The 995,270-nt window shown below is 41.1% G+C and overlaps 1 protein-coding gene, 1 long non-coding RNA gene and 294 other non-coding genes across 296 annotated transcripts in view; 6 read left to right on the top strand and 290 right to left on the bottom strand.

The window, feature by feature from the left end:
- Window positions 1-2,259: 2,259 nt before the first annotated feature.
- On the bottom strand, window positions 2,260-2,332 carry TRNAF-GAA (transfer RNA phenylalanine (anticodon GAA)). Its single transcript has one exon. It is a non-coding gene; the product is annotated as a tRNA-Phe (tRNA).
- Window positions 2,333-5,175: 2,843 nt separating this feature from the next.
- Window positions 5,176-5,248, bottom strand: TRNAF-GAA (transfer RNA phenylalanine (anticodon GAA)). The gene has a single exon. It is a non-coding gene; the product is annotated as a tRNA-Phe (tRNA).
- Window positions 5,249-8,093: 2,845 nt separating this feature from the next.
- On the bottom strand, window positions 8,094-8,166 carry TRNAF-GAA (transfer RNA phenylalanine (anticodon GAA)). Its single transcript has one exon. It is a non-coding gene; the product is annotated as a tRNA-Phe (tRNA).
- Window positions 8,167-11,009: 2,843 nt separating this feature from the next.
- On the bottom strand, window positions 11,010-11,082 carry TRNAF-GAA (transfer RNA phenylalanine (anticodon GAA)). Its single transcript has one exon. It is a non-coding gene; the product is annotated as a tRNA-Phe (tRNA).
- Window positions 11,083-13,927: 2,845 nt separating this feature from the next.
- Window positions 13,928-14,000, bottom strand: TRNAF-GAA (transfer RNA phenylalanine (anticodon GAA)). The gene has a single exon. It is a non-coding gene; the product is annotated as a tRNA-Phe (tRNA).
- A 2,843-nt stretch (window positions 14,001-16,843) lies between these two features.
- On the bottom strand, window positions 16,844-16,916 carry TRNAF-GAA (transfer RNA phenylalanine (anticodon GAA)). Its single transcript has one exon. It is a non-coding gene; the product is annotated as a tRNA-Phe (tRNA).
- A 2,256-nt stretch (window positions 16,917-19,172) lies between these two features.
- TRNAF-GAA (transfer RNA phenylalanine (anticodon GAA)) lies at window positions 19,173-19,245 on the bottom strand. The gene has a single exon. It is a non-coding gene; the product is annotated as a tRNA-Phe (tRNA).
- Window positions 19,246-20,341: 1,096 nt separating this feature from the next.
- Window positions 20,342-20,414, bottom strand: TRNAF-GAA (transfer RNA phenylalanine (anticodon GAA)). The gene has a single exon. It is a non-coding gene; the product is annotated as a tRNA-Phe (tRNA).
- Window positions 20,415-22,089: 1,675 nt separating this feature from the next.
- TRNAF-GAA (transfer RNA phenylalanine (anticodon GAA)) lies at window positions 22,090-22,162 on the bottom strand. Its single transcript has one exon. It is a non-coding gene; the product is annotated as a tRNA-Phe (tRNA).
- Window positions 22,163-23,258: 1,096 nt separating this feature from the next.
- On the bottom strand, window positions 23,259-23,331 carry TRNAF-GAA (transfer RNA phenylalanine (anticodon GAA)). The gene has a single exon. It is a non-coding gene; the product is annotated as a tRNA-Phe (tRNA).
- A 2,256-nt stretch (window positions 23,332-25,587) lies between these two features.
- Window positions 25,588-25,660, bottom strand: TRNAF-GAA (transfer RNA phenylalanine (anticodon GAA)). The gene has a single exon. It is a non-coding gene; the product is annotated as a tRNA-Phe (tRNA).
- Window positions 25,661-28,493: 2,833 nt separating this feature from the next.
- TRNAF-GAA (transfer RNA phenylalanine (anticodon GAA)) lies at window positions 28,494-28,566 on the bottom strand. The gene has a single exon. It is a non-coding gene; the product is annotated as a tRNA-Phe (tRNA).
- Window positions 28,567-33,148: 4,582 nt separating this feature from the next.
- On the bottom strand, window positions 33,149-33,221 carry TRNAF-GAA (transfer RNA phenylalanine (anticodon GAA)). Its single transcript has one exon. It is a non-coding gene; the product is annotated as a tRNA-Phe (tRNA).
- A 2,256-nt stretch (window positions 33,222-35,477) lies between these two features.
- On the bottom strand, window positions 35,478-35,550 carry TRNAF-GAA (transfer RNA phenylalanine (anticodon GAA)). Its single transcript has one exon. It is a non-coding gene; the product is annotated as a tRNA-Phe (tRNA).
- A 1,096-nt stretch (window positions 35,551-36,646) lies between these two features.
- TRNAF-GAA (transfer RNA phenylalanine (anticodon GAA)) lies at window positions 36,647-36,719 on the bottom strand. The gene has a single exon. It is a non-coding gene; the product is annotated as a tRNA-Phe (tRNA).
- Window positions 36,720-38,394: 1,675 nt separating this feature from the next.
- On the bottom strand, window positions 38,395-38,467 carry TRNAF-GAA (transfer RNA phenylalanine (anticodon GAA)). Its single transcript has one exon. It is a non-coding gene; the product is annotated as a tRNA-Phe (tRNA).
- A 1,096-nt stretch (window positions 38,468-39,563) lies between these two features.
- TRNAF-GAA (transfer RNA phenylalanine (anticodon GAA)) lies at window positions 39,564-39,636 on the bottom strand. The gene has a single exon. It is a non-coding gene; the product is annotated as a tRNA-Phe (tRNA).
- A 2,256-nt stretch (window positions 39,637-41,892) lies between these two features.
- Window positions 41,893-41,965, bottom strand: TRNAF-GAA (transfer RNA phenylalanine (anticodon GAA)). The gene has a single exon. It is a non-coding gene; the product is annotated as a tRNA-Phe (tRNA).
- A 4,583-nt stretch (window positions 41,966-46,548) lies between these two features.
- Window positions 46,549-46,621, bottom strand: TRNAF-GAA (transfer RNA phenylalanine (anticodon GAA)). The gene has a single exon. It is a non-coding gene; the product is annotated as a tRNA-Phe (tRNA).
- A 2,257-nt stretch (window positions 46,622-48,878) lies between these two features.
- Window positions 48,879-48,951, bottom strand: TRNAF-AAA (transfer RNA phenylalanine (anticodon AAA)). Its single transcript has one exon. It is a non-coding gene; the product is annotated as a tRNA-Phe (tRNA).
- Window positions 48,952-50,047: 1,096 nt separating this feature from the next.
- On the bottom strand, window positions 50,048-50,120 carry TRNAF-GAA (transfer RNA phenylalanine (anticodon GAA)). The gene has a single exon. It is a non-coding gene; the product is annotated as a tRNA-Phe (tRNA).
- A 494-nt stretch (window positions 50,121-50,614) lies between these two features.
- TRNAF-GAA (transfer RNA phenylalanine (anticodon GAA)) lies at window positions 50,615-50,687 on the bottom strand. Its single transcript has one exon. It is a non-coding gene; the product is annotated as a tRNA-Phe (tRNA).
- Window positions 50,688-53,532: 2,845 nt separating this feature from the next.
- Window positions 53,533-53,605, bottom strand: TRNAF-GAA (transfer RNA phenylalanine (anticodon GAA)). The gene has a single exon. It is a non-coding gene; the product is annotated as a tRNA-Phe (tRNA).
- Window positions 53,606-55,281: 1,676 nt separating this feature from the next.
- TRNAF-GAA (transfer RNA phenylalanine (anticodon GAA)) lies at window positions 55,282-55,354 on the bottom strand. Its single transcript has one exon. It is a non-coding gene; the product is annotated as a tRNA-Phe (tRNA).
- Window positions 55,355-58,175: 2,821 nt separating this feature from the next.
- TRNAF-AAA (transfer RNA phenylalanine (anticodon AAA)) lies at window positions 58,176-58,248 on the bottom strand. Its single transcript has one exon. It is a non-coding gene; the product is annotated as a tRNA-Phe (tRNA).
- A 1,096-nt stretch (window positions 58,249-59,344) lies between these two features.
- TRNAF-GAA (transfer RNA phenylalanine (anticodon GAA)) lies at window positions 59,345-59,417 on the bottom strand. The gene has a single exon. It is a non-coding gene; the product is annotated as a tRNA-Phe (tRNA).
- A 1,675-nt stretch (window positions 59,418-61,092) lies between these two features.
- On the bottom strand, window positions 61,093-61,165 carry TRNAF-AAA (transfer RNA phenylalanine (anticodon AAA)). The gene has a single exon. It is a non-coding gene; the product is annotated as a tRNA-Phe (tRNA).
- Window positions 61,166-62,261: 1,096 nt separating this feature from the next.
- Window positions 62,262-62,334, bottom strand: TRNAF-GAA (transfer RNA phenylalanine (anticodon GAA)). The gene has a single exon. It is a non-coding gene; the product is annotated as a tRNA-Phe (tRNA).
- A 493-nt stretch (window positions 62,335-62,827) lies between these two features.
- TRNAF-GAA (transfer RNA phenylalanine (anticodon GAA)) lies at window positions 62,828-62,900 on the bottom strand. The gene has a single exon. It is a non-coding gene; the product is annotated as a tRNA-Phe (tRNA).
- A 2,256-nt stretch (window positions 62,901-65,156) lies between these two features.
- Window positions 65,157-65,229, bottom strand: TRNAF-GAA (transfer RNA phenylalanine (anticodon GAA)). Its single transcript has one exon. It is a non-coding gene; the product is annotated as a tRNA-Phe (tRNA).
- A 1,676-nt stretch (window positions 65,230-66,905) lies between these two features.
- On the bottom strand, window positions 66,906-66,978 carry TRNAF-GAA (transfer RNA phenylalanine (anticodon GAA)). Its single transcript has one exon. It is a non-coding gene; the product is annotated as a tRNA-Phe (tRNA).
- A 1,096-nt stretch (window positions 66,979-68,074) lies between these two features.
- TRNAF-GAA (transfer RNA phenylalanine (anticodon GAA)) lies at window positions 68,075-68,147 on the bottom strand. Its single transcript has one exon. It is a non-coding gene; the product is annotated as a tRNA-Phe (tRNA).
- Window positions 68,148-69,822: 1,675 nt separating this feature from the next.
- On the bottom strand, window positions 69,823-69,895 carry TRNAF-GAA (transfer RNA phenylalanine (anticodon GAA)). The gene has a single exon. It is a non-coding gene; the product is annotated as a tRNA-Phe (tRNA).
- A 1,096-nt stretch (window positions 69,896-70,991) lies between these two features.
- On the bottom strand, window positions 70,992-71,064 carry TRNAF-GAA (transfer RNA phenylalanine (anticodon GAA)). The gene has a single exon. It is a non-coding gene; the product is annotated as a tRNA-Phe (tRNA).
- A 2,256-nt stretch (window positions 71,065-73,320) lies between these two features.
- TRNAF-GAA (transfer RNA phenylalanine (anticodon GAA)) lies at window positions 73,321-73,393 on the bottom strand. The gene has a single exon. It is a non-coding gene; the product is annotated as a tRNA-Phe (tRNA).
- Window positions 73,394-77,976: 4,583 nt separating this feature from the next.
- On the bottom strand, window positions 77,977-78,049 carry TRNAF-GAA (transfer RNA phenylalanine (anticodon GAA)). The gene has a single exon. It is a non-coding gene; the product is annotated as a tRNA-Phe (tRNA).
- A 1,094-nt stretch (window positions 78,050-79,143) lies between these two features.
- On the bottom strand, window positions 79,144-79,216 carry TRNAF-GAA (transfer RNA phenylalanine (anticodon GAA)). The gene has a single exon. It is a non-coding gene; the product is annotated as a tRNA-Phe (tRNA).
- A 1,676-nt stretch (window positions 79,217-80,892) lies between these two features.
- On the bottom strand, window positions 80,893-80,965 carry TRNAF-AAA (transfer RNA phenylalanine (anticodon AAA)). Its single transcript has one exon. It is a non-coding gene; the product is annotated as a tRNA-Phe (tRNA).
- A 1,096-nt stretch (window positions 80,966-82,061) lies between these two features.
- On the bottom strand, window positions 82,062-82,134 carry TRNAF-GAA (transfer RNA phenylalanine (anticodon GAA)). Its single transcript has one exon. It is a non-coding gene; the product is annotated as a tRNA-Phe (tRNA).
- Window positions 82,135-83,809: 1,675 nt separating this feature from the next.
- Window positions 83,810-83,882, bottom strand: TRNAF-GAA (transfer RNA phenylalanine (anticodon GAA)). Its single transcript has one exon. It is a non-coding gene; the product is annotated as a tRNA-Phe (tRNA).
- Window positions 83,883-84,978: 1,096 nt separating this feature from the next.
- Window positions 84,979-85,051, bottom strand: TRNAF-GAA (transfer RNA phenylalanine (anticodon GAA)). Its single transcript has one exon. It is a non-coding gene; the product is annotated as a tRNA-Phe (tRNA).
- Window positions 85,052-87,894: 2,843 nt separating this feature from the next.
- On the bottom strand, window positions 87,895-87,967 carry TRNAF-GAA (transfer RNA phenylalanine (anticodon GAA)). The gene has a single exon. It is a non-coding gene; the product is annotated as a tRNA-Phe (tRNA).
- A 2,846-nt stretch (window positions 87,968-90,813) lies between these two features.
- TRNAF-GAA (transfer RNA phenylalanine (anticodon GAA)) lies at window positions 90,814-90,886 on the bottom strand. The gene has a single exon. It is a non-coding gene; the product is annotated as a tRNA-Phe (tRNA).
- A 2,843-nt stretch (window positions 90,887-93,729) lies between these two features.
- Window positions 93,730-93,802, bottom strand: TRNAF-GAA (transfer RNA phenylalanine (anticodon GAA)). The gene has a single exon. It is a non-coding gene; the product is annotated as a tRNA-Phe (tRNA).
- A 2,846-nt stretch (window positions 93,803-96,648) lies between these two features.
- Window positions 96,649-96,721, bottom strand: TRNAF-GAA (transfer RNA phenylalanine (anticodon GAA)). The gene has a single exon. It is a non-coding gene; the product is annotated as a tRNA-Phe (tRNA).
- Window positions 96,722-98,397: 1,676 nt separating this feature from the next.
- Window positions 98,398-98,470, bottom strand: TRNAF-AAA (transfer RNA phenylalanine (anticodon AAA)). The gene has a single exon. It is a non-coding gene; the product is annotated as a tRNA-Phe (tRNA).
- A 1,096-nt stretch (window positions 98,471-99,566) lies between these two features.
- On the bottom strand, window positions 99,567-99,639 carry TRNAF-GAA (transfer RNA phenylalanine (anticodon GAA)). Its single transcript has one exon. It is a non-coding gene; the product is annotated as a tRNA-Phe (tRNA).
- Window positions 99,640-101,895: 2,256 nt separating this feature from the next.
- TRNAF-GAA (transfer RNA phenylalanine (anticodon GAA)) lies at window positions 101,896-101,968 on the bottom strand. The gene has a single exon. It is a non-coding gene; the product is annotated as a tRNA-Phe (tRNA).
- Window positions 101,969-103,644: 1,676 nt separating this feature from the next.
- On the bottom strand, window positions 103,645-103,717 carry TRNAF-GAA (transfer RNA phenylalanine (anticodon GAA)). Its single transcript has one exon. It is a non-coding gene; the product is annotated as a tRNA-Phe (tRNA).
- Window positions 103,718-104,813: 1,096 nt separating this feature from the next.
- Window positions 104,814-104,886, bottom strand: TRNAF-GAA (transfer RNA phenylalanine (anticodon GAA)). Its single transcript has one exon. It is a non-coding gene; the product is annotated as a tRNA-Phe (tRNA).
- A 1,676-nt stretch (window positions 104,887-106,562) lies between these two features.
- On the bottom strand, window positions 106,563-106,635 carry TRNAF-GAA (transfer RNA phenylalanine (anticodon GAA)). The gene has a single exon. It is a non-coding gene; the product is annotated as a tRNA-Phe (tRNA).
- A 4,013-nt stretch (window positions 106,636-110,648) lies between these two features.
- Window positions 110,649-110,721, bottom strand: TRNAF-GAA (transfer RNA phenylalanine (anticodon GAA)). The gene has a single exon. It is a non-coding gene; the product is annotated as a tRNA-Phe (tRNA).
- Window positions 110,722-112,397: 1,676 nt separating this feature from the next.
- Window positions 112,398-112,470, bottom strand: TRNAF-GAA (transfer RNA phenylalanine (anticodon GAA)). Its single transcript has one exon. It is a non-coding gene; the product is annotated as a tRNA-Phe (tRNA).
- Window positions 112,471-113,567: 1,097 nt separating this feature from the next.
- Window positions 113,568-113,640, bottom strand: TRNAF-GAA (transfer RNA phenylalanine (anticodon GAA)). Its single transcript has one exon. It is a non-coding gene; the product is annotated as a tRNA-Phe (tRNA).
- A 2,256-nt stretch (window positions 113,641-115,896) lies between these two features.
- On the bottom strand, window positions 115,897-115,969 carry TRNAF-GAA (transfer RNA phenylalanine (anticodon GAA)). Its single transcript has one exon. It is a non-coding gene; the product is annotated as a tRNA-Phe (tRNA).
- A 1,676-nt stretch (window positions 115,970-117,645) lies between these two features.
- TRNAF-GAA (transfer RNA phenylalanine (anticodon GAA)) lies at window positions 117,646-117,718 on the bottom strand. The gene has a single exon. It is a non-coding gene; the product is annotated as a tRNA-Phe (tRNA).
- A 1,096-nt stretch (window positions 117,719-118,814) lies between these two features.
- On the bottom strand, window positions 118,815-118,887 carry TRNAF-GAA (transfer RNA phenylalanine (anticodon GAA)). Its single transcript has one exon. It is a non-coding gene; the product is annotated as a tRNA-Phe (tRNA).
- A 1,676-nt stretch (window positions 118,888-120,563) lies between these two features.
- TRNAF-GAA (transfer RNA phenylalanine (anticodon GAA)) lies at window positions 120,564-120,636 on the bottom strand. Its single transcript has one exon. It is a non-coding gene; the product is annotated as a tRNA-Phe (tRNA).
- Window positions 120,637-124,649: 4,013 nt separating this feature from the next.
- TRNAF-GAA (transfer RNA phenylalanine (anticodon GAA)) lies at window positions 124,650-124,722 on the bottom strand. Its single transcript has one exon. It is a non-coding gene; the product is annotated as a tRNA-Phe (tRNA).
- A 2,843-nt stretch (window positions 124,723-127,565) lies between these two features.
- TRNAF-GAA (transfer RNA phenylalanine (anticodon GAA)) lies at window positions 127,566-127,638 on the bottom strand. The gene has a single exon. It is a non-coding gene; the product is annotated as a tRNA-Phe (tRNA).
- Window positions 127,639-130,484: 2,846 nt separating this feature from the next.
- Window positions 130,485-130,557, bottom strand: TRNAF-GAA (transfer RNA phenylalanine (anticodon GAA)). The gene has a single exon. It is a non-coding gene; the product is annotated as a tRNA-Phe (tRNA).
- A 2,843-nt stretch (window positions 130,558-133,400) lies between these two features.
- On the bottom strand, window positions 133,401-133,473 carry TRNAF-GAA (transfer RNA phenylalanine (anticodon GAA)). Its single transcript has one exon. It is a non-coding gene; the product is annotated as a tRNA-Phe (tRNA).
- A 2,257-nt stretch (window positions 133,474-135,730) lies between these two features.
- Window positions 135,731-135,803, bottom strand: TRNAF-GAA (transfer RNA phenylalanine (anticodon GAA)). The gene has a single exon. It is a non-coding gene; the product is annotated as a tRNA-Phe (tRNA).
- A 4,583-nt stretch (window positions 135,804-140,386) lies between these two features.
- TRNAF-GAA (transfer RNA phenylalanine (anticodon GAA)) lies at window positions 140,387-140,459 on the bottom strand. Its single transcript has one exon. It is a non-coding gene; the product is annotated as a tRNA-Phe (tRNA).
- Window positions 140,460-141,553: 1,094 nt separating this feature from the next.
- Window positions 141,554-141,626, bottom strand: TRNAF-GAA (transfer RNA phenylalanine (anticodon GAA)). The gene has a single exon. It is a non-coding gene; the product is annotated as a tRNA-Phe (tRNA).
- Window positions 141,627-143,302: 1,676 nt separating this feature from the next.
- On the bottom strand, window positions 143,303-143,375 carry TRNAF-AAA (transfer RNA phenylalanine (anticodon AAA)). Its single transcript has one exon. It is a non-coding gene; the product is annotated as a tRNA-Phe (tRNA).
- A 1,096-nt stretch (window positions 143,376-144,471) lies between these two features.
- Window positions 144,472-144,544, bottom strand: TRNAF-GAA (transfer RNA phenylalanine (anticodon GAA)). Its single transcript has one exon. It is a non-coding gene; the product is annotated as a tRNA-Phe (tRNA).
- Window positions 144,545-146,219: 1,675 nt separating this feature from the next.
- On the bottom strand, window positions 146,220-146,292 carry TRNAF-GAA (transfer RNA phenylalanine (anticodon GAA)). Its single transcript has one exon. It is a non-coding gene; the product is annotated as a tRNA-Phe (tRNA).
- A 1,096-nt stretch (window positions 146,293-147,388) lies between these two features.
- Window positions 147,389-147,461, bottom strand: TRNAF-GAA (transfer RNA phenylalanine (anticodon GAA)). Its single transcript has one exon. It is a non-coding gene; the product is annotated as a tRNA-Phe (tRNA).
- A 2,843-nt stretch (window positions 147,462-150,304) lies between these two features.
- On the bottom strand, window positions 150,305-150,377 carry TRNAF-GAA (transfer RNA phenylalanine (anticodon GAA)). The gene has a single exon. It is a non-coding gene; the product is annotated as a tRNA-Phe (tRNA).
- Window positions 150,378-153,223: 2,846 nt separating this feature from the next.
- On the bottom strand, window positions 153,224-153,296 carry TRNAF-GAA (transfer RNA phenylalanine (anticodon GAA)). The gene has a single exon. It is a non-coding gene; the product is annotated as a tRNA-Phe (tRNA).
- A 2,843-nt stretch (window positions 153,297-156,139) lies between these two features.
- Window positions 156,140-156,212, bottom strand: TRNAF-GAA (transfer RNA phenylalanine (anticodon GAA)). Its single transcript has one exon. It is a non-coding gene; the product is annotated as a tRNA-Phe (tRNA).
- A 2,846-nt stretch (window positions 156,213-159,058) lies between these two features.
- Window positions 159,059-159,131, bottom strand: TRNAF-GAA (transfer RNA phenylalanine (anticodon GAA)). Its single transcript has one exon. It is a non-coding gene; the product is annotated as a tRNA-Phe (tRNA).
- Window positions 159,132-160,807: 1,676 nt separating this feature from the next.
- On the bottom strand, window positions 160,808-160,880 carry TRNAF-AAA (transfer RNA phenylalanine (anticodon AAA)). Its single transcript has one exon. It is a non-coding gene; the product is annotated as a tRNA-Phe (tRNA).
- A 1,096-nt stretch (window positions 160,881-161,976) lies between these two features.
- Window positions 161,977-162,049, bottom strand: TRNAF-GAA (transfer RNA phenylalanine (anticodon GAA)). Its single transcript has one exon. It is a non-coding gene; the product is annotated as a tRNA-Phe (tRNA).
- Window positions 162,050-164,305: 2,256 nt separating this feature from the next.
- TRNAF-GAA (transfer RNA phenylalanine (anticodon GAA)) lies at window positions 164,306-164,378 on the bottom strand. Its single transcript has one exon. It is a non-coding gene; the product is annotated as a tRNA-Phe (tRNA).
- Window positions 164,379-166,054: 1,676 nt separating this feature from the next.
- On the bottom strand, window positions 166,055-166,127 carry TRNAF-GAA (transfer RNA phenylalanine (anticodon GAA)). The gene has a single exon. It is a non-coding gene; the product is annotated as a tRNA-Phe (tRNA).
- Window positions 166,128-167,223: 1,096 nt separating this feature from the next.
- On the bottom strand, window positions 167,224-167,296 carry TRNAF-GAA (transfer RNA phenylalanine (anticodon GAA)). The gene has a single exon. It is a non-coding gene; the product is annotated as a tRNA-Phe (tRNA).
- A 1,676-nt stretch (window positions 167,297-168,972) lies between these two features.
- On the bottom strand, window positions 168,973-169,045 carry TRNAF-GAA (transfer RNA phenylalanine (anticodon GAA)). The gene has a single exon. It is a non-coding gene; the product is annotated as a tRNA-Phe (tRNA).
- A 4,013-nt stretch (window positions 169,046-173,058) lies between these two features.
- TRNAF-GAA (transfer RNA phenylalanine (anticodon GAA)) lies at window positions 173,059-173,131 on the bottom strand. Its single transcript has one exon. It is a non-coding gene; the product is annotated as a tRNA-Phe (tRNA).
- A 1,676-nt stretch (window positions 173,132-174,807) lies between these two features.
- On the bottom strand, window positions 174,808-174,880 carry TRNAF-GAA (transfer RNA phenylalanine (anticodon GAA)). The gene has a single exon. It is a non-coding gene; the product is annotated as a tRNA-Phe (tRNA).
- A 1,097-nt stretch (window positions 174,881-175,977) lies between these two features.
- TRNAF-GAA (transfer RNA phenylalanine (anticodon GAA)) lies at window positions 175,978-176,050 on the bottom strand. The gene has a single exon. It is a non-coding gene; the product is annotated as a tRNA-Phe (tRNA).
- Window positions 176,051-178,306: 2,256 nt separating this feature from the next.
- TRNAF-GAA (transfer RNA phenylalanine (anticodon GAA)) lies at window positions 178,307-178,379 on the bottom strand. Its single transcript has one exon. It is a non-coding gene; the product is annotated as a tRNA-Phe (tRNA).
- Window positions 178,380-180,055: 1,676 nt separating this feature from the next.
- On the bottom strand, window positions 180,056-180,128 carry TRNAF-GAA (transfer RNA phenylalanine (anticodon GAA)). Its single transcript has one exon. It is a non-coding gene; the product is annotated as a tRNA-Phe (tRNA).
- Window positions 180,129-181,224: 1,096 nt separating this feature from the next.
- On the bottom strand, window positions 181,225-181,297 carry TRNAF-GAA (transfer RNA phenylalanine (anticodon GAA)). Its single transcript has one exon. It is a non-coding gene; the product is annotated as a tRNA-Phe (tRNA).
- A 1,676-nt stretch (window positions 181,298-182,973) lies between these two features.
- Window positions 182,974-183,046, bottom strand: TRNAF-GAA (transfer RNA phenylalanine (anticodon GAA)). The gene has a single exon. It is a non-coding gene; the product is annotated as a tRNA-Phe (tRNA).
- Window positions 183,047-187,059: 4,013 nt separating this feature from the next.
- On the bottom strand, window positions 187,060-187,132 carry TRNAF-GAA (transfer RNA phenylalanine (anticodon GAA)). The gene has a single exon. It is a non-coding gene; the product is annotated as a tRNA-Phe (tRNA).
- A 2,845-nt stretch (window positions 187,133-189,977) lies between these two features.
- Window positions 189,978-190,050, bottom strand: TRNAF-GAA (transfer RNA phenylalanine (anticodon GAA)). Its single transcript has one exon. It is a non-coding gene; the product is annotated as a tRNA-Phe (tRNA).
- Window positions 190,051-191,726: 1,676 nt separating this feature from the next.
- TRNAF-GAA (transfer RNA phenylalanine (anticodon GAA)) lies at window positions 191,727-191,799 on the bottom strand. The gene has a single exon. It is a non-coding gene; the product is annotated as a tRNA-Phe (tRNA).
- A 1,097-nt stretch (window positions 191,800-192,896) lies between these two features.
- Window positions 192,897-192,969, bottom strand: TRNAF-GAA (transfer RNA phenylalanine (anticodon GAA)). Its single transcript has one exon. It is a non-coding gene; the product is annotated as a tRNA-Phe (tRNA).
- A 1,664-nt stretch (window positions 192,970-194,633) lies between these two features.
- On the bottom strand, window positions 194,634-194,706 carry TRNAF-AAA (transfer RNA phenylalanine (anticodon AAA)). The gene has a single exon. It is a non-coding gene; the product is annotated as a tRNA-Phe (tRNA).
- A 1,096-nt stretch (window positions 194,707-195,802) lies between these two features.
- TRNAF-GAA (transfer RNA phenylalanine (anticodon GAA)) lies at window positions 195,803-195,875 on the bottom strand. The gene has a single exon. It is a non-coding gene; the product is annotated as a tRNA-Phe (tRNA).
- A 1,675-nt stretch (window positions 195,876-197,550) lies between these two features.
- TRNAF-AAA (transfer RNA phenylalanine (anticodon AAA)) lies at window positions 197,551-197,623 on the bottom strand. The gene has a single exon. It is a non-coding gene; the product is annotated as a tRNA-Phe (tRNA).
- Window positions 197,624-198,719: 1,096 nt separating this feature from the next.
- Window positions 198,720-198,792, bottom strand: TRNAF-GAA (transfer RNA phenylalanine (anticodon GAA)). The gene has a single exon. It is a non-coding gene; the product is annotated as a tRNA-Phe (tRNA).
- A 1,675-nt stretch (window positions 198,793-200,467) lies between these two features.
- On the bottom strand, window positions 200,468-200,540 carry TRNAF-AAA (transfer RNA phenylalanine (anticodon AAA)). Its single transcript has one exon. It is a non-coding gene; the product is annotated as a tRNA-Phe (tRNA).
- A 1,096-nt stretch (window positions 200,541-201,636) lies between these two features.
- Window positions 201,637-201,709, bottom strand: TRNAF-GAA (transfer RNA phenylalanine (anticodon GAA)). The gene has a single exon. It is a non-coding gene; the product is annotated as a tRNA-Phe (tRNA).
- Window positions 201,710-202,202: 493 nt separating this feature from the next.
- TRNAF-GAA (transfer RNA phenylalanine (anticodon GAA)) lies at window positions 202,203-202,275 on the bottom strand. The gene has a single exon. It is a non-coding gene; the product is annotated as a tRNA-Phe (tRNA).
- A 2,256-nt stretch (window positions 202,276-204,531) lies between these two features.
- TRNAF-GAA (transfer RNA phenylalanine (anticodon GAA)) lies at window positions 204,532-204,604 on the bottom strand. Its single transcript has one exon. It is a non-coding gene; the product is annotated as a tRNA-Phe (tRNA).
- Window positions 204,605-206,268: 1,664 nt separating this feature from the next.
- TRNAF-AAA (transfer RNA phenylalanine (anticodon AAA)) lies at window positions 206,269-206,341 on the bottom strand. Its single transcript has one exon. It is a non-coding gene; the product is annotated as a tRNA-Phe (tRNA).
- A 1,096-nt stretch (window positions 206,342-207,437) lies between these two features.
- TRNAF-GAA (transfer RNA phenylalanine (anticodon GAA)) lies at window positions 207,438-207,510 on the bottom strand. The gene has a single exon. It is a non-coding gene; the product is annotated as a tRNA-Phe (tRNA).
- A 1,675-nt stretch (window positions 207,511-209,185) lies between these two features.
- Window positions 209,186-209,258, bottom strand: TRNAF-AAA (transfer RNA phenylalanine (anticodon AAA)). Its single transcript has one exon. It is a non-coding gene; the product is annotated as a tRNA-Phe (tRNA).
- A 1,096-nt stretch (window positions 209,259-210,354) lies between these two features.
- On the bottom strand, window positions 210,355-210,427 carry TRNAF-GAA (transfer RNA phenylalanine (anticodon GAA)). The gene has a single exon. It is a non-coding gene; the product is annotated as a tRNA-Phe (tRNA).
- Window positions 210,428-212,668: 2,241 nt separating this feature from the next.
- TRNAF-GAA (transfer RNA phenylalanine (anticodon GAA)) lies at window positions 212,669-212,741 on the bottom strand. Its single transcript has one exon. It is a non-coding gene; the product is annotated as a tRNA-Phe (tRNA).
- Window positions 212,742-213,837: 1,096 nt separating this feature from the next.
- On the bottom strand, window positions 213,838-213,910 carry TRNAF-GAA (transfer RNA phenylalanine (anticodon GAA)). Its single transcript has one exon. It is a non-coding gene; the product is annotated as a tRNA-Phe (tRNA).
- Window positions 213,911-215,585: 1,675 nt separating this feature from the next.
- Window positions 215,586-215,658, bottom strand: TRNAF-GAA (transfer RNA phenylalanine (anticodon GAA)). The gene has a single exon. It is a non-coding gene; the product is annotated as a tRNA-Phe (tRNA).
- A 1,096-nt stretch (window positions 215,659-216,754) lies between these two features.
- TRNAF-GAA (transfer RNA phenylalanine (anticodon GAA)) lies at window positions 216,755-216,827 on the bottom strand. The gene has a single exon. It is a non-coding gene; the product is annotated as a tRNA-Phe (tRNA).
- A 2,256-nt stretch (window positions 216,828-219,083) lies between these two features.
- TRNAF-GAA (transfer RNA phenylalanine (anticodon GAA)) lies at window positions 219,084-219,156 on the bottom strand. Its single transcript has one exon. It is a non-coding gene; the product is annotated as a tRNA-Phe (tRNA).
- Window positions 219,157-221,989: 2,833 nt separating this feature from the next.
- On the bottom strand, window positions 221,990-222,062 carry TRNAF-GAA (transfer RNA phenylalanine (anticodon GAA)). The gene has a single exon. It is a non-coding gene; the product is annotated as a tRNA-Phe (tRNA).
- Window positions 222,063-227,823: 5,761 nt separating this feature from the next.
- On the bottom strand, window positions 227,824-227,896 carry TRNAF-GAA (transfer RNA phenylalanine (anticodon GAA)). The gene has a single exon. It is a non-coding gene; the product is annotated as a tRNA-Phe (tRNA).
- Window positions 227,897-230,742: 2,846 nt separating this feature from the next.
- On the bottom strand, window positions 230,743-230,815 carry TRNAF-GAA (transfer RNA phenylalanine (anticodon GAA)). Its single transcript has one exon. It is a non-coding gene; the product is annotated as a tRNA-Phe (tRNA).
- A 2,846-nt stretch (window positions 230,816-233,661) lies between these two features.
- TRNAF-GAA (transfer RNA phenylalanine (anticodon GAA)) lies at window positions 233,662-233,734 on the bottom strand. The gene has a single exon. It is a non-coding gene; the product is annotated as a tRNA-Phe (tRNA).
- Window positions 233,735-235,409: 1,675 nt separating this feature from the next.
- Window positions 235,410-235,482, bottom strand: TRNAF-AAA (transfer RNA phenylalanine (anticodon AAA)). The gene has a single exon. It is a non-coding gene; the product is annotated as a tRNA-Phe (tRNA).
- Window positions 235,483-236,569: 1,087 nt separating this feature from the next.
- On the bottom strand, window positions 236,570-236,642 carry TRNAF-GAA (transfer RNA phenylalanine (anticodon GAA)). The gene has a single exon. It is a non-coding gene; the product is annotated as a tRNA-Phe (tRNA).
- A 1,675-nt stretch (window positions 236,643-238,317) lies between these two features.
- TRNAF-AAA (transfer RNA phenylalanine (anticodon AAA)) lies at window positions 238,318-238,390 on the bottom strand. Its single transcript has one exon. It is a non-coding gene; the product is annotated as a tRNA-Phe (tRNA).
- Window positions 238,391-239,486: 1,096 nt separating this feature from the next.
- Window positions 239,487-239,559, bottom strand: TRNAF-GAA (transfer RNA phenylalanine (anticodon GAA)). Its single transcript has one exon. It is a non-coding gene; the product is annotated as a tRNA-Phe (tRNA).
- Window positions 239,560-241,234: 1,675 nt separating this feature from the next.
- TRNAF-GAA (transfer RNA phenylalanine (anticodon GAA)) lies at window positions 241,235-241,307 on the bottom strand. The gene has a single exon. It is a non-coding gene; the product is annotated as a tRNA-Phe (tRNA).
- Window positions 241,308-242,403: 1,096 nt separating this feature from the next.
- Window positions 242,404-242,476, bottom strand: TRNAF-GAA (transfer RNA phenylalanine (anticodon GAA)). The gene has a single exon. It is a non-coding gene; the product is annotated as a tRNA-Phe (tRNA).
- Window positions 242,477-244,732: 2,256 nt separating this feature from the next.
- TRNAF-GAA (transfer RNA phenylalanine (anticodon GAA)) lies at window positions 244,733-244,805 on the bottom strand. The gene has a single exon. It is a non-coding gene; the product is annotated as a tRNA-Phe (tRNA).
- Window positions 244,806-246,467: 1,662 nt separating this feature from the next.
- Window positions 246,468-246,540, bottom strand: TRNAF-GAA (transfer RNA phenylalanine (anticodon GAA)). Its single transcript has one exon. It is a non-coding gene; the product is annotated as a tRNA-Phe (tRNA).
- Window positions 246,541-249,378: 2,838 nt separating this feature from the next.
- TRNAF-GAA (transfer RNA phenylalanine (anticodon GAA)) lies at window positions 249,379-249,451 on the bottom strand. Its single transcript has one exon. It is a non-coding gene; the product is annotated as a tRNA-Phe (tRNA).
- A 1,096-nt stretch (window positions 249,452-250,547) lies between these two features.
- Window positions 250,548-250,620, bottom strand: TRNAF-GAA (transfer RNA phenylalanine (anticodon GAA)). The gene has a single exon. It is a non-coding gene; the product is annotated as a tRNA-Phe (tRNA).
- A 4,974-nt stretch (window positions 250,621-255,594) lies between these two features.
- Window positions 255,595-255,667, bottom strand: TRNAF-GAA (transfer RNA phenylalanine (anticodon GAA)). The gene has a single exon. It is a non-coding gene; the product is annotated as a tRNA-Phe (tRNA).
- A 1,096-nt stretch (window positions 255,668-256,763) lies between these two features.
- On the bottom strand, window positions 256,764-256,836 carry TRNAF-GAA (transfer RNA phenylalanine (anticodon GAA)). Its single transcript has one exon. It is a non-coding gene; the product is annotated as a tRNA-Phe (tRNA).
- Window positions 256,837-259,093: 2,257 nt separating this feature from the next.
- TRNAF-GAA (transfer RNA phenylalanine (anticodon GAA)) lies at window positions 259,094-259,166 on the bottom strand. The gene has a single exon. It is a non-coding gene; the product is annotated as a tRNA-Phe (tRNA).
- A 1,673-nt stretch (window positions 259,167-260,839) lies between these two features.
- Window positions 260,840-260,912, bottom strand: TRNAF-GAA (transfer RNA phenylalanine (anticodon GAA)). Its single transcript has one exon. It is a non-coding gene; the product is annotated as a tRNA-Phe (tRNA).
- A 4,012-nt stretch (window positions 260,913-264,924) lies between these two features.
- TRNAF-GAA (transfer RNA phenylalanine (anticodon GAA)) lies at window positions 264,925-264,997 on the bottom strand. Its single transcript has one exon. It is a non-coding gene; the product is annotated as a tRNA-Phe (tRNA).
- A 5,761-nt stretch (window positions 264,998-270,758) lies between these two features.
- Window positions 270,759-270,831, bottom strand: TRNAF-GAA (transfer RNA phenylalanine (anticodon GAA)). Its single transcript has one exon. It is a non-coding gene; the product is annotated as a tRNA-Phe (tRNA).
- A 2,846-nt stretch (window positions 270,832-273,677) lies between these two features.
- On the bottom strand, window positions 273,678-273,750 carry TRNAF-GAA (transfer RNA phenylalanine (anticodon GAA)). The gene has a single exon. It is a non-coding gene; the product is annotated as a tRNA-Phe (tRNA).
- A 2,846-nt stretch (window positions 273,751-276,596) lies between these two features.
- Window positions 276,597-276,669, bottom strand: TRNAF-GAA (transfer RNA phenylalanine (anticodon GAA)). The gene has a single exon. It is a non-coding gene; the product is annotated as a tRNA-Phe (tRNA).
- Window positions 276,670-278,344: 1,675 nt separating this feature from the next.
- TRNAF-AAA (transfer RNA phenylalanine (anticodon AAA)) lies at window positions 278,345-278,417 on the bottom strand. The gene has a single exon. It is a non-coding gene; the product is annotated as a tRNA-Phe (tRNA).
- Window positions 278,418-279,504: 1,087 nt separating this feature from the next.
- Window positions 279,505-279,577, bottom strand: TRNAF-GAA (transfer RNA phenylalanine (anticodon GAA)). The gene has a single exon. It is a non-coding gene; the product is annotated as a tRNA-Phe (tRNA).
- Window positions 279,578-281,252: 1,675 nt separating this feature from the next.
- On the bottom strand, window positions 281,253-281,325 carry TRNAF-AAA (transfer RNA phenylalanine (anticodon AAA)). The gene has a single exon. It is a non-coding gene; the product is annotated as a tRNA-Phe (tRNA).
- A 1,096-nt stretch (window positions 281,326-282,421) lies between these two features.
- TRNAF-GAA (transfer RNA phenylalanine (anticodon GAA)) lies at window positions 282,422-282,494 on the bottom strand. Its single transcript has one exon. It is a non-coding gene; the product is annotated as a tRNA-Phe (tRNA).
- Window positions 282,495-284,169: 1,675 nt separating this feature from the next.
- On the bottom strand, window positions 284,170-284,242 carry TRNAF-GAA (transfer RNA phenylalanine (anticodon GAA)). The gene has a single exon. It is a non-coding gene; the product is annotated as a tRNA-Phe (tRNA).
- Window positions 284,243-285,338: 1,096 nt separating this feature from the next.
- On the bottom strand, window positions 285,339-285,411 carry TRNAF-GAA (transfer RNA phenylalanine (anticodon GAA)). The gene has a single exon. It is a non-coding gene; the product is annotated as a tRNA-Phe (tRNA).
- A 2,256-nt stretch (window positions 285,412-287,667) lies between these two features.
- TRNAF-GAA (transfer RNA phenylalanine (anticodon GAA)) lies at window positions 287,668-287,740 on the bottom strand. The gene has a single exon. It is a non-coding gene; the product is annotated as a tRNA-Phe (tRNA).
- Window positions 287,741-289,402: 1,662 nt separating this feature from the next.
- TRNAF-GAA (transfer RNA phenylalanine (anticodon GAA)) lies at window positions 289,403-289,475 on the bottom strand. The gene has a single exon. It is a non-coding gene; the product is annotated as a tRNA-Phe (tRNA).
- Window positions 289,476-292,313: 2,838 nt separating this feature from the next.
- TRNAF-GAA (transfer RNA phenylalanine (anticodon GAA)) lies at window positions 292,314-292,386 on the bottom strand. The gene has a single exon. It is a non-coding gene; the product is annotated as a tRNA-Phe (tRNA).
- Window positions 292,387-293,482: 1,096 nt separating this feature from the next.
- On the bottom strand, window positions 293,483-293,555 carry TRNAF-GAA (transfer RNA phenylalanine (anticodon GAA)). The gene has a single exon. It is a non-coding gene; the product is annotated as a tRNA-Phe (tRNA).
- A 6,143-nt stretch (window positions 293,556-299,698) lies between these two features.
- TRNAF-GAA (transfer RNA phenylalanine (anticodon GAA)) lies at window positions 299,699-299,771 on the bottom strand. The gene has a single exon. It is a non-coding gene; the product is annotated as a tRNA-Phe (tRNA).
- A 2,257-nt stretch (window positions 299,772-302,028) lies between these two features.
- Window positions 302,029-302,101, bottom strand: TRNAF-GAA (transfer RNA phenylalanine (anticodon GAA)). Its single transcript has one exon. It is a non-coding gene; the product is annotated as a tRNA-Phe (tRNA).
- A 1,673-nt stretch (window positions 302,102-303,774) lies between these two features.
- On the bottom strand, window positions 303,775-303,847 carry TRNAF-GAA (transfer RNA phenylalanine (anticodon GAA)). Its single transcript has one exon. It is a non-coding gene; the product is annotated as a tRNA-Phe (tRNA).
- Window positions 303,848-306,690: 2,843 nt separating this feature from the next.
- Window positions 306,691-306,763, bottom strand: TRNAF-GAA (transfer RNA phenylalanine (anticodon GAA)). Its single transcript has one exon. It is a non-coding gene; the product is annotated as a tRNA-Phe (tRNA).
- A 1,096-nt stretch (window positions 306,764-307,859) lies between these two features.
- Window positions 307,860-307,932, bottom strand: TRNAF-GAA (transfer RNA phenylalanine (anticodon GAA)). The gene has a single exon. It is a non-coding gene; the product is annotated as a tRNA-Phe (tRNA).
- A 1,664-nt stretch (window positions 307,933-309,596) lies between these two features.
- On the bottom strand, window positions 309,597-309,669 carry TRNAF-AAA (transfer RNA phenylalanine (anticodon AAA)). The gene has a single exon. It is a non-coding gene; the product is annotated as a tRNA-Phe (tRNA).
- A 1,096-nt stretch (window positions 309,670-310,765) lies between these two features.
- TRNAF-GAA (transfer RNA phenylalanine (anticodon GAA)) lies at window positions 310,766-310,838 on the bottom strand. The gene has a single exon. It is a non-coding gene; the product is annotated as a tRNA-Phe (tRNA).
- Window positions 310,839-311,331: 493 nt separating this feature from the next.
- TRNAF-GAA (transfer RNA phenylalanine (anticodon GAA)) lies at window positions 311,332-311,404 on the bottom strand. The gene has a single exon. It is a non-coding gene; the product is annotated as a tRNA-Phe (tRNA).
- A 1,664-nt stretch (window positions 311,405-313,068) lies between these two features.
- Window positions 313,069-313,141, bottom strand: TRNAF-AAA (transfer RNA phenylalanine (anticodon AAA)). The gene has a single exon. It is a non-coding gene; the product is annotated as a tRNA-Phe (tRNA).
- A 1,096-nt stretch (window positions 313,142-314,237) lies between these two features.
- Window positions 314,238-314,310, bottom strand: TRNAF-GAA (transfer RNA phenylalanine (anticodon GAA)). Its single transcript has one exon. It is a non-coding gene; the product is annotated as a tRNA-Phe (tRNA).
- Window positions 314,311-314,803: 493 nt separating this feature from the next.
- TRNAF-GAA (transfer RNA phenylalanine (anticodon GAA)) lies at window positions 314,804-314,876 on the bottom strand. Its single transcript has one exon. It is a non-coding gene; the product is annotated as a tRNA-Phe (tRNA).
- A 2,256-nt stretch (window positions 314,877-317,132) lies between these two features.
- TRNAF-GAA (transfer RNA phenylalanine (anticodon GAA)) lies at window positions 317,133-317,205 on the bottom strand. Its single transcript has one exon. It is a non-coding gene; the product is annotated as a tRNA-Phe (tRNA).
- A 1,676-nt stretch (window positions 317,206-318,881) lies between these two features.
- Window positions 318,882-318,954, bottom strand: TRNAF-GAA (transfer RNA phenylalanine (anticodon GAA)). Its single transcript has one exon. It is a non-coding gene; the product is annotated as a tRNA-Phe (tRNA).
- Window positions 318,955-321,798: 2,844 nt separating this feature from the next.
- On the bottom strand, window positions 321,799-321,871 carry TRNAF-GAA (transfer RNA phenylalanine (anticodon GAA)). The gene has a single exon. It is a non-coding gene; the product is annotated as a tRNA-Phe (tRNA).
- A 2,844-nt stretch (window positions 321,872-324,715) lies between these two features.
- TRNAF-GAA (transfer RNA phenylalanine (anticodon GAA)) lies at window positions 324,716-324,788 on the bottom strand. Its single transcript has one exon. It is a non-coding gene; the product is annotated as a tRNA-Phe (tRNA).
- Window positions 324,789-325,884: 1,096 nt separating this feature from the next.
- TRNAF-GAA (transfer RNA phenylalanine (anticodon GAA)) lies at window positions 325,885-325,957 on the bottom strand. Its single transcript has one exon. It is a non-coding gene; the product is annotated as a tRNA-Phe (tRNA).
- A 1,664-nt stretch (window positions 325,958-327,621) lies between these two features.
- On the bottom strand, window positions 327,622-327,694 carry TRNAF-AAA (transfer RNA phenylalanine (anticodon AAA)). Its single transcript has one exon. It is a non-coding gene; the product is annotated as a tRNA-Phe (tRNA).
- A 1,096-nt stretch (window positions 327,695-328,790) lies between these two features.
- TRNAF-GAA (transfer RNA phenylalanine (anticodon GAA)) lies at window positions 328,791-328,863 on the bottom strand. Its single transcript has one exon. It is a non-coding gene; the product is annotated as a tRNA-Phe (tRNA).
- Window positions 328,864-329,356: 493 nt separating this feature from the next.
- Window positions 329,357-329,429, bottom strand: TRNAF-GAA (transfer RNA phenylalanine (anticodon GAA)). The gene has a single exon. It is a non-coding gene; the product is annotated as a tRNA-Phe (tRNA).
- Window positions 329,430-331,685: 2,256 nt separating this feature from the next.
- TRNAF-GAA (transfer RNA phenylalanine (anticodon GAA)) lies at window positions 331,686-331,758 on the bottom strand. Its single transcript has one exon. It is a non-coding gene; the product is annotated as a tRNA-Phe (tRNA).
- A 1,676-nt stretch (window positions 331,759-333,434) lies between these two features.
- Window positions 333,435-333,507, bottom strand: TRNAF-GAA (transfer RNA phenylalanine (anticodon GAA)). Its single transcript has one exon. It is a non-coding gene; the product is annotated as a tRNA-Phe (tRNA).
- Window positions 333,508-334,603: 1,096 nt separating this feature from the next.
- TRNAF-GAA (transfer RNA phenylalanine (anticodon GAA)) lies at window positions 334,604-334,676 on the bottom strand. The gene has a single exon. It is a non-coding gene; the product is annotated as a tRNA-Phe (tRNA).
- Window positions 334,677-336,351: 1,675 nt separating this feature from the next.
- TRNAF-GAA (transfer RNA phenylalanine (anticodon GAA)) lies at window positions 336,352-336,424 on the bottom strand. Its single transcript has one exon. It is a non-coding gene; the product is annotated as a tRNA-Phe (tRNA).
- Window positions 336,425-337,520: 1,096 nt separating this feature from the next.
- On the bottom strand, window positions 337,521-337,593 carry TRNAF-GAA (transfer RNA phenylalanine (anticodon GAA)). The gene has a single exon. It is a non-coding gene; the product is annotated as a tRNA-Phe (tRNA).
- Window positions 337,594-342,755: 5,162 nt separating this feature from the next.
- Window positions 342,756-342,828, bottom strand: TRNAF-GAA (transfer RNA phenylalanine (anticodon GAA)). The gene has a single exon. It is a non-coding gene; the product is annotated as a tRNA-Phe (tRNA).
- A 5,761-nt stretch (window positions 342,829-348,589) lies between these two features.
- TRNAF-GAA (transfer RNA phenylalanine (anticodon GAA)) lies at window positions 348,590-348,662 on the bottom strand. Its single transcript has one exon. It is a non-coding gene; the product is annotated as a tRNA-Phe (tRNA).
- A 2,843-nt stretch (window positions 348,663-351,505) lies between these two features.
- TRNAF-GAA (transfer RNA phenylalanine (anticodon GAA)) lies at window positions 351,506-351,578 on the bottom strand. Its single transcript has one exon. It is a non-coding gene; the product is annotated as a tRNA-Phe (tRNA).
- Window positions 351,579-354,424: 2,846 nt separating this feature from the next.
- On the bottom strand, window positions 354,425-354,497 carry TRNAF-GAA (transfer RNA phenylalanine (anticodon GAA)). The gene has a single exon. It is a non-coding gene; the product is annotated as a tRNA-Phe (tRNA).
- Window positions 354,498-356,173: 1,676 nt separating this feature from the next.
- On the bottom strand, window positions 356,174-356,246 carry TRNAF-GAA (transfer RNA phenylalanine (anticodon GAA)). Its single transcript has one exon. It is a non-coding gene; the product is annotated as a tRNA-Phe (tRNA).
- Window positions 356,247-357,342: 1,096 nt separating this feature from the next.
- On the bottom strand, window positions 357,343-357,415 carry TRNAF-GAA (transfer RNA phenylalanine (anticodon GAA)). The gene has a single exon. It is a non-coding gene; the product is annotated as a tRNA-Phe (tRNA).
- A 1,675-nt stretch (window positions 357,416-359,090) lies between these two features.
- TRNAF-GAA (transfer RNA phenylalanine (anticodon GAA)) lies at window positions 359,091-359,163 on the bottom strand. Its single transcript has one exon. It is a non-coding gene; the product is annotated as a tRNA-Phe (tRNA).
- Window positions 359,164-360,259: 1,096 nt separating this feature from the next.
- Window positions 360,260-360,332, bottom strand: TRNAF-GAA (transfer RNA phenylalanine (anticodon GAA)). The gene has a single exon. It is a non-coding gene; the product is annotated as a tRNA-Phe (tRNA).
- A 5,162-nt stretch (window positions 360,333-365,494) lies between these two features.
- TRNAF-GAA (transfer RNA phenylalanine (anticodon GAA)) lies at window positions 365,495-365,567 on the bottom strand. Its single transcript has one exon. It is a non-coding gene; the product is annotated as a tRNA-Phe (tRNA).
- Window positions 365,568-371,328: 5,761 nt separating this feature from the next.
- On the bottom strand, window positions 371,329-371,401 carry TRNAF-GAA (transfer RNA phenylalanine (anticodon GAA)). The gene has a single exon. It is a non-coding gene; the product is annotated as a tRNA-Phe (tRNA).
- Window positions 371,402-374,244: 2,843 nt separating this feature from the next.
- TRNAF-GAA (transfer RNA phenylalanine (anticodon GAA)) lies at window positions 374,245-374,317 on the bottom strand. Its single transcript has one exon. It is a non-coding gene; the product is annotated as a tRNA-Phe (tRNA).
- Window positions 374,318-377,163: 2,846 nt separating this feature from the next.
- Window positions 377,164-377,236, bottom strand: TRNAF-GAA (transfer RNA phenylalanine (anticodon GAA)). Its single transcript has one exon. It is a non-coding gene; the product is annotated as a tRNA-Phe (tRNA).
- Window positions 377,237-380,082: 2,846 nt separating this feature from the next.
- On the bottom strand, window positions 380,083-380,155 carry TRNAF-GAA (transfer RNA phenylalanine (anticodon GAA)). Its single transcript has one exon. It is a non-coding gene; the product is annotated as a tRNA-Phe (tRNA).
- Window positions 380,156-381,831: 1,676 nt separating this feature from the next.
- Window positions 381,832-381,904, bottom strand: TRNAF-AAA (transfer RNA phenylalanine (anticodon AAA)). Its single transcript has one exon. It is a non-coding gene; the product is annotated as a tRNA-Phe (tRNA).
- A 1,087-nt stretch (window positions 381,905-382,991) lies between these two features.
- Window positions 382,992-383,064, bottom strand: TRNAF-GAA (transfer RNA phenylalanine (anticodon GAA)). The gene has a single exon. It is a non-coding gene; the product is annotated as a tRNA-Phe (tRNA).
- Window positions 383,065-384,739: 1,675 nt separating this feature from the next.
- On the bottom strand, window positions 384,740-384,812 carry TRNAF-AAA (transfer RNA phenylalanine (anticodon AAA)). Its single transcript has one exon. It is a non-coding gene; the product is annotated as a tRNA-Phe (tRNA).
- Window positions 384,813-385,908: 1,096 nt separating this feature from the next.
- Window positions 385,909-385,981, bottom strand: TRNAF-GAA (transfer RNA phenylalanine (anticodon GAA)). Its single transcript has one exon. It is a non-coding gene; the product is annotated as a tRNA-Phe (tRNA).
- Window positions 385,982-388,809: 2,828 nt separating this feature from the next.
- On the bottom strand, window positions 388,810-388,882 carry TRNAF-GAA (transfer RNA phenylalanine (anticodon GAA)). Its single transcript has one exon. It is a non-coding gene; the product is annotated as a tRNA-Phe (tRNA).
- Window positions 388,883-389,978: 1,096 nt separating this feature from the next.
- Window positions 389,979-390,051, bottom strand: TRNAF-GAA (transfer RNA phenylalanine (anticodon GAA)). Its single transcript has one exon. It is a non-coding gene; the product is annotated as a tRNA-Phe (tRNA).
- A 2,256-nt stretch (window positions 390,052-392,307) lies between these two features.
- TRNAF-GAA (transfer RNA phenylalanine (anticodon GAA)) lies at window positions 392,308-392,380 on the bottom strand. The gene has a single exon. It is a non-coding gene; the product is annotated as a tRNA-Phe (tRNA).
- A 1,673-nt stretch (window positions 392,381-394,053) lies between these two features.
- TRNAF-GAA (transfer RNA phenylalanine (anticodon GAA)) lies at window positions 394,054-394,126 on the bottom strand. Its single transcript has one exon. It is a non-coding gene; the product is annotated as a tRNA-Phe (tRNA).
- A 2,843-nt stretch (window positions 394,127-396,969) lies between these two features.
- Window positions 396,970-397,042, bottom strand: TRNAF-GAA (transfer RNA phenylalanine (anticodon GAA)). The gene has a single exon. It is a non-coding gene; the product is annotated as a tRNA-Phe (tRNA).
- Window positions 397,043-400,467: 3,425 nt separating this feature from the next.
- Window positions 400,468-400,540, bottom strand: TRNAF-GAA (transfer RNA phenylalanine (anticodon GAA)). Its single transcript has one exon. It is a non-coding gene; the product is annotated as a tRNA-Phe (tRNA).
- Window positions 400,541-402,216: 1,676 nt separating this feature from the next.
- Window positions 402,217-402,289, bottom strand: TRNAF-GAA (transfer RNA phenylalanine (anticodon GAA)). Its single transcript has one exon. It is a non-coding gene; the product is annotated as a tRNA-Phe (tRNA).
- Window positions 402,290-403,385: 1,096 nt separating this feature from the next.
- Window positions 403,386-403,458, bottom strand: TRNAF-GAA (transfer RNA phenylalanine (anticodon GAA)). The gene has a single exon. It is a non-coding gene; the product is annotated as a tRNA-Phe (tRNA).
- Window positions 403,459-405,715: 2,257 nt separating this feature from the next.
- TRNAF-GAA (transfer RNA phenylalanine (anticodon GAA)) lies at window positions 405,716-405,788 on the bottom strand. The gene has a single exon. It is a non-coding gene; the product is annotated as a tRNA-Phe (tRNA).
- Window positions 405,789-407,450: 1,662 nt separating this feature from the next.
- Window positions 407,451-407,523, bottom strand: TRNAF-GAA (transfer RNA phenylalanine (anticodon GAA)). The gene has a single exon. It is a non-coding gene; the product is annotated as a tRNA-Phe (tRNA).
- A 2,843-nt stretch (window positions 407,524-410,366) lies between these two features.
- TRNAF-GAA (transfer RNA phenylalanine (anticodon GAA)) lies at window positions 410,367-410,439 on the bottom strand. The gene has a single exon. It is a non-coding gene; the product is annotated as a tRNA-Phe (tRNA).
- A 1,096-nt stretch (window positions 410,440-411,535) lies between these two features.
- Window positions 411,536-411,608, bottom strand: TRNAF-GAA (transfer RNA phenylalanine (anticodon GAA)). Its single transcript has one exon. It is a non-coding gene; the product is annotated as a tRNA-Phe (tRNA).
- A 4,973-nt stretch (window positions 411,609-416,581) lies between these two features.
- On the bottom strand, window positions 416,582-416,654 carry TRNAF-GAA (transfer RNA phenylalanine (anticodon GAA)). Its single transcript has one exon. It is a non-coding gene; the product is annotated as a tRNA-Phe (tRNA).
- A 2,843-nt stretch (window positions 416,655-419,497) lies between these two features.
- TRNAF-GAA (transfer RNA phenylalanine (anticodon GAA)) lies at window positions 419,498-419,570 on the bottom strand. Its single transcript has one exon. It is a non-coding gene; the product is annotated as a tRNA-Phe (tRNA).
- Window positions 419,571-422,413: 2,843 nt separating this feature from the next.
- TRNAF-GAA (transfer RNA phenylalanine (anticodon GAA)) lies at window positions 422,414-422,486 on the bottom strand. Its single transcript has one exon. It is a non-coding gene; the product is annotated as a tRNA-Phe (tRNA).
- Window positions 422,487-423,582: 1,096 nt separating this feature from the next.
- TRNAF-GAA (transfer RNA phenylalanine (anticodon GAA)) lies at window positions 423,583-423,655 on the bottom strand. The gene has a single exon. It is a non-coding gene; the product is annotated as a tRNA-Phe (tRNA).
- A 1,676-nt stretch (window positions 423,656-425,331) lies between these two features.
- TRNAF-GAA (transfer RNA phenylalanine (anticodon GAA)) lies at window positions 425,332-425,404 on the bottom strand. The gene has a single exon. It is a non-coding gene; the product is annotated as a tRNA-Phe (tRNA).
- Window positions 425,405-426,501: 1,097 nt separating this feature from the next.
- TRNAF-GAA (transfer RNA phenylalanine (anticodon GAA)) lies at window positions 426,502-426,574 on the bottom strand. The gene has a single exon. It is a non-coding gene; the product is annotated as a tRNA-Phe (tRNA).
- Window positions 426,575-428,249: 1,675 nt separating this feature from the next.
- Window positions 428,250-428,322, bottom strand: TRNAF-AAA (transfer RNA phenylalanine (anticodon AAA)). Its single transcript has one exon. It is a non-coding gene; the product is annotated as a tRNA-Phe (tRNA).
- A 1,096-nt stretch (window positions 428,323-429,418) lies between these two features.
- TRNAF-GAA (transfer RNA phenylalanine (anticodon GAA)) lies at window positions 429,419-429,491 on the bottom strand. Its single transcript has one exon. It is a non-coding gene; the product is annotated as a tRNA-Phe (tRNA).
- A 4,585-nt stretch (window positions 429,492-434,076) lies between these two features.
- Window positions 434,077-434,149, bottom strand: TRNAF-GAA (transfer RNA phenylalanine (anticodon GAA)). The gene has a single exon. It is a non-coding gene; the product is annotated as a tRNA-Phe (tRNA).
- Window positions 434,150-435,246: 1,097 nt separating this feature from the next.
- On the bottom strand, window positions 435,247-435,319 carry TRNAF-GAA (transfer RNA phenylalanine (anticodon GAA)). The gene has a single exon. It is a non-coding gene; the product is annotated as a tRNA-Phe (tRNA).
- A 1,675-nt stretch (window positions 435,320-436,994) lies between these two features.
- TRNAF-AAA (transfer RNA phenylalanine (anticodon AAA)) lies at window positions 436,995-437,067 on the bottom strand. Its single transcript has one exon. It is a non-coding gene; the product is annotated as a tRNA-Phe (tRNA).
- A 1,096-nt stretch (window positions 437,068-438,163) lies between these two features.
- Window positions 438,164-438,236, bottom strand: TRNAF-GAA (transfer RNA phenylalanine (anticodon GAA)). The gene has a single exon. It is a non-coding gene; the product is annotated as a tRNA-Phe (tRNA).
- A 4,584-nt stretch (window positions 438,237-442,820) lies between these two features.
- Window positions 442,821-442,893, bottom strand: TRNAF-GAA (transfer RNA phenylalanine (anticodon GAA)). The gene has a single exon. It is a non-coding gene; the product is annotated as a tRNA-Phe (tRNA).
- Window positions 442,894-443,989: 1,096 nt separating this feature from the next.
- TRNAF-GAA (transfer RNA phenylalanine (anticodon GAA)) lies at window positions 443,990-444,062 on the bottom strand. The gene has a single exon. It is a non-coding gene; the product is annotated as a tRNA-Phe (tRNA).
- A 2,256-nt stretch (window positions 444,063-446,318) lies between these two features.
- TRNAF-GAA (transfer RNA phenylalanine (anticodon GAA)) lies at window positions 446,319-446,391 on the bottom strand. The gene has a single exon. It is a non-coding gene; the product is annotated as a tRNA-Phe (tRNA).
- A 1,676-nt stretch (window positions 446,392-448,067) lies between these two features.
- On the bottom strand, window positions 448,068-448,140 carry TRNAF-GAA (transfer RNA phenylalanine (anticodon GAA)). Its single transcript has one exon. It is a non-coding gene; the product is annotated as a tRNA-Phe (tRNA).
- A 1,097-nt stretch (window positions 448,141-449,237) lies between these two features.
- On the bottom strand, window positions 449,238-449,310 carry TRNAF-GAA (transfer RNA phenylalanine (anticodon GAA)). Its single transcript has one exon. It is a non-coding gene; the product is annotated as a tRNA-Phe (tRNA).
- Window positions 449,311-450,986: 1,676 nt separating this feature from the next.
- On the bottom strand, window positions 450,987-451,059 carry TRNAF-GAA (transfer RNA phenylalanine (anticodon GAA)). The gene has a single exon. It is a non-coding gene; the product is annotated as a tRNA-Phe (tRNA).
- Window positions 451,060-452,155: 1,096 nt separating this feature from the next.
- Window positions 452,156-452,228, bottom strand: TRNAF-GAA (transfer RNA phenylalanine (anticodon GAA)). The gene has a single exon. It is a non-coding gene; the product is annotated as a tRNA-Phe (tRNA).
- Window positions 452,229-454,482: 2,254 nt separating this feature from the next.
- Window positions 454,483-454,555, bottom strand: TRNAF-GAA (transfer RNA phenylalanine (anticodon GAA)). Its single transcript has one exon. It is a non-coding gene; the product is annotated as a tRNA-Phe (tRNA).
- Window positions 454,556-456,231: 1,676 nt separating this feature from the next.
- On the bottom strand, window positions 456,232-456,304 carry TRNAF-GAA (transfer RNA phenylalanine (anticodon GAA)). Its single transcript has one exon. It is a non-coding gene; the product is annotated as a tRNA-Phe (tRNA).
- Window positions 456,305-457,400: 1,096 nt separating this feature from the next.
- TRNAF-GAA (transfer RNA phenylalanine (anticodon GAA)) lies at window positions 457,401-457,473 on the bottom strand. The gene has a single exon. It is a non-coding gene; the product is annotated as a tRNA-Phe (tRNA).
- A 2,254-nt stretch (window positions 457,474-459,727) lies between these two features.
- Window positions 459,728-459,800, bottom strand: TRNAF-GAA (transfer RNA phenylalanine (anticodon GAA)). The gene has a single exon. It is a non-coding gene; the product is annotated as a tRNA-Phe (tRNA).
- Window positions 459,801-461,476: 1,676 nt separating this feature from the next.
- Window positions 461,477-461,549, bottom strand: TRNAF-GAA (transfer RNA phenylalanine (anticodon GAA)). The gene has a single exon. It is a non-coding gene; the product is annotated as a tRNA-Phe (tRNA).
- A 2,845-nt stretch (window positions 461,550-464,394) lies between these two features.
- On the bottom strand, window positions 464,395-464,467 carry TRNAF-GAA (transfer RNA phenylalanine (anticodon GAA)). The gene has a single exon. It is a non-coding gene; the product is annotated as a tRNA-Phe (tRNA).
- Window positions 464,468-465,562: 1,095 nt separating this feature from the next.
- On the bottom strand, window positions 465,563-465,635 carry TRNAF-GAA (transfer RNA phenylalanine (anticodon GAA)). Its single transcript has one exon. It is a non-coding gene; the product is annotated as a tRNA-Phe (tRNA).
- A 2,256-nt stretch (window positions 465,636-467,891) lies between these two features.
- On the bottom strand, window positions 467,892-467,964 carry TRNAF-GAA (transfer RNA phenylalanine (anticodon GAA)). The gene has a single exon. It is a non-coding gene; the product is annotated as a tRNA-Phe (tRNA).
- Window positions 467,965-469,640: 1,676 nt separating this feature from the next.
- On the bottom strand, window positions 469,641-469,713 carry TRNAF-GAA (transfer RNA phenylalanine (anticodon GAA)). Its single transcript has one exon. It is a non-coding gene; the product is annotated as a tRNA-Phe (tRNA).
- A 1,096-nt stretch (window positions 469,714-470,809) lies between these two features.
- On the bottom strand, window positions 470,810-470,882 carry TRNAF-GAA (transfer RNA phenylalanine (anticodon GAA)). The gene has a single exon. It is a non-coding gene; the product is annotated as a tRNA-Phe (tRNA).
- A 2,256-nt stretch (window positions 470,883-473,138) lies between these two features.
- Window positions 473,139-473,211, bottom strand: TRNAF-GAA (transfer RNA phenylalanine (anticodon GAA)). The gene has a single exon. It is a non-coding gene; the product is annotated as a tRNA-Phe (tRNA).
- Window positions 473,212-474,887: 1,676 nt separating this feature from the next.
- TRNAF-GAA (transfer RNA phenylalanine (anticodon GAA)) lies at window positions 474,888-474,960 on the bottom strand. Its single transcript has one exon. It is a non-coding gene; the product is annotated as a tRNA-Phe (tRNA).
- A 1,096-nt stretch (window positions 474,961-476,056) lies between these two features.
- TRNAF-GAA (transfer RNA phenylalanine (anticodon GAA)) lies at window positions 476,057-476,129 on the bottom strand. The gene has a single exon. It is a non-coding gene; the product is annotated as a tRNA-Phe (tRNA).
- Window positions 476,130-478,383: 2,254 nt separating this feature from the next.
- TRNAF-GAA (transfer RNA phenylalanine (anticodon GAA)) lies at window positions 478,384-478,456 on the bottom strand. Its single transcript has one exon. It is a non-coding gene; the product is annotated as a tRNA-Phe (tRNA).
- A 1,676-nt stretch (window positions 478,457-480,132) lies between these two features.
- Window positions 480,133-480,205, bottom strand: TRNAF-GAA (transfer RNA phenylalanine (anticodon GAA)). The gene has a single exon. It is a non-coding gene; the product is annotated as a tRNA-Phe (tRNA).
- A 1,097-nt stretch (window positions 480,206-481,302) lies between these two features.
- TRNAF-GAA (transfer RNA phenylalanine (anticodon GAA)) lies at window positions 481,303-481,375 on the bottom strand. Its single transcript has one exon. It is a non-coding gene; the product is annotated as a tRNA-Phe (tRNA).
- Window positions 481,376-483,051: 1,676 nt separating this feature from the next.
- TRNAF-GAA (transfer RNA phenylalanine (anticodon GAA)) lies at window positions 483,052-483,124 on the bottom strand. The gene has a single exon. It is a non-coding gene; the product is annotated as a tRNA-Phe (tRNA).
- A 1,096-nt stretch (window positions 483,125-484,220) lies between these two features.
- TRNAF-GAA (transfer RNA phenylalanine (anticodon GAA)) lies at window positions 484,221-484,293 on the bottom strand. Its single transcript has one exon. It is a non-coding gene; the product is annotated as a tRNA-Phe (tRNA).
- Window positions 484,294-486,547: 2,254 nt separating this feature from the next.
- TRNAF-GAA (transfer RNA phenylalanine (anticodon GAA)) lies at window positions 486,548-486,620 on the bottom strand. Its single transcript has one exon. It is a non-coding gene; the product is annotated as a tRNA-Phe (tRNA).
- A 1,676-nt stretch (window positions 486,621-488,296) lies between these two features.
- Window positions 488,297-488,369, bottom strand: TRNAF-GAA (transfer RNA phenylalanine (anticodon GAA)). The gene has a single exon. It is a non-coding gene; the product is annotated as a tRNA-Phe (tRNA).
- Window positions 488,370-491,214: 2,845 nt separating this feature from the next.
- TRNAF-GAA (transfer RNA phenylalanine (anticodon GAA)) lies at window positions 491,215-491,287 on the bottom strand. Its single transcript has one exon. It is a non-coding gene; the product is annotated as a tRNA-Phe (tRNA).
- A 1,095-nt stretch (window positions 491,288-492,382) lies between these two features.
- Window positions 492,383-492,455, bottom strand: TRNAF-GAA (transfer RNA phenylalanine (anticodon GAA)). Its single transcript has one exon. It is a non-coding gene; the product is annotated as a tRNA-Phe (tRNA).
- A 1,675-nt stretch (window positions 492,456-494,130) lies between these two features.
- TRNAF-GAA (transfer RNA phenylalanine (anticodon GAA)) lies at window positions 494,131-494,203 on the bottom strand. The gene has a single exon. It is a non-coding gene; the product is annotated as a tRNA-Phe (tRNA).
- A 1,095-nt stretch (window positions 494,204-495,298) lies between these two features.
- TRNAF-GAA (transfer RNA phenylalanine (anticodon GAA)) lies at window positions 495,299-495,371 on the bottom strand. The gene has a single exon. It is a non-coding gene; the product is annotated as a tRNA-Phe (tRNA).
- A 2,256-nt stretch (window positions 495,372-497,627) lies between these two features.
- TRNAF-GAA (transfer RNA phenylalanine (anticodon GAA)) lies at window positions 497,628-497,700 on the bottom strand. Its single transcript has one exon. It is a non-coding gene; the product is annotated as a tRNA-Phe (tRNA).
- A 1,672-nt stretch (window positions 497,701-499,372) lies between these two features.
- On the bottom strand, window positions 499,373-499,445 carry TRNAF-GAA (transfer RNA phenylalanine (anticodon GAA)). Its single transcript has one exon. It is a non-coding gene; the product is annotated as a tRNA-Phe (tRNA).
- A 1,096-nt stretch (window positions 499,446-500,541) lies between these two features.
- On the bottom strand, window positions 500,542-500,614 carry TRNAF-GAA (transfer RNA phenylalanine (anticodon GAA)). Its single transcript has one exon. It is a non-coding gene; the product is annotated as a tRNA-Phe (tRNA).
- A 2,256-nt stretch (window positions 500,615-502,870) lies between these two features.
- Window positions 502,871-502,943, bottom strand: TRNAF-GAA (transfer RNA phenylalanine (anticodon GAA)). The gene has a single exon. It is a non-coding gene; the product is annotated as a tRNA-Phe (tRNA).
- A 1,676-nt stretch (window positions 502,944-504,619) lies between these two features.
- On the bottom strand, window positions 504,620-504,692 carry TRNAF-GAA (transfer RNA phenylalanine (anticodon GAA)). The gene has a single exon. It is a non-coding gene; the product is annotated as a tRNA-Phe (tRNA).
- Window positions 504,693-507,537: 2,845 nt separating this feature from the next.
- On the bottom strand, window positions 507,538-507,610 carry TRNAF-GAA (transfer RNA phenylalanine (anticodon GAA)). Its single transcript has one exon. It is a non-coding gene; the product is annotated as a tRNA-Phe (tRNA).
- A 1,096-nt stretch (window positions 507,611-508,706) lies between these two features.
- Window positions 508,707-508,779, bottom strand: TRNAF-GAA (transfer RNA phenylalanine (anticodon GAA)). The gene has a single exon. It is a non-coding gene; the product is annotated as a tRNA-Phe (tRNA).
- A 2,254-nt stretch (window positions 508,780-511,033) lies between these two features.
- Window positions 511,034-511,106, bottom strand: TRNAF-GAA (transfer RNA phenylalanine (anticodon GAA)). Its single transcript has one exon. It is a non-coding gene; the product is annotated as a tRNA-Phe (tRNA).
- Window positions 511,107-512,782: 1,676 nt separating this feature from the next.
- Window positions 512,783-512,855, bottom strand: TRNAF-GAA (transfer RNA phenylalanine (anticodon GAA)). The gene has a single exon. It is a non-coding gene; the product is annotated as a tRNA-Phe (tRNA).
- A 1,096-nt stretch (window positions 512,856-513,951) lies between these two features.
- Window positions 513,952-514,024, bottom strand: TRNAF-GAA (transfer RNA phenylalanine (anticodon GAA)). Its single transcript has one exon. It is a non-coding gene; the product is annotated as a tRNA-Phe (tRNA).
- A 1,675-nt stretch (window positions 514,025-515,699) lies between these two features.
- Window positions 515,700-515,772, bottom strand: TRNAF-GAA (transfer RNA phenylalanine (anticodon GAA)). The gene has a single exon. It is a non-coding gene; the product is annotated as a tRNA-Phe (tRNA).
- Window positions 515,773-516,868: 1,096 nt separating this feature from the next.
- TRNAF-GAA (transfer RNA phenylalanine (anticodon GAA)) lies at window positions 516,869-516,941 on the bottom strand. Its single transcript has one exon. It is a non-coding gene; the product is annotated as a tRNA-Phe (tRNA).
- A 2,256-nt stretch (window positions 516,942-519,197) lies between these two features.
- TRNAF-GAA (transfer RNA phenylalanine (anticodon GAA)) lies at window positions 519,198-519,270 on the bottom strand. Its single transcript has one exon. It is a non-coding gene; the product is annotated as a tRNA-Phe (tRNA).
- Window positions 519,271-520,946: 1,676 nt separating this feature from the next.
- Window positions 520,947-521,019, bottom strand: TRNAF-GAA (transfer RNA phenylalanine (anticodon GAA)). The gene has a single exon. It is a non-coding gene; the product is annotated as a tRNA-Phe (tRNA).
- A 2,845-nt stretch (window positions 521,020-523,864) lies between these two features.
- Window positions 523,865-523,937, bottom strand: TRNAF-GAA (transfer RNA phenylalanine (anticodon GAA)). The gene has a single exon. It is a non-coding gene; the product is annotated as a tRNA-Phe (tRNA).
- A 1,096-nt stretch (window positions 523,938-525,033) lies between these two features.
- TRNAF-GAA (transfer RNA phenylalanine (anticodon GAA)) lies at window positions 525,034-525,106 on the bottom strand. Its single transcript has one exon. It is a non-coding gene; the product is annotated as a tRNA-Phe (tRNA).
- Window positions 525,107-527,360: 2,254 nt separating this feature from the next.
- On the bottom strand, window positions 527,361-527,433 carry TRNAF-GAA (transfer RNA phenylalanine (anticodon GAA)). The gene has a single exon. It is a non-coding gene; the product is annotated as a tRNA-Phe (tRNA).
- Window positions 527,434-529,109: 1,676 nt separating this feature from the next.
- Window positions 529,110-529,182, bottom strand: TRNAF-GAA (transfer RNA phenylalanine (anticodon GAA)). Its single transcript has one exon. It is a non-coding gene; the product is annotated as a tRNA-Phe (tRNA).
- Window positions 529,183-532,606: 3,424 nt separating this feature from the next.
- Window positions 532,607-532,679, bottom strand: TRNAF-GAA (transfer RNA phenylalanine (anticodon GAA)). The gene has a single exon. It is a non-coding gene; the product is annotated as a tRNA-Phe (tRNA).
- A 1,676-nt stretch (window positions 532,680-534,355) lies between these two features.
- TRNAF-GAA (transfer RNA phenylalanine (anticodon GAA)) lies at window positions 534,356-534,428 on the bottom strand. The gene has a single exon. It is a non-coding gene; the product is annotated as a tRNA-Phe (tRNA).
- A 1,096-nt stretch (window positions 534,429-535,524) lies between these two features.
- Window positions 535,525-535,597, bottom strand: TRNAF-GAA (transfer RNA phenylalanine (anticodon GAA)). Its single transcript has one exon. It is a non-coding gene; the product is annotated as a tRNA-Phe (tRNA).
- A 1,675-nt stretch (window positions 535,598-537,272) lies between these two features.
- On the bottom strand, window positions 537,273-537,345 carry TRNAF-GAA (transfer RNA phenylalanine (anticodon GAA)). The gene has a single exon. It is a non-coding gene; the product is annotated as a tRNA-Phe (tRNA).
- A 1,096-nt stretch (window positions 537,346-538,441) lies between these two features.
- TRNAF-GAA (transfer RNA phenylalanine (anticodon GAA)) lies at window positions 538,442-538,514 on the bottom strand. The gene has a single exon. It is a non-coding gene; the product is annotated as a tRNA-Phe (tRNA).
- Window positions 538,515-540,770: 2,256 nt separating this feature from the next.
- On the bottom strand, window positions 540,771-540,843 carry TRNAF-GAA (transfer RNA phenylalanine (anticodon GAA)). Its single transcript has one exon. It is a non-coding gene; the product is annotated as a tRNA-Phe (tRNA).
- A 1,676-nt stretch (window positions 540,844-542,519) lies between these two features.
- On the bottom strand, window positions 542,520-542,592 carry TRNAF-GAA (transfer RNA phenylalanine (anticodon GAA)). Its single transcript has one exon. It is a non-coding gene; the product is annotated as a tRNA-Phe (tRNA).
- Window positions 542,593-545,437: 2,845 nt separating this feature from the next.
- On the bottom strand, window positions 545,438-545,510 carry TRNAF-GAA (transfer RNA phenylalanine (anticodon GAA)). The gene has a single exon. It is a non-coding gene; the product is annotated as a tRNA-Phe (tRNA).
- Window positions 545,511-546,606: 1,096 nt separating this feature from the next.
- Window positions 546,607-546,679, bottom strand: TRNAF-GAA (transfer RNA phenylalanine (anticodon GAA)). The gene has a single exon. It is a non-coding gene; the product is annotated as a tRNA-Phe (tRNA).
- Window positions 546,680-548,933: 2,254 nt separating this feature from the next.
- Window positions 548,934-549,006, bottom strand: TRNAF-GAA (transfer RNA phenylalanine (anticodon GAA)). Its single transcript has one exon. It is a non-coding gene; the product is annotated as a tRNA-Phe (tRNA).
- A 1,664-nt stretch (window positions 549,007-550,670) lies between these two features.
- Window positions 550,671-550,743, bottom strand: TRNAF-GAA (transfer RNA phenylalanine (anticodon GAA)). Its single transcript has one exon. It is a non-coding gene; the product is annotated as a tRNA-Phe (tRNA).
- Window positions 550,744-554,168: 3,425 nt separating this feature from the next.
- TRNAF-GAA (transfer RNA phenylalanine (anticodon GAA)) lies at window positions 554,169-554,241 on the bottom strand. The gene has a single exon. It is a non-coding gene; the product is annotated as a tRNA-Phe (tRNA).
- Window positions 554,242-555,917: 1,676 nt separating this feature from the next.
- On the bottom strand, window positions 555,918-555,990 carry TRNAF-GAA (transfer RNA phenylalanine (anticodon GAA)). The gene has a single exon. It is a non-coding gene; the product is annotated as a tRNA-Phe (tRNA).
- A 2,845-nt stretch (window positions 555,991-558,835) lies between these two features.
- On the bottom strand, window positions 558,836-558,908 carry TRNAF-GAA (transfer RNA phenylalanine (anticodon GAA)). The gene has a single exon. It is a non-coding gene; the product is annotated as a tRNA-Phe (tRNA).
- Window positions 558,909-560,004: 1,096 nt separating this feature from the next.
- Window positions 560,005-560,077, bottom strand: TRNAF-GAA (transfer RNA phenylalanine (anticodon GAA)). Its single transcript has one exon. It is a non-coding gene; the product is annotated as a tRNA-Phe (tRNA).
- Window positions 560,078-562,331: 2,254 nt separating this feature from the next.
- On the bottom strand, window positions 562,332-562,404 carry TRNAF-GAA (transfer RNA phenylalanine (anticodon GAA)). The gene has a single exon. It is a non-coding gene; the product is annotated as a tRNA-Phe (tRNA).
- A 1,664-nt stretch (window positions 562,405-564,068) lies between these two features.
- On the bottom strand, window positions 564,069-564,141 carry TRNAF-GAA (transfer RNA phenylalanine (anticodon GAA)). Its single transcript has one exon. It is a non-coding gene; the product is annotated as a tRNA-Phe (tRNA).
- Window positions 564,142-568,471: 4,330 nt separating this feature from the next.
- TRNAF-GAA (transfer RNA phenylalanine (anticodon GAA)) lies at window positions 568,472-568,544 on the top strand. Its single transcript has one exon. It is a non-coding gene; the product is annotated as a tRNA-Phe (tRNA).
- Window positions 568,545-569,640: 1,096 nt separating this feature from the next.
- On the top strand, window positions 569,641-569,713 carry TRNAF-GAA (transfer RNA phenylalanine (anticodon GAA)). Its single transcript has one exon. It is a non-coding gene; the product is annotated as a tRNA-Phe (tRNA).
- A 2,843-nt stretch (window positions 569,714-572,556) lies between these two features.
- On the top strand, window positions 572,557-572,629 carry TRNAF-GAA (transfer RNA phenylalanine (anticodon GAA)). The gene has a single exon. It is a non-coding gene; the product is annotated as a tRNA-Phe (tRNA).
- Window positions 572,630-574,291: 1,662 nt separating this feature from the next.
- On the top strand, window positions 574,292-574,364 carry TRNAF-GAA (transfer RNA phenylalanine (anticodon GAA)). Its single transcript has one exon. It is a non-coding gene; the product is annotated as a tRNA-Phe (tRNA).
- A 2,254-nt stretch (window positions 574,365-576,618) lies between these two features.
- TRNAF-GAA (transfer RNA phenylalanine (anticodon GAA)) lies at window positions 576,619-576,691 on the top strand. Its single transcript has one exon. It is a non-coding gene; the product is annotated as a tRNA-Phe (tRNA).
- Window positions 576,692-577,787: 1,096 nt separating this feature from the next.
- Window positions 577,788-577,860, top strand: TRNAF-GAA (transfer RNA phenylalanine (anticodon GAA)). Its single transcript has one exon. It is a non-coding gene; the product is annotated as a tRNA-Phe (tRNA).
- Window positions 577,861-582,496: 4,636 nt separating this feature from the next.
- Window positions 582,497-582,569, bottom strand: TRNAF-GAA (transfer RNA phenylalanine (anticodon GAA)). The gene has a single exon. It is a non-coding gene; the product is annotated as a tRNA-Phe (tRNA).
- Window positions 582,570-583,665: 1,096 nt separating this feature from the next.
- On the bottom strand, window positions 583,666-583,738 carry TRNAF-GAA (transfer RNA phenylalanine (anticodon GAA)). The gene has a single exon. It is a non-coding gene; the product is annotated as a tRNA-Phe (tRNA).
- A 4,386-nt stretch (window positions 583,739-588,124) lies between these two features.
- TRNAF-GAA (transfer RNA phenylalanine (anticodon GAA)) lies at window positions 588,125-588,197 on the bottom strand. Its single transcript has one exon. It is a non-coding gene; the product is annotated as a tRNA-Phe (tRNA).
- Window positions 588,198-589,293: 1,096 nt separating this feature from the next.
- On the bottom strand, window positions 589,294-589,366 carry TRNAF-GAA (transfer RNA phenylalanine (anticodon GAA)). Its single transcript has one exon. It is a non-coding gene; the product is annotated as a tRNA-Phe (tRNA).
- Window positions 589,367-591,041: 1,675 nt separating this feature from the next.
- Window positions 591,042-591,114, bottom strand: TRNAF-GAA (transfer RNA phenylalanine (anticodon GAA)). The gene has a single exon. It is a non-coding gene; the product is annotated as a tRNA-Phe (tRNA).
- Window positions 591,115-592,210: 1,096 nt separating this feature from the next.
- Window positions 592,211-592,283, bottom strand: TRNAF-GAA (transfer RNA phenylalanine (anticodon GAA)). Its single transcript has one exon. It is a non-coding gene; the product is annotated as a tRNA-Phe (tRNA).
- A 7,874-nt stretch (window positions 592,284-600,157) lies between these two features.
- Window positions 600,158-600,230, bottom strand: TRNAF-GAA (transfer RNA phenylalanine (anticodon GAA)). The gene has a single exon. It is a non-coding gene; the product is annotated as a tRNA-Phe (tRNA).
- Window positions 600,231-603,059: 2,829 nt separating this feature from the next.
- Window positions 603,060-603,132, bottom strand: TRNAF-GAA (transfer RNA phenylalanine (anticodon GAA)). Its single transcript has one exon. It is a non-coding gene; the product is annotated as a tRNA-Phe (tRNA).
- Window positions 603,133-605,967: 2,835 nt separating this feature from the next.
- On the bottom strand, window positions 605,968-606,040 carry TRNAF-GAA (transfer RNA phenylalanine (anticodon GAA)). Its single transcript has one exon. It is a non-coding gene; the product is annotated as a tRNA-Phe (tRNA).
- A 1,096-nt stretch (window positions 606,041-607,136) lies between these two features.
- On the bottom strand, window positions 607,137-607,209 carry TRNAF-GAA (transfer RNA phenylalanine (anticodon GAA)). The gene has a single exon. It is a non-coding gene; the product is annotated as a tRNA-Phe (tRNA).
- Window positions 607,210-610,436: 3,227 nt separating this feature from the next.
- Window positions 610,437-610,509, bottom strand: TRNAF-GAA (transfer RNA phenylalanine (anticodon GAA)). The gene has a single exon. It is a non-coding gene; the product is annotated as a tRNA-Phe (tRNA).
- Window positions 610,510-612,170: 1,661 nt separating this feature from the next.
- Window positions 612,171-612,243, bottom strand: TRNAF-GAA (transfer RNA phenylalanine (anticodon GAA)). The gene has a single exon. It is a non-coding gene; the product is annotated as a tRNA-Phe (tRNA).
- Window positions 612,244-615,072: 2,829 nt separating this feature from the next.
- Window positions 615,073-615,145, bottom strand: TRNAF-GAA (transfer RNA phenylalanine (anticodon GAA)). Its single transcript has one exon. It is a non-coding gene; the product is annotated as a tRNA-Phe (tRNA).
- Window positions 615,146-617,980: 2,835 nt separating this feature from the next.
- Window positions 617,981-618,053, bottom strand: TRNAF-GAA (transfer RNA phenylalanine (anticodon GAA)). The gene has a single exon. It is a non-coding gene; the product is annotated as a tRNA-Phe (tRNA).
- A 1,096-nt stretch (window positions 618,054-619,149) lies between these two features.
- Window positions 619,150-619,222, bottom strand: TRNAF-GAA (transfer RNA phenylalanine (anticodon GAA)). Its single transcript has one exon. It is a non-coding gene; the product is annotated as a tRNA-Phe (tRNA).
- Window positions 619,223-624,199: 4,977 nt separating this feature from the next.
- On the bottom strand, window positions 624,200-624,272 carry TRNAF-GAA (transfer RNA phenylalanine (anticodon GAA)). Its single transcript has one exon. It is a non-coding gene; the product is annotated as a tRNA-Phe (tRNA).
- A 1,096-nt stretch (window positions 624,273-625,368) lies between these two features.
- TRNAF-GAA (transfer RNA phenylalanine (anticodon GAA)) lies at window positions 625,369-625,441 on the bottom strand. Its single transcript has one exon. It is a non-coding gene; the product is annotated as a tRNA-Phe (tRNA).
- Window positions 625,442-627,117: 1,676 nt separating this feature from the next.
- On the bottom strand, window positions 627,118-627,190 carry TRNAF-GAA (transfer RNA phenylalanine (anticodon GAA)). The gene has a single exon. It is a non-coding gene; the product is annotated as a tRNA-Phe (tRNA).
- A 131,756-nt stretch (window positions 627,191-758,946) lies between these two features.
- Window positions 758,947-835,688, bottom strand: LOC146800057 (uncharacterized). The gene is made up of 3 exons (XR_014968045.1): window positions 835,545-835,688; window positions 825,508-825,655; window positions 758,947-759,844 (listed from the first exon to the last, which is right to left on the bottom strand). It is a non-coding gene; the product is annotated as an uncharacterized LOC146800057 (long non-coding RNA).
- A 153,877-nt stretch (window positions 835,689-989,565) lies between these two features.
- The window catches only part of LOC146800054 (uncharacterized), a 160,285-nt gene continuing 154,580 nt past the window's right edge, over window positions 989,566-995,270 (bottom strand). Inside the window, exon 2 of the mRNA XM_085620971.1 lies at window positions 989,566-991,468. Coding sequence (XP_085477097.1) covers window positions 990,320-991,468 — 1,149 coding nt within the window. The 3' untranslated portion in view covers window positions 989,566-990,319. The remainder of the gene's footprint in view (window positions 991,469-995,270) is intronic.

The following is a 995,270-nucleotide window of genomic DNA, read 5'->3' as shown; positions in this document are numbered from 1 at the left end:
AACAAGTCCCTGTGGCCTCCTGATGTATTATTAATAATTGTAGACGATACATACAGAACCTGGTCATTCTATTTTCGTTTATAGTTATGTGTTAAAGTGTCCAGTATCATTCAGCAGGTAACTTGGTCTGATGAGTGAATATCCTTTTTAGGGGACAAGGTAGGTAGAATTTTTTTTTCTAAACTCTGAATTGACTTATACTCTGAAACACAGACCTATATGGCCAGGGTGTACAAGCTATGTCATCTGACTACTGACAGTTTTGTATAAGGGGAACTGGAGGCTGATGCAGGCAAAGCTTTACTTTAAAATAAAGCAAGAAGTTGCAAATAAATGAGGCATAGTTGAATACAAGAGAGGTGGAAGCAAGTTTGAAAGGAAGACAGAAAGTAAATAATATGTTGAATTGATTGTGTTGTTGATCAGATTGATAAAAGGTTTTGATAAAGAAGAGCGTTGATTTAACTCCAAACAGCTTTTGTGACATGAAAAGCAGAAGTTGAAATTGTGCCGAAACCCGGGATTGAACCAGGGACCTTTAGATCTTCAGTCTAACGCTCTCCCAACTGATCTATTTCGGCCTGCTGGTAGTTTGGGGCTTCATCCTTTTTTTTTAAACTTCACAAGAAAATAGATGCTCAACCTCATGCTAGAGCTATGTTTTAAGATGTCCTGTATCATTCACCAGTTAACGGGTGCAATAGGTAAATAGCATTTTTCGGATCCAGGTTAGGTAGCTTTTGTTTTTTACTCTGAATGGACTAGCACCATATTACACAGAGGTATTTGGCCTGAGTAGGTAAGCTATGTCATCTGAATACTGAAATCTGTGTTCAAGGAGAAGTGGAAGCTGATGCAGACAAGAGTTTACTTTACAAAAAAGCATGAAATAGGAAACATTTGTAGTCGAAGCTGAATGCAAGAGAGGTGGAAGCAAATTTAGAAGGAGGACAGAAAGACAATTCTATGTTGAATTGATCATGTTGTCGATCAGTTGATCAAATATTTTGATAAATAAAGAAAGAAAAACTTGAGCTGATACCAAGAAATATTTTGTGAGAAGCAAGAAACCTCTCAGACTTTTCCGAAACCCAGCATTGAACAAGGGACTTTTAGATTTTCAATCTAACACTCTCCCAACTGAGCTATTTCATCCAGCTGGCCATTTTGGCTTTCTGTTGTATTTTTGATAATTGTTAAAGATAAATGCAGACCCTGGTCATTCTATCTGCATGTGCAGTTATGTGTTAAATTGTCCAATATTATTCAGCAGCTAAATTGGTCTGATGGGTGAATTTCCTTTTTAGGAGCCAAGTTAGTTAGAAGATGTTTGTAAACTATGAATGGACTTATACTCAGACACACAGACCTATATGGTGAGGGTAGGCAAACTAGGTCATCTGACTACTAACAGTTTTGTATAAGGGGAACTCGAGGCTGATGCAGGCAAAGCTTTACTTTCAATTAAAGGAAGAATTGGCAAATAAAGCAGGTAAAGTTGAATACAAGAGAGGTGGAAGCAAGTTTGACAGAAAGACAGAATGTAAAAAATATGTTGAAATGGTTGTCTTATCGATCAGCTTGATAAATGGTTTTGATCATTATAAACAACGTCAATATGAGTTGACTCCAAATAGCATTTGTGGCATGCAAAGCAGAAGTTCAAAATGTGCCTAAACCCGGGATTGAACCAGGGACCTTTAGATCTTCAGTCTACTGCTCTACCAACTGAGCTATTTCATCCAGCTGGCAATTTTGGCTTTCTGTTGTATTTTTTATAATTGTTAAAGAAAAATGCAGAACCTGGTCACTCTATCTGCATGTGCAGTTATGTGTTAAATTGTCCAGTATTATTCAGTAGCTAAATTGGTCTGATGGGTGAATTTCCTTTTTAGGAGCCAAGTTAGTTAGATGATGTTTGTAAACTATGAATGGACTTATACTCAGAAACACAGACCTATATGGCGAGGGTCGGCAAGCTAGGTCATCTTACTACTAACAGTTTTGTATAAGGGGAACTGGAGGCTGATGCAGGCAAAGCTTTACTTTCAATTAAAGGAAGAATTGGAAAAATAAAGGAGGCAAAGTTGAATACAAGAGAGGTGGAAGCAAGTTTGAAAGAAAGACAGAAAGTAAATAATATGTTGAATTAATTGTATTGTCGATTATCTTGATAAAAGGTTTTGATCATTATAAACAAAGTCAATATGAGTTGACTCAAAATAGTCTTTGTGGCATGCAAAGCAGAAGTTCAAAATGTGCCGAAACCCGGGATCGAACCAGGGACCTTTAGATCTTCAGTCTAACGCTCTCCCAACTGAGCTATTTCGGCCTGCCAGCAGCTATAGTATTCAGCCTCTTTTTTTGAACAATCCCAGAACAGAGATGCAGAACCTGGATTTTCAATCTGAGGTTAGAGCTGTGTTTTAATGTGTCCTGCATTGTTCAGCAGCTAACTGGTGAAAGGGTGAGTAGCGTTTTTGGGATAAATGTTAGGTCGTTTTTCTTTTAAAACTCTAAGTGGACCAGCACTGTATTACACAGACGTATGTCGCCTGAGTAGGTAAGCTATGTCATCTCAATACTGACAACTTTGTTCAAGGAGAAGTGAAAGCTGATGCAGACAAGAGTTTACTTTGAAAAAAGTATAAAATGGGATAAATTTGTCATCAAAGTTGATGGCAAGAGAGGTGGAAGCAAGTTTAGAAGGAGGACAGAAAGACAACTTTTTGTTGAAGTTATCATGTTGTTGATCAGTTGATAAAATATTTTGAGAAATAAAAAAAAAAACTAGAGCTGATTTCAAGAAATATTTTGCAAGAATGTAGGATCCCCTCGCACTGTGCTGAAAGTCAGGATTGAATCAGGTACCTTAAGCTCTTCAGTCTAACGATCTCCCAACTGAGATATTTCAGCCAACAAGTCCCTGTGGCCTCCTGATGTATTATTAATAATTGTAGACGATACATACAGAACCTGGTCATTCTATTTTCGTTTATAGTTATGTGTTAAAGTGTCCAGTATCATTCAGCAGGTAACTTGGTCTGATGAGTGAATATCCTTTTTAGGGGACAAGGTAGGTAGAATTTTTTTTTCCTAAACTCTGAATTGACTTATACTCTGAAACACAGACCTATATGGCCAGGGTGTACAAGCTATGTCATCTGACTACTGACAGTTTTGTATAAGGGGAATTGGAGGCTGATGCAGGCAAAGCTTTACTTTAAAATAAAGCAAGAAGTTGCAAATAAATGAGGCATAGTTGAATACAAGAGAGGTGGAAGCAAGTTTGAAAGGAAGACGGAAAGTAAATAATATGTTGAATTGATTGTGTTGTTGATCAGATTGATAAAAGGTTTTGATAAAGAAGAGCGTTGATTTAACTCCAAACAGCTTTTGTGACATGAAAAGCAGAAGTTGAAATTGTGCCGAAACCCGGGATTGAACCAGGGACCTTTTGATCTTCAGTCTAACGCTCTCCCAACTGAGCTATTTCGGCCTGCTGGTAGTTTGGGTCTTCATCCTTTCTTTTAAACTTCCCAAGAAAATAGATGCTCAACCTCATGCTAGAGCTATGTTTTAAGATGTCCTGTATCATTCATCACTTAACGGGTGCAATAGGTAAATAGCATTTTTCGGATCCAGGTTAGGTAGCTTTTGTTTTTTACTCTGAATGGACTAGCACCATATTACACAGAGGTATTTGGCCTGAGTAGGTAAGCTATGTCATCTGAATACTGAAATCTGTGTTCAAGGAGAAGTGGAAGCTGATGCAGACAAGAGTTTACTTTACAAAAAAGCATGAAATAGGAAACATTTGTAGTCGAAGCTGAATGCAAGAGAGGTGGAAGCAAATTTAGAAGGAGGACAGAAAGACAATTCTATGTTGAATTGATCATGTTGTCGATCAGTTGATCAAATATTTTGATAAATAAAGAAAGAAAAACTTGAGCTGATACCAAGAAATATTTTGTGAGAAGCAAGAAACCTCTCAGACTTTTCCGAAACCCAGCATTGAACAAGGGACTTTTAGATTTTCAATCTAACACTCTCCCAACTGAGCTATTTCATCCAGCTGGCCATTTTGGCTTTCTGTTGTATTTTTGATAATTGTTAAAGATAAATGCAGACCCTGGTCATTCTATCTGCATGTGCAGTTATGTGTTAAATTGTACAATATTATTCAGCAGCTAAATTGGTCTGATGGGTGAATTTCCTTTTTAGGAGCCAAGTTAGTTAGAAGATGTTTGTAAACTATGAATGGACTTATACTCAGACACACAGACCTATATGGCGAGGGTAGGCAAACTAGGTCATCTGACTACTAACAGTTTTGTATAAGGGGAACTCGAGGCTGATGCAGGCAAAGCTTTACTTTCAATTAAAGGAAGAATTGGCAAATAAAGCAGGTAAAGTTGAATACAAGAGAGGTGGAAGCAAGTTTGACAGAAAGACAGAATGTAAAAAATATGTTGAAATGGTTGTCTTATCGATCAGCTTGATAAAAGGTTTTGATCATTATAAACAACGTCAATATGAGTTGACTCCAAATAGCATTTGTGGCATGCAAAGCAGAAGTTCAAAATGTGCCTAAACCCGGGATTGAACCAGGGACCTTTAGATCTTCAGTCTACTGCTCTCCCAACTGAGCTATTTCATCCAGCTGGCAATTTTGGCTTTCTGTTGTATTTTTTATAATTGTTAAAGATAAATGCAGAACCTGGTCACTCTATCTGCATGTGCAGTTATGTGTTAAATTGTCCAGTATTATTCAGTAGCTAAATTGGTCTGATGGGTGAATTTCCTTTTTAGGAGCCAAGTTAGTTAGATGATGTTTGTAAACTATGAATGGACTTATACTCAGAAACACAGACCTATATGGCGAGGGTCGGCAAGCTAGGTCATCTGACTACTAACAGTTTTGTATAAGGGGAACTGGAGGCTGATGCAGGCAAAGCTTTACTTTCAATTAAAGGAAGAATTGGGAAATAAAGGAGGCAAAGTTGAATACAAGAGAGGTGGAAGCAAGTTTGAAAGAAAGACAGAAAGTAAATAATATGTTGAATTAATTGTATTGTCGATTATCTTGATAAAAGGTTTTGATCATTATAAACAAAGTCAATATGAGTTGATTCAAAATAGTCTTTGTGGCATGCAAAGCAGAAGTTCAAAATGTGCCGAAACCCGGGATCGAACCAGGGACCTTTAGATCTTCAGTCTAACGCTCTCCCAACTGAGCTATTTCGGCCTGCCAGCAGCTATAGTATTCAGCCTCTTTTTTTGAACAATCCCAGAACAGAGATGCAGAACCTGGATTTTCAATCTGAGGTTAGAGCTGTGTTTTAATGTGTCCTGCATTGTTCAGCAGCTAACTGGTGAAAGGGTGAGTAGCGTTTTTGGGATAAATGTTAGGTCGTTTTTCTTTTAAAACTCTAAGTGGACCAGCACTGTATTACACAGACGTATGTCGCCTGAGTAGGTAAGCTATGTCATCTCAATACTGACAACTTTGTTCAAGGAGAAGTGAAAGCTGATGCAGACAAGAGTTTACTTTGAAAAAAGTATAAAATGGGATAAATTCGTCATCAAAGTTGATGGCAAGAGAGGTGGAAGCAAGTTTAGAAGGAGGACAGAAAGACAAATTTTTGTTGAAGTTATCATGTTGTTGATCAGTTGATAAAATATTTTGAGAAATAAAGAAAAAAAACTAGAGCTGATTTCAAGAAATATTTTGCAAGAATGTAGGATCCCCTCGCACTGTGCTGAAAGTCAGGATTGAATCAGGTACCTTAAGCTCTTCAGTCTAACGATCTCCCAACTGAGATATTTCAGCCAACAAGTCCCTGTGGCCTCCTGATGTATTATTAATAATTGTAGACGATACATACAGAACCTGGTCATTCTATTTTCGTTTATAGTTATGTGTTAAAGTGTCCAGTATCATTCAGCAGGTAACTTGGTCTGATGAGTGAATATCCTTTTTAGGGGACAAGGTAGGTAGAATTTTTTTTTCTAAACTCTGAATTGACTTATACTCTGAAACACAGACCTATATGGCCAGGGTGTACAAGCTATGTCATCTGACTACTGACAGTTTTGTATAAGGGGAACTGGAGGCTGATGCAGGCAAAGCTTTACTTTAAAATAAAGCAAGAAGTTGCAAATAAATGAGGCATAGTTGAATACAAGAGAGGTGGAAGCAAGTTTGAAAGGAAGACAGAAAGTAAATAATATGTTGAATTGATTGTGTTGTTGATCAGATTGATAAAAGGTTTTGATAAAGAAGAGCGTTGATTTAACTCCAAACAGCTTTTGTGACATGAAAAGCAGAAGTTGAAATTGTGCCGAAACCCGGGATTGAACCAGGGACCTTTAGATCTTCAGTCTAACGCTCTCCCAACTGATCTATTTCGGCCTGCTGGTAGTTTGGGGCTTCATCCTTTTTTTTTAAACTTCACAAGAAAATAGATGCTCAACCTCATGCTAGAGCTATGTTTTAAGATGTCCTGTATCATTCACCAGTTAACGGGTGCAATAGGTAAATAGCATTTTTCGGATCCAGGTTAGGTAGCTTTTGTTTTTTACTCTGAATGGACTAGCACCATATTACACAGAGGTATTTGGCCTGAGTAGGTAAGCTATGTCATCTGAATACTGAAATCTGTGTTCAAGGAGAAGTGGAAGCTGATGCAGACAAGAGTTTACTTTACAAAAAAGCATGAAATAGGAAACATTTGTAGTCGAAGCTGAATGCAAGAGAGGTGGAAGCAAATTTAGAAGGAGGACAGAAAGACAATTCTATGTTGAATTGATCATGTTGTCGATCAGTTGATCAAATATTTTGATAAATAAAGAAAGAAAAACTTGAGCTGATACCAAGAAATATTTTGTGAGAAGCAAGAAACCTCTCAGACTTTTCCGAAACCCAGCATTGAACAAGGGACTTTTAGATTTTCAATCTAACACTCTCCCAACTGAGCTATTTCATCCAGCTGGCCATTTTGGCTTTCTGTTGTATTTTTGATAATTGTTAAAGATAAATGCAGACCCTGGTCATTCTATCTGCATGTGCAGTTATGTGTTAAATTGTCCAATATTATTCAGCAGCTAAATTGGTCTGATGGGTGAATTTCCTTTTTAGGAGCCAAGTTAGTTAGAAGATGTTTGTAAACTATGAATGGACTTATACTCAGACACACAGACCTATATGGCGAGGGTAGGCAAACTAGGTCATCTGACTACTAACAGTTTTGTATAAGGGGAACTCGAGGCTGATGCAGGCAAAGCTTTACTTTCAATTAAAGGAAGAATTGGCAAATAAAGCAGGTAAAGTTGAATACAAGAGAGGTGGAAGCAAGTTTGACAGAAAGACAGAATGTAAAAAATATGTTGAAATGGTTGTCTTATCGATCAGCTTGATAAATGGTTTTGATCATTATAAACAACGTCAATATGAGTTGACTCCAAATAGCATTTGTGGCATGCAAAGCAGAAGTTCAAAATGTGCCTAAACCCGGGATTGAACCAGGGACCTTTAGATCTTCAGTCTACTGCTCTACCAACTGAGCTATTTCATCCAGCTGGCAATTTTGGCTTTCTGTTGTATTTTTTATAATTGTTAAAGAAAAATGCAGAACCTGGTCACTCTATCTGCATGTGCAGTTATGTGTTAAATTGTCCAGTATTATTCAGTAGCTAAATTGGTCTGATGGGTGAATTTCCTTTTTAGGAGCCAAGTTAGTTAGATGATGTTTGTAAACTATGAATGGACTTATACTCAGAAACACAGACCTATATGGCGAGGGTCGGCAAGCTAGGTCATCTTACTACTAACAGTTTTGTATAAGGGGAACTGGAGGCTGATGCAGGCAAAGCTTTACTTTCAATTAAAGGAAGAATTGGAAAAATAAAGGAGGCAAAGTTGAATACAAGAGAGGTGGAAGCAAGTTTGAAAGAAAGACAGAAAGTAAATAATATGTTGAATTAATTGTATTGTCGATTATCTTGATAAAAGGTTTTGATCATTATAAACAAAGTCAATATGAGTTGACTCAAAATAGTCTTTGTGGCATGCAAAGCAGAAGTTCAAAATGTGCCGAAACCCGGGATCGAACCAGGGACCTTTAGATCTTCAGTCTAACGCTCTCCCAACTGAGCTATTTCGGCCTGCCAGCAGCTATAGTATTCAGCCTCTTTTTTTGAACAATCCCAGAACAGAGATGCAGAACCTGGATTTTCAATCTGAGGTTAGAGCTGTGTTTTAATGTGTCCTGCATTGTTCAGCAGCTAACTGGTGAAAGGGTGAGTAGCGTTTTTGGGATAAATGTTAGGTCGTTTTTCTTTTAAAACTCTAAGTGGACCAGCACTGTATTACACAGACGTATGTCGCCTGAGTAGGTAAGCTATGTCATCTCAATACTGACAACTTTGTTCAAGGAGAAGTGAAAGCTGATGCAGACAAGAGTTTACTTTGAAAAAAGTATAAAATGGGATAAATTTGTCATCAAAGTTGATGGCAAGAGAGGTGGAAGCAAGTTTAGAAGGAGGACAGAAAGACAACTTTTTGTTGAAGTTATCATGTTGTTGATCAGTTGATAAAATATTTTGAGAAATAAAAAAAAAAACTAGAGCTGATTTCAAGAAATATTTTGCAAGAATGTAGGATCCCCTCGCACTGTGCTGAAAGTCAGGATTGAATCAGGTACCTTAAGCTCTTCAGTCTAACGATCTCCCAACTGAGATATTTCAGCCAACAAGTCCCTGTGGCCTCCTGATGTATTATTAATAATTGTAGACGATACATACAGAACCTGGTCATTCTATTTTCGTTTATAGTTATGTGTTAAAGTGTCCAGTATCATTCAGCAGGTAACTTGGTCTGATGAGTGAATATCCTTTTTAGGGGACAAGGTAGGTAGAATTTTTTTTTCCTAAACTCTGAATTGACTTATACTCTGAAACACAGACCTATATGGCCAGGGTGTACAAGCTATGTCATCTGACTACTGACAGTTTTGTATAAGGGGAATTGGAGGCTGATGCAGGCAAAGCTTTACTTTAAAATAAAGCAAGAAGTTGCAAATAAATGAGGCATAGTTGAATACAAGAGAGGTGGAAGCAAGTTTGAAAGGAAGACGGAAAGTAAATAATATGTTGAATTGATTGTGTTGTTGATCAGATTGATAAAAGGTTTTGATAAAGAAGAGCGTTGATTTAACTCCAAACAGCTTTTGTGACATGAAAAGCAGAAGTTGAAATTGTGCCGAAACCCGGGATTGAACCAGGGACCTTTTGATCTTCAGTCTAACGCTCTCCCAACTGAGCTATTTCGGCCTGCTGGTAGTTTGGGTCTTCATCCTTTCTTTTAAACTTCCCAAGAAAATAGATGCTCAACCTCATGCTAGAGCTATGTTTTAAGATGTCCTGTATCATTCATCACTTAACGGGTGCAATAGGTAAATAGCATTTTTCGGATCCAGGTTAGGTAGCTTTTGTTTTTTACTCTGAATGGACTAGCACCATATTACACAGAGGTATTTGGCCTGAGTAGGTAAGCTATGTCATCTGAATACTGAAATCTGTGTTCAAGGAGAAGTGGAAGCTGATGCAGACAAGAGTTTACTTTACAAAAAAGCATGAAATAGGAAACATTTGTAGTCGAAGCTGAATGCAAGAGAGGTGGAAGCAAATTTAGAAGGAGGACAGAAAGACAATTCTATGTTGAATTGATCATGTTGTCGATCAGTTGATCAAATATTTTGATAAATAAAGAAAGAAAAACTTGAGCTGATACCAAGAAATATTTTGTGAGAAGCAAGAAACCTCTCAGACTTTTCCGAAACCCAGCATTGAACAAGGGACTTTTAGATTTTCAATCTAACACTCTCCCAACTGAGCTATTTCATCCAGCTGGCCATTTTGGCTTTCTGTTGTATTTTTGATAATTGTTAAAGATAAATGCAGACCCTGGTCATTCTATCTGCATGTGCAGTTATGTGTTAAATTGTACAATATTATTCAGCAGCTAAATTGGTCTGATGGGTGAATTTCCTTTTTAGGAGCCAAGTTAGTTAGAAGATGTTTGTAAACTATGAATGGACTTATACTCAGACACACAGACCTATATGGCGAGGGTAGGCAAACTAGGTCATCTGACTACTAACAGTTTTGTATAAGGGGAACTCGAGGCTGATGCAGGCAAAGCTTTACTTTCAATTAAAGGAAGAATTGGCAAATAAAGCAGGTAAAGTTGAATACAAGAGAGGTGGAAGCAAGTTTGACAGAAAGACAGAATGTAAAAAATATGTTGAAATGGTTGTCTTATCGATCAGCTTGATAAAAGGTTTTGATCATTATAAACAACGTCAATATGAGTTGACTCCAAATAGCATTTGTGGCATGCAAAGCAGAAGTTCAAAATGTGCCTAAACCCGGGATTGAACCAGGGACCTTTAGATCTTCAGTCTACTGCTCTCCCAACTGAGCTATTTCATCCAGCTGGCAATTTTGGCTTTCTGTTGTATTTTTTATAATTGTTAAAGAAAAATGCAGAACCTGGTCACTCTATCTGCATGTGCAGTTATGTGTTAAATTGTCCAGTATTATTCAGTAGCTAAATTGGTCTGATGGGTGAATTTCCTTTTTAGGAGCCAAGTTAGTTAGATGATGTTTGTAAACTATGAATGGACTTATACTCAGAAACACAGACCTATATGGCGAGGGTCGGCAAGCTAGGTCATCTGACTACTAACAGTTTTGTATAAGGGGAACTGGAGGCTGATGCAGGCAAAGCTTTACTTTCAATTAAAGGAAGAATTGGGAAATAAAGGAGGCAAAGTTGAATACAAGAGAGGTGGAAGCAAGTTTGAAAGAAAGACAGAAAGTAAATAATATGTTGAATTAATTGTATTGTCGATTATCTTGATAAAAGGTTTTGATCATTATAAACAAAGTCAATATGAGTTGATTCAAAATAGTCTTTGTGGCATGCAAAGCAGAAGTTCAAAATGTGCCGAAACCCGGGATCGAACCAGGGACCTTTAGATCTTCAGTCTAACGCTCTCCCAACTGAGCTATTTCGGCCTGCCAGCAGCTATAGTATTCAGCCTCTTTTTTTGAACAATCCCAGAACAGAGATGCAGAACCTGGATTTTCAATCTGAGGTTAGAGCTGTGTTTTAATGTGTCCTGCATTGTTCAGCAGCTAACTGGTGAAAGGGTGAGTAGCGTTTTTGGGATAAATGTTAGGTCGTTTTTCTTTTAAAACTCTAAGTGGACCAGCACTGTATTACACAGACGTATGTCGCCTGAGTAGGTAAGCTATGTCATCTCAATACTGACAACTTTGTTCAAGGAGAAGTGAAAGCTGATGCAGACAAGAGTTTACTTTGAAAAAAGTATAAAATGGGATAAATTCGTCATCAAAGTTGATGGCAAGAGAGGTGGAAGCAAGTTTAGAAGGAGGACAGAAAGACAAATTTTTGTTGAAGTTATCATGTTGTTGATCAGTTGATAAAATATTTTGAGAAATAAAAAAAAAAAACTAGAGCTGATTTCAAGAAATATTTTGCAAGAATGTAGGATCCCCTCGCACTGTGCTGAAAGTCAGGATTGAATCAGGTACCTTAAGCTCTTCAGTCTAACGATCTCCCAACTGAGATATTTCAGCCAACAAGTCCCTGTGGCCTCCTGATGTATTATTAATAATTGTAGACGATACATACAGAACCTGGTCATTCTATTTTCGTTTATAGTTATGTGTTAAAGTGTCCAGTATCATTCAGCAGGTAACTTGGTCTGATGAGTGAATATCCTTTTTAGGGGACAAGGTAGGTAGAATTTTTTTTTCTAAACTCTGAATTGACTTATACTCTGAAACACAGACCTATATGGCCAGGGTGTACAAGCTATGTCATCTGACTACTGACAGTTTTGTATAAGGGGAACTGGAGGCTGATGCAGGCAAAGCTTTACTTTAAAATAAAGCAAGAAGTTGCAAATAAATGAGGCATAGTTGAATACAAGAGAGGTGGAAGCAAGTTTGAAAGGAAGACAGAAAGTAAATAATATGTTGAATTGATTGTGTTGTTGATCAGATTGATAAAAGGTTTTGATAAAGAAGAGCGTTGATTTAACTCCAAACAGCTTTTGTGACATGAAAAGCAGAAGTTGAAATTGTGCCGAAACCCGGGATTGAACCAGGGACCTTTAGATCTTCAGTCTAACGCTCTCCCAACTGATCTATTTCGGCCTGCTGGTAGTTTGGGGCTTCATCCTTTTTTTTTAAACTTCACAAGAAAATAGATGCTCAACCTCATGCTAGAGCTATGTTTTAAGATGTCCTGTATCATTCACCAGTTAACGGGTGCAATAGGTAAATAGCATTTTTCGGATCCAGGTTAGGTAGCTTTTGTTTTTTACTCTGAATGGACTAGCACCATATTACACAGAGGTATTTGGCCTGAGTAGGTAAGCTATGTCATCTGAATACTGAAATCTGTGTTCAAGGAGAAGTGGAAGCTGATGCAGACAAGAGTTTACTTTACAAAAAAGCATGAAATAGGAAACATTTGTAGTCGAAGCTGAATGCAAGAGAGGTGGAAGCAAATTTAGAAGGAGGACAGAAAGACAATTCTATGTTGAATTGATCATGTTGTCGATCAGTTGATCAAATATTTTGATAAATAAAGAAAGAAAAACTTGAGCTGATACCAAGAAATATTTTGTGAGAAGCAAGAAACCTCTCAGACTTTTCCGAAACCCAGCATTGAACAAGGGACTTTTAGATTTTCAATCTAACACTCTCCCAACTGAGCTATTTCATCCAGCTGGCCATTTTGGCTTTCTGTTGTATTTTTGATAATTGTTAAAGATAAATGCAGACCCTGGTCATTCTATCTGCATGTGCAGTTATGTGTTAAATTGTCCAATGTTATTCAGCAGCTAAATTGGTCTGATGGGTGAATTTCCTTTTTAGGAGCCAAGTTAGTTAGAAGATGTTTGTAAACTATGAATGGACTTATACTCAGACACACAGACCTATATGGCGAGGGTAGGCAAACTAGGTCATCTGACTACTAACAGTTTTGTATAAGGGGAACTCGAGGCTGATGCAGGCAAAGCTTTACTTTCAATTAAAGGAAGAATTGGCAAATAAAGCAGGTAAAGTTGAATACAAGAGAGGTGGAAGCAAGTTTGACAGAAAGACAGAATGTAAAAAATATGTTGAAATGGTTGTCTTATCGATCAGCTTGATAAATGGTTTTGATCATTATAAACAACGTCAATATGAGTTGACTCCAAATAGCATTTGTGGCATGCAAAGCAGAAGTTCAAAATGTGCCTAAACCCGGGATTGAACCAGGGACCTTTAGATCTTCAGTCTACTGCTCTACCAACTGAGCTATTTCATCCAGCTGGCAATTTTGGCTTTCTGTTGTATTTTTTATAATTGTTAAAGAAAAATGCAGAACCTGGTCACTCTATCTGCATGTGCAGTTATGTGTTAAATTGTCCAGTATTATTCAGTAGCTAAATTGGTCTGATGGGTGAATTTCCTTTTTAGGAGCCAAGTTAGTTAGATGATGTTTGTAAACTATGAATGGACTTATACTCAGAAACACAGACCTATATGGCGAGGGTCGGCAAGCTAGGTCATCTTACTACTAACAGTTTTGTATAAGGGGAACTGGAGGCTGATGCAGGCAAAGCTTTACTTTCAATTAAAGGAAGAATTGGAAAAATAAAGGAGGCAAAGTTGAATACAAGAGAGGTGGAAGCAAGTTTGAAAGAAAGACAGAAAGTAAATAATATGTTGAATTAATTGTATTGTCGATTATCTTGATAAAAGGTTTTGATCATTATAAACAAAGTCAATATGAGTTGACTCAAAATAGTCTTTGTGGCATGCAAAGCAGAAGTTCAAAATGTGCCGAAACCCGGGATCGAACCAGGGACCTTTAGATCTTCAGTCTAACGCTCTCCCAACTGAGCTATTTCGGCCTGCCAGCAGCTATAGTATTCAGCCTCTTTTTTTGAACAATCCCAGAACAGAGATGCAGAACCTGGATTTTCAATCTGAGGTTAGAGCTGTGTTTTAATGTGTCCTGCATTGTTCAGCAGCTAACTGGTGAAAGGGTGAGTAGCGTTTTTGGGATAAATGTTAGGTCGTTTTTCTTTTAAAACTCTAAGTGGACCAGCACTGTATTACACAGACGTATGTCGCCTGAGTAGGTAAGCTATGTCATCTCAATACTGACAACTTTGTTCAAGGAGAAGTGAAAGCTGATGCAGACAAGAGTTTACTTTGAAAAAAGTATAAAATGGGATAAATTTGTCATCAAAGTTGATGGCAAGAGAGGTGGAAGCAAGTTTAGAAGGAGGACAGAAAGACAACTTTTTGTTGAAGTTATCATGTTGTTGATCAGTTGATAAAATATTTTGAGAAATAAAAAAAAAAACTAGAGCTGATTTCAAGAAATATTTTGCAAGAATGTAGGATCCCCTCGCACTGTGCTGAAAGTCAGGATTGAATCAGGTACCTTAAGCTCTTCAGTCTAACGATCTCCCAACTGAGATATTTCAGCCAACAAGTCCCTGTGGCCTCCTGATGTATTATTAATAATTGTAGACGATACATACAGAACCTGGTCATTCTATTTTCGTTTATAGTTATGTGTTAAAGTGTCCAGTATCATTCAGCAGGTAACTTGGTCTGATGAGTGAATATCCTTTTTAGGGGACAAGGTAGGTAGAATTTTTTTTTCCTAAACTCTGAATTGACTTATACTCTGAAACACAGACCTATATGGCCAGGGTGTACAAGCTATGTCATCTGACTACTGACAGTTTTGTATAAGGGGAATTGGAGGCTGATGCAGGCAAAGCTTTACTTTAAAATAAAGCAAGAAGTTGCAAATAAATGAGGCATAGTTGAATACAAGAGAGGTGGAAGCAAGTTTGAAAGGAAGACGGAAAGTAAATAATATGTTGAATTGATTGTGTTGTTGATCAGATTGATAAAAGGTTTTGATAAAGAAGAGCGTTGATTTAACTCCAAACAGCTTTTGTGACATGAAAAGCAGAAGTTGAAATTGTGCCGAAACCCGGGATTGAACCAGGGACCTTTTGATCTTCAGTCTAACGCTCTCCCAACTGAGCTATTTCGGCCTGCTGGTAGTTTGGGTCTTCATCCTTTCTTTTAAACTTCCCAAGAAAATAGATGCTCAACCTCATGCTAGAGCTATGTTTTAAGATGTCCTGTATCATTCATCACTTAACGGGTGCAATAGGTAAATAGCATTTTTCGGATCCAGGTTAGGTAGCTTTTGTTTTTTACTCTGAATGGACTAGCACCATATTACACAGAGGTATTTGGCCTGAGTAGGTAAGCTATGTCATCTGAATACTGAAATCTGTGTTCAAGGAGAAGTGGAAGCTGATGCAGACAAGAGTTTACTTTACAAAAAAGCATGAAATAGGAAACATTTGTAGTCGAAGCTGAATGCAAGAGAGGTGGAAGCAAATTTAGAAGGAGGACAGAAAGACAATTCTATGTTGAATTGATCATGTTGTCGATCAGTTGATCAAATATTTTGATAAATAAAGAAAGAAAAACTTGAGCTGATACCAAGAAATATTTTGTGAGAAGCAAGAAACCTCTCAGACTTTTCCGAAACCCAGCATTGAACAAGGGACTTTTAGATTTTCAATCTAACACTCTCCCAACTGAGCTATTTCATCCAGCTGGCCATTTTGGCTTTCTGTTGTATTTTTGATAATTGTTAAAGATAAATGCAGACCCTGGTCATTCTATCTGCATGTGCAGTTATGTGTTAAATTGTACAATATTATTCAGCAGCTAAATTGGTCTGATGGGTGAATTTCCTTTTTAGGAGCCAAGTTAGTTAGAAGATGTTTGTAAACTATGAATGGACTTATACTCAGACACACAGACCTATATGGCGAGGGTAGGCAAACTAGGTCATCTGACTACTAACAGTTTTGTATAAGGGGAACTCGAGGCTGATGCAGGCAAAGCTTTACTTTCAATTAAAGGAAGAATTGGCAAATAAAGCAGGTAAAGTTGAATACAAGAGAGGTGGAAGCAAGTTTGACAGAAAGACAGAATGTAAAAAATATGTTGAAATGGTTGTCTTATCGATCAGCTTGATAAAAGGTTTTGATCATTATAAACAACGTCAATATGAGTTGACTCCAAATAGCATTTGTGGCATGCAAAGCAGAAGTTCAAAATGTGCCTAAACCCGGGATTGAACCAGGGACCTTTAGATCTTCAGTCTACTGCTCTCCCAACTGAGCTATTTCATCCAGCTGGCAATTTTGGCTTTCTGTTGTATTTTTTATAATTGTTAAAGAAAAATGCAGAACCTGGTCACTCTATCTGCATGTGCAGTTATGTGTTAAATTGTCCAGTATTATTCAGTAGCTAAATTGGTCTGATGGGTGAATTTCCTTTTTAGGAGCCAAGTTAGTTAGATGATGTTTGTAAACTATGAATGGACTTATACTCAGAAACACAGACCTATATGGCGAGGGTCGGCAAGCTAGGTCATCTGACTACTAACAGTTTTGTATAAGGGGAACTGGAGGCTGATGCAGGCAAAGCTTTACTTTCAATTAAAGGAAGAATTGGGAAATAAAGGAGGCAAAGTTGAATACAAGAGAGGTGGAAGCAAGTTTGAAAGAAAGACAGAAAGTAAATAATATGTTGAATTAATTGTATTGTCGATTATCTTGATAAAAGGTTTTGATCATTATAAACAAAGTCAATATGAGTTGATTCAAAATAGTCTTTGTGGCATGCAAAGCAGAAGTTCAAAATGTGCCGAAACCCGGGATCGAACCAGGGACCTTTAGATCTTCAGTCTAACGCTCTCCCAACTGAGCTATTTCGGCCTGCCAGCAGCTATAGTATTCAGCCTCTTTTTTTGAACAATCCCAGAACAGAGATGCAGAACCTGGATTTTCAATCTGAGGTTAGAGCTGTGTTTTAATGTGTCCTGCATTGTTCAGCAGCTAACTGGTGAAAGGGTGAGTAGCGTTTTTGGGATAAATGTTAGGTCGTTTTTCTTTTAAAACTCTAAGTGGACCAGCACTGTATTACACAGACGTATGTCGCCTGAGTAGGTAAGCTATGTCATCTCAATACTGACAACTTTGTTCAAGGAGAAGTGAAAGCTGATGCAGACAAGAGTTTACTTTGAAAAAAGTATAAAATGGGATAAATTCGTCATCAAAGTTGATGGCAAGAGAGGTGGAAGCAAGTTTAGAAGGAGGACAGAAAGACAAATTTTTGTTGAAGTTATCATGTTGTTGATCAGTTGATAAAATATTTTGAGAAATAAAAAAAAAAAACTAGAGCTGATTTCAAGAAATATTTTGCAAGAATGTAGGATCCCCTCGCACTGTGCTGAAAGTCAGGATTGAATCAGGTACCTTAAGCTCTTCAGTCTAACGATCTCCCAACTGAGATATTTCAGCCAACAAGTCCCTGTGGCCTCCTGATGTATTATTAATAATTGTAGACGATACATACAGAACCTGGTCATTCTATTTTCGTTTATAGTTATGTGTTAAAGTGTCCAGTATCATTCAGCAGGTAACTTGGTCTGATGAGTGAATATCCTTTTTAGGGGACAAGGTAGGTAGAATTTTTTTTTCTAAACTCTGAATTGACTTATACTCTGAAACACAGACCTATATGGCCAGGGTGTACAAGCTATGTCATCTGACTACTGACAGTTTTGTATAAGGGGAACTGGAGGCTGATGCAGGCAAAGCTTTACTTTAAAATAAAGCAAGAAGTTGCAAATAAATGAGGCATAGTTGAATACAAGAGAGGTGGAAGCAAGTTTGAAAGGAAGACAGAAAGTAAATAATATGTTGAATTGATTGTGTTGTTGATCAGATTGATAAAAGGTTTTGATAAAGAAGAGCGTTGATTTAACTCCAAACAGCTTTTGTGACATGAAAAGCAGAAGTTGAAATTGTGCCGAAACCCGGGATTGAACCAGGGACCTTTAGATCTTCAGTCTAACGCTCTCCCAACTGATCTATTTCGGCCTGCTGGTAGTTTGGGGCTTCATCCTTTTTTTTTAAACTTCACAAGAAAATAGATGCTCAACCTCATGCTAGAGCTATGTTTTAAGATGTCCTGTATCATTCACCAGTTAACGGGTGCAATAGGTAAATAGCATTTTTCGGATCCAGGTTAGGTAGCTTTTGTTTTTTACTCTGAATGGACTAGCACCATATTACACAGAGGTATTTGGCCTGAGTAGGTAAGCTATGTCATCTGAATACTGAAATCTGTGTTCAAGGAGAAGTGGAAGCTGATGCAGACAAGAGTTTACTTTACAAAAAAGCATGAAATAGGAAACATTTGTAGTCGAAGCTGAATGCAAGAGAGGTGGAAGCAAATTTAGAAGGAGGACAGAAAGACAATTCTATGTTGAATTGATCATGTTGTCGATCAGTTGATCAAATATTTTGATAAATAAAGAAAGAAAAACTTGAGCTGATACCAAGAAATATTTTGTGAGAAGCAAGAAACCTCTCAGACTTTTCCGAAACCCAGCATTGAACAAGGGACTTTTAGATTTTCAATCTAACACTCTCCCAACTCAGCTATTTCATCCAGCTGGCCATTTTGGCTTTCTGTTGTATTTTTGATAATTGTTAAAGATAAATGCAGACCCTGGTCATTCTATCTGCATGTGCAGTTATGTGTTAAATTGTCCAATGTTATTCAGCAGCTAAATTGGTCTGATGGGTGAATTTCCTTTTTAGGAGCCAAGTTAGTTAGAAGATGTTTGTAAACTATGAATGGACTTATACTCAGACACACAGACCTATGTGGCGAGGGTAGGCAAACTAGGTCATCTGACTACTAACAGTTTTGTATAAGGGGAACTCGAGGCTGATGCAGGCAAAGCTTTACTTTCAATTAAAGGAAGAATTGGCAAATAAAGCAGGTAAATTTGAATACAAGAGAGGTGGAAGCAAGTTTGAAAGAAAGACAGAAAGTAAATAATATGTTGAATTAATTGTATTGTCGATTATCTTGATAAAAGGTTTTGATCATTATAAACAAAGTCAATATGAGTTGACTCAAAATAGTCTTTGTGGCATGCAAAGCAGAAGTTCAAAATGTGCCGAAACCCGGGATCGAACCAGGGACCTTTAGATCTTCAGTCTAACACTCTCCCAACTGAGCTATTTCGGCCTGCCAGCAGCTATAGTATTCAGCCTCTTTTTTTGAACAATCCCAGAACAGAGATGCAGAACCTGGATTTTCAATCTGAGGTTAGAGCTGTGTTTTAATGTGTCCTGCATTGTTCAGCAGCTAACTGGTGAAATGGGTGAGTAGCGTTTTTGGGATAAATGTTAGGTCGTTTTTCTTTTAAAACTCTGAGTGGACCAGCACTGTATTACACAGACGTATGTCGCCTGAGTAGGTAAGCTATGTCATCTCAATACTGACAACTTTGTTCAAGGAGAAGTGAAAGCTGATGCAGACAAGAGTTTACTTTGAAAAAAGTATAAAATGGGATAAATTCGTCATCAAAGTTGATGGCAAGAGAGGTGGAAGCAAGTTTAGAAGGAGGACAGAAAGACAACTTTTTGTTGAAGTTATCATGTTGTTGATCAGTTGATAAAATATTTTGAGAAATAATGAAAAAAAAACTAGAGCTGATTTCAAGAAATATTTTGCAAGAATGTAGGATCCCCTCGCACTGTGCTGAAAGTCAGGATTGAATCAGGTACCTTAAGCTCTTCAGTCTAACGATCTCCCAACTGAGATATTTCAGCCAACAAGTCCCTGTGGCCTCCTGATGTATTATTAATAATTGTAGACGATACATACAGAACCTGGTCATTCTATTTTCGTTGATAGTTATGTGTTAAAGTGTCCAGTATCATTCAGCAGGTAACTTGGTCTGATGAGTGAATATCCTTTTTAGGGGACAAGGTAGGTAGAATTTTTTTTTCTAAACTCTGAATTGACTTATACTCTGAAACACAGACCTATATGGCCAGGGTGTACAAGCTATGTCATCTGACTACTGACAGTTTTGTATAATGGGAATTGGAGGCTGATGCAGGCAAAGCTTTACTTTAAAATAAAGCAAGAAGTTGCAAATAAATGAGGAGTAGTTGAATACAAGAGAGGTGGAAGCAAGTTTGAAAGGAAGACAGAAAGTAAATAATATGTTGAATTGATTGGAGTTAAATCAACGCTCTTCTTTATCAAAACCTTTTATCAATCTGATCAACAACACAAACAGCTTTTGTGACATGAAAGGCAGAAGTTGAAATTGTGCCGAAACCCGGGATTGAACCAGGGACCTTTAGATCTTCAGTCTAACGCTCTCCCAACTGAGCTATTTCGGCCTGCTGGTAGTTTGGGTCTTCATCCTTTCTTTTAAACTTCCCAAGAAAATAGATGCTCAACCTCATGCTAGAGCTATGTTTTAAGATGTCCTGTATCATTCATCACTTAACGGGTGCAATAGGTAAATAGCATTTTTCGGATCCAGGTTAGGTAGCTTTTTTTTTTACTCTGAATGGACTAGCACTATATTACACAGAGGTATTTGGCCTGAGTAGGTAAGCTATGTCATCTGAATACTGAAATCTGTGTTCAAGGAGAAGTGGAAGCTGATGCAGACAAGAGTTTACTTTACAAAAAAGCATGAAATAGGAAACATTTGTAGTCGAAGCTGAATGCAAGAGAGGTGGAAGCAAATTTAGAAGGAGGACAGAAAGACAATTCTATGTTGAATTGATCATGTTGTCGATCAGTTGATCAAATATTTTGATAAATAAAGAAAGAAAAACTTGAGCTGATACCAAGAAATATTTTGTGAGAAGCAAGAAACCTCTCAGACTTTTCCGAAACCCAGCATTGAACAAGGGACTTTTAGATTTTCAATCTAACACTCTCCCAACTGAGCTATTTCATCCAGCTGGCCATTTTGGCTTTCTGTTGTATTTTTGATAATTGTTAAAGATAAATGCAGACCCTGGTCATTCTATCTGCATGTGCAGTTATGTGTTAAATTGTCCAATGTTATTCAGCAGCTAAATTGGTCTGATGGGTGAATTTCCTTTTTAGGAGCCAAGTTAGTTAGAAGATGTTTGTAAACTATGAATGGACTTATACTCAGACACACAGACCTATGTGGCGAGGGTAGGCAAACTAGGTCATCTGACTACTAACAGTTTTGTATAAGGGGAACTCGAGGCTGATGCAGGCAAAGCTTTACTTTCAATTAAAGGAAGAATTGGCAAATAAAGCAGGTAAAGTTGAATACAAGAGAGGTGGAAGCAAGTTTGACAGAAAGACAGAATGTAAAAAATATGTTGAAATGGTTGTCTTTTCGATCAGCTTGACAAAAGGTTTTGATCATTATAAACAACGTCAATATGAGTTGACTCCAAATAGCATTTGTGGCATGCAAAGCATAAGTTCAAAATGTGCCTAAACCCGGGATTGAACCAGGGACCTTTAGATCTTCAGTCTACTGCTCTCCCAACTGAGCTATTTCATCCAGCTGGCAATTTTGGCTTTCTGTTGTATTTTTTATAATTGTTAAAGATAAATGCAGAACCTGGTCACTCTATCTGCATGTGCAGTTATGTGTTAAATTGTCCAGTATTATTCAGTAGCTAAATTGGTCTGATGGGTGAATTTCCTTTTTAGGAGCCAAGTTAGTTAGATGATGTTTGTAAACTATGAATGGACTTATACTCAGAAACACAGACCTATATGGCGAGGGTCGGCAAGCTAGGTCATCTGACTACTAACAGTTTTGTATAAGGGGAACTGGAGGCTGTTGCAGGCAAAGCTTTACTTTCAATTAAAGGAAGAATTGGGAAATAAAGGAGGCAAAGTTGAATACAAGAGAGGTGGAAGCAAGTTTGAAAGAAAGACAGAAAGTAAATAATATGTTGAATTAATTGTATTGTCGATTATCTTGATAAAAGGTTTTGATCATTATAAACAAAGTCAATATGAGTTGACTCAAAATAGTCTTTGTGGCATGCAAAGCAGAAGTTCAAAATGTGCCGAAACCCGGGATCGAACCAGGGACCTTTAGATCTTCAGTCTAACGCTCTCCCAACTGAGCTATTTCGGCCTGCCAGCAGCTATAGTATTCAGCCTCTTTTTTTGAACAATCCCAGAACAGAGATGCAGAACCTGGATTTTCAATCTGAGGTTAGAGCTGTGTTTTAATGTGTCCTGCATTGTTCAGCAGCTAACTGGTGAAATGGGTGAGTAGCGTTTTTGGGATAAATGTTAGGTCGTTTTTCTTTTAAAACTCTAAGTGGACCAGCACTGTATTACACAGACGTATGTCGCCTGAGTAGGTAAGCTATGTCATCTCAATACTGACAACTTTGTTCAAGGAGAAGTGAAAGCTGATGCAGACAAGAGTTTGCTTTGAAAAAAGTATAAAATGGGATAAATTCGTCATCAAAGCTGATGGCAAGAGAGGTGGAAGCAAGTTTAGAAGGAGGACAGAAAGACAACTTTTTGTTGAAGTTATCATGTTGTTGATCAGTTGATAAAATATTTTGAGAAATAAAGAAAAAAAAACCTAGAGCTGATTTCAAGAAATATTTTGCAAGAATGTAGGATCCCCTCGCACTGTGCTGAAAGTCAGGATTGAATCAGGTACCTTAAGCTCTTCAGTCTAACGATCTCCCAACTGAGATATTTCAGCCAACAAGTCCCTGTGGCCTCCTGATGTATTATTAATAATTGTAGACGATACATACAGAACCTGGTCATTCTATTTTCGTTTATAGTTATGTGTTAAAGTGTCCAGTATCATTCAGCAGGTAACTTGGTCTGATGAGTGAATATCCTTTTTAGGGGACAATGTAGGTAGAATTTTTTTTCTAAACTCTGAATTGACTTATACTCTGAAACACAGACCTATATGGCCAGGGTGTACAAGCTATGTCATCTGACTACTGACAGTTTTGTATAAGGGGAATTGGAGGCTGATGCAGACAAAGCTTTACTTTAAAATAAAGCAAGAAGTTTCAAATAAATGAGGCATAGTTGAATACAAGAGAGGTGGAAGCAAGTTTGAAAGGAAGACAGAAAGTAAATAATATGTTGAATTGATTGTGTTGTTGATCAGATTGATAAAAGGTTTTGATAAAGAAGAGCGTTGATTTAACTCCAAACAGCTTTTGTGACATGAAAAGCAGAAGTTGAAATTGTGCCGAAACCCGGGATTGAACCAGGGACCTTTAGATCTTCAGTCTAACGCTCTCCCAACTGAGCTATTTCGGCCTGCTGGTAGTTTGGGTCTTCATCCTTTCTTTTAAACTTCCCAAGAAAATAGATGCTCATCCTCATGCTAGAGCTATGTTTTAAGATGTCCTGTATCATTCATCAGTTAACAGGTGCAATAGGTAAATAGCATTTTTCGGATCCAGGTTAGGTAGCTTTTTTTTTTACTCTGAATGGACTAGCACCATATTACACAGAGGTATTTGGCCTGAGTAGGTAAGCTATGTCATCTGAATACTGAAATCTGTGTTCAAGGAGAAGTGGAAGCTGATGCAGACAAGAGTTTACTTTACAAAAAAGCATGAAATAGGAAACATTTGTAGTCGAAGCTGAATGCAAGAGAGGTGGAAGCAAATTTAGAAGGAGGACAGAAAGACAATTCTATGTTGAATTGATCCTGTTGTCGATCAGTTGATCAAATATTTTGATAAATAAAGAAAGAAAAACTTGAGCTGATACCAAGAAATATTTTGTGAGAAGCAAGAAACCTCTCAGACTTTTCCGAAACCCAGCATTGAACAAGGGACTTTTAGATTTTCAATCTAACACTCTCCCAACTCAGCTATTTCATCCAGCTGGCCATTTTGGCTTTCTGTTGTATTTTTGATAATTATTAAAGATAAATGCAGACCCTGGTCATTCTATCTGCATGTGCAGTTATGTGTTAAATTGTCCAATATTATTCAGCAGCTAAATTGGTCTGATGGGTGAATTTCCTTTTTAGGAGCCAAGTTAGTTAGAAGATGTTTGTAAACTATGAATGGACTTATACTCAGACACACAGACCTATATGGCGAGGGTAGGCAAACTAGGTCATCTGACTACTAACAGTTTTGTATAAGGGGAACTCGAGGCTGATGTAGGCAAAGCTTTACTTTCAATTAAAGGAAGAATTGGCAAATAAAGCAGGTAAAGTTGAATACAAGAGAGGTGGAAGCAAGTTTGACAGAAAGACAGAATGTAAAAAATATGTTGAAATGGTTGTCTTATCGATCAGCTTGATAAAAGGTTTTGATCATTATAAACAACGTCAATATGAGTTGACTCCAAATAGCATTTGTGGCATGCAAAGCAGAAGTTCAAAATGTGCCTAAACCCGGGATTGAACCAGGGACCTTTAGATCTTCAGTCTAACACTCTCCCAACTGAGATATTTCGGCCTGCCAGCAGCTATAGTATTCAGCCTCTTTTTTTGAACAATCCCAGAACAGAGATGCAGAACCTGGATTTTCAATCTGAGGTTAGAGCTGTGTTTTAATGTGTCCTGCATTGTTCAGCAGCTAACTGGTGAAATGGGTGAGTAGCGTTTTTGGGATAAATGTTAGGTCGTTTTTCTTTTAAAACTCTGAGTGGACCAGCACTGTATTACACAGACGTATGTCGCCTGAGTAGGTAAGCTATATCATCTCAATACTGACAACTTTGTTCAAGGAGAAGTGAAAGCTGATGCAGACAAGAGTTTACTTTGAAAAAAGTATAAAATGGGATAAATTCGTCATCAAAGTTGATGGCAAGAGAGGTGGAAGCAAGTTTAGAAGGAGGACAGAAAGACAACTTTTTGTTGAAGTTATCATGTTGTTGATCAGTTGATAAAATATTTTGAGAAATAAAGAAAAAAAAACTAGAGCTGATTTCAAGAAATATTTTGCAAGAATGTAGGATCCCCTCGCACTGTGCTGAAAGTCAGGATTGAATCAGGTACCTTAAGCTCTTCAGTCTAACGATCTCCCAACTGAGATATTTCAGCCAACAAGTCCCTGTGGCCTCCTGATGTATTATTAATAATTGTAGACGATACATACAGAACCTGGTCATTCTATTTTTGTTTATAGTTATGTGTTAAAGTGTCCAGTATCATTCAGCAGGTAACTTGGTCTGATGAGTGAATATCCTTTTTAGGGGACAAGGTAGGTAGAATTTTTTTTTCTAAACTCTGAATTGACTTATACTCTGAAACACAGACCTATATGGCCAGGGTGTACAAGCTATGTCATCTGACTACTGACAGTTTTGTATAAGGGGAATTGGAGGCTGATGCAGGCAAAGCTTTACTTTAAAATAAAGCAAGAAGTTGCAAATAAATGAGGCATAGTTGAATACAAGAGAGGTGGAAGCAAGTTTGAAAGGAAGACAGAAAGTAAATAATATGTTGAATTGATTGTGTTGTTGATCAGATTGATAAAAGGTTTTGATAAAGAAGAGCGTTGATTTAACTCCAAACAGCTTTTGTGACATGAAAAGCAGAAGTTGAAATTGTGCCGAAACCCGGGATTGAACCAGGGACCTTTAGATCTTCAGTCTAACGCTCTCCCAACTGAGCTATTTCGGCCTGCTGGTAGATTGGGTCTTCATCCTTTCTTTTAAACTTCCCAAGAAAATAGATGCTCAACCTCATGCTAGAGCTATGTTTTAAGATGTCCTGTATCATTCACCAGTTAACGGGTGCAATAGGTAAATAGCATTTTTCGGATCCAGGTTAGGTAGCTTTTGTTTTTTACTCTGAATGGACTAGCACCATATTACACAGAGGTATTTGGCCTGAGTAGGTAAGCTATGTCATCTGAATACTGAAATCTGTGTTCAAGGAGAAGTGGAAGCTGATGCAGACAAGAGTTTACTTTACAAAAAAGCATGAAATAGGAAACATTTGTAGTCGAAGCTGAATGCAAGAGAGGTGGAAGCAAATTTAGAAGGAGGACAGAAAGACAATTCTATGTTGAATTGATCATGTTGTCGATCAGTTGATCAAATATTTTGATAAATAAAGAAAGAAAAACTTGAGCTGATACCAAGAAATATTTTGTGAGAAGCAAGAAACCTCTCAGACTTTTCCGAAACCCAGCATTGAACAAGGGACTTTTAGATTTTCAATCTAACACTCTCCCAACTCAGCTATTTCATCCAGCTGGCCATTTTGGCTTTCTGTTGTATTTTTGATAATTGTTAAAGATAAATGCAGACCCTGGTCATTCTATCTGCATGTGCAGTTATGTGTTAAATTGTCCAATGTTATTCAGCAGCTAAATTGGTCTGATGGGTGAATTTCCTTTTTAGGAGCCAAGTTAGTTAGAAGATGTTTGTAAACTATGAATGGACTTATACTCAGACACACAGACCTATGTGGCGAGGGTAGGCAAACTAGGTCATCTGACTACTAACAGTTTTGTATAAGGGGAACTCGAGGCTGATGCAGGCAAAGCTTTACTTTCAATTAAAGGAAGAATTGGCAAATAAAGCAGGTAAATTTGAATACAAGAGAGGTGGAAGCAAGTTTGACAGAAAGACAGAATGTAAAAAATATGTTGAAATGGTTGTCTTTTCGATCAGCTTGATAAAAGGTTTTGATCATTATAAACAACGTCAATATGAGTTGACTCCAAATAGCATTTGTGGCATGCAAAGCATAAGTTCAAAATGTGCCTAAACCCGGGATTGAACCAGGGACCTTTAGATCTTCAGTCTACTGCTCTCCCAACTGAGCTATTTCATCCAGCTGGCAATTTTGGCTTTCTGTTGTATTTTTTATAATTGTTAAAGATAAATGCAGAACCTGGTCACTCTATCTGCATGTGCAGTTATGTGTTAAATTGTCCAGTATTATTCAGTAGCTAAATTGGTCTGATGGGTGAATTTCCTTTTTAGGAGCCAAGTTAGTTAGATGATGTTTGTAAACTATGAATGGACTTATACTCAGAAACACAGACCTATATGGCGAGGGTCGGCAAGCTAGGTCATCTGACTACTAACAGTTTTGTATAAGGGGAACTGGAGGCTGATGCAGGCAAAGCTTTACTTTCAATTAAAGGAAGAATTGGGAAATAAAGGAGGCAAAGTTGAATACAAGAGAGGTGGAAGCAAGTTTGAAAGAAAGACAGAAAGTAAATAATATGTTGAATTAATTGTATTGTCGATTATCTTGATAAAAGGTTTTGATCATTATAAACAAAGTCAATATGAGTTGACTCAAAATAGTCTTTGTGGCATGCAAAGCAGAAGTTCAAAATGTGCCGAAACCCGGGACCTTTAGATCTTCAGTCTAACACTCTCCCAACTGAGCTATTTCGGCCTGCCAGCAGCTATAGTATTCAGCCTCTTTTTTTGAACAATCCCAGAACAGAGATGCAGAACCTGGATTTTCAATCTGAGGTTAGAGCTGTGTTTTAATGTGTCCTGCATTGTTCAGCAGCTAACTGGTGAAATGGGTGAGTAGCGTTTTTGGGATAAATGTTAGGTCGTTTTTCTTTTAAAACTCTGAGTGGACCAGCACTGTATTACACAGACGTATGTCGCCTGAGTAGGTAAGCTATGTCATCTCAATACTGACAACTTTGTTCAAGGAGAAGTGAAAGCTGATGCAGACAAGAGTTTACTTTGAAAAAAGTATAAAATGGGATAAATTCGTCATCAAAGTTGATGGCAAGAGAGGTGGAAGCAAGTTTAGAAGGAGGACAGAAAGACAACTTTTTGTTGAAGTTATCATGTTGTTGATCAGTTGATAAAATATTTTGAGAAATAAAGAAAAAAAAACTAGAGCTGATTTCAAGAAATATTTTGCAAGAATGTAGGATCCCCTCGCACTGTGCTGAAAGTCAGGATTGAATCAGGTACCTTAAGCTCTTCAGTCTAACGATCTCCCAACTGAGATATTTCAGCCAACAAGTCCCTGTGGCCTCCTGATGTATTATTAATAATTGTAGACGATACATACAGAACCTGGTCATTCTATTTTTGTTTATAGTTATGTGTTAAAGTGTCCAGTATCATTCAGCAGGTAACTTGGTCTGATGAGTGAATATCCTTTTTAGGGGACAAGGTAGGTAGAATTTTTTTTTCTAAACTCTGAATTGACTTATACTCTGAAACACAGACCTATATGGCCAGGGTGTACAAGCTATGTCATCTGACTACTGACAGTTTTGTATAAGGGGAATTGGAGGCTGATGCAGGCAAAGCTTTACTTTAAAATAAAGCAAGAAGTTGCAAATAAATGAGGCATAGTTGAATACAAGAGAGGTGGAAGCAAGTTTGAAAGGAAGACAGAAAGTAAATAATATGTTGAATTGATTGTGTTGTTGATCAGATTGATAAAAGGTTTTGATAAAGAAGAGCGTTGATTTAACTCCAAACAGCTTTTGTGACATGAAAAGCAGAAGTTGAAATTGTGCCGAAACCCGGGATTGAACCAGGGACCTTTAGATCTTCAGTCTAACGCTCTCCCAACTGAGCTATTTCGGCCTGCTGGTAGATTGGGTCTTCATCCTTTCTTTTAAACTTCCCAAGAAAATAGATGCTCAACCTCATGCTAGAGCTATGTTTTAAGATGTCCTGTATCATTCACCAGTTAACGGGTGCAATAGGTAAATAGCATTTTTCGGATCCAGGTTAGGTAGCTTTTGTTTTTTACTCTGAATGGACTAGCACCATATTACACAGAGGTATTTGGCCTGAGTAGGTAAGCTATGTCATCTGAATACTGAAATCTGTGTTCAAGGAGAAGTGGAAGCTGATGCAGACAAGAGTTTACTTTACAAAAAAGCATGAAATAGGAAACATTTGTAGTCGAAGCTGAATGCAAGAGAGGTGGAAGCAAATTTAGAAGGAGGACAGAAAGACAATTCTATGTTGAATTGATCATGTTGTCGATCAGTTGATCAAATATTTTGATAAATAAAGAAAGAAAAACTTGAGCTGATACCAAGAAATATTTTGTGAGAAGCAAGAAACCTCTCAGACTTTTCCGAAACCCAGCATTGAACAAGGGACTTTTAGATTTTCAATCTAACACTCTCCCAACTCAGCTATTTCATCCAGCTGGCCATTTTGGCTTTCTGTTGTATTTTTGATAATTGTTAAAGATAAATGCAGACCCTGGTCATTCTATCTGCATGTGCAGTTATGTGTTAAATTGTCCAATGTTATTCAGCAGCTAAATTGGTCTGATGGGTGAATTTCCTTTTTAGGAGCCAAGTTAGTTAGAAGATGTTTGTAAACTATGAATGGACTTATACTCAGACACACAGACCTATGTGGCGAGGGTAGGCAAACTAGGTCATCTGACTACTAACAGTTTTGTATAAGGGGAACTCGAGGCTGATGCAGGCAAAGCTTTACTTTCAATTAAAGGAAGAATTGGCAAATAAAGCAGGTAAATTTGAATACAAGAGAGGTGGAAGCAAGTTTGACAGAAAGACAGAATGTAAAAAATATGTTGAAATGGTTGTCTTTTCGATCAGCTTGATAAAAGGTTTTGATCATTATAAACAACGTCAATATGAGTTGACTCCAAATAGCATTTGTGGCATGCAAAGCATAAGTTCAAAATGTGCCTAAACCCGGGATTGAACCAGGGACCTTTAGATCTTCAGTCTACTGCTCTCCCAACTGAGCTATTTCATCCAGCTGGCAATTTTGGCTTTCTGTTGTATTTTTTATAATTGTTAAAGATAAATGCAGAACCTGGTCACTCTATCTGCATGTGCAGTTATGTGTTAAATTGTCCAGTATTATTCAGTAGCTAAATTGGTCTGATGGGTGAATTTCCTTTTTAGGAGCCAAGTTAGTTAGATGATGTTTGTAAACTATGAATGGACTTATACTCAGAAACACAGACCTATATGGCGAGGGTCGGCAAGCTAGGTCATCTGACTACTAACAGTTTTGTATAAGGGGAACTGGAGGCTGATGCAGGCAAAGCTTTACTTTCAATTAAAGGAAGAATTGGGAAATAAAGGAGGCAAAGTTGAATACAAGAGAGGTGGAAGCAAGTTTGAAAGAAAGACAGAAAGTAAATAATATGTTGAATTAATTGTATTGTCGATTATCTTGATAAAAGGTTTTGATCATTATAAACAAAGTCAATATGAGTTGACTCAAAATAGTCTTTGTGGCATGCAAAGCAGAAGTTCAAAATGTGCCGAAACCCGGGACCTTTAGATCTTCAGTCTAACACTCTCCCAACTGAGCTATTTCGGCCTGCCAGCAGCTATAGTATTCAGCCTCTTTTTTTGAACAATCCCAGAACAGAGATGCAGAACCTGGATTTTCAATCTGAGGTTAGAGCTGTGTTTTAATGTGTCCTGCATTGTTCAGCAGCTAACTGGTGAAATGGGTGAGTAGCGTTTTTGGGATAAATGTTAGGTCGTTTTTCTTTTAAAACTCTGAGTGGACCAGCACTGTATTACACAGACGTATGTCGCCTGAGTAGGTAAGCTATGTCATCTCAATACTGACAACTTTGTTCAAGGAGAAGTGAAAGCTGATGCAGACAAGAGTTTACTTTGAAAAAAGTATAAAATGGGATAAATTCGTCATCAAAGTTGATGGCAAGAGAGGTGGAAGCAAGTTTAGAAGGAGGACAGAAAGACAACTTTTTGTTGAAGTTATCATGTTGTTGATCAGTTGATAAAATATTTTGAGAAATAAAGAAAAAAAAACTAGAGCTGATTTCAAGAAATATTTTGCAAGAATGTAGGATCCCCTCGCACTGTGCTGAAAGTCAGGATTGAATCAGGTACCTTAAGCTCTTCAGTCTAACGATCTCCCAACTGAGATATTTCAGCCAACAAGTCCCTGTGGCCTCCTGATGTATTATTAATAATTGTAGACGATACATACAGAACCTGGTCATTCTATTTTCGTTTATAGTTATGTGTTAAAGTGTCCAGTATCATTCAGCAGGTAACTTGGTCTGATGAGTGAATATCCTTTTTAGGGGACAAGGTAGGTAGAATTTTTTTTTCTAAACTCTGAATTGACTTATACTCTGAAACACAGACCTATATGGCCAGGGTGTACAAGCTATGTCATCTGACTACTGACAGTTTTGTATAAGGGGAATTGGAGGCTGATGCAGGCAAAGCTTTACTTTAAAATAAAGCAAGAAGTTGCAAATAAATGAGGCATAGTTGAATACAAGAGAGGTGGAAGCAAGTTTGAAAGGAAGACAGAAAGTAAATAATATGTTGAATTGATTGTGTTGTTGATCAGATTGATAAAAGGTTTTGATAAAGAAGAGCGTTGATTTAACTCCAAACAGCTTTTGTGACATGAAAAGCAGAAGTTGAAATTGTGCCGAAAACCGGGATTGAACCAGGGACCTTTAGATCTTCAGTCTAACGCTCTCCCAACTGATCTATTTCGGCCTGCTGGTAGTTTGGGTCTTCATCCTTTCTTTTAAACTTCCCAAGAAAATAGATGCTCAACCTCATGCTAGAGCTATGTTTTAAGATGTCCTGTATCATTCATCACTTAACGGGTGCAATAGGTAAATAGCATTTTTCGGATCCAGGTTAGGTAGCTTTTGTTTTTTACTCTGAATGGACTAGCACCATATTACACAGAGGTATTTGGCCTGAGTAGGTAAGCTATGTCATCTGAATACTGAAATCTGTGTTCAAGGAGAAGTGGAAGCTGATGCAGACAAGAGTTTACTTTACAAAAAAGCATGAAATAGGAAACATTTGTAGTCGAAGCTGAATGCAAGAGAGGTGGAAGCAAATTTAGAAGGAGGACAGAAAGACAATTCTATGTTGAATTGATCATGTTGTCGATCAGTTGATCAAATATTTTGATAAATAAAGAAAGAAAAACTTGAGCTGATACCAAGAAATATTTTGTGAGAAGCAAGAAACCTCTCAGACTTTTCCGAAACCCAGCATTGAACAAGGGACTTTTAGATTTTCAATCTAACACTCTCCCAACTGAGCTATTTCATCCAGCTGGCCATTTTGGCTTTCTGTTGTATTTTTGATAATTGTTAAAGATAAATGCAGACCCTGGTCATTCTATCTGCATGTGCAGTTATGTGTTAAATTGTACAATATTATTCAGCAGCTAAATTGGTCTGATGGGTGAATTTCCTTTTTAGGAGCCAAGTTAGTTAGAAGATGTTTGTAAACTATGAATGGACTTATACTCAGACACACAGACCTATATGGCGAGGGTAGGCAAACTAGGTCATCTGACTACTAACAGTTTTGTATAAGGGGAACTCGAGGCTGATGCAGGCAAAGCTTTACTTTCAATTAAAGGAAGAATTGGCAAATAAAGCAGGTAAAGTTGAATACAAGAGAGGTGGAAGCAAGTTTGACAGAAAGACAGAATGTAAAAAATATGTTGAAATGGTTGTCTTATCGATCAGCTTGATAAAAGGTTTTGATCATTATAAACAACGTCAATATGAGTTGACTCCAAATAGCATTTGTGGCATGCAAAGCAGAAGTTCAAAATGTGCCTAAACCCGGGATTGAACCAGGGACCTTTAGATCTTCAGTCTACTGCTCTCCCAACTGAGCTATTTCATCCAGCTGGCAATTTTGGCTTTCTGTTGTATTTTTTATAATTGTTAAAGAAAAATGCAGAACCTGGTCACTCTATCTGCATGTGCAGTTATGTGTTAAATTGTCCAGTATTATTCAGTAGCTAAATTGGTCTGATGGGTGAATTTCCTTTTTAGGAGCCAAGTTAGTTAGATGATGTTTGTAAACTATGAATGGACTTATACTCAGAAACACAGACCTATATGGCGAGGGTCGGCAAGCTAGGTCATCTGACTACTAACAGTTTTGTATAAGGGGAACTGGAGGCTGATGCAGGCAAAGCTTTACTTTCAATTAAAGGAAGAATTGGGAAATAAAGGAGGCAAAGTTGAATACAAGAGAGGTGGAAGCAAGTTTGAAAGAAAGACAGAAAGTAAATAATATGTTGAATTAATTGTATTGTCGATTATCTTGATAAAAGGTTTTGATCATTATAAACAAAGTCAATATGAGTTGATTCAAAATAGTCTTTGTGGCATGCAAAGCAGAAGTTCAAAATGTGCCGAAACCCGGGATCGAACCAGGGACCTTTAGATCTTCAGTCTAACGCTCTCCCAACTGAGCTATTTCGGCCTGCCAGCAGCTATAGTATTCAGCCTCTTTTTTTGAACAATCCCAGAACAGAGATGCAGAACCTGGATTTTCAATCTGAGGTTAGAGCTGTGTTTTAATGTGTCCTGCATTGTTCAGCAGCTAACTGGTGAAAGGGTGAGTAGCGTTTTTGGGATAAATGTTAGGTCGTTTTTCTTTTAAAACTCTAAGTGGACCAGCACTGTATTACACAGACGTATGTCGCCTGAGTAGGTAAGCTATGTCATCTCAATACTGACAACTTTGTTCAAGGAGAAGTGAAAGCTGATGCAGACAAGAGTTTACTTTGAAAAAAGTATAAAATGGGATAAATTCGTCATCAAAGTTGATGGCAAGAGAGGTGGAAGCAAGTTTAGAAGGAGGACAGAAAGACAAATTTTTGTTGAAGTTATCATGTTGTTGATCAGTTGATAAAATATTTTGAGAAATAAAAAAAAAAAACTAGAGCTGATTTCAAGAAATATTTTGCAAGAATGTAGGATCCCCTCGCACTGTGCTGAAAGTCAGGATTGAATCAGGTACCTTAAGCTCTTCAGTCTAACGATCTCCCAACTGAGATATTTCAGCCAACAAGTCCCTGTGGCCTCCTGATGTATTATTAATAATTGTAGACGATACATACAGAACCTGGTCATTCTATTTTCGTTTATAGTTATGTGTTAAAGTGTCCAGTATCATTCAGCAGGTAACTTGGTCTGATGAGTGAATATCCTTTTTAGGGGACAAGGTAGGTAGAATTTTTTTTTCTAAACTCTGAATTGACTTATACTCTGAAACACAGACCTATATGGCCAGGGTGTACAAGCTATGTCATCTGACTACTGACAGTTTTGTATAAGGGGAACTGGAGGCTGATGCAGGCAAAGCTTTACTTTAAAATAAAGCAAGAAGTTGCAAATAAATGAGGCATAGTTGAATACAAGAGAGGTGGAAGCAAGTTTGAAAGGAAGACAGAAAGTAAATAATATGTTGAATTGATTGTGTTGTTGATCAGATTGATAAAAGGTTTTGATAAAGAAGAGCGTTGATTTAACTCCAAACAGCTTTTGTGACATGAAAAGCAGAAGTTGAAATTGTGCCGAAACCCGGGATTGAACCAGGGACCTTTAGATCTTCAGTCTAACGCTCTCCCAACTGATCTATTTCGGCCTGCTGGTAGTTTGGGGCTTCATCCTTTTTTTTTAAACTTCACAAGAAAATAGATGCTCAACCTCATGCTAGAGCTATGTTTTAAGATGTCCTGTATCATTCACCAGTTAACGGGTGCAATAGGTAAATAGCATTTTTCGGATCCAGGTTAGGTAGCTTTTGTTTTTTACTCTGAATGGACTAGCACCATATTACACAGAGGTATTTGGCCTGAGTAGGTAAGCTATGTCATCTGAATACTGAAATCTGTGTTCAAGGAGAAGTGGAAGCTGATGCAGACAAGAGTTTACTTTACAAAAAAGCATGAAATAGGAAACATTTGTAGTCGAAGCTGAATGCAAGAGAGGTGGAAGCAAATTTAGAAGGAGGACAGAAAGACAATTCTATGTTGAATTGATCATGTTGTCGATCAGTTGATCAAATATTTTGATAAATAAAGAAAGAAAAACTTGAGCTGATACCAAGAAATATTTTGTGAGAAGCAAGAAACCTCTCAGACTTTTCCGAAACCCAGCATTGAACAAGGGACTTTTAGATTTTCAATCTAACACTCTCCCAACTCAGCTATTTCATCCAGCTGGCCATTTTGGCTTTCTGTTGTATTTTTGATAATTGTTAAAGATAAATGCAGACCCTGGTCATTCTATCTGCATGTGCAGTTATGTGTTAAATTGTCCAATGTTATTCAGCAGCTAAATTGGTCTGATGGGTGAATTTCCTTTTTAGGAGCCAAGTTAGTTAGAAGATGTTTGTAAACTATGAATGGACTTATACTCAGACACACAGACCTATGTGGCGAGGGTAGGCAAACTAGGTCATCTGACTACTAACAGTTTTGTATAAGGGGAACTCGAGGCTGATGCAGGCAAAGCTTTACTTTCAATTAAAGGAAGAATTGGCAAATAAAGCAGGTAAATTTGAATACAAGAGAGGTGGAAGCAAGTTTGAAAGAAAGACAGAAAGTAAATAATATGTTGAATTAATTGTATTGTCGATTATCTTGATAAAAGGTTTTGATCATTATAAACAAAGTCAATATGAGTTGACTCAAAATAGTCTTTGTGGCATGCAAAGCAGAAGTTCAAAATGTGCCGAAACCCGGGATCGAACCAGGGACCTTTAGATCTTCAGTCTAACACTCTCCCAACTGAGCTATTTCGGCCTGCCAGCAGCTATAGTATTCAGCCTCTTTTTTTGAACAATCCCAGAACAGAGATGCAGAACCTGGATTTTCAATCTGAGGTTAGAGCTGTGTTTTAATGTGTCCTGCATTGTTCAGCAGCTAACTGGTGAAATGGGTGAGTAGCGTTTTTGGGATAAATGTTAGGTCGTTTTTCTTTTAAAACTCTGAGTGGACCAGCACTGTATTACACAGACGTATGTCGCCTGAGTAGGTAAGCTATGTCATCTCAATACTGACAACTTTGTTCAAGGAGAAGTGAAAGCTGATGCAGACAAGAGTTTACTTTGAAAAAAGTATAAAATGGGATAAATTCGTCATCAAAGTTGATGGCAAGAGAGGTGGAAGCAAGTTTAGAAGGAGGACAGAAAGACAACTTTTTGTTGAAGTTATCATGTTGTTGATCAGTTGATAAAATATTTTGAGAAATAATGAAAAAAAAACTAGAGCTGATTTCAAGAAATATTTTGCAAGAATGTAGGATCCCCTCGCACTGTGCTGAAAGTCAGGATTGAATCAGGTACCTTAAGCTCTTCAGTCTAACGATCTCCCAACTGAGATATTTCAGCCAACAAGTCCCTGTGGCCTCCTGATGTATTATTAATAATTGTAGACGATACATACAGAACCTGGTCATTCTATTTTCGTTGATAGTTATGTGTTAAAGTGTCCAGTATCATTCAGCAGGTAACTTGGTCTGATGAGTGAATATCCTTTTTAGGGGACAAGGTAGGTAGAATTTTTTTTTCTAAACTCTGAATTGACTTATACTCTGAAACACAGACCTATATGGCCAGGGTGTACAAGCTATGTCATCTGACTACTGACAGTTTTGTATAATGGGAATTGGAGGCTGATGCAGGCAAAGCTTTACTTTAAAATAAAGCAAGAAGTTGCAAATAAATGAGGAGTAGTTGAATACAAGAGAGGTGGAAGCAAGTTTGAAAGGAAGACAGAAAGTAAATAATATGTTGAATTGATTGGAGTTAAATCAACGCTCTTCTTTATCAAAACCTTTTATCAATCTGATCAACAACACAAACAGCTTTTGTGACATGAAAGGCAGAAGTTGAAATTGTGCCGAAACCCGGGATTGAACCAGGGACCTTTAGATCTTCAGTCTAACGCTCTCCCAACTGAGCTATTTCGGCCTGCTGGTAGTTTGGGTCTTCATCCTTTCTTTTAAACTTCCCAAGAAAATAGATGCTCAACCTCATGCTAGAGCTATGTTTTAAGATGTCCTGTATCATTCATCACTTAACGGGTGCAATAGGTAAATAGCATTTTTCGGATCCAGGTTAGGTAGCTTTTTTTTTTACTCTGAATGGACTAGCACTATATTACACAGAGGTATTTGGCCTGAGTAGGTAAGCTATGTCATCTGAATACTGAAATCTGTGTTCAAGGAGAAGTGGAAGCTGATGCAGACAAGAGTTTACTTTACAAAAAAGCATGAAATAGGAAACATTTGTAGTCGAAGCTGAATGCAAGAGAGGTGGAAGCAAATTTAGAAGGAGGACAGAAAGACAATTCTATGTTGAATTGATCATGTTGTCGATCAGTTGATCAAATATTTTGATAAATAAAGAAAGAAAAACTTGAGCTGATACCAAGAAATATTTTGTGAGAAGCAAGAAACCTCTCAGACTTTTCCGAAACCCAGCATTGAACAAGGGACTTTTAGATTTTCAATCTAACACTCTCCCAACTGAGCTATTTCATCCAGCTGGCCATTTTGGCTTTCTGTTGTATTTTTGATAATTGTTAAAGATAAATGCAGACCCTGGTCATTCTATCTGCATGTGCAGTTATGTGTTAAATTGTCCAATGTTATTCAGCAGCTAAATTGGTCTGATGGGTGAATTTCCTTTTTAGGAGCCAAGTTAGTTAGAAGATGTTTGTAAACTATGAATGGACTTATACTCAGACACACAGACCTATGTGGCGAGGGTAGGCAAACTAGGTCATCTGACTACTAACAGTTTTGTATAAGGGGAACTCGAGGCTGATGCAGGCAAAGCTTTACTTTCAATTAAAGGAAGAATTGGCAAATAAAGCAGGTAAAGTTGAATACAAGAGAGGTGGAAGCAAGTTTGACAGAAAGACAGAATGTAAAAAATATGTTGAAATGGTTGTCTTTTCGATCAGCTTGACAAAAGGTTTTGATCATTATAAACAACGTCAATATGAGTTGACTCCAAATAGCATTTGTGGCATGCAAAGCATAAGTTCAAAATGTGCCTAAACCCGGGATTGAACCAGGGACCTTTAGATCTTCAGTCTACTGCTCTCCCAACTGAGCTATTTCATCCAGCTGGCAATTTTGGCTTTCTGTTGTATTTTTTATAATTGTTAAAGATAAATGCAGAACCTGGTCACTCTATCTGCATGTGCAGTTATGTGTTAAATTGTCCAGTATTATTCAGTAGCTAAATTGGTCTGATGGGTGAATTTCCTTTTTAGGAGCCAAGTTAGTTAGATGATGTTTGTAAACTATGAATGGACTTATACTCAGAAACACAGACCTATATGGCGAGGGTCGGCAAGCTAGGTCATCTGACTACTAACAGTTTTGTATAAGGGGAACTGGAGGCTGTTGCAGGCAAAGCTTTACTTTCAATTAAAGGAAGAATTGGGAAATAAAGGAGGCAAAGTTGAATACAAGAGAGGTGGAAGCAAGTTTGAAAGAAAGACAGAAAGTAAATAATATGTTGAATTAATTGTATTGTCGATTATCTTGATAAAAGGTTTTGATCATTATAAACAAAGTCAATATGAGTTGACTCAAAATAGTCTTTGTGGCATGCAAAGCAGAAGTTCAAAATGTGCCGAAACCCGGGATCGAACCAGGGACCTTTAGATCTTCAGTCTAACGCTCTCCCAACTGAGCTATTTCGGCCTGCCAGCAGCTATAGTATTCAGCCTCTTTTTTTGAACAATCCCAGAACAGAGATGCAGAACCTGGATTTTCAATCTGAGGTTAGAGCTGTGTTTTAATGTGTCCTGCATTGTTCAGCAGCTAACTGGTGAAATGGGTGAGTAGCGTTTTTGGGATAAATGTTAGGTCGTTTTTCTTTTAAAACTCTAAGTGGACCAGCACTGTATTACACAGACGTATGTCGCCTGAGTAGGTAAGCTATGTCATCTCAATACTGACAACTTTGTTCAAGGAGAAGTGAAAGCTGATGCAGACAAGAGTTTGCTTTGAAAAAAGTATAAAATGGGATAAATTCGTCATCAAAGCTGATGGCAAGAGAGGTGGAAGCAAGTTTAGAAGGAGGACAGAAAGACAACTTTTTGTTGAAGTTATCATGTTGTTGATCAGTTGATAAAATATTTTGAGAAATAAAGAAAAAAAAACCTAGAGCTGATTTCAAGAAATATTTTGCAAGAATGTAGGATCCCCTCGCACTGTGCTGAAAGTCAGGATTGAATCAGGTACCTTAAGCTCTTCAGTCTAACGATCTCCCAACTGAGATATTTCAGCCAACAAGTCCCTGTGGCCTCCTGATGTATTATTAATAATTGTAGACGATACATACAGAACCTGGTCATTCTATTTTCGTTTATAGTTATGTGTTAAAGTGTCCAGTATCATTCAGCAGGTAACTTGGTCTGATGAGTGAATATCCTTTTTAGGGGACAATGTAGGTAGAATTTTTTTTCTAAACTCTGAATTGACTTATACTCTGAAACACAGACCTATATGGCCAGGGTGTACAAGCTATGTCATCTGACTACTGACAGTTTTGTATAAGGGGAATTGGAGGCTGATGCAGACAAAGCTTTACTTTAAAATAAAGCAAGAAGTTTCAAATAAATGAGGCATAGTTGAATACAAGAGAGGTGGAAGCAAGTTTGAAAGGAAGACAGAAAGTAAATAATATGTTGAATTGATTGTGTTGTTGATCAGATTGATAAAAGGTTTTGATAAAGAAGAGCGTTGATTTAACTCCAAACAGCTTTTGTGACATGAAAAGCAGAAGTTGAAATTGTGCCGAAACCCGGGATTGAACCAGGGACCTTTAGATCTTCAGTCTAACGCTCTCCCAACTGAGCTATTTCGGCCTGCTGGTAGTTTGGGTCTTCATCCTTTCTTTTAAACTTCCCAAGAAAATAGATGCTCATCCTCATGCTAGAGCTATGTTTTAAGATGTCCTGTATCATTCATCAGTTAACAGGTGCAATAGGTAAATAGCATTTTTCGGATCCAGGTTAGGTAGCTTTTTTTTTTACTCTGAATGGACTAGCACCATATTACACAGAGGTATTTGGCCTGAGTAGGTAAGCTATGTCATCTGAATACTGAAATCTGTGTTCAAGGAGAAGTGGAAGCTGATGCAGACAAGAGTTTACTTTACAAAAAAGCATGAAATAGGAAACATTTGTAGTCGAAGCTGAATGCAAGAGAGGTGGAAGCAAATTTAGAAGGAGGACAGAAAGACAATTCTATGTTGAATTGATCCTGTTGTCGATCAGTTGATCAAATATTTTGATAAATAAAGAAAGAAAAACTTGAGCTGATACCAAGAAATATTTTGTGAGAAGCAAGAAACCTCTCAGACTTTTCCGAAACCCAGCATTGAACAAGGGACTTTTAGATTTTCAATCTAACACTCTCCCAACTCAGCTATTTCATCCAGCTGGCCATTTTGGCTTTCTGTTGTATTTTTGATAATTATTAAAGATAAATGCAGACCCTGGTCATTCTATCTGCATGTGCAGTTATGTGTTAAATTGTCCAATATTATTCAGCAGCTAAATTGGTCTGATGGGTGAATTTCCTTTTTAGGAGCCAAGTTAGTTAGAAGATGTTTGTAAACTATGAATGGACTTATACTCAGACACACAGACCTATATGGCGAGGGTAGGCAAACTAGGTCATCTGACTACTAACAGTTTTGTATAAGGGGAACTCGAGGCTGATGTAGGCAAAGCTTTACTTTCAATTAAAGGAAGAATTGGCAAATAAAGCAGGTAAAGTTGAATACAAGAGAGGTGGAAGCAAGTTTGACAGAAAGACAGAATGTAAAAAATATGTTGAAATGGTTGTCTTATCGATCAGCTTGATAAAAGGTTTTGATCATTATAAACAACGTCAATATGAGTTGACTCCAAATAGCATTTGTGGCATGCAAAGCAGAAGTTCAAAATGTGCCTAAACCCGGGATTGAACCAGGGACCTTTAGATCTTCAGTCTAACACTCTCCCAACTGAGATATTTCGGCCTGCCAGCAGCTATAGTATTCAGCCTCTTTTTTTGAACAATCCCAGAACAGAGATGCAGAACCTGGATTTTCAATCTGAGGTTAGAGCTGTGTTTTAATGTGTCCTGCATTGTTCAGCAGCTAACTGGTGAAATGGGTGAGTAGCGTTTTTGGGATAAATGTTAGGTCGTTTTTCTTTTAAAACTCTGAGTGGACCAGCACTGTATTACACAGACGTATGTCGCCTGAGTAGGTAAGCTATATCATCTCAATACTGACAACTTTGTTCAAGGAGAAGTGAAAGCTGATGCAGACAAGAGTTTACTTTGAAAAAAGTATAAAATGGGATAAATTCGTCATCAAAGTTGATGGCAAGAGAGGTGGAAGCAAGTTTAGAAGGAGGACAGAAAGACAACTTTTTGTTGAAGTTATCATGTTGTTGATCAGTTGATAAAATATTTTGAGAAATAAAGAAAAAAAAACTAGAGCTGATTTCAAGAAATATTTTGCAAGAATGTAGGATCCCCTCGCACTGTGCTGAAAGTCAGGATTGAATCAGGTACCTTAAGCTCTTCAGTCTAACGATCTCCCAACTGAGATATTTCAGCCAACAAGTCCCTGTGGCCTCCTGATGTATTATTAATAATTGTAGACGATACATACAGAACCTGGTCATTCTATTTTTGTTTATAGTTATGTGTTAAAGTGTCCAGTATCATTCAGCAGGTAACTTGGTCTGATGAGTGAATATCCTTTTTAGGGGACAAGGTAGGTAGAATTTTTTTTTCTAAACTCTGAATTGACTTATACTCTGAAACACAGACCTATATGGCCAGGGTGTACAAGCTATGTCATCTGACTACTGACAGTTTTGTATAAGGGGAATTGGAGGCTGATGCAGGCAAAGCTTTACTTTAAAATAAAGCAAGAAGTTGCAAATAAATGAGGCATAGTTGAATACAAGAGAGGTGGAAGCAAGTTTGAAAGGAAGACAGAAAGTAAATAATATGTTGAATTGATTGTGTTGTTGATCAGATTGATAAAAGGTTTTGATAAAGAAGAGCGTTGATTTAACTCCAAACAGCTTTTGTGACATGAAAAGCAGAAGTTGAAATTGTGCCGAAACCCGGGATTGAACCAGGGACCTTTAGATCTTCAGTCTAACGCTCTCCCAACTGAGCTATTTCGGCCTGCTGGTAGATTGGGTCTTCATCCTTTCTTTTAAACTTCCCAAGAAAATAGATGCTCAACCTCATGCTAGAGCTATGTTTTAAGATGTCCTGTATCATTCACCAGTTAACGGGTGCAATAGGTAAATAGCATTTTTCGGATCCAGGTTAGGTAGCTTTTGTTTTTTACTCTGAATGGACTAGCACCATATTACACAGAGGTATTTGGCCTGAGTAGGTAAGCTATGTCATCTGAATACTGAAATCTGTGTTCAAGGAGAAGTGGAAGCTGATGCAGACAAGAGTTTACTTTACAAAAAAGCATGAAATAGGAAACATTTGTAGTCGAAGCTGAATGCAAGAGAGGTGGAAGCAAATTTAGAAGGAGGACAGAAAGACAATTCTATGTTGAATTGATCATGTTGTCGATCAGTTGATCAAATATTTTGATAAATAAAGAAAGAAAAACTTGAGCTGATACCAAGAAATATTTTGTGAGAAGCAAGAAACCTCTCAGACTTTTCCGAAACCCAGCATTGAACAAGGGACTTTTAGATTTTCAATCTAACACTCTCCCAACTCAGCTATTTCATCCAGCTGGCCATTTTGGCTTTCTGTTGTATTTTTGATAATTGTTAAAGATAAATGCAGACCCTGGTCATTCTATCTGCATGTGCAGTTATGTGTTAAATTGTCCAATGTTATTCAGCAGCTAAATTGGTCTGATGGGTGAATTTCCTTTTTAGGAGCCAAGTTAGTTAGAAGATGTTTGTAAACTATGAATGGACTTATACTCAGACACACAGACCTATGTGGCGAGGGTAGGCAAACTAGGTCATCTGACTACTAACAGTTTTGTATAAGGGGAACTCGAGGCTGATGCAGGCAAAGCTTTACTTTCAATTAAAGGAAGAATTGGCAAATAAAGCAGGTAAATTTGAATACAAGAGAGGTGGAAGCAAGTTTGACAGAAAGACAGAATGTAAAAAATATGTTGAAATGGTTGTCTTTTCGATCAGCTTGATAAAAGGTTTTGATCATTATAAACAACGTCAATATGAGTTGACTCCAAATAGCATTTGTGGCATGCAAAGCATAAGTTCAAAATGTGCCTAAACCCGGGATTGAACCAGGGACCTTTAGATCTTCAGTCTACTGCTCTCCCAACTGAGCTATTTCATCCAGCTGGCAATTTTGGCTTTCTGTTGTATTTTTTATAATTGTTAAAGATAAATGCAGAACCTGGTCACTCTATCTGCATGTGCAGTTATGTGTTAAATTGTCCAGTATTATTCAGTAGCTAAATTGGTCTGATGGGTGAATTTCCTTTTTAGGAGCCAAGTTAGTTAGATGATGTTTGTAAACTATGAATGGACTTATACTCAGAAACACAGACCTATATGGCGAGGGTCGGCAAGCTAGGTCATCTGACTACTAACAGTTTTGTATAAGGGGAACTGGAGGCTGATGCAGGCAAAGCTTTACTTTCAATTAAAGGAAGAATTGGGAAATAAAGGAGGCAAAGTTGAATACAAGAGAGGTGGAAGCAAGTTTGAAAGAAAGACAGAAAGTAAATAATATGTTGAATTAATTGTATTGTCGATTATCTTGATAAAAGGTTTTGATCATTATAAACAAAGTCAATATGAGTTGACTCAAAATAGTCTTTGTGGCATGCAAAGCAGAAGTTCAAAATGTGCCGAAACCCGGGACCTTTAGATCTTCAGTCTAACACTCTCCCAACTGAGCTATTTCGGCCTGCCAGCAGCTATAGTATTCAGCCTCTTTTTTTGAACAATCCCAGAACAGAGATGCAGAACCTGGATTTTCAATCTGAGGTTAGAGCTGTGTTTTAATGTGTCCTGCATTGTTCAGCAGCTAACTGGTGAAATGGGTGAGTAGCGTTTTTGGGATAAATGTTAGGTCGTTTTTCTTTTAAAACTCTGAGTGGACCAGCACTGTATTACACAGACGTATGTCGCCTGAGTAGGTAAGCTATGTCATCTCAATACTGACAACTTTGTTCAAGGAGAAGTGAAAGCTGATGCAGACAAGAGTTTACTTTGAAAAAAGTATAAAATGGGATAAATTCGTCATCAAAGTTGATGGCAAGAGAGGTGGAAGCAAGTTTAGAAGGAGGACAGAAAGACAACTTTTTGTTGAAGTTATCATGTTGTTGATCAGTTGATAAAATATTTTGAGAAATAAAGAAAAAAAAACTAGAGCTGATTTCAAGAAATATTTTGCAAGAATGTAGGATCCCCTCGCACTGTGCTGAAAGTCAGGATTGAATCAGGTACCTTAAGCTCTTCAGTCTAACGATCTCCCAACTGAGATATTTCAGCCAACAAGTCCCTGTGGCCTCCTGATGTATTATTAATAATTGTAGACGATACATACAGAACCTGGTCATTCTATTTTCGTTTATAGTTATGTGTTAAAGTGTCCAGTATCATTCAGCAGGTAACTTGGTCTGATGAGTGAATATCCTTTTTAGGGGACAAGGTAGGTAGAATTTTTTTTTCTAAACTCTGAATTGACTTATACTCTGAAACACAGACCTATATGGCCAGGGTGTACAAGCTATGTCATCTGACTACTGACAGTTTTGTATAAGGGGAATTGGAGGCTGATGCAGGCAAAGCTTTACTTTAAAATAAAGCAAGAAGTTGCAAATAAATGAGGCATAGTTGAATACAAGAGAGGTGGAAGCAAGTTTGAAAGGAAGACAGAAAGTAAATAATATGTTGAATTGATTGTGTTGTTGATCAGATTGATAAAAGGTTTTGATAAAGAAGAGCGTTGATTTAACTCCAAACAGCTTTTGTGACATGAAAAGCAGAAGTTGAAATTGTGCCGAAAACCGGGATTGAACCAGGGACCTTTAGATCTTCAGTCTAACGCTCTCCCAACTGATCTATTTCGGCCTGCTGGTAGTTTGGGGCTTCATCCTTTTTTTTTAAACTTCACAAGAAAATAGATGCTCAACCTCATGCTAGAGCTATGTTTTAAGATGTCCTGTATCATTCACCAGTTAACGGGTGCAATAGGTAAATAGCATTTTTCGGATCCAGGTTAGGTAGCTTTTGTTTTTTACTCTGAATGGACTAGCACCATATTACACAGAGGTATTTGGCCTGAGTAGGTAAGCTATGTCATCTGAATACTGAAATCTGTGTTCAAGGAGAAGTGGAAGCTGATGCAGACAAGAGTTTACTTTACAAAAAAGCATGAAATAGGAAACATTTGTAGTCGAAGCTGAATGCAAGAGAGGTGGAAGCAAATTTAGAAGGAGGACAGAAAGACAATTCTATGTTGAATTGATCATGTTGTCGATCAGTTGATCAAATATTTTGATAAATAAAGAAAGAAAAACTTGAGCTGATACCAAGAAATATTTTGTGAGAAGCAAGAAACCTCTCAGACTTTTCCGAAACCCAGCATTGAACAAGGGACTTTTAGATTTTCAATCTAACACTCTCCCAACTGAGCTATTTCATCCAGCTGGCCATTTTGGCTTTCTGTTGTATTTTTGATAATTGTTAAAGATAAATGCAGACCCTGGTCATTCTATCTGCATGTGCAGTTATGTGTTAAATTGTCCAATATTATTCAGCAGCTAAATTGGTCTGATGGGTGAATTTCCTTTTTAGGAGCCAAGTTAGTTAGAAGATGTTTGTAAACTATGAATGGACTTATACTCAGACACACAGACCTATATGGCGAGGGTAGGCAAACTAGGTCATCTGACTACTAACAGTTTTGTATAAGGGGAACTCGAGGCTGATGCAGGCAAAGCTTTACTTTCAATTAAAGGAAGAATTGGCAAATAAAGCAGGTAAAGTTGAATACAAGAGAGGTGGAAGCAAGTTTGACAGAAAGACAGAATGTAAAAAATATGTTGAAATGGTTGTCTTATCGATCAGCTTGATAAATGGTTTTGATCATTATAAACAACGTCAATATGAGTTGACTCCAAATAGCATTTGTGGCATGCAAAGCAGAAGTTCAAAATGTGCCTAAACCCGGGATTGAACCAGGGACCTTTAGATCTTCAGTCTACTGCTCTACCAACTGAGCTATTTCATCCAGCTGGCAATTTTGGCTTTCTGTTGTATTTTTTATAATTGTTAAAGAAAAATGCAGAACCTGGTCACTCTATCTGCATGTGCAGTTATGTGTTAAATTGTCCAGTATTATTCAGTAGCTAAATTGGTCTGATGGGTGAATTTCCTTTTTAGGAGCCAAGTTAGTTAGATGATGTTTGTAAACTATGAATGGACTTATACTCAGAAACACAGACCTATATGGCGAGGGTCGGCAAGCTAGGTCATCTTACTACTAACAGTTTTGTATAAGGGGAACTGGAGGCTGATGCAGGCAAAGCTTTACTTTCAATTAAAGGAAGAATTGGGAAATAAAGGAGGCAAAGTTGAATACAAGAGAGGTGGAAGCAAGTTTGAAAGAAAGACAGAAAGTAAATAATATGTTGAATTAATTGTATTGTCGATTATCTTGATAAAAGGTTTTGATCATTATAAACAAAGTCAATATGAGTTGACTCAAAATAGTCTTTGTGGCATGCAAAGCAGAAGTTCAAAATGTGCCGAAACCCGGGATCGAACCAGGGACCTTTAGATCTTCAGTCTAACGCTCTCCCAACTGAGCTATTTCAGCCTGCCAGCAGCTATAGTATTCAGCCTCTTTTTTTGAACAATCCCAGAACAGAGATGCAGAACCTGGATTTTCAATCTGAGGTTAGAGCTGTGTTTTAATGTGTCCTGCATTGTTCAGCAGCTAACTGGTGAAATGGGTGAGTAGCGTTTTTGGGATAAATGTTAGGTCGTTTTTCTTTTAAAACTCTAAGTGGACCAGCACTGTATTACACAGACGTATGTCGCCTGAGTAGGTAAGCTATGTCATCTCAATACTGACAACTTTGTTCAAGGAGAAGTGAAAGCTGATGCAGACAAGAGTTTGCTTTGAAAAAAGTATAAAATGGGATAAATTCGTCATCAAAGCTGATGGCAAGAGAGGTGGAAGCAAGTTTAGAAGGAGGACAGAAAGACAACTTTTTGTTGAAGTTATCATGTTGTTGATCAGTTGATAAAATATTTTGAGAAATAAAGAAAAAAAAACCTAGAGCTGATTTCAAGAAATATTTTGCAAGAATGTAGGATCCCCTCGCACTGTGCTGAAAGTCAGGATTGAATCAGGTACCTTAAGCTCTTCAGTCTAACGATCTCCCAACTGAGATATTTCAGCCAACAAGTCCCTGTGGCCTCCTGATGTATTATTAATAATTGTAGACGATACATACAGAACCTGGTCATTCTATTTTCGTTTATAGTTATGTGTTAAAGTGTCCAGTATCATTCAGCAGGTAACTTGGTCTGATGAGTGAATATCCTTTTTAGGGGACAATGTAGGTAGAATTTTTTTTTCTAAACTCTGAATTGACTTATACTCTGAAACACAGACCTATATGGCCAGGGTGTACAAGCTATGTCATCTGACTACTGACAGTTTTGTATAAGGGGAATTGGAGGCTGATGCAGGCAAAGCTTTACTTTAAAATAAAGCAAGAAGTTTCAAATAAATGAGGCATAGTTGAATACAAGAGAGGTGGAAGCAAGTTTGAAAGGAAGACAGAAAGTAAATAATATGTTGAATTGATTGTGTTGTTGATCAGATTGATAAAAGGTTTTGATAAAGAAGAGCGTTGATTTAACTCCAAACAGCTTTTGTGACATGAAAAGCAGAAGTTGAAATTGTGCCGAAACCCGGGATTGAACCAGGGACCTTTAGATCTTCAGTCTAACGCTCTCCCAACTGAGCTATTTCAGCCTGCTGGTAGTTTGGGTCTTCATCCTTTCTTTTAAACTTCCCAAGAAAATAGATGCTCATCCTCATGCTAGAGCTATGTTTTAAGATGTCCTGTATCATTCATCAGTTAACAGGTGCAATAGGTAAATAGCATTTTTCGGATCCAGGTTAGGTAGCTTTTTTTTTTACTCTGAATGGACTAGCACCATATTACACAGAGGTATTTGGCCTGAGTAGGTAAGCTATGTCATCTGAATACTGAAATCTGTGTTCAAGGAGAAGTGGAAGCTGATGCAGACAAGAGTTTACTTTACAAAAAAGCATGAAATAGGAAACATTTGTAGTCGAAGCTGAATGCAAGAGAGGTGGAAGCAAATTTAGAAGGAGGACAGAAAGACAATTCTATGTTGAATTGATCATGTTGTCGATCAGTTGATCAAATATTTTGATAAATAAAGAAAGAAAAACTTGAGCTGATACCAAGAAATATTTTGTGAGAAGCAAGAAACCTCTCAGACTTTTCCAAAACCCAGCATTGAACAAGGGACTTTTAGATTTTCAATCTAACACTCTCCCAACTGAGCTATTTCATCCAGCTGGCCATTTTGGCTTTCTGTTGTATTTTTGATAATTGTTAAAGATAAATGCAGACCCTGGTCATTCTATCTGCATGTGCAGGTATGTGTTAAATTGTCTAATATTATTCAGCAGCTAAATTGCTCTGATGGGTGAATTTCCTTTTTAGGAGCCAAGTTAGTTAGAAGATGTTTGTAAACTATGAATGGACTTATACTCAGACACACAGACCTATATGGCGAGGGTAGGCAAACTAGGTCATCTGACTACTAACAGTTTTGTATAAGGGGAACTCGAGGCTGATGTAGGCAAAGCTTTACTTTCAATTAAAGGAAGAATTGGGAAATAAAGGAGGCAAAGTTGAATACAAGAGAGGTGGAAGCAAGTTTGAAAGAAAGACAGAAAGTAAATAATATGTTGAATTAATTGTATTGTCGATTATCTTGATAAAATGTTTTGATCATTATAAACAAAGTCAATATGAGTTGACTCAAAATAGTCTTTGTGGCATGCAAAGCAGAAGTTCAAAACGTGCCGAAACCCAGGATCGAACCAGGGACCTTTAGATCTTTAGTCTAACGCTCTCCCAACTGAGCTATTTCGGCCTGCCAGCAGCTATAGCATTCAGCCTCTTTTTTTGAACAATCCCAGAACAGAGATGCAGAACCTGGATTTTCAATCTGAGGTTAGAGCTGTGTTTTAATGTGTCCTGCATTGTTCAGCAGCTAACTGGTGAAATGGGTGAGTAGCGTTTTTGGGATAAATGTTAGGTCGTTTTTCTTTTAAAACTCTAAGTGGACCAGCACTGTATTACACAGACGTATGTCGCCTGAGTAGGTAAGCTATGTCATCTCAATACTGACAACTTTGTTCAAGGAGAAGTGAAAGCTGATGCAGACAAGAGTTTACTTTGAAAAAAGTATAAAATGGGATAAATTCGTCATCAAAGCTGATGGCAAGAGAGGTGGAAGCAAGTTTAGAAGGAGGACAGAAAGACAACTTTTTGTTGAAGTTATCATGTTGTTGATCAGTTGATAAAATATTTTGAGAAATAAAGAAAAAAAAACTAGAGCTGATTTCAAGAAATATTTTGCAAGAATGTAGGATCCCCTCGCACTGTGCTGAAAGTCAGGATTGAATCAGGTACCTTAAGCTCTTCAGTCTAACGATCTCCCAACTGAGATATTTCAGCCAACAAGTCCCTGTGGCCTCCTGATGTATTATTAATAATTGTAGACGATACATACAGAACCTGGTCATTCTATTTTCGTTTATAGTTATGTGTTAAAGTGTCCAGTATCATTCAGCAGGTAACTTGGTCTGATGAGTGAATATCCTTTTTAGGGGACAATGTAGGTAGAATTTTTTTTTCTAAACTCTGAATTGACTTATACTCTGAAACACAGACCTATATGGCCAGGGTGTACAAGCTATGTCATCTGACTACTGACAGTTTTGTATAATGGGAATTGGAGGCTGATGCAGGCAAAGCTTTACTTTAAAATAAAGCAAGAAGTTGCAAATAAATGAGGCGTAGTTGAATACAAGAGAGGTGGAAGCAAGTTTGAAAGGAAGACAGAAAGTAAATAATATGTTGAATTGATTGGAGTTAAATCAACGCTCTTCTTTATCAAAACCTTTTATCAATCTGATCAACAACACAAACAGCTTTTGTGACATGAAAAGCAGAAGTTGAAATTGTGCCGAAACCCGGGATTGAACCAGGGACCTTTAGATCTTCAGTCTAACGCTCTCCCAACTGAGCTATTTCGGCCTGCTGGTAGTTTGGGTCTTCATCCTTTCTTTTAAACTTCCCAAGAAAATAGATGCTCAACCTCATGCTAGAGCTATGTTTTAAGATGTCCTGTATCATTCATCAGTTAACGGGTGCAATAGGTAAATAGCATTTTTCGGATCCAGGTTAGGTAGCTTTTTTTTTTTACTCTGAATGGACTAGCACTATATTACACAGAGGTATTTGGCCTGAGTAGGTAAGCTATGTCATCTGAATACTGAAATCTGTGTTCAAGGAGAAGTGGAAGCTGATGCAGACAAGAGTTTACTTTACAAAAAAGCATGAAATAGGAAACATTTGTAGTCGAAGCTGAATGCAAGAGAGGTGGAAGCAAATTTAGAAGGAGGACAGAAAGACAATTCTATGTTGAATTGATTGTGTTGTTGATCAGATTGATAAAAGGTTTTGATAAAGAAGAGCGTTGATTTAACTCCAAACAGCTTTTGTGACATGAAAAGCAGAAGTTGAAATTGTGCCGAAACCCGGGATTGAACCAGGGACCTTTAGATCTTCAGTCTAACGCTCTCCCAACTGAGCTATTTCGGCCTGCTGGTAGTTTGGGTCTTCATCCTTTCTTTTAAACTTCCCAAGAAACTAGATGCTCATCCTCATGCTAGAGCTATGTTTTAAGATGTCCTGTATCATTCATCAGTTAACAGGTGCAATAGGTAAATAGCATTTTTCGGATCCAGGTTAGGTAGCTTTTTTTTTTACTCTGAATGGACTAGCACCATATTACACAGAGGTATTTGGCCTGAGTAGGTAAGCTATGTCATCTGAATACTGAAATCTGTGTTCAAGGAGAAGTGGAAGCTGATGCAGACAAGAGTTTACTTTACAAAAAAGCATGAAATAGGAAACATTTGTAGTCGAAGCTGAATGCAAGAGAGGTGGAAGCAAATTTAGAAGGAGGACAGAAAGACAATTCTATGTTGAATTGATCCTGTTGTCGATCAGTTGATCAAATATTTTGATAAATAAAGAAAGAAAAACTTGAGCTGATACCAAGAAATATTTTGTGAGAAGCAAGAAACCTCTCAGACTTTTCCGAAACCCAGCATTGAACAAGGGACTTTTAGATTTTCAATCTAACACTCTCCCAACTCAGCTATTTCATCCAGCTGGCCATTTTGGCTTTCTGTTGTATTTTTGATAATTGTTAAAGATAAATGCAGACCCTGGTCATTCTATCTGCATGTGCAGTTATGTGTTAAATTGTCCAATATTATTCAGCAGCTAAATTGGTCTGATGGGTGAATTTCCTTTTTAGGAGCCAAGTTAGTTAGAAGATGTTTGTAAACTATGAATGGACTTATACTCAGACACACAGACCTATATGGCGAGGGTAGGCAAACTAGGTCATCTGACTACTAACAGTTTTGTATAAGGGGAACTCGAGGCTGATGCAGGCAAAGCTTTACTTTCAATTAAAGGAAGAATTGGCAAATAAAGCAGGTAAAGTTGAATACAAGAGAGGTGGAAGCAAGTTTGACAGAAAGACAGAATGTAAAAAATATGTTGAAATGGTTGTCTTATCGATCAGCTTGATAAAAGGTTTTGATCATTATAAACAACGTCAATATGAGTTGACTCCAAATAGCATTTGTGGCATGCAAAGCAGAAGTTCAAAATGTGCCTAAACCCGGGATTGAACCAGGGACCTTTAAATCTTCAGTCTACTGCTCTCCCAACTGAGCTATTTCATCCAGCTGGCAATTTTGGCTTTCTGTTGTATTTTTTATAATTGTTAAAGATAAATGCAGAACCTGGTCACTCTATCTGCATGTGCAGTTATGTGTTAAATTGTCCAGTATTATTCAGTAGCTAAATTGGTCTGATGGGTGAATTTCCTTTTTAGGAGCCAAGTTAGTTAGATGATGTTTGTAAACTATGAATGGATTTATACTCAGAAACACAGACCTATATGGCGAGGGTCGGCAAGCTAGGTCATCTGACTACTAACAGTTTTGTATAAGGGGAACTGGAGGCTGATGCAGGCAAAGCTTTACTTTCAATTAAAGGAAGAATTGGGAAATAAAGGAGGCAAAGTTGAATACAAGAGAGGTGGAAGCAAGTTTGAAAGAAAGACAGAAAGTAAATAATATGTTGAATTAATTGTATTGTCGATTATCTTGATAAAAGGTTTTGATCATTATAAACAAAGTCAATATGAGTTGACTCAAAATAGTCTTTGTGGCATGCAAAGCAGAAGTTCAAAATGTGCCGAAACCCGGGATCGAACCAGGGACCTTTAGATCTTCAGTCTAACGCTCTCCCAACTGAGATATTTCGGCCTGCCAGCAGCTATAGTATTCAGCCTCTTTTTTTGAACAATCCCAGAACAGAGATGCAGAACCTGGATTTTCAATCTGAGGTTAGAGCTGTGTTTTAATGTGTCCTGCATTGTTCAGCAGCTAACTGGTGAAATGGGTGAGTAGCGTTTTTGGGATAAATGTTAGGTCGTTTTTCTTTTAAAACTCTAAGTGGACCAGCACTGTATTACACAGACGTATGTCGCCTGAGTAGGTAAGCTATGTCATCTCAATACTGACAACTTTGTTCAAGGAGAAGTGAAAGCTGATGCAGACAAGAGTTTGCTTTGAAAAAAGTATAAAATGGGATAAATTCGTCATCAAAGCTGATGGCAAGAGAGGTGGAAGCAAGTTTAGAAGGAGGACAGAAAGACAACTTTTTGTTGAAGTTATCATGTTGTTGATCAGTTGATAAAATATTTTGAGAAATAAAGGAAAAAAAACCTAGAGCTGATTTCAAGAAATATTTTGCAAGAATGTAGGATCCCCTCGCACTGTGCTGAAAGTCAGGATTGAATCAGGTACCTTAAGCTCTTCAGTCTAACGATCTCCCAACTGAGATATTTCAGCCAACAAGTCCCTGTGGCCTCCTGATGTATTATTAATAATTGTAGACGATACATACAGAACCTGGTCATTCTATTTTCGTTTATAGTTATGTGTTAAAGTGTCCAGTATCATTCAGCAGGTAACTTGGTCTGATGAGTGAATATCCTTTTTAGGGGACAATGTAGGTAGAATTTTTTTTTCTAAACTCTGAATTGACTTATACTCTGAAACACAGACCTATATGGCCAGGGTGTACAAGCTATGTCATCTGACTACTGACAGTTTTGTATAAGGGGAATTGGAGGCTGATGCAGGCAAAGCTTTACTTTAAAATAAAGCAAGAAGTTTCAAATAAATGAGGCATAGTTGAATACAAGAGAGGTGGAAGCAAGTTTGAAAGGAAGACAGAAAGTAAATAATATGTTGAATTGATTGTGTTGTTGATCAGATTGATAAAAGGTTTTGATAAAGAAGAGCGTTGATTTAACTCCAAACAGCTTTTGTGACATGAAAAGCAGAAGTTGAAATTGTGCCGAAACCCGGGATTGAACCAGGGACCTTTAGATCTTCAGTCTAACGCTCTCCCAACTGAGCTATTTCGGCCTGCTGGTAGTTTGGGTCTTCATCCTTTCTTTTAAACTTCCCAAGAAAATAGATGCTCAACCTCATGCTAGAGCTATGTTTTAAGATGTCCTGTATCATTCATCAGTTAACGGGTGCAATAGGTAAATAGCATTTTTCGGATCCAGGTTAGGTAGCTTTTGTTTTTTACTCTGAATGGACTAGCACCATATTACACAGAGGTATTTGGCCTGAGTAGGTAAGCTATGTCATCTGAATACTGAAATCTGTGTTCAAGGAGAAGTGGAAGCTGATGCAGACAAGAGTTTACTTTACAAAAAAGCATGAAATAGGAAACATTTGTAGTCGAAGCTGAATGCAAGAGAGGTGGAAGCAAATTTAGAAGGAGGACAGAAAGACAATTCTATGTTGAATTGATCATGTTGTCGATCAGTTGATCAAATATTTTGATAAATAAAGAAAGAAAAACTTGAGCTGATACCAAGAAATATTTTGTGAGAAGCAAGAAACCTCTCAGACTTTTCCGAAACCCAGCATTGAACAAGGGACTTTTAGATTTTCAATCTAACACTCTCCCAACTGAGCTATTTCATCCAGCTGGCCATTTTGGCTTTCTGTTGTATTTTTGATAATTGTTAAAGATAAATGCAGACCCTGGTCATTCTATCTGCATGTGCAGTTATGTGTTAAATTGTCCAATATTATTCAGCAGCTAAATTGGTCTGATGGGTGAATTTCCTTTTTAGGAGCCAAGTTAGTTAGAAGATGTTTGTAAACTATGAATGGACTTATACTCAGACACACAGACCTATATGGCGAGGGTAGGCAAACTAGGTCATCTGACTACTAACAGTTTTGTATAAGGGGAACTCGAGGCTGATGCAGGCAAAGCTTTACTTTCAATTAAAGGAAGAATTGGCAAATAAAGCAGGTAAAGTTGAATACAAGAGAGGTGGAAGCAAGTTTGACAGAAAGACAGAATGTAAAAAATATGTTGAAATGGTTGTCTTATCGATCAGCTTGATAAAAGGTTTTGATCATTATAAACAACGTCAATATGAGTTGACTCCAAATAGCATTTGTGGCATGCAAAGCAGAAGTTCAAAATGTGCCTAAACCCGGGATTGAACCAGGGACCTTTAAATCTTCAGTCTACTGCTCTCCCAACTGAGCTATTTCATCCAGCTGGCAATTTTGGCTTTCTGTTGTATTTTTTATAATTGTTAAAGATAAATGCAGAACCTGGTCACTCTATCTGCATGTGCAGTTATGTGTTAAATTGTCCAGTATTATTCAGTAGCTAAATTGGTCTGATGGGTGAATTTCCTTTTTAGGAGCCAAGTTAGTTAGATGATGTTTGTAAACTATGAATGGACTTATACTCAGAAACACAGACCTATATGGCGAGGGTCGGCAAGCTAGGTCATCTGACTACTAACAGTTTTGTATAAGGGGAACTGGAGGCTGATGCAGGCAAAGCTTTACTTTCAATTAAAGGAAGAATTGGGAAATAAAGGAGGCAAAGTTGAATACAAGAGAGGTGGAAGCAAGTTTGAAAGAAAGACAGAAAGTAAATAATATGTTGAATTAATTGAATTGTCGATTATCTTGATAAAAGGTTTTGATCATTATAAACAAAGTCAATATGAGTTGACTCAAAATAGTCTTTGTGGCATGCAAAGCAGAAGTTCAAAATGTGCCGAAACCCGGGATCGAACCAGGGACCTTTAGATCTTCAGTCTAACGCTCTCCCAACTGAGCTATTTCAGCCTGCCAGCAGCTATAGTATTCAGCCTCTTTTTTTGAACAATCCCAGAACAGAGATGCAGAACCTGGATTTTCAATCTGAGGTTAGAGCTGTGTTTTAATGTGTCCTGCATTGTTCAGCAGCTAACTGGTGAAATGGGTGAGTAGCGTTTTTGGGATAAATGTTAGGTCGTTTTTCTTTTAAAACTCTAAGTGGACCAGCACTGTATTACACAGACGTATGTCGCCTGAGTAGGTAAGCTATGTCATCTCAATACTGACAACTTTGTTCAAGGAGAAGTGAAAGCTGATGCAGACAAGAGTTTGCTTTGAAAAAAGTATAAAATGGGATAAATTCGTCATCAAAGCTGATGGCAAGAGAGGTGGAAGCAAGTTTAGAAGGAGGACAGAAAGACAACTTTTTGTTGAAGTTATCATGTTGTTGATCAGTTGATAAAATATTTTGAGAAATAAAGAAAAAAAAACCTAGAGCTGATTTCAAGAAATATTTTGCAAGAATGTAGGATCCCCTCGCACTGTGCTGAAAGTCAGGATTGAATCAGGTACCTTAAGCTCTTCAGTCTAACGATCTCCCAACTGAGATATTTCAGCCAACAAGTCCCTGTGGCCTCCTGATGTATTATTAATAATTGTAGACGATACATACAGAACCTGGTCATTCTATTTTCGTTTATAGTTATGTGTTAAAGTGTCCAGTATCATTCAGCAGGTAACTTGGTCTGATGAGTGAATATCCTTTTTAGGGGACAATGTAGGTAGAATTTTTTTTTCTAAACTCTGAATTGACTTATACTCTGAAACACAGACCTATATGGCCAGGGTGTACAAGCTATGTCATCTGACTACTGACAGTTTTGTATAAGGGGAATTGGAGGCTGATGCAGGCAAAGCTTTACTTTAAAATAAAGCAAGAAGTTTCAAATAAATGAGGCATAGTTGAATACAAGAGAGGTGGAAGCAAGTTTGAAAGGAAGACAGAAAGTAAATAATATGTTGAATTGATTGTGTTGTTGATCAGATTGATAAAAGGTTTTGATAAAGAAGAGCGTTGATTTAACTCCAAACAGCTTTTGTGACATGAAAAGCAGAAGTTGAAATTGTGCCGAAACCCGGGATTGAACCAGGGACCTTTAGATCTTCAGTCTAACGCTCTCCCAACTGAGCTATTTCAGCCTGCTGGTAGTTTGGGTCTTCATCCTTTCTTTTAAACTTCCCAAGAAAATAGATGCTCATCCTCATGCTAGAGCTATGTTTTAAGATGTCCTGTATCATTCATCAGTTAACAGGTGCAATAGGTAAATAGCATTTTTCGGATCCAGGTTAGGTAGCTTTTTTTTTTACTCTGAATGGACTAGCACCATATTACACAGAGGTATTTGGCCTGAGTAGGTAAGCTATGTCATCTGAATACTGAAATCTGTGTTCAAGGAGAAGTGGAAGCTGATGCAGACAAGAGTTTACTTTACAAAAAAGCATGAAATAGGAAACATTTGTAGTCGAAGCTGAATGCAAGAGAGGTGGAAGCAAATTTAGAAGGAGGACAGAAAGACAATTCTATGTTGAATTGATCATGTTGTCGATCAGTTGATCAAATATTTTGATAAATAAAGAAAGAAAAACTTGAGCTGATACCAAGAAATATTTTGTGAGAAGCAAGAAACCTCTCAGACTTTTCCAAAACCCAGCATTGAACAAGGGACTTTTAGATTTTCAATCTAACACTCTCCCAACTGAGCTATTTCATCCAGCTGGCCATTTTGGCTTTCTGTTGTATTTTTGATAATTGTTAAAGATAAATGCAGACCCTGGTCATTCTATCTGCATGTGCAGGTATGTGTTAAATTGTCCAATATTATTCAGCAGCTAAATTGCTCTCTGATGGGTGAATTTCCTTTTTAGGAGCCAAGTTAGTTAGAAGATGTTTGTAAACTATGAATGGACTTATACTCAGACACACAGACCTATATGGCGAGGGTAGGCAAACTAGGTCATCTGACTACTAACAGTTTTGTATAAGGGGAACTCGAGGCTGATGTAGGCAAAGCTTTACTTTCAATTAAAGGAAGAATTGGCAAATAAAGCAGGTAAAGTTGAATACAAGAGAGGTGGAAGCAAGTTTGACAGAAAGACAGAATGTAAAAAATATGTTGAAATGGTTGTCTTATCGATCAGCTTGATAAAAGGTTTTGATCATTATAAACAACGTCAATATGAGTTGACTCCAAATAGCATTTGTGGCATGCAAAGCAGAAGTTCAAAATGTGCCTAAACCCGGGATTCTTTAGATCTTCAGTCTACTGCTCTCCCAACTGAGCTATTTCATCCAGCTGGCAATTTTGGCTTTCTGTTGTATTTTTTATAATTGTTAAAGAAAAATGCAGAACCTGGTCACTCTATCTGCATGTGCAGTTATGTGTTAAATTGTCCAGTATTATTCAGTAGCTAAATTGGTCTGATGGGTGAATTTCCTTTTTAGGAGCCAAGTTAGTTAGATGATGTTTGTAAACTATGAATGGACTTATACTCAGAAACACAGACCTATATGGCGAGGGTCGGCAAGCTAGGTCATCTGACTACTAACAGTTTTGTATAAGGGGAACTGGAGGCTGATGCAGGCAAAGCTTTACTTTCAATTAAAGGAAGAATTGGGAAATAAAGGAGGCAAAGTTGAATACAAGAGAGGTGGAAGCAAGTTTGAAAGAAAGACAGAAAGTAAATAATATGTTGAATTAATTGTATTAAAATGTTTTGATCATTATAAACAAAGTCAATATGAGTTGACTCAAAATAGTCTTTGTGGCATGCAAAGCAGAAGTTCAAAACGTGCCGAAACCCAGGATCGAACCAGGGACCTTTAGATCTTTAGTCTAACGCTCTCCCAACTGAGCTATTTCGGCCTGCCAGCAGCTATAGCATTCAGCCTCTTTTTTTGAACAATCCCAGAACAGAGATGCAGAACCTGGATTTTCAATCTGAGGTTAGAGCTGTGTTTTAATGTGTCCTGCATTGTTCAGCAGCTAACTGGTGAAATGGGTGAGTAGCGTTTTTGGGATAAATGTTAGGTCGTTTTTCTTTTAAAACTCTAAGTGGACCAGCACTGTATTACACAGACGTATGTCGCCTGAGTAGGTAAGCTATGTCATCTCAATACTGACAACTTTGTTCAAGGAGAAGTGAAAGCTGATGCAGACAAGAGTTTACTTTGAAAAAAGTATAAAATGGGATAAATTCGTCATCAAAGCTGATGGCAAGAGAGGTGGAAGCAAGTTTAGAAGGAGGACAGAAAGACAACTTTTTGTTGAAGTTATCATGTTGTTGATCAGTTGATAAAATATTTTGAGAAATAAAGAAAAAAAAACTAGAGCTGATTTCAAGAAATATTTTGCAACAATGTAGGATCCCCTCGCACTGTGCTGAAAGTCAGGATTGAATCAGGTACCTTAAGCTCTTCAGTCTAACGATCTCCCAACTGAGATATTTCAGCCAACAAGTCCCTGTGGCCTCCTGATGTATTATTAATAATTGTAGACGATACATACAGAACCTGGTCATTCTATTTTCGTTTATAGTTATGTGTTAAAGTGTCCAGTATCATTCAGCAGGTAACTTGGTCTGATGAGTGAATATCCTTTTTAGGGGACAATGTAGGTAGAATTTTTTTTTCTAAACTCTGAATTGACTTATACTCTGAAACACAGACCTATATGGCCAGGGTGTACAAGCTATGTCATCTGACTACTGACAGTTTTGTATAAGGGGAATTGGAGGCTGATGCAGGCAAAGCTTTACTTTAAAATAAAGCAAGAAGTTGCAAATAAATGAGGCATAGTTGAATACAAGAGAGGTGGAAGCAAGTTTGAAAGGAAGACAGAAAGTAAATAATATGTTGAATTGATTGGAGTTAAATCAACGCTCTTCTTTATCAAAACCTTTTATCAATCTGATCAACAACACAAACAGCTTTTGTGACATGAAAAGCAGAAGTTGAAATTGTGCCGAAACCCGGGATTGAACCAGGGACCTTTAGATCTTCAGTCTAACGCTCTCCCAACTGAGCTATTTCGGCCTGCTGGTAGTTTGGGTCTTCATCCTTTCTTTTAAACTTCCCAAGAAAATAGATGCTCAACCTCATGCTAGAGCTATGTTTTAAGATGTCCTGTATCATTCATCAGTTAACGGGTGCAATAGGTAAATAGCATTTTTCGGATCCAGGTTAGGTAGCTTTTTTTTTTACTCTGAATGGACTAGCACCATATTACACAGAGGTATTTGGCCTGAGTAGGTAAGCTATGTCATCTGAATACTGACATCTGTGTTCAAGGAGAAGTGGAAGCTGATGCAGACAAGAGTTTACTTTACAAAAAAGCATGAAATAGGAAACATTTGTAGTCGAAGCTGAATGCAAGAGAGGTGGAAGCAAATTTAGAAGGAGGACAGAAAGACAATTCTATGTTGAATTGATCATGTTGTCGATCAGTTGATCAAATATTTTGATAAATAAAGAAAGAAAAACTTGAGCTGATACCAAGAAATATTTTGTGAGAAGCAAGAAACCTCTCAGACTTTTCCGAAACCCAGCATTGAACAAGGGACTTTTAGATTTTCAATCTAACACTCTCCCAACTGAGCTATTTCATCCAGCTGGCCATTTTGGCTTTCTGTTGTATTTTTGATAATTGTTAAAGATAAATGCAGACCCTGGTCATTCTATCTGCATGTGCAGTTATGTGTTAAATTGTCCAATATTATTCAGCAGCTAAATTGGTCTGATGGGTGAATTTCCTTTTTAGGAGCCAAGTTAGTTAGAAGATGTTTGTAAACTATGAATGGACTTATACTCAGAGACACAGACCTATATGGCGAGGGTAGGCAAACTAGGTCATCTGACTACTAACAGTTTTGTATAAGGGGAACTCGAGGCTGATGCAGGCAAAGCTTTACTTTCAATTAAAGGAAGAATTGGCAAATAAAGCAGGTAAAGTTGAATACAAGAGAGGTGGAAGCAAGTTTGACAGAAAGACAGAATGTAAAAAATATGTTGAAATGGTTGTCTTTTCGATCAGCTTGATAAAAGGTTTTGATCATTATAAACAACGTCAATATGAGTTGACTCCAAATAGCATTTGTGGCATGCAAAGCAGAAGTTCAAAATGTGCCTAAACCCGGGATTGAACCAGGGACCTTTAGATCTTCAGTCTACTGCTCTCCCAACTGAGCTATTTCATCCAGCTGGCAATTTTGGCTTTCTGTTGTATTTTTTATAATTGTTAAAGAAAAATGCAGAACCTGGTCACTCTATCTGCATGTGCAGTTATGTGTTAAATTGTCCAGTATTATTCAGTAGCTAAATTGGTCTGATGGGTGAATTTCCTTTTTAGGAGCCAAGTTAGTTAGATGATGTTTGTAAACTATGAATGGACTTATACTCAGAAACACAGACCTATATGGCGAGGGTCGGCAAGCTAGGTCATCTGACTACTAACAGTTTTGTATAAGGGGAACTGGAGGCTGATGCAGGCAAAGCTTTACTTTCAATTAAAGGAAGAATTGGGAAATAAAGGAGGCAAAGTTGAATACAAGAGAGGTGGAAGCAAGTTTGAAAGAAAGACAGAAAGTAAATAATATGTTGAATTAATTGTATTGTCGATTATCTTGATAAAATGTTTTGATCATTATAAACAAAGTCAATATGAGTTGACTCAAAATAGTCTTTGTGGCATGCAAAGCAGAAGTTCAAAACGTGCCGAAACCCGGGATCGAACCAGGGACCTTTAGATCTTTAGTCTAACGCTCTCCCAACTGAGCTATTTCGGCCTGCCAGCAGCTATAGTATTCAGCCTCTTTTTTTGAACAATCCCAGAACAGAGATGCAGAACCTGGATTTTCAATCTGAGGTTAGAGCTGTGTTTTAATGTGTCCTGCATTGTTCAGCAGCTAACTGGTGAAATGGGTGAGTAGCGTTTTTGGGATAAATGTTAGGTCGTTTTTCTTTTAAAACTCTAAGTGGACCAGCACTGTATTACACAGACGTATGTCGCCTGAGTAGGTAAGCTATGTCATCTCAATACTGACAACTTTGTTCAAGGAGAAGTGAAAGCTGATGCAGACAAGAGTTTACTTTGAAAAAAGTATAAAATGGGATAAATTCGTCATCAAAGCTGATGGCAAGAGAGGTGGAAGCAAGTTTAGAAGGAGGACAGAAAGACAACTTTTTGTTGAAGTTATCATGTTGTTGATCAGTTGATAAAATATTTTGAGAAATAAAGAAAAAAAAACTAGAGCTGATTTCAAGAAATATTTTGCAAGAATGTAGGATCCCCTCGCACTGTGCTGAAAGTCAGGATTGAATCAGGTACCTTAAGCTCTTCAGTCTAACGATCTCCCAACTGAGATATTTCAGCCAACAAGTCCCTGTGGCCTCCTGATGTATTATTAATAATTGTAGACGATACATACAGAACCTGGTCATTCTATTTTCGTTTATAGTTATGTGTTAAAGTGTCCAGTATCATTCAGCAGGTAACTTGGTCTGATGAGTGAATATCCTTTTTAGGGGACAATGTAGGTAGAATTTTTTTTTCTAAACTCTGAATTGACTTATACTCTGAAACACAGACCTATATGGCCAGGGTGTACAAGCTATGTCATCTGACTACTGACAGTTTTGTATAATGGGAATTGGAGGCTGATGCAGGCAAAGCTTTACTTTAAAATAAAGCAAGAAGTTGCAAATAAATGAGGCGTAGTTGAATACAAGAGAGGTGGAAGCAAGTTTGAAAGGAAGACAGAAAGTAAATAATATGTTGAATTGATTGGAGTTAAATCAACGCTCTTCTTTATCAAAACCTTTTATCAATCTGATCAACAACACAAACAGCTTTTGTGACATGAAAAGCAGAAGTTGAAATTGTGCCGAAACCCGGGATTGAACCAGGGACCTTTAGATCTTCAGTCTAACGCTCTCCCAACTGAGCTATTTCGGCCTGCTGGTAGTTTGGGTCTTCATCCTTTCTTTTAAACTTCCCAAGAAAATAGATGCTCAACCTCATGCTAGAGCTATGTTTTAAGATGTCCTGTATCATTCATCAGTTAACGGGTGCAATAGGTAAATAGCATTTTTCGGATCCAGGTTAGGTAGCTTTTTTTTTTACTCTGAATGGACTAGCACTATATTACACAGAGGTATTTGGCCTGAGTAGGTAAGCTATGTCATCTGAATACTGAAATCTGTGTTCAAGGAGAAGTGGAAGCTGATGCAGACAAGAGTTTACTTTACAAAAAAGCATGAAATAGGAAACATTTGTAGTCGAAGCTGAATGCAAGAGAGGTGGAAGCAAATTTAGAAGGAGGACAGAAAGACAATTCTATGTTGAATTGATTGTGTTGTTGATCAGATTGATAAAAGGTTTTGATAAAGAAGAGCGTTGATTTAACTCCAAACAGCTTTTGTGACATGAAAAGCAGAAGTTGAAATTGTGCCGAAACCCGGGATTGAACCAGGGACCTTTAGATCTTCAGTCTAACGCTCTCCCAACTGAGCTATTTCGGCCTGCTGGTAGTTTGGGTCTTCATCCTTTCTTTTAAACTTCCCAAGAAACTAGATGCTCATCCTCATGCTAGAGCTATGTTTTAAGATGTCCTGTATCATTCATCAGTTAACAGGTGCAATAGGTAAATAGCATTTTTCGGATCCAGGTTAGGTAGCTTTTTTTTTTACTCTGAATGGACTAGCACCATATTACACAGAGGTATTTGGCCTGAGTAGGTAAGCTATGTCATCTGAATACTGAAATCTGTGTTCAAGGAGAAGTGGAAGCTGATGCAGACAAGAGTTTACTTTACAAAAAAGCATGAAATAGGAAACATTTGTAGTCGAAGCTGAATGCAAGAGAGGTGGAAGCAAATTTAGAAGGAGGACAGAAAGACAATTCTATGTTGAATTGATCCTGTTGTCGATCAGTTGATCAAATATTTTGATAAATAAAGAAAGAAAAACTTGAGCTGATACCAAGAAATATTTTGTGAGAAGCAAGAAACCTCTCAGACTTTTCCGAAACCCAGCATTGAACAAGGGACTTTTAGATTTTCAATCTAACACTCTCCCAACTCAGCTATTTCATCCAGCTGGCCATTTTGTCTTTCTGTTGTATTTTTGATAATTGTTAAAGATAAATGCAGACCCTGGTCATTCTATCTGCATGTGCAGTTATGTGTTAAATTGTCCAATATTATTCAGCAGCTAAATTGGTCTGATGGGTGAATTTCCTTTTTAGGAGCCAAGTTAGTTAGAAGATGTTTGTAAACTATGAATGGACTTATACTCAGACACACAGACCTATATGGCGAGGGTAGGCAAACTAGGTCATCTGACTACTAACAGTTTTGTATAAGGGGAACTCGAGGCTGATGTAGGCAAAGCTTTACTTTCAATTAAAGGAAGAATTGGCAAATAAAGCAGGTAAAGTTGAATACAAGAGAGGTGGAAGCAAGTTTGACAGAAAGACAGAATGTAAAAAATATGTTGAAATGGTTGTCTTATCGATCAGCTTGATAAAAGGTTTTGATCATTATAAACAACGTCAATATGAGTTGACTCCAAATAGCATTTGTGGCATGCAAAGCAGAAGTTCAAAATGTGCCTAAACCCGGGATTGAACCAGGGACCTTTAGATCTTCAGTCTAACACTCTCCCAACTGAGATATTTCGGCCTGCCAGCAGCTATAGTATTCAGCCTCTTTTTTTGAACAATCCCAGAACAGAGATGCAGAACCTGGATTTTCAATCTGAGGTTAGAGCTGTGTTTTAATGTGTCCTGCATTGTTCAGCAGCTAACTGGTGAAATGGGTGAGTAGCGTTTTTGGGATAAATGTTAGGTCGTTTTTCTTTTAAAACTCTGAGTGGACCAGCACTGTATTACACAGACGTATGTCGCCTGAGTAGGTAAGCTATATCATCTCAATACTGACAACTTTGTTCAAGGAGAAGTGAAAGCTGATGCAGACAAGAGTTTACTTTGAAAAAAGTATAAAATGGGATAAATTCGTCATCAAAGTTGATGGCAAGAGAGGTGGAAGCAAGTTTAGAAGGAGGACAGAAAGACAACTTTTTGTTGAAGTTATCATGTTGTTGATCAGTTGATAAAATATTTTGAGAAATAAAGAAAAAAAAACTAGAGCTGATTTCAAGAAATATTTTGCAAGAATGTAGGATCCCCTCGCACTGTGCTGAAAGTCAGGATTGAATCAGGTACCTTAAGCTCTTCAGTCTAACGATCTCCCAACTGAGATATTTCAGCCAACAAGTCCCTGTGGCCTCCTGATGTATTATTAATAATTGTAGACGATACATACAGAACCTGGTCATTCTATTTTTGTTTATAGTTATGTGTTAAAGTGTCCAGTATCATTCAGCAGGTAACTTGGTCTGATGAGTGAATATCCTTTTTAGGGGACAAGGTAGGTAGAATTTTTTTTTCTAAACTCTGAATTGACTTATACTCTGAAACACAGACCTATATGGCCAGGGTGTACAAGCTATGTCATCTGACTACTGACAGTTTTGTATAAGGGGAATTGGAGGCTGATGCAGGCAAAGCTTTACTTTAAAATAAAGCAAGAAGTTGCAAATAAATGAGGCATAGTTGAATACAAGAGAGGTGGAAGCAAGTTTGAAAGGAAGACAGAAAGTAAATAATATGTTGAATTGATTGTGTTGTTGATCAGATTGATAAAAGGTTTTGATAAAGAAGAGCGTTGATTTAACTCCAAACAGCTTTAGTGACATGAAAAGCAGAAGTTGAAATTGTGCCGAAACCCGGGATTGAACCAGGGACCTTTAGATCTTCAGTCTAACGCTCTCCCAACTGAGCTATTTCGGCCTGCTGGTAGTTTGGGTCTTCATCCTTTCTTTTAAACTTCCCAAGAAAATAGATGCTCAACCTCATGCTAGAGCTATGTTTTAAGATGTCCTGTATCATTCACCAGTTAACGGGTGCAATAGGTAAATAGCATTTTTCGGATCCAGGTTAGGTAGCTTTTGTTTTTTACTCTGAATGGACTAGCACCATATTACACAGAGGTATTTGGCCTGAGTAGGTAAGCTATGTCATCTGAATACTGAAATCTGTGTTCAAGGAGAAGTGGAAGCTGATGCAGACAAGAGTTTACTTTACAAAAAAGCATGAAATAGGAAACATTTGTAGTCGAAGCTGAATGCAAGAGAGGTGGAAGCAAATTTAGAAGGAGGACAGAAAGACAATTCTATGTTGAATTGATCATGTTGTCGATCAGTTGATCAAATATTTTGATAAATAAAGAAAGAAAAACTTGAGCTGATACCAAGAAATATTTTGTGAGAAGCAAGAAACCTCTCAGACTTTTCCGAAACCCAGCATTGAACAAGGGACTTTTAGATTTTCAATCTAACACTCTCCCAACTCAGCTATTTCATCCAGCTGGCCATTTTGACTTTCTGTTGTATTTTTGATAATTGTTAAAGATAAATGCAGACCCTGGTCATTCTATCTGCATGTGCAGTTATGTGTTAAATTGTCCAATGTTATTCAGCAGCTAAATTGGTCTGATGGGTGAATTTCCTTTTTAGGAGCCAAGTTAGTTAGAAGATGTTTGTAAACTATGAATGGACTTATACTCAGACACACAGACCTATGTGGCGAGGGTAGGCAAACTAGGTCATCTGACTACTAACAGTTTTGTATAAGGGGAACTCGAGGCTGATGCAGGCAAAGCTTTACTTTCAATTAAAGGAAGAATTGGCAAATAAAGCAGGTAAATTTGAATACAAGAGAGGTGGAAGCAAGTTTGACAGAAAGACAGAATGTAAAAAATATGTTGAAATGGTTGTCTTTTCGATCAGCTTGATAAAAGGTTTTGATCATTATAAACAACGTCAATATGAGTTGACTCCAAATAGCATTTGTGGCATGCAAAGCAGAAGTTCAAAATGTGCCTAAACCCGGGATTGAACCAGGGACCTTTAGATCTTCAGTCTACTGCTCTCCCAACTGAGCTATTTCATCCAGCTGGCAATTTTGGCTTTCTGTTGTATTTTTTATAATTGTTAAAGATAAATGCAGAACCTGGTCACTCTATCTGCATGTGCAGTTATGTGTTAAATTGTCCAGTATTATTCAGTAGCTAAATTGGTCTGATGGGTGAATTTCCTTTTTAGGAGCCAAGTTAGTTAGATGATGTTTGTAAACTATGAATGGACTTATACTCAGAAACACAGACCTATATGGCGAGGGTCGGCAAGCTAGGTCATCTGACTACTAACAGTTTTGTATAAGGGGAACTGGAGGCTGATGCAGGCAAAGCTTTACTTTCAATTAAAGGAAGAATTGGGAAATAAAGGAGGCAAAGTTGAATACAAGAGAGGTGGAAGCAAGTTTGAAAGAAAGACAGAAAGTAAATAATATGTTGAATTAATTGTATTGTCGATTATCTTGATAAAAGGTTTTGATCATTATAAACAAAGTCAATATGAGTTGACTCAAAATAGTCTTTGTGGCATGCAAAGCAGAAGTTCAAAATGTGCCGAAACCCGGGATCGAACCAGGGACCTTTAGATCTTCAGTCTAACACTCTCCCAACTGAGCTATTTCGGCCTGCCAGCAGCTATAGTATTCAGCCTCTTTTTTTGAACAATCCCAGAACAGAGATGCAGAACCTGGATTTTCAATCTGAGGTTAGAGCTGTGTTTTAATGTGTCCTGCATTGTTCAGCAGCTAACTGGTGAAATGGGTGAGTAGCGTTTTTGGGATAAATGTTAGGTCGTTTTTCTTTTAAAACTCTGAGTGGACCAGCACTGTATTACACAGACGTATGTCGCCTGAGTAGGTAAGCTATGTCATCTCAATACTGACAACTTTGTTCAAGGAGAAGTGAAAGCTGATGCAGACAAGAGTTTACTTTGAAAAAAGTATAAAATGGGATAAATTCGTCATCAAAGTTGATGGCAAGAGAGGTGGAAGCAAGTTTAGAAGGAGGACAGAAAGACAACTTTTTGTTGAAGTTATCATGTTGTTGATCAGTTGATAAAATATTTTGAGAAATAATGAAAAAAAAACTAGAGCTGATTTCAAGAAATATTTTGCAAGAATGTAGGATCCCCTCGCACTGTGCTGAAAGTCAGGATTGAATCAGGTACCTTAAGCTCTTCAGTCTAACGATCTCCCAACTGAGATATTTCAGCCAACAAGTCCCTGTGGCCTCCTGATGTATTATTAATAATTGTAGACGATACATACAGAACCTGGTCATTCTATTTTCGTTGATAGTTATGTGTTAAAGTGTCCAGTATCATTCAGCAGGTAACTTGGTCTGATGAGTGAATATCCTTTTTAGGGGACAAGGTAGGTAGAATTTTTTTTTCTAAACTCTGAATTGACTTATACTCTGAAACACAGACCTATATGGCCAGGGTGTACAAGCTATGTCATCTGACTACTGACAGTTTTGTATAATGGGAATTGGAGGCTGATGCAGGCAAAGCTTTACTTTAAAATAAAGCAAGAAGTTGCAAATAAATGAGGAGTAGTTGAATACAAGAGAGGTGGAAGCAAGTTTGAAAGGAAGACAGAAAGTAAATAATATGTTGAATTGATTGGAGTTAAATCAACGCTCTTCTTTATCAAAACCTTTTATCAATCTGATCAACAACACAAACAGCTTTTGTGACATGAAAGGCAGAAGTTGAAATTGTGCCGAAACCCGGGATTGAACCAGGGACCTTTAGATCTTCAGTCTAACGCTCTCCCAACTGAGCTATTTCGGCCTGCTGGTAGTTTGGGTCTTCATCCTTTCTTTTAAACTTCCCAAGAAAATAGATGCTCAACCTCATGCTAGAGCTATGTTTTAAGATGTCCTGTATCATTCATCAGTTAACGGGTGCAATAGGTAAATAGCATTTTTCGGATCCAGGTTAGGTAGCTTTTTTTTTTACTCTGAATGGACTAGCACTATATTACACAGAGGTATTTGGCCTGAGTAGGTAAGCTATGTCATCTGAATACTGAAATCTGTGTTCAAGGAGAAGTGGAAGCTGATGCAGACAAGAGTTTACTTTACAAAAAAGCATGAAATAGGAAACATTTGTAGTCGAAGCTGAATGCAAGAGAGGTGGAAGCAAATTTAGAAGGAGGACAGAAAGACAATTCTATGTTGAATTGATCATGTTGTCGATCAGTTGATCAAATATTTTGATAAATAAAGAAAGAAAAACTTGAGCTGATACCAAGAAATATTTTGTGAGAAGCAAGAAACCTCTCAGACTTTTCCGAAACCCAGCATTGAACAAGGGACTTTTAGATTTTCAATCTAACACTCTCCCAACTGAGCTATTTCATCCAGCTGGCCATTTTGGCTTTCTGTTGTATTTTTGATAATTGTTAAAGATAAATGCAGACCCTGGTCATTCTATCTGCATGTGCAGTTATGTGTTAAATTGTCCAATGTTATTCAGCAGCTAAATTGGTCTGATGGGTGAATTTCCTTTTTAGGAGCCAAGTTAGTTAGAAGATGTTTGTAAACTATGAATGGACTTATACTCAGACACACAGACCTATGTGGCGAGGGTAGGCAAACTAGGTCATCTGACTACTAACAGTTTTGTATAAGGGGAACTCGAGGCTGATGCAGGCAAAGCTTTACTTTCAATTAAAGGAAGAATTGGCAAATAAAGCAGGTAAAGTTGAATACAAGAGAGGTGGAAGCAAGTTTGACAGAAAGACAGAATGTAAAAAATATGTTGAAATGGTTGTCTTTTCGATCAGCTTGACAAAAGGTTTTGATCATTATAAACAACGTCAATATGAGTTGACTCCAAATAGCATTTGTGGCATGCAAAGCATAAGTTCAAAATGTGCCTAAACCCGGGATTGAACCAGGGACCTTTAGATCTTCAGTCTACTGCTCTCCCAACTGAGCTATTTCATCCAGCTGGCAATTTTGGCTTTCTGTTGTATTTTTTATAATTGTTAAAGATAAATGCAGAACCTGGTCACTCTATCTGCATGTGCAGTTATGTGTTAAATTGTCCAGTATTATTCAGTAGCTAAATTGGTCTGATGGGTGAATTTCCTTTTTAGGAGCCAAGTTAGTTAGATGATGTTTGTAAACTATGAATGGACTTATACTCAGAAACACAGACCTATATGGCGAGGGTCGGCAAGCTAGGTCATCTGACTACTAACAGTTTTGTATAAGGGGAACTGGAGGCTGTTGCAGGCAAAGCTTTACTTTCAATTAAAGGAAGAATTGGGAAATAAAGGAGGCAAAGTTGAATACAAGAGAGGTGGAAGCAAGTTTGAAAGAAAGACAGAAAGTAAATAATATGTTGAATTAATTGTATTGTCGATTATCTTGATAAAAGGTTTTGATCATTATAAACAAAGTCAATATGAGTTGACTCAAAATAGTCTTTGTGGCATGCAAAGCAGAAGTTCAAAATGTGCCGAAACCCGGGATCGAACCAGGGACCTTTAGATCTTCAGTCTAACGCTCTCCCAACTGAGCTATTTCGGCCTGCCAGCAGCTATAGTATTCAGCCTCTTTTTTTGAACAATCCCAGAACAGAGATGCAGAACCTGGATTTTCAATCTGAGGTTAGAGCTGTGTTTTAATGTGTCCTGCATTGTTCAGCAGCTAACTGGTGAAATGGGTGAGTAGCGTTTTTGGGATAAATGTTAGGTCGTTTTTCTTTTAAAACTCTAAGTGGACCAGCACTGTATTACACAGACGTATGTCGCCTGAGTAGGTAAGCTATGTCATCTCAATACTGACAACTTTGTTCAAGGAGAAGTGAAAGCTGATGCAGACAAGAGTTTGCTTTGAAAAAAGTATAAAATGGGATAAATTCGTCATCAAAGCTGATGGCAAGAGAGGTGGAAGCAAGTTTAGAAGGAGGACAGAAAGACAACTTTTTGTTGAAGTTATCATGTTGTTGATCAGTTGATAAAATATTTTGAGAAATAAAGAAAAAAAAACCTAGAGCTGATTTCAAGAAATATTTTGCAAGAATGTAGGATCCCCTCGCACTGTGCTGAAAGTCAGGATTGAATCAGGTACCTTAAGCTCTTCAGTCTAACGATCTCCCAACTGAGATATTTCAGCCAACAAGTCCCTGTGGCCTCCTGATGTATTATTAATAATTGTAGACGATACATACAGAACCTGGTCATTCTATTTTCGTTTATAGTTATGTGTTAAAGTGTCCAGTATCATTCAGCAGGTAACTTGGTCTGATGAGTGAATATCCTTTTTAGGGGACAATGTAGGTAGAATTTTTTTTCTAAACTCTGAATTGACTTATACTCTGAAACACAGACCTATATGGCCAGGGTGTACAAGCTATGTCATCTGACTACTGACAGTTTTGTATAAGGGGAATTGGAGGCTGATGCAGACAAAGCTTTACTTTAAAATAAAGCAAGAAGTTTCAAATAAATGAGGCATAGTTGAATACAAGAGAGGTGGAAGCAAGTTTGAAAGGAAGACAGAAAGTAAATAATATGTTGAATTGATTGTGTTGTTGATCAGATTGATAAAAGGTTTTGATAAAGAAGAGCGTTGATTTAACTCCAAACAGCTTTTGTGACATGAAAAGCAGAAGTTGAAATTGTGCCGAAACCCGGGATTGAACCAGGGACCTTTAGATCTTCAGTCTAACGCTCTCCCAACTGAGCTATTTCGGCCTGCTGGTAGTTTGGGTCTTCATCCTTTCTTTTAAACTTCCCAAGAAAATAGATGCTCATCCTCATGCTAGAGCTATGTTTTAAGATGTCCTGTATCATTCATCAGTTAACAGGTGCAATAGGTAAATAGCATTTTTCGGATCCAGGTTAGGTAGCTTTTTTTTTTACTCTGAATGGACTAGCACCATATTACACAGAGGTATTTGGCCTGAGTAGGTAAGCTATGTCATCTGAATACTGAAATCTGTGTTCAAGGAGAAGTGGAAGCTGATGCAGACAAGAGTTTACTTTACAAAAAAGCATGAAATAGGAAACATTTGTAGTCGAAGCTGAATGCAAGAGAGGTGGAAGCAAATTTAGAAGGAGGACAGAAAGACAATTCTATGTTGAATTGATCCTGTTGTCGATCAGTTGATCAAATATTTTGATAAATAAAGAAAGAAAAACTTGAGCTGATACCAAGAAATATTTTGTGAGAAGCAAGAAACCTCTCAGACTTTTCCGAAACCCAGCATTGAACAAGGGACTTTTAGATTTTCAATCTAACACTCTCCCAACTCAGCTATTTCATCCAGCTGGCCATTTTGGCTTTCTGTTGTATTTTTGATAATTATTAAAGATAAATGCAGACCCTGGTCATTCTATCTGCATGTGCAGTTATGTGTTAAATTGTCCAATATTATTCAGCAGCTAAATTGGTCTGATGGGTGAATTTCCTTTTTAGGAGCCAAGTTAGTTAGAAGATGTTTGTAAACTATGAATGGACTTATACTCAGACACACAGACCTATATGGCGAGGGTAGGCAAACTAGGTCATCTGACTACTAACAGTTTTGTATAAGGGGAACTCGAGGCTGATGTAGGCAAAGCTTTACTTTCAATTAAAGGAAGAATTGGCAAATAAAGCAGGTAAAGTTGAATACAAGAGAGGTGGAAGCAAGTTTGACAGAAAGACAGAATGTAAAAAATATGTTGAAATGGTTGTCTTATCGATCAGCTTGATAAAAGGTTTTGATCATTATAAACAACGTCAATATGAGTTGACTCCAAATAGCATTTGTGGCATGCAAAGCAGAAGTTCAAAATGTGCCTAAACCCGGGATTGAACCAGGGACCTTTAGATCTTCAGTCTAACACTCTCCCAACTGAGATATTTCGGCCTGCCAGCAGCTATAGTATTCAGCCTCTTTTTTTGAACAATCCCAGAACAGAGATGCAGAACCTGGATTTTCAATCTGAGGTTAGAGCTGTGTTTTAATGTGTCCTGCATTGTTCAGCAGCTAACTGGTGAAATGGGTGAGTAGCGTTTTTGGGATAAATGTTAGGTCGTTTTTCTTTTAAAACTCTGAGTGGACCAGCACTGTATTACACAGACGTATGTCGCCTGAGTAGGTAAGCTATATCATCTCAATACTGACAACTTTGTTCAAGGAGAAGTGAAAGCTGATGCAGACAAGAGTTTACTTTGAAAAAAGTATAAAATGGGATAAATTCGTCATCAAAGTTGATGGCAAGAGAGGTGGAAGCAAGTTTAGAAGGAGGACAGAAAGACAACTTTTTGTTGAAGTTATCATGTTGTTGATCAGTTGATAAAATATTTTGAGAAATAAAGAAAAAAAAACTAGAGCTGATTTCAAGAAATATTTTGCAAGAATGTAGGATCCCCTCGCACTGTGCTGAAAGTCAGGATTGAATCAGGTACCTTAAGCTCTTCAGTCTAACGATCTCCCAACTGAGATATTTCAGCCAACAAGTCCCTGTGGCCTCCTGATGTATTATTAATAATTGTAGACGATACATACAGAACCTGGTCATTCTATTTTTGTTTATAGTTATGTGTTAAAGTGTCCAGTATCATTCAGCAGGTAACTTGGTCTGATGAGTGAATATCCTTTTTAGGGGACAAGGTAGGTAGAATTTTTTTTTCTAAACTCTGAATTGACTTATACTCTGAAACACAGACCTATATGGCCAGGGTGTACAAGCTATGTCATCTGACTACTGACAGTTTTGTATAAGGGGAATTGGAGGCTGATGCAGGCAAAGCTTTACTTTAAAATAAAGCAAGAAGTTGCAAATAAATGAGGCATAGTTGAATACAAGAGAGGTGGAAGCAAGTTTGAAAGGAAGACAGAAAGTAAATAATATGTTGAATTGATTGTGTTGTTGATCAGATTGATAAAAGGTTTTGATAAAGAAGAGCGTTGATTTAACTCCAAACAGCTTTTGTGACATGAAAAGCAGAAGTTGAAATTGTGCCGAAACCCGGGATTGAACCAGGGACCTTTAGATCTTCAGTCTAACGCTCTCCCAACTGAGCTATTTCGGCCTGCTGGTAGATTGGGTCTTCATCCTTTCTTTTAAACTTCCCAAGAAAATAGATGCTCAACCTCATGCTAGAGCTATGTTTTAAGATGTCCTGTATCATTCACCAGTTAACGGGTGCAATAGGTAAATAGCATTTTTCGGATCCAGGTTAGGTAGCTTTTGTTTTTTACTCTGAATGGACTAGCACCATATTACACAGAGGTATTTGGCCTGAGTAGGTAAGCTATGTCATCTGAATACTGAAATCTGTGTTCAAGGAGAAGTGGAAGCTGATGCAGACAAGAGTTTACTTTACAAAAAAGCATGAAATAGGAAACATTTGTAGTCGAAGCTGAATGCAAGAGAGGTGGAAGCAAATTTAGAAGGAGGACAGAAAGACAATTCTATGTTGAATTGATCATGTTGTCGATCAGTTGATCAAATATTTTGATAAATAAAGAAAGAAAAACTTGAGCTGATACCAAGAAATATTTTGTGAGAAGCAAGAAACCTCTCAGACTTTTCCGAAACCCAGCATTGAACAAGGGACTTTTAGATTTTCAATCTAACACTCTCCCAACTCAGCTATTTCATCCAGCTGGCCATTTTGGCTTTCTGTTGTATTTTTGATAATTGTTAAAGATAAATGCAGACCCTGGTCATTCTATCTGCATGTGCAGTTATGTGTTAAATTGTCCAATGTTATTCAGCAGCTAAATTGGTCTGATGGGTGAATTTCCTTTTTAGGAGCCAAGTTAGTTAGAAGATGTTTGTAAACTATGAATGGACTTATACTCAGACACACAGACCTATGTGGCGAGGGTAGGCAAACTAGGTCATCTGACTACTAACAGTTTTGTATAAGGGGAACTCGAGGCTGATGCAGGCAAAGCTTTACTTTCAATTAAAGGAAGAATTGGCAAATAAAGCAGGTAAATTTGAATACAAGAGAGGTGGAAGCAAGTTTGACAGAAAGACAGAATGTAAAAAATATGTTGAAATGGTTGTCTTTTCGATCAGCTTGATAAAAGGTTTTGATCATTATAAACAACGTCAATATGAGTTGACTCCAAATAGCATTTGTGGCATGCAAAGCATAAGTTCAAAATGTGCCTAAACCCGGGATTGAACCAGGGACCTTTAGATCTTCAGTCTACTGCTCTCCCAACTGAGCTATTTCATCCAGCTGGCAATTTTGGCTTTCTGTTGTATTTTTTATAATTGTTAAAGATAAATGCAGAACCTGGTCACTCTATCTGCATGTGCAGTTATGTGTTAAATTGTCCAGTATTATTCAGTAGCTAAATTGGTCTGATGGGTGAATTTCCTTTTTAGGAGCCAAGTTAGTTAGATGATGTTTGTAAACTATGAATGGACTTATACTCAGAAACACAGACCTATATGGCGAGGGTCGGCAAGCTAGGTCATCTGACTACTAACAGTTTTGTATAAGGGGAACTGGAGGCTGATGCAGGCAAAGCTTTACTTTCAATTAAAGGAAGAATTGGGAAATAAAGGAGGCAAAGTTGAATACAAGAGAGGTGGAAGCAAGTTTGAAAGAAAGACAGAAAGTAAATAATATGTTGAATTAATTGTATTGTCGATTATCTTGATAAAAGGTTTTGATCATTATAAACAAAGTCAATATGAGTTGACTCAAAATAGTCTTTGTGGCATGCAAAGCAGAAGTTCAAAATGTGCCGAAACCCGGGACCTTTAGATCTTCAGTCTAACACTCTCCCAACTGAGCTATTTCGGCCTGCCAGCAGCTATAGTATTCAGCCTCTTTTTTTGAACAATCCCAGAACAGAGATGCAGAACCTGGATTTTCAATCTGAGGTTAGAGCTGTGTTTTAATGTGTCCTGCATTGTTCAGCAGCTAACTGGTGAAATGGGTGAGTAGCGTTTTTGGGATAAATGTTAGGTCGTTTTTCTTTTAAAACTCTGAGTGGACCAGCACTGTATTACACAGACGTATGTCGCCTGAGTAGGTAAGCTATGTCATCTCAATACTGACAACTTTGTTCAAGGAGAAGTGAAAGCTGATGCAGACAAGAGTTTACTTTGAAAAAAGTATAAAATGGGATAAATTCGTCATCAAAGTTGATGGCAAGAGAGGTGGAAGCAAGTTTAGAAGGAGGACAGAAAGACAACTTTTTGTTGAAGTTATCATGTTGTTGATCAGTTGATAAAATATTTTGAGAAATAAAGAAAAAAAAACTAGAGCTGATTTCAAGAAATATTTTGCAAGAATGTAGGATCCCCTCGCACTGTGCTGAAAGTCAGGATTGAATCAGGTACCTTAAGCTCTTCAGTCTAACGATCTCCCAACTGAGATATTTCAGCCAACAAGTCCCTGTGGCCTCCTGATGTATTATTAATAATTGTAGACGATACATACAGAACCTGGTCATTCTATTTTCGTTTATAGTTATGTGTTAAAGTGTCCAGTATCATTCAGCAGGTAACTTGGTCTGATGAGTGAATATCCTTTTTAGGGGACAAGGTAGGTAGAATTTTTTTTTCTAAACTCTGAATTGACTTATACTCTGAAACACAGACCTATATGGCCAGGGTGTACAAGCTATGTCATCTGACTACTGACAGTTTTGTATAAGGGGAATTGGAGGCTGATGCAGGCAAAGCTTTACTTTAAAATAAAGCAAGAAGTTGCAAATAAATGAGGCATAGTTGAATACAAGAGAGGTGGAAGCAAGTTTGAAAGGAAGACAGAAAGTAAATAATATGTTGAATTGATTGTGTTGTTGATCAGATTGATAAAAGGTTTTGATAAAGAAGAGCGTTGATTTAACTCCAAACAGCTTTTGTGACATGAAAAGCAGAAGTTGAAATTGTGCCGAAACCCGGGATTGAACCAGGGACCTTTAGATCTTCAGTCTAACGCTCTCCCAACTGATCTATTTCGGCCTGCTGGTAGTTTGGGGCTTCATCCTTTTTTTTTAAACTTCACAAGAAAATAGATGCTCAACCTCATGCTAGAGCTATGTTTTAAGATGTCCTGTATCATTCACCAGTTAACGGGTGCAATAGGTAAATAGCATTTTTCGGATCCAGGTTAGGTAGCTTTTGTTTTTTACTCTGAATGGACTAGCACCATATTACACAGAGGTATTTGGCCTGAGTAGGTAAGCTATGTCATCTGAATACTGAAATCTGTGTTCAAGGAGAAGTGGAAGCTGATGCAGACAAGAGTTTACTTTACAAAAAAGCATGAAATAGGAAACATTTGTAGTCGAAGCTGAATGCAAGAGAGGTGGAAGCAAATTTAGAAGGAGGACAGAAAGACAATTCTATGTTGAATTGATCATGTTGTCGATCAGTTGATCAAATATTTTGATAAATAAAGAAAGAAAAACTTGAGCTGATACCAAGAAATATTTTGTGAGAAGCAAGAAACCTCTCAGACTTTTCCGAAACCCAGCATTGAACAAGGGACTTTTAGATTTTCAATCTAACACTCTCCCAACTGAGCTATTTCATCCAGCTGGCCATTTTGGCTTTCTGTTGTATTTTTGATAATTGTTAAAGATAAATGCAGACCCTGGTCATTCTATCTGCATGTGCAGTTATGTGTTAAATTGTCCAATATTATTCAGCAGCTAAATTGGTCTGATGGGTGAATTTCCTTTTTAGGAGCCAAGTTAGTTAGAAGATGTTTGTAAACTATGAATGGACTTATACTCAGACACACAGACCTATATGGCGAGGGTAGGCAAACTAGGTCATCTGACTACTAACAGTTTTGTATAAGGGGAACTCGAGGCTGATGCAGGCAAAGCTTTACTTTCAATTAAAGGAAGAATTGGCAAATAAAGCAGGTAAAGTTGAATACAAGAGAGGTGGAAGCAAGTTTGACAGAAAGACAGAATGTAAAAAATATGTTGAAATGGTTGTCTTATCGATCAGCTTGATAAATGGTTTTGATCATTATAAACAACGTCAATATGAGTTGACTCCAAATAGCATTTGTGGCATGCAAAGCAGAAGTTCAAAATGTGCCTAAACCCGGGATTGAACCAGGGACCTTTAGATCTTCAGTCTACTGCTCTACCAACTGAGCTATTTCATCCAGCTGGCAATTTTGGCTTTCTGTTGTATTTTTTATAATTGTTAAAGAAAAATGCAGAACCTGGTCACTCTATCTGCATGTGCAGTTATGTGTTAAATTGTCCAGTATTATTCAGTAGCTAAATTGGTCTGATGGGTGAATTTCCTTTTTAGGAGCCAAGTTAGTTAGATGATGTTTGTAAACTATGAATGGACTTATACTCAGAAACACAGACCTATATGGCGAGGGTCGGCAAGCTAGGTCATCTTACTACTAACAGTTTTGTATAAGGGGAACTGGAGGCTGATGCAGGCAAAGCTTTACTTTCAATTAAAGGAAGAATTGGGAAATAAAGGAGGCAAAGTTGAATACAAGAGAGGTGGAAGCAAGTTTGAAAGAAAGACAGAAAGTAAATAATATGTTGAATTAATTGTATTGTCGATTATCTTGATAAAAGGTTTTGATCATTATAAACAAAGTCAATATGAGTTGACTCAAAATAGTCTTTGTGGCATGCAAAGCAGAAGTTCAAAATGTGCCGAAACCCGGGATCGAACCAGGGACCTTTAGATCTTCAGTCTAACGCTCTCCCAACTGAGCTATTTCGGCCTGCCAGCAGCTATAGTATTCAGCCTCTTTTTTTGAACAATCCCAGAACAGAGATGCAGAACCTGGATTTTCAATCTGAGGTTAGAGCTGTGTTTTAATGTGTCCTGCATTGTTCAGCAGCTAACTGGTGAAAGGGTGAGTAGCGTTTTTGGGATAAATGTTAGGTCGTTTTTCTTTTAAAACTCTAAGTGGACCAGCACTGTATTACACAGACGTATGTCGCCTGAGTAGGTAAGCTATGTCATCTCAATACTGACAACTTTGTTCAAGGAGAAGTGAAAGCTGATGCAGACAAGAGTTTACTTTGAAAAAAGTATAAAATGGGATAAATTTGTCATCAAAGTTGATGGCAAGAGAGGTGGAAGCAAGTTTAGAAGGAGGACAGAAAGACAACTTTTTGTTGAAGTTATCATGTTGTTGATCAGTTGATAAAATATTTTGAGAAATAAAAAAAAAAACTAGAGCTGATTTCAAGAAATATTTTGCAAGAATGTAGGATCCCCTCGCACTGTGCTGAAAGTCAGGATTGAATCAGGTACCTTAAGCTCTTCAGTCTAACGATCTCCCAACTGAGATATTTCAGCCAACAAGTCCCTGTGGCCTCCTGATGTATTATTAATAATTGTAGACGATACATACAGAACCTGGTCATTCTATTTTCGTTTATAGTTATGTGTTAAAGTGTCCAGTATCATTCAGCAGGTAACTTGGTCTGATGAGTGAATATCCTTTTTAGGGGACAAGGTAGGTAGACTTTTTTTTTCCTAAACTCTGAATTGACTTATACTCTGAAACACAGACCTATATGGCCAGGGTGTACAAGCTATGTCATCTGACTACTGACAGTTTTGTATAAGGGGAATTGGAGGCTGATGCAGGCAAAGCTTTACTTTAAAATAAAGCAAGAAGTTGCAAATAAATGAGGCATAGTTGAATACAAGAGAGGTGGAAGCAAGTTTGAAAGGAAGACAGAAAGTAAATAATATGTTGAATTGATTGTGTTGTTGATCAGATTGATAAAAGGTTTTGATAAAGAAGAGCGTTGATTTAACTCCAAACAGCTTTTGTGACATGAAAAGCAGAAGTTGAAATTGTGCCAAAACCCGGGATTGAACCAGGGACCTTTAGATCTTCAGTCTAACGCTCTCCCAACTGAGCTATTTCGGCCTGCTGGTAGTTTGGGTCTTCATCCTTTCTTTTAAACTTCCCAAGAAAATAGATGCTCAACCTCATGCTAGAGCTATGTTTTAAGATGTCCTGTATCATTCATCAGTTAACGGGTGCAATAGGTAAATAGCATTTTTCGGATCCAGGTTAGGTAGCTTTTGTTTTTTACTCTGAATGGACTAGCACCATATTACACAGAGGTATTTGGCCTGAGTAGGTAAGCTATGTCATCTGAATACTGAAATCTGTGTTCAAGGAGAAGTGGAAGCTGATGCAGACAAGAGTTTACTTTACAAAAAAGCATGAAATAGGAAACATTTGTAGTCGAAGCTGAATGCAAGAGAGGTGGAAGCAAATTTAGAAGGAGGACAGAAAGACAATTCTATGTTGAATTGATCATGTTGTCGATCAGTTGATCAAATATTTTGATAAATAAAGAAAGAAAAACTTGAGCTGATACCAAGAAATATTTTGTGAGAAGCAAGAAACCTCTCAGACTTTTCCGAAACCCAGCATTGAACAAGGGACTTTTAGATTTTCAATCTAACACTCTCCCAACTGAGCTATTTCATCCAGCTGGCCATTTTGGCTTTCTGTTGTATTTTTGATAATTGTTAAAGATAAATGCAGACCCTGGTCATTCTATCTGCATGTGCAGTTATGTGTTAAATTGTCCAATATTATTCAGCAGCTAAATTGGTCTGATGGGTGAATTTCCTTTTTAGGAGCCAAGTTAGTTAGAAGATGTTTGTAAACTATGAATGGACTTATACTCAGAGACACAGACCTATATGGCGAGGGTAGGCAAACTAGGTCATCTGACTACTAACAGTTTTGTATAAGGGGAACTCGAGGCTGATGCAGGCAAAGCTTTACTTTCAATTAAAGGAAGAATTGGCAAATAAAGCAGGTAAAGTTGAACACAAGAGAGGTGGAAGCAAGTTTGACAGAAAGAGAGAATGTAAAAAATATGTTGAAATGGTTGTCTTTTCGATCAGCTTGATAAAAGGTTTTGATCATTATAAACAACGTCAATATGAGTTGACTCCAAATAGCATTTGTGGCATGCAAAGCAGAAGTTCAAAATGTGCCTAAACCCGGGATTGAACCAGGGACCTTTAGATCTTCAGTCTACTGCTCTCCCAACTGAGCTATTTCATCCAGCTGGCAATTTTGGCTTTCTGTTGTATTTTTTATAATTGTTAAAGAAAAATGCAGAACCTGGTCACTCTATCTGCATGTGCAGTTATGTGTTAAATTGTCCAGTATTATTCAGTAGCTAAATTGGTCTGATGGGTGAATTTCCTTTTTAGGAGCCAAGTTAGTTAGATGATGTTTGTAAACTATGAATGGACTTATACTCAGAAACACAGACCTATATGGCGAGGGTCGGCAAGCTAGGTCATCTGACTACTAACAGTTTTGTATAAGGGGAACTGGAGGCTGATGCAGGCAAAGCTTTACTTTCAATTAAAGGAAGAATTGGGAAATAAAGGAGGCAAAGTTGAATACAAGAGAGGTGGAAGCAAGTTTGAAAGAAAGACAGAAAGTAAATAATATGTTGAATTAATTGTATTGTCGATTATCTTGATAAAATGTTTTGATCATTATAAACAAAGTCAATATGAGTTGACTCAAAATAGTCTTTGTGGCATGCAAAGCAGAAGTTCAAAACGTGCCGAAACCCGGGATCGAACCAGGGACCTTTAGATCTTTAGTCTAACGCTCTCCCAACTGAGCTATTTCGGCCTGCCAGCAGCTATAGTATTCAGCCTCTTTTTTTGAACAATCCCAGAACAGAGATGCAGAACCTGGATTTTCAATCTGAGGTTAGAGCTGTGTTTTAATGTGTCCTGCATTGTTCAGCAGCTAACTGGTGAAATGGGTGAGTAGCGTTTTTGGGATAAATGTTAGGTCGTTTTTCTTTTAAAACTCTAAGTGGACCAGCACTGTATTACACAGACGTATGTCGCCTGAGTAGGTAAGCTATGTCATCTCAATACTGACAACTTTGTTCAAGGAGAAGTGAAAGCTGATGCAGACAAGAGTTTACTTTGAAAAAAGTATAAAATGGGATAAATTTGTCATCAAAGCTGATGGCAAGAGAGGTGGAAGCAAGTTTAGAAGGAGGACAGAAAGACAACTTTTTGTTGAAGTTATCATGTTGTTGATCAGTTGATAAAATATTTTGAGAAATAAAGAAAAAAAAACTAGAGCTGATTTCAAGAAATATTTTGCAAGAATGTAGGATCCCCTCGCACTGTGCTGAAAGTCAGGATTGAATCAGGTACCTTAAGCTCTTCAGTCTAACGATCTCCCAACTGAGATATTTCAGCCAACAAGTCCCTGTGGCCTCCTGATGTATTATTAATAATTGTAGACGATACATACAGAACCTGGTCATTCTATTTTCGTTTATAGTTATGTGTTAAAGTGTCCAGTATCATTCAGCAGGTAACTTGGTCTGATGAGTGAATATCCTTTTTAGGGGACAATGTAGGTAGAATTTTTTTTTCTAAACTCTGAATTGACTTATACTCTGAAACACAGACCTATATGGCCAGGGTGTACAAGCTATGTCATCTGACTACTGACAGTTTTGTATAATGGGAATTGGAGGCTGATGCAGGCAAAGCTTTACTTTAAAATAAAGCAAGAAGTTGCAAATAAATGAGGCGTAGTTGAATACAAGAGAGGTGGAAGCAAGTTTGAAAGGAAGACAGAAAGTAAATAATATGTTGAATTGATTGTGTTGTTGATCAGATTGATAAAAGGTTTTGATAAAGAAGAGCGTTGATTTAACTCTAAACAGCTTTTGTGACATGAAAAGCAGAAGTTGAAATTGTGCCGAAACCCGGGATTGAACCAGGGACCTTTAGATCTTCAGTCTAACGCTCTCCCAACTGAGCTATTTCGGCCTGCTGGTAGTTTGGGTCTTCATCCTTTCTTTTAAACTTCCCAAGAAAATAGATGCTCATCCTCATGCTAGAGCTATGTTTTAAGATGTCCTGTATCATTCATCAGTTAACAGGTGCAATAGGTAAATAGCATTTTTCGGATCCAGGTTAGGTAGCTTTTTTTTTTACTCTGAATGGACTAGCACCATATTACACAGAGGTATTTGGCCTGAGTAGGTAAGCTATGTCATCTGAATACTGAAATCTGTGTTCAAGGAGAAGTGGAAGCTGATGCAGACAAGAGTTTACTTTACAAAAAAGCATGAAATAGGAAACATTTGTAGTCGAAGCTGAATGCAAGAGAGGTGGAAGCAAATTTAGAAGGAGGACAGAAAGACAATTCTATGTTGAATTGATCCTGTTGTCGATCAGTTGATCAAATATTTTGATAAATAAAGAAAGAAAAACTTGAGCTGATACCAAGAAATATTTTGTGAGAAGCAAGAAACCTCTCAGACTTTTCCGAAACCCAGCATTGAACAAGGGACTTTTAGATTTTCAATCTAACACTCTCCCAACTCAGCTATTTCATCCAGCTGGCCATTTTGGCTTTCTGTTGTATTTTTGATAATTGTTAAAGATAAATGCAGACCCTGGTCATTCTATCTGCATGTGCAGTTATGTGTTAAATTGTCCAATATTATTCAGCAGCTAAATTGGTCTGATGGGTGAATTTCCTTTTTAGGAGCCAAGTTAGTTAGAAGATGTTTGTAAACTATGAATGGACTTATACTCAGACACACAGACCTATATGGCGAGGGTAGGCAAACTAGGTCATCTGACTACTAACAGTTTTGTATAAGGGGAACTCGAGGCTGATGTAGGCAAAGCTTTACTTTCAATTAAAGGAAGAATTGGCAAATAAAGCAGGTAAAGTTGAATACAAGAGAGGTGGAAGCAAGTTTGACAGAAAGACAGAATGTAAAAAATATGTTGAAATGGTTGTCTTATCGATCAGCTTGATAAAAGGTGTTGATCATTATAAACAACGTCAATATGAGTTGACTCCAAATAGCATTTGTGGCATGCAAAGCAGAAGTTCAAAATGTGCCTAAACCCGGGATTGAACCAGGGACCTTTAGATCTTCAGTCTACTGCTCTCCCAACTGAGCTATTTCATCCAGCTGGCAATTTTGGCTTTCTGTTGTATTTTTTATAATTGTTAAAGATAAATGCAGAACTTGGTCACTCTATCTGCATGTGCAGTTATGTGTTAAATTGTCCAGTATTATTCAGTAGCTAAATTGGTCTGATGGGTGAATTTCCTTTTTAGGAGCCAAGTTAGTTAGATGATGTTTGTAAACTATGAATGGACTTATACTCAGAAACACAGACCTATATGGCGAGGGTCGGCAAGCTAGGTCATCTGACTACTAACAGTTTTGTATAAGGGGAACTGGAGGCTGATGCAGGCAAAGCTTTACTTTCAATTAAAGGAAGAATTGGGAAATAAAGGAGGCAAAGTTGAATACAAGAGAGGTGGAAGCAAGTTTGAAAGAAAGACAGAAAGTAAATAATATGTTGAATTAATTGTATTGTCGATTATCTTGATAAAAGGTTTTGATCATTATAAACAAAGTCAATATGAGATGACTCAAAATAGTCTTTGTGGCATGCAAAGCAGAAGTTCAAAATGTGCCGAAACCCGGGATCGAACCAGGGACCTTTAGATCTTCAGTCTAACACTCTCCCAACTGAGCTATTTCGGCCTGCCAGCAGCTATAGTATTCAGCCTCTTTTTTTGAACAATCCCAGAACAGAGATGCAGAACCTGGATTTTCAATCTGAGGTTAGAGCTGTGTTTTAATGTGTCCTGCATTGTTCAGCAGCTAACTGGTGAAATGGGTGAGTAGCGTTTTTGGGATAAATGTTAGGTCGTTTTTCTTTTAAAACTCTGAGTGGACCAGCACTGTATTACACAGACGTATGTCGCCTGAGTAGGTAAGCTATGTCATCTCAATACTGACAACTTTGTTCAAGGAGAAGTGAAAGCTGATGCAGACAAGAGTTTACTTTGAAAAAAGTATAAAATGGGATAAATTCGTCATCAAAGTTGATGGCAAGAGAGGTGGAAGCAAGTTTAGAAGGAGGACAGAAAGACAACTTTTTGTTGAAGTTATCATGTTGTTGATCAGTTGATAAAATATTTTGAGAAATAAAGAAAAAAAAACTAGAGCTGATTTCAAGAAATATTTTGCAAGAATGTAGGATCCCCTCGCACTGTGCTGAAAGTCAGGATTGAATCAGGTACCTTAAGCTCTTCAGTCTAACGATCTCCCAACTGAGATATTTCAGCCAACAAGTCCCTGTGGCCTCCTGATGTATTATTAATAATTGTAGACGATACATACAGAACCTGGTCATTCTATTTTCGTTTATAGTTATGTGTTAAAGTGTCCAGTATCATTCAGCAGGTAACTTGGTCTGATGAGTGAATATCCTTTTTAGGGGACAAGGTAGGTAGAATTTTTTTTTCTAAACTCTGAATTGACTTATACTCTGAAACACAGACCTATATGGCCAGGGTGTACAAGCTATGTCATCTGACTACTGACAGTTTTGTATAAGGGGAATTGGAGGCTGATGCAGGCAAAGCTTTACTTTAAAATAAAGCAAGAAGTTGCAAATAAATGAGGCATAGTTGAATACAAGAGAGGTGGAAGCAAGTTTGAAAGGAAGACGGAAAGTAAATAATATGTTGAATTGATTGTGTTGTTGATCAGATTGATAAAAGGTTTTGATAAAGAAGAGCGTTGATTTAACTCCAAACAGCTTTTGTGACATGAAAAGCAGAAGTTGAAATTGTGCCGAAACCCGGGATTGAACCAGGGACCTTTAGATCTTCAGTCTAACGCTCTCCCAACTGAGCTATTTCGGCCTGCTGGTAGTTTGGGTCTTCATCCTTTCTTTTAAACTTCCCAAGAAAATAGATGCTCAACCTCATGCTAGAGCTATGTTTTAAGATGTCCTGTATCATTCATCACTTAACGGGTGCAATAGGTAAATAGCATTTTTCGGATCCAGGTTAGGTAGCTTTTGTTTTTTACTCTGAATGGACTAGCACCATATTACACAGAGGTATTTGGCCTGAGTAGGTAAGCTATGTCATCTGAATACTGAAATCTGTGTTCAAGGAGAAGTGGAAGCTGATGCAGACAAGAGTTTACTTTACAAAAAAGCATGAAATAGGAAACATTTGTAGTCGAAGCTGAATGCAAGAGAGGTGGAAGCAAATTTAGAAGGAGGACAGAAAGACAATTCTATGTTGAATTGATCATGTTGTCGATCAGTTGATCAAATATTTTGATAAATAAAGAAAGAAAAACTTGAGCTGATACCAAGAAATATTTTGTGAGAAGCAAGAAACCTCTCAGACTTTTCCGAAACCCAGCATTGAACAAGGGACTTTTAGATTTTCAATCTAACACTCTCCCAACTGAGCTAATTCATCCAGCTGGCCATTTTGGCTTTCTGTTGTATTTTTGATAATTGTTAAAGATAAATGCAGACCCTGGTCATTCTATCTGCATGTGCAGTTATGTGTTAAATTGTCCAATATTATTCAGCAGCTAAATTGGTCTGATGGGTGAATTTCCTTTTTAGGAGCCAAGTTAGTTAGAAGATGTTTGTAAACTATGAATGGACTTATACTCAGACACACAGACCTATATGGCGAGGGTAGGCAAACTAGGTCATCTGACTACTAACAGTTTTGTATAAGGGGAACTCGAGGCTGATGCAGGCAAAGCTTTACTTTCAATTAAAGGAAGAATTGGCAAATAAAGCAGGTAAAGTTGAATACAAGAGAGGTGGAAGCAAGTTTGACAGAAAGACAGAATGTAAAAAATATGTTGAAATGGTTGTCTTATCGATCAGCTTGATAAATGGTTTTGATCATTATAAACAACGTCAATATGAGTTGACTCCAAATAGCATTTGTGGCATGCAAAGCAGAAGTTCAAAATGTGCCTAAACCCGGGATTGAACCAGGGACCTTTAGATCTTCAGTCTACTGCTCTACCAACTGAGCTATTTCATCCAGCTGGCAATTTTGGCTTTCTGTTGTATTTTTTATAATTGTTAAAGAAAAATGCAGAACCTGGTCACTCTATCTGCATGTGCAGTTATGTGTTAAATTGTCCAGTATTATTCAGTAGCTAAATTGGTCTGATGGGTGAATTTCCTTTTTAGGAGCCAAGTTAGTTAGATGATGTTTGTAAACTATGAATGGACTTATACTCAGAAACACAGACCTATATGGCGAGGGTCGGCAAGCTAGGTCATCTTACTACTAACAGTTTTGTATAAGGGGAACTGGAGGCTGATGCAGGCAAAGCTTTACTTTCAATTAAAGGAAGAATTGGGAAATAAAGGAGGCAAAGTTGAATACAAGAGAGGTGGAAGCAAGTTTGAAAGAAAGACAGAAAGTAAATAATATGTTGAATTAATTGTATTGTCGATTATCTTGATAAAAGGTTTTGATCATTATAAACAAAGTCAATATGAGTTGACTCAAAATAGTCTTTGTGGCATGCAAAGCAGAAGTTCAAAATGTGCCCAAACCCGGGATCGAACCAGGGACCTTTAGATCTTCAGTCTAACGCTCTCCCAACTGAGCTATTTCGGCCTGCCAGCAGCTATAGTATTCAGCCTCTTTTTTTGAACAATCCCAGAACAGAGATGCAGAACCTGGATTTTCAATCTGAGGTTAGAGCTGTGTTTTAATGTGTCCTGCATTGTTCAGCAGCTAACTGGTGAAAGGGTGAGTAGCGTTTTTGGGATAAATGTTAGGTCGTTTTTCTTTTAAAACTCTAAGTGGACCAGCACTGTATTACACAGACGTATGTCGCCTGAGTAGGTAAGCTATGTCATCACAATACTGACAACTTTGTTCAAGGAGAAGTGAAAGCTGATGCAGACAAGAGTTTACTTTGAAAAAAGTATAAAATGGGATAAATTTGTCATCAAAGTTGATGGCAAGAGAGGTGGAAGCAAGTTTAGAAGGAGGACAGAAAGACAACTTTTTGTTGAAGTTATCATGTTGTTGATCAGTTGATAAAATATTTTGAGAAATAAAAAAAAAAACTAGAGCTGATTTCAAGAAATATTTTGCAAGAATGTAGGATCCCCTCGCACTGTGCTGAAAGTCAGGATTGAATCAGGTACCTTAAGCTCTTCAGTCTAACGATCTCCCAACTGAGATATTTCAGCCAACAAGTCCCTGTGGCCTCCTGATGTATTATTAATAATTGTAGACGATACATACAGAACCTGGTCATTCTATTTTCGTTTATAGTTATGTGTTAAAGTGTCCAGTATCATTCAGCAGGTAACTTGGTCTGATGAGTGAATATCCTTTTTAGGGGACAAGGTAGGTAGAATTTTTTTTTCCTAAACTCTGAATTGACTTATACTCTGAAACACAGACCTATATGGCCAGGGTGTACAAGCTATGTCATCTGACTACTGACAGTTTTGTATAAGGGGAATTGGAGGCTGATGCAGGCAAAGCTTTACTTTAAAATAAAGCAAGAAGTTGCAAATAAATGAGGCATAGTTGAATACAAGAGAGGTGGAAGCAAGTTTGAAAGGAAGACAGAAAGTAAATAATATGTTGAATTGATTGTGTTGTTGATCAGATTGATAAAAGGTTTTGATAAAGAAGAGCGTTGATTTAACTCCAAACAGCTTTTGTGACATGAAAAGCAGAAGTTGAAATTGTGCCGAAACCCGGGATTGAACCAGGGACCTTTAGATCTTCAGTCTAACGCTCTCCCAACTGAGCTATTTCGGCCTGCTGGTAGTTTGGGTCTTCATCCTTTCTTTTAAACTTCCCAAGAAAATAGATGCTCAACCTCATGCTAGAGCTATGTTTTAAGATGTCCTGTATCATTCATCAGTTAACGGGTGCAATAGGTAAATAGCATTTTTCGGATCCAGGTTAGGTAGCTTTTGTTTTTTACTCTGAATGGACTAGCACCATATTACACAGAGGTATTTGGCCTGAGTAGGTAAGCTATGTCATCTGAATACTGAAATCTGTGTTCAAGGAGAAGTGGAAGCTGATGCAGACAAGAGTTTACTTTACAAAAAAGCATGAAATAGGAAACATTTGTAGTCGAAGCTGAATGCAAGAGAGGTGGAAGCAAATTTAGAAGGAGGACAGAAAGACAATTCTATGTTGAATTGATCATGTTGTCGATCAGTTGATCAAATATTTTGATAAATAAAGAAAGAAAAACTTGAGCTGATACCAAGAAATATTTTGTGAGAAGCAAGAAACCTCTCAGACTTTTCCGAAACCCAGCATTGAACAAGGGACTTTTAGATTTTCAATCTAACACTCTCCCAACTGAGCTATTTCATCCCGCTGGCCATTTTGGCTTTCTGTTGTATTTTTGATAATTGTTAAAGATAAATGCAGACCCTGGTCATTCTATCTGCATGTGCAGTTATGTGTTAAATTGTCCAATATTATTCAGCAGCTAAATTGGTCTGATGGGTGAATTTCCTTTTTAGGAGCCAAGTTAGTTAGAAGATGTTTGTAAACTATGAATGGACTTATACTCAGACACACAGACCTATATGGCGAGGGTAGGCAAACTAGGTCATCTGACTACTAACAGTTTTGTATAAGGGGAACTCGAGGCTGATGCAGGCAAAGCTTTACTTTCAATTAAAGGAAGAATTGGCAAATAAAGCAGGTAAAGTTGAATACAAGAGAGGTGGAAGCAAGTTTGACAGAAAGACAGAATGTAAAAAATATGTTGAAATGGTTGTCTTATCGATCAGCTTGATAAAAGGTTTTGATCATTATAAACAACGTCAATATGAGTTGACTCCAAATAGCATTTGTGGCATGCAAAGCAGAAGTTCAAAATGTGCCTAAACCCGGGATTGAACCAGGGACCTTTAAATCTTCAGTCTACTGCTCTCCCAACTGAGCTATTTCATCCAGCTGGCAATTTTGGCTTTCTGTTGTATTTTTTATAATTGTTAAAGATAAATGCAGAACCTGGTCACTCTATCTGCATGTGCAGTTATGTGTTAAATTGTCCAGTATTATTCAGTAGCTAAATTGGTCTGATGGGTGAATTTCCTTTTTAGGAGCCAAGTTAGTTAGATGATGTTTGTAAACTATGAATGGATTTATACTCAGAAACACAGACCTATATGGCGAGGGTCGGCAAGCTAGGTCATCTGACTACTAACAGTTTTGTATAAGGGGAACTGGAGGCTGATGCAGGCAAAGCTTTACTTTCAATTAAAGGAAGAATTGGGAAATAAAGGAGGCAAAGTTGAATACAAGAGAGGTGGAAGCAAGTTTGAAAGAAAGACAGAAAGTAAATAATATGTTGAATTAATTGTATTGTCGATTATCTTGATAAAAGGTTTTGATCATTATAAACAAAGTCAATATGAGTTGACTCAAAATAGTCTTTGTGGCATGCAAAGCAGAAGTTCAAAATGTGCCGAAACCCGGGATCGAACCAGGGACCTTTAGATCTTCAGTCTAACGCTCTCCCAACTGAGATATTTCGGCCTGCCAGCAGTTATAGTATTCAGCCTCTTTTTTTGAACAATCCCAGAACAGAGATGCAGAACCTGGATTTTCAATCTGAGGTTAGAGCTGTGTTTTAATGTGTCCTGCATTGTTCAGCAGCTAACTGGTGAAATGGGTGAGTAGCGTTTTTGGGATAAATGTTAGGTCGTTTTTCTTTTAAAACTCTAAGTGGACCAGCACTGTATTACACAGACGTATGTCGCCTGAGTAGGTAAGCTATGTCATCTCAATACTGACAACTTTGTTCAAGGAGAAGTGAAAGCTGATGCAGACAAGAGTTTGCTTTGAAAAAAGTATAAAATGGAATAAATTCGTCATCAAAGCTGATGGCAAGAGAGGTGGAAGCAAGTTTAGAAGGAGGACAGAAAGACAACTTTTTGTTGAAGTTATCATGTTGTTGATCAGTTGATAAAATATTTTGAGAAATAAAGGAAAAAAAACCTAGAGCTGATTTCAAGAAATATTTTGCAAGAATGTAGGATCCCCTCGCACTGTGCTGAAAGTCAGGATTGAATCAGGTACCTTAAGCTCTTCAGTCTAACGATCTCCCAACTGAGATATTTCAGCCAACAAGTCCCTGTGGCCTCCTGATGTATTATTAATAATTGTAGACGATACATACAGAACCTGGTCATTCTATTTTCGTTTATAGTTATGTGTTAAAGTGTCCAGTATCATTCAGCAGGTAACTTGGTCTGATGAGTGAATATCCTTTTTAGGGGACAATGTAGGTAGAATTTTTTTTTCTAAACTCTGAATTGACTTATACTCTGAAACACAGACCTATATGGCCAGGGTGTACAAGCTATGTCATCTGACTACTGACAGTTTTGTATAAGGGGAATTGGAGGCTGATGCAGGCAAAGCTTTACTTTAAAATAAAGCAAGAAGTTTCAAATAAATGAGGCATAGTTGAATACAAGAGAGGTGGAAGCAAGTTTGAAAGGAAGACAGAAAGTAAATAATATGTTGAATTGATTGTGTTGTTGATCAGATTGATAAAAGGTTTTGATAAAGAAGAGCGTTGATTTAACTCCAAACAGCTTTTGTGACATGAAAAGCAGAAGTTGAAATTGTGCCGAAACCCGGGATTGAACCAGGGACCTTTAGATCTTCAGTCTAACGCTCTCCCAACTGAGCTATTTCGGCCTGCTGGTAGTTTGGGTCTTCATCCTTTCTTTTAAACTTCCCAAGAAAATAGATGCTCAACCTCATGCTAGAGCTATGTTTTAAGATGTCCTGTATCATTCATCACTTAACGGGTGCAATAGGTAAATAGCATTTTTCGGATCCAGGTTAGGTAGCTTTTGTTTTTTACTCTGAATGGACTAGCACCATATTACACAGAGGTATTTGGCCTGAGTAGGTAAGCTATGTCATCTGAATACTGAAATCTGTGTTCAAGGAGAAGTGGAAGCTGATGCAGACAAGAGTTTACTTTACAAAAAAGCATGAAATAGGAAACATTTGTAGTCGAAGCTGAATGCAAGAGAGGTGGAAGCAAATTTAGAAGGAGGACAGAAAGACAATTCTATGTTGAATTGATCATGTTGTCGATCAGTTGATCAAATATTTTGATAAATAAAGAAAGAAAAACTTGAGCTGATACCAAGAAATATTTTGTGAGAAGCAAGAAACCTCTCAGACTTTTCCGAAACCCAGCATTGAACAAGGGACTTTTAGATTTTCAATCTAACACTCTCCCAACTGAGCTATTTCATCCAGCTGGCCATTTTGGCTTTCTGTTGTATTTTTGATAATTGTTAAAGATAAATGCAGACCCTGGTCATTCTATCTGCATGTGCAGTTATGTGTTAAATTGTCCAATATTATTCAGCAGCTAAATTGGTCTGATGGGTGAATTTCCTTTTTAGGAGCCAAGTTAGTTAGAAGATGTTTGTAAACTATGAATGGACTTATACTCAGAGACACAGACCTATATGGCGAGGGTAGGCAAACTAGGTCATCTGACTACTAACAGTTTTGTATAAGGGGAACTCGAGGCTGATGCAGGCAAAGCTTTACTTTCAATTAAAGGAAGAATTGGCAAATAAAGCAGGTAAAGTTGAATACAAGAGAGGTGGAAGCAAGTTTGACAGAAAGACAGAATGTAAAAAATATGTTGAAATGGTTGTCTTATCGATCAGCTTGATAAATGGTTTTGATCATTATAAACAACGTCAATATGAGTTGACTCCAAATAGCATTTGTGGCATGCAAAGCAGAAGTTCAAAATGTGCCTAAACCCGGGATTGAACCAGGGACCTTTAGATCTTCAGTCTACTGCTCTACCAACTGAGCTATTTCATCCAGCTGGCAATTTTGGCTTTCTGTTGTATTTTTTATAATTGTTAAAGAAAAATGCAGAACCTGGTCACTCTATCTGCATGTGCAGTTATGTGTTAAATTGTCCAGTATTATTCAGTAGCTAAATTGGTCTGATGGGTGAATTTCCTTTTTAGGAGCCAAGTTAGTTAGATGATGTTTGTAAACTATGAATGGACTTATACTCAGAAACACAGACCTATATGGCGAGGGTCGGCAAGCTAGGTCATCTTACTACTAACAGTTTTGTATAAGGGGAACTGGAGGCTGATGCAGGCAAAGCTTTACTTTCAATTAAAGGAAGAATTGGGAAATAAAGGAGGCAAAGTTGAATACAAGAGAGGTGGAAGCAAGTTTGAAAGAAAGACAGAAAGTAAATAATATGTTGAATTAATTGTATTGTCGATTATCTTGATAAAAGGTTTTGATCATTATAAACAAAGTCAATATGAGTTGACTCAAAATAGTCTTTGTGGCATGCAAAGCAGAAGTTCAAAATGTGCCCAAACCCGGGATCGAACCAGGGACCTTTAGATCTTCAGTCTAACGCTCTCCCAACTGAGCTATTTCGGCCTGCCAGCAGCTATAGTATTCAGCCTCTTTTTTTGAACAATCCCAGAACAGAGATGCAGAACCTGGATTTTCAATCTGAGGTTAGAGCTGTGTTTTAATGTGTCCTGCATTGTTCAGCAGCTAACTGGTGAAAGGGTGAGTAGCGTTTTTGGGATAAATGTTAGGTCGTTTTTCTTTTAAAACTCTAAGTGGACCAGCACTGTATTACACAGACGTATGTCGCCTGAGTAGGTAAGCTATGTCATCTCAATACTGACAACTTTGTTCAAGGAGAAGTGAAAGCTGATGCAGACAAGAGTTTACTTTGAAAAAAGTATAAAATGGGATAAATTTGTCATCAAAGTTGATGGCAAGAGAGGTGGAAGCAAGTTTAGAAGGAGGACAGAAAGACAACTTTTTGTTGAAGTTATCATGTTGTTGATCAGTTGATAAAATATTTTGAGAAATAAAAAAAAAAACTAGAGCTGATTTCAAGAAATATTTTGCAAGAATGTAGGATCCCCTCGCACTGTGCTGAAAGTCAGGATTGAATCAGGTACCTTAAGCTCTTCAGTCTAACGATCTCCCAACTGAGATATTTCAGCCAACAAGTCCCTGTGGCCTCCTGATGTATTATTAATAATTGTAGACGATACATACAGAACCTGGTCATTCTATTTTCGTTTATAGTTATGTGTTAAAGTGTCCAGTATCATTCAGCAGGTAACTTGGTCTGATGAGTGAATATCCTTTTTAGGGGACAAGGTAGGTAGAATTTTTTTTTCCTAAACTCTGAATTGACTTATACTCTGAAACACAGACCTATATGGCCAGGGTGTACAAGCTATGTCATCTGACTACTGACAGTTTTGTATAAGGGGAATTGGAGGCTGATGCAGGCAAAGCTTTACTTTAAAATAAAGCAAGAAGTTGCAAATAAATGAGGCATAGTTGAATACAAGAGAGGTGGAAGCAAGTTTGAAAGGAAGACAGAAAGTAAATAATATGTTGAATTGATTGTGTTGTTGATCAGATTGATAAAAGGTTTTGATAAAGAAGAGCGTTGATTTAACTCCAAACAGCTTTTGTGACATGAAAAGCAGAAGTTGAAATTGTGCCGAAACCCGGGATTGAACCAGGGACCTTTAGATCTTCAGTCTAACGCTCTCCCAACTGAGCTATTTCGGCCTGCTGGTAGTTTGGGTCTTCATCCTTTCTTTTAAACTTCCCAAGAAAATAGATGCTCAACCTCATGCTAGAGCTATGTTTTAAGATGTCCTGTATCATTCATCAGTTAACGGGTGCAATAGGTAAATAGCATTTTTCGGATCCAGGTTAGGTAGCTTTTGTTTTTTACTCTGAATGGACTAGCACCATATTACACAGAGGTATTTGGCCTGAGTAGGTAAGCTATGTCATCTGAATACTGAAATCTGTGTTCAAGGAGAAGTGGAAGCTGATGCAGACAAGAGTTTACTTTACAAAAAAGCATGAAATAGGAAACATTTGTAGTCGAAGCTGAATGCAAGAGAGGTGGAAGCAAATTTAGAAGGAGGACAGAAAGACAATTCTATGTTGAATTGATCATGTTGTCGATCAGTTGATCAAATATTTTGATAAATAAAGAAAGAAAAACTTGAGCTGATACCAAGAAATATTTTGTGAGAAGCAAGAAACCTCTCAGACTTTTCCGAAACCCAGCATTGAACAAGGGACTTTTAGATTTTCAATCTAACACTCTCCCAACTGAGCTATTTCATCCCGCTGGCCATTTTGGCTTTCTGTTGTATTTTTGATAATTGTTAAAGATAAATGCAGACCCTGGTCATTCTATCTGCATGTGCAGTTATGTGTTAAATTGTCCAATATTATTCAGCAGCTAAATTGGTCTGATGGGTGAATTTCCTTTTTAGGAGCCAAGTTAGTTAGAAGATGTTTGTAAACTATGAATGGACTTATACTCAGACACACAGACCTATATGGCGAGGGTAGGCAAACTAGGTCATCTGACTACTAACAGTTTTGTATAAGGGGAACTCGAGGCTGATGCAGGCAAAGCTTTACTTTCAATTAAAGGAAGAATTGGCAAATAAAGCAGGTAAAGTTGAATACAAGAGAGGTGGAAGCAAGTTTGACAGAAAGACAGAATGTAAAAAATATGTTGAAATGGTTGTCTTATCGATCAGCTTGATAAAAGGTTTTGATCATTATAAACAACGTCAATATGAGTTGACTCCAAATAGCATTTGTGGCATGCAAAGCAGAAGTTCAAAATGTGCCTAAACCCGGGATTGAACCAGGGACCTTTAAATCTTCAGTCTACTGCTCTCCCAACTGAGCTATTTCATCCAGCTGGCAATTTTGGCTTTCTGTTGTATTTTTTATAATTGTTAAAGATAAATGCAGAACCTGGTCACTCTATCTGCATGTGCAGTTATGTGTTAAATTGTCCAGTATTATTCAGTAGCTAAATTGGTCTGATGGGTGAATTTCCTTTTTAGGAGCCAAGTTAGTTAGATGATGTTTGTAAACTATGAATGGATTTATACTCAGAAACACAGACCTATATGGCGAGGGTCGGCAAGCTAGGTCATCTGACTACTAACAGTTTTGTATAAGGGGAACTGGAGGCTGATGCAGGCAAAGCTTTACTTTCAATTAAAGGAAGAATTGGGAAATAAAGGAGGCAAAGTTGAATACAAGAGAGGTGGAAGCAAGTTTGAAAGAAAGACAGAAAGTAAATAATATGTTGAATTAATTGTATTGTCGATTATCTTGATAAAAGGTTTTGATCATTATAAACAAAGTCAATATGAGTTGACTCAAAATAGTCTTTGTGGCATGCAAAGCAGAAGTTCAAAATGTGCCGAAACCCGGGATCGAACCAGGGACCTTTAGATCTTCAGTCTAACGCTCTCCCAACTGAGATATTTCGGCCTGCCAGCAGTTATAGTATTCAGCCTCTTTTTTTGAACAATCCCAGAACAGAGATGCAGAACCTGGATTTTCAATCTGAGGTTAGAGCTGTGTTTTAATGTGTCCTGCATTGTTCAGCAGCTAACTGGTGAAATGGGTGAGTAGCGTTTTTGGGATAAATGTTAGGTCGTTTTTCTTTTAAAACTCTAAGTGGACCAGCACTGTATTACACAGACGTATGTCGCCTGAGTAGGTAAGCTATGTCATCTCAATACTGACAACTTTGTTCAAGGAGAAGTGAAAGCTGATGCAGACAAGAGTTTGCTTTGAAAAAAGTATAAAATGGAATAAATTCGTCATCAAAGCTGATGGCAAGAGAGGTGGAAGCAAGTTTAGAAGGAGGACAGAAAGACAACTTTTTGTTGAAGTTATCATGTTGTTGATCAGTTGATAAAATATTTTGAGAAATAAAGGAAAAAAAACCTAGAGCTGATTTCAAGAAATATTTTGCAAGAATGTAGGATCCCCTCGCACTGTGCTGAAAGTCAGGATTGAATCAGGTACCTTAAGCTCTTCAGTCTAACGATCTCCCAACTGAGATATTTCAGCCAACAAGTCCCTGTGGCCTCCTGATGTATTATTAATAATTGTAGACGATACATACAGAACCTGGTCATTCTATTTTCGTTTATAGTTATGTGTTAAAGTGTCCAGTATCATTCAGCAGGTAACTTGGTCTGATGAGTGAATATCCTTTTTAGGGGACAATGTAGGTAGAATTTTTTTTTCTAAACTCTGAATTGACTTATACTCTGAAACACAGACCTATATGGCCAGGGTGTACAAGCTATGTCATCTGACTACTGACAGTTTTGTATAAGGGGAATTGGAGGCTGATGCAGGCAAAGCTTTACTTTAAAATAAAGCAAGAAGTTTCAAATAAATGAGGCATAGTTGAATACAAGAGAGGTGGAAGCAAGTTTGAAAGGAAGACAGAAAGTAAATAATATGTTGAATTGATTGTGTTGTTGATCAGATTGATAAAAGGTTTTGATAAAGAAGAGCGTTGATTTAACTCCAAACAGCTTTTGTGACATGAAAAGCAGAAGTTGAAATTGTGCCGAAACCCGGGATTGAACCAGGGACCTTTAGATCTTCAGTCTAACGCTCTCCCAACTGAGCTATTTCGGCCTGCTGGTAGTTTGGGTCTTCATCCTTTCTTTTAAACTTCCCAAGAAAATAGATGCTCAACCTCATGCTAGAGCTATGTTTTAAGATGTCCTGTATCATTCATCAGTTAACGGGTGCAATAGGTAAATAGCATTTTTCGGATCCAGGTTAGGTAGCTTTTGTTTTTTACTCTGAATGGACTAGCACCATATTACACAGAGGTATTTGGCCTGAGTAGGTAAGCTATGTCATCTGAATACTGAAATCTGTGTTCAAGGAGAAGTGGAAGCTGATGCAGACAAGAGTTTACTTTACAAAAAAGCATGAAATAGGAAACATTTGTAGTCGAAGCTGAATGCAAGAGAGGTGGAAGCAAATTTAGAAGGAGGACAGAAAGACAATTCTATGTTGAATTGATCATGTTGTCGATCAGTTGATCAAATATTTTGATAAATAAAGAAAGAAAAACTTGAGCTGATACCAAGAAATATTTTGTGAGAAGCAAGAAACCTCTCAGACTTTTCCGAAACCCAGCATTGAACAAGGGACTTTTAGATTTTCAATCTAACACTCTCCCAACTGAGCTATTTCATCCAGCTGGCCATTTTGGCTTTCTGTTGTATTTTTGATAATTGTTAAAGATAAATGCAGACCCTGGTCATTCTATCTGCATGTGCAGTTATGTGTTAAATTGTCCAATATTATTCAGCAGCTAAATTGGTCTGATGGGTGAATTTCCTTTTTAGGAGCCAAGTTAGTTAGAAGATGTTTGTAAACTATGAATGGACTTATACTCAGAGACACAGACCTATATGGCGAGGGTAGGCAAACTAGGTCATCTGACTACTAACAGTTTTGTATAAGGGGAACTCGAGGCTGATGCAGGCAAAGCTTTACTTTCAATTAAAGGAAGAATTGGCAAATAAAGCAGGTAAAGTTGAATACAAGAGAGGTGGAAGCAAGTTTGACAGAAAGAGAGAATGTAAAAAATATGTTGAAATGGTTGTCTTTTCGATCAGCTTGATAAAAGGTTTTGATCATTATAAACAACGTCAATATGAGTTGACTCCAAATAGCATTTGTGGCATGCAAAGCAGAAGTTCAAAATGTGCCTAAACCCGGGATTGAACCAGGGACCTTTAGATCTTCAGTCTACTGCTCTCCCAACTGAGCTATTTCATCCAGCTGGCAATTTTGGCTTTCTGTTGTATTTTTTATAATTGTTAAAGAAAAATGCAGAACCTGGTCACTCTATCTGCATGTGCAGTTATGTGTTAAATTGTCCAGTATTATTCAGTAGCTAAATTGGTCTGATGGGTGAATTTCCTTTTTAGGAGCCAAGTTAGTTAGATGATGTTTGTAAACTATGAATGGACTTATACTCAGAAACACAGACCTATATGGCGAGGGTCGGCAAGCTAGGTCATCTGACTACTAACAGTTTTGTATAAGGGGAACTGGAGGCTGATGCAGGCAAAGCTTTACTTTCAATTAAAGGAAGAATTGGGAAATAAAGGAGGCAAAGTTGAATACAAGAGAGGTGGAAGCAAGTTTGAAAGAAAGACAGAAAGTAAATAATATGTTGAATTAATTGTATTGTCGATTATCTTGATAAAATGTTTTGATCATTATAAACAAAGTCAATATGAGTTGACTCAAAATAGTCTTTGTGGCATGCAAAGCAGAAGTTCAAAACGTGCCGAAACCCGGGATCGAACCAGGGACCTTTAGATCTTTAGTCTAACGCTCTCCCAACTGAGCTATTTCGGCCTGCCAGCAGCTATAGTATTCAGCCTCTTTTTTTGAACAATCCCAGAACAGAGATGCAGAACCTGGATTTTCAATCTGAGGTTAGAGCTGTGTTTTAATGTGTCCTGCATTGTTCAGCAGCTAACTGGTGAAATGGGTGAGTAGCGTTTTTGGGATAAATGTTAGGTCGTTTTTCTTTTAAAACTCTAAGTGGACCAGCACTGTATTACACAGACGTATGTCGCCTGAGTAGGTAAGCTATGTCATCTCAATACTGACAACTTTGTTCAAGGAGAAGTGAAAGCTGATGCAGACAAGAGTTTACTTTGAAAAAAGTATAAAATGGGATAAATTTGTCATCAAAGCTGATGGCAAGAGAGGTGGAAGCAAGTTTAGAAGGAGGACAGAAAGACAACTTTTTGTTGAAGTTATCATGTTGTTGATCAGTTGATAAAATATTTTGAGAAATAAAGAAAAAAAAACTAGAGCTGATTTCAAGAAATATTTTGCAAGAATGTAGGATCCCCTCGCACTGTGCTGAAAGTCAGGATTGAATCAGGTACCTTAAGCTCTTCAGTCTAACGATCTCCCAACTGAGATATTTCAGCCAACAAGTCCCTGTGGCCTCCTGATGTATTATTAATAATTGTAGACGATACATACAGAACCTGGTCATTCTATTTTCGTTTATAGTTATGTGTTAAAGTGTCCAGTATCATTCAGCAGGTAACTTGGTCTGATGAGTGAATATCCTTTTTAGGGGACAATGTAGGTAGAATTTTTTTTTCTAAACTCTGAATTGACTTATACTCTGAAACACAGACCTATATGGCCAGGGTGTACAAGCTATGTCATCTGACTACTGACAGTTTTGTATAATGGGAATTGGAGGCTGATGCAGGCAAAGCTTTACTTTAAAATAAAGCAAGAAGTTGCAAATAAATGAGGCGTAGTTGAATACAAGAGAGGTGGAAGCAAGTTTGAAAGGAAGACAGAAAGTAAATAATATGTTGAATTGATTGTGTTGTTGATCAGATTGATAAAAGGTTTTGATAAAGAAGAGCGTTGATTTAACTCTAAACAGCTTTTGTGACATGAAAAGCAGAAGTTGAAATTGTGCCGAAACCCGGGATTGAACCGGGGACCTTTAGATCTTCAGTCTAACGCTCTCCCAACTGAGCTATTTCGGCCTGCTGGTAGTTTGGGTCTTCATCCTTTCTTTTAAACTTCCCAAGAAAATAGATGCTCATCCTCATGCTAGAGCTATGTTTTAAGATGTCCTGTATCATTCATCAGTTAACAGGTGCAATAGGTAAATAGCATTTTTCGGATCCAGGTTAGGTAGCTTTTTTTTTTACTCTGAATGGACTAGCACCATATTACACAGAGGTATTTGGCCTGAGTAGGTAAGCTATGTCATCTGAATACTGAAATCTGTGTTCAAGGAGAAGTGGAAGCTGATGCAGACAAGAGTTTACTTTACAAAAAAGCATGAAATAGGAAACATTTGTAGTCGAAGCTGAATGCAAGAGAGGTGGAAGCAAATTTAGAAGGAGGACAGAAAGACAATTCTATGTTGAATTGATCCTGTTGTCGATCAGTTGATCAAATATTTTGATAAATAAAGAAAGAAAAACTTGAGCTGATACCAAGAAATATTTTGTGAGAAGCAAGAAACCTCTCAGACTTTTCCGAAACCCAGCATTGAACAAGGGACTTTTAGATTTTCAATCTAACACTCTCCCAACTCAGCTATTTCATCCAGCTGGCCATTTTGGCTTTCTGTTGTATTTTTGATAATTGTTAAAGATAAATGCAGACCCTGGTCATTCTATCTGCATGTGCAGTTATGTGTTAAATTGTCCAATATTATTCAGCAGCTAAATTGGTCTGATGGGTGAATTTCCTTTTTAGGAGCCAAGTTAGTTAGAAGATGTTTGTAAACTATGAATGGACTTATACTCAGACACACAGACCTATATGGCGAGGGTAGGCAAACTAGGTCATCTGACTACTAACAGTTTTGTATAAGGGGAACTCGAGGCTGATGTAGGCAAAGCTTTACTTTCAATTAAAGGAAGAATTGGCAAATAAAGCAGGTAAAGTTGAATACAAGAGAGGTGGAAGCAAGTTTGACAGAAAGACAGAATGTAAAAAATATGTTGAAATGGTTGTCTTATCGATCAGCTTGATAAAAGGTTTTGATCATTATAAACAACGTCAATATGAGTTGACTCCAAATAGCATTTGTGGCATGCAAAGCAGAAGTTCAAAATGTGCCTAAACCCGGGATTGAACCAGGGACCTTTAGATCTTCAGTCTAACACTCTCCCAACTGAGATATTTCGGCCTGCCAGCAGCTATAGTATTCAGCCTCTTTTTTTGAACAATCCCAGAACAGAGATGCAGAACCTGGATTTTCAATCTGAGGTTAGAGCTGTGTTTTAATGTGTCCTGCATTGTTCAGCAGCTAACTGGTGAAATGGGTGAGTAGCGTTTTTGGGATAAATGTTAGGTCGTTTTTCTTTTAAAACTCTGAGTGGACCAGCACTGTATTACACAGACGTATGTCGCCTGAGTAGGTAAGCTATATCATCTCAATACTGACAACTTTGTTCAAGGAGAAGTGAAAGCTGATGCAGACAAGAGTTTACTTTGAAAAAAGTATAAAATGGGATAAATTCGTCATCAAAGTTGATGGCAAGAGAGGTGGAAGCAAGTTTAGAAGGAGGACAGAAAGACAACTTTTTGTTGAAGTTATCATGTTGTTGATCAGTTGATAAAATATTTTGAGAAATAAAGAAAAAAAAACTAGAGCTGATTTCAAGAAATATTTTGCAAGAATGTAGGATCCCCTCGCACTGTGCTGAAAGTCAGGATTGAATCAGGTACCTTAAGCTCTTCAGTCTAACGATCTCCCAACTGAGATATTTCAGCCAACAAGTCCCTGTGGCCTCCTGATGTATTATTAATAATTGTAGACGATACATACAGAACCTGGTCATTCTATTTTTGTTTATAGTTATGTGTTAAAGTGTCCAGTATCATTCAGCAGGTAACTTGGTCTGATGAGTGAATATCCTTTTTAGGGGACAAGGTAGGTAGAATTTTTTTTCCTAAACTCTGAATTGACTTATACTCTGAAACACAGACCTATATGGCCAGGGTGTACAAGCTATGTCATCTGACTACTGACAGTTTTGTATAAGGGGAATTGGAGGCTGATGCAGGCAAAGCTTTACTTTAAAATAAAGCAAGAAGTTGCAAATAAATGAGGCATAGTTGAATACAAGAGAGGTGGAAGCAAGTTTGAAAGGAAGACAGAAAGTAAATAATATGTTGAATTGATTGTGTTGTTGATCAGATTGATAAAAGGTTTTGATAAAGAAGAGCGTTGATTTAACTCCAAACAGCTTTTGTGACATGAAAAGCAGAAGTTGAAATTGTGCCGAAACCCGGGATTGAACCAGGGACCTTTAGATCTTCAGTCTAACGCTCTCCCAACTGAGCTATTTCGGCCTGCTGGTAGTTTGGGTCTTCATCCTTTCTTTTAAACTTCCCAAGAAAATAGATGCTCAACCTCATGCTAGAGCTATGTTTTAAGATGTCCTGTATCATTCACCAGTTAACGGGTGCAATAGGTAAATAGCATTTTTCGGATCCAGGTTAGGTAGCTTTTGTTTTTTACTCTGAATGGACTAGCACCATATTACACAGAGGTATTTGGCCTGAGTAGGTAAGCTATGTCATCTGAATACTGAAATCTGTGTTCAAGGAGAAGTGGAAGCTGATGCAGACAAGAGTTTACTTTACAAAAAAGCATGAAATAGGAAACATTTGTAGTCGAAGCTGAATGCAAGAGAGGTGGAAGCAAATTTAGAAGGAGGACAGAAAGACAATTCTATGTTGAATTGATCATGTTGTGGATCAGTTGATCAAATATTTTGATAAATAAAGAAAGAAAAACTTGAGCTGATACCAAGAAATATTTTGTGAGAAGCAAGAAACCTCTCAGACTTTTCCGAAACCCAGCATTGAACAAGGGACTTTTAGATTTTCAATCTAACACTCTCCCAACTCAGCTATTTCATCCAGCTGGCCATTTTGGCTTTCTGTTGTATTTTTGATAATTGTTAAAGATAAATGCAGACCCTGGTCATTCTATCTGCATGTGCAGTTATGTGTTAAATTGTCCAATGTTATTCAGCAGCTAAATTGGTCTGATGGGTGAATTTCCTTTTTAGGAGCCAAGTTAGTTAGAAGATGTTTGTAAACTATGAATGGACTTATACTCAGACACACAGACCTATGTGGCGAGGGTAGGCAAACTAGGTCATCTGACTACTAACAGTTTTGTATAAGGGGAACTCGAGGCTGATGCAGGCAAAGCTTTACTTTCAATTAAAGGAAGAATTGGCAAATAAAGCAGGTAAATTTGAATACAAGAGAGGTGGAAGCAAGTTTGACAGAAAGACAGAATGTAAAAAATATGTTGAAATGGTTGTCTTTTCGATCAGCTTGATAAAAGGTTTTGATCATTATAAACAACGTCAATATGAGTTGACTCCAAATAGCATTTGTGGCATGCAAAGCATAAGTTCAAAATGTGCCTAAACCCGGGATTGAACCAGGGACCTTTAGATCTTCAGTCTACTGCTCTCCCAACTGAGCTATTTCATCCAGCTGGCAATTTTGGCTTTCTGTTGTATTTTTTATAATTGTTAAAGATAAATGCAGAACTTGGTCACTCTATCTGCATGTGCAGTTATGTGTTAAATTGTCCAGTATTATTCAGTAGCTAAATTGGTCTGATGGGTGAATTTCCTTTTTAGGAGCCAAGTTAGTTAGATGATGTTTGTAAACTATGAATGGACTTATACTCAGAAACACAGACCTATATGGCGAGGGTCGGCAAGCTAGGTCATCTGACTACTAACAGTTTTGTATAAGGGGAACTGGAGGCTGATGCAGGCAAAGCTTTACTTTCAATTAAAGGAAGAATTGGGAAATAAAGGAGGCAAAGTTGAATACAAGAGAGGTGGAAGCAAGTTTGAAAGAAAGACAGAAAGTAAATAATATGTTGAATTAATTGTATTGTCGATTATCTTGATAAAAGGTTTTGATCATTATAAACAAAGTCAATATGAGTTGACTCAAAATAGTCTTTGTGGCATGCAAAGCAGAAGTTCAAAATGTGCCGAAACCCGGGATCGAACCAGGGACCTTTAGATCTTCAGTCTAACACTCTCCCAACTGAGCTATTTCGGCCTGCCAGCAGCTATAGTATTCAGCCTCTTTTTTTGAACAATCCCAGAACAGAGATGCAGAACCTGGATTTTCAATCTGAGGTTAGAGCTGTGTTTTAATGTGTCCTGCATTGTTCAGCAGCTAACTGGTGAAATGGGTGAGTAGCGTTTTTGGGATAAATGTTAGGTCGTTTTTCTTTTAAAACTCTGAGTGGACCAGCACTGTATTACACAGACGTATGTCGCCTGAGTAGGTAAGCTATGTCATCTCAATACTGACAACTTTGTTCAAGGAGAAGTGAAAGCTGATGCAGACAAGAGTTTACTTTGAAAAAAGTATAAAATGGGATAAATTCGTCATCAAAGTTGATGGCAAGAGAGGTGGAAGCAAGTTTAGAAGGAGGACAGAAAGACAACTTTTTGTTGAAGTTATCATGTTGTTGATCAGTTGATAAAATATTTTGAGAAATAAAGAAAAAAAAACTAGAGCTGATTTCAAGAAATATTTTGCAAGAATGTAGGATCCCCTCGCACTGTGCTGAAAGTCAGGATTGAATCAGGTACCTTAAGCTCTTCAGTCTAACGATCTCCCAACTGAGATATTTCAGCCAACAAGTCCCTGTGGCCTCCTGATGTATTATTAATAATTGTAGACGATACATACAGAACCTGGTCATTCTATTTTCGTTTATAGTTATGTGTTAAAGTGTCCAGTATCATTCAGCAGGTAACTTGGTCTGATGAGTGAATATCCTTTTTAGGGGACAAGGTAGGTAGAATTTTTTTTTCTAAACTCTGAATTGACTTATACTCTGAAACACAGACCTATATGGCCAGGGTGTACAAGCTATGTCATCTGACTACTGACAGTTTTGTATAAGGGGAATTGGAGGCTGATGCAGGCAAAGCTTTACTTTAAAATAAAGCAAGAAGTTGCAAATAAATGAGGCATAGTTGAATACAAGAGAGGTGGAAGCAAGTTTGAAAGGAAGACGGAAAGTAAATAATATGTTGAATTGATTGTGTTGTTGATCAGATTGATAAAAGGTTTTGATAAAGAAGAGCGTTGATTTAACTCCAAACAGCTTTTGTGACATGAAAAGCAGAAGTTGAAATTGTGCCGAAACCCGGGATTGAACCAGGGACCTTTAGATCTTCAGTCTAACGCTCTCCCAACTGAGCTATTTCGGCCTGCTGGTAGTTTGGGTCTTCATCCTTTCTTTTAAACTTCCCAAGAAAATAGATGCTCAACCTCATGCTAGAGCTATGTTTTAAGATGTCCTGTATCATTCATCACTTAACGGGTGCAATAGGTAAATAGCATTTTTCGGATCCAGGTTAGGTAGCTTTTGTTTTTTACTCTGAATGGACTAGCACCATATTACACAGAGGTATTTGGCCTGAGTAGGTAAGCTATGTCATCTGAATACTGAAATCTGTGTTCAAGGAGAAGTGGAAGCTGATGCAGACAAGAGTTTACTTTACAAAAAAGCATGAAATAGGAAACATTTGTAGTCGAAGCTGAATGCAAGAGAGGTGGAAGCAAATTTAGAAGGAGGACAGAAAGACAATTCTATGTTGAATTGATCATGTTGTCGATCAGTTGATCAAATATTTTGATAAATAAAGAAAGAAAAACTTGAGCTGATACCAAGAAATATTTTGTGAGAAGCAAGAAACCTCTCAGACTTTTCCGAAACCAAGCATTGAACAAGGGACTTTTAGATTTTCAATCTAACACTCTCCCAACTGAGCTATTTCATCCAGCTGGCCATTTTGGCTTTCTGTTGTATTTTTGATAATTGTTAAAGATAAATGCAGACCCTGGTCATTCTATCTGCATGTGCAGTTATGTGTTAAATTGTCCAATATTATTCAGCAGCTAAATTGGTCTGATGGGTGAATTTCCTTTTTAGGAGCCAAGTTAGTTAGAAGATGTTTGTAAACTATGAATGGACTTATACTCAGACACACAGACCTATATGGCGAGGGTAGGCAAACTAGGTCATCTGACTACTAACAGTTTTGTATAAGGGGAACTCGAGGCTGATGCAGGCAAAGCTTTACTTTCAATTAAAGGAAGAATTGGCAAATAAAGCAGGTAAAGTTGAATACAAGAGAGGTGGAAGCAAGTTTGACAGAAAGACAGAATGTAAAAAATATGTTGAAATGGTTGTCTTATCGATCAGCTTGATAAAAGGTTTTGATCATTATAAACAACGTCAATATGAGTTGACTCCAAATAGCATTTGTGGCATGCAAAGCAGAAGTTCAAAATGTGCCTAAACCCGGGATTGAACCAGGGACCTTTAGATCTTCAGTCTACTGCTCTCCCAACTGAGCTATTTCATCCAGCTGGCAATTTTGGCTTTCTGTTGTATTTTTTATAATTGTTAAAGAAAAATGCAGAACCTGGTCACTCTATCTGCATGTGCAGTTATGTGTTAAATTGTCCAGTATTATTCAGTAGCTAAATTGGTCTGATGGGTGAATTTCCTTTTTAGGAGCCAAGTTAGTTAGATGATGTTTGTAAACTATGAATGGACTTATACTCAGAAACACAGACCTATATGGCGAGGGTCGGCAAGCTAGGTCATCTGACTACTAACAGTTTTGTATAAGGGGAACTGGAGGCTGATGCAGGCAAAGCTTTACTTTCAATTAAAGGAAGAATTGGGAAATAAAGGAGGCAAAGTTGAATACAAGAGAGGTGGAAGCAAGTTTGAAAGAAAGACAGAAAGTAAATAATATGTTGAATTAATTGTATTGTCGATTATCTTGATAAAAGGTCTTGATCATTATAAACAAAGTCAATATGAGTTGATTCAAAATAGTCTTTGTGGCATGCAAAGCAGAAGTTCAAAATGTGCCGAAACCCGGGATCGAACCAGGGACCTTTAGATCTTCAGTCTAACGCTCTCCCAACTGAGCTATTTCGGCCTGCCAGCAGCTATAGTATTCAGCCTCTTTTTTTGAACAATCCCAGAACAGAGATGCAGAACCTGGATTTTCAATCTGAGGTTAGAGCTGTGTTTTAATGTGTCCTGCATTGTTCAGCAGCTAACTGGTGAAAGGGTGAGTAGCGTTTTTGGGATAAATGTTAGGTCGTTTTTCTTTTAAAACTCTAAGTGGACCAGCACTGTATTACACAGACGTATGTCGCCTGAGTAGGTAAGCTATGTCATCTCAATACTGACAACTTTGTTCAAGGAGAAGTGAAAGCTGATGCAGACAAGAGTTTACTTTGAAAAAAGTATAAAATGGGATAAATTCGTCATCAAAGTTGATGGCAAGAGAGGTGGAAGCAAGTTTAGAAGGAGGACAGAAAGACAACTTTTTGTTGAAGTTATCATGTTGTTGATCAGTTGATAAAATATTTTGAGAAATAAAAAAAAAAAACTAGAGCTGATTTCAAGAAATATTTTGCAAGAATGTAGGATCCCCTCGCACTGTGCTGAAAGTCAGGATTGAATCAGGTACCTTAAGCTCTTCAGTCTAACGATCTCCCAACTGAGATATTTCAGCCAACAAGTCCCTGTGGCCTCCTGATGTATTATTAATAATTGTAGACGATACATACAGAACCTGGTCATTCTATTTTCGTTTATAGTTATGTGTTAAAGTGTCCAGTATCATTCAGCAGGTAACTTGGTCTGATGAGTGAATATCCTTTTTAGGGGACAAGGTAGGTAGAATTTTTTTTTCTAAACTCTGAATTGACTTATACTCTGAAACACAGACCTATATGGCCAGGGTGTACAAGCTATGTCATCTGACTACTGACAGTTTTGTATAAGGGGAACTGGAGGCTGATGCAGGCAAAGCTTTACTTTAAAATAAAGCAAGAAGTTGCAAATAAATGAGGCATAGTTGAATACAAGAGAGGTGGAAGCAAGTTTGAAAGGAAGACAGAAAGTAAATAATATGTTGAATTGATTGTGTTGTTGATCAGATTGATAAAAGGTTTTGATAAAGAAGAGCGTTGATTTAACTCCAAACAGCTTTTGTGACATGAAAAGCAGAAGTTGAAATTGTGCCGAAACCCGGGATTGAACCAGGGACCTTTAGATCTTCAGTCTAACGCTCTCCCAACTGATCTATTTCGGCCTGCTGGTAGTTTGGGGCTTCATCCTTTTTTTTTAAACTTCACAAGAAAATAGATGCTCAACCTCATGCTAGAGCTATGTTTTAAGATGTCCTGTATCATTCACCAGTTAACGGGTGCAATAGGTAAATAGCATTTTTCGGATCCAGGTTAGGTAGCTTTTGTTTTTTACTCTGAATGGACTAGCACCATATTACACAGAGGTATTTGGCCTGAGTAGGTAAGCTATGTCATCTGAATACTGAAATCTGTGTTCAAGGAGAAGTGGAAGCTGATGCAGACAAGAGTTTACTTTACAAAAAAGCATGAAATAGGAAACATTTGTAGTCGAAGCTGAATGCAAGAGAGGTGGAAGCAAATTTAGAAGGAGGACAGAAAGACAATTCTATGTTGAATTGATCATGTTGTCGATCAGTTGATCAAATATTTTGATAAATAAAGAAAGAAAAACTTGAGCTGATACCAAGAAATATTTTGTGAGAAGCAAGAAACCTCTCAGACTTTTCCGAAACCCAGCATTGAACAAGGGACTTTTAGATTTTCAATCTAACACTCTCCCAACTGAGCTATTTCATCCAGCTGGCCATTTTGGCTTTCTGTTGTATTTTTGATAATTGTTAAAGATAAATGCAGACCCTGGTCATTCTATCTGCATGTGCAGTTATGTGTTAAATTGTCCAATATTATTCAGCAGCTAAATTGGTCTGATGGGTGAATTTCCTTTTTAGGAGCCAAGTTAGTTAGAAGATGTTTGTAAACTATGAATGGACTTATACTCAGACACACAGACCTATATGGCGAGGGTAGGCAAACTAGGTCATCTGACTACTAACAGTTTTGTATAAGGGGAACTCGAGGCTGATGCAGGCAAAGCTTTACTTTCAATTAAAGGAAGAATTGGCAAATAAAGCAGGTAAAGTTGAATACAAGAGAGGTGGAAGCAAGTTTGACAGAAAGACAGAATGTAAAAAATATGTTGAAATGGTTGTCTTATCGATCAGCTTGATAAATGGTTTTGATCATTATAAACAACGTCAATATGAGTTGACTCCAAATAGCATTTGTGGCATGCAAAGCAGAAGTTCAAAATGTGCCTAAACCCGGGATTGAACCAGGGACCTTTAGATCTTCAGTCTACTGCTCTACCAACTGAGCTATTTCATCCAGCTGGCAATTTTGGCTTTCTGTTGTATTTTTTATAATTGTTAAAGAAAAATGCAGAACCTGGTCACTCTATCTGCATGTGCAGTTATGTGTTAAATTGTCCAGTATTATTCAGTAGCTAAATTGGTCTGATGGGTGAATTTCCTTTTTAGGAGCCAAGTTAGTTAGATGATGTTTGTAAACTATGAATGGACTTATACTCAGAAACACAGACCTATATGGCGAGGGTCGGCAAGCTAGGTCATCTTACTACTAACAGTTTTGTATAAGGGGAACTGGAGGCTGATGCAGGCAAAGCTTTACTTTCAATTAAAGGAAGAATTGGGAAATAAAGGAGGCAAAGTTGAATACAAGAGAGGTGGAAGCAAGTTTGAAAGAAAGACAGAAAGTAAATAATATGTTGAATTAATTGTATTGTCGATTATCTTGATAAAAGGTTTTGATCATTATAAACAAAGTCAATATGAGTTGACTCAAAATAGTCTTTGTGGCATGCAAAGCAGAAGTTCAAAATGTGCCCAAACCCGGGATCGAACCAGGGACCTTTAGATCTTCAGTCTAACGCTCTCCCAACTGAGCTATTTCGGCCTGCCAGCAGCTATAGTATTCAGCCTCTTTTTTTGAACAATCCCAGAACAGAGATGCAGAACCTGGATTTTCAATCTGAGGTTAGAGCTGTGTTTTAATGTGTCCTGCATTGTTCAGCAGCTAACTGGTGAAAGGGTGAGTAGCGTTTTTGGGATAAATGTTAGGTCGTTTTTCTTTTAAAACTCTAAGTGGACCAGCACTGTATTACACAGACGTATGTCGCCTGAGTAGGTAAGCTATGTCATCTCAATACTGACAACTTTGTTCAAGGAGAAGTGAAAGCTGATGCAGACAAGAGTTTGCTTTGAAAAAAGTATAAAATGGGATAAATTCGTCATCAAAGCTGATGGCAAGAGAGGTGGAAGCAAGTTTAGAAGGAGGACAGAAAGACAACTTTTTGTTGAAGTTATCATGTTGTTGATCAGTTGATAAAATATTTTGAGAAATAAAGGAAAAAAAACCTAGAGCTGATTTCAAGAAATATTTTGCAAGAATGTAGGATCCCCTCGCACTGTGCTGAAAGTCAGGATTGAATCAGGTACCTTAAGCTCTTCAGTCTAACGATCTCCCAACTGAGATATTTCAGCCAACAAGTCCCTGTGGCCTCCTGATGTATTATTAATAATTGTAGACGATACATACAGAACCTGGTCATTCTATTTTCGTTTATAGTTATGTGTTAAAGTGTCCAGTATCATTCAGCAGGTAACTTGGTCTGATGAGTGAATATCCTTTTTAGGGGACAATGTAGGTAGAATTTTTTTTTCTAAACTCTGAATTGACTTATACTCTGAAACACAGACCTATATGGCCAGGGTGTACAAGCTATGTCATCTGACTACTGACAGTTTTGTATAAGGGGAATTGGAGGCTGATGCAGGCAAAGCTTTACTTTAAAATAAAGCAAGAAGTTTCAAATAAATGAGGCATAGTTGAATACAAGAGAGGTGGAAGCAAGTTTGAAAGGAAGACAGAAAGTAAATAATATGTTGAATTGATTGTGTTGTTGATCAGATTGATAAAAGGTTTTGATAAAGAAGAGCGTTGATTTAACTCCAAACAGCTTTTGTGACATGAAAAGCAGAAGTTGAAATTGTGCCGAAACCCGGGATTGAACCAGGGACCTTTAGATCTTCAGTCTAACGCTCTCCCAACTGAGCTATTTCGGCCTGCTGGTAGTTTGGGTCTTCATCCTTTCTTTTAAACTTCCCAAGAAAATAGATGCTCAACCTCATGCTAGAGCTATGTTTTAAGATGTCCTGTATCATTCATCAGTTAACGGGTGCAATAGGTAAATAGCATTTTTCGGATCCAGGTTAGGTAGCTTTTGTTTTTTACTCTGAATGGACTAGCACCATATTACACAGAGGTATTTGGCCTGAGTAGGTAAGCTATGTCATCTGAATACTGAAATCTGTGTTCAAGGAGAAGTGGAAGCTGATGCAGACAAGAGTTTACTTTACAAAAAAGCATGAAATAGGAAACATTTGTAGTCGAAGCTGAATGCAAGAGAGGTGGAAGCAAATTTAGAAGGAGGACAGAAAGACAATTCTATGTTGAATTGATCATGTTGTCGATCAGTTGATCAAATATTTTGATAAATAAAGAAAGAAAAACTTGAGCTGATACCAAGAAATATTTTGTGAGAAGCAAGAAACCTCTCAGACTTTTCCGAAACCCAGCATTGAACAAGGGACTTTTAGATTTTCAATCTAACACTCTCCCAACTGAGCTATTTCATCCAGCTGGCCATTTTGGCTTTCTGTTGTATTTTTGATAATTGTTAAAGATAAATGCAGACCCTGGTCATTCTATCTGCATGTGCAGTTATGTGTTAAATTGTCCAATATTATTCAGCAGCTAAATTGGTCTGATGGGTGAATTTCCTTTTTAGGAGCCAAGTTAGTTAGAAGATGTTTGTAAACTATGAATGGACTTATACTCAGACACACAGACCTATATGGCGAGGGTAGGCAAACTAGGTCATCTGACTACTAACAGTTTTGTATAAGGGGAACTCGAGGCTGATGCAGGCAAAGCTTTACTTTCAATTAAAGGAAGAATTGGCAAATAAAGCAGGTAAAGTTGAATACAAGAGAGGTGGAAGCAAGTTTGACAGAAAGACAGAATGTAAAAAATATGTTGAAATGGTTGTCTTATCGATCAGCTTGATAAAAGGTTTTGATCATTATAAACAACGTCAATATGAGTTGACTCCAAATAGCATTTGTGGCATGCAAAGCAGAAGTTCAAAATGTGCCTAAACCCGGGATTGAACCAGGGACCTTTAAATCTTCAGTCTACTGCTCTCCCAACTGAGCTATTTCATCCAGCTGGCAATTTTGGCTTTCTGTTGTATTTTTTATAATTGTTAAAGATAAATGCAGAACCTGGTCACTCTATCTGCATGTGCAGTTATGTGTTAAATTGTCCAGTATTATTCAGTAGCTAAATTGGTCTGATGGGTGAATTTCCTTTTTAGGAGCCAAGTTAGTTAGATGATGTTTGTAAACTATGAATGGACTTATACTCAGAAACACAGACCTATATGGCGAGGGTCGGCAAGCTAGGTCATCTGACTACTAACAGTTTTGTATAAGGGGAACTGGAGGCTGATGCAGGCAAAGCTTTACTTTCAATTAAAGGAAGAATTGGGAAATAAAGGAGGCAAAGTTGAATACAAGAGAGGTGGAAGCAAGTTTGAAAGAAAGACAGAAAGTAAATAATATGTTGAATTAATTGTATTGTCGATTATCTTGATAAAAGGTTTTGATCATTATAAACAAAGTCAATATGAGTTGACTCAAAATAGTCTTTGTGGCATGCAAAGCAGAAGTTCAAAATGTGCCGAAACCCGGGATCGAACCAGGGACCTTTAGATCTTCAGTCTAACGCTCTCCCAACTGAGCTATTTCAGCCTGCCAGCAGCTATAGTATTCAGCCTCTTTTTTTGAACAATCCCAGAACAGAGATGCAGAACCTGGATTTTCAATCTGAGGTTAGAGCTGTGTTTTAATGTGTCCTGCATTGTTCAGCAGCTAACTGGTGAAATGGGTGAGTAGCGTTTTTGGGATAAATGTTAGGTCGTTTTTCTTTTAAAACTCTAAGTGGACCAGCACTGTATTACACAGACGTATGTCGCCTGAGTAGGTAAGCTATGTCATCTCAATACTGACAACTTTGTTCAAGGAGAAGTGAAAGCTGATGCAGACAAGAGTTTGCTTTGAAAAAAGTATAAAATGGGATAAATTCGTCATCAAAGCTGATGGCAAGAGAGGTGGAAGCAAGTTTAGAAGGAGGACAGAAAGACAACTTTTTGTTGAAGTTATCATGTTGTTGATCAGTTGATAAAATATTTTGAGAAATAAAGAAAAAAAAACCTAGAGCTTATTTCAAGAAATATTTTGCAAGAATGTAGGATCCCCTCGCACTGTGCTGAAAGTCAGGATTGAATCAGGTACCTTAAGCTCTTCAGTCTAACGATCTCCCAACTGAGATATTTCAGCCAACAAGTCCCTGTGGCCTCCTGATGTATTATTAATAATTGTAGACGATACATACAGAACCTGGTCATTCTATTTTCGTTTATAGTTATGTGTTAAAGTGTCCAGTATCATTCAGCAGGTAACTTGGTCTGATGAGTGAATATCCTTTTTAGGGGACAATGTAGGTAGAATTTTTTTTTCTAAACTCTGAATTGACTTATACTCTGAAACACAGACCTATATGGCCAGGGTGTACAAGCTATGTCATCTGACTACTGACAGTTTTGTATAAGGGGAATTGGAGGCTGATGCAGGCAAAGCTTTACTTTAAAATAAAGCAAGAAGTTTCAAATAAATGAGGCATAGTTGAATACAAGAGAGGTGGAAGCAAGTTTGAAAGGAAGACAGAAAGTAAATAATATGTTGAATTGATTGTGTTGTTGATCAGATTGATAAAAGGTTTTGATAAAGAAGAGCGTTGATTTAACTCTAAACAGCTTTTGTGACATGAAAAGCAGAAGTTGAAATTGTGCCGAAACCCGGGATTGAACCGGGGACCTTTAGATCTTCAGTCTAACGCTCTCCCAACTGAGCTATTTCGGCCTGCTGGTAGTTTGGGTCTTCATCCTTTCTTTTAAACTTCCCAAGAAAATAGATGCTCATCCTCATGCTAGAGCTATGTTTTAAGATGTCCTGTATCATTCATCAGTTAACAGGTGCAATAGGTAAATAGCATTTTTCGGATCCAGGTTAGGTAGCTTTTTTTTTTACTCTGAATGGACTAGCACCATATTACACAGAGGTATTTGGCCTGAGTAGGTAAGCTATGTCATCTGAATACTGAAATCTGTGTTCAAGGAGAAGTGGAAGCTGATGCAGACAAGAGTTTACTTTACAAAAAAGCATGAAATAGGAAACATTTGTAGTCGAAGCTGAATGCAAGAGAGGTGGAAGCAAATTTAGAAGGAGGACAGAAAGACAATTCTATGTTGAATTGATCCTGTTGTCGATCAGTTGATCAAATATTTTGATAAATAAAGAAAGAAAAACTTGAGCTGATACCAAGAAATATTTTGTGAGAAGCAAGAAACCTCTCAGACTTTTCCGAAACCCAGCATTGAACAAGGGACTTTTAGATTTTCAATCTAACACTCTCCCAACTCAGCTATTTCATCCAGCTGGCCATTTTGGCTTTCTGTTGTATTTTTGATAATTGTTAAAGATAAATGCAGACCCTGGTCATTCTATCTGCATGTGCAGTTATGTGTTAAATTGTCCAATATTATTCAGCAGCTAAATTGGTCTGATGGGTGAATTTCCTTTTTAGGAGCCAAGTTAGTTAGAAGATGTTTGTAAACTATGAATGGACTTATACTCAGACACACAGACCTATATGGCGAGGGTAGGCAAACTAGGTCATCTGACTACTAACAGTTTTGTATAAGGGGAACTCGAGGCTGATGTAGGCAAAGCTTTACTTTCAATTAAAGGAAGAATTGGCAAATAAAGCAGGTAAAGTTGAATACAAGAGAGGTGGAAGCAAGTTTGACAGAAAGACAGAATGTAAAAAATATGTTGAAATGGTTGTCTTATCGATCAGCTTGATAAAAGGTTTTGATCATTATAAACAACGTCAATATGAGTTGACTCCAAATAGCATTTGTGGCATGCAAAGCAGAAGTTCAAAATGTGCCTAAACCCGGGATTGAACCAGGGACCTTTAGATCTTCAGTCTAACACTCTCCCAACTGAGATATTTCGGCCTGCCAGCAGCTATAGTATTCAGCCTCTTTTTTTGAACAATCCCAGAACAGAGATGCAGAACCTGGATTTTCAATCTGAGGTTAGAGCTGTGTTTTAATGTGTCCTGCATTGTTCAGCAGCTAACTGGTGAAATGGGTGAGTAGCGTTTTTGGGATAAATGTTAGGTCGTTTTTCTTTTAAAACTCTGAGTGGACCAGCACTGTATTACACAGACGTATGTCGCCTGAGTAGGTAAGCTATATCATCTCAATACTGACAACTTTGTTCAAGGAGAAGTGAAAGCTGATGCAGACAAGAGTTTACTTTGAAAAAAGTATAAAATGGGATAAATTCGTCATCAAAGTTGATGGCAAGAGAGGTGGAAGCAAGTTTAGAAGGAGGACAGAAAGACAACTTTTTGTTGAAGTTATCATGTTGTTGATCAGTTGATAAAATATTTTGAGAAATAAAGAAAAAAAAACTAGAGCTGATTTCAAGAAATATTTTGCAAGAATGTAGGATCCCCTCGCACTGTGCTGAAAGTCAGGATTGAATCAGGTACCTTAAGCTCTTCAGTCTAACGATCTCCCAACTGAGATATTTCAGCCAACAAGTCCCTGTGGCCTCCTGATGTATTATTAATAATTGTAGACGATACATACAGAACCTGGTCATTCTATTTTTGTTTATAGTTATGTGTTAAAGTGTCCAGTATCATTCAGCAGGTAACTTGGTCTGATGAGTGAATATCCTTTTTAGGGGACAAGGTAGGTAGAATTTTTTTTCCTAAACTCTGAATTGACTTATACTCTGAAACACAGACCTATATGGCCAGGGTGTACAAGCTATGTCATCTGACTACTGACAGTTTTGTATAAGGGGAATTGGAGGCTGATGCAGGCAAAGCTTTACTTTAAAATAAAGCAAGAAGTTGCAAATAAATGAGGCATAGTTGAATACAAGAGAGGTGGAAGCAAGTTTGAAAGGAAGACAGAAAGTAAATAATATGTTGAATTGATTGTGTTGTTGATCAGATTGATAAAAGGTTTTGATAAAGAAGAGCGTTGATTTAACTCCAAACAGCTTTTGTGACATGAAAAGCAGAAGTTGAAATTGTGCCGAAACCCGGGATTGAACCAGGGACCTTTAGATCTTCAGTCTAACGCTCTCCCAACTGAGCTATTTCGGCCTGCTGGTAGTTTGGGTCTTCATCCTTTCTTTTAAACTTCCCAAGAAAATAGATGCTCAACCTCATGCTAGAGCTATGTTTTAAGATGTCCTGTATCATTCACCAGTTAACGGGTGCAATAGGTAAATAGCATTTTTCGGATCCAGGTTAGGTAGCTTTTGTTGTTTACTCTGAATGGACTAGCACCATATTACACAGAGGTATTTGGCCTGAGTAGGTAAGCTATGTCATCTGAATACTGAAATCTGTGTTCAAGGAGAAGTGGAAGCTGATGCAGACAAGAGTTTACTTTACAAAAAAGCATGAAATAGGAAACATTTGTAGTCGAAGCTGAATGCAAGAGAGGTGGAAGCAAATTTAGAAGGAGGACAGAAAGACAATTCTATGTTGAATTGATCATGTTGTGGATCAGTTGATCAAATATTTTGATAAATAAAGAAAGAAAAACTTGAGCTGATACCAAGAAATATTTTGTGAGAAGCAAGAAACCTCTCAGACTTTTCCGAAACCCAGCATTGAACAAGGGACTTTTAGATTTTCAATCTAACACTCTCCCAACTCAGCTATTTCATCCAGCTGGCCATTTTGGCTTTCTGTTGTATTTTTGATAATTGTTAAAGATAAATGCAGACCCTGGTCATTCTATCTGCATGTGCAGTTATGTGTTAAATTGTCCAATGTTATTCAGCAGCTAAATTGGTCTGATGGGTGAATTTCCTTTTTAGGAGCCAAGTTAGTTAGAAGATGTTTGTAAACTATGAATGGACTTATACTCAGACACACAGACCTATGTGGCGAGGGTAGGCAAACTAGGTCATCTGACTACTAACAGTTTTGTATAAGGGGAACTCGAGGCTGATGCAGGCAAAGCTTTACTTTCAATTAAAGGAAGAATTGGCAAATAAAGCAGGTAAATTTGAATACAAGAGAGGTGGAAGCAAGTTTGACAGAAAGACAGAATGTAAAAAATATGTTGAAATGGTTGTCTTTTCGATCAGCTTGATAAAAGGTTTTGATCATTATAAACAACGTCAATATGAGTTGACTCCAAATAGCATTTGTGGCATGCAAAGCATAAGTTCAAAATGTGCCTAAACCCGGGATTGAACCAGGGACCTTTAGATCTTCAGTCTACTGCTCTCCCAACTGAGCTATTTCATCCAGCTGGCAATTTTGGCTTTCTGTTGTATTTTTTATAATTGTTAAAGATAAATGCAGAACTTGGTCACTCTATCTGCATGTGCAGTTATGTGTTAAATTGTCCAGTATTATTCAGTAGCTAAATTGGTCTGATGGGTGAATTTCCTTTTTAGGAGCCAAGTTAGTTAGATGATGTTTGTAAACTATGAATGGACTTATACTCAGAAACACAGACCTATATGGCGAGGGTCGGCAAGCTAGGTCATCTGACTACTAACAGTTTTGTATAAGGGGAACTGGAGGCTGATGCAGGCAAAGCTTTACTTTCAATTAAAGGAAGAATTGGGAAATAAAGGAGGCAAAGTTGAATACAAGAGAGGTGGAAGCAAGTTTGAAAGAAAGACAGAAAGTAAATAATATGTTGAATTAATTGTATTGTCGATTATCTTGATAAAAGGTTTTGATCATTATAAACAAAGTCAATATGAGTTGACTCAAAATAGTCTTTGTGGCATGCAAAGCAGAAGTTCAAAATGTGCCGAAACCCGGGATCGAACCAGGGACCTTTAGATCTTCAGTCTAACACTCTCCCAACTGAGCTATTTCGGCCTGCCAGCAGCTATAGTATTCAGCCTCTTTTTTTGAACAATCCCAGAACAGAGATGCAGAACCTGGATTTTCAATCTGAGGTTAGAGCTGTGTTTTAATGTGTCCTGCATTGTTCAGCAGCTAACTGGTGAAATGGGTGAGTAGCGTTTTTGGGATAAATGTTAGGTCGTTTTTCTTTTAAAACTCTGAGTGGACCAGCACTGTATTACACAGACGTATGTCGCCTGAGTAGGTAAGCTATGTCATCTCAATACTGACAACTTTGTTCAAGGAGAAGTGAAAGCTGATGCAGACAAGAGTTTACTTTGAAAAAAGTATAAAATGGGATAAATTCGTCATCAAAGTTGATGGCAAGAGAGGTGGAAGCAAGTTTAGAAGGAGGACAGAAAGACAACTTTTTGTTGAAGTTATCATGTTGTTGATCAGTTGATAAAATATTTTGAGAAATAAAGAAAAAAAAACTAGAGCTGATTTCAAGAAATATTTTGCAAGAATGTAGGATCCCCTCGCACTGTGCTGAAAGTCAGGATTGAATCAGGTACCTTAAGCTCTTCAGTCTAACGATCTCCCAACTGAGATATTTCAGCCAACAAGTCCCTGTGGCCTCCTGATGTATTATTAATAATTGTAGACGATACATACAGAACCTGGTCATTCTATTTTCGTTTATAGTTATGTGTTAAAGTGTCCAGTATCATTCAGCAGGTAACTTGGTCTGATGAGTGAATATCCTTTTTAGGGGACAAGGTAGGTAGAATTTTTTTTTCTAAACTCTGAATTGACTTATACTCTGAAACACAGACCTATATGGCCAGGGTGTACAAGCTATGTCATCTGACTACTGACAGTTTTGTATAAGGGGAATTGGAGGCTGATGCAGGCAAAGCTTTACTTTAAAATAAAGCAAGAAGTTGCAAATAAATGAGGCATAGTTGAATACAAGAGAGGTGGAAGCAAGTTTGAAAGGAAGACGGAAAGTAAATAATATGTTGAATTGATTGTGTTGTTGATCAGATTGATAAAAGGTTTTGATAAAGAAGAGCGTTGATTTAACTCCAAACAGCTTTTGTGACATGAAAAGCAGAAGTTGAAATTGTGCCGAAACCCGGGATTGAACCAGGGACCTTTAGATCTTCAGTCTAACGCTCTCCCAACTGAGCTATTTCGGCCTGCTGGTAGTTTGGGTCTTCATCCTTTCTTTTAAACTTCCCAAGAAAATAGATGCTCAACCTCATGCTAGAGCTATGTTTTAAGATGTCCTGTATCATTCATCACTTAACGGGTGCAATAGGTAAATAGCATTTTTCGGATCCAGGTTAGGTAGCTTTTGTTTTTTACTCTGAATGGACTAGCACCATATTACACAGAGGTATTTGGCCTGAGTAGGTAAGCTATGTCATCTGAATACTGAAATCTGTGTTCAAGGAGAAGTGGAAGCTGATGCAGACAAGAGTTTACTTTACAAAAAAGCATGAAATAGGAAACATTTGTAGTCGAAGCTGAATGCAAGAGAGGTGGAAGCAAATTTAGAAGGAGGACAGAAAGACAATTCTATGTTGAATTGATCATGTTGTCGATCAGTTGATCAAATATTTTGATAAATAAAGAAAGAAAAACTTGAGCTGATACCAAGAAATATTTTGTGAGAAGCAAGAAACCTCTCAGACTTTTCCGAAACCAAGCATTGAACAAGGGACTTTTAGATTTTCAATCTAACACTCTCCCAACTGAGCTATTTCATCCAGCTGGCCATTTTGGCTTTCTGTTGTATTTTTGATAATTGTTAAAGATAAATGCAGACCCTGGTCATTCTATCTGCATGTGCAGTTATGTGTTAAATTGTCCAATATTATTCAGCAGCTAAATTGGTCTGATGGGTGAATTTCCTTTTTAGGAGCCAAGTTAGTTAGAAGATGTTTGTAAACTATGAATGGACTTATACTCAGACACACAGACCTATATGGCGAGGGTAGGCAAACTAGGTCATCTGACTACTAACAGTTTTGTATAAGGGGAACTCGAGGCTGATGCAGGCAAAGCTTTACTTTCAATTAAAGGAAGAATTGGCAAATAAAGCAGGTAAAGTTGAATACAAGAGAGGTGGAAGCAAGTTTGACAGAAAGACAGAATGTAAAAAATATGTTGAAATGGTTGTCTTATCGATCAGCTTGATAAAAGGTTTTGATCATTATAAACAACGTCAATATGAGTTGACTCCAAATAGCATTTGTGGCATGCAAAGCAGAAGTTCAAAATGTGCCTAAACCCGGGATTGAACCAGGGACCTTTAGATCTTCAGTCTACTGCTCTCCCAACTGAGCTATTTCATCCAGCTGGCAATTTTGGCTTTCTGTTGTATTTTTTATAATTGTTAAAGAAAAATGCAGAACCTGGTCACTCTATCTGCATGTGCAGTTATGTGTTAAATTGTCCAGTATTATTCAGTAGCTAAATTGGTCTGATGGGTGAATTTCCTTTTTAGGAGCCAAGTTAGTTAGATGATGTTTGTAAACTATGAATGGACTTATACTCAGAAACACAGACCTATATGGCGAGGGTCGGCAAGCTAGGTCATCTGACTACTAACAGTTTTGTATAAGGGGAACTGGAGGCTGATGCAGGCAAAGCTTTACTTTCAATTAAAGGAAGAATTGGGAAATAAAGGAGGCAAAGTTGAATACAAGAGAGGTGGAAGCAAGTTTGAAAGAAAGACAGAAAGTAAATAATATGTTGAATTAATTGTATTGTCGATTATCTTGATAAAAGGTCTTGATCATTATAAACAAAGTCAATATGAGTTGATTCAAAATAGTCTTTGTGGCATGCAAAGCAGAAGTTCAAAATGTGCCGAAACCCGGGATCGAACCAGGGACCTTTAGATCTTCAGTCTAACGCTCTCCCAACTGAGCTATTTCGGCCTGCCAGCAGCTATAGTATTCAGCCTCTTTTTTTGAACAATCCCAGAACAGAGATGCAGAACCTGGATTTTCAATCTGAGGTTAGAGCTGTGTTTTAATGTGTCCTGCATTGTTCAGCAGCTAACTGGTGAAAGGGTGAGTAGCGTTTTTGGGATAAATGTTAGGTCGTTTTTCTTTTAAAACTCTAAGTGGACCAGCACTGTATTACACAGACGTATGTCGCCTGAGTAGGTAAGCTATGTCATCTCAATACTGACAACTTTGTTCAAGGAGAAGTGAAAGCTGATGCAGACAAGAGTTTACTTTGAAAAAAGTATAAAATGGGATAAATTCGTCATCAAAGTTGATGGCAAGAGAGGTGGAAGCAAGTTTAGAAGGAGGACAGAAAGACAACTTTTTGTTGAAGTTATCATGTTGTTGATCAGTTGATAAAATATTTTGAGAAATAAAAAAAAAAAACTAGAGCTGATTTCAAGAAATATTTTGCAAGAATGTAGGATCCCCTCGCACTGTGCTGAAAGTCAGGATTGAATCAGGTACCTTAAGCTCTTCAGTCTAACGATCTCCCAACTGAGATATTTCAGCCAACAAGTCCCTGTGGCCTCCTGATGTATTATTAATAATTGTAGACGATACATACAGAACCTGGTCATTCTATTTTCGTTTATAGTTATGTGTTAAAGTGTCCAGTATCATTCAGCAGGTAACTTGGTCTGATGAGTGAATATCCTTTTTAGGGGACAAGGTAGGTAGAATTTTTTTTTCTAAACTCTGAATTGACTTATACTCTGAAACACAGACCTATATGGCCAGGGTGTACAAGCTATGTCATCTGACTACTGACAGTTTTGTATAAGGGGAACTGGAGGCTGATGCAGGCAAAGCTTTACTTTAAAATAAAGCAAGAAGTTGCAAATAAATGAGGCATAGTTGAATACAAGAGAGGTGGAAGCAAGTTTGAAAGGAAGACAGAAAGTAAATAATATGTTGAATTGATTGTGTTGTTGATCAGATTGATAAAAGGTTTTGATAAAGAAGAGCGTTGATTTAACTCCAAACAGCTTTTGTGACATGAAAAGCAGAAGTTGAAATTGTGCCGAAACCCGGGATTGAACCAGGGACCTTTAGATCTTCAGTCTAACGCTCTCCCAACTGATCTATTTCGGCCTGCTGGTAGTTTGGGGCTTCATCCTTTTTTTTTAAACTTCACAAGAAAATAGATGCTCAACCTCATGCTAGAGCTATGTTTTAAGATGTCCTGTATCATTCACCAGTTAACGGGTGCAATAGGTAAATAGCATTTTTCGGATCCAGGTTAGGTAGCTTTTGTTTTTTACTCTGAATGGACTAGCACCATATTACACAGAGGTATTTGGCCTGAGTAGGTAAGCTATGTCATCTGAATACTGAAATCTGTGTTCAAGGAGAAGTGGAAGCTGATGCAGACAAGAGTTTACTTTACAAAAAAGCATGAAATAGGAAACATTTGTAGTCGAAGCTGAATGCAAGAGAGGTGGAAGCAAATTTAGAAGGAGGACAGAAAGACAATTCTATGTTGAATTGATCATGTTGTCGATCAGTTGATCAAATATTTTGATAAATAAAGAAAGAAAAACTTGAGCTGATACCAAGAAATATTTTGTGAGAAGCAAGAAACCTCTCAGACTTTTCCGAAACCCAGCATTGAACAAGGGACTTTTAGATTTTCAATCTAACACTCTCCCAACTGAGCTATTTCATCCAGCTGGCCATTTTGGCTTTCTGTTGTATTTTTGATAATTGTTAAAGATAAATGCAGACCCTGGTCATTCTATCTGCATGTGCAGTTATGTGTTAAATTGTCCAATATTATTCAGCAGCTAAATTGGTCTGATGGGTGAATTTCCTTTTTAGGAGCCAAGTTAGTTAGAAGATGTTTGTAAACTATGAATGGACTTATACTCAGACACACAGACCTATATGGCGAGGGTAGGCAAACTAGGTCATCTGACTACTAACAGTTTTGTATAAGGGGAACTCGAGGCTGATGCAGGCAAAGCTTTACTTTCAATTAAAGGAAGAATTGGCAAATAAAGCAGGTAAAGTTGAATACAAGAGAGGTGGAAGCAAGTTTGACAGAAAGACAGAATGTAAAAAATATGTTGAAATGGTTGTCTTATCGATCAGCTTGATAAATGGTTTTGATCATTATAAACAACGTCAATATGAGTTGACTCCAAATAGCATTTGTGGCATGCAAAGCAGAAGTTCAAAATGTGCCTAAACCCGGGATTGAACCAGGGACCTTTAGATCTTCAGTCTACTGCTCTACCAACTGAGCTATTTCATCCAGCTGGCAATTTTGGCTTTCTGTTGTATTTTTTATAATTGTTAAAGAAAAATGCAGAACCTGGTCACTCTATCTGCATGTGCAGTTATGTGTTAAATTGTCCAGTATTATTCAGTAGCTAAATTGGTCTGATGGGTGAATTTCCTTTTTAGGAGCCAAGTTAGTTAGATGATGTTTGTAAACTATGAATGGACTTATACTCAGAAACACAGACCTATATGGCGAGGGTCGGCAAGCTAGGTCATCTTACTACTAACAGTTTTGTATAAGGGGAACTGGAGGCTGATGCAGGCAAAGCTTTACTTTCAATTAAAGGAAGAATTGGGAAATAAAGGAGGCAAAGTTGAATACAAGAGAGGTGGAAGCAAGTTTGAAAGAAAGACAGAAAGTAAATAATATGTTGAATTAATTGTATTGTCGATTATCTTGATAAAAGGTTTTGATCATTATAAACAAAGTCAATATGAGTTGACTCAAAATAGTCTTTGTGGCATGCAAAGCAGAAGTTCAAAATGTGCCCAAACCCGGGATCGAACCAGGGACCTTTAGATCTTCAGTCTAACGCTCTCCCAACTGAGCTATTTCGGCCTGCCAGCAGCTATAGTATTCAGCCTCTTTTTTTGAACAATCCCAGAACAGAGATGCAGAACCTGGATTTTCAATCTGAGGTTAGAGCTGTGTTTTAATGTGTCCTGCATTGTTCAGCAGCTAACTGGTGAAAGGGTGAGTAGCGTTTTTGGGATAAATGTTAGGTCGTTTTTCTTTTAAAACTCTAAGTGGACCAGCACTGTATTACACAGACGTATGTCGCCTGAGTAGGTAAGCTATGTCATCTCAATACTGACAACTTTGTTCAAGGAGAAGTGAAAGCTGATGCAGACAAGAGTTTGCTTTGAAAAAAGTATAAAATGGGATAAATTCGTCATCAAAGCTGATGGCAAGAGAGGTGGAAGCAAGTTTAGAAGGAGGACAGAAAGACAACTTTTTGTTGAAGTTATCATGTTGTTGATCAGTTGATAAAATATTTTGAGAAATAAAGGAAAAAAAACCTAGAGCTGATTTCAAGAAATATTTTGCAAGAATGTAGGATCCCCTCGCACTGTGCTGAAAGTCAGGATTGAATCAGGTACCTTAAGCTCTTCAGTCTAACGATCTCCCAACTGAGATATTTCAGCCAACAAGTCCCTGTGGCCTCCTGATGTATTATTAATAATTGTAGACGATACATACAGAACCTGGTCATTCTATTTTCGTTTATAGTTATGTGTTAAAGTGTCCAGTATCATTCAGCAGGTAACTTGGTCTGATGAGTGAATATCCTTTTTAGGGGACAATGTAGGTAGAATTTTTTTTTCTAAACTCTGAATTGACTTATACTCTGAAACACAGACCTATATGGCCAGGGTGTACAAGCTATGTCATCTGACTACTGACAGTTTTGTATAAGGGGAATTGGAGGCTGATGCAGGCAAAGCTTTACTTTAAAATAAAGCAAGAAGTTTCAAATAAATGAGGCATAGTTGAATACAAGAGAGGTGGAAGCAAGTTTGAAAGGAAGACAGAAAGTAAATAATATGTTGAATTGATTGTGTTGTTGATCAGATTGATAAAAGGTTTTGATAAAGAAGAGCGTTGATTTAACTCCAAACAGCTTTTGTGACATGAAAAGCAGAAGTTGAAATTGTGCCGAAACCCGGGATTGAACCAGGGACCTTTAGATCTTCAGTCTAACGCTCTCCCAACTGAGCTATTTCGGCCTGCTGGTAGTTTGGGTCTTCATCCTTTCTTTTAAACTTCCCAAGAAAATAGATGCTCAACCTCATGCTAGAGCTATGTTTTAAGATGTCCTGTATCATTCATCACTTAACGGGTGCAATAGGTAAATAGCATTTTTCGGATCCAGGTTAGGTAGCTTTTGTTTTTTACTCTGAATGGACTAGCACCATATTACACAGAGGTATTTGGCCTGAGTAGGTAAGCTATGTCATCTGAATACTGAAATCTGTGTTCAAGGAGAAGTGGAAGCTGATGCAGACAAGAGTTTACTTTACAAAAAAGCATGAAATAGGAAACATTTGTAGTCGAAGCTGAATGCAAGAGAGGTGGAAGCAAATTTAGAAGGAGGACAGAAAGACAATTCTATGTTGAATTGATCATGTTGTCGATCAGTTGATCAAATATTTTGATAAATAAAGAAAGAAAAACTTGAGCTGATACCAAGAAATATTTTGTGAGAAGCAAGAAACCTCTCAGACTTTTCCGAAACCCAGCATTGAACAAGGGACTTTTAGATTTTCAATCTAACACTCTCCCAACTGAGCTAATTCATCCAGCTGGCCATTTTGGCTTTCTGTTGTATTTTTGATAATTGTTAAAGATAAATGCAGACCCTGGTCATTCTATCTGCATGTGCAGTTATGTGTTAAATTGTCCAATATTATTCAGCAGCTAAATTGGTCTGATGGGTGAATTTCCTTTTTAGGAGCCAAGTTAGTTAGAAGATGTTTGTAAACTATGAATGGACTTATACTCAGACACACAGACCTATATGGCGAGGGTAGGCAAACTAGGTCATCTGACTACTAACAGTTTTGTATAAGGGGAACTCGAGGCTGATGCAGGCAAAGCTTTACTTTCAATTAAAGGAAGAATTGGCAAATAAAGCAGGTAAAGTTGAATACAAGAGAGGTGGAAGCAAGTTTGACAGAAAGACAGAATGTAAAAAATATGTTGAAATGGTTGTCTTATCGATCAGCTTGATAAATGGTTTTGATCATTATAAACAACGTCAATATGAGTTGACTCCAAATAGCATTTGTGGCATGCAAAGCAGAAGTTCAAAATGTGCCTAAACCCGGGATTGAACCAGGGACCTTTAGATCTTCAGTCTACTGCTCTACCAACTGAGCTATTTCATCCAGCTGGCAATTTTGGCTTTCTGTTGTATTTTTTATAATTGTTAAAGAAAAATGCAGAACCTGGTCACTCTATCTGCATGTGCAGTTATGTGTTAAATTGTCCAGTATTATTCAGTAGCTAAATTGGTCTGATGGGTGAATTTCCTTTTTAGGAGCCAAGTTAGTTAGATGATGTTTGTAAACTATGAATGGACTTATACTCAGAAACACAGACCTATATGGCGAGGGTCGGCAAGCTAGGTCATCTTACTACTAACAGTTTTGTATAAGGGGAACTGGAGGCTGATGCAGGCAAAGCTTTACTTTCAATTAAAGGAAGAATTGGGAAATAAAGGAGGCAAAGTTGAATACAAGAGAGGTGGAAGCAAGTTTGAAAGAAAGACAGAAAGTAAATAATATGTTGAATTAATTGTATTGTCGATTATCTTGATAAAAGGTTTTGATCATTATAAACAAAGTCAATATGAGTTGACTCAAAATAGTCTTTGTGGCATGCAAAGCAGAAGTTCAAAATGTGCCCAAACCCGGGATCGAACCAGGGACCTTTAGATCTTCAGTCTAACGCTCTCCCAACTGAGCTATTTCGGCCTGCCAGCAGCTATAGTATTCAGCCTCTTTTTTTGAACAATCCCAGAACAGAGATGCAGAACCTGGATTTTCAATCTGAGGTTAGAGCTGTGTTTTAATGTGTCCTGCATTGTTCAGCAGCTAACTGGTGAAAGGGTGAGTAGCGTTTTTGGGATAAATGTTAGGTCGTTTTTCTTTTAAAACTCTAAGTGGACCAGCACTGTATTACACAGACGTATGTCGCCTGAGTAGGTAAGCTATGTCATCACAATACTGACAACTTTGTTCAAGGAGAAGTGAAAGCTGATGCAGACAAGAGTTTACTTTGAAAAAAGTATAAAATGGGATAAATTTGTCATCAAAGTTGATGGCAAGAGAGGTGGAAGCAAGTTTAGAAGGAGGACAGAAAGACAACTTTTTGTTGAAGTTATCATGTTGTTGATCAGTTGATAAAATATTTTGAGAAATAAAAAAAAAAACTAGAGCTGATTTCAAGAAATATTTTGCAAGAATGTAGGATCCCCTCGCACTGTGCTGAAAGTCAGGATTGAATCAGGTACCTTAAGCTCTTCAGTCTAACGATCTCCCAACTGAGATATTTCAGCCAACAAGTCCCTGTGGCCTCCTGATGTATTATTAATAATTGTAGACGATACATACAGAACCTGGTCATTCTATTTTCGTTTATAGTTATGTGTTAAAGTGTCCAGTATCATTCAGCAGGTAACTTGGTCTGATGAGTGAATATCCTTTTTAGGGGACAAGGTAGGTAGAATTTTTTTTTCCTAAACTCTGAATTGACTTATACTCTGAAACACAGACCTATATGGCCAGGGTGTACAAGCTATGTCATCTGACTACTGACAGTTTTGTATAAGGGGAATTGGAGGCTGATGCAGGCAAAGCTTTACTTTAAAATAAAGCAAGAAGTTGCAAATAAATGAGGCATAGTTGAATACAAGAGAGGTGGAAGCAAGTTTGAAAGGAAGACAGAAAGTAAATAATATGTTGAATTGATTGTGTTGTTGATCAGATTGATAAAAGGTTTTGATAAAGAAGAGCGTTGATTTAACTCCAAACAGCTTTTGTGACATGAAAAGCAGAAGTTGAAATTGTGCCGAAACCCGGGATTGAACCAGGGACCTTTAGATCTTCAGTCTAACGCTCTCCCAACTGAGCTATTTCGGCCTGCTGGTAGTTTGGGTCTTCATCCTTTCTTTTAAACTTCCCAAGAAAATAGATGCTCAACCTCATGCTAGAGCTATGTTTTAAGATGTCCTGTATCATTCATCAGTTAACGGGTGCAATAGGTAAATAGCATTTTTCGGATCCAGGTTAGGTAGCTTTTGTTTTTTACTCTGAATGGACTAGCACCATATTACACAGAGGTATTTGGCCTGAGTAGGTAAGCTATGTCATCTGAATACTGAAATCTGTGTTCAAGGAGAAGTGGAAGCTGATGCAGACAAGAGTTTACTTTACAAAAAAGCATGAAATAGGAAACATTTGTAGTCGAAGCTGAATGCAAGAGAGGTGGAAGCAAATTTAGAAGGAGGACAGAAAGACAATTCTATGTTGAATTGATCATGTTGTCGATCAGTTGATCAAATATTTTGATAAATAAAGAAAGAAAAACTTGAGCTGATACCAAGAAATATTTTGTGAGAAGCAAGAAACCTCTCAGACTTTTCCGAAACCCAGCATTGAACAAGGGACTTTTAGATTTTCAATCTAACACTCTCCCAACTGAGCTATTTCATCCCGCTGGCCATTTTGGCTTTCTGTTGTATTTTTGATAATTGTTAAAGATAAATGCAGACCCTGGTCATTCTATCTGCATGTGCAGTTATGTGTTAAATTGTCCAATATTATTCAGCAGCTAAATTGGTCTGATGGGTGAATTTCCTTTTTAGGAGCCAAGTTAGTTAGAAGATGTTTGTAAACTATGAATGGACTTATACTCAGACACACAGACCTATATGGCGAGGGTAGGCAAACTAGGTCATCTGACTACTAACAGTTTTGTATAAGGGGAACTCGAGGCTGATGCAGGCAAAGCTTTACTTTCAATTAAAGGAAGAATTGGCAAATAAAGCAGGTAAAGTTGAATACAAGAGAGGTGGAAGCAAGTTTGACAGAAAGACAGAATGTAAAAAATATGTTGAAATGGTTGTCTTATCGATCAGCTTGATAAAAGGTTTTGATCATTATAAACAACGTCAATATGAGTTGACTCCAAATAGCATTTGTGGCATGCAAAGCAGAAGTTCAAAATGTGCCTAAACCCGGGATTGAACCAGGGACCTTTAAATCTTCAGTCTACTGCTCTCCCAACTGAGCTATTTCATCCAGCTGGCAATTTTGGCTTTCTGTTGTATTTTTTATAATTGTTAAAGATAAATGCAGAACCTGGTCACTCTATCTGCATGTGCAGTTATGTGTTAAATTGTCCAGTATTATTCAGTAGCTAAATTGGTCTGATGGGTGAATTTCCTTTTTAGGAGCCAAGTTAGTTAGATGATGTTTGTAAACTATGAATGGATTTATACTCAGAAACACAGACCTATATGGCGAGGGTCGGCAAGCTAGGTCATCTGACTACTAACAGTTTTGTATAAGGGGAACTGGAGGCTGATGCAGGCAAAGCTTTACTTTCAATTAAAGGAAGAATTGGGAAATAAAGGAGGCAAAGTTGAATACAAGAGAGGTGGAAGCAAGTTTGAAAGAAAGACAGAAAGTAAATAATATGTTGAATTAATTGTATTGTCGATTATCTTGATAAAAGGTTTTGATCATTATAAACAAAGTCAATATGAGTTGACTCAAAATAGTCTTTGTGGCATGCAAAGCAGAAGTTCAAAATGTGCCGAAACCCGGGATCGAACCAGGGACCTTTAGATCTTCAGTCTAACGCTCTCCCAACTGAGATATTTCGGCCTGCCAGCAGTTATAGTATTCAGCCTCTTTTTTTGAACAATCCCAGAACAGAGATGCAGAACCTGGATTTTCAATCTGAGGTTAGAGCTGTGTTTTAATGTGTCCTGCATTGTTCAGCAGCTAACTGGTGAAATGGGTGAGTAGCGTTTTTGGGATAAATGTTAGGTCGTTTTTCTTTTAAAACTCTAAGTGGACCAGCACTGTATTACACAGACGTATGTCGCCTGAGTAGGTAAGCTATGTCATCTCAATACTGACAACTTTGTTCAAGGAGAAGTGAAAGCTGATGCAGACAAGAGTTTGCTTTGAAAAAAGTATAAAATGGAATAAATTCGTCATCAAAGCTGATGGCAAGAGAGGTGGAAGCAAGTTTAGAAGGAGGACAGAAAGACAACTTTTTGTTGAAGTTATCATGTTGTTGATCAGTTGATAAAATATTTTGAGAAATAAAGGAAAAAAAACCTAGAGCTGATTTCAAGAAATATTTTGCAAGAATGTAGGATCCCCTCGCACTGTGCTGAAAGTCAGGATTGAATCAGGTACCTTAAGCTCTTCAGTCTAACGATCTCCCAACTGAGATATTTCAGCCAACAAGTCCCTGTGGCCTCCTGATGTATTATTAATAATTGTAGACGATACATACAGAACCTGGTCATTCTATTTTCGTTTATAGTTATGTGTTAAAGTGTCCAGTATCATTCAGCAGGTAACTTGGTCTGATGAGTGAATATCCTTTTTAGGGGACAATGTAGGTAGAATTTTTTTTTCTAAACTCTGAATTGACTTATACTCTGAAACACAGACCTATATGGCCAGGGTGTACAAGCTATGTCATCTGACTACTGACAGTTTTGTATAAGGGGAATTGGAGGCTGATGCAGGCAAAGCTTTACTTTAAAATAAAGCAAGAAGTTTCAAATAAATGAGGCATAGTTGAATACAAGAGAGGTGGAAGCAAGTTTGAAAGGAAGACAGAAAGTAAATAATATGTTGAATTGATTGTGTTGTTGATCAGATTGATAAAAGGTTTTGATAAAGAAGAGCGTTGATTTAACTCCAAACAGCTTTTGTGACATGAAAAGCAGAAGTTGAAATTGTGCCGAAACCCGGGATTGAACCAGGGACCTTTAGATCTTCAGTCTAACGCTCTCCCAACTGAGCTATTTCGGCCTGCTGGTAGTTTGGGTCTTCATCCTTTCTTTTAAACTTCCCAAGAAAATAGATGCTCAACCTCATGCTAGAGCTATGTTTTAAGATGTCCTGTATCATTCATCACTTAACGGGTGCAATAGGTAAATAGCATTTTTCGGATCCAGGTTAGGTAGCTTTTGTTTTTTACTCTGAATGGACTAGCACCATATTACACAGAGGTATTTGGCCTGAGTAGGTAAGCTATGTCATCTGAATACTGAAATCTGTGTTCAAGGAGAAGTGGAAGCTGATGCAGACAAGAGTTTACTTTACAAAAAAGCATGAAATAGGAAACATTTGTAGTCGAAGCTGAATGCAAGAGAGGTGGAAGCAAATTTAGAAGGAGGACAGAAAGACAATTCTATGTTGAATTGATCATGTTGTCGATCAGTTGATCAAATATTTTGATAAATAAAGAAAGAAAAACTTGAGCTGATACCAAGAAATATTTTGTGAGAAGCAAGAAACCTCTCAGACTTTTCCGAAACCCAGCATTGAACAAGGGACTTTTAGATTTTCAATCTAACACTCTCCCAACTGAGCTATTTCATCCAGCTGGCCATTTTGGCTTTCTGTTGTATTTTTGATAATTGTTAAAGATAAATGCAGACCCTGGTCATTCTATCTGCATGTGCAGTTATGTGTTAAATTGTCCAATATTATTCAGCAGCTAAATTGGTCTGATGGGTGAATTTCCTTTTTAGGAGCCAAGTTAGTTAGAAGATGTTTGTAAACTATGAATGGACTTATACTCAGAGACACAGACCTATATGGCGAGGGTAGGCAAACTAGGTCATCTGACTACTAACAGTTTTGTATAAGGGGAACTCGAGGCTGATGCAGGCAAAGCTTTACTTTCAATTAAAGGAAGAATTGGCAAATAAAGCAGGTAAAGTTGAATACAAGAGAGGTGGAAGCAAGTTTGACAGAAAGACAGAATGTAAAAAATATGTTGAAATGGTTGTCTTATCGATCAGCTTGATAAATGGTTTTGATCATTATAAACAACGTCAATATGAGTTGACTCCAAATAGCATTTGTGGCATGCAAAGCAGAAGTTCAAAATGTGCCTAAACCCGGGATTGAACCAGGGACCTTTAGATCTTCAGTCTACTGCTCTACCAACTGAGCTATTTCATCCAGCTGGCAATTTTGGCTTTCTGTTGTATTTTTTATAATTGTTAAAGAAAAATGCAGAACCTGGTCACTCTATCTGCATGTGCAGTTATGTGTTAAATTGTCCAGTATTATTCAGTAGCTAAATTGGTCTGATGGGTGAATTTCCTTTTTAGGAGCCAAGTTAGTTAGATGATGTTTGTAAACTATGAATGGACTTATACTCAGAAACACAGACCTATATGGCGAGGGTCGGCAAGCTAGGTCATCTTACTACTAACAGTTTTGTATAAGGGGAACTGGAGGCTGATGCAGGCAAAGCTTTACTTTCAATTAAAGGAAGAATTGGGAAATAAAGGAGGCAAAGTTGAATACAAGAGAGGTGGAAGCAAGTTTGAAAGAAAGACAGAAAGTAAATAATATGTTGAATTAATTGTATTGTCGATTATCTTGATAAAAGGTTTTGATCATTATAAACAAAGTCAATATGAGTTGACTCAAAATAGTCTTTGTGGCATGCAAAGCAGAAGTTCAAAATGTGCCCAAACCCGGGATCGAACCAGGGACCTTTAGATCTTCAGTCTAACGCTCTCCCAACTGAGCTATTTCGGCCTGCCAGCAGCTATAGTATTCAGCCTCTTTTTTTGAACAATCCCAGAACAGAGATGCAGAACCTGGATTTTCAATCTGAGGTTAGAGCTGTGTTTTAATGTGTCCTGCATTGTTCAGCAGCTAACTGGTGAAAGGGTGAGTAGCGTTTTTGGGATAAATGTTAGGTCGTTTTTCTTTTAAAACTCTAAGTGGACCAGCACTGTATTACACAGACGTATGTCGCCTGAGTAGGTAAGCTATGTCATCTCAATACTGACAACTTTGTTCAAGGAGAAGTGAAAGCTGATGCAGACAAGAGTTTACTTTGAAAAAAGTATAAAATGGGATAAATTTGTCATCAAAGTTGATGGCAAGAGAGGTGGAAGCAAGTTTAGAAGGAGGACAGAAAGACAACTTTTTGTTGAAGTTATCATGTTGTTGATCAGTTGATAAAATATTTTGAGAAATAAAAAAAAAAACTAGAGCTGATTTCAAGAAATATTTTGCAAGAATGTAGGATCCCCTCGCACTGTGCTGAAAGTCAGGATTGAATCAGGTACCTTAAGCTCTTCAGTCTAACGATCTCCCAACTGAGATATTTCAGCCAACAAGTCCCTGTGGCCTCCTGATGTATTATTAATAATTGTAGACGATACATACAGAACCTGGTCATTCTATTTTCGTTTATAGTTATGTGTTAAAGTGTCCAGTATCATTCAGCAGGTAACTTGGTCTGATGAGTGAATATCCTTTTTAGGGGACAAGGTAGGTAGAATTTTTTTTTCCTAAACTCTGAATTGACTTATACTCTGAAACACAGACCTATATGGCCAGGGTGTACAAGCTATGTCATCTGACTACTGACAGTTTTGTATAAGGGGAATTGGAGGCTGATGCAGGCAAAGCTTTACTTTAAAATAAAGCAAGAAGTTGCAAATAAATGAGGCATAGTTGAATACAAGAGAGGTGGAAGCAAGTTTGAAAGGAAGACAGAAAGTAAATAATATGTTGAATTGATTGTGTTGTTGATCAGATTGATAAAAGGTTTTGATAAAGAAGAGCGTTGATTTAACTCCAAACAGCTTTTGTGACATGAAAAGCAGAAGTTGAAATTGTGCCGAAACCCGGGATTGAACCAGGGACCTTTAGATCTTCAGTCTAACGCTCTCCCAACTGAGCTATTTCGGCCTGCTGGTAGTTTGGGTCTTCATCCTTTCTTTTAAACTTCCCAAGAAAATAGATGCTCAACCTCATGCTAGAGCTATGTTTTAAGATGTCCTGTATCATTCATCAGTTAACGGGTGCAATAGGTAAATAGCATTTTTCGGATCCAGGTTAGGTAGCTTTTGTTTTTTACTCTGAATGGACTAGCACCATATTACACAGAGGTATTTGGCCTGAGTAGGTAAGCTATGTCATCTGAATACTGAAATCTGTGTTCAAGGAGAAGTGGAAGCTGATGCAGACAAGAGTTTACTTTACAAAAAAGCATGAAATAGGAAACATTTGTAGTCGAAGCTGAATGCAAGAGAGGTGGAAGCAAATTTAGAAGGAGGACAGAAAGACAATTCTATGTTGAATTGATCCTGTTGTCGATCAGTTGATCAAATATTTTGATAAATAAAGAAAGAAAAACTTGAGCTGATACCAAGAAATATTTTGTGAGAAGCAAGAAACCTCTCAGACTTTTCCGAAACCCAGCATTGAACAAGGGACTTTTAGATTTTCAATCTAACACTCTCCCAACTCAGCTATTTCATCCAGCTGGCCATTTTGGCTTTCTGTTGTATTTTTGATAATTATTAAAGATAAATGCAGACCCTGGTCATTCTATCTGCATGTGCAGTTATGTGTTAAATTGTCCAATATTATTCAGCAGCTAAATTGGTCTGATGGGTGAATTTCCTTTTTAGGAGCCAAGTTAGTTAGAAGATGTTTGTAAACTATGAATGGACTTATACTCAGACACACAGACCTATATGGCGAGGGTAGGCAAACTAGGTCATCTGACTACTAACAGTTTTGTATAAGGGGAACTCGAGGCTGATGTAGGCAAAGCTTTACTTTCAATTAAAGGAAGAATTGGCAAATAAAGCAGGTAAAGTTGAATACAAGAGAGGTGGAAGCAAGTTTGACAGAAAGACAGAATGTAAAAAATATGTTGAAATGGTTGTCTTATCGATCAGCTTGATAAAAGGTTTTGATCATTATAAACAACGTCAATATGAGTTGACTCCAAATAGCATTTGTGGCATGCAAAGCAGAAGTTCAAAATGTGCCTAAACCCGGGATTGAACCAGGGACCTTTAGATCTTCAGTCTAACACTCTCCCAACTGAGATATTTCGGCCTGCCAGCAGCTATAGTATTCAGCCTCTTTTTTTGAACAATCCCAGAACAGAGATGCAGAACCTGGATTTTCAATCTGAGGTTAGAGCTGTGTTTTAATGTGTCCTGCATTGTTCAGCAGCTAACTGGTGAAATGGGTGAGTAGCGTTTTTGGGATAAATGTTAGGTCGTTTTTCTTTTAAAACTCTGAGTGGACCAGCACTGTATTACACAGACGTATGTCGCCTGAGTAGGTAAGCTATATCATCTCAATACTGACAACTTTGTTCAAGGAGAAGTGAAAGCTGATGCAGACAAGAGTTTACTTTGAAAAAAGTATAAAATGGGATAAATTCGTCATCAAAGTTGATGGCAAGAGAGGTGGAAGCAAGTTTAGAAGGAGGACAGAAAGACAACTTTTTGTTGAAGTTATCATGTTGTTGATCAGTTGATAAAATATTTTGAGAAATAAAGAAAAAAAAACTAGAGCTGATTTCAAGAAATATTTTGCAAGAATGTAGGATCCCCTCGCACTGTGCTGAAAGTCAGGATTGAATCAGGTACCTTAAGCTCTTCAGTCTAACGATCTCCCAACTGAGATATTTCAGCCAACAAGTCCCTGTGGCCTCCTGATGTATTATTAATAATTGTAGACGATACATACAGAACCTGGTCATTCTATTTTTGTTTATAGTTATGTGTTAAAGTGTCCAGTATCATTCAGCAGGTAACTTGGTCTGATGAGTGAATATCCTTTTTAGGGGACAAGGTAGGTAGAATTTTTTTTTCTAAACTCTGAATTGACTTATACTCTGAAACACAGACCTATATGGCCAGGGTGTACAAGCTATGTCATCTGACTACTGACAGTTTTGTATAAGGGGAATTGGAGGCTGATGCAGGCAAAGCTTTACTTTAAAATAAAGCAAGAAGTTGCAAATAAATGAGGCATAGTTGAATACAAGAGAGGTGGAAGCAAGTTTGAAAGGAAGACAGAAAGTAAATAATATGTTGAATTGATTGTGTTGTTGATCAGATTGATAAAAGGTTTTGATAAAGAAGAGCGTTGATTTAACTCCAAACAGCTTTTGTGACATGAAAAGCAGAAGTTGAAATTGTGCCGAAACCCGGGATTGAACCAGGGACCTTTAGATCTTCAGTCTAACGCTCTCCCAACTGAGCTATTTCGGCCTGCTGGTAGATTGGGTCTTCATCCTTTCTTTTAAACTTCCCAAGAAAATAGATGCTCAACCTCATGCTAGAGCTATGTTTTAAGATGTCCTGTATCATTCACCAGTTAACGGGTGCAATAGGTAAATAGCATTTTTCGGATCCAGGTTAGGTAGCTTTTGTTTTTTACTCTGAATGGACTAGCACCATATTACACAGAGGTATTTGGCCTGAGTAGGTAAGCTATGTCATCTGAATACTGAAATCTGTGTTCAAGGAGAAGTGGAAGCTGATGCAGACAAGAGTTTACTTTACAAAAAAGCATGAAATAGGAAACATTTGTAGTCGAAGCTGAATGCAAGAGAGGTGGAAGCAAATTTAGAAGGAGGACAGAAAGACAATTCTATGTTGAATTGATCATGTTGTCGATCAGTTGATCAAATATTTTGATAAATAAAGAAAGAAAAACTTGAGCTGATACCAAGAAATATTTTGTGAGAAGCAAGAAACCTCTCAGACTTTTCCGAAACCCAGCATTGAACAAGGGACTTTTAGATTTTCAATCTAACACTCTCCCAACTCAGCTATTTCATCCAGCTGGCCATTTTGGCTTTCTGTTGTATTTTTGATAATTGTTAAAGATAAATGCAGACCCTGGTCATTCTATCTGCATGTGCAGTTATGTGTTAAATTGTCCAATGTTATTCAGCAGCTAAATTGGTCTGATGGGTGAATTTCCTTTTTAGGAGCCAAGTTAGTTAGAAGATGTTTGTAAACTATGAATGGACTTATACTCAGACACACAGACCTATGTGGCGAGGGTAGGCAAACTAGGTCATCTGACTACTAACAGTTTTGTATAAGGGGAACTCGAGGCTGATGCAGGCAAAGCTTTACTTTCAATTAAAGGAAGAATTGGCAAATAAAGCAGGTAAATTTGAATACAAGAGAGGTGGAAGCAAGTTTGACAGAAAGACAGAATGTAAAAAATATGTTGAAATGGTTGTCTTTTCGATCAGCTTGATAAAAGGTTTTGATCATTATAAACAACGTCAATATGAGTTGACTCCAAATAGCATTTGTGGCATGCAAAGCATAAGTTCAAAATGTGCCTAAACCCGGGATTGAACCAGGGACCTTTAGATCTTCAGTCTACTGCTCTCCCAACTGAGCTATTTCATCCAGCTGGCAATTTTGGCTTTCTGTTGTATTTTTTATAATTGTTAAAGATAAATGCAGAACCTGGTCACTCTATCTGCATGTGCAGTTATGTGTTAAATTGTCCAGTATTATTCAGTAGCTAAATTGGTCTGATGGGTGAATTTCCTTTTTAGGAGCCAAGTTAGTTAGATGATGTTTGTAAACTATGAATGGACTTATACTCAGAAACACAGACCTATATGGCGAGGGTCGGCAAGCTAGGTCATCTGACTACTAACAGTTTTGTATAAGGGGAACTGGAGGCTGATGCAGGCAAAGCTTTACTTTCAATTAAAGGAAGAATTGGGAAATAAAGGAGGCAAAGTTGAATACAAGAGAGGTGGAAGCAAGTTTGAAAGAAAGACAGAAAGTAAATAATATGTTGAATTAATTGTATTGTCGATTATCTTGATAAAAGGTTTTGATCATTATAAACAAAGTCAATATGAGTTGACTCAAAATAGTCTTTGTGGCATGCAAAGCAGAAGTTCAAAATGTGCCGAAACCCGGGACCTTTAGATCTTCAGTCTAACACTCTCCCAACTGAGCTATTTCGGCCTGCCAGCAGCTATAGTATTCAGCCTCTTTTTTTGAACAATCCCAGAACAGAGATGCAGAACCTGGATTTTCAATCTGAGGTTAGAGCTGTGTTTTAATGTGTCCTGCATTGTTCAGCAGCTAACTGGTGAAATGGGTGAGTAGCGTTTTTGGGATAAATGTTAGGTCGTTTTTCTTTTAAAACTCTGAGTGGACCAGCACTGTATTACACAGACGTATGTCGCCTGAGTAGGTAAGCTATGTCATCTCAATACTGACAACTTTGTTCAAGGAGAAGTGAAAGCTGATGCAGACAAGAGTTTACTTTGAAAAAAGTATAAAATGGGATAAATTCGTCATCAAAGTTGATGGCAAGAGAGGTGGAAGCAAGTTTAGAAGGAGGACAGAAAGACAACTTTTTGTTGAAGTTATCATGTTGTTGATCAGTTGATAAAATATTTTGAGAAATAAAGAAAAAAAAACTAGAGCTGATTTCAAGAAATATTTTGCAAGAATGTAGGATCCCCTCGCACTGTGCTGAAAGTCAGGATTGAATCAGGTACCTTAAGCTCTTCAGTCTAACGATCTCCCAACTGAGATATTTCAGCCAACAAGTCCCTGTGGCCTCCTGATGTATTATTAATAATTGTAGACGATACATACAGAACCTGGTCATTCTATTTTCGTTTATAGTTATGTGTTAAAGTGTCCAGTATCATTCAGCAGGTAACTTGGTCTGATGAGTGAATATCCTTTTTAGGGGACAAGGTAGGTAGAATTTTTTTTTCTAAACTCTGAATTGACTTATACTCTGAAACACAGACCTATATGGCCAGGGTGTACAAGCTATGTCATCTGACTACTGACAGTTTTGTATAAGGGGAATTGGAGGCTGATGCAGGCAAAGCTTTACTTTAAAATAAAGCAAGAAGTTGCAAATAAATGAGGCATAGTTGAATACAAGAGAGGTGGAAGCAAGTTTGAAAGGAAGACAGAAAGTAAATAATATGTTGAATTGATTGTGTTGTTGATCAGATTGATAAAAGGTTTTGATAAAGAAGAGCGTTGATTTAACTCCAAACAGCTTTTGTGACATGAAAAGCAGAAGTTGAAATTGTGCCGAAACCCGGGATTGAACCAGGGACCTTTAGATCTTCAGTCTAACGCTCTCCCAACTGATCTATTTCGGCCTGCTGGTAGTTTGGGGCTTCATCCTTTTTTTTTAAACTTCACAAGAAAATAGATGCTCAACCTCATGCTAGAGCTATGTTTTAAGATGTCCTGTATCATTCACCAGTTAACGGGTGCAATAGGTAAATAGCATTTTTCGGATCCAGGTTAGGTAGCTTTTGTTTTTTACTCTGAATGGACTAGCACCATATTACACAGAGGTATTTGGCCTGAGTAGGTAAGCTATGTCATCTGAATACTGAAATCTGTGTTCAAGGAGAAGTGGAAGCTGATGCAGACAAGAGTTTACTTTACAAAAAAGCATGAAATAGGAAACATTTGTAGTCGAAGCTGAATGCAAGAGAGGTGGAAGCAAATTTAGAAGGAGGACAGAAAGACAATTCTATGTTGAATTGATCATGTTGTCGATCAGTTGATCAAATATTTTGATAAATAAAGAAAGAAAAACTTGAGCTGATACCAAGAAATATTTTGTGAGAAGCAAGAAACCTCTCAGACTTTTCCGAAACCCAGCATTGAACAAGGGACTTTTAGATTTTCAATCTAACACTCTCCCAACTGAGCTATTTCATCCAGCTGGCCATTTTGGCTTTCTGTTGTATTTTTGATAATTGTTAAAGATAAATGCAGACCCTGGTCATTCTATCTGCATGTGCAGTTATGTGTTAAATTGTCCAATATTATTCAGCAGCTAAATTGGTCTGATGGGTGAATTTCCTTTTTAGGAGCCAAGTTAGTTAGAAGATGTTTGTAAACTATGAATGGACTTATACTCAGACACACAGACCTATATGGCGAGGGTAGGCAAACTAGGTCATCTGACTACTAACAGTTTTGTATAAGGGGAACTCGAGGCTGATGCAGGCAAAGCTTTACTTTCAATTAAAGGAAGAATTGGCAAATAAAGCAGGTAAAGTTGAATACAAGAGAGGTGGAAGCAAGTTTGACAGAAAGACAGAATGTAAAAAATATGTTGAAATGGTTGTCTTATCGATCAGCTTGATAAATGGTTTTGATCATTATAAACAACGTCAATATGAGTTGACTCCAAATAGCATTTGTGGCATGCAAAGCAGAAGTTCAAAATGTGCCTAAACCCGGGATTGAACCAGGGACCTTTAGATCTTCAGTCTACTGCTCTACCAACTGAGCTATTTCATCCAGCTGGCAATTTTGGCTTTCTGTTGTATTTTTTATAATTGTTAAAGAAAAATGCAGAACCTGGTCACTCTATCTGCATGTGCAGTTATGTGTTAAATTGTCCAGTATTATTCAGTAGCTAAATTGGTCTGATGGGTGAATTTCCTTTTTAGGAGCCAAGTTAGTTAGATGATGTTTGTAAACTATGAATGGACTTATACTCAGAAACACAGACCTATATGGCGAGGGTCGGCAAGCTAGGTCATCTTACTACTAACAGTTTTGTATAAGGGGAACTGGAGGCTGATGCAGGCAAAGCTTTACTTTCAATTAAAGGAAGAATTGGGAAATAAAGGAGGCAAAGTTGAATACAAGAGAGGTGGAAGCAAGTTTGAAAGAAAGACAGAAAGTAAATAATATGTTGAATTAATTGTATTGTCGATTATCTTGATAAAAGGTTTTGATCATTATAAACAAAGTCAATATGAGTTGACTCAAAATAGTCTTTGTGGCATGCAAAGCAGAAGTTCAAAATGTGCCGAAACCCGGGATCGAACCAGGGACCTTTAGATCTTCAGTCTAACGCTCTCCCAACTGAGCTATTTCGGCCTGCCAGCAGCTATAGTATTCAGCCTCTTTTTTTGAACAATCCCAGAACAGAGATGCAGAACCTGGATTTTCAATCTGAGGTTAGAGCTGTGTTTTAATGTGTCCTGCATTGTTCAGCAGCTAACTGGTGAAAGGGTGAGTAGCGTTTTTGGGATAAATGTTAGGTCGTTTTTCTTTTAAAACTCTAAGTGGACCAGCACTGTATTACACAGACGTATGTCGCCTGAGTAGGTAAGCTATGTCATCTCAATACTGACAACTTTGTTCAAGGAGAAGTGAAAGCTGATGCAGACAAGAGTTTACTTTGAAAAAAGTATAAAATGGGATAAATTTGTCATCAAAGTTGATGGCAAGAGAGGTGGAAGCAAGTTTAGAAGGAGGACAGAAAGACAACTTTTTGTTGAAGTTATCATGTTGTTGATCAGTTGATAAAATATTTTGAGAAATAAAAAAAAAAACTAGAGCTGATTTCAAGAAATATTTTGCAAGAATGTAGGATCCCCTCGCACTGTGCTGAAAGTCAGGATTGAATCAGGTACCTTAAGCTCTTCAGTCTAACGATCTCCCAACTGAGATATTTCAGCCAACAAGTCCCTGTGGCCTCCTGATGTATTATTAATAATTGTAGACGATACATACAGAACCTGGTCATTCTATTTTCGTTTATAGTTATGTGTTAAAGTGTCCAGTATCATTCAGCAGGTAACTTGGTCTGATGAGTGAATATCCTTTTTAGGGGACAAGGTAGGTAGACTTTTTTTTTCCTAAACTCTGAATTGACTTATACTCTGAAACACAGACCTATATGGCCAGGGTGTACAAGCTATGTCATCTGACTACTGACAGTTTTGTATAAGGGGAATTGGAGGCTGATGCAGGCAAAGCTTTACTTTAAAATAAAGCAAGAAGTTGCAAATAAATGAGGCATAGTTGAATACAAGAGAGGTGGAAGCAAGTTTGAAAGGAAGACAGAAAGTAAATAATATGTTGAATTGATTGTGTTGTTGATCAGATTGATAAAAGGTTTTGATAAAGAAGAGCGTTGATTTAACTCCAAACAGCTTTTGTGACATGAAAAGCAGAAGTTGAAATTGTGCCAAAACCCGGGATTGAACCAGGGACCTTTAGATCTTCAGTCTAACGCTCTCCCAACTGAGCTATTTCGGCCTGCTGGTAGTTTGGGTCTTCATCCTTTCTTTTAAACTTCCCAAGAAAATAGATGCTCAACCTCATGCTAGAGCTATGTTTTAAGATGTCCTGTATCATTCATCAGTTAACGGGTGCAATAGGTAAATAGCATTTTTCGGATCCAGGTTAGGTAGCTTTTGTTTTTTACTCTGAATGGACTAGCACCATATTACACAGAGGTATTTGGCCTGAGTAGGTAAGCTATGTCATCTGAATACTGAAATCTGTGTTCAAGGAGAAGTGGAAGCTGATGCAGACAAGAGTTTACTTTACAAAAAAGCATGAAATAGGAAACATTTGTAGTCGAAGCTGAATGCAAGAGAGGTGGAAGCAAATTTAGAAGGAGGACAGAAAGACAATTCTATGTTGAATTGATCATGTTGTCGATCAGTTGATCAAATATTTTGATAAATAAAGAAAGAAAAACTTGAGCTGATACCAAGAAATATTTTGTGAGAAGCAAGAAACCTCTCAGACTTTTCCGAAACCCAGCATTGAACAAGGGACTTTTAGATTTTCAATCTAACACTCTCCCAACTGAGCTATTTCATCCAGCTGGCCATTTTGGCTTTCTGTTGTATTTTTGATAATTGTTAAAGATAAATGCAGACCCTGGTCATTCTATCTGCATGTGCAGTTATGTGTTAAATTGTCCAATATTATTCAGCAGCTAAATTGGTCTGATGGGTGAATTTCCTTTTTAGGAGCCAAGTTAGTTAGAAGATGTTTGTAAACTATGAATGGACTTATACTCAGAGACACAGACCTATATGGCGAGGGTAGGCAAACTAGGTCATCTGACTACTAACAGTTTTGTATAAGGGGAACTCGAGGCTGATGCAGGCAAAGCTTTACTTTCAATTAAAGGAAGAATTGGCAAATAAAGCAGGTAAAGTTGAACACAAGAGAGGTGGAAGCAAGTTTGACAGAAAGAGAGAATGTAAAAAATATGTTGAAATGGTTGTCTTTTCGATCAGCTTGATAAAAGGTTTTGATCATTATAAACAACGTCAATATGAGTTGACTCCAAATAGCATTTGTGGCATGCAAAGCAGAAGTTCAAAATGTGCCTAAACCCGGGATTGAACCAGGGACCTTTAGATCTTCAGTCTACTGCTCTCCCAACTGAGCTATTTCATCCAGCTGGCAATTTTGGCTTTCTGTTGTATTTTTTATAATTGTTAAAGAAAAATGCAGAACCTGGTCACTCTATCTGCATGTGCAGTTATGTGTTAAATTGTCCAGTATTATTCAGTAGCTAAATTGGTCTGATGGGTGAATTTCCTTTTTAGGAGCCAAGTTAGTTAGATGATGTTTGTAAACTATGAATGGACTTATACTCAGAAACACAGACCTATATGGCGAGGGTCGGCAAGCTAGGTCATCTGACTACTAACAGTTTTGTATAAGGGGAACTGGAGGCTGATGCAGGCAAAGCTTTACTTTCAATTAAAGGAAGAATTGGGAAATAAAGGAGGCAAAGTTGAATACAAGAGAGGTGGAAGCAAGTTTGAAAGAAAGACAGAAAGTAAATAATATGTTGAATTAATTGTATTGTCGATTATCTTGATAAAATGTTTTGATCATTATAAACAAAGTCAATATGAGTTGACTCAAAATAGTCTTTGTGGCATGCAAAGCAGAAGTTCAAAACGTGCCGAAACCCGGGATCGAACCAGGGACCTTTAGATCTTTAGTCTAACGCTCTCCCAACTGAGCTATTTCGGCCTGCCAGCAGCTATAGTATTCAGCCTCTTTTTTTGAACAATCCCAGAACAGAGATGCAGAACCTGGATTTTCAATCTGAGGTTAGAGCTGTGTTTTAATGTGTCCTGCATTGTTCAGCAGCTAACTGGTGAAATGGGTGAGTAGCGTTTTTGGGATAAATGTTAGGTCGTTTTTCTTTTAAAACTCTAAGTGGACCAGCACTGTATTACACAGACGTATGTCGCCTGAGTAGGTAAGCTATGTCATCTCAATACTGACAACTTTGTTCAAGGAGAAGTGAAAGCTGATGCAGACAAGAGTTTACTTTGAAAAAAGTATAAAATGGGATAAATTTGTCATCAAAGCTGATGGCAAGAGAGGTGGAAGCAAGTTTAGAAGGAGGACAGAAAGACAACTTTTTGTTGAAGTTATCATGTTGTTGATCAGTTGATAAAATATTTTGAGAAATAAAGAAAAAAAAACTAGAGCTGATTTCAAGAAATATTTTGCAAGAATGTAGGATCCCCTCGCACTGTGCTGAAAGTCAGGATTGAATCAGGTACCTTAAGCTCTTCAGTCTAACGATCTCCCAACTGAGATATTTCAGCCAACAAGTCCCTGTGGCCTCCTGATGTATTATTAATAATTGTAGACGATACATACAGAACCTGGTCATTCTATTTTCGTTTATAGTTATGTGTTAAAGTGTCCAGTATCATTCAGCAGGTAACTTGGTCTGATGAGTGAATATCCTTTTTAGGGGACAATGTAGGTAGAATTTTTTTTTCTAAACTCTGAATTGACTTATACTCTGAAACACAGACCTATATGGCCAGGGTGTACAAGCTATGTCATCTGACTACTGACAGTTTTGTATAATGGGAATTGGAGGCTGATGCAGGCAAAGCTTTACTTTAAAATAAAGCAAGAAGTTGCAAATAAATGAGGCGTAGTTGAATACAAGAGAGGTGGAAGCAAGTTTGAAAGGAAGACAGAAAGTAAATAATATGTTGAATTGATTGTGTTGTTGATCAGATTGATAAAAGGTTTTGATAAAGAAGAGCGTTGATTTAACTCTAAACAGCTTTTGTGACATGAAAAGCAGAAGTTGAAATTGTGCCGAAACCCGGGATTGAACCAGGGACCTTTAGATCTTCAGTCTAACGCTCTCCCAACTGAGCTATTTCGGCCTGCTGGTAGTTTGGGTCTTCATCCTTTCTTTTAAACTTCCCAAGAAAATAGATGCTCATCCTCATGCTAGAGCTATGTTTTAAGATGTCCTGTATCATTCATCAGTTAACAGGTGCAATAGGTAAATAGCATTTTTCGGATCCAGGTTAGGTAGCTTTTTTTTTTACTCTGAATGGACTAGCACCATATTACACAGAGGTATTTGGCCTGAGTAGGTAAGCTATGTCATCTGAATACTGAAATCTGTGTTCAAGGAGAAGTGGAAGCTGATGCAGACAAGAGTTTACTTTACAAAAAAGCATGAAATAGGAAACATTTGTAGTCGAAGCTGAATGCAAGAGAGGTGGAAGCAAATTTAGAAGGAGGACAGAAAGACAATTCTATGTTGAATTGATCCTGTTGTCGATCAGTTGATCAAATATTTTGATAAATAAAGAAAGAAAAACTTGAGCTGATACCAAGAAATATTTTGTGAGAAGCAAGAAACCTCTCAGACTTTTCCGAAACCCAGCATTGAACAAGGGACTTTTAGATTTTCAATCTAACACTCTCCCAACTCAGCTATTTCATCCAGCTGGCCATTTTGGCTTTCTGTTGTATTTTTGATAATTGTTAAAGATAAATGCAGACCCTGGTCATTCTATCTGCATGTGCAGTTATGTGTTAAATTGTCCAATATTATTCAGCAGCTAAATTGGTCTGATGGGTGAATTTCCTTTTTAGGAGCCAAGTTAGTTAGAAGATGTTTGTAAACTATGAATGGACTTATACTCAGACACACAGACCTATATGGCGAGGGTAGGCAAACTAGGTCATCTGACTACTAACAGTTTTGTATAAGGGGAACTCGAGGCTGATGTAGGCAAAGCTTTACTTTCAATTAAAGGAAGAATTGGCAAATAAAGCAGGTAAAGTTGAATACAAGAGAGGTGGAAGCAAGTTTGACAGAAAGACAGAATGTAAAAAATATGTTGAAATGGTTGTCTTATCGATCAGCTTGATAAAAGGTGTTGATCATTATAAACAACGTCAATATGAGTTGACTCCAAATAGCATTTGTGGCATGCAAAGCAGAAGTTCAAAATGTGCCTAAACCCGGGATTGAACCAGGGACCTTTAGATCTTCAGTCTACTGCTCTCCCAACTGAGCTATTTCATCCAGCTGGCAATTTTGGCTTTCTGTTGTATTTTTTATAATTGTTAAAGATAAATGCAGAACTTGGTCACTCTATCTGCATGTGCAGTTATGTGTTAAATTGTCCAGTATTATTCAGTAGCTAAATTGGTCTGATGGGTGAATTTCCTTTTTAGGAGCCAAGTTAGTTAGATGATGTTTGTAAACTATGAATGGACTTATACTCAGAAACACAGACCTATATGGCGAGGGTCGGCAAGCTAGGTCATCTGACTACTAACAGTTTTGTATAAGGGGAACTGGAGGCTGATGCAGGCAAAGCTTTACTTTCAATTAAAGGAAGAATTGGGAAATAAAGGAGGCAAAGTTGAATACAAGAGAGGTGGAAGCAAGTTTGAAAGAAAGACAGAAAGTAAATAATATGTTGAATTAATTGTATTGTCGATTATCTTGATAAAAGGTTTTGATCATTATAAACAAAGTCAATATGAGATGACTCAAAATAGTCTTTGTGGCATGCAAAGCAGAAGTTCAAAATGTGCCGAAACCCGGGATCGAACCAGGGACCTTTAGATCTTCAGTCTAACACTCTCCCAACTGAGCTATTTCGGCCTGCCAGCAGCTATAGTATTCAGCCTCTTTTTTTGAACAATCCCAGAACAGAGATGCAGAACCTGGATTTTCAATCTGAGGTTAGAGCTGTGTTTTAATGTGTCCTGCATTGTTCAGCAGCTAACTGGTGAAATGGGTGAGTAGCGTTTTTGGGATAAATGTTAGGTCGTTTTTCTTTTAAAACTCTGAGTGGACCAGCACTGTATTACACAGACGTATGTCGCCTGAGTAGGTAAGCTATGTCATCTCAATACTGACAACTTTGTTCAAGGAGAAGTGAAAGCTGATGCAGACAAGAGTTTACTTTGAAAAAAGTATAAAATGGGATAAATTCGTCATCAAAGTTGATGGCAAGAGAGGTGGAAGCAAGTTTAGAAGGAGGACAGAAAGACAACTTTTTGTTGAAGTTATCATGTTGTTGATCAGTTGATAAAATATTTTGAGAAATAAAGAAAAAAAAACTAGAGCTGATTTCAAGAAATATTTTGCAAGAATGTAGGATCCCCTCGCACTGTGCTGAAAGTCAGGATTGAATCAGGTACCTTAAGCTCTTCAGTCTAACGATCTCCCAACTGAGATATTTCAGCCAACAAGTCCCTGTGGCCTCCTGATGTATTATTAATAATTGTAGACGATACATACAGAACCTGGTCATTCTATTTTCGTTTATAGTTATGTGTTAAAGTGTCCAGTATCATTCAGCAGGTAACTTGGTCTGATGAGTGAATATCCTTTTTAGGGGACAAGGTAGGTAGAATTTTTTTTTCTAAACTCTGAATTGACTTATACTCTGAAACACAGACCTATATGGCCAGGGTGTACAAGCTATGTCATCTGACTACTGACAGTTTTGTATAAGGGGAATTGGAGGCTGATGCAGGCAAAGCTTTACTTTAAAATAAAGCAAGAAGTTGCAAATAAATGAGGCATAGTTGAATACAAGAGAGGTGGAAGCAAGTTTGAAAGGAAGACGGAAAGTAAATAATATGTTGAATTGATTGTGTTGTTGATCAGATTGATAAAAGGTTTTGATAAAGAAGAGCGTTGATTTAACTCCAAACAGCTTTTGTGACATGAAAAGCAGAAGTTGAAATTGTGCCGAAACCCGGGATTGAACCAGGGACCTTTAGATCTTCAGTCTAACGCTCTCCCAACTGAGCTATTTCGGCCTGCTGGTAGTTTGGGTCTTCATCCTTTCTTTTAAACTTCCCAAGAAAATAGATGCTCAACCTCATGCTAGAGCTATGTTTTAAGATGTCCTGTATCATTCATCACTTAACGGGTGCAATAGGTAAATAGCATTTTTCGGATCCAGGTTAGGTAGCTTTTGTTTTTTACTCTGAATGGACTAGCACCATATTACACAGAGGTATTTGGCCTGAGTAGGTAAGCTATGTCATCTGAATACTGAAATCTGTGTTCAAGGAGAAGTGGAAGCTGATGCAGACAAGAGTTTACTTTACAAAAAAGCATGAAATAGGAAACATTTGTAGTCGAAGCTGAATGCAAGAGAGGTGGAAGCAAATTTAGAAGGAGGACAGAAAGACAATTCTATGTTGAATTGATCATGTTGTCGATCAGTTGATCAAATATTTTGATAAATAAAGAAAGAAAAACTTGAGCTGATACCAAGAAATATTTTGTGAGAAGCAAGAAACCTCTCAGACTTTTCCGAAACCCAGCATTGAACAAGGGACTTTTAGATTTTCAATCTAACACTCTCCCAACTGAGCTAATTCATCCAGCTGGCCATTTTGGCTTTCTGTTGTATTTTTGATAATTGTTAAAGATAAATGCAGACCCTGGTCATTCTATCTGCATGTGCAGTTATGTGTTAAATTGTCCAATATTATTCAGCAGCTAAATTGGTCTGATGGGTGAATTTCCTTTTTAGGAGCCAAGTTAGTTAGAAGATGTTTGTAAACTATGAATGGACTTATACTCAGACACACAGACCTATATGGCGAGGGTAGGCAAACTAGGTCATCTGACTACTAACAGTTTTGTATAAGGGGAACTCGAGGCTGATGCAGGCAAAGCTTTACTTTCAATTAAAGGAAGAATTGGCAAATAAAGCAGGTAAAGTTGAATACAAGAGAGGTGGAAGCAAGTTTGACAGAAAGACAGAATGTAAAAAATATGTTGAAATGGTTGTCTTATCGATCAGCTTGATAAATGGTTTTGATCATTATAAACAACGTCAATATGAGTTGACTCCAAATAGCATTTGTGGCATGCAAAGCAGAAGTTCAAAATGTGCCTAAACCCGGGATTGAACCAGGGACCTTTAGATCTTCAGTCTACTGCTCTACCAACTGAGCTATTTCATCCAGCTGGCAATTTTGGCTTTCTGTTGTATTTTTTATAATTGTTAAAGAAAAATGCAGAACCTGGTCACTCTATCTGCATGTGCAGTTATGTGTTAAATTGTCCAGTATTATTCAGTAGCTAAATTGGTCTGATGGGTGAATTTCCTTTTTAGGAGCCAAGTTAGTTAGATGATGTTTGTAAACTATGAATGGACTTATACTCAGAAACACAGACCTATATGGCGAGGGTCGGCAAGCTAGGTCATCTTACTACTAACAGTTTTGTATAAGGGGAACTGGAGGCTGATGCAGGCAAAGCTTTACTTTCAATTAAAGGAAGAATTGGGAAATAAAGGAGGCAAAGTTGAATACAAGAGAGGTGGAAGCAAGTTTGAAAGAAAGACAGAAAGTAAATAATATGTTGAATTAATTGTATTGTCGATTATCTTGATAAAAGGTTTTGATCATTATAAACAAAGTCAATATGAGTTGACTCAAAATAGTCTTTGTGGCATGCAAAGCAGAAGTTCAAAATGTGCCCAAACCCGGGATCGAACCAGGGACCTTTAGATCTTCAGTCTAACGCTCTCCCAACTGAGCTATTTCGGCCTGCCAGCAGCTATAGTATTCAGCCTCTTTTTTTGAACAATCCCAGAACAGAGATGCAGAACCTGGATTTTCAATCTGAGGTTAGAGCTGTGTTTTAATGTGTCCTGCATTGTTCAGCAGCTAACTGGTGAAAGGGTGAGTAGCGTTTTTGGGATAAATGTTAGGTCGTTTTTCTTTTAAAACTCTAAGTGGACCAGCACTGTATTACACAGACGTATGTCGCCTGAGTAGGTAAGCTATGTCATCACAATACTGACAACTTTGTTCAAGGAGAAGTGAAAGCTGATGCAGACAAGAGTTTACTTTGAAAAAAGTATAAAATGGGATAAATTTGTCATCAAAGTTGATGGCAAGAGAGGTGGAAGCAAGTTTAGAAGGAGGACAGAAAGACAACTTTTTGTTGAAGTTATCATGTTGTTGATCAGTTGATAAAATATTTTGAGAAATAAAAAAAAAAACTAGAGCTGATTTCAAGAAATATTTTGCAAGAATGTAGGATCCCCTCGCACTGTGCTGAAAGTCAGGATTGAATCAGGTACCTTAAGCTCTTCAGTCTAACGATCTCCCAACTGAGATATTTCAGCCAACAAGTCCCTGTGGCCTCCTGATGTATTATTAATAATTGTAGACGATACATACAGAACCTGGTCATTCTATTTTCGTTTATAGTTATGTGTTAAAGTGTCCAGTATCATTCAGCAGGTAACTTGGTCTGATGAGTGAATATCCTTTTTAGGGGACAAGGTAGGTAGAATTTTTTTTTCCTAAACTCTGAATTGACTTATACTCTGAAACACAGACCTATATGGCCAGGGTGTACAAGCTATGTCATCTGACTACTGACAGTTTTGTATAAGGGGAATTGGAGGCTGATGCAGGCAAAGCTTTACTTTAAAATAAAGCAAGAAGTTGCAAATAAATGAGGCATAGTTGAATACAAGAGAGGTGGAAGCAAGTTTGAAAGGAAGACAGAAAGTAAATAATATGTTGAATTGATTGTGTTGTTGATCAGATTGATAAAAGGTTTTGATAAAGAAGAGCGTTGATTTAACTCCAAACAGCTTTTGTGACATGAAAAGCAGAAGTTGAAATTGTGCCGAAACCCGGGATTGAACCAGGGACCTTTAGATCTTCAGTCTAACGCTCTCCCAACTGAGCTATTTCGGCCTGCTGGTAGTTTGGGTCTTCATCCTTTCTTTTAAACTTCCCAAGAAAATAGATGCTCAACCTCATGCTAGAGCTATGTTTTAAGATGTCCTGTATCATTCATCAGTTAACGGGTGCAATAGGTAAATAGCATTTTTCGGATCCAGGTTAGGTAGCTTTTGTTTTTTACTCTGAATGGACTAGCACCATATTACACAGAGGTATTTGGCCTGAGTAGGTAAGCTATGTCATCTGAATACTGAAATCTGTGTTCAAGGAGAAGTGGAAGCTGATGCAGACAAGAGTTTACTTTACAAAAAAGCATGAAATAGGAAACATTTGTAGTCGAAGCTGAATGCAAGAGAGGTGGAAGCAAATTTAGAAGGAGGACAGAAAGACAATTCTATGTTGAATTGATCATGTTGTCGATCAGTTGATCAAATATTTTGATAAATAAAGAAAGAAAAACTTGAGCTGATACCAAGAAATATTTTGTGAGAAGCAAGAAACCTCTCAGACTTTTCCGAAACCCAGCATTGAACAAGGGACTTTTAGATTTTCAATCTAACACTCTCCCAACTGAGCTATTTCATCCCGCTGGCCATTTTGGCTTTCTGTTGTATTTTTGATAATTGTTAAAGATAAATGCAGACCCTGGTCATTCTATCTGCATGTGCAGTTATGTGTTAAATTGTCCAATATTATTCAGCAGCTAAATTGGTCTGATGGGTGAATTTCCTTTTTAGGAGCCAAGTTAGTTAGAAGATGTTTGTAAACTATGAATGGACTTATACTCAGACACACAGACCTATATGGCGAGGGTAGGCAAACTAGGTCATCTGACTACTAACAGTTTTGTATAAGGGGAACTCGAGGCTGATGCAGGCAAAGCTTTACTTTCAATTAAAGGAAGAATTGGCAAATAAAGCAGGTAAAGTTGAATACAAGAGAGGTGGAAGCAAGTTTGACAGAAAGACAGAATGTAAAAAATATGTTGAAATGGTTGTCTTATCGATCAGCTTGATAAAAGGTTTTGATCATTATAAACAACGTCAATATGAGTTGACTCCAAATAGCATTTGTGGCATGCAAAGCAGAAGTTCAAAATGTGCCTAAACCCGGGATTGAACCAGGGACCTTTAAATCTTCAGTCTACTGCTCTCCCAACTGAGCTATTTCATCCAGCTGGCAATTTTGGCTTTCTGTTGTATTTTTTATAATTGTTAAAGATAAATGCAGAACCTGGTCACTCTATCTGCATGTGCAGTTATGTGTTAAATTGTCCAGTATTATTCAGTAGCTAAATTGGTCTGATGGGTGAATTTCCTTTTTAGGAGCCAAGTTAGTTAGATGATGTTTGTAAACTATGAATGGATTTATACTCAGAAACACAGACCTATATGGCGAGGGTCGGCAAGCTAGGTCATCTGACTACTAACAGTTTTGTATAAGGGGAACTGGAGGCTGATGCAGGCAAAGCTTTACTTTCAATTAAAGGAAGAATTGGGAAATAAAGGAGGCAAAGTTGAATACAAGAGAGGTGGAAGCAAGTTTGAAAGAAAGACAGAAAGTAAATAATATGTTGAATTAATTGTATTGTCGATTATCTTGATAAAAGGTTTTGATCATTATAAACAAAGTCAATATGAGTTGACTCAAAATAGTCTTTGTGGCATGCAAAGCAGAAGTTCAAAATGTGCCGAAACCCGGGATCGAACCAGGGACCTTTAGATCTTCAGTCTAACGCTCTCCCAACTGAGATATTTCGGCCTGCCAGCAGTTATAGTATTCAGCCTCTTTTTTTGAACAATCCCAGAACAGAGATGCAGAACCTGGATTTTCAATCTGAGGTTAGAGCTGTGTTTTAATGTGTCCTGCATTGTTCAGCAGCTAACTGGTGAAATGGGTGAGTAGCGTTTTTGGGATAAATGTTAGGTCGTTTTTCTTTTAAAACTCTAAGTGGACCAGCACTGTATTACACAGACGTATGTCGCCTGAGTAGGTAAGCTATGTCATCTCAATACTGACAACTTTGTTCAAGGAGAAGTGAAAGCTGATGCAGACAAGAGTTTGCTTTGAAAAAAGTATAAAATGGAATAAATTCGTCATCAAAGCTGATGGCAAGAGAGGTGGAAGCAAGTTTAGAAGGAGGACAGAAAGACAACTTTTTGTTGAAGTTATCATGTTGTTGATCAGTTGATAAAATATTTTGAGAAATAAAGGAAAAAAAACCTAGAGCTGATTTCAAGAAATATTTTGCAAGAATGTAGGATCCCCTCGCACTGTGCTGAAAGTCAGGATTGAATCAGGTACCTTAAGCTCTTCAGTCTAACGATCTCCCAACTGAGATATTTCAGCCAACAAGTCCCTGTGGCCTCCTGATGTATTATTAATAATTGTAGACGATACATACAGAACCTGGTCATTCTATTTTCGTTTATAGTTATGTGTTAAAGTGTCCAGTATCATTCAGCAGGTAACTTGGTCTGATGAGTGAATATCCTTTTTAGGGGACAATGTAGGTAGAATTTTTTTTTCTAAACTCTGAATTGACTTATACTCTGAAACACAGACCTATATGGCCAGGGTGTACAAGCTATGTCATCTGACTACTGACAGTTTTGTATAAGGGGAATTGGAGGCTGATGCAGGCAAAGCTTTACTTTAAAATAAAGCAAGAAGTTTCAAATAAATGAGGCATAGTTGAATACAAGAGAGGTGGAAGCAAGTTTGAAAGGAAGACAGAAAGTAAATAATATGTTGAATTGATTGTGTTGTTGATCAGATTGATAAAAGGTTTTGATAAAGAAGAGCGTTGATTTAACTCCAAACAGCTTTTGTGACATGAAAAGCAGAAGTTGAAATTGTGCCGAAACCCGGGATTGAACCAGGGACCTTTAGATCTTCAGTCTAACGCTCTCCCAACTGAGCTATTTCGGCCTGCTGGTAGTTTGGGTCTTCATCCTTTCTTTTAAACTTCCCAAGAAAATAGATGCTCAACCTCATGCTAGAGCTATGTTTTAAGATGTCCTGTATCATTCATCACTTAACGGGTGCAATAGGTAAATAGCATTTTTCGGATCCAGGTTAGGTAGCTTTTGTTTTTTACTCTGAATGGACTAGCACCATATTACACAGAGGTATTTGGCCTGAGTAGGTAAGCTATGTCATCTGAATACTGAAATCTGTGTTCAAGGAGAAGTGGAAGCTGATGCAGACAAGAGTTTACTTTACAAAAAAGCATGAAATAGGAAACATTTGTAGTCGAAGCTGAATGCAAGAGAGGTGGAAGCAAATTTAGAAGGAGGACAGAAAGACAATTCTATGTTGAATTGATCATGTTGTCGATCAGTTGATCAAATATTTTGATAAATAAAGAAAGAAAAACTTGAGCTGATACCAAGAAATATTTTGTGAGAAGCAAGAAACCTCTCAGACTTTTCCGAAACCCAGCATTGAACAAGGGACTTTTAGATTTTCAATCTAACACTCTCCCAACTGAGCTATTTCATCCAGCTGGCCATTTTGGCTTTCTGTTGTATTTTTGATAATTGTTAAAGATAAATGCAGACCCTGGTCATTCTATCTGCATGTGCAGTTATGTGTTAAATTGTCCAATATTATTCAGCAGCTAAATTGGTCTGATGGGTGAATTTCCTTTTTAGGAGCCAAGTTAGTTAGAAGATGTTTGTAAACTATGAATGGACTTATACTCAGAGACACAGACCTATATGGCGAGGGTAGGCAAACTAGGTCATCTGACTACTAACAGTTTTGTATAAGGGGAACTCGAGGCTGATGCAGGCAAAGCTTTACTTTCAATTAAAGGAAGAATTGGCAAATAAAGCAGGTAAAGTTGAATACAAGAGAGGTGGAAGCAAGTTTGACAGAAAGACAGAATGTAAAAAATATGTTGAAATGGTTGTCTTATCGATCAGCTTGATAAATGGTTTTGATCATTATAAACAACGTCAATATGAGTTGACTCCAAATAGCATTTGTGGCATGCAAAGCAGAAGTTCAAAATGTGCCTAAACCCGGGATTGAACCAGGGACCTTTAGATCTTCAGTCTACTGCTCTACCAACTGAGCTATTTCATCCAGCTGGCAATTTTGGCTTTCTGTTGTATTTTTTATAATTGTTAAAGAAAAATGCAGAACCTGGTCACTCTATCTGCATGTGCAGTTATGTGTTAAATTGTCCAGTATTATTCAGTAGCTAAATTGGTCTGATGGGTGAATTTCCTTTTTAGGAGCCAAGTTAGTTAGATGATGTTTGTAAACTATGAATGGACTTATACTCAGAAACACAGACCTATATGGCGAGGGTCGGCAAGCTAGGTCATCTTACTACTAACAGTTTTGTATAAGGGGAACTGGAGGCTGATGCAGGCAAAGCTTTACTTTCAATTAAAGGAAGAATTGGGAAATAAAGGAGGCAAAGTTGAATACAAGAGAGGTGGAAGCAAGTTTGAAAGAAAGACAGAAAGTAAATAATATGTTGAATTAATTGTATTGTCGATTATCTTGATAAAAGGTTTTGATCATTATAAACAAAGTCAATATGAGTTGACTCAAAATAGTCTTTGTGGCATGCAAAGCAGAAGTTCAAAATGTGCCCAAACCCGGGATCGAACCAGGGACCTTTAGATCTTCAGTCTAACGCTCTCCCAACTGAGCTATTTCGGCCTGCCAGCAGCTATAGTATTCAGCCTCTTTTTTTGAACAATCCCAGAACAGAGATGCAGAACCTGGATTTTCAATCTGAGGTTAGAGCTGTGTTTTAATGTGTCCTGCATTGTTCAGCAGCTAACTGGTGAAAGGGTGAGTAGCGTTTTTGGGATAAATGTTAGGTCGTTTTTCTTTTAAAACTCTAAGTGGACCAGCACTGTATTACACAGACGTATGTCGCCTGAGTAGGTAAGCTATGTCATCTCAATACTGACAACTTTGTTCAAGGAGAAGTGAAAGCTGATGCAGACAAGAGTTTACTTTGAAAAAAGTATAAAATGGGATAAATTTGTCATCAAAGTTGATGGCAAGAGAGGTGGAAGCAAGTTTAGAAGGAGGACAGAAAGACAACTTTTTGTTGAAGTTATCATGTTGTTGATCAGTTGATAAAATATTTTGAGAAATAAAAAAAAAAACTAGAGCTGATTTCAAGAAATATTTTGCAAGAATGTAGGATCCCCTCGCACTGTGCTGAAAGTCAGGATTGAATCAGGTACCTTAAGCTCTTCAGTCTAACGATCTCCCAACTGAGATATTTCAGCCAACAAGTCCCTGTGGCCTCCTGATGTATTATTAATAATTGTAGACGATACATACAGAACCTGGTCATTCTATTTTCGTTTATAGTTATGTGTTAAAGTGTCCAGTATCATTCAGCAGGTAACTTGGTCTGATGAGTGAATATCCTTTTTAGGGGACAAGGTAGGTAGAATTTTTTTTTCCTAAACTCTGAATTGACTTATACTCTGAAACACAGACCTATATGGCCAGGGTGTACAAGCTATGTCATCTGACTACTGACAGTTTTGTATAAGGGGAATTGGAGGCTGATGCAGGCAAAGCTTTACTTTAAAATAAAGCAAGAAGTTGCAAATAAATGAGGCATAGTTGAATACAAGAGAGGTGGAAGCAAGTTTGAAAGGAAGACAGAAAGTAAATAATATGTTGAATTGATTGTGTTGTTGATCAGATTGATAAAAGGTTTTGATAAAGAAGAGCGTTGATTTAACTCCAAACAGCTTTTGTGACATGAAAAGCAGAAGTTGAAATTGTGCCGAAACCCGGGATTGAACCAGGGACCTTTAGATCTTCAGTCTAACGCTCTCCCAACTGAGCTATTTCGGCCTGCTGGTAGTTTGGGTCTTCATCCTTTCTTTTAAACTTCCCAAGAAAATAGATGCTCAACCTCATGCTAGAGCTATGTTTTAAGATGTCCTGTATCATTCATCAGTTAACGGGTGCAATAGGTAAATAGCATTTTTCGGATCCAGGTTAGGTAGCTTTTGTTTTTTACTCTGAATGGACTAGCACCATATTACACAGAGGTATTTGGCCTGAGTAGGTAAGCTATGTCATCTGAATACTGAAATCTGTGTTCAAGGAGAAGTGGAAGCTGATGCAGACAAGAGTTTACTTTACAAAAAAGCATGAAATAGGAAACATTTGTAGTCGAAGCTGAATGCAAGAGAGGTGGAAGCAAATTTAGAAGGAGGACAGAAAGACAATTCTATGTTGAATTGATCATGTTGTCGATCAGTTGATCAAATATTTTGATAAATAAAGAAAGAAAAACTTGAGCTGATACCAAGAAATATTTTGTGAGAAGCAAGAAACCTCTCAGACTTTTCCGAAACCCAGCATTGAACAAGGGACTTTTAGATTTTCAATCTAACACTCTCCCAACTGAGCTATTTCATCCCGCTGGCCATTTTGGCTTTCTGTTGTATTTTTGATAATTGTTAAAGATAAATGCAGACCCTGGTCATTCTATCTGCATGTGCAGTTATGTGTTAAATTGTCCAATATTATTCAGCAGCTAAATTGGTCTGATGGGTGAATTTCCTTTTTAGGAGCCAAGTTAGTTAGAAGATGTTTGTAAACTATGAATGGACTTATACTCAGACACACAGACCTATATGGCGAGGGTAGGCAAACTAGGTCATCTGACTACTAACAGTTTTGTATAAGGGGAACTCGAGGCTGATGCAGGCAAAGCTTTACTTTCAATTAAAGGAAGAATTGGCAAATAAAGCAGGTAAAGTTGAATACAAGAGAGGTGGAAGCAAGTTTGACAGAAAGACAGAATGTAAAAAATATGTTGAAATGGTTGTCTTATCGATCAGCTTGATAAAAGGTTTTGATCATTATAAACAACGTCAATATGAGTTGACTCCAAATAGCATTTGTGGCATGCAAAGCAGAAGTTCAAAATGTGCCTAAACCCGGGATTGAACCAGGGACCTTTAAATCTTCAGTCTACTGCTCTCCCAACTGAGCTATTTCATCCAGCTGGCAATTTTGGCTTTCTGTTGTATTTTTTATAATTGTTAAAGATAAATGCAGAACCTGGTCACTCTATCTGCATGTGCAGTTATGTGTTAAATTGTCCAGTATTATTCAGTAGCTAAATTGGTCTGATGGGTGAATTTCCTTTTTAGGAGCCAAGTTAGTTAGATGATGTTTGTAAACTATGAATGGATTTATACTCAGAAACACAGACCTATATGGCGAGGGTCGGCAAGCTAGGTCATCTGACTACTAACAGTTTTGTATAAGGGGAACTGGAGGCTGATGCAGGCAAAGCTTTACTTTCAATTAAAGGAAGAATTGGGAAATAAAGGAGGCAAAGTTGAATACAAGAGAGGTGGAAGCAAGTTTGAAAGAAAGACAGAAAGTAAATAATATGTTGAATTAATTGTATTGTCGATTATCTTGATAAAAGGTTTTGATCATTATAAACAAAGTCAATATGAGTTGACTCAAAATAGTCTTTGTGGCATGCAAAGCAGAAGTTCAAAATGTGCCGAAACCCGGGATCGAACCAGGGACCTTTAGATCTTCAGTCTAACGCTCTCCCAACTGAGATATTTCGGCCTGCCAGCAGTTATAGTATTCAGCCTCTTTTTTTGAACAATCCCAGAACAGAGATGCAGAACCTGGATTTTCAATCTGAGGTTAGAGCTGTGTTTTAATGTGTCCTGCATTGTTCAGCAGCTAACTGGTGAAATGGGTGAGTAGCGTTTTTGGGATAAATGTTAGGTCGTTTTTCTTTTAAAACTCTAAGTGGACCAGCACTGTATTACACAGACGTATGTCGCCTGAGTAGGTAAGCTATGTCATCTCAATACTGACAACTTTGTTCAAGGAGAAGTGAAAGCTGATGCAGACAAGAGTTTGCTTTGAAAAAAGTATAAAATGGAATAAATTCGTCATCAAAGCTGATGGCAAGAGAGGTGGAAGCAAGTTTAGAAGGAGGACAGAAAGACAACTTTTTGTTGAAGTTATCATGTTGTTGATCAGTTGATAAAATATTTTGAGAAATAAAGGAAAAAAAACCTAGAGCTGATTTCAAGAAATATTTTGCAAGAATGTAGGATCCCCTCGCACTGTGCTGAAAGTCAGGATTGAATCAGGTACCTTAAGCTCTTCAGTCTAACGATCTCCCAACTGAGATATTTCAGCCAACAAGTCCCTGTGGCCTCCTGATGTATTATTAATAATTGTAGACGATACATACAGAACCTGGTCATTCTATTTTCGTTTATAGTTATGTGTTAAAGTGTCCAGTATCATTCAGCAGGTAACTTGGTCTGATGAGTGAATATCCTTTTTAGGGGACAATGTAGGTAGAATTTTTTTTTCTAAACTCTGAATTGACTTATACTCTGAAACACAGACCTATATGGCCAGGGTGTACAAGCTATGTCATCTGACTACTGACAGTTTTGTATAAGGGGAATTGGAGGCTGATGCAGGCAAAGCTTTACTTTAAAATAAAGCAAGAAGTTTCAAATAAATGAGGCATAGTTGAATACAAGAGAGGTGGAAGCAAGTTTGAAAGGAAGACAGAAAGTAAATAATATGTTGAATTGATTGTGTTGTTGATCAGATTGATAAAAGGTTTTGATAAAGAAGAGCGTTGATTTAACTCCAAACAGCTTTTGTGACATGAAAAGCAGAAGTTGAAATTGTGCCGAAACCCGGGATTGAACCAGGGACCTTTAGATCTTCAGTCTAACGCTCTCCCAACTGAGCTATTTCGGCCTGCTGGTAGTTTGGGTCTTCATCCTTTCTTTTAAACTTCCCAAGAAAATAGATGCTCAACCTCATGCTAGAGCTATGTTTTAAGATGTCCTGTATCATTCATCAGTTAACGGGTGCAATAGGTAAATAGCATTTTTCGGATCCAGGTTAGGTAGCTTTTGTTTTTTACTCTGAATGGACTAGCACCATATTACACAGAGGTATTTGGCCTGAGTAGGTAAGCTATGTCATCTGAATACTGAAATCTGTGTTCAAGGAGAAGTGGAAGCTGATGCAGACAAGAGTTTACTTTACAAAAAAGCATGAAATAGGAAACATTTGTAGTCGAAGCTGAATGCAAGAGAGGTGGAAGCAAATTTAGAAGGAGGACAGAAAGACAATTCTATGTTGAATTGATCATGTTGTCGATCAGTTGATCAAATATTTTGATAAATAAAGAAAGAAAAACTTGAGCTGATACCAAGAAATATTTTGTGAGAAGCAAGAAACCTCTCAGACTTTTCCGAAACCCAGCATTGAACAAGGGACTTTTAGATTTTCAATCTAACACTCTCCCAACTGAGCTATTTCATCCAGCTGGCCATTTTGGCTTTCTGTTGTATTTTTGATAATTGTTAAAGATAAATGCAGACCCTGGTCATTCTATCTGCATGTGCAGTTATGTGTTAAATTGTCCAATATTATTCAGCAGCTAAATTGGTCTGATGGGTGAATTTCCTTTTTAGGAGCCAAGTTAGTTAGAAGATGTTTGTAAACTATGAATGGACTTATACTCAGAGACACAGACCTATATGGCGAGGGTAGGCAAACTAGGTCATCTGACTACTAACAGTTTTGTATAAGGGGAACTCGAGGCTGATGCAGGCAAAGCTTTACTTTCAATTAAAGGAAGAATTGGCAAATAAAGCAGGTAAAGTTGAATACAAGAGAGGTGGAAGCAAGTTTGACAGAAAGAGAGAATGTAAAAAATATGTTGAAATGGTTGTCTTTTCGATCAGCTTGATAAAAGGTTTTGATCATTATAAACAACGTCAATATGAGTTGACTCCAAATAGCATTTGTGGCATGCAAAGCAGAAGTTCAAAATGTGCCTAAACCCGGGATTGAACCAGGGACCTTTAGATCTTCAGTCTACTGCTCTCCCAACTGAGCTATTTCATCCAGCTGGCAATTTTGGCTTTCTGTTGTATTTTTTATAATTGTTAAAGAAAAATGCAGAACCTGGTCACTCTATCTGCATGTGCAGTTATGTGTTAAATTGTCCAGTATTATTCAGTAGCTAAATTGGTCTGATGGGTGAATTTCCTTTTTAGGAGCCAAGTTAGTTAGATGATGTTTGTAAACTATGAATGGACTTATACTCAGAAACACAGACCTATATGGCGAGGGTCGGCAAGCTAGGTCATCTGACTACTAACAGTTTTGTATAAGGGGAACTGGAGGCTGATGCAGGCAAAGCTTTACTTTCAATTAAAGGAAGAATTGGGAAATAAAGGAGGCAAAGTTGAATACAAGAGAGGTGGAAGCAAGTTTGAAAGAAAGACAGAAAGTAAATAATATGTTGAATTAATTGTATTGTCGATTATCTTGATAAAATGTTTTGATCATTATAAACAAAGTCAATATGAGTTGACTCAAAATAGTCTTTGTGGCATGCAAAGCAGAAGTTCAAAACGTGCCGAAACCCGGGATCGAACCAGGGACCTTTAGATCTTTAGTCTAACGCTCTCCCAACTGAGCTATTTCGGCCTGCCAGCAGCTATAGTATTCAGCCTCTTTTTTTGAACAATCCCAGAACAGAGATGCAGAACCTGGATTTTCAATCTGAGGTTAGAGCTGTGTTTTAATGTGTCCTGCATTGTTCAGCAGCTAACTGGTGAAATGGGTGAGTAGCGTTTTTGGGATAAATGTTAGGTCGTTTTTCTTTTAAAACTCTAAGTGGACCAGCACTGTATTACACAGACGTATGTCGCCTGAGTAGGTAAGCTATGTCATCTCAATACTGACAACTTTGTTCAAGGAGAAGTGAAAGCTGATGCAGACAAGAGTTTACTTTGAAAAAAGTATAAAATGGGATAAATTTGTCATCAAAGCTGATGGCAAGAGAGGTGGAAGCAAGTTTAGAAGGAGGACAGAAAGACAACTTTTTGTTGAAGTTATCATGTTGTTGATCAGTTGATAAAATATTTTGAGAAATAAAGAAAAAAAAACTAGAGCTGATTTCAAGAAATATTTTGCAAGAATGTAGGATCCCCTCGCACTGTGCTGAAAGTCAGGATTGAATCAGGTACCTTAAGCTCTTCAGTCTAACGATCTCCCAACTGAGATATTTCAGCCAACAAGTCCCTGTGGCCTCCTGATGTATTATTAATAATTGTAGACGATACATACAGAACCTGGTCATTCTATTTTCGTTTATAGTTATGTGTTAAAGTGTCCAGTATCATTCAGCAGGTAACTTGGTCTGATGAGTGAATATCCTTTTTAGGGGACAATGTAGGTAGAATTTTTTTTTCTAAACTCTGAATTGACTTATACTCTGAAACACAGACCTATATGGCCAGGGTGTACAAGCTATGTCATCTGACTACTGACAGTTTTGTATAATGGGAATTGGAGGCTGATGCAGGCAAAGCTTTACTTTAAAATAAAGCAAGAAGTTGCAAATAAATGAGGCGTAGTTGAATACAAGAGAGGTGGAAGCAAGTTTGAAAGGAAGACAGAAAGTAAATAATATGTTGAATTGATTGTGTTGTTGATCAGATTGATAAAAGGTTTTGATAAAGAAGAGCGTTGATTTAACTCTAAACAGCTTTTGTGACATGAAAAGCAGAAGTTGAAATTGTGCCGAAACCCGGGATTGAACCGGGGACCTTTAGATCTTCAGTCTAACGCTCTCCCAACTGAGCTATTTCGGCCTGCTGGTAGTTTGGGTCTTCATCCTTTCTTTTAAACTTCCCAAGAAAATAGATGCTCATCCTCATGCTAGAGCTATGTTTTAAGATGTCCTGTATCATTCATCAGTTAACAGGTGCAATAGGTAAATAGCATTTTTCGGATCCAGGTTAGGTAGCTTTTTTTTTTACTCTGAATGGACTAGCACCATATTACACAGAGGTATTTGGCCTGAGTAGGTAAGCTATGTCATCTGAATACTGAAATCTGTGTTCAAGGAGAAGTGGAAGCTGATGCAGACAAGAGTTTACTTTACAAAAAAGCATGAAATAGGAAACATTTGTAGTCGAAGCTGAATGCAAGAGAGGTGGAAGCAAATTTAGAAGGAGGACAGAAAGACAATTCTATGTTGAATTGATCCTGTTGTCGATCAGTTGATCAAATATTTTGATAAATAAAGAAAGAAAAACTTGAGCTGATACCAAGAAATATTTTGTGAGAAGCAAGAAACCTCTCAGACTTTTCCGAAACCCAGCATTGAACAAGGGACTTTTAGATTTTCAATCTAACACTCTCCCAACTCAGCTATTTCATCCAGCTGGCCATTTTGGCTTTCTGTTGTATTTTTGATAATTGTTAAAGATAAATGCAGACCCTGGTCATTCTATCTGCATGTGCAGTTATGTGTTAAATTGTCCAATATTATTCAGCAGCTAAATTGGTCTGATGGGTGAATTTCCTTTTTAGGAGCCAAGTTAGTTAGAAGATGTTTGTAAACTATGAATGGACTTATACTCAGACACACAGACCTATATGGCGAGGGTAGGCAAACTAGGTCATCTGACTACTAACAGTTTTGTATAAGGGGAACTCGAGGCTGATGTAGGCAAAGCTTTACTTTCAATTAAAGGAAGAATTGGCAAATAAAGCAGGTAAAGTTGAATACAAGAGAGGTGGAAGCAAGTTTGACAGAAAGACAGAATGTAAAAAATATGTTGAAATGGTTGTCTTATCGATCAGCTTGATAAAAGGTTTTGATCATTATAAACAACGTCAATATGAGTTGACTCCAAATAGCATTTGTGGCATGCAAAGCAGAAGTTCAAAATGTGCCTAAACCCGGGATTGAACCAGGGACCTTTAGATCTTCAGTCTAACACTCTCCCAACTGAGATATTTCGGCCTGCCAGCAGCTATAGTATTCAGCCTCTTTTTTTGAACAATCCCAGAACAGAGATGCAGAACCTGGATTTTCAATCTGAGGTTAGAGCTGTGTTTTAATGTGTCCTGCATTGTTCAGCAGCTAACTGGTGAAATGGGTGAGTAGCGTTTTTGGGATAAATGTTAGGTCGTTTTTCTTTTAAAACTCTGAGTGGACCAGCACTGTATTACACAGACGTATGTCGCCTGAGTAGGTAAGCTATATCATCTCAATACTGACAACTTTGTTCAAGGAGAAGTGAAAGCTGATGCAGACAAGAGTTTACTTTGAAAAAAGTATAAAATGGGATAAATTCGTCATCAAAGTTGATGGCAAGAGAGGTGGAAGCAAGTTTAGAAGGAGGACAGAAAGACAACTTTTTGTTGAAGTTATCATGTTGTTGATCAGTTGATAAAATATTTTGAGAAATAAAGAAAAAAAAACTAGAGCTGATTTCAAGAAATATTTTGCAAGAATGTAGGATCCCCTCGCACTGTGCTGAAAGTCAGGATTGAATCAGGTACCTTAAGCTCTTCAGTCTAACGATCTCCCAACTGAGATATTTCAGCCAACAAGTCCCTGTGGCCTCCTGATGTATTATTAATAATTGTAGACGATACATACAGAACCTGGTCATTCTATTTTTGTTTATAGTTATGTGTTAAAGTGTCCAGTATCATTCAGCAGGTAACTTGGTCTGATGAGTGAATATCCTTTTTAGGGGACAAGGTAGGTAGAATTTTTTTTCCTAAACTCTGAATTGACTTATACTCTGAAACACAGACCTATATGGCCAGGGTGTACAAGCTATGTCATCTGACTACTGACAGTTTTGTATAAGGGGAATTGGAGGCTGATGCAGGCAAAGCTTTACTTTAAAATAAAGCAAGAAGTTGCAAATAAATGAGGCATAGTTGAATACAAGAGAGGTGGAAGCAAGTTTGAAAGGAAGACAGAAAGTAAATAATATGTTGAATTGATTGTGTTGTTGATCAGATTGATAAAAGGTTTTGATAAAGAAGAGCGTTGATTTAACTCCAAACAGCTTTTGTGACATGAAAAGCAGAAGTTGAAATTGTGCCGAAACCCGGGATTGAACCAGGGACCTTTAGATCTTCAGTCTAACGCTCTCCCAACTGAGCTATTTCGGCCTGCTGGTAGTTTGGGTCTTCATCCTTTCTTTTAAACTTCCCAAGAAAATAGATGCTCAACCTCATGCTAGAGCTATGTTTTAAGATGTCCTGTATCATTCACCAGTTAACGGGTGCAATAGGTAAATAGCATTTTTCGGATCCAGGTTAGGTAGCTTTTGTTTTTTACTCTGAATGGACTAGCACCATATTACACAGAGGTATTTGGCCTGAGTAGGTAAGCTATGTCATCTGAATACTGAAATCTGTGTTCAAGGAGAAGTGGAAGCTGATGCAGACAAGAGTTTACTTTACAAAAAAGCATGAAATAGGAAACATTTGTAGTCGAAGCTGAATGCAAGAGAGGTGGAAGCAAATTTAGAAGGAGGACAGAAAGACAATTCTATGTTGAATTGATCATGTTGTGGATCAGTTGATCAAATATTTTGATAAATAAAGAAAGAAAAACTTGAGCTGATACCAAGAAATATTTTGTGAGAAGCAAGAAACCTCTCAGACTTTTCCGAAACCCAGCATTGAACAAGGGACTTTTAGATTTTCAATCTAACACTCTCCCAACTCAGCTATTTCATCCAGCTGGCCATTTTGGCTTTCTGTTGTATTTTTGATAATTGTTAAAGATAAATGCAGACCCTGGTCATTCTATCTGCATGTGCAGTTATGTGTTAAATTGTCCAATGTTATTCAGCAGCTAAATTGGTCTGATGGGTGAATTTCCTTTTTAGGAGCCAAGTTAGTTAGAAGATGTTTGTAAACTATGAATGGACTTATACTCAGACACACAGACCTATGTGGCGAGGGTAGGCAAACTAGGTCATCTGACTACTAACAGTTTTGTATAAGGGGAACTCGAGGCTGATGCAGGCAAAGCTTTACTTTCAATTAAAGGAAGAATTGGCAAATAAAGCAGGTAAATTTGAATACAAGAGAGGTGGAAGCAAGTTTGACAGAAAGACAGAATGTAAAAAATATGTTGAAATGGTTGTCTTTTCGATCAGCTTGATAAAAGGTTTTGATCATTATAAACAACGTCAATATGAGTTGACTCCAAATAGCATTTGTGGCATGCAAAGCATAAGTTCAAAATGTGCCTAAACCCGGGATTGAACCAGGGACCTTTAGATCTTCAGTCTACTGCTCTCCCAACTGAGCTATTTCATCCAGCTGGCAATTTTGGCTTTCTGTTGTATTTTTTATAATTGTTAAAGATAAATGCAGAACTTGGTCACTCTATCTGCATGTGCAGTTATGTGTTAAATTGTCCAGTATTATTCAGTAGCTAAATTGGTCTGATGGGTGAATTTCCTTTTTAGGAGCCAAGTTAGTTAGATGATGTTTGTAAACTATGAATGGACTTATACTCAGAAACACAGACCTATATGGCGAGGGTCGGCAAGCTAGGTCATCTGACTACTAACAGTTTTGTATAAGGGGAACTGGAGGCTGATGCAGGCAAAGCTTTACTTTCAATTAAAGGAAGAATTGGGAAATAAAGGAGGCAAAGTTGAATACAAGAGAGGTGGAAGCAAGTTTGAAAGAAAGACAGAAAGTAAATAATATGTTGAATTAATTGTATTGTCGATTATCTTGATAAAAGGTTTTGATCATTATAAACAAAGTCAATATGAGTTGACTCAAAATAGTCTTTGTGGCATGCAAAGCAGAAGTTCAAAATGTGCCGAAACCCGGGATCGAACCAGGGACCTTTAGATCTTCAGTCTAACACTCTCCCAACTGAGCTATTTCGGCCTGCCAGCAGCTATAGTATTCAGCCTCTTTTTTTGAACAATCCCAGAACAGAGATGCAGAACCTGGATTTTCAATCTGAGGTTAGAGCTGTGTTTTAATGTGTCCTGCATTGTTCAGCAGCTAACTGGTGAAATGGGTGAGTAGCGTTTTTGGGATAAATGTTAGGTCGTTTTTCTTTTAAAACTCTGAGTGGACCAGCACTGTATTACACAGACGTATGTCGCCTGAGTAGGTAAGCTATGTCATCTCAATACTGACAACTTTGTTCAAGGAGAAGTGAAAGCTGATGCAGACAAGAGTTTACTTTGAAAAAAGTATAAAATGGGATAAATTCGTCATCAAAGTTGATGGCAAGAGAGGTGGAAGCAAGTTTAGAAGGAGGACAGAAAGACAACTTTTTGTTGAAGTTATCATGTTGTTGATCAGTTGATAAAATATTTTGAGAAATAAAGAAAAAAAAACTAGAGCTGATTTCAAGAAATATTTTGCAAGAATGTAGGATCCCCTCGCACTGTGCTGAAAGTCAGGATTGAATCAGGTACCTTAAGCTCTTCAGTCTAACGATCTCCCAACTGAGATATTTCAGCCAACAAGTCCCTGTGGCCTCCTGATGTATTATTAATAATTGTAGACGATACATACAGAACCTGGTCATTCTATTTTCGTTTATAGTTATGTGTTAAAGTGTCCAGTATCATTCAGCAGGTAACTTGGTCTGATGAGTGAATATCCTTTTTAGGGGACAAGGTAGGTAGAATTTTTTTTTCTAAACTCTGAATTGACTTATACTCTGAAACACAGACCTATATGGCCAGGGTGTACAAGCTATGTCATCTGACTACTGACAGTTTTGTATAAGGGGAATTGGAGGCTGATGCAGGCAAAGCTTTACTTTAAAATAAAGCAAGAAGTTGCAAATAAATGAGGCATAGTTGAATACAAGAGAGGTGGAAGCAAGTTTGAAAGGAAGACGGAAAGTAAATAATATGTTGAATTGATTGTGTTGTTGATCAGATTGATAAAAGGTTTTGATAAAGAAGAGCGTTGATTTAACTCCAAACAGCTTTTGTGACATGAAAAGCAGAAGTTGAAATTGTGCCGAAACCCGGGATTGAACCAGGGACCTTTAGATCTTCAGTCTAACGCTCTCCCAACTGAGCTATTTCGGCCTGCTGGTAGTTTGGGTCTTCATCCTTTCTTTTAAACTTCCCAAGAAAATAGATGCTCAACCTCATGCTAGAGCTATGTTTTAAGATGTCCTGTATCATTCATCACTTAACGGGTGCAATAGGTAAATAGCATTTTTCGGATCCAGGTTAGGTAGCTTTTGTTTTTTACTCTGAATGGACTAGCACCATATTACACAGAGGTATTTGGCCTGAGTAGGTAAGCTATGTCATCTGAATACTGAAATCTGTGTTCAAGGAGAAGTGGAAGCTGATGCAGACAAGAGTTTACTTTACAAAAAAGCATGAAATAGGAAACATTTGTAGTCGAAGCTGAATGCAAGAGAGGTGGAAGCAAATTTAGAAGGAGGACAGAAAGACAATTCTATGTTGAATTGATCATGTTGTCGATCAGTTGATCAAATATTTTGATAAATAAAGAAAGAAAAACTTGAGCTGATACCAAGAAATATTTTGTGAGAAGCAAGAAACCTCTCAGACTTTTCCGAAACCAAGCATTGAACAAGGGACTTTTAGATTTTCAATCTAACACTCTCCCAACTGAGCTATTTCATCCAGCTGGCCATTTTGGCTTTCTGTTGTATTTTTGATAATTGTTAAAGATAAATGCAGACCCTGGTCATTCTATCTGCATGTGCAGTTATGTGTTAAATTGTCCAATATTATTCAGCAGCTAAATTGGTCTGATGGGTGAATTTCCTTTTTAGGAGCCAAGTTAGTTAGAAGATGTTTGTAAACTATGAATGGACTTATACTCAGACACACAGACCTATATGGCGAGGGTAGGCAAACTAGGTCATCTGACTACTAACAGTTTTGTATAAGGGGAACTCGAGGCTGATGCAGGCAAAGCTTTACTTTCAATTAAAGGAAGAATTGGCAAATAAAGCAGGTAAAGTTGAATACAAGAGAGGTGGAAGCAAGTTTGACAGAAAGACAGAATGTAAAAAATATGTTGAAATGGTTGTCTTATCGATCAGCTTGATAAAAGGTTTTGATCATTATAAACAACGTCAATATGAGTTGACTCCAAATAGCATTTGTGGCATGCAAAGCAGAAGTTCAAAATGTGCCTAAACCCGGGATTGAACCAGGGACCTTTAGATCTTCAGTCTACTGCTCTCCCAACTGAGCTATTTCATCCAGCTGGCAATTTTGGCTTTCTGTTGTATTTTTTATAATTGTTAAAGAAAAATGCAGAACCTGGTCACTCTATCTGCATGTGCAGTTATGTGTTAAATTGTCCAGTATTATTCAGTAGCTAAATTGGTCTGATGGGTGAATTTCCTTTTTAGGAGCCAAGTTAGTTAGATGATGTTTGTAAACTATGAATGGACTTATACTCAGAAACACAGACCTATATGGCGAGGGTCGGCAAGCTAGGTCATCTGACTACTAACAGTTTTGTATAAGGGGAACTGGAGGCTGATGCAGGCAAAGCTTTACTTTCAATTAAAGGAAGAATTGGGAAATAAAGGAGGCAAAGTTGAATACAAGAGAGGTGGAAGCAAGTTTGAAAGAAAGACAGAAAGTAAATAATATGTTGAATTAATTGTATTGTCGATTATCTTGATAAAAGGTCTTGATCATTATAAACAAAGTCAATATGAGTTGATTCAAAATAGTCTTTGTGGCATGCAAAGCAGAAGTTCAAAATGTGCCGAAACCCGGGATCGAACCAGGGACCTTTAGATCTTCAGTCTAACGCTCTCCCAACTGAGCTATTTCGGCCTGCCAGCAGCTATAGTATTCAGCCTCTTTTTTTGAACAATCCCAGAACAGAGATGCAGAACCTGGATTTTCAATCTGAGGTTAGAGCTGTGTTTTAATGTGTCCTGCATTGTTCAGCAGCTAACTGGTGAAAGGGTGAGTAGCGTTTTTGGGATAAATGTTAGGTCGTTTTTCTTTTAAAACTCTAAGTGGACCAGCACTGTATTACACAGACGTATGTCGCCTGAGTAGGTAAGCTATGTCATCTCAATACTGACAACTTTGTTCAAGGAGAAGTGAAAGCTGATGCAGACAAGAGTTTACTTTGAAAAAAGTATAAAATGGGATAAATTCGTCATCAAAGTTGATGGCAAGAGAGGTGGAAGCAAGTTTAGAAGGAGGACAGAAAGACAACTTTTTGTTGAAGTTATCATGTTGTTGATCAGTTGATAAAATATTTTGAGAAATAAAAAAAAAAAACTAGAGCTGATTTCAAGAAATATTTTGCAAGAATGTAGGATCCCCTCGCACTGTGCTGAAAGTCAGGATTGAATCAGGTACCTTAAGCTCTTCAGTCTAACGATCTCCCAACTGAGATATTTCAGCCAACAAGTCCCTGTGGCCTCCTGATGTATTATTAATAATTGTAGACGATACATACAGAACCTGGTCATTCTATTTTCGTTTATAGTTATGTGTTAAAGTGTCCAGTATCATTCAGCAGGTAACTTGGTCTGATGAGTGAATATCCTTTTTAGGGGACAAGGTAGGTAGAATTTTTTTTTCTAAACTCTGAATTGACTTATACTCTGAAACACAGACCTATATGGCCAGGGTGTACAAGCTATGTCATCTGACTACTGACAGTTTTGTATAAGGGGAACTGGAGGCTGATGCAGGCAAAGCTTTACTTTAAAATAAAGCAAGAAGTTGCAAATAAATGAGGCATAGTTGAATACAAGAGAGGTGGAAGCAAGTTTGAAAGGAAGACAGAAAGTAAATAATATGTTGAATTGATTGTGTTGTTGATCAGATTGATAAAAGGTTTTGATAAAGAAGAGCGTTGATTTAACTCCAAACAGCTTTTGTGACATGAAAAGCAGAAGTTGAAATTGTGCCGAAACCCGGGATTGAACCAGGGACCTTTAGATCTTCAGTCTAACGCTCTCCCAACTGATCTATTTCGGCCTGCTGGTAGTTTGGGGCTTCATCCTTTTTTTTTAAACTTCACAAGAAAATAGATGCTCAACCTCATGCTAGAGCTATGTTTTAAGATGTCCTGTATCATTCACCAGTTAACGGGTGCAATAGGTAAATAGCATTTTTCGGATCCAGGTTAGGTAGCTTTTGTTTTTTACTCTGAATGGACTAGCACCATATTACACAGAGGTATTTGGCCTGAGTAGGTAAGCTATGTCATCTGAATACTGAAATCTGTGTTCAAGGAGAAGTGGAAGCTGATGCAGACAAGAGTTTACTTTACAAAAAAGCATGAAATAGGAAACATTTGTAGTCGAAGCTGAATGCAAGAGAGGTGGAAGCAAATTTAGAAGGAGGACAGAAAGACAATTCTATGTTGAATTGATCATGTTGTCGATCAGTTGATCAAATATTTTGATAAATAAAGAAAGAAAAACTTGAGCTGATACCAAGAAATATTTTGTGAGAAGCAAGAAACCTCTCAGACTTTTCCGAAACCCAGCATTGAACAAGGGACTTTTAGATTTTCAATCTAACACTCTCCCAACTGAGCTATTTCATCCAGCTGGCCATTTTGGCTTTCTGTTGTATTTTTGATAATTGTTAAAGATAAATGCAGACCCTGGTCATTCTATCTGCATGTGCAGTTATGTGTTAAATTGTCCAATATTATTCAGCAGCTAAATTGGTCTGATGGGTGAATTTCCTTTTTAGGAGCCAAGTTAGTTAGAAGATGTTTGTAAACTATGAATGGACTTATACTCAGACACACAGACCTATATGGCGAGGGTAGGCAAACTAGGTCATCTGACTACTAACAGTTTTGTATAAGGGGAACTCGAGGCTGATGCAGGCAAAGCTTTACTTTCAATTAAAGGAAGAATTGGCAAATAAAGCAGGTAAAGTTGAATACAAGAGAGGTGGAAGCAAGTTTGACAGAAAGACAGAATGTAAAAAATATGTTGAAATGGTTGTCTTATCGATCAGCTTGATAAATGGTTTTGATCATTATAAACAACGTCAATATGAGTTGACTCCAAATAGCATTTGTGGCATGCAAAGCAGAAGTTCAAAATGTGCCTAAACCCGGGATTGAACCAGGGACCTTTAGATCTTCAGTCTACTGCTCTACCAACTGAGCTATTTCATCCAGCTGGCAATTTTGGCTTTCTGTTGTATTTTTTATAATTGTTAAAGAAAAATGCAGAACCTGGTCACTCTATCTGCATGTGCAGTTATGTGTTAAATTGTCCAGTATTATTCAGTAGCTAAATTGGTCTGATGGGTGAATTTCCTTTTTAGGAGCCAAGTTAGTTAGATGATGTTTGTAAACTATGAATGGACTTATACTCAGAAACACAGACCTATATGGCGAGGGTCGGCAAGCTAGGTCATCTTACTACTAACAGTTTTGTATAAGGGGAACTGGAGGCTGATGCAGGCAAAGCTTTACTTTCAATTAAAGGAAGAATTGGGAAATAAAGGAGGCAAAGTTGAATACAAGAGAGGTGGAAGCAAGTTTGAAAGAAAGACAGAAAGTAAATAATATGTTGAATTAATTGTATTGTCGATTATCTTGATAAAAGGTTTTGATCATTATAAACAAAGTCAATATGAGTTGACTCAAAATAGTCTTTGTGGCATGCAAAGCAGAAGTTCAAAATGTGCCCAAACCCGGGATCGAACCAGGGACCTTTAGATCTTCAGTCTAACGCTCTCCCAACTGAGCTATTTCGGCCTGCCAGCAGCTATAGTATTCAGCCTCTTTTTTTGAACAATCCCAGAACAGAGATGCAGAACCTGGATTTTCAATCTGAGGTTAGAGCTGTGTTTTAATGTGTCCTGCATTGTTCAGCAGCTAACTGGTGAAAGGGTGAGTAGCGTTTTTGGGATAAATGTTAGGTCGTTTTTCTTTTAAAACTCTAAGTGGACCAGCACTGTATTACACAGACGTATGTCGCCTGAGTAGGTAAGCTATGTCATCTCAATACTGACAACTTTGTTCAAGGAGAAGTGAAAGCTGATGCAGACAAGAGTTTGCTTTGAAAAAAGTATAAAATGGGATAAATTCGTCATCAAAGCTGATGGCAAGAGAGGTGGAAGCAAGTTTAGAAGGAGGACAGAAAGACAACTTTTTGTTGAAGTTATCATGTTGTTGATCAGTTGATAAAATATTTTGAGAAATAAAGGAAAAAAAACCTAGAGCTGATTTCAAGAAATATTTTGCAAGAATGTAGGATCCCCTCGCACTGTGCTGAAAGTCAGGATTGAATCAGGTACCTTAAGCTCTTCAGTCTAACGATCTCCCAACTGAGATATTTCAGCCAACAAGTCCCTGTGGCCTCCTGATGTATTATTAATAATTGTAGACGATACATACAGAACCTGGTCATTCTATTTTCGTTTATAGTTATGTGTTAAAGTGTCCAGTATCATTCAGCAGGTAACTTGGTCTGATGAGTGAATATCCTTTTTAGGGGACAATGTAGGTAGAATTTTTTTTTCTAAACTCTGAATTGACTTATACTCTGAAACACAGACCTATATGGCCAGGGTGTACAAGCTATGTCATCTGACTACTGACAGTTTTGTATAAGGGGAATTGGAGGCTGATGCAGGCAAAGCTTTACTTTAAAATAAAGCAAGAAGTTTCAAATAAATGAGGCATAGTTGAATACAAGAGAGGTGGAAGCAAGTTTGAAAGGAAGACAGAAAGTAAATAATATGTTGAATTGATTGTGTTGTTGATCAGATTGATAAAAGGTTTTGATAAAGAAGAGCGTTGATTTAACTCCAAACAGCTTTTGTGACATGAAAAGCAGAAGTTGAAATTGTGCCGAAACCCGGGATTGAACCAGGGACCTTTAGATCTTCAGTCTAACGCTCTCCCAACTGAGCTATTTCGGCCTGCTGGTAGTTTGGGTCTTCATCCTTTCTTTTAAACTTCCCAAGAAAATAGATGCTCAACCTCATGCTAGAGCTATGTTTTAAGATGTCCTGTATCATTCATCAGTTAACGGGTGCAATAGGTAAATAGCATTTTTCGGATCCAGGTTAGGTAGCTTTTGTTTTTTACTCTGAATGGACTAGCACCATATTACACAGAGGTATTTGGCCTGAGTAGGTAAGCTATGTCATCTGAATACTGAAATCTGTGTTCAAGGAGAAGTGGAAGCTGATGCAGACAAGAGTTTACTTTACAAAAAAGCATGAAATAGGAAACATTTGTAGTCGAAGCTGAATGCAAGAGAGGTGGAAGCAAATTTAGAAGGAGGACAGAAAGACAATTCTATGTTGAATTGATCATGTTGTCGATCAGTTGATCAAATATTTTGATAAATAAAGAAAGAAAAACTTGAGCTGATACCAAGAAATATTTTGTGAGAAGCAAGAAACCTCTCAGACTTTTCCGAAACCCAGCATTGAACAAGGGACTTTTAGATTTTCAATCTAACACTCTCCCAACTGAGCTATTTCATCCAGCTGGCCATTTTGGCTTTCTGTTGTATTTTTGATAATTGTTAAAGATAAATGCAGACCCTGGTCATTCTATCTGCATGTGCAGTTATGTGTTAAATTGTCCAATATTATTCAGCAGCTAAATTGGTCTGATGGGTGAATTTCCTTTTTAGGAGCCAAGTTAGTTAGAAGATGTTTGTAAACTATGAATGGACTTATACTCAGACACACAGACCTATATGGCGAGGGTAGGCAAACTAGGTCATCTGACTACTAACAGTTTTGTATAAGGGGAACTCGAGGCTGATGCAGGCAAAGCTTTACTTTCAATTAAAGGAAGAATTGGCAAATAAAGCAGGTAAAGTTGAATACAAGAGAGGTGGAAGCAAGTTTGACAGAAAGACAGAATGTAAAAAATATGTTGAAATGGTTGTCTTATCGATCAGCTTGATAAAAGGTTTTGATCATTATAAACAACGTCAATATGAGTTGACTCCAAATAGCATTTGTGGCATGCAAAGCAGAAGTTCAAAATGTGCCTAAACCCGGGATTGAACCAGGGACCTTTAAATCTTCAGTCTACTGCTCTCCCAACTGAGCTATTTCATCCAGCTGGCAATTTTGGCTTTCTGTTGTATTTTTTATAATTGTTAAAGATAAATGCAGAACCTGGTCACTCTATCTGCATGTGCAGTTATGTGTTAAATTGTCCAGTATTATTCAGTAGCTAAATTGGTCTGATGGGTGAATTTCCTTTTTAGGAGCCAAGTTAGTTAGATGATGTTTGTAAACTATGAATGGACTTATACTCAGAAACACAGACCTATATGGCGAGGGTCGGCAAGCTAGGTCATCTGACTACTAACAGTTTTGTATAAGGGGAACTGGAGGCTGATGCAGGCAAAGCTTTACTTTCAATTAAAGGAAGAATTGGGAAATAAAGGAGGCAAAGTTGAATACAAGAGAGGTGGAAGCAAGTTTGAAAGAAAGACAGAAAGTAAATAATATGTTGAATTAATTGTATTGTCGATTATCTTGATAAAAGGTTTTGATCATTATAAACAAAGTCAATATGAGTTGACTCAAAATAGTCTTTGTGGCATGCAAAGCAGAAGTTCAAAATGTGCCGAAACCCGGGATCGAACCAGGGACCTTTAGATCTTCAGTCTAACGCTCTCCCAACTGAGCTATTTCAGCCTGCCAGCAGCTATAGTATTCAGCCTCTTTTTTTGAACAATCCCAGAACAGAGATGCAGAACCTGGATTTTCAATCTGAGGTTAGAGCTGTGTTTTAATGTGTCCTGCATTGTTCAGCAGCTAACTGGTGAAATGGGTGAGTAGCGTTTTTGGGATAAATGTTAGGTCGTTTTTCTTTTAAAACTCTAAGTGGACCAGCACTGTATTACACAGACGTATGTCGCCTGAGTAGGTAAGCTATGTCATCTCAATACTGACAACTTTGTTCAAGGAGAAGTGAAAGCTGATGCAGACAAGAGTTTGCTTTGAAAAAAGTATAAAATGGGATAAATTCGTCATCAAAGCTGATGGCAAGAGAGGTGGAAGCAAGTTTAGAAGGAGGACAGAAAGACAACTTTTTGTTGAAGTTATCATGTTGTTGATCAGTTGATAAAATATTTTGAGAAATAAAGAAAAAAAAACCTAGAGCTTATTTCAAGAAATATTTTGCAAGAATGTAGGATCCCCTCGCACTGTGCTGAAAGTCAGGATTGAATCAGGTACCTTAAGCTCTTCAGTCTAACGATCTCCCAACTGAGATATTTCAGCCAACAAGTCCCTGTGGCCTCCTGATGTATTATTAATAATTGTAGACGATACATACAGAACCTGGTCATTCTATTTTCGTTTATAGTTATGTGTTAAAGTGTCCAGTATCATTCAGCAGGTAACTTGGTCTGATGAGTGAATATCCTTTTTAGGGGACAATGTAGGTAGAATTTTTTTTTCTAAACTCTGAATTGACTTATACTCTGAAACACAGACCTATATGGCCAGGGTGTACAAGCTATGTCATCTGACTACTGACAGTTTTGTATAAGGGGAATTGGAGGCTGATGCAGGCAAAGCTTTACTTTAAAATAAAGCAAGAAGTTTCAAATAAATGAGGCATAGTTGAATACAAGAGAGGTGGAAGCAAGTTTGAAAGGAAGACAGAAAGTAAATAATATGTTGAATTGATTGTGTTGTTGATCAGATTGATAAAAGGTTTTGATAAAGAAGAGCGTTGATTTAACTCTAAACAGCTTTTGTGACATGAAAAGCAGAAGTTGAAATTGTGCCGAAACCCGGGATTGAACCGGGGACCTTTAGATCTTCAGTCTAACGCTCTCCCAACTGAGCTATTTCGGCCTGCTGGTAGTTTGGGTCTTCATCCTTTCTTTTAAACTTCCCAAGAAAATAGATGCTCATCCTCATGCTAGAGCTATGTTTTAAGATGTCCTGTATCATTCATCAGTTAACAGGTGCAATAGGTAAATAGCATTTTTCGGATCCAGGTTAGGTAGCTTTTTTTTTTACTCTGAATGGACTAGCACCATATTACACAGAGGTATTTGGCCTGAGTAGGTAAGCTATGTCATCTGAATACTGAAATCTGTGTTCAAGGAGAAGTGGAAGCTGATGCAGACAAGAGTTTACTTTACAAAAAAGCATGAAATAGGAAACATTTGTAGTCGAAGCTGAATGCAAGAGAGGTGGAAGCAAATTTAGAAGGAGGACAGAAAGACAATTCTATGTTGAATTGATCCTGTTGTCGATCAGTTGATCAAATATTTTGATAAATAAAGAAAGAAAAACTTGAGCTGATACCAAGAAATATTTTGTGAGAAGCAAGAAACCTCTCAGACTTTTCCGAAACCCAGCATTGAACAAGGGACTTTTAGATTTTCAATCTAACACTCTCCCAACTCAGCTATTTCATCCAGCTGGCCATTTTGGCTTTCTGTTGTATTTTTGATAATTGTTAAAGATAAATGCAGACCCTGGTCATTCTATCTGCATGTGCAGTTATGTGTTAAATTGTCCAATATTATTCAGCAGCTAAATTGGTCTGATGGGTGAATTTCCTTTTTAGGAGCCAAGTTAGTTAGAAGATGTTTGTAAACTATGAATGGACTTATACTCAGACACACAGACCTATATGGCGAGGGTAGGCAAACTAGGTCATCTGACTACTAACAGTTTTGTATAAGGGGAACTCGAGGCTGATGTAGGCAAAGCTTTACTTTCAATTAAAGGAAGAATTGGCAAATAAAGCAGGTAAAGTTGAATACAAGAGAGGTGGAAGCAAGTTTGACAGAAAGACAGAATGTAAAAAATATGTTGAAATGGTTGTCTTATCGATCAGCTTGATAAAAGGTTTTGATCATTATAAACAACGTCAATATGAGTTGACTCCAAATAGCATTTGTGGCATGCAAAGCAGAAGTTCAAAATGTGCCTAAACCCGGGATTGAACCAGGGACCTTTAGATCTTCAGTCTAACACTCTCCCAACTGAGATATTTCGGCCTGCCAGCAGCTATAGTATTCAGCCTCTTTTTTTGAACAATCCCAGAACAGAGATGCAGAACCTGGATTTTCAATCTGAGGTTAGAGCTGTGTTTTAATGTGTCCTGCATTGTTCAGCAGCTAACTGGTGAAATGGGTGAGTAGCGTTTTTGGGATAAATGTTAGGTCGTTTTTCTTTTAAAACTCTGAGTGGACCAGCACTGTATTACACAGACGTATGTCGCCTGAGTAGGTAAGCTATATCATCTCAATACTGACAACTTTGTTCAAGGAGAAGTGAAAGCTGATGCAGACAAGAGTTTACTTTGAAAAAAGTATAAAATGGGATAAATTCGTCATCAAAGTTGATGGCAAGAGAGGTGGAAGCAAGTTTAGAAGGAGGACAGAAAGACAACTTTTTGTTGAAGTTATCATGTTGTTGATCAGTTGATAAAATATTTTGAGAAATAAAGAAAAAAAAACTAGAGCTGATTTCAAGAAATATTTTGCAAGAATGTAGGATCCCCTCGCACTGTGCTGAAAGTCAGGATTGAATCAGGTACCTTAAGCTCTTCAGTCTAACGATCTCCCAACTGAGATATTTCAGCCAACAAGTCCCTGTGGCCTCCTGATGTATTATTAATAATTGTAGACGATACATACAGAACCTGGTCATTCTATTTTTGTTTATAGTTATGTGTTAAAGTGTCCAGTATCATTCAGCAGGTAACTTGGTCTGATGAGTGAATATCCTTTTTAGGGGACAAGGTAGGTAGAATTTTTTTTCCTAAACTCTGAATTGACTTATACTCTGAAACACAGACCTATATGGCCAGGGTGTACAAGCTATGTCATCTGACTACTGACAGTTTTGTATAAGGGGAATTGGAGGCTGATGCAGGCAAAGCTTTACTTTAAAATAAAGCAAGAAGTTGCAAATAAATGAGGCATAGTTGAATACAAGAGAGGTGGAAGCAAGTTTGAAAGGAAGACAGAAAGTAAATAATATGTTGAATTGATTGTGTTGTTGATCAGATTGATAAAAGGTTTTGATAAAGAAGAGCGTTGATTTAACTCCAAACAGCTTTTGTGACATGAAAAGCAGAAGTTGAAATTGTGCCGAAACCCGGGATTGAACCAGGGACCTTTAGATCTTCAGTCTAACGCTCTCCCAACTGAGCTATTTCGGCCTGCTGGTAGTTTGGGTCTTCATCCTTTCTTTTAAACTTCCCAAGAAAATAGATGCTCAACCTCATGCTAGAGCTATGTTTTAAGATGTCCTGTATCATTCACCAGTTAACGGGTGCAATAGGTAAATAGCATTTTTCGGATCCAGGTTAGGTAGCTTTTGTTGTTTACTCTGAATGGACTAGCACCATATTACACAGAGGTATTTGGCCTGAGTAGGTAAGCTATGTCATCTGAATACTGAAATCTGTGTTCAAGGAGAAGTGGAAGCTGATGCAGACAAGAGTTTACTTTACAAAAAAGCATGAAATAGGAAACATTTGTAGTCGAAGCTGAATGCAAGAGAGGTGGAAGCAAATTTAGAAGGAGGACAGAAAGACAATTCTATGTTGAATTGATCATGTTGTGGATCAGTTGATCAAATATTTTGATAAATAAAGAAAGAAAAACTTGAGCTGATACCAAGAAATATTTTGTGAGAAGCAAGAAACCTCTCAGACTTTTCCGAAACCCAGCATTGAACAAGGGACTTTTAGATTTTCAATCTAACACTCTCCCAACTCAGCTATTTCATCCAGCTGGCCATTTTGGCTTTCTGTTGTATTTTTGATAATTGTTAAAGATAAATGCAGACCCTGGTCATTCTATCTGCATGTGCAGTTATGTGTTAAATTGTCCAATGTTATTCAGCAGCTAAATTGGTCTGATGGGTGAATTTCCTTTTTAGGAGCCAAGTTAGTTAGAAGATGTTTGTAAACTATGAATGGACTTATACTCAGACACACAGACCTATGTGGCGAGGGTAGGCAAACTAGGTCATCTGACTACTAACAGTTTTGTATAAGGGGAACTCGAGGCTGATGCAGGCAAAGCTTTACTTTCAATTAAAGGAAGAATTGGCAAATAAAGCAGGTAAATTTGAATACAAGAGAGGTGGAAGCAAGTTTGACAGAAAGACAGAATGTAAAAAATATGTTGAAATGGTTGTCTTTTCGATCAGCTTGATAAAAGGTTTTGATCATTATAAACAACGTCAATATGAGTTGACTCCAAATAGCATTTGTGGCATGCAAAGCATAAGTTCAAAATGTGCCTAAACCCGGGATTGAACCAGGGACCTTTAGATCTTCAGTCTACTGCTCTCCCAACTGAGCTATTTCATCCAGCTGGCAATTTTGGCTTTCTGTTGTATTTTTTATAATTGTTAAAGATAAATGCAGAACTTGGTCACTCTATCTGCATGTGCAGTTATGTGTTAAATTGTCCAGTATTATTCAGTAGCTAAATTGGTCTGATGGGTGAATTTCCTTTTTAGGAGCCAAGTTAGTTAGATGATGTTTGTAAACTATGAATGGACTTATACTCAGAAACACAGACCTATATGGCGAGGGTCGGCAAGCTAGGTCATCTGACTACTAACAGTTTTGTATAAGGGGAACTGGAGGCTGATGCAGGCAAAGCTTTACTTTCAATTAAAGGAAGAATTGGGAAATAAAGGAGGCAAAGTTGAATACAAGAGAGGTGGAAGCAAGTTTGAAAGAAAGACAGAAAGTAAATAATATGTTGAATTAATTGTATTGTCGATTATCTTGATAAAAGGTTTTGATCATTATAAACAAAGTCAATATGAGTTGACTCAAAATAGTCTTTGTGGCATGCAAAGCAGAAGTTCAAAATGTGCCGAAACCCGGGATCGAACCAGGGACCTTTAGATCTTCAGTCTAACACTCTCCCAACTGAGCTATTTCGGCCTGCCAGCAGCTATAGTATTCAGCCTCTTTTTTTGAACAATCCCAGAACAGAGATGCAGAACCTGGATTTTCAATCTGAGGTTAGAGCTGTGTTTTAATGTGTCCTGCATTGTTCAGCAGCTAACTGGTGAAATGGGTGAGTAGCGTTTTTGGGATAAATGTTAGGTCGTTTTTCTTTTAAAACTCTGAGTGGACCAGCACTGTATTACACAGACGTATGTCGCCTGAGTAGGTAAGCTATGTCATCTCAATACTGACAACTTTGTTCAAGGAGAAGTGAAAGCTGATGCAGACAAGAGTTTACTTTGAAAAAAGTATAAAATGGGATAAATTCGTCATCAAAGTTGATGGCAAGAGAGGTGGAAGCAAGTTTAGAAGGAGGACAGAAAGACAACTTTTTGTTGAAGTTATCATGTTGTTGATCAGTTGATAAAATATTTTGAGAAATAAAGAAAAAAAAACTAGAGCTGATTTCAAGAAATATTTTGCAAGAATGTAGGATCCCCTCGCACTGTGCTGAAAGTCAGGATTGAATCAGGTACCTTAAGCTCTTCAGTCTAACGATCTCCCAACTGAGATATTTCAGCCAACAAGTCCCTGTGGCCTCCTGATGTATTATTAATAATTGTAGACGATACATACAGAACCTGGTCATTCTATTTTCGTTTATAGTTATGTGTTAAAGTGTCCAGTATCATTCAGCAGGTAACTTGGTCTGATGAGTGAATATCCTTTTTAGGGGACAAGGTAGGTAGAATTTTTTTTTCTAAACTCTGAATTGACTTATACTCTGAAACACAGACCTATATGGCCAGGGTGTACAAGCTATGTCATCTGACTACTGACAGTTTTGTATAAGGGGAATTGGAGGCTGATGCAGGCAAAGCTTTACTTTAAAATAAAGCAAGAAGTTGCAAATAAATGAGGCATAGTTGAATACAAGAGAGGTGGAAGCAAGTTTGAAAGGAAGACGGAAAGTAAATAATATGTTGAATTGATTGTGTTGTTGATCAGATTGATAAAAGGTTTTGATAAAGAAGAGCGTTGATTTAACTCCAAACAGCTTTTGTGACATGAAAAGCAGAAGTTGAAATTGTGCCGAAACCCGGGATTGAACCAGGGACCTTTAGATCTTCAGTCTAACGCTCTCCCAACTGAGCTATTTCGGCCTGCTGGTAGTTTGGGTCTTCATCCTTTCTTTTAAACTTCCCAAGAAAATAGATGCTCAACCTCATGCTAGAGCTATGTTTTAAGATGTCCTGTATCATTCATCACTTAACGGGTGCAATAGGTAAATAGCATTTTTCGGATCCAGGTTAGGTAGCTTTTGTTTTTTACTCTGAATGGACTAGCACCATATTACACAGAGGTATTTGGCCTGAGTAGGTAAGCTATGTCATCTGAATACTGAAATCTGTGTTCAAGGAGAAGTGGAAGCTGATGCAGACAAGAGTTTACTTTACAAAAAAGCATGAAATAGGAAACATTTGTAGTCGAAGCTGAATGCAAGAGAGGTGGAAGCAAATTTAGAAGGAGGACAGAAAGACAATTCTATGTTGAATTGATCATGTTGTCGATCAGTTGATCAAATATTTTGATAAATAAAGAAAGAAAAACTTGAGCTGATACCAAGAAATATTTTGTGAGAAGCAAGAAACCTCTCAGACTTTTCCGAAACCAAGCATTGAACAAGGGACTTTTAGATTTTCAATCTAACACTCTCCCAACTGAGCTATTTCATCCAGCTGGCCATTTTGGCTTTCTGTTGTATTTTTGATAATTGTTAAAGATAAATGCAGACCCTGGTCATTCTATCTGCATGTGCAGTTATGTGTTAAATTGTCCAATATTATTCAGCAGCTAAATTGGTCTGATGGGTGAATTTCCTTTTTAGGAGCCAAGTTAGTTAGAAGATGTTTGTAAACTATGAATGGACTTATACTCAGACACACAGACCTATATGGCGAGGGTAGGCAAACTAGGTCATCTGACTACTAACAGTTTTGTATAAGGGGAACTCGAGGCTGATGCAGGCAAAGCTTTACTTTCAATTAAAGGAAGAATTGGCAAATAAAGCAGGTAAAGTTGAATACAAGAGAGGTGGAAGCAAGTTTGACAGAAAGACAGAATGTAAAAAATATGTTGAAATGGTTGTCTTATCGATCAGCTTGATAAAAGGTTTTGATCATTATAAACAACGTCAATATGAGTTGACTCCAAATAGCATTTGTGGCATGCAAAGCAGAAGTTCAAAATGTGCCTAAACCCGGGATTGAACCAGGGACCTTTAGATCTTCAGTCTACTGCTCTCCCAACTGAGCTATTTCATCCAGCTGGCAATTTTGGCTTTCTGTTGTATTTTTTATAATTGTTAAAGAAAAATGCAGAACCTGGTCACTCTATCTGCATGTGCAGTTATGTGTTAAATTGTCCAGTATTATTCAGTAGCTAAATTGGTCTGATGGGTGAATTTCCTTTTTAGGAGCCAAGTTAGTTAGATGATGTTTGTAAACTATGAATGGACTTATACTCAGAAACACAGACCTATATGGCGAGGGTCGGCAAGCTAGGTCATCTGACTACTAACAGTTTTGTATAAGGGGAACTGGAGGCTGATGCAGGCAAAGCTTTACTTTCAATTAAAGGAAGAATTGGGAAATAAAGGAGGCAAAGTTGAATACAAGAGAGGTGGAAGCAAGTTTGAAAGAAAGACAGAAAGTAAATAATATGTTGAATTAATTGTATTGTCGATTATCTTGATAAAAGGTCTTGATCATTATAAACAAAGTCAATATGAGTTGATTCAAAATAGTCTTTGTGGCATGCAAAGCAGAAGTTCAAAATGTGCCGAAACCCGGGATCGAACCAGGGACCTTTAGATCTTCAGTCTAACGCTCTCCCAACTGAGCTATTTCGGCCTGCCAGCAGCTATAGTATTCAGCCTCTTTTTTTGAACAATCCCAGAACAGAGATGCAGAACCTGGATTTTCAATCTGAGGTTAGAGCTGTGTTTTAATGTGTCCTGCATTGTTCAGCAGCTAACTGGTGAAAGGGTGAGTAGCGTTTTTGGGATAAATGTTAGGTCGTTTTTCTTTTAAAACTCTAAGTGGACCAGCACTGTATTACACAGACGTATGTCGCCTGAGTAGGTAAGCTATGTCATCTCAATACTGACAACTTTGTTCAAGGAGAAGTGAAAGCTGATGCAGACAAGAGTTTACTTTGAAAAAAGTATAAAATGGGATAAATTCGTCATCAAAGTTGATGGCAAGAGAGGTGGAAGCAAGTTTAGAAGGAGGACAGAAAGACAACTTTTTGTTGAAGTTATCATGTTGTTGATCAGTTGATAAAATATTTTGAGAAATAAAAAAAAAAAACTAGAGCTGATTTCAAGAAATATTTTGCAAGAATGTAGGATCCCCTCGCACTGTGCTGAAAGTCAGGATTGAATCAGGTACCTTAAGCTCTTCAGTCTAACGATCTCCCAACTGAGATATTTCAGCCAACAAGTCCCTGTGGCCTCCTGATGTATTATTAATAATTGTAGACGATACATACAGAACCTGGTCATTCTATTTTCGTTTATAGTTATGTGTTAAAGTGTCCAGTATCATTCAGCAGGTAACTTGGTCTGATGAGTGAATATCCTTTTTAGGGGACAAGGTAGGTAGAATTTTTTTTTCTAAACTCTGAATTGACTTATACTCTGAAACACAGACCTATATGGCCAGGGTGTACAAGCTATGTCATCTGACTACTGACAGTTTTGTATAAGGGGAACTGGAGGCTGATGCAGGCAAAGCTTTACTTTAAAATAAAGCAAGAAGTTGCAAATAAATGAGGCATAGTTGAATACAAGAGAGGTGGAAGCAAGTTTGAAAGGAAGACAGAAAGTAAATAATATGTTGAATTGATTGTGTTGTTGATCAGATTGATAAAAGGTTTTGATAAAGAAGAGCGTTGATTTAACTCCAAACAGCTTTTGTGACATGAAAAGCAGAAGTTGAAATTGTGCCGAAACCCGGGATTGAACCAGGGACCTTTAGATCTTCAGTCTAACGCTCTCCCAACTGATCTATTTCGGCCTGCTGGTAGTTTGGGGCTTCATCCTTTTTTTTTAAACTTCACAAGAAAATAGATGCTCAACCTCATGCTAGAGCTATGTTTTAAGATGTCCTGTATCATTCACCAGTTAACGGGTGCAATAGGTAAATAGCATTTTTCGGATCCAGGTTAGGTAGCTTTTGTTTTTTACTCTGAATGGACTAGCACCATATTACACAGAGGTATTTGGCCTGAGTAGGTAAGCTATGTCATCTGAATACTGAAATCTGTGTTCAAGGAGAAGTGGAAGCTGATGCAGACAAGAGTTTACTTTACAAAAAAGCATGAAATAGGAAACATTTGTAGTCGAAGCTGAATGCAAGAGAGGTGGAAGCAAATTTAGAAGGAGGACAGAAAGACAATTCTATGTTGAATTGATCATGTTGTCGATCAGTTGATCAAATATTTTGATAAATAAAGAAAGAAAAACTTGAGCTGATACCAAGAAATATTTTGTGAGAAGCAAGAAACCTCTCAGACTTTTCCGAAACCCAGCATTGAACAAGGGACTTTTAGATTTTCAATCTAACACTCTCCCAACTGAGCTATTTCATCCAGCTGGCCATTTTGGCTTTCTGTTGTATTTTTGATAATTGTTAAAGATAAATGCAGACCCTGGTCATTCTATCTGCATGTGCAGTTATGTGTTAAATTGTCCAATATTATTCAGCAGCTAAATTGGTCTGATGGGTGAATTTCCTTTTTAGGAGCCAAGTTAGTTAGAAGATGTTTGTAAACTATGAATGGACTTATACTCAGACACACAGACCTATATGGCGAGGGTAGGCAAACTAGGTCATCTGACTACTAACAGTTTTGTATAAGGGGAACTCGAGGCTGATGCAGGCAAAGCTTTACTTTCAATTAAAGGAAGAATTGGCAAATAAAGCAGGTAAAGTTGAATACAAGAGAGGTGGAAGCAAGTTTGACAGAAAGACAGAATGTAAAAAATATGTTGAAATGGTTGTCTTATCGATCAGCTTGATAAATGGTTTTGATCATTATAAACAACGTCAATATGAGTTGACTCCAAATAGCATTTGTGGCATGCAAAGCAGAAGTTCAAAATGTGCCTAAACCCGGGATTGAACCAGGGACCTTTAGATCTTCAGTCTACTGCTCTACCAACTGAGCTATTTCATCCAGCTGGCAATTTTGGCTTTCTGTTGTATTTTTTATAATTGTTAAAGAAAAATGCAGAACCTGGTCACTCTATCTGCATGTGCAGTTATGTGTTAAATTGTCCAGTATTATTCAGTAGCTAAATTGGTCTGATGGGTGAATTTCCTTTTTAGGAGCCAAGTTAGTTAGATGATGTTTGTAAACTATGAATGGACTTATACTCAGAAACACAGACCTATATGGCGAGGGTCGGCAAGCTAGGTCATCTTACTACTAACAGTTTTGTATAAGGGGAACTGGAGGCTGATGCAGGCAAAGCTTTACTTTCAATTAAAGGAAGAATTGGGAAATAAAGGAGGCAAAGTTGAATACAAGAGAGGTGGAAGCAAGTTTGAAAGAAAGACAGAAAGTAAATAATATGTTGAATTAATTGTATTGTCGATTATCTTGATAAAAGGTTTTGATCATTATAAACAAAGTCAATATGAGTTGACTCAAAATAGTCTTTGTGGCATGCAAAGCAGAAGTTCAAAATGTGCCCAAACCCGGGATCGAACCAGGGACCTTTAGATCTTCAGTCTAACGCTCTCCCAACTGAGCTATTTCGGCCTGCCAGCAGCTATAGTATTCAGCCTCTTTTTTTGAACAATCCCAGAACAGAGATGCAGAACCTGGATTTTCAATCTGAGGTTAGAGCTGTGTTTTAATGTGTCCTGCATTGTTCAGCAGCTAACTGGTGAAAGGGTGAGTAGCGTTTTTGGGATAAATGTTAGGTCGTTTTTCTTTTAAAACTCTAAGTGGACCAGCACTGTATTACACAGACGTATGTCGCCTGAGTAGGTAAGCTATGTCATCTCAATACTGACAACTTTGTTCAAGGAGAAGTGAAAGCTGATGCAGACAAGAGTTTGCTTTGAAAAAAGTATAAAATGGGATAAATTCGTCATCAAAGCTGATGGCAAGAGAGGTGGAAGCAAGTTTAGAAGGAGGACAGAAAGACAACTTTTTGTTGAAGTTATCATGTTGTTGATCAGTTGATAAAATATTTTGAGAAATAAAGGAAAAAAAACCTAGAGCTGATTTCAAGAAATATTTTGCAAGAATGTAGGATCCCCTCGCACTGTGCTGAAAGTCAGGATTGAATCAGGTACCTTAAGCTCTTCAGTCTAACGATCTCCCAACTGAGATATTTCAGCCAACAAGTCCCTGTGGCCTCCTGATGTATTATTAATAATTGTAGACGATACATACAGAACCTGGTCATTCTATTTTCGTTTATAGTTATGTGTTAAAGTGTCCAGTATCATTCAGCAGGTAACTTGGTCTGATGAGTGAATATCCTTTTTAGGGGACAATGTAGGTAGAATTTTTTTTTCTAAACTCTGAATTGACTTATACTCTGAAACACAGACCTATATGGCCAGGGTGTACAAGCTATGTCATCTGACTACTGACAGTTTTGTATAAGGGGAATTGGAGGCTGATGCAGGCAAAGCTTTACTTTAAAATAAAGCAAGAAGTTTCAAATAAATGAGGCATAGTTGAATACAAGAGAGGTGGAAGCAAGTTTGAAAGGAAGACAGAAAGTAAATAATATGTTGAATTGATTGTGTTGTTGATCAGATTGATAAAAGGTTTTGATAAAGAAGAGCGTTGATTTAACTCCAAACAGCTTTTGTGACATGAAAAGCAGAAGTTGAAATTGTGCCGAAACCCGGGATTGAACCAGGGACCTTTAGATCTTCAGTCTAACGCTCTCCCAACTGAGCTATTTCGGCCTGCTGGTAGTTTGGGTCTTCATCCTTTCTTTTAAACTTCCCAAGAAAATAGATGCTCAACCTCATGCTAGAGCTATGTTTTAAGATGTCCTGTATCATTCATCAGTTAACGGGTGCAATAGGTAAATAGCATTTTTCGGATCCAGGTTAGGTAGCTTTTGTTTTTTACTCTGAATGGACTAGCACCATATTACACAGAGGTATTTGGCCTGAGTAGGTAAGCTATGTCATCTGAATACTGAAATCTGTGTTCAAGGAGAAGTGGAAGCTGATGCAGACAAGAGTTTACTTTACAAAAAAGCATGAAATAGGAAACATTTGTAGTCGAAGCTGAATGCAAGAGAGGTGGAAGCAAATTTAGAAGGAGGACAGAAAGACAATTCTATGTTGAATTGATCATGTTGTCGATCAGTTGATCAAATATTTTGATAAATAAAGAAAGAAAAACTTGAGCTGATACCAAGAAATATTTTGTGAGAAGCAAGAAACCTCTCAGACTTTTCCGAAACCCAGCATTGAACAAGGGACTTTTAGATTTTCAATCTAACACTCTCCCAACTGAGCTATTTCATCCAGCTGGCCATTTTGGCTTTCTGTTGTATTTTTGATAATTGTTAAAGATAAATGCAGACCCTGGTCATTCTATCTGCATGTGCAGTTATGTGTTAAATTGTCCAATATTATTCAGCAGCTAAATTGGTCTGATGGGTGAATTTCCTTTTTAGGAGCCAAGTTAGTTAGAAGATGTTTGTAAACTATGAATGGACTTATACTCAGACACACAGACCTATATGGCGAGGGTAGGCAAACTAGGTCATCTGACTACTAACAGTTTTGTATAAGGGGAACTCGAGGCTGATGCAGGCAAAGCTTTACTTTCAATTAAAGGAAGAATTGGCAAATAAAGCAGGTAAAGTTGAATACAAGAGAGGTGGAAGCAAGTTTGACAGAAAGACAGAATGTAAAAAATATGTTGAAATGGTTGTCTTATCGATCAGCTTGATAAAAGGTTTTGATCATTATAAACAACGTCAATATGAGTTGACTCCAAATAGCATTTGTGGCATGCAAAGCAGAAGTTCAAAATGTGCCTAAACCCGGGATTGAACCAGGGACCTTTAAATCTTCAGTCTACTGCTCTCCCAACTGAGCTATTTCATCCAGCTGGCAATTTTGGCTTTCTGTTGTATTTTTTATAATTGTTAAAGATAAATGCAGAACCTGGTCACTCTATCTGCATGTGCAGTTATGTGTTAAATTGTCCAGTATTATTCAGTAGCTAAATTGGTCTGATGGGTGAATTTCCTTTTTAGGAGCCAAGTTAGTTAGATGATGTTTGTAAACTATGAATGGACTTATACTCAGAAACACAGACCTATATGGCGAGGGTCGGCAAGCTAGGTCATCTTACTACTAACAGTTTTGTATAAGGGGAACTGGAGGCTGATGCAGGCAAAGCTTTACTTTCAATTAAAGGAAGAATTGGGAAATAAAGGAGGCAAAGTTGAATACAAGAGAGGTGGAAGCAAGTTTGAAAGAAAGACAGAAAGTAAATAATATGTTGAATTAATTGTATTGTCGATTATCTTGATAAAAGGTTTTGATCATTATAAACAAAGTCAATATGAGTTGACTCAAAATAGTCTTTGTGGCATGCAAAGCAGAAGTTCAAAATGTGCCCAAACCCGGGATCGAACCAGGGACCTTTAGATCTTCAGTCTAACGCTCTCCCAACTGAGCTATTTCGGCCTGCCAGCAGCTATAGTATTCAGCCTCTTTTTTTGAACAATCCCAGAACAGAGATGCAGAACCTGGATTTTCAATCTGAGGTTAGAGCTGTGTTTTAATGTGTCCTGCATTGTTCAGCAGCTAACTGGTGAAAGGGTGAGTAGCGTTTTTGGGATAAATGTTAGGTCGTTTTTCTTTTAAAACTCTAAGTGGACCAGCACTGTATTACACAGACGTATGTCGCCTGAGTAGGTAAGCTATGTCATCTCAATACTGACAACTTTGTTCAAGGAGAAGTGAAAGCTGATGCAGACAAGAGTTTGCTTTGAAAAAAGTATAAAATGGGATAAATTCGTCATCAAAGCTGATGGCAAGAGAGGTGGAAGCAAGTTTAGAAGGAGGACAGAAAGACAACTTTTTGTTGAAGTTATCATGTTGTTGATCAGTTGATAAAATATTTTGAGAAATAAAGGAAAAAAAACCTAGAGCTGATTTCAAGAAATATTTTGCAAGAATGTAGGATCCCCTCGCACTGTGCTGAAAGTCAGGATTGAATCAGGTACCTTAAGCTCTTCAGTCTAACGATCTCCCAACTGAGATATTTCAGCCAACAAGTCCCTGTGGCCTCCTGATGTATTATTAATAATTGTAGACGATACATACAGAACCTGGTCATTCTATTTTCGTTTATAGTTATGTGTTAAAGTGTCCAGTATCATTCAGCAGGTAACTTGGTCTGATGAGTGAATATCCTTTTTAGGGGACAATGTAGGTAGAATTTTTTTTTCTAAACTCTGAATTGACTTATACTCTGAAACACAGACCTATATGGCCAGGGTGTACAAGCTATGTCATCTGACTACTGACAGTTTTGTATAAGGGGAATTGGAGGCTGATGCAGGCAAAGCTTTACTTTAAAATAAAGCAAGAAGTTTCAAATAAATGAGGCATAGTTGAATACAAGAGAGGTGGAAGCAAGTTTGAAAGGAAGACAGAAAGTAAATAATATGTTGAATTGATTGTGTTGTTGATCAGATTGATAAAAGGTTTTGATAAAGAAGAGCGTTGATTTAACTCCAAACAGCTTTTGTGACATGAAAAGCAGAAGTTGAAATTGTGCCGAAACCCGGGATTGAACCAGGGACCTTTAGATCTTCAGTCTAACGCTCTCCCAACTGAGCTATTTCGGCCTGCTGGTAGTTTGGGTCTTCATCCTTTCTTTTAAACTTCCCAAGAAAATAGATGCTCAACCTCATGCTAGAGCTATGTTTTAAGATGTCCTGTATCATTCATCAGTTAACGGGTGCAATAGGTAAATAGCATTTTTCGGATCCAGGTTAGGTAGCTTTTGTTTTTTACTCTGAATGGACTAGCACCATATTACACAGAGGTATTTGGCCTGAGTAGGTAAGCTATGTCATCTGAATACTGAAATCTGTGTTCAAGGAGAAGTGGAAGCTGATGCAGACAAGAGTTTACTTTACAAAAAAGCATGAAATAGGAAACATTTGTAGTCGAAGCTGAATGCAAGAGAGGTGGAAGCAAATTTAGAAGGAGGACAGAAAGACAATTCTATGTTGAATTGATCATGTTGTCGATCAGTTGATCAAATATTTTGATAAATAAAGAAAGAAAAACTTGAGCTGATACCAAGAAATATTTTGTGAGAAGCAAGAAACCTCTCAGACTTTTCCGAAACCCAGCATTGAACAAGGGACTTTTAGATTTTCAATCTAACACTCTCCCAACTGAGCTATTTCATCCAGCTGGCCATTTTGGCTTTCTGTTGTATTTTTGATAATTGTTAAAGATAAATGCAGACCCTGGTCATTCTATCTGCATGTGCAGTTATGTGTTAAATTGTCCAATATTATTCAGCAGCTAAATTGGTCTGATGGGTGAATTTCCTTTTTAGGAGCCAAGTTAGTTAGAAGATGTTTGTAAACTATGAATGGACTTATACTCAGACACACAGACCTATATGGCGAGGGTAGGCAAACTAGGTCATCTGACTACTAACAGTTTTGTATAAGGGGAACTCGAGGCTGATGCAGGCAAAGCTTTACTTTCAATTAAAGGAAGAATTGGCAAATAAAGCAGGTAAAGTTGAATACAAGAGAGGTGGAAGCAAGTTTGACAGAAAGACAGAATGTAAAAAATATGTTGAAATGGTTGTCTTATCGATCAGCTTGATAAAAGGTTTTGATCATTATAAACAACGTCAATATGAGTTGACTCCAAATAGCATTTGTGGCATGCAAAGCAGAAGTTCAAAATGTGCCTAAACCCGGGATTGAACCAGGGACCTTTAAATCTTCAGTCTACTGCTCTCCCAACTGAGCTATTTCATCCAGCTGGCAATTTTGGCTTTCTGTTGTATTTTTTATAATTGTTAAAGATAAATGCAGAACCTGGTCACTCTATCTGCATGTGCAGTTATGTGTTAAATTGTCCAGTATTATTCAGTAGCTAAATTGGTCTGATGGGTGAATTTCCTTTTTAGGAGCCAAGTTAGTTAGATGATGTTTGTAAACTATGAATGGACTTATACTCAGAAACACAGACCTATATGGCGAGGGTCGGCAAGCTAGGTCATCTGACTACTAACAGTTTTGTATAAGGGGAACTGGAGGCTGATGCAGGCAAAGCTTTACTTTCAATTAAAGGAAGAATTGGGAAATAAAGGAGGCAAAGTTGAATACAAGAGAGGTGGAAGCAAGTTTGAAAGAAAGACAGAAAGTAAATAATATGTTGAATTAATTGTATTGTCGATTATCTTGATAAAAGGTTTTGATCATTATAAACAAAGTCAATATGAGTTGACTCAAAATAGTCTTTGTGGCATGCAAAGCAGAAGTTCAAAATGTGCCGAAACCCGGGATCGAACCAGGGACCTTTAGATCTTCAGTCTAACGCTCTCCCAACTGAGCTATTTCAGCCTGCCAGCAGCTATAGTATTCAGCCTCTTTTTTTGAACAATCCCAGAACAGAGATGCAGAACCTGGATTTTCAATCTGAGGTTAGAGCTGTGTTTTAATGTGTCCTGCATTGTTCAGCAGCTAACTGGTGAAATGGGTGAGTAGCGTTTTTGGGATAAATGTTAGGTCGTTTTTCTTTTAAAACTCTAAGTGGACCAGCACTGTATTACACAGACGTATGTCGCCTGAGTAGGTAAGCTATGTCATCTCAATACTGACAACTTTGTTCAAGGAGAAGTGAAAGCTGATGCAGACAAGAGTTTGCTTTGAAAAAAGTATAAAATGGGATAAATTCGTCATCAAAGCTGATGGCAAGAGAGGTGGAAGCAAGTTTAGAAGGAGGACAGAAAGACAACTTTTTGTTGAAGTTATCATGTTGTTGATCAGTTGATAAAATATTTTGAGAAATAAAGAAAAAAAAACCTAGAGCTGATTTCAAGAAATATTTTGCAAGAATGTAGGATCCCCTCGCACTGTGCTGAAAGTCAGGATTGAATCAGGTACCTTAAGCTCTTCAGTCTAACGATCTCCCAACTGAGATATTTCAGCCAACAAGTCCCTGTGGCCTCCTGATGTATTATTAATAATTGTAGACGATACATACAGAACCTGGTCATTCTATTTTCGTTTATAGTTATGTGTTAAAGTGTCCAGTATCATTCAGCAGGTAACTTGGTCTGATGAGTGAATATCCTTTTTAGGGGACAATGTAGGTAGAATTTTTTTTTCTAAACTCTGAATTGACTTATACTCTGAAACACAGACCTATATGGCCAGGGTGTACAAGCTATGTCATCTGACTACTGACAGTTTTGTATAAGGGGAATTGGAGGCTGATGCAGGCAAAGCTTTACTTTAAAATAAAGCAAGAAGTTTCAAATAAATGAGGCATAGTTGAATACAAGAGAGGTGGAAGCAAGTTTGAAAGGAAGACAGAAAGTAAATAATATGTTGAATTGATTGTGTTGTTGATCAGATTGATAAAAGGTTTTGATAAAGAAGAGCGTTGATTTAACTCCAAACAGCTTTTGTGACATGAAAAGCAGAAGTTGAAATTGTGCCGAAACCCGGGATTGAACCAGGGACCTTTAGATCTTCAGTCTAACGCTCTCCCAACTGAGCTATTTCGGCCTGCTGGTAGTTTGGGTCTTCATCCTTTCTTTTAAACTTCCCAAGAAAATAGATGCTCATCCTCATGCTAGAGCTATGTTTTAAGATGTCCTGTATCATTCATCAGTTAACAGGTGCAATAGGTAAATAGCATTTTTCGGATCCAGGTTAGGTAGCTTTTTTTTTTACTCTGAATGGACTAGCACCATATTACACAGAGGTATTTGGCCTGAGTAGGTAAGCTATGTCATCTGAATACTGAAATCTGTGTTCAAGGAGAAGTGGAAGCTGATGCAGACAAGAGTTTACTTTACAAAAAAGCATGAAATAGGAAACATTTGTAGTCGAAGCTGAATGCAAGAGAGGTGGAAGCAAATTTAGAAGGAGGACAGAAAGACAATTCTATGTTGAATTGATCATGTTGTCGATCAGTTGATCAAATATTTTGATAAATAAAGAAAGAAAAACTTGAGCTGATACCAAGAAATATTTTGTGAGAAGCAAGAAACCTCTCAGACTTTTCCAAAACCCAGCATTGAACAAGGGACTTTTAGATTTTCAATCTAACACTCTCCCAACTGAGCTATTTCATCCAGCTGGCCATTTTGGCTTTCTGTTGTATTTTTGATAATTGTTAAAGATAAATGCAGACCCTGGTCATTCTATCTGCATGTGCAGGTATGTGTTAAATTGTCCAATATTATTCAGCAGCTAAATTGCTCTGATGGGTGAATTTCCTTTTTAGGAGCCAAGTTAGTTAGAAGATGTTTGTAAACTATGAATGGACTTATACTCAGACACACAGACCTATATGGCGAGGGTAGGCAAACTAGGTCATCTGACTACTAACAGTTTTGTATAAGGGGAACTCGAGGCTGATGTAGGCAAAGCTTTACTTTCAATTAAAGGAAGAATTGGCAAATAAAGCAGGTAAAGTTGAATACAAGAGAGGTGGAAGCAAGTTTGACAGAAAGACAGAATGTAAAAAATATGTTGAAATGGTTGTCTTATCGATCAGCTTGATAAAAGGTTTTGATCATTATAAACAACGTCAATATGAGTTGACTCCAAATAGCATTTGTGGCATGCAAAGCAGAAGTTCAAAATGTGCCTAAACCCGGGATTCTTTAGATCTTCAGTCTACTGCTCTCCCAACTGAGCTATTTCATCCAGCTGGCAATTTTGGCTTTCTGTTGTATTTTTTATAATTGTTAAAGAAAAATGCAGAACCTGGTCACTCTATCTGCATGTGCAGTTATGTGTTAAATTGTCCAGTATTATTCAGTAGCTAAATTGGTCTGATGGGTGAATTTCCTTTTTAGGAGCCAAGTTAGTTAGATGATGTTTGTAAACTATGAATGGACTTATACTCAGAAACACAGACCTATATGGCGAGGGTCGGCAAGCTAGGTCATCTGACTACTAACAGTTTTGTATAAGGGGAACTGGAGGCTGATGCAGGCAAAGCTTTACTTTCAATTAAAGGAAGAATTGGGAAATAAAGGAGGCAAAGTTGAATACAAGAGAGGTGGAAGCAAGTTTGAAAGAAAGACAGAAAGTAAATAATATGTTGAATTAATTGTATTGTCGATTATCTTGATAAAATGTTTTGATCATTATAAACAAAGTCAATATGAGTTGACTCAAAATAGTCTTTGTGGCATGCAAAGCAGAAGTTCAAAACGTGCCGAAACCCAGGATCGAACCAGGGACCTTTAGATCTTTAGTCTAACGCTCTCCCAACTGAGCTATTTCGGCCTGCCAGCAGCTATAGCATTCAGCCTCTTTTTTTGAACAATCCCAGAACAGAGATGCAGAACCTGGATTTTCAATCTGAGGTTAGAGCTGTGTTTTAATGTGTCCTGCATTGTTCAGCAGCTAACTGGTGAAATGGGTGAGTAGCGTTTTTGGGATAAATGTTAGGTCGTTTTTCTTTTAAAACTCTAAGTGGACCAGCACTGTATTACACAGACGTATGTCGCCTGAGTAGGTAAGCTATGTCATCTCAATACTGACAACTTTGTTCAAGGAGAAGTGAAAGCTGATGCAGACAAGAGTTTACTTTGAAAAAAGTATAAAATGGGATAAATTCGTCATCAAAGCTGATGGCAAGAGAGGTGGAAGCAAGTTTAGAAGGAGGACAGAAAGACAACTTTTTGTTGAAGTTATCATGTTGTTGATCAGTTGATAAAATATTTTGAGAAATAAAGAAAAAAAAACTAGAGCTGATTTCAAGAAATATTTTGCAACAATGTAGGATCCCCTCGCACTGTGCTGAAAGTCAGGATTGAATCAGGTACCTTAAGCTCTTCAGTCTAACGATCTCCCAACTGAGATATTTCAGCCAACAAGTCCCTGTGGCCTCCTGATGTATTATTAATAATTGTAGACGATACATACAGAACCTGGTCATTCTATTTTCGTTTATAGTTATGTGTTAAAGTGTCCAGTATCATTCAGCAGGTAACTTGGTCTGATGAGTGAATATCCTTTTTAGGGGACAATGTAGGTAGAATTTTTTTTTCTAAACTCTGAATTGACTTATACTCTGAAACACAGACCTATATGGCCAGGGTGTACAAGCTATGTCATCTGACTACTGACAGTTTTGTATAAGGGGAATTGGAGGCTGATGCAGGCAAAGCTTTACTTTAAAATAAAGCAAGAAGTTGCAAATAAATGAGGCATAGTTGAATACAAGAGAGGTGGAAGCAAGTTTGAAAGGAAGACAGAAAGTAAATAATATGTTGAATTGATTGGAGTTAAATCAACGCTCTTCTTTATCAAAACCTTTTATCAATCTGATCAACAACACAAACAGCTTTTGTGACATGAAAAGCAGAAGTTGAAATTGTGCCGAAACCCGGGATTGAACCAGGGACCTTTAGATCTTCAGTCTAACGCTCTCCCAACTGAGCTATTTCGGCCTGCTGGTAGTTTGGGTCTTCATCCTTTCTTTTAAACTTCCCAAGAAAATAGATGCTCAACCTCATGCTAGAGCTATGTTTTAAGATGTCCTGTATCATTCATCAGTTAACGGGTGCAATAGGTAAATAGCATTTTTCGGATCCAGGTTAGGTAGCTTTTTTTTTTACTCTGAATGGACTAGCACCATATTACACAGAGGTATTTGGCCTGAGTAGGTAAGCTATGTCATCTGAATACTGACATCTGTGTTCAAGGAGAAGTGGAAGCTGATGCAGACAAGAGTTTACTTTACAAAAAAGCATGAAATAGGAAACATTTGTAGTCGAAGCTGAATGCAAGAGAGGTGGAAGCAAATTTAGAAGGAGGACAGAAAGACAATTCTATGTTGAATTGATCATGTTGTCGATCAGTTGATCAAATATTTTGATAAATAAAGAAAGAAAAACTTGAGCTGATACCAAGAAATATTTTGTGAGAAGCAAGAAACCTCTCAGACTTTTCCGAAACCCAGCATTGAACAAGGGACTTTTAGATTTTCAATCTAACACTCTCCCAACTGAGCTATTTCATCCAGCTGGCCATTTTGGCTTTCTGTTGTATTTTTGATAATTGTTAAAGATAAATGCAGACCCTGGTCATTCTATCTGCATGTGCAGTTATGTGTTAAATTGTCCAATATTATTCAGCAGCTAAATTGGTCTGATGGGTGAATTTCCTTTTTAGGAGCCAAGTTAGTTAGAAGATGTTTGTAAACTATGAATGGACTTATACTCAGAGACACAGACCTATATGGCGAGGGTAGGCAAACTAGGTCATCTGACTACTAACAGTTTTGTATAAGGGGAACTCGAGGCTGATGCAGGCAAAGCTTTACTTTCAATTAAAGGAAGAATTGGCAAATAAAGCAGGTAAAGTTGAATACAAGAGAGGTGGAAGCAAGTTTGACAGAAAGACAGAATGTAAAAAATATGTTGAAATGGTTGTCTTTTCGATCAGCTTGATAAAAGGTTTTGATCATTATAAACAACGTCAATATGAGTTGACTCCAAATAGCATTTGTGGCATGCAAAGCAGAAGTTCAAAATGTGCCTAAACCCGGGATTGAACCAGGGACCTTTAGATCTTCAGTCTACTGCTCTCCCAACTGAGCTATTTCATCCAGCTGGCAATTTTGGCTTTCTGTTGTATTTTTTATAATTGTTAAAGAAAAATGCAGAACCTGGTCACTCTATCTGCATGTGCAGTTATGTGTTAAATTGTCCAGTATTATTCAGTAGCTAAATTGGTCTGATGGGTGAATTTCCTTTTTAGGAGCCAAGTTAGTTAGATGATGTTTGTAAACTATGAATGGACTTATACTCAGAAACACAGACCTATATGGCGAGGGTCGGCAAGCTAGGTCATCTGACTACTAACAGTTTTGTATAAGGGGAACTGGAGGCTGATGCAGGCAAAGCTTTACTTTCAATTAAAGGAAGAATTGGGAAATAAAGGAGGCAAAGTTGAATACAAGAGAGGTGGAAGCAAGTTTCAAAGAAAGACAGAAAGTAAATAATATGTTGAATTAATTGTATTGTCGATTATCTTGATAAAATGTTTTGATCATTATAAACAAAGTCAATATGAGTTGACTCAAAATAGTCTTTGTGGCATGCAAAGCAGAAGTTCAAAACGTGCCGAAACCCAGGATCGAACCAGGGACCTTTAGATCTTTAGTCTAACGCTCTCCCAACTGAGCTATTTCGGCCTGCCAGCAGCTATAGCATTCAGCCTCTTTTTTTGAACAATCCCAGAACAGAGATGCAGAACCTGGATTTTCAATCTGAGGTTAGAGCTGTGTTTTAATGTGTCCTGCATTGTTCAGCAGCTAACTGGTGAAATGGGTGAGTAGCGTTTTTGGGATAAATGTTAGGTCGTTTTTCTTTTAAAACTCTAAGTGGACCAGCACTGTATTACACAGACGTATGTCGCCTGAGTAGGTAAGCTATGTCATCTCAATACTGACAACTTTGTTCAAGGAGAAGTGAAAGCTGATGCAGACAAGAGTTTACTTTGAAAAAAGTATAAAATGGGATAAATTCGTCATCAAAGCTGATGGCAAGAGAGGTGGAAGCAAGTTTAGAAGGAGGACAGAAAGACAACTTTTTGTTGAAGTTATCATGTTGTTGATCAGTTGATAAAATATTTTGAGAAATAAAGAAAAAAAAACTAGAGCTGATTTCAAGAAATATTTTGCAACAATGTAGGATCCCCTCGCACTGTGCTGAAAGTCAGGATTGAATCAGGTACCTTAAGCTCTTCAGTCTAACGATCTCCCAACTGAGATATTTCAGCCAACAAGTCCCTGTGGCCTCCTGATGTATTATTAATAATTGTAGACGATACATACAGAACCTGGTCATTCTATTTTCGTTTATAGTTATGTGTTAAAGTGTCCAGTATCATTCAGCAGGTAACTTGGTCTGATGAGTGAATATCCTTTTTAGGGGACAATGTAGGTAGAATTTTTTTTTCTAAACTCTGAATTGACTTATACTCTGAAACACAGACCTATATGGCCAGGGTGTACAAGCTATGTCATCTGACTACTGACAGTTTTGTATAAGGGGAATTGGAGGCTGATGCAGGCAAAGCTTTACTTTAAAATAAAGCAAGAAGTTGCAAATAAATGAGGCATAGTTGAATACAAGAGAGGTGGAAGCAAGTTTGAAAGGAAGACAGAAAGTAAATAATATGTTGAATTGATTGGAGTTAAATCAACGCTCTTCTTTATCAAAACCTTTTATCAATCTGATCAACAACACAAACAGCTTTTGTGACATGAAAAGCAGAAGTTGAAATTGTGCCGAAACCCGGGATTGAACCAGGGACCTTTAGATCTTCAGTCTAACGCTCTCCCAACTGAGCTATTTCGGCCTGCTGGTAGTTTGGGTCTTCATCCTTTCTTTTAAACTTCCCAAGAAAATAGATGCTCAACCTCATGCTAGAGCTATGTTTTAAGATGTCCTGTATCATTCATCAGTTAACGGGTGCAATAGGTAAATAGCATTTTTCGGATCCAGGTTAGGTAGCTTTTTTTTTTACTCTGAATGGACTAGCACCATATTACACAGAGGTATTTGGCCTGAGTAGGTAAGCTATGTCATCTGAATACTGACATCTGTGTTCAAGGAGAAGTGGAAGCTGATGCAGACAAGAGTTTACTTTACAAAAAAGCATGAAATAGGAAACATTTGTAGTCGAAGCTGAATGCAAGAGAGGTGGAAGCAAATTTAGAAGGAGGACAGAAAGACAATTCTATGTTGAATTGATCATGTTGTCGATCAGTTGATCAAATATTTTGATAAATAAAGAAAGAAAAACTTGAGCTGATACCAAGAAATATTTTGTGAGAAGCAAGAAACCTCTCAGACTTTTCCGAAACCCAGCATTGAACAAGGGACTTTTAGATTTTCAATCTAACACTCTCCCAACTGAGCTATTTCATCCAGCTGGCCATTTTGGCTTTCTGTTGTATTTTTGATAATTGTTAAAGATAAATGCAGACCCTGGTCATTCTATCTGCATGTGCAGTTATGTGTTAAATTGTCCAATATTATTCAGCAGCTAAATTGGTCTGATGGGTGAATTTCCTTTTTAGGAGCCAAGTTAGTTAGAAGATGTTTGTAAACTATGAATGGACTTATACTCAGAGACACAGACCTATATGGCGAGGGTAGGCAAACTAGGTCATCTGACTACTAACAGTTTTGTATAAGGGGAACTCGAGGCTGATGCAGGCAAAGCTTTACTTTCAATTAAAGGAAGAATTGGCAAATAAAGCAGGTAAAGTTGAATACAAGAGAGGTGGAAGCAAGTTTGACAGAAAGACAGAATGTAAAAAATATGTTGAAATGGTTGTCTTTTCGATCAGCTTGATAAAAGGTTTTGATCATTATAAACAACGTCAATATGAGTTGACTCCAAATAGCATTTGTGGCATGCAAAGCAGAAGTTCAAAATGTGCCTAAACCCGGGATTGAACCAGGGACCTTTAGATCTTCAGTCTACTGCTCTCCCAACTGAGCTATTTCATCCAGCTGGCAATTTTGGCTTTCTGTTGTATTTTTTATAATTGTTAAAGAAAAATGCAGAACCTGGTCACTCTATCTGCATGTGCAGTTATGTGTTAAATTGTCCAGTATTATTCAGTAGCTAAATTGGTCTGATGGGTGAATTTCCTTTTTAGGAGCCAAGTTAGTTAGATGATGTTTGTAAACTATGAATGGACTTATACTCAGAAACACAGACCTATATGGCGAGGGTCGGCAAGCTAGGTCATCTGACTACTAACAGTTTTGTATAAGGGGAACTGGAGGCTGATGCAGGCAAAGCTTTACTTTCAATTAAAGGAAGAATTGGGAAATAAAGGAGGCAAAGTTGAATACAAGAGAGGTGGAAGCAAGTTTCAAAGAAAGACAGAAAGTAAATAATATGTTGAATTAATTGTATTGTCGATTATCTTGATAAAATGTTTTGATCATTATAAACAAAGTCAATATGAGTTGACTCAAAATAGTCTTTGTGGCATGCAAAGCAGAAGTTCAAAACGTGCCGAAACCCGGGATCGAACCAGGGACCTTTAGATCTTTAGTCTAACGCTCTCCCAACTGAGCTATTTCGGCCTGCCAGCAGCTATAGTATTCAGCCTCTTTTTTTGAACAATCCCAGAACAGAGATGCAGAACCTGGATTTTCAATCTGAGGTTAGAGCTGTGTTTTAATGTGTCCTGCATTGTTCAGCAGCTAACTGGTGAAATGGGTGAGTAGCGTTTTTGGGATAAATGTTAGGTCGTTTTTCTTTTAAAACTCTAAGTGGACCAGCACTGTATTACACAGACGTATGTCGCCTGAGTAGGTAAGCTATGTCATCTCAATACTGACAACTTTGTTCAAGGAGAAGTGAAAGCTGATGCAGACAAGAGTTTACTTTGAAAAAAGTATAAAATGGGATAAATTCGTCATCAAAGCTGATGGCAAGAGAGGTGGAAGCAAGTTTAGAAGGAGGACAGAAAGACAACTTTTTGTTGAAGTTATCATGTTGTTGATCAGTTGATAAAATATTTTGAGAAATAAAGAAAAAAAAACTAGAGCTGATTTCAAGAAATATTTTGCAAGAATGTAGGATCCCCTCGCACTGTGCTGAAAGTCAGGATTGAATCAGGTACCTTAAGCTCTTCAGTCTAACGATCTCCCAACTGAGATATTTCAGCCAACAAGTCCCTGTGGCCTCCTGATGTATTATTAATAATTGTAGACGATACATACAGAACCTGGTCATTCTATTTTCGTTTATAGTTATGTGTTAAAGTGTCCAGTATCATTCAGCAGGTAACTTGGTCTGATGAGTGAATATCCTTTTTAGGGGACAATGTAGGTAGAATTTTTTTTTCTAAACTCTGAATTGACTTATACTCTGAAACACTGACCTATATGGCCAGGGTGTACAAGCTATGTCATCTGACTACTGACAGTTTTGTATAATGGGAATTGGAGGCTGATGCAGGCAAAGCTTTACTTTAAAATAAAGCAAGAAGTTGCAAATAAATGAGGCGTAGTTGAATACAAGAGAGGTGGAAGCAAGTTTGAAAGGAAGACAGAAAGTAAATAATATGTTGAATTGATTGGAGTTAAATCAACGCTCTTCTTTATCAAAACCTTTTATCAATCTGATCAACAACACAAACAGCTTTTGTGACATGAAAAGCAGAAGTTGAAATTGTGCCGAAACCCGGGATTGAACCAGGGACCTTTAGATCTTCAGTCTAACGCTCTCCCAACTGAGCTATTTCGGCCTGCTGGTAGTTTGGGTCTTCATCCTTTCTTTTAAACTTCCCAAGAAAATAGATGCTCAACCTCATGCTAGAGCTATGTTTTAAGATGTCCTGTATCATTCATCAGTTAACGGGTGCAATAGGTAAATAGCATTTTTCGGATCCAGGTTAGGTAGCTTTTTTTTTTACTCTGAATGGACTAGCACTATATTACACAGAGGTATTTGGCCTGAGTAGGTAAGCTATGTCATCTGAATACTGAAATCTGTGTTCAAGGAGAAGTGGAAGCTGATGCAGACAAGAGTTTACTTTACAAAAAAGCATGAAATAGGAAACATTTGTAGTCGAAGCTGAATGCAAGAGAGGTGGAAGCAAATTTAGAAGGAGGACAGAAAGACAATTCTATGTTGAATTGATTGTGTTGTTGATCAGATTGATAAAAGGTTTTGATAAAGAAGAGCGTTGATTTAACTCCAAACAGCTTTTGTGACATGAAAAGCAGAAGTTGAAATTGTGCCGAAACCCGGGATTGAACCAGGGACCTTTAGATCTTCAGTCTAACGCTCTCCCAACTGAGCTATTTCGGCCTGCTGGTAGTTTGGGTCTTCATCCTTTCTTTTAAACTTCCCAAGAAAATAGATGCTCATCCTCATGCTAGAGCTATGTTTTAAGATGTCCTGTATCATTCATCAGTTAACAGGTGCAATAGGTAAATAGCATTTTTCGGATCCAGGTTAGGTAGCTTTTTTTTTTACTCTGAATGGACTAGCACCATATTACACAGAGGTATTTGGCCTGAGTAGGTAAGCTATGTCATCTGAATACTGAAATCTGTGTTCAAGGAGAAGTGGAAGCTGATGCAGACAAGAGTTTACTTTACAAAAAAGCATGAAATAGGAAACATTTGTAGTCGAAGCTGAATGCAAGAGAGGTGGAAGCAAATTTAGAAGGAGGACAGAAAGACAATTCTATGTTGAATTGATCCTGTTGTCGATCAGTTGATCAAATATTTTGATAAATAAAGAAAGAAAAACTTGAGCTGATACCAAGAAATATTTTGTGAGAAGCAAGAAACCTCTCAGACTTTTCCGAAACCCAGCATTGAACAAGGGACTTTTAGATTTTCAATCTAACACTCTCCCAACTCAGCTATTTCATCCAGCTGGCCATTTTGGCTTTCTGTTGTATTTTTGATAATTGTTAAAGATAAATGCAGACCCTGGTCATTCTATCTGCATGTGCAGTTATGTGTTAAATTGTCCAATATTATTCAGCAGCTAAATTGGTCTGATGGGTGAATTTCCTTTTTAGGAGCCAAGTTAGTTAGAAGATGTTTGTAAACTATGAATGGACTTATACTCAGACACACAGACCTATATGGCGAGGGTAGGCAAACTAGGTCATCTGACTACTAACAGTTTTGTATAAGGGGAACTCGAGGCTGATGTAGGCAAAGCTTTACTTTCAATTAAAGGAAGAATTGGCAAATAAAGCAGGTAAAGTTGAATACAAGAGAGGTGGAAGCAAGTTTGACAGAAAGACAGAATGTAAAAAATATGTTGAAATGGTTGTCTTATCGATCAGCTTGATAAAAGGTTTTGATCATTATAAACAACGTCAATATGAGTTGACTCCAAATAGCATTTGTGGCATGCAAAGCAGAAGTTCAAAATGTGCCTAAACCCGGGATTGAACCAGGGACCTTTAGATCTTCAGTCTAACACTCTCCCAACTGAGATATTTCGGCCTGCCAGCAGCTATAGTATTCAGCCTCTTTTTTTGAACAATCCCAGAACAGAGATGCAGAACCTGGATTTTCAATCTGAGGTTAGAGCTGTGTTTTAATGTGTCCTGCATTGTTCAGCAGCTAACTGGTGAAATGGGTGAGTAGCGTTTTTGGGATAAATGTTAGGTCGTTTTTCTTTTAAAACTCTGAGTGGACCAGCACTGTATTACACAGACGTATGTCGCCTGAGTAGGTAAGCTATATCATCTCAATACAGACAACTTTGTTCAAGGAGAAGTGAAAGCTGATGCAGACAAGAGTTTACTTTGAAAAAAGTATAAAATGGGATAAATTCGTCATCAAAGTTGATGGCAAGAGAGGTGGAAGCAAGTTTAGAAGGAGGACAGAAAGACAACTTTTTGTTGAAGTTATCATGTTGTTGATCAGTTGATAAAATATTTTGAGAAATAAAGAAAAAAAAACTAGAGCTGATTTCAAGAAATATTTTGCAAGAATGTAGGATCCCCTCGCACTGTGCTGAAAGTCAGGATTGAATCAGGTACCTTAAGCTCTTCAGTCTAACGATCTCCCAACTGAGATATTTCAGCCAACAAGTCCCTGTGGCCTCCTGATGTATTATTAATAATTGTAGACGATACATACAGAACCTGGTCATTCTATTTTTGTTTATAGTTATGTGTTAAAGTGTCCAGTATCATTCAGCAGGTAACTTGGTCTGATGAGTGAATATCCTTTTTAGGGGACAAGGTAGGTAGAATTTTTTTTTCTAAACTCTGAATTGACTTATACTCTGAAACACAGACCTATATGGCCAGGGTGTACAAGCTATGTCATCTGACTACTGACAGTTTTGTATAAGGGGAATTGGAGGCTGATGCAGGCAAAGCTTTACTTTAAAATAAAGCAAGAAGTTGCAAATAAATGAGGCATAGTTGAATACAAGAGAGGTGGAAGCAAGTTTGAAAGGAAGACAGAAAGTAAATAATATGTTGAATTGATTGTGTTGTTGATCAGATTGATAAAAGGTTTTGATAAAGAAGAGCGTTGATTTAACTCCAAACAGCTTTTGTGACATGAAAAGCAGAAGTTGAAATTGTGCCGAAACCCGGGATTGAACCAGGGACCTTTAGATCTTCAGTCTAACGCTCTCCCAACTGAGCTATTTCGGCCTGCTGGTAGTTTGGGTCTTCATCCTTTCTTTTAAACTTCCCAAGAAAATAGATGCTCATCCTCATGCTAGAGCTATGTTTTAAGATGTCCTGTATCATTCATCAGTTAACAGGTGCAATAGGTAAATAGCATTTTTCGGATCCAGGTTAGGTAGCTTTTTTTTTTACTCTGAATGGACTAGCACCATATTACACAGAGGTATTTGGCCTGAGTAGGTAAGCTATGTCATCTGAATACTGAAATCTGTGTTCAAGGAGAAGTGGAAGCTGATGCAGACAAGAGTTTACTTTACAAAAAAGCATGAAATAGGAAACATTTGTAGTCGAAGCTGAATGCAAGAGAGGTGGAAGCAAATTTAGAAGGAGGACAGAAAGACAATTCTATGTTGAATTGATCATGTTGTCGATCAGTTGATCAAATATTTTGATAAATAAAGAAAGAAAAACTTGAGCTGATACCAAGAAATATTTTGTGAGAAGCAAGAAACCTCTCAGACTTTTCCAAAACCCAGCATTGAACAAGGGACTTTTAGATTTTCAATCTAACACTCTCCCAACTGAGCTATTTCATCCAGCTGGCCATTTTGGCTTTCTGTTGTATTTTTGATAATTGTTAAAGATAAATGCAGACCCTGGTCATTCTATCTGCATGTGCAGGTATGTGTTAAATTGTCCAATATTATTCAGCAGCTAAATTGCTCTGATGGGTGAATTTCCTTTTTAGGAGCCAAGTTAGTTAGAAGATGTTTGTAAACTATGAATGGACTTATACTCAGACACACAGACCTATATGGCGAGGGTAGGCAAACTAGGTCATCTGACTACTAACAGTTTTGTATAAGGGGAACTCGAGGCTGATGTAGGCAAAGCTTTACTTTCAATTAAAGGAAGAATTGGCAAATAAAGCAGGTAAAGTTGAATACAAGAGAGGTGGAAGCAAGTTTGACAGAAAGACAGAATGTAAAAAATATGTTGAAATGGTTGTCTTATCGATCAGCTTGATAAAAGGTTTTGATCATTATAAACAACGTCAATATGAGTTGACTCCAAATAGCATTTGTGGCATGCAAAGCAGAAGTTCAAAATGTGCCTAAACCCGGGATTCTTTAGATCTTCAGTCTACTGCTCTCCCAACTGAGCTATTTCATCCAGCTGGCAATTTTGGCTTTCTGTTGTATTTTTTATAATTGTTAAAGAAAAATGCAGAACCTGGTCACTCTATCTGCATGTGCAGTTATGTGTTAAATTGTCCAGTATTATTCAGTAGCTAAATTGGTCTGATGGGTGAATTTCCTTTTTAGGAGCCAAGTTAGTTAGATGATGTTTGTAAACTATGAATGGACTTATACTCAGAAACACAGACCTATATGGCGAGGGTCGGCAAGCTAGGTCATCTGACTACTAACAGTTTTGTATAAGGGGAACTGGAGGCTGATGCAGGCAAAGCTTTACTTTCAATTAAAGGAAGAATTGGGAAATAAAGGAGGCAAAGTTGAATACAAGAGAGGTGGAAGCAAGTTTGAAAGAAAGACAGAAAGTAAATAATATGTTGAATTAATTGTATTGTCGATTATCTTGATAAAATGTTTTGATCATTATAAACAAAGTCAATATGAGTTGACTCAAAATAGTCTTTGTGGCATGCAAAGCAGAAGTTCAAAACGTGCCGAAACCCAGGATCGAACCAGGGACCTTTAGATCTTTAGTCTAACGCTCTCCCAACTGAGCTATTTCGGCCTGCCAGCAGCTATAGCATTCAGCCTCTTTTTTTGAACAATCCCAGAACAGAGATGCAGAACCTGGATTTTCAATCTGAGGTTAGAGCTGTGTTTTAATGTGTCCTGCATTGTTCAGCAGCTAACTGGTGAAATGGGTGAGTAGCGTTTTTGGGATAAATGTTAGGTCGTTTTTCTTTTAAAACTCTAAGTGGACCAGCACTGTATTACACAGACGTATGTCGCCTGAGTAGGTAAGCTATGTCATCTCAATACTGACAACTTTGTTCAAGGAGAAGTGAAAGCTGATGCAGACAAGAGTTTACTTTGAAAAAAGTATAAAATGGGATAAATTCGTCATCAAAGCTGATGGCAAGAGAGGTGGAAGCAAGTTTAGAAGGAGGACAGAAAGACAACTTTTTGTTGAAGTTATCATGTTGTTGATCAGTTGATAAAATATTTTGAGAAATAAAGAAAAAAAAACTAGAGCTGATTTCAAGAAATATTTTGCAACAATGTAGGATCCCCTCGCACTGTGCTGAAAGTCAGGATTGAATCAGGTACCTTAAGCTCTTCAGTCTAACGATCTCCCAACTGAGATATTTCAGCCAACAAGTCCCTGTGGCCTCCTGATGTATTATTAATAATTGTAGACGATACATACAGAACCTGGTCATTCTATTTTCGTTTATAGTTATGTGTTAAAGTGTCCAGTATCATTCAGCAGGTAACTTGGTCTGATGAGTGAATATCCTTTTTAGGGGACAATGTAGGTAGAATTTTTTTTTCTAAACTCTGAATTGACTTATACTCTGAAACACAGACCTATATGGCCAGGGTGTACAAGCTATGTCATCTGACTACTGACAGTTTTGTATAAGGGGAATTGGAGGCTGATGCAGGCAAAGCTTTACTTTAAAATAAAGCAAGAAGTTGCAAATAAATGAGGCATAGTTGAATACAAGAGAGGTGGAAGCAAGTTTGAAAGGAAGACAGAAAGTAAATAATATGTTGAATTGATTGGAGTTAAATCAACGCTCTTCTTTATCAAAACCTTTTATCAATCTGATCAACAACACAAACAGCTTTTGTGACATGAAAAGCAGAAGTTGAAATTGTGCCGAAACCCGGGATTGAACCAGGGACCTTTAGATCTTCAGTCTAACGCTCTCCCAACTGAGCTATTTCGGCCTGCTGGTAGTTTGGGTCTTCATCCTTTCTTTTAAACTTCCCAAGAAAATAGATGCTCAACCTCATGCTAGAGCTATGTTTTAAGATGTCCTGTATCATTCATCAGTTAACGGGTGCAATAGGTAAATAGCATTTTTCGGATCCAGGTTAGGTAGCTTTTTTTTTTACTCTGAATGGACTAGCACCATATTACACAGAGGTATTTGGCCTGAGTAGGTAAGCTATGTCATCTGAATACTGACATCTGTGTTCAAGGAGAAGTGGAAGCTGATGCAGACAAGAGTTTACTTTACAAAAAAGCATGAAATAGGAAACATTTGTAGTCGAAGCTGAATGCAAGAGAGGTGGAAGCAAATTTAGAAGGAGGACAGAAAGACAATTCTATGTTGAATTGATCATGTTGTCGATCAGTTGATCAAATATTTTGATAAATAAAGAAAGAAAAACTTGAGCTGATACCAAGAAATATTTTGTGAGAAGCAAGAAACCTCTCAGACTTTTCCGAAACCCAGCATTGAACAAGGGACTTTTAGATTTTCAATCTAACACTCTCCCAACTCAGCTATTTCATCCAGCTGGCCATTTTGGCTTTCTGTTGTATTTTTGATAATTGTTAAAGATAAATGCAGACCCTGGTCATTCTATCTGCATGTGCAGTTATGTGTTAAATTGTCCAATATTATTCAGCAGCTAAATTGGTCTGATGGGTGAATTTCCTTTTTAGGAGCCAAGTTAGTTAGAAGATGTTTGTAAACTATGAATGGACTTATACTCAGAGACACAGACCTATATGGCGAGGGTAGGCAAACTAGGTCATCTGACTACTAACAGTTTTGTATAAGGGGAACTCGAGGCTGATGCAGGCAAAGCTTTACTTTCAATTAAAGGAAGAATTGGCAAATAAAGCAGGTAAAGTTGAATACAAGAGAGGTGGAAGCAAGTTTGACAGAAAGACAGAATGTAAAAAATATGTTGAAATGGTTGTCTTTTCGATCAGCTTGATAAAAGGTTTTGATCATTATAAACAACGTCAATATGAGTTGACTCCAAATAGCATTTGTGGCATGCAAAGCAGAAGTTCAAAATGTGCCTAAACCCGGGATTGAACCAGGGACCTTTAGATCTTCAGTCTACTGCTCTCCCAACTGAGCTATTTCATCCAGCTGGCAATTTTGGCTTTCTGTTGTATTTTTTATAATTGTTAAAGAAAAATGCAGAACCTGGTCACTCTATCTGCATGTGCAGTTATGTGTTAAATTGTCCAGTATTATTCAGTAGCTAAATTGGTCTGATGGGTGAATTTCCTTTTTAGGAGCCAAGTTAGTTAGATGATGTTTGTAAACTATGAATGGACTTATACTCAGAAACACAGACCTATATGGCGAGGGTCGGCAAGCTAGGTCATCTGACTACTAACAGTTTTGTATAAGGGGAACTGGAGGCTGATGCAGGCAAAGCTTTACTTTCAATTAAAGGAAGAATTGGGAAATAAAGGAGGCAAAGTTGAATACAAGAGAGGTGGAAGCAAGTTTGAAAGAAAGACAGAAAGTAAATAATATGTTGAATTAATTGTATTGTCGATTATCTTGATAAAATGTTTTGATCATTATAAACAAAGTCAATATGAGTTGACTCAAAATAGTCTTTGTGGCATGCAAAGCAGAAGTTCAAAACGTGCCGAAACCCGGGATCGAACCAGGGACCTTTAGATCTTTAGTCTAACGCTCTCCCAACTGAGCTATTTCGGCCTGCCAGCAGCTATAGTATTCAGCCTCTTTTTTTGAACAATCCCAGAACAGAGATGCAGAACCTGGATTTTCAATCTGAGGTTAGAGCTGTGTTTTAATGTGTCCTGCATTGTTCAGCAGCTAACTGGTGAAATGGGTGAGTAGCGTTTTTGGGATAAATGTTAGGTCGTTTTTCTTTTAAAACTCTAAGTGGACCAGCACTGTATTACACAGACGTATGTCGCCTGAGTAGGTAAGCTATGTCATCTCAATACTGACAACTTTGTTCAAGGAGAAGTGAAAGCTGATGCAGACAAGAGTTTACTTTGAAAAAAGTATAAAATGGGATAAATTCGTCATCAAAGCTGATGGCAAGAGAGGTGGAAGCAAGTTTAGAAGGAGGACAGAAAGACAACTTTTTGTTGAAGTTATCATGTTGTTGATCAGTTGATAAAATATTTTGAGAAATAAAGAAAAAAAAACTAGAGCTGATTTCAAGAAATATTTTGCAAGAATGTAGGATCCCCTCGCACTGTGCTGAAAGTCAGGATTGAATCAGGTACCTTAAGCTCTTCAGTCTAACGATCTCCCAACTGAGATATTTCAGCCAACAAGTCCCTGTGGCCTCCTGATGTATTATTAATAATTGTAGACGATACATACAGAACCTGGTCATTCTATTTTCGTTTATAGTTATGTGTTAAAGTGTCCAGTATCATTCAGCAGGTAACTTGGTCTGATGAGTGAATATCCTTTTTAGGGGACAATGTAGGTAGAATTTTTTTTTCTAAACTCTGAATTGACTTATACTCTGAAACACAGACCTATATGGCCAGGGTGTACAAGCTATGTCATCTGACTACTGACAGTTTTGTATAATGGGAATTGGAGGCTGATGCAGGCAAAGCTTTACTTTAAAATAAAGCAAGAAGTTGCAAATAAATGAGGCGTAGTTGAATACAAGAGAGGTGGAAGCAAGTTTGAAAGGAAGACAGAAAGTAAATAATATGTTGAATTGATTGGAGTTAAATCAACGCTCTTCTTTATCAAAACCTTTTATCAATCTGATCAACAACACAAACAGCTTTTGTGACATGAAAAGCAGAAGTTGAAATTGTGCCGAAACCCGGGATTGAACCAGGGACCTTTAGATCTTCAGTCTAACGCTCTCCCAACTGAGCTATTTCGGCCTGCTGGTAGTTTGGGTCTTCATCCTTTCTTTTAAACTTCCCAAGAAAATAGATGCTCAACCTCATGCTAGAGCTATGTTTTAAGATGTCCTGTATCATTCATCAGTTAACGGGTGCAATAGGTAAATAGCATTTTTCGGATCCAGGTTAGGTAGCTTTTTTTTTTACTCTGAATGGACTAGCACTATATTACACAGAGGTATTTGGCCTGAGTAGGTAAGCTATGTCATCTGAATACTGAAATCTGTGTTCAAGGAGAAGTGGAAGCTGATGCAGACAAGAGTTTACTTTACAAAAAAGCATGAAATAGGAAACATTTGTAGTCGAAGCTGAATGCAAGAGAGGTGGAAGCAAATTTAGAAGGAGGACAGAAAGACAATTCTATGTTGAATTGATTGTGTTGTTGATCAGATTGATAAAAGGTTTTGATAAAGAAGAGCGTTGATTTAACTCCAAACAGCTTTTGTGACATGAAAAGCAGAAGTTGAAATTGTGCCGAAACCCGGGATTGAACCAGGGACCTTTAGATCTTCAGTCTAACGCTCTCCCAACTGAGCTATTTCAGCCTGCTGGTAGTTTGGGTCTTCATCCTTTCTTTTAAACTTCCCAAGAAAATAGATGCTCATCCTCATGCTAGAGCTATGTTTTAAGATGTCCTGTATCATTCATCAGTTAACAGGTGCAATAGGTAAATAGCATTTTTCGGATCCAGGTTAGGTAGCTTTTTTTTTTACTCTGAATGGACTAGCACCATATTACACAGAGGTATTTGGCCTGAGTAGGTAAGCTATGTCATCTGAATACTGAAATCTGTGTTCAAGGAGAAGTGGAAGCTGATGCAGACAAGAGTTTACTTTACAAAAAAGCATGAAATAGGAAACATTTGTAGTCGAAGCTGAATGCAAGAGAGGTGGAAGCAAATTTAGAAGGAGGACAGAAAGACAATTCTATGTTGAATTGATCCTGTTGTCGATCAGTTGATCAAATATTTTGATAAATAAAGAAAGAAAAACTTGAGCTGATACCAAGAAATATTTTGTGAGAAGCAAGAAACCTCTCAGACTTTTCCGAAACCCAGCATTGAACAAGGGACTTTTAGATTTTCAATCTAACACTCTCCCAACTCAGCTATTTCATCCAGCTGGCCATTTTGGCTTTCTGTTGTATTTTTGATAATTGTTAAAGATAAATGCAGACCCTGGTCATTCTATCTGCATGTGCAGTTATGTGTTAAATTGTCCAATATTATTCAGCAGCTAAATTGGTCTGATGGGTGAATTTCCTTTTTAGGAGCCAAGTTAGTTAGAAGATGTTTGTAAACTATGAATGGACTTATACTCAGACACACAGACCTATATGGCGAGGGTAGGCAAACTAGGTCATCTGACTACTAACAGTTTTGTATAAGGGGAACTCGAGGCTGATGTAGGCAAAGCTTTACTTTCAATTAAAGGAAGAATTGGCAAATAAAGCAGGTAAAGTTGAATACAAGAGAGGTGGAAGCAAGTTTGACAGAAAGACAGAATGTAAAAAATATGTTGAAATGGTTGTCTTATCGATCAGCTTGATAAAAGGTTTTGATCATTATAAACAACGTCAATATGAGTTGACTCCAAATAGCATTTGTGGCATGCAAAGCAGAAGTTCAAAATGTGCCTAAACCCGGGATTGAACCAGGGACCTTTAGATCTTCAGTCTACTGCTCTCCCAACTGAGCTATTTCATCCAGCTGGCAATTTTGGCTTTCTGTTGTATTTTTTATAATTGTTAAAGATAAATGCAGAACCTGGTCACTCTATCTGCATGTGCAGTTATGTGTTAAATTGTCCAGTATTATTCAGTAGCTAAATTGGTCTGATGGGTGAATTTCCTTTTTAGGAGCCAAGTTAGTTAGATGATGTTTGTAAACTATGAATGGACTTATACTCAGAAACACAGACCTATATGGCGAGGGTCGGCAAGCTAGGTCATCTGACTACTAACAGTTTTGTATAAGGGGAACTGGAGGCTGATGCAGGCAAAGCTTTACTTTCAATTAAAGGAAGAATTGGGAAATAAAGGAGGCAAAGTTGAATACAAGAGAGGTGGAAGCAAGTTTGAAAGAAAGACAGAAAGTAAATAATATGTTGAATTAATTGTATTGTCGATTATCTTGATAAAAGGTTTTGATCATTATAAACAAAGTCAATATGAGTTGACTCAAAATAGTCTTTGTGGCATGCAAAGCAGAAGTTCAAAATGTGCCGAAACCCGGGATCGAACCAGGGACCTTTAGATCTTCAGTCTAACACTCTCCCAACTGAGCTATTTCGGCCTGCCAGCAGCTATAGTATTCAGCCTCTTTTTTTGAACAATCCCAGAACAGAGATGCAGAACCTGGATTTTCAATCTGAGGTTAGAGCTGTGTTTTAATGTGTCCTGCATTGTTCAGCAGCTAACTGGTGAAATGGGTGAGTAGCGTTTTTGGGATAAATGTTAGGTCGTTTTTCTTTTAAAACTCTGAGTGGACCAGCACTGTATTACACAGACGTATGTCGCCTGAGTAGGTAAGCTATGTCATCTCAATACTGACAACTTTGTTCAAGGAGAAGTGAAAGCTGATGCAGACAAGAGTTTACTTTGAAAAAAGTATAAAATGGGATAAATTCGTCATCAAAGTTGATGGCAAGAGAGGTGGAAGCAAGTTTAGAAGGAGGACAGAAAGACAACTTTTTGTTGAAGTTATCATGTTGTTGATCAGTTGATAAAATATTTTGAGAAATAAAGAAAAAAAAACTAGAGCTGATTTCAAGAAATATTTTGCAAGAATGTAGGATCCCCTCGCACTGTGCTGAAAGTCAGGATTGAATCAGGTACCTTAAGCTCTTCAGTCTAACGATCTCCCAACTGAGATATTTCAGCCAACAAGTCCCTGTGGCCTCCTGATGTATTATTAATAATTGTAGACGATACATACAGAACCTGGTCATTCTATTTTCGTTTATAGTTATGTGTTAAAGTGTCCAGTATCATTCAGCAGGTAACTTGGTCTGATGAGTGAATATCCTTTTTAGGGGACAAGGTAGGTAGAATTTTTTTTTCTAAACTCTGAATTGACTTATACTCTGAAACACAGACCTATATGGCCAGGGTGTACAAGCTATGTCATCTGACTACTGACAGTTTTGTATAATGGGAATTGGAGGCTGATGCAGGCAAAGCTTTACTTTAAAATAAAGCAAGAAGTTGCAAATAAATGAGGAGTAGTTGAATACAAGAGAGGTGGAAGCAAGTTTGAAAGGAAGACAGAAAGTAAATAATATGTTGAATTGATTGGAGTTAAATCAACGCTCTTCTTTATCAAAACCTTTTATCAATCTGATCAACAACACAAACAGCTTTTGTGACATGAAAGGCAGAAGTTGAAATTGTGCCGAAACCCGGGATTGAACCAGGGACCTTTAGATCTTCAGTCTAACGCTCTCCCAACTGAGCTATTTCGGCCTGCTGGTAGTTTGGGTCTTCATCCTTTCTTTTAAACTTCCCAAGAAAATAGATGCTCAACCTCATGCTAGAGCTATGTTTTAAGATGTCCTGTATCATTCATCAGTTAACGGGTGCAATAGGTAAATAGCATTTTTCGGATCCAGGTTAGGTAGCTTTTTTTTTTACTCTGAATGGACTAGCACTATATTACACAGAGGTATTTGGCCTGAGTAGGTAAGCTATGTCATCTGAATACTGAAATCTGTGTTCAAGGAGAAGTGGAAGCTGATGCAGACAAGAGTTTACTTTACAAAAAAGCATGAAATAGGAAACATTTGTAGTCGAAGCTGAATGCAAGAGAGGTGGAAGCAAATTTAGAAGGAGGACAGAAAGACAATTCTATGTTGAATTGATCATGTTGTCGATCAGTTGATCAAATATTTTGATAAATAAAGAAAGAAAAACTTGAGCTGATACCAAGAAATATTTTGTGAGAAGCAAGAAACCTCTCAGACTTTTCCGAAACCCAGCATTGAACAAGGGACTTTTAGATTTTCAATCTAACACTCTCCCAACTGAGCTATTTCATCCAGCTGGCCATTTTGGCTTTCTGTTGTATTTTTGATAATTGTTAAAGATAAATGCAGACCCTGGTCATTCTATCTGCATGTGCAGTTATGTGTTAAATTGTCCAATGTTATTCAGCAGCTAAATTGGTCTGATGGGTGAATTTCCTTTTTAGGAGCCAAGTTAGTTAGAAGATGTTTGTAAACTATGAATGGACTTATACTCAGACACACAGACCTATGTGGCGAGGGTAGGCAAACTAGGTCATCTGACTACTAACAGTTTTGTATAAGGGGAACTCGAGGCTGATGCAGGCAAAGCTTTACTTTCAATTAAAGGAAGAATTGGCAAATAAAGCAGGTAAAGTTGAATACAAGAGAGGTGGAAGCAAGTTTGACAGAAAGACAGAATGTAAAAAATATGTTGAAATGGTTGTCTTTTCGATCAGCTTGACAAAAGGTTTTGATCATTATAAACAACGTCAATATGAGTTGACTCCAAATAGCATTTGTGGCATGCAAAGCATAAGTTCAAAATGTGCCTAAACCCGGGATTGAACCAGGGACCTTTAGATCTTCAGTCTACTGCTCTCCCAACTGAGCTATTTCATCCAGCTGGCAATTTTGGCTTTCTGTTGTATTTTTTATAATTGTTAAAGATAAATGCAGAACCTGGTCACTCTATCTGCATGTGCAGTTATGTGTTAAATTGTCCAGTATTATTCAGTAGCTAAATTGGTCTGATGGGTGAATTTCCTTTTTAGGAGCCAAGTTAGTTAGATGATGTTTGTAAACTATGAATGGACTTATACTCAGAAACACAGACCTATATGGCGAGGGTCGGCAAGCTAGGTCATCTGACTACTAACAGTTTTGTATAAGGGGAACTGGAGGCTGTTGCAGGCAAAGCTTTACTTTCAATTAAAGGAAGAATTGGGAAATAAAGGAGGCAAAGTTGAATACAAGAGAGGTGGAAGCAAGTTTGAAAGAAAGACAGAAAGTAAATAATATGTTGAATTAATTGTATTGTCGATTATCTTGATAAAAGGTTTTGATCATTATAAACAAAGTCAATATGAGTTGACTCAAAATAGTCTTTGTGGCATGCAAAGCAGAAGTTCAAAATGTGCCGAAACCCGGGATCGAACCAGGGACCTTTAAATCTTCAGTCTAACGCTCTCCCAACTGAGCTATTTCGGCCTGCCAGCAGCTATAGTATTCAGCCTCTTTTTTTGAACAATCCCAGAACAGAGATGCAGAACCTGGATTTTCAATCTGAGGTTAGAGCTGTGTTTTAATGTGTCCTGCATTGTTCAGCAGCTAACTGGTGAAATGGGTGAGTAGCGTTTTTGGGATAAATGTTAGGTCGTTTTTCTTTTAAAACTCTAAGTGGACCAGCACTGTATTACACAGACGTATGTCGCCTGAGTAGGTAAGCTATGTCATCTCAATACTGACAACTTTGTTCAAGGAGAAGTGAAAGCTGATGCAGACAAGAGTTTGCTTTGAAAAAAGTATAAAATGGGATAAATTCGTCATCAAAGCTGATGGCAAGAGAGGTGGAAGCAAGTTTAGAAGGAGGACAGAAAGACAACTTTTTGTTGAAGTTATCATGTTGTTGATCAGTTGATAAAATATTTTGAGAAATAAAGAAAAAAAAACCTAGAGCTGATTTCAAGAAATATTTTGCAAGAATGTAGGATCCCCTCGCACTGTGCTGAAAGTCAGGATTGAATCAGGTACCTTAAGCTCTTCAGTCTAACGATCTCCCAACTGAGATATTTCAGCCAACAAGTCCCTGTGGCCTCCTGATGTATTATTAATAATTGTAGACGATACATACAGAACCTGGTCATTCTATTTTCGTTTATAGTTATGTGTTAAAGTGTCCAGTATCATTCAGCAGGTAACTTGGTCTGATGAGTGAATATCCTTTTTAGGGGACAATGTAGGTAGAATTTTTTTTCTAAACTCTGAATTGACTTATACTCTGAAACACAGACCTATATGGCCAGGGTGTACAAGCTATGTCATCTGACTACTGACAGTTTTGTATAAGGGGAATTGGAGGCTGATGCAGACAAAGCTTTACTTTAAAATAAAGCAAGAAGTTTCAAATAAATGAGGCATAGTTGAATACAAGAGAGGTGGAAGCAAGTTTGAAAGGAAGACAGAAAGTAAATAATATGTTGAATTGATTGTGTTGTTGATCAGATTGATAAAAGGTTTTGATAAAGAAGAGCGTTGATTTAACTCCAAACAGCTTTTGTGACATGAAAAGCAGAAGTTGAAATTGTGCCGAAACCCGGGATTGAACCAGGGACCTTTAGATCTTCAGTCTAACGCTCTCCCAACTGAGCTATTTCGGCCTGCTGGTAGTTTGGGTCTTCATCCTTTCTTTTAAACTTCCCAAGAAAATAGATGCTCATCCTCATGCTAGAGCTATGTTTTAAGATGTCCTGTATCATTCATCAGTTAACAGGTGCAATAGGTAAATAGCATTTTTCGGATCCAGGTTAGGTAGCTTTTTTTTTTACTCTGAATGGACTAGCACCATATTACACAGAGGTATTTGGCCTGAGTAGGTAAGCTATGTCATCTGAATACTGAAATCTGTGTTCAAGGAGAAGTGGAAGCTGATGCAGACAAGAGTTTACTTTACAAAAAAGCATGAAATAGGAAACATTTGTAGTCGAAGCTGAATGCAAGAGAGGTGGAAGCAAATTTAGAAGGAGGACAGAAAGACAATTCTATGTTGAATTGATCCTGTTGTCGATCAGTTGATCAAATATTTTGATAAATAAAGAAAGAAAAACTTGAGCTGATACCAAGAAATATTTTGTGAGAAGCAAGAAACCTCTCAGACTTTTCCGAAACCCAGCATTGAACAAGGGACTTTTAGATTTTCAATCTAACACTCTCCCAACTCAGCTATTTCATCCAGCTGGCCATTTTGGCTTTCTGTTGTATTTTTGATAATTGTTAAAGATAAATGCAGACCCTGGTCATTCTATCTGCATGTGCAGTTATGTGTTAAATTGTCCAATATTATTCAGCAGCTAAATTGGTCTGATGGGTGAATTTCCTTTTTAGGAGCCAAGTTAGTTAGAAGATGTTTGTAAACTATGAATGGACTTATACTCAGACACACAGACCTATATGGCGAGGGTAGGCAAACTAGGTCATCTGACTACTAACAGTTTTGTATAAGGGGAACTCGAGGCTGATGTAGGCAAAGCTTTACTTTCAATTAAAGGAAGAATTGGCAAATAAAGCAGGTAAAGTTGAATACAAGAGAGGTGGAAGCAAGTTTGACAGAAAGACAGAATGTAAAAAATATGTTGAAATGGTTGTCTTATCGATCAGCTTGATAAAAGGTTTTGATCATTATAAACAACGTCAATATGAGTTGACTCCAAATAGCATTTGTGGCATGCAAAGCAGAAGTTCAAAATGTGCCTAAACCCGGGATTGAACCAGGGACCTTTAGATCTTCAGTCTAACACTCTCCCAACTGAGATATTTCGGCCTGCCAGCAGCTATAGTATTCAGCCTCTTTTTTTGAACAATCCCAGAACAGAGATGCAGAACCTGGATTTTCAATCTGAGGTTAGAGCTGTGTTTTAATGTGTCCTGCATTGTTCAGCAGCTAACTGGTGAAATGGGTGAGTAGCGTTTTTGGGATAAATGTTAGGTCGTTTTTCTTTTAAAACTCTGAGTGGACCAGCACTGTATTACACAGACGTATGTCGCCTGAGTAGGTAAGCTATATCATCTCAATACTGACAACTTTGTTCAAGGAGAAGTGAAAGCTGATGCAGACAAGAGTTTACTTTGAAAAAAGTATAAAATGGGATAAATTCGTCATCAAAGTTGATGGCAAGAGAGGTGGAAGCAAGTTTAGAAGGAGGACAGAAAGACAACTTTTTGTTGAAGTTATCATGTTGTTGATCAGTTGATAAAATATTTTGAGAAATAAAGAAAAAAAAACTAGAGCTGATTTCAAGAAATATTTTGCAAGAATGTAGGATCCCCTCGCACTGTGCTGAAAGTCAGGATTGAATCAGGTACCTTAAGCTCTTCAGTCTAACGATCTCCCAACTGAGATATTTCAGCCAACAAGTCCCTGTGGCCTCCTGATGTATTATTAATAATTGTAGACGATACATACAGAACCTGGTCATTCTATTTTTGTTTATAGTTATGTGTTAAAGTGTCCAGTATCATTCAGCAGGTAACTTGGTCTGATGAGTGAATATCCTTTTTAGGGGACAAGGTAGGTAGAATTTTTTTTTCTAAACTCTGAATTGACTTATACTCTGAAACACAGACCTATATGGCCAGGGTGTACAAGCTATGTCATCTGACTACTGACAGTTTTGTATAAGGGGAATTGGAGGCTGATGCAGGCAAAGCTTTACTTTAAAATAAAGCAAGAAGTTGCAAATAAATGAGGCATAGTTGAATACAAGAGAGGTGGAAGCAAGTTTGAAAGGAAGACAGAAAGTAAATAATATGTTGAATTGATTGTGTTGTTGATCAGATTGATAAAAGGTTTTGATAAAGAAGAGCGTTGATTTAACTCCAAACAGCTTTTGTGACATGAAAAGCAGAAGTTGAAAATGTGCCGAAACCCGGGATTGAACCAGGGACCTTTAGATCTTCAGTCTAACGCTCTCCCAACTGAGCTATTTCGGCCTGCTGGTAGTTTGGGTCTTCATCCTTTCTTTTAAACTTCCCAAGAAAATAGATGCTCAACCTCATGCTAGAGCTATGTTTTAAGATGTCCTGTATCATTCACCAGTTAACGGGTGCAATAGGTAAATAGCATTTTTCGGATCCAGGTTAGGTAGCTTTTGTTTTTTACTCTGAATGGACTAGCACCATATTACACAGAGGTATTTGGCCTGAGTAGGTAAGCTATGTCATCTGAATACTGAAATCTGTGTTCAAGGAGAAGTGGAAGCTGATGCAGACAAGAGTTTACTTTACAAAAAAGCATGAAATAGGAAACATTTGTAGTCGAAGCTGAATGCAAGAGAGGTGGAAGCAAATTTAGAAGGAGGACAGAAAGACAATTCTATGTTGAATTGATCATGTTGTCGATCAGTTGATCAAATATTTTGATAAATAAAGAAAGAAAAACTTGAGCTGATACCAAGAAATATTTTGTGAGAAGCAAGAAACCTCTCAGACTTTTCCGAAACCCAGCATTGAACAAGGGACTTTTAGATTTTCAATCTAACACTCTCCCAACTCAGCTATTTCATCCAGCTGGCCATTTTGGCTTTCTGTTGTATTTTTGATAATTGTTAAAGATAAATGCAGACCCTGGTCATTCTATCTGCATGTGCAGTTATGTGTTAAATTGTCCAATGTTATTCAGCAGCTAAATTGGTCTGATGGGTGAATTTCCTTTTTAGGAGCCAAGTTAGTTAGAAGATGTTTGTAAACTATGAATGGACTTATACTCAGACACACAGACCTATGTGGCGAGGGTAGGCAAACTAGGTCATCTGACTACTAACAGTTTTGTATAAGGGGAACTCGAGGCTGATGCAGGCAAAGCTTTACTTTCAATTAAAGGAAGAATTGGCAAATAAAGCAGGTAAATTTGAATACAAGAGAGGTGGAAGCAAGTTTGACAGAAAGACAGAATGTAAAAAATATGTTGAAATGGTTGTCTTTTCGATCAGCTTGATAAAAGGTTTTGATCATTATAAACAACGTCAATATGAGTTGACTCCAAATAGCATTTGTGGCATGCAAAGCATAAGTTCAAAATGTGCCTAAACCCGGGATTGAACCAGGGACCTTTAGATCTTCAGTCTACTGCTCTCCCAACTGAGCTATTTCATCCAGCTGGCAATTTTGGCTTTCTGTTGTATTTTTTATAATTGTTAAAGATAAATGCAGAACCTGGTCACTCTATCTGCATGTGCAGTTATGTGTTAAATTGTCCAGTATTATTCAGTAGCTAAATTGGTCTGATGGGTGAATTTCCTTTTTAGGAGCCAAGTTAGTTAGATGATGTTTGTAAACTATGAATGGACTTATACTCAGAAACACAGACCTATATGGCGAGGGTCGGCAAGCTAGGTCATCTGACTACTAACAGTTTTGTATAAGGGGAACTGGAGGCTGATGCAGGCAAAGCTTTACTTTCAATTAAAGGAAGAATTGGGAAATAAAGGAGGCAAAGTTGAATACAAGAGAGGTGGAAGCAAGTTTGAAAGAAAGACAGAAAGTAAATAATATGTTGAATTAATTGTATTGTCGATTATCTTGATAAAAGGTTTTGATCATTATAAACAAAGTCAATATGAGTTGACTCAAAATAGTCTTTGTGGCATGCAAAGCAGAAGTTCAAAATGTGCCGAAACCCGGGACCTTTAGATCTTCAGTCTAACACTCTCCCAACTGAGCTATTTCGGCCTGCCAGCAGCTATAGTATTCAGCCTCTTTTTTTGAACAATCCCAGAACAGAGATGCAGAACCTGGATTTTCAATCTGAGGTTAGAGCTGTGTTTTAATGTGTCCTGCATTGTTCAGCAGCTAACTGGTGAAATGGGTGAGTAGCGTTTTTGGGATAAATGTTAGGTCGTTTTTCTTTTAAAACTCTGAGTGGACCAGCACTGTATTACACAGACGTATGTCGCCTGAGTAGGTAAGCTATGTCATCTCAATACTGACAACTTTGTTCAAGGAGAAGTGAAAGCTGATGCAGACAAGAGTTTACTTTGAAAAAAGTATAAAATGGGATAAATTCGTCATCAAAGTTGATGGCAAGAGAGGTGGAAGCAAGTTTAGAAGGAGGACAGAAAGACAACTTTTTGTTGAAGTTATCATGTTGTTGATCAGTTGATAAAATATTTTGAGAAATAAAGAAAAAAAAACTAGAGCTGATTTCAAGAAATATTTTGCAAGAATGTAGGATCCCCTCGCACTGTGCTGAAAGTCAGGATTGAATCAGGTACCTTAAGCTCTTCAGTCTAACGATCTCCCAACTGAGATATTTCAGCCAACAAGTCCCTGTGGCCTCCTGATGTATTATTAATAATTGTAGACGATACATACAGAACCTGGTCATTCTATTTTCGTTTATAGTTATGTGTTAAAGTGTCCAGTATCATTCAGCAGGTAACTTGGTCTGATGAGTGAATATCCTTTTTAGGGGACAAGGTAGGTAGAATTTTTTTTTCTAAACTCTGAATTGACTTATACTCTGAAACACAGACCTATATGGCCAGGGTGTACAAGCTATGTCATCTGACTACTGACAGTTTTGTATAAGGGGAATTGGAGGCTGATGCAGGCAAAGCTTTACTTTAAAATAAAGCAAGAAGTTGCAAATAAATGAGGCATAGTTGAATACAAGAGAGGTGGAAGCAAGTTTGAAAGGAAGACGGAAAGTAAATAATATGTTGAATTGATTGTGTTGTTGATCAGATTGATAAAAGGTTTTGATAAAGAAGAGCGTTGATTTAACTCCAAACAGCTTTTGTGACATGAAAAGCAGAAGTTGAAATTGTGCCGAAACCCGGGATTGAACCAGGGACCTTTAGATCTTCAGTCTAACGCTCTCCCAACTGAGCTATTTCGGCCTGCTGGTAGTTTGGGTCTTCATCCTTTCTTTTAAACTTCCCAAGAAAATAGATGCTCAACCTCATGCTAGAGCTATGTTTTAAGATGTCCTGTATCATTCATCACTTAACGGGTGCAATAGGTAAATAGCATTTTTCGGATCCAGGTTAGGTAGCTTTTGTTTTTTACTCTGAATGGACTAGCACCATATTACACAGAGGTATTTGGCCTGAGTAGGTAAGCTATGTCATCTGAATACTGAAATCTGTGTTCAAGGAGAAGTGGAAGCTGATGCAGACAAGAGTTTACTTTACAAAAAAGCATGAAATAGGAAACATTTGTAGTCGAAGCTGAATGCAAGAGAGGTGGAAGCAAATTTAGAAGGAGGACAGAAAGACAATTCTATGTTGAATTGATCATGTTGTCGATCAGTTGATCAAATATTTTGATAAATAAAGAAAGAAAAACTTGAGCTGATACCAAGAAATATTTTGTGAGAAGCAAGAAACCTCTCAGACTTTTCCGAAACCCAGCATTGAACAAGGGACTTTTAGATTTTCAATCTAACACTCTCCCAACTGAGCTATTTCATCCAGCTGGCCATTTTGGCTTTCTGTTGTATTTTTGATAATTGTTAAAGATAAATGCAGACCCTGGTCATTCTATCTGCATGTGCAGTTATGTGTTAAATTGTCCAATATTATTCAGCAGCTAAATTGGTCTGATGGGTGAATTTCCTTTTTAGGAGCCAAGTTAGTTAGAAGATGTTTGTAAACTATGAATGGACTTATACTCAGACACACAGACCTATATGGCGAGGGTAGGCAAACTAGGTCATCTGACTACTAACAGTTTTGTATAAGGGGAACTCGAGGCTGATGCAGGCAAAGCTTTACTTTCAATTAAAGGAAGAATTGGCAAATAAAGCAGGTAAAGTTGAATACAAGAGAGGTGGAAGCAAGTTTGACAGAAAGACAGAATGTAAAAAATATGTTGAAATGGTTGTCTTATCGATCAGCTTGATAAAAGGTTTTGATCATTATAAACAACGTCAATATGAGTTGACTCCAAATAGCATTTGTGGCATGCAAAGCAGAAGTTCAAAATGTGCCTAAACCCGGGATTGAACCAGGGACCTTTAGATCTTCAGTCTACTGCTCTCCCAACTGAGCTATTTCATCCAGCTGGCAATTTTGGCTTTCTGTTGTATTTTTTATAATTGTTAAAGAAAAATGCAGAACCTGGTCACTCTATCTGCATGTGCAGTTATGTGTTAAATTGTTCAGTATTATTCAGTAGCTAAATTGGTCTGATGGGTGAATTTCCTTTTTAGGAGCCAAGTTAGTTAGATGATGTTTGTAAACTATGAATGGACTTATACTCAGAAACACAGACCTATATGGCGAGGGTCGGCAAGCTAGGTCATCTGACTACTAACAGTTTTGTATAAGGGGAACTGGAGGCTGATGCAGGCAAAGCTTTACTTTCAATTAAAGGAAGAATTGGGAAATAAAGGAGGCAAAGTTGAATACAAGAGAGGTGGAAGCAAGTTTGAAAGAAAGACAGAAAGTAAATAATATGTTGAATTAATTGTATTGTCGATTATCTTGATAAAAGGTTTTGATCATTATAAACAAAGTCAATATGAGTTGATTCAAAATAGTCTTTGTGGCATGCAAAGCAGAAGTTCAAAATGTGCCGAAACCCGGGATCGAACCAGGGACCTTTAGATCTTCAGTCTAACGCTCTCCTAACTGAGCTATTTCGGCCTGCCAGCAGCTATAGTATTCAGCCTCTTTTTTTGAACAATCCCAGAACAGAGATGCAGAACCTGGATTTTCAATCTGAGGTTAGAGCTGTGTTTTAATGTGTCCTGCATTGTTCAGCAGCTAACTGGTGAAAGGGTGAGTAGCGTTTTTGGGATAAATGTTAGGTCGTTTTTCTTTTAAAACTCTAAGTGGACCAGCACTGTATTACACAGACGTATGTCGCCTGAGTAGGTAAGCTATGTCATCTCAATACTGACAACTTTGTTCAAGGAGAAGTGAAAGCTGATGCAGACAAGAGTTTACTTTGAAAAAAGTATAAAATGGGATAAATTCGTCATCAAAGTTGATGGCAAGAGAGGTGGAAGCAAGTTTAGAAGGAGGACAGAAAGACAACTTTTTGTTGAAGTTATCATGTTGTTGATCAGTTGATAAAATATTTTGAGAAATAAAAAAAAAAAAACTAGAGCTGATTTCAAGAAATATTTTGCAAGAATGTAGGATCCCCTCGCACTGTGCTGAAAGTCAGGATTGAATCAGGTACCTTAAGCTCTTCAGTCTAACGATCTCCCAACTGAGATATTTCAGCCAACAAGTCCCTGTGGCCTCCTGATGTATTATTAATAATTGTAGACGATACATACAGAACCTGGTCATTCTATTTTCGTTTATAGTTATGTGTTAAAGTGTCCAGTATCATTCAGCAGGTAACTTGGTCTGATGAGTGAATATCCTTTTTAGGGGACAAGGTAGGTAGAATTTTTTTTTCTAAACTCTGAATTGACTTATACTCTGAAACACAGACCTATATGGCCAGGGTGTACAAGCTATGTCATCTGACTACTGACAGTTTTGTATAAGGGGAACTGGAGGCTGATGCAGGCAAAGCTTTACTTTAAAATAAAGCAAGAAGTTGCAAATAAATGAGGCATAGTTGAATACAAGAGAGGTGGAAGCAAGTTTGAAAGGAAGACAGAAAGTAAATAATATGTTGAATTGATTGTGTTGTTGATCAGATTGATAAAAGGTTTTGATAAAGAAGAGCGTTGATTTAACTCCAAACAGCTTTTGTGACATGAAAAGCAGAAGTTGAAATTGTGCCGAAACCCGGGATTGAACCAGGGACCTTTAGATCTTCAGTCTAACGCTCTCCCAACTGATCTATTTCGGCCTGCTGGTAGTTTGGGGCTTCATCCTTTTTTTTTAAACTTCACAAGAAAATAGATGCTCAACCTCATGCTAGAGCTATGTTTTAAGATGTCCTGTATCATTCACCAGTTAACGGGTGCAATAGGTAAATAGCATTTTTCGGATCCAGGTTAGGTAGCTTTTGTTTTTTACTCTGAATGGACTAGCACCATATTACACAGAGGTATTTGGCCTGAGTAGGTAAGCTATGTCATCTGAATACTGAAATCTGTGTTCAAGGAGAAGTGGAAGCTGATGCAGACAAGAGTTTACTTTACAAAAAAGCATGAAATAGGAAACATTTGTAGTCGAAGCTGAATGCAAGAGAGGTGGAAGCAAATTTAGAAGGAGGACAGAAAGACAATTCTATGTTGAATTGATCATGTTGTCGATCAGTTGATCAAATATTTTGATAAATAAAGAAAGAAAAACTTGAGCTGATACCAAGAAAAATTTTGTGAGAAGCAAGAAACCTCTCAGACTTTTCCGAAACCCAGCATTGAACAAGGGACTTTTAGATTTTCAATCTAACACTCTCCCAACTGAGCTATTTCATCCAGCTGGCCATTTTGGCTTTCTGTTGTATTTTTGATAATTGTTAAAGATAAATGCAGACCCTGGTCATTCTATCTGCATGTGCAGTTATGTGTTAAATTGTCCAATATTATTCAGCAGCTAAATTCGTCTGATGGGTGAATTTCCTTTTTAGGAGCCAAGTTAGTTAGAAGATGTTTGTAAACTATGAATGGACTTATACTCAGACACACAGACCTATATGGCGAGGGTAGGCAAACTAGGTCATCTGACTACTAACAGTTTTGTATAAGGGGAACTCGAGGCTGATGCAGGCAAAGCTTTACTTTCAATTAAAGGAAGAATTGGCAAATAAAGCAGGTAAAGTTGAATACAAGAGAGGTGGAAGCAAGTTTGACAGAAAGACAGAATGTAAAAAATATGTTGAAATGGTTGTCTTATCGATCAGCTTGATAAATGGTTTTGATCATTATAAACAACGTCAATATGAGTTGACTCCAAATAGCATTTGTGGCATGCAAAGCAGAAGTTCAAAATGTGCCTAAACCCGGGATTGAACCAGGGACCTTTAGATCTTCAGTCTACTGCTCTACCAACTGAGCTATTTCATCCAGCTGGCAATTTTGGCTTTCTGTTGTATTTTTTATAATTGTTAAAGAAAAATGCAGAACCTGGTCACTCTATCTGCATGTGCAGTTATGTGTTAAATTGTCCAGTATTATTCAGTAGCTAAATTGGTCTGATGGGTGAATTTCCTTTTTAGGAGCCAAGTTAGTTAGATGATGTTTGTAAACTATGAATGGACTTATACTCAGAAACACAGACCTATATGGCGAGGGTCGGCAAGCTAGGTCATCTTACTACTAACAGTTTTGTATAAGGGGAACTGGAGGCTGATGCAGGCAAAGCTTTACTTTCAATTAAAGGAAGAATTGGGAAATAAAGGAGGCAAAGTTGAATACAAGAGAGGTGGAAGCAAGTTTGAAAGAAAGACAGAAAGTAAATAATATGTTGAATTAATTGTATTGTCGATTATCTTGATAAAAGGTTTTGATCATTATAAACAAAGTCAATATGAGTTGACTCAAAATAGTCTTTGTGGCATGCAAAGCAGAAGTTCAAAATGTGCCCAAACCCGGGATCGAACCAGGGACCTTTAGATCTTCAGTCTAACGCTCTCCCAACTGAGCTATTTCGGCCTGCCAGCAGCTATAGTATTCAGCCTCTTTTTTTGAACAATCCCAGAACAGAGATGCAGAACCTGGATTTTCAATCTGAGGTTAGAGCTGTGTTTTAATGTGTCCTGCATTGTTCAGCAGCTAACTGGTGAAAGGGTGAGTAGCGTTTTTGGGATAAATGTTAGGTCGTTTTTCTTTTAAAACTCTAAGTGGACCAGCACTGTATTACACAGACGTATGTCGCCTGAGTAGGTAAGCTATGTCATCTCAATACTGACAACTTTGTTCAAGGAGAAGTGAAAGCTGATGCAGACAAGAGTTTACTTTGAAAAAAGTATAAAATGGGATAAATTTGTCATCAAAGTTGATGGCAAGAGAGGTGGAAGCAAGTTTAGAAGGAGGACAGAAAGACAACTTTTTGTTGAAGTTATCATGTTGTTGATCAGTTGATAAAATATTTTGAGAAATAAAAAAAAAAACTAGAGCTGATTTCAAGAAATATTTTGCAAGAATGTAGGATCCCCTCGCACTGTGCTGAAAGTCAGGATTGAATCAGGTACCTTAAGCTCTTCAGTCTAACGATCTCCCAACTGAGATATTTCAGCCAACAAGTCCCTGTGGCCTCCTGATGTATTATTAATAATTGTAGACGATACATACAGAACCTGGTCATTCTATTTTCGTTTATAGTTATGTGTTAAAGTGTCCAGTATCATTCAGCAGGTAACTTGGTCTGATGAGTGAATATCCTTTTTAGGGGACAAGGTAGGTAGAATTTTTTTTTCCTAAACTCTGAATTGACTTATACTCTGAAACACAGACCTATATGGCCAGGGTGTACAAGCTATGTCATCTGACTACTGACAGTTTTGTATAAGGGGAATTGGAGGCTGATGCAGGCAAAGCTTTACTTTAAAATAAAGCAAGAAGTTGCAAATAAATGAGGCATAGTTGAATACAAGAGAGGTGGAAGCAAGTTTGAAAGGAAGACAGAAAGTAAATAATATGTTGAATTGATTGTGTTGTTGATCAGATTGATAAAAGGTTTTGATAAAGAAGAGCGTTGATTTAACTCCAAACAGCTTTTGTGACATGAAAAGCAGAAGTTGAAATTGTGCCGAAACCCGGGATTGAACCAGGGACCTTTAGATCTTCAGTCTAACGCTCTCCCAACTGAGCTATTTCGGCCTGCTGGTAGTTTGGGTCTTCATCCTTTCTTTTAAACTTCCCAAGAAAATAGATGCTCAACCTCATGCTAGAGCTATGTTTTAAGATGTCCTGTATCATTCATCAGTTAACGGGTGCAATAGGTAAATAGCATTTTTCGGATCCAGGTTAGGTAGCTTTTGTTTTTTACTCTGAATGGACTAGCACCATATTACACAGAGGTATTTGGCCTGAGTAGGTAAGCTATGTCATCTGAATACTGAAATCTGTGTTCAAGGAGAAGTGGAAGCTGATGCAGACAAGAGTTTACTTTACAAAAAAGCATGAAATAGGAAACATTTGTAGTCGAAGCTGAATGCAAGAGAGGTGGAAGCAAATTTAGAAGGAGGACAGAAAGACAATTCTATGTTGAATTGATCATGTTGTCGATCAGTTGATCAAATATTTTGATAAATAAAGAAAGAAAAACTTGAGCTGATACCAAGAAATATTTTGTGAGAAGCAAGAAACCTCTCAGACTTTTCCGAAACCCAGCATTGAACAAGGGACTTTTAGATTTTCAATCTAACACTCTCCCAACTGAGCTATTTCATCCAGCTGGCCATTTTGGCTTTCTGTTGTATTTTTGATAATTGTTAAAGATAAATGCAGACCCTGGTCATTCTATCTGCATGTGCAGTTATGTGTTAAATTGTCCAATATTATTCAGCAGCTAAATTGGTCTGATGGGTGAATTTCCTTTTTAGGAGCCAAGTTAGTTAGAAGATGTTTGTAAACTATGAATGGACTTATACTCAGACACACAGACCTATATGGCGAGGGTAGGCAAACTAGGTCATCTGACTACTAACAGTTTTGTATAAGGGGAACTCGAGGCTGATGCAGGCAAAGCTTTACTTTCAATTAAAGGAAGAATTGGCAAATAAAGCAGGTAAAGTTGAATACAAGAGAGGTGGAAGCAAGTTTGACAGAAAGACAGAATGTAAAAAATATGTTGAAATGGTTGTCTTATCGATCAGCTTGATAAAAGGTTTTGATCATTATAAACAACGTCAATATGAGTTGACTCCAAATAGCATTTGTGGCATGCAAAGCAGAAGTTCAAAATGTGCCTAAACCCGGGATTGAACCAGGGACCTTTAAATCTTCAGTCTACTGCTCTCCCAACTGAGCTATTTCATCCAGCTGGCAATTTTGGCTTTCTGTTGTATTTTTTATAATTGTTAAAGATAAATGCAGAACCTGGTCACTCTATCTGCATGTGCAGTTATGTGTTAAATTGTCCAGTATTATTCAGTAGCTAAATTGGTCTGATGGGTGAATTTCCTTTTTAGGAGCCAAGTTAGTTAGATGATGTTTGTAAACTATGAATGGATTTATACTCAGAAACACAGACCTATATGGCGAGGGTCGGCAAGCTAGGTCATCTGACTACTAACAGTTTTGTATAAGGGGAACTGGAGGCTGATGCAGGCAAAGCTTTACTTTCAATTAAAGGAAGAATTGGGAAATAAAGGAGGCAAAGTTGAATACAAGAGAGGTGGAAGCAAGTTTGAAAGAAAGACAGAAAGTAAATAATATGTTGAATTAATTGTATTGTCGATTATCTTGATAAAAGGTTTTGATCATTATAAACAAAGTCAATATGAGTTGACTCAAAATAGTCTTTGTGGCATGCAAAGCAGAAGTTCAAAATGTGCCGAAACCCGGGATCGAACCAGGGACCTTTAGATCTTCAGTCTAACGCTCTCCCAACTGAGATATTTCGGCCTGCCAGCAGCTATAGTATTCAGCCTCTTTTTTTGAACAATCCCAGAACAGAGATGCAGAACCTGGATTTTCAATCTGAGGTTAGAGCTGTGTTTTAATGTGTCCTGCATTGTTCAGCAGCTAACTGGTGAAATGGGTGAGTAGCGTTTTTGGGATAAATGTTAGGTCGTTTTTCTTTTAAAACTCTAAGTGGACCAGCACTGTATTACACAGACGTATGTCGCCTGAGTAGGTAAGCTATGTCATCTCAATACTGACAACTTTGTTCAAGGAGAAGTGAAAGCTGATGCAGACAAGAGTTTGCTTTGAAAAAAGTATAAAATGGGATAAATTCGTCATCAAAGCTGATGGCAAGAGAGGTGGAAGCAAGTTTAGAAGGAGGACAGAAAGACAACTTTTTGTTGAAGTTATCATGTTGTTGATCAGTTGATAAAATATTTTGAGAAATAAAGGAAAAAAAACCTAGAGCTGATTTCAAGAAATATTTTGCAAGAATGTAGGATCCCCTCGCACTGTGCTGAAAGTCAGGATTGAATCAGGTACCTTAAGCTCTTCAGTCTAACGATCTCCCAACTGAGATATTTCAGCCAACAAGTCCCTGTGGCCTCCTGATGTATTATTAATAATTGTAGACGATACATACAGAACCTGGTCATTCTATTTTCGTTTATAGTTATGTGTTAAAGTGTCCAGTATCATTCAGCAGGTAACTTGGTCTGATGAGTGAATATCCTTTTTAGGGGACAATGTAGGTAGAATTTTTTTTTCTAAACTCTGAATTGACTTATACTCTGAAACACAGACCTATATGGCCAGGGTGTACAAGCTATGTCATCTGACTACTGACAGTTTTGTATAAGGGGAATTGGAGGCTGATGCAGGCAAAGCTTTACTTTAAATTAAAGCAAGAAGTTTCAAATAAATGAGGCATAGTTGAATACAAGAGAGGTGGAAGCAAGTTTGAAAGGAAGACAGAAAGTAAATAATATGTTGAATTGATTGTGTTGTTGATCAGATTGATAAAAGGTTTTGATAAAGAAGAGCGTTGATTTAACTCCAAACAGCTTTTGTGACATGAAAAGCAGAAGTTGAAATTGTGCCGAAACCCGGGATTGAACCAGGGACCTTTAGATCTTCAGTCTAACGCTCTCCCAACTGAGCTATTTCGGCCTGCTGGTAGTTTGGGTCTTCATCCTTTCTTTTAAACTTCCCAAGAAAATAGATGCTCAACCTCATGCTAGAGCTATGTTTTAAGATGTCCTGTATCATTCATCAGTTAACGGGTGCAATAGGTAAATAGCATTTTTCGGATCCAGGTTAGGTAGCTTTTGTTTTTTACTCTGAATGGACTAGCACCATATTACACAGAGGTATTTGGCCTGAGTAGGTAAGCTATGTCATCTGAATACTGAAATCTGTGTTCAAGGAGAAGTGGAAGCTGATGCAGACAAGAGTTTACTTTACAAAAAAGCATGAAATAGGAAACATTTGTAGTCGAAGCTGAATGCAAGAGAGGTGGAAGCAAATTTAGAAGGAGGACAGAAAGACAATTCTATGTTGAATTGATCATGTTGTCGATCAGTTGATCAAATATTTTGATAAATAAAGAAAGAAAAACTTGAGCTGATACCAAGAAATATTTTGTGAGAAGCAAGAAACCTCTCAGACTTTTCCGAAACCCAGCATTGAACAAGGGACTTTTAGATTTTCAATCTAACACTCTCCCAACTGAGCTATTTCATCCAGCTGGCCATTTTGGCTTTCTGTTGTATTTTTGATAATTGTTAAAGATAAATGCAGACCCTGGTCATTCTATCTGCATGTGCAGTTATGTGTTAAATTGTCCAATATTATTCAGCAGCTAAATTGGTCTGATGGGTGAATTTCCTTTTTAGGAGCCAAGTTAGTTAGAAGATGTTTGTAAACTATGAATGGACTTATACTCAGACACACAGACCTATATGGCGAGGGTAGGCAAACTAGGTCATCTGACTACTAACAGTTTTGTATAAGGGGAACTCGAGGCTGATGCAGGCAAAGCTTTACTTTCAATTAAAGGAAGAATTGGCAAATAAAGCAGGTAAAGTTGAATACAAGAGAGGTGGAAGCAAGTTTGACAGAAAGACAGAATGTAAAAAATATGTTGAAATGGTTGTCTTATCGATCAGCTTGATAAAAGGTTTTGATCATTATAAACAACGTCAATATGAGTTGACTCCAAATAGCATTTGTGGCATGCAAAGCAGAAGTTCAAAATGTGCCTAAACCCGGGATTGAACCAGGGACCTTTAAATCTTCAGTCTACTGCTCTCCCAACTGAGCTATTTCATCCAGCTGGCAATTTTGGCTTTCTGTTGTATTTTTTATAATTGTTAAAGATAAATGCAGAACCTGGTCACTCTATCTGCATGTGCAGTTATGTGTTAAATTGTCCAGTATTATTCAGTAGCTAAATTGGTCTGATGGGTGAATTTCCTTTTTAGGAGCCAAGTTAGTTAGATGATGTTTGTAAACTATGAATGGACTTATACTCAGAAACACAGACCTATATGGCGAGGGTCGGCAAGCTAGGTCATCTGACTACTAACAGTTTTGTATAAGGGGAACTGGAGGATGATGCAGGCAAAGCTTTACTTTCAATTAAAGGAAGAATTGGGAAATAAAGGAGGCAAAGTTGAATACAAGAGAGGTGGAAGCAAGTTTGAAAGAAAGACAGAAAGTAAATAATATGTTGAATTAATTGTATTGTCGATTATCTTGATAAAAGGTTTTGATCATTATAAACAAAGTCAATATGAGTTGACTCAAAATAGTCTTTGTGGCATGCAAAGCAGAAGTTCAAAATGTGCCGAAACCCGGGATCGAACCAGGGACCTTTAGATCTTCAGTCTAACGCTCTCCCAAATGAGCTACTTCAGCCTGCCAGCAGCTATAGTATTGAGCCTCTTTTTTTGAACAATCCCAGAACAGAGATGCAGAACCTGGATTTTCAATCTGAGGTTAGAGCTGTGTTTTAATGTGTCCTGCATTGTTCAGCAGCTAACTGGTGAAATGGGTGAGTAGCGTTTTTGGGATAAATGTTAGGTCGTTTTTCTTTTAAAACTCTAAGTGGACCAGCACTGTATTACACAGACGTATGTCGCCTGAGTAGGTAAGCTATGTCATCTCAATACTGACAACTTTGTTCAAGGAGAAGTGAAAGCTGATGCAGACAAGAGTTTGCTTTGAAAAAAGTATAAAATGGGATAAATTCGTCATCAAAGCTGATGGCAAGAGAGGTGGAAGCAAGTTTAGAAGGAGGACAGAAAGACAACTTTTTGTTGAAGTTATCATGTTGTTGATCAGTTGATAAAATATTTTGAGAAATAAAGAAAAAAAAACCTAGAGCTGATTTCAAGAAATATTTTGCAAGAATGTAGGATCCCCTCGCACTGTGCTGAAAGTCAGGATTGAATCAGGTACCTTAAGCTCTTCAGTCTAACGATCTCCCAACTGAGATATTTCAGCCAACAAGTCCCTGTGGCCTCCTGATGTATTATTAATAATTGTAGACGATACATACAGAACCTGGTCATTCTATTTTCGTTTATAGTTATGTGTTAAAGTGTCCAGTATCATTCAGCAGGTAACTTGGTCTGATGAGTGAATATCCTTTTTAGGGGACAATGTAGGTAGAATTTTTTTTTCTAAACTCTGAATTGACTTATACTCTGAAACACAGACCTATATGGCCAGGGTGTACAAGCTATGTCATCTGACTACTGACAGTTTTGTATAAGGGGAATTGGAGGCTGATGCAGGCAAAGCTTTACTTTAAAATAAAGCAAGAAGTTTCAAATAAATGAGGCATAGTTGAATACAAGAGAGGTGGAAGCAAGTTTGAAAGGAAGACAGAAAGTAAATAATATGTTGAATTGATTGTGTTGTTGATCAGATTGATAAAAGGTTTTGATAAAGAAGAGCGTTGATTTAACTCCAAACAGCTTTTGTGACATGAAAAGCAGAAGTTGAAATTGTGCCGAAACCCGGGATTGAACCAGGGACCTTTAGATCTTCAGTCTAACGCTCTCCCAACTGAGCTATTTCGGCCTGCTGGTAGTTTGGGTCTTCATCCTTTCTTTTAAACTTCCCAAGAAAATAGATGCTCATCCTCATGCTAGAGCTATGTTTTAAGATGTCCTGTATCATTCATCAGTTAACAGGTGCAATAGGTAAATAGCATTTTTCGGATCCAGGTTAGGTAGCTTTTTTTTTTACTCTGAATGGACTAGCACCATATTACACAGAGGTATTTGGCCTGAGTAGGTAAGCTATGTCATCTGAATACTGAAATCTGTGTTCAAGGAGAAGTGGAAGCTGATGCAGACAAGAGTTTACTTTACAAAAAAGCATGAAATAGGAAACATTTGTAGTCGAAGCTGAATGCAAGAGAGGTGGAAGCAAATTTAGAAGGAGGACAGAAAGACAATTCTATGTTGAATTGATCATGTTGTCGATCAGTTGATCAAATATTTTGATAAATAAAGAAAGAAAAACTTGAGCTGATACCAAGAAATATTTTGTGAGAAGCAAGAAACCTCTCAGACTTTTCTAAAACCCAGCATTGAACAAGGGACTTTTAGATTTTCAATCTAACACTCTCCCAACTGAGCTATTTCATCCAGCTGGCCATTTTGGCTTTCTGTTGTATTTTTGATAATTGTTAAAGATAAATGCAGACCCTGGTCATTCTATCTGCATGTGCAGGTATGTGTTAAATTGTCCAATATTATTCAGCAGCTAAATTGCTCTGATGGGTGAATTTCCTTTTTAGGAGCCAAGTTAGTTAGAAGATGTTTGTAAACTATGAATGGACTTATACTCAGACACACAGACCTATATGGCGAGGGTAGGCAAACTAGGTCATCTGACTACTAACAGTTTTGTATAAGGGGAACTCGAGGCTGATGTAGGCAAAGCTTTACTTTCAATTAAAGGAAGAATTGGCAAATAAAGCAGGTAAAGTTGAATACAAGAGAGGTGGAAGCAAGTTTGACAGAAAGACAGAATGTAAAAAATATGTTGAAATGGTTGTCTTATCGATCAGCTTGATAAAAGGTTTTGATCATTATAAACAACGTCAATATGAGTTGACTCCAAATAGCATTTGTGGCATGCAAAGCAGAAGTTCAAAATGTGCCTAAACCCGGGATTGAACCAGGGACCTTTAGATCTTCAGTCTACTGCTCTCCCAACTGAGCTATTTCATCCAGCTGGCAATTTTGGCTTTCTGTTGTATTTTTTATAATTGTTAAAGAAAAATGCAGAACCTGGTCACTCTATCTGCATGTGCAGTTATGTGTTAAATTGTCCAGTATTATTCAGTAGCTAAATTGGTCTGATGGGTGAATTTCCTTTTTAGGAGCCAAGTTAGTTAGATGATGTTTGTAAACTATGAATGGACTTATACTCAGAAACACAGACCTATATGGCGAGGGTCGGCAAGCTAGGTCATCTGACTACTAACAGTTTTGTATAAGGGGAACTGGAGGCTGATGCAGGCAAAGCTTTACTTTCAATTAAAGGAAGAATTGGGAAATAAAGGAGGCAAAGTTGAATACAAGAGAGGTGGAAGCAAGTTTGAAAGAAAGACAGAAAGTAAATAATATGTTGAATTAATTGTATTGTCGATTATCTTGATAAAATGTTTTGATCATTATAAACAAAGTCAATATGAGTTGACTCAAAATAGTCTTTGTGGCATGCAAAGCAGAAGTTCAAAACGTGCCGAAACCCAGGATCGAACCAGGGACCTTTAGATCTTTAGTCTAACGCTCTCCCAACTGAGCTATTTCGGCCTGCCAGCAGCTATAGCATTCAGCCTCTTTTTTTGAACAATCCCAGAACAGAGATGCAGAACCTGGATTTTCAATCTGAGGTTAGAGCTGTGTTTTAATGTGTCCTGCATTGTTCAGCAGCTAACTGGTGAAATGGGTGAGTAGCGTTTTTGGGATAAATGTTAGGTCGTTTTTCTTTTAAAACTCTAAGTGGACCAGCACTGTATTACACAGACGTATGTCGCCTGAGTAGGTAAGCTATGTCATCTCAATACTGACAACTTTGTTCAAGGAGAAGTGAAAGCTGATGCAGACAAGAGTTTACTTTGAAAAAAGTATAAAATGGGATAAATTCGTCATCAAAGCTGATGGCAAGAGAGGTGGAAGCAAGTTTAGAAGGAGGACAGAAAGACAACTTTTTGTTGAAGTTATCATGTTGTTGATCAGTTGATAAAATATTTTGAGAAATAAAGAAAAAAAAACTAGAGCTGATTTCAAGAAATATTTTGCAACAATGTAGGATCCCCTCGCACTGTGCTGAAAGTCAGGATTGAATCAGGTACCTTAAGCTCTTCAGTCTAACGATCTCCCAACTGAGATATTTCAGCCAACAAGTCCCTGTGGCCTCCTGATGTATTATTAATCGATACATACAGAACCTGGTCATTCTATTTTCGTTTATAGTTATGTGTTAAAGTGTCCAGTATCATTCAGCAGGTAACTTGGTCTGATGAGTGAATATCCTTTTTAGGGGACAATGTAGGTAGAATTTTTTTTTCTAAACTCTGAATTGACTTATACTCTGAAACACAGACCTATATGGCCAGGGTGTACAAGCTATGTCATCTGACTACTGACAGTTTTGTATAAGGGGAATTGGAGGCTGATGCAGGCAAAGCTTTACTTTAAAATAAAGCAAGAAGTTGCAAATAAATGAGGCATAGTTGAATACAAGAGAGGTGGAAGCAAGTTTGAAAGGAAGACAGAAAGTAAATAATATGTTGAATTGATTGGAGTTAAATCAACGCTCTTCTTTATCAAAACCTTTTATCAATCTGATCAACAACACAAACAGCTTTTGTGACATGAAAAGCAGAAGTTGAAATTGTGCCGAAACCCGGGATTGAACCAGGGACCTTTAGATCTTCAGTCTAACGCTCTCCCAACTGAGCTATTTCGGCCTGCTGGTAGTTTGGGTCTTCATCCTTTCTTTTAAACTTCCCAAGAAAATAGATGCTCAACCTCATGCTAGAGCTATGTTTTAAGATGTCCTGTATCATTCATCAGTTAACGGGTGCAATAGGTAAATAGCATTTTTCGGATCCAGGTTAGGTAGCTTTTTTTTTTACTCTGAATGGACTAGCACCATATTACACAGAGGTATTTGGCCTGAGTAGGTAAGCTATGTCATCTGAATACTGACATCTGTGTTCAAGGAGAAGTGGAAGCTGATGCAGACAAGAGTTTACTTTACAAAAAAGCATGAAATAGGAAACATTTGTAGTCGAAGCTGAATGCAAGAGAGGTGGAAGCAAATTTAGAAGGAGGACAGAAAGACAATTCTATGTTGAATTGATCATGTTGTCGATCAGTTGATCAAATATTTTGATAAATAAAGAAAGAAAAACTTGAGCTGATACCAAGAAATATTTTGTGAGAAGCAAGAAACCTCTCAGACTTTTCCGAAACCCAGCATTGAACAAGGGACTTTTAGATTTTCAATCTAACACTCTCCCAACTGAGCTATTTCATCCAGCTGGCCATTTTGGCTTTCTGTTGTATTTTTGATAATTGTTAAAGATAAATGCAGACCCTGGTCATTCTATCTGCATGTGCAGTTATGTGTTAAATTGTCCAATATTATTCAGCAGCTAAATTGGTCTGATGGGTGAATTTCCTTTTTAGGAGCCAAGTTAGTTAGAAGATGTTTGTAAACTATGAATGGACTTATACTCAGAGACACAGACCTATATGGCGAGGGTAGGCAAACTAGGTCATCTGACTACTAACAGTTTTGTATAAGGGGAACTCGAGGCTGATGCAGGCAAAGCTTTACTTTCAATTAAAGGAAGAATTGGCAAATAAAGCAGGTAAAGTTGAATACAAGAGAGGTGGAAGCAAGTTTGACAGAAAGACAGAATGTAAAAAATATGTTGAAATGGTTGTCTTTTCGATCAGCTTGATAAAAGGTTTTGATCATTATAAACAACGTCAATATGAGTTGACTCCAAATAGCATTTGTGGCATGCAAAGCAGAAGTTCAAAATGTGCCTAAACCCGGGATTGAACCAGGGACCTTTAGATCTTCAGTCTACTGCTCTCCCAACTGAGCTATTTCATCCAGCTGGCAATTTTGGCTTTCTGTTGTATTTTTTATAATTGTTAAAGAAAAATGCAGAACCTGGTCACTCTATCTGCATGTGCAGTTATGTGTTAAATTGTCCAGTATTATTCAGTAGCTAAATTGGTCTGATGGGTGAATTTCCTTTTTAGGAGCCAAGTTAGTTAGATGATGTTTGTAAACTATGAATGGACTTATACTCAGAAACACAGACCTATATGGCGAGGGTCGGCAAGCTAGGTCATCTGACTACTAACAGTTTTGTATAAGGGGAACTGGAGGCTGATGCAGGCAAAGCTTTACTTTCAATTAAAGGAAGAATTGGGAAATAAAGGAGGCAAAGTTGAATACAAGAGAGGTGGAAGCAAGTTTGAAAGAAAGACAGAAAGTAAATAATATGTTGAATTAATTGTATTGTCGATTATCTTGATAAAATGTTTTGATCATTATAAACAAAGTCAATATGAGTTGACTCAAAATAGTCTTTGTGGCATGCAAAGCAGAAGTTCAAAACGTGCCGAAACCCGGGATCGAACCAGGGACCTTTAGATCTTTAGTCTAACGCTCTCCCAACTGAGCTATTTCGGCCTGCCAGCAGCTATAGTATTCAGCCTCTTTTTTTGAACAATTCCAGAACAGAGATGCAGAACCTGGATTTTCAATCTGAGGTTAGAGCTGTGTTTTAATGTGTCCTGCATTGTTCAGCAGCTAACTGGTGAAATGGGTGAGTAGCGTTTTTGGGATAAATGTTAGGTCGTTTTTCTTTTAAAACTCTAAGTGGACCAGCACTGTATTACACAGACGTATGTCGCCTGAGTAGGTAAGCTATGTCATCTCAATACTGACAACTTTGTTCAAGGAGAAGTGAAAGCTGATGCAGACAAGAGTTTACTTTGAAAAAAGTATAAAATGGGATAAATTCGTCATCAAAGCTGATGGCAAGAGAGGTGGAAGCAAGTTTAGAAGGAGGACAGAAAGACAACTTTTTGTTGAAGTTATCATGTTGTTGATCAGTTGATAAAATATTTTGAGAAATAAAGAAAAAAAAACTAGAGCTGATTTCAAGAAATATTTTGCAAGAATGTAGGATCCCCTCGCACTGTGCTGAAAGTCAGGATTGAATCAGGTACCTTAAGCTCTTCAGTCTAACGATCTCCCAACTGAGATATTTCAGCCAACAAGTCCCTGTGGCCTCCTGATGTATTATTAATAATTGTAGACGATACATACAGAACCTGGTCATTCTATTTTCGTTTATAGTTATGTGTTAAAGTGTCCAGTATCATTCAGCAGGTAACTTGGTCTGATGAGTGAATATCCTTTTTAGGGGACAATGTAGGTAGAATTTTTTTTTCTAAACTCTGAATTGACTTATACTCTGAAACACAGACCTATATGGCCAGGGTGTACAAGCTATGTCATCTGACTACTGACAGTTTTGTATAATGGGAATTGGAGGCTGATGCAGGCAAAGCTTTACTTTAAAATAAAGCAAGAAGTTGCAAATAAATGAGGCGTAGTTGAATACAAGAGAGGTGGAAGCAAGTTTGAAAGGAAGACAGAAAGTAAATAATATGTTGAATTGATTGGAGTTAAATCAACGCTCTTCTTTATCAAAACCTTTTATCAATCTGATCAACAACACAAACAGCTTTTGTGACATGAAAAGCAGAAGTTGAAATTGTGCCGAAACCCGGGATTGAACCAGGGACCTTTAGATCTTCAGTCTAACGCTCTCCCAACTGAGCTATTTCGGCCTGCTGGTAGTTTGGGTCTTCATCCTTTCTTTTAAACTTCCCAAGAAAATAGATGCTCAACCTCATGCTAGAGCTATGTTTTAAGATGTCCTGTATCATTCATCAGTTAACGGGTGCAATAGGTAAATAGCATTTTTCGGATCCAGGTTAGGTAGCTTTTTTTTTTACTCTGAATGGACTAGCACTATATTACACAGAGGTATTTGGCCTGAGTAGGTAAGCTATGTCATCTGAATACTGAAATCTGTGTTCAAGGAGAAGTGGAAGCTGATGCAGACAAGAGTTTTCTTTACAAAAAAGCATGAAATAGGAAACATTTGTAGTCGAAGCTGAATGCAAGAGAGGTGGAAGCAAATTTAGAAGGAGGACAGAAAGACAATTCTATGTTGAATTGATCATGTTGTCGATCAGTTGATCAAATATTTTGATAAATAAAGAAAGAAAAACTTGAGCTGATACCAAGAAATATTTTGTGAGAAGCAAGAAACCTCTCAGACTTTTCCGAAACCCAGCATTGAACAAGGGACTTTTAGATTTTCAATCTAACACTCTCCCAACTGAGCTATTTCATCCAGCTGGCCATTTTGGCTTTCTGTTGTATTTTTGATAATTGTTAAAGATAAATGCAGACCCTGGTCATTCTATCTGCATGTGCAGTTATGTGTTAAATTGTCCAATGTTATTCAGCAGCTAAATTGGTCTGATGGGTGAATTTCCTTTTTAGGAGCCAAGTTAGTTAGAAGATGTTTGTAAACTATGAATGGACTTATACTCAGACACACAGACCTATGTGGCGAGGGTAGGCAAACTAGGTCATCTGACTACTAACAGTTTTGTATAAGGGGAACTCGAGGCTGATGCAGGCAAAGCTTTACTTTCAATTAAAGGAAGAATTGGCAAATAAAGCAGGTAAAGTTGAATACAAGAGAGGTGGAAGCAAGTTTGACAGAAAGACAGAATGTAAAAAATATGTTGAAATGGTTGTCTTTTCGATCAGCTTGACAAAAGGTTTTGATCATTATAAACAACGTCAATATGAGTTGACTCCAAATAGCATTTGTGGCATGCAAAGCATAAGTTCAAAATGTGCCTAAACCCGGGATTGAACCAGGGACCTTTAGATCTTCAGTCTACTGCTCTCCCAACTGAGCTATTTCATCCAGCTGGCAATTTTGGCTTTCTGTTGTATTTTTTATAATTGTTAAAGATAAATGCAGAACCTGGTCACTCTATCTGCATGTGCAGTTATGTGTTAAATTGTCCAGTATTATTCAGTAGCTAAATTGGTCTGATGGGTGAATTTCCTTTTTAGGAGCCAAGTTAGTTAGATGATGTTTGTAAACTATGAATGGACTTATACTCAGAAACACAGACCTATATGGCGAGGGTTGGCAAGCTAGGTCATCTGACTACTAACAGTTTTGTATAAGGGGAACTGGAGGCTGTTGCAGGCAAAGCTTTACTTTCAATTAAAGGAAGAATTGGGAAATAAAGGAGGCAAAGTTGAATACAAGAGAGGTGGAAGCAAGTTTGAAAGAAAGACAGAAAGTAAATAATATGTTGAATTAATTGTATTGTCGATTATCTTGATAAAAGGTTTTGATCATTATAAACAAAGTCAATATGAGTTGACTCAAAATAGTCTTTGTGGCATGCAAAGCAGAAGTTCAAAATGTGCCGAAACCCGGGATCGAACCAGGGACCTTTAGATCTTCAGTCTAACGCTCTCCCAACTGAGCTATTTCGGCCTGCCAGCAGCTATAGTATTCAGCCTCTTTTTTTGAACAATCCCAGAACAGAGATGCAGAACCTGGATTTTCAATCTGAGGTTAGAGCTGTGTTTTAATGTGTCCTGCATTGTTCAGCAGCTAACTGGTGAAATGGGTGAGTAGCGTTTTTGGGATAAATGTTAGGTCGTTTTTCTTTTAAAACTCTAAGTGGACCAGCACTGTATTACACAGACGTATGTCGCCTGAGTAGGTAAGCTATGTCATCTCAATACTGACAACTTTGTTCAAGGAGAAGTGAAAGCTGATGCAGACAAGAGTTTGCTTTGAAAAAAGTATAAAATGGGATAAATTCGTCATCAAAGCTGATGGCAAGAGAGGTGGAAGCAAGTTTAGAAGGAGGACAGAAAGACAACTTTTTGTTGAAGTTATCATGTTGTTGATCAGTTGATAAAATATTTTGAGAAATAAAGAAAAAAAAACCTAGAGCTGATTTCAAGAAATATTTTGCAAGAATGTAGGATCCCCTTGCACTGTGCTGAAAGTCAGGATTGAATCAGGTACCTTAAGCTCTTCAGTCTAACGATCTCCCAACTGAGATATTTCAGCCAACAAGTCCCTGTGGCCTCCTGATGTATTATTAATAATTGTAGACGATACATACAGAACCTGGTCATTCTATTTTCGTTTATAGTTATGTGTTAAAGTGTCCAGTATCATTCAGCAGGTAACTTGGTCTGATGAGTGAATATCCTTTATAGGGGACAATGTAGGTAGAATTTTTTTTCTAAACTCTGAATTGACTTATACTCTGAAACACAGACCTATATGGCCAGGGTGTACAAGCTATGTCATCTGACTACTGACAGTTTTGTATAAGGGGAATTGGAGGCTGATGCAGACAAAGCTTTACTTTAAAATAAAGCAAGAAGTTTCAAATAAATGAGGCATAGTTGAATACAAGAGAGGTGGAAGCAAGTTTGAAAGGAAGACAGAAAGTAAATAATATGTTGAATTGATTGTGTTGTTGATCAGATTGATAAAAGGTTTTGATAAAGAAGAGCGTTGATTTAACTCCAAACAGCTTTTGTGACATGAAAAGCAGAAGTTGAAATTGTGCCGAAACCCGGGATTGAACCAGGGACCTTTAGATCTTCAGTCTAACGCTCTCCCAACTGAGCTATTTCGGCCTGCTGGTAGTTTGGGTCTTCATCCTTTCTTTTAAACTTCCCAAGAAAATAGATGCTCATCCTCATGCTAGAGCTATGTTTTAAGATGTCCTGTATCATTCATCAGTTAACAGGTGCAATAGGTAAATAGCATTTTTCGGATCCAGGTTAGGTAGCTTTTTTTTTTACTCTGAATGGACTAGCACCATATTACACAGAGGTATTTGGCCTGAGTAGGTAAGCTATGTCATCTGAATACTGAAATCTGTGTTCAAGGAGAAGTGGAAGCTGATGCAGACAAGAGTTTACTTTACAAAAAAGCATGAAATAGGAAACATTTGTAGTCGAAGCTGAATGCAAGAGAGGTGGAAGCAAATTTAGAAGGAGGACAGAAAGACAATTCTATGTTGAATTGATCCTGTTGTCGATCAGTTGATCAAATATTTTGATAAATAAAGAAAGAAAAACTTGAGCTGATACCAAGAAATATTTTGTGAGAAGCAAGAAACCTCTCAGACTTTTCCGAAACCCAGCATTGAACAAGGGACTTTTAGATTTTCAATCTAACACTCTCCCAACTCAGCTATTTCATCCAGCTGGCCATTTTGGCTTTCTGTTGTATTTTTGATAATTGTTAAAGATAAATGCAGACCCTGGTCATTCTATCTGCATGTGCAGTTATGTGTTAAATTGTCCAATATTATTCAGCAGCTAAATTGGTCTGATGGGTGAATTTCCTTTTTAGGAGCCAAGTTAGTTAGAAGATGTTTGTAAACTATGAATGGACTTATACTCAGACACACAGACCTATATGGCGAGGGTAGGCAAACTAGGTCATCTGACTACTAACAGTTTTGTATAAGGGGAACTCGAGGCTGATGTAGGCAAAGCTTTACTTTCAATTAAAGGAAGAATTGGCAAATAAAGCAGGTAAAGTTGAATACAAGAGAGGTGGAAGCAAGTTTGACAGAAAGACAGAATGTAAAAAATATGTTGAAATGGTTGTCTTATCGATCAGCTTGATAAAAGGTTTTGATCATTATAAACAACGTCAATATGAGTTGACTCCAAATAGCATTTGTGGCATGCAAAGCAGAAGTTCAAAATGTGCCTAAACCCGGGATTGAACCAGGGACCTTTAGATCTTCAGTCTAACACTCTCCCAACTGAGATATTTCGGCCTGCCAGCAGCTATAGTATTCAGCCTCTTTTTTTGAACAATCCCAGAACAGAGATGCAGAACCTGGATTTTCAATCTGAGGTTAGAGCTGTGTTTTAATGTGTCCTGCATTGTTCAGCAGCTAACTGGTGAAATGGGTGAGTAGCGTTTTTGGGATAAATGTTAGGTCGTTTTTCTTTTAAAACTCTGAGTGGACCAGCACTGTATTACACAGACGTATGTCGCCTGAGTAGGTAAGCTATATCATCTCAATACTGACAACTTTGTTCAAGGAGGAGTGAAAGCTGATGCAGACAAGAGTTTACTTTGAAAAAAGTATAAAATGGGATAAATTCGTCATCAAAGTTGATGGCAAGAGAGGTGGAAGCAAGTTTAGAAGGAGGACAGAAAGACAACTTTTTGTTGAAGTTATCATGTTGTTGATCAGTTGATAAAATATTTTGAGAAATAAGGAAAAAAAAACTAGAGCTGATTTCAAGAAATATTTTGCAAGAATGTAGGATCCCCTCGCACTGTGCTGAAAGTCAGGATTGAATCAGGTACCTTAAGCTCTTCAGTCTAACGATCTCCCAACTGAGATATTTCAGCCAACAAGTCCCTGTGGCCTCCTGATGTATTATTAATAATTGTAGACGATACATACAGAACCTGGTCATTCTATTTTTGTTTATAGTTATGTGTTAAAGTGTCCAGTATCATTCAGCAGGTAACTTGGTCTGATGAGTGAATATCCTTTTTAGGGGACAAGGTAGGTAGAATTTTTTTTTCTAAACTCTGAATTGACTTATACTCTGAAACACAGACCTATATGGCCAGGGTGTACAAGCTATGTCATCTGACTACTGACAGTTTTGTATAAGGGGAATTGGAGGCTGATGCAGGCAAAGCTTTACTTTAAAATAAAGCAAGAAGTTGCAAATAAATGAGGCATAGTTGAATACAAGAGAGGTGGAAGCAAGTTTGAAAGGAAGACAGAAAGTAAATAATATGTTGAATTGATTGTGTTGTTGATCAGATTGATAAAAGGTTTTGATAAAGAAGAGCGTTGATTTAACTCCAAACAGCTTTTGTGACATGAAAAGCAGAAGTTGAAATTGTGCCGAAACCCGGGATTGAACCAGGGACCTTTAGATCTTCAGTCTAACGCTCTCCCAACTGAGCTATTTCGGCCTGCTGGTAGTTTGGGTCTTCATCCTTTCTTTTAAACTTCCCAAGAAAATAGATGCTCAACCTCATGCTAGAGCTATGTTTTAAGATGTCCTGTATCATTCATCAGTTAACGGGTGCAATAGGTAAATAGCATTTTTCGGATCCAGGTTAGGTAGCTTTTGTTTTTTACTCTGAATGGACTAGCACCATATTACACAGAGGTATTTGGCCTGAGTAGGTAAGCTATGTCATCTGAATACTGAAATCTGTGTTCAAGGAGAAGTGGAAGCTGATGCAGACAAGAGTTTACTTTACAAAAAAGCATGAAATAGGAAACATTTGTAGTCGAAGCTGAATGCAAGAGAGGTGGAAGCAAATTTAGAAGGAGGACAGAAAGAGGATTCTATGTTGAATTGATCATGTTGTCGATCAGTTGATCAAATATTTTGATAAATAAAGAAAGAAAAACTTGAGCTGATACCAAGAAATATTTTGTGAGAAGCAAGAAACCTCTCAGACTTTTCCGAAACCCAGCATTGAACAAGGGACTTTTAGATTTTCAATCTAACACTCTCCCAACTCAGCTATTTCATCCAGCTGGCCATTTTGGCTTTCTGTTGTATTTTTGATAATTGTTAAAGATAAATGCAGACCCTGGTAATTCTATCTGCATGTGCAGTTATGTGTTAAATTGTCCAATATTATTCAGCAGCTAAATTGGTCTGATGGGTGAATTTCCTTTTTAGGAGCCAAGTTAGTTAGAAGATGTTTGTAAACTATGAATGGACTTATACTCAGACACACAGACCTATATGGCGAGGGTAGGCAAACTAGGTCATCTGACTACTAACAGTTTTGTATAAGGGGAACTCGAGGCTGATGCAGGCAAAGCTTTACTTTCAATTAAAGGAAGAATTGGCAAATAAAGCAGGTAAAGTTGAATACAAGAGAGGTGGAAGCAAGTTTGACAGAAAGACAGAATGTAAAAAATATGTTGAAATGGTTGTCTTATCGATCCGCTTGATAAAAGGTTTTGATCATTATAAACAACGTCAATATGAGTTGACTCCAAATAGCATTTGTGGCATGCAAAGCAGAAGTTCAAAATGTGCCTAAACCCGGGATCTTTAGATCTTCAGTCTACTGCTCTCCCAACTGAGCTATTTCATCCAGCTGGCAACTTTGGCTTTCTGTTGTATTTTTTATAATTGTTAAAGATAAATGCAGAACCTGGTCACTCTATCTGCATGTGCAGTTATGTGTTAAATTGTCCAGTATTATTCAGTAGCTAAATTGGTCTGATGGGTGAATTTCCTTTTTAGGAGCCAAGTTAGTTAGATGATGTTTGTAAACTATGAATGGACTTATACTCAGAAACACAGACCTATATGGCGAGGGTCGGCAAGCTAGGTCATCTGACTACTAACAGTTTTGTATAAGAGGAACTGGAGGCTGATGCAGGCAAAGCTTTACTTTCAATTAAAGGAAGAATTGGGAAATAAAGGAGGCAAAGTTGAATACAAGAGAGGTGGAAGCAAGTTTGAAGGAAAGACAAAGTAAATAATATGTTGAATTAATTGTATTGTCGATTATCTTGATAAAAGGTTTTGATCATTATAAACAAAGTCAATATGAGTTGACTCAAAATAGTCTTTGTGGCATGCAAAGCAGAAGTTCAAAATGTGCCGAAACCCGGGATCGAACCAGGGACCTTTAGATCTTCAGTCTAACGCTCTCCCAACTGAGCTATTTCGGCCTGCCAGCAGCTATAGTATTCAGCCTCTTTTTTTGAACAATCCCAGAACAGAGATGCAGAACCTGGATTTTCAATCTGAGGTTAGAGCTGTGTTTTAATGTGTCCTGCATTGTTCAGCAGCTAACTGGTGAAATGGGTGAGTAGCGTTTTTGGGATAAATGTTAGGTCGTTTTTCTTTTAAAACTCTGAGTGGACCAGCACTGTATTACACAGACGTATGTCGCCTGAGTAGGTAAGCTATGTCATCTCAATACTGACAACTTTGTTCAAGGAGAAGTGAAAGCTGATGCAGACAAGAGTTTACTTTGAAAAAAGTATAAAATGGGATAAATTCGTCATCAAAGCTGATGGCAAGAGAGGTGGAAGCAAGTTTAGAAGGAGGACAGAAAGACAACTTTTTGTTGAAGTTATCATGTTGTTGATCAGTTGATAAAATATTTTGAGAAATAAAGAAAAAAAAACTAGAGCTGATTTCAAGAAATATTTTGCAAGAATGTAGGATCCCCTCGCACTGTGCTGAAAGTCAGGATTGAATCAGGTACCTTAAGCTCTTCAGTCTAACGATCTCCCAACTGAGATATTTCAGCCAACAAGTGCCTGTGGCCTCCTGATGTATTATTAATAATTGTAGACGATACATACAGAACCTGGTCATTCTATTTTCGTTTATAGTTATGTGTTAAAGTGTCCAGTATCATTCAGCAGGTAACTTGGTCTGATGTGTGAATAATCTTTTTAGGGGAAAAGGTAGGTAGAATTTTTTTTCTAAACTCTGAATTGACTTATACTCTGAAACACAGACCTATATGGCCAGGGTGTACAAGCTATGTCATCTGACTACTGACAGTTTTGTATAAGGGGAATTGGAGGCTGATGCAGGCAAAGCTTTACTTTAAAATAAAGCAAGAAGTTTCAAATAAATGAGGCATAGTTGAATACAAGAGAGGTGGAAGCAAGTTTGAAAGGAAGACAGAAAGTAAATAATATGTTGAATTGATTGTGTTGTTGATCAGATTGATGAAAGGTTTTGATAAAGAAGAGCGTTGATTTAACTCCAAACAGCTTTTGTGACATGAAAAGCAGAAGTTGAAATTGTGCCGAAACCCGGGATGGAACCAGGGACCTTTAGATCTTCACTCTAACGCTCTCCCAACTGAGCTATTTCAGCCTGCTGGTAGTTTGGGTCTTCATCCTTTCTTTTAAACTTCCCAAGAAAATAGATGCTCATCCTCATGCTAGAGCTATGTTTTAAGATGTCCTGTATCATTCATCAGTTAACGGGTGCAATAGGTAAATAGCATTTTTCGGATCCAGGTTAGGTAGCTTTTTTTTTTACTCTGAATGGACTAGCACCATATTACACAGAGGTATTTGGCCTGAGTAGGTAAGCTATGTCATCTGAATACTGAAATCTGTGTTCAAGGAGAAGTGGAAGCTGATGCAGACAAGAGTTTACTTTACAAAAAAGCATGAAATAGGAAACATTTGTAGTCGAAGCTGAATGCAAGAGAGGTGGAAGCAAATTTAGAAGGAGGACAGAAAGACTATGTTGAATTGATCCTGTTGTCGATCAGTTGATCAAATATTTTGATAAATAAAGAAAGAAAAACTTGAGCTGATACCAAGAAATATTTTGTGAGAAGCAAGAAACCTCTCAGACTTTTCCGAAACCCAGCATTGAACAAGGGACTTTTAGATTTTCAATCTAACACTCTCCCAACTCAGCTATTTCATCCAGCTGGCCATTTTGGCTTTCTGTTGTATTTTTGATAATTGTTAAAGATAAATGCAGACCCTGGTCATTCTATCTGCATGTGCAGTTATGTGTTAAATTGTCCAATATTATTCAGCAGCTAAATTGGTCTGATGGGTGAATTTCCTTTTTAGGAGCCAAGTTAGTTAGAAGATGTTTGTAAACTATGAATGGACTTATACTCAGACACACAGACCTATATGGCGAGGGTAGGCAAACTAGGTCATCTGACTACTAACAGTTTTGTATAAGGGGAACTCGAGGCTGATGCAGGCAAAGCTTTACTTTCAATTAAAGGAAGAATTGGCAAATAAAGCAGGTAAAGTTGAATACAAGAGAGGTGGAAGCAAGTTTGACAGAAAGACAGAATGTAAAAAATATGTTGAAATGGTTGTCTTATCGATCAGCTTGATAAAAGGTTTTGATCATTATAAACAACGTCAATATGAGTTGACTCCAAATAGCATTTGTGGCATGCAAAGCAGAAGTTCAAAATGTGCCTAAACCCGGGATTGAACCAGGGACCTTTAGATCTTCAGTCTACTGCTCTCCCAACTGAGCTATTTCATCCAGCTGGCAATTTCGGCTTTCTGTTGTATTTTTTATAATTGTTAAAGATAAATGCAGAACCTGGTCACTCTATCTGCATGTGCAGTTATGTGTTAAATTGTCCAGTATTATTCAGTAGCTAAATTGGTCTGATGGGTGAATTTCCTTTTTAGGAGCCAAGTTAGTTAGATGATGTTTGTAAACTATGAATGGACTTATACTCAGAAACACAGACCTATATGGCGAGGGTCGGCAAGCTAGGTCATCTGACTACTAACAGTTTTGTATAAGGGGAACTGGAGGCTGATGCAGGCAAAGCTTTACTTTCAATTAAAGGAAGAATTGGGAAATAAAGGAGGCAAAGTTGAATACAAGAGAGGTGGAAGCAAGTTTGAAAGAAAGACAGAAAGTAAATAATATGTTGAATTAATTGTATTGTCGATTATCTTGATAAAAGGTTTTGATCATGATAAACAATGTCAATATGAGTTGGCTCAAAATAGTCTTTGTGGCATGCAAAGCAGAAGTTCAAAATGTGCCGAAACCCGGGATCGAACCAGGGACCTTTAGATCTTCAGTCTAACACTCTCCCAACTGAGCTATTTCGGCCTGCCAGCAGCAATAGTATTCAGCCTCTTTTTTTGAACAATCCCAGAACAGAGATGCAGAACCTGGATTTTCAATCTGAGGTTAGAGCTGTGTTTTAATGTGTCCTGCATTGTTCAGCAGCTAACTGGTGAAATGGGTGAGTAGCGTTTTTGGGATAAATGTTAGGTCGTTTTTCTTTTAAAACTCTGAGTGGACCAGCACTGTATTACACAGACGTATGTCGCCTGAGTAGGTAAGCTATGTCATCTCAATACTGACAACTTTGTTCAAGGAGAAGTGAAAGCTGATGCAGACAAGAGTTTACTTTGAAAAAAGTATAAAAAGGGATAAATTCGTCATCAAAGTTGATGGCAAGAGAGGTGGAAGCAAGTTTAGAAGGAGGACAGAAAGACAACTTTTTGTTGAAGTTATCATGTTGTTGATCAGTTGATAAAATATTTTGAGAAATAAAGAAAAAAAAACTAGAGCTCATTTCAAGAAATATTTTGCAAGAATGTAGGATCCCCTCGCACTGTGCTGAAAGTCAGGATTGAATCAGGTACCTTAAGCTCTTCAGTCTAACGATCTCCCAACTGAGATATTTCAGCCAACAAGTCCCTGTGGCCTCCTGATGTATTATTAATAATTGTAGACGATACATACAGAACCTGGTCATTCTATTTTCGTTTATAGTTATGTGTTAAAGTGTCCAGTATCATTCAGCAGGTAACTTGGTCTGATGAGTGAATATCCTTTTTAGGGGACAAGGTAGGTCGAATTTTTTTTTCTAAACTCTGAATTGACTTATACTCTGAAACACAGACCTATATGGCCAGGGTGTACAAGCTATGTCATCTGACTACTGACAGTTTTGTATAAGGGGAATTGGAGGCTGATGCAGGCAAAGCTTTACTTTAAAATAAAGCAAGAAGTTGCAAATAAATGAGGCATAGTTGAATACAAGAGAGGTGGAAGCAAGTTTGAAAGGAAGACAGAAAGTAAATAATATGTTGAATTGATTGTGTTGTTGATCAGATTGATAAAAGGTTTTGATAAAGAAGAGCGTTGATTTAACTCCAAACAGCTTTTGTGACATGAAAAGCAGAAGTTGAAATTGTGCCGAAACCCGGGATTGAACCAGGGACCTTTAGATCTTCAGTCTAACGCTCTCCCAACTGAGCTATTTTGGCCTGCTGGTTGTTTGGGTCTTCATCCTTTCTTTTAAACTTCCCAAGAAAATAGATGCTCAACCTCATGCTAGAGCTATGTTTTAAGATGTCCTGTATCATTCATCAGTTAACGGGTTGTTCTGCTCGATTTTCCCGGCCTTCTTGTGTTGAGAGGTGATTGAATGTGACTTCAGTCTCTTACCATTTAAGTCTAAGGGTTAGAGTAGTGAATGGAGCCTATTTACTAGGCACTTCGATATGATCCTGTGCTCTTCCCCATAGATCAGGGCTTGCACACATAGCCTAGGGGATAGATTCGTTAGTATTAGGGATAACCTGTCCTGCAGTGAGGGTATTTCATGGAGCCGTGCTGAATTCAGGCCTGGTAGGCCTCAAACGGGAGAGACTCCATCTTTCTTTCTGCTCCGGCAGCTTGGGATGCTTCTAGGTCAAATGTAATGTTTTAGTTATGAGGTGTTATTCGCTTGGAGAGAACCGGTTCAGGCCGGCCCTTATCGAAGGATTGTATTTTTCTTCATGCCGAAGACACTACATCAGGCCGGCCGGCTGGGAAAGTGTCCTTGGTACGGGGAGGTACAAGAATTTGGTGGGCGGCAGGTTACGGGCCGGAATTTTCCATGAGGAAACGCACCTCTATATTAGTGAAAGTCTGAGGCAGTTACATGTTCAGTCCGTAGGCGGCATCTAGCCGTTAGCAGTAAAGCTACTACTTATTCCAGGGAAGACAGACGCCATCTTGAAGGCGGAGAAAAACCGAGAGACAGATACTCTCCTAGCAGAATAGCTAGAGAGGAGAGAGTAGCCGAGAAGGAAGAGGTCCCAGTGACTCGGAGAAGGGTGGACTTCCAGGCGAGCCGAGGCACAGACGAGAAGGGAACCTAGATGGCCACTGAGTGCAGGCTACACACTACTAAGGTGATGTCGACCCTTTCTTATTAAAGTGTACAACTTAATCTTTCACTTTTCTTTGCAGGTTATGTATTATATTGTAATGTTATGTGATTGCGTATGTAATGAGTAATAAAGTACCCAGTTTGTAGTGAACCAACAGATGCTGCGTGTTCTTGTATGAGAGGGTAGCCTATTTTTCTAGTCAGCTGCGGCTACATGAACAGATGTTAACCCTGATCAGGTAAGTGGTAACTGAATAAGGGAGAGAGGAGCCCCTCGAACCGGAGAACAGACCATGCTCGAACTGGCAGTCCTTGTGTGATCTGATGAATAGTGAGACTGATTCCCTTTCTGTATGTTATGGTGATCATAGGATGAACTTGTGCTGAGACTGCCGTATGGGCAGAGAGGTCTGGATTCGTATGGGATCGCGAGGCCGCCACTTATGCTGAGACTGCCGTCTGGGTAGAGAGGTCTGGATTCGTATGGGATCGCGAGGCCGCCACTTGTGCTGAGACTGCCGTCTGGGTAGAGAGGTCTGGATCCGTATGGGATCGCGAGGCCGCCGATTGTGCTGATACTGTCGTATGGGCAGAGAGGTCTGGATCCGTATGGGATCGCGAGGCCGCCACTTGTGCTGAGACTGCCGTCTGGGTAGAGAGGTCTGGATCCGTATGGGATCGCGAGGCCGCCGATTGTGCTGATACTGTCGTATGGGCAGAGAGGTCTGGATTCGTATGGGATCGCGAGGCCGCCACTTATGCTGAGACTGCCGTCTGGGTAGAGAGGTCTGGATTCGTATGGGATCGCGAGGCCGCCACTTGTGCTGAGACTGCCGTCTGGGTAGAGAGGTCTGGATCCGTATGGGATCGCGAGGCCGCCGATTGTGCTGATACTGTCGTATGGGCAGAGAGGTCTGGATCCGTATGGGATCGCGAGGCCGCCACTTGTGCTGAGACTGCCGTCTGGGTAGAGAGGTCTGGATTCGTATGGGATCGCGAGGCCGCCGATTGTGCTGAGACTGCCGTCTGGGTAGAGAGGTCTGGATTCGTATGGGATCGCGAGGCCGCCGATTGTGCTGAGACTGCCGTCTGGGTAGAGAGGTCTGGATTCGTATGGGATCGCGAGGCCGCCACTTGTGCTGAGACTGCCGTCTGAGTAGAGAGGTCTGGATCCGTATGGGATCGCGAGGCCGCCGATTGTAAGAGGTCTTGGTATGTATGAGTAGGAATTCCCTGTCCTTAGGTGGTAGATATATGTGGTTACCTATTGTAAATAGGCTCTAGGGAGGGGGTAACGTTCTGGCTGGGTTAGTGAGGCTCTGATGAGCGGGTTCTATGTGATCCGAAAACCCAAGCAGAACACGGGTGCAATAGGTAAATAGCATTTTTCGGATCCAGGTTAGGTAGCTTTTGTTTTTTACTCTGAATGGACTAGCACCATATTACACAGAGGTATTTGGCCTGAGTAGGTAAGCTATGTCATCTGAATACTGAAATCTGTGTTCAAGGAGAAGTGGAAGCTGATGCAGACAAGAGTTTACTTTACAAAAAAGCATGAAATAGGAAACATTTGTAGTCGAAGCTGAATGCAAGAGAGGTGGAAGCAAATTTAGAAGGAGGACAGAAAGACAATTCTATGTTGAATTGATCATGTTGTCGATCAGTTGATCAAATATTTTGATAAATAAAGAAAGAAAAACTTGAGCTGATACCAAGAAATATTTTGTGAGAAGCAAGAAACCTCTCAGACTTTTCCGAAACCCAGCATTGAACAAGGGACTTTTAGATTTTCAATCTAACACTCTCCCAACTGAGCTATTTCATCCAGCTGGCCATTTTGGCTTTCTGTTGTATTTTTGATAATTGTTAAAGATAAATGCAGACCCTGGTCATTCTATCTGCATGTGCAGTTATGTGTTAAATTGTCCAATATTATTCAGCAGCTAAATTGGTCTGATGAGTGAATATCCTTTTTAGGGGACAATGTAGGTAGAATTTTTTTTTCTAAACTCTGAATTGACTTATACTCTGAAACACAGACCTATATGGCCAGGGTGTACAAGCTATGTCATCTGACTACTGACAGTTTTGTATAAGGGGAATTGGAGGCTGATGCAGGCAAAGCTTTACTTTAAAATAAAGCAAGAAGTTGCAAATAAATGAGGCATAGTTGAATACAAGAGAGGTGGAAGCAAGTTTGAAAGGAAGACAGAAAGTAAATAATATGTTGAATTGATTGTGTTGTTGATCAGATTGATAAAAGGTTTTGATAAAGAAGAGCGTTGATTTAACTCCAAACAGCTTTTGAGACATGAAAAGCAGAAGTTGAAATTGTGCCAAAACCCGGGATTGAACCAGGGACCTTTAGATCTTCACGCTAACGCTCTCCCAACTGAGCTATTTCAGCCTGCTGGTAGTTTGGGTCTTCATCCTTTCTTTTAAACTTCCCAAGAAAATAGATGCTCATCCTCATGCTAGAGCTATGTTTTAAGATGTCCTGTATCATTCATCAGTTAACGGGTGCAATAGGTAAATAGCATTTTTCGGATCCAGGTTAGGTAGCTTTTTTTTTACTCTGAATGGACTAGCACCATATTACACAGAGGTATTTGGCCTGAGTAGGTAAGCTATGTCATCTGAATACTGAAATCTGTGTTCAAGGAGAAGTGGAAGCTGATGCAGACAAGAGTTTACTTTACAAAAAAGCATGAAATAGGAAACATTTGTAGTCGAAGCTGAATGCAAGAGAGGTGGAAGCAAATTTAGAAGGAGGACAGAAAGACAATTCTATGTTGAATTGATCATGTTGTCAATCAGTTGATCAAATATTTTGATAAATAAAGAAAGAAAAACTTGAGCTGATACCAAGAAATATTTTGTGAGAAGCAAGAAACCTCTCAGACTTTTCCGAAACCCAGCATTGAACAAGGGACTTTTAGATTTTCAATCTAACACTCTCCCAACTGAGCTATTTCATCCAGCTGGCCATTTTGGCTTTCTGTTGTATTTTTGATAATTGTTAAAGATAAATGCAGACCCTGGTCATTCTATCTGCACGTGCAGTTATGTGTTAAATTGTCCAATATTATTAAGCAGCTAAATTGGTCTGATGGGTGAATTTCCTTTTTAGGAGCCAAGTTAGTTAGAAGATGTTTGTAAACTATGAATGGACTTATACTCAGACACACAGACCTATATGGCGAGGGTAGGCAAACTAGGTCATCTGACTACTAACAGTTTTGTATAAGGGGAACTCGAGGCTGATGCAGGCAAAGCTTTACTTTCAATTAAAGGAAGAATTGGCAAATAAAGCAGGTAAAGTTGAATACAAGAGAGGTGGAAGCAAGTTTGACAGAAAGACAGAATGTAAAAAATGTGTTGAAATGGTTGTCTTATCGATCAGCTTGATAAAAGGTTTTGATCATTATAAACAACGTCAATATGAGTTGACTCCAAATAGCATTTGTGGCATGCAAAGCAGAAGTTCAAAATGTGCCTAAACCCGGGATTGAACCAGGGACCTTTAGATCTTCAGTCTACTGCTCTCCCAACTGAGCTATTTCATCCAGCTGGCAATTTTGGCTTTCTGTTGTATTTTTTATAATTGTTAAAGAAAAATGCAGAACCTGGTCACTCTATCTGCATGTGCAGTTATGTGTTAAATTGTCCAGTATTATTCAGTAGCTAAATTGGTCTGATGGGTGAATTTCCTTTTTAGGAGCCAAGTTAGTTAGATGATGTTTGTAAACTATGAATGGACTTATACTCAGAAACACAGACCTATATGGCGAGGGTCGGCAAGCTAGGTCATCTGACTACTAACAGTTTTGTATAAGGGGAACTGGAGGCTGATGCAGGCAAAGCTTTACTTTCAATTAAAGGAAGAATTGGGAAATAAAGGAGGCAAAGTTGAATACAAGAGAGGTGGAAGCAAGTTTGAAAGAAAGACAGAAAGTAAATAATATGTTGAATTAATTGTATTGTCGATTATCTTGATAAAAGGTTTTGATCATTATAAACAAAGTCAATATGAGTTGACTCAAAATAGTCTTTGTGGCATGCAAAGCAGAAGTTCAAAATGTGCCGAAACCCGGGATCGAACCAGGGACCTTTAGATCTTCAGTCTAACACTCTCCCAACTGAGCTATTTCGGCCTGCCAGCAGCTATAGTATTCAGCCTCTTTTTTTGAACAATCCCAGAACAGAGATGCAGAACCTGGATTTTCAATCTGAGGTTAGAGCTGTGTTTTAATGTGTCCTGCATTGTTCAGCAGCTAACTGGTGAAATGGGTGAGTAGCGTTTTTGGGATAAATGTTAGGTCGTTTTTCTTTTAAAACTCTGAGTGGACCAGAACTGTATTACACAGACGTATGTCGCCTGAGTAGGTAAGCTATGTCATCTCAATACTGACAACTTTGTTCAAGGAGAAGTGAAAGCTGATGCAGACAAGAGTTTACTTTGAAAAAAGTATAAAATGGGATAAATTCGTCATCAAAGCTGATGGCAAGAGAGGTGGAAGCAAGTTTAGAAGGAGGACAGAAAGACAACTTTTTGTTGAAGTTATCATGTTGTTGATCAGTTGATAAAATATTTTGAGAAATAAAGAAAAAAAAACTAGAGCTGATTTCAAGAAATATTTTGCAAGAATGTAGGATCCCCTCGCACTGTGCTGAAAGTCAGGATTGAATCAGGTACCTTAAGCTCTTCAGTCTAACGATCTCCCAACTGAGATATTTCAGCCAACAAGTCCCTGTGGCCTCCTGATGTATTATTAATAATTGTAGACGATACATACAGAACCTGGTCATTCTATTTTCGTTTATAGTTATGTGTTAAAGTGTCCAGTATCATTCAGCAGGTAACTTGGTCTGATGAGTGAATATCCTTTTTAGGGGACAATGTAGGTAGAATTTTTTTTTCTAAACTCTGAATTGACTTATACTCTGAAACACAGACCTATATGGCCAGGGTGTACAAGCTATGTCATCTGACTACTGACAGTTTTGTATAAGGGGAATTGGAGGCTGATGCAGGCAAAGCTTTACTTTAAAATAAAGCAAGAAGTTGCAAATAAATGAGGCATAGTTGAATACAAGAGAGGTGGAAGCAAGTTTGAAAGGAAGACAGAAAGTAAATAATATGTTGAATTGATTGTGTTGTTGATCAGATTGATAAAAGGTTTTGATAAAGAAGAGCGTTGATTTAACTCCAAACAGCTTTTGTGACATGAAAAGCAGAAGTTGAAATTGTGCCGAAACCCGGGATTGAACCAGGGACCTTTAGATCTTCAGTCTAACGCTCTCCCAACTGAGCTATTTCGGCCTGCTGGTAGTTTGGGTCTTCATCCTTTCTTTTAAACTTCCCAAGAAAATAGATGCTCATCCTCATGCTAGAGCTATGTTTTAAGATGTCCTGTATCATTCATCAGTTAACAGGTGCAATAGGTAAATAGCATTTTTCGGATCCAGGTTAGGTAGCTTTTTTTTTTACTCTGAATGGACTAGCACCATATTACACAGAGGTATTTGGCCTGAGTAGGTAAGCTATGTCATCTGAATACTGAAATCTGTGTTCAAGGAGAAGTGGAAGCTGATGCAGACAAGAGTTTACTTTACAAAAAAGCATGAAATAGGAAACATTTGTAGTCGAAGCTGAATGCAAGAGAGGTGGAAGCAAATTTAGAAGGAGGACAGAAAGACAATTCTATGTTGAATTGATCCTGTTGTCGATCAGTTGATCAAATATTTTGATAAATAAAGAAAGAAAAACTTGAGCTGATACCAAGAAATATTTTGTGAGAAGCAAGAAACCTCTCAGACTTTTCCGAAACCCAGCATTGAACAAGGGACTTTTAGATTTTCAATCTAACACTCTCCCAACTCAGCTATTTCATCCAGCTGGCCATTTTGGCTTTCTGTTGTATTTTTGATAATTGTTAAAGATAAATGCAGACCCTGGTCATTCTATCTGCATGTGCAGTTATGTGTTAAATTGTCCAATATTATTCAGCAGCTAAATTGGTCTGATGGGTGAATTTCCTTTTTAGGAGCCAAGTTAGTTAGAAGATGTTTGTAAACTATGAATGGACTTATACTCAGACACACAGACCTATATGGCGAGGGTAGGCAAACTAGGTCATCTGACTACTAACAGTTTTGTATAAGGGGAACTCGAGGCTGATGTAGGCAAAGCTTTACTTTCAATTAAAGGAAGAATTGGCAAATAAAGCAGGTAAAGTTGAATACAAGAGAGGTGGAAGCAAGTTTGACAGAAAGACAGAATGTAAAAAATATGTTGAAATGGTTGTCTTATCGATCAGCTTGATAAAAGGTTTTGATCATTATAAACAACGTCAATATGAGTTGACTCCAAATAGCATTTGTGGCATGCAAAGCAGAAGTTCAAAATGTGCCTAAACCCGGGATTGAACCAGGGACCTTTAGATCTTCAGTCTAACACTCTCCCAACTGAGATATTTCGGCCTGCCAGAAGCTATAGTATTCAGCCTCTTTTTTTGAACAATCCCAGAACAGAGATGCAGAACCTGGATTTTCAATCTGAGGTTAGAGCTGTGTTTTAATGTGTCCTGCATTGTTCAGCAGCTAACTGGTGAAATGGGTGAGTAGCGTTTTTGGGATAAATGTTAGGTCGTTATTCTTTTAAAACTCTGAGTGGACCAGCACTGTATTACACAGACGTATGTCGCCTGAGTAGGTAAGCTATATCATCTCAATACTGACAACTTTGTTCAAGGAGAAGTGAAAGCTGATGCAGACAAGAGTTTACTTTGAAAAAAGTATAAAATGGGATAAATTCGTCATCAAAGTTGATGGCAAGAGAGGTGGAAGCAAGTTTAGAAGGAGGACAGAAAGACAACTTTTTGTTGAAGTTATCATGTTGTTGATCAGTTGATAAAATATTTTGAGAAATAAAGAAAAAAAAACTAGAGCTGATTTCAAGAAATATTTTGCAAGAATGTAGGATCCCCTCGCACTGTGCTGAAAGTCAGGATTGAATCAGGTACCTTAAGCTCTTCAGTCTAACGATCTCCCAACTGAGATATTTCAGCCAACAAGTCCCTGTGGCCTCCTGATGTATTATTAATAATTGTAGACGATACATACAGAACCTGGTCATTCTATTTTTGTTTATAGTTATGTGTTAAAGTGTCCAGTATCATTCAGCAGGTAACTTGGTCTGATGAGTGAATATCCTTTTTAGGGGACAAGGTAGGTAGAATTATTTTTTTCTAAACTCTGAATTGACTTATACTCTGAAACACAGACCTATATGGCCAGGGTGTACAAGCTATGTCATCTGACTACTGACAGTTTTGTATAAGGGGAATTGGAGGCTGATGCAGGCAAAGCTTTACTTTAAAATAAAGCAAGAAGTTGCAAATAAATGAGGCATAGTTGAATACAAGAGAGGTGGAAGCAAGTTTGAAAGGAAGACAGAAAGTAAATAATATGTTGAATTGATTGTGTTGTTGATCAGATTGATAAAAGATTTTGATAAAGAAGAGCGTTGATTTAACTCCAAACAGCTTTTGTGACATGAAAAGCAGAAGTTGAAATTGTGCCGAAACCCGGGATTGAACCAGGGACCTTTAGATCTTCAGTCTAACGCTCTCCCAACTGAGCTATTTCGGCCTGCTGGTAGTTTGGGTCTTCATCCTTTCTTTTAAACTTCCCAAGAAAATAGATGCTCATCCTCATGCTAGAGCTATGTTTTAAGATGTCCTGTATCATTCATCAGTTAACAGGTGCAATAGGTAAATAGCATTTTTCGGATCCAGGTTAGGTAGCTTTTTTTTTTACTCTGAATGGACTAGCACCATATTACACAGAGGTATTTGGCCTGAGTAGGTAAGCTATGTCATCTGAATACTGAAATCTGTGTTCAAGGAGAAGTGGAAGCTGATGCAGACAAGAGTTTACTTTACAAAAAAGCATGAAATAGGAAACATTTGTAGTCGAAGCTGAATGCAAGAGAGGTGGAAGCAAATTTAGAAGGAGGACAGAAAGACAATTCTATGTTGAATTGATCATGTTGTCAATCAGTTGATCAAATATTTTGATAAATAAAGAAAGAAAAACTTGAGCTGATACCAAGAAATATTTTGTGAGAAGCAAGAAACCTCTCAGACTTTTCCGAAACCCAGCATTGAACAAGGGACTTTTAGATTTTCAATCTAACACTCTCCCAACTGAGCTATTTCATCCAGCTGGCCATTTTGGCTTTCTGTTGTATTTTTGATAATTGTTAAAGATAAATGCAGACCCTGGTCATTCTATCTGCACGTGCAGTTATGTGTTAAATTGTCCAATATTATTAAGCAGCTAAATTGGTCTGATGGGTGAATTTCCTTTTTAGGAGCCAAGTTAGTTAGAAGATGTTTGTAAACTATGAATGGACTTATACTCAGACACACAGACCTATATGGCGAGGGTAGGCAAACTAGGTCATCTGACTACTAACAGTTTTGTATAAGGGGAACTCGAGGCTGATGCAGGCAAAGCTTTACTTTCAATTAAAGGAAGAATTGGCAAATAAAGCAGGTAAAGTTGAATACAAGAGAGGTGGAAGCAAGTTTGACAGAAAGACAGAATGTAAAAAATGTGTTGAAATGGTTGTCTTATCGATCAGCTTGATAAAAGGTTTTGATCATTATAAACAACGTCAATATGAGTTGACTCCAAATAGCATTTGTGGCATGCAAAGCAGAAGTTCAAAATGCCTAAACCCGGGATTGAACCAGGGACCTTTAGATCTTCAGTCTACTGCTCTCCCAACTGAGCTATTTCATCCAGCTGGCAATTTTGGCTTTCTGTTGTATTTTTTATAATTGTTAAAGAAAAATGCAGAACCTGGTCACTCTATCTGCATGTGCAGTTATGTGTTAAATTGTCCAGTATTATTCAGTAGCTAAATTGGTCTGATGGGTGAATTTCCTTTTTAGGAGCCAAGTTAGTTAGATGATGTTTGTAAACTATGAATGGACTTATACTCAGAAACACAGACCTATATGGCGAGGGTCGGCAAGCTAGGTCATCTGACTACTAACAGTTTTGTATAAGGGGAACTGGAGGCTGATGCAGGCAAAGCTTTACTTTCAATTAAAGGAAGAATTGGGAAATAAAGGAGGCAAAGTTGAATACAAGAGAGGTGGAAGCAAGTTTGAAAGAAAGACAGAAAGTAAATAATATGTTGAATTAATTGTATTGTCGATTATCTTGATAAAAGGTTTTGATCATTATAAACAAAGTCAATATGAGTTGACTCAAAATAGTCTTTGTGGCATGCAAAGCAGAAGTTCAAAATGTGCCGAAACCCGGGATCGAACCAGGGACCTTTAGATCTTCAGTCTAACACTCTCCCAACTGAGCTATTTCGGCCTGCCAGCAGCTATAGTATTCAGCCTCTTTTTTTGAACAATCCCAGAACAGAGATGCAGAACCTGGATTTTCAATCTGAGGTTAGAGCTGTGTTTTAATGTGTCCTGCATTGTTCAGCAGCTAACTGGTGAAATGGGTGAGTAGCGTTTTTGGGATAAATGTTAGGTCGTTTTTCTTTTAAAACTCTGAGTGGACCAGCACTGTATTACACAGACGTATGTCGCCTGAGTAGGTAAGCTATGTCATCTCAATACTGACAACTTTGTTCAAGGAGAAGTGAAAGCTGATGCAGACAAGAGTTTACTTTGAAAAAAGTATAAAATGGGATAAATTCGTCATCAAAGCTGATGGCAAGAGAGGTGGAAGCAAGTTTAGAAGGAGGACAGAAAGACAACTTTTTGTTGAAGTTATCATGTTGTTGATCAGTTGATAAAATATTTTGAGAAATAAAGAAAAAAAAACTAGAGCTGATTTCAAGAAATATTTTGCAAGAATGTAGGATCCCCTCGCACTGTGCTGAAAGTCAGGATTGAATCAGGTACCTTAAGCTCTTCAGTCTAACGATCTCCCAACTGAGATATTTCAGCCAACAAGTGCCTGTGGCCTCCTGATGTATTATTAATAATTGTAGACGATACATACAGAACCTGGTCATTCTATTTTCGTTTATAGTTATGTGTTAAAGTGTCCAGTATCATTCAGCAGGTAACTTGGTCTGATGTGTGAATAATCTTTTTAGGGGAAAAGGTAGGTAGAATTTTTTTTCTAAACTCTGAATTGACTTATACTCTGAAACACAGACCTATATGGCCAGGGTGTACAAGCTATATCATCTGACTACTGACAGTTTTGTATAAGGGGAATTGGAGGCTGATGCAGGCAAAGCTTTACTTTAAAATAAAGCAAGAAGTTTCAAATAAATGAGGCATAGTTGAATACAAGAGAGGTGGAAGCAAGTTTGAAAGGAAGACAGAAAGTAAATAATATGTTGAATTGATTGTGTTGTTGATCAGATTGATGAAAGGTTTTGATAAAGAAGAGCGTTGATTTAACTCCAAACAGCTTTTGTGACATGAAAAGCAGAAGTTGAAATTGTGCCGAAACCCGGGATGGAACCAGGGACCTTTAGATCTTCACTCTAACGCTCTCCCAACTGAGCTATTTCAGCCTGCTGGTAGTTTGGGTCTTCATCCTTTCTTTTAAACTTCCCAAGAAAATAGATGCTCATCCTCATGCTAGAGCTATGTTTTAAGATGTCCTGTATCATTCATCAGTTAACGGGTGCAATAGGTAAATAGCATTTTTCGGATCCAGGTTAGGTAGCTTTTTTATTTACTCTGAATGGACTAGCACCATATTACACAGAGGTATTTGGCCTGAGTAGGTAAGCTATGTCATCTGAATACTGAAATCTGTGTTCAAGGAGAAGTGGAAGCTGATGCAGACAAGAGTTTACTTTACAAAAAAGCATGAAATAGGAAACATTTGTAGTCGAAGCTGAATGCAAGAGAGGTGGAAGCAAATTTAGAAGGAGGACAGAAAGACAATTCTATGTTGAATTGATCATGTTGTCGATCAGTTGATCAAATATTTTGATAAATAAAGAAAGAAAAACTTGAGCTGATACCAAGAAATATTTTGTGAGAAGCAAGAAACCTCTCAGACTTTTCCGAAACCCAGCATTGAACAAGGGACTTTTAGATTTTCAATCTAACACTCTCCCAACTGAGCTATTTCATCCAGCTGGCCATTTTGGCTTTCTGTTGTATTTTTGATAATTGTTAAAGATAAATGCAGACCCTGGTCATTCTATCTGCATGTGCAGTTATGTGTTAAATTGTCCAATGTTATTCAGCAGCTAAATTGGTCTGATGGGTGAATTTCCTTTTTAGGAGCCAAGTTAGTTAGAAGATGTTTGTAAACTATGAATGGACTTATACTCAGACACACAGACCTATATGGCGAGGGTAGGCAAACTAGGTCATCTGACTACTAACAGTTTTGTATAAGGGGAACTCGAGGCTGATGCAGGCAAAGCTTTACTTTCAATTAAAGGAAGAATTGGCAAATAAAGCAGGTAAAGTTGAATACAAGAGAGGTGGAAGCAAGTTTGACAGAAAGACAGAATGTAAAAAATATGTTGAAATGGTTGTCTTATCGATCAGCTTGATAAAAGGTTTTGATCATTATAAACAACGTCAATATGAGTTGACTCCAAATAGCATTTGTGGCATGCAAAGCAGAAGTTCAAAATGTGCCTAAACCCGGGATTGAACCAGGGACCTTTAGATCTTCAGTCTACTGCTCTCCCAACTGAGCTATTTCATCCAGCTGGCAATTTCGGCTTTCTGTTGTATTTTTTATAATTGTTAAAGATAAATGCAGAACCTGGTCACTCTATCTGCATGTGCAGTTATGTGTTAAATTGTCCAGTATTATTCAGTAGCTAAATTGGTCTGATGGGTGAATTTCCTTTTTAGGAGCCAAGTTAGTTAGATGATGTTTGTAAACTATGAATGGACTTATACTCAGAAACACAGACCTATATGGCGAGGGTCGGCAAGCTAGGTCATCTGACTACTAACAGTTTTGTATAAGGGGAACTGGAGGCTGATGCAGGCAAAGCTTTACTTTCAATTAAAGGAAGAATTGGGAAATAAAGGAGGCAAAGTTGAATACAAGAGAGGTGGAAGCAAGTTTGAAAGAAAGACAGAAAGTAAATAATATGTTGAATTAATTGTATTGTCGATTATCTTGATAAAAGGTTTTGATCATTATAAACAAAGTCAATATGAGATGACTCAAAATAGTCTTTGTGGCATGCAAAGCAGAAGTTCAAAATGTGCCGAAACCCGGGATCGAACCCGGGACCTTTAGATCTTCAGTCTAACACTCTCCCAACTGAGCTATTTCGGCCTGCCAGCAGCTATAGTATTCAGCCTCTTTTTTTGAACAATCCCAGAACAGAGATGCAGAACCTGGATTTTCAATCTGAGGTTAGAGCTGTGTTTTAATGTGTCCTGCATTGTTCAGCAGCTAACTGGTGAAATGGGTGAGTAGCGTTTTTGGGATAAATGTTAGGTCGTTTTTCTTTTAAAACTCTGAGTGGACCAGCACTGTATTACACAGACGTATGTCGCCTGAGTAGGTAAGCTATGTCATCTCAATACTGACAACTTTGTTCAAGGAGAAGTGAAAGCTGATGCAGACAAGAGTTTACTTTGAAAAAAGTATAAAATGGGATAAATTCGTCATCAAAGTTGATGGCAAGAGAGGTGGAAGCAAGTTTAGAAGGAGGACAGAAAGACAACTTTTTGTTGAAGTTATCATGTTGTTGATCAGTTGATAAAATATTTTGAGAAATAAAGAAAAAAAAACTAGAGCTGATTTCAAGAAATATTTTGCAAGAATGTAGGATCCCCTCGCACTGTGCTGAAAGTCAGGATTGAATCAGGTACCTTAAGCTCTTCAGTCTAACGATCTCCCAACTGAGATATTTCAGCCAACAAGTCCCTGTGGCCTCCTGATGTATTATTAATAATTGTAGACGATACATACAGAACCTGGTCATTCTATTTTCGTTTATAGTTATGTGTTAAAGTGTCCAGTATCATTCAGCAGGTAACTTGGTCTGATGAGTGAATATCCTTTTTAGGGGACAAGGTAGGTAGAATTTTTTTTTCTAAACTCTGAATTGACTTATACTCTGAAACACAGACCTATATGGCCAGGGTGTACAAGCTATGTCATCTGACTACTGACAGTTTTGTATAAGGGGAATTGGAGGCTGATGCAGGCAAAGCTTTACTTTAAAATAAAGCAAGAAGTTGCAAATAAATGAGGCATAGTTGAATACAAGAGAGGTGGAAGCAAGTTTGAAAGGAAGACGGAAAGTAAATAATATGTTGAATTGATTGTGTTGTTGATCAGATTGATAAAAGGTTTTGATAAAGAAGAGCGTTGATTTAACTCCAAACAGCTTTTGTGACATGAAAAGCAGAAGTTGAAATTGTGCCGAAACCCGGGATTGAACCAGGGACCTTTAGATCTTCAGTCTAACGCTCTCCCAACTGAGCTATTTCGGCCTGCTGGTAGTTTGGGTCTTCATCCTTTCTTTTAAACTTCCCAAGAAAATAGATGCTCAACCTCATGCTAGAGCTATGTTTTAAGATGTCCTGTATCATTCATCACTTAACGGGTGCAATAGGTAAATAGCATTTTTCGGATCCAGGTTAGGTAGCTTTTGTTTTTTACTCTGAATGGACTAGCACCATATTACACAGAGGTATTTGGCCTGAGTAGGTAAGCTATGTCATCTGAATACTGAAATCTGTGTTCAAGGAGAAGTGGAAGCTGATGCAGACAAGAGTTTACTTTACAAAAAAGCATGAAATAGGAAACATTTGTAGTCGAAGCTGAATGCAAGAGAGGTGGAAGCAAATTTAGAAGGAGGACAGAAAGACAATTCTATGTTGAATTGATCATGTTGTCGATCAGTTGATCAAATATTTTGATAAATAAAGAAAGAAAAACTTGAGCTGATACCAAGAAATATTTTGTGAGAAGCAAGAAACCTCTCAGACTTTTCCGAAACCCAGCATTGAACAAGGGACTTTTAGATTTTCAATCTAACACTCTCCCAACTGAGCTATTTCATCCAGCTGGCCATTTTGGCTTTCTGTTGTATTTTTGATAATTGTTAAAGATAAATGCAGACCCTGGTCATTCTATCTGCATGTGCAGTTATGTGTTAAATTGTCCAATATTATTCAGCAGCTAAATTGGTCTGATGGGTGAATTTCCTTTTTAGGAGCCAAGTTAGTTAGAAGATGTTTGTAAACTATGAATGGACTTATACTCAGACACACAGACCTATATGGCGAGGGTAGGCAAACTAGGTCATCTGACTACTAACAGTTTTGTATAAGGGGAACTCGAGGCTGATGCAGGCAAAGCTTTACTTTCAATTAAAGGAAGAATTGGCAAATAAAGCAGGTAAAGTTGAATACAAGAGAGGTGGAAGCAAGTTTGACAGAAAGACAGAATGTAAAAAATATGTTGAAATGGTTGTCTTATCGATCAGCTTGATAAAAGGTTTTGATCATTATAAACAACGTCAATATGAGTTGACTCCAAATAGCATTTGTGGCATGCAAAGCAGAAGTTCAAAATGTGCCTAAACCCGGGATTGAACCAGGGACCTTTAGATCTTCAGTCTACTGCTCTCCCAACTGAGCTATTTCATCCAGCTGGCAATTTTGGCTTTCTGTTGTATTTTTTATAATTGTTAAAGAAAAATGCAGAACCTGGTCACTCTATCTGCATGTGCAGTTATGTGTTAAATTGTCCAGTATTATTCAGTAGCTAAATTGGTCTGATGGGTGAATTTCCTTTTTAGGAGCCAAGTTAGTTAGATGATGTTTGTAAACTATGAATGGACTTATACTCAGAAACACAGACCTATATGGCGAGGGTCGGCAAGCTAGGTCATCTGACTACTAACAGTTTTGTATAAGGGGAACTGGAGGCTGATGCAGGCAAAGCTTTACTTTCAATTAAAGGAAGAATTGGGAAATAAAGGAGGCAAAGTTGAATACAAGAGAGGTGGAAGCAAGTTTGAAAGAAAGACAGAAAGTAAATAATATGTTGAATTAATTGTATTGTCGATTATCTTGATAAAAGGTTTTGATCATTATAAACAAAGTCAATATGAGTTGATTCAAAATAGTCTTTGTGGCATGCAAAGCAGAAGTTCAAAATGTGCCGAAACCCGGGATCGAACCAGGGACCTTTAGATCTTCAGTCTAACGCTCTCCTAACTGAGCTATTTCGGCCTGCCAGCAGCTATAGTATTCAGCCTCTTTTTTTGAACAATCCCAGAACAGAGATGCAGAACCTGGATTTTCAATCTGAGGTTAGAGCTGTGTTTTAATGTGTCCTGCATTGTTCAGCAGCTAACTGGTGAAAGGGTGAGTAGCGTTTTTGGGATAAATGTTAGGTCGTTTTTCTTTTAAAACTCTAAGTGGACCAGCACTGTATTACACAGACGTATGTCGCCTGAGTAGGTAAGCTATGTCATCTCAATACTGACAACTTTGTTCAAGGAGAAGTGAAAGCTGATGCAGACAAGAGTTTACTTTGAAAAAAGTATAAAATGGGATAAATTCGTCATCAAAGTTGATGGCAAGAGAGGTGGAAGCAAGTTTAGAAGGAGGACAGAAAGACAACTTTTTGTTGAAGTTATCATGTTGTTGATCAGTTGATAAAATATTTTGAGAAATAAAAAAAAAAAAACTAGAGCTGATTTCAAGAAATATTTTGCAAGAATGTAGGATCCCCTCGCACTGTGCTGAAAGTCAGGATTGAATCAGGTACCTTAAGCTCTTCAGTCTAACGATCTCCCAACTGAGATATTTCAGCCAACAAGTCCCTGTGGCCTCCTGATGTATTATTAATAATTGTAGACGATACATACAGAACCTGGTCATTCTATTTTCGTTTATAGTTATGTGTTAAAGTGTCCAGTATCATTCAGCAGGTAACTTGGTCTGATGAGTGAATATCCTTTTTAGGGGACAAGGTAGGTAGAATTTTTTTTTCTAAACTCTGAATTGACTTATACTCTGAAACACAGACCTATATGGCCAGGGTGTACAAGCTATGTCATCTGACTACTGACAGTTTTGTATAAGGGGAACTGGAGGCTGATGCAGGCAAAGCTTTACTTTAAAATAAAGCAAGAAGTTGCAAATAAATGAGGCATAGTTGAATACAAGAGAGGTGGAAGCAAGTTTGAAAGGAAGACAGAAAGTAAATAATATGTTGAATTGATTGTGTTGTTGATCAGATTGATAAAAGGTTTTGATAAAGAAGAGCGTTGATTTAACTCCAAACAGCTTTTGTGACATGAAAAGCAGAAGTTGAAATTGTGCCGAAACCCGGGATTGAACCAGGGACCTTTAGATCTTCAGTCTAACGCTCTCCCAACTGATCTATTTCGGCCTGCTGGTAGTTTGGGGCTTCATCCTTTTTTTTTAAACTTCACAAGAAAATAGATGCTCAACCTCATGCTAGAGCTATGTTTTAAGATGTCCTGTATCATTCACCAGTTAACGGGTGCAATAGGTAAATAGCATTTTTCGGATCCAGGTTAGGTAGCTTTTGTTTTTTACTCTGAATGGACTAGCACCATATTACACAGAGGTATTTGGCCTGAGTAGGTAAGCTATGTCATCTGAATACTGAAATCTGTGTTCAAGGAGAAGTGGAAGCTGATGCAGACAAGAGTTTACTTTACAAAAAAGCATGAAATAGGAAACATTTGTAGTCGAAGCTGAATGCAAGAGAGGTGGAAGCAAATTTAGAAGGAGGACAGAAAGACAATTCTATGTTGAATTGATCATGTTGTCGATCAGTTGATCAAATATTTTGATAAATAAAGAAAGAAAAACTTGAGCTGATACCAAGAAAAATTTTGTGAGAAGCAAGAAACCTCTCAGACTTTTCCGAAACCCAGCATTGAACAAGGGACTTTTAGATTTTCAATCTAACACTCTCCCAACTGAGCTATTTCATCCAGCTGGCCATTTTGGCTTTCTGTTGTATTTTTGATAATTGTTAAAGATAAATGCAGACCCTGGTCATTCTATCTGCATGTGCAGTTATGTGTTAAATTGTCCAATATTATTCAGCAGCTAAATTCGTCTGATGGGTGAATTTCCTTTTTAGGAGCCAAGTTAGTTAGAAGATGTTTGTAAACTATGAATGGACTTATACTCAGACACACAGACCTATATGGCGAGGGTAGGCAAACTAGGTCATCTGACTACTAACAGTTTTGTATAAGGGGAACTCGAGGCTGATGCAGGCAAAGCTTTACTTTCAATTAAAGGAAGAATTGGCAAATAAAGCAGGTAAAGTTGAATACAAGAGAGGTGGAAGCAAGTTTGACAGAAAGACAGAATGTAAAAAATATGTTGAAATGGTTGTCTTATCGATCAGCTTGATAAATGGTTTTGATCATTATAAACAACGTCAATATGAGTTGACTCCAAATAGCATTTGTGGCATGCAAAGCAGAAGTTCAAAATGTGCCTAAACCCGGGATTGAACCAGGGACCTTTAGATCTTCAGTCTACTGCTCTACCAACTGAGCTATTTCATCCAGCTGGCAATTTTGGCTTTCTGTTGTATTTTTTATAATTGTTAAAGAAAAATGCAGAACCTGGTCACTCTATCTGCATGTGCAGTTATGTGTTAAATTGTCCAGTATTATTCAGTAGCTAAATTGGTCTGATGGGTGAATTTCCTTTTTAGGAGCCAAGTTAGTTAGATGATGTTTGTAAACTATGAATGGACTTATACTCAGAAACACAGACCTATATGGCGAGGGTCGGCAAGCTAGGTCATCTTACTACTAACAGTTTTGTATAAGGGGAACTGGAGGCTGATGCAGGCAAAGCTTTACTTTCAATTAAAGGAAGAATTGGGAAATAAAGGAGGCAAAGTTGAATACAAGAGAGGTGGAAGCAAGTTTGAAAGAAAGACAGAAAGTAAATAATATGTTGAATTAATTGTATTGTCGATTATCTTGATAAAAGGTTTTGATCATTATAAACAAAGTCAATATGAGTTGACTCAAAATAGTCTTTGTGGCATGCAAAGCAGAAGTTCAAAATGTGCCCAAACCCGGGATCGAACCAGGGACCTTTAGATCTTCAGTCTAACGCTCTCCCAACTGAGCTATTTCGGCCTGCCAGCAGCTATAGTATTCAGCCTCTTTTTTTGAACAATCCCAGAACAGAGATGCAGAACCTGGATTTTCAATCTGAGGTTAGAGCTGTGTTTTAATGTGTCCTGCATTGTTCAGCAGCTAACTGGTGAAAGGGTGAGTAGCGTTTTTGGGATAAATGTTAGGTCGTTTTTCTTTTAAAACTCTAAGTGGACCAGCACTGTATTACACAGACGTATGTCGCCTGAGTAGGTAAGCTATGTCATCTCAATACTGACAACTTTGTTCAAGGAGAAGTGAAAGCTGATGCAGACAAGAGTTTACTTTGAAAAAAGTATAAAATGGGATAAATTTGTCATCAAAGTTGATGGCAAGAGAGGTGGAAGCAAGTTTAGAAGGAGGACAGAAAGACAACTTTTTGTTGAAGTTATCATGTTGTTGATCAGTTGATAAAATATTTTGAGAAATAAAAAAAAAAACTAGAGCTGATTTCAAGAAATATTTTGCAAGAATGTAGGATCCCCTCGCACTGTGCTGAAAGTCAGGATTGAATCAGGTACCTTAAGCTCTTCAGTCTAACGATCTCCCAACTGAGATATTTCAGCCAACAAGTCCCTGTGGCCTCCTGATGTATTATTAATAATTGTAGACGATACATACAGAACCTGGTCATTCTATTTTCGTTTATAGTTATGTGTTAAAGTGTCCAGTATCATTCAGCAGGTAACTTGGTCTGATGAGTGAATATCCTTTTTAGGGGACAAGGTAGGTAGAATTTTTTTTTCCTAAACTCTGAATTGACTTATACTCTGAAACACAGACCTATATGGCCAGGGTGTACAAGCTATGTCATCTGACTACTGACAGTTTTGTATAAGGGGAATTGGAGGCTGATGCAGGCAAAGCTTTACTTTAAAATAAAGCAAGAAGTTGCAAATAAATGAGGCATAGTTGAATACAAGAGAGGTGGAAGCAAGTTTGAAAGGAAGACAGAAAGTAAATAATATGTTGAATTGATTGTGTTGTTGATCAGATTGATAAAAGGTTTTGATAAAGAAGAGCGTTGATTTAACTCCAAACAGCTTTTGTGACATGAAAAGCAGAAGTTGAAATTGTGCCGAAACCCGGGATTGAACCAGGGACCTTTAGATCTTCAGTCTAACGCTCTCCCAACTGAGCTATTTCGGCCTGCTGGTAGTTTGGGTCTTCATCCTTTCTTTTAAACTTCCCAAGAAAATAGATGCTCAACCTCATGCTAGAGCTATGTTTTAAGATGTCCTGTATCATTCATCAGTTAACGGGTGCAATAGGTAAATAGCATTTTTCGGATCCAGGTTAGGTAGCTTTTGTTTTTTACTCTGAATGGACTAGCACCATATTACACAGAGGTATTTGGCCTGAGTAGGTAAGCTATGTCATCTGAATACTGAAATCTGTGTTCAAGGAGAAGTGGAAGCTGATGCAGACAAGAGTTTACTTTACAAAAAAGCATGAAATAGGAAACATTTGTAGTCGAAGCTGAATGCAAGAGAGGTGGAAGCAAATTTAGAAGGAGGACAGAAAGACAATTCTATGTTGAATTGATCATGTTGTCGATCAGTTGATCAAATATTTTGATAAATAAAGAAAGAAAAACTTGAGCTGATACCAAGAAATATTTTGTGAGAAGCAAGAAACCTCTCAGACTTTTCCGAAACCCAGCATTGAACAAGGGACTTTTAGATTTTCAATCTAACACTCTCCCAACTGAGCTATTTCATCCAGCTGGCCATTTTGGCTTTCTGTTGTATTTTTGATAATTGTTAAAGATAAATGCAGACCCTGGTCATTCTATCTGCATGTGCAGTTATGTGTTAAATTGTCCAATATTATTCAGCAGCTAAATTGGTCTGATGGGTGAATTTCCTTTTTAGGAGCCAAGTTAGTTAGAAGATGTTTGTAAACTATGAATGGACTTATACTCAGACACACAGACCTATATGGCGAGGGTAGGCAAACTAGGTCATCTGACTACTAACAGTTTTGTATAAGGGGAACTCGAGGCTGATGCAGGCAAAGCTTTACTTTCAATTAAAGGAAGAATTGGCAAATAAAGCAGGTAAAGTTGAATACAAGAGAGGTGGAAGCAAGTTTGACAGAAAGACAGAATGTAAAAAATATGTTGAAATGGTTGTCTTATCGATCAGCTTGATAAAAGGTTTTGATCATTATAAACAACGTCAATATGAGTTGACTCCAAATAGCATTTGTGGCATGCAAAGCAGAAGTTCAAAATGTGCCTAAACCCGGGATTGAACCAGGGACCTTTAAATCTTCAGTCTACTGCTCTCCCAACTGAGCTATTTCATCCAGCTGGCAATTTTGGCTTTCTGTTGTATTTTTTATAATTGTTAAAGATAAATGCAGAACCTGGTCACTCTATCTGCATGTGCAGTTATGTGTTAAATTGTCCAGTATTATTCAGTAGCTAAATTGGTCTGATGGGTGAATTTCCTTTTTAGGAGCCAAGTTAGTTAGATGATGTTTGTAAACTATGAATGGATTTATACTCAGAAACACAGACCTATATGGCGAGGGTCGGCAAGCTAGGTCATCTGACTACTAACAGTTTTGTATAAGGGGAACTGGAGGCTGATGCAGGCAAAGCTTTACTTTCAATTAAAGGAAGAATTGGGAAATAAAGGAGGCAAAGTTGAATACAAGAGAGGTGGAAGCAAGTTTGAAAGAAAGACAGAAAGTAAATAATATGTTGAATTAATTGTATTGTCGATTATCTTGATAAAAGGTTTTGATCATTATAAACAAAGTCAATATGAGTTGACTCAAAATAGTCTTTGTGGCATGCAAAGCAGAAGTTCAAAATGTGCCGAAACCCGGGATCGAACCAGGGACCTTTAGATCTTCAGTCTAACGCTCTCCCAACTGAGATATTTCGGCCTGCCAGCAGCTATAGTATTCAGCCTCTTTTTTTGAACAATCCCAGAACAGAGATGCAGAACCTGGATTTTCAATCTGAGGTTAGAGCTGTGTTTTAATGTGTCCTGCATTGTTCAGCAGCTAACTGGTGAAATGGGTGAGTAGCGTTTTTGGGATAAATGTTAGGTCGTTTTTCTTTTAAAACTCTAAGTGGACCAGCACTGTATTACACAGACGTATGTCGCCTGAGTAGGTAAGCTATGTCATCTCAATACTGACAACTTTGTTCAAGGAGAAGTGAAAGCTGATGCAGACAAGAGTTTGCTTTGAAAAAAGTATAAAATGGGATAAATTCGTCATCAAAGCTGATGGCAAGAGAGGTGGAAGCAAGTTTAGAAGGAGGACAGAAAGACAACTTTTTGTTGAAGTTATCATGTTGTTGATCAGTTGATAAAATATTTTGAGAAATAAAGGAAAAAAAACCTAGAGCTGATTTCAAGAAATATTTTGCAAGAATGTAGGATCCCCTCGCACTGTGCTGAAAGTCAGGATTGAATCAGGTACCTTAAGCTCTTCAGTCTAACGATCTCCCAACTGAGATATTTCAGCCAACAAGTCCCTGTGGCCTCCTGATGTATTATTAATAATTGTAGACGATACATACAGAACCTGGTCATTCTATTTTCGTTTATAGTTATGTGTTAAAGTGTCCAGTATCATTCAGCAGGTAACTTGGTCTGATGAGTGAATATCCTTTTTAGGGGACAATGTAGGTAGAATTTTTTTTTCTAAACTCTGAATTGACTTATACTCTGAAACACAGACCTATATGGCCAGGGTGTACAAGCTATGTCATCTGACTACTGACAGTTTTGTATAAGGGGAATTGGAGGCTGATGCAGGCAAAGCTTTACTTTAAATTAAAGCAAGAAGTTTCAAATAAATGAGGCATAGTTGAATACAAGAGAGGTGGAAGCAAGTTTGAAAGGAAGACAGAAAGTAAATAATATGTTGAATTGATTGTGTTGTTGATCAGATTGATAAAAGGTTTTGATAAAGAAGAGCGTTGATTTAACTCCAAACAGCTTTTGTGACATGAAAAGCAGAAGTTGAAATTGTGCCGAAACCCGGGATTGAACCAGGGACCTTTAGATCTTCAGTCTAACGCTCTCCCAACTGAGCTATTTCGGCCTGCTGGTAGTTTGGGTCTTCATCCTTTCTTTTAAACTTCCCAAGAAAATAGATGCTCAACCTCATGCTAGAGCTATGTTTTAAGATGTCCTGTATCATTCATCAGTTAACGGGTGCAATAGGTAAATAGCATTTTTCGGATCCAGGTTAGGTAGCTTTTGTTTTTTACTCTGAATGGACTAGCACCATATTACACAGAGGTATTTGGCCTGAGTAGGTAAGCTATGTCATCTGAATACTGAAATCTGTGTTCAAGGAGAAGTGGAAGCTGATGCAGACAAGAGTTTACTTTACAAAAAAGCATGAAATAGGAAACATTTGTAGTCGAAGCTGAATGCAAGAGAGGTGGAAGCAAATTTAGAAGGAGGACAGAAAGACAATTCTATGTTGAATTGATCATGTTGTCGATCAGTTGATCAAATATTTTGATAAATAAAGAAAGAAAAACTTGAGCTGATACCAAGAAATATTTTGTGAGAAGCAAGAAACCTCTCAGACTTTTCCGAAACCCAGCATTGAACAAGGGACTTTTAGATTTTCAATCTAACACTCTCCCAACTGAGCTATTTCATCCAGCTGGCCATTTTGGCTTTCTGTTGTATTTTTGATAATTGTTAAAGATAAATGCAGACCCTGGTCATTCTATCTGCATGTGCAGTTATGTGTTAAATTGTCCAATATTATTCAGCAGCTAAATTGGTCTGATGGGTGAATTTCCTTTTTAGGAGCCAAGTTAGTTAGAAGATGTTTGTAAACTATGAATGGACTTATACTCAGACACACAGACCTATATGGCGAGGGTAGGCAAACTAGGTCATCTGACTACTAACAGTTTTGTATAAGGGGAACTCGAGGCTGATGCAGGCAAAGCTTTACTTTCAATTAAAGGAAGAATTGGCAAATAAAGCAGGTAAAGTTGAATACAAGAGAGGTGGAAGCAAGTTTGACAGAAAGACAGAATGTAAAAAATATGTTGAAATGGTTGTCTTATCGATCAGCTTGATAAAAGGTTTTGATCATTATAAACAACGTCAATATGAGTTGACTCCAAATAGCATTTGTGGCATGCAAAGCAGAAGTTCAAAATGTGCCTAAACCCGGGATTGAACCAGGGACCTTTAAATCTTCAGTCTACTGCTCTCCCAACTGAGCTATTTCATCCAGCTGGCAATTTTGGCTTTCTGTTGTATTTTTTATAATTGTTAAAGATAAATGCAGAACCTGGTCACTCTATCTGCATGTGCAGTTATGTGTTAAATTGTCCAGTATTATTCAGTAGCTAAATTGGTCTGATGGGTGAATTTCCTTTTTAGGAGCCAAGTTAGTTAGATGATGTTTGTAAACTATGAATGGACTTATACTCAGAAACACAGACCTATATGGCGAGGGTCGGCAAGCTAGGTCATCTGACTACTAACAGTTTTGTATAAGGGGAACTGGAGGATGATGCAGGCAAAGCTTTACTTTCAATTAAAGGAAGAATTGGGAAATAAAGGAGGCAAAGTTGAATACAAGAGAGGTGGAAGCAAGTTTGAAAGAAAGACAGAAAGTAAATAATATGTTGAATTAATTGTATTGTCGATTATCTTGATAAAAGGTTTTGATCATTATAAACAAAGTCAATATGAGTTGACTCAAAATAGTCTTTGTGGCATGCAAAGCAGAAGTTCAAAATGTGCCGAAACCCGGGATCGAACCAGGGACCTTTAGATCTTCAGTCTAACGCTCTCCCAAATGAGCTACTTCAGCCTGCCAGCAGCTATAGTATTGAGCCTCTTTTTTTGAACAATCCCAGAACAGAGATGCAGAACCTGGATTTTCAATCTGAGGTTAGAGCTGTGTTTTAATGTGTCCTGCATTGTTCAGCAGCTAACTGGTGAAATGGGTGAGTAGCGTTTTTGGGATAAATGTTAGGTCGTTTTTCTTTTAAAACTCTAAGTGGACCAGCACTGTATTACACAGACGTATGTCGCCTGAGTAGGTAAGCTATGTCATCTCAATACTGACAACTTTGTTCAAGGAGAAGTGAAAGCTGATGCAGACAAGAGTTTGCTTTGAAAAAAGTATAAAATGGGATAAATTCGTCATCAAAGCTGATGGCAAGAGAGGTGGAAGCAAGTTTAGAAGGAGGACAGAAAGACAACTTTTTGTTGAAGTTATCATGTTGTTGATCAGTTGATAAAATATTTTGAGAAATAAAGAAAAAAAAACCTAGAGCTGATTTCAAGAAATATTTTGCAAGAATGTAGGATCCCCTCGCACTGTGCTGAAAGTCAGGATTGAATCAGGTACCTTAAGCTCTTCAGTCTAACGATCTCCCAACTGAGATATTTCAGCCAACAAGTCCCTGTGGCCTCCTGATGTATTATTAATAATTGTAGACGATACATACAGAACCTGGTCATTCTATTTTCGTTTATAGTTATGTGTTAAAGTGTCCAGTATCATTCAGCAGGTAACTTGGTCTGATGAGTGAATATCCTTTTTAGGGGACAATGTAGGTAGAATTTTTTTTTCTAAACTCTGAATTGACTTATACTCTGAAACACAGACCTATATGGCCAGGGTGTACAAGCTATGTCATCTGACTACTGACAGTTTTGTATAAGGGGAATTGGAGGCTGATGCAGGCAAAGCTTTACTTTAAAATAAAGCAAGAAGTTTCAAATAAATGAGGCATAGTTGAATACAAGAGAGGTGGAAGCAAGTTTGAAAGGAAGACAGAAAGTAAATAATATGTTGAATTGATTGTGTTGTTGATCAGATTGATAAAAGGTTTTGATAAAGAAGAGCGTTGATTTAACTCCAAACAGCTTTTGTGACATGAAAAGCAGAAGTTGAAATTGTGCCGAAACCCGGGATTGAACCAGGGACCTTTAGATCTTCAGTCTAACGCTCTCCCAACTGAGCTATTTCGGCCTGCTGGTAGTTTGGGTCTTCATCCTTTCTTTTAAACTTCCCAAGAAAATAGATGCTCATCCTCATGCTAGAGCTATGTTTTAAGATGTCCTGTATCATTCATCAGTTAACAGGTGCAATAGGTAAATAGCATTTTTCGGATCCAGGTTAGGTAGCTTTTTTTTTTACTCTGAATGGACTAGCACCATATTACACAGAGGTATTTGGCCTGAGTAGGTAAGCTATGTCATCTGAATACTGAAATCTGTGTTCAAGGAGAAGTGGAAGCTGATGCAGACAAGAGTTTACTTTACAAAAAAGCATGAAATAGGAAACATTTGTAGTCGAAGCTGAATGCAAGAGAGGTGGAAGCAAATTTAGAAGGAGGACAGAAAGACAATTCTATGTTGAATTGATCATGTTGTCGATCAGTTGATCAAATATTTTGATAAATAAAGAAAGAAAAACTTGAGCTGATACCAAGAAATATTTTGTGAGAAGCAAGAAACCTCTCAGACTTTTCTAAAACCCAGCATTGAACAAGGGACTTTTAGATTTTCAATCTAACACTCTCCCAACTGAGCTATTTCATCCAGCTGGCCATTTTGGCTTTCTGTTGTATTTTTGATAATTGTTAAAGATAAATGCAGACCCTGGTCATTCTATCTGCATGTGCAGGTATGTGTTAAATTGTCCAATATTATTCAGCAGCTAAATTGCTCTGATGGGTGAATTTCCTTTTTAGGAGCCAAGTTAGTTAGAAGATGTTTGTAAACTATGAATGGACTTATACTCAGACACACAGACCTATATGGCGAGGGTAGGCAAACTAGGTCATCTGACTACTAACAGTTTTGTATAAGGGGAACTCGAGGCTGATGTAGGCAAAGCTTTACTTTCAATTAAAGGAAGAATTGGCAAATAAAGCAGGTAAAGTTGAATACAAGAGAGGTGGAAGCAAGTTTGACAGAAAGACAGAATGTAAAAAATATGTTGAAATGGTTGTCTTATCGATCAGCTTGATAAAAGGTTTTGATCATTATAAACAACGTCAATATGAGTTGACTCCAAATAGCATTTGTGGCATGCAAAGCAGAAGTTCAAAATGTGCCTAAACCCGGGATTGAACCAGGGACCTTTAGATCTTCAGTCTACTGCTCTCCCAACTGAGCTATTTCATCCAGCTGGCAATTTTGGCTTTCTGTTGTATTTTTTATAATTGTTAAAGAAAAATGCAGAACCTGGTCACTCTATCTGCATGTGCAGTTATGTGTTAAATTGTCCAGTATTATTCAGTAGCTAAATTGGTCTGATGGGTGAATTTCCTTTTTAGGAGCCAAGTTAGTTAGATGATGTTTGTAAACTATGAATGGACTTATACTCAGAAACACAGACCTATATGGCGAGGGTCGGCAAGCTAGGTCATCTGACTACTAACAGTTTTGTATAAGGGGAACTGGAGGCTGATGCAGGCAAAGCTTTACTTTCAATTAAAGGAAGAATTGGGAAATAAAGGAGGCAAAGTTGAATACAAGAGAGGTGGAAGCAAGTTTGAAAGAAAGACAGAAAGTAAATAATATGTTGAATTAATTGTATTGTCGATTATCTTGATAAAATGTTTTGATCATTATAAACAAAGTCAATATGAGTTGACTCAAAATAGTCTTTGTGGCATGCAAAGCAGAAGTTCAAAACGTGCCGAAACCCAGGATCGAACCAGGGACCTTTAGATCTTTAGTCTAACGCTCTCCCAACTGAGCTATTTCGGCCTGCCAGCAGCTATAGCATTCAGCCTCTTTTTTTGAACAATCCCAGAACAGAGATGCAGAACCTGGATTTTCAATCTGAGGTTAGAGCTGTGTTTTAATGTGTCCTGCATTGTTCAGCAGCTAACTGGTGAAATGGGTGAGTAGCGTTTTTGGGATAAATGTTAGGTCGTTTTTCTTTTAAAACTCTAAGTGGACCAGCACTGTATTACACAGACGTATGTCGCCTGAGTAGGTAAGCTATGTCATCTCAATACTGACAACTTTGTTCAAGGAGAAGTGAAAGCTGATGCAGACAAGAGTTTACTTTGAAAAAAGTATAAAATGGGATAAATTCGTCATCAAAGCTGATGGCAAGAGAGGTGGAAGCAAGTTTAGAAGGAGGACAGAAAGACAACTTTTTGTTGAAGTTATCATGTTGTTGATCAGTTGATAAAATATTTTGAGAAATAAAGAAAAAAAAACTAGAGCTGATTTCAAGAAATATTTTGCAACAATGTAGGATCCCCTCGCACTGTGCTGAAAGTCAGGATTGAATCAGGTACCTTAAGCTCTTCAGTCTAACGATCTCCCAACTGAGATATTTCAGCCAACAAGTCCCTGTGGCCTCCTGATGTATTATTAATCGATACATACAGAACCTGGTCATTCTATTTTCGTTTATAGTTATGTGTTAAAGTGTCCAGTATCATTCAGCAGGTAACTTGGTCTGATGAGTGAATATCCTTTTTAGGGGACAATGTAGGTAGAATTTTTTTTTCTAAACTCTGAATTGACTTATACTCTGAAACACAGACCTATATGGCCAGGGTGTACAAGCTATGTCATCTGACTACTGACAGTTTTGTATAAGGGGAATTGGAGGCTGATGCAGGCAAAGCTTTACTTTAAAATAAAGCAAGAAGTTGCAAATAAATGAGGCATAGTTGAATACAAGAGAGGTGGAAGCAAGTTTGAAAGGAAGACAGAAAGTAAATAATATGTTGAATTGATTGGAGTTAAATCAACGCTCTTCTTTATCAAAACCTTTTATCAATCTGATCAACAACACAAACAGCTTTTGTGACATGAAAAGCAGAAGTTGAAATTGTGCCGAAACCCGGGATTGAACCAGGGACCTTTAGATCTTCAGTCTAACGCTCTCCCAACTGAGCTATTTCGGCCTGCTGGTAGTTTGGGTCTTCATCCTTTCTTTTAAACTTCCCAAGAAAATAGATGCTCAACCTCATGCTAGAGCTATGTTTTAAGATGTCCTGTATCATTCATCAGTTAACGGGTGCAATAGGTAAATAGCATTTTTCGGATCCAGGTTAGGTAGCTTTTTTTTTTACTCTGAATGGACTAGCACCATATTACACAGAGGTATTTGGCCTGAGTAGGTAAGCTATGTCATCTGAATACTGACATCTGTGTTCAAGGAGAAGTGGAAGCTGATGCAGACAAGAGTTTACTTTACAAAAAAGCATGAAATAGGAAACATTTGTAGTCGAAGCTGAATGCAAGAGAGGTGGAAGCAAATTTAGAAGGAGGACAGAAAGACAATTCTATGTTGAATTGATCATGTTGTCGATCAGTTGATCAAATATTTTGATAAATAAAGAAAGAAAAACTTGAGCTGATACCAAGAAATATTTTGTGAGAAGCAAGAAACCTCTCAGACTTTTCCGAAACCCAGCATTGAACAAGGGACTTTTAGATTTTCAATCTAACACTCTCCCAACTGAGCTATTTCATCCAGCTGGCCATTTTGGCTTTCTGTTGTATTTTTGATAATTGTTAAAGATAAATGCAGACCCTGGTCATTCTATCTGCATGTGCAGTTATGTGTTAAATTGTCCAATATTATTCAGCAGCTAAATTGGTCTGATGGGTGAATTTCCTTTTTAGGAGCCAAGTTAGTTAGAAGATGTTTGTAAACTATGAATGGACTTATACTCAGAGACACAGACCTATATGGCGAGGGTAGGCAAACTAGGTCATCTGACTACTAACAGTTTTGTATAAGGGGAACTCGAGGCTGATGCAGGCAAAGCTTTACTTTCAATTAAAGGAAGAATTGGCAAATAAAGCAGGTAAAGTTGAATACAAGAGAGGTGGAAGCAAGTTTGACAGAAAGACAGAATGTAAAAAATATGTTGAAATGGTTGTCTTTTCGATCAGCTTGATAAAAGGTTTTGATCATTATAAACAACGTCAATATGAGTTGACTCCAAATAGCATTTGTGGCATGCAAAGCAGAAGTTCAAAATGTGCCTAAACCCGGGATTGAACCAGGGACCTTTAGATCTTCAGTCTACTGCTCTCCCAACTGAGCTATTTCATCCAGCTGGCAATTTTGGCTTTCTGTTGTATTTTTTATAATTGTTAAAGAAAAATGCAGAACCTGGTCACTCTATCTGCATGTGCAGTTATGTGTTAAATTGTCCAGTATTATTCAGTAGCTAAATTGGTCTGATGGGTGAATTTCCTTTTTAGGAGCCAAGTTAGTTAGATGATGTTTGTAAACTATGAATGGACTTATACTCAGAAACACAGACCTATATGGCGAGGGTCGGCAAGCTAGGTCATCTGACTACTAACAGTTTTGTATAAGGGGAACTGGAGGCTGATGCAGGCAAAGCTTTACTTTCAATTAAAGGAAGAATTGGGAAATAAAGGAGGCAAAGTTGAATACAAGAGAGGTGGAAGCAAGTTTGAAAGAAAGACAGAAAGTAAATAATATGTTGAATTAATTGTATTGTCGATTATCTTGATAAAATGTTTTGATCATTATAAACAAAGTCAATATGAGTTGACTCAAAATAGTCTTTGTGGCATGCAAAGCAGAAGTTCAAAACGTGCCGAAACCCGGGATCGAACCAGGGACCTTTAGATCTTTAGTCTAACGCTCTCCCAACTGAGCTATTTCGGCCTGCCAGCAGCTATAGTATTCAGCCTCTTTTTTTGAACAATTCCAGAACAGAGATGCAGAACCTGGATTTTCAATCTGAGGTTAGAGCTGTGTTTTAATGTGTCCTGCATTGTTCAGCAGCTAACTGGTGAAATGGGTGAGTAGCGTTTTTGGGATAAATGTTAGGTCGTTTTTCTTTTAAAACTCTAAGTGGACCAGCACTGTATTACACAGACGTATGTCGCCTGAGTAGGTAAGCTATGTCATCTCAATACTGACAACTTTGTTCAAGGAGAAGTGAAAGCTGATGCAGACAAGAGTTTACTTTGAAAAAAGTATAAAATGGGATAAATTCGTCATCAAAGCTGATGGCAAGAGAGGTGGAAGCAAGTTTAGAAGGAGGACAGAAAGACAACTTTTTGTTGAAGTTATCATGTTGTTGATCAGTTGATAAAATATTTTGAGAAATAAAGAAAAAAAAACTAGAGCTGATTTCAAGAAATATTTTGCAAGAATGTAGGATCCCCTCGCACTGTGCTGAAAGTCAGGATTGAATCAGGTACCTTAAGCTCTTCAGTCTAACGATCTCCCAACTGAGATATTTCAGCCAACAAGTCCCTGTGGCCTCCTGATGTATTATTAATAATTGTAGACGATACATACAGAACCTGGTCATTCTATTTTCGTTTATAGTTATGTGTTAAAGTGTCCAGTATCATTCAGCAGGTAACTTGGTCTGATGAGTGAATATCCTTTTTAGGGGACAATGTAGGTAGAATTTTTTTTTCTAAACTCTGAATTGACTTATACTCTGAAACACAGACCTATATGGCCAGGGTGTACAAGCTATGTCATCTGACTACTGACAGTTTTGTATAATGGGAATTGGAGGCTGATGCAGGCAAAGCTTTACTTTAAAATAAAGCAAGAAGTTGCAAATAAATGAGGCGTAGTTGAATACAAGAGAGGTGGAAGCAAGTTTGAAAGGAAGACAGAAAGTAAATAATATGTTGAATTGATTGGAGTTAAATCAACGCTCTTCTTTATCAAAACCTTTTATCAATCTGATCAACAACACAAACAGCTTTTGTGACATGAAAAGCAGAAGTTGAAATTGTGCCGAAACCCGGGATTGAACCAGGGACCTTTAGATCTTCAGTCTAACGCTCTCCCAACTGAGCTATTTCGGCCTGCTGGTAGTTTGGGTCTTCATCCTTTCTTTTAAACTTCCCAAGAAAATAGATGCTCAACCTCATGCTAGAGCTATGTTTTAAGATGTCCTGTATCATTCATCAGTTAACGGGTGCAATAGGTAAATAGCATTTTTCGGATCCAGGTTAGGTAGCTTTTTTTTTTACTCTGAATGGACTAGCACTATATTACACAGAGGTATTTGGCCTGAGTAGGTAAGCTATGTCATCTGAATACTGAAATCTGTGTTCAAGGAGAAGTGGAAGCTGATGCAGACAAGAGTTTTCTTTACAAAAAAGCATGAAATAGGAAACATTTGTAGTCGAAGCTGAATGCAAGAGAGGTGGAAGCAAATTTAGAAGGAGGACAGAAAGACAATTCTATGTTGAATTGATCATGTTGTCGATCAGTTGATCAAATATTTTGATAAATAAAGAAAGAAAAACTTGAGCTGATACCAAGAAATATTTTGTGAGAAGCAAGAAACCTCTCAGACTTTTCCGAAACCCAGCATTGAACAAGGGACTTTTAGATTTTCAATCTAACACTCTCCCAACTGAGCTATTTCATCCAGCTGGCCATTTTGGCTTTCTGTTGTATTTTTGATAATTGTTAAAGATAAATGCAGACCCTGGTCATTCTATCTGCATGTGCAGTTATGTGTTAAATTGTCCAATGTTATTCAGCAGCTAAATTGGTCTGATGGGTGAATTTCCTTTTTAGGAGCCAAGTTAGTTAGAAGATGTTTGTAAACTATGAATGGACTTATACTCAGACACACAGACCTATGTGGCGAGGGTAGGCAAACTAGGTCATCTGACTACTAACAGTTTTGTATAAGGGGAACTCGAGGCTGATGCAGGCAAAGCTTTACTTTCAATTAAAGGAAGAATTGGCAAATAAAGCAGGTAAAGTTGAATACAAGAGAGGTGGAAGCAAGTTTGACAGAAAGACAGAATGTAAAAAATATGTTGAAATGGTTGTCTTTTCGATCAGCTTGACAAAAGGTTTTGATCATTATAAACAACGTCAATATGAGTTGACTCCAAATAGCATTTGTGGCATGCAAAGCATAAGTTCAAAATGTGCCTAAACCCGGGATTGAACCAGGGACCTTTAGATCTTCAGTCTACTGCTCTCCCAACTGAGCTATTTCATCCAGCTGGCAATTTTGGCTTTCTGTTGTATTTTTTATAATTGTTAAAGATAAATGCAGAACCTGGTCACTCTATCTGCATGTGCAGTTATGTGTTAAATTGTCCAGTATTATTCAGTAGCTAAATTGGTCTGATGGGTGAATTTCCTTTTTAGGAGCCAAGTTAGTTAGATGATGTTTGTAAACTATGAATGGACTTATACTCAGAAACACAGACCTATATGGCGAGGGTCGGCAAGCTAGGTCATCTGACTACTAACAGTTTTGTATAAGGGGAACTGGAGGCTGTTGCAGGCAAAGCTTTACTTTCAATTAAAGGAAGAATTGGGAAATAAAGGAGGCAAAGTTGAATACAAGAGAGGTGGAAGCAAGTTTGAAAGAAAGACAGAAAGTAAATAATATGTTGAATTAATTGTATTGTCGATTATCTTGATAAAAGGTTTTGATCATTATAAACAAAGTCAATATGAGTTGACTCAAAATAGTCTTTGTGGCATGCAAAGCAGAAGTTCAAAATGTGCCGAAACCCGGGATCGAACCAGGGACCTTTAGATCTTCAGTCTAACGCTCTCCCAACTGAGCTATTTCGGCCTGCCAGCAGCTATAGTATTCAGCCTCTTTTTTTGAACAATCCCAGAACAGAGATGCAGAACCTGGATTTTCAATCTGAGGTTAGAGCTGTGTTTTAATGTGTCCTGCATTGTTCAGCAGCTAACTGGTGAAATGGGTGAGTAGCGTTTTTTGGATAAATGTTAGGTCGTTTTTCTTTTAAAACTCTAAGTGGACCAGCACTGTATTACACAGACGTATGTCGCCTGAGTAGGTAAGCTATGTCATCTCAATACTGACAACTTTGTTCAAGGAGAAGTGAAAGCTGATGCAGACAAGAGTTTGCTTTGAAAAAAGTATAAAATGGGATAAATTCGTCATCAAAGCTGATGGCAAGAGAGGTGGAAGCAAGTTTAGAAGGAGGACAGAAAGACAACTTTTTGTTGAAGTTATCATGTTGTTGATCAGTTGATAAAATATTTTGAGAAATAAAGAAAAAAAAACCTAGAGCTGATTTCAAGAAATATTTTGCAAGAATGTAGGATCCCCTTGCACTGTGCTGAAAGTCAGGATTGAATCAGGTACCTTAAGCTCTTCAGTCTAACGATCTCCCAACTGAGATATTTCAGCCAACAAGTCCCTGTGGCCTCCTGATGTATTATTAATAATTGTAGACGATACATACAGAACCTGGTCATTCTATTTTCGTTTATAGTTATGTGTTAAAGTGTCCAGTATCATTCAGCAGGTAACTTGGTCTGATGAGTGAATATCCTTTATAGGGGACAATGTAGGTAGAATTTTTTTTCTAAACTCTGAATTGACTTATACTCTGAAACACAGACCTATATGGCCAGGGTGTACAAGCTATGTCATCTGACTACTGACAGTTTTGTATAAGGGGAATTGGAGGCTGATGCAGACAAAGCTTTACTTTAAAATAAAGCAAGAAGTTTCAAATAAATGAGGCATAGTTGAATACAAGAGAGGTGGAAGCAAGTTTGAAAGGAAGACAGAAAGTAAATAATATGTTGAATTGATTGTGTTGTTGATCAGATTGATAAAAGGTTTTGATAAAGAAGAGCGTTGATTTAACTCCAAACAGCTTTTGTGACATGAAAAGCAGAAGTTGAAATTGTGCCGAAACCCGGGATTGAACCAGGGACCTTTAGATCTTCAGTCTAACGCTCTCCCAACTGAGCTATTTCGGCCTGCTGGTAGTTTGGGTCTTCATCCTTTCTTTTAAACTTCCCAAGAAAATAGATGCTCATCCTCATGCTAGAGCTATGTTTTAAGATGTCCTGTATCATTCATCAGTTAACAGGTGCAATAGGTAAATAGCATTTTTCGGATCCAGGTTAGGTAGCTTTTTTTTTTACTCTGAATGGACTAGCACCATATTACACAGAGGTATTTGGCCTGAGTAGGTAAGCTATGTCATCTGAATACTGAAATCTGTGTTCAAGGAGAAGTGGAAGCTGATGCAGACAAGAGTTTACTTTACAAAAAAGCATGAAATAGGAAACATTTGTAGTCGAAGCTGAATGCAAGAGAGGTGGAAGCAAATTTAGAAGGAGGACAGAAAGACAATTCTATGTTGAATTGATCCTGTTGTCGATCAGTTGATCAAATATTTTGATAAATAAAGAAAGAAAAACTTGAGCTGATACCAAGAAATATTTTGTGAGAAGCAAGAAACCTCTCAGACTTTTCCGAAACCCAGCATTGAACAAGGGACTTTTAGATTTTCAATCTAACACTCTCCCAACTCAGCTATTTCATCCAGCTGGCCATTTTGGCTTTCTGTTGTATTTTTGATAATTGTTAAAGATAAATGCAGACCCTGGTCATTCTATCTGCATGTGCAGTTATGTGTTAAATTGTCCAATATTATTCAGCAGCTAAATTGGTCTGATGGGTGAATTTCCTTTTTAGGAGCCAAGTTAGTTAGAAGATGTTTGTAAACTATGAATGGACTTATACTCAGACACACAGACCTATATGGCGAGGGTAGGCAAACTAGGTCATCTGACTACTAACAGTTTTGTATAAGGGGAACTCGAGGCTGATGTAGGCAAAGCTTTACTTTCAATTAAAGGAAGAATTGGCAAATAAAGCAGGTAAAGTTGAATACAAGAGAGGTGGAAGCAAGTTTGACAGAAAGACAGAATGTAAAAAATATGTTGAAATGGTTGTCTTATCGATCAGCTTGATAAAAGGTTTTGATCATTATAAACAACGTCAATATGAGTTGACTCCAAATAGCATTTGTGGCATGCAAAGCAGAAGTTCAAAATGTGCCTAAACCCGGGATTGAACCAGGGACCTTTAGATCTTCAGTCTAACACTCTCCCAACTGAGATATTTCGGCCTGCCAGCAGCTATAGTATTCAGCCTCTTTTTTTGAACAATCCCAGAACAGAGATGCAGAACCTGGATTTTCAATCTGAGGTTAGAGCTGTGTTTTAATGTGTCCTGCATTGTTCAGCAGCTAACTGGTGAAATGGGTGAGTAGCGTTTTTGGGATAAATGTTAGGTCGTTTTTCTTTTAAAACTCTGAGTGGACCAGCACTGTATTACACAGACGTATGTCGCCTGAGTAGGTAAGCTATATCATCTCAATACTGACAACTTTGTTCAAGGAGGAGTGAAAGCTGATGCAGACAAGAGTTTACTTTGAAAAAAGTATAAAATGGGATAAATTCGTCATCAAAGTTGATGGCAAGAGAGGTGGAAGCAAGTTTAGAAGGAGGACAGAAAGACAACTTTTTGTTGAAGTTATCATGTTGTTGATCAGTTGATAAAATATTTTGAGAAATAAAGAAAAAAAAACTAGAGCTGATTTCAAGAAATATTTTGCAAGAATGTAGGATCCCCTCGCACTGTGCTGAAAGTCAGGATTGAATCAGGTACCTTAAGCTCTTCAGTCTAACGATCTCCCAACTGAGATATTTCAGCCAACAAGTCCCTGTGGCCTCCTGATGTATTATTAATAATTGTAGACGATACATACAGAACCTGGTCATTCTATTTTTGTTTATAGTTATGTGTTAAAGTGTCCAGTATCATTCAGCAGGTAACTTGGTCTGATGAGTGAATATCCTTTTTAGGGGACAAGGTAGGTAGAATTTTTTTTTCTAAACTCTGAATTGACTTATACTCTGAAACACAGACCTATATGGCCAGGGTGTACAAGCTATGTCATCTGACTACTGACAGTTTTGTATAAGGGGAATTGGAGGCTGATGCAGGCAAAGCTTTACTTTAAAATAAAGCAAGAAGTTGCAAATAAATGAGGCATAGTTGAATACAAGAGAGGTGGAAGCAAGTTTGAAAGGAAGACAGAAAGTAAATAATATGTTGAATTGATTGTGTTGTTGATCAGATTGATAAAAGGTTTTGATAAAGAAGAGCGTTGATTTAACTCCAAACAGCTTTTGTGACATGAAAAGCAGAAGTTGAAATTGTGCCGAAACCCGGGATTGAACCAGGGACCTTTAGATCTTCAGTCTAACGCTCTCCCAACTGAGCTATTTCGGCCTGCTGGTAGTTTGGGTCTTCATCCTTTCTTTTAAACTTCCCAAGAAAATAGATGCTCAACCTCATGCTAGAGCTATGTTTTAAGATGTCCTGTATCATTCATCAGTTAACGGGTGCAATAGGTAAATAGCATTTTTCGGATCCAGGTTAGGTAGCTTTTGTTTTTTACTCTGAATGGACTAGCACCATATTACACAGAGGTATTTGGCCTGAGTAGGTAAGCTATGTCATCTGAATACTGAAATCTGTGTTCAAGGAGAAGTGGAAGCTGATGCAGACAAGAGTTTACTTTACAAAAAAGCATGAAATAGGAAACATTTGTAGTCGAAGCTGAATGCAAGAGAGGTGGAAGCAAATTTAGAAGGAGGACAGAAAGAGGATTCTATGTTGAATTGATCATGTTGTCGATCAGTTGATCAAATATTTTGATAAATAAAGAAAGAAAAACTTGAGCTGATACCAAGAAATATTTTGTGAGAAGCAAGAAACCTCTCAGACTTTTCCGAAACCCAGCATTGAACAAGGGACTTTTAGATTTTCAATCTAACACTCTCCCAACTCAGCTATTTCATCCAGCTGGCCATTTTGGCTTTCTGTTGTATTTTTGATAATTGTTAAAGATAAATGCAGACCCTGGTAATTCTATCTGCATGTGCAGTTATGTGTTAAATTGTCCAATATTATTCAGCAGCTAAATTGGTCTGATGGGTGAATTTCCTTTTTAGGAGCCAAGTTAGTTAGAAGATGTTTGTAAACTATGAATGGACTTATACTCAGACACACAGACCTATATGGCGAGGGTAGGCAAACTAGGTCATCTGACTACTAACAGTTTTGTATAAGGGGAACTCGAGGCTGATGCAGGCAAAGCTTTACTTTCAATTAAAGGAAGAATTGGCAAATAAAGCAGGTAAAGTTGAATACAAGAGAGGTGGAAGCAAGTTTGACAGAAAGACAGAATGTAAAAAATATGTTGAAATGGTTGTCTTATCGATCCGCTTGATAAAAGGTTTTGATCATTATAAACAACGTCAATATGAGTTGACTCCAAATAGCATTTGTGGCATGCAAAGCAGAAGTTCAAAATGTGCCTAAACCCGGGATCTTTAGATCTTCAGTCTACTGCTCTCCCAACTGAGCTATTTCATCCAGCTGGCAACTTTGGCTTTCTGTTGTATTTTTTATAATTGTTAAAGATAAATGCAGAACCTGGTCACTCTATCTGCATGTGCAGTTATGTGTTAAATTGTCCAGTATTATTCAGTAGCTAAATTGGTCTGATGGGTGAATTTCCTTTTTAGGAGCCAAGTTAGTTAGATGATGTTTGTAAACTATGAATGGACTTATACTCAGAAACACAGACCTATATGGCGAGGGTCGGCAAGCTAGGTCATCTGACTACTAACAGTTTTGTATAAGAGGAACTGGAGGCTGATGCAGGCAAAGCTTTACTTTCAATTAAAGGAAGAATTGGGAAATAAAGGAGGCAAAGTTGAATACAAGAGAGGTGGAAGCAAGTTTGAAGGAAAGACAAAGTAAATAATATGTTGAATTAATTGTATTGTCGATTATCTTGATAAAAGGTTTTGATCATTATAAACAAAGTCAATATGAGTTGACTCAAAATAGTCTTTGTGGCATGCAAAGCAGAAGTTCAAAATGTGCCGAAACCCGGGATCGAACCAGGGACCTTTAGATCTTCAGTCTAACGCTCTCCCAACTGAGCTATTTCGGCCTGCCAGCAGCTATAGTATTCAGCCTCTTTTTTTGAACAATCCCAGAACAGAGATGCAGAACCTGGATTTTCAATCTGAGGTTAGAGCTGTGTTTTAATGTGTCCTGCATTGTTCAGCAGCTAACTGGTGAAATGGGTGAGTAGCGTTTTTGGGATAAATGTTAGGTCGTTTTTCTTTTAAAACTCTGAGTGGACCAGCACTGTATTACACAGACGTATGTCGCCTGAGTAGGTAAGCTATGTCATCTCAATACTGACAACTTTGTTCAAGGAGAAGTGAAAGCTGATGCAGACAAGAGTTTACTTTGAAAAAAGTATAAAATGGGATAAATTCGTCATCAAAGCTGATGGCAAGAGAGGTGGAAGCAAGTTTAGAAGGAGGACAGAAAGACAACTTTTTGTTGAAGTTATCATGTTGTTGATCAGTTGATAAAATATTTTGAGAAATAAAGAAAAAAAAACTAGAGCTGATTTCAAGAAATATTTTGCAAGAATGTAGGATCCCCTCGCACTGTGCTGAAAGTCAGGATTGAATCAGGTACCTTAAGCTCTTCAGTCTAACGATCTCCCAACTGAGATATTTCAGCCAACAAGTGCCTGTGGCCTCCTGATGTATTATTAATAATTGTAGACGATACATACAGAACCTGGTCATTCTATTTTCGTTTATAGTTATGTGTTAAAGTGTCCAGTATCATTCAGCAGGTAACTTGGTCTGATGTGTGAATAATCTTTTTAGGGGAAAAGGTAGGTAGAATTTTTTTTCTAAACTCTGAATTGACTTATACTCTGAAACACAGACCTATATGGCCAGGGTGTACAAGCTATGTCATCTGACTACTGACAGTTTTGTATAAGGGGAATTGGAGGCTGATGCAGGCAAAGCTTTACTTTAAAATAAAGCAAGAAGTTTCAAATAAATGAGGCATAGTTGAATACAAGAGAGGTGGAAGCAAGTTTGAAAGGAAGACAGAAAGTAAATAATATGTTGAATTGATTGTGTTGTTGATCAGATTGATGAAAGGTTTTGATAAAGAAGAGCGTTGATTTAACTCCAAACAGCTTTTGTGACATGAAAAGCAGAAGTTGAAATTGTGCCGAAACCCGGGATGGAACCAGGGACCTTTAGATCTTCACTCTAACGCTCTCCCAACTGAGCTATTTCAGCCTGCTGGTAGTTTGGGTCTTCATCCTTTCTTTTAAACTTCCCAAGAAAATAGATGCTCATCCTCATGCTAGAGCTATGTTTTAAGATGTCCTGTATCATTCATCAGTTAACGGGTGCAATAGGTAAATAGCATTTTTCGGATCCAGGTTAGGTAGCTTTTTTTTTTACTCTGAATGGACTAGCACCATATTACACAGAGGTATTTGGCCTGAGTAGGTAAGCTATGTCATCTGAATACTGAAATCTGTGTTCAAGGAGAAGTGGAAGCTGATGCAGACAAGAGTTTACTTTACAAAAAAGCATGAAATAGGAAACATTTGTAGTCGAAGCTGAATGCAAGAGAGGTGGAAGCAAATTTAGAAGGAGGACAGAAAGACTATGTTGAATTGATCCTGTTGTCGATCAGTTGATCAAATATTTTGATAAATAAAGAAAGAAAAACTTGAGCTGATACCAAGAAATATTTTGTGAGAAGCAAGAAACCTCTCAGACTTTTCCGAAACCCAGCATTGAACAAGGGACTTTTAGATTTTCAATCTAACACTCTCCCAACTCAGCTATTTCATCCAGCTGGCCATTTTGGCTTTCTGTTGTATTTTTGATAATTGTTAAAGATAAATGCAGACCCTGGTCATTCTATCTGCATGTGCAGTTATGTGTTAAATTGTCCAATATTATTCAGCAGCTAAATTGGTCTGATGGGTGAATTTCCTTTTTAGGAGCCAAGTTAGTTAGAAGATGTTTGTAAACTATGAATGGACTTATACTCAGACACACAGACCTATATGGCGAGGGTAGGCAAACTAGGTCATCTGACTACTAACAGTTTTGTATAAGGGGAACTCGAGGCTGATGCAGGCAAAGCTTTACTTTCAATTAAAGGAAGAATTGGCAAATAAAGCAGGTAAAGTTGAATACAAGAGAGGTGGAAGCAAGTTTGACAGAAAGACAGAATGTAAAAAATATGTTGAAATGGTTGTCTTATCGATCAGCTTGATAAAAGGTTTTGATCATTATAAACAACGTCAATATGAGTTGACTCCAAATAGCATTTGTGGCATGCAAAGCAGAAGTTCAAAATGTGCCTAAACCCGGGATTGAACCAGGGACCTTTAGATCTTCAGTCTACTGCTCTCCCAACTGAGCTATTTCATCCAGCTGGCAATTTTGGCTTTCTGTTGTATTTTTTATAATTGTTAAAGATAAATGCAGAACCTGGTCACTCTATCTGCATGTGCAGTTATGTGTTAAATTGTCCAGTATTATTCAGTAGCTAAATTGGTCTGATGGGTGAATTTCCTTTTTAGGAGCCAAGTTAGTTAGATGATGTTTGTAAACTATGAATGGACTTATACTCAGAAACACAGACCTATATGGCGAGGGTCGGCAAGCTAGGTCATCTGACTACTAACAGTTTTGTATAAGGGGAACTGGAGGCTGATGCAGGCAAAGCTTTACTTTCAATTAAAGGAAGAATTGGGAAATAAAGGAGGCAAAGTTGAATACAAGAGAGGTGGAAGCAAGTTTGAAAGAAAGACAGAAAGTAAATAATATGTTGAATTAATTGTATTGTCGATTATCTTGATAAAAGGTTTTGATCATGATAAACAATGTCAATATGAGTTGGCTCAAAATAGTCTTTGTGGCATGCAAAGCAGAAGTTCAAAATGTGCCGAAACCCGGGATCGAACCAGGGACCTTTAGATCTTCAGTCTAACACTCTCCCAACTGAGCTATTTCGGCCTGCCAGCAGCAATAGTATTCAGCCTCTTTTTTTGAACAATCCCAGAACAGAGATGCAGAACCTGGATTTTCAATCTGAGGTTAGAGCTGTGTTTTAATGTGTCCTGCATTGTTCAGCAGCTAACTGGTGAAATGGGTGAGTAGCGTTTTTGGGATAAATGTTAGGTCGTTTTTCTTTTAAAACTCTGAGTGGACCAGCACTGTATTACACAGACGTATGTCGCCTGAGTAGGTAAGCTATGTCATCTCAATACTGACAACTTTGTTCAAGGAGAAGTGAAAGCTGATGCAGACAAGAGTTTACTTTGAAAAAAGTATAAAAAGGGATAAATTCGTCATCAAAGTTGATGGCAAGAGAGGTGGAAGCAAGTTTAGAAGGAGGACAGAAAGACAACTTTTTGTTGAAGTTATCATGTTGTTGATCAGTTGATAAAATATTTTGAGAAATAAAGAAAAAAAAACTAGAGCTCATTTCAAGAAATATTTTGCAAGAATGTAGGATCCCCTCGCACTGTGCTGAAAGTCAGGATTGAATCAGGTACCTTAAGCTCTTCAGTCTAACGATCTCCCAACTGAGATATTTCAGCCAACAAGTCCCTGTGGCCTCCTGATGTATTATTAATAATTGTAGACGATACATACAGAACCTGGTCATTCTATTTTCGTTTATAGTTATGTGTTAAAGTGTCCAGTATCATTCAGCAGGTAACTTGGTCTGATGAGTGAATATCCTTTTTAGGGGACAAGGTAGGTCGAATTTTTTTTTCTAAACTCTGAATTGACTTATACTCTGAAACACAGACCTATATGGCCAGGGTGTACAAGCTATGTCATCTGACTACTGACAGTTTTGTATAAGGGGAATTGGAGGCTGATGCAGGCAAAGCTTTACTTTAAAATAAAGCAAGAAGTTGCAAATAAATGAGGCATAGTTGAATACAAGAGAGGTGGAAGCAAGTTTGAAAGGAAGACAGAAAGTAAATAATATGTTGAATTGATTGTGTTGTTGATCAGATTGATAAAAGGTTTTGATAAAGAAGAGCGTTGATTTAACTCCAAACAGCTTTTGTGACATGAAAAGCAGAAGTTGAAATTGTGCCGAAACCCGGGATTGAACCAGGGACCTTTAGATCTTCAGTCTAACGCTCTCCCAACTGAGCTATTTTGGCCTGCTGGTTGTTTGGGTCTTCATCCTTTCTTTTAAACTTCCCAAGAAAATAGATGCTCAACCTCATGCTAGAGCTATGTTTTAAGATGTCCTGTATCATTCATCAGTTAACGGGTTGTTCTGCTCGATTTTCCCGGCCTTCTTGTGTTGAGAGGTGATTGAATGTGACTTCAGTCTCTTACCATTTAAGTCTAAGGGTTAGAGTAGTGAATGGAGCCTATTTACTAGGCACTTCGATATGATCCTGTGCTCTTCCCCATAGATCAGGGCTTGCACACATAGCCTAGGGGATAGATTCGTTAGTATTAGGGATAACCTGTCCTGCAGTGAGGGTATTTCATGGAGCCGTGCTGAATTCAGGCCTGGTAGGCCTCAAACGGGAGAGACTCCATCTTTCTTTCTGCTCCGGCAGCTTGGGATGCTTCTAGGTCAAATGTAATGTTTTAGTTATGAGGTGTTATTCGCTTGGAGAGAACCGGTTCAGGCCGGCCCTTATCGAAGGATTGTATTTTTCTTCATGCCGAAGACACTACATCAGGCCGGCCGGCTGGGAAAGTGTCCTTGGTACGGGGAGGTACAAGAATTTGGTGGGCGGCAGGTTACGGGCCGGAATTTTCCATGAGGAAACGCACCTCTATATTAGTGAAAGTCTGAGGCAGTTACATGTTCAGTCCGTAGGCGGCATCTAGCCGTTAGCAGTAAAGCTACTACTTATTCCAGGGAAGACAGACGCCATCTTGAAGGCGGAGAAAAACCGAGAGACAGATACTCTCCTAGCAGAATAGCTAGAGAGGAGAGAGTAGCCGAGAAGGAAGAGGTCCCAGTGACTCGGAGAAGGGTGGACTTCCAGGCGAGCCGAGGCACAGACGAGAAGGGAACCTAGATGGCCACTGAGTGCAGGCTACACACTACTAAGGTGATGTCGACCCTTTCTTATTAAAGTGTACAACTTAATCTTTCACTTTTCTTTGCAGGTTATGTATTATATTGTAATGTTATGTGATTGCGTATGTAATGAGTAATAAAGTACCCAGTTTGTAGTGAACCAACAGATGCTGCGTGTTCTTGTATGAGAGGGTAGCCTATTTTTCTAGTCAGCTGCGGCTACATGAACAGATGTTAACCCTGATCAGGTAAGTGGTAACTGAATAAGGGAGAGAGGAGCCCCTCGAACCGGAGAACAGACCATGCTCGAACTGGCAGTCCTTGTGTGATCTGATGAATAGTGAGACTGATTCCCTTTCTGTATGTTATGGTGATCATAGGATGAACTTGTGCTGAGACTGCCGTATGGGCAGAGAGGTCTGGATTCGTATGGGATCGCGAGGCCGCCACTTATGCTGAGACTGCCGTCTGGGTAGAGAGGTCTGGATTCGTATGGGATCGCGAGGCCGCCACTTGTGCTGAGACTGCCGTCTGGGTAGAGAGGTCTGGATCCGTATGGGATCGCGAGGCCGCCGATTGTGCTGATACTGTCGTATGGGCAGAGAGGTCTGGATCCGTATGGGATCGCGAGGCCGCCACTTGTGCTGAGACTGCCGTCTGGGTAGAGAGGTCTGGATCCGTATGGGATCGCGAGGCCGCCGATTGTGCTGATACTGTCGTATGGGCAGAGAGGTCTGGATTCGTATGGGATCGCGAGGCCGCCACTTATGCTGAGACTGCCGTCTGGGTAGAGAGGTCTGGATTCGTATGGGATCGCGAGGCCGCCACTTGTGCTGAGACTGCCGTCTGGGTAGAGAGGTCTGGATCCGTATGGGATCGCGAGGCCGCCGATTGTGCTGATACTGTCGTATGGGCAGAGAGGTCTGGATCCGTATGGGATCGCGAGGCCGCCACTTGTGCTGAGACTGCCGTCTGGGTAGAGAGGTCTGGATTCGTATGGGATCGCGAGGCCGCCGATTGTGCTGAGACTGCCGTCTGGGTAGAGAGGTCTGGATTCGTATGGGATCGCGAGGCCGCCGATTGTGCTGAGACTGCCGTCTGGGTAGAGAGGTCTGGATTCGTATGGGATCGCGAGGCCGCCACTTGTGCTGAGACTGCCGTCTGAGTAGAGAGGTCTGGATCCGTATGGGATCGCGAGGCCGCCGATTGTAAGAGGTCTTGGTATGTATGAGTAGGAATTCCCTGTCCTTAGGTGGTAGATATATGTGGTTACCTATTGTAAATAGGCTCTAGGGAGGGGGTAACGTTCTGGCTGGGTTAGTGAGGCTCTGATGAGCGGGTTCTATGTGATCCGAAAACCCAAGCAGAACACGGGTGCAATAGGTAAATAGCATTTTTCGGATCCAGGTTAGGTAGCTTTTGTTTTTTACTCTGAATGGACTAGCACCATATTACACAGAGGTATTTGGCCTGAGTAGGTAAGCTATGTCATCTGAATACTGAAATCTGTGTTCAAGGAGAAGTGGAAGCTGATGCAGACAAGAGTTTACTTTACAAAAAAGCATGAAATAGGAAACATTTGTAGTCGAAGCTGAATGCAAGAGAGGTGGAAGCAAATTTAGAAGGAGGACAGAAAGACAATTCTATGTTGAATTGATCATGTTGTCGATCAGTTGATCAAATATTTTGATAAATAAAGAAAGAAAAACTTGAGCTGATACCAAGAAATATTTTGTGAGAAGCAAGAAACCTCTCAGACTTTTCCGAAACCCAGCATTGAACAAGGGACTTTTAGATTTTCAATCTAACACTCTCCCAACTGAGCTATTTCATCCAGCTGGCCATTTTGGCTTTCTGTTGTATTTTTGATAATTGTTAAAGATAAATGCAGACCCTGGTCATTCTATCTGCATGTGCAGTTATGTGTTAAATTGTCCAATATTATTCAGCAGCTAAATTGGTCTGATGAGTGAATATCCTTTTTAGGGGACAATGTAGGTAGAATTTTTTTTTCTAAACTCTGAATTGACTTATACTCTGAAACACAGACCTATATGGCCAGGGTGTACAAGCTATGTCATCTGACTACTGACAGTTTTGTATAAGGGGAATTGGAGGCTGATGCAGGCAAAGCTTTACTTTAAAATAAAGCAAGAAGTTGCAAATAAATGAGGCATAGTTGAATACAAGAGAGGTGGAAGCAAGTTTGAAAGGAAGACAGAAAGTAAATAATATGTTGAATTGATTGTGTTGTTGATCAGATTGATAAAAGGTTTTGATAAAGAAGAGCGTTGATTTAACTCCAAACAGCTTTTGTGACATGAAAAGCAGAAGTTGAAATTGTGCCAAAACCCGGGATTGAACCAGGGACCTTTAGATCTTCACGCTAACGCTCTCCCAACTGAGCTATTTCAGCCTGCTGGTAGTTTGGGTCTTCATCCTTTCTTTTAAACTTTCCAAGAAAATAGATGCTCATCCTCATGCTAGAGCTATGTTTTAAGATGTCCTGTATCATTCATCAGTTAACGGGTGCAATAGGTAAATAGCATTTTTCGGATCCAGGTTAGGTAGCTTTTTTTTTACTCTGAATGGACTAGCACCATATTACACAGAGGTATTTGGCCTGAGTAGGTAAGCTATGTCATCTGAATACTGAAATCTGTGTTCAAGGAGAAGTGGAAGCTGATGCAGACAAGAGTTTACTTTACAAAAAAGCATGAAATAGGAAACATTTGTAGTCGAAGCTGAATGCAAGAGAGGTGGAAGCAAATTTAGAAGGAGGACAGAAAGACAATTCTATGTTGAATTGATCATGTTGTCAATCAGTTGATCAAATATTTTGATAAATAAAGAAAGAAAAACTTGAGCTGATACCAAGAAATATTTTGTGAGAAGCAAGAAACCTCTCAGACTTTTCCGAAACCCAGCATTGAACAAGGGACTTTTAGATTTTCAATCTAACACTCTCCCAACTGAGCTATTTCATCCAGCTGGCCATTTTGGCTTTCTGTTGTATTTTTGATAATTGTTAAAGATAAATGCAGACCCTGGTCATTCTATCTGCACGTGCAGTTATGTGTTAAATTGTCCAATATTATTAAGCAGCTAAATTGGTCTGATGGGTGAATTTCCTTTTTAGGAGCCAAGTTAGTTAGAAGATGTTTGTAAACTATGAATGGACTTATACTCAGACACACAGACCTATATGGCGAGGGTAGGCAAACTAGGTCATCTGACTACTAACAGTTTTGTATAAGGGGAACTCGAGGCTGATGCAGGCAAAGCTTTACTTTCAATTAAAGGAAGAATTGGCAAATAAAGCAGGTAAAGTTGAATACAAGAGAGGTGGAAGCAAGTTTGACAGAAAGACAGAATGTAAAAAATGTGTTGAAATGGTTGTCTTATCGATCAGCTTGATAAAAGGTTTTGATCATTATAAACAACGTCAATATGAGTTGACTCCAAATAGCATTTGTGGCATGCAAAGCAGAAGTTCAAAATGTGCCTAAACCCGGGATTGAACCAGGGACCTTTAGATCTTCAGTCTACTGCTCTCCCAACTGAGCTATTTCATCCAGCTGGCAATTTTGGCTTTCTGTTGTATTTTTTATAATTGTTAAAGAAAAATGCAGAACCTGGTCACTCTATCTGCATGTGCAGTTATGTGTTAAATTGTCCAGTATTATTCAGTAGCTAAATTGGTCTGATGGGTGAATTTCCTTTTTAGGAGCCAAGTTAGTTAGATGATGTTTGTAAACTATGAATGGACTTATACTCAGAAACACAGACCTATATGGCGAGGGTCGGCAAGCTAGGTCATCTGACTACTAACAGTTTTGTATAAGGGGAACTGGAGGCTGATGCAGGCAAAGCTTTACTTTCAATTAAAGGAAGAATTGGGAAATAAAGGAGGCAAAGTTGAATACAAGAGAGGTGGAAGCAAGTTTGAAAGAAAGACAGAAAGTAAATAATATGTTGAATTAATTGTATTGTCGATTATCTTGATAAAAGGTTTTGATCATTATAAACAAAGTCAATATGAGTTGACTCAAAATAGTCGTTGTGGCATGCAAAGCAGAAGTTCAAAATGTGCCGAAACCCGGGATCGAACCAGGGACCTTTAGATCTTCAGTCTAACACTCTCCCAACTGAGCTATTTCAGCCTGCCAGCAGCTATAGTATTCAGCCTCTTTTTTTGAACAATCCCAGAACAGAGATGCAGAACCTGGATTTTCAATCTGAGGTTAGAGCTGTGTTTTAATGTGTCCTGCATTGTTCAGCAGCTAACTGGTGAAATGGGTGAGTAGCGTTTTTGGGATAAATGTTAGGTCGTTTTTCTTTTAAAACTCTGAGTGGACCAGAACTGTATTACACAGACGTATGTCGCCTGAGTAGGTAAGCTATGTCATCTCAATACTGACAACTTTGTTCAAGGAGAAGTGAAAGCTGATGCAGACAAGAGTTTACTTTGAAAAAAGTATAAAATGGGATAAATTCGTCATCAAAGCTGATGGCAAGAGAGGTGGAAGCAAGTTTAGAAGGAGGACAGAAAGACAACTTTTTGTTGAAGTTATCATGTTGTTGATCAGTTGATAAAATATTTTGAGAAATAAAGAAAAAAAAACTAGAGCTGATTTCAAGAAATATTTTGCAAGAATGTAGGATCCCCTCGCACTGTGCTGAAAGTCAGGATTGAATCAGGTACCTTAAGCTCTTCAGTCTAACGATCTCCCAACTGAGATATTTCAGCCAACAAGTCCCTGTGGCCTCCTGATGTATTATTAATAATTGTAGACGATACATACAGAACCTGGTCATTCTATTTTCGTTTATAGTTATGTGTTAAAGTGTCCAGTATCATTCAGCAGGTAACTTGGTCTGATGAGTGAATATCCTTTTTAGGGGACAATGTAGGTAGAATTTTTTTTTCTAAACTCTGAATTGACTTATACTCTGAAACACAGACCTATATGGCCAGGGTGTACAAGCTATGTCATCTGACTACTGACAGTTTTGTATAAGGGGAATTGGAGGCTGATGCAGGCAAAGCTTTACTTTAAAATAAAGCAAGAAGTTGCAAATAAATGAGGCATAGTTGAATACAAGAGAGGTGGAAGCAAGTTTGAAAGGAAGACAGAAAGTAAATAATATGTTGAATTGATTGTGTTGTTGATCAGATTGATAAAAGGTTTTGATAAAGAAGAGCGTTGATTTAACTCCAAACAGCTTTTGTGACATGAAAAGCAGAAGTTGAAATTGTGCCGAAACCCGGGATTGAACCAGGGACCTTTAGATCTTCAGTCTAACGCTCTCCCAACTGAGCTATTTCGGCCTGCTGGTAGTTTGGGTCTTCATCCTTTCTTTTAAACTTCCCAAGAAAATAGATGCTCATCCTCATGCTAGAGCTATGTTTTAAGATGTCCTGTATCATTCATCAGTTAACAGGTGCAATAGGTAAATAGCATTTTTCGGATCCAGGTTAGGTAGCTTTTTTTTTTACTCTGAATGGACTAGCACCATATTACACAGAGGTATTTGGCCTGAGTAGGTAAGCTATGTCATCTGAATACTGAAATCTGTGTTCAAGGAGAAGTGGAAGCTGATGCAGACAAGAGTTTACTTTACAAAAAAGCATGAAATAGGAAACATTTGTAGTCGAAGCTGAATGCAAGAGAGGTGGAAGCAAATTTAGAAGGAGGACAGAAAGACAATTCTATGTTGAATTGATCCTGTTGTCGATCAGTTGATCAAATATTTTGATAAATAAAGAAAGAAAAACTTGAGCTGATACCAAGAAATATTTTGTGAGAAGCAAGAAACCTCTCAGACTTTTCCGAAACCCAGCATTGAACAAGGGACTTTTAGATTTTCAATCTAACACTCTCCCAACTCAGCTATTTCATCCAGCTGGCCATTTTGGCTTTCTGTTGTATTTTTGATAATTGTTAAAGATAAATGCAGACCCTGGTCATTCTATCTGCATGTGCAGTTATGTGTTAAATTGTCCAATATTATTCAGCAGCTAAATTGGTCTGATGGGTGAATTTCCTTTTTAGGAGCCAAGTTAGTTAGAAGATGTTTGTAAACTATGAATGGACTTATACTCAGACACACAGACCTATATGGCGAGGGTAGGCAAACTAGGTCATCTGACTACTAACAGTTTTGTATAAGGGGAACTCGAGGCTGATGTAGGCAAAGCTTTACTTTCAATTAAAGGAAGAATTGGCAAATAAAGCAGGTAAAGTTGAATACAAGAGAGGTGGAAGCAAGTTTGACAGAAAGACAGAATGTAAAAAATATGTTGAAATGGTTGTCTTATCGATCAGCTTGATAAAAGGTTTTGATCATTATAAACAACGTCAATATGAGTTGACTCCAAATAGCATTTGTGGCATGCAAAGCAGAAGTTCAAAATGTGCCTAAACCCGGGATTGAACCAGGGACCTTTAGATCTTCAGTCTAACACTCTCCCAACTGAGATATTTCGGCCTGCCAGAAGCTATAGTATTCAGCCTCTTTTTTTGAACAATCCCAGAACAGAGATGCAGAACCTGGATTTTCAATCTGAGGTTAGAGCTGTGTTTTAATGTGTCCTGCATTGTTCAGCAGCTAACTGGTGAAATGGGTGAGTAGCGTTTTTGGGATAAATGTTAGGTCGTTATTCTTTTAAAACTCTGAGTGGACCAGCACTGTATTACACAGACGTATGTCGCCTGAGTAGGTAAGCTATATCATCTCAATACTGACAACTTTGTTCAAGGAGAAGTGAAAGCTGATGCAGACAAGAGTTTACTTTGAAAAAAGTATAAAATGGGATAAATTCGTCATCAAAGTTGATGGCAAGAGAGGTGGAAGCAAGTTTAGAAGGAGGACAGAAAGACAACTTTTTGTTGAAGTTATCATGTTGTTGATCAGTTGATAAAATATTTTGAGAAATAAAGAAAAAAAAACTAGAGCTGATTTCAAGAAATATTTTGCAAGAATGTAGGATCCCCTCGCACTGTGCTGAAAGTCAGGATTGAATCAGGTACCTTAAGCTCTTCAGTCTAACGATCTCCCAACTGAGATATTTCAGCCAACAAGTCCCTGTGGCCTCCTGATGTATTATTAATAATTGTAGACGATACATACAGAACCTGGTCATTCTATTTTTGTTTATAGTTATGTGTTAAAGTGTCCAGTATCATTCAGCAGGTAACTTGGTCTGATGAGTGAATATCCTTTTTAGGGGACAAGGTAGGTAGAATTATTTTTTTCTAAACTCTGAATTGACTTATACTCTGAAACACAGACCTATATGGCCAGGGTGTACAAGCTATGTCATCTGACTACTGACAGTTTTGTATAAGGGGAATTGGAGGCTGATGCAGGCAAAGCTTTACTTTAAAATAAAGCAAGAAGTTGCAAATAAATGAGGCATAGTTGAATACAAGAGAGGTGGAAGCAAGTTTGAAAGGAAGACAGAAAGTAAATAATATGTTGAATTGATTGTGTTGTTGATCAGATTGATAAAAGATTTTGATAAAGAAGAGCGTTGATTTAACTCCAAACAGCTTTTGTGACATGAAAAGCAGAAGTTGAAATTGTGCCGAAACCCGGGATTGAACCAGGGACCTTTAGATCTTCAGTCTAACGCTCTCCCAACTGAGCTATTTCGGCCTGCTGGTAGTTTGGGTCTTCATCCTTTCTTTTAAACTTCCCAAGAAAATAGATGCTCATCCTCATGCTAGAGCTATGTTTTAAGATGTCCTGTATCATTCATCAGTTAACAGGTGCAATAGGTAAATAGCATTTTTCGGATCCAGGTTAGGTAGCTTTTTTTTTTACTCTGAATGGACTAGCACCATATTACACAGAGGTATTTGGCCTGAGTAGGTAAGCTATGTCATCTGAATACTGAAATCTGTGTTCAAGGAGAAGTGGAAGCTGATGCAGACAAGAGTTTACTTTACAAAAAAGCATGAAATAGGAAACATTTGTAGTCGAAGCTGAATGCAAGAGAGGTGGAAGCAAATTTAGAAGGAGGACAGAAAGACAATTCTATGTTGAATTGATCATGTTGTCAATCAGTTGATCAAATATTTTGATAAATAAAGAAAGAAAAACTTGAGCTGATACCAAGAAATATTTTGTGAGAAGCAAGAAACCTCTCAGACTTTTCCGAAACCCAGCATTGAACAAGGGACTTTTAGATTTTCAATCTAACACTCTCCCAACTGAGCTATTTCATCCAGCTGGCCATTTTGGCTTTCTGTTGTATTTTTGATAATTGTTAAAGATAAATGCAGACCCTGGTCATTCTATCTGCACGTGCAGTTATGTGTTAAATTGTCCAATATTATTAAGCAGCTAAATTGGTCTGATGGGTGAATTTCCTTTTTAGGAGCCAAGTTAGTTAGAAGATGTTTGTAAACTATGAATGGACTTATACTCAGACACACAGACCTATATGGCGAGGGTAGGCAAACTAGGTCATCTGACTACTAACAGTTTTGTATAAGGGGAACTCGAGGCTGATGCAGGCAAAGCTTTACTTTCAATTAAAGGAAGAATTGGCAAATAAAGCAGGTAAAGTTGAATACAAGAGAGGTGGAAGCAAGTTTGACAGAAAGACAGAATGTAAAAAATGTGTTGAAATGGTTGTCTTATCGATCAGCTTGATAAAAGGTTTTGATCATTATAAACAACGTCAATATGAGTTGACTCCAAATAGCATTTGTGGCATGCAAAGCAGAAGTTCAAAATGCCTAAACCCGGGATTGAACCAGGGACCTTTAGATCTTCAGTCTACTGCTCTCCCAACTGAGCTATTTCATCCAGCTGGCAATTTTGGCTTTCTGTTGTATTTTTTATAATTGTTAAAGAAAAATGCAGAACCTGGTCACTCTATCTGCATGTGCAGTTATGTGTTAAATTGTCCAGTATTATTCAGTAGCTAAATTGGTCTGATGGGTGAATTTCCTTTTTAGGAGCCAAGTTAGTTAGATGATGTTTGTAAACTATGAATGGACTTATACTCAGAAACACAGACCTATATGGCGAGGGTCGGCAAGCTAGGTCATCTGACTACTAACAGTTTTGTATAAGGGGAACTGGAGGCTGATGCAGGCAAAGCTTTACTTTCAATTAAAGGAAGAATTGGGAAATAAAGGAGGCAAAGTTGAATACAAGAGAGGTGGAAGCAAGTTTGAAAGAAAGACAGAAAGTAAATAATATGTTGAATTAATTGTATTGTCGATTATCTTGATAAAAGGTTTTGATCATTATAAACAAAGTCAATATGAGTTGACTCAAAATAGTCTTTGTGGCATGCAAAGCAGAAGTTCAAAATGTGCCGAAACCCGGGATCGAACCAGGGACCTTTAGATCTTCAGTCTAACACTCTCCCAACTGAGCTATTTCGGCCTGCCAGCAGCTATAGTATTCAGCCTCTTTTTTTGAACAATCCCAGAACAGAGATGCAGAACCTGGATTTTCAATCTGAGGTTAGAGCTGTGTTTTAATGTGTCCTGCATTGTTTAGCAGCTAACTGGTGAAATGGGTGAGTAGCGTTTTTGGGATAAATGTTAGGTCGTTTTTCTTTTAAAACTCTGAGTGGACCAGCACTGTATTACACAGACGTATGTCGCCTGAGTAGGTAAGCTATGTCATCTCAATACTGACAACTTTGTTCAAGGAGAAGTGAAAGCTGATGCAGACAAGAGTTTACTTTGAAAAAAGTATAAAATGGGATAAATTCGTCATCAAAGCTGATGGCAAGAGAGGTGGAAGCAAGTTTAGAAGGAGGACAGAAAGACAACTTTTTGTTGAAGTTATCATGTTGTTGATCAGTTGATAAAATATTTTGAGAAATAAAGAAAAAAAAACTAGAGCTGATTTCAAGAAATATTTTGCAAGAATGTAGGATCCCCTCGCACTGTGCTGAAAGTCAGGATTGAATCAGGTACCTTAAGCTCTTCAGTCTAACGATCTCCCAACTGAGATATTTCAGCCAACAAGTGCCTGTGGCCTCCTGATGTATTATTAATAATTGTAGACGATACATACAGAACCTGGTCATTCTATTTTCGTTTATAGTTATGTGTTAAAGTGTCCAGTATCATTCAGCAGGTAACTTGGTCTGATGTGTGAATAATCTTTTTAGGGGAAAAGGTAGGTAGAATTTTTTTTCTAAACTCTGAATTGACTTATACTCTGAAACACAGACCTATATGGCCAGGGTGTACAAGCTATATCATCTGACTACTGACAGTTTTGTATAAGGGGAATTGGAGGCTGATGCAGGCAAAGCTTTACTTTAAAATAAAGCAAGAAGTTTCAAATAAATGAGGCATAGTTGAATACAAGAGAGGTGGAAGCAAGTTTGAAAGGAAGACAGAAAGTAAATAATATGTTGAATTGATTGTGTTGTTGATCAGATTGATGAAAGGTTTTGATAAAGAAGAGCGTTGATTTAACTCCAAACAGCTTTTGTGACATGAAAAGCAGAAGTTGAAATTGTGCCGAAACCCGGGATGGAACCAGGGACCTTTAGATCTTCACTCTAACGCTCTCCCAACTGAGCTATTTCAGCCTGCTGGTAGTTTGGGTCTTCATCCTTTCTTTTAAACTTCCCAAGAAAATAGATGCTCATCCTCATGCTAGAGCTATGTTTTAAGATGTCCTGTATCATTCATCAGTTAACGGGTGCAATAGGTAAATAGCATTTTTCGGATCCAGGTTAGGTAGCTTTTTTATTTACTCTGAATGGACTAGCACCATATTACACAGAGGTATTTGGCCTGAGTAGGTAAGCTATGTCATCTGAATACTGAAATCTGTGTTCAAGGAGAAGTGGAAGCTGATGCAGACAAGAGTTTACTTTACAAAAAAGCATGAAATAGGAAACATTTGTAGTCGAAGCTGAATGCAAGAGAGGTGGAAGCAAATTTAGAAGGAGGACAGAAAGACAATTCTATGTTGAATTGATCATGTTGTCGATCAGTTGATCAAATATTTTGATAAATAAAGAAAGAAAAACTTGAGCTGATACCAAGAAATATTTTGTGAGAAGCAAGAAACCTCTCAGACTTTTCCGAAACCCAGCATTGAACAAGGGACTTTTAGATTTTCAATCTAACACTCTCCCAACTGAGCTATTTCATCCAGCTGGCCATTTTGGCTTTCTGTTGTATTTTTGATAATTGTTAAAGATAAATGCAGACCCTGGTCATTCTATCTGCATGTGCAGTTATGTGTTAAATTGTCCAATATTATTCAGCAGCTAAATTGGTCTGATGGGTGAATTTCCTTTTTAGGAGCCAAGTTAGTTAGAAGATGTTTGTAAACTATGAATGGACTTATACTCAGACACACAGACCTATATGGCGAGGGTAGGCAAACTAGGTCATCTGACTACTAACAGTTTTGTATAAGGGGAACTCGAGGCTGATGCAGGCAAAGCTTTACTTTCAATTAAAGGAAGAATTGGCAAATAAAGCAGGTAAAGTTGAATACAAGAGAGGTGGAAGCAAGTTTGACAGAAAGACAGAATGTAAAAAATATGTTGAAATGGTTGTCTTATCGATCAGCTTGATAAAAGGTTTTGATCATTATAAACAACGTCAATATGAGTTGACTCCAAATAGCATTTGTGGCATGCAAAGCAGAAGTTCAAAATGTGCCTAAACCCGGGATTGAACCAGGGACCTTTAGATCTTCAGTCTACTGCTCTCCCAACTGAGCTATTTCATCCAGCTGGCAATTTCGGCTTTCTGTTGTATTTTTTATAATTGTTAAAGATAAATGCAGAACCTGGTCACTCTATCTGCATGTGCAGTTATGTGTTAAATTGTCCAGTATTATTCAGTAGCTAAATTGGTCTGATGGGTGAATTTCCTTTTTAGGAGCCAAGTTAGTTAGATGATGTTTGTAAACTATGAATGGACTTATACTCAGAAACACAGACCTATATGGCGAGGGTCGGCAAGCTAGGTCATCTGACTACTAACAGTTTTGTATAAGGGGAACTGGAGGCTGATGCAGGCAAAGCTTTACTTTCAATTAAAGGAAGAATTGGGAAATAAAGGAGGCAAAGTTGAATACAAGAGAGGTGGAAGCAAGTTTGAAAGAAAGACAGAAAGTAAATAATATGTTGAATTAATTGTATTGTCCATTATCTTGATAAAAGGTTTTGATCATTATAAACAAAGTCAATATGAGATGACTCAAAATAGTCTTTGTGGCATGCAAAGCAGAAGTTCAAAATGTGCCGAAACCCGGGATCGAACCAGGGACCTTTAGATCTTCAGTCTAACACTCTCCCAACTGAGCTATTTCGGCCTGCCAGCAGCTATAGTATTCAGCCTCTTTTTTTGAACAATCCCAGAACAGAGATGCAGAACCTGGATTTTCAATCTGAGGTTAGAGCTGTGTTTTAATGTGTCCTGCATTGTTCAGCAGCTAACTGGTGAAATGGGTGAGTAGCGTTTTTGGGATAAATGTTAGGTCGTTTTTCTTTTAAAACTCTGAGTGGACCAGAACTGTATTACACAGACGTATGTCGCCTGAGTAGGTAAGCTATGTCATCTCAATACTGACAACTTTGTTCAAGGAGAAGTGAAAGCTGATGCAGACAAGAGTTTACTTTGAAAAAAGTATAAAATGGGATAAATTCGTCATCAAAGCTGATGGCAAGAGAGGTGGAAGCAAGTTTAGAAGGAGGACAGAAAGACAACTTTTTGTTGAAGTTATCATGTTGTTGATCAGTTGATAAAATATTTTGAGAAATAAAGAAAAAAAAACTAGAGCTGATTTCAAGAAATATTTTGCAAGAATGTAGGATCCCCTCGCACTGTGCTGAAAGTCAGGATTGAATCAGGTACCTTAAGCTCTTCAGTCTAACGATCTCCCAACTGAGATATTTCAGCCAACAAGTCCCTGTGGCCTCCTGATGTATTATTAATAATTGTAGACGATACATACAGAACCTGGTCATTCTATTTTTGTTTATAGTTATGTGTTAAAGTGTCCAGTATCATTCAGCAGGTAACTTGGTCTGATGAGTGAATATCCTTTTTAGGGGACAAGGTAGGTAGAATTTTTTTTTCTAAACTCTGAATTGACTTATACTCTGAAACACAGACCTATATGGCCAGGGTGTACAAGCTATGTCATCTGACTACTGACAGTTTTGTATAAGGGGAATTGGAGGCTGATGCAGGCAAAGCTTTACTTTAAAATAAAGCAAGAAGTTGCAAATAAATGAGGCATAGTTGAATACAAGAGAGGTGGAAGCAAGTTTGAAAGGAAGACAGAAAGTAAATAATATGTTGAATTGATTGTGTTGTTGATCAGATTGATAAAAGGTTTTGATAAAGAAGAGCGTTGATTTAACTCCAAACAGCTTTTGTGACATGAAAAGCAGAAGTTGAAATTGTGCCGAAACCCGGGATTGAACCAGGGACCTTTAGATCTTCAGTCTAACGCTCTCCCAACTGAGCTATTTCGGCCTGCTGGTAGTTTGGGTCTTCATCCTTTCTTTTAAACTTCCCAAGAAAATAGATGCTCATCCTCATGCTAGAGCTATGTTTTAAGATGTCCTGTATCATTCATCAGTTAACAGGTGCAATAGGTAAATAGCATTTTTCGGATCCAGGTTAGGTAGCTTTTTTTTTTACTCTGAATGGACTAGCACCATATTACACAGAGGTATTTGGCCTGAGTAGGTAAGCTATGTCATCTGAATACTGAAATCTGTGTTCAAGGAGAAGTGGAAGCTGATGCAGACAAGAGTTTACTTTACAAAAAAGCATGAAATAGGAAACATTTGTAGTCGAAGCTGAATGCAAGAGAGGTGGAAGCAAATTTAGAAGGAGGACAGAAAGACAATTCTATGTTGAATTGATCATGTTGTCGATCAGTTGATCAAATATTTTGATAAATAAAGAAAGAAAAACTTGAGCTGATACCAAGAAATATTTTGTGAGAAGCAAGAAACCTCTCAGACTTTTCCAAAACCCAGCATTGAACAAGGGACTTTTAGATTTTCAATCTAACACTCTCCCAACTGAGCTATTTCATCCAGCTGGCCATTTTGGCTTTCTGTTGTATTTTTGATAATTGTTAAAGATAAATGCAGACCCTGGTCATTCTATCTGCATGTGCAGGTATGTGTTAAATTGTCCAATATTATTCAGCAGCTAAATTGCTCTGATGGGTGAATTTCCTTTTTAGGAGCCAAGTTAGTTAGAAGATGTTTGTAAACTATGAATGGACTTATACTCAGACACACAGACCTATATGGCGAGGGTAGGCAAACTAGGTCATCTGACTACTAACAGTTTTGTATAAGGGGAACTCGAGGCTGATGTAGGCAAAGCTTTACTTTCAATTAAAGGAAGAATTGGCAAATAAAGCAGGTAAAGTTGAATACAAGAGAGGTGGAAGCAAGTTTGACAGAAAGACAGAATGTAAAAAATATGTTGAAATGGTTGTCTTATCGATCAGCTTGATAAAAGGTTTTGATCATTATAAACAACGTCAATATGAGTTGACTCCAAATAGCATTTGTGGCATGCAAAGCAGAAGTTCAAAATGTGCCTAAACCCGGGATTCTTTAGATCTTCAGTCTACTGCTCTCCCAACTGAGCTATTTCATCCAGCTGGCAATTTTGGCTTTCTGTTGTATTTTTTATAATTGTTAAAGAAAAATGCAGAACCTGGTCACTCTATCTGCATGTGCAGTTATGTGTTAAATTGTCCAGTATTATTCAGTAGCTAAATTGGTCTGATGGGTGAATTTCCTTTTTAGGAGCCAAGTTAGTTAGATGATGTTTGTAAACTATGAATGGACTTATACTCAGAAACACAGACCTATATGGCGAGGGTCGGCAAGCTAGGTCATCTGACTACTAACAGTTTTGTATAAGGGGAACTGGAGGCTGATGCAGGCAAAGCTTTACTTTCAATTAAAGGAAGAATTGGGAAATAAAGGAGGCAAAGTTGAATACAAGAGAGGTGGAAGCAAGTTTGAAAGAAAGACAGAAAGTAAATAATATGTTGAATTAATTGTATTGTCGATTATCTTGATAAAATGTTTTGATCATTATAAACAAAGTCAATATGAGTTGACTCAAAATAGTCTTTGTGGCATGCAAAGCAGAAGTTCAAAACGTGCCGAAACCCGGGATCGAACCAGGGACCTTTAGATCTTTAGTCTAACGCTCTCCCAACTGAGCTATTTCGGCCTGCCAGCAGCTATAGTATTCAGCCTCTTTTTTTGAACAATCCCAGAACAGAGATGCAGAACCTGGATTTTCAATCTGAGGTTAGAGCTGTGTTTTAATGTGTCCTGCATTGTTCAGCAGCTAACTGGTGAAATGGGTGAGTAGCGTTTTTGGGATAAATGTTAGGTCGTTTTTCTTTTAAAACTCTAAGTGGACCAGCACTGTATTACACAGACGTATGTCGCCTGAGTAGGTAAGCTATGTCATCTCAATACTGACAACTTTGTTCAAGGAGAAGTGAAAGCTGATGCAGACAAGAGTTTACTTTGAAAAAAGTATAAAATGGGATAAATTCGTCATCAAAGCTGATGGCAAGAGAGGTGGAAGCAAGTTTAGAAGGAGGACAGAAAGACAACTTTTTGTTGAAGTTATCATGTTGTTGATCAGTTGATAAAATATTTTGAGAAATAAAGAAAAAAAAACTAGAGCTGATTTCAAGAAATATTTTGCAAGAATGTAGGATCCCCTCGCACTGTGCTGAAAGTCAGGATTGAATCAGGTACCTTAAGCTCTTCAGTCTAACGATCTCCCAACTGAGATATTTCAGCCAACAAGTCCCTGTGGCCTCCTGATGTATTATTAATAATTGTAGACGATACATACAGAACCTGGTCATTCTATTTTCGTTTATAGTTATGTGTTAAAGTGTCCAGTATCATTCAGCAGGTAACTTGGTCTGATGAGTGAATATCCTTTTTAGGGGACAATGTAGGTAGAATTTTTTTTTCTAAACTCTGAATTGACTTATACTCTGAAACACAGACCTATATGGCCAGGGTGTACAAGCTATGTCATCTGACTACTGACAGTTTTGTATAATGGGAATTGGAGGCTGATGCAGGCAAAGCTTTACTTTAAAATAAAGCAAGAAGTTGCAAATAAATGAGGCGTAGTTGAATACAAGAGAGGTGGAAGCAAGTTTGAAAGGAAGACAGAAAGTAAATAATATGTTGAATTGATTGGAGTTAAATCAACGCTCTTCTTTATCAAAACCTTTTATCAATCTGATCAACAACACAAACAGCTTTTGTGACATGAAAAGCAGAAGTTGAAATTGTGCCGAAACCCGGGATTGAACCAGGGACCTTTAGATCTTCAGTCTAACGCTCTCCCAACTGAGCTATTTCGGCCTGCTGGTAGTTTGGGTCTTCATCCTTTCTTTTAAACTTCCCAAGAAAATAGATGCTCAACCTCATGCTAGAGCTATGTTTTAAGATGTCCTGTATCATTCATCAGTTAACGGGTGCAATAGGTAAATAGCATTTTTCGGATCCAGGTTAGGTAGCTTTTTTTTTTACTCTGAATGGACTAGCACTATATTACACAGAGGTATTTGGCCTGAGTAGGTAAGCTATGTCATCTGAATACTGAAATCTGTGTTCAAGGAGAAGTGGAAGCTGATGCAGACAAGAGTTTACTTTACAAAAAAGCATGAAATAGGAAACATTTGTAGTCGAAGCTGAATGCAAGAGAGGTGGAAGCAAATTTAGAAGGAGGACAGAAAGACAATTCTATGTTGAATTGATTGTGTTGTTGATCAGATTGATAAAAGGTTTTGATAAAGAAGAGCGTTGATTTAACTCCAAACAGCTTTTGTGACATGAAAAGCAGAAGTTGAAATTGTGCCGAAACCCGGGATTGAACCAGGGACCTTTAGATCTTCAGTCTAACGCTCTCCCAACTGAGCTATTTCGGCCTGCTGGTAGTTTGGGTCTTCATCCTTTCTTTTAAACTTCCCAAGAAAATAGATGCTCATCCTCATGCTAGAGCTATGTTTTAAGATGTCCTGTATCATTCATCAGTTAACAGGTGCAATAGGTAAATAGCATTTTTCGGATCCAGGTTAGGTAGCTTTTTTTTTTACTCTGAATGGACTAGCACCATATTACACAGAGGTATTTGGCCTGAGTAGGTAAGCTATGTCATCTGAATACTGAAATCTGTGTTCAAGGAGAAGTGGAAGCTGATGCAGACAAGAGTTTACTTTACAAAAAAGCATGAAATAGGAAACATTTGTAGTCGAAGCTGAATGCAAGAGAGGTGGAAGCAAATTTAGAAGGAGGACAGAAAGACAATTCTATGTTGAATTGATCATGTTGTCGATCAGTTGATCAAATATTTTGATAAATAAAGAAAGAAAAACTTGAGCTGATACCAAGAAATATTTTGTGAGAAGCAAGAAACCTCTCAGACTTTTCCAAAACCCAGCATTGAACAAGGGACTTTTAGATTTTCAATCTAACACTCTCCCAACTGAGCTATTTCATCCAGCTGGCCATTTTGGCTTTCTGTTGTATTTTTGATAATTGTTAAAGATAAATGCAGACCCTGGTCATTCTATCTGCATGTGCAGGTATGTGTTAAATTGTCCAATATTATTCAGCAGCTAAATTGCTCTGATGGGTGAATTTCCTTTTTAGGAGCCAAGTTAGTTAGAAGATGTTTGTAAACTATGAATGGACTTATACTCAGACACACAGACCTATATGGCGAGGGTAGGCAAACTAGGTCATCTGACTACTAACAGTTTTGTATAAGGGGAACTCGAGGCTGATGTAGGCAAAGCTTTACTTTCAATTAAAGGAAGAATTGGCAAATAAAGCAGGTAAAGTTGAATACAAGAGAGGTGGAAGCAAGTTTGACAGAAAGACAGAATGTAAAAAATATGTTGAAATGGTTGTCTTATCGATCAGCTTGATAAAAGGTTTTGATCATTATAAACAACGTCAATATGAGTTGACTCCAAATAGCATTTGTGGCATGCAAAGCAGAAGTTCAAAATGTGCCTAAACCCGGGATTCTTTAGATCTTCAGTCTACTGCTCTCCCAACTGAGCTATTTCATCCAGCTGGCAATTTTGGCTTTCTGTTGTATTTTTTATAATTGTTAAAGAAAAATGCAGAACCTGGTCACTCTATCTGCATGTGCAGTTATGTGTTAAATTGTCCAGTATTATTCAGTAGCTAAATTGGTCTGATGGGTGAATTTCCTTTTTAGGAGCCAAGTTAGTTAGATGATGTTTGTAAACTATGAATGGACTTATACTCAGAAACACAGACCTATATGGCGAGGGTCGGCAAGCTAGGTCATCTGACTACTAACAGTTTTGTATAAGGGGAACTGGAGGCTGATGCAGGCAAAGCTTTACTTTCAATTAAAGGAAGAATTGGGAAATAAAGGAGGCAAAGTTGAATACAAGAGAGGTGGAAGCAAGTTTGAAAGAAAGACAGAAAGTAAATAATATGTTGAATTAATTGTATTGTCGATTATCTTGATAAAATGTTTTGATCATTATAAACAAAGTCAATATGAGTTGACTCAAAATAGTCTTTGTGGCATGCAAAGCAGAAGTTCAAAACGTGCCGAAACCCGGGATCGAACCAGGGACCTTTAGATCTTTAGTCTAACGCTCTCCCAACTGAGCTATTTCGGCCTGCCAGCAGCTATAGTATTCAGCCTCTTTTTTTGAACAATCCCAGAACAGAGATGCAGAACCTGGATTTTCAATCTGAGGTTAGAGCTGTGTTTTAATGTGTCCTGCATTGTTCAGCAGCTAACTGGTGAAATGGGTGAGTAGCGTTTTTGGGATAAATGTTAGGTCGTTTTTCTTTTAAAACTCTAAGTGGACCAGCACTGTATTACACAGACGTATGTCGCCTGAGTAGGTAAGCTATGTCATCTCAATACTGACAACTTTGTTCAAGGAGAAGTGAAAGCTGATGCAGACAAGAGTTTACTTTGAAAAAAGTATAAAATGGGATAAATTCGTCATCAAAGCTGATGGCAAGAGAGGTGGAAGCAAGTTTAGAAGGAGGACAGAAAGACAACTTTTTGTTGAAGTTATCATGTTGTTGATCAGTTGATAAAATATTTTGAGAAATAAAGAAAAAAAAACTAGAGCTGATTTCAAGAAATATTTTGCAAGAATGTAGGATCCCCTCGCACTGTGCTGAAAGTCAGGATTGAATCAGGTACCTTAAGCTCTTCAGTCTAACGATCTCCCAACTGAGATATTTCAGCCAACAAGTCCCTGTGGCCTCCTGATGTATTATTAATAATTGTAGACGATACATACAGAACCTGGTCATTCTATTTTCGTTTATAGTTATGTGTTAAAGTGTCCAGTATCATTCAGCAGGTAACTTGGTCTGATGAGTGAATATCCTTTTTAGGGGACAATGTAGGTAGAATTTTTTTTTCTAAACTCTGAATTGACTTATACTCTGAAACACAGACCTATATGGCCAGGGTGTACAAGCTATGTCATCTGACTACTGACAGTTTTGTATAATGGGAATTGGAGGCTGATGCAGGCAAAGCTTTACTTTAAAATAAAGCAAGAAGTTGCAAATAAATGAGGCGTAGTTGAATACAAGAGAGGTGGAAGCAAGTTTGAAAGGAAGACAGAAAGTAAATAATATGTTGAATTGATTGGAGTTAAATCAACGCTCTTCTTTATCAAAACCTTTTATCAATCTGATCAACAACACAAACAGCTTTTGTGACATGAAAAGCAGAAGTTGAAATTGTGCCGAAACCCGGGATTGAACCAGGGACCTTTAGATCTTCAGTCTAACGCTCTCCCAACTGAGCTATTTCGGCCTGCTGGTAGTTTGGGTCTTCATCCTTTCTTTTAAACTTCCCAAGAAAATAGATGCTCAACCTCATGCTAGAGCTATGTTTTAAGATGTCCTGTATCATTCATCAGTTAACGGGTGCAATAGGTAAATAGCATTTTTCGGATCCAGGTTAGGTAGCTTTTTTTTTTACTCTGAATGGACTAGCACTATATTACACAGAGGTATTTGGCCTGAGTAGGTAAGCTATGTCATCTGAATACTGAAATCTGTGTTCAAGGAGAAGTGGAAGCTGATGCAGACAAGAGTTTACTTTACAAAAAAGCATGAAATAGGAAACATTTGTAGTCGAAGCTGAATGCAAGAGAGGTGGAAGCAAATTTAGAAGGAGGACAGAAAGACAATTCTATGTTGAATTGATTGTGTTGTTGATCAGATTGATAAAAGGTTTTGATAAAGAAGAGCGTTGATTTAACTCCAAACAGCTTTTGTGACATGAAAAGCAGAAGTTGAAATTGTGCCGAAACCCGGGATTGAACCAGGGACCTTTAGATCTTCAGTCTAACGCTCTCCCAACTGAGCTATTTCGGCCTGCTGGTAGTTTGGGTCTTCATCCTTTCTTTTAAACTTCCCAAGAAAATAGATGCTCATCCTCATGCTAGAGCTATGTTTTAAGATGTCCTGTATCATTCATCAGTTAACAGGTGCAATAGGTAAATAGCATTTTTCGGATCCAGGTTAGGTAGCTTTTTTTTTTACTCTGAATGGACTAGCACCATATTACACAGAGGTATTTGGCCTGAGTAGGTAAGCTATGTCATCTGAATACTGAAATCTGTGTTCAAGGAGAAGTGGAAGCTGATGCAGACAAGAGTTTACTTTACAAAAAAGCATGAAATAGGAAACATTTGTAGTCGAAGCTGAATGCAAGAGAGGTGGAAGCAAATTTAGAAGGAGGACAGAAAGACAATTCTATGTTGAATTGATCCTGTTGTCGATCAGTTGATCAAATATTTTGATAAATAAAGAAAGAAAAACTTGAGCTGATACCAAGAAATATTTTGTGAGAAGCAAGAAACCTCTCAGACTTTTCCGAAACCCAGCATTGAACAAGGGACTTTTAGATTTTCAATCTAACACTCTCCCAACTCAGCTATTTCATCCAGCTGGCCATTTTGGCTTTCTGTTGTATTTTTGATAATTGTTAAAGATAAATGCAGACCCTGGTCATTCTATCTGCATGTGCAGTTATGTGTTAAATTGTCCAATATTATTCAGCAGCTAAATTGGTCTGATGGGTGAATTTCCTTTTTAGGAGCCAAGTTAGTTAGAAGATGTTTGTAAACTATGAATGGACTTATACTCAGACACACAGACCTATATGGCGAGGGTAGGCAAACTAGGTCATCTGACTACTAACAGTTTTGTATAAGGGGAACTCGAGGCTGATGTAGGCAAAGCTTTACTTTCAATTAAAGGAAGAATTGGCAAATAAAGCAGGTAAAGTTGAATACAAGAGAGGTGGAAGCAAGTTTGACAGAAAGACAGAATGTAAAAAATATGTTGAAATGGTTGTCTTATCGATCAGCTTGATAAAAGGTTTTGATCATTATAAACAACGTCAATATGAGTTGACTCCAAATAGCATTTGTGGCATGCAAAGCAGAAGTTCAAAATGTGCCTAAACCCGGGATTGAACCAGGGACCTTTAGATCTTCAGTCTAACACTCTCCCAACTGAGATATTTCGGCCTGCCAGCAGCTATAGTATTCAGCCTCTTTTTTTGAACAATCCCAGAACAGAGATGCAGAACCTGGATTTTCAATCTGAGGTTAGAGCTGTGTTTTAATGTGTCCTGCATTGTTCAGCAGCTAACTGGTGAAATGGGTGAGTAGCGTTTTTGGGATAAATGTTAGGTCGTTTTTCTTTTAAAACTCTGAGTGGACCAGCACTGTATTACACAGACGTATGTCGCCTGAGTAGGTAAGCTATATCATCTCAATACTGACAACTTTGTTCAAGGAGAAGTGAAAGCTGATGCAGACAAGAGTTTACTTTGAAAAAAGTATAAAATGGGATAAATTCGTCATCAAAGTTGATGGCAAGAGAGGTGGAAGCAAGTTTAGAAGGAGGACAGAAAGACAACTTTTTGTTGAAGTTATCATGTTGTTGATCAGTTGATAAAATATTTTGAGAAATAAAGAAAAAAAAACTAGAGCTGATTTCAAGAAATATTTTGCAAGAATGTAGGATCCCCTCGCACTGTGCTGAAAGTCAGGATTGAATCAGGTACCTTAAGCTCTTCAGTCTAACGATCTCCCAACTGAGATATTTCAGCCAACAAGTCCCTGTGGCCTCCTGATGTATTATTAATAATTGTAGACGATACATACAGAACCTGGTCATTCTATTTTTGTTTATAGTTATGTGTTAAAGTGTCCAGTATCATTCAGCAGGTAACTTGGTCTGATGAGTGAATATCCTTTTTAGGGGACAAGGTAGGTAGAATTTTTTTTTCTAAACTCTGAATTGACTTATACTCTGAAACACAGACCTATATGGCCAGGGTGTACAAGCTATGTCATCTGACTACTGCCAGTTTTGTATAAGGGGAATTGGAGGCTGATGCAGGCAAAGCTTTACTTTAAAATAAAGCAAGAAGTTGCAAATAAATGAGGCATAGTTGAATACAAGAGAGGTGGAAGCAAGTTTGAAAGGAAGACAGAAAGTAAATAATATGTTGAATTGATTGTGTTGTTGATCAGATTGATAAAAGGTTTTGATAAAGAAGAGCGTTGATTTAACTCCAAACAGCTTTTGTGACATGAAAAGCAGAAGTTGAAATTGTGCCGAAACCCGGGATTGAACCAGGGACCTTTAGATCTTCAGTCTAACGCTCTCCCAACTGAGCTATTTCGGCCTGCTGGTAGTTTGGGTCTTCATCCTTTCTTTTAAACTTCCCAAGAAAATAGATGCTCAACCTCATGCTAGAGCTATGTTTTAAGATGTCCTGTATCATTCACCAGTTAACGGGTGCAATAGGTAAATAGCATTTTTCGGATCCAGGTTAGGTAGCTTTTGTTTTTTACTCTGAATGGACTAGCACCATATTACACAGAGGTATTTGGCCTGAGTAGGTAAGCTATGTCATCTGAATACTGAAATCTGTGTTCAAGGAGAAGTGGAAGCTGATGCAGACAAGAGTTTACTTTACAAAAAAGCATGAAATAGGAAACATTTGTAGTCGAAGCTGAATGCAAGAGAGGTGGAAGCAAATTTAGAAGGAGGACAGAAAGACAATTCTATGTTGAATTGATCATGTTGTCGATCAGTTGATCAAATATTTTGATAAATAAAGAAAGAAAAACTTGAGCTGATACCAAGAAATATTTTGTGAGAAGCAAGAAACCTCTCAGACTTTTCCGAAACCCAGCATTGAACAAGGGACTTTTAGATTTTCAATCTAACACTCTCCCAACTCAGCTATTTCATCCAGCTGGCCATTTTGGCTTTCTGTTGTATTTTTGATAATTGTTAAAGATAAATGCAGACCCTGGTCATTCTATCTGCATGTGCAGTTATGTGTTAAATTGTCCAATGTTATTCAGCAGCTAAATTGGTCTGATGGGTGAATTTCCTTTTTAGGAGCCAAGTTAGTTAGAAGATGTTTGTAAACTATGAATGGACTTATACTCAGACACACAGACCTATGTGGCGAGGGTAGGCAAACTAGGTCATCTGACTACTAACAGTTTTGTATAAGGGGAACTCGAGGCTGATGCAGGCAAAGCTTTACTTTCAATTAAAGGAAGAATTGGCAAATAAAGCAGGTAAATTTGAATACAAGAGAGGTGGAAGCAAGTTTGACAGAAAGACAGAATGTAAAAAATATGTTGAAATGGTTGTCTTTTCGATCAGCTTGATAAAAGGTTTTGATCATTATAAACAACGTCAATATGAGTTGACTCCAAATAGCATTTGTGGCATGCAAAGCAGAAGTTCAAAATGTGCCTAAACCCGGGATTGAACCATGGACCTTTAGATCTTCAGTCTACTGCTCTCCCAACTGAGCTATTTCATCCAGCTGGCAATTTTGGCTTTCTGTTGTATTTTTTATAATTGTTAAAGATAAATGCAGAACCTGGTCACTCTATCTGCATGTGCAGTTATGTGTTAAATTGTCCAGTATTATTCAGTAGCTAAATTGGTCTGATGGGTGAATTTCCTTTTTAGGAGCCAAGTTAGTTAGATGATGTTTGTAAACTATGAATGGACTTATACTCAGAAACACAGACCTATATGGCGAGGGTCGGCAAGCTAGGTCATCTGACTACTAACAGTTTTGTATAAGGGGAACTGGAGGCTGATGCAGGCAAAGCTTTACTTTCAATTAAAGGAAGAATTGGGAAATAAAGGAGGCAAAGTTGAATACAAGAGAGGTGGAAGCAAGTTTGAAAGAAAGACAGAAAGTAAATAATATGTTGAATTAATTGTATTGTCGATTATCTTGATAAAAGGTTTTGATCATTATAAACAAAGTCAATATGAGTTGACTCAAAATAGTCTTTGTGGCATGCAAAGCAGAAGTTCAAAATGTGCCGAAACCCGGGATCGAACCAGGGACCTTTAGATCTTCAGTCTAACACTCTCCCAACTGAGCTATTTCGGCCTGCCAGCAGCTATAGTATTCAGCCTCTTTTTTTGAACAATCCCAGAACAGAGATGCAGAACCTGGATTTTCAATCTGAGGTTAGAGCTGTGTTTTAATGTGTCCTGCATTGTTCAGCAGCTAACTGGTGAAATGGGTGAGTAGCGTTTTTGGGATAAATGTTAGGTCGTTTTTCTTTTAAAACTCTGAGTGGACCAGCACTGTATTACACAGACGTATGTCGCCTGAGTAGGTAAGCTATGTCATCTCAATACTGACAACTTTGTTCAAGGAGAAGTGAAAGCTGATGCAGACAAGAGTTTACTTTGAAAAAAGTATAAAATGGGATAAATTCGTCATCAAAGTTGATGGCAAGAGAGGTGGAAGCAAGTTTAGAAGGAGGACAGAAAGACAACTTTTTGTTGAAGTTATCATGTTGTTGATCAGTTGATAAAATATTTTGAGAAATAAAGAAAAAAAAACTAGAGCTGATTTCAAGAAATATTTTGCAAGAATGTAGGATCCCCTCGCACTGTGCTGAAAGTCAGGATTGAATCAGGTACCTTAAGCTCTTCAGTCTAACGATCTCCCAACTGAGATATTTCAGCCAACAAGTCCCTGTGGCCTCCTGATGTATTATTAATAATTGTAGACGATACATACAGAACCTGGTCATTCTATTTTCGTTTATAGTTATGTGTTAAAGTGTCCAGTATCATTCAGCAGGTAACTTGGTCTGATGAGTGAATATCCTTTTTAGGGGACAAGGTAGGTAGAATTTTTTTTTCTAAACTCTGAATTGACTTATACTCTGAAACACAGACCTATATGGCCAGGGTGTACAAGCTATGTCATCTGACTACTGACAGTTTTGTATAATGGGAATTGGAGGCTGATGCAGGCAAAGCTTTACTTTAAAATAAAGCAAGAAGTTGCAAATAAATGAGGAGTAGTTGAATACAAGAGAGGTGGAAGCAAGTTTGAAAGGAAGACAGAAAGTAAATAATATGTTGAATTGATTGGAGTTAAATCAACGCTCTTCTTTATCAAAACCTTTTATCAATCTGATCAACAACACAAACAGCTTTTGTGACATGAAAGGCAGAAGTTGAAATTGTGCCGAAAACCGGGATTGAACCAGGGACCTTTAGATCTTCAGTCTAACGCTCTCCCAACTGAGCTATTTCGGCCTGCTGGTAGTTTGGGTCTTCATCCTTTCTTTTAAACTTCCCAAGAAAATAGATGCTCAACCTCATGCTAGAGCTATGTTTTAAGATGTCCTGTATCATTCATCAGTTAACGGGTGCAATAGGTAAATAGCATTTTTCGGATCCAGGTTAGGTAGCTTTTTTTTTTACTCTGAATGGACTAGCACTATATTACACAGAGGTATTTGGCCTGAGTAGGTAAGCTATGTCATCTGAATACTGAAATCTGTGTTCAAGGAGAAGTGGAAGCTGATGCAGACAAGAGTTTACTTTACAAAAAAGCATGAAATAGGAAACATTTGTAGTCGAAGCTGAATGCAAGAGAGGTGGAAGCAAATTTAGAAGGAGGACAGAAAGACAATTCTATGTTGAATTGATCATGTTGTCGATCAGTTGATCAAATATTTTGATAAATAAAGAAAGAAAAACTTGAGCTGATACCAAGAAATATTTTGTGAGAAGCAAGAAACCTCTCAGACTTTTCCGAAACCCAGCATTGAACAAGGGACTTTTAGATTTTCAATCTAACACTCTCCCAACTGAGCTATTTCATCCAGCTGGCCATTTTGGCTTTCTGTTGTATTTTTGATAATTGTTAAAGATAAATGCAGACCCTGGTCATTCTATCTGCATGTGCAGTTATGTGTTAAATTGTCCAATGTTATTCAGCAGCTAAATTGGTCTGATGGGTGAATTTCCTTTTTAGGAGCCAAGTTAGTTAGAAGATGTTTGTAAACTATGAATGGACTTATACTCAGACACACAGACCTATGTGGCGAGGGTAGGCAAACTAGGTCATCTGACTACTAACAGTTTTGTATAAGGGGAACTCGAGGCTGATGCAGGCAAAGCTTTACTTTCAATTAAAGGAAGAATTGGCAAATAAAGCAGGTAAAGTTGAATACAAGAGAGGTGGAAGCAAGTTTGACAGAAAGACAGAATGTAAAAAATATGTTGAAATGGTTGTCTTTTCGATCAGCTTGACAAAAGGTTTTGATCATTATAAACAACGTCAATATGAGTTGACTCCAAATAGCATTTGTGGCATGCAAAGCATAAGTTCAAAATGTGCCTAAACCCGGGATTGAACCAGGGACCTTTAGATCTTCAGTCTACTGCTCTCCCAACTGAGCTATTTCATCCAGCTGGCAATTTTGGCTTTCTGTTGTATTTTTTATAATTGTTAAAGATAAATGCAGAACCTGGTCACTCTATCTGCATGTGCAGTTATGTGTTAAATTGTCCAGTATTATTCAGTAGCTAAATTGGTCTGATGGGTGAATTTCCTTTTTAGGAGCCAAGTTAGTTAGATGATGTTTGTAAACTATGAATGGACTTATACTCAGAAACACAGACCTATATGGCGAGGGTCGGCAAGCTAGGTCATCTGACTACTAACAGTTTTGTATAAGGGGAACTGGAGGCTGTTGCAGGCAAAGCTTTACTTTCAATTAAAGGAAGAATTGGGAAATAAAGGAGGCAAAGTTGAATACAAGAGAGGTGGAAGCAAGTTTGAAAGAAAGACAGAAAGTAAATAATATGTTGAATTAATTGTATTGTCGATTATCTTGATAAAAGGTTTTGATCATTATAAACAAAGTCAATATGAGTTGACTCAAAATAGTCTTTGTGGCATGCAAAGCAGAAGTTCAAAATGTGCCGAAACCCGGGATCGAACCAGGGACCTTTAGATCTTCAGTCTAACGCTCTCCCAACTGAGCTATTTCGGCCTGCCAGCAGCTATAGTATTCAGCCTCTTTTTTTGAACAATCCCAGAACAGAGATGCAGAACCTGGATTTTCAATCTGAGGTTAGAGCTGTGTTTTAATGTGTCCTGCATTGTTCAGCAGCTAACTGGTGAAATGGGTGAGTAGCGTTTTTGGGATAAATGTTAGGTCGTTTTTCTTTTAAAACTCTAAGTGGACCAGCACTGTATTACACAGACGTATGTCGCCTGAGTAGGTAAGCTATGTCATCTCAATACTGACAACTTTGTTCAAGGAGAAGTGAAAGCTGATGCAGACAAGAGTTTGCTTTGAAAAAAGTATAAAATGGGATAAATTCGTCATCAAAGCTGATGGCAAGAGAGGTGGAAGCAAGTTTAGAAGGAGGACAGAAAGACAACTTTTTGTTGAAGTTATCATGTTGTTGATCAGTTGATAAAATATTTTGAGAAATAAAGAAAAAAAAACCTAGAGCTGATTTCAAGAAATATTTTGCAAGAATGTAGGATCCCCTCGCACTGTGCTGAAAGTCAGGATTGAATCAGGTACCTTAAGCTCTTCAGTCTAACGATCTCCCAACTGAGATATTTCAGCCAACAAGTGCCTGTGGCCTCCTGATGTATTATTAATAATTGTAGACGATACATACAGAACCTGGTCATTCTATTTTCGTTTATAGTTATGTGTTAAAGTGTCCAGTATCATTCAGCAGGTAACTTGGTCTGATGTGTGAATAATCTTTTTAGGGGAAAAGGTAGGTAGAATTTTTTTTCTAAACTCTGAATTGACTTATACTCTGAAACACAGACCTATATGGCCAGGGTGTACAAGCTATATCATCTGACTACTGACAGTTTTGTATAAGGGGAATTGGAGGCTGATGCAGGCAAAGCTTTACTTTAAAATAAAGCAAGAAGTTTCAAATAAATGAGGCATAGTTGAATACAAGAGAGGTGGAAGCAAGTTTGAAAGGAAGACAGAAAGTAAATAATATGTTGAATTGATTGTGTTGTTGATCAGATTGATGAAAGGTTTTGATAAAGAAGAGCGTTGATTTAACTCCAAACAGCTTTTGTGACATGAAAAGCAGAAGTTGAAATTGTGCCGAAACCCGGGATGGAACCAGGGACCTTTAGATCTTCACTCTAACGCTCTCCCAACTGAGCTATTTCAGCCTGCTGGTAGTTTGGGTCTTCATCCTTTCTTTTAAACTTCCCAAGAAAATAGATGCTCATCCTCATGCTAGAGCTATGTTTTAAGATGTCCTGTATCATTCATCAGTTAACGGGTGCAATAGGTAAATAGCATTTTTCGGATCCAGGTTAGGTAGCTTTTTTATTTACTCTGAATGGACTAGCACCATATTACACAGAGGTATTTGGCCTGAGTAGGTAAGCTATGTCATCTGAATACTGAAATCTGTGTTCAAGGAGAAGTGGAAGCTGATGCAGACAAGAGTTTACTTTACAAAAAAGCATGAAATAGGAAACATTTGTAGTCGAAGCTGAATGCAAGAGAGGTGGAAGCAAATTTAGAAGGAGGACAGAAAGACAATTCTATGTTGAATTGATCATGTTGTCGATCAGTTGATCAAATATTTTGATAAATAAAGAAAGAAAAACTTGAGCTGATACCAAGAAATATTTTGTGAGAAGCAAGAAACCTCTCAGACTTTTCCGAAACCCAGCATTGAACAAGGGACTTTTAGATTTTCAATCTAACACTCTCCCAACTGAGCTATTTCATCCAGCTGGCCATTTTGGCTTTCTGTTGTATTTTTGATAATTGTTAAAGATAAATGCAGACCCTGGTCATTCTATCTGCATGTGCAGTTATGTGTTAAATTGTCCAATATTATTCAGCAGCTAAATTGGTCTGATGGGTGAATTTCCTTTTTAGGAGCCAAGTTAGTTAGAAGATGTTTGTAAACTATGAATGGACTTATACTCAGACACACAGACCTATATGGCGAGGGTAGGCAAACTAGGTCATCTGACTACTAACAGTTTTGTATAAGGGGAACTCGAGGCTGATGCAGGCAAAGCTTTACTTTCAATTAAAGGAAGAATTGGCAAATAAAGCAGGTAAAGTTGAATACAAGAGAGGTGGAAGCAAGTTTGACAGAAAGACAGAATGTAAAAAATATGTTGAAATGGTTGTCTTATCGATCAGCTTGATAAAAGGTTTTGATCATTATAAACAACGTCAATATGAGTTGACTCCAAATAGCATTTGTGGCATGCAAAGCAGAAGTTCAAAATGTGCCTAAACCCGGGATTGAACCAGGGACCTTTAGATCTTCAGTCTACTGCTCTCCCAACTGAGCTATTTCATCCAGCTGGCAATTTCGGCTTTCTGTTGTATTTTTTATAATTGTTAAAGATAAATGCAGAACCTGGTCACTCTATCTGCATGTGCAGTTATGTGTTAAATTGTCCAGTATTATTCAGTAGCTAAATTGGTCTGATGGGTGAATTTCCTTTTTAGGAGCCAAGTTAGTTAGATGATGTTTGTAAACTATGAATGGACTTATACTCAGAAACACAGACCTATATGGCGAGGGTCGGCAAGCTAGGTCATCTGACTACTAACAGTTTTGTATAAGGGGAACTGGAGGCTGATGCAGGCAAAGCTTTACTTTCAATTAAAGGAAGAATTGGGAAATAAAGGAGGCAAAGTTGAATACAAGAGAGGTGGAAGCAAGTTTGAAAGAAAGACAGAAAGTAAATAATATGTTGAATTAATTGTATTGTCCATTATCTTGATAAAAGGTTTTGATCATTATAAACAAAGTCAATATGAGATGACTCAAAATAGTCTTTGTGGCATGCAAAGCAGAAGTTCAAAATGTGCCGAAACCCGGGATCGAACCAGGGACCTTTAGATCTTCAGTCTAACACTCTCCCAACTGAGCTATTTCGGCCTGCCAGCAGCTATAGTATTCAGCCTCTTTTTTTGAACAATCCCAGAACAGAGATGCAGAACCTGGATTTTCAATCTGAGGTTAGAGCTGTGTTTTAATGTGTCCTGCATTGTTCAGCAGCTAACTGGTGAAATGGGTGAGTAGCGTTTTTGGGATAAATGTTAGGTCGTTTTTCTTTTAAAACTCTGAGTGGACCAGAACTGTATTACACAGACGTATGTCGCCTGAGTAGGTAAGCTATGTCATCTCAATACTGACAACTTTGTTCAAGGAGAAGTGAAAGCTGATGCAGACAAGAGTTTACTTTGAAAAAAGTATAAAATGGGATAAATTCGTCATCAAAGCTGATGGCAAGAGAGGTGGAAGCAAGTTTAGAAGGAGGACAGAAAGACAACTTTTTGTTGAAGTTATCATGTTGTTGATCAGTTGATAAAATATTTTGAGAAATAAAGAAAAAAAAACTAGAGCTGATTTCAAGAAATATTTTGCAAGAATGTAGGATCCCCTCGCACTGTGCTGAAAGTCAGGATTGAATCAGGTACCTTAAGCTCTTCAGTCTAACGATCTCCCAACTGAGATATTTCAGCCAACAAGTCCCTGTGGCCTCCTGATGTATTATTAATAATTGTAGACGATACATACAGAACCTGGTCATTCTATTTTTGTTTATAGTTATGTGTTAAAGTGTCCAGTATCATTCAGCAGGTAACTTGGTCTGATGAGTGAATATCCTTTTTAGGGGACAAGGTAGGTAGAATTTTTTTTTCTAAACTCTGAATTGACTTATACTCTGAAACACAGACCTATATGGCCAGGGTGTACAAGCTATGTCATCTGACTACTGACAGTTTTGTATAAGGGGAATTGGAGGCTGATGCAGGCAAAGCTTTACTTTAAAATAAAGCAAGAAGTTGCAAATAAATGAGGCATAGTTGAATACAAGAGAGGTGGAAGCAAGTTTGAAAGGAAGACAGAAAGTAAATAATATGTTGAATTGATTGTGTTGTTGATCAGATTGATAAAAGGTTTTGATAAAGAAGAGCGTTGATTTAACTCCAAACAGCTTTTGTGACATGAAAAGCAGAAGTTGAAATTGTGCCGAAACCCGGGATTGAACCAGGGACCTTTAGATCTTCAGTCTAACGCTCTCCCAACTGAGCTATTTCGGCCTGCTGGTAGTTTGGGTCTTCATCCTTTCTTTTAAACTTCCCAAGAAAATAGATGCTCATCCTCATGCTAGAGCTATGTTTTAAGATGTCCTGTATCATTCATCAGTTAACAGGTGCAATAGGTAAATAGCATTTTTCGGATCCAGGTTAGGTAGCTTTTTTTTTTACTCTGAATGGACTAGCACCATATTACACAGAGGTATTTGGCCTGAGTAGGTAAGCTATGTCATCTGAATACTGAAATCTGTGTTCAAGGAGAAGTGGAAGCTGATGCAGACAAGAGTTTACTTTACAAAAAAGCATGAAATAGGAAACATTTGTAGTCGAAGCTGAATGCAAGAGAGGTGGAAGCAAATTTAGAAGGAGGACAGAAAGACAATTCTATGTTGAATTGATCATGTTGTCGATCAGTTGATCAAATATTTTGATAAATAAAGAAAGAAAAACTTGAGCTGATACCAAGAAATATTTTGTGAGAAGCAAGAAACCTCTCAGACTTTTCCAAAACCCAGCATTGAACAAGGGACTTTTAGATTTTCAATCTAACACTCTCCCAACTGAGCTATTTCATCCAGCTGGCCATTTTGGCTTTCTGTTGTATTTTTGATAATTGTTAAAGATAAATGCAGACCCTGGTCATTCTATCTGCATGTGCAGGTATGTGTTAAATTGTCCAATATTATTCAGCAGCTAAATTGCTCTGATGGGTGAATTTCCTTTTTAGGAGCCAAGTTAGTTAGAAGATGTTTGTAAACTATGAATGGACTTATACTCAGACACACAGACCTATATGGCGAGGGTAGGCAAACTAGGTCATCTGACTACTAACAGTTTTGTATAAGGGGAACTCGAGGCTGATGTAGGCAAAGCTTTACTTTCAATTAAAGGAAGAATTGGCAAATAAAGCAGGTAAAGTTGAATACAAGAGAGGTGGAAGCAAGTTTGACAGAAAGACAGAATGTAAAAAATATGTTGAAATGGTTGTCTTATCGATCAGCTTGATAAAAGGTTTTGATCATTATAAACAACGTCAATATGAGTTGACTCCAAATAGCATTTGTGGCATGCAAAGCAGAAGTTCAAAATGTGCCTAAACCCGGGATTCTTTAGATCTTCAGTCTACTGCTCTCCCAACTGAGCTATTTCATCCAGCTGGCAATTTTGGCTTTCTGTTGTATTTTTTATAATTGTTAAAGAAAAATGCAGAACCTGGTCACTCTATCTGCATGTGCAGTTATGTGTTAAATTGTCCAGTATTATTCAGTAGCTAAATTGGTCTGATGGGTGAATTTCCTTTTTAGGAGCCAAGTTAGTTAGATGATGTTTGTAAACTATGAATGGACTTATACTCAGAAACACAGACCTATATGGCGAGGGTCGGCAAGCTAGGTCATCTGACTACTAACAGTTTTGTATAAGGGGAACTGGAGGCTGATGCAGGCAAAGCTTTACTTTCAATTAAAGGAAGAATTGGGAAATAAAGGAGGCAAAGTTGAATACAAGAGAGGTGGAAGCAAGTTTGAAAGAAAGACAGAAAGTAAATAATATGTTGAATTAATTGTATTGTCGATTATCTTGATAAAATGTTTTGATCATTATAAACAAAGTCAATATGAGTTGACTCAAAATAGTCTTTGTGGCATGCAAAGCAGAAGTTCAAAACGTGCCGAAACCCGGGATCGAACCAGGGACCTTTAGATCTTTAGTCTAACGCTCTCCCAACTGAGCTATTTCGGCCTGCCAGCAGCTATAGTATTCAGCCTCTTTTTTTGAACAATCCCAGAACAGAGATGCAGAACCTGGATTTTCAATCTGAGGTTAGAGCTGTGTTTTAATGTGTCCTGCATTGTTCAGCAGCTAACTGGTGAAATGGGTGAGTAGCGTTTTTGGGATAAATGTTAGGTCGTTTTTCTTTTAAAACTCTAAGTGGACCAGCACTGTATTACACAGACGTATGTCGCCTGAGTAGGTAAGCTATGTCATCTCAATACTGACAACTTTGTTCAAGGAGAAGTGAAAGCTGATGCAGACAAGAGTTTACTTTGAAAAAAGTATAAAATGGGATAAATTCGTCATCAAAGCTGATGGCAAGAGAGGTGGAAGCAAGTTTAGAAGGAGGACAGAAAGACAACTTTTTGTTGAAGTTATCATGTTGTTGATCAGTTGATAAAATATTTTGAGAAATAAAGAAAAAAAAACTAGAGCTGATTTCAAGAAATATTTTGCAAGAATGTAGGATCCCCTCGCACTGTGCTGAAAGTCAGGATTGAATCAGGTACCTTAAGCTCTTCAGTCTAACGATCTCCCAACTGAGATATTTCAGCCAACAAGTCCCTGTGGCCTCCTGATGTATTATTAATAATTGTAGACGATACATACAGAACCTGGTCATTCTATTTTCGTTTATAGTTATGTGTTAAAGTGTCCAGTATCATTCAGCAGGTAACTTGGTCTGATGAGTGAATATCCTTTTTAGGGGACAATGTAGGTAGAATTTTTTTTTCTAAACTCTGAATTGACTTATACTCTGAAACACAGACCTATATGGCCAGGGTGTACAAGCTATGTCATCTGACTACTGACAGTTTTGTATAATGGGAATTGGAGGCTGATGCAGGCAAAGCTTTACTTTAAAATAAAGCAAGAAGTTGCAAATAAATGAGGCGTAGTTGAATACAAGAGAGGTGGAAGCAAGTTTGAAAGGAAGACAGAAAGTAAATAATATGTTGAATTGATTGGAGTTAAATCAACGCTCTTCTTTATCAAAACCTTTTATCAATCTGATCAACAACACAAACAGCTTTTGTGACATGAAAAGCAGAAGTTGAAATTGTGCCGAAACCCGGGATTGAACCAGGGACCTTTAGATCTTCAGTCTAACGCTCTCCCAACTGAGCTATTTCGGCCTGCTGGTAGTTTGGGTCTTCATCCTTTCTTTTAAACTTCCCAAGAAAATAGATGCTCAACCTCATGCTAGAGCTATGTTTTAAGATGTCCTGTATCATTCATCAGTTAACGGGTGCAATAGGTAAATAGCATTTTTCGGATCCAGGTTAGGTAGCTTTTTTTTTTACTCTGAATGGACTAGCACTATATTACACAGAGGTATTTGGCCTGAGTAGGTAAGCTATGTCATCTGAATACTGAAATCTGTGTTCAAGGAGAAGTGGAAGCTGATGCAGACAAGAGTTTACTTTACAAAAAAGCATGAAATAGGAAACATTTGTAGTCGAAGCTGAATGCAAGAGAGGTGGAAGCAAATTTAGAAGGAGGACAGAAAGACAATTCTATGTTGAATTGATTGTGTTGTTGATCAGATTGATAAAAGGTTTTGATAAAGAAGAGCGTTGATTTAACTCCAAACAGCTTTTGTGACATGAAAAGCAGAAGTTGAAATTGTGCCGAAACCCGGGATTGAACCAGGGACCTTTAGATCTTCAGTCTAACGCTCTCCCAACTGAGCTATTTCGGCCTGCTGGTAGTTTGGGTCTTCATCCTTTCTTTTAAACTTCCCAAGAAAATAGATGCTCATCCTCATGCTAGAGCTATGTTTTAAGATGTCCTGTATCATTCATCAGTTAACAGGTGCAATAGGTAAATAGCATTTTTCGGATCCAGGTTAGGTAGCTTTTTTTTTTACTCTGAATGGACTAGCACCATATTACACAGAGGTATTTGGCCTGAGTAGGTAAGCTATGTCATCTGAATACTGAAATCTGTGTTCAAGGAGAAGTGGAAGCTGATGCAGACAAGAGTTTACTTTACAAAAAAGCATGAAATAGGAAACATTTGTAGTCGAAGCTGAATGCAAGAGAGGTGGAAGCAAATTTAGAAGGAGGACAGAAAGACAATTCTATGTTGAATTGATCCTGTTGTCGATCAGTTGATCAAATATTTTGATAAATAAAGAAAGAAAAACTTGAGCTGATACCAAGAAATATTTTGTGAGAAGCAAGAAACCTCTCAGACTTTTCCGAAACCCAGCATTGAACAAGGGACTTTTAGATTTTCAATCTAACACTCTCCCAACTCAGCTATTTCATCCAGCTGGCCATTTTGGCTTTCTGTTGTATTTTTGATAATTGTTAAAGATAAATGCAGACCCTGGTCATTCTATCTGCATGTGCAGTTATGTGTTAAATTGTCCAATATTATTCAGCAGCTAAATTGGTCTGATGGGTGAATTTCCTTTTTAGGAGCCAAGTTAGTTAGAAGATGTTTGTAAACTATGAATGGACTTATACTCAGACACACAGACCTATATGGCGAGGGTAGGCAAACTAGGTCATCTGACTACTAACAGTTTTGTATAAGGGGAACTCGAGGCTGATGTAGGCAAAGCTTTACTTTCAATTAAAGGAAGAATTGGCAAATAAAGCAGGTAAAGTTGAATACAAGAGAGGTGGAAGCAAGTTTGACAGAAAGACAGAATGTAAAAAATATGTTGAAATGGTTGTCTTATCGATCAGCTTGATAAAAGGTTTTGATCATTATAAACAACGTCAATATGAGTTGACTCCAAATAGCATTTGTGGCATGCAAAGCAGAAGTTCAAAATGTGCCTAAACCCGGGATTGAACCAGGGACCTTTAGATCTTCAGTCTAACACTCTCCCAACTGAGATATTTCGGCCTGCCAGCAGCTATAGTATTCAGCCTCTTTTTTTGAACAATCCCAGAACAGAGATGCAGAACCTGGATTTTCAATCTGAGGTTAGAGCTGTGTTTTAATGTGTCCTGCATTGTTCAGCAGCTAACTGGTGAAATGGGTGAGTAGCGTTTTTGGGATAAATGTTAGGTCGTTTTTCTTTTAAAACTCTGAGTGGACCAGCACTGTATTACACAGACGTATGTCGCCTGAGTAGGTAAGCTATATCATCTCAATACTGACAACTTTGTTCAAGGAGAAGTGAAAGCTGATGCAGACAAGAGTTTACTTTGAAAAAAGTATAAAATGGGATAAATTCGTCATCAAAGTTGATGGCAAGAGAGGTGGAAGCAAGTTTAGAAGGAGGACAGAAAGACAACTTTTTGTTGAAGTTATCATGTTGTTGATCAGTTGATAAAATATTTTGAGAAATAAAGAAAAAAAAACTAGAGCTGATTTCAAGAAATATTTTGCAAGAATGTAGGATCCCCTCGCACTGTGCTGAAAGTCAGGATTGAATCAGGTACCTTAAGCTCTTCAGTCTAACGATCTCCCAACTGAGATATTTCAGCCAACAAGTCCCTGTGGCCTCCTGATGTATTATTAATAATTGTAGACGATACATACAGAACCTGGTCATTCTATTTTTGTTTATAGTTATGTGTTAAAGTGTCCAGTATCATTCAGCAGGTAACTTGGTCTGATGAGTGAATATCCTTTTTAGGGGACAAGGTAGGTAGAATTTTTTTTTCTAAACTCTGAATTGACTTATACTCTGAAACACAGACCTATATGGCCAGGGTGTACAAGCTATGTCATCTGACTACTGCCAGTTTTGTATAAGGGGAATTGGAGGCTGATGCAGGCAAAGCTTTACTTTAAAATAAAGCAAGAAGTTGCAAATAAATGAGGCATAGTTGAATACAAGAGAGGTGGAAGCAAGTTTGAAAGGAAGACAGAAAGTAAATAATATGTTGAATTGATTGTGTTGTTGATCAGATTGATAAAAGGTTTTGATAAAGAAGAGCGTTGATTTAACTCCAAACAGCTTTTGTGACATGAAAAGCAGAAGTTGAAATTGTGCCGAAACCCGGGATTGAACCAGGGACCTTTAGATCTTCAGTCTAACGCTCTCCCAACTGAGCTATTTCGGCCTGCTGGTAGTTTGGGTCTTCATCCTTTCTTTTAAACTTCCCAAGAAAATAGATGCTCAACCTCATGCTAGAGCTATGTTTTAAGATGTCCTGTATCATTCACCAGTTAACGGGTGCAATAGGTAAATAGCATTTTTCGGATCCAGGTTAGGTAGCTTTTGTTTTTTACTCTGAATGGACTAGCACCATATTACACAGAGGTATTTGGCCTGAGTAGGTAAGCTATGTCATCTGAATACTGAAATCTGTGTTCAAGGAGAAGTGGAAGCTGATGCAGACAAGAGTTTACTTTACAAAAAAGCATGAAATAGGAAACATTTGTAGTCGAAGCTGAATGCAAGAGAGGTGGAAGCAAATTTAGAAGGAGGACAGAAAGACAATTCTATGTTGAATTGATCATGTTGTCGATCAGTTGATCAAATATTTTGATAAATAAAGAAAGAAAAACTTGAGCTGATACCAAGAAATATTTTGTGAGAAGCAAGAAACCTCTCAGACTTTTCCGAAACCCAGCATTGAACAAGGGACTTTTAGATTTTCAATCTAACACTCTCCCAACTCAGCTATTTCATCCAGCTGGCCATTTTGGCTTTCTGTTGTATTTTTGATAATTGTTAAAGATAAATGCAGACCCTGGTCATTCTATCTGCATGTGCAGTTATGTGTTAAATTGTCCAATGTTATTCAGCAGCTAAATTGGTCTGATGGGTGAATTTCCTTTTTAGGAGCCAAGTTAGTTAGAAGATGTTTGTAAACTATGAATGGACTTATACTCAGACACACAGACCTATGTGGCGAGGGTAGGCAAACTAGGTCATCTGACTACTAACAGTTTTGTATAAGGGGAACTCGAGGCTGATGCAGGCAAAGCTTTACTTTCAATTAAAGGAAGAATTGGCAAATAAAGCAGGTAAATTTGAATACAAGAGAGGTGGAAGCAAGTTTGACAGAAAGACAGAATGTAAAAAATATGTTGAAATGGTTGTCTTTTCGATCAGCTTGATAAAAGGTTTTGATCATTATAAACAACGTCAATATGAGTTGACTCCAAATAGCATTTGTGGCATGCAAAGCAGAAGTTCAAAATGTGCCTAAACCCGGGATTGAACCAGGGACCTTTAGATCTTCAGTCTACTGCTCTCCCAACTGAGCTATTTCATCCAGCTGGCAATTTTGGCTTTCTGTTGTATTTTTTATAATTGTTAAAGATAAATGCAGAACCTGGTCACTCTATCTGCATGTGCAGTTATGTGTTAAATTGTCCAGTATTATTCAGTAGCTAAATTGGTCTGATGGGTGAATTTCCTTTTTAGGAGCCAAGTTAGTTAGATGATGTTTGTAAACTATGAATGGACTTATACTCAGAAACACAGACCTATATGGCGAGGGTCGGCAAGCTAGGTCATCTGACTACTAACAGTTTTGTATAAGGGGAACTGGAGGCTGATGCAGGCAAAGCTTTACTTTCAATTAAAGGAAGAATTGGGAAATAAAGGAGGCAAAGTTGAATACAAGAGAGGTGGAAGCAAGTTTGAAAGAAAGACAGAAAGTAAATAATATGTTGAATTAATTGTATTGTCGATTATCTTGATAAAAGGTTTTGATCATTATAAACAAAGTCAATATGAGTTGACTCAAAATAGTCTTTGTGGCATGCAAAGCAGAAGTTCAAAATGTGCCGAAACCCGGGATCGAACCAGGGACCTTTAGATCTTCAGTCTAACACTCTCCCAACTGAGCTATTTCGGCCTGCCAGCAGCTATAGTATTCAGCCTCTTTTTTTGAACAATCCCAGAACAGAGATGCAGAACCTGGATTTTCAATCTGAGGTTAGAGCTGTGTTTTAATGTGTCCTGCATTGTTCAGCAGCTAACTGGTGAAATGGGTGAGTAGCGTTTTTGGGATAAATGTTAGGTCGTTTTTCTTTTAAAACTCTGAGTGGACCAGCACTGTATTACACAGACGTATGTCGCCTGAGTAGGTAAGCTATGTCATCTCAATACTGACAACTTTGTTCAAGGAGAAGTGAAAGCTGATGCAGACAAGAGTTTACTTTGAAAAAAGTATAAAATGGGATAAATTCGTCATCAAAGTTGATGGCAAGAGAGGTGGAAGCAAGTTTAGAAGGAGGACAGAAAGACAACTTTTTGTTGAAGTTATCATGTTGTTGATCAGTTGATAAAATATTTTGAGAAATAAAGAAAAAAAAACTAGAGCTGATTTCAAGAAATATTTTGCAAGAATGTAGGATCCCCTCGCACTGTGCTGAAAGTCAGGATTGAATCAGGTACCTTAAGCTCTTCAGTCTAACGATCTCCCAACTGAGATATTTCAGCCAACAAGTCCCTGTGGCCTCCTGATGTATTATTAATAATTGTAGACGATACATACAGAACCTGGTCATTCTATTTTCGTTTATAGTTATGTGTTAAAGTGTCCAGTATCATTCAGCAGGTAACTTGGTCTGATGAGTGAATATCCTTTTTAGGGGACAAGGTAGGTAGAATTTTTTTTTCTAAACTCTGAATTGACTTATACTCTGAAACACAGACCTATATGGCCAGGGTGTACAAGCTATGTCATCTGACTACTGACAGTTTTGTATAATGGGAATTGGAGGCTGATGCAGGCAAAGCTTTACTTTAAAATAAAGCAAGAAGTTGCAAATAAATGAGGAGTAGTTGAATACAAGAGAGGTGGAAGCAAGTTTGAAAGGAAGACAGAAAGTAAATAATATGTTGAATTGATTGGAGTTAAATCAACGCTCTTCTTTATCAAAACCTTTTATCAATCTGATCAACAACACAAACAGCTTTTGTGACATGAAAGGCAGAAGTTGAAATTGTGCCGAAACCCGGGATTGAACCAGGGACCTTTAGATCTTCAGTCTAACGCTCTCCCAACTGAGCTATTTCGGCCTGCTGGTAGTTTGGGTCTTCATCCTTTCTTTTAAACTTCCCAAGAAAATAGATGCTCAACCTCATGCTAGAGCTATGTTTTAAGATGTCCTGTATCATTCATCAGTTAACGGGTGCAATAGGTAAATAGCATTTTTCGGATCCAGGTTAGGTAGCTTTTTTTTTTACTCTGAATGGACTAGCACTATATTACACAGAGGTATTTGGCCTGAGTAGGTAAGCTATGTCATCTGAATACTGAAATCTGTGTTCAAGGAGAAGTGGAAGCTGATGCAGACAAGAGTTTACTTTACAAAAAAGCATGAAATAGGAAACATTTGTAGTCGAAGCTGAATGCAAGAGAGGTGGAAGCAAATTTAGAAGGAGGACAGAAAGACAATTCTATGTTGAATTGATCATGTTGTCGATCAGTTGATCAAATATTTTGATAAATAAAGAAAGAAAAACTTGAGCTGATACCAAGAAATATTTTGTGAGAAGCAAGAAACCTCTCAGACTTTTCCGAAACCCAGCATTGAACAAGGGACTTTTAGATTTTCAATCTAACACTCTCCCAACTGAGCTATTTCATCCAGCTGGCCATTTTGGCTTTCTGTTGTATTTTTGATAATTGTTAAAGATAAATGCAGACCCTGGTCATTCTATCTGCATGTGCAGTTATGTGTTAAATTGTCCAATGTTATTCAGCAGCTAAATTGGTCTGATGGGTGAATTTCCTTTTTAGGAGCCAAGTTAGTTAGAAGATGTTTGTAAACTATGAATGGACTTATACTCAGACACACAGACCTATGTGGCGAGGGTAGGCAAACTAGGTCATCTGACTACTAACAGTTTTGTATAAGGGGAACTCGAGGCTGATGCAGGCAAAGCTTTACTTTCAATTAAAGGAAGAATTGGCAAATAAAGCAGGTAAAGTTGAATACAAGAGAGGTGGAAGCAAGTTTGACAGAAAGACAGAATGTAAAAAATATGTTGAAATGGTTGTCTTTTCGATCAGCTTGACAAAAGGTTTTGATCATTATAAACAACGTCAATATGAGTTGACTCCAAATAGCATTTGTGGCATGCAAAGCATAAGTTCAAAATGTGCCTAAACCCGGGATTGAACCAGGGACCTTTAGATCTTCAGTCTACTGCTCTCCCAACTGAGCTATTTCATCCAGCTGGCAATTTTGGCTTTCTGTTGTATTTTTTATAATTGTTAAAGATAAATGCAGAACCTGGTCACTCTATCTGCATGTGCAGTTATGTGTTAAATTGTCCAGTATTATTCAGTAGCTAAATTGGTCTGATGGGTGAATTTCCTTTTTAGGAGCCAAGTTAGTTAGATGATGTTTGTAAACTATGAATGGACTTATACTCAGAAACACAGACCTATATGGCGAGGGTCGGCAAGCTAGGTCATCTGACTACTAACAGTTTTGTATAAGGGGAACTGGAGGCTGTTGCAGGCAAAGCTTTACTTTCAATTAAAGGAAGAATTGGGAAATAAAGGAGGCAAAGTTGAATACAAGAGAGGTGGAAGCAAGTTTGAAAGAAAGACAGAAAGTAAATAATATGTTGAATTAATTGTATTGTCGATTATCTTGATAAAAGGTTTTGATCATTATAAACAAAGTCAATATGAGTTGACTCAAAATAGTCTTTGTGGCATGCAAAGCAGAAGTTCAAAATGTGCCGAAACCCGGGATCGAACCAGGGACCTTTAGATCTTCAGTCTAACGCTCTCCCAACTGAGCTATTTCGGCCTGCCAGCAGCTATAGTATTCAGCCTCTTTTTTTGAACAATCCCAGAACAGAGATGCAGAACCTGGATTTTCAATCTGAGGTTAGAGCTGTGTTTTAATGTGTCCTGCATTGTTCAGCAGCTAACTGGTGAAATGGGTGAGTAGCGTTTTTGGGATAAATGTTAGGTCGTTTTTCTTTTAAAACTCTAAGTGGACCAGCACTGTATTACACAGACGTATGTCGCCTGAGTAGGTAAGCTATGTCATCTCAATACTGACAACTTTGTTCAAGGAGAAGTGAAAGCTGATGCAGACAAGAGTTTGCTTTGAAAAAAGTATAAAATGGGATAAATTCGTCATCAAAGCTGATGGCAAGAGAGGTGGAAGCAAGTTTAGAAGGAGGACAGAAAGACAACTTTTTGTTGAAGTTATCATGTTGTTGATCAGTTGATAAAATATTTTGAGAAATAAAGAAAAAAAAACCTAGAGCTGATTTCAAGAAATATTTTGCAAGAATGTAGGATCCCCTCGCACTGTGCTGAAAGTCAGGATTGAATCAGGTACCTTAAGCTCTTCAGTCTAACGATCTCCCAACTGAGATATTTCAGCCAACAAGTCCCTGTGGCCTCCTGATGTATTATTAATAATTGTAGACGATACATACAGAACCTGGTCATTCTATTTTCGTTTATAGTTATGTGTTAAAGTGTCCAGTATCATTCAGCAGGTAACTTGGTCTGATGAGTGAATATCCTTTTTAGGGGACAATGTAGGTAGAATTTTTTTTCTAAACTCTGAATTGACTTATACTCTGAAACACAGACCTATATGGCCAGGGTGTACAAGCTATGTCATCTGACTACTGACAGTTTTGTATAAGGGGAATTGGAGGCTGATGCAGACAAAGCTTTACTTTAAAATAAAGCAAGAAGTTTCAAATAAATGAGGCATAGTTGAATACAAGAGAGGTGGAAGCAAGTTTGAAAGGAAGACAGAAAGTAAATAATATGTTGAATTGATTGTGTTGTTGATCAGATTGATAAAAGGTTTTGATAAAGAAGAGCGTTGATTTAACTCCAAACAGCTTTTGTGACATGAAAAGCAGAAGTTGAAATTGTGCCGAAACCCGGGATTGAACCAGGGACCTTTAGATCTTCAGTCTAACGCTCTCCCAACTGAGCTATTTCGGCCTGCTGGTAGTTTGGGTCTTCATCCTTTCTTTTAAACTTCCCAAGAAAATAGATGCTCATCCTCATGCTAGAGCTATGTTTTAAGATGTCCTGTATCATTCATCAGTTAACAGGTGCAATAGGTAAATAGCATTTTTCGGATCCAGGTTAGGTAGCTTTTTTTTTTACTCTGAATGGACTAGCACCATATTACACAGAGGTATTTGGCCTGAGTAGGTAAGCTATGTCATCTGAATACTGAAATCTGTGTTCAAGGAGAAGTGGAAGCTGATGCAGACAAGAGTTTACTTTACAAAAAAGCATGAAATAGGAAACATTTGTAGTCGAAGCTGAATGCAAGAGAGGTGGAAGCAAATTTAGAAGGAGGACAGAAAGACAATTCTATGTTGAATTGATCCTGTTGTCGATCAGTTGATCAAATATTTTGATAAATAAAGAAAGAAAAACTTGAGCTGATACCAAGAAATATTTTGTGAGAAGCAAGAAACCTCTCAGACTTTTCCGAAACCCAGCATTGAACAAGGGACTTTTAGATTTTCAATCTAACACTCTCCCAACTCAGCTATTTCATCCAGCTGGCCATTTTGGCTTTCTGTTGTATTTTTGATAATTGTTAAAGATAAATGCAGACCCTGGTCATTCTATCTGCATGTGCAGTTATGTGTTAAATTGTCCAATATTATTCAGCAGCTAAATTGGTCTGATGGGTGAATTTCCTTTTTAGGAGCCAAGTTAGTTAGAAGATGTTTGTAAACTATGAATGGACTTATACTCAGACACACAGACCTATATGGCGAGGGTAGGCAAACTAGGTCATCTGACTACTAACAGTTTTGTATAAGGGGAACTCGAGGCTGATGTAGGCAAAGCTTTACTTTCAATTAAAGGAAGAATTGGCAAATAAAGCAGGTAAAGTTGAATACAAGAGAGGTGGAAGCAAGTTTGACAGAAAGACAGAATGTAAAAAATATGTTGAAATGGTTGTCTTATCGATCAGCTTGATAAAAGGTTTTGATCATTATAAACAACATCAATATGAGTTGACTCCAAATAGCATTTGTGGCATGCAAAGCAGAAGTTCAAAATGTGCCTAAACCCGGGATTGAACCAGGGACCTTTAGATCTTCAGTCTAACACTCTCCCAACTGAGATATTTCGGCCTGCCAGCAGCTATAGTATTCAGCCTCTTTTTTTGAACAATCCCAGAACAGAGATGCAGAACCTGGATTTTCAATCTGAGGTTAGAGCTGTGTTTTAATGTGTCCTGCATTGTTCAGCAGCTAACTGGTGAAATGGGTGAGTAGCGTTTTTGGGATAAATGTTAGGTCGTTTTTCTTTTAAAACTCTGAGTGGACCAGCACTGTATTACACAGACGTATGTCGCCTGAGTAGGTAAGCTATATCATCTCAATACTGACAACTTTGTTCAAGGAGAAGTGAAAGCTGATGCAGACAAGAGTTTACTTTGAAAAAAGTATAAAATGGGATAAATTCGTCATCAAAGTTGATGGCAAGAGAGGTGGAAGCAAGTTTAGAAGGAGGACAGAAAGACAACTTTTTGTTGAAGTTATCATGTTGTTGATCAGTTGATAAAATATTTTGAGAAATAAAGAAAAAAAAACTAGAGCTGATTTCAAGAAATATTTTGCAAGAATGTAGGATCCCCTCGCACTGTGCTGAAAGTCAGGATTGAATCAGGTACCTTAAGCTCTTCAGTCTAACGATCTCCCAACTGAGATATTTCAGCCAACAAGTCCCTGTGGCCTCCTGATGTATTATTAATAATTGTAGACGATACATACAGAACCTGGTCATTCTATTTTTGTTTATAGTTATGTGTTAAAGTGTCCAGTATCATTCAGCAGGTAACTTGGTCTGATGAGTGAATATCCTTTTTAGGGGACAAGGTAGGTAGAATTTTTTTTTCTAAACTCTGAATTGACTTATACTCTGAAACACAGACCTATATGGCCAGGGTGTACAAGCTATGTCATCTGACTACTGACAGTTTTGTATAAGGGGAATTGGAGGCTGATGCAGGCAAAGCTTTACTTTAAAATAAAGCAAGAAGTTGCAAATAAATGAGGCATAGTTGAATACAAGAGAGGTGGAAGCAAGTTTGAAAGGAAGACAGAAAGTAAATAATATGTTGAATTGATTGTGTTGTTGATCAGATTGATAAAAGGTTTTGATAAAGAAGAGCGTTGATTTAACTCCAAACAGCTTTTGTGACATGAAAAGCAGAAGTTGAAATTGTGCCGAAACCCGGGATTGATCCAGGGACCTTTAGATCTTCAGTCTAACGCTCTCCCAACTGAGCTATTTCGGCCTGCTGGTAGTTTGGGTCTTCATCCTTTCTTTTAAACTTCCCAAGAAAATAGATGCTCAACCTCATGCTAGAGCTATGTTTTAAGATGTCCTGTATCATTCACCAGTTAACGGGTGCAATAGGTAAATAGCATTTTTCGGATCCAGGTTAGGTAGCTTTTGTTTTTTACTCTGAATGGACTAGCACCATATTACACAGAGGTATTTGGCCTGAGTAGGTAAGCTATGTCATCTGAATACTGAAATCTGTGTTCAAGGAGAAGTGGAAGCTGATGCAGACAAGAGTTTACTTTACAAAAAAGCATGAAATAGGAAACATTTGTAGTCGAAGCTGAATGCAAGAGAGGTGGAAGCAAATTTAGAAGGAGGACAGAAAGACAATTCTATGTTGAATTGATCATGTTGTCGATCAGTTGATCAAATATTTTGATAAATAAAGAAAGAAAAACTTGAGCTGATACCAAGAAATATTTTGTGAGAAGCAAGAAACCTCTCAGACTTTTCCGAAACCCAGCATTGAACAAGGGACTTTTAGATTTTCAATCTAACACTCTCCCAACTCAGCTATTTCATCCAGCTGGCCATTTTGGCTTTCTGTTGTATTTTTGATAATTGTTAAAGATAAATGCAGACCCTGGTCATTCTATCTGCATGTGCAGTTATGTGTTAAATTGTCCAATGTTATTCAGCAGCTAAATTGGTCTGATGGGTGAATTTCCTTTTTAGGAGCCAAGTTAGTTAGAAGATGTTTGTAAACTATGAATGGACTTATACTCAGACACACAGACCTATGTGGCGAGGGTAGGCAAACTAGGTCATCTGACTACTAACAGTTTTGTATAAGGGGAACTCGAGGCTGATGCAGGCAAAGCTTTACTTTCAATTAAAGGAAGAATTGGCAAATAAAGCAGGTAAATTTGAATACAAGAGAGGTGGAAGCAAGTTTGACAGAAAGACAGAATGTAAAAAATATGTTGAAATGGTTGTCTTTTCGATCAGCTTGATAAAAGGTTTTGATCATTATAAACAACGTCAATATGAGTTGACTCCAAATAGCATTTGTGGCATGCAAAGCAGAAGTTCAAAATGTGCCTAAACCCGGGATTGAACCAGGGACCTTTAGATCTTCAGTCTACTGCTCTCCCAACTGAGCTATTTCATCCAGCTGGCAATTTTGGCTTTCTGTTGTATTTTTTATAATTGTTAAAGATAAATGCAGAACCTGGTCACTCTATCTGCATGTGCAGTTATGTGTTAAATTGTCCAGTATTATTCAGTAGCTAAATTGGTCTGATGGGTGAATTTCCTTTTTAGGAGCCAAGTTAGTTAGATGATGTTTGTAAACTATGAATGGACTTATACTCAGAAACACAGACCTATATGGCGAGGGTCGGCAAGCTAGGTCATCTGACTACTAACAGTTTTGTATAAGGGGAACTGGAGGCTGATGCAGGCAAAGCTTTACTTTCAATTAAAGGAAGAATTGGGAAATAAAGGAGGCAAAGTTGAATACAAGAGAGGTGGAAGCAAGTTTGAAAGAAAGACAGAAAGTAAATAATATGTTGAATTAATTGTATTGTCGATTATCTTGATAAAAGGTTTTGATCATTATAAACAAAGTCAATATGAGTTGACTCAAAATAGTCTTTGTGGCATGCAAAGCAGAAGTTCAAAATGTGCCGAAACCCGGGACCTTTAGATCTTCAGTCTAACACTCTCCCAACTGAGCTATTTCGGCCTGCCAGCAGCTATAGTATTCAGCCTCTTTTTTTGAACAATCCCAGAACAGAGATGCAGAAACTGGATTTTCAATCTGAGGTTAGAGCTGTGTTTTAATGTGTCCTGCATTGTTCAGCAGCTAACTGGTGAAATGGGTGAGTAGCGTTTTTGGGATAAATGTTAGGTCGTTTTTCTTTTAAAACTCTGAGTGGACCAGCACTGTATTACACAGACGTATGTCGCCTGAGTAGGTAAGCTATGTCATCTCAATACTGACAACTTTGTTCAAGGAGAAGTGAAAGCTGATGCAGACAAGAGTTTACTTTGAAAAAAGTATAAAATGGGATAAATTCGTCATCAAAGTTGATGGCAAGAGAGGTGGAAGCAAGTTTAGAAGGAGGACAGAAAGACAACTTTTTGTTGAAGTTATCATGTTGTTGATCAGTTGATAAAATATTTTGAGAAATAAAGAAAAAAAAACTAGAGCTGATTTCAAGAAATATTTTGCAAGAATGTAGGATCCCCTCGCACTGTGCTGAAAGTCAGGATTGAATCAGGTACCTTAAGCTCTTCAGTCTAACGATCTCCCAACTGAGATATTTCAGCCAACAAGTCCCTGTGGCCTCCTGATGTATTATTAATAATTGTAGACGATACATACAGAACCTGGTCATTCTATTTTCGTTTATAGTTATGTGTTAAAGTGTCCAGTATCATTCAGCAGGTAACTTGGTCTGATGAGTGAATATCCTTTTTAGGGGACAAGGTAGGTAGAATTTTTTTTTCTAAACTCTGAATTGACTTATACTCTGAAACACAGACCTATATGGCCAGGGTGTACAAGCTATGTCATCTGACTACTGACAGTTTTGTATAAGGGGAATTGGAGGCTGATGCAGGCAAAGCTTTACTTTAAAATAAAGCAAGAAGTTGCAAATAAATGAGGCATAGTTGAATACAAGAGAGGTGGAAGCAAGTTTGAAAGGAAGACGGAAAGTAAATAATATGTTGAATTGATTGTGTTGTTGATCAGATTGATAAAAGGTTTTGATAAAGAAGAGCGTTGATTTAACTCCAAACAGCTTTTGTGACATGAAAAGCAGAAGTTGAAATTGTGCCGAAACCCGGGATTGAACCAGGGACCTTTAGATCTTCAGTCTAACGCTCTCCCAACTGAGCTATTTCGGCCTGCTGGTAGTTTGGGTCTTCATCCTTTCTTTTAAACTTCCCAAGAAAATAGATGCTCAACCTCATGCTAGAGCTATGTTTTAAGATGTCCTGTATCATTCATCACTTAACGGGTGCAATAGGTAAATAGCATTTTTCGGATCCAGGTTAGGTAGCTTTTGTTTTTTACTCTGAATGGACTAGCACCATATTACACAGAGGTATTTGGCCTGAGTAGGTAAGCTATGTCATCTGAATACTGAAATCTGTGTTCAAGGAGAAGTGGAAGCTGATGCAGACAAGAGTTTACTTTACAAAAAAGCATGAAATAGGAAACATTTGTAGTCGAAGCTGAATGCAAGAGAGGTGGAAGCAAATTTAGAAGGAGGACAGAAAGACAATTCTATGTTGAATTGATCATGTTGTCGATCAGTTGATCAAATATTTTGATAAATAAAGAAAGAAAAACTTGAGCTGATACCAAGAAATATTTTGTGAGAAGCAAGAAACCTCTCAGACTTTTCCGAAACCCAGCATTGAACAAGGGACTTTTAGATTTTCAATCTAACACTCTCCCAACTGAGCTATTTCATCCAGCTGGCCATTTTGGCTTTCTGTTGTATTTTTGATAATTGTTAAAGATAAATGCAGACCCTGGTCATTCTATCTGCATGTGCAGTTATGTGTTAAATTGTCCAATATTATTCAGCAGCTAAATTGGTCTGATGGGTGAATTTCCTTTTTAGGAGCCAAGTTAGTTAGAAGATGTTTGTAAACTATGAATGGACTTATACTCAGACACACAGACCTATATGGCGAGGGTAGGCAAACTAGGTCATCTGACTACTAACAGTTTTGTATAAGGGGAACTCGAGGCTGATGCAGGCAAAGCTTTACTTTCAATTAAAGGAAGAATTGGCAAATAAAGCAGGTAAAGTTGAATACAAGAGAGGTGGAAGCAAGTTTGACAGAAAGACAGAATGTAAAAAATATGTTGAAATGGTTGTCTTATCGATCAGCTTGATAAAAGGTTTTGATCATTATAAACAACGTCAATATGAGTTGACTCCAAATAGCATTTGTGGCATGCAAAGCAGAAGTTCAAAATGTGCCTAAACCCGGGATTGAACCAGGGACCTTTAGATCTTCAGTCTACTGCTCTCCCAACTGAGCTATTTCATCCAGCTGGCAATTTTGGCTTTCTGTTGTATTTTTTATAATTGTTAAAGAAAAATGCAGAACCTGGTCACTCTATCTGCATGTGCAGTTATGTGTTAAATTGTCCAGTATTATTCAGTAGCTAAATTGGTCTGATGGGTGAATTTCCTTTTTAGGAGCCAAGTTAGTTAGATGATGTTTGTAAACTATGAATGGACTTATACTCAGAAACACAGACCTATATGGCGAGGGTCGGCAAGCTAGGTCATCTGACTACTAACAGTTTTGTATAAGGGGAACTGGAGGCTGATGCAGGCAAAGCTTTACTTTCAATTAAAGGAAGAATTGGGAAATAAAGGAGGCAAAGTTGAATACAAGAGAGGTGGAAGCAAGTTTGAAAGAAAGACAGAAAGTAAATAATATGTTGAATTAATTGTATTGTCGATTATCTTGATAAAAGGTTTTGATCATTATAAACAAAGTCAATATGAGTTGATTCAAAATAGTCTTTGTGGCATGCAAAGCAGAAGTTCAAAATGTGCCGAAACCCGGGATCGAACCAGGGACCTTTAGATCTTCAGTCTAACGCTCTCCTAACTGAGCTATTTCGGCCTGCCAGCAGCTATAGTATTCAGCCTCTTTTTTTGAACAATCCCAGAACAGAGATGCAGAACCTGGATTTTCAATCTGAGGTTAGAGCTGTGTTTTAATGTGTCCTGCATTGTTCAGCAGCTAACTGGTGAAAGGGTGAGTAGCGTTTTTGGGATAAATGTTAGGTCGTTTTTCTTTTAAAACTCTAAGTGGACCAGCACTGTATTACACAGACGTATGTCGCCTGAGTAGGTAAGCTATGTCATCTCAATACTGACAACTTTGTTCAAGGAGAAGTGAAAGCTGATGCAGACAAGAGTTTACTTTGAAAAAAGTATAAAATGGGATAAATTCGTCATCAAAGTTGATGGCAAGAGAGGTGGAAGCAAGTTTAGAAGGAGGACAGAAAGACAACTTTTTGTTGAAGTTATCATGTTGTTGATCAGTTGATAAAATATTTTGAGAAATAAAGAAAAAAAAACTAGAGCTGATTTCAAGAAATATTTTGCAAGAATGTAGGATCCCCTCGCACTGTGCTGAAAGTCAGGATTGAATCAGGTACCTTAAGCTCTTCAGTCTAACGATCTCCCAACTGAGATATTTCAGCCAACAAGTCCCTGTGGCCTCCTGATGTATTATTAATAATTGTAGACGATACATACAGAACCTGGTCATTCTATTTTCGTTTATAGTTATGTGTTAAAGTGTCCAGTATCATTCAGCAGGTAACTTGGTCTGATGAGTGAATATCCTTTTTAGGGGACAAGGTAGGTAGAATTTTTTTTTCTAAACTCTGAATTGACTTATACTCTGAAACACAGACCTATATGGCCAGGGTGTACAAGCTATGTCATCTGACTACTGACAGTTTTGTATAAGGGGAACTGGAGGCTGATGCAGGCAAAGCTTTACTTTAAAATAAAGCAAGAAGTTGCAAATAAATGAGGCATAGTTGAATACAAGAGAGGTGGAAGCAAGTTTGAAAGGAAGACAGAAAGTAAATAATATGTTGAATTGATTGTGTTGTTGATCAGATTGATAAAAGGTTTTGATAAAGAAGAGCGTTGATTTAACTCCAAACAGCTTTTGTGACATGAAAAGCAGAAGTTGAAATTGTGCCGAAACCCGGGATTGAACCAGGGACCTTTAGATCTTCAGTCTAACGCTCTCCCAACTGATCTATTTCGGCCTGCTGGTAGTTTGGGGCTTCATCCTTTTTTTTTAAACTTCACAAGAAAATAGATGCTCAACCTCATGCTAGAGCTATGTTTTAAGATGTCCTGTATCATTCACCAGTTAACGGGTGCAATAGGTAAATAGCATTTTTCGGATCCAGGTTAGGTAGCTTTTGTTTTTTACTCTGAATGGACTAGCACCATATTACACAGAGGTATTTGGCCTGAGTAGGTAAGCTATGTCATCTGAATACTGAAATCTGTGTTCAAGGAGAAGTGGAAGCTGATGCAGACAAGAGTTTACTTTACAAAAAAGCATGAAATAGGAAACATTTGTAGTCGAAGCTGAATGCAAGAGAGGTGGAAGCAAATTTAGAAGGAGGACAGAAAGACAATTCTATGTTGAATTGATCATGTTGTCGATCAGTTGATCAAATATTTTGATAAATAAAGAAAGAAAAACTTGAGCTGATACCAAGAAAAATTTTGTGAGAAGCAAGAAACCTCTCAGACTTTTCCGAAACCCAGCATTGAACAAGGGACTTTTAGATTTTCAATCTAACACTCTCCCAACTGAGCTATTTCATCCAGCTGGCCATTTTGGCTTTCTGTTGTATTTTTGATAATTGTTAAAGATAAATGCAGACCCTGGTCATTCTATCTGCATGTGCAGTTATGTGTTAAATTGTCCAATATTATTCAGCAGCTAAATTGGTCTGATGGGTGAATTTCCTTTTTAGGAGCCAAGTTAGTTAGAAGATGTTTGTAAACTATGAATGGACTTATACTCAGACACACAGACCTATATGGCGAGGGTAGGCAAACTAGGTCATCTGACTACTAACAGTTTTGTATAAGGGGAACTCGAGGCTGATGCAGGCAAAGCTTTACTTTCAATTAAAGGAAGAATTGGCAAATAAAGCAGGTAAAGTTGAATACAAGAGAGGTGGAAGCAAGTTTGACAGAAAGACAGAATGTAAAAAATATGTTGAAATGGTTGTCTTATCGATCAGCTTGATTAATGGTTTTGATCATTATAAACAACGTCAATATGAGTTGACTCCAAATAGCATTTGTGGCATGCAAAGCAGAAGTTCAAAATGTGCCTAAACCCGGGATTGAACCAGGGACCTTTAGATCTTCAGTCTACTGCTCTACCAACTGAGCTATTTCATCCAGCTGGCAATTTTGGCTTTCTGTTGTATTTTTTATAATTGTTAAAGAAAAATGCAGAACCTGGTCACTCTATCTGCATGTGCAGTTATGTGTTAAATTGTCCAGTATTATTCAGTAGCTAAATTGGTCTGATGGGTGAATTTCCTTTTTAGGAGCCAAGTTAGTTAGATGATGTTTGTAAACTATGAATGGACTTATACTCAGAAACACAGACCTATATGGCGAGGGTCGGCAAGCTAGGTCATCTTACTACTAACAGTTTTGTATAAGGGGAACTGGAGGCTGATGCAGGCAAAGCTTTACTTTCAATTAAAGGAAGAATTGGGAAATAAAGGAGGCAAAGTTGAATACAAGAGAGGTGGAAGCAAGTTTGAAAGAAAGACAGAAAGTAAATAATATGTTGAATTAATTGTATTGTCGATTATCTTGATAAAAGGTTTTGATCATTATAAACAAAGTCAATATGAGTTGACTCAAAATAGTCTTTGTGGCATGCAAAGCAGAAGTTCAAAATGTGCCCAAACCCGGGATCGAACCAGGGACCTTTAGATCTTCAGTCTAACGCTCTCCCAACTGAGCTATTTCGGCCTGCCAGCAGCTATAGTATTCAGCCTCTTTTTTTGAACAATCCCAGAACAGAGATGCAGAACCTGGATTTTCAATCTGAGGTTAGAGCTGTGTTTTAATGTGTCCTGCATTGTTCAGCAGCTAACTGGTGAAAGGGTGAGTAGCGTTTTTGGGATAAATGTTAGGTCGTTTTTCTTTTAAAACTCTAAGTGGACCAGCACTGTATTACACAGACGTATGTCGCCTGAGTAGGTAAGCTATGTCATCTCAATACTGACAACTTTGTTCAAGGAGAAGTGAAAGCTGATGCAGACAAGAGTTTACTTTGAAAAAAGTATAAAATGGGATAAATTTGTCATCAAAGTTGATGGCAAGAGAGGTGGAAGCAAGTTTAGAAGGAGGACAGAAAGACAACTTTTTGTTGAAGTTATCATGTTGTTGATCAGTTGATAAAATATTTTGAGAAATAAAAAAAAAAACTAGAGCTGATTTCAAGAAATATTTTGCAAGAATGTAGGATCCCCTCGCACTGTGCTGAAAGTCAGGATTGAATCAGGTACCTTAAGCTCTTCAGTCTAACGATCTCCCAACTGAGATATTTCAGCCAACAAGTCCCTGTGGCCTCCTGATGTATTATTAATAATTGTAGACGATACATACAGAACCTGGTCATTCTATTTTCGTTTATAGTTATGTGTTAAAGTGTCCAGTATCATTCAGCAGGTAACTTGGTCTGATGAGTGAATATCCTTTTTAGGGGACAAGGTAGGTAGAATTTTTTTTTCCTAAACTCTGAATTGACTTATACTCTGAAACACAGACCTATATGGCCAGGGTGTACAAGCTATGTCATCTGACTACTGACAGTTTTGTATAAGGGGAATTGGAGGCTGATGCAGGCAAAGCTTTACTTTAAAATAAAGCAAGAAGTTGCAAATAAATGAGGCATAGTTGAATACAAGAGAGGTGGAAGCAAGTTTGAAAGGAAGACAGAAAGTAAATAATATGTTGAATTGATTGTGTTGTTGATCAGATTGATAAAAGGTTTTGATAAAGAAGAGCGTTGATTTAACTCCAAACAGCTTTTGTGACATGAAAAGCAGAAGTTGAAATTGTGCCGAAACCCGGGATTGAACCAGGGACCTTTAGATCTTCAGTCTAACGCTCTCCCAACTGAGCTATTTCGGCCTGCTGGTAGTTTGGGTCTTCATCCTTTCTTTTAAACTTCCCAAGAAAATAGATGCTCAACCTCATGCTAGAGCTATGTTTTAAGATGTCCTGTATCATTCATCAGTTAACGGGTGCAATAGGTAAATAGCATTTTTCGGATCCAGGTTAGGTAGCTTTTGTTTTTTACTCTGAATGGACTAGCACCATATTACACAGAGGTATTTGGCCTGAGTAGGTAAGCTATGTCATCTGAATACTGAAATCTGTGTTCAAGGAGAAGTGGAAGCTGATGCAGACAAGAGTTTACTTTACAAAAAAGCATGAAATAGGAAACATTTGTAGTCGAAGCTGAATGCAAGAGAGGTGGAAGCAAATTTAGAAGGAGGACAGAAAGACAATTCTATGTTGAATTGATCATGTTGTCGATCAGTTGATCAAATATTTTGATAAATAAAGAAAGAAAAACTTGAGCTGATACCAAGAAATATTTTGTGAGAAGCAAGAAACCTCTCAGACTTTTCCGAAACCCAGCATTGAACAAGGGACTTTTAGATTTTCAATCTAACACTCTCCCAACTGAGCTATTTCATCCAGCTGGCCATTTTGGCTTTCTGTTGTATTTTTGATAATTGTTAAAGATAAATGCAGACCCTGGTCATTCTATCTGCATGTGCAGTTATGTGTTAAATTGTCCAATATTATTCAGCAGCTAAATTGGTCTGATGGGTGAATTTCCTTTTTAGGAGCCAAGTTAGTTAGAAGATGTTTGTAAACTATGAATGGACTTATACTCAGACACACAGACCTATATGGCGAGGGTAGGCAAACTAGGTCATCTGACTACTAACAGTTTTGTATAAGGGGAACTCGAGGCTGATGCAGGCAAAGCTTTACTTTCAATTAAAGGAAGAATTGGCAAATAAAGCAGGTAAAGTTGAATACAAGAGAGGTGGAAGCAAGTTTGACAGAAAGACAGAATGTAAAAAATATGTTGAAATGGTTGTCTTATCGATCAGCTTGATTAATGGTTTTGATCATTATAAACAACGTCAATATGAGTTGACTCCAAATAGCATTTGTGGCATGCAAAGCAGAAGTTCAAAATGTGCCTAAACCCGGGATTGAACCAGGGACCTTTAGATCTTCAGTCTACTGCTCTACCAACTGAGCTATTTCATCCAGCTGGCAATTTTGGCTTTCTGTTGTATTTTTTATAATTGTTAAAGAAAAATGCAGAACCTGGTCACTCTATCTGCATGTGCAGTTATGTGTTAAATTGTCCAGTATTATTCAGTAGCTAAATTGGTCTGATGGGTGAATTTCCTTTTTAGGAGCCAAGTTAGTTAGATGATGTTTGTAAACTATGAATGGACTTATACTCAGAAACACAGACCTATATGGCGAGGGTCGGCAAGCTAGGTCATCTTACTACTAACAGTTTTGTATAAGGGGAACTGGAGGCTGATGCAGGCAAAGCTTTACTTTCAATTAAAGGAAGAATTGGGAAATAAAGGAGGCAAAGTTGAATACAAGAGAGGTGGAAGCAAGTTTGAAAGAAAGACAGAAAGTAAATAATATGTTGAATTAATTGTATTGTCGATTATCTTGATAAAAGGTTTTGATCATTATAAACAAAGTCAATATGAGTTGACTCAAAATAGTCTTTGTGGCATGCAAAGCAGAAGTTCAAAATGTGCCCAAACCCGGGATCGAACCAGGGACCTTTAGATCTTCAGTCTAACGCTCTCCCAACTGAGCTATTTCGGCCTGCCAGCAGCTATAGTATTCAGCCTCTTTTTTTGAACAATCCCAGAACAGAGATGCAGAACCTGGATTTTCAATCTGAGGTTAGAGCTGTGTTTTAATGTGTCCTGCATTGTTCAGCAGCTAACTGGTGAAAGGGTGAGTAGCGTTTTTGGGATAAATGTTAGGTCGTTTTTCTTTTAAAACTCTAAGTGGACCAGCACTGTATTACACAGACGTATGTCGCCTGAGTAGGTAAGCTATGTCATCTCAATACTGACAACTTTGTTCAAGGAGAAGTGAAAGCTGATGCAGACAAGAGTTTACTTTGAAAAAAGTATAAAATGGGATAAATTTGTCATCAAAGTTGATGGCAAGAGAGGTGGAAGCAAGTTTAGAAGGAGGACAGAAAGACAACTTTTTGTTGAAGTTATCATGTTGTTGATCAGTTGATAAAATATTTTGAGAAATAAAAAAAAAAACTAGAGCTGATTTCAAGAAATATTTTGCAAGAATGTAGGATCCCCTCGCACTGTGCTGAAAGTCAGGATTGAATCAGGTACCTTAAGCTCTTCAGTCTAACGATCTCCCAACTGAGATATTTCAGCCAACAAGTCCCTGTGGCCTCCTGATGTATTATTAATAATTGTAGACGATACATACAGAACCTGGTCATTCTATTTTCGTTTATAGTTATGTGTTAAAGTGTCCAGTATCATTCAGCAGGTAACTTGGTCTGATGAGTGAATATCCTTTTTAGGGGACAAGGTAGGTAGAATTTTTTTTTCCTAAACTCTGAATTGACTTATACTCTGAAACACAGACCTATATGGCCAGGGTGTACAAGCTATGTCATCTGACTACTGACAGTTTTGTATAAGGGGAATTGGAGGCTGATGCAGGCAAAGCTTTACTTTAAAATAAAGCAAGAAGTTGCAAATAAATGAGGCATAGTTGAATACAAGAGAGGTGGAAGCAAGTTTGAAAGGAAGACAGAAAGTAAATAATATGTTGAATTGATTGTGTTGTTGATCAGATTGATAAAAGGTTTTGATAAAGAAGAGCGTTGATTTAACTCCAAACAGCTTTTGTGACATGAAAAGCAGAAGTTGAAATTGTGCCGAAACCCGGGATTGAACCAGGGACCTTTAGATCTTCAGTCTAACGCTCTCCCAACTGAGCTATTTCGGCCTGCTGGTAGTTTGGGTCTTCATCCTTTCTTTTAAACTTCCCAAGAAAATAGATGCTCAACCTCATGCTAGAGCTATGTTTTAAGATGTCCTGTATCATTCATCAGTTAACGGGTGCAATAGGTAAATAGCATTTTTCGGATCCAGGTTAGGTAGCTTTTGTTTTTTACTCTGAATGGACTAGCACCATATTACACAGAGGTATTTGGCCTGAGTAGGTAAGCTATGTCATCTGAATACTGAAATCTGTGTTCAAGGAGAAGTGGAAGCTGATGCAGACAAGAGTTTACTTTACAAAAAAGCATGAAATAGGAAACATTTGTAGTCGAAGCTGAATGCAAGAGAGGTGGAAGCAAATTTAGAAGGAGGACAGAAAGACAATTCTATGTTGAATTGATCATGTTGTCGATCAGTTGATCAAATATTTTGATAAATAAAGAAAGAAAAACTTGAGCTGATACCAAGAAATATTTTGTGAGAAGCAAGAAACCTCTCAGACTTTTCCGAAACCCAGCATTGAACAAGGGACTTTTAGATTTTCAATCTAACACTCTCCCAACTGAGCTATTTCATCCAGCTGGCCATTTTGGCTTTCTGTTGTATTTTTGATAATTGTTAAAGATAAATGCAGACCCTGGTCATTCTATCTGCATGTGCAGTTATGTGTTAAATTGTCCAATATTATTCAGCAGCTAAATTGGTCTGATGGGTGAATTTCCTTTTTAGGAGCCAAGTTAGTTAGAAGATGTTTGTAAACTATGAATGGACTTATACTCAGACACACAGACCTATATGGCGAGGGTAGGCAAACTAGGTCATCTGACTACTAACAGTTTTGTATAAGGGGAACTCGAGGCTGATGCAGGCAAAGCTTTACTTTCAATTAAAGGAAGAATTGGCAAATAAAGCAGGTAAAGTTGAATACAAGAGAGGTGGAAGCAAGTTTGACAGAAAGACAGAATGTAAAAAATATGTTGAAATGGTTGTCTTATCGATCAGCTTGATAAAAGGTTTTGATCATTATAAACAACGTCAATATGAGTTGACTCCAAATAGCATTTGTGGCATGCAAAGCAGAAGTTCAAAATGTGCCTAAACCCGGGATTGAACCAGGGACCTTTAAATCTTCAGTCTACTGCTCTCCCAACTGAGCTATTTCATCCAGCTGGCAATTTTGGCTTTCTGTTGTATTTTTTATAATTGTTAAAGATAAATGCAGAACCTGGTCACTCTATCTGCATGTGCAGTTATGTGTTAAATTGTCCAGTATTATTCAGTAGCTAAATTGGTCTGATGGGTGAATTTCCTTTTTAGGAGCCAAGTTAGTTAGATGATGTTTGTAAACTATGAATGGATTTATACTCAGAAACACAGACCTATATGGCGAGGGTCGGCAAGCTAGGTCATCTGACTACTAACAGTTTTGTATAAGGGGAACTGGAGGCTGATGCAGGCAAAGCTTTACTTTCAATTAAAGGAAGAATTGGGAAATAAAGGAGGCAAAGTTGAATACAAGAGAGGTGGAAGCAAGTTTGAAAGAAAGACAGAAAGTAAATAATATGTTGAATTAATTGTATTGTCGATTATCTTGATAAAAGGTTTTGATCATTATAAACAAAGTCAATATGAGTTGACTCAAAATAGTCTTTGTGGCATGCAAAGCAGAAGTTCAAAATGTGCCGAAACCCGGGATCGAACCAGGGACCTTTAGATCTTCAGTCTAACGCTCTCCCAACTGAGATATTTCGGCCTGCCAGCAGCTATAGTATTCAGCCTCTTTTTTTGAACAATCCCAGAACAGAGATGCAGAACCTGGATTTTCAATCTGAGGTTAGAGCTGTGTTTTAATGTGTCCTGCATTGTTCAGCAGCTAACTGGTGAAATGGGTGAGTAGCGTTTTTGGGATAAATGTTAGGTCGTTTTTCTTTTAAAACTCTAAGTGGACCAGCACTGTATTACACAGACGTATGTCGCCTGAGTAGGTAAGCTATGTCATCTCAATACTGACAACTTTGTTCAAGGAGAAGTGAAAGCTGATGCAGACAAGAGTTTGCTTTGAAAAAAGTATAAAATGGGATAAATTCGTCATCAAAGCTGATGGCAAGAGAGGTGGAAGCAAGTTTAGAAGGAGGACAGAAAGACAACTTTTTGTTGAAGTTATCATGTTGTTGATCAGTTGATAAAATATTTTGAGAAATAAAGGAAAAAAAACCTAGAGCTGATTTCAAGAAATATTTTGCAAGAATGTAGGATCCCCTCGCACTGTGCTGAAAGTCAGGATTGAATCAGGTACCTTAAGCTCTTCAGTCTAACGATCTCCCAACTGAGATATTTCAGCCAACAAGTCCCTGTGGTCTCCTGATGTATTATTAATAATTGTAGACGATACATACAGAACCTGGTCATTCTATTTTCGTTTATAGTTATGTGTTAAAGTGTCCAGTATCATTCAGCAGGTAACTTGGTCTGATGAGTGAATATCCTTTTTAGGGGACAATGTAGGTAGAATTTTTTTTTCTAAACTCTGAATTGACTTATACTCTGAAACACAGACCTATATGGCCAGGGTGTACAAGCTATGTCATCTGACTACTGACAGTTTTGTATAAGGGGAATTGGAGGCTGATGCAGGCAAAGCTTTACTTTAAATTAAAGCAAGAAGTTTCAAATAAATGAGGCATAGTTGAATACAAGAGAGGTGGAAGCAAGTTTGAAAGGAAGACAGAAAGTAAATAATATGTTGAATTGATTGTGTTGTTGATCAGATTGATAAAAGGTTTTGATAAAGAAGAGCGTTGATTTAACTCCAAACAGCTTTTGTGACATGAAAAGCAGAAGTTGAAATTGTGCCGAAACCCGGGATTGAACCAGGGACCTTTAGATCTTCAGTCTAACGCTCTCCCAACTGAGCTATTTCGGCCTGCTGGTAGTTTGGGTCTTCATCCTTTCTTTTAAACTTCCCAAGAAAATAGATGCTCAACCTCATGCTAGAGCTATGTTTTAAGATGTCCTGTATCATTCATCAGTTAACGGGTGCAATAGGTAAATAGCATTTTTCGGATCCAGGTTAGGTAGCTTTTGTTTTTTACTCTGAATGGACTAGCACCATATTACACAGAGGTATTTGGCCTGAGTAGGTAAGCTATGTCATCTGAATACTGAAATCTGTGTTCAAGGAGAAGTGGAAGCTGATGCAGACAAGAGTTTACTTTACAAAAAAGCATGAAATAGGAAACATTTGTAGTCGAAGCTGAATGCAAGAGAGGTGGAAGCAAATTTAGAAGGAGGACAGAAAGACAATTCTATGTTGAATTGATCATGTTGTCGATCAGTTGATCAAATATTTTGATAAATAAAGAAAGAAAAACTTGAGCTGATACCAAGAAATATTTTGTGAGAAGCAAGAAACCTCTCAGACTTTTCCGAAACCCAGCATTGAACAAGGGACTTTTAGATTTTCAATCTAACACTCTCCCAACTCAGCTATTTCATCCAGCTGGCCATTTTGGCTTTCTGTTGTATTTTTGATAATTGTTAAAGATAAATGCAGACCCTGGTCATTCTATCTGCATGTGCAGTTATGTGTTAAATTGTCCAATGTTATTCAGCAGCTAAATTGGTCTGATGGGTGAATTTCCTTTTTAGGAGCCAAGTTAGTTAGAAGATGTTTGTAAACTATGAATGGACTTATACTCAGACACACAGACCTATGTGGCGAGGGTAGGCAAACTAGGTCATCTGACTACTAACAGTTTTGTATAAGGGGAACTCGAGGCTGATGCAGGCAAAGCTTTACTTTCAATTAAAGGAAGAATTGGCAAATAAAGCAGGTAAATTTGAATACAAGAGAGGTGGAAGCAAGTTTGACAGAAAGACAGAATGTAAAAAATATGTTGAAATGGTTGTCTTTTCGATCAGCTTGATAAAAGGTTTTGATCATTATAAACAACGTCAATATGAGTTGACTCCAAATAGCATTTGTGGCATGCAAAGCAGAAGTTCAAAATGTGCCTAAACCCGGGATTGAACCAGGGACCTTTAGATCTTCAGTCTACTGCTCTCCCAACTGAGCTATTTCATCCAGCTGGCAATTTTGGCTTTCTGTTGTATTTTTTATAATTGTTAAAGATAAATGCAGAACCTGGTCACTCTATCTGCATGTGCAGTTATGTGTTAAATTGTCCAGTATTATTCAGTAGCTAAATTGGTCTGATGGGTGAATTTCCTTTTTAGGAGCCAAGTTAGTTAGATGATGTTTGTAAACTATGAATGGACTTATACTCAGAAACACAGACCTATATGGCGAGGGTCGGCAAGCTAGGTCATCTGACTACTAACAGTTTTGTATAAGGGGAACTGGAGGCTGATGCAGGCAAAGCTTTACTTTCAATTAAAGGAAGAATTGGGAAATAAAGGAGGCAAAGTTGAATACAAGAGAGGTGGAAGCAAGTTTGAAAGAAAGACAGAAAGTAAATAATATGTTGAATTAATTGTATTGTCGATTATCTTGATAAAAGGTTTTGATCATTATAAACAAAGTCAATATGAGTTGACTCAAAATAGTCTTTGTGGCATGCAAAGCAGAAGTTCAAAATGTGCCGAAACCCGGGATCGAACCAGGGACCTTTAGATCTTCAGTCTAACACTCTCCCAACTGAGCTATTTCGGCCTGCCAGCAGCTATAGTATTCAGCCTCTTTTTTTGAACAATCCCAGAACAGAGATGCAGAACCTGGATTTTCAATCTGAGGTTAGAGCTGTGTTTTAATGTGTCCTGCATTGTTCAGCAGCTAACTGGTGAAATGGGTGAGTAGCGTTTTTGGGATAAATGTTAGGTCGTTTTTCTTTTAAAACTCTGAGTGGACCAGCACTGTATTACACAGACGTATGTCGCCTGAGTAGGTAAGCTATGTCATCTCAATACTGACAACTTTGTTCAAGGAGAAGTGAAAGCTGATGCAGACAAGAGTTTACTTTGAAAAAAGTATAAAATGGGATAAATTCGTCATCAAAGTTGATGGCAAGAGAGGTGGAAGCAAGTTTAGAAGGAGGACAGAAAGACAACTTTTTGTTGAAGTTATCATGTTGTTGATCAGTTGATAAAATATTTTGAGAAATAAAGAAAAAAAAACTAGAGCTGATTTCAAGAAATATTTTGCAAGAATGTAGGATCCCCTCGCACTGTGCTGAAAGTCAGGATTGAATCAGGTACCTTAAGCTCTTCAGTCTAACGATCTCCCAACTGAGATATTTCAGCCAACAAGTCCCTGTGGCCTCCTGATGTATTATTAATAATTGTAGACGATACATACAGAACCTGGTCATTCTATTTTCGTTTATAGTTATGTGTTAAAGTGTCCAGTATCATTCAGCAGGTAACTTGGTCTGATGAGTGAATATCCTTTTTAGGGGACAAGGTAGGTAGAATTTTTTTTTCTAAACTCTGAATTGACTTATACTCTGAAACACAGACCTATATGGCCAGGGTGTACAAGCTATGTCATCTGACTACTGACAGTTTTGTATAATGGGAATTGGAGGCTGATGCAGGCAAAGCTTTACTTTAAAATAAAGCAAGAAGTTGCAAATAAATGAGGAGTAGTTGAATACAAGAGAGGTGGAAGCAAGTTTGAAAGGAAGACAGAAAGTAAATAATATGTTGAATTGATTGGAGTTAAATCAACGCTCTTCTTTATCAAAACCTTTTATCAATCTGATCAACAACACAAACAGCTTTTGTGACATGAAAGGCAGAAGTTGAAATTGTGCCGAAACCCGGGATTGAACCAGGGACCTTTAGATCTTCAGTCTAACGCTCTCCCAACTGAGCTATTTCGGCCTGCTGGTAGTTTGGGTCTTCATCCTTTCTTTTAAACTTCCCAAGAAAATAGATGCTCAACCTCATGCTAGAGCTATGTTTTAAGATGTCCTGTATCATTCATCAGTTAACGGGTGCAATAGGTAAATAGCATTTTTCGGATCCAGGTTAGGTAGCTTTTTTTTTTACTCTGAATGGACTAGCACTATATTACACAGAGGTATTTGGCCTGAGTAGGTAAGCTATGTCATCTGAATACTGAAATCTGTGTTCAAGGAGAAGTGGAAGCTGATGCAGACAAGAGTTTACTTTACAAAAAAGCATGAAATAGGAAACATTTGTAGTCGAAGCTGAATGCAAGAGAGGTGGAAGCAAATTTAGAAGGAGGACAGAAAGACAATTCTATGTTGAATTGATCATGTTGTCGATCAGTTGATCAAATATTTTGATAAATAAAGAAAGAAAAACTTGAGCTGATACCAAGAAATATTTTGTGAGAAGCAAGAAACCTCTCAGACTTTTCCGAAACCCAGCATTGAACAAGGGACTTTTAGATTTTCAATCTAACACTCTCCCAACTGAGCTATTTCATCCAGCTGGCCATTTTGGCTTTCTGTTGTATTTTTGATAATTGTTAAAGATAAATGCAGACCCTGGTCATTCTATCTGCATGTGCAGTTATGTGTTAAATTGTCCAATGTTATTCAGCAGCTAAATTGGTCTGATGGGTGAATTTCCTTTTTAGGAGCCAAGTTAGTTAGAAGATGTTTGTAAACTATGAATGGACTTATACTCAGACACACAGACCTATGTGGCGAGGGTAGGCAAACTAGGTCATCTGACTACTAACAGTTTTGTATAAGGGGAACTCGAGGCTGATGCAGGCAAAGCTTTACTTTCAATTAAAGGAAGAATTGGCAAATAAAGCAGGTAAAGTTGAATACAAGAGAGGTGGAAGCAAGTTTGACAGAAAGACAGAATGTAAAAAATATGTTGAAATGGTTGTCTTTTCGATCAGCTTGACAAAAGGTTTTGATCATTATAAACAACGTCAATATGAGTTGACTCCAAATAGCATTTGTGGCATGCAAAGCATAAGTTCAAAATGTGCCTAAACCCGGGATTGAACCAGGGACCTTTAGATCTTCAGTCTACTGCTCTCCCAACTGAGCTATTTCATCCAGCTGGCAATTTTGGCTTTCTGTTGTATTTTTTATAATTGTTAAAGATAAATGCAGAACCTGGTCACTCTATCTGCATGTGCAGTTATGTGTTAAATTGTCCAGTATTATTCAGTAGCTAAATTGGTCTGATGGGTGAATTTCCTTTTTAGGAGCCAAGTTAGTTAGATGATGTTTGTAAACTATGAATGGACTTATACTCAGAAACACAGACCTATATGGCGAGGGTCGGCAAGCTAGGTCATCTGACTACTAACAGTTTTGTATAAGGGGAACTGGAGGCTGTTGCAGGCAAAGCTTTACTTTCAATTAAAGGAAGAATTGGGAAATAAAGGAGGCAAAGTTGAATACAAGAGAGGTGGAAGCAAGTTTGAAAGAAAGACAGAAAGTAAATAATATGTTGAATTAATTGTATTGTCGATTATCTTGATAAAAGGTTTTGATCATTATAAACAAAGTCAATATGAGTTGACTCAAAATAGTCTTTGTGGCATGCAAAGCAGAAGTTCAAAATGTGCCGAAACCCGGGATCGAACCAGGGACCTTTAGATCTTCAGTCTAACGCTCTCCCAACTGAGCTATTTCGGCCTGCCAGCAGCTATAGTATTCAGCCTCTTTTTTTGAACAATCCCAGAACAGAGATGCAGAACCTGGATTTTCAATCTGAGGTTAGAGCTGTGTTTTAATGTGTCCTGCATTGTTCAGCAGCTAACTGGTGAAATGGGTGAGTAGCGTTTTTGGGATAAATGTTAGGTCGTTTTTCTTTTAAAACTCTAAGTGGACCAGCACTGTATTACACAGACGTATGTCGCCTGAGTAGGTAAGCTATGTCATCTCAATACTGACAACTTTGTTCAAGGAGAAGTGAAAGCTGATGCAGACAAGAGTTTGCTTTGAAAAAAGTATAAAATGGGATAAATTCGTCATCAAAGCTGATGGCAAGAGAGGTGGAAGCAAGTTTAGAAGGAGGACAGAAAGACAACTTTTTGTTGAAGTTATCATGTTGTTGATCAGTTGATAAAATATTTTGAGAAATAAAGAAAAAAAAACCTAGAGCTGATTTCAAGAAATATTTTGCAAGAATGTAGGATCCCCTCGCACTGTGCTGAAAGTCAGGATTGAATCAGGTACCTTAAGCTCTTCAGTCTAACGATCTCCCAACTGAGATATTTCAGCCAACAAGTCCCTGTGGCCTCCTGATGTATTATTAATAATTGTAGACGATACATACAGAACCTGGTCATTCTATTTTCGTTTATAGTTATGTGTTAAAGTGTCCAGTATCATTCAGCAGGTAACTTGGTCTGATGAGTGAATATCCTTTTTAGGGGACAATGTAGGTAGAATTTTTTTTCTAAACTCTGAATTGACTTATACTCTGAAACACAGACCTATATGGCCAGGGTGTACAAGCTATGTCATCTGACTACTGACAGTTTTGTATAAGGGGAATTGGAGGCTGATGCAGACAAAGCTTTACTTTAAAATAAAGCAAGAAGTTTCAAATAAATGAGGCATAGTTGAATACAAGAGAGGTGGAAGCAAGTTTGAAAGGAAGACAGAAAGTAAATAATATGTTGAATTGATTGTGTTGTTGATCAGATTGATAAAAGGTTTTGATAAAGAAGAGCGTTGATTTAACTCCAAACAGCTTTTGTGACATGAAAAGCAGAAGTTGAAATTGTGCCGAAACCCGGGATTGAACCAGGGACCTTTAGATCTTCAGTCTAACGCTCTCCCAACTGAGCTATTTCGGCCTGCTGGTAGTTTGGGTCTTCATCCTTTCTTTTAAACTTCCCAAGAAAATAGATGCTCATCCTCATGCTAGAGCTATGTTTTAAGATGTCCTGTATCATTCATCAGTTAACAGGTGCAATAGGTAAATAGCATTTTTCGGATCCAGGTTAGGTAGCTTTTTTTTTTACTCTGAATGGACTAGCACCATATTACACAGAGGTATTTGGCCTGAGTAGGTAAGCTATGTCATCTGAATACTGAAATCTGTGTTCAAGGAGAAGTGGAAGCTGATGCAGACAAGAGTTTACTTTACAAAAAAGCATGAAATAGGAAACATTTGTAGTCGAAGCTGAATGCAAGAGAGGTGGAAGCAAATTTAGAAGGAGGACAGAAAGACAATTCTATGTTGAATTGATCCTGTTGTCGATCAGTTGATCAAATATTTTGATAAATAAAGAAAGAAAAACTTGAGCTGATACCAAGAAATATTTTGTGAGAAGCAAGAAACCTCTCAGACTTTTCCGAAACCCAGCATTGAACAAGGGACTTTTAGATTTTCAATCTAACACTCTCCCAACTCAGCTATTTCATCCAGCTGGCCATTTTGGCTTTCTGTTGTATTTTTGATAATTGTTAAAGATAAATGCAGACCCTGGTCATTCTATCTGCATGTGCAGTTATGTGTTAAATTGTCCAATATTATTCAGCAGCTAAATTGGTCTGATGGGTGAATTTCCTTTTTAGGAGCCAAGTTAGTTAGAAGATGTTTGTAAACTATGAATGGACTTATACTCAGACACACAGACCTATATGGCGAGGGTAGGCAAACTAGGTCATCTGACTACTAACAGTTTTGTATAAGGGGAACTCGAGGCTGATGTAGGCAAAGCTTTACTTTCAATTAAAGGAAGAATTGGCAAATAAAGCAGGTAAAGTTGAATACAAGAGAGGTGGAAGCAAGTTTGACAGAAAGACAGAATGTAAAAAATATGTTGAAATGGTTGTCTTATCGATCAGCTTGATAAAAGGTTTTGATCATTATAAACAACATCAATATGAGTTGACTCCAAATAGCATTTGTGGCATGCAAAGCAGAAGTTCAAAATGTGCCTAAACCCGGGATTGAACCAGGGACCTTTAGATCTTCAGTCTAACACTCTCCCAACTGAGATATTTCGGCCTGCCAGCAGCTATAGTATTCAGCCTCTTTTTTTGAACAATCCCAGAACAGAGATGCAGAACCTGGATTTTCAATCTGAGGTTAGAGCTGTGTTTTAATGTGTCCTGCATTGTTCAGCAGCTAACTGGTGAAATGGGTGAGTAGCGTTTTTGGGATAAATGTTAGGTCGTTTTTCTTTTAAAACTCTGAGTGGACCAGCACTGTATTACACAGACGTATGTCGCCTGAGTAGGTAAGCTATATCATCTCAATACTGACAACTTTGTTCAAGGAGAAGTGAAAGCTGATGCAGACAAGAGTTTACTTTGAAAAAAGTATAAAATGGGATAAATTCGTCATCAAAGTTGATGGCAAGAGAGGTGGAAGCAAGTTTAGAAGGAGGACAGAAAGACAACTTTTTGTTGAAGTTATCATGTTGTTGATCAGTTGATAAAATATTTTGAGAAATAAAGAAAAAAAAACTAGAGCTGATTTCAAGAAATATTTTGCAAGAATGTAGGATCCCCTCGCACTGTGCTGAAAGTCAGGATTGAATCAGGTACCTTAAGCTCTTCAGTCTAACGATCTCCCAACTGAGATATTTCAGCCAACAAGTCCCTGTGGCCTCCTGATGTATTATTAATAATTGTAGACGATACATACAGAACCTGGTCATTCTATTTTTGTTTATAGTTATGTGTTAAAGTGTCCAGTATCATTCAGCAGGTAACTTGGTCTGATGAGTGAATATCCTTTTTAGGGGACAAGGTAGGTAGAATTTTTTTTTCTAAACTCTGAATTGACTTATACTCTGAAACACAGACCTATATGGCCAGGGTGTACAAGCTATGTCATCTGACTACTGACAGTTTTGTATAAGGGGAATTGGAGGCTGATGCAGGCAAAGCTTTACTTTAAAATAAAGCAAGAAGTTGCAAATAAATGAGGCATAGTTGAATACAAGAGAGGTGGAAGCAAGTTTGAAAGGAAGACAGAAAGTAAATAATATGTTGAATTGATTGTGTTGTTGATCAGATTGATAAAAGGTTTTGATAAAGAAGAGCGTTGATTTAACTCCAAACAGCTTTTGTGACATGAAAAGCAGAAGTTGAAATTGTGCCGAAACCCGGGATTGATCCAGGGACCTTTAGATCTTCAGTCTAACGCTCTCCCAACTGAGCTATTTCGGCCTGCTGGTAGTTTGGGTCTTCATCCTTTCTTTTAAACTTCCCAAGAAAATAGATGCTCAACCTCATGCTAGAGCTATGTTTTAAGATGTCCTGTATCATTCACCAGTTAACGGGTGCAATAGGTAAATAGCATTTTTCGGATCCAGGTTAGGTAGCTTTTGTTTTTTACTCTGAATGGACTAGCACCATATTACACAGAGGTATTTGGCCTGAGTAGGTAAGCTATGTCATCTGAATACTGAAATCTGTGTTCAAGGAGAAGTGGAAGCTGATGCAGACAAGAGTTTACTTTACAAAAAAGCATGAAATAGGAAACATTTGTAGTCGAAGCTGAATGCAAGAGAGGTGGAAGCAAATTTAGAAGGAGGACAGAAAGACAATTCTATGTTGAATTGATCATGTTGTCGATCAGTTGATCAAATATTTTGATAAATAAAGAAAGAAAAACTTGAGCTGATACCAAGAAATATTTTGTGAGAAGCAAGAAACCTCTCAGACTTTTCCGAAACCCAGCATTGAACAAGGGACTTTTAGATTTTCAATCTAACACTCTCCCAACTCAGCTATTTCATCCAGCTGGCCATTTTGGCTTTCTGTTGTATTTTTGATAATTGTTAAAGATAAATGCAGACCCTGGTCATTCTATCTGCATGTGCAGTTATGTGTTAAATTGTCCAATGTTATTCAGCAGCTAAATTGGTCTGATGGGTGAATTTCCTTTTTAGGAGCCAAGTTAGTTAGAAGATGTTTGTAAACTATGAATGGACTTATACTCAGACACACAGACCTATGTGGCGAGGGTAGGCAAACTAGGTCATCTGACTACTAACAGTTTTGTATAAGGGGAACTCGAGGCTGATGCAGGCAAAGCTTTACTTTCAATTAAAGGAAGAATTGGCAAATAAAGCAGGTAAATTTGAATACAAGAGAGGTGGAAGCAAGTTTGACAGAAAGACAGAATGTAAAAAATATGTTGAAATGGTTGTCTTTTCGATCAGCTTGATAAAAGGTTTTGATCATTATAAACAACGTCAATATGAGTTGACTCCAAATAGCATTTGTGGCATGCAAAGCAGAAGTTCAAAATGTGCCTAAACCCGGGATTGAACCAGGGACCTTTAGATCTTCAGTCTACTGCTCTCCCAACTGAGCTATTTCATCCAGCTGGCAATTTTGGCTTTCTGTTGTATTTTTTATAATTGTTAAAGATAAATGCAGAACCTGGTCACTCTATCTGCATGTGCAGTTATGTGTTAAATTGTCCAGTATTATTCAGTAGCTAAATTGGTCTGATGGGTGAATTTCCTTTTTAGGAGCCAAGTTAGTTAGATGATGTTTGTAAACTATGAATGGACTTATACTCAGAAACACAGACCTATATGGCGAGGGTCGGCAAGCTAGGTCATCTGACTACTAACAGTTTTGTATAAGGGGAACTGGAGGCTGATGCAGGCAAAGCTTTACTTTCAATTAAAGGAAGAATTGGGAAATAAAGGAGGCAAAGTTGAATACAAGAGAGGTGGAAGCAAGTTTGAAAGAAAGACAGAAAGTAAATAATATGTTGAATTAATTGTATTGTCGATTATCTTGATAAAAGGTTTTGATCATTATAAACAAAGTCAATATGAGTTGACTCAAAATAGTCTTTGTGGCATGCAAAGCAGAAGTTCAAAATGTGCCGAAACCCGGGACCTTTAGATCTTCAGTCTAACACTCTCCCAACTGAGCTATTTCGGCCTGCCAGCAGCTATAGTATTCAGCCTCTTTTTTTGAACAATCCCAGAACAGAGATGCAGAAACTGGATTTTCAATCTGAGGTTAGAGCTGTGTTTTAATGTGTCCTGCATTGTTCAGCAGCTAACTGGTGAAATGGGTGAGTAGCGTTTTTGGGATAAATGTTAGGTCGTTTTTCTTTTAAAACTCTGAGTGGACCAGCACTGTATTACACAGACGTATGTCGCCTGAGTAGGTAAGCTATGTCATCTCAATACTGACAACTTTGTTCAAGGAGAAGTGAAAGCTGATGCAGACAAGAGTTTACTTTGAAAAAAGTATAAAATGGGATAAATTCGTCATCAAAGTTGATGGCAAGAGAGGTGGAAGCAAGTTTAGAAGGAGGACAGAAAGACAACTTTTTGTTGAAGTTATCATGTTGTTGATCAGTTGATAAAATATTTTGAGAAATAAAGAAAAAAAAACTAGAGCTGATTTCAAGAAATATTTTGCAAGAATGTAGGATCCCCTCGCACTGTGCTGAAAGTCAGGATTGAATCAGGTACCTTAAGCTCTTCAGTCTAACGATCTCCCAACTGAGATATTTCAGCCAACAAGTCCCTGTGGCCTCCTGATGTATTATTAATAATTGTAGACGATACATACAGAACCTGGTCATTCTATTTTCGTTTATAGTTATGTGTTAAAGTGTCCAGTATCATTCAGCAGGTAACTTGGTCTGATGAGTGAATATCCTTTTTAGGGGACAAGGTAGGTAGAATTTTTTTTTCTAAACTCTGAATTGACTTATACTCTGAAACACAGACCTATATGGCCAGGGTGTACAAGCTATGTCATCTGACTACTGACAGTTTTGTATAAGGGGAATTGGAGGCTGATGCAGGCAAAGCTTTACTTTAAAATAAAGCAAGAAGTTGCAAATAAATGAGGCATAGTTGAATACAAGAGAGGTGGAAGCAAGTTTGAAAGGAAGACGGAAAGTAAATAATATGTTGAATTGATTGTGTTGTTGATCAGATTGATAAAAGGTTTTGATAAAGAAGAGCGTTGATTTAACTCCAAACAGCTTTTGTGACATGAAAAGCAGAAGTTGAAATTGTGCCGAAACCCGGGATTGAACCAGGGACCTTTAGATCTTCAGTCTAACGCTCTCCCAACTGAGCTATTTCGGCCTGCTGGTAGTTTGGGTCTTCATCCTTTCTTTTAAACTTCCCAAGAAAATAGATGCTCAACCTCATGCTAGAGCTATGTTTTAAGATGTCCTGTATCATTCATCACTTAACGGGTGCAATAGGTAAATAGCATTTTTCGGATCCAGGTTAGGTAGCTTTTGTTTTTTACTCTGAATGGACTAGCACCATATTACACAGAGGTATTTGGCCTGAGTAGGTAAGCTATGTCATCTGAATACTGAAATCTGTGTTCAAGGAGAAGTGGAAGCTGATGCAGACAAGAGTTTACTTTACAAAAAAGCATGAAATAGGAAACATTTGTAGTCGAAGCTGAATGCAAGAGAGGTGGAAGCAAATTTAGAAGGAGGACAGAAAGACAATTCTATGTTGAATTGATCATGTTGTCGATCAGTTGATCAAATATTTTGATAAATAAAGAAAGAAAAACTTGAGCTGATACCAAGAAATATTTTGTGAGAAGCAAGAAACCTCTCAGACTTTTCCGAAACCCAGCATTGAACAAGGGACTTTTAGATTTTCAATCTAACACTCTCCCAACTGAGCTATTTCATCCAGCTGGCCATTTTGGCTTTCTGTTGTATTTTTGATAATTGTTAAAGATAAATGCAGACCCTGGTCATTCTATCTGCATGTGCAGTTATGTGTTAAATTGTCCAATATTATTCAGCAGCTAAATTGGTCTGATGGGTGAATTTCCTTTTTAGGAGCCAAGTTAGTTAGAAGATGTTTGTAAACTATGAATGGACTTATACTCAGACACACAGACCTATATGGCGAGGGTAGGCAAACTAGGTCATCTGACTACTAACAGTTTTGTATAAGGGGAACTCGAGGCTGATGCAGGCAAAGCTTTACTTTCAATTAAAGGAAGAATTGGCAAATAAAGCAGGTAAAGTTGAATACAAGAGAGGTGGAAGCAAGTTTGACAGAAAGACAGAATGTAAAAAATATGTTGAAATGGTTGTCTTATCGATCAGCTTGATAAAAGGTTTTGATCATTATAAACAACGTCAATATGAGTTGACTCCAAATAGCATTTGTGGCATGCAAAGCAGAAGTTCAAAATGTGCCTAAACCCGGGATTGAACCAGGGACCTTTAGATCTTCAGTCTACTGCTCTCCCAACTGAGCTATTTCATCCAGCTGGCAATTTTGGCTTTCTGTTGTATTTTTTATAATTGTTAAAGAAAAATGCAGAACCTGGTCACTCTATCTGCATGTGCAGTTATGTGTTAAATTGTCCAGTATTATTCAGTAGCTAAATTGGTCTGATGGGTGAATTTCCTTTTTAGGAGCCAAGTTAGTTAGATGATGTTTGTAAACTATGAATGGACTTATACTCAGAAACACAGACCTATATGGCGAGGGTCGGCAAGCTAGGTCATCTGACTACTAACAGTTTTGTATAAGGGGAACTGGAGGCTGATGCAGGCAAAGCTTTACTTTCAATTAAAGGAAGAATTGGGAAATAAAGGAGGCAAAGTTGAATACAAGAGAGGTGGAAGCAAGTTTGAAAGAAAGACAGAAAGTAAATAATATGTTGAATTAATTGTATTGTCGATTATCTTGATAAAAGGTTTTGATCATTATAAACAAAGTCAATATGAGTTGATTCAAAATAGTCTTTGTGGCATGCAAAGCAGAAGTTCAAAATGTGCCGAAACCCGGGATCGAACCAGGGACCTTTAGATCTTCAGTCTAACGCTCTCCTAACTGAGCTATTTCGGCCTGCCAGCAGCTATAGTATTCAGCCTCTTTTTTTGAACAATCCCAGAACAGAGATGCAGAACCTGGATTTTCAATCTGAGGTTAGAGCTGTGTTTTAATGTGTCCTGCATTGTTCAGCAGCTAACTGGTGAAAGGGTGAGTAGCGTTTTTGGGATAAATGTTAGGTCGTTTTTCTTTTAAAACTCTAAGTGGACCAGCACTGTATTACACAGACGTATGTCGCCTGAGTAGGTAAGCTATGTCATCTCAATACTGACAACTTTGTTCAAGGAGAAGTGAAAGCTGATGCAGACAAGAGTTTACTTTGAAAAAAGTATAAAATGGGATAAATTCGTCATCAAAGTTGATGGCAAGAGAGGTGGAAGCAAGTTTAGAAGGAGGACAGAAAGACAACTTTTTGTTGAAGTTATCATGTTGTTGATCAGTTGATAAAATATTTTGAGAAATAAAGAAAAAAAAACTAGAGCTGATTTCAAGAAATATTTTGCAAGAATGTAGGATCCCCTCGCACTGTGCTGAAAGTCAGGATTGAATCAGGTACCTTAAGCTCTTCAGTCTAACGATCTCCCAACTGAGATATTTCAGCCAACAAGTCCCTGTGGCCTCCTGATGTATTATTAATAATTGTAGACGATACATACAGAACCTGGTCATTCTATTTTCGTTTATAGTTATGTGTTAAAGTGTCCAGTATCATTCAGCAGGTAACTTGGTCTGATGAGTGAATATCCTTTTTAGGGGACAAGGTAGGTAGAATTTTTTTTTCTAAACTCTGAATTGACTTATACTCTGAAACACAGACCTATATGGCCAGGGTGTACAAGCTATGTCATCTGACTACTGACAGTTTTGTATAAGGGGAACTGGAGGCTGATGCAGGCAAAGCTTTACTTTAAAATAAAGCAAGAAGTTGCAAATAAATGAGGCATAGTTGAATACAAGAGAGGTGGAAGCAAGTTTGAAAGGAAGACAGAAAGTAAATAATATGTTGAATTGATTGTGTTGTTGATCAGATTGATAAAAGGTTTTGATAAAGAAGAGCGTTGATTTAACTCCAAACAGCTTTTGTGACATGAAAAGCAGAAGTTGAAATTGTGCCGAAACCCGGGATTGAACCAGGGACCTTTAGATCTTCAGTCTAACGCTCTCCCAACTGATCTATTTCGGCCTGCTGGTAGTTTGGGGCTTCATCCTTTTTTTTTAAACTTCACAAGAAAATAGATGCTCAACCTCATGCTAGAGCTATGTTTTAAGATGTCCTGTATCATTCACCAGTTAACGGGTGCAATAGGTAAATAGCATTTTTCGGATCCAGGTTAGGTAGCTTTTGTTTTTTACTCTGAATGGACTAGCACCATATTACACAGAGGTATTTGGCCTGAGTAGGTAAGCTATGTCATCTGAATACTGAAATCTGTGTTCAAGGAGAAGTGGAAGCTGATGCAGACAAGAGTTTACTTTACAAAAAAGCATGAAATAGGAAACATTTGTAGTCGAAGCTGAATGCAAGAGAGGTGGAAGCAAATTTAGAAGGAGGACAGAAAGACAATTCTATGTTGAATTGATCATGTTGTCGATCAGTTGATCAAATATTTTGATAAATAAAGAAAGAAAAACTTGAGCTGATACCAAGAAAAATTTTGTGAGAAGCAAGAAACCTCTCAGACTTTTCCGAAACCCAGCATTGAACAAGGGACTTTTAGATTTTCAATCTAACACTCTCCCAACTGAGCTATTTCATCCAGCTGGCCATTTTGGCTTTCTGTTGTATTTTTGATAATTGTTAAAGATAAATGCAGACCCTGGTCATTCTATCTGCATGTGCAGTTATGTGTTAAATTGTCCAATATTATTCAGCAGCTAAATTGGTCTGATGGGTGAATTTCCTTTTTAGGAGCCAAGTTAGTTAGAAGATGTTTGTAAACTATGAATGGACTTATACTCAGACACACAGACCTATATGGCGAGGGTAGGCAAACTAGGTCATCTGACTACTAACAGTTTTGTATAAGGGGAACTCGAGGCTGATGCAGGCAAAGCTTTACTTTCAATTAAAGGAAGAATTGGCAAATAAAGCAGGTAAAGTTGAATACAAGAGAGGTGGAAGCAAGTTTGACAGAAAGACAGAATGTAAAAAATATGTTGAAATGGTTGTCTTATCGATCAGCTTGATTAATGGTTTTGATCATTATAAACAACGTCAATATGAGTTGACTCCAAATAGCATTTGTGGCATGCAAAGCAGAAGTTCAAAATGTGCCTAAACCCGGGATTGAACCAGGGACCTTTAGATCTTCAGTCTACTGCTCTACCAACTGAGCTATTTCATCCAGCTGGCAATTTTGGCTTTCTGTTGTATTTTTTATAATTGTTAAAGAAAAATGCAGAACCTGGTCACTCTATCTGCATGTGCAGTTATGTGTTAAATTGTCCAGTATTATTCAGTAGCTAAATTGGTCTGATGGGTGAATTTCCTTTTTAGGAGCCAAGTTAGTTAGATGATGTTTGTAAACTATGAATGGACTTATACTCAGAAACACAGACCTATATGGCGAGGGTCGGCAAGCTAGGTCATCTTACTACTAACAGTTTTGTATAAGGGGAACTGGAGGCTGATGCAGGCAAAGCTTTACTTTCAATTAAAGGAAGAATTGGGAAATAAAGGAGGCAAAGTTGAATACAAGAGAGGTGGAAGCAAGTTTGAAAGAAAGACAGAAAGTAAATAATATGTTGAATTAATTGTATTGTCGATTATCTTGATAAAAGGTTTTGATCATTATAAACAAAGTCAATATGAGTTGACTCAAAATAGTCTTTGTGGCATGCAAAGCAGAAGTTCAAAATGTGCCCAAACCCGGGATCGAACCAGGGACCTTTAGATCTTCAGTCTAACGCTCTCCCAACTGAGCTATTTCGGCCTGCCAGCAGCTATAGTATTCAGCCTCTTTTTTTGAACAATCCCAGAACAGAGATGCAGAACCTGGATTTTCAATCTGAGGTTAGAGCTGTGTTTTAATGTGTCCTGCATTGTTCAGCAGCTAACTGGTGAAAGGGTGAGTAGCGTTTTTGGGATAAATGTTAGGTCGTTTTTCTTTTAAAACTCTAAGTGGACCAGCACTGTATTACACAGACGTATGTCGCCTGAGTAGGTAAGCTATGTCATCTCAATACTGACAACTTTGTTCAAGGAGAAGTGAAAGCTGATGCAGACAAGAGTTTACTTTGAAAAAAGTATAAAATGGGATAAATTTGTCATCAAAGTTGATGGCAAGAGAGGTGGAAGCAAGTTTAGAAGGAGGACAGAAAGACAACTTTTTGTTGAAGTTATCATGTTGTTGATCAGTTGATAAAATATTTTGAGAAATAAAAAAAAAAACTAGAGCTGATTTCAAGAAATATTTTGCAAGAATGTAGGATCCCCTCGCACTGTGCTGAAAGTCAGGATTGAATCAGGTACCTTAAGCTCTTCAGTCTAACGATCTCCCAACTGAGATATTTCAGCCAACAAGTCCCTGTGGCCTCCTGATGTATTATTAATAATTGTAGACGATACATACAGAACCTGGTCATTCTATTTTCGTTTATAGTTATGTGTTAAAGTGTCCAGTATCATTCAGCAGGTAACTTGGTCTGATGAGTGAATATCCTTTTTAGGGGACAAGGTAGGTAGAATTTTTTTTTCCTAAACTCTGAATTGACTTATACTCTGAAACACAGACCTATATGGCCAGGGTGTACAAGCTATGTCATCTGACTACTGACAGTTTTGTATAAGGGGAATTGGAGGCTGATGCAGGCAAAGCTTTACTTTAAAATAAAGCAAGAAGTTGCAAATAAATGAGGCATAGTTGAATACAAGAGAGGTGGAAGCAAGTTTGAAAGGAAGACAGAAAGTAAATAATATGTTGAATTGATTGTGTTGTTGATCAGATTGATAAAAGGTTTTGATAAAGAAGAGCGTTGATTTAACTCCAAACAGCTTTTGTGACATGAAAAGCAGAAGTTGAAATTGTGCCGAAACCCGGGATTGAACCAGGGACCTTTAGATCTTCAGTCTAACGCTCTCCCAACTGAGCTATTTCGGCCTGCTGGTAGTTTGGGTCTTCATCCTTTCTTTTAAACTTCCCAAGAAAATAGATGCTCAACCTCATGCTAGAGCTATGTTTTAAGATGTCCTGTATCATTCATCAGTTAACGGGTGCAATAGGTAAATAGCATTTTTCGGATCCAGGTTAGGTAGCTTTTGTTTTTTACTCTGAATGGACTAGCACCATATTACACAGAGGTATTTGGCCTGAGTAGGTAAGCTATGTCATCTGAATACTGAAATCTGTGTTCAAGGAGAAGTGGAAGCTGATGCAGACAAGAGTTTACTTTACAAAAAAGCATGAAATAGGAAACATTTGTAGTCGAAGCTGAATGCAAGAGAGGTGGAAGCAAATTTAGAAGGAGGACAGAAAGACAATTCTATGTTGAATTGATCATGTTGTCGATCAGTTGATCAAATATTTTGATAAATAAAGAAAGAAAAACTTGAGCTGATACCAAGAAATATTTTGTGAGAAGCAAGAAACCTCTCAGACTTTTCCGAAACCCAGCATTGAACAAGGGACTTTTAGATTTTCAATCTAACACTCTCCCAACTGAGCTATTTCATCCAGCTGGCCATTTTGGCTTTCTGTTGTATTTTTGATAATTGTTAAAGATAAATGCAGACCCTGGTCATTCTATCTGCATGTGCAGTTATGTGTTAAATTGTCCAATATTATTCAGCAGCTAAATTGGTCTGATGGGTGAATTTCCTTTTTAGGAGCCAAGTTAGTTAGAAGATGTTTGTAAACTATGAATGGACTTATACTCAGACACACAGACCTATATGGCGAGGGTAGGCAAACTAGGTCATCTGACTACTAACAGTTTTGTATAAGGGGAACTCGAGGCTGATGCAGGCAAAGCTTTACTTTCAATTAAAGGAAGAATTGGCAAATAAAGCAGGTAAAGTTGAATACAAGAGAGGTGGAAGCAAGTTTGACAGAAAGACAGAATGTAAAAAATATGTTGAAATGGTTGTCTTATCGATCAGCTTGATTAATGGTTTTGATCATTATAAACAACGTCAATATGAGTTGACTCCAAATAGCATTTGTGGCATGCAAAGCAGAAGTTCAAAATGTGCCTAAACCCGGGATTGAACCAGGGACCTTTAGATCTTCAGTCTACTGCTCTACCAACTGAGCTATTTCATCCAGCTGGCAATTTTGGCTTTCTGTTGTATTTTTTATAATTGTTAAAGAAAAATGCAGAACCTGGTCACTCTATCTGCATGTGCAGTTATGTGTTAAATTGTCCAGTATTATTCAGTAGCTAAATTGGTCTGATGGGTGAATTTCCTTTTTAGGAGCCAAGTTAGTTAGATGATGTTTGTAAACTATGAATGGACTTATACTCAGAAACACAGACCTATATGGCGAGGGTCGGCAAGCTAGGTCATCTTACTACTAACAGTTTTGTATAAGGGGAACTGGAGGCTGATGCAGGCAAAGCTTTACTTTCAATTAAAGGAAGAATTGGGAAATAAAGGAGGCAAAGTTGAATACAAGAGAGGTGGAAGCAAGTTTGAAAGAAAGACAGAAAGTAAATAATATGTTGAATTAATTGTATTGTCGATTATCTTGATAAAAGGTTTTGATCATTATAAACAAAGTCAATATGAGTTGACTCAAAATAGTCTTTGTGGCATGCAAAGCAGAAGTTCAAAATGTGCCCAAACCCGGGATCGAACCAGGGACCTTTAGATCTTCAGTCTAACGCTCTCCCAACTGAGCTATTTCGGCCTGCCAGCAGCTATAGTATTCAGCCTCTTTTTTTGAACAATCCCAGAACAGAGATGCAGAACCTGGATTTTCAATCTGAGGTTAGAGCTGTGTTTTAATGTGTCCTGCATTGTTCAGCAGCTAACTGGTGAAAGGGTGAGTAGCGTTTTTGGGATAAATGTTAGGTCGTTTTTCTTTTAAAACTCTAAGTGGACCAGCACTGTATTACACAGACGTATGTCGCCTGAGTAGGTAAGCTATGTCATCTCAATACTGACAACTTTGTTCAAGGAGAAGTGAAAGCTGATGCAGACAAGAGTTTACTTTGAAAAAAGTATAAAATGGGATAAATTTGTCATCAAAGTTGATGGCAAGAGAGGTGGAAGCAAGTTTAGAAGGAGGACAGAAAGACAACTTTTTGTTGAAGTTATCATGTTGTTGATCAGTTGATAAAATATTTTGAGAAATAAAAAAAAAAACTAGAGCTGATTTCAAGAAATATTTTGCAAGAATGTAGGATCCCCTCGCACTGTGCTGAAAGTCAGGATTGAATCAGGTACCTTAAGCTCTTCAGTCTAACGATCTCCCAACTGAGATATTTCAGCCAACAAGTCCCTGTGGCCTCCTGATGTATTATTAATAATTGTAGACGATACATACAGAACCTGGTCATTCTATTTTCGTTTATAGTTATGTGTTAAAGTGTCCAGTATCATTCAGCAGGTAACTTGGTCTGATGAGTGAATATCCTTTTTAGGGGACAAGGTAGGTAGAATTTTTTTTTCCTAAACTCTGAATTGACTTATACTCTGAAACACAGACCTATATGGCCAGGGTGTACAAGCTATGTCATCTGACTACTGACAGTTTTGTATAAGGGGAATTGGAGGCTGATGCAGGCAAAGCTTTACTTTAAAATAAAGCAAGAAGTTGCAAATAAATGAGGCATAGTTGAATACAAGAGAGGTGGAAGCAAGTTTGAAAGGAAGACAGAAAGTAAATAATATGTTGAATTGATTGTGTTGTTGATCAGATTGATAAAAGGTTTTGATAAAGAAGAGCGTTGATTTAACTCCAAACAGCTTTTGTGACATGAAAAGCAGAAGTTGAAATTGTGCCGAAACCCGGGATTGAACCAGGGACCTTTAGATCTTCAGTCTAACGCTCTCCCAACTGAGCTATTTCGGCCTGCTGGTAGTTTGGGTCTTCATCCTTTCTTTTAAACTTCCCAAGAAAATAGATGCTCAACCTCATGCTAGAGCTATGTTTTAAGATGTCCTGTATCATTCATCAGTTAACGGGTGCAATAGGTAAATAGCATTTTTCGGATCCAGGTTAGGTAGCTTTTGTTTTTTACTCTGAATGGACTAGCACCATATTACACAGAGGTATTTGGCCTGAGTAGGTAAGCTATGTCATCTGAATACTGAAATCTGTGTTCAAGGAGAAGTGGAAGCTGATGCAGACAAGAGTTTACTTTACAAAAAAGCATGAAATAGGAAACATTTGTAGTCGAAGCTGAATGCAAGAGAGGTGGAAGCAAATTTAGAAGGAGGACAGAAAGACAATTCTATGTTGAATTGATCATGTTGTCGATCAGTTGATCAAATATTTTGATAAATAAAGAAAGAAAAACTTGAGCTGATACCAAGAAATATTTTGTGAGAAGCAAGAAACCTCTCAGACTTTTCCGAAACCCAGCATTGAACAAGGGACTTTTAGATTTTCAATCTAACACTCTCCCAACTGAGCTATTTCATCCAGCTGGCCATTTTGGCTTTCTGTTGTATTTTTGATAATTGTTAAAGATAAATGCAGACCCTGGTCATTCTATCTGCATGTGCAGTTATGTGTTAAATTGTCCAATATTATTCAGCAGCTAAATTGGTCTGATGGGTGAATTTCCTTTTTAGGAGCCAAGTTAGTTAGAAGATGTTTGTAAACTATGAATGGACTTATACTCAGACACACAGACCTATATGGCGAGGGTAGGCAAACTAGGTCATCTGACTACTAACAGTTTTGTATAAGGGGAACTCGAGGCTGATGCAGGCAAAGCTTTACTTTCAATTAAAGGAAGAATTGGCAAATAAAGCAGGTAAAGTTGAATACAAGAGAGGTGGAAGCAAGTTTGACAGAAAGACAGAATGTAAAAAATATGTTGAAATGGTTGTCTTATCGATCAGCTTGATAAAAGGTTTTGATCATTATAAACAACGTCAATATGAGTTGACTCCAAATAGCATTTGTGGCATGCAAAGCAGAAGTTCAAAATGTGCCTAAACCCGGGATTGAACCAGGGACCTTTAAATCTTCAGTCTACTGCTCTCCCAACTGAGCTATTTCATCCAGCTGGCAATTTTGGCTTTCTGTTGTATTTTTTATAATTGTTAAAGATAAATGCAGAACCTGGTCACTCTATCTGCATGTGCAGTTATGTGTTAAATTGTCCAGTATTATTCAGTAGCTAAATTGGTCTGATGGGTGAATTTCCTTTTTAGGAGCCAAGTTAGTTAGATGATGTTTGTAAACTATGAATGGATTTATACTCAGAAACACAGACCTATATGGCGAGGGTCGGCAAGCTAGGTCATCTGACTACTAACAGTTTTGTATAAGGGGAACTGGAGGCTGATGCAGGCAAAGCTTTACTTTCAATTAAAGGAAGAATTGGGAAATAAAGGAGGCAAAGTTGAATACAAGAGAGGTGGAAGCAAGTTTGAAAGAAAGACAGAAAGTAAATAATATGTTGAATTAATTGTATTGTCGATTATCTTGATAAAAGGTTTTGATCATTATAAACAAAGTCAATATGAGTTGACTCAAAATAGTCTTTGTGGCATGCAAAGCAGAAGTTCAAAATGTGCCGAAACCCGGGATCGAACCAGGGACCTTTAGATCTTCAGTCTAACGCTCTCCCAACTGAGATATTTCGGCCTGCCAGCAGCTATAGTATTCAGCCTCTTTTTTTGAACAATCCCAGAACAGAGATGCAGAACCTGGATTTTCAATCTGAGGTTAGAGCTGTGTTTTAATGTGTCCTGCATTGTTCAGCAGCTAACTGGTGAAATGGGTGAGTAGCGTTTTTGGGATAAATGTTAGGTCGTTTTTCTTTTAAAACTCTAAGTGGACCAGCACTGTATTACACAGACGTATGTCGCCTGAGTAGGTAAGCTATGTCATCTCAATACTGACAACTTTGTTCAAGGAGAAGTGAAAGCTGATGCAGACAAGAGTTTGCTTTGAAAAAAGTATAAAATGGGATAAATTCGTCATCAAAGCTGATGGCAAGAGAGGTGGAAGCAAGTTTAGAAGGAGGACAGAAAGACAACTTTTTGTTGAAGTTATCATGTTGTTGATCAGTTGATAAAATATTTTGAGAAATAAAGGAAAAAAAACCTAGAGCTGATTTCAAGAAATATTTTGCAAGAATGTAGGATCCCCTCGCACTGTGCTGAAAGTCAGGATTGAATCAGGTACCTTAAGCTCTTCAGTCTAACGATCTCCCAACTGAGATATTTCAGCCAACAAGTCCCTGTGGCCTCCTGATGTATTATTAATAATTGTAGACGATACATACAGAACCTGGTCATTCTATTTTCGTTTATAGTTATGTGTTAAAGTGTCCAGTATCATTCAGCAGGTAACTTGGTCTGATGAGTGAATATCCTTTTTAGGGGACAATGTAGGTAGAATTTTTTTTTCTAAACTCTGAATTGACTTATACTCTGAAACACAGACCTATATGGCCAGGGTGTACAAGCTATGTCATCTGACTACTGACAGTTTTGTATAAGGGGAATTGGAGGCTGATGCAGGCAAAGCTTTACTTTAAATTAAAGCAAGAAGTTTCAAATAAATGAGGCATAGTTGAATACAAGAGAGGTGGAAGCAAGTTTGAAAGGAAGACAGAAAGTAAATAATATGTTGAATTGATTGTGTTGTTGATCAGATTGATAAAAGGTTTTGATAAAGAAGAGCGTTGATTTAACTCCAAACAGCTTTTGTGACATGAAAAGCAGAAGTTGAAATTGTGCCGAAACCCGGGATTGAACCAGGGACCTTTAGATCTTCAGTCTAACGCTCTCCCAACTGAGCTATTTCGGCCTGCTGGTAGTTTGGGTCTTCATCCTTTCTTTTAAACTTCCCAAGAAAATAGATGCTCAACCTCATGCTAGAGCTATGTTTTAAGATGTCCTGTATCATTCATCAGTTAACGGGTGCAATAGGTAAATAGCATTTTTCGGATCCAGGTTAGGTAGCTTTTGTTTTTTACTCTGAATGGACTAGCACCATATTACACAGAGGTATTTGGCCTGAGTAGGTAAGCTATGTCATCTGAATACTGAAATCTGTGTTCAAGGAGAAGTGGAAGCTGATGCAGACAAGAGTTTACTTTACAAAAAAGCATGAAATAGGAAACATTTGTAGTCGAAGCTGAATGCAAGAGAGGTGGAAGCAAATTTAGAAGGAGGACAGAAAGACAATTCTATGTTGAATTGATCATGTTGTCGATCAGTTGATCAAATATTTTGATAAATAAAGAAAGAAAAACTTGAGCTGATACCAAGAAATATTTTGTGAGAAGCAAGAAACCTCTCAGACTTTTCCGAAACCCAGCATTGAACAAGGGACTTTTAGATTTTCAATCTAACACTCTCCCAACTGAGCTATTTCATCCAGCTGGCCATTTTGGCTTTCTGTTGTATTTTTGATAATTGTTAAAGATAAATGCAGACCCTGGTCATTCTATCTGCATGTGCAGTTATGTGTTAAATTGTCCAATATTATTCAGCAGCTAAATTGGTCTGATGGGTGAATTTCCTTTTTAGGAGCCAAGTTAGTTAGAAGATGTTTGTAAACTATGAATGGACTTATACTCAGACACACAGACCTATATGGCGAGGGTAGGCAAACTAGGTCATCTGACTACTAACAGTTTTGTATAAGGGGAACTCGAGGCTGATGCAGGCAAAGCTTTACTTTCAATTAAAGGAAGAATTGGCAAATAAAGCAGGTAAAGTTGAATACAAGAGAGGTGGAAGCAAGTTTGACAGAAAGACAGAATGTAAAAAATATGTTGAAATGGTTGTCTTATCGATCAGCTTGATAAAAGGTTTTGATCATTATAAACAACGTCAATATGAGTTGACTCCAAATAGCATTTGTGGCATGCAAAGCAGAAGTTCAAAATGTGCCTAAACCCGGGATTGAACCAGGGACCTTTAAATCTTCAGTCTACTGCTCTCCCAACTGAGCTATTTCATCCAGCTGGCAATTTTGGCTTTCTGTTGTATTTTTTATAATTGTTAAAGATAAATGCAGAACCTGGTCACTCTATCTGCATGTGCAGTTATGTGTTAAATTGTCCAGTATTATTCAGTAGCTAAATTGGTCTGATGGGTGAATTTCCTTTTTAGGAGCCAAGTTAGTTAGATGATGTTTGTAAACTATGAATGGACTTATACTCAGAAACACAGACCTATATGGCGAGGGTCGGCAAGCTAGGTCATCTGACTACTAACAGTTTTGTATAAGGGGAACTGGAGGATGATGCAGGCAAAGCTTTACTTTCAATTAAAGGAAGAATTGGGAAATAAAGGAGGCAAAGTTGAATACAAGAGAGGTGGAAGCAAGTTTGAAAGAAAGACAGAAAGTAAATAATATGTTGAATTAATTGTATTGTCGATTATCTTGATAAAAGGTTTTGATCATTATAAACAAAGTCAATATGAGTTGACTCAAAATAGTCTTTGTGGCATGCAAAGCAGAAGTTCAAAATGTGCCGAAACCCGGGATCGAACCAGGGACCTTTAGATCTTCAGTCTAACGCTCTCCCAACTGAGCTACTTCAGCCTGCCAGCAGCTATAGTATTCAGCCTCTTTTTTTGAACAATCCCAGAACAGAGATGCAGAACCTGGATTTTCAATCTGAGGTTAGAGCTGTGTTTTAATGTGTCCTGCATTGTTCAGCAGCTAACTGGTGAAATGGGTGAGTAGCGTTTTTGGGATAAATGTTAGGTCGTTTTTCTTTTAAAACTCTAAGTGGACCAGCACTGTATTACACAGACGTATGTCGCCTGAGTAGGTAAGCTATGTCATCTCAATACTGACAACTTTGTTCAAGGAGAAGTGAAAGCTGATGCAGACAAGAGTTTGCTTTGAAAAAAGTATAAAATGGGATAAATTCGTCATCAAAGCTGATGGCAAGAGAGGTGGAAGCAAGTTTAGAAGGAGGACAGAAAGACAACTTTTTGTTGAAGTTATCATGTTGTTGATCAGTTGATAAAATATTTTGAGAAATAAAGAAAAAAAAACCTAGAGCTGATTTCAAGAAATATTTTGCAAGAATGTAGGATCCCCTCGCACTGTGCTGAAAGTCAGGATTGAATCAGGTACCTTAAGCTCTTCAGTCTAACGATCTCCCAACTGAGATATTTCAGCCAACAAGTCCCTGTGGCCTCCTGATGTATTATTAATAATTGTAGACGATACATACAGAACCTGGTCATTCTATTTTCGTTTATAGTTATGTGTTAAAGTGTCCAGTATCATTCAGCAGGTAACTTGGTCTGATGAGTGAATATCCTTTTTAGGGGACAATGTAGGTAGAATTTTTTTTTCTAAACTCTGAATTGACTTATACTCTGAAACACAGACCTATATGGCCAGGGTGTACAAGCTATGTCATCTGACTACTGACAGTTTTGTATAAGGGGAATTGGAGGCTGATGCAGGCAAAGCTTTACTTTAAAATAAAGCAAGAAGTTTCAAATAAATGAGGCATAGTTGAATACAAGAGAGGTGGAAGCAAGTTTGAAAGGAAGACAGAAAGTAAATAATATGTTGAATTGATTGTGTTGTTGATCAGATTGATAAAAGGTTTTGATAAAGAAGAGCGTTGATTTAACTCCAAACAGCTTTTGTGACATGAAAAGCAGAAGTTGAAATTGTGCCGAAACCCGGGATTGAACCAGGGACCTTTAGATCTTCAGTCTAACGCTCTCCCAACTGAGCTATTTCGGCCTGCTGGTAGTTTGGGTCTTCATCCTTTCTTTTAAACTTCCCAAGAAAATAGATGCTCATCCTCATGCTAGAGCTATGTTTTAAGATGTCCTGTATCATTCATCAGTTAACAGGTGCAATAGGTAAATAGCATTTTTCGGATCCAGGTTAGGTAGCTTTTTTTTTTTACTCTGAATGGACTAGCACCATATTACACAGAGGTATTTGGCCTGAGTAGGTAAGCTATGTCATCTGAATACTGAAATCTGTGTTCAAGGAGAAGTGGAAGCTGATGCAGACAAGAGTTTACTTTACAAAAAAGCATGAAATAGGAAACATTTGTAGTCGAAGCTGAATGCAAGAGAGGTGGAAGCAAATTTAGAAGGAGGACAGAAAGACAATTCTATGTTGAATTGATCATGTTGTCGATCAGTTGATCAAATATTTTGATAAATAAAGAAAGAAAAACTTGAGCTGATACCAAGAAATATTTTGTGAGAAGCAAGAAACCTCTCAGACTTTTCTAAAACCCAGCATTGAACAAGGGACTTTTAGATTTTCAATCTAACACTCTCCCAACTGAGCTATTTCATCCAGCTGGCCATTTTGGCTTTCTGTTGTATTTTTGATAATTGTTAAAGATAAATGCAGACCCTGGTCATTCTATCTGCATGTGCAGGTATGTGTTAAATTGTCCAATATTATTCAGCAGCTAAATTGCTCTGATGGGTGAATTTCCTTTTTAGGAGCCAAGTTAGTTAGAAGATGTTTGTAAACTATGAATGGACTTATACTCAGACACACAGACCTATATGGCGAGGGTAGGCAAACTAGGTCATCTGACTACTAACAGTTTTGTATAAGGGGAACTCGAGGCTGATGTAGGCAAAGCTTTACTTTCAATTAAAGGAAGAATTGGCAAATAAAGCAGGTAAAGTTGAATACAAGAGAGGTGGAAGCAAGTTTGACAGAAAGACAGAATGTAAAAAATATGTTGAAATGGTTGTCTTATCGATCAGCTTGATAAAAGGTTTTGATCATTATAAACAACGTCAATATGAGTTGACTCCAAATAGCATTTGTGGCATGCAAAGCAGAAGTTCAAAATGTGCCTAAACCCGGGATTGAACCAGGGACCTTTAGATCTTCAGTCTACTGCTCTCCCAACTGAGCTATTTCATCCAGCTGGCAATTTTGGCTTTCTGTTGTATTTTTTATAATTGTTAAAGAAAAATGCAGAACCTGGTCACTCTATCTGCATGTGCAGTTATGTGTTAAATTGTCCAGTATTATTCAGTAGCTAAATTGGTCTGATGGGTGAATTTCCTTTTTAGGAGCCAAGTTAGTTAGATGATGTTTGTAAACTATGAATGGACTTATACTCAGAAACACAGACCTATATGGCGAGGGTCGGCAAGCTAGGTCATCTGACTACTAACAGTTTTGTATAAGGGGAACTGGAGGCTGATGCAGGCAAAGCTTTACTTTCAATTAAAGGAAGAATTGGGAAATAAAGGAGGCAAAGTTGAATACAAGAGAGGTGGAAGCAAGTTTGAAAGAAAGACAGAAAGTAAATAATATGTTGAATTAATTGTATTGTCGATTATCTTGATAAAATGTTTTGATCATTATAAACAAAGTCAATATGAGTTGACTCAAAATAGTCTTTGTGGCATGCAAAGCAGAAGTTCAAAACGTGCCGAAACCCAGGATCGAACCAGGGACCTTTAGATCTTTAGTCTAACGCTCTCCCAACTGAGCTATTTCGGCCTGCCAGCAGCTATAGCATTCAGCCTCTTTTTTTGAACAATCCCAGAACAGAGATGCAGAACCTGGATTTTCAATCTGAGGTTAGAGCTGTGTTTTAATGTGTCCTGCATTGTTCAGCAGCTAACTGGTGAAATGGGTGAGTAGCGTTTTTGGGATAAATGTTAGGTCGTTTTTCTTTTAAAACTCTAAGTGGACCAGCACTGTATTACACAGACGTATGTCGCCTGAGTAGGTAAGCTATGTCATCTCAATACTGACAACTTTGTTCAAGGAGAAGTGAAAGCTGATGCAGACAAGAGTTTACTTTGAAAAAAGTATAAAATGGGATAAATTCGTCATCAAAGCTGATGGCAAGAGAGGTGGAAGCAAGTTTAGAAGGAGGACAGAAAGACAACTTTTTGTTGAAGTTATCATGTTGTTGATCAGTTGATAAAATATTTTGAGAAATAAAGAAAAAAAAACTAGAGCTGATTTCAAGAAATATTTTGCAACAATGTAGGATCCCCTCGCACTGTGCTGAAAGTCAGGATTGAATCAGGTACCTTAAGCTCTTCAGTCTAACGATCTCCCAACTGAGATATTTCAGCCAACAAGTCCCTGTGGCCTCCTGATGTATTATTAATCGATACATACAGAACCTGGTCATTCTATTTTCGTTTATAGTTATGTGTTAAAGTGTCCAGTATCATTCAGCAGGTAACTTGGTCTGATGAGTGAATATCCTTTTTAGGGGACAATGTAGGTAGAATTTTTTTTTCTAAACTCTGAATTGACTTATACTCTGAAACACAGACCTATATGGCCAGGGTGTACAAGCTATGTCATCTGACTACTGACAGTTTTGTATAAGGGGAATTGGAGGCTGATGCAGGCAAAGCTTTACTTTAAAATAAAGCAAGAAGTTGCAAATAAATGAGGCATAGTTGAATACAAGAGAGGTGGAAGCAAGTTTGAAAGGAAGACAGAAAGTAAATAATATGTTGAATTGATTGGAGTTAAATCAACGCTCTTCTTTATCAAAACCTTTTATCAATCTGATCAACAACACAAACAGCTTTTGTGACATGAAAAGCAGAAGTTGAAATTGTGCCGAAACCCGGGATTGAACCAGGGACCTTTAGATCTTCAGTCTAACGCTCTCCCAACTGAGCTATTTCGGCCTGCTGGTAGTTTGGGTCTTCATCCTTTCTTTTAAACTTCCCAAGAAAATAGATGCTCAACCTCATGCTAGAGCTATGTTTTAAGATGTCCTGTATCATTCATCAGTTAACGGGTGCAATAGGTAAATAGCATTTTTCGGATCCAGGTTAGGTAGCTTTTTTTTTTACTCTGAATGGACTAGCACTATATTACACAGAGGTATTTGGCCTGAGTAGGTAAGCTATGTCATCTGAATACTGAAATCTGTGTTCAAGGAGAAGTGGAAGCTGATGCAGACAAGAGTTTTCTTTACAAAAAAGCATGAAATAGGAAACATTTGTAGTCGAAGCTGAATGCAAGAGAGGTGGAAGCAAATTTAGAAGGAGGACAGAAAGACAATTCTATGTTGAATTGATCATGTTGTCGATCAGTTGATCAAATATTTTGATAAATAAAGAAAGAAAAACTTGAGCTGATACCAAGAAATATTTTGTGAGAAGCAAGAAACCTCTCAGACTTTTCCGAAACCCAGCATTGAACAAGGGACTTTTAGATTTTCAATCTAACACTCTCCCAACTGAGCTATTTCATCCAGCTGGCCATTTTGGCTTTCTGTTGTATTTTTGATAATTGTTAAAGATAAATGCAGACCCTGGTCATTCTATCTGCATGTGCAGTTATGTGTTAAATTGTCCAATGTTATTCAGCAGCTAAATTGGTCTGATGGGTGAATTTCCTTTTTAGGAGCCAAGTTAGTTAGAAGATGTTTGTAAACTATGAATGGACTTATACTCAGACACACAGACCTATGTGGCGAGGGTAGGCAAACTAGGTCATCTGACTACTAACAGTTTTGTATAAGGGGAACTCGAGGCTGATGCAGGCAAAGCTTTACTTTCAATTAAAGGAAGAATTGGCAAATAAAGCAGGTAAAGTTGAATACAAGAGAGGTGGAAGCAAGTTTGACAGAAAGACAGAATGTAAAAAATATGTTGAAATGGTTGTCTTTTCGATCAGCTTGACAAAAGGTTTTGATCATTATAAACAACGTCAATATGAGTTGACTCCAAATAGCATTTGTGGCATGCAAAGCATAAGTTCAAAATGTGCCTAAACCCGGGATTGAACCAGGGACCTTTAGATCTTCAGTCTACTGCTCTCCCAACTGAGCTATTTCATCCAGCTGGCAATTTTGGCTTTCTGTTGTATTTTTTATAATTGTTAAAGATAAATGCAGAACCTGGTCACTCTATCTGCATGTGCAGTTATGTGTTAAATTGTCCAGTATTATTCAGTAGCTAAATTGGTCTGATGGGTGAATTTCCTTTTTAGGAGCCAAGTTAGTTAGATGATGTTTGTAAACTATGAATGGACTTATACTCAGAAACACAGACCTATATGGCGAGGGTCGGCAAGCTAGGTCATCTGACTACTAACAGTTTTGTATAAGGGGAACTGGAGGCTGTTGCAGGCAAAGCTTTACTTTCAATTAAAGGAAGAATTGGGAAATAAAGGAGGCAAAGTTGAATACAAGAGAGGTGGAAGCAAGTTTGAAAGAAAGACAGAAAGTAAATAATATGTTGAATTAATTGTATTGTCGATTATCTTGATAAAAGGTTTTGATCATTATAAACAAAGTCAATATGAGTTGACTCAAAATAGTCTTTGTGGCATGCAAAGCAGAAGTTCAAAACGTGCCGAAACCCGGGATCGAACCAGGGACCTTTAGATCTTTAGTCTAACGCTCTCCCAACTGAGCTATTTCGGCCTGCCAGCAGCTATAGTATTCAGCCTCTTTTTTTGAACAATCCCAGAACAGAGATGCAGAACCTGGATTTTCAATCTGAGGTTAGAGCTGTGTTTTAATGTGTCCTGCATTGTTCAGCAGCTAACTGGTGAAATGGGTGAGTAGCGTTTTTGGGATAAATGTTAGGTCGTTTTTCTTTTAAAACTCTAAGTGGACCAGCACTGTATTACACAGACGTATGTCGCCTGAGTAGGTAAGCTATGTCATCTCAATACTGACAACTTTGTTCAAGGAGAAGTGAAAGCTGATGCAGACAAGAGTTTGCTTTGAAAAAAGTATAAAATGGGATAAATTCGTCATCAAAGCTGATGGCAAGAGAGGTGGAAGCAAGTTTAGAAGGAGGACAGAAAGACAACTTTTTGTTGAAGTTATCATGTTGTTGATCAGTTGATAAAATATTTTGAGAAATAAAGAAAAAAAAACCTAGAGCTGATTTCAAGAAATATTTTGCAAGAATGTAGGATCCCCTCGCACTGTGCTGAAAGTCAGGATTGAATCAGGTACCTTAAGCTCTTCAGTCTAACGATCTCCCAACTGAGATATTTCAGCCAACAAGTCCCTGTGGCCTCCTGATGTATTATTAATAATTGTAGACGATACATACAGAACCTGGTCATTCTATTTTCGTTTATAGTTATGTGTTAAAGTGTCCAGTATCATTCAGCAGGTAACTTGGTCTGATGAGTGAATATCCTTTATAGGGGACAATGTAGGTAGAATTTTTTTTCTAAACTCTGAATTGACTTATACTCTGAAACACAGACCTATATGGCCAGGGTGTACAAGCTATGTCATCTGACTACTGACAGTTTTGTATAAGGGGAATTGGAGGCTGATGCAGACAAAGCTTTACTTTAAAATAAAGCAAGAAGTTTCAAATAAATGAGGCATAGTTGAATACAAGAGAGGTGGAAGCAAGTTTGAAAGGAAGACAGAAAGTAAATAATATGTTGAATTGATTGTGTTGTTGATCAGATTGATAAAAGGTTTTGATAAAGAAGAGCGTTGATTTAACTCCAAACAGCTTTTGTGACATGAAAAGCAGAAGTTAAAATTGTGCCGAAACCCGGGATTGAACCAGGGACCTTTAGATCTTCAGTCTAACGCTCTCCCAACTGAGCTATTTCGGCCTGCTGGTAGTTTGGGTCTTCATCCTTTCTTTTAAACTTCCCAAGAAAATAGATGCTCATCCTCATGCTAGAGCTATGTTTTAAGATGTCCTGTATCATTCATCAGTTAACAGGTGCAATAGGTAAATAGCATTTTTCGGATCCAGGTTAGGTAGCTTTTTTTTTTACTCTGAATGGACTAGCACCATATTACACAGAGGTATTTGGCCTGAGTAGGTAAGCTATGTCATCTGAATACTGAAATCTGTGTTCAAGGAGAAGTGGAAGCTGATGCAGACAAGAGTTTACTTTACAAAAAAGCATGAAATAGGAAACATTTGTAGTCGAAGCTGAATGCAAGAGAGGTGGAAGCAAATTTAGAAGGAGGACAGAAAGACAATTCTATGTTGAATTGATCCTGTTGTCGATCAGTTGATCAAATATTTTGATAAATAAAGAAAGAAAAACTTGAGCTGATACCAAGAAATATTTTGTGAGAAGCAAGAAACCTCTCAGACTTTTCCGAAACCCAGCATTGAACAAGGGACTTTTAGATTTTCAATCTAACACTCTCCCAACTCAGCTATTTCATCCAGCTGGCCATTTTGGCTTTCTGTTGTATTTTTGATAATTGTTAAAGATAAATGCAGACCCTGGTCATTCTATCTGCATGTGCAGTTATGTGTTAAATTGTCCAATATTATTCAGCAGCTAAATTGGTCTGATGAGTGAATATCCTTTTTAGGGGACAATGTAGGTAGAATTTTTTTTTCTAAACTCTGAATTGACTTATACTCTGAAACACAGACCTATATGGCCAGGGTGTACAAGCTATGTCATCTGACTACTGACAGTTTTGTATAAGGGGAATTGGAGGCTGATGCAGGCAAAGCTTTACTTTAAAATAAAGCAAGAAGTTGCAAATAAATGAGGCATAGTTGAATACAAGAGAGGTGGAAGCAAGTTTGAAAGGAAGACAGAAAGTAAATAATATGTTGAATTGATTGTGTTGTTGATCAGATTGATAAAAGGTTTTGATAAAGAAGAGCGTTGATTTAACTCCAAACAGCTTTTGTGACATGAAAAGCAGAAGTTGAAATTGTGCCAAAACCCGGGATTGAACCAGGGACCTTTAGATCTTCACGCTAACGCTCTCCCAACTGAGCTATTTCAGCCTGCTGGTAGTTTGGGTCTTCATCCTTTCTTTTAAACTTCCCAAGAAAATAGATGCTCATCCTCATGCTAGAGCTATGTTTTAAGATGTCCTGTATCATTCATCAGTTAACGGGTGCAATAGGTAAATAGCATTTTTCGGATCCAGGTTAGGTAGCTTTTTTTTTACTCTGAATGGACTAGCACCATATTACACAGAGGTATTTGGCCTGAGTAGGTAAGCTATGTCATCTGAATACTGAAATCTGTGTTCAAGGAGAAGTGGAAGCTGATGCAGACAAGAGTTTACTTTACAAAAAAGCATGAAATAGGAAACATTTGTAGTCGAAGCTGAATGCAAGAGAGGTGGAAGCAAATTTAGAAGGAGGACAGAAAGACAATTCTATGTTGAATTGATCATGTTGTCAATCAGTTGATCAAATATTTTGATAAATAAAGAAAGAAAAACTTGAGCTGATACCAAGAAATATTTTGTGAGAAGCAAGAAACCTCTCAGACTTTTCCGAAACCCAGCATTGAACAAGGGACTTTTAGATTTTCAATCTAACACTCTCCCAACTGAGCTATTTCATCCAGCTGGCCATTTTGGCTTTCTGTTGTATTTTTGATAATTGTTAAAGATAAATGCAGACCCTGGTCATTCTATCTGCACGTGCAGTTATGTGTTAAATTGTCCAATATTATTAAGCAGCTAAATTGGTCTGATGGGTGAATTTCCTTTTTAGGAGCCAAGTTAGTTAGAAGATGTTTGTAAACTATGAATGGACTTATACTCAGACACACAGACCTATATGGCGAGGGTAGGCAAACTAGGTCATCTGACTACTAACAGTTTTGTATAAGGGGAACTCGAGGCTGATGCAGGCAAAGCTTTACTTTCAATTAAAGGAAGAATTGGCAAATAAAGCAGGTAAAGTTGAATACAAGAGAGGTGGAAGCAAGTTTGACAGAAAGACAGAATGTAAAAAATGTGTTGAAATGGTTGTCTTATCGATCAGCTTGATAAAAGGTTTTGATCATTATAAACAACGTCAATATGAGTTGACTCCAAATAGCATTTGTGGCATGCAAAGCAGAAGTTCAAAATGTGCCTAAACCCGGGATTGAACCAGGGACCTTTAGATCTTCAGTCTACTGCTCTCCCAACTGAGCTATTTCATCCAGCTGGCAATTTTGGCTTTCTGTTGTATTTTTTATAATTGTTAAAGAAAAATGCAGAACCTGGTCACTCTATCTGCATGTGCAGTTATGTGTTAAATTGTCCAGTATTATTCAGTAGCTAAATTGGTCTGATGGGTGAATTTCCTTTTTAGGAGCCAAGTTAGTTAGATGATGTTTGTAAACTATGAATGGACTTATACTCAGAAACACAGACCTATATGGCGAGGGTCGGCAAGCTAGGTCATCTGACTACTAACAGTTTTGTATAAGGGGAACTGGAGGCTGATGCAGGCAAAGCTTTACTTTCAATTAAAGGAAGAATTGGGAAATAAAGGAGGCAAAGTTGAATACAAGAGAGGTGGAAGCAAGTTTGAAAGAAAGACAGAAAGTAAATAATATGTTGAATTAATTGTATTGTCGATTATCTTGATAAAAGGTTTTGATCATTATAAACAAAGTCAATATGAGTTGACTCAAAATAGTCTTTGTGGCATGCAAAGCAGAAGTTCAAAATGTGCCGAAACCCGGGATCGAACCAGGGACCTTTAGATCTTCAGTCTAACACTCTCCCAACTGAGCTATTTCGGCCTGCCAGCAGCTATAGTATTCAGCCTCTTTTTTTGAACAATCCCAGAACAGAGATGCAGAACCTGGATTTTCAATCTGAGGTTAGAGCTGTGTTTTAATGTGTCCTGCATTGTTCAGCAGCTAACTGGTGAAATGGGTGAGTAGCGTTTTTGGGATAAATGTTAGGTCGTTTTTCTTTTAAAACTCTGAGTGGACCAGAACTGTATTACACAGACGTATGTCGCCTGAGTAGGTAAGCTATGTCATCTCAATACTGACAACTTTGTTCAAGGAGAAGTGAAAGCTGATGCAGACAAGAGTTTACTTTGAAAAAAGTATAAAATGGGATAAATTCGTCATCAAAGCTGATGGCAAGAGAGGTGGAAGCAAGTTTAGAAGGAGGACAGAAAGACAACTTTTTGTTGAAGTTATCATGTTGTTGATCAGTTGATAAAATATTTTGAGAAATAAAGAAAAAAAAACTAGAGCTGATTTCAAGAAATATTTTGCAAGAATGTAGGATCCCCTCGCACTGTGCTGAAAGTCAGGATTGAATCAGGTACCTTAAGCTCTTCAGTCTAACGATCTCCCAACTGAGATATTTCAGCCAACAAGTCCCTGTGGCCTCCTGATGTATTATTAATAATTGTAGACGATACATACAGAACCTGGTCATTCTATTTTCGTTTATAGTTATGTGTTAAAGTGTCCAGTATCATTCAGCAGGTAACTTGGTCTGATGAGTGAATATCCTTTTTAGGGGACAATGTAGGTAGAATTTTTTTTTCTAAACTCTGAATTGACTTATACTCTGAAACACAGACCTATATGGCCAGGGTGTACAAGCTATGTCATCTGACTACTGACAGTTTTGTATAAGGGGAATTGGAGGCTGATGCAGGCAAAGCTTTACTTTAAAATAAAGCAAGAAGTTGCAAATAAATGAGGCATAGTTGAATACAAGAGAGGTGGAAGCAAGTTTGAAAGGAAGACAGAAAGTAAATAATATGTTGAATTGATTGTGTTGTTGATCAGATTGATAAAAGGTTTTGATAAAGAAGAGCGTTGATTTAACTCCAAACAGCTTTTGTGACATGAAAAGCAGAAGTTGAAATTGTGCCGAAACCCGGGATTGAACCAGGGACCTTTAGATCTTCAGTCTAACGCTCTCCCAACTGAGCTATTTCGGCCTGCTGGTAGTTTGGGTCTTCATCCTTTCTTTTAAACTTCCCAAGAAAATAGATGCTCATCCTCAGGCTAGAGCTATGTTTTAAGATGTCCTGTATCATTCATCAGTTAACAGGTGCAATAGGTAAATAGCATTTTTCGGATCCAGGTTAGGTAGCTTTTTTTTTTACTCTGAATGGACTAGCACCATATTACACAGAGGTATTTGGCCTGAGTAGGTAAGCTATGTCATCTGAATACTGAAATCTGTGTTCAAGGAGAAGTGGAAGCTGATGCAGACAAGAGTTTACTTTACAAAAAAGCATGAAATAGGAAACATTTGTAGTCGAAGCTGAATGCAAGAGAGGTGGAAGCAAATTTAGAAGGAGGACAGAAAGACAATTCTATGTTGAATTGATCCTGTTGTCGATCAGTTGATCAAATATTTTGATAAATAAAGAAAGAAAAACTTGAGCTGATACCAAGAAATATTTTGTGAGAAGCAAGAAACCTCTCAGACTTTTCCGAAACCCAGCATTGAACAAGGGACTTTTAGATTTTCAATCTAACACTCTCCCAACTCAGCTATTTCATCCAGCTGGCCATTTTGGCTTTCTGTTGTATTTTTGATAATTGTTAAAGATAAATGCAGACCCTGGTCATTCTATCTGCATGTGCAGTTATGTGTTAAATTGTCCAATATTATTCAGCAGCTAAATTGGTCTGATGGGTGAATTTCCTTTTTAGGAGCCAAGTTAGTTAGAAGATGTTTGTAAACTATGAATGGACTTATACTCAGACACACAGACCTATATGGCGAGGGTAGGCAAACTAGGTCATCTGACTATTAACAGTTTTGTATAAGGGGAACTCGAGGCTGATGTAGGCAAAGCTTTACTTTCAATTAAAGGAAGAATTGGCAAATAAAGCAGGTAAAGTTGAATACAAGAGAGGTGGAAGCAAGTTTGACAGAAAGACAGAATGTAAAAAATATGTTGAAATGGTTGTCTTATCGATCAGCTTGATAAAAGGTTTTGATCATTATAAACAACGTCAATATGAGTTGACTCCAAATAGCATTTGTGGCATGCAAAGCAGAAGTTCAAAATGTGCCTAAACCCGGGATTGAACCAGGGACCTTTAGATCTTCAGTCTAACACTCTCCCAACTGAGATATTTCGGCCTGCCAGAAGCTATAGTATTCAGCCTCTTTTTTTGAACAATCCCAGAACAGAGATGCAGAACCTGGATTTTCAATCTGAGGTTAGAGCTGTGTTTTAATGTGTCCTGCATTGTTCAGCAGCTAACTGGTGAAATGGGTGAGTAGCGTTTTTGGGATAAATGTTAGGTCGTTATTCTTTTAAAACTCTGAGTGGACCAGCACTGTATTACACAGACGTATGTCGCCTGAGTAGGTAAGCTATATCATCTCAATACTGACAACTTTGTTCAAGGAGAAGTGAAAGCTGATGCAGACAAGAGTTTACTTTGAAAAAAGTATAAAATGGGATAAATTCGTCATCAAAGTTGATGGCAAGAGAGGTGGAAGCAAGTTTAGAAGGAGGACAGAAAGACAACTTTTTGTTGAAGTTATCATGTTGTTGATCAGTTGATAAAATATTTTGAGAAATAAAGAAAAAAAAACTAGAGCTGATTTCAAGAAATATTTTGCAAGAATGTAGGATCCCCTCGCACTGTGCTGAAAGTCAGGATTGAATCAGGTACCTTAAGCTCTTCAGTCTAACGATCTCCCAACTGAGATATTTCAGCCAACAAGTCCCTGTGGCCTCCTGATGTATTATTAATAATTGTAGACGATACATACAGAACCTGGTCATTCTATTTTTGTTTATAGTTATGTGTTAAAGTGTCCAGTATCATTCAGCAGGTAACTTGGTCTGATGAGTGAATATCCTTTTTAGGGGACAAGGTAGGTAGAATTTTTTTTTCTAAACTCTGAATTGACTTATACTCTGAAACACAGACCTATATGGCCAGGGTGTACAAGCTATGTCATCTGACTACTGACAGTTTTGTATAAGGGGAATTGGAGGCTGATGCAGGCAAAGCTTTACTTTAAAATAAAGCAAGAAGTTGCAAATAAATGAGGCATAGTTGAATACAAGAGAGGTGGAAGCAAGTTTGAAAGGAAGACAGAAAGTAAATAATATGTTGAATTGATTGTGTTGTTGATCAGATTGATAAAAGATTTTGATAAAGAAGAGCGTTGATTTAACTCCAAACAGCTTTTGTGACATGAAAAGCAGAAGTTGAAATTGTGCCGAAACCCGGGATTGAACCAGGGACCTTTAGATCTTCAGTCTAACGCTCTCCCAACTGAGCTATTTCGGCCTGCTGGTAGTTTGGGTCTTCATCCTTTCTTTTAAACTTCCCAAGAAAATAGATGCTCATCCTCATGCTAGAGCTATGTTTTAAGATGTCCTGTATCATTCATCAGTTAACAGGTGCAATAGGTAAATAGCATTTTTCGGATCCAGGTTAGGTAGCTTTTTTTTTTACTCTGAATGGACTAGCACCATATTACACAGAGGTATTTGGCCTGAGTAGGTAAGCTATGTCATCTGAATACTGAAATCTGTGTTCAAGGAGAAGTGGAAGCTGATGCAGACAAGAGTTTACTTTACAAAAAAGCATGAAATAGGAAACATTTGTAGTCGAAGCTGAATGCAAGAGAGGTGGAAGCAAATTTAGAAGGAGGACAGAAAGACAATTCTATGTTGAATTGATCATGTTGTCAATCAGTTGATCAAATATTTTGATAAATAAAGAAAGAAAAACTTGAGCTGATACCAAGAAATATTTTGTGAGAAGCAAGAAACCTCTCAGACTTTTCCGAAACCCAGCATTGAACAAGGGACTTTTAGATTTTCAATCTAACACTCTCCCAACTGAGCTATTTCATCCAGCTGGCCATTTTGGCTTTCTGTTGTATTTTTGATAATTGTTAAAGATAAATGCAGACCCTGGTCATTCTATCTGCACGTGCAGTTATGTGTTAAATTGTCCAATATTATTAAGCAGCTAAATTGGTCTGATGGGTGAATTTCCTTTTTAGGAGCCAAGTTAGTTAGAAGATGTTTGTAAACTATGAATGGACTTATACTCAGACACACAGACCTATATGGCGAGGGTAGGCAAACTAGGTCATCTGACTACTAACAGTTTTGTATAAGGGGAACTCGAGGCTGATGCAGGCAAAGCTTTACTTTCAATTAAAGGAAGAATTGGCAAATAAAGCAGGTAAAGTTGAATACAAGAGAGGTGGAAGCAAGTTTGACAGAAAGACAGAATGTAAAAAATGTGTTGAAATGGTTGTCTTATCGATCAGCTTGATAAAAGGTTTTGATCATTATAAACAACGTCAATATGAGTTGACTCCAAATAGCATTTGTGGCATGCAAAGCAGAAGTTCAAAATGCCTAAACCCGGGATTGAACCAGGGACCTTTAGATCTTCAGTCTACTGCTCTCCCAACTGAGCTATTTCATCCAGCTGGCAATTTTGGCTTTCTGTTGTATTTTTTATAATTGTTAAAGAAAAATGCAGAACCTGGTCACTCTATCTGCATGTGCAGTTATGTGTTAAATTGTCCAGTATTATTCAGTAGCTAAATTGGTCTGATGGGTGAATTTCCTTTTTAGGAGCCAAGTTAGTTAGATGATGTTTGTAAACTATGAATGGACTTATACTCAGAAACACAGACCTATATGGCGAGGGTCGGCAAGCTAGGTCATCTGACTACTAACAGTTTTGTATAAGGGGAACTGGAGGCTGATGCAGGCAAAGCTTTACTTTCAATTAAAGGAAGAATTGGGAAATAAAGGAGGCAAAGTTGAATACAAGAGAGGTGGAAGCAAGTTTGAAAGAAAGACAGAAAGTAAATAATATGTTGAATTAATTGTATTGTCGATTATCTTGATAAAAGGTTTTGATCATTATAAACAAAGTCAATATGAGTTGACTCAAAATAGTCTTTGTGGCATGCAAAGCAGAAGTTCAAAATGTGCCGAAACCCGGGATCGAACCAGGGACCTTTAGATCTTCAGTCTAACACTCTCCCAACTGAGCTATTTCGGCCTGCCAGCAGCTATAGTATTCAGCCTCTTTTTTTGAACAATCCCAGAACAGAGATGCAGAACCTGGATTTTCAATCTGAGGTTAGAGCTGTGTTTTAATGTGTCCTGCATTGTTCAGCAGCTAACTGGTGAAATGGGTGAGTAGCGTTTTTGGGATAAATGTTAGGTCGTTTTTCTTTTAAAACTCTGAGTGGACCAGCACTGTATTACACAGACGTATGTCGCCTGAGTAGGTAAGCTATGTCATCTCAATACTGACAACTTTGTTCAAGGAGAAGTGAAAGCTGATGCAGACAAGAGTTTACTTTGAAAAAAGTATAAAATGGGATAAATTCGTCATCAAAGCTGATGGCAAGAGAGGTGGAAGCAAGTTTAGAAGGAGGACAGAAAGACAACTTTTTGTTGAAGTTATCATGTTGTTGATCAGTTGATAAAATATTTTGAGAAATAAAGAAAAAAAAACTAGAGCTGATTTCAAGAAATATTTTGCAAGAATGTAGGATCCCCTCGCACTGTGCTGAAAGTCAGGATTGAATCAGGTACCTTAAGCTCTTCAGTCTAACGATCTCCCAACTGAGATATTTCAGCCAACAAGTGCCTGTGGCCTCCTGATGTATTATTAATAATTGTAGACGATACATACAGAACCTGGTCATTCTATTTTCGTTTATAGTTATGTGTTAAAGTGTCCAGTATCATTCAGCAGGTAACTTGGTCTGATGTGTGAATAATCTTTTTAGGGGAAAAGGTAGGTAGAATTTTTTTTCTAAACTCTGAATTGACTTATACTCTGAAACACAGACCTATATGGCCAGGGTGTACAAGCTATATCATCTGACTACTGACAGTTTTGTATAAGGGGAATTGGAGGCTGATGCAGGCAAAGCTTTACTTTAAAATAAAGCAAGAAGTTTCAAATAAATGAGGCATAGTTGAATACAAGAGAGGTGGAAGCAAGTTTGAAAGGAAGACAGAAAGTAAATAATATGTTGAATTGATTGTGTTGTTGATCAGATTGATGAAAGGTTTTGATAAAGAAGAGCGTTGATTTAACTCCAAACAGCTTTTGTGACATGAAAAGCAGAAGTTGAAATTGTGCCGAAACCCGGGATGGAACCAGGGACCTTTAGATCTTCACTCTAACGCTCTCCCAACTGAGCTATTTCAGCCTGCTGGTAGTTTGGGTCTTCATCCTTTCTTTTAAACTTCCCAAGAAAATAGATGCTCATCCTCATGCTAGAGCTATGTTTTAAGATGTCCTGTATCATTCATCAGTTAACGGGTGCAATAGGTAAATAGCATTTTTCGGATCCAGGTTAGGTAGCTTTTTTTTTTACTCTGAATGGACTAGCACCATATTACACAGAGGTATTTGGCCTGAGTAGGTAAGCTATGTCATCTGAATACTGAAATCTGTGTTCAAGGAGAAGTGGAAGCTGATGCAGACAAGAGTTTACTTTACAAAAAAGCATGAAATAGGAAACATTTGTAGTCGAAGCTGAATGCAAGAGAGGTGGAAGCAAATTTAGAAGGAGGACAGAAAGACAATTCTATGTTGAATTGATCATGTTGTCGATCAGTTGATCAAATATTTTGATAAATAAAGAAAGAAAAACTTGAGCTGATACCAAGAAATATTTTGTGAGAAGCAAGAAACCTCTCAGACTTTTCCGAAACCCAGCATTGAACAAGGGACTTTTAGATTTTCAATCTAACACTCTCCCAACTGAGCTATTTCATCCAGCTGGCCATTTTGGCTTTCTGTTGTATTTTTGATAATTGTTAAAGATAAATGCAGACCCTGGTCATTCTATCTGCATGTGCAGTTATGTGTTAAATTGTCCAATATTATTCAGCAGCTAAATTGGTCTGATGGGTGAATTTCCTTTTTAGGAGCCAAGTTAGTTAGAAGATGTTTGTAAACTATGAATGGACTTATACTCAGACACACAGACCTATATGGCGAGGGTAGGCAAACTAGGTCATCTGACTACTAACAGTTTTGTATAAGGGGAACTCGAGGCTGATGCAGGCAAAGCTTTACTTTCAATTAAAGGAAGAATTGGCAAATAAAGCAGGTAAAGTTGAATACAAGAGAGGTGGAAGCAAGTTTGACAGAAAGACAGAATGTAAAAAATATGTTGAAATGGTTGTCTTATCGATCAGCTTGATAAAAGGTTTTGATCATTATAAACAACGTCAATATGAGTTGACTCCAAATAGCATTTGTGGCATGCAAAGCAGAAGTTCAAAATGTGCCTAAACCCGGGATTGAACCAGGGACCTTTAGATCTTCAGTCTACTGCTCTCCCAACTGAGCTATTTCATCCAGCTGGCAATTTCGGCTTTCTGTTGTATTTTTTATAATTGTTAAAGATAAATGCAGAACCTGGTCACTCTATCTGCATGTGCAGTTATGTGTTAAATTGTCCAGTATTATTCAGTAGCTAAATTGGTCTGATGGGTGAATTTCCTTTTTAGGAGCCAAGTTAGTTAGATGATGTTTGTAAACTATGAATGGACTTATACTCAGAAACACAGACCTATATGGCGAGGGTCGGCAAGCTAGGTCATCTGACTACTAACAGTTTTGTATAAGGGGAACTGGAGGCTGATGCAGGCAAAGCTTTACTTTCAATTAAAGGAAGAATTGGGAAATAAAGGAGGCAAAGTTGAATACAAGAGAGGTGGAAGCAAGTTTGAAAGAAAGACAGAAAGTAAATAATATGTTGAATTAATTGTATTGTCGATTATCTTGATAAAAGGTTTTGATCATTATAAACAAAGTCAATATGAGATGACTCAAAATAGTCTTTGTGGCATGCAAAGCAGAAGTTCAAAATGTGCCGAAACCCGGGATCGAACCAGGGACCTTTAGATCTTCAGTCTAACACTCTCCCAACTGAGCTATTTCGGCCTGCCAGCAGCTATAGTATTCAGCCTCTTTTTTTGAACAATCCCAGAACAGAGATGCAGAACCTGGATTTTCAATCTGAGGTTAGAGCTGTGTTTTAATGTGTCCTGCATTGTTCAGCAGCTAACTGGTGAAATGGGTGAGTAGCGTTTTTGGGATAAATGTTAGGTCGTTTTTCTTTTAAAACTCTGAGTGGACCAGAACTGTATTACACAGACGTATGTCGCCTGAGTAGGTAAGCTATGTCATCTCAATACTGACAACTTTGTTCAAGGAGAAGTGAAAGCTGATGCAGACAAGAGTTTACTTTGAAAAAAGTATAAAATGGGATAAATTCGTCATCAAAGCTGATGGCAAGAGAGGTGGAAGCAAGTTTAGAAGGAGGACAGAAAGACAACTTTTTGTTGAAGTTATCATGTTGTTGATCAGTTGATAAAATATTTTGAGAAATAAAGAAAAAAAAACTAGAGCTGATTTCAAGAAATATTTTGCAAGAATGTAGGATCCCCTCGCACTGTGCTGAAAGTCAGGATTGAATCAGGTACCTTAAGCTCTTCAGTCTAACGATCTCCCAACTGAGATATTTCAGCCAACAAGTCCCTGTGGCCTCCTGATGTATTATTAATAATTGTAGACGATACATACAGAACCTGGTCATTCTATTTTCGTTTATAGTTATGTGTTAAAGTGTCCAGTATCATTCAGCAGGTAACTTGGTCTGATGAGTGAATATCCTTTTTAGGGGACAATGTAGGTAGAATTTTTTTTTCTAAACTCTGAATTGACTTATACTCTGAAACACAGACCTATATGGCCAGGGTGTACAAGCTATGTCATCTGACTACTGACAGTTTTGTATAAGGGGAATTGGAGGCTGATGCAGGCAAAGCTTTACTTTAAAATAAAGCAAGAAGTTGCAAATAAATGAGGCATAGTTGAATACAAGAGAGGTGGAAGCAAGTTTGAAAGGAAGACAGAAAGTAAATAATATGTTGAATTGATTGTGTTGTTGATCAGATTGATAAAAGGTTTTGATAAAGAAGAGCGTTGATTTAACTCCAAACAGCTTTTGTGACATGAAAAGCAGAAGTTGAAATTGTGCCGAAACTCGGGATTGAACCAGGGACCTTTAGATCTTCAGTCTAACGCTCTCCCAACTGAGCTATTTCGGCCTGCTGGTAGTTTGGGTCTTCATCCTTTCTTTTAAACTTCCCAAGAAAATAGATGCTCATCCTCATGCTAGAGCTATGTTTTAAGATGTCCTGTATCATTCATCAGTTAACAGGTGCAATAGGTAAATAGCATTTTTCGGATCCAGGTTAGGTAGCTTTTTTTTTTACTCTGAATGGACTAGCACCATATTACACAGAGGTATTTGGCCTGAGTAGGTAAGCTATGTCATCTGAATACTGAAATCTGTGTTCAAGGAGAAGTGGAAGCTGATGCAGACAAGAGTTTACTTTACAAAAAAGCATGAAATAGGAAACATTTGTAGTCGAAGCTGAATGCAAGAGAGGTGGAAGCAAATTTAGAAGGAGGACAGAAAGACAATTCTATGTTGAATTGATCCTGTTGTCGATCAGTTGATCAAATATTTTGATAAATAAAGAAAGAAAAACTTGAGCTGATACCAAGAAATATTTTGTGAGAAGCAAGAAACCTCTCAGACTTTTCCGAAACCCAGCATTGAACAAGGGACTTTTAGATTTTCAATCTAACACTCTCCCAACTCAGCTATTTCATCCAGCTGGCCATTTTGGCTTTCTGTTGTATTTTTGATAATTGTTAAAGATAAATGCAGACCCTGGTCATTCTATCTGCATGTGCAGTTATGTGTTAAATTGTCCAATATTATTCAGCAGCTAAATTGGTCTGATGGGTGAATTTCCTTTTTAGGAGCCAAGTTAGTTAGAAGATGTTTGTAAACTATGAATGGACTTATACTCAGACACACAGACCTATATGGCGAGGGTAGGCAAACTAGGTCATCTGACTACTAACAGTTTTGTATAAGGGGAACTCGAGGCTGATGTAGGCAAAGCTTTACTTTCAATTAAAGGAAGAATTGGCAAATAAAGCAGGTAAAGTTGAATACAAGAGAGGTGGAAGCAAGTTTGACAGAAAGACAGAATGTAAAAAATATGTTGAAATGGTTGTCTTATCGATCAGCTTGATAAAAGGTTTTGATCATTATAAACAACGTCAATATGAGTTGACTCCAAATAGCATTTGTGGCATGCAAAGCAGAAGTTCAAAATGTGCCTAAACCCGGGATTGAACCAGGGACCTTTAGATCTTCAGTCTAACACTCTCCCAACTGAGATATTTCGGCCTGCCAGCAGCTATAGTATTCAGCCTCTTTTTTTGAACAATCCCAGAACAGAGATGCAGAACCTGGATTTTCAATCTGAGGTTAGAGCTGTGTTTTAATGTGTCCTGCATTGTTCAGCAGCTAACTGGTGAAATGGGTGAGTAGCGTTTTTGGGATAAATGTTAGGTCGTTTTTCTTTTAAAACTCTGAGTGGACCAGCACTGTATTACACAGACGTATGTCGCCTGAGTAGGTAAGCTATATCATCTCAATACTGACAACTTTGTTCAAGGAAGAGTGAAAGCTGATGCAGACAAGAGTTTACTTTGAAAAAAGTATAAAATGGGATAAATTCGTCATCAAAGTTGATGGCAAGAGAGGTGGAAGCAAGTTTAGAAGGAGGACAGAAAGACAACTTTTTGTTGAAGTTATCATGTTGTTGATCAGTTGATAAAATATTTTGAGAAATAAAGAAAAAAAAACTAGAGCTGATTTCAAGAAATATTTTGCAAGAATGTAGGATCCCCTCGCACTGTGCTGAAAGTCAGGATTGAATCAGGTACCTTAAGCTCTTCAGTCTAACGATCTCCCAACTGAGATATTTCAGCCAACAAGTCCCTGTGGCCTCCTGATGTATTATTAATAATTGTAGACGATACATACAGAACCTGGTCATTCTATTTTTGTTTATAGTTATGTGTTAAAGTGTCCAGTATCATTCAGCAGGTAACTTGGTCTGATGAGTGAATATCCTTTTTAGGGGACAAGGTAGGTAGAATTTTTTTTTCTAAACTCTGAATTGACTTATACTCTGAAACACAGACCTATATGGCCAGGGTGTACAAGCTATGTCATCTGACTACTGACAGTTTTGTATAAGGGGAATTGGAGGCTGATGCAGGCAAAGCTTTACTTTAAAATAAAGCAAGAAGTTGCAAATAAATGAGGCATAGTTGAATACAAGAGAGGTGGAAGCAAGTTTGAAAGGAAGACAGAAAGTAAATAATATGTTGAATTGATTGTGTTGTTGATCAGATTGATAAAAGGTTTTGATAAAGAAGAGCGTTGATTTAACTCCAAACAGCTTTTGTGACATGAAAAGCAGAAGTTGAAATTGTGCCGAAACCCGGGATTGAACCAGGGACCTTTAGATCTTCAGTCTAACGCTCTCCCAACTGAGCTATTTCGGCCTGCTGGTAGTTTGGGTCTTCATCCTTTCTTTTAAACTTCCCAAGAAAATAGATGCTCAACCTCATGCTAGAGCTATGTTTTAAGATGTCCTGTATCATTCATCAGTTAACGGGTGCAATAGGTAAATAGCATTTTTCGGATCCAGGTTAGGTAGCTTTTGTTTTTTACTCTGAATGGACTAGCACCATATTATACAGAGGTATTTGGCCTGAGTAGGTAAGCTATGTCATCTGAATACTGAAATCTGTGTTCAAGGAGAAGTGGAAGCTGATGCAGACAAGAGTTTACTTTACAAAAAAGCATGAAATAGGAAACATTTGTAGTCGAAGCTGAATGCAAGAGAGGTGGAAGCAAATTTAGAAGGAGGACAGAAAGAGGATTCTATGTTGAATTGATCATGTTGTCGATCAGTTGATCAAATATTTTGATAAATAAAGAAAGAAAAACTTGAGCTGATACCAAGAAATATTTTGTGAGAAGCAAGAAACCTCTCAGACTTTTCCGAAACCCAGCATTGAACAAGGGACTTTTAGATTTTCAATCTAACACTCTCCCAACTCAGCTATTTCATCCAGCTGGCCATTTTGGCTTTCTGTTGTATTTTTGATAATTGTTAAAGATAAATGCAGACCCTGGTCATTCTATCTGCATGTGCAGTTATGTGTTAAATTGTCCAATATTATTCAGCAGCTAAATTGGTCTGATGGGTGAATTTCCTTTTTAGGAGCCAAGTTAGTTAGAAGATGTTTGTAAACTATGAATGGACTTATACTCAGACATACAGACCTATATGGCGAGGGTAGGCAAACTAGGTCATCTGACTACTAACAGTTTTGTATAAGGGGAACTCGAGGCTGATGCAGGCAAAGCTTTACTTTCAATTAAAGGAAGAATTGGCAAATAAAGCAGGTAAAGTTGAATACAAGAGAGGTGGAAGCAAGTTTGACAGAAAGACAGAATGTAAAAAATATGTTGAAATGGTTGTCTTATCGATCAGCTTGATAAAAGGTTTTGATCATTATAAACAACGTCAATATGAGTTGACTCCAAATAGCATTTGTGGCATGCAAAGCAGAAGTTCAAAATGTGCCTAAACCCGGGATTGAACCAGGGACCTTTAGATCTTCAGTCTACTGCTCTCCCAACTGAGCTATTTCATCCAGCTGGCAATTTCGGCTTTCTGTTGTATTTTTTATAATTGTTAAAGATAAATGCAGAACCTGGTCACTCTATCTGCATGTGCAGTTATGTGTTAAATTGTCCAGTATTATTCAGTAGCTAAATTGGTCTGATGGGTGAATTTCCTTTTTAGGAGCCAAGTTAGTTAGATGATGTTTGTAAACTATGAATGGACTTATACTCAGAAACACAGACCTATATGGCGAGGGTCGGCAAGCTAGGTCATCTGACTACTAACAGTTTTGTATAAGGGGAACTGGAGGCTGATGCAGGCAAAGCTTTACTTTCAATTAAAGGAAGAATTGGGAAATAAAGGAGGCAAAGTTGAATACAAGAGAGGTGGAAGCAAGTTTGAAAGAAAGACAGAAAGTAAATAATATGTTGAATTAATTGTATTGTCGATTATCTTGATAAAAGGTTTTGATCATTATAAACAAAGTCAATATGAGATGACTCAAAATAGTCTTTGTGGCATGCAAAGCAGAAGTTCAAAATGTGCCGAAACCCGGGATCGAACCAGGGACCTTTAGATCTTCAGTCTAACACTCTCCCAACTGAGCTATTTCGGCCTGCCAGCAGCTATAGTATTCAGCCTCTTTTTTTGAACAATCCCAGAACAGAGATGCAGAACCTGGATTTTCAATCTGAGGTTAGAGCTGTGTTTTAATGTGTCCTGCATTGTTCAGCAGCTAACTGGTGAAATGGGTGAGTAGCGTTTTTGGGATAAATGTTAGGTCGTTTTTCTTTTAAAACTCTGAGTGGACCAGAACTGTATTACACAGACGTATGTCGCCTGAGTAGGTAAGCTATGTCATCTCAATACTGACAACTTTGTTCAAGGAGAAGTGAAAGCTGATGCAGACAAGAGTTTACTTTGAAAAAAGTATAAAATGGGATAAATTCGTCATCAAAGCTGATGGCAAGAGAGGTGGAAGCAAGTTTAGAAGGAGGACAGAAAGACAACTTTTTGTTGAAGTTATCATGTTGTTGATCAGTTGATAAAATATTTTGAGAAATAAAGAAAAAAAAACTAGAGCTGATTTCAAGAAATATTTTGCAAGAATGTAGGATCCCCTCGCACTGTGCTGAAAGTCAGGATTGAATCAGGTACCTTAAGCTCTTCAGTCTAACGATCTCCCAACTGAGATATTTCAGCCAACAAGTCCCTGTGGCCTCCTGATGTATTATTAATAATTGTAGACGATACATACAGAACCTGGTCATTCTATTTTCGTTTATAGTTATGTGTTAAAGTGTCCAGTATCATTCAGCAGGTAACTTGGTCTGATGAGTGAATATCCTTTTTAGGGGACAATGTAGGTAGAATTTTTTTTTCTAAACTCTGAATTGACTTATACTCTGAAACACAGACCTATATGGCCAGGGTGTACAAGCTATGTCATCTGACTACTGACAGTTTTGTATAAGGGGAATTGGAGGCTGATGCAGGCAAAGCTTTACTTTAAAATAAAGCAAGAAGTTGCAAATAAATGAGGCATAGTTGAATACAAGAGAGGTGGAAGCAAGTTTGAAAGGAAGACAGAAAGTAAATAATATGTTGAATTGATTGTGTTGTTGATCAGATTGATAAAAGGTTTTGATAAAGAAGAGCGTTGATTTAACTCCAAACAGCTTTTGTGACATGAAAAGCAGAAGTTGAAATTGTGCCGAAACCCGGGATTGAACCAGGGACCTTTAGATCTTCAGTCTAACGCTCTCCCAACTGAGCTATTTCGGCCTGCTGGTAGTTTGGGTCTTCATCCTTTCTTTTAAACTTCCCAAGAAAATAGATGCTCAACCTCATGCTAGAGCTATGTTTTAAGATGTCCTGTATCATTCATCAGTTAACGGGTGCAATAGGTAAATAGCATTTTTCGGATCCAGGTTAGGTAGCTTTTGTTTTTTACTCTGAATGGACTAGCACCATATTACACAGAGGTATTTGGCCTGAGTAGGTAAGCTATGTCATCTGAATACTGAAATCTGTGTTCAAGGAGAAGTGGAAGCTGATGCAGACAAGAGTTTACTTTACAAAAAAGCATGAAATAGGAAACATTTGTAGTCGAAGCTGAATGCAAGAGAGGTGGAAGCAAATTTAGAAGGAGGACAGAAAGACAATTCTATGTTGAATTGATCATGTTGTCGATCAGTTGATCAAATATTTTGATAAATAAAGAAAGAAAAACTTGAGCTGATACCAAGAAATATTTTGTGAGAAGCAAGAAACCTCTCAGACTTTTCCGAAACCCAGCATTGAACAAGGGACTTTTAGATTTTCAATCTAACACTCTCCCAACTGAGCTATTTCATCCAGCTGGCCATTTTGGCTTTCTGTTGTATTTTTGATAATTGTTAAAGATAAATGCAGACCCTGGTCATTCTATCTGCATGTGCAGGTATGTGTTAAATTGTCCAATATTATTCAGCAGCTAAATTGCTCTGATGGGTGAATTTCCTTTTTAGGAGCCAAGTTAGTTAGAAGATGTTTGTAAACTATGAATGGACTTATACTCAGACACACAGACCTATATGGCGAGGGTAGGCAAACTAGGTCATCTGACTACTAACAGTTTTGTATAAGGGGAACTCGAGGCTGATGTAGGCAAAGCTTTACTTTCAATTAAAGGAAGAATTGGCAAATAAAGCAGGTAAAGTTGAATACAAGAGAGGTGGAAGCAAGTTTGACAGAAAGACAGAATGTAAAAAATATGTTGAAATGGTTGTCTTATCGATCAGCTTGATAAAAGGTTTTGATCATTATAAACAACGTCAATATGAGTTGACTCCAAATAGCATTTGTGGCATGCAAAGCAGAAGTTCAAAATGTGCCTAAACCCGGGATTGAACCAGGGACCTTTAGATCTTCAGTCTAACACTCTCCCAACTGAGATATTTCGGCCTGCCAGCAGCTATAGTATTCAGCCTCTTTTTTTGAACAATCCCAGAACAGAGATGCAGAACCTGGATTTTCAATCTGAGGTTAGAGCTGTGTTTTAATGTGTCCTGCATTGTTCAGCAGCTAACTGGTGAAATGGGTGAGTAGCGTTTTTGGGATAAATGTTAGGTCGTTTTTCTTTTAAAACTCTGAGTGGACCAGCACTGTATTACACAGACGTATGTCGCCTGAGTAGGTAAGCTATATCATCTCAATACTGACAACTTTGTTCAAGGAGAAGTGAAAGCTGATGCAGACAAGAGTTTACTTTGAAAAAAGTATAAAATGGGATAAATTCGTCATCAAAGTTGATGGCAAGAGAGGTGGAAGCAAGTTTAGAAGGAGGACAGAAAGACAACTTTTTGTTGAAGTTATCATGTTGTTGATCAGTTGATAAAATATTTTGAGAAATAAAGAAAAAAAAACTAGAGCTGATTTCAAGAAATATTTTGCAAGAATGTAGGATCCCCTCGCACTGTGCTGAAAGTCAGGATTGAATCAGGTACCTTAAGCTCTTCAGTCTAACGATCTCCCAACTGAGATATTTCAGCCAACAAGTCCCTGTGGCCTCCTGATGTATTATTAATAATTGTAGACGATACATACAGAACCTGGTCATTCTATTTTTGTTTATAGTTATGTGTTAAAGTGTCCAGTATCATTCAGCAGGTAACTTGGTCTGATGAGTGAATATCCTTTTTAGGGGACAAGGTAGGTAGAATTTTTTTTTCTAAACTCTGAATTGACTTATACTCTGAAACACAGACCTATATGGCCAGGGTGTACAAGCTATGTCATCTGACTACTGACAGTTTTGTATAAGGGGAATTGGAGGCTGATGCAGGCAAAGCTTTACTTTAAAATAAAGCAAGAAGTTGCAAATAAATGAGGCATAGTTGAATACAAGAGAGGTGGAAGCAAGTTTGAAAGGAAGACAGAAAGTAAATAATATGTTGAATTGATTGTGTTGTTGATCAGATTGATAAAAGGTTTTGATAAAGAAGAGCGTTGATTTAACTCCAAACAGCTTTTGTGACATGAAAAGCAGAAGTTGAAATTGTGCCGAAACCCGGGATTGAACCAGGGACCTTTAGATCTTCAGTCTAACGCTCTCCCAACTGAGCTATTTCGGCCTGCTGGTAGTTTGGGTCTTCATCCTTTCTTTTAAACTTCCCAAGAAAATAGATGCTCAACCTCATGCTAGAGCTATGTTTTAAGATGTCCTGTATCATTCATCAGTTAACGGGTGCAATAGGTAAATAGCATTTTTCGGATCCAGGTTAGGTAGCTTTTGTTTTTTACTCTGAATGGACTAGCACCATATTACACAGAGGTATTTGGCCTGAGTAGGTAAGCTATGTCATCTGAATACTGAAATCTGTGTTCAAGGAGAAGTGGAAGCTGATGCAGACAAGAGTTTACTTTACAAAAAAGCATGAAATAGGAAACATTTGTAGTCGAAGCTGAATGCAAGAGAGGTGGAAGCAAATTTAGAAGGAGGACAGAAAGAGGATTCTATGTTGAATTGATCATGTTGTCGATCAGTTGATCAAATATTTTGATAAATAAAGAAAGAAAAACTTGAGCTGATACCAAGAAATATTTTGTGAGAAGCAAGAAACCTCTCAGACTTTTCCGAAACCCAGCATTGAACAAGGGACTTTTAGATTTTCAATCTAACACTCTCCCAACTCAGCTATTTCATCCAGCTGGCCATTTTGGCTTTCTGTTGTATTTTTGATAATTGTTAAAGATAAATGCAGACCCTGGTCATTCTATCTGCATGTGCAGTTATGTGTTAAATTGTCCAATATTATTCAGCAGCTAAATTGGTCTGATGGGTGAATTTCCTTTTTAGGAGCCAAGTTAGTTAGAAGATGTTTGTAAACTATGAATGGACTTATACTCAGACACACAGACCTATATGGCGAGGGTAGGCAAACTAGGTCATCTGACTACTAACAGTTTTGTATAAGGGGAACTCGAGGCTGATGCAGGCAAAGCTTTACTTTCAATTAAAGGAAGAATTGGCAAATAAAGCAGGTAAAGTTGAATACAAGAGAGGTGGAAGCAAGTTTGACAGAAAGACAGAATGTAAAAAATATGTTGAAATGGTTGTCTTATCGATCCGCTTGATAAAAGGTTTTGATCATTATAAACAACGTCAATATGAGTTGACTCCAAATAGCATTTGTGGCATGCAAAGCAGAAGTTCAAAATGTGCCTAAACCCGGGATCTTTAGATCTTCAGTCTACTGCTCTCCCAACTGAGCTATTTCATCCAGCTGGCAACTTTGGCTTTCTGTTGTATTTTTTATAATTGTTAAAGATAAATGCAGAACCTGGTCACTCTATCTGCATGTGCAGTTATGTGTTAAATTGTCCAGTATTATTCAGTAGCTAAATTGGTCTGATGGGTGAATTTCCTTTTTAGGAGCCAAGTTAGTTAGATGATGTTTGTAAACTATGAATGGACTTATACTCAGAAACACAGACCTATATGGCGAGGGTCGGCAAGCTAGGTCATCTGACTACTAACAGTTTTGTATAAGAGGAACTGGAGGCTGATGCAGGCAAAGCTTTACTTTCAATTAAAGGAAGAATTGGGAAATAAAGGAGGCAAAGTTGAATACAAGAGAGGTGGAAGCAAGTTTGAAGGAAAGACAAAGTAAATAATATGTTGAATTAATTGTATTGTCGATTATCTTGATAAAAGGTTTTGATCATTATAAACAAAGTCAATATGAGTTGACTCAAAATAGTCTTTGTGGCATGCAAAGCAGAAGTTCAAAATGTGCCGAAACCCGGGATCGAACCAGGGACCTTTAGATCTTCAGTCTAACGCTCTCCCAACTGAGCTATTTCGGCCTGCCAGCAGCTATAGTATTCAGCCTCTTTTTTTGAACAATCCCAGAACAGAGATGCAGAACCTGGATTTTCAATCTGAGGTTAGAGCTGTGTTTTAATGTGTCCTGCATTGTTCAGCAGCTAACTGGTGAAATGGGTGAGTAGCGTTTTTGGGATAAATGTTAGGTCGTTTTTCTTTTAAAACTCTGAGTGGACCAGCACTGTATTACACAGACGTATGTCGCCTGAGTAGGTAAGCTATGTCATCTCAATACTGACAACTTTGTTCAAGGAGAAGTGAAAGCTGATGCAGACAAGAGTTTACTTTGAAAAAAGTATAAAATGGGATAAATTCGTCATCAAAGCTGATGGCAAGAGAGGTGGAAGCAAGTTTAGAAGGAGGACAGAAAGACAACTTTTTGTTGAAGTTATCATGTTGTTGATCAGTTGATAAAATATTTTGAGAAATAAAGAAAAAAAAACTAGAGCTGATTTCAAGAAATATTTTGCAAGAATGTAGGATCCCCTCGCACTGTGCTGAAAGTCAGGATTGAATCAGGTACCTTAAGCTCTTCAGTCTAACGATCTCCCAACTGAGATATTTCAGCCAACAAGTGCCTGTGGCCTCCTGATGTATTATTAATAATTGTAGACGATACATACAGAACCTGGTCATTCTATTTTCGTTTATAGTTATGTGTTAAAGTGTCCAGTATCATTCAGCAGGTAACTTGGTCTGATGTGTGAATAATCTTTTTAGGGGAAAAGGTAGGTAGAATTTTTTTTCTAAACTCTGAATTGACTTATACTCTGAAACACAGACCTATATGGCCAGGGTGTACAAGCTATGTCATCTGACTACTGACAGTTTTGTATAAGGGGAATTGGAGGCTGATGCAGGCAAAGCTTTACTTTAAAATAAAGCAAGAAGTTTCAAATAAATGAGGCATAGTTGAATACAAGAGAGGTGGAAGCAAGTTTGAAAGGAAGACAGAAAGTAAATAATATGTTGAATTGATTGTGTTGTTGATCAGATTGATGAAAGGTTTTGATAAAGAAGAGCGTTGATTTAACTCCAAACAGCTTTTGTGACATGAAAAGCAGAAGTTGAAATTGTGCCGAAACCCGGGATGGAACCAGGGACCTTTAGATCTTCACTCTAACGCTCTCCCAACTGAGCTATTTCAGCCTGCTGGTAGTTTGGGTCTTCATCCTTTCTTTTAAACTTCCCAAGAAAATAGATGCTCATCCTCATGCTAGAGCTATGTTTTAAGATGTCCTGTATCATTCATCAGTTAACGGGTGCAATAGGTAAAAAGCATTTTTCGGATCCAGGTTAGGTAGCTTTTTTTTTTACTCTGAATGGACTAGCACCATATTACACAGAGGTATTTGGCCTGAGTAGGTAAGCTATGTCATCTGAATACTGAAATCTGTGTTCAAGGAGAAGTGGAAGCTGATGCAGACAAGAGTTTACTTTACAAAAAAGCATGAAATAGGAAACATTTGTAGTCGAAGCTGAATGCAAGAGAGGTGGAAGCAAATTTAGAAGGAGGACAGAAAGACAATTCTATGTTGAATTGATCATGTTGTCGATCAGTTGATCAAATATTTTGATAAATAAAGAAAGAAAAACTTGAGCTGATACCAAGAAATATTTTGTGAGAAGCAAGAAACCTCTCAGACTTTTCCGAAACCCAGCATTGAACAAGGGACTTTTAGATTTTCAATCTAACACTCTCCCAACTGAGCTATTTCATCCAGCTGGCCATTTTGGCTTTCTGTTGTATTTTTGATAATTGTTAAAGATAAATGCAGACCCTGGTCATTCTATCTGCATGTGCAGTTATGTGTTAAATTGTCCAATATTATTCAGCAGCTAAATTGGTCTGATGGGTGAATTTCCTTTTTAGGAGCCAAGTTAGTTAGAAGATGTTTGTAAACTATGAATGGACTTATACTCAGACACACAGACCTATATGGCGAGGGTAGGCAAACTAGGTCATCTGACTACTAACAGTTTTGTATAAGGGGAACTCGAGGCTGATGCAGGCAAAGCTTTACTTTCAATTAAAGGAAGAATTGGCAAATAAAGCAGGTAAAGTTGAATACAAGAGAGGTGGAAGCAAGTTTGACAGAAAGACAGAATGTAAAAAATATGTTGAAATGGTTGTCTTATCGATCAGCTTGATAAAAGGTTTTGATCATTATAAACAACGTCAATATGAGTTGACTCCAAATAGCATTTGTGGCATGCAAAGCAGAAGTTCAAAATGTGCCTAAACCCGGGATTGAACCAGGGACCTTTAAATCTTCAGTCTACTGCTCTCCCAACTGAGCTATTTCATCCAGCTGGCAATTTCGGCTTTCTGTTGTATTTTTTATAATTGTTAAAGATAAATGCAGAACCTGGTCACTCTATCTGCATGTGCAGTTATGTGTTAAATTGTCCAGTATTATTCAGTAGCTAAATTGGTCTGATGGGTGAATTTCCTTTTTAGGAGCCAAGTTAGTTAGATGATGTTTGTAAACTATGAATGGACTTATACTCAGAAACACAGACCTATATGGCGAGGGTCGGCAAGCTAGGTCATCTGACTACTAACAGTTTTGTATAAGGGGAACTGGAGGCTGATGCAGGCAAAGCTTTACTTTCAATTAAAGGAAGAATTGGGAAATAAAGGAGGCAAAGTTGAATACAAGAGAGGTGGAAGCAAGTTTGAAAGAAAGACAGAAAGTAAATAATATGTTGAATTAATTGTATTGTCGATTATCTTGATAAAAGGTTTTGATCATTATAAACAATGTCAATATGAGTTGGCTCAAAATAGTCTTTGTGGCATGCAAAGCAGAAGTTCAAAATGTGCCGAAACCCGGGATCGAACCAGGGACCTTTAGATCTTCAGTCTAACACTCTCCCAACTGAGCTATTTCGGCCTGCCAGCAGCAATAGTATTCAGCCTCTTTTTTTGAACAATCCCAGAACAGAGATGCAGAACCTGGATTTTCAATCTGAGGTTAGAGCTGTGTTTTAATGTGTCCTGCATTGTTCAGCAGCTAACTGGTGAAATGGGTGAGTAGCGTTTTTGGGATAAATGTTAGGTCGTTTTTCTTTTAAAACTCTGAGTGGACCAGCACTGTATTACACAGACGTATGTCGCCTGAGTAGGTAAGCTATGTCATCTCAATACTGACAACTTTGTTCAAGGAGAAGTGAAAGCTGATGCAGACAAGAGTTTACTTTGAAAAAAGTATAAAAAGGGATAAATTCGTCATCAAAGTTGATGGCAAGAGAGGTGGAAGCAAGTTTAGAAGGAGGACAGAAAGACAACTTTTTGTTGAAGTTATCATGTTGTTGATCAGTTGATAAAATATTTTGAGAAATAAAGAAAAAAAAACTAGAGCTCATTTCAAGAAATATTTTGCAAGAATGTAGGATCCCCTCGCACTGTGCTGAAAGTCAGGATTGAATCAGGTACCTTAAGCTCTTCAGTCTAACGATCTCCCAACTGAGATATTTCAGCCAACAAGTCCCTGTGGCCTCCTGATGTATTATTAATAATTGTAGACGATACATACAGAACCTGGTCATTCTATTTTCGTTTATAGTTATGTGTTAAAGTGTCCAGTATCATTCAGCAGGTAACTTGGTCTGATGAGTGAATATCCTTTTTAGGGGACAAGGTAGGTCGAATTTTTTTTTCTAAACTCTGAATTGACTTATACTCTGAAACACAGACCTATATGGCCAGGGTGTACAAGCTATGTCATCTGACTACTGACAGTTTTGTATAAGGGGAATTGGAGGCTGATGCAGGCAAAGCTTTACTTTAAAATAAAGCAAGAAGTTGCAAATAAATGAGGCATAGTTGAATACAAGAGAGGTGGAAGCAAGTTTGAAAGGAAGACAGAAAGTAAATAATATGTTGAATTGATTGTGTTGTTGATCAGATTGATAAAAGGTTTTGATAAAGAAGAGCGTTGATTTAACTCCAAACAGCTTTTGTGACATGAAAAGCAGAAGTTGAAATTGTGCCGAAACCCGGGATTGAACCAGGGACCTTTAGATCTTCAGTCTAACGCTCTCCCAACTGAGCTATTTCGGCCTGCTGGTTGTTTGGGTCTTCATCCTTTCTTTTAAACTTCCCAAGAAAATAGATGCTCAACCTCATGCTAGAGCTATGTTTTAAGATGTCCTGTATCATTCATCAGTTAACGGGTTGTTCTGCTCGATTTTCCCGGCCTTCTTGTGTTGAGAGGTGATTGAATGTGACTTCAGTCTCTTACCATTTAAGTCTAAGGGTTAGAGTAGTGAATGGAGCCTATTTACTAGGCACTTCGATATGATCCTGTGCTCTTCCCCATAGATCAGGGCTTGCACACATAGCCTAGGGGATAGATTCGTTAGTATTAGGGATAACCTGTCCTGCAGTGAGGGTATTTCATGGAGCCGTGCTGAATTCAGGCCTGGTAGGCCTCAAACGGGAGAGACTCCATCTTTCTTTCTGCTCCGGCAGCTTGGGATGCTTCTAGGTCAAATGTAATGTTTTAGTTATGAGGTGTTATTCGCTTGGAGAGAACCGGTTCAGGCCGGCCCTTATCGAAGGATTGTATTTTTCTTCATGCCGAAGACACTACATCAGGCCGGCCGGCTGGGAAAGTGTCCTTGGTACGGGGAGGTACAAGAATTTGGTGGGCGGCAGGTTACGGGCCGGAATTTTCCATGAGGAAACGCACCTCTATATTAGTGAAAGTCTGAGGCAGTTACATGTTCAGTCCGTAGGCGGCATCTAGCCGTTAGCAGTAAAGCTACTACTTATTCCAGGGAAGACAGACGCCATCTTGAAGGCGGAGAAAAACCGAGAGACAGATACTCTCCTAGCAGAATAGCTAGAGAGGAGAGAGTAGCCGAGAAGGAAGAGGTCCCAGTGACTCGGAGAAGGGTGGACTTCCAGGCGAGCCGAGGCACAGACGAGAAGGGAACCTAGATGGCCACTGAGTGCAGGCTACACACTACTAAGGTGATGTCGACCCTTTCTTATTAAAGTGTACAACTTAATCTTTCACTTTTCTTTGCAGGTTATGTATTATATTGTAATGTTATGTGATTGCGTATGTAATGAGTAATAAAGTACCCAGTTTGTAGTGAACCAACAGATGCTGCGTGTTCTTGTATGAGAGGGTAGCCTATTTTTCTAGTCAGCTGCGGCTACATGAACAGATGTTAACCCTGATCAGGTAAGTGGTAACTGAATAAGGGAGAGAGGAGCCCCTCGAACCGGAGAACAGACCATGCTCGAACTGGCAGTCCTTGTGTGATCTGATGAATAGTGAGACTGATTCCCTTTCTGTATGTTATGGTGATCATAGGATGAACTTGTGCTGAGACTGCCGTATGGGCAGAGAGGTCTGGATTCGTATGGGATCGCGAGGCCGCCACTTATGCTGAGACTGCCGTCTGGGTAGAGAGGTCTGGATTCGTATGGGATCGCGAGGCCGCCACTTGTGCTGAGACTGCCGTCTGGGTAGAGAGGTCTGGATCCGTATGGGATCGCGAGGCCGCCGATTGTGCTGATACTGTCGTATGGGCAGAGAGGTCTGGATCCGTATGGGATCGCGAGGCCGCCACTTGTGCTGAGACTGCCGTCTGGGTAGAGAGGTCTGGATCCGTATGGGATCGCGAGGCCGCCGATTGTGCTGATACTGTCGTATGGGCAGAGAGGTCTGGATTCGTATGGGATCGCGAGGCCGCCACTTATGCTGAGACTGCCGTCTGGGTAGAGAGGTCTGGATTCGTATGGGATCGCGAGGCCGCCACTTGTGCTGAGACTGCCGTCTGGGTAGAGAGGTCTGGATCCGTATGGGATCGCGAGGCCGCCGATTGTGCTGATACTGTCGTATGGGCAGAGAGGTCTGGATCCGTATGGGATCGCGAGGCCGCCACTTGTGCTGAGACTGCCGTCTGGGTAGAGAGGTCTGGATTCGTATGGGATCGCGAGGCCGCCGATTGTGCTGAGACTGCCGTCTGGGTAGAGAGGTCTGGATTCGTATGGGATCGCGAGGCCGCCGATTGTGCTGAGACTGCCGTCTGGGTAGAGAGGTCTGGATTCGTATGGGATCGCGAGGCCGCCACTTGTGCTGAGACTGCCGTCTGAGTAGAGAGGTCTGGATCCGTATGGGATCGCGAGGCCGCCGATTGTAAGAGGTCTTGGTATGTATGAGTAGGAATTCCCTGTCCTTAGGTGGTAGATATATGTGGTTACCTATTGTAAATAGGCTCTAGGGAGGGGGTAACGTTCTGGCTGGGTTAGTGAGGCTCTGATGAGCGGGTTCTATGTGATCCGAAAACCCAAGCAGAACACGGGTGCAATAGGTAAATAGCATTTTTCGGATCCAGGTTAGGTAGCTTTTGTTTTTTACTCTGATGGACTAGCACCATATTACACAGAGGTATTTGGCCTGAGTAGGTAAGCTATGTCATCTGAATACTGAAATCTGTGTTCAAGGAGAAGTGGAAGCTGATGCAGACAAGAGTTTACTTTACAAAAAAGCATGAAATAGGAAACATTTGTAGTCGAAGCTGAATGCAAGAGAGGTGGAAGCAAATTTAGAAGGAGGACAGAAAGACAATTCTATGTTGAATTGATCATGTTGTCGATCAGTTGATCAAATATTTTGATAAATAAAGAAAGAAAAACTTGAGCTGATACCAAGAAATATTTTGTGAGAAGCAAGAAACCTCTCAGACTTTTCCGAAACCCAGCATTGAACAAGGGACTTTTAGATTTTCAATCTAACACTCTCCCAACTGAGCTATTTCATCCAGCTGGCCATTTTGGCTTTCTGTTGTATTTTTGATAATTGTTAAAGATAAATGCAGACCCTGGTCATTCTATCTGCATGTGCAGTTATGTGTTAAATTGTCCAATATTATTCAGCAGCTAAATTGGTCTGATGAGTGAATATCCTTTTTAGGGGACAATGTAGGTAGAATTTTTTTTTCTAAACTCTGAATTGACTTATACTCCGAAACACAGACCTATATGGCCAGGGTGTACAAGCTATGTCATCTGACTACTGACAGTTTTGTATAAGGGGAATTGGAGGCTGATGCAGGCAAAGCTTTACTTTAAAATAAAGCAAGAAGTTGCAAATAAATGAGGCATAGTTGAATACAAGAGAGGTGGAAGCAAGTTTGAAAGGAAGACAGAAAGTAAATAATATGTTGAATTGATTGTGTTGTTGATCAGATTGATAAAAGGTTTTGATAAAGAAGAGCGTTGATTTAACTCCAAACAGCTTTTGTGACATGAAAAGCAGAAGTTGAAATTGTGCCAAAACCCGGGATTGAACCAGGGACCTTTAGATCTTCACGCTAACGCTCTCCCAACTGAGCTATTTCAGCCTGCTGGTAGTTTGGGTCTTCATCCTTTCTTTTAAACTTCCCAAGAAAATAGATGCTCATCCTCATGCTAGAGCTATGTTTTAAGATGTCCTGTATCATTCATCAGTTAACGGGTGCAATAGGTAAATAGCATTTTTCGGATCCAGGTTAGGTAGCTTTTTTTTTACTCTGAATGGACTAGCACCATATTACACAGAGGTATTTGGCCTGAGTAGGTAAGCTATGTCATCTGAATACTGAAATCTGTGTTCAAGGAGAAGTGGAAGCTGATGCAGACAAGAGTTTACTTTACAAAAAAGCATGAAATAGGAAACATTTGTAGTCGAAGCTGAATGCAAGAGAGGTGGAAGCAAATTTAGAAGGAGGACAGAAAGACAATTCTATGTTGAATTGATCATGTTGTCAATCAGTTGATCAAATATTTTGATAAATAAAGAAAGAAAAACTTGAGCTGATACCAAGAAATATTTTGTGAGAAGCAAGAAACCTCTCAGACTTTTCCGAAACCCAGCATTGAACAAGGGACTTTTAGATTTTCAATCTAACACTCTCCCAACTGAGCTATTTCATCCAGCTGGCCATTTTGGCTTTCTGTTGTATTTTTGATAATTGTTAAAGATAAATGCAGACCCTGGTCATTCTATCTGCATGTGCAGTTATGTGTTAAATTGTCCAATATTATTCAGCAGCTAAATTGGTCTGATGGGTGAATTTCCTTTTTAGGAGCCAAGTTAGTTAGAAGATGTTTGTAAACTATGAATGGACTTATACTCAGACACACAGACCTATATGGCGAGGGTAGGCAAACTAGGTCATCTGACTACTAACAGTTTTGTATAAGGGGAACTCGAGGCTGATGCAGGCAAAGCTTTACTTTCAATTAAAGGAAGAATTGGCAAATAAAGCAGGTAAAGTTGAATACAAGAGAGGTGGAAGCAAGTTTGACAGAAAGACAGAATGTAAAAAATGTGTTGAAATGGTTGTCTTATCGATCAGCTTGATAAAAGGTTTTGATCATTATAAACAACGTCAATATGAGTTGACTCCAAATAGCATTTGTGGCATGCAAAGCAGAAGTTCAAAATGTGCCTAAACCCGGGATTGAACCAGGGACCTTTAGATCTTCAGTCTACTGCTCTCCCAACTGAGCTATTTCATCCAGCTGGCAATTTTGGCTTTCTGTTGTATTTTTTATAATTGTTAAAGAAAAATGCAGAACCTGGTCACTCTATCTGCATGTGCAGTTATGTGTTAAATTGTCCAGTATTATTCAGTAGCTAAATTGGTCTGATGGGTGAATTTCCTTTTTAGGAGCCAAGTTAGTTAGATGATGTTTGTAAACTATGAATGGACTTATACTCAGAAACACAGACCTATATGGCGAGGGTCGGCAAGCTAGGTCATCTGACTACTAACAGTTTTGTATAAGGGGAACTGGAGGCTGATGCAGGCAAAGCTTTACTTTCAATTAAAGGAAGAATTGGGAAATAAAGGAGGCAAAGTTGAATACAAGAGAGGTGGAAGCAAGTTTGAAAGAAAGACAGAAAGTAAATAATATGTTGAATTAATTGTATTGTCGATTATCTTGATAAAAGGTTTTGATCATTATAAACAAAGTCAATATGAGTTGACTCAAAATAGTCTTTGTGGCATGCAAAGCAGAAGTTCAAAATGTGCCGAAACCCGGGATCGAACCAGGGACCTTTAGATCTTCAGTCTAACACTCTCCCAACTGAGCTATTTCGGCCTGCCAGCAGCTATAGTATTCAGCCTCTTTTTTTGAACAATCCCAGAACAGAGATGCAGAACCTGGATTTTCAATCTGAGGTTAGAGCTGTGTTTTAATGTGTCCTGCATTGTTCAGCAGCTAACTGGTGAAATGGGTGAGTAGCGTTTTTGGGATAAATGTTAGGTCGTTTTTCTTTTAAAACTCTGAGTGGACCAGCACTGTATTACACAGACGTATGTCGCCTGAGTAGGTAAGCTATGTCATCTCAATACTGACAACTTTGTTCAAGGAGAAGTGAAAGCTGATGCAGACAAGAGTTTACTTTGAAAAAAGTATAAAATGGGATAAATTCGTCATCAAAGCTGATGGCAAGAGAGGTGGAAGCAAGTTTAGAAGGAGGACAGAAAGACAACTTTTTGTTGAAGTTATCATGTTGTTGATCAGTTGATAAAATATTTTGAGAAATAAAGAAAAAAAAACTAGAGCTGATTTCAAGAAATATTTTGCAAGAATGTAGGATCCCCTCGCACTGTGCTGAAAGTCAGGATTGAATCAGGTACCTTAAGCTCTTCAGTCTAACGATCTCCCAACTGAGATATTTCAGCCAACAAGTGCCTGTGGCCTCCTGATGTATTATTAATAATTGTAGACGATACATACAGAACCTGGTCATTCTATTTTCGTTTATAGTTATGTGTTAAAGTGTCCAGTATCATTCAGCAGGTAACTTGGTCTGATGTGTGAATAATCTTTTTAGGGGAAAAGGTAGGTAGAATTTTTTTTCTAAACTCTGAATTGACTTATACTCTGAAACACAGACCTATATGGCCAGGGTGTACAAGCTATATCATCTGACTACTGACAGTTTTGTATAAGGGGAATTGGAGGCTGATGCAGGCAAAGCTTTACTTTAAAATAAAGCAAGAAGTTTCAAATAAATGAGGCATAGTTGAATACAAGAGAGGTGGAAGCAAGTTTGAAAGGAAGACAGAAAGTAAATAATATGTTGAATTGATTGTGTTGTTGATCAGATTGATGAAAGGTTTTGATAAAGAAGAGCGTTGATTTAACTCCAAACAGCTTTTGTGACATGAAAAGCAGAAGTTGAAATTGTGCCGAAACCCGGGATGGAACCAGGGACCTTTAGATCTTCACTCTAACGCTCTCCCAACTGAGCTATTTCAGCCTGCTGGTAGTTTGGGTCTTCATCCTTTCTTTTAAACTTCCCAAGAAAATAGATGCTCATCCTCATGCTAGAGCTATGTTTTAAGATGTCCTGTATCATTCATCAGTTAACGGGTGCAATAGGTAAATAGCATTTTTCGGATCCAGGTTAGGTAGCTTTTTTTTTTACTCTGAATGGACTAGCACCATATTACACAGAGGTATTTGGCCTGAGTAGGTAAGCTATGTCATCTGAATACTGAAATCTGTGTTCAAGGAGAAGTGGAAGCTGATGCAGACAAGAGTTTACTTTACAAAAAAGCATGAAATAGGAAACATTTGTAGTCGAAGCTGAATGCAAGAGAGGTGGAAGCAAATTTAGAAGGAGGACAGAAAGACAATTCTATGTTGAATTGATCATGTTGTCGATCAGTTGATCAAATATTTTGATAAATAAAGAAAGAAAAACTTGAGCTGATACCAAGAAATATTTTGTGAGAAGCAAGAAACCTCTCAGACTTTTCCGAAACCCAGCATTGAACAAGGGACTTTTAGATTTTCAATCTAACACTCTCCCAACTGAGCTATTTCATCCAGCTGGCCATTTTGGCTTTCTGTTGTATTTTTGATAATTGTTAAAGATAAATGCAGACCCTGGTCATTCTATCTGCATGTGCAGTTATGTGTTAAATTGTCCAATATTATTCAGCAGCTAAATTGGTCTGATGGGTGAATTTCCTTTTTAGGAGCCAAGTTAGTTAGAAGATGTTTGTAAACTATGAATGGACTTATACTCAGACACACAGACCTATATGGCGAGGGTAGGCAAACTAGGTCATCTGACTACTAACAGTTTTGTATAAGGGGAACTCGAGGCTGATGCAGGCAAAGCTTTACTTTCAATTAAAGGAAGAATTGGCAAATAAAGCAGGTAAAGTTGAATACAAGAGAGGTGGAAGCAAGTTTGACAGAAAGACAGAATGTAAAAAATGTGTTGAAATGGTTGTCTTATCGATCAGCTTGATAAAAGGTTTTGATCATTATAAACAACGTCAATATGAGTTGACTCCAAATAGCATTTGTGGCATGCAAAGCAGAAGTTCAAAATGTGCCTAAACCCGGGATTGAACCAGGGACCTTTAGATCTTCAGTCTACTGCTCTCCCAACTGAGCTATTTCATCCAGCTGGCAATTTTGGCTTTCTGTTGTATTTTTTATAATTGTTAAAGATAAATGCAGAACCTGGTCACTCTATCTGCATGTGCAGTTATGTGTTAAATTGTCCAGTATTATTCAGTAGCTAAATTGGTCTGATGGGTGAATTTCCTTTTTAGGAGCCAAGTTAGTTAGATGATGTTTGTAAACTATGAATGGACTTATACTCAGAAACACAGACCTATATGGCGAGGGTCGGCAAGCTAGGTCATCTGACTACTAACAGTTTTGTATAAGGGGAACTGGAGGCTGATGCAGGCAAAGCTTTACTTTCAATTAAAGGAAGAATTGGGAAATAAAGGAGGCAAAGTTGAATACAAGAGAGGTGGAAGCAAGTTTGAAAGAAAGACAGAAAGTAAATAATATGTTGAATTAATTGTATTGTCGATTATCTTGATAAAAGGTTTTGATCATTATAAACAAAGTCAATATGAGTTGACTCAAAATAGTCTTTGTGGCATGCAAAGCAGAAGTTCAAAATGTGCCGAAACCCGGGATCGAACCAGGGACCTTTAGATCTTCAGTCTAACACTCTCCCAACTGAGCTATTTCGGCCTGCCAGCAGCTATAGTATTCAGCCTCTTTTTTTGAACAATCCCAGAACAGAGATGCAGAACCTGGATTTTCAATCTGAGGTTAGAGCTGTGTTTTAATGTGTCCTGCATTGTTCAGCAGCTAACTGGTGAAATGGGTGAGTAGCGTTTTTGGGATAAATGTTAGGTCGTTTTTCTTTTAAAACTCTGAGTGGACCAGAACTGTATTACACAGACGTATGTCGCCTGAGTAGGTAAGCTATGTCATCTCAATACTGACAACTTTGTTCAAGGAGAAGTGAAAGCTGATGCAGACAAGAGTTTACTTTGAAAAAAGTATAAAATGGGATAAATTCGTCATCAAAGCTGATGGCAAGAGAGGTGGAAGCAAGTTTAGAAGGAGGACAGAAAGACAACTTTTTGTTGAAGTTATCATGTTGTTGATCAGTTGATAAAATATTTTGAGAAATAAAGAAAAAAAAACTAGAGCTGATTTCAAGAAATATTTTGCAAGAATGTAGGATCCCCTCGCACTGTGCTGAAAGTCAGGATTGAATCAGGTACCTTAAGCTCTTCAGTCTAACGATCTCCCAACTGAGATATTTCAGCCAACAAGTGCCTGTGGCCTCCTGATGTATTATTAATAATTGTAGACGATACATACAGAACCTGGTCATTCTATTTTCGTTTATAGTTATGTGTTAAAGTGTCCAGTATCATTCAGCAGGTAACTTGGTCTGATGTGTGAATAATCTTTTTAGGGGAAAAGGTAGGTAGAATTTTTTTTCTAAACTCTGAATTGACTTATACTCTGAAACACAGACCTATATGGCCAGGGTGTACAAGCTATATCATCTGACTACTGACAGTTTTGTATAAGGGGAATTGGAGGCTGATGCAGGCAAAGCTTTACTTTAAAATAAAGCAAGAAGTTTCAAATAAATGAGGCATAGTTGAATACAAGAGAGGTGGAAGCAAGTTTGAAAGGAAGACAGAAAGTAAATAATATGTTGAATTGATTGTGTTGTTGATCAGATTGATGAAAGGTTTTGATAAAGAAGAGCGTTGATTTAACTCCAAACAGCTTTTGTGACATGAAAAGCAGAAGTTGAAATTGTGCCGAAACCCGGGATGGAACCAGGGACCTTTAGATCTTCACTCTAACGCTCTCCCAACTGAGCTATTTCAGCCTGCTGGTAGTTTGGGTCTTCATCCTTTCTTTTAAACTTCCCAAGAAAATAGATGCTCATCCTCATGCTAGAGCTATGTTTTAAGATGTCCTGTATCATTCATCAGTTAACGGGTGCAATAGGTAAATAGCATTTTTCGGATCCAGGTTAGGTAGCTTTTTTTTTTACTCTGAATGGACTAGCACCATATTACACAGAGGTATTTGGCCTGAGTAGGTAAGCTATGTCATCTGAATACTGAAATCTGTGTTCAAGGAGAAGTGGAAGCTGATGCAGACAAGAGTTTACTTTACAAAAAAGCATGAAATAGGAAACATTTGTAGTCGAAGCTGAATGCAAGAGAGGTGGAAGCAAATTTAGAAGGAGGACAGAAAGACAATTCTATGTTGAATTGATCATGTTGTCGATCAGTTGATCAAATATTTTGATAAATAAAGAAAGAAAAACTTGAGCTGATACCAAGAAATATTTTGTGAGAAGCAAGAAACCTCTCAGACTTTTCCGAAACCCAGCATTGAACAAGGGACTTTTAGATTTTCAATCTAACACTCTCCCAACTGAGCTATTTCATCCAGCTGGCCATTTTGGCTTTCTGTTGTATTTTTGATAATTGTTAAAGATAAATGCAGACCCTGGTCATTCTATCTGCATGTGCAGTTATGTGTTAAATTGTCCAATATTATTCAGCAGCTAAATTGGTCTGATGGGTGAATTTCCTTTTTAGGAGCCAAGTTAGTTAGAAGATGTTTGTAAACTATGAATGGACTTATACTCAGACACACAGACCTATATGGCGAGGGTAGGCAAACTAGGTCATCTGACTACTAACAGTTTTGTATAAGGGGAACTCGAGGCTGATGCAGGCAAAGCTTTACTTTCAATTAAAGGAAGAATTGGCAAATAAAGCAGGTAAAGTTGAATACAAGAGAGGTGGAAGCAAGTTTGACAGAAAGACAGAATGTAAAAAATATGTTGAAATGGTTGTCTTATCGATCAGCTTGATAAAAGGTTTTGATCATTATAAACAACGTCAATATGAGTTGACTCCAAATAGCATTTGTGGCATGCAAAGCAGAAGTTCAAAATGTGCCTAAACCCGGGATTGAACCAGGGACCTTTAGATCTTCAGTCTACTGCTCTCCCAACTGAGCTATTTCATCCAGCTGGCAATTTCGGCTTTCTGTTGTATTTTTTATAATTGTTAAAGATAAATGCAGAACCTGGTCACTCTATCTGCATGTGCAGTTATGTGTTAAATTGTCCAGTATTATTCAGTAGCTAAATTGGTCTGATGGGTGAATTTCCTTTTTAGGAGCCAAGTTAGTTAGATGATGTTTGTAAACTATGAATGGACTTATACTCAGAAACACAGACCTATATGGCGAGGGTCGGCAAGCTAGGTCATCTGACTACTAACAGTTTTGTATAAGGGGAACTGGAGGCTGATGCAGGCAAAGCTTTACTTTCAATTAAAGGAAGAATTGGGAAATAAAGGAGGCAAAGTTGAATACAAGAGAGGTGGAAGCAAGTTTGAAAGAAAGACAGAAAGTAAATAATATGTTGAATTAATTGTATTGTCGATTATCTTGATAAAAGGTTTTGATCATTATAAACAAAGTCAATATGAGATGACTCAAAATAGTCTTTGTGGCATGCAAAGCAGAAGTTCAAAATGTGCCGAAACCCGGGATCGAACCAGGGACCTTTAGATCTTCAGTCTAACACTCTCCCAACTGAGCTATTTCGGCCTGCCAGCAGCTATAGTATTCAGCCTCTTTTTTTGAACAATCCCAGAACAGAGATGCAGAACCTGGATTTTCAATCTGAGGTTAGAGCTGTGTTTTAATGTGTCCTGCATTGTTCAGCAGCTAACTGGTGAAATGGGTGAGTAGCGTTTTTGGGATAAATGTTAGGTCGTTTTTCTTTTAAAACTCTGAGTGGACCAGAACTGTATTACACAGACGTATGTCGCCTGAGTAGGTAAGCTATGTCATCTCAATACTGACAACTTTGTTCAAGGAGAAGTGAAAGCTGATGCAGACAAGAGTTTACTTTGAAAAAAGTATAAAATGGGATAAATTCGTCATCAAAGCTGATGGCAAGAGAGGTGGAAGCAAGTTTAGAAGGAGGACAGAAAGACAACTTTTTGTTGAAGTTATCATGTTGTTGATCAGTTGATAAAATATTTTGAGAAATAAAGAAAAAAAAACTAGAGCTGATTTCAAGAAATATTTTGCAAGAATGTAGGATCCCCTCGCACTGTGCTGAAAGTCAGGATTGAATCAGGTACCTTAAGCTCTTCAGTCTAACGATCTCCCAACTGAGATATTTCAGCCAACAAGTCCCTGTGGCCTCCTGATGTATTATTAATAATTGTAGACGATACATACAGAACCTGGTCATTCTATTTTCGTTTATAGTTATGTGTTAAAGTGTCCAGTATCATTCAGCAGGTAACTTGGTCTGATGAGTGAATATCCTTTTTAGGGGACAATGTAGGTAGAATTTTTTTTTCTAAACTCTGAATTGACTTATACTCTGAAACACAGACCTATATGGCCAGGGTGTACAAGCTATGTCATCTGACTACTGACAGTTTTGTATAAGGGGAATTGGAGGCTGATGCAGGCAAAGCTTTACTTTAAAATAAAGCAAGAAGTTGCAAATAAATGAGGCATAGTTGAATACAAGAGAGGTGGAAGCAAGTTTGAAAGGAAGACAGAAAGTAAATAATATGTTGAATTGATTGTGTTGTTGATCAGATTGATAAAAGGTTTTGATAAAGAAGAGCGTTGATTTAACTCCAAACAGCTTTTGTGACATGAAAAGCAGAAGTTGAAATTGTGCCGAAACCCGGGATTGAACCAGGGACCTTTAGATCTTCAGTCTAACGCTCTCCCAACTGAGCTATTTCGGCCTGCTGGTAGTTTGGGTCTTCATCCTTTCTTTTAAACTTCCCAAGAAAATAGATGCTCAACCTCATGCTAGAGCTATGTTTTAAGATGTCCTGTATCATTCATCAGTTAACGGGTGCAATAGGTAAATAGCATTTTTCGGATCCAGGTTAGGTAGCTTTTGTTTTTTACTCTGAATGGACTAGCACCATATTACACAGAGGTATTTGGCCTGAGTAGGTAAGCTATGTCATCTGAATACTGAAATCTGTGTTCAAGGAGAAGTGGAAGCTGATGCAGACAAGAGTTTACTTTACAAAAAAGCATGAAATAGGAAACATTTGTAGTCGAAGCTGAATGCAAGAGAGGTGGAAGCAAATTTAGAAGGAGGACAGAAAGACAATTCTATGTTGAATTGATCATGTTGTCGATCAGTTGATCAAATATTTTGATAAATAAAGAAAGAAAAACTTGAGCTGATACCAAGAAATATTTTGTGAGAAGCAAGAAACCTCTCAGACTTTTCCGAAACCCAGCATTGAACAAGGGACTTTTAGATTTTCAATCTAACACTCTCCCAACTGAGCTATTTCATCCAGCTGGCCATTTTGGCTTTCTGTTGTATTTTTGATAATTGTTAAAGATAAATGCAGACCCTGGTCATTCTATCTGCATGTGCAGTTATGTGTTAAATTGTCCAATATTATTCAGCAGCTAAATTGGTCTGATGGGTGAATTTCCTTTTTAGGAGCCAAGTTAGTTAGAAGATGTTTGTAAACTATGAATGGACTTATACTCAGACACACAGACCTATATGGCGAGGGTAGGCAAACTAGGTCATCTGACTACTAACAGTTTTGTATAAGGGGAACTCGAGGCTGATGCAGGCAAAGCTTTACTTTCAATTAAAGGAAGAATTGGCAAATAAAGCAGGTAAAGTTGAATACAAGAGAGGTGGAAGCAAGTTTGACAGAAAGACAGAATGTAAAAAATATGTTGAAATGGTTGTCTTATCGATCAGCTTGATAAAAGGTTTTGATCATTATAAACAACGTCAATATGAGTTGACTCCAAATAGCATTTGTGGCATGCAAAGCAGAAGTTCAAAATGTGCCTAAACCCGGGATTGAACCAGGGACCTTTAAATCTTCAGTCTACTGCTCTCCCAACTGAGCTATTTCATCCAGCTGGCAATTTTGGCTTTCTGTTGTATTTTTTATAATTGTTAAAGATAAATGCAGAACCTGGTCACTCTATCTGCATGTGCAGTTATGTGTTAAATTGTCCAGTATTATTCAGTAGCTAAATTGGTCTGATGGGTGAATTTCCTTTTTAGGAGCCAAGTTAGTTAGATGATGTTTGTAAACTATGAATGGACTTATACTCAGAAACACAGACCTATATGGCGAGGGTCGGCAAGCTAGGTCATCTGACTACTAACAGTTTTGTATAAGGGGAACTGGAGGCTGATGCAGGCAAAGCTTTACTTTCAATTAAAGGAAGAATTGGGAAATAAAGGAGGCAAAGTTGAATACAAGAGAGGTGGAAGCAAGTTTGAAAGAAAGACAGAAAGTAAATAATATGTTGAATTAATTGTATTGTCGATTATCTTGATAAAAGGTTTTGATCATTATAAACAAAGTCAATATGAGTTGACTCAAAATAGTCTTTGTGGCATGCAAAGCAGAAGTTCAAAATGTGCCGAAACCCGGGATCGAACCAGGGACCTTTAGATCTTCAGTCTAACGCTCTCCCAACTGAGCTATTTCAGCCTGCCAGCAGCTGTAGTATTCAGCCTCTTTTTTTGAACAATCCCAGAACAGAGATGCAGAACCTGGATTTTCAATCTGAGGTTAGAGCTGTGTTTTAATGTGTCCTGCATTGTTCAGCAGCTAACTGGTGAAATGGGTGAGTAGCGTTTTTGGGATAAATGTTAGGTCGTTTTTCTTTTAAAACTCTAAGTGGACCAGCACTGTATTACACAGACGTATGTCGCCTGAGTAGGTAAGCTATGTCATCTCAATACTGACAACTTTGTTCAAGGAGAAGTGAAAGCTGATGCAGACAAGAGTTTGCTTTGAAAAAAGTATAAAATGGGATAAATTCGTCATCAAAGCTGATGGCAAGAGAGGTGGAAGCAAGTTTAGAAGGAGGACAGAAAGACAACTTTTTGTTGAAGTTATCATGTTGTTGATCAGTTGATAAAATATTTTGAGAAATAAAGAAAAAAAAACCTAGAGCTGATTTCAAGAAATATTTTGCAAGAATGTAGGATCCCCTCGCACTGTGCTGAAAGTCAGGATTGAATCAGGTACCTTAAGCTCTTCAGTCTAACGATCTCCCAACTGAGATATTTCAGCCAACAAGTCCCTGTGGCCTCCTGATGTATTATTAATAATTGTAGACGATACATACAGAACCTGGTCATTCTATTTTCGTTTATAGTTATGTGTTAAAGTGTCCAGTATCATTCAGCAGGTAACTTGGTCTGATGAGTGAATATCCTTTTTAGGGGACAATGTAGGTAGAATTTTTTTTTCTAAACTCTGAATTGACTTATACTCTGAAACACAGACCTATATGGCCAGGGTGTACAAGCTATGTCATCTGACTACTGACAGTTTTGTATAAGGGGAATTGGAGGCTGATGCAGGCAAAGCTTTACTTTAAAATAAAGCAAGAAGTTTCAAATAAATGAGGCATAGTTGAATACAAGAGAGGTGGAAGCAAGTTTGAAAGGAAGACAGAAAGTAAATAATATGTTGAATTGATTGTGTTGTTGATCAGATTGATAAAAGGTTTTGATAAAGAAGAGCGTTGATTTAACTCCAAACAGCTTTTGTGACATGAAAAGCAGAAGTTGAAATTGTGCCGAAACCCGGGATTGAACCAGGGACCTTTAGATCTTCAGTCTAACGCTCTCCCAACTGAGCTATTTCGGCCTGCTGGTAGTTTGGGTCTTCATCCTTTCTTTTAAACTTCCCAAGAAAATAGATGCTCATCCTCATGCTAGAGCTATGTTTTAAGATGTCCTGTATCATTCATCAGTTAACAGGTGCAATAGGTAAATAGCATTTTTCGGATCCAGGTTAGGTAGCTTTTTTTTTTACTCTGAATGGACTAGCACCATATTACACAGAGGTATTTGGCCTGAGTAGGTAAGCTATGTCATCTGAATACTGAAATCTGTGTTCAAGGAGAAGTGGAAGCTGATGCAGACAAGAGTTTACTTTACAAAAAAGCATGAAATAGGAAACATTTGTAGTCGAAGCTGAATGCAAGAGAGGTGGAAGCAAATTTAGAAGGAGGACAGAAAGACAATTCTATGTTGAATTGATCATGTTGTCGATCAGTTGATCAAATATTTTGATAAATAAAGAAAGAAAAACTTGAGCTGATACCAAGAAATATTTTGTGAGAAGCAAGAAACCTCTCAGACTTTTCCAAAACCCAGCATTGAACAAGGGACTTTTAGATTTTCAATCTAACACTCTCCCAACTGAGCTATTTCATCCAGCTGGCCATTTTGGCTTTCTGTTGTATTTTTGATAATTGTTAAAGATAAATGCAGACCCTGGTCATTCTATCTGCATGTGCAGGTATGTGTTAAATTGTCCAATATTATTCAGCAGCTAAATTGCTCTGATGGGTGAATTTCCTTTTTAGGAGCCAAGTTAGTTAGAAGATGTTTGTAAACTATGAATGGACTTATACTCAGACACACAGACCTATATGGCGAGGGTAGGCAAACTAGGTCATCTGACTACTAACAGTTTTGTATAAGGGGAACTCGAGGCTGATGTAGGCAAAGCTTTACTTTCAATTAAAGGAAGAATTGGCAAATAAAGCAGGTAAAGTTGAATACAAGAGAGGTGGAAGCAAGTTTGACAGAAAGACAGAATGTAAAAAATATGTTGAAATGGTTGTCTTATCGATCAGCTTGATAAAAGGTTTTGATCATTATAAACAACGTCAATATGAGTTGACTCCAAATAGCATTTGTGGCATGCAAAGCAGAAGTTCAAAATGTGCCTAAACCCGGGATTGAACCAGGGACCTTTAGATCTTCAGTCTACTGCTCTCCCAACTGAGCTATTTCATCCAGCTGGCAATTTCGGCTTTCTGTTGTATTTTTTATAATTGTTAAAGAAAAATGCAGAACCTGGTCACTCTATCTGCATGTGCAGTTATGTGTTAAATTGTCCAGTATTATTCAGTAGCTAAATTGGTCTGATGGGTGAATTTCCTTTTTAGGAGCCAAGTTAGTTAGATGATGTTTGTAAACTATGAATGGACTTATACTCAGAAACACAGACCTATATGGCGAGGGTCGGCAAGCTAGGTCATCTGACTACTAACAGTTTTGTATAAGGGGAACTGGAGGCTGATGCAGGCAAAGCTTTACTTTCAATTAAAGGAAGAATTGGGAAATAAAGGAGGCAAAGTTGAATACAAGAGAGGTGGAAGCAAGTTTGAAAGAAAGACAGAAAGTAAATAATATGTTGAATTAATTGTATTGTCGATTATCTTGATAAAATGTTTTGATCATTATAAACAAAGTCAATATGAGTTGACTCAAAATAGTCTTTGTGGCATGCAAAGCAGAAGTTCAAAACGTGCCGAAACCCAGGATCGAACCAGGGACCTTTAGATCTTTAGTCTAACGCTCTCCCAACTGAGCTATTTCGGCCTGCCAGCAACTATAGCATTCAGCCTCTTTTTTTGAACAATCCCAGAACAGAGATGCAGAACCTGGATTTTCAATCTGAGGTTAGAGCTGTGTTTTAATGTGTCCTGCATTGTTCAGCAGCTAACTGGTGAAATGGGTGAGTAGCGTTTTTGGGATAAATGTTAGGTCGTTTTTCTTTTAAAACTCTAAGTGGACCAGCACTGTATTACACAGACGTATGTCGCCTGAGTAGGTAAGCTATGTCATCTCAATACTGACAACTTTGTTCAAGGAGAAGTGAAAGCTGATGCAGACAAGAGTTTACTTTGAAAAAAGTATAAAATGGGATAAATTCGTCATCAAAGCTGATGGCAAGAGAGGTGGAAGCAAGTTTAGAAGGAGGACAGAAAGACAACTTTTTGTTGAAGTTATCATGTTGTTGATCAGTTGATAAAATATTTTGAGAAATAAAGAAAAAAAAACTAGAGCTGATTTCAAGAAATATTTTGCAACAATGTAGGATCCCCTCGCACTGTGCTGAAAGTCAGGATTGAATCGGGTACCTTAAGCTCTTCAGTCTAACGATCTCCCAACTGAGATATTTCAGCCAACAAGTCCCTGTGGCCTCCTGATGTATTATTAATAATTGTAGACGATACATACAGAACCTGGTCATTCTATTTTCGTTTATAGTTATGTGTTAAAGTGTCCAGTATCATTCAGCAGGTAACTTGGTCTGATGAGTGAATATCCTTTTTAGGGGACAATGTAGGTAGAATTTTTTTTTCTAAACTCTGAATTGACTTATACTCTGAAACACAGACCTATATGGCCAGGGTGTACAAGCTATGTCATCTGACTACTGACAGTTTTGTATAAGGGGAATTGGAGGCTGATGCAGGCAAAGCTTTACTTTAAAATAAAGCAAGAAGTTGCAAATAAATGAGGCATAGTTGAATACAAGAGAGGTGGAAGCAAGTTTGAAAGGAAGACAGAAAGTAAATAATATGTTGAATTGATTGGAGTTAAATCAACGCTCTTCTTTATCAAAACCTTTTATCAATCTGATCAACAACACAAACAGCTTTTGTGACATGAAAAGCAGAAGTTGAAATTGTGCCGAAACCCGGGATTGAACCAGGGACCTTTAGATCTTCAGTCTAACGCTCTCCCAACTGAGCTATTTCGGCCTGCTGGTAGTTTGGGTCTTCATCCTTTCTTTTAAACTTCCCAAGAAAATAGATGCTCAACCTCATGCTAGAGCTATGTTTTAAGATGTCCTGTATCATTCATCAGTTAACGGGTGCAATAGGTAAATAGCATTTTTCGGATCCAGGTTAGGTAGCTTTTTTTTTTACTCTGAATGGACTAGCACCATATTACACAGAGGTATTTGGCCTGAGTAGGTAAGCTATGTCATCTGAATACTGACATCTGTGTGCAAGGAGAAGTGGAAGCTGATGCAGACAAGAGTTTACTTTACAAAAAAGCATGAAATAGGAAACATTTGTAGTCGAAGCTGAATGCAAGAGAGGTGGAAGCAAATTTAGAAGGAGGACAGAAAGACAATTCTATGTTGAATTGATCATGTTGTCGATCAGTTGATCAAATATTTTGATAAATAAAGAAAGAAAAACTTGAGCTGATACCAAGAAATATTTTGTGAGAAGCAAGAAACCTCTCAGACTTTTCCGAAACCCAGCATTGAACAAGGGACTTTTAGATTTTCAATCTAACACTCTCCCAACTGAGCTATTTCATCCAGCTGGCCATTTTGGCTTTCTGTTGTATTTTTGATAATTGTTAAAGATAAATGCAGACCCTGGTCATTCTATCTGCATGTGCAGTTATGTGTTAAATTGTCCAATATTATTCAGCAGCTAAATTGGTCTGATGGGTGAATTTCCTTTTTAGGAGCCAAGTTAGTTAGAAGATGTTTGTAAACTATGAATGGACTTATACTCAGAGACACAGACCTATATGGCGAGGGTAGGCAAACTAGGTCATCTGACTACTAACAGTTTTGTATAAGGGGAACTCGAGGCTGATGCAGGCAAAGCTTTACTTTCAATTAAAGGAAGAATTGGCAAATAAAGCAGGTAAAGTTGAATACAAGAGAGGTGGAAGCAAGTTTGACAGAAAGACAGAATGTAAAAAATATGTTGAAATGGTTGTCTTTTCGATCAGCTTGATAAAAGGTTTTGATCATTATAAACAACGTCAATATGAGTTGACTCCAAATAGCATTTGTGGCATGCAAAGCAGAAGTTCAAAATGTGCCTAAACCCGGGATTGAACCAGGGACCTTTAGATCTTCAGTCTACTGCTCTCCCAACTGAGCTATTTCATCCAGCTGGCAATTTTGGCTTTCTGTTGTATTTTTTATAATTGTTAAAGAAAAATGCAGAACCTGGTCACTCTATCTGCATGTGCAGTTATGTGTTAAATTGTCCAGTATTATTCAGTAGCTAAATTGGTCTGATGGGTGAATTTCCTTTTTAGGAGCCAAGTTAGTTAGATGATGTTTGTAAACTATGAATGGACTTATACTCAGAAACACAGACCTATATGGCGAGGGTCGGCAAGCTAGGTCATCTGACTACTAACAGTTTTGTATAAGGGGAACTGGAGGCTGATGCAGGCAAAGCTTTACTTTCAATTAAAGGAAGAATTGGGAAATAAAGGAGGCAAAGTTGAATACAAGAGAGGTGGAAGCAAGTTTGAAAGAAAGACAGAAAGTAAATAATATGTTGAATTAATTGTATTGTCGATTATCTTGATAAAATGTTTTGATCATTATAAACAAAGTCAATATGAGTTGACTCAAAATAGTCTTTGTGGCATGCAAAGCAGAAGTTCAAAACGTGCCGAAACCCGGGATCGAACCAGGGACCTTTAGTCTAACGCTCTCCCAACTGAGCTATTTCGGCCTGCCAGCAGCTATAGTATTCAGCCTCTTTTTTTGAACAATCCCAGAACAGAGATGCAGAACCTGGATTTTCAATCTGAGGTTAGAGCTGTGTTTTAATGTGTCCTGCATTGTTCAGCAGCTAACTGGTGAAATGGGTGAGTAGCGTTTTTGGGATAAATGTTAGGTCGTTTTTCTTTTAAAACTCTAAGTGGACCAGCACTGTATTACACAGACGTATGTCGCCTGAGTAGGTAAGCTATGTCATCTCAATACTGACAACTTTGTTCAAGGAGAAGTGAAAGCTGATGCAGACAAGAGTTTACTTTGAAAAAAGTATAAAATGGGATAAATTCGTCATCAAAGCTGATGGCAAGAGAGGTGGAAGCAAGTTTAGAAGGAGGACAGAAAGACAACTTTTTGTTGAAGTTATCATGTTGTTGATCAGTTGATAAAATATTTTGAGAAATAAAGAAAAAAAAACTAGAGCTGATTTCAAGAAATATTTTGCAAGAATGTAGGATCCCCTCGCACTGTGCTGAAAGTCAGGATTGAATCAGGTACCTTAAGCTCTTCAGTCTAACGATCTCCCAACTGAGATATTTCAGCCAACAAGTCCCTGTGGCCTCCTGATGTATTATTAATAATTGTAGACGATACATACAGAACCTGGTCATTCTATTTTCGTTTATAGTTATGTGTTAAAGTGTCCAGTATCATTCAGCAGGTAACTTGGTCTGATGAGTGAATATCCTTTTTAGGGGACAATGTAGGTAGAATTTTTTTTTCTAAACTCTGAATTGACTTATACTCTGAAACACAGACCTATATGGCCAGGGTGTACAAGCTATGTCATCTGACTACTGACAGTTTTGTATAATGGGAATTGGAGGCTGATGCAGGCAAAGCTTTACTTTAAAATAAAGCAAGAAGTTGCAAATAAATGAGGCGTAGTTGAATACAAGAGAGGTGGAAGCAAGTTTGAAAGGAAGACAGAAAGTAAATAATATGTTGAATTGATTGGAGTTAAATCAACGCTCTTCTTTATCAAAACCTTTTATCAATCTGATCAACAACACAAACAGCTTTTGTGACATGAAAAGCAGAAGTTGAAATTGTGCCGAAACCCGGGATTGAACCAGGGACCTTTGGATCTTCAGTCTAACGCTCTCCCAACTGAGCTATTTCGGCCTGCTGGTAGTTTGGGTCTTCATCCTTTCTTTTAAACTTCCCAAGAAAATAGATGCTCAACCTCATGCTAGAGCTATGTTTTAAGATGTCCTGTATCATTCATCAGTTAACGGGTGCAATAGGTAAATAGCATTTTTCGGATCCAGGTTAGGTAGCTTTTGTTTTTTACTCTGAATGGACTAGCACTATATTACACAGAGGTATTTGGCCTGAGTAGGTAAGCTATGTCATCTGAATACTGAAATCTGTGTTCAAGGAGAAGTGGAAGCTGATGCAGACAAGAGTTTACTTTACAAAAAAGCATGAAATAGGAAACATTTGTAGTCGAAGCTGAATGCAAGAGAGGTGGAAGCAAATTTAGAAGGAGGACAGAAAGACAATTCTATGTTGAATTGATCATGTTGTCGATCAGTTGATCAAATATTTTGATAAATAAAGAAAGAAAAACTTGAGCTGATACCAAGAAATATTTTGTGAGAAGCAAGAAACCTCTCAGACTTTTCCGAAACCCAGCATTGAACAAGGGACTTTTAGATTTTCAATCTAACACTCTCCCAACTGAGCTATTTCATCCAGCTGGCCATTTTGGCTTTCTGTTGTATTTTTGATAATTGTTAAAGATAAATGCAGACCCTGGTCATTCTATCTGCATGTGCAGTTATGTGTTAAATTGTCCAATATTATTCAGCAGCTAAATTGGTCTGATGGGTGAATTTCCTTTTTAGGAGCCAAGTTAGTTAGAAGATGTTTGTAAACTATGAATGGACTTATACTCAGACACACAGACCTATATGGCGAGGGTAGGCAAACTAGGTCATCTGACTACTAACAGTTTTGTATAAGGGGAACTCGAGGCTGATGCAGGCAAAGCTTTACTTTCAATTAAAGGAAGAATTGGCAAATAAAGCAGGTAAAGTTGAATACAAGAGAGGTGGAAGCAAGTTTGACAGAAAGACAGAATGTAAAAAATATGTTGAAATGGTTGTCTTATCGATCAGCTTGATAAAAGGTTTTGATCATTATAAACAACGTCAATATGAGTTGACTCCAAATAGCATTTGTGGCATGCAAAGCAGAAGTTCAAAATGTGCCTAAACCCGGGATTGAACCAGGGACCTTTAAATCTTCAGTCTACTGCTCTCCCAACTGAGCTATTTCATCCAGCTGGCAATTTTGGCTTTCTGTTGTATTTTTTATAATTGTTAAAGATAAATGCAGAACCTGGTCACTCTATCTGCATGTGCAGTTATGTGTTAAATTGTCCAGTATTATTCAGTAGCTAAATTGGTCTGATGGGTGAATTTCCTTTTTAGGAGCCAAGTTAGTTAGATGATGTTTGTAAACTATGAATGGACTTATACTCAGAAACACAGACCTATATGGCGAGGGTCGGCAAGCTAGGTCATCTGACTACTAACAGTTTTGTATAAGGGGAACTGGAGGCTGATGCAGGCAAAGCTTTACTTTCAATTAAAGGAAGAATTGGGAAATAAAGGAGGCAAAGTTGAATACAAGAGAGGTGGAAGCAAGTTTGAAAGAAAGACAGAAAGTAAATAATATGTTGAATTAATTGTATTGTCGATTATCTTGATAAAAGGTTTTGATCATTATAAACAAAGTCAATATGAGTTGACTCAAAATAGTCTTTGTGGCATGCAAAGCAGAAGTTCAAAATGTGCCGAAACCCGGGATCGAACCAGGGACCTTTAGATCTTCAGTCTAACGCTCTCCCAACTGAGCTATTTCAGCCTGCCAGCAGCTGTAGTATTCAGCCTCTTTTTTTGAACAATCCCAGAACAGAGATGCAGAACCTGGATTTTCAATCTGAGGTTAGAGCTGTGTTTTAATGTGTCCTGCATTGTTCAGCAGCTAACTGGTGAAATGGGTGAGTAGCGTTTTTGGGATAAATGTTAGGTCGTTTTTCTTTTAAAACTCTAAGTGGACCAGCACTGTATTACACAGACGTATGTCGCCTGAGTAGGTAAGCTATGTCATCTCAATACTGACAACTTTGTTCAAGGAGAAGTGAAAGCTGATGCAGACAAGAGTTTGCTTTGAAAAAAGTATAAAATGGGATAAATTCGTCATCAAAGCTGATGGCAAGAGAGGTGGAAGCAAGTTTAGAAGGAGGACAGAAAGACAACTTTTTGTTGAAGTTATCATGTTGTTGATCAGTTGATAAAATATTTTGAGAAATAAAGAAAAAAAAACCTAGAGCTGATTTCAAGAAATATTTTGCAAGAATGTAGGATCCCCTCGCACTGTGCTGAAAGTCAGGATTGAATCAGGTACCTTAAGCTCTTCAGTCTAACGATCTCCCAACTGAGATATTTCAGCCAACAAGTCCCTGTGGCCTCCTGATGTATTATTAATAATTGTAGACGATACATACAGAACCTGGTCATTCTATTTTCGTTTATAGTTATGTGTTAAAGTGTCCAGTATCATTCAGCAGGTAACTTGGTCTGATGAGTGAATATCCTTTTTAGGGGACAATGTAGGTAGAATTTTTTTTTCTAAACTCTGAATTGACTTATACTCTGAAACACAGACCTATATGGCCAGGGTGTACAAGCTATGTCATCTGACTACTGACAGTTTTGTATAAGGGGAATTGGAGGCTGATGCAGGCAAAGCTTTACTTTAAAATAAAGCAAGAAGTTTCAAATAAATGAGGCATAGTTGAATACAAGAGAGGTGGAAGCAAGTTTGAAAGGAAGACAGAAAGTAAATAATATGTTGAATTGATTGTGTTGTTGATCAGATTGATAAAAGGTTTTGATAAAGAAGAGCGTTGATTTAACTCCAAACAGCTTTTGTGACATGAAAAGCAGAAGTTGAAATTGTGCCGAAACCCGGGATTGAACCAGGGACCTTTAGATCTTCAGTCTAACGCTCTCCCAACTGAGCTATTTCGGCCTGCTGGTAGTTTGGGTCTTCATCCTTTCTTTTAAACTTCCCAAGAAAATAGATGCTCATCCTCATGCTAGAGCTATGTTTTAAGATGTCCTGTATCATTCATCAGTTAACAGGTGCAATAGGTAAATAGCATTTTTCGGATCCAGGTTAGGTAGCTTTTTTTTTTACTCTGAATGGACTAGCACCATATTACACAGAGGTATTTGGCCTGAGTAGGTAAGCTATGTCATCTGAATACTGAAATCTGTGTTCAAGGAGAAGTGGAAGCTGATGCAGACAAGAGTTTACTTTACAAAAAAGCATGAAATAGGAAACATTTGTAGTCGAAGCTGAATGCAAGAGAGGTGGAAGCAAATTTAGAAGGAGGACAGAAAGACAATTCTATGTTGAATTGATCATGTTGTCGATCAGTTGATCAAATATTTTGATAAATAAAGAAAGAAAAACTTGAGCTGATACCAAGAAATATTTTGTGAGAAGCAAGAAACCTCTCAGACTTTTCCAAAACCCAGCATTGAACAAGGGACTTTTAGATTTTCAATCTAACACTCTCCCAACTGAGCTATTTCATCCAGCTGGCCATTTTGGCTTTCTGTTGTATTTTTGATAATTGTTAAAGATAAATGCAGACCCTGGTCATTCTATCTGCATGTGCAGGTATGTGTTAAATTGTCCAATATTATTCAGCAGCTAAATTGCTCTGATGGGTGAATTTCCTTTTTAGGAGCCAAGTTAGTTAGAAGATGTTTGTAAACTATGAATGGACTTATACTCAGACACACAGACCTATATGGCGAGGGTAGGCAAACTAGGTCATCTGACTACTAACAGTTTTGTATAAGGGGAACTCGAGGCTGATGTAGGCAAAGCTTTACTTTCAATTAAAGGAAGAATTGGCAAATAAAGCAGGTAAAGTTGAATACAAGAGAGGTGGAAGCAAGTTTGACAGAAAGACAGAATGTAAAAAATATGTTGAAATGGTTGTCTTATCGATCAGCTTGATAAAAGGTTTTGATCATTATAAACAACGTCAATATGAGTTGACTCCAAATAGCATTTGTGGCATGCAAAGCAGAAGTTCAAAATGTGCCTAAACCCGGGATTGAACCAGGGACCTTTAGATCTTCAGTCTACTGCTCTCCCAACTGAGCTATTTCATCCAGCTGGCAATTTCGGCTTTCTGTTGTATTTTTTATAATTGTTAAAGAAAAATGCAGAACCTGGTCACTCTATCTGCATGTGCAGTTATGTGTTAAATTGTCCAGTATTATTCAGTAGCTAAATTGGTCTGATGGGTGAATTTCCTTTTTAGGAGCCAAGTTAGTTAGATGATGTTTGTAAACTATGAATGGACTTATACTCAGAAACACAGACCTATATGGCGAGGGTCGGCAAGCTAGGTCATCTGACTACTAACAGTTTTGTATAAGGGGAACTGGAGGCTGATGCAGGCAAAGCTTTACTTTCAATTAAAGGAAGAATTGGGAAATAAAGGAGGCAAAGTTGAATACAAGAGAGGTGGAAGCAAGTTTGAAAGAAAGACAGAAAGTAAATAATATGTTGAATTAATTGTATTGTCGATTATCTTGATAAAATGTTTTGATCATTATAAACAAAGTCAATATGAGTTGACTCAAAATAGTCTTTGTGGCATGCAAAGCAGAAGTTCAAAACGTGCCGAAACCCAGGATCGAACCAGGGACCTTTAGATCTTTAGTCTAACGCTCTCCCAACTGAGCTATTTCGGCCTGCCAGCAACTATAGCATTCAGCCTCTTTTTTTGAACAATCCCAGAACAGAGATGCAGAACCTGGATTTTCAATCTGAGGTTAGAGCTGTGTTTTAATGTGTCCTGCATTGTTCAGCAGCTAACTGGTGAAATGGGTGAGTAGCGTTTTTGGGATAAATGTTAGGTCGTTTTTCTTTTAAAACTCTAAGTGGACCAGCACTGTATTACACAGACGTATGTCGCCTGAGTAGGTAAGCTATGTCATCTCAATACTGACAACTTTGTTCAAGGAGAAGTGAAAGCTGATGCAGACAAGAGTTTACTTTGAAAAAAGTATAAAATGGGATAAATTCGTCATCAAAGCTGATGGCAAGAGAGGTGGAAGCAAGTTTAGAAGGAGGACAGAAAGACAACTTTTTGTTGAAGTTATCATGTTGTTGATCAGTTGATAAAATATTTTGAGAAATAAAGAAAAAAAAACTAGAGCTGATTTCAAGAAATATTTTGCAACAATGTAGGATCCCCTCGCACTGTGCTGAAAGTCAGGATTGAATCGGGTACCTTAAGCTCTTCAGTCTAACGATCTCCCAACTGAGATATTTCAGCCAACAAGTCCCTGTGGCCTCCTGATGTATTATTAATAATTGTAGACGATACATACAGAACCTGGTCATTCTATTTTCGTTTATAGTTATGTGTTAAAGTGTCCAGTATCATTCAGCAGGTAACTTGGTCTGATGAGTGAATATCCTTTTTAGGGGACAATGTAGGTAGAATTTTTTTTTCTAAACTCTGAATTGACTTATACTCTGAAACACAGACCTATATGGCCAGGGTGTACAAGCTATGTCATCTGACTACTGACAGTTTTGTATAAGGGGAATTGGAGGCTGATGCAGGCAAAGCTTTACTTTAAAATAAAGCAAGAAGTTGCAAATAAATGAGGCATAGTTGAATACAAGAGAGGTGGAAGCAAGTTTGAAAGGAAGACAGAAAGTAAATAATATGTTGAATTGATTGGAGTTAAATCAACGCTCTTCTTTATCAAAACCTTTTATCAATCTGATCAACAACACAAACAGCTTTTGTGACATGAAAAGCAGAAGTTGAAATTGTGCCGAAACCCGGGATTGAACCAGGGACCTTTAGATCTTCAGTCTAACGCTCTCCCAACTGAGCTATTTCGGCCTGCTGGTAGTTTGGGTCTTCATCCTTTCTTTTAAACTTCCCAAGAAAATAGATGCTCAACCTCATGCTAGAGCTATGTTTTAAGATGTCCTGTATCATTCATCAGTTAACGGGTGCAATAGGTAAATAGCATTTTTCGGATCCAGGTTAGGTAGCTTTTTTTTTTACTCTGAATGGACTAGCACCATATTACACAGAGGTATTTGGCCTGAGTAGGTAAGCTATGTCATCTGAATACTGACATCTGTGTGCAAGGAGAAGTGGAAGCTGATGCAGACAAGAGTTTACTTTACAAAAAAGCATGAAATAGGAAACATTTGTAGTCGAAGCTGAATGCAAGAGAGGTGGAAGCAAATTTAGAAGGAGGACAGAAAGACAATTCTATGTTGAATTGATCATGTTGTCGATCAGTTGATCAAATATTTTGATAAATAAAGAAAGAAAAACTTGAGCTGATACCAAGAAATATTTTGTGAGAAGCAAGAAACCTCTCAGACTTTTCCGAAACCCAGCATTGAACAAGGGACTTTTAGATTTTCAATCTAACACTCTCCCAACTGAGCTATTTCATCCAGCTGGCCATTTTGGCTTTCTGTTGTATTTTTGATAATTGTTAAAGATAAATGCAGACCCTGGTCATTCTATCTGCATGTGCAGTTATGTGTTAAATTGTCCAATATTATTCAGCAGCTAAATTGGTCTGATGGGTGAATTTCCTTTTTAGGAGCCAAGTTAGTTAGAAGATGTTTGTAAACTATGAATGGACTTATACTCAGAGACACAGACCTATATGGCGAGGGTAGGCAAACTAGGTCATCTGACTACTAACAGTTTTGTATAAGGGGAACTCGAGGCTGATGCAGGCAAAGCTTTACTTTCAATTAAAGGAAGAATTGGCAAATAAAGCAGGTAAAGTTGAATACAAGAGAGGTGGAAGCAAGTTTGACAGAAAGACAGAATGTAAAAAATATGTTGAAATGGTTGTCTTTTCGATCAGCTTGATAAAAGGTTTTGATCATTATAAACAACGTCAATATGAGTTGACTCCAAATAGCATTTGTGGCATGCAAAGCAGAAGTTCAAAATGTGCCTAAACCCGGGATTGAACCAGGGACCTTTAGATCTTCAGTCTACTGCTCTCCCAACTGAGCTATTTCATCCAGCTGGCAATTTTGGCTTTCTGTTGTATTTTTTATAATTGTTAAAGAAAAATGCAGAACCTGGTCACTCTATCTGCATGTGCAGTTATGTGTTAAATTGTCCAGTATTATTCAGTAGCTAAATTGGTCTGATGGGTGAATTTCCTTTTTAGGAGCCAAGTTAGTTAGATGATGTTTGTAAACTATGAATGGACTTATACTCAGAAACACAGACCTATATGGCGAGGGTCGGCAAGCTAGGTCATCTGACTACTAACAGTTTTGTATAAGGGGAACTGGAGGCTGATGCAGGCAAAGCTTTACTTTCAATTAAAGGAAGAATTGGGAAATAAAGGAGGCAAAGTTGAATACAAGAGAGGTGGAAGCAAGTTTGAAAGAAAGACAGAAAGTAAATAATATGTTGAATTAATTGTATTGTCGATTATCTTGATAAAATGTTTTGATCATTATAAACAAAGTCAATATGAGTTGACTCAAAATAGTCTTTGTGGCATGCAAAGCAGAAGTTCAAAACGTGCCGAAACCCGGGATCGAACCAGGGACCTTTAGTCTAACGCTCTCCCAACTGAGCTATTTCGGCCTGCCAGCAGCTATAGTATTCAGCCTCTTTTTTTGAACAATCCCAGAACAGAGATGCAGAACCTGGATTTTCAATCTGAGGTTAGAGCTGTGTTTTAATGTGTCCTGCATTGTTCAGCAGCTAACTGGTGAAATGGGTGAGTAGCGTTTTTGGGATAAATGTTAGGTCGTTTTTCTTTTAAAACTCTAAGTGGACCAGCACTGTATTACACAGACGTATGTCGCCTGAGTAGGTAAGCTATGTCATCTCAATACTGACAACTTTGTTCAAGGAGAAGTGAAAGCTGATGCAGACAAGAGTTTACTTTGAAAAAAGTATAAAATGGGATAAATTCGTCATCAAAGCTGATGGCAAGAGAGGTGGAAGCAAGTTTAGAAGGAGGACAGAAAGACAACTTTTTGTTGAAGTTATCATGTTGTTGATCAGTTGATAAAATATTTTGAGAAATAAAGAAAAAAAAACTAGAGCTGATTTCAAGAAATATTTTGCAAGAATGTAGGATCCCCTCGCACTGTGCTGAAAGTCAGGATTGAATCAGGTACCTTAAGCTCTTCAGTCTAACGATCTCCCAACTGAGATATTTCAGCCAACAAGTCCCTGTGGCCTCCTGATGTATTATTAATAATTGTAGACGATACATACAGAACCTGGTCATTCTATTTTCGTTTATAGTTATGTGTTAAAGTGTCCAGTATCATTCAGCAGGTAACTTGGTCTGATGAGTGAATATCCTTTTTAGGGGACAATGTAGGTAGAATTTTTTTTTCTAAACTCTGAATTGACTTATACTCTGAAACACAGACCTATATGGCCAGGGTGTACAAGCTATGTCATCTGACTACTGACAGTTTTGTATAATGGGAATTGGAGGCTGATGCAGGCAAAGCTTTACTTTAAAATAAAGCAAGAAGTTGCAAATAAATGAGGCGTAGTTGAATACAAGAGAGGTGGAAGCAAGTTTGAAAGGAAGACAGAAAGTAAATAATATGTTGAATTGATTGGAGTTAAATCAACGCTCTTCTTTATCAAAACCTTTTATCAATCTGATCAACAACACAAACAGCTTTTGTGACATGAAAAGCAGAAGTTGAAATTGTGCCGAAACCCGGGATTGAACCAGGGACCTTTGGATCTTCAGTCTAACGCTCTCCCAACTGAGCTATTTCGGCCTGCTGGTAGTTTGGGTCTTCATCCTTTCTTTTAAACTTCCCAAGAAAATAGATGCTCAACCTCATGCTAGAGCTATGTTTTAAGATGTCCTGTATCATTCATCAGTTAACGGGTGCAATAGGTAAATAGCATTTTTCGGATCCAGGTTAGGTAGCTTTTTTTTTTACTCTGAATGGACTAGCACTATATTACACAGAGGTATTTGGCCTGAGTAGGTAAGCTATGTCATCTGAATACTGAAATCTGTGTTCAAGGAGAAGTGGAAGCTGATGCAGACAAGAGTTTACTTTACAAAAAAGTATGAAATAGGAAACATTTGTAGTCGAAGCTGAATGCAAGAGAGGTGGAAGCAAATTTAGAAGGAGGACAGAAAGACAATTCTATGTTGAATTGATCATGTTGTCGATCAGTTGATCAAATATTTTGATAAATAAAGAAAGAAAAACTTGAGCTGATACCAAGAAATATTTTGTGAGAAGCAAGAAACCTCTCAGACTTTTCCGAAACCCAGCATTGAACAAGGGACTTTTAGATTTTCAATCTAACACTCTCCCAACTGAGCTATTTCATCCAGCTGGCCATTTTGGCTTTCTGTTGTATTTTTGATAATTGTTAAAGATAAATGCAGACCCTGGTCATTCTATCTGCATGTGCAGTTATGTGTTAAATTGTCCAATGTTATTCAGCAGCTAAATTGGTCTGATGGGTGAATTTCCTTTTTAGGAGCCAAGTTAGTTAGAAGATGTTTGTAAACTATGAATGGACTTATACTCAGACACACAGACCTATGTGGCGAGGGTAGGCAAACTAGGTCATCTGACTACTAACAGTTTTGTATAAGGGGAACTCGAGGCTGATGCAGGCAAAGCTTTACTTTCAATTAAAGGAAGAATTGGCAAATAAAGCAGGTAAAGTTGAATACAAGAGAGGTGGAAGCAAGTTTGACAGAAAGACAGAATGTAAAAAATATGTTGAAATGGTTGTCTTTTCGATCAGCTTGACAAAAGGTTTTGATCATTATAAACAACGTCAATATGAGTTGACTCCAAATAGCATTTGTGGCATGCAAAGCATAAGTTCAAAATGTGCCTAAACCCGGGATTGAACCAGGGACCTTTAGATCTTCAGTCTACTGCTCTCCCAACTGAGCTATTTCATCCAGCTGGCAATTTTGGCTTTCTGTTGTATTTTTTATAATTGTTAAAGATAAATGCAGAACCTGGTCACTCTATCTGCATGTGCAGTTATGTGTTAAATTGTCCAGTATTATTCAGTAGCTAAATTGGTCTGATGGGTGAATTTCCTTTTTAGGAGCCAAGTTAGTAAGATGATGTTTGTAAACTATGAATGGACTTATACTCAGAAACACAGACCTATATGGCGAGGGTCGGCAAGCTAGGTCATCTGACTACTAACAGTTTTGTATAAGGGGAACTGGAGGCTGTTGCAGGCAAAGCTTTACTTTCAATTAAAGGAAGAATTGGGAAATAAAGGAGGCAAAGTTGAATACAAGAGAGGTGGAAGCAAGTTTGAAAGAAAGACAGAAAGTAAATAATATGTTGAATTAATTGTATTGTCGATTATCTTGATAAAAGGTTTTGATCATTATAAACAAAGTCAATATGAGTTGACTCAAAATAGTCTTTGTGGCATGCAAAGCAGAAGTTCAAAATGTGCCGAAACCCGGGATCGAACCAGGGACCTTTAGATCTTCAGTCTAACGCTCTCCCAACTGAGCTATTTCGGCCTGCCAGCAGCTATAGTATTCAGCCTCTTTTTTTGAACAATCCCAGAACAGAGATGCAGAACCTGGATTTTCAATCTGAGGTTAGAGCTGTGTTTTAATGTGTCCTGCATTGTTCAGCAGCTAACTGGTGAAATGGGTGAGTAGCGTTTTTGGGATAAATGTTAGGTCGTTTTTCTTTTAAAACTCTAAGTGGACCAGCACTGTATTACACAGACGTATGTCGCCTGAGTAGGTAAGCTATGTCATCTCAATACTGACAACTTTGTTCAAGGAGAAGTGAAAGCTGATGCAGACAAGAGTTTGCTTTGAAAAAAGTATAAAATGGGATAAATTCGTCATCAAAGCTGATGGCAAGAGAGGTGGAAGCAAGTTTAGAAGGAGGACAGAAAGACAACTTTTTGTTGAAGTTATCATGTTGTTGATCAGTTGATAAAATATTTTGAGAAATAAAGAAAAAAAAACCTAGAGCTGATTTCAAGAAATATTTTGCAAGAATGTAGGATCCCCTCGCACTGTGCTGAAAGTCAGGATTGAATCAGGTACCTTAAGCTCTTCAGTCTAACGATCTCCCAACTGAGATATTTCAGCCAACAAGTCCCTGTGGCCTCCTGATGTATTATTAATAATTGTAGACGATACATACAGAACCTGGTCATTCTATTTTCGTTTATAGTTATGTGTTAAAGTGTCCAGTATCATTCAGCAGGTAACTTGGTCTGATGAGTGAATATCCTTTTTAGGGGACAATGTAGGTAGAATTTTTTTTCTAAACTCTGAATTGACTTATACTCTGAAACACAGACCTATATGGCCAGGGTGTACAAGCTATGTCATCTGACTACTGACAGTTTTGTATAAGGGGAATTGGAGGCTGATGCAGACAAAGCTTTACTTTAAAATAAAGCAAGAAGTTTCAAATAAATGAGGCATAGTTGAATACAAGAGAGGTGGAAGCAAGTTTGAAAGGAAGACAGAAAGTAAATAATATGTTGAATTGATTGTGTTGTTGATCAGATTGATAAAAGGTTTTGATAAAGAAGAGCGTTGATTTAACTCCAAACAGCTTTTGTGACATGAAAAGCAGAAGTTGAAATTGTGCCGAAACCCGGGATTGAACCAGGGACCTTTAGATCTTCAGTCTAACGCTCTCCCAACTGAGCTATTTCGGCCTGCTGGTAGTTTGGGTCTTCATCCTTTCTTTTAAACTTCCCAAGAAAATAGATGCTCATCCTCATGCTAGAGCTATGTTTTAAGATGTCCTGTATCATTCATCAGTTAACAGGTGCAATAGGTAAATAGCATTTTTCGGATCCAGGTTAGGTAGCTTTTTTTTTTACTCTGAATGGACTAGCACCATATTACACAGAGGTATTTGGCCTGAGTAGGTAAGCTATGTCATCTGAATACTGAAATCTGTGTTCAAGGAGAAGTGGAAGCTGATGCAGACAAGAGTTTACTTTACAAAAAAGCATGAAATAGGAAACATTTGTAGTCGAAGCTGAATGCAAGAGAGGTGGAAGCAAATTTAGAAGGAGGACAGAAAGACAATTCTATGTTGAATTGATCCTGTTGTCGATCAGTTGATCAAATATTTTGATAAATAAAGAAAGAAAAACTTGAGCTGATACCAAGAAATATTTTGTGAGAAGCAAGAAACCTCTCAGACTTTTCCGAAACCCAGCATTGAACAAGGGACTTTTAGATTTTCAATCTAACACTCTCCCAACTCAGCTATTTCATCCAGCTGGCCATTTTGGCTTTCTGTTGTATTTTTGATAATTGTTAAAGATAAATGCAGACCCTGGTCATTCTATCTGCATGTGCAGTTATGTGTTAAATTGTCCAATATTATTCAGCAGCTAAATTGGTCTGATGGGTGAATTTCCTTTTTAGGAGCCAAGTTAGTTAGAAGATGTTTGTAAACTATGAATGGACTTATACTCAGACACACAGACCTATATGGCGAGGGTAGGCAAACTAGGTCATCTGACTACTAACAGTTTTGTATAAGGGGAACTCGAGGCTGATGTAGGCAAAGCTTTACTTTCAATTAAAGGAAGAATTGGCAAATAAAGCAGGTAAAGTTGAATACAAGAGAGGTGGAAGCAAGTTTGACAGAAAGACAGAATGTAAAAAATATGTTGAAATGGTTGTCTTATCGATCAGCTTGATAAAAGGTTTTGATCATTATAAACAACGTCAATATGAGTTGACTCCAAATAGCATTTGTGGCATGCAAAGCAGAAGTTCAAAATGTGCCTAAACCCGGGATTGAACCAGGGACCTTTAGATCTTCAGTCTAACACTCTCCCAACTGAGATATTTCGGCTTGCCAGCAGCTATAGTATTCAGCCTCTTTTTTTGAACAATCCCAGAACAGAGATGCAGAACCTGGATTTTCAATCTGAGGTTAGAGCTGTGTTTTAATGTGTCCTGCATTGTTCAGCAGCTAACTGGTGAAATGGGTGAGTAGCGTTTTTGGGATAAATGTTAGGTCGTTTTTCTTTTAAAACTCTGAGTGGACCAGCACTGTATTACACAGACGTATGTCGCCTGAGTAGGTAAGCTATATCATCTCAATACTGACAACTTTGTTCAAGGAGAAGTGAAAGCTGATGCAGACAAGAGTTTACTTTGAAAAAAGTATAAAATGGGATAAATTCGTCATCAAAGTTGATGGCAAGAGAGGTGGAAGCAAGTTTAGAAGGAGGACAGAAAGACAACTTTTTGTTGAAGTTATCATGTTGTTGATCAGTTGATAAAATATTTTGAGAAATAAAGAAAAAAAAACTAGAGCTGATTTCAAGAAATATTTTGCAAGAATGTAGGATCCCCTCGCACTGTGCTGAAAGTCAGGATTGAATCAGGTACCTTAAGCTCTTCAGTCTAACGATCTCCCAACTGAGATATTTCAGCCAACAAGTCCCTGTGGCCTCCTGATGTATTATTAATAATTGTAGACGATACATACAGAACCTGGTCATTCTATTTTTGTTTATAGTTATGTGTTAAAGTGTCCAGTATCATTCAGCAGGTAACTTGGTCTGATGAGTGAATATCCTTTTTAGGGGACAAGGTAGGTAGAATTTTTTTTTCTAAACTCTGAATTGACTTATACTCTGAAACACAGACCTATATGGCCAGGGTGTACAAGCTATGTCATCTGACTACTGACAGTTTTGTATAAGGGGAATTGGAGGCTGATGCAGGCAAAGCTTTACTTTAAAATAAAGCAAGAAGTTGCAAATAAATGAGGCATAGTTGAATACAAGAGAGGTGGAAGCAAGTTTGAAAGGAAGACAGAAAGTAAATAATATGTTGAATTGATTGTGTTGTTGATCAGATTGATAAAAGGTTTTGATAAAGAAGAGCGTTGATTTAACTCCAAACAGCTTTTGTGACATGAAAAGCAGAAGTTGAAATTGTGCCGAAACCCGGGATTGAACCAGGGACCTTTAGATCTTCAGTCTAACGCTCTCCCAACTGAGCTATTTCGGCCTGCTGGTAGTTTGGGTCTTCATCCTTTCTTTTAAACTTCCCAAGAAAATAGATGCTCAACCTCATGCTAGAGCTATGTTTTAAGATGTCCTGTATCATTCACCAGTTAACGGGTGCAATAGGTAAATAGCATTTTTCGGATCCAGGTTAGGTAGCTTTTGTTTTTTACTCTGAATGGACTAGCACCATATTACACAGAGGTATTTGGCCTGAGTAGGTAAGCTATGTCATCTGAATACTGAAATCTGTGTTCAAGGAGAAGTGGAAGCTGATGCAGACAAGAGTTTACTTTACAAAAAAGCATGAAATAGGAAACATTTGTAGTCGAAGCTGAATGCAAGAGAGGTGGAAGCAAATTTAGAAGGAGGACAGAAAGACAATTCTATGTTGAATTGATCATGTTGTCGATCAGTTGATCAAATATTTTGATAAATAAAGAAAGAAAAACTTGAGCTGATACCAAGAAATATTTTGTGAGAAGCAAGAAACCTCTCAGACTTTTCCGAAACCCAGCATTGAACAAGGGACTTTTAGATTTTCAATCTAACACTCTCCCAACTCAGCTATTTCATCCAGCTGGCCATTTTGGCTTTCTGTTGTATTTTTGATAATTGTTAAAGATAAATGCAGACCCTGGTCATTCTATCTGCATGTGCAGTTATGTGTTAAATTGTCCAATGTTATTCAGCAGCTAAATTGGTCTGATGGGTGAATTTCCTTTTTAGGAGCCAAGTTAGTTAGAAGATGTTTGTAAACTATGAATGGACTTATACTCAGACACACAGACCTATGTGGCGAGGGTAGGCAAACTAGGTCATCTGACTACTAACAGTTTTGTATAAGGGGAACTCGAGGCTGATGCAGGCAAAGCTTTACTTTCAATTAAAGGAAGAATTGGCAAATAAAGCAGGTAAATTTGAATACAAGAGAGGTGGAAGCAAGTTTGACAGAAAGACAGAATGTAAAAAATATGTTGAAATGGTTGTCTTTTCGATCAGCTTGATAAAAGGTTTTGATCATTATAAACAACGTCAATATGAGTTGACTCCAAATAGCATTTGTGGCATGCAAAGCATAAGTTCAAAATGTGCCTAAACCCGGGATTGAACCAGGGACCTTTAGATCTTCAGTCTACTGCTCTCCCAACTGAGCTATTTCATCCAGCTGGCAATTTTGGCTTTCTGTTGTATTTTTTATAATTGTTAAAGATAAATGCAGAACCTGGTCACTCTATCTGCATGTGCAGTTATGTGTTAAATTGTCCAGTATTATTCAGTAGCTAAATTGGTCTGATGGGTGAATTTCCTTTTTAGGAGCCAAGTTAGTTAGATGATGTTTGTAAACTATGAATGGACTTATACTCAGAAACACAGACCTATATGGCGAGGGTCGGCAAGCTAGGTCATCTGACTACTAACAGTTTTGTATAAGGGGAACTGGAGGCTGATGCAGGCAAAGCTTTACTTTCAATTAAAGGAAGAATTGGGAAATAAAGGAGGCAAAGTTGAATACAAGAGAGGTGGAAGCAAGTTTGAAAGAAAGACAGAAAGTAAATAATATGTTGAATTAATTGTATTGTCGATTATCTTGATAAAAGGTTTTGATCATTATAAACAAAGTCAATATGAGTTGACTCAAAATAGTCTTTGTGGCATGCAAAGCAGAAGTTCAAAATGTGCCGAAACCCGGGATCGAACCAGGGACCTTTAGATCTTCAGTCTAACACTCTCCCAACTGAGCTATTTCGGCCTGCCAGCAGCTATAGTATTCAGCCTCTTTTTTTGAACAATCCCAGAACAGAGATGCAGAACCTGGATTTTCAATCTGAGGTTAGAGCTGTGTTTTAATGTGTCCTGCATTGTTCAGCAGCTAACTGGTGAAATGGGTGAGTAGCGTTTTTGGGATAAATGTTAGGTCGTTTTTCTTTTAAAACTCTGAGTGGACCAGCACTGTATTACACAGACGTATGTCGCCTGAGTAGGTAAGCTATGTCATCTCAATACTGACAACTTTGTTCAAGGAGAAGTGAAAGCTGATGCAGACAAGAGTTTACTTTGAAAAAAGTATAAAATGGGATAAATTCGTCATCAAAGTTGATGGCAAGAGAGGTGGAAGCAAGTTTAGAAGGAGGACAGAAAGACAACTTTTTGTTGAAGTTATCATGTTGTTGATCAGTTGATAAAATATTTTGAGAAATAAAGAAAAAAAAACCTAGAGCTGATTTCAAGAAATATTTTGCAAGAATGTAGGATCCCCTCGCACTGTGCTGAAAGTCAGGATTGAATCAGGTACCTTAAGCTCTTCAGTCTAACGATCTCCCAACTGAGATATTTCAGCCAACAAGTCCCTGTGGCCTCCTGATGTATTATTAATAATTGTAGACGATACATACAGAACCTGGTCATTCTATTTTCGTTTATAGTTATGTGTTAAAGTGTCCAGTATCATTCAGCAGGTAACTTGGTCTGATGAGTGAATATCCTTTTTAGGGGACAAGGTAGGTAGAATTTTTTTTTCTAAACTCTGAATTGACTTATACTCTGAAACACAGACCTATATGGCCAGGGTGTACAAGCTATGTCATCTGACTACTGACAGTTTTGTATAAGGGGAATTGGAGGCTGATGCAGGCAAAGCTTTACTTTAAAATAAAGCAAGAAGTTGCAAATAAATGAGGCATAGTTGAATACAAGAGAGGTGGAAGCAAGTTTGAAAGGAAGACGGAAAGTAAATAATATGTTGAATTGATTGTGTTGTTGATCAGATTGATAAAAGGTTTTGATAAAGAAGAGCGTTGATTTAACTCCAAACAGCTTTTGTGACATGAAAAGCAGAAGTTGAAATTGTGCCGAAACCCGGGATTGAACCAGGGACCTTTAGATCTTCAGTCTAACGCTCTCCCAACTGAGCTATTTCGGCCTGCTGGTAGTTTGGGTCTTCATCCTTTCTTTTAAACTTCCCAAGAAAATAGATGCTCAACCTCATGCTAGAGCTATGTTTTAAGATGTCCTGTATCATTCATCACTTAACGGGTGCAATAGGTAAATAGCATTTTTCGGATCCAGGTTAGGTAGCTTTTGTTTTTTACTCTGAATGGACTAGCACCATATTACACAGAGGTATTTGGCCTGAGTAGGTAAGCTATGTCATCTGAATACTGAAATCTGTGTTCAAGGAGAAGTGGAAGCTGATGCAGACAAGAGTGTACTTTACAAAAAAGCATGAAATAGGAAACATTTGTAGTCGAAGCTGAATGCAAGAGAGGTGGAAGCAAATTTAGAAGGAGGACAGAAAGACAATTCTATGTTGAATTGATCATGTTGTCGATCAGTTGATCAAATATTTTGATAAATAAAGAAAGAAAAACTTGAGCTGATACCAAGAAATATTTTGTGAGAAGCAAGAAACCTCTCAGACTTTTCCGAAACCCAGCATTGAACAAGGGACTTTTAGATTTTCAATCTAACACTCTCCCAACTGAGCTATTTCATCCAGCTGGCCATTTTGGCTTTCTGTTGTATTTTTGATAATTGTTAAAGATAAATGCAGACCCTGGTCATTCTATCTGCATGTGCAGTTATGTGTTAAATTGTCCAATATTATTCAGCAGCTAAATTGGTCTGATGGGTGAATTTCCTTTTTAGGAGCCAAGTTAGTTAGAAGATGTTTGTAAACTATGAATGGACTTATACTCAGACACACAGACCTATATGGCGAGGGTAGGCAAACTAGGTCATCTGACTACTAACAGTTTTGTATAAGGGGAACTCGAGGCTGATGCAGGCAAAGCTTTACTTTCAATTAAAGGAAGAATTGGCAAATAAAGCAGGTAAAGTTGAATACAAGAGAGGTGGAAGCAAGTTTGACAGAAAGACAGAATGTAAAAAATATGTTGAAATGGTTGTCTTATCGATCAGCTTGATAAAAGGTTTTGATCATTATAAACAACGTCAATATGAGTTGACTCCAAATAGCATTTGTGGCATGCAAAGCAGAAGTTCAAAATGTGCCTAAACCCGGGATTGAACCAGGGACCTTTAGATCTTCAGTCTACTGCTCTCCCAACTGAGCTATTTCATCCAGCTGGCAATTTTGGCTTTCTGTTGTATTTTTTATAATTGTTAAAGAAAAATGCAGAACCTGGTCACTCTATCTGCATGTGCAGTTATGTGTTAAATTGTCCAGTATTATTCAGTAGCTAAATTGGTCTGATGGGTGAATTTCCTTTTGAGGAGCCAAGTTAGTTAGATGATGTTTGTAAACTATGAATGGACTTATACTCAGAAACACAGACCTATATGGCGAGGGTCGGCAAGCTAGGTCATCTGACTACTAACAGTTTTGTATAAGGGGAACTGGAGGCTGATGCAGGCAAAGCTTTACTTTCAATTAAAGGAAGAATTGGGAAATAAAGGAGGCAAAGTTGAATACAAGAGAGGTGGAAGCAAGTTTGAAAGAAAGACAGAAAGTAAATAATATGTTGAATTAATTGTATTGTCGATTATCTTGATAAAAGGTTTTGATCATTATAAACAAAGTCAATATGAGTTGATTCAAAATAGTCTTTGTGGCATGCAAAGCAGAAGTTCAAAATGTGCCGAAACCCGGGATCGAACCAGGGACCTTTAGATCTTCAGTCTAACGCTCTCCCAACTGAGCTATTTCGGCCTGCCAGCAGCTATAGTATTCAGCCTCTTTTTTTGAACAATCCCAGAACAGAGATGCAGAACCTGGATTTTCAATCTGAGGTTAGAGCTGTGTTTTAATGTGTCCTGCATTGTTCAGCAGCTAACTGGTGAAATGGGTGAGTAGCGTTTTTGGGATAAATGTTAGGTCGTTTTTCTTTTAAAACTCTAAGTGGACCAGCACTGTATTACACAGACGTATGTCGCCTGAGTAGGTAAGCTATGTCATCTCAATACTGACAACTTTGTTCAAGGAGAAGTGAAAGCTGATGCAGACAAGAGTTTGCTTTGAAAAAAGTATAAAATGGGATAAATTCGTCATCAAAGCTGATGGCAAGAGAGGTGGAAGCAAGTTTAGAAGGAGGACAGAAAGACAACTTTTTGTTGAAGTTATCATGTTGTTGATCAGTTGATAAAATATTTTGAGAAATAAAGAAAAAAAAACCTAGAGCTGATTTCAAGAAATATTTTGCAAGAATGTAGGATCCCCTCGCACTGTGCTGAAAGTCAGGATTGAATCAGGTACCTTAAGCTCTTCAGTCTAACGATCTCCCAACTGAGATATTTCAGCCAACAAGTCCCTGTGGCCTCCTGATGTATTATTAATAATTGTAGACGATACATACAGAACCTGGTCATTCTATTTTCGTTTATAGTTATGTGTTAAAGTGTCCAGTATCATTCAGCAGGTAACTTGGTCTGATGAGTGAATATCCTTTTTAGGGGACAATGTAGGTAGAATTTTTTTTCTAAACTCTGAATTGACTTATACTCTGAAACACAGACCTATATGGCCAGGGTGTACAAGCTATGTCATCTGACTACTGACAGTTTTGTATAAGGGGAATTGGAGGCTGATGCAGACAAAGCTTTACTTTAAAATAAAGCAAGAAGTTTCAAATAAATGAGGCATAGTTGAATACAAGAGAGGTGGAAGCAAGTTTGAAAGGAAGACAGAAAGTAAATAATATGTTGAATTGATTGTGTTGTTGATCAGATTGATAAAAGGTTTTGATAAAGAAGAGCGTTGATTTAACTCCAAACAGCTTTTGTGACATGAAAAGCAGAAGTTGAAATTGTGCCGAAACCCGGGATTGAACCAGGGACCTTTAGATCTTCAGTCTAACGCTCTCCCAACTGAGCTATTTCGGCCTGCTGGTAGTTTGGGTCTTCATCCTTTCTTTTAAACTTCCCAAAAAAATAGATGCTCATCCTCATGCTAGAGCTATGTTTTAAGATGTCCTGTATCATTCATCAGTTAACAGGTGCAATAGGTAAATAGCATTTTTCGGATCCAGGTTAGGTAGCTTTTTTTTTTACTCTGAATGGACTAGCACCATATTACACAGAGGTATTTGGCCTGAGTAGGTAAGCTATGTCATCTGAATACTGAAATCTGTGTTCAAGGAGAAGTGGAAGCTGATGCAGACAAGAGTTTACTTTACAAAAAAGCATGAAATAGGAAACATTTGTAGTCGAAGCTGAATGCAAGAGAGGTGGAAGCAAATTTAGAAGGAGGACAGAAAGACAATTCTATGTTGAATTGATCCTGTTGTCGATCAGTTGATCAAATATTTTGATAAATAAAGAAAGAAAAACTTGAGCTGATACCAAGAAATATTTTGTGAGAAGCAAGAAACCTCTCAGACTTTTCCGAAACCCAGCATTGAACAAGGGACTTTTAGATTTTCAATCTAACACTCTCCCAACTCAGCTATTTCATCCAGCTGGCCATTTTGGCTTTCTGTTGTATTTTTGATAATTGTTAAAGATAAATGCAGACCCTGGTCATTCTATCTGCATGTGCAGTTATGTGTTAAATTGTCCAATATTATTCAGCAGCTAAATTGGTCTGATGGGTGAATTTCCTTTTTAGGAGCCAAGTTAGTTAGAAGATGTTTGTAAACTATGAATGGACTTATACTCAGACACACAGACCTATATGGCGAGGGTAGGCAAACTAGGTCATCTGACTACTAACAGTTTTGTATAAGGGGAACTCGAGGCTGATGTAGGCAAAGCTTTACTTTCAATTAAAGGAAGAATTGGCAAATAAAGCAGGTAAAGTTGAATACAAGAGAGGTGGAAGCAAGTTTGACAGAAAGACAGAATGTAAAAAATATGTTGAAATGGTTGTCTTATCGATCAGCTTGATAAAAGGTTTTGATCATTATAAACAACGTCAATATGAGTTGACTCCAAATAGCATTTGTGGCATGCAAAGCAGAAGTTCAAAATGTGCCTAAACCCGGGATTGAACCAGGGACCTTTAGATCTTCAGTCTAACACTCTCCCAACTGAGATATTTCGGCCTGCCAGCAGCTATAGTATTCAGCCTCTTTTTTAACAATCCCAGAACAGAGATGCAGAACCTGGATTTTCAATCTGAGGTTAGAGCTGTGTTTTAATGTGTCCTGCATTGTTCAGCAGCTAACTGGTGAAATGGGTGAGTAGCGTTTTTGGGATAAATGTTAGGTCGTTTTTCTTTTAAAACTCTGAGTGGACCAGCACTGTATTACACAGACGTATGTCGCCTGAGTAGGTAAGCTATATCATCTCAATACTGACAACTTTGTTCAAGGAGAAGTGAAAGCTGATGCAGACAAGAGTTTACTTTGAAAAAAGTATAAAATGGGATAAATTCGTCATCAAAGTTGATGGCAAGAGAGGTGGAAGCAAGTTTAGAAGGAGGACAGAAAGACAACTTTTTGTTGAAGTTATCATGTTGTTGATCAGTTGATAAAATATTTTGAGAAATAAAGAAAAAAAAACTAGAGCTGATTTCAAGAAATATTTTGCAAGAATGTAGGATCCCCTCGCACTGTGCTGAAAGTCAGGATTGAATCAGGTACCTTAAGCTCTTCAGTCTAACGATCTCCCAACTGAGATATTTCAGCCAACAAGTCCCTGTGGCCTCCTGATGTATTATTAATAATTGTAGACGATACATACAGAACCTGGTCATTCTATTTTCGTTTATAGTTATGTGTTAAAGTGTCCAGTATCATTCAGCAGGTAACTTGGTCTGATGAGTGAATATCCTTTTTAGGGGACAAGGTAGGTAGAATTTTTTTTTCTAAACTCTGAATTGACTTATACTCTGAAACACAGACCTATATGGCCAGGGTGTACAAGCTATGTCATCTGACTACTGACAGTTTTGTATAAGGGGAATTGGAGGCTGATGCAGGCAAAGCTTTACTTTAAAATAAAGCAAGAAGTTGCAAATAAATGAGGCATAGTTGAATACAAGAGAGGTGGAAGCAAGTTTGAAAGGAAGACGGAAAGTAAATAATATGTTGAATTGATTGTGTTGTTGATCAGATTGATAAAAGGTTTTGATAAAGAAGAGCGTTGATTTAACTCCAAACAGCTTTTGTGACATGAAAAGCAGAAGTTGAAATTGTGCCGAAACCCGGGATTGAACCAGGGACCTTTAGATCTTCAGTCTAACGCTCTCCCAACTGAGCTATTTCGGCCTGCTGGTAGTTTGGGTCTTCATCCTTTCTTTTAAACTTCCCAAGAAAATAGATGCTCAACCTCATGCTAGAGCTATGTTTTAAGATGTCCTGTATCATTCATCACTTAACGGGTGCAATAGGTAAATAGCATTTTTCGGATCCAGGTTAGGTAGCTTTTGTTTTTTACTCTGAATGGACTAGCACCATATTACACAGAGGTATTTGGCCTGAGTAGGTAAGCTATGTCATCTGAATACTGAAATCTGTGTTCAAGGAGAAGTGGAAGCTGATGCAGACAAGAGTGTACTTTACAAAAAAGCATGAAATAGGAAACATTTGTAGTCGAAGCTGAATGCAAGAGAGGTGGAAGCAAATTTAGAAGGAGGACAGAAAGACAATTCTATGTTGAATTGATCATGTTGTCGATCAGTTGATCAAATATTTTGATAAATAAAGAAAGAAAAACTTGAGCTGATACCAAGAAATATTTTGTGAGAAGCAAGAAACCTCTCAGACTTTTCCGAAACCCAGCATTGAACAAGGGACTTTTAGATTTTCAATCTAACACTCTCCCAACTGAGCTATTTCATCCAGCTGGCCATTTTGGCTTTCTGTTGTATTTTTGATAATTGTTAAAGATAAATGCAGACCCTGGTCATTCTATCTGCATGTGCAGTTATGTGTTAAATTGTCCAATATTATTCAGCAGCTAAATTGGTCTGATGGGTGAATTTCCTTTTTAGGAGCCAAGTTAGTTAGAAGATGTTTGTAAACTATGAATGGACTTATACTCAGACACACAGACCTATATGGCGAGGGTAGGCAAACTAGGTCATCTGACTACTAACAGTTTTGTATAAGGGGAACTCGAGGCTGATGCAGGCAAAGCTTTACTTTCAATTAAAGGAAGAATTGGCAAATAAAGCAGGTAAAGTTGAATACAAGAGAGGTGGAAGCAAGTTTGACAGAAAGACAGAATGTAAAAAATATGTTGAAATGGTTGTCTTATCGATCAGCTTGATAAAAGGTTTTGATCATTATAAACAACGTCAATATGAGTTGACTCCAAATAGCATTTGTGGCATGCAAAGCAGAAGTTCAAAATGTGCCTAAACCCGGGATTGAACCAGGGACCTTTAGATCTTCAGTCTACTGCTCTCCCAACTGAGCTATTTCATCCAGCTGGCAATTTTGGCTTTCTGTTGTATTTTTTATAATTGTTAAAGAAAAATGCAGAACCTGGTCACTCTATCTGCATGTGCAGTTATGTGTTAAATTGTCCAGTATTATTCAGTAGCTAAATTGGTCTGATGGGTGAATTTCCTTTTGAGGAGCCAAGTTAGTTAGATGATGTTTGTAAACTATGAATGGACTTATACTCAGAAACACAGACCTATATGGCGAGGGTCGGCAAGCTAGGTCATCTGACTACTAACAGTTTTGTATAAGGGGAACTGGAGGCTGATGCAGGCAAAGCTTTACTTTCAATTAAAGGAAGAATTGGGAAATAAAGGAGGCAAAGTTGAATACAAGAGAGGTGGAAGCAAGTTTGAAAGAAAGACAGAAAGTAAATAATATGTTGAATTAATTGTATTGTCGATTATCTTGATAAAAGGTTTTGATCATTATAAACAAAGTCAATATGAGTTGATTCAAAATAGTCTTTGTGGCATGCAAAGCAGAAGTTCAAAATGTGCCGAAACCCGGGATCGAACCAGGGACCTTTAGATCTTCAGTCTAACGCTCTCCCAACTGAGCTATTTCGGCCTGCCAGCAGCTATAGTATTCAGCCTCTTTTTTTGAACAATCCCAGAACAGAGATGCAGAACCTGGATTTTCAATCTGAGGTTAGAGCTGTGTTTTAATGTGTCCTGCATTGTTCAGCAGCTAACTGGTGAAATGGGTGAGTAGCGTTTTTGGGATAAATGTTAGGTCGTTTTTCTTTTAAAACTCTAAGTGGACCAGCACTGTATTACACAGACGTATGTCGCCTGAGTAGGTAAGCTATGTCATCTCAATACTGACAACTTTGTTCAAGGAGAAGTGAAAGCTGATGCAGACAAGAGTTTGCTTTGAAAAAAGTATAAAATGGGATAAATTCGTCATCAAAGCTGATGGCAAGAGAGGTGGAAGCAAGTTTAGAAGGAGGACAGAAAGACAACTTTTTGTTGAAGTTATCATGTTGTTGATCAGTTGATAAAATATTTTGAGAAATAAAGAAAAAAAAACCTAGAGCTGATTTCAAGAAATATTTTGCAAGAATGTAGGATCCCCTCGCACTGTGCTGAAAGTCAGGATTGAATCAGGTACCTTAAGCTCTTCAGTCTAACGATCTCCCAACTGAGATATTTCAGCCAACAAGTCCCTGTGGCCTCCTGATGTATTATTAATAATTGTAGACGATACATACAGAACCTGGTCATTCTATTTTCGTTTATAGTTATGTGTTAAAGTGTCCAGTATCATTCAGCAGGTAACTTGGTCTGATGAGTGAATATCCTTTTTAGGGGACAATGTAGGTAGAATTTTTTTTCTAAACTCTGAATTGACTTATACTCTGAAACACAGACCTATATGGCCAGGGTGTACAAGCTATGTCATCTGACTACTGACAGTTTTGTATAAGGGGAATTGGAGGCTGATGCAGACAAAGCTTTACTTTAAAATAAAGCAAGAAGTTTCAAATAAATGAGGCATAGTTGAATACAAGAGAGGTGGAAGCAAGTTTGAAAGGAAGACAGAAAGTAAATAATATGTTGAATTGATTGTGTTGTTGATCAGATTGATAAAAGGTTTTGATAAAGAAGAGCGTTGATTTAACTCCAAACAGCTTTTGTGACATGAAAAGCAGAAGTTGAAATTGTGCCGAAACCCGGGATTGAACCAGGGACCTTTAGATCTTCAGTCTAACGCTCTCCCAACTGAGCTATTTCGGCCTGCTGGTAGTTTGGGTCTTCATCCTTTCTTTTAAACTTCCCAAAAAAATAGATGCTCATCCTCATGCTAGAGCTATGTTTTAAGATGTCCTGTATCATTCATCAGTTAACAGGTGCAATAGGTAAATAGCATTTTTCGGATCCAGGTTAGGTAGCTTTTTTTTTTACTCTGAATGGACTAGCACCATATTACACAGAGGTATTTGGCCTGAGTAGGTAAGCTATGTCATCTGAATACTGAAATCTGTGTTCAAGGAGAAGTGGAAGCTGATGCAGACAAGAGTTTACTTTACAAAAAAGCATGAAATAGGAAACATTTGTAGTCGAAGCTGAATGCAAGAGAGGTGGAAGCAAATTTAGAAGGAGGACAGAAAGACAATTCTATGTTGAATTGATCCTGTTGTCGATCAGTTGATCAAATATTTTGATAAATAAAGAAAGAAAAACTTGAGCTGATACCAAGAAATATTTTGTGAGAAGCAAGAAACCTCTCAGACTTTTCCGAAACCCAGCATTGAACAAGGGACTTTTAGATTTTCAATCTAACACTCTCCCAACTCAGCTATTTCATCCAGCTGGCCATTTTGGCTTTCTGTTGTATTTTTGATAATTGTTAAAGATAAATGCAGACCCTGGTCATTCTATCTGCATGTGCAGTTATGTGTTAAATTGTCCAATATTATTCAGCAGCTAAATTGGTCTGATGGGTGAATTTCCTTTTTAGGAGCCAAGTTAGTTAGAAGATGTTTGTAAACTATGAATGGACTTATACTCAGACACACAGACCTATATGGCGAGGGTAGGCAAACTAGGTCATCTGACTACTAACAGTTTTGTATAAGGGGAACTCGAGGCTGATGTAGGCAAAGCTTTACTTTCAATTAAAGGAAGAATTGGCAAATAAAGCAGGTAAAGTTGAATACAAGAGAGGTGGAAGCAAGTTTGACAGAAAGACAGAATGTAAAAAATATGTTGAAATGGTTGTCTTATCGATCAGCTTGATAAAAGGTTTTGATCATTATAAACAACGTCAATATGAGTTGACTCCAAATAGCATTTGTGGCATGCAAAGCAGAAGTTCAAAATGTGCCTAAACCCGGGATTGAACCAGGGACCTTTAGATCTTCAGTCTAACACTCTCCCAACTGAGATATTTCGGCCTGCCAGCAGCTATAGTATTCAGCCTCTTTTTTAACAATCCCAGAACAGAGATGCAGAACCTGGATTTTCAATCTGAGGTTAGAGCTGTGTTTTAATGTGTCCTGCATTGTTCAGCAGCTAACTGGTGAAATGGGTGAGTAGCGTTTTTGGGATAAATGTTAGGTCGTTTTTCTTTTAAAACTCTGAGTGGACCAGCACTGTATTACACAGACGTATGTCGCCTGAGTAGGTAAGCTATATCATCTCAATACTGACAACTTTGTTCAAGGAGAAGTGAAAGCTGATGCAGACAAGAGTTTACTTTGAAAAAAGTATAAAATGGGATAAATTCGTCATCAAAGTTGATGGCAAGAGAGGTGGAAGCAAGTTTAGAAGGAGGACAGAAAGACAACTTTTTGTTGAAGTTATCATGTTGTTGATCAGTTGATAAAATATTTTGAGAAATAAAGAAAAAAAAACTAGAGCTGATTTCAAGAAATATTTTGCAAGAATGTAGGATCCCCTCGCACTGTGCTGAAAGTCAGGATTGAATCAGGTACCTTAAGCTCTTCAGTCTAACGATCTCCCAACTGAGATATTTCAGCCAACAAGTCCCTGTGGCCTCCTGATGTATTATTAATAATTGTAGACGATACATACAGAACCTGGTCATTCTATTTTTGTTTATAGTTATGTGTTAAAGTGTCCAGTATCATTCAGCAGGTAACTTGGTCTGATGAGTGAATATCCTTTTTAGGGGACAAGGTAGGTAGAATTTTTTTTTCTAAACTCTGAATTGACTTATACTCTGAAACACAGACCTATATGGCCAGGGTGTACAAGCTATGTCATCTGACTACTGACAGTTTTGTATAAGGGGAATTGGAGGCTGATGCAGGCAAAGCTTTACTTTAAAATAAAGCAAGAAGTTGCAAATAAATGAGGCATAGTTGAATACAAGAGAGGTGGAAGCAAGTTTGAAAGGAAGACAGAAAGTAAATAATATGTTGAATTGATTGTGTTGTTGATCAGATTGATAAAAGGTTTTGATAAAGAAGAGCGTTGATTTAACTCCAAACAGCTTTTGTGACATGAAAAGCAGAAGTTGAAATTGTGCCGAAACCCGGGATTGAACCAGGGACCTTTAGATCTTCAGTCTAACGCTCTCCCAACTGAGCTATTTCGGCCTGCTGGAAGTTTGGGTCTTCATCCTTTCTTTTAAACTTCCCAAGAAAATAGATGCTCAACCTCATGCTAGAGCTATGTTTTAAGATGTCCTGTATCATTCATCAGTTAACGGGTGCAATAGGTAAATAGCATTTTTCGGATCCAGGTTAGGTAGCTTTTGTTTTTTACTCTGAATGGACTAGCACCATATTACACAGAGGTATTTGGCCTGAGTAGGTAAGCTATGTCATCTGAATACTGAAATCTGTGTTCAAGGAGAAGTGGAAGCTGATGCAGACAAGAGTTTACTTTACAAAAAAGCATGAAATAGGAAACATTTGTAGTCGAAGCTGAATGCAAGAGAGGTGGAAGCAAATTTAGAAGGAGGACAGAAAGACAATTCTATGTTGAATTGATCATGTTGTCGATCAGTTGATCAAATATTTTGATAAATAAAGAAAGAAAAACTTGAGCTGATACCAAGAAATATTTTGTGAGAAGCAAGAAACCTCTCAGACTTTTCCGAAACCCAGCATTGAACAAGGGACTTTTAGATTTTCAATCTAACACTCTCCCAACTCAGCTATTTCATCCAGCTGGCCATTTTGGCTTTCTGTTGTATTTTTGATAATTGTTAAAGATAAATGCAGACCCTGGTCATTCTATCTGCATGTGCAGTTATGTGTTAAATTGTCCAATGTTATTCAGCAGCTAAATTGGTCTGATGGGTGAATTTCCTTTTTAGGAGCCAAGTTAGTTAGAAGATGTTTGTAAACTATGAATGGACTTATACTCAGACACACAGACCTATGTGGCGAGGGTAGGCAAACTAGGTCATCTGACTACTAACAGTTTTGTATAAGGGGAACTCGAGGCTGATGCAGGCAAAGCTTTACTTTCAATTAAAGGAAGAATTGGCAAATAAAGCAGGTAAATTTGAATACAAGAGAGGTGGAAGCAAGTTTGACAGAAAGACAGAATGTAAAAAATATGTTGAAATGGTTGTCTTTTCGATCAGCTTGATAAAAGGTTTTGATCATTATAAACAACGTCAATATGAGTTGACTCCAAATAGCATTTGTGGCATGCAAAGCATAAGTTCAAAATGTGCCTAAACCCGGGATTGAACCAGGGACCTTTAGATCTTCAGTCTACTGCTCTCCCAACTGAGCTATTTCATCCAGCTGGCAATTTTGGCTTTCTGTTGTATTTTTTATAATTGTTAAAGATAAATGCAGAACCTGGTCACTCTATCTGCATGTGCAGTTATGTGTTAAATTGTCCAGTATTATTCAGTAGCTAAATTGGTCTGATGGGTGAATTTCCTTTTTAGGAGCCAAGTTAGTTAGATGATGTTTGTAAACTATGAATGGACTTATACTCAGAAACACAGACCTATATGGCGAGGGTCGGCAAGCTAGGTCATCTGACTACTAACAGTTTTGTATAAGGGGAACTGGAGGCTGATGCAGGCAAAGCTTTACTTTCAATTAAAGGAAGAATTGGGAAATAAAGGAGGCAAAGTTGAATACAAGAGAGGTGGAAGCAAGTTTGAAAGAAAGACAGAAAGTAAATAATATGTTGAATTAATTGTATTGTCGATTATCTTGATAAAAGGTTTTGATCATTATAAACAAAGTCAATATGAGTTGACTCAAAATAGTCTTTGTGGCATGCAAAGCAGAAGTTCAAAATGTGCCGAAACCCGGGATCGAACCAGGGACCTTTAGATCTTCAGTCTAACACTCTCCCAACTGAGCTATTTCGGCCTGCCAGCAGCTATAGTATTCAGCCTCTTTTTTTGAACAATCCCAGAACAGAGATGCAGAACCTGGATTTTCAATCTGAGGTTAGAGCTGTGTTTTAATGTGTCCTGCATTGTTCAGCAGCTAACTGGTGAAATGGGTGAGTAGCGTTTTTGGGATAAATGTTAGGTCGTTTTTCTTTTAAAACTCTGAGTGGACCAGCACTGTATTACACAGACGTATGTGGCCTGAGTAGGTAAGCTATGTCATCTCAATACTGACAACTTTGTTCAAGGAGAAGTGAAAGCTGATGCAGACAAGAGTTTACTTTGAAAAAAGTATAAAATGGGATAAATTCGTCATCAAAGTTGATGGCAAGAGAGGTGGAAGCAAGTTTAGAAGGAGGACAGAAAGACAACTTTTTGTTGAAGTTATCATGTTGTTGATCAGTTGATAAAATATTTTGAGAAATAAAGAAAAAAAAACTAGAGCTGATTTCAAGAAATATTTTGCAAGAATGTAGGATCCCCTCGCACTGTGCTGAAAGTCAGGATTGAATCAGGTACCTTAAGCTCTTCAGTCTAACGATCTCCCAACTGAGATATTTCAGCCAACAAGTCCCTGTGGCCTCCTGATGTATTATTAATAATTGTAGACGATACATACAGAACCTGGTCATTCTATTTTCGTTTATAGTTATGTGTTAAAGTGTCCAGTATCATTCAGCAGGTAACTTGGTCTGATGAGTGAATATCCTTTTTAGGGGACAAGGTAGGTAGAATTTTTTTTTCTAAACTCTGAATTGACTTATACTCTGAAACACAGACCTATATGGCCAGGGTGTACAAGCTATGTCATCTGACTACTGACAGTTTTGTATAAGGGGAATTGGAGGCTGATGCAGGCAAAGCTTTACTTTAAAATAAAGCAAGAAGTTGCAAATAAATGAGGCATAGTTGAATACAAGAGAGGTGGAAGCAAGTTTGAAAGGAAGACGGAAAGTAAATAATATGTTGAATTGATTGTGTTGTTGATCAGATTGATAAAAGGTTTTGATAAAGAAGAGCGTTGATTTAACTCCAAACAGCTTTTGTGACATGAAAAGCAGAAGTTGAAATTGTGCCGAAACCCAGGATTGAACCAGGGACCTTTAGATCTTCAGTCTAACGCTCTCCCAACTGAGCTATTTCGGCCTGCTGGTAGTTTGGGTCTTCATCCTTTCTTTTAAACTTCCCAAGAAAATAGATGCTCAACCTCATGCTAGAGCTATGTTTTAAGATGTCCTGTATCATTCATCACTTAACGGGTGCAATAGGTAAATAGCATTTTTCGGATCCAGGTTAGGTAGCTTTTGTTTTTTACTCTGAATGGACTAGCACCATATTACACAGAGGTATTTGGCCTGAGTAGGTAAGCTATGTCATCTGAATACTGAAATCTGTGTTCAAGGAGAAGTGGAAGCTGATGCAGACAAGAGTGTACTTTACAAAAAAGCATGAAATAGGAAACATTTGTAGTCGAAGCTGAATGCAAGAGAGGTGGAAGCAAATTTAGAAGGAGGACAGAAAGACAATTCTATGTTGAATTGATCATGTTGTCGATCAGTTGATCAAATATTTTGATAAATAAAGAAAGAAAAACTTGAGCTGATACCAAGAAATATTTTGTGAGAAGCAAGAAACCTCTCAGACTTTTCCGAAACCCAGCATTGAACAAGGGACTTTTAGATTTTCAATCTAACACTCTCCCAACTGAGCTATTTCATCCAGCTGGCCATTTTGGCTTTCTGTTGTATTTTTGATAATTGTTAAAGATAAATGCAGACCCTGGTCATTCTATCTGCATGTGCAGTTATGTGTTAAATTGTCCAATATTATTCAGCAGCTAAATTGGTCTGATGGGTGAATTTCCTTTTTAGGAGCCAAGTTAGTTAGAAGATGTTTGTAAACTATGAATGGACTTATACTCAGACACACAGACCTATATGGCGAGGGTAGGCAAACTAGGTCATCTGACTACTAACAGTTTTGTATAAGGGGAACTCGAGGCTGATGCAGGCAAAGCTTTACTTTCAATTAAAGGAAGAATTGGCAAATAAAGCAGGTAAAGTTGAATACAAGAGAGGTGGAAGCAAGTTTGACAGAAAGACAGAATGTAAAAAATATGTTGAAATGGTTGTCTTATCGATCAGCTTGATAAAAGGTTTTGATCATTATAAACAACGTCAATATGAGTTGACTCCAAATAGCATTTGTGGCATGCAAAGCAGAAGTTCAAAATGTGCCTAAACCCGGGATTGAACCAGGGACCTTTAGATCTTCAGTCTACTGCTCTCCCAACTGAGCTATTTCATCCAGCTGGCAATTTTGGCTTTCTGTTGTATTTTTTATAATTGTTAAAGAAAAATGCAGAACCTGGTCACTCTATCTGCATGTGCAGTTATGTGTTAAATTGTCCAGTATTATTCAGTAGCTAAATTGGTCTGATGGGTGAATTTCCTTTTGAGGAGCCAAGTTAGTTAGATGATGTTTGTAAACTATGAATGGACTTATACTCAGAAACACAGACCTATATGGCGAGGGTCGGCAAGCTAGGTCATCTGACTACTAACAGTTTTGTATAAGGGGAACTGGAGGCTGATGCAGGCAAAGCTTTACTTTCAATTAAAGGAAGAATTGGGAAATAAAGGAGGCAAAGTTGAATACAAGAGAGGTGGAAGCAAGTTTGAAAGAAAGACAGAAAGTAAATAATATGTTGAATTAATTGTATTGTCGATTATCTTGATAAAAGGTTTTGATCATTATAAACAAAGTCAATATGAGTTGATTCAAAATAGTCTTTGTGGCATGCAAAGCAGAAGTTCAAAATGTGCCGAAACCCGGGATCGAACCAGGGACCTTTAGATCTTCAGTCTAACGCTCTCCCAACTGAGCTATTTCGGCCTGCCAGCAGCTATAGTATTCAGCCTCTTTTTTTGAACAATCCCAGAACAGAGATGCAGAACCTGGATTTTCAATCTGAGGTTAGAGCTGTGTTTTAATGTGTCCTGCATTGTTCAGCAGCTAACTGGTGAAATGGGTGAGTAGCGTTTTTGGGATAAATGTTAGGTCGTTTTTCTTTTAAAACTCTGAGTGGACCAGCACTGTATTACACAGACGTATGTCGCCTGAGTAGGTAAGCTATATCATCTCAATACTGACAACTTTGTTCAAGGAGAAGTGAAAGCTGATGCAGACAAGAGTTTACTTTGAAAAAAGTATAAAATGGGATAAATTCGTCATCAAAGTTGATGGCAAGAGAGGTGGAAGCAAGTTTAGAAGGAGGACAGAAAGACAACTTTTTGTTGAAGTTATCATGTTGTTGATCAGTTGATAAAATATTTTGAGAAATAAAGAAAAAAAAACTAGAGCTGATTTCAAGAAATATTTTGCAAGAATGTAGGATCCCCTCGCACTGTGCTGAAAGTCAGGATTGAATCAGGTACCTTAAGCTCTTCAGTCTAACGATCTCCCAACTGAGATATTTCAGCCAACAAGTCCCTGTGGCCTCCTGATGTATTATTAATAATTGTAGACGATACATACAGAACCTGGTCATTCTATTTTCGTTTATAGTTATGTGTTAAAGTGTCCAGTATCATTCAGCAGGTAACTTGGTCTGATGAGTGAATATCCTTTTTAGGGGACAATGTAGGTAGAATTTTTTTTCTAAACTCTGAATTGACTTATACTCTGAAACACAGACCTATATGGCCAGGGTGTACAAGCTATGTCATCTGACTACTGACAGTTTTGTATAAGGGGAATTGGAGGCTGATGCAGACAAAGCTTTACTTTAAAATAAAGCAAGAAGTTTCAAATAAATGAGGCATAGTTGAATACAAGAGAGGTGGAAGCAAGTTTGAAAGGAAGACAGAAAGTAAATAATATGTTGAATTGATTGTGTTGTTGATCAGATTGATAAAAGGTTTTGATAAAGAAGAGCGTTGATTTAACTCCAAACAGCTTTTGTGACATGAAAAGCAGAAGTTGAAATTGTGCCGAAACCCGGGATTGAACCAGGGACCTTTAGATCTTCAGTCTAACGCTCTCCCAACTGAGCTATTTCGGCCTGCTGGTAGTTTGGGTCTTCATCCTTTCTTTTAAACTTCCCAAGAAAATAGATGCTCATCCTCATGCTAGAGCTATGTTTTAAGATGTCCTGTATCATTCATCAGTTAACAGGTGCAATAGGTAAATAGCATTTTTTGGATCCAGGTTAGGTAGCTTTTTTTTTTACTCTGAATGGACTAGCACCATATTACACAGAGGTATTTGGCCTGAGTAGGTAAGCTATGTCATCTGAATACTGAAATCTGTGTTCAAGGAGAAGTGGAAGCTGATGCAGACAAGAGTTTACTTTACAAAAAAGCATGAAATAGGAAACATTTGTAGTCGAAGCTGAATGCAAGAGAGGTGGAAGCAAATTTAGAAGGAGGACAGAAAGACAATTCTATGTTGAATTGATCCTGTTGTCGATCAGTTGATCAAATATTTTGATAAATAAAGAAAGAAAAACTTGAGCTGATACCAAGAAATATTTTGTGAGAAGCAAGAAACCTCTCAGACTTTTCCGAAACCCAGCATTGAACAAGGGACTTTTAGATTTTCAATCTAACACTCTCCCAACTCAGCTATTTCATCCAGCTGGCCATTTTGGCTTTCTGTTGTATTTTTGATAATTGTTAAAGATAAATGCAGACCCTGGTCATTCTATCTGCATGTGCAGTTATGTGTTAAATTGTCCAATATTATTCAGCAGCTAAATTGGTCTGATGGGTGAATTTCCTTTTTAGGAGCCAAGTTAGTTAGAAGATGTTTGTAAACTATGAATGGACTTATACTCAGACACACAGACCTATATGGCGAGGGTAGGCAAACTAGGTCATCTGACTACTAACAGTTTTGTATAAGGGGAACTCGAGGCTGATGTAGGCAAAGCTTTACTTTCAATTAAAGGAAGAATTGGCAAATAAAGCAGGTAAAGTTGAATACAAGAGAGGTGGAAGCAAGTTTGACAGAAAGACAGAATGTAAAAAATATGTTGAAATGGTTGTCTTATCGATCAGCTTGATAAAAGGTTTTGATCATTATAAACAACGTCAATATGAGTTGACTCCAAATAGCATTTGTGGCATGCAAAGCAGAAGTTCAAAATGTGCCTAAACCCGGGATTGAACCAGGGACCTTTAGATCTTCAGTCTAACACTCTCCCAACTGAGATATTTCGGCCTGCCAGCAGCTATAGTATTCAGCCTCTTTTTTTGAACAATCCCAGAACAGAGATGCAGAACCTGGATTTTCAATCTGAGGTTAGAGCTGTGTTTTAATGTGTCCTGCATTGTTCAGCAGCTAACTGGTGAAATGGGTGAGTAGCGTTTTTGGGATAAATGTTAGGTCGTTTTTCTTTTAAAACTCTGAGTGGACCAGCACTGTATTACACAGACGTATGTCGCCTGAGTAGGTAAGCTATATCATCTCAATACTGACAACTTTGTTCAAGGAGAAGTGAAAGCTGATGCAGACAAGAGTTTACTTTGAAAAAAGTATAAAATGGGATAAATTCGTCATCAAAGTTGATGGCAAGAGAGGTGGAAGCAAGTTTAGAAGGAGGACAGAAAGACAACTTTTTGTTGAAGTTATCATGTTGTTGATCAGTTGATAAAATATTTTGAGAAATAAAGAAAAAAAAACTAGAGCTGATTTCAAGAAATATTTTGCAAGAATGTAGGATCCCCTCGCACTGTGCTGAAAGTCAGGATTGAATCAGGTACCTTAAGCTCTTCAGTCTAACGATCTCCCAACTGAGATATTTCAGCCAACAAGTCCCTGTGGCCTCCTGATGTATTATTAATAATTGTAGACGATACATACAGAACCTGGTCATTCTATTTTTGTTTATAGTTATGTGTTAAAGTGTCCAGTATCATTCAGCAGGTAACTTGGTCTGATGAGTGAATATCCTTTTTAGGGGACAAGGTAGGTAGAATTTTTTTTTCTAAACTCTGAATTGACTTATACTCTGAAACACAGACCTATATGGCCAGGGTGTACAAGCTATGTCATCTGACTACTGATAGTTTTGTATAAGGGGAATTGGAGGCTGATGCAGGCAAAGCTTTACTTTAAAATAAAGCAAGAAGTTGCAAATAAATGAGGCATAGTTGAATACAAGAGAGGTGGAAGCAAGTTTGAAAGGAAGACAGAAAGTAAATAATATGTTGAATTGATTGTGTTGTTGATCAGATTGATAAAAGGTTTTGATAAAGAAGAGCGTTGATTTAACTCCAAACAGCTTTTGTGACATGAAAAGCAGAAGTTGAAATTGTGCCGAAACCCGGGATTGAACCAGGGACCTTTAGATCTTCAGTCTAACGCTCTCCCAACTGAGCTATTTCGGCCTGCTGGTAGTTTGGGTCTTCATCCTTTCTTTTAAACTTCCCAAGAAAATAGATGCTCAACCTCATGCTAGAGCTATGTTTTAAGATGTCCTGTATCATTCACCAGTTAACGGGTGCAATAGGTAAATAGCATTTTTCGGATCCAGGTTAGGTAGCTTTTGTTTTTTACTCTGAATGGACTAGCACCATATTACACAGAGGTATTTGGCCTGAGTAGGTAAGCTATGTCATCTGAATACTGAAATCTGTGTTCAAGGAGAAGTGGAAGCTGATGCAGACAAGAGTTTACTTTACAAAAAAGCATGAAATAGGAAACATTTGTAGTCGAAGCTGAATGCAAGAGAGGTGGAAGCAAATTTAGAAGGAGGACAGAAAGACAATTCTATGTTGAATTGATCATGTTGTCGATCAGTTGATCAAATATTTTGATAAATAAAGAAAGAAAAACTTGAGCTGATACCAAGAAATATTTTGTGAGAAGCAAGAAACCTCTCAGACTTTTCCGAAACCCAGCATTGAACAAGGGACTTTTAGATTTTCAATCTAACACTCTCCCAACTCAGCTATTTCATCCAGCTGGCCATTTTGGCTTTCTGTTGTATTTTTGATAATTGTTAAAGATAAATGCAGACCCTGGTCATTCTATCTGCATGTGCAGTTATGTGTTAAATTGTCCAATGTTATTCAGCAGCTAAATTGGTCTGATGGGTGAATTTCCTTTTTAGGAGCCAAGTTAGTTAGAAGATGTTTGTAAACTATGAATGGACTTATACTCAGACACACAGACCTATGTGGCGAGGGTAGGCAAACTAGGTCATCTGACTACTAACAGTTTTGTATAAGGGGAACTCGAGGCTGATGCAGGCAAAGCTTTACTTTCAATTAAAGGAAGAATTGGCAAATAAAGCAGGTAAATTTGAATACAAGAGAGGTGGAAGCAAGTTTGACAGAAAGACAGAATGTAAAAAATATGTTGAAATGGTTGTCTTTTCGATCAGCTTGATAAAAGGTTTTGATCATTATAAACAACGTCAATATGAGTTGACTCCAAATAGCATTTGTGGCATGCAAAGCATAAGTTCAAAATGTGCCTAAACCCGGGATTGAACCAGGGACCTTTAGATCTTCAGTCTACTGCTCTCCCAACTGAGCTATTTCATCCAGCTGGCAATTTTGGCTTTCTGTTGTATTTTTTATAATTGTTAAAGATAAATGCAGAACCTGGTCACTCTATCTGCATGTGCAGTTATGTGTTAAATTGTCCAGTATTATTCAGTAGCTAAATTGGTCTGATGGGTGAATTTCCTTTTTAGGAGCCAAGTTAGTTAGATGATGTTTGTAAACTATGAATGGACTTATACTCAGAAACACAGACCTATATGGCGAGGGTCGGCAAGCTAGGTCATCTGACTACTAACAGTTTTGTATAAGGGGAACTGGAGGCTGATGCAGGCAAAGCTTTACTTTCAATTAAAGGAAGAATTGGGAAATAAAGGAGGCAAAGTTGAATACAAGAGAGGTGGAAGCAAGTTTGAAAGAAAGACAGAAAGTAAATAATATGTTGAATTAATTGTATTGTCGATTATCTTGATAAAAGGTTTTGATCATTATAAACAAAGTCAATATGAGTTGACTCAAAATAGTCTTTGTGGCATGCAAAGCAGAAGTTCAAAATGTGCCGAAACCCGGGATCGAACCAGGGACCTTTAGATCTTCAGTCTAACACTCTCCCAACTGAGCTATTTCGGCCTGCCAGCAGCTATAGTATTCAGCCTCTTTTTTTGAACAATCCCAGAACAGAGATGCAGAACCTGGATTTTCAATCTGAGGTTAGAGCTGTGTTTTAATGTGTCCTGCATTGTTCAGCAGCTAACTGGTGAAATGGGTGAGTAGCGTTTTTGGGATAAATGTTAGGTCGTTTTTCTTTTAAAACTCTGAGTGGACCAGCACTGTATTACACAGACGTATGTCGCCTGAGTAGGTAAGCTATGTCATCTCAATACTGACAACTTTGTTCAAGGAGAAGTGAAAGCTGATGCAGACAAGAGTTTACTTTGAAAAAAGTATAAAATGGGATAAATTCGTCATCAAAGTTGATGGCAAGAGAGGTGGAAGCAAGTTTAGAAGGAGGACAGAAAGACAACTTTTTGTTGAAGTTATCATGTTGTTGATCAGTTGATAAAATATTTTGAGAAATAAAGAAAAAAAAACCTAGAGCTGATTTCAAGAAATATTTTGCAAGAATGTAGGATCCCCTCGCACTGTGCTGAAAGTCAGGATTGAATCAGGTACCTTAAGCTCTTCAGTCTAACGATCTCCCAACTGAGATATTTCAGCCAACAAGTCCCTGTGGCCTCCTGATGTATTATTAATAATTGTAGACGATACATACAGAACCTGGTCATTCTATTTTCGTTTATAGTTATGTGTTAAAGTGTCCAGTATCATTCAGCAGGTAACTTGGTCTGATGAGTGAATATCCTTTTTAGGGGACAATGTAGGTAGAATTTTTTTTCTAAACTCTGAATTGACTTATACTCTGAAACACAGACCTATATGGCCAGGGTGTACAAGCTATGTCATCTGACTACTGACAGTTTTGTATAAGGGGAATTGGAGGCTGATGCAGACAAAGCTTTACTTTAAAATAAAGCAAGAAGTTTCAAATAAATGAGGCATAGTTGAATACAAGAGAGGTGGAAGCAAGTTTGAAAGGAAGACAGAAAGTAAATAATATGTTGAATTGATTGTGTTGTTGATCAGATTGATAAAAGGTTTTGATAAAGAAGAGCGTTGATTTAACTCCAAACAGCTTTTGTGACATGAAAAGCAGAAGTTGAAATTGTGCCGAAACCCGGGATTGAACCAGGGACCTTTAGATCTTCAGTCTAACGCTCTCCCAACTGAGCTATTTCGGCCTGCTGGTAGTTTGGGTCTTCATCCTTTCTTTTAAACTTCCCAAGAAAATAGATGCTCATCCTCATGCTAGAGCTATGTTTTAAGATGTCCTGTATCATTCATCAGTTAACAGGTGCAATAGGTAAATAGCATTTTTCGGATCCAGGTTAGGTAGCTTTTTTTTTTACTCTGAATGGACTAGCACCATATTACACAGAGGTATTTGGCCTGAGTAGGTAAGCTATGTCATCTGAATACTGAAATCTGTGTTCAAGGAGAAGTGGAAGCTGATGCAGACAAGAGTTTACTTTACAAAAAAGCATGAAATAGGAAACATTTGTAGTCGAAGCTGAATGCAAGAGAGGTGGAAGCAAATTTAGAAGGAGGACAGAAAGACAATTCTATGTTGAATTGATCCTGTTGTCGATCAGTTGATCAAATATTTTGATAAATAAAGAAAGAAAAAGTTGAGCTGATACCAAGAAATATTTTGTGAGAAGCAAGAAACCTCTCAGACTTTTCCGAAACCCAGCATTGAACAAGGGACTTTTAGATTTTCAATCTAACACTCTCCCAACTCAGCTATTTCATCCAGCTGGCCATTTTGGCTTTCTGTTGTATTTTTGATAATTGTTAAAGATAAATGCAGACCCTGGTCATTCTATCTGCATGTGCAGTTATGTGTTAAATTGTCCAATATTATTCAGCAGCTAAATTGGTCTGATGGGTGAATTTCCTTTTTAGGAGCCAAGTTAGTTAGAAGATGTTTGTAAACTATGAATGGACTTATACTCAGACACACAGACCTATATGGCGAGGGTAGGCAAACTAGGTCATCTGACTACTAACAGTTTTGTATAAGGGGAACTCGAGGCTGATGTAGGCAAAGCTTTACTTTCAATTAAAGGAAGAATTGGCAAATAAAGCAGGTAAAGTTGAATACAAGAGAGGTGGAAGCAAGTTTGACAGAAAGACAGAATGTAAAAAATATGTTGAAATGGTTGTCTTATCGATCAGCTTGATAAAAGGTTTTGATCATTATAAACAACGTCAATATGAGTTGACTCCAAATAGCATTTGTGGCATGCAAAGCAGAAGTTCAAAATGTGCCTAAACCCGGGATTGAACCAGGGACCTTTAGATCTTCAGTCTAACACTCTCCCAACTGAGATATTTCGGCCTGCCAGCAGCTATAGTATTCAGCCTCTTTTTTTGAACAATCCCAGAACAGAGATGCAGAACCTGGATTTTCAATCTGAGGTTAGAGCTGTGTTTTAATGTGTCCTGCATTGTTCAGCAGCTAACTGGTGAAATGGGTGAGTAGCGTTTTTGGGATAAATGTTAGGTCGTTTTTCTTTTAAAACTCTGAGTGGACCAGCACTGTATTACACAGACGTATGTCGCCTGAGTAGGTAAGCTATATCATCTCAATACTGACAACTTTGTTCAAGGAGAAGTGAAAGCTGATGCAGACAAGAGTTTACTTTGAAAAAAGTATAAAATGGGATAAATTCGTCATCAAAGTTGATGGCAAGAGAGGTGGAAGCAAGTTTAGAAGGAGGACAGAAAGACAACTTTTTGTTGAAGTTATCATGTTGTTGATCAGTTGATAAAATATTTTGAGAAATAAAGAAAAAAAAACTAGAGCTGATTTCAAGAAATATTTTGCAAGAATGTAGGATCCCCTCGCACTGTGCTGAAAGTCAGGATTGAATCAGGTACCTTAAGCTCTTCAGTCTAACGATCTCCCAACTGAGATATTTCAGCCAACAAGTCCCTGTGGCCTCCTGATGTATTATTAATAATTGTAGACGATACATACAGAACCTGGTCATTCTATTTTTGTTTATAGTTATGTGTTAAAGTGTCCAGTATCATTCAGCAGGTAACTTGGTCTGATGAGTGAATATCCTTTTTAGGGGACAAGGTAGGTAGAATTTTTTTTTCTAAACTCTGAATTGACTTATACTCTGAAACACAGACCTATATGGCCAGGGTGTACAAGCTATGTCATCTGACTACTGACAGTTTTGTATAAGGGGAATTGGAGGCTGATGCAGGCAAAGCTTTACTTTAAAATAAAGCAAGAAGTTGCAAATAAATGAGGCATAGTTGAATACAAGAGAGGTGGAAGCAAGTTTGAAAGGAAGACAGAAAGTAAATAATATGTTGAATTGATTGTGTTGTTGATCAGATTGATAAAAGGTTTTGATAAAGAAGAGCGTTGATTTAACTCCAAACAGCTTTTGTGACATGAAAAGCAGAAGTTGAAATTGTGCCGAAACCCGGGATTGAACCAGGGACCTTTAGATCTTCAGTCTAACGCTCTCCCAACTGAGCTATTTCGGCCTGCTGGTAGTTTGGGTCTTCATCCTTTCTTTTAAACTTCCCAAGAAAATAGATGCTCAACCTCATGCTAGAGCTATGTTTTAAGATGTCCTGTATCATTCACCAGTTAACGGGTGCAATAGGTAAATAGCATTTTTCGGATCCAGGTTAGGTAGCTTTTGTTTTTTACTCTGAATGGACTAGCACCATATTACACAGAGGTATTTGGCCTGAGTAGGTAAGCTATGTCATCTGAATACTGAAATCTGTGTTCAAGGAGAAGTGGAAGCTGATGCAGACAAGAGTTTACTTTACAAAAAAGCATGAAATAGGAAACATTTGTAGTCGAAGCTGAATGCAAGAGAGGTGGAAGCAAATTTAGAAGGAGGACAGAAAGACAATTCTATGTTGAATTGATCATGTTGTCGATCAGTTGATCAAATATTTTGATAAATAAAGAAAGAAAAACTTGAGCTGATACCAAGAAATATTTTGTGAGAAGCAAGAAACCTCTCAGACTTTTCCGAAACCCAGCATTGAACAAGGGACTTTTAGATTTTCAATCTAACACTCTCCCAACTCAGCTATTTCATCCAGCTGGCCATTTTGGCTTTCTGTTGTATTTTTGATAATTGTTAAAGATAAATGCAGACCCTGGTCATTCTATCTGCATGTGCAGTTATGTGTTAAATTGTCCAATGTTATTCAGCAGCTAAATTGGTCTGATGGGTGAATTTCCTTTTTAGGAGCCAAGTTAGTTAGAAGATGTTTGTAAACTATGAATGGACTTATACTCAGACACACAGACCTATGTGGCGAGGGTAGGCAAACTAGGTCATCTGACTACTAACAGTTTTGTATAAGGGGAACTCGAGGCTGATGCAGGCAAAGCTTTACTTTCAATTAAAGGAAGAATTGGCAAATAAAGCAGGTAAATTTGAATACAAGAGAGGTGGAAGCAAGTTTGACAGAAAGACAGAATGTAAAAAATATGTTGAAATGGTTGTCTTTTCGATCAGCTTGATAAAAGGTTTTGATCATTATAAACAACGTCAATATGAGTTGACTCCAAATAGCATTTGTGGCATGCAAAGCATAAGTTCAAAATGTGCCTAAACCCGGGATTGAACCAGGGACCTTTAGATCTTCAGTCTACTGCTCTCCCAACTGAGCTATTTCATCCAGCTGGCAATTTTGGCTTTCTGTTGTATTTTTTATAATTGTTAAAGATAAATGCAGAACCTGGTCACTCTATCTGCATGTGCAGTTATGTGTTAAATTGTCCAGTATTATTCAGTAGCTAAATTGGTCTGATGGGTGAATTTCCTTTTTAGGAGCCAAGTTAGTTAGATGATGTTTGTAAACTATGAATGGACTTATACTCAGAAACACAGACCTATATGGCGAGGGTCGGCAAGCTAGGTCATCTGACTACTAACAGTTTTGTATAAGGGGAACTGGAGGCTGATGCAGGCAAAGCTTTACTTTCAATTAAAGGAAGAATTGGGAAATAAAGGAGGCAAAGTTGAATACAAGAGAGGTGGAAGCAAGTTTGAAAGAAAGACAGAAAGTAAATAATATGTTGAATTAATTGTATTGTCGATTATCTTGATAAAAGGTTTTGATCATTATAAACAAAGTCAATATGAGTTGACTCAAAATAGTCTTTGTGGCATGCAAAGCAGAAGTTCAAAATGTGCCGAAACCCGGGATCGAACCAGGGACCTTTAGATCTTCAGTCTAACACTCTCCCAACTGAGCTATTTCGGCCTGCCAGCAGCTATAGTATTCAGCCTCTTTTTTTGAACAATCCCAGAACAGAGATGCAGAACCTGGATTTTCAATCTGAGGTTAGAGCTGTGTTTTAATGTGTCCTGCATTGTTCAGCAGCTAACTGGTGAAATGGGTGAGTAGCGTTTTTGGGATAAATGTTAGGTCGTTTTTCTTTTAAAACTCTGAGTGGACCAGCACTGTATTACACAGACGTATGTGGCCTGAGTAGGTAAGCTATGTCATCTCAATACTGACAACTTTGTTCAAGGAGAAGTGAAAGCTGATGCAGACAAGAGTTTACTTTGAAAAAAGTATAAAATGGGATAAATTCGTCATCAAAGTTGATGGCAAGAGAGGTGGAAGCAAGTTTAGAAGGAGGACAGAAAGACAACTTTTTGTTGAAGTTATCATGTTGTTGATCAGTTGATAAAATATTTTGAGAAATAAAGAAAAAAAAACTAGAGCTGATTTCAAGAAATATTTTGCAAGAATGTAGGATCCCCTCGCACTGTGCTGAAAGTCAGGATTGAATCAGGTACCTTAAGCTCTTCAGTCTAACGATCTCCCAACTGAGATATTTCAGCCAACAAGTCCCTGTGGCCTCCTGATGTATTATTAATAATTGTAGACGATACATACAGAACCTGGTCATTCTATTTTCGTTTATAGTTATGTGTTAAAGTGTCCAGTATCATTCAGCAGGTAACTTGGTCTGATGAGTGAATATCCTTTTTAGGGGACAAGGTAGGTAGAATTTTTTTTTCTAAACTCTGAATTGACTTATACTCTGAAACACAGACCTATATGGCCAGGGTGTACAAGCTATGTCATCTGACTACTGACAGTTTTGTATAAGGGGAATTGGAGGCTGATGCAGGCAAAGCTTTACTTTAAAATAAAGCAAGAAGTTGCAAATAAATGAGGCATAGTTGAATACAAGAGAGGTGGAAGCAAGTTTGAAAGGAAGACGGAAAGTAAATAATATGTTGAATTGATTGTGTTGTTGATCAGATTGATAAAAGGTTTTGATAAAGAAGAGCGTTGATTTAACTCCAAACAGCTTTTGTGACATGAAAAGCAGAAGTTGAAATTGTGCCGAAACCCGGGATTGAACCAGGGACCTTTAGATCTTCAGTCTAACGCTCTCCCAACTGAGCTATTTCGGCCTGCTGGTAGTTTGGGTCTTCATCCTTTCTTTTAAACTTCCCAAGAAAATAGATGCTCAACCTCATGCTAGAGCTATGTTTTAAGATGTCCTGTATCATTCATCACTTAACGGGTGCAATAGGTAAATAGCATTTTTCGGATCCAGGTTAGGTAGCTTTTTTTTTTACTCTGAATGGACTAGCACCATATTACACAGAGGTATTTGGCCTGAGTAGGTAAGCTATGTCATCTGAATACTGAAATCTGTGTTCAAGGAGAAGTGGAAGCTGATGCAGACAAGAGTGTACTTTACAAAAAAGCATGAAATAGGAAACATTTGTAGTCGAAGCTGAATGCAAGAGAGGTGGAAGCAAATTTAGAAGGAGGACAGAAAGACAATTTTATGTTGAATTGATCCTGTTGTCGATCAGTTGATCAAATATTTTGATAAATAAAGAAAGAAAAACTTGAGCTGATACCAAGAAATATTTTGTGAGAAGCAAGAAACCTCTCAGACTTTTCCGAAACCCAGCATTGAACAAGGGACTTTTAGATTTTCAATCTAACACTCTCCCAACTCAGCTATTTCATCCAGCTGGCCATTTTGGCTTTCTGTTGTATTTTTGATAATTGTTAAAGATAAATGCAGACCCTGGTCATTCTATCTGCATGTGCAGTTATGTGTTAAATTGTCCAATATTATTCAGCAGCTAAATTGGTCTGATGGGTGAATTTCCTTTTTAGGAGCCAAGTTAGTTAGAAGATGTTTGTAAACTATGAATGGACTTATACTCAGACACACAGACCTATATGGCGAGGGTAGGCAAACTAGGTCATCTGACTACTAACAGTTTTGTATAAGGGGAACTCGAGGCTGATGTAGGCAAAGCTTTACTTTCAATTAAAGGAAGAATTGGCAAATAAAGCAGGTAAAGTTGAATACAAGAGAGGTGGAAGCAAGTTTGACAGAAAGACAGAATGTAAAAAATATGTTGAAATGGTTGTCTTATCGATCAGCTTGATAAAAGGTTTTGATCATTATAAACAACGTCAATATGAGTTGACTCCAAATAGCATTTGTGGCATGCAAAGCAGAAGTTCAAAATGTGCCTAAACCCGGGATTGAACCAGGGACCTTTAGATCTTCAGTCTAACACTCTCCCAACTGAGATATTTCGGCCTGCCAGCAGCTATAGTATTCAGCCTCTTTTTTAACAATCCCAGAACAGAGATGCAGAACCTGGATTTTCAATCTGAGGTTAGAGCTGTGTTTTAATGTGTCCTGCATTGTTCAGCAGCTAACTGGTGAAATGGGTGAGTAGCGTTTTTGGGATAAATGTTAGGTCGTTTTTCTTTTAAAACTCTGAGTGGACCAGCACTGTATTACACAGACGTATGTCGCCTGAGTAGGTAAGCTATATCATCTCAATACTGACAACTTTGTTCAAGGAGAAGTGAAAGCTGATGCAGACAAGAGTTTACTTTGAAAAAAGTATAAAATGGGATAAATTCGTCATCAAAGTTGATGGCAAGAGAGGTGGAAGCAAGTTTAGAAGGAGGACAGAAAGACAACTTTTTGTTGAAGTTATCATGTTGTTGATCAGTTGATAAAATATTTTGAGAAATAAAGAAAAAAAAACTAGAGCTGATTTCAAGAAATATTTTGCAAGAATGTAGGATCCCCTCGCACTGTGCTGAAAGTCAGGATTGAATCAGGTACCTTAAGCTCTTCAGTCTAACGATCTCCCAACTGAGATATTTCAGCCAACAAGTCCCTGTGGCCTCCTGATGTATTATTAATAATTGTAGACGATACATACAGAACCTGGTCATTCTATTTTTGTTTATAGTTATGTGTTAAAGTGTCCAGTATCATTCAGCAGGTAACTTGGTCTGATGAGTGAATATCCTTTTTAGGGGACAAGGTAGGTAGAATTTTTTTTTCTAAACTCTGAATTGACTTATACTCTGAAACACAGACCTATATGGCCAGGGTGTACAAGCTATGTCATCTGACTACTGACAGTTTTGTATAAGGGGAATTGGAGGCTGATGCAGGCAAAGCTTTACTTTAAAATAAAGCAAGAAGTTGCAAATAAATGAGGCATAGTTGAATACAAGAGAGGTGGAAGCAAGTTTGAAAGGAAGACAGAAAGTAAATAATATGTTGAATTGATTGTGTTGTTGATCAGATTGATAAAAGGTTTTGATAAAGAAGAGCGTTGATTTAACTCCAAACAGCTTTTGTGACATGAAAAGCAGAAGTTGAAATTGTGCCGAAACCCGGGATTGAACCAGGGACCTTTAGATCTTCAGTCTAACGCTCTCCCAACTGAGCTATTTCGGCCTGCTGGTAGTTTGGGTCTTCATCCTTTCTTTTAAACTTCCCAAGAAAATAGATGCTCAACCTCATGCTAGAGCTATGTTTTAAGATGTCCTGTATCATTCACCAGTTAACGGGTGCAATAGGTAAATAGCATTTTTCGGATCCAGGTTAGGTAGCTTTTGTTTTTTACTCTGAATGGACTAGCACCATATTACACAGAGGTATTTGGCCTGAGTAGGTAAGCTATGTCATCTGAATACTGAAATCTGTGTTCAAGGAGAAGTGGAAGCTGATGCAGACAAGAGTTTACTTTACAAAAAAGCATGAAATAGGAAACATTTGTAGTCGAAGCTGAATGCAAGAGAGGTGGAAGCAAATTTAGAAGGAGGACAGAAAGACAATTCTATGTTGAATTGATCATGTTGTCGATCAGTTGATCAAATATTTTGATAAATAAAGAAAGAAAAACTTGAGCTGATACCAAGAAATATTTTGTGAGAAGCAAGAAACCTCTCAGACTTTTCCGAAACCCAGCATTGAACAAGGGACTTTTAGATTTTCAATCTAACACTCTCCCAACTCAGCTATTTCATCCAGCTGGCCATTTTGGCTTTCTGTTGTATTTTTGATAATTGTTAAAGATAAATGCAGACCCTGGTCATTCTATCTGCATGTGCAGTTATGTGTTAAATTGTCCAATGTTATTCAGCAGCTAAATTGGTCTGATGGGTGAATTTCCTTTTTAGGAGCCAAGTTAGTTAGAAGATGTTTGTAAACTATGAATGGACTTATACTCAGACACACAGACCTATGTGGCGAGGGTAGGCAAACTAGGTCATCTGACTACTAACAGTTTTGTATAAGGGGAACTCGAGGCTGATGCAGGCAAAGCTTTACTTTCAATTAAAGGAAGAATTGGCAAATAAAGCAGGTAAATTTGAATACAAGAGAGGTGGAAGCAAGTTTGACAGAAAGACAGAATGTAAAAAATATGTTGAAATGGTTGTCTTTTCGATCAGCTTGATAAAAGGTTTTGATCATTATAAACAACGTCAATATGAGTTGACTCCAAATAGCATTTGTGGCATGCAAAGCATAAGTTCAAAATGTGCCTAAACCCGGGATTGAACCAGGGACCTTTAGATCTTCAGTCTACTGCTCTCCCAACTGAGCTATTTCATCCAGCTGGCAATTTTGGCTTTCTGTTGTATTTTTTATAATTGTTAAAGATAAATGCAGAACCTGGTCACTCTATCTGCATGTGCAGTTATGTGTTAAATTGTCCAGTATTATTCAGTAGCTAAATTGGTCTGATGGGTGAATTTCCTTTTTAGGAGCCAAGTTAGTTAGATGATGTTTGTAAACTATGAATGGACTTATACTCAGAAACACAGACCTATATGGCGAGGGTCGGCAAGCTAGGTCATCTGACTACTAACAGTTTTGTATAAGGGGAACTGGAGGCTGATGCAGGCAAAGCTTTACTTTCAATTAAAGGAAGAATTGGGAAATAAAGGAGGCAAAGTTGAATACAAGAGAGGTGGAAGCAAGTTTGAAAGAAAGACAGAAAGTAAATAATATGTTGAATTAATTGTATTGTCGATTATCTTGATAAAAGGTTTTGATCATTATAAACAAAGTCAATATGAGTTGACTCAAAATAGTCTTTGTGGCATGCAAAGCAGAAGTTCAAAATGTGCCGAAACCCGGGATCGAACCAGGGACCTTTAGATCTTCAGTCTAACACTCTCCCAACTGAGCTATTTCGGCCTGCCAGCAGCTATAGTATTCAGCCTCTTTTTTTGAACAATCCCAGAACAGAGATGCAGAACCTGGATTTTCAATCTGAGGTTAGAGCTGTGTTTTAATGTGTCCTGCATTGTTCAGCAGCTAACTGGTGAAATGGGTGAGTAGCGTTTTTGGGATAAATGTTAGGTCGTTTTTCTTTTAAAACTCTGAGTGGACCAGCACTGTATTACACAGACGTATGTCGCCTGAGTAGGTAAGCTATGTCATCTCAATACTGACAACTTTGTTCAAGGAGAAGTGAAAGCTGATGCAGACAAGAGTTTACTTTGAAAAAAGTATAAAATGGGATAAATTCGTCATCAAAGTTGATGGCAAGAGAGGTGGAAGCAAGTTTAGAAGGAGGACAGAAAGACAACTTTTTGTTGAAGTTATCATGTTGTTGATCAGTTGATAAAATATTTTGAGAAATAAAGAAAAAAAAACCTAGAGCTGATTTCAAGAAATATTTTGCAAGAATGTAGGATCCCCTCGCACTGTGCTGAAAGTCAGGATTGAATCAGGTACCTTAAGCTCTTCAGTCTAACGATCTCCCAACTGAGATATTTCAGCCAACAAGTCCCTGTGGCCTCCTGATGTATTATTAATAATTGTAGACGATACATACAGAACCTGGTCATTCTATTTTCGTTTATAGTTATGTGTTAAAGTGTCCAGTATCATTCAGCAGGTAACTTGGTCTGATGAGTGAATATCCTTTTTAGGGGACAAGGTAGGTAGAATTTTTTTTTCTAAACTCTGAATTGACTTATACTCTGAAACACAGACCTATATGGCCAGGGTGTACAAGCTATGTCATCTGACTACTGACAGTTTTGTATAAGGGGAATTGGAGGCTGATGCAGGCAAAGCTTTACTTTAAAATAAAGCAAGAAGTTGCAAATAAATGAGGCATAGTTGAATACAAGAGAGGTGGAAGCAAGTTTGAAAGGAAGACGGAAAGTAAATAATATGTTGAATTGATTGTGTTGTTGATCAGATTGATAAAAGGTTTTGATAAAGAAGAGCGTTGATTTAACTCCAAACAGCTTTTGTGACATGAAAAGCAGAAGTTGAAATTGTGCCGAAACCCGGGATTGAACCAGGGACCTTTAGATCTTCAGTCTAACGCTCTCCCAACTGAGCTATTTCGGCCTGCTGGTAGTTTGGGTCTTCATCCTTTCTTTTAAACTTCCCAAGAAAATAGATGCTCAACCTCATGCTAGAGCTATGTTTTAAGATGTCCTGTATCATTCATCACTTAACGGGTGCAATAGGTAAATAGCATTTTTCGGATCCAGGTTAGGTAGCTTTTGTTTTTTACTCTGAATGGACTAGCACCATATTACACAGAGGTATTTGGCCTGAGTAGGTAAGCTATGTCATCTGAATACTGAAATCTGTGTTCAAGGAGAAGTGGAAGCTGATGCAGACAAGAGTGTACTTTACAAAAAAGCATGAAATAGGAAACATTTGTAGTCGAAGCTGAATGCAAGAGAGGTGGAAGCAAATTTAGAAGGAGGACAGAAAGACAATTCTATGTTGAATTGATCATGTTGTCGATCAGTTGATCAAATATTTTGATAAATAAAGAAAGAAAAACTTGAGCTGATACCAAGAAATATTTTGTGAGAAGCAAGAAACCTCTCAGACTTTTCCGAAACCCAGCATTGAACAAGGGACTTTTAGATTTTCAATCTAACACTCTCCCAACTGAGCTATTTCATCCAGCTGGCCATTTTGGCTTTCTGTTGTATTTTTGATAATTGTTAAAGATAAATGCAGACCCTGGTCATTCTATCTGCATGTGCAGTTATGTGTTAAATTGTCCAATATTATTCAGCAGCTAAATTGGTCTGATGGGTGAATTTCCTTTTTAGGAGCCAAGTTAGTTAGAAGATGTTTGTAAACTATGAATGGACTTATACTCAGACACACAGACCTATATGGCGAGGGTAGGCAAACTAGGTCATCTGACTACTAACAGTTTTGTATAAGGGGAACTCGAGGCTGATGCAGGCAAAGCTTTACTTTCAATTAAAGGAAGAATTGGCAAATAAAGCAGGTAAAGTTGAATACAAGAGAGGTGGAAGCAAGTTTGACAGAAAGACAGAATGTAAAAAATATGTTGAAATGGTTGTCTTATCGATCAGCTTGATAAAAGGTTTTGATCATTATAAACAACGTCAATATGAGTTGACTCCAAATAGCATTTGTGGCATGCAAAGCAGAAGTTCAAAATGTGCCTAAACCCGGGATTGAACCAGGGACCTTTAGATCTTCAGTCTACTGCTCTCCCAACTGAGCTATTTCATCCAGCTGGCAATTTTGGCTTTCTGTTGTATTTTTTATAATTGTTAAAGAAAAATGCAGAACCTGGTCACTCTATCTGCATGTGCAGTTATGTGTTAAATTGTCCAGTATTATTCAGTAGCTAAATTGGTCTGATGGGTGAATTTCCTTTTGAGGAGCCAAGTTAGTTAGATGATGTTTGTAAACTATGAATGGACTTATACTCAGAAACACAGACCTATATGGCGAGGGTCGGCAAGCTAGGTCATCTGACTACTAACAGTTTTGTATAAGGGGAACTGGAGGCTGATGCAGGCAAAGCTTTACTTTCAATTAAAGGAAGAATTGGGAAATAAAGGAGGCAAAGTTGAATACAAGAGAGGTGGAAGCAAGTTTGAAAGAAAGACAGAAAGTAAATAATATGTTGAATTAATTGTATTGTCGATTATCTTGATAAAAGGTTTTGATCATTATAAACAAAGTCAATATGAGTTGATTCAAAATAGTCTTTGTGGCATGCAAAGCAGAAGTTCAAAATGTGCCGAAACCCGGGATCGAACCAGGGACCTTTAGATCTTCAGTCTAACGCTCTCCCAACTGAGCTATTTCGGCCTGCCAGCAGCTATAGTATTCAGCCTCTTTTTTTGAACAATCCCAGAACAGAGATGCAGAACCTGGATTTTCAATCTGAGGTTAGAGCTGTGTTTTAATGTGTCCTGCATTGTTCAGCAGCTAACTGGTGAAATGGGTGAGTAGCGTTTTTGGGATAAATGTTAGGTCGTTTTTCTTTTAAAACTCTAAGTGGACCAGCACTGTATTACACAGACGTATGTCGCCTGAGTAGGTAAGCTATGTCATCTCAATACTGACAACTTTGTTCAAGGAGAAGTGAAAGCTGATGCAGACAAGAGTTTGCTTTGAAAAAAGTATAAAATGGGATAAATTCGTCATCAAAGCTGATGGCAAGAGAGGTGGAAGCAAGTTTAGAAGGAGGACAGAAAGACAACTTTTTGTTGAAGTTATCATGTTGTTGATCAGTTGATAAAATATTTTGAGAAATAAAGAAAAAAAAACCTAGAGCTGATTTCAAGAAATATTTTGCAAGAATGTAGGATCCCCTCGCACTGTGCTGAAAGTCAGGATTGAATCAGGTACCTTAAGCTCTTCAGTCTAACGATCTCCCAACTGAGATATTTCAGCCAACAAGTCCCTGTGGCCTCCTGATGTATTATTAATAATTGTAGACGATACATACAGAACCTGGTCATTCTATTTTCGTTTATAGTTATGTGTTAAAGTGTCCAGTATCATTCAGCAGGTAACTTGGTCTGATGAGTGAATATCCTTTTTAGGGGACAATGTAGGTAGAATTTTTTTTCTAAACTCTGAATTGACTTATACTCTGAAACACAGACCTATATGGCCAGGGTGTACAAGCTATGTCATCTGACTACTGACAGTTTTGTATAAGGGGAATTGGAGGCTGATGCAGACAAAGCTTTACTTTAAAATAAAGCAAGAAGTTTCAAATAAATGAGGCATAGTTGAATACAAGAGAGGTGGAAGCAAGTTTGAAAGGAAGACAGAAAGTAAATAATATGTTGAATTGATTGTGTTGTTGATCAGATTGATAAAAGGTTTTGATAAAGAAGAGCGTTGATTTAACTCCAAACAGCTTTTGTGACATGAAAAGCAGAAGTTGAAATTGTGCCGAAACCCGGGATTGAACCAGGGACCTTTAGATCTTCAGTCTAACGCTCTCCCAACTGAGCTATTTCGGCCTGCTGGTAGTTTGGGTCTTCATCCTTTCTTTTAAACTTCCCAAAAAAATAGATGCTCATCCTCATGCTAGAGCTATGTTTTAAGATGTCCTGTATCATTCATCAGTTAACAGGTGCAATAGGTAAATAGCATTTTTCGGATCCAGGTTAGGTAGCTTTTTTTTTTACTCTGAATGGACTAGCACCATATTACACAGAGGTATTTGGCCTGAGTAGGTAAGCTATGTCATCTGAATACTGAAATCTGTGTTCAAGGAGAAGTGGAAGCTGATGCAGACAAGAGTTTACTTTACAAAAAAGCATGAAATAGGAAACATTTGTAGTCGAAGCTGAATGCAAGAGAGGTGGAAGCAAATTTAGAAGGAGGACAGAAAGACAATTCTATGTTGAATTGATCCTGTTGTCGATCAGTTGATCAAATATTTTGATAAATAAAGAAAGAAAAACTTGAGCTGATACCAAGAAATATTTTGTGAGAAGCAAGAAACCTCTCAGACTTTTCCGAAACCCAGCATTGAACAAGGGACTTTTAGATTTTCAATCTAACACTCTCCCAACTCAGCTATTTCATCCAGCTGGCCATTTTGGCTTTCTGTTGTATTTTTGATAATTGTTAAAGATAAATGCAGACCCTGGTCATTCTATCTGCATGTGCAGTTATGTGTTAAATTGTCCAATATTATTCAGCAGCTAAATTGGTCTGATGGGTGAATTTCCTTTTTAGGAGCCAAGTTAGTTAGAAGATGTTTGTAAACTATGAATGGACTTATACTCAGACACACAGACCTATATGGCGAGGGTAGGCAAACTAGGTCATCTGACTACTAACAGTTTTGTATAAGGGGAACTCGAGGCTGATGTAGGCAAAGCTTTACTTTCAATTAAAGGAAGAATTGGCAAATAAAGCAGGTAAAGTTGAATACAAGAGAGGTGGAAGCAAGTTTGACAGAAAGACAGAATGTAAAAAATATGTTGAAATGGTTGTCTTATCGATCAGCTTGATAAAAGGTTTTGATCATTATAAACAACGTCAATATGAGTTGACTCCAAATAGCATTTGTGGCATGCAAAGCAGAAGTTCAAAATGTGCCTAAACCCGGGATTGAACCAGGGACCTTTAGATCTTCAGTCTAACACTCTCCCAACTGAGATATTTCGGCCTGCCAGCAGCTATAGTATTCAGCCTCTTTTTTAACAATCCCAGAACAGAGATGCAGAACCTGGATTTTCAATCTGAGGTTAGAGCTGTGTTTTAATGTGTCCTGCATTGTTCAGCAGCTAACTGGTGAAATGGGTGAGTAGCGTTTTTGGGATAAATGTTAGGTCGTTTTTCTTTTAAAACTCTGAGTGGACCAGCACTGTATTACACAGACGTATGTCGCCTGAGTAGGTAAGCTATATCATCTCAATACTGACAACTTTGTTCAAGGAGAAGTGAAAGCTGATGCAGACAAGAGTTTACTTTGAAAAAAGTATAAAATGGGATAAATTCGTCATCAAAGTTGATGGCAAGAGAGGTGGAAGCAAGTTTAGAAGGAGGACAGAAAGACAACTTTTTGTTGAAGTTATCATGTTGTTGATCAGTTGATAAAATATTTTGAGAAATAAAGAAAAAAAAACTAGAGCTGATTTCAAGAAATATTTTGCAAGAATGTAGGATCCCCTCGCACTGTGCTGAAAGTCAGGATTGAATCAGGTACCTTAAGCTCTTCAGTCTAACGATCTCCCAACTGAGATATTTCAGCCAACAAGTCCCTGTGGCCTCCTGATGTATTATTAATAATTGTAGACGATACATACAGAACCTGGTCATTCTATTTTTGTTTATAGTTATGTGTTAAAGTGTCCAGTATCATTCAGCAGGTAACTTGGTCTGATGAGTGAATATCCTTTTTAGGGGACAAGGTAGGTAGAATTTTTTTTTCTAAACTCTGAATTGACTTATACTCTGAAACACAGACCTATATGGCCAGGGTGTACAAGCTATGTCATCTGACTACTGACAGTTTTGTATAAGGGGAATTGGAGGCTGATGCAGGCAAAGCTTTACTTTAAAATAAAGCAAGAAGTTGCAAATAAATGAGGCATAGTTGAATACAAGAGAGGTGGAAGCAAGTTTGAAAGGAAGACAGAAAGTAAATAATATGTTGAATTGATTGTGTTGTTGATCAGATTGATAAAAGGTTTTGATAAAGAAGAGCGTTGATTTAACTCCAAACAGCTTTTGTGACATGAAAAGCAGAAGTTGAAATTGTGCCGAAACCCGGGATTGAACCAGGGACCTTTAGATCTTCAGTCTAACGCTCTCCCAACTGAGCTATTTCGGCCTGCTGGAAGTTTGGGTCTTCATCCTTTCTTTTAAACTTCCCAAGAAAATAGATGCTCAACCTCATGCTAGAGCTATGTTTTAAGATGTCCTGTATCATTCATCAGTTAACGGGTGCAATAGGTAAATAGCATTTTTCGGATCCAGGTTAGGTAGCTTTTGTTTTTTACTCTGAATGGACTAGCACCATATTACACAGAGGTATTTGGCCTGAGTAGGTAAGCTATGTCATCTGAATACTGAAATCTGTGTTCAAGGAGAAGTGGAAGCTGATGCAGACAAGAGTTTACTTTACAAAAAAGCATGAAATAGGAAACATTTGTAGTCGAAGCTGAATGCAAGAGAGGTGGAAGCAAATTTAGAAGGAGGACAGAAAGACAATTCTATGTTGAATTGATCATGTTGTCGATCAGTTGATCAAATATTTTGATAAATAAAGAAAGAAAAACTTGAGCTGATACCAAGAAATATTTTGTGAGAAGCAAGAAACCTCTCAGACTTTTCCGAAACCCAGCATTGAACAAGGGACTTTTAGATTTTCAATCTAACACTCTCCCAACTCAGCTATTTCATCCAGCTGGCCATTTTGGCTTTCTGTTGTATTTTTGATAATTGTTAAAGATAAATGCAGACCCTGGTCATTCTATCTGCATGTGCAGTTATGTGTTAAATTGTCCAATGTTATTCAGCAGCTAAATTGGTCTGATGGGTGAATTTCCTTTTTAGGAGCCAAGTTAGTTAGAAGATGTTTGTAAACTATGAATGGACTTATACTCAGACACACAGACCTATGTGGCGAGGGTAGGCAAACTAGGTCATCTGACTACTAACAGTTTTGTATAAGGGGAACTCGAGGCTGATGCAGGCAAAGCTTTACTTTCAATTAAAGGAAGAATTGGCAAATAAAGCAGGTAAATTTGAATACAAGAGAGGTGGAAGCAAGTTTGACAGAAAGACAGAATGTAAAAAATATGTTGAAATGGTTGTCTTTTCGATCAGCTTGATAAAAGGTTTTGATCATTATAAACAACGTCAATATGAGTTGACTCCAAATAGCATTTGTGGCATGCAAAGCATAAGTTCAAAATGTGCCTAAACCCGGGATTGAACCAGGGACCTTTAGATCTTCAGTCTACTGCTCTCCCAACTGAGCTATTTCATCCAGCTGGCAATTTTGGCTTTCTGTTGTATTTTTTATAATTGTTAAAGATAAATGCAGAACCTGGTCACTCTATCTGCATGTGCAGTTATGTGTTAAATTGTCCAGTATTATTCAGTAGCTAAATTGGTCTGATGGGTGAATTTCCTTTTTAGGAGCCAAGTTAGTTAGATGATGTTTGTAAACTATGAATGGACTTATACTCAGAAACACAGACCTATATGGCGAGGGTCGGCAAGCTAGGTCATCTGACTACTAACAGTTTTGTATAAGGGGAACTGGAGGCTGATGCAGGCAAAGCTTTACTTTCAATTAAAGGAAGAATTGGGAAATAAAGGAGGCAAAGTTGAATACAAGAGAGGTGGAAGCAAGTTTGAAAGAAAGACAGAAAGTAAATAATATGTTGAATTAATTGTATTGTCGATTATCTTGATAAAAGGTTTTGATCATTATAAACAAAGTCAATATGAGTTGACTCAAAATAGTCTTTGTGGCATGCAAAGCAGAAGTTCAAAATGTGCCGAAACCCGGGATCGAACCAGGGACCTTTAGATCTTCAGTCTAACACTCTCCCAACTGAGCTATTTCGGCCTGCCAGCAGCTATAGTATTCAGCCTCTTTTTTTGAACAATCCCAGAACAGAGATGCAGAACCTGGATTTTCAATCTGAGGTTAGAGCTGTGTTTTAATGTGTCCTGCATTGTTCAGCAGCTAACTGGTGAAATGGGTGAGTAGCGTTTTTGGGATAAATGTTAGGTCGTTTTTCTTTTAAAACTCTGAGTGGACCAGCACTGTATTACACAGACGTATGTGGCCTGAGTAGGTAAGCTATGTCATCTCAATACTGACAACTTTGTTCAAGGAGAAGTGAAAGCTGATGCAGACAAGAGTTTACTTTGAAAAAAGTATAAAATGGGATAAATTCGTCATCAAAGTTGATGGCAAGAGAGGTGGAAGCAAGTTTAGAAGGAGGACAGAAAGACAACTTTTTGTTGAAGTTATCATGTTGTTGATCAGTTGATAAAATATTTTGAGAAATAAAGAAAAAAAAACTAGAGCTGATTTCAAGAAATATTTTGCAAGAATGTAGGATCCCCTCGCACTGTGCTGAAAGTCAGGATTGAATCAGGTACCTTAAGCTCTTCAGTCTAACGATCTCCCAACTGAGATATTTCAGCCAACAAGTCCCTGTGGCCTCCTGATGTATTATTAATAATTGTAGACGATACATACAGAACCTGGTCATTCTATTTTCGTTTATAGTTATGTGTTAAAGTGTCCAGTATCATTCAGCAGGTAACTTGGTCTGATGAGTGAATATCCTTTTTAGGGGACAAGGTAGGTAGAATTTTTTTTTCTAAACTCTGAATTGACTTATACTCTGAAACACAGACCTATATGGCCAGGGTGTACAAGCTATGTCATCTGACTACTGACAGTTTTGTATAAGGGGAATTGGAGGCTGATGCAGGCAAAGCTTTACTTTAAAATAAAGCAAGAAGTTGCAAATAAATGAGGCATAGTTGAATACAAGAGAGGTGGAAGCAAGTTTGAAAGGAAGACGGAAAGTAAATAATATGTTGAATTGATTGTGTTGTTGATCAGATTGATAAAAGGTTTTGATAAAGAAGAGCGTTGATTTAACTCCAAACAGCTTTTGTGACATGAAAAGCAGAAGTTGAAATTGTGCCGAAACCCAGGATTGAACCAGGGACCTTTAGATCTTCAGTCTAACGCTCTCCCAACTGAGCTATTTCGGCCTGCTGGTAGTTTGGGTCTTCATCCTTTCTTTTAAACTTCCCAAGAAAATAGATGCTCAACCTCATGCTAGAGCTATGTTTTAAGATGTCCTGTATCATTCATCACTTAACGGGTGCAATAGGTAAATAGCATTTTTCGGATCCAGGTTAGGTAGCTTTTGTTTTTTACTCTGAATGGACTAGCACCATATTACACAGAGGTATTTGGCCTGAGTAGGTAAGCTATGTCATCTGAATACTGAAATCTGTGTTCAAGGAGAAGTGGAAGCTGATGCAGACAAGAGTGTACTTTACAAAAAAGCATGAAATAGGAAACATTTGTAGTCGAAGCTGAATGCAAGAGAGGTGGAAGCAAATTTAGAAGGAGGACAGAAAGACAATTCTATGTTGAATTGATCATGTTGTCGATCAGTTGATCAAATATTTTGATAAATAAAGAAAGAAAAACTTGAGCTGATACCAAGAAATATTTTGTGAGAAGCAAGAAACCTCTCAGACTTTTCCGAAACCCAGCATTGAACAAGGGACTTTTAGATTTTCAATCTAACACTCTCCCAACTGAGCTATTTCATCCAGCTGGCCATTTTGGCTTTCTGTTGTATTTTTGATAATTGTTAAAGATAAATGCAGACCCTGGTCATTCTATCTGCATGTGCAGTTATGTGTTAAATTGTCCAATATTATTCAGCAGCTAAATTGGTCTGATGGGTGAATTTCCTTTTTAGGAGCCAAGTTAGTTAGAAGATGTTTGTAAACTATGAATGGACTTATACTCAGACACACAGACCTATATGGCGAGGGTAGGCAAACTAGGTCATCTGACTACTAACAGTTTTGTATAAGGGGAACTCGAGGCTGATGCAGGCAAAGCTTTACTTTCAATTAAAGGAAGAATTGGCAAATAAAGCAGGTAAAGTTGAATACAAGAGAGGTGGAAGCAAGTTTGACAGAAAGACAGAATGTAAAAAATATGTTGAAATGGTTGTCTTATCGATCAGCTTGATAAAAGGTTTTGATCATTATAAACAACGTCAATATGAGTTGACTCCAAATAGCATTTGTGGCATGCAAAGCAGAAGTTCAAAATGTGCCTAAACCCGGGATTGAACCAGGGACCTTTAGATCTTCAGTCTACTGCTCTCCCAACTGAGCTATTTCATCCAGCTGGCAATTTTGGCTTTCTGTTGTATTTTTTATAATTGTTAAAGAAAAATGCAGAACCTGGTCACTCTATCTGCATGTGCAGTTATGTGTTAAATTGTCCAGTATTATTCAGTAGCTAAATTGGTCTGATGGGTGAATTTCCTTTTGAGGAGCCAAGTTAGTTAGATGATGTTTGTAAACTATGAATGGACTTATACTCAGAAACACAGACCTATATGGCGAGGGTCGGCAAGCTAGGTCATCTGACTACTAACAGTTTTGTATAAGGGGAACTGGAGGCTGATGCAGGCAAAGCTTTACTTTCAATTAAAGGAAGAATTGGGAAATAAAGGAGGCAAAGTTGAATACAAGAGAGGTGGAAGCAAGTTTGAAAGAAAGACAGAAAGTAAATAATATGTTGAATTAATTGTATTGTCGATTATCTTGATAAAAGGTTTTGATCATTATAAACAAAGTCAATATGAGTTGATTCAAAATAGTCTTTGTGGCATGCAAAGCAGAAGTTCAAAATGTGCCGAAACCCGGGATCGAACCAGGGACCTTTAGATCTTCAGTCTAACGCTCTCCCAACTGAGCTATTTCGGCCTGCCAGCAGCTATAGTATTCAGCCTCTTTTTTTGAACAATCCCAGAACAGAGATGCAGAACCTGGATTTTCAATCTGAGGTTAGAGCTGTGTTTTAATGTGTCCTGCATTGTTCAGCAGCTAACTGGTGAAATGGGTGAGTAGCGTTTTTGGGATAAATGTTAGGTCGTTTTTCTTTTAAAACTCTGAGTGGACCAGCACTGTATTACACAGACGTATGTCGCCTGAGTAGGTAAGCTATATCATCTCAATACTGACAACTTTGTTCAAGGAGAAGTGAAAGCTGATGCAGACAAGAGTTTACTTTGAAAAAAGTATAAAATGGGATAAATTCGTCATCAAAGTTGATGGCAAGAGAGGTGGAAGCAAGTTTAGAAGGAGGACAGAAAGACAACTTTTTGTTGAAGTTATCATGTTGTTGATCAGTTGATAAAATATTTTGAGAAATAAAGAAAAAAAAACTAGAGCTGATTTCAAGAAATATTTTGCAAGAATGTAGGATCCCCTCGCACTGTGCTGAAAGTCAGGATTGAATCAGGTACCTTAAGCTCTTCAGTCTAACGATCTCCCAACTGAGATATTTCAGCCAACAAGTCCCTGTGGCTTCCTGATGTATTATTAATAATTGTAGACGATACATACAGAACCTGGTCATTCTATTTTCGTTTATAGTTATGTGTTAAAGTGTCCAGTATCATTCAGCAGGTAACTTGGTCTGATGAGTGAATATCCTTTTTAGGGGACAATGTAGGTAGAATTTTTTTTCTAAACTCTGAATTGACTTATACTCTGAAACACAGACCTATATGGCCAGGGTGTACAAGCTATGTCATCTGACTACTGACAGTTTTGTATAAGGGGAATTGGAGGCTGATGCAGACAAAGCTTTACTTTAAAATAAAGCAAGAAGTTTCAAATAAATGAGGCATAGTTGAATACAAGAGAGGTGGAAGCAAGTTTGAAAGGAAGACAGAAAGTAAATAATATGTTGAATTGATTGTGTTGTTGATCAGATTGATAAAAGGTTTTGATAAAGAAGAGCGTTGATTTAACTCCAAACAGCTTTTGTGACATGAAAAGCAGAAGTTGAAATTGTGCCGAAACCCGGGATTGAACCAGGGACCTTTAGATCTTCAGTCTAACGCTCTCCCAACTGAGCTATTTCGGCCTGCTGGTAGTTTGGGTCTTCATCCTTTCTTTTAAACTTCCCAAGAAAATAGATGCTCATCCTCATGCTAGAGCTATGTTTTAAGATGTCCTGTATCATTCATCAGTTAACAGGTGCAATAGGTAAATAGCATTTTTTGGATCCAGGTTAGGTAGCTTTTTTTTTTACTCTGAATGGACTAGCACCATATTACACAGAGGTATTTGGCCTGAGTAGGTAAGCTATGTCATCTGAATACTGAAATCTGTGTTCAAGGAGAAGTGGAAGCTGATGCAGACAAGAGTTTACTTTACAAAAAAGCATGAAATAGGAAACATTTGTAGTCGAAGCTGAATGCAAGAGAGGTGGAAGCAAATTTAGAAGGAGGACAGAAAGACAATTCTATGTTGAATTGATCCTGTTGTCGATCAGTTGATCAAATATTTTGATAAATAAAGAAAGAAAAACTTGAGCTGATACCAAGAAATATTTTGTGAGAAGCAAGAAACCTCTCAGACTTTTCCGAAACCCAGCATTGAACAAGGGACTTTTAGATTTTCAATCTAACACTCTCCCAACTGAGCTATTTCATCCAGCTGGCCATTTTGGCTTTCTGTTGTATTTTTGATAATTGTTAAAGATAAATGCAGACCCTGGTCATTCTATCTGCATGTGCAGTTATGTGTTAAATTGTCCAATATTATTCAGCAGCTAAATTGGTCTGATGGGTGAATTTCCTTTTTAGGAGCCAAGTTAGTTAGAAGATGTTTGTAAACTATGAATGGACTTATACTCAGACACACAGACCTATATGGCGAGGGTAGGCAAACTAGGTCATCTGACTACTAACAGTTTTGTATAAGGGGAACTCGAGGCTGATGCAGGCAAAGCTTTACTTTCAATTAAAGGAAGAATTGGCAAATAAAGCAGGTAAAGTTGAATACAAGAGAGGTGGAAGCAAGTTTGACAGAAAGACAGAATGTAAAAAATATGTTGAAATGGTTGTCTTATCGATCAGCTTGATAAAAGGTTTTGATCATTATAAACAACGTCAATATGAGTTGACTCCAAATAGCATTTGTGGCATGCAAAGCAGAAGTTCAAAATGTGCCTAAACCCGGGATTGAACCAGGGACCTTTAGATCTTCAGTCTACTGCTCTCCCAACTGAGCTATTTCATCCAGCTGGCAATTTTGGCTTTCTGTTGTATTTTTTATAATTGTTAAAGAAAAATGCAGAACCTGGTCACTCTATCTGCATGTGCAGTTATGTGTTAAATTGTCCAGTATTATTCAGTAGCTAAATTGGTCTGATGGGTGAATTTCCTTTTGAGGAGCCAAGTTAGTTAGATGATGTTTGTAAACTATGAATGGACTTATACTCAGAAACACAGACCTATATGGCGAGGGTCGGCAAGCTAGGTCATCTGACTACTAACAGTTTTGTATAAGGGGAACTGGAGGCTGATGCAGGCAAAGCTTTACTTTCAATTAAAGGAAGAATTGGGAAATAAAGGAGGCAAAGTTGAATACAAGAGAGGTGGAAGCAAGTTTGAAAGAAAGACAGAAAGTAAATAATATGTTGAATTAATTGTATTGTCGATTATCTTGATAAAAGGTTTTGATCATTATAAACAAAGTCAATATGAGTTGATTCAAAATAGTCTTTGTGGCATGCAAAGCAGAAGTTCAAAATGTGCCGAAACCCGGGATCGAACCAGGGACCTTTAGATCTTCAGTCTAACGCTCTCCCAACTGAGCTATTTCGGCCTGCCAGCAGCTATAGTATTCAGCCTCTTTTTTTGAACAATCCCAGAACAGAGATGCAGAACCTGGATTTTCAATCTGAGGTTAGAGCTGTGTTTTAATGTGTCCTGCATTGTTCAGCAGCTAACTGGTGAAATGGGTGAGTAGCGTTTTTGGGATAAATGTTAGGTCGTTTTTCTTTTAAAACTCTGAGTGGACCAGCACTGTATTACACAGACGTATGTCGCCTGAGTAGGTAAGCTATATCATCTCAATACTGACAACTTTGTTCAAGGAGAAGTGAAAGCTGATGCAGACAAGAGTTTACTTTGAAAAAAGTATAAAATGGGATAAATTCGTCATCAAAGTTGATGGCAAGAGAGGTGGAAGCAAGTTTAGAAGGAGGACAGAAAGACAACTTTTTGTTGAAGTTATCATGTTGTTGATCAGTTGATAAAATATTTTGAGAAATAAAGAAAAAAAAACTAGAGCTGATTTCAAGAAATATTTTGCAAGAATGTAGGATCCCCTCGCACTGTGCTGAAAGTCAGGATTGAATCAGGTACCTTAAGCTCTTCAGTCTAACGATCTCCCAACTGAGATATTTCAGCCAACAAGTCCCTGTGGCTTCCTGATGTATTATTAATAATTGTAGACGATACATACAGAACCTGGTCATTCTATTTTCGTTTATAGTTATGTGTTAAAGTGTCCAGTATCATTCAGCAGGTAACTTGGTCTGATGAGTGAATATCCTTTTTAGGGGACAATGTAGGTAGAATTTTTTTTCTAAACTCTGAATTGACTTATACTCTGAAACACAGACCTATATGGCCAGGGTGTACAAGCTATGTCATCTGACTACTGACAGTTTTGTATAAGGGGAATTGGAGGCTGATGCAGACAAAGCTTTACTTTAAAATAAAGCAAGAAGTTTCAAATAAATGAGGCATAGTTGAATACAAGAGAGGTGGAAGCAAGTTTGAAAGGAAGACAGAAAGTAAATAATATGTTGAATTGATTGTGTTGTTGATCAGATTGATAAAAGGTTTTGATAAAGAAGAGCGTTGATTTAACTCCAAACAGCTTTTGTGACATGAAAAGCAGAAGTTGAAATTGTGCCGAAACCCGGGATTGAACCAGGGACCTTTAGATCTTCAGTCTAACGCTCTCCCAACTGAGCTATTTCGGCCTGCTGGTAGTTTGGGTCTTCATCCTTTCTTTTAAACTTCCCAAGAAAATAGATGCTCATCCTCATGCTAGAGCTATGTTTTAAGATGTCCTGTATCATTCATCAGTTAACAGGTGCAATAGGTAAATAGCATTTTTTGGATCCAGGTTAGGTAGCTTTTTTTTTTACTCTGAATGGACTAGCACCATATTACACAGAGGTATTTGGCCTGAGTAGGTAAGCTATGTCATCTGAATACTGAAATCTGTGTTCAAGGAGAAGTGGAAGCTGATGCAGACAAGAGTTTACTTTACAAAAAAGCATGAAATAGGAAACATTTGTAGTCGAAGCTGAATGCAAGAGAGGTGGAAGCAAATTTAGAAGGAGGACAGAAAGACAATTCTATGTTGAATTGATCCTGTTGTCGATCAGTTGATCAAATATTTTGATAAATAAAGAAAGAAAAACTTGAGCTGATACCAAGAAATATTTTGTGAGAAGCAAGAAACCTCTCAGACTTTTCCGAAACCCAGCATTGAACAAGGGACTTTTAGATTTTCAATCTAACACTCTCCCAACTCAGCTATTTCATCCAGCTGGCCATTTTGGCTTTCTGTTGTATTTTTGATAATTGTTAAAGATAAATGCAGACCCTGGTCATTCTATCTGCATGTGCAGTTATGTGTTAAATTGTCCAATATTATTCAGCAGCTAAATTGGTCTGATGGGTGAATTTCCTTTTTAGGAGCCAAGTTAGTTAGAAGATGTTTGTAAACTATGAATGGACTTATACTCAGACACACAGACCTATATGGCGAGGGTAGGCAAACTAGGTCATCTGACTACTAACAGTTTTGTATAAGGGGAACTCGAGGCTGATGTAGGCAAAGCTTTACTTTCAATTAAAGGAAGAATTGGCAAATAAAGCAGGTAAAGTTGAATACAAGAGAGGTGGAAGCAAGTTTGACAGAAAGACAGAATGTAAAAAATATGTTGAAATGGTTGTCTTATCGATCAGCTTGATAAAAGGTTTTGATCATTATAAACAACGTCAATATGAGTTGACTCCAAATAGCATTTGTGGCATGCAAAGCAGAAGTTCAAAATGTGCCTAAACCCGGGATTGAACCAGGGACCTTTAGATCTTCAGTCTAACACTCTCCCAACTGAGATATTTCGGCCTGCCAGCAGCTATAGTATTCAGCCTCTTTTTTTGAACAATCCCAGAACAGAGATGCAGAACCTGGATTTTCAATCTGAGGTTAGAGCTGTGTTTTAATGTGTCCTGCATTGTTCAGCAGCTAACTGGTGAAATGGGTGAGTAGCGTTTTTGGGATAAATGTTAGGTCGTTTTTCTTTTAAAACTCTGAGTGGACCAGCACTGTATTACACAGACGTATGTCGCCTGAGTAGGTAAGCTATATCATCTCAATACTGAAAACTTTGTTCAAGGAGAAGTGAAAGCTGATGCAGACAAGAGTTTACTTTGAAAAAAGTATAAAATGGGATAAATTCGTCATCAAAGTTGATGGCAAGAGAGGTGGAAGCAAGTTTAGAAGGAGGACAGAAAGACAACTTTTTGTTGAAGTTATCATGTTGTTGATCAGTTGATAAAATATTTTGAGAAATAAAGAAAAAAAAACTAGAGCTGATTTCAAGAAATATTTTGCAAGAATGTAGGATCCCCTCGCACTGTGCTGAAAGTCAGGATTGAATCAGGTACCTTAAGCTCTTCAGTCTAACGATCTCCCAACTGAGATATTTCAGCCAACAAGTCCCTGTGGCCTCCTGATGTATTATTAATAATTGTAGACGATACATACAGAACCTGGTCATTCTATTTTTGTTTATAGTTATGTGTTAAAGTGTCCAGTATCATTCAGCAGGTAACTTGGTCTGATGAGTGAATATCCTTTTTAGGGGACAAGGTAGGTAGAATTTTTTTTTCTAAACTCTGAATTGACTTATACTCTGAAACACAGACCTATATGGCCAGGGTGTACAAGCTATGTCATCTGACTACTGATAGTTTTGTATAAGGGGAATTGGAGGCTGATGCAGGCAAAGCTTTACTTTAAAATAAAGCAAGAAGTTGCAAATAAATGAGGCATAGTTGAATACAAGAGAGGTGGAAGCAAGTTTGAAAGGAAGACAGAAAGTAAATAATATGTTGAATTGATTGTGTTGTTGATCAGATTGATAAAAGGTTTTGATAAAGAAGAGCGTTGATTTAACTCCAAACAGCTTTTGTGACATGAAAAGCAGAAGTTGAAATTGTGCCGAAACCCGGGATTGAACCAGGGACCTTTAGATCTTCAGTCTAACGCTCTCCCAACTGAGCTATTTCGGCCTGCTGGTAGTTTGGGTCTTCATCCTTTCTTTTAAACTTCCCAAGAAAATAGATGCTCAACCTCATGCTAGAGCTATGTTTTAAGATGTCCTGTATCATTCACCAGTTAACGGGTGCAATAGGTAAATAGCATTTTTCGGATCCAGGTTAGGTAGCTTTTGTTTTTTACTCTGAATGGACTAGCACCATATTACACAGAGGTATTTGGCCTGAGTAGGTAAGCTATGTCATCTGAATACTGAAATCTGTGTTCAAGGAGAAGTGGAAGCTGATGCAGACAAGAGTTTACTTTACAAAAAAGCATGAAATAGGAAACATTTGTAGTCGAAGCTGAATGCAAGAGAGGTGGAAGCAAATTTAGAAGGAGGACAGAAAGACAATTCTATGTTGAATTGATCATGTTGTCGATCAGTTGATCAAATATTTTGATAAATAAAGAAAAACTTGAGCTGATACCAAGAAATATTTTGTGAGAAGCAAGAAACCTCTCAGACTTTTCCGAAACCCAGCATTGAACAAGGGACTTTTAGATTTTCAATCTAACACTCTCCCAACTCAGCTATTTCATCCAGCTGGCCATTTTGGCTTTCTGTTGTATTTTTGATAATTGTTAAAGATAAATGCAGACCCTGGTCATTCTATCTGCATGTGCAGTTATGTGTTAAATTGTCCAATGTTATTCAGCAGCTAAATTGGTCTGATGGGTGAATTTCCTTTTTAGGAGCCAAGTTAGTTAGAAGATGTTTGTAAACTATGAATGGACTTATACTCAGACACACAGACCTATGTGGCGAGGGTAGGCAAACTAGGTCATCTGACTACTAACAGTTTTGTATAAGGGGAACTCGAGGCTGATGCAGGCAAAGCTTTACTTTCAATTAAAGGAAGAATTGGCAAATAAAGCAGGTAAATTTGAATACAAGAGAGGTGGAAGCAAGTTTGACAGAAAGACAGAATGTAAAAAATATGTTGAAATGGTTGTCTTTTCGATCAGCTTGATAAAAGGTTTTGATCATTATAAACAACGTCAATATGAGTTGACTCCAAATAGCATTTGTGGCATGCAAAGCATAAGTTCAAAATGTGCCTAAACCCGGGATTGAACCAGGGACCTTTAGATCTTCAGTCTACTGCTCTCCCAACTGAGCTATTTCATCCAGCTGGCAATTTTGGCTTTCTGTTGTATTTTTTATAATTGTTAAAGATAAATGCAGAACCTGGTCACTCTATCTGCATGTGCAGTTATGTGTTAAATTGTCCAGTATTATTCAGTAGCTAAATTGGTCTGATGGGTGAATTTCCTTTTTAGGAGCCAAGTTAGTTAGATGATGTTTGTAAACTATGAATGGACTTATACTCAGAAACACAGACCTATATGGCGAGGGTCGGCAAGCTAGGTCATCTGACTACTAACAGTTTTGTATAAGGGGAACTGGAGGCTGATGCAGGCAAAGCTTTACTTTCAATTAAAGGAAGAATTGGGAAATAAAGGAGGCAAAGTTGAATACAAGAGAGGTGGAAGCAAGTTTGAAAGAAAGACAGAAAGTAAATAATATGTTGAATTAATTGTATTGTCGATTATCTTGATAAAAGGTTTTGATCATTATAAACAAAGTCAATATGAGTTGACTCAAAATAGTCTTTGTGGCATGCAAAGCAGAAGTTCAAAATGTGCCGAAACCCGGGATCGAACCAGGGACCTTTAGATCTTCAGTCTAACACTCTCCCAACTGAGCTATTTCGGCCTGCCAGCAGCTATAGTATTCAGCCTCTTTTTTTGAACAATCCCAGAACAGAGATGCAGAACCTGGATTTTCAATCTGAGGTTAGAGCTGTGTTTTAATGTGTCCTGCATTGTTCAGCAGCTAACTGGTGAAATGGGTGAGTAGCGTTTTTGGGATAAATGTTAGGTCGTTTTTCTTTTAAAACTCTGAGTGGACCAGCACTGTATTACACAGACGTATGTCGCCTGAGTAGGTAAGCTATGTCATCTCAATACTGACAACTTTGTTCAAGGAGAAGTGAAAGCTGATGCAGACAAGAGTTTACTTTGAAAAAAGTATAAAATGGGATAAATTCGTCATCAAAGTTGATGGCAAGAGAGGTGGAAGCAAGTTTAGAAGGAGGACAGAAAGACAACTTTTTGTTGAAGTTATCATGTTGTTGATCAGTTGATAAAATATTTTGAGAAATAAAGAAAAAAAAACCTAGAGCTGATTTCAAGAAATATTTTGCAAGAATGTAGGATCCCCTCGCACTGTGCTGAAAGTCAGGATTGAATCAGGTACCTTAAGCTCTTCAGTCTAACGATCTCCCAACTGAGATATTTCAGCCAACAAGTCCCTGTGGCCTCCTGATGTATTATTAATAATTGTAGACGATACATACAGAACCTGGTCATTCTATTTTCGTTTATAGTTATGTGTTAAAGTGTCCAGTATCATTCAGCAGGTAACTTGGTCTGATGAGTGAATATCCTTTTTAGGGGACAATGTAGGTAGAATTTTTTTTCTAAACTCTGAATTGACTTATACTCTGAAACACAGACCTATATGGCCAGGGTGTACAAGCTATGTCATCTGACTACTGACAGTTTTGTATAAGGGGAATTGGAGGCTGATGCAGACAAAGCTTTACTTTAAAATAAAGCAAGAAGTTTCAAATAAATGAGGCATAGTTGAATACAAGAGAGGTGGAAGCAAGTTTGAAAGGAAGACAGAAAGTAAATAATATGTTGAATTGATTGTGTTGTTGATCAGATTGATAAAAGGTTTTGATAAAGAAGAGCGTTGATTTAACTCCAAACAGCTTTTGTGACATGAAAAGCAGAAGTTGAAATTGTGCCGAAACCCGGGATTGAACCAGGGACCTTTAGATCTTCAGTCTAACGCTCTCCCAACTGAGCTATTTCGGCCTGCTGGTAGTTTGGGTCTTCATCCTTTCTTTTAAACTTCCCAAGAAAATAGATGCTCATCCTCATGCTAGAGCTATGTTTTAAGATGTCCTGTATCATTCATCAGTTAACAGGTGCAATAGGTAAATAGCATTTTTCGGATCCAGGTTAGGTAGCTTTTTTTTTTACTCTGAATGGACTAGCACCATATTACACAGAGGTATTTGGCCTGAGTAGGTAAGCTATGTCATCTGAATACTGAAATCTGTGTTCAAGGAGAAGTGGAAGCTGATGCAGACAAGAGTTTACTTTACAAAAAAGCATGAAATAGGAAACATTTGTAGTCGAAGCTGAATGCAAGAGAGGTGGAAGCAAATTTAGAAGGAGGACAGAAAGACAATTCTATGTTGAATTGATCCTGTTGTCGATCAGTTGATCAAATATTTTGATAAATAAAGAAAGAAAAAGTTGAGCTGATACCAAGAAATATTTTGTGAGAAGCAAGAAACCTCTCAGACTTTTCCGAAACCCAGCATTGAACAAGGGACTTTTAGATTTTCAATCTAACACTCTCCCAACTCAGCTATTTCATCCAGCTGGCCATTTTGGCTTTCTGTTGTATTTTTGATAATTGTTAAAGATAAATGCAGACCCTGGTCATTCTATCTGCATGTGCAGTTATGTGTTAAATTGTCCAATATTATTCAGCAGCTAAATTGGTCTGATGGGTGAATTTCCTTTTTAGGAGCCAAGTTAGTTAGAAGATGTTTGTAAACTATGAATGGACTTATACTCAGACACACAGACCTATATGGCGAGGGTAGGCAAACTAGGTCATCTGACTACTAACAGTTTTGTATAAGGGGAACTCGAGGCTGATGTAGGCAAAGCTTTACTTTCAATTAAAGGAAGAATTGGCAAATAAAGCAGGTAAAGTTGAATACAAGAGAGGTGGAAGCAAGTTTGACAGAAAGACAGAATGTAAAAAATATGTTGAAATGGTTGTCTTATCGATCAGCTTGATAAAAGGTTTTGATCATTATAAACAACGTCAATATGAGTTGACTCCAAATAGCATTTGTGGCATGCAAAGCAGAAGTTCAAAATGTGCCTAAACCCGGGATTGAACCAGGGACCTTTAGATCTTCAGTCTAACACTCTCCCAACTGAGATATTTCGGCCTGCCAGCAGCTATAGTATTCAGCCTCTTTTTTTGAACAATCCCAGAACAGAGATGCAGAACCTGGATTTTCAATCTGAGGTTAGAGCTGTGTTTTAATGTGTCCTGCATTGTTCAGCAGCTAACTGGTGAAATGGGTGAGTAGCGTTTTTGGGATAAATGTTAGGTCGTTTTTCTTTTAAAACTCTGAGTGGACCAGCACTGTATTACACAGACGTATGTCGCCTGAGTAGGTAAGCTATATCATCTCAATACTGACAACTTTGTTCAAGGAGAAGTGAAAGCTGATGCAGACAAGAGTTTACTTTGAAAAAAGTATAAAATGGGATAAATTCGTCATCAAAGTTGATGGCAAGAGAGGTGGAAGCAAGTTTAGAAGGAGGACAGAAAGACAACTTTTTGTTGAAGTTATCATGTTGTTGATCAGTTGATAAAATATTTTGAGAAATAAAGAAAAAAAAACTAGAGCTGATTTCAAGAAATATTTTGCAAGAATGTAGGATCCCCTCGCACTGTGCTGAAAGTCAGGATTGAATCAGGTACCTTAAGCTCTTCAGTCTAACGATCTCCCAACTGAGATATTTCAGCCAACAAGTCCCTGTGGCCTCCTGATGTATTATTAATAATTGTAGACGATACATACAGAACCTGGTCATTCTATTTTTGTTTATAGTTATGTGTTAAAGTGTCCAGTATCATTCAGCAGGTAACTTGGTCTGATGAGTGAATATCCTTTTTAGGGGACAAGGTAGGTAGAATTTTTTTTTCTAAACTCTGAATTGACTTATACTCTGAAACACAGACCTATATGGCCAGGGTGTACAAGCTATGTCATCTGACTACTGACAGTTTTGTATAAGGGGAATTGGAGGCTGATGCAGGCAAAGCTTTACTTTAAAATAAAGCAAGAAGTTGCAAATAAATGAGGCATAGTTGAATACAAGAGAGGTGGAAGCAAGTTTGAAAGGAAGACAGAAAGTAAATAATATGTTGAATTGATTGTGTTGTTGATCAGATTGATAAAAGGTTTTGATAAAGAAGAGCGTTGATTTAACTCCAAACAGCTTTTGTGACATGAAAAGCAGAAGTTGAAATTGTGCCGAAACCCGGGATTGAACCAGGGACCTTTAGATCTTCAGTCTAACGCTCTCCCAACTGAGCTATTTCGGCCTGCTGGTAGTTTGGGTCTTCATCCTTTCTTTTAAACTTCCCAAGAAAATAGATGCTCAACCTCATGCTAGAGCTATGTTTTAAGATGTCCTGTATCATTCACCAGTTAACGGGTGCAATAGGTAAATAGCATTTTTCGGATCCAGGTTAGGTAGCTTTTGTTTTTTACTCTGAATGGACTAGCACCATATTACACAGAGGTATTTGGCCTGAGTAGGTAAGCTATGTCATCTGAATACTGAAATCTGTGTTCAAGGAGAAGTGGAAGCTGATGCAGACAAGAGTTTACTTTACAAAAAAGCATGAAATAGGAAACATTTGTAGTCGAAGCTGAATGCAAGAGAGGTGGAAGCAAATTTAGAAGGAGGACAGAAAGACAATTCTATGTTGAATTGATCATGTTGTCGATCAGTTGATCAAATATTTTGATAAATAAAGAAAGAAAAACTTGAGCTGATACCAAGAAATATTTTGTGAGAAGCAAGAAACCTCTCAGACTTTTCCGAAACCCAGCATTGAACAAGGGACTTTTAGATTTTCAATCTAACACTCTCCCAACTCAGCTATTTCATCCAGCTGGCCATTTTGGCTTTCTGTTGTATTTTTGATAATTGTTAAAGATAAATGCAGACCCTGGTCATTCTATCTGCATGTGCAGTTATGTGTTAAATTGTCCAATGTTATTCAGCAGCTAAATTGGTCTGATGGGTGAATTTCCTTTTTAGGAGCCAAGTTAGTTAGAAGATGTTTGTAAACTATGAATGGACTTATACTCAGACACACAGACCTATGTGGCGAGGGTAGGCAAACTAGGTCATCTGACTACTAACAGTTTTGTATAAGGGGAACTCGAGGCTGATGCAGGCAAAGCTTTACTTTCAATTAAAGGAAGAATTGGCAAATAAAGCAGGTAAATTTGAATACAAGAGAGGTGGAAGCAAGTTTGACAGAAAGACAGAATGTAAAAAATATGTTGAAATGGTTGTCTTTTCGATCAGCTTGATAAAAGGTTTTGATCATTATAAACAACGTCAATATGAGTTGACTCCAAATAGCATTTGTGGCATGCAAAGCATAAGTTCAAAATGTGCCTAAACCCGGGATTGAACCAGGGACCTTTAGATCTTCAGTCTACTGCTCTCCCAACTGAGCTATTTCATCCAGCTGGCAATTTTGGCTTTCTGTTGTATTTTTTATAATTGTTAAAGATAAATGCAGAACCTGGTCACTCTATCTGCATGTGCAGTTATGTGTTAAATTGTCCAGTATTATTCAGTAGCTAAATTGGTCTGATGGGTGAATTTCCTTTTTAGGAGCCAAGTTAGTTAGATGATGTTTGTAAACTATGAATGGACTTATACTCAGAAACACAGACCTATATGGCGAGGGTCGGCAAGCTAGGTCATCTGACTACTAACAGTTTTGTATAAGGGGAACTGGAGGCTGATGCAGGCAAAGCTTTACTTTCAATTAAAGGAAGAATTGGGAAATAAAGGAGGCAAAGTTGAATACAAGAGAGGTGGAAGCAAGTTTGAAAGAAAGACAGAAAGTAAATAATATGTTGAATTAATTGTATTGTCGATTATCTTGATAAAAGGTTTTGATCATTATAAACAAAGTCAATATGAGTTGACTCAAAATAGTCTTTGTGGCATGCAAAGCAGAAGTTCAAAATGTGCCGAAACCCGGGATCGAACCAGGGACCTTTAGATCTTCAGTCTAACACTCTCCCAACTGAGCTATTTCGGCCTGCCAGCAGCTATAGTATTCAGCCTCTTTTTTTGAACAATCCCAGAACAGAGATGCAGAACCTGGATTTTCAATCTGAGGTTAGAGCTGTGTTTTAATGTGTCCTGCATTGTTCAGCAGCTAACTGGTGAAATGGGTGAGTAGCGTTTTTGGGATAAATGTTAGGTCGTTTTTCTTTTAAAACTCTGAGTGGACCAGCACTGTATTACACAGACGTATGTGGCCTGAGTAGGTAAGCTATGTCATCTCAATACTGACAACTTTGTTCAAGGAGAAGTGAAAGCTGATGCAGACAAGAGTTTACTTTGAAAAAAGTATAAAATGGGATAAATTCGTCATCAAAGTTGATGGCAAGAGAGGTGGAAGCAAGTTTAGAAGGAGGACAGAAAGACAACTTTTTGTTGAAGTTATCATGTTGTTGATCAGTTGATAAAATATTTTGAGAAATAAAGAAAAAAAAACTAGAGCTGATTTCAAGAAATATTTTGCAAGAATGTAGGATCCCCTCGCACTGTGCTGAAAGTCAGGATTGAATCAGGTACCTTAAGCTCTTCAGTCTAACGATCTCCCAACTGAGATATTTCAGCCAACAAGTCCCTGTGGCCTCCTGATGTATTATTAATAATTGTAGACGATACATACAGAACCTGGTCATTCTATTTTCGTTTATAGTTATGTGTTAAAGTGTCCAGTATCATTCAGCAGGTAACTTGGTCTGATGAGTGAATATCCTTTTTAGGGGACAAGGTAGGTAGAATTTTTTTTTCTAAACTCTGAATTGACTTATACTCTGAAACACAGACCTATATGGCCAGGGTGTACAAGCTATGTCATCTGACTACTGACAGTTTTGTATAAGGGGAATTGGAGGCTGATGCAGGCAAAGCTTTACTTTAAAATAAAGCAAGAAGTTGCAAATAAATGAGGCATAGTTGAATACAAGAGAGGTGGAAGCAAGTTTGAAAGGAAGACGGAAAGTAAATAATATGTTGAATTGATTGTGTTGTTGATCAGATTGATAAAAGGTTTTGATAAAGAAGAGCGTTGATTTAACTCCAAACAGCTTTTGTGACATGAAAAGCAGAAGTTGAAATTGTGCCGAAACCCAGGATTGAACCAGGGACCTTTAGATCTTCAGTCTAACGCTCTCCCAACTGAGCTATTTCGGCCTGCTGGTAGTTTGGGTCTTCATCCTTTCTTTTAAACTTCCCAAGAAAATAGATGCTCAACCTCATGCTAGAGCTATGTTTTAAGATGTCCTGTATCATTCATCACTTAACGGGTGCAATAGGTAAATAGCATTTTTCGGATCCAGGTTAGGTAGCTTTTGTTTTTTACTCTGAATGGACTAGCACCATATTACACAGAGGTATTTGGCCTGAGTAGGTAAGCTATGTCATCTGAATACTGAAATCTGTGTTCAAGGAGAAGTGGAAGCTGATGCAGACAAGAGTGTACTTTACAAAAAAGCATGAAATAGGAAACATTTGTAGTCGAAGCTGAATGCAAGAGAGGTGGAAGCAAATTTAGAAGGAGGACAGAAAGACAATTCTATGTTGAATTGATCATGTTGTCGATCAGTTGATCAAATATTTTGATAAATAAAGAAAGAAAAACTTGAGCTGATACCAAGAAATATTTTGTGAGAAGCAAGAAACCTCTCAGACTTTTCCGAAACCCAGCATTGAACAAGGGACTTTTAGATTTTCAATCTAACACTCTCCCAACTGAGCTATTTCATCCAGCTGGCCATTTTGGCTTTCTGTTGTATTTTTGATAATTGTTAAAGATAAATGCAGACCCTGGTCATTCTATCTGCATGTGCAGTTATGTGTTAAATTGTCCAATATTATTCAGCAGCTAAATTGGTCTGATGGGTGAATTTCCTTTTTAGGAGCCAAGTTAGTTAGAAGATGTTTGTAAACTATGAATGGACTTATACTCAGACACACAGACCTATATGGCGAGGGTAGGCAAACTAGGTCATCTGACTACTAACAGTTTTGTATAAGGGGAACTCGAGGCTGATGCAGGCAAAGCTTTACTTTCAATTAAAGGAAGAATTGGCAAATAAAGCAGGTAAAGTTGAATACAAGAGAGGTGGAAGCAAGTTTGACAGAAAGACAGAATGTAAAAAATATGTTGAAATGGTTGTCTTATCGATCAGCTTGATAAAAGGTTTTGATCATTATAAACAACGTCAATATGAGTTGACTCCAAATAGCATTTGTGGCATGCAAAGCAGAAGTTCAAAATGTGCCTAAACCCGGGATTGAACCAGGGACCTTTAGATCTTCAGTCTACTGCTCTCCCAACTGAGCTATTTCATCCAGCTGGCAATTTTGGCTTTCTGTTGTATTTTTTATAATTGTTAAAGAAAAATGCAGAACCTGGTCACTCTATCTGCATGTGCAGTTATGTGTTAAATTGTCCAGTATTATTCAGTAGCTAAATTGGTCTGATGGGTGAATTTCCTTTTGAGGAGCCAAGTTAGTTAGATGATGTTTGTAAACTATGAATGGACTTATACTCAGAAACACAGACCTATATGGCGAGGGTCGGCAAGCTAGGTCATCTGACTACTAACAGTTTTGTATAAGGGGAACTGGAGGCTGATGCAGGCAAAGCTTTACTTTCAATTAAAGGAAGAATTGGGAAATAAAGGAGGCAAAGTTGAATACAAGAGAGGTGGAAGCAAGTTTGAAAGAAAGACAGAAAGTAAATAATATGTTGAATTAATTGTATTGTCGATTATCTTGATAAAAGGTTTTGATCATTATAAACAAAGTCAATATGAGTTGATTCAAAATAGTCTTTGTGGCATGCAAAGCAGAAGTTCAAAATGTGCCGAAACCCGGGATCGAACCAGGGACCTTTAGATCTTCAGTCTAACGCTCTCCCAACTGAGCTATTTCGGCCTGCCAGCAGCTATAGTATTCAGCCTCTTTTTTTGAACAATCCCAGAACAGAGATGCAGAACCTGGATTTTCAATCTGAGGTTAGAGCTGTGTTTTAATGTGTCCTGCATTGTTCAGCAGCTAACTGGTGAAATGGGTGAGTAGCGTTTTTGGGATAAATGTTAGGTCGTTTTTCTTTTAAAACTCTAAGTGGACCAGCACTGTATTACACAGACGTATGTCGCCTGAGTAGGTAAGCTATGTCATCTCAATACTGACAACTTTGTTCAAGGAGAAGTGAAAGCTGATGCAGACAAGAGTTTGCTTTGAAAAAAGTATAAAATGGGATAAATTCGTCATCAAAGCTGATGGCAAGAGAGGTGGAAGCAAGTTTAGAAGGAGGACAGAAAGACAACTTTTTGTTGAAGTTATCATGTTGTTGATCAGTTGATAAAATATTTTGAGAAATAAAGAAAAAAAAACCTAGAGCTGATTTCAAGAAATATTTTGCAAGAATGTAGGATCCCCTCGCACTGTGCTGAAAGTCAGGATTGAATCAGGTACCTTAAGCTCTTCAGTCTAACGATCTCCCAACTGAGATATTTCAGCCAACAAGTCCCTGTGGCCTCCTGATGTATTATTAATAATTGTAGACGATACATACAGAACCTGGTCATTCTATTTTCGTTTATAGTTATGTGTTAAAGTGTCCAGTATCATTCAGCAGGTAACTTGGTCTGATGAGTGAATATCCTTTTTAGGGGACAATGTAGGTAGAATTTTTTTTCTAAACTCTGAATTGACTTATACTCTGAAACACAGACCTATATGGCCAGGGTGTACAAGCTATGTCATCTGACTACTGACAGTTTTGTATAAGGGGAATTGGAGGCTGATGCAGACAAAGCTTTACTTTAAAATAAAGCAAGAAGTTTCAAATAAATGAGGCATAGTTGAATACAAGAGAGGTGGAAGCAAGTTTGAAAGGAAGACAGAAAGTAAATAATATGTTGAATTGATTGTGTTGTTGATCAGATTGATAAAAGGTTTTGATAAAGAAGAGCGTTGATTTAACTCCAAACAGCTTTTGTGACATGAAAAGCAGAAGTTGAAATTGTGCCGAAACCCGGGATTGAACCAGGGACCTTCAGATCTTCAGTCTAACGCTCTCCCAACTGAGCTATTTCGGCCTGCTGGTAGTTTGGGTCTTCATCCTTTCTTTTAAACTTCCCAAAAAAATAGATGCTCATCCTCATGCTAGAGCTATGTTTTAAGATGTCCTGTATCATTCATCAGTTAACAGGTGCAATAGGTAAATAGCATTTTTCGGATCCAGGTTAGGTAGCTTTTTTTTTTACTCTGAATGGACTAGCACCATATTACACAGAGGTATTTGGCCTGAGTAGGTAAGCTATGTCATCTGAATACTGAAATCTGTGTTCAAGGAGAAGTGGAAGCTGATGCAGACAAGAGTTTACTTTACAAAAAAGCATGAAATAGGAAACATTTGTAGTCGAAGCTGAATGCAAGAGAGGTGGAAGCAAATTTAGAAGGAGGACAGAAAGACAATTTTATGTTGAATTGATCCTGTTGTCGATCAGTTGATCAAATATTTTGATAAATAAAGAAAGAAAAACTTGAGCTGATACCAAGAAATATTTTGTGAGAAGCAAGAAACCTCTCAGACTTTTCCGAAACCCAGCATTGAACAAGGGACTTTTAGATTTTCAATCTAACACTCTCCCAACTCAGCTATTTCATCCAGCTGGCCATTTTGGCTTTCTGTTGTATTTTTGATAATTGTTAAAGATAAATGCAGACCCTGGTCATTCTATCTGCATGTGCAGTTATGTGTTAAATTGTCCAATATTATTCAGCAGCTAAATTGGTCTGATGGGTGAATTTCCTTTTTAGGAGCCAAGTTAGTTAGAAGATGTTTGTAAACTATGAATGGACTTATACTCAGACACACAGACCTATATGGCGAGGGTAGGCAAACTAGGTCATCTGACTACTAACAGTTTTGTATAAGGGGAACTCGAGGCTGATGTAGGCAAAGCTTTACTTTCAATTAAAGGAAGAATTGGCAAATAAAGCAGGTAAAGTTGAATACAAGAGAGGTGGAAGCAAGTTTGACAGAAAGACAGAATGTAAAAAATATGTTGAAATGGTTGTCTTATCGATCAGCTTGATAAAAGGTTTTGATCATTATAAACAACGTCAATATGAGTTGACTCCAAATAGCATTTGTGGCATGCAAAGCAGAAGTTCAAAATGTGCCTAAACCCGGGATTGAACCAGGGACCTTTAGATCTTCAGTCTAACACTCTCCCAACTGAGATATTTCGGCCTGCCAGCAGCTATAGTATTCAGCCTCTTTTTTAACAATCCCAGAACAGAGATGCAGAACCTGGATTTTCAATCTGAGGTTAGAGCTGTGTTTTAATGTGTCCTGCATTGTTCAGCAGCTAACTGGTGAAATGGGTGAGTAGCGTTTTTGGGATAAATGTTAGGTCGTTTTTCTTTTAAAACTCTGAGTGGACCAGCACTGTATTACACAGACGTATGTCGCCTGAGTAGGTAAGCTATATCATCTCAATACTGACAACTTTGTTCAAGGAGAAGTGAAAGCTGATGCAGACAAGAGTTTACTTTGAAAAAAGTATAAAATGGGATAAATTCGTCATCAAAGTTGATGGCAAGAGAGGTGGAAGCAAGTTTAGAAGGAGGACAGAAAGACAACTTTTTGTTGAAGTTATCATGTTGTTGATCAGTTGATAAAATATTTTGAGAAATAAAGAAAAAAAAACTAGAGCTGATTTCAAGAAATATTTTGCAAGAATGTAGGATCCCCTCGCACTGTGCTGAAAGTCAGGATTGAATCAGGTACCTTAAGCTCTTCAGTCTAACGATCTCCCAACTGAGATATTTCAGCCAACAAGTCCCTGTGGCCTCCTGATGTATTATTAATAATTGTAGACGATACATACAGAACCTGGTCATTCTATTTTTGTTTATAGTTATGTGTTAAAGTGTCCAGTATCATTCAGCAGGTAACTTGGTCTGATGAGTGAATATCCTTTTTAGGGGACAAGGTAGGTAGAATTTTTTTTTCTAAACTCTGAATTGACTTATACTCTGAAACACAGACCTATATGGCCAGGGTGTACAAGCTATGTCATCTGACTACTGACAGTTTTGTATAAGGGGAATTGGAGGCTGATGCAGGCAAAGCTTTACTTTAAAATAAAGCAAGAAGTTGCAAATAAATGAGGCATAGTTGAATACAAGAGAGGTGGAAGCAAGTTTGAAAGGAAGACAGAAAGTAAATAATATGTTGAATTGATTGTGTTGTTGATCAGATTGATAAAAGGTTTTGATAAAGAAGAGCGTTGATTTAACTCCAAACAGCTTTTGTGACATGAAAAGCAGAAGTTGAAATTGTGCCGAAACCCGGGATTGAACCAGGGACCTTTAGATCTTCAGTCTAACGCTCTCCCAACTGAGCTATTTCGGCCTGCTGGAAGTTTGGGTCTTCATCCTTTCTTTTAAACTTCCCAAGAAAATAGATGCTCAACCTCATGCTAGAGCTATGTTTTAAGATGTCCTGTATCATTCATCAGTTAACGGGTGCAATAGGTAAATAGCATTTTTCGGATCCAGGTTAGGTAGCTTTTGTTTTTTACTCTGAATGGACTAGCACCATATTACACAGAGGTATTTGGCCTGAGTAGGTAAGCTATGTCATCTGAATACTGAAATCTGTGTTCAAGGAGAAGTGGAAGCTGATGCAGACAAGAGTTTACTTTACAAAAAAGCATGAAATAGGAAACATTTGTAGTCGAAGCTGAATGCAAGAGAGGTGGAAGCAAATTTAGAAGGAGGACAGAAAGAGGATTCTATGTTGAATTGATCATGTTGTCGATCAGTTGATCAAATATTTTGATAAATAAAGAAAGAAAAACTTGAGCTGATACCAAGAAATATTTTGTGAGAAGCAAGAAACCTCTCAGACTTTTCCGAAACCCAGCATTGAACAAGGGACTTTTAGATTTTCAATCTAACACTCTCCCAACTCAGCTATTTCATCCAGCTGGCCATTTTGGCTTTCTGTTGTATTTTTGATAATTGTTAAAGATAAATGCAGACCCTGGTCATTCTATCTGCATGTGCAGTTATGTGTTAAATTGTCCAATATTATTCAGCAGCTAAATTGGTCTGATGGGTGAATTTCCTTTTTAGGAGCCAAGTTAGTTAGAAGATGTTTGTAAACTATGAATGGACTTATACTCAGACACACAGACCTATATGGCGAGGGTAGGCAAACTAGGTCATCTGACTACTAACAGTTTTGTATAAGGGGAACTCGAGGCTGATGCAGGCAAAGCTTTACTTTCAATTAAAGGAAGAATTGGCAAATAAAGCAGGTAAAGTTGAATACAAGAGAGGTGGAAGCAAGTTTGACAGAAAGACAGAATGTAAAAAATATGTTGAAATGGTTGTCTTATCGATCCGCTTGATAAAAGGTTTTGATCATTATAAACAACGTCAATATGAGTTGACTCCAAATAGCATTTGTGGCATGCAAAGCAGAAGTTCAAAATGTGCCTAAACCCGGGATTGAACCAGGGACCTTTAGATCTTCAGTCTACTGCTCTCCCAACTGAGCTATTTCATCCAGCTGGCAATTTTGGCTTTCTGTTGTATTTTTTATAATTGTTAAAGATAAATGCAGAACCTGGTCACTCTATCTGCATGTGCAGTTATGTGTTAAATTGTCCAGTATTATTCAGTAGCTAAATTGGTCTGATGGGTGAATTTCCTTTTTAGGAGCCAAGTTAGTTAGATGATGTTTGTAAACTATGAATGGACTTATACTCAGAAACACAGACCTATATGGCGAGGGTCGGCAAGCTAGGTCATCTGACTACTAACAGTTTTGTATAAGGGGAACTGGAGGCTGATGCAGGCAAAGCTTTACTTTCAATTAAAGGAAGAATTGGGAAATAAAGGAGGCAAAGTTGAATACAAGAGAGGTGGAAGCAAGTTTGAAAGAAAGACAGAAAGTAAATAATATGTTGAATTAATTGTATTGTCGATTATCTTGATAAAAGGTTTTGATCATTATAAACAAAGTCAATATGAGTTGACTCAAAATAGTCTTTGTGGCATGCAAAGCAGAAGTTCAAAATGTGCCGAAACCCGGGATCGAACCAGGGACCTTTAGATCTTCAGTCTAACACTCTCCCAACTGAGCTATTTCGGCCTGCCAGCAGCTATAGTATTCAGCCTCTTTTTTTGAACAATCCCAGAACAGAGATGCAGAACCTGGATTTTCAATCTGAGGTTAGAGCTGTGTTTTAATGTGTCCTGCATTGTTCAGCAGCTAACTGGTGAAATGGGTGAGTAGCGTTTTTGGGATAAATGTTAGGTCGTTTTTCTTTTAAAACTCTGAGTGGACCAGCACTGTATTACACAGACGTATGTCGCCTGAGTAGGTAAGCTATGTCATCTCAATACTGACAACTTTGTTCAAGGAGAAGTGAAAGCTGATGCAGACAAGAGTTTACTTTGAAAAAAGTATAAAATGGGATAAATTCGTCATCAAAGTTGATGGCAAGAGAGGTGGAAGCAAGTTTAGAAGGAGGACAGAAAGACAACTTTTTGTTGAAGTTATCATGTTGTTGATCAGTTGATAAAATATTTTGAGAAATAAAGAAAAAAAAACTAGAGCTGATTTCAAGAAATATTTTGCAAGAATGTAGGATCCCCTCGCACTGTGCTGAAAGTCAGGATTGAATCAGGTACCTTAAGCTCTTCAGTCTAACGATCTCCCAACTGAGATATTTCAGCCAACAAGTCCCTGTGGCCTCCTGATGTATTATTAATAATTGTAGACGATACATACAGAACCTGGTCATTCTATTTTCGTTTATAGTTATGTGTTAAAGTGTCCAGTATCATTCAGCAGGTAACTTGGTCTGATGAGTGAATATCCTTTTTAGGGGACAAGGTAGGTAGAATTTTTTTTTCTAAACTCTGAATTGACTTATACTCTGAAACACAGACCTATATGGCCAGGGTGTACAAGCTATGTCATCTGACTACTGACAGTTTTGTATAATGGGAATTGGAGGCTGATGCAGGCAAAGCTTTACTTTAAAATAAAGCAAGAAGTTGCAAATAAATGAGGAGTAGTTGAATACAAGAGAGGTGGAAGCAAGTTTGAAAGGAAGACAGAAAGTAAATAATATGTTGAATTGATTGGAGTTAAATCAACGCTCTTCTTTATCAAAACCTTTTATCAATCTGATCAACAACACAAACAGCTTTTGTGACATGAAAAGCAGAAGTTGAAATTGTGCCGAAACCCGGGATTGAACCAGGGACCTTTAGATCTTCAGTCTAACGCTCTCCCAACTGAGCTATTTCGGCCTGCTGGTAGTTTGGGTCTTCATCCTTTCTTTTAAACTTCCCAAGAAAATAGATGCTCAACCTCATGCTAGAGCTATGTTTTAAGATGTCCTGTATCATTCATCAGTTAACGGGTGCAATAGGTAAATAGCATTTTTCGGATCCAGGTTAGGTAGCTTTTTTTTTTACTCTGAATGGACTAGCACTATATTACACAGAGGTATTTGGCCTGAGTAGGTAAGCTATGTCATCTGAATACTGAAATCTGTGTTCAAGGAGAAGTGGAAGCTGATGCAGACAAGAGTTTACTTTACAAAAAAGCATGAAATAGGAAACATTTGTAGTCGAAGCTGAATGCAAGAGAGGTGGAAGCAAATTTAGAAGGAGGACAGAAAGACAATTCTATGTTGAATTGATCATGTTGTCGATCAGTTGATCAAATATTTTGATAAATAAAGAAAGAAAAACTTGAGCTGATACCAAGAAATATTTTGTGAGAAGCAAGAAACCTCTCAGACTTTTCCGAAACCCAGCATTGAACAAGGGACTTTTAGATTTTCAATCTAACACTCTCCCAACTGAGCTATTTCATCCAGCTGGCCATTTTGGCTTTCTGTTGTATTTTTGATAATTGTTAAAGATAAATGCAGACCCTGGTCATTCTATCTGCATGTGCAGTTATGTGTTAAATTGTCCAATGTTATTCAGCAGCTAAATTGGTCTGATGGGTGAATTTCCTTTTTAGGAGCCAAGTTAGTTAGAAGATGTTTGTAAACTATGAATGGACTTATACTCAGACACACAGACCTATGTGGCGGGGGTAGGCAAACTAGGTCATCTGACTACTAACAGTTTTGTATAAGGGGAACTCGAGGCTGATGCAGGCAAAGCTTTACTTTCAATTAAAGGAAGAATTGGCAAATAAAGCAGGTAAAGTTGAATACAAGAGAGGTGGAAGCAAGTTTGACAGAAAGACAGAATGTAAAAAATATGTTGAAATGGTTGTCTTTTCGATCAGCTTGACAAAAGGTTTTGATCATTATAAACAACGTCAATATGAGTTGACTCCAAATAGCATTTGTGGCATGCAAAGCATAAGTTCAAAATGTGCCTAAACCCAGGATTGAACCAGGGACCTTTAGATCTTCAGTCTACTGCTCTCCCAACTGAGCTATTTCATCCAGCTGGCAATTTTGGCTTTCTGTTGTATTTTTTATAATTGTTAAAGATAAATGCAGAACCTGGTCACTCTATCTGCATGTGCAGTTATGTGTTAAATTGTCCAGTATTATTCAGTAGCTAAATTGGTCTGATGGGTGAATTTCCTTTTTAGGAGCCAAGTTAGTTAGATGATGTTTGTAAACTATGAATGGACTTATACTCAGAAACACAGACCTATATGGCGAGGGTCGGCAAGCTAGGTCATCTGACTACTAACAGTTTTGTATAAGGGGAACTGGAGGCTGTTGCAGGCAAAGCTTTACTTTCAATTAAAGGAAGAATTGGGAAATAAAGGAGGCAAAGTTGAATACAAGAGAGGTGGAAGCAAGTTTGAAAGAAAGACAGAAAGTAAATAATATGTTGAATTAATTGTATTGTCGATTATCTTGATAAAAGGTTTTGATCATTATAAACAAAGTCAATATGAGTTGACTCAAAATAGTCTTTGTGGCATGCAAAGCAGAAGTTCAAAATGTGCCGAAACCCGGGATCGAACCAGGGACCTTTAGATCTTCAGTCTAACGCTCTCCCAACTGAGCTATTTCGGCCTGCCAGCAGCTATAGTATTCAGCCTCTTTTTTTGAACAATCCCAGAACAGAGATGCAGAACCTGGATTTTCAATCTGAGGTTAGAGCTGTGTTTTAATGTGTCCTGCATTGTTCAGCAGCTAACTGGTGAAATGGGTGAGTAGCGTTTTTGGGATAAATGTTAGGTCGTTTTTCTTTTAAAACTCTAAGTGGACCAGCACTGTATTACACAGACGTATGTCGCCTGAGTAGGTAAGCTATGTCATCTCAATACTGACAACTTTGTTCAAGGAGAAGTGAAAGCTGATGCAGACAAGAGTTTGCTTTGAAAAAAGTATAAAATGGGATAAATTCGTCATCAAAGCTGATGGCAAGAGAGGTGGAAGCAAGTTTAGAAGGAGGACAGAAAGACAACTTTTTGTTGAAGTTATCATGTTGTTGATCAGTTGATAAAATATTTTGAGAAATAAAGAAAAAAAAACCTAGAGCTGATTTCAAGAAATATTTTGCAAGAATGTAGGATCCCCTCGCACTGTGCTGAAAGTCAGGATTGAATCAGGTACCTTAAGCTCTTCAGTCTAACGATCTCCCAACTGAGATATTTCAGCCAACAAGTCCCTGTGGCCTCCTGATGTATTATTAATAATTGTAGACGATACATACAGAACCTGGTCATTCTATTTTCGTTTATAGTTATGTGTTAAAGTGTCCAGTATCATTCAGCAGGTAACTTGGTCTGATGAGTGAATATCCTTTTTAGGGGACAATGTAGGTAGAATTTTTTTTCTAAACTCTGAATTGACTTATACTCTGAAACACAGACCTATATGGCCAGGGTGTACAAGCTATGTCATCTGACTACTGACAGTTTTGTATAAGGGGAATTGGAGGCTGATGCAGACAAAGCTTTACTTTAAAATAAAGCAAGAAGTTTCAAATAAATGAGGCATAGTTGAATACAAGAGAGGTGGAAGCAAGTTTGAAAGGAAGACAGAAAGTAAATAATATGTTGAATTGATTGTGTTGTTGATCAGATTGATAAAAGGTTTTGATAAAGAAGAGCGTTGATTTAACTCCAAACAGCTTTTGTGACATGAAAAGCAGAAGTTGAAATTGTGCCGAAACCCGGGATTGAACCAGGGACCTTTAGATCTTCAGTCTAACGCTCTCCCAACTGAGCTATTTCGGCCTGCTGGTAGTTTGGGTCTTCATCCTTTCTTTTAAACTTCCCAAGAAAATAGATGCTCATCCTCATGCTAGAGCTATGTTTTAAGATGTCCTGTATCATTCATCAGTTAACAGGTGCAATAGGTAAATAGCATTTTTCGGATCCAGGTTAGGTAGCTTTTTTTTTTACTCTGAATGGACTAGCACCATATTACACAGAGGTATTTGGCCTGAGTAGGTAAGCTATGTCATCTGAATACTGAAATCTGTGTTCAAGGAGAAGTGGAAGCTGATGCAGACAAGAGTTTACTTTACAAAAAAGCATGAAATAGGAAACATTTGTAGTCGAAGCTGAATGCAAGAGAGGTGGAAGCAAATTTAGAAGGAGGACAGAAAGACAATTCTATGTTGAATTGATCCTGTTGTCGATCAGTTGATCAAATATTTTGATAAATAAAGAAAGAAAAACTTGAGCTGATACCAAGAAATATTTTGTGAGAAGCAAGAAACCTCTCAGACTTTTCCGAAACCCAGCATTGAACAAGGGACTTTTAGATTTTCAATCTAACACTCTCCCAACTCAGCTATTTCATCCAGCTGGCCATTTTGGCTTTCTGTTGTATTTTTGATAATTGTTAAAGATAAATGCAGACCCTGGTCATTCTATCTGCATGTGCAGTTATGTGTTAAATTGTCCAATATTATTCAGCAGCTAAATTGGTCTGATGGGTGAATTTCCTTTTTAGGAGCCAAGTTAGTTAGAAGATGTTTGTAAACTATGAATGGACTTATACTCAGACACACAGACCTATATGGCGAGGGTAGGCAAACTAGGTCATCTGACTACTAACAGTTTTGTATAAGGGGAACTCGAGGCTGATGTAGGCAAAGCTTTACTTTCAATTAAAGGAAGAATTGGCAAATAAAGCAGGTAAAGTTGAATACAAGAGAGGTGGAAGCAAGTTTGACAGAAAGACAGAATGTAAAAAATATGTTGAAATGGTTGTCTTATCGATCAGCTTGATAAAAGGTTTTGATCATTATAAACAACGTCAATATGAGTTGACTCCAAATAGCATTTGTGGCATGCAAAGCAGAAGTTCAAAATGTGCCTAAACCCGGGATTGAACCAGGGACCTTTAGATCTTCAGTCTAACACTCTCCCAACTGAGATATTTCGGCCTGCCAGCAGCTATAGTATTCAGCCTCTTTTTTTGAACAATCCCAGAACAGAGATGCAGAACCTGGATTTTCAATCTGAGGTTAGAGCTGTGTTTTAATGTGTCCTGCATTGTTCAGCAGCTAACTGGTGAAATGGGTGAGTAGCGTTTTTGGGATAAATGTTAGGTCGTTTTTCTTTTAAAACTCTGAGTGGACCAGCACTGTATTACACAGACGTATGTCGCCTGAGTAGGTAAGCTATATCATCTCAATACTGACAACTTTGTTCAAGGAGAAGTGAAAGCTGATGCAGACAAGAGTTTACTTTGAAAAAAGTATAAAATGGGATAAATTCGTCATCAAAGTTGATGGCAAGAGAGGTGGAAGCAAGTTTAGAAGGAGGACAGAAAGACAACTTTTTGTTGAAGTTATCATGTTGTTGATCAGTTGATAAAATATTTTGAGAAATAAAGAAAAAAAAACTAGAGCTGATTTCAAGAAATATTTTGCAAGAATGTAGGATCCCCTCGCACTGTGCTGAAAGTCAGGATTGAATCAGGTACCTTAAGCTCTTCAGTCTAACGATCTCCCAACTGAGATATTTCAGCCAACAAGTCCCTGTGGCCTCCTGATGTATTATTAATAATTGTAGACGATACATACAGAACCTGGTCATTCTATTTTTGTTTATAGTTATGTGTTAAAGTGTCCAGTATCATTCAGCAGGTAACTTGGTCTGATGAGTGAATATCCTTTTTAGGGGACAAGGTAGGTAGAATTTTTTTTTCTAAACTCTGAATTGACTTATACTCTGAAACACAGACCTATATGGCCAGGGTGTACAAGCTATGTCATCTGACTACTGACAGTTTTGTATAAGGGGAATTGGAGGCTGATGCAGGCAAAGCTTTACTTTAAAATAAAGCAAGAAGTTGCAAATAAATGAGGCATAGTTGAATACAAGAGAGGTGGAAGCAAGTTTGAAAGGAAGACAGAAAGTAAATAATATGTTGAATTGATTGTGTTGTTGATCAGATTGATAAAAGGTTTTGATAAAGAAGAGCGTTGATTTAACTCCAAACAGCTTTTGTGACATGAAAAGCAGAAGTTGAAATTGTGCCGAAACCCGGGATTGAACCAGGGACCTTTAGATCTTCAGTCTAACGCTCTCCCAACTGAGCTATTTCGGCCTGCTGGTAGTTTGGGTCTTCATCCTTTCTTTTAAACTTCCCAAGAAAATAGATGCTCAACCTCATGCTAGAGCTATGTTTTAAGATGTCCTGTATCATTCACCAGTTAACGGGTGCAATAGGTAAATAGCATTTTTCGGATCCAGGTTAGGTAGCTTTTGTTTTTTACTCTGAATGGACTAGCACCATATTACACAGAGGTATTTGGCCTGAGTAGGTAAGCTATGTCATCTGAATACTGAAATCTGTGTTCAAGGAGAAGTGGAAGCTGATGCAGACAAGAGTTTACTTTACAAAAAAGCATGAAATAGGAAACATTTGTAGTCGAAGCTGAATGCAAGAGAGGTGGAAGCAAATTTAGAAGGAGGACGGAAAGACAATTCTATGTTGAATTGATCATGTTGTCGATCAGTTGATCAAATATTTTGATAAATAAAGAAAGAAAAACTTGAGCTGATACCAAGAAATATTTTGTGAGAAGCAAGAAACCTCTCAGACTTTTCCGAAACCCAGCATTGAACAAGGGACTTTTAGATTTTCAATCTAACACTCTCCCAACTCAGCTATTTCATCCAGCTGGCCATTTTGGCTTTCTGTTGTATTTTTGATAATTGTTAAAGATAAATGCAGACCCTGGTCATTCTATCTGCATGTGCAGTTATGTGTTAAATTGTCCAATGTTATTCAGCAGCTAAATTGGTCTGATGGGTGAATTTCCTTTTTAGGAGCCAAGTTAGTTAGAAGATGTTTGTAAACTATGAATGGACTTATACTCAGACACACAGACCTATGTGGCGAGGGTAGGCAAACTAGGTCATCTGACTACTAACAGTTTTGTATAAGGGGAACTCGAGGCTGATGCAGGCAAAGCTTTACTTTCAATTAAAGGAAGAATTGGCAAATAAAGCAGGTAAATTTGAATACAAGAGAGGTGGAAGCAAGTTTGACAGAAAGACAGAATGTAAAAAATATGTTGAAATGGTTGTCTTTTCGATCAGCTTGATAAAAGGTTTTGATCATTATAAACAACGTCAATATGAGTTGACTCCAAATAGCATTTGTGGCATGCAAAGCATAAGTTCAAAATGTGCCTAAACCCGGGATTGAACCAGGGACCTTTAGATCTTCAGTCTACTGCTCTCCCAACTGAGCTATTTCATCCAGCTGGCAATTTTGGCTTTCTGTTGTATTTTTTATAATTGTTAAAGATAAATGCAGAACCTGGTCACTCTATCTGCATGTGCAGTTATGTGTTAAATTGTCCAGTATTATTCAGTAGCTAAATTGGTCTGATGGGTGAATTTCCTTTTTAGGAGCCAAGTTAGTTAGATGATGTTTGTAAACTATGAATGGACTTATACTCAGAAACACAGACCTATATGGCGAGGGTCGGCAAGCTAGGTCATCTGACTACTAACAGTTTTGTATAAGGGGAACTGGAGGCTGATGCAGGCAAAGCTTTACTTTCAATTAAAGGAAGAATTGGGAAATAAAGGAGGCAAAGTTGAATACAAGAGAGGTGGAAGCAAGTTTGAAAGAAAGACAGAAAGTAAATAATATGTTGAATTAATTGTATTGTCGATTATCTTGATAAAAGGTTTTGATCATTATAAACAAAGTCAATATGAGTTGACTCAAAATAGTCTTTGTGGCATGCAAAGCAGAAGTTCAAAATGTGCCGAAACCCGGGATCGAACCAGGGACCTTTAGATCTTCAGTCTAACACTCTCCCAACTGAGCTATTTCGGCCTGCCAGCAGCTATAGTATTCAGCCTCTTTTTTTGAACAATCCCAGAACAGAGATGCAGAACCTGGATTTTCAATCTGAGGTTAGAGCTGTGTTTTAATGTGTCCTGCATTGTTCAGCAGCTAACTGGTGAAATGGGTGAGTAGCGTTTTTGGGATAAATGTTAGGTCGTTTTTCTTTTAAAACTCTGAGTGGACCAGCACTGTATTACACAGACGTATGTGGCCTGAGTAGGTAAGCTATGTCATCTCAATACTGACAACTTTGTTCAAGGAGAAGTGAAAGCTGATGCAGACAAGAGTTTACTTTGAAAAAAGTATAAAATGGGATAAATTCGTCATCAAAGTTGATGGCAAGAGAGGTGGAAGCAAGTTTAGAAGGAGGACAGAAAGACAACTTTTTGTTGAAGTTATCATGTTGTTGATCAGTTGATAAAATATTTTGAGAAATAAAGAAAAAAAAACTAGAGCTGATTTCAAGAAATATTTTGCAAGAATGTAGGATCCCCTCGCACTGTGCTGAAAGTCAGGATTGAATCAGGTACCTTAAGCTCTTCAGTCTAACGATCTCCCAACTGAGATATTTCAGCCAACAAGTCCCTGTGGCCTCCTGATGTATTATTAATAATTGTAGACGATACATACAGAACCTGGTCATTCTATTTTCGTTTATAGTTATGTGTTAAAGTGTCCAGTATCATTCAGCAGGTAACTTGGTCTGATGAGTGAATATCCTTTTTAGGGGACAAGGTAGGTAGAATTTTTTTTTCTAAACTCTGAATTGACTTATACTCTGAAACACAGACCTATATGGCCAGGGTGTACAAGCTATGTCATCTGACTACTGACAGTTTTGTATAAGGGGAATTGGAGGCTGATGCAGGCAAAGCTTTACTTTAAAATAAAGCAAGAAGTTGCAAATAAATGAGGCATAGTTGAATACAAGAGAGGTGGAAGCAAGTTTGAAAGGAAGACGGAAAGTAAATAATATGTTGAATTGATTGTGTTGTTGATCAGATTGATAAAAGGTTTTGATAAAGAAGAGCGTTGATTTAACTCCAAACAGCTTTTGTGACATGAAAAGCAGAAGTTGAAATTGTGCCGAAACCCAGGATTGAACCAGGGACCTTTAGATCTTCAGTCTAACGCTCTCCCAACTGAGCTATTTCGGCCTGCTGGTAGTTTGGGTCTTCATCCTTTCTTTTAAACTTCCCAAGAAAATAGATGCTCAACCTCATGCTAGAGCTATGTTTTAAGATGTCCTGTATCATTCATCACTTAACGGGTGCAATAGGTAAATAGCATTTTTCGGATCCAGGTTAGGTAGCTTTTGTTTTTTACTCTGAATGGACTAGCACCATATTACACAGAGGTATTTGGCCTGAGTAGGTAAGCTATGTCATCTGAATACTGAAATCTGTGTTCAAGGAGAAGTGGAAGCTGATGCAGACAAGAGTGTACTTTACAAAAAAGCATGAAATAGGAAACATTTGTAGTCGAAGCTGAATGCAAGAGAGGTGGAAGCAAATTTAGAAGGAGGACAGAAAGACAATTCTATGTTGAATTGATCATGTTGTCGATCAGTTGATCAAATATTTTGATAAATAAAGAAAGAAAAACTTGAGCTGATACCAAGAAATATTTTGTGAGAAGCAAGAAACCTCTCAGACTTTTCCGAAACCCAGCATTGAACAAGGGACTTTTAGATTTTCAATCTAACACTCTCCCAACTGAGCTATTTCATCCAGCTGGCCATTTTGGCTTTCTGTTGTATTTTTGATAATTGTTAAAGATAAATGCAGACCCTGGTCATTCTATCTGCATGTGCAGTTATGTGTTAAATTGTCCAATATTATTCAGCAGCTAAATTGGTCTGATGGGTGAATTTCCTTTTTAGGAGCCAAGTTAGTTAGAAGATGTTTGTAAACTATGAATGGACTTATACTCAGACACACAGACCTATATGGCGAGGGTAGGCAAACTAGGTCATCTGACTACTAACAGTTTTGTATAAGGGGAACTCGAGGCTGATGCAGGCAAAGCTTTACTTTCAATTAAAGGAAGAATTGGCAAATAAAGCAGGTAAAGTTGAATACAAGAGAGGTGGAAGCAAGTTTGACAGAAAGACAGAATGTAAAAAATATGTTGAAATGGTTGTCTTATCGATCAGCTTGATAAAAGGTTTTGATCATTATAAACAACGTCAATATGAGTTGACTCCAAATAGCATTTGTGGCATGCAAAGCAGAAGTTCAAAATGTGCCTAAACCCGGGATTGAACCAGGGACCTTTAGATCTTCAGTCTACTGCTCTCCCAACTGAGCTATTTCATCCAGCTGGCAATTTTGGCTTTCTGTTGTATTTTTTATAATTGTTAAAGAAAAATGCAGAACCTGGTCACTCTATCTGCATGTGCAGTTATGTGTTAAATTGTCCAGTATTATTCAGTAGCTAAATTGGTCTGATGGGTGAATTTCCTTTTGAGGAGCCAAGTTAGTTAGATGATGTTTGTAAACTATGAATGGACTTATACTCAGAAACACAGACCTATATGGCGAGGGTCGGCAAGCTAGGTCATCTGACTACTAACAGTTTTGTATAAGGGGAACTGGAGGCTGATGCAGGCAAAGCTTTACTTTCAATTAAAGGAAGAATTGGGAAATAAAGGAGGCAAAGTTGAATACAAGAGAGGTGGAAGCAAGTTTGAAAGAAAGACAGAAAGTAAATAATATGTTGAATTAATTGTATTGTCGATTATCTTGATAAAAGGTTTTGATCATTATAAACAAAGTCAATATGAGTTGATTCAAAATAGTCTTTGTGGCATGCAAAGCAGAAGTTCAAAATGTGCCGAAACCCGGGATCGAACCAGGGACCTTTAGATCTTCAGTCTAACGCTCTCCCAACTGAGCTATTTCGGCCTGCCAGCAGCTATAGTATTCAGCCTCTTTTTTTGAACAATCCCAGAACAGAGATGCAGAACCTGGATTTTCAATCTGAGGTTAGAGCTGTGTTTTAATGTGTCCTGCATTGTTCAGCAGCTAACTGGTGAAATGGGTGAGTAGCGTTTTTGGGATAAATGTTAGGTCGTTTTTCTTTTAAAACTCTAAGTGGACCAGCACTGTATTACACAGACGTATGTCGCCTGAGTAGGTAAGCTATGTCATCTCAATACTGACAACTTTGTTCAAGGAGAAGTGAAAGCTGATGCAGACAAGAGTTTGCTTTGAAAAAAGTATAAAATGGGATAAATTCGTCATCAAAGCTGATGGCAAGAGAGGTGGAAGCAAGTTTAGAAGGAGGACAGAAAGACAACTTTTTGTTGAAGTTATCATGTTGTTGATCAGTTGATAAAATATTTTGAGAAATAAAGAAAAAAAAACCTAGAGCTGATTTCAAGAAATATTTTGCAAGAATGTAGGATCCCCTCGCACTGTGCTGAAAGTCAGGATTGAATCAGGTACCTTAAGCTCTTCAGTCTAACGATCTCCCAACTGAGATATTTCAGCCAACAAGTCCCTGTGGCCTCCTGATGTATTATTAATAATTGTAGACGATACATACAGAACCTGGTCATTCTATTTTCGTTTATAGTTATGTGTTAAAGTGTCCAGTATCATTCAGCAGGTAACTTGGTCTGATGAGTGAATATCCTTTTTAGGGGACAATGTAGGTAGAATTTTTTTTCTAAACTCTGAATTGACTTATACTCTGAAACACAGACCTATATGGCCAGGGTGTACAAGCTATGTCATCTGACTACTGACAGTTTTGTATAAGGGGAATTGGAGGCTGATGCAGACAAAGCTTTACTTTAAAATAAAGCAAGAAGTTTCAAATAAATGAGGCATAGTTGAATACAAGAGAGGTGGAAGCAAGTTTGAAAGGAAGACAGAAAGTAAATAATATGTTGAATTGATTGTGTTGTTGATCAGATTGATAAAAGGTTTTGATAAAGAAGAGCGTTGATTTAACTCCAAACAGCTTTTGTGACATGAAAAGCAGAAGTTGAAATTGTGCCGAAACCCGGGATTGAACCAGGGACCTTTAGATCTTCAGTCTAACGCTCTCCCAACTGAGCTATTTCGGCCTGCTGGTAGTTTGGGTCTTCATCCTTTCTTTTAAACTTCCCAAAAAAATAGATGCTCATCCTCATGCTAGAGCTATGTTTTAAGATGTCCTGTATCATTCATCAGTTAACAGGTGCAATAGGTAAATAGCATTTTTCGGATCCAGGTTAGGTAGCTTTTTTTTTTACTCTGAATGGACTAGCACCATATTACACAGAGGTATTTGGCCTGAGTAGGTAAGCTATGTCATCTGAATACTGAAATCTGTGTTCAAGGAGAAGTGGAAGCTGATGCAGACAAGAGTTTACTTTACAAAAAAGCATGAAATAGGAAACATTTGTAGTCGAAGCTGAATGCAAGAGAGGTGGAAGCAAATTTAGAAGGAGGACAGAAAGACAATTCTATGTTGAATTGATCCTGTTGTCGATCAGTTGATCAAATATTTTGATAAATAAAGAAAGAAAAACTTGAGCTGATACCAAGAAATATTTTGTGAGAAGCAAGAAACCTCTCAGACTTTTCCGAAACCCAGCATTGAACAAGGGACTTTTAGATTTTCAATCTAACACTCTCCCAACTCAGCTATTTCATCCAGCTGGCCATTTTGGCTTTCTGTTGTATTTTTGATAATTGTTAAAGATAAATGCAGACCCTGGTCATTCTATCTGCATGTGCAGTTATGTGTTAAATTGTCCAATATTATTCAGCAGCTAAATTGGTCTGATGGGTGAATTTCCTTTTTAGGAGCCAAGTTAGTTAGAAGATGTTTGTAAACTATGAATGGACTTATACTCAGACACACAGACCTATATGGCGAGGGTAGGCAAACTAGGTCATCTGACTACTAACAGTTTTGTATAAGGGGAACTCGAGGCTGATGTAGGCAAAGCTTTACTTTCAATTAAAGGAAGAATTGGCAAATAAAGCAGGTAAAGTTGAATACAAGAGAGGTGGAAGCAAGTTTGACAGAAAGACAGAATGTAAAAAATATGTTGAAATGGTTGTCTTATCGATCAGCTTGATAAAAGGTTTTGATCATTATAAACAACGTCAATATGAGTTGACTCCAAATAGCATTTGTGGCATGCAAAGCAGAAGTTCAAAATGTGCCTAAACCCGGGATTGAACCAGGGACCTTTAGATCTTCAGTCTAACACTCTCCCAACTGAGATATTTCGGCCTGCCAGCAGCTATAGTATTCAGCCTCTTTTTTAACAATCCCAGAACAGAGATGCAGAACCTGGATTTTCAATCTGAGGTTAGAGCTGTGTTTTAATGTGTCCTGCATTGTTCAGCAGCTAACTGGTGAAATGGGTGAGTAGCGTTTTTGGGATAAATGTTAGGTCGTTTTTCTTTTAAAACTCTGAGTGGACCAGCACTGTATTACACAGACGTATGTCGCCTGAGTAGGTAAGCTATATCATCTCAATACTGACAACTTTGTTCAAGGAGAAGTGAAAGCTGATGCAGACAAGAGTTTACTTTGAAAAAAGTATAAAATGGGATAAATTCGTCATCAAAGTTGATGGCAAGAGAGGTGGAAGCAAGTTTAGAAGGAGGACAGAAAGACAACTTTTTGTTGAAGTTATCATGTTGTTGATCAGTTGATAAAATATTTTGAGAAATAAAGAAAAAAAAACTAGAGCTGATTTCAAGAAATATTTTGCAAGAATGTAGGATCCCCTCGCACTGTGCTGAAAGTCAGGATTGAATCAGGTACCTTAAGCTCTTCAGTCTAACGATCTCCCAACTGAGATATTTCAGCCAACAAGTCCCTGTGGCCTCCTGATGTATTATTAATAATTGTAGACGATACATACAGAACCTGGTCATTCTATTTTTGTTTATAGTTATGTGTTAAAGTGTCCAGTATCATTCAGCAGGTAACTTGGTCTGATGAGTGAATATCCTTTTTAGGGGACAAGGTAGGTAGAATTTTTTTTTCTAAACTCTGAATTGACTTATACTCTGAAACACAGACCTATATGGCCAGGGTGTACAAGCTATGTCATCTGACTACTGACAGTTTTGTATAAGGGGAATTGGAGGCTGATGCAGGCAAAGCTTTACTTTAAAATAAAGCAAGAAGTTGCAAATAAATGAGGCATAGTTGAATACAAGAGAGGTGGAAGCAAGTTTGAAAGGAAGACAGAAAGTAAATAATATGTTGAATTGATTGTGTTGTTGATCAGATTGATAAAAGGTTTTGATAAAGAAGAGCGTTGATTTAACTCCAAACAGCTTTTGTGACATGAAAAGCAGAAGTTGAAATTGTGCCGAAACCCGGGATTGAACCAGGGACCTTTAGATCTTCAGTCTAACGCTCTCCCAACTGAGCTATTTCGGCCTGCTGGAAGTTTGGGTCTTCATCCTTTCTTTTAAACTTCCCAAGAAAATAGATGCTCAACCTCATGCTAGAGCTATGTTTTAAGATGTCCTGTATCATTCATCAGTTAACGGGTGCAATAGGTAAATAGCATTTTTCGGATCCAGGTTAGGTAGCTTTTGTTTTTTACTCTGAATGGACTAGCACCATATTACACAGAGGTATTTGGCCTGAGTAGGTAAGCTATGTCATCTGAATACTGAAATCTGTGTTCAAGGAGAAGTGGAAGCTGATGCAGACAAGAGTTTACTTTACAAAAAAGCATGAAATAGGAAACATTTGTAGTCGAAGCTGAATGCAAGAGAGGTGGAAGCAAATTTAGAAGGAGGACAGAAAGACAATTCTATGTTGAATTGATCATGTTGTCGATCAGTTGATCAAATATTTTGATAAATAAAGAAAGAAAAACTTGAGCTGATACCAAGAAATATTTTGTGAGAAGCAAGAAACCTCTCAGACTTTTCCGAAACCCAGCATTGAACAAGGGACTTTTAGATTTTCAATCTAACACTCTCCCAACTCAGCTATTTCATCCAGCTGGCCATTTTGGCTTTCTGTTGTATTTTTGATAATTGTTAAAGATAAATGCAGACCCTGGTCATTCTATCTGCATGTGCAGTTATGTGTTAAATTGTCCAATGTTATTCAGCAGCTAAATTGGTCTGATGGGTGAATTTCCTTTTTAGGAGCCAAGTTAGTTAGAAGATGTTTGTAAACTATGAATGGACTTATACTCAGACACACAGACCTATGTGGCGAGGGTAGGCAAACTAGGTCATCTGACTACTAACAGTTTTGTATAAGGGGAACTCGAGGCTGATGCAGGCAAAGCTTTACTTTCAATTAAAGGAAGAATTGGCAAATAAAGCAGGTAAATTTGAATACAAGAGAGGTGGAAGCAAGTTTGACAGAAAGACAGAATGTAAAAAATATGTTGAAATGGTTGTCTTTTCGATCAGCTTGATAAAAGGTTTTGATCATTATAAACAACGTCAATATGAGTTGACTCCAAATAGCATTTGTGGCATGCAAAGCATAAGTTCAAAATGTGCCTAAACCCGGGATTGAACCAGGGACCTTTAGATCTTCAGTCTACTGCTCTCCCAACTGAGCTATTTCATCCAGCTGGCAATTTTGGCTTTCTGTTGTATTTTTTATAATTGTTAAAGATAAATGCAGAACCTGGTCACTCTATCTGCATGTGCAGTTATGTGTTAAATTGTCCAGTATTATTCAGTAGCTAAATTGGTCTGATGGGTGAATTTCCTTTTTAGGAGCCAAGTTAGTTAGATGATGTTTGTAAACTATGAATGGACTTATACTCAGAAACACAGACCTATATGGCGAGGGTCGGCAAGCTAGGTCATCTGACTACTAACAGTTTTGTATAAGGGGAACTGGAGGCTGATGCAGGCAAAGCTTTACTTTCAATTAAAGGAAGAATTGGGAAATAAAGGAGGCAAAGTTGAATACAAGAGAGGTGGAAGCAAGTTTGAAAGAAAGACAGAAAGTAAATAATATGTTGAATTAATTGTATTGTCGATTATCTTGATAAAAGGTTTTGATCATTATAAACAAAGTCAATATGAGTTGACTCAAAATAGTCTTTGTGGCATGCAAAGCAGAAGTTCAAAATGTGCCGAAACCCGGGATCGAACCAGGGACCTTTAGATCTTCAGTCTAACACTCTCCCAACTGAGCTATTTCGGCCTGCCAGCAGCTATAGTATTCAGCCTCTTTTTTTGAACAATCCCAGAACAGAGATGCAGAACCTGGATTTTCAATCTGAGGTTAGAGCTGTGTTTTAATGTGTCCTGCATTGTTCAGCAGCTAACTGGTGAAATGGGTGAGTAGCGTTTTTGGGATAAATGTTAGGTCGTTTTTCTTTTAAAACTCTGAGTGGACCAGCACTGTATTACACAGACGTATGTGGCCTGAGTAGGTAAGCTATGTCATCTCAATACTGACAACTTTGTTCAAGGAGAAGTGAAAGCTGATGCAGACAAGAGTTTACTTTGAAAAAAGTATAAAATGGGATAAATTCGTCATCAAAGTTGATGGCAAGAGAGGTGGAAGCAAGTTTAGAAGGAGGACAGAAAGACAACTTTTTGTTGAAGTTATCATGTTGTTGATCAGTTGATAAAATATTTTGAGAAATAAAGAAAAAAAAACTAGAGCTGATTTCAAGAAATATTTTGCAAGAATGTAGGATCCCCTCGCACTGTGCTGAAAGTCAGGATTGAATCAGGTACCTTAAGCTCTTCAGTCTAACGATCTCCCAACTGAGATATTTCAGCCAACAAGTCCCTGTGGCCTCCTGATGTATTATTAATAATTGTAGACGATACATACAGAACCTGGTCATTCTATTTTCGTTTATAGTTATGTGTTAAAGTGTCCAGTATCATTCAGCAGGTAACTTGGTCTGATGAGTGAATATCCTTTTTAGGGGACAAGGTAGGTAGAATTTTTTTTTCTAAACTCTGAATTGACTTATACTCTGAAACACAGACCTATATGGCCAGGGTGTACAAGCTATGTCATCTGACTACTGACAGTTTTGTATAAGGGGAATTGGAGGCTGATGCAGGCAAAGCTTTACTTTAAAATAAAGCAAGAAGTTGCAAATAAATGAGGCATAGTTGAATACAAGAGAGGTGGAAGCAAGTTTGAAAGGAAGACGGAAAGTAAATAATATGTTGAATTGATTGTGTTGTTGATCAGATTGATAAAAGGTTTTGATAAAGAAGAGCGTTGATTTAACTCCAAACAGCTTTTGTGACATGAAAAGCAGAAGTTGAAATTGTGCCGAAACCCAGGATTGAACCAGGGACCTTTAGATCTTCAGTCTAACGCTCTCCCAACTGAGCTATTTCGGCCTGCTGGTAGTTTGGGTCTTCATCCTTTCTTTTAAACTTCCCAAGAAAATAGATGCTCAACCTCATGCTAGAGCTATGTTTTAAGATGTCCTGTATCATTCATCACTTAACGGGTGCAATAGGTAAATAGCATTTTTCGGATCCAGGTTAGGTAGCTTTTGTTTTTTACTCTGAATGGACTAGCACCATATTACACAGAGGTATTTGGCCTGAGTAGGTAAGCTATGTCATCTGAATACTGAAATCTGTGTTCAAGGAGAAGTGGAAGCTGATGCAGACAAGAGTGTACTTTACAAAAAAGCATGAAATAGGAAACATTTGTAGTCGAAGCTGAATGCAAGAGAGGTGGAAGCAAATTTAGAAGGAGGACAGAAAGACAATTCTATGTTGAATTGATCATGTTGTCGATCAGTTGATCAAATATTTTGATAAATAAAGAAAGAAAAACTTGAGCTGATACCAAGAAATATTTTGTGAGAAGCAAGAAACCTCTCAGACTTTTCCGAAACCCAGCATTGAACAAGGGACTTTTAGATTTTCAATCTAACACTCTCCCAACTGAGCTATTTCATCCAGCTGGCCATTTTGGCTTTCTGTTGTATTTTTGATAATTGTTAAAGATAAATGCAGACCCTGGTCATTCTATCTGCATGTGCAGTTATGTGTTAAATTGTCCAATATTATTCAGCAGCTAAATTGGTCTGATGGGTGAATTTCCTTTTTAGGAGCCAAGTTAGTTAGAAGATGTTTGTAAACTATGAATGGACTTATACTCAGACACACAGACCTATATGGCGAGGGTAGGCAAACTAGGTCATCTGACTACTAACAGTTTTGTATAAGGGGAACTCGAGGCTGATGCAGGCAAAGCTTTACTTTCAATTAAAGGAAGAATTGGCAAATAAAGCAGGTAAAGTTGAATACAAGAGAGGTGGAAGCAAGTTTGACAGAAAGACAGAATGTAAAAAATATGTTGAAATGGTTGTCTTATCGATCAGCTTGATAAAAGGTTTTGATCATTATAAACAACGTCAATATGAGTTGACTCCAAATAGCATTTGTGGCATGCAAAGCAGAAGTTCAAAATGTGCCTAAACCCGGGATTGAACCAGGGACCTTTAGATCTTCAGTCTAACACTCTCCCAACTGAGATATTTCGGCCTGCCAGCAGCTATAGTATTCAGCCTCTTTTTTAACAATCCCAGAACAGAGATGCAGAACCTGGATTTTCAATCTGAGGTTAGAGCTGTGTTTTAATGTGTCCTGCATTGTTCAGCAGCTAACTGGTGAAATGGGTGAGTAGCGTTTTTGGGATAAATGTTAGGTCGTTTTTCTTTTAAAACTCTGAGTGGACCAGCACTGTATTACACAGACGTATGTCGCCTGAGTAGGTAAGCTATATCATCTCAATACTGACAACTTTGTTCAAGGAGAAGTGAAAGCTGATGCAGACAAGAGTTTACTTTGAAAAAAGTATAAAATGGGATAAATTCGTCATCAAAGTTGATGGCAAGAGAGGTGGAAGCAAGTTTAGAAGGAGGACAGAAAGACAACTTTTTGTTGAAGTTATCATGTTGTTGATCAGTTGATAAAATATTTTGAGAAATAAAGAAAAAAAAACTAGAGCTGATTTCAAGAAATATTTTGCAAGAATGTAGGATCCCCTCGCACTGTGCTGAAAGTCAGGATTGAATCAGGTACCTTAAGCTCTTCAGTCTAACGATCTCCCAACTGAGATATTTCAGCCAACAAGTCCCTGTGGCCTCCTGATGTATTATTAATAATTGTAGACGATACATACAGAACCTGGTCATTCTATTTTTGTTTATAGTTATGTGTTAAAGTGTCCAGTATCATTCAGCAGGTAACTTGGTCTGATGAGTGAATATCCTTTTTAGGGGACAAGGTAGGTAGAATTTTTTTTTCTAAACTCTGAATTGACTTATACTCTGAAACACAGACCTATATGGCCAGGGTGTACAAGCTATGTCATCTGACTACTGACAGTTTTGTATAAGGGGAATTGGAGGCTGATGCAGGCAAAGCTTTACTTTAAAATAAAGCAAGAAGTTGCAAATAAATGAGGCATAGTTGAATACAAGAGAGGTGGAAGCAAGTTTGAAAGGAAGACAGAAAGTAAATAATATGTTGAATTGATTGTGTTGTTGATCAGATTGATAAAAGGTTTTGATAAAGAAGAGCGTTGATTTAACTCCAAACAGCTTTTGTGACATGAAAAGCAGAAGTTGAAATTGTGCCGAAACCCGGGATTGAACCAGGGACCTTTAGATCTTCAGTCTAACGCTCTCCCAACTGAGCTATTTCGGCCTGCTGGAAGTTTGGGTCTTCATCCTTTCTTTTAAACTTCCCAAGAAAATAGATGCTCAACCTCATGCTAGAGCTATGTTTTAAGATGTCCTGTATCATTCATCAGTTAACGGGTGTAATAGGTAAATAGCATTTTTCGGATCCAGGTTAGGTAGCTTTTGTTTTTTACTCTGAATGGACTAGCACCATATTACACAGAGGTATTTGGCCTGAGTAGGTAAGCTATGTCATCTGAATACTGAAATCTGTGTTCAAGGAGAAGTGGAAGCTGATGCAGACAAGAGTTTACTTTACAAAAAAGCATGAAATAGGAAACATTTGTAGTCGAAGCTGAATGCAAGAGAGGTGGAAGCAAATTTAGAAGGAGGACAGAAAGAGGATTCTATGTTGAATTGATCATGTTGTCGATCAGTTGATCAAATATTTTGATAAATAAAGAAAGAAAAACTTGAGCTGATACCAAGAAATTTTTTGTGAGAAGCAAGAAACTTCTCAGACTTTTCCGAAACCCAGCATTGAACAAGGGACTTTTAGATTTTCAATCTAACACTCTCCCAACTCAGCTATTTCATCCAGCTGGCCATTTTGGCTTTCTGTTGTATTTTTGATAATTGTTAAAGATAAATGCAGACCCTGGTCATTCTATCTGCATGTGCAGTTATGTGTTAAATTGTCCAATATTATTCAGCAGCTAAATTGGTCTGATGGGTGAATTTCCTTTTTAGGAGCCAAGTTAGTTAGAAGATGTTTGTAAACTATGAATGGACTTATACTCAGACACACAGACCTATATGGCGAGGGTAGGCAAACTAGGTCATCTGACTACTAACAGTTTTGTATAAGGGGAACTCGAGGCTGATGCAGGCAAAGCTTTACTTTCAATTAAAGGAAGAATTGGCAAATAAAGCAGGTAAAGTTGAATACAAGAGAGGTGGAAGCAAGTTTGACAGAAAGACAGAATGTAAAAAATATGTTGAAATGGTTGTCTTATCGATCCGCTTGATAAAAGGTTTTGATCATTATAAACAACGTCAATATGAGTTGACTCCAAATAGCATTTGTGGCATGCAAAGCAGAAGTTCAAAATGTGCCTAAACCCGGGATTGAACCAGGGACCTTTAGATCTTCAGTCTACTGCTCTCCCAACTGAGCTATTTCATCCAGCTGGCAATTTTGGCTTTCTGTTGTATTTTTTATAATTGTTAAAGATAAATGCAGAACCTGGTCACTCTATCTGCATGTGCAGTTATGTGTTAAATTGTCCAGTATTATTCAGTAGCTAAATTGGTCTGATGGGTGAATTTCCTTTTTAGGAGCCAAGTTAGTTAGATGATGTTTGTAAACTATGAATGGACTTATACTCAGAAACACAGACCTATATGGCGAGGGTCGGCAAGCTAGGTCATCTGACTACTAACAGTTTTGTATAAGGGGAACTGGAGGCTGATGCAGGCAAAGCTTTACTTTCAATTAAAGGAAGAATTGGGAAATAAAGGAGGCAAAGTTGAATACAAGAGAGGTGGAAGCAAGTTTGAAAGAAAGACAGAAAGTAAATAATATGTTGAATTAATTGTATTGTCGATTATCTTGATAAAAGGTTTTGATCATTATAAACAAAGTCAATATGAGTTGACTCAAAATAGTCTTTGTGGCATGCAAAGCAGAAGTTCAAAATGTGCCGAAACCCGGGATCGAACCAGGGACCTTTAGATCTTCAGTCTAACACTCTCCCAACTGAGCTATTTCGGCCTGCCAGCAGCTATAGTATTCAGCCTCTTTTTTTGAACAATCCCAGAACAGAGATGCAGAACCTGGATTTTCAATCTGAGGTTAGAGCTGTGTTTTAATGTGTCCTGCATTGTTCAGCAGCTAACTGGTGAAATGGGTGAGTAGCGTTTTTGGGATAAATGTTAGGTCGTTTTTCTTTTAAAACTCTGAGTGGACCAGCACTGTATTACACAGACGTATGTCGCCTGAGTAGGTAAGCTATGTCATCTCAATACTGACAACTTTGTTCAAGGAGAAGTGAAAGCTGATGCAGACAAGAGTTTACTTTGAAAAAAGTATAAAATGGGATAAATTCGTCATCAAAGTTGATGGCAAGAGAGGTGGAAGCAAGTTTAGAAGGAGGACAGAAAGACAACTTTTTGTTGAAGTTATCATGTTGTTGATCAGTTGATAAAATATTTTGAGAAATAAAGAAAAAAAAACTAGAGCTGATTTCAAGAAATATTTTGCAAGAATGTAGGATCCCCTCGCACTGTGCTGAAAGTCAGGATTGAATCAGGTACCTTAAGCTCTTCAGTCTAACGATCTCCCAACTGAGATATTTCAGCCAACAAGTCCCTGTGGCCTCCTGATGTATTATTAATAATTGTAGACGATACATACAGAACCTGGTCATTCTATTTTCGTTTATAGTTATGTGTTAAAGTGTCCAGTATCATTCAGCAGGTAACTTGGTCTGATGAGTGAATATCCTTTTTAGGGGACAAGGTAGGTAGAATTTTTTTTTCTAAACTCTGAATTGACTTATACTCTGAAACACAGACCTATATGGCCAGGGTGTACAAGCTATGTCATCTGACTACTGACAGTTTTGTATAATGGGAATTGGAGGCTGATGCAGGCAAAGCTTTACTTTAAAATAAAGCAAGAAGTTGCAAATAAATGAGGAGTAGTTGAATACAAGAGAGGTGGAAGCAAGTTTGAAAGGAAGACAGAAAGTAAATAATATGTTGAATTGATTGGAGTTAAATCAACGCTCTTCTTTATCAAAACCTTTTATCAATCTGATCAACAACACAAACAGCTTTTGTGACATGAAAAGCAGAAGTTGAAATTGTGCCGAAACCCGGGATTGAACCAGGGACCTTTAGATCTTCAGTCTAACGCTCTCCCAACTGAGCTATTTCGGCCTGCTGGTAGTTTGGGTCTTCATCCTTTCTTTTAAACTTCCCAAGAAAATAGATGCTCAACCTCATGCTAGAGCTATGTTTTAAGATGTCCTGTATCATTCATCAGTTAACGGGTGCAATAGGTAAATAGCATTTTTCGGATCCAGGTTAGGTAGCTTTTTTTTTTACTCTGAATGGACTAGCACTATATTACACAGAGGTATTTGGCCTGAGTAGGTAAGCTATGTCATCTGAATACTGAAATCTGTGTTCAAGGAGAAGTGGAAGCTGATGCAGACAAGAGTTTACTTTACAAAAAAGCATGAAATAGGAAACATTTGTAGTCGAAGCTGAATGCAAGAGAGGTGGAAGCAAATTTAGAAGGAGGACAGAAAGACAATTCTATGTTGAATTGATCATGTTGTCGATCAGTTGATCAAATATTTTGATAAATAAAGAAAGAAAAACTTGAGCTGATACCAAGAAATATTTTGTGAGAAGCAAGAAACCTCTCAGACTTTTCCGAAACCCAGCATTGAACAAGGGACTTTTAGATTTTCAATCTAACACTCTCCCAACTGAGCTATTTCATCCAGCTGGCCATTTTGGCTTTCTGTTGTATTTTTGATAATTGTTAAAGATAAATGCAGACCCTGGTCATTCTATCTGCATGTGCAGTTATGTGTTAAATTGTCCAATGTTATTCAGCAGCTAAATTGGTCTGATGGGTGAATTTCCTTTTTAGGAGCCAAGTTAGTTAGAAGATGTTTGTAAACTATGAATGGACTTATACTCAGACACACAGACCTATGTGGCGGGGGTAGGCAAACTAGGTCATCTGACTACTAACAGTTTTGTATAAGGGGAACTCGAGGCTGATGCAGGCAAAGCTTTACTTTCAATTAAAGGAAGAATTGGCAAATAAAGCAGGTAAAGTTGAATACAAGAGAGGTGGAAGCAAGTTTGACAGAAAGACAGAATGTAAAAAATATGTTGAAATGGTTGTCTTTTCGATCAGCTTGACAAAAGGTTTTGATCATTATAAACAACGTCAATATGAGTTGACTCCAAATAGCATTTGTGGCATGCAAAGCATAAGTTCAAAATGTGCCTAAACCCAGGATTGAACCAGGGACCTTTAGATCTTCAGTCTACTGCTCTCCCAACTGAGCTATTTCATCCAGCTGGCAATTTTGGCTTTCTGTTGTATTTTTTATAATTGTTAAAGATAAATGCAGAACCTGGTCACTCTATCTGCATGTGCAGTTATGTGTTAAATTGTCCAGTATTATTCAGTAGCTAAATTGGTCTGATGGGTGAATTTCCTTTTTAGGAGCCAAGTTAGTTAGATGATGTTTGTAAACTATGAATGGACTTATACTCAGAAACACAGACCTATATGGCGAGGGTCGGCAAGCTAGGTCATCTGACTACTAACAGTTTTGTATAAGGGGAACTGGAGGCTGTTGCAGGCAAAGCTTTACTTTCAATTAAAGGAAGAATTGGGAAATAAAGGAGGCAAAGTTGAATACAAGAGAGGTGGAAGCAAGTTTGAAAGAAAGACAGAAAGTAAATAATATGTTGAATTAATTGTATTGTCGATTATCTTGATAAAAGGTTTTGATCATTATAAACAAAGTCAATATGAGTTGACTCAAAATAGTCTTTGTGGCATGCAAAGCAGAAGTTCAAAATGTGCCGAAACCCGGGATCGAACCAGGGACCTTTAGATCTTCAGTCTAACGCTCTCCCAACTGAGCTATTTCGGCCTGCCAGCAGCTATAGTATTCAGCCTCTTTTTTTGAACAATCCCAGAACAGAGATGCAGAACCTGGATTTTCAATCTGAGGTTAGAGCTGTGTTTTAATGTGTCCTGCATTGTTCAGCAGCTAACTGGTGAAATGGGTGAGTAGCGTTTTTGGGATAAATGTTAGGTCGTTTTTCTTTTAAAACTCTAAGTGGACCAGCACTGTATTACACAGACGTATGTCGCCTGAGTAGGTAAGCTATGTCATCTCAATACTGACAACTTTGTTCAAGGAGAAGTGAAAGCTGATGCAGACAAGAGTTTGCTTTGAAAAAAGTATAAAATGGGATAAATTCGTCATCAAAGCTGATGGCAAGAGAGGTGGAAGCAAGTTTAGAAGGAGGACAGAAAGACAACTTTTTGTTGAAGTTATCATGTTGTTGATCAGTTGATAAAATATTTTGAGAAATAAAGAAAAAAAAACCTAGAGCTGATTTCAAGAAATATTTTGCAAGAATGTAGGATCCCCTCGCACTGTGCTGAAAGTCAGGATTGAATCAGGTACCTTAAGCTCTTCAGTCTAACGATCTCCCAACTGAGATATTTCAGCCAACAAGTCCCTGTGGCCTCCTGATGTATTATTAATAATTGTAGACGATACATACAGAACCTGGTCATTCTATTTTCGTTTATAGTTATGTGTTAAAGTGTCCAGTATCATTCAGCAGGTAACTTGGTCTGATGAGTGAATATCCTTTTTAGGGGACAATGTAGGTAGAATTTTTTTTCTAAACTCTGAATTGACTTATACTCTGAAACACAGACCTATATGGCCAGGGTGTACAAGCTATGTCATCTGACTACTGACAGTTTTGTATAAGGGGAATTGGAGGCTGATGCAGACAAAGCTTTACTTTAAAATAAAGCAAGAAGTTTCAAATAAATGAGGCATAGTTGAATACAAGAGAGGTGGAAGCAAGTTTGAAAGGAAGACAGAAAGTAAATAATATGTTGAATTGATTGTGTTGTTGATCAGATTGATAAAAGGTTTTGATAAAGAAGAGCGTTGATTTAACTCCAAACAGCTTTTGTGACATGAAAAGCAGAAGTTGAAATTGTGCCGAAACCCGGGATTGAACCAGGGACCTTTAGATCTTCAGTCTAACGCTCTCCCAACTGAGCTATTTCGGCCTGCTGGTAGTTTGGGTCTTCATCCTTTCTTTTAAACTTCCCAAGAAAATAGATGCTCATCCTCATGCTAGAGCTATGTTTTAAGATGTCCTGTATCATTCATCAGTTAACAGGTGCAATAGGTAAATAGCATTTTTCGGATCCAGGTTAGGTAGCTTTTTTTTTTACTCTGAATGGACTAGCACCATATTACACAGAGGTATTTGGCCTGAGTAGGTAAGCTATGTCATCTGAATACTGAAATCTGTGTTCAAGGAGAAGTGGAAGCTGATGCAGACAAGAGTTTACTTTACAAAAAAGCATGAAATAGGAAACATTTGTAGTCGAAGCTGAATGCAAGAGAGGTGGAAGCAAATTTAGAAGGAGGACAGAAAGACAATTCTATGTTGAATTGATCCTGTTGTCGATCAGTTGATCAAATATTTTGATAAATAAAGAAAGAAAAACTTGAGCTGATACCAAGAAATATTTTGTGAGAAGCAAGAAACCTCTCAGACTTTTCCGAAACCCAGCATTGAACAAGGGACTTTTAGATTTTCAATCTAACACTCTCCCAACTCAGCTATTTCATCCAGCTGGCCATTTTGGCTTTCTGTTGTATTTTTGATAATTGTTAAAGATAAATGCAGACCCTGGTCATTCTATCTGCATGTGCAGTTATGTGTTAAATTGTCCAATATTATTCAGCAGCTAAATTGGTCTGATGGGTGAATTTCCTTTTTAGGAGCCAAGTTAGTTAGAAGATGTTTGTAAACTATGAATGGACTTATACTCAGACACACAGACCTATATGGCGAGGGTAGGCAAACTAGGTCATCTGACTACTAACAGTTTTGTATAAGGGGAACTCGAGGCTGATGTAGGCAAAGCTTTACTTTCAATTAAAGGAAGAATTGGCAAATAAAGCAGGTAAAGTTGAATACAAGAGAGGTGGAAGCAAGTTTGACAGAAAGACAGAATGTAAAAAATATGTTGAAATGGTTGTCTTATCGATCAGCTTGATAAAAGGTTTTGATCATTATAAACAACGTCAATATGAGTTGACTCCAAATAGCATTTGTGGCATGCAAAGCAGAAGTTCAAAATGTGCCTAAACCCGGGATTGAACCAGGGACCTTTAGATCTTCAGTCTAACACTCTCCCAACTGAGATATTTCGGCCTGCCAGCAGCTATAGTATTCAGCCTCTTTTTTTGAACAATCCCAGAACAGAGATGCAGAACCTGGATTTTCAATCTGAGGTTAGAGCTGTGTTTTAATGTGTCCTGCATTGTTCAGCAGCTAACTGGTGAAATGGGTGAGTAGCGTTTTTGGGATAAATGTTAGGTCGTTTTTCTTTTAAAACTCTGAGTGGACCAGCACTGTATTACACAGACGTATGTCGCCTGAGTAGGTAAGCTATATCATCTCAATACTGACAACTTTGTTCAAGGAGAAGTGAAAGCTGATGCAGACAAGAGTTTACTTTGAAAAAAGTATAAAATGGGATAAATTCGTCATCAAAGTTGATGGCAAGAGAGGTGGAAGCAAGTTTAGAAGGAGGACAGAAAGACAACTTTTTGTTGAAGTTATCATGTTGTTGATCAGTTGATAAAATATTTTGAGAAATAAAGAAAAAAAAACTAGAGCTGATTTCAAGAAATATTTTGCAAGAATGTAGGATCCCCTCGCACTGTGCTGAAAGTCAGGATTGAATCAGGTACCTTAAGCTCTTCAGTCTAACGATCTCCCAACTGAGATATTTCAGCCAACAAGTCCCTGTGGCCTCCTGATGTATTATTAATAATTGTAGACGATACATACAGAACCTGGTCATTCTATTTTTGTTTATAGTTATGTGTTAAAGTGTCCAGTATCATTCAGCAGGTAACTTGGTCTGATGAGTGAATATCCTTTTTAGGGGACAAGGTAGGTAGAATTTTTTTTTCTAAACTCTGAATTGACTTATACTCTGAAACACAGACCTATATGGCCAGGGTGTACAAGCTATGTCATCTGACTACTGACAGTTTTGTATAAGGGGAATTGGAGGCTGATGCAGGCAAAGCTTTACTTTAAAATAAAGCAAGAAGTTGCAAATAAATGAGGCATAGTTGAATACAAGAGAGGTGGAAGCAAGTTTGAAAGGAAGACAGAAAGTAAATAATATGTTGAATTGATTGTGTTGTTGATCAGATTGATAAAAGGTTTTGATAAAGAAGAGCGTTGATTTAACTCCAAACAGCTTTTGTGACATGAAAAGCAGAAGTTGAAATTGTGCCGAAACCCGGGATTGAACCAGGGACCTTTAGATCTTCAGTCTAACGCTCTCCCAACTGAGCTATTTCGGCCTGCTGGTAGTTTGGGTCTTCATCCTTTCTTTTAAACTTCCCAAGAAAATAGATGCTCAACCTCATGCTAGAGCTATGTTTTAAGATGTCCTGTATCATTCACCAGTTAACGGGTGCAATAGGTAAATAGCATTTTTCGGATCCAGGTTAGGTAGCTTTTGTTTTTTACTCTGAATGGACTAGCACCATATTACACAGAGGTATTTGGCCTGAGTAGGTAAGCTATGTCATCTGAATACTGAAATCTGTGTTCAAGGAGAAGTGGAAGCTGATGCAGACAAGAGTTTACTTTACAAAAAAGCATGAAATAGGAAACATTTGTAGTCGAAGCTGAATGCAAGAGAGGTGGAAGCAAATTTAGAAGGAGGACAGAAAGACAATTCTATGTTGAATTGATCATGTTGTCGATCAGTTGATCAAATATTTTGATAAATAAAGAAAGAAAAACTTGAGCTGATACCAAGAAATATTTTGTGAGAAGCAAGAAACCTCTCAGACTTTTCCGAAACCCAGCATTGAACAAGGGACTTTTAGATTTTCAATCTAACACTCTCCCAACTCAGCTATTTCATCCAGCTGGCCATTTTGGCTTTCTGTTGTATTTTTGATAATTGTTAAAGATAAATGCAGACCCTGGTCATTCTATCTGCATGTGCAGTTATGTGTTAAATTGTCCAATGTTATTCAGCAGCTAAATTGGTCTGATGGGTGAATTTCCTTTTTAGGAGCCAAGTTAGTTAGAAGATGTTTGTAAACTATGAATGGACTTATACTCAGACACACAGACCTATGTGGCGAGGGTAGGCAAACTAGGTCATCTGACTACTAACAGTTTTGTATAAGGGGAACTCGAGGCTGATGCAGGCAAAGCTTTACTTTCAATTAAAGGAAGAATTGGCAAATAAAGCAGGTAAATTTGAATACAAGAGAGGTGGAAGCAAGTTTGACAGAAAGACAGAATGTAAAAAATATGTTGAAATGGTTGTCTTTTCGATCAGCTTGATAAAAGGTTTTGATCATTATAAACAACGTCAATATGAGTTGACTCCAAATAGCATTTGTGGCATGCAAAGCATAAGTTCAAAATGTGCCTAAACCCGGGATTGAACCAGGGACCTTTAGATCTTCAGTCTACTGCTCTCCCAACTGAGCTATTTCATCCAGCTGGCAATTTTGGCTTTCTGTTGTATTTTTTATAATTGTTAAAGATAAATGCAGAACCTGGTCACTCTATCTGCATGTGCAGTTATGTGTTAAATTGTCCAGTATTATTCAGTAGCTAAATTGGTCTGATGGGTGAATTTCCTTTTTAGGAGCCAAGTTAGTTAGATGATGTTTGTAAACTATGAATGGACTTATACTCAGAAACACAGACCTATATGGCGAGGGTCGGCAAGCTAGGTCATCTGACTACTAACAGTTTTGTATAAGGGGAACTGGAGGCTGATGCAGGCAAAGCTTTACTTTCAATTAAAGGAAGAATTGGGAAATAAAGGAGGCAAAGTTGAATACAAGAGAGGTGGAAGCAAGTTTGAAAGAAAGACAGAAAGTAAATAATATGTTGAATTAATTGTATTGTCGATTATCTTGATAAAAGGTTTTGATCATTATAAACAAAGTCAATATGAGTTGACTCAAAATAGTCTTTGTGGCATGCAAAGCAGAAGTTCAAAATGTGCCGAAACCCGGGATCGAACCAGGGACCTTTAGATCTTCAGTCTAACACTCTCCCAACTGAGCTATTTCGGCCTGCCAGCAGCTATAGTATTCAGCCTCTTTTTTTGAACAATCCCAGAACAGAGATGCAGAACCTGGATTTTCAATCTGAGGTTAGAGCTGTGTTTTAATGTGTCCTGCATTGTTCAGCAGCTAACTGGTGAAATGGGTGAGTAGCGTTTTTGGGATAAATGTTAGGTCGTTTTTCTTTTAAAACTCTGAGTGGACCAGCACTGTATTACACAGACGTATGTGGCCTGAGTAGGTAAGCTATGTCATCTCAATACTGACAACTTTGTTCAAGGAGAAGTGAAAGCTGATGCAGACAAGAGTTTACTTTGAAAAAAGTATAAAATGGGATAAATTCGTCATCAAAGTTGATGGCAAGAGAGGTGGAAGCAAGTTTAGAAGGAGGACAGAAAGACAACTTTTTGTTGAAGTTATCATGTTGTTGATCAGTTGATAAAATATTTTGAGAAATAAAGAAAAAAAAACTAGAGCTGATTTCAAGAAATATTTTGCAAGAATGTAGGATCCCCTCGCACTGTGCTGAAAGTCAGGATTGAATCAGGTACCTTAAGCTCTTCAGTCTAACGATCTCCCAACTGAGATATTTCAGCCAACAAGTCCCTGTGGCCTCCTGATGTATTATTAATAATTGTAGACGATACATACAGAACCTGGTCATTCTATTTTCGTTTATAGTTATGTGTTAAAGTGTCCAGTATCATTCAGCAGGTAACTTGGTCTGATGAGTGAATATCCTTTTTAGGGGACAAGGTAGGTAGAATTTTTTTTTCTAAACTCTGAATTGACTTATACTCTGAAACACAGACCTATATGGCCAGGGTGTACAAGCTATGTCATCTGACTACTGACAGTTTTGTATAAGGGGAATTGGAGGCTGATGCAGGCAAAGCTTTACTTTAAAATAAAGCAAGAAGTTGCAAATAAATGAGGCATAGTTGAATACAAGAGAGGTGGAAGCAAGTTTGAAAGGAAGACGGAAAGTAAATAATATGTTGAATTGATTGTGTTGTTGATCAGATTGATAAAAGGTTTTGATAAAGAAGAGCGTTGATTTAACTCCAAACAGCTTTTGTGACATGAAAAGCAGAAGTTGAAATTGTGCCGAAACCCAGGATTGAACCAGGGACCTTTAGATCTTCAGTCTAACGCTCTCCCAACTGAGCTATTTCGGCCTGCTGGTAGTTTGGGTCTTCATCCTTTCTTTTAAACTTCCCAAGAAAATAGATGCTCAACCTCATGCTAGAGCTATGTTTTAAGATGTCCTGTATCATTCATCACTTAACGGGTGCAATAGGTAAATAGCATTTTTCGGATCCAGGTTAGGTAGCTTTTGTTTTTTACTCTGAATGGACTAGCACCATATTACACAGAGGTATTTGGCCTGAGTAGGTAAGCTATGTCATCTGAATACTGAAATCTGTGTTCAAGGAGAAGTGGAAGCTGATGCAGACAAGAGTGTACTTTACAAAAAAGCATGAAATAGGAAACATTTGTAGTCGAAGCTGAATGCAAGAGAGGTGGAAGCAAATTTAGAAGGAGGACAGAAAGACAATTCTATGTTGAATTGATCATGTTGTCGATCAGTTGATCAAATATTTTGATAAATAAAGAAAGAAAAACTTGAGCTGATACCAAGAAATATTTTGTGAGAAGCAAGAAACCTCTCAGACTTTTCCGAAACCCAGCATTGAACAAGGGACTTTTAGATTTTCAATCTAACACTCTCCCAACTGAGCTATTTCATCCAGCTGGCCATTTTGGCTTTCTGTTGTATTTTTGATAATTGTTAAAGATAAATGCAGACCCTGGTCATTCTATCTGCATGTGCAGTTATGTGTTAAATTGTCCAATATTATTCAGCAGCTAAATTGGTCTGATGGGTGAATTTCCTTTTTAGGAGCCAAGTTAGTTAGAAGATGTTTGTAAACTATGAATGGACTTATACTCAGACACACAGACCTATATGGCGAGGGTAGGCAAACTAGGTCATCTGACTACTAACAGTTTTGTATAAGGGGAACTCGAGGCTGATGCAGGCAAAGCTTTACTTTCAATTAAAGGAAGAATTGGCAAATAAAGCAGGTAAAGTTGAATACAAGAGAGGTGGAAGCAAGTTTGACAGAAAGACAGAATGTAAAAAATATGTTGAAATGGTTGTCTTATCGATCAGCTTGATAAAAGGTTTTGATCATTATAAACAACGTCAATATGAGTTGACTCCAAATAGCATTTGTGGCATGCAAAGCAGAAGTTCAAAATGTGCCTAAACCCGGGATTGAACCAGGGACCTTTAGATCTTCAGTCTACTGCTCTCCCAACTGAGCTATTTCATCCAGCTGGCAATTTTGGCTTTCTGTTGTATTTTTTATAATTGTTAAAGAAAAATGCAGAACCTGGTCACTCTATCTGCATGTGCAGTTATGTGTTAAATTGTCCAGTATTATTCAGTAGCTAAATTGGTCTGATGGGTGAATTTCCTTTTGAGGAGCCAAGTTAGTTAGATGATGTTTGTAAACTATGAATGGACTTATACTCAGAAACACAGACCTATATGGCGAGGGTCGGCAAGCTAGGTCATCTGACTACTAACAGTTTTGTATAAGGGGAACTGGAGGCTGATGCAGGCAAAGCTTTACTTTCAATTAAAGGAAGAATTGGGAAATAAAGGAGGCAAAGTTGAATACAAGAGAGGTGGAAGCAAGTTTGAAAGAAAGACAGAAAGTAAATAATATGTTGAATTAATTGTATTGTCGATTATCTTGATAAAAGGTTTTGATCATTATAAACAAAGTCAATATGAGTTGATTCAAAATAGTCTTTGTGGCATGCAAAGCAGAAGTTCAAAATGTGCCGAAACCCGGGATCGAACCAGGGACCTTTAGATCTTCAGTCTAACGCTCTCCCAACTGAGCTATTTCGGCCTGCCAGCAGCTATAGTATTCAGCCTCTTTTTTTGAACAATCCCAGAACAGAGATGCAGAACCTGGATTTTCAATCTGAGGTTAGAGCTGTGTTTTAATGTGTCCTGCATTGTTCAGCAGCTAACTGGTGAAATGGGTGAGTAGCGTTTTTGGGATAAATGTTAGGTCGTTTTTCTTTTAAAACTCTAAGTGGACCAGCACTGTATTACACAGACGTATGTCGCCTGAGTAGGTAAGCTATGTCATCTCAATACTGACAACTTTGTTCAAGGAGAAGTGAAAGCTGATGCAGACAAGAGTTTGCTTTGAAAAAAGTATAAAATGGGATAAATTCGTCATCAAAGCTGATGGCAAGAGAGGTGGAAGCAAGTTTAGAAGGAGGACAGAAAGACAACTTTTTGTTGAAGTTATCATGTTGTTGATCAGTTGATAAAATATTTTGAGAAATAAAGAAAAAAAAACCTAGAGCTGATTTCAAGAAATATTTTGCAAGAATGTAGGATCCCCTCGCACTGTGCTGAAAGTCAGGATTGAATCAGGTACCTTAAGCTCTTCAGTCTAACGATCTCCCAACTGAGATATTTCAGCCAACAAGTCCCTGTGGCCTCCTGATGTATTATTAATAATTGTAGACGATACATACAGAACCTGGTCATTCTATTTTCGTTTATAGTTATGTGTTAAAGTGTCCAGTATCATTCAGCAGGTAACTTGGTCTGATGAGTGAATATCCTTTTTAGGGGACAATGTAGGTAGAATTTTTTTTCTAAACTCTGAATTGACTTATACTCTGAAACACAGACCTATATGGCCAGGGTGTACAAGCTATGTCATCTGACTACTGACAGTTTTGTATAAGGGGAATTGGAGGCTGATGCAGACAAAGCTTTACTTTAAAATAAAGCAAGAAGTTTCAAATAAATGAGGCATAGTTGAATACAAGAGAGGTGGAAGCAAGTTTGAAAGGAAGACAGAAAGTAAATAATATGTTGAATTGATTGTGTTGTTGATCAGATTGATAAAAGGTTTTGATAAAGAAGAGCGTTGATTTAACTCCAAACAGCTTTTGTGACATGAAAAGCAGAAGTTGAAATTGTGCCGAAACCCGGGATTGAACCAGGGACCTTTAGATCTTCAGTCTAACGCTCTCCCAACTGAGCTATTTCGGCCTGCTGGTAGTTTGGGTCTTCATCCTTTCTTTTAAACTTCCCAAAAAAATAGATGCTCATCCTCATGCTAGAGCTATGTTTTAAGATGTCCTGTATCATTCATCAGTTAACAGGTGCAATAGGTAAATAGCATTTTTCGGATCCAGGTTAGGTAGCTTTTTTTTTTACTCTGAATGGACTAGCACCATATTACACAGAGGTATTTGGCCTGAGTAGGTAAGCTATGTCATCTGAATACTGAAATCTGTGTTCAAGGAGAAGTGGAAGCTGATGCAGACAAGAGTTTACTTTACAAAAAAGCATGAAATAGGAAACATTTGTAGTCGAAGCTGAATGCAAGAGAGGTGGAAGCAAATTTAGAAGGAGGACAGAAAGACAATTCTATGTTGAATTGATCCTGTTGTCGATCAGTTGATCAAATATTTTGATAAATAAAGAAAGAAAAACTTGAGCTGATACCAAGAAATATTTTGTGAGAAGCAAGAAACCTCTCAGACTTTTCCGAAACCCAGCATTGAACAAGGGACTTTTAGATTTTCAATCTAACACTCTCCCAACTCAGCTATTTCATCCAGCTGGCCATTTTGGCTTTCTGTTGTATTTTTGATAATTGTTAAAGATAAATGCAGACCCTGGTCATTCTATCTGCATGTGCAGTTATGTGTTAAATTGTCCAATATTATTCAGCAGCTAAATTGGTCTGATGGGTGAATTTCCTTTTTAGGAGCCAAGTTAGTTAGAAGATGTTTGTAAACTATGAATGGACTTATACTCAGACACACAGACCTATATGGCGAGGGTAGGCAAACTAGGTCATCTGACTACTAACAGTTTTGTATAAGGGGAACTCGAGGCTGATGTAGGCAAAGCTTTACTTTCAATTAAAGGAAGAATTGGCAAATAAAGCAGGTAAAGTTGAATACAAGAGAGGTGGAAGCAAGTTTGACAGAAAGACAGAATGTAAAAAATATGTTGAAATGGTTGTCTTATCGATCAGCTTGATAAAAGGTTTTGATCATTATAAACAACGTCAATATGAGTTGACTCCAAATAGCATTTGTGGCATGCAAAGCAGAAGTTCAAAATGTGCCTAAACCCGGGATTGAACCAGGGACCTTTAGATCTTCAGTCTAACACTCTCCCAACTGAGATATTTCGGCCTGCCAGCAGCTATAGTATTCAGCCTCTTTTTTAACAATCCCAGAACAGAGATGCAGAACCTGGATTTTCAATCTGAGGTTAGAGCTGTGTTTTAATGTGTCCTGCATTGTTCAGCAGCTAACTGGTGAAATGGGTGAGTAGCGTTTTTGGGATAAATGTTAGGTCGTTTTTCTTTTAAAACTCTGAGTGGACCAGCACTGTATTACACAGACGTATGTCGCCTGAGTAGGTAAGCTATATCATCTCAATACTGACAACTTTGTTCAAGGAGAAGTGAAAGCTGATGCAGACAAGAGTTTACTTTGAAAAAAGTATAAAATGGGATAAATTCGTCATCAAAGTTGATGGCAAGAGAGGTGGAAGCAAGTTTAGAAGGAGGACAGAAAGACAACTTTTTGTTGAAGTTATCATGTTGTTGATCAGTTGATAAAATATTTTGAGAAATAAAGAAAAAAAAACTAGAGCTGATTTCAAGAAATATTTTGCAAGAATGTAGGATCCCCTCGCACTGTGCTGAAAGTCAGGATTGAATCAGGTACCTTAAGCTCTTCAGTCTAACGATCTCCCAACTGAGATATTTCAGCCAACAAGTCCCTGTGGCCTCCTGATGTATTATTAATAATTGTAGACGATACATACAGAACCTGGTCATTCTATTTTTGTTTATAGTTATGTGTTAAAGTGTCCAGTATCATTCAGCAGGTAACTTGGTCTGATGAGTGAATATCCTTTTTAGGGGACAAGGTAGGTAGAATTTTTTTTTCTAAACTCTGAATTGACTTATACTCTGAAACACAGACCTATATGGCCAGGGTGTACAAGCTATGTCATCTGACTACTGACAGTTTTGTATAAGGGGAATTGGAGGCTGATGCAGGCAAAGCTTTACTTTAAAATAAAGCAAGAAGTTGCAAATAAATGAGGCATAGTTGAATACAAGAGAGGTGGAAGCAAGTTTGAAAGGAAGACAGAAAGTAAATAATATGTTGAATTGATTGTGTTGTTGATCAGATTGATAAAAGGTTTTGATAAAGAAGAGCGTTGATTTAACTCCAAACAGCTTTTGTGACATGAAAAGCAGAAGTTGAAATTGTGCCGAAACCCGGGATTGAACCAGGGACCTTTAGATCTTCAGTCTAACGCTCTCCCAACTGAGCTATTTCGGCCTGCTGGAAGTTTGGGTCTTCATCCTTTCTTTTAAACTTCCCAAGAAAATAGATGCTCAACCTCATGCTAGAGCTATGTTTTAAGATGTCCTGTATCATTCATCAGTTAACGGGTGCAATAGGTAAATAGCATTTTTCGGATCCAGGTTAGGTAGCTTTTGTTTTTTACTCTGAATGGACTAGCACCATATTACACAGAGGTATTTGGCCTGAGTAGGTAAGCTATGTCATCTGAATACTGAAATCTGTGTTCAAGGAGAAGTGGAAGCTGATGCAGACAAGAGTTTACTTTACAAAAAAGCATGAAATAGGAAACATTTGTAGTCGAAGCTGAATGCAAGAGAGGTGGAAGCAAATTTAGAAGGAGGACAGAAAGAGGATTCTATGTTGAATTGATCATGTTGTCGATCAGTTGATCAAATATTTTGATAAATAAAGAAAGAAAAACTTGAGCTGATACCAAGAAATATTTTGTGAGAAGCAAGAAACCTCTCAGACTTTTCCGAAACCCAGCATTGAACAAGGGACTTTTAGATTTTCAATCTAACACTCTCCCAACTCAGCTATTTCATCCAGCTGGCCATTTTGGCTTTCTGTTGTATTTTTGATAATTGTTAAAGATAAATGCAGACCCTGGTCATTCTATCTGCATGTGCAGTTATGTGTTAAATTGTCCAATATTATTCAGCAGCTAAATTGGTCTGATGGGTGAATTTCCTTTTTAGGAGCCAAGTTAGTTAGAAGATGTTTGTAAACTATGAATGGACTTATACTCAGACACACAGACCTATATGGCGAGGGTAGGCAAACTAGGTCATCTGACTACTAACAGTTTTGTATAAGGGGAACTCGAGGCTGATGCAGGCAAAGCTTTACTTTCAATTAAAGGAAGAATTGGCAAATAAAGCAGGTAAAGTTGAATACAAGAGAGGTGGAAGCAAGTTTGACAGAAAGACAGAATGTAAAAAATATGTTGAAATGGTTGTCTTATCGATCCGCTTGATAAAAGGTTTTGATCATTATAAACAACGTCAATATGAGTTGACTCCAAATAGCATTTGTGGCATGCAAAGCAGAAGTTCAAAATGTGCCTAAACCCGGGATCTTTAGATCTTCAGTCTACTGCTCTCCCAACTGAGCTATTTCATCCAGCTGGCAACTTTGGCTTTCTGTTGTATTTTTTATAATTGTTAAAGATAAATGCAGAACCTGGTCACTCTATCTGCATGTGCAGTTATGTGTTAAATTGTCCAGTATTATTCAGTAGCTAAATTGGTCTGATGGGTGAATTTCCTTTTTAGGAGCCAAGTTAGTTAGATGATGTTTGTAAACTATGAATGGACTTATACTCAGAAACACAGACCTATATGGCGAGGGTCGGCAAGCTAGGTCATCTGACTACTAACAGTTTTGTATAAGAGGAACTGGAGGCTGATGCAGGCAAAGCTTTACTTTCAATTAAAGGAAGAATTGGGAAATAAAGGAGGCAAAGTTGAATACAAGAGAGGTGGAAGCAAGTTTGAAAGAAAGACAGAAAGTAAATAATATGTTGAATTAATTGTATTGTCGATTATCTTGATAAAAGGTTTTGATCATTATAAACAAAGTCAATATGAGTTGACTCAAAATAGTCTTTGTGGCATGCAAAGCAGAAGTTCAAAATGTGCCGAAACCCGGGATCGAACCAGGGACCTTTAGATCTTCAGTCTAACACTCTCCCAACTGAGCTATTTCGGCCTGCCAGCAGCTATAGTATTCAGCCTCTTTTTTTGAACAATCCCAGAACAGAGATGCAGAACCTGGATTTTCAATCTGACGTTAGAGCTGTGTTTTAATGTGTCCTGCATTGTTCAGCAGCTAACTGGTGAAATGGGTGAGTAGCGTTTTTGGGATAAATGTTAGGTCGTTTTTCTTTTAAAACTCTGAGTGGACCAGCACTGTATTACACAGACGTATGTGGCCTGAGTAGGTAAGCTATGTCATCTCAATACTGACAACTTTGTTCAAGGAGAAGTGAAAGCTGATGCAGACAAGAGTTTACTTTGAAAAAAGTATAAAATGGGATAAATTCGTCATCAAAGTTGATGGCAAGAGAGGTGGAAGCAAGTTTAGAAGGAGGACAGAAAGACAACTTTTTGTTGAAGTTATCATGTTGTTGATCAGTTGATAAAATATTTTGAGAAATAAAGAAAAAAAAACTAGAGCTGATTTCAAGAAATATTTTGCAAGAATGTAGGATCCCCTCGCACTGTGCTGAAAGTCAGGATTGAATCAGGTACCTTAAGCTCTTCAGTCTAACGATCTCCCAACTGAGATATTTCAGCCAACAAGTCCCTGTGGCCTCCTGATGTATTATTAATAATTGTAGACGATACATACAGAACCTGGTCATTCTATTTTCGTTTATAGTTATGTGTTAAAGTGTCCAGTATCATTCAGCAGGTAACTTGGTCTGATGAGTGAATATCCTTTTTAGGGGACAAGGTAGGTAGAATTTTTTTTTCTAAACTCTGAATTGACTTATACTCTGAAACACAGACCTATATGGCCAGGGTGTACAAGCTATGTCATCTGACTACTGACAGTTTTGTATAAGGGGAATTGGAGGCTGATGCAGGCAAAGCTTTACTTTAAAATAAAGCAAGAAGTTGCAAATAAATGAGGCATAGTTGAATACAAGAGAGGTGGAAGCAAGTTTGAAAGGAAGACGGAAAGTAAATAATATGTTGAATTGATTGTGTTGTTGATCAGATTGATAAAAGGTTTTGATAAAGAAGAGCGTTGATTTAACTCCAAACAGCTTTTGTGACATGAAAAGCAGAAGTTGAAATTGTGCCGAAACCCAGGATTGAACCAGGGACCTTTAGATCTTCAGTCTAACGCTCTCCCAACTGAGCTATTTCGGCCTGCTGGTAGTTTGGGTCTTCATCCTTTCTTTTAAACTTCCCAAGAAAATAGATGCTCATCCTCATGCTAGAGCTATGTTTTAAGATGTCCTGTATCATTCATCAGTTAACAGGTGCAATAGGTAAATAGCATTTTTCGGATCCAGGTTAGGTAGCTTTTTTTTTTACTCTGAATGGACTAGCACCATATTACACAGAGGTATTTGGCCTGAGTAGGTAAGCTATGTCATCTGAATACTGAAATCTGTGTTCAAGGAGAAGTGGAAGCTGATGCAGACAAGAGTTTACTTTACAAAAAAGCATGAAATAGGAAACATTTGTAGTCGAAGCTGAATGCAAGAGAGGTGGAAGCAAATTTAGAAGGAGGACAGAAAGACAATTCTATGTTGAATTGATCCTGTTGTCGATCAGTTGATCAAATATTTTGATAAATAAAGAAAGAAAAACTTGAGCTGATACCAAGAAATATTTTGTGAGAAGCAAGAAACCTCTCAGACTTTTCCGAAACCCAGCATTGAACAAGGGACTTTTAGATTTTCAATCTAACACTCTCCCAACTCAGCTATTTCATCCAGCTGGCCATTTTGGCTTTCTGTTGTATTTTTGATAATTGTTAAAGATAAATGCAGACCCTGGTCATTCTATCTGCATGTGCAGTTATGTGTTAAATTGTCCAATATTATTCAGCAGCTAAATTGGTCTGATGGGTGAATTTCCTTTTTAGGAGCCAAGTTAGTTAGAAGATGTTTGTAAACTATGAATGGACTTATACTCAGACACACAGACCTATATGGCGAGGGTAGGCAAACTAGGTCATCTGACTACTAACAGTTTTGTATAAGGGGAACTCGAGGCTGATGTAGGCAAAGCTTTACTTTCAATTAAAGGAAGAATTGGCAAATAAAGCAGGTAAAGTTGAATACAAGAGAGGTGGAAGCAAGTTTGACAGAAAGACAGAATGTAAAAAATATGTTGAAATGGTTGTCTTATCGATCAGCTTGATAAAAGGTTTTGATCATTATAAACAACGTCAATATGAGTTGACTCCAAATAGCATTTGTGGCATGCAAAGCAGAAGTTCAAAATGTGCCTAAACCCGGGATTGAACCAGGGACCTTTAGATCTTCAGTCTAACACTCTCCCAACTGAGATATTTCGGCCTGCCAGCAGCTATAGTATTCAGCCTCTTTTTTTGAACAATCCCAGAACAGAGATGCAGAACCTGGATTTTCAATCTGAGGTTAGAGCTGTGTTTTAATGTGTCCTGCATTGTTCAGCAGCTAACTGGTGAAATGGGTGAGTAGCGTTTTTGGGATAAATGTTAGGTCGTTTTTCTTTTAAAACTCTGAGTGGACCAGCACTGTATTACACAGACGTATGTCGCCTGAGTAGGTAAGCTATATCATCTCAATACTGACAACTTTGTTCAAGGAGAAGTGAAAGCTGATGCAGACAAGAGTTTACTTTGAAAAAAGTATAAAATGGGATAAATTCGTCATCAAAGTTGATGGCAAGAGAGGTGGAAGCAAGTTTAGAAGGAGGACAGAAAGACAACTTTTTGTTGAAGTTATCATGTTGTTGATCAGTTGATAAAATATTTTGAGAAATAAAGAAAAAAAAACTAGAGCTGATTTCAAGAAATATTTTGCAAGAATGTAGGATCCCCTCGCACTGTGCTGAAAGTCAGGATTGAATCAGGTACCTTAAGCTCTTCAGTCTAACGATCTCCCAACTGAGATATTTCAGCCAACAAGTCCCTGTGGCCTCCTGATGTATTATTAATAATTGTAGACGATACATACAGAACCTGGTCATTCTATTTTTGTTTATAGTTATGTGTTAAAGTGTCCAGTATCATTCAGCAGGTAACTTGGTCTGATGAGTGAATATCCTTTTTAGGGGACAAGGTAGGTAGAATTTTTTTTTCTAAACTCTGAATTGACTTATACTCTGAAACACAGACCTATATGGCCAGGGTGTACAAGCTATGTCATCTGACTACTGACAGTTTTGTATAAGGGGAATTGGAGGCTGATGCAGGCAAAGCTTTACTTTAAAATAAAGCAAGAAGTTGCAAATAAATGAGGCATAGTTGAATACAAGAGAGGTGGAAGCAAGTTTGAAAGGAAGACAGAAAGTAAATAATATGTTGAATTGATTGTGTTGTTGATCAGATTGATAAAAGGTTTTGATAAAGAAGAGCGTTGATTTAACTCCAAACAGCTTTTGTGACATGAAAAGCAGAAGTTGAAATTGTGCCGAAACCCGGGATTGAACCAGGGACCTTTAGATCTTCAGTCTAACGCTCTCCCAACTGAGCTATTTCGGCCTGCTGGTAGTTTGGGTCTTCATCCTTTCTTTTAAACTTCCCAAGAAAATAGATGCTCAACCTCATGCTAGAGCTATGTTTTAAGATGTCCTGTATCATTCACCAGTTAACGGGTGCAATAGGTAAATAGCATTTTTCGGATCCAGGTTAGGTAGCTTTTGTTTTTTACTCTGAATGGACTAGCACCATATTACACAGAGGTATTTGGCCTGAGTAGGTAAGCTATGTCATCTGAATACTGAAATCTGTGTTCAAGGAGAAGTGGAAGCTGATGCAGACAAGAGTTTACTTTACAAAAAAGCATGAAATAGGAAACATTTGTAGTCGAAGCTGAATGCAAGAGAGGTGGAAGCAAATTTAGAAGGAGGACAGAAAGACAATTCTATGTTGAATTGATCATGTTGTCGATCAGTTGATCAAATATTTTGATAAATAAAGAAAGAAAAACTTGAGCTGATACCAAGAAATATTTTGTGAGAAGCAAGAAACCTCTCAGACTTTTCCGAAACCCAGCATTGAACAAGGGACTTTTAGATTTTCAATCTAACACTCTCCCAACTCAGCTATTTCATCCAGCTGGCCATTTTGGCTTTCTGTTGTATTTTTGATAATTGTTAAAGATAAATGCAGACCCTGGTCATTCTATCTGCATGTGCAGTTATGTGTTAAATTGTCCAATGTTATTCAGCAGCTAAATTGGTCTGATGGGTGAATTTCCTTTTTAGGAGCCAAGTTAGTTAGAAGATGTTTGTAAACTATGAATGGACTTATACTCAGACACACAGACCTATGTGGCGAGGGTAGGCAAACTAGGTCATCTGACTACTAACAGTTTTGTATAAGGGGAACTCGAGGCTGATGCAGGCAAAGCTTTACTTTCAATTAAAGGAAGAATTGGCAAATAAAGCAGGTAAATTTGAATACAAGAGAGGTGGAAGCAAGTTTGACAGAAAGACAGAATGTAAAAAATATGTTGAAATGGTTGTCTTTTCGATCAGCTTGATAAAAGGTTTTGATCATTATAAACAACGTCAATATGAGTTGACTCCAAATAGCATTTGTGGCATGCAAAGCATAAGTTCAAAATGTGCCTAAACCCGGGATTGAACCAGGGACCTTTAGATCTTCAGTCTACTGCTCTCCCAACTGAGCTATTTCATCCAGCTGGCAATTTTGGCTTTCTGTTGTATTTTTTATAATTGTTAAAGATAAATGCAGAACCTGGTCACTCTATCTGCATGTGCAGTTATGTGTTAAATTGTCCAGTATTATTCAGTAGCTAAATTGGTCTGATGGGTGAATTTCCTTTTTAGGAGCCAAGTTAGTTAGATGATGTTTGTAAACTATGAATGGACTTATACTCAGAAACACAGACCTATATGGCGAGGGTCGGCAAGCTAGGTCATCTGACTACTAACAGTTTTGTATAAGGGGAACTGGAGGCTGATGCAGGCAAAGCTTTACTTTCAATTAAAGGAAGAATTGGGAAATAAAGGAGGCAAAGTTGAATACAAGAGAGGTGGAAGCAAGTTTGAAAGAAAGACAGAAAGTAAATAATATGTTGAATTAATTGTATTGTCGATTATCTTGATAAAAGGTTTTGATCATTATAAACAAAGTCAATATGAGTTGACTCAAAATAGTCTTTGTGGCATGCAAAGCAGAAGTTCAAAATGTGCCGAAACCCGGGATCGAACCAGGGACCTTTAGATCTTCAGTCTAACACTCTCCCAACTGAGCTATTTCGGCCTGCCAGCAGCTATAGTATTCAGCCTCTTTTTTTGAACAATCCCAGAACAGAGATGCAGAACCTGGATTTTCAATCTGAGGTTAGAGCTGTGTTTTAATGTGTCCTGCATTGTTCAGCAGCTAACTGGTGAAATGGGTGAGTAGCGTTTTTGGGATAAATGTTAGGTCGTTTTTCTTTTAAAACTCTGAGTGGACCAGCACTGTATTACACAGACGTATGTGGCCTGAGTAGGTAAGCTATGTCATCTCAATACTGACAACTTTGTTCAAGGAGAAGTGAAAGCTGATGCAGACAAGAGTTTACTTTGAAAAAAGTATAAAATGGGATAAATTCGTCATCAAAGTTGATGGCAAGAGAGGTGGAAGCAAGTTTAGAAGGAGGACAGAAAGACAACTTTTTGTTGAAGTTATCATGTTGTTGATCAGTTGATAAAATATTTTGAGAAATAAAGAAAAAAAAACTAGAGCTGATTTCAAGAAATATTTTGCAAGAATGTAGGATCCCCTCGCACTGTGCTGAAAGTCAGGATTGAATCAGGTACCTTAAGCTCTTCAGTCTAACGATCTCCCAACTGAGATATTTCAGCCAACAAGTCCCTGTGGCCTCCTGATGTATTATTAATAATTGTAGACGATACATACAGAACCTGGTCATTCTATTTTCGTTTATAGTTATGTGTTAAAGTGTCCAGTATCATTCAGCAGGTAACTTGGTCTGATGAGTGAATATCCTTTTTAGGGGACAAGGTAGGTAGAATTTTTTTTTCTAAACTCTGAATTGACTTATACTCTGAAACACAGACCTATATGGCCAGGGTGTACAAGCTATGTCATCTGACTACTGACAGTTTTGTATAAGGGGAATTGGAGGCTGATGCAGGCAAAGCTTTACTTTAAAATAAAGCAAGAAGTTGCAAATAAATGAGGCATAGTTGAATACAAGAGAGGTGGAAGCAAGTTTGAAAGGAAGACGGAAAGTAAATAATATGTTGAATTGATTGTGTTGTTGATCAGATTGATAAAAGGTTTTGATAAAGAAGAGCGTTGATTTAACTCCAAACAGCTTTTGTGACATGAAAAGCAGAAGTTGAAATTGTGCCGAAACCCAGGATTGAACCAGGGACCTTTAGATCTTCAGTCTAACGCTCTCCCAACTGAGCTATTTCGGCCTGCTGGTAGTTTGGGTCTTCATCCTTTCTTTTAAACTTCCCAAGAAAATAGATGCTCAACCTCATGCTAGAGCTATGTTTTAAGATGTCCTGTATCATTCATCACTTAACGGGTGCAATAGGTAAATAGCATTTTTCGGATCCAGGTTAGGTAGCTTTTGTTTTTTACTCTGAATGGACTAGCACCATATTACACAGAGGTATTTGGCCTGAGTAGGTAAGCTATGTCATCTGAATACTGAAATCTGTGTTCAAGGAGAAGTGGAAGCTGATGCAGACAAGAGTGTACTTTACAAAAAAGCATGAAATAGGAAACATTTGTAGTCGAAGCTGAATGCAAGAGAGGTGGAAGCAAATTTAGAAGGAGGACAGAAAGACAATTCTATGTTGAATTGATCATGTTGTCGATCAGTTGATCAAATATTTTGATAAATAAAGAAAGAAAAACTTGAGCTGATACCAAGAAATATTTTGTGAGAAGCAAGAAACCTCTCAGACTTTTCCGAAACCCAGCATTGAACAAGGGACTTTTAGATTTTCAATCTAACACTCTCCCAACTGAGCTATTTCATCCAGCTGGCCATTTTGGCTTTCTGTTGTATTTTTGATAATTGTTAAAGATAAATGCAGACCCTGGTCATTCTATCTGCATGTGCAGTTATGTGTTAAATTGTCCAATATTATTCAGCAGCTAAATTGGTCTGATGGGTGAATTTCCTTTTTAGGAGCCAAGTTAGTTAGAAGATGTTTGTAAACTATGAATGGACTTATACTCAGACACACAGACCTATATGGCGAGGGTAGGCAAACTAGGTCATCTGACTACTAACAGTTTTGTATAAGGGGAACTCGAGGCTGATGCAGGCAAAGCTTTACTTTCAATTAAAGGAAGAATTGGCAAATAAAGCAGGTAAAGTTGAATACAAGAGAGGTGGAAGCAAGTTTGACAGAAAGACAGAATGTAAAAAATATGTTGAAATGGTTGTCTTATCGATCAGCTTGATAAAAGGTTTTGATCATTATAAACAACGTCAATATGAGTTGACTCCAAATAGCATTTGTGGCATGCAAAGCAGAAGTTCAAAATGTGCCTAAACCCGGGATTGAACCAGGGACCTTTAGATCTTCAGTCTACTGCTCTCCCAACTGAGCTATTTCATCCAGCTGGCAATTTTGGCTTTCTGTTGTATTTTTTATAATTGTTAAAGAAAAATGCAGAACCTGGTCACTCTATCTGCATGTGCAGTTATGTGTTAAATTGTCCAGTATTATTCAGTAGCTAAATTGGTCTGATGGGTGAATTTCCTTTTGAGGAGCCAAGTTAGTTAGATGATGTTTGTAAACTATGAATGGACTTATACTCAGAAACACAGACCTATATGGCGAGGGTCGGCAAGCTAGGTCATCTGACTACTAACAGTTTTGTATAAGGGGAACTGGAGGCTGATGCAGGCAAAGCTTTACTTTCAATTAAAGGAAGAATTGGGAAATAAAGGAGGCAAAGTTGAATACAAGAGAGGTGGAAGCAAGTTTGAAAGAAAGACAGAAAGTAAATAATATGTTGAATTAATTGTATTGTCGATTATCTTGATAAAAGGTTTTGATCATTATAAACAAAGTCAATATGAGTTGATTCAAAATAGTCTTTGTGGCATGCAAAGCAGAAGTTCAAAATGTGCCGAAACCCGGGATCGAACCAGGGACCTTTAGATCTTCAGTCTAACGCTCTCCCAACTGAGCTATTTCGGCCTGCCAGCAGCTATAGTATTCAGCCTCTTTTTTTGAACAATCCCAGAACAGAGATGCAGAACCTGGATTTTCAATCTGAGGTTAGAGCTGTGTTTTAATGTGTCCTGCATTGTTCAGCAGCTAACTGGTGAAATGGGTGAGTAGCGTTTTTGGGATAAATGTTAGGTCGTTTTTCTTTTAAAACTCTAAGTGGACCAGCACTGTATTACACAGACGTATGTCGCCTGAGTAGGTAAGCTATGTCATCTCAATACTGACAACTTTGTTCAAGGAGAAGTGAAAGCTGATGCAGACAAGAGTTTGCTTTGAAAAAAGTATAAAATGGGATAAATTCGTCATCAAAGCTGATGGCAAGAGAGGTGGAAGCAAGTTTAGAAGGAGGACAGAAAGACAACTTTTTGTTGAAGTTATCATGTTGTTGATCAGTTGATAAAATATTTTGAGAAATAAAGAAAAAAAAACCTAGAGCTGATTTCAAGAAATATTTTGCAAGAATGTAGGATCCCCTCGCACTGTGCTGAAAGTCAGGATTGAATCAGGTACCTTAAGCTCTTCAGTCTAACGATCTCCCAACTGAGATATTTCAGCCAACAAGTCCCTGTGGCCTCCTGATGTATTATTAATAATTGTAGACGATACATACAGAACCTGGTCATTCTATTTTCGTTTATAGTTATGTGTTAAAGTGTCCAGTATCATTCAGCAGGTAACTTGGTCTGATGAGTGAATATCCTTTTTAGGGGACAATGTAGGTAGAATTTTTTTTCTAAACTCTGAATTGACTTATACTCTGAAACACAGACCTATATGGCCAGGGTGTACAAGCTATGTCATCTGACTACTGACAGTTTTGTATAAGGGGAATTGGAGGCTGATGCAGACAAAGCTTTACTTTAAAATAAAGCAAGAAGTTTCAAATAAATGAGGCATAGTTGAATACAAGAGAGGTGGAAGCAAGTTTGAAAGGAAGACAGAAAGTAAATAATATGTTGAATTGATTGTGTTGTTGATCAGATTGATAAAAGGTTTTGATAAAGAAGAGCGTTGATTTAACTCCAAACAGCTTTTGTGACATGAAAAGCAGAAGTTGAAATTGTGCCGAAACCCGGGATTGAACCAGGGACCTTTAGATCTTCAGTCTAACGCTCTCCCAACTGAGCTATTTCGGCCTGCTGGTAGTTTGGGTCTTCATCCTTTCTTTTAAACTTCCCAAAAAAATAGATGCTCATCCTCATGCTAGAGCTATGTTTTAAGATGTCCTGTATCATTCATCAGTTAACAGGTGCAATAGGTAAATAGCATTTTTCGGATCCAGGTTAGGTAGCTTTTTTTTTTACTCTGAATGGACTAGCACCATATTACACAGAGGTATTTGGCCTGAGTAGGTAAGCTATGTCATCTGAATACTGAAATCTGTGTTCAAGGAGAAGTGGAAGCTGATGCAGACAAGAGTTTACTTTACAAAAAAGCATGAAATAGGAAACATTTGTAGTCGAAGCTGAATGCAAGAGAGGTGGAAGCAAATTTAGAAGGAGGACAGAAAGACAATTCTATGTTGAATTGATCCTGTTGTCGATCAGTTGATCAAATATTTTGATAAATAAAGAAAGAAAAACTTGAGCTGATACCAAGAAATATTTTGTGAGAAGCAAGAAACCTCTCAGACTTTTCCGAAACCCAGCATTGAACAAGGGACTTTTAGATTTTCAATCTAACACTCTCCCAACTCAGCTATTTCATCCAGCTGGCCATTTTGGCTTTCTGTTGTATTTTTGATAATTGTTAAAGATAAATGCAGACCCTGGTCATTCTATCTGCATGTGCAGTTATGTGTTAAATTGTCCAATATTATTCAGCAGCTAAATTGGTCTGATGGGTGAATTTCCTTTTTAGGAGCCAAGTTAGTTAGAAGATGTTTGTAAACTATGAATGGACTTATACTCAGACACACAGACCTATATGGCGAGGGTAGGCAAACTAGGTCATCTGACTACTAACAGTTTTGTATAAGGGGAACTCGAGGCTGATGTAGGCAAAGCTTTACTTTCAATTAAAGGAAGAATTGGCAAATAAAGCAGGTAAAGTTGAATACAAGAGAGGTGGAAGCAAGTTTGACAGAAAGACAGAATGTAAAAAATATGTTGAAATGGTTGTCTTATCGATCAGCTTGATAAAAGGTTTTGATCATTATAAACAACGTCAATATGAGTTGACTCCAAATAGCATTTGTGGCATGCAAAGCAGAAGTTCAAAATGTGCCTAAACCCGGGATTGAACCAGGGACCTTTAGATCTTCAGTCTAACACTCTCCCAACTGAGATATTTCGGCCTGCCAGCAGCTATAGTATTCAGCCTCTTTTTTAACAATCCCAGAACAGAGATGCAGAACCTGGATTTTCAATCTGAGGTTAGAGCTGTGTTTTAATGTGTCCTGCATTGTTCAGCAGCTAACTGGTGAAATGGGTGAGTAGCGTTTTTGGGATAAATGTTAGGTCGTTTTTCTTTTAAAACTCTGAGTGGACCAGCACTGTATTACACAGACGTATGTCGCCTGAGTAGGTAAGCTATATCATCTCAATACTGACAACTTTGTTCAAGGAGAAGTGAAAGCTGATGCAGACAAGAGTTTACTTTGAAAAAAGTATAAAATGGGATAAATTCGTCATCAAAGTTGATGGCAAGAGAGGTGGAAGCAAGTTTAGAAGGAGGACAGAAAGACAACTTTTTGTTGAAGTTATCATGTTGTTGATCAGTTGATAAAATATTTTGAGAAATAAAGAAAAAAAAACTAGAGCTGATTTCAAGAAATATTTTGCAAGAATGTAGGATCCCCTCGCACTGTGCTGAAAGTCAGGATTGAATCAGGTACCTTAAGCTCTTCAGTCTAACGATCTCCCAACTGAGATATTTCAGCCAACAAGTCCCTGTGGCCTCCTGATGTATTATTAATAATTGTAGACGATACATACAGAACCTGGTCATTCTATTTTTGTTTATAGTTATGTGTTAAAGTGTCCAGTATCATTCAGCAGGTAACTTGGTCTGATGAGTGAATATCCTTTTTAGGGGACAAGGTAGGTAGAATTTTTTTTTCTAAACTCTGAATTGACTTATACTCTGAAACACAGACCTATATGGCCAGGGTGTACAAGCTATGTCATCTGACTACTGACAGTTTTGTATAAGGGGAATTGGAGGCTGATGCAGGCAAAGCTTTACTTTAAAATAAAGCAAGAAGTTGCAAATAAATGAGGCATAGTTGAATACAAGAGAGGTGGAAGCAAGTTTGAAAGGAAGACAGAAAGTAAATAATATGTTGAATTGATTGTGTTGTTGATCAGATTGATAAAAGGTTTTGATAAAGAAGAGCGTTGATTTAACTCCAAACAGCTTTTGTGACATGAAAAGCAGAAGTTGAAATTGTGCCGAAACCCGGGATTGAACCAGGGACCTTTAGATCTTCAGTCTAACGCTCTCCCAACTGAGCTATTTCGGCCTGCTGGAAGTTTGGGTCTTCATCCTTTCTTTTAAACTTCCCAAGAAAATAGATGCTCAACCTCATGCTAGAGCTATGTTTTAAGATGTCCTGTATCATTCATCAGTTAACGGGTGCAATAGGTAAATAGCATTTTTCGGATCCAGGTTAGGTAGCTTTTGTTTTTTACTCTGAATGGACTAGCACCATATTACACAGAGGTATTTGGCCTGAGTAGGTAAGCTATGTCATCTGAATACTGAAATCTGTGTTCAAGGAGAAGTGGAAGCTGATGCAGACAAGAGTTTACTTTACAAAAAAGCATGAAATAGGAAACATTTGTAGTCGAAGCTGAATGCAAGAGAGGTGGAAGCAAATTTAGAAGGAGGACAGAAAGAGGATTCTATGTTGAATTGATCATGTTGTCGATCAGTTGATCAAATATTTTGATAAATAAAGAAAGAAAAACTTGAGCTGATACCAAGAAATATTTTGTGAGAAGCAAGAAACCTCTCAGACTTTTCCGAAACCCAGCATTGAACAAGGGACTTTTAGATTTTCAATCTAACACTCTCCCAACTCAGCTATTTCATCCAGCTGGCCATTTTGGCTTTCTGTTGTATTTTTGATAATTGTTAAAGATAAATGCAGACCCTGGTCATTCTATCTGCATGTGCAGTTATGTGTTAAATTGTCCAATATTATTCAGCAGCTAAATTGGTCTGATGGGTGAATTTCCTTTTTAGGAGCCAAGTTAGTTAGAAGATGTTTGTAAACTATGAATGGACTTATACTCAGACACACAGACCTATATGGCGAGGGTAGGCAAACTAGGTCATCTGACTACTAACAGTTTTGTATAAGGGGAACTCGAGGCTGATGCAGGCAAAGCTTTACTTTCAATTAAAGGAAGAATTGGCAAATAAAGCAGGTAAAGTTGAATACAAGAGAGGTGGAAGCAAGTTTGACAGAAAGACAGAATGTAAAAAATATGTTGAAATGGTTGTCTTATCGATCCGCTTGATAAAAGGTTTTGATCATTATAAACAACGTCAATATGAGTTGACTCCAAATAGCATTTGTGGCATGCAAAGCAGAAGTTCAAAATGTGCCTAAACCCGGGATCTTTAGATCTTCAGTCTACTGCTCTCCCAACTGAGCTATTTCATCCAGCTGGCAACTTTGGCTTTCTGTTGTATTTTTTATAATTGTTAAAGATAAATGCAGAACCTGGTCACTCTATCTGCATGTGCAGTTATGTGTTAAATTGTCCAGTATTATTCAGTAGCTAAATTGGTCTGATGGGTGAATTTCCTTTTTAGGAGCCAAGTTAGTTAGATGATGTTTGTAAACTATGAATGGACTTATACTCAGAAACACAGACCTATATGGCGAGGGTCGGCAAGCTAGGTCATCTGACTACTAACAGTTTTGTATAAGAGGAACTGGAGGCTGATGCAGGCAAAGCTTTACTTTCAATTAAAGGAAGAATTGGGAAATAAAGGAGGCAAAGTTGAATACAAGAGAGGTGGAAGCAAGTTTGAAAGAAAGACAGAAAGTAAATAATATGTTGAATTAATTGTATTGTCGATTATCTTGATAAAAGGTTTTGATCATTATAAACAAAGTCAATATGAGTTGACTCAAAATAGTCTTTGTGGCATGCAAAGCAGAAGTTCAAAATGTGCCGAAACCCGGGATCGAACCAGGGACCTTTAGATCTTCAGTCTAACACTCTCCCAACTGAGCTATTTCGGCCTGCCAGCAGCTATAGTATTCAGCCTCTTTTTTTGAACAATCCCAGAACAGAGATGCAGAACCTGGATTTTCAATCTGACGTTAGAGCTGTGTTTTAATGTGTCCTGCATTGTTCAGCAGCTAACTGGTGAAATGGGTGAGTAGCGTTTTTGGGATAAATGTTAGGTCGTTTTTCTTTTAAAACTCTGAGTGGACCAGCACTGTATTACACAGACGTATGTGGCCTGAGTAGGTAAGCTATGTCATCTCAATACTGACAACTTTGTTCAAGGAGAAGTGAAAGCTGATGCAGACAAGAGTTTACTTTGAAAAAAGTATAAAATGGGATAAATTCGTCATCAAAGTTGATGGCAAGAGAGGTGGAAGCAAGTTTAGAAGGAGGACAGAAAGACAACTTTTTGTTGAAGTTATCATGTTGTTGATCAGTTGATAAAATATTTTGAGAAATAAAGAAAAAAAAACTAGAGCTGATTTCAAGAAATATTTTGCAAGAATGTAGGATCCCCTCGCACTGTGCTGAAAGTCAGGATTGAATCAGGTACCTTAAGCTCTTCAGTCTAACGATCTCCCAACTGAGATATTTCAGCCAACAAGTCCCTGTGGCCTCCTGATGTATTATTAATAATTGTAGACGATACATACAGAACCTGGTCATTCTATTTTCGTTTATAGTTATGTGTTAAAGTGTCCAGTATCATTCAGCAGGTAACTTGGTCTGATGAGTGAATATCCTTTTTAGGGGACAAGGTAGGTAGAATTTTTTTTTCTAAACTCTGAATTGACTTATACTCTGAAACACAGACCTATATGGCCAGGGTGTACAAGCTATGTCATCTGACTACTGACAGTTTTGTATAAGGGGAATTGGAGGCTGATGCAGGCAAAGCTTTACTTTAAAATAAAGCAAGAAGTTGCAAATAAATGAGGCATAGTTGAATACAAGAGAGGTGGAAGCAAGTTTGAAAGGAAGACGGAAAGTAAATAATATGTTGAATTGATTGTGTTGTTGATCAGATTGATAAAAGGTTTTGATAAAGAAGAGCGTTGATTTAACTCCAAACAGCTTTTGTGACATGAAAAGCAGAAGTTGAAATTGTGCCGAAACCCAGGATTGAACCAGGGACCTTTAGATCTTCAGTCTAACGCTCTCCCAACTGAGCTATTTCGGCCTGCTGGTAGTTTGGGTCTTCATCCTTTCTTTTAAACTTCCCAAGAAAATAGATGCTCAACCTCATGCTAGAGCTATGTTTTAAGATGTCCTGTATCATTCATCACTTAACGGGTGCAATAGGTAAATAGCATTTTTCGGATCCAGGTTAGGTAGCTTTTGTTTTTTACTCTGAATGGACTAGCACCATATTACACAGAGGTATTTGGCCTGAGTAGGTAAGCTATGTCATCTGAATACTGAAATCTGTGTTCAAGGAGAAGTGGAAGCTGATGCAGACAAGAGTGTACTTTACAAAAAAGCATGAAATAGGAAACATTTGTAGTCGAAGCTGAATGCAAGAGAGGTGGAAGCAAATTTAGAAGGAGGACAGAAAGACAATTCTATGTTGAATTGATCATGTTGTCGATCAGTTGATCAAATATTTTGATAAATAAAGAAAGAAAAACTTGAGCTGATACCAAGAAATATTTTGTGAGAAGCAAGAAACCTCTCAGACTTTTCCGAAACCCAGCATTGAACAAGGGACTTTTAGATTTTCAATCTAACACTCTCCCAACTGAGCTATTTCATCCAGCTGGCCATTTTGGCTTTCTGTTGTATTTTTGATAATTGTTAAAGATAAATGCAGACCCTGGTCATTCTATCTGCATGTGCAGTTATGTGTTAAATTGTCCAATATTATTCAGCAGCTAAATTGGTCTGATGGGTGAATTTCCTTTTTAGGAGCCAAGTTAGTTAGAAGATGTTTGTAAACTATGAATGGACTTATACTCAGACACACAGACCTATATGGCGAGGGTAGGCAAACTAGGTCATCTGACTACTAACAGTTTTGTATAAGGGGAACTCGAGGCTGATGCAGGCAAAGCTTTACTTTCAATTAAAGGAAGAATTGGCAAATAAAGCAGGTAAAGTTGAATACAAGAGAGGTGGAAGCAAGTTTGACAGAAAGACAGAATGTAAAAAATATGTTGAAATGGTTGTCTTATCGATCAGCTTGATAAAAGGTTTTGATCATTATAAACAACGTCAATATGAGTTGACTCCAAATAGCATTTGTGGCATGCAAAGCAGAAGTTCAAAATGTGCCTAAACCCGGGATTGAACCAGGGACCTTTAGATCTTCAGTCTACTGCTCTCCCAACTGAGCTATTTCATCCAGCTGGCAATTTTGGCTTTCTGTTGTATTTTTTATAATTGTTAAAGAAAAATGCAGAACCTGGTCACTCTATCTGCATGTGCAGTTATGTGTTAAATTGTCCAGTATTATTCAGTAGCTAAATTGGTCTGATGGGTGAATTTCCTTTTGAGGAGCCAAGTTAGTTAGATGATGTTTGTAAACTATGAATGGACTTATACTCAGAAACACAGACCTATATGGCGAGGGTCGGCAAGCTAGGTCATCTGACTACTAACAGTTTTGTATAAGGGGAACTGGAGGCTGATGCAGGCAAAGCTTTACTTTCAATTAAAGGAAGAATTGGGAAATAAAGGAGGCAAAGTTGAATACAAGAGAGGTGGAAGCAAGTTTGAAAGAAAGACAGAAAGTAAATAATATGTTGAATTAATTGTATTGTCGATTATCTTGATAAAAGGTTTTGATCATTATAAACAAAGTCAATATGAGATGACTCAAAATAGTCTCTTGTATTCAACTTTGCCTCCTTTATTTCCCAATTCTTCCTTTAATTGAAAGTAAAGCTTTGCCTGCATCTGCCTCCAGTTCCCCTTATACAAAACTGTTAGTAGTCAGATGACCTAGCTTGCCGACCCTCGCCATATAGGTCTGTGTTTCTGAGTATAAGTCCATTCATAGTTTACAAACATCATCTAACTAACTTGGCTCCTAAAAAGGAAATTCACCCATCAGACCAATTTAGCTACTGAATAATACTGGACAATTTAACACATAACTGCACATGCAGATAGAGTGACCAGGTTCTGCATTTTTCTTTAACAATTATAAAAAATACAACAGAAAGCCAAAATTGCCAGCTGGATGAAATAGCTCAGTCGGGAGAGCAGTAGACTGAAGATCTAAAGGTCCCTGGTTCAATCCCGGGTTTAGGCACATTTTGAACTTCTGCTTTGCATGCCACAAATGCTATTTGGAGTCAACTCATATTGACGTTGTTTATAATGATCAAAACCTTTTATCAAGCTGATCGATAAGACAACCATTTCAACATATTTTTTACATTCTGTCTTTCTGTCAAACTTGCTTCCACCTCTCTTGTATTCAACTTTACCTGCTTTATTTGCCAATTCTTCCTTTAATTGAAAGTAAAGCTTTGCCTGCATCAGCCTCGAGTTCCCCTTATACAAAACTGTTAGTAGTCAGATGACCTAGTTTGCCTACCCTCGCCATATAGGTCTGTGTGTCTGAGTATAAGTCCATTCATAGTTTACAAACATCTTCTAACTAACTTGGCTCCTAAAAAGGAAATTCACCCATCAGACCAATTTAGCTGCTGAATAATATTGGACAATTTAACACATAACTGCACATGCAGATAGAATGACCAGGGTCTGCATTTATCTTTAACAATTATCAAAAATACAACAGAAAGCCAAAATGGCCAGCTGGATGAAATAGCTCAGTTGGGAGAGTGTTAGATTGAAAATCTAAAAGTCCCTTGTTCAATGCTGGGTTTCGGAAAAGTCTGAGAGGTTTCTTGCTTCTCACAAAATATTTCTTGGTATCAGCTCAAGTTTTTCTTTCTTTATTTATCAAAATATTTGATCAACTGATCGACAACATGATCAATTCAACATAGAATTGTCTTTCTGTCCTCCTTCTAAATTTGCTTCCACCTCTCTTGCATTCAGCTTCGACTACAAATGTTTCCTATTTCATGCTTTTTTGTAAAGTAAACTCTTGTCTGCATCAGCTTCCACTTCTCCTTGAACACAGATTTCAGTATTCAGATGACATAGCTTACCTACTCAGGCCAAATACCTCTGTGTAATATGGTGCTAGTCCATTCAGAGTAAAAAACAAAAGCTACCTAACCTGGATCCGAAAAATGCTATTTACCTATTGCACCCGTTAAGTGATGAATGATACAGGACATCTTAAAACATAGCTCTAGCATGAGGTTGAGCATCTATTTTCTTGGGAAGTTTAAAAGAAAGGATGAAGACCCAAACTACCAGCAGGCCGAAATAGCTCAGTTGGGAGAGCGTTAGACTGAAGATCTAAAGGTCCCTGGTTCAATCCCGGGTTTCGGCACAATTTCAACTTCTGCTTTTCATGTCACAAAAGCTGTTTGGAGTTAAATCAACGCTCTTCTTTATCAAAACCTTTTATCAATCTGATCAACAACACAATCAATTCAACATATTATTTACTTTCCGTCTTCCTTTCAAACTTGCTAACACCTCTCTTGTATTCAACTATGCCTCATTTATTTGCAACTTCTTGCTTTATTTTAAAGTAAAGCTTTGCCTGCATCAGCCTCCAATTCCCCTTATACAAAACTGTCAGTAGTCAGATGACATAGCTTGTACACCCTGGCCATATAGGTCTGTGTTTCAGAGTATAAGTCAATTCAGAGTTTAGAAAAAAAAATTCTACCTACCTTGTCCCCTAAAAAGGATATTCACTCATCAGACCAAGTTACCTGCTGAATGATACTGGACACTTTAACACATAACTATAAACGAAAATAGAATGACCAGGTTCTGTATGTATCGTCTACAATTATTAATAATACATCAGGAGGCCACAGGGACTTGTTGGCTGAAATATCTCAGTTGGGAGATCGTTAGACTGAAGAGCTTAAGGTACCTGATTCAATCCTGACTTTCAGCACAGTGCGAGGGGATCCTACATTCTTGCAAAATATTTCTTGAAATCAGCTCTAGTTTTTTTTTCTTTATTTCTCAAAATATTTTATCAACTGATCAACAACATGATAACTTCAACAAAAAGTTGTCTTTCTGTCCTCCTTCTAAACTTGCTTCCACCTCTCTTGCCATCAACTTTGATGACGAATTTATCCCATTTTATACTTTTTTCAAAGTAAACTCTTGTCTGCATCAGCTTTCACTTCTCCTTGAACAAAGTTGTCAGTATTGAGATGACATAGCTTACCTACTCAGGCCACATACGTCTGTGTAATACAGTGCTGGTCCACTCAGAGTTTTAAAAGAAAAACGACCTAACATTTATCCCAAAAACGCTACTCACCCATTTCACCAGTTAGCTGCTGAACAATGCAGGACACATTAAAACACAGCTCTAACCTCAGATTGAAAATCCAGGTTCTGCATCTCTGTTCTGGGATTGTTCAAAAAAAGAGGCTGAATACTATAGCTGCTGGCAGGCCGAAATAGCTCAGTTGGGAGAGTGTTAGACTGAAGATCTAAAGGTCCCTGGTTCGATCCCGGGTTTCGGCACATTTTGAACTTCTGCTTTGCATGCCACAAAGACTATTTTGAGTCAACTCATATTGACTTTGTTTATAATGATCAAAACCTTTTATCAAGATAATCGACAATACAATTAATTCAACATATTATTTACTTTCTGTCTTTCTTTCAAACTTGCTTCCACCTCTCTTGTATTCAACTTTGCCTCCTTTATTTCCCAATTCTTCCTTTAATTGAAAGTAAAGCTTTGCCTGCATCAGCCTCCAGTTCCCCTTATACAAAACTGTTAGTAGTCAGATGACCTAGCTTGCCGACCCTCGCCATATAGGTCTGTGTTTCTGAGTATAAGTCCATTCATAGTTTACAAACATCATCTAACTAACTTGGCTCCTAAAAAGGAAATTCACCCATCAGACCAATTTAGCTACTGAATAATACTGGACAATTTAACACATAACTGCACATGCAGATAGAGTGACCAGGTTCTGCATTTATCTTTAACAATTATAAAAAATACAACAGAAAGCCAAAATTGCCAGCTGGATGAAATAGCTCAGTTGGGAGAGCAGTAGACTGAAGATCTAAAGGTCCCTGGTTCAATCCCGGGTTTAGGCACATTTTGAACTTATGCTTTGCATGCCACAAATGCTATTTGGAGTCAACTCATATTGACGTTGTTTATAATGATCAAAACCTTTTATCAAGCTGATCGAAAAGACAACCATTTCAACATATTTTTTACATTCTGTCTTTCTGTCAAACTTGCTTCCACCTCTCTTGTATTCAAATTTACCTGCTTTATTTGCCAATTCTTCCTTTAATTGAAAGTAAAGCTTTGCCTGCATCAGCCTCGAGTTCCCCTTATACAAAACTGTTAGTAGTCAGATGACCTAGTTTGCCTACCCTCGCCACATAGGTCTGTGTGTCTGAGTATAAGTCCATTCATAGTTTACAAACATCTTCTAACTAACTTGGCTCCTAAAAAGGAAATTCACCCATCAGACCAATTTAGCTGCTGAATAACATTGGACAATTTAACACATAACTGCACATGCAGATAGAATGACCAGGGTCTGCATTTATCTTTAACAATTATCAAAAATACAACAGAAAGCCAAAATGGCCAGCTGGATGAAATAGCTGAGTTGGGAGAGTGTTAGATTGAAAATCTAAAAGTCCCTTGTTCAATGCTGGGTTTCGGAAAAGTCTGAGAGGTTTCTTGCTTCTCACAAAATATTTCTTGGTATCAGCTCAAGTTTTTCTTTCTTTATTTATCAAAATATTTGATCAACTGATCGACAACATGATCAATTCAACATAGAATTGTCTTTCTGTCCTCCTTCTAAATTTGCTTCCACCTCTCTTGCATTCAGCTTCGACTACAAATGTTTCCTATTTCATGCTTTTTTGTAAAGTAAACTCTTGTCTGCATCAGCTTCCACTTCTCCTTGAACACAGATTTCAGTATTCAGATGACATAGCTTACCTACTCAGGCCAAATACCTCTGTGTAATATGGTGCTAGTCCATTCAGAGTAAAACAAAAAGCTACCTAACCTGGATCCGAAAAATGCTATTTACCTATTGCACCCGTTAACTGATGAATGATACAGGACATCTTAAAACATAGCTCTAGCATGAGGATGAGCATCTATTTTCTTGGGAAGTTTAAAAGAAAGGATGAAGACCCAAACTACCAGCAGGCTGAAATAGCTCAGTTGGGAGAGCGTTAGAGTGAAGATCTAAAGGTCCCTGGTTCCATCCCGGGTTTCGGCACAATTTCAACTTCTGCTTTTCATGTCACAAAAGCTGTTTGGAGTTAAATCAACGCTCTTCTTTATCAAAACCTTTCATCAATCTGATCAACAACACAATCAATTCAACATATTATTTACTTTCTGTCTTCCTTTCAAACTTGCTTCCACCTCTCTTGTATTCAACTATGCCTCATTTATTTGAAACTTCTTGCTTTATTTTAAAGTAAAGCTTTGCCTGCATCAGCCTCCAATTCCCCTTATACAAAACTGTCAGTAGTCAGATGACATAGCTTGTACACCCTGGCCATATAGGTCTGTGTTTCAGAGTATAAGTCAATTCAGAGTTTAGAAAAAAAATTCTACCTACCTTTTCCCCTAAAAAGATTATTCACACATCAGACCAAGTTACCTGCTGAATGATACTGGACACTTTAACACATAACTATAAACGAAAATAGAATGACCAGGTTCTGTATGTATCGTCTACAATTATTAATAATACATCAGGAGGCCACAGGCACTTGTTGGCTGAAATATCTCAGTTGGGAGATCGTTAGACTGAAGAGCTTAAGGTACCTGATTCAATCCTGACTTTCAGCACAGTGCGAGGGGATCCTACATTCTTGCAAAATATTTCTTGAAATCAGCTCTAGTTTTTTTTTCTTTATTTCTCAAAATATTTTATCAACTGATCAACAACATGATAACTTCAACAAAAAGTTGTCTTTCTGTCCTCCTTCTAAACTTGCTTCCACCTCTCTTGCCATCAGCTTTGATGACGAATTTATCCCATTTTATACTTTTTTCAAAGTAAACTCTTGTCTGCATCAGCTTTCACTTCTCCTTGAACAAAGTTGTCAGTATTGAGATGACATAGCTTACCTACTCAGGCGACATACGTCTGTGTAATACAGTGCTGGTCCACTCAGAGTTTTAAAAGAAAAACGACCTAACATTTATCCCAAAAACGCTACTCACCCATTTCACCAGTTAGCTGCTGAACAATGCAGGACACATTAAAACACAGCTCTAACCTCAGATTGAAAATCCAGGTTCTGCATCTCTGTTCTGGGATTGTTCAAAAAAAGAGGCTGAATACTATAGCTGCTGGCAGGCCGAAATAGCTCAGTTGGGAGAGCGTTAGACTGAAGATCTAAAGGTCCCTGGTTCGATCCCGGGTTTCGGCACATTTTGAACTTCTGCTTTGCATGCCACAAAGACTATTTTGAGTCAACTCATATTGACTTTGTTTATAATGATCAAAACCTTTTATCAAGATAATCGACAATACAATTAATTCAACATATTATTTACTTTGTCTTTCCTTCAAACTTGCTTCCACCTCTCTTGTATTCAACTTTGCCTCCTTTATTTCCCCATTCTTCCTTTAATTGAAAGTAAAGCTTTGCCTGCATCAGCCTCCAGTTCCTCTTATACAAAACTGTTAGTAGTCAGATGACCTAGCTTGCCGACCCTCGCCATATAGGTCTGTGTTTCTGAGTATAAGTCCATTCATAGTTTACAAACATCATCTAACTAACTTGGCTCCTAAAAAGGAAATTCACCCATCAGACCAATTTAGCTACTGAATAATACTGGACAATTTAACACATAACTGCACATGCAGATAGAGTGACCAGGTTCTGCATTTATCTTTAACAATTATAAAAAATACAACAGAAAGCCAAAGTTGCCAGCTGGATGAAATAGCTCAGTTGGGAGAGCAGTAGACTGAAGATCTAAAGATCCCGGGTTTAGGCACATTTTGAACTTCTGCTTTGCATGCCACAAATGCTATTTGGAGTCAACTCATATTGACGTTGTTTATAATGATCAAAACCTTTTATCAAGCGGATCGATAAGACAACCATTTCAACATATTTTTTACATTCTGTCTTTCTGTCAAACTTGCTTCCACCTCTCTTGTATTCAACTTTACCTGCTTTATTTGCCAATTCTTCCTTTAATTGAAAGTAAAGCTTTGCCTGCATCAGCCTCGAGTTCCCCTTATACAAAACTGTTAGTAGTCAGATGACCTAGTTTGCCTACCCTCGCCATATAGGTCTGTGTGTCTGAGTATAAGTCCATTCATAGTTTACAAACATCTTCTAACTAACTTGGCTCCTAAAAAGGAAATTCACCCATCAGACCAATTTAGCTGCTGAATAATATTGGACAATTTAACACATAACTGCACATGCAGATAGAATGACCAGGGTCTGCATTTATCTTTAACAATTATCAAAAATACAACAGAAAGCCAAAATGGCCAGCTGGATGAAATAGCTGAGTTGGGAGAGTGTTAGATTGAAAATCTAAAAGTCCCTTGTTCAATGCTGGGTTTCGGAAAAGTCTGAGAGGTTTCTTGCTTCTCACAAAATATTTCTTGGTATCAGCTCAAGTTTTTCTTTCTTTATTTATCAAAATATTTGATCAACTGATCGACAACATGATCAATTCAACATAGAATCCTCTTTCTGTCCTCCTTCTAAATTTGCTTCCACCTCTCTTGCATTCAGCTTCGACTACAAATGTTTCCTATTTCATGCTTTTTTGTAAAGTAAACTCTTGTCTGCATCAGCTTCCACTTCTCCTTGAACACAGATTTCAGTATTCAGATGACATAGCTTACCTACTCAGGCCAAATACCTCTGTGTAATATGGTGCTAGTCCATTCAGAGTAAAAAACAAAAGCTACCTAACCTGGTTCCGAAAAATGCTATTTACCTATTGCACCCGTTAACTGATGAATGATACAGGACATCTTAAAACATAGCTCTAGCATGAGGTTGAGCATCTATTTTCTTGGGAAGTTTAAAAGAAAGGATGAAGACCCAAACTTCCAGCAGGCCGAAATAGCTCAGTTGGGAGAGCGTTAGACTGAAGATCTAAAGGTCCCTGGTTCAATCCCGGGTTTCGGCACAATTTCAACTTCTGCTTTTCATGTCACAAAAGCTGTTTGGAGTTAAATCAACGCTCTTCTTTATCAAAACCTTTTATCAATCTGATCAACAACACAATCAATTCAACATATTATTTACTTTCTGTCTTCCTTTCAAACTTGCTTCCACCTCTCTTGTATTCAACTATGCCTCATTTATTTGCAACTTCTTGCTTTATTTTAAAGTAAAGCTTTGCCTGCATCAGCCTCCAATTCCCCTTATACAAAACTGTCAGTAGTCAGATGACATAGCTTGTACACCCTGGCCATATAGGTCTGTGTTTCAGAGTATAAGTCAATTCAGAGTTTAGAAAAAAAAATTCTACCTACCTTGTCCCCTAAAAAGGATATTCACTCATCAGACCAAGTTACCTGCTGAATGATACTGGACACTTTAACACATAACTATAAACAAAAATAGAATGACCAGGTTCTGTATGTATCGTCTACAATTATTAATAATACATCAGGAGGCCACAGGGACTTGTTGGCTGAAATATCTCAGTTGGGAGATCGTTAGACTGAAGAGCTTAAGGTACCTGATTCAATCCTGACTTTCAGCACAGTGCGAGGGGATCCTACATTCTTGCAAAATATTTCTTGAAATCAGCTCTAGTTTTTTTTTCTTTATTTCTCAAAATATTTTATCAACTGATCAACAACATGATAACTTCAACAAAAAGTTGTCTTTCTGTCCTCCTTCTAAACTTGCTTCCACCTCTCTTGCCATCAACTTTGATGACGAATTTATCCCATTTTATACTTTTTTCAAAGTAAACTCTTGTCTGCATCAGCTTTCACTTCTCCTTGAACAAAGTTGTCAGTATTGAGATGATATAGCTTACCTACTCAGGCGACATACGTCTGTGTAATACAGTGCTGGTCCACTCAGAGTTTTAAAAGAAAAACGACCTAACATTTATCCCAAAAACGCTACTCACCCATTTCACCAGTTAGCTGCTGAACAATGCAGGACACATTAAAACACAGCTCTAACCTCAGATTGAAAATCCAGGTTCTGCATCTCTGTTCTGGGATTGTTAAAAAAGAGGCTGAATACTATAGCTGCTGGCAGGCCGAAATATCTCAGTTGGGAGAGTGTTAGACTGAAGATCTAAAGGTCCCTGGTTCAATCCCGGGTTTAGGCACATTTTGAACTTCTGCTTTGCATGCCACAAATGCTATTTGGAGTCAACTCATATTGACGTTGTTTATAATGATCAAAACCTTTTATCAAGCTGATCGATAAGACAACCATTTCAACATATTTTTTACATTCTGTCTTTCTGTCAAACTTGCTTCCACCTCTCTTGTATTCAACTTTACCTGCTTTATTTGCCAATTCTTCCTTTAATTGAAAGTAAAGCTTTGCCTACATCAGCCTCGAGTTCCCCTTATACAAAACTGTTAGTAGTCAGATGACCTAGTTTGCCTACCCTCGCCATATAGGTCTGTGTGTCTGAGTATAAGTCCATTCATAGTTTACAAACATCTTCTAACTAACTTGGCTCCTAAAAAGGAAATTCACCCATCAGACCAATTTAGCTGCTGAATAATATTGGACAATTTAACACATAACTGCACATGCAGATAGAATGACCAGGGTCTGCATTTATCTTTAACAATTATCAAAAATACAACAGAAAGCCAAAATGGCCAGCTGGATGAAATAGCTGAGTTGGGAGAGTGTTAGATTGAAAATCTAAAAGTCCCTTGTTCAATGCTGGGTTTCGGAAAAGTCTGAGAGGTTTCTTGCTTCTCACAAAATATTTCTTGGTATCAGCTCAAGTTTTTCTTTCTTTATTTATCAAAATATTTGATCAACTGATCGACAACAGGATCAATTCAACATAGAATTGTCTTTCTGTCCTCCTTCTAAATTTGCTTCCACCTCTCTTGCATTCAGCTTCGACTACAAATGTTTCCTATTTCATGCTTTTTTGTAAAGTAAACTCTTGTCTGCATCAGCTTCCACTTCTCCTTGAACACAGATTTCAGTATTCAGATGACATAGCTTACCTACTCAGGCCAAATACCTCTGTGTAATATGGTGCTAGTCCATTCAGAGTAAAAAAAAAAGCTACCTAACCTGGATCCGAAAAATGCTATTTACCTATTGCACCTGTTAACTGATGAATGATACAGGACATCTTAAAACATAGCTCTAGCATGAGGATGAGCATCTATTTTTTTGGGAAGTTTAAAAGAAAGGATGAAGACCCAAACTACCAGCAGGCCGAAATAGCTCAGTTGGGAGAGCGTTAGACTGAAGATCTAAAGGTCCCTGGTTCAATCCCGGGTTTCGGCACAATTTCAACTTCTGCTTTTCATGTCACAAAAGCTGTTTGGAGTTAAATCAACGCTCTTCTTTATCAAAACCTTTTATCAATCTGATCAACAACACAATCAATTCAACATATTATTTACTTTCTGTCTTCCTTTCAAACTTGCTTCCACCTCTCTTGTATTCAACTATGCCTCATTTATTTGAAACTTCTTGCTTTATTTTAAAGTAAAGCTTTGTCTGCATCAGCCTCCAATTCCCCTTATACAAAACTGTCAGTAGTCAGATGACATAGCTTGTACACCCTGGCCATATAGGTCTGTGTTTCAGAGTATAAGTCAATTCAGAGTTTAGAAAAAAAATTCTACCTACATTGTCCCCTAAAAAGGATATTCACTCATCAGACCAAGTTACCTGCTGAATGATACTGGACACTTTAACACATAACTATAAACGAAAATAGAATGACCAGGTTCTGTATGTATCGTCTACAATTATTAATAATACATCAGGAGGCCACAGGGACTTGTTGGCTGAAATATCTCAGTTGGGAGATCGTTAGACTGAAGAGCTTAAGGTACCTGATTCAATCCTGACTTTCAGCACAGTGCGAGGGGATCCTACATTCTTGCAAAATATTTCTTGAAATCAGCTCTAGGTTTTTTTTTCTTTATTTCTCAAAATATTTTATCAACTGATCAACAACATGATAACTTCAACAAAAAGTTGTCTTTCTGTCCTCCTTCTAAACTTGCTTCCACCTCTCTTGCCATCAGCTTTGATGACGAATTTATCCCATTTTATACTTTTTTCAAAGCAAACTCTTGTCTGCATCAGCTTTCACTTCTCCTTGAACAAAGTTGTCAGTATTGAGATGACATAGCTTACCTACTCAGGCGACATACGTCTGTGTAATACAGTGCTGGTCCACTTAGAGTTTTAAAAGAAAAACGACCTAACATTTATCCCAAAAACGCTACTCACCCATTTCACCAGTTAGCTGCTGAACAATGCAGGACACATTAAAACACAGCTCTAACCTCAGATTGAAAATCCAGGTTCTGCATCTCTGTTCTGGGATTGTTCAAAAAAAGAGGCTGAATACTATAGCTGCTGGCAGGCCGAAATAGCTCAGTTGGGAGAGCGTTAGACTGAAGATCTAAAGGTCCCTGGTTCGATCCCGGGTTTCGGCACATTTTGAACTTCTGCTTTGCATGCCACAAAGACTATTTTGAATCAACTCATATTGACTTTGTTTATAATGATCAAAACCTTTTATCAAGATAATCGACAATACAATTAATTCAACATATTATTTACTTTCTGTCTTTCTTTCAAACTTGCTTCCACCTCTCTTGTATTCAACTTTGCCTCCTTTATTTCCCAATTCTTCCTTTAATTGAAAGTAAAGCTTTGCCTGCATCAGCCTCCAGTTCCCCTTATACAAAACTGTTAGTAGTCAGATGACCTAGCTTGCCGACCCTCGCCATATAGGTCTGTGTTTCTGAGTATAAGTCCATTCATAGTTTACAAACATCATCTAACTAACTTGGCTCCTCAAAAGGAAATTCACCCATCAGACCAATTTAGCTACTGAATAATACTGGACAATTTAACACATAACTGCACATGCAGATAGAGTGACCAGGTTCTGCATTTTTCTTTAACAATTATAAAAAATACAACAGAAAGCCAAAATTGCCAGCTGGATGAAATAGCTCAGTTGGGAGAGCAGTAGACTGAAGATCTAAAGGTCCCTGGTTCAATCCCGGGTTTAGGCACATTTTGAACTTCTGCTTTGCATGCCACAAATGCTATTTGGAGTCAACTCATATTGACGTTGTTTATAATGATCAAAACCTTTTATCAAGCTGATCGATAAGACAACCATTTCAACATATTTTTTACATTCTGTCTTTCTGTCAAACTTGCTTCCACCTCTCTTGTATTCAACTTTACCTGCTTTATTTGCCAATTCTTCCTTTAATTGAAAGTAAAGCTTTGCCTGCATCAGCCTCGAGTTCCCCTTATACAAAACTGTTAGTAGTCAGATGACCTAGTTTGCCTACCCTCGCCATATAGGTCTGTGTGTCTGAGTATAAGTCCATTCATAGTTTACAAACATCTTCTAACTAACTTGGCTCCTAAAAAGGAAATTCACCCATCAGACCAATTTAGCTGCTGAATAATATTGGACAATTTAACACATAACTGCACATGCAGATAGAATGACCAGGGTCTGCATTTATCTTTAACAATTATCAAAAATACAACAGAAAGCCAAAATGGCCAGCTGGATGAAATAGCTCAGTTGGGAGAGTGTTAGATTGAAAATCTAAAAGTCCCTTGTTCAATGCTGGGTTTCGGAAAAGTCTGAGAGGTTTCTTGCTTCTCACAAAATATTTCTTGGTATCAGCTCAAGTTTTTCTTTCTTTATTTATCAAAATATTTGATCAACTGATCGACAACATGATCAATTCAACATAGAATTGTCTTTCTGTCCTCCTTCTAAATTTGCTTCCACCTCTCTTGCATTCAGCTTCGACTACAAATGTTTCCTATTTCATGCTTTTTTGTAAAGTAAACTCTTGTCTGCATCAGCTTCCACTTCTCCTTGAACACAGATTTCAGTATTCAGATGACATAGCTTACCTACTCAGGCCAAATACCTCTGTGTAATATGGTGCTAGTCCATTCAGAGTAAAAAACAAAAGCTACCTAACCTGGATCCGAAAAATGCTATTTACCTATTGCACCCGTGTTCTGCTTGGGTTTTCGGATCACATAGAACCCGCTCATCAGAGCCTCACTAACCCAGCCAGAACGTTACCCCCTCCCTAGAGCCTATTTACAATAGGTAACCACATATATCTACCACCTAAGGACAGGGAATTCCTACTCATACATACCAAGACCTCTTACAATCGGCGGCCTCGCGATCCCATACGGATCCAGACCTCTCTACTCAGACGGCAGTCTCAGCACAAGTGGCAGCCTCGCGATCCCATACGAATCCAGACCTCTCTACCCAGACGGCAGTCTCAGCACAATCGGCGGCCTCGCGATCCCATACGAATCCAGACCTCTCTACCCAGACGGCAGTCTCAGCACAATCGGCGGCCTCGCGATCCCATACGAATCCAGACCTCTCTACCCAGACGGCAGTCTCAGCACAAGTGGCGGCCTCGCGATCCCATACGGATCCAGACCTCTCTGCCCATACGACAGTATCAGCACAATCGGCGGCCTCGCGATCCCATACGGATCCAGACCTCTCTACCCAGACGGCAGTCTCAGCACAAGTGGCGGCCTCGCGATCCCATACGAATCCAGACCTCTCTACCCAGACGGCAGTCTCAGCATAAGTGGCGGCCTCGCGATCCCATACGAATCCAGACCTCTCTGCCCATACGACAGTATCAGCACAATCGGCGGCCTCGCGATCCCATACGGATCCAGACCTCTCTACCCAGACGGCAGTCTCAGCACAAGTGGCGGCCTCGCGATCCCATACGGATCCAGACCTCTCTGCCCATACGACAGTATCAGCACAATCGGCGGCCTCGCGATCCCATACGGATCCAGACCTCTCTACCCAGACGGCAGTCTCAGCACAAGTGGCGGCCTCGCGATCCCATACGAATCCAGACCTCTCTACCCAGACGGCAGTCTCAGCATAAGTGGCGGCCTCGCGATCCCATACGAATCCAGACCTCTCTGCCCATACGGCAGTCTCAGCACAAGTGGTTGTCTTATCGATCATTCAATTAAAGGAAGAATTGGCAAATAAAGCAGGTAAAGTTGAATACAAGAGAGGTGGAAGCAAGTTTGACAGAAAGACAGAATGTAAAAAATATGTTGAAATGGTTGTCTTATCGATCAGCTTGATAAAAGGTTTTGATCATTATAAACAACGTCAATATGAGTTGACTCCAAATAGCATTTGTGGCATGCAAAGCAGAAGTTCAAAATGTGCCTAAACCCGGGATTGAACCAGGGACCTTTAGATCTTCAGTCTAACACTCTCCCAACTGAGATATTTCGGCCTGCCAGCAGCTATAGTATTCAGCCTCTTTTTTTGAACAATCCCAGAACAGAGATGCAGAACCTGGATTTTCAATCTGAGGTTAGAGCTGTGTTTTAATGTGTCCTGCATTGTTCAGCAGCTAACTGGTGAAATGGGTGAGTAGCGTTTTTGGGATAAATGTTAGGTCGTTTTTCTTTTAAAACTCTGAGTGGACCAGCACTGTATTACACAGACGTATGTCGCCTGAGTAGGTAAGCTATATCATCTCAATACTGACAACTTTGTTCAAGGAGAAGTGAAAGCTGATGCAGACAAGAGTTTACTTTGAAAAAAGTATAAAATGGGATAAATTCGTCATCAAAGTTGATGGCAAGAGAGGTGGACTACTGACAGTTTTGTATAAGGGGAATTGGAGGCTGATGCAGGCAAAGCTTTACTTTAAAATAAAGCAAGAAGTTGCAAATAAATGAGGCATAGTTGAATACAAGAGAGGTGGAAGCAAGTTTGAAAGGAAGACAGAAAGTAAATAATATGTTGAATTGATTGTGTTGTTGATCAGATTGATAAAAGGTTTTGATAAAGAAGAGCGTTGATTTAACTCCAAACAGCTTTTGTGACATGAAAAGCAGAAGTTGAAATTGTGCCGAAACCCGGGATTGAACCAGGGACCTTTAGATCTTCAGTCTAACGCTCTCCCAACTGAGCTATTTCAGCCTGCTGGTAGTTTGGGTCTTCATCCTTTCTTTTAAACTTCCCAAGAAAATAGATGTTCAACCTCATGCTAGAGCTATGTTTTAAGATGTCCTGTATCATTCATCAGTTAACGGGTGCAATAGGTAAATAGCATTTTTCGGATCCAGGTTAGGTAGCTTTTGTTTTTTACTCTGAATGGACTAGCACCATATTACACAGAGGTATTTGGCCTGAGTAGGTAAGCTATGTCATCTGAATACTGAAATCTGTGTTCAAGGAGAAGTGGAAGCTGATGCAGACAAGAGTTTACTTTACAAAAAAGCATGAAATAGGAAACATTTGTAGTCGAAGCTGAATGCAAGAGAGGTGGAAGCAAATTTAGAAGGAGGACAGAAAGAGGATTCTATGTTGAATTGATCATGTTGTCGATCAGTTGATCAAATATTTTGATAAATAAAGAAAGAAAAACTTGAGCTGATACCAAGAAATATTTTGTGAGAAGCAAGAAACCTCTCAGACTTTTCCGAAACCCAGCATTGAACAAGGGACTTTTAGATTTTCAATCTAACACTCTCCCAACTGAGCTATTTCATCCAGCTGGCCATTTTGGCTTTCTGTTGTATTTTTGATAATTGTTAAAGATAAATGCAGACCCTGGTCATTCTATCTGCATGTGCAGTTATGTGTTAAATTGTCCAATATTATTCAGCAGCTAAATTGGTCTGATGGGTGAATTTCCTTTTTAGGAGCCAAGTTAGTTAGAAGATGTTTGTAAACTATGAATGGACTTATACTCAGAAACACAGACCTATATGGCGAGGGTCGGCAAGCTAGGTCATCTGACTACTAACAGTTTTGTATAAGGGGAACTGGAGGCTGATGCAGGCAAAGCTTTACTTTCAATTAAAGGAAGAATTGGGAAATAAAGGAGGCAAAGTTGAATACAAGAGAGGTGGAAGCAAGTTTGAAAGAAAGACAGAAAGTAAATAATATGTTGAATTAATTGTATTGTCGATTATCTTGATAAAAGGTTTTGATCATTATAAACAATGTCAATATGAGTTGGCTCAAAATAGTCTTTGTGGCATGCAAAGCAGAAGTTCAAAATGTGCCGAAACCCGGGATCGAACCAGGGACCTTTAGATCTTCAGTCTAACACTCTCCCAACTGAGCTATTTCGGCCTGCCAGCAGCAATAGTATTCAGCCTCTTTTTTTGAACAATCCCAGAACAGAGATGCAGAACCTGGATTTTCAATCTGAGGTTAGAGCTGTGTTTTAATGTGTCCTGCATTGTTCAGCAGCTAACTGGTGAAATGGGTGAGTAGCGTTTTTGGGATAAATGTTAGGTCGTTTTTCTTTTAAAACTCTGAGTGGACCAGCACTGTATTACACAGACGTATGTCGCCTGAGTAGGTAAGCTATGTCATCTCAATACTGACAACTTTGTTCAAGGAGAAGTGAAAGCTGATGCAGACAAGAGTTTACTTTGAAAAAAGTATAAAAAGGGATAAATTCGTCATCAAAGTTGATGGCAAGAGAGGTGGAAGCAAGTTTAGAAGGAGGACAGAAAGACAACTTTTTGTTGAAGTTATCATGTTGTTGATCAGTTGATAAAATATTTTGAGAAATAAAGAAAAAAAAACTAGAGCTCATTTCAAGAAATATTTTGCAAGAATGTAGGATCCCCTCGCACTGTGCTGAAAGTCAGGATTGAATCAGGTACCTTAAGCTCTTCAGTCTAACGATCTCCCAACTGAGATATTTCAGCCAACAAGTCCCTGTGGCCTCCTGATGTATTATTAATAATTGTAGACGATACATACAGAACCTGGTCATTCTATTTTCGTTTATAGTTATGTGTTAAAGTGTCCAGTATCATTCAGCAGGTAACTTGGTCTGATGAGTGAATATCCTTTTTAGGGGACAAGGTAGGTCGAATTTTTTTTTCTAAACTCTGAATTGACTTATACTCTGAAACACAGACCTATATGGCCAGGGTGTACAAGCTATGTCATCTGACTACTGACAGTTTTGTATAAGGGGAATTGGAGGCTGATGCAGGCAAAGCTTTACTTTAAAATAAAGCAAGAAGTTGCAAATAAATGAGGCATAGTTGAATACAAGAGAGGTGGAAGCAAGTTTGAAAGGAAGACAGAAAGTAAATAATATGTTGAATTGATTGTGTTGTTGATCAGATTGATAAAAGGTTTTGATAAAGAAGAGCGTTGATTTAACTCCAAACAGCTTTTGTGACATGAAAAGCAGAAGTTGAAATTGTGCCGAAACCCGGGATTGAACCAGGGACCTTTAGATCTTCAGTCTAACGCTCTCCCAACTGAGCTATTTCGGCCTGCTGGTTGTTTGGGTCTTCATCCTTTCTTTTAAACTTCCCAAGAAAATAGATGCTCAACCTCATGCTAGAGCTATGTTTTAAGATGTCCTGTATCATTCATCAGTTAACGGGTTGTTCTGCTCGATTTTCCCGGCCTTCTTGTGTTGAGAGGTGATTGAATGTGACTTCAGTCTCTTACCATTTAAGTCTAAGGGTTAGAGTAGTGAATGGAGCCTATTTACTAGGCACTTCGATATGATCCTGTGCTCTTCCCCATAGATCAGGGCTTGCACACATAGCCTAGGGGATAGATTCGTTAGTATTAGGGATAACCTGTCCTGCAGTGAGGGTATTTCATGGAGCCGTGCTGAATTCAGGCCTGGTAGGCCTCAAACGGGAGAGACTCCATCTTTCTTTCTGCTCCGGCAGCTTGGGATGCTTCTAGGTCAAATGTAATGTTTTAGTTATGAGGTGTTATTCGCTTGGAGAGAACCGGTTCAGGCCGGCCCTTATCGAAGGATTGTATTTTTCTTCATGCCGAAGACACTACATCAGGCCGGCCGGCTGGGAAAGTGTCCTTGGTACGGGGAGGTACAAGAATTTGGTGGGCGGCAGGTTACGGGCCGGAATTTTCCATGAGGAAACGCACCTCTATATTAGTGAAAGTCTGAGGCAGTTACATGTTCAGTCCGTAGGCGGCATCTAGCCGTTAGCAGTAAAGCTACTACTTATTCCAGGGAAGACAGACGCCATCTTGAAGGCGGAGAAAAACCGAGAGACAGATACTCTCCTAGCAGAATAGCTAGAGAGGAGAGAGTAGCCGAGAAGGAAGAGGTCCCAGTGACTCGGAGAAGGGTGGACTTCCAGGCGAGCCGAGGCACAGACGAGAAGGGAACCTAGATGGCCACTGAGTGCAGGCTACACACTACTAAGGTGATGTCGACCCTTTCTTATTAAAGTGTACAACTTAATCTTTCACTTTTCTTTGCAGGTTATGTATTATATTGTAATGTTATGTGATTGCGTATGTAATGAGTAATAAAGTACCCAGTTTGTAGTGAACCAACAGATGCTGCGTGTTCTTGTATGAGAGGGTAGCCTATTTTTCTAGTCAGCTGCGGCTACATGAACAGATGTTAACCCTGATCAGGTAAGTGGTAACTGAATAAGGGAGAGAGGAGCCCCTCGAACCGGAGAACAGACCATGCTCGAACTGGCAGTCCTTGTGTGATCTGATGAATAGTGAGACTGATTCCCTTTCTGTATGTTATGGTGATCATAGGATGAACTTGTGCTGAGACTGCCGTATGGGCAGAGAGGTCTGGATTCGTATGGGATCGCGAGGCCGCCACTTATGCTGAGACTGCCGTCTGGGTAGAGAGGTCTGGATTCGTATGGGATCGCGAGACCGCCACTTGTGCTGAGACTGCCGTCTGGGTAGAGAGGTCTGGATCCGTATGGGATCGCGAGGCCGCCGATTGTGCTGATACTGTCGTATGGGCAGAGAGGTCTGGATCCGTATGGGATCGCGAGGCCGCCACTTGTGCTGAGACTGCCGTCTGGGTAGAGAGGTCTGGATCCGTATGGGATCGCGAGGCCGCCGATTGTGCTGATACTGTCGTATGGGCAGAGAGGTCTGGATTCGTATGGGATCGCGAGGCCGCCACTTATGCTGAGACTGCCGTCTGGGTAGAGAGGTCTGGATTCGTATGGGATCGCGAGGCCGCCACTTGTGCTGAGACTGCCGTCTGGGTAGAGAGGTCTGGATCCGTATGGGATCGCGAGGCCGCCGATTGTGCTGATACTGTCGTATGGGCAGAGAGGTCTGGATCCGTATGGGATCGCGAGGCCGCCACTTGTGCTGAGACTGCCGTCTGGGTAGAGAGGTCTGGATTCGTATGGGATCGCGAGGCCGCCGATTGTGCTGAGACTGCCGTCTGGGTAGAGAGGTCTGGATTCGTATGGGATCGCGAGGCCGCCGATTGTGCTGAGACTGCCGTCTGGGTAGAGAGGTCTGGATTCGTATGGGATCGCGAGGCCGCCACTTGTGCTGAGACTGCCGTCTGAGTAGAGAGGTCTGGATCCGTATGGGATCGCGAGGCCGCCGATTGTAAGAGGTCTTGGTATGTATGAGTAGGAATTCCCTGTCCTTAGGTGGTAGATATATGTGGTTACCTATTGTAAATAGGCTCTAGGGAGGGGGTAACGTTCTGGCTGGGTTAGTGAGGCTCTGATGAGCGGGTTCTATGTGATCCGAAAACCCAAGCAGAACACGGGTGCAATAGGTAAATAGCATTTTTCGGATCCAGGTTAGGTAGCTTTTGTTTTTTACTCTGAATGGACTAGCACCATATTACACAGAGGTATTTGGCCTGAGTAGGTAAGCTATGTCATCTGAATACTGAAATCTGTGTTCAAGGAGAAGTGGAAGCTGATGCAGACAAGAGTTTACTTTACAAAAAAGCATGAAATAGGAAACATTTGTAGTCGAAGCTGAATGCAAGAGAGGTGGAAGCAAATTTAGAAGGAGGACAGAAAGACAATTCTATGTTGAATTGATCATGTTGTCGATCAGTTGATCAAATATTTTGATAAATAAAGAAAGAAAAACTTGAGCTGATACCAAGAAATATTTTGTGAGAAGCAAGAAACCTCTCAGACTTTTCCGAAACCCAGCATTGAACAAGGGACTTTTAGATTTTCAATCTAACACTCTCCCAACTGAGCTATTTCATCCAGCTGGCCATTTTGGCTTTCTGTTGTATTTTTGATAATTGTTAAAGATAAATGCAGACCCTGGTCATTCTATCTGCATGTGCAGTTATGTGTTAAATTGTCCAATATTATTCAGCAGCTAAATTGGTCTGATGAGTGAATATCCTTTTTAGGGGACAATGTAGGTAGAATTTTTTTTTCTAAACTCTGAATTGACTTATACTCTGAAACACAGACCTATATGGCCAGGGTGTACAAGCTATGTCATCTGACTACTGACAGTTTTGTATAAGGGGAATTGGAGGCTGATGCAGGCAAAGCTTTACTTTAAAATAAAGCAAGAAGTTGCAAATAAATGAGGCATAGTTGAATACAAGAGAGGTGGAAGCAAGTTTGAAAGGAAGACAGAAAGTAAATAATATGTTGAATTGATTGTGTTGTTGATCAGATTGATAAAAGGTTTTGATAAAGAAGAGCGTTGATTTAACTCCAAACAGCTTTTGTGACATGAAAAGCAGAAGTTGAAATTGTGCCAAAACCCGGGATTGAACCAGGGACCTTTAGATCTTCACGCTAACGCTCTCCCAACTGAGCTATTTCAGCCTGCTGGTAGTTTGGGTCTTCATCCTTTCTTTTAAACTTCCCAAGAAAATAGATGCTCATCCTCATGCTAGAGCTATGTTTTAAGATGTCCTGTATCATTCATCAGTTAACGGGTGCAATAGGTAAATAGCATTTTTCGGATCCAGGTTAGGTAGCTTTTTTTTTACTCTGAATGGACTAGCACCATATTACACAGAGGTATTTGGCCTGAGTAGGTAAGCTATGTCATCTGAATACTGAAATCTGTGTTCAAGGAGAAGTGGAAGCTGATGCAGACAAGAGTTTACTTTACAAAAAAGCATGAAATAGGAAACATTTGTAGTCGAAGCTGAATGCAAGAGAGGTGGAAGCAAATTTAGAAGGAGGACAGAAAGACAATTCTATGTTGAATTGATCATGTTGTCAATCAGTTGATCAAATATTTTGATAAATAAAGAAAGAAAAACTTGAGCTGATACCAAGAAATATTTTGTGAGAAGCAAGAAACCTCTCAGACTTTTCCGAAACCCAGCATTGAACAAGGGACTTTTAGATTTTCAATCTAACACTCTCCCAACTGAGCTATTTCATCCAGCTGGCCATTTTGGCTTTCTGTTGTATTTTTGATAATTGTTAAAGATAAATGCAGACCCTGGTCATTCTATCTGCATGTGCAGTTATGTGTTAAATTGTCCAATATTATTCAGCAGCTAAATTGGTCTGATGGGTGAATTTCCTTTTTAGGAGCCAAGTTAGTTAGAAGATGTTTGTAAACTATGAATGGACTTATACTCAGACACACAGACCTATATGGCGAGGGTAGGCAAACTAGGTCATCTGACTACTAACAGTTTTGTATAAGGGGAACTCGAGGCTGATGCAGGCAAAGCTTTACTTTCAATTAAAGGAAGAATTGGGAAATAAAGGAGGCAAAGTTGAATACAAGAGAGGTGGAAGCAAGTTTGAAAGAAAGACAGAAAGTAAATAATATGTTGAATTAATTGTATTGTCGATTATCTTGATAAAAGGTTTTGATCATTATAAACAAAGTCAATATGAGTTGATTCAAAATAGTCTTTGTGGCATGCAAAGCAGAAGTTCAAAATGTGCCGAAACCCGGGATCGAACCAGGGACCTTTAGATCTTCAGTCTAACGCTCTCCCAACTGAGCTATTTCGGCCTGCCAGCAGCTATAGTATTCAGCCTCTTTTTTTGAACAATCCCAGAACAGAGATCCAGAACCTGGATTTTCAATCTGAGGTTAGAGCTGTGTTTTAATGTGTCCTGCATTGTTCAGCAGCTAACTGGTGAAATGGGTGAGTAGCGTTTTTGGGATAAATGTTAGGTCGTTTTTCTTTTAAAACTCTAAGTGGACCAGCACTGTATTACACAGACGTATGTCGCCTGAGTAGGTAAGCTATGTCATCTCAATACTGACAACTTTGTTCAAGGAGAAGTGAAAGCTGATGCAGACAACTGTTTGCTTTGAAAAAAGTATAAAATGGGATAAATTCGTCATCAAAGCTGATGGCAAGAGAGGTGGAAGCAAGTTTAGAAGGAGGACAGAAAGACAACTTTTTGTTGAAGTTATCATGTTGTTGATCAGTTGATAAAATATTTTGAGAAATAAAGAAAAAAAAACCTAGAGCTGATTTCAAGAAATATTTTGCAAGAATGTAGGATCCCCTCGCACTGTGCTGAAAGTCAGGATTGAATCAGGTACCTTAAGCTCTTCAGTCTAACGATCTCCCAACTGAGATATTTCAGCCAACAAGTCCCTGTGGCCTCCTGATGTATTATTAATAATTGTAGACGATACATACAGAACCTGGTCATTCTATTTTCGTTTATAGTTATGTGTTAAAGTGTCCAGTATCATTCAGCAGGTAACTTGGTCTGATGAGTGAATATCCTTTTTAGGGGACAATGTAGGTAGAATTTTTTTTCTAAACTCTGAATTGACTTATACTCTGAAACACAGACCTATATGGCCAGGGTGTACAAGCTATGTCATCTGACTACTGACAGTTTTGTATAAGGGGAATTGGAGGCTGATGCAGACAAAGCTTTACTTTAAAATAAAGCAAGAAGTTTCAAATAAATGAGGCATAGTTGAATACAAGAGAGGTGGAAGCAAGTTTGAAAGGAAGACAGAAAGTAAATAATATGTTGAATTGATTGTGTTGTTGATCAGATTGATAAAAGGTTTTGATAAAGAAGAGCGTTGATTTAACTCCAAACAGCTTTTGTGACATGAAAAGCAGAAGTTGAAATTGTGCCGAAACCCGGGATTGAACCAGGGACCTTTAGATCTTCAGTCTAACGCTCTCCCAACTGAGCTATTTCGGCCTGCTGGTAGTTTGGGTCTTCATCCTTTCTTTTAAACTTCCCAAGAAAATAGATGCTCATCCTCATGCTAGAGCTATGTTTTAAGATGTCCTGTATCATTCATCAGTTAACGGGTGCAATAGGTAAATAGCATTTTTCGGATCCAGGTTAGGTAGCTTTTTTTTTTACTCTGAATGGACTAGCACCATATTACACAGAGGTATTTGGCCTGAGTAGGTAAGCTATGTCATCTGAATACTGAAATCTGTGTTCAAGGAGAAGTGGAAGCTGATGCAGACAAGAGTTTACTTTACAAAAAAGCATGAAATAGGAAACATTTGTAGTCGAAGCTGAATGCAAGAGAGGTGGAAGCAAATTTAGAAGGAGGACAGAAAGACAATTCTATGTTGAATTGATCATGTTGTCGATCAGTTGATCAAATATTTTGATAAATAAAGAAAGAAAAACTTGAGCTGATACCAAGAAATATTTTGTGAGAAGCAAGAAACCTCTCAGACTTTTCCGAAACCCAGCATTGAACAAGGGACTTTTAGATTTTCAATCTAACACTCTCCCAACTGAGCTATTTCATCCAGCTGGCCATTTTGGCTTTCTGTTGTATTTTTGATAATTGTTAAAGATAAATGCAGACCCTGGTCATTCTATCTGCATGTGCAGTTATGTGTTAAATTGTCCAATATTATTCAGCAGCTAAATTGGTCTGATGGGTGAATTTCCTTTTTAGGAGCCAAGTTAGTTAGAAGATGTTTGTAAACTATGAATGGACTTATACTCAGACACACAGACCTATATGGCGAGGGTAGGCAAACTAGGTCATCTGACTACTAACAGTTTTGTATAAGGGGAACTCGAGGCTGATGCAGGCAAAGCTTTACTTTCAATTAAAGGAAGAATTGGCAAATAAAGCAGGTAAAGTTGAATACAAGAGAGGTGGAAGCAAGTTTGACAGAAAGACAGAATGTAAAAAATATGTTGAAATGGTTGTCTTATCGATCAGCTTGATAAAAGGTTTTGATCATTATAAACAACGTCAATATGAGTTGACTCCAAATAGCATTTGTGGCATGCAAAGCAGAAGTTCAAAATGTGCCTAAACCCGGGATTGAACCAGGGACCTTTAGATCTTCAGTCTACTGCTCTCCCAACTGATCTATTTCATCCAGCTGGCAATTTCGGCTTTCTGTTGTATTTTTTATAATTGTTAAAGATAAATGCAGAACCTGGTCACTCTATCTGCATGTGCAGTTATGTGTTAAATTGTCCAGTATTATTCAGTAGCTAAATTGGTCTGATGGGTGAATTTCCTTTTTAGGAGCCAAGTTAGTTAGATGATGTTTGTAAACTATGAATGGACTTATACTCAGAAACACAGACCTATATGGCGAGGGTCGGCAAGCTAGGTCATCTGACTACTAACAGTTTTGTATAAGGGGAACTGGAGGCTGATGCAGGCAAAGCTTTACTTTCAATTAAAGGAAGAATTGGGAAATAAAGGAGGCAAAGTTGAATACAAGAGAGGTGGAAGCAAGTTTGAAAGAAAGACAGAAAGTAAATAATATGTTGAATTAATTGTATTGTCGATTATCTTGATAAAAGGTTTTGATCATTATAAACAATGTCAATATGAGTTGGCTCAAAATAGTCTTTGTGGCATGCAAAGCAGAAGTTCAAAATGTGCCGAAACCCGGGATCGAACCAGGGACCTTTAGATCTTCAGTCTAACACTCTCCCAACTGAGCTATTTCGGCCTGCCAGCAGCAATAGTATTCAGCCTCTTTTTTTGAACAATCCCAGAACAGAGATGCAGAACCTGGATTTTCAATCTGAGGTTAGAGCTGTGTTTTAATGTGTCCTGCATTGTTCAGCAGCTAACTGGTGAAATGGGTGAGTAGCGTTTTTGGGATAAATGTTAGGTCGTTTTTCTTTTAAAACTCTGAGTGGACCAGCACTGTATTACACAGACGTATGTCGCCTGAGTAGGTAAGCTATGTCATCTCAATACTGACAACTTTGTTCAAGGAGAAGTGAAAGCTGATGCAGACAAGAGTTTACTTTGAAAAAAGTATAAAAAGGGATAAATTCGTCATCAAAGTTGATGGCAAGAGAGGTGGAAGCAAGTTTAGAAGGAGGACAGAAAGACAACTTTTTGTTGAAGTTATCATGTTGTTGATCAGTTGATAAAATATTTTGAGAAATAAAGAAAAAAAAACTAGAGCTCATTTCAAGAAATATTTTGCAAGAATGTAGGATCCCCTCGCACTGTGCTGAAAGTCAGGATTGAATCAGGTACCTTAAGCTCTTCAGTCTAACGATCTCCCAACTGAGATATTTCAGCCAACAAGTCCCTGTGGCCTCCTGATGTATTATTAATAATTGTAGACGATACATACAGAACCTGGTCATTCTATTTTCGTTTATAGTTATGTGTTAAAGTGTCCAGTATCATTCAGCAGGTAACTTGGTCTGATGAGTGAATATCCTTTTTAGGGGACAAGGTAGGTCGAATTTTTTTTTCTAAACTCTGAATTGACTTATACTCTGAAACACAGACCTATATGGCCAGGGTGTACAAGCTATGTCATCTGACTACTGACAGTTTTGTATAAGGGGAATTGGAGGCTGATGCAGGCAAAGCTTTACTTTAAAATAAAGCAAGAAGTTGCAAATAAATGAGGCATAGTTGAATACAAGAGAGGTGGAAGCAAGTTTGAAAGGAAGACAGAAAGTAAATAATATGTTGAATTGATTGTGTTGTTGATCAGATTGATAAAAGGTTTTGATAAAGAAGAGCGTTGATTTAACTCCAAACAGCTTTTGTGACATGAAAAGCAGAAGTTGAAATTGTGCCGAAACCCGGGATTGAACCAGGGACCTTTAGATCTTCAGTCTAACGCTCTCCCAACTGAGCTATTTCGGCCTGCTGGTTGTTTGGGTCTTCATCCTTTCTTTTAAACTTCCCAAGAAAATAGATGCTCAACCTCATGCTAGAGCTATGTTTTAAGATGTCCTGTATCATTCATCAGTTAACGGGTTGTTCTGCTCGATTTTCCCGGCCTTCTTGTGTTGAGAGGTGATTGAATGTGACTTCAGTCTCTTACCATTTAAGTCTAAGGGTTAGAGTAGTGAATGGAGCCTATTTACTAGGCACTTCGATATGATCCTGTGCTCTTCCCCATAGATCAGGGCTTGCACACATAGCCTAGGGGATAGATTCGTTAGTATTAGGGATAACCTGTCCTGCAGTGAGGGTATTTCATGGAGCCGTGCTGAATTCAGGCCTGGTAGGCCTCAAACGGGAGAGACTCCATCTTTCTTTCTGCTCCGGCAGCTTGGGATGCTTCTAGGTCAAATGTAATGTTTTAGTTATGAGGTGTTATTCGCTTGGAGAGAACCGGTTCAGGCCGGCCCTTATCGAAGGATTGTATTTTTCTTCATGCCGAAGACACTACATCAGGCCGGCCGGCTGGGAAAGTGTCCTTGGTACGGGGAGGTACAAGAATTTGGTGGGCGGCAGGTTACGGGCCGGAGTTTTCCATGAGGAAACGCACCTCTATATTAGTGAAAGTCTGAGGCAGTTACATGTTCAGTCCGTAGGCGGCATCTAGCCGTTAGCAGTAAAGCTACTACTTATTCCAGGGAAGACAGACGCCATCTTGAAGGCGGAGAAAAACCGAGAGACAGATACTCTCCTAGCAGAATAGCTAGAGAGGAGAGAGTAGCCGAGAAGGAAGAGGTCCCAGTGACTCGGAGAAGGGTGGACTTCCAGGCGAGCCGAGGCACAGACGAGAAGGGAACCTAGATGGCCACTGAGTGCAGGCTACACACTACTAAGGTGATGTCGACCCTTTCTTATTAAAGTGTACAACTTAATCTTTCACTTTTCTTTGCAGGTTATGTATTATATTGTAATGTTATGTGATTGCGTATGTAATGAGTAATAAAGTACCCAGTTTGTAGTGAACCAACAGATGCTGCGTGTTCTTGTATGAGAGGGTAGCCTATTTTTCTAGTCAGCTGCGGCTACATGAACAGATGTTAACCCTGATCAGGTAAGTGGTAACTGAATAAGGGAGAGAGGAGCCCCTCGAACCGGAGAACAGACCATGCTCGAACTGGCAGTCCTTGTGTGATCTGATGAATAGAGAGACTGATTCCCTTTCTGTATGTTATGGTGATCATAGGATGAACTTGTGCTGAGACTGCCGTATGGGCAGAGAGGTCTGGATTCGTATGGGATCGCGAGGCCGCCACTTATGCTGAGACTGCCGTCTGGGTAGAGAGGTCTGGATTCGTATGGGATCGCGAGGCCGCCACTTGTGCTGAGACTGCCGTCTGGGTAGAGAGGTCTGGATCCGTATGGGATCGCGAGGCCGCCGATTGTGCTGATACTGTCGTATGGGCAGAGAGGTCTGGATCCGTATGGGATCGCGAGGCCGCCACTTGTGCTGAGACTGCCGTCTGGGTAGAGAGGTCTGGATCCGTATGGGATCGCGAGGCCGCCGATTGTGCTGATACTGTCGTATGGGCAGAGAGGTCTGGATTCGTATGGGATCGCGAGGCCGCCACTTATGCTGAGACTGCCGTCTGGGTAGAGAGGTCTGGATTCGTATGGGATCGCGAGGCCGCCACTTGTGCTGAGACTGCCGTCTGGGTAGAGAGGTCTGGATCCGTATGGGATCGCGAGGCCGCCGATTGTGCTGATACTGTCGTATGGGCAGAGAGGTCTGGATCCGTATGGGATCGCGAGGCCGCCACTTGTGCTGAGACTGCCGTCTGGGTAGAGAGGTCTGGATTCGTATGGGATCGCGAGGCCGCCGATTGTGCTGAGACTGCCGTCTGGGTAGAGAGGTCTGGATTCGTATGGGATCGCGAGGCCGCCGATTGTGCTGAGACTGCCGTCTGGGTAGAGAGGTCTGGATTCGTATGGGATCGCGAGGCCGCCACTTGTGCTGAGACTGCCGTCTGAGTAGAGAGGTCTGGATCCGTATGGGATCGCGAGGCCGCCGATTGTAAGAGGTCTTGGTATGTATGAGTAGGAATTCCCTGTCCTTAGGTGGTAGATATATGTGGTTACCTATTGTAAATAGGCTCTAGGGAGGGGGTAACGTTCTGGCTGGGTTAGTGAGGCTCTGATGAGCGGGTTCTATGTGATCCGAAAACCCAAGCAGAACACGGGTGCAATAGGTAAATAGCATTTTTCGGATCCAGGTTAGGTAGCTTTTGTTTTTTACTCTGAATGGACTAGCACCATATTACACAGAGGTATTTGGCCTGAGTAGGTAAGCTATGTCATCTGAATACTGAAATCTGTGTTCAAGGAGAAGTGGAAGCTGATGCAGACAAGAGTTTACTTTACAAAAAAGCATGAAATAGGAAACATTTGTAGTCGAAGCTGAATGCAAGAGAGGTGGAAGCAAATTTAGAAGGAGGACAGAAAGACAATTCTATGTTGAATTGATCATGTTGTCGATCAGTTGATCAAATATTTTGATAAATAAAGAAAGAAAAACTTGAGCTGATACCAAGAAATATTTTGTGAGAAGCAAGAAACCTCTCAGACTTTTCCGAAACCCAGCATTGAACAAGGGACTTTTAGATTTTCAATCTAACACTCTCCCAACTGAGCTATTTCATCCAGCTGGCCATTTTGGCTTTCTGTTGTATTTTTGATAATTGTTAAAGATAAATGCAGACCCTGGTCATTCTATCTGCATGTGCAGTTATGTGTTAAATTGTCCAATATTATTCAGCAGCTAAATTGGTCTGATGAGTGAATATCCTTTTTAGGGGACAATGTAGGTAGAATTTTTTTTTCTAAACTCTGAATTGACTTATACTCTGAAACACAGACCTATATGGCCAGGGTGTACAAGCTATGTCATCTGACTACTGACAGTTTTGTATAAGGGGAATTGGAGGCTGATGCAGGCAAAGCTTTACTTTAAAATAAAGCAAGAAGTTGCAAATAAATGAGGCATAGTTGAATACAAGAGAGGTGGAAGCAAGTTTGAAAGGAAGACAGAAAGTAAATAATATGTTGAATTGATTGTGTTGTTGATCAGATTGATAAAAGGTTTTGATAAAGAAGAGCGTTGATTTAACTCCAAACAGCTTTTGTGACATGAAAAGCAGAAGTTGAAATTGTGCCAAAACCCGGGATTGAACCAGGGACCTTTAGATCTTCACGCTAACGCTCTCCCAACTGAGCTATTTCAGCCTGCTGGTAGTTTGGGTCTTCATCCTTTCTTTTAAACTTCCCAAGAAAATAGATGCTCATCCTCATGCTAGAGCTATGTTTTAAGATGTCCTGTATCATTCATCAGTTAACGGGTGCAATAGGTAAATAGCATTTTTCGGATCCAGGTTAGGTAGCTTTTTTTTTACTCTGAATGGACTAGCACCATATTACACAGAGGTATTTGGCCTGAGTAGGTAAGCTATGTCATCTGAATACTGAAATCTGTGTTCAAGGAGAAGTGGAAGCTGATGCAGACAAGAGTTTACTTTACAAAAAAGCATGAAATAGGAAACATTTGTAGTCGAAGCTGAATGCAAGAGAGGTGGAAGCAAATTTAGAAGGAGGACAGAAAGACAATTCTATGTTGAATTGATCATGTTGTCAATCAGTTGATCAAATATTTTGATAAATAAAGAAAGAAAAACTTGAGCTGATACCAAGAAATATTTTGTGAGAAGCAAGAAACCTCTCAGACTTTTCCGAAACCCAGCATTGAACAAGGGACTTTTAGATTTTCAATCTAACACTCTCCCAACTGAGCTATTTCATCCAGCTGGCCATTTTGGCTTTCTGTTGTATTTTTGATAATTGTTAAAGATAAATGCAGACCCTGGTCATTCTATCTGCATGTGCAGTTATGTGTTAAATTGTCCAATATTATTCAGCAGCTAAATTGGTCTGATGGGTGAATTTCCTTTTTAGGAGCCAAGTTAGTTAGAAGATGTTTGTAAACTATGAATGGACTTATACTCAGACACACAGACCTATATGGCGAGGGTAGGCAAACTAGGTCATCTGACTACTAACAGTTTTGTATAAGGGGAACTCGAGGCTGATGCAGGCAAAGCTTTACTTTCAATTAAAGGAAGAATTGGCAAATAAAGCAGGTAAAGTTGAATACAAGAGAGGTGGAAGCAAGTTTGACAGAAAGACAGAATGTAAAAAATGTGTTGAAATGGTTGTCTTATCGATCAGCTTGATAAAAGGTTTTGATCATTATAAACAACGTCAATATGAGTTGACTCCAAATAGCATTTGTGGCATGCAAAGCAGAAGTTCAAAATGTGCCTAAACCCGGGATTGAACCAGGGACCTTTAGATCTTCAGTCTACTGCTCTCCCAACTGAGCTATTTCATCCAGCTGGCAATTTTGGCTTTCTGTTGTATTTTTTATAATTGTTAAAGAAAAATGCAGAACCTGGTCACTCTATCTGCATGTGCAGTTATGTGTTAAATTGTCCAGTATTATTCAGTAGCTAAATTGGTCTGATGGGTGAATTTCCTTTTTAGGAGCCAAGTTAGTTAGATGATGTTTGTAAACTATGAATGGACTTATACTCAGAAACACAGACCTATATGGCGAGGGTCGGCAAGCTAGGTCATCTGACTACTAACAGTTTTGTATAAGGGGAACTGGAGGCTGATGCAGGCAAAGCTTTACTTTCAATTAAAGGAAGAATTGGGAAATAAAGGAGGCAAAGTTGAATACAAGAGAGGTGGAAGCAAGTTTGAAAGAAAGACAGAAAGTAAATAATATGTTGAATTAATTGTATTGTCGATTATCTTGATAAAAGGTTTTGATCATTATAAACAAAGTCAATATGAGTTGACTCAAAATAGTCTTTGTGGCATGCAAAGCAGAAGTTCAAAATGTACCGAAACCCGGGATCGAACCAGGGACCTTTAGATCTTCAGTCTAACACTCTCCCAACTGAGCTATTTCGGCCTGCCAGCAGCTATAGTATTCAGCCTCTTTTTTTGAACAATCCCAGAACAGAGATGCAGAACCTGGATTTTCAATCTGAGGTTAGAGCTGTGTTTTAATGTGTCCTGCATTGTTCAGCAGCTAACTGGTGAAATGGGTGAGTAGCGTTTTTGGGATAAATGTTGTCGTTTTTCTTTTAAAACTCTGAGTGGACCAGCACTGTATTACACAGACGTATGTCGCCTGAGTAGGTAAGCTATGTCATCTCAATACTGACAACTTTGTTCAAGGAGAAGTGAAAGCTGATGCAGACAAGAGTTTACTTTGAAAAAAGTATAAAATTGGATAAATTCGTCATCAAAGCTGATGGCAAGAGAGGTGGAAGCAAGTTTAGAAGGAGGACAGAAAGACAACTTTTTGTTGAAGTTATCATGTTGTTGATCAGTTGATAAAATATTTTGAGAAATAAAGAAAAAAAAACTAGAGCTGATTTCAAGAAATATTTTGCAAGAATGTAGGATCCCCTCGCACTGTGCTGAAAGTCAGGATTGAATCAGGTACCTTAAGCTCTTCAGTCTAACGATCTCCCAACTGAGATATTTCAGCCAACAAGTGCCTGTGGCCTCCTGATGTATTATTAATAATTGTAGACGATACATACAGAACCTGGTCATTCTATTTTCGTTTATAGTTATGTGTTAAAGTGTCCAGTATCATTCAGCAGGTAACTTGGTCTGATGTGTGAATAATCTTTTTAGGGGAAAAGGTAGGTAGAATTTTTTTTCTAAACTCTGAATTGACTTATACTCTGAAACACAGACCTATATGGCCAGGGTGTACAAGCTATATCATCTGACTACTGACAGTTTTGTATAAGGGGAATTGGAGGCTGATGCAGGCAAAGCTTTACTTTAAAATAAAGCAAGAAGTTTCAAATAAATGAGGCATAGTTGAATACAAGAGAGGTGGAAGCAAGTTTGAAAGGAAGACAGAAAGTAAATAATATGTTGAATTGATTGTGTTGTTGATCAGATTGATGAAAGGTTTTGATAAAGAAGAGCGTTGATTTAACTCCAAACAGCTTTTGTGACATGAAAAGCAGAAGTTGAAATTGTGCCGAAACCCGGGATGGAACCAGGGACCTTTAGATCTTCACTCTAACGCTCTCCCAACTGAGCTATTTCAGCCTGCTGGTAGTTTGGGTCTTCATCCTTTCTTTTAAACTTCCCAAGAAAATAGATGCTCATCCTCATGCTAGAGCTATGTTTTAAGATGTCCTGTATCATTCATCAGTTAACGGGTGCAATAGGTAAATAGCATTTTTCGGATCCAGGTTAGGTAGCTTTTTTTTTTACTCTGAATGGACTAGCACCATATTACACAGAGGTATTTGGCCTGAGTAGGTAAGCTATGTCATCTGAATACTGAAATCTGTGTTCAAGGAGAAGTGGAAGCTGATGCAGACAAGAGTTTACTTTACAAAAAAGCATGAAATAGGAAACATTTGTAGTCGAAGCTGAATGCAAGAGAGGTGGAAGCAAATTTAGAAGGAGGACAGAAAGACAATTCTATGTTGAATTGATCATGTTGTCGATCAGTTGATCAAATATTTTGATAAATAAAGAAAGAAAAACTTGAGCTGATACCAAGAAATATTTTGTGAGAAGCAAGAAACCTCTCAGACTTTTCCGAAACCCAGCATTGAACAAGGGACTTTTAGATTTTCAATCTAACACTCTCCCAACTGAGCTATTTCATCCAGCTGGCCATTTTGGCTTTCTGTTGTATTTTTGATAATTGTTAAAGATAAATGCAGACCCTGGTCATTCTATCTGCATGTGCAGTTATGTGTTAAATTGTCCAATATTATTCAGCAGCTAAATTGGTCTGATGGGTGAATTTCCTTTTTAGGAGCCAAGTTAGTTAGAAGATGTTTGTAAACTATGAATGGACTTATACTCAGACACACAGACCTATATGGCGAGGGTAGGCAAACTAGGTCATCTGACTACTAACAGTTTTGTATAAGGGGAACTCGAGGCTGATGCAGGCAAAGCTTTACTTTCAATTAAAGGAAGAATTGGCAAATAAAGCAGGTAAAGTTGAATACAAGAGAGGTGGAAGCAAGTTTGACAGAAAGACAGAATGTAAAAAATATGTTGAAATGGTTGTCTTATCGATCAGCTTGATAAAAGGTTTTGATCATTATAAACAACGTCAATATGAGTTGACTCCAAATAGCATTTGTGGCATGCAAAGCAGAAGTTCAAAATGTGCCTAAACCCGGGATCTTTAGATCTTCAGTCTACTGCTCTCCCAACTGAGCTATTTCATCCAGCTGGCAACTTTGGCTTTCTGTTGTATTTTTTATAATTGTTAAAGATAAATGCAGAACCTGGTCACTCTATCTGCATGTGCAGTTATGTGTTAAATTGTCCAGTATTATTCAGTAGCTAAATTGGTGTGATGGGTGAATTTCCTTTTTAGGAGCCAAGTTAGTTAGATGATGTTTGTAAACTATGAATGGACTTATACTCAGAAACACAGACCTATATGGCGAGGGTCGGCAAGCTAGGTCATCTGACTACTAACAGTTTTGTATAAGAGGAACTGGAGGCTGATGCAGGCAAAGCTTTACTTTCAATTAAAGGAAGAATTGGGAAATAAAGGAGGCAAAGTTGAATACAAGAGAGGTGGAAGCAAGTTTGAAAGAAAGACAAAGTAAATAATATGTTGAATTAATTGTATTGTCGATTATCTTGATAAAAGGTTTTGATCATTATAAACAAAGTCAATATGAGTTGACTCAAAATAGTCTTTGTGGCATGCAAAGCAGAAGTTCAAAATGTGCCGAAACCCGGGATCGAACCAGGGACCTTTAGATCTTCAGTCTAACGCTCTCCCAACTGAGCTATTTCGGCCTGCCAGCAGCTATAGTATTCAGCCTCTTTTTTTGAACAATCCCAGAACAGAGATGCAGAACCTGGATTTTCAATCTGAGGTTAGAGCTGTGTTTTAATGTGTCCTGCATTGTTCAGCAGCTAACTGGTGAAATGGGTGAGTAGCGTTTTTGGGATAAATGTTAGGTCGTTTTTCTTTTAAAACTCTGAGTGGACCAGCACTGTATTACACAGACGTATGTCGCCTGAGTAGGTAAGCTATGTCATCTCAATACTGACAACTTTGTTCAAGGAGAAGTGAAAGCTGATGCAGACAAGAGTTTACTTTGAAAAAAGTATAAAATGGGATAAATTCGTCATCAAAGCTGATGGCAAGAGAGGTGGAAGCAAGTTTAGAAGGAGGACAGAAAGACAACTTTTTGTTGAAGTTATCATGTTGTTGATCAGTTGATAAAATATTTTGAGAAATAAAGAAAAAAAAACTAGAGCTGATTTCAAGAAATATTTTGCAAGAATGTACGATCCCCTCGCACTGTGCTGAAAGTCAGGATTGAATCAGGTACCTTAAGCTCTTCAGTCTAACGATCTCCCAACTGAGATATTTCAGCCAACAAGTGCCTGTGGCCTCCTGATGTATTATTAATAATTGTAGACGATACATACAGAACCTGGTCATTCTATTTTCGTTTATAGTTATGTGTTAAAGTGTCCAGTATCATTCAGCAGGTAACTTGGTCTGATGTGTGAATAATCTTTTTAGGGGAAAAGGTAGGTAGAATTTTTTTTCTAAACTCTGAATTGACTTATACTCTGAAACACAGACCTATATGGCCAGGGTGTACAAGCTATATCATCTGACTACTGACAGTTTTGTATAAGGGGAATTGGAGGCTGATGCAGGCAAAGCTTTACTTTAAAATAAAGCAAGAAGTTTCAAATAAATGAGGCATAGTTGAATACAAGAGAGGTGGAAGCAAGTTTGAAAGGAAGACAGAAAGTAAATAATATGTTGAATTGATTGTGTTGTTGATCAGATTGATGAAAGGTTTTGATAAAGAAGAGCGTTGATTTAACTCCAAACAGCTTTTGTGACATGAAAAGCAGAAGTTGAAATTGTGCCGAAACCCGGGATGGAACCAGGGACCTTTAGATCTTCACTCTAACGCTCTCCCAACTGAGCTATTTCAGCCTGCTGGTAGTTTGGGTCTTCATCCTTTCTTTTAAACTTCCCAAGAAAATAGATGCTCATCCTCATGCTAGAGCTATGTTTTAAGATGTCCTGTATCATTCATCAGTTAACGGGTGCAATAGGTAAATAGCATTTTTCGGATCCAGGTTAGGTAGCTTTTTTTTTTACTCTGAATGGACTAGCACCATATTACACAGAGGTATTTGGCCTGAGTAGGTAAGCTATGTCATCTGAATACTGAAATCTGTGTTCAAGGAGAAGTGGAAGCTGATGCAGACAAGAGTTTACTTTACAAAAAAGCATGAAATAGGAAACATTTGTAGTCGAAGCTGAATGCAAGAGAGGTGGAAGCAAATTTAGAAGGAGGACAGAAAGACAATTCTATGTTGAATTGATCATGTTGTCGATCAGTTGATCAAATATTTTGATAAATAAAGAAAGAAAAACTTGAGCTGATACCAAGAAATATTTTGTGAGAAGCAAGAAACCTCTCAGACTTTTCCGAAACCCAGCATTGAACAAGGGACTTTTAGATTTTCAATCTAACACTCTCCCAACTGAGCTATTTCATCCAGCTGGCCATTTTGGCTTTCTGTTGTATTTTTGATAATTGTTAAAGATAAATGCAGACCCTGGTCATTCTATCTGCATGTGCAGTTATGTGTTAAATTGTCCAATATTATTCAGCAGCTAAATTGGTCTGATGGGTGAATTTCCTTTTTAGGAGCCAAGTTAGTTAGAAGATGTTTGTAAACTATGAATGGACTTATACTCAGACACACAGACCTATATGGCGAGGGTAGGCAAACTAGGTCATCTGACTACTAACAGTTTTGTATAAGGGGAACTCGAGGCTGATGCAGGCAAAGCTTTACTTTCAATTAAAGGAAGAATTGGCAAATAAAGCAGGTAAAGTTGAATACAAGAGAGGTGGAAGCAAGTTTGACAGAAAGACAGAATGTAAAAAATATGTTGAAATGGTTGTCTTATCGATCAGCTTGATAAAAGGTTTTGATCATTATAAACAACGTCAATATGAGTTGACTCCAAATAGCATTTGTGGCATGCAAAGCAGAAGTTCAAAATGTGCCTAAACCCGGGATCTTTAGATCTTCAGTCTACTGCTCTCCCAACTGAGCTATTTCATCCAGCTGGCAACTTTGGCTTTCTGTTGTATTTTTTATAATTGTTAAAGATAAATGCAGAACCTGGTCACTCTATCTGCATGTGCAGTTATGTGTTAAATTGTCCAGTATTATTCAGTAGCTAAATTGGTGTGATGGGTGAATTTCCTTTTTAGGAGCCAAGTTAGTTAGATGATGTTTGTAAACTATGAATGGACTTATACTCAGAAACACAGACCTATATGGCGAGGGTCGGCAAGCTAGGTCATCTGACTACTAACAGTTTTGTATAAGAGGAACTGGAGGCTGATGCAGGCAAAGCTTTACTTTCAATTAAAGGAAGAATTGGGAAATAAAGGAGGCAAAGTTGAATACAAGAGAGGTGGAAGCAAGTTTGAAAGAAAGACAAAGTAAATAATATGTTGAATTAATTGTATTGTCGATTATCTTGATAAAAGGTTTTGATCATTATAAACAAAGTCAATATGAGTTGACTCAAAATAGTCTTTGTGGCATGCAAAGCAGAAGTTCAAAATGTGCCGAAACCCGGGATCGAACCAGGGACCTTTAGATCTTCAGTCTAACGCTCTCCCAACTGAGCTATTTCGGCCTGCCAGCAGCTATAGTATTCAGCCTCTTTTTTTGAACAATCCCAGAACAGAGATGCAGAACCTGGATTTTCAATCTGAGGTTAGAGCTGTGTTTTAATGTGTCCTGCATTGTTCAGCAGCTAACTGGTGAAATGGGTGAGTAGCGTTTTTGGGATAAATGTTAGGTCGTTTTTCTTTTAAAACTCTGAGTGGACCAGCACTGTATTACACAGACGTATGTCGCCTGAGTAGGTAAGCTATGTCATCTCAATACTGACAACTTTGTTCAAGGAGAAGTGAAAGCTGATGCAGACAAGAGTTTACTTTGAAAAAAGTATAAAATGGGATAAATTCGTCATCAAAGCTGATGGCAAGAGAGGTGGAAGCAAGTTTAGAAGGAGGACAGAAAGACAACTTTTTGTTGAAGTTATCATGTTGTTGATCAGTTGATAAAATATTTTGAGAAATAAAGAAAAAAAAACTAGAGCTGATTTCAAGAAATATTTTGCAAGAATGTACGATCCCCTCGCACTGTGCTGAAAGTCAGGATTGAATCAGGTACCTTAAGCTCTTCAGTCTAACGATCTCCCAACTGAGATATTTCAGCCAACAAGTGCCTGTGGCCTCCTGATGTATTATTAATAATTGTAGACGATACATACAGAACCTGGTCATTCTATTTTCGTTTATAGTTATGTGTTAAAGTGTCCAGTATCATTCAGCAGGTAACTTGGTCTGATGTGTGAATAATCTTTTTAGGGGAAAAGGTAGGTAGAATTTTTTTTCTAAACTCTGAATTGACTTATACTCTGAAACACAGACCTATATGGCCAGGGTGTACAAGCTATATCATCTGACTACTGACAGTTTTGTATAAGGGGAATTGGAGGCTGATGCAGGCAAAGCTTTACTTTAAAATAAAGCAAGAAGTTTCAAATAAATGAGGCATAGTTGAATACAAGAGAGGTGGAAGCAAGTTTGAAAGGAAGACAGAAAGTAAATAATATGTTGAATTGATTGTGTTGTTGATCAGATTGATGAAAGGTTTTGATAAAGAAGAGCGTTGATTTAACTCCAAACAGCTTTTGTGACATGAAAAGCAGAAGTTGAAATTGTGCCGAAACCCGGGATGGAACCAGGGACCTTTAGATCTTCACTCTAACGCTCTCCCAACTGAGCTATTTCAGCCTGCTGGTAGTTTGGGTCTTCATCCTTTCTTTTAAACTTCCCAAGAAAATAGATGCTCATCCTCATGCTAGAGCTATGTTTTAAGATGTCCTGTATCATTCATCAGTTAACGGGTGCAATAGGTAAATAGCATTTTTCGGATCCAGGTTAGGTAGCTTTTTTTTTTACTCTGAATGGACTAGCACCATATTACACAGAGGTATTTGGCCTGAGTAGGTAAGCTATGTCATCTGAATACTGAAATCTGTGTTCAAGGAGAAGTGGAAGCTGATGCAGACAAGAGTTTACTTTACAAAAAAGCATGAAATAGGAAACATTTGTAGTCGAAGCTGAATGCAAGAGAGGTGGAAGCAAATTTAGAAGGAGGACAGAAAGACAATTCTATGTTGAATTGATCATGTTGTCGATCAGTTGATCAAATATTTTGATAAATAAAGAAAGAAAAACTTGAGCTGATACCAAGAAATATTTTGTGAGAAGCAAGAAACCTCTCAGACTTTTCCGAAACCCAGCATTGAACAAGGGACTTTTAGATTTTCAATCTAACACTCTCCCAACTGAGCTATTTCATCCAGCTGGCCATTTTGGCTTTCTGTTGTATTTTTGATAATTGTTAAAGATAAATGCAGACCCTGGTCATTCTATCTGCATGTGCAGTTATGTGTTAAATTGTCCAATATTATTCAGCAGCTAAATTGGTCTGATGGGTGAATTTCCTTTTTAGGAGCCAAGTTAGTTAGAAGATGTTTGTAAACTATGAATGGACTTATACTCAGACACACAGACCTATATGGCGAGGGTAGGCAAACTAGGTCATCTGACTACTAACAGTTTTGTATAAGGGGAACTCGAGGCTGATGCAGGCAAAGCTTTACTTTCAATTAAAGGAAGAATTGGCAAATAAAGCAGGTAAAGTTGAATACAAGAGAGGTGGAAGCAAGTTTGACAGAAAGACAGAATGTAAAAAATATGTTGAAATGGTTGTCTTATCGATCAGCTTGATAAAAGGTTTTGATCATTATAAACAACGTCAATATGAGTTGACTCCAAATAGCATTTGTGGCATGCAAAGCAGAAGTTCAAAATGTGCCTAAACCCGGGATTGAACCAGGGACCTTTAGTCTACTGCTCTCCCAACTGAGCTATTTCATCCAGCTGGCAATTTCAGCTTTCTGTTGTATTTTTTATAATTGTTAAAGATAAATGCAGAACCTGGTCACTCTATCTGCATGTGCAGTTATGTGTTAAATTGTCCAGTATTATTCAGTAGCTAAATTGGTCTGATGGGTGAATTTCCTTTTTAGGAGCCAAGTTAGTTAGATGATGTTTGTAAACTATGAATGGACTTATACTCAGAAACACAGACCTATATGGCGAGGGTCGGCAAGCTAGGTCATCTGACTACTAACAGTTTTGTATAAGGGGAACTGGAGGCTGATGCAGGCAAAGCTTTACTTTCAATTAAAGGAAGAATTGGGAAATAAAGGAGGCAAAGTTGAATACAAGAGAGGTGGAAGCAAGTTTGAAAGAAAGACAGAAAGTAAATAATATGTTGAATTAATTGTATTGTCGATTATCTTGATAAAAGGTTTTGATCATTATAAACAATGTCAATATGAGTTGGCTCAAAATAGTCTTTGTGGCATGCAAAGCAGAAGTTCAAAATGTGCCGAAACCCGGGATCGAACCAGGGACCTTTAGATCTTCAGTCTAACACTCTCCCAACTGAGCTATTTCGGCCTGCCAGCAGCAATAGTATTCAGCCTCTTTTTTTGAACAATCCCAGAACAGAGATGCAGAACCTGGATTTTCAATCTGAGGTTAGAGCTGTGTTTTAATGTGTCCTGCATTGTTCAGCAGCTAACTGGTGAAATGGGTGAGTAGCGTTTTTGGGATAAATGTTAGGTCGTTTTTCTTTTAAAACTCTGAGTGGACCAGCACTGTATTACACAGACGTATGTCGCCTGAGTAGGTAAGCTATGTCATCTCAATACTGACAACTTTGTTCAAGGAGAAGTGAAAGCTGATGCAGACAAGAGTTTACTTTGAAAAAAGTATAAAAAGGGATAAATTCGTCATCAAAGTTGATGGCAAGAGAGGTGGAAGCAAGTTTAGAAGGAGGACAGAAAGACAACTTTTTGTTGAAGTTATCATGTTGTTGATCAGTTGATAAAATATTTTGAGAAATAAAGAAAAAAAAACTAGAGCTCATTTCAAGAAATATTTTGCAAGAATGTAGGATCCCCTCGCACTGTGCTGAAAGTCAGGATTGAATCAGGTACCTTAAGCTCTTCAGTCTAACGATCTCCCAACTGAGATATTTCAGCCAACAAGTCCCTGTGGCCTCCTGATGTATTATTAATAATTGTAGACGATACATACAGAACCTGGTCATTCTATTTTCGTTTATAGTTATGTGTTAAAGTGTCCAGTATCATTCAGCAGGTAACTTGGTCTGATGAGTGAATATCCTTTTTAGGGGACAAGGTAGGTCGAATTTTTTTTTCTAAACTCTGAATTGACTTATACTCTGAAACCCAGACCTATATGGCCAGGGTGTACAAGCTATGTCATCTGACTACTGACAGTTTTGTATAAGGGGAATTGGAGGCTGATGCAGGCAAAGCTTTACTTTAAAATAAAGCAAGAAGTTGCAAATAAATGAGGCATAGTTGAATACAAGAGAGGTGGAAGCAAGTTTGAAAGGAAGACAGAAAGTAAATAATATGTTGAATTGATTGTGTTGTTGATCAGATTGATAAAAGGTTTTGATAAAGAAGAGCGTTGATTTAACTCCAAACAGCTTTTGTGACATGAAAAGCAGAAGTTGAAATTGTGCCGAAACCCGGGATTGAACCAGGGACCTTTAGATCTTCAGTCTAACGCTCTCCCAACTGAGCTATTTCGGCCTGCTGGTTGTTTGGGTCTTCATCCTTTCTTTTAAACTTCCCAAGAAAATAGATGCTCAACCTCATGCTAGAGCTATGTTTTAAGATGTCCTGTATCATTCATCAGTTAACGGGTTGTTCTGCTCGATTTTCCCGGCCTTCTTGTGTTGAGAGGTGATTGAATGTGACTTCAGTCTCTTACCATTTAAGTCTAAGGGTTAGAGTAGTGAATGGAGCCTATTTACTAGGCACTTCGATATGATCCTGTGCTCTTCCCCATAGATCAGGGCTTGCACACATAGCCTAGGGGATAGATTCGTTAGTATTAGGGATAACCTGTCCTGCAGTGAGGGTATTTCATGGAGCCGTGCTGAATTCAGGCCTGGTAGGCCTCAAACGGGAGAGACTCCATCTTTCTTTCTGCTCCGGCAGCTTGGGATGCTTCTAGGTCAAATGTAATGTTTTAGTTATGAGGTGTTATTCGCTTGGAGAGAACCGGTTCAGGCCGGCCCTTATCGAAGGATTGTATTTTTCTTCATGCCGAAGACACTACATCAGGCCGGCCGGCTGGGAAAGTGTCCTTGGTACGGGGAGGTACAAGAATTTGGTGGGCGGCAGGTTACGGGCCGGAATTTTCCATGAGGAAACGCACCTCTATATTAGTGAAAGTCTGAGGCAGTTACATGTTCAGTCCGTAGGCGGCATCTAGCCGTTAGCAGTAAAGCTACTACTTATTCCAGGGAAGACAGACGCCATCTTGAAGGCGGAGAAAAACCGAGAGACAGATACTCTCCTAGCAGAATAGCTAGAGAGGAGAGAGTAGCCGAGAAGGAAGAGGTCCCAGTGACTCGGAGAAGGGTGGACTTCCAGGCGAGCCGAGGCACAGACGAGAAGGGAACCTAGATGGCCACTGAGTGCAGGCTACACACTACTAAGGTGATGTCGACCCTTTCTTATTAAAGTGTACAACTTAATCTTTCACTTTTCTTTGCAGGTTATGTATTATATTGTAATGTTATGTGATTGCGTATGTAATGAGTAATAAAGTACCCAGTTTGTAGTGAACCAACAGATGCTGCGTGTTCTTGTATGAGAGGGTAGCCTATTTTTCTAGTCAGCTGCGGCTACATGAACAGATGTTAACCCTGATCAGGTAAGTGGTAACTGAATAAGGGATAGAGGAGCCCCTCGAACCGGAGAACAGACCATGCTCGAACTGGCAGTCCTTGTGTGATCTGATGAATAGTGAGACTGATTCCCTTTCTGTATGTTATGGTGATCATAGGATGAACTTGTGCTGAGACTGCCGTATGGGCAGAGAGGTCTGGATTCGTATGGGATCGCGAGGCCGCCACTTGTGCTGAGACTGCCGTCTGGGTAGAGAGGTCTGGATTCGTATGGGATCGCGAGGCCGCCACTTGTGCTGAGACTGCCGTCTGGGTAGAGAGGTCTGGATCCGTATGGGATCGCGAGGCCGCCGATTGTGCTGATACTGTCGTATGGGCAGAGAGGTCTGGATCCGTATGGGATCGCGAGGCCGCCACTTGTGCTGAGACTGCCGTCTGGGTAGAGAGGTCTGGATCCGTATGGGATCGCGAGGCCGCCGATTGTGCTGATACTGTCGTATGGGCAGAGAGGTCTGGATTCGTATGGGATCGCGAGGCCGCCACTTATGCTGAGACTGCCGTCTGGGTAGAGAGGTCTGGATTCGTATGGGATCGCGAGGCCGCCACTTGTGCTGAGACTGCCGTCTGGGTAGAGAGGTCTGGATCCGTATGGGATCGCGAGGCCGCCGATTGTGCTGATACTGTCGTATGGGCAGAGAGGTCTGGATCCGTATGGGATCGCGAGGCCGCCACTTGTGCTGAGACTGCCGTCTGGGTAGAGAGGTCTGGATTCGTATGGGATCGCGAGGCCGCCGATTGTGCTGAGACTGCAGTCTGGGTAGAGAGGTCTGGATTCGTATGGGATCGCGAGGCCGCCGATTGTGCTGAGACTGCCGTCTGGGTAGAGAGGTCTGGATTCGTATGGGATCGCGAGGCCGCCACTTGTGCTGAGACTGCCGTCTGAGTAGAGAGGTCTGGATCCGTATGGGATCGCGAGGCCGCCGATTGTAAGAGGTCTTGGTATGTATGAGTAGGAATTCCCTGTCCTTAGGTGGTAGATATATGTGGTTACCTATTGTAAATAGGCTCTAGGGAGGGGGTAACGTTCTGGCTGGGTTAGTGAGGCTCTGATGAGCGGGTTCTATCTGATCCGAAAACCCAAGCAGAACACGGGTGCAATAGGTAAATAGCATTTTTCGGATCCAGGTTAGGTAGCTTTTGTTTTTTACTCTGAATGGACTAGCACCATATTACACAGAGGTATTTGGCCTGAGTAGGTAAGCTATGTCATCTGAATACTGAAATCTGTGTTCAAGGAGAAGTGGAAGCTGATGCAGACAAGAGTTTACTTTACAAAAAAGCATAAAATAGGAAACATTTGTAGTCGAAGCTGAATGCAAGAGAGGTGGAAGCAAATTTAGAAGGAGGACAGAAAGACAATTCTATGTTGAATTGATCATGTTGTCGATCAGTTGATCAAATATTTTGATAAATAAAGAAAGAAAAACTTGAGCTGATACCAAGAAATATTTTGTGAGAAGCAAGAAACCTCTCAGACTTTTCCGAAACCCAGCATTGAACAAGGGACTTTTAGATTTTCAATCTAACACTCTCCCAACTGAGCTATTTCATCCAGCTGGCCATTTTGGCTTTCTGTTGTATTTTTGATAATTGTTAAAGATAAATGCAGACCCTGGTCATTCTATCTGCATGTGCAGTTATGTGTTAAATTGTCCAATATTATTCAGCAGCTAAATTGGTCTGATGAGTGAATATCCTTTTTAGGGGACAATGTAGGTAGAATTTTTTTTTCTAAACTCTGAATTGACTTATACTCTGAAACACAGACCTATATGGCCAGGGTGTACAAGCTATGTCATCTGACTACTGACAGTTTTGTATAAGGGGAATTGGAGGCTGATGCAGGCAAAGCTTTACTTTAAAATAAAGCAAGAAGTTGCAAATAAATGAGGCATAGTTGAATACAAGAGAGGTGGAAGCAAGTTTGAAAGGAAGACAGAAAGTAAATAATATGTTGAATTGATTGTGTTGTTGATCAGATTGATAAAAGGTTTTGATAAAGAAGAGCGTTGATTTAACTCCAAACAGCTTTTGTGACATGAAAAGCAGAAGTTGAAATTGTGCCGAAACCCGGGATTGAACCAGGGACCTTTAGATCTTCAGTCTAACGCTCTCCCAACTGAGCTATTTCGGCCTGCTGGTAGTTTGGGTCTTCATCCTTTCTTTTAAACTTCCCAAGAAAATAGATGCTCAACCTCATGCTAGAGCTATGTTTTAAGATGTCCTGTATCATTCATCAGTTAACGGGTGCAATAGGTAAATAGCATTTTTCGGATCCAGGTTAGGTAGCTTTTTTTTTTACTCTGAATGGACTAGCACCATATTACACAGAGGTATTTGGCCTGAGTAGGTAAGCTATGTCATCTGAATACTGAAATCTGTGTTCAAGGAGAAGTGGAAGCTGATGCAGACAAGAGTTTACTTTACAAAAAAGCATGAAATAGGAAACATTTGTAGTCGAAGCTGAATGCAAGAGAGGTGGAAGCAAATTTAGAAGGAGGACAGAAAGACAATTCTATGTTGAATTGATCATGTTGTCGATCAGTTGATCAAATATTTTGATAAATAAAGAAAGAAAAACTTGAGCTGATACCAAGAAATATTTTGTGAGAAGCAAGAAACCTCTCAGACTTTTCCGAAACCCAGCATTGAACAAGGGACTTTTAGATTTTCAATCTAACACTCTCCCAACTCAGCTATTTCATCCAGCTGGCCATTTTGGCTTTCTGTTGTATTTTTGATACTTGTTAAAGATAAATGCAGACCCTGGTCATTCTATCTGCATGTGCAGTTATGTGTTAAATTGTCCAATATTATTCAGCAGCTAAATTGGTCTGATGGGTGAATTTCCTTTTTAGGAGCCAAGTTAGTTAGAAGATGTTTGTAAACTATGAATGGACTTATACTCAGACACACAGACCTATATGGCGAGGGTAGGCAAACTAGGTCATCTGACTACTAACAGTTTTGTATAAGGGGAACTCGAGGCTGATGCAGGCAAAGCTTTACTTTCAATTAAAGGAAGAATTAGCAAATAAAGCAGGTAAAGTTGAATACAAGAGAGGTGGAAGCAAGTTTGACAGAAAGACAGAATGTAAAAAATATGTTGAAATGGTTGTCTTATCGATCAGCTTGATAAAAGGTTTTGATCATTATAAACAACGTCAATATGAGTTGACTCCAAATAGCATTTGTGGCATGCAAAGCAGAAGTTCAAAATGTGCCTAAACCCGGGATCTTTAGATCTTCAGTCTACTGCTCTCCCAACTGAGCTATTTCATCCAGCTGGCAACTTTGGCTTTCTGTTGTATTTTTTATAATTGTTAAAGATAAATGCAGAACCTGGTCACTCTATCTGCATGTGCAGTTATGTGTTAAATTGTCCAGTATTATTCAGTAGCTAAATTGGTGTGATGGGTGAATTTCCTTTTTAGGAGCCAAGTTAGTTAGATGATGTTTGTAAACTATGAATGGACTTATACTCAGAAACACAGACCTATATGGCGAGGGTCGGCAAGCTAGGTCATCTGACTACTAACAGTTTTGTATAAGAGGAACTGGAGGCTGATGCAGGCAAAGCTTTACTTTCAATTAAAGGAAGAATTGGGAAATAAAGGAGGCAAAGTTGAATACAAGAGAGGTGGAAGCAAGTTTGAAAGAAAGACAAAGTAAATAATATGTTGAATTAATTGTATTGTCGATTATCTTGATAAAAGGTTTTGATCATTATAAACAAAGTCAATATGAGTTGACTCAAAATAGTCTTTGTGGCATGCAAAGCAGAAGTTCAAAATGTGCCGAAACCCGGGATCGAACCAGGGACCTTTAGATCTTCAGTCTAACGCTCTCCCAACTGAGCTATTTCGGCCTGCCAGCAGCTATAGTATTCAGCCTCTTTTTTTGAACAATCCCAGAACAGAGATGCAGAACCTGGATTTTCAATCTGAGGTTAGAGCTGTGTTTTAATGTGTCCTGCATTGTTCAGCAGCTAACTGGTGAAATGGGTGAGTAGCGTTTTTGGGATAAATGTTAGGTCGTTTTTCTTTTAAAACTCTGAGTGGACCAGCACTGTATTACACAGACGTATGTCGCCTGAGTAGGTAAGCTATGTCATCTCAATACTGACAACTTTGTTCAAGGAGAAGTGAAAGCTGATGCAGACAAGAGTTTACTTTGAAAAAAGTATAAAATGGGATAAATTCGTCATCAAAGCTGATGGCAAGAGAGGTGGAAGCAAGTTTAGAAGGAGGACAGAAAGACAACTTTTTGTTGAAGTTATCATGTTGTTGATCAGTTGATAAAATATTTTGAGAAATAAAGAAAAAAAAACTAGAGCTGATTTCAAGAAATATTTTGCAAGAATGTACGATCCCCTCGCACTGTGCTGAAAGTCAGGATTGAATCAGGTACCTTAAGCTCTTCAGTCTAACGATCTCCCAACTGAGATATTTCAGCCAACAAGTGCCTGTGGCCTCCTGATGTATTATTAATAATTGTAGACGATACATACAGAACCTGGTCATTCTATTTTCGTTTATAGTTATGTGTTAAAGTGTCCAGTATCATTCAGCAGGTAACTTGGTCTGATGTGTGAATAATCTTTTTAGGGGAAAAGGTAGGTAGAATTTTTTTTCTAAACTCTGAATTGACTTATACTCTGAAACACAGACCTATATGGCCAGGGTGTACAAGCTATATCATCTGACTACTGACAGTTTTGTATAAGGGGAATTGGAGGCTGATGCAGGCAAAGCTTTACTTTAAAATAAAGCAAGAAGTTTCAAATAAATGAGGCATAGTTGAATACAAGAGAGGTGGAAGCAAGTTTGAAAGGAAGACAGAAAGTAAATAATATGTTGAATTGATTGTGTTGTTGATCAGATTGATGAAAGGTTTTGATAAAGAAGAGCGTTGATTTAACTCCAAACAGCTTTTGTGACATGAAAAGCAGAAGTTGAAATTGTGCCGAAACCCGGGATGGAACCAGGGACCTTTAGATCTTCACTCTAACGCTCTCCCAACTGAGCTATTTCAGCCTGCTGGTAGTTTGGGTCTTCATCCTTTCTTTTAAACTTCCCAAGAAAATAGATGCTCATCCTCATGCTAGAGCTATGTTTTAAGATGTCCTGTATCATTCATCAGTTAACGGGTGCAATAGGTAAATAGCATTTTTCGGATCCAGGTTAGGTAGCTTTTTTTTTTACTCTGAATGGACTAGCACCATATTACACAGAGGTATTTGGCCTGAGTAGGTAAGCTATGTCATCTGAATACTGAAATCTGTGTTCAAGGAGAAGTGGAAGCTGATGCAGACAAGAGTTTACTTTACAAAAAAGCATGAAATAGGAAACATTTGTAGTCGAAGCTGAATGCAAGAGAGGTGGAAGCAAATTTAGAAGGAGGACAGAAAGACAATTCTATGTTGAATTGATCATGTTGTCGATCAGTTGATCAAATATTTTGATAAATAAAGAAAGAAAAACTTGAGCTGATACCAAGAAATATTTTGTGAGAAGCAAGAAACCTCTCAGACTTTTCCGAAACCCAGCATTGAACAAGGGACTTTTAGATTTTCAATCTAACACTCTCCCAACTCAGCTATTTCATCCAGCTGGCCATTTTGGCTTTCTGTTGTATTTTTGATAATTGTTAAAGATAAATGCAGACCCTGGTCATTCTATCTGCATGTGCAGTTATGTGTTAAATTGTCCAATATTATTCAGCAGCTAAATTGGTCTGATGGGTGAATTTCCTTTTTAGGAGCCAAGTTAGTTAGAAGATGTTTGTAAACTATGAATGGACTTATACTCAGACACACAGACCTATATGGCGAGGGTAGGCAAACTAGGTCATCTGACTACTAACAGTTTTGTATAAGGGGAACTCGAGGCTGATGCAGGCAAAGCTTTACTTTCAATTAAAGGAAGAATTAGCAAATAAAGCAGGTAAAGTTGAATACAAGAGAGGTGGAAGCAAGTTTGACAGAAAGACAGAATGTAAAAAATATGTTGAAATGGTTGTCTTATCGATCAGCTTGATAAAAGGTTTTGATCATTATAAACAACGTCAATATGAGTTGACTCCAAATAGCATTTGTGGCATGCAAAGCAGAAGTTCAAAATGTGCCTAAACCCGGGATCTTTAGATCTTCAGTCTACTGCTCTCCCAACTGAGCTATTTCATCCAGCTGGCAACTTTGGCTTTCTGTTGTATTTTTTATAATTGTTAAAGATAAATGCAGAACCTGGTCACTCTATCTGCATGTGCAGTTATGTGTTAAATTGTCCAGTATTATTCAGTAGCTAAATTGGTGTGATGGGTGAATTTCCTTTTTAGGAGCCAAGTTAGTTAGATGATGTTTGTAAACTATGAATGGACTTATACTCAGAAACACAGACCTATATGGCGAGGGTCGGCAAGCTAGGTCATCTGACTACTAACAGTTTTGTATAAGAGGAACTGGAGGCTGATGCAGGCAAAGCTTTACTTTCAATTAAAGGAAGAATTGGGAAATAAAGGAGGCAAAGTTGAATACAAGAGAGGTGGAAGCAAGTTTGAAAGAAAGACAAAGTAAATAATATGTTGAATTAATTGTATTGTCGATTATCTTGATAAAAGGTTTTGATCATTATAAACAAAGTCAATATGAGTTGACTCAAAATAGTCTTTGTGGCATGCAAAGCAGAAGTTCAAAATGTGCCGAAACCCGGGATCGAACCAGGGACCTTTAGATCTTCAGTCTAACGCTCTCCCAACTGAGCTATTTCGGCCTGCCAGCAGCTATAGTATTCAGCCTCTTTTTTTGAACAATCCCAGAACAGAGATGCAGAACCTGGATTTTCAATCTGAGGTTAGAGCTGTGTTTTAATGTGTCCTGCATTGTTCAGCAGCTAACTGGTGAAATGGGTGAGTAGCGTTTTTGGGATAAATGTTAGGTCGTTTTTCTTTTAAAACTCTGAGTGGACCAGCACTGTATTACACAGACGTATGTCGCCTGAGTAGGTAAGCTATGTCATCTCAATACTGACAACTTTGTTCAAGGAGAAGTGAAAGCTGATGCAGACAAGAGTTTACTTTGAAAAAAGTATAAAATGGGATAAATTCGTCATCAAAGCTGATGGCAAGAGAGGTGGAAGCAAGTTTAGAAGGAGGACAGAAAGACAACTTTTTGTTGAAGTTATCATGTTGTTGATCAGTTGATAAAATATTTTGAGAAATAAAGAAAAAAAAACTAGAGCTGATTTCAAGAAATATTTTGCAAGAATGTACGATCCCCTCGCACTGTGCTGAAAGTCAGGATTGAATCAGGTACCTTAAGCTCTTCAGTCTAACGATCTCCCAACTGAGATATTTCAGCCAACAAGTGCCTGTGGCCTCCTGATGTATTATTAATAATTGTAGACGATACATACAGAACCTGGTCATTCTATTTTCGTTTATAGTTATGTGTTAAAGTGTCCAGTATCATTCAGCAGGTAACTTGGTCTGATGTGTGAATAATCTTTTTAGGGGAAAAGGTAGGTAGAATTTTTTTTCTAAACTCTGAATTGACTTATACTCTGAAACACAGACCTATATGGCCAGGGTGTACAAGCTATATCATCTGACTACTGACAGTTTTGTATAAGGGGAATTGGAGGCTGATGCAGGCAAAGCTTTACTTTAAAATAAAGCAAGAAGTTTCAAATAAATGAGGCATAGTTGAATACAAGAGAGGTGGAAGCAAGTTTGAAAGGAAGACAGAAAGTAAATAATATGTTGAATTGATTGTGTTGTTGATCAGATTGATGAAAGGTTTTGATAAAGAAGAGCGTTGATTTAACTCCAAACAGCTTTTGTGACATGAAAAGCAGAAGTTGAAATTGTGCCGAAACCCGGGATGGAACCAGGGACCTTTAGATCTTCACTCTAACGCTCTCCCAACTGAGCTATTTCAGCCTGCTGGTAGTTTGGGTCTTCATCCTTTCTTTTAAACTTCCCAAGAAAATAGATGCTCATCCTCATGCTAGAGCTATGTTTTAAGATGTCCTGTATCATTCATCAGTTAATGGGTGCAATAGGTAAATAGCATTTTTCGGATCCAGGTTAGGTAGCTTTTTTTTTTACTCTGAATGGACTAGCACCATATTACACAGAGGTATTTGGCCTGAGTAGGTAAGCTATGTCATCTGAATACTGAAATCTGTGTTCAAGGAGAAGTGGAAGCTGATGCAGACAAGAGTTTACTTTACAAAAAAGCATGAAATAGGAAACATTTGTAGTCGAAGCTGAATGCAAGAGAGGTGGAAGCAAATTTAGAAGGAGGACAGAAAGACAATTCTATGTTGAATTGATCATGTTGTCGATCAGTTGATCAAATATTTTGATAAATAAAGAAAGAAAAACTTGAGCTGATACCAAGAAATATTTTGTGAGAAGCAAGAAACCTCTCAGACTTTTCCGAAACCCAGCATTGAACAAGGGACTTTTAGATTTTCAATCTAACACTCTCCCAACTGAGCTATTTCATCCAGCTGGCCATTTTGGCTTTCTGTTGTATTTTTGATAATTGTTAAAGATAAATGCAGACCCTGGTCATTCTATCTGCATGTGCAGTTATGTGTTAAATTGTCCAATATTATTCAGCAGCTAAATTGGTCTGATGGGTGAATTTCCTTTTTGGGAGCCAAGTTAGTTAGAAGATGTTTGTAAACTATGAATGGACTTATACTCAGACACACAGACCTATATGGCGAGGGTAGGCAAACTAGGTCATCTGACTACTAACAGTTTTGTATAAGGGGAACTCGAGGCTGATGCAGGCAAAGCTTTACTTTCAATTAAAGGAAGAATTGGCAAATAAAGCAGGTAAAGTTGAATACAAGAGAGGTGGAAGCAAGTTTGACAGAAAGACAGAATGTAAAAAATATGTTGAAATGGTTGTCTTATCGATCAGCTTGATAAAAGGTTTTGATCATTATAAACAACGTCAATATGAGTTGACTCCAAATAGCATTTGTGGCATGCAAAGCAGAAGTTCAAAATGTGCCTAAACCCGGGATTGAACCAGGGACCTTTAGTCTACTGCTCTCCCAACTGAGCTATTTCATCCAGCTGGCAATTTCAGCTTTCTGTTGTATTTTTTATAATTGTTAAAGATAAATGCAGCACCTGGTCACTCTATCTGCATGTGCAGTTATGTGTTAAATTGTCCAGTATTATTCAGTAGCTAAATTGGTCTGATGGGTGAATTTCCTTTTTAGGAGCCAAGTTAGTTAGATGATGTTTGTAAACTATGAATGGACTTATACTCAGAAACACAGACCTATATGGCGAGGGTCGGCAAGCTAGGTCATCTGACTACTAACAGTTTTGTATAAGGGGAACTGGAGGCTGATGCAGGCAAAGCTTTACTTTCAATTAAAGGAAGAATTGGGAAATAAAGGAGGCAAAGTTGAATACAAGAGAGGTGGAAGCAAGTTTGAAAGAAAGACAGAAAGTAAATAATATGTTGAATTAATTGTATTGTCGATTATCTTGATAAAAGGTTTTGATCATTATAAACAATGTCAATATGAGTTGGCTCAAAATAGTCTTTGTGGCATGCAAAGCAGAAGTTCAAAATGTGCCGAAACCCGGGATCGAACCAGGGACCTTTAGATCTTCAGTCTAACACTCTCCCAACTGAGCTATTTCGGCCTGCCAGCAGCAATAGTATTCAGCCTCTTTTTTTGAACAATCCCAGAACAGAGATGCAGAACCTGGATTTTCAATCTGAGGTTAGAGCTGTGTTTTAATGTGTCCTGCATTGTTCAGCAGCTAACTGGTGAAATGGGTGAGTAGCGTTTTTGGGATAAATGTTAGGTCGTTTTTCTTTTAAAACTCTGAGTGGACCAGCACTGTATTACACAGACGTATGTCGCCTGAGTAGGTAAGCTATGTCATCTCAATACTGACAACTTTGTTCAAGGAGAAGTGAAAGCTGATGCAGACAAGAGTTTACTTTGAAAAAAGTATAAAAAGGGATAAATTCGTCATCAAAGTTGATGGCAAGAGAGGTGGAAGCAAGTTTAGAAGGAGGACAGAAAGACAACTTTTTGTTGAAGTTATCATGTTGTTGATCAGTTGATAAAATATTTTGAGAAATAAAGAAAAAAAAACTAGAGCTCATTTCAAGAAATATTTTGCAAGAATGTAGGATCCCCTCGCACTGTGCTGAAAGTCAGGATTGAATCAGGTACCTTAAGCTCTTCAGTCTAACGATCTCCCAACTGAGATATTTCAGCCAACAAGTCCCTGTGGCCTCCTGATGTATTATTAATAATTGTAGACGATACATACAGAACCTGGTCATTCTATTTTCGTTTATAGTTATGTGTTAAAGTGTCCAGTATCATTCAGCAGGTAACTTGGTCTGATGAGTGAATATCCTTTTTAGGGGACAAGGTAGGTCGAATTTTTTTTTCTAAACTCTGAATTGACTTATACTCTGAAACCCAGACCTATATGGCCAGGGTGTACAAGCTATGTCATCTGACTACTGACAGTTTTATATAAGGGGAATTGGAGGCTGATGCAGGCAAAGCTTTACTTTAAAATAAAGCAAGAAGTTGCAAATAAATGAGGCATAGTTGAATACAAGAGAGGTGGAAGCAAGTTTGAAAGGAAGACAGAAAGTAAATAATATGTTGAATTGATTGTGTTGTTGATCAGATTGATAAAAGGTTTTGATAAAGAAGAGCGTTGATTTAACTCCAAACAGCTTTTGTGACATGAAAAGCAGAAGTTGAAATTGTGCCGAAACCCGGGATTGAACCAGGGACCTTTAGATCTTCAGTCTAACGCTCTCCCAACTGAGCTATTTCGGCCTGCTGGTTGTTTGGGTCTTCATCCTTTCTTTTAAACTTCCCAAGAAAATAGATGCTCAACCTCATGCTAGAGCTATGTTTTAAGATGTCCTGTATCATTCATCAGTTAACGGGTTGTTCTGCTCGATTTTCCCGGCCTTCTTGTGTTGAGAGGTGATTGAATGTGACTTCAGTCTCTTACCATTTAAGTCTAAGGGTTAGAGTAGTGAATGGAGCCTATTTACTAGGCACTTCGATATGATCCTGTGCTCTTCCCCATAGATCAGGGCTTGCACACATAGCCTAGGGGATAGATTCGTTAGTATTAGGGATAACCTGTCCTGCAGTGAGGGTATTTCATGGAGCCGTGCTGAATTCAGGCCTGGTAGGCCTCAAACGGGAGAGACTCCATCTTTCTTTCTGCTCCGGCAGCTTGGGATGCTTCTAGGTCAAATGTAATGTTTTAGTTATGAGGTGTTATTCGCTTGGAGAGAACCGGTTCAGGCCGGCCCTTATCGAAGGATTGTATTTTTCTTCATGCCGAAGACACTACATCAGGCCGGCCGGCTGGGAAAGTGTCCTTGGTACGGGGAGGTACAAGAATTTGGTGGGCGGCAGGTTACGGGCCGGAATTTTCCATGAGGAAACGCACCTCTATATTAGTGAAAGTCTGAGGCAGTTACAAGTTCAGTCCGTAGGCGGCATCTAGCCGTTAGCAGTAAAGCTACTACTTATTCCAGGGAAGACAGACGCCATCTTGAAGGCGGAGAAAAACCGAGAGACAGATACTCTCCTAGCAGAATAGCTAGAGAGGAGAGAGTAGCCGAGAAGGAAGAGGTCCCAGTGACTCGGAGAAGGGTGGACTTCCAGGCGAGCCGAGGCACAGACGAGAAGGGAACCTAGATGGCCACTGAGTGCAGGCTACACACTACTAAGGTGATGTCGACCCTTTCTTATTAAAGTGTACAACTTAATCTTTCACTTTTCTTTGCAGGTTATGTATTATATTGTAATGTTATGTGATTGCGTATGTAATGAGTAATAAAGTACCCAGTTTGTAGTGAACCAACAGATGCTGCGTGTTCTTGTATGAGAGGGTAGCCTATTTTTCTAGTCAGCTGCGGCTACATGAACAGATGTTAACCCTGATCAGGTAAGTGGTAACTGAATAAGGGATAGAGGAGCCCCTCGAACCGGAGAACAGACCATGCTCGAACTGGCAGTCCTTGTGTGATCTGATGAATAGTGAGACTGATTCCCTTTCTGTATGTTATGGTGATCATAGGATGAACTTGTGCTGAGACTGCCGTATGGGCAGAGAGGTCTGGATTCGTATGGGATCGCGAGGCCGCCACTTGTGCTGAGACTGCCGTCTGGGTAGAGAGGTCTGGATTCGTATGGGATCGCGAGGCCGCCACTTGTGCTGAGACTGCCGTCTGGGTAGAGAGGTCTGGATCCGTATGGGATCGCGAGGCCGCCGATTGTGCTGATACTGTCGTATGGGCAGAGAGGTCTGGATCCGTATGGGATCGCGAGGCCGCCACTTGTGCTGAGACTGCCGTCTGGGTAGAGAGGTCTGGATCCGTATGGGATCGCGAGGCCGCCGATTGTGCTGATACTGTCGTATGGGCAGAGAGGTCTGGATTCGTATGGGATCGCGAGGCCGCCACTTATGCTGAGACTGCCGTCTGGGTAGAGAGGTCTGGATTCGTATGGGATCGCGAGGCCGCCACTTGTGCTGAGACTGCCGTCTGGGTAGAGAGGTCTGGATCCGTATGGGATCGCGAGGCCGCCGATTGTGCGGATACTGTCGTATGGGCAGAGAGGTCTGGATCCGTATGGGATCGCGAGGCCGCCACTTGTGCTGAGACTGCCGTCTGGGTAGAGAGGTCTGGATTCGTATGGGATCGCGAGGCCGCCGATTGTGCTGAGACTGCAGTCTGGGTAGAGAGGTCTGGATTCGTATGGGATCGCGAGGCCGCCGATTGTGCTGAGACTGCCGTTTGGGTAGAGAGGTCTGGATTCGTATGGGATCGCGAGGCCGCCACTTGTGCTGAGACTGCCGTCTGAGTAGAGAGGTCTGGATCCGTATGGGATCGCGAGGCCGCCGATTGTAAGAGGTCTCGGTATGTATGAGTAGGAATTCCCTGTCCTTAGGTGGTAGATATATGTGGTTACCTATTGTAAATAGGCTCTAGGGAGGGGGTAACGTTCTGGCTGGGTTAGTGAGGCTCTGATGAGCGGGTTCTATCTGATCCGAAAACCCAAGCAGAACACGGGTGCAATAGGTAAATAGCATTTTTCGGATCCAGGTTAGGTAGCTTTTGTTTTTTACTCTGAATGGACTAGCACCATATTACACAGAGGTATTTGGCCTGAGTAGGTAAGCTATGTCATCTGAATACTGAAATCTGTGTTCAAGGAGAAGTGGAAGCTGATGCAGACAAGAGTTTACTTTACAAAAAAGCATGAAATAGGAAACATTTGTAGTCGAAGCTGAATGCAAGAGAGGTGGAAGCAAATTTAGAAGGAGGACAGAAAGACAATTCTATGTTGAATTGATCATGTTGTCGATCAGTTGATCAAATATTTTGATAAATAAAGAAAGAAAAACTTGAGCTGATACCAAGAAATATTTTGTGAGAAGCAAGAAACCTCTCAGACTTTTCCGAAACCCAGCATTGAACAAGGGACTTTTAGATTTTCAATCTAACACTCTCCCAACTGAGCTATTTCATCCAGCTGGCCATTTTGGCTTTCTGTTGTATTTTTGATAATTGTTAAAGATAAATGCAGACCCTGGTCATTCTATCTGCATGTGCAGTTATGTGTTAAATTGTCCAATATTATTCAGCAGCTAAATTGGTCTGATGAGTGAATATCCTTTTTAGGGGACAATGTAGGTAGAATTTTTTTTTCTAAACTCTGAATTGACTTATACTCTGAAACACAGACCTATATGGCCAGGGTGTACAAGCTATGTCATCTGACTACTGACAGTTTTGTATAAGGGGAATTGGAGGCTGATGCAGGCAAAGCTTTACTTTAAAATAAAGCAAGAAGTTGCAAATAAATGAGGCATAGTTGAATACAAGAGAGGTGGAAGCAAGTTTGAAAGGAAGACAGAAAGTAAATAATATGTTGAATTGATTGTGTTGTTGATCAGATTGATAAAAGGTTTTGATAAAGAAGAGCGTTGATTTAACTACAAACAGCTTTTGTGACATGAAAAGCAGAAGTTGAAATTGTGCCGAAACCCGGGATTGAACCAGGGACCTTTAGATCTTCAGTCTCACGCTCACCCAACTGAGCTATTTCGGCCTGCTGGTAGTTTGGGTCTTCATCCTTTCTTTTAAACTTCCCAAGAAAATAGATGCTCAACCTCATGCTAGAGCTATGTTTTAAGATGTCCTGTATCATTCATCAGTTAACGGGTGCAATAGGTAAATAGCATTTTTCGGATCCAGGTTAGGTAGCTTTTTTTTTTACTCTGAATGGACTAGCACCATATTACACAGAGGTATTTGGCCTGAGTAGGTAAGCTATGTCATCTGCATACTGAAATCTGTGTTCAAGGAGAAGTGGAAGCTGATGCAGACAAGAGTTTACTTTACAAAAAAGCATGAAATAGGAAACATTTGTAGTCGAAGCTGAATGCAAGAGAGGTGGAAGCAAATTTAGAAGGAGGACAGAAAGACAATTCTATGTTGAATTGATCATGTTGTCGATCAGTTGATCAAATATTTTGATAAATAAAGAAAGAAAAACTTGAGCTGATACCAAGAAATACTTTGTGAGAAGCAAGAAACCTCTCAGACTTTTCCGAAACCCAGCATTGAACAAGGGACTTTTAGATTTTCAATCTAACACTCTCCCGACTGAGCTATTTCATCCAGCTGGCCATTTTGGCTTTCTGTTGTATTTTTGATAATTGTTAAAGATAAATGCAGACCCTGGTCATTCTATCTGCATGTGCAGTTATGTGTTAAATTGTCCAATATTATTCAGCAGCTAAATTGGTCTGATGGGTGAATTTCCTTTTTAGGAGCCAAGTTAGTTAGAAGATGTTTGTAAACTATGAATGGACTTATACTCAGACACACAGACCTATATGGCGAGGGTAGGCAAACTAGGTCATCTGACTACTAACAGTTTTGTATAAGGGGAACTCGAGGCTGATGCAGGCAAAGCTTTACTTTCAATTAAAGGAAGAATTGGCAAATAAAGCAGGTAAAGTTGAATACAAGAGAGGTGGAAGCAAGTTTGACAGAAAGACAGAATGTAAAAAATATGTTGAAATGGTTGTCTTATCGATCAGCTTGATAAAAGGTTTTGATCATTATAAACAACGTCAATATGAGTTGACTCCAAATAGCATTTGTGGCATGCAAAGCAGAAGTTCAAAATGTTCCTAAACCCGGGATTGAACCAGGGACCTTTAGATCTTCAGTCTACTGCTCTCCCAACTGAGCTATTTCATCCAGCTGGCAATTTTTTTGCTTTCTGTTGTATTTTTTATAATTGTTAAAGATAAATGCAGAACCTGGTCACTCTACCTGCATGTGCAGTTATGTGTTAAATTGTCCAGTATTATTCAGTAGCTAAATTGGTCTGATGGGTGAATTTCCTTTTTAGGAGCCAAGTTAGTTAGATGATGTTTGTAAACTATGAATGGACTTATACTCAGAAACACAGACCTATATGGCGAGGGTCGGCAAGCTAGGTCATCTGACTACTAACAGTTTTGTATAAGGGGAACTGGAGGCTGATGCAGGCAAAGCTTTACTTTCAATTAAAGGAAGAATTGGGAAATAAAGGAGGCAAAGTTGAATACAAGAGAGGTGGAAGCAAGTTTGAAAGAAAGACAGAAAGTAAATAATATGTTGAATTAATTGTATTGTCGATTATCTTGATAAAAGGTTTTGATCATTATAAACAAAGTCAATATGAGTTGACTCAAAATAGTCTTTGTGGCATGCAAAGCAGAAGTTCAAAATGTGCCGAAACCCGGGATCGAACCAGGGACCTTTAGATCTTCAGTCTAACGCTCTCCCAACTGAGCTATTTCGGCCTGCCAGCAGCGATAGTATTCAGCCTCTTTTTTTGAACAATCCCAGAACAGAGATGCAGAACCTGGATTTTCAATCTGAGGTTAGAGCTGTGTTTTAATGTGTCCTGCATTGTTCAGCAGCTAACTGGTGAAATGGGTGAGTAGCGTTTTTGGGATAAATGTTAGGTCGTTTTTCTTTTAAAACTCTGAGTGGACCAGCACTGTATTACACAGACGTATGTCGCCTGAGTAGGTAAGCTATGTCATCTCAATACTGACAACTTTGTTCAAGGAGAAGTGAAAGCTGATGCAGACAAGAGTTTACTTTGAAAAAAGTATAAAATGGGATAAATTCGTCATCAAAGCTGATGGCAAGAGAGGTGGAAGCAAGTTTAGAAGGAGGACAGAAAGACAACTTTTTGTTGAAGTTATCATGTTGTTGATCAGTTGATAAAATATTTTGAGAAATAAAGAAAAAAAAACTAGAGCTGATTTCAAGAAATATTTTGCAAGAATGTAGGATCCCCTCGCACTGTGCTGAAAGTCAGGATTGAATCAGGTACCTTAAGCTCTTCAGTCTAACGATCTCCCAACTGAGATATTTCAGCCAACAAGTCCCTGTGGCCTCCTGATGTATTATTAATAATTGTAGACGATACATACAGAACCTGGTCATTCTATTTTCGTTTATAGTTATGTGTTAAAGTGTCCAGTATCATTTAGCAGGTAACTTGGTCTGATGAGTGAATATCCTTTTTAGGGGACAAGGTAGGTAGAATTTTTTTTTCTAATCTCTGAATTGACTTATACTCTGAAACACAGACCTATATGGCCAGGGTGTACAAGCTATGTCATCTGACTACTGACAGTTTTGTATAAGGGGAATTGGAGGCTGATGCAGGCAAAGCTTTACTTTAAAATAAAGCAAGAAGTTTCAAATAAATGAGGCATAGTTGAATACAAGAGAGGTGGAAGCAAGTTTGAAAGGAAGACAGAAAGTAAATAATATGTTGAATTGATTGTGTTGTTGATCAGATTGATAAAAGGTTTTGATAAAGAAGAGCGTTGATTTAACTCCAAACAGCTTTTGTGACATGAAAAGCAGAAGTTGAAATTGTGCCGAAACCCGGGATTGAACCAGGGACCTTTAGATCTTCAGTCTAACGCTCTCCCAACTGAGCTATTTCGGCCTGCTGGTAGTTTGGGTCTTCATCCTTTCTTTTAAACTTCCCAAGAAAATAGATGCTCAACCTCATGCTAGAGCTATGTTTTAAGATGTCCTGTATCATTCATCAGTTAACGGGTGCAATAGGTAAATAGCATTTTTCGGATCCAGGTTAGGTAGCTTTTGTTTTTTACTCTGAATGGACTAGCACCATATTACACAGAGGTATTTGGCCTGAGTAGGTAAGCTATGTCATCTGAATACTGAAATCTGTGTTCAAGGAGAAGTGGAAGCTGATGCAGACAAGAGTTTACTTTACAAAAAAGCATGAAATAGGAAACATTTGTAGTCGAAGCTGAATGCAAGAGAGGTGGAAGCAAATTTAGAAGGAGGACAGAAAGACAATTCTATGTTGAATTGATCATGTTGTCGATCAGTTGATCAAATATTTTGATAAATAAAGAAAGAAAAACTTGAGCTGATACCAAGAAATACTTTGTGAGAAGCAAGAAACCTCTCAGACTTTTCCGAAACCCAGCATTGAACAAGGGACTTTTAGATTTTCAATCTAACACTCTCCCGACTGAGCTATTTCATCCAGCTGGCCATTTTGGCTTTCTGTTGTATTTTTGATAATTGTTAAAGATAAATGCAGACCCTGGTCATTCTATCTGCATGTGCAGTTATGTGTTAAATTGTCCAATATTATTCAGCAGCTAAATTGGTCTGATGGGTGAATTTCCTTTTTAGGAGCCAAGTTAGTTAGAAGATGTTTGTAAACTATGAATGGACTTATACTCAGACACACAGACCTATATGGCGAGGGTAGGCAAACTAGGTCATCTGACTACTAACAGTTTTGTATAAGGGGAACTCAAGGCTGATGCAGGCAAAGCTTTACTTTGAATTAAAGGAAGAATTGGCAAATAAAGCAGGTAAAGTTGAATACAAGAGAGGTGGAAGCAAGTTTGACAGAAAGACAGAATGTAAAAAATATGTTGAAATGGTTGTCTTATCGATCAGCTTGATAAAAGGTTTTGATCATTATAAACAACGTCAATATGAGTTGACTCCAAATAGCATTTGTGGCATGCAAAGCAGAAGTTCAAAATGTGCCTAAACCCGGGATTGAACCAGGGACCTTTAGATCTTCAGTCTACTGCTCTCCCAACTGAGCTATTTCATCCAGCTGGCAATTTTGGCTTTCTGTTGTATTTTTTATAATTGTTAAAGATAAATGCAGAACCTGGTCACTCTATCTGCATGTGCAGTTATGTGTTAAATTGTCCAGTATTATTCAGTAGCTAAATTGGTCTGATGGGTGAATTTCCTTTTTAGGAGCCAAGTTAGTTAGATGATGTTTGTAAACTATGAATGGACTTATACTCAGAAACACAGACCTATATGGCGAGGGTCGGCAAGCTAGGTCATCTGACTACTAACAGTTTTGTATAAGGGGAACTGGAGGCTGATGCAGGCAAAGCTTTACTTTCAATTAAAGGAAGAATTGGGAAATAAAGGAGGCAAAGTTGAATACAAGAGAGGTGGAAGCAAGTTTGAAAGAAAGACAGAAAGTAAATAATATGTTGAATTAATTGTATTGTCGATTATCTTGATAAAAGGTTTTGATCATTATAAACAAAGTCAATATGAGTTGACTCAAAATAGTCTTTGTGGCATGCAAAGCAGAAGTTCAAAATGTGCCGAAACCCGGGATCGAACCAGGGACCTTTAGATCTTCAGTCTAACGCTCTCCCAACTGAGCTATTTCGGCCTGCCAGCAGCTATAGTATTCAGCCTCTTTTTTTGAACAATCCCAGAACAGAGATGCAGAACCTGGATTTTCAATCTGAGGTTAGAGCTGTGTTTTAATGTGTCCTGCATTGTTCAGCAGCTAACTGGTGAAATGGGTGAGTAGCGTTTTTGGGATAAATGTTAGGTCGTTTTTCTTTTAAAACTCTGAGTGGACCAGCACTGTATTACACAGACGTATGTCGCCTGAGTAGGTAAGCTATGTCATCTCAATACTGACAACTTTTTTCAAGGAGAAGTGAAAGCTGATGCAGACAAGAGTTTACTTTGAAAAAAGTATGAAATGGGATAAATTCGTCATCAAAGCTGATGGCAAGAGAGGTGGAAGCAAGTTTAGAAGGAGGACAGAAAGACAACTTTTTGTTGAAGTTATCATGTTGTTGATCAGTTGATAAAATATTTTGAGAAATAAAGAAAAAAAAACTAGAGCTGATTTCAAGAAATATTTTGCAAGAATGTAGGATCCCCTCGCACTGTGCTGAAAGTCAGGATTGAATCAGGTACCTTAAGCTCTTCAGTCTAACGATCTCCCAACTGAGATATTCCAGCCAACAAGTCCCTGTGGCCTCCTGATGCATTATTAATAATTGTAGACGATACATACAGAACCTGGTCATTCTATTTTCGTTTATAGTTATGTGTTAAAGTGTCCAGTATCTTTCAGCAGGTAACTTGGTCTGATGAGTGAATATCCTTTTTAGGGGACAAGGTAGGTAGAATTTTTTTTCTAAACTCTGAATTGACTTATACTCTGAAACACAGACCTATATGGCCAGGGTGTACAAGCTATGTCATCTGACTACTGACAGTTTTGTATAAGGGGAATTGGAGGCTGATGCAGGCAAAGCTTTACTTTAAAATAAAGCAAGAAGTTGCAAATAAATGAGGCATAGTTGAATACAAGAGAGGTGGAAGCAAGTTTTAAAGGAAGACAGAAAGTAAATAATATGTTGAATTGATTGTGTTGTTGATCAGATTGATGAAAGGTTTTGATAAAGAAGAGCGTTGATTTAACTTCAAACAGCTTTTGTGACATGAAAAGCAGAAGTTGAAATTGTGCCGAAACCCGGGATTGAACCAGGGACCTTTAGAGCTTCAGTCTAACGCTCTCCGAACTGAGCTATTTCGGCCTGCTGGTAGTTTGGGTCTTCATCCTTTCTTTTAAACTTCTCAAGAAAATAGATGCTCAACCTCATGCTAGAGCTATGTTTTAAGATGTCCTGTATCATTCAGCAGTTAACGGGTGCAATAGGTAAATAGCATTTTTCGGATCCAGGTTAGGTAGCTTTTTTTTATTTACTCTGAATGGACTAGCACCATATTACACAGAGGTATTTGGCCTGAGTAGGTAAACTATGTCATCTGAATACTGAAATCTGTGTTCAAGGAGAAGTGGAGGCTGATGCAGATAAGAGTTTACTTTACAAAAAAGCATGACATAGGAAACATTTGTAGTCGAAGCTGAATGCAAGAGAGGTGGAAGCAAATTTAGAAGGAGGACAGAAAGACAATTCTATGTTGAATTGATCATGTTGTCGATCAGTTAATAAAATATTTTGATAAATAAAGAAAGAAAAACTTGAGCTGATACCAAGAAATATTTTGTGAGAAGCAAGAAACCTCTCAGACTTTTCCGAAACCCGGCATTGAACAATGGACTTTTAGATTTTCAATCTAACGCTCTCCCAACTGAGCTATTTCATCCAGCTGGCCATTTTGGCTTTCTGTTGTATTTTTGATAATTGTTAACCCCTTCGATGCTCATGACGGAGCGGTTCCATCATGAGCATCGGTTGGGCTGTGCTCATGACGGAACCGCTCCGTCATGAGGACAGCCCCTGGGGGAAGCGCTGGCGCTCCCCCCCTGGGGCATTGATCGTGCCCCCACAGACGGGGATGGCAGCGGAAGAGTTTCCGCTGCCACCCCCGAGCCCCCCCACGCTTCCTGGTGACGTCAGCGCGCGCCGACGTTATCAGGAAGTGCTGGGACGCCTGGAAGCCATTTGCTTCCGGGCGTCCCAGCAGCAGCATCAGGTTAGTGGAGTTCTCCGGTGGGGACGCGGGGGCCGCGGCGGTGATTTTGAAAGTATTGAGGCATCGGGGGAGAGGAAAGAGTATTTCCTCTCCCCTGATGTCTCAATACAGGGCATTCCTGTAGCACGATCGCGCACAGCGTCGCGATCGTGCTGCAGGAATGCCACCACTAGGCACCAGGGATGCGTTTTAGCACTAAAGGAAGCGACCCCTTGGGCAAGGGTCGCTTCCAATGGCCCCATTATCTCAGCAAGACTTTTCTGCCCCCTCTGGGGGCAGATCGGTTGAATTTTCGTGCCGTTTCCGCTCCCAGGGGGGGGCAGAAGAGCCCACTAGACACCAGGGATCATTGCAATGTTGTAGGAAGCGACCCCTTGGGCAAGGGTCGCTTCCTGGCCCCCCATTATCTCTGCAAGACTTTTCTGCCCCCTCTGGGGGCAGATCGGTTCAATTTTTTTGCCGTTTCTGCTCCCAGGGGGGGCAGAAGAGCCCACTAGACACCAGGGATCTGTTAGATATTTTAGTAAGCGACCCCTTGGGCAAGGGTCGCTTCCTGGGCCCCCAATATTTTTGGAAGACTTTTCTGCCCCCTCTGGGGGCAGATCGGTCTTTTGTGTAGCCGTTTCTGGTCCCGGGGGGGGGGGCAGAAAAGCCCACTAGACACCAGGGAATTAGTGTAAATAAAAATCGAATTGACCCCTTGCTTCCAGGGTGCAATTTTTTATAATATGTATTTGGCCCACCCGCCCCGGGACAGAGTAGCCTTTATTTTCCTGCTGTTTTCTGCCCCACCTGGCACACAACTCGATTGACCATTTGGGTAGTGACTTAGCATGTTATAATGTTTATTGTTATATGTTTTGTGAATTGCAATTGTAATGGTTTTTTGTTTACTCTTTAGTTCTAGGTGAAGGCGTTTGCTCTTTTCATTGTGCTTGGTGGTTCTGTTTGTGTAGTTTGGTAAGACTTTTTTTTGTACAATGTAAATGTGTTTGATTTCTCTGCATGAATTTTTTTTGCAAATGGTGTAATAATAGCAGTATGTTTGTTTTTTGAGTGTCAAAAACTTTTTGCATTGGTGCTCGATGTGTATTTTGTTGTCTTGTGAGTAATTTCTTTTTTTTCTTCTTTCTAGTTTGATATCGTTGGTTTTTGCTGTGTCACTGCAGAGTTGGTTTCTGGTGAGTGCAGCTGTCTCTTGTAATTGGATTGTATAGTTTTTGAGTACATTGATCTTAGTGATAAAGGTACACATTTCTTTAATTACTTGGTTTGCACATTGTTGGTTGTTGTTGACTTGTTTGTGCAGTTTTCTATCTTAGTAAGTATAATGGCTAGCCGCAGGATGACTGCTCAGCAGGTTGTTGGTTTGCTGTTTGAGTCTTCCTCTGATATTGGTTCAGAGACTGACTCTGCATCTGAGGGAGAGGAGGCAGGGGACGATTCTGGCAGTGAGTTGTCTCTCCGTATGGAGTCATCGGATGATGAAGATACTCTTAGTGCGGATGAAGTGCCTGTGTTAGAGGCGGAGACTGATGTGTTGATAGTGCGGCAAGAGGCATCTGGGCTGCAGCCTGGGGCTGCAAGGCTTCCCGTTGGTGTAGTGCGGCAAGAGGCATCTGGGCTGCAGCCTGCTGCTGCAAGGCTTCCCGTTGGTGTAGTGCGGCAAGAGGCTTCTGGGCTGCAGGATGGGGCTGCAAGGCTTCCCTTTGAAAGTGATGACCTCTGGGTTGCCCCTGGCATGGTGCAGCCGGCATTGCCAGAGTTTACTGGTGTTCCAGGGTCTAGAGTGAATACTGAAAACTTTTTGCCGGTCAATTTTTTTCAGTTGTTTATGGACGATGTGTTTTTTGCAGAGATTGTTGAGCAGACTAATTTGTATGCCGAACAGTTTTTGAGGGACAACTGTGCCAGTCTTAAGCCACACTCTAGAGCTACCCGGTGGACTCCCACATATGTTGAAGAGATGAAGAAGTTCTTGGGTTTAACTTTTTTGATGGGCTTGCTAAGGAAGACTTCAATGTCTTCATATTGGTCTAGCAGTCCCTTGATGGCAACGTCTATTTTTCCGGCAGTCATGAGTCGTGACAGGTATTTGCTTCTGCTTCGGATGATGCATTTTGTTGATAATGGTTTAGCGTTGCCACGAGATCACCCTGACTGTGACCGTCTTTTTAAGATTAGGCCTGTCCTTGATCACTTTGTTGATCGATTTTCTGAGATTTATGCCCCTGGGAAAGAAATTGCAGTGGATGAGTCTTTGGTGTTGTTCAAGGGCCGCTTGGTTTTTAGGCAATACATTCCTAGTAAGAGGGCACGCTATGGAATAAAGCTGTATATGCTGTGTGACAGTAGGACTGGATATGTCTCTAATTTCAGGGTGTACACCGGTAAGGAATCTAGGTTTAACCTCCCTGGTTGTCCGTCCACTTTTGGAGTGACTGTTAAAAAATCCTCTTCCAAGTTCCCAAACAATTTTCTCAAAGGCCACCATTTATATGTAGATAACTTCTACACTGGTGTGCGGTTGTTCAGGGAATTGGCCAAAGTGGACACTCTCGCTTGTGGCACAATCCGCTCGAACCGTAAAGGTTTCCCGAAAGAACTTGTTTGTCAAAAGCTTGTGCGGGGACAGTGCAGTGCGTTGCGTTGCCAGGAGCTTCTTGCTGTGAAGTTTACAGACAGGAGAGATGTCTACATGCTGACTACCATCCATGATGAAAGCACTGCACCTGTGACTGTTTGGGGTCAGGTCGCTGAAGCGCGCAAACCTGTGTGCATTTTAGACTATAATAGGCACATGGGTGGTGTTCACAGAGTAGATCAGAGGTTGGAACCGTACACTGCTCTTCGTAAGGCTTACATTTGGTACAAGAAGTTGGCTATCCATTTTTTCCACTTGGCAATGTTTAATGCTTTTGTTGTGTTCCAGGATTCTTGCTCTGAGTCAAAGATGACTTTTGCTAAGTTTCAGGAGTCTGTAATAGGTAGCCTTGTTGTAGTGGAACAGGCAAGTAAGTGTTCCTAGAGTTGGACTGGTGGAGGATGTTGCTAGATTGAAAGAACGCCACTTTCCAGATCACATTCCTCCCACACCCGCAAAAGATTTTCCCAGCAGGAGATGTAGAGTCTGTTGCCGAAAAGGTTTGCGGAAGGAGAGTCGTATGTACTGCCCCGACTGTCCTTCTCATCCTGCACTGTGTCTCCCTGCTTGTTTTAGATCGTACCACACACGAAATAATTTTTGGGAGGATTCTTGAGTGGTAAAGTGAACTGCCTGGTCTGTATTCTTTGGATAATTTGATTCTGTTTCAAGGTTGGTGTTAGTGCAATGTATTTAGTTGCTGATTTTCTGTTAGAAGATTTGTATCTATTTGCAATTTGTGTGTGTTTTTATTTTTTTCTAAAAAAATCCTAAATGTGATGGCGGTGTGTGTAGGCTTGTGCTTGGCTGTTGGTGTGTGTGGACTGGCACTTGGTTGGTGGTGTGCGTGGAATGGTGCTTGGCTGGCGGTGTGCATGGACTGGCGGTGTGCGTGGACTGGTGCGTGGCTGGTGGTGTGCGTGGACTGGAGCTTGGCTGGCAGTGTGCGTGGAATGGTGCTTGGCTGGCGGTGTGCGTTGACTGGTACTTGGCTGGCGGTGTGCGTGGACTGGTGGTGTGTGTGGACTGGTGCTTGGCTGGTGGTGTCCGTGGACTGGAGCTTGGCTGGTGGTGTGCGTGTACTGGAGCTTGGCTGGCGGTGTGCGTGGAATGGTGCTTGGCTGGCGGTGTGCGTGGACTGGTGGTGTGTGCGGACTGGTGCTTGGCTGGTGGTGTCCGTGGACTGGCGCTTGGCTAGCGGTGTGCGTGGAATGGTGTTTGGCTAGCGGTGTGTGTGGACTGGTGCTCAGCTGGCTGTGTGTGAGTAGTGACTTTCTGCTGGTCACTACACACACTGCTAGCTGAGTGCCACTCCACGCAATCCATCAGCCTGTGTAGTTGCTGTGTCTGGATTGTGGGCGTGTGAAAGTGATGGGCCCTTGAATGGCGCTGTGTGCTGGTGTGAGTTTTGTTATGTGATGGGCCCGCGGCTGGCGGTGTGAATGGTTTTGTATGTCTCACACGTATGAAAGGTGTATGAATGGCCTGTAAAGAGGTTGGTGCCTTGTCGTGGCTTTACAGCTCACGAGCTGTGAGTCAATGGTTCAGTTTCTCGCCCTTTCAATTATTACCAGTGCATTTCATTTCTGTGAAATCACTTGCTAATACAATTGTATCTACTGAACCATCACTCACCCTCGTGCCAAATCCAACCAGTATGTGTGTGTGCTTGCGGATTAGATGGCTGTGCAGTAATATTTGTCTTTCTGAAGCAGGGTGTACCTTGTCCCTTTTTGTTGAATTTTGTAATGTGTTGCTTTTGTGCCTGGTGGTGCGAATGGTCTTGTTTGTATCACGTATGAAAGGTCTGTGAATGGCCTGTAAAGTGGATGGTGCCTTGACGTGGCTTTACAGCTCACGAGCTGTGAGTCATTGGTTTGGTTTTTTGTGAATTTAATTATTGACAGTGCATTTCATTTTTGTGAAATCTCTTGTTAATAAAATTTAATACACTGAACCATGACTCGCCCTCGTGCCAAATCCAACCAGCATGTGTGTGTGTTTGAGGAGTAGATGGTTGTGCAGGAATCTTTGTCTTTAGTTTCTCTGCCAAGGTACACTTTCCATGCAAGAATAACCCACCAACTGTAGATATTGTCGAAAACCCATGGGAGTTCATGGTGATGTCTCTCTTGTGAATTCAAAAAGATTTTTTAGCCCCAATGTCCTGCAAACCTCAAAATGTCTGCCACATTTTCTTTGCAATATTATTCCAAAATTCTCACGCTGTAGGAACAATAGTTAATCTGGTTTTGCAAGGGGGGTCACTTTGGTTTTTGGCCCGGTGCTCGGCGGCCATCTAGGGAAACCTACCAAACCCACACATTTCTGAAAACTAGTCACCCGGCGGCTTCCAGGGAGGTATGGCTTGCGTGGATCCCCCAACGTTTCCTTACCCAGAATCCCCTGCAAACCTCAATTTTTGCTGAAAAAAAAATCACTTTTTTCACACATTATGGGGTGGGAAAGTAGTGGCATCACCGGGCTCACACAAATTTACCACCACCCAGCGTCCCACCCCAAAATGTGTGAAAAAAGTCATTTTGATGTCGCCTCACTACGTTTTGGGCCCTTGCCTGCCGCGGGTACTTGGGCCTCCCACACAAGTGAGGCACCATTTTTACCGGGAGACCTGGGGGAACGCTGGGTGGTGGTAAATTTGTGTGAGCCCGGTGATGCCACTACTTTCCCACCCCAAAATGTGTGAAAAAAGTGATTTTTTCAGCAAAAATTGAGGTTTGCAGGGGATTCTGGGTAAGGAAACGTTGGGGGATCAACGCAAGCCATACCTCCCTGGAAGCCGCCGGGTGTCTAGTTTTCAGAAATGTCTGGCTTTGCTAGGTTTCCCTAAGTGCCGGCAGGGCTAGGGTTCAAAAACTACAGCTAGTCCCTTTGCCAAAAAAGGGTCATTTTTCACTGCAAAATTGAGGTGTGACCACGTTGCGTTTTGCGCCGTTTCTTGTCGCGGGCACTAGGCCGACCCGCACAAGTGAGGTACCATTTTTCTCGTAGGACTTTGGGGAACGCGGGGTGGGTGGAAATTTGTGGATCCACGCAGATTCCAGAACTTTCCACCACAGAAATGTGGGGAAAATGTGTTTTTTTTGGCAATTTTTTAGGTTTGCAAGGGATTCTGGGTAACAGAACCTGGTGGGAGGCAGTCAAGTCACCCCATCCTGGATTCCCCTGGGTGTCTAGTTTTCAAAAATGTATAGGTTTGCTAGGTTTCCCTAGGTGCCGGCAGGGCTAGGGTTCGAAAACTACAGCTAGACTCTTCGCAAAAAATGTGTAAATTTTCAGTGTGAAAATGTGGTGTGTTCACCTTAGGTTTTGAGCCACTTCCTGTCGTGGGCACTATGCCTACCCACACAAGTGAGGTACCGTTTTTATCGGGAGACTTAGGGTAGTTCAGATTTGTAAAGCAACTGTTATTACCTATTGATTTTTGATGCATTTCTCCCTTCCAAATGAAAGACATTGTGTAAAAAAAAAAGTCATTTTGAAAAATGACCAATAATTGTCATGCAAGTAGGAGTATTCCCAATTTCGAAAAAGTGCAAATATACACTGTTTCTAAACTCTGTAATTTGTTCCCATTTCAGAAATACAAAGGTGTTTTTCATACCAATTTTTCCATGTATACATTTTCACACTATAATTGCTATATACCCAGAACTAAAAAAAAAAACATTACAAAATGCTGCTCAGTTTTTTACTCTGGGTTCCTTGGGCTCTTGGTGAACCTACAAGTCCTATATATCCCCACAACCAGGAAGGTCCAGTGGATGTAACGGTACATTGCTTTCTAAGAGATGTCATAATTAGAAGAAGTTACAGGTGAAAACGTTGACTCAAAAGGCTGCTTTTTTCAACTAATTTTTAATTTTTCCTATATTTAACTGGTAGTTTCTATAAAGAAACCTTGATGGATCTACACAAATGACCCCTTGCTGAATTCAGAATTCGGTCTACTTTTCAGAAATGTATAGCTTTCCAGGATCCATTATTGTTTTTGTACCCATTTCTACCATTAACTGGAAGGAGGTTGAAAGCACAAAAAATAGCAAAAATAGGGTATGTCCCAGAAAAATGTCAACACTGAAAAATGTTGGTTTTCTGACAAAATTCTGTCATTCCCTAAAAGCTAGAGAAATGGTGATTTCAGCCCCACAAACCCTTTTTTTATACCATTTGCAGAGAAAAACCCAGAAGCTTTCATTTGCAGCCCGTTTTTCCCATTTTTCACAAAAAAACCAAACTTTTGTTGTGTTTTGACTAATTTCTCGGAACCCTCTAGGAGAATCCACAAACCCTGGGTACCTTTAGAATCCCCATGATGTTGGAAGAAACGGACGCAAATTTGGCGTGGATACCTAATGTGGTCAAAAAGTTACAGGGGCCTAAGCGCGCACTACCCCAAATAGCCCAAAAAAGGCTTAGCACAGGAGGGGAAAAGGCCTAGCAGCGAAGGGGTTAAAGATAAATGCAGACCCTGGTCATTCTATCTGCATGTGCAGTTATGTGTTAAATTGTCCAGTATTATTCAGCAGCTAAATTGGTCTGATGGGTGAATTTACGTTTTAGGAGCCAAGTTAGTTAGATGATGTTTGTAAACTATGAATGGATTTATACTCAGACACACAGGCCTATATGGCGAGGGTAGGCAAGCTAGGTCATCTGACTACTGACAGTTTTGTAAAAGGGGAACTTGGAGGCGGATGCAGGCAAAGCTTTACTTTCAATTAAAGGAAGAATTGGCAAATAAAGGAGGCAAAGTTGAATACAAGAGAGGTGGAAGCAAGGTTGAAAGAAAGACAGAAAGTAAATAATATGTTGAATTAATTGTATTGTCGATCATCTTGATAAAAGGTTTTGATCATTATAAACAACGTCAATATGAGCCTTTGTGGCATGCAAAGCAGAAGTTCAAAATGTGCCGAAACCCAGGATTGAACCAGGGACCTTTAGATCTTCAGTCTAACGCTCTCCCAACTGAGCTATTTCGGACTGCCAACAGCTGTATTATTCAGCCTCTTTTATTTAACAATCCCAGAACAGAAATGCAGAACCCGGATTTTCAATCGGAGGTTAGAGCTGTGTTTTAATGTGTCCTGTATTGTTCAGCAGCTAACTGGTGAAATGGATGAGTAGCGTTTTTGGGATAAATGTTAGGTAGTTTTTGTTTTAAAACTCTGAATGGACCAGCACTATATTACACAGACGTATGTCGCCTGAGTAGGTAAGCTATGTCATCTCAATACTGACAACTTTGTTCAACGAGAAGTGAAAGCTGATGCAGACAAGAGTTTACTTTGAAAAAAGCATGAAATGGGATAAATTCGTAGTCCAAGCTGAAGGCAAGAGAGGTGGAAGCAATTTAAGAAGGAGTACAGAAAGTCAACTTTATGTTGAAGTGATCATGTTGTCGATCAGTTGATAAAATATTTTGACAAATAAAGAAAAATAAACTAGAGCCGATTCCAAGAAATATTTTGCAAGAATCAAGGATTCTCTCGCACTGTGCCGAAAGTCAGGATTGAACCAGAGACCTTTCGCTCTTCACTCTAACACCCTCCCAACTCAGCTATTTCAGCCATCAAGATGAGCACAAATCTTCCCACTATGTTATGCCATGTAGGGTGCCTCAGGGATGAGCACTTTCGCCTACCCTATTTAATATATATGTTACCCCACTGGCTAAACTTAATCGTTCCTTTGATTTTAAGGCTATTTGTTATGCAGATGACACGCAAATTGCTGTCTCATTACCCACCAATCCAGAGACTGTGGCAGAACGTTTTAAACTCTGCATGAGCCAGATTATTTGCTGGTTGCAGAATAATTTTTTTTAAATTGAACACCGGGAAGACGGAAGTAGTCTCGTTCGGAAGGGACTTCTCAATTTGGAACTCCAATTGGTGGCCCGCGACAGCAGGGCCATGCCCCCAGCCCGTAACGAAGGTAAAAAATCTTGGAGTCCTGATTGATGACCATCTTTCCTTATCTGACGAGGTAAATAGCATTACCTCTTCTTGTTTTTATACACTTAAAATTCTTAGGAAAATTCTTCCTTTCATCCCTATGTCTGAGGAAAATGGTTGTTACGGCGCTGATCCGGTCAAAAATTGATAACTGTAACTCACTCTACATTGGAGCAAAAAAAAGTGTGATTCATAAACTTCAGACTTTGCAGAATGTGGCGGCCCGGCTATTATTAGAACTACCCAAATTTAGTTCTATTAGTCTAATTACTCGAGAACAACTACATTGGTTGCCCATATCGGCTAGGATTCAGTTTAGGTCAATGTGTATGTTACACAAGACTCTGCATGGGACGGGACACCCCCAGATTGGTCAATATTGCAAGCGATACACTCTACAGAGATGCCTCCGTTCAGCCTCAGCGTATTTGCTTATGGTCCCAAGAGTAAAATCGTTGAAATGGGGGAGCAGAAGTTTTCGATATTTGGCCCCAAAGCTATGGAACTCTATGCCTCTGCATCTTAGAACTCAAAACAACCTGTTACCGTTTAGGAAGGAACTTAAAACTTGGTTATTTGCATGCACTCATTCGGGGGTTTGATTTTTCAGATCAACTTTACGGTGGCAAGCGCTAAGACGCCACGGCAAACGGGCTTTATAAAAACCCATTTTTCATTTCTCAATCTTTAACTCTAAAATTCTGTGATTTGTTTTCTTGGTTTCATTTTGCTCAGAACAGTCCTCTTTCTACTGCTCACTTAGGCCATTCTCTGGATATTATCTCTGCCAAGCAGATTAACCGTTTCCTTTCCTGGAACACATATTACTGGGTCCATTTCTTGAATCATCTATAAGCTGTGTAGGCGTGTTTTAAAAATAAGAAAAATAATATAGTTTTAATATGTGCAGAAATTAACATGTAGGCCTTAATGAAAATAAAATATGTTTAAATGCGGTTATGTTTCATATAGGTACCCTAATATAGGCCTGGGTACTCCTTCACCTACATTACCTCCCCTACACTACACTGTAACAAGCCTTTTTAGGATTGAACCTTTTACCTAGTTCTAGTCCTGGGTGCAGAAGGACAGTTTCTCCTAAACAATAGAGTCTGATAACTCCATCATTAGACTCACACAGTATGAATGAATATTCATAAGGGTACCTAGAAACCAGGCTGTGGCTCCACCACCTTCCTCCCCATATCTACGTACACAGTTCATCCCATACTTCATCCTCAAATCCAATAATGGCTAATACATGCGACAAGGGACAAATGAGCCCTAGATACTTTCTGTATAAATATAGCACCTCTTGCTAGTGTTCGACAGAGGGAACCGAGACTTCCAAGCCGACACACAGGACCAGAGACGCAGAGGCTCCTGCATGCAAACGCTCCAGCCGACAGTGGTCTGAACATCCCTCACGGGTGTCCAACTCGAGACCAAGAAGGGCTCCGATATGCTCATACTTCGGGTAATGGCGTTCGACTAAATACTAGAGGGATTCTTGGCTTTACACCTACTCACATGCTAGGTACACTTAGGTACATCTAGATAGGCATCGTGGGAGTTCGCGTACTTTTGTCATGCATTTTATATTCATGTATTGATTCATGCTTATTGCAAGATGGTAGAACTGTACTATCCTTTTATATTGTCTGTAGTGCTAATCATATATCTCTGCTACTGTCTAATGGTTGTTGCAGCTCATATTTTATACGAGAATAACAACTGTTAACAATAACGGACGGCAAGATGGCCGCTCAGAAACTTGGCTCCGTGAAACCAACACATAATCTGGACATTATCGTGCTGCTACTGCCTTCGCCGGCCCTTCTTTGCCCCAGTATCTGTCACCAGGAGGGGCTGGTGTTAGATCGAGCTGTTTGAGACATCTCGGAACGCCCGCATACAGTTGCTGCAGCGAGGCGCTCATTCGGTACCGGGCAGCCGCGTTGCTCCCCAGGGCTCATAGTAGAGCTATTATGTCCGTTGTGGCACGGTTCGGTGCCCCATCGATCATCTGCAAGGAGGAGGGAGCTTGTAAGCGGACACTACCTACGGCGCTCTGCTCCAGAGACCAGCTATGATCGACTCCTTGGGCCTGGATGCTGCCATACAGTTTTCTGGGGTCTCCCACCCAACTGCCTGCACGAGCCACGGAGCGCCGTGCGAAGACCTCCGCGGCACACTGCGTCCATGACCCGAGGTGAGGACTGCTGAGAGTGGCTTGGGGCGCGGTGTTGGCTCGCGTTGCTTCGCTTCCCGCACCTCCGGGTGAGATCTGGGCGGCCTGGTGCGGACTTTGAACTCCGTAATTAGACCCTACGCGCAGCCTGGTGTGAAGCTTTGGCGCTGACGGGGCCAAGCACTCCTGCCCTGCAATCGTGTTGCTGTTGCACCCCTGTGACTATTACAGCTGAGGAGGTGTAGTGTTCCCCCAACCAGGGGCAGAAATTAGTGTGGTGTTGGTGACTGCAGCATGTTTACAGGAAGTGCGATCAGGTCGCCTCCTGCCAGCGTGTGGTGCCCTGGTCTTGAGAAGAGTCTGTAGCTGCTACACCTCAACTGCTCTATGGATGTACACTGTGCTGTGTGGTGTTAATTGCGCCTTCTTGCGATACTTCTTGTGCTGGCTGGCCCTGCCGCAGAGCTATAAAGTCATCCCCTATATTTACCTGGATCTATTGTGCTGAGCTCTCCCGGACTGCTGTCGTGCGGACCTGGGGGAATTTGGACGCTTGCTGAGGGTTGCAGTTGACAACAGTGCGGAGTCAGGGTGCGCCCCTCCAATCCGGCTTTAGCCTCCTCAATGCACACTAGGCCTGATATCCTTCTGACGATCTGGTGATTTCCAGCACAGCGCCACGCACCATGGGCAGGGTGGACAGAAGTCAGCCCAAGCTCACATTTGACCAGAAGAAGTCAAAGAGACCCTATTGTGGAGGATGATGATGCTTCTCTGGAACGCCCGCCTGAAATGGGGGAGGGTGATATCCGCTCTATGTTGATCACTATGGAAAAAACCTACAAGGCAGCCTGGCTGGTCTGGGCACTACAATCGATGCACTCTCTTACCGCATGGACAGAATGTCCGAAAGAATAGACAAGCATGCGGAGAGGATAGACATGGCAGAGCATAGGATCACTGAGGTGGAAGAAGCACACACATCACTGGATGGTAGCCAACAAAAAGCTGAAAGAGCCCTACAGACCCTCCAAGACAAGGCTGAAAATTTGGAAGCGTACTCGCGCCGAAATAACCTGCGCATCACGGGGGTCCCAGAATCGGCTCCAATGGGCAATATGGAGAAGTTAGTTGAGACACTGCTGACCCCACTACTGGGTGCAGAAGTTCTCTAACATTTTTGTGGTGAGAGGGTACATAGATAGTTGGACCCACGACCCTGTCCCGGAGCCCCGCCTCAGCCCATTATCACACGATTATTGAATTATAGGGACCGCGACTCGGCATTAGCTGCTGCAAGATCTAAGGAATCTCTACAATATGAGGGGTCCAGTATATCCTTGCACCCAGAAATCACGGCGCGTGTGCAAGAAGCACGCAGACAATTTGCTCCATATAAGCGTCAAATGAAAGACCATGTTATACCCCGCCAAAGTCCGAGTTAACAGAAATGGCTCGTCGCGGGTTTTTACTGATCCCAAGGCTCTACAAAAAGCGCTGAAGGAATGGACCAAGGAATCCCGGAGGAGTCCAGTGCGAGAAGAGCTAGAGGGAGCAGTTGGTGGCTGCCTGAATAAACAGGATGGAATTTTCAGCCAGTGTTGCCCGGGGTGGTGCGGGCAGCTTGGACACGGGTGGGGGGTACGGGTCTAGCTAACATTAAATTATCCTATTGTTAGACTGGTTATTGTTGCAGTGGTGTTGACCTATGGTTCCGGGATGGAAGAGATAGATGCTTCCTGAGCTGATCCCATGTTAACCACATTTCCTAAATATAAAAATATGAGGAATGTCTTGGTCACGAAGGCTAGCCCATAATGGCGGTGGATGGCAGTGCGCTGGGGTGGCCCATCACATATGTGTTTTCACTGTGCGCAACATCTGCCCTCGTGTGAAATACACTTTTTGTTTCAGTGGGGACGGGGAAGGCTGGGATATTGCAACTAGTTTGATCAAAACTGTACAAGTTCTTTTGTCTTTAGTTGGGGGGGTGGGAAGTACATGGTCGCTCAGGCGCAGTTGGGTACTGCCTGACGTGGGTGGTGGGTGGGAATATATTGATACGGTTTGCTTTTCTCTCAGATGTGGCGCTCTACGGTGTGTTGCATCATGAATGTATTTGACTGGAGATAATTGCAGTGTGCTTACCATGCTTAGTACTCACTCATGACGGATACGATTAGGCCCTGTGAGAAGAGTTGTCCAGATACAGTTACAGTGCTCACATGGAATGTATGTGGCTCAAATGACTGTGCAAATAGTTAAAAAAAATGTTGTGAACTTTTCTATAGACATGACATTGATATTGCTCTCCTGCAGGAAACGCACCTCCCCCTAGACAGCCCTATACTATGCACTAGAGGTTTGCAGGGCAACGTGCATGCGGCTGGATTCACCACACATGCTAGGGGGGTCCGGACGTGGGTGAACCCTAAAAAAGCGCTCCACCTGGCTCCTTTGGAAACGGATGGGAGGGTAGATATGTCATCACTAGGTGTAGTGGTAAGGGGGTTGATCTGCTTCTGGGGAATGTGGAAGGCCCCAATTTTGATAACCCAGACTTCTACAGCAAATTGGCAGACCTGGTACTCCTGCGCTCATTTAGGCAACTCTTATGGGGAGGTGATTTCAATTTTGTCAGAGACCCTACTCTAGACAGGTCTGGCGGACCAAAGAGGCACGTATCGGCTTCAGCCAGAATTATGGATGTCATACTGGTCAGGTTGGACATGTGCGATGCATGGTGCCAGCAACATGCGAGACAAGGGGGTTACACACATTATTCCACGTACCATGATGTCTACACTAGAATCAACTACTGGTTCGCTACTAGGCTACTTCTTACGCATATTAAGTCCTGTACGGTTCTGCCTCGTACCTATTCTGACCATTCCCCCCTTTTACTGGTGCCTGAATCTCCTAAGATGCGTATTACCCCCTTTGCCTGGCGATTTCCCCCCTATTCCCTCCTGGATGCAGTCTTTAGGGAAGACATGGCTGCGGCTATTGAATTGTTTTTCGAGAAAAATGTGGGAACTGTTGACTCCTTCCAAACCGTATGGGAAACTTTCAAGGTGTATATACGTGGGTGGCGATATCCAAACATGCGGGTGTCCTCAAGTCGATCCGTAATAGATTGGCTGATCTGAAGCGCAAACTAATGACATTGGAAAATTCCCTGCTAGCTGGCCCTGATGAAGCACTTACCCTAGAACCAAAGCAGACCCGAGAGGAATACCAAATTGAGGCAGATACAGAGATTAAACACTTGGGAAAATATGCCACTGCCCGAACCTACGGTGAAGGCGAACGCCCGGGGTCGGTCCTTGTGCAGCTCCTTAAGCAGTGCAGAGACAGGTCGGTTGTCACGTAACTCAGAATCCAGACCGGGGACACTTTAATGTCGGAAGCTGAAGTTGCGGAGCAATTTAGACAATACTATTCTGACTTGTATGCCTCGAGAGGCGGTTGTTCAGATGAGTATATACTTGACTACTTAACACAAATCAAATAAGCTTAATTCGATTTTCAATTCACTAAAATCATAAAAGCACAATGCTAAAAAAACTAAAAACAAAAAACATTTAAAATAGGAGTCATTTTTTCCAAAATTATATTATACAATACAGGAGAGATAAGTAGTGCAATCAATATGTTCATAGTAAAAAAGCATAATTTGAAAAGCGAACATGATAAAATATATATATATATATATATATATATTTATATTTATATACACACAGAAAAATGCAAATTTACTATTTTACGCAATGGAGTCACAGTGTTCCTGAACCGGATAACAGGTTTTAAGAAAGAGGAAATGGCCATAATAGTATAATCATTTTCCAACGTTTGTAATCTTAAAAAGGCAGTTCTACATTGTCTTAGGTCCCATCTTCTAAGAATTGGCATCGAAAACATTTTCCTCGGAATTACATAATATGTACAAAATTAAGTGCAATGCATAGTTGTTAATATGGAAATATCATCACATGGACAGGTTGGAGAGTGTTTTGTCCAATCATTTGGTTCGGGAAATGTAACCAGTCTGAAAAAAGACCCACAACGAAAAAGGGCCAAAAGCATTCGGGAGAAGCTGCTCTGTACTAAAGCCAGATAGGGTTGTAGGCCTATACCTGTGGTCATCAAGTAATTTTCCATGACAGATTTCTTTTCTCTTTCGATGAGCCAGCGTTTGCTCCTAGATGGTTCAGGCAGTGAGCCTTTAGAGCTTCTCTGGATACCATTTCCAGACTACTAGGGTTATCAAAATATTCCGGGTGGCCTATGTCATGCGCAATACTTTTTATATAGCTAATCCATGGCATATTCGCCACCCTATCCAGTTTGAGGCAATCCAAGATTACATCTCTATTAAATCCCGTCTCCGTAGATGCCCATACCTTGTGCCATAAAAGAAGGGGATTGATCTTTATAATATCAGAAATGTATGAAAGACAAAGTTCCCTGTCACAGCTAAAAGTGGCGGTAGAACTGGGAACCGCCAACAGATCGCGAATAAAGGTATTTTCACAACATTGAAGTTGATCTATAGATTCAATACCCCATATGCCAGCCCCATATGTCCCTGTTGAAATACATTTGTACTTATAGATGGCCAGCAACTCTGGGACGGGTCTTCCACCTAGTTTCTTTGAGAAGTTAGTAACTGCTCCTATGGCTCTCGAGAGGGTCAGCTTCCTAGCATTCTTGGCCGCTTTCCAGGATCCCTTTATGTCAAAAGCTTTTCCTAGATAAGAAAATCTGTGCTTTCAACTTTTTTGTTATCAATGAAGATGTCACATGTTTCTCATTTTGGTCCCGCAACTCATTGTGAATGTCTTAGAAATGTTTACCTTTAGACCCCTGGCTGTCATATAAGCAACAAATTTAGAGACAGACCTTTGCAACCCCAGCTGTGTCCACGAAATTATAACAGCGTCATCCGCGTATAATAAAATGGGGACGGGGTATCCCTAATGGTTGAATAATCATATTGTTGCTCGCTAAAGTGCTGTCCTAAACTATTTATATAGAGCGAGAAAAGCAGGGGGCAAGGATGCACCCTTGCCTCACCCCACTTTTTATGGGGAACTTTACCAAGCATTCCCCCTGCTTCCCATAACATACCCTCACACCTCCCCACTATATAGTTCCTTTATAAAAATCAACAATGATGGATCGACCTTTAAGTCTTTAAAAACGTTTAACTACTTAACAAATTAAGTTGCTGTGGCTGACCAACACACATTGGGAATTTTTGATGAGGCCAATCGAAAGGGAAGAAATACTGCTTGCCCTATCTGGCAAGAAGGCGGGAAGTGCGCCTGGAGGAGGCGGCCTAACGGTAGCCTTCGGTAAGGTGTTTCTCGACCTCTTGTTGCTGCACTTGATAATGCTATTTGACGATATGTGCGTTACCGGCACGATGCCGCCTTCTATGAGAGAAGCAGTAATAGTTGCTATTCTTAAGCCGGGTAAGTCTCCGGATAACTGTGCCTCGTATCGCCCATTATCCCTAATGAATGTGGACACAAAAATCTTTGCGAAATTGCTAGCTAACCGCTTAGCTCCACTTGTGCCGATCCTAGTGGCCCCGGAGTAGGCAGGATTTGTGCCGGGTAGGAACCTGACGTACAACTTGCGCACGGTGTTCGCCACTTTGCAACATACTAGACCAGAGGTGCCTACCTCAGCAGTCTTTTTCGACATGGAGAAGGCGTTAGACTGTCGAATGGTTTTTCCTTGCGGCACGTTCTCCTCCGCATAGGAGTGGGAGAGGTGTTTATGCAGCTCCTAGCGTGTTGTATTATTCTCCTACGGCACATATAAAAATCGGCTCCTTGGTCACTAACACTATTCCAATATCCAGAGGTACAAGACAGGGCTGCCCCCTCTCCCCCATTTTATATGCCCTGGTGGCTGAGCCCTTAGCTTGTGCACTTAAGGAGTATCATAGTCACAGAGGCATCCGTTTCCCGAACTACAACTTGATCGTCTCCACTTACGCAGAGGACAGGCTACTGTATGTCCGCAATCCCGAGACCAACCTCTCCTCAGCCCTGCGGGAGGTCATGCTCTTTGGCTCCTTGTCTGGCCTACGGGTCAACTGAAACAAATCTATTATGTTACCTCGGACACCAGCCACGACAGTTTTTGAACCTGAATTCCCTCTGCAGTGGTCCACTGAGGCGGTGCGCTACTTGGGGGTTAAATTCCATACAGCCTCTGAAGTGGTCTTCAGGGAAAATTATGATGTGGCAATTAGTAAACTAGAGGACGACATTGACCGCTGGGTTATCCTCCCATTGTCCTTGATGGGCAGAGTGTCCCTTATGAAAATGATTAACCTACCATGCTTTCTTTTCAGGAATATACCTATGGTATTACAGAGAGAGTTTTTCCAATGCCTCAAGTCCTTACTGCTACGCCTTGCTTGGGCGGGCAAACAAGCTCGTCACTTGGCAAATACTTACACTGCCGTACTCTATGGGGGGACTGGGAGCGCCAGATTTAGACTTATACTATAGAGCTGCACAGAGTGCGCAGGTGTATCATTGGATACATGGTCCGCTCGACATACCACATGTCCGGATAGAAACAATAGTTGTTGCTCCACGGCCGCTCCCGTCATTGCTGTTTACACCCCCTGATAGGCGAACAGGGATATTAGACTCCCTTAACACAGTTGCACATGCCTGGCACTACTTATTGAAACTACAGGCAGTGCCCGCCTAGAATGGTGCTGCTGGCTCACACCGTGTAAGGACAAAGGGGTCATAACGGCTCTGCAGGCGCTCAATGCTCATTATATCGGAGACCTCTTCACCGATGGCGTTGCTAGGAAATGGGGAGCTATGGTAGAGGACGAGGACGCGCCGACCCTTCTTACTCAATTCCAATTCCATAGGGTTCGACATGCGCTTAGTGAGCTATTAGGAGATGACATGGCAGAACCCCCTGAGATGCCAGCCTTGACAACTCGCATTAAAGTACAAACATCCACAAAGATTGTGTCCAGGATCTATTGCATTTCAGTGTCCAGTAGGAAGTACGAATACACTAAATCAAGAATGGGCTGGCAGCGAGACTTACAGTGTGACCTTACTGATGAAATATGGTCAAACTGTTGCATGAGCACAAAGCGAGTATCCTTAAATGGACGACACAGGTTAATACATTTTACATTTCTTAATAGAGTTTATTATACCACGGAACGACTGTGTAGGTATGGCCTAAGAGAAGATTGCATGTGATAGGTGTAATGTATTGTCTGCTGATTTTTTCATTTAGCCTGGGTATGCCTGGGGATAGCTCGCTTCTGGGGATTGATTTTTGAAAAGCTCAACCGAGTTGCAGAGTTGACGTTAATCCACGATCCACTGCTCGCTCTTCTTGGGTACTCTAAGCCTATCCCTAAGGCGAAAAGAAGACCGATTGATATGGACTTAATAGCAAGAAGATGTGTGGCCATATGCTGGTTGCGGGGTCCGCCTCCTACACTGGCTCAAAGGTCAAGGGATATGATGTATTGCTGCACCCAAACTGAACACTATAATGAACTGTTACCCCCTGTAATAGGCCAAAAAACATATGTGCTCTGTATAAGACATTCATAACATACAGGGATTCTCCTGAAGTGAAGCTCGAACCGCAGGGCACGATTCCACCCCCACTGACCTCCAGAGTGATTTGCTGGGTTGAGTCGGTACAAAATGTATTAAGTGTTGCTATGTTCTGTGCTACGGCGAAAGGTATGAGGAACGGTGAGCCACCGAGATGTAAAAGATAAACGTGTCGGATACAAACCTTTCTAATTTCATGTATGGTACTGCACTGGTCTGGATGTGAACTGCTAAGATGTGATTAATGTAAATGTCTCAGGTTTAAAGTTGTATAAACTCAATAAAAATATATATTTTTTGTAAATAAAAAAAAATAACTGTTCAATAAACCCTTATTGAAATGCCCAGACTGTTTATTCTGTGTATCTCGGAGATAAACTAAAAGAGTACGAGTGACTGAGCGAAAAGTAGTACATTGTTTCCACGATCTTGAGGGATCAGGGTTGTCATGTTCTAAGGTTGCCAGAAACTAATCTCTCCCCGATAAGAAGAAACACTAGTGGCACTGTGAGCTAGCTAAATGCAAATAGGCTAACATTTCTCAGTGGGGGTGTACGGAACCAGTCTGCCACCAATCAAACAGTTTATGTTATCCAAATGCGCAGGTCCTGCATGGGTACTATAGAAACTACACGACATGGCACCACCAATGTTGGTTGGATACTTATTTAACAGTAGAATCTGAGTAGTTCAGTCGTGCTAATTTTCAGAGACCACCTACTCACAAACACCAGAGACGGCTGAAGTGAGTAGGCACAAACTCCACCACAGCTGAGGCGGAAAAATATTGGCTGCTGGTTAATCAAGCTTGAAGGACATAGTGTTCCTAAATTGTGCATAACACCTTATCTAAGTTCCCTTGAATAAACGTCTTTGTTTCAAAATGACAGGCTGAAAATAACGCGGTATTGGAGCGTCGCCTCTCAGCAGAAGATGAAGAGGTGGATGGAATTCTCATTCCACCTACATTCAGACATACTATCACCCTGAAAGTACTAGAACATGGTTTATCAGCAAGGAATGGCCAGTAGCCTTTGTGATTGAGGTACACAACTGAAACAAAACAGAGGTATTCTATTCGTGGGTTACATTCCCAGAAGCAGAAGCTAGAACACACACATTTCACTCTTACACAGCAGGAGATGCACCAGCGGAATATGGTCCTTGCGTGGACATAGAAGTTCTACTCACGTACCAGGAACATTTTTACTGGTTTTACCCCTTCGCTGCTAGTCCTTTCCCCCTCCTGTGCTAAGCCTTTTTTTTGCTATTTGGGGTAGTTCGCGCTTAGGCCCCTGTAACTTTTTGACCACATAAGGTATCCACGCCAAATTGGCGTCCTTTTAGTCCAACATCATGGGGATTCTAAAAGTACCCAGGGTTTGTGGATTCCCCTGGAGGGGACCCAATAATTAGACAAAATACAGGTACCATTTGGTGTTTTGGGGGGGAAAATGGGAAATAAAAGGCTACAGATGAAAGCGTATGGTTTTTTCCGTGCAAATGGTATCAACAAAGAGGTTGTGGTGCTGAAATCACTATTATCCCGGCTTTCATGGACAAGCAGACTTTTGTCAGAAAACCAAAATGGTTTACACAGCTTCGGCATTTTTCTGGGACATAACCTATTTTTGCAATTTTTTGTGCTTTCAACCTCCTTCCTGTTAATTGTAGAAATGGGCATGAAAGCAATAATGGATCCTGGAAAGCTATACATTTTGGAAAAGTTGACAAAATTTTGAATTCAGTAAGGGGTCATTTGTGTAGATCCTTCAAGGTTTGTTCATAAAAACTAACAGTTAAATATAGGGAAAATTGAAAATTAGTTGAAAAAAACCAGCAATTTGTGCCAAATTTTTCACCAGTAACTTCTTCTAACTGTGACAGCTGTTTGAAATCAATATACTGTTACATCCGCTATACCGTTCTGGTTGTGGGGATATATAGGACTTGTAGGTAGACCAAGAACCTGACGAACCCAGAGCCAATAGCTGCGCAGCACCTTGCAACGGTTTTTCATTATGTTCCAAGTATATAGCAATTAATTTGGGAGAATATATACATGGAAAAATCGGTATGAAAGACACCTATGTATTTCTGAAACTGGAACAAAATAGATATTTACACATTTCCGAAATTATGAGTACCCGTACTACCATTAGACTTATAGGTCATTTGTATTCTATTTTACACATTGTCTTTCATTTGGAAGGCAGAAATGCATCGAAAGTCAATAGGTAATAACTGTTGCTCTACAATTCTGTGTTACCCTAAGTCTCCCGATAAAAATGGTACCTCACTTGTGTGGGTAGGCCTAGTTCCTGCGGAAGGAAACGGTTCAAAACGCAACGTGGACACACTATTTTTACTGTGAAAACTGACCCTTGTTTTGCAAAGTGCCTAGCTGTAGATTTTGAATCCTAGCTCTGCTGGCACCTAGGGAAACCTAGCAAACCTGTACATTTTTGAAAAGTAGACACCCAGGGAAATCCAGGATAGGGTGACATGACGGCTTCTCACCAGGTTCTGTTACCCAGAATCCCTTGCAAACCTCAACATTTATTTTTAAAAAACACCTTTTCCTCGCATTTCTGTGGTGGAAATTTCTAGAATCTGCGTGGATCCACAAAATTGCACCCACCCCGCTGTGGTAAATAATTTAATTACCGGGACTTAATTTGATACAGAACATAATAAAAATAGCTCAGTAAATAAGAGGCAGAATCCGTGGTATTAGAGGTTCGGAATGGGCTTTATTCCAATGGACGATTTCGAAATCGTGGCCTCCAAGTTCCATCACCACGGAGGTTCAGGAAGTGAAGTACATACATTATTGATAATTATTCACTTTTATACAATAGGCATTACAGTGAAGTAAATGCAAGAGGCGTAACAATTGATAGTGTAGATAAGACATACATACGTAGCAAAAGTAGGTGGAACTGGGAGTAACAAAGAAACGTCATTGGTTGTGATGTCACATATGGGTGGACCTATGAAATAATTTCGCAATGTCAGCAGAAATACTTGGCAGAGATGCGCGCGCAGCAGTATGACGTGTGATTGACGTGCAACTAGGGGGTGAAGGGGACTTGACATTTAGCTCTACATGTGGCGACAGAAGTCTGGAGGGTCAAGTCAACCTAATCCCAAATCATATCTAACATCCTATGTTTAAAGAACTATGTTATCCAGAAGAGAGGTCTCTTAGAATAGAATCTTATTCTATACTGACTATACTGACTGTTAGTGCGTGTACAAGCGTCTAAGTGTCTACACTAGATGCGAGGGCAGGAATCTTCCATAGTAACAGGGCTATGAATTACTTGCATGAAGACAGAGAAGCCGGGCCTTTGCTCGGTAGCTGGAAGAATGTTTACTGAAACTACTAGACAGGAATGCATTGGGCAGGGAACGGAGCAGATAATTTCGAAGGTGAAATACAGTTTCTTGGCAGGCAACAGGCTGATGTCAGGCTTCGTGAGCCGCGCAGGGAATGAGACAAAGTTCATGGTCACAGATGCAGGCTCAGACTGGAGCTTCAGAGGCAGAAAGCAAGAAAAGCTTGATGACAGAATCAGGGCCTATTTGCCTGGACTGTAAAAAAATGGCATAAGTGAACCATATAAAGGCGGTGGCCTTTTGTACTTAGGAATGGAATATCCGGCTCATTCATGGCGGATCTGAAAGAGGACATGTTAACGGTGGACGCACATGTATTTGCGTCTTCATAACTGGAACTGGAGGGAACATACATGTACTTGTAACATGCACATAGAACCGTTGGGGTCCAAGATAGGGGACATAACTGACCAGAAAAATCCATATTTCCACATTCCCTCCTTGTCCCCTACTTGCCCGTCAAGAGATATCAATCTTCATTAATCCATTGATCTGTTAATATAGCATCATTTGTTCTTCTTTCTTCTTCCGGGATTTTGAACGAAAATCTTGATGTGGAATACACGATGTGGCACACAGACCACAAATCGCTGGTCCACATTGCAGGCATAGACAGCAACTGAATAGTATGAGAAGGCCAATACCTCGGAAGGATAGAACTCTCCATCCCCAGGCTGATAACACGCTCCAAAACCAACCGGACCAAGTCCAGGTGCCTGGATTCTGGTGTATCTGGCTTACAATCTTATGAAGGCGGGTTATAGCTTTATATACAGATGGCGAATTTTCTGGTATGAAAATGCAACAGCTTGATCCGATGACCCTACAAGCTCCGCCCCTATCGGCCAGGATGACGTCAAGGACAAGACGATTTTGAAGCACAACAATCCGCATAGCAGACTGCTCTTCTGTTAAATTGCCTAAGGCGGAAATAGTTTTGTTCACTACTGCTTCAAGGGTTCTAGTTAATCTACGTATCAGCTTACTATTGGTAACGGTACCTATATAGGGAAAGAGACCTTTATTGAAATCTGTGTATTTTTCCCATGCTGTTTCAGTGTAATCGACAATTGGGAGATCTCTCCTTTCTCTATTGTGTACTAAATGAGTATTTCTGTGATAATCAGGAGGAGCTAGAAAAACAGGTGGCAAAAGGAATCCAATGTAGCAGGTACCATCCCAATCTAGAGGCAAACGTACATAGGCCATCTGACCACATATGAAATAGGAATGGCGGAAAGCTCTAAATGTAGACTTGCCTTGATCACTAAATTCTACTACAGTGGTGCATCTACTATGGCCCATATGTATGGAACCATTCTTTCTTACACATAATTCACCTTTTACTGGAAATATTGACATAGCGGGCAAAATTGGAGTAGCTTCGGATTCGATATTTAGGATCATAAGATTAAGCGTAAAATTACCTAATCCATATACTTCATTTTCTAGATCAGTTCCTGTTCTCTTGGGAAGTCCCTCCTTGTTAGGGTAGCAGACTTTAAGCAAAACTAGGTTCAGGTTTCCCCATACCCAGTTGTCTTGATAAACTGCAGAATTTGAATCTATGGAATTAATTAAACTAAACCATGCTCCACAGGAGCCGTTGTGTGTGAATGAGTATGGAAAAAGAGGTAGAATTCCTTTATAATTCTGATAGGGAGGGAGTCGGCCACATATCCAACAATTTGTAGCATTGCTAACCTGATGGGAATGATGTAACATACTAATAAAAGTGTTATTGCGCAGCGCAAATCTATACGATAATTCATGCGGGGATAGGTCACTAAAAGAATGTTCAGCAGTAACGTTATAAACATGTCTAGAAATAGGGTAATATATGTGCAACAATATACTTGCAGTAATTATTAAGAAACTTAGGAAAAACAAAATTAATAACGTCACTGTACAATGACTACGCAGTGATTTACAGTACGCCTGTCGTTTCAACATTTTTCGGGTGCATTCTCTATTCAGGTCCAAGGGATACATGTCAGAGACAATTCAACCGCTTCACCTCGGAGAGGACTTAAACAATCAAATTGCTTGACTGATTGGACCGGAGTTTTAGTTTATAAAGTTCGGAATTACTCTTTTCAACAAAAGGAAGTTTTGAGTCAATGGGTGAAGACACACAAGGTGTGGTATTCACATCCGCTGGTAGTCCATGAAATTTCTTGATATGACTTGAATGTATCCAGCCTTTTCTGCCCTCGATCTTCACGGCTGTCCTTGTGGTGAGCAAGACCAATTTTGGTGACTTCCACCTAGGATCCAGCTGAGTCTTTCGATCAAAGTTCCTCACTAAAACGAGATCCCCTGGAATTACGTCATGGGGTTTCACCTCAGTGTTGTCAGGAAAGGCTGCAGCTACCTGTGAACGACAAGATTGTAGTGCAGACATCAAGGAAGCCAAATAATCTGTCAGCATATTACAGTCAATATCAGTTATTTTACGTGGTGTAGGCGTCCCCCACATATTTGGTGGTCTGCCAAAGATCACCTCATACGGGGATAGCCCTGTTCGAGAGTGTGCTACCATTCTCATGTAAAAGAGTGCAACTGGTAACGCTACTACCCAGTCGACACCTTTCTCTCTGCATATTTTGGACAATCTAATTTTCAGGGTCTGATTATGTCTTTCTACGAGACCTGCTGCCTCGGGGTGTCGGACACAGTGGAATTTCCACTGATATCCTAACAAAAGTGAAACGGGTTTCATGAGTTCGGATGAGAACGGCTGGCCGTTATCTGAGTGAACAACACGTGGTAAACCGTATCGTGGGAAGAATTCTCGAACTAACTGTTTGGCAGTAGTCGGGGCCGTGTAATCTGAAACCGGGTATGCCTCTGTCCAACGGGAAAGAGCACAGACAACTACGAGAACATATTTGAATCCTCGACATCGTTCCATCTGGATATAATCCATCTGGAGGACTTCAAAAGGGTGATCAGGAGGCTGAAATCCACCCTGTTCTACGGGAACGCTTTTTCCTGGGTTGAACTGACAACAGATCATACAGGTACGAACTTTTTGTTTGGCTGCAGCTCGTAAATGTTTATTGAACCAAATGTGTTGAATGCTGTCTAGCATAGCTTTTTCTCCTAGATGTGCTGGACTATGTACAGTGTTAATTATAACCTGGACCATTGAATCAGGAAGGAACCACACAGACTTTTCCTTCATCAACCATCCTTGATCCGTTTGGATCCCTCCTAATTCAGTCCATTTCTTTATTTCGTCTGGTGTAGCATGCGTCTGTATGTCAATTACGTCAAGAGTAGGATCTTTAACCGTCATACAATGTGTTGGCGTCGGGACTATTGTCTTTGTCATGTCGGATGTTTGAGTTTGAGCAGTCTGTTTAGCTGTTCTGTCAGCTAGATCATTGCCTTGAGAAATGATATCAGTAACTTTCGTATGAGCTTTACATTTCATAATTGATATTGCAGTGGGTAGATGTATTGCATCTAATAAAGCATGAATGAGGGGTCCGTGCTGAATGTGGGCACCGTGAGAAGTTAAATAACCTCTCTCTCGCCACAGCACGCCGAAGTCATGTACAACTCCGAATGCATAACGTGAATCAGTGTATATGTTGACTTTTTTATTTGTGGCTTGAATACAGGCTTGTGTCAGAGCGACAAGCTCTGCTGCTTGAGCGGACAAGGTATTTATGCAATTTGTTTCAATGATTTCAGTGTCTGTTGTGACTGCGTAAGCGGCCACTAGTTCTCCTGTACCTTTTCTCATACATGAACCATCTACATACAACGTCAGGTCTGGGTCTGACAATGGGACATCTGTCAAGTCTTGTCTGGGTTTCGTCGTGATTGTAATAACGTCAATACAGTCATGAGCTAGTGGGTCTGTTCCGTTTACTGGTAACAGTGTGGCAGGATTCAATGTGTTACAACGTCTGATTTCTATATGTGGTTGGAACAATGTTAATTCATACCCTGTAAGTCTTGCTATAGTCAAATGTTGTGTTTGCGTTCGATTCACAAGAACCTCCACTGCATGTGGTACTTGTACTGTCAATGGATGTTCTAACACTATGGCATCGCTTTGTCTGATTGCTAAAGCTGTCGCTGCCACTGATTTTAGGCACGCAGGCAAAGCCTGAGCTACGGGATCTAATGTACTAGAAAAATAAGCACACGGTTTGTGTGATCCTGCTTGTTCCTGTGTGAGTACTGACAAGGCAGTACCTTCGCGTTCTGTAACAAAAAGTGTAAACTGTTTATTGTAACATGGTGTTGCTAGGACAGGTGCTTGACATAAAGCTTTCTTTAAGCTTTCAAAAGCTTGTGTATGTTCCTGAGTCCAAGGGAGAACAGTCGATGTGGCTGCCTCCTGTGTTGTCAATTGAATGAGTGGTTTTGCTAGAAATGCATACTGAGGGATCCACTGCCTACAATATGAAGTGAGGCCTATAAAAGCCCGCACCTCCTTTTGTGTCTTGGGTATTGGCATGTTAGCTATTAACTGAATGCGGTCGGGTGTAAGCTGCCTTCCCTCCTTGGACAGCGAGTGTCCAAGATAAACAACTCGCTGGACACAGAATTGTAGCTTAGAAGGGGACACCTTGTGCCCCTTTTCGGCTAGAAATCGTAAAACTGTCAGTGATGCTTTCTCACATTCGGGTTCGCTTCTAGCGGTGATCAGCAGATCATCGACATATTGAAGCAAGGCAGTGTTAACTGGCATGTGGATACTGTCGAGTTCTCGTTTCAGTGCTTGGCTATAGATGCTGGGGCTTTCTGTAAATCCTTGAGGTGCGCGTGAGAATTTAAAGCTACGTCCATTTAAACTAAATCCGAACAAATATTGGCTTTCCGGATCTATAGGGACGCTGAAAAAGGCATTCTTGAGATCAATTACAGTAAAGAATGTTGCTTCAGAATCAATAGCTGTCAGTAATGACGAGATATCTGGGACCACAGGGAATTGTGGCACAATGCATTTGTTCAATTCGCGCAAATCAATAACCAATCGATATACTGGCGGGGCCTTCGGATCTGTTCGTTTAGGAATCGGAATTATCGGTGAATTACATACATTGGAGTCTGTTTCTACAACCACTCCTTGGGCAATGAGCTCGTCAATGATTTGTAGTAAAGCCACTACAGCATCTGGTGGTAACTTGTATTGTCGCATTCGTGGTAGTACCACTCCTGCCTTTAGTGTAACTCGATATGGTGTAATATTCATGCACCCAACATCAGTAGGGCCTTGTGCCCATAGATGTGTAGGTAAAGTCTGTAGTCGGGGATCCATGTCTCTAGACACATAGTGACCTTTAAAAATCACGTAAAAACAATCTTACTCCTTCCGGAGAACATATTATAGCTCCTAGAGCTTTCAGTGTTTTTATACCTAACAAGTTTTCTGGACAGGATTTAGTGAGAAATAAATCTGTAGTTCGGGTCAAAGGTCCTATCGTAAGTGGAAGAGGCTGTGATACTTCATTAACAATAGGTTTTCCTGAAAAACCAAGGGAAATATTCTGTGAGCCTGAGAGGGGTGCCCCTGGAACTTCACTACGTTTTATAGTTGTTCGACTTGCCCCTGTATCGAGTAAAAATGTTCTGTCTTGACCTAATAATTCACTATGTACATAAGGTCCTTCTTGGTCTACAGGGATCTCGATAAGGGGTAAGTCAACTTCCCTCTCTAGGCTGGTTCATGCGTATCGTTGATAATCAGGATAGTCGTACTGTGCGGTCTGGTACAGTTGTCGTGTCGTGGTTTGTGTGGCAGCAACAGGCAGCGCAGGTGCAGCTGGCACAAACTGTATAGACTGTTGCGGAGCTGGCATGGACTGTGCATGCTGCAAGGCTCCTTGTTCATTCTGATCCTGTCTAAGTGGCCGTGGTCTTTCTTTTGTAATACCTGTGGCGATATTACGCTTCAGGACTGGACAATCGTGTACATAATGACCTGGTTGTTTACAATAGTTGCATGTCCCTTTTACAGGTCCTGCTGAATCACCGGAATGTGCCGTACCCTTTTTATGTCCTTCAGCTGGAACTGTCTGGGAGACTAGCATTTTCATTTTCGTGTCTTTCATGCGTCTTTGTTCATGATCTGGGGGATTTCGTCCTCTTTTCCGGGCACAGGGTCATATCTACAATCTATAAGAAGTTCCTTAAGCGTACGGGCATTTATGAGTTTGGGGGTACGTGGATGTGCTGACTCTTGAAAGGTAAGTTTATTTATTCTGGGTGGCGTAGAAAAAATGTTGGTAGCACCTCCCGTAGCCCCGTCTGGGGTATCGGGCGTGAAAGGATTCGTTGAACGCGATACAGCAACTATAGGTGTGGACACAGCTATAGAAGTAGCTGTAGGAACAGATGTGGAAACAGATGTGCTTGCCGGAACTTGTGTCAGGATTTGGTGCTGTAGAGATACAGATACAGGATCTTGGCGTTGAACCTCCCCGGCCGACGGTCTGTGTGGGGCGGGGTTAGCATACTCGGGAGCTGCGTCGTCTAAATATGAGGAAAGAAAAACATCTTCTGCGGTTCTAGGATGCCCTTTAGGATGTACTTTTATTGGAAACAATGGGGGTGGGAAATCTTTTGGTATCCCCGCAGTAGCCTTAGGTAATCCTTCGGCCAGAAGGGGATACATACCTTTCATAAGGGCATGTCTTTGTCTGTCTACTTGTTCTGATTTCACTCGTGTACCTTCTTCAATTAATAGATTTTCTCGGACTCCATTTGAATTCTCTTTACTCTTCTCTTCCTGTCTACGTGCTTTTTCTGTACGTCTATACGATTCTTTACGCCATAATTCAATGGCGTCTTTCTGTGATTGTCTAGCTTTCTTTTTCCATAATTCTTCCTCTACTTTCACGATGCACTCTGCATCCCAGGTCCCAGCCGCGGGCCACCTCTGACTTTCTGGTAATTCCTTAGTGTAGTCTACCCATAAATCAAGAAATAATATAGCGTCTAAGCCGTGTTTATGATACATGAAGTACCCTGGAGTGTCCCTAGGAGGAATAGGAACAGCTTCTTCGAGTACCCCTTTTCTAGTTGTGATCTGTCTTAATTTCGAAAAGAGCGGCATTTTGAGAACTGATCTGATACGTAATTTTGAACAAACTTAATACAATAAACACGATAATGAACAGTCATTCATACCACAATATGCAGAACGTATTAACACATTTAACATTTAACATTTAAATGAGCAAACAATGATGATAACGATCTAAGGAAACTTAATCTCTAAACATAATTCTCGACATTTAACGGAAATTATTCTGAATTTGTATACTAGATATACTAGATGTACTGCTAAACAGTACAGATACACTGCTGAAACAGTGCAGACCGGATTTGTGTACCCAAACCCGTCTGGACCGGCACAACTTATGTGCACGCCAGAACGCCTCCCCAGTAATGGTACTCACCGGGTAGCTCGGAACGGAAGGCCTCGGAAACTGAACTGAACTTGAACCGGACTGGACTCGACTCGAACACTTCGGAAACTGGACTCGACTCGGGACTTCGGAAACTGGTGGGCCTCGGTATACCTCGGATCTTGCTCTCTCAGCTAGGCTCTGGTCGGGATACTTCGCACTTCTCACCGCCTCGTCTGGGTGTTGATCGCAGCCTCAGTCGCCCCCGCTTGACCGGAGGGAGATACAGGAAATCCTGCTGGTACGCGTTGTTGTCCGTCCAGCTGTGGCAGGAGACCGGGCCTGCAACGCACCACCGGCGCGTGAGATGAGAAAGTGTCCCTGTTCGGGCGCCATTCATGTGGTAAATAATTTAATTACCGGGACTTAATTTGATACAGAACATAATAAAAATAGCTCAGTAAATAAGAGGCAGAATCCGTGGTATTAGAGGTTCGGAATGGGCTTTATTCCAATGGACGATTTCGAAATCGTGGCCTCCAAGTTCCATCACCACGGAGGTTCAGGAAGTGAAGTACATACATTATTGATAATTATTCACTTTTATACAATAGGCATTACAGTGAAGTAAATGCAAGAGGCGTAACAATTGATAGTGTAGATAAGACATACATACGTAGCAAAAGTAGGTGGAACTGGGAGTAACAAAGAAACGTCATTGGTTGCGATGTCACATATGGGTGGACCTATGAAATAATTTCGCAATGTCAGCAGAAATACTTGGCAGAGATGCGCGCGCAGCAGTATGACGTGTGATTGACGTGCAACTAGGGGGTGAAGGGGACTTGACATTTAGCTCTACATGTGGCGACAGAAGTCTGGAGGGTCAAGTCAACCTAATCCCAAATCATATCTAACATCCTATGTTTAAAGAACTATGTTATCCAGAAGAGAGGTCTCTTAGAATAGAATCTTATTCTATACTGACTATACTGACTGTTAGTGCGTGTACAAGCGTCTAAGTGTCTACACTAGATGCGAGGGCAGGAATCTTCCATAGTAACAGGGCTATGAATTACTTGCATGAAGACAGAGAAGCCGGGCCTTTGCTCGGTAGCTGGAAGAATGTTTACTGAAACTACTAGACAGGAATGCATTGGGCAGGGAACGGAGCAGATAATTTCGAAGGTGAAATACAGTTTCTTGGCAGGCAACAGGCTGATGTCAGGCTTCGTGAGCCGCGCAGGGAATGAGACAAAGTTCATGGTCACAGATGCAGGCTCAGACTGGAGCTTCAGAGGCAGAAAGCAAGAAAAGCTTGATGACAGAATCAGGGCCCATTTGCCTGGACTGTAAAAAAATGGCATAAGTGAACCATATAAAGGCGGTGGCCTTTTGTACTTAGGAATGGAATATCCGGCTCATTCATGGCGGATCTGAAAGAGGACATGTTAACGGTGGACGCACATGTATTTGCGTCTTCATAACTGGAACTGGAGGGAACATACATGTACTTGTAACATGCACATAGAACCGTTGGGGTCCAAGATAGGGGACATAACTGACCAGAAAAATCCATATTTCCACACCGCTTTCCCCAAAGTCTTCTGAGAAAAATGGTACCTCACTTGTGTGGGTAGGCTGTGATGTTGCTTGGTTCCATGTTCCAGCATGGAGAGTGGCGCATGTGAGGTTCTCTTGGAATCCGTTGGCTCAAGTCCTCGATGGATGGGGTTGATTATTAAAGCCTCTTCTTATAAAAACATCAATTCAGTGTCTGGCCCTTATTACACTGGCGACGAACATGTGCAGGGACAGGATAAATCGACCCCAACATTGGAAAGGAGGAAAGAAGCACGGAACGAGCAGCAGGAAAATCGTAAAGGGAAAGGAAGTGAAGCGGCAAAACGGAATCGCGAAAACAACTTACATGAGTAGCAGTTAACTGCGGATGTCGTGTGGTGCAGGGAAAAGGAGGACGTGCTGGAAGAAGAGCAACTAGATGCAAGTGGTAGAAGGCTGTGGCTGCTGAAACGCAGATCTCGTCAGCGCTTCACATTAGCGGACGTCGTGGAGAAGTTGCGTGTTGAAAGAGTGTCACGCAGAGGCAGTGCTAAGGAAACCAGCACAATTTCCTAAAGAAACAAGACGGAATGTTTGCGTGGTGACGGCGGCCATCTTAGGGTTAGACATTGGGAGAAGAGAAAACAAACCATATCTGCCATGGATATTAGCCGAAATGTTTGCGTGGTGACAGCGGCAGCCATCTTAGAGGGAAAAAATTTTAAAAAGTAATTTCTTCTTGGAGATTCATCAAAAAGGAGTAGAGTGACAGGATCTTCTGTGAATTTAAAAAAAAAAAGAAAATAAAGAAGATTAACAGTAGCAAGCTTGCCACCACGGTGACAAGCACACCTTAAAGTACGTTTTGTTTTCTGCAATTTGAGACTTTTGCAGTACAATGAGAAAGGTTAAATATCTTATACAAAGTGTATTTTGAGGAGAATTTGAGAAGTTGAGAGGGGTGTGATTTATATTGTATTCTAAAAGAAGAACCATTATTAACATCAATCCGTCTGGACCTTATTACATAGGCCTAGTGCCCGCGACAGGAAACGGCCCAAAACGCAACGTGTACACACCACAATTTTACAGTGAAAACAGATTTTTTTTTGCAAAGTGCCTAGGTGTAGATTTTGAACCCTAGCTCTGCCGGCACGTAGGGAAACCTAGCAAACCTACACATTTTTTTAAAAGTAGACACCCAGGGGAATCCAGGATGGGGTGACTTGACTGGCTCTCACCATGTTCTGTTACCCAGATTCCCTTGCAAACCACAAAGTTTGTATAAAAAAATAAAATTAAAATAAAAAACAAAAAACATTTTCCTCTCATTTCTGTGGTGAAAAGTTCTGGAATCTGCGTGGATCTACAAAATTCCACCTACCCCGCATTCCTCAAAGTCTTCAGAAAAAAATGGTACCTCACTTGTGTGGGTAGGCCTAGTGCCCCCTATAGGAAACGGCCCAAAATGCAATGTAGGCACACCACATTTTCAAAGTAAAAACTGACCCTTTTTTTGCAAAGTGCCTAGCTGTGGATTTTTAACCCTAGCTCTGCCGGCACCTAGGGAAACCTAGCAAATCTATACATTTTTAAAAACTAGAGACCCAGGGGATTCCTAGGAGGTATGGCTTACGTGGATCCCCCAAGGTTTTCTTACCCAGAATCTCCTGCAAACCTCAAATTTAGCTGTAAAAAAAATCACTTTTTACACACATTTTTGCGTGGGAAAGTTGTGGCAACACTGGGCTGACACAAATTTCCTACCACCCAGCGTTCCCCCAGGTCTCCAGATAAAAGTGGTGCCTCACTCATGTGGGAGGCCCAAATACCCGTGACAGGCAAGGGCCCAAAATGTATTGAGGTGACAACAAAATTGTCTATCACAAAACGACCTGGTTTTGCCAGGGGGTGTCACCTGGGTTTTTGGCCCCGTGCTCCGCGGGCAGCTAGGGAACCCTACCAAACCCAAACATTTCTGAAAACTAGACACCCGGTGGATTCCAGGGAGGTATGGCTTGCATGGATCCCCCAAAGTTTTCTTATCCAGAATCCCCTGCAAACCTCAAATTTAGTGGAAAAATCCCTTTTTCCACAGTTTTATGTGTGGGAAAGTTGTGGGATCACCGGGCTGACACATTTCCCACCACTCAGCGTTCCCCCAGGTCTCCTGATAAAAATGGTGCCTCACTCGTGTGGGACTCCCAAGTATCCGCGACAGGCAAGGGCCCAAAACGTATTGAGGCGACATCAAAATTGCCCATCACAAAACGACCTGGTTTTGCAAGGGGGGTCACCTGGGTTTTTGGCCCTGTGCTCGGCAGCCAGCTAGGGAAACCGAGAAAGGGAGATTTGGCTTGCGTGGATCCCCCAATGTTTTCTTACCCAGAATCCCCTGCAAACCTCAAATTTATCTGAAAAAAATCACTTTTTCCACACATTTTTGTGTGGGAAAGTTGTGGCATCACCGGGCTGACACAAATTTCCTACCACCCAGCGTTCCTCTAGGTCTTTTTTTTAAAAAAAAAAAACCTTTTTATTAACATACATCAGCATCTTAGATTCAAAAGAGAGGAGGTAGAAAAATCATACATCATGGAGACAAAGTGAGAGCTGATGACAATTTTACATCATATGGAAAGTCTACGGGGAGGGGGGATCATCATAATCAACAGTACAAGGCGGTTGGCATATATCTCCACGGTAGGAGTTCCACAGGCCCCATATGCGAAACCATTTTTTGGGGCAGCCCCTAGCCACATAAACTGTCTTTTCCCTATGCATGCACCAGTTGAGATCTTTTTCCCAAGCCTTCACTGTGGGCGGGTGGGAATCACCCCATAGCTGTACGATATTCCTTTTTGCGAGCATTAAACCCAGAGTGACCCATTGTGTCTGAGAAACATTCAAGTCTGTGGGCTCCCAAGCATTGAGGAGGCACCTGCGGGCGTCAGGGTGAAGGTGTGAAGTCAGTACTACATTGAGGGTGTTGTGTATTTTCTTCCAATAGGGATGTATGAGTTCACACCCCCATACAATGTGCATGAATGTTCCTAATTGGCCGCATCCCCTTCTACATGCCCCCCACCCCCCCAGTCAGCACTTCCCATCTCCACTAGCCGGGGTCCTGTCATGCAGATCCTGTGAAGGATTTTTAGTTGCACCAATCTGAGTCGTGCCGGAATAGCTACCACCCTTGGGGAAGAAATCAGCTAAATTTGAGGTTTGCAGAGGATTCTGGGTAAGAGAAAGTTGGCCAATCCACGCAAGCCATACCTCCCTATCATCCCCCGGGTGTCTAGTTTTCAGAAATATGTGGGTTTAGTAGGTTTCCCTAGCTGGACGCCGAGCACGGGGCCAAAAACCCAGGTGACCCACCTAGGCAATTTTAATTTTGCCTAAATACGTTTTGGGCCCTTGCCTGTCACAGGTACTTAGGCCTCTCACACGAGTGAGGCACCATTTTTATCGGGAGACCTGAGGAAACGCTGGGTGGTAGGATATTTGTGTCAACCCGGTGATGCCACAACTTTCCCACACAAAAATGTGTGGGAAAAGTGATTTTTGCAGCTAAATTTTAGGTTTGCAGGGGATTCTTGGTAAGACAACTTTGGGGGGATCCACGCAAGCCATACCTCCCTGGAAACCCCCGGGTGTCTAGTTTTCAGAACTGTGTGGGTTTCGTAGGTTTTCCTAGCTGGCCGTCGAGCACGGGGCCAAAAACCCAGGTGACCCCCCTTGCAAAACCAGGTCGTTTTATGATAGGTAATTTTGATGTCGCCTCACTAGGTTTTGGGCCCCTGCCCGTCACGGGCACTAGACCCACCCACACAAGTGAGGTACCATTTTTCTCTGAAGTCTTTGGGGAACGCGGAGTCGGTGGAATTTTGTGGATCCACACAGATTCCACAACTTTCCACCACAGAAATGGGAGTAAAATTTGGGGTTTTTGACAAGGTTTGAGGTTTGCAAGGGATTCTGGGTAACAGAACCTTGTGAGAGGCACACAAGTCACCCCATCCTGGATACCCCTTGGATTCTAATTTTAAAAAAATGTACAGTTTGCTAGGATTCCCTATGTGCCGGCTGCGCTATGGCCCAAAATCCACAGGTAGGCACAGCCTGAAGAAAATTCAGTGCCTAGTGGGCACAGTGCCTAGTGCCCTGGGGAGGGGGGGATTTCCCCGACATCATGCCCCCAAGGGGGGGGGGGGGGGGGGGGCAGAAAGACTGGCATTTCTTTTGGGGGGGGTGGGGGCATTGGGGTGCCCATTCTGGGAAGCCCCCACCCCTACTAATAGAAAAGCCAGCATAGTCACTGGCGCCTAGTGGACTTTCTCCCCCCCCCCCCCCCCACCGGGGGAAGATCAGGGGCCACTGCCCCCATCTGCCTCCTGAGGGGGCAGAAAGGCTGTGACATGTTTTTTTTTGGGGGGTGGGGGCATTGGCATTCCCATTCCAGAACTTTGGAAACAAAAAAAATCCCTGGTGGCTAGCGGGCTTTCTGTCCCACCCGGGGGGGCGGGGGGGCAGATAAGGGGCTATCACCCCATCTGTCTCCCAGGGGGGGCAGAAAAACTATAATTTTTTGGGGGGAGTGGAGACCTTGACCATTCTGGGCAACCCCCACCTATATAAAAAACAGGAATCCCTGGCGCTTAGTGGGCTTTCTGCCCCCACCCCGCGGGGCAGATAAGGGGCTATTGGCCCCATATTCCTCCTGGAGGGGCAGCAAGTCTTTAGTTTTCTTAAGGGGGGTAGGGTGGGGGCATTTGCATGCCCATTTTGGGGAGCCCCCACCCCGGGCCTATAAAAAAAAAGGAATCCCTGGTGTCTAGGGTACTTTCAAACCCCACGCGGGCAGATGGGGGCTACTGAAAGACTGGAATTTTGTGGGGGTGGCATGCCCATCTTTGGCAGCCCCCACCCCTAAATTAATGGTTAACAAAAAACCCCTGGTGTCTAGTGGGCTTTCTGCCCCCCGGGGGGGCAGATTGAGGGCTACCGCCCCCATCTGCACACGGGGGGCAGAAAGACTGTCATTGTGCAGGGGGGTTGGGGGCTTTGGCGTGCCCATATTGGGCAGCCCCCACCCCTAATTTACATAATAAAATAAATGCCTGGTTTCTAGTGGGCTTTAAGCCTGGCGGGGGGCAAATTGGCGGCTACTGCCACCATCTGCTCCCCAGGGGAGGCAGAAAGATTGGAATTTTGTGGGGGGAGGGGTGGGGGCATTGGCATGCCCATCTTGGGCAGCTCCCACCCCTAAATTAAATGTACAAAAAAAGAGAAACTGGTGTCTAGTGGGTTTTCTGCCCCCCCGGGGGCAGATTGGGGGCTACTGCCCCCATTTGCCCCCTGGGGGGGGGCAGAAAGACTGAATTAGGCCATAAAATATAGGGGGAGCAAAGGCCCTTGACCAAGGGGCCGCTCCCCCTCCCTGGTGCATAGTGGGTGGATCCCTGCTAGGGGATCGTCTCCCTGGGGCAATACATGCGCACAATCGGCATTGCAATCAAAATTCAAATTGGCGTCGGGAGTTTGGGGAAGCTCTTCCCCACCCTCCCGAGACCATAAAACAAACGGAAATCCCTCTGCTGTCTGCAGCAGAGGGATTTCGTGCCCCTGTGCTCATGACGGAACCATTCCGTCATGAGCACCGAAGGGGTTAAAGGCGCCCTACCCCACTTAAGAAACAGTAAGATTAGGCCCGCTCGGAGGAGATGTGGCAACATGGCCAATATTAGCGGCCTACACACCACATCCTGACATTGATACAATGACACAACCAGAATTACTCATACAACACAAAGATTTAATTAGAATCTGCAGAATCCTGACACAATACATCATGAGGACTTTCACAGTCTTTCACAGTCCAACCAACAACATTTGCAATAAAACTCAATCTCAGGATACAGCAACTAAAATAATTCCACAAACATTGCACGCAGTAACGGGCAAAATGCCCACGAAACGTGAACAAATACCATTCTGGGAAGCTCAGAAAATAACTCAGCTCGAGGCTGTATTCCCAAATACTACCACATTTGAAAAACACAGAATGTTAACAATCTGCTTGCCCATGGGGATAACACCACAGTTAGAAGATTGCACCACTTGGGGTACAGTCTTTGTTGCCATATATACCAAAACTCATGGTATTCCTAAATTAGCGGCAATACCCGATGTAGTGAGACAAATACAAAACAAGTACGGAGCAGAGCCTGCTCTGAACTTAGGGATGAAGTTATTAAATAGCTACGACCAGGTATCAGCCATAATACTAGCTAATATTAAAGGGGAAGCAGCGCCAGTGGCAATCCGCCAATGCCTAAGGGAGTTCGGTCCATTGGATCAACACAAACTGCCCAAAATAATTGAAACTGCATATGCAGAATTAGGCAGAGACAGTTTGGGTGGGAAGGCTTTAAAACCCCAACTGATGGGCAGTCCTGAAAAGGACACTTCTAAGCAGACACCTGCTTCTTCTTCTAAAACGAAGTGGGATAATAAAAAACAACAAACATTTACAGAAAAGAGATCAATCCCGAGGTAGATCTCCTCCAAAGGAGCCCTACGAAAAGAGGTATAATCTCAAGAATAGGGATAATATTTGGAAACCTGATAGGTATCAGGATACTGGTACATGTTCCTCTCGTTCCTTTCAGGGCTCGACGAAAACCTCAGAGAGAGAAGGACGGTCAGAACTCAAAGAAGAGCGTACAAAGTCCAGAGACAAGCAGCATGCTCAAGACTATACTTCCAAAAAGAAGACAAGCCAAAATCCAAACCTCAATTTGAGAAAAAGAAAGTTGCCGGTCTGAAGATCAGACATGCTCAAAATTTTGAGGACGCAGATTCTGAACGGGGAATGCTAGACAGTGCGGCCGAAGTAACAGTAGCTCGTCTGAATCTGAAGGAATTTCTGGTGACAGTGGACTTGAATAATTACAACAATGATGAAACACAAGACAAAAGGGTGAGCGTCCCACATAAGTTACACAAGTTACACTCCAAATGGAGGGGGGACAAGCCCAGGAAAGTTAAGGGTCTCTTTTGGGAAAATCTGTCATCCTATTAACAGAACAAGATTGGCCGCCAGCATTCGTTATGGAGTGCCCTTGGGGGGAAAACGTAATTTTTCCAGCATTCTCCGACCTTGTCCAATACATCTCAAACATGCATATGCACGGGAGTGGGCAGTAGCCCTAGCTCCAGAATTGTATAAAAATTATTCCGGGTGGGATGAGGAGTCAACCCACCACTTGATCCCGTTAAAAGTGTCACCAAATGCCCACAGGCAATACCCTATAAAGCAAGAAGCTAAAAAACAGGTCAGGTAGATATTAGATCAACTTGAATACCAGGGGTGATCTAAAATTGCACCACACCAATGAACAATCCTTTGTTTCCTGTATTGAAACCAGATAACTCATATCGTCTAGTTTTAGATTACAGACATTTAAACACATGCACAAAGACATTCGCTGTCCAAAATGCACACAGTGCTGCATTAATGAATAACATTGTGCGGAAAAACACTTGATATCTCAAATGGAATTTTCTGCCAAGATAGAGCCTGAAAGCAGGTATTAACCGCATTCTCAGTGTTGGGGTCCCAGCGACAATTTTGTTGTCTCCCTCAGGGGTATAAGAACAGCCCCGGGGTATTTTCAGCAAGGGTAACTGAGTTACGCTAAAATTTTGATGAGGAAGCGTTGTCCTACGTGGATGATATTTATCTGATGGACGACGACTTAGAGAGGCACTTGACCTGGGTGAGCACCATTATTATGGGATTCAATTCTGAGGGCTACAAATGTAACTTTAAAAAAATCAAAAATAGCCCACCTCAGTGTCCTATTTCTAGGATACGAGCTTTCAATTCAAGGGAATGGCCTGGCAGCTAACTTTTTAGAAAAGTGTGCGCTGCTCCAACCTCCAAAAACATTAAAAAAAAAAACATAATCAATACTGGTATTCCTAAATTTCGGCAGAAAGTACATTTTGGATTATGCAGAAAGAGTAAAACCTTTCTACAACTTAATAAAACCTGATTTTTCAGTTAGACATTGGACACAGGAACATTCCAATATCCTACGTTCATTACAAGAAGAAATGATTGCGTCCAAACACTTAGACACACGTAAATGTACGCAACATGGTGATCCGTGGAATAGCGGGACAATGCAGGTACACCTACTTAACCTTCAATGAAGGTGAAACGGTACCAATCGCATACAAAACACACCTGTACACAAACGCAGAAATGCGTTTCACTTCAACAGAAAAAATCCTGACAGCAGTTCAGACCGCTGTAGCAAGAGAAAGAGCACTGGCTCAAGGGAAACGCATAATTGTCGTAACCCCGGTACCGGCTTTAGAAGCGGTTACGAAGGCTAGCATTCCAAATGCTAAAGCTTTACATCAGAGATGGATACAATGGGATAATTCTCTTACTGCAACGGACGTTGAATACAGATTTGATCAAAGTCTAAAAACACAAGAATTTCTGCAATACGAACAAGAATATCCACTACCAAATGAACTCTTGCCTCTAGATCAGTATGAATATATTATTTAGACTGACGGATCCGCTCAACCGGCCATAGGGAGTAAGCGACAATACAGAGCGGCATGTGCTATTGTTAAAGGTCGCATGTAGGATGAAAAGTTCTATCCTAGTTACACCAAAATGCAATCTCTAGGAGAGTGCACGGCTCAGTTGGCATAATTAAAAGCACTGGCACTCGTAAATACGGATCACGAATTCCCCACACTAATTGTGTGCGATTCCTTTTACTGTGTACAGTGGTACAATGAGTACTTACATCATTGTGAACTAAACGGGGTTAAAGATGCGAATGGTGGCACATTTAAGCATAAAATGCTATGGGATCAGGTAGAAGAGTTGAAAAACGAACTACCATGGGCTCACGTGATACACACATTGAGGCATCTGCATGATGGCGTTCACGTTGAAGGGAATGAATTGGCTGATGAAGCCGCAAAGGGGGCTGTACACACTGATTCCGTAGCTGCAATCACTCGTTCTAAAAAAAGAATAGACGGTGATTTTATGGGGCCTATCATTTCTTCTTGCAAAGGCAGCTCAGCAGTACCTGAACAATTTCCACTCAAGTACTCCTACAAGTTAGATGCACAAAACATTCCATATGCTCAGAATCCTGGAGTGGGGGATAGAGTAATGCCAAATATGGATCGTAGGCTAGGTTTAATACTAGCAGCACACGAGGGTTTGGGCTCTGCGCACACAGGCGTTACAGCGACGATTTCTTTATTGAAACAGCGCTATTGGTTTCCAGGTCTAACAAAACAAACTGAGTACTATGTCTTGAAATGTGACATTTGTCAGCAGATGAAGGGGTCCACCATAACACGCCCGGCATAGACAGCCCTAATAAAATCAGACAAACCCTTCGCATGTGTGTATTTGGATCAGTGCGGCCCCTTACAATCTGATGGGGCTAAAAAGTATATCATGGTTGCAGTGGATTCATGCTCCAGATTCCTATTGGTTTGGCCTCAGCTCTCCGCTGACGCTCGAACTGTTATAAAAGATTTGCGAGTCTTTATAGGGAGATATGCAGTTGGCACGTTACATTCCGACTAGCATTTAGCTCTCGGGCTTACAAAGAGGCCATGGAAAGTATGGGCGTAGCACTGCGGTACTCCTCTCCGTACCATCCTGAGGGAAATTCGGTTGTGGAGAGGAAAAACCAGGACTTAAAGCAATCTTTAACAATTAGGGTATTAGGCAAGGGCGGTAGTTGGGTCAATCACTTATATGGGGTACAGAGAGCCCTTAATAACCAGCCAAGAAGTTCTATAGGGGGTGTCACTCCATATGAGGTTCTATTTGGGATGAGACTGTGGGTACCAGAGCTTGACTGTGAAGGTGCAGTCGCGGATGGGAAACCATTTGATATTCATGATCTTTTACAGGATCTAAATGAATCCAGGACAAGACAAAGTAACGTGCTCCAAAAACAGACCACCACTGGGGAAGTCAAGGCAGTCACGGCAAGACCTGTCTGGATCCCAAAAGTCGGGGATCTGGTCGGAGAAAAAAAAATAGAGGACAAGAAAGAATTCGGGCCATCCTACAGAAAGCCTGTACCGGTCCTAGCAGTACAAGGAACAAGAACTGTACTTTTGCCGCCACTTGCCAGGAAAAAGGAGAAAAGATTTGTCTCAATTGACTTAATCAAACCACACTATGTGGCTGATACTAAACAGTAGGCCTCGTGGACTCTACAGTAGCAGACGCCCTCCTCTCGCTACAATCCAAGAAGTTCAAACAGAAAGACTCTTCACGTTTGAAGAGCCTCCTGTACGGAGTGATGGACTATGCAACAATGCTATGGAACTGGTTCCTCTTGAACCCGAAGTTCAACTTCAAAATTCAACTCAAAGCAACACCCAAGTTGCAATTAGACCAAATACAGACGTCTACATCAACATGCCTCGACGAGAGCAAAATACAATTTCAACAAATCCCGATGCAATTACAACAATTGATCGAACTGCTTCTGGCTACTTCATGAACTTTGATACGTTTTCTTTGGATCCAAGTGAACCTGAAATGACTCCAGCCCAAAAGTCACTCAAGCAACAAATAAAGAACTTTCTTCACTTTCTTCAAAAGACATACCTGGTATCGCCTTGGGCAGAACTCGGGGCAATTACTGGGATACTGTTTTTTTATTTTCTGGCTAGGCTTAGTAATAACATTTAGCATGCTTATTAAAGATACCTTCAGCAAAGCTCTACAGCTCAAAAGGTCAACTTAATCCTGAAGCCACAGCAATCATCACATCGTGAACAAAGAGACTTGTCATCAGTGAACATTACAGTAGTTCCTATACTAGACAGTATAGTTTGGGACAAGTGTGGTAAATAAAATACCGGACTGAATTTCATACGGAATCCTAAAATAAAGTAAAATAGCTCAAAATAACAAGAGGCAGAATCCGTGGTATAAGAGGTTTTCTAAATGGGCTTTATTCCATTCAAAATGGCCGACTCGAGTCGCGGCCTTCAGGTTCCGTCACCACGAGGGTTCAGGAAGTGAAGTACAATAATTTATTGACAGACATGTATTTTTATAATAAATGCATTACAATGAAACGAATGTAAAAGGCGTAACATTTGATAAGAAAAATGACGTGACAGTGACATAATCGAAACTAGGCGTAACAAGGAATAAAAGAAACATGATTGGTTAAGATTATCAGACATAGGTGGATCTATAAGATAATACTTGGCATAGATGCGCGCGCAGCAGCATGACGTGTAATTGACGTGCAACTAGGGGGTGAAGGGGACTTGACATTTAGCTCTACATGTGGAGACGAGAAGTCTGGGGGGTCAAGTCAACCTAATCCCAAATCATATCTACCATCCTATGTTTGGAGAACTATGTTATCCACAAGGAAGGACTCTCGGACAGAATCTATTCTATACTAACTGTGTGTGCGTGTACAAGCGTCTAAGTGTCTATATGAGATGCGAGGGGCAGAAAACTTTCCATGGCAGCAGGGCTATGAATCACTTGCAGGAGGACGGAAAGGCTGAGTCCTTGCTTGTGAGCTAAAGGAAATGTTTACCTAAATCACTTGACAGGAATGCATCGGCTGAAGAGCAAAATAGATAATTCGAAGGTGAAATACAGCTTCTTGGCAGGCATGCGAAAACTGGCCGAGGCAGACATTGTTAGCTGCACAGGGAGTAGGACAAAGTTCATGGATACAGATGCGAGCTCAAGCTGAAGCTGTCAGAGACAGAGCAGGGAAAGGCTTTGAGGACAGAATCGGGCCTACTTGCCTGAACTGTAAAAATGGAGTAACTTAGCCATATAAAGTCGGTGGCCTTTCATACTTAGGAATCGAATATCCAGCCCATTGATGGCGGATCTGACAGAGAACATGTCGACGGAAGACACACATATGTTTGCGTCTTAGAAACTGGAACTGGAGGGAACATACATGTACTTGTAACATGCATATAGAACCGTTGGGGTCCAAGATAGGGGACATAACTGATCAGGAAAATCCACATTTCCACATTCCCTCCTTGTCCCCTTCTTGCCCTTCAAGAGACATCAATCTTCATTATTCCATCGATTTGCTCATGGAGCATCATTTCTTCTTCCTTCTTCTTCCGGCATTCTGAACGAGACCTTGGTGGTGGAATACACGATGTGGCACACAGACCACAAATCGCTGGTCCACATTGTAGACATAGACAGCAACTGAATAGTATGAGAAGGCCAATACCTAGGAAGGATAGAACTCTCCATCCCCAGGCTGATATCACACTCCAAAACCACCCGGACCACGTCCAAGTGCCTGGATTCTCGTGTATCTGGCTTACAATCTTATGAAGGCGTGTTATAGCTTTATATACAGATGGCGAATTTTCTGGTATGAATATGCAGCAGCTGGATCCGATGACCCTGCAAGCTCCGCCCCTATCGACCAGGATGACGTCAAGGACAAGACGATTCTGGAGAACAACAATTCTCATCGCTGATTGTTCCTCTGTCAGATTGCCTAGGGCGGCTATAGTCTCGTTTACTACAGCTTCAAGAGTCTTGGTGAGTCTGCGTATCAGCTTACTATTTGATATAGTACCTATATAGGGAAAGATACCTTTATTGAAATCTACATATTTGTCCCATGCTGTCTCAGTATAATCGACAACTGGGAGATCTCTTCGCTCTCTATTGTGTACTAAATGAACATTTCGATAATAATCAGGGGGAGCTAGGAAAACAGGTGGCAAAAGGAATGCTATGTAACAGGTACCATCCCAATCTAGAGGCAGACGCATATATGCCGTCTGGCCACATATGAAGTAAGAATGGCGAGAAGCTCTAAATGAAGACTTGCCTTGATCACTATATTCTACTATAGTAACGCATTGGCTATGGCCCATATGTATGGAACCAACTTTTCTCACACATAATTCACCCTTAACTGGAAATACTGACATAGTGGGCAGAATTAGTTCAACTTCGGATTTGACATTCAAAATCATAAGATTAGGCGTAAAATTACCTAATTTATACACTTCATTTTCTAAATCAGTTCCTGTTCTACTGGGGTGACCCTCCTTATTAGGGTGACAGACTTTGAATAAAACTAGATTCAAATTTCCCCATTTCCAATGTTGTTGATAAACTGCTGTGTCTGGGTCTATGGAATTTAATAAACTAAACCATGCTCCACAGGAGCCATTGTGTGTGAACGGATGTGAAAAGAAAGGCAGAACTCCTTTGGTATTCTGATAGGGAGGGAGTCGACCACACACCCAACAATTGGTGGCATTACTAGTCTGATGGGAATGATGTAACATACTAATGAATGTGTTATTACGCAGCGCAAGTCTATAGGACAACTCATGTGGCGGTAGGTCACTAAAAGAATGTTCATCAGTTATATTGAAAGCACGTTTAGAAACAGGATAATACATATGCAACAATATACTTGCAGTAACTATTAAAAAACTCAAGAAAAACAAAATTAATAAAGTCACAATACAGTGGCTACGCAGTGATTTACAATAAGCATGTCGTTTCATTATGATTCTGGACTCTACATGATTCAGACCTAAGGGATACATGTCGGGACAGATTCAACCGCTTCACCTTGGAGAGGACTTAAACAATCAAATCGTCCGACAGTTTAGATCTGGACCTGAGTTTCTGTTTATAGAGTTCGGTGCTACTGGCCTCAGCCAAAGGTAGCTTTGAGTCAATGGGGGAAGACACACGGGGAGTACTGTTTGTGTCAGGAGGAAGTCCATGAAATTTTTTGATATGGCTGGAATGCACCCAGCCTTTCCTTCCTTCGATCTTCACAGCTGTTCTGGTCGTTAGCAGGACCAACTTAGGAAGCCTCCACCTTGGCTCCAGTTGGGTTTTCCGATCAAAATTCCTGACGAGAACATAATCACCGGGAATTACATCATGAGGTTTCACCTCGGTGTTGTCAGGAAAAGCTGCGACTACCTGTGAACGACAAGATTGTAGTGCAGACATCAAGGAAGCCAGGTAATCTGTCAGCATATTACAGTCAACATCAGTTATTTTACGGGGTATAGGCGTCCCCCACATATTCGGTGGCCTACCAAAGATCACCTCATAAGGCGATAGCCCTGTTCGAGAGTGTGCTACCATCCTCATGTAAAATAGCGCAACTGGTAAGGCTACTATCCAGTCCACACCCTTTTCCTGACATATTTTAGACAATCTGATTTTTAAAAGTTGATTATGTCGTTCCACGAGACCTGCTGCCTCGGGGTGTCGGACACAGTGGAATTTCCACTGATATCCCAACAAGAGTGAGACATGTTTCATTAATTCGGATGAGAAAGGCTGACCGTTATCTGAATATACAACGCGTGGTAAACCGTACCGTGGGAAGAATTCTCGAACTAGCTGCTTGGCAGTAGTCGAGGCAGTGTAATCTGATACGGGATACGCCTCTGTCCAACGGGAGAGAGCGCAGACAACTACGAGAACATATTTGAATCCTCGACAACGTTCCATCTGAATATAATCCATCTGGAGGACTTCAAAAGGATGGCCAGGAGGCTGAAATCCACCCTGCTCTACGGGAACACTCTTTCCTGGATTAAACTGACAACATATCATACAGGTACGAACTTTTTGTTTAGCTGCTGCTCGTAAATGTTTATTGAACCAAATGTGCTGAATGCTGTCTAGCATAGCCTTCTCTCCTAAATGTGCTGGACTGTGAACTGTAGCTATAATGGCTTGAACCATGGAATCAGGGAGAAACCATACAGATTTCTCCTTCGTCATCCATCCTTGATCTGTCTGGATCCCTCCTAGTTCAGTCCACTTCTTTATTTCTTCTGCTGTGGCATGTGTCTGTATGTCAATTACGTCAAGTGCGGGGTCCTTAATTGTCATACACTGTGTTGGTGTCTGAACTATTGGCTTTGTCATGTCTAATGTGCGATTCTGAGCAGTCTGTTTAGCTGTTTTGTCAGCTAAATCATTGCCTTGAGAAATGGTATCAGTAACCTTCGTGTGTGCTTTACATTTCATAATCGATATAGCAGTGGGTAGATGTATTGCGTCTAACAAAGCATGAATGAGGGGTCCGTGCTGAATGTGGGCACCATGGGACGTTAAATAACCTCTCTCTCGCCACAGCACGCCGAAGTCGTGTACAACTCCGAATGCATAACGTGAGTCAGTGTATACATTAACTTTCTTATTTGTGGCTTGAATACAGGCTTGTGTTAGAGCAATAAGTTCTGCTGCTTGGGCTGACAAAGTATCTATACAATTTGTTTCAATAACTTCAGTGTCTGTTGTGACTGCATACGCGGCCACTAAATCTCCTGTACTTGTTCTCATGCACGATCCGTCTACATACAACGTCAGGTCTGGATCTAACAATGGAACGTCTGTCAAGTCTTGTCTAGGTTTCGTCTTTATTTCAATGATTTCAACACAATCATGAGCTAGTGGGTCTGTTCCAATTACAGGTAATAGTGTAGCAGGATTCAATGTATTACACCGTCGGATCTCTATGTGTGGTTGAAACAATGTCAGTTCATAACCGGTAAGTCTTGCTATGGTCAAGTGTTGTGTTTGTGTTCGGTTCACAAGAACCTCTACTGCATGTGGTACTTGTACTGTCAATGGGTGTCCTAATACTATGGCATCGCTTTGTCTGATTGCTAAAGCTGTCGCTGCCACTGATTTCAGGCATGCAGGCAAAGCCTGAGCTACGGGATCTAATGTACTGGAAAAATAAGCACATGGCTTGCGTGATCCTGCTTGATCCTGAGTGAGTACTGACAAGGCAGTACCTTCGCGTTCTGTAACAAAAAGTGTAAAATGTTTGCTATAACATGGCGTTGCTAAAACAGGTGCTTGACATAAAGCTTCCTTTAGGCTTTCAAAAGCTTGTGTATGTTCCTGAGTCCAAGGGAGAACAGTCGATGTGGCTGCCTCCTGTGTGGTTAACTGAATGAGTGGTTTTGCTAGAAATGCGTACTGAGGGATCCACTGCCTACAATATGAAGTGAGGCCTATGAAAGCCCGCACCTCCTTCTGTGTCTGGGGTATTGACATGTTAGCAATTAACTGAATGCGATCTGGTGTAAGCTGCCTTCCCTCCTTGGACAGCGAGTGACCAAGATAAATAACTCGCTGAACACAGAATTGCAGCTTAGAAGGGGACACCTTGTGCCCCTTGTCGGCTAGGAAATGTAAAACCGTCAGAGAAGCCTTTTCACATTCTGGCTCGCTTCTTGCGGTGATCAGCAGATCATCGACATATTGAAGCAGTGCAGTATTGACTGGCATGTGGATACTGTCAAGTTCTCGTTTCAGTGCTTGGCTGTAGATGCTGGGGCTTTCTGTAAATCCTTGGGGAGCGCGTGAGAATTTAAAGCTGCGCCCATTTAAACTGAATCCGAACAAGTATTGGCTTTCCGGATCTATTGGGACGCTGAAAAAAGCATTCTTGAGATCAATTACAGTAAAAAATGTTGCTTCGGAATCAATTGCTGTCAACAATGATGATATATCAGGGACCACAGGGAATTGTGGTACAATACACTTGTTTAGTTCACGCAAATCAATAACCAATCGGTATACTGGTGGGGCAGTAGGGTCAGTTCGTTTAAGAATCGGAATTATCGGTGAATTACATATATTGGAGTCTGTTTCTATAACTACTCCCTGGGCAATCAGCTCATCAATGATTTTCAGCAAAGCCACTACAGCATCATGCGGTAACTTGTATTGTCGCATTCGTGGTAGTACCACTCCTGCTTTCAATGTAACTCGATAGGGTGTAATGTTCATGCAGCCAACATCCGTAGGGCCTTGTGCCCATAGATGTACTGGTAAAGTCTGTAGTCGGGGATCCATGTCTCTAGACACATAGTGACCTTTAAAATCCCGCAAAAACAACCTTACTCCTTCCGGAGAACAACATATTATGGCTCCTAGTGCTTTCAGAGTTTTAATTCCTAACAGATTTTCTGGGCATGATTTAGTAAGCAATAAATCTGTAGTTCGTGTCAAAGGTCCTATCGTAAGTGGTAGAGGCTGTGATACTTCATTAACAATAGGTTTTCCCGAAAAACCAAGGGAAACATTTTGAGAGCCTGAGAGGGGTGCCCCTGGAACTTCACTACGTTTTATAGTTGTTCGACTTGCCCCTGTATCGAGTAAGAATTTTCTATCTTGACCTAATAATTCACTATGTACATAAGGTCCTTCTTGATCTACAGGAATCTCGATAAGCGGTAAGTCAACTTCCCTCTCTAGGCTGGTTCATGCGTAATGCTGATATTCAGGGTATTCATACTGTGCAGTCTGATACATTTGTCGTGTTGTTGTTTGTGTGGCAGGAGCAGGCAACGGTGGTGCAGCTGGCACAAACTGTATGGGTTGCTGTGAGGCTGGCATTGCCTGTTGCTGAACTGGCATGGACGGTCCATGCTGCATAGGTCCTTGTTCATTCTGATCTTGTCTAACTAATCGTGGTCTCTCTTTTGCAATACCTGTAGCTATATTACGTTTCAGGACTGGACAATCATGTACATAATGGCCTAGTTGTTTACAGTAATTGCAGGTTCCTTTTACAGGAACTGCAGAATCACCAGAATGTGTCACACCCTTTTTGTGACCATCTGCTGGTACTGTCTGAGAAACTAGCATTTTCATTTTTGTATCCTTCATGCGTCTATGCTCGTGTTCTTGTTCATCCCTAATTCTATTGTGATGATACTGTAACATTTGTAGCATTTGCGACGGAGTGTTACTTTGCCAGGTACTCTCGAATTTCAATATTCTATTCTTCACTGGAGGCAATGCATTTTCCACCAATTTTGTCACAAATAAATGTGGATATGAGTCACTACTTGCTTTTATACCACTATTTATACCAAAACATTTTTCAAATCGAGCATAATAATCGCTTGTGTCTTCATCTTGCTTTTGTTTGCAGGCTGTGATTGCACCCCAATCTTCCTTTTTTGTAGTTAATAAACGTGGCAGTACCTGTACTAGTAAACCTGGTAACAGTTTAACTTTATCCCCGAGCCCCGAACCTGCAGTTCGGCTCCTTTCTTCCTCTGCTAATGCTGTCCAGTCTATCTTTTGGTCTCCTACTTCCCACTCTTTTTCTTTCAGTTTTTCATAAATGCCAGCAGGCAAAAGCACCTTTAATATCGTCATAATATCAGGAAAGGTGTACTCTCCCATCAGTAACATGTCTTTAATTTCTCGGTGGAAACCCGCTGGGTCTTTGTCATGACTAGGTACTACTTTCTTCATTTCTAATAATTCCATTTTTGATATGGGTGTGTAAACAAATACACGGTGAAACTCATTGTCTTCGCCTTTTATTGGGTGCACTTCTCGTAAAGGATTTTGTCTATCCATATAGTACGGCGTTCTTTCTCTGTGGGGCAGCGAGAGAGAATCCGGACTTACAAAAAGGACATACTGTTTACGTGACACTAATATCTCTTTAATTAGCTTATTACTAGAACCTCTCCATCTGTTTGTGAGTAGTTCCGTTAATATATCAGGTAAAGGACCAGGGTCAGCATGTTGGCACTTATATAATATGAGGAGTTGCTGAATCATATAGATTCCAGCTAAGCGTTGTTCATCTGTACTGAGATTGAGAAACGTGTGTGCTACGGTCTCATCACCGTATTTTTCAGGACTGTCAATCCAGTGAACGGCTGATCTGGCTAATTCTTGCTCATCCATGGAATCTTCGTTCTCGTAGTATCTTATCTGCGGCTTGAAACGAATGTTCAGGAGACTTCAGATTTATTACAGGCGTTGGATACGTTCTGCTGTTTTTTGGGCATACAGAATGTATTGGATCAGGAAAACATCTAGTATTTTCACAGGATCGTCCTCTGCCTACATAGGCTATGGTCTCTGACTGTCTTGCGGAATTCCCTGATTCGGACACTTCATCTTGCTCAAACTCGTCTGTTCCCAATCTTTCTTCATGAATACGCTCTATTTCTTTACGGATTTTTCGGCACATGACTATTATACAATTTTGCTTATCGTGTCTCCCTTCTGATATATTCTGACTCCATCTTGTAAGAATAAGCATTGCATTCGGGTCTACCCCCGGACGATCTTGATTTCTGATCATACAGTTTATGAGGAAACGTAACAGTTCCCCCTGTATCTCTACTTTCTGGAATTCCATAGCTCTGTTAATACATCCTGGATCTCGTCCTGTTTGAACAAAATGATATATGTTGTCTAGATGCGTAGTCATCCCTGGTAACCTCGCTAAATACTCTGCGGCTCGCCTGATACGTAATGATGCCAGGACCATTTCGTCCTCTTTACCAACCACCGGGTCATATCTACAATTTACAAGGAGTTCCTTAAGCGTACGTTCACTTACGAATTTAGGTGTACGTGAATGTGCTGACTCTTGAAAGACAAGTTTATTTATTCTAGGTGGTGTAAAAGTACTGCTAGCACCTCCCGTGGCCCTATCTGGGGCGTCGGGTGTGAATGGGTTCGTTGAACGTGACACAGCAACTATGGGTGTCGATACCTCTGTAGAGTCGACTGCGGAGACAGATGCGGAAACAGATGTGCTTGCCGACGCTTGTGTCGGAACTTGCTGTTGCACGGGGACAGATACCTGATCCTGACGTTGAACCCCTCCGCCAGACGGTCTATGTGGTGCGGCGTTAGCATACTCGGGAGCTGCGTCATCTAGATATGAGGAAAGAAAAACATCTTCTGCGGTTCTGGGAAGCCCTTTTGGATGTACCTTAATTGGAAATAATGGGGGTGGCAAGTCTTTTGGTATCTCTGGAGCAGCCTTAGGTAATCCTTCGGCTAGTAGGGGATACATACCATTCATAAGAGCATTTCTTTGTCTATTTACTTGTTCTGATCTCACTCGGATACCTTCCTCAATTAATAGATTTTCTTGAACTTTATTTGAACTTTCTTTACTCCTCTCTTCTTGTCTACGTGCTTTTTCTGTTCGTCTATGAGATTCTTTACGCCATAACTCAACAGCGTCTTTCTGTGACTGTCTGACCTTTCTTTTCCATAACTCTTCCTCCACTTTCATGATGCACTCTGCATCCCAGGTTCCCGCTATGGGCCACCTTTGACTTTCCGGTAATCCCTTGGTATAATCTACCCATAGATCAAGAAATAATATGGCATCTAAGCCATGTTTATGGTACATAAAATGCCCTGGAGTGTCCCTAGGAGGAATAGGAACTGCTTCTTCAAGCACCCCTTTTCTGGTAGTAATCTGTCTTAACTTCGAGAAGAGCGGCATATTTACAACTGATCCGATACTTACTCTTGAATTTACTTAATATGAAAAAACACAATAATGAACGGTGAACAATGAACAATCATTCATACCACAATATGCAAGACATTTCTGAATACTTTAAACATTAAACATTAAACATTTTAACAATGATCGACAATGATGACAGTCTGCCTAACTAATCACCACGCTGAATTCTTGACAATAACTGGATACTTCGGAATACTTGATATACTGCTAAACAGTACATATACACTGCTAAACAGTGCAGACCGGATTTGTGTACCCAAATCCGTCTTGACCGGCACAACCTATGTGCGCGTCAACACGCCTCCCCGTCGATGGTACTCACCGAGTAGCTCCTTGAAACGGAAGGCCTCAGAGAATGGACAGGACTCGATGACTGCGGACAGCGGACCCTCTGGACATCGGGATTTCGGAAAACCTGGTGGGCCTCTGTATACCTCGGATCTTGCTCTCTCAGCTAGGCTCTGGTCGGGATACTTCGCACTTCTCACCGCCTCGTCTGGGTTGATCGCAGCCTCAGTCGCCCCCGCTTGACCGGAGGGAGCTTACAGGAAATCCTGCTGGTACGCGTTTATGGTCCGTCCAGCTGTGGCAGGAGACCGGGCCTGCAACGCACCGCCGGCGCGTGAGATGAGAAAGTGTCCCTGTTCGGGCGCCATTATGTGGTAAATAAAATACCGGACTGAATTTCATACGGAATCCTAAAATAAAGTAAAATAGCTCAAAATAACAAGAGGCAGAATCCGTGGTATAAGAGGTTTTCTAAATGGGCTTTATTCCATTCAAAATGGCCGACTCGAGTCGCGGCCTTCAGGTTCCGTCACCACGAGGGTTCAGGAAGTGAAGTACAATAATTTATTGACAGACATGTATTTTTATAATAAATGCATTACAATGAAACGAATGTAAAAGGCGTAACATTTGATAAGAAAAATGACGTGACAGTGACATAATCGAAACTAGGCGTAACAAGGAATAAAAGAAACATGATTGGTTAAGATTATCAGACATAGGTGGATCTATAAGATAATACTTGGCATAGATGCGCGCGCAGCAGCATGACGTGTAATTGACGTGCAACTAGGGGGTGAAGGGGACTTGACATTTAGCTCTACATGTGGAGACGAGAAGTCTGGGGGGTCAAGTCAACCTAATCCCAAATCATATCTACCATCCTATGTTTGGAGAACTATGTTATCCACAAGGAAGGACTCTCGGACAGAATCTATTCTATACTAACTGTGTGTGCGTGTACAAGCGTCTAAGTGTCTATATGAGATGCGAGGGGCAGAAAACTTTCCATGGCAGCAGGGCTATGAATCACTTGCAGGAGGACGGAAAGGCTGAGTCCTTGCTTGTGAGCTAAAGGAAATGTTTACCTAAATCACTTGACAGGAATGCATCGGCTGAAGAGCAAAATAGATAATTCGAAGGTGAAATACAGCTTCTTGGCAGGCATGCGAAAACTGGCCGAGGCAGACATTGTTAGCTGCACAGGGAGTAGGACAAAGTTCATGGATACAGATGCGAGCTCAAGCTGAAGCTGTCAGAGACAGAGAGCAGGGAAAGGCTTTGAGGACAGAATCGGGCCTACTTGCCTGAACTGTAAAAATGGAGTAACTTAGCCATATAAAGTCGGTGGCCTTTCATACTTAGGAATCGAATATCCAGCCCATTGATGGCGGATCTGACAGAGAACATGTCGACGGAAGACACACATATGTTTGCGTCTTAGAAACTGGAACTGGAGGGAACATACATGTACTTGTAACATGCATATAGAACCGTTGGGGTCCAAGATAGGGGACATAACTGATCAGGAAAATCCACATTTCCACACAAGATTGATTTCGATATATTCGGCCGACCGAACTTTTAAAAAATTCTCATTTATTTAAAATTTCATTAAGTGATATCATTACCTCCAGTACTTTTTCTGATGATTGGGACACTGAAACGGTTAGTAACATGTTGTCTGATTTAGAAAAAACTGATGCATTTCCGAATATTGAAATGTCAGCAGGTAATTCAGACTATGACACTTTGTACTGTTACCAACATTATGGTCATCATTTCCTACACAAATCTATTTCCCCTAGAAATGTTTTTGAGTACCATCAGTGGGAGCATTGTCCTACACCATCAAAGAGTAGTTTGCATACCTTTGCACAGAAATTTTCATATTTTTCAGGTTAACACCACAGACCCGACCTCATTATTTATAAGGTTACACCGACATCGACACTGAAAGTTATGCTAAATAACACCAAACAGATTTACTCTGCTTCCTTTATCTCCCAATTGTCTGAATAGGGTTTTGACCTATGGACCGACACAATAGACTTAAAATCAGTCTGGGGTTCTAGACACTGGCAAGTCCAGGGAACAGAAGCGCTATTTAGAGCATGCCTTATTCCACAGCAGATGATATTTCTAAACAAAACTGTGCAACAGACATCCTGTCTTGAATTAGCCATGATAAAGGACCTTAACACACATTTTACAGTACAATAGAACAGACTCAAATAGGAAAGAATGGGTGGTTTGACCCCTAGATACCAACATATGTCATAAGAGATTCTTGGGTATTACCAAAGGATATAGTATCCAGAGGCCAGACCCACGTTATGTACAACGAGAACACCCAGGGGTAGTGATATCCTACAGTGTTGGGAAGTTGTGTCTTGATTGGCCAGAAACCTCAACACTTAGACGTGAAACACGTCAAATGTTTCATATATGCTGACATTTATGCTGCCTATAATTAAATCTGGAAAATTTCTCAACAAGAGGCCACAGAGAGAATACTGGAAATAAACAGTATTAACTTAGAAAAATCGTTAGCTATGGTAGACAATGGGTTAACAACTTTGCCCTCCAGAATATATCCTTTAGGCAACATTGTGTCTTCTGCGATAGACATCCTAGAACAAGATTTGGCCCCATTACAACACAGGCAATCTCAATTACGTTCTATCAGGTCATTAAGCTGGACGCTGCAATCATTGCATGCAGGCTTTGTGCCTTGGCATTTTATAAACAGTACGTCTGTTTTCTGAATATAATCTAACAGATAAACAGGTTGAAATGGCACAAAGGGGAGCTAAATAAATAATGCTGCGTATGGAAAAACTGGACCGACTACTATTTACAGTAGCGGAAGCTCCGTCTGCTGAATGGCTTATCCATGGCCACATAACTCTACCGGTCACTACTTTTCAGTTTCAATATTGCCTTGAACAGAGGCAGGCGGGCAAATATGAAAAATTGGGTAAGGATTAAATTAAGGAATCCTGGGATTTACCATATAGATTTCGATGCCGGAGTGGGGATCGAGAAGTGTTTCTAAGTGGTACAAACTGCAAGAAAGCTTTGAGCGGTTCTGTCATGTGCCAGGATATTTCATTGCACGGGGCTTGTAATGGGTCGGTAGAAAACTTGTCCTGCTACATGAAAGGGACTCCAGCTGCCATGATAAAACCGGTGTTCAAGGTGCTCTTGAATGGGAGTTACTTGATGCTGAACTATCAAAGTTGCTGTGGTATGCTTCCGGGCATTGCCTAGCTGGTCACTGTGAATTCCAGGGTTACTTGCTGTATGCAAGTATTGTTTCCCCTGACAAGTACAGTCAGGGAGGCGCTGTTATGATCTTCTTTGAATGTTTCTTTCATAGAATTTGATACTTTGAGTAGACTGAAAGCCATGCTTTTACAGCAAACAGTAGCCTTAACCTCAGCTCAAGAGACCTTTGATCTTCAAGTTGCAAGGACTTCGACTGAGATACAGGCACTTATACATACAAACTGCCCCATTCATTTCGCAGAAATGGTGGGTCGTATATTTAATGTCGGATACGATTGGTATTGTACACCGATTTAAGACCATAGGGTCAGGATTTCTTACCACCTTTCAGACAATCCTCGGAGTTATTCCAAACTTTATTCAGTCCGTATTTGGAAGCATTTTGCGGGGGTCTACCTCTGATCCTGCTGTTAATAGCGGGAATCCTGATTGTCATTCACCTGCTACGTAATGGACGGCCCAATCAACACCGAGATGACAAAAGCGCACCTGGAGCGGAAATACCGTGAACGCATGGTACAGCATCTAGGCACAACTCGCCTACGGGAACTGAGCGCCTCTTGGTTCCTATTGTTTAGACCAGTCTGGATGGACTGCATCTTACCTGTTTTTCGATGCCCGTTTTGCGGTGACGAATCTGTATTGGACCTCTGTCTGACACTTGCCACGGACACACCTGCGGACTTGAATACCAGGCTGGAACCCTTGAGGTCTCATGCTCGGCAATGTCCCCAGCGTATTCCTATATTGACGACCGCCTTCCTTGAGAATCCGCAGGTGCCTTTTACAACTGGAGTGCGCTTTAGCTCCACCACTAGCACCACTAACACCCAGGTATCGACTATAGCACCGGCTGCCTCTAGACCAGTTATTGGCAGTACTGAATATCATCTGTGCTCCATTGACTTACTCTGCGAGGTGTTACAAGGACCGTCCCCTGCAGCAGCAAGCAGCGATGTTGCGTCTCCCAGCCAGGACATTTAATCTATAATTGGCTCATCGTGTGCATTTTTATCATTGTTGACTGTTCGGAAGAGGAATGGGTGTTATGTTTCATATAGGTACCCTAATATAGGTCCGGATAATATCACACCCCTTCACCTACATTACCTCCCCTACACTACACTGTAACAAGCCTTTTTAGGATTGAACCTTTTACCTAGTTCTAGTCCTGGGTGTAGAAGGAGGGTTTCTCCTAAACAATAGAGTCCTATAACTCCATCAATAGACTCACACAGTATGAATGAATATTCATAAGAGTTCCTAGAAACCAGGCTGGGGCTACACCACCTTCCTCCCCATATCTACGTACACGGTTCATCCCATACGTCATGCTCAAATCCAACAATGGCTAATACAAGCAACAAGTGACAAAGGAGCCCTAGATACTTTCTGTATAAATATAGCACCTCAAGCTAGTGTTAGACCGAGGGAACCGAGACTTCCGGGCCGACACACTGACCAGAAACGCTGAGGCTCCTGCATACAGATGCTCCAGCTGACAGTGGTCTGAACATCCCTCAAGGGGTGTCCAACGCGAGACCAAGAAGGACTCCGACATACTCACACTTCAGGTAATGGGGTTCAATTAAATCCTAGAGGGATTCTTGGCTTTAAAACCTACTCACATGCTAGTTACACTTGGGTACATCTAGATAGGCATTGTAGGAGTACGCACACTTTTATCATGACTTTTACATTAACGTATTTATTCATGTTTATTGCAAGATGGTAGAACCGTACTATCCTTTTATATTCACTGTACTGCTAATCATATATCTCTGCTACTGTCTAATGGTTGTTGCAGCTCATATTTTACACAAGAATAACAATTGTTCAATAAACTCTTATTGAAACGCCTAGACTGTTTATTCTTTGTGTCTCTGAGATAAACTAAAAGAGCACAAGTGACTCAGCGAAAAGTAGTACATTGTTTCCACGATCTTGAGGGATCAGGGTTGTCATGTTCTAAGGTTGCCAGAAACTAATCTCTCCCTGATAAGAGAAGGCACTAGTGGCACTGTGAGCTAGCTAAATGCAAATAGGCTAACCTTTCTCAGTAGGGGTGTACGGAACCAGTCTGCCACCAATCCCACAGTTTATGTTATCCAAACGCACAGGTCCTGCATGGGTACTATAGGAACTACACGACAATGCATAAAACTGTAGTAGTCAACCATATTTACTCGAAGTAGGCCTCAAATGGCTAAAGGAGCATTGCTTGACAAGCTGACTTGACTAGAAACGATAAATGTTCATAAAATGTTTATTTCTTGACCTTCCCATGAACAGGTTTCATAATAAATAAAATTTGCATAAATGTTTTCATATATGTCCACAGAATTTTTCTACTTACCCAAAGATTACTGTTAACAAATGATTAGAAGTTAGTCTTTTAATGGGGTAGCGAATAGTTCACTTATGAAGATGCAGCATTCTTATGGAGAATTCATAGTTGCTGTACTAAATGTTTTTCCTTTCGTTATATTAATGTTTCAACTTCTACATAGACTACTGTTAAACACGTGAAAACAATTGATATATTGGAAGGTTAGAAATGTAGTTTATATATTGGAAAGTAGACCTAAACGGGAGAATTATCTACACTGAAATTTAGAGTTGATACAATTCAGTTGCATTGTTGTCATTGGACTATTCTATTCCTGTGAGAATACGAGGAGTGATACTTTTTCCAAGAGAGCATTGTAAGATGATTGATTGGCTGAAGGAGTAAACAGACCACAGACTACAACTTTGATCAAAGGTGTTGTCTAGAATAGTGTGTGTTCCTAGAGCAGACTCACACATGCTTTTTTAGGATAGTTTTCCATCTACCACTTGCCATTGCCATTTTCCCATTTACCCTTATTCCAAGCTGGTTAGAGACTCCACTGAATTTCTTGAACCTCTCTTTATAGGAAGGTCTGCTTCAAATTATTTTTGATCTATTGAGCTGACTTTCATGCTGATGCGTTTTGGGTTCTGACTCCATTTTTCACCATTTTAGAATCGGAATTCTTACCTTTATGGAATGCACTTTAATGCATTTATTATATTATCTGACTAGTATTGAATTTCAAATCTCTTGATCTTCTCTAAAACAACGGCAAAGCTACATCGCAAACAGAACAGCAAGCAGCGGGGGTTAACCCTGATGCTGGTAAACCGAGACTTATAGATTGAAAACAATTCGTGCAGCTCAGGCAGATGCACAGGTAAAAACACCATCCTCTAACCCTTCTAGAATGTTATAGCTCGAGAGTGGTGTCAGCCAAGGTCCTGGCTCAGCACCTCTCAGGGCAGCCTCGCTCAGATACACTGTTAACATATATTAAGAGAGCATGAATTCCATGCTGAACTCAATAGCTCAAAAAAAAGAACTATTCTAGGCAAGTGGTTTGCAGATGAACTGGCAGCCCCTAAACGCTCAGGTGGCAAGGTCACAATCATGCTGTGAAGCTGAAACATATCTACAAAGCGTCTATGTAAAAAGGCTGTTTTTTCTCAAAGTTTTTAATACTCTCAACATTACTAAAGCTATTTCTTCTAATATCAGTGTGCTAAGGAGCCTGAAAATTGGGCTAGTTCCAGCCTTAATAGAAGTAAAATGCAGCACAATTGCAGACTTTTTTTGGTAATAAAATTTCCACCGTCATGAATTCAGAGAGCAGATGGGCCCTCCAACTCGTTTTCCAATACTCTACTCACTCAAATGCCCTGTTGGAGTGGTCACCTCAAAAAAGGGCAAGTTTTTGGAACCTTCTGGCTCTCAAATAATCCTCTTTCTGCTAGGACTCATAAGGATTTACTATTCATTGAACATACTCAAACAACAGCCATCCCCAACACATTCTTGTCTTCAGTAATTGTTCCCAATTGCTCTGTAGGAAAGTAGCATCTGCTTCTTATGGTTACCCCCACTTTTTGCTGATGTCACACTGTTTTTGGACTAGTCTGACTGGAATCCTGCTATTCAGGACCCAAACCCATCTGCTTTCTCCCTTAAATTGCTAAGTATGTACTTTAGGTACACTCCAGATTGGATACTGGGGTACCCTTATAAGTCCCTAATATATGGTACACCATGTACCCAGGGTATATGTACCCCAGAGGCCTCCCTAAGGCTGAAGCATGTATTATGCCACACATGAGAGACCGTTCAAAATTGACACGACAAGCCTGCTACAGAAGACTTAGTAAGCTGGTGCTTGCACCACTTACTTAAGATATAGGTTCACAATATCTATCTAAATCACTACACTTAAAAACCTACCAGTCACCCCTATGGCAGGCCTTATCAATCCTGAAGGCAGGGTGCTGGGTTTTACGCGAGAGGGTGCCCCTGCATGAGCAAAGCCCCTCTGCAGCCTTCAGAGACCATTCTCCGGGGTTGTCTGTGATGCAGCCAGACATATATGTTTAAGTGCATTATAACCTCGCATTAAATGCTAACTTTAAAAACTGCTGCTTAGAAACATGTCGTGTTTGGTGTCAAATACCTTGGAATCATACCTCCACACCAGTAACTGGTGGGAGAGGTAGGATTCCACCCTTCCAGAGGGACATATGTGGGTCACCGGTCTACCCGGTACCAGCTTTCTCGACGCCGGGCAGCACAAAATGGACGCTGCCCATCACAGACCCGATTCTGCTCTCCTGCTGCTGAGCCAAGCTCAAGCAGAGGAAGGCATGACAATAGGCATCCTGTCACAGGGAGATGTGACCACCTCCCAGACAGGGTTTAGTGTATTGTGGCTGGATGGGTGCACTCTGAGAGCGCCAGAAAGTCTGCACTGGGGGCGCATTTGGTGTCCCTGTGCATAGTCCAGCTCAAACCAGTTCTGGGAGCCATTGGCTCCTGATCTGATGCGAAACTGGACAAAGGACATGGTATAGCCACCCATCTGTCCTGCCCCTCCCCTAGGAGGGTTCCTAGAATCTTTCCAACCCCTTCCCATGGGTATAACGTGGGTTACCTGACTACAGGACTTTAGATTTTACCTGGACTAGATTCTGCTAAGAAGAAGCCAAGTACTTATACTGTCTGCACGACGCTGGACGACTCTCCCTTGGAGTAAAGGAGTTACTCCCCTGCAAAAGCAGGCACCTAAATGCATCTGACCAGTTTGCTTCTCCCAAGCTCCGGAGGACTCTGAATATTTCAGTAATACAGGAGGTAGGTTCCCGAAGGTCCCTGAGGTAGATCAGCCCTCTTACCGAATCTGAGACCAGTATCCCTCATGGGGACCGTGCAACCCAAACACCTGTGCAGCGCATACATTTGCAATTGCATCTGCTTGTTGATGATTCCCTGAGCAGTGCATTGGACTCCATGTAGTCCCGACCCCGAGCAGTATTTGCACCAAAGATATCTGGCCTCCACTCACCGAGTGTCCTGTGGGCTGGTACTTTGAAAACTTGCTTGAGGTCTCCTTGCAATCCCTGGTCCGTTGGCCTGTGGGTCACCTTGTTTGCTCTTGGGCTTACCTGGTTGCTCCAGATGTGCCCTAACTCTCCATTGCTTGGAGAGTCGCCTGGACCTTGCTGGTCCACACTGTAACCTGTTAACTCTGACCCCATGGGTTGCATTTGCCAAGGCTTGTTAGTGCTCCAGCTAGACATCGACCCCTCTGCATTCGACATCTTTTGTGGGACAGCTCACCTCCGGATCCTGGTCATCCTCGACCTCTCCTGGTCCCCGTGGCTGCAGTCAAGCAACCCTTCTTCACACCGGAAGCACTCGACATCGGTGGGCATTCGGCTACTGAGCACCTGGTCACCTGAAGTGACCCAGACTGTCCCCTCTGCTTTCAGGTTCCTCTCACCTAGAATCCAGGCTTGGATTCCACCGGACACTCTTCACCTTCCTGGCAGCAGCACTTCTTTGCATCTCTCCATTGAAAACGACAAAGGTTTCCGACACCACTTGACCCCTATGCACCCGGCTCCTCTGGGATAACACGGGTACCTCGGTACTCCCGGTTGGGTTGGCCTTAGAACCTTCTATGCTCCAAAGGGTTTGCTCGAAGTCCTTGTAGAAGTATCCTTAAACTGTAACTTTGCAACCGCGACTTTCCCATAGAGTTCTACGGAGCACGCTGTTGTGTTTCCTCACTGCACCCATCCTCCATGGGCTCCCTGTGTCACTCCTCTGGGTGGCTCCTTGGGGGTCCCAGTGATTCTACGTGCTCTAGGCACTGTATCTAGTCAAGCGGTTATTGTTATACCAATTTCTTAGTATATGGTTTGGTCTCCCCCGGAGCCCGCTGTGTAATTTGCTATCTACGAATGTTCTATTGATTCAGTATTGTGTACTTTGTGCCCTAGTCTCGTATAGAGACTAGTAGAGAGTGTTATATTAATAAAACATTTTTATACAACACTGTGTGGTTCCCCTTTCATTTAGTCATTTAGGAGGTGATATTCGGGTAAAACAGGCTGTTTTACATTCCTTCTAGATTAAGCTTGAAGGCTGCTCTCCACAGCTACCACTAGGATAGCTTTCTAAAGGTTATCTTTGGCCACATACATCACAAGGGTCGTGTGGACTGGTACAGGGTGCCCACTTTAATTAGTTGACAGCATATACCAGCCCACCTTCTCACATTGGTGTGCAGCGGTTGGGATTCAAGCTTGCTATTGTTTTACCAGATAAATCTCATTGAATGATTAACTGAAAACCACTAAGTATTGAGTACATATAATACAACAAGATTAGAGTAAGTAAGTTCTACTGAACTTGGAGTTGGGTAAGCCAAAGGTCTAGCACACCCTTTCTCCAACTCAAGAGAGTTTAGTCTCCACTAGTTTAGATAGGTGCCTACACGACAACACTAGTGTATTATAGAGGAGACGCCAGTGGATCTCTACTAACTAGATACAATTGCCTCTCATTCCCAGAATTGAGAGCCATGTGTGCATCTAGGAAGTTGAGGACAGGGAGAACAGCAAACACCCAACGTCTCATTGAGATTTTGCTCTTGGATGACCTTAGGAAGACCCCAAGGTCTGATGAGGTAGATAGAGTGGGTGGGGCAGGGAAGAAACAAGTTACTTACCTGTAACTTTGGTTCTCCAGTATTGGTAACTTTCATAGATTCCCATAGCTTGTATCATTCCCAGTCGTCGGAATGGGAGTCTCGGTATCCAAAATAACATAGCAGTAGGTACAAAAGAGAAAGAAAAAAGGCCTAGGCCTCATTCCCTTTTGTAGCATATCTACCTCTTTTTGTAAAAGAGACCAAAATAAAGCAACAACCAATCAGATTAGCCTCACCCCACAGAACCTTCCTGAGAGAACCTCAGAACCTCAGATTTTCGTAGCCATTGTGTCACAGTACAACCAAACCTTGCGAGGGCTGAGCTTTCCCAGGGTAGGAGGGTGGGCGCATGGGTATCTATGAAAGTTACCAATACTGGAGAACCAAAGTTACAGGTAAGTAACTTGTTTCTTACTCCAGTATTGGAACTTTCATAGATTCCCATAGCTTGTATCAGAGTAGCTAGCAGTAAGAAACACATTTTGCCTCTGAGACATCTCAGAGTGTATTACTATACATCACCGTACTTTACCTTGTGTTTTTTTTTTTTGCAACATAAAAGTACCATGCAATCACATAAGAATAGTACAGAGCAAAATGTGCAAGAACCATACAAAGGAAGGAGGTAAGAAAGGAAAGCTCACCACTCAATGGAAGAGGTTACTCAGGACTGCCTGGCCCACAGCCGAGTCTTCCTTCGCCAAGGTCTCCAGACAGTAATGTCTTGTAAAGGTGTGCACGCTGCTCCAAGTCGTAGCTCTGCAGAGGTCTTTAATCTGGACCCCCGCAAAGAGCCGTAGAAGAAGCCATGGACCTCGTCGAGTGTGCTCCAGTTCTGCCACCTAGAGGCTTGTCCGCTGCAGCATGACAGAACTGAATAGCACTGGAGATCCATCTAGCAATACCCTGTTTGGACAGGGGTAACCCTTTGCGGGGAGCACTGAATTCAACGAACAGTTGCGAAGATTTTCTAAAGGTTTTAGTACGGTCCAGATAAAACTTTAAGCACCGCTGTACATCCAGCGAATGAAGTGCCCTTTCCGCCGGTGTAGATGGTTGAGAAAAGAAAGCCTTGAGAATCACCGGCTCATTTAAATGAAAGTCCGAAGGCACCTTTGGGATGAACTTTGGATTAGTCCGTAGAATGACAGTATTTCTTTTGAATTGAGGAAAGGGGACTGAATTGTCAGAGCTTGCAATTCCCCAATACGCCGCGCCGACGTGAGAGCAAGAAGGAGTGCCAGTTTCCTTGAGAGGAACTTCAGATCCGCTAGATGAACCGGTTCAAAAGGAGGCTTATCAGCTGGGTGAGAACCAAGTTCAAATGCCATGCGGCAGGTGGAGGCCTCACGGGAGGATAAACTCTAAACAGTCCCTTGAGAAATTGCTTGACAATTCTAGAGGACCAAAGAGACGGGCCAGAGGCAGTACGTCTGAAGCGAGAATCTGCAGCCAAGTGCACCTTGATTGAGGAATGAGCCAAACCTGCCTTAGCTAAGGACAGGAAATAAGGAAGAACCTGATGAGGCTGAGACAAAAAGGGATCCACACCTTGCTGATGGCACCAGATGCAAAAGCGCTTCCATTTGAGATGGTAAGTCTTGTTAGTGAGAGAGAACATCCCTTATTTCGTGCGAGAGAGGAAGATCTAGGAACTCTCGCTGCTCAGGAGCCATGCTGAGAGGTGCAAGGAACGAGGATCCAGGTGCCAGATCTGGCCCTGGGACATTGTGAGAAGATCCGGAATCGTTCGCAGAGGACGAGGAGGAACCAGAGACAGAAGGTGAAGCTCCGGGAACCAAAACTGCCTCGGCCATGCCGGGGCTATTAAGATCATTCTGCAAGGTTCCGCTTTGATCTTCGTGAGTATCCTCGGTATAAACGGAATGGGGGGGAAAAGCATACACAAATGCGCTTGGCCAAGCTATCGAAAGTGCATTCCCCAGTGATCCGCGATGGTGAACTTTGCTTGCATAAGACCGGCATTTCCGATTTTCCGGGGTGGCGAAAATATCCATCTAAGGTTTTCCCCACTGGCGAAAAATGTCCTCCAAGACCATCTGGTGCAGTTCCCACTCGTGGCTGATGGAAGAAAGCCTGCTGAGCCGGTCTGCCTTTTCGTTGAGGACCCCTGGGAGGTGTTCCGCTGTGAGAGATATGCCGTGAAGGATCGCCCATTCCCAAATCCTCTGGGCCTCCTGTAACAACGGAAGAGACCTGGTGCCCCCTTCTTTGTTGATGTAATGCATGGCCGTGGTGTTGTCCGTGCGGACGAGAACCGCGGAACACTGCAACCGCGGCAGAAATGCTTGAAGAGCCATGCGGATCGCTCTGAGTTCCAGGAGGTTGATATGAAGGAGGCGGTGCTTGGGTAACCAATGCCCGCTGACCTGCAAGTCCTGAAGCACCGCACCCCATCCTTCCAGGGAGGCATCTGTTGTGACAACATGAGGAGCCGGATTGCTTGCGAAGGATAGACCTCGGGACAAATTCTCCTCCTGTGTGCACCACAAGGCGGCGTCCCTCATTGCCGCCGTAATCTGCACCTTGTCGTCGAAAGAGCTGGGAACTTGCCACTGCACGTCTAGTTGTTCTTGAAGATCTCGCATCCGTAATCTGCAATGGGGTATCAGAGGGATGCATGAAGAGATCCCGCCTAGCAGGGATTTGTAACAGCGTACTGAAAGACACCTTCTCAATAGATGTGCCAAAGATTTCAGCTTGTCTTGCCTCTCGACAGTGGTGGAAGCCTTGTTGAGAGACGTGTTCAAGATAGCCCCTAGGAACCTTGCCATCTTGGATGGGCAGAGCGACGACTTCTCTCTGTTGAGAGACAGACCCAGATTTGTGAACAGAGCTGTACACGCCCCGACAGTTTCCTCCGCTGTGAGCCTGGACGGTGTAGGAGAGTAGGGTCTGCTTTCTATGTTCACCCTCACTTTTTGCTTTACTGGTTTTCGACTTAGACGTGGCTGTGGGCCTGCTAATCAGACCCACACCCCTGCTGTTCTCTCTCTAAATTAATACTATGTACTTTAGGTGCATAACCCAATTGGATAGGATCACCTTATTGGCCCCTGTACAGTGTACCTTAGGTACCCAGGGCATAGGTGTACCCTAGGCCTACCAGGGGCTGCAGCATGTATTATGCCACCCCGGGCCTGGCCTTCCATTATGACAACTGGCTGATCACTCAGCTGGGGCAAGGTTGTGTAATCACCCCTTGCTTAGGTGTAGTATTCCTATACCTACCTTATATAGACACATGTGTACCTATCAGCCACTCCTAAGGCAGGCCTTAACAATCCTGGAGGCAGAGTGCTTGGTAACATGTGAGATAGTGCTCTAGCATGAGCTGAGCCTGTCTGCAGCTTTCGGAACCATGTCCTTATAGCTGTTCTATGATATAGCCTACCATATACTCTTAAAGTACCTTATAATCTTAAACGGTTATGGTAACTATGGCTTGGCTTTATCAAAACATGTCGTGTAAGGTGTCTAACACTTTGGAATAATACCCCCATTCCATTTCTGGTGATGAGGATATTATCCCTTCTTTCTAGAGGGAGAAGACATGTTGAAACCTACTTACCCGGTTAAAGTTAACCAGAGTCCCAGCATCACAAAATGGATGCTGCTGCCACGACACAAGTCTGACCTCCTGCTGCTGGGAGTGATCCCGGCAAGGGAGGCTTGGACAATAGGTTTCCTGCCTTGGGAGGTGCGAACACCACCCCAGACAGGCCTTAGTGTATTGGGGTAGGGAGGGATGAAAGAAACGAGACACTGCCTGGGGCACACAAGGTGTCCCATGCATAGTCCAGTTCAAACCGGTGCTGGGGCACTCCAGCCCCAGTCCTGGCGCGAAACTGGACAAAGGGAAGGGAGTGTAACCACTCCCCTCCCAGGTCCCACCCATAAGGCGTGACCTAGCAGGCAGCCCAGCCCCCCAGATTTGGATAAGAGTGGTAGCTGGGCCCCAGGAGATTAGATTATCCTGAACCTGCAACTTGAACAGACACTCTGGACCTTCGACATTCGACGAAAGAAGAAGACTGAAGAATCTCCCTTGTGGCCAAGGAGTGGCCACCCTGTGCGAACAGGCACCATCAAGAGACTAACCCTTTGCTTTGCTGAAGTTCTATGAGGGACCGACTGCAGAGCCTGACCAGAGCCTTGACTTCCAGACTTCTCCGACCCTGATCCACATCCACAGCCGAGCTGAGATCCGTGGAGGCGACGAGAGACGTGGGACCGGCTACCTGGGAAAAGTGGTGAGTATCTTCCAGCACAGCTTCTGAGGCCCCCTCGAAGTTGTGCACCGGGGATTGAGAAGCCCCAACCCCAAGGACCATCTGCACCGAAGATCAGCCCCCCACACTCCACGAGTCCAGCGTGGGGCCCTTCTGCATTTTCCTGCTTGCCGCGTCTGCCGGTTGCTTGCCCGCTGGCTAGTAACCTTTGCAACGACACCTTCAATTTTCCACTGCTGGTTTGGCTCCTCCAGACTGGCTCCCGCTCCTCTGTAAAAGAGAAGCACCCCAGACCTTCCTGGTCTGCACCAGAAGCAAGTCCTCCATTCTTCGAAGGTTCCGCTTGCCAAGGCTTGGTGAGTCCTAGTTCGACTTCGACGCCGCCGACAGCACGAGCCTTCGTGGGACAGCTCGCCTCCTGGTCCTGGTCGTCCTCGACGTCTCCTGGTACCCGTGGCTGCTGCGACAAGCTTCACCTCTTCACCTGCAATCTCCTGACATCGCCTGGTTCCTTCCTGGTTCCACGTGGTCACTGGCTAGTGACCCAGACTCTGTCCCTTCTGCCTGCAGGTATCCTTCCTTCTTGATCCCGGCCTTGGGATCCACCGGACACTCTTCACTGACTGCCTGTCAGCATCTTTCCTTCAGGCATCCATAGGAGTCAACGACGAAACCCGACGCAAGTTCACACCTATGCACCCGCAGCCCGTGGGCTAGGTAACTTGGGTACTCCGGTGCTCATCAGGGTATTGACTATCCTAGTGTCTAGTTTTCAAGTCTCGACTTCCTAGTTACTCCAGAAGTGTCCCAAATCTTAATCCTAAACTGTACTATTTCTATCGATTATACGCATTACGCGTGAGTGTTTCCACTCTGCATCTGAATCCCGTGGGCCTCCCACTTCCTAACTATTGGTAGTGTAGTGTAGCCCCAGCGATTCCCTAGGCCTATCCTATTTCCGTGAAAGTGGTCCTTATACCACTTATTTAGTATATGGTTTGCGTGGCCCCTAGGGCCTAACTGTATTACTTACCTGTGTGATTTATTGTATGCATAATTAAGACTGTGTTGTACTTACCTCAAATCTCATAAAGAGTGCTGAGGGTTTGACTAGAATAAATACATTCTATTTTTATATATATCTGTTGTGGTGTCCTTTCATTTGGTATTCAAGGGGTTACATATGGTATAACAGCTGGCTTCACATGCCATTCAGAGTTTAGCCTAAGACTGCTCTTGTCCATGCTACCACTAGGATAGCTGGTCTATAAGGTTGACTTTACAACCAATCACCATAAGGGTTGTTTGGACTGATACAAGGTGCACACTAGAATTAGTGACATCATATATCAGGCCAACTTCTCACATTGGTGGCAGCGGTGGGATCTGAGCTTGCTGTTGTAATACCATTGTAATCTTGAGATACTAAATTGAAAGATCACATAAGATATTGTATAGGTACATATAACATAGTTTATAAATACTTAAGTCCTACTGGACTTAGTTGTTGTAGGTTGAAGGGCCTAGCACACCCCGACTACAACTACTAGTAAGGTTTAGTAGATACAACTAGTGTAGGTAGGTGCACACACCACACCCTCACTAGATCATGTCTCTGAGAGGAGATCAAACTGATTCTCTCTCAGGAGGGGTAGAACCTAGAAGGATCCCCTCTAGATATGATACCCTAACTTTTCAGGAGATGACAATTGTGTACCTCCAGAAAATTAAAACCGGGTTCAAACCCTACCCTCATTCAGCTAGTAGAGATCCTAGAGGAGTATGATACTCATAGGGCCTCCCAGGCTAGTACCCTAGGTACAGGTGAGGGTCTACCCACTACAGATGAGTCAGATGGGACTTTAGATGAGGAGGTAGACAGCCAGGTCAAAATAGGAAGATTGAACCAGGCTAACTTAAGCTTGCATGGGAGTCTGAATGGGGCCCCCCCATTCAGACCCCCAAGTGGACTTAACCAGAGAAACAGGAGAGACAGATCCCCTTCAAGGGAATCCATCCACTCCCATGTCTCTAACAGCTCCAATGCCTCTTCTCGCAGGGGAATGACTTCCCCACAGAGAAAAGAGCATGAAGCCAGAATGAGGGAAGCTAATCTAAGGAATGAGAGGGAAGAACTTGCCCTTGCCAAGGAGAAACGCTTGCTCTGGCCAGAGAGCAGAAGTTAAGTGGATTAGAACCCACTGGTGGCAGCAATATCCCCAAGGATAGAGACAGGACCTATGATAATAGAAACCTGAGCAAGATTGTCCTTCCCTACAAGTGTGGGGATGACATCCACAAATGGATAACTGCTTTGGAGAGAGCTTGCAAAGTACAGCAGGTACCCCAAAGTCAGTGGGCAGCTATCTTGTGGCTCTCCTTCTCTCAGAAAGGTAGAGACAAGCTCCTCACAGTTAGTGATGAGGATGCTGACAATTACACTGTCCTGAAGAGTGCTCTGATTGATGGGTTTGGCCTAACCACTGAACAATACAGGTTGTTGTTCAGGGATACCCAGAAGACACAGATGCAGGACTGGACTGACTTTGTAGATTGTGCCACTAAGGCTCTGGAAGGCTGGCTATTGGGAAGGAAGGTTAAGGACTATACAGGATTGTATAATTTGATCATGAGAGAACAAATACTTAATGTTAGACCTGGCATCATTGGCATGAGTCTCTCCTCCATTTTTTTCTGTTTGCCTCCTCTGTTTACGATGTTTTTGCTGGGTTATTGCTTTGGGCACTGTGCCACTGCTGATCAGTGCCACAGTGCAAGTGCTCCCTATGCTAAATTGTTACGTTGATTGGTGTTACCATGATTGGCTTGGTTGACTTACTGTTCAGACCCTAGTCTAGTGCACTGCGCGTGCCAAGGGCGTGTAAGTTAACTGCTGCTGGTGGGCTTGCAGCACTGGTTGTGCCACCCACAGAAGCAGCGTGCAAAATGTGTCTCAGGCCTGCCACCGCGGCGCCTGCGTGCAGTCCCTGACTGCCATGTCGACTTGGTAAGGAAACCTACTTACCAGTCTCTAAACCTTCCCTTTGCCACATTTCAGACACCTCTATGGTAGGCCCTAGGGCAGGGTGCATTGTTGGTAAAAGGTAGGTCATGCCCTGATGTGTGTGGCATGACCTAATAGTGAATTACAGCCATTTTCGTTTTTCACTATTGAAGGGCTACCTGCCTCCAATAGGCCAGACTGGGCAGACTGATTATTAACTCCATTATAATCTATCTGACTCAGGGAGCATGGTAGCAAGTCGGGTTTAGTATCCCTGAACTCAGAATTTAGTAACACACCCTTTAGGATGGATGGTTTTTAAATTCTATGTTTGAAAATAGCACTTTTAGAAAGTGGCTATTTTCTTGTCCAACTATCTACCGGTCTCTGCTGGTTTGGTGTGTGTGTCAGGGGCTGGGTGGCTCCAGAGGTCTGAGTGAGTCAGTATGGGGTGAATGGGGCGTTTACACCTAGAGTGAGGGAAGAGTAGCCTGCCCTGCCTGACACAATACTGGCTCCGCCTCCTGCTGGGCGGCTGATAGCCCTGCTCCTGCCAGTGACAATACTGGCTCCGCCTCCTGCTGGGCGGCTGAGGACTCTGCCCTGCTCAGTGAATGGGCCAGGTGCCTCTGCCTGGCAACACCCACAACAAACCTGAGATGGTGGGAATCTCCCTGCTTGGACAAAGGGAACAAAGGGAAAACGGGGTATAAGAGAAGGACCCCTGAACCAAGAACTCAGATCACTTCTGACAAGGAAACCTGTACCAAGGACAAGAAGCCTGCTGATCTAAGGGCTTGCCTCCCCTTTCTGCCAGAGTGCTGTTTTGCTGTGGAGGAACCTGAAGGCTGCTTCTTTATTTTTGCCAAGGAACAAGGAGAGAGGAACTTGGTGTGTACTCTCTGAACACTTGCTAGGAAATCTCCAAGGACTGGAAGAGTGCCAGTCTCCTGTTGAAGTCACAGGGCCAAAGGACTTCACCATCTACTGAATTGCTGAATTGCTGGAAAGTGTTGTTTCCAGTACACAAGGGAAAATCTGCAGTCTCGACGCCAGCAGCAACGCCAGTGAGCAGTGGGTATCGGCCCCAGCTCCAAGTGACCCCGTCTCGACGCCGGTATCGACGCCAGTGAGGAGTGAGTATCGGCTCTGCCTCCAAGCGACCCCGTCCCGACGCCGCTGCTGATCGCATCGACTCGACGCCCGTCTCGACGCCGTGAGCGCTGCTCCGGCCCGACATCCCTCGACACCGCTGCGGATTGACCCGACTCCGAGGCACGATCGACGCCGACCTCGACGCCGACATCTCGACGCCGTGGATCATCGTTTTCTTCGTTTCTCAAGGTACTGTACTTGTGGGGTCTGTTGCAACTCCAGGCTTGACGTAGCGCTCCTCGCGGTCGACGCCGAACCTTGGGAATCCTGTAGACTCGACGTCGTGTGACTCCTGTGGGGGTTACATTGTTGCCAAAGAACTGTGCAGAAGAATACTTTGCTAAAGAACTATTTGCCAAGAAGAAACCTTACTTGAACTATTATTTTTCCTTCCGAAGAGTACTTATTAAGACTGTGGTATATTTGTCGTTATTTGGTCTTGTGCTAAGCCTTATATAAAAATACTATTTTTATAATAACTTCTGTGTCGTGTCCATCTGTAGTGTATTCACTTTATTACTGTATGTGGTCATAAATGCTTAACACACTGCCTCTGAGATAAGCCTGTCTGCTCTGCCAAGCTACCAAGGGGGTAGCAGGGGTTATCTGAGTGTGTAATCCCCTTTCCCTGACTAGAGTTGGTTGGTCCCTATTTGTCAGAAGTGTATACCTCTGCCAACTAGAGACCGCCGGTTCTAACATTGGTGGTCAGCGCTGAGGATTTGAACTTTGCATTTATGACTCATGTGCAGTGATTAGTGTACGCTACATAGTGAAAGCAGACCATAACGCAGCCACAGTCTGTTTGGTAGGATTGCCTATTTTTGTTCTCCGCTTTCCTGGAGCTTATTTTCTTAAACACTGCCAGTTTTGACCATGGAGAATGCCGGAGCTGCTACACCTGTGGAGAATGTTGTGGGGGAATTCGATAAGGAGAAGATAGATTCCTACACGCTAAAAGATCTGAAAGGATTTTGCAAGCAGTTTAAAGTTCCTACCACAGGTGTCTCAAAGAAAGAGGGCTTCCTCAAAGCGCTGAAGGCCTGGTTAGAGGCCAGAAATCCCTCTGATCCGGTGGTGGTACCGGAAGAGGAAGAAGAAGAGGAAGAGGAAGAGCCCACAGGTGGGCCAGTGTCATCTCCAGGCAGTAGTGCGTCCTCTAGGAGCCTTTCCCCCGAAGAATTAGAAGACAGGGAGAAGGAGAGGGGGTACAAGTTAGAAATGGCAAAACTTAAATTAGGAGGGCAGTTGGAATTAGAGAATGCAAGAAGCAAGAGAGAAGCTGAAATGGAGAGCAAAAGATTAGATTTTGAGAGAGAGAAATTAGCGTTTGAACGTGAGAAGATGGTGAGGGAGATGGAGCTTAAAACTAAGAGTTTAGAGTTGAATCCCTCTGGTGGCAGCACTCCATCCGTGCCTGCAGAAAGTAGGTTTTATTTTCCTAAGGATGTGATCAAAGATTACAGTAAGAATGAAGATATTAGCCAATGGTTTAAAGCGTATGAGTTAGCATTGTTGGCCCACCGGGTCCCTGAGAAAGATTGGGGAACGGGGTTGTGGAGCCGCTTTACAAACGAGGGGAGAGATACCTTGTTGAGCCTTCCTGCTGAGGATAGGATGTCTTATACTCATATGAAAGATGCTTTAATGCTGAGATATGGCTTAACTCCAGAAAAGTACAGACAAACCTTTAGAGAATGTAAGAAGTTGCCTGGTACTACGTGGGTTGAATATGTGTCTTTTTTCTGCAGAACCATGGATGGTTGGATAAAGGGTAGCAAGGTTGATAGTTATGATGCTCTTTATGATTTGTTTGCTTGGGAGCACTTGTCTAATAACTGTTTTCCAGAGCTACGCCAGCACCTTGTTGATAGCAAGCTATCTAACCCTAGAAAACTTGCTGAGGAGGCGGACCGCTGGGTCAGTACCAGGGTCCACAAGGGTCCAGTGGGAGACTCAGCCAAGGGTGGGCAGGGTCCCCAGCAGAAGAGTGGGGGGGACAGGGGTAAACAGAGGGAGTTTCAGAAAGGGCCCCAAAGTAGTCCCAAGGGAACCAAGGGAAGGGTTCCCAGCCTCCCCCTGTAAAGAAGCCAGAGGCCCCGACAGGTAAACCTGTTCACAGGGGCCCCATGACCTGCTATGCCTGTAAGCAGGTGGGACACCGTTATTATGATCCCCAGTGTCCCATGAAGGATTCGAATGCACCGCCGCGTGCACCCCCTCGTCAGGTAGCGAGTGTAGCCCTGGGAGGGGAGGAGATGGGTGCCCCCGGTGGGTGGGGTCCCGCAGAAATGTCCCTGGTCTCTTTAGGAGACGTGGAAATGGTCCCTCCAACCCCTCTGCCTAGTAACACTAAGAAATATAGGCAGTGGGTGACCATTAATGGCCATAGGGTGGAAGCTCTCAGAGACACCGGAGCGAGTGTGACAGCTGTCAAGTGTCACTTGGTGTCCAGAGAGCAGGTGGTCCCTCATGCATTCTACCCCGTTGTAGCTGCTGACAACTCACAGAGTCAGTGTGAGGTAGCTCAAGTTCCCTTTGAGTGGGGGGGGGGGTCTCAGGTACTCTTCAGGTTGCTGTGAGGCCCGCCATGCCTGTTGATTGTCTCTTGGGCAATGATTTGGAGGACTCCCCTTGGGCTAAGGTGGAGAGAAAAGCGCATCTGGAAATGTTGGGTCTGCCTGAGTGGGTGTGTGCGACCACCCGGTCCATGTCAGTCAGTAAGGGTGTTGATGGGGGCCCGGAGCCTGAAAGTATGGCCCAGGTCCCAACCGTGAAGAGAAGAGGCAGGGGGCGCGGGAAACCGTCCCCCATCGTTCCCGCGGTCCAGGAGGGAGCAGACCCTGAGGGGGATGCCCTGGAACCGACAGGAGAACAAGTGGCCGAACTGGGAGACCTGCCCGAGCTGACCCATTGGCAGCAGGATGGTGGTCCCTCCAGGGAGGAATTTTGTGCTGAACAGAAAGTGTGCCCTTCTCTTGTGGGTATGAGGCAGCAGGCCTCAGCCCAAACGACAGGTGATCAGTCAGGATCACATTGGGTCTACTGGGAGAACGACCTCCTGTATAGCGAGCCTAAGGCTGCTGAACCTGGGTCAGCCCGTGTGCTGGTGGTACCCCAGCGCTTCAGAGCCTTCCTACTGGGGTTGGCTCATGACGTTCCGTTAGCTGGACATCTGGGGCAGGACAAGACCTATGACAGGCTTGTCACCCATTTTTATTGGCCCCAGATGAGAAGGGATTCAGATATCCATTGTAGGACCTGTCAAACTTGCCAGGCAAGTGGGAAAAGTGGGCGGAAGCAGAAGGCTCCCCTCCAACCTTTTCCCGTCGTCAGTACCCCCTTTGAGCGAGTGGGAATTGACATTGTGGGGCCACTGGACCCCAAGACAGCCATGGGCAACAGGTTTATCCTGGTCTTGGTGGACCATGCCACCCGGTACCCGGAAGCCATCCCTCTCCGAACAGTGACTGCCCCCGTGGTGGGACGGGCACTGATGGGGGTTTTCTCCCGCATGGGGTTCCCCCGAGAGGTGGTGTCAGACCGGGGCACCAACTTCATTTCGAATTATATGAAGTCTCTGTGGAAGGAGTGTGGGGTAACCTACAAGTTTACCACTCCTTACCACCCTCAAGGTAATGGGCTGGTTGAGAGATTCAACCGGACCCTAAAAGGCATGATCATGGGTCTTGAAGAACCAATGAGGCGTAAATGGGACGTCCTCTTGCCATGCCTGCTGTTTGCTTACCGTGAGGTGCCACAGAAGTCTCTAGGGTTCAGCCCCTTTGAGCTTTTGTATGGTCACCCGGTAAGAGGACCTTTGAGTCTGGTCAAAGAAGGCGGGGAGCAATCTCCCAGGAAACCTCCCCAGGATGTATATAGTTACATGCTGGCCTTTAGGAACCAGACTCGGCGCTTCAGAGATCTTGCTCAGGCAAATCTGGAGGCCAGCCAGGAAGAGATGAAGCGGTGGTACGATCAGAATGCCACTCTGGTTGAGCTTCAACCTGGTCAGAAAGTTTGGGTCATGGCCCCTGTGGAACCTTGTGCGCTCAAGGACAGGTGGACCGGACCATTTGAGGTTGTGGAGAAAAAGAGCGATGTCACCTACTTGGTGGACTTGAAGTCTCCCAGGAACCCCTTAAGGGTCCTGCATGTCAACCGGTTAAAGCCCCACTTAGAAAGGTCCGAAGTGGGCATGCTCCTTGCCACAGATGCTGGGATGGAGGAGGAGAGTGAGCCTCTTCCTGACCTCCTGTGTGCAAAAGAAAAAGATGGGTCAGTGGATGGTGTTGTCCTCTCTGACACACTGACCCCTGAGCAGCAGCAAGATTGTCGCCATCTGTTGGTACAATTCCCTGATCTGTTCTCCTTGATCCCTGGTGTCACTCAGTGGTGTGTCCATGATGTGGACACTGGGGACAGCACTCCTGTGAGGCACAAGGCCTACAGGGTGACTGACAAGGTCAGAGCATACATCAAGGAGGAGGTCTCCAAGATGTTTGCCTTAGGGGTGGTTGAGTCCTCTAGCAGTCCTTGGGCCAGCCCAGTGGTCTTGGTCCCAAAGGCTGCAGCGCCTGGTGCTTCACCAGAACTTCGGTTCTGTGTGGATTACCGAGGACTCAATTCGGTCACCAAGACTGACGCGCACCCCATCCCCAGAGCTGATGAGCTCATCGATCGGTTGGGGGCTGCCCGGTACCTTAGTACGTTTGATCTAACGTCTGGGTACTGGCAGATCGCCTTGACTGATGGGGCAAAAGAGAGGTCTGCATTCTCCACACCAGATGGGCACTACCAGTTCCGTGTGATGCCCTTTGGGATGAAGAATGCCCCTGCCACATTCCAGAGGTTGGTTAACCAGGTATTGGCCGGGCTGGAAGATTTCAGCGCCGCCTACCTGGACGATATAGCAGTGTTCAGCGCCAGCTGGGAGGAACACTTGCGCCACCTCCAGGAAGTGTTGTTGGCCCTGCGCAGAGCAGGCCTCACAATCAAGGCTAGTAAGTGCCAGATTGGGCAGGGTTCAGTGGTGTACTTGGGGCACCAAGTAGGGAGCGGCAAGGTGGCCCCCCTGCAACCCAAGATAGATACCATCCTGGCTTGGGAACCGCCCAAAACCCAGACTCAGGTGAGAGCCTTCTGGGTCTCACGGGTTACTACAGGAGGTTTGTCAAGGGGTATGGCAACATTGTGCACCCCTTGACCTCGCTGACTTCCAGGAAGCAGCCGAGACTTGTGATCTGGACTGACGCCTGTCAGAACGCCTTTGACACCCTGAAAACTGCAATGTGTACAGCACCGGTCCTCCAGGCACCCGACTTTTCAAAAGAATTCATTGTCCAGACAGACGCTTCAGAGCATGGTGTGGGGGCTGTTCTAGCACAGATGAATGAGGAGGGCCGAGACTTACCTGTAGCCTTCATCAGCCGGAGGTTACTTCCCAGGGAACAAAGGTGGAGTGCGATAGAGCGTGAGGCATTTGCTGTGGTCTGGGCGCTGAAGAAGCTAAGACCCTACCTGTTTGGGACTCACTTCCGGGTTCAGACAGACCACAGGCCCCTCAGATGGTTAATGCAGATGAGGGGTGAGAACCCAAAGCTGTTGAGGTGGTCCATTTCCCTACAGGGGATGGACTTTACGGTGGAGCACCGCCCTGGTACAGATCACGCCAATGCTGATGGTCTGTCCAGATTTTTCCGCCTTAGTGATGAGGACTCCCTGGGTGAAGGGTAGTTCTCCCCACATTTCAGCTGGAGGGGACACGTGTTAGACCGGGCATCATTGGCATGAGTCTCTCCTCCATTTTTTTCTGTTTGCCTCCTCTGTTTACGATGTTTTTGCTGGGTTATTGCTTTGGGCACTGTGCCACTGCTGATCAGTGCCACAGTGCAAGTGCTCCCTATGCTAAATTGTTACGTTGATTGGTGTTACCATGATTGGCTTGGTTGACTTACTGTTCAGACCCTAGTCTAGTGCACTGCGCGTGCCAAGGGCGTGTAAGTTAACTGCTGCTGGTGGGCTTGCAGCACTGGTTGTGCCACCCACAGAAGCAGCGTGCAAAATGTGTCTCAGGCCTGCCACCGCGGCGCCTGCGTGCAGTCCCTGACTGCCATGTCGACTTGGTAAGGAAACCTACTTACCAGTCTCTAAACCTTCCCTTTGCCACATTTCAGACACCTCTATGGTAGGCCCTAGGGCAGGGTGCATTGTTGGTAAAAGGTAGGTCATGCCCTGATGTGTGTGGCATGACCTAATAGTGAATTACAGCCATTTTCGTTTTTCACTATTGAAGGGCTACCTGCCTCCAATAGGCCAGACTGGGCAGACTGATTATTAACTCCATTATAATCTATCTGACTCAGGGAGCATGGTAGCAAGTCGGGTTTAGTATCCCTGAACTCAGAATTTAGTAACACACCCTTTAGGATGGATGGTTTTTAAATTCTATGTTTGAAAATAGCACTTTTAGAAAGTGGCTATTTTCTTGTCCAACTATCTACCGGTCTCTGCTGGTTTGGTGTGTGTGTCAGGGGCTGGGTGGCTCCAGAGGTCTGAGTGAGTCAGTATGGGGTGAATGGGGCGTTTACACCTAGAGTGAGGGAAGAGTAGCCTGCCCTGCCTGACACAATACTGGCTCCGCCTCCTGCTGGGCGGCTGATAGCCCTGCTCCTGCCAGTGACAATACTGGCTCCGCCTCCTGCTGGGCGGCTGAGGACTCTGCCCTGCTCAGTGAATGGGCCAGGTGCCTCTGCCTGGCAACACCCACAACAAACCTGAGATGGTGGGAATCTCCCTGCTTGGACAAAGGGAACAAAGGGAAAACGGGGTATAAGAGAAGGACCCCTGAACCAAGAACTCAGATCACTTCTGACAAGGAAACCTGTACCAAGGACAAGAAGCCTGCTGATCTAAGGGCTTGCCTCCCCTTTCTGCCAGAGTGCTGTTTTGCTGTGGAGGAACCTGAAGGCTGCTTCTTTATTTTTGCCAAGGAACAAGGAGAGAGGAACTTGGTGTGTACTCTCTGAACACTTGCTAGGAAATCTCCAAGGACTGGAAGAGTGCCAGTCTCCTGTTGAAGTCACAGGGCCAAAGGACTTCACCATCTACTGAATTGCTGAATTGCTGGAAAGTGTTGTTTCCAGTACACAAGGGAAAATCTGCAGTCTCGACGCCAGCAGCAACGCCAGTGAGCAGTGGGTATCGGCCCCAGCTCCAAGTGACCCCGTCTCGACGCCGGTATCGACGCCAGTGAGGAGTGAGTATCGGCTCTGCCTCCAAGCGACCCCGTCCCGACGCCGCTGCTGATCGCATCGACTCGACGCCCGTCTCGACGCCGTGAGCGCTGCTCCGTCCCGACATCCCTCGACACCGCTGCGGATTGACCCGACTCCGAGGCACGATCGACGCCGACCTCGACGCCGACATCTCGACGCCGTGGATCATCGTTTTCTTCGTTTCTCAAGGTACTGTACTTGTGGGGTCTGTTGCAACTCCAGGCTTGACGTAGCGCTCCTCGCGGTCGACGCCGAACCTTGGGAATCCTGTAGACTCGACGTCGTGTGACTCCTGTGGGGGTTACATTGTTGCCAAAGAACTGTGCAGAAGAATACTTTGCTAAAGAACTATTTGCCAAGAAGAAACCTTACTTGAACTATTATTTTTCCTTCCGAAGAGTACTTATTAAGACTGTGGTATATTTTTGTCGTTATTTGGTCTTGTGCTAAGCCTTATATAAAAATACTATTTTTATAATAACTTCTGTGTCGTGTCCATCTGTAGTGTATTCACTTTATTACTGTATGTGGTCATAAATGCTTAACACACTGCCTCTGAGATAAGCCTGTCTGCTCTGCCAAGCTACCAAGGGGGTAGCAGGGGTTATCTGAGTGTGTAATCCCCTTTCCCTGACTAGAGTTGGTTGGTCCCTATTTGTCAGAAGTGTATACCTCTGCCAACTAGAGACCGCCGGTTCTAACACTTAACAACTGTCAAAACCAGCTACTGCAGTCGTCCAGGTAGGGGAAGATTTGATAATGCTGCTTCCTGAGGAAATCTGCTACCGGTGCCAGCACCTTGGTAAAGATCCTCGGGGCAGAACGAAGTCCAAAGGGTAAAACCCTGAATTGGAAGTGGCTCTTGGCTACTGTGAAGCGTAGAAACCTCCTGTGAGCCGGATGAATAGGGATGTGAAAATACGCATCCTCGAGATCGAGAGTGGCCATGAAATCTCCCGGGTTGAGGAGACGCAAGATATCCTGGAGACACACCATCCGAAAGGATTGACAGATGAGATAGGTGTTGAGCTCCCTGAGATCTAAAATGGGTCGCCATTTCTCCGGCGTCTTCTTGACCAGGAAGAACCTGGAGTAGAAACCGTTCCCCCTCTGAGACAGGGGAACCGGTTCCACTGCTCTCTTGAGGAGCATCTGATGTACTTCGAGCCTTAAGAGACGCAGATGTTTTGAAGGCATGGCGACAGGGGGCTTGGAAGGCGGCATATGAAGAAACTCCAGCGTATGACCATCTCGAATGATGTTGAGGACCCAACGGTCCGATGTTATCTGGGCCCAGTTGTGGAGGTAATGGGATACCCTGCCTCCCACAGGTGTCAACGGAGAGGAGGGTACAGCAGACAGAGCCAGAACGCCGCTATTGTCTTTTGGAGGAGTCACGACCCTGGCGAGCCAGTTTCCCTCTAGTGGTGGAACGAGAGAAAGACGAGGACTGGCCTTGTCGTTGTTGGTACTGCGGGCGATACGACTGAGGTGTCGAGCCTCTGTAGGATGTGGTATTCTTCCCTCTGGCCCCACGGAAAGGCACTTTACAATATTGGAGAGTGCCGAGAGACCTCGCCGTTTCCGTATCTTTTTTAATGTCCTGGAGGGCATCATCGACATGTTTCCCAAACAATGCCTCCCCATCAAACGGGAGGTCCAAGATCTTGTTCTGAACCTCCGGTCGGAACCAAGTCGCCCGGAGCCAGCCCTGCCGACGAAGAACCTCCGCACCTGCCAGTGCCCGGAAAGCGGTAGTGGCGATGTCCATGGCGCAGTCAATCGCTTCCGCCGACGTAGCCTCCCCCTCCTGAAGAATTTTCCTGGCCTCCGTCTTGGCCTCCGATGGCAGTTGGTCCAAGTAAGGCGACAGGTCGCACCACATTTGGCGATCGTACCGGCCAAGGATCGCCAATGCATTAGCTGCCCTTACCAAAAGACTGGCCATAGAGGAGAAACGTTTCCCCGCATTATCAAGGCGCCTGCCTTCTTTATCCGGAGGGGTGGTGAGTTGGGCCAGAAGGGTTATGCGACTTGCGCTGCGCCGCCTGGGATATTACTGAATCGGGCTTCGGCTGACCAATCAAGGACGCTGGACTGTCCTCAGGCGCATTGTATTTCTTCTCCAGGCGGGGCTAAACCGGAATCACCGTAGCCGGGTTCCTCATAGCCTTCAAACCCTCGTCCCAAAGATGGCTAACAATGGGAATCGAACGAACCACTTTCCTGTAGGGCTCCTTAAAATCATACAGGAAGCATTCCGCTGGGGCCGACGGCATAGGAAGCTGGAAGCGACTGGAGGCGCTTTCCATCAGCTTGTGGAAACTCCCAATATCTGCCGGGGGAGAATCCACCGGATCAGGAGTCGGTGAAGCCGGATCCAGAATGACATAGTCCTCCCACTCAACACACTGATTAGTTGTGTTGCCAACATCTGGACCATCAAGAGGAATCATCCGGAACAACCTGGATCACTGGAGCCAACCCTGGGCTGGAAACTTGCAGGTGAGAAGCCACCTGAGGCGGTTGCCCCGGAGAAAAGTCTGTAGGAGCCGATGGAGTAGGCACAGCATGCACTGCAGACGAAGTCGAAGATGTAGGAAGAGGAGCGTGAGAAAATCTCCTCCGATAATCATGTAACATGCCCTGGAGATCCGCCAGGAGTGAGGAAGGAAGCGCAACCATACCCTGGCTGGCGCTGTCCTGGTGCCCATAGGATGGTGGATAGGAGTACCCAGGCGTGTAGTCACCCTCCGAATCAGTGTCCTGACATTTCACGAGCAGTTGTGAAGGACTATGGGCATAACCACAAGAATCCTGATCATCCCCATCAGAATCTTCTTCTTCCAATAACAATGCGGGAGGCAAGGGGGGTCACCCTCCTTGGAGATGTCATATCTGGTGTCAATCGCCTCAAGGAAATTGTAATTTTCTCCGTCGACGAGGTCGTCGTTGGAAGCTGCACCGTCGACGACTGGATCGTCGCCGAAGATATGGGCGTCGTCGACACTGCAGTCGACGAGACCGTCGACACTCCCGCCGTCGTGACAAAGTTGAAGTGAGCAGAGCTCAAAGGAGACTCCCCAAGCACAACGTGCGATAGAAAATCTGAGGCTCTGAGGTTCTCAGGAAGGTTCTGTGGGGTGAGGCTAATCTGATTGGTTGTTGCTTTATTTTGGTCTCTTTTACAAAAAGAGGTAGATATGCTACAAAAGGGAATGAGGCCTAGGCCTTTTTTCTCTCTCTTTTGTACCTACTGCTATGTTATTTTGGATACCGAGACTCCCATTCCGATGACGGGGAATGATACAAGCTATGGGAATCTATGAAAGTTCCAATACTGGAGTAATGAGGAAAGGCCAGGATGTGAAACCTTCTTTGATCTGGGCTCAAACCCTGACCAGTAGAATCAAGATGATTCTGAGCCTGGAAAACATAGATCTTCCTTTAGGTGGGGGACCCAGTGGCCCTCTTTACTCCACCAGGAAGAGTACAGAGTTTACCTAGGAGATCCAGAACTCCCTCTGTAGAATCTCATCATTCAGGAACTTCTGTAGGGACTTCCAGATCAAATAAGAGGGAATCCTTTTATGATAGACAGTGCCAACTTCTGGAGCTTGAGAGAGTCAATCTTAGGCTCAAGAAGGGGCAGTTGGCCCTAGACGGAGAAACCCTAGAGCGCCAGAGAGCAACAAAGAGTTGGGACTAGAGTCCCATGGTGGCAGCAACAGTGTCCCTAGGGTTCAGGAGTATACTCATGATCATAGGAACCTGAACAAGATAGTGCCTCCCTACCATGGTGGGACGACATCCACAAATGGATAACTGCACTAGAAAGGGCCTGTAAGGTACAGAGGGTCCCTCAGGAGCAGTGGGCAGCTATCTTGTGGCTGTCCTTTGCTGACAAAGGTAGAGATAAGCTCCACAGTGTTAGAGAGGAGGATGTTGACAATTATTCAGTCCGGAAGAGTGCTCTCTAATTTAATTATGAGGGAGCAGATCCTTAATTGCCAAAATCAGTTGTTGCATCAGTACTTGGTTGATTCTGATCTGACCTTTCCCCAAGAATTGGGAAAGAAGGCAGACAAATAGGTCAGAACAAGGGTGAAGCAGAAAGGTCAGAATCAAAGTGGTGACCAAAAGAAGCAAGATGCTAAAACGTCAGAAAAGGTGGAGAAAGGGGTAAAAAGTCCTCACAAGGGCCCCAAAAACCTGTATCTGGGGGGCGAGGGGGGAATCACAGTCTAACAAGGGAAAAAGCAAAAAGAAACATTGGTGTCATATCTGTAGAGAGAAGACACATTGGATCAAGGATGCAGATTGTCCAAGGGCAAAGGAATCTACTCCAGCCACCACTGCCCCTAAGGCAACTGTTCCCCCTAGCTCAGTTTCAAGTGGTGGTGTACAGAAAAAGGGTATAGTAATGTTAACCTTGGGATCTGAGATCGATTCTGACCTAGTCAGAATTCCAACTTATGCTGTTTTGCTCTGCGATGGAGCAGTGGCGTAACGAAACTTGAGGGGGCCCCCCTGCAAAGTACATGGAGGGGGCCCCCATTCTCCGCGCCAGTCAAAAGTCTCAGGCCAGTGACCTGCCATACTGCAGGGGCTCACCCCACCCATAAAAAAGGATTCTGGTTCTTCCATTGGTCACATCCGCCCTTTCATCGGGCGATTTACATACATCAGTAAATACTGCTGCTGCGCCCTCCAGCAAAGTTACATAACACTGCCTCCAGCCGGCCCACCAAACTCATCCTCCTACTTGATGACCCACCTTCAATCGAAGCCCGCTCAGTTAACCACCTCCAAACACAGACCACTGCTGTCGTGCCTGCTACTAATGCATCCATTACACTCTACTCTCACCCCTACGAAACCCGCAGTTTTGCTTTTTAGCCCACCCTTAAAACCACCCCTCGTATATCACTGTGATCCCGTGACCGCCGTCCACTGCTCCCCTGTCCACCACCGACAGATGACAGGTCCCCATCTAACCACTGCCTACCAGTACAGACAGAGCCTTTCAGCTGGTGCCCTCCCCAATGCTTCTGTGGAAGTTTAAAACATGTTAAACCATCTCTTCAACTGACCACCCCAAAACAGTTCTTCCTGCCAGCCTCTACGGAACCAAAGCCGTTCCTGCTACTTTTCATCCTCTGCATGGTGCACACAATATTAAATGTACAAAGGGTCCGATTTTGGTTTCCTCACGGCAACATTAATTTACACTATGTACCCCACTAAACCATACCTCCTGTCAAAGGCAACCCTGATCCTATGTGTAGCACCAGTCTGCAAGTACCCCATGGACAAACACCAGAGAGAATGCGCGATTCATGTAATTAAATCTCCAGTGACAAAGTAGCATTTCTCCACCCACTGTCAGCCCAGTGAAGTCTGAAACCGCACAGTAGCCATCAATACCGGCATTTCTACTTCCTTTCAATGGCAGCTCCTGATACATATACCTATGACTTCTGGGCAGCATCTACCACAGACCACAGCATTCTTTGTCTCCGTAAGACTAACCAAATGCGGTCGGTGAACGCTTCTCTTCCCCCTTCCTTACTAATAACTAATGGAGGATAACAATAAAAAAAATATTTAGTATTTTCTTATGCAAATAGCGTATCAAGCACTTGCTGCCCACAGTCCTCACCGGATCCACACATACCAATATTCTGCTATCGGACCTTCCTGTCAACCGTATTATTATATGGAGATGTTTATCCCTTCTGTGAACTGGGAAAAGCAATACCTTGCACAAAAAGAAGTCCCTTTAAAATCTTTGCTACTTATACAGGCTAGCAAAGCACTTACCTGTTTGCTTTACAACAACAGTTACTAAAACAAGTAACTCATTCTATGATTGGAATTACTGCTTAGATGTGTGGAAGTTAATACTGAGACCTAGGATGATATTTTGCATGTCTGCCAGACACTCATTCTTCCCTGCATGCACACACAATGCAACAATACACTTTAGCTTAACAAATTGTTCAGAAATGTACCCAAAGGTAAAGAATATTATTTTTCCAAAGAAAAATAGACATTTGTCAACTTTATATCCCATGATATAAAAGCCTTAGCATGGACAGCTTGTCCAAATCTATGCCACCTAATTCTACCACACACAGCACATTTGAACATCTCATAAATCCATGCCACACAATTAAACTATAATTCCATGCCACACAATTCAACTATAAATAACTTAACTCTACAACATTCCATACCACATAATTACAATCCTAAAAATTAAAAAACACTTATTTCCAATCACTCGATACCACATAATTCCACATCACATTATAACATTCCACACAACTTAATACCACTCCAAACCACATAATTACACTCCACACAACATATTTACACTCTACTCCAAAACACATAATTACCCTCCACAAAATACAACTCTGCAACATACTGCATAATGCCACTCCGCACAATTATACACCTTACCATGCCACATAATTCCACACATCACACAATTCCACAATTCATCCCCACACAATTCATCACACAACATAATTACACCCCACATAATACCACTCAGCACCACATAACTAACCTGCACATAATTAAGCTCTACTCCATATTGCATAAATACACTCCACATAAATCCAGTCTATGCCACGTAGCAACACTCCACATAACTACACTTCACACCATGCTTCATAATACCACTCAACATCATTTTCACTCAACACCGCACACTTCCACGTCACAATTCAACTCTACACATTTCCATACACCACATAATTCAATATCAAACTACATAATTCAAACCAACACAATTACACAACACACCACATACATCCAATCTACACCACAGAATTCCACATCATGCTACAATATTTAACAGCAAACCACATAAGTCAACTCCACCACATACCACTCCACAACACAAAATACCATTCCAGATAATCCCACTCCAAGACACACAATCCCACTCCATGAGATACAATCCCACTCCATGACACACAATCCCACTCCACATAATTCCAGTACACTAAATACCACATAATTACACTGTACACCATGCCACATTATTTCACTACACAGATCCAATCCACACAACACAATTCCATATCTAACAATTCCAATCCAAACCACATATGTCCACTTGACACCACACATATTCACTCCACTCCAAACATAAAATGCATAGGTAAAATACATTGTCCTTTACAACGTCAATAGCTCCAACTCTCATAAATGTGAGACCAATTGCATTGCAAATGCTTGTTTACCTTCCAATGTGTCCCAGCAGATCCTGTTCCTGGAGGTGCCAACATTCTCCTGGCCCTGTAAGCATTGTGCTGCCTCGTCGGAGGCGCAGCATCCCATAACACAATACAAGGCAATACTCTACAAAAACATGCAAATAGGGATGGTTCCTTCTACTGTTTTATACCCTCAGGTCGCAAACTATCTGGAAAAGACTCCTCCCACTATATTCCTAAAAGCCTGCATCAACAACTGACCTTGTGTTAAAGTTGTTACCTCTCCTTACTGTCCACCCTCATCTTCCCTTAAGGTTCATGTCTGCCTGACAGATTTTCTACTACTCTATTTATGCCAATTGTCACACCTCATTTCACAGCTCACACTCTCGTTCTTTGAAATCATATCCCTGCAACCTAAAAATACTTAATCTCCTTTAGACTATCTATACTCGTCACAAAGCGTTTCTATGCCTTGTTCAGGGGAGGTAAGTGCAATTTAAATGTAAATACAAAAATAAAGTACCATCATACATATTTAACAGTCCAACTGCTTCAGGATGCACACATCCAACAAACCTTCCATATCTGACGGAATTTGTGCATGGGGAACAGATGTTTTACAACTTTCAGTTGGAACACAATGGAGGCTTGACTTTCTTTTTACAGAGCTGGCGACAAAGATCATCGCCCAGATAAGAGACAACTTTTGATATTATGTATGTTCCATCTCTGAGAGAACTCTCAGTGGCATGTTTCTTTTTCCAGAGATAAGGAAGTTAACTCACTCTCTCCAAACTGAAATGCTTCAGTTCTCAGCGCTGTGTTTTCAAATCATTGATAGTGGAAAGTTAAAACAAATGGGGTTGTCACACTGCTCCTACTTCTGGCGACCACTACAAGTACCTTATTATGCAAGTCAAGATAAAACAGAAAAAACAATGTAATGCGTGAGCTTTGTACAATGTGCAATTACAATGACCCCTCACACACCACCGCACCCTACAGATCCCCCGCCGCTGCTGGGGCAAAGTCACCGAAGAACAACTACAGACAAGCCTCGCACTCAACCCACCGACCAACCCCACCAACCCTGACGATGGTGCACTCACCCTCGGACGCTGGATGAACGACTGCGCCAACACCTTAGCCCCGCTGAAAAGGCCCGCCAAAAGAGACCCCAGCAAAAGAGCCAGCTAGGTCACACCGGAACTCCTCGCTTCAAAGCGCACCTGCCGAAAATTGGAGAACATATGGCACAGCAACAAGATGCCGGACAGCTGCGCTGCCCACAAAGACGCCATCCCCAACCACCACCACCTCATCAGGATCTCCAAAAGGACCTCCTTCACAACAACGCACACAACAGCAAGGAGCTCTTCAACATTGTGAAGGAACTCTCCAACCCCAGCTCCAGCGCCAACGACATCCCGCCATCGCAAGCCCTATGCGACTCCCTCGCCACCTTCTTTCACCGCAAGATCACTGACATCCATGACAGCTTCAACCCCCGGACAACCCCCACAGGCCTCGTCACGCCGGACCCATCGCACCCCACCAACCACGACTTCCTGGGCCAACGTGAGCGTCGAGGACACAATCAAGACCATGGCCACAATCCACTCCAGATCCCCGTCCGATTCTCTCTCCCACACCACATCTTCAACAAAGCCGGCAGGTCCATCGCACCCCACCTGCGCAACATCATCAACCTCTCCTTCGAGACTGCTACCTTCCCTGAGAACTGGAAGCACGCAGAGATCAACGCCGTACTGAAGAAACCCAAGGCGGATCCGAGCGACCTCAAGAACTTCCGGCCCATCTCCCTGCTTCCGTTCCCAGCAAAGGTCATCGAGAAGATAGTTAACATCCAGCTCTCCCGTCACCTCGAAGACAACAACATCCTGCATCCCTCCCAATCAGGATTCCGCAGCAACCACAGCACCGAGACCGCCCTCATCGCCGCCACAGACGACATCAGGATCGTAGTAGACAACGGCGAGACGGCGGCCCTCATCCTCCTGGATCTCTCCGCCGCCTTCGACACCGTCTGCCACGGCACACTGCGCACACTCCTCCAAGAAGCAGGGATCCGTGACAAGGCCTTGGACTGGACCACCTCCTTCCTCACCGGCAGAACTCATAAAGTCCGCCTCCCCCGTTCCGATCCGAAGCCTCTGAGATCATCTGCGGCGTCCCACAAGGATCCTCCCTCAGCCCGAGGCTGTTCAACATCTACATGGCACCACTAGCACGCATCGCCCGACAGCACGACCTCAACATAATCTCCTACGCCGATGACACCCAGCTGATCCTCTCCCTCATCAAGGACCCCCCTCACCGCCAAATACAACCTCCACCAGGGAATGAAGGCCGTCGTCGACTGGATGAAGGAAAGCAGTCTTAAGCTGAACTCAGACAAGACGTAGATCCTCATCCTCGGGCCCAACCCCTCAGCATGGGACGACTCCTGGTGGCCCGCATCACTGGGGACACCCCCGGCCCCTACCAACCACGCACACAACCTGGGAGTCCTCCTCGACTCAAAACTCACCATGACCAAACAAGACAATGCAGTCTCCTTCACCTGCTCCAACACCCTCCGCATGTCGTGCAAAATCTACAGATGGATCCCGACAAACACTAGGAAAACAGTCACCCAGGCCCCAGCCTGCAGCAGACTCGACTACGGAAACGTCCTCTACGCCGGAGCCTCGTCCAAGCTCATCAACAGACTGCAAAGAATCCAGAACGCATCTGCCTAATCCTCAACATCCAGCGCCACGACCACATCACCCCCCACCTGAGGAACCTGCACTGGCTCCCCGTCGACAGAAGAATCTCCTTCAAGCTCCTGGTCCATGCACACAAGGCACTCCAAAAAACCGGCCCAGCCTATCTCAACAGTCGACTCTCCTTCTACGTACCCAACAGGAAACTCCGCTCCGCTTACAACGCCCTGGCAACGCTCCCGCACATCTGCAGAGCCACATCCGGAGGCAGGTCCTTCTCCCACCTTGCCGCCAAGACCTGGAACACCCTCCCCCTCAACCTACGACAAACCGAAGACCTGCTGACCTTCAGAAGACGACTCGAGACCTGGCTCTTCGACCAGTAGTAGCAGCTCCCCCCCCTCCCGGCCCCCCCCCCCCAGCGCCTTGAAACCCTCACGGGTATGTAGTGCGCTTTACAAATGATTTGATTGATTGACCAAGCTTTAATGAGAAAGAGATGGAAAAGTTTGGGTCTCATAACTGATTGCATAACAAACAAACCTGGTTTACTTCCAGATTTGAATGAACGCCCTCAGGAAATGAGTCGCGCCTTTTATGTCACGTAAGGCTAGACATTCACATGGCAGGAAAGTTTCAATATGTTAAACTGGGGGAATATGGTGTAGACAGCAACTTTAACTGGGTAGACAGATTGTCTGAAAACGGGACATACATGCATGTGGTCGGTCATTCATTAGCCATCCGAATTACACCCGAGGCAATATGATACCTCAACACCACTGTTATCTACACAAAGCTGAGCAGGTATAAGTGAGAGGTAAAAAAAATGTATGCAATAAAAATTATTCATTTCGCTATGCAAGATGCCGCGCTGACCGCTACTGTGCGCTTTAACACTACAGCAGATTAATTAATACCAGAGCTCTATCCAAATCAACTGGTAAATGACGCAAGAGGCTGCTAGCTGAGGAGCTCTTTTCACAGTTGTTACTTAGGCTCTTGGTACTCCTCACCTTGTTGGAGCGTCGCACACTGAAGCACTTAGACCTAGAGGAGGGTGGGCAACTTCTAGCTGGAGCCGGGCTCTGGGTCAGCTGCAGGTTCTCGTGGAACCTGGAGCCCAAACAAGCCCAGTTTTCACATGGTTCTGTCTGCCACCTTAGCTCTACCGTAGCTCACAAAGTTTAAAACAAAGCATTAACAGTTGTGGTAAAAAGAAAACCCGATACCCCTTTAGTGGTTGACTTGTACAAAGTGAAACCAGAAAGCCCGGGATGAATCTCAGGTTCCTCACTTAACCACGCTGTATTCTCAGGCAAATATTTTGTATCACCCCCCCTTTCTTCATTACCTCTCAATATAAACATATAATGTAACTTATTAATGTCAAACCTGTCTCATGTCAAAGAAATGCACTATTTTAATTTTGAAGAGAATGTACTATATTTTGAATGACGGTAACATTTCCAGGACTCGGCTCGTGCAAGGGCTCTAAGCCAACCCAGACCCTTGGCTCGACTCTCCCCTATTAATTTGTTGGCGTGCCACTGCCCACCTCTACTTAGACCCAAGGCTGAAACGCTGAAGACGGACGGACCCACTGATAACACACATCCTCCACAGGCACAGAACGGAAAACATCAGTGTTGACTGAAATCATCATTCATTTTAAGGTCCGGAAACCCCCTCCCATCCCGTGAGCCCGTCAACTGTACTGCACATGAAACCATCTGGTGGGGCCTTAGTCAGGATACCCCGGCCTCACAAGAGCTCGACAGTTCTGACAGAAGCTAAACACCTCGTGGCAGCAGCATGTGTCAGTTCACCACTGCTGACCGAGAGGTTACTGTCACTCACCAAAAGAACAGCTTGGAGCAGAAGTTGGCCGTCTGTACGGGGTTGGGTTTCTCGTCCCTGGCTGTGGCTTCCATGCTCCTTTAGCAAGAGCAGGCAGCCCAGTCAGCTGTAGTGTACCAAGCAGCAAGGGAACACGGAAGTGTTTACTTTACATACAACTAGCCTGGGAGAGGCAGCCAGGCGAGCCACCAGTTCCTGTCTCAATGCTCTGAGATTAACGTCCCTTCTCAGAGGTTGTTTTCCTTTGGGGAATGCTCCCTCTGGGGCCCCCACCCTTGTTCCGGACTCTGACTGAAAAGAGAAACAATGCAAGTTGTTTCATTATTTCTCTTCAGTCCCGGGACAGCGGAAAGAGCTCCGAGCAGGCTGCTTTAGAGGCTGCTTTAGTGCAAGAGACACAGCTCGCTTCAGATGAGCTGAGGGGGCCCCCTTCACGTACTGAAGTCTGGGGCCCCCCCCCCGCACCGCGGGGGCTGCGGGGGTGTTTGTTACGCCCCTGCGATGGAGGCATGGATATTGCCTTCTTATTGGTCAGTCCCAGTAACCTGGGCAAGTACAGACAACAGGCTTTAATTAATGGTAAGGAGGCCATGGCATACAGGGAGACAGGTGCAAGTGTCACAATGATGACAAAAGATCTTGTGGGCCCTGAACAGATCATACTTGGTGAGTGTAGGAAAGTGGCTCTGCATATACAAATGGGGAAGTAGGATAGGAGTAGAGGTTACACTGCCAGGGCCACTCGGGCGGCTGGGTGCAGGGTGCTTTTGATCCTTCGGGCGCTCAATGGTTTTCAATGGGAAAGCTCCTGGATGAACAAAGGCTGCAAGCTCGGGGACGAAGATTCTTCAGGTGCCACCACCACTTCGAGAGGTAAGTTGGGTAGTTGGAGAATAGGTAGGTACCCAGAAGTTGGAGACAGGGGGCCGCAGGGCGTGCCTTTTGGCAACGGGAAATCTTACCCTCCGTTGATCGCAGTAGGGGGGGGTCCCTGGTTCTGATGCTGCAGACGTCGTCAGGAGCATCGAGGTGGGTCCTTGGGTGCCGGATTCGGGGTCACAGTCGCCAGGGGGACGTCCTTGGGGTCTTTTTTCCACTCTAGCACATGCCAGGCTTGGCGGGTGCAGAGTGTGCAGGGTTCGCGGTTCCTGGCTGATGCCAGGGGTTGGTTACTTTCTTTGAGCAGTGCCACTGCTCGTGGGAGTCCCAGATGCTCAGAGTCACAAGATAGCCAGGTCCTCTGGGGTTTGTGAGGTTGCTGGCTACAGGAGGTGCCAGGATTTAGCAGGAGCAGGTGCGAGGGTCGACAGGCCGGTAGGGCTGGGGCCACAGCAGCTGGTGTCATTTCTTCTTGATCTTCTTTGCTGTTTCGGAATCTGGAATCTAAGGAAGGAAGGTTCAGGGTGCCCCTAAATACTAAATTTAGGGGCGTTACAGGTAGGTAAAGGGTAGGGACCACTGGGTCCCTGCCCTGGGGTGGGTACACCCCCTATCCTGCCACTCTCCTGTGGGAGGGGGCAGTGGCCTAGTCCTGATTGGGTAGGGCTCCCCATCTTCAAGATGGCAAGAGCCCGTGGTGATGTGCTTCACCTCGCCTCCCCCACCTGAGGGTTGGGGTTGGCAGAGGCTGGCACACCCCCTGTCCTTCCTTGGGGTTTCCAGCCAGTCTTCCCGCCAGAGAGGGGATTTAGAACTGGTAGAGGCCAGTTGCTGGGTACAACAAGTGGCCTGGAGAAGCTCACAAAGGTGGCATGCCTTTGAAGCTTCCCCTGCCCATCCTGGGGGAGGAGGCCTAGCACCTCGTCCAGGATGTGCATTGTTGCAGGCCCAGGAGAGCGGATGGCTCTTTACCCAGGGGTCCAGTAACATGTCTGCCGTGTGGCAGCCTAGGCAGCCCCTCAGACCAGACATGGATTGTAGGTTATTTTCAGGGGGCATCTCTAAGATGCCATCTGTCGTGCATTATACATAAAATCCTGCACTGGCATCAGTGCGGGTTTAATGTGCTGACAAGTTTGATACCAAACTTCAGTCTTCAGTGGAGCCTTCATGGTGCTGTGGAGTTCGTGTTGAGGATCTCCCAGTACCATATACTCTTAAATGGCAGCACTGCACTTACAGTACCCAGGAATGGACCTGGGTACTGTAGGGGAACAGGGCTCATGCTCCTGTACCCACACCACTGGCATAGGGCACCCAGCTAGAGGGGTGGCTGATGAATGCCAGGGCAGTGTATGTTGTAGGCATGGCACACCGGGATGTGTGCCATGTCAACTCTGTTATGTCCTATACCCAGACACTCAACCTTCAAGGGCAGCGTGTTTTTGTCAGGGCACAGGGCCTCTAAGGGTGGCACAATAAGTGCTGCAGCCATTAAGGGCCTTCCCTAGTTCAAGGCCCTGGGTACCTAGGGTACCATTTACCAGGGGCTGATATGTGGCCAGGGTTTGTCAATTGGGTTTTAGGTTTCAGCATAGTTTTTAGGGAAGGAACATAGGCCCTGGGCACCCGATTGGCAGGAGCCCAGGGCACACTCAGTCAAAGTACATTCAGCAATTCAGCAAAAAGTGGAGGCATACCATGCAAGAAAGATGGCACTTTCTCACAGCGAGATGTACCAAGAGACCAATGCAAGCAATGTCAGGACAGACCATTCATTGGCAGTTGTGAATTTCACCTGGGGAGGGGTAACTGGCCCCACGAAAGTTGTGGTTAGCTCAGACCTCCCTGTAGAATACTTGTTGGGCAATAATTTGGAGACTTCAGCTTAGGCTGAAATGGAACTCAGGACACACAGAAATGTTATGCATCCCTGCAGATGTGTTTGCCATGACTAGGTCACAGGCACAAATGTCTTCCACTGAACAGGTCTTGGATCCTGAAAAGATGGACCAGGTGCCTTCCAAGAGAGGGGTAAGGCAGTGTCTTCCACTTGCTTCAGAGTGAGGATCAGTCTCTCTCTCGAGAGAGATGATCTCAGTCCCTGTGAAGGAACTGTTTCAGAGGAACTTGAACCGTGACCAGGTTGAGTTCTTGGGGACAAGGGGCCCTTCCAGGGCAGATCTGAGCCAGGACCAGCTGAGCTTCACCTCTCTTGAACCCCTCAGAAAGCAAGCTGCTGCTGAGGCCACTGGGAGTGCCAGTGGGTCAAACAGGATATACTGGGATGATGGACTTCTGTATTCAAAGGGTAGAGACCTCAAGCCTGGTGCTACCAGGAGGTTGGTCATACCTCTAAAGTTTAGAGGCTTCCTATTAACACTAGCACATTTACATCCCATTAGCAGGACACTTAGGCCAAAGTAAGACCTGGGACAGGCTGGTCCCTCACTTTCACTGGCCTCACATGTCAAAATAAACAAAGGAGATTTGTCGCTCCTGTATCACTTGCCAAGCCAGTGGTAAGGCAGGTGGTACTACAAAGGTCCCCCTGATACCACTACCTGTGGTGGAGGTTCCCGTTGGGATTGACATTGTTGGTCCTATGGATCCTCCAACTGCATCTGGGCACAGATTCATACCAGTGGTGGTAGACCATGAACTAGGTATCCAGAGGCAATCCCTCTTAGGACTACCACAGCTCCTGCTGTGGCTAGAGCTCTCCTGGGAATCTTTTCCAGAGTGGGTTTCCCTAATGATGTAGTATCAGACAGAGATGCAAACTTTATGTCTGGTTACCTTACTGCTATGTGGAAGGAGTGTAGAGTGAATTACAAATTCACCACACCCTATAACCCACAATGCAATGGGTTAGTTAAGAGATTCAACAAAACACTCAAGGGCATGATAAAATGTCTCCCTGAAAAGCTTAGGCGTAGATGGGATATTCTTTTGCCCTGCCTACAGAGAGGTTCCTCAGAAGGGAGTTGGCTACAGCCCCTTTGAACTTCTGTTTGGATATCCAGTTAGGGGTCCCTTATGTTTAGTTAAGGAGGGATAAGAGTTACCTCTCAAACCATCTAAACAGGACTTTTCGTGGAATATGTACTTTATCTCCACTCCAGGATGGCTCAGTACATGAAAAAGGCTTCCAAAACCTTGAGGCTAGCCAGGCATTGCAAAAGGCCTGGCATGACCAAAAGGCTGTTTTGATTGTGTATCAGCCAGGACAGAAGGTATGGGTGTTGGAGCCTGTGGCCCCAGCAGCTATCCAAGACAAATGGCGTGGGCCCCTTACCATTCTTGAGCAGGAGGGAGAGGTTACCTACCTGGTGCACCTTGGAACTCCCGGGAGCCCCCATAGTGTGCTCCATGTGAACAGGCTCAAGTCATATGTGAACATGGAAGACATGGGCTTGCTCATGGCTACTGATGAGGGACAGGAGGAAGAGAGTGATTCCCTCCCTGATCTCCTCCCACAGAACCCTGATGTTGGCACAGTTGATTGTGTAGCCTTGGCAGGCAGCCTCACTGAACAGCAACAGACTGATTGTAGGGAAGTCCTCAATCAGTACAGACGAACAAGTTACTTACCTTCGGTAAGTATGTATCTGTAAGAAACATTAGTTAGTTAGATTCCTCACCTTAGAATATCCCCAGGCGTCAGACTGGATCCGGAAGATTTTTCGTCAGCAATACCCCTTGCGCGTCGCTAGGCGTCGTCTGCGGCTCCGCGTCAGTCGTCGGCGTCGTGCGCCGGGATGACATCGTCGGAGTACTTAGACGCCGCCCTCGCGCGCTGACGTCAGTTCTTGTACATAGCCTTCCGCGCCAGGAAAGCAGAGCCATGCAAAGATCGACACTGGTGCCAAAAATAAAATCTAGGGACCTGAAAGGACAACCTTAACCCTAGATGTCAGTTCGCAGAACGGGGAGGATGGGTGGGTCGGTGAGGAATCTAACTAACTAACTAATGTTTCTTACAGATACATCGTTACCGAAGGTAAGTAACTTGTTCATCTGAAAGAAACACGTTAGTTAGATTCCTCACCTTAGAATAGATACCCAAGCAATACCATCCCCGGTGGTGGGTCTGCGAACCAAGATCACACCAGAAAGTCCTGGAGGACAGAACGGCCAAAGAAGCCATCCCTCCGGACTTGGCTGTCAAGGCAATAAGGCCTGGCAAACGTGTGTAGCGAAGCCCACGTCGCCGCCTGACAGTTGTCCTGCAAAGGGACTCCCCGTCCCAAGGCAGTAGTAGCCGCTGTGGCCCGAGTAGAATGGGCGCGCAGCCCAACAGGAGGGTCCTTTTTTGCCAAAGAGTAACAAATTTTGATGCACAGAACGACCCACCGAGAGATGGTCCGTTTGTGCACAGCTTTCCCCTTCTTAGCACCCACGTATCCAACGAAAAGTTGGTCGTCCACGCGGAACTGCTTTGTGCGGTCCAAATAAAAGGAGAGCGCACGTTTTGGGTCCAGACGGTGGAGCCTCTCTTCCTCTTTGGAAGGATGCGGAGGCGGAAAGAAGGTGGGCAAGGTGACAGACTGCCCAAGATGAAATGGAGTCACCACTTTCGGAAGAAAGGAGGGACGAGGCCGAAGGACAACCTTGTCCGGATGAACAGACAGAAAAGGAGGCTTTGAAGATAAAGCCTGGAGCTCACTCACCCGCCTAGCCGAGGTGATGGCTACCAGAAAAGCAGTCTTAAGAGTCAGAAGACGAAGAGGACAATTGTGAAGAGGCTCGAAGGGAGCGCACATGAGGAATGTCAAGACCAGATTCAAGTCCCACTGAGGCATTACAAAAGGGACAGGAGGGAACGTGTGAGTAATGCCTTTTAGAAAGCGTGTAACCACAGGGGACTTGAAAAGAGAAGGCTGATCAGGAAGCCGCAAGAAGGCGGAGATGGCAGCAAGATAACCTTTCAGGGTGCCCAGGGCAGAGCCCTGCCGGGCCAGAGAAAGAAGAAAGAGGAGAACCTCAGAAAGAGGGGCGGAAAGGGGATCCACAGCCTTTGCTGTGCACCATGCCACAAATTTGTTCCACCGGCAGGCGTATACCGTCTTTGTGGAGGGACGCCTGGCTGCCAGAATGATATCACAGACTTCAGGAGGCAAGTCAAATGGCATCAACTGCCGCCGCTCAATCTCCACGCATGGAGGTGGAGGCTGGACAGGTTCGGGTGGAGGACCGTCCCCTGCTGCTGCGACAGAAGATCCTCCCGAAGGGGCAGACGTATCGGGGGATCGGTCAACATACTGAGTAGCTCGGGATACAGTATCTTCGTGCCCAATCCGGAGCCACCAAGATGACTTGGGCCCGGTCGTGCCTGATCTTCTTCAGCACTCTGGGCAGAAGTGGTATAGGCGGAAAGGCGTACAACAGACCGCAACTCCACTCGTGACGAAAAGCGTCGCCGAGCGAGTGCCGCCTTGGAAATTCCAACGCGCAGAACTGCTGACATTGCGCGTTCTCTTCGGTGGCGAATAGATCTAACCAAGGTTCTCCCCACTGCTGAAAGAGACCTTGCGCCACTTCGGAGTTCAGACGCCATTCGTGATCCATCATGCACCGGCGGCTGAGTTCGTCCGCTCTGGCGTTCAGAGAGCCCGCCAGATGTTGAACCACTAGGGTGACGCCCTGGTGTTCCAGCCACGTCCAGAGGCGCAGAGCCTCCTGACAGAGGGTCCACGACCCCACCCCGCCCTGTTTGTTGCAATACCACATGGCGGTGGTGTTGTCCGTGAACACCTGCACGACACTGCCCCTGACAGAGGGAAGGAAGGCTTTCAGTGCAAGTCGGATCGCTCTCAACTCCAACAGGTTGATGTGGAGACGAGACTCCGCCGGAGACCAGAGACCTCTGATCTCCGCCTCTCCCATATGGCCACCCCATCCCAGGAGGGACGCATCCGTCACTACGACATGCTCCGGTTGGGGAAGGGAGAGGCTCCTGCCCATGACCCAATCGCGGTCCGTGAGCCACCACTGCAACTGCTGTGCAGTGCCCTCCGAGATGAAGACATGGTCGGACAGGTTGCCGTGATGCTGGGCCCACTGAAACTTCAGGTCCCACTGCAGAGCCCGCATGCGCCGCCTGGCGTGATGCACTAGTAGGATGCAGGAGGCCATCAGCCCCAGAAGCCGCAACACTAGCCTGACCGAAACCCAGGATAGAGGCCGAAAGATGGGAATCAGGGCCTGTATATCCCGGACCCGCTGTTCCGGTGGATAGACCCGGAACTGCGCCGATTTGAGAACCGCTCCGATGAAAAGGAGCTTCTGAGAGGGACTTAGGTGTGACTTCGGCACGTTGATGGAAAACCCCAGCAAATGCAGGAGATCCGCCGTAGTCTGGAGGTGGGAGACGACTGCCTGGGGCGAGCCCGCCTTCAACAACCAGTCGTCGAGATAGGGGAAGACTGGAATCCCTGATCTGCGCAGATGAGCTGCGACCACCGCCATCACTTTCGTGAACACCCGAGGGGCACTGGTGAGGCCGAAGGGGAGCACGGTAAACTGAAAGTGCTCTTGGCCCACCGTGAACCGCAGGTAACGCTGGTGGGCCGGCAGGACGGGGATGTGGAAATAGGCGTCCTGCAAGTCCAACGCTACCATCCAGTCTCCGGGGTCTAGGGCAGCTAGAACCTGAGCCAAAGTCAACATCTTGAACCGTTCCTTCCGGAGGAAGGCATTGACGTTCCGGAGGTCCAAGATAGGGCGTAGGCCCCCCTTGCCCTTCTTGGGAACCAGAAAGTAGTGGGAATAACAACCACGACCTACTTCTGGGCTCGGAACGCGCTCAACGGCCCCCTTGGCCAAGAGGGCGGAAACCTCCTCGTGGAGAAGATGCAAATGATGCCCCGAGATACGGTGGTGCTGCGGTGGCATGGCTGGAGGGGTCGTCTCGAAGGGGAGGGAGTAGCCCCTTCGGACGATTTGCAGCACCCACCTGTCCGATGTGATGGACCGCCAGTGGAGCAGGTGATGGCGAACTCTGCCGCCCACTGGCGTGGAATGGGCCTGAAAGCTCGGACTAGGAAGGCTTTGAGGCGGATGCTGCCGGGGTGGATGTGGGCTGACCTCGTCGTCCTCCAGATCCGCCTCGGCGGAAACCACGTCCGCGACCGCGCGCAGGTTGGTTCTGCGGCTGGTGGCTAGGCGCACGTGAGGAGGCACCCCTTCCTTGGCCACGAAAGGGGCGAAAGGCGGAAGATTGCGACCGCGGGGCCGAGAGGCCCAAGGACTTGGCCGTAGCCCGGGAGTCCTTAAAGCGGTTCAGCGCACTGTCCGCCTTCTCGCCAAACAGGCGAGTGCCATCAAACGGCATGTCCATGAGAGTGCTCTGGACATCGCCGGAAAACGACGTGGACCGCAGCCAGGCGTGACGTCGAAGCGCCACAGTGGTAGAAATGGCCCTACCCAGCGAGTCTGTGGTGTCAAGCCCACAACGTATGGCATGTCGCGCTGCATCCCTCCCATCGGCCAGAGCCTGGGTAAGACGTGTCTGGACCTCCTCCGGACACAGGGGCAGCGCGTCCTCCACCGCATCCCACAGAGAGTGGGAATAACGGTCCAAGAGACAAGCGGTGTTCAAAGACCGCAGGCCCAAACTAAGGGAAGAGAACAGTTTCTTGCCAAACTGCTCCAGTCTCTTGGAATCCCGGTCCGGCGGGGCGGTCGGGAAAGAGGATTGGGAGGTGGAGGCCTGGATAACCAGGCTCTCAGGGGTAGGGTGTTGGGACAGAAAACTGGGGTCGCCCGGAGCAGGGCGGTGGCGCCTGGCAACGTTCCTGTCCACAGGAGGAACTGTGGAGGGCTTGGACTAGGTGCCCTGTAGAACGTCAGTGAGGGCCTCATTGAATGGCAGCAGAGGCTCAGTGGAGCTTGCTGCAGACTGAAGCACCTCAGTGAGAACGTTCGTCCTCACAGCCACGGCAGGTAGCTCGAGCCCAAGGGCTGCGGCCGCCTTGCGCAGCACCACGGAGAAAGCAGCACCCTCCTCCGAAGCCACAGTCGGAGGAGTGATGAATACAGTATCTGGCGAGGTATCCAGACCACTGGCCTCCCCCAGTTCATCTGCCCAGTCCTGGGACAGTTGGGCCTGATGGGCCATAGGATCCTCGGATCCCTCCCAGTAGTCCCCATCATCCGACTCCTGGTGTAGAGGAGAAAGTAACGGAGCCGGGCGGTAGACAAAATGTGTCTCTAGCGGCGCCGATCTCGGCGTCCATCGACGCCGGACCGGCGCCGGGCCCGGAGCGGGACTGACCTGGGGCACGACGTCGATCGGGGTCGACGTCGGGGGTGGAACCGGAGTAGACGCCGGTGGAGGAGGCGTGACGAGGTCGACGGGGACTCGAGAACGGGTCCCTCGGGCGCTTGCGGCGTCGAGGCCGGAGCCGTCAACGGCGCCGGGGCCGGAGCCGCCGGCTGGCAAGGCAGCCCAGTCGGGTCCGCGGGGCCCGAAGGCGCACCAGCGGGCGCCGACGGCGGAGCCAGGTTCCTCATGGCCGAGAGGAAGGCACTGACTTCCGCCGGCGTCGCGTTAGTCCCAGGGACCGGAGGGTATGGGGACGGACGCGGCGCCTGCGGCTCCGACGGAGCCGCGGGGGTGGAACCACCCTGACCCTCAACCGAGTCGCGCGACCGGCGAGGGGAGTCCTAAGAGCGATGTCGCCTCTTGGACTTCTTGGAATGCTTCGACTTACCCGAAGACTTTGATCCCGACGACCGATGGTGACGTCGGCTGCGGCTCCGCGACCGATTCTTGGACCTCCTCCTGGACCGGGATCGAGAGGCGCGCGGAGCCGAGTGGCGAATCTCGAGGAGCTTACGGGACCGCTCCCGTCTAGCCTTCGAGGTCAGGGCCTTACAGTCCGAGCACGACTCCGCGTCGTGGTCGAGGCCCAAACAGTACAGGCACCGGCGATGATGGTCCATCACCGACAATCGGCTACAGTCCGTACAGGCTTTAAACCCAGGCATCCTACCGGCACCGGTGTCGATATGACAGGATCAAAAAGGATCAAAAAGTTAGTCAAAAATTGACTAAAGGGGTAGCTCTCCCTGATCTGCGCTTACTGGCGCGGAAAAAAGAAGAACTGATGTCAGCGCGCGAGGGCGGCGTCTAAGTACTCCGACGACGTCATCCCGGCGCACGACGCCGACGACGGACGCGGAGCCGCAGACGACGCCTAGCGACGCGCAAGTGGTATTGCTGACGAAAAATCTTCCGGATCCAGTCTGACGCCTGGGGATATTCTAAGGTGAGGAATCTAACTAACGTGTTTCTTTCAGATACATGTTTTCACTGACTCCTAGTCAGACTACCTGGTGTACACATGAGGTGGCCACAGGTGACAGCCTGCCTGTTAAAAAAGATTCACCGGCAACCTGATCATGTCAGGGACTGTATCAGGACTGAAGTCCAGAAGATGGTGGGAGTGATTGAGCCCTCAGATAGCCCTTGGGCTAGTCCAGTAGTCTTGGTACCAAAACCTCACACCCAGGGTGGTAACAGAGAGATGAGGTTCTGTGTTGACGACAGGGGACTCAAAGCAGTCAACACAAACAAATCCTTGGGTCTGGACTTTACAAAACTTAGCACAGCAAGTGGCTGACTGAAGTCTCACAGGAACCCTATGTGGGAGAAATACCTTTCAGGGCGAATAAACTCACCCACCGAAGGTGGCATGCTTCATCTGGGTACCTCCTCTTGGTGGGAAAGCCTAGTCCCACCAAGGGCTACAACCTCTTTTCTGAGAAGAGGGAGGTCAGGGATGTTTTGAATGGACCTTACCCTAGGGGGATATACTAAATCCCGCAGATGAGATGCTTAGAAAGAAATGGTGAGGACGGAGCGCAAAATAATAGAACTGTTGAGGTGGTGAAGCTAAAACTGCCTAGTGAGGAACAAAAAGGTTATTTTATTAGCTTATTCCTCCTGACAGGATTAAAAAGACAGTGCAAGAAGTATGGATTTAAACCGCTCTGTGTTCAAAAAGAGGGGTCTACATGTTTCAGACCTAGGTGATCAAACATGGTATCTGGGCTTTTGTCAGGACCTAATAGAGATTGCGGCTGCCTAGTGAGAAAAAGAGCGTGTATAAATAGGGATTATATCAAATCAATTATCCAATCAGTTTCAGTTTTCGGATATTACTGGTCATGCCTATAAGCGGGAGACAAACGAAAAAAAAGGGGGGGGGGGGGAGGGACAGAAAAAACGATTAACAATTAGTCACTCGTATTGTGATTTTAGTTAAGTAAGCAAGAAACACTAACCATGATAGAGGCCATGCTTAACACCAGAGAATGAATACCATCTCCACTGTAAATTTTATTATGGCTTGTGCTCACCTTGCGATGACAAAATTTCTTCAGGTTTGAAGATGATCTCTACCTCCAGACATCAAGGACATCCATGGGCAGTGTTTTCGCTCCCAGCTTGGCAAATCTTTATGTACACCAATTTGAACAGGACGAGATCCGCAAGGAGAGCAACCCATACAGGAACACAGAGTTTTGAAACGTTACATCGACGATGTGTTTGTCATATGGAGGGGCACGCCAGACACGATCAAGACATTCCATCAATGGCTCAATACAAGGAGTCAGTACCTGAAATTCACCTGTGAATTTAACAGCAGTAGTTTGCCATTTCTGGATATTCGTATCTTTCCAGAAGGCGATAGTTCAGGTACTGAACTATACAGAAAACCGATGGCCAGGAATTCCTTGTTATCGTATCAAAGTTACCATTGCAAGTCCCTCTGTGAGAACTTACCATATTGGCAATTCCTACAGATCAGACGGCATTGCTCCACCAGAGAGAAGTATACCGAACATGCAAAGAATCTGTCATCTCAACTTAAAGAGCGTAATTATCCATCGAATGTCATTCGGAGGTCCAGAAAACGAGCAGCCAATAATAATAGGAAGGCTCTTAGTGAGATTGCACCACCAAAAGAGGAACAACGTTTCACTTGTGTCAACATATTTTGTAGCTACTCCAACCAGATCAAGAAGTGTTCTGAAACATTGAAAGATCTTGAATATTGGGAGTGTTTTCATCCCCCAACTAGTATTTGCATTTATGAGGAGCACAAACATCAAGGACCAGCTCTTACATACTTGTCCCAGGCAGGAGAGGATAACAAATCAAGAGACACTGTGGGGCCTACCAACTGTAAAAGGGCACTACCCCTGCGGGTCATGTCCTGTATGCCCACAAACTAAACATACTGGGTCAATTGATATTGGCACTGAAAAACCATGGATACAGTCGAGGCACACATTGAAACAGTGAGAAGCTCATTTATCTGATTGTCTGCCCATGTGGCCTGCGCTATGTGGGGATGACGACGCGCAAGATAAAAATCGGAATAATGGAGCACAAGAGCACCATTAGGTGCAAAAAACTCCCTACTAAACTGACTAATCACTTTGTGGATAAAGACCATGACCCAGAAGACCTGCAGTGGACAGTCCTAGAACAACCATGGATCCCACCCCACATTACAGACATCACCAAGTTCCTATTCAGGCGGGAACAACGGTGGGAACCTCTTGCGCATGAGCAGAATGCACTAACCTGGCGTCTTCAAGACCCACATGCATGGCACCGGCTTTGCTATTTAGAAAATGCTTTATTACTAAAGAGCTAATGCAGGGAAAGTATTAATAAATAAAGGGGAATAGAGTAGATGTAGGTGGTATATAGTGCAGTGAAATCATTTATTTATTTAATTAATATTTTCTCTTTGGACCTTTTATTAGTTCGTACTTTGGGCCTTCTTGCCACAACCCGAGTCGTTGAGTGAAAGCTGTATGTGCTTGCGTGACCTGTACTTCCCCTGGAAGGATGATCCCATGGTTGGACCACATCCAAGGCCATCGACTGCTAAACCCTGGGAAACAAGGATGTCACAAGTGCAGAAGCTGAAGACACATGAGTCTTATTGTTAAAAATGAATCAATGTGAATAAACTTGGGTGGGAAATAAAATAAAATGCATATTTATAAGGGGATGGGTTTGGGAACAAAGAGAAGAAAACAAGTTACTTACCTGTAACTACAGTTATCCAGTATTGGTATCTTTCATAGATTCACATGCTTGAATCATTCCCCGTCGCCGAGGCGGGAGCCCACGTTAAAATACAAAAGCAATGCCTAAGTAAATAGTAGTAGGCTAAAAGAGAGCCAGAGGCCTAAAACTTAGTAGAATATCTACGTCATTATACGAAAAGAACTAAAAAACAGTTCTAGCCAATTAGGTACCAGCACCCTCTAGAACCCTCACAGCAGAGACAGTTCTCCTCAGATTTTCTTAGCACAAGTGGGAAATAGGGATCCCAATAAAAGAACTGTCTCGCCGGGGAGGAGGGTGGGTGCATGTGAATCTATGAAAGATACCAATACTGGAAAGTTGTAGTTACAGGTAAGTAACTTGTTTTCTTATCCAGTATTGGGGTATCTTTCATAGATTCACATGCCTGAATCAGATTAGCAAGCAGTAAGCCAAACAGTGTTGTTTGCGGATGGTGGGAGACAGGATTTTATAAATTCCCAAAACACATCCAGAGAGGCTAGAATATTAACAAACTAATAATGCTGTTAAATCAACAGAATGTAGGTTAAAAAACAGTATGGATGAAAAAACAAACATATATATATATATATATATATATCCTCTGATTACCGTGTTGCGAATCTGGGCAATCCTCCGGACATCGACAGAACAGGGTACACGGACCTTGGTAAAGTGCAAATTAGTATTTATTGCCGAAAGCAACAGCCATAACGTTTCGGCTCCTCAGAGCCTTGTTCACATGACAACGCTACAAACAATATGCAAAGCTTTTAAAGTGCGAGTTCAATTAAAATCACGTGGGGGAACAGATTTCATGGACATTGAAAAAATACTGCACCGTGGTGAGCAGTCCCAATAGAGTTGGATCATCGATTGTTCCAACGTTATAAATAAATAAAAGGAATAAGTATAACATAACTCGAATAACATCTTATTTTGAGTCGCCAATGGTGTGACTGCTATTGATATATTTATATAAGCAGTAAATTGCAGATTTTACAATCAAGGCATAAATGCCAAGTAAAACATCAATAACAAATGCTAGACACAATCTGTAGCAGCTTATTGGTAAATCTGCTGACTATGGAACAAGGTCAGAATCCGGGTTAATATATTACCGTCAAATTATAAAATGGTCGTTCCCCTCTTGGATGAATAAAGTGTTATTGTGCATAGAAAAAGTGTACTTTTGCATGTAAAAAAAGAAGAAAAAAGAAAAGAAATGTGCATACAAGATGTCCTTACATTAATGTATATCGCACGAGATTGAGTGTCTCAAAAATCTAGTTGTGCGTTCCTCTGTTGATGAGACTCTATAATAGATACGGAGTATACCTGACCAGAGCATAGTGGTGTAATACGAATGGAGTGGGTAATCCTCCATTGTTTGCCTTCGTATTATTGTCCGACACACATGGATCGAAACCCCACATAGTTTCAACAATGGAACATGGATGAAGTCATAATGTGCAAAACTCCTGCATACAGTACTGATATTTGAAATAAATAGCACAATAAATACTTGTATATGTCAAATACGTAACCATAAAATAGAAGAATAAATAGGTTTACGATTAGTACCATTAAAATTGTAAATTGATATAAACATAATATCCATAGATCCAAGGGGATTAATAATTCATACCCCTCCTACCAAAGTTGTCATATTTCTGGTACAAATGTGGGTTCCAAATGGCTATCAAATCCACCTTACACTTCTTAATCCAAAAAAAAAAAAAAAAAAAAAAAAAAAAAAAAAAAAAAATCGGGATTACTTAAACATGGGACAACCACAGCTATCTATAGGTAAATATGACTAAGAGTGCGTTGGTCATGTGTTTAACCTAAACATGTATGAAGGTCTTCTGTGATATTAAGGCCCGATGGGGACTTGGAGTCCAATTGAAGAATGTAACGTGTCTCAAGTCTACGTAAACTGGACTCCCTATCGCCACCCCTCCTACTGGGCACAATGGTGTCGATGACATAGTACTTAAGGCCACTGATGTCACTATTGTGTGCTTCTCTAAAATGTCTTGCAACAGGATAGGTATTGTCCTGATTAGAGATTGCACGTAGGTGTTGTAGTATGCGTTTGTGTGCAGCTCATTTTGTCCTACCTACATACCTAAGGTCACACGGGCATGTAAGGACATAGACAGCATACTCTGTTTTACATGTTAACAGTTTGTTAATCTTGTGCTCCCTGCCACTGAAGGGATCCACATAGGTCTTAGTATTGACACTATGGATACAGGCCTTACAAGTCTTGCATCTGTAGAAGCCACTGTTGGTTTGTAACCAAGTGGTCTTCTCAATCACCTCCGGATTGGTGTTCACCAAGGAGTCCCTCATAGTAGGGGCCCTACTATGTGTTATTGAGGCCCGTAAGGGAAGCATTGGACCGATGACAGGGTCACTAAGAACAATTGGCCAGTTCCTATTGATAATCTTGCGGAGGCTGATATGTTGTCGACTATAGCCCATGATGATTCTGAAAGGACTAGTAGATGCTTTAGCACCTGCCTCTGGACTGTCCTGTGGCAACAGTATCTTTGGCATATTTATGTTAGGTCCTAGTAGCTCCTCTCTGCTATAGTTCATGGATTTAGTGATGGCACCGTCTATAATGTTCAGAGAATATCCTCTTTCTCTGAATCTTTGTTTACTTGATGCCTGGGCTTTTCTAAGGTCACCATCATTACTGCACCCTTCTCAAGCGCAGCATTTCTCCGTAAGGGATGCTTCTAACGAGGTTGGGGGGGGGGGGATGTGCGCTAGTCGCATGCAGTGTGGAGTTACCTGCAGTTGATTTTCGGTAAAGCCTGGTCTCGATGTTGCCTTTGTGTATATACACCTCTGTATCTAAAAATGTGATACTAGTTTGGCTGAAAGAGGCAGTAAAGTGGAGATTGAGATCATTAGCATTCAATCCATTGATAAAATTAAATTATATATATATATATATGTATATATATATATATATAGCATAAAGTCCAAAACATACATTGAATACATAGATAACATGAAATATTGCATTATAATTCAAACATAAATCTAACCTTAGTTTAAAAGTTGTTGAAGTACGGCTTGTCCTACAGCTGTATCTTCCTGCAGAGCAGATTGCAGACAGTAGTGCTTCGTGAATGTGTGGACATTCTTCCATGTCGCAGCACGACAGATGTTTTCTAAAGTTACTCCAGCGAATAATGCAGTAGAAGCTGCCATAGTTCTGGTAGAATGCGCCCTGACTTTTTTGTAAAGGTTTGTTGGCTTTGTCATGACAGAAATGAATTGTAGAAGACAGCCATTTGGCTATAGTCGCCTTAGTTACAGCAGTTCCAAGTGTAGCTTGGCCATAGGTTATTAACAATTGATTGGACCGCCTGATGTCCTTAGTCTTTTGCAAGTAAAATTTCAGACAACGTTTTTCATCAAGTGAATGTAATGCTCGCTCAGCTGGAGTGGCTGGATCTGGAAAGAAAACTTTCAGTTTCACTGGCTCATTTAAGTGAAATTGAGATGGTACTTTAGGGATGAATTTGGGATGTGAAAGTACACGTCCTCCAGATCCAGAGAAGCCATAAAATCCCCTTTGTTGAGGCAGCTCAAAACTGCGGCCAGTGTAACCATCCAGGACCTTTGTTTCTTCAGAAACTTGAGTTTGCGGAGGTCCAGAATCGGGCGCCACTCTCCTGACTTTTTCTTGATGAGGAAAAATCGAGAATAGAACCCAGTTCCCTTTTGAGACGATGGAACCTTCTCTATTGCGTTCTTGTGGAGCATTTTTAAGGGTTCTTTGAACAGTAAGTGAAGACGAGGGGAAGGGGGACCCTTGGGCGGGGTAGTAGGTGGTAGTTTTAAGAATTCCAGGGTGTGACCGTTTCGGACTAGGTCGAGGACCCAACGATCCGCGGTGATCTGTTCCCACTTGTGTGCAAAAGTTGAAATCTTTGCGCCCACAGGAAGGGAAGGAGGGATGACTGGCGTCCTTGCGAAAATCATTGTTTTCTGTTGGCATCGCGACCCTGATTGTTCGATCGCTTTCGTCCGCCCTGGCGAGAGAAACTACTCGAGGAGGATTGCCTGTAAGATGATCGCCCATAAGGCTGTCTATATTGCGATTGATATTGCCTGTTTTGTTGATTCTGATAACCTCCTCTTGATGCAAAGCCACGGCCTCTTGCACCGCGGAAAGATCCACGTTTATATTGGAGAGCAGCCAATGATTTAGCGGTTTCTGTATCTGTCTTAATCGCTAGGAGGGCCTCATCTATATGTTTCCCAAATAAGGACTACCCATCATAGGCCATGTCTATAATTTTTGCTTGTACCTCTGGCCTAAAAGATGTTGCTTTAAGCCATCCTTGGCGTCTAAGTACTGCAGCACCAGCAAGTTGCCTAAAGTTGGTATTAGCAATGTCCAGAGCGCAGTCTATGATCTGATGAGTCTCGTTCTCCCTCCAAAAGTATCTTCCTTGCATCCGGTTTACGTTCATCGGAATGAGGTCTATAAATTCCGACAACTCTGACCACATCTGACGGTCATAACGACCGAGAATGGCCAAAGAGTTTACTGCTTTAATAGAGGTTGCCGCCATAGTGGAGAACTTTTTACCAATAAGGTCTAATCTCCGTCCTTCCTTATCCGGCGTATCGGCGTAGTTGGATTTGTGGACCTTTGTTGAGCAGCTTGCGATATGACGGAATCTGGTCGGGGATGACCGATGAGACAAGATGGCGTTTCCGGAGGAGCACGGTATTTGTCAATACGAGGGAGGACAGCTGGAACGGAAGCAGGTGTTTTCATAATTTTAATTCCCTTATTCCAGATATCATCTATGATGGGGATCGCTCTGGTGATTTTTCTGTGCTTCTTTAAAGTCATGGAGAAAGCAATCCGTATGTTCCACTGTGACTGGTAATTGAAATCTGGTTGCGGCACGTTGCAACAGGTTGTGAAAGCCACCAATATCCTCAGGAGAAGAATCCGAAGGCTGAGGAATGGGTGGAGAAGGCATTGGTATAACAGTCGTCCCAACTGGTGGAATCGCCTTTAGTAAACTACTCGTCACCGGACTCTTAGTCGTCGACGGAATGGTCGTCGATATATACTTCGTCGACTGGGTCGTCAACAGGATCGTCGGCGGGCTCGTCGTCGTCGGGCTCGCCATCGCCGACGGGCTCGCCATCGCCGACGGGCTCGCAGTCAGACGGGGTTTTCGCCGAAGGGGTCTTTGTCGTCGACGTCTTCTTCGAAAAACTCTTCACCGTTGACGTGCTCGTCGTCGTTGGAATCTTGATCGGCGATGCCATCGTCGTCGATGGGATTGTCGTCGTCGAGCTTGACGCCGACACGGTCGTCGACGGAGACTTAGAAAATGAACTTTGTCGACGAGTCCTTTAAAACAGGCTGTTTAGAAATAGTAGATATATTACAAGACACAATAGGTGAAGAAATAGACGTAATGGAGACTGTAGCCGTCGACAGAGGAGCAGCAGAAGTCACAGAAATCTTATGTGAAGAAACCAGTGTTAGAGTCTTAACCTGGGCTTTACTCACGGTTCTAGACGCTGAAGGCCTTTTGGATACCTCAGAGTGTGAAGACAGCGATGACCCAGAGGATAATGTTTGAGACCTCTGCGAATGGTCAGAGGTTTCATGAGAGGCCTAGTGATGCTTTCTCCCTTCACTGGAAGAACTATCAAGCGATCTAGCCCTTTTGCTAGATGTCGAGGCCCGGTCATCTTCCTCAGCCGAGGAAGATTTTAGCCATAACAGCAACCTTGCCTCCCTTTCCCTCAAAGTCTTAGCAAGGAAAGTCCAGCAAATTTTACAATCCTTAGCAACATGCTTAGGATGTAGACAGTATATACAGTCTTCATGTTGGTCGTCTACATGGACCCTCTTCTTATCACAGGTCCTGCAGGGTCTAAACAGAGCTTTGTCAGACATTCTGAAGAAAAGGTGAAGAAACTGAGTAGGCACTCAGGTTGACTGCCTTCCAGGTTTTGAAAACTTCCTGAGTCTGTGTTTATTATTATAGATGAATTCTTCATTTAGAGGTTATGTACATCATCACCATCAACTAGTTCCAACTAATTTGGTCCATCGACCTAGTGGAAAGAACTTATTGATCAGTGGTAAGAGCCTGAAAGGAAATTATTACAATATTGATCAATAGGTTTTAACAAAACATTTTCCCCCCCCCAGCAGCTAACCAGGTGAATTTGAGTGATAAGGTGTATGTTGTTGTGTTTTGGGCCCAGGTGAATATATGGTATTGGATTATCTGTTGTTGGTGCCCCGCTGGATCAGTTTTCTGGTAGCAGTTATGGTTATTATGGATTAGTTTGGTGATGAGTATTGATTCATGTTTTAACAAATCCGTTTTGCGTTGCGTTTTATGTTGTCTGGAACACGGGTATGGCGATACCTTACCTGGAACTCCCGGGAAGGAATAGCAGGTGGTGGAAGTAGCCTCACTACTCATGAGGTTACTCGTCTGTTGGAATAGCACTGAGAAGCTATGCAGCGCTGGCAGTGTTAAATTAGGGACTATTTCGTATAAAAGCGAGAGTGATTGAAAGCAGAGAGTTCGCTGGTGAAACTTTAGTCGTTATATCACCTAGAAGGGGTAACACTGAAGGAGTAGCAGGTTCTTCTGAGCTGGAGTGAAGGGTAAGCGGAAGGGATTTACTCGCAGTGTATGAAGAGTAAACAAAAGTTCTTACTTTGTGAAGAGTAAGTGGAATGTTTACTTGCAGAGAAAATAGACCTATCCTTTGTTTAGTGAAACAGGCAGAGTAGCAAATTTTTTTATGTTGTTACTAGTAAAGAATTTAATGAAAGCTTTCACATTACCTTGTGAAGGCAGGGTCAGTCGCCGAAGTTAGACTAATGTCACAGTGTGCCGTACTGGAATTGGTAGAAACAGTGGGCGTGTGTAACAAACGCAGATTGTAAAGGAGGGGTCAGCAGTAAGGAGTGATACTGACATCAGTGTGCCGCGCTGGGATTGGTCAAACCACGAGCATGAGCTTGACTCTGATTGGACTGAAAAATTAGGAGTTGCATTAGGATTGGATGCGAGATTGGGAAAAGGCTAGTACAGGGAATCGCCCGTATAGAAGATTCAGGATTTGCAGAATACAATTTTCTACATAAATACTTACCCAAAATGTATAGAGAAGTGAGAAAGAGGTCATTGATAAAAAGAATTAAGAATTTCTTTTAAAAAGATAAGCCCGTACTGACTAGATAAGGGATTCTTATTCCTCCACCGAAAACACCATGCTTCATTCATGATGAAGAAGAGAGATTATCATACTTGTGTAGGATTGGAGAATTGGGTAAATTACACCAAAGGTGATGGAGTCTTAGCTTTCCCAGAATATGGTACATTTAATGGGAGATTTCTTCCAAGATATATGAATGGATCTCGAGAAGATCAGATGAAACAATGGAGAAGAGCTATGGTATCAGAAGGGTTATATCCAGTGTTGACGGCTGAAGAGCAGACAGGAAGCAAGTGTAGAGAGAAAACGAAGCATATGAATGTGACCGGGTATGGTGAATCATAAGATTAATTTTTAGAGGGCATTTTAACTAAAAATCGTCTCCCATATCAGGAAGGTCTCTAAATAGAGTAGTCACCCCAAGTGCCCCACTATTAGGAACTCCATTAGTTCTGCAAATTTTACATAATAATTCAATGAATAGAGTACTCCAAGAAAAAGAAATTGAGGCTTTGAACAAAAATAGAGAAGAATTGATACAGAAAATAAACCAACTGAATTTGCCCATAGATGCCCTGTCAGTACCTGTAACCATAGGTCCTGTTATACCATTATTTGGAAATAAAGCGAATATACAAAATGCTCAAACTGTACCTGCTCCAGTGAGCAACCCCAGAACAGAATTAATAATGACAGAAGATCGAGCAAGTGAGTGCAGTTCAGTCATTTCATTAATGGATCTCTCTATAGGGGAGCCAGTGAGTGGAACTCCAAAAAGACGTTTACCTGATCATGGAAGGGAAAGAGTGACAGTAGCCCCTCCAATCACTAAGAGAACAACAGCAGTCACTCCAGAAGATTTGGAAAATGTCACAGGATATAGACGTAGTTCATTCCTAAAGATTTTAGACATTTATAAGTTGAAATTGGAGTTAGAGGAAATGATTGCTGGAAATGTGGGATTAAGAAGATTGAATGATTATAATGAAGAATAATTGTTGTTTGTACGTAGGAGTATTACTCGAAATGCAAAGGTGTATCATGAAAAACGGATGGAATTGGCTGCAGAGATTGGACTAGACATAGGGAAATCTAAGTCGTTTCAAAAGCCCTATTGAGTAGAATTTACAAACAAGGATTTGGAAAACATGAATGTGCCTGGTAGAAAATTACAATTAAAAGAACTAATGCACATTTTGCAGAAGTGGGGAGATATGGACAAGTGGAAAACTAGGTGGACGAAAAAGAAAGAGGAAGCAAAGGCTAGGTAAGCGTCAACATCTGCATTCTTATTGAAAGACACAGAAAAGGTAGAGAGGTTGTGTCCCATGGGAGAAGCACCTGGTGGTGGATATGATCATGTCTCATGGAGCAGACAGGATATTTTTTATAAATGATTTCCCGAAATTGAGAGGAAAAACCTGTGGGAGTGGTACAAGCAGGTTGAGAGGTTTGTGAAGGTGTTGAAGGTTTTGTTGAAGGACCTGGATGGTTTGACATTGTGGTACCTGAAGATTTGTGGACAGAGTGTTAAATTACAATTGATTGGCCGAGTGAAGAGTATCCAAGAGATGCTAAAACAGGAGCACCCTCAGATGATGTGATGAAAAAGTATCACCAAATGATTTTTCTTAAAAGGGAAAATTCCCCCAAAAGAGACAGATTGGGTGAAGATAGACAGAACAACTCAAGAATCAAAAGGAGGCTGTGCATGCCTATTATGAAAAGCTGTTACAGGTGTTCAAGCAGAACAGCGGTTTTGAGAACATTGGCGATAAGGATATGGGACATTTTGTGTATCGGTTTGTGTATGGCTTGAAACGAGATTAGTCAGATGATTCATCAGCATATGCTTTGCTGGCAGAGCAAAAGTGATGATATTTTAAAGTACGCCAAATATTGTGGCGACGATATTGAGGCCAGACTTAAAAAGTTAAGAGAAAATGACGTGGGCACAAGTGAAATTGGCAGAACAGCAGGAATTAAAATTAAATGCAGAGACTGACAAAGGATCGAATCTGTGTGATCAGGGAATGAATGGTGGTAAATTGAGAGGATGGATGAAAGAGGATGCAAAAAGAAATTCCCATGTCACGGAGGCGTCCGGGCCTGACCTAGTTAAAGCTGCCCCCCCTGGTTTTCAGTGTGAGGTGCTTAAGAGACCAGACAAGAAGGGAGGTGGCCTAGCCATCCTCCTATCACAGTTCGATTCAGGGAACGTGCAAAGCGCTCAACCTGCCCGCATGTGAGGCTCTTGCGTTTAATCTGAGGTTAACAGACCATTTTGCATTTAAGGGCATCCTAATATACAGACCTCCTGGCGCTAGATCCTCTTTTTTCCCTGCGCTGGGAATCCTCCTAGAGGACGCCTTGCTGGATAATTCTTACACTATACTAGGCGATTTCAATTTCCATTTGGAGCGGGTTGACGACCCAGAAACAGCGCGCCTATTAGATCTTATGGAAGCCGCAGAGCTCTCCCAGCAAGTAGCGGGTCCCTCGCACCTGGCGGGACATACCCTTGATGGGGTCTTCTCAAACAGAGTTATCCTTCGCGGGCCTTCTGCCTCTGGCTTGGTCAGACCATGCTGGAGTATTGTTCAATCTTACTGTTAAACCCCACAAACCCAATGGGAAGAACCAACGTGAACAGAAGGAAATTAGAGCATGGAATAGGGTGGAAGCTGAGACCCTATCTACGGTATTAACAGCGTCTCTCACACCCATTTCCAGTGATATGGAGGAGGCCGCCTCTTTGTATACTAGATGGCTTACGCAGAATTGCAAAGACCTTGCACCTCCTAAATTGGTCATACTTAAAAGATTGGTTCCCTCAGCCCCTTGGTACTTAAGGAACTACAATTGCAAAAATGCATATGCAAGAGACTCGAGCGGAATTGGAGGAAGGGCCATCTGGATAAGGAAAAGGCGATATATCAAGCAAGCATGGGTACATATAAACAAATGTTACGTGCGGCAAAACAGAAGCTTTATGCTGCTCAAATAGAGGCGGCTAAAAATTCTGCCAAAGAGCTCTCACAATTACCAATCTGTCCTCTGTCAGATCAGCCCCCGTCCAGTCTAGCACAGAGCTCTGTGAACAGATTGCGTCATTTTTCCAAACTAAAGTCAACAACATCTTCACTAGCCTCCGCGATTCAATTAGGATTGGTCGGGAGACTGAGTTGGAAGTAGAAGACTTGGTCACGCCGGCAGAAACCCTGGAGGCCTTCAGGTCATTAACCCTGCAGGACACATTGGAATTACTTGCTAATTCGAATTCCAGGTCTCCACTAGATCCCTGCCCATTGAAAATTATTAAATTGGCCCCTGTCCCAATAGCCTGCTATCTTACTCCTATTTTCAATAAGATGTTCGAAGGAGGGCAATTCCCAAAAATTTGGAAGAAGGCCTCCATTCTTCCGCTACTAAACAAACCTAGTCTGGACCCTTCAGATCCAAACAATTTTCGGCCCATTTCCCTTCTGCCTTTTCCAGCGAAATTAGTTGAAAACGCAATGAATAAACAACTTACTGCCTTTATGAAGAACACCCTTTTGCTTGACTCTTCCCAGAACGGATTCAGGGAAGGACACAGTACCAAATCCACTCTGATGAACGCCACGGAAAAAAAATTAGGTCGGCAGTGGATCAGGGTGGCAGAGCTGCTCTGATCCTTCTGGACCTATCGGCCGCGTTAGATACGGTCCATCACGGTCTGTTGATGGATCGTCTAAGGAAAGGAGGGTTTCGGCGGAAAGCTTGGGATCTGCTCAACTCTTTCCTCTCGGACCGCAGCCAAATAGTGGCCTTGGGTAATTTTTCCTCTCAACCCTTCTCTTTACTGTGTGGGGTTCCGCAGGGGTCCTCATTAAGCCCCACCTTGTTTAACGTTTATGTCACCTCCCTTGCTCCTATCATCAGACGCTACGGGTTTAGTGTCACATCGTACGCGGATGACACGCAAATCGTAGTGTCTTTACTTTCAGGTCGGGAAAGGGGGTTGGATTTCAACTTTGTCTTGTATGTCGGAAGTGGGGCACTGGATGGCTAGTAACTGTCTTAGGCTCAACTCTAATAAAAAGGTCATATTGTTTGGGAACAACCCCAATTTCTGGACGCCCTTCTGGTGGCCGCCGGAACTGGGGGCCCTACCCATCCCGGTTGATAAGGTAAAAAACCTCTGGATGGTGGTGGATGCCAAACTTTCCATGGCCGCACAGGTCAAATCGGTAGCCTCCAAAACAGGGTACATGCTGAGAATTCTGAAAAAAAATCCTGATTCTGCTCCCACCTGAATGCCGTAAAACGGTGGTTACGGCCCTGGTAATATCTAGATTAGATTATTGCAACAGTTTGTACCTTAATATACAGGAAAATCTGTTGCATAGATTGCAGTTACTGCAAAACGCTGCTACTAGACTTCTAACAGGCATTCCCAAATTTGCTCCCATTTCAAAGGCCATCCGAGATCTGCATTGGCTTCCAGTTAAAAGCAGAGTCCAGTTTAAACATTGTGCCTGGTTTTTAAGGCCTTACATGAGGAAGGCTCTGATTTTTTAATAAAACAATTTAAATGGTACTCCCCACCGCGGCGGCTTCGATCATCTGATGCGAAACTGATTGTCCCGGTGATAAAAAAGGCCCGCTGGGGCGGGCGCAGCTTTTCCTTTGGTGCGGCTAAGCTATGGAACAGGCTGCCTCTCCACCTGCGACGCTTCGATAGCCTGCTGTGTTTCAGAAAGTTGCTGAAGACTTGGCTGTTCGTGAACTAAAGTTTTTTTCTCTGCCTGGCCGGTCTAGGGAGGAATGGATATGCGCCAGGACACCTACTTGGTAATCGCGCGCTCTACAAATCGCTATAACATAACAAAGAGGTGTAAGAATAACTACAGAAAGAATAAAAATAATAAAACAGGATGTCCTTACCTCACACTCGGAGAGAAATGAGAATGTTTCTGGGAGTAGTTGGATATTGTGGGCAATGGATCATGGGATTCTCTTTGTTAGCAAAACCATTAATCCAGATGACCCGCAAATGTGCAAGTGACCCAATTGTTTGGACTGATTGTGTTGAAGCTTTTATGAGATGACAAGACTATCTGTGTGAGGCCCCTGCTTTAGGCATGCCGGACTACACAAAATAATTTGCATTGTTCTGTTGTGAAAGAGAAAATTGTGCACTTTCAGTTTTGACCCAAAGACATGGATTGAGCAGACGTCCAGTAGCCTATTTTTCTGCTACTTTAGGCCCCGTAGCTTCAGCTCAACCTGGCTGCTTAAAAGCAGTTGCTGCTACTTGTGTGAGCTTAGAACAAAGTGAACCTATTGTGATGGGACATACAGTTACATGTTAGGTCCCACATTCAATTGAGATTCTTTTAACCAGATCCCGAACTCAGCACCTTACTCCCAGTTGGATGACTAAGTACAAAAGAGTGATTTGGGGAGCAGAAAACGTGCCAGTAGTGAGATGTACAGTATTAAACACCACAACTCTACTGCCAGATCCCACTTGTGAAGAGGTGATGGATGAGATAGAACAGGATTGTTTAGATGCGACAGAGCTATTTACAAAGCCCCAACCTGACATTAGAAAAGTGCCCCTGAAAGACCCAGATCACGAGCTATTTGTAGTTGAAGCATCCCATTTACCAGGAGTAAAGTCTGCACAAGTAGCTGAATCGATAGCTTTGATTAATGCATGTAAATTTGGGAGAAATTGGTGGATAACCATATTTACTGACAGTCAATATGGTTACGGGATTGTGCATGACTATGGCCAGATTTGGCTGCAGAGGGGATTTCGGACTTCAGGATCTCCAATAAGAAATGGGAAAATTGTGAAAGAACTATTGGAAGCAATTCAGTTGCCAAAAGAAGTAGCAGTGGTCAAGTGTGCTGCTCACCAGTCAGGAAATGACTATGTGGCAGCCGGTAACAGATATGCTGACCAAATTGCTAAATATTGTGCAAAAACAAATATGGCCCGAATCGAAAAATTGAAACAAGTGAAAACAGATGCCAACTTATGTTTTCTCAGCTCCAGAAACCTTGGAAGAGGTGAGGCAGTTACAGGACGAGGTTGAGGTGAGCAAAAAAGAAATCTGGTTGAGGGCAGGCTGCACCAGAAGAGCAGAAGATGAAGTGTTCGTGTACCCTGACGGTAGACCAGTCATGCCAGACTGCTTACTTTCCCCAATGGCCCGATTGTATCATGGGGACACACATGTAGGCAGGGATGCCATGATTAGACTTTTCAGACGAAATTGGTACAATCCAAAGTTCAGGGTGGTCGCTGAGAGCCTTTGCCAGAGATGCTTAACTTGTCAACAGCAAAACCCAGACAGAAAAACAGTAGTCAGTTGGGGGAAGATTGGAGAGGCTGAAGGTCCATTTGTAAGATTTCAAACAGATTTCATTGAGTTACCTCCATGTAGAGGAATGAAGTATGCCCTTGTGATAGTATGTTTGTTTGCACGATGGGTTGAGGCATATCCCACTTGGCCTCACAGTTGCTAAGCTTCTGTTGAGGGAACTCATCCCACGTTTTGGTTTCCCAGTCACGTTGGAATCAGATAGAGGACCTCATTTTAATAATGAGGTAATCCGATTAATCTGTGAAGCATTTAAAATTGATCAGAAACTGCACTGTGCATACCAGCCAGAGGCTTCTGGAGTGGTTGTACAAATGAATGGCACAATCAAATCGAGACTGGCTAAAGTGTGTGCATCCACATCATTGTCATGGCCATATGCATTGCCTCTTGTGTTGATGGGACTACGAAGTATTCCTGACAGGAAAACTGGACTAAGTCCCCATGAAATCATCATGGGAAGGGCAATGAGACAAGCATTTATTCCTGGAAATGAATTAATGAGTATAAATGATGATTTGGTATTGACTATTGCAAAGGATTGGCTGACCTAGTGCATTCTGTATCTCACCAGGTTGGAGAAGAAACATTTGCCAGGCAGCCAACGCAAACGCATGATTTGAATCCTGGAGACTGGGTGGTAGTGAAGAAACATGCCAGGAAAACGTGTCTAGCACAGAGGTGGGATGATACTCGTCAAGTCATACTGGTTACTACCACTGCAATAAAGTGAGCAGGATTACCCAATTGGATTCCTGCTAGTTATACCAAAAGGATACCAGCCCCTCCTGAGACTGTACATCATAACGAAGGGGTACCAGCCCCTTCGGAGACTGAATAACTGAATGAGACAGTTGAAGTAGCTGAAGATTGTGAAGTCGAAGAATCTAGAGAATTGTATTCCGAAATCGTAAACTTGGAACAACCAAGCACAAGTCAGGAGAGATGGATACCAGAATTTGATATACCTGAAGTAATTGTCCAAACAAGAAGCAGAACAAGATTAAACAGACAGGATGATAGTGAGGACCAGATAGGTATAGAAAAACACGCTCAGAAAGAAGAGAAAAAAACAAATCCAGAATTGAGCAGGAACAGACAGGGAAAGAAGAACATACTCAGGTAGATGAAAATGAAACGGTTTTCAATCCTGAGGAGGGACAGATAGGAGAAGAAGAACAAGGTTGGGCAGCAGCCAAGCAATTTGCAATAAGACCTGATCATGACCAGTTAGGAAAAGAAGAACAAGCTTGAGAAGAAGGTCCAAACTATACATAGACCCAAACAGGACCAGTTAGAGGAAGAACACGTTCAGGCGAATGAGAAAATAAACAAAGGACCTGAACAGGAACAGATAGAGAGTTGTAATAATAAAAGAACACTAAATAAAGACCAAGAAGGTGAAAGTGCAGTACAAATAAAAAGACTGTGGTAAACTGCAGAATTGTTTGAGAATCTATCACCATGAAGGCCGTCAAATATTTGTTTTCAAGCGCAGAAAAATCCATTTGAGAAGTCTAGTGTTTTGTACTTCTTCCGAACGATGTTATTCATTAGTGCAGCACTGTGTGCATTTTGTACTGCAAATATGCAAGTAGCTGTGTACAAATGTCTAATCTAATACTAGAGGATATGATTGATCTGGTTTCATTACTAGAAACAGGATTATTCATTGAAGAGGTGCAACTTTCAATCACACCTTGATATTCAAGTTCTTCTAAGATTTCCCCAACTTGTTGATTTGTTTCATTTTTTTATTGGGTATGGTCTTTGAGGTTGTGCGGTTGTCCACAATGGCATATAAGGTGAACGGTCATCCCACCCAACATGGTTGTGGTATAACGCAGGAGCTAGCACCAAAGCCCACTCCCTGGTGTATGAGTGTTTAATTGATTCTGGAACGAGGTCAGAAAAGGTGGTTAAATATCACTGTTCCCACCCTCTGAGCAATCCATCAGGTGGCCAAACTATTTCAGATAGCAAAATGTCATAACCTTGAGCGAGAGGAAATTAATAAATCTGGGCACATCCCCTTCCAATCTCAGTTGGACTTCATATACACTATGTGGAAAGCTTACCTTGGTATCCTGTACATCCACCATAATATATACTCTCAGCGCTACTCCCACCAGACAATCCATCAAGTTCTGGCGAACTATTGTGACTTCTGCCGCGCTGTCAAGCATGGTCAATGCCCACTCCCTGTTCATATGCCTGACCTTTAGTCCGACTACCTTCTTATTTTTAAATTGAGGTTTCAATATTTTAGGCTTGTCTTCCTGTTTATCGGGGAGGGGTCTGGTGGGTCAGAGGACTAATGATTACACTGCAGGGGCCTGTGTTCGGCCTCATAGTTACAGGTTCAAAACCTGGCGGGTCCACTCAGCCCTTCATCGGAGGTCAATAATATGAATATTACAGAGTTGGGTAACAATAAACATTTGTTATTCCGCGCCAAGATGCCTACTGGTGAACATGCGCTTTATGCAGGCTAATATGGGGGAACACTGCTTCAAGCTAGTTTGTTTTTGTGTGCGATCCAAAACAGAATCTTTTCACTCATTTTCCCCCTCACTGCTTTTAATATTTGAGAGCTGATGCCTGGTGTAGCTAATTGAGGTGCTATCACTTGAACAGTCCACACAGGAGCGAGTGTTAATCTTCGCATCACGAATTGTGTAAGACTTCTGTATATGGTTACTAGATTATTATATAATACCCACAGCTGGTCTGTGGTCAAACTATCAACATCAGTATGTGGTGTATAACCAACTAGGACTGACCAGGTCGCGCTGCCCCCCCACCCCCTCCATTGCCGAGTGGGCCGAGTCTCATGTCTTGAATACTATGAGGGAGGGTGCCTTTAAACTAATTAGTATGTTAGAGGAATTTCCATCTCCTCAAAAGGAGTGTACTCCTCTGGTATTTCGCCTGCTTAAAATTCGTGAAATACCTCTGTAGCAGCATCTGCAGCAGGAAATTAAACCCAGGAGTAAAACACCTCTGTTCTAAATGCTTTGTGTGCCTCAACCACAATGGTAACTTCTAGTGTTGAAGTAGGTTTTGAGTGACTGCATGTCTGCAGTACTCGGAAATATTCTGTACAATTTTGAGTAAGAAATGTATTACAGAGTTCGGCTAACACAGAGGGAACAATATCTTTTCAAGCTTGAATTTACCAACTCCCAAAACATAGGATAATACCTACTCAGCTGAGGATATTCCCTACCACCATAGACATCACCGGTTTAAAAGGTGTGTAGGGATCTCTGAGGGAAGAAGATTTAACTAATTCAGTTGATCCATTCAAAATAAGAAACCAATCAATATTAGCGCCACCATGTCATGTAGTTTCCACTAATCAGCAGGAACTGCGCGTATGCGGACAACAAATTTAGGATGGTGCCAGACGGATTACATGCACCCCACACAGAATAGGTTGTCCCTTGGACCAGCCAGCTCACAGTGCCACCTTTATGCCCCCTCCAAACCTAGACAGGGAGCAACCAGTTCTGGCAGCTACTGAACATGACAACCCTGTTCCCTCAGGAACCTTGGCGACAGGCCTAGAACTTTTCGAACAGTCACTCGTGCTCTCCCTTGCTCAGAGAAATATACAAAGAATACACAAAGGGACATTTTCCAATATTTATTGAACCGTCTTGGTCACAAACTGGACACCCCTCATGAGGAGGTCAGTCAGCTGCTAGGCAAAGGCTTCAACATGCAGAGACCCCTCGGAGTCAGCAGAAGCAGCTCCTCTGAATGTATTTGGAAACAAAAGGATATATAGAAAAGGGCATCCTGGCATGGGGTCATGATTGTGATCAGGCTTATTTATTTTAGAGTTTTATAGAGCGCGAACCAGACCCAGGTAAGGGTATCAGAGCGCTTTACAGGAGGCATACGGTAAACAATTACAAAGGACAACATAGCATATAAAAAGACAAACTCCGAAAGAAACAAGGAGTAAACAATGACATGAATAGAAGTGGTAAAACATTAAACGTTCGTGTCGGTATACACTTACGTGTCAGCATTAGGAAGCAATGCTCTGAGCCTTACGATATAGTTCAAGCTCGTGTAGTTCATAGTTCCTGTAAAGGAACCCACAGACGAGGTAGTTAGTGGTTGAGGTTCCGGGGTCGGGATTGTGCAGGATTAAAGTAGGACTTTGCTCATCAGGTATGCTTTTGCTTCCTTTTTGAAGAGAAGTGTAGCGGAGATTTTTCTGATGAATGGTGGAAAAGAGTTCCATATCCTTGGCGCAGCCCCGGAGAAAGCTCTGTTGGAAGTTTTAGACTTTTTAAAACGTGAGGGTTTCAGAAGTAGATTGTTTGAACTCCTTGAATGTCTGTTTCCTCCAGATAAGGTGAGTTTTTGGGCTAGGTACTGGGGGGTGTTGTGGTGTAACGCCTTGTGTGTGATGCAAGCTATTTTTAGCTGGATTCGGGCTTCGTAGGGTAACCAGTTGAGAACTTTCAGATGAGGTGTAATGTGGTCAAATTTTCTAGACCATTATGAGTCTAGCTGCTGCATTGAGACAGGCTTTTAGCGGTGCGGTAGAGATTTTGGGAAGTCCAGCGAGGGTGGTGCAGCCGTATTCAAGCCTTGAGATAACTAAGGACTGGACTGCAGATTTGAGGTCGGAACTCTCGAGAAAAGGTGGAAGCAGGAGATTTTAGTCAGTGATTTGATGTGATGTTGCATGTTGAGGTTCTTATTTAGCGTGATATCTAGTGATAAGGAGGAGTCTACTACAATTTGCGTGCATTTCAACCCAGTGATAGTTTTGATCCATTCCTTTGCCTCCGTCGAGTTCTTGGGGGGGGGGGGGAGATTAGGAGAAACTGAGAGTTAAGCTTGAGGAAGTTAGTTGACAGCCATTGGACAGTCTTTGAGAGCTCGGTTCATTAACTTTATTTCTTCGATCGAGGAGATCTTGATGTACAGTTGGGTGTCATCTGCGTACATGTGGAAGGAGATGTTCTCCTGCTGTAGTAACTCGGTGAGAGGTTCAACTTATGGATTGAACAACATGGGAGATAGAGTGGAGCCCTGAGGAACTCCCAACAAGTTTGGGGAGGAAACAGATTGTTGTTGATCATGTATGATTGTGTTCTGTTTTCCAGAAAGGATTTGAACCACTGAAGGACTTTACCCGAAAAACCCATTGTGTTTTCTAGTCTTCTTAGAAGTTTGTCATGATTAACCATATGGAAGGCCGATGAGAGGTCAAGTAGCACTGGCAGGCATGTTTTTTTGTGGTCAAGAGCTTGCAGGGCATCATCTACAATGTGTAGTATGGCTGTTTCTGTGCTATGTCCAGGTCTGAAACCCGATTGGTGAGTGTTCAGAGGATTGAAGTGCGAGATGTGTTGGTTTAGCTGTTGCTGCACACATTTGTCCAGGACCATAGCTAGCATAGGAATGTTGGTAATAGGTCGAAAATTGTTGGGGTCGGAGTTATCTGCTGTTGGTTTTTTCAGGATAGGGGTGACTTGGCCTGTTTTTAGGCAGTCTGGGATGTGGCCTTGTGAAAGAGAGGCATTGATGATTTTGGTCCAGAGTAGTGCGATGATATGGAAGAGGTGCGGTAAACAATTGGAGGGTATAGGGTTGTTAACATGGTTGTTGAGTTTTGTCATTGCTAAGATATTGGTGATGTCATTTAGATCGTAGAGTCTGAACGCGTCCCAGTGAGAGTTGTTTTTAGGTAGCGGAAGATCTTGCATTGCCGGAGTTATGGCTAGACTGCTCCTTGTGGAGGCCGAGTTGTCTGCTGTCTCACTGAGTTCGAGTTGCAGGGAGTTTTAGCTGTGAAAAATTGCTAAAATTCAACACTACTCAACTGAGATTTCGATGCAAGGATTGAGGAGTTGGCTAATTTGTTGGATAGTTGTTTCAGAATTTCGAAAAGTTTCTTTGGTCTATTTTTGGCCTTGTCCAGTTCTGATCTGAAAAAGTCTTTTTTTGATTGTAGAATACTTTTATTATAGGAATGCCTCGATTTACGGAGAAGTAGATCATTCCTAACCAACAGATCGTTTAGGGTATCTGCCCCCCCGTTTATCTCCCAACCTCAAAACATAGGACAAGGAGTTCCACAGGGCTCTGCCCTCAGTCCCTCCTTGTTTAACCTATACATGCAACCCCTGGCGGAGGTTGCCAAGAAATGGGGCCTCACAATGGTGTCGTACGCCGACGACACCCAGTTGGTCATCAGCCTCAACCATGCCCCCTCTCCCGATGCCACTAGATTCAGGGATGGTCTGACCGCCGTTGCTAAATGGATGACGGCTAATTGCCTTCAACTCAACGGCGGCAAAACAGAGGTGCTGATAATGGGGAAAAATAGTAACAACTGGAATGACCTCTGGTGGCCCCAATCACTGGGCCCAGCACCCCCCCCCCCCAAAGACTCTAGCTAAAAACCTGGGAGTGTGGCTGGACTCTGCTCTTAGCTTCCAGTCGCACACAAAAAAAGTTGCCGCGACCTGCGTTGGCTTACTGAGAAGCCTCACCCCCCATCTTAGGCTATTTTGACTCAAAAACTCGTCAACTCATCGTACAATCTACCATTCTGTCCAGACTGGACTACGCGAGTGCCTTGTTGTTAGGAGCTAATAAAACTGAAGTTAAGAGACTCCAACGGATACAAAATTCGGCGGCAAGGGCTATAGTAGGTCTCCCTAAAAGATGCTCGGCGAGAGCGACCATTCACAGATTACATTGGTTACCCATGGAAGCCCGCATCCAGTTCAAAGCCCTCATATTCGCCTTTAAAATCATGAAGAACGAAGGCCCGGAGCTACTCCGCTCGCTGTTGACCCCCTACACTCCCAAACGGAACCTCAGGTCCATGGGGCAACACCTAGCAATGGTACCCTACACTAAGTTTTGCCGCATCGGAGGGCGCTCCTTCAAACTACTGGGGGCCAAATTATGGAACTCCCTTCCCCTCAATATTCGATGCATGGACAACATCCTAGCTTTCCGCAGAGCTATTAAAACCTATCTCTTCCCCCCCTGTTAGGTCCCTCCCTTCCCCCTGTTTCAGTTGGTTGTGTTATGGTTCCAGCGCCGGGACGCCCCGTTGCGGGGGCAGCTGTTTGCGCTTTACAAAACTGATAACATAACATAACAGTTTGAGATGATTGGGGGGGAAGGCTGTTGCCTCCAGTTCTGTTCCGTTAATCAAAGTTTGCGTCTCTCCTCTAAGGCTTCGCTGAACCATGGGTTTTTGTCTTTCTCTGAAATTCTTTTGGGTTTTAGAGGCGCGAAAGATTTCAGACATTGAGGAGTTATAGTGAGCAGTCAGGACGTTGACGTCTGCCACGTTCGAGGGGAGAGTGAGAACCATCTCACAATGGGAAGCCAGGTTGTTCCACTCGATGTTTGTGTTTCTTATCCAGTGTTTTTGCTTTCTTTGTTGCGAGAAAGATTTCCTATTTCTTGTATTCCACTGATACCCGCTTCGCCATGTAGATGTAACATAAAACACAATTGTATCACGCATGTGAAGGCCTAGTACATGATGCCAAGTGTCAGGAATCACAGGAGGTTTCCTCCTCCTACTTCCTCCGCAGCTACTATTCTCTCATTACAAACTCAAGGAGCAGCTAATCCCTTTAGTTGGAGCGCTAGTTGGCACCGTAGAAACTCCAACATGGCCGCCAACATCCTGACACTGCAACAGCATATCGCTGTTTAGCAGTCTAGTCTTTCAGGGAATGACAGTCTGGTGAGGTGTGCTCCAATATTCTACTGCGCACTTCACTGAAGATTCTACTGGAGTAGCACCTGTTTCTCTTGCGTCGTGGAAGATAGTCAGGGTAGTGGCGGAATAATCGGGTTTAGTTTCGTCGGTTACTACAAACGTTCAAAGACTAAGGTTAGTGTCTAAATCTAAAAATTACTTCAGATTTTCACCTAGAGCCAATGAGAAAAAATCTGTTTGAAAATTAATCAGGCTTAAAGTTATGCTTAAGTTAGCAATAGCGATTAAAATGGTAAAGTAGATTGAAACTAACATTAATAGTTAGGCAAAATTCATGACCGTTTAGTTCAGTGATAACAGCCCGAGTGAGGAGAACGTGGGTGAGACTTTTCAACTCGCCGCGTCTGAGGAAATGATTCACAGGGAGTGATTAATCACAAAACAATAGAAAGGACAAACGCGGGCACCGTTCTTTCCGTGCCGCGTTGTCCTGAAGGGATTGAAAGAATAAAAGACGCGCGCACGTTTCTCTTCGTGTGCGCGATAAACCTCGAGGCAGAAAACATCACCGGCAATTTTCTAACGCGACTCATCTCCCTAGAGCCGCGTTAGTTCAAAGAGCTGGCAAGAGCGAACGCGAGAATATTACAGTTCGCTTCGCGTTTAACTCGAGGAAGCGCCAATAAATAATTGCATGCGTCTCTTGCTAGCCGCCTTTAAATAGGTTGCAGAAGCTATATCCGAGGCACACACAAACCAGGCAGCACCTTCTTCAATTGGCTAGGAAACCATAAACATCCAAACACCATACCCCATAAAAGAAATTCAATTAAGGCTGGTGTATAACTTGGTTGTTAGAAGTCAACATTGAAGATGCAGCTCAACAATTCAGGCACCATTTAAAACACATCTTTCACTTGCCTAGTGAGTAACCGGTTGGGAAAAAAGAGAGAATTCACATTGTACAGCATAACAGAAAAGATTACTTACCTTGTTTTCTTACGTTAAGACAGAGCAGAGATTGAGGTAGAACGACCTGTGAAGAAAGGAATATGTGATTAGAGTGAAGGCTTCTCTGGGTAAAACATAAACACATAAGAGAAGTAAGAAGAGTGGCAAGCCCAAAACTACCCTCTGGTAAGATAAGTTATCTTATGTAAAGAATACAAGTAAGTTTAAGGTTATCAATCATATTTGACTTACGTAAATGTTTTTAGCTTGAACAACAAGAAGAAAGGCCAAGATGAACCAGCCAAGTTTTGGAGCTGTCTCTTCTCTGTCCCAACGCCTTTCCCCATTCAGTACTTACCTGCGATGGAATAATATAAAACCTAGCAGGGGGGTTCTGAGAAGGGCATTGGGATTTAGCGTCATTTTGCTCCTGTGTGGTTAAACTAGTTCTAGTACGACCCCTTGACAGTGTTCCAACAAGTTTTTTGTCAGCAAGGTCGGTGTTTCTCAGAAACTAAACCAAGTGTCGCAAATGTATGTCAAAAGGTAATGTGACAAAGGAGAAGCATCTTTCAGAAAGTGCCAATTTACATGTACAGGGTTTTATTTCCTACCAAGCCCAACTCTGGCGCATGACAGATTTGATTTCTTTCTGCAGATGATGTTCTGATCATGCTGAAAATAGAGGCGGCGGTCAGGACTGTGGCCATGTCATTACTGCCTTGTTAAAGTGGAGGACTGGCTCAATCAATGGATTTGTATAGCTTGGCTTATTACCCTGTAGGGTACCATATCCAGCCGCTAGCAGGTCCTGGTGGACTTATTCAAACGGCCAGGTCTTGTGTGCCTTTCGGAATTCTGATAAAAAGGTGGTGGTCCGGAGATAAAGGGGAAGGCTGTTCCAGGTCTTTGCTGTGAGGTGGAAAGAAAAAGCATCCTACGCTTCTGCAGATGCAGGGTGAGTGAGCCAGTGGGAGTGAGGTGGAGCGCAGTATTTTGGGTGGTTGGTGGAAGCTAGGGCAGTGGTTGATGTAGGCGGGTCCTTGGCTGGGAAGGAATGTGTGCATGGGAGTCCATTGGAGTTATTTGAGGTGTGGTGTGATGTGGGTTTGTCATGGGAGGTAAAGAATGAGTTTGGCCATGGCTTTTTCTATTGTCAAGTCTCTGTAGAAGGCAGGCTGTTATTCCTGCATAGAGAGCAGTGCTAGAGTCCTGGCAGCTGGTGATGAACGCCTGTGTCGTGGCGCTCATTCTCTGCAGAGTGAGCCATTTGAAGATTTTCCATAGCATGAGCAGTGTCTGGAAGCAGGTGGAGGATACAGTACTGACTCCTGCTTTCATGGTGAGCTTGCTATCAAGGATGATGTCAAGGATTCTGGTGTGGCCAGTAGTGGTGGAAAAGGGTCCAAGGTTCAATAGCCACCAGGAGTCGTTCCAGGGGTTGGTGTCGTTCATGAAGATCAGTACCTCCGTTTTGTCAGTGTTGAGTTTCAGGCAGTTCATCCAGTCCGCGACGCTTGCCATGAGTCTGTGGAAGTTGGTTATGGTGGTGGTTGGGTCCTCGCCTCGGGTATGGAGAAGGAGTTGTGTCATCCGTGTAGGATAGGTTGAGTTTGTGCTCGGATGATGTAGGAGAGAAGGGGTCATGTAGGTGTTGAAGATGGTGGGGCTGAGGGATGAGCCATGTGAGACGCAGCAGAAGAAATCCCCAAGTTCGGAGGTGTAGGGTGGTAGGCTGACCCTCTGTTCTTCCCGTGAGGAAGGATTCAATCCTTCTGCGTGGTGTAGTCTTTCGATCAGCGTGTAGTGGAATACAGTGTTGAATGCTACCGAGACAAGAGGCTAAAAAGGATCTGGGCTGCCTTTTCTCCCCAGTTGAGGAAGGCTCAGATGTCATCCGAGGGTGCGATTACAGCAGTCTCTGTGTAGTGGCTGCTTCAGAAATCCGACTGAGAGGCGTTGAGTAGGTGGTGCTGCTCAAGATGTTTCATGAGTTGCCGGTTGATTGTTTTTTTCCAGGACCTTGGCCGGGAAAGAGAGCAGTTAGATTGGCCGGTAGTTCGAGATCATTGGGGGTCCGCAGATGGCTTCTTCACTAAAGGCTTGATTTCAGCTGGGTTCCAGTAGTCTGGGAAGGTGTCTGTAGTTATTGAGATGTTGAGCAGGGTGGGGAGTTCATGGCTGATTCTTTGGCCTCAGAGGTTGAAGATGTGATAAGGGCAGGGGTCTGTAGGATCTCCTGAGTGGATGGAGTTCATGGTTTTGGTAGTGTCCTAGGTGCTGAGCTGCTTCCAGGTGGCCAGTTGATGATCTGTGTTGGCGGTGGTGATGGTGTGGAGGTAGGGAGTTCCAAGGGTGAGGGTTGATGTTTCCGTAGATGGTGGCAACCTTCTTGTGGAAGAAGTACGTAAAGTTGTTGCCAAGCTCTGGTGATGTTGTTTTCTGTGGCTGTGGGATAGGAGAACTCTGCTGATGCTGAAGGGTTCTATACTGTGGTTGGAGCTGGCTTCGATGCACACAGCTATGGCATTCTTCATTTACCTTAGCCAACGGTGGTAGAGGAAGTGATTGTAATGTGCCCTGTCGGTGGTCTTTGCTGGTGCGCCATCTCCTTTTGCATTGTTTGCAGTCGCACTTTGCTGTTCTGAGTTCTAGGGTGTACCAGCTGGCCTGTTTGGAGGATCTTCAGTGTCTGTTCTGGATGGTGGTGATGGCGTCTGGCAAGTTGGTGAGACAGGTGTTGAAGTTCTTGATTCCCCAGATGAGTGTCAACCAGACCTTTTCCTTGCTGAGACAAACCCTGTCCCTCTTTGCTAGCTTCAAAAACCATCCTTGTCTGCCTGTTAAGAACCTGGTATTAAAAAATTAACTCTGCCCTGTCTTTGGGATCAGGTAGATTCCCTGGGAAACAATTGCTTTTAGTTGGTCACCCTGAAATGCATTTTATGCCTGATTACGGTTTCTCACAAGATGCAGATTATAAACACATTTAGCTCTGTGCACCTTGATTACTATTATTCAGTCTACGTTGGCTTGCCTGCCTACTTGAACCACAAGCTTCAATTTCTGCAAAACTAGACAGCCAGACTGGTGCTAGATTGAAGATAAAATATCCTATTTCCACAGCTCTGGCATTGTTATACTGGCTCCCTGTGAAAGACCATATTTATACAAATCAGTGTTCTCATTATTGCACTCCTCTCAGCTCTCGCTTTAGTGGGCATTAACTTTTCCTCCTCTTGAGAGAAAAGACAAATTCCTGTTGACAGTCCCCACAATGTGAATGAAAATGTATGTGAACGTGCTTTTTCATTAGCTGCAAAGTGAAATTTCTTGCCTCTGATTAGAGGCGGATAACTGATCTAAGCAAATTTAGGAAAACTTTAAAGATGTGGTTGTTCATGCATAATGACTAGCACCGGTCTTCAACTAGCAAATTGCCTTCTGTTGCCTGGGTGTTGCTGTTCAGTGCCATAATACTCCTTTGGGGGCGTAAATGCAGCACTTACAAAACATTTAAACTAAACACATGTTAGAAATAATGATTCACATGCGATACCACATTACTGAATAAATAACTGGCAAGAAAAGTAGCGTGCGTTAACAAACCTGAAGAAAAACTGCTGAATATTTTTATGGTCGTACATAATCTAAAAGAAGCCAAAAATGTGTCTTGCATTTACCATCTCATTTTAAAAATGTGGAAAACACCTTTTACCCAATAATATGAATTTGCTGGGAGCATTATGAACTCCAACATATTTAAAAAAAACATTGGAATAGAAGAAAATTATGACCCATTGGCATTGTGCATCACAAAAAATGTCAATTCAGAATCGAGGAATAATGATACTGTAGTAATGCCATCCTTCAGTTTTTTTTTTTTTTAAACTTTGGAATGCAAGATAAGTTATTGGGTTTGAGAACACTACTCCAGGCCCATGGATATGCATACAGGCAGTTTGTTTCAAAAGCCAAACATGGCAAATTTGAAGGATGGTCTGGGAATGCTTAGCATGGTGGCAGTTAAAGATAAACTTAAAAACAATGGAGGACAGCAGGCAGAATCTGAAGATGCCATGTTTTACGAATAGTAAAGAGCAGGTTCATGAGCCACGTAAAAGTGCTTGGCCGCTTTATTATTATTCCCCATTAGAAATAAGATTGCACTGATGAGTGCAATCAATCATAAGTATAAACCACCTTTTCATAATCATTGGATTACTGACCTACTTATTTGTGCATCTATATACACACAAAAGTAAATTATACAAGCATCTATTCATTTTATGAGAAAAAGCAACTGTAATGGTCAGCTCCTTTTTCTACCACTGACCTAGTGGCGTTCGTGTTCCTAGGTGAGGTGTGGCTCACTGGTTAGAGGCGGCAGATCCGCAAGCAGAGAAGCGGCCAGGGACCAGGGTTCAATTCCCGACGCGGCAGGGTCGTGGACCAGGGTCAAAACGGACTTGATAATTCTCGCCTCGGTACCTACTCTAACCAGGAACACACTCGGCAACTCTGGGCATTAGCTTGCCTCATCTCCACAACGGCCCCACACATTCGCCGGGGATGCCTGGTTTCACCTTGGAGATACCCAGGAGGGACCATCTCACAGGGATAGCCAGGACGGGTTCCCCAGCGGTCTACAGCGCCACGACGCCTCAGGGCAGCAGTGCGCTTTACAAGACACATACATTTAAGTGTAAAGTGCTTGTGCTTTTCAAACGTTGGATGTGTCTTGATTATCACTGGACTCTATGAAGCGAGCTTTAATCTGTAGTGTCAGCCATTGTAGGATTGGACTCAATCGCTGCCAATACCCAGCATGCACGAGTCATTGAAACCCGTCACTAACGCTTGCGTTTACCCTTCACACTGGTAACTGCCATAGTTCTTCAGGTGCGATCTTTCAAACTTTAGTCACATGAAGGTTTGACATTTAATTGGATTTACTGACTGCCTGGCTTTTAGCACTCATTGAACAGCATTTATCAGCTGATTGAGTGTTTGGTACCCATCAGATGACTAGCATGTAATGTTCAGCCTTTGGCTATTGCAAATTGAATTATAGGCACATTTATAAAGAATTTTTTACGACATACGCAGTGTATAATATAGTTTTGCTTCTTTATTGTAAACCATTTAACGTACATTTTAAAACAATTATAAAAAGAATACAATGACATTGTTTTTTTTATTTTTTGGTTATTATACACAAGACAAATCAGCCAGAGAAAAGTCCACATAGGAATGCTTAGGTGAAAGAACTCAATTCATAAGCCCAGCCTTCAACCAGATCAAAGAATGAAAATGGTCAAAACACTTCTGCAATTTTGCTAATGAGTTACCTCTCGTGAGAAATCAGAATCCTTATAGAAGTGGGGGTCATTCAATGGACTAAGTGTAAGAAGACGTCTACTGCAAAGTCAAAATTACAAAGTCACCAGAGAGAACATCTGTGGTAGAACCTTATGCAACTTGCTGATGTCCAGAGTCCTCACAGTATTCACAACAGGCATGCCACCATTTCACTGTACTGAATGTGAGAGGAGCTTTACTATAAATTCAGTTCTGCATGGTCCATGGGGAAACATGGAGGGGGAGACAACATTTTACCGTACTGAATGCGAGAAGTGCTTTGCTAGACCTTCAGTTCTGCATTGTAAATGGGGAAACATGGAGGGGAAGGCACCATTTCACTGTACTGAATGTGGGATGAGCTTTACTCATAAGGCAGTTCTTGAATGGCATGGGAGTAGACACCAGAGGGATGCCCTGCTGAGCACAAGAAGTTAAGTCAACACTGATCTTTAACACCACCTGAGAAATCACTTGTGGGAAAAGTCCCTACATTACACAGAGGGCGAGTAGTTTCCTAATCCATATTTCAATCTTCAGTGTTTTATCTAAGAATTCGTTGTACATTTACTTCAAGAGCAAGAAAAGCTTTGTTAAATTCAAATGTTCAGCGTCATCATGGAATCCACTTTGGAATAAATCCTTTGCCTGTAAAGACAGAGAGAAACAGAAGTACACAGGCATTAGACACAAACACAAGAGACATGCTATGTGGCGGACTTTCACATGAGCTCTTGCCACAAAGATATAGTACACACAACATACTACAATAGATATAAGATGCAGAACACAGATAGGCATATTGCTGAGTTTTCAATCCTAAAAGCACCAGCTGTCACAGAAAAAGGTGCACATCGCACACAAAACCAGTGGCATTATTATCAAAGATAATTTCTCAGAGCTTTAAAGTGCTGAAAACATGTTACTATTACCCAGTTCAACAGTACTCACACGTGAATCCATTCACTACATGACAAACACCAACAGCAACACCCACCAAAGACATATCTGCATCATTAGTACATAACAGGAACACATTAAACAGAAGAAACAGTCCACGCAGTGATCAACACCACGCTCAGCCTCCCTGTCTTCATTCAGCAACAGGCATGCTACCAATCTAAAAAATTCTTAAGTCCTCGGGCCACACCTCGTCAATAGCAAATCACAAACAGCTCAGGGCTGAGACACTACCACCCAGCCACCTAACATGACTCACTCAGTCACTAAGTTGGCACTATGCATACATGACCACAGACTTTTCATATGAACGCAACATCTGACATCATGCCATGTAACTTCCACCACACCTTCTTAGAGATGGACCAAAACACAATATTTCAATAAAGGCATCATTTGGAAACCTTGAATGTGTGGAAAGGAACTGTAACCCAGCCAGCAGCACTCTAACAGAAGGCTGTACTGATTAAATGCAATTAACTGAATATTCAATATCACCTAAACATACATTGGAGGGTGAAGTCCTTTGCATCAAGTTTGAGAAATGCTTTATTTAAAGATAACATAGTTTCAATCGAATGTAAACAACAACAAAATTCTTTCCCTGCACGAATTAGAGATGTATTTTCACCATCTCCGACTCAGAATGATATTTGGACATCTCACCAGAGAAAATACCGTAAAAACGGAGTAATACCAAGCACCTTTTGGGATTCACAGATCACTGAAGAACGTTACTTTTGACTGAGGAGCTTAACTGAGAAAGGAAATTTGTCAATCATAATCAATCATAGCATTTGTATAGCGCGCTACTCACCCGGAAGGGTCTCAAGGCGCTGGGGGAGAGGGGGCCGTTACTGCTCGAAGAGCCAGGTTTTTAGTTGCTTCCTGAAGGAGAGATGGCCCTGGGTCAGCCGAAAGTGGATGGGGAGGGAGTTCCAAGTCTTGGCTGCCAGGTAGGAGAAGGATCTTCCTCCGGCGGTGGCTCTGCGGATGCGTGGTACGGCGGCGAGGCTGGTCGATCGTAGCTGGCGGGTGGGCGTGTAGAAGGTCAGGCAGTTGTTGAGGTACATGGGGCCCAGGTCACGCCTTGTGTGCGTGGGTGAGGAGCCTGAACGTGATCCTCTTGCTGATGGGGAGCCAGTGCAGGTCTCAGGTGGCCGGAGATGTGGCTGTGTCGGGGGATGTCCAGGACGAGTCGTGCGGAGGTGTTCTGAATGCGTTGGAGTCTTTTCTGAAGTTTGGCTGCGGTTCCGGCGTAGAGGGTGTTCCCGTAGTCCAGTCGGCTGGTGACGAGTGCCTGGGTGACCGTCCTCCTGGTTTCGGTGGGGATCCATCGGAAGATCTTACAGAGCGTGCGCAGGGTGTTGAAGCATGAGGATGAGACGGCGTTGACTTGTCTGGTCATCGAGAGGGAGGAATCCAGGATGAAGCCCAGGTTGCGTGCGTGGTCCGTTGGCTTGGGAGTGGTGCCCAGGGCAGGGGGCCACCAGGAGTCGTCCCAGGCGAAGGGCGATGATCCCAGGATGAGGACTTCCATCTTGTCTGAGTTCAGTTTCAGGCGGCTGTTCTTCATCCATTCGGCGAAGTCTTTCATCCCTTCCTGGAGGCTGGTTCTGGCGGTGGCGGGGTCGTTGGTTAGGGAGAGGATCAGCTGGGTGTCGTCGGCGTAGATGTTGAGGTTGTGTTGGCGTGCGATGGCTGCGAGGGGGCTCATGTAGATGTTGAAGAGGGTTGGGCTGAGTGATGATCCTTGTGGTACGCCGCAGATGACTTTGGTGGCGTCGGATCTGAACGGGGGGAGGCGGACTCTGAGTTCTTCCAGCGAGGAACGAGATCCACTTCAGTGCCTTCTCTTGGATCCCGATGTTGCTGAGGCTCTGTACTAGGGTGCGGTGGCAGACAGTGTCGAACGCTGCAGAGAGGTCCAGGAGGATGAGGGCCGCTGTTTCTCCGTTGTCGAGCAGGGATCTGATGTAATCGGTGGCTGCGATCAGTGCGGTCTCGGTGCTGTGGTTTGCTCGAAAACCGGACTGCGAGGGGGTCAAGGGATCGAGGGATCAGTTCGTCTCGAGGAAGGTGGCGAGCTGTCTGTTGACGGTCTTCGATGACTTTGGCAGGAAAAGGGAGGAGCAAGATGGGGCGGAAGTTCTTGAGGTCAATGGGGTCCGCTGTTGGTTTCTTCAGGAGGGCGCTGAGCTCGGCGTGCTTCCAGCTCTCCGGGAAGGTGGCGGTGTGGAAGGAGGTGTTGATGATGTCCCGGAGTTGGGGTGCGATGATGGAGTCGGCCTTGTTGAAGACGTGGTGGGGCAGGGGTCGGTTAGAGATCCGGAGTGGATGGTGTTCATCGTGCGGGTGGTGTCTTCGGTGCTGACCGGGGTCCAGGCGCAGAGGGCGGTGGTGGGGGGGCGTTGGTTCGGCGGTTGGGTGCGTGGTTGGTGCACCGAAGCTGTTGTATGTCGGCGATCTTGCGGTGGAAGAACGAGGCGAGTGAGTCGCAGAGGTCTTGTGAAGGAGTGATGTCGTTTCCGGCGCTGGGGTTGGAGAGCTCTTTGACGATGCTGAAGAGTTCCTTGCTGTTGTGGGTGTTGTTGTCCAGTCTTTCTTTGAATGCGGTCTTCTTGGTGGTGCGGATCAGCTGGTGGCGTGCTTGAGGGCGGTCATGTCTGTGGTCTGGTCGTGGCGCCAGGCTTTCTCGAGGGTGCGGCAGTTCATCTTGGAGTCCTTCGTCGGTGAACCAGGGGGCTTTCTTGCTGCCGGGTCTGCTGGGAGGGTTCTTCAGTGGTGCGAGGTCATCGGCGCAGGCGGTCAGCCACTGTGTGAGGTTGCTGGCTGCTTCGTTGGGGTCCGTTGTGCTGGCGGGAGGGTTCTGGCTGAGGGAGGTGGTGAGCTGCTCGGTGGTGATCTTGCTCCAGCTCCGGCGAGGAACCTGTTGCGGGTGGTGGTGGGTTGTGGTTCCTCTGAAGCTGAAGTGGACGCAGCTGTGGTCAGTCCAATGAAGTCCGGTTGAGTGGCTGAAGGAGATGTGTTTGCTGGAAGAGAAGACGGGGTCAAGCGTGTGGCCGGCGTAGTGGGTGTGGGTGTTCACCAGTTGCTTGAGTCCGAGGTTGTCCAGCAGGGTGGTGGTGTTGCTGTCCTTGTTGTTCTCCGGCTGGAAGTTGAGGTCCCCTAGGAGGATGTAGTCAGCGGATGGGAGGGCGTGCGGGCTGATGAAGTCTGCGATGTCTTTGCTGAATTGTGTGCGTGGTCCTGGGGGTCTGTAGATGAGGGTGCCTCTGAGGGTCATCTTGGGGTCGGTGTGTATCTGGAAGTGGAGGTGTTCAGCGGCGGTGAAGGTGTCGGAGTTGGTCGTGATGCGGATGGTGTTCTTGTGTACGATGGCAATGCCTCCTCCGGTCTGGTTGACGCGGCCCCTCCGGGTGATCTTGTATCCGTCCGGGATGGCTGTGGCGATGTCGGGGGCTGAGGAGGTGTTCATCCAGGTTTCTGTGAAGGCGGCGACGTCTGGCGATGTTGTGTCGAGGAGGTTCCAGAGTTCGACGGTGTGTCTGTGGACGGAGCGGGTGTTGAGCAGGATGCATTTGAGGTGGTTGTTGCTGGTGTTCGGCTTGGTGGGTGCGGTGCAGGTCCGGAGGCAGGTGAACTTGCAGGTTTGGCAGGTGAAGGGTCCGTGGGCGCGTTTCGGGGTGGCTCGGTAGCAGGCGGGGTTCCGTCCGGCGTTGAGGGTGGCGGCGCCGTAAGTCCGTCGTGTGGGCTGGCATCTTCGGGGGCCAGGGGTCCAGGCGCTGGGCGCGGACAGGCTTAGACGGGCTTGCCTTTGGCGCGGCTTCGGTGCACAAGCGGCGCGCCCGCTGCGCGTACGCGCAGGCTCCATATGAGGCGGAGCAGCTGGGAGGCGGGAGCGGGCGGCCAATCGCGTACAGAAGGAAAAAGGGGGCGTGGCAGCGATGGAGCAGCGGCGGGAAGCAGGGAGCGGGTGGGGGCACCAGAGGGATTAGCGAGGCACGCGAAACAAAACAAAAGCACAAGTGAATACAATGCAGGAGTTAAAAACACAAGTACAGGAACAAAGATACAGTGGGCACGAAAAATCGTGCTAAAAGGGAGCAAGTACAGAAAAAGAAGCAGTGAGCAAGAAAAACGGGCTAAAAACGGAGCAGGGATAACGAGCAGCAGTGAGGGGGCACCGCTGGCGAGCCGTGCGGCGTGAGGAGTGTCCTGAGGTCTGGTCACACTTACCTGCGCCGCGCGGGCTCCATATGAGGCCAAGTGGGAGGGCGGAGCAGCTGGGAGGCGGGAGCGGGGCAGCCAATCGGGTACAGAAGGAAAAAGGGGGCGGGCCGTGATGGAGCAGCGGCGGGAAGCGGGGAGCGGGTGGGGGCACCAGAGGGATTAGCGAGGCACGCTAAACAAAACAAAAGCACAAGTGAATACAATGCAGGAGTTAAAAACACAAGTACAGGAACAAAGATACAGTGGGCACGAAAAATCGGGCTAAAAGGGAGCAAGTACAGAAAAAGAAGCAGTGAGCACGAAAAACGGGCCAAAAACGGAGCAGGGACAACGAGCAGCAGCAAGGGAGCACCGCTGGCGAGTCGTGCGGCGTGGGGGGTGTCCTGAGGTCACTGAAGAACTTTACTTTCGACTGAGAGGAGCATAACTGAGAAAGGAAATTTGTGATCATCTAAAAACCTCACTACAGGGTCTGCTTTTTGCCTCAAAGAACACGAGAAATGTAAAAATAGTACTACTGATGGTGAAAATCATTAATAGTATACAAAGGCATATTGTCCAGTTCATATACGGATTTCACTCAACCCAAGAATTTCCAGTTTCATTTTAGAATCCAAATAGGAGTTCCGTGATTGGGTCAAATACTTGTAACTATGCTCCAGGGCTGGGGGTATTCACTGCCAAAACCCCTACAAGGTTGGTCAACAGATACCTGGTACAATAGAGCTTTGCTGCTCTGCTGATCAGAATCTGCCAGCCACGTCATTTTAGACCTCCCAATGGCATTCGATATGGTCAACCATCACAACCTTCTCAATTGGTTTTCTGAATTAGGCAACAGCAATAATGCGCTTGGGTCTCCAGTTTTTTGTCCGATAGAACGTTTCAGGTTTTGTTCTCAGTTTGCATCAAAAGTCAGAACCGTGGATTGTGGTATTGCCCTTGATTATTTTTCTGTAAATGATCCCATTAGTCCACCTTATTCATTACTGTGGATCTGATGACTTGTTCTTTTATGCAGGTGATGCTCAGATCATACTGAAGATCGAGGTGTATGTTAGGACTGTGATCATGTCATTACTGCCTTGCTAAGTGGAGTACAGGATAAGTGCCAACCATCTAAAACTGATCAGTAATAAGATCAAGGTCTGACCAGATCTTACCCTTTAGGATTCCAATCCGCTTGGCGTTCTTCGCTAGGCTACAAGGCACCCTTATGTGCCTGTGTAAAGAGCTTGGGAATATAATTTGACACTGCCCTGTCTCTGGGGACCAGGTAAATTCCCGATAAAGAACTGCTTGTAATTGCGCACCCTGAAACGCATGTCACGCCTGATTACATTTTCTTACAAGGTACAGATTATAAATGTATACATCTCTGTGCACTTTGATTACTATATTTAGTTCTACCTTGGCCTACGTGAACCACAAACTTTAACTTCTTCCAAGCTATGCAGCCAGAGTGGTGCTAAGACTTAGGCTGTTTCTCTAGCTTTGGCACGGTTACATTGCCTCCCTGTAAAAGACAAAATTGTATTTAGATCAATGTGATGTGCACAAAACAAGGTTTGCTCTCATCTTGTCTCTCATTTTAGTGTACATTAGTTCCCACATCTCTTGATATCAAATACAAATTCATTCAGACGGTCCCCAGAGTTTGACTGAAAACATTCTGCAGACATACTTTTTCAGTAGCTGCCGTCAAAAGGTTAAACTCCTTACACCTCTATATTGGAGGCAGATAATTGATCGACAAATTAATAACAGTTTTAAAGACATGGTTGTTCACTCAACATGACTAGCCCTCCCATGACTAGAACCTGCCTTCAACTAGCAAAGTTTTTCTTTTGCTTGGGTACTTTGTTTAGCACCATGATGCACCTTTAGTGGCTATTGCAGTACTTCACAAAATAAGTCAACTAAACGTGGTACCCTTTTGTACAACCATCCAACATCTCATATCAAAATCAATTATGCCACATGAATTACTGAATAAATATCTGTAGAGAAAAGTAAAATGTATGTTACAATGTAAAATTGCTAAATATCTTTATGGTTGTACATAACCTGCAAGAAGCAAAAATTAGTGTTCAGAAGTTACCATCTCACTTTTAGCGAGAAACTTTTTCTACCTAAAAATATAAATTTGATAAAAGAATTATGAATTCAAATACATTCTGAAGAAAATTCTAATGCATGAAAATTCTGACCCATTGTCCCTGTGTGTCACAAAGAAAAAAAATAATATCATGGAATAGGGACTGCAGGAATGACATCCACATTTGCAGCGTTTTTGTTTTTTACTTTGGAATCTGGGAAAAGCCATTGGGTTTGAGTGTATTGTATCCCACGTTCATTGGTATAGATAGATCTTCATTTACTTCAGGCAATTTGTTTTAACAGCAGCGGATGGCAAAGTTGAGGGATGGTCTGGGAGGCTTAGCATAAGGGCAGTTAAAGATATGCTTAAATACGATGGAAGAGAGCAAAGACCAGGCAGACATCTGAAGGTGCCATGTGTTACTATTAGAAGAAGTATGTTTGTTAGCCACACAAAAGAGCTTGACTACTTATATTATTCCTCAAAATTAATACCAAGGTAGAACAGAAGAGTGCAATAAAATAGAAGTAGGTTATAAACCTACTTTTCATTATCTTGATTACGGACCAACTTGTTTTTGGATCTCTCTACTCAATTAAAGAACATTATACAAGCATCTATCCATTTTATGTGAGATGGTAGAGGTGAGAAAGATCAGCATCCTTTTCTACCACTGACTTGGTTAAGATAGCGAAAATGTTAGAGCTTTTGAAACGACAGATGCTTCATGCTCACGGACATTATGACCTACTGTGTATGACCAGTGCTTCAATCTATACTGTCAGCCGTTGTAGGACCAGAGTAATCGCTGTAAATACTCACAGCTTGCCCGATTCATTGAAACCGGTCACTATACTGTCTGTGCTTATCATTCATAATGTTAACTACCACATTTTATCAGGCGTGATGTGTAGGAGAGTAGGGTCTGCAATCCTATGATCACCCCAGATTTTTGCTTTTTGCTTCATTGGTTTACGACTTTTCCTGGCTGTGGGCCTGCTAATCAGACCCACAGCCTAGCTGTTCTCTCTCTAAAGTGACACATGTACCTTAGGTGCATTTACTAATTGGAGCTGGGCCACCTTATCAGTCCCTGTATCAGCATACCTTAGGTATCCAGGGCCTAGGTTTACCCAGGGCCTACCAGGGGCTGCAGCATGTATTATGCCACCCCTGGCTGGCCACCCAAATCTGACACAACTGGCTGCACGACGGCTGGGGCAAGGTGGTGTAATCACCCTTTGCTTTAGGTATAGTATTCCTATATCTAACCCTAAAATGGACACATGTATTCCTATCAGTCACTCCTATGGCAGGCCTTATCAATCCTGAAGGCAGAGTGCTTGGAATCATGGGAGATGGTGCTCTGGCGTGAGCTGAGCCCGTCTGCAGCTTGCGGAACCAAGTCCTAATAGCTGTTCCAGGATAACGTGTTTCATATACTCTTAAAGTGCATTATAATCCTCTGGGTTATTTGCTAACTTTGGTATCGCATTATCAAAGCATGTCGAGTAAGGTGTCATACGAATTGAAATACTAGCCCCTCGCCAATTCTGGCGACGGGGTTAGCATTCCACCCTTCTAGAGGGACACGACATGCATGTAACTGTGAACCCCGGTTAAAGTTGACTCGAGCCTCAGCATCACAAAATGGATGCTGCCACCACAGACACAAGTCTGACCTCCTGCTGCTGGGAGTCCTTCCAGCGGGGAGAGCTTGGACAAAGGGTTTCCTGTCGGGGGCGGTGCCCGCGCCGTCCCAGACAGGGTTTTGTGTATTCCAGGTAGGCAAGGCTGAGAGGAAGGTGACTGCAAGTGGCACCCCGGTGCTCACTGTGCATAGGCCGGCTTGAACCAGTTCCAGGGGCACCCCAGCCTCTGAGCCGAGAAGAGACCGGACGAAGGAGAGGGGAGTAACCACCCCCCCCCCCTGGTCCCACCCATAGGCAGGACCTAGTCACGGGCCAGCCCCTTTTCTTAGAATAAAGGTAGGAGCGGGCCCCCTTCCCAAATTGGATAATTCTGAATCTTGAACTACTTTCCACGAAAGGAACTCTTGACTTTTTCTGAAGACTCTCCCTTGTGGCTAAGGAGTAGCCACCCTGCACCAGCAGGCACCACCTAAGCGCTTGCGGTTTGCTGCACGTCCATCCTCCGGATCCAGATTGACCAGCTCGACGAGACCCGGGTTCCCTGCCATCTCTGACCTCTACCTGCATCATCAGCTCAGCTGAGATTCGTGGGTGTGACGAGACCTGCGGGACCGGCCATCATCAAAACCTGCACGACGCTTGCCTAGCACGACCACCGAGGGACCCTCGAGTGAGTGCTCCTGGGGTTTGAGAAGCCCCAACCCTGAGCAGCTCCAGCACCGAAGACCAGCCTCCCCGAGATCTGTGGGGGGGCCCTTCTGCTCTTTGCCGCTCACCGCGTTGTTCGGTCCCTTGCCGTTGGCTAGTGGCCCTCCTAACGACGCACCACGACATTTCCGTCGCTGGTCTGGTTGCTCCAGACTGGCCTTAGCCCCCCTCCAACAGAGGAGCACCCCGGACCCCCCTGGTCCACTCCAGACGCCATCTTGACTCCACCGCGTGGGCTTGCCTTGCCAAGGGTTGTTGCCCAATCCTGGGTCCAGCATCACCGACAGCAGACACCTTCGTGGGACAGCTCGCCCCTTCTGCCTGGTCGCCGACAACGCCTCCTGCACCAAGGGACAGCTGAGTCCAGCGTCACCCACTCACCTGATCGCGGTGACTACCTCCGGCGCCATCCTGGTGCCACCTCAATCACTGGCTAGTGATTAAGAACTGAGTCCCCTCTGCTTTCAGGTTATCGCCATCACCGATCCAGGCTTGGATCCCTCCGAATATCGACACTGGTCGCCTGCCAGCAACAACTTCTTTCAGGCTCCTGAGACTACAACGAGGACTCCCGACATCTTGCTGAACCTCACGCAGCCGCAGCCTCTGGGCTAGGTAACTCGAGCATTTCGGTGCTCCATCGCAGGGTCGCTCTACAAGTGTCCAGCTCCTTTTTCGTTTAGTCCCACTGATCGGATCTTTCCGGAATCAGTAACTTTAGACTATAACCATTCGCATTCCACTGTTAGTGTATATGGTTTCTCGTGCCCCTCGGGCATTTGTGTAAATTGTGCAACTTGAAGTATTTTCATAATAGTTTTGTAGTGTGCTTAGCTCCCTGACTCATAAAGAGCCAGGGTAGTCTTGTTATAAATAAATATCCTTTATTTTCATAACTTGTGTGGTGTCCTTTCACGTGGTGTTCAAAGGGTAAATGTGGTGGTAAAACAGCTGGCTTAACACGCCCTCTAGAGTTTAGCCTAAAGACTGCTCTTGTCCATGCTACTAGGATAGCTGGTCTATAAGGTTGACTTACAACCAATCATCAATAAGGGTCGTTTGGAATGATACACAGTGATCACTAGAATAGTGAACACTACATATCAGGCCAACTTCTCACATGATGTTCGAAACTTTCCTGTCACATGACTGTTCGACATTTGCATATCTTTGAATTTATTGGCACTTCGTGCTCATTGAATCATGGCTTGTCTGCTGCAAGACTGGCTCTTGCCTATTACAGGTGGTCTCATTGCAGTGTCCAGCCTTTGCCCATTACAAATGCAGCTGTAAGCATATTTGTAATTGACACTTTATGACATAGGCACTAAAGAACTGTTATATAACATTTCCGTAACAAATTTAACAAAAAAATAAATAATTATAATCAGACATTGTTTTTTTATTTTTCTTGTCATAATACAACAGACAAATCAACTAAAGAACAGTCCACATAAGTATACATTGATGAAAGAAGAGGCTCACATGCCCAGCCCTAAACCAGACTAAAGAATGACTAAGGTCAAAAGATTTGTCTGGAATTTTGCTGACGATTTACCTCATGCGAGACATCGGAGAATCCATTTGGAGGCGGGATTCATTCATTGCACCAAGTGTTTGAAGAGTTCTGCTGCAAAGTCACAATTACAAAGTCACCTAAGAATTTGCACCATGTGTGGTAAAGAACCTTAGGAAACACAGGGGTGTTCAGAGTTTTCACATTATTCACAACAGACATGACACCATTTCACAGTACTGAGTGGGAGAAGAGCTTTACTAGAAATTCAGTTCTTCCTTGTCATGGGGAATTAAAGGATAGGAGACACTATTTCTCTGTACTGAATGTGGAATGAACTTCACTCATGAGGCAAGTGTGGAATGGCATGGGAGTATACACACAGGAGGGATGCACACAGGATGGAGCACGTGAGTAAGTTTAGTCAACACTGGTGTTCAACACCACCGGCGAGATCACTTGTGAGACGAACATTCTCAGTACACAGAGTGAACATTTTCCTAATCCACATTGCAGTCTTCAGTGTTTCAGAGAATACACGCAAGTGAGGCAGTTTGTCAACATTAAAGTAAAATATACAATGTCACCATGGAATCCATTTTTGGAAAATGTCCTTTGCCTGTAATGAGAATAATACAATTTACATAAGCATTAGACACATCAGCTCACACACATACAACACGAGACACAAGATATGTAGCGGACTATCATCACATTGCTCCCAATAGCTCTTGCCAAGAAGACGTGATACACACAAAACATAAGACAGAACAAAGGTCCAAAATATTGGTGACTTCGGTCAAACCTAACAGCACTAACAATCAAGATAAGTCACGCAGAAGAAAAAAGTACACTTCTCGCACTTAACTAGTGGAAATCATATCAGATAACTGTATATACATAAAATGGCACATAGAGAAGCCATATAATGGTTATCAAATCTCTAGCAACTATGCTAGCCATTATGAGATACCATAAACAAAAGAAACAGAGTAGATTACAATGCACTTACCAAATTTGTGCTGAAAACAGATTTTACCATTACTCAATTCAACAGTGCAAATACATGAATTCATTCACTACACACAAATCTGAAAAAACACACCCGCCTCCCCACATGCATGCAGTCACAAAGTGGAAAATGACAAATGTTTAGGTACATTTTTAGATTTCATAATTTATTGGACAACCCCAGAATATATTAATATCAAATTCATATAATATTCATTTGGTCATAAAAATAGCTTATTTCCATTGTTTTGCACCCTATCATTCCTCTCAAAATCAAAACACTCATACCTCACATACGCCATTCAAATGTCATATAAAAATACTTCAATACATATTTTAGAACGGTGTTCAACAGAATTACATTTCATAATTATCAAGGATACATCATTTTAATCAATTATGCATATATAAACGTTGTCTACTAATATGCATTTTCCCAATTCTTTATATATTTATAGTTCATTGTATACTCTAACTACTGTTCTTCTTCTTCCAATAATAGTATAGATCCTAATTGTAGAGCTGTTCTGGCCACGGTTCCTGTCTTCCAATCAACTGATTAGGTTTAGTCCATGCTGGCACACATTTCGGGGAAAGACTGAACAGGGCACAAACTGACTAATAAAAATACAAACGTGGCAGGGCAATACCTATTCCAGGGTGTCAGGCTTCAAATCACTTGTGTGAGGGTAAATATCAGAATCTTAGGGCTCACAGTTCAAAAGTAACCTCGTCTTTTTTGTATATCCCAAGTAATCCAAGAAAGATAGTTATAGCTCAAATAGTCTCCCGGTTGAAGTAGAAATTTCACAAGAATTACGTAGATTCCATTTCTCCTGTTGCGGTATCACATTTCACTGTGGACACCTCAGTTTACTTACCCCCTCACCAAGTACTTTCGATGGAACTGCACAGACACACCAACAGCATCAACAAAAGACATATCTGCATCACTGGCACATAATAATAACACATCAAACAGCCCATGCAGTGATCAACCCCACACACTGTCTATCTCTAACCATAAATCAACAGGCATGTTACCACTCTAAGAAATGCTTAAGCCCAAACAGCTCCGGGCTAAGACACTGCCACTCAGCCATAAACGTTGGAATTATCCATATATGACCTTTTTACATAAGAGCGCAACATCGGACATGCTGTGTAAGTTACACTACACCATCTTAAAGATGGACCAGAAGACAGTACCTGAATCACGGCATCCAAAGACAACTGAATGCCTTGAGACCTTGATATTGTGGGGAAACACCCCAAGCCAGCTAGCAGCACTCCCTGGTCACTTTGAGGTGAAATGAATGAATGAATGAAAAGGCATTTCTAAAGCGCATGGTTACCAGAGAGCAACTCAGCGCTACAGCAACCCTTTAAGCAGGTAGACGACTTCAGGGAACAGAAAAGTCTTTAAGAGCTTACGAAACAAAAGATAGTCTGTATCACAACGGATTGACAGTGGCAAATTATTCCACAGTTTCGCAGCATTGTACCCAAAACGTCATCCTCCGCTGCGCGTTCTCTTTATAGTCGGGGAACTATAGCGAATTGCTTTTTATCAGATCTAACCGACCGGGCCGGGCGATAGAGCTGGATAAGAGACCTGATAATAAGGGGACCTTTGTTGGAAAGGGCGTTATGAGTAATACACAATGCCTTAAAATGAACTCTTTGGGAGATCGGCAGCCAATGAAGTGTTGAAAGCGACGGTTTAGCTGAGGTACACTTAGAAGAGCTAGTAAGTAACCGTGCCGCACAATTCTGAATGACCTGGAGCCTCTTGATAGCTACCAGGGGAGCTCCTAGATAAAGGGCATTCGCATAGTCCAGGCGCAAAAGAATGAGCGCCTGGACTAACACTCTTCTAACAGTAGGTGGAAGCAGGGAAAGGATCTTCCTAAGCATTCCAAGTACTCCATAGCAGCCAGCGGCTACCTTGCTCGCCTGTTTCCTTAAGTCCAGGTTATGGTCTACCCACACTCCCAGACTCTTAATTTCCGCTTTGGGAGTGGGCGGGACACCAAGACAGTTTGGCCAGGAAGAGGCTATTGTACACGGGGAATGGCTTCCTAGAAACATAAGTTCCGTCTTCTCCCCGTTGAGCTTTAAATAAGAATTGTCCATCCATCTGGAGACTTCTTGCAGGCATAAGCTCAAATTAGGGGCTGAATTCTCCTCTTGACTAAGTGAGACCACTAACTGGGTGTCATCCGCGTAAGTTACAATCTGGATGCCATAAGGAACAACAAATTCCGTCAAGGAGCTCATATACACATTAAAAAGAGTGGGGCTCAGGGACGAGCCCTGAGAAACACCACATCCAAGGGGCATTGGCTCCGACGTGAAATTTTCTTCGATGACTACAAAAGAGAGGTCCTCAAGGAAAGATTGCAGCCATTTTAATGCCAAACCAGTGATACAAACCTCCCTAAGTCTTTGGATAAGCAGCTGGTGGTTCACCGTGTCAAAGGTTGCGCTGAGATCGAGCAGCATCAATGCAGCGCAGCCCCCGCTATCCATGATTTTCCTTAAACTCTCCATCACTACCAAAAGGGCGGTCTCAGTACTCTGTTGAGCTCTGAATCTGGTTTAAGTGGAGTGAAAACAGTTATTAATTTCTAAAAATGTAGAGATCGTAGTATTAACATTTTTTTCTGTCAGTTTCCCTATGCCAGGAAGCAACGAGATAGGGCGATAATTGGATATCTCTGGATCAAGATGGGGTTTCTTTAAGAGAGCTCTGACCATAGCCTGTTTCCATAAAGGGGGTACTATACCCTTTCCTAAGGAAGCATGGATTGCTTTAAGAATCACCGGGGTTACAGTCTCAGAGACTCGATTTAAAATGGTTGGGGAGACCATATCCGAAGGAGCTCCAGATTTCGTTTGGCTAAGAATCTTCTGAAGGGAGGCCAAATTCAAAGGGGGAATAGATTCTAACTGATCAGCATCAAGGCATATAGGAGGCCCTGCCTGTCCATCAGGAACCGCGGGGAACAATTTATAAATAGATTGTATTTTGTCGTTAAAAAATTTGGCGATTAAATTATATCGTAGGGGAATATCTTTAATGATGATGGGGGGGGGGAGGGGGAGGAGGAATAAAAAGAATTGGCAATTTTAAAAATTTCACGGGGACGATTTACTGCTGAAATAATTTTATTTTCAAAATAAGCGGATTTAGCTATTTTTATTTCACGCTTATAGGTTCTGATAGCAGTTCTATATTCCTTTTTCCTATCGACTGTCGGGTCTTTCCTCCAGCTTCGCTCTAACTCCTTCGTAGCTTGTCTGAGGGTAGGTAACTTGGGCGTATACCACAAATTATGGTGGCCTCCTCTTTTGTTATGCATGAGTTTTTTGGGTAGGGCCATATCCAATGATGACTAACCATTTATTAAGTTCATCATTTGCAATTATTGGGTTGGAGTCTACCAAAGGGACCGACTCTTCCAAATAAGTAGTCCAAGAGTCGCATGGCCGTTTAGCCCAAGGAGGTATGCGCCCAATACTTTTCTCCACCAAAGGAGGAGCCGCTGGAACTGTCCAAGTACAGGGGATAAGGAAATGATCCGACCATGGAAGAGGAATCCGGTCAGTCGCCATAAGGCTGGGGGCATTAGAAAAAATGAGGTCAAGGGTGTGTCCCTTATTATGTGTAGGCTTGTTAATCAATTGTTTGAAATCAACTATTTCAAGACCTTCAGTGATTTCCACTACTGCTGGGAGTAAAACCTCAAAGTGCAGATTAAAATCCCCAAAGAGTAAAATTCGGGAGGGGACTAGCGACAGCATCCAGGAGGAGCTTGCAGAAATAATCTGCGGGGCAGGGGGGACGGTAAACTAAAAAACTGTAGAACGTACTAACCTGCGATATGCTAATCGTAAAGAAGAGACTTTCACAGTCTTGTAATGGGTTGGGTGTAGTACGACAATTAAGTCTGTCTTTATAAATGATGGCTACAAAAACCCCCCCCACCCTCCCTGTTTTCCTGTCGAGCCTAGATATGGCATATCCCGGGGGCAACGCTTGAATAATAGCGGGGCCCCCTTCTTCGTTCAGCCAGGTTTCCATCAGGAAAAGCATATCAGGACTTTCTTCTTCAAGCAGTAAACAAATCTCCTCTGCCTGCTTAACCAAGGAACGGCAGTTAAGAAGTAGCATCCTGATAGTGTTCGTACTAGGGTGGACATCGTGAACTTTAGGGACAGGGCATAATTTAAAATGGCAAAAAGGACTATCTTTCACAGAGCCATCAGGTGACACAGAGTGTAAACAGTTACTAAGTAGTCTTGTCCTGAAAATCTTAAGTTCCTTGCTAGAGTAATTTAGTATTTTTCTGGCTGAGCCACCAGGGGTCGTGGCCCCTGGGACCGACCAGGGGCGGACAGGCTTGTCTTAGGCGCGCCTTTGGCGCGCCAGCGGCACACCCGCTGCGAGTGTCCGCTGCGCGGTCGCGTCATCGGCGTTTATGTTGCCAACGAGGACGTGACTTGCGCAGATGAATCAGTGCAAGGCTAGATCGTTCACCTCCAATTTAAGATTTATCACGGTGGAACAATGTGCAAAGTAGCAAAAGTTAAAATACAATTTTAAAAGCCCCCCAGGAGCATTGAACACAGTCCCCCAACACAGTGCAAAGAGTAAGCAGAACTAATTTAAAAGTCACAATATCGGCTCAGAAGTCCGTTCCCTTACACCAGGTTTGAGAAACGCTTTAATTAAAAGGTGAATTTTTAGTTTCACTGGAGTGTCCACAACTAGAAGACTCTTTCACTGCATGGAAGGTGATATGATATTTTCACTGTCACCTGAGAATCAATACAAGTGGATGATATTTTGGTGCCATACAAGAGAGAATACCTATTAACAGAGTAATAGTAAGCATCATTTGGGACCACACAAAGGATTGAAGAACTTCACTTTCATGCGGTGAGAGAGGAGCTTTACTGAGAAAGGAAATCTTTGCGGCCGCATACATATTTCAGCAACAGCACGCCTCGTTTTGAAAACTATAAAATCCTCCCTACAATGCTGGAACATTACTATTCAGGGGCACCCCATGGCAGAAGCATCGGAGGACATACATGCGAAATCCCAGAGGATTGAACAAAGTAAAATAAATGGTCAAAGTAATGCACAATTAATAAAAGCAGTTCTTAAAAAAACAAAGCACTCGTCAACTGAAGAATAACCAAAATGAGGCAGAGGAGAAGGGTGGGAAACAAAGTGTTCACTGTCTTCACTATACGCATTTTTAAGGTAGGAAGGAATTTAATGAGAACACCATCTTCTGCCAAACGAATAACTACACTGAAATGTAATGCTTCGTCTGCAGATGTGAGAAATGTGAAAATAGCATTCAATGGCCATAGTTGAAAGCCACCCAAGTAACCATACAGTGATTATGTCCTATTTTTAGGAGATGGTTTTTAATTATGCAAAGTATTTTTAATTATGCAATGCTGCTTCAGAATCCATGCTGCCCTGAAGTCATTTCCATACAGAAGTGTAAGAAATGTTCATTCAAAAGATGAATCTTAAAATCTTAAATGTCATCTGATAACTCATGTAAGACTGAGTCCAAGTCATTACATCGAGATAAAGGGTTTACTCAAAAAGGGAGTACTTTAAGTTACCAGAGAATTGAGAAACAGTAGGGGCATTGTGGGAGTCAATATGGAGTCGAGAGGCAGATTAGTAGCATTCCATATTATCAAGTACAGCTCAGCAAGGGGAAACTATATTAAGAACATTAGTGTAATAGGTAAAGTAAAATTGTAAAGCATTCGTTTACACATCAACCATACACAGGAGTCAACAGCAGGACTTGACAAAGCGAAACAGACTATATGCCGGGTCTGGTGGCTTAGTGGACTAATGCATCCACAACAAGGGCCTGTGTTCGACCTCATGGTCACAGGTTCAATTCCTGGTGGGTCCACTCAGCCTTTCATCCTTAGAGGTCGATAAAATGAGTACCATTGAGGTGGGTAACAAACATGTTATTCAGCGCCAAGATGCCCCTTTGCAGGGCTCGACAAATCCACTCGACCGCTCGCATTTGCGAGGTAAATTTAATGAGGTCGAGCTATTTTTAGGTCCTACTCGCCCTTTCTGGCGAGTAGGAAAACATACTAACTTTTGTCCTCTGTCTTTGAAAACGAAGAAAATGTGACAAGATAAGATTTAAAGGCCTTTTTACTGCTCACAAAGCAAATGAGCAATAAAGATGCCTTTAAATCTTGTTATCTTGTCACATTTGCTCAGTTTTCAGAGACGGAGGTCAAGTAGGTTACTGTTAGGTCGAGGAGATTTTTCAAGGTACTATACCTGCAGGACTAGTACCATTTTTCGAGCCCTGCTTTGGGTATGAACGTGCACTTTACAAATACACGTTAGGTTATAAAACCGTTTATTCCCTGCCCTTGTTATGGCACTCTGTTCACTTTTCGAAGGGCTATCCACCACAGGTTGACAGGCGGTTAAATCAGACAGCTTTTCTTCATATTGTTGCCTTTTTTGGGTCTCTTCTGCCTGAAACCTACCAGCTCCACTCCACCATGTGAATCTTCAAGTTCCCTACCTTATACGAAAGGAAGACTACAGTGGACTGTACCACTAAGTTGCCACATTGGGCCATTTGGTTCCCTGATCAACATCTCTTATAGGTGCCTCGGATTGTCCTCCGATGAATTACTAAATACCACAGGCAGGCTGCACACAACTCTTCCAGCCTTGAAAGAGAACGGTTTACCAGGCACTGGAAAGTGGCAAAAACATTCTTTAACATAAAGAACATTACTCTGAACTGGAATAACCCTACGGGCAGAAAAGGAACGCGTTACTTACCTGTAACTGCGGTTATCCAGTATTGGTATCTTTCATAGATTCACATGCCTGAATCATTCCCCGTCGTCGGGATGGGAGTCACCGGTAAATAACAAAGCAATGTCTAGAAGACATATAGAGTAACAGGCCCCAAAGGGCCCTAGCTTAGAAAGCTATCCACGTCCTTATGTAAAAAGGACCAAAGTTTGGCCAGTAGCCAATCAGCTAGCACCACCCTCTAGAGCCCTCCTGGAAGGAGCTCTAGTCCCTCAGATTTTCGTAAGCACAGTGCTAAGTAGTTGTATCACTGAGAGATCCAAGAGAGCCCTTCCAGGGGAGGTGGGTGGGTTGCATGTGAATCTATGAAAGATACCAATACTGGATAACCGCAGTTACAGGTAAGTAACGCGTTCCTTATCCAGTATTAGGGTATCTTTCATAGATTCACATGCCTGAATCAGAATAGTAAGCAATACAAAGCACATTTCAGCAGGCACAGTAAATATACAGTCACTAGATAATAACATATCCATGTGAAAGATAAAGTATCAAAGAATCATAAACCAGGTAATGCCAACATAACAGTGTGAAATGTGCGTAAAGAGACCAGGATGGTGGGATGAAAAAGGAAAGGGCTCACCTCTATTGAAATAGATGACGGAGTACAGCTTGCCCCACTGCAGCATCCTTCATGATCTCCGTGTCCAGGCAGTAATGCCTGGTGAATGTATGCGGCGTCTTCCATGTGGCCGCTCTACAAATATCCACCATGGACACTCCTGCAAACAGTGCCATGGAAGTAGACATCGCCCTTGTAGAATGGGCACGAACTGCTGATTGCAGTGGACGTCCTGCCTGTTGGTGACAGAAGGTTATGGCTGAAGAGATCCAGCGGGAAATGCTCTGTTTGGTGAGCGGTAGTCCTTTTCTAGGCCTACTGTATGCCACAAAAAGTTGGTTAGACTTCCGAAATGTTTTAGTCCTTTCAATGTAAAACTTGAGGCAGCGCTTAATATCTAATGAATGAAGAGCCTTTTCTGCCCCTGTGTGTGGATTCGGGAAGAATGAACGTAGTATGATAGGTTCATTGAGGTGGAACGGAGTCGGAACCTTAGGGATAAGCTTCGGATTCGTCCGAAGAATGACCCTGTCCCGTTTGAACTGAATGAAAGGGTCCTGGATTGAGAACGCCTGTAGTTCTCCAACCCGTCTTGCCGAGGTAAGGGCCAGCAGGAGTGCAAGCTTCCAAGAGACATACTTAATATCTGCTCTGTGGATTGGCTCAAACGGGTGTTTCATCAGCTGAGCCAAAACCGTGTTAAGATGCCAAGCCGGTGGTACAGGCTTCACTGGAGGAAAAGTTTGAAACAGCCCTTTAAGAAATTGTTTGATAAGTCTGTGAGACCACAAAGATGGACCTGTAGAGGACCTCCGAAAGCGAGATATCGCCGCTAGGTGTACTTTGATGGAGGCATGAGCTAGACCGGATTTTGCGAGATGTAGGAGATACGGTAAAATCTGCTCCGGGGTTAAAGAAAGAGGGTGCAACCCGTTTGTCTTGCACCATATGCAGAATCGTTTCCACTTCAGTGAATGTCTTGTTGGTGCTATCCGCTCGAGCTCGAGCTAGGATTGGTCTGCAATCCGGAGGAATGTCTAAGCCCTGGAATTCTCTGTACTCAGGAGCCAGGCCGATAACGAGAGACGCTGGATCCGGATGCTGAACCTGTTGATTGTGCAGCGTTAGCAGAGATGGAAACGGGTGCAGTTTGACTGGAGGTTCCAGGGAGAGGATGTGAAGCTCCGTGAACCAGTGCTGACGTGGCCAAGCTGGGGCTATCAATATCAGAGTGCAGGGCTCCGCTTTCATCTTCCGTAACACCCTGGGAATGAGGGGAAACGGCGGAAAGGCGTACGCAAAGACGTTGCACCATGCTATCGAAAAGGCATTCCCCAGAGACCCTTGTTGGGGATGCCAGCTTGCAAAGTGTTGGCATTTGGCGTTGATCTGGGTGGCGAAAAGGTCCAGAGAAGGGGTGCCCCATTGATCGAAGATGCTGTTGAGGACTTGTTGGTCCAGTTCCCACTCGTGGCAAGTTGACTGCCGTCTGCTGAGGGAATCTGCCAACACGTTGTGGACGCCTGGCACATAATCTGCTCGCAGAGAGATGTTGTGAGTAAGTAGCCAACTCCAAATTTTTTGTGATTCTCGAGAGAGTGTCAGCGAGCGTGTTCCTCCCGGCTTGTTCAAATAGTGCATTGTCGTTGTGTTGTCTGTTCTGACAAGCACCATGGAGTTCTTGATTCTTGGGAGGAAAGCCACCAGAGCCAGGTAGACTGCGCGCAGCTCCAGGAGGTTGATATGAAGCGCCCTCTCTGTAGGGGACCATTTCCCGCTTATCTGAAGCTCCTGAAGGAAGGCTCCCCAGCCCTCCAGGGAAGCATCCGTGGTGATTATGTGGGGTGCTGCAGGAAGCAAGAAAGGCAAGCCTTTTGAAAGGTTCTGAGGAGACACCCACCATCGTAAGGCCTACCTGATCACAAGTGTGACTTGGATGACGTCGTCGAAGGATCCTGTACACTGTACCCATTGATCCGACAGTTCTTCTTGAAGGGGTCGCATATGGAGACGACAATGCGGGACCAAGAGAATGCAAGACGACATCATCCCGAGAAGGGATTTGAAGAGACGCACTGACAGCGTCCTTTCGGACATTATCCTGAGAGCTAAAGCCTGCAGCTTGTCCTTCCGTTCCTTCGATGGAAAAGCTTTCCGTAGTACAGTGTCCAGAGTAGCGCCCAGAAAGTTCATGCGCTGAGACGGCTGAAGGACGGACTTCTCTCGATTGAGCGTTAGGCCTAGTGAATCGAAGAGCGTTAGACAGGCGTTTGAAGACCTGGACGCGCCCTGAAGAGATGGAGACTTGACTAGCCAGTCGTCTAGATAGGGAAAGACCCGATGATGGTGATGGCGTAGGTAGGCCGCCACTGGAGTTAGACATTTGGTAAAAATGTGGGGTGCCGATTTGAGGCCAAACGGCAGAACCCGGAACTGGTAATGTCTGCCGGCCACCACGAAACGTAGGAATTTCTTGTGGTTGCGATGTATTGGAATATGGAAATAGGCGTCTTGCAGGTCTAACGACACCATATAGTCGTTCGCATTGAGCAGATGTAATACCTCCTGAATGGTGACCATACGAAACGACTGCTGTTTTAGATAGTTGTTCAGATTCCGTAAGTCCAATATCGGCCTCCATTTCTTCTCCTTTTTCCTGATAAGGAAGAAGCGGGAGTAGAACCCTTTTCCCCGTTGATTTGTGGGAACTCGCTCTATAGCTCCTTTTTGGAGCATAGTCTTCACCTCCAAGAGTAACAGACGTAGGTTTTTGTGAAGTGTTGGGCGGGGAGGGGTGGGAGGAGGGATTTGTATAAACTCCAGGGAATGGCCGAATTGTACTAATTGTAGGACCCAACGGTCTGTAGTTATTCTTCGCCAATTTTGGAGAAAGTGGGAAATTTTGCCGCCAATCTTGGAGGGTGGCGAGAAGGTGGAGGCCGGCCGTAGTTGTAAGTCATTGGCGTCTGGAGGTTCCCTTTTGCCGTCCACCTTTACCACGAAAGGAGGACTTTGTGTATGTGGATTGTTGCCGCTGTTGATATTGCGGCCGGTATTGCTGGGAGGAAGAGAATGAAGAACGTTGGTGGAATTCTCCCCTACCAGAGGATTGACCTCTTCCCCTGGGGCCCCGAAAGGAAGGGTTCCGGAATTGCCAAGCACCCAACGCTCTGGCAGTATCCGTGTCTTTTTTAATCCCCTGTAACGCCTCATCAATGTGGGTGCCAAAAAGAAGTTGGCCATCGTAAGGCATGTCCAACACCTTAGTCTGGACCTCCGGTCTGAAGGAGGTTGCCTTGAGCCAAGCCTGGCGTCGGAGAACTGCTGCGCCCGCTAATTGCCGGAAGCCAGTAGAAGCAATATCCATTGCACAGTCAATTATTTCCGAGGCCGATCTTTCTCCCTCAAGCAAGATCTTTTTTGCATCTTCTTTGGACTCCTCTGGCAGGTCTGCCATGTATGGTGCAATGTCTGCCCACATTTGGCGATTATAACGCCCCAAAAGAGCCAGGGCGTTAGAGGCCCTCACCGTCAAAGCCGACATGGAGGAGAACCGTTTGCCAATGGTGTCTAAGCGCCTGCCCTCCTTATCAGGTGGAGCTGTCAATAGAGCAGCCGGGTTGCTGGACCTCCTCTGTGCGGCCTGCGTAATGACCGAATCCGGCTTCGGGTGGCCCGTGAGACAAACCGGAGCTGTGTCAGGCGCTTTATATTTCTTGTCCAGGCGTGGTAACACTGGGGGGACAGAGGAAGGATGTTGCATAATTTTAACTCCCTGTTCCCAAATGTAGTCTATCATTGGTATTGCTCGTACGGACTTCTTAAAGGGTTCCTTAAAGTCATAAAGGAAGCAGTCTTGCTGATGCGAGGGCATCGGAATTTGAAAACGCTGGGCCGCTCTCTATGATGTTATGGAAGCCGCCAATATCTTCTGGAGGCGAGTCGGCCGTGGTGGGGGCAGGAGAAGTCGGACAGGGAAGGATATAATCATCCCATTCGTCCTGGGGAGAATGGATCTCCTGAAGTTCTCCTTCAGGCTCGTCCTCTTCTTCCTCATCTGTTGTGGGAGGAAGTGGCGTTGCAATAGGCTCTGATTGCAGCACCAATGGTGGGGGTCTTGGCCTTGGTGTCGGTGGCGCAACTGGTGTTGGAGGCGCCAGCGTCGGAAACCTCTGTTTGTAGTCCGTGATCAGGAATTGGAGGTCCGTGACCAGTGATGCAGGCAGGCAAACCATAGAAGGTGGTGGCTGCACATATTGTGGAGGTGGAACCGGTTGGTAATCCTGGTCCAAGTCCTTGTAGTCAGATGTATCTTGGTATTTGACATGTAGCTGTGAAGGGCTTGTCGCAGCTGGGAACATACTGTCGTCCTCTGAATTTTCCTCCTCGAAAAGTTGAGCAGGTGGCAAAGTAGGGACCCGACTGGGTGATGTAAGGGCCGGTGTTAGTGCCCGTTTGGTGATTTTGAGGTGCACAAATGTATTTGGCGTCTCAGAGTCAATAACTGTCGGCGGGCCCGTCGACAGTAGAGGTGTAGGCGGTGTAATAGGCATACGAGACAGCGTCGACGAGGACAGCGATGGTGGCATCGTCGTCAGTGAGGAAGACGAGAGTTGTTTCTTCGACGACGACGATACTGGTCTCGTCGACTGTGTTCTCGTCGTCGACGACGGTGGCTTAGTCGACGTGGGTGTCGACGATGGCGCTGTCGTCGACGATCCTGCTGTCGACGGTGTCGTCGGCGGCTTAGCTGACGACGACGACTTTCTGATTTTTAGCGTCGACAAGATCATTTTACCAGCCGTCGACGATGGTGTTGTCGTCGTCGACGTGGTCATTGAGTGGGATATGACCGTAGATATCGTCGACGAAGTTACGACTGCCGTCGATGGATGTCTTTTCGTCGATGAAGCCACCGTCGACGAGGTGGTCGTCGGCGACGGGGCAGAAACTGGCTTCTTGAAAGTAACCTGGACATCTGGAGGAGAGGTGATTCCTGGCATAGACGAGTCCAGAACCTCGGAAGACCGTTTGTGTGGCTTCTTAGGAGGTGGCTGCGACGAAGGGCCCGGAGAGGACACCCTTGGTCGCTTGCGTGAGGAGTGAGAAGATATAATAGAACTCTCACTCTCCTCAGAGGACACCACAGAGTCCTTGTCCTTCAGCCTTTGTAGCCAGATTAAAAGGCGCCCTTCTCTGTCCTTCAGGGTCTTGGATGAAAAGGTACGACATACCTTGCAATCCTTGGCACTGTGGCTGGGGTACAGACAATAAAGGCAGTCCTTATGCTGATCATCCACGTGGAGCCTTTTCTTCCCACAGGAAGCACAGGATCTGAAGAGTCCTTTCTTAGGAGTATCAGCCATGACAAATCCGAATGTTTTGAGTAGAAAACACTGGTAAACCAGAAGCAATGAGCAGAGCTCAGTGGAGACTCCCTTAGCACGACGTGCGGTAGAAAATCTGAGGGACTAGAGCTCCTTCCAGGAGGGTTCTAGAGGGTGGTGCTAGCTGATTGGCTACTGGCCAAACTTTGGTCCTTTTTACATAAGGACGTGGATAGCTTTCTAAGCTAGGGCCCTTTGGGGCCTGTTAACTCTATATGTCCTCGACATTGCTTTGTTATTTACCGGTGACTTCCATCCCGACGACGGGGAATGATTCAGGCATGTGAATCTATGAAAGATACCCTAATACTGGATAATGTGTTCTTCCCCTTGGCACTAGGTGTTAACTTAATCTGCTAGTGGCCGCTGGTCAGATTAAAGGTCCACAAGTACTTTGCAGCACTCATTCACTCCACAAGCTAATTTAGTCTGGGGAGTGGATGCCCAGTGTTTTTGGGGACTTCAAGGCTACTGTAATCTACATTAAAAGTATAAGTCTCTGGAACCCTGCTTGGGCACCAACACTTCTAGACTGGCCCATGGGCTTGCAAACGATCAATGTCCCCCAAAGTCGAACTTGGCCACCTCTGCCTTTAGACATTTCTGGATCCAGACAGATATACAATTCTTCTTACTCGAGACAGCGTTAACCCTGGAATCAGAGAGAGAATCATTCTAAAACTTCACTACATTGTCTTTGATTCTCAGGCACCAACTTAGGGGCAAGCTGTATCCTTGCCACAGATCTATCCCTCGTGTCAACATGCAAAAAAGTCAGCAAGAGGCTTGCTGTCTACTTCAACCCTCTGTATAGCCCTGAGACTCACTGTGTAATCTCTGCAGAGGTAAGGCTTCAGACAGTTCACAGCAACACTACTAGGTTCCCTTGTGGCACCTGTGCCCTCACGATTTTTCACATTTGACACATTCTGCACTACCCTGTATGACTCACACCACTCATCTTCCAATACTCTGGGAAAAATGGGCTTCAGCACCAACTCCTCCTAACCGCCCAGGGATCCAGTTAGTGTTGTAGGTTTTGCTGAGCCTCATTCGTGTTTTGCAATATTAACTTCCTTAGGCCAATAACAGAGTCCATTACATCCTTCTGAGGAAGGACAGTAATTTCTTCCTTCAGGAATGTGAAATTCCCATTGCCCAATGCCGAGGATATATTGTTTGGGGTCAAGGAAGTAAGATTGTGTTTATTTTATCCTTTAAACAAGTAGGCCCAACTTACTGCAGCACAACCCTTCCTCTGCCAGTTCCTAGTACCACATTATAGATCTGTGATATCAGCAATATTCTGCAGTTAAGATAAGATTTGTATCCATACAATATGCAGCTAAAATGTGTAATTATGGTTCATTAAAGCAAATCCTTCATTATTAGGGCAAGTGCTTTAAGTAAATGACATGGTTTCAGTTTGCAGTGCCAGTATAAATGTGCATACACATTGACAAGTTTAATAATTTGAGACTACTTCAAATGCTCCCAAAATTCTCGTATTAGCTGCAAATACTTGCAGAAGCATGAAAACAAGAATGATCATTATTTTCTTTCAGAATAAAATGTCCACAAAATAATATAACATTATACTAATCGATTATGCAATTTTAAATACCAAATCTTTGAAGCAAGATTTAGTAAAACATGGTTAACGCAGGCCAGCATTTCCAACAAAAATAATAGTGGCTATGGCTTGGCGGAAGTGGTGCTTCTGCCAAGCCATAGCAAATTGCAGTGTTCGGTGGTAGGCAACCCAGGACATTGCTGGAGCCAGCCCTGGGGTGTGGCGGTCCCCAGGGCCATGTAGCGCTCTTAGAGGCACTAGAGTCCCCCCCCCACAAATTATTTGATATAGCCCCAGAGAAGTGGTGGCCCCTGCTTCTGTGGGCGAGCCCAAAGGGCCCAACAGCATTAATAATGAAAAGTGCCCCGGGAAGGTGGCTGTCTCAGGGGGCCTGTGCACCCCCCTCCTATATTTATTGTGTGCCCCCGGAGCCTGGCCCACCCAGGGGTTATTTAAAGCAAGCATGGGAGCCCACGCCTGCTTTTTTTGCCGCGGATATCATGATTTCGCAGCAAATGTTTTGGGGTGGAGGGGGGGTGGTATGCTTGTATGCCGTGGTGGGGTCCTAGGGGAACACCAAGACCATGGCTTGAGGGCCAAGGTATTCCTACCCTGCCCACCTTTCTTTATTTTCACTTTTTTCTGGGGGGGGGTGGGGGGGGTCTCTGTGAAACCCCAAGATGGCTGCCAACAATTCCGGGATAAAGTGTTAGCAGCAATCAGAGCGATGCATATCCCTGCACGAGTTTTTTTGTTTTTGCTTTGTAACCAGATAACACTAATTTTCAACTTAAATTTTAACTACTGATGGGATTTAAACCACATAGCAAAAAGCACAATCTGCGTAACATCTACCTTTCTGCCAAATTTGGTGTACGTCCGTTCAGCGGGCCGGGATGAAGGTGTGGCTAAAGGTTCCTATGGGAATTGACGTTACAAATGCACCCTTATTAAACACCCCAGTTTCTCACTCCCCACTGCACGGATCACCCCCACACTTTCCAAGACACATGGAACCTACCTTGACACTTTTTGGAAAATTTCATGAAGATTGGTCAAATGCCAAATTTATAGCCAAGTCAAAAAATGTTTTTCCTATGGAAACTAGGTTTTAACTATACCTACCTACTGGCAACCGCCACATGGATGGATATGTGTGTATATAGATATAAAATGTGTGTCAAAATCTAGGTATTGCTAGAATACAAACCCTGCTATTATACAAGTCCTGACATAATCAGAGGCCGGATATGATGAGAACCCTGTCATACTTTGTCACCTCACTACGTGGCAACAAATGGACAACTGGATTTTATTTTCTATTTTTTACAGGGAAAGTAGATTTATGAAGCATCCAGTCACATGGACAAGAAGCTATTTAACAAAATTCCACAAACCTGTTCCCACCCTTCTCTAATCAAAAAAAGTGGGCCCTGTACTGGGTGTTCAAACAGAGCTCAAACTTGCTGTCCCCCACTCCCTTCTGTGGAATCTGATGTGAGTGAAGAAAAGATGGCAGGAGAAGATCCCACTTCCTCCGCATGTTCTCTGGAGGAGTTTCTATCATGCTCTTAAGGGTCTTGGTACATCTCTCCACTTACATAGTAGTTTGATTGTACGTCGTGGAGAAGTAGTATTTAAATTACTCTATATGTCACATCAGCCTGCTCCTGCATCTCTCTCATGGGAAGAGAAGGTGAAGTTGGCTCCCCAGTCAGAAATCAGCCTTAGGAAACCTAACCCTAGAAAAGATCCATAGTCTTGTTTCTACCGCTGCAAGTGCTCATCATAGGTACAGCTTCTAGATTCCTGGTGGCATGATCCACCACAGTCGTTTCCTGATGCAGAGTGTGGGTTGAGTGGACCACCAAGGTCTATTCACAACTGCTCAAACAAACACCTACAACTGGTAGAGGAACCCACAGTGCCTTGGTCTTCCCATCAACTTTACTAAATTGGCAAGTAGGACCGGTCTTACAAAATCAGTGTCTCTGCACATCCCTGCTCAGTAGAACAAAGGACCTAACCTACCCTGGTTCTTTCTGATGGCTAGTGTGCTCATAAGGTCAAGTATTAACAGGAATTTCTTGTGCACTATTGGAACCACTAGCCTCTTGCTAGCAACTGGCTCAGGATGTACCGGCTCACTATACAGTAGGGTATCCTCCCACCCAACAAAGTGTCTTCTTACACGCCTTAACTGCCCTGCTGGTGGCCTTCCTTCTGAAGTCGTACAAGCACAGGGAACTCCTACTATACCATACGGCATTCCACACGGGTAGGCCCTCCAGCAGTAACAACCCTTGCAGCTCTGGCAAGAACCCATACTTTAACACATGGTCTGCTGCAGGTAGCTCACTCACCTCTCCGTTTCTTGCTGGGGCAGTGGCTACCACACAGTGCTTTCTCAGTCTGCCCTGATCCACTTTTTTACCTTGTCCTAGCCCTGCAAATTGGGAATTCATAATATTTCCCAAAGACAGATGTGCAGTCTGCTCTAGTCAACAAGGCTGATATTGTCCAAGGAACGTAGGCTTCTGTTCCTGTCACTAAGTCAGTGGCAATAATGTAATTGACCATGGACATTCAAACCTTGCTTTTCTCTCACTTCTGCTTCAACCATGGCTGACTTGCATTAATTTTCACCTCAACTCATGAAATTGGATATCCCATGTCCTCTTCACAATCTACTAAGCCTGTGCCATTGGCACGAGGAAATATCTCCTCCAGTTGGAGATACTTCCTCTGAACCGTAGTTCTATGAGCTCCTGTATCCCTTATGCAGGGTTTTTGTTCTCAAAATCGGTTGATGGTTAGAGAGTGATTCGGAGGATTGCTCTAACCCACTTAGACAATACCTGCCGAATTTGACAGATGGTTCCAGAAGCACTTGCAGTCGTTTGATAAGTGGTTAACGAGCAGGGTTAACCAAGATCTGTGAATGGACACAGGATATAGGACTCTGAGAAGCGAAGACATGGAGGTCCCTGTGAGTTATGTTAGAGATCAGCTGGAGAAACTGGAGCGAGGGGCTAAACAGATGGATTCCGAGGTCAGTACCAGGATGGATGTCCAGGGAGTTAGTGCTGTAGAGCAAGGCTCTTTTAGCTCTTCATCATTTGATGTGCTTCGATGTGCAACCCAAAATTTGCTTTCCAGCAGTTCAAGATAGACACCCCCACAAATTTCGTTCGCACCATTGTCACCAACTACTTCCCTTAATCTTCTGAAACGTTTGCTGTGTAGGACTCCGTGTACAGGTAAGACTCAATACTCCTTTGTTGTATGTTTGAGCTGTAGGATCCAACCACTGCCACCAACTGTCAGAAATTGTTCGTGCGGGGGGGAGGGGGGGGGGGGGGGGGGTGCGGGGGAGAATACTGGCCGGGTCATGCTACTGGGCCACTAGTGGTTGCTAAGTTTAAATGCCTCTGCTGTACTGGTATACGTCCAATTATGCCTTTTTGAAAAATTAGCCAAGTACATCTTTTCCAGCACTTAAATCTCAACATTAGCTATTGCAAGCAGGCATAGGCTTCTCAGGGGAACTAGAGTGGAGATGTGTCAGTCTCTTAAACATCCCAACAGTGCAGTTCAGCAAAGTTAAGTATGAATGGGCATGCAGACCGTTAGAGCCATGGCAGCCAATCAGTACTTTTCTCCGCCGGCTCTGCGTGGGTGCAGTAACCTGCCTGCGCTCCATCGCGAGCGGCCCGAACTCTTGACTTTGTCCCGGTCCTGCATGACCTACAGTAACCCCAGAGCGATATTGCACCCAGACGCTATTTTTCACTCATTCTTCAAAAATGAGCATCTTGACTTGTACTTATTGCATGTTTGTCGTTTTGGTCTTGTTCTGTTCAGAATACAATAACCTATTTTTCTAAACTGTTGGGAGTCTTTGTGGTCTTTTTTAAATGTGTTACTGTGTGCACACAAATACTTTACACATTGCCTCTTTACATTAGCCGGACTGCTCTGTGCCAAGCTACCAGAGAGTGAGCACATGTGATCTTATAGTGAGTACATCACTTGCCCTAACTAGGATTGTGGTTCCTGCTTGGACTGGCGTGTACCTCTGCCAAACAGAAACATGATTTCTAACACCTCCCATTGTTGTGTGGAAGCGGAACCCTAAACCTTTAAACACCTCAAAATCTAGATCACCCCATAATCGACCTCTGAATGTTCCACTTCAGGATCTTTTATCCTGCGATACGGACACCACCCTCCTGAACATCAGGCCAAACATCAATTTAGCACATTAATAAAATAAGTAACTGGGTCCATTCAATAAGAGTTCAAGATCAAGGAAACGTTAGTTTCATTCCAAAATCTCAAAAACGAAGTGGTACAGATTAAAGTTAAATGCCATGAGAAATAAATGCAGAGTACATATCCAGGAATCTGAATAATCATATGAACCCAAATGAGAAGCAAAATCAATGGAGAAAAGAACAGGAGTACCCAATAGAACAAAGCCATCTAAAATATTATTCTCAGAGTCATAAGGAAACAAATAGCATCTCTAGAGAAAAAGGAAAGGTCTCTGGTACACCCCCAAAAACATTTCTAGCATAATAAATAAGCAAATAATGCAAAATTCACAAGAGCTAACACATTGTACACTATTCAAAATACAAAACGTCACAAAAAAATAAAAACGCCAACCCACTTAAGAAAAGCTCTAGCAGCATCTGCAAGGTTTGTTGCCAGGGCACATCAGAAGGACCTTGTAAAACAGATATAACTGGAACACGAAGGAAAGTCCATTCATAATACATGCACTCTAAGGAAAATAACCAGTTCTATCACAATATACGGTTGTTCTAAAGAAAACTGTGGATAGAGAAGACACGCAGGAGGGTCGGTGATTGGGAGGATGAAATGAGCAGGACCGAGATGAACAGAACATCAGAACAGCTTCCATTTGAACTAAACCGATATCTTCATGAAAATGTAGCACAACTAAGTCACATTAATAAACACTTCTAAATGTCTAATTAAAATCGGTTTAAGTGCAATGTTATTTAAGCATTTATGACTATAATCCATCATAGAAGTCATTAAAAACCAAAATAACTTGCCAAACAAAATAGCGCACTTAAAAAAAACTTCATTACAACCCACAGGAGTGAAGATTCATTTTATTCTCCAGTACATAGTCTCCATACCAGAATCGATAGATTCCTCTGCTCTAGATCTAGTATTACTCAGGTCCGCCAGTCCACATATCTAGCAAAAACCTTCTCAGACAATAACCCTCTGGAGCTCACATTTAACTGGGGTAATGTGCCCACTCCAGTGCCCACTTGGAAGTTACATCCGCAATTACTAGAAGATGCCCCATTTCGTACAGCCCTTTCCAACACTATAACTAATTATTTTGCTGAAAATTGGAACACAGCCTCCTGTAATTTAAGCGAATGGGACGCCCTGAAGGTGGTCGTCCGGGGGGGAAGACAGTTGGTGGGGGCCCGACAGGAGACACCAACATTTACTAGGGATTGAACAACGGATGAACACACTTGAACAAGAGGCAGTGACAGAACCTGGAAAAAAAAGGCATTGCAGTCTGCCCAAATAGACCATGCTGAAACACTAGAGACACTGCGGACAATAGACCATAGAGCATTTTTACAACGCAAACACACAGAAGCGGACAGATCTGGTACACTGCTCGCCCGCATAATTAGGGATAGGCCCGATCCACCGATCATAACTAGAATCCGTACACCTGAGGGACATATAGCCCATTCCCAATGAGAAATAAAAACAGCCTTTTATGATCACCTTAGTGCGCTTTACGCAACACCCACTCCTGTGGAGGGCCCCTCTAGAGCAGAGTTTTTGCAGGATCTCCCCTTTCCGGTAATCTCCGAAGACGTACAAAAGGACATACATGGCCCCCATAACCTAACAAGAAATTCGAGCTGCGATTAAGGGTCTGAATCGTAACAAAGCACCAGGGATTGACGGGCTACCAATTGAATTCTACCATACATACCTAGAGACCATGGTACCTACACTGGAATTAGTATACAAAGCTGCCTTTGAGACTGGTCATCTACTGCATTCTACAATGCAAGCACTGGTCACGTCGATACCCAAACCCGGACACGAGGGCTTAGAGTTGTCTAATTATAGACCCCTTTCCCTACTAGCGACTGAATATAACATTTTAAGTAAGGTCCTTGCCAATCGTATACAGCCATATCTTAATACACTCATACACAGTGACCAATGAGGTTTTCTACCGAACCGTAGCACATCCCTTAATACCAGACGGTTACAATATGTCATGAAGGCCACTCCACATGTTTACCTGTCTGCCGGATGCATAGCACTAGACCTTCGGCAGGCCTTTGATTCCCACTCCTGGGACTATGTTTGCGACGCTACAACGCTTTGGGTTCCCGGACACATCTCAAATGGGTACGCTCATTATACACATCCCCCACAGCCAGAGCATGCACAGGTCGTTACATTTCAGACCAATATACTATCCATAGGGGTACGAGGCAGGGCTGCCCGCTATCCCCCCTGTTTGTTATTGCGCTGGAGCCCCTAGCTATAGCACTTAGAAGATCGGCAAACCAGCTTGGCATACCAATCGATGGTGCGAACCACCTAATTTCCATTTATGCATATGAAATCCTTTTGTACTTGCGGTCTCTGACAGCTGACAATACCCCTCTTCCCGATGTTTTTTTCTAATTTTGAACGTCTCTCAGTCTGGCCTTAAACCCGGGAAAATCTATAGCTTACTTCTATCAGGAAACGCCATACCTGAATAACCTGCAGTTTGGAGACTACGCCCAACCAGTGGCCCCCATCACCTTTAAATATTTAGGCATTCAAGTCTACAGAACGCAGATGGATCAAATTGAAGGCAACATAGTGCGGGCCATAACGGCCCTTCGTGCCAGTGTGGCCTTTTGGTCCTCTCTGCCGTTATCGGTGAAGGGGCGAATCGCCATCTCGAAGATGGTGATGCTCCCTCGCCTATTAAACTATTTTGTGAACTTGCCCGTTGTTATTCCGCAGTCCATTTTCAACACAATGAATACTATACTGGTGAACCTTATTTGGGGAACGGGTCACAGACGAATGAGTCTATGGAAGCTCGAACTGGAGACCCGGAGTGGCGGCCTGGGAGTTCCTGACTTCAGGGCCTACTACTACGCCAGTCAGCTCCAATGGCTATCGTACTGGACTGCGGTGAGAAATTTACAGGAAATCGGGTATACAGCTCGAGATTTAGACCGGGGCGAGCTGCACTTAGAGCTATTGCCTTAAGCCAAAATTCCCGTGGATAGCCCTTCCCTATTGAAGACTGCTCTACAATGCTGGAGGAAGGCATTATCATATACCTCCCTGGCGACCCCCTACGCAATGAACATCCCCCTCTTTGGTATTCCCACACCACAAGGCAGGCTCACGAAGGCCAGGATACAGGACTGGACAGACACGGGAGTGGAGGACATAGGGGCGTTCTTCGGGGATGGTACCAGGTTTGATCATGACTATTTTCTTCAGACTACGGGCGCACCACCACGTTTATACCTATTGCACGTTGCGGTGTCCCATTTCATTAGGAACACATGGGCCCCGCAGCGTAGTGAACCCTCACAACATAGCCTGGTACACCTCTTATACTACATGGGAAATGGGGGGGGGCGCCTGGTCCGGTGGTTATACAAAGGTATCCGGACACATGCAGCAATTGCACTCAAGTCCTTTAGAGCGCACTGGTCCGAGGACTCTAATATCGAAATTACTGACAAGGCTTGGAAGTGCATGCTAGAACACCCCAAAAAAGTGTCACATAATGCAAAACTAAAGTTCATCCAGACGATGGTCCTTCATAGATCATACCTCACCCCTAAGAGGATTCATCGAAAGTCCCCAGACTCATCCCACTGCTGCCCCCGCTGTAAAGGAGATGAGGCGGACTTCCTTCATATGCTATGGTCCTGCCCCTGCCTCCGAGATTACTGGGCGGGAGTCCGTCGCTCTCTGAGTGAAGTCACACAAATCCCGGTCTCGGATGACGCTTTGAACTGTCTCCTGGGTATCCGTAGACGCACAAAGGTGCAGAAGGTGCGATGGAGGTTTTTAGACTTGGCCCTCATTTTAGCAGTAAGAGCCCTCACCATGAGGTGGAAATCCCCCAGATTTCCTGCGGTATCCAATTGGCAGGCCGACAATGCTTCAGTGGGGGAGGGCAGAGGGTGCAGCTCTTCGCAGAGAAAGAGAGGGGGTTGAGAAAACAACCCATCTCGACGGACTGGAAGATCATGCTACTCGAGTTACAATCACTTGACTTATTACACCCGCAGGATACCCCACCCCCATAACACAGTGTCGCTCTGCGACTCTTTATCTTTGGGTTCCGAGACTCCGACCCATGCATTATAACCCAAGGGCATTGCAGACCTCCCCGTGGTACACCACTAGCATCCTCCTCTGATTATTATGGAAGTTACATTAAGACTGACCAGGAGTCAGGGTTGGGCGGGAGGGGACATGGTTGAACAAGTTCCTCGTTAATTGGAAATTTAAGGGCTTTATGCAGACAATTTCTTTGCTGTAACTACAATGTTTTAGTACTAATGTTATCATTAGAGATCATTGTCTTTCGTTTCTTATCGCATAGAGCAAAAAATGTATAGAATTTACATGCAACATATATGCTGTGCATCTTACAAATACAAAAAACTGTCCCTGTATGATACCCACTGCATTGGACAGAATGTCAAAGTCATCAATAAAGTAAAAAAAAAAAAAAAAACACACAGGAGAGACCCATAATCCCAGTGGAGACCTGGGTGGGTACAGTATCATTCAACAATGTTTCAATAGGAGTCAATGAGGGAATATAATTTAGAAAGTAAATTACACAAAACACCTAGTCCCAATTTTTGGTTTTCCCGTAATTATATTAACAAAGAAAATCTACGTTTCTTTCTTTGTTACTATAATTATGTTGAAACAAAAATGAAAAATGGGACTACACATTTGGACAATTAATTTTTTTTCTAAATTGTATTCAGGACCGGCTTTAGGGCGGTGCGTCCGCACTGGGCACTGTCCTGGAGCGGGACATTGTTTAACAATAACATAGGATTCAAAAGCACCTGCTGCAGAGTTCCTTAAGCGTCCAGCTTTCATGCAGCAATAAAAAGGTCATGATTACACTTGTGATTAATGTTCCTGCTAGAGAGAGACTGGAGTTTTGCTCAAACATCCTGCAATTTTGGGCAAATCATTTAATCTCCCCGTGCCTAGAAATTAATGTGCCCGCCTGTAATGCAACTGGTGCTCATGTAAAGCAACGGGGCTGCTTTATCCTACAGATGAACGGCTAGAGCGGCCAACTTTGAAGCGGAGGAACCAGGTTCAAATCTGGCAGGAGGCTCCAACATCCTGTGCAAATCATTTAATCTCCCTGTTCCTAGAAATTAATGTGTCTGTCTGTAATGCAACTGGTGCTCATGTAAAGTGCAATGATACCTTCAGGTCGATTTTGTGCCATATAAAACTGAAAAAATAAACCTGCACTCTGGCATTGGTTTAAAATTGCCCTTACTTGAAAGGGTTCTAATTGTAGTAGTGCACAAGGCCCACAACCTCAACCTAAACGCATAAAGAGAGCCCCTGGCAGTGCACAACACAAAATGATAGGCCGCCTGCAGAGTGCGATGAGGGGCCCTGAATATCCCAAATATCATAGAAATTCACTGGGCTTGGGCCGATTGGGACCCCCATGCCCTAAATGGTGGTGGTGAGTTGGGGGACCTCCTGCGCTCTTGGACACTGGATTCACGTCTACCTTTGAAGTTTGCTCCCAGTAGAAATCTGCAGGGAGCCACGTTTGCCTTTTGCGATTTATGCTTTTAAAATGCTCAATTGTCCAGGTCAATGTCAATACAGCATGCCTCGCAGAGCAGCGCATGCGCTGCCCAGACTCAACCTAAAAATATGGCTCCAGATACTTGTGTAGTAGCTGTAAGTTAATGCTATAATGAAATTGACAATAAAAAAAAACTGCATCTACATACAATTTGCTGGAAAGAGAGAGGTGAGTTTTTTTTTTTTTATCAACTGAACGGGAGCTGGGAATAGCACCTCAATTAGAAGAAAATGAGCCTGCTCATTTATCATCTCCGAGCAATATGTGCTGTGACTTCTTAGATTACATTATATATGGGAAATCTAGTCTCAGAAGGGTTATAGTTAAGAACAATTGTTACTTACCTGTAAACAGGTGGTTCTCCAGTATTGGTGTCTTTCATAGATTCACATGCTTGAATATTCCCCGTCGTCGGAGTGGGAGTCCCACGGTAAATAAAATAGCAATATAAATAGCAAAATATATACATAAGTAATCACATAATTAGCGTTATATAGGTGTAAAAACACACATAGTGTACCTATAAGAGAAAACTCCATAGGAATACAATGGAGAGAGACAAAAGACTTTTGTAGTCTATCTCTGTCATTATGTAAGTCCGAACTCCAGCCATTCAGGCGTCAGCCCCTCTCTAGAACCTTCTCCTCAGAGCTTCTCACCTCAGATTTTCGTAGCACAAGAGTGACTGTAGAGTGCATGAGGAGAAGAGAGCCTCTGAAGGGAGGAGGGAGGGTCGCATGTGAATCTATGAAAGACACCAATACTGGAGAACCACCTGTTTACAGGTAAGTAACAATTGTTCTTCTCCAGTATTAGGGTGTCTTTCATAGATTCACATGCTTGAATATAGAATAGCTAGCAGTAACAATCACCATTGTTTCCATGCCAAAATAGATTCAAAATATAAAGATAATCAATCTTCTTATGCATAAAAACAGTATCGAACAACTGTAACATTGTAAATGCATAATATATAAATGGAAACAATATGGAGGTGGGAGGAAGAGGCTCACCTTACTTAAAAAGATTGCGCAGCACTGCCTGTCCCACTGCAGCATCCTCCTCGCTTAAAGTTGCCAAGCAATAGTGCTTAGTAAACGTGTGTCTGGTCGACCACATAGCTGCTCTGCAGATGTGTTGCAAAGATACTCCAGCAAATAAGGCAGTAGATGATGAGACTGCCCTAGTGGAGTGTGCCCTCACTGGAGACTGCAGAGGTTTATTTGCCCTTTGGTGACAGAAGACAATAGCTGCCGAGATCCAGCGTGCAATCGTTGGTTTAGTAACCTGACGTCCTTTATGACAGCGTCCATATGCTATAAAAAGTTGATCGGATTTCCGGAACGAAGCTGTCTTACTGATGTAGAACTTTAGACACCGCTTCACGTCCAAAGAATGTAATCTTTGTTCTGCAGGTGTCTGAGGATTGGCAAAAAAGGTCTTTAATATTACTGGCTCATTAATATGAAAGTCAGTAGGCACCTTGGGTAGAAATGATGGATTGGTGCGTAACACTGCAGCATCCGGTTTGAACTGCAGGAACGGAGGTTTGATGGTAAAAGCATGGATGTCACTGACACGACGTGAAGACGTTAGTGCCAGAAGTAGGGCTACTTTCCAAGTTAGATATTTTAGGTCGGCCTTGTGAATGGGCTCGAACGGAGGTCTCATCAATTGCGCTAACACAACGTTGAGGTGCCACAAAGGAGGACGCCGAACTGGCGGAAATTTTCGGAATAAGCCTTTAAAGAATTGGCGGATTATTCTTGAGGAACAAAGGGAACTTGATCCATCTTGCCGGAAACGGGAAATAGCTGCTAGAAAAACACGTAGGGTTGCACGAGACAGTCCAGAACTGGCTAGGTGCAGGAAGAATGGTAGCAATTGCTCTGCCGTGGAATGTATCGGATGGACTCCGTTAGCAGCACACCAGTGGCAGAATCTTTTCCATTTGAACTTGTACGTCCTGATTGTAGAGGGTGCTCTTGCCTGGGCCAAAATATCCCTACAATCCTGCGGGATGTCTAGGTGGGCGAACTCATGGTGTTCAGGTTCCAGGCCGATAAGCTCAGTGAGGAGGGATTTGGATGACAAATTCTCCCTTCGCTCATTGTGAGCAGATCCGTCCGATGTTGCAGGAGGATTGGTTGGCATTGGGACAGCAGGAGCAATTCTGAGAACCACGCTTGCCGTGGCCAGCGCGGGGCTATTAGGATCAGGTGGCAAGGTTGTCTCCTCATCTTCCAAAGAACCCGAGGTATGAGGGGTATTGGAGGAAAGGCGTACGCAAATAGATTGCACCAGTTTATCAAAAGGGCATTCCCTTGTGATTCCTTGTGGGGATGCCAGCTTGCGTAATTTCGGCATTTCCGGTTCTCCGGCGTAGCAAAGAGATCGAGCTGCGGACGACCCCATAGTTGGAATATCCTCTCTAGAGTGGGTTGGTGTAACTCCCACTCGTGGGTCGACGAGGAGGACCTGCTCAGGGAATCCGCTAGGACATTGGATACTCCTGGCAGGTGTACTGCCGTAATCATGATCTGATGACTGAGAGACCAGTCCCAAATTCTTTGAGCTAACCTGGAGAGACTTGGGGATTTTGTTCCACCCTGTTTGTTCACATAGTGCATACAGGTTGTGTTGTCTGTCTGTATTAGCACTGACTCTCCTTGGAGCAAAGGTAGAAATGATTTTAGAGCCAGAAAAATCGCCATCAGCTCCAACTTGTTGATGTGCCAAGATCTTTGATGTGTTGACCATCTTCCCTTCACAGAGAGATCCTCCAAATGTGCGCCCCATCCCTCCAATGAGGCGTCTGTCGTGAGTGTCCTGTCCGGTGGCAGCGACAGAAAGGACATGCCTTCCGTCAAGTTGGCTGGAATTGTCCACCATGCGAGTGCTGACTTCATTTGATCTGTGACACATATCATGTCGTGGAAAGATCCCGTTACCTGACGCCACTGAGCATCCAGAGCTTCCTGGATAGGACGTGTCCTCAGCCGGCAATGAGGGATCAAGGCAATGGATGATGACGCCATTCCCAGAAACGATTTTAACAGTCTCACAGAAACTGACTCTTTTGATCTGATCAGACACCAGTCGCAGCATCTTTTGTAGACGCTCCTGGGAGAGAAACGCCTTTGCTGACACAGTTTCCAGAGTTGCTCCCAGAAAATCTCTTTGTTGGTACGGATGAAGTTGGGATTTTTCTGCATTTACGGACAGGCCTAAAGAGCGAAACACGTTCTGGCACAGAAGAGTGTGTTGTCGCAGGTGAGTGCTTGACTGAGATTTCAGGAGAAAATCGTCCAGGTATGGAAATATTTGCACTCCCTGGAGTCGCAAAAACGCTATTACTGGAGCTAGTACCTTCGTGAACACTCGAGGGGCTGAGCGCAGGCCAAATGGTAACACTTTGAATTGGTAATCGTGTTGACCCAATCGAAAACGCAGGAACTTCCGATGCCGCTGTAATATAGGGATATGAAAATAGGCATCCTGGAGATCTATCGTCGCCAGAAAATCTTCCTGCAAAAGTAAGCGCAAGATGTCTACTAGCGTCATCATACGGAAGGATTGGCTCTTTATATATTTGTTTAGTTCCCTTAGATCGAGGATGGGCCTCCACTCTCCGTTTTTCTTTGTGATCAGAAAGAACCGGGAATAAAAACCTTTTCCCTTCTGAGACACTGGCACCAATTCTATAGCTCCTTTTTGCCTTAAAAGTCGAACTTGATGCAACAGTTCTTTCATGTGAGCTGGTGGCGGTCCGGAGGGTGGTGTGGGAGGAGGGAATTTGGTGAATTCTAAGGCGTGTCCCTTTTTTACAATGTCCAAAACCCAACGGTCCCTTGAGATGGAGGACCATTGGGAAAAGAACAGAGATTCGACCTCCAACCTTGTCCGTCTGGTAAGAGTCAATGTCTCTTTGACGCGGTTCCTCTGTATGAGGATTTTCCTCTATATGACTTGGAGGTTTGCTGTCGTGATGCTTGCTGTTGCTGGCCATAAGAGTAACGGTTGGATCCTTGATTGTAAGGTTTGTATTGTTTATTGTCCCTTCGAAAACTTGAGGTGCCGCGTCCGCGTGCACCACGAAAATTACTCCTTTGAAATTGAAGGTTTCCTAACGATCTAGCTGTCTCAGTATCCTTCTTTATGGACTGTAGAGCTTCATCGACGTGGCTTCCAAATAACGCCTCGCAGTCATATGCCATGTTAAGGATCATGGACTGTACCTCCTGACGAAAGGATGTCGATCTTAACCATCCTTGCCTACGCAGAACAACCACTCCGGCACGCTGACGGAATCCCATGCAGGCGATGTCTACTGCACAATCGATTATTTCCGCCGATGCCGCTTCTCCCTCTTGGAGCAACTTCATTGCCTCCACCTTAGATGGCTCTGGCAACTCCTGAACCACATCAGAAATATCAGCCCATACTTGTCTGTCATATCGTCCCAAGATGGCCAAGGCATTAGCTGCTCTAACCAGAGTAGAGGCCATAGAAGAGAATTTACGCCCTATGGCATCCATCCGACGTCCGTCACGATCCGGAGGTGAGGTGATAGAAGATGCAGGATTTTTCGCCTTACGTTGCGCTGCCTGCGTAACGACTGACTCAGGTTTAGCCTGACCCGTGAGGCATGCTGGGGCTCCTATTGGTGCCTTATATTTCTTTTCTAATCGAGGCGCCTGTGCTGGCAAGGTATTCGGTGTCTGCATTAATTTCTTGCCTTCTTCCCAAATAAACTCAACAATGGGAATAGCATGAGTCTGTTTGTAAGGTTGATTCTTGAAATCATAAAGGAAGCAATCTTCCTCCCTGCGCTCCGTTGTTAGTTTAAAACGGTGTGATGCCCTTTCCATCAGTTGGTGAAAATTGGCTATGTCCACTGGAGGTGAATCCCCTGTTACTATCTGTGAGGGGGATGGTGTTTGTGCCTGGTAATTGTCCCACTCCGCCATATCATCGTCATTGTCATCCACATCCCCATCATCATCTGGGATTTCACCCTCTTCTGTGTCCTGAGGGCCTTCCTCTACAGGCTCATAGTGAGGCACCAACCTTTCCGGAACCTGTCTTGGAGGTACAGGCGGCATCTGAGGAGCAGGATTTACAATAGGTACCGGTGGAATAATTGCCGGAATCACCGGGGCTGACGGAACCTCTGAACGTTGAGGGGATAGAGGGAACCGTTGGTTGTAGTCGCCCAACATGCGTTGGAGATTAGTTATGAGCGACAAAGGAAGAGTCGCCGTTTTATGCTTCGGAGGGGCCTGGTGTATGTAAACCGGATCTTCATCCTCACTGCTGACATCCTGGCATTTAATAACTAAGTCGGACGGACTTTGTGCCGTTCCAAAAGACTCCGGTAACCCCTCGGACTCCTGATCAGAATCCGTAGCGAATAATGGTGAGGGAGGCTGTGCATCTCCCACAGGAATAGTGTCTTCCTGGCTATCCGGGCCCACAGTAGGAGGTAATGGTGTCCAAGAAACTCCAGTTAAAGATGAAACCGACGCTGAAGTTAGCTGAGGTAGTTCCCTTCTTGTTTTCTGGGTAGACGCAACGCTGCTTACTCGTACCCTTACAAATGTCCCTGCCGTCGACTGCTGCATGGTATGTTCTGCAGACGCCTTTGGAGATGCCCTAGTCGACGGAGCCGTCGTCGACGGAATGATGGTCGACGGAATTATCGTCGACAGAGTCTGTGGCAACAGAATCGATGTTGACGGATCCGCCGTCGACGAAGCCGCCGTCGACGAGGCCACCGTCGACGGGGCCGCTGCCGACGGAGCAGTCGTCGAGGTTTTCGTCGACAAGGCTTTCGTCGACGGAACCACCGTCGACAGTGTCGTCGACGGGATCTTTTTCTTCGTTGACGGAGTGGGCGTCGACGAGCTCGACGACGTCTTAGTCGACGACACAATCTTCGTCGACAGAACCTTTACCTTTTTCGTCGACGCTGAAGTAATGGGCAAAATAGAAGTCACTGCCCTCGAAGAACTGATGGTAATCGTCGACGAGGATAACGTCGACAGAACGCTAGTCGACGACGAAGCAGCTGACGTAGTCGTCTGAGTCACAGTCGACGAGGTAGAAACAGCAGATCTCGTCGTCGGGAGTATCGCCGACGAGGCGGACAATCTTTTCCCTGAGGAATGGGAAGTAGACGCCTCAGCAGCCTGAGAACAGTGTCCCTTAGGCGACAAAGCAGTAGGTGAGACAGCAGAAGTGGCAGCTGTCAGAGTCAAAGATAGTTTCTTTTTTCTTCAGGAAAGGAGATGGTAACTCCTGCACACTACTGCGCTTAGAGGCTGGTTGAGAACGACCAGAAAAGAGACTTTCAACATCAGAGAGTGGGTTATCCTTATCCTTCAGTCTCTGTAGCCATAATAACAGGCGGCCTTCTCTGTCCTTTAGAGTTTTTGTAGAAAAGGTTCTACAAAATTTACATTTTGCCACTTCATGGTCTGGGTATAAACACTAAATACACTTACTGTGTGGGTCCTCAGAAAATAAACGCAGCTTTCCACACGAAGAACATGGTCTAAACAAAGATTTCTTACTAGAAGACATCCTCACTGACAAAAACTGAGCAGAGCTCAGGGAGACTCCCTGTCACACGACGTGCGGTAGAAAATCTGAGGTGAGAAGCTCTGAGGAGAAGGTTCTAGAGAGGGGCTGACGCCTGATTGGCTGGAGTTCGGACTTACATAATGACAGAGATAGACTACAAAAGTCTTTTGTCTCTCTCCATTGTATTCCTATGAATTTTCTCTTATAGGTACACTATGTGTGTTTTTACACCTATATAACGCTAATTATGTGATTACTTATGTATATATTTTGCTATATATATATATATATATATATATATATATATATATATGTATATATATATATATTGCTATTTTATATACCGTGGGACTCCCACTCCGACGACGGGGAATATTCAAGCATGTGAATCTATGAAAGACACCCTAATACTGGAGAAATGTTGCTATGCAAACTCAGCGACAGGATCTAACTCTGATACTAAGGAAAACAAACACTCTGAAGTCTCTCCTCGGGGTACAGTAATCAGCATTAAGATATCAATCAGCTGCTTACAAGACACCAAGGCATAAGGAGTATCCAGACAAAATATCCTTGAAGGGTTCTCCAAGGAGACTCTCTGGCATGCCAAAGATGGATGTGCGGGTGGGATAATGACCACAGCAGAGCCTGACGTGAAGACCTGACCCACTTACACACACGTGGACAAAGAACCCTACTGTCCACTTGGTCATGCACATTCCTTCCTCGCACCCTCATGCATGGGTGTGAAGGCACATTGCACACCAAGACCCACCCATGAATCCTTTTACATGTGCATTGCCCTCTTTAGAAGCTCATTTGTGGAGGATTACTGAACACAGTGACACACAATCACAAGACCTTTTTATAAACATGTGTTACCTAGAAACTTACTGAAGACAAGGCAGGGACATCTTAAACATTTTGGGGGCACTGTGTAAGGCAGTGGGTTTCTGTTGCAGTAACCCTCCCACTTTTTGCCTGATAACTGATGCACTTTTACTTGTTGTGCCCTGGGCTCCTGCCAATCAGGTGCCCAGGGCCTGTGTTCCCTCCCTAAAAACTGCCTAACAGCCAAAACCCAATTGGCTTCTCTGGTCACATGTCAGCCCCTGGTAAATGGTACCCTAGGTACCCAGTGCCTTGTGACCAGAGAAGTACCTTAAGGGCAGCAGAACTTCTTGTGCCATCCTTAGAGGCCCTGTACCCAGACCCACACACACTTCCTTTCCAGGCTGAGTGTCTTGGTGCAGAACAAAACAAAGAGTCGACATGACACATCCGTGTGCCATGCCCACAACACACTGCCCTGGCATACCTCAGTCACCCCTCTAGCTGGGTGCCCTATGCCAGTGGTGTGGGCACAGGTGCATGAGCCCTGTTCCCCTACAGTAGCCAGGTCCATTCCTGGGCACTGTAAGTGCAGTGCTGCCATTAAGAGTATATGGTGCTGGGAGGTCGTCAACACGAACTCCACAGCACCATGATGGCTACACTGAATACTGAAGTTTGGACGTGAGAGGCAAGATGGCGGTCGACTGAGGCCACAGCTTCGCACTATGCTGTGAGCCCGATTATGTTTTCTATTGCTGTGTTGTGATCCTTCCCGGGCGGAAAAAGAGAGAGATGGAATTATGCAGATTGAGCTTATCTGTACCCCGCTAACCCCGCAGGGACAATATATCAAGCTGGTGGGGGCCTACATTGGATTGGTGCTGCTCCGGAATTGCCAAAATCTGAGAAGGACATTCTTGGCGCCCCCGGCATCTTCGGTGGTCTCGATTCTGCGTGCAGACTGCGGTGGTGCAGAGGCGGGTCTCTGGCTGGCAGATTCAGCGTTGGAGCCGGCATCGGAGGAGCTTGCACCGTTTGTGATTGCTTTGGAGACGGCGGAGCTCGTGGGGGCCGACGAGGCTGTAGAAATGGCTCCAAAATCAGCAGCGGCGCTGGCGAAAGCGAAGGCAAGGCTTGCCCTGAAGAGCTCTACTGCCGCGGCGGGCACAGACGCGGGGGAGGCTGATACACTGGCTTCAATTCCCGTGCGCGCAGAGGTGAAGGAGCCGGTACAGGAGCGGGCTCAGAAAAAAAGAAAGAAAGGAGGAACAATCGCTAAACCGGCCGGTCCCACAGTAATGGACCTTATGAGGGGTAATGGCGGAAAAGTAACTAATGCATCGGAGATCAGAGGGGCGAAAATTGTGGAAGAGTCGCCAGCCATCCAGGTATTAAGAGGTGCCTCTGACAGACTTGGGGGGTGATCATGTACCCCCGGCGAGAATAAGTGGGGGTGAAGCTGATGTGGAACTGAGTAATGCAGAAGTAGAGCCTCTCCCTACTGAGGTTAATACTCCTGAGGTTAATTTCACTGATAAAGGTACTACGAACAGAAGTAGAAACAGAGGAGGAAAGTACAGGTGGGGGCAGGAAGACCGAAAAGGATTCTGAAAAAGAACTTGATTTTTTTCTCTGTCTCGGATGGGGAGAATGGTCAGAGGGGGCTACGGACGGCAGTAATACTGACTTAAGTAACAGGGATATTGAGCTCGAGTTATCAGATGGTGGAAAGCCTAGGACGATTCAGAGGAGAAAGAAAATAAGGGAGAGAGATCTTACTTGGGACAATACCCCCTGGGTCCAGCTTACGGGCACCCCAGCAAATGGGGAGAAGGGGGGTGAGCTTAGCTCACCGACATTGGAGACTATCTTTCAGGCAATATCCACCCACCGTGAGGAGAGGCGGCAGGATGGGCGTAAGGCCCAGGCTGCAATGAGAAAAGTACAGGGAGTGGTGCGAAAATTGTCAAAAACATGTAGTGCGATTGGGGAGCGGATGACGGATTTGGAGACAAGGATTTGCACCACAGAGACAGATCTGGCACGTACTCAGGAGCAGGCTAAATCGCAGGAGGCACAGATAGCCGATATCCAGTGGAAACTGGAAGAACACGAGAACCGTCAACGGCAGAATAACTTGCGCGTTTTGAGTGTTCCGGAGGGGGTGGCGGGGGAGGATGCCCATAGGTATGTTATTGAGCTGTTTAGAGAATCACTCCCAGAGCTCACAGACTGGAATTGGGCATCAGAGGTTCAGCGGGCACATAGGGTGCCATTTATACAAAAGCAGCCAGTAAGAGCAGGGGCATTGCCACGAGCTATCCTGTTATACTTTGGTAGCTTCCTGCTACGCCAAACTGTTTTTGAAAAGGCAAGACCCAAGGCAAGGCCATCCAGGAATGGGGTTTCTTATTTTGTTCACCCACACTTCTGCCTCACCACAGTCGAAAGACGGTGGAGGTTGAGGCAGATGATTAAACCCTTCCATGATAAAAAGGCTCAGGCCTTTTTCAATAATCCTGCCAGGTTAAAGGCTATCTGGAGTGGACAAACACGGTTTATGTCCGAGATAAAAGCTAAGGAATATTTGGATAGCTTAACAGGGTGAGAAGATTGAAAAGATATTAAAAACAGTGTTCTTGTTTATTCCTTTCCTCTTGGGGATATCTTCTTTTCTTTCTCCCTTGTTTTTCTTTTTTGAGTACAACTAAAAACACTGAAGGGGGTAGGCTATAGTAATTACACAGCATATATTAAGTAAAGGCATGGTTTGTTTACGGGCCCTTAGCTATGTGCGATGCATTCATCACACGTAGACACATGTCTGAGTGTCTCTCGCAGGGGATGGGGGGTAGAGATAAAATGCGAAAAAAACATACCCAGAGGAGAAGATGAAATATGTAGACAACTAAAGGCCATATATGTAATTCAGAGTACGAGCGGTATGAATTGTACAGCGCTGCAGAAAACGGATGGGAAAAGAGGATTGTTAGAAATACAAGGAATCCCTAAAATCAAATTAAGATGGGGAGACTAAACATCTGTTCAATCAATGTAGCAGGACATGATGTAACCAAGAGGGGTAAATTGGGGGAGCTGGTAAAGCTAAATTCATTTGACATGGTTTGCTTGCAAGAGACCCATCTACCGTGGGAAAAAAAGACACTGGATAACAATTCAGAGATATAGGGCCATATGTAGGTGGGCTAATACCGGTCTGTAACGGCCGAAAAACTGTAAATTTTCCGTTACCGACCGGTATTTAGCCCTTTGAGAAGTAGGAGGCTGGATTCAAGGATTCGGTAATTTACCGATTCGGTATTTTTCTTAAAATACCGAATCGGTAAATTACCGAATCCTTAAATCATATGTAGGGAGCACTCAAGTGAGTGCATTTTTGGTTTAAGGATTCGTTATTTACCACCAACTACAAGTTGATGGTAAATACCAAATACCTTTTCAAAAGCAATTCTGTGCTTTTTAAAAGCGCCATGTGGCAGACATACATGCCCTTAGGGCATGTATGAGCGCCACATGTGCACACATGCACGATTCAGGGGTGCAACAGGGTGTCAATGTGACAACCTGCCACCCTTGAATATGCTCCCCCTATTACCGAATCGGTATTTACCGAATCGGTAATAGTGAATGGCTTCCCATTCATTCCTATGGTCCTCCAGGCCCGTTAGGAATGAATGGGAAGGTATGCCTTATTACCGATTCGGTATTTACCGAATCGGTAATACCGAATATTACCGAATCGGTAAAATTTACCGATTTTTTACCTACATACTATTTACTGATTCTGAAATACCGGCTCGGTAAAATTCGGTATTTAGGAATCGGTAAATAGAAATTACCTACATAGGACCCATAATCTTTTGACATCTACATCTCAAACCTCAAACATCCGAGGGGTAGCCATCTTGGCTAAAACATCTTTGAGCCAAGTCAAGCGTAAGGCAGCTGATACACTAGGGTAGATGGGCGATAGTGGAGTTTGGGATGGGTTTCACCATATGCTCAATCTATGGGTCAAATTTTGACGATCCCCAGATTTTTGAAGATCTTGAGCTAGAATGGGCATGGCGGCCATCGCCCCTAATTATATGTGGAGATTTTAACATCGCCTTAGATCCACAATCTGGTCATATCAATCAAGGGAGTTATCAATGGCGGAAACCAAGGATATACAGGGCACTAACCTCACTTAACAAAGGTCATGGTTTAGTGGATAAATGGCTGGCTAAAAATACATCCTAAAATACAGGAAGCACATATTATTCATTTCCACATAAAAAATATGTCAGAATTGATTATTTTTTTTGGATCAACAGATCTCCTTAATAATGCTAGCATTAAAATTTTACTTAAGGTCATATCGGATCACAATCCGTTAATTCTGGGGGTGGAAATTCCAGGCTTTATTAAAAAAAGGGAGATAAGAAGCTATTGGTAAATATGGATTATATTGAGCATATTAATAAATGTAAAGTTGACTATTTTGATACCAATAGGTACAGTGCCTCTAGAATAGTGGTCTGGGACACTTTTAAGGCGGGTTTGAGGGGAGAAACTATTAGCTACACTACTAGAGCACGAGCATTGCGCATGGAGGAAAATCAAGAGCTAATGTGTAAACTTAAAGTAGCAGAGGAAGAGCATGCTCTACTAATTAAACAGGGAAAAAAGATAACGCAAAGTCAAGGGCAAATTGTGACTTAAGGCAGAGATTAATGGATGGCTTGTGCAAAAATCAGCGGAGGAGTTTCAGTCTCACCGTAATAACTTATATGAGAGCGGAGAATTAATCGGGAAGAGACTAGCTCTTCGTACCAGACAAAAGTCAGCGCAGAATCAAATATTAGCTATAAACGTGTGGGGGGGGGGGGGGGGGGGGGGGGAGCGATACATATTGACCCGGGGGGATATAGTTAAAACTTTTCAAGACTAGTACCAAGCACTGTATTCTGAAGAAGGGGTTAGGGAGGAAATCTTGACATCGAATGATATTAGTCAGATGGTGACATCAGGGGGGCTGGGAGAGGTTTTATATGAAGATTTTAAAGGAGAGTTAGAATTAGAGATTTCATTGGAAGAGATTCAAATGGCTTTGTAGAGCCTGGCTTCAGGGAAGGCCACAGGCCCTGATGCGATACCCCTTGGGGTATATAAAATCTTGGGCACGACAATAATGCCTCTTATTGGATCTCTTTAGAGGTATTCAATACAATGGGAACACTCTAGAGTCGTGGAAAGAAACAAGTATTGTAATCTTTCCAAAAGAGGGGAAACCTCCAGACAATCCAGGGTCTTATTGACCAATCTCTTTAATTAATACAGATACAAAAATATACTCAAGATCTTAGCCACTCGGTTGGGAGGGATCATTGGCCGTCTGGTCTCCCCGTGGCAGCATGGTTTCATACCAGGGAGAGGAACAACAGACCATATCCGTAGAGCGATCTCATTCAATATTATGTCTGAAACGGGGGGCCAGATGGCCATGATCCTTCTGGACGCCGAGAAGGCATTTGATCGTGTGACGTGGGACTTTTTGTGGGGGATTTTGGAGTTAAAGGGGTTTGGTCAGGGATTTATTAGAGCAATTAAAGCAATGCATCATGAACCAATAGCTCGGATACAAGTGATGGGTAGAGAGTCAGGAGAGGTTTTTATATCTAGGGGAACCCGGCAGGGGTGTCCCTGTTCACCCATCCTATTTGCTCTATATATCAACCCATTAGTGGAGAAGCATTTACAGTAGTGTAAAATTAAACCCATATGTACCAAGGGGTATCAGATCAAAATACTGGCCTATGCGGACGACGTGGCAATTTTAACGTCGGATCCCAACGAGGCCCTTGAGGAAATTAATTCTATAACTGAGAGGTTTGGCCTGCTATCAGGATACACTCTGAACAGAGAGAAAACTATTGTTATTTGTACAGAGAATGTGGAGTTTAAAGATTTAAGGCGAGCAGAGTAGGCAGTTTATCTAGGAGTGCGTATTACGGCAAAAGTGGATAATATAATTAAATGGAATTTTGATCCACTTGTTTATTATTGGGAGGGGAAATTTTCTGAAAATGAGTATCCTGCCCAAATTTTTATACCTGTTTAGGTCGATTCCGCTTGCTTTGGAGGATCATATACTTAAAAACATTAATTCTATGTTCTCCAACTTTATGTGGCAATATGGGAAGGTGAGGAGGTCTGTAAAGTTCCTGACATTACCACAAGATCGAGGAGGGCTTGCAGTTCCAAATATTACATCATATTATTGGGCCGCCCTATTGCATCAAATATCCTTTTTGTTGAAGACGGATAGGCATGGCAGCGAAGACATGATCGAGAGAATTCCAACACTATTTTAACTGGCAATAGGAAACGAGGCCTCTGGGCTTCTTTTAAAACAATTGGAGCAAAGTTAGTATAAAAAAGTTCGGTTTAAAATCATACAGAGTGCATGGAGGATGTGGAAGCAGATATCAAAATTCATGGGAATTCCCAGGGTCACGCAATATACCCTCCTATGGCATGTATCGTTCTTCCAGAGGGACGCTTATGATATTATGGGGAAGGAGTGGGAGAATAAAGGGGTTACCACTATTGGAGAGTTTTATGGTAGAAAACAGCAACCGCAATTCTCTGAACTACAACATGACTTCGGGATACGCCCTAACCAGTTTTTTAATTGTATCCTCAGGGCATGTAGAACAAGGGTGAAGATTGAGAAGATTCCTTTGATGGATCAGATTAGAAGTGAGTCTTGTAAAAATGGAAGTTTATATAGTCTTTTATTAGCAGCATTGCCGGATGATTTAGAAAAGAATGAGATATCATGGGCAGTGAAACTGAATAATCCAGATATCTATAGGAGCTTAGAATTATCTGCTGAAATTTTTATATCTTCCACTTTAAAAGCACAATTATATAAGACCATATTTAATCTTTATTTCACACCGGCAACGCTATTTTCATGGGGGAAAAGGGTGGATGATAGATGTCCCAGGTGTGGGGTGGGCCCGGCTATGTTGATACATATGTTCTATGATTGTGGGGAATTGACCCTCTTGAAATCAGGGATCCTCGGCTTCTGGAAAACCTTATTTGGTAGTAACTTCAAGCTGACCAATACGCTAGTAATTTTGGGTTGTGACAGCACTCTGGGATGTAATAATGAACAAGAATATTGCCTTTTCTTAGGTACAGCTATTTTCAGAATAATGTTAGCAGCCCGCTGGAAGGATAGAGAGCCACCCACTTTTCAGATGTGGTTAGCCAGACTTCTTGGGAGTGTGGGAACAGGAGGCAGCCCTATACGTGTGTAGAGGGAGGAAAGCTAGAATTCGGGGGTTAAAAATATGGGCATGTATAGTGGAGTGGAGAGGCCGGGGGGTTTTGAATTGCTGGAACGTATATAATGTGAGCAAAATGTCTATAAACAGGAAAGTTAAATAGTTGGGAATTTACATGAATTATATACTGAATAATTGTTGTTTTTTTCTGTATATATTACTGGTAGCATTCTTACTAACATTTAAAGGGACCTATCTGTCTGAACTTGTGATATGACAACTTTTTGTATTATGATAAAATTGGTTTTTATCTTTCTCTTTTTAAAATTGCTTACATCAAATGTATCAGACATCTATATAGGAAGTATTTGTATGAAGTTTTTTATATTGGCTTTACGCATTAGTATTTGATATCCTGATGAATGTGTATTGACTCTGTATTGTGAAAAGTGCACTAAGTTCACAACTAACTCTCTGAACTGGTTTTGCTTTTTTCTGTTTATGAAATTATGTATCATTTGTATTCTTGTAAACTTGTCTACTCTGGGTATGAATAAATAAAATAAATATAAGAAGACGGAGAAGTTTGGTATCAAACTTCTCAGCACAGACAGTAAACCCACACTGATGCCAGTGTGGGATTTACTGTAAGATGCACGACAGAGGGCATCTTAGAGATGCCCCCTGAACCTAACCTACAATCCACATCTTTTCTGAGGGGCTGCCTAAGCTACCACACAGCAGACATGTTGCTGGACCCCTGGGTAGAGAGCCATCCGCTCTCCTGGGCCTGCAACAATGCACATCCTGGGACAGGTGCTAGGTCTCCTCCCCCAGGATGGGCAGAGGAAGCTTCAAAGGCATGCCGCCTTTGTGAGCTTCTCCAGGCCACTTGCTGTACTCAGCAACTGGCCCCTACCGGTTCCAACCCCCACTCTGGCGGGAAGACTGGCCGAAAACCCCAAGGAAGGAAAGGGGGTGTGCCAGCCTCTGCCAACCCCACCCCTGAGGTGGGGGAGGCAAGGTGAAGCACATCTCCGGGCTCTGGCCACCTTGAAGATGGGGAGCCCTGCCCAATCAGGACTAGGCTACTGCCCCCCTCCCACAGTAATGTGGCAGGATAGGGGGTGTACCCACCCCAGGGAAGGGACCCATTGGTCCTTACCCTTTACCTACCTGTAACGCCCCTAAATTTAGTATTTAGGGGCACCCTGAACCTTCCTTCCTCAGATCCAGATTCTGAAACAGCAAAGAAGATCAAGAAGACCCGCCATGCAGCTGCTAACAAGAGGAAAACACCAACTGCTTTGGCCCCAGCCCTACCAGCTTGTCGAGCCTCGAACCTGCTCTTGCTAAACCCCGGCATCTCCAGTGGCCAGCAACCTCACAAACCCCGGAGGACCTGGCTACCTTGGGACTCTGAGCAACTGGGACTCCCACGAGCAGTGGTACTGCTCAAAGCAAGTAACTGACCCCTGGCATCAGCCAGGAACCGCGAACCCTGCACACACTGCACCCGCCAAGCCTGGCCTGTGCCGGAGTGTACCAAGACCACGAGGACGTCCCCCCGGCGACTGTCCCCGAATCCAGCACCCAAGGACCCACCTCGACGCTCCTGACGACGCCTGCAGCCTCAGACCCAGGGACCCCTCCAAGCGCGACGAGCAGAGGGTAAGATTTCCTGACGCCAAAAGGCACCCCTGCACCCGGCGCACTGTGCCCCCGTGCCCCACTCTTGGGTGCCTACCTATCCTCTAAGTATCCAACTTACCTCTCGAAGTGGTGGTCGCACCTGAAGAATCTTCGTCCCCGAGCTTGCAGCCTTTGTTCATTCTGGAACTTCCCCATTGCAATCCATTGAGATCCCGACGGCTCAAAAGCACCCTGCACCCAGCCGCCCAAATGACCCTGGCAGTGCAACTTCTACTCTAACCTACTTCCCCATTTGCCCTGAGCAAGTGACCAGGAGCCCAGCTCCCACAGCCGCGTGGCCTGCTAGCAAGCAGCCACCAACCACAGGCCCCCTGCCTCCCATAGGATAACATTGGGCCTAACTCACTCTGCACCAGTCTGCCCCTGTGCCGCTGAGGGTGTAACAACTGTACTTACCTGACCCTGGGAGACCCCTGAGTCTAGGCCCAGAACCTTAACTCTGCCAGTCGAGTACTTACCCCGATAACTCACTTTTCTTTCATAGGGTAACATTGACTGGTTTCACTTGAAAATTCTTCAAAGTGTGGAGTTTCTAAACTTTAAAATATTCACCTAAAATCAACCGAGTAACGAAAACGAAAATACTCACCTGCTATCAGGAGAGATCCCAGTGCTGGATCCTGGTGGCCAGGGGTGAATGTTTTGCCAATGTGCAACATTCTGTCCATCATCTTGTGTGTTTTGCGATCCTGGTGGCCAGCACTGACCCTGAAAAGTAATTACAACCATACTTACCGCTAGGTCAATTTTCTTCCATAGGAAACCATTGACTGTTTTTCTGTGAAATTTCTTCCAAGTGTCGATTTTTGCAAACTACAAATATTGTTTAAAAATCGCACTAACTGTGAAAACGTAATTACTTACCTGTTTTAGCTAGATGTTCCAGTGCTGAACCTAGGAGCCCAGCACTGTATTACAAAAGTAACGAGAACATACTTTACCTGTAACTTGGATTTTCTTCCATAGGAAACCATTGACTGTTTTTCTGTGAAATTTCTTCTGTGTCGATTTTGCAAACTTACAAATATTCGTAAAAAATCGCCTGTATAACCGAAATGCATTCTCTCAACTGCTTACAGGTGGTACGCTAGTGCTGGATCCGGGATCCAACACTGAACTAGAAAAAGTAACAATAACCCCACTTACCTGCTAAGTGAATTTCCTCTCATAGGATAACATTGGTGATTCTATTAGAAAAAGTTTCTAAGTGTCAACTTTTAACCCCTTCTGTGCCACGCCCTTTTCCCCTCCTGTGCCGGGCGTTACATTAGTGGGCGGGTTTCATGACGAGATAGTCTCGTCATGGGCACAGCGCGACCGTGCTCCATGATGAGACTATCTCGTCATGGGCACAGAAGAGGTTAAAATACCAAAATATTGCTTCAAAATCACAACAGTAACTAAAACGTATTTACTCACTTGTTTCAAGGAACTGTCCCAGGACTGAATCTAGGATCCAGTCCTGGAGTTAGAAAAGTAATCCTTAAAGTAACTAATAGCATTTAACTTGAAATTCCCATTGAGCTCAATGTATTATTGTGTTTGAAATGGTGTTGCCTATTGCAACCACTGTAACTATTATATTCAAAAGTCTATTGCCTATTGAAACGTATTTATCTAAAGCATCTCAATCTGAGAAAGTATATTTTGATACCTATTGTTGGTTCTTAAATAAAATAACTACCTATTTTTATACAACCATTGGCCTAAAGTTCAATTCTTGTGTGTGAGAAAATTTGCTGACTGAGTGTGTGCAACAAATGCTTAACACTGTCCTCTGATACTGCCTTACTGCTCGACCAAGCTACCACTTTAGAGAGTAAGGTGGTATTTAACTTTAGCCTCTGTGTGAGAAGTTGGCCTGATGTATGATGTCACTAGTTATAGTGTACACCTTATATCAGTCCAAATACCCTTATGGTGATTGGTTGTAAAGTCAACCTTATAGACCAGCTATCCTAGTGGTAGCATGGACAAGAGCAGTCTTAGGCTAAACTCTGAATGGCATGTGAAGCCAGCTGTGATACCATATATAATCCCTTGAATACCAAATGAAAGGACACCACAACAGATATATATATAAAATAAAGTGTATTTATTCTAAGCAAACCCTCAGCACTCTTTATGAGATTAGAGGTTAGTACAACACAGTCTTATTAATGCATACAGTAAGTCACACAGGTAAGTAATACAGTTAGGCCCTAGGGGCCACGCAAACCATATACTAAGTAAGTGGTATAAGAACCACTGTCACGGAAATAGAATAGGCCTAGGCCTAGGGAATCGCTGGGGCTACACTACACTAGCGTTAGTTAGGAAGTGGGAGGCCCACGGGATTCGTGTGCAGAGTGGAAACACTCACGCGTAATGCGTAAAAGTCAATAGCAATAGTACAGTTTAGGAAACGGTAGATTTAGGACACTTCCGGAGTAGCTAGGAAGTTGAGACTTGAAAACTAGACACTAGGATAGTCACTATCCTGATGAGCACCGGAGTACCCAAGTTACCTAGCCCACAGGCTGCGGGTGCATAGGGGTGAAGATGCGTCGTTTTCGTCGTCGACTCCTATGGATGCCTGAAGAAAGATGCTGACAGGCAGTCAGTGAAGAGTGTCCGGTGGATCCCTAGGCTGGGATCAAGAAGAGAAGAAACCTGCAAGCAGAAGGAACAGAGTCAAGGTCACTAGCCAGTGACCACGTGGAACCAGGAAGGAACCAGGCGATGTCGTGAAGATTGCAGGTGAAGGTGAAGCTTGTCGCTGCAGCCAGGAGGACCAGGAAGCGTCGAGGACGACCAGGACCAGGAGGCGAGCTGTCCCACGAAGGCTCTTGCTGTCGGCGGCGTCGAAGTTGGACTAGGACTCACCAAGCCTTGGCAAGCGGAACCCACGAAGAACGAAGGACTTGCTTCTGGTGCAGACCAGGAAGGTCTGGGGTGCTTCTTCTTTGCAGAGAAGCGGGAGCCAGTCTGGAGGAGCCAAACCAGCGCAGAAGATTTCAGGGTGCGTCGTCACAGAGGCCACTAGCCAGCGGGCAAGCAACCGGACAGACGCGGCAAGCAGGAAAATGCTGAAGGGCCCCACGCAGGACTCGTGGAGTGTGGGGGGCTGATCTTCGGTGCAGATGGTGCTTGGGGTTGGGGCTTCTCAATCCCCGGTGCACAACTTCGAGGGTACCTCAGAAGCTGCGCTGTAAGTTACTAGCCACTTTTTCCAGGTAGCCGGTCCCACGTCGCTCGTCGCCTCCACGGATCTCAGCTCTGCTGCAGATGTGGATGAGGGTCGGAGAAGTCTGGAAGTCAAGGCTCTGGTCGGGCTCTGCAGTCGGTTCCTCGTAGAACGTGGGCAAAGCAAAGGGTAGTCTCTTGATGGTGCCTGTTTGCACAGGGTAGCCACTCCTTGGCTACAAGGGAGATTCTTCAGTCTTCTTCTTTCGTCGAATGTCGAAGGTCCAGAGTTTCTGTTCAGTTTTGCAGGTTCAGGATAATCTAAAGTCGAGGCCCAACTCCCACTCTTATACTAATCTGGGGGCTGGGATACCTGCTAGGTCACTCCTTATGGGTGGGACCTGGGAGGGGGTGGTTACACCCACTTCCCTTTGTCCAGTTTCGCGCCAGAGCTGGGGCTGGAGTGCCCCAGCGCCGGTTTGAACTGGACTATGCAAGGAACACCTTGTGTGCCCCAGGCATGTCTCATTCCTTTCAGCCCACCCTGCCCCAATACACTAAAGGCTGTCTGGGGAGGTGCTAGCACCTCCCCAAGCAGGAAACCTATTGTCCAGGCCTCCCTGGCTGGGATCACTCCCAGCTGCAGGAGGTCAGACTTGTGTCGTGGCAGCAGCATCCATTTTGTGATGCTGAGGCTTTGGTCAGAGGCTAACAGTTGAAGTATGATTTTAACATGTCTTTCCCTCTAGAAGGGGGGAATAATATTCTCATGTCCAGAAATGGCATGGGGGTATTATTCCCTAGTGTTAGACACCTTACACGACATGTTTTGATAAAGCCAAACCATAGTTACCATAACCGTCTAAGATTATAAGGCACTTTAAGAGTATATGGTAGGCTATATCATAGAACAGCTATAAGGACAAGGTTCCGAAAGCTGCAGACATGCTCAGCTCATGCTAGAGCACCATCTCACATGTTACCAAGCACTCTGCCTCCAGGATTGTCAAGGCCTGCCATAGGAGTGACTAATAGGTACACATGTGTCTATATGTAAGTTAGGTATAGGAATACTACACCTAAGCAAGGGGTGATTACACGACCTTGCCCCAGCTGAGTGATCAGCCAGTTGTGTCAAAATGGAAGGCCAGGCCAGGGGTGGCATAATACATGCTGCAGCCCCTGGTAGGCCTAGGGTACACCTATGCCCTGGGTACCTAGGGTACACTGTACAGGGGCCAATAAGGTGATCCTATCCAAATGGGTTATGCACCTAAAGTACATAGTATTAATTTAGAGAGAACAGCAGGGCTGTGGGTCTGATTAGCAGGCCCACAGCCACATCTAAGTCGAAAACCAGTAAAGCAAAAGCAAAAAGTGGGGGTGAACATAGAAAGCAGACCCTACTCTCCTACACACTGCCAAACCACTGTGGACTCTGTGCACACTGTACCTATTTGGGAACAGTATATACAGAGCCACTTTCTCACACACTGGGCCAAACCTATTTTGGGGCCCCTGTCCCCAGCAACTTTGGATTTATGATGCATATTCAGCTAAAACACCCATCGATCATGCCTTGAAATGTAAGCAATAATAAAAGAAGCAAGCATAGCTACTGACTGGAAAGCTGCACATTGACGGTCTGCATGCACTGAACAGCGGAGGCATCGGAGGAACTGTGCATTGATTTCTCATGCATTTCAACAGCGGATTGTCTTCCCGTTATAGCTTGGCGATTGTCAGTGCTTACCTTAGTGTAAGGTAAACCGGCTTTTGCTTTTCTACATAGCTCTGCATCGAAGAATAGCTTCTGAATGAAGATCGACTTGTCTCTTGTTTATTTATTAAAGAAGACAGCGTCATCTATCCGTCAGCATGGGCATTTTTTTTTTTTTAATTAAAAATAGTGCCAACAGCGATTGGTACGCTGACAAATGTTGTGGCCAAGTATTTCTCTCAGTGATTTGCACACTTTAAAGCTTCAGTGCAGATTTAGTTTGGCATTTTCAGTGACCTGCACATTTACAACGTCAGTGCAAGTTTCTGGTACAGACAGTTCATTCGTTTTCAGTTTCTTACAGCCAGCTCGGCCTGTTGGCGAGATCGGCAGCAGAGACAACAAGCATTGAAATGCAATAGTTCTCGCCTTCGATAAAGTTAAAAAGAAACAAACAACAGGAGTAGACCCGTTATCCCAGCAGAGACCGGGCGATAATGTTTAACAAAAACAACAATGTCTCAACTGGAAATCATTCAAAGGCAAATTACAGAACAATAATGAAATCACAAGGGAAAGGACGGGAGACCACCAAGAAATTAGAAAAAAAGGGGTTTGTATTGCAGGTAGTTATAACAGCACTACGGTACAATAAAGGTACAAATGACCAAAAACACACATGTGAGCACTGGGCGCGCTAGTGATAGTGAACGGCGCAGTGAGCACAATAGGTGAAGACAGCGTGAACGGCGATAAATTGATAATGACAATATGGTCAAGATATGATTATGTACAATCAAATTTGAACAAATTTGTAAATGACCACAGAAAAAAGCCAAAGTTCTTTTGCTGGGGGTTGTCGACGGCGTTTCAGCCTGATTGATTCCAGGCCATCATCAGGACAATGGTCATAAATAAACGTGTGCTGGGCGTAAATTTCGTACACGAATTCCAAGGGTAGAGATAGACCAAGTTGTGAAACAATCGTAAATTCAAAGTGTCAATGAATGCTGGACATCAAGGAGGAATGAGGCCAGGAAAAAACCGGAATTCGGGAGCCTGGCGTGGGCATCAAATCAAGCCTCGGGTGAAGTGACAGGGGACTAAATCGCTGGGGATCGCATGACTTGAAAGACAGGAACAAATCCTATGGACGGACGAATCAAACGTCATGGACGTTCATTGACACTTTGAATTTACGATTGTTTCACAACTTGGTCTATCTCTACCCTTGGAATTCGTGTACGAAATTTACGCCCAGCACACGTTTATTTATGACCATTGTCCTGATGATGGCCTGGAATCAATCAGGCTGAAACGCCGTCGACAACCCCCAGCAAAAGAACTTTGGCTTTTTTCTGTGGCCATTTACAAATTTGTTCAAATTTGATTGTACATAATCATATCTTGACCATATTGTCATTATCAATTTATCGCCGTTCACGCTGTCTTCACCTATTGTGCTCACTGCGCCGTTCACTATCACTAGCACGCCCAGTGCTCACATGTGTGTTTTTGGTCATTTGTACCTTTATTGTACCGTAGTGCTGTTATAACTACCTGCAATACAAACCCCTTTTTTTCTAATTTCTTGGTGGTCTCCCGTCCTTTCCCTTGTGATTTCATTATTGTTCTGTAATTTGCTCTTTTCGATAAAGTTAAAGCCATTTGCTTTGCTAATGGTATTGTATAGCAAAGCAAAAGGCTTTAACTTCATAAAAGACGAGAACTATTGCATTTTTAATGCTGGTTTTAAATGGCGTGAGAGGCAGGTGTCCGAGAGCACTGCTGTAATACTATGCACTAAGGGAATCCAAGGTATTCAGGGGTCCACTTCAGGGGCCATAGCCAGGACTAGCAGGAGAGCACAAGTGACTTGCGCGACTGGTCCAAGAGTGTTGTTTGCCTCGGAGCAAAACAAAATGTATCAGACCACAGGAGGTAGCCCATAAACCACAGTGAGACTGGGGCGGTACATGATATCTAACAACAATGTCTCAATGTGGGACTCATTGGAAGGACAAGTTATTCCAAGGCGAACCGTATCAGAGTATCGGAGGAATGAATCCATACAGGGAAGACACAGGGAGACCAAGAATGTAGGGAAGAATTATATTTTCAACACATGATGGACATATTACGTCATATGTACATATCATACAGGTGAGAAGCACTGCGTGACACTTAGTGGAAATGTAACCAACAAAATACTGTGCACAAGTGCTCGTGGAATTTGTGACGGCGCAAGTGACACATAAAGTGGTATTTACAGCGGTGAAAGGGCGCAACAGAAAAAACAATGGTACATTAAATATGCCGGATTTGGGGCATTTACACAATTAATGCAGGAATTTTCAAGGAACAATAGAGCAAATGCCCATGTTAAAAATGCGCCAAAAGTAACGCTGTTGAAGTCGACGACGTTTCGGCCTGTAACATTCTAGGCCATCATCAGGACTGGTTACACATTTGGGGCAGTGCTGAGGTAAAAGGAGAAACATATCTCAAAAAAGAACTCAATTTGAAATGGACCAAAGAAGGAAGAAAGGGAGAGCTGTGCAGCGGAGTGGTGACCACGGGCGACGGAAGGCGATCAAGCGTGAAGGACTACTGAGCGGCCTAGGGTGAGGGGGCAGCAAGGGGAGATAGACAGAAAGACAACTCAAAGAAGTGTCAGAAGGAGTGGCCGTTTGTGCATGGATACAGCGACGGAGCCGAGTGACTCACGCAAGCGAAGAGAGCGGTGGACGAATGCATGCGTGCAGTCCCCAAGAGATAGGCATCTGTACATGGTCGTGGCGATGAATAGTTCGGTGTGAGAGCGAACCACGTGAAATGCCCTAATGAATGGCATCTTAGGTATGGTCGAAACAAAGTGACTAAAGTAGGTGACTGTGCACATCCATAACGGTCCGGTGAAGTGAACGGATATAGCGGTGGGAAAGGTGGAAAAATGACCATGACCGGCAGCGAGCAGACCACAGGCAATGTATACTGAAGCACCGTGAAGGGACGGAAGGGAAATGGCTTACTTGCACGGAAATGGTGGACAAAGTTATCCAGCAGGTCAAGGCCTCGAGGAAAATGGGGGAGGTCCGTGAAGGTCTAGACTGGAAAAGGGGAGAAAGGAGAGGTAAGGGGAAAGCCAGGTCCGGGAGGGACTGGAGAAAGGGGGACAGGGGCAGCACTTACTTGATCGTGGGCGGGGGACACAGTCAATGAAAAAGCTGGAAAAGGAAAAGAAGGGGTTAAAATTCGGGCCAGGTAGAGGAGCAAGGGAAGAGGGCCAAACGAGGGGAGAGAGTACTTACAATTGAAGGGCGAGTGAATCACCGGGAGGGAGTCCGTGGCTAGTAGGTGGCCGGCATCAGTCCGGCGGCGAGTGATGTGCGAGGAGCCTGGGCGGAAGGTATAGAGACGGAGCTTCCGGGTCACGTGGCAAGTGGACGAATCACAGGAGGGGTGAGAACGAGTAGAGCGCGTGCAAGTGGAAACGGAGTTGTGATTTGTTAGGAGGCGCGGAACAGGGAGTCATGGCAACTGAAATAACAACTAATGGTAAACCATGAATCACGGAAGTGGTCCGGCACGTGCATCGCTCGAACCGGGAAGGAGTGGAGAGCAAGAAAGAGGAGGGGAGGGGAAAAGGGGGGGGGGGGGGGGGGGAAAGAGAGAAAGGAAAGCAGGAATGCCAATGGTCAACAACAAGGGGAGAAATTAAGGTTGCAGCCGTAGGAGATAAGGGCGTCTCATTGGTACAATGTCATCGTATCATTTAACAATAAGTAGACATACTTCATGTAACTGAAAAACGGGACATAAATTATTAAAAACAAATTGCAACCAAAGTCGACAATAGTACATATGTAAATAGGGGTAAAGGGCAAATAAAATGTAGCAAGAGGAGGGAAGGAAGTGAAGAGGGAGGGGGGGGGGGGAGGCAAAAAGGGGGGGGGGGAAAAGGTGAAAGGAAGGAAAAGAACAATAGTAGGTGGACCACCAAAAATTGGCATGCAACCAAAAATTGGTAAAGCTGGAGAACGTATCAGCTAGACAGATTAGGCAGTGGGCAGCAGAAGGTCATAATTATGCAAGGGTGGAATTCCATTCGTCAAGAGAATTCAAGCCCTGTTCAATGGTGTTGAAGCGAGCAATCCAACGGCATTCACACCTATTCAGAAGTCTTTGAATGTCTCCGCCTCTTAATGGAGTGGATGGTTTGTCAATTACTAGCCAGGTGAAATCGGCTTCATTGTGATTTTTTTCTTTGAAGTGGGAGACCAAAGGGGCTGTTAGGACCCCACATCTAATGCGGCTACGATGCTGCAGGATGCAGTCCTTGACCATCTGGGTGGTTTTTCCGATGTAGAGTTTATTGCAGGGGCATTTTATCAGGTAGATCACGTTTTGGGACCTGCAGTTGGTGAAGGAGTTCAGATCAACTTTCAAACCGGTGTGTTCAAAAGTATTTGCGTTAGTCGTAGAGGAGCATGCTGCGCATCTTTGGCATCTGTAGTGGCCCCGCACCGGTGGTAGTTTCCATGAGTTTTGAATTGACTCTGATATGGCCGGTGTTGGTGGCCAGGTGATCGCATGTACCAGGTGGTCAGCTATGTTTTTGCCCCTGCGGTAAGAAAATAGAGGGGGTTCGTTGAAGATGGTGAGTGGAGCTAGAATGTTCCAGTTTGATTTGATGATCTTGGCTAGTTTATTACTGGAGGGTGAGAAGGTAGACACAAATGGAATCCGGCTGTTCGATCTCTTCTCTTTGGGGGTAAGTAAAGTGTCGCAATGGTTATACCATGCTCGTTTCCGTGCCCTGTTAACCAGTTTTCGGGGGTAGCCACGGGCCACAAGTTTGGCAGTTAGTACTGCGGCCTCCTTGAAGAAGTCTCTGCGCCATTTTCAGTTGCGACGAATCCGCAAAAATTGTCCAAATGGGAGACCGTCGCGTAGACCACGCGTGTGGTGGCTAGAATAGAGCAGTAAGGTATTGCGCTCTGTGGGTTTCCTGTATAATGAGTTACCAATTTTACAGTCTTCAACCCGTAGAGTGAGGTCCAGGAATGGGAGGTTATCTTCTTTCGGGTCCACTGTGAATTTGAGATGTTGTTGGCTATTGTGTAACCAGTCAGTGAACTGAGAGAGAGAAGTCTTGCCACCTGTCCAGATAAGCAGGATGTCGTCTATATAGCGACGCCAAAAGATGATGTTTTTTCTGAAAGGGTTAAGGTCGGTTAGGATCAATGTGCTCTCGAGGTGATGTACGTACAAGATGGCAAAATTTGGAGCGAAACATGCGCCCATGGAGACTCCTTTGATCTGCAAGTAGTAGGTGTCTTTATACAGAAAGTAGTTATTTTCCAGGGCAATTTCCAAGAGGGCCATCACGAAATCGGTAGGTATTCTTGAGGGGGAAGGTCGAGTGTTGAGGGTATTTCTTATGACTTCGAGACCTTCTCTGTGGGGTATATTGGTATAGAGGGATTCAATGTCCATACCCACCATCAAATTAGTACCAGGTACGAAAGGGGTATCTTCAATAAGGTTAATTAAATCCATGCTGTCTCGCACGAAAGTATCCGTCTTAGGTACGAATTCTTTAAGGATGCTATCGATGGATTTGCCAATGGGCTCCAGAATAGAGCCACATCCAGATACTATAGGCCGACCAGGAGGATTCTGTTGATTTTTATGTATCTTGGGTAAGACATAGAGTACTGGAGTGCGTGGATGGATTTTGTTAAGAAACAGGGCCTCCTTATCAGAGATATTATCCAATTTAGCTTGGTCAGTCAAGGTACGAATTTTAGATCTTATACCCGGGAGAGGGTCAGAGGGAAGAGCACGGTAGTGTTCCATGTTGTTAAGTACTTCCATGTCATATTTGGTTTGATCTTGTATGACAATACCTCCCCCTTTATCTGCGGGCTTGATGATTAAATCTTTGTTCTTGCTAAGGTGATGAAAGGCCTGTTTTTCTTCCAAGGATAGATTATAAGGAACAAATTCATGTTGTGATTGAATGTTCTTCATTTCAAGTAGAATCCTTCTCTCAAAGGTAAGAACTTCTGGGGGCATTAGTACTGATGGAGGGTTGAAGGTGGATGGTAAATGAAATGGGGAGCATGTATTTCGTTCCCGTGAGGGTCTCTCCGAGAAGAACTGTTTCAATCTGATTCGTCTGAAGAATAATAATAGATTCTCCTAGATCTCGAAAAAAATTACTTCTGTCTGCGGGTACGAACGATAATCCTTTACTGAGGAGGTTGGTTTCATATGGCGTAAGATTATACTGAGAGGTTGAAAATGGGGCATTTCACGTGGTTCGCTCACACCGAACTATTCATCGCCACGACCATGTACAGATGCCTATCTCTTGGGCACTGCACGCATGCATTCGTCCACCGCTCTCTTCGCTTGCGTGAGTCACTCGGCTCCGTCGCTGTATCCATGCACAAACGGCCACTCCTTCCGACACTTCTTTGAGTTGTCTTTCTGTCTATCTCCCCTTGCTGCCCCCTCACCCTAGGCCGCTCAGTAGTCCTTCACGCTTGATCGCCTTCCGTCGCCCGTGGTCACCACTCCGCTGCACGGCTCTCCCTTTCTTCCTTCTTTGATCCATTTCAAATAGAGTTCTTTTTTGAGATATGTTTCTCCTTTTACCTTAGCACTGCCCCAAATATGTGTAAACAGTCCTGATGATGGCCTAGAATGTTACAGGCCGAAACGCCGTCGACTTCAACAGCGTTACTTTTGGCGCATTTTTAACATGGGCATTTGCTCTATTGTTCCTTGAAAATTCCTGCATTAATTGTGTAAATGCCCCAACTCCGGCATATTTAATGTACCATTGTTTTTTCTGTTGCGCCCTTTCACCGCTGTAAATACCACTTTATGTGTCACTTGCGCCGTCACAAATTCCACGAGCACTTGTGCACAGTATTTTGTTGGTTACATTTCCACTAAGTGTCACGCAGTGCTTCTCACCTGTATGATATGTACATATGACGTAATATGTCCATCATGTGTTGAAAATATAATTCTTCCCTACATTCTTGGTCTCCCTGTGTCTTCCCTGTATGGATTCATTCCTCCGATACGGTTCGCCTTGGAATAACTTGTCCTTCCAATGAATCCCACATTGAGACATTGTTGTTAGATATCTCGGAGCAAAACAAGGCGTGCGCTCCCAGTTTAACATGCACTGCACTTTTCTTCCTTTTACGAGAGACATAATTCATGATGAAATCTCTGGCCGCTGCTTTGAAAGCATCCCAAACTACGGGGAATGGAACTTCACCTGTATGATTAAATGGGAAATCTTCGTGAAAAAAGGATGTAAAAGAGGAAACAAAATGTGTATCAAGGAGAGCGTTGTTAAAACGCCATTTTTTAATAGAGGTAGGCCTTTGTACCACATCCAGAACAATGGAGACTGGGGCATGGTCTGAAATCAAGATGGAGCCAATGTCAGAAGAAATAAGGGACTGGGTGAGGTGATGTGAAATAAAAAAATAGTCTAGACGAGATTGAGTTTGGTGAGGGGGTGAAAAGAAAGAGTATTCTCGCAAAGTGGGATTACATAGTCTCCAAGCATCAGTGAGTTTGTATTGCGCAATAAGAGGAGTAAAAGACTTTTGTGACTCGTGTGGTATGTATGCGCTAGCTGAATGCCTATCCAAAAAAGGGTCAAAAACCTCATTACAAAAGTTATCAACATAATGTTGAGTGATTAGCGGAGCTAAAGAAGTCCAAAAAGAGGCATCTCCACTTGTTGGAGCGTACACATTTAAAATAGACATAGGGACATTATCTAAAATTAAAGTAACTAATACCCATCTACCAGAAATATCAGCAAAATGAGTTACTGATTTAACTGGGAGAGATTTTCGAAACAGGATCAAAACGCCGTTACGTTTACCGTCACCTGGAGAGAAATAAACCTCACCCACCCAACCTCTTTGCAGTTTAGCAGATTCAACTGCCGATAAATGTGATTCCTGTATACAGGCTATATCCGCGTTAAGTTTGGTCAAATGGGATAATACTCTCGGTCTTTTAATTGGCGAATGCAAACCTCTAACATTCCAAGAGAATATATTCAAAGGCATAAAACAACATTAAATATGATATCAAAAAGCCAGTTGAGAAATAATCTTGAAACAAAAAGGCAAGTAAAGCATAATAATACTGTACATCTGAAATAAGAGAAGAAAATTTCATAAAGAACAAAGAAAAAGCCAATTACACGATGAAAAGAAGAAAGGAGAGTAAAAAAGAAGAAATATAGAAAAAATATAAGCAAAGAAGATAGTAAAAAAAAGAACTGGATCAAGAAGAGTGGACAGGGAAGATGCTGAGGAGAAACAAAGATATGAAAGAAGGAATTAGCTAAGAAACAAAGAAGAAAAAGAAAGGTAAGAGCATATGTAAAGACAAAATAGCAGAAGATAAAGAGTAAAAAACTTACATAATGACGAAAACGAACAAACGAGGGGGAGGATGGAGGCCACATAGAACAATGACGGGTCGTGAGCTCCAAAGGGAAGGCAAGGAAGGGAAACAACCACAACGAACTCCAAGAACATGAAGGTGGGTGACGGTACGGACGAAGAAACCTGTGCAAAGGGGAAAGAGTACAAATGTGAAAAATTAGAAATATAAAAAGTGAACGTAAAACATACAGCTAATAAACATTATATAAACAGAACAATCCGGATAACCAACAAGAAGTAAAGCGTAAAAGCCTTAACATATGTGAACAAAATTTAAAAATTAAGAACTTGAAGAACCAGCAGTGTCCATTCCAGTGACATTATGAGAGTACAAAAAACTCTTTAGTTTCAGTGGATCATCATAAGTAGTAGTCTTGTTGTTAAAAGTCACCTTGAAAAGGCAGGGATGGAAAAGACCATATCTCGCTCCCATAGAACGTAGCTGTGGCCTAAGTGAAAGGAATTCCTTGCGCCGATCAGCAGTAGGTTTACCATAATCTTGTGAAAAGAAAAGCTGATTACCAGACCAGGTGAGTTGAGGAAGAGCCCTGGCCGCAGATAACACTAAGTAAATCCGTGTATTCTAGGAAATAGAGGATAACACCTCTCGGCCTTTTAACAGGAGTAGTAGAGAAGCCTGTAGGAAGAGGACCTAAACGATGAGCTCTCTGTATATTGAGACTAGTGGTATCTGGCAGTTTGAGAATCTTCGGCAAAAAGGATTTGAAAAAGGCAAGGGCATCAGACCCCTCTGAATTTTCTGCCAGGCCATAAATACGAAGATTGTTCCTCCGATTTCTGTTCTCTAAATTCTCAAGTTGTTTGTGGAGTGCAGATATTTGGACGCATAGAGGGTCAACTTTGGCAACAGAGGAGGTAAGAGTATCCACAGATGGAAGGGTTACACGACCATCAATATTAGACCATTTGTCAGACAACAGCTGAAGAGTAGATTTAGTTTCCTCAAGAGTAGTTTTAGTTTCTTCGATAAAAGGACGCAGAGCCCTAATTTCCTCCAGTAGGATATCCATTGTTACTTGTGAAGTTTGTTTGGGAGGAGAAGGGGGGTCCTTTTTGAGTCTTTTGATTGAGCCCTTGGCGACGCCGCTCGTTTGTGAAGCTGGAGCAGAAGAGGGGAGTTTAGCATAAGGGTCAGAGGAGTCAGCCATCTCCAGACACTGAAATCTAGAGCTGGTGTGAAGGAGAAATTTACGAGGAGCTGGAGAAGGCTTGCGCAACTCCTTATATGTTCTGCCCATAGAAGAGAGGAGAGATGTGCCTCAGACAAACAAACAGGTTTCCTCATCCGTCCCCGCACACATAAGGCGTGGGCTTGTGCTCCCCGAAGGATTGCCAGTGTCCAAAGAAGAAACCGTTATTGTACATTTCGAATCGCTGGTAAAATGACTAGAATAACCTGGTTCCTTAAGTGAAGGTGGTATCAATTAAAACTTTAATTCGCCATACACAAAAAGCCAGCATAGGGTCTGGAAACCCAGCATCCGAAATGTAACTTACTACACTCAGACACCAGGGCTCCTCCCAAGCTCAATGAAAAATAAATTATAACGTCCATGACAGAATCTAATAGGTGCAATGCAAGAAAATATAATATTAGGGAATGAACCAAAAGACCCAGGGGGAAAGTAGTCCAGACATGGGGCTCCAAAGGAGTTGAGACCTCAATTTGTACAGCTTTAGGTGGCCAGAAGGAGAAAAACACCATGTGGACGAGCGTACCACATTTCTCTCACCGGGAGTTCTCCTCACAGAAAGAACGCCGTATTCAAGATGGCGTCCGCTGTCATCACCTCAAAAATGCGGAGCGTAACATAGTGGATTCGCGGAGTCACAGGCTGCCTAAGGTCTCGGAAAGAGGCTTGCTAGTGACAGCATACCATCCGACGTCAGGAACCGCACACCATTTGTACAGGAGAGCCGTAGGACACGGTTATTCCGATCCGCCTGCCGGAGCGTCACACGAACGCCGCCATTCTCTCCGGGCGCTAAGCCACGCCAACATGCACTGCACTTTTAACTACGACCATTAGCAAGAATGCATTTACAAGATCCCAGCAGATTTCCCAGCGCCTGAGGACAGGTGTCACATAAGGATGGCTCACAGACTTGCTCTAGGAAAGGCCAGTGACAGTATGGATTATATTTTAAGAATAGCATAGCGCACTAGCCTATACTGTGGGGGTCGATATGTTCAGCAATATTGAAATATTCACACACACCTCTTATAGGTCACACTAGTCCTCATTTTAAAGGTCACTGCAGGGAGCAAGATCAGCATTGAGTGGTGGAGAGTCACCGAGCGAGTCCGCTCCCCCATAGGCATAACCTGTTAGAACGCATCCAGGCTCAGCATTCTGCCTCAAGGCGCTTCACAAAACCTAAAAGTGTTGCCTTATTCCAGGTGTCGCCCACCAGGCTGGTTATGGCTGTGTGATACACTGTCCTACACAATAACAGCTCTCTCAGAGAGATTGGGTATATATCTCACAGCCATAACCACACGGACGAGTTACCTGCCCGGCGGGTGTTAAGAAGTAATGTTAATAACTGAGGAGGGACACAAAGAAGGCATGGGAGAACAGTGTGGGGGTTCTGAAGCAAGTGGGAAGAAAGCAAGCGGAGAGACATACCAACACCCATAGCACGTACATAAAAATGCGCATGGGTGGACACAGGTAGAAATCATGGAAAACAAACAAGAAAGCCAGGACAATTGAAAGAAAGGCAAGCACATACAGCCAGGCACACTTGTTAACACACGCAGACGAGCAGCCACGCTCACACACAAGCAAATAGTTACACAGACAGACAGCAATCTTCAGCTGCTTCAGAGAGCGAATCGTATGCATACCACAGTCCACAACAGATTCAGTTACACTCAGACAGGAAGACAACCACACGAACACCTGGAAGCACCGTTTGCGCACCATACAAGGAACAATGTAGCCCAACATGCTCGCAAAAATATACGAAGAAATTAAATGGCACACGTAGCCAGACGGAAGTGATAAACTGTCCAATGAGAACACCACAACTTGTTCACATGGTAGAGGGACACAAAATTACCGCACACAATATATACTCAAATTTTTGCGCACATTAGAAGAAAGGCAAATAAGTATCCTGGTACACAGACACAAAGGTCAACAGGTAAATACTTAATGAGAGACAGGCATGGACAGAAACCGACAGACACGCAATCGGACAGGCACACAAAAACACTAACAGGCACACACACAAACTGGCAAAGGTACAAAGTCAAACAAAGACAGGCACGGAGAAACGCCAACAAATGGACATAGAAATATGAAATCAAGCAGGCACAATCTACAAACTGGCATATAGAGACAACTTCAGACAGTCATACAAATAAAAGGACAGGCACATAGAGACACTGCCACAGAGACACATACAGAGGCAAATACACAAAGATGGACTAAGACTGGAGGACAGCGGCAAGAACACACTCTAAGGCCATCAAAAGTCACAATGCAGAAACATAGAAACTCCAACGGACGCAAACGGATATGCCCCGTGAAAATAAAATCACATTTATGCAAGCACATATGACGTTACCAGCCTACGCATACACACAACAACGCATACAGACACGGAGCCCGCCAGGCAAGCTGAACATGCAGAGACAAGTACTGCGTTATGTGACGCTAGTTGACGCTATGGAGGTGGTGATACCAGGTGTGACCGGTAGGGAAGAGCCCATAATGCACCTGTGTGTGGTCAGTGGTGCTCGGTGTGGCCCTTCAAACATATCCCACGCTGCACCTCTGTGTAGTGTCCGATGGCGGTGCTGACTGCGGCTAGTCAGGCAGAGCTCGTGCTAAACCAATGTCAAAGCCCTGCGGCCTTTCGGACTCCGTCCATACTGCATCCATCTGGGGCCATGGAGGGAATGCCTCCTGCAGCTGCTCTGCATAAGCCATAGTACACAAGTTTACTGTCCGTGACATAGCCTATATATATTACACTAATGCGGAGCCTATGGTGCAGGTACTGGCTGCAGCCGATCGGGCACTAATACAAGGTGTGCGGTGCCGGTTGAGGCCACAGTAGGCCAGACAGGCAAAGACCATCCTGAGTAAGTGTGGGTCTGGAGCTGCATGCAGGTGATCGGCCCCAGCCCACACTGCATCAGCGTGGGTTCTGTATTGCCAGACGTGGACTGTCAGGGACTACAGCCCACGCTGCACTATTGGGAGGGGGGGTGGTGGGGGGGGGGGGGGGGGGGGGGGGGGGGGGGGGACTGTGGTGCGTTCCACTGCACACTGCAACCTGCACCAGAAAAGGCTCTCTGCAGCCGGTGGTGGGTGCGGCTGGTCGATGTGAACCCACACTGCAGCAGCAGCATATAGGCCAGCTGCCACCGAGCCCAAGCTGCGTGCCGTGGAGCAGGCTGTGCCCGCACCGGATCAGTATAGGCCATCTGCCAGCACGCCGCTGCTAGTGTCTGCTGCGTGTAGAGGAGCTCAGCCCATAAGCCGACCTAAGGCCCTGGGTTTTATGGTGGCAGACTGTGTACTTGTATCAGAGGAGAGTGCAGCACAGGATCCCACAGCATGTGTGCATGTAAAGGGGGGGGGGCACCAGGGGCCACTGCTCCCAGACTGTGTACATGCACCACTGGACTGTGCCATAGTACTCTAGCTCCACAGCTTGTGCATGTACCAGGCTCTCCTTCGTGGAACCAGGTTCGAGTCTCGGTGTCAGCTCAACATCCTTTGATTCTGGGCACACTGATGCCCATGTAAAGTGCTCCAATACCTTTGGGTACAGTTCGCACTATATGAAAGTGAAAAAAATAAAAAGTGGACTGCTTCTGACAGTTCTGCCTCGTTAAAGTGGTTATGTTCTGGGGACAGCTTCTCTTTCCCGTAGAAACTACCAGCAAGCACAGTGTTCCCGTATGCTGGATACACCCATGATGTGGGACACTCCTCTGAGAAAAACTGAAATTTAAAAAAGGCCTTGCCGCTTAAGGAAAGAGACCCTTCTGTGCAATGGTGTAATACAGAAATCCTTGTAACGTCCTGATGCATTCTGGGAGTAGCACCTCTGAGCCTTCTGTACTACTTCTTGTGACGCAGAGCAAGAATAACAGTAAATCGCTGGTACGCGTTTACATTCGTAAGTTGATGTTCCCAAAATAATATATTACTCTAAGACGTATTTGGATCGTTCCACATTTCCTTCAGTGGCCTGGGCAATCTGAAGATGCAAGGGGAAGGGGGGGGGGGTGTTACAGCCATGTACACAACGCAGCGCTTGCACTGCGAGCCGACCCTGACAAGAGCCTGGTGAAAGCAGAAGGATATCCAGGTATCTTGAGATGGAGGTAAGGGAGTAGTCCCTTTATAGGGGCGTACTAGGCAGGATCGGATTGGGACCGAAAATAGGTCTGACCTGGTTAGCCAGCCCCAAATCCGGCAGGGGTGAAGGGGAGGGAGGGAGGGAGGGGGGGGGGGGGAAATATGTTCCTTCTTAGTTAAAAAAGTGTTTTGTTGCAGTTCTATATAGTGCAAACTCGACCCTAAGGTATCGGAGTGTCTTTACATGAGCACCAGTTGCGTTACATAAGGACCTATACATTTTTGGTAGGCACGGGGAGATTTAGTAATTTGCACAGAAACACAGGCTGTTGATCCGTCGCTGAGACTTTGACCCGGTTCCCGAGTTTCAAAGTTGGCACCTCTCGTTACGCCACATACTTCTTTTAAAGACATCGATGCTCCCAAACTGAACGGCAGCAGGGTGCCTGCCATAATGTTTGCAGATGACACCCTGCTGCTGTCCAAATCCCCCATGGGAATCCAACGGACAGTGGACGGGTTCTTGAAATTTTGTACCGAGAGGGGCTTAGAAATCAACGCCTCCAAGACAAAATTCATGATCCTAAACCCTACCCCCTCAACACGTCCAAACCCTTTGTTGGGTACGGTGCGATTGGAGAGGGTCTCCACATTTGAATACCTGGGGGTAACCCTGAACGAGAAGATGACATGGAGGACACATACGACCAAGGCAAATCTGAAATTATTGCAGAAGGCGGGGGGCATTTTAAGGATGACAGGCAAATCTATATATCGCCCACTGGGCCCTATGATACAGATTTACAAATCTCAAGCCCGGGGTTCAGTTGTATATGGGGCGGAACTTTGGGGCCATGTTCCTGTAAAAAATTTAACTACAGAGAATAAATTCCTCAGACAAATAGTGACCCTCCCTTCCAGCACCCCACTGCTCCCCCTGAGACTGGATTTAGGTCTAAGGCCAATTGCCGAGGAGCTAGGTATAAAGCCCCTAGCCTTTTGGCGACGAATATGGAGCAGCCAGGATCTCAGTGACTATAGAACTGAGCTCCAGGAGTTCCTGGCTTTACCAAACACTAATAACATCCCCTGGCTAAAATATATAAGGAGCACATGTGAAAGTTTAGGTCTCCCGGAATTATGGACTGACCCTGCTAATTCAAGTAGGAGGATCTCTCGAAAGGCACTTACACAACTTTACTATCAGACAAGGCTGACTACCGATTTAGGCAACACACGTGCGGGATCTTTGACCCACACATTTATCCAACTGAAAGATTCCTATCAATTGGAAATTGTATTAGATGGTATGGGTCCTGTGTTGACAAGAAAACTCTACTTACAGTGGAGGTATGGCTCTCTACCTCTGAGGGCCTTCACTAGCTCTTGGTCCCACCTCTTAACAACAGAGCAGTGCCCAGCCTGCACATATCCCCAGGAGAGTGATTTACACGTGGTCCTTTTTTGTAAAGCCTACCAAAGAGCAAGGAGGTATTGGCTCTTACCTTTTCTTAAAAATATGGGCTTTAGGAAATACCTCCCTGCATTTAGAATCCTCAAAACCGATTTGTCACCTCCGATTGTTTTTGCTGTGGCAAAGTACCTAACGGCCATGTGGCACGTTCAGTCTCGCATTCTAAAAGAGGGGGGCACAGTATGAAGTTATAAAATATTGGTTTATCTTTTTATGATTCTTAATGTTAGACTTATGGAGACTTCCCTTTCATTTTGAATTTAACTTGCAAATGAAATTGCTCAAAGTATTGAAATTTTAAAATTTTAACAAACTTATGTATTTATATCTTTGATGATCTAAACGATCGAGAATAAAGATTATTGATTTTAAAGTTATTTATAGAGGCACCGTACCCTGCACAACAGTACTAGACTGGGCTATTTGCAATTAATGGTGAAAACTACCGCGTTGTTTCTACACGGCATTTAGTTTTCACTTTGGAGAACCTCACGAAGAAGAGCATGCTGTTTGGAAGCATTTTATAAAAGGGAAGGGAGGGCTTGGTTTGTCCAAGGCTCCTCAAACAACGGCAATAAACGTACTTCACTAAGAACCGGCATGTTAATAAATAAATACGCGCAAGCAATATGAAGCAAGGTGCGGTAATAAACGTACTTTACTAACAACCGGCATGTTAAAAAATGAATAAATACGCGTGACGGAAATAAGCTGGGGCAATAAAGTACTTTACTAACAACTGGCATGTTAATGAATAAATAACTACACGCGACCGCAATATGGCATGTTAATTGTGCTGAAAGGCCGCGAGGCGTACACATCTCCTGTTCCCCTTCGGAAGCTAAATCGACAATAGATCTCGCCAAAGTGAGCGGTGCATGCACTGCGTGGCTAGGCGAGACCTAAAAACTAATGCCTGACCTTCAATAGCCACATGGGAGGAGGGGCCAACACACATGGTACTGTGTGATGTGGGGCCAAAATGCTCTTGGAGTGACACCTCGGCAAAGAGAGCTAAACACACAAAGGAGGGAGTTTTACAAAAATGCAGCAATAAGAAGCCAACATTCCTGAATGCCACAGATAGTAACCAATGGCAATCGGTGGGTTTGCCAAACCCCACAGAAAAGATAACAAGTCGATAGAAGCTCGACCTAAAAAAGGAAAACAGGACAGATCAACGCTTCCTGCAGGCATTTTTCATATGATCCGTGATTTGTTGCATAGTTGAGAAATTTGCTTCCACCTGTGGACAAAGGCGTGGGGCATAGGTGTGTCAGCACATAGGAGGTGCAGTAAAGTGAGTCAGAGTCCGACAGTGAAAGTTATGCCCCAAAAACATTGGCAACAATACAAAATGCTGCAGACAGGCCCTCTGCTCACCACGCAGCACACCGGACGCTCTGCACATAAAGCGTATGCCCGGAGGTAAGCTGCTCCCGCTTACGGCCACATGAAAATATGCGTTTTGTTTTTTAACCAGATGAATGCACATTTTAAAAAGGGTCGCTTTTTTATCACCTTAAAAACTTTCCATATAAAATATTATATCAAGTTCTGCATGCTCATTGTTTGCACATAGGAGTACTCATCTTCTTCCACCTCAAACTCGCAGCTGTACTCAACTGCTGCCACGTAAAAATTGTGTACAATTAAGCAATGAAACAAACCTGTTTGGTGCAGTTGGGTCCCACAGTGCCCTTCCATTTCTCGTGCTTTAATGCAGTTTTAAGATCTGAGAATTTCTCGTTGTGCAAATGTGTGTAATTTCTCATATTTACAAGTTGTCCTTCTCTAAGTTACATGATTTTGCTCGCTAGAAAGTGTCACTCATATCGTTGAATGTCACTCACAAATACACCGAGATTATAAAAATGTCACACAAAGAATCTTCAACCTTGGCAGCTATGCCCAGCACCATACTCTAGTGAGTACTTCTAGTCCAGGCGTCGTTGGCGATTTGTGGGAGTACTCCCCTTTTAGAATGAATTAAACAGGACAGCAAATGCCAGCATGCAACAGGAAAACACTACCGGCTAGATGAAGGTCTTGCATATGGAAGTGGGTAACTTCATTAAATGTGGGTCTTTAACTGCGATGGATGTACCGTGCACGGCGGTTTTAAAATGAGTGTGGTGATTTAAAGGGATGGGGCGCGCGGACGGCCACGTGGCGGCTGTCTCAAACGATATGCGGGCGGAAACGCGAAGGGAGCCTGCTCTGCCGAATAACGGCCGCTCCGCCCGCGCGGTCACATTACGTGTAGTAACGGTCAATCCGCTCGGACTGCGCGCGGGCAGAAACACAAAGGGGGCCTTCTGGGGTCACCTTAAGTAGGCAACGGTCACTGCGCGCGGACTGGTGGCACCTGGACGCTGCCTTCAGCACGGTCTCCTGCGCGCGGGTGGAAACACAAAGGGGGCCTTCTGGGGTCACCTTAAGTATGCAACGGTCACTGCGCGCGGACTGCTGGCACCTGGACGCTGCCTTCAGCACGGCCTGCTGTGCGCGGGCAGAAACACAAAGGGAGCCTTCTGGGGGTCACCTTAAGTATGCAACGGTCACTGCGCGCGGACTGGTGGCACCTGGACGCTGCCTTCAGCACGGTCTCCTGCGCGCGGGTGGAAACACAAAGGGGGCCTTCTGGGGTCACCTTAAGTATGCAACGGTCACTGCGCGCGGACTGCTGGCACCTGGACGCTGCCTTCAGCACGGCCTGCTGTGCGCGGGCAGAAACACAAAGGGAGCCTTCTGGGGGTCACCTTAAGTATGCAACGGTCACTGCGCGCGGACTGGTGGCACCTGGACGCTGCCTTCAGCACGGCCTGCTGCGCGCGGGCAGAAACACAAAGGGAGCCTTCTGGGGGTCACCTTAAGTAGGCAACGGTCCCTGCGCGCGGACTGGTGGCACCTGGACGCTGCCTTCAGCACGGCCTGCTGCGCGCGGGCAGAAACACAAAGGGAGCCTTCTGGGGGTCACCTTAAGTAGGCAACGGTCCCTGCGCGCGGACTGGTGGCACCTGGACGCTGCCTTCAGCACGGCCTCCTGCGCGCGGGCGGCGCTTGGCTTCCCCGCTGCTTTGACCGGGCCGACACTTGTGAGAGAGACGGCCTGCACAGCAGTAGGCTTCGAAGTAGCGTGCAATGGCAGCAGTGAGCAGGCGTTATTCCAGGCAATGCCGCGGAGCCTCACCGTACGACGATGTTCTCTGGACGATGCGTGACATGAAGACAGAGGCGCTCCTCTGCTAGGTATACCGGACACTGACGTCTGCTGGGCTGCCAGCCCGAGCATGCGTTTCAAGCTTCGGTCTGAGGCAAGAGTAGCAGCAGCATGGAAGAAAGACTCCTCCTACCGGATTGGGGTCCGATATAGTCGCGAGAACGAAAAACAACCAATTGCAAAGCTAGTAGGTACGGCTTTTCAGTTTCCTAGGTCATTCATTCATTTCCTAGGTCCATAAGCGTAGGTTTTTGCCTTGTATTCAGAGATCTGTAGTGCTGGTTAATCAAGAAAAGACCTGGAAAGCACGAGAGCTATGAAACCCTGTTTGCTACAGGCAGCCAATCTCGGGGTTGAACCCAGAAACAACATGGGTACTACTTGTAACATTGTGCTGCCCGATAATGCAATGTTTATTTATAGTGCTATGCACACATCACTATTTATAGAATCATGGGCCTCTGGTTGGGACTTTTTCAGCAGGCCCGGCTCCAGGAATTTTTATTTGGGTGGGCCAAGGGTGCATTTGGGTGGGCCACTGCGGGCTCGATTTGTCGCATATATGTCTGAGCAGGTCTGCTTCAGGGCCCTCTTTTATCTCTTCTTAGTCTTACAAGGCCCAGTAACAGGCACTTTTTTCCAAATCTCTTTCTAAATATTATCACTCTCAAAAAGTGTTTTTTCCATGTAATGTTTCTTTGATGGGAAGAGGAGGTTTCTAAGGTGGGAGTATCAGGCAAGTGACACTTCTCGGGCTCCCTCTGTGCGAGCCTTCAGGGAGAATCCCTCGTCATTACTACCTCCACCTGACCCCAGACTCTGCAACGCACTCCCTTACAGGCTTGATTATCCACTACTCCTCTCCAGTGCACCTTATCTCACAGCTGGCCTTGGGCCCCAGCCCCATATCAGGCACCATCGGGCTCCACTTTACTTTTTTCCCGGTAAAAACATTAGTAAAATCACCTTAAAACTTAAAAGATTGAATATAGCAGTAAATATAGCAGTAAATATAATTAGAATGCACTTTGTTCCACAGTAGCCTTGCTAATTAAATAAACAAAAACAAAGGCCATGACAGGGCCGGCTTTAGCGCTGATGCAAAAGTCTTTTTTGGCACCACACCAATAACCTCTTTCTCCGTAAATACCTTTACAACCACCTTCCAACAGTGCCCCTCACCTCTCTGTAGCCCCTCCCCCTCATGACCTCCTCCTCAGACTCCCTCACTACCACCCTCCACCAGTGCCCCTCATCTCTCCCTAGCTCCTCGTCCACCCAATGACCTTTTCCTCAGATTCCCTCACTGTCACCCAGGGCACAAGTCCTAAAAAAAGAAGTGGGGGGATGCTGATGTCACAACAGGAAGTGATGTCATGAAAGGTGGCTTGCACCATCAGACTCATTGACTCCCCTCGCTCACCCCTCTGATGCCATTGAATCATAGAAGCCAGCGCATGAGCAGCGTTCTGAATGAGCTCCGATCTCTCCCCAGAGAGGCCAAAGAGTTAATATGTGGCTCCATTTGCTCCAGTTATCGAGCTCCCGGTAAAATAAGTGGGGGGACGCCGTCCACCCGCATGGTACCCTGACTCGAGCCCTGCTGTCACCCTCCACCAGTGCCCCTAATCACTCCACAGCCCCTCTCTCATATGCATTTAATTTGTTGTATAGCTCTACTCATATCAGTGTAGTGTGTGTCAGTACTTTACACCACGCACACATTATACAGAGACAATGAATCATACAAGTATGTAAATCAGTCTACAGGGAATGTCATATAAGCCAATGAGGATTACAAGGTGTATGAATCACACGTCATCCATACCGGTGGGCATTTTAAGAGGGTTTGGTCTGGGGAAACACAACCTTAGGATTTAAACAGTATTCCATGGGGGTCAGCTTTACTGGTAAAAATTTAGATCCGCCCAAACATACTCATTTTAGCTACATTAGACTAATGAAAGACTGAGGAAGTTCTAACTATATCACAAAAAAAGAAAGCGAAGCTCTAACTATACCATTCATGTTCGTATGCAGCTCTTTGGTGACAGTTCATAGCTCACTGTCCTAGGTTAGGTTTGTAACTTCTGAACTGCAAGTAACACAAGGATCTCTGTGACAAAGGCAGTAACCCACCGATCTATCCACATAAAATACAGTTCATCTACATTTATAAACTACTAACAGACAAATGATTGCTCTCCAGCAGGATATTTCATCACCCGCGTTATCTGGGCATTTTTTATTGTCTAATTGTTGTCCTGCATCAGCCATGATAATGATAAAAACTGTTTAAATGAAGCGCAAACCAAGTATATGTCCTGCTGGGCAAGTGCAGATTTTTAAAAGAAAAACAAATAGTAACACATTCTCTTACCTACTACTCCATTAGTCAAACTTTGTGTCACAGCCTGATGTGATAAGCAGCTGCAGGGGTCAGGAAAGGTGAATAGGAATAAACAAACTTCTTTTCTCCTGCGTTGCATAGAAAAAGAAATATCCACGCAGCAGAACAGTAGGCAAAGGTTACCCTTGTCAATGAAAGGATTTGTCGCCTTTCGCCATGTGGAGATGAAGAGGTGAAAAAATAAACAAAGCCTCGTTAACATGTAAATGGTCTTTTAAAGACCTGTGAAGTACTCGGGTGCGGCTGCCATAATCTCAAAAACTGTGTGTGCGCCCGGGAAGCTGTCTCAGCCCGGGCACACACACAGACAGCCCTTTGAGCCCAATGCCGTTGTGTTCCTGCCTTCAAGCCCTCACTGCGAGGGCCAAGGCTCCCGCTAGAACCGGGCCTGTTTTTCAGGATGAGCAATTGCATGGTTTTTAGCCAAAAGTAATGCTTGTAAGCAGAGAAGAGATGAGATGGCTAGCCAATATTTGGACCATTCACGATTATTCATCAGTGGGTATCCTATAAATCAAAGAAAAACAATACCAATTGTAACCACCGAAAGTACTGTATTCACCACCTCCTATATTGTATCATCAACAGAATCTATTTCAGTGAATTGTCGACTTATTGTCATCATTCTAACTAATAGGTCCTAAAACAAATGGTAACTGAGACAAACAATAATTGCGGAATTTCATGTGACAACCTAGTTTGGGACAATCCTGAATCTCATTATTTCATTGTTATTTACTGAAGTAAGCAAACAATGACTGTGACACCAACATAAACAAAATAAAATTGCAATGCCAAAGTAAACAAACAATAATTGCAATCTTTCATATGCCAACCTTGTTTGAGTCAGCACTAATCCAAGAGAAGTAGCGCAGCATCCCCGTTGCAGTCAACTGTGTTCTTCAGGTCATTCCAGATGGCCCGGAGGGCAGAGTCTGTGCCTCTTCCTGGATGGAATCCCATCTGGAAGTCTGAAAGTATGGCATTCTCTTAAATGAATTGTGACATCTGGGCGAATGCTGCTCTTTCTATCAGTTTGTCCAAGTTTGTTTTCTTCAGTAATGAGCATATGTATAACTTTTTCACTTCTGTAAATATTCAGGTAGTTAAGGAGTTGTTGATGATTTTTCTTACTGAAGTGGCAGCAGACATTTTTAGAAGAATTGTCTTGAAGGTTTACGGTGGATACGGGCTGCTGGCAGGCCTGATTGCTTTGACTAGGTCCATAAATGAATCGTGTGAAATGTGTTGGAAGGAAAGGAGAGGCTGGGTTAGAGTATTCTTGGATTGTTGTTTTGTAAAAGGGTCAGCGCTGGTGCTTTGTCTTTGTTTTAAGTAGGAGTCCAACATGCCTGCTTAAGCCGTGTACTGATTTGCCAGCTTTTCTGTGAAATCTTGAGTAACGGGATGAGCTCCTTCTAGGCAATTTGGTTTACAAAATTCATTGAGTATTTGATAGAATTCTTTATTTGCACATTTAGCATTTTGAATTCTGACTGAATAGTATCTTTTCTTCGCTTTTTTGATAGCCGACTTGTATAATCGGTTAATTTTTCATAGGTGAAGTTCGTCTTGATTTGCTTTTGTTTTGAGCCAGGCACGTTGCAGCTTTCTAATTTGTTGTTTTATTTCTTTTATCTATGCATTTCTCCAAGGTGCTTGTTTTCTTTTGTGTGGTTTTTAGTGGTATCATGATATCAAAAGCTTCCTGTAGCCACTCGTATAGTTTTTGAACAGAATTTATTGTTTCTCTAGATCTGTACTGGATGTTAGTTGTGTTTCTAAGTGTTCCTAATTGAGTTTGTTCTACGGTCCATAGGTGGATGCACATAATGTGGTTTTAGGTGCGTTGCTTAGTGTTGGTTTATGTTGGAAAGCAAGCAAATGGTTTTCTGACCATGTGACCGGACTTATAGGTTGAAAGGTGACTAGTTTAGTATTGGCAGAAATGACATCTAGGATGTGTCCAGCATTGTGTGTGGCTTTGTGAACGATCTGATGCAGGTTCAGTGCGTCTAGGCCAGCGATGATTGTTTTTGGATTTGGCATAATGGGTTTGTCAAACCAAATGTTGAGATCACCCATAAAGCATAGATTGGAGTGTAGTGTTATCAGAATTTGAAACCGTGTCTAGAGGCATGTCTGGGAAAGTCGCATTGCTAGGTGGAGGTCTGTAAAGGAGTAGGAAGTTACAGGAGGAAGACGGTGTAGGATTGCATCTGGGGAAAAGAGCCTCACAATTTTTAATGGCGAAGTCATCAACTTTAGTGATATGTAATGTTTGCCTGAACACAACAGCTAGGCCACCCCATTTTTTGCCTATACGATTTTGTGTGATCATTTGATAACCTAGAGGAATGGCTTCATGCAGGACTGGAGCCATATCATCTCCCAGCCATGATTATGGTAGAATTGTTTATCCTACTCACTGTTCTTATACTGCTAATCACTTTTATCTGCTTTTGTCTATTAATCATTTCATCGCATATGTTATACAAGAACCACAATGTGTAGGAAAGTAGGAGCTGCTTTCATGGTTACCCCCACTTTTTGCTCGTGTCATTCTGTTCTCTGACTAGTCTAACTGGGATCCTGCTAATCAGGACTACAGTCACTGTGCTCTCTCCCTAAATTGAACTATGGTAAGTACTTTGGTACCTTCCTAATTGGCTACTGGTGTTCCCTTCTAATTCCATAGTATATGGTACTTAGGTACCCAGGGCATGTGACTACAGGCCTGCCATTGCAGCCAGTGTGAGCTGGTGCTAGCACCACTCACAACACATATATGTTTCCTTATATCTGAGGTCACTGCACTTAAAACCTATAAGTCACCCCTAAGGTAGGCCTTTCAATCCTGAAGGCAGGGTGCTTGGTTATAAGTGTAAGGGTGCTCTGCATGAGCAGGACACCTCCAACAAACACAGGAGTTGATTCTCCAGGCTTTGTAAGTGCGGTCAGCCATTTTATACATATAGTGGACATCAAGTCAATTACGAGATTTCTAACTATATATTGGTTGCACTGAAACCGGTCATGTTTGGTAACAAACATGTTGGAATCCTACCCCAACACCGATTCCAGTGTTGGATGTAAGATCCCATGTTCTGGGGGGCTCCCCTAGGGATCCCCCCTGTATCTCCAGTACCAGCCTTTCAGGGTCTAACAGAAAGCTAGAGCTGCTGCCGACCACAGACGCCATTGCTGCCCTCCAGCTGCTGAGCCATGCTCTAGCAGGGGGAAGGTAGAACAATAGGTTTCCTGTCACAGGAAGGTGTGACCACCTCCCAGACAGGACTTAGTGTATTGGGCTGGGTGGGGGTGCTTGCCAGCACCAGCAGACTGCTTTGAAGGGCACATTTATGCCCTCCTTGCATACTCCAGTTGGAACTAGTTCAGGGAGCCGTTGGCTCCTACTCTGGTACAAAACTGGACAAAGGACATGGGAGTATCCTCCACTCTGTCTAGCCCCTCCTCTGGGAGGGACCCCTGAATCATCCCAACCCTTTCCTTTGGGTACTTAAGGGCTACCTGTGGGTGGCTCTTCAGATTCATTGTGGGACAAGAATCAGATCTGAAACCACTTCTACTTCAACCGTCTGGGCACTTTGGAACCAGCCTACCTGAACAGCAGACTCAGCTTCTACACCCCCACCCGCCAGCTCCGCTCCGCCAACCTCGTCCTCGCAGATGTCCCCCGCATCCAACGTACGACCGCCGGCGGCAGATTCTTCTCTTACCTCGCCGCCAAAACCTGGAACACCCTCCCAACCCACCTACGACAGACCCAAGACCGACTCGCCTTCAGAAGACTCCTCAAGACCTGGCTCTTCGAGCAGTAGCAGCACCCCCCCCCCCCCACCCCTCAGCGCCTTGGGACCCTCACGGGTAAGTAGCGCGCTTTACAAGTACCCTGATTGATTCATTCATTCATTCATTGGACTTTGCTTTGGGAACCGAGTCAGCATCTGGAAGACTTCTGCTGCTCCTGGTCTCATCGTCCTGCCAGTCCTCTGCGTCGTCTGTGCCTGTGCTCTATCCAGGTTCTTCTCCAGACCTGTGGGCATCAAAGACACCTGAAGGAATCTCCCTTGGAGTGAATGAGTCACTCCCCTGCATCGGCAGGCACCGCAACTAAGCTGACCGGTCTGCTGCTCCTGACATCCTTCGGACTTCGAAAAGGCCCAGCAACACAGGTGTGGTTCTACAACTTCCTTGAGGCCTGCACTGTCTTCTCAACAAGTTTGAGGCAAGTATCCCTCGCCGGATCCGCTGGGACAGCTCCCCTGTGCACCACATCAACTTTCCCTTGCCAAGGCTTGTTGACTCTTCTCCAGGATCTTCGGGCTCCAAGAAGCTCCAGCCTTCAGCATCTCTTGCGACCAAGAACTTCGTCCTCACCACATCCTCTGTACTGTGGGCCTGCATCATTGGTGAACTCCTCAAGGACCTCTTGCGACTCCTGTGCCTTTGGCCTGTGGGTCCTTTGGAGGGTTTTCTTTGGCTCCAGTGGGCTCCCTTGCTTGCTCTGGGTCTGCCCTGGCTCATACACTTGGTGAGCCCCTTGGACCTTGCTGGTCCCGACACTGCACCTTCTTTGTTTTCCCACATCTGTTGCTGTTGCCAAGACTTGTTGGTGCTCCTACTGGACACCGACCCCCCTGGTTCTAGACTTCCGATGTGGGACTGCCCGTGAGCGACTCCTGGTCTTCCAGAGCGTCGCCTGGTCCTCACAGCTGCAGCGACAAGGTCATCATCAACCGTCCTGCATCTTCCATTATCGGTGTTCATTGGTCTTCCGTGCCTCCTGGTCACTCCAGAGTGTCTTAGACTCTGTCCCCTCTGCTTGCAGATACTCCTCTTCAAGAATCCACCCTTGGATTCCTCCAGAATCTTTCACCTTCTTCGCCAGCGGCATCTTCACTGAAGTCCTCCATTGTGCTCTACGGCAATTTCCGACATCACTTTGCACCTATGCACCCGGCTTCCCTGATGTAGGTATCCTGGTTCGTGGGGTATCCACTGGTGGGGTGACTCTCCAACCTTCCATCTACCACGGGTTTCTTCAGGGTCCTCTGAGAAGAGTCCTTCTGCAAAACTGCAGCTGCGACTTCCCCATTGACTTGCATTGAGTATGCGGCTGTGTTTCCACTCTGCACATGGCTTCCTTGGGGTTCATGGGTACTTACCTTGGGTGGTTCCTTGGTCCCCAGCTCTTCTAAGTCTTCTGGGTCAAGTCTCGACTTTGGTCTCAGCTTGCATTCCACTTTATTAGCATATGGTTTGGTCTCCCCCAGGAGACCACTGTGTATTTGTGCTACTTACCCGTTCTCCTTTTGAAATATTGTGTGTATTGAGTTTATATCTCCGGGTAGGAGATATACCAATGTTTCCGAGAGTATGTATAATAAATATAACTATTTTTATAACTGTGGTTCTTTTTTATTTAACCTACTCTACATTATTAGTACTGGTAAAACAAGTTGCTTAACACAGCTACCACTTAGAGAGCTTTCTAAGGTTGTTTTAGTCCACTAAATTTACCATAAGTGTTGTGTGGATTGGTGCAGGGTGCTTCACGTAAATAAGTGTGCACCATATACTAAGCCAGCCTCCTACACAATGTTTCATTATATATTGAAACACCCCTTTGTGTATTTCTTGTGTATCTTTCTGAGTATGCACAAGTGACCGAGGGAAAAGGTTCTAGATCTGTTACCACAAGTCCTACGAGTGTCTGGGTTGTCCTGTTCTGAGGTAGCCCAAACCATGAGTTACCTTACTCAGTTTAGGAGTACTCATGGTGGCACTGTAATCTAGCAGGACTATAGGTCAACACATCCTGAGGGGGCGCATAAAATCAGTCTGGCACTGTCCCAACGTTTATGTTGTCCAACAAACGAACAGTTCCTACTGAGAAAGTGGAAACCATACGACATGGCACTGCCGACGTTGGTAGATTGAGTTCTTATTTAATGGACCGCCTAAGTAGTTCTCTTTTGCATATCCAGAGACCCCTACACACCTAACTGAAGACGTCTGTGGTGGTAGGGACTATCCTCATCAGCTGAGTAGGTAACCCCTATGTCTTGGCTGCAGGTTGCAGAAGCTTGAACTTTTCAAATGATTTTCCCATTGTGTTACCCTCTCTGAATTCCATTCATTACAATGTCAGAAACAGAGGAACTTAACAGTGCTGAGCACTAAAGACTTGCAGTTACTCAGAAATTGAGACAACATGATCTAACACTTACAGGTGGATATGTGGATCTACATTGTTGAGGCTCACAAAGCATATAGGACCGAGCTAATCTATTTATGGGTTACATTCCTAGCAGCAGATGACACAACAAGGCTGTTTCACAACTACAGAGAAGCTGAAGTTCCAATAGCTACACACCATATGAAGAACATTAAATACTTGTAACATTCAAAGGGACTGAACCCTAAAGACTGCTGCGGTACCTCCCTGTAAGCAAACAATAGGCATGGTAAGAAGACGTCCCACTTACGCCTCATCAAGACCCATAATCATGCCCTTCAGGGTCTGGTTGAATCTCTCAACCAGCCCATTAACTTGGAGGTGGTAAGAAGTGGTGAACACCGCACTCCTGCCACAGGGACTTCATATACTTGGATAAAAATGAAGTTGGTACCCCTGGTCCGATACCACCACTTTGGGGAACCCCACACAAGAGAAGATCCCCATCAACACTCGACGCACCACAGGGGCTGTCACAGTCCGTAGAGGGATAGCCTTGGAGTACCAGGTGGCATGGTCCACCAAGACCAGGATGAACCTGTTGCCCATGGCTGTCTTGTGATCCAGAGGCCCCACAATGTCAATACCCACACTCTCAAAGGGGGTGCTGACTACAGGGAAAGGTTGGAGAAGAGCCTTGCACTTCCTCCCACTCTTACCACTTGCCTGGCAAGTCTGGCAAGACCTACAATGTGTGTGAGAGTTCTTGCGCATTTGGGGCTAGTAAGGTGATAAGCCTTTCAAAGGTCTTGTCTTGCCCCAAATGCCCTGCCAAAGGCACATCATGAGCCAGACCCAGTAGGAAGGCTCTGAAGCGCTGGGGTACCACCAGCACATGGGCTGACCCAGGCTCAGCAACCTTAGGCTCACTATACAGGAGACCATTCTCCCAGTAAATCCAATGTGATCCACACTGATCACCTGCTGCCTGGTTTGCAGCCTGCTGCCGCAAACCAACAAGAGAAGATCATTCCTGCTGCTCCTTACAGAATTTGCCCCTGGAGGGGCCCTCTTCCTGCTGCCAATGGGTCAGCTCAGGCAGGTCCCCCAGTTTGACCACTTGCTCCCCTGTAGGCCCCAGGGCATCCTCCTCAAGGTTTGCCTCCTCGTGGACCGTGGGAACTTCGGGGCCGGTTTCCCGCGCCCCCTGCCTCTTCTCTTTCTGGCAGGCAACAGGGCCACTATTTAAGGCTCCAGGTCCTCTTCATTGCCATTACTGGCTGCCATAGACCGAGTGGTCACACACGCCCACTCAAGCAGATCCAACATCTCCAAATGAGACTTACGCTCCACCTTCTCCCAAGAGGAATTCTCCAGATCGTTGCCTAGCAGACGGTCAACAGGCATGGCTGGCCTCATAATTACTTTCAAGGTACCTGAAACACCCTACCCCCTCAAAGGGAACCTGTGCCACTTTGCAGAATCACTCTCTCTCAGCTGCAACTACTGGGTAAAGTACGTTAGGGATCACCTGTTCTTCAGACACTAGTCGACAACTAACCGCTGTCACACTGGCTCCAGTGTCTCTCACAGCCTACACCCTATGGTCATTTATGGTCACCCACTGCCCGTATATTTTAGTGTTAGCAGGCAGGTGGGTCCTTGGGACCATCTAACTGTCTCCTAGTGAGACCAGGGTCAACTCTGCAGGCTCCCACTTCCTGGGAACCCAACTCCTCCCCCAAGGCTACACTAGCCAACTCCCGGTGCGGTGCACCTGTTGGTGCAGTGGTGGCCTTCTTGGGACACCTAGGATCCCCTATGAAATGACCCACCTGACCACTACCATAACATGCGTGGGGCCCTTCTGGACAGGCTTACCGGCAGGGACCCAGGGCTTCTTCTCACTGGGGGGCTGGGAACCCTTCTTTGTGGCCCTTATTGAAACTCCTTCTGTTTACCCTTGTTCCCCCACTCTTCTGCTGGGGATCCTGCCCACCTTTGGCGGAGTCTCCCACATTACCTTTGTGGACTCTGGTACTGACCCAGCGGTCCGCCTCCACAGCAAGCTTCCTGGGGTCACTCAGCTTACTGTCAATTAAATGATGGCGTAGCTCTGGAAAACAACTACCGTACAAGTGCTCTCATGCAACCAAATTATAGAGCCCCTAGAAATAATTTACCTGTCTACCGTTCACCCAACCATCCAGTGCTCTGCAAAAATAGGACACATACTCCACCCAAGTGCTTGACTCCAGCTTCGTACAGTCCCTCAACTTCGGTCTGTAGAGGTCTGGGTTCAACCCATACTTTCTGATCAAGGCTTCCTTCATGTGGGCATTTGCTCCTCGCTTGGTAAGTTTCCCTCCCCTCTGTCACGAAGCTGCTCCACAACCCCGCTCCCCAGTCTCTCTCAGGGATTCTGTGGGACCTCATTGCTACCTCCTATGCCTTAAACCACTGACCAATATCCTCACTCTTTACAAAATCCTTAATCAGTTCCTTGGGGATGTATACTTTCCCTTCTCCCGGCACTGGCAACAAGCTGCCACCATTGGAACTCATGCTCTAGAAGGATCCTTTTTTCCTCCATGGCCAGTTTCTGCTTCTCCAACTCCAATTACTTACTCTCCGTGTCCCTCTCCTTCCCCAGCCTGAGCTTTGTAAGCGTCAACTCATGAACTCTTCTTCTCTCTCTGTCCTCCAACTCCTCAGGAGACAGCCCCTTTGAAGACACACTGCTGCCTCTCCCCCCCCCCCCCACCGCACCCCCAGATGGTAACTTCCCTCCAGGCAGACGCAATAGCCCATCCTGCTACCCATCTAAATTCTCAGCCTCTGCCATAGGCTCCTCAGTATGCTCACTGGCATTCCTTGATTCCGACCAGGCCCTTAGTGCCTTTTGGTATTCCTCCTTTCTGGTGAGGCCTCATACTGAGATTTTAAATTTCTTGCAGACAGTTTTCACTTGTGGTACAGTGTAGGTTTTAACCTTATCCTCTTCGAAATTCAATATCCACAGATGCAAGTGATGCTGGTTTTGTCATTGTGAAAATTGGCAGTTCCCAAGTTGCAAAAGATTCCAAGAAGAAAAAGTTCCACCAATTGTATGGGGTTGCGTAATGGTCTGCACTATACTAGTAGTGTACACCAATCACTGTATGTAAGGCACAAATGCAAGTCCAGATCCTCACCGCTGACCATGAATGTTAGAAACAGGGGTCTTTAGTTGGCAATGGTTTCCAACGTTGTCCAAGTAGGGACCCTTCTTCCTAGTCAGGGCAAGGGGGAATACACTTCTAAAATAGCACCTGCTCACCCCATTTGTAGCTTAGCATGAGCAGGCAGGCTTATCTCAGAGGCAGTGTGTAAAGCATGTGAGCATATATGCAGTAATACAGTGAAAACACTACAAAGGGACACCACACCAGTTTAGAAAAATAGGTAATCTTAATCTAAACCAAACAAGACCAAAACGACAACAATCCATAATACAGTAATCAAAATAGGACTTTCAAAAGGTAGAAACAGTTCTGTCCATAGCAAACTATAGATTTATTTATTTAATGAGTTTTATATAGCGCTGGCTAGATCCGTAGTTATCAGAGCGCTTTACATTCGGTTACACAATGTTACAGAAAATGATAACAATTACACATTACCTCAAAAATAAGCAACACATTGAAAGAGGTGAGCGAAGCAGGGAGGAAGGGGAAAGGGGGAAGTGTGAGGGGGAGGATGAGGGAAAAGACGGCAGGAGAGACGAAGGGAAGTCTGCCCAAAGACATACTGGGTAGGTGACGTCCGAGGAGGAAATCCACAGCCCATCTCCCGTTTAGCTAAACAAGGTAGCTCCATCAGGCATCAGTCAAATAACTAGGTCTCAGCTGACGAGGGAAAAGTTCACATAACAAAGTCCAGTGGATAAACAGGGTGGGAACTATGAGTAAGGGCGGCTGAGGCCAGGGGTCAATATCTGGAAAGAAAAGAAAAGTAGAGCAGTGGGGGGATAGGGTGAAGGGGGAGGAGGGAAATAAGGTCAGGAGAGACGCAGGAGAGTTTGCCCAAGGACCGGTTGTGTAGGTGATGGCCAAGGAGGGAGTCCAAAGCCCATCTCCCCTTTAGCTCGCGAGGTAGCTCCACCGGGCATCAGTCAAAATGGCTGGGTCTCAGCTGTTGATGGAGAGTTCACAGAGTCAATGACTGAGGTGACCATCTTTAGGTCAGGCAGGGGGGGATGATTCCTTGATGTACGAATTCAGAGGATCCCCACAATTTTCTATAATCCGAATGAAAGGGGGTGCAAACTAAGCAGAGGATCGGCATGATGAGCAGAGCCAGGGTCCGCATGTCTTTAGGGGGAGCTCGTGATGTCGAGTGATAACAACCAGAAGGAGAAACAGCCGCCATTACCAGGACAGGCGGGGCGACTCTAGAGTCTAATTTGCATCATTTATATCGCTAATCAAGGTCGTCTCAGAAGGACAGGGCAGTAGTCGTAGCATCAAAACACATTTTTTTGCTGCCTTTACGCTAAAGAAGGGGGGCAGGGGTTTCAGGGACCTTCAAGATTATCCTGCCAACCTATGGTCTCATACAGCCACTGACCCAGGGACTGGCACAGGGGCTCTCACCCAGTCTCTCATACCCCAGGTCTATACTGTGATCACTGTCTCTGCCTCACTGGACGGCTCACCACTTCTTCAGTCGCAGCTCCCTCGTTAATCACCGGCCTCTCGCAGGTACTGCCATGGGTTTTCTATGGTCCATACACCGGTGATCTCTCCACAGGGCTGCATTACAGGGCTGTCGAGGGGGCCTCCCCCGCCCGCGCGGGCACAAATTAGGCCGAGATCGAGCACAGCCGCAATATCAGGACGCCGCCCGATTGCAAGGCCCCGGTACAGCTTCCCGTTTCTTCCGACCTCTCCCGTGCCGGCGTGTTGCAGTCAGGCTCTGGGGGAGAGCAAGCACTCCACCTCAGCTCCCTCAACTCGGGTGAAGAGTTCTTTCCGCGGGCCGCTCCTGATTGGACACGTCCGCAATCTTTGCGGCAGGCAGCCGAGGCAAATTCAAAAGCACCGCCGGCTCCGAGCTCCGCTATGCGACACTTTCAACAGAAAGTACCTTGGATGCGTCAAAATCATAAACAAAAACAGCCACAGGGAAGGTGATGCGTCGGTTCCTTATGCGCAGGGAAGATGATGCGTCGGTTCCTTACTCCAGGGGAGGTGATGCGTCAGTTCCTTACTGCCACGCTGGGGAGCTGATGCGTTGGTTCCTTACTGAAGGGGAGGTGATGCTTCAGTTTCTTCCTGTGCAGGGAGGTGATGTGTCGGTTTCTTACTGCGGCCCCTGCGTTGATGTCAACTTGGTGCCCCGGTGCAATGCGGGAGGATCAGGGATGCGTCGGTTCTCGATGCAGCGGCGGCAATGGCGCTGCATGGACTTCTTCAGCCGCAGTCCCACGATGCATTGGTTCTTGCAGCCACACAGCAGGGCCTGCATCAGAATTGGTGCGTTGATCATGGCCTTCATAGATTGGTGCACTTGATGCGTCGTGCAGCGATTTCTAAAGCCGCGGGCAGGCGCTGTTTCGGTTTCATCGGCGATGCATCGGAAACAGGTGCCTATGCGTCGTGTTTCTCTTCGTTGTGTTACTTTTCCAGCTCCCAACAGTAGGAACAACCTCCAGAGGCCCAGATCAGCAACAGGCTCCTCTTGGCAGGTCAGAACTCTCAGCAAGGGAGTCTTTGTATCCCTCAGACTTCAAAACAGGAGGCAAGTTCTACTTCAAGCCCTTGGAGATCTTCCTCAAGGAGGGGACACAGCAAACGGCAAAGTCCTTGTCCTTTCCTTGGCAGAAACAGCCACTGGAGGCCAACACCAGAGAGCACACAGCAAATGGGCAGTACTTCTCAGTTTCTCCAGCTCTTCTCCTTGGCCATGGTTCCTCTTGAATTCCAGAAGTAATCTAGAAGTCTGGGCCCCACTTTTTATATCACAAAATCCTTTGTTCTCTGGTGGCAGAGAAGCTCTTTGCCCAGCCAAAACCAGTTCTGTCCTCTCGGATGCAGCTTCCTGGCAGGAGGCAGAGACAGCATTGTCCAAGGCAGACCAGGCCCACTCAGGTGTGAATAAAATCTCCCCTCCCTTCTCTCAAAGCAGCCCAGGTCTATTCAGCCCTGCCCAGACTCACCCTAGAAAGGCAGGACACACCTCACCCCCCAAATGGCTGTCTGAACAGAATGAACATCCCCACCTCCTATCACTCCAAAGCCAGACAGTCAATACACAACCTAGCATAGGCACACAGGATGCCCTAAGCAAGAAATGACCTACTTTCTAAAAGTGGTATTTGTAAACACAGAATCTAAAAATCATCCTCACTAAAAGATGCATCTTTATATTCTGAGTTCAGGCATATTAAACTTTACTTTCCGATCATGTCCCAATTGGAAGTTATATTTATAAGATGTTATAAATGAACTCCCAATCTATCCTATGGGACAGATAGCCTTTCAATAGTGAAAAACGAAGTAATTCACTATCAAGACATGCCACATACATCAGTGCATTTCCTACCTTTTACATACACTGCACCCTGCCTACAGGGGTACCTTGGGCCTACCTTAGGGGTGACTAACATGTAAGAAAAGGGAAGGTTATGGACTGGCAAGTGGGTGCACTTGCCAAGTCCACATGGCTGTCACAACTGTTCACAGACACTGCTGTCGCAGGTCTAAGTTACCCTTGAAAGGCTGCTTCTGAGGGTGGCACAATCAATGCTGCAGGCCCAATAGCAGCATTTGATTTACAGGCCCTGGGCACCCAGAGTGCACTGTACTAGGGACTTAGGAGTAAATCAAATAACCAATCATGGAATCACTAATCCATAAACATAATTTACAGGGAGCCCTTGCACTTTGGCACTGAACAGTAGTGGCAAAGTGCCCAAAGCATCTAGACCAGCATAAAAAGGAAGTCCAAGACACAGCAAATTAACAGGAGGCGAAGGCAAAAATACAGGTGAAACCCACGCCAATTATGTCAGGTCTAACAAACCTCAAATATGGTTACACCATGCCTTTGTCTCCATACTTTTTCCTGAACTTGTGGTGCCAGTCACCCCCATATTTGGGTGCTAAACAAATCTCTTGGAGCTGTAAAGATATCAAAGACCTCAATGAGGTTGCGTTTGATGAACTTTTCAAAGCATCGACGACCCAGCCTGTGCACTGACAACAACTTACTTAACCAGCTGGTGAAGATGAAGAAATACAAACAAGCCAGCAAATCAACAAACAAATTATTCAACCTCTGAGTTTTAACAAAGACATACTGAAATCTTACACTGCAATGGCTTAATAACGACATGAAATGAATTAAGCTGCTAACAAGATAAGTAGAAAAGGTTATCAAAAAACAGTTGAAGAACAAATAAAAATGTATTTGGCCAAAAACAATAATAATTCAACAAACCAAACAAAGTACATTTTCAGCGCCTACAAAGAATAGACCAACCTTGAAGGCATAACAAATAATCCCATAATCTACAGCATCATGGTATGAAAACCGAGTGTAATTCTTTGAATACAAAATGACGAAGTTCCAAAACTCATCCCTACATAATCCTAAACCTTCTCCATATTCTATCATTTACTTGACCTCTTTCAGCTTAGTCCATGAGAAAGAATAGTTAGCCTAAAGCATATACACAGCCAATTTGATAGTGAAACATTGTCCTGTACCCTGCACAACTCTGTCAATCGACCTAGGGGCATATTATCAAGGAACGGCGATAACATTATCGCTGCTTTAGCGGCAGGAAACTGCCGCTAAAGCGGCGATAATGGGCTTGATAATATGCCCTTGAGAATTCCCAAGGGCATATTATCAAGCCCATTATCACCGCTTTAGCTGCAGTTTCCTGCCACTAAAGCGGCAATAATGCTATTCGCCGTTCCTTGATAATATGGCCCTTAGTCCCTAACCAACAGATATACACAGTTAACACACCATCTCTGAAAAAACCTACATGAGGCCCCCAACTTCTGGCAAGCTATCTTCTGATCTTCAATTTTCTTTATCCCAGAAAAAGTTTGGAAAACTTTGTTATACACCAAGTACAAGAAAATGTTGAGCAAACTCAGCAACTACCCAACCTCAAGCTACCCAACCTCCAGTCACAGTTCATACCCACCAAGGGAAGAGAGTCAGCTCTGATGGACATCAGAGAAGTCTTTGTCACTCTTAGCAAGGGCCAGCAGGCTTTATTATTTTCCTTCAACTCTACAGTTTAGGTCACTTTTGCCCATATTAATCTACTGTCTTCACTGAATGATTCATTCTGGATTACTGTAAGTGCTCTGAACTGAATCAGGTCATTCCTCTGTGACTGAACTCAATTTGGGTGTTTCAGAATCCTCCTGGCAAGGACTACAGTGCAGTAATCCACGAGGCCCTGCACTCTGCCCACTACTGTATAAACTTTAAATGTGTCATGTCTCAGTATTATTCTTATTATTTTCAGAATTTGTAGGGTGTACAGCTACCCCAAGGGGTTTCCCGGCACCGGCCAAAGGTACGGAATGAAGGAGAGGAAAAAACATGAAGAGCTTATTAAAACAGCCAGGTCTTCAGCAAAGCGAGCCTTACCAACAGGTGATGCACTCGGAGGGGTTCTTTCCCCGACACAAGTTAGAAAAAACGAGTAGCAAATGGTACATTTTCAAGCAAATTTGAGAAAACAAAGATTATGCGAAAAAATATATTGAACATTGCTTCCCTTCTTTGGCTGGACATGCTGCCATTTTTCTCAGGTATAATCCTACTCATAGCGTGCAGGCGTTCCAAAGCTCGTCAGCTTGGGGGCGGCTCACAAGAGCCTTTTATCAGTAAAAGTGGGTAGGAGTGCACTGCTTGCATGTAACAGTGCCATTACCTCATAGCGTCTTGGTAGTTGTACTTCAGTTTTTCACACAAAGTTCATATTATTTTTCAGCTAATGATGTCTTTCAAAATCGTATCTCTAGACACCAGTGTTTCGGGATTCCTCCCTCATCAGTAGAGAATATTTATGGGTTGCTGAACATGCTGCCAATTTTCTCAGGTATAATCCCCCTAAACCATGCATACAATCCATTTGAGGAGGATATGGGAAACTATCAGGAGGACATGCAGGCCTCCTTAGAAGAGAATCTGGTTAATGACTTGGATAATAGTCCCCAGATATGGCTAGTTAGGGCTCTGGCCACTCATCAGTTTGAAGGATTCGCCCGTCAGCAATGTTGACTTCCACCACTCGCCCCTTCTGGAGGTTCACTGGCTCCTCTTGATAAACCTGGCAAGAGAATATCTAAGGCCATACGGAGGCTGTGATACTAGACGAATGACAAGAGGGAACGGGCAGGGTATAACAGAAGCTTTTATTTCCTTGTTAAATCCACAGGGTTGAAAAGTCAGTCTTCCTGACAGCTGGTCCTCTCTTCGGTGAAGATTTAGTATCTTGTGGCTGGAGTCACCCACGAGAGAAAAGAGAGAGACCGTTGGAGGCTTAAACGGTTCCAGATCCTCTATTTTAGGGAAGGAGCGTTGAGGGGCTTCTGATCACATGGTTCTCCATCACCAGTGATGCACCAGTTATAGCAAGCAACGCGCGGAGCTTTAACCTCATACCACATGCATGCTGCGAGCCTCTCCATACTGGGTTCACCCCCTCCTCCCTTCACCCTCTCCAAGCCCATAGCATCGGGTCGGTCCCTCCTAAACAACTCCTTGGGGCGACCATATATCTCCGTGAGTGACGCTCCTCCAGGAACGTGGCTGGCGAGCTTGTGTTGCCAGGTTGGGTCCTGCTCCCTTCTTGGCTCCGCCCACTGGATCCTCATTTTCGGCTCCTGCGTCTTCTCCTTGGTCCCTGGACGCCGTCTTCGACGCTGCTCCTCTTGCTCCTTTTCTCGTTCGAGTATTCCACTGTACTCTGCAGCAACAACCCCTCCTGCTCCAGGAAGTCGGTAAAAAAGCCAGCTGTTGGTCCTCCGGGGCTTGTGATTGGCCCATGTGACAGGGTCACATGGGTTGAAGTTGACTCCAGGAAGTATTCCGATTTAAAGGCGTCTTCCTCCTGACATACGGCCACATCCCAGGGAGGCTGGTAATGGAGGAGAGGAGAGATGTAAAGGGGGAATAGATCCTCACCATCTCCCTTAGCCTCGGTCGGGAAAGTCGTGACCGAGGCCTTCAAGAAACTGTCTGAAACAGACCGGGATGACCATGGTTATCATGGTTACAGCGCTCACCATCCGCACGCCCTTAACTCTGATGATTCGACCAGTGGAAGTAGAGTCCGTATCCGTAAGGCCATACCACACTGACACCTGCACCCATCTTGCAAATCCTCAACCCGCTCTCCTTTGCTCTCTAACTCAGTGTGAACCATTTGCTCAAGCCCAGAGTAAATTTTCTCTAGAAAAGAAATGTTTAAGCAGCACATTGGAGAGCACCACCGATTTCATGACATTGGTAACATGGTCAATTGAGCTCTGTATAAAGCGAGCAAGAGTTAAAAACACACCATTAGAAGACCATAAGTCACGTTTGTTAAATTAATTTTTGCAAAGGTATCCGCAGGGGGTTCCTACTGTAAGAACCTTAGTTATTCTTTAATTAATTCCCTGCTCTTCCCCTTCCTGCATATGCAAAACACAAATAAACAATGTTGAGAAAGTATGCCTGAGTTTGCCGCAAATGCAAGCCTCTAAGTTTGTTCTCTTTGTAGGTCCGAGTGGAAGCCTCAACCATGCATATATGAGAAACGGAAGGATGTGGTAACTAGGTATAACTGCTGTCTGATTGATGATCAAAGGGTTGTGTGTTCTCTTGCAGGAAGCCAATGTCCTGTGAATATAAAGGCATTCGAATAGTGTAGAGGAGATAAGAGTTCTGATTGACTGAGACCAAGCGATAATCACAGTGGCAAACCACAGCCCTGTTGCCCTTTCAGGGATTAGTGGAGAAAAATGTCCCTTTGGGAGGATCCAGAGCTGGATGGAAATCAGGGAGAATAGATGGGACCATCTGTGATCAAAGAATTGGTCAGTCTGACACCGGGCAAGATTTGAGCCACCTGTGGGTAGATTACCATTGGCAATTGTTGTCCCAGGTCTTTATAAGGCAAGGTGCACAGATGAGGGTGAGAAGATGGCTGGAATTGGAGCCCAATGATTTCCAGTTAGGCAGTGAGTGAGTACTATAGATCACTACACACAGGTACACACTACCCTGCAAGGGGTTACAGGGCTTACAGATCTGCTCACCTGGGAAGCATGCAACTTAGGCATCTTCAGATGAAATACTGAGTATGTACCTGTTTTGCAGCCCTAGTGCACCTCCTTGCCAAATGTACCCTCACACTCATTGGCACTCCCCATGGGGTGCTGTGTAAATGGGGGGGAATCGGAGGAAGAAGAGATCCGACACCTTCGCAAGCCCCTCATTTCTTCCCGGTTAGACACTCTCCTCGTGGACTTGCAGCAGAGTGTACAACGACGATCTGCTCATGAGAACCCTCTCATCAGTTTTATCAGGGGGCGTGGCTATGGCGCGAGGCGGAATGGCTGCCTCTTGAGGGAGCTCCGCACGCCAGACCTGCATATCCGGTAAATACCATAGTATATGGACACCTGTGCCATTAAAAACTACATGCAGCGGTAATAATTTTCACCTACCATGATCGGTGAGATTTCTGGCCTTGGCGGAGCAGCGGAACCCTCTTTAATCTGCTCTGAAATCACAGATCGGCCGCTAAGAAAATGGCACCCGCCCGCGGCTTTGCGGTGAGAGAGGGCTGCTGAGGAGCAGAGAGGGCGAGGTGTACACATTCGGTGTGCTGGCCCCTGGGAACAAATAAAACGGTAGCGTGCATCGTGCAGGATAGTTGGATGCCAGCAGTGTGAGGCTCCTGTCCTGGGGCTGCAGCCATTGAGGTGCGCGAGGCTGCTACGGCGGAGACCTGGAGCTGCAAACCACAAGGCGGGAGGAGCCTTACTGGGAGCGGTCCGCGGACCCGGCCTGAGACGGTGCTCGTGCACCTGATGACCCGGAGGGGGTGCAGTAAGTGAGGTGTGGGCCGCATGCTGTGCTGGGTGCAGGTCGGGCTGCGTGGCCTTGGCTCAACACTCCCATTATAGTGTACGGGTGGTGTTTGGACGGGCCGTGGCAGTCTGGCTGTGCCGGGCGCGATGTGATGGTATCACCGCTGCTTGCCTAGAGGAAAGTTGTGCCGGCTTAGCTCCCCGGGGTGTGGCGGTGCCAGTCTGTACGGCCTGGTGCATGACCAAGCCTGTTAATACGGGCGAGGGTGGCTTGGGTTCTGCTGGCGCCTCTGGGCCACGGGGGGGGGGGGGCCGTGTGCGAACCCCGAGCACGTATAGGGGTGCTGGTGCGACCTGGGAGCTCCACGGCGGGTGCGGGCTGCGGCGCTAGTGGCGGACCCCACCTGACAGAACTAACAATGGATTTCAGCCGTGTTCCTGGTTGCCGGAGGGGGAGGACTGCGCCGAAAGCATTCGGATCTGGTGGTGGCTTTGCAGGACATATCACAGCCATACTATAGGCTTATCCTGTGTGGGGGCGATTCCAGAGGCCTGCTTGGATACTCCAGAGGCGGCTGGGATTGCAAGAGACATCTGGGGGTTTATTTACGACCATGCTGACCCTCTGAGACTGATCAGGGTGCACATCTCCACTGTTTGCTTTAATTACCCGGTAGCTGGGTGGCACTGAGATCTCGCTACACTACTAGGGAGCTGAATCGCTGACTCAGCGGATTTGAGCACTAGTGATTTGAACACGTGGAGAGACTTAGTGGGGAAGGAGTGCTATATAATACACACATATCTCCACCACTATGGGAAAATCTGACCCCAAACAGCCGAAACTCCAGTTTGAAAGTAAGCGTAATACACGCGCAAACGAAGCCATGGGGGACCAGCCTGGGATGCAGGGCGCGTTGGAGATCGTGGAAGACTCGGAGGACGACACCAGGACTATCCTGCTAGAATTGCGCTCTGGGATGAACTCAATAGACAGTAAAATAGACGCACTAACGACCAGTCTAGATGTGGTAAAGAAGAAAGTGGACAAGCATGAACATAGGCTTGATGTCTTGGAGAACAGACTATCGGACACGCAGGACTCACAAGCGGAATCCCGGACCCAAATTTTACTGATGGAGAAGGTTTTAGAGGTCATAAAAGCGAAAAATGAGGATTTGGAAGCACGGTCTAGGCGCAACAATCTTCGCATAATTGGCCTGCCGGAGTCCACCGCCATTTCCAAAATGGAGACTTTCATTGACGGCCTACTGCGCGAACTATTTGGCACTGTGTTATCGACAGTAATGATTGTGGAGAGAGCATATCGATCCCTGGGCCCTAGACCTAAGCCGGGTGCACCGCCGCGCCCGATAATTGTGCGCCTCCTGAACTATGCTGACAGGCACGCCATCTTGCGGGAGGCCAGAACTAGGAGCCCCATCAATTATGAGGGAGACAACCTGTCCTTTTTTCCAGACTACACCCCTGCGGTGCAGGCAGCACGTAGGGAGTTTGTGCCGGTGAAGAAGCTATGCAATGTTGTACCCTGCCAAATTGGAAGATTTCTCATGAGGGCCAAGTGCACTTCTTCACGGACTCGAAGTCAGCCCTGAAATTTTCAAAACATGTTTGCAAATCTAGGCCCGACAGGGCGGGCTGGGGAGCCCATCAGCCTCACCGAATCTAGAGGACACAGATTAGTAATGTTGTCATTGTCTTTTTGATGGACGAGGGTGGATATATGATGTGGTTGCGGGGGGCTGTTGATCTGATTTCATTTGTTTGAACTGCTGCAGTTGGGGGATGGTTCCCCCATATCTCTTGTACATGTTTGCATGTAGTTATATTATATTACACTGGTTCGGCGTCTTGGACGTTGAACACACTCATGGTTCATGGCACACAGGTGTGCCACACAGTTAAAAGTCTGGCAAATCTCACCACGGAGTGAGTGTTCGCTGCCGTTCCCTCCCCCCTAGCGGGTGTTCCCCTGTTGACGTATTGTATGGAAGTTGGGGTAAATATGAGGCAATGGTCCCGACCTAATTGGGAGGTTGGTGTGGGTGGTGGGTGGAACGATGGGGGTATTTTATTTGTGTGATTGCTACATTTTTGTCGGTTGGAGTGAGAGCTGGGCGGTATGGCAAGTTGGACACGAGTGGCACTGGAGCTGCCCTTCTACTGTTGATCGCATTGATTGTTAGGCCGTCAGGGATCACAAAGCGTCATTATGGGTGAGCGATATAGATTATTGACTGGGAATGTGAGGGGTCTCAATTCCCCACAGAAAGTACGCCAAGTGTTGGCTTATCTGACTCACCATGACATACATATCGCTCTGTTGCAGGAAACACATTTGACTAAGCATACAGAGAGAGGTATTGCTGGAAGATGGGCGGGATTTAAGCTGGCGTCTTCTTATTCATCGTATGCTAGAGGATCGATGATTCTGATTAGACGGGGCGTCGCATTTACGCCCGCCCGGACGTATGTAGATGAGGAGGGGCGATGTGCAATGGTGCAGGGGAAGCTGGGAGGCTCCTTGTTATCTATAGTCAGCATATATGGGCCTATTGTAGATGACCCGGAGTGTTTTTAACGCATGTATGCCAAATTGAGGGTATGGCCGGAAGTAGATATTCTGTGGGGAGGTGACTTCAACACATACTTGAACCCTGATCTAGATAAGTCTAATCCAATGTTGCACCGAACCCCCAGAGTGGCCCAGTGTGTAAAGAGTGCTATGCTAGAATTTGGATTGAGTGATGCGTGGAGGGTGCAAAATGCCCTAGTGAAAGAGGGAACACATGCAACACCGCTCCACAACAGTTGGTCGCAATTAGACTATTGGCTGCTGGGTGGCGAGGGGCTTGAATGGGTACTGGAGATTGCGAACTTGCAGCGCACTCGACCAGATCACAATCCGGTACAATTAGACATAAGGATTCCGACGTCTGTGCGTCGCCCCTTCACGTGGCGTCTGCACTCGGAGGCGCTACTTAATCCTGTGTTTGAGGCTGCGGTGCGGGATGCCATAGAACAATACTTTCTACTCAATAAGGGTTCAGTGGACAGTGCCTTCACCTTGTGGGAGGCTTTTAAAGCAACGATTAGGGGGCTGTGCATTGGTACCGCGGCGGGCATATTGAAAGATATTAGGGAGCAGCTTTTCAAAGTTGAGACAGCGCTTCAGGCACTGGAACGTAGCTATACAGTGGCTCCATCGACTGACACTCTGGCCCGTATACACGAGCTGGTCTTGGAATATGACCACCATAGCTGACACTGAAATAAGATACATTTAGAGTAGGCACACGGCGCGAAGGTACGGAGGGGGGTGGGGGGAGACCAGGCCGTACACTAGCAAGTAAGATTAGAGACCGTATGGCGCAACCTCATGTAGATAAGATAACGGACTCCCACGGTAGGGAACATTATCACCCACTCGCTATTACCAAGCAATTCCGAGAATTTTACGCAGATCTCTATACATCCAGGGGGGAGGCGACAGGGGCTGAGATGGAGGGGTACTTGGAGGATGTGGCGTGCGCCTGGCTGTCGGATACCCACAGGGAGTATCTAAGCTTGCCAATCGACACAGAGGATGTTAAAGCTGCTATTCTAGCTCTACCCAATGGGAAGGCGCGGTTAGCCTTACGGTCGAATTTTATAAAACATATGCGGATTTGATCACTCCGTTTCTGTTAGAAGTATATGCAGAGGCGCATGATTCGGGGATATTGCCACCGTCGCTGCGGCAGGCGCTGATTATAACGTTGCTCAAGAAAGACAAGCCCCCAGATAAATGTGATTCTTATCGACCCCTTTCACTGATTAATATAGATGGCAAGATACTTGCCAACATTTTAGCTGTTAAACTACAACCCCTGATGCCGTGCCTAGTGCTGCCGGACCAGTCGGGGTTTATACCTGACCGATCCACGTCCCACAATCAGCGGACTATATTTTCCATGTTTCATATCTTAGAACCAAGCATGTCGGCCGCGGCGGTAAGGCTGGACGCGGCTAAGGCGTTTGACTCGGTCGAGTGGAACTATATGTTTTTTATCCTTCAGCTTATGGGATTTCCACCTATATTTATACTGTGGATCAGGGTGCTATATGCGGATCCATCGGCCAGGCTGCGTGTCGGCGGTTTAACATCAGACCCATTTGATATCAAGAGGGGCACTCGTCAAGGCTGCCCTCTATCTCCACTGCTTTTTGAAATTGTATTGGAACCGCTGGCGTGCGTTATTAGGCAGAGACCCAGGGAAACAGCACTAAACTTTAACTACCGTCCAGTTGCCATCTCGCTATATGCTGATGATATGGTACTTTTTGTTCGTGAAACTTCTAGGTACCTGGCACAGTTGTTGCGGGAGTATGTAAGGTTTGGTCGTTTGTCGGGACTAGTGGTAAATTGGGAAAAATCCGTTGTTATTCCTCTGACGGAGTCCACGATACAACCGGACATGGATTTTTCGTTGCTATGGTAAGTAGACCCAATAAAATACCTTGGAGTCTGGATACACCGAGACCCGGATAGGATGATACGCGAGAATTATGGGAGGGCATACACTAAATTGGACCAGCAGGTGGATATATGGGTTTTTGTATTTATTTACTTTGCACAGGCCCAATATGTGTATTATTGGATGAGACCGCATGCGTTTACTCCGCATGTCGCAGTAGAGGAGGGGGACGTATATCCAGTTCCGTTACACAGTATGATCACGTACCAGGCACGTGGAATCCTGAGAACGGAGATAAATGCAGTAGACACGACAATTGCTGCCTGGCAGGAGATAGGGCGACCTTTTTGCAACCCCTCAGAACACCAAATGCCAGTCCTACACAAGATGGTTTCCCCACGAAGGGTCGTGCGGAAATGCCCTTTCAATAAATTGGTACAGTATATTTGCGTACGCTTTTCCGCCGATCCCTCGGATTCCTCGAGTGTTGCGGAAGATGCGGCAACAACCGTGCCAGATGCTCCTCATAGCTCCACGGTGGCCTCGGCAGGCATGGTTCTCGGAGTTGCTCCTCCTCTGCGAGCCCATCCTTCTTCTCCCGAGGCCGGACCTTCTAACAATGAACGACGAAGGATATGCCATCCGAATCCCAGTTCACTCAGCTTGTCGGCTTGGAACCTGAGCACCTTGAATTTGCTCATTTGAACATTCCACCAGCCTGCAGAGAGGTGTTAGCTAAGGCAAGGGCGCCCTCCACAGTGAAAACTTATAAGCTAAAGTGGAAGCGATTTTGTCTTTGGTGTGCGTCCGCCCACATACATCCAGTGCACGCCTCCCCAGAACACATTCTGCCGTTCTTCCTGCAGTTAGCGCAGTCTGGACTGTCACACTCTACCTTAAAGGTCTTTCTAGCGGCAATATCTCGCTTTCGGCAGGACGGCTCGTCCTCTCTCTATTCATCTAGAGTAATACAGCAATTTTTCAAGGGTCTCTTCCGAATGTTCCTGCCCATTCGGCGTCCTCCACCCACGTGGCGTCTGAACATCGTATTGGCTCAGCTCATGAAGGCGCCCTTTGAGCCAATCCACTCAGCGGATTTCAAATTCTTAACTTGGAAAGTGGCCCTCCTCCTTGCTCTGACTTCCTCCCGCAGAGTCAGTGACATTCACGCCTTTACAATACGACCTCCGTTTCTTCAATTCAGATCGGACTGTGTTATTCTCCGCACTAATCCAGCTTTCATGCCTAAAGTGCCATCCGATTTCCATCTCAATGAACCAGTAATCTTAAAAACCTTTTTCCCGCATCCGCAGTCTCCGGCGGAGCAGAGTCTGCATTCTTTGGACTTTAAGAGGTGCCTCAAATTTTATATCAGCAGAACAGCACCCTTTCGCAAATCTGACCAACTGTTCGTTGCCTATGGGCGAACCTGTAAGGGACATTCTGTTACCAAACCAACAATTTCACGTTGGATTTCTTCAGCGATATCTTTCTGCCATCAGAAGGCTGGCAAGCCTCTTCCTTCCGGAGTGAGGGCGCATTCTACAAGGGCGATGTCCTCCTCCACTGCCTTATTCGCTGGTGTGCCCATTCATCAGATCTGCCGGGCAGCTACGTTGTCCAGCAGGCACACTTTCATGAGGCACTATTGCCTGGATGCAATCAACGAAGACGATACAGCAGTGGGCTAAGCAGTTCTTCGCAATCTCTTCAAATAAGGTGAGCCTCTGTTGCTTCCCTCCTCCTTGGGTTTTTATCAGTTTTCTGATTCTATCATGCAATGTCATTGTATTTCATGCAACTTTGATACTGCCTTTTCAGGATGCAGAGTACTGCTCACTAGTCTATTCAAGCATGTGAATCTATTAAAGACACCCCAATACTGGAGAAGAACAAATGTTACTTACCTGTAAACTGTGGTTCTCCAGTATTGGTGTCTTTCATAGATTCACATGCGACCCACCCTCCTCCCCTCAGAGGCTCTCTTCTCCTCTTTCGGCTCTTTTGTCACTCTTGTGCTACGAAAATCTGAGAGCCTGAGCCTCTGAGGAGAAGGTTCTAGAGGGTGCTTGCGCCTGATTGGCTGGAGTTTGGAATGTAAAACGACAATGATATGTCAGTAAAGTGATTCTTTTTCTCAATGCTTTCCTATGTGTCAATACTATCCTATGGTATTTTCACTTGATATGTTATTTCTGAATTGTATATAAAGTTTATTTGGATATGTATATGCTATTATGTGTTTATGTATGTTTATGTATATACATGACACTTATTGCTTTTTATATACCGTGGGACTCCCACTTCGACAACGGGGAATATTCAAGCATGTGAATCTATGAAAGACACCAATACTGGAGAACCACAGTTTACAGGTAAGTAACATTTGTTCATATTCCCCGTCGTCGAAGTGGGAGTTCCACGGTACATAAAAAGCAATAAGCCTCATGTATTACCTACTGGCGGTCGCCAGTAGGTAGTTATAGTTAGGACCACGTTTCCATAGGAAAACCTCAACATTCTATTATGAATAACTTTGGCGCCGGTCGACGAATCCTCGCGAATTTCTCAAAATAGGTGGGGCGCTACGCTCCGCTCCTACCCTGAAAGTCTCGGGGGGATCCGTCAAGCGGGGGCAGAGATAAAAGGGGGGTCCCAAAACGCGTTTTTCCCATGCATTTTTCCATAGGACCTTTAGAACGAGCTACAGCCCGAACGGCTGAACAGAATTACTCAAAATTTGGCAGAGAGGTAGTCCCTAGGTCAAGGAAGTGCCTTTTGTAGGTTTGGTGTAAATCTGTTCAGTAGATTCTGAGAAAATAGCCTTTAAATCAATATATATATCTGAGCCCGCTTACGGTACGCTTACCGTACGCTTACGGTAAGCGTACGGTGGCGTGCGCGAGCGCGATTCTGATTGGCTCTTAGATCTTAGTAAACATTCGAATCGGCCGAAACCAGGAAGCGGCGGCCGCCATTTTGTGTATTTCACTCTGAAAAAAAAGAGTGAAAACAAGGAAAGGGGGCAATGAGGAGAGTTACAGACCCCCTAACATTTGTAAGGGGGTCAAAGAAGGACAGAAAAGTACAAAGAAAACATTTATTGATTTTAAAAAAAATCACGGGGTACGCGTACGGTAAGCTTACGGTAAGCGTACGGTAGAAAAAAAAAAAAAAAAATGAAAATCAGATTTAAGTGTTTAGATATTAGGGGGCTCTAAAAAGAGCCGTTGTGTTTATGAAATGATTTTTTAGTGGTACCTACAAGTAAGTACCGATGCAGAGTCTAAGGTTCAAGAGGAAGACTCTGTTCCCTTCATCATTGAAGTGCACACCATCTCCTCTATAAATGTCTTGCATGTCATAACGCAAGTTGTTGTGGTAAATGGCACCCATACCATAGTCACGGAGGAAAGCAGAAACAGATTTGTTGACGTGCTTTCTTGCTTTGTCATCGCACTGCGTGCCCACCGTGCGTGCACGGCACTAACTGCGTAAAGTGGGCGCGCGGTGCGCGAAGCGCACCGCGTGCTCACTGTGCGCGCACGGTGCGCGAAGCGCACCGTGCGCGCACGGAACGAACTGCGTTAAGTGGGCGCGCACGCCACGAATGGCGTAAAGTAACTTAGCATTTAAAAAACCGTACAAATTCACTGAAAAAACCATAGGTTTCACACACGTTATAGTTAGGAATTAGCATTTAAAAAACCTTGCAAATTCACTGAAAAAACCATAGGTTTCACACGTTATAGTTAGCGGAAATTTTACTGATAAAAAACCAATGAAATTCCCCCGTTATAGTTAGTGCAGGCAACTATAACTCACGCGACCGCAATCTTCTGCTGATGACATATGTGTCTTTATGAAAAAAAAATATTTGTAATATATGTATAGCTAAAAATGTATGGAAGAAGACATGGGCAAATAAGTGTCTAAATACAGTATTAGCATCAGCAGAGGATTGCGGTCGCGTGAGTTATAGTTGCCTGCACTAACTATAACGGGGGAATTTCATTGGTTTTTTATCAGTAAAATTTCCGCTAACTATAACATGTGTGAAACCTATGGTTTTTTCAGTGAATATAGGTACATCATAAATATATATATAATAATAAAATACATATATAAACATTATATAGTTTAAAATAACATACCAAGTCAAAAATACCATAGGATAACATTGACACATAGGAAAGCATTGAAAAAGGAATCACTTTACTGACATATCCATGTCGTTTTTATAGTCCAAACTGCAGCCAATCAGGCGCAAGCACCCTTTAGAACCTTCTCCTCAGAGGCTCAGGCCCTCAGATTTTCTACCGCACGTCGTGTGAAGGGAGTCTCCCTGAGCTCTGCTCAGTTTGTTCACTTGTTTTGGATTTCTTCTATTTTTCCAGATGTCTTCAAGTAAGAAGTCTCTTTTCCGTCCTTGTACTTCTTGTGGGAAGTTGAGGCTTTATTCAGATGACCCTCACGAAAAGTGTATATACTGCCTCTACCCTGACCATCAGGTAGGCAACTGTAAAATTTGCAGGACCTTTTCACAGAAGACTCTAAAAGATAGAGAGGGCCGCCTCCTTCTGTGGCTACAGAAGTTGAAGGTCTCGGATAATCCTCTCTCGGACGCCGAAAGTGTGGCTTCTGCACGCACTGGAGCCTCTTCTAAGCGTAGCAGTGTGCAGGACTTGCCTTCCCCTTTTCTTAAAAAGAGAAAGCTTCACCTTTTGGAGGTTACTAAGGTGCAAATACACTCTGCTGCTACGCCCACGCCCCCGTGTCTCCTTGAAAGCTGTCTAGTCGACAATTCCGATATCTTCGTCGACGACGAAGAAACCTGTGGCTGTCCCGTCGACGTCTAAATCTTCATCGACGATCAAGAAAAAGAGATCTTCCTCGTCGTCGGTGACTAAAGCTTTGTCGACGGCAGCTTCGTCGACGGCGGTCTTGTCGACGGCGGCTTCGTCGACGGTGGTGGCTTCGTCGACGGTGGTGGCTTCGTCGACGGCGTTGGCTCTTTCGTCGACGGCAGGTCTCTCGTCTATGCCAAATTTTGCATCTCTTCCATTGGTGCCTCTTTCTACGCCAACGTCTGCTCCTGTCGACGATTCGCTTCTGCAGTGTCGTCACGCTGCTTTGGAATCCATTCAAGTACCACCGGCCACTCAACCACCGCCACAACTGTTTCCCTCTGGCAATGAGGAGGATTCAGCCTCGGATGATGACATACCACATTCCGGGCTGCTTGCAGTCCATCAGAACTGTTCATAAAATGTCAAGATATCGACGAGGAGGACCAGGAGGACCATTTCTATCAGGAGGAGGAGGAGGAACCTCCTGCGCAGATTCCGATGGCACAGTTGCCTTTATCCCTCATTTCTAACCTCCAATTTATGCTAGAGGATTATAATCGCCGTTTCCCATATTCTTCCCACGGCTCTCCACGAGAAGCGCATCCGAACATTCCAGTTCCTCCTCAGTCGCCGGCGGAACCAACACCATCCGCTCCTTTACCAGTACCTCCTTTAGAGGGTGAACTGACGTCCTTCCGGATACAGAAGACAGTGAACTCCTGGGTGATGACGATGACACTATGGCCGATTGGGATGATTACCAGATCAATTCGCCTTCTCCGCCTCCGAGGTCACCAATCAATTCTCCTCATGTTGATATTACAGGTTTCCATCAGTTGATGGAAAGGGCGGCACAGCGATTTCATCTCCCAATGGTCGTGAGAGAGGAGGATTGTTTTCTATATGATTTTAAAACTCAGCCGCAGAAACAGGTTCGAGCCGTGCCCATAGTTGACTTCATTTGGAATGAGGGTATGAAATTGATGAAGACACCAAATTAAATTCCGGCAGTTCTTAGAGAAGAAATATAAGGCTCCTGCTTGCCTGGTATCCTGGCCAAAGCCGGATTCCGTGATCACCCAGGCAGCACAACGTCGCTCAAAGAATCCCTCGTTTCCGCTTACCTCTCCACCTGACCGTGATGGACGTCGCTTGGATGCCATTGGGAAAAAAATTTCAACCATGGCCTCGACAACGGTCAGGGCAGCGAATTCCCTGGACATCTTGGGTAGCTACGACCGCCAAATGTGGTCTGACATGGCAGCTTTCATCAACCTCATCCCAGAACCATCTAGAGCGGACGCTCTCAAAATTCTTCAGGAGGGAGAAAGAGCATCTTCAGAGATAATCGATTGCTCTGTGGATATTGCCTCCACTGGTTTTCGCCAGCTAGCTGGGGCAGCTGTTCTAAGGAGGCAGGGTTGGCTTCGCTCTACTTCTATTCACCAGGAAGTCCAGGCGAAGATCCTTGACATGCCCTTTGATGGGGAGTCGTTGTTCGGCCAGCAAGTGGATGAGGCGCTCCAAACAATAAAGAAGGACACAGAAACAGCTCGTTCCCTTGGCACACTGCAGTTTGAAAGACCGCCTTTTCGGGGTGCTCGCGGACGCAGCACCACCTCCTCCTTTCATGACGGATCAACACAATACCGCTCATACAATCAAGGACATCAGCGTTTTTCCTCCCAGAGCCCACAGTCTTATCAACAACAGACTAACAAACCCTACAGGGGAAAGTCTAACTATCGAGGAAACGCTTCCAAAAAACAATGACTTTCTTTGCTTACACCCCCCTCCTCTCAAGGCCCCCCCTTTCCGAGTTGGAGGACGAATCTCAAAATTCTTTTCAAATTGGTCACTAATAACCTCAGACCGTTGGGTGTTGGACATTGTTTCAAAATGCCATGCTCTAGAATTCGTCAAATTTCCTCAGAACACCCCCCCAACCGGTCCTCCTCCTGCTCATCTCAAGGAGCTTTTCCAACAGATCAAACTCATGCTCAAAAAAGGGGCCATCGAAGTGGTTCCAAAGACTCAGAAGGGGTTGGGCTTCTATTCCCGTTTTTTCCTCGTGCTAAACAAGTCTGGAGAGTGGCGCCCTATTCTCGACCGGAGGGCTCTGAACAAGTTTCTAAAGGATCCGACTTTCTGCATGCTTACACTGAGGGAAATTCTTCAACTCCTCTCTCAAGACGACTTCATGTCGATAATCGATCTTCAGGATGCCCATTTCCATGTGCCGATTCTACCACGCCACAGGAAATACCTGCGCTTCCGTGTAGGTCAGAGAGACTTTCAATTCAGAGTCCTGCCCTTTGGGCTCCGCTCCGCCCCCAGGGTCTTTACGAAGGTATTCGCCCTGGTGGTGGCCTATCAACGATTGCGGGGCATTCAAATCTTCCCGTATTTGGACGATTGTCTCATCAAGTCTCAGTCTTACCATCAGGCATCCTTAGACACTCAGTTTTGTCGGACTCTGTTCCACTCTCTGGGTCTGTCGGTCAATTTACAAAAATCTCAGTTCACACCAGCTCTTCTCAGAACTTTCCTCGGCGCTACTCTCAATACCTCCATGGCCATGGCTTTTGTTTCCAGCGACCGCCAGAAACGGATCCTGCAGCTCGCAGCTCACATCAGATCAAAACGGTCCGTTTCAGTCCGCATCTTGAAGTCCTTTCTGGGGATGGCGTCCTCCTCCATTTCTTTGATCCCGCATTGCAGACTGAAGAGTCGTCCAATTCAGGAAGAACTGGACAAGCAGTAGCGTCAGGTCTCCGGTTCATTCAGCGACCGGATCCCCGTAACCGCTTGCATGGCACAAGCTCTGCGCTCGTGGACGCAACCTCGCAACATCGCAGCCGGCACTTCTTTCTTGGCAAGGACTCCAGAACTCGTCCTTACCACGGATACCTCCCTGGAAGGGTGGGGCGGTCACCTTAATGATTGTCCATCAAAGGCAAATGGAACCTGTCCCAATGTTCTGGGCACATCAACAGGCTAGAACTAATGGCGATCTTCCTTGCACTCAAATCGTTCCGACTTCTGCTTCAAGGGGAATCAGTGCTCATTCAAACGGACAACACCACCAGCATGCACTATCTCAACAAGCAGGGCGGTACCAGATCTCCGCTGCTTTCCCAGCTGGCTCAGAAGATCTGGGATTGGGCCATAGTCCATCAGATCACGCTCACAGCGGTTCACCTACCAGGCATTTCCAACATTCTGGCGGATTCTCTCAGCCGGTCCGCGTCATCGACCCATGAGTGGGAGTTGCATCAGCCGACTCTGGACTTTGTCTTCAGCCTCTGTGGTCACCCGGGCCTGGATATCTTTGCAACTCCACAGAACAGCAAATGCCAGTCTTACGCAAGTTGGCTTCCCCACAGCGGGTCGTGCGGGAATGCCCTTTCGATGGACTGGTGCAAGATATTTGCCTACGCTTTTCCGCCAATCCCTCTGGGACCTCGAGTGTTGTGGAAAATGCGGAGACAACCATGTCACATTCTCCTGATTGCTCCCCAGTGGCCTCAGCAGGCATGGTTCTCGGAGTTACTGTGCTGCTCCTCTCACAATGCGAGCCCATCCTTCTTCGCCCCCGGCCGGACCTTCTGACAATGAACAACGGTCAGATCTGCCCTCCGAATCCCAGTTCGCTCAAATTGTCGGCCTGGAACCTGAGCACCTTGAATTTGTTCATTTGAATATTTCGCCTGCCTGCAGAAAGGTTCTTTCCAGGGCGCGAGCGCCTTCTACGGTGAAGAACTACAAACTAAAGTTGAAACGCTTCTGTCATTGGTGTTCGTCTGTTAACATCCACCCAGTGCACGCATCTCCGGCACAGATTCTGCCTTTATTTTTGCAGTTGGCACAGTCAGGACGGACTGTCTCATTCCACTCTAAAAGTCTTTTTTTCAGCAATTTCTCGTTTTCGCCAGGACGGCTCTTCCTCGCTCTATTCATCCAGAGTGATTCAGCAATTCTTTAAGGGATTGTTCCGGATGTTCCCACCCATTCGGCGTCCCCGCCCACATGGCGTCTTAACATCATATTGGCGCAACTTATGAAGGCTCCCTTTGAGCCAATCCATTCCGCAGATTTCAAATTATTGACCTGGAAGGTTGCCCTCCTGCTTGCTCTGACTTCCTCTCGTCGAGTAAGTGATATTCACGCCTTCACAATCCAGCCTCCTTTTCTCCAATTTAAATCGGACTGTGTTATCCTTCGAACTAACCCAGCCTTCATGCCCAAGGTGCCGTCCGACTTTCATCTTAATGAACCTGTGATTTTAAAAACCTTTTTTCCTCATCCGCAATCTCCAGCGGAACAGAGTCTGCATTCTTTGGACTTTAAGAGGTGCCTCAAATTTTATATCAGCAGAACAGCACCCTTTTGCAAATCTGACCAACTGTTCGTTGCCTATGGGCGAACCTGTAAGGGACATTCTGTTACCAAACCAACAATTGCACGTTGGATTTCTTCAGCGATATCTTTCTGCCATCAGAAGGCTGGCAAGCCTCTTCCTTCCGGAGTGAGGGCGCATTCTACAAGGGCGATGTCCTCCTCCACTGCCTTATTCGCTGGTGTGCCCATTTATCAGATCTGCCGGGCAGCTACGTGGTCCAGCAGGCACACTTTCATGAGGCACTGCTGCCTGGATGCAATCAACGAAGCCGATACAGCAGTGGGCTAAGCAGTTCTTCGCCATCTCTTCAAATAAGGTGAGCCTCTGTTGCTTCCCTCCTCCTTGGGTTTTTATCAGTTTTCTGATTCTATCATGCAATGTCATTGTATTTCATGCAACTTTGATACTGCCTTTTCAGGCTGCAGAGTACTGCTCACTAGTCTATTCAAGCATGTGAATCTATTAAAGACACCCCAATACTGGAGAAGAACAAATGTTACTTACCTGTAAACTGTGGTTCTCCAGTATTGGTGTCTTTCATAGATTCACATGTGACCCACCCTCCTCCCCTCAGAGGCTCTCTTCTCCTCATTAGACTCTTTTGTCACTCTTGTGCTACGAAAATCTGAGGGCCTGAGCCTCTGAGGAGAAGGTTCTAGAGGGTGCTTGCGCCTGATTGGCTGCAGTTTGGACTATAAAAACGACATGGATATGTCAGTAAAGTGATTCCTTTTTCAATGCTTTCCTAGGTGTCAATGTTATCCTATGGTATTTTTGACTTGGTATGTTATTTTAAACTATATAATGTTTATATATGTATTTTATTATATATATATTTATGATGTATCTATATACATGAGGCTTATTGCTTTTTATGTACCGTGGGACTCCCACTTCGACGACGGGGAATATTCAAGCATGTGAATCTATGAAAGACACCAATACTGGAGAACCACAGTTTACAGGTAAGTAACATTTGTTCTTCCCACTGACTGGGAATAGTTCAATTGGAATATAAGAAACAAAATCAACTGGATAGAGTCATAGCATAAAAATCAGGAGAATGCTCACAGCAGCAGATACATAATTTACAATTGAGGAGCATATTAGCTGGTTAGAAACGGATTGTAAAAACAACAAGGCCCTCCTACGCTGCCTAAAATTTAGAATATGGGGCCTTCGAAATCTAACTCTAATAGAACAGTAAATAGTGCAAAACAAAAAAAAAATGCATAGTTCATTTAACAGACTGACCATCACAAGGACAGACCCTCCTTTCTCTAGTCAATTGACCTCTCAGGAGGTAAGCCACCACAAAATGAACTAATTTGAGGTGGAAAATATACCGATGGTGCGTAGATGGAATATTGCCCAAATACAACTGCATGCTGTACACTGGGGAATGGATACGTATGAGACCACCGAACTCTTCAAGAGGTTGTGTCGATCCTTCGCAGCACTTGCCACTCCACATAATCTGAGCTATTGTTCTACTTTCGGGCAGTCAAAGGTGTACACCCCTAAATAGGTATAAAAAGAATGTTCAGAGAAGAATACACCTCCCTGATATAACCCAGCTCTGGGTATCTCATGTGAGTGGTCAAGGGTGACGCATTTGGCTACTATGTCTATATTCAGTGCTACTTCAGGCTCCATCCAGATTGAGTGTCACAGCAGGATAGGCAGTGCCTTTAGGATATCCTCAATAAAAGCCAGGCCTAGTTTGCTGTGGCAGGAGGAGGCAGAAGTGAATTGAGGGACCGCATCCATATGCCTCAAAATACCGTTCTCTGTAGTTTGCACTTTTATCTGTGTAGTTTGCACTTTATCTACCCTTGAATACCCCCAACTGCTGGCACTATAGGTTGCAGCTGACACAACTTAGGGGGTCATCAGGATGGCAGGCAGACTAAGGATGGAGGGCAGACTTTAGTCCGCCCGCCACCCTAGCGCTGCTGGGACCAGCCGCCAGACGTGCGGCGGTCCCGCACCGCTAATTAGGATGCGACCCCCACCCTGGCGGTCACAATCCGCATTTCTAACATTGTGGCGGGTGCTGCTGTAAGCAGCACCCTCCGCAATGGTGAAATGGCATGTTGTGCATTGCCATACACAACGTGGCAGGCACCGCGCGGTGCCTGCCACCTTGTGCATAGCAATATAGGGGGGGGTACCATAGGTACCCCCCAAGAGCAGCCAACAGGGGCCCGCAACGGGCCCCCAAAGTAAAACCCAGCCAGCCTTTCCATATGCGACATCGCCGCCATGGAAAGGCCTCGATTCCCATCCATCCTAATATAGATGGCGGTGCCTGCTAGGCACCGCCACCATATTGAGGCCCAATTCCACCCGGCCGGCAATCGGAACGATTGCCGACCGGCGGAAAAGCAGCGGACTCACTTTGCGCATGCCGTGATACACTGCTCATTATAATATGGCAGGGGGTAAATCGGGTTGTGATGGCGGGCGGATCCGGTGGCGATCTGCCCGCCATCCTAATCAACCCCCTAGTCACTATATGTGTGCATTTCTTTCAAGGTGTGTCAGACTATCCTGGCGGCAAACCTGGAGACTGTCCTAGAATTTGCAAACAAGTGCTGGGATTTAATGTTAATCTGGGGAGTCAAGCTACCCTTATCATAAAACAAAACATCAAAGTAGCCGAAAGTAGGGACAATCGGAATACGGACCTTCTTGATATTAAAAATTGAAGATTTGGAACGTTTTTTCCCGAATAGTCATAAAAGTTTTCAGGATATTTATTATGATATCAATATTACATTATTTTATATAGAGCGAATGCCAAAGGCTTCTTGGCGCTGATGTCTACAACATTCCCATAAATTGAGACAATGTATTTAGAAGAGACTGCAATGCATAGGGCGTACGGGCAATAAGAACAGCCTGATCCGCATACAACAGTGCAGGAAATAACCTCTTGCCCATCTTGGGTATATCCAGAAGGGGGTCAAGCAGGGCCTTCTCCAAACCATTTATATACAGAGAGAAGGGAAAAAGGGCCAAGACGCAACCGTACCTGATAGCAAAATATTCGGTACATTCTCTAGCAGATGCGTTTGAATAGATGTTGGACAGTGAATATAATTTACATTGTCAAAGCCCATGGAAACCAAAATAGCCCAAAGTTTACAATGGTTGGCACAATCGAACACACTGCTGAATTCCATGAAACCCAGGTTGAGAACTCCCTGTTTGGCCCTGGTGTATTTTCCCATTGGCAATTCCAAGTTGAGCTACTGTTGAAGACTTCCAATGCCCTTATGAAAGCCACAATGTAAATCACAGAGGATTAAATTGTCTATGGCCCATGTCTCAAGTTTTTGTAAAAGCACCCTGCCTAGGATTTAAGAGAGTAATTCAAGCTGGGTTATTGGCTATATACTAGGTTGGAGCAAATTCTCCCATTCCTTTACTCTCAGGGTATTGTTCCTATGTTTCAGAATCTGTTTATAGTTAGTACGACAACTGGAAATAGCAGTTGGGTCCCAAGGAACCGAATGGAGGGCCTGTTTTAAAGCTAAAAGAGGCTTAGTACAGGCTCCATCAAAGTATCCTTTAGGAGGTCTTGGTTTCAAGGGTCTGAGATTGATTAATAAAGCATATGCACAGATTGCTTCAAATGACTCAATAACAGTAGTTGGCACAGCATCCAGCGTTAAACAAATTTGCAAGAGCTCCAAGTTAGAATTAAACAATGATGGAAGTAATCTAATTGGCTCAATCCCTGACTATCTGAGGCACACGCCCTTTGAGTGGGAAGCCTGAATATCTTTAAGGATAGAGCCATAAAAAGCTAACTGGTCTTTTATCAACACCTCCATAGTCACAAGATTATGATCGCTATGGCAAGAAGGAATGTCAGCATAGTAATTTATGTAAGAGAGAAGGTTTACAGACACCACAATATGATCAATAGTGGATGAACTACCCCTGCCAGTAAAGCTAGGGAGAAAAGGATAATCACAATACATCTTTTCAGCAGCACACGTTGCTCGTTCAACACATTCCTATAGGAGTCAAGTATAAAGTGTGAATATGGTCCTCCCGTAAAATCTTTCAGACAAACAAACATTTTTGCCAGACATGGGACACATAGCCACATTAAAATCACCAGCTCAAATTAGGAATACATTAGCATTGTAGACAAGGGAAGGATTGTTACAAAAACATTAAAAAGATCAACTAATAATGCATTACTACTAGCTCCAAAGCAAATATTATAAACCGTAATTAATATAAACAACTGACTATTGCTAAATAGTAGATACTAGGACTGTGAGCCCTCCCTTAGCTCTATCTGCTTGCGATGGAATTGCGGGCAGCACAAAGAATTAGTACCCATTCTCAGTAAATGACTTGGTTGCTCAGGTTTTCTGGAGACATAAAATATGGCATTTGTTTGCAAAAGAATGCAAGTCAGGGTTACCAAGTTTAGCCTTGATCTCAGCCATATTCCAGGTTGCCCATACTAACCTGTTCCAGTCAATATCTTGGGGTAGGAAGGGATGATTAACCTCAGTGGAGTGTAAGGTAGGCTCATTCCTTGGTGTGGTTAACTGAACAACCACCCTAGCTACTTGCAGAGTAGGGCACTGGGTGACTGCAGTGGTAGAAACCGGGTGATTCGCAGCCTAGGACTAACTAAGTTTATCAATAATCATAATAGAAGAGGCCACCAAGCTGGTTCAACAAAAATTAAGGGGCCTACGAGGAGATGCACATTCTACTAGTCTCTCTAAGTTAGTCTCAGAAGCAAGATCTGAGGATCTATTTCTGGTAGAAGTAATAAACAGGCCAAATCCCCCAGGGGCTGTATGATTACCTTTACTCGTAACTGCAAACTACAATTGGGCAGTTTTACAATTGCCCAGTACCACATCGATCCTAGTAGACCAAGATTGTGGATCCTTAGTCATGGAGAGAACATGTCCGGTAGTGCAAGGGGATCTAAAATTCAAAAATATACAATCACCCCTACATGTTTTAGTGCTTCTCCTCACCAGGACACCCCGTGAACCATCTTAATGTCTCTAAACATCATGCCCACATCTGCCTCCTCTTTCCCCAACCAGTGTACAACTTTGTTACGGAGCTTTTTATATGGTCCGCATCAAAAGTGGACAAATTGGTAAGGATCGCTGTGTATGGGGTGGGAAATTTAGGGTACAGTCTTTAGCTTGCGAGTTCTGAATGAAGCGGGAAGAAGGTTGTTGTTATTGACTAACAAAGACTGCACTCCATTGAAATCTGCTGAATTATTGGCCCAAGACACAAAGGTCTGGCCTGCACCCAAGGTTCTCTCCCTGTGTTTCTGTCCCAAAGGGACAGCCCGGAACAGGCATCTTTTAGGTTACTCCTTATAGGGTTTTGTACAGCAGAGCCTTTCCCCAAGACGAATGGCACCGGAGCGGCTAACTGACCCTTGAGTTGGGCTTCCAAGTTGCTTTGATTATTCAGGCACTTATGAACTAGGAATTCCGCTGTGGAGAGACACTCCCCAAGTTTGTCCAACAGGCGTATGATTCTCCCTTCCATGGCTTTTACCATTCATTCCAGATTGAAACAGAAAGAGACGTTAACCATGTTATTCGGTGTAGTAACCTCGTCTGGGCCCGCTTGCAACATGGAATTAGTACCAGACCATCAATATGTTATTAGCACTTTGCAATTTACTGGATCTGCTGAGACCGATTCCGGTTTTGTTTTTCTTTTCTTTTTCACCAGAGGCAAAAGGAACTGGCTCTCAATGGTTGGCTCCTCAGAAAGAAGGCATGGATTTTGGATAGTGAGCCGTTTTCTTGTACCCTCTGCTATATTTTGTCCCAAGATTGACTTGGGAAGACTTCCAGAATTATAATTCGCACCTTTAGAGACAGTAATCTGAGCATCTGTAGTTGAGATCTCCTCACTGATTAATCCCATAGCACTGATCAGATAGTTATTAAGAGTATTGGATTGTGGTATTTGTTGCAGAGTAACTGTTGTTGAACCTTGGCAGCTTGACATCTTTCGCTTTTGCCACTGACGATCCCTTGATTTGACTGGACGGGCCTTAAAGTGCAACAGTCACAGTTTGTCGCAGCTGCAGTAAGTAAACAATGAAAGAGGGGGGTGCAGCCCAACCTCCTTTGGTCTTTGATGGGCGTGGACGGGCCCGACATAGGCCCGGGCGCAGCCTCCATGCATCCCACGCTGCGGGGGGTGTTGCACGCTTATTAACACGTTGTTGACGGCTTGGCTTCTGGCCCCGGGGTCCCCGATGGCGTATGCGTTATGTAATGCCCCCCGGCAGCAAAACAGCAGCAGTCTCCTATCCCCGGATCTTTTAATGCATTTTCTTATATTTGAAGACACCCCATTTAAAGATGGACAACATGGATTTGTGTGCATCCACAGTAGCTAAAGATAAAAACATTAAAATATTTTCATATATGGCTGCATTGGAAGAACGTCCACACCCAGCAATCATTTTTTAATGCATTTTATTATATTTGAAGCAACCCAATTGAGGATAGCCACAGTCTTCTTTGAGTGGTATTTTGTTGAATGAAAGAACGGAGATGGTCTCAGGAAAGAAACACTCTTTATTTCAAGCCCCCAGTCTCTCATGTCTCACAACAACAGACAACATAGAATTTAAAACAATCTAGCTTTTGCAATAAGAATTTTACATTATATTGAGGACATGAAGGCGAGGAGTATGCTTCTCCTTCTTTACTAGCTCCAAAACAGCAGCCAATCAACACAGTAGAAAAAACTTTATGTAAACGACAAATCCCATGAGCCCTTCACACTACAGCCCCTACCACAGTCCACCAATGATCTCATTCCAAAGTCCCCAAAACTAAGAGACACCATCTTGACTGCCTCTTTCTTTGCGAATAAGCTCAAAGTCACCAACAAATGTCTGAACCAGAATCCAACATTAAACACAAGCACAGGTACTGTGAAACCAACTCGAAGACCATCCTCATCTAAATGAAACCATACCAGAAGACAAGATCCATCCTGGAATGGTCAAGGAGAATTAACCTTGACCAAGACCAGGTCACTCTTGCTTTCGCTCGGCTTCTGAAACAAAACAACACTCCATGAAAACAGTTCCCACAACAACTGTGTGGGTCAGTACATACATACAATAGAGATACATTTGCTCATCAAGTCAGCATTAATAAATTGATAAGGCTAAAACACACAAGCAGATATTAACATATAAACCAAAACACTGGTGGGATTCCTTAATAGAATCTAAAATTCTTGTTGTGAAAGCTAGAAAATATTTAATTCTATTTCAGGACGAGAGGCTCAGATTATGCTGGTTCAAAGCTGATCCACCAAAATAGAAGTTGTATGAACAATTGGCTTACAATAAAACAAATTGCTTAAACATCGAACCAGACAGCCAGTTTGCCACCTTGAAAATATCTTCCAGCTTAGAACATAAGCTTTGAAAGCCATGGTGCCACTTGCCGAATGAGCACTATACATAGAGACATCAATTTCAGCTTCCGCCATGACCCACCTGGGAAGAGTCGTGGCAGACACTGGCCTGAACTGCTTCTGAGGCACCAAGAGTAACTGACCAAAAGGATCAGTTCAACAAACAAGAGTGCACTCCTCATTTACCCTCAAATATCACTTGTATTATTATTATGAGGAAACACTGGAGACTCAATGCATCTAGAAAGGGTATTAGTCCTTTTTGAAATTGTAAAAGAGACACCTTTTTTAGAAAATAATCTACCTGCTAAATCCAGGGCTCTCACATCAGAGACTAGATACAATACCATGGTCAACGTAGCTGATAAATGCTTTGTTGATAAAGCATTGTCTGGCCACTGCTCACACAAACGTAGAACATAATTATCATCCCATAAGTCTACCTGGGGCGAGGCGGATTAGACACCCTAATGCTCTTGAGCAGTTTACAAATCAAAGGATGCATACCTACTGTATATGACCAGCAGAAACAGCTGACATAAAATTATTTACCCACCTGTAATATAAGCCTGATAAGGCCTGTTCAGACAGAAAATGAATGGCATCCTTTGAATCTGTCCCCACGGGATCCAGAGTCTGTTCCAGGCACCAGCCCACCCACTCCCCCATGCCAAAGCATATTGTTTGTGGAGTCCAAACCTGGTGTATGAAGTGGGCAGCCTCCTCTGAAATTCCCGCAACCTGCTACCATGTCTCCGGAGATTTTCCAGGCCATGAGAGCCAGCTGATTCTGTACCAATAAAGGTTGGAACATTCCCGCAGATCTGTCAAAAATTTCAGGAAATACCGGAAGAGCAAGCAGGAAATCCATCAACATCTCCAGCAGCAAACCAAGATTGGGTTTTCCAGATGGAAGTGATCAACACCACAGTTGATCACTGACGTCTGGCCTTGGCCGCAACCCTGGGAATCATCTCAAATGGATGGAACTCATAACTCAACTTTGCCCCTAATCCTGAAGTAAGGCATGTTTGGCTAAAACTGCTGGGTCGGGCCTCCTACTGTGAAAATCCTTCAGTTCAGCCTGGATGCATACACACCCATTTTGCTAGGACCCAGAGCCCACTGAATCACGTGTAAAACAGGGGGGTCAAATCTCCAATCGCTGGGGTCTACTAGGAACCTGGAGTTCCAATTTGCCACAATGTTGTCTGTTCTTGGAAGGTACTCCGCTACCATCGTGATCCTGTGACTAAGACAGAAATGCCAAAAATCCTTGGTGATCTTCAACAGCATCCAAAATCTGGATACTCCCAGTCTGTTTGTGTAGCGAACTGCCGAGACGTTGTCCATCCAAAGGAGGATGCAACAATGGTCTTCTTGGGAGAGAGAGGTTTGATCGCGAAGGACCCTGCCAAGAGCTCAAGACAGTTGATGTGGAGTCTCAGTTCTTCTAGCGACCAACAAACTCCTGTGGAAAAATCTCTACACCTGGCGCCCCAGCGGCTGGCAGACTCGATGACCAGGTCTGGAGCAGCACCGAAGATGGCACTGCCGTTCCAGGCCTCCATGTGATGCAACCACCATGTGATGTCCGCCTTTACTTCCTGCGACAACAGATTCGGGAAGTTGAATGCAAGCCATGTTGAAGATAAGGAATCTTTAAGCGCTGAGATCCCTGTAGTGTAGAGGGCCTGGTAAGATTGCTTGAATGGAAGAAGCCAAGAGGCCCACAAGTCATGCAACAGAGCTCAACGAAACAATGTGCTTGCGCAGTGCATATTTTAACTCTCTTGATCGTTTTCATCCTTGGAGCAGGAAGTAGCAGCTGCGTCTTGATCGAGTACTCCTGAAATCCCAAGAATTCCATCTGTTGAGAGGGAATCACTACTGACTACTTGAGGTTTAGAATGAAACCAAGTTCCTGCAGAAGGGTGGTCATCCATGAGGGATGGAGAAGCAGAGTAGATGGAGACTGGGTAACGAGGATCATGTCGTCAAGATAAACTATAATCCTTACACCCTTCATTCTCATCGATTCAACCACCACTTTCATAAGCTTGATGAAGGCCAAAGGAGCCGAGGAATGCCCGAAGGGGAGGGCTAGATACTCAAACCATTGGGATCGCCATTGGAACTGTAGTAAAGGCCGGTGAGGGCCGAAAATGGGGACCGTAGGCATCTTTTTGATACAAATGGACCATCCAATCCCTCTCTTGGAGGACATCTCGAAGGTGATGAATCCCCTCCATCTTGAAGTGGCAATAGATTACTCAGTGATTGAACTTTCACAGATTAAGTGCCAGACGGTAACCCTTGCCTTTCTTCTGGACAAGAAAAATCATGCTGCAGAAACCCCTGGGATGTGGACAGGAAGAAGCAATGGCTTGTATATTTCTGAGTCTATAAAAATAATCTGTTTTAGGGAAAAATGAAGTTGGGAGGGGATAGAGGGATGAATGGGATGCTGAGTAAGCTCTATTTTTGTAACCCTGGACAGTATCGAGAACCCATGCATCGGACTTGGCCCAGTTGTGTACAAAATGACAAAGTCTTCCCCCCTCCTCCAAGAGAACAAAAAGAAAAGGAGGAATTACCTGTGAACTGTGCATTGAAGGATCCCTGAGATCCATCGGCAACTCCCCTGTTGAAGCGCCCTCGGAAGCTCCTTGATCTTGATGGGAAAAGTCCAGCTCTGGAGGTGTCTTGTCAGCTCCTGTGACGACTGAGGCCGAAGCCCCTCTGAGGACCTGCTGAAAAGGAGTGGCCAGCGAAGCGCCCTAGACTGGCCCTCCCAAAAAGGGGTTGAAATACTTTCTTGAGGGAAGATTAGACCTTATCAAAGGCAGTGAACACATTCACAAAGTCTTTTACAAAATGGTCCCTAAACAGCCTCACTTCAGCCAAGGGGCCTGTCTCAGAACTGGCTAGATATTCAAGTTTAGGATTGATCATCATCAGGACCAACTTACACCATTCCCATTCAGAAGAGAGTGCACAATTTGTGTTGCCAAGGAGTCAGACTGCCTGTTGGGCCCAACCGGTAAGGATCTCTAATTTCACACCTCTGCCAGTCTCCTGCGCTTCCAGGGCTAACTCCAGAATCACTGTCAGGGGTCCAGAGACATCTAACAGTTTGCCATGGCAAGCTTGTGAAGAATGGTCATACCCTTTTTGGGATCACAAGCATATTGTTTTGAGTTAGGTAAGCATACTCAGGTCTATGTGGGGGTCACAACGGTCTCGTATAGGAGATCGGGTCTTCAGCTCCGAGGCAATTGCGCACCTCTTTTTTGAAACGTTTGCACTGATGAGCCTGCATGTAGTCAGCCACCTCAGGGAGTGTAGTTAAGTCCGAGGATCTCAGGTAGATGATAAAATCTGGCTCAAAGTTCAAGGGATTATGAGGAACAGAAGGCAACGCACCACCATGAAGGGGACCAGTGGGCCTCTTACCTTGCTCCCTGAAGGTCTACTTAGGTCGCAGCAGGGAGGAGGAGGGTCGGAATCTGAGTCAGAATGAGAGCCATCCTGTTTAGGGCCTTGCGCACAGTCCTGACATTATAAGTATGTTTCCCCAGGATTTCTTGTGACAACTTCCCAGTTGATTCAGCATGGGGGCATCTGGCCAATTTATACCGAGCTTTGGAGGGAGGTGGGGTGGAATCTGAGCGTGCTGAGACTGTCCCTCTGGCGTTCAGTAAACTGATCAAGGCACTCGGTGATGGGCTAAAAAGCCACCGATAGTGCTTTGCCCAGGGAATGTTGCAGTCTCCAGAGGTTTGGCAGAGGTTAAAGTTAAAGTTAAATAGAACCTTACTCTCTAAAGTGGTAGAGCTTGGTCGAGCAGTAAGGCAGTATCAGAGGACAGTGTAAAGCATTTGATGTACACACTCAGTCAGCAAATGATCTCACACACTCAAGAACTGAACTCTAGGCTAATTGTTTTGTATAAAAAAATATACTGTTTTATTTCTAGAACCAAGCAAGCCTGGTACAGGTAAGCATATAAATACTTTGCAGTAGTGATTGTCTTGTTTGAACACAGTTCAGAAGTGCAGTAAAACTGGTACTGGTTTTGATTACAGGTTTAAGAAAGCAGATTGCAACACACTGCAGGTATAGTACATTCAATTGAATGGGCTTTTTAAGTAAAATGCAGATAATTACTTTTCAGATTACTTTTCTAACCACAGGACTGGATCCTAGACTCAGCCCTGGGACATTTCCTGAAAACAGGTGAGTAAATGCGTTTTGGTTAAAGGTAGAATTTGTAAAGCATATTATTGCATTTCAAAAGTTGACACTTAGAAACTTTTTCACATAGAATCACCAATGTTATCCTACGGGAGGAAATTCACTTAGCAGGTAATTTACTTTTGGGTTACTTTTGTAATCCAGTGCTGGACTCCTAGATTCAGCACTGGGACATCTACTTAAAACAGGTAAGTAATTACGTTTTTGTAGTTTGTACGATTTTTAAAGAAGATTCTTGTATTTCAAAAGTTTTTCAAAAAGAACCCCCAATGTTATCCTATGGAAGGAAATTCAATTCACAAGTAAGTTACTTTTTAGTTACTTTTCTTACTCAGTGCTGGACACCTGGGTTCAGCACTGGAACCTTTCCTGCAAACAGTTGAGAAAGTCCGGTTAGGTTATTTGTGCGATTTTTAAGGAATATTCTTAGTTTTCAAAAGTCGGCACTTTTTTGGGAGAAAAAGTGTCAATGTTATCCTATGAGGAAAAGTGAGTTATCGGTCTCGAGGTAAGTAATCGGTCTTTTGAGTTAAGGTTCTGGGGTTATACTCAGGGGTCTCCCAGGGGCAGTGATGCACTGTTGTTACACTCCCAATGGCCCTAGGGCGGCCAGGTGCAGAGTGTTGAGGCCCAATGTTATCCTATGGAGGATAGGGGGGCTCCGGTTGGTGGCGGCTGGCAAGGAGGCTACGGGGTTGTGGGAGCAAAGCTCCTAGGGTTAAGCTCAGGGCAAGTTGGGGACCAAGTTAGCTCCAAAGGGGCACCCTCAGTGGCACAAGGGCAGCAGGGTGCAGGGTGCTGTTTTGAGGTCGGGTGCCCTGTTGATTTTAATGGAGATTTTCGGTTTCGGTTTTTAGCTGCAGGCTCGGTCCAAGAAGACTTCCGGGAGGAACCAACAGCTGGGCATGTACGTTGGAAGGCTCGGGGACGTAGGTGCACCTCGGGTTCTTTTCTCCAGGGCGCAAGGCAGCTGGATGCAAGGGTGGCTTTTGAGGTGGGATTTCACCTTACCGGGCCACTCGCGGTTGGGGGGGGATCTCTGTGCAGAGGCAGTAGGCGACGTCGGGGAGTCCTGGAGGGGTCAACCCACGGTGGACTCGGACTCTGCAGAGCTGGGGGACCTCGCTAGACCAGTGAACCACTCGAACTCGGGTCGTTGGCGACGGGTGCCGTGGTAGTTCCAGGCGTCGTGTTTCTTTGTTCACAGCAGGCTCAGAGTCTGTTTTCTGAGTTTCTTTTGAACAGGGCTGCTGTTCACAGGAGATCCGGTCTTTGTTGAAGGCAGTCAGTCCTCCCAGGGGTTCTGGAGGTCACTAGCTGCAGGACAAGATGATTGTTGGCGCATGATCTCTGGAAACTGCAGACGGGCCGGTAGGGCTGGGACCAAGTCAGTTGTTCTCTGCAGTCTCCTATGCTGGGCGTCTTCTTTCGTCCTTTTTCTTCTTAGGTTGCGGGAATCTGAGGAAGGAAGGTTCAGGGTGCCCCTAAATACTAAATTTGGGGGCGTTACAGATAGGTAAAGGGCAGGGACCAATGGGTCCCTTCCCTGGGGTGGGTACACCCCCTATTCTGCCACTCTCCGGGCAGGAGCCTGTCCCTGGTTGGCTTTGTCCCCCATCCTCAAGATGGCGGGCACTGGAGGTTGTGCTTCACCTCGCCTCCCCCACCTTAGGGGTGGAATTGGCAGAGGTGGGCACACCTCTCTTCCTCACTTGTTTTTCCCGCCGGTTCTCCCGCCCAAAGTGGGGGGTAGAACCAGTGGGGACCAGTTGCTGAAAGCAGCAAATGGTCTGTAGAGGCTCACAAAGGAGGCATGCCTTTGAAGCTTCTCCTTCGTGAACCCTGCCCATCCTGGAGGAGGAGGCTTGGCACCTCGTCCCAGGATGTTCATTGTTTCAGGCCCCAGAGAGCAGCAGGCTCTCAACCCAGGGGTCCAGAAACATGTCTGGAGGCGGCAGCCTGCGCAGCCACTCCGTCAGGTCACTGGTAGTTGGTCGTTTTTCAGGAGGCATCTCTAAGATGCCCTCTGTGGTGCATTTTACATTAAATTCCACACTGGCATCAGTGTGGGTTTAATGTGCTGAGAAGTTTGATACCAAACTTCCCAGTCTTCAGTGTAGCCATTATGGTGCTGTGGAGTTCGTAATGACAACCTCCCAGCACCATATACTCTTAATGGCAGCACTGCACTTACAGGGCCCAGGAATGGACCTGGGTACTGTAGGGGTACAGGGATCATGCACCTGTACCCTCACCACTGGCATAGGGCACCCAGCTAGAGGGGTGACTGATGTATGCCAGGGCAGTGGTTTGTGGGCATGGCACACAGGGATATGTGCCATGTGGACTCTTTGTTTGGTTCTGCACCTAGACACCCAGCCTGCAAAAGCAGTGTGTGTGTGTCAGGGTACAGGGCCTCTAAGGGTGGCACAATAAGAGCTGCAGTCCTTAGGGGCCTTCTCTGGTCACAGTGCCCTGGGTACCTATGGTACCATTTACCAGGGTCTGACATGTGGCCAATTGGGTTTTGTTTTTAGGGAAAGAACACAGGCCCTGGGGTCCTGATTGGCAGGACCCCAGAGCACATCAAGTCAAAGAGCATCAGTAGTCTGGCAACAAACAAAAAAGAAAGGGGGGGTTTACCTCAACAGAAAACCCACTTTCTCACAATGGGGAGCTCAGTGCAGATTAATTATTAAAGCTTTGCAGGACTCAGGACAACATGACCTCAAAAGGGAGCCAAGCCAGCCCCACTCAGAGTGTGAGGGCCTAAAAGCAGGCAGAATTGAGGACAACCCCTGTTTTTGCAGCCCTGGGGAAGGGGCTGACACCGCAGCCATGGAAGGAGTCTCATGTAGCCACTGAAACCCGGAGGAAGTGCTGGCAGCATAGAGGTGAAAAGAGGACTATGCGTCTGTGTAGGAAGGTAGGATCCTTCTGCATGGTTACCCCCCACTTTTTGCCTGGTGCTGTGATGGGTTTCTGACTAGTCTGATTAGGATCCTGCTAATCAGGACCCCAGTCTCTGTGTTTTCTCCCCTAAATTGGTATGGTAAGTACTCAGGTACATCCCAGATTGGACACTGGTGTACACTTATCAGTACCTAGTATATGGTACTAAAGTACCCAGGGCATAGGTACACCAGGGGTCCCCCATAGGCTGAAGCATGTATTATGCCACCCATGGGAGACCACTAAACTTGCAACTACAGACCTGTCATTGCAGCCTGTGTACGCCGGTGCTAGCATCACTTACGAAAGGTATAGGTTTCCCTATATCTAGGGTCACTGCACTTAAAAACTACAAGTCACCCCTACAGCAGGCCTTTCCAATCCAGAAGGCAGGGTGCTTGGTTCTAAGTGTTAGGGTGCCCCTGCATGAGCAGGACACCCTAAATCCTTTGGAGTCCATTCTCCCAGGTTGTAAGTGAGACAGCCATATAACAGATAGAGGAGCACCGTGTCATTACGCGATGACTATCTCGAAACTGGTTGTAATGAACCCTGTTATGTTTGGTATCAAACATGTTGGATTCATACCTCCCACACCATAAAAGGTGAGCTGCTAGAGGTCCTCTACGACTCCAGTGCCTCAAGCCTGTGGGTCCTCTTGAGGGTCACTTGTGAATTCTTTTGGGCTCCCCTGATTTCTCGGGCCTGCTCTGACACCCCTGCTTGTGGTGAGTCTCTTGGACCTTGCTGGTCCCGACCTTGCACCTTCTTCTACTCCCATGTTGTTTGCAGTTGCCAAGGCTTGTTGGTGCTCCTGCCAGAGACCAACCCCTCAACTTTCGATATCCAATGTGAGACAGCACATGAATGCTCCTGGTCTTCCACAGCGCCCCCTGGTCCTCACAGCTGCAGCTCCAAGGGCACAGTCAACTCTTACAACATCCGACATCAGTGGGCATTCGTCTTCCGTGCCTCCTGGTCACTTCCAAGTGGCATAGACTCTGTCTTCTCTGCTTTCAGGTAGTTCTCGACTTAAATCCACCTTTGGGTTTCACTGGACACTTTCACCGTCTCCAGCAGCAGTATCTTCCCCATTGGGTTCGACGGCGGTTTCCGACGCCACTTCACACCTATGCTCCTGGCTTCCCTGGTTCCTAAGGTATCCACCTGTGGGGTGGCTCTCCAACATTCTGTCTTCCACAAGGTTTCTCCAGGGTCCACTGGGAAGGGCCCTTCTTCTTTAAAACTGCAACCACGACTTACACGTCGATTTGTACAGAGAACGAGGTTGTGTTCTTACACTGCACACAACCTCTATGGGACTCCTAGATACTCACCTTGGGTGGTTCCTTGAGTCCCCTGCACTTTTACGTCCTGTGAGTATTGTCTTGACTCAAGTCGTGGTCCGCATACCACTATCAGTATATGGTTTGGTCCCCCCGGTAACCACTGTGTATTCTGAGCTACTTACCTGTTTCTATTGCAAAGTATTGTGTGTATGGTGTGTATCTCCGGCTAGGAGATATCTAACAGTGTTAGTGAGTGATTTATAATAAATACATATTTTATAAATACACTATGTGGTTCTTGTTTTCATTGAATCTATACCTATAAGATTGTATACTGGTAAAACAAGCTGCTTTACAATCCATCTGGACTAAGCCTGAAGACTGCTCTCCACTGTTACCACTTAGAGAGCTTTCTAAGGTTGTCTAAGGCCACTAAAATAACCATAGGGGCGGTCTCGATCACTGCAAGGTGTCCACTTACAGAAGTGTACATCATATACTAAGCCAGCCTCTCACAGTCTGTAGGCCAACACATGCATTCCTCGCATAGCCTAACTGGGCTGCATGTGCGTTTCTCGCTCCCAGGCAGAGGCTCGTCCAGTTGCCTCGACGCCATAACGGGACATGGTTTTAACTTAACGATGCTGATTACGGCTCTGCATCACTAGTGTGTATATGAAATACCGTTGTTGCACAGCTCTTCATTGAAGACTCTCAGCATCCTTATTTCTTAAATGCCTATATGCAAGAGGAAACCTACCTACATAGCTTCTGTTTTTTTTTTATGGTTTACCATACCAAAATTAACACTGAGACCGAGGAGTTTTACTTCTTGGATGCCCTGAAGAAGCCCGGATACGGATATTGGCTGTTTGATAATTCATCAAAGAACATGAAATAAAGGATCTCATTTACAAAGATAACCTCTCGCTTCATCTGTGCATGCTTGGCAATTTTGCCTTTAATTATAAATTGCTCTTGTTGCCTCTCAGATTTTTGTGTCTTTTGCTAAATTATTTGTGGTTCTAGCTGGTGGCGAACAATTTCTTGAGGTAGGCAACTGTTAATCTGATTGAGTCTCTGACAATTTTAGCTACACGTGATTGTGCGACAACGGGACCCCTAGCCACCATTGTTTGTTTGATCTCTAGCAAATATGTACCTGAACGTCAATGCAAGACAAAAGCATTATACGTTGGTAAATAGCTTTTTGAAAATTAACATGTAAACGTCTAGTTTTCCTCGTTAATAAACCTTTGTGTTTTCTGCAGCAAGAGGATCTGTTATGCATCAGTGTATAGTGTCAAAATTGTGGAATAATTATGACACTGATTGAAACGCATTTTCTGGATTTTCCTTCCACATAATTTGGCCTCTCCTGCGGCATGAATTGGTCCTCCGTTGGCGCATAATTTCAGTGGCTTGACTAAATAATAAGAGCAACCGGAAGCGTTGTGAGGAAGGTCTGCAAAAGAACACACCTTTCATGTGTTACGTGATCGGTCTAAAAATGTTTTCTAAGCACTAGAAATGCATGTACCTTTTGCGACTACTTGTGCTTAATATACAACTGTAAATGGCAGTCGTTATGAGAGTGCATTAAAAAAGTGTTGTAACATCTTTTAATGTGTGGCAGTTATGTGGTGCTTTCTGATGCACTCGGAGAAGGGCATTAGTGAGCAAATAATGTGCCCTTCTGAAAGTGAATGAAAGACTGTGTTCATTAACTTCACTTTCAACACAAATGTCTAATGTGCTCTTGACAGAGCTGGAAACGGAAAGCATTTGCTCCGCCATCCCATACATTGAGGGCCAAGGTGTGGCAGTAGATACAAGTAATGAAGGTAGAAGTAATGAAAAACAGAATGTGAGTCAATTTACACATTTATTTATTAAAACGTCTGCGGCAAAGAAACTGGTAACAACGTCAAATGTGATAATAAGTCTGTTCTGACAAGCATGCTACATTTTAAAGTATTTTACAGGGTTAAGGCACCAGCTGCAAAGGAAGTTGTCTGGCCTGCAGCTTTCAGGGGATAATAACTGTTAGACCTGGTACCATTAGCGTGAGTCTCCCTTCCATTTTTTTCTGATTGCCTCCTCTGTTTTTGATATGTTTTGCTGGTTTAGATGCTTTGGGCACTGTGCCACTGCTATTCAGTGCCACAGTGCAACTGCTGATTGGGTTATTTGATTTACTTGTCAGACCAGAGTACAGTGCACCATGTGTGCCCAGGGCTTGTAATTCAAATGCTGCTGGTGGGCTTGCAGCACTGGTTGTGCCACCCACAGAAGCAGCTTGTAAAGTGTGTCTCAGGTCTGCCATTGCAGAGCCTATGTGCAGTCTGGTACTGCCATGCTGACTGACCAAGTGCACCCCCTTGCCAGTCCCTAAACCTTCCCTTTTCTTCATATCAGACACCCCTATGGTAGGCCCAAGGGCAGGGTGCATTGTAGGTATAAGGTAGGACATGCCCTGGTGTGTGTGGCATGTCCTAATAGTGAATTACAGCCATTTTCGTTTTTCACCATTGCAAGGCTACCTGTTCCCCATAGGCCAGAATGGGCAGTTTGATTATTACATCTTATAATCCTAACTGACTCAGGGAACATGGTAGAAATTCAAGTTTAGTATGCCTGAACACAGAATGATAAAATACATCTTTTAGTGAAGTTGGTTTTAACATTCTGCGTTTGAAAATACCACTTTTAGAAAGTAGGTATTTTCTTGCTTAACTGTCCAAGCCTGCCTCTGCTAGGTTGTGTATTGTGTGTCTGGAGTTTGAGTGACAGGGACTGGGGTATTCCAGGAGACAGGGTGAGTCAGCACAGGGCTGAATAGGAAGATCTGCATGTAGATGGGTGGGAGAAGTTGCACCTGGGACTGAATAGGGCTGTGACTTCCCTCCACAATGCTGGCTCCACCTCCTGTGGTGCGTCTGATGTCTCTGCATTGCACTCTAAAAGGAAAGAAGGAGTCTTGTCAACAAAGTGCTCCAGGACTGACCAGAACTGGTTTGGACTAGGCAAAGGCCTCTCTACCTTCAAAGAACAAAGAGAAAAGTAGTATAAATATGGGGACCCAGACCCCAGGACTTCTGGAACAACAAGAAGAAACCTCTGCCAAGGAGAAGAACCAAAGAAAGCTGTAGGAGTGGACTGCCCCCCTGCCAGTGTGCTGTGTTGCTGAGTTGGCCTACAGTGGTGTCTTCAGTGCCAAGGAGAGGAGAAGGAACTTTTGTGTGTAATTCATCATCTTGCAAAATATTTCTCCAAGGGCTTGAACTTGTGCTTGCCTCCTGCTGAAGTCTGAGGGACAACAGACTTCACCACCAGCTCCCCTCTGAATTTCCTTGCTGGGAATTCTATCAGCAGAAGCCTGCGGGTCGCTGGGAGCTGGAAGCGCGACGCAACAAGAAGAAGCGTGTCGCCGCCGCAGCTGTAGTCGTCTCGCATTGCCGGAGAAGCGTGCCGCCTCCGCATCTCCCAGAAGCGTGTCTTTCTTCACAGCTGTCTCCTGTCGCATCACCGGAGAAGCGCGTTGCAGGGCCTGTCGCGGCTCCAAAGTACAGTGTCACCGCAAGGCTGCCAGGGCGTCTACACATCGTCGCATCAAGGGCGCCATCTTATCGCATCGGATTATCGCATCGCATCGAGGCGCCATCTTGCCGCATCGCAACCGGGCTGCAGCACAAGAATCTACACATCACCCCCTCTCCGGTAAGGATTAAAACGCATCCCCTACTCTGCGCAAGCATTGAGGCACGATGCATCGTCTCCCCTGAAGCAAGGAACCAACGCATCTCCAAAGCTGCGAGCCTTTTGTTTATTTTGCGTTACACATCCAGGTTCTTATGTGAGAACTTTGTCGCATTTACCATCAACCTGAACTAAGTTAATTTTACATCTTTAAGTCAATTTTGAGTACAGTACTGTGGATTTTTGTCGTTTCTGGTCTTGTGTCGAGTCTATATAAAGAATACTTATTTTTATAAAATCTGTGTGGTGTCCATCTGTACTGTTTAGAAACATTCTAATTAATTCAAGTGAAACATTTGAGAAGTGTAATGTCCCCATGTGTTTGGCAAATGTGTAAGACAGATGTAATTAAGTATGTGCTCCTTACAGCACTTTACTTAAAAAGAAAAGGCAATCTAGGACTGGTGATTCGTTTTGAGTGGGAGTTTTCAGCCTCAAGTTCCATTGTGACCTGCCATGTTTGCAGATTTTTTTTTTTTAAATGTTTTTATTTATATTTTTCCAAACACAAAAAACAAAAGAAACCACAACAAAATCGGTTACAGTCATGCAGTGACATACATATGTAGGCCATATGTCATACAATCCTGTGTCGCAACCCCATAGAGTTTCTCGAACAATCAATTACTGTCTGTTCACCTATCCCCATTTCAGTAACACAGTGTTCCTATTCTTCTTGAATGCTGGAATGCTAGGGAGCCAAAACCTATGTGTAGGGTTAAAAGAAGGGCCCCTCGAAGGCCCGCTAACCATTTCCCAGCCCCTCATCTAGGCCATAATATGCCCTCCATTTGCCCCACACCTTACAGAATTTCTTTGGGCACCCCCTCGCCTTATAGGTGACCCTCTCTGCCGTCATGTACATATCCATCCCTGCCTTCCATTCTCGAAGCAGGGGAGCGGTTGCAGCCTCCCAAGTTCGTGCTACGTCTCTTTTTGCCACCACCAGGGCTAACATAATAAAAATGAGCTGCGGTCGGCCCAGATCTACATCCCCATGTATGCCCAGCAATATAAATTTAGGGTCCAAGGGTATAGTTGTTTCTAGAACCTTGATTAGTTACCCCAATACTTTCTCCCAGTAGGTCTGTAAAGGAGTCAATTCCAACATGGCTGTCCGGAGCTTAAGCTCCGTGGAAGCCCCGCGCTCAGCAACCTAGCGCGGCGCTCCAAGCCCCACTACATCATCAGAAAGGGCTAACTCTCAACATCGGACAATCGGGATCGTCTGCCGCTGTGGCCGCCGATCCACCAGGCGGCTGCTTTGCTGTGTTATCGGCAAAATCCTCCCCTGGCAATCGTGCCTCAAGATGGCGCCCAAGGTGAAATGGACCAACGTTCAGACGTAGAAGTGCGGGGGCCGCGACATCAGGAGCGGGCCCCCGGAAAACTGCACCGGTTTGCGGCGAGATCGGGGGCTACCCTATCAACTTCCCTGGCGTTGAGGCAAATCAGTTACACTGAGGGCGCAGCCTGTGATCACTGGATCTGCAGCCTCCATCCGCCTGTGTGGCCCGACCGCAGTGTGTGGAGGGTAGCTGCGGACGGACTGGACAGGTTGTTCTTGATCCCGAAGGCACCAGTAGCTGAAGGCAGAGGTGAGCGGACCACCCCCCAGCGCGAGGCAAAATGGCGGCTCCTACCGCGCTGGCCTGCCGTGAGGAGTGATGCGTCCAGGTGGGCTCTGGTGGCAGGGGGAGACTGGCACTACACAGCAACCAATCAAAATAAGCTTTTTAATAAGACACATTTCCCATAAACCTTAGTATGACATCTTGTCACTTGCATCTATCATAATGTCTCTCTTCGTATAAATTGTATTGCTGCCATATTGTCGTCCTCTTTATTTGCTGCTTCGCACCGGATCTGATGGGGCTCCATGCATTACTCTTTTCCTCCATTCTTGATGATCCAGAAAGTGTCAGCACATGCATTCTGTCACCAAGTGGAACTGATCCTAGTGACTCTGTTATGAAAAGCTCAGCCATGGTTCCTGGTCCTTCTAGAGATGTCCTGCGATGGCCCAGTTCAGGTTCCCTTACTTCCAAATCCTATTTTGGAACAGGCAGGTCTACAACACCTGCTTCTTCTACAGGACTGGCTTCATCTCATGACCTGGCGCATTTCAGGAACTACTGGTTCCTCCCAGACCTTCCAGACCAATCTCTCTCTGTCATATCTAAGACCTGGTCAGACGCTGTCCACAAGCGATATGCCTCAGCCTGGAGGAGATGTTTGGGTTGGTGCGACAAACGTGGTTTGGATCCCCTTTTCCCATTGCTTCTGTTGTCCACTTCTTAGCAGAAATGGCTTCCAATGGATTAACATATTTCTCTGTGAATAATTATCGGTCTGCTATTTCAGCAGGTCATTCTCTCTCAGAGGGTAAACCAATTGGTGAACACCTTTTAGTCATTAGAGTCATGCGGGGGTATTAATTTAGCCAACCCTCCCCTTCTGAAATATTCAGTCCTGAGATGTTAATATCATCCTCAAATTCCTACAGAGATGGCCTGCTAACTGTGATTTATCCAGAAAACAACTTTTAGCAAAGTTGACCATCCTGTTATGTCTACTTTCCTGCAGAAGAGCGTTCTGAGGGAGACATCCAGCTACCCTTCAACAATTTGCACACCCATGGGTGATCTCTAACCGGGGTGTTGTTAATGGGTTAGTGCCCTGCCAAGATGGCTGAGCAGAAGGAATTGACCGTGCAGTAAGCTAGGCCGGAGCCAGCCAGCTCGGCTAGAAAATTCTGGATATCTGTAAATTGTGCCCCCACGGGATCCAGAGCCTCTCCACACACCAACAAACCCATCGTCTCCAAGTCAATCGGTATCGCTTGGTGGTCCCTGGGGCCCATGTCTGTTGGATGAGTTTTTCAGCATCATCCGAAAGAATTCCGTCTTTCCAGCGTCGCCTGAAATCCTTCATGCCATGAGAGGCAGATGGCATTGTATTACCATCGGATGAGGACGACCCTGGGGGTCCCGTAGGACCTCGGGGAACGATGGAAGTCAAAGCGGTGCCATCCATGAGAGTTCCAGGAGACAGGGGAACCATGCCTGATATCTCCAGGCAGGTGTCACCAGAATCAAAGACGCCTTCTGACGTCGGACTTGATCCATGACTCTGGGTATTAGGAGAAAAGGTGGGAAAGCGTAAGCTTGCCCCCTCGTCCAATCCTGCAGAAAAGCCTCCAGCCTATCATAACCCTGGCCCCGGCACAAGCTAAATAAAACAATAATAAAACCGGTTATAAACCCGTTTTATTATCATTTTATTTGTAATTTTTTTAAAGTGCTGGCAGTGGGGGTGGTGCTCCTCCACAATAGTGGAGGAGCTGCCGCTGCCAGTAGAGTATGTGGCAGTTTATGTGGCTCCGAAACATCTTTAAAAGATGTATAGAGGAATCTGTGTGTACAGTCTGGATACAAACAGTTCCACTGAGCAGGGACCCCACCGGTCCATCAGGGCCCAAAAGACAGCTGGTTCCATTTGCCAATCAATGGCATCCATGAAGTGTCTGGAAGTCCAGTCCACTACTGTATTCAAAGAGCATGACAGGTATTCCACTGTCACCGAGATCTGTCGTTGAAGGCAGTAGTGTCAGAAGTCCTTGGCCTTCTCTACCAACACCCTCGATCTGGTACCACCCAGTCGGTTGATGTTCTGGACTGCCATTGTGTTGTCCATCCTCAATAGCACACAGCAGAAGATGTTGTCCCTCGTCAAAGAGCGGATCGCAAAGGAACCCGCTAGTAGTTCCAGACAATTGATGTGTAGGTCCAATTTGTCCTCAGTCCAACATCCTCCCATGGAGAAATAATGTTAAGGAACAATTGAGTGTTGTTTTCAGCCCCCACCCCTTTGATATCTATTTCCGACCAGGACATGAGTGGCAAAAGATGTTATGATTGCCCACTACAGAGTGGTTCACTGCAACATTTTTCATTGGAAAATAGCACAGTTTTCAGCATGATGTTCCTCTTGACCAGTGCCTGCTCCCCACCCCTTCCCGCCCCCAGTTTGAAGACCTTTACTAGCCTCACTAACTGTGCTGACTTAACCGAAGCTCAATGGAGTGAAAGTGGTGAAGCTCTGCCTCATTAATAACACGGATTACTGTAAAAAGTCTAAGCGCCATCGCTATTACCCATAACAATGCCAGACTCGGCAAGACCGCTTTGGCAGGGGGTGGGTTCATCTACAGAGTTAGATAATTCCCCATAAAGACCCGGAAGATCTGGTGGAAATTGTAGGAGTCCTATAATCTAATAAGTGAATAACGCAATGGGTTTTAATGTAACTTTCTCGGGTGAATGTTATTATGGGGATTGCTCTTCAATTCTTCTCTGTGTCCGCACAGTTCAGGAGCGGCTCGTATTGGGGGAATGAGGTGAGCAGTGGAAGGGGGCAGGGAGTAGGGGGGGAACAGGGGACAATGGAGATTAAAAAATGTTTACAAAAGAGGTGGGGATGGGGGAACGGGGACAATAAAGCCAAAAAAATAAAACTTAGTTGCTGCCCTCCAGCATTGCATCGCGCTCTTCCACTCCTCTCCGCCGCTGCAAGCAGGCACAGGCTCCCAGCCTTCCCACTGGCCAATCCTGAAGCTGCTCTCACATGGGAGCAGCTTCAGGATTGTCCTGAGCACCGATGATGTGTGCTCCAGGACATACTGGGAGTCAACTAGGGTTGGAGCGGGGTCACTGCACATGTAGTTGTTGGCCAGCCTGAGACTGCCGGCCAAAAAACACATGCCCAGTGTAGGTAGAGCCCTCCCTCCCTCCAGCCTATCATAACCCTGGCCCCGGCACAAGCTAAATAAAACGATAATAAAACCGGTTATAAACCCGTTTTAAAATCATTTTATTTGTACATTTTTTAAAGTGCTGGCAGTGGGGGTGGTGCTCCTTCACAATAGCGGAGGAGCTGCCGCTGCCACTCATACAACTGACAAGTTTATTTTTTAATAGCTTTTCCTGTCAGTAGAGTATGTGGCAGTTTATGTGGCTCCGAAACATCTTTAAAAGAGGGAAACTGATGAGGGCTTAAGCAATAAATCCTAGAACTCGTCCTCCTTTGAATCAGGTGAGAAACGTTAACTGCGGAGCTCGCTAGACTGTGATGTGCTGTCACACACCAGTACAGGGCCCCCGGAGCTCACTATACTGCTGCTGACGGCTGTCACCCTCTGCTAGAAGTCCCCGGAGCTCACTAGACTGTAGCCATGTACTGTCATACCGCTGGAAGTCACCGGAGCTCACTAGACTGTAGCGTCTACTGTCTTACACAGCTGAAAGTCCCTAGAGCTCAGTAGACTGCAGCTGCGTACTGTCATACCGGAGCTCACTACACTGTAGCCATGTACTGTCATACCGCTGGAAGCCCCCAGAGCTCACTAGACTGCAGCTGTGTACTGTCATACCAGAGGTCACTAGACTGTAGCCATGTACTATCATTCCGCTGGAAGTCCCAGGAGCTCCCAAGACAATAACGTCTGCAGTCACACACTGCTGGAAGTCCCCAGAGCTCACTAGACTGCAGCTGTGTACTGTCATACCGGAGCTCACTAGACTGTAGCCATGTACTGTCATACTGCTGGAAGTCACCTGAGCTCCCTAGACTGTAGCATCTACTGTCTTACACAGCTGAAAGTCCCTAGAGCTCACTAGACTGCAGCTGCGTACTGTCATACCGGAGCTCACTAGACTGTAGCCATGTACTAACATTCCGCTGGAAGTCCCAGGAGCTCCCAAGACTATAGATTCTGCGGTCACACACTGCTGGAAGCCCCCAGAGCTCACTAGACTGCAGATGTGTACTGTCATACCAGAGCTCACTAGACTGTACATGTACTATCATTCCGCTGGAAGTCACAGAAGCTCCCAAGACTGTAGCGTTTGCTGTCACACACTGCTGGAAGTCCCCAGAGCTCACTAGACTGCAGCTGTGTACTGTCATACCAGAGGTCACTAGACTGTAGCCATGTACTATCATTCCGCTGGAAGTCCCAGGAGCTCCCAAGACAATAACGTCTGCAGTCACACACTGCTGGAAGTCCCCAGAGCTCACTAGACTGCAGCTGTGTACTGTCATACCAGAGGTCACTAGACTGTAGCCATGTACTATCATTCCCCTGGCAGTCCCAGGAGCTCCCAAGACTATAGAGTCTGCTGTCACACACTGCTGGAAGTCCCCAGAGCTCACTAGACTGCAGCTGTGTACTGTCATAACGGAGCTCACTAGACTGTAGCCATGTACTATCATTCCGCTGGCAGTCCCAGGAGCTCCCAAGACTATAGAGTCTGCTGTCACACACTGCTGGAAGTCCCCAGAGCTCACTAGACTGCAGCTGTGTACTGTCATACCGGAGCTCACTAGACTGTAGCCATGTACTGTCATACCGGAGCTCACTAGACTGTAGCCATGTACTGTCATACCGGAGCTCTCTAGCCATGTACTGTCATACCGGAGCTCACTAGACTGTAGCCATGTACTGTCATACCAGAGCTCTGTAGCCATGTACTGTCATACCGGAGCTCACTAGACTGTAGCCATGTACTGTCATACCGAAGCTCTGTAGCCATGTACTGTCATATCGGATCTCACTAGACTGTAGCCATGTACTGTCATACCGGACCTCTGTAGCCATGTACTGTCATACCGGAGCTCACTAGACTGTAGCCATGTACTGTCATACCAGAGCTCTGTAGCCATGTACTGTCATACCGGAGCTCACTAGACTGTAGCCATGTACTGTCATACCGGAGCTCACTAGACTGTAGCCATGTACTGTCATACCGGAGCTCTCTAGCCATGTACTGTCATACCGGAGATCACTAGACTGTAGCCATGTACTGTCATACCAGAGCTCTGTAGCCCTGTACTGTCATACCGGAGCTCACTAGACTGTAGCCATGTACTGTCATATCGGAGCTCACTAGACTGTAGCCATGTACTGTCATATCGGAGCTCACTAGACTGTAGCCATGTACTGTCATACCGGAGCTCACTAGACTGTAGCCATGTACTGTCATACCAGAGCTCTGTAGCCATGTACTGTCATACCGGAGCTCACTAGACTGTAGCCATGTACTGTCATACCAGAGCTCTGTAGCCATGTACTGTCATACCGGAGCTCACTAGACTGTAGCCATGTATTGTCATACCGGAGCTTACTAGACTGTAGCCATGTATTGTCACACTGCTGGAAGTCTCCAGAGCTCCCTCCACTGTAGCGCCTGCTGGCACACACAGCTGGAAGTCCCCGAACTAACTAGACTGGAGCACCTGCTGGCACACACCGCTGGAAGTCCCCAGAGCCCACTAGACTGCAGCCATGTACTTTCACACCACTGAAAGTCTATTAGTACAGACACACCAAACCATTTAAAAACAGCTATATAAGTAATTTGTGGATCGCTTGGAGTCACAAATGCTTGCCCCACACGTTATTTGACTTAGTGATCATGAGTTTGAATCCTGGGAGCTCTGTCTCAACCTCTTCCGGTGTGGACTGTTTTTTATTTTACAATACTTATTTATAAAGTTAAGGCTACAAATAGAAAGTACAGGAGCAAGACCGACGACAGCTGCCAATTTCAGTGTCAGCTCTGTTACTCTGTGAATGACACTAGGAGTGGGTCGTATGTATTAAGTGGGGCGTGTAACTGAACACCTATTTGGTGTGGGGGGAGCAAATCTCCACATCATCAGCATCGAGAAGCAGCCTCCGTCTGCAGAATGAACACTGAGAATGCACCCTGTCTCCCACTTAAAACGAGTTGCTTCTGTACAATACGTGGACATGAACACTGCTCCTGAAATACTGATTTGCTGGTCATAGGTTTAAAGCTCAGCAAGGGCACCTGTACTTGAAAACCATAATAAAAGAAAGCCACCTTGCTCAATGTAAAGATATCAACATAGGTTTAAAGCCTGAATGGGTGATCTCATTCAGTAGAGAGAGCAGTGGCGGTGCGTCCATTGGGGCGCAGGGGCGGAGCCCCACTTACCGCGAACGCACGCACGCAGACTGAGACCAGCAATGCAATGAATGTATTGCGAGCGTCGGACATGAAGGGGGTGGGGCCGAGCACTGACAGTGACACAGTGAGTTGGCAGCGGCTCGCAATTTATCTGCGCATGCTCGAGTTTGTCTCACGACAAGCACGAGCATGCGCATTCGCCGCACTGTAGCCATGTACTACTAAGTTAGTACTAAGTGAGAGGAGGGGGCCGAGAGGCTGAGGGTTGCCTCTGCAGCAGCCCCGTCCGGGCGAGCCCTATCCGTGCTCTTTCGCCAATCCAGGGCAGGTGCTGCTAATGCAGCGTCTCTGGATTGGCTGAGAGAGCCTGAGACAGTCTCTCAGACCCCGCGCGGCAGCCTAGGAGTAACTGCATTGGGTGCCGCGCAACTATGGCCAATCACTGTGGCTTAGTCTGAACACAGTGACAGTGATTGGCCATGAGGTGCGCTGCGCACTCTATGCAATGTCGCGTCATCACGCACGCGGTGGTGCCACTGCCACTCTGTCTCTGCGTACACACCTCGTGGCGGCGGTGCGTACAGGAGGACCCGTCGTGTGACTCTGTCGTGTGTGTCGTTGACTCCGACCGACTCGTCGTGGTGGTGGTGACAATTTTCTTGTGTACTACACTGACTGAGTCTCTACTGTTGTCCCCCCTGACTTGTCCATTGGTGAATACTGTCGTTTTCGATTTGGTTTCCCCAGCATTCTACAAACGGCCTTTTTTAAAAACTCGCAGCCCTGGCACTTTAATCAAGGCTGTGATAGTGAGTGAGGTTATTGCACCAAGAGTCTAATGTTCAGTTTAGGCAGTTCGTGTCTCCTTGAGTATTGCTATTATACTTGTTGCGACTTGCGAGGGTGTTTTACTTTACTTCAGCTAAGCTTCATTTCCTGCTACGCACTTAGGTCTCTTTAATAATAGAGCGTCGCGCGCTCCCCATAGACCTGCAGAGGCAGCCCTGGCGCCGCATGGCCTGACGCCAGGTGCACACAAGTGACCTTACGTCAGACATCTGCAGGCGCGGAGCCCAGGCAGGGCCCTCGCCTCCCTATGGCCAGGCTGGCAGGCGAGAGAGCTCCCGCCGTGCGACGGCGAGTCCAGGGAGAACATATTAAAAACAACCTGTTATATATTCCCACATGTTAAGGTCAGGGTCGACATGTTTCACTGTGGTGTGGAGTGGTGAGCAGTTGGGGCAGAGAGTGAGGAAAGATCAGGAGTTCTCATGTAGTGCTAACAGACAAAAGAAAGTTCCCCGTTGTCAGGAATTGAAGGATATGACTCGTTCAAACAAAATGATGGTAAAGAAGCTATGGTCCAGAGGTGGGACAAACATAAGTAACAAGGAGAAACCTTTCAGATAAGGAGCACCGAACTGAAATAGACATTACAGTCATCCAATCTTGAAAGAAAAAGAAAAAAAGGAGCTGGCCGAAGCCCACTCAGTGTATTATTACACTGAAGACAGTAAGTCTTCGAATACAGAAGCGGTCTATAGACGAAAACTCAAATCATGGTTGCCCTGAGATATAAATCCGGGATATAATATATATGCACATTTGATATGGCTGTACACTGAACTAAACAAGAAGAAACAGAGACGCGCCTTCCTATGCAGGTTACAAACATTAAACCAACGGAGGGGCTCAGTCTTCCTGTAAGACCCTTTCTTTCAATGGGGCGAGGGGTGTTCCTAATATCTGCGCTGTGAGGTTTCTGCTTTAAGTACCGCAGTCTCTCAAGTATACTGAGCCGGCTGAAACGGCTACCATCCGAGCTGTGATTCCTACACGATGCATTCATCATCTATTATTCTTGTTCGCAGACAGGTGCAGCTCTAAAATGAGTAGAGCTCATCAGAAATGTTGGGGACAACATAATAACTAATGACCCGGAACAAGGCATCGTCGGCAGTCGATAAGTCTCCCGAAGGGCACTATGAACTCATCCGGTTTACTTTTTATATTGTCGGATGGTATTTGTTTAAAGAAGCCTGACAACATGTTTTAACACTACAAGAACAGTATTTTGATGTGAGCCATTGCAGTATTTTTATTATTTCTGAAAAGTGCTGGCGATGAGGTGAATTTTTGAGTTCGATGGGGCAGGATTGGGTACGGCAACGGGGAAGATCAGTCCTAAATGTGTACTCCAAAAGAAGAAGAAAAAGTAAGCAGATACACGTTCTCCCCCAAAAACTTAATGTAACACTTGGCCCTGTCATCGGGGCCACAGAAATGATTCAGCAATGGCAGACTGGCACGTGGCAGCACTGATAAAACCTTGCAATAGTGCGACATGTTCTTTGGCAGTATTTTGTTATTATGTCATTTTAAGACGCATTGACACCGTCTGGGCAAAGGTTTCTACTAATTATATTTAGTTTTACTCCTGAATATCAGCGACTGAAAAGTGACAAGTACACCTTTGAAAATATTTTCCTGTGCAGGACTTAAAGGTGGCACTTTCTTCAGTTGGGAGAGGATGTGGTCCGTCAACTAGACTGCCGACTTTGGTGCTGGAAACCTCGGGGTCGCGTCCACATCCTGTGATTCTGGGCAAATCACTTAATCTCCCCATGCCTGAATGTGCAATGTAAATAGGTGCTAATGTAAAGCGCTCCAATACCTTCGGGTCGAGTTCGCGCTATATAAATATGCAAAAAATATTATTAACGTGAGCCTTTAGAACTGAAAGACATTTATTTTCCTGTTGAAAACAGAAAATGATGCATTAAGTGTTTGAGAGTGTGTCAAGTCTGTTAAAAGCGACAGAGTCGAATCATTTCTGTGGTCCAATCTAGAAATAACTTTAGCCAAGGCCCAGTGTGAAGCGCCCAAGTAAGTATCAGCAGCGCAGGCTTCAGTGCTCAATGGATGGGGGTGGCTCGGCTGTGTTGTGGAATAATATGCACTCATTTCACAACTTTTGATGGAAAACTTTGCAACTAAACAGCCATTTTTAGTATGCTATGTGTGTGGAAACTGACTTTTTGTGCAACCTATATTTCATGGATATCTTTATTTAAAATGCCTTACGGTGAACCTTCTTACAGATCTCTTAAGGACAGTAAAATCAGGCTCCCCCCTCGACAGCGCTCCCCTCTATAGTCTGCGTCAATGGTCTCAAAGTATTCCCCACACTGAGGGACCTGTTGAACTCTTCCCTCTCCAAAGGGCAGGTTCCCCCACAATGGAAGCATGCGTTGGTGAAGCCCTTTTAAATAAAAATCTGGCCTCAACCCTCTTTGCTTAATTAACTTTAGGCCGATTTCTTTGTTAACGGGTCCATCAAAGCTCCTGGAAAAGCATGTTAATAAACATCTCTGCGCCTACCTCGAGTCCATCAAAATTCCGCACCCTACTCAAATGGGGTTCAGACCCCAGCACAGCACTGAAACAGCTTTGCTGTGCCGCCATGTAGCGGAGGATTCCAACCAGCTGATGCCCCTGGACCAGCTGAAGCTCCTCGGCACCTCCAAAGACCTAGTGAGTACCGCAGCGCTACTTCCCTTCTCGACTGCTTGCTTCTTATGCTGTGAACATGCTGCTCGGCAGCGTCCACAGAGATCTGGACAGTGGACTTGTCTCGTGGCAAAGGTTGTGTTCTAGGGGGGCGAGTGTGTGTCCCCCGAGATCCATTTCTGTGTCACTTCTTTCTCAATCCTGCAGTGTAGCAGTTTCTTTTATGGGTTAATTTAGTTACTAGACACCCATTACATTGCGTGTCCGTCCTCGATTCTCAGCCTAGGCAAAGGCTTAGTCAACACTTAGAGTAGGAGTGTACCCCATTCCCAAGGTAGTCAGCGGGCCGGGACAGATGATGTACCCAGAGGCCAGAGGATTGAGGAAACAGCGATTCATGCCCCCTTGGGCTCCCCCCCCCCCCCCCACGAGGGGGTGATTCGGGCACCACCAGTGTGCGGAAAACGGCTCCTCACCCAAATCAGGTTACTGTCATGTGTGGGCTTTGTAAGGGTGCTGCAGCAGGATCGGACATTTGAAACGCAAATTCACGTGTTTTTTTTAATCACCTTTCAGAAGCATGGAGCGCAATGGCAGGCAGAGAAAGAGGGGGATGCAAGAGTTGTGCTGAGATAACGCTTCAAACGTTTCTACTAAAGACAAGTTTCGAATTTAAAATTTTGATCTTTTATATTCCATAAAGATACTGAAAGCTAAAAATCATAGCATTATTACATTTAAATGTAAGCAGGTTCCAATGGATAATTTTAACGTAGCAGACTAAAAAAAGTCTGGTTTCCCCGAACATCAAACAAAATAAATATTTTAAGAACACTGTAGTTATTTTATGTTAACTTGAAGAACTGACGCTGGTAAAATTCATTGGGATTACTTTTATTTTAAAAGCAATGCTTGTCTAGTTACAGCACGATATTTTTATTTTCAGCACCTTCTAAAGCTTGACAACCCTTACCAAATTTTTGGTCATATTTCCGGCGAAGAACAAGACCTCCTTTGCTGCTCTTTCACCCCGGCTACGACCCAGCAAACACCAGAGTTAAAGGTAAGGAAACTGATGCTATTTTTTTTTTAGATTGGAGTTAGAGCTATGTGTGTGGTCACTGTACATGGTGGTTGGGGTAGGCACACATTCTGAACATTGTACCCTCAGTGGATGGAATTTACTAACAGCCTTAGCCCTGTGATTTGGGCAATAACGGTTGTTAACAGCACTATCTATCCCTTGCCTTGTTCAAGGCCCTCAAGCAGTGTCTGTTTCAGTGCCTTCAGCAACCACTATGGCACACAGAGGCAGCAGGCAGTAAGGCTGTATTTTTGCAGTCATGTTGTACAAAGGGGAGCTGTTGGAGATTTATTGTGATACTGCACAAGATATATGTATTTATACTGAAATTTGATATTATTGCACCGCACCTTATATGTTGTACTTTGATTATTGGCAGGTTTCTTTAATATATATTGGTAAGGCCAGCATCGGCATCATGAATACAGTACAAGAGCTGATTACAAGGTCATTCCAGGCACGGCCACTTCAAGAGAAAATAGATTTAAAGCAATTGGGACCTCATCGGCCTGACCTAAAACTACAGCAAACTTCCCAGGACAGAGGAAAAATGTCCACACGTACATTCTCAAACGCCTGGTACACAAAAGCTGATTGGCTTACAGGGTGCCCTTTAAGAAATTCTCTGTTCTGCTTCCCCTGCTTGCTGTTTGGTGGTGAGTTTTCTTGGACAATTCAAGGAGTAACAGACTTGAAGCATTTGTCTGAAAAAATAAAGAAGCATTCACGCACAAGAAATCATATGGAAAACCTGACTAGACTGGGAATGTTGGGGGAAGATGCTCCGATTGAGCAGCAGATAAGTGATGCATACCGCAAAGCAATACAGAAACACAATGAAGCAGTTGATAGGAACAGACAGATTCTATCCAAAATAATTGATTGCATTTGTTTCTGTGGTGCTTTTGAACTGGCATTGCGAGGCCATGATGAATCGGAAGGATCCCCAAATCCTGGAATATTCAAACGCCTTGTGGATTTAATAGCAAGCATAGACAAGGATATGGAAGCACATTTAGCACGTGCTACAGTCTTTAAGGGCACCTCTAAAACAATACAAAATGAACTTCTTGAGTGTATGCTCGAAATTATGAGAAGCCATATTGTGCAAGAATTGCAAAACACAGACTTTGTGGCTATTCAGGCTGATGACACCACTGATGTGGCCACTAAAACACAGTCCGTATTAGTGTTTCGATACATTGACAATGACAGACAAGTTGTGGAGAGGTTCTATGGTTTCACACATTTAAGAGACTCTAGTGCAGAAACCATTACTGCAGCTATACTGCGTCAACTGAGCTTAATTTTTCCAGATCTGCCTAAAAAAAAAAACTTATTGCGCAAAGCTATGATGGTGCGTCCGTAATGAGTGGAAGCCTTAGTGGAGTTCAGAAGAGAATTCGAGATGTGTACCCTAATGCTCATTATGTACACTGTTACGCTCACCAACTTAATCTTATTATGCAACAGGCAGTATCAAAGATCACCGAGACACGAATTTTCTTTCAGGATATAGGAGGCATGGCAGCATTCTTCTCGCGTTCCCCCAAAAGAACAGAAGCACTTCATGACATTGTAGACAAAAGCGTTCCAAGGGGATCCTCAACTCGTTGGAACTTTAACATCCGTACAGTCAACCTAATCTATGAACATAGAGAGGACCTTCTGAAATGTTTTGAAGCCATAGAAGCCAATGATGAGTTTGATTACAAAAGTCAGATTGAAGCCCATGGCTTTGGTAGAACACTACAAGACAGAGAGTTTCAGTTCTTACTGTTTTTATTTCATGATATAATGGTAGCTGTCGACCTGCTATACAATCAGTTACAAGCACGAGAGATAGATACTGTCAAAGTGCAAGTATATACTACTATGTTTGTACAAAGCATAAGCAAAGTGAGAGATGGGGTTGGGGTTGACAATTTAGACAGCAAACTGCCAGAGAAATCTATTTTCTCAAACCACAGGAAAAACATCACCACTATGGTCCGAATTGCAAAGGAGATCTGTGACATTGTAATTGTGCAGGCAAAAGAGCGTTTTTCTTTCACAAAACATTTGGTAAGTGCCACATTATTGCAAAGTCAACAGTTTGCCAAATATGATGAATCCTTCCCGGAGCGTGCTCTGAATGAGGCTGTGGGAGCTTATCCTATGCTCAATAAAGAAGAGCTGAGAACTGAGTTGACTGTACTGTACGCAATGCCTGTGTACCGGAAGGCCACAAGTGCCTTGTCTTTGCTGGCTTTAATACATAAACTTAATATGGAAAAGTCACTTGGAGAGACAGTGGCTTTACTTAAAATTGTCATAACCACTCCTATGACAACAGTCGAGGCAGAAGATGTTTTTCAGCCTTAAAGAGGATTAAGACATTCCTGAGAAACACCATGCTTGAGGAAAGACTCAATGCTTTGGCAATGCTCTCTGTAGAGAGCAAGCTAGTTCAGAAAATCCCGGACTTTAACACTAAAGTTATTGAAAAGTTTGCTGCTCTTAAAGAGAAACGTGCTGATTTCATTTACAAAAAGTAAACAATTTTGAATGCTGCTACTTTGCAACCAGTTTAGTTTGTTAAATAAAAAACATCTGTGAGTGAGGTACTCAGAAATGCATTGTATCTCGAAGTCTGTTATGAAGCTCTGTGGTTATACACTGAATAAGCAGCTACCTATGTTATATGACATCTCTTTATTAATGTTATAACTGCACTTTCACAATTGCTTTATTAACCTTCCTGCTTTCTCAAATTTGCTTGAAAATGCACCATTTCTCCTTATAGGGGTTCGGGCTCGCTCGCTACGCTCGCTCGCAACGGTGAAGTATACCAATCATTTTACGCCCACCACTTGAAAATGTCACCAGCCGCCCCTGAGAGAGAGCATAACTCTGAACACCAGGAAAAGAACACCAGGCAGGGGGAGGTAGGGAGGTGAATGGAAACAGACGAGGGACATGCTGAAAAAGGGGGCAGGGGAAGCACTGAAGTGTGCTGGAACAATTTGCAGAGTGGGGGTGCTGGCACCTATGTTATGACACTGAAGTCATAGGGATCCAGAAAATTCCAGGCATCACACAGTGAACAGTAGTGTGCAGCTGCTGGTGAATTCGGAGCACACTGTCGGAAATAAAGCATTGTGTGCTAGTGCACGGTTATGAACAGCACGTTTTCAATTGAATTGGCAGTTACATTTGCATTGACATGCAGTTTTACTGATAAAACAAACAAATCGAATTTCACCAACATTTATCTGACAGCATCACTATTAAAAGTGTCTATATTGGTTTTGATTCCATTAAAATCATTGCTACCTTCACATTTCAGAATTACAAAAGCAGGTGTGCCTCCTGGGCTTATCTAACTGCTGATGTATTTTGAAATATTTGTATAATTTCTTTACAGCCATTTAAATGTTATTGTGCGTTAGAATAAAATTGCCATACTGTAACCTTTCCTTTCACACCCCCTATAAGATTGTCACATAGCTCTCTTTACAAAATCCTCTAACTTTGCAGTTAAAAAAGAAAAGTAGGCACCAATCTCCAGGTTAAAAGAATAAGCATCAATTTGTCAGAAGACATAGGCAGAAATTTGACCTCTGTCGTTGAAAGCACAGCAAATGTGGCCAACTTTTACAAACTTTGAAGGACTCTTTCTTGCTCATTCTCCTTCTAAACTCCAACATGGTAATTTAGGGGTTGCCGCAGCGACCATCCCCCTAATCCCCCAAACCCATGAATTCAGTGCCTATGTCCAATCATCAGTGTAAGAAGCTTGGGAGACTATGTCGGCCTTTAAAACTAGATCACGTCTTCAAAGCGCTTGGAGTGCAGTCAATGAACATATTTCATAAAGACAAATGACAAAATCCAGTACATCTGGTGTTGGCAGGCTGGTGGGATGGCCGTTTTAAAATTATTCATTGCAAAGCATGTGGCACAAAAAAAGTAAAAATGCTGCTTAAAAGTTGGAGTCATATGTTTGCAATAAAAAATGTAAATAAACAAATATTCATCACATATATTTTTCAAAGAACATGCTGGCACATGCATCAATGTAGGCTTTTGCGATTCCTTAATTGCGATTATTAAGGAATCGTAATTAAGGAATTGCAAAAGCCTATGCATGTAGGAATCACTATAAAAATAGCGATTCCCACACATTCCTTAATTGCGACTCGCAATTAAGGAATGCCGTCCCATTCATTCCTATGGGCCTCCAGGCCCATAGGAATGAATTGGAGATTGCATGAGCAATTTGCGAGTACCAGTAGGTACTCGCAAATTGCTCATGCAATTTCAAGAGTGCAAGGGTGTCAAAATGACACCCTTTTGCACCCCTGAAATTGATCTGTGCACATATGTTGCACACACACATGCCCTAAGGGCATGTTCGTGCGCAACATGAAGCTTTGAAAAATGCACAAAAGTGCATTTTTCAAAGTTTTTGCAAATTACCATGAAGTGCAACTTCATGGTAATTTGCTCCCCCTATTAGCGAAATCGCTAATTTTTTTACTTTAATGCATTGCATTTGAGGAATCTCAATTTAGGATTCCTTAAATGCAATCGCAATTTAAGTAATCGCAATTTAGAGATTCCTTAAATTGCGATTTTTGCATTTGGGATGATGCATCCCAAATGCAAAAATACCGGTCGCAAAGGGGCAGATTCTGAGAATCTGCCCGTTTGCAACCGGTTTTTCCTTTGATGCATGTGCCTGATGGAGTGTTTTTTAGAATTTTAGAAGGCAGGTGTCCTTAGACAGGTATAGAAACTCGATTTATTTTGGGGGCACATCACAAGACAAATATGATACTTATTGGCACAACAAGAAGGTACTATCGGCTTTAAAATATTGTGACCTCGAGATATACTTCAAAGGATGACATAAGGAGAAAAAATAGAAAGAAACTATTCACAAAATAAGGTACTGGCAACAAGCCCTGCTCTGAAATGCTCTTCCTTTTAGGTGTATGTGAGCAGGAAAAATGTTGTCACTCAGTCTGCTAGAGAGCCAGTGGGAGACCTGGGATGGGCCAATGCCACCTGCTGTATGTTGGGGGGCTCGGGAGGAGTGAGGAGATGAAGGAGAGAAGAAAAATGTAGGTAACATTTGAAAAGACCAATGGTTCTAGAGGGCTTACCCAAAGCCCCTTTATGTACGAATATACCTATGTATTTTTATTTACGATTTGAGGTTTTTTTGCACTTAGCTGAGCCTGTTGAGCAGCTAAAGCTCTTCTCGCGGCAACACCTAAACCCGGTTGCTTCCAGTACAAAAAGCATCCAGGACAAAGTATTTTATTGATATTGGTTTTATTTTATTGACACGTGTGACCATTGAGTGTAATTATGCTCTGTGCCTTGCACAAGTAAATAAAATATTACTAAAAGTAAACACGGACTGTGTCTGTTTTTAAGTATATTTTAGACTGTGTGCCATCATCAAATGATAACACTATGTAGAGTCAATAAACGTCATTTTTCCTATGCAATATGCACTGTGCATGAAATGCGTTGCTCTGAGTCTCACCCATTTCATCAAAGGTGAATGTAGTAACCATACATAGATCAATAGGTGTGATGCAAAGCACATGATTCTGCGTACAACATACCCTACACAGGACTCCCTCCAGAACCATCTCCCAATGCTGGAGACGTGCCCTGCTCCGGCGTCACACGGCACACCAACATCCACAGAACATCCAACCGGCTTCATTCTGGAACTACCCATAGCAGGGCATATGCTAGGGTGATACACAAATACACACCCATTCCCAGAGCAGGATAGAAGAATACTACATACACACCCGTTCTAACAATGAAACACACGTTTATCCTAACAATAGAAGACACACAAAAAGAATCTTCTGATGGATACATCTGCCAGTGGATTCCTCACCTTGTGAATATCCCCTGCGCCAGCATTTCACGGAACTTTTCTTCCCCAGCATTCCACGTCGACGTGGGCGACGTCACAATACATCGGCTCCGCACGCGACTCCGTACGACGTCATCGGAGCCATAAGAAGCCCACGTCGGCGTGATGACGTCAGTTCCCTTTTTTCCGCGCCGTCGACGCGCAACGGTTTTTTCCCAGTGCTCTCTAGATACTTTGTAATCTAGTGGTGTATTCTTGTTAAAATCGGTATGTCTTCGACGAGGAAGTCGGGCTTTAAGCCCTGTAGGGAGTGCGGAGGCCTGATGTCCATGACGGATCCGCATCAGAATTGTTTATGGTGTCTCTCCTCTGATCATGATGTGGATGAGTGCGGGTGCTGTAGGAGCATGAATCCTAAAGCACTGAAGGAGAGGAAGACCAAACTCTTCATGAAGAAGATCGGTGAGGAGAAGAGAGGGAGGAAAAAGGAGAAGTCCAGGCGGGAGTCTTCAACTTCGAGGTCGTCGAAGTCGAAGAAGCACCATAAGAAGAGGAAGCATTCTTCTCGGCGTCGGTCCTCGAAGTCTAAGAGGTCGAGGTCTGCTTCGCCTCGTCGACGTCAGAGCAAGGTCTTGTCTCCTTCGCCTTCTCCGGATAAGTCTTCGAAGTCTCCCTCTCCGAAGCGGACTCTGGCTCGTTCCCCGACGCCGTCGCCGGCGCCGTCCAAGGCTTCGACTCCGGGTCGGGTGGAATCTGATGTGGAGCAGGAGCAGGAAGAGTCTGTCCCGGTGCCTGATGACTCCGCGGTTCCGGTGGAGGATTCGGAGGAGCCGACGCCGGTGGCTCCACAGGAGGATACAGGGGCAGTTCCTTATCCCCAATTCCCGGCTCCAGGTACGGATCCTTCGGGATTTCTGAATGCCATGTATGGCATTTTTCAGAGAGCATCCTTCCCATCCGGAGCACCAGCAGGTCCCGTGGGTCCGATGGCGTTTTCTCTGGGAGTGCCGCAGCAATACGCTCAGGCTCCTTTTCTGCCTTTTATGCCGATGGCGCCTTCTTGGCAGTTTCCGGCGTCGGTTGGGAATCCGGCTCGACCTCGGATGGATGGTCAATCTTCGGAGCCTTCTTTGACGCCGAGGCCGACTCCATCGACGCCGCATCCGGCGCCGCCGACTCCACCTGTAGCGCCTCCGACGCCGATGCCTTTGGCTCCACCGACGCCGCGTACGACGTCGACGACGCCGGCTCCCCGGAATCGACCGAGGCGGGAGGCCCAAAGGGTTTTGGAGGAGGAAAGATTTCGTGCTGAGGTGGAAGAAGGTGAAGTCGACTCTTCTTCGGATGAGTTTGGAGGTATAGAGGTAGCAAGTGGTTTGGATACCACCCCGGAGTGGGAGCATGCTTCTACAAGGTCTTCTCCACCACAGGAATTGGCGCCCTATCATGTTGTGATCAAGAAGGCCGCGGAGTTGTTAGATCTGCAGCTGCCCTCTGTGGAGTACAAGTCCAATCTGCTCACAGAGGTGTTGCACTCCCCGACGTCGGCTTCGGAGCCTTTGCTGCCTTTCAATGAGGCTCTCTTGGAACCAGTGTTGGAGGTGTGGAAGAAGCCTCTGTCAGCTCCAGCAGTTTGCAGGCAGGTGGCAAGGAGATACAGGGTTGCGCCAGGAGACCCGGATTTTTTATCCACGCATCCTTCTCCGGAGAGCCTAGTGGTGCAGGCTTCATGTTCTAAACATGCTTCGGGTGCTTTCCCCCAATCTCCTGCTGATAGGGGGTCAAAGAAAGTTGATCAGGCGGCCAAAAAGTCTTTCTCCTCAGGAAGTATGGCGTTGAAGTCATCAAATGCTACGTGCTTGCTGGGGCGTTATGTTCATGCCCTGATGGACTCTATAAAAACTCTGGCCCCTAAGTTACCTGAGGGGGATAAGTCGTCCTTCATGGAGGTTGTGGCGGACACTCAGGCAGCTGCCAGGCAGGTGATCCAGTCTGGACTGGATACGGCGGACTCTGTGGCGAGAATTATGGGGTCGTCCATTGCCGCAAGGAGACAAGCTTGGCTCCGTTCCTCAGGGTTTTCTGCAGATGTCCAGGCCACGCTGGTGGATCTGCCCTTTGATGGACAAAAGTTGTTTGGGGAGAAGGCAGATTCTGCTCTTCAACGTTTTAAGGACAGTAGATTAACGGCGAAGTCCTTGGGTCTGCAGGTTCCTGTGAGAGGTTCAACTTTCCGTAAGGCCAGGGGATTCGGAAGGTCATCCTTTCGCTCCTTCCGACAGCCACAACAACAGCAGCAACAACAGCAGCAGAATCCTCTCTATCGCTCCTATAGAGGGAAGCAAAGGGGTCGGAGAGGTTCTGGTCGCAACCCCTCTTCTTCCTCCTCCTCCTCTGCTCCAAATGAGGCTTCAGGGAAGCAGCCCTAGATCCCCCATCCCGGATCATGTAAGACCTGTGGGGGGTCGGGTGTCCTACTTTCTACGGGGTTGGAAATCTGTTACAACCGACCTTTGGGTTTTGAACCTCGTAGAGACTGGGTACGCCCTTCCCTTTCGGGAGTTTCCTCCCCCTTACCCTCCTTGCCAAGGTTATTGCTCGGAGGACCACCTGCTTCTCCTGCAGAAAGAAGTTCAAGCTTTGTTTCAGAAGGGCGCGATAGAGGTGGTTCCGGAGCAGGAAAGGGGTCAGGGATGCTACTCCCGGTATTTCCTGATCCCCAAGAAGGACGGCAGATTGCGTCCGATTCTGGACCTCAGAATCTTGAATTTTTACCTGAAACAGGAGAAGTTCAAGATGCTGACCCTTGCGCAGGTTCTTCAAGCGTTGCAGCAAGGAGACTGGATGGTGTCGCTCGACTTGCAGGACGCGTACTTCCATGTCCCAATCCTGAAGTCGCACAGGAAGTATCTCCGTTTTACGGTTGGGTCGCAACATTATCAGTTTGCGGTCCTCCCGTTTGGTCTTACTACTGCACCTCGAGTCTTCACAAAGGTGATGGCAGTGGTGGCTGCTCATCTCAGGAGGTCGGGGATTCCGGTTTTCCCCTACCTGGACGACTGGCTTCTGAAGGCAGAGTCCCCAGAGATGGTGCGGCGTCATCTGCAGGTGACAACTCAGCTGTTATTCGACTTGGGTTTTTCGATCAATGTGCCCAAGTCTCACCTGGTGCCCTCTCAACGCAACCTGTTTATAGGGGCAGTACTGGACACTACTGTGTGTCGAGCATTCCCTCCTCCTCAAAGGATTCTCGACATTCAGGAGATGGTCCCTTTATTCCACAGTGGAGCGGTTGTTCCAGTTCTGAAGGTCCTTCGCCTGCTCGGTCTGTTCGCTTCCTGCATTCTATTGGTCAACCATGCACGCTGGCACATGAGGGCGCTCCAGTGGTGCCTCCGCAAGCAGTGGTATCAGCACAATGGGGATCTCGGGGAGTCGATCAAGATCTCCGGAGAGGCTGCAGCGGATCTGTCTTGGTGGAGCGTGGAGGGCAATCTGTCCCAAGGGAAGCCTTTCCATCTACCTCCATCGGTGGCCACAGTGATAACGGATGCCTCCACCCTAGGGTGGGGGGCTCATCTGGGGGATCTGGAGATCAAGGGTCTTTGGTCTCCAGAGGAGAGGTTGTTTCATATCAACCTTCTGGAGTTGCGGGCGATTCGTTTGGCACTCAAGGCCTTTCTCCCTTCCCTTCGCGGTCAGTCAGTTCAAGTCCTGACGGACAACACGACCGCGATGTGGTATATAAACAAACAGGGAGGGGTAGGGTCTCTTTGTCTCTGCAGAGAGGCCCTGCGGCTGTGGTCCTGGGCTCAGGACCATCAGATTTGTCTGATGGCAAATCATCTGGCCGGGGTGCTGAACGTGCGTGCGGACAGTCTCAGTCGGCAGTTCTCCGCCGACCACGAGTGGAGGCTCCATCCGGAGGTGGTTCGTCACGTCTTTCGGACGTGGGGGACTCCTTGGGTGGACCTGTTTGCCACCCGAGAGAACGCGCACTGCCCGTCGTTCTGCAGTCTCCAGTATCCGATGCAGGGGGCGTTGGGGGACGCGTTTCAGTTGAGTTGGAGCTCACGACTCCTTTACGCGTTTCCTCCCATACCCTTGATTCCTCGGGTTCTGAGGAAGATTCGCCAAGACCGGGCCCAAGTCATTTTGATCGCCCCGGACTGGCCAAGAAGGGTGTGGTACACAGATCTTCTCCACCTCTCCTCGTGCCCTCCGCTCCGTCTCCCTCTGAGGGCAGACCTCCTCTCGCAGTCGGAGGGGCAGGTTCTACACCCCCACCTCCAGAGCTTACACCTTCATGCCTGGAGATTGAACGGGGCAACCTGAGTTCCTTCTCTCTCCCACCTGATGTGGTGGACGTTATTTTATCGGCCAGGCGACACTCCACCAAGTCCATATACTCCTACAGGTGGTCTAAGTTTGTAAAGTGGTGTGGAGAGAGGTCCATTGACCCTTTAAAGGCTCATCTTTCTGATGTGCTTCAGTTTGCTCTTTCCTTGGCTCAGCAGGGCTGTGCTGTGGCCACGGTCAAGGGCTACCTTTCGGCCTTATCGGCATTTCTGTGCCTTCCAGATCAACCGTCACTGTTTAAATCTCCGGTTGTTCTGAGGTTCATCAAGGGCCTTACGAACATGTTTCCTCCTACTCCATTTGTAATGCCTCAGTGGGACCTTAATCTTGTCTTAACCTTTTTAATGGGGTCCCCGTTTGAGCCTCTTCATAGTTGTCCTTTGAGGCTGTTGTCCTTTAAGGTGGTTTTTCTTGTAGCCATAACCTCGGCAAGGAGGGTGAGTGAGCTTCAGGCTCTTAGTTCCAAACCTCCTTTTCTTGCCTTACATGCTGAAAGGATGGTTCTCAGGACCAGGGCTGCTTTCCTGCCAAAAGTTGTTACTCCTTTCCATTTGGGGCAGTCTCTTACCCTCCCTGTTTTTTATCCACCCCCTCATCCTTCCAAAGAAGAAGAAAGACTCCATCGCCTTGACCCGAAGAGGGCTATGAGTTTTTATTTGGACAGGACCAAGGACTTTCGTATGGATGACCAGCTTTTTATTGGCTACGTTGGTCGTTCTAAAGGTAGAGCGGTGCACAAGCGCACGCTGTCAAGGTGGATTATACTGACCATCAAGATCTGCTACGCCTTGGCTGGTAAGACTCCTCCTGAGGGTATTCGTGCTCACTCTACTAGAGCTAAATCTTCATCATCTGCTCTGGCCCGGGGTGTTCCTGTGGCAGATATTTGTAAAGCCGCGACTTGGGCCTCCCTCCATACTTTCGCAAAGCATTATTGCTTGGACTCTGAGATGAGGAGGGAGGGCCACTTCGCGCGCTCTGTCTTGCAAGACTTTCTGGTATAGAAAGGTGGACACCCTCCTCCGGGAGTGGGGACTGCTGTGGGAATCTATTCACAAGGTGAGGAATCCACTGGCAGATGTATCCATCAGAAGAACAAGTTACTTACCTTCGGTAACGCTTTTTCTGGTGGATACAGTATCTGCCTGTGGATTCCTCACCAACCCACCCGCCTCCCCGTTGTCCACCTTTTGTATACCATGAAATAGGTCTTGTTTGAAATGCTTATATTTTCTCTTGTACATTTGTAGGTAATGCTTGTTTGATTAGCATTCCTTTGTTTTGTATGCTATGTATATGTATTGGTTTTTCTATATACTGTGTATACTTGGGATTGTCGTTGGTTCACCTGTTCGCCTCGAAGGCACGGAAAAAATGGGTGGAACTGACGTCATCACGCCGACGTGGGCTTCTTATGGCTCCGATGACGTCGTACGGAGTCGCGTGTGGAGCCGATGTATTGTGACGTCGCCCACGTCGACGTGGAATGCTGGGGAAGAAAAGTTCCGTGGAATGCTGGCGCAGGGGATATTCACAAGGTGAGGAATCCACAGGCAGATACTGTATCCACCAGAAAAAGCGTTACCGAAGGTAAGTAACTTGTTCATCGGTACAATAAGTGCAAAAGAAAAATACAAATGCTATATAATCACGTCATTTCAATGGCTGTCCAGGAGCCCTTTTCGGGCGTTCAGAAGCTGCGTTTAGGGGTGCAGCCGAGCTCTTTGCCAGGGCCGGTTTTCGGGCGATTTTGTTACAGGGCCGTTTTTGCAAAGACGGCCTGTAACAAAAACGGCCCGCAGGGGCCCAAAACCGGCCCCCACCCGTGCGGCCGACGGGGGGATTGCCCGGTGCCCGCTACGGCCAGTCTGGCCCTGACTGTCTTGTTCCCACTTCCCGTTCCTACATCAGTCCACAAGCAGCAGTTCGGGCTCAAAATGTTTTCAGTCCCAAGTGACCATGCCCCCACCCTTGACATCCCCTCAGCCTGATAGGTGGCATGCAACCAACTGTAAGGCTGCTGTGGCCCAGATCTCATACTGTCCCCAGTACCGCTTAATCCAACCCCAGTACCCTGTTGAATTGAGTGCATAATTACAGTAATTGGACCTCATGGGGGAGGGGGCTTCATCTGATGCAGCTTGTGTTGCCAACATTAAAGTGTCCCATTCAGTGGTGATGTTCCCCTGCCCGACCTGTCTGCATGTGCGAATCAGGACACTCATTTTGGCTGTGATCCATTTGATGAAGTCTCAGAGCCAGTGCGCCACCATGGGGGTGTCTGAGCCTTCCAGTGCATGGCTACTGTCTGCTTCCCCAGGAGCAAAGGGAGATCTATGAACCTGGAAGTGCGGGCGGCTTCCTCCGGTCTCGAGAACCATCCCAACAGGCATCCCACCATGGTCGGGGAGAGCGGGCATCCCATCAATTCCAGTAGCACACCAAGCGGGATCGACCAAAGCGTGCAAATGTGCAGGCAGTCCCAAATGACATGGAAGAAGTTAGCTGGTGCAGCCCGATATCTAGGGCACTCTCACAGAGCCCCGAGTAAACATTAGCCAATCTCGCTGGCGGCATGTAGGTACAGTGGAGATAGTTTTGTTGTGTGTATTTGAAGCGGGGGTTCCGAGTCACAGTTTTCACATATTCCAGCACGTGCCCCCAGTCTTTATCAGTAAGATCCACCACCAGCTTGCCCTTCCACTTGGCCTGCAGAGCAAACATGTCCCCGTAATATGCTGCTGCCATATTCCGGTGTAGACATGCTACTGCCCTATGTTGCACCCCATGTGTCAAAGTAGTCAGGACCTCCAATTTCGTCAGCTTTTCAGAGCCCCTTCCCCATGTATCACTGATTGCCGTCTGTAGTGCCCAGTATGTCAAGAACTGGCCTTTGTGTAGACCAAAAACGTCCTCCAGCTCCTCAAACATGAGAAGCTGACCGTCTGCATTAAGATCCCTCATTGTGACCCCCCAGCCTGGTCCCATCCTGAGTAGCATGGTTTACAGCAACGTGCAACTGCACAGGTGTCATCCATAGAGGGAGAGCTGGAGAGCATAAGGCCCCTGGTCCCACGCTCCTTGAGTACTTATCCCAGAAGGATTTTATGATCAGCAATGCCCGTGGATAATATTTTATTTTGCTTGATTAATTAAAATCTTTGCAAATACATGACAGAAGGATTCCCATTGTCCACAGATAAATACATATAAAAACTATTAAAAGCCGCATAATATAAAAGGGTCAACAATTGCATATTCCTAATGTATACAATCAGCTGTTTTGAAAAAAGATTCTCAAACTTTTACATCTCATTTAATACTAACTACAATGTCTACCACAACTTCTCAAGTCAGATGGCACAGCTTAACCAGATCCATTGTCCAAGTTAGAGGCTTGGTGATTGAAGTGCAAGTACAAGTAATACAAGATAGGGAATTAATATACTTAAGGAGCATTTTAGCATGTTTCGGATAACAACAAGATTTTAAGTCTCTTAGTTACCAGCTCAAAATTTTTTGTTAGCCAACAGTTAAGCTGGACGTCAGTAGGATTGAAGTCCTGTGGATAAGGTTCTCGGTTCCTACCTCTAGAGTAGAGCACCTATAGCAGGTGCATGTCCCCCAGTATACGACCGATGTCTCTTCTCTCAGGTCTATCTCCACTGCGAGCCATTTGTCCAGCACACTAATTGGACAGCCATGTAGTATGCTTTCAGGTTGGGAACCCCCATGGCTCCTGTCATACATGAAGAATGCGGCAAGGAGACTTCACAAGGTAAGAAACGTAGATTTATTCGGAGAAACAGCTGAGCGAACACTTCAACTTCTGACCAGACGAACAACTGACAATCTAGGAATACACAGCCTATTACATGCTAGAAAACTCGCAGGTATTCTGGATGGGAAGGAACACAAAGTAAGGCTTGGTGATGTCAGAGAGCCATGTTGAGAGAAGACGAAATGTACAATACACCTTCCCCCTTTACACACATAAGACAAGAACAGCAAAAAAAACAAGCATTTGCAATGCAATAGGTCTTGCATTCGCTGGAGTTGGAGCTATTGGCATTGTAAATGGCAATGATGTTTATGTTTTTTTTTTGGGGTGGCGTGAAGAAAGGAAAAAATGCACACCATACCATATTATAAGCTTTTTATAGCAATCGTACAGTAAAGCTATGGCTATGTTAACAAAGTAACTAAGCAAAGTAAACGCAGTCATGGCAAACACTACTTGGAGCCCACTTATGGATACGGAGACACTGTTTTTGCACAGGCAGGAGTGTACATTGCTGGTAATGCTGTCTGGTTTTCTTCACTTATTAGCTCACCCCCTAATATTAAAAGAAACAGAAAAAAGGCTCAATTCTTTGATTTCTACACAATCTTGATGTGCTCTTTGTGCCATTCTCATGTCGGTGAAAAACTTGACTGCTACCAATTTCTTTTTTAAAGTACTTTCCAAGAGATACTTTCATTCAATATTGCTTGAGAATAACATTAACTGCACTCAAGGTTAGGGTAGGCGCATAGATTACATGTGTGGAACTCTGAATATAACTTGAGTCAGTGGCTCTGGAGCGCCTGTCACCACTGGGCTCTTCCTGTGCATTGTTCAGAATGCGCATAAGAACAGCCAACAGGCTACATCTGGTGCCAGGGTGTGTGGAAGGCGAAGAATGCCCCTTATTGTCCGTACTTGATCAGAACGTGCGTTCAAGGCAAACTTTGCTCAGATTCCGTTTAATGTGCATGTAATCCAGACGTGCTAAGATTCATGCAATCTGAACTCTTTATTTTATGCTGTTTGTTTCTTCCACGAGTCTGCAACATTCTAGTGTGGAAGGGGAAAACAATGCGCGCAGGTTTGGGGGAGGAAGGCAGTGATAACACAAACTATAACATGTATTCCAACCTTATGAAAGCGTGTCCCTATCTGTTTGTTTGCAGTGCATACAAAGAGGATGCAGGGCTGACAAGGTGTTCAGTTTCCACTGACCTATTCAACTCTTAGTCACGCCATCTCCATGAAACTGGCTGACAAGTTTCCAGACTTTGTTATTTTTCACGTTCCGTCTAATTTTCTGTTAGTGCAAATTACACGTAGAGTGCAGATGAAATACTGTTATTAAAGAAAACGGGTAACAAAAAACCTGCGTGCCTGCTTACACCAAGAGAGAGAGTGGTTTTCCACTTGAACCATTCCATCGCTTTATACAGCTGATAGAATAAGAAGATAAACTCGCCAACCTGAAACGTGGCATGCTGATTAATTGTAAGGAGAACCCTCACAGAGACTTTCAATGTAGAGCGAGGGGCAGCACTTGCCAGTGAGCGTGGCGTCAGGACTACGAACGCCAGAATGAATCCAGTAAAGTAAAAGAGGCAAAGGTGATTAGTGAAAATACAGCGCATGCGTGCACGATGGAAAAAAAGAAAGTAAAGAACATGGACATGGGCGGCCATGTTGGAGTGAGCTAGAATAAGACAGCAAAATAGGCTCAAATTATAAATTAAGACATGAAAATGCAGACACATCCTAACACATATTAACCATAACAAGAAAGTAAACAGTGCTGCGCTAAAAACGCAAGAGCAAGAATATTTTCTTACTTGTGATAAAAGATGGGCGTCTCCTCGTTGTACCTGTTCCCACAACTAAAAGCAGAGCAGGACTGCACCATCTTCACACCGAGCACTGAGGCTGCTGCATCGTTTTTAAAAAAGGACGAACAATGCTTAAATATACGTTTTTTTGTTAAAGTATATAGCTAGTGTTTTGTGTCTTACTAAATTGAGTCAAGGAAAACAAAACAAATCCAATCCCTCTTCAAAAGAAGCCCAAACAAGCCATATCCTACCGAACAAAAGCCCAACTGCTGATCAGCAAATCCCATTTAAAAAGAAGCCCTGGTCTGTCTCCCTTCGGAGCAAACACGGCAACAATAAGTCTCGTTGGCGGCAGCGCTTCGCGCTGCAACGCCAGCGAGACCTAAAAAACTACAAGTATTACTGACAACAGTAATCATTTAAATAGGCAAGAGGTTTGCGACACCTCAAACTCATGGTCCCTAGAGAAACAAGAGCACCTACTACCCTTTGACGGTCAGCAACAGGATGATAGACAACATCCTCCATTTCAGACAACATGTAACCACTATTGCTTTGAGGAACCTCAAGTCTGGGCTCGACCACAAAAAGGGGGCGAGAACCTGTGTTCTTTTGGTATAGGGCCACCACGGGGAAGATTACATTTTTCACCATTCGTCAAAACAACATAGTGAGGGAAAACATCTTTGACAGTAAAAATTCCCTTAAATTTGGTTAAGCCCTTAGACACCCTACCAGGTTTGACTTTGACCAGATCTCCTTTGGAAATGTGACTAGAAGTGCTCTGCGAAACAACAATGGGTGTAGAACCTGGGTGACCACCTCTGGTGACCCATTCTTTAATCCACGAGGGAGTGACCTTAGTACCAGGAAGTCTACCACGCATGAGTTCAAAAGGGGACTTGGCGCTCTGACTGTGTTTGGTGGTACGATAAGCCCAAATCATTTCTCGCACCATTTCATGAGCCACCCTTCCACTGGTACAAGCCATTTGAAATATACCTTTAACAACTCGATTGGCCCTCTGACACAGACCATTCCCCTGTGGATTGTACAATGACGTACGATGATGATGCTGCTGCACTCCACACTCAGCAAGAAAAGAGCACATGCTGTGAGACACAAGCTGAGTGCCATTATCAGTAGAGGGATAGCCTTCCTCATGAAACTAACCCTTCAAGAAAGAAATGGTGCTCTCTATGTTAATATCTTTAACAAAGTCCACACACAGCCAGTTAGAAAAGACATCCATGACCACAATGGCAAACGTTGGGTCGAAGGAAGTTCATCCAAGGGCCCTAGAAAATCCAGGCAAACGCTATGCCAAGGGCTGTTTGGATTTGCAATCTGACCCATGACTGATTCTATACCAACTTTAAGTCTTTTCTCTCCCTCCTTGCACACCGAACACTTCTAAATTCAAGAAGACACTTGCTGATCCATGCCTGGCCACCAGAAGTCAACTTTCAGTTTGCGTTGGGTCAGGGTTTGACCCAAATGCCCTTCGTGGGCCAACTTGAGGAGTTTGGGCCTTAAGTCTGAAGGGGGAATGAATCGGTCTCCTCTGATGAGAACATTTTCACCACACAGACAACTCGTCCAAACTCTTAAGGTAAGGACGTACTGAAACAAGCATGCAACTCTCACGTTTGGAGCCTAGCTTGACCAAATCCATCACCGCCTTGAGGACATGGTCAGCGGCCATAGCATTAAATCATTCATCACAGGTAAAACCTCCCTCACCAACAACAACTATTTCTTGAACAGAGGCAACAACTCCCACCTCATTAGCCACTGCAAAGGATGGACTATCTAAATCCTGCAATGTGATAGGAAGTCTGTAAAGACAATCTGCTTGAAGGTTCCTCCAGCCTTGAATGTGAGAGATTTCATACTGGTACTCTTGTAGTTTGGCAGCTAATTTCACCAATCTAGCTGAGCCTTTACCCGCACCACCAGGTGACAAGATCTTGACCAAAGGTTTATAGTCAGTCTTAAGTAAGAATGTTGTGCCCTAAAGATAGGTGCGGAAGTACTGAACAGTCCATGCAGCTGCGAGAGCCTCTCGCTCAATCACAGAGTAGTTCTGTTCAGAAGAAGTGAGTGTTCAGGAAGCGAAGGGAACAGTTGTTTCCCCTTCGGGATACATTTGTAGAAGCACAACTCTCAAACCTGTGGCACTGGCATTAACCATGATAATAGAGGTGCGTTTAGTGTCGAATGGTGCCAATAAATTTGCTTCACAAATCTTTTTTAATGAGGTCAAAACAAGTGGATTGCTGTTCCCCCACACAAATTTTACACCTTTTTAGGTCTCGCGCCTAGCGTTGCAGTGTGTAGCACCGCTTGTGCAGCGAGACATCATGTAGGGAGGGGCTTTCAGAAATCGCTTCAGATGCTCTCGCACATGCTGCGTGTGTGCTTTTACTTTTGCCCCAGGCTATTGGCCTTTGCGTGCGTCTTTTTAAGACAGCATGCAATTGGCCAAAGGTGGCGCATTGCTCCGCCCATGGCCTATTGGCGTCTGTTACCCGCAGGCCCGACATCTGTTTGCAATTATCGTGCACAGAGGCGTGCGCGATAATAGGAAACAGATGTCCCGGTGTGGTGTGCGCGCACCACTCGTTTAAAAAGTTATTGCCTACTTCCTTGTTTTTCTCTCTTTCTATCCTTTCTCTCACTTTATCCATATATACATTTGTTTCATCTCTGCCCGCTCAGTCTTCCCTTATCTCTGCTCCTATTTCATTTCTCGCTACTTCCGCCCCTGCTCTCCCGGCCCCTTTTTCTTGCAGAAGAGGACGCGTCGTCCTTCCAGGTGAGTGGCTGACCGAGGTATTTGTTCACGGTTTTGTAAAGCGCTGCGTGGACTGCAGCTTCATTGCGCTATCGTTGTTTTCTAACCCGCCACCCCTCTGTATTTGTTCACGGTTTTGTAAAGCGCTGTGTGGACTGCAGCTTCATTGCGCTATCATTGTTTTCTAACCCTCCACCTCTCTTTGCAACAGTTATTCATAACATGTTACCTGTGCAGCATGTAGTTATCAGAGTATAAAGCGCACACATTGGCCCTGCAGCTCAACAGTTTGAAGAAGGCCAACACCACGCCCGAGTGAACGTTGGAACTCTCCTCCCCCTCCACTAAAGGTGCAGGGCCTCCCTTCCCCCCGCACTTCCCAGTGCTCGGGCTCAGGTGTGCATGCGCCGCTCGTGCAGTGCGCAGGAACCTGCTCTGCCGATACCGCAAGCCGTGGACTTGTCCGTGGAATGACAGGGATGTGGGCAAAAAGTGGGGGTGGAGGGTTGGGCGGGTGTGGGCCCCTGACTGCACAAAAGCCTAAGGGTGACGAGACTGTCAAGCGTAACCACCCGAGTCCTGGGGTCCTACCCCTTCAGGCAGTGGTGTAATAAAACTTGAGCCCCCCCCTTTTTGAAAAGTGTATACAATGGGGTCCCCCACGCCCGGAACCTGTCAGGGGCTCTAAGGTTTGCTTGTGCACAGTGCCAGCGGGAGGAGAAGGAGGAGGGGGACTGGAGCACCCCCCACCCCCCTCAGGACTGCAGGGGCTATTGTTACTCGAATACTTCTGGACCCCTTTTTAGCAGAAGGCCACAGAACATACGGGAGACTGAGGAGGAGCCCCTCTTCACATTGTGCAGGAGAGTTATCCAGTATTGGGGTATCTTTCATAGATTCACATGCCTGAATCCTTCCCCGTCGCCGAGGCGGGAGTCCCACGGTAAAATACAAAAGCAGTGCCTAAGTAAGTAATAGTAGTAGGCTAAAAGAAAGCCAGAGGCCTAAAACTTAGTAGCCTATCTACATCATTATACGAAAAGAACTAAAAAATAGTTCCAACCAATCAGCTACCAGCACCCTCTAGAACCTTCCCAGCAGAGGCAGTTCTCCTCAGATTTTCACTGCACGTCGTGTGGAAGGGAGTCTCCCTGAGTGCCTACTCAGTTCTTCACTCTTTTCTTCAGAATGTCGGATAAGAAAGGTCTTTTTAGACCTTGCAAGACCTGTGAGAAGAAGAGGGTCCATGTGGACGACCAACATGAAGATTGTATCTACTGCCTACATCCTAAACATGCTGTTAAGGATTGTAGAATTTGCCAGACCTTCCCTGCTAAGACTTTAAGGGACAGGGAGGCAAGGCTGCTTTTATGGTTGAAATATTCCTCGGCTGAGGAGGATGACAGGGCCTCGACAACTAGCAACTAGATCGCATGACAGCTCTTCCAGTGAGGGAAAAAAGCATCACAAGCCTTCTCATGAAGATTCTGACCATTCACAGAGGTCCCTAAAATTATCCTCTGGGTCATCGCTGTCTTCGCCCTCTGAGGTATTGTTCTGCTCGATTTTCCCGGCCTTCTTGTGTTGAAAAGTGATTGAATGCGACTTCAGTCTCTTCCCATTCAAGTCTAAGGGTTAGAGTAGTGAATGGAGCCTATTTACTAGGCACTTCGACATGATCCTGTGCTCTTCCCCATAGATCAGGGCTTGCACACATAGCCTAGGGGATAGATTCGTTAGTATTCGGGATAACCTGTCCTGTAGTGAGGGTATTTCATGGAGCCGTGCTGAATTCAGGCCTGGTAGGCCTCAAACGGGAGAGACTCCATCTTTCTTTCTGCTCCGGCAGCTTGGGATGCTTCTAGGTCAAATGTAATGTTTTAGTTATGAGGTGTTATTCGCTTGGAGAGAACCGGTTCAGGCCGGCCCTTATCGAAGGATTGTATTTTTCTTCATGCCGAAGACACTACATCAGGCCGGCCGGCTGGGAACGTGTCCTTGGTACGGGGAGGTACAAGAATTTGGTGGGCGGCAGGTTACGGGCCGGAATTTTCCATGAGGAAACGCACCTCTATATTAGTGAAAGTCTGAGGCAGTTACATGTTCAGTCCGTAGGCGGCATCTAGCCGTTAGCAGTAAAGCTACTACTTATTCCAGGGAAGACAGACGCCATCTTGAAGGCGGAGAAGAACCGAGAGACAGATACTCTCCTAGCAGAATAGCCAGAGAGGAGAGAGTAGCCGATAAGGAAGAGGTCCCAGGGACTCGGAGAAGGGTGACTGCGGAGGTGTGACTTCCAGGCGAGCCGAGGCACAGACGAGAAGGGAACCTAGATGACCACTGAGTGCAGGCTACACACTACTAAGGTGATGTCGACCCTTTCTTATTAGAGTGTACAACTTAATCTTTCACTTTTCTTTGCAGGTTATGTGTTATATTGTAATGTTATGTGATTGCGTATGTAATGAGTAATAAAGTATCCAGTTTGTAGTGAACCAACATGGAACGTGTTCTTGTATGAGAGGGTAGCCTATTCTTCTAGTCAGCTGCGGCTACATGAACAGATGTTAACCCTGATCAGGTAAGTGGTAACTGAATAAGGGAAAGAGGAGCCCCTCGAACCGGAGAACAGGCTATGCTCGAACTGGCAGTCCTTGTGTGATCTGATGAATAGTGAGACTGATTCCCTTTTTGTGTGTTATGGTGATCATAGGATGAACTGTATGAGACTGCCGTCTGGGTAGAGAGGTCTGGATTCGTATGGGATCGCGAGGCCGCCACTTGTGATACTGTCGTATGGGCAGAGAGGTCTGGATTCGTATGGGATCGCAAGGCCGCCACTTGTGATACTGTCGTATGGGCAGAGAGGTCTGGATTCGTATGGGATCGCGAGGCCGCCGATTGTGCTGAGACTGCCGTCTGGGTAGAGAGGTCTGGATTCGTATGGGATCGCGAGGCCGCCACTTGTGATACTGTCGTATGGGCAGAGAGGTCTGGATTCGTATGGGATCGCGAGGCCGCCACTTGTGATACTGTCGTATGGGCAGAGAGGTCTGGATCCGTATGGGATCGCGAGGCCGCCGATTATAAGAGGTCCTGGTATGTATAGTAGGAATTCCCTGTCCTTAGGGGGTAGATATATGTGGTTGCACTATTTTAAATAGGCCCTAGGGAGGGGGTAACGTTCTGGCTGGGTTAGTGAGGCTCTGATGAGCGGGTTCTATTTGATCCGAAAACCCAAGCAGAACAGGTATCTAAAAGACCTTCAGCCTCCAAAACCGTGAGTAAAACCCAGGTGAAGACTAACTCTGGTTTCCTCTCATACGGTTTCTGTGACTTCTGTTGCCTCTCTGTCGATGGCTACAGTCTCCACTACGGCTATCTCTTCACCTATTGTGTCTTCCAAGATCTCTACTATGTCTAAAAAGCCTGTTTTGAAAGATTCGTCAACGAAGAGTTCATGTTCTAAGTCACCGTCGACGTCGAGCTCGTCGACGAAGGTCCCATCGACGACGAAGGTACTTTTATCTTAAACGTCTGCCTCATCGACGTCGACCGCGTCGATGACGAAGATTCCGTCGACGGCGAGCCCGTCAGCGACGATCCCATCACCGAAGAGCTTGTCGGCGAAGACCCAGTTGACGACGACGATCCCGTCGACTAAGAGCCCGACGACGACGATCCTGTCGACGGCGAACCCATCGACGTCAGTCCCATCGTCAAAGAGCACGTCGACGACCATCCCGTCGACGATGAAGAGCACGTCGACGAGGAGTTTATCGAGAGCGATTCCACCAGTTTCTCAAACTACGCCTATTTCTTATACTCATTTTCAACTAAAGACTTACCATTGACAGGATTACAGCAAGATATCTCCTCTTCTGCCATCTCATATCGTAGAGACTTATGTAGAGGATGAGGACTTTGATGAGGAAGATGAGGGACCTTTCAGCATAGCTCGGCACCCCTCGGAACTTAACTAAAAATGGCAAGATGAGGAAGAGGAAGAGGATTACCAGGAAAACTATTACCAGGAAGGCCTCTCTACACCACATTACAGACATCCCAGAAGGGATTGGGATCATGGGGAGACGAGTCGTATTCCTCCTACACTCATACAACATCTCCAGGCCATGCTGGCAGATTACCGCCAACGGTTTCCCCCACAACAGGCTGTCCCTGACATACCACCTTTACCTGCTGAAGAGCCAAACTCACTACCGCAGAAGGAAGTACCAAATTCGCCGCCTCACCCTTCTGGCTCAGTACCACAATCACACCGTGATACTTCTTCCTCTGATGAGGGAGATGTCGAAGAGGGTGAATTGCCCGATAAAGATACTAGTTTGGATCCTTGGGATGATTATATCATACCAATGCCTTCTCCACCCATTCCTCAGCCTTCGGATTCTCCTCCTGAGGATATTGGCGGCTTTCACAACCTGATGCAACGTGCTGCATCCAGATTTCAATTGCCAGTCACAGTGGAACACACGGATTGCATCTTACATGACTTTAGAGAAGAGCACAGGAAGATCACAAGAGCGATTCCCATAATTGATTATATCTGGAAAGAAGGGATAAAAATTATGAAAACGCCTGCCTCTATACCGGCTGTCCTCCCTCGCACTGACAAAAAGTACTGTGCTCATCCGGAAACTCCGTCTTGTCTGATTGGTCATGCCCGACCAGATTCAGTAATATCACAAGCCGCCCAACAAAGACCCAAAAATCCAGCTATGCCAATATCAACGCCGCCGGTAAAGGAAGGACGGAGGTTGGACCTTATAGGTAAAAAGTTCTCCACTATGGCAGCAACCTCCATTAAAGCAGGAAATTCTTTGGCCATACTCGCCCGTTATGACCGCCAGATGTGGTGTGTGGTCGGAATTTATGGACCTCATCCCTGAGGACCGTAAACAAGATGCAAAGAAGATACTTTTGGAGGGAGAACGAGCCACATCTGAGATCATAGACTGCGCTCTGGACATCGCTAACACCAACTTTAGACAACTCGCTGGGGCTGCAGTACTTAGACGCCAAGGATGGCTTAAAGCAACATCTTTTAGGCCAGAGGTACAAGCAAAAATTATAGGCATGGCCTATGATGGAGAGTCCTTATTCTGAAAGCACATAGATGAGGCCCTCCTTGCTATAAAGATGGATACCGATATGGCTAAATCATTGGCTGCTCCTTAATATAGGCGCGGATCTTTCCGAGGTTCAAGAGGTCGTGGCTTTGCATCAAGAGGAGGGTATCAAAATCAACAAAATAGACAGTATCAAACACAGTATAGACAGCCTTTCGGGCGATCATCTTACAGACAATCCTCCTCAAGTAGTTTCTCTCACCAGGGCGGACGAAAGCAATCGAACAATCAGGGTCGCGATGCCAACAGAAAACAATGAGTTACGCAGGACGCCAGTCATCCCTCCCTCCCTCCCTCCCGTGGGCGCAAAAATTTCAGCTTTTGCCCACAAGTGGCAACAGATCACTTTGGATCGATGGGTTCTCGACTTAATCAATAACGGTCACACCCTGGAATTCATCAAACGACCACCTACTACCCAGCCCAGGGGTCCCCCTTCCCCTCGTCTTCACTTACTGTTCAAAGAAGCCATAAAAATGCTCTGCAAGAATGCAATAGAGAAGGTTCCATCTCAAAAGGGGACCGGGTTCTATTCTCGCTTTTTCCTCATCACGAAAAAATCAGGAGTGGCGCTCGATTCTACAGAGTTTCCGGATATTTACGCTTGCCGAAGTTTTGAGCTACCTAAACAAAGGGGATTTTATGGCTTCTCTAGATCTGGAGGATGCGTACTTTCACATCCCTATACATCCCAAACATCGCAAATACCTTCGATTCACAGTGGCTGGCGTCCACTATCAGTTCAAGGTGCTTCAGTTCGAAATGAAATCGGCACCAAGGATCTTCACGAAATGTCTCGCACCAGTGGCAGCGACTCTGAGATTTCAAGGAATACAAGTGTTTCCTTATCTAGACGATTGGTTGCTCAAGGGTCCTTCGAAGCAGGCAACCGAAGATGCTATCTCAGCATGCCTGCATCTCTTTTCAGCGCTAGTCGTCACTCTCAATGAAAGCAAGTCTCAGCTGCGTCCTCTTCAACGGATTCCTTTTCTGGGAGCAATGCTGGACGCCATACAGTGCAGAGCATTCTTGTCAAAAGACCGCCAGCTCCGTCTGCAAAAATTGGCAATATCAATCACAAAAAGAAAGTTAGTTTCTGTCCGGATATTCGCTTCTCTTCTGGGGATGTGCTCATCTGCAATAAACCTTGTAGCGTTGGCACGACTCAGACTGAGACCTCTGCAGGAGGAATTGCATCTGCAATGGCAGCAGCCGTAGGGTCGTTCGACGACTCCATCATGGTAACATCGCGCATGATAGACTCTCTGCATTGGTGGTCTCAGACGGCAAACTTGGCTTCGGGTCTTACTTTTCTACCAACTCCACCAGAATTCGTTCTAACAACAGACGCTTCCATGGAGGGATGGGGAGGCCATCTCCAAGATTTGCAGATTCAAGGGAGATGGTCCCATGAATACCGTCAACAGCATATCAACAGATTGGAGCTTTGCGCCATCTTTCTCTCTCTGCAAGCATTTCTCCCGAGGATTGCGGGCTCCTCAGTGCTGGTCCATACCGACAATACAACCAGCATGTATTACATCAACAAACAGGGGGGAACGAGGTCACTGTCTCTTTCGCAGGAGGCTCAGGAGCTGTGGGAGTGGGTTACAGCCCACAAGATAATCCTAAGAGCAGAGCATGTCAAGGGGCTTCACAACACTTTGGCTGACACCCTGAGCAGGTCTCTCTCGGGCTGTCACGAATGGGAATTGGAGCAGAAGCAGGTGAACAGAATCTTCCAAGTTTGGGGCAAACCAGCACTGGATTTGTTTGCCACAAGAGAGAACAGGAAATGCCAATATTACGCCAGCAGGTTCCCTCAACAGGGATCAAGAGGGAATGCCCTGTCCATGAGATGGTCAGGGCTTTGTGCGTACGCTTTTCCCCCCAATACCTTTGATTCCGAAAGTGCTCCGCAAAATGAAGATGGAGGGTTGCCATCTCATCCTAATTGCACCCCGTTGGCCGAGACAATATTGGTTCCAGGAACTGCTTCTTCTATCTCCGGACAATACTATCCGTCTAGTACCAACACTCACGATGTTGACAAGGAAGAGGGGTCAAATACTTCATCCAGATCCACAGTCGCTGCGGTTGCACGCATGGCTCCTGATTGCTTAGAATTCAAAGATCTGAACATCTCTCAGGACTGTCGTGACATTCTAGCCAAATCTCGTGCCCAGAGTACAGTCAAAACTTATCGCTCAAAGTGGAAGTGATTTTGTCATTGGGGTGATGTGAATGATATACAAGCTCCTGTGGAACAAATTCTTCCTTATTTATTATCCGTGGCCAAAGCTGGGCTTGTGTTTTCATCAATTAAGGTTCATCTTGCTGCACTTTCCAGATTCAGGAAGAGTTCTAATAAACCTTCACTCTCTTCCTCTTCGCTAGTCAAACAATTTATGAAAGGACGCTTTCCAGTTTCCCCTCCGATATGTGCACCTCCTCCAGAGTGGGAGTTAAACACAGTGTTGGCTCAATTAATGAGAAGACCATTTGAACCTATCCACAACACTGATCTTAAGTTTCTCACATGGAAGGTTGCTATTTTGCTAGCTCTTACATCGGCTCAAAGGGTTAGTGAAATCCAAGCTTTCATTATCTCAGAACCCTTTTTGCATTTCTCTAGGGATTATGTAACTCTCCGGACGAATCCCAAATTCATCCCTAAAGTACCGTCTCAATTTCACTGAAATGAACCCGTAAAGCTTAAAGTTTTCTTTCCGGATCCAGCCACGCCAGTGGAACGAGCATTACACTCACTCGATATTAAACGTTGTTTAAAGTTCTATTTACAGAAGACTAAGAACATCAGGCAATCAATTGTTCGTAGCCTATGGTCAAGCCACACTTGGGACTGCTGTAACTAAGGCAACAATAGCCAGACGGCTGGCTTCTACAATTAATTTCTGTCATGACAAAGCCAACAAACCTTTACAAAGAAAGGTCAAAGCGCATTCTTCCAGAACTATGGCAGCTTCTACTGCACTATTTGCCGGAGTAACATTGCAAAACAACTGTTGTGCTGTGACATGGAAGAATGTCCACACGTTCACGAAACACTACTGTCTGCAATCTGCTCTGCAGGAGGATGCAGCTGTAGGACAAGCCCTTCTCCAACATCTTTTTCACTAAGGTTAGATTAACGTTTTATATTTGTATTATGTTTATGGTTTCGAATTTATGCATTTCCTTATATTTTAAATTTGCCTTTCATAGGTACTGTTTCTTAAAGTGCATTCTGTTTATTTGACAGTATAACTAGCTTATTAATGTTCTAACCTTTCTGGATGTGTTTTGAGAGTTTATGTATCCTGTTTCCCACCCTCTGCAAACAACACTGTTTTAGCTTACTGCTTGCTATTCTGTCCAGGGAGGACCTGGCTTGGCAGTTCGGGCTGGACTGTTCCCATGAGGCACAGGGTCAAGACTGATTTGCATATGGCTGGGTTCAAACTGGAACGGCATGGTGAGCAAAAAAACGATGGATTTAGGCCCAGATCTCTGTACGGGGGTGAATGTATGACATTGTACTGCATTCTGTCCATCAATTGTTGTTTTTGCATTTAACACCCCGAGTGGGAAGGGTAAGCCCAGACGTGGGTCCCTTGCTCTCCATGCCACTGGAATCAAGCTATCCTGGCTGACGAGGGCTGAAAGCCCGAAACCGGTCCTAGGATGCTTGTTTCCAGTCCAGGGAGGACCTGGCTTGGCAGTTCGTGCTGGACTGTTCCCATGAGGCACAGGGTCAAGACTGATTTGCATATGGCTGGGTTCAAACTGGAACGGCATGGTGAGCAAAAAAAAGAAGGATTTAGGCCCAGATCTCTGTACTGGGGTGAATGTATGACATTGTTCTGCATTCTGTCCGTCATTTGTTGTTTTTGCATTCTGATTCAGGCATGTGAATCTATGAAAGATACCCCAATACTGGATAAGAAAACAAGTTACTTACCTGTAACTACAGTTATCGAGTAGTGGTATATTTCATAGATTCACATGCACCCACCCTCCTCCCTGGCGAGACAGTTCTTTAGTCGGGATCCACGTTTCCCACTTGCGCTTAGAAAATCTGAGGAGAACTGCCTCTGCTGGGAAGGTTCTAGAGTGTGCTGGTAGCTGATTGGTTGGAACTATTTTTTAGTTCTTTTCGTATAATGATGTAGATAGGCTACTAAGTTTTAGGCCTCTGGCTTTCTTTTAGCCTACTACTATTACTTAGGCACTGCTTTTGTATTTTACCGTGGGACTCCCGCCTCGGCGACGGGGAATGATTCAGGCATGTGAATCTATGAAAGATACTAATACTGTATAACTGTAGTTACAGGTAAGTAACTTGTTTTCTTGGACATCATTTTGTGTTACGCCATTACCCGAGTCAAGTGGCATAGCAAAGCCCCTAGGGACACTAATTAAAGCCCAGGAATCTGTCCCCCCCTTCTCTGGTTTGGTAGTAAAAACAGTTATCAATGTTAGCAATTGGGGTCGAATGGGCCCCTCACATCCTTGCGCCTGGCGCCACTGCACCTTCCGCACTATTCACAGATACGACCCGCCGGGAAGAAGGCGTTGTCTTTACATTGTCCCCATTAATTTCTGCCTCACCCGACCCTCTGTCCCTCTCGCCTTTGCCACTTTATCTTTACCTCACCCCATCGTACCTTTGCCGCGTCCCTTCCTACCTCTCACCACTGCACCACCCTTCACATTCACCAAAGTGTATGCTGCTGCCTTGCTTCACTTGTATGTAGATTCACTTCCTTCTACCTCAATCACATATCGCATAAGTGCCTCATACCTCTACCTGATTCTCCCTCTCATCTCTGCCTCATTTTTCTTCCTCTCATCACAGCCTCAATCTCCCCTGATCTCGCCTCTGCCTCAATCTCCCTCTCAACTCTGGCTCATTCTACCTCACACCTCTGCCCCATCACTGCTCAGCTGTCCACCTCCCTCAGGAAGAATCACACTAACATGTACTTTTACTGATAAAACTATAGAGAAAATAAACAATGTTTAGAAATTGGGTTTCAGCAAAAATATTTAAAATTTGCACATCACCAGTGAAGTGTTCTGATTTGTCGTGATCCGATAAAAATCTTTTGCACCACAGAATTACAAAAAATGTGTCTTCATAACTAGTGAAATATATTTGAAATGTTTGATAAGTTCAGGCGCGTAGACCCTAAAAATAGCTCGTCCTGATTAAATCTAGCTTGGATTTGTCGGACCCAGTCACATGTTTGTCATTTTTGATCAAAGTGATTCAGATTAATATTTTACCCATTTTTTCCCCCAATTCAAGCTCACTGAAATCATTTTAAGTGCAGTCCAGTACCCATTACAAATCGCCCTACCCACTCAACTTCAACAAACATCCATACCGTGTCTGTGGTTTCATTCACTGAATAAACCAACCATTTGTCTGATCTGCGTAAACCAGTTCCTCACCTCATCTACAGAGCCAACCAGTGAATCCCTTATTTCAGGTTATTAAAACTCCACCATAAAAAGTACGTAGTGTCGTCTTGAAAAATCTACTTGCCATGGTGAGTCAGATTTTATCAGGGAGTGCTTTTTTAGGGCCTGCTGGCCCGTTCTGGCGAGTCCTCCAGGTGGCAAAGAAAAGGTGTTCATTCTTTCAGAAAGTGCAGTGAAGATAACTTTAACCCCTTCGCTGCGGCGCTGGGGGCGTGCGGGGTGAGCGCGGCGCCGCCATGCTCGTGACGGAACCACACCGTCACGGGCGAGCTGTGCTCATGACGGCGTGGTTCCGTCACGACTCCGCCCACTCTCTATTTCGCCCGCACAGGCGGGGAATCAGTGCCGCGTGGGAGGAGCGGCCGCAGCATGACGGAACCACGCCGTCATGAGCACATGCCGCCCGTGGCTCATGACGGCGTGGTTCCGTCATGCACACGCAAGGGGTTAAACCTGACTTGTTATCTGGTCAGATTTACTGCTTGTTCAAAGCAGAGGCCAAATGTCAGCTTATGTCTTCTTGCAAGTTGCTGCTTATTTTATCCGGAGATCGGCATTTACTTTTTTCTCTCTCTCACTGCAGAGGTAGATGAATTTATAAAGTAAATTATCTGATCTCCGCATCTGGGAGGGTAAAGGGAGTGTGACATGAAAGGCTGTATGTAGGGTGTGATTTGTTTCCTAACAGACATTTAAATAGCTTGCTGATGAACTGTAGAAATATTTCAGAATATATAAGCTATTAGGAAAGCTCATTATTTGTAATTCTGAAGTGCGATAGAAACAAAGCTTTAAATAGGATCAAACCATAACTCCTACTTGGTGATGTGCTGAAACCCACTTTCCACACATAATCTTTATCAGTAAAACTAGGTCAGTGGGAAAGTTTGTAGCGATTTCAATGGAAAATGTGCTGTATGTATATGAAACGGTGCTACCACATCTTTCTTTTGAAATATATAGATTTTTAAATGAGTTTTAAAACATAAACTCAGACACATTTCTGCTCCTACCCTGATGACAATGGTCTTACAGAACTAAATAAGCAATTCTTATATGAGGGCTAGATTCTTATTATACATGAAGTAAAAGATCTGTTTATTAAATCTAACAAGGAGTTTTTTGTACAAATGATATGCTATAATCAAATTTTTAAGGTGCTCTGATGTGAAAATGAAGAAAAAGGTTTCTGGATCAAGTGTATTACAGGTAGGTCGACTACATAATTCATATCAAAAGACCTGCAGATCTGGTACAAATTTTAAGAATTTGAGGCTGGATATTGTCCAATATGTGCCTAGTGCAGACATTTTGTCATTAAGGTTCAGCTATGACTGCAATCTGTGCAAAAGGCAAATTGTTAAAACATTTATGATTCAAAAACATTGCAAACAGTATAAAATGACCATTGAATTACATCTCGATTATAAGAAAGAGGCCAGAAAGAGGCCAGAAAGAGGCCAAAAAGGGACGGTAGGAAGGTGAAGAGCTTGAAGTTGGTATGCAGTTTAGCTATGTGCCAACATGCAGCTCTTCCCACACCAACATCAAAATGTTATGTTGTTAGCAGCCAAGTCTCGAAGCACAGTCAATGTGCTTGTTAAACGGTCACTAGACCCTTTTAAGGAAGGTCACAGCAGCAAATTCTGCCCTCATATAGAACATTATTGCTTTACTACACGTTCTAAAGCGATATTGATTAAAAACGTTGTGAAGCAAGCATCTGTTTATTAGAAATGTGCAAATGCAAAGTAAATGAATCGGCAATTCTTTTTGTTGTAAACACAATCTACATACTCTTGAATTAAGGTTTACAGACCATTTGGCAACAGATCGCAGGAGGAAAATTTTATTCTTTGGATGCCTTGGTACAATAACTTTGCGGCTGGTTTGTATCTGTTGGTTATTTGACAAACATGGCTCCTTCCGCTTAAGTTTTATCATTAGTAAAGGAAACCCAATTGAAGTGTGTTCAGGAATTTATTTAAACCAATATATGGCTGAACTTGCATCCATTTAGATTCAGCCTCCACGGCTCAAAAAGCAGCAGTTAAGGCTAGCTCTCAGGCATTTGTCTAACACCTCTTCCCCTACCCCCCAAGCCCCCCCGCCCTCTTCTACCCCACCCCCAAAACTGCATGCACTTCCGGATAAACACTTAGCGTTGCTGCTTTTGCCTGACTGAATAAAAGTATATACTCATGATGCTTTCTGGGCCAGTTGTTGACCGATTAAGCCAAACTCCAGCCTTATTTGTACTTGAGAAGCATCATGACGAATAAATGTCTGAATGCCTTGCATTATGATATAGATTGAGAAATGGCCCGAATGTATCCAGGTAGGCTTCTGTGCCAAAAAGCGATGATGACTCTTCGTAGTTGAGTCTGAGATAGGCTAGTGGTCTTGCAACCACAGTCGATCAGTGGGCATCAAGGGACCATAATCGGGGCCTGAGGGCTGGGGCCAGATGCCCCTAGCTCATAATCCTGACCGTAGCTCTTGAGCTAGCGATCTTCGACATTCTCAGCTCTCTGGACTAACTGCTGCCTCCTACACAGGTGAACGTGACAGAATCAACGTATGTGGATGGGTGATGCACTTTCATAATACAGACCTTTGAGACAACAGAAACTGCAGCCAGTAAGCCAGAGGTTGATCAACTGCCTTTTCTTAAATGCACAGCTCAAAATGTGGGACCTTGCTAGCTTATTACAAAGCCAGATAGATCATAGCAACTACGTTTTTTATGCCCATTTAACAAGTAGTTTGCAGCTTCTTAAAGACCCTATTGGTCCATGATTCCGTAATCTGTCAAACAATGTGTACAGTAAATAACATTATCCGTTTGTAGTACATCCCCAAAAAGGTACACTGAACCGAATACATGTTCCTTCTACTTGGCTTAACAGCAACACAAAAAACATGCATTGCTTACAACACTTTCAAAACAAGGCAGTGGGACAATCACACTTGCATTCTCAGTCCACTTCATTGCAATAAAGTGCCAGGAACATACTTGCATCAAATATAACGCAGTGGGGGGACTTTTTGGAAGGCCCACATCGGAAGTGATCTATTTTCTCTAAAATGTTGGTAGCCTATTTATCTTGGACGCTCGTCCCTTACTTTTCCTCCGCCATAGGTGCAGTCGTAGTTGCCGATAAGGTGGTTTGCAATAAGGAGGGCTACATTGTCAGAGTCATTCCAACCAGGTCTTCAATCGCAATAGCAATGTGAGCCAGAGGAAGATCATCATTTCTGTACTGGATCTGACACAGTCAGAGGAACAGAGCCAGATAAACTACAGGAACTTAACATACCCAAAAGCCTTCTGTAAACTAATCGGTGAAATGCAGGAACCAAGGCATGAAGCACGCTGCAGCAGGTGTCACACTGGTTAATGCAAGCATATGAATGTAAATGTAAACGTAAATGTGTTGTACTTGTATAGCGCACTGTTACCCTAGGGTGTCCTGGCGCTGTACTCATACCGCTGGGAACCTTTCCTGGCTTTTCCCTGTGAAATGTCCACTCCTGGGCACCCCCAAGGTGAAGCCAGGCATCCCAGCGCTGTTGGGGCCGTTGTGGAAATTAAGCAAGCTATTGCCCAGAGTTGCAGAGTGGGACCCATGATTAGAGTAGGCACCGAGGCGAGAATTAACAGGTCCGAGGAAATTGAGCCCAAGACCCACCGAGGTGGGAATTGAACCCTGGTCCCGGGCCAGACCTCTGCATCAGGGTCTGCCGCTCCAAGCATTGAGCCACACTTCTCAGTTGCACTGCAAATCATTCCATGTCAAACAGAAGTGTCAGGCATTCTATTAGGAGTGAAGCCAATAACAGGGCACACAGGCAGTGAAACTGAAGAAGCACCTTTTGTTAGCACTCATGTTAAAACTTCGGAATGTGGACTCTTTTTGCACAACTGCAGTATTCGAGCAGTTTCAAACCGATATTACTGCCTTCGTTGACAGATGATAAAATGGAACCCCTGTGGAAACTGCGGTTTTCCTCCGACTCAAAGTTTTTTATTGTTTTATTTTTGGGATCTAGGTGCAGAGATGCTATTTATAACCCCTTTCCCTGCCATTTTGGTATGAGATGGAATGTACTGCAGAATGAGGTTCAGCGGCTGATGCTTAAGTCAATGAGCGAAAAGAGATTATGTGTAAGTGGATTTATCAGGTCTTACTTCCACAAGAACTAGTGAAACAAAAATCTGGTTTCATAACCAAGCTGAAGCATAAAGGTGGTATGCTTTTAAACGTAATCTATTCTGTTATCTCACGTTAAAAGACACTTGTAGCGCGTGCCCCCACTCCTGAACAGAGTACTGCGTCAGGGAACCAAAAAGTTCAACGAGGAGTCAATAGCAGGGCAAGAGCGAGAGCTAAGGTGGAATTCAAAAGTATAGAAACATCGCTTTGCAGGCATCTTCTGCAATAAACGAATGTTACCAAATAAAACTATAGATTCTTTTCAGCATTACAGAAGGGCAGCTTTAAACAAAATGGGACAGGGAGACCTAATACTATTCCCAAAAACCTTGTGGTGTAACGGAAGGGTCATGAAGCGTCATACCGCACTGCCTGTAAATCGACAACGTGTTAGAACGGGGGTAGCATCCCCCTCGCACTGAGAGGAAACTCCTCCGAAATGCCGCTGGGCAGGGCTGGCAAGCTCCTTGTGCTCAACTCCTGATAAAGACAAGGGAAATAGTGATTTCTTTGCAGCCTGGGTTCGTATTACTATTCCTAGGAGCACATTTGTTCATTTCCATGTGAGAAAATACATCAGGCACATCTGCGATAGAATGACCACTATCAACAAATCCTTCAAATGTTTACAAGTTCTTTTACCAGCTTGAATAATTCAAGCAAGCAGGCACATTATTTTGGTGAATCTCACTTACTTGCTGAGCCTATTAAAAAGACAGACTTCACTACTACTATTCCTGTAAGGAAGGTTTATTTGCAACAGTTTAGTCAATGGCTTTTCAAATAAAAATGAGAGATTCAGGAAGGCAGCATTATTCTCAGTGTAATTAATGTTACTTCTGGAGCTGCACTGTGTGCAGAGCAAACCAAAAGCAGGCACCACTTCAATGGAGCAATGCACGCGCATGCAGCCTGACTGATGCAGCTTGTACACTACGCAAGGTCCAATATCTTTTCATTCTGTTCTGACTGCAAGCGAAGTCAAGAGGCTTCATTATGTACAGAGCTGCAAGGGTACCTGGCAGGAAGCTGCAGGCAGGGGGGAAAAAGAGGCAAGCTGGGAGGATAGTCCCTTCAGGTGATGACTGGAGAAATGCCAGCGACTGCTTCCTTCTGGATGCTACTGTCACCCATGCAGCACGGAGTGAAACACGGTAAACAACACGAGTAACGCTCAAGATTACGCATACAAGTGCATCACTAACCCTGCTACCAAGAGGTATTTTGTTATGATCCGTGCTGCAGCCCGCAGCCCACTTAGCCATTGCCAACTGTTGTCCTATGTCCACCGGCAAGCCATCCCCTTATGTTTTCTGCCACACAAACATTCCTTATTGACGTCAGCCAGCTGCTCATTCATATAAAGGAGCCCGCTAACACAACCTCTCAGTGAGAAGCTCACAAAGCACCTGAGTTAGTGGAACTTAATATAAAGTGATAACATACCAGAGCTAGAAAGGCAATGCCCCCAATAAGTTCTGCCGTGGCTCGACCCAAAGTTTAAAAATCTGGACTTGAATGGATTAATAAACACACAGGATGCCACTAAACTCGCACACCCAAAACAAAAAACTGAATAGAGGGGCACATAGAGACTTGGAGGGTATAGTTCACAGTCCCTATTTTTTTTTTTAATAAAAGGCGAAAGAAATTCCCCCAAAAATTGGTCAAAACATGTGTTAGGATTATTTTAGCAAAATTAAACAAGCATTTGCAATGCAATAGGTCTCGCATTGACGTGGGTTTGAGCTATTGACATTGCAAAATAACAATGCCTTTTATTTTTGTTTTCTTTTTAAAAACATAAATAAAAGACATTGTTATTTACAATGCCAATAGCTTAAACTCACGTAACTGCGAGACCTATTGCATTGCAAATGCTTGTTTTAGTAGTTGCCTGAAAATCAAAGTTATATCAGAGAAGTTCTTTACAAATTTGGAGTGGTATTCTATTAACCCCATGAAGGACCTTAATTGATCCTTATCGGATGGATTAGGAGTTAATTGAATGGCTGCAAAAAGATTTTTCTTTGGTTTTATTCCTCAGGCCGAGATTTCATACCCTAGGTCAGGCTCTGCTGCTACTTTTGGCCTAGCTTTTTAGCGCGTCGCTCCTCAGCGCTGTATTTTAACTAAATGTGCTTTTTACCAGTGTTTATTTTCTTTTGTGCTTTGCTGCTTGGCCTGGGGGCAAGGGTCTCCACTTACCTGCATTTAAACAGTTGATGCACCGCCGTTTTGGCGGGTCCGGGTCCCGAGGGGGCATATCGATTCAACTTTGGCCGCCATTTTGGATTGGGGCTGTTGGCGCTTTTGCGGGCGCCATCTTAGAGCGTCCTGACGCTCGCTTCAGTCCAGGGGACGCCTATTTAAGGCGGACTCGTGGGATCTGACGGCGGTCAGGCTCTGCTGCTACTTTTGGCCTAGCTTTTTAGCGCGTCGCTCCTCAGCGCTGTATTTTAACTAAATGTGCTTTTTACCAGCGTTTATTTTCTTTTGTGCTTTGCTGCTTGGCCTGGGGGCAAGGGTCTCCACTTACCTGCATTTAAACAGTTGATGCACCGCCGTTTTGGCGGGTCCGGGTCCCGAGGGGGCATATCGATTCAACTTTGGCCGCCATTTTGGATTGGGGCTGTTGGCGCTTTTGCGGGCGCCATCTTAGAGCGTCCTGACGCTCGCTTCAGTTCAGGGGACGCCTATTTAAAGTCGTCCTCTCCGCGCAGCGGGATCGCGCAGCTGGGACGCCGTCGCGTGGCCGGAGTCGTGCCAGAGTCCTGCCCGTCTGCGCCCGTCCGCGCTTAGGACGCGCGGGACTCTGGCCAGGCCCTGCTGGTACGAGGTGCGGCTGGTTATTTCCAGCCATGTTGACATACTCTTGTGACACCCTGCGTGACTTGGGACGCCGGACTGCTGGCTGTAGCCTACCCCTCCTACATCCATTGGACGGTCCCTATCATTGTGCGGGCTGTCAGTGGTTTTTGGAGCAAGCTACTTCTATTGCCCCTACACGTCCGGTGGTAGCCGGTTGCTACACCCGCCCGGAGCATGTTCTCCGCATTTTTAGTTTTAATGCTAGGTCTCTGGTGTCACATTATCAGGCAGTATTTGACCTGTTGCAGGATGAAAGCCCGGACATCGTGGCTATCACCGAGACATGGCTGAAAGACGAGGACGCAGCCATTATTAATCTGGCATTCCCCCCTGACTATACAGTCCGTACCCTTAATCGATCTTCTAGGGGAGGGGGAATTGCCCTGGCCATTCGTTCTAGTCTTACTTGCTCCTGGACCGCACTGACCATTGCGGGATGTGAAAGTGCGTTGTTTAAGATTCTGGTTACTCCACACTTTTCACTCTCGGGGATGGTGGTCTATCGTCCCCCAGGGAGCGAGGCGGCGTTTCGCGCCGCTTTCCCGGATGTGGTCAGTTCCTTGGTGGTGGGGTGTCCCAATTTTTCGATTCTGGGGGACCTTAATCTCCATTTCGATAGACCCAACCTTCCCGCGGTCAGTGGCATTCTCACGGATTTGGAGGCCTTACAGTTGCCGCAGCTTGTTCAGCAGCCCACCCACATCGGGGGCCACACGCTAGATCCCTTCTTCACCAATTTGACAGATGCTTCTGTCACTGCCGTCTCGCCCCTGGGTTGGACTGATCACTCTTTGGTCGCCATTAGTACCCCTTTATCAGGTAGAACTGTCATCCCTCCTGCTAAGCTGATCGTAAGGCGGCATTGGGGCAAATTACGGTTGGAAGATCTGCACCGTGTCCTCGCTGCAGAGCCATTAGATCCGTTTGTAACTGTTGATTCAGGTTACGATGGGTTCTGCGCGTGGATCTCCAAAGCGCTAGATGCGCTCATTCCACTCACCGCCTGTAAGACCAGTGCCAGAGAATCTAGCCCATGGTACGATGGCGCCCTACGTGTGCTCAAGGGCAGTTGCAGGCGCGCAGAGAGGGCTTGGCGGAAGGCGTACGATTTGGGGAAAAAAGCTATCTATCTCGCCTCCGTCAAAGTATACCATCGGGCTGTGTGCCGTGCTCGGGCATTGTATTATACTGCCGAAGTCGGCAACAGCTCTAACCCCTCGAAAACTATTTTCAAATTGTTTTTTTTTTTTTTTTTTTTTGAAAAACCTTTATTGATGTTTCAATCATTTACACGTATGGGCCTACAACCCCCCGGGGCCGGCCGCTAAGTAAGCAGGATAATAAAAGCAAATGTCAACACAGGCGGCACCTCGGAGAGCAAAGTCTTCAATCCAATATAGTCCGGCCAATGAGCCGCGCAGGTAGGACACCAGGAGAGAAAGGGTTTTTCATTTTATGATAAGACAAAACAGTAGGATCAGGTGCCAAACAATTTCCCAACAGCGAGAAGGGGCAAGGATGAGAGACGTAAACCATAAGCAGCAATACATTGAAACAATGGCGCAGGCGCGAAAAAGTAAGGATGTGGAAAAATATCAAAAATAATTGCGCCTGCAGGTCCCCGTACCTAAAGCCCAGCGAACCCCCCGGAAACTGTGGCACACCTGAAGAGCAAACGATTCACAATCAGGGTAGTGTATCGCACTGATCCCAGAAAAATAAGCAAAAAGGAACAGAGAAGAAAGAGGAGGCCATGGAAAAAGAGATAAAGACTAAAGAATCCCCTCCCCCATCCCCCCACCCTGCACCTCTGCGAATGAGTATGGCCCCACCCCCCGGCAGTGTGCCTGTCGCCCTGGAACTAGACCCGAAATATAGAGGAGACAGGGAAAAAGGAGAGTGAGAAAGAGCCCCCCCAGACGGGGGGGCGGAAAGAATATAATAAACTGGAGGAGGGCCTTAAAAACATACCCCCGGCTTCTCCCTCCCGCACGGTGAAATCTCCCCCCAGCAAGCAATTAGCAGCACCAAGTCGACATATCAAAAAAAGGGGGGGGGGGGATGGGGAGCATTATACACCAATTATGCGAATAACCACGAGAGCGCGCAACCATGAGTCCGCCTGTCTACTAGGTGACCACCCCCGAAGGATCGGCCTCAGCCTTGACCGCTTTTTGCGATTCTGCCCATGCCTGCCCCTCGACCCAGCACCATGTCCGATGTCCCAAGGTACAGGAGTGTCCAAAAACAGTCGGGAAGCACCGCACACGGGTGGGGTGGAAGTCTCTGAGCATCCGCACAGACCGCTTCATGGAGGGGTATCTTTTCCAGTGCCGCCCCAGGATCTGCGCTGCACACAAGGTCCAGACAGGCTGAATCAGCCAAATGAGACACACGTTGCCGGAATTGTCCCCGGGCCGCCGGAGACCGCGCACGGGACAAGGCCACCATCTTCCGCTCAGGTCCAATACCTCCGGAACAGATCAAGTCCACAGTTAGCCGACCACACGGTAGCATATCGTCCGGAGTGTCCGGCTGTACACTAATCGCGGGGGGGGCCGCAACATCTTCCTCTTGTGTGCAGTGTAAAAAGCCACTGTGTACCTGTGGATCAGCATGCCGCCACTGTCCCAACACTGTCACCACATCATCCAGCTTCCCCCCCAGGATCCCGGCGCCATGAGCCAAGGAGTAATGAAGGGCACCAAGGGCCTCCAGGAGGTCGCCGTACCCCAGAGCAGCTCCCTCCGATAGCTCCGCCACACTCCCGAAAGTCACACACCCCCTGTCTCGCTGCGTCCCAGCGGAGAGGATGGTAGGCTGCATCGTGACAAAATGGCCGCTGGGAAGGCCCGACTCGTATTGGGGCCAGGACCCCGGGAACAACGCCTCAAGGTCCACGTCGCTGAAGACAGGGATCCTGGGGCAGGCACAGATTCAGCCGTTGCGCGGGCACGGGCAACAGTCGTCTCCGCCACGGACCAGCTCCCGCAGAAAGCCGGGAGCAGCCCCCAAGGATCAGGGCGAGCCAGGGACGGCGTCCGGGCAGCTCACCGTCAAAGGCAGGGGCAATCGCCACAGAATCCGAGAATTTTACACCCGGGCATGTCATCAGTCCGCAACAGCACACAGGCCGAGGGGAGCTTCGCTTCGGTGGACCGACTCCACCCAGTCACCACAGGCCGCTGTTGTTCAACTGCCACCCGGCGAAGGCGTCCACTCGAGGTCCCGGCTTCGGGACCGCACGGGCCACAAAGTTCAACCGCTGATTTCTCCGGTTGTACGGCAGTCAGAAACCTCGGAGTCACACGATCGGTTGCCACTTTCGTTCACGAACACGATTTCGTAGCGCAGAGTAAGGATCTCATGCAGGATAGCCGTGCGGGATGCGGAGGTTCACGGAGCCGGGAATCTACGCTGCCGTCCCGGTCGCCATCTTGGCTCCTCCCCTATTTTCAAATTGTTGAAGGATCTTCTAGCTAAACGCCCCGATGCTCCGACGACGGGCTCTACTGCCCATTGTGAGGCTCTTGCGGTGTTCTTTCGGGAAAAGGTCCAAAACATCTATACGACCTTTCCATCCACAGGACCCCCAGTTGAGTCTCCGATTTCCATCTGTGGAGTCACAGCTCTGCACTCGCTTCCCCTGTTGACATTGGAAGGGTTTAACATCTTGGCAAAGCAGGTGAAATCTGGGTCCCCCGCCGACCCTCTCAGTTTGGCTCTCTTTAGAGATGAGTCGTTCGTGGGTCGGACCGTGGTACACTCCCTGATCAACATCTCATTGGAGTCGGGCACGGTCCCCCTTAGCTGGAAGCGGGCGATGGTTTCCCCCATCCTAAAGAAGCCCTCACTGGACCCAGACAAGCCTGAAAACTATCGGCCTATCTCTTTGCTTCCCTGGCCTTCCAAAGTAATGGAGGCCCATGTCAACAAAGTTCTCTCGGCCCACCTCACCCAGTTTAACATCTTGGATCCCACCCAAAATGGCTTCCGTGCTGGTCACAGCACGGAGTCTGCCCTTCTCTCCATGGCTGAACACCTTCGCACAGTGATGGATGCGGGGCAGACAGCGGCGCTCGTTTTATTAGATCTGAGCGCCGCGTTCGACACCGTGTCCCATCCTATCCTGTTGCATCGCCTGGAGGAGGTCGGGCTGGGTGGCTCTGCCCTCCAGTGGTTTCGCTCTTTCCTGAACGATCGTTTCTTTAGCGTTGCGTTGCCACCGTACCAGTCCCAATTCTTCCCTCTGAGACAGGGGGTTCCGCAAGGCTCCTCGCTGAGTCCCACGCTTTTCAATCTGTACGTGAGACCGCTGGCTGAGATCGTCAAGCAATGGGACATGACTATGGTCTCGTATGCTGACGATACTCAGCTAGCGGTGACTATCAGCGGGGATGCGGATCGGTATGCCCCCAGGTTTCAGAGTGGACTTAGGGCGGTGGCAAGCTGGATGAAGAACAACTGTCTCCAGCTCAACGCGAAGAAAACCGAGATCATGATCGTTGGCCGGAAGGCGGAACTGTGGGGGGACAAGTGGTGGCCCATTGAACTGGGGCCGGTCCCTCTCCCGGTCACTGAACTTAGGAATCTGGGAGTGTGGATGGATCCCGCTCTCAGTTATGAGGGCCACTCGAAGAAAATCGCGGCCGGCTGTTTTGGCATCTTGCGGTCACTGAGGCCCATTCTTAAGTTCTTTGACCGTGGTACCAGGCAGCTGATAGTCCAGGCCACGGTATTATCCCGCCTGGACTATGCCAGCTCGCTTTTGGTAGGGACCAATATGGCGGAGACTACCCGCCTTCAACGAGTGCAGAATGCCGCGGCTAGAGCCATTGTAGGCTTACCCCGAAGGAGCACTGTCTCAGGTGTTTTGAGATCCTTGCATTGGCTCCCCATTAAATCACGCATCCAGTTCAAGGTGCTGTGCTTGGCGTTCAAGATCTTGAGGGGAGTAGGTCCGCCTATTCTTGCTGACCTCCTGTCGTGGTATGTTCCTTCCCGCGCTTTGAGATCGGGAAGCCAAGCGCTCGCGGTGGTCCCCCGATACAGGCTGTGTCGGGCTGGTGGTCGCTCTTTTAGGGTGAGGGCGGCTGAACTCTGGAATTCCCTCCCAGTGGACTTGCGGCTACTGACTGATCTCTTGGCCTTTCGCAAAGCTCTGAAAACGTTTCTTTTTTAATTAGATCTTTTATTTGTGTTGTGTTTCTGCTATCTGTTGCACTTTGCCTGCCATGCGCCAGGACGCCCCTTGGCTGGGGCAGCTGTGCGCAATACAAAAGTGCATAACATAACATAGGTACTTAATCTGTTCAACAAGAAGAGAACATTTATCTTTGCAAAGGGTAAGACCAGCTTGAGCAATCCTCTGTAGAACAGATTTAAGCACCTGGTTATGATCAGTAATGGAATCCCCAAAGACGAGGATGTCACCCTGGAAAAATACAGCCTTATCTATGCCCTTAAATAGTTCAGTGACCATGCGTTGAAATACGCTGGCTGCCGAGATAAGCCCAAAAGGCCAACGTGTGAATTTAAAAGTACCTTCGGTTGTTATAAAAGCTGTGAGGTGTTTTGAGCTGTCATGTAGTCTTATCTGGTGTTATGCGCTTTTGAGGTAGAGTTTTGAGAAAAGCTTCGCCCCCTTCAAAGTACACACTAATTCACCAATAGGTAGGGGGAAAGTATCTGCAACCACACTTTTGTTTAAAGATCTTAAATCCACACAGAACCTAATCTCGCCGTCCGATTCTTTCGTGATTACAACTGGAGAAATCCAACTGGACGCCTCAACAGGTTCAGTCACGCCACCTTGCAGCATTTCATTTATGAGGGACTTGACTTCGTCCCTAACAACTAAGAGAACTCTCCTTAGTTGGTATTTGACTGGTAATTTGTCTTTTTTAAAAGGATTTTGTGAGTATAACCTGTGAGTTCACCTAACTCATTTCTGAATACAGTATTGGCTTCCTGGAGTATATCATCAATGGTTACATCCTCAACGACCATAACCTGTGAGGGCACCCTAGGATTAACAATATTATGGAGATCGTATTGGTGGATCCAGCCTAAAATGGGGGGTCCATTAACAGCCACGTAGATCTTCCCTCTGATAGACCTGTTAGCGAAAACAATATCTGCTTCAAAGAAACCTAGTAGGTCTATGGAATCTCCTTGAAAACCTTCTAGAGAAATGTCACTGTGTTGTAAATCTTTTTCTCCCCACTCTTTTTCTAACATAGATTTGGGTATTATGGTGTACCTTGACCCCGTGTCAACCATGAGAGAGACTTGTTGACCATCAATTAGGAATAGCGCTTTTGATCTATTCTCTCATTTTGAATTTTGCATAACAACATTACAATCATTAACTGCTAATAATCTCTCTCGCTCTCTCACTCTTGCAATCTAAGGTAGATTCTTCTAAAACTGCTACTTTCGTACAAGGTTTTGTTTGGCATATTTTTGAGAAATGGCCAAGGCAGCCACACTTCAGACACTCTTTGTTGGAAGCGAAACAAAATTTTGACTCAGATGTGTGACCCTTGCTACCACATCTTGAACAAAATTTGTTCGGTCCTCTTGCAAAATTACTTCTGCTGTTGAAGGGTCTATTTCTACTCCTAAGTATGGCTACAGAATCGTCATCACAGTGATCATTCCCTTCACACATGTTTTTCTCTGAGATCTCAGACACATCTTGCGGAGTACTATTTTACTGTAACTCTCATACATTTCTCTGACTGTTCAATTACTTTGGCTAGGTCAATAGCTACTTTTAATAGGGGGGGTCCTTCGCTGCCCACAGTCTCTCTTGGATTTTTCTATTGTTACACTGAACAATTAGCTGGTCTCTTATTAATTTGTCCATCATTGTCCCAAACTTGTATTTCACAAAAAGTTCCCACAGTCTGTCAACAAATTCATCTATAGACTCTTCAGTGCACTGCCAGTGGGAGTAAAACTTATAGCGGTTCATCACTAAACTCTCTTCCTTTGCATACCTTGCCTCAAGTCTACCTATCGCCGCCTTATATTCATCTGGCATCGGTTGGCCATTAGCTTGCAAAGCTTGTGGAAGAAACCTGAACACACGTTGGCCTTCTTTCCCCAATGCGCCGAATAGTAATGCCTTTTTGCGTTTTCCAGAGAATTCTTGCCCATCTAAGGCATCCAAATAGTTGTTGAAAATTACTATTCAGTCTTCCCAGGGTATAGAAGGAGTACCTGGTTCATTTAAGAATTGAGGTGGTAAAGCAACAGAAATGTGCTGTGTAGACATGTAAAAAAAATAAAAAATGAAAATGATGCAAATGAAGTACGCAATTAATAATTCAATTTACACAAAGTGGATTGGCAAGACTCAAGGTAGCTGATGTAGTTACACCCAACTTAAAGGTGTGCACATCACCGTATGATATGCACGTGTAGGAAATTACACAGTACCTGCAGTGTGTGGTTCATGAAAAGTTGCCAGAAAATGACTGTTATATCGGATGGAAAAAAGAAACCGCATAGGAAATACCTTCGCTGGATTTGATGAGTTTGGACAAGCCTAAGGTGTGCGTGTCTACTTAGTGCTTTAGCGGTGTGCGCGTCACTGATGCACTAAGCCGTTAATAGCTGAACGTGACACTTTAGCTGTCGGCAGGGATAACTGAAGACTGAAGCGATAACTTTTTCACTTGGCTTTTCAAAATGGCCGATAGACGTTGCGTGTTGACGTACGTCTCTGTAGGCTACCACAATGGTTAATGGATAGAGGTTAAGCACTCTAAGATGGCCGTCCGGCGTTACGTAATGACGTGCAAACCAACAACTGCAACGCTGACTGACGGCTTCCTTGACAATGGTTTCTATGCATGTCATAGTGACATGTACGCACGCAAACTCACGCAGCTTAGCAACGGACTCACGTTTTTTTGGGAGTGACGTCAGGAGCGTTTGCATCAACTCGTTTCTCTGCCAAAACTGGGAACTTGGCCGCAGGATGGTATCGGTTTGGAAGAACGCAGTGGATTCTTATTCCGAAGTGTTCGTCGAAGCTGTTCTCTGGACATGCTGGACCCCGGATATGGCTACGGATTGCCGTCTACAGCTCACCTTCACTGGTCTGGTCAGAGCTGCTTCGGAAGATAGTCGCCAAAATTGTCGTAGATGAAGAATGCGGCAAGGAGACTTCACAAGGTAAGAAACGTAGATTTATTTGGAGAAACAGCTGAGCGAATGCTGGAGCAGAGTTTTCTGTTGAAAATCTATTGGGTTTTTAAGCTCCGGTTTGTCTATATGTTGAAAATTAAAAATATTAACTTGTAACGTTAATTATTTGTTTTGTGCGAATGTTCTGATTAATCAATACGAACTAACAAGAGAAAACTACACGTGGGAAGGCATTCATGTTGCTTAATAATAATGTGCAGGTTTAACTAAATGAATGTTGCTGAGTGCTGTTTGTTTAAAGCACAAAACGCTTTTGAAATAACGTGTACTAATGCTTTTCTGTGTTGCAAAGGCTAGATAATTACATACACATAAGGGTATTAGTGGGGTTAACACTGTTTAGTCATTATGCTGTGGTAACGTTGTTTTGTCTCTTTTAATTAAGATGGTCCGTTTTGGCCTATGATAAAATGGCTGCCGTTTGCAGCCTGGGCTCGAGTGACTGAATTTTGATGAGAAGGCCTTGCTGAACATGGTCGAGAGTCATCTGACCACAGTCTTCGCCTGGTTTAAAAGTTTTCCGTGAGGACAGCAGCTCTGGGCGAGAGTCCAAGTGTCCTTGGAGGACAAAGGAGCCACAATGAACTTTGTGATTACAGCGCTGGTTCCGAGGAAATAAGAATGTGAAAGAAACATTTGCAAAACTTGAGTTCCCTTCTTCCGTCTTTTTATTTTTGTGATTTTTCTGAGCGGAGAGTTTCCAAATGTAGCGATGCTACATCCTTTCCTGCTCGCTCTGCTCAGCGGTTCAGCGGACGTTTAGAACATTTTATGTTTCTTTAATATTGCAAGTTTCCCTATAAATATTGTTAGCCTAGAGAGGGTCTAAGGCCACTTCTTCCCAAACCTGCGTTGGTGAGGATCGATGCTGTGAGGACAGCGACTCGGGAGACTTCTACTGAGAGACCTGTCCTGACCCATTTATGACATTTAGCTAGAATAGGTAATTATGAGAATAATGATTTTGCTTTGATTGACTTTCTTTGACTAATTTTAGATAAAAGTACCGTTGTTTAAAATACAGTGTTGGTGGTTATTTCTTGTTGTTTATGGAGTACTCTATTTTGATTATTGTTGTTTAGATCATGACTCAGGATAATATCAAACTGGTCTTATCGACCTCAGTGTAGATATAGGGTGTTTAGGAGTTTTCTTTCTACAGGTTCAGTAATCGAGCGTATGTTAGTGAAATGGGCCCAAGCGTATGATGTGTGTATGTGCGTGTAACTCTGAAATTACTCTATCCGTGGAAGTAGGGAGAATTTGTATGCCCTAATCTGCACCACGAACACTTCAACTGCTGACCAGACGAACAACTGACAATCTAGGGATACACAGCCTATAACATGCTAGAATACTCGCCCCAGAGCGGGATCGGCGGTTACACGCACACAACTGGCACCAGATGCTGTGACACCAGCTCAGTCGCCAAGCGACCTCGAGACCGCTGGGTCCCCCACGTTAGAGTCAAAAATTGATTCAGTACTCCACGCAGTCACTAATATAAGTGAAACGCTCGCACAGACCAAAACATCACTCGAAAATCGTATTGATGAAGTCACGTCTGACTTCACGCTCCTGCATACGGACCATAGGAAATTGACCGAGAGAGTAAATGATTTAGCAGTGGAAACAGCAGCAATTGCCCCGATTGCCAAGGAGCTCTCCTCAGAGGTCGGTGAACTCAAGTCGCGGATGCTATCCCTGGAAACCAAGATAGATGACGCTGAAGGCCGCTCTCGTAGGAACAACATTCACTTGGTGGAGTTTGCCGGAAGGAGTTGAAGGCAGGGGTGCCCCAGCGTACATGGAGAATTGGCTGAAATCCCTGATGCCACCAGATTCCCTCTCCTTGTACTTTGCAGTGGAGCGCTCACACAGAGTGCCATCGGGGCGGCAGGTGCCAGCATCCAGAACCTGTCCATTCCTTTCCTTTTCCGACTCCTTAATTACAAAGACAGAGAAGTAATTCATCGTGAAACCAGGAAAATGGAAGCAGTTAAAGTAGGCAACGCCCAGGTCCTGTTCTTTCCGGACTATGCATCACGGATACAGCGCCGGCGAAACACTTTTCTCCCAGTGAAGAAACGAATGCGAGACCTGCAATTAAAGTACTCCCTCATATTCCCGGCACGCCTGCTCATTTCTTCAACGCTGCCGACGAGGCATGGGACTGGCTCGAATCTATGGGCCATCACACGTCGCCGAATCAAAGAAGGAATAATGGGGAACTACATTCAAAAAAATCGGAGAGGACGCTGGAGACGACGAGGAGAGCACGCAGGAGAGGAGCTGAGCAGGATGGCGACTGCTCCTGGTCCAGAACAGATGCAACAGAAACAGCAAGGAGTTCTACAGGCAATGGAGCGCATGAGAGATAGGCGCCACAGTAAAGACACTATTGCTTCTTCAGAACGTTCTTCCAGTGCGCACAGCTCTCTAGCAATGTGGCCGGTCGGTGAGGATTCCCAACCACTTCCAGAGGTGACCCCACGGACTGCCGATGGCGTGATCTGATGGACATTCTGGACCCTATACGTATATAATTGAGCTAACACATATTAGCGCAGGGCGGAATGGGATAGGGGGCGGCCCACCTCACTTACTGGCTGCAGCACACCCGCTTGCGCATTAGAGCGCCGTACTGCCTGGCAATTAGCTACCCCATAATGGGAACCAAATACCAGCGCGTAATCGCACTACTGCCATAGATTTATATCGCTACTGCACTCACTACATACTACACGCTGCTTCTCACCCCTTCCACCCTTGATATGTTTCACTAGGCGCGTGTTGCTGTTAGTTGCTACCTGCTATGGTTCTTTGTTTGGGCAGAAACCTGTTGTCACTCTGCCCTTCCCAAGTTTAGCCATTCATGGCTCCCTGTTCTCATGACTCTTTGACGCCAAAACCACACGCGAAACCAAACATTGCAAATGCGCCATTCATTCCACATAGCCATTACAAAAATGGGGTTACCCAATCGTGGACGTGGACCTGTGTTCAGTATGATACAGAATACAATGGTCCTAGACCTCTAGTTTCAAACTGATATATAGCAAATTCACAGTAAGGAGTACAGCTTGCAGTAATCAATACTTTTCAGAAATTGGTTTAAAAGACAAGAAAGTGCAACAACCACAATGCTTTTATCCTTCACCCGGCATTTATTTGAATTTTATCACAGGGTTAACAGTTAATTATTTACTGTATCTTATTCGAGGAGAGATAGGGGAAAGTAGGTTGCTCCAATGAGAACGTGCAGATAAGGGTGTTGGGGGTGCTCAAGTGTTTAAGAGGTGAAAATAGAATCACAGAAAAGTGAGGGAGAGAACTTTAAAAGCATTTAGTAATTGACTGGTTATACATCCCAGTCTTTTGAAAGTAATCAACACTTTTACAGTACAATTCATAGACACAAAATTTTGTAAATTGAGTGGCACATGTTAAAGTAGAGCTAGTGATCCACACCACTTCTGGGGGCGTCGACGTTTTGACCCAACTTGGGACTATGAGGGAGATTCGTGGCATTAGCCTTCCGGGTCTTCTTCAGGACTAGATGGGCAACCTAAGAAAGTGTAGTGGCTGAGTCATACACCTGTGGGGAAGAGGGGAATCGAGATCAGGAAGTTGCACTAGGTAAGTAGACCTAAAGCATTATGTGTGCAATTCTCGCTTATCCACAGTGAGCGAGATGCGCAGTCATCATATGAAGTGAATCAAGGTGGGCATGTCTTTCCGTTAGTGAAAGTCATGGCGTGGCATTTGATGCAGTTGGCTGTGAAGGTGGAGAAAGGTATTAGGGATAGAGTCTCCCAGCTCGCCGCTAACCTAATAGGCGGTGGGCCAGCCAGTTCTGCATTGAAATTACCTACTTGCAGCAAAACGGCATCCAAATCATGTAAATTGGATTCTTTGTAATGGATCAGGTCGTTATGGCGACTCCTTCCGTGAGTCCCGCTATTCCGAAACCAATGCAGTAAATGCAGGATAACTGAAGGAGGAATTAAAATAAAGGGATTTAGGGCTAGGAATAGAAGGCTACATTTAGTCTCAAGTATGCACTTGGTGGCCGTCAATTATCCCGTTTAGTCACCTTACTACGATCAGCACTCAGCAACCGTCTTCCGTTCGTGTCAGCTGAAGACTGCAGCGACTACCGCGAGGACGTTCCTTAAGAAGTCCCGCTTGCGTATGCCTCACGCTGGGTGCTCGTGTCTTAGTAAGAGAAGAAAGACTCATGATCGCTCGTGTTGGGGATTATGCTGTGCGCATATGAACCTGGTTCCAAAGATCATAACCACAATTGTAACAATAACCGTAGGCATGTAGAAATTATTTACATATGTGATTATCAAGAAGGCTCATTTGAGAATTAAACCTTAATCAGGTATGAGCCATAATTCAATAGATGGTGCGGTGGAGTACAACATTGTACTCGGTCATACACATGCTTGCATACATAGATTATGTGGCGACCGTATGTCATAGCGGTAAAGTGAAAACCATTATTAACAAAGTGATCATATATACAGTACAGGAATGTGCGTGTCATTTAAAGACATAGTAATACATTAGCAGTCAAGGGATGGGCGCCAATGAACAGTAGCCATTTAAGATGTAACTGCAGAAGACATCACTGCATTCAGTCCTAAGTATAAGTTGTACATTGTCCCAACATACATGTGGCGCTAACATAGTCAATTACAGGGTACATTACAGAGAGGGGGTTATGTCTCAGGACAGAGAAGGTTGGCAATTAAACACAGTAATAATCCACCCTGTTCCATCATGATCCCGTATATGTCGTATGCATCTGGAGTACGAGTATACTGTTGTGTAACTGATGTTTAGCTATTGTTTAACACTGACACCTGTCTACTGATCTCCTCATACTCGTTGAGGCCCCGTGATATAGTGTCAAGTAAATGTATCCACCTGCACTCCCGTTTACTGAATAGGTTAGTGAAGTCTTGTCTTGTGACCATTGTGGCATCTAATCCATTGAAGGCAAGATCACCGCTCAGATAATACGTGGAGCGCCTGGTAAAGGGCTCCTATTGCGATCTTCCTTTGTTTCCCTCTATGCTTTTAACGCACTAATTCACAAATAATTGCGCCGCTTTTAAAATTGAATTGCTTGCACAGAAATTGTTTGGTAAACTCACTGTACCTTATACGCTGTTCTTATACTACTGTTAGGTGTCTCCCCGGTCCACCACGGAGCGTTCCGATTGTGTGGAGGGAGCAAACACCTACTGGAATGCAGGCAGTCTGCACTTCCGGCGGACACCAGACTGGGGCAGTCAGCGCTCTAGCTGTCACCATAAAAGAGATGCAGGGCACAACGCGCAGCGGACGCGCGCAGTGGGCGCGCTGCAGGCGCGCCAAAGGTAAGCCGTCTGCACCCGTCCGCGCCTGGTCGTCGCCAGTGGCCAGAACCCCTGCTAGTTACACCCCAGATTGGACCCAAAAAAAAAACATTCCTAAGAACTACTCCAATGCAGAGCTTAGATACATTGGAGATAGGTACCATCGTAGCAACTTTTCCATTAGTACATGTTCTCATTCCAGATCCCCAGAAGGACCTTTTTCTTGTAGAAGCTGCAGGTTTCAATGCACAGTACAAACCGGAATCTTAACGAATGAAATTCTCACAGCTACGCCCCATCAAGCCACTAAGCTTACACAAGATAACAGAGTACAGCATGAGCCCCTGAATTCGGTCCATCAAAACAACAGAGACTGGAACTGTTTCTTGGCTAATGTTCGTTCCTTACCTAAACATTCCATGAACATTTGGGATTTGCTATCCTCCACTCTCCCCCACATTGGGTTTCTGACAGAGACATGGACTAAGCCCCACTCTAATCCAGACATTGCATCGCACTTCCAGAGGGCTACCATATCCAAAGACAAGACAGACCCCTCAAAGCAGGAGGAGGACTAGCAATAATATATAAAGACCCCATAAAGATATCTATTATTGATCAACACTGCAACAACACCATGGAGATATTAATCTTCAGAGCAGATATACATGCACAACTCTGCTGGAAAGGTGCCCTGGTATATCGACCTCCTGGGCCCCTATCCAACTTTCCGTCCCACTTACTGGAATTAATCTCTCCCCATGTGATTTCCACCAAAAATGTCCTACTTTTAGGAGACTTTAATGTGCATGGGGAAAATCTTGGAAACAAAGAAACTGCCACCTTATTAACTGACCTTACCACACTGAACTTAAGCAAAGTTAATACAGACCCTACTCATCAGGCTGGACATATGCTAGATCTTATTCTAACTAATTCTCCCAACATAATTTACAAAATCACTAGTCCCCTTGAGCGGTCTGATCATTATATGATTGACTTTTCTATCCAGGGCAGACACGGAGGTGATGGCCCCAAAACCAAACCCACCAGGAAATACAGACAGTGGCATAAGATCACACCACAATCCTTCCAGGATTCTTTCACCTCACCCCTTTATGAAGAATCTGATAGTACAGAGGAAAGATTATCGTCCTTAACTACCAACCTTCTCGACACCATAAACCTCTTAGCCCCTTTAAAGCCTCAATCGAATCCCCACAAACGCACTCATGCTTCATGGTACTCCCCTACCCTCAGAACAGAAAAATGCCTTTGTAAAAAATGAGAACGTACTTGGTGCCTCTCACACAACCTATTCGATAAAAATCAATTCAAAAGTACATTAGCGGCCTACCACAAAAATTTGAAACTTGCTCGCAAATCACACATTGCTCAACAGATCAATAAAGCTGAAAATTCCTCCCGTACTTTCCAGATACTAAACTCATTCACTAATCCTAGAGCATGTAATACCGAAGAAGCTCCATCGCAAAGTCTCTGTGACAACATTGCGAATCACATCTCCCAGAAAATTGAAAAAAATATACCAAAAAAATCACCTATGTTTCCGCTCGTCACTCAGACCCCCACACAGACCTACCACTCACTGCTGCGGCTTTCCACACCTTAGAAGCAGTCCCAGTTCTCACTATCACCGAGGTGGACTCTCTTTTAAAAAGCACCAAATCTGGTTCGCCATTATACCCTCTTCCGGCCAAGATCTCTGCCACTTTGTCCAACACTCTTGCTAGGCCTATATGTTCAATTCTTAACAGTTCTATGGAAGAAGGCACCCTCCCATCCGAGTGGAAAGCAGCCCAGATTATTCCTATAAGGAAAAATCTGAAGGTTCCACCAGAGGATGTCACTAACTACCGCCCCATCTCTCTGCTTCCCCTATACAGTAAACTCTTAGAAAAACATATAAATAAACACCTATCTGAGTTTATTGAATCCACCCATCGCCTCGACCAATCACAGTCTGTCTTTCGCCCAAAGCATAGTACAGAGTCAACACTGGTGGAGGTTACTGATAACATCCGAATGGCTGCGGACAATGGTCAGGCAGTGCTTTTAGTGCTGCTCGACCTGTCGGCAGCCTTCGACACCATATCCCACCAGGTTTTGCTCACACGCCTTAAGGCTATAGGTATCAGGGGTAAAGCCCTGAGCTGGCTAACTGATTTTCTAACCAACAGGACACAAACAATCAACCTCGGCCCATATCGCTCACAGACCACCACCATCACCAAGGGGGTCCCACAGGGCTCCTGCTTGAGCCCCACATTATTCAATATCTATGTCACTCCCTTGGCAGGACTAACAAGTAAACTAGGCTTCACTCCCATTTCGTACGCCGATGACACGCAACTCCTTCTGTCCTTCGACAAATCAAATACACACATTCAAGACATCTTTTCGGAAGGAATGAAAGGCATCACACAATGGATGAGGGATAATTTCCTACAATTGAACACTGATAAATCAGAAATCATGTTATTCGGAGACGCAAAATTAAGATGGTCTAACTGGTGGCCAGAGGAATTAGGCCCGGCCCAGCCTCCAAAGCAGACAGTAAAAAATCTAGGAGTGCGAATTGATCAGGATTTTAACACTAGAGGAACATGTAAACATTACAGCCAGGACTTGCTTTCATACTCTTGGCACTCTAAGGGTCTTTCCTTTACTTCCATCAGCTACCCGAAAAACACTAACCCAGGCTCTGATTATCAGTCGCCTGGATTACTGTAACGCCCTGCTGATCTCTGTGAAGGAAAAATCCATAAATAAACTTCACATAGTCCAGAATACTGCTGCCCGCCTAGTTAGCAACACACCTCCTAGAACACCCCCTGCTCCTCTTCTCCGCAGACTCCACTGGCTCCCAATAAAAAAGAGAGTCAAGTTTAAGATCTGCTGCATGGTGTATAAATCATTACACAACATGGGCCCCAGCTATCTGTCCCAAAAGTTGATCAGATATACACCGACCAGGCCCCTTAGATCTAGCCATCAAGCACTTCTCTGTACTCCCCGCATCAAATTGGCGTGTATGGGAGGCAAAGCTTTCTCTTACCTAGCCCCCCGGTACTGGAATCAACTCCCTTTACAGATCCGCCAGTGTACAAATTTCCCAGCCTTCAGAAAACTTCTGAAAACGGAACTGTTCTAATCCTTTTTGGAATGGCCACAAGCAGTCTCAGCGCAGAGATACCCCGTACGGGGTGATTAAGGCGCTATACAAGACACATAAATAAATAAAGTCACTCCCTCTGGGGTTGGGTTTAACCTTCTCTATTACCCACCATTTGAGACTCTCTGGGCTATGTCCACAGGTTGTAAAGTGGTCCACTAGCGGGGCACCCTGTACTTGACATCTTATGAGGCTGCAGTGTTGTAAAATGCGGCATTTGATTTTTTGGGTGGTCTGGCCAACGTACAGAAAGCTAGTAACGACAAAAACTCCTAGGCAATGTCAATAAATTACAAAAATTACACAATATCTATGACAATAAGAAGACCAAGGAAGAAGGAAAAAATATGTTCAAAGTTGTTACTATTTTAATAATTTCTTCTCATATTATTTAAACAAATGATATTTATACAAAACATTTAAAAAATGAAACACAATATTTAACACATTACATTTAATCAATATGTATAAATAAAAGGTTAAAAAGTGGCAATATCTTTATTAACTCGACGCGCGTTTCGGCGCATACAAAGCCTTCTTCAGGAAAGCCACAAAATTATCTTAAAAAGAAAAAACATACCCAGATTTCATCAGTGGTTGTCCATATCTTGTTATGTATTCTCATGAAAAACATCTATTTAAACAATACATATCTTTTAAAAAAAATATATCATAAAAAGCACAATATGTATCAATAGCAACAATCTAAATACATAATCTGACGGTCTTCCTATGCATCACACATTACAATTTTTTTATTTATTTACGGTGCTATATCGGAGTGCTCAAAAATGAAGTTTAATGAAAGAGGTCTATTATATAGTAAAGGCCTGTAACATTATATAATCCAGAAACAATAAGATAGAAAATAAGTAGCCAATCACTCACAGATCCTGTTTCAATGTGATGAATTCCCAGTGATTAAAACCTGCAACTCCATAGTTGGTGGATGTCTTTAATTATAATAGCTGAAAAAAATTGTATCTATCACCATTATTATAGACCTGTATGATGGGGTCTAATCATCATTAATGTACATGTTAGCTGCTGTTTGTATAAGCTATCTATATGATTTCATTTTGAGAAAGACATTTGACGAGATTTATACTCGTAAGATATGTAATTAAAACTAATAAATCAATGTTAATAATTCAATAAGATCACAAAGAAATAAGGACTGTACTCTATTCGGTAACAGTGTGAGCAGTCATCATGCTCCAAAATTCGGACTGATATTAGCGGACCGGAAAACAGAGATTGGTTATGAAAATCAAAGTATCTAGCATTAATCTATCACATTTGGTGTTAATTCACTGATATTATGCATGTTCATTAAGAACAGATAAACCACAATGACGAAAGGGTTTACCGGATTAAAATGTAATCCACCGGATGTGCAACGATGTCCTATTAATTTTAAAATCAACAGTTTCACGAAAAGGTCTGATGTCTACGAGAGAGAAGAATAAAAAACGACTATTTTTAATAGTAATTAAATTACAAAGAGATAGAGATATCCTTAACATTAAATAACTGTAGGTTTCTATTATCTTTTGATCTCAAGAGAATTTTAAAGGTCAATACCTGATTGTCGAACAAGCTTCGTATGGGTATATTGGAAAAGCGGCCTGGTCCTACTAAATGTTAAAATCAGTAAAATGATATTCTGGAAAGCCTCTGAAAAAACAACACACAGTCTATTGTCAAAAACAAGACCTTGGAGTAACAATGAACCCTGTAATTACCTTGCAATAGAAGAAATTCAACAAAGAAACTGGAACAAGCACTGGATATGTTATAGTGTTCCAAATATGTAGCTCAATAAGCATACACAGTAAAAGACTCATCTAAGAAGGAATGTAACAATATATATCTATGAGCGTGTAAAACTACAGCTTCAGAGTAAATCAAAGTCCCTATAGCTACAAACTAGTAAGTACCTGATAAAAGGAGGCTTCAGGTAGGATCAGGCTACGGATGGCTGCTGGTGACGCCTTCGGAAAAGAGTATCAAATGTGTTGGTGCCATTCCAAACATTATATACTCTATGGCTAGTCACATGATAATCATGTGATTCTAAAAAGTGTCATGTGACCAAGTTGGTGGTGGTCAGAGAAGACAGACAGGAGTACAGAAAGCCACAGGGACAGAAGATGACATAGATAACCCCTGTCGTATTGCAGTTGCTATGATCCTGCAGTGTGTGAGTTTGGTTATTGTGGGTGAATTGAGTCCCTTCTTGTGCCAAAGGGCAAGCCTTACATTGGCCACATCTATGGTTACCCTTGATTGGTGGGATCCCCCATATTGTGGTTTGGCGAGGGGTAGACAGAGAGGGTAACGGTGGGTAAATGTGGTCCCTCACATTCTTGCCTTTCTTGAACGCGTGTAGGGGTGGTGGCATATTACCTAGCTCATCAGAGATTAAGTCCCAATGTGTGTTGGTAATCTTCTTTATAGCATTGCTTTTAGTGGAAAAGGTTGTGGCACATACTATGCGTTTCTCATTCACTTTATCCCTCAGTCTAGGTACAAGGAGGAACTCTCTGTGATTGTGCCGAAGTGGCCTGGATCACTAGCTCTACTTTAAAACGTGCCACTCAATTTACACAATTTTGAGTCTATGAATTGTACTGTAAAAGTGTTGATTACTTTTGACGTGACCAGGCTTTCAAAAGACTGGGATGTATAACCAGTCAATTAATAAATGCTTTTAAAGTTCTCTCCCTCACTTTTCTGTGATTCTATTTTCACCTCTTAAACACTTGAGCACCCCCCAACACCCTTATCTGCACGTTCTCACTGGAGCAATCTACTTTCCCCTATCTCGCCGCCAATAAGATACAGCAAATAATTAACTGTTCACCCTGTGATAAAATTCAAATAAATGCCGGGTGAAGGATAAAAGCATTGTGGCTGTTGCAGTTTCTTCTCTTTTAAACCAATTTCTGAAAAGTATTGATTACTGCGAGCTAACTCATCCAGGCTCTTAAATCTATTTTTTGTACTCATTACTGTGAATTTGATATATATCAGTTTGAAAATAGAGGCCTAGGACCATTGTATTCTGTATCATTCATTCCACATTGGCACACTGCCGTACTCCGTTGCACACATACAGTGCTGTCCTGTCTCCATTATGTATGTTGCGCATTAATGTAATGGCTTGGAACGTCAGGGGGCTACACACGCCGTTCCGTAGATACAAAGTTTATGCTTCACTCAAGCGACATAATGTCCATGTGGCACTTTTGCAAGAGACATATTGACAAACCCGAAATAGAGAGGCTACAACAGCGTTGGAGGGAGCAAATAATGGCGACAGGTTACTTCTCTTTTGCCAGGGGGGCCCTGATCTGGGTCAGACCAGGGACACAATTGACACCGGAGGCGAAAAGTATTGATCCACTTGGCAGATATGTCCTCTCTAAGGGGCGACTCAATGGGAAGATGCTGGTATTGGGTTCAGTCTACGCCCCGAATAATAATCAGAGTGCATTTTGGCAGACACTGACTAGCCAGCTTTCGCACTGGTGTGATGTTCATTGGTTGCAGGGAGGCGACTTCAATGCAGTGCTTGACACCACGCTAGATATATCTTTCCCGCCACTTATGCAGACAGCTGCAACATCCAATGCTCGGGGATTGGGGGAGTGGTTACGTCGATGGGACCTGGTAGATGTTTGGCGCTCCCTTAACCCATAGACACCTATGTATTCTCACTATTCCCATCCACACGACCTGCATGTCCGCATTGACTGTTTTGTCACAAACCTTCAGATATTGACCCAATGTGTGAGTGTGGACCACCTGAGCAAAACTCACTGAGAGCATAACCCGCACTTGCTAAGCCTACAAGGGGAGAAAACGGGACCCGCTGCGCGTGTGTGGAGATTGCAGCCGCTGCCACTGGAAAATCTCCCGTTCAGGGAAGCAGTTCGCACGGCGCTTCACATTTATTTTGCAGAAAATACAGGCTCGGTGACTGACACAAGTGTGTTGTGGGATGCAAGTAAGGCCACGATTCGGAGTCAGTGCTTAGGATTGAGCTGGTGCGCCTGTAGGCAACTGGACAGTGAAATAAAGCGAATAGAAAGTAAACTGACGAGACTGGAAGGCGGACTGGCGCAAGGCATAGACACGAAGCGCGCAAGAGATGAGCAAAAAAAGAAGCATGCAGACGTTTTAGAACGACTGAGCTGTTTGAACTATGCGTCCCATGCTTCGCACACACACGTGGCAGCAGACAGAGCGGGTAGACTACTAGCGCGTATGATCAAGCAGGAACACTTGCCAGCGCCCACACTGTGCTTGCAATCATCACATGGGCGCCTCCTCACTACACAGCACGAAATACATGCAGAGTTTACGGCACACTATGCCAATGTGTACAGGTCTGTGCATAGCATCAGGTCCCCGGACACAGACTTCTTCCTTGCCCCACTGACCCTGTTCTCAGCTCACTGCAGAACAACGTAGTGAACTGAACGAGCCACTAACTCTACTGGAGGTCTGGGCGGCTATATGCTCCTTGGCCACAGGTAAGGCCCCAGGGCCCAGACGGTTTCCCGTCTGAATATTATAAGGCTTATCAACAAGACTTGGCACCGCAACTGCTCCGTGTCTTCCAGGAGGCACAGGAGACAAGAACCTTACCCTGCACCTTACGGTAATCCCTCCGGATATCGTTACTGAACCCGAATGGAAATACGAAACTACTTGGTTCCTATCACCCGTTGGAGCTTCTCAATACAGATTACAAAGAACTGGTGAAACTTCTAGCATGTAGACTGGCCCCACTAGTTCCGTCTCTGGTCCATCCGAACCAAAATGGTTTTGTGCTGGCGTGCAGCACGTTACTGAATTTATGCCGCTTTTTTCGGGTCGCTTGGGAAATCTCAGGCTGCCTAGTGCTTGACCTAGAAAAGGCGTTCGACACTCTGGAATGGGACTCCTTATTTGCAGCGGTACGCAAGTATGATTTAGGAGATGTGTTCCTGGGTTTTGTTCGATTGCTTTACACCCAGCCGACCGCCAGAGTCAAAACGGGCCCATATTTGTCGGATCAGATACCCATTGAGCAGGGCACGTGACAAGGCTGCCCGTTGTCGCCGTTGCTCTTTGCGCTTGCCATTGAACCCTTAGCTGCGGAGCTGCGAGTGACACCGGAGGAATGGGGAATTCCGCTGGGTGACGGTCTCCACGGAGTGTCCTTGTATGCTGATTACCTACTCATATACTTAAAGAATGTTGGGCTGCCTTGTGTGGTAGTGGAGCGAGTGTTAGAGTTCGCGGCTGTAACGGGACTCCAGGTAAACTGGGACAAGTCCTGTTTATATGCTTCAAGGCCACCGTCCTGAACCCGCAGTTGATTATGGATGGCAGACTGGTGCAATGGCAGCTAGCGCCCTTTCGGTATTTGGGAATACATATATATATAGGGAACTGACAGATCTCCACAAGGGTAATCTGGTACGCGCCATCATGGCGGTGAGAGAGCAGATGGCCTTTTGGGGCACATTGCCATTAACAGTCATGGGCAGAATTGCACTGATAAAAATGGTGGTGCTTTCCGCGCCTGTTGTATTATTTTGTGAATCTACCATCCTGTATCAGGCCGCCATTGTTTAAGGCACTCGAAGCGGGCCTTAGGAAGTTTATTTGGGGCACATCGCGCAGTAGAATGGCAGTGTCTAAAATGCACCCCTCAGCAGCTTGCGGGGGTCTTTCATTGCCACATATGGAACAATACTACCTTGCTTCTCAGCTTCAATGGGTTGTGCGCTGGTTGAGTGCACGTCAACTAGATGACCTGGCGACTCGGACACCGGCTCTCCCCCATTCACAAGTGGTTGAGCTGTTTCACCCTAGTATGAAGGGCAAGCCGCCAGCGCATCTGATGCTCGTTGTAGCCCAATATTGTTATCGACGTAGCCTACAGCTCACACGAAGTGTGCTTTCATATGCACCATCCCTCCCTATCGTGGGCACACCCAGAAGACACCTCTCTGTCACGAGTGCGGAACTGGCACGGTGGGATGAGGCAGGAGTGCTGACAGTTGGAGACCTCTTTAATGAGGGTCAATTATTAACCTTTGAAGTGCTAGCAGAAGACACGGGTTTGCCGCAGGGTCAATTTCTACTACATGCAGCGGTGGTACGCACAATGCAGCTCATGTGGGATAACCTAATGCAGGAACCACCCACACACCTAGTGATACAATACCTACATGAATTGGGCACAGGCCGACATCTAGTACATGGTTGTGGAAGCACAGCGCACACACGGCGCCGCAATTGACTTCCTTACGTGCCCACTGGGAAGCAGATTTGCAGAGTCCCTGCCCTGAGAATGAATGGTCGACTGTACTAGAGGGTCCCAGGCGGATCCCCCGCAAGGCAAGATTCTGGCTAATCCAGTACTATAGAGCTCATAGAGCCTATCTAACGCCAGCCAAGATCAATAAGTATTTTCATTGGACAGATGCCAGCTGCCCACGATGCGGTGAAGTTGGGGCCGACTTACTTCATATGATCTGGAGAACAGTCACCATGTCTTTCGCACAATGCACAGACCGTACACTGAATTGGACCTGGGAGGTGTGCATACTGGGTTTATACCGCAGAACTACCGTGCAGAAAGTGACATCGCGGTATATAGATTTAGGCCTCATAGTAGCCAAGCGACTGATCACGAAACGCTGGAAGTCACCTGACCCGCCGGTGGAGAGGGCCTGGTTTCAGTCGTTGCTCTGCTGGGCACAAGCAGAGAGCATAGCGCTGTGTAGGGAGGACGCAATAGGAATCCGTAGGCAGCTACTGGCTAGCTGCTGGGACGCAATACTGGCGGACTTTCGTATTCTATGGCAGAATCAACCTGCCGCACCCGTACGCTCCTCTGACAGAGATGTGTCCCGGACCTGAGTAATATAACCATACCGCATATTGCGCGTCACTACCCTGCTCAGACATCTAAATGCAGAGTCAAATGCACCGCCCCTCACCGACTGCTATCCAAGTAAACTCACATAATATCTGGCAAGTGGCCATTGCGCGATGTGCACGATGTCCGACAGGGAAAACTCTATTCACAACATACCGGTGCGCAATAAGCCGGCGAGCAGCGAGTAACAGTAGCAACAGAAACTTGGAAGTGCATCGCGCTATCACGAGACAACAGTACAGTTATTACTACGCACAGGAGTCAATATGAGGATCCCTTTGGTTTATGTTCATGTTGTGTTGTATACAGTTCAATTCTTCATCTCTCAGGCTGCTTACTTTGAACCAGGCAGGAGTACCGCCATGTTGATAATGTGCTATTGGTTAAACTAGATATGCATTGTTGGAATGCTACAGTAAGTGTACTGATACTGTTGATTTAAAAATGTATTATCATAACAGTGTCTAAAGTGTACTGAAATATTGTAAAAATGCATACCCTCCAAACTTCAAAAATTAATAAAAACACATTTAAACAAAAAAAAAAAACATGCTAGAATACTCGCAGGTATTCTAGAAGGAAAGGGAAGGAACACAAAGGAAGGCTTGGTGATGTCAGAGAGCCATGTTGAGAGAAGAGGAAATTTTACAACAGCTCCCTCATCCAGAGGGCGCATCACCTTGTCCATAGCTATGCTCCGACACTGTGTTCCCCAGATCAGTTCGGATAAGACCAAACATAGCTCCCGCAAAAAACGAGCCAGGTAGTTGCGGGGGTAGGGCCTTAAAGAAATCTAAAAGATGAGGCAAGATGACTATTTTGATAATGGGCACAAGGCCTAGAGGCGAAAGACATTGCCAGAATGGGAGAGTCTGCCGTATTCTGGCGACACCTTTATCTAAGTTGCCCCTATCTAAGGTCAACTTCAGAGTGGTAAATATAACAGTTCTAAAAGTGCCATATGGTGTGTATGTGGAATGTTAGGAATGGTAAATTTACACTCAGACCTACAGGGTCCAGAGAGGTATTAATCTAAAGGTAAAGATGGGCTAAGTAGCATGACATTGTACTTCAGGGCAGATTTCACCTATAATGGGTAATACAGTGTAAACGCCACAGATGTAAGCAGTACAGACCTACACTCTGAAAGCCCACCTACATTAAAAGGCCTAATCCAGGTCGGTACCAATCCTTGAAAGAGTTCCTTCAGAGACAGACTACCTCTGCACAGATACCGGGCTACGCAAGCCAGCAGCCTTGCAAGCACAGCACACATGGGTGTGCTCACATGTACCCAGCACTGAACCTCTTAGCATACCTGTGCAGGAGCAGCCTTATCTTAAAAGGCAGACATTGGCAGCGAGCAAACGGTCACTACCATGAGTGAGACTCAGGAAGTGAGGCTCATTCACAACAAAAGTCCAAAAACCAGGTAGTTCAAATGTAAAAAATCAAGGACTAAAGGTTTGTCCCATTTGCTACAGGGATAAACTTCCCCGCTCACAAGAACTTCACAGGCACTCACATTCTTTTCACACCTTTCTTCTAAATCTAGCCAATCATGCTTAGATTCCCTTTCAGTTTTACCATGCCGCTCCCTTTCTAGTGCAAAATGTTTCCTCGGCCAAATTCACATTAGCTAGATGGCACACCTGCCCATCGTCTGGCCTTCCAACATTCTTCATAATTTGCACAACCTTCCTTCGTTCAGAAAAAAAATACTCGTACCTTTCTTCAACTTCCTTCCCATTGGCCTACCTTTCTGTCCATCTTACAGACTCCGTGCTTACAATCATGATACATTTTGTAATGCTGCAGCAACTTACGGATGTTACCTTTTATCTTTTAGGTTTCCAACAGTAATCATTGACCTACCCAACCAACCCAGACTATGGCCAGTACACTGAGGTTTCTGTGCGATATGCCCACAACATCATATCTAAGTCCAATTCCCCCTTCATACCATTTGCCACAGCCAACAGACCAGTTCCTTTAACTACATGGCTGTACCGCTCCACCTCACCATTACCCCCTGAGTGGTACAAATACATGGTTTTATATTTTATCATAAACAGTTTCTTGTCTGATGTAAGTTTGCTTCCATTATCCATCAGAATTCTCGGAGAATCCTTCTCTAATAAACATAAGGTAAATAAATCATATAACAGTGTCTGTTTCTATCCTTTCTACTGCCTTATACTCCAACCATTTTGAAAATCTGTCAACCAAATCTAAAATTGATTTAACTGTTTCACCACTTACCAACACCACTGTTTCCACACCAAACTTGGTATACTGCCACCCCACTTCCGTTTGATAGACACAGAAGATGCATAAAACAAAATCCTTTAAGACTTTTCCAACCGCCTGACGCATTCTGACACGCCCTCATCGAATTGTCCCCATCAGGCCCAAGACAAGGTTGGCAGTGCTGCTCAGTATAGAGCCAGGATGCTCAACTACGAGTGACAGTGCGCTTAAGAAATGCCCTATTCATTCATTCACTCCAACTTAAGCTCTCACAGGGCATGTTTGGACACTTTAATGGTACTAAATGGGGATTATATATATTTTTTTAAAGATGCCAGCATCATTACAACCTATAAAGACATTGTTCAAACTCTTTGTCGAACCCTGGCTACAGCTGTCCCACAAGGAGTCGCAGGATATCTATTATTGAGCACGACACACAGCCACCAACACATCAAGCATAGAGACTTCAACAAAAATTGTCACTTTTAGGTGCCTGACCCTAGTTCAAATGCATAGAGGTAATCTGGCGCGCAGTGATAGGTGCAGGGGGCATTGCGACTCTCCTGGAACTTTGTGACATATGCTGTGGGAGTGCCCTAGACTAACACAATTCTGGAAAGAAATTTTGACTGATATAGAACTTATTTTGAAACACGGATACCCAGATCATCCACATACCCAATACAGGAACTTCCCAACCCACTCATGTATCCACTTAAATCTCGAAGGGGTTGTCATACAGCCCTTGCACTAGGGGCAGCGCACCAGTCTATACTAGCACTCTGGGGAACGTATAATGGTTCCAGCCCAACAGAACTGGCTACATCGTATTTGGCATGTGCTGGGGATGGAGAGGCTCTCTTTGACACTTACACAGCAAGGGGACTCTTACAGAGATATTTGGCAGCCATATATGTCGCTCCTTTCCCAAGAGTTTACAGAACTGACCTGCCCAAGATATCCGAGTTCGCTCCAACTGACCGGGCCCTCGGCATGATTAAGTCTTGAAACCCGCCTATATGATTTACTGCAAGCACGTGGACATTCTAATGGTTTGCAGTTCAATGAGCACCCTGGGAAGGGGGTGATGGGAGAGGTGAAATGGGTGGGAGACCACGGGGAGTTCATTAAAAGTTGCAACGTGTTATTGTAAAGCTGAACCATTGTGCTGCCAGAGCTCTTTTGATGGTCATTGCCTATTCTCATGCGACAATAAAAAAAAATTAAGCATAAACTCCACACTCATGCAGGTTTGATTTTCAATCCCAGAGTACTTTTTCTCGTTTGGTAAAAGTGATCTTGAAACATAAGCAACTACAACTTCTATAATCAGAATCTCTTAGGGGTAATGGCTGTAGAGTGAAACCTTTGCCAAGGGGCAGCACTACAAATGTGATCTTTAACAGACATGAAAACACCGGGACCTAAAAAGGATAGTAGATTGTCTTGGTCGCGAGGTACTGAAGCTTTAATTATGGCTCCAATAAGTTTCTCTATTGGTTTAATACAATCCATCACTTAAGAAATGCCACAAGTATGAAACCTCCCTTTCAACAAATTTATATTTTTACAGCTTTGCTGTTAAGCCGTTCTTTTCCAAGAACACCAAAAAACCTGCACTCGCGCACATTTTTAGATTCTACCATTAATAGGATATCATAGTGAAAATATATTATGCATCACCTAGGTAATTAATCTTTGAAATACCGCTGCAGCGGATACCAACCCAAATGGCATTCTCCAAAAACAAGAGTATCCAAATGGGGTTACAAAGTGGTCAAACTTGCTTTCTGGGTTAGCATGATCTGATGGTAGGCTGCAGGTTACTCAAGGGTTGAGTACCAACTGTAACCCTTAAATCCTGAACAACATTTCACATGTTTTAAGTAGTGGAAACGGATCTACTAAAATATTCTGATTAAGCTCTCCTATAGATCTACACACAGCTTATAGAGCCATTCGCACGGCAAGCAATCACAAGGAGGAAACCCCATTCTTTGTATTCCACTATTTCATTGATTTTAGCTTGAAATATATTCTCTAGTTTAATTTTCAGTTCCTCCTTTGCTTTTAAGAGAATATCTATCACCTGATGCACCTTGGGCAGAGCATTTTTATTTAGTACCAATTTATGTGGAAAAAAACATTCAGGACCAGATAGTAATGTATACAAACAACTTCGGTATTCAAGACAGACTTTAGGTCAATCGTGACTCACCAGTTGCCATTATAAGAGAAGCTGGATTATCTACGACATGTGCCAAGGTGGTGCTGCTAGAGAGCTGTGAGACAATTAAGAAATAATAATTTTTTTAAAACAGTGTTAACAGGAGAAACAGAATTGGAACACCGCTGGCTATTGAGTATTAATAACAAGCTCCTTGTAATAGCTGTATTAATCTCTAATAAAGTAAATAAAAGCTGGTGGAGCAGAGAAAGAGGGGAAGCATACAAGCTGCTGGTTACACCACACAAGCATTCTGTAACAGCAGCCGATTTAATGTGAAGGGAACAATGTGGGAACAAGGGAAGGGGACACAAAGATGGCGATTAGTCTCTCAGCTTGTCACATTTTTTGTTCTCATGCCAATCCATTTTAGGACAAATCATATCCCAAGTCACTATCCAGAGCACCAATCCAACTCTTTGCCTACTTATACTAGACATGGTGGTATGTGGTTTCAGTACCAGCATCCCAGCTGGTGCTTGGCTAGTATCAGCAGTTAGTATTGGTGGACTGCGATGTACTAGGACCCATTGGAGTGGTCCTTGAGGCAGTCAACAGTATGCTCTCTAATGTAGAGGACTGAAAAGCTTGCCCTGGAGCGGTCGGTTTACACTGGCAAGACTCTTGTTGAAGCAAACTATAATTTGCTTCAGCACAGTCTACTAACTGCCTCAGTGTAGCCGGTTAGCTTCTGCCATGATTACACCGGATAGATTTTGATGAGGCAGATACCCTAACCAGCGGTGTGATTCACTTGGAATGGTAAGTTTAATACTGTGCTGTCACTATGTCAGTCATGTCATTTAAGGCTCAGAAACTTCACCGGAGCTGTTCTGCTCTGCCCCAGTCTGCCTGCCAGCAACAGTCCTAACACACTCAGGACAGTGTTTTAGAGCTAGAGGCACTCTTGTGGTCCGACACCATGTGATGACCTTCGACTACCATTATTTTAATTGAATTTGGTGAGTTATTTTATCCTAGCCTGAATGTACGACGTCCTGCATATGCCTTGTTTCTCTAGAAGAATTATTTCTTGTAATCTTGCAGTGGGAGTTGTCACGCAGTAGATCAGCCTTGCCAAGAACAAAAAGTGTGGGGAAAAGGAAAGAAAGAAAGAGAGTACTTTTTGGTCTCAAAGTGCAGTGTTATGCACTGTGTTGTATATTGAGTGATGAAGTATGTGATGGTATAGGCAGTGGCACACAAATGTGCATTGTGTTGTACATTGGGAACAATTATGAAGTTCTTACTATTGGCTTTGACATGCCTCATGTCATCCTGAATTCTGACTCTGCCTTGCTTGAGCTTTCCTGTGCACACAGACAGGTTTGCAAGTTGTATGGGTTAATAACGTTCAGGGATTGTTTTGTGAGAGATTGTTTAATGTACCCTGGAAGGCTTCCGTAAGCTTCGTTAAGATAAAGGCTGGAACATGCAAGAATGTAGTGGGTACGTGGGAACTCCTTCCTGCCGTGGAATGCTTGCCTGGAAGCTGGCTAGTTCCATTAAGTTTCCTTGGCGCAGAGGGGAAGACTCTCGAACCTTCTAGTGTGTGTTTTGAGACTATAAAGCTGAGGATTGTTGACAGCCAAGGTGGGAGCTCACTTACAGAGTGGACGTACTGCTGTAAGACGACGGAACCTGAGGGCCGGTCGAGAGTCCAAGCCCAGCTGTGAACGGGCCCCCCAGCTTGAGTTGGCAAGGATGTCGAGTGAACGATCAGGTGAGGTGATTTGTTTCTGACAAGTGCCATTGTAATGCGTGGTTCCAGTGGCTGTGGTTATTTGAGGTGTTTTCTTTGTGATGTGTGAATGAGTGAGGTGCACACCCAAAGTAATCATATGATGTATTTAGTGTATATATCTTTCTTATCTCTTGCAGGACGTCCAGTATATTATTTGCTTGAGTTTTAGCTCATATTATTTGCTGCTTGTTTATTAATATTATTATTCATGCATTTAACTGTTGCATTTACCAAGTGTGTTACTATTGCTTGCATATAAATATATATAGCTTTATGTGTATTTGAATATGGTTCATTTGGCATCTGGGAAACCCTTTCTGTTAGACAGCATTGCATGAATAAAACCACAAGCCTTATTCTAAAAAGAGAGCCTGTAGTGAAGACTGCTATTTATATAAGTACAATGCTAAGTTAGCACAACCGCGTTAGATGTTAGAAAGCCATCTTGCCACATTTTTATTTTTTTTAAACAAATTTTTATTGTGTCAATTTAGCCATCGCCATGCAGAGCCCTGTAACCCAGAGACGTCTGCCATATCCTTCATACATGTACATACAGGCAATAGACAATTGTATATAAAAAAAAAAAACCCTCAACCCCCCTTCCCAACTCCCCCCTCCCCCAACACCCAATGATCGCACTTCCTCCAACTAGTCTTACTCTCCCCCTTCTGTCCATCCTGCTCTCCCCACGCATCTTGCACGCCCCCGCGCTGCCCCCCCAGGGCCCCAACGTCCGTGTACAGCTGCCCCTATGGATCGATCTCCCTCTCTACGGGGGGGTTCCAGCCCAATTCCACGGTAGTCTGCCCATCGTTTCCAGATCTTATAGTTCTTGCGTGGGCACCCCCTGGACGCAAAAACGGACTGCTCCAGCCCCATACAGAAATCCAGGCCGTTCTTCCATCTCGTCATGGAAGGGGCTCGTGCCGCCTTCTACTCCCTTGCAATATCCCGCTTGGCCAGTGTGAGTCCCAGCAACATAAGATGGCGTTTGTATATATCACCCCCTATATCCTCCATGACATGAAGTAGAGCCAGCCGCGGCGAGCGGGGGAGCTCCCACCCCAGCACTTCCGAGAGGCACGCCAACACTCCCCTCCAGAATTTATCTAGGGATACGCACTGCCATATAGTGTGGAAGAATGTGCCCTCTTCCCTGCCACACCTCAGGCACTCCGGGGATGCAATCAGCCCCGCCCGTCACAACCGCGCCCTCGTGAAATATACCCTGTGCAGGTATTTAAATTAAACCAACCGGAGCCTCATGGCTATAGCTGCACCACGCAGGGCGGCCAGCGCCTCCCTCCAATCCTCCTCCTCCAGGGCGCCCACATCTGCCTCCCAATCCCCCCGAAGTTTGCTCAGCGTGGGGGAACTGTGTATAACCAGTGATTGATAAATCCAGGAGATTTTTTTATCCGGTAGATCCCCCCATGAATACTTTCGCCTCCAATGGGCTGAAGTCGGGAAGCGACTCCAGACCCACCAATTCGGGAGACAGGGCATGCCGGAGCTGGAGATATCTAAAAAATTGCTCTCGTGGCATATGGAATTCCCTCTGTAGCTCATGAAAAGATTTGAGTGTCGTCTCTCTCATTACATCGCCCAGCGTTGAGATGCCAATATCATCCCATCCCTCAAACCCCTGCAGTGCCGCCAAGTGGTGCAAGCGCCCATTGTGCCACAGGGGAGTCTCCCGAGTCAGGGTCTGCCACCATCCCATACGGCGCAAAGCCTGCCTCCAGATTTGAAACACTACCTGTGTGACCGGGGGCAGCGCACCCCTCAGCGACGCCAAATAGAGAAGCGTATGCAGCGTGTGGCGCCCCATAAGCTGCCGTTCCAACGCATACGCCGGGTCTCCCCTGTCCCCATACCACCATTCGTTAAGGACTAGAAGATGTGAAGCTTGATAGTAGGATAGAATAAACGAGGTCGCCAGCCCTCCACAGTAGGTGGACAGGAAGCACGTTCGTATAGCCACGTGCACCCTACCCCCGTCCCACAGGAATTGCCCTAGCACCGAGTTCACCTGTCTGAACCAACTGGGCTGGATCTTGTACGGGTGGTTCTGTAGCTGATATAGGAGCCGAGGGAGCGCCACCATTTTAAATATTGCTGATCGCCCATACAGAGTCAAAGGCACACGAGACCAGATTTTAATATCGGAGCGGACGCGCTCTCATACTGGAGCTACATTCCGCTCCCAGGAAACCGCTGGCACATCCGTCAAGAATACCCCCAAATACTTCAGTCCCCCCACCGCCAACTGAACTGAAGAAGACCACGCCCCCATTTTTGTGCACTCTCCCAGTGCCCACAAGGTGGACTTGCGAGGGTTCATATACAAGCCTGAAATTTCCCCGAAAACCTGCATGATGCGCAGAAGCCGTGGCCCCGTCTTGTCCACATCCGTAAGAAAAAGCAGAACATCGTCTGCATAGAACGCAATCCGATCGGACAGACCCGTGGCCCATTCAAATCCCCAGACCTGCACGTCTATGCCTATCCATCTAGCCAACGGCTCCATCGCAAGAGCGAAAAGATACGGAGACAAGGGGCACCCCTGCCTCGTTCCGCGTCCCAAGGAGAAAGTAGGAGAAGTCGCCCCCGCCACTCACACCGCCACCGTGAGCTCCGTGTAAAGGAGCGTCATCTTGCCACTTTTGCACACGACACTGTAGTTACATGTTATTAACTGAGAAATGCTTGCTAGCCTCTGCTTCACATGAGAACTGTCTGTTGTTCACATCCCTAACAGTGATCTGCGACCTTGGTCTGAACATTGTGTAAAGAAACAGTCTGGGTTGCTAGACGGTGCATGTTGTTGGGTTCAGGTTGATCGGCCCACTATTTAGCCATAACACGCACGCAGCTGCAAATACCTGAAAGTCGAGTGCTTTTAATATTGCAGGCTGCATGCATTATACACATTCGGAAGAAGAGCTTTCCCAGGAGCAGAGTCTAGCTGATCCTGTGATGTGATTCCACTAAGCTGATCTTTACGGTATGGGGTTCCCCATTCAAGACTAGAGACCTTTTATTAGTCTAATAATAATAATATTAGTTTACTAGTGAAAGGAAGGTGGCTGTCATCCACTGTCATTTTATTATGATTACTCCTTTCATTTTCTATGGTATTGTAACTATGCTGATGGTTTTGATTTTAATCATTTGTCTGCTTATGTTAGCCAAAGTACTGCATCTTAGGACACGAGGTTTATAAAATAAACTCTTTAAACTTTACTGTGTCTCTGTTTATTCTGTTGTGGACTGATATGAGAATAATTACGAACAGGTATTTCTGATTCCCATCATCCCTGAGAATACACTAAGTCGCTTGTTCTGGGTTGTCTATACATTGGGACCGCCGAGATAAAACTCGGATAACGAATGGGACACTGATGCTGGTCGGATAAGGGGTTCTGGGTTCTGAGGTGAGTTTTTGGTACACCACAATTCACTGAGGTCCTGGTTTCCTGTGCATAGTTCTGTGCATAAGCAGGATCCCTGCAACAAGCCTTTGCATTTTGTAAAATAAAACCTTTTTCTAGGTGTTGTGTTTTATGTCTCCTGCTCTGCCGTGTTTGAGCCACCGTGTGGAAGTGGAATTTGTGTGAGATTCTGTATTATCTGAAAGGCGGAGCAAGATAAATGTCTGTAAATACTTAAACAAAGTATGCTTGGTATTTTCCACTGTTATTAGCTCCAACTGATTTCCTCAAAGGACATTGAACCTATACAATTTGTTATACAAAATGATGGTTCTTCTCAGTAAGCAGGATCATGGATCATGGATTAATTGTTATTCTCCAATACTAAAGAATCCGCGGGTCTCTATAAGACAAAGAAAGGCATATGCAGACAGGTAAGTAGGACCACCCCACAGGACACCGCAACAGAGAGGAACTCTTAATTAAGAAGAAGGAATCCCATCAGCGACCTAGATGGCAAACTTCATCATTTGGGATCTCCTAATGGTAGCAACTCAGTGCCACCAGAGAGTCACCACTCCTTGCTGGTATTTTTTTTTAGGAGAGGCTCATGAGTATTTAAAATGAAATCCAAGGTTAAATAGCCACAAAGTGATAAAGCATAAAAATATAGTGGTGAAGGTATGTGATGCAGTGTATGGATAAAGTGCATTAAAATTTACTACCAGGAGAAGAAAAAGTTTGAGTATCTCGTGGTGTCAAAAAGATAAAAACGCAGTAACAGCGCGATCTGAATAGATGTGCGAGCGCGCTAGTGAAACGGTCAACATGTTTCAACCACCAATGATCCTACTTTGATCATGCCTTTCTTCAGGACCTTGTTGTAACTTCTGCAATCTAACTATGTGAACAATTCGCACAAAATCATATATTTAGAAACGATACAACCTTGTAACTGTGTATTATTTTGTTTCAGAGCTACAGGCAAGGGTATTAGTACTCCTGTTGGGGGAAAAAGAAGAGACAAAAGGTGTACATATGTTTATCAACGGTCTGTAAATGCAAAAAAAATTATAGCATAAAATAACATTTCCAACCCTTGTCAAATGTTGGTTTCCTCAACAACAATTATGGAGAAAACATTAGAACAGACTCTTTACCCGTATTGAATCGGGAGGGAACCTACCGCTCCTGGCAACAGCGCAGGGCATGAGGCAACGCTCTACAAACAAGAAAAAAGAAAGAAAAAACTAGATCCCAAGAAAGTGGGAAATTAGTGGTAAAATGGACCAAACATGGCCACTCAATGGTCTCAAGCTACAAACGGGTTTAGTTCTTGGCGCATTATGTGTATCTGTGTGCTTGGGAGGACAAAACACTGCACCTCAATAGCGCAACAACACAGCAAGACATCAATGTAGGCAAGCACAGATAGCATGGCACTCTAATTACTACATGAAAATGGGTGCCATTCCTGCATTAGTGATTGCCCTATTAACAGAAATCACAGTCGAATGTCAATTCAACCAAAATAAACTGGAGGCTATAATGTTACCTTTAGAAATGCCACATTTACATTTTAAAATATTCCATACAGTGGAGAGGCTTACTCGGAAGATGAACAGTAAAGAGCAAGTTCATCAGTATCACGTAGTGTGTCCAAGTCAGAATTTTGAGGAGGCTTAACAGTATGGGCACACACTTACACACAGTCAATTAGATATATCCAAACACCCAATAAACAGTAACTGTTTGAAACTGTCAAGAAGAGATCAAAGCTAACCTTACTGACAAAGCGCTTACCTAGTCCGTCGCTACCCCAGTGATCCAGAGTATCGCGAGCGGTAGCGAACAGACCGGAGCACCTGTTTAAATACTGTTGACGTAAGGATGGTGAGCGCCTCACCTGTGCAAAGATTTCAGCAAAGGCACCACTCCTAAGGTGTAGAACGTGTGACCCGGAACTCGAAAGGATATAATGTAACGAGATCGGAACCAAAGGGAGAGCTGGGAGTTGTAGTTTCAAGCACCTCGCACCAGGAATAAATCTCTCACAATGCATACGAACCCGGGTGCCGGTTTTTTAGAGTGATATTAAATTCTCGTGAAATCAGGCAGACTAAACAATACTCAAAAAGAGTTGGCAAAAGGGCTGGAACCCCCCGCAGAGAGGGAGACCAATCCATAGGGGCAGCTATACACGGACGTTGGTGGTCCTGGGGGGGCAGTGCGGGGATGCGTACGCTGCGAGGGGAGAGCGGGATGGATGGAGGGGGGAGAGTAGGGCTAGCAGTAGGAAGTGCGATCTTTGGGGTTTGGGGCCTGGGGGGGGGGGGGGGGGGGGGGGGGAGTTGGGACGGGAGTTGGGGAGTTATTGAATATACAATTGTCTATTGCCTTTATGTACATGTATGAAGGATTTGGCAGACGTCTCTGGGTTACAGGGCTCTGCATGGTGATGGCTATATTGACATAATAAAATTTGCTTAAAAAAAAGAGTTGGCAAAATATTTAAAAAAAAAAAAAAAAAAAGAGTTGGCAAAATATTAGAGTCTAAAGGTACTATCGGACCGGAAAAGTGCCCTCAAAAGAGAAATTATATAAAAGTAAAGATGCTGCTAATGTATCAAAAAGGTAGTAGCAAAGTGACAAAGAAACAGAATACCACATATCAAGCCAAATAGTTGGCAAGGCATATGCATAAGATACTGACGAAGGTCACCATAAATGCTAACATGCCAACCCGCATATTCTATATTATGCATGGGAAGAGTGCCCTCCAGTGGAACCTTACAGAATGACAAGTGCGAGTGAAAAAGTGTGTTACTATCTACGTTATAGATGTGGAAAAATAGGGAAACCTGCCTGGTATACCTCAAGCTGGGATTAATACACTAAGGGAATAAACACTATCTCACTAGAGTTGCAATTATCATGCCCTGACATGGACTATAGTAAGAGGAGAACCTTTCCTTGCTGAGCGTACTACGGTGTCACGATAAAGTATCAGGAGAAAAACTCAAATCAAGGACCACGGAATTTCGTCATTTAACCCGTCGGAGTCACTATGCAGCCTGAAAACCCACCGCCGTTCCTTCCTGAACAGAAATTTGGTCACATTGGTAATGTGTGCAGGTATGCAAGGCTGTTCAAGGATTGTCCAGGTCATCTCTTCAAGCCTGTGATTGAATTCCAGGAAATGGCTGGTTAAGCGGGTAGATTGTTTCTTACACCGAATGGTGCTCTTATGCTCCATGATTCTTTGTTTTATCTTGCGTCTTGTCATTCCAACATACTTTTTCAGGCAAGGACATGTAATTAGACCAATCACTCTTTCACTATTGCAATTAGTATGCTTAATTTGTCTCCAAGGTCTCTGAGTTCCGATATCCAATTCAGTAGTGTGTTTATTAGGAGGACATACTGCACATTTACCGCACGGGTAATGGCCCTTCAGAGGCGAAGGAACTGACCGAAAGGTAACCCTTCCCGTAGGGATTTAGGGTGGAAGCTATCAAATGTCAGAAGTGAGTTTCTTGCCATTGGTTTGGTGAGCAATTCACTCTCTAACCCTCTGGCTGATGGAAAAATCCATAGATCAAGGAAGGGCAGACTTGTCTTACTCGCCTCCATTGTAAATTTCAGATGGTTGTTCTTAGAACTGAGCCAAACGTGGAAAGCTTGGAGTGTAGACGCATCTCCTCTCCATATGACGAAAATATCGTCTATATAACGCTTCCACTCAAGGATGTGGCTCTGAAAGGGATTGTTCACATTGAGTACACAGTCTTGTTCGAATAAATGTACATAGAGATTGGCCAGGCTGGGGGCAAAAACACTGCCCATGGAAGTACCCGATGTTTGGAGGTAAATCCGGTCTTCAAATTTGAAGAAGTTCTCAGTCATCGCCAGCCTGGCACATTCCATAATGAAGGGGACTGGTGTACTGATCATCCCTGTCCCAAGATCAAGGAGAGCCCGAACAGCATCTAATGTTTCACCCTGAGGGATACAAGTGTAGAGGGATTCTACGTCGAAACTCACGAAGAAATCCGTCTCAATGTTGTAATCGATCCCTGGGAGTAACTGTAAAACATCCTTGGTGTATTGGCGGTAAGGTGGGCATCTTTTTTACTAAGGGTCTTAAAAAATGATCCACAAAAGTGGAAAGGGGTTCAAGAAGTGAACCTAGACCCGAAATGATGGGACTGCCAGGTGGAGGGCGCTGGGGCTTGTGCACCTTCGGCAGCACATAGAAGTATGGCATCACAGGATTGTGAAAAAGCTAGCCTCCTCAAAATTCTGACTTGGACACACTTATTACGTGATACTGATGGACTTGCTCTTTACTGTTCGGCTTGTGCCGTGCTGTTTTCCATGTCCTGCGGTGAGCCGCCGTCGCCCGCCAGCCCATCCCGCCAGCAAAAAACTACCTGAGATCGCCGGAAATCACCCGCTATGATCAAGGTCGATTGCCGCTGCTGTTGTGGTTTGCTGGTTGGCGGTCTGTGAGGCAGCTGAGCCTGCGCCGGGACAGCCGGTCCCTGAGGGCATCGGAGGTGGCGTCGGAGGTGGTGGAGAGTGGAGGACGGTGTGCAGGGTGCAGTGGGCTGTGGGCAGCCAGTGAAGTCAGTGAAGCGAAGCCAGTGAAGCTTCTAAATTGACTGCGCAGCGCAAGCTACAGAGACATAGAGACCCACGGAACAGCAGAGTGCAAGGTGAAGGTCTCTGCTGTGAGGAACAGAGTCGAAAGTCGAAAAGGCAGGCGAGACAGAGGCTGAGCGGTGAGGTGGAGAGGGGGGGTGACGGGCTCAGGCGGGCCCTCGGGCAGGCACAGGGCATAGGAGCAATCCAGAGGGTCTTGTAGAGCTCCCTCCCTCCTTGCAGCTCGGCTCTGCCCTTCTCTGCCCTGCTACAAGATATCAAGTCACCAAAACCACTAAGATCCTGCCAAGATCAGATCCTGTCAGGACCCAGGGTCTTGTTCGTTCCCTGTTTAACCCCCACCCTGCCCCTGTCACAACTTCGCCACGATTCCGTGAAAAACACTGTAAAAACACTGTTAAGATTAAAATCATAAGTGCAATCCATCCTCAGAGAGAAAGACCTGTCGGGAGCTTCTTTCTTTCGTATCTGCTAAATAATTTGGAAACGCTTTGTACCAACGGCTGCTGGTCCCCTACTGGGAGGTTGTGCTGCCACTGAAGCCTCTGGGCCACCCCGCCGCCCATGAAATGCATCGAGGGCGAGGACCGGGGAGGGACTCCAATTCCCAGCGTGTCGAGCGGCGCGCCTGCCACTGACATCATCGCACGCGCCAAGAGGCGCATAAGTGCCAGAAAGGGCTCCCGCAGGACGCGCACGTCCGTGACAGGACGAGGCTGGGCTGGGCCAGGGTCCCTGGCCATCTATCACGGAGAGAGGAGTGCCTGGAAAAGAAACCCCTAGTTCAGTTACAAGTTTGAGGACTGCTAGACATAAAAAGGTAAGGAGATGGGGAAACGTAAGACCGTTATGACCACGAAGGCCAGGCCACTGACCTCATCAATTACGAACTTTTTAACAATGGCGAAGGGGGCAATAACAAGTGAAATAGAGTCCGTGGAAGAGAGGTTGGGGGAAACGCAACAAGCTCTGCAAAATGGCATCCCCATGGGAACTGTGGGTGAGCACGATAAAATATTAGAAGAAAGATTATCATCTATTAACTTGGAAGCTAGTGGAGAGGAGGTTAATACTGGCATCGCTCAGGAGGGCGGATTTGTGGATACTCTCTGCCCACCGCCATCTAAAAAATCTAAGGCGTGTGGGAAAGCCAAGAAAGTTATAGAACCCATAGTGACATGAAAGAAAAACATGGCCCCAACACGTAAGCCAGTAACACGAGCAACGGGTGCTGCTAAGGACCCCACCAACACTGAGTATATGGGGGATAATGAATTACTCAAATGTTATACAAGCTCGATGGAGGCTATCATCAAATCAATTTTAGACCCCCTGGTAGGGGTATTAAACAGCATTGATGTCTCGTTAAAAATATTAATTGGCTCTAGTATTTCGAAGGTTACCACAGGCTCAGAGACTCTAACAAACCCCATCTCGAATACAAATTTGGACATTCCTGAGGTAATTCCACTCTCTCAGATACCGGTCTCTGGGGTCGGAGTAGTTATTAATACTGAGACTACAATGCACTCATCTAAACAACTTGATAAAGTACGGCCGGGACCATCGACAGCAAATGTGGAACAAAGTGACATTAATCCCACTGGTAGAAATCATAACACTTTCTCAGCCGCTGCGAATAATAGTCTGAGAATACTTCACCTACCCCCGCAAGTTACCCCCTACGTCATTGTTCTTAAAAATGTCCCACCTCTGTCTCATAGTTTAGACAGAAGATTGGAAACAGTTGAAAAATAAAACGGTGCATTGGTTTGCGAAGACTTTGGATTTGTCAGGCTGTGACGTTCTAAATGATAAAATCAATTATGTAGAACGTGTGTCATGGGTGGGGTCTCAGGTAAAAACTGAAATGGGAGATTGCATCGTTGTAAATTTTAGGGATAAATATGTTCTGCACTGGCTCACGGACAGACTCCCTTGGAGTATTAACATGGGGGGGAACCATCAAAGCTGTACCACTCGGCAACTTTTATAGGCCGTTGTCAAATGTGGGTATTGGCCAAGCCCTATCCCATCCTAAAGTATTCTCCCCATTCATGATTCCAACTTTCAACCCCTTTTCTCCCCTACATCAGGTGGACTGACTGAATGGTCAGTCGTTGAGGGAGTCTGGTGATCCAGATTTAAATCCAGCCTTTTTGAATGTTTTAGCTGACACAGAAAGAGACAGCTATCCTGCCCCTCAGGCATTTCCCCGTCTTTTTCTAATATTAACATTTTAAATGCTCCGGGTCATCCCAATAAGGAATGCTTATTAAACCTGACATATTATTCAGGGCCCAATTCTCCTAATCCATTTAATGATGGCCCATTAGATCTTCTGCCAGTATGCCCTGCTGCTGAGCTAGTTGGTGTTGTGAACCCTACTGTAATAACAAATATGATGACAGTAGAAATTGGTTTAACCCCTTCCATGCTCATGACGGAACGGTTCCGTCATGAGCCACGGTTGAGCTGTGCTCATGACGGAACCGTTCCGTCATCGGCCCGCCCGCGCACGAACCCTTCAGCACCGCGGCGGAATTCGCCCAGCGCTGAAGGGGTTAACTGACACCGGTTGTGTAGAGAATAAAGACACCCATTATGTCAGTACATTTACTCATGGTAGTCTCTTCTGGAATGTAGCAGGTCTGTTAAACAAATTAGGCATGAACGACTGGGTAGAGTTTGTCAGCAAATTCAGCATAATTTGTTTACAGGAAACTTGGATGCGTGAACCAGCTTATATAAATGGTTTTTACTCTGTACACACATCAGCTAGACCATCCGTAGGTGGTCATGATAAAGGTGGCTTATTACCCATGAACTCCACAACATTAAATGGCAGAGTTAGGAAACTGCAGCTGGACTCCCCACATTTCCAGATTATAAATATTTCTCTGTAGAGCAACCTGACCCTTGTGGTTATTAATGTTTACCACAATAATTTTAATAGTGCAAATATTATCATTGCCCAAGAACTTGAAACTGCACTTATGAAACACATTGAGGAGATAAAAATGGACTATGTAATACTCTGGGGGTGATTTTAATTGTAAATTGTGCTCACTGTCTCAACGCGAGGCATGCCACCATTTCACAAGGGATGTGGTGGGTGGCTATCACTTTGAGCACAATCCTTGTGGGAACATTTTTAATTCTTTATTGTCAAAATTCTCACTTTTCTTAACCTTAGATTTCATTGAGCTCTTAAATTCTGATGTGGTAACATATGTTGGAAGAGGTCAAGGGACGCTAACTGATTTTATTATTTGGTCTGATTATTTTAACTCTGAAACTGAGGTCTTTAACATTCCTAAAATACATTTAAGCGACCATTACCCATTAACATTACAATTAGCAATCCTACCAGATCCTCCAAATACATCAGTTAAGGTAGTCCCCTTATCTTATACTACAAATAAGGGGTTAACTCGGAAGTGGTCCCCTGTAAAACCCTGAGATTGTTCCGGAGGAGATTATAAAGAGCAATTTTGCGCAAGTACTGGACTGTTTGGATGAAAATGTAAGTGTTACATCCATGATCAAATAGTATAATGCAATAATTGAGACAACAAAGGTGCTCTTAACTAAAAACCAGTTGAACAGCTCACAGAAAAATAAAAGGTGGTTTGACAGGGAATGCTCCCAATTACATAATAAATTAATTAAGATCCTAAAAACTAAACCACGTGATAGGGTGGGAGTGAGACAGGCGCGCATAGATTATAAAGGCGCACTGGAGAAACACAAGAAGGAAATTAGGCAAGAGGCATGGGGCAAATTACATTTGGCATCACAGAGTAAAGATTCCAAACCAAACTTTTTTGGGAAACTGTTAACAAAGAATACTTTGGTGATATAAAAAATGGCCATATTGATGCAACAATCAAGCCCGAATCGAGGGTAAAATATTTTGCCAGCCTCTTATAGTAATAGCACTGAGAAAGAGAGTGCGGCTCGCTTCCAATATGTGGCATGTCCCATGGAACCCCCAAATTTAGATGAGGTAAATAGGGCGCTCTCCCAGACTGTAAAGAACAAGGCCCCTGGGCCGGACGGCATACCCGCTGACCTATTTTTAGCAAATACCCCTTGTGGCACCCGCTATTAACAAATATATTAAGATGTTATGCAGCTCAGGGCCCCCCGGAGTCATGGAGATCAGTTACAATAGTTCCCATATTTAAAAAGGGTGATAGATCAGATCCCAAATGCTATCGACCCATTTCTTTAATCGATAGCACTTGCAAGATTATGGGACAAGTAATACTGGAGAGACTGGAGACTTGGGTCACAGAAAAAGGAAAGTTCTCCGCTGTCCAGTATGGCTTCAGGAAGGGCCTGGGCACTGTAGAACAGTGCCTTAACCTGCACCTGGTCATTGGCAAATACATCATGGCTAAGTCAGGGTCCTTATACCTGGGGTTTATGGACCTAACATCTGCCTTTGATTGGGTGCTGAGGGGGAAATTGTGGGAGAAAATACTCCTTATGGGCATTGATCCCTCCATCGTCCATTTTTTAGCAGCAATGCATCAGAATGTCACAGGTAGAGTACGCTATGGAGCAACTGGAGAGCTTACACGACCCATAAAGATGGATTGTGGGGTCCGACAGGGATGCGTACTTGCTCCTTTCCTGTTTATATATAAATGACTTAGAAAGCCACATCAGAATTGGAAACGTAGATGCACCAACAATAGGCTGCAGGACTTTACCAGCCCTGTTATATGCGGACGATTGCTTCCTAATGTCGAGAACCGGTATGGGTATACAAAGGCTTTTAATTAGTTTTAATGAATTCATGAGCGATCTTGGATTAAAAACAAATGTTGCCAAGTCACACGTCTTGGTAGCAGGAAAAGTTCCTTCTAAGACGAAAACTTTCTACATAAAGAATGAAATATTATGTCAGGTGCCAACTTTCTCTTATTTGGGCATTCTTTTTATTGTATTTCGCAAAATCAAGAGCAATGTAGCTACCGGCCTAACCACAGGCCTTTTCATATATGCAATAAGATAACATCTAAACAATGCCCCTCTCCCTTCCTCCCTCCCCTCCCAGCCCCCCTCCCCCCGATAGAAAAGAGACCGAAAGTGGGAAAAAGGAGAGAAAGAAAAGAAGGCAAAGTCCCACCCTCATCCCGGCCCCCCGCTACTTCCCATTATTCTGCATACCCCACCCCGCTTCCCCAGGCGTCACGCAGAAATGCAAAACCGCTCTGCCCTCCAATCTCCCTCCTCAGTCTGTGGGGTTCCCCATCTCCGGGAGGCGCAAGACTCTGAGGTATTTGAGGCATGAGAGCTCCCTGAAATCCCCCCCAAGCAAGGAAAGGAAGGGTTGCCAGGTCTCCTGAAAAGAGTCTTCATCTACATTCAACCGGGCTGTGATGCGTTACATGCCTAGTATGTGCCATAATTTGTAGAGCCATTCATGGAAAGTTGGGCGAGTGGCAGTGCCCCAGTGGGAGAGAATCACCTGAATCGCTGCGTTCAACGCTATGCCCATTTGCCTCCCTTTGATGGATTTAAGCGGATAGGTAAGTCCATCAGACACTCCTAAAATAACGTATGCTGGGAAGCAAAGCATCGTCGTCTCAAAGTGCGTGTCTACTTCAGTCAGTACCTGGTCCCAGTAATCTGAGAGATAGGGGCAGCCCCAAAGGATATGGAGGAGGGTACCCTCCTGATCACATCCACGCCAGCAAGTGGGGGAGCGGTCCGGGTCCAGTCGGTGGAGTCGCTCGGGGTGTAGTACCAGTACGTCATTACCTTGGTGGCTGTCTCAATGCTGCTAATGTTGCGAGCCGCGTGTCGGGCACGATAATGCACATCCGCCCATTCTTTTGCTGTGAGGTCCCTGCCTATATCGCGCTACCATCTCTTCTGTCCCGGGGAGTGGGTCGGAGGTTCCGGGGGTCGAAGCTGATGATAGAGCTCCGTGATTAGGTGCTTCGATGACTCCTTGGAGAGGAGCCATTTCTCGTAACTCGTCAGCAACCGGGAAGCTCCCACCCGGATCGATGGCTGCAGGACCCAGTGTCTGATTTGCAGATAATGGAACCTCTCGGACTCAGGGACTTGGGACTCCACCCGGAAGTTCGCGAAGGACCGAAGGATCAAAGAAATATCCTATAGATCGTCGCCCATCCCAAGGGCCAAACCCCACCTCGTCCAGGCCCGGGGTAAAGACCGGGTTTCCAACCACTGGTGTTAAGGGAGAGGGAAAGGTCGTCAGGCCCCTCCTGGCTGCCACAGAGTCCCAGGCCTTCAAGGTTGCCCGACCTATTGGGGAGCCGTAAGAAAGCCATCGCTTCTCTGACTCGGGCTGTGCCCACTCATGAAGAACCCCGATCTGGGCGGATATGTAATATTGCTGCAAATTCGGTAACACCAACCCTCCCTCTCCATGAGGCCTATAGCTCAGTCCTCCAGAGAGGCGCGGTTTGTTATCTGCCCAGACAAAGGTGTTGTATTCTTTCTGTAAGGCCGTCAGCATCCCTCTAGGGGGTTCCGCCGGTAGCGCCTGAAAGAGATAAAGGGCTCGGGGTAGCATGCACATTTTCAGCGCCGCCACTCTGCCCAGCCAGGAAAGGCTGAAGGATCTCCATTTAGCTAGGTCTTGCCGGGTCTGGCGAAGTAACCGATTGTAGTTCAGCACCACTGTACCCTCCACGGAGTCCGTGAGTGTGATACCCAGATATGGGACCGTTCCCCCCCACCCACTGAATCGGACATAGTCGAGACAGGTGCTGGAGAGTGGGTGTAGACAACGCAAAGCTAAGTGCTTGCGATTTTGTAGCGTTGATCTTAAAGCCTGAGAGGGCAACGAAGGCTTCTACTTCCGTGAGAAAAGCCGGAACCGAAGTCTGGGGGGTTTCTAAAGTTGCGATGACATCATCAGCATACATGCTGACCGTGTGCCGCTCGTTGCCGAAGAGTATGCCCTCAATCTGGGGGTTCGCTCGGACTCTCTGCGCCAGGGGCTCCATGTACAGAGCGAACAGAAGCGGGGAAAGGGGACACCCCTGGCGGGTGCCCCTGGTAATGGAGAAAGGGGCCGAAAGAACTCCGTTAACCTTCACAGTAGCAGAGGGGCCTCGATACCCTGCAAACACCAACTTTTGGAAGCGTTCACCAACTCCAAAGGCCCGGAGGACCGTCCGCAGGAAGGGCCAGTGGACGCGGTCAAACGCATTCTCTACGTCAATGGATAAGAAGACTCGCTCTGTGTTCTGCTGGTGCGATTTATCTAAGAGGTGAAGAAGCCGCCGTGTATTGTCGCTACACTGCCGGGTAGCGACAAAGCCCGTCTGGTCGGGTTCGAGAAGCCCGGGTAACATGGGACCCAACCTTGAGGCCAGAATACCTGTAAAAATTTTAAAATCAATGTTCAACAGGGAGATTGGCCTATAGGAGGCACAGCTGCGGGCGTCTTTCTCAGGTTTAGGCACCACCGTCACGGAGGCGATTAGCATTGTTGGGGGAAGGCCAGTGGTGGCATCAATAGAATTAAACAGCCTTGTAAGGATCGGGGCGACAAGCAGGCAAAAGGTTTTATAAAAACGGCCCGTAAAGCCATCAGGCCCAGGTGATTTATTAAGCTTTAGGCGTGAGATCGCCGAGATGACCTCCTCCACTCGGATGGGCCTATCTAGAGCGTCCGCCTGCAAGGGCAAAAGGCGTGTTACATCTGCTTCGTTGCAGTACTCCTCCAGAGACAAATCCGGGGTTGGAGATGCCGCGTAAAGAGAGGCATAGTACTGGCAAAAGGTCTCCGCTATTTCCTCAGGTGTTGTGATCTCCCTTCCTTGTTCGGTGCGCAGCTGTTTGATAGCTGTCGCTTGCCGCTGCGCCCGTAACCTATTTGCCAAAAATTTCCCGCATTTATCTCCTCCGACATAGAAAGTCTGACGGAGACGGAGCGCTGCATATTCCGCATTATCCCAATCTAGGCCTTCTAGTTGCTTCTGCGCCGCTTGCAGTTTCCGCCATATGCGATGTGCCCTGGTCCGTTTGTGCAGCCCCTCTAGCTCCAAGACCTGCCGGGTGAGCTCTTCCCGTTTCTCCTTCCTCTCTCCTTTAGCGGCAGCGGAGACTGCGGTCAGTTCCCCCCTAACTACCAGCTTAAGAGTTTCCCACAGAGAGGAGATAGAGGTGCTAGGGGAGTCGTTAATGAGAAGGAAGTCCTTCAGCGTCCGCGTAAGGCGAGCCACAGTGGCAGGGTTGCTCAGCAGCGAGTCTCTAAGCCTCAAGGAATAGGGGGGGGGTCGGTGCATGGGAGGAAAGGCCAATATCAGTGTCACTGCGACATGGTCAGATAATGTGCGGGCCTCTATTTCCACTGACTGTGTAATGTTTAGGAGAGAGTCTGTGCCCAGTAGATAATCCAGCCGGGCATAGGTCTGCCGAGCATGGGAGTAGAAAGTGTAATCTAGCGTATGTGGATGGAGTCTACACCATACGGGCATTCTTTTTAACGAAAAAAACTCTTGGTCCCACCTAGTTAATGCCAGGATTGGGGGCTTCAATAAAAACATGGAGGCCATTTTTAGATCCACAAAATTAGGTTCTCGCCCCATAAAAGTAATTATCGATATTTATAAAGCACGAACATGCACCGTTACATTATACGGCGCTGGAGTCTGGGGTTGCTCAAACACATTGGGCCTCCGAAGAGCCAAGAACTTAATGTTAAAATGGTGCCGACATTACCTAAAAGCACCCCTGCCATTATGTCTCATAATGAATTAGGTGTTACATCATTATCCTTTTGCATGCAATTAGCACCATTGATGCTTTGGCGTAGCATCTGGGTAAAAGAGGAACCAGTCCTGAATCGTGACATAATTTTAGATTGTTTAAAATTGGATTATGTAAAAAAAATTCCATGGGTCTCTTACCTGCAAGAACAATTGGAGAAGTTGAGATTGCAGGATTGTTTTAACAGTCCCAGAAATATATCTGCAATTCCTAAGGCCAAGCTTAAAAGTGATTTTCTTTTACTTCTGAAGAATGAAAGATAGCCAAGAGATGGTAAAAAAAAAAAAGGGTTGTTGAGCATTCACTGCTAATTAGCTCCCTATGAATTGAATCCTATCTTTCTTTTTATTTTAAATCAAGCAAAGATGTTTTATCTAATCAGGTTCATGATGGGTATTGTTTCATTTACTGGTATCGTACCCACGTGATGCATATTGTGATGCCAAATTAGAACTGTGTACATGTAATTCAAATTCTGCACAAAGCACTTTGCTTTTTTGAAATTGTATCTTAACCCCAGACGCACTTTTTTAAAACCATTATTAAGGTTTTTAAATATTAGAAAGTGTCAACCTGCATTATGTCATCTACTTCTTTTAAATAATGAATTCACCTGTCTTATGGTCTATAAGTATATCTCCGCTGCAGTTCGACTTCGTAATGTTGTCAGAAAATGAATTCCTGGGTATTATTCGAGTTGGTTAAAATCTTATTATGTGTATTATTGATAAAATAATGTTTTATTTATTCTTTTATGGCTGTCATTAAGCCGAATAAAGATTTTTGACTGACTGATCATCTTCCGAGTAAGCCTCTCCACTGTATGGAATATTTTAAAATGTAAATATGGCATTTCTAAAGGTAACATAGCCTCCAGTTTATTTTGGTTGAATTGACATTAGACTGTGATTTCTGTTAATATGGCAATCACTAATGCAGAAATGGCACCCATTTTCATGTAGTAATTAGAGCTCCATGCTATCTGTGCCCGCCTATATTGACGTTTTGCTGTCTTGTAGCGCTATTGAGGTGCAGTGTTTTGTCCTCCAAAGCACACAGACAAATATACACATAATGCGCAAAGAACTAAACCCGTTTGTAGCTTGAGACCATTGAGTGGCCATGTTTAGTCCATTTTGACACTAATTTCCCCACTTTCTTGGGATTTAGTTTCTTTTGCTTTCATTTTTCTTGTTTGTAGAGCGTTGCCTCACACCCTGAGCTGTTGCCAGGGGCGGTAGGTTCCCGCCCGATTCAATACGGGTAAGGAGTCTGTTCTAATGTTTTCGCCATAATTATTGTTGAGGAAACCAACATTTGACAAGGGTTGGAAATGTTATTTTATTCTATAATTATTTTTGCATTTACAGACCGGTGATAAACATATGTACACCTTTTGTCTCTTTTCTTTCCCCCCCCCCCCCCCCCCAACAGGAGTACTAATACCCTTGCCTGTAGTTCTGACACAAAATAATACACAGGTACAAGGTTGTATTGTTTCTAATTATATGATTTTGTGCGAATTGTTCACATAGTTAGATTGCAGTAGTTACAACAAGGTCCTGAAGAAAGCCATGATCAATGTAGGATCATCGGTGGCTGAAACATGTTGACCGTCTCACTAGCGCCCTCGCACATCTATTCAGATCGCGCTGTTACTGCGTTTATCTTTTTGACACGAGATACTCAATAAACTTTTTCTTCTCCTGGTAATTTATTTTAATGCACTTTATCCATACACTGCATCACATACCTTCACCACTGTATTTTTATGCTTCATCACTTTGTGGTTATTTAACCTTGGATTTCATTTTAAATACTCATGAGCCCCTCCTAAAATACCAGCAAGGAGTGGTGGCTCTCTGGTGGCACTGAGTTGCTACCATTAGGAGATCCCAAATGATGAAGTTTGCCATCTAGGTGGCTGATGGGATTCCTTCTTCTTAATTAAGAGTTCCCCTCTGTTGTGGTGTCCTGTGGAGTTGTCCTACTTACTTGTCTGCATATGCCTTTGTCTTTTAGAGACCCACGGATTCTTTGTTGTTGCTATATATGGTTTGAGGACTTATCTGCGCAGGTCTATAAATTCTCCCTTAGACCCTCTTCTATCGGGTATTGTATTATTCTCCAATACTAGCCCAACTAGTAGGGAAGAATAATTAATTAAATGGGAATCGAGGTGATTCAAGCATTCTCTCCATCACCTTGTTGTTTGCTGCGGTTGATATCCTAAGTGTGACTGGTATGTCCAGACTTTGGTGCTGTGCTCACTGTGCTACTGGAAACAAGCTTCAGCCAACTGAAGAGGATCAAATAGTCTGAAATCGGTCTTTAGTTGCTTCTGTTCTGGCTATACCTTGTCTATTGCAGCATGATCAAGGTTGCTTTGCATATGCCTGGGTCTAATCTGAAGCGGCATAGTGGGTAATTATTATTATTTTTTTTTTAAATCAATGGACCAAGATGCATTGCGAGCGATCACTAGTGGCTGGTATTAATTCATTTATCCCCTACATCCCCTTGCTGTTCATTATGTTAAACCCCCCCTTAGTGTGACGGTTATGCCCAGATGGGTCCCCGTGCTCACTATACCACTGAAACCAAGCTAAACCAAAGTATCAATCCCCAAATCAGAATGACACCGGTGTTGGACTGCTTGTGCTCTGGTTCAAGGAGGACCTGGTCTGGTAGTTAAGGCTGGACTGTTCCTATTGGAGCAGGGACAAACTGATTTGCATAAGGCTGAAGTGGCATGGTGTGCAAAAGAACAACGGATTGGGATGAGGCCTGAGTAATTATCAATGGTTCAGATTAATATAACCATTCCACTCACTATTTTTATATAATTAAGTGTGACACTCCAAGTATGACAGATGTGACCATATGTGCTCACTGTGAAACTGGAACCAAGCTAGACCTCTCTTAAGAGCCTCAATCAGTTCAAAACGGGTCATGGGTTACTTGTGTTCCTGTTCAGGGATGACCTGGCGGTTGAAGCTAGGCTGTTAATCTTAGAGTAGGGTCAAGACTGATTTGCATATGGCTGGGTCCAAACTGAGGTGTGATGATGTGCAAAATAATGATGGACTGTGATGAATCTCCAAGTAATTACTAGTGGCTCAGACTAATTCAAGCCTTCTACCCATCACTTATGCTTCATTGTATGCTTCATTTTCTTCAAGCTGAGTGGCCTGGGCATTATGCTTGGTCATCTTTTCTCTTGGTGTCTCAGGTAAGTGCTCACTGACCATCATACTTTAGCATAATGGTTGACAGCTCATGAGATTGGATTCAAAGAGCTCATACTTGAGTTGGGGATGACAGGGTGTTCTAGAGTGACAATTTTTTTATTCTTGTATTTCAGCGTTGTCAACTGACAAGCCGGATAGGAGGGGGTTAAATATTGTCTTCCGTGTATGGGAGTGTGAGGGGTTTGGGATTCCTAAAGTTTTGTTAACCACTGGTCAATGTTTGGTTAATTAGAAAACGTGCAACAGAACTCTACCATGATCCTTTCAAATCTAGAAACCAAGTGAGATGTTCCTCCTTTGAATAATAATCCTGCATTTATCAGGTTTACATTTACTGGGCATTCAGCAAACTATTTTGCATCCAAGCACTGTCCTGGGCTTCCAGTTTGAGATTTTCATCAGTAAGCTTTTTTTCACCTTACATAGTTACTTGTATTTTTGGTCTGGTGTGCTTTCCAGTTATTTTTTATTTTCAGCTGGTTAGGTTTCTCAACTAGCTTTTTATCTGACTTTGCCATACCTGTTATCTCTCTCACTTCCTATTGGTTACGTGTGAGCTCTTTCAAGATATTTAAAATGACAGAATTAGCAAGGTTGTTTTCTTCATACAACAATACATTCAAGACATTTGGATATTTTGATGTTGTTGGTTATGTGTGGAGCTATGACTTAAGATGTAGATATAGTGAATTTATTATTGGATGGCATGCTGTACTTCCCCTTATTTACTCATTATGTTGACTTGCAAGCAGTCTGACATCCCAAAATATTAAGGTACAAAATCACTAACAAATTGATTTAAAGCTTTTATTACACACAGATTGGAGAATTCATCAGTATTAATTGTATTAATCTGTACAATTATTTAGTTATTTTCCCTTGAGCGATGTGGTTGGTTGTAATACCACTGTCTACCCATGGGTATTTGTGATCTCCCCTATATTTGCAAGTTGATGAATCCTTAGCATTGATCAGTCATTAAATCTATTCAATTCATAGTGCACATAAGTGTTTCAGGTGGGAATACAGAACTGACATCTAAGAGAAGTAATTTCCACATTTGCTGAACTTCTGTGTTTTGTTTCACTGGGTTAATACTTCCAGGTTGGGCTTTGTTTTAATATGTATGCCAAAGAATGCTAGGAAACTGCTCTTCACAACAGGTACGAGAATACTCAAGCATTTTAACCTTCCTCAGTTCAGTACAATATTGATAGCCTCATGCTTTTTAGGTCTTTGCAGGCCCACTATCTGTTGTTCTAGGACTGCCATCATTCAAGATTCACTTGCACCACAGCAGAGAAGCTACAGACTATTAAAGTTTGGTACTTTTGTCAAAACCCCAAACAACCTCCCAGGAATGTGGCTGCTGGGGACACTTTTTTAGAATGGGTGCCAATCCTGTGTGGTTCTGTGCATCAAATATTACGCTTGCACTGTTAGGCAAGTCTTCCCACAGTCATTAGATAAGTAGGTTTTTTGGGTGTTCTCAGATGTTTACGTAGGTATGATGAAATACTAAAACTCTTCACACATTCTTTGTACCTTCATGTTTTTTCCCCCGTGTGCGTTTTCCGATGACGCATTTGGTTTGACGATTTATAAAAGCCCCTTCCACAGTCACTACATTTGTATGGTTTTTCTCCAGTGTGTGTTCGCTGATGATATGTCAACATTGACAACAGAACAAAGCTCTTCCCACATTCACTGCATGTGTAGTTTTTTTCTCCTGTGTGTTTTTTCTGATGATAGTTTAGCTGTGCAGACCCAATAAAGCTCTTCCCACATTCAGTGCATGTGTGCGGTTTTTCTCCTGTGTGGATTTTCTCATGATATCGTAGGCCTGATTTGCCAGTGAAACTCTTCCCACATTCACTGCAAGTGTGCGGTTTTTCTCCTGTATGGGTTTGCACATGGTACCGTAGGCTTGAGCTCACAGTGAAACCCTTACCACATTCACTACATATGAATGGTTTTTCTCCTGTATGTGTTCGCTGATGCTTTCTTAAGGCTGATGGGTAAATGAAATTCTTCCCACATTCAGTACACATGTGTGGTGTTTCTCCTGTGTGTGTTCGCCGATGCCCCATTAGCGATGACGAATTAGTAAAGCTCTCCCCACATTCAGTACATTGGTATGGTCTTTCTCCTGTATGTATTCGTTGATGTTTCATTAGTGAGGAATAGTAAATAAATCTTTTCTCACATTTATTACATGGATATGGCCTTTCTCCAGTGTGTCTTCGCTGATGTTCCATTAGATATGAAGAGTTACTGAAACCTTTCCCACATTCACTGCACAGGTATGTCGTTCCTCCGTTATGAGTTAGCTGATGTTTCCTTAAGCGTGATGCGCAAATGAAATTCTTCCCACATTTAGTACACATGTATGGTCTTTCTCCTGTGTGCGTTTGCTGATGCACCATTAGTGATGAAGATGTTATAAAGCCCTTCCCACATTCAGTACACTGGTATGGCCTTTCTCCGGTGTGTATTTGCTGATGTTTCATTAGTGTTGAATAGTTAATAAATCTCTTCTCACATTTATTACATGGATATGGCCTTTCCGCTGTGTGTATTCGCTGATGTTTCATTAGTGATGGACAGGTACTAAATCTTTTCCCACATTCATTGCACAAGTATGGTCTTTCGTCAGTGTGTGTATGATCCGCAAATGCATTCATGGGGGATGATCTCTGAAGGAAGGAAAGATACTTGAAATTAGTCAAAACCAAAGTGTGCAACACTGCAGAAGTGAGTATCAATAACAACCTACTTTTTAATGAAAGATATCAACATGAAAATGGAAGCATTAAAACTGGCAAAACAATTTGAACTCTTGATTATTACGACATTACCGACTAGTATTGAAATCACTAGCCCTTAAAATGAACAAAATAAAGCTGAAAAAAGTTACTTTGCTCTATACTGAATACATTTCTTGCAGCTTCTAGCGGTCCTCCAGTTACTATCTCGCGCGAAATACTGAGACAGAGACAGAGAGAGACAGACAGACAGACAGACAGACAGACACAGAGACACAGAGAGAGAGAGAGAGAGAGAGAGAGAGAGAGAGAGAGAGAGAGAGAGAGAGAGACAGAGACAGAGACAGAGAGACAGAGACAGAGACAGAGAGACAGAGACAGAGACAGAGAGACAGAGACAGAGACAGAGAGAGAGACAGAGACAGAGAGAGAGACAGAGACAGAGACAGAGACAGAGAGAGAGACAGAGAGAGAGACAGAGAGAGAGAGAGAGAGAGAGAGAGAGAGAGAGAGAGAGAGAGTGTGTGCTAGAAAATCAATGTATCATAACTTAAAATGAAATGCACAAAGGAAGTTAACTGGATCAAGGCGATTTGAACATCTTAGCTCAGACAGATGTTCAACTTAAATCTATGTTTGGCTTAAAGAAATGAAAAAATTAAAATAATTCTTAAACGTTTGCTCAACTGAGTGGGTCACTGATTTCAGGCAAGAGCACTAGATTAGAGTAGTATAGAAACACTATCATAAACACATAAGTATAGCGCTTGTTACCTTAATATGCCACAAATGTTAGTTTTAACCACTTAGTCAAAGGACTTATGTGATTCTGTAGCCACAGTGTTTTCCATCTACTTACAGATTCATTGCAGTTGCCACATAGTCCATCTTCTGCTGCGTCATGTGGATATTTCAACTAAAAATGTTTCTACGTCAATTGGATCAAAAGTTATAAAATCAAAGTGCTGCAGGTGATGCAACCCAGTAGCAGACTAAGTAAAATTTAACCTGTCAGCTTTCCATTGCTTACAGCAGCAGCTAGAAGCTAAGTTAGTATTATTAAGGTGTAGTTTTTTGCCCAGACAGCATTCATGTGTATCAAAAAGACAAAGTGTACATTTTATTGACACGTAATTTAGTCAACCCTGCACAATTTGGTCCTCCTTTGCCATTATTCTATTGGCCCTTTTGCATATTACACACCTCACACTAAAGCCAACAAATATGATGCAGGTTGGCTTCCAGTTAAGCACTTCTATTATTTCAAAAAAGCTGAACTGCAGCTACGAATCTCTAGTGTCCCTAGCATTGACAGATGCACATGTGCTTTTAGTTCTGGTCACTTAATACTGTTAGACAATTTCACCTTTAGCTTTTCAAATCACCATACCCAGACTTGTTTACAGAAGTGATTTATTTGGGATTGCAGTTAGCCAAGACTATTTGAGATATATAGACAGATATTTTCACTGAAGAAACCCAAAAGGTTACAGGGACGTTATAGTTAGGTTGATTCAGCAGGTAGAAACTATAAATTGTGGCCTAAGGTTACTTAACAGCACGTGTTTAGTTTCTTCAGTGAAGTATAACTATAATTATAAATGCTGAATTTCTATGGTTTTGTGTGGATAAAATGTCAACCCATCTATAATGTCCATGTAACCTTTGATTTTTTTAATTTAATTTGTAGGGTTTTTTTAAAACATAAAGTAATATATGATTTGCCGCACATGCCCTTGGCCATGCGCAGTGAGGTTGGCTGTAGGGCCTGCGGCCAACCCAACCCCTGCATGCACCCAAACCCGCGCACGGCCACAGGCAATGCGCAGCAAGGCATTCGGAGCCACGGATCAATCGCGGATTTACACTGGGGGCCGTGCTGAGCGCTGCATTGTCACTCCAAAAAAATTGGGCAATATTTTGCCTTTGAGGGGTTCCACACAGACCCCTCCATGTGTCCTATGGGGTCAGGATACCTCTATTCTGACCCCTACTGTTATTTTTTACTTTTCTTGTCCCCCACCTGGGCCGAAAGAAGAACAAAATGGCAGCTGCAACTTTGCTTTTAGGTTGCGGCCAGCCAATTAGGAACTTGCTTTGCCTCCAGATCCACTGCAGGTGGATCCACGAAGGGTCTGCATCCCTAGGTATTTATATATTTTTTTCTTCAGTAACTCCCAAACTACTGAACAGAATTAAACAAAATTCCAAAATGCACACTTTCAGGACCAAGATCTAGCTTTCTACCAAAGTTGGTGTCATTCCGTTCAGCGGTTCGGACTGTAGTCCTGTCCCAAAAATACATAATTGCCCATATTTACTGTGCAGGAAGCTGGCTGTTTATATGATAAGATTTATTGTGCAAGGGTTACATTATGAGGGGACAGGGACATGCTCTAGCAATCCCAAGGTGCTCTTCTACGGGGTAGTGTGGTCGAGCAGCCTCAGGCTTATCAGAGAGGAGTGTTAGACATCTGCAAATACACACAGTCAATAAATGATGCACACGGCTCAATAAGGAGATCCACACCAATTTATAAAGATAACACAGATCTTTATATATGTTTAGGAACCAGAATCAATTCGATCAGGTAGGTACGTTTTTCAAGAGAAATACTATTGCATTTAAAAAGTCAACAGTGCTTTTCTCAGAAACTGCAATGTTATCCTATGGGAGGAAAAACAAGTACGGCATTCAGGTACAGTACAAAGACATTAAAGACCAATCTCCTGGACTTACGGTGAGGTCAAAGTCAGCACCAACAAGTCACCTCAGGCGGCATTGGGGCGGCCAGGTGCAGAGGTGCTTTTCAGCATATGATGCCTCATGTTATCCTATGGGGATAGGTCCGGTCGAAAAGAGGCTTCAGGTGTGGACCTGGAGGCCAGTCTGTCTGAACCACAAGGGAGGCTCAGGTCTCATGATGCTGGGGGACGTGGGGACACCTTTGGTCCTCTTCTCCACGGGCCAGTCGTCTGCTTTCCTGGAGACAGGGCACGACTAAATACTGAATTTAGAGGAGTATAGGATAGTAGCCAATGGGCTACTTACCCCTGTGGTCACTACGCCCCTATAAGACCACTTGGGGGAAATGAGCATAACCCTGTCCCAGAGGTCCTAAATGTGCCATCACCAAGATGGTCACATCTGAAACGTTACGCCCACTTCAAGTAGCCCCAGTTCAGGGGTGGTGCTCGCCTGAGGGTGGACACGCCTTTCTTACCTAGCTAATTCTCCCGCTTGTAGATAGATACATAAAATTCAGATGGGTACATAAAAGATAGATACACAAAAGAGATAGATACACAAGAAATACACAAAAGAGATACACAAAAGAGATACACACATAAAAGATACATAAATAAAAGATAAATAGATAAAAAAATAGATACACAAAAGATAGATACAAGATAGATACATAGATAAAAGAGAGAGCAAAGAAAGGCGACAAATATTTAGGATTCGAGAGGGAGATGGGTTTTATCAACCACCAGCCTTCCGTTGCCGAGTGTCTGAAGTCCCTCCGTGCAGTTCTTTAGTTCTGCACTTCTAGAATTATTCATTTTAGTCTTTATGCCTGTTGCTCTAATGATTTGGCTCTCATTTCCCCCTGATAATAAATGGGGTTTGGAACTGGCAAAAGTTGGGCATGTGTCCAACCACCTAATAACAAACGCATGTATAAGTTGGTTGTAGGGGTCTCTTAATATTAGATCAGAGATGTGCAATTCC

The sequence above is a fragment of the Triturus cristatus genome, chromosome 8 (genome assembly GCF_964204655.1).
Source record: "Triturus cristatus chromosome 8, aTriCri1.1, whole genome shotgun sequence".
In the NCBI taxonomy this organism is placed as follows: Eukaryota; Metazoa; Chordata; class Amphibia; order Caudata; family Salamandridae; genus Triturus; species Triturus cristatus.
Note: the sequence above shows the minus strand (reverse complement) of the source record. Positions and strands in the feature narration are given on the sequence as shown.